This window comes from Schistocerca nitens, chromosome 3, assembly GCF_023898315.1.
Source record: "Schistocerca nitens isolate TAMUIC-IGC-003100 chromosome 3, iqSchNite1.1, whole genome shotgun sequence".
Taxonomy (NCBI): Eukaryota; Metazoa; Arthropoda; class Insecta; order Orthoptera; family Acrididae; genus Schistocerca; species Schistocerca nitens.
Window position 1 is genome coordinate 830,544,236 of NC_064616.1, and position 1,153,433 is coordinate 831,697,668.

The following is a 1,153,433-nucleotide window of genomic DNA, read 5'->3' on the forward strand; positions in this document are numbered from 1 at the left end:
CAACCAGCCACGAGAAACACCATGCATGATGACCTGTCATTCAAAACTGAAATATTTAGCTGCAGTAGCATTATATGTGGTTCGACACTGCTAAAGGCGTAACCGTAACAAAAATGATGGATTCATCCAATTATTATGAATCGTCCAAGTGAAGGAAAGTTTGTGTTGTTGCACAAGAAACTTAGAAGTTACCGGGAGAAATTCATTGGTTATTACCGCATGTTCGTAGCAACTTTCAACTTACTGCTCTCGAATATAGAAACTAACTTACAAAAGACGGATACCAAGTTACATGACTGGGTTGGTGCAGAAGAAAAACTTGCAGTAACATTGAGGTACGTTTTTTAATTAAATGAAGTAATTTATGGACATGAACATATACTTAACGTTAACATAAACTAGGTTAGAATGAAAGAGTTTACATACAAGCTCATGTGTGCTGCCTAGTCACTTTTTACATTCTTCAAATGACAAGATCGAGTCTTCATCCGGCATTCCTGTATCTGGTGAATACTAAGTTATTGGACTCTCAAGTTTGGGGCTTTGTGTGCTTGTCGATGTCGACGTACTTGACGACGCAGTATTTATGGAGTAGTCAGTTGCAGTGCTTTCGGCTGTAAGATTTTGTTAATTGTAATGTTTTTGTTTGAAAGTCTAGATTATCGTCGGTAGTCATTACTTTTAAGTAAGGCAAAATAAAGGTCAAAAACAAGTCAACAGGATCCTTTTGTGGTACAGCACAAGTTGAACTGTGCGCCAATACTCATATCAACTTTCTTTCAAATGGGTTCTGAAGTTTCCTTTTATTTGCTCTAGCAAAGGAAGGCTTAGCAGCAGTGCTAGGTGGCGGTGCACTGTCTTCATGATGCTTTTCCGCTTCATCATCCTCAGGAATAGAGGCATCATTCACATTTTCTGAGGTCCTAAAATTAAAAGAAGCATTTTTGGAAAAACCCACGTCACTTTGTACTATGCAAACGTGTGTGACGTGATAAGTATATAGTCTGTATTGAGTAGGTAATTAACTACCATATCCATTGTAAATACATTTGTTACAATACTGCAGAAGAAAGGTTTTACTTACTGCTTCAATTCCGTGGCTTTTTGCAGGAAAGACATCCGTCTATAGTAGTCTTTTTTTTTTTTAAGCCGTTGCGCTGCCACTCTTTATTTTTTCGTAAGTCTTTCAGGCTTCCACTGTATTTCTCGCATGTTTTTCCACCGTTTTTGTACTTTTCCTGTAGGAACGTTAAAAATAATTATTCTTTCACCTGCTCGCTGAAATTAATTAATTTCCATTTACCTAATATTGTGTTTTATACTCATTTATAACATGTATCTTGGAACGTGATGCTCCATGAAGTCTCTGCGCTATGAGTTTTTACTAGGACGCTCAACTATTGCATCTATAATTGAAGATATATGCAGAGAAATGTGAAACTGCCAATGCTAACGAAAAAGGAACTACAAGAAATAGCTCTCAATTTTGAGAAAACTTACAAATTTTCCTCATTGCCTATGTGCTATTGACGGTAAGCACGTGCGGTTGGCCGGCCGCGGTGGTCTCGCGGTTCTAGGCGCGCAGTCCGGAACCGTGGGACTGCTACGGTCGCAGGTTCGAATCCTGCCTCGGACATGGATGTGTGTGATGTCCTTAGGTTAGTTAGGTTTAAGTAGTTCTAAGTTCTAGGGGACTGATAACCACAGCAGTTGAGTCCCATAGTGCTCAGAGCCATTTGAACCATTTTTGAACCACGTGCGGTTGGTGAAGCCCTGGAATAGAGGAAGTGAATTTTGTATCATAAACAGCTTCATTCCGTAGTGCGTATTGCAGTTGCGAATTGTGTATTGCAGTTGCGATTTGTGGCTATTGCTTACGATACATTAATATAGGATGATATGGACACGATGGTTATTCAAATATTATAAAAGGAAGTAACTTCGGAAGAGCACTTCATAATGGTAGGTTACCTTTTCCAGACGCGAAACATTTGACTAATGAACCGAACAATGAAAATGTGCCTCTCGTATTTATTGGTGTCAAAGGTTTTGCTCTTAATAAACACTTGCTTGCGGTCTTTTGCTAGAAAATCACTCACATTCTCGATGAGTGTGTTTAACTATAGGCTGAGAATTTTCCACTGGGCCATAGATGGCTGAAAGTATTATAAAAAACTTGTTGCGTGGTGCTTAACTTTGTGCGGAAGCATGATAGCTATTGGTTTGAAGATTTAACTTGTTCTCTGGAATCTATAGAAAACGTTGGACAAAGAGGTAGCAACCGTGGTTGTGACATTAGAGATACGTTTTGCAACTACTTCTGCTCTGTGGAAGTGATCGCATTCATTGTCGGCAAAGATAACTAGACGTCTGATGGGGATGTCATTTTTGTCATAAGCTGTACTTAATGGCTGATACATTTCATGTTCACATTGTCATGTTACACTATTTGGTTTGTGACTTAAATACATAATGTTAAGAATATGGTCACAAGAATACCATTCTTTCAAACAACTCTTTGTAGTTTTCCTTTTGACTTTTGAAATAACTTACTCCATAAGACCATAAGTTTTCGAATTTTTTCCAACTGTATCCTCATAACTTATTTTTTTTAACCTTACGTAATATTACATTAAGATATTAGTAAGAAAAATTTGTACAAATTGAGTATTTGTTTTTGACATTTTAAATACTGAAAATAGTCTGAAAATGCCTATTAAAAACATATTTAATCATGCAAAGTTTCAACACAATTAAATTCTTTTGGCGCAACAGGTTTGTATGTATGTCAAACTATTAGAGGGAGAAGGAAAAATAAAGAGTAAATTATATATGACGGTAGTATCTGTTCCCGAAAGAACACATACCGTTTGCTAGAAATGAAATGATAATTAAATAGACACCCTAGCTGCAAACAGGCGTTGATATACATCACTGGGGACATGTTGAAAATGTGTGCCCCGACCGGGACTCGAACCCGGGATCTCCTGCTTACATGGCAGACGCTCTATCCATCTAAGTCACCGAGAGCACAGAGGATCCCGGGTTCGAGTACCGGTCGGGGCACACATTTTCAACATGTCCCCAGTGAAGTATATCAACGCCTGTTTGCATCTAGGGTGTCTATTTAATCGTCATTTCATTTCTAGCAAAGCTGCATGGTCATCCACGGTATGTGTTCTTTCGGGAACAGATACTACCGTCATATATAGTTAAAATATGGCTTCCCGGCCATTGACCTTCTTATGTGAACGCACACGCTATGCCCGAACTCGTACGGGACTTGGTAGATTAATCTGCCACGAGTAATGAGTATGATGGGCAAACATCTATTAGGCGCACTGCGAATGTAGTGGTGTAGACATGTTGGGAATGTGGATCTCACGGGGAGCGTGCAAGGGATAAGTCCCTGCAGACGCACTATCCTCTGTGCCCTCGGTGGCTCAGATGGATAGAGCGTCTGCCATGTAAGCAGGAGATCCCGGGCTCGAGTCCCGGTCGGGGTACACATTTTCAACATGTCCCCAGTGAAGAATATCAACGCCTGTTTGCAGCTAGGGTGTCTATTTAATTATCACTTCAAAGAGTAAATTACTTTTTTAGTAGTTGTCTAGGCGAAAGTTGTGCCGATTGTTACGAAACTTTGCATGCTCCTATATACAAGTACGCACTTCTATCTTCTTACCTATTACATTTTGTGCATCCAGTGATAACGAGTTTCACTTCTCAGCCCCAACATCTGCACACACCTTCCATGCTTCTGTCGTCAGCAGATGATCATTATAATTTTGCGATTTTATGTTTTAGAGACAGGAATATTTCTCCACCTCAATTATTGTCAGTTCACTGCCCAAATGATCCTTTGGAACGACGTCTACTGTGGTTTTGAACATTGCCACACACAGCCGAAACAGAAATGAGTGCAGTATCCTTGTGGCTGCTGCGCGACTGGCGATAACAACAGTCTCGTGTGGCAGGGATGCCGACGGTTATTGCCGCGCCAAAAATAAACCCAGACCCATTCGACAGCGACAGTCGCGCGCGGAAACTTAATGGAGTGACAATTACAGCCCAGCACCTTCCGTTTGCAACGTGGAGTTCCAATTCTGGCGCGACAAAAATCATTGACCTTCAGTGGAGAAAATCGCCTAGTGTGAAACTACCCTAATGTGCAGGACCTGCGCGTCGGATCTAGTCTCGCCGATCTGTCTCCAGGCCCGGTCAGTCCATGTGTGGCGTAATACGGCGGATTTTCTTATTTTATCCGTGGACCCAGAACTCCGTGGCTCCTCGGCACGCCAGAGGCCACGGGTGATGGGTTTCAGGAATTAAGACTGTCATACCACAAGTACATTGTACAGTGCGGCATTTTATACACATTTTATTTATTGTAGTACATTTTGGCACTTCGAAAGTAGTGTACATATATGTATGGACGATAAGAAAAGAATTTTGGTAATCGCGGGCGGTTTTGTATGCTGTGTACTCATATATTTCTCCAAAGTAAAATCGCACAATACCTGCAACAAATTGCACATAACACATTGGGTAATATCCAACAAAAGCAAAGATGGTAGAACAAACATTTTGTTGACAGTCACCTATAGTGTCGGTTTACACAATTCTTTCGTGTCTTATACACTTCTTTGAAGAGACTTTCTCGTGTTGTTTATGAAAACAGTGAAGGTATTTTAAATCTGTCTTGCGACTCCAAGGAAATGTGTGTTTTCGTAACCGGATGTGTTTCGTTTTATTGAAATAAAACAACAGTGGTCTTAACGAAATGCACAAACCATTTGGCTTGCTTTCTCCATCTAAAAACAGTTCTTTACAAAAGTTGTTGATGTTAGTACGTAAGATCGTTGCTCACATGGGGAGAAATACAGGAGTCCTTACATATTTATGAGATCTCAAAATTTGTCAGGGAAAAATGCTAAAACATGTCTGGAAATCAGGGAAATATTAGGGAATTTCACTTGGGGAAACTTTTTGCATGTGTGAACTTGGCTTAAATCTCTGCTCACTGTTCTGCTTTGCTAGAGGCAAAATTGATTTTTAGACATCCTGTATGACAGCTGTAGTGTTCTTCTGGGAAAGGCAACTTCCCCCACCATGTGTGCTGCTCGATTTTCAGTACAGAGCCCCAGCATTTCCCGTCCAGTTCTCTTAGATGAGAAGACAAAATAGCTTTACTGGGCTGGTTTTTCATGAAGTGGAGTCATTTTCAGTTTATCCCCTGTGTACTTTTTGCAGCTGTTAAGTGAGATTTGATGTCAAATAAGTTCCTTTAAACAATATCTGAGAAGTGTTTATTTTGTGTGATGATGTCAGTGACCTTCATTGTGTTGTTGGAAAAGGGACTGGGCTGGCAAATGACGCATTACTGCACTCTATTGTTGACAGCATGTTGTAAAGGCAGATAATTTTGTTGTAACTTGGTGGTGAATTAATGAATGATAGGAAAGTTTACGCACTTGTTTCACCATCGTTACTGGTAGGCTGCATACATACTGTCCATTCAGGAACTGCTGGTACTTGTTGAGTGGGCTGCACTGAGTGGAGACCCTTGCCACACATCCACAATATATCATCCAAGTGGGTGTGAATGTGTCTGATGGAATGGGAAAGACTTTTGTTGAAGTCTCTGAAGTGGTATAACAACTAGGTAACCTACTTACTTTGTAGAGGCATCCAATTTAAGCCTCTGTCTCTCTTCAGATGTTGATAAAGCTGAGACTGGGATGATGAACTATATATCTATCATGCTGTGAAAAGTTTCCAGACTGTGATATTGGAGACAGTGACATAGACATTGCTGAGCACACATTGACACTAAGTTAACGTGGCACGGACACTTCACTTCCAGTTGTTGAACTATTTTATATGATAGTTCACTTAACAACTGCAAATAAGCACTCACTCAATAAGCTGAAAATAACTCCACTATATAAACATGAGCTCACTGAAGTTATTTTGTTTACTCACAAAAGACACATTCACACCCACTTGGATGATATATTTTCTGTAAACCGAAAATTGAGCAGTAGTGAGGGAAGAAGTTACCTTTCCTCACAGGATGAGTAAGAATAAATTTTCCCTGTGGCAATGTAGAACAGCGTGCAGTTTTTTTTTTACACAGATTCTGCCCATATGAGTTTGTGTTAGTGTTACTAGTAAATCATAACGGCATTTCATGTAGAGTTAACGCATTTTATGGAAAATAAACATGCTGTAGGCATGTCTGTGTGTTGTTACACCAGTGATTCGTAAGGCGTGACGTGGAGGGTCGGCATAACTTTGCAAGATACCCTGCAGTTGCTTCTTGTGATGTAGTGGTATAGATAGAGTGGAAAATCAGCTGCTCGATCTTCAGTTTGCAGACTGTTTGAGGAGGGAAGTGCATGAACATAACTGGGCGAACGTTGTGCTTCTACCCCATATATTCCCTCCTTAACCCTGTTACTCCCCCAGAACATAACTTATCCATTAATACGGCTCGACTACTCGTAAAAGCTATATACACATTTCATATTTGTTTTTAACCATTAATTTTATACTGTTAAAACAAAATTTTTACTAATCTATGATTTTTCCATCCCCTGCAACGCCGAAACTAGTCCTAGAGAAAAAAAAATCTATAAATGTAGTGTAGTTTAATTTTGTTCTGTGAAATATTTTCGCCAAAAGCCGTGGTTGTCGAGTTATTCGATAAAAACATAAACTGACCTTTGAACACCTTACACCCCAACAGTCACACCTCACTGGTCAGGATTTTAATATGTTCAGGACATTCCCTGCTAACATTGTGAAAAATTTGCGACTACACGATTTGATTCCCTAAACCTATTTTGGTCTTTGTTCACTGGGCACATTTTTGATTTGCCCTGTTACGAATAAATCATTGCGTCCATAAATATGCGTTTAGTGTCAAATCCATACAGGTAGTTGATAGTCGGCAACTAAAACTTTCGATATACGGAACCTCTGGTCAGCAAAAGCAATTTCAGTGGTTACGAGGTGTGTTTGAGGCACTTCTTTGTTTCATTATAAATTCGTGCCTGCCGCATTCAGGTTGGAGGTGCTACATTAAAAAATAGTACATAATCATGTCCTGGGTCCATGATGGAGTTTGCCTCTATTAACAGTTCATGACTAATTATCAAAGATGGAACTTGCATTTAATGTATGGTGCAGCTAGGTTTAGAGCCCAGAAAACCAAACATGTGCAGACAACCACAATAAGTTATCATCAAAACGGCAAGAATTTTACAGTGTGAAAAAAATTTACGAGGTATTTGGTCGTTCAAGCTACAGAGACTCGGCCACGTTTCCCGAATAAGACTAGTTTACATAATAGAATTTGAATTATGGTATTGGATTGTGTGGGAGGCGATTCATCAGTAAACACCCGTCTACTGGCCTGCGAAATATCCATTTTTGAAGCATACCTCCTAGAGAGCGCTGTTTTAGCAGCAGTTGTAACCAAATACCAAACGTATGAAAGCACTTGGGCCAAATAGTTTTCAACCAAGAGTTCAGTTGTGTTGTGAACTATGTTGTAATGCATACATTTAGACCGTTGTTTATCACTTCGAAGAGTAGTTGTGAGCTCAAGATATTGTTATGAAATGTATGATGCCTATGTCAACAAAAAACATTTATTCCCGACCGTTTGTATCTTACCTCAAAGTGCTCAAGTTAGGATCCTATACCCTCTTCATAAGTTTGAGCCTATAGGTTTCAGGCGTACTGTTGAATATTCAAAGACAGATACAGCATAGGATATTTGTTATATACAGAGACCCTGTAATTCAGATGAAGCATCCACAATATGTACAGGCTTTTCATACACGCGTGTGTAAACTGGTGTCATATTTCCTTTTGCCAGCTTGTAAGTATGTTAAGCGTTTATCTGTTTTATGGTAGCGAGTAGTCATTACACATAAGCACTGCTACATCTTTCACATCAGTAGACGTAATTTAAAAATTGTCTGTGATATAGAGGGTGTCCCAAAAACACACTGACGATATTTGGGAACATGTTCCTTAGAAAAAAAAAGACTAATAAACAATAAACAAGGGCTCTAAAATGCATACCTTATAGAGCCATGAGCATTGTTCAGTAGAAGGGATGTTTCACTCTAGTGAAGATGAAAACGTGCTCATAGCTCTTAAAGTATGGATCTTTACTAGACCACCTCACAAAATATGGAAAGCAAAGACTTTGCAAGAGAAGAGATGTTACACAGTATCTAAGACGAGTTACTAAAGAAATAAATGTGTCACATAAAACAAAAAGGAAACTTCATTTGTTAGTCAGAAACTGTTCTCATGTTGATGTGTTGATGCTGTTGCACGTTACAAGACATTCTGCAAAATATTAAAGCTAGTAATACGGACATCAAAGGAAATACACTACAAGGACAAGATGATCACATCAGATATCGAAGTAAAGACATTTGGAATATAGTGAAGGAGGAGACTGGTAGAGCCAGACATGAAGAGGGCTGGTTCAGATGGCTCTGAGCACAGTGGGACTTAATATCTGAGGTCACCAGTCCCCTAGAACTTAGAACTACTTAAACCTAACTAACCTAAGGACATCACACACACCCATGCCCGAGGCAGGATTCGAACCTGCGACCGTAGCAGTCGCGCGGTTCCGGACTGAAGCGCCTAGAACCGCACGAAGAGGGGTAAATAGCATTAAGAGTGAACGATGTATTGATAACAGATGGTTGCAGTGTTGAAAAACTTTTTAACAGACATTTCACAACTGTTACTGAAAAGATGGTTTTGAAAGGTTCAGTAGATGTTGCCATGGAGTATCCCAGACAAAGACAGCACTCACAACTTCACTAACGTGAGTATCATCCTCGCTACCCAAGCAGAAGTAATGTCCATCATAAAATCTTAAAATGAATCTAGTGGATATGGTAAAATTTTCAGTAAAGTTATTCTGCTTCTGAGTTTAGTAACATATTAAGCTAATTGTGTAACCAGTCATTTATCAGTGGAACATATAGTGAGTGGTCGAAATAGACTGGAGCTAAGCCTTTGTTTCAGAAAAGAGAGAAAGAAATATTGTCAAGTTTCACTTTTGAAAGCATTCTCAAAAGTTTAGGAAGGGTAATATACAGTTAACGTCTTGTCCATCTGAGAACAAACGATTGAGGGCCCTTTCGTCAGTAACATTGCCAGATGCCAAGTTTATTTAGTTTGTAGTTGTTACAAACATTGCAATAAATGGCAAATCAAGTGTAGTCTTAGAATTTTCATGGACATTAATGAATGGTTCCTAGCCAGTTCTTTGTCACCAAACTTTGAAAATACACACTACATGCAATTCAGAACTTGTAAGAGGATTTCCACCAGGACATGCCTAAAATGTGATGACAGATAGAAGTAGTGGACGGTGTTAAATTCTTCGGATTACAGCTTAATAATAAATCCAACTGGAAGCAGCACTCTACAGAACTGCTAAAGTGTCTAAACAAATCTCTGTTTGCAATGCAAATGTCAGATATAGAGGATATAAAAGGTAAAAAGCTGACCTGCTATGCTTCTTTCATCCATAATGTATGGGATTCTTCCTTGGGGGTACTCACCAAGTCAAGCTAAAGTTCTCCAGGTACTAAAACGAATTTTTGTTGTGTGAAACCGAGAACATCCTGCAGAGGCCTGTTTAGGAAACTGGGGATATAAACTGCTGCTTCCCAAAATACACTGGCGGAAAAAAAATCGCAAGACCAAAACACAATTAATATAGAGTAATAAAATTTCGGGAATGCATTTGTCTAGGTATCACATTTAAGTGATTAACAATGCATGATAGTAGGTTAATGTAAGCGCGAGATAATCCATTGCAAATGTGAAATGCTACAACATGAAAAACCTGTGCAACCAGAAGAATTTTGAATGGAAACATGCAAATGTGCATGAATTGTGTTTTATAGGTGCTAGATGTTAGTTTGCGGGGTGGAGTTGCACGCCTGTTGCACTATGTCCGTCAATACAGGGGTCGTTGTTACTGCTGGTTGTGAATAACGCTAGAGTTGTCGTTCGACGACGTCCCATATGTGCGCCATTGGAGACCGATTTGGTGAGTGAGCAGGCCAATGTAACTTATCGACACTCTGTAGAGCATGTTGAGTTACTACAGCGGTGTGTGGGCGAGCGTTGTCCTGTTGGAAAACGCCCCCTGTAATGTAATTCATGAATGGAAGCTCAAAAAGTCAAATCAACGGATTGTCTGTAAATTTGCAGTCAGAGTGTATGGGATGACCACGAGAGTGCTCCTGCTGTCATACAAAAATGAGGTGTGAAATATTATGGGACTTAACTGCTAAGGTCATCAGTCCCTAGCTTACACACTACTTAACCTAAATTATCCTAAGGACAAACACACACACCCATGCCCAAGGACAGACTCGAACCTCCGCCGGAACCAGCCGCACAGTCCATGACTGCAGCGCCTGAGAACCAACACACGGCCAGCACTGGCATCGAGCCAGAATCAGCTTTCATCAGGAAGAAAAAAAAAAAAACAAAAAAAACAGACCTCCATCCTGCCATTCAGCGAACTCTCGCTTAACACCACTGAAGTCGCAAATGGCGGTGGTTTGGGGTAAGTGGAAGGCACGCTACAGGACATCTGGCTCGAAGCTGTCCTTAAAGTAACCGATCTGTAACAGTTCGTTGTGCCACTGTGGACCCAACTGCTGCTCAAATTACTGCTGCAGATGCAGTAAGATGCGCCAGAGCAATACGCCGAACACGATGGGCTTCCCTCTCGGTAATGTTACATACAGATGATACATTCCTAGTAAGTCGTTCCGAAATATTGCAGAAGGAACATCCAGGTTTGTCATTATGACCTCATTCAAACTCAATGAGCTGTTGATAATGACGTCTTTGTCACCTTGAAGGCTTTCTTGACTAACATCAACTCACCACGTCCAGTCTCAAAGGGAAGTAACGCTCACGAGGTTATAGCGTTATCTAAAGAAACATGATTTTCACCCTGATAGTGGCGCTATTATCGCGACTGTTATGCCACTGGTGTGAAATTTGAATAGATATCATTTTTCAGATGCTGAAACACAGCTACCAACTTTCGCATATGCTGCACAACTCCTCCTTGGTGTTGCGTCTTTTTTCCGTCAGTGTATTTATTGCCTAATGACATTTGTCATGAAAAATATATCTCTTTTTCAAACTAACAGCTCACTTCTTGGTGTCAATACTAGAAATAAGAATAATATTCACAGCTATTTAAAGTCACCTACTTTGGCCCATAAAGGTGCCCGTTACCCCACAACACACATTTTCAGCTACCAATAAATTTCAGTTTAAAAGGCTCCTTAAAGATTTATCAGCGGCCATTCCTACTTAATGCATTCTGACTTATGTGCAAATTCAGAGTAATACAATCATTGTAAATAAGTGTTGTAAAATGATTCTTCTATGCAGTGTTTATTACCTTATAAATGAAAAGATGTTCAAATTTTTTTTTTTACTTATTCCACATACATGGCGATCATTCCACTTGGGATCAGTGGAAGGTACAATAGTATATTTGTTTTTCATTGTAAATATTTATTGTGTATTCTTGTTCTTCTGGCATGTTCTGCATCTCGAAGGATCTCCTCACTATGGATCAGTTGGAACGAAGAGTATATCTAATCTCTAACCTAATCTGACAAGTGCTTATACCTCTTAAGTTATGTATTTTAGAGTCCATGTTTATTGGATATCTTTTACTTGTTTCTGTATAAGGAATCTCTCCCTGAAGTTCATCTGTGTTCTTTGGGATACCCTGTGTACACTCAATACTCTCATGAGTAACTGAATCGAAGATGGATGTGTGTTTAGAGAGAGAGAGAGAGAGAGAGAGAGAGAGAGAGAGAGAGAGAGAGAGAGATCTTGGCATTGTAGATCAAATAGTTCGCTGTGATATAGTCAGATATTGTACTAGCCATCAGCACAAGAGGCGTTTGCAAGATGGGCAAGATGCACGACATTAATACATATTTTGGTTGCAGTCAGATGCTGGTGTCCTGATGTATGGGATACTTTATCTTTGTGGTTGTGCAAGGGCAGGGATTTTCATGTGCTATCGCCCTGGAGTGAAACATGTGAATTTTGATTTAAAGAAAAGCTCACCATTAGAATCAACTGCAGTGGGCAGCAACGTGTTGATGAAAGTGGTCGGCATCTACTATCTTAGATTGCGACAGTGATTAGATGGACTGTAGTGCAGCAAATCACTCGCCAATTCAGTTGCCTAACAAGAAACAACAAGCACTGTACGAACCAGAACCACTTCCTCACTACATATTATGTCACAGGGTGCAGGACAGGACTACCTCCATGGCACACTTTAAAGCATGGTAAAAGAGTACTTGGACTGATAAGTTGGCATACACTGATGGCTAGGTTATGGATACTTCAAAAATTGGACGAATCAATGCATCCTAGTTGCCAACAGCACATTGTTCAGGCAGCTGGTTGACATATTATCAAGTGGCAGTTTAAATGAGGCCCCTGGTACATCTACCATTATATCAAATGATACAGAAGCAGACTGTCTGACCATGTACATTCATATATAAGTCTGCAGATGATGGTACCTTCGGGAAGGTGATGCACCATCCTATTACTCCTGAATTGTCATACTAGTTTGAGGAACATTTATTGGTTTACGGAAGCTGAAGTGGTGGTCCAAGTCACCCGACGACAAACCTATTTGTGCTTGTGTAACGTCCCTGCTCCAGGTTAGACCCTCCTAATAATGAAGTGTGCACCCTTAAGCTAATGCCACACTAGGCGATTTTCTCAATGAAGTTAAACGATTCTTGTCGGCTAAGGATCAGAAGCAACTGATTCAAACGGAAAGTGCCACACTGTGCTGGAATTTCTCACTCAGTGAACAGTGAAGTTGCCGCCCGCGATTGTCGCTGTGAAATGGGTCAGGGCCTGCCTCTCTCTCTCTCTCTCTCTCTCTCTCTCTCTCTCTCTCTCTCTCACACACACACACACACACACACACACACACATTATTTATTTATTTTTTTAAATGGGCGCTTGTCGTTTGCGTCGCTGCCACGATGGTCTGCTTGCACCGCCAGTTGCGATACAGTGTCGAAGTGTACCATACTGCTTCGTTTCCTCTGTGTATCGTTGTATCTGAAAAGTGTATATAGTTGTCTGAAGAATATTAGAAGTGATCTTTTAACATAAACTCGTTAATTACAACCTAGTTCTTATTTATGTTAATGAATTACTCACACTATTTAATAAAAACTTACCTCAGTGTTTTACTTATCTCATTGTTTTACTGCTGCACCAACACAATCACATTGCTTAAGTTTCTTTTTATGTGAGTTAGTTTTAATATTAGACAACAGTAACTCGTAAGCTGTTACAAACATACGCTAGTAATCAAAGAATTTTACCACAAAAACCTCTAGTTTCTTGTGTAATAACATATAATTTCCTTCACTTGGGCGATTGACAACTGGATGAATCTAATCATTTTAGGAGGCAGTCACGTCTTCTACACCGATGAAAAACATGTACGTTCCTGCACCTACATGTTTTAGTTTAGAATGACAGCTCATCTTGCAAGGTTTGCCCACTCGGCTGGCTGTACTACGGTACACAAACCACAGATTTTTGTCGCAAGTGTGATACCCGATTTTTATTTTCGGGTCGCTTCATTTGCCTCGATTACAATAGTTTCAAATGTGGCACCCTTCGGCGACTGTTTCAACCGCGAATATGATCGAACGAGAAAAAAATTGCCGTGTGTGACGTAAGCCGCAAAACCATCTCGGACCACTCACCATGACTGGGCGACGGTTGAATGGTGATGGACCAGAAGAGTTCCGCAACGCTTTTAGCGGCGTCTTTCATTGTAGCCATACCACAGTGCATCACCTTCACCAGCATGCAAGGGGGTGCTACCATTTGTCAAACTTGAGAGAGAGAGAGAGAGAGAGAGAGAGAGAGTGTGTGTGTGTGTGTGTGTGTGTGTGTGTGTGTGTGTGTGTCAGAATACCTAGTAAACGTGCATTGGCATATTCATTAGCAAATAATTGTGCGACTTCTGTGTCAGTTCGCAAAAGCAACATTCGGCGACATTATTGATTAAATTCTAACAAACCTTCTCTGAGAAGCCGTAAGTAGCGTCATCGCGCATTTCATCTGAAATATACCCGGCAGCTCAATATGACATTTAGTGCCTACAATACTATACACAGTAATACTATTCTTAGAATTGGACCGTGGCTGTGACCGCACAAAAAAATATAAGGCCCCGAAGTCTTTCGACTGTTACTGACGACAGATTCGGAACACGGGAGCTCAGCGATCAGTTCGACATACAGTATGCGCTACTAAGTTTGAGTGAGTAAGTTGCTCATGGGTGTAATTTGGAATACGGAAATATAACATGTGTGTGGCAGATTATATAGTTCTAACCTGTGAGTTGTGTATTTTTTCTAATCCATTTATAGAATTTATATTCCGTACTGGCATAGTATCTTGCCCATGATAGTGTCATAGAAACTGCCTCGTGATGACTGGGTGTTGTGTGCTGTCCTTAGGTTAGTTAGGTTTAAGTAGTTCTAAGTTCTAGGGGACTGATGACCGTAGCTGTTATGTCCCATAGTGCTCAGAGCCATTGGAACCATTTTTGTCATAGAAAATGCCCTATCACATACAAAACTTATCGAACAATGGATAATAATAAAAAATAACGTAAATCTGAAGTGTCGCAATCAAAGTAACATTGAAAATTACTGGAGTGCTTTGGGAAAATGCAAATCAGGAAACTCAACAGATTTTAGTAACTTCGAGTCATACGGTAATATCACTATCACGCGATCCTAAGGCATTCAAATATGAATAGTACTGAAGCTGTTCCATTCATTTCAGTGAGTGGTACTGAAATAAACACAGTGAAGTAAACCAAGTGTATTCCTGAAGGATACAAAAGGACTTTGCCTGGAACAAAACCTCCAGCTTGCGTTGCAAACTTAATAATTGGCTGTAACAGGCTTTATGTGTCGTGAAGACTTACTGAAAATGTTTGTAGATGTATAAAAATCCTCAGCTTATTAGACTGAGGCCCGAATAAAAGTAAAGGTAGCTGGATCCAGTACCTATAGGCTTTTTATGTGGTTTCCATGAGAGCTTACCACCCACCCGGAATACCAGAAATCTGGTGTATTATTTCATTAATCGTGCAACCACTTAAAGAGAGATGAATGCCATCGCGAAGTGAATTGTGTGCAGGAAAGTGAATGTTTCGTGTTTTAATGCAGTACGGAGTCAACGAAGTGGCTACGACGAATTGCTTCTCTCCAGAACATAATTTCCTATATTTTTCGGTTTCAACAATTATATTTTTTTCAATCAAAAACATGTGCGGTATACAGTTAATAATTCAACGTTTAAGTACGCAAATGTCGGCCGCCTAAGCACGTGGACAAAGCGTTAATCTTTGGAGGCGGCGGACTTTCTAAACGCGTGTGTTGGCAAGCCTTTTACCCACGAATGGATGTCAGAGTGCATGGTGTAAGTTTTGTGAGCACGTTTTTCGAGTGAGTGTATTGTATAGTGTCTGTAGGGTTTGTGGGTCAGTGTTAAATTGTAGGCGCAACTGTGTGCAGGAAGTGAAAATCGATACGGGATATTCTGTGGTACGTATTATACACGAATTGCATAACCATACTGTAAACACATTTTTGTCTGTAATTGTACTGCATATCGCGTTTATGTTGTATTTAAGTGTGTCACTAGCTTTAATTTATCCAGAAATATTATATTTTGCTTTGTTCAAACATAACACATGAGTGAAGCTTGTAACTTCATCCTTGCGCTGCTGTGTTGTGTTACGGAAAGGACACTCACGCTCTCTCTCAAATTTCACGCTGTCTCTCAAATTCTTGGTGCGGGGAACGTACTTTTCTGTTCCCTAATGTTTGTAATTATTTAAGTAATTACTCGTACAGTGGAGGACCCCGTAGTATGTTCCTTATTGTAACACCAACCCTTAAGGTAGTGCTTTCTGCTCTCGCAGACAAGCCCGAGATAACGGCAGCTCAACTCGAATATGTCAGTTCCATTCCCACTTTTACAGAGGATGATTTAAAACAATTGCACGATGTGAAAATGCCAGGGATTATTTTACTGAGGAAGCCCATCAGCCGTGTTAGGTTGCATAATCGTGCTTTTTTATGATGTTTAAAATAATAATGATCCACTTAATTTTTTGTGTTGCAATGGCTGTTGGTGAAAAGATGGTCTATAAAATAGTTTTATCCTGACAATATTTATCACATGCACAGTGTCGTTATTACGAAAGCAGAATGTGAAACTGTTATCTTAGATGTAGGAGGGAAGAGGAAGCAATTTTGTTCTTAAGCCTAATTGACTCAGGATTTCAGATAGCTAGGGTCACCATGTGGTAATGTTCCATAGATATGAGTCATATATACAAGAATGTACATATATAAGAAATTTTGGCTATACATTAGATTAAATTTGTTTCAGTAGATCTGCAGTGAGGAGAGCCTCTTAGATGTAGAACACGAGATGAAAACAAGAATACACAAGGGGGGGGGGGGACTTTTCACAAAACAGGCAAATGTTCAACACACTGAGGAGTATATGATAAATCTTGGGTTACTGTAACAATGTTTCATTAAATATAAAACCCATTTTACAACATTTATTTAAAAATAACCTTACTGCACTGACTCTGTACAAAAGTGAGTGCTTACTAATACATTCAATATTTCATATTAGTAATACACACAAACCAGTTGGTTCTACTAAGAAAGTAAACAGTGGAGTAGGAATTGGTGACCAATAAATGCTTTAGGCACTTCTTAAACGGAACTTCATCACTAATTAAACTTTTTTTTCATTGAGGCTGGCAAGTTATTGAAAATATGTTCTCGATAATTGACACCTTTCTGGACCAAAGTAAGTGACTTAAAATCTTTGTCAGGATTACTTTTTTTTTAATATTTTTTTTACATAAACTAAGCTGTTGGTTTGAATGACGAATTTTATTATGGAATAAATATATTTCAAAGCATCATTTAGTAACCCCAGTTCTCTAAACTTATTCTGTAGGGTGTTCTTGAATAGTCACCACAAATAATTTTTATTACATGTTTTTTTTGGACTCATAAAACGTTAGTTTGGTTTGATGAGTTATCACAAAAAAAAATTCCGCACGACATCTAATAAAAGTAAGCATGGTATGCCAGCTTTGATATTTTTATATCACCTATGTCTGACAACATTCACATTGCAAATAGAGAGCAACTCTGTGGTGTGCTCATCCAAGTTACATTTATCATCATCCTTCAATCCCAAGAATGTAACACTGCCAACTTCTTCTACCTGTTGCCTGTCACATTTTAGGCATATCCTGGTGAGAAGTCTCTTAAAAGTTCTGAACGACATGTAGTACTTTTTCACAGGTTAATGACAAAAGATAGCCTAGGATACAGTTATTAATGTCTAGGAATGTTTCAATAACTGATATTTCTGGTACTAAATTTGATCTGCTGTTTACTACAATTTTTCTGTCATCAATAAACAAAAAGTACTTGGCATAGTTGGATTATTTATTTATCTATGTACCCATCTCTATATTCATACAAGGATCATCTCACAATTATATAAGATTTGTCAAAGTCATGCAGTGTTCACTGTAGGGCAAAAAGTAACATGCAGCATTCTTTAAGATGATAGGGCATGTAGCCTACGGGATCAGCACAGGTGGTTGGCTGCAATGCCTGATAGCTTAGTACCTCTCTCTTTCCTAGGGAGATCAGAGTAGAAGCTTATATTGGTACTGTCAGTATTGTAATTTATCTGCACACATTGTTCTTTGTTCTGAAATATGTTATGACTTCTAGAACATTTGTGGCTTTTTACTATGCCCTAGTTAAGTTTTTTTGTATTGAATCTGTGACTTATAGAATCAAAGTCCATGGAGCAGTTAAGCAGTAAACCAATAATTTATGTACTGCTTCTGCTGCATAAGCTTCAAAATTTGCTATTTTGTTTCTTTGATCTGCACTTCTTAAAATAAATTCTGTGTCACGACTAGTGTCCTTTTTTTTTCTCTCTCTAAGATTTACTGTTTTACCTCTTCACACAGAGTATGTAATATTTTAGATATGTGAAAGGTTATAGTAATATAGTGGTAATTCCCAGGATCTTTTGTAACTCCAGCTTCAAACCTGGGGGCCCTACCTTAACTTTTTGAAGCGTTCTGGAAGTATTACTTCCACTATTATTTAATTTAGCCTACATGAAAAGTCAATGGTTGCATCAACCAGTGACTACAGTATTTAATTATTCTAACAGATACACAGTCATTCAGTGTTTTTGTTTTTAAGAATATTAATTGTTATTGCACTCTGTGTTTAATTTGTTGGGAACATGAAGTCATTTATCACTCTGGGGATGTTGTTTGAACTTTTTACTGTTGTCCTTCTAATTTAATTTTTACTACTGTAACATAATACTGATTAAAATTATTGTTGACTTCATTTGGATCTCTGTATCCCTTCACTTCCTCTTGCAATATCATGTTAACACTACCTGCTCTACTTTGACTACTGTACCTTCTTTTATTTGGGTCACATTGTCTTAGAGGTGTTATTTGAAGTAGTGATTTAGTTTGGTAAAAACTAGTGCCTGATATCTCCAGCATTAGGAGACAGAACATTTGGCACAGATAATGCCTTACACCACATCTGATGCCTCTATACCAAAAGTCACCCAGGATAGCTTTAGTTTCTCTTACCAATGTACTATACATTTTTTTCTTTACTTTGTAAGCATTATGACTAGCATGCGAGTTACTTATTTGGTAATTTTCATGTGTAAGAATTTTTCCCTGAACTAGAAAGTGGTGGTTGCAATCCATTTCTCACTATAATTACTGGTTATGATTGTACGGACAACTGGCCAAGTTATATTTATGTAATAACATAAAGTTTAAATATTCCCAGGTCTCCTCTGTATTTTTAGCTGGGTACATTTTATTAGTTTTTCAAATTTTAATAATGCTTCTAGTCTGCTTTAAATTTACTTCCTTCCCACTCCCCCCCCCCCCCCCCCCTAACACAACAAACACTTCCCCCACACTGTTGTTGTTTACAAATATTTCAAACTTCTGTCTATGGGGGACTCCAGTGGCTGTATTTATAATTGGTTATTATATGATCTAGGGAGCAGTGAAACTGACAACTATAGAAGGTACCCCAATCAACTTTTCTGCACACTTCCCCCAATAATGTTCTTGCTTGACACGCCAGTCATGCATGACAAACAGGAAGTCCTCAGCCCACATGTAAAGTTGCACCCAGAAAACTATTACATAACTGTCCTGGCAATAGCATGAGTGAAATATAAATCCTGTTAATAGTAGGGTTTCGTTTAATAGTTGTTGCTGCTGGCAGTGATACTTGGATGGGACCCATGACAGAAATGATGCAGTTGCAACAGTTTGCTCTGTCACTGACACAGGCCAAAGGTATCCCATTTGCACTTAGAAGCAAAAGAAAGATGAAGGGTAGGGGAGCTGAACAACCCCTCCTCCCTGCCATTTTCATTGCTATTGTGTATAGTACATCTGATGACGTTCTATAATTTGTTGAACTATTTACTCTGAACCTCAAAGCCGGCCGGAGTGGCCGTGCTGTTCTAGGCGCTACGGTCTGGAGCCGAGCGACCGCTACGGTCGCAGGTTCGAATCCTGCCTCGGGCACGGATGTGTGCGATGTCCTTAGGTTAGTTAGGTTTAATTAGTTCTAAGTTCTAGGCGACTGATGACCTCAGAAGTTAAGTCACATAGTGCTCAGAGCCATTCTTAACCTCAGATTGTAGATGCTGATCAAATTAAGAAAAGTATGGAAATTGTTTCTTGGTGTATTTATTTTGTCTGCAACCATTATCACATAAGGGAATTCTCATAATCTTGATCATAAGATTGGATGGTATTAAATTTGGGGCAATCCTACTCGCTGTGGGAACTTCAACAAATGTATCCATTGGATAATCTAGTTCAAAAAATTCATGACATATGTTTCCCCCTGCAGATACTGGAGGAGGTGGTGTTATTCTACTGGGTATCACATTGGGCAAGGACAGTGAGTGAATAGAGTTGACAAATGACAAGCTATAGTCAGGTATTTGTGTAACAAGTGTGCACCTTATTTCAGTAAGCACACATGTGCTGGTTGGGCTCGTCAGAGGTTTCCTCACTGTCATATCTATTTAGTGAAGGTGGACGAATAACATTGAAATTACTAGTAGATAAGACATTTGACATCAAGGTACTCTCTCTCATAGAGTTCTCATTGAACACTATTGAATCATTTTTCTGTACTCCTGTCAAACTGGAACACGCATACTCACTGTTTATTGAGATGGAGTGTAGTTATGGCTGCAAACAAGCAAAGTAATGCAATTCTGAAATTTCTTCATAAATATTTATATAACTGTGAGGACACTGTTGTGCTCAACAGCTGTTTCAACACTATTATCCCTAGTCTTTTGTGAACTAAAACTATTTGAACAAAAATGAATGTACATGTACTCAAGGGGCCTTTTCAACAGGGATTCCAAGAATCTTCCATCTGCATGAATTTAAGTGTCTGACATTTGCCTCCTCCTTCCCTGCAGACTCCACAGGAATAAAATAATTTGTTCTTATTCATACATCGGCATCGTTTTTAAGTCTGTGTTTCCTTCAGACTGTGATATTTGGGGAAATAAATCAGGAGCTTAACAAAATCTTCGCAATTACTCATCTGGTAAAAGAATTTCGCTGTCAGAAATCAAATGTAAACGTTCTTTGCAGCCTTACATTCCATTTTCTCCTTTCCCCCAATCCCCTCTTAATTCCCTCGGTTTAATTTCCTTTGAACCTGCTTTTCACTTTGTATTCTAACCTTTTAAAGATTTCCTGTTCAACTCATTCCCCTGCCCCCCCCCCCTTTCCCTCCCTCTTTGAATCTCAATTAACATGATTTTCCTCTTTCTTAAAGTTTTACTTCTTATGGCTGCTTTTGGAAAAACATTGACTTATTTTCACTTTCCTGGTATAGGACTGAGGCTAAAGTTCTCAGCAGCTGAATTATCTGTCCTTGTGCTAGTTTCCTGTTTCGTTGTGGGGTTCACTTCAACAGACAAAGAACCAACTAAAACATCCAGCCTGTATATTAGATCTCCTTTGAAAACTTGAGAGATGGATATATAATTCATAAATGTCAAAAAATGCAAATTTTGTTGTATAAAAAGTTGTTTTGCGATACGATAGTGTTTTTAAGTTTTCGTAAGATAAGCTGCTTATGCTGGCTTGTGAAACATTTGACAAGGCTAATTTTAGTGATATTCTTTATATCCCATCTACTTTGTATGCTAGAGCCCAACCATTTTGTTTAGTTATGTGCAAACTGCCAACTTGTCTGTTAGTCTATAATTTATATTAACTTTGAGTACTATAATCATAAGTTTACATTTTTCATCGGCAGTGACAGCTTACTTGATTTGTATAATTTGAGTGGTAACAATTTGGCTGTTTTGGTGTCTGAATGCAATTGTCTGAATATGGACTGCATTACTTATCTCTAAAATAAGCAGTATAATACATCTGTATAGATCTGCAGCAGTTCTAACAGTTATGACACTGTGGCCTTTACATTTACTTTGTTCTCACTTATTCCTAGTGTTGCATATAGTAATACATTCTTGCTGAAGTATATTATTTCCATGGGCTGGGGCTACATTAAAAGTTTTCAGGTCCTTCCTCATGGGTCCATTGAAACCTGCCCCATATCATGCCATTAAGGTTACATTGTTACTTGTCTTGGAAAAGTGTTTTCAAATGGTTTATAGTATATGTATTGAAGAGTCATGTAAATAAGTTAATAAAACACATATACCTCAATTAACATTAAACTTCTCACCACAAGGTGGTGTTGGATCCAAGATGTCTTATTTGTTGTTGTTTGCACAGGAGACAGCGCTAGTGTGTGCTTAGTGTGTGTTATGCATGTAAACCAGATGCACCTTATTTATGAAGGGAATAACAGTTCTTTTAGTTCAGTGTTGTATACGACACTGCCTTGTGACTTGTCCTGATATTCTGCCTTGTGGCAGGAAAGTTAGGTAACAAAATTGTGGTAGTAAAACAGAACTGAGTTTTAACGTAGTGGCAAGTGCCTGAGATATTAGAAATAAACTCTCGCTTGAGTTTCAGATTGTAGATTGATCATAGATGAATGACAGTGTGGGACCACAAACAATTAAATTAGTATTGCCATTGCAGTCCACAGAATCATGAAAATATTTAATGTATAGCTTTAATAATCAGTTTCCCTGTATTTAATAATATAGTTTCTTGTGTTATCTTTAAATTGATAAATGGTGTTATATAAGGGGCATTCAAAAAGAAACGAGCCAGAGGCATAATTACGGAAAACAGTACCTGTATGTTACAAGTATTGACCCTGGCTGTTGAGACACTTGTCCCACTTTTACACATGGTGGGGAATGGCTGTCTCATAGCTGGGGCTACAGTGTTAACCAGTTCCGCACGTACGGCTGGACCTCGTCGTCAGAGGTGAATTGTTTGCCCCTCAGAGCCTTTTGAAGGGAACCAAAAATGTCGTAATGACAGGGAGAGAGGTTCAGACAGTATGGAGGATGGCCTAGAACCTTAGATTTGAATTTCTGCAGGAGTGCCGTGACTGTGTTGGCCGTATGAGGTTTTGCATTGTTGTGGAGCAGAATGACCCCACGGGTGAGATTGCCTGGTTGTTTTCATTTGGTCACTTGGCGAAGGGTGGTCAAGGTTTGCGAGTAACACTGGGCATTCACTGTTGTCCCATGCTGCAGGAAGTGAATCAGAAGGAATGAATTTTTGGTCCCCTTAAAAAGGCTCTGAGGGGTCAAACGATTCACCTCGGACGACGACATCCAGCTTTGTGTGCGGAACCGGTTAACATCTCAGCCCTAGGAATTTTATGAGAAACCATTCACTGCCTTGTCACAGTGGGACAAGTGTCTCAACAGCCAGGGTCAATACTTCTAACTTACATGTACTGGTTTCCGTAATTATGCCTCTGGCTCGTTTCTTTTTGAACGCCCCATATATATTGATGCCAATAGAAAAGTGAAGGCCGGCCGAAGTGGCCGTGCGGTTAAAGGCGCTGCAGTCTGGAACCGCAAGACCGCTACGGTCGCAGGTTCGAATCCTGCCTCGGGCATGGATGTTTGTGATGTCCTTAGGTTAGTTAGGTTTAACTAGTTCTAAGTTCTAGGGGACTAATGACCTCAGCAGTTGAGTCCCATAGTGCTCAGAGCCATTTGAACCATTTTTTTTTTTGAAAAGTTCAGGATGATTATAATGAATTTCAGTGAAATTTTAAATATTTTTATTTTACAGAACAAATATGCCAAGAAGCAAAGCTACAGAAGAAACTGATAAACTTACAAGAATTGCTATTGTAACAGCTGATAAGTGCAAGCCTAAACGCTGTCGTCAAGAATGCAAGAAGTCATGTCCTGTTGTGCGAATGGGGAAATTATGTATTGAGGTGACATCCAATGACAAAATTGCATCAATTTCTGAAGAATTATGTATTGGGTGTGGAATCTGTGTAAAGGTATGACGTAAGTAAGGATTAAGAATAATTTGTTACAGTGATTTTATATCTGTAGTTGTGCTTTACCGTAGGGTTGCCATAAGCCATAGGTAACTTTCTGAAAGATAAAATTTTGCTGTTCCTGCTCACTAATCCTGTTTAAATCTACATCAAAAAGTATGTGAAAATTTCTGATCAGTTGGTCATCTGCTGGGTGACCCCTAATTGCCTGATAGTGGAAAATAGTGTATGGTTTAATTTGGTTCAAAAGTGGTATCATCTTCCAAATACCTGCCATTTCCTGTTTTTATTTGAAGAGAAGTATCGTGGAGACACACAAATGCCACCTCAAATAAGTAAATCGCACCACTTTTATAGAAACTGTGATTTTATTTACAACTTCTACTGTCAGAAATCGTGAACAAACATTTCTTCAGAAGTAATTTTCTACCTTGCAGTTTCTGTTGGAGTGGATTTCAGTGATTTTTCTTCCTCATATTTCAGTTTTTTACCCACATCAGCTGTGGGTCAGTCATCCTCTTGCTGTTGTAGCACCAAGTAATGCTTATCCTCTTACCTTTTTTCATGTGTTCAGATTACCTGAATGACCTATGTCAAGTAGTCTTCCATATTCCCCATAAAAATATCTTATTTTGTTTTTTCCATGTCTTAAGTTCTAGCTGAGTTTCTGTAAACCATTCCATTTATCCTATTTGGAATAACTCATCAACTCTGCTATAAGTAGTAGCTGTTTTAGGAATTAGTGCTTTCTATAAGAAAGAACTCTTTGAATACACATTGTGTTGTTTTCCATTGTTGGAATCTTTGACTCCTGGGTTGTAGAATAATATGTTTAAAATAAACCTGTATGAGGGTAATTTGGTTCCAGTTTTGTTTGTAAACCTACCCCACAGGAGAAATGTAAAAATGATTTCTTTGTGTGGTGAGCTACCAGGAGAAGCTGATGTCATTTTATAAGTCTAAGAAGACAGTTACAGAAGACTCTTTGCACCTGCAGCACAAATGGTTTGAAACACTAATTGAAAATTCATTAAGGCATCATATTTGCTTAAAACACAAGGAAATGCAGCATGTTAAATATAGATATTATAAAATAGAGGAAATAAACATAAAACAAATCTAATTACAGCATTTTTTTTCAATATCTATGAAAAATCGTATGGTAAAATTTACATGGAAAAAATTTAGTGCAGGGGCCATCCCTGCTGCCTTAGCCCCCACCCCCACCCCCTGTTACATTGGCTGAGCAACACAAAATCACATACTCCTGGAAACAGATTACATGTAAATTAAATAAGTAATAATAATAATAATAATAATAATAACAGGATACCCCAGTCAGAATTAGAAAACATCAAACAACAAGTACAACAAATACTGGAACAATACAATGTGCAATCGGAAGAAGAAGAAGAAAATACAGTAATGGACTCAAACATCCCAGAGCAAACAAACAAAGAACAACACGCATCAATTAAACAATCAGAGGAAAACGAAATCTTAAGACAGCCACCAGAACAAGCACAAATAGAACACGAAGTGACACACATGTTAGATATAGAAGAAAAATTTCAGCTGACATATATAGAATACAAAGACACAAATACAGGCAGTAGACCATTCTTGCATAGACCACCAAATAACCCACAAGTCGAAACAACAATAACAATTATCCACACAATCATACACAACAAAATAAATGAAAATACAACTATGGAAGAGTTACAACTACTGGTTTATATAGGAGCACTCAGTACACTAAATATACACACTAGGCAGAGATCAGAACCAACCAACACACAGAAGAAACCCACAAAACCAGCATAGCAACACAGGCTACAGATCAGAATAGAAAAACTGAGAAAAAGACATCGAACAGCTAACACAATTTATAAGAAATGAAATATCAGACAAAAATGAAAAAGATTATGTAAAATCTCACAACAAGAAGCGATAGAGCAATTGATGAAAAGAAGCAGAAATTACAAGCATTGGCCAAACGACTTAGAAGATACAAAAAAAGCGAAAATTGAAGGAAACAAAACCAAACATTCAACACAAACCAAAAGAAATTTTACCTGACAATAGATAACACACACATTAAAATAGACAATCCACCAAACATAACAGACTTCGAACACTTCCGGAGCAACATATGGTCACATCCAGTACAACATAACAGATATGCACGGTGGATACAAGCAGAAACAGACACATACAGGATGATACCACAAATGCCTGAAGTGATAATTTTGCAACATGAAGTCACCCGAGCAATTAATTCTACGCACAATTGGAAAGCCCCTGGAAAAGATAAAATAGCAAATTTCTGGCTAAAGAAGTTCACCTCAACACATTCACATCTAACTAAATTATTTAACAATTACATTGCAGACCCATACACATTCCCTGATACACTTACACGTGGAATAACTTATCTGAAACCTAAAGATCAAGCAGACACAGCAAACCCAGCTAAATATCGCCCCATAACATGCCTACCAACAATATACAAAATATTAACTTCAGTCATTACACAGAAATTAATGACACATACAACACAGAACAAGATTATAAATGAAGAACAAAAAGGGTGCTGCAAAGGAGCACGAGGATGTAAAGAGCAACTGATAATAGATGCAGAGGTGACATATCAAGCTCAAACTAAACAAAGGTCGCTACACTATGCATACATTGATTACCAAAAAGCTTTTGATAGTGTACCCCACTCATGGTTACTACAAATATTGGAAATATACAAAGTAGATCCTAAATTGATACAGTTCCTAAACATAGTAATGAAAAATTGGAAAACCACACTTAATATCCAAACAAATTCAAATAATATCACATCACAGCCAATACAGATTAAGCGTGGAATATACCAAGGAGACTCATTAAGTCCTTTCTGGTTCTGCCTTGCTCTGAACCCACTATCCAACATGCTAAATAATACAAATTATGGATACAATATTACTGGAACATACCAACACAAAATCACACATTTGCTATACATGGGTGATCTAAAACTGCTGGCAGCAACAAATCGACAACTCGACCAATTACTAAAGATAACAGAAATATTCAGCAATGATATAAATATGGCTTTTGGAACGGACAAATGTAAGTCATGGGAAAACACACTAAATAAGAAGATTACATATTGGATAACCACAGCAACTCCATAGAAGTGATGGAAAATACTGATGGCTATAAATATCTAGGATACAGACAAAAAATAGGAATAGATAATACAAATATTAAAGAAGAACTAAAAGAAAAATATAGACAAAGACTAACAAAAATACGGAAAACAGAATTGGCAACAAGAAGCAAAACAAAAGCTATAAATACTTATGCTGTACCAATATTGACCTACTCATTCGGAGTAGTGAAATGGAGTAACACAGACCTAGAAGCACTCAATACACTTACATGATCACAATGCCACAAATGTAGAATACATCACATACATTCAGCAACAGAAAGATTCACATTAAGCAGAAAGGAAGGAGGAAGGGGATTTATCAAAAAAAAAAAAAAAAAAAAAAAAAACCTACATTATGGACAGGTAGAGAATTTAAGAAAATTCTTTATAGAACGAGCAGAAACTAGCAAAATACACAAAGCAATCACTCATATAAATACATCGGCTACACCACTCCAATTTCATAACCACTTCTACAACCCTTTAGATCACATAACATAAACAGATACAAAGAAAGCAAATTGGAAAAAGAAAACACTACATGGCAAGCACCCATATCATCCAACACAGCCACACATCGATCAAGACGCATCCAACACATGGCTAAGAAAAGGCAATATATACAGTGAGACGGAAGGATTCATGATTGCAATACAGGATCAAACAATAAACACCAGATATTACAGCAAGCATATTATGAAAGATCCCAATACTACAACAGATAAATGCATACTTTGCAAACAACAAATAGAAACAGTAGATCACAAGCATATGTACAATACTAGCAAATACAGAATACCCCAGAAGACATGACAATGTAGCAAAAATAATACATCAACAACATGCCATACAACATAAACTAATAAAACACGTTCCCACATACAGGTATGCACCACAAAATGTACTGGAGAATGATACTGGAACAGAACCATTATAACAGATAAAACAACATCGCATAACAAACCTGACATCATACTCACCAATAAAAAGAAGAAATTAACACAACTAATCGAAATATCCATACCCAATACAACAAATATACAAAAGAAAACAGGAGAAAAAATTGAAAAATACATCCAACTGGCTGAGGAAGTCAAGGACATGTGGCATCAGGATAAAGTTGACATTATACAAATTATACTATCAACTACAGGAGTCATACCACACAATATCCACCAGTACATCAACGCAATATAGCTACATCCAAACGTATATATACAACTACAGAAATCTGTAATTATTGATACATGTTCAATTACCTGAAAGTTCCTAAATGCAATGTAACATATACCGTACGGTTAAAAGGAAGTCACGCTTGATCAAGGTCCACCTCACTTTCCATTTTTAACCAGACATAACGTCTGAGAAAGGAAAGAAATAATAATAATAATGTGATAAATAAACCTTGAGAAGAAAATTTCAAACTATCATGGTCATTGGGGGTCCTGTAGCAGTTGTTTGGTTCAGCTATATTTTTTCCAGGATTAGTTCTTTGTATATTGAAAAACATTTTCAAATGTAAATGTGTAGAATTCCAAATGAAACTTGGTTTGATTAGGGACTGAACAGAGTATGGTTGTTTACTGAGAAAGTACTTGTTGGAGAGTGGCTGGAGTTGCAATTCCAAAGCAGATGTGCTATATCATCATCATCATCTCTAATATAATGATCCAACTTAAAACACTGTGTAATTATTTAACAATTCTGCAAATAGTGGATTCTACTCTCTTTGTTACAGTCTCTCTGTGACTCAGTAGATTCATATACAAAAGAAATAATATTGAAGATATAATCAGATTTGTCCCCTCAACAATTGCCGCGAAATTTTCTTGTTTTGAAGAAAATGGAGTACCTGCTGTAATGTCAGCATATTCATTGTGCCATAGGGACTGGGTGGGTGACTGTTGCAGAGAAAACACGTAGTGATATGCATTTTCAGCATACTTCAGTATTGTGAAAAAAAACCTTCAGTTTGAGCGGTTCTTGAGAGGACCTGAATATGGATACTTCCATACCTGCCATTCATGACAGGTCTTCACCCCAAAGCTATACTTGTGAGCATAGTTTGAAAGAAACTCTTCAAACCTTCACAAAGTGTTTGAAGAGGCTGCTTCAGAGGTGAAACTCTCCATCGAGCAGTTTGAGAAGACTAATGTACGTTTTGAGAAAATGAATTTAAAAGTCTCCATTGGAGCTTTCCAAATAACTCTTGTACTTCATTTTCTTGTTATCTTTCAGGTAAATCTGGCACATTCATCTATCTGATAATTTAACTATTCACTTCTGTCGTTGTTTACTTGTGCCTGTGGGTTGTTTGTGCTAACACTTTTGTAATTTATGGACAGTACTTGGAGTTGGAGCCAAGCTAACCTAAGTCTGGAAAAAAATATTTGATATTTACCAAGATATTTTGATTTTGTTATCTGAACCTGGTTCCATAATGCAGCTGTGCTGTTTTTCAGTGATTAGTTGCACCACATATGAAATAAGCTCTGCAGTTAGAAAGTTAAGTTTTATAGATAGACTTCAATACTGTTACGAATATTAAGGTGGAGATTGTAAATTTAAGTAGTGTTGCTCTTGCCCATGTATTTTAATTAAATATCTATACTTTACAAACATTATAATGCCCAGCAGTTTTCTTCAATGAGTAGAAGATTGGGACTTGCAGGAGACGACAGACATTACAGACCAGATTTCAAAACTTTGGTTCGTAACAGTCTACTTCTCAAATTAGGAATCTTTAACTTGGTAACTACACTAGCTGTAGTTTCTGAAAGAAAACTACTGCTGGAACAAGGTTGTTTTCCTCAAATCATATGGCATATTGTTTACTGACAAGCAAGTGCTAAAATCTTCCATTGGCAGTGACTTTCTCATAGAGGCTGTGATTAACTATTCTAAACATGTAGTTTGCTAGCCTGTAACAGTGAGCTTCATTTTCTGAAGCCCTTTATGGTATGTTACTGTATGCTTTCCTTAAGGGTTGCTTTACCAGGTGTATTCTTGATAGCAATCAACTCTTTAGTATAATATTTCATTTACAAGGGTAGCAGCAATGTGTGTTCTGTGAATATCAGAATGCCTCATTTTGCAGAACATAGTAAATTTCTCTTTGTGAAGATTACTAACAAAATGATTTTACATAAGTAAAGCATGAATTGCGAAGACAGTGCAGTGGTACTGACTTGGAAGCAGTTACTGTAATACTACAAGGGGTACAACTTTGCTTCCGCTGTTTACCGATAGGTGGCAACAACGGTAAGTAGCGGTCGAAAGAAACAGATTGCACATGTCAGACATTTAGCTTGGACCTCGGTCAACATAACCTCATCTAAACATTAGTCGATTTGTGTCTGTATCATAAAGTTGTTCTTGATTGAAAATGTCAGTTTACGAGCCTAATTCTTGTCATTTGCGGGAGGTGTTACTGTTTTGTTTCAGTATGAAGCAGCTGAGTCTCATCGAATGCTCTCAAGTATGTATGGTGAGGACGCTGTCAGTGAAAGAATGTGTCGAGAGTGCTTTCAACGCTTCAAGAATGGTGATTTTAACGTTGTAGACCGGCATAGTGGTGGAAGAGAGAATGTTTTTGAGGATGCAGAATAGGAGACATTGCTGAGTGAAGACTCACATCAATCTCAAGAAGAATTGGTATGATTAGTGGGAGTGACACAGCAAGCCATTTCAAAATGTCTCAAGGCTAAGCCATTTCAAAGTGTCTCAGGGCTATGGGCATGATTCAGAAAGAAGGAACTTGGGTCACGTGTGAGCTGAAACCAAGAGATGTTGAATGGTGTTTGTGAACAGTTGCTTCAGAGGCAAAAACGGAAGGGATTTCTGCAACACATTGTGACTGGGGATGAAAAATGGGTTCATTACGATAACCCTAAATGCACAAAATGGTGGGGGTGTCCCGGCCATGCTTCCACGTCAACGGCGAAACTGAATATTCACGGCTCCAAGATCATGCTCTGCATTTGGTGGGACCAGCTCGGTGTCGTGTACTATGAGGTGTTAAAACCAAGTGAAACAATCACAGGTGTTCATTATTGAACGCAGTTAATGGATTTGAGCAGAGCATTAAAAGACAAACGACCGCAATACAGCGAGAGGCACAATGAAGTGATTTTGCAGCACGACAATGCTCAACCATGCGTTGCAGAAGAGGTCAAAACCCACTTGGAAAAGTTAAAATGGGAAGTCCTACCCCACCCGCCGTACTCTCCAGACATTGCTCCCTCTATCACCTGCTTAGATCAATGGTGCATGGCCTGGCTAACCAACACTTCCGATCTCATGAAGTAGTCATAAATCGGATCGATTTGTGGATTGCTCCAAAAGATGAACAATTTTTTTTCGACGCGGGATTTGTACACTGCCCGAAAGGTGGGAGAAAGTAGTGGCCAGTGATGGAAAATACTTCAAATGATACATGTGTAACCAATTTGTTTCATTAAAGTCTCAAATGTTGGGAGAAAACGGTAGAAACAAAGTTGTACACCTTGTAGAAGAGTAGTTCTCTTGGTGCAACACCAGTTTGCCCCTCAGACGTGTAAAAGTACTGCAGCTTCACATTGTTAGTGACCAGTTTTCTTGTTAAAAATAAATCAGTAGAATGATAGGACTGCTGACAGTGTGTTAAGAGTTGACTGTTTTCTAGAAGTATTTTTCTTCATTTGAACATGTGGCAAGTGTTGCTGTATTCCACTCATTGCCACATTTAAAATGCGCATATATACCCATAATGTTTGGTGATGTGAAACTGTCAGTTTTCTGAAGAGCATGTAATTTGAGACTCAGTGGGGGAAATGTTGTAAGTGTTCTCATCTAAAGTTTGCTAAGAAAAGTATAATGTTTCCTTTTGTTTGTTTTTTGGTCAAGTATACTTCAATGTTGTTGGCCCATTTAATCTGAGCAGAGAGCTGTATAAAATCAGCAGTAATGAATCAGTTATTCAGATCTGTATATTAGTCATTCTTTATGAAAATAATCTTTTAGAAAAATTGAAAGGAGTTAATGTAATTGAAATTTTAATATTGTACTTTGCAGTTATAACAAAACCTAGATAAATCTGCTAATTACTTGTCAAAAGTAGACTAATATAGACAAGACTGACAGAAACAAAGTAGTGTGTATATTTATGTATTTTGTGCAGTGTATTATTTAAAGTCTGGTGTGGGGTGCCATAAATTAATAAGATCCTAAGGATTTTGATGAACTGTGCCCACAAGCAAGCTTGGATGTGATTGTTTCATTCATTGTATAATGAAAGATTAATTTTTTTAAATTAATTCCAATGCTACATTGGCTTAAGCATGAGCAACTGTATAATTCAGTAATTTTGAACGTATGAACAACTGTAGATAGTGGTAAAGTTTTAATTGTGCCATTGGAATTGTATTACAATCAAATAAAATTTGTTGTTATGATCTAATGTATAAACAAATCTTTCGAATGTTCCATTGAAATTACAGTACGTACGAGTAGACATTAGAGAAGCAGGTAATGGTTTAGAAATGAACACAAGCATTTGAAATTAGTCAGCAATAAAAGTAGTTATATCCAAATGTGATGAAACCCTTAACACATTATAAATTTTTATTTAGTATCTGCAAGTGGATTTTTATTAGACACTGTTGCAATGGATGTTATTTCTGCAGCTACCAATTTACTGGTAATACGAGTCTTTGCCGACAGGTAGTGTTACATATGTTAGAAAGGCGATGTTTTTATTGCAAAGTGAATTTTGTGTTGAAACTTTTCTAGTTAAATGAATGGCTGAATTTGAACATTGTGTGCCGAGCATGTTCAACTTCAGAACCACATCATGCACACCTCTTTTGGATAAATGAATTTCAAATGACATTAACTTATTATGTAAAAATGTTATACTACTTTCACATTCCCAGGAATTTTTTTATAATATGAAACATTGATGTAGAGTGTAGGCACAAAATCTGTTCTTTTTGAAGTCTTGAAACTGTGTGCTGGCAAATAATGTGCAAGAATATGATTAGGAAACTGGATACAAAATGAGTTTCTTACTGTTTGGTGGCCAGGTAAGTAAGAAGTTGACTGAAATAATTTCACAACTTCTGTAATTTATTTGGCATTGCCAGAAAACAAAGTAGTCCAGCAAACAAAATTCATATTACATTGTGTTTTGTGTCAATCAGGAAAGAGTCAGATTGTTATGTCATGGAAGTAAATTGTATTTTTAAGTTGGCACCAGATATGACTGTGTGTTGTATTTTCAAGTATTGAAGTTGTAATTTGCAGTGATCAGTACTGTTACAAAGAGTGTAACTTAAATATTCAATTATTTATATTTTTCAGAAATGTCCATTTGAGGCTATCAACATCATTAATTTGCCAAGTAACTTAGAAAAGGACACAACACATCGTTACTCTCAGAATTCCTTCAAGTTACACAGACTTCCAATTCCTCGTCCAGGAGAAGTTCTTGGATTAGTGGGTACAAATGGAATCGGGAAATCAACAGCATTAAAAATATTGGCTGGAAAACAGAAACCAAACTTGGGACGGTACTCAGTATGTATAATTTTGTAGTTAGTGATATGAATGTTTATAATGAACTAGAATTAGTCATGCTGAACTGAAGAAAGGAACAAAATGAATACTCATTATTCCACATTGTCTTATTTATAGAATTTTATATATTCTGCGATGTTGGTTGTTTTTAAATTGGTTAGTTGCTTCTTGCTTCTTTAATATTGATTTTCTGGAAATAATTTACTTTGCTGTCTGTTTAATGTCTTGACCTGAACAAAGTTCTTACTCCGTCATTGCAGATTATGTGGTAATTCTTTTATACAAGTTCAGTGATGAACTTTTGGCCCCACATTATTCATTGTTGATTACGGATATAATCCTTCCAAAAATGGTGCAGCAGTATTTGGCTTCTAGTTTTGAGTTCAAAAGTCTATATGTAGTTAAAACTAAGAGATTATGGCACAACTTTGCATTAGTTACAACAATGACTTTCGAGCCTCTACTATTTAGATCCGCTTAGTAATGTGATGGTTTAAATCATTTTGCTTCCCACTTGCGTGGCAAGAGCAAAGAAATTAATTTCTCTTGTCCTCTTATGTCAGAGTTCACACATTCACAGTCTTCTGATTATAAAGCTTTGTTTGGTGAAGAGAAATACATGTCTTCCTTGTGTAACTTCTCATATGTAAACATGTTTTATACAGGGTGAGTCACCTAAAACTTCCGTCATAAATATTGGGGAAATGGAAAGTGTTATTGGTGTGCGGTTTTCACAGAATAGGTTGGTAATTGGGCTAGTATTGTTAGACAATAAATAGATTGTAATGATACTTAGAAAGAGTATTTTTGTGTGAAAAGTAGGGCAAATTAGAATTCCAGTGGCATTTGTTGGAGGATTTTAGTGTAATTTGTTCAACAGATATTGAATTTTGAAATGTTTCCACACCAACATTTGCTTGTACCATTCAACATGCATAGTTGCTAGATACGCTTTAAGTTTCTTTACAGAGTCCTTGCGTATTCCTTGAGTACGTCGTGACTTGTTTGTCAGTGTGTGTCAGTCAAAGCAGTAGCTAGTGAGCAGACGATGGGATTTACCAATGCAGATAAAGCCAACATTATCATGGAGTATGGAGAGGGAAGAAGAATGCCATTTGTTCTCGTATCGTGTATGTGGCAAGATATTCCAATAGATGTCAACCATCTCAGCAATTATTAATCAACCTCTTCAACCATGTGGAAGTGGTAGTGTAACACCTAGACACTGTAGCAGGAGAGAACGAGTGGCGACAGAACGGGGGAAAATTAATGGTCTTGCTGCTGTTGCCGCATGTTAGCTCCCATGCAATTGCACAAGGAAGTGGCTTGAGTCGGGCATGTGTCCTACACAGTCTCCATCGACATAGGTCCATCCCATCGCATCTCTCTATCAATAGCTGCATGGAAACAATTAGGAGTACTGTGTCAACTCCTGTACATGGCCATTAAGTCAGGAGGCTCCAGATGTATTGTGCATCTTGTTTAGTGATGAAGCCACAGTTTCCAACCATGGCTAGATAAACTGCTGAAATGTGCACCATTGATCTGTTGACAATCCCCATTTGCTTCATCAAGACATACTGTCATTTGACCATCGGACAGACTCCCGTATGGACAACGTAGTAATAAACATCCCTGGCTGAAGATATGAAAGTAAAAAAATCTCCAGATCTGGATGGAATCCCAGTTCAATTTTTTAAAGAGTACTCTACGGCATTGGCTCCTTACCCAACTTGCATTTATCATGAATCTCTCTTCCAGTGCCAAGTCCCAAGCGACTGGAAAAAAGCACAGGTGTCTCCAGTCTATAAGAAGGGTAAAATAATGTACCCACAAAATTGCAGACCTATATCCCTAACTTCTGTTTGCTGCAGTATCCTTCAACATAGTCTCAGTTCAAATATAATAACTTACTTGAGACTGAGAAGCTTATGTCCACAAATCAGCATGGTTTTAGAGAGCATCACTTGTGTGAAACTCATCTTGCCATTTTCTCATGTGATACATACTGTGAAGAACAACAGGCAGATTCCGTATTTCTAGGCTTCTGAAATGAGCATTTGAGAACTGTGCAGAGAAGGTGAATGGTCAGCTTTGGTTTATTGGGAGAATTTTAGGAAAGAGTGATTCACCTGTAAAGGAGACAACATATAGGGCACTGGTGCGACCCATTCTTGAGTACTGCTCAAGTGTTTGGAATCCATACCGGATCATATTGAAGGACGACATCAAAGCAATTCAGAGGTGAGCTGTTAAGATTTGTTAGTGGTAGATTCGAACAAAACTAAAGTGTTACGGAGATGCTTTGGGAACTCAAATGGGAATCCCTGGAGGAAGGCGACGTTCTTTTAGAGAAACACAATAGAGAAAATTTAGAGAACTGGCATTTGAAGCTGACTGCCGAACGATTCTACTGCTGCCAAGATACATTGCGTGTGAGGACCACGAAGATGAGATATGAGAAATTAGGGCTCATGTGGAGACACATAGATAGTAGTTTCTTCCTCGCTCTATTAGCAAGAGGAACATAAAAGGAAATGAGTAGTGGTGGTACAGTGTAACCTCTGCCATGCACCTTACTGTGGCTTGCGGTGTATTGATGTAGATATAGAGTTGGAATGTCAGTGTCCATGGAGTGTAAACATGTGGTGGGGGATAGTGAACCACCAGCTCGAAGGCTCGTTTTTCATGTCCGAATGTGCCCAAGTATCGCAGCCTGCTAACAGACCATCTTCCACGGATGCTAAACGATGTTCCTCTGCAGACTAAGAGGCTGTCCAGATCATAGTGCACAAGTACTACAGCATGTCTTCACGAATTGTTGTCCAATCGTGGGATTGGACACTGGACTGGACGCTGGACTTGCACCTTGGCTGGCCCATTCCCTGGATTTGATGCCTGTAGGCTTTTTTTTCTGTGGGGAAAGCTGAAAGATGCTGTCTACAAGAACATACCAAATACACCTGATAATGTGCGATGATGTATTACCGCAGACTGCTCAGACATCTCTGCTGAAATGCTAGCACATGTGCAGCAGTCGTTCCATACCAGACTGGAAGCATGTATTTCCTCCACTGGTTGTCATTTTGAACAAAACCTCTGATGGTCAATTGTCTCGTTACTGGTTAGAATCACATAACTAGTGTATGCAATTGTGTTGCTATCTAGTGTGTGCTACCATAGGTATTGTAATAGTGTTGGTGTGGGGACTTGTCAAAATACAATATCTTGTAAACGACTCACATTGGAATCCTGCAACAAACACAAGTGACATTCCAATCGACCCGACTTTTAGTTTATGTCAATAGGCATTGTTCCATTTAAAAAGTGCGTTTGCACAAAAAATGTGCTTTCTCTAATCATTATTACAATCTGTTGACTGGCTAACAATACAAGCCCCTGCTACCGATTCAGTCTGTGAAAATCCCAAGTCAATAGCACTTTCCATTTCTGGAATATTTGCAGTGCAAGTTTTAGGTTATTCATCCTGTATATTTGCATATGAATACTGTGCATTATTTGTTAGTTTATTTATTTGTCTCCTCATGGTTTGGTATGAGACTTTCTTGCGTGTGCTGTTTCAGTAACTTCTGTGTCGGTATCTTAAGGCCAGACACAGGGCAAAAGGCATATATATCCAAAAATATTACAGTTAAAATAGTAAAACTTGAGGCTGTTATGTACAACAATACTTTATATTCTGTTCAAATTTTGTTTGAAAGCCTGCACAGACATAAATTTTATAAGGATTTAAATTTTTAATTACCATTGTTTCTATAACTTATCTATTCTTGTAAACTATTCAAGCAATAAATGGGAATTTCACAGTTTACATCTGCATAAGAGGCTAATAAAATGTGTGGAACAGATTTGTGTTTGTCACAGTAGCTTTGAAATTAATTTTTCAGTTTTGTGTTATCCAGGACTGCTCTATTTTTGTCAAAGTGTAAAGGAAAATTTTTCTCAGAGAAAAGATAATGGAAAAGTGCTGCACAGGATTATTTAGGGAGCAACTCTGAAGAACTGTGCCAAATTTCAGGATGTTAGCTTTTACAGTTCCTGAGAAAAGTTACATTATAGCTCAAAAAGTCCCTTTTGCAGCAATTTGCATTTGATGTTTTTATTTAAATTTTTGACAATATTGCTATACCTCTCATGACTAACGTTGTTCATATCCATGATCTTTATTCTCTTTCTCACCTTCCTGGAGTAATCTCTTCCCCTGCCTCTTTTGCACAGTCAAATTTTGCATTTTTTCTTCTGCCGCCTGAGCTTTGTCCAGTTGCCCTTCATTGATGCTTCTGAGTATCTTCAGTGTGAACACACCTGGATGGAAGCTTAGTCGCTGCAGACACTTAGTCATACCTACATTTCCACTATTGAACACTGGACAGGCATCACGTGCAGCTATCTTCACAACAATTGAGGACATCATCATACAGTCTAAGACCCTTTGACCCACAATTACCACATGCACATGGAAACATTAATCATATGGGCAAGTATTTCTAGGTCAGTTAACCTAAATCAGCTGGAAAACTCGTCTTTGACACTGTACACATAATCATTAATTCCTTCACTAATTTTCTTCTTTGATGAACTTGGTGACTTTGTCAAAAATTGTTCTTCACACTTAGGAGCAACATCTGCAACACAGTTATTTATTTTTCCTGTACCTTTTACACATGACATTTGACATTTCCACCCTTTTTTGTTTATGCATCCACTGTGCCGAACCATTTCGAACAAAGCGGGTTGATATGTATGTGAAACTAAAAACTGAAATGAGATTGCAGCACTTAATGTTCAGTGTGTGAACGAAAATTAATGCACAAAAAATTTATAATGTAGAAAAGATGTGGATCACGGCATAAAGAGGGGGCGTGGCAGGTGTAAATGCCCAAACTACCTTTTTTAAAATATATTTCTAGCCAGAATTCGATTATGAATGTAACTGTTGTAAGGTAGGTGATTGATGAGCATGTGTACAGTGTAAAGTGAGAGCATTAAGAAATGGACAGTAAAAGATGGAACCTGATTATGCTACTACACAGCCTCCACTCATGAATAGCACATTTACTGACCTTAATGTCTGCACCATCAACACCACACTCACTGTGGAGAGATTTGGATTTTAATCAAAGTCATAGGTACAAGGTCCAGTGCTTAATGATGTAAAATCGCCACCTTTTCTTATCACACCAACAAAATACTAGTGATGAAAATATCTACCACCTGTGACATTCAGACCAGCCACCCCCTCAATGTCGACCACAGTTTCACTAGCGTGTGCTAGTGTCCTCAGCTGAGGTGATTAGTGTCATTAATAGTGAAATGTGTTGTAGTTCAAAATTAGTGCAACCTAGAAGTTTTTTTTTCCAGTTTCTTCCAGTTGTTTGCAGAATACCTCACTTGCCAATACAGTAAACCTTTACCAGATTGTAAATGAAAGATAATAGACATTTTTATCTATTTAAGGACTTTTGAGCATCAGCACTACTGACTCAAAGTTGTTGTAACAGAGTTACTATTTCACTTGGTCACCTCTCCTATCCCCGCTACTTTGTTCTTTGGTTGATTGAATGGTAATTTCTTTTTTGCTCTGGAATTTAGATGGTCGAATCAAAAGTGTTTGTTGTACACGATGAATATTTTTCAGGATCCACCTGACTGGACTGAGATACTGAATCATTTTAGAGGTTCAGAATTACAGAATTACTTCACAAAAATTCTAGAAGATCATTTGAAGGCACTTATTAAACCTCAGTATGTTGATCAGATACCAAAAGCAGTTAAAGGCACAGTAGATGAACTACTAAATAAAAAAGATGATCGAGGAAACCAGGCAGAGATATGCAACCTCTTAGGTAAGGTTATTCCCATTAAAAATCTTTGTTTCAGGATGACTCCTGTCCTGCTTTATGTAGGTGCTTGTCCAAGCGTCAGCAGTTATCGGTGTGCCTCTTCATGATTTGTGGTGGTGTTTCTACTAACGTGTTCACTTTCCATTCAGCTTAATGACAGTAGTTAACTGAAATCCAGAAAGACTAAAAACATCATATCTCAAAAGTGCCATTTGATGAAATCAAGTATGCAGAAATTTAACAAGATTTCAAGGGAAAAAAAAATGCATGGAACTTTTGCAGAACATGTAATGAGGCTGTCAAATTACAAGGGTTCCAATCTGTTTTAATGTCCAATAGAACATTCTACATTCATAGTGAAGGGCACTGTAAATAACTTCTAAGACCAATTAAACTATGAGTCGCAAAAAAAACCTACTCATATATTTGCATAATCTGAATCGAACTGCGATTCAGAATCCCCCGCACTAGAAGAAGTTGAGGAAATAGTAGTTGAAGCAAAAATAGCAAGACCTGTGGGGAGATAATACCACCACCAAAATGTGGAAAATAAGTGGCTCAATTATTTCTCAGATTCCTACAGATATTTTTATGTGGAAAAAAATTGCTTGTTATTGGCAGTGTGCCCTAATCTGCTGTTCACATAAGAAATGGTGTAAGACATCGATTACATAGGAATATCTGCTACCAGTTGCTTAAAAAATTGTTAAGTCTTACTTGAAGTGTAATCAACTGCCAAATTATTGTGAATATCCGACAGTATTTAAAAAAGGCAGTAAAAGTAATTAAGATCTTTAGGAAAAGAACTAGTTGGCAGACTGTGTGAAAATGACAAATTCATGTACAGTGTTCGCTCTTCTGGAATTACTTAATTAATAGTAAAGAGATGATTTGCTCCCTATAAAAGCTACATGAAATTGCAGTCTGAACTAGACTCCAAATTTCAAATGTAAAAACTGTAGAAGGAACTCCTCAGTATGTTGATGGACAATCTCTAGTCCTCAGCTCGTTGTCTCGTGGCTAGCGCTGTCGCCTCTGGGTACTGAGTTCGACTAGGTGTTTGTGTTGTCCTAATCATTTCATCATCATTAGGGAAAGTGGCAAAATTGGGCAGTGAAAAAATTGGGACGTTGCACGGGCACTGATAACCACATGGTTGAGTGCCTCACAAATATCATCATCAGGTACCTAATTTCTAGGGATCGGAAAATGTGGCATCTACTTTTGGCAAAATTTGTGTCTATTTTTGTCAAAATTTACATCTATTTTCTTTGTTTGTAAATGATTAGACGCACAAATTTAAAATGTTGTCACACTACATGAATGAAGACACAAATTATCAGTTCTTTAAAACTGACTGTTAAAAAAAGTGCTGACTGGGAACCTTTTGATGGAATGTTTGCTTTTGCAATAACTTCAACACCTTTCCCTCTGGAAATGGCCTTTTTTTCCATCATTTTTCTGTATTTAAATGTTCAAAAATGATCGTTCTGGTGAAAAGCAGCAGTATTTTCCTGTCAGGTAAGTGAATCTGTCTCCGATATAAGGTGTTTCTGTGCATTATTTGTCTCTTCCCACCCAATTTGAAGATTAAAAATATCTGCAGACTACTAATTTCAACCTTTTGTGGGCATTCATAGCCCTACAACCCATGATTGTCACTACAGGTAGAACTGACAAGGCACACTGTGTAGAAATAGAACCAAATGTACAGCAATTCAGTTTTAACATTAGGGGAAGAATTTCAGCAATGTTGAAAAACATTACAGATTTTGTTTTCCAGTCACTATAGCACAGAGGGTGGGTGTTGTGTCCATGAGCGTAAATAGACTAGAATTTTGACCGCCTCGGGGGAGGAACAGGGGAAGAAACCCTGCATCCATTTTGCTGTGCGGCAGCCTACAGCAGAATTGACACATTATCACAGGGATCGCCGATCACTTCTGGTATTGTAAGGGTAATAATTGAAATCCGTGATTGAGCAGGATTAATTGCTTCACTTATTTCAAAAGAAGAAGAAGAAGAAGGGGGGGGGGAAGAACAACACAAAGTATTTGTGGACAGCTAACGTGCAGTTGCTTGTTAGCAGAGTATTGTTAACAATGTATTTCAGGCCCAACCTCCATCAGTATTCGATGAAACTACACTTCAAAACATCAGCCACCTAATTTGTCATGTTAAAACTGCCTACATTATACTGTCTTTTGAGCTTTACCTAACAAACATAAATAACACGTTTCTTTCTCATAAAATGCTAGGTCCCATGGCTGAGTACTACATTCCATTATGGGACTTGCATCTTAAACAGACCATTCAACTGTCCACAATTGGCATGGCACATTGAGGATGTTGTGTTCATTTATTTTATTTTGCAAGTAGGTTCTTGTGCACATTCTTTCCAAATTGGGTTTCGCCCTGTAACTGCTTACATTTTCAATATTGTACGTGAAAGATAAAGCTGTTTCAAACTATCTCTGATAAATAATCCTTACGGATACAGTTTGCTATGAAACAGCGTCTATTAAGCAATTTCGAATTTTGAGGCAGAATTTGCATCTAAATATTTTGCATTTATTGCAAAATGTGAATTTTTCTGTTCCCTACTAATTTCAGATACCTAGAGAGAATCATTTGACCTTCAGGATTAAATAGTGAAGCAAAGAAAGTGAATCTCTTAAAAAAAAAGTAAAATAATTAGAAATAAAGTTTTATGCATTGGAAACCATGATAATTGAATTACTAATTCAGGACCTAGAAAAGAAGAAAAGGAAAAATTCTAAAGAAAATTTTGATCCAGTCTGCTTGGATGAAATTGTAACAGAAATCCTTGGAATTATAATATCACAATTCTGAGAAATGGCGCTACCAGGAAGAGATTATTAAAATTTCTCATTCTCAGCATCATCAGAAGAGAAATTAGACATCTTAAAAAAAAAACTGTCGGCTTCTACAATCAGTTTTGCATTCCATTTCAATGGGAGGAGATGATAGAAGCTGTAAAGAAAATGAAACTTAGAAAAGCAGCAGGCATTTATGGTATTTACTGCATTTATGCTATTTACCCTGAGTTTCTGTTGCATTGTGGCACTGCTACGCCTTCTTTTCAAATATCTTAGTTAGGTCATCTGCTACCTCTCTTCAACAAAACTGAGATAATAGCCATACTAAAGCCAAATGAAGATCCCTCAAGATTGAAAACAACCACCCCTTTGCTCTCCTTAGTGTCATGTTCAAGCTCCTGGAGAGGCTCATTTGTAACAGAATGCTCAGCTATCAACAAACATGTCCCCAAAGAGCATGCGGGGTTTCGACCATAAAGAGCTTTGAGTAGCGGAAGATAAACACTGGGGTCTTCTTAGATCTTACTGCAGCCTACAATACCACCTGGCTTGACAGTTTTGCTGAAATTCATCAGTGTCATTCTGTGTTCGAAACTAACCCCTCAACAACATGCCGAAAAATAATTTGCAGGAATTCTCTGAGAACTCTAAAAACAGAGTTTACAAAATAAATGATGGTATCCCACAAGGTTCCATTTTTTTCCCTTTTCTTTTTAATTTGTATACATACAACCTTCCAGAAACAGCCCAGGATTTTTATTTACGTTGATGATATTGCCCTGATCTCTGTGGATCAAAGTTTTAGCGAAGCTGAAGCAATTCCAGCATCAGACTAGAAGACAATGGATAAATTCTTAAACATAATTCTCTCCTCTGAATCCTCAAAAGACCTTTGTATCAACTTTCCACCTTAGGAGTAAACAAGCAAACTATGAAACTAACACAATTTAGAGTCTAAACTAAATTAACAGGATGCAGCTACGATGGTTCTCAGACCATCAGCTAAAGCTAGCTCTCTCTCTCTCTCTCTCTCTCTCTCTCTCTCTCTCTCTACACACACACACACACACACACACACCACACACACACACACACACACACACACACACACACACACTGGCTACTGGGTGTTAGTAACATTTCACCACCATCCAAAAGAATGTCGACAATGACTGAATGTTGTACATACATTAATACTTCTTCCATAGATCATGAATATGACATTTTGTAATGATGTGGAACATGTCACTTTAACATAAGTTTTATTTACATTATTATTATTATTATTGTTATTATTTTGTAGTTACTGCTTCATATATAAAAATTCATGTATTGAGTAGGAGTATTTGTCATTCAGAAATTCTTTTAAATTGGTTTTTTTTTATGTTGATTGGTTATCTGTCAGACTTTTCATGCTGTTTGGCAGATAACCAAATATTTTTGTGGCAGCATAATTCACCCCTTTCTGTGCCAAAGTCAGATTTAACCCAGAATAGTGGATATCATCCTTTCTTCTGGTGTTGTAGCTATGCACCTCGCTGTTATTTCTGAATTGGAATGGGTTATTAATAACAAATTTGATAAGTGAATATATGTATTGTGAAGGTACCATGTAATATCCCGAGTTCCTTAAATAAATGTCTGCAAGGTGATCTTGGGTGGGCTCCAGCCATTATTCTGATTATACGCTTTTGTGCGATGAATACTTTTTCTCTCAGTGACGAATTACTGCAAAATATGATGCCATATGAAAGCAGTGAATTAAAATAGGCATAGTAGGCTAATTTACTGATATGTTTAGCACCAAAATTTGCAACAACCCTAATAGCGTAAGTAGCTGAACATAACTGTTTCAGCAGATTACCAATGTGTTTCTTCCAATTCAATTTCTCATCATTGCGCACACCCAGAAATTTTGAATATTCAGCCTTAGCAACAGACTTCCGTTCAAAGTCTATATTTTTCAATGGTGTTATGCCATTTACTGTACAGAATTGTATATACTGTGTTTTCTCAAAATTTAGTGAGAGTCCATTTGCAAAGAACCACTTAATAATTTTATGAAAGACATTATTTACAATTTCCTCAACTGATTCTTGTTTGTTGGGCTATGATTACTATATTTATGTCATCAGCAAAAAGAACTAGCGTTGCATCTTCATTACTGTAGAGTGGCAAGTCATTAATATATATATTAAGAACAGTAAGGGACCCAAGACTGAACCCTGTGGGACACCATTCTTCATACCTCCTCAATTAGAGGATTCTGCTGATTTTTTGCAGACTATCTACACTGTTAATTTCAACCATCTGCATATTTCCAGGTAAATATGAATTAAACCTATTGTGCACTGTCTGACTCATACCACAATACTTAACGCTTACCTACAATAATTTCATGATTCACACAGTCAAATGCCTTTGATAGATCACAAAATTTCTCAATAGGTTATATTCGGTTATTAAATGCATTTAATATTTGATCAGTGAAAGCATACATAGCATTTTCTGTTGAAAAGCCTTTCTGAAAACCAAATTTTCATTTTGTTGGTACTTCAATTTTACAAATATGTGATGCTACTCTTGAATACATTACTTTTTCAAGAATTTTGAATAAAGCTGTCAGTAGTGAGATAGGGTGGTAGTTTCTAGCATCAAACCTATCCCCTTTTTTATCCAGTGGTTAGGGTGGTAGTTTCTAGCATCAAACCTATCCCCTTTTTCATGCAGTGGTTTAACAATAGCATATTTCAGTCTATCCGGAAAAATGACCTGTTACAGTGAGTTACTACATATGTGGTTGAGGATCCTACTTACCTGTTGGGAACAAGCATTTAATACTCTGTTAAAAAGTCATCAATTCCATGTGAGCTTTTACTTTTGAGTGACTTCATTGTTTGCCTTATTTCAGTAGGAGAGGTGGATTGAATTTCAGTGTTACCAAATTGCATAGGTATTGCCTCTTCCATATACTGCCTTGCACTTTCTAATGAATAGCTGGATCCTATTTACCCTACAACACTTAAAAAAAGATTATTAAAATGTTTTCTGCTTCTAACTTCTTGTTAACAAACTTTCCATTGAGTTTCATAGAAATACAGTCTTCCTGTGCTCTTGGTTGCCCTGTTTCCCTTTAAACAATATTCCAAATTGTCTTAATTTTATTATCAGATGTGCTAATCTCGGACATAATGCTCATACTTCTTGAGTTTTTAATAACTTTTCTTAATACAGTGCAGTAGTTTTTATGATGTTTCACTGTTTCTGAATCATTACTCCTACCTATACGATAAATTTCCCTTTTCTGTTTACAAGTTATTTTTATCCCTTTAAGAAGCCATGGCTTTCTAGATGGTTTCTTAGAATATTATTTCACTGTTTTCTTAGGGAAACTGTTTTCAAATATACTCACAAAGGTTTCGTGAAATAGGCTATATCTTAAATTAGCATCGGGTTCGCTGTACAATTCATCCCAGTCTGACAACAATAGAAAACAACCCAGAATTACCAGTTTATTCAGAAATTTTATCACAGTACCCTAGCAACTTAGGTCTAGAAAACCATCATGGTGCACAGCAATTATAGTGATTTCTAGGGAAGCAGTGAGTGGTTGCATAACTGCAGGGCAGTAATTTCAAGATGCAAGGAACCTGAAACAGTCAGAGGCAGGAGCAATCTTCCAGGAAGCATGAACAAGTAATCAAAACTTTCCGAGAATGACCAGTAAGTTTTTCGTCTACCTTGACAGCACTGGTGTATATTGAATCGGATTACAACTGGGGGGTGTATCTGGAGCATTGGCTTTACCAATGAGGATGGAAGTCCTCCCCTGAATGTGATTTGCAGTGAAGAGTAGCAAACAGTACATCCCATAACATTTGAATGTTACCTGACAGCATTCAAAGGGACAGTGGCAGACCTTCACAATTTGTCTGCAGAAGCTTCTTGTTTGATTTAAAACCTGGACTCAGAGCTATGAACCAGTTATGAACTTGGTATTGTGTATATCTGTGTAGAGATGTACATATTTATTGTAATTAGTTGTTCAGTGGTTCTCCTGTAATCATGTGATAAATTCTCAGAATGAATGAGGACAGGTTAACTAATAGAATTTTCATTCTTGTAATTTCAACTAAAATTAAGAATACTTGACTGCTGGAAACTGAAAGATATCTGTAGCAAATAGACATGACAAGTGGTATGATGCAGGATAGAGCTGCTCTCAGAACAGTCGTCAAGAACAATCAGTTAGCAAGCATGAGAACCTTCAGGGACGAGATATTTTGGGAGAAGAACAACAACTGGATATAAAAAAATTAGTGAACACATTCAGCTTCTACGAAACATCTTCCATGAATACTGTTGGTAGATACATGGAAGCTGTATTGTTAAAAAATCAAGCACTGTAACCTGTAGTGTATCTGTAGTACATGTTTAACTTTAACACCAGCACTCTAGGTGACTTAGTTGTTCGGTCAGGACATTGTAAATAAATATTCTCTCAGCTCTATGGGCCAAGCAAATTTTAAAAAACTGAATTGGTAATTACATATTATTGCTAACAAGGAGAGAGCAGATCCAGTGACCCAGTTTGACTCGACTTTGGTATGTTAGTCAGTGGAATATTAATGAGTAACTCCTGTGAGAGGGTTTAGTTCACTATGCTTCCATTTATAAAAAAAGGGGGTGGGGGGGGAGAGAGAGAGGGGGGGGGAGAGAGAGAGAGAGAGAGAGAGAGAGAGAGAGAGAGAGAGAGAGAGAGAGAGAGAGAGAGATCAAAGGTGATAATGCAGATCCATTTTGGGCCCTACAATAAATTAATTGTATTTTGCATATCAAGCTGTAGGGGTTCAGACACAGGTACCTACACTTCTCAGGATGTAACAGAGTAGGGATGTGATGAGAAGAATCTGTTCATTCCCACAAGTGTCAAACATTATTCACAACAAAACGTTTATTACTCAGACATACAAGGTTGTCTTCCCCAGGCACTGGCTGCTCCGTCGGATCAACAGAGTGTGGACTCAAGTCAGCAGAAGCAAACAACAGTTCTGCTATGTCGCTGAAGGCGTATGTGGCAGCCATCACATCTCGGTTCAATTGAAGGCCACAGCCTCTGTGGGCTTAACTCTGAAGTGTTCTTGTTGAACACTTGTGCCCAGGAGACTCGCTCTGCAGCCCGTCCTTGTGTACATGTTGTTGTATAAAGTCCGACCTGTGGCCTCCAGTTAGGAAATGGAGGCTAGTGACATCAGTGTCGTCTGCAGGAATGGGCGGAACAGCAGCAGTGACTCCCCCTCATCGTGATGGATGGCGTACAGCATCCTGAACCTGCTGGTCAAGCTTCCAGTAAGCCAGCAGACTGGAGGCGGAAATACAATCAATCAGTGAATGACTGACTGAAGCGCTGAATCTTGCAGTGGTAGTCTCTCCAGCGAGACTTGAGACTCTGTAGATTATTAGGCATGCAGAAGGTCGACTGACATAGCCCTCACTGTACCATGGGGCTGCTCTGCAACTGAGAGTGAGATTACGAATGGTATAGTATTTATGCTGGTGCTTTCCTGTGCACTCTGCTGTGATGGTGTGAGGTTGGAGGGTTTAACAGTGACATTGTGCATACTAGTTTTCTAATGTGGTCAGCTCTTCTAGCGGCTTCAGACTTTAGTAGCTTCATATTTCAGATGCACTTTTCTGCTGAATCAGTGGTTGAATAATTATTGTTGGGTTATAACTTGGCTTTCTTGTCACATTCTGCTCTTTCACCAGTGTGCTGATATCAGTACTGCCATGATGTCACTGTGCTTCACTTGCGGACTGAGGCGTTCGGCTCGTCCCACATGTCGCAATTGCTTCAGTGTTTGCCTCTGCCTGCTCAGCATTGCCTTCTAGTTGGCAGTGAGCCACTCATTGACACCGGTTGTTTTACTTCTGGTGTCACCAGTGAAGAACTTAATCAATTTTTAGTGTTAGTGTGCGATACTATTCCAGGGTTCAACAAAGCCTACAATCTAATAGTTTCTGACAAACTGAGGAATTATTGGCTTCACTCCAGTGCAGATATTCATGAGGGGGATTTATGGTGACACTGCGACCAGTGGTCCAATGTTACAAAAAGCCTACATTCAGATAACAATCTGTGTACGTGATTTTGATAGCACTTTGTGAAAATGATACTGATCAGCACGAGCACGTGCGCGCGCGCGCACACACACACACACACACACACACACACACACACACACACACTCCGTTCTTTAATTCAAAGTAACAGTATATTGATTTCGTGGCAGCTTGCACTCTCTTGCCTGAGACCAAAGAGTATGATGCAGTTTATTGCATGCAATGTGTTGACTATGACCAGAATGTATATTTTAAATCCCTTAGCCACTGGGCCACTTAGCACAGGCACTCATTATTATATATAATGGATTGAAATCACTAATTCTTTGGTGTCTCTTAAGCATGTAACTTATGGGCATCATGTACAATACAGTTTCCTCTTTTTCAACTGTCCTAAAGATTCCTGTCTCTTTTTTCCAGTAATGTTCCATAGTGAACTATACCATTTAGCAGGAGCTAGTTTTGAGTGGTGTCTGCTTAGTATGCCAAAGCTCATAAAACTAGATGGCTCACAGGACCCAGTCTCTCCTAGTAAACTTATTTGTTGGTTAGTATTTGGTATTGGTGATAAAAAGTAGCAACTTCATTGAAAAATAGTGAAGGTGAGAACTGTGTTGCATTTAGTGTACTTTTCCTTTTATGTTATCATAACTCAGATTGCAATGTAATTCTTGTACCTATTCTGTAACACCATTTTTTGAAGATTGCTATTGGCTATTTTAGTAGTGATGTTGAGATAGGCATGTAATTAATTTTCATATAATGTGTTCAGTGAGGTGCACTGTGGTTGAATTCTAAATTTATCTTACCATAGCTCCTCATTCTCACTTAGTGGTTGATAACATGTTCAGCCTTTGTATACATGAGGAAGAAATTTCTGCAACATTGAAACTAGTCAAAAAAAGGTTGTAAGTAGTTTATATAGAAACCTTTATGGCTTGTCACACTTTGTTCAGAGACTAATAAATTTTAGCAGATTTAATTCAGATCATTAGATCCTGAAAGTCTTTGCATCTAATACAAGACAGGTTCAGTTGATGTGTGGGAGAAACAAGCTGGCCGAGAAAAGTGTGAAGTGTTCTGTGCTGGAAAGGAAAGTTACTATGGATAAAATGCTTTGGACTTGTCTTAAAATTGAAATGTTGAGGGTTTTTACATCTAGAACATCTCTAAGGGAGTTAAGACCATAGACCATTCAATTTCACAGTAAGAGATATTCCTATGTCTACCTCATAATAGCCCATGCAGTCATACTCACCATCTGTCCAGTATCGATATCTTATCTTCAATTACACATGTACTCAGTCTGGATAAATCTTGCTTTCCTCAAAGATTTTATTTGTCAGCAAACCCATGCACTGTAGTTTGTATTTGAACATATGTAGCTAAAACATTTTGTGCTATAATAGATTATGGGCATGTAACAAATATGTTGCTGTTGTGTGCCACATTGTATGTATGTTGACCTCTGTTTTTACTGATTGAGTAACTCTTAAAACAACCTTCATGTAAGAGCAGTATCTCAGATTTACATTATGACCTCCTCCTAAGCACACCCATATCACCACAAATAAGCAACCAAGCACATAACCTTCAGTGTCCAAACTGATTGTATATCACAGCAGAAATGTCTTATTTTCTACCTGTTTATGCCAAATGTCATTGATTGTTACCTACAGGGTGATAATCACCAAGCAACTGGGCTATTGTACATCTCATCTTCAGTGGAATTCTGCAGTATCTGATGCTGATGCAACCACATCAATATTTTGTGAACTAGTACTCCCTCCCGCCATCTCTCCCCCCCTCCCTCCCGCCATCTCTCCCCCCCTCCCTCCCGCCATCTCTCCCCCCCTCCCTCCCGCCATCTCTCCCCCCTCCCTCCCGCCATCTCTCCCCCCCTCCCTCCCGCCATCTCTCCCCCCCTCCCTCCCGCCATCTCTCCCCCCCTCCCTCCCGCCATCTCTCCCCCCCTCCCTCCCGCCATCTCTCCCCCCCTCCCTCCCGCCATCTCTCCCCCCCTCCCTCCCGCCATCTCTCCCCCCATCTCTCCCCCCTCCCTCTCTGCCCCTCCCTCTCTGCCCCTCCCTCTCTGCCCCTCCCTCTCTGCCCCTCCCTCTCTGCCCCTCCCTCTCTGCCCCTCCCTCTCCCCTCCCCCTCCCTCTCCCCTCCCTCTCCCCTCCCTCTTCCCCTCCCTCTTCCCCTCCCTCTTCCCCTCCCTCTTCCCCTCCCTCTTCCCCTCCCTCTCCCCCTCCCTCTCCCCCTCCATCTCCCCTCCCTCTTCCCCTCCCTCTTCCCCTCCCTCTTCCCCTCCCTCTTCCCCTCCCTCTTCCCCTCCCTCTTCCCCTCCCTCTTCCCCTCCCTCTTCCCCTCCCTCTTCCCCTCCCTCTTCCCCTCCCTCTTCCCCTCCCTCTTCCCCTCCCTCTTCCCCTCCCTCTTCCCCTCCCTCTTCCCCTCCCTCTTACCCTCCCTCCCTCTCCCCCTCCCTCCCTCTCCCCCCTCCCTCTCCCCCCTCCCTCTCCCCCCTCCCTCTCCCCCCTCCCTCTCCCCCCTCCCTCTCCCCCCTCCCTCTCCCCCCTCCCTCTCCCCCCTCCCTCTCCCCCCTCCCTCTCCCCCCTCCCTCTCCCCCCTCCCTCTCCCCCCTACCTCTCCCCCCTACCTCTCCCCCCCTACCTCTCCCCCCCTACCTCTCCCCCCTACCTCTCCCCCCCTACCTCTCCCCCCCTACCTCTCCCCCCCTACCTCTCCCCCCCCCTACCTCTCCCCCCCCTACCTCTCGCCCCCCTACCTCTCGCCCCCCTACCTCTCGCCCCCCTACCTCTCCCCCCCCTACCTCTCTCCCCCCTACCTCTCTCCCCCCTCCCTCCCCTCCGCCCCGGCCTCCCTCCCCTCCCGCCCCGGCCTCCCTCCCCTCCCCCCCCGCCTCCCTCCCCTCCCGCCCCTCCGGCCTCCCCCCAGCCCTCTCTCTCTCCAACAATCCCTCTCTCCCTCCCTCCCCTGACACCCCTTGGTAGACGAAGACAAAATAGATTCTCAGAGATGTGACTTGGTGATGCTGATGTAGTACCATGATTGATCCGAACAACTCTGTGTTTAGTTACTCAGATATCTGGTTTGAAGAGCAAGAGTACTTAACATGCCATATGGTAAACAACTTGTCCCTTACTCTCAACCAATGACTACATGACTCATTTCAGCAATGCTGTGGTGTCATTTTCTGTCATATTGCTCTCCTCCCTTCACAGACCCTGCTCATTGGAAGCTGGTGCTGATATCAATTTGAGTGGCCAGTTGCTTGAGTGGGTCCATTGGCCATGCAGAATAGTCTCTGAAAGGAAGTTACCGAAGTGGATTGACTAGTGTGAACCACAATTTCTGATGCATCTGTATTAAATTCTTCATGCCAGCTGAGAAGACAGGCTCTTTCCTGATGGAGCGACGATAGTCACTCTGCAATTGGATGCAGATTGGTAACATTCTGAATATTCAAAATACAAATTGCACTTATTGCTGTTGTGGGTAAAAAACATTTGGAGAAATTGTGTGGTTAGTAGTGGAGTATTTTACATAATTACTTCTTCTGTAATTCAGGATACACCCTTCAGCCGCTATGGAATTAATGTGCAGAAGGGCAATTTGGAGTTTATCACAATAGTTAAGTTTATAATTGATTCTTTGATATGGGTTTTTGCAATATCCAAAACTCATACTTTGAGCAAGGTCATGGTCTATGTGAGCACAATGCAGTGTATTGTGGCACATCGGTAACTACTCAAATTTATCTTGAGTTACATGCTGGTATCGTTTGTTTTTGTTTACGTGATAGAGTTATGACTAGTTCTTACTATTTCGTGCCACTCTTTATTTGTATTTTTCTTATTATTCATTGTTGCCAGCCTTCCATACGCCAGACAAGACATGTTAGTTTGTTCTTGTACAGCTACATAGTTAAGTTAAAACCACAGTTATGTTAGTCAGTACTAAAGAGAAAAGTCGTCTGCTAGTGCTTACTCTAGGCCATCTGTTGGAAGTCTTACTCGTCACATTTTTGGCACAGAAAAACATACTTGTACATGAAATTGTTTTTTGTTTTGAAGTAAGTAAGTAAGTAGAACTTACCCGTTGCTGCCTGTTTGATATGTACAGAGGATCATGTAAAATGTGTGTCTGTTCAGCAAATTAGCGTAGAGCCTAAGGTATCTACATACCACCGCATATAAGTCTAATCCCCCCCCCCCCCCCCCCCCCCGCCACCTCTAGGGGGCTCGCATTTCTTTTGTAAGTATGTGCTCGGCCGATGCAGGGCCACAGCTGTTGCAGCACTACTTCAGTTTTCTTGCTGCAAATCAATCCTTCTATTCTTTTCTCCCCTCTGCCTTTCCATTGGATGGTCTTCTTGATGCTAACCATGCATGGATTTGGTTTGTCACGTTGGACACAAGTTTATTTTTTTCTTTTCCATTGTTTTATACAACTTATCATCCTTCACGTGGTCCCCATTGTCAGGTCTGCTGTGCCATTCCTCTTCCAAATTTTACAGAAATGTGCATTGTGCGGGGAGGGTGGCCTAGTGTGTTGTACATTCCACTTTTTGTGCATTTCTATCTTTTGCAGCCATCCTTTCTGGCAAAATTAAATAAACCCAAAACCCAACACAGTAGCCATCCCTGTGGGATGGGAGAGGGGGTTGTGCCTTTGCTGGAATCCCCTCATGTGTGCCAAGCAGTATGTGCCCATCAGACTGCGGCATGGGGACTCCCAGCAACGGTTAACCAGCCAGGTAGCTGTTGTTATGGCTGGGTAGTGCCCGTGGGGAGAGCTTCCATTCGGAGTGGGTGGCACCAAAGCACATAACTCACAACTGCAGCAGCTCACTTTCTTGTGCTGATGGCCACATGGCCCTAGCAATGTTTACTATAATTTTTCCTTCCCTGGCTATGTTGTAGGTGGAACATAGGCCTAAGAGACAAGGGGAGAAATACTCCTCACAATACTTATTTCAATCTAGGACCTATGAGAAATACTTTTTGGCCACAAAGCCATTACCCTGTGTTGAACAGCTTGACTGCAGGTTTAGGGAAGTAGCAGTAGTTTCAAAAGTGAGAAGTGGTTCAGTTACGGTCACTGGTACTGCCTGCCTGTGACAAGCTGTGTGACATTCTTGCAAGTATCGCCCTCTCCATAACAGTCTGAACATGGCGGCCTCCTTTTACAGACTGATGATGAGTTACATCAGCTTGGAGCAATGGGATGTCCTATCAAGTAGGGACCAAAGGACAATGTGTTTGATACTGGGGCCTTCATCTTGGCCTTGGATGATGACTTGTTGCCTGAAGAGATAAAGGTGGTGAAGTATCAGTGTGAAGTGAAATCCGATGTTACCGCTCCCACATGGTGCTTCAAATGTATGAGGTTTGGGCACATGTCTTCACATTATAATGCTAGCCCCATCTTCCAGGATTGTGTACATTAGTTGCGCGCACACACGCGCACACACACGCGCACACACACGCGCACACACACGCGCACACACACGCGCACACACACGCGCACACACACGCGCACACACACGCGCACACACACGCGCACACACACGCGCACACACACGCGCACACACACGCGCACACACACGCGCACACACACGCGCGCACACACACACACACACACACTCCCTGTGCCCCTCGCCCATCGGTGTCAGCTGCAGGTAGCGCCATTCCCCCTTTTCACTGGAGTGCACAGTCTTTCAGAGAGAAAAGAAAAATCAAAGAATACAAGACTCTTGATAGACTCTTGTCAGGAGGCCAAGAAGAAACAGGGTTGTTTGCGTGATGGATGGATGAAAAGAGGAGGATGATGATTTATGATGATATGGTTATGATTATTTCATCCTGCCTAATGACAGTACTTGTGTCTTTTGTGTCGGGCCCCCCTCTCAGGGCTGTTTTAACTACACCTGCTCCCCTGGTGGTTGGCAACCCTCACCCACACCCACTTTGGGAGTGTTGACTCCCTGTCCATTGGCTATGTCAATCCCCATTCTCCAGCTGTCATCTCACACCAGGAAGGGTCCCTAGGGACACTCCCGTCCCAGCTGCTGATCTGCAACTGGATACCAACCAGTTGCTGAAGGAACCACAGGCTACTGTACATAGGGCTTCGCATTCCTCCTCTGTCTTGCAGCTGGGGCAGATAAGCCTTCTTGGACCTCAAAATTGCCCAATGCGAGGAGGGACATAAAAATGACCTCGGGGATAGAGGTGGTTTCCAGGTCCCCATGCCACCGGTTTCCATGTGTTCAGATTCTGTACCAGAGGGGACTTCTGTGTGGCCACTGTATCATTGGATACCCACACAGTCTTCTTCAGAATCAATGTGTACATAACCGGTAGCAGCAGGTGACCCTGGGGCGTGACCTGCCTTCTGGGTACCTTCATGGCCCCACGAGATATTGAAAGTGTGATTTTCCAGTGGGACTGTTCCAGTTATTTTTTTATTTTTTTATTTTTTTCTTTCTTTCCACCACCTGATTGAGTTGTGATGTGTCTCACTCATTTTCTCTGCTTTCGGTGTTGACCTCCAGGAAACCGGGTTCCATGTATTGCGAAACCCTACACTCCATGACTATTTGGAGCTATTTTAAGAATTGAGCTGACAAGGACAGTGTGTCAGACAAGTTTGCATGTACGGTCTGGATTCAGTCTACAACAAACACATGCCACCCTTCCCCATTGTGTGCGGCACTGCCCCAAACATTTTGCTTTGCGTTACTCAGGCTTCTGAGTCTGAGAATTACCAGCCTGTATTTCGTATCCTCAAACAGTGAGTTGAGTGAATTCACTTACCTTTCACCTTTCACTTCATGTCACCTGGAGTCGTGGAAAGCGGTGTTCAATGAGTGAAAATTACACAGTGCCCAAGCCCTTTGCCCTGACACAACCTTATCCATAGTCAAATCCTCAAAACACCTATCTGTGGATTGCCAATGTCACATCCCTGTCATTTTCAATTGTATGCAGAGTGAGGGATGAATTCCCATGTCATTGGTGGGAAAGTGTAATTGTCCTGTTACTGAAACCAGGTAACCACTCCATTGAGATGGGCAGCTGTCGCTCAATTAGTTTCACAAATGTTCTCTACAAGCTGTGCAAATGTAAGGTGAGCTGGGGGCTGTGTTGTTACCTTGAGTCTACAGGCTGGTTTTTGCCTAGGCCATTCTACCGCTGACAATTTTGTTTTCATGGAGACTGCTACTCGATCAGCCTTTGCCCTGTGTCAAAACTTTATAGCTGCCTTCTTTGATGTGCAAAAGGAAAAGGCTCATGACACCATTCACTACAACCTTGTTACCCAGCACGAGCAGTCTCTCCAGGGCCTGCTGATTTTTGTCCGGAACTTCTTGTCTCACCATACATCATGGGATCAAGTTGGTGCCCCCCCGCCCCCCCCCCCCCCTCCACATTGGTGGGAAAGTGTAATTGTCCTGTTACTGAAACCAGGTAACCACTCCATTGAGATGGGCAGCTGTCGCTCAATTAGTTTCACAAATGTTCTCTACAAGCTGTGCAAATGTAAGGTGAGCTGGGGGCTGTGTTGTTACCTTGAGTCTACAGGCTGGTTTTTGCCTGGGCCATTCTACCGCTGACAATTTTGTTTTCATGGAGACTGCTACTCGATCAGCCTTTGCCCTGTGTCAAAACTTTATAGCTGCCTTCTTTGATGTGCAAAAGGAAAAGGCTCACGACACCATTCACTACAACCTTGTTACCCAGCACGAGCAGTCTCTCCAGGGCCTGCTGATTTTTGTCCGGAACTTCTTGTCTCACCATACATCATGGGATCAAGTTGGTGCCCCCCCCCCCCCCCCCCCACATACACACACAAACCATCCCCCCCCTCCCACATCAACAAAAGAATGGTGTCCCATAGGGCTCTTTACAGTGTGTGCCCCTTTGTCTGGTGGCTGTCAATAGCCTAGTTGCAGCTGTGGGTTGTACAGTGTCATCCCTACTGTATACTGATGATTTTTGCTATCACCATTGCTCCTCAACTATGGGTGTTGATGAACACTGACTACAGGGTGCCATATGAAATATGTAGTCCTGGGCTCTCACCCATGGTTTTCAGCCACCAAAATATGCTTCATACGCTTTGTCACTCTAGTGCTGTCCCTCCATGCCCAGAACTGTACCGCAATGACCAATTGCTCAGTGTGGTGAAGTCTTGGTGCTTTTTGGGACTGGTCTTAGATGCCTGGTTGACATGGCTTCCCCAGCTTTGCCAACATAAGCAAACACACTGGTCGCACCTTAATACCCTTCACTGCCTCAGCAACACCAGCTGGGTTGCAGACCGCTCTACATGATTGATGCTCTACAGAGGTTTGATCCTGTCCTTTCTTGATTATAGTAGTCTAGCATATGATTTGGCGTCACCTGAACTCGATAAATCATTGTGGGGTCTGACTTGGAAGACCTCCCTTTCGAACCAGCCCTGTGAGCAGCCTACTTGCAGAGGCTGGGTCCTCCCCACTACAAACCAGGTGCGGCCAACTGCTGCTTAACTCTGAGATACATATTTGCTGCTCCCCTGTGCATCCTAACTACTGTGTCCTATCTTCTGGTAGGGAGACCCACTTCGCACAACAGAGGCCAGGACTATTCACAATTGCAGTTCACATAAAGTGTCGCCGCTCTGAACTCCAACTTCCCCAACTGCCTCCTCTTGTCAGGGAACAATAATATACGCACCCATGGTGTCTGCCCTTTCCTCGGACCTGTCTAGACCTGTCCTTTGGACCAAACGACTGTCGACGTCGTGGTTTTTCACCAACTGTTCCTGGCCATTCTCGATGCATTTCCGGATTTGGAAGTGGTTTACACAGATGCCTCTATGCTTGATGGATGAACCGGTTTTGCTTGCACACGTGTACAGTGCAATGAACTACACTTCTTACCAAACAGATGCAGTGTATCGCCGCAGAGTTGTTGGCCATTGCTTGAGCTGTCCGTCACATTTGTTCTTGCACTGCCGAGACTTTCTGAATCCTCAGTCTCAGAGTAGTCTTAGGGCTGTTGACCAGTACTACCCTTAACACTAGTTGTAACTGTACAGAGCTCTCTTGTGACCTCTGTCGAACTGGATTGGCTGTTGTCTGTGTGGACCCTGGGTCATATTCGTATCCAAGGGAGCAAATATGCTGAACTGTAGGCCAAGTTGGCTACCAGAATGCCAACTTTGGATATGGGGGTACTGAAACTGGACCTTCGGTTGACTCATTGGCACAGATTGGTGCACCCTGCTTTCTCCTAACAAACTGTGAACAATAAAGGGGACCATGACGATGGGGCTGTCTTCCGTTAATGCTTTTCACAGGGAATCTACCGTTATGTCGGCTTTGCGTTGGCTACACTTGGCTGACACATTGTCACATCCTATCACGTGAGAATCCACCCCACTGGTGCCTATCTGACAGTGGTCCACATCCTGCTGGACTGCTCCAGTGTGGCCACTTTACAGTGAAACATTAAACTTGCTGACATGCCTGAATCTGGTGGTAGCAGACGAACCAAAGCATCTGATCTGGTTTACATTTTACTCGTGAGGGTGGTTTATACTCCCCTCTGTGAGGTAGGGCACATTCGCCTCGTGAGCCACATGAGGTATTAGAGGGCAGGGGGTGTGGCTGCCCAGCCCTAGCTTGGTGGTCCAGGTTGGCTCCTGCAATTCTCACCTTTTTAATTGTTCTCATTTTTTAATTTTTTTTTACGTCTGTCATTGATGTACTGTCTCATTGTCTTATCTTTCCTGAGATTTTATCAACTTGTCTGCATTGCTAGTTTTCTTTTGGTAATGGAGGGTGAAGAAACACAGGTCTGCTTCTGTGGGTGTGCCTCCCATCATTTATGTCCCAGGGACTTCCACCTGCTGTTTTGGTGGAACCAGTCTCCCACATTCACCCTCTTAACCCCCCCCCCCCCTCTCTCTCTCTCTCTCTCTCTCTCTCTCTCTCCCTCTCTCTCTCTCTCTCTCTCTCTCTCTCTCTCTCTCTCTCTCTCTCCCTCCTACTTGCTTCAGTCTTTTGGTTTTCTTGATCCTCTGTTACAGTTGCTTTCATTTGGATTTGTTTTCTGTGTTCTTCCTCACTGAGGACTCTCCCAAATTGATGCATATAGGGTGCAGGGACTGAAGACCTCATAGTTTGTTCCCTCTAACTCCATCAGTCCAATCCAATCTAATGTTTGTAAATGGTTCCCTATATGTTTGGAAATGTAATTTATTCTTACTAATTTGTTGTTACTTATCATGACTGAAAAGTGCCTGACTTAAGTTAATTATCTGCTTAGGTTTGATGTGATGACTGGTATAGTTTCTTCCATTGAATACAAGTAGTGTTGCATATATGGCTGTTCATCAGTAGTTTTGTAAAAAACGAACTTGAGATAGGACAACATTGGAATGTAAATGGAAGAATGCTGCACATGAGTGCATACATGGATTAAGGAGGAAAAAGGGTAGAGGATGGCAAATAGTGGCAACAGTTGTTATAAGAAACAGTCACAGACTTTTGTCGACAGCTTTGTGGTAAATGTGGAAAATAAGTTTAACTGGTTGCTCCAATTAAAAATGGGTGAATCTTGCTCAAATGTAAGGGTAGGCAGTGCACAAGAATTTTTCAGTAAGAATTTAAAAAGTAAGACTATAAGTAAACAGCAATAGGGCAGTTTGTTGGTAGATGGTATCTTGCTAGAAAGAGAGGCCTACTGTTGCTGGGTGAGCTAAGATAACAATGCTGGATCTGGAGGACCTTTTTTGCCTAGTCCTGTTTTTTGTCAAATTATAAGAGGATGTAGATACACTGCCTAAAGATTTTACAAAGGAAGCCATTGTGGTTGGGCAGTGGTGTTGGCAGAGATTCTAAGTATTATATTGATCTTGTAAATATTGCATATTCATTGAGGCATGCCAGTGTTGAGTTTGCTCTGAGCAGCTACAATAAACTTTACTTGACCTCGTCTCTGAATAAAGTTAATTTGAAGAAAGAACTTGCATATTGATGTAGTTGCAGATAGTTCTTTCAGTACAGGAAATTTATACCTTCAACTCGGTAAGAAAATTAAAGGAAAAATTACTAGGTTACAAACAAAACACTATCGGTAGTTACAGACGTCACGGCAGTGCCTTAATTAGGTTACAGAGAACAGCAAGAAACAAAACATTCAGTATCGGAAGGTTACTAAAAAGCTGTAATGTATCATACTGCATTTTGTGTAACCAGCAGCTGTTGATTAAAAACATGTAGCAGATGTTATAAGATTTTACCCCCACCCATTTTATAATCTGTCATTATAAAATGTCAACCATTCTTATTGCTCTCTGGGCATCTTATCATTGCTGGACTAGGTATGTTCTATTCTACAGGTTTCATGTTAGTGTCTTACTTCTGTTGAGGAGATATGGAAAAAGTAAATTGTAACATTCATCAGAAATTGGCGTACATTTGAGAATGTTGATATTAATAAATTTTGCTTTCAGCAGCATCTGAAAATGTATATAAGTAAAATTTTTAGCAAATTCTGTATAAAAGCTACTTATAACTGAGTTCCAACATAAAATGTTAACCTTGTAAACCATTTTGAATCCCTATTGGCCTGTGTAACACAATTAGCTGATGGTGAATTTAATATCGAGTTCCTTTAAAGCACTTCCATTAAGAATTTACTACTATCAGGACCTTTATTATTGATTTCAGTTACTGATGTAAACTTTCTGATTAAAATGGCTAACTGCTCAAGAACAACCCCAAAATAATGCATGTTAGAACAGTGTGAGCTGGAAAATTGTGCAGAGTATTCTGCATAGCAAAAAACCTAATTGTCTGTCAGGAAGAGTGCTGATGTTGAAATGACAGCTCATTACAATGTTTACTGCCAATCATTGTTGAAAATAATCCAGACATCAAAGCAAATGCGCAATTACAAGTAAGCCCCATCATGCGACAAAATAGACACCATCAAATACAATGAAAGAGAGACTGGTAAAATTAGAGATGAAGAGTAGCCTCAAGGGCTGATGTTGTTATGATAATTGATGTGTTTATTATCACAAAGGTGGGATTGTCAGGCTCAGTAAAAGCTGCTGTGGAACAAGATACCTGAAATCAAGCTTTGCAAATACCTTAAGTAACATGAATATGATCCTTCCTTACATGTAGTGGTTGTAATGACTATCATGAGATCGTTAAAATTCAGAAATCTAGTGGGTATTTTAAAATATCAAGGAAGTAAAAAGTGTGTTCTTTTGAGTCACTTAACATCTTTAGGTAACTACGTAATTAGTCACTACTATGTAATTTATCACTAGTATATTTCTCGGTTGACTAAGGTAGGAAGTAGCTCTGCATAACAAAGGGAATAAAGATACACCATCAAATATTTTAACTTTTGCTTAATTTCTGCAAAGCCGCCACTATATAGCATTGCCATGGTTCGGAAATACGGTACATCTGAGACTGATACACAGCAGTCTGAGTTGTAGTTGAGAGATGGGTAGTCTCCACGTGACCTGTGTTTATGTTTAGTTATCATGCTGTTCCTCTTCGTTTATTGCTCTCCCATTGAATGGAAACAAGACGGATTTCTGTAGCCGGGAGCTATAAAGTGAATTAAAATACATTTACGTAATTATGGTATGTTAAAAATAAGTTTCAGATTTTATTTTATTTCCATCTTTCTGACAGTCAAGCCTTATTTGTCTTGCAGACCAGTGAAGTTATTTTTGTCGGTTTGCTAAAGAAATTTGGCTTTCATTAACCTTTCCTGCTGAGGGCAGTCCATTTATTTGATACGAAGTGTTTCATTCCACGCTATTGGCTAGTTTCAATTGCTTGCTGAGTTTCAAGTGTATGTTTTCATCTTCTAGCACGTATAGCATTATGCCATACTAAAGAATCAAACATTAGATAATACAGTACTGGTACTCCAAGCAAATTTACATCCGAATCTGGACATACGAGTGTGCACTTTAAGCCGAATCGTGCAGTTTCGCATGGTTCACGAAATTTCAATGCTCTTGGAGTATCCTCTGATGTTTTGTTTCTTGTATGACATAATTTAAGATCTTTTAATGTTTTAGACGTAAGAACATGGGCTTCCTGCGTCATTGTAGCTGTACAGGCGTGGTGACGCGCATTATCTGGCTCTCTCTGGCAACTGCTGAAAACAACCTGTTTCTAACAGGTCACGGGAAAATATTGTGTATGATGATTTGAATAGTGTTACTTTCAAAGTAAATTTCTGTTATGCAAGATGAACTTTGTGCGAGAATGTAAGATGAACTTCTTAAATCACAGTGTGCTTGACTCTCATTAAAAAAAAAAAAAAAAAAAAAAAAACTCTTTACCATTTAGAAAAATTTCAAGGCCAGAAGTTCAGAAATTTATGTCATTATTAAAAAATTTTTGGCACATCTGTGTGATGTATCTGTGTAACATGCGTAAAAAAGATCAAAATTATGTGTGAAAGCTTAGATTCTCTTAAAGCTTATTAAGCTTAGAGGCCAATATTATATGTGAAAGATTTGCTTTTCTTGTAGCAATGCTATGCATATTAATTTAAACCATTAACTTTTCCTGTTTGTGTGGCCGCGCTTCTTGACAGTGGTGTTTGCTATTGGCTGACTACATCGCGTGTCCTATGCACTGAATATCTGCCGTCATGGCTGGCATATGAAAATGTGCAGGGTACATGTTGCTACACATTATAGATCTTTCCAAAACATGAGGGTCCCCCCCTCCAACCCCACTCACCTGTCCACCCCCACGTAAGTTTCATTTTGTAAAGTGCTGGGAAATTCTACACCGGCATATAAAACCATAACGATTCAATGAATCGATAAGTTTTACAGTTCCAAGGAAATGTATACTGTCACTTAACATGGAAAAAGTGCATTTTCACACAGGAGTAAGTGTAGTTTTAACTGGGAAATCTGGGGAAAATCCGGGAACTATATTTCCTTGTGTGCGTATACACCCTGACATAGTTCCTAGAGCCTTTACTTTTCTTATGTGTGTTTACCTTTCAGTAATTAAACTACCAGATGCTAAGTATCTCTCCACCATCAGGTGCTCCATGCTTATGTACTGTGACTGTACCTTTTGATGTGACATGGTCATAATTTGTCCTTCTCAGTTACCCATGACCGTCGACACTGTCACCTTCCAGTGGATAATGTGGAAGGCCTGATGTTCCACAGAAAGTTCATTTGCATGCATCAACATGTTCTGCACCTGGTGCATTTTCATAGCCAGTGATCAGTGAGTCCAGGTGATCACTTTTTGACCTACTTCACGTCTCCCGAGTTTTCTGTATTGGGTCTACTCTCCCATTACACACACTGGCGGAGGGGGGGGGGGGGGGGGTAGGCATTCAGATGTCAAGTGTTGTTGAGTTTTCTGTATTTAGTTGAATGATTGCAGACTGCTTGGTCCTCATATAATTTGTACATAAAAATCTGAAGTCTCCACTTTCTAAGGTTCTGTGGAATTCCCTATATACTTTGTTCATAATTAAAGCTCTCTCTTTGTTAATGCAACTTTGAAGCAGTTGGTATTTCTAGTGTAAATTGCATTTGTTTTTAATTTTGACAGATTTGAATAACATACGAACCAGGGCAATTGATGCACTTTCTGGAGGGGAGCTTCAGCGATTTGCGTGTGCCATGGTGTGCATACAGAAAGGTGATATATTTATGTTTGATGAGCCATCTAGTTACTTGGATGTAAAACAGCGCTTGAATGCTGCTGTTACAATACGCTCCCTTATGCATCCTGATAAGTAAGTTTATGTAGTGTGTGTCATTGTCTTCAACTAAAATGTTGCTTAAACTATTTTACTCAAATGTATGTATGTTCATTGCATTAGTTGGATTGCATTCCAGATTCATAATTGTTGTGGAGCACGACCTGTCAGTCCTGGATTATTTATCTGACTTCATTTGTTGTTTGTATGGTGTGCCAGGAGCATATGGTGTGGTTACAATGCCATTTTCGGTGAGGGAAGGTGAATATATTAGTTGTAATTTGTTTTAGGTGTTTCTGTATGTTTTATTTACATAAGGAATAATGTTTGTATAGTTTGAAAGATTATGTAATAATTACACGCTAAAGTAGCAGGTAAACATAGTAAATAGTATAGCAAATTTTGTGGTTTTTAAGGGTTTTCTGGTGTCGTAAATGATAGTGAAGCTCTGGTAAGTTATTAGACGGTATGTTCCATGAGCAATACAAAGCTTGTTAGTCACCATCATGAGATTCTATAGTTAAGTAACTTTTCAGTCTATACCAATGTCTTTAAAGCAAAAAGATGACGCGTGCATGCGAGGTGTGCTTGCTTGCATGAAAGAATGTGTGTGCATTTCTCTTCTTTTTTTTCTGATGAAGGATGTGGCTGAAAACGAATGTGTGCCTTTTAATTGTGTCTGTCTTCAACTTACCGTATCATCTTCTCCTTAAATTGTTTATATTCCAACCTGGAGTCTCCATTCCTTAATGTCTTTAAAGTGTTTGACATCTTCATATTCCATTTTATGCTGTTTCATTGCAGGAATAAATATTTTCCTTGATGGTTTTGTGCCAACGGAGAACTTACGTTTTCGGGATGAGTCGCTTGTCTTCAAAGTGGCAGAATCTGCAACAGAGGAGGAAGTTAAACGGATGAACCATTATGAATATCCACCAATGTATATGAAAATGGGAAACTTTCATTTAAGTATTGAAGGAGGGCAATTCTCAGATTCAGAAATTCTAGTGCTACTTGGGGAGAATGGAACTGGTAAAACTACATTTATCAGGTTGTTGGCAGGAAAGCTTCAGCCTGATAATGGTTCAGGTTAGTACTTAATACTGTGATTGCAACATTGATTTGTGAATCAAACATTAAATAAACTCCTTGTGAACATGAAAATGTTGTCCAACTGTAGGCTTATGTGTCTGTTGTCATATTGAGTAAAACTGTTCTGGATACATGACAATATTGTCATATTGTTATCTAGACCATCATTTTGGCAACTACTGAAAGTGGCCAAAATGTTGATCTAGTGTCAAGATGTAGTCATACACCGGAAAAATTTTATTGCAGGCAGAAATAGTGACCGATGAGTAAACAGGTGAAAGAAATGGAGTAAGAGGTCATTTGACTCTGGTCAGATAATTTTCTTACAGTACAAATCATATATTCTCCTACGTTTGTATTTTTGTAGAGAAGATACTCCACAAATGCCAATTAAGTTTTGGTGTCAGTACACTTGTTACTTATCACCGAGATTGACGACAAATGTACATTTGTGTCATAATTTGACTGACTAGTACTATGTTGTTTGTTTAATTTAAGTGGTATAAGAGATGTTGCAGTGAAATGTATTGCATGAATGACAGAAATGAAGAGCAATTTCTATCATGCCTTTAGAAAGTGTGCCATATTATATTTTTGTGTAAAGACAATGGGGTTTTTCTTCATCTAATGCAGTTGTAATAGTGTGTAAGGTTGCAGAATTGATAAGTTTGACTACATGAAATATTGTGCCCTGGGAAAAAAATAAGTGGTTTACTTTGGCACTGTGGCAACACTTTAACCTTATTAATTATGTAATGTCACACTGTTAGATTGAGATATCTCATCTGACCCATGAAATATAGTTAGTGTGTGCTCTACGACCAATTTAGTACAAGCTCATACATATGCAGAGGAAGCAGTGTTCAGGCTGTGGTTTAACTAAAATGGAACTTCGTTACTGGCAGTTGGATTTTTTTTTTTTTTTTTTTTTTTTTTTTTTTTTTTTTTTTTTAAAAGGTAGTGCTTTCCTCAAATTACAAGTGAATGCATGCACAAAGCTGTTGTGTTGAATGTTGTAGCTGTTATTCTGTAAGTTTAATAAATTTGGTTTTTACAAATGTGCCCTCCATGAAGTAAACATTTTTTTATGCATTTGTTTGACACCTACATGGCACCTTCTCTTGAGGCTCAATTAAATTCTTTGTGTGTGTCATTTATGCCTTAATTTTACAGAATGTCATTTTCCAGAAATTTTCCTACTCGTTGCTATAAATGCTTCTCCTACAGTGGAATCTAATCTATCTTCCCAATGTGTGTTCCATGGCTTGTTGAAAATCCTAATAATGAATAGATTGAGTTTTCAACCAATGAAATGTCTAGTATAATGTAGATTCAGCTTCTTTGTTGAGTTTTTGCTGAAAATTTTCCAACAGTTAACATCTAATGTTTCAATATTTACACTTTCCATATTTGCTGTGCAATATGTTCTAATAAATTGTTCTCTAGCCCACTGTTAGAGAAACATTTGTTAGAACATATTGGGCAGCAAATTTGGAGAGTGTAAATATTAAAAAATATTAAAATATATGTATTTGTATGTAGATTTTGGAATTTTGTCTAAAAAAAAAAATGCAGTGTGCATTCCGACTGGCTTTTTCACTGTATAGCACACATTTGACGTGACCAGTCTCCACACTGTAGTGCAGACTGAGAAACATACAGTTGAGTTCAACACAGAACTGGCAGTTTCTGGCTTTGATGCTCCACTTGGCTCAGTGCCAGTAGACCGTGATCATTTCTTGGAATGGTGCTGCCAATAAACAGCTGTGCTGACTGAAGCCCCAATAGTGAGGCTAGTTGTCATCGCTTCTGTGTCTATGGAAAGAACACACAGTGGTCTCAGATCTCAGTAACACATTTTTTATACTGATGAGAGCAGTGACAAGCCTCCCTAAATTCCTCTTTGGTTGGTCTCTTCCATCTGGCAGACAACTCCTTGTGGGATGCAGACAGAGTGCACATTTTATTTGTTTCCCTCCAACAATACTCAATCTTCAATGGCCTTATTCTTGACTGTATGTCAAACCCGAATCTCCTTCCCGGTCCTCTACTGATCCTATTTCCCTAGGATGCACTCTTGTCAGCCTAACATAAGTTTCCTACAGCTAACAGCCTTATGTTTCACCTGTGGAGCAATTGGATTATCAGTGGAAGGGAATGCCTCAAACCTATTCATTAAAAGCATAGGTTTAGCCTTTTGACCATTTACAACACCCTAGCCACTCACCACCAAGTGACTGTTTGATGCTAGATTGGGAATCTTATGAGACCACATGACAGTAAGAAAAAAGATCCCAAAACTGCCACATGTACCTGGTGAAAGATACTTCTATAACTAGCCCCTTGCAATGATTAAAATATAGGAAAACTGCTAAACGTGGTGAAAAGGTAGTTTCTGTGTAGTTTCTGATTGCTTTCACACAGAACCATGTAAAATATTAAACCAGACCCAATACACAAATTTTATATAGTGGCTATTTCTGTCTGTAATTAGTGCGTGTTCTTGGAGGAATGATGCACTACTCTTAGGGTCCTCGTGGCTCTCTCTAATTTGATTAGTACTACAGTTAGTTACATCACCACAATCCTAGTTTTACTTTCCTCTTTGTACGCATTAAAGTAATAAAATCTTCTGAAAATGTGTATGTTAACATTATTTCAGTGTGGAATAATTACATTTAAATTGACAAAATAACTAATTACATTTAAATTGACAAAATAACTAAGTTCCTTACACCCAAAATTATTTATTTACCTTGTATATTTCATTAATTTTCTTTCAGGTTCAGTGCCCCAGCTACATATAAGTTACAAACCTCAAAAAATCAGTCCAAAATCACAGGGAATTGTTCGTCAACTTCTTCATGAAAAAATAAGAGATTCATACGTTCACCCACAGGTTAGTTTAAATTCCAGTCGCTGTTAGTTTATCGTCAGTAGTTTGACACTGTGCAGTAACTTTTAACAAGTAAAAAGCATAATATGGAATAAATTCAAAATGGTGGTGGGTGGTGTTGGGTGGCTCCAGTAAAACTTTGTGATGGTATTATTATTTCTTGTTGTAATACCAATTTCTCAACACCTGAAGTATTTTTTCATCCTGAAATAAGTCCAGCAAGAGAATAGTTTTTAATATAGTGAACTGTACTATTAGGCAAGTGAATGTGGAACTCACACGTAAGTTACATGTGTTCCACATCTTACAGGTTTTGAGGCATTTGTTCCATTGTGAAACAAAACTGGGAACTCGTAGAGATAATAATCCTCAATCTGTATGAGGAATAAGTGACGATTCCTCCTACCCCTCTCTTCCATCTGGGAGGGGAGGGGAGGGGAGGGGAGGGGGGACTATATTCTTCTGGTGCAAAATGGCTCTGAGCACTATGGGACTTAACTTCTGAGGTCATCAGTCCCTCTTCTGGTGCAAATTTTCTATTTATATTCTTGTTGGTAGTGTTGTATACACATACTACTGATCCTCTTTTCAAGGGAAACTCCTGGTTCTCTTAAAGACAGTAGGTAGTGTGTGCTCTGAACAGTTTTGTTCACTGACAAATATTATACCAATCTTGATACAAATAACTTTCCATGACTTAGGTGAAAACTGTGACCCAACACTGTAAGGTTGTGCACCTTTTTTTATGTAGACATCAGCTGTTTTGGGCCTAATTTACTGCCAGCATATAGTCTTTACTACATTATTAAAATAATGACAACTATGTTTCTCAGTAAATTCCTCCTTTACAAACAAACAGACAAATTGATCTTCATTAAAATTGTTGTACTGTTCACTTGTAAAGAGCTTCCTTTCACTGTATTCAACTGAGGTGACTAAAGTCATGGGATAATGTTATGCACATATACATATGGTGATAGTATTGTGTACACAATATATAAAAGGGCAGTGTATTGGCAGAGCTGTCATTTGTACCCAGGTGATCCATGTGGAAAGATTTCCGAGATGGTTATGGCTGCATGATGGGAATTAACAGATGTTGAACAGAGAATGGTAGTTGGAGTTAGATGCCACAGACATTCTACTTCAGAAATCATTCAGGAATTCAATATTCTGAGATCCACAGTGTCAACAGTGTGCCAAGAATAGCAAAGTTAGGCATTACACCTCACCACAGACAACATAGAGACCAATGGCCTTTACTTAATGACGGAAGACAGCGGCATTTACGTAAAGTTGTTAATGCCAACAGAAAAGCAACAATGTGTGAAATAATTGCAGAAATCAATGTGGGACGTACAGATAAACATATCTGTTAAGAACAATGCAGCGAAATATGGCATTAATGAATTGGGCAGCGGATGACTGACATGAATGTCTTTGCTGACAGCACGGCATTGCCTGCAGTGCCTCTCCTGCACTCGTGACCATACGTGTTGGACCCAAGACAACTGGAGAACTGTGATGTGGTCAGATGAGTCCCAATTTCAGTTGGTATGGTTAGTGTGTGGTGCAGACCCCAAGAAGCCATGGGCCCAGGTAGTCAGTATAAGGCACTGTGCAAGCTGGTGGTGGCACCATACTGGCATGGGCTATTTTTACATGGAATTGTGTGGGTCCTCGGTAATGTTCAGCTACTGGAGGCCATTTGCAGCCATTCATAGACTCAGTGCTCCCAAACATCAATCAAATTTTTGTAGATGACAATGCGCAATGTCGCCAGGCCAAAATTTTTCATAGTTGGTTTGAAGAACATTGTGGACAGATTGAGCAAATGGTTTGGCCACCCAGATTGCCTGACACGAATCCCATCAGACATTTATGGGACTTGATCAAGAGGTCATCCACAGCTCGTGGTCTTGTGGTAGCATTCTTGCTTCCCGTGCACGGGGTCCCGGGTTCGATTCCCGACGGGGTCAGGGATTTTTCCTGCCTCGAGATGACTGAATGTTGCTGTGTAGTCTTAATCGTCATCATCGTTATCATCCATCCCCATTACAGTAAGAGGGAGGCAATGGCAAACCACCTCCGCTAGGACCTTGCCTAGTACGGCGGTGCGGGTCTCCCGCATCGCCCCTACGCTCCTCGGAGTATGGGACCTAATCATCAATCAAGAGATCAGTTTGTGCACACAGTCCTGCACTGGCAACACTTTCACAATTGTGGACGGCAGTAGAGGCCTCATGGCTCAGTATTTCTGCAGGGGACTTCCAGCGACTTGTTGAGTCCATGCCACATAGAGTTTCTGCACTACACCAGGCAGAAAGAGGTCCGACACAGTATTAAGAGGTATCCCATGACTTTTGTCTCCTCAGTGTATGTCTCAATGAAATGCTTGTGGTGTAAACATTCTCCATGTTGCAAAGACATGAAAAGGGACAGTGTGGCTACTAACAAAGAAACCCTTGAATGCAAGGTCGCAAAAGACCAGTGGTGTTTACGATATTCAATGTCCCCATGCAACCAAATATTGGCTGTTAATAGCAACATGGAGGTGGGACTGGAGATACCCTATTGTGAGAATATGGAGCGTAGTTGAACTGCTTAGTCGATGTGTAACCCACAACAGTGCTACAGTGCTAGTGGTGGTGTTACAAAGCAGAGCAATGGCAATGACAAACAAAGAAAACATTGCATTATATCAACAACAACAACAGTTCTGAAGTTCACATTTTGTCAGAAAGGAACCCAAGGAATTTTGCAGAGTGAGAAATAATTGGCAGATGAAAGATTAGTGTTTCTGTAAGATGACTCTGTGGAATGTGTGGTGGTGTATACACAGTGCGTACATTGTACATGAGCAGTAGAATAATGATGATGATGTGTGGTTAACAAGTGAAAATGATATTGAAACGGGTTGAGCAATGCAGTTTATCATCCTTGTTGGACAGGGAGCCACAAATCTGGTCTGCAGTGAAAGGTAGTGAAGGGCAATAGTTGTTCAAAAAGTGTGTACTAAACATGCAGCATAGTAAAAAACATTTACGAACAGATGTTGAATAAGTCCACAGCAATATGACCATGTAGTGCATAAGAAGAATGATGGATATTAAAGGGAAGACAAGGTGCACTTGTTATAAAACTGGTGTTTGTAGATTTTAAGGATGCTCGATAAAATTTACAGCATGTGCACGATACTGACATACTACGTTATGCACATCAAATTGCATGTGACATAGGTTACAGTGATTTCAAGGGAACCAGTGGATACTTGCAGAACTTCAAACAGTGATACAGATTACGAAAACTAAGACAATGAAATTTCAAACAAAGCATTAACTTGATGATGCACAGGAAACTGTTGAATCGGCCCAAATATTTTTAGATGAGATAAACAAAATTATACTATCATTCAGTAAGAAATTTGTTTTCCACTCTGACTGCTCTTGATTTGAAGAGGAAGTGCATATGAAAGGAACTCTGGGAATTAGAGGTACCAAGAGAGCTATTTCAAAATAAACTTAACATTAGTGCCTTAAACACATTTTGTATAAAATTATGCCGACTGTTAATCTGGGTAGTAAAGTGGCTGGTAAGTTATTTATTGTGCTGCGAGAAGTTGGAGGTACTGCGCTCATATATTCTTTCTCGTGTGCATGATCTTGCAAGGGCAGTACGGAATTTGTATGTCACAGCAAGTATGAGTGGGAAAATGGGTGTAATATAACTACTACTATGGTATAGGCACTGATTTTGGCCAATAGCTGGCCAAAATAACTTACTTTTGCTTGATTCCTGGAACCACTAGACAAATTCAGCTTCTGGATGTCTTCTTCTCCCCCCCCCCCCCCTCCCCCGTCTCATCACCCTGTTACACCAATACAATTCTATCTGCATTCTTTAAAAGTGGAGAGTCCTGCACAGTTTGTAACTCCCAAGGAGTTCCCCATCAATTGTGATGGTGTGAACCTTTGTGATTCCTGTGGCATGCTATTTTTTATTTGTTCTTCGTAGTAAAAGTCGATGCTCTATTTTGAACATTTCTTGAATGTCACCTGTATCCATTCTGTGAAGTGTAATACATTCTTCCCATAGGAGGTTGATCTCTGCACCTCCCAGGCACATTTTCTGTCGCCCTCCTGATGCACATGATGAATCACTAGCAGCTAATATTTTTCCTGTCGTCATTGTTTACACAGTTGAGCATTAAGTTCTGGTATCCTGTCTTACATCTCGGGGCCATAATCCTCACACTTGTCTGAAAGTTACGCACAATAGGGGAAAAGAGAAATCGAAGGAGAATGATAAGCAATCTGTGTAATTGTTAATGTTTCCTCATAAACCCAGAAGTGTTAAATCTGGCCAGGAAAGTAGTACACACACACACACACACACACACACACACACACACACACACAAAATTATTTGGACCTAGTTCTGTGTTGTAGAATTAAATGATGCCATATACCAGTCATACATTAAGCAGTATTAAATTTTTTTTCAGAAAGTGTCATTTCTTGGAATGTGATAGCTGATACAGTCACTGGAACATTATTGAAAAAGATCCATTTGATAGGTGATGGATGGTGGTTCCCTGGTGTGGGGAGGCATTGTATTGTCTGCATGTACAGACTTTCTCTGTCTTGTTGGTGTTCAGAGGAATAACACCCATAGGTCAAGGATGGCTTACTGCAGGCTCTTAATGCCTGTCCACATTGAGGTGTTACGTTTGATGAGTCTTACATGCAGGCCTCCAGCTGTTGACTGCTTGGTCTGACCAGCAAGGTAACTGGATCTAAAAATTGTAGAGCATATTTGGGACCCCTTGGGGATATGAGTTGCAGGTTGTTAGCTGGTACAGAACAGATGCTCAGTATCTTCTCATTAGATTCGTTGTGCATATAGCTTTTGGATCATGTTGTGCAGATAATATGGAAGATAGGCTTAATTCCTGTACTTTGTCTTTGACTGTTGAATATACTTTCCTGTTCTATTATATTTTAAAAACTGTTTTGGGGTTCAGAACTTTTATAGTTAATGTATCTTGAACACCGTTATATGCCAGCTATCTCGTGATTAAATTTCAATACATTCTAGAACTATCCTAACAAGTTAACAGAAATATGCTGTAATTTGTTGGTAAGTGTTAACTTTGGGATTCTTTTAATATAATAATAACTGTGCTGTTCCTCTCTCTCTCTAAATTTTGATGTTTTGCGTGTGGGTAGTGGGCTGTACAGATGTATTATGGTGCATCTTGCCAAGGTACAAATTGTGTAAAAGGGTTGGTAGTGAACTCCTAACTTGCAACCTGTTTGTTCTGTGATTCAGGATTTGAAATTATTTAAATTTTTTGTCACTTTATGTATTGTATTAGATTTCCCCCCCCCCCCCCCCCTCCCATTGGTTGAAACAGGTATTGTAAAAAATTCAGAAAGTTATTTGCTTTAATCTTAAGTACTTTTTTGGCTGATGATAGATACTATATTTACCCAACTATTATGAGGTTTCTTCCTAAATTCATCATTTCAAAAATACAGGCTCATTGTATATTTGCTGACAAATCTTTGGTTGTGTAATAGCTTAGTGTCGGGGTTGTCTTACATTCACAGATGAAGCTTTGGTAGCTGTCACATGCAGGTTTGGCCATTTTAGAAGGGTTGCAGGGGTGCAGTGGCACCAGCATGGCTGAATGTGAGGAGGGTAGTGGTGAAGGTGCAGAAAATTTTGTCATGCTGCTAACTATGATGCATCCTATGTACCTAACTTTTTGTGAACATCTACACATTTAAACTGCTGTTCACTTGAATCTAAATGTAGTCTGAACTGGACTGACTTTGTGAATGAACAAATACTCAGCAATGGTATACATTTTAACAGTGGACAAATCAATTCTAACATGAATATGTTCATATACAATGCCCAAAATGTGGCATAATAAATGAAACAAGAAGTTCAACAATAGCACTAAACCAGCCACTGCTAGACAGCATTGTTACTTTCCAAGGTTTGTGACCAATGATGAAGAGCACTGTTAGCCCAAAGTGGTCAGACTTCTGCCAATTCATCAGATGCTCCCAGAGGGTAATGTATTATTATTGTTATTCAGTTTGCATAATGTTGCAAGAATGGGAAGTTGTAGCATTTTATCATGGATGTAAATCACAGCAGTGACTCTGTTGATAAACATAGAGCCAAGCATATGCTGCTGACAAATGAAGAAAGTTAGTTCTACATGTGAAACTTTCAGGGGACCAAATTGGGAAAGATTTCATTAATTAGAGCACCTGGTTGTTAAGTCAGTGAGAGACACAATTAAGGATTCCAAGTTATTCAAGAAATAATGTGAATAAAGTTGCTGGAGATAAAGAGGAATTTTCTGACTGCATACTTACCTGAGTTCAAAGCGAGTACAAGCTGATGTTTGACAATGAAGAGGATGGGACTTACGTACTGGTGCAGAACAACACTAGCCCAATGATTTACTGTGGCTTTTGATGAAAAACCATTGTGCATCATCATCATATAATCTATCTAGGAAAACACAGATGTTTATTATGGGCAATGTTAACTTTTTAGACAGATGTTAAGATACTTTAATTACACATTTTAAATTTGTCATAACACACAAAAAATAAAAATTTCTCAAGGAGTCCCTTTAAAAAAAGGGATTGTCTGATATTGTCAAATAAATATGGCATGTGCTTTTGTGTTGTTTATATTGATTCTTACATATTTTCAGCTAATTTATCCTTACATATTTTGAAATTCAGGTTTATAATAATGTACTTTTTGTTCATGCAGTTTGTGACTGACGTCATGAAGCCTTTGAGAATGGATGATATAATGGATCAGGAAGTTCAGAACTTGTCGGGAGGAGAACTGCAGCGTGTTGCTTTGGCACTTTGTCTTGGTAAACCTGCTGATGTTTATCTCATAGATGAACCATCGGCATATCTAGATTCTGAGCAACGTCTTGTGGCTGCAAAAGTTATAAAAAGGTAAATGTTTCTATAGAACCACTTCGTTAGGAACAGAATAGTGCCATTTTCATCAGACAAGGGTATCATGAAGACTGCCCCGGGGAAGGGTGATATGAGTGCTGTCGTTGTCTATATACACAAATGATTTGGTGGACAGGGTGGGCAGCAATATGCAGTTGTTTCCTGATGATGCTGTGACGTACGGTAGGGTGTCAAAGTTGAGTGACTGTTGGAAGATACAAGATGACTTAGACAAAATTTCTAGTTTGTGTGATGAATGGCAGCTAGCTCTTAATGTGGGAAAATGTAAGTTAATGTGGATGAGTAGGAAAGACAAACATGTAATGTTCTGGTACAGTATTACGAGTGTCCTGCGTGACACAGTAAAGTTGTTTAAATATCTGGGCATAACATTGCAAAGCGATATGAAATGTAATGAGAATGTGGGAACTGTGGTAGGTAAGGTTAATGGTACACTTTGGTTTATTTGGAGAATTTTAGGAAAAAGTGGGTCACCTGTAAAGGAGACCGCATTTAGGACACTGGTGCGACCTGTTTTTGAGTACTGCTTGAGTGTTTGGGATCCGTACCAGGTTGGATTGAAGGAAGACATCGAAACTATTCAGAAGCAGACTGCTAGGTTTATTATCGGTAGGTTAGAACAACATGCAAGTGTTATGGAGAAGCATGGGGAACTCAAAGGGGAATCCCTAAGGGAACATGACATTCTTTTCGAAAAATTCTATTGAGTCAATGTAGATAACCAGACTTTGAATCTGACTGCCAAATGATTTTACTGCCACCAACATACATTGCGTGTACGGACCCTGAAGATAAGATAGGAAAAATTAGGGCTTGTATGGAGGCATATAGACAGTCGTTTTTCCCTTGTTCTGTTTGTGAGTGGAATAGGGAAGGAAATGACTAGTAGTGGTGCAGGGTACTCTCCGCCATGCGCTGTATGGTGGCTTCTGGAGTATCGATGTGGATGTACTTGCTGTAGTTGTAATAAAATAACCTTATCATTTTTGAGACCAGAGATGTGTTAGTTGTGCAATGTGCATGCACGCACAAAATTCTATTCATTGTTAAGTGGTTATAACTACTCCTTAACACTATGTTTTTAATGTTTAACTGAGTCTAGTAAGGCAGTTGCCATAGTTTTAAACTATGAAATCAGCAGCACTGATTTCTCTTTTGTTTTCTGCAGGTTCATACTCCATGCTAAGAAAACTGGTTTTGTGGTTGAACACGATTTCATCATGGCCACTTACTTGGCTGACAGAGTCATTGTATTTGAAGGAGCACCATCGATTAAAACTGTAGCACACAGTCCACAAAACTTATTGGCTGGAATGAACAGATTCCTGGAACTTTTAGGCATCACATTTAGGAGAGATCCAAATAACTACAGACCTCGAATCAATAAAAACAACTCTGTGAAGGTATGTGTTGAGAGTTGATCATAACTAAAGGAGTAAAATGCTGTTAACCTGAATAATTGGGTTGTCTGTATCGATTTTGGTTGTATCTCGTTATAAAACAAATTCTTACAGAAGTTGAATTTAATGTAATTTACTTTTTCATTCTTCAGTGAATTTTAAAATGGTACATTGATTAGACTAACTTGTGGCTAGTGTGTGTGTGTGTGTGTGTGTGTGTGTGTGTGTGTGTGTGTGTGTGTGTGTGTGTGTGAGAGAGAGAGAGAGAGAGAGAGAATTTAAAATGGTACATTGATTAGATTAACTTGAATTGATTAGACTAACGTGAATGGGCATGACACGCAGGACTATCCTCGGGATATAAAACCCACTAACTCAAAAATGAAATGAGATTCTGTTCTGAGTTTTAAATAAAATTTAATTCACTGCACTGTATGAGGAAAGCAGTGTTTATGCAATGCGTTTTTACCTCTGCAAACTCTTTAGAATTTTGTGCAGTGTTTTACTTAATTTGATGCAGTGCAGTAAGTATGATGAATAACCAAAAGAAATTAAGTTCTTTATGAGGTGAAAATATCAGACTGTAAAGTGTGCAAAAATCAAATTTTTTTCACCTAATACTTTTCAAAAAACCGGATGATAAGTATTTTATACTGGCCGGAATGCTCTCTCTTGGTACAGGCACCAGCATTTGCATAGTGGTGCAGCTGTAACAAAAGCTGCATCAGCATGTAATACAAAGAGAACATCTCTAGCAACGAAAAGGTTAAACTGTGGCTTTGAGTTTGAGAAATGTCCAGAAAATCATTGACTGGACTATGGAAGCACTGTATTTGAGAGCTGTCTTCCTCCCTTGGTCCGAGTGTCCATATGCTTGGTTTATATCCTACGATACTGGTTCAGATATGTTAATTGTATGTTAGCGGAAGAGGCTGTTTACATTTAGTTATAGTCTATTGCTAATCTTTTCCATATAGCAGCTGATTAATTACTGGTTTGTTTATTAATGAAAAAATTTTGTATGTTGAAACTAAAGTTTTTTTCTAAGAGGTGTTTCTTTTGACTTTCAGGACACTGAACAAAAGCGAGCTGGTCAGTATTTCTTCTTAGAAGATTAGCAGCTATACAGTATGTTGGAATCAGCACTACAGATGGCAATGGCAGAACGCTTGACTAGTACATGCATTGTGAACTGACTTAATGCTTTGTAATATTAGTTCTGAGGGTTTGTTGGAAAGCAGATTCTGCAGACAGATCCAAAAATGATCATCATAACAAAGAGGCCAACCACTGCTGTGAAGTAACTGAATAATGAAAATATCTTCAGCCTGCTTCCTTCTTCTTCCTTCTGAATTGCTGCTGCCTCTGAACTGTTTCTCTCTGAATATTTAAGTTTTGATTGTGCGTCTTCCACAGTATGACAATCTTAATTTTGTGGAAATATTCAGGAGATGTATTAGTTCTGGAAGGCATGTCACTGTAGCTGACATTGGAAGTTTTCGGTTGCTATGACGACAACCTGTTTCTTTATAGTATGAAAATAAATAAAACCTAAATCTACCTGTATTCTGTAATCAAAATGTGCACATGTTAAACATGTGGTACTTCATAACAGATTTATTTTGAATAGAAGGTTCTTGAGGAAAGAGTATATTAAATGTATGCAAGACGCCAAGCTTCCAACAATATCCTCGATTGTCTTGTCGAAACTTTGGGAGATAATGAGAATCCACATATGTTAAAAATGTAGTGGTGGCTGTTGTGAAGAGATTAGACTGGCACAAACTATGTCACCTGGAGCATCAGTGTAAATGAGTGAAATGGAGTGCACCAAAATACATAAACTGTGTGTCTATTAATGTCGTTAATGCACATTCTAATTTCTGTAACATCGTTGATGACTGGGCACCAGTAATTTGAGTGTTAATCAAAATCTCTCTCTGCCAGGCAGTACCTGGTGCTTATTCACAAGACAGATTTCAGTGTAAACTCGGCATACAGGTGCTATCACTATGTCATTTGTATTTATTGATTGCCATAATATGTTTAACAATTGTATTATTAGCAAAGGAAAAGGAGAATATTTTTGAAAGCTTGAAATTTTATCAATACGCAATGAAAGTTTGATTGGAATAATTCACAAAGTGCACATCTTGTGGCACAGCAGACTATATATTGCCACTTCATTCAAATTGGCGTTATGACAACAGGTTACATTGAATTTATATTGTTTTTCTGTATTATTCTTAGGGTGTACTGTTCAGCCACCTCGTTTTATATATATATCTCGCTTACTTGCATAGTATTGTTCTATTTGCGGTACCCCTTGCCACTTTGTAGTGTTTCTTTAATTTTCACTGGTTCTTGTATTGAAAGTATGTTGAATAAGTGTCTGATTTGCTCCTCTCTTTATATTTTTTTCTTTATTTAGCAGACTGGATACCTTCTCTATCAACACTTTCACTTTTTTTTTTCATCTGCGTGGAAGCATTTCACAATTCACAAAGCACAGTTTTCTCACATGTTTGTTAGTAACAAGCATGTGCAATGTATTAATTATATATTTCTTATGTAAGGTAAGGAGATTTCAAATGATATCATTTATTTACAGTCCACTAATGTGTCTTACTCGTCACTACCGTTATCAACAGTTTGGTCCATAAAGGTATAAGTGGCACAGCTGTCTGCAGCTGTCCTTTATACTGTCTCACATTAGCCAGTTTAGAGCTTTCCAACAAGCCTTTGTCATGTGTAATTTACAGTCGATCATACCAATGTACTAGTTTGGAAATGATTTCGTCAGTTGGTTATCGATATAACTCTAAAACTTTTGATGTTAAAGACTTACGGTTTATTGCTGTATGGTATTAAAATAGAGAAAAAATGTTGAGAGATTTGTCAGCAAGAGCCCTGGAAAATGATCCAGAATACATGCCGTATTAGGTTTGTAACGACTTGTGATGTGTCTGAATGTACGAAATTGAACTGTTAAGATTTTTTTTAAATACAGTGGAATAAAGTGTTCTGTTCATAAAAATGTAATCGTTGGTAGAGTTTGTTTTTTGTGCTAGATATAATAAAACCCTCTTCCTTATCATATTCATCTAATTGGAGATATTTAAGTGTGATATAAAGCACAAGTTCAGCGGAGAGTTTTATTAATATTGGTTTACATTATAATTCTGTTTAAATTTAAAATATTGTCACATGTAAACTACAAGTGTGTTCAAATTCGAAGGCAGGGTCGTTGGTGAAATTAAACACTTGCACTGAGAGCACATTTATTACTGACACCAATGTACAGCCAGAACAGAGCTCAACTTGCGTACAGTGTGTGCAGTTCTATATACAAACACCGACTATTCCAGGAAGCTGGTATTTATAGTAACATCGTATATTCCAGAATACACAAACATAAGACATTTTGAGAACCTTCCAGAAATGATAATACTAAATAAATGCTGGTTGTCTGGTTCACACTGCCGACCCACGGCACACCAGCTAGCAATGCTAACCACTGTGCCACACTGTGTGCACATCAGCTGGTGCATTGCTTCCTCTCCAGAAAGTACAGTGACCCACTGTTCAATGTGGTCCACTAGAGCCAATTACAGCATCCCGTATCTAGATCTCGCTAGTGGTCCTCTGTGTGGCAGTGCTGGCAGATCCTTGCATTTCGGTCACATTGTTAAATCATCTTCGCTATGATGAGCATCAAAGGTTGACGCTTCAGTTCTTTGAATCTCCCGTAATCGATCTGTGTCTCAGCACTGTAGTAGGGCATCATTAGGAGGAGATGGATGTTGTCTCTGTGCTTCTGTATTTTTGATAAAGGGTCATAATCCTTGACTTCATATGTAACATCTGAGAAGCTGTGGAGAATACAATACAGCCCAAAGTAGCACTTAAGTAACTTTTGGAATAGTCCTACATTCTGGAAAGGCATAGCAATCCAAATTCAGTCTCGTGGGCTGTATCTCATTGGTTGGTGCTTGGCTCTGTAGCACTCTGTCCTCATGGCCGTCCAGGGTCCGTATACAAACCAGCTGTGTTGTGCCTTAGTCCTGGTGATGAAATGTTTCACACAGTCATTATGGGTATCATCCATTTGAAATGGGAACAGTGTATCCATTGTGATTTCAGCCTCACAACCATGGAGTAGAATGAATCGTGTGAAGCTTGTGATGTTTTCCTTTATTGTGTTGTTTGAAAATGTCACGGGAGGCAGTGATATATTCCAATCTCTCTGGTAGACATCAGCATACATAGAGAGCATATCTGCCAACGTCTTACAAAAACATTATGTGACACTATTCCTCTGTGGATGATAAGCGGTTGTCTTTCTTTGGGAGGTGATGCAACTTGAAAATCTCAACTGGAAAACTTTTGAAATCGGAGATCACCACACGGGATGGTCCATGCCTCAAAATGTCATTAAGGGACTTTGAAATTTCTGGAGCTTCGACAGTTGGCACAGCTTCAGTTAGTGTAGTGGGTTAGGTAGTCAGTGTAGACTGTCCACTGATTCCAGTTCGTGGAGTTCAGGATACTCCTCAAGAGGTAGATTCCAATCTGGTAAAATTGTGCTGCTGTAGATGGGCTTGGTATCGGCTGCCCTGGAGGTAACTAGATTCCTTTGTTGTCCTGTCTTACAGTGGCTTATGTACTGCCTAATGGATTGGCAGAGATCCGACCAGTGCTACCTGCATCTTATTTTGTCCAGAATCTTAATGAATCTGTGGTGACCAGATGCTAGAGTGTTGTGGAGAAACTTCAGGACAGCTGACCGTAGATGGACTGGGATGATGAGCAACCTTTTCTGCCCCATTCCATCATAGTTCCTCATATACAATGCTGTGTTAATTAACTGTAAGTCGCCTGTTGTTGGTTAGTTCTCTTTAAGGTTTTTGGCAGTGCTGTCTCTTCCCATTTTTTAGCAAAAATCTCGTTTAATGGCATGATGACTGAGATTTAATCCACTCTGCTGTTCTGCCAAAAGATTCCTAGAAAAGTAGTCAGTGTCCACGTGTTGTGTCCACTTTTGTAAACAATTGGGACTTTCTACTCCTGAAGCTGCAGTGCTCATCTCGCCACTTGACCGAATGTATGTTTTGGGCTAGTCAGCAAGTATAGAGAATGGTGGTCATGCACAGTGGTGAATGGTTTGAAAAATATATACAGTCAGAAGTTGATGTCTCAAACAACTGCAAAGCACTCTTTCTCTGTTGTAGGATAAGTTTATAATCTACCACCTTTTCAGCACCTACTGAGTTTATACTAGAATGACTCCTATTCCAAAACTACTAGCATCTGTGTGTAGTAGTCTCAGCTATCTCATCATACATAGCCAGAATTGGAGTTGATTATAGTGCCTCTTTAAGGAAAAAGAAATGTCTTCCTTGTACATCCGTACAGGAAAATTTGGCTCCTCTATGCAGTAGTTCTGAGAACACACAATATCAATGTGCTGAGGAGTTGAAAAATCTGCGACTGCCCTTATTTTCTGGGTATCAAGGCACTCCTTCACCATTCACTAGCCACACCTGGATTTTTATTTTTTTATGACGAAGAGGCTCTTTTTTGGACTCGAGCAGATATTTGCAATGTGTACACACTTCAACATGGTTGTTAGCTGATGTAGATGTTCTTCAAATGTCTTTGAAAGAATGACATTGTCATCCAGATAACAAAAATGTGTCATCCATTTAAGGTGTTGAAGCAGGTTGTCTTTTGTAATGCTCCAGCAACCTTTGAATGTACGTGCTCCAAACAACATAACTTTAAACTCTTAGAGGCCATCAAGAGTTAAGAAGACAGTGTTTTGCCTGTCAGCCCTGTTAATGTCGATTTGCCAGTAGCCTTTCTTTATGTCCACAGTTCAGCAATACTTTGCTTCTGTAAAGCAGTTGAGGGTTGTGTGACGGTGGGTTCTCATCTTCTTTCCTGACTTTGTTCAGTCTGCAGTCAACCCAGAAACTGCATGTGCTGCCTTTCACAAGAACCACAGGAGAGGGCCAAGAAGACTCACAAGTTTCAATGATGTCATTTTGCAGCATCTTATTCGCTTCTGTATTATCCGTTGTTCAGCTGGGGACAGCATATGCTAGTTTTGGCTAATTGGTGGATGTTTTGAAGTGGTGATATATTTTTCCATGGACCACTTCCTCTGTCTTTTCCCCACTCTTCGTTTGAAATCATCTGGGAAATGGACGGGACAGAACAGCTGTCACTCAAGGATGTTATTTCTCTGTAAGGCCAGATCCTGTTGGCAGATCAATAGTAGCTTGATTCCTGTGTTGTCTGTAGAGCTAGCTAAACACAATTCTTAGTTGATGACACTATGGTGCTGTTGCTGGACTTGTTTGGTTGTCCCTGTGCACACGTACCTTGAGGGGAGAGTTGGAGCTGCTCATTACAGTGAGTCAAAGTTCTCCATGGCTGCCTATAATCCTTACGATCGTCAGTGGCATCCAGATTTGTTTTAAGAGCCTCAGCAGCTCCTTGCAATCAACAGAAGCTTTAAAGATTTAAGTGAACATCTCAATTGGAACTGCTATTTTATCTAAAACTGATATGGTGAGACTGTGGCTGTGTACAGTTAATGTAGGTTGATTCTTACAAAGAAGACAGCAACCAGCCACTATTAATACTGCTATTTATTTAAGTAAATTGCACCGTAACTGGTTTCAAACTGACAAGTTCATCATCGGACAGAAAGAAGAAGACTGGAACCAGGCACTATTAATACTGCTATTTATTTAAGTAAATAGCAGTATTAATAGTGGCTGGTTGCTGTCTTCTTCTTCTTCTTCTTCTTCTTCTTCTTCTTCGCAAGAATCAACCTACATCAATTGGAACTAGTTTTGATGATGGCATGATGATAATGCCTTCAGTGGCGACTAACGGCCCAGAGCAGTTGTGTGAGCTTCTTGGAATAGCTTCGTCAGTCTGGAGCTCTGATTTTCCTGTCTACGCCTATGATGCCTGCAAGAAGTCTCATCTAGAATGTCACAACTACCTTATGATAAAACGACAAATTCACTGGTAGTTATTCTTGCAATACACGTTCCTACTGGCTTGACATGCTTTCATTTGTGACTTTCTGCACAATAACTTTCATATTATGGAGCATATTTTTCTTTATTTGATGATAAGCATCTGACACTAAAGAAAAGGAAGCCCCTGATCAGACTAACACCTGGACATGTTGGCCACCAGTGACAACATTAGCGAGATTTCCTGACATCATGGTAAGTATCGTCTATGGAGGATTTTCATCTTTTGCAGTCTCACTTCCATATGTGATCCCCATGCTTAGCTTTCCTGAATTCAGCAGCTAGGTGAGCAGCCGGTACCACAGTACAGGGATAGGAAATGGCTGTGGTGTACTGCAAAGTGACCTTGTACAGAGTATGGCAGTGGGCTTCTTCCTGCAGGTCAATAATTGTCTGCAGCTGGCATATGATTGCAATTATCGAGATGGTTGACATCTGACTGTGTAGTTGTTGAAAACTTCCCTTCTTTTTCCGCAGTAGTGTACAACGCATCTAGGGTGACCACTGTGGAAACTACCTGGCATTTTGTCCTCGGCCCTCCTAACACTGTTTCTTCTGTGGAGGCATGATATTTGGCAGTCGAGTTTGTTGTACCTGTGTTGGTCAGGTGTTGGGCCATCATTTGATGGCTGTTCTTGGTGTGTTCTGCTAATGGCAGAGATTGTGGCTAAATAATGATTCTCTATTTCCTACCAGGTCAACATTCAGGGTACTATCTCCTGTGTACTATGCCCGACATTTCTTGGTACCATACACTGCTGTTTGCCTTCTCCCTACTATCAGGCATGTGAAAGAGATGAACTTGTGGTGGTCTTCTAGAACTGCCATAGGGGAATTCCCCTGCTGTGACATACTTAATCAGAGGAGTCTGGTACATGTCTCTTATGTGACTCCTTTTATCAATTGTGAGATTTTGTCTGCTTCTATCATGTTGGGATTCATGATGTGTCACAGAGCCAAAACATCCTGTATGTACAGCTGTCGTTTCCTGGTGACGTTATGCCCTGTTCTTGAATTTTTCTTCCACTAAGAGGACTAGCTGTGAATTGTTACCAAAAATTTTCTTTTAGTTCAGTCTGGAATTTGTCCCAGCTGTTGAGCTGCTTTTTGTTGTTCTCAAACTGCTCTGGGGTGTACCATCCAAGTAAACGTACTCATTTTCCAAAAACGATTTCTTCTCACCTGTTGGATTTGGTAACTCGGCTGAAATCTGTCATTTCGTCAGATCCTGATAAAACACCGATGGATGCCTGATGTGCAGCTGTCTCACTGCTGAATCCATCTGTTGCCTTAGGAACACTGTACTGCTTGTATTCCGGTTCCTGTCCATGTAGGTGACTGCTTCTATATTATCCAATTGGCACTATTGTGATGCAGATGTTTAGAAGTACCCACTGTCTCCATCAGACAATGTCACATCTAAACCACAGTCGAGTCCAAATCCAAAGGCGGGATTGTCACTGAACTTAAACATTTAGTACTGAAAGCATGTTTATTACCAACACTAACATACAACCAGATCTGAACTGAGGTCTTGGCCGAGTGTGCAGCTACCTACAAAAACCTCAAATATTCCAGAATGCTGGTAATCATACAAACACTGAATATTCCTGAATATACAAACATTACAAACAAGATATTTCAAGAACTTTCCAGAAATGATAAATGGCGTGATAAATATTAAATAACAAATAATTTTTGAGGGTCGGGTTTGAAATGGTGACCCACAGCATGCCAGCCTGTGACAGTAAGCACTATGCCACACTGCATGCTCAAGAGCTCGTGCCAATATGACTGTTACTAAACTGTCATCTAGTTGGTGTGATGAATGACAGCTGACTTTAAATGTGGAAAAATATAAGTCAATGCAGATGGATAGAAAAAGCAAACCTATAATGTTCGGAAACAACATTAGTAGTATCCTGCTGGACATGGTCATGTCGTTTAAATATTGGGGCACAATGTTGCAAATCAGTATGAAATGGAATGTGCATGTGACAATTGTGGCAAGGAAGGTGAATGGTCGACTTTGGTTTATTGGGAGACTTGGGAAAATGTAATTAATCGGTAAAGGAGACCGTCTATTATTCTTGATTACTGCTTGAGTGTTTGGGATCTGCACAAGATCTGAATAAAAAGAAGATATCTAAGCAGTTCAGGGTGGGCTGTTAGATTTGTTACGGGTAGGTCTGAAGAACATGCAAGTATTAATGGAGATACTTCAAAAACTCAAATGGGACTGCCTGGAGGGAAGGAGATGTTTGTTTCATGGAACACTATTGAGAAACTTTAGAGAATAAGCATTTGAAGCTGACTGCAGAAAAATTCTTTTGCTGCTAACATACATTTTTTGTAAGGACCAGGAAGATGATATACAAGAAATTAAGACTTGTATGCATTCATATGAATTGTCATTTTCCCCCCTCACTGTTTGCAAGTGGAAATGACAGTAGTAGTAGTAGTAGTAGTAGTAGTACAGGATACTTTCTGCCATTCACCATATCGTGGCTTGCAGTGTATGGATGTAGATGTAGATTGAAGTCCATTACAAGTGTCACATACATTTGAAGACCAATATAATGGAGTTAAACAGTTACTAGTCACATTTAACTCTTCAAAAGTTGTCAGTAGGGAAGGTGCAACGCTGGTGTGGAATTCTGTTCCACTTAACCCAAAAGTATTTGTCCTTGGCCTCAGTGACATGAAGAGCTCTACTTGAATAATTCTGCTGCATTTGTCCTTAACTTCCTTTTACTCTATATGAAAAGACAGGGCATTAAGACACTAAAGTTCAAATGGCTCTGAGCACTATCGGACTGAACATCTGAGGTCATCAGTCCCCTAGAACTACTTAAACCTAACTAACCTAAGGATATCACACACATCCACATCCAAGGCAGGATTCGAGCCTGCACGGTTCCATACTGAAGCGCAAAGAATCACTCGGCCATAAGACACTAAAGGTAAATGTGTCACATTTACCAGTGGATAAGTTTATTACATTATTTAACCATGCTGTTATTGATTAGGTTATCTGGTATTTAATTTCATAGTGTATGTATATAAAACTTCACAATATTTTTACCAGCCATGTACTCACCGTTGCCAGACAATGCATTATTACCTAAAGATGAAGGACAGCTGTTCTGTTGAAATATGTGGTAGGTTGACAGTGGTATATTTGTGACGATTCTGGACCAAAGAGCATATTTTTTCAAAATTCTCAGATTTAAAAGCAAGATTTTAGTTTTGCTGTTTCCCCTATTTAAAAATTTTCATTCAATTAAAAAATAAATTTATTCAATTAAAATTTAATATTGAAAAAATTTAATTAAAAAAAATTTCTAAAATTTATGCAAATTCAATAACAAGAATTGAACGCTGTTTATTCTTTTACTTCGATAAATAAAATTTAAGCCAACAATTTTCTATATTTTATCATCATTGACAAGATTTTGGTATATTGATTGGGAAGAGTAAGTTTATATTTATCATCTAAAAGTAATAAAACTTTCTGGCCGTATTTGGTTATCAAAATTTCAGCTTTTGAAATATTGCAAGATTTTTTTTTTCCATCGCCGATAATTTAGTGAACACTTCTGCATAACCATTATTTATTACTGTAACTGTTAAGTTCACTTATGAAATTTTTAACAAAGTAGTTCATGCTCATTTTATATTGCTTTTAATTATACAGCAGTGTGTATACGCTCCGGGACAACAGGGAAATAACGGGAAAATCCTGGAATTCTTTTATCCTGGAGAAAACTGGGATTTTTTTTAGAATTCTGAGAATTTTTCATTGAATCTTCAGGTAAATTTTTGTAACTTTTTGACTCGTAACAGCTGATGGTCTACCAAAGAATTTTACTGTATTCCGCTACTGCAGCAATAAAACGCAAACGAGAGAATAAAACCAAAATAAAACTTGTCTTGCAAAGGAAATGCGCCATTTACAGCAACAATCTACAATGAACACACAAGCGCCTGTCAAAAGCAAGGTGTGTCAAAGGCTTTAGGGCGAAGGCTATGGAATATCAGCATATCATAACAGCAAACTGCTTCCGATGAGCGTGACGTCACAACTGTTTACATTAAGTTTGTTTCAAGCAGTTGCCAGCGGGTTCAAGCGCATGAGCAGTTGAGTTGCGTATGAGCAGTACCTTCTGCCGCTTCTGAAGTATGGCGGCAGCAGTAGCAAGAAGCAGTCAAAAAATGTTTCTGGCGCGCCGAAGCTGCCAGATTCGCGCAGAGCTGTCTGGCTTGTAGTGGGAAGAGCGATAGTGACCCGTGTTTACGTTTAGTGATTTTGCTGTTTCATCTTCGTTTACAGTTCACACGTCAAATGAAAACAAAATGGATTTCTGTCGTTGGGAGTCATCAAGTGAATTAAAATACATGCACATAATTATGAAAAGCTAAAATATGTTGTTAGTTTCAGTTTTTTGATTGTTTTATTTTCACGTTTTTGGCAGTCAAGTAGTAATCACCTTGCACAACAATGAAGTTATATTTTTCTGTTTGCTAAAAAAATGTGGCTTTTATTAATCTTTTCCACACATTCAGTCAATTTACAAGAAACTGATTGTTTCATTTCACACTATTGGCTAGTTTCAACTGTTCACTTAATTTCAAGTGCACATTTTCATCTTCTGGCACGTATGGTATTATGCCAGAATAAAGAACGAAACATGAGACAATACAGTACTGGTAATCCAAGAAAGTTTGCATGCCGAAAAGCCCACTGAAAAGCTTAATATCAAGTTGGGGTCACTTCATTGTGGATCTGGACATATGAATGTGTCCTTTAAGCCGAATTATGGATTTTAGTATGGTTTATGAAATTCTTATGCTCTTGGAGTATCCCCTGATGTCCTATTGTTTTATGACGTCATGTAAGATCTCTTAATGCGATATGTGTTCGAACATACGGGCTTCCTCGTCATTGTAACTGCCCACGTGCAGTAACGCTGTTTTTTGGTGCACTCTGGCAACTGCTGAAACCAACCCATGCCTAAGAGGTCGCGGGAAAATATTGCGAATGGTTCTTTGAAAAGCGTTAGTTTCAGAGGAAATTTCCTTTTACGCAAGATGAATTCTGTTAAGTGCAATGAATTGCTTAAATCACAGAGCATTTGACTCTCATTTAAAACTTAACACTTTGAGGACCAGCCACTTAGAACAATTTCGAGCCCAGAAGACCAGACATCAATGTCATTGTTAAAAATTTTACAAGCACATTTGTGTGATATATCCTAAAGTGTAACACACGCTAAAAAGATCAATATTACATATGAAAGCTTAGCTTTACTTGTAGCTCCACTATATACATTAATTTGAACCATAAACTTTTCCTCGAAGTGGCCGTGCGGTTAAAGGCGCTGCAGTCTGGAACCGCAAGACCGCTACGGTCGCAGGTTCGAATCCTGCCTCGGGCATGGTTGTTTGTGATGTCCTTAGGTTAGTTAGGTTTAAGTAGTTCTAAGTTCTAGGGGACTAATAACCTCAGCAGTTGAGTCCCATAGTGCTCAGAGCCATTTGAACACATTTTTGAGCCATAAACTTTTCCTATTTGTGTGTTCACGCTACTTAAACAGTAATGTTGCTATTGGTTGACTACATCACATGTCCTATGCTCTGACAATGTGCTGTCATTGGCTAGTGAGGTCACGTGACATGACCTATGATTGGCTTACAAAAGTGCATTGAAATCTCTCTTTCAATGCCTCAGAAACTAATGTGCTGTGCGGTAGTGGAATTCGAATTTATACTGTAGTAATACGAAAGTATGTAGCGTACATGCTGCTCCACAGCAAAAATCTTTCGGAAACACATTTCTTTTCCGGCCACGGTGGTCTCGCGGTTCTAGGCGCGCAGTCCGGAACCGTGCGACTGCTACGGTCGCAGGTTCGAATCCGGCCTTGGGCATGGATGTGTGTGATGTCCTTAGGTTAGTTAGGTTTAAGTAGTTCTAAGTTCTAGGGGACTGATGACCACAGCAGTTGAGTCCCATAGTGCTCAGAGCCATTTGAACCATTTTGAAACACGTTTCTTTCTTTCTTTTCTTTTTTTTCCCTCTCTTGAAGAGAGTCGTTTTCTGAAATGTGAGGAAGATCTACGGTGTTGTATAAAACCTTTACCATTGAAAGGACTGAGGGAACTACAGCGTCGCTTATCACAGAATAAAGTGTATTTTCACCTTGGAAGAAGTGTATTTTCATGTGGGAAAAAGTGTGTTTCGAACTGGGAGACTCGGGAAAAATCCATGAATTTTTTTCTTGTATATGTTTACAGCTTGTACAGAAAAAATTATTTAGATTTTCAAAAATTTTAAAAATTTTGATTTTAAAAAATTAAAATGTTTACCAAACGTTTTAATTCTTGAATATAACATTTTAAATTTTCTTATTCATTTATGTAATTAAAATTTTTCAGTTGAAATACTATGTTGCTAATCATAAGTTACATTTTTTTTACCATAGATTATTATATGTGTAATTGTATCATTAGGAATATTTTTATTAAAATGCACATATTTCATTGCTTTTTGAGTCATTAAAACATTCATTCTTCTAGTGATATTTATGAAATAGGATAATTTTGAATAAAATTGAATGGATTTACATTTACATCGTTATTCAGTTGTGTAATTCTTTTAAAATCTCTAAAAGCATCATAAGTTTTTAAAAAGTTATTTCGGGGATCAAGATTTCATAATTCTTAAGGAAGAACATCCTTTCTTCCATTTTTTTACATAAATATTTTCCAATTTAGCATGATTGAATAAAGAAAAATCACTGAACTAATTGTTTTTTGATTAGTTTGGAAACAACAAATATAAAATAAGTTATATCAAATTCAGCAGAATTATAATTAATCTGCCAGGAAGTTTCATACCAGTCCACATTCCGCTGCAGAGTGAAAATTTTCTTCTGGAAACATCACTTAGGCTGTGGCTAAGCCATATGTCCACTATATCCTTTCCTCCAGCAGTGCTAGTTCTGCAAGGTTCACGGAAGAGCTTCTGTGAAATTTGGAAGGTAGGAGAATAGGTACTGGCAGAATTGAGGCTGTGAGGATGGGTTGTGAGTCATGATTGGGTAGCTCAGTTGGTAGAGCACTCGCCCACAAAAGGCAAACGTTCGAGTCTTGGTCCGGCTGACAGTTTTAATCTGCCAAGACGTTTCGAATTATAATAATTAGTAATATCTAATTCAAAATTTCTTTTTCCATTTAATTCAGCAAATTCAATTGCTTGTAGCTCAAAGCAAGAAATTGGAATTTTTTAATTTTTCAGTCTTTCTTCTTCTAGTTCAGGCAAATAGTCTGGTTCATATTTAACAACAAGATGACGAATTTCCATACATTTTACAACAAATTTACCCCCCTTTTGGAAGTGCACTGTTACCATTATAAGTAGTCCATTGAAGAACAGATTTTTCTTTATCTTTTCTTGAACTCAAATTCAAAATTATTGTTAAACCGCCTTTCTAAGTTATTTTTTAAAAAAATCTTTAAAATACCCACAAAAAATTCTTATGGATAAAGTACTTCATTTTGTTTGTTTTTAATTTCATCATTGTTAAGAATATGTCCTTCAATAGTAAATTCATTTGATATAGATGAAGTTAACTGAATAAGAGTTGCTGAAGAAATAAATGGGTCTTCTATTCTAGATAAAATATTGTTTCCTTTTTTAATTGTAACAACGTCAAACAATTTCAACACACAATTATCAAATAGTTTAATATGCGATTTACCATTGATGCTGAACAATCTGTTCCATCTGTGTGAATTACATCAAATATCATATAAAGTTGTGAACAATTAAAATCAATTTCTGTTTCTTTGTTAGGAAGATTTTAAATATTTTTTTCTTATTAGCAGGAAATGAGTAAAATTGGTAACTCTTGATTCTGTTCATAATGTATCCAGGAAAAATTATTAATTTATTTTTGAAATTACTGTCACACAACTGTCATTCAAGTCAATGAAATTATCATTTTCGTCTGTGATAGTAATTTTGAAGAGTATTAAAATTGGAATATTTATAGGATCATTTGGCTCATAAATTATTGGTCCTCCTCATTCAGCATCTAGTTTAAATGAAGAAATAATATTACTTTCTCTATGAAAATAATCATTATGTATAACAGATATTCCATCAGCTCAACTAAAATTAATATTTATTAATTCAAATGCAATTATTTTAGAAGAATTATTGGCAATTGTTTTTTTCGTTAGATTTATTAATTTTATCATTAAATCCTAAAATTTGACCAATACAATCGTCCTTATTCATAAATAATTAAACATCACTTATGATGACAGATGTATTTAAAAATTTTGTCTTCTTTAATGTGAATATTAGGTTTTTTCGACTAAATAAAATGTCCCTAGTTTTCCAAATACATTGACCAACAAGAATTTCTGTCTTTTCATCGTTAGTGTATAATTTATATTTTTTTGATGTAATGTTTGCAGTTAAAACAGTTCAATAATGATCGACTAGTTATACAATTTTATAAGTTTATTTTATTAGAACACTTAATCTTCTTTTAAGAGCAGATGAATAATCGCTCAATTGAAATAATCTACTTATTTATGTTAATAAAAACTATGTACTTAAATGACAGATTGGGAACCAAAAAAATTCCTAAAATTTTTTTAAAAATAAACATGGTAAACACGTACCAAATTCTATTTGATGTTCAGTAACAGGACTAAGTGGTTGTGGAAGAAACACTAATGACTCATAATTATATTCTAGCACCTGACTGGTTAAATTGGAAATTGTGTGTTTATTCAAAAAGTTTAGCTCAACCCAAATACCAAGGATTTATAAAAAGGTATAAAATGTAGAGATAAAATTAATGAAAAAATTGCTACTTTTATGGAAAATAATGGTAAAATTATTGCATTAGATGAATGTGAAAATAATTCATTTGTAGCTTTTAATGATATCATTCTTGAAAATCAAGATATAGTTAGAAAACATTTTATTGGAGATAAGCATAAAGGAATAGATGTTTTTACTTAGATCAAACTTTTCCAAAACTACCAAAACAATTAGTTAGAGATAATCTTTATTTTTAAATATTTTCAGGCAAGATGATACAAATTTAAATCATATTTAGCATGAATCTGTGGGGGGTGATTTAAAATTTGAAGATTGTAAAGAAGTATGCAGAAAATGTTGGAATAAAGATGAATTTTAATTTTATGACAATAGATATGACATGAAAATTAATAATGGGAAAATTTAGAGAAAAGATAAAGAATTTTTTAATTATCAAACATAAAAAGTGTGAAGACTCACTGTGAAACCTGCAGTTACATTTATATTGATATACAAAGTTTTAAACATAAAAATGTTGATCATAAAACGTTAGACTTTAGATTTTTTAACATAAAAGCATGAACACTAGGACCGACAATATTATGACAATAGATATGACATGAAAATTAATAATGGGAAATTTGGAGAAAAGATTAAGAATTTTTAATTGTCAAACATAAAAAGTGTGAAGACTCACTGTGAAACCTGCAGTTACATTTATATTGATATACAAAGTTTTAAACATAAAAATGTTGATCATAAAACGTTAGACTTTAGATTTTTTAACATAAAAGCATGAACACTAGGACCGACAATATTATGACAATAGATATGACATGAAAATTAATAATGGGAAATTTGGAGAAAAGATTAAGAATTTTTAATTGTCAAACATAAAAAGTGTGAAGACTTGCTGTGAAACCTGCAGTTACGTTTATATTGATATACAAAGTTTTAAACATAAAAATGTTGAACACAAAACGTTAGACATAAGATATTTTAACATAAAAGCATGAACACTAGGACCACCGAGTGGTCAATTTAACCACTTTTTATATTTTAACATGTTATTATTCAGTCAATTTGTAATCTATGCTGTTGTGAGTTAATGACTTTTCCTAAATGTTTATGTAGATCATATAAATAGTCCAATATTTATTTTATCTTCATTAGCTTTCTTTACATGACCACTTATACTTAAAACCGCCCAGTGGTCACTTTGGCCACATTACATATATATTTGAAAACAGATTATTTAAAGATTGTTGTGCATCACTCCCCGGATTTATTCTTTGAACTCATCAACAACGTACTAAATATGTTGGTTACTGAAGTTCATTCGCATTGTTTGAATTTAGAAGCTCAGGAATGCAATATGTCATTTATTGTTTGCTATTGGGTTTTGCATAAACAAGACTGATTATTTGAGTAATGGTCTCAGAGCAGTAGACATGGCTCAGATGTCACAGCGAAACAAACCACAGCCACGGCCATTTTCAGATGAAGAAATTGTCACACTTTTGTATGAATCGGATGCTGAAAATGATCCTGAAGTTGAGGACCTTGTGGAAGATTCTACAGATGAAGATTACCAACCTGTCCCTAAAGTGGAGAGTGACAGCTCCGAGACTGAAGATGAAGGTAATTTACATTCACTTATATTATTATTATTATTATTGTTACTATATGAATAATGATCACTAATATAATAGAGCTGACACTTCTACTGCTACTTCTGTTACTGCTATTTTATTGTGTGGTATGTTATCTTTATAATGAGTTGTAGCTTTCTTATTGTCTCTTTCCTCACGCAGTTGCTGAACCAGGACCAAGCAGTAATGTAAACAACGCTAGAGAAGGACCTACCCTGGGTAAAAAAAGAACTTCACCTCCTGTAAGTAGACCAATACGAAGCAACGTAGAAGAGGACAACGAAGTGGGGGTTCACTTCCAGAACCTGGCTCAAAACTCCTGGGGAAGGACGGGATCACGGAGTGGACTGTAGCAGACTTTGGTGTTACTACTCGAAGTAGGATAGGTCAACAGAATATATTGAAAGAAACACGGGGACCTACTCCATATGCAAAGCGGCACGTCTCAAATGATAATGTTTCGAGTACCTGGGGCCTTTTAGTTGATCAGTCAGTGTTGAAACACATAAAGAAAAGCACAGATGCAGAGGCACAACGGCTTCTTGGAAATGATTCCAGGAGTTTGCATTTAGAAGAATTAGATGCATTTGTTGCTTTATTATATCTTCATGGTGCACTAGGTGCCAGATGTATTGAAGTAGATGAGTTGTGGTCGAAAAAGTGGGGAGCCCCATTTTTCACTGACACAATGAGCAGAAACAGGTTTCGAGAAATTTTGAAATATCTGTGTTTTGGTGAAAAAAATACATGGTCAGGACGTTTGAAAAGTGACAAATTTGCACTTATATCAACTACTTGGAACCATTTTACAGAAAACTGTCTGTTGAATTTCATACCTAGATCAAATGTCACTGTGGATGAACGACTTTTCCCCAGCAGAACCAGGTGTCCGTATTTGCAATATATGCCGAATAAGCCTGATAAATTCGGAATCAAATTCTGGCTTCTAGCGGATGTAGAAACAAAATATCTTTGTAATGGATTCCGTTATGTAGGAAAGAACTAACAGAGGGCACCTAATGGGAAACTTCCAGAACAAGTAGTAATGAAGTTGGTAGCTCCATATCGCAATAAGGGGCGAAATGTGAGTACCAATAATTTTTTCACTATGTCACACTTGGGAGATACTGGAAAAAGAGAAAACTAGTCTTTTCGGCACTATCAACTGTGCAAGAAAAGAAATCCTGAACACTATAAAAAAAATGAAAACTCCTCTTTATATGTCGGTTCTCTTGAAAGGGGAAGGTGGTACTCTGACTGTTTACCAATGGGAAAAAGAACAAAAATGTTCTTCTGTATAGTACCATGCACACAGATGTTGAAATACAAAATATTTCTAAACACCTTCCTGAAACAGTGAGCTTCTACAATAGCACAAAATTTGCTGTAGATGTCTTGGCGCAGATGATGAGGAAATATTCTGTCCGCTCTGGTACTCGTCGATGGCCTGTACACGTATTTCACAATATCCTTGATTTAGCAGCCATCAACGCATGGATCATTTTCAAGCTAGTGACAGGGATCAAAATAAGTAGGAGGAATTTCATCCTAAATCTAGCAGAAGAATTACGTAGAGCCTATATGGAAACCATAAATCAGGAAAGGATGCCAAGGGATGGAAAAGAAAAGGAAGAAAAGGACGATGGTGATGAAGAAAGAGAAGAAGCGGAAATTGCTGCGAAAGTAAGAAAACTATGCCAAACGAGGAAATGCAGAAACAAGACAAATGAAGTGTGCAGTAAATGCAAGGGATATGTTTGTGGGCCGTGTACATATAAAGTAATAAAGACAATAGTCTGTAATGCTTATAAGTAGGATTAGGTACTATACATGGTCATATTGTATGATTGGTCTTTCTCTTAACATATTCATGGGTACTTAGTTTCTCCAGTAAGATTAATTTCTATTAATTTTAAAACTACTGCAGTACAATTAGTATGGTTGCAGATAAATATTGTTAACTATGTTCTTTAATATTAGAAATATTATGTTCCCATTGTTGTTGTAAAACACAACGATACTGTTATTAAACATAATTAAAGTGATACATTGTTATCAAGGTCTTTAATATTTACATTAAACAGCACAGCATGTACTTACAAAGAAAGTGGTCACTTTGACCACATCGGTGGTACTAGTTCCGGCGGTTCTAGCGTTAAACAGAAAAACGTAAAATATAAGAATGTTGAATACGAAAACGATAAACATAAAGGACGTTGAACAAAATAATGAATGTAAAATAAAAATGATTATTGTATTTTCATTCTAAATAAATGTTTTTAAAATTCCACCCAGAAGTTGTTACAAAAGCTAAATGAAATCGATAGAAAAAGATGAATTAAAAGAAGAGTTTGAAAATGGAAAGAAACAATCAAGAGCAGATTATAAAAATTTTAAAAAAGAAGATCAACCAGTTATTGATGCGTCGAACAAGTTAAAGAAGTATTCGAAAGTTTAGGTGATAATGTTTTGAAAGCTATTGAAGAAAACAGAGAAGTTGAAAACAATATGACGGTAATAAAAGAGATTATAAATTAAGTGAATCAGAAATATATTATTTATTGTATAAGAAGAAGTTAAAGTTAAGAGACAAAGTTCTTAAAAAATAAATATATATCCTGCTGTATTCAGTGGCGATAAATAAAACATGGTGAAAAAGAATATAAAGGTTCTGATAGATTAATGAATCTTTTAACTAAAAAACACATTACTTCGTGTGAGTTCGGAAAACAATTTGAGTCTTTTATATTAAAAAATTATTCTAGAATATTTTTCGACTCAAATGCTGTATTTTGTGATAATAATCAAAATAAAATATAATCAAGTATAGGAAATAAGTATATTAATTTGATAAAAACAATTGTTAAAGAATATTTTCCTAGTTTTTCAGAAATAAATCTTAATGACTCATTTGGAAATGATGGTGATGGTTTACTAAAAAAGTAGAAAAATCCATTGAATATATTTGGATGAATGGTGTTCATCTATTAATTAATAGTTTAACAGTAATCCCTCGAGAAAGATTAGCTGGAAATAAAAATTATTATAATGAACAAGTTGGAATAGCTAAAATACTTACTAATACATTTAATATTTTTACAATTAACAATCCAAAAGGTATTCCATATTTTATTAGAATTTTGATTAATTTACCATGTACATTAAGGGAAAGTTGAATATGAAAAAGGAATAGGAAATTGGAGAAAGTCAGTACGTGAAGCATGTAAAGAACATGATATTTTTTAGAGATAATAAGGAATTAGAAAAATATATCAAGCTGATAAAAAACTTCAGTCAGGTACAAAACAAAGAATGTATGCTTCAGACACTTCAATTAGTGAAAAATTAGCTGCAACTACAGTTAGAGGAATAATGTAAGGAGAACAAAAATGAGGACTGACAATATATGTAGTTGAAACTGAATGGGATTACAAAAAAATTATGAATTAGAAGAACAAAAAATGCACAGTGAAGAAATGGAAAATAAAAGGAAGAAGGTTTGAAAAAATCAAAGAAATAATTAAAAATTTAATAAACCTTTATCTACTTTTTACATAGAAAAATTATTTAAACAGTAAAAAAATTAAATATTTTCATGGTATTTTTATGAATGCTGAGTTACCTGATAAACCAAAAAATTTAGAATGTGGAACAATAAATTTAAATACATTATCAGATCTATCTAAATTTACTATTCCAGAATCTAAATTTAGATACAGATGATCATGTTGCTTCTCATTGGATTTGTTATTATAAGAAAAATGATATAAGGTTTGTTTTAGTAAATTGCTTGGGAAAAAATTACTTATAACAGCGAAAGGATACAAAAATTTTTACAAATTTATTTGTGGTTATTTGTTTTAAAAGTGTTACATATGAATTATACATATAACAGGCTAAGTCCTGTAAAGGTCACTCTAAGCCTAGTTTGTAACCACATGCTAAAAAGCATAGATCAGTAAATTTCTTTTTTTAGAAAAATATGGGAGAGATCAGGGAAGGAGATAATGGATTTTTGTTGTCTATAATAGAACATACAGTCACCAGTAATCTTTATTTTACAATTGCTGTTCCCTTCTTTGGCCCATATAAACAGATACTTGTCGGCATTGAGCTTCTTCCTTTTTGTTGTAGTCAGTGTGAACAGCTTGTATGGCACCAAAGTACCATAGGGAACCTTGGCAAGCAGTCTTGTACTCTCCATTATAGTCTATGTCTTACAAGCCAAGATTTTTGCATCGGGAAATGCCTCAAGGCCACCATAGTCTCCGTGGTTGCCACATACTACAGTCAGTGTCAGCCTCAAAAAGCAGCTTGGACATCACATGTAAACTGCATTCATAGTCCAGAAAAGATATTAGGGCCTCTCATCAGCCGTTGCTTACTAAATTCTCCAGTAAAATCAATGTCTATTGCTCTCAGTATCTTATACCAGAAATACTGCACTGCTAATGGCGACAGTACCCATGTCGCAAAGGCATTGCAGAGGCATGTTGAGACACAGTTACACTGGGCGCCTGTTCCAGGTCACACTACAGTAGTATATTAAATTTAAAAGTTGAAATTTTTTGAAATGAGGTGTATGCTAAACTAAATAACGATTTAGGAAAGATAAAAGATTTTTAATCATTATAACCAAAACTTAATAATGAGTTAACCTCAAAATTGCAGTCAAGAATTAAAAATATTAAATATTCAACCAACAATATATCCAAAAATTCAACAAGAATTACCGTCAGAATTAAAAAAAAAATAAAACCAGCATTATAGTCGTTACAAACAAAATTTATCGAAATTCAGTCACCAGTAGACTCAAAAATAGATAATACAATTAAATAATTTCCGATTGAATTAAATGTCATTTTCAAAGCAACTAGAGGTTATATTAGTTTTAAAGGTAGAAGAATTGAGAATATAAATGACCCAATTGATGTTAAAGATGTACTGAACAAGAATCTTGTTACTGACACTGAACATACAAGTGTTTTAACGCTGGTGAAGAATTAAGTTAGAAAAATGGATATTAATCAACTTGATAAAACAAATCTAAATAATTACTTCACATAAAAGGCAATATAAAGCTTTTCCAGATTATTTCTCAAGAACAGATTTAACTCCATATTTAAAAAAGTTAAGTAATTTTAAAGATAAAGTGCATGATAAATAAAATATTCAATTTCCTTTTATGACTGGAGGTGAACAAAAATGCACATTTTCAAGGAATATGATATTATTCTTAGAAAAGTTGTTGACTTTGGTAAACTTATAGTTAGAGATTTAAACGTTAATGATTTGGATCATGTCATGAGAGTTTTTGAAGAACTTTGCAAAATAACTCCTGATTTCGAATCAATAAAAGTGGCATGCAAATCAAATTTTCGAATTATAATTTTAAAACAATATGTTAACTTTGAAAGGTGATGTCAAGTTAATTATATTTGGTGAAATAATTTAATTACTTTTTAATGTATATAAATCGAGTGTCACATCTACTGTTTTAAGTGTAAAAATTTATCTGAAACAAACAATACTCATAGATTAACAACTAGAAAGGAAAAAATTGATGCTATTTGTTTAATTAGTAAAACAGAGTGAAGCAAATCTCTTAAAATATTCTAGGCAATGTATTAAATATTCGTGAATAAATTTTTAATGAGTTACTTAAACCAATGAAAAAAATTTCAAAAGCAAACGTAATTTATTTTGGAATATGTTATTTATGACAAGTTGATTTAATAAAATGGCTTCTGGAAAATTAAAAGGAATTTCAATAATAAATAAAGGTTATAAATAATTAATGGCTTATATAGATGTATTTTGTAAAAATCTGCTTGGCTAATTCAGTTCAAGATAAAACAGGTGAATATACGGTTGATTCTTCTCAAAAAATATTAAGAGTCGTGAAACCAAAAAATTTATATACAGATAATGGTAAAGAAATTTATAATAAAGTATTTGAAAAATAAAAAAAATTATATTAGTATTTATTTAACATTTTGTGAATTTTGGACATCTCTTGTTTAAGATTTAATAGAACATTAAAAGGAAAAATGTGGAAACATGTTTGACTTACTATGAAAATATAAATGGGTTGAACAAGACAGGAAATTAGTTGATGAATATAAGAACACAAAACATTCAACAAAATAAAAAGGATACCAAACGATATAAACAAAGAAAATGAAAAATTATTGAAAAGAACTTATATTATAAATTCGTTAGATTCTAAATCTATATATGGAATTTGTGATAAAGTAAGAAAAAGTAAATGAAAATAATTTTAGAAAAGGGATATTCAGCAGATTAGTCAACAGAAATTTTTTGAAGTAGATGTTATTCGTGCAAATCAAATCTCATATAAATTGAAAGATTTAATTGTTGACGAAAGAAAAGGAAAATGTTATCAACAAATACCATTGAAAACGATATTTCCCGATGTTTACCTCTTTGAAATAGGTCTAAATATCGAAGTTAATAAAGTAAATGTTAAATGGTTAGGTTTTGATAATTTGTATATTAGTTGGGTAAATAGAAGTAATGTACTTCTTTAAAATTGGTATAAAAAATTATATATAAAAAGAATTAGATATTTGAAAAGTAAACATGTTTGGTATATAATTCATTTTTCATTATGTGTATTGTTTTATTAAAGAAGTTAGAGTATACTGTTACATATCAATTTGGGTTAGCAAAAATTATTTGATAATTCATAATTGTAAGTAATTGAATCAATTGGTTTTAATGAATTTTGTTTATTAGATGTATATAAAAGTCGTTATGAATGTGATTTACACTTTACATACGAAAAAAATTCTTGAAAATTTTGTTTTTCACTCACAACGAATAATTTGATAGTTTCTTTCATTTGTTAATATGAATTTGGTACTAAATTAATTCTTAACAATTGTTCACAATTTGGATGTTTATTTCTTTTAATATTTAATTAATATGTTTGAATAACATAATAATCATAATTAAAATTATTATCGGTTAATCTTATAATGACCAATGTGGGTTTTGAATTTTCATAGTTAATTGAGAAACAACAGGTGGTAATAGACTTGTTATTTTTTCATTGCTTCACTTAACATTTCGAGGGTTCCAAAATATATTTCACTTGTTTTTATATATCTATCATAAAATTTATTTATATACTTATAATGGCTTATTTGACCTTCATAGAGTTGTTTCATTTTTACTATCCATGTTTTCTTATTGAGGACAAGCAACATGAGTAACCCATTTTTTTAAATTGATTTGCTTTTTCTTTCTTAGATATAACAACATAAGTTTGAAGTCATACTTCATTGATGAAAATTGTTGTTTTTCATTTTCTTTCAAAACCTCCAAATTGGAGGGTTTTGACTTTTCCGAAGTAATAATATCTTCATTTTCAAAATGCTTGACAAATTTATCTATTTTTTTATTTTCTGAAATTTTAGCCAAATATGTGGCTTGAAATCATGGATTATTCCTTTCACCAGTATTTCCTCAAATTTTTTGTTGATATGTATGAGTTTATTTCTCAGATCTAAAAACGACTGGATTTATCTATACTAAAATAACTAGACTATTATTTTTTTAAATTCCAATTAAATTCGTTCTTTATAAATGGAAAATCAAAATTTCATTATTTGTCCATTGTTCAAACTATAAAACGTAATTCATACTGAAATAACATTTACACATGACAGTCCACCTTAAAAAGGGTTGTACTGATTCTATAAAGAAGAAACAAATGGAATATAGAGAAAATAAATCTAGACATATAAGGAACTTATTAAAAAGGAATAATTACTAATAAGCAATAAGGAATTATTTATAACAATTATAAAAATAAATAAAAAATTGTTGTAAATATAATCATAACACTAATTATAATAAAAATATAAGGAAAAATATTATGAAAAAGTTGAATATTTTTGTCGTAAATTAGTTTGTAAACTATTCCTGAAGACACATTAAAAATAAATTTCTTGAAAAAATATTAAAAATTGATTAATTTTATGTAATTATTTGTTTTAGTTGTTCTTCTATGCAACTGTTTAATTTTTGTATGAAATCAATGTAATCATCTATTATTTTATTGAATTTAATTTATAGAGAGTATATGGTAATGTATTAATTCAATCTTGAAATATAATAGGTCAGAACGTAAAACAATTTAAATACATTCAGCTGTATAAAATTCAATTTTAAATGATCTAATTAAATTCATTTTTATATATTTTTTATTCTGTTGTCCAAATGATTCTTGTAATCACTAAAACTAATTTCAAATTTTAGAACAGGTTTTTAACTCCTTTAATTTTGTTCTCTTCTTTATCACCAGATTTTTAAACACACATTTAGGATTTTAAACTGACATGCTATAATATGATTTCTCCACAATTTTCATCTTTCATTTTTCCTATTATTTCTTTGTTTACTTGTGGAATTTAGAATAATAACTCGAATAAAATTCGTTTTTCATTTATTTAACATTTTTATAAAAATCATTAATGTTTGTATTATAAATAGACTAATCTGTATCCATATGACATGAATAAATATTACCCTGTGATTTGATATCATTACAGTCAAAATCATACATCATTATTTTTTATATATGTAGAATACTCCTTCCAATATAAATTGTTTTATTGAAGTTTACTTTTGTTTTTCGAAGTGAACTGCAACTAGATTATCTAACAGTACAGTAGTATGTTAAAAATTTGGCTATGAAGTGTATTTTGTATACATTCTGGATCTATTCGCAATTTAGTATTTTTTTGTTTTCTAATAGTTTACATCGTTTACCAAATATCAAATAATTCAGCTTATAGAAAACTTTTTCAAATTCGTTAACAGCAAATTTTCTCATTCCTGTATTAAAATCAATTGATTTTTCAACCAATCTGTTTGTTGATGTGATACGATTCTATGAAACTTCGTTAATTTGAATCAGAGTTTTAAATATTGTTTAAGATTTCTATAATATAAAATATTTTCCCTTTTTATCTGATGTTGTTAATTATTTATTTCCTCCTTCTGGTGATAATGGTAAATCATTGTGTAAATCATGTAATTTTTTGTATCATCTTCTAAAATATTACCATTTATTATTGTCTGTTATTTTGAGTACTTTTTAGAATTAATATGTTTTGGTTCTAACCAACGGAAAGCTTCAAATGGTAAAAGTTCATATATTGTTCAACCGTATAAATTATTCTCGTCTAAATATGCAATGTAATTTCATTGTTTTTCTGGTTCACAATTTTGTACATATTTATTATTTATGTAGCGTATCTTCTAATACCTCACGATATTCCACCTCATAGAACATTTTCAGTAATCAAAGCATATCATAATCGTTTAATAAATCTAATTGACCTTTTTTGTTCTTACTATAGGATACCAAGATAAACCTGATGTTGTAAAATGCCACAATGGATTCAGTTTATTAGTCATAACACAAGTATCTCGAAAATTAGCGATGATATCCATTAAAATGAAAATGTATTTATTCTATACTCTTGTATATTCATCTAAATTTTTACCATCGAATTTTTTCCAAACTGTTTCCTCACATTAGAAATATTTTCTTTATTCAGTCTTTATTCATTCTTTCTTTACGTAAGTTTGTTTTTTGTAATTTTACTTCAGAATCCATATATTTGTAGGGATAGACCCTTTTTAATTATTAAATGTCATTTTCACCTTTAAAATAATTTTCTCTCTCTAAATTAATCTTTGGGAAGGTAATTCATCAATACGTGAATCCATAAATTTAAACATACCGAAAAATCTTGATATTAATCCATCTTCAACCTTTTTACAAACGAAATATATTTTTGTTCATTATTTGTAATAGCATAAGTATCTTGATTATCTGTTACATTGTAAGTGTAATGAATATAAATAAGTGTAACATTAGGATTTTGATAATTAAGATTAGAGTCTTCATGGAAGCTTCTTGGATAATTTCCTCTTAAATAGCAATTAACTTTGACTTTCTTTCTGCTTTAGAAAATTTCTTTTCAAAAATAAAGCAAGGTTTTTTAAGTTTTAAAATTTATTTTTTCTTCATTTTTCTTTATTATTTGAATATTTCGATCATATATTTCTTTAACTTTTACTAAATTCTTGTTTTAATATTTCAACGAATTTTTTGCTGGATATTTACCAGTATACATAACAGGATTTTTATAATCACTGTTATAACTAAATCAAAATGGAATATGTTTTAGATATTTATGAGTATACGATTTTTCAAGATTTGGTTGACAAGCGTTAATTTCTTTTACAAACATCCGCTACGTGCATTAAATACAATATGTACTAGAATAAATTATTATAATTTTCAAATTTATTTTTTTCTCTCTTTAAGGCATATTTATTTATACTGCTTTTTGTTCTTTGGTATCGTTTTCATGATTGTCTAATTTTCCGTATGAATGAAAATATCTTAGACATCTATCACAAGGATAAATTTTTCCATCATGTTTACTTGCTTGTGAATTAATTAATCTAGATAAGTCTTTTAACATATATGTTAATACAAAAATTAATTTGGTCTTTTTCAAATATTTCATTGAATTCTAATCCTTGCTTTTATAGTTTTAACTCTTTCCACATGATCAATTTTCTGGATATAAAGCTGATTTTATTGAATAAGTAAAACTTTTTTATGTCCTTTTTTACATTAAAAAAGCTTTTAATTTCTTCTTGTAAATGGGTATAAGAAAATCCAGAATTTGGACTGTGTCAAATAACACATAATTCTGTACTATTTATTTTCTATACTATTTATTATATATTCTATACTATTTATTATATATCAACTAGAGTTTTGTTCTCAGCAGTTCTTCCATTTCAGTCAGTAGTTTATTTGTTGATTGTTGATAATAGTCTTCTAAAGAAACCTTCATTACTTGTTTGGTCAACCAAGATGCAGCCAAGTAGTCGATCAATAACTTTTTATTTACTCAAGCTCGAACACCTGTCTGTGGGCTGATTGACAGAGAATAATGCTGCAACTCATTGTGCATTCACAGATCTTCTTTTGGCGTCTCCCACACTTTTTTAAAATGAGATTCTTGTATTTCGCCCTGTCTTTCAAAATTTGGTATAAGATTTCTTGTTAGTGTTAATTGCTTTTCTTGGTATTAAAATATTGGTACATTTACTAATTACTTCTTTTTTAATTTGATTAAAAAGGTCTTGTGGTTCAATACTATTATTGACATAAATTTCACATGTTATTATTCTAGATTTAAAAATAGCAGGTTATCTACTCTTTTGTTTAGGTTATTTAACAAAATCATCATTATCTACAAAATTGAAAGCAGATAAATTTTTCTGATAGTTTTTTGTTTAATTTCTTGATATTTATTAACTAGAGGTTTTCGAAAATTATTCTCGTTATTGATATGAATGATATTACCGTCAGATCTGTTGATAAGATCCATTAATTAATGTTTATTACACTTAGAATATTCTTTTAAATTTATCGTTTTATGGTATAATGACGTTCTTTTAAAGATTTTTTATTCAGTACATCATAGTTACTATTAATATTCTCTTCAGATGCTTTGATATGAGCAATTAATATTCGTTTACGACATCTGGAAATTTTTTTTATATTTTTCGTTCTACATATTTGATGAAGTTTCTTTGAAATTTTTTTATTCAATTAGTATTCGTTATTAATAATATTGCTAACTGTTTTTAGAATAAGAGATATTTTGTTTCTTTATTATTTTATTAACCTTTTTAATTTTCTTGTTTTAGTAATTTTTCAAAGTTATATTATATTTTTACATCTTTATTCTCTCTTCTTCATTTCTTTCATATTAAAATAATCACTAAATTCCTCTTGATCTTGTTTAGTAACAATTGACTAACCTTTTTCATTAGAAAAGAAATGATAATTAAATAGACACCCTAGCTGCAAACAGGCGTTGATGTACTTCATTGGGGACATGTTGAAAATTTTCTAAATCAGTATAACTCAATCCATGTTTTTAGTTACAATAATTTATTACGTTATAAAATAGCTCATCAAAAATTAAAACATTTATGATGGAAAGGAACTTTGAGTTTTAATTAAAATTTCTATCAATGATATAGATAGACTAGGTTTTACAGAGCTTATTTCTGTTATGTTTATAGAGAAACACGATCTTGGAGAGCTAGTTCATGAAAAGAAAATATATTAGGTTTTTATTTTTTAAATAAATGAAAATTTTTTTGTGGGTATAGATAAACACAGTCTTGGAAGAACTATATATAAAGTCTTTGGTATTCATAACCACTTCAGCTGTATTTGGTCCATTATTACTGTACCACTACCAGTATCGTGGCACTAAAAGCCACATCTTCAGGTGATATATGATTAAAACATAAGAGTGTGACTGAGCATGTGGCTACAAACCCTGTATGCAGTTCCATATAGATCTGAGAAGTGATCACTATAGCAGAATTTGTTTTGGACCCATTCTCTATATTGGAATCTCGCAGTGTTTAATCCATGACATACCGTCTTTTAGCAGTGTGTTGTTCTGATGGACAACAAATGCTGGGAGAAAAGATTCCAAGGTTTTCTGCTTTAATCATATAACACAAGAAGATGTGCCTTTTAGCGCCATGGAACCAGCAGTGGTATAGTAATAAAGTACCAAATACAGCTGAAGCGGCATTAATATCCAGGGTGAATACTCATGGCTGTGTATGCCACACCTACAAGATTGTCTGTTATTTATAAAGAAAAAAAATATCATACTTTTATTTTTTAAATAACTGAAAATATGGTCCACAGATATAAATAAATTTTTAATTGGAGAAAACAGCAAAACTAAAATCTTGTTTTTAAATCTGAGAATTTTGAATAAATATATTCTTAGGTCCAGAATTGTCATAAATATACTACTGTTGAGCAAGCCCATGCAACAAAAATTGGCCAAGTGCGAGTAGGACATAGACACTGAGGTTTCCTTTCAAAGTTAATTATGTGTACAGACAGTTCATCCATGTCAGGCATTGAGAATCTTTAACATTTTTGCCTCTTACTGCCAGGGTATGGGTCCCAGGGATTCTAATATTTTCAAGAAGGTTTTGATTTCAATATTATAGATTTGACAAAAAGTCATGCAGGAGGCGGATAATGATTATAATAATCAGTATTTCTCCTTTCAGGGACTGGATCACAATGCTAAAAGTCAAATATCAGGCAAGGAACGACTTAGTTGTTCATATGCCATATTTCGTAATTTATCCATCATCAGATATCCAGGAGCCTTTAAAGTTGTATTTGTAACACCATATCTACATGCAGTTCCTATATATTTGATGATGGATAAATTACAAAACAAATCATGTTGGCAATAAAGTCACTCGTCGCCTGAAGTTTGATTTTTACCATTGTGACCCAGTGTGCCTGAATGCAGAATTACTGATTGTTTTAAAAATGGTTCAAATGGCTCTGAGCACTATGGGACTTAATATCTGAGGTCATCAGTCCCCTAGAACGTAGAACTACTTAAACCTGAATAACCTAATGACATCACACACATCTATGCCCGAGGCAGTATCCGAACCTGCAACTGTAGCGGTTGCGCGGTTCCAGACTGAAGCACCTAGAACCGTTCGGCCACACCGGCCGGTGATTGTTTGAATTTCAAGTTTGACTTCACATCACAAATGACAGAAGAAATAATTTTTAATGTGATATTTTATTTATTTATTTATTTATTGTTCCGTGGGATCACATTTAGGAGAAGTCTCCATTGTCATGGAACGACTCAATACATGAAATTATAACACGATTGTAGAAACAGAATGAAATGAAATATAAGAAACATATTCAGGCGACAAGTCGTTAGTTTAAATAAAGAAAATCAAGAATGAACACTGGAATTTGCTTAATTTTTTAGCTCTTCCAGGAGCTCCTCGACAGAATAGAAGGAGTGAGCCATGAGGAAACTCTTCAGTTTAGACTTAAAAGTGTTTGGGCTACTGCTAAGGTTTTTAAGTTCTTGTGGTAGCTTATTGAAAATGGATGCAGCAGAATACTGCACTCCTTTCTGCACAAGAGTCAAGGACGTGCATTCCACATGCAGATTTGATTTCTGCCTAGTATTAACTGAGTGAAAGCTGCTAACTCTTGGGAATAAGCTAATATTGCTAACAACAAACGACATTAAAGAAAATACATACTGTGAGGGCAATGTCAAAATTCCCAGACTATTGAATAGGGGTCGAAAAGAGGTTTTTGAACTTACACCATACATAGCTCGAACAGCCCGTTTTTGAGCCAAAAATACCCTTTTTGAATCAGAAGAATTACCCCAAAAAATAATACCATATGACATAAGTGTATGAAAATATGCGAAGTATACTACTTTTCGTGTTGAAATGTCACTTATTTCAGATACTGTTCTAATGGTAAATAAAGCGGCATTTAGTTTCTGAACAAGATCCTGAACATGGGCTTTCCACAACAACTTACTATCTATCCATAGGCCTAGGAACTTGAACTGTTCCGTCTCGCTTATAACATGCCCATTCTGTCTGATTAAAATGTCAGTTCTTGTTGAATTGTGAGTTAGAAACTGTAAAAACTGATTCTTACTGTGATTTAGCATCAAATTATTTTCCACAAGCCACGAACGTATATCATGAACTACATTATTTGATAATGTTTCAATATTACACACAAGACCCTTCACTACCAAGGTGGTGTCATCAGCAAACAGAAATATTTTTGAATCACCTGTAATACTAGAAGGCATATCATTTATATAAATAAGAAACAGCAGTGGCCCCAGCACCGACCCTTGGGGAACGCCCCATTTAACAGTGCCCCATTGGGACTGAACATCATTACCACTCTCAATATTGCGGAGGATTACCTTCTGCTTTCTGTTCTTAAAGTAGGAGGCGAACCAATTGTAAGCTACTCCCCTTACTCCATAATGTTCCATCTTCTGCAGTAATATTTTGTGGTCAACACAGTCAAAAGCCTTCGTTAAATCAAAGAAAACACCTAACGTTCGCAACCTTTTATTTAATCCGTCCAAAACCTCACAGAGAAAAGAGACTATAGCATTTTCAGTTGTTAAGCCATTTCTAAAACCAAACTGTACATTTGACAGCAAATTATGTGAATTTAAATGCTGCAGTAACCTTGTATATACAACCTTCTCGATAACTTTAGCAAACACCGATAGCATAGAAATAGGTCTATAATTGTCAACATTATCTCTGTCTCCCTTTTTATAAAGTGGCTTCACTACCGAGTACTTTAATCAGTCAGGAAACCGACCACTCCTAAAGGAAAAGTTACAGATATGGCTAAGTACTGAGCTAACATGCGTGGAACAACACTTCAGTATTCTGCTAGATACCCCGTCATATCCATGAGAGTTCTTGGTCTTTAGTGATTTAATTATTAACTCAATCTCCCTCTTGTCAGTATCATGGAGGAGCATTTCAGGTAACAGTCTCGAACACTTTTTTCTAAGAGCGCTATATGATTCCCTGTTGGGACTAGGTTTCTATTTAGTTCACCTGCTATATTCAGAAAGTGATTATTAAGTACTGTACATATATGCGACTTATCAGTAACACGGACATCCCCACTATGCACTGATTCTATATTCTCGACCTGTCTCTGCAGACCAGCCACTTCCTTTACGACTGACCATATGGTTTTAATTTTATCCTGAGACTTAGCAATTCTATCTGCATACCACATACTTTTTGCCTTCCTAATAACTTTTTTAAGCACCTTACAATACTGTTTGTAATGGGCTGCTGCATTTAGATTGTGACTGTTTCTAACGTTTTGATATAATTGCCACTTTGTTCTACAAGATATTCTTATCCCTTTAGTCAGCCACCCAGGCTGCCTGTTTGTGCTAGTACCCTGTTTTGAACGTTCTAACGGAAAGCAACTTTCAAAGAGCACGAGAAAAGTCTTGAGGAAAGCATTATATTTACCGTCTACTGTATCAGCACTATAAACATCTTGCCACTCTTGTTCCTTGATAAGGTTTACAAAAGTCTGTACAGCAACTGGATCAGCTTTCCTAAAAAGTTGGTAACTATATTTAACATGTGTTACAGCACAAAAATCTTTTAGACTTAAAATTTGTGCATCATGATCTGAAAGGCCATTCACCTTTTTGCTAACAGAATGCCCTTCTAATAATGACGAATGAACAAAAATATTGTCTATGGTTGTTCTACTGTTCCCTTGCACTCTCGTTGGAAAGAATACGGTTTGCATAAGATTATATGAATTAAGGAGGTCTACCAGCATCCTTTTCCTTGCACAATCACTTATACAATTAATATTGAAGTCACCACATATAACTAACTTTTTGTATTTCCTATAAAGTGAACCAAGAACCTCCTCTAGCTTTAGCAAAGATGTTGTGAAATCGGAGTCTGGGGATCTATAAATAACAACAGTAAGAAGTTTAGCTCCACTAAATTTAACCACACCTGCACAACATTCAAACACCTTTTCAGTGCAGTACTTTGAAACATCAATTGACTCAAATGGGATACCGTTTTTCACATACATGGCTACTCCCCCACACCGCAAAGAGCTCCTAGAAAAGCTGCCAGCCAACCTGTATCCTGGTAAAGGAAGCCTCTGAATTATCTCTTTACTTTTGGGTTTTTACTTGTACTGGAAAATCTCACTTCTTCCCAAATTTAATGATTGTAATACAACGAAAAGTATCGTATAGGTTTTATTTTGGAGAGAGTTTATGAGTATCAAAATATGTTATATAAATGGTTGTATCTTTTGATAGCATTGATTTGCAATCTTGAATGTTTTACACCGCCGGCGGACCATAGACATCAGTCGGTGACATAAAGTTCAACTTGATACATCTACCCGTTACTGAGAGAATGATTTTTTAACAGGCAGATGGGTGACCAGACAGACAGACTGACAGACAGACGGAGGGACGCACTGCAATGTGATCCTATCAGCATTCCGTTTTTACTGATTGAGGTATGGAACCCTATAAAGTGGAGCACTTGAAAATTACTCAACACAATGGGAAAGCCTTAAAAGGCACATGCTGTTATTGCTTGCTGAGGATAGTTGGAAAGTGGTTCATAATTCACATCACCGAGATATTCATTTAGAATATCTAACATTACAGCAGGTATAATAATGAAGGAAACGTGCTTGCCAAGCAACTTATGGTAATTTTCACACTTTAGGCATGTATCTTCCCTGAGCAAGATGATGTGAAACAATGGTAGAAGGCTGTGGTGAGAGGCATGGCAGTTTCAAAATTTTATGGGTGTGTGTACAGCAGGCATGCGACAATAGACATATTATGTTCAGAAATTATAAACAGTTTTAATCTTCAGTTAACATACAGGCCTGAGCTGGTCTAGACCTGTAGGTCTAGCTTTTAAATTGTATGATATGTTGAAAAAAGAGTCATGGTGAGTCTTTTTTACTGTTGCCTTGCCATCAAGACTAGAGAGAGATTGCTAGGTGTTTAACACCACTGTACTATTCCAGGAACAAAGATGAGACTTTCATGTTCTGCTTGGAAATGAAGGTTATCTACTAAAGCAGGGCTTCACAGCAAATGTGCTCCACAAGCAGATGGTGAGTGCAGGTCTGCAAGTATTGAGCACTATAATACCTTCCATTGTCATAGGGAATAGGATGGAGAGCTGTGTGGAGACTTGTGTAAACAAGACAATCAATCCTGAGTGAAATGCTTGGAGAAATCTAGAACATGTTTATATGCTGTTTTGTGTTGTATGTGGGAATTGGATATTGAAAGCTTTTTATTTTCCTATTCCGTTACTCTACGAATCCTGGTTTATTTTCCAGCATGGCTGGTGCTCTGTCTGGTGGCACATAAACTAATAAATCCCATGACAAACCTACATTTCCTATGCTTACTTCAACACTGCTAAGGATGTTGCATCCAGCTGTTTGCCTGTGACATCTACATGGAGTGCTAAAGAATTTGCAGCAAACCCTTTAAAAATTTTGTGAGCTCATTCAGAAAGTCATCTGTCATAACCTGTGTGGGATACACGATTGTCAATTTTGATAATGGGACCATGTGAATCTCTTCTACCTAAAGTGAACATAAAAGTTCAGCAGCAACTACCAAGTTTAAAAAAATCACCATCCACAAATGGTCCTAACAGTAAAATAGAAAAATAAAATAAAAATGATGATAATTAACTAGCAAAAATTATTTTTTCAACATTTATGCATAGAGAAACAAACGCAGAAATTTCTATTGTTCACTTTATGGAACACGGAATCTTTATTTTCTTGATTTCTAGAAATTGGCTCTGCTTGTTATCTTTTAAGATAACTGGGGTCTGCTCTCCATAAGAGGCCAAGGTCTTCATTTGTTTTATGTACAAAATTCTTTTCTGAAACTGATGATTGATGCAACAGTACTGTTAGTAATCAAGTTCTGTTCACTTTTGTAATAATACATTTGGATAAATAAGAAATACTCTTGAATGAAACTCTTTTTCAACTTCACACTTCTCTGTATTTTACCACAATCAAAATCAAAACACTGTTGAATATAAACATTATACGTTCATCACAGAATTTTTACAATTTTGTAAATGCAATGGAGACATATCCCTAGATTTGTGCACGCCCCTATCAACCATCAACGATCACATCGGATAATTAATGTTTTCAGAAAAAAGATATACGTATGAAGAAATGAATTTCCAAAATAATAATTATAAATGAAATTCCAAAAAATAGCTGTCAAACATCAAAATGGACCTGGAAACAAGAGAAAATAAATTTTGCCAATGCCGAGAAATGTCATTATAATAAAATGCTATAGAGAGAGTGACACAACAAAGCTATATTATTGTGTGCTACTGCGCAGATATCATAAAAATATAGATTATTTTTCAATGCATCCCTGCCCCCTCCTCACACACACATTACTGTTCAGAATTATGTATGGGGTTGTGTGAGGCTATGGAACATAAATATATTATAATAGCATTGCTTATCCCATGGACATTTTTTTTGATTCCAGTTTTCAAGATTTTAAACAGTTTTTTGTATGAATAGTATAAACTGGCGATATTTGACCATATAAATTGTTGACTGTTTCACTTTCATTATCTTGATAGTGGTATAATGATATACTTATATAGTAAACACAGATATTACTAATCTTTGTGCTACTATAGATCATACTCATATGAAGTTTAAACATGACTTTTCCTAACTTACATGCAGGGAAGATAAAAAAGTATAGCAAATTTATCTTGCATTATAAAAAAAGATTATAATGATTTTTTCATTTTTCACGCCACTGTTCATGCATTAGCGTTCATTTATATTCACCTAAATCAGTACAAATAAAATATAGAAGATTACAACATTTTGTCATTAATCCCTGTCTCCAAAACGTTTCTTCTTCGTTATTAACCATAGTTGTATGCTGACTCTAATAACAATAATGTCATAATTATTAGTATCAGTATAAAAGTTTCTGTTATTTACTCATCATCTTTCTGGTCCATTTGTAATTCAAATTAATGGTGTCCTTCACCACATTCTCTTTGAGTTTCTTCTTTGTGTTCATTTCAGTATTCAAATTTCCCTCAACATATCCCTTCCTCTAGTTGCATTTTTTCAGCAGATGTAAACAAACGTTTGAAAGGAAAAATTGTTCATGGCAGTAAAAGGCTTGAAACAAGGTGTGAATTCCAGCAGATACTAGAACTAAGTACAAATAAATGGTGAAAAGTTCTCAAGTTTCTTTACATAATGTAAGCACAGATTTTACAAAAAGCATAAAATCACTTATACATTTCAAAAGAAGACAAAAGGATTTTCTATAAAGTATAAGACAAGTATCATAGTTAGAGGAATGAAACTGTTTCATTTTTAGCTGACCTAACCAAAAAACCAACATTTTAATATATGGCATACAAATTCTATCTGCCCCCTCCTCTACCCCAACAGTTTACTTTGGGATTATATGAAATTAATGAGCACACATGAAATAAATAAGAAAAATCAGTAGTGTATATATGTAACCTTTCACTTCTCATTCTAGCCACACAAGAAGTGGCACATTGATACTGTTGTGCATGCAATCGGAACACTTTGTTAAATTGTTGACCTTTGTGTGAGACCTAATGAGCTGACTAGCTTGACATAGTCAATGTCAAATATTTGAATCACTTGATAACTCCAGCAAAATAAGTGGCATGATAAGGGAAGTGAGTCTTTGATGCTTCACAATATCACAGCTAGATTTATTGAATGAAGTCTAGGTCATGACTTAGGCAAAGGTATACAATACTGGATGACAGATGCTTATAGTGTGTACAATTTCAGTGTCATATGTGGTTGGATGACTAGGAATAATCATGGGAATCCTAACTTGAAAATAAGTTTTGTGAATGAAAACTTCATCCAGGTAGGCTGTGTTATTATTTTTTATTATCTATGCAATTGGCCAATTTCGACCTTTGGTCATTTTCAAGCACATATCTTAAGCTTCCAGCTTCCACTCTGGGCTGCACCTTGACGAAGCACTGTCCGTGCAGGTGGAGAGGCTTGCGTATCTGCAGGAAGCTGAAGGCTATGCCGAAGGTAGAGGACCTACTGACGAAAAGGCCTTAGCTGATGGATCGTACTATGAGTGTCCCACAACGTTCTGTTTTCCTTATCCACTCCTAGTCCTTACCTAATTCTCTTCCCCAACCCAAGGTGTGAAGTGATCCATGCCGAGGGGTGCATGGCACATGGGAAGATCTGTTGAAAATGGAGCCTCAGGTATACCGGACGATTTCCCAGAGTAAGTGGCCTTGAGGTTGCCATGGTGTGGACCATCTAGATCCCTAAATCTCATGGGACCAAGATGGATACAACAGATGAAAATAAATTAAAACAAACTGAGGGGCAAACTGAGACCTCAGACACCCAATTGTCGGGGTCACAAATGATGGAATGAACTCCGACTACTGGATCTGGGTCTAGACCAGAGCAAGAAGTGGGAACTGTAACTGGGAAGTAGGACCAGATCAAGATTAAAGCCTTGTCTGGGACCCAGAGGAGGTAACTTCTCAGGAAACAGAAACAAAAGAAAGGAAAAGAATGGCTTCCCAAACATAAGTGAAGGGAAATAAAATGGCTTGAGCCCAAGACCCCTAAGAAAAAACTGTCTCAGGTTGAAGGGGATACACAGACCCCTACAACGTCAAAGACAGGTAACAAGCGGAAAAGTGAGGAATGTAAGACTCCCTCCTCTCAGGATAAGTGAGCCGAGAAAAAGCCAAGGCAAAAAATAAGGAAATAGACCTATAGTACTGCAGTCTTAGTTTTCAAGATGGCAATTATCCAGGAAGGCTATCCACTGGTAGGCATCACCTTGCAGCAGGAGGAGCAAGACTGGCCCAGGACCCAATTTCAGGAGGCTCTATCTAGATCGCGGTGTCCTCATTTTTGTCTGCACGGGGATGTATACGGTGGAATGGCTCAAGACCAAGGTGCGTATGATATTCCCTATGGGAGGATGTGAAGCTGCTAGTCAAGACGGCAGCTGAGCTTCTTAAGTCCACAAAGGTGTCAATATGGGTACCAAAGATCCTTAAGGATATCTCTCCAAAGACTCTGTTTGAGAAAATAGGGGCCCAGAACCCAAAAGTCTCGACTCAGGATTGGAGAGTAATCAACCAGAGGGTTGTACCAGAAGAACGAACTCTGGTGGTGGAGGTCAGAGAGAAGTCCCTGAAGGTGATGCGAGAGCAACACCTAAAATTGTTTTTAGGGTTCTTGCAGGTCGCTGTCAGGGTAATGAAAGATCTCAAAGGCAATGATGGCAGCCAGATGCAGACTGGAGGTGCTGCAGATTAATCTGCAGCACAGTAAAGGGGCCACTGCTGCCTTGAGCCGTTGTCTGGAGAGACAGGATGTGGACATGGCCCTGATATAAGAACCCTACTTTATATAAGAAGGGAGAGGGGACGTATTGGGCCTTGGTGGCACTGGAGGTAAGCTGATTTATGCTAGAAATTTAAAAAACTCCAAAACATGCATCTATGTGAGAAATTGAACTTTTTTAATGCCAATGATGGATTTCTGCTCGAGCGTCCTGGTGACCATCAGGATGCAGCAATGCGAGGAAGGTAGCATGAGAGAAATTGTTGTGGCCTCAGAATACCTTCCTTATGAAGACAGCTCTCTTCTTCCATTGGAGGTAAGGAGACCGACAGAAGCTTGGCATCGGCAAGGTGACCAACCACACTTAGTGGGGCCAGCAAAAACACCAACAGTAGAAGTAATCACCTTCTTTAATTTCTCTTGTCCAACAACTTGGAGGTCCTGAATAGGGGTTATGAACCTACATTCAGGAATAGCAGAAGGGAAGGAGTAATTGACATAACCTTCGGTTCCGTGATGATGGGCAGCTATGTCAAACAATGGCATGTGCCATTGGAGCCATCCTCATCAGACCACATGTATATTAAATTCAAGGATGAAATGGGAATCAGACAGACCATGGTCTATAGGAATCCCAGGAAAAGAGACTGGGAGACATATAGGAGGGACCTTGGCTTAAGTTTATCAGAAATTATAACCTTGATGAGGAAGCCAGTAATGTTTGAGGAAGCTGCCATAGTGACCTCATACCAGGACAACTGTGCAATCACCAAGAAGTGCACAAATAGGAGTGTGCCTTGGTGGAACAATAACTTGGAAATGCAAAGAAAACAGGTATGAAGACTGTTTAATCTTGTGAGACGTAAAGGACAAATATTGTAACGCAACGTATTGTAATGTAAAAGACAAAATACCGTGAGGCCCTTGTCAACTACAACTATGCAATTAGACAAGCAAAGTAGGCACCCCAGAAGGCATTCTGTGAGGAAGTGGATGGCACAGCTGCTCAAGCCAGATGTCACAGAATTCTCACTAGAGTACCAACTAATCCAGGAGGCTTGTCGAGGGAGGATGGGGGATATACAAAGACAGTGCATGAGATGCTGGAACTGCTTCCCAAATCTCACTTTCCTCAATATGCTGTGGCAGATAACATAGACAGAATGGGATCCCTGAGAGACAATGGTTCTCAGATACTCGAAGAGAGGACTGGGAATCGGCCAAGGAGTGTGTCGACTTCAATAAGATCCAATGGGTTGTTGGAACATTTCAACAGTTCACGTCACCTGGCGCATGTGGAATCTTTCCAGCTCTCCTGCAACAGGCAGGAGAGAATCTCATAAGAGTCCTATGCAGGTTATTCAGGGTTAGCCTAGCAACAGGAATCATTCCCAATGCCTGGAGGGCAGTGAAGGTTGTCTTTATTCCAAAGCCAGGGAGAATTGATGATACTAAGGCCAAGGATATGAGACCAATCAGTCTGTCCTCCTCCATTCTTAAAACATTGGAAAAACTGGTTAATATACTGTTGGGGAGAGGAGGCTAACTAGGGCTCCTCTACATTCAAACCAACACACATATCAACCAGGTAAATCATGTGAGACAGCTCTCCATCAACTCACTGGGAGGGTGGAGAAAGCACTTCACTTTCAAGAAATAGCCCTCTGCATCTTCCTGGGCATTGAGGGGCCTTTAGTAACACAACCTTCAATTCCATAGTTAGGGCAGCAGAGGCGCATGACTTAGGGACCATTATACAGGGTGTTGCAAAAAGGTACGGCCAAACTTTCAGGAAACATTCCTCACACACAAAGAAAGAAAATATGTTATGTGGACATGTGTCCGGAAACGCTTACTTACCATGTTAGAGCTCATTTTATTACTTCTCTTCAAATCACATTAACCATGGAATGGAAGCACACAGCAACAGAACGTACCAGCGTGACTTCAAACACTTTGAAACAGGAAATGTTCAAAATGTCCTCCGTTAGCGAGGATACATGCATCCACCCCCTGTCGCATGGAATCCCTGATGTGCTGATGCAGCCCTGGAGAATGGCGTATTGTATCACAGCCGTCCACAAGAAAAGCACAAAGAGTCTCTACATTTGGTACCGGGGTTGCGTAGACAAGAGCTTTCAAATGCCCCCATAAATGAAAGTCAAGAGGGTTGAGGTCAGGAGAGCGTGGAGGCCATGGAATTGGTCCGCCTCTACCAATCCATCGGTCACTGAATCTGTTGTTGAGAAGCGTACGAACACTTCGACTGGAATGTGCAGGAGCTCCATCGTGCATGAACCACATGTTGTGTCGTACTTGTAAAGGCACATGTTCTAGCAGAACAGGTAGAGTATCCCATATGAAATCATGATAACGTGCTCCATTGAGCGTAGGTGGAACAACATGGGGCCCAATGAAGACATCACCAACAATGCCTGCCCAAACGTTCACAGAAAATCTGTGTTGATAACGTGATTGCACAATTGCGTGTGGATTCTCGTCAGCCCACACATGTTGATTGTGAACATTTACAATTTGATCACGTTGGAATGAAGCCTCATCCGTAAAGAGAACATTTGAACTGAAATGAGGATTGACACATTGTTGGATGAACCATTTGCAGAAGTGTACCCGTGGAGCCCAATCAGCTGCTGATAGTGCCTGCACACGCTGTACATGGTATGGAAACAACTGGTTCTCCCGTAGCACTCTCCATACAGTGACGTGGTCAACGTTACCTTGTACAGCAGCAACTTCTCTGACGCTGAAATTAGGGTTATCGTCAACTGCACGAAGAATTGCCTCGTCCATTGCAGGTGTCCTCGTCGTTCTAGGCCTTCCCCAGTCGCGAGTCATAGGCTGGAATGTTCCGTGCTCCCTAAGACGCCAATCAATTGCTTCCAACGTCTTCCTGTCCGGACACCTTCGTTGTGGAAATCTGTCTCGATACAAATGTACCGCGCCACGGCTATCGCCCCGTGGGCATCTGCCAACTCCGCATTTGTAAACATTGCACTGACTGCAAAACCACGTTCGTGATGAACACTAACCTGTTGATGCTACGTACTGATGTGCTTGATGCTAGTACTGTAGAGCAATGAGTCGCATGTCAACACTAGCACCGAAGTCAACATTACCTTCCTACAATTGGGCCAACTGGCGGTGAATCGAGGAAGTAAAGTACATACTGACGAAACTAAAATGAGCTCCAACATGGAAATTAAGCGTTTCCCGACACATGTCCACATAACATCTTTTCTTTGTTTGTGTGTGAGGAATGTTACCTGAAAGTTTGGCCGTACCTTTTTGTAACACCCTGTATGTAGATGAACTAAGGCCATGCTTAGTGGAAGGAAGGTAGAGGCCACCGTGATGAATGAAAAAATGGTAATTAACACCACTAGAGGTTGTCCACAAGAAGAAGTTTTGTCCCCGTTATTGTGGAATCTAGTGGTGAACAAACTCTTTGAGGCAGTAAATTCCAAACAGTGCTTTTGCCAAGGATATGCAGATGACCTTGTCGTGGAAATACTTGGCAAATTTACTGACACAGTTAGGAATATGGCACAAGATTCATTGGACATTGTGCAAGACTGGTGCATTAAACAGGATCTAAGGGTAATCCTAAGAAGACTGTTGTGGTACCATTCATGAAGAAGCATATCCAACACTCAAGTTGGAATCTAAAGCTCTTCGATGAAACTCTACCTGTGAAGGCGATATTGAAATATCTAGAGGTAACCTTAGATGAGAAACTAACATGGACCCCCTACATTAAGAGTATCTGCTCCAATGCGAAAGGTACTCTAGTGAATAAAAGAAGGGCTTATGGCAAAAAGTGGGGACTAAGCCCCAGAGGTATGCCACTGGATATACACCATGGTGGTTAGACATAGGATCTCCTACGGGGCAGTAGTGTGGTGGAAGAAGGTAGAACAGCAGGTTGCAGCTAAGGAGCTTGCTAAGGTGCAGAGACTGGCCTGCTTAGCCATAACAGGCAGAATTAGTAGCACACCAACCGCTGGGATGGAGGCCATACTGGACATGCCTCCACTATACCTTTCGGTCAAGATGAAGGCAGCAGCTGGTGCTTACAGATTCAAAACTGGTAAAAACTGGATCTCATTGGGATATCCAGAATCACACACTAAAATGGAGAGTGAGGTAAATATAGGAATGGCTGGGGAAATGCTGGCTGACTATATAGTAACTCTCAACTACTTCAACAAGCCTTGCAACATAATAATTGGAAGCAGGATACAGTGGGAAAAAACAGTTCGACACCATACAGAGGACAGTAGCTGGTTCACTGATGCGTCGAAATCAGACCAAGGCACTGGGGGGATGGAGATGCCACAGAGAGGGTCTTTATGATATTAATTACCAGTTATGGGTTGTTTATTGCAAATAAGCTCCCGACAAGTGGTGGTGCATGCCTGGACACCACAATCACTAACTTCAACATCTGGGATTATAAACTCAGTGTAGTTGAACCTATGATAGCAGATCACTGTGCGCCAGTAATGGGAACCAGTATGAGGAGCAAACTGCAGATAGGCACATGGCATTCAAACTACACATTCAAAAGAAGATTTGTTAAAAGAGAGAGACTAAATGATCTCAAAGCAGTTCTCTCTTGTGTAAACTGGCAGCAGAAAATTGCAGAGCTAGTAGGCAGTGATTCTTTCTTATGTCTATTCCAAACCTTAAAAGCAATATTTGATGACATGTTTCTGGTAAGACCAGTGAAGGATCCTGTGGACAAATCACAAGGCAGGCAGAAAGTTACATCTACATTTATTCAGACAGCCAGGCAGCCATGAATACATTGGCAGCCCCTGCAACAAGATCTAAGATTGCAGCAGAATGTCACAGGGCTCTGGTGGAGTTAGAGGGAAGCAATAGGGTAAACCTAGTGTGGGTCCCTGGCCACTCAGGGATCGGTGGCAATGAACAAGCTGACAGATTGGCCAGGATGGGGGCATAGATTCCCTTCATTGGAGCAGAACCTGTCCTGAGAATCACCAAGGCTATGATCAAACTAGAACTGTGGAACTGGCTTAGAAGACAGCATGGTAAGTTAATGATGCCGAAGCCAAGTTTTAAAAGAAGCCGTGTAATCGTGGGCTTGAACAGGAAAGATATTAAACTCATGGTTGGACTGATGACCGGCCATGGGAACTTCAAAAAACACCTACATACAATGGGTATAATAGGAGAAGACCCTAAATGTAGGATCTGTGACAAAAGTGAAGAAACTGCATCACGCCTAATCTTCGAACGCAAGGCACTGGAGAGCAAGAAACAAAGACAACTAGACCTGAAGAAATTGTGTCTAACAAAAAACTGGTAAAGGGACTCCTTGCACTATTTAAGGGCACTGATTGGCTTTACTAGACATACAGGGAGCAATACCGCACAATGAACTTGGTTTCGGTGTGGGCAGTAGTGGTTTAGACCAAAGCTGTTTTAGCTTCCCCGCTAAAATCAAATCAAATCAAGCTTCCATCATCATTTTACATTATAATATATCATTGGTACATGTTGATGGGAATACATCTTGCTTCTGTGTGTATGTGGCAGATATTTACCAGTGACATATTACCTTTAATGTAAAATGGACGTGGAAGCTTAAGGTATGTGCTTAAAAATGACCACAGATTGAAACTAGTCAATCAAATAGATAATAATAATAATAATAATAATAATAATAATAATAATAATAATAATAACAGTAATAGTAATGATACAACCTACTTGGACCATGTTTTAATTCACAAAACACATTGAGGCTGTGGACTCCCCCCCCTCCCCTCGCATCAAAACGAAAAATTTAAATTGGTAATAAGTGTTGGCATTCCAACCTATGGTGAGTGGCACGCTGCTAATCATAACATATAGATTTGCCTATTATGTCCAAGTAGTTGATCACACGTGTGGAAGATTAGGTGAGCACACAATAAAGAATCTCAGTGCAGCCACTGCATAAACAATACCGAAATGAGAGAGCAGGTTAATGGCTTATAATTGCCCTACTTGCCAAAGCAGCAAAACTTGACTAGTGCAGCAGTCATACAGTGTGAAGTTGTCAGCGGTGTGAGGGTGATGCCAATGCAGTAAAGTAGGTTGCTGTGTTGTATGCCAGCAGATGATCTCCGATCAGTAGATTGCTTGTTTTGTGGCCGCGAAAAATTCAAATGGTTCAAATGGCTCTGAGCACTATGGGACTTAACATCTGAGGTCATCAGTCCCCTGGAACTTAGAACTACTTAAACCTAACTAACCTAAGGACACCACACACATCCATGCCTGAGGCAGGATGCGAACCTGCGACCGTAGCGGTCACGCGGTTCCAGACTGTAGCGCCTAGAACCATTCGGCCACTCCGGCCAGCTGTGGCCGAGAAAAAAATTAAGTTTCGGCCAGATGGTGGGAAGAGAAAACTCTCCATTGATATGGACAAGATAAAATGACTTACTTCCGCTATAGCAAAGCAGTGAGTGTCAAGCCTCTACTCTCCAACAAAAACTCCCAAAAATGTATCTACCATTACACCCATCATACACATGAGCAGAGAGAGCGGCTCTTCCTCTACCGATGCCCACTGTGCATCTATCTGTGGCATGCACACACACTCATTGGCTGCTGCCTCTCACCTTAAATGCAGCAGTCACGTCCATCAATCGAAAAACAGTATAGAGAAAAGAGTTTGATTCCATTACGGACTCCCAAGTCATGCAGGAACAGTGCAGTCAGTCACCACTAATCGTCCTTCACATTTTATATTAAAAAAGGAAAAGAAATTTTAACATAATGATTTTGATAAAATTTGCATGATAAAGAAAGAAAAAATGAAAGGGGGAGGGCCTGATGGTCTTTCCAGTGGGAGAGGATTGGCCAGAAGAGCTTGCCGCCTTTCATTACCTTTGCTGGGCTACACGGCACATTCAAGAACTGATTCCTCTTTAATAAAATTTCAAACATCTTTATTGGTCCATTGGTCCATTGTATTCAGTCTACATTATGATTTCTTGCTTTGCCATATACTGTATTTCTTGTGACTAATAGTTAGTGAGAATTGCCTACCTGACCTCCTTGAAGGTGCTGGAATTTTCTGAAACATATTACATTCTTTCTGTGGTCTTTTCATCCATATATACATGTATGAATTTCAGCTTTGCACTGAGGGGCCATGAATATGGTATTGAGCAGCTCAACTGTCCTATCCAAATCTTTGGATGGAGCGTGTTACAGTTTTCCTTAAAATTTTGAAATTTCAATACAGAAAGAAAATGCTGTGGTCGAATGTGGGTTCATCCTTCACACTTGTGCATCTCACTGAGTCTCACATCGTGGGAAAGCTCATGTTTTCTGTGGTTGTCACGTCTACCTCAATTATCAAAAAATATTGTCAGGTGTAATCTCCTTCATTGGCACAATGAGATCATGTGGGTGTGCACTGGACTTGGCACATGATGTCGCTTGTGTACTACAGCTCTGTGCACAACCTGTCAGCACTGTCCATACCAAGTGGCTTGAACATCTGCATATCAACTCCACAGCACAAGTTCTTGACATTACCTTTCTCAATGCTTGCTCAACATGAGCTAAACAATTGACCACTTTGGTATCACTTCAGGTGTTCACCACTACTGCATTTTGCCCCTATGCCAAGATTTTAGGTCTCTTTTTTGCCCTGGACCTCGCTAGTTTTTCATGATTGTCAGCAACAAGAGCAATTTTCTTAGCCCCTGTTGCCTCTATTTGGTTGAGACATTCATCTTTTTTTGCCTCTGCACTAAGTTTACATGTTTCTGTAACTTGTCCCCAAACTCATTCATATATTCAGTGATTTTCTTCATTAATTGTTTTCCTCATGCTGTCTTTTCTCCCTGCCTCCTCTGTCATACCTCTTCTGCTTCCTCAATCTGCTTCTTTATCTGACGAAAGGGGGCAATCGCTGGATCAGGCTGCGGTTCATAATGCGCGCCTATAATTTGTTATGATACCCATGATTAATTAGTGCTATGGCATTGGTGTCGCAGTATCAGTCTATCTTCTATCTCTTTTTCTGAATTTCTGATAGTGACTATAGCTTCTACATGGTTCCTATCATCTTTGTCTTCAAAATTGTTTCTACTGTTATGTCCATTTTCCTGTAACTCATCATTTATCATTGCGAAATGGCTGTCATTTGTACTTATGACAAACTACTCCATGGGGAAGCTAGCCAATTTGTCTGTGGATAAGTCCACACCTCTGTTATGTACATGTTCCATACTGTTACAGAAATCTATTTGCGCTTGACTGTGTAAGAACCTCACTCTACTCCTTGTCAAGATTCACAAAAAGGAGGGAGAGAAAGAAAACTGGCATGACTCAAGAAATAACTATTTGGAAGTATAACTATTTGGAAGTATACTTAATCTGCTACCTCACTCTAAGCTAGTAAACAAATAACACAAAATTTCCCCTACAGACTTTGTTTGCAATACAGGTACCAATGCTGAGATGCTAAATTCATGGATGTGGCTCAGAACCCACAAAACCAATACATAAACACAAATAAATAACATGCTAAATGGGATAAAACACAAAGAGTAGTAAAACTCACACATGCTCTAAATACTACTGTATAACTAAAATAATTGATAAAACTCTGATGTGTGATCAAAATTTACTGATTGCTATCCGAAGAATGTGGGGTGGGGGTGGGATGTGGGGGGGCAATTCTATCCTAGTGCAAGTGTCATCAATTGTGTAAGTTAGCCTGTGGTGTAGTCAGTTTGTGGCTGTGTAATTTACATAAGATCAATATCAAAGATGAAGTCGTTCATACTCACCACTCTCAGGAGGTTGCACATTAATATTGTTGCACATGGAATCTGAATGCTTGGTTAAATTATTGACCTCTGTGTGACTCCTAAGTAACTGACTAGCTTGACACAGTCAATGTAAAATATTTGAATCACTTTATAACCCCATCAAAATAACTCTTCTACCTGGTGAGCAAGATGTATGAGATGGGCGAAATACCCTCAGACTTCAAGAAGACTATAATAATTACAATTCCAAAGAAAGCAGGTGCTCACAGGTGTGAAAATTACTGAACTATCTGTTTAATGAGTCGTAGTTGCAAAATACTAACACGAATTCTTTACAGATGAATGGAAAAACTGGTAGAAGCTGATCTCAGGGAGGATCAGGGGATTGTGTAGAAATGTAGGAACACGTGAGGCAATACTGACCCTATGACTTACCTTAGAAGATAGATTAAGAAAAGGCAAACCTATTTTTAAAGCATTTGTAGACTCAGAGAAAGCTTTTGACAATGTTGACTGGAATACTCTCCTTCAAATTCTGAAGGTGGTAGAGGTAAAAGACAGGGAGCAAAAGGCTATTTTGAAGTTGTACAGAAACCATATGGCAGTTAATAACAGTTGAGGGGTACGAAAGGGAAGCAGTGAAACAGGGTTGAAGCCTATCTCTGATGTTATTCAGTCTGCATTGAGTAAGCATTAAGGGCAAAAGAGAAAAATTTGGAGTAGGATTTAAAATCCAGGGAGAAGAAATAAAAACCTTGAGGTTGGTCAAAGACAGTGGAATTCTGTCAGAGACAGCAAAGCACTTGGAAGAGCAATTGAACGGAATCGACAGTGTCTTGAAAGGAGGATGTAAGATGAACATCAACGAAAGCAAAACGAGGATAATGGAATGTAGTTGAATTGAATCAGGTGAAGCTGAGGGAATTAGATTAGGAAATGAGACACTTAAATAATATGCTATTTGGGAAGCAAAATAACTGACGATGGTCAAAGTAGATAGGATATAAAAGCTAGACTGGTGATGGCAAGGAAACCATTTCTGGAGAAGAGAAATTTGTTAACATTGGGAATAGGTTTAAGTGTCAGGAAGTGTTTTCTGGAAGTGTTTATAAGAATTCTGAAGATTATATGGGAAGATCACATAACTAATGAGGAGGTGCTGAATACAATTGGGGAGAAGAGGAATTTGTGGCACAACTTAACTAGAAGAAAGGATTAATTGTTAGGACACGTTCTGAGGCAGCAAGGGATCATCAATTTAGTTTTGGAGGGAAGTGTCAAGAGTAAAAATCATAGAGGGAGACTAAGAGATGAATACATTAAGCAGATTCAGTAGGATGTAGGTTGCAGCAGTTACTCAGGGTTGAAGAGGCTTGCACAGTATAAAATAGCAAGGAGACCTGCATCGAACCAGACAAACCAGACTGAAGACCACAACAACAAGGACATCATTGTAATCACAATTTCATCTATACCTTTCTTGTTGTTCCATTCACATCATTACTATATCATCCATGACAGAGTTTTAGTCAAAATTTACATACCACAGATATATTAGACTGACAGCAAGCACTTCAGTAAGTCATGATCATGCTCACAGATCAAAACTTTACTTTGGCAAACAATACTAACTGATCTCCAACATTTCTCTCATTGTACAAACATGAACAAGAATAATATAAATTAGAAAATGGAACATAAGTGGGCCCCAGCACATCTTTTATCTAGCATCATCATGATCCCTATAATCATCAGAGTCTACACCACAAACATCATCTCAGTATTCCCTGTGATCGTAATAAACCCCTCATAATATCACATAAATCTCAAATTACATCATAAAATCAAATATCACCATAGTATCCCAAACATAGTCACGTTACCCCTAGTCAAACGACACTCTACATATAATTCAAATACCTCTTTCATTACACAGCATATACTTTCAATCAAGAAATTCATTACATTGTAACTGATTTTTCAAGCATCTCATTATATTCATATCCCACTGATCTGACAGTTCCCTCCTCCAGTAAGCCTTTTCTTTCAACAACGAGGATAGATACATACTGACATAGTTTACAAAAGTAAACCTAATATTTTCAATACATATTGACTTTTTCCACTTAGTAAAACTTTGGATTTTTTAATATTTTCAGATACAGCTGCTGACTATAACTACTTTGTGGCAGTAAAATTTGTTTTTAGCCTGACCCCTCACTACCAAAATATTAGTAATTCATAGTTGTTCACCTTGTGTTATTTCAAGGTAGCAGTAATACAACATAACAAATATTTGTTTAGATAAAACTAGATCATTAATACATTATGTTTGAGAAAGGCATAAAATTTCTTCCAATTACTTCATTCATAGCAAAATTATTTATATTACAATAAATGTGATTTCATCTTCGAGACGTTTCTCAAAATGAACATCAATTAAATATTATCTTCTTGTACACTCCTGGCTGTTTTCAATTTTTAGAATTTGTGCTTCAAAGTAAATTACATTCCCACTGTGAGATCTGCATACTTACCTACGAATCAACAGACTTATCACAGAGTTCTTTATACAACATAAAAGAAAGCAGGATGGCAGTAGAAGTTTGTAAAATATGACCAGATGAGTCAGAGAAAAACTGCAGTATGAAAGTCAAAATTTCTGAAATAATACTGCTAAAGCATCTGGGTCCTGGGCTTGCCTCACCCATCTCTCCCCCCCCCCCCCGACCCTTCCTCCCTCCAATACTAAATTTGCAGATTTGTTCCCAAGAACGCTGACAAATGAGACTTTGGACTATAATAAGAAGGTAAGAAAAAAATATTTATGTTTCATAGGTGTCTATTCCTCTCAAAATTCCTCTAAGCATGTGTTTTAAATTTTCATTTCCAAGAATCCTAACAAATGAGACTTGGAAATTTCATATGACAATAACAATAAAAAAATATTTTTGTTCTGAAAGGTTAGGTTTAGATTTCACATAGTTAAATGTTGGTTTATGAAATATAGTATTGTTCAAATGTAATTTTATTTGAATACTGCAGTCTAGTTCAGAATCAGAATCAGAATTTTGTTGGCCCTTAACATACAGAGTTAAATCACAAGATTTAATGTACAGGGGACTCATCAATACTTCAATTACAATTTATGTGTGTTACAGAAACGATAATTATTTATTTAAATTCACTGAGACTGAGTGCAGCCTAACAACAGTATTACTATAAAAAGAGAGAATAATTATTACAGTCATTTATTAGACATAAAACGTATAAGCTAAATTAACAAAACATTTTAGCCACTTGCTTTCTTGCTCCGATAGTCATATCATCATTAAGAAATTCTTGTAAGGAATAATAAAATTTCTGTACTAACAGTCTTCATGCTTGTTTCTTTTTTAGAATATTGTAAATTTTCATGCCCATGTATGCTGGAGTTTGTGCAAACAGCTTTAATTTATGAGTAGCAAGCATGATATTCTCCTTGCTCCTAATAATCTATTGATGTTTGAAGTTATTGTCTATGAATAACTTGAGGTTATTGTATACAAAGATAATCCGTTCATAAATCTACTGATATGGAGCACTTAATATTTTTAAATTTCTTAACAGTGGCGACAGGATAATTTCGGTTTTGCTTTAGACATATTTCCAACTATTGATTTTGTGCCTCCCAAAAAAATAATGCCATACCTTATAACTGATTCAAAGTAGTTGTGGTAAAGTATTTTTCTTGTCTCCATACTAGCTGAATATGACATAATCTTCATTGCAAGTGTCAGGCTGTTTAATTTACTTGCTAGACACTTTATGTGTGAAGACCACGATCGATTTTGGTCCAATTGCATGCCTAAAAATTAAACACAGACTGCTTCTTTCAGTTCTTGGTTTCTATGACTAATGTGGAATTCTTTTAACTTAGAGTTTTTAGTTTTAAACTGCAGCAAATGTGTTTTCCCAATATTCAATTTTAGCCCATTTAGTTGGAACCAGTTTACCAAACTGTCTAATAGTTTTGTGACAGTTGAAGCAATTTGTTTGGGGTCATTGCTTTCAACAAGGGCAGAAGTATCATCAGTGAATAAAACTGAGTGTGAATTTATATTCAGGGGTAGATTATTGCTATAAAGCAAAAACAAAATTGGACCCAAAATTGAGACTTGTGGAATTTCTTGTGAAATAATCATCGAATCAGAGAAGGAATTTCCCTTACTTGATGATATAACCACCCTTCGTTTTCTGTTCATGAAGTAACACCTAAACCACTCTAAAGCACAATCCCCTATTCCCTACCTTTCCATTTTATACAGGAGCAAGTGATGGTTTACACAATCAATTGTTTTTGTGAGATCACAGAGTGCCCCTGCATCTTTTCTCGACTTGTTTAAGGCAGAACTGTTTCTTTCCACAAACTCATTAATGGCCTCTATTGTCCTCTTGCCTTTTTGAAAGCCATATTGATTAACTGCAAATATGTTTGATTTCTCTGGAAATTTGTTTTACCACCACTTATTGAAATATTTTTGAAAAAAAAATTAGTGGAATAGAAATTGGGTGGTAGGTCTCCCTAACTTCTCTTGAACTTTTTTTAAACAAAGGTTTTACCTCCACATACTTTAGGACATCAGGAAAGTGAGCTTTTTCGAGTGATTTATTAGCTATTGAACTATTATCCTGGCAGCTGCTTTAACAACTTTAGTTGGTATGCCAGCCCACCCAGCAGAATTTTTGTTTTTTAGCTATAATATAGTTTTCTCTACATCTTTACCTGAAATTTTCTCAAATTTGTTGAAGTATTCTTCTGTCTTGTGTCTTAAATGTACTTTCTCCACATAACATCAATATTTACATCTGATTTACATACATTTTTAAAAATACGTGTTGAATGACACTGACATCTGAACCGGGTTTGTTACAATTTTTCTCCCCACCATAATTTTGGAAATATCATTGCTCTCAGTTCTAATCCCGAGTTCTTACTTTATGATGGACTATACTGCCTTTGATTTCCTTCCATGGGCAGGGATGTATTTATTATTAACCATTTCTTTCGCTGCTTTCACTACCCTTTTAAATATGCTTTTGTTCTGTTTAACATAGTGAAAACAGGGTCTTTGTTGTATTTCAGTTCCTTGTGCAGTTGGCTTCTTTTCACAGGATATTTTTATTCTAACAGTGATCCAATTTAGCTTATTAGACACTTTTGTCTGCCACACTCTAATCGAAAACATTTCATTAAATATATGTACAAAAATTTCGAAAAATATGTTAAAATATACAGATATTGGAATCTCATCTTGGACTTGCCGCTCCATCGCTCCTAATTTAGAGAAGAACAATTTTAAGTTTTCAACAGTAAAATGTCTTTTGCTGTACATTTTTCTAGTACTTTGTTCATATGTATTAGTCATTTCAATAAACAAAGCAGAATGGTCTGGAAGTCCTAAATCTACACATATTTTCCTTCCATCAACGAATTTATAATTTGTTAGAATATTTTCGATACAGGTTACTTTATTCTCATTTTTTTGTGAATTCAGTAAGTTTGCCTTGAACCCAAATTTTTGGATTAGGTCCATAACCTGTATTGAGTCATTGGTTTCATTTGATAAATTTATATTGAAATCAGTGGCTATTAGACCCCTTTCCTTTATGTCATTACTGACTTTCAGTAAAAGACCCATTACCTTTGATCAAAATAATTTTCTTGCTGCTACACCTTGAATTCGTAATATTGATGTAATGAAAATATTTTGTTTTTCTAATTCCACTGAGCAGCTTTTAAATACATCTTCTTCGTTTAGAAAATTGAAATCGTCTTTCACTTTGTATTCTAAAGAGTTATTTACATGTATGCATGAGCCTCCATATGTACTATCTGTACTACAGAAACTTGAGGCTACACTGAAATTGTTTAGCTTATTTAAAATTGTTACACAATCTTTTGTAAGCCAATGTTTAATAGAACAAATAATTTTAATACTTTTGCATTCTAAGCGTAAAATCTGCAGTACATCAATTTCAATCACCCTACCTTTATGACTGGTTGTACCTAACCCATTTACTTTGAAGTGCATTAAGAAAGTGCTGGTATTTCTGTCTAAAGTTTCACAATTAGCATTCTTAGTAAGATTTCTACACTGGATCTTTTCTGGTTTCTTATTTATGCTAGCTTTCAGATTAAGAGTGTATAATGTTGTAGGCAGATTACTAGTAACAAGTTTTCAATTTTCATTACAATTTTGAAAATTTGAGAAACGTTTTCTAAAACGTTATAATTATAAACCAGAAACTCCATAAAATTCATACCTTAATCTTAAGTGAAAGTACTTTTTTCTTTCTTAAATTTCTAAATCCTGAATATTTATGACACTCTCATTTTCCTTCTGCTATTACCTTCTTAAAAATAGGATCACTGTATTTAACTACACCAATTAAAAAATTCTCTTCTTGTCTTTTTACTGATTTCCTTCATCTCGCAGGAGCTCCTCTAATTTTTGCACCAACTATTCACATTCCCACAAAGTCTTTCCCATTCTTGATTTTATCCCTCAATTTATCTGAAATTCCACAAACAAGACTTCCTGTGTCAATTAAGCATTTACCTTCCTACTAATCTACTTTGACTTTAATGTAAGGACAACTTCATTCCTTTTCATCCTCTTCCCCTTTAGAAACTTATATAACAAATCATTTTTAACATCTTTAAAATTTCCTTTAATTCCATCCTTTCTAGTTTTCATTAAATTAACAAGATCATCGGAATCTACATTAAAGGTAGTAGTTTTGGACACTGGTTGGATGCGAAACAGATCACTATTACCTATACATTTCTCACTCAGTCCCATTTTCACTCCATTCCACCTGTTTGGATATAACAGTCAACTGATCTTTGCTAATTGGTTCTAAAATAATTCTCTGTCAACATTATCTCCAAACTGATCTCATAGAAATCTCCCCTTTTCTTTCTAAACTAGCACGCAGTTTTAAATGACACAACATGTCTCTATTTCTATAATAGGATTCTTCAGTGACTGTGGATTATGTGATGGTTTGGGAATAACTAATTATCAGATGCAACTTCATCATTCTCTTTATTTTCCTGGAATTCACTAACAAAAACACTATCATCACTTAGTATTAACATTTTGTCATAATGATTTTGTACCTCACTTTCAGCCCAGTTGTAAAAATCACTTACATCCTCCACTCCCAAGTCTGGATTCTCTATTTGTTTTTCAGTACACTTATTTTGTTATGGATACTTTTCCACTTACATCCCAAAATATTCAAAACTTATGTAATGATTTCCAGTAAAAGTTAGAGACCCTGTTGTAATATCTTTCGTTTACCCCAAAAGTGTGGAACCTCATTGAGGTGATCCCAAGTATTCTGGATAGTTTTCCGTGTAATTCTGTCTCAAGTTTGTTTGCATTATGTTTCCCCATCCCAGCTTCTGTTTCTGCTATCATCATTTCTTTCCCAGCCTCCCCCCTTCCATTAACATTACATTCTCTTATCCTGTTGTCCTGATCTTAATGCCTAAAATTCCTATATCAGTGCTTCTAAAATTCTCCTCATTGTAACCAGAACTCCAGCCCCTTTTTGTAAAAGTTGTGTGAAATATTCCTTTCCCTAGCCATACATAATTTGTTTGCACATTAAAGAAGCTGATGAAGTGAGTTGTTTCGCCCATGAACCAAATTCCACTTATTTAGTACATCTATCTCAGTCATTCCATTCTTAAAATCATTAAAGGTTTCACCCTATTCCGAATTTGGATTACCCCAAGACAATACCTGTCCCTCATGAAAGTTTTTGAGAAATTTAATCTTTAGTTATCTGGCATACCAGAAACAACGTTATCTTTACAATGCTGCAAGAAATCAATAGGCTGTAAATTATTGAAAAAAAAACACCTGACAGGTCCAAATAGTTTTTGTTACTAAATTTTCCTGAATTTCATTAATTTTTCCTACTAAATTTACACTGTTTATTACAGTTTCAGATGCCTTATTTACTTTTTAATCTAACTTAATTATTTTTCCTTCTGTTTCAGAACATAAATTGTTAACCTTTCTCTTTACTGCTTTTTGTGCAGATTTTAATTCTTCATTGTCGTTTCCTTAATGTGAACTTAATGTGACCAACAAATTTTCTAAAATTATCAATACATTAACTGAAAGCACTGACATTGAAAAATTTCACGATTTAATCCAAAAATCTGGTTTCGACTTAAACTTTACTATGTACAATAGAGAAAATTTCCACTCAGTAACCTGCACAGATAGTATTATTACAAATTATCTGTTTGATGATGCAAGGAAGTTTAGCTTAGATCTAAGGATATGTGATCACTCAGCTATGTTTACAGAGTACCCCAAAACAGAGAAACAAAATCTTAATCTTATATAAGAAGGAACTTTAGCAAAGAAAATGTAGAGTTGTTTTGTGATAAGTTGTTATAAGCTCTCCTTTAGACCTCTGTATTCCAAGAAACGAAATTTTTGATAAATTTCTAAACTGTTTTTGAGTGCATTCAATGAAATATTTGCTCAAAATCTTACCGTAAAGGAGGGTGACTTTGAACGGCGAGGCGTATTTTAACAGTAATTTCTCGTCTTTTTTAAAATAAATCCTACACTCTAGTGTGTACATATGGAACTAAGGCGAGAGTCCCTAAATATTATAATCGATACTTTCCGATGATATGACAGTCGATATGAAATAACATTGTATACCAATGCTAGAAAATAAAGTAATTCTATGGAAATGTAAGTTCCTTCAACTACAAAAACGTTTGCGTATTATTAGAAGCATTTTTGAGTTTAGAAATTGAAACAAGTTTTTATTGGCAAGATTAACACTTGAATGACCATTTACAGTAAGCATAAAATGTTAAATTTATTCTTTGGTGACGTAAAAAAATAAAATATGAAGGCTTGTCTTTCAAGGGCTGATTTTGAACAGCGCCTTCCCTATTCTTTGACACATAAGTTCCATGGAAAACATGTTTTAGTGAAGTTTCCTTCAAGGAAAAGTGTAAAATAGTGTTGGACAATTTAGCACCAATGATGAAATTACACTTCTGAGGAAGTGCCATTCCAAGGTGGAATCAGATGAAGCTTTCTGTGTGGCCTAATGTTCCCAATGTGTCAGATTTTGCGAAAGATGACATTTTTAGGATTCTATCTGATTCTAAGGTAGATAGAAGGGAAAGGCTTTATTTTGATTTTAAATTTGATGACTATGACATCTGTTAGAGTGGACACTCTTTTCTTCCTTTCCTGTAGAGTGTTTACAGCCGTAATTCTTTAAAATGTGATAACGTTCTTTAATTTCTTTTATTAAAGCTGTAAAGACTGTTTTGAAAAGATCTGTTTCTAAATAATTTTCTTATTTTATAACTAGCTCAGCACCCGTTTCCATTATTAGCAAAATTAAGCTGTAATCATAGGAACAGTTTCAGGTGATTAAAGAAAACTCATAAAAAATACCAAAATTTTTCCAAATAAGTTGCTTTCAAAACTATATTTATATAAAAATATCACCCTGTTTCATATGACAGGTGTGTCATTTAACAGTAATTGACATGACTTCCACAGAATAGGACAATGTTTCCAAGTTCAAAGTGACCCCGACATGTGGGGGTGAAATTGAAGAGTGAAAAATTTTTAAAAAATAAACTAGGCGGAGAGATAAAAATCTATAACCTGCTTTATCGTATTCAACAACACCTCTTGCAACTTCCCAAAAAGTTTCAAGTCAGTATCTTCAGACGTTTCCGTTTAATTTACAAAATTGAATTTAAAATGATCAGAGTCACCCCACTTTACGGTATCAAAAGAGAGTCAGGAATAAACGAAATTGGATTACACCAAGCATAAAAATTTCAAGTGCGAGAAAAAGACAGCTGCACAATGAGCTCAAAGTAAATAGAAACCCTAATTTTGTATCTTACGTTAAATTCATGAAGACTATATTCAGATAAGTTATACTGGCAGCAGAAAACTGGCAAATAGTATATTCATAAACAAACAAAGAAATAAAACAAAGGCAGTCTGGTCTGTTGTGAAATCAGAGTTGGGAGTCAATGTTAAAAGTCAAGAAATTTCTCAAATTAGGTTTCAGGGTGATATTATTATGAAACATTTTCAATTTGTCAAACTGCTTCAATGATTTCTTTGTCAATATAGCAATATCTGATGTAGACATGACAGACCATCAGGACAATATGATTTTCAGACAGCGAGATGACATACAAAACTTCTGTTTTTAAAATGGAGAAAAATGACTCGGAAGGATGTGGAAGACACAATATTATCATTCAAAAACAAAAATTCAGCTCAATGGAATACCTTCCATGGTAATCAAGCAGGTATGCCATATTATTTCATACACACTGACTAGTATTGTAAACCAGTCTTTTGGACATGGGTCTTTACCAGATGTCCTAAAATAAGCAGAGCTTAAGCCATTATTTAAAAAGGGATCACCAGAAGATATGGGAAACTACCAGCCTATCTCCCTCCTTCCTGTTTGTTCTAAAATATTTGAAAAATCAGTTTGGTTTTCAAAGAGGAAAAAGCACCATAATGCCATCAGAGAATTTACAGAAAAAGTAAGCATATCACTAGACCAGGATACAAAAGTCTCAGGGATATTCTGTTATCTAACGAAAGCCTTTTGCTCAGTGAACGAATAATTATTACTTCACAAATGAAGAACAATGGGATCGAAGATATTGCATTACAGTGGCTCATCTCTTATCTGACAGAAGGGAAACAAAGAGTTATCTTAACATCAAATTCAGTTAACTACCACTCCGAATGGAAAACAATTTTCCCAGGAGTCCCACAGGGTTCATTACTGGGTCCTTACCTGTTCTTGTTGTATGTAAATGGTTTATCACTAAATACTGATGCTCATTCAGTCTTGTTCGCAAATGAGACCTCAGTCCTGATAGAAAAGTGATACAATAGAAAAGATTCCAGATAGTATAGAAAATGTTCTGGGGAAACTAAAATCCTGGTTTCATTAAAATGGACTAAAGCTCAATGTCACTAAGACCCAGATAATTCAGTTTGTCTCTAAATTCTAGCAATCTGTCCTGTAAAAATAGCCCATAATAATCAACTGATGACAGAAATGAGCCATGTGAAGTTCTTGGACCTAAAACCTAGACGAAAGTTTAAACTGGACGAAACATACAGACACTCTGGCAAATAAATTAAATTCCCGAGCTTTTGCAATGTTTATTTTAACTGGTGCAACTCATATTGACACAAGATAGACAGTCTACCACAGTTATTTTGAATCTGTTATTCAGTAGGGTATAATTTTCTGGGGAAACTCTAGAAGCAGGACAAGGTTACTAATTCTTCAGAAGAAAAGCATTAGAAACATATGTGTTTCCCACAAAAATGAGTCATGTCACCCATTGTTCAAGAAATTAAAAATACTAACTATTAATTCATTGTACATTTTTGAAATTTTGATTGTTGTGTATAACAATCAACATAATCTTGAAACATTCTGTTTTAAGCATGGCTATGGTACTCGTCACAAGGAAAACTTCAAATTTCCTTCGCATCACTTAAAGCTTTATGCTCAGGCGACACTGTACATAAGAAAAATATATAGCAAATTTAAAAAAGATATATGTAACAAATTGAAATGAAGAAATATGTTAACAATGGACCTTAGTTCGTAGAAAAGTCTACTCCAAACTATTTTAATAGAGAAATGTTACTACACCATTGAAGAATCCATGGAAGACACTTTGAACAATAGAAATCTGTAGATAATATTGCAGTGTTGTCTGTATACAATAAAGGAAATTGATAAACAGTTAATTTATAGTAAATATTATAGTGTTGTATTTATTGGCATTGTTCTTAAAATAGTGTAAAAAGAATTTTGTAAATCATTATGCATTATATTTTTGCTAAACTTGACGTGTCTCCTTGACAACAGATCTGTACAGCAGATCTGTACAATGTATGTAATACGTGTAATAATCAGTTTTACCTTTTACATTTTGTTTTCTACAGTCCAGTGCATTTATAGCGCATAATACATTTATGGTATTTTACAGTATCTTCAATTCAATTCTTTTTCATGGTATATAACTATTTCCCTTGTGTTTAAATTTGTGTACATACGTTTAAACTTATGCACATACATTTATATTGCTTTTTGAATTGAATGATGGTTACTTCATTCCACCTCTCTCTTGCTTTCATAATATTTTTGTTTTCCTTGCAATAATCAGTAAATTCATTTAAGGAATTAAATAGATTTTTCTCCAGTATTTCTCTTACTTTGTGTTCTTTATTTGGCTGATACTGTTAGAAAGTCAATTGAGTAGAAACATCCCCATGCATGTTACACATCTCTCATAGTTACTTGTCCTGTGTTTGGTTGCTCTCTGTTTCCAACAGTTTCTTGTTTCATGTTGATCCTCTTCATTTTTCTTTAACATTGCTAATGTTTTTCTTAATGTGTACTATTATTTCATATATGTAAACGTCTTCTTACTGTTACAATGTTAAGCAGTTTAAATTTTGATCTGCAACTTGTTCATTGTCTCACATTGGTCATTATGCATGTAGCCCTTTTCTGTAAAGTGATTACCCTCTTCATACATACTGATCTTCTCCATAGTTCTGTTCCAAATGAAATTATTGAATCAAAGTGTGCAAAGGAAAATATTTTGAGGACTTCAATACTTACGATTTGGCTAACTTCTTATGACATTTCTTGCGGGTACTTGCTACTCGCTACAGTCGAATTTTCATGTAGCACATCCCAGTGAGTAAGGGCAATGTGCAGCCATTAGCAGATCACATGGCTCGATCAAAAGGGGTTAGCTGCACAGCGGCACTCTAAAGCCCTTATTATTCCACAATGGGCAGAATTCATGTTACCTTGTGTAAATAGAGTGTCAAGTAAATGAATAATAAAATGTCCACAGGATTATAGCAGGTTTATTTATGTTTCTACCAGCACAAATTTCTGAATGGTGGCCTCATATGTATTAACAGATGGTTTTAGCAGCACTTATGATTTCTTAGAAGTAATATGCACTAAAATTGCAATTATTTACAGTGTAATACAATGGACAAATTAAGTCACATTAGTATCGAAAGTCTGAAAATTTACGAAGGTCTTCTTGTTAATCATATCTGTAAGTTCACAAAATCAGTCTGAAATTTGTTGAATTCACAGCACACACGCCACCCAAACAACAACCTTTTAAGACGTGCACCAACGACCAAAGGCCACATGGTCTGCTGAGCATGTTTACTTGTAAGCTCAGCCACATGACTACCACTAGAGTCAATGTAGCTGCTTTACTTCTGACCATCATCCAAATTTTATACTACAATTTGCATACGAATTTACTATCATTTTTGAGTTCATCTAATTACTTTACAATAAAATATAATTTACATAATTTCAAGAAACTTTGCAAGCACTATGTCACATTTTCACAAATAATTGTAATATCACATTCTGTAGTGCAATGCAACCTGAATTTAATTTACTGTTTATGCTACTGATGTGCTCTGTCCATCTTAATTTACCATCAAGGCTGAGACCCAGAAATTTTGCACATGGTACTTATTCAAGTTTGTTTTCCTTGCTTTTTAACACTAACTCATTTTCTTTTTGTTGATTGTTTTTAAAGCCCATAATCTTCTTTTTTAATTTATAGTCACTTTATTATTTCAAACCATTTTTCTAGTCTGAATAACAATTAAGATGTTTGTGTCATCCACAAATAGTATTGATTTTAGGTAAATAAGTTATACAGAACAGCAAGCAGTCACTTCTGACTGGTTGCAGTTCTGTATAACTTATTTACATTCAATATACAGTCACGGTTCTAAAATATCCGTAATGGATAAGCATAATAAGTATTGATTTTTATTGAATTTCATGCTGTAGCTCACAAATATATGTCGAGAACAGCAGAGGCCCTGGCACATTTCCCTGTGGCATGCTGTTCTGGATGATACCCACGTTTCCTCATCTGTTATTTCTAGTTTTTGCTATCTCTTCATTAAGTAGGAGTTTATGAGTTTGAATGCATTGCCTCTCATCCATGGAATTTTAGTTTATCAAAAAGATGACGTTGAAAGCTTTTGATATGTCACAGAATACTCCAGCTATTGATTCCTTCCTGTAAGTGTTTGCAGTACATAGTCCAAAAGTTCTTGTGCTGCAGAGGTTTCTTTTTATCCATGTTGGCTTCCGGCTATGATGTTCTGTGACATGGAGAAGCATGTTAATCCGTTCTATAGAATGCATTTGAAGATTGGAGTTGTTACTGGCATGATGCCAACACGTCTGTATCTTTTCAGGTTCTGTAGTGTCACCCTTCTTAACAGTAGTAGCACCCTAGCAATTAGTAATCTATCAGGATACAGACCTTCTGTGATCACTTCATTAATTGTGATGATTTAGGTTTAATAATGAATTTGGATGAAAGTTTAAAAATCTTATTTGAGATACCATGGATGTCCTGCGTTTGTGTTTTCAATTTTTTCATGATTTTCGTTGTTTATTTTTCAATTGTTGGATACAAAAATATAGAATTTTGTAGTGGATATTTTTTCTCTATAAAAGCACTCTTAGCACCTGTAGGAGTTGACATATACTTTGTTAGAGTTTTGCATAAATTTTTGTAGTAGTCATTAAATGCTTTCAGTATAGTTTCTTGGTTTCTTTGTAGTGAATTTTCCCATGTGATTTCCTTGGGTTATTTTTATATGTTGCCTTTTCTGTTTCTGAATCTCTGATCATCCACCCTGTTTTTGCCTTATTGTCTGAGTTTATAATGTCCTGTTCAACCTCCATTTCCTTTGTCTGTTTTATTCCTTTGATGTAGATTTTTTTATATTGCTTACAGTACTGTTTTAAATGTATGCACTCAGTTTTATATCTAATGATTCTGTGCAGTACTTTAAACGTTTTGCTTTAACAATGATTCCCTTTGTAATGTTGGACAGAGCCCACACATCTAAACTATTCCCACAGACTAATTTATGATGAAAATTAACTAAAAAAATTATTTCTGCAACATTTCTGTCTAGAGAAACAGACATAGAAATGTATATTGATCATTTTATGGGATATGGAAGATAAGCAGTGCTTACAGAATGAAATTTTCACTCTGCAGTGGAGTGTGCACTGATATGAAACCTGGCAGCTTGCCTTTTATGGGCAAGTTCTCTACCAACTGTGCTATGCAAGCACAACTCACAACCTGTCCTCACAGCTCTACTTCCGCCAGTACCCGCCAAAGATCCTAAGTTTGAGTCTCTGTCCGGCACACAGTTTTAATCTGCCATGAAGTTTCAAGCAATACTTATGTTGACTGTCAAAGACGTCAGAAATAAGAAATCATCCTCATCTGTATTTTCTTGATTTCATAGAAACTGGCTCATATTCGTATCCTGCAAGATAAATGAGGTATGCTTTCTGTAAAAGATCAAGATCTTCAAATGTTTTATGAATAAAATGTTGATTTGATGTAATGCCTTCCTGCAATAACACTGTCAATAATGAAGTTTTGTTCACTTTTGTAATCATGCAACTGGATAAGTAAGTAACATTATGAAAGAAACGACTTCTTTAACTTAACACTTCTTGTATTTTACTACAGTCAGAATCAAAGCACTGTTGAATAAAAATTTTTTCCATATATTATCAAATCTTTACAATTTCATATTACACAGTTACAATGAAGACATGTCAGATTTGTCTCCCTATATCAGCCCACTATAAACTCTTCATACAGACTCTCTCTCAGCTTGAGAATAACATAAAGTAAAACAAAGATATTACATTTTATCAGTTCACAGAGTTTAATTGATGTTGGTACAATCTAGCTGCAATAACTTTTATGTAGAAAATATTAACTGAATGACAAGCACATATTGCAAAATAAATTTATTATAAATTGCTATGTGATTTCTAAATACAGCTTTTTAGTAATTTACATTTCCCAATAATAAGTTTATCTGCTGACAGTTGGTATAGAAAGCAAAACTGATCACGTACGATAATTAATGTTTTGAGAAAAAGGCAAAAATATGAAGAAACAGATTTTCAAAATGTGATGGAAAAATATAAAATGATAAAAGAAATTTCAGAAATTAGTCACCAACATTAAAATGAATCTGCAAAGACACACAGAGAAAATAAACTTTGCAAATGTCAAGAAAAATCATTAGAACGAGAATTCTATCAAGAGGTTCATATGACACAGATGTATCATCATCAACTACTGCATGGATATAACAAAAGTATAGATTTGTTTCAAATGGAAAAAGAACTGTGATAAAAGTAGTTAAATTTTTTGTTCATTTGATTGGCACACTATCTTGATTTCCCTTCCTCTTCAGAGAGCTTTTAAATCTCTTGTATATGTTCAGATCTTTCACACATTTCTTGATTCCATATTCTTTGACATTGTAAGACATGCAATGGTACTGTAAAATGAATTTCCTGTGAGTATTCATTGCATTATGATAAACTAAGCATTTTATGAACCCATCTTTTGTGTAAGAAAATGAGATTCCTCACACTACAAATTGAAATGCAAAGACATTTTAACTATGATTGCAATTATTAGATAGCATTTATGTCAAAACTGGCCCTCCCATATTTCACAATTGGTGCATCTCCTGTGTTGTTGTGCCCAAATAGTGTGTGCACATTTCCTCTCACTCCTGAGCAGGCACAAGTGCTAACACTCAAAGTCAGCAAGTTAAAGCCTTACCTGCACACTCATCCTCTCCACGCTTTTCTTTGGCAATCCCAGTGGAGATATCTTTTGTCTTGTATATCCCACACTGACTTATTCTAATTCACAAGGTTTATAAGTTAGTTATCATCCATACTGGGTAATTAAAAATGAAACACAAAGCAGAACAAGTTCTCTATCACATAAATATGCTCATTTAAATAAATGTCAGTGTAATCCATTAATTAGTCAACTGTGCTCGTCCACATGTGACCAGGCTGGTTTTGTGCAACACTTTTACTTTTACTGCAATTTGACAGCCATATTTGGGCTTAATCAACCAATCAGTTTGCACTCAAATATTGTTTCAATGGATGACCAACCTTAGAGCTTAACTTCATGCAATTCTGAAACACACTGTAGTAGATGGGGAAGAAATTTCTCATCTGCCCAATTGTCTCCATGCTATAGAAACATTACAACTGATGTGTCATATGAAAAAAAGTCTTCTACAGTTTCAGTATGTGTAATTTTTTCTAGGTATCCGTGCGTGTAATAATTAAGGGAAATATGAAAGTAGATACAGCAGCCAGACACCTGCAGGGACCAGAACATGTTATATTCTGATGTAAATTGTCATCTCACTTTTCAGTAAGAGCTGTGCAAATGAGAAATGAGGCGGGTCTGGTTACGAGGCACAATAAGCTTTAATCTGTGAAACCAACAATTTTATCTTGATTTACTTCATATTTGTGACTTCAATGTGACAGTTACCCCAGTAAGTCTCTGAATAGGAACTATACATTAATACAGGACACAATACTGTAGTGAGATAAGTCCTCCACATGTGCTTGTGGTGCGTGAATCACTCCTTGGCACATTTTAAGGTAGTAAATTTCACATTTTGACCAGAGGTCAAAAACAAAGTTGTGTGGCCACGTGCCCTCAATTTTACCTGAACTGAGATGAGAGTGATAAAACTTTTACAGTTTTGTTTGCTGCCTAGACTCCAGCCCAACATTTTAGGTTGAATTCACTATCATCATTTTCATCATCAGCACTAATTATCTCAATTGTTCATATCCACTGAGTACCATTAGACTAATACACAGATATACCCACCAAAGAAAAAGATTCAAATTATGCAGGGCAGTTTACCCCATTAACAATGATGGAAGGAACTCTTATTCATTCATTTACATGTTGTGTTCTGTAAATCGTATCCTAAAGGTGAGCCTTCAGGTATTAGTTTAGTTTAGTTTGGTTGTGTCATGTTCCGTAGATCATTTTCACGATTATTTTATCGATATGATGTGTAACAAGTCAGATTAGAAGATATGTACACATACATGAACAATGCTAATATTAATATTACTGAAATTTTTAGTTCTACACATGCAACTACATTTAGAGATACATGTTTTTACCAATTCTGAAACAGAAAATCGTCCATGGAAGAGAAGGAGTTGTCCAAAAGAAATGATTTTAAGCTAGATTTAAAACTTGATCTGCTACCTGCCAGACACTTTATGTTGTTGGGCAAATCATCAAACATTTTGTTGCTGAAAATGTACTCCTTTTTGAGAAACTGACAGCTTCAATAATGGATAGGAAAGATAATTTTTCTCTCTAGTGTTGTATGTATGAACATCACTGTTCTTCGCAAATTGAGATGGATTATTTATAACGAATTTCATTAGCAAATATATGTACTCTGATGGTGCCATTAAAGTACTTATCTCCTTGAATAGGTGCCTACATGACGTCCTTGGGTGAACACCACTAATTATTCTCACTGCTCCCTTTTGTGCAATCAATACTTTATGTGTATGTGATGAGTTACCCCAGTAAACTATTCCATAAGACATTATTAAGTGGAAATATGTAAAGTACGTTAGAAAGCTGATCTGTTTATTACCAAGACTAGCGATGATACGAAGAGCAAAAGAAGCTGAACATAATTGTTTGAGAAACTCAGTAATATGCTTCTTCCAGTTCAAGTTGTCATCAATGCGAACCCCCAAAAATTTGGAGAAATCTATCCTGTTAACTGAGCTCTGTTCATATGCTACATCAATTGTTGGTATGACTCTATTCCGTGTACAGAACTGGATATAGTGAGTTTTTTTAAAATTATGGGAGAGTCCATTTTCTCAGAACCACTTCATAATTCTTTGAAACACATCCTCAACAATATCTTCAGCTGCTTTTTCTGGAATGGGATTTATTATAACACTCGTATCATCTACAAAAAGTACTAGTTCTGCTTGCTGAACATTAAGTGAGCGATCATTCACATGAATAAGGAACAGCAGAGAACCCACCCTTCCAACGTTATTTGTGTTTTTCAGCACAACTTTTTGCTTTCTGTTCGTTAAGTAGAAAAAGTAGTGCTGAATAACACACATATAGTGGAACAAGTGAAATTAATCATCAATAAGTACAAGGAGCTACTGTAACCTATGTCTATAAAGTGTATTAACAATAAATTGTGACGAGTGCTTATCTACTCAACATTTGTTTAGAAATATCTAAGGATTTTCATTTTCTGGCCTGATTGATTGATTGATTTATTCATCCATTGAACAATATACATTGCATGGATGTCATCAAATGTTTGTACAACAGTTCTTAAAAAATAAACATGTCTCTTTACAGTATATGCAGCTCCTACACTTAGTTCTACTTTTCTAATCATGTCAAGTTAAATTTGTGACACAGTACAATGTTCATAGTTATTTTAAATATTAATCTGCAGTGTAATAGCTATTATCTAGTAAATATGTTTTTAACCTTTGACTAAAGGTGTGGGGATCATTTACACCTTTTATTTCTAGCGGTAATCTATTGTATCTTGACGTTGTCTGTCCAGCTGTGGCTGGTGAATGACATAGAATTGGTAATAAAGGTAATAACAAAGATAATAATACCATGATATAATACACTATTTTGAGTTTTTGACTTGTATCTTCTGTTTAGATGTAAACAGTGTCTGAATTTAGTTCCATGGTCGTGAATTGTGCTGCTTGTGGTATAGAGATTAGTGTTTTTCCTTATATACATTATGTTTTGATAAATATATTCACACGGAACTGTCAGAGTTTCTAAGTTTTTGAACAACTCTTTACAGTGTGCCCTGTTACTGATATTTGTTACTATTCGGACAGCTCTTTTCTGTATCTTGAAAATAGTTTGTGTGTTTCCAGCACTTACTCCCCAAAATATTATCCCATAACTGAGAACTGAATGCATATACCGAAAGTAGGCTACTTTGAGGGTTGAAATATTGCACACTGGTGCAAGGATTCACAGGGTATAATGTGGTGAAGATAGCCTCTTTGCTGAAATTCTCACATGCCCTGTCCATTTTAGGTGACAGTTTACATTCATCCCCGAGAATTTGCTGTATGTTACACAATCAAGTACCTCATTCTTTACTTTCAATGTAATTTCAATGGGTTTTTATGTAGTCAGAAGTTTGTATAGTTTGTCTTTTTGACATTTAGAGTTAGTTTATTCTTTAGTGGCCAGTTGTGGATGTCTCTGAGAGCTTCATTGGATTTTTCTATTAACAGTGTTGAGCTTTTGTATGTAGTCACTATAGTGCTGTCATCAATTAATAGTATTTTTTCCCCATGCCTGACACTCTATGGGATATCTTTTATATATGTAAGGAACAGGATTGGTTGCAGTACACTTCCCTGGGGGACACCTATATTAATATATATTGGATCAGATCAGTGTTTTACTACCAAACCTTTTTAGTACTGGTATTACATTTGCTTGTTTCAGGTGTACAGTAAAGCAACCAGATCTGAGAGATTCGTTAATTATTATTGTTAATGGAGATTTTATATTATGTATACATTTCTTTAGCACACTGACTGGGATCTCATCTAACCTCTTGCTCTGTTGTTGGAAAGAGCACCATTGAGTTTGGTGGCTGGTCCTGTTGGTGTAGAATATATGTGTCTGGAAATTTCTCTAGCAATTTCTTAGCAATTCCACCAAAATATTCATTCACAAAGTTTGCTAGTTCCTTTGGGTTACTGGTTCCAACATCTTTGCTTTTAATCTGTGTTTCCAGATTTTTTTGACTGTCATTTGCTGTCTCCCGTTTAATTATGTTCCAGATTGCTTTACTTTTGTTATCTGCTGTCAGTAATGTTTTACCATTTGTAAGTTTTTTTGCAGCTAGCAATACTTTTCTATGAGTTCTCCTGTAATTTTTGTAGAACTCTGAAAAAGCTGGGTCAGTCTGGTTATTTTTGATGGATGCGTGACACCTTAGGATATCAGAGAATTTTTTGATACCTCTGGTCACCCATTTATTTTTGTTTGTTGCTGCAACTGAATGCAGTGTTTTGGAGAATGCTTCCTCAAATTTTAGTTTAAATATTGTCATAAACTTATTAAACATTTTGTGTTCATTTGTTTCTGCATACACTTCCTCCCATCCTTCATGTTGTAACTGAGATGAGAAATGACATAGGTTTGATTCTGAGAAGACTCTCTTGCATGCATTCAGTTTAGCAGACTTTTCTACACAAATATTTGTTTTTAATATCTGACAGAGATAATCTGACAGGCCTAGATTTTGAGCAAGTAAGTGGCAGTGCTTTCTTTCTATGTCTGTCGCTACATGGTCTATTACTGAGGAAGTGTTATAACGTCAAGTTGAACACATATATTTCAAAACGACACAACACATGTAAGCCACTGAGCAAGTTGACCAAGCAAGACATGTGAACACGATAACATTCAAATGAGCACCGACTCCAAGTCTAGCGGTCGCTGGCTGGCCGGCGACTTGGGTGGCGCGGCTGCTGCATGGCTGGCAGACAGCGCCGCATGTAGAGGACGCGCGTAATTGCGCGGCGGCACTTTGAATGATCGGCGAGTCACAACAGGAGGATTGTTTGGTCACTCTAGTTGGAAACTTAATAAGAGATGTTATGTCATAGCTGCAGAGAATGTTCAAATAGGTACTACTAAGATCATCTGATTTCATTGTGTTGATGTTTAAATCCCCACATATGAGAATGTTCATTTTTGGACAAGTTACCTTCTCTAAGCTCTGATTGAGTTTTGAGAAAAACTGATATCTGCCAGCATCTTGGTATAGATTTTTACACCCACCAGAATAAAAACTCTGTTCTGAAACATAGGTAGGGAGGCATATTCTATAGAGAAATTATTGAAATTATTGCTGTTGTCAAAATGTTATTTTCAGAGATGCGGTTCAATGTTCTATTGTGAACTAGCTACTCAAAAGTTTTTGAAATCGAAGTAATGAGAGACATTGGTCTATAATTAGAGATCACTTGCTTATTTTCACTTTTATAAATGAGCGATGCTGCTATGTACTTTAGTTTTTCAGTAAATACATCTTGATTCACCAGCTGGTTACAAAGATATGGTAACTTAAGGGTAGTTCTACTGGGTCAGGTCAAGATTTTATTGCATATGTTGAAATACCAATATAGTCAGAGTTATTACTTTTGAATGGCATAACTATTTTTAAATCTCCCTGGCTGATTATTTGACCAAGCGGATGTCTGGTAAGAGAGTATGCCATACCTGTATTTGTAAGCCCAATGGAACTCCTTTCAACGGTCCACTTTTTGTTCCTGTACTGTCAGCCACTATTAGGAAGAGATGATTGAAGTTAGTATCCCACAGCCAAGATCTACTTGAATTTGATATCATCTGTCTTGGCGCTGCTTTCATAAGGGAGTTTTAATTTAATTTTTCATGCCAATGTTATTTGTTTCATATCTGATAGTGTCCAAATTGTCTTTGCTTCTTCTTGGAATTTTGAATTTTTGTGACTAATACACGGTTTTGCCACTGCTTAATATAAAGCTCTTTCTTCCTGGCACAATATACTTTGTTCCAAGTTGTTAGTATCCATTTCTCTTGGATTCCACTATAATTACTTCCAAACCATTATGAAGGAAAATTGATTGTTAGTGTTGTAAAGATATCTGTAAGAAAGAAAGAAAAATATCATTTACTGTGTGTGCTTGGTAAACTTCTTCCCAATGGGCAATGTGTAAATTATCTCTGAATATCGTAACTGAATAGATTGTGTGTTTCCCTTCTTAGTGAAACTCAACAGATGGGGATGACTTATGAGTGGCAGTCAAGTGAAAACTGAATACCTGCCACAATGGGACATAGGAGCGATTCCATCAAATAGTAATCATGACGCTTGTTAAGACATTTATCCCACTGGGAGACAAGACAGTCAATTCCTGTTTCATAGAATGTAATCGGCCATTGAGAGATCCACAACTACACCCACTCTTACAATTTCTCATCCAACTGAAACTGACGTCCATGCATGTCTTTCTACAGCTCAAAAAATATATGAAAACCACATGGTGACAGATTTATTTATTTATTTATTTACTTAACATCCTTGTATCTCATAATTATAAAAATGATATAGGATTTGTCATACAGTGCCTTACATAGAAAATAGGACATGAAAAGATTTACAATTATATTTCCATAAATAAAATATTATTACATATAACATGAAACCATATGCGTAACAGCATTCTTAATATGCTAAATTAGAATAATAGATGAATGCAATTTGGTTTTCAATGAGCATTTTGGGTCATTATGATGAAGGAAGTAAGGTACTGTATATTGAATGCTGGTGATTTAAGTATTCCATGATACTATAAAAACTCTTGCTAATTAACATTTTTTTAAGTTCCTTTTTGAATATGTGGAATTTTGGTATTCTTTTAATTTCATTTGGTAGTGCACTAAATAAGATTTTTGGCTGATAAAGAGCACTTTTTTGATACATAGCTTTTGTGTGACTTTCTCTATGAAAGTCATCTCTATTTTTTATTTTGTAGTTATGAACTTGATTGTTTAACAAAGAATGTTCCTGGTGTGCCTTCATAAAACATGTACTTTCATAAATATAGATACATGGTAGAGTCATGATTTGTAGTTCCTTGAAAACTTATTTTCATGATTCTCTGTGCGTCATACCTCTGATTATCCTTATTGTCTTCTTTTGAAGCACAAATGAGTGTTTGGCCAAACTGGTATTCCCCCAAAATATGATACCATATCTTAGTGTGCTATGTGTGAGTGCAAAGTATGAACATAACACTGCATCAACACTACATGAACATTTTAGTGTTCTAAGAACATAACAATACTGACTTAATTTTTTGTTTAACATTTCTGTGTCTCCAACATAAAATATTCATCTAGCTATAATCCTAAAAATTTAGTGTAGGAGGTTTGCTCTATCTTGCACTGCCCAAGTTTTACAGTTAGGTCAGATTTTACTTTGTTTGTTATATATCTGAAGTTCATCCAAACTGTTTTTTGTCATTAACAATTAATTTGTTGTTTGTAAACCACATGTTTGCTTCTTCTGTGGCTACTGTGACTCTCTCCAGTAAGTCAGTTTCATTTGTAGCTTTGACAAATAGACTGGTGTTCTCAGCAAACAATAGTGCATCTGCTGTTGATAAATGGCTTGGCAAATCATTTATAAATATTAAGAAAGAAATGTAGCCTTCAGCCAATTGGCAGTGTGGGGGCAGATATTATCATGCAACACAATGATTCCATCAGACAGCATTCTGACAGCCAGAGGAAAAATGACAAAGCCGACAGTGAAAAAATCCCACATCTCCCCCACCAAAGAAATACAAAGCTGTTCACACAATTTCCAGTAAGGTCATGATGATTTTCTTCTTCGACTGGAGAGGCCCATTGCTCATTGAGTATTCAAGCTTGGAACCACAATCAATGTGCAGTGCTATGAAGACACTTTGCAGAAACTACAATGCACCATAAAGTCAAAACATATAGGAATGATGTTGGACTGAATTATCCTGCTGTAAAGTTGGATGAAGTCTGCATTTCATCAATTTCTTTGGGAAACACTGCAACATCCTCTGTGCAGCACAGATCATCCACCACATGATCAAACAGTTCATGGGTGTACTGTCAGTTCATAGTGTTCAATGGGCACAATATTTCAGCGATCAGACATGTCACCATCATCATGTACACTGACTACCTGAGCTACTGAGGGCGCATAGCTGGCTAAAATCCCCTTCCCCTGTGAGCCACTCCATCTGCAGTGTACATCTGTGGCCTTACATCACCAGTCATGGATATGCTAGCGTCAGTGTCTTTGATGGCATTGATGTAAGATCTCTGCACGCCCTGGTTACCAGAGCTTTTTGTTTGCTGAGACTGTTCTTAATTAAACTCAATGCTGGGTCCCAAGCCTTGCTAAGATTATAGCCATAATCTCAGTTGATGAGATTGTCCCTGCTACAAACTCCTATGGCCTCTCTAACAATGCTGTCCCAGTATTTGGAAGTCTGTGCCAAGATCCTGGTACGTTCATACTACATTGCATGATTCTGTGCCAAACAGTGCTCTGTGACCACTGATTTGTTGGGATACTTCAGTTGAGTGTGCCTCTGGTGTTCTTGGCAATTATCTTAGATGGTGCGCACTATCTGTCCAATGTATGTCTTCCCACACTGACATGGAATCTGGCATACACTGGCCTTGCACAGACCACAATCATCTTTGACACTTCCCAATACTGCTTGTGTTTTATTGGGTGAGTAAAAGACAGTATTTACTCAGTGCTTCTTCAATATGCATCTGATTTTTCCCAATACCACACCAGTATACGGTATAAAGGCAGTGACTGCTTCTTCCTCCACAGCTTCTTCCATGTCCACAGACTGTACTGTTGTGGCGAGAGTGAGAGCTCACGTGATCTGACATTCTGGGTTTTTTCAGTATACAGTTCTGAGGTTTTCCAACTCCTGGGGTAGACTCTGCATCTGAAATGGTGTGCACTCTGTATATTAATGTTTATAGTATCTGATTCCTTTGCGAAGGGTGGCGGCAGCTCTCTGCATGCAAACATGGGTCAATGCATGTTTTCTTCCAATACACACCATGGCCCAGAGTGCCATCAGCTCTTCTCTAGACCATGATGTCCAGGAATGGTAATCTTCCATCTGCTTTGGTCTCCATAGTGAATTTGATGTTGGGATATATGGAGTTCAAATGTGTAAGGAAGTCAAGGAGTTTTTCCATTCCATAGGACCAGATAACAAACATGTCATCCACATAATGGAAAAAAAAACACATGAGTTTCCATTTGGATGATGCGAGGACTTCCTCCTTGAAATACTCCATATAAAAATTTGCAACCGCAGGTGGGAGTGGGCTGCCTGTTACAACTCTTTCTATTTGTTTGTAGTATTCTCCATCAAACAAAAACTAAGTGGAGATTAGAACATGCCTGAAAAGTCCAGTGGGATTCACGCCAAATTTATTATCAATAAGTTCTACTTACTCTTGTAGAGGTACTCTGCTGAATAACAGAATGATGTCAAAACTCACCAGGCTATCTGAATCTTACACCCTGAAGTTGTCAAGGTGTTTTACGAAATCCACAGAATTGTGGATGTGGTGAGTGCATTTACCCACATAAGGGCTCAATATTTCCATCCGGTATTTTGGCAGCAAATATGTAGTTGCGCTAATGTTGCTGACAATGAGGCGCAATGGCACTCTTCTACGTGAACTTTTGGGAGTCCATAAAGACTTGCCGGTACAGCTTCTTGAGGTAACAGTTTCTTGGCGGCGCCCTCTGGCAGATCTGCATCCTTGAGAAGAGGCCTAGTTCTGTTCTCCACCTTCCTTGAGGCGTCAGTGTTGATATTCCTGTAGGATTCATCATCTAGCAGACTCTGCATATTCTCAATGTAGACATTGTAGGAAAGAACAATAGGAGCATTGCCTTTGTCAGCAGGTAAGACAACAATCTCAGGGCACTATCTCAGGTCCCAAGTTGCTGCTGACTCTCTGCTGGTAATGTTTAACTTTGTAGGCTTAGTTCCTCTCAGTGCACTGCAATTTCACAATGTACCTCTTCTGCTACTTCAGATGGATGTAAAGCTGCAAGTTGTTCAACTGTACTGACAATATCTGCATCCAGTGTATATTTTAGGGTGGGAACAGAGTTAAGTCTCTTCTCCAGAGCTGAAACACATTGTCACTCAGCTCCATGTCAGTCAGAGACCATCTTGCATGGGGCCTCCAGTGATGGTTGGTCACACAGACGTGAGAATTTTGATATATGACACCCTTTGGCCCTTCTATGGGTGGAATCAGCTGCCACCCAGGTAACACCATCAATCCAATCTCAGGTCCAGGAATTTAAATGATTGTCCAGTTGTAAATCTTGTGTAAATAATTTCCGGAAATTGTACTCAAGGCTTTGGTGGGTAAAGCGCATTCTTTCATGTACAAGAGGAAGGATGGTCCCCTTCTTCAATCTCATGGCTGGTGCAGAATCAAAGTGACAGATGACCATAGTGAAGTTTGGCACAATGTGCTTGTAAATACATCTCTTAAGAAATGAAAGAGCACTCAGCAAACGGCATCTTCAGTGGCACAGCCAGTTGAATTTCTTCATGCTGCAATGCATCTCCTCCCTGTATAGGTATATGGTGTGATTCTTCAGTTGGCCCAACAGGCTCAATATTTTGGTTATCAGACATGTCGTCATTGTCAGATGAACTGACGAACTGAGCTCCTGAGGGTGTGTGGCTGAATAATATCTCCTGTGCCCACGAGCTGCTTACTCCATGATCCACGTCCATGGCTGTGCGTTGGCGGTCACAATATTTCAGTGATGAGACATGTCACCACTGTCAGGTGCATTAGTGAAGTGAGTTCCTGAGGGCTCATGGCTGACTAAAATCCGCTGCCCCCATGAGCTGCTCCATCACGGTCACAGAGGCACTAGTGTTAGTGTCTATGCTGGCATTGATATAATTTCTCTGTCCATTGTAATTTCCAGATCATTTTGTTAGCTGGGAGTCTTTTTAATTAATTCAGTGATGGTTTCCAACCCTTCCTAAGGTCATAGCCACAATCTCAGCTGATGAAATCGTTTCTGGTATGAATTTCTATGGCCCCTTTAATGATGCTGTCCCAGTATTTGGAAGTCTGATTTGTTGGGATACATCAGTCAAGTGTGTGTCTTGTGTTCTTGGCAATGATCTACAGTGCACACTATCTGTCCAATATATATCTTCCCACATTGACATGGAATCTGGTATATGATGGCCTTCTGTAAACCAAGATCATCTTTGACACTTCCCAATACTGCTTCTGTTTTATTGGGTGAGCAAAAGATGGTTTTTTCTCAGTGCTTCTTCAATACGGGTCCATTTTTTCCCAATAGTGCACAAGTGTATGGTATAATGACAATGGCTGCCTCTTTCTCTATAGCTTCCCTCGTGCAAAGGAGTACAAACATTGGAGGGTGTTGGCAAATACTCCCAAATACTGGGACAGTGTCATTAGAGAGACTATAGAAATTCATACCAAAGACGATCTCATCAACTGAGCCTGTGGCTATAATCTTAGCAAGGCTTGGGAACCAGCCCTGAGTTTAATTAAGAAGAATCTGTGAACAATATGATCTGGCAACCATGGCAGACATAGAACTTATAACAACACCATCACAGATGATGACATTAGCATCTCTATGACCACCGACATGCAATCATGGGCATGGACCACAGACATGGCTCATGGGGAAAAGGGATATTAGTCAGCCACGCATTCTCAGGAGCTCACATAATCAGCACACCTGATGATGGCAACATTCTGATCATCAAAATGTTATGCCCATTGATCACTATGAACCTGCAGTACACACATGGACTGTTTGATGAACAAATGTGCTGGGAGAAACTGAAGAATCTTCTCCACCATTTGGTTTTCATGTATTTGGCCACCTGAAGAAAGATATTTGTGGCACTGATTTTAATCAAACGAAGAGGTGCAAGAGGGGATGTGGTTATGGATCCATCAGCCCCTGACTGTGAAACTTCAAGACAGATTAAAACTGTGTACTGTACTGAGACTCGACCTCGGGAGTTTTCCCGTTCGCAGGCAAGTCCTCTGCCATTTGAGCTACCAAAGTGTGACTCTTGCTGCATCCTCACAGCTTTACTTCTGGTCTCATCATCGTAGGTGTTTGGTTTACATTTGACTGTGCCTTATATTTCTGTCTTTATTATGGAGCACAAATCTATTTTGTGATACATAGTTGGTTTAAAAAACACCATCACAAAGAAACAAAAGGTACTGAAACACATTTTGGTGTTTCTGTGATGGAATTCTTTTATGAACATTTAAGCTGTGCAGCACTGTTTATAGGAAACAGGGAGAGCTGGATTACAAAATAAATAAATAAACAGTTGCTGTTGCACTAAGACCTTCTACTCTTGGTAAGAATGCTACTATGGGGGTCAAACCAAAGCTGGACATTAGCAACTCTGTGTCAGCACACTTGATCAGAATCCATCAGTATTAAAATCTCCACACTGAATGACTTACCAGTCATTTCTTCTACATCTTATTTTTACCATTTCTAATTGCTTAATGAAGTTTAAAACATTTCTTACTAGAAGTCTGTACATTGCAAGAAACTACTGCTCCTGAAATATTGAACTCAGAGTTATGTTCAGTCCAGTACTCGTTTAGGTGTGTGGTCTGAGCCTTTATTCCACGTTTTGTGCATATTTATCCCCTGTGCTGCCCAAGCTGCCATTGTTTGTTTCTTCATTGATTCTTCCAAGTGTGTCTAGTTATTTGCAGCTCTGTCTTTCAGAAGCAGATGTGTATCAGTTCACATAGATAAAAAGAAGCTGACAGAATTGTTAAAGGTGCATGTGAAAGGGTCACTGCAAAAATATGCCATCCTCTTGCATGCAGTCACCTCACATGTGAGAAGAAATGCAGTGGAAAATAATGGTTGGATTTACAGAATAACTAATTCAGATGTGTGAAACTGGGTATCGGCCCTTAAGGACTTCTCAGTAGCTTCTAATATAGAAATAAGTGTCCATAAAACGACTGCACCTTAACAAATGGTTGCCTTCTCGAGTAAGGGGTTCCCTCATTTATTGATGCTGATAGTTTCCCTGTCCTACTGGGCTGCACTTAACAGTGTTTTATATACTGAAAAAGAGGTATCCCACTTTTGTGAGATGATCATCAGATGAGTGTGGTGCAAGTTTTAAGGATCTCTGTGGAGTCATGTTTTCTATCATCCTCTGCATAGGTAGAACACAGTTTACGATCACTCGCACTGGTGCTAATGTAGACACTGGAAACAAACAGGTGGTTCCTAGAGTTGATTATGTCAGAGCTCACAAAGTAAATGGTTAGCCAGAAGCAAAGCCCAGGGCATAGCAAAAGTCTTCATAAGTGCATGCAAACAATCTAGATAGTGATCCAGATCAAAAAATTTAAACAATGATGGTGTTGTCAAATGTACAGTTTGGTTTTAGAAATGGTTTAACAACTGAAAATGCTATATTCTCTTTTCTCTGTGAGGTTTTGGACGGATTAAATAAAAGGTTGCGAACGCTAGGTGTTTTCTTTGATTTAACGAAGGCTTTTGACTGTGTTGACCACAAAATATTACTGCAGAAGGTGGACCATTATGGAGTAAGGGGAGTAGCTTACAATTGGTTCGCCTCTTACTTTAAGAACAGAAAGCAGAAGGCAATTTTCAGCAATATTGAAAGTGGTAGTGATGTTCAGTCCCAATGGCGCACTGTTAAGTGGGGCGTTCCCCAAGGATCGGTGCTGAGGCCACTTCTGTTTCTTAATTATATAAATGATATGCCTTCTAGTATTACAGGTGATTCAAAAATACACTCCTGGAAATTGAAATAAGAACATCGTGAATTCATTGTCCCAGGAAGGGGAAACTTTATTGACACATTCCTGGGGTCAGATACATCACATGATCACACTGACAGAACCACAGGCACATAGACACAGGCAACAGAGCATGCACAATGTCGGCACTAGTACAGTGTATATCCACCTTTCGCAGCAATGCAGGCTGCTATTCTCCCATTGAGACGATCGTAGAGATGCTGGATGAAGTCCTGTGGAACGGCTTGCCATGCCATTTCCACCTGGCGCCTCAGTTGGACCAGTGTTCGTGCTGGACGTGCAGACCGCGTGAGACAACGCTTCATCCAGTCCCAAACATGCTCAATGGGGGACAGATCCAGAGATCTTGCTGGCCAGGGTAGTTGACTTACACCTTCTAGAGCACGTTGGGTGGCACGGGATACATGCGGACGTGCATTGTCCTGTTGGAACAGCAAGTTCCCTTGCCGGTCTAGGAATGATAGAACGATGGGTTCGATGACGGTTTGGATGTACCGTGCACTATTCAGTGTCCCCTCGACGATCACCAGTGGTGTACGGCCAGTGTAGGAGATTGCTCCCCACACCATGATGCCGGGTGTTGCCCTGTGTGCCTCGGTCGTATGCAGTCCTGATTGTGGCGCTCACCTGCACGGCGCCAAACACGCATACGACCATCATTGGCACCAAGGCAGAAGCGACTCTCATCGCTGAAGACGACACGTCTCCATTCATCCCTCCATTCACGCCTGTCGCGACACCACTGGAGGCGGGCTGCACGATGTTGGGGCGTGAGCGGAAGACGGCCTAACGGTGTGCGGGACCGTAGCCCAGCTTCATGGAGACGGTTGCGAATGGTCCTCGCCGATACCCCAGGAGCAACAGTGTCCCTAATTTGCTGGGAAGTGGCGGTGCGGTCCCCTACGGCACTGCGTAGGATCCTACGGTCTTGGCGTGCATCCGTGCGTCGCTGCGGTCCGGTCCCAGGTCGACGGGCACGTGCACCTTCCGCCGACCACTGGCGACAACATCGATGTACTGTGGAGACCTCACGCCCCACGTGTTGAGCAATTCGGCGGTACGTCCACCCGGCCTCCCGCATGCCCACTATACACCCTTGCTCAAAGTCCGTCAACTGCACATACGGTTCACGTCCACGCTGTCGCGGCATGCTACCAGTGTTAAAGACTGCGATGGAGCTCCGTATGCCACGGCAAACTGGCTGACACTGACGGCGGCGGTGCACAAATGCTGCGCAGCTAGCGCCATTCGACGGCCAACACCGCGGTTCCTGGTGTGTCCGCTGTGCCGTGCGTGTGATCATTGCTTGTACAGCCCTCTCGCAGTGTCCGGAGCAAGTATGGTGGGTCTGACACACCGGTGTCAATGTGTTCTTTTTTCCATTTCCAGGAGTGTATTTCTGTTTGCTGATGACACCAGCTTGGTAGTGAAGGATCTTGTGTGTAATATTGAAACATTATCAAGTAATGTAGTTCTTGAAATAATTTCGTGGCTTGTGGAAAATACTTTGATGCTAAATCACAGTATGACTCAGTTTTTACAGTTTCTAACTCACAATTCAACAAGAACTGATATTTTGATCAGACAGAATGAGCATATTATAAGCGAGATGGAACAGTTCAAGTTCCTAGGCGTTCGGATAGATAGTAAGCTGTTGTGGAAAGCCCATGTTCAGGATCTTGTTCAGAAACTAAATGCTGCTTTATTTACCATTAGAATAGTATCTGAAATAAGTGACATTTCAACACGAAAAGTAGTCTACTTCGCATATTTTCATACTCTTATGTCATATGGTATTATTTTTTGGGGTAATTCTTCTGATTCAAAAAGGGTATGTTTGGCTCAAAAACGGGCTGTTCGAGCTATATGTGCTGTAAGTTCGAGAACCTCTTGTCGACCCCTGTTCAATAGTCTGGGAATTCTGACATTGCCCTCACAGTATATATTTTCTTTAATGTAGTTTGTTGTTAGCAATATTAGCTTATTCCCAAGAGTTAGCAGCTTTCACTCAGTTAATACTAGGCAGAAATCAAATCTGCATGTGGAATGCACTTCCTTGACTCTTGTGCAGAAAGGAGTGCACTATTCTGCTGCATCAATTTTCAATAAGCTACCACAAGAACTCAAAAATCTTAGCAGTAGCCCAAACGTTTTTAAGTCTAAGCTGAAGAGTTTCCTCATGGCTCACTCCTTCTATTCTGCCGAGGAGCTCCAGGAAGAGCTGAAAAATTAAGCAAATTCCAGTGTTACATTGTTGATTTTCTTTATTTAAATTTACGAATTGTCGCCTGAATACGTTTCTTGTATTTCATTTTATCTGTTTCTACTATCGTGTTATAATTTCATGTATTGACTCGTTCCATGACCATGAAGACTTCTCCTTAAGTTGGTCCCATGGAACAATAAATAAATAAATAAATAAATAAATAAATAAAATAAATAAGTCAGTCACTGCTATGAATGGTGTCTGTCAAAGGCTTCAGAGGACAACAAGAAGTGCCAGACAAGTGAAGGGCTGTGGTATTTACAAACTCTATCACATCAGTGGATAGGTCCATATTGTTGTGGCATCAGATACCAAATGCAGCGTAATGACACCAAATGTAGTGGGTGGGTGCCAGGAGGTGCCGTATTAAAACTCGGCTGAGCTTTTCAAATGGTTTATTCATTTTCACTACGGTGCTTCATTGAGCCGAGGCCAACGAGAAAGACAGGCCGCGCCGCGTACGTCACACAGAGGATGTCACGTGACCTGCAGCGTCCTAACATCTTGTCACTTCAGAACAGATAGCACCTCTTTCTAAAATGCGTCCACGAAAGTTTTATGTGAATTAAAGTTGTGCTGGGTACACATATACTAGATTTCTGAATACTGGTAAACTTCGATGCGAGATATACTTAGAAACCTAGCAGTCAAGAACACAGATGTAGGCATACGTATTTAATAGCTGAAAAACAGCAGGTCTGGCATGACAAATAAAACATATGCATCCCAATTAAGAGTTTATTCAATTTGTTTGCTTACTAACCAAGCACAGTTTACGTCTAGATGTATGTGGTTTTAGACATTTTTGTCTCCAGTAACCGGTACAGTAATTACACTTCACAATAATTGCATGAACGAAAGGAAAGAATGTGTACAGATTTTTTTCTAAAATGCAGTTACAGACAACTAATTTTCGACAGGCTCTCACATAGAATTCCATTCATAACATTATTTGTAAGTGTATGAACATTTCTAACAGATAGCGAAATATTCAAATCACAGTGATCGAAACAAGTTAAAAATAGACGTGTCGTCCGTTCTAGATTACATTCACGCAAGGCGCAGAGAAATATAGGTAGACCGCCTTTGCTTTCAGTGGGTGTTTTTTTCCTCACACGAAGGAAAATGTGAGCAGCCGATATTTTTCCTCTTATATTTCGCCGATTTTTCTCCAAGGTGTTTCATTTTTAATGAGTGAAAATTTAATTACAAAAGATGCTCATCTCTACAGAATGATTTCGACGAAGTTTTGCATTATGCCACAGTTTTGACAACACTTGTAGGGCGATCACCTGAACGTAATAGATGTACCTTATTTCCTGTTTTGCACAAATGCCACGTTGTTTCTAAGAGGCATAATAAAATTGCTTCAATTAAATACTTTAAGACAGGAATTAGTACGTTCTTGGATATGAACAAACCTAATGTATCGAATTGTCAGAAGCAAATTCTCACCTGTATTTTTCTTGCATATTTTATTCATTGCAATTAGAAAAAGGCACCTGATAATGAGGAAGATGTTTCCTCGAAACAGGTTGTGCAAAATAAAGTAACTTGTAACATATTTATGCAGTTTTTTGGCGGTCAGTTCTACCAAAAACAAAAATCTCACCTGTAGTTTGACAAGAACTTGTCACCTACCTGTCTCTTGAGGAAGTCAGTGTTGATGCAGATATTATGTTTATGGAATAAGGGCTATTAGTTTTTTGGAAGAACTGCTACATCATTTCAGTATTCTCCACAATGGAAAAATTTCTACTTGGAATACTGACTGTGTAGTAATTTTTAATAGACATTCACAAGGCTATGAAGTCAAATAAGTACATTCTGTCAATATATATATATATATATATATATATATATATATATATATATATATATATATATATATATATATTGGTTTGTGTCTGAAGATGACACTACAAACTGCATAATCTAAGTTCTGTATTTTTTTCCATTTTATGCTCACTGTATATTCTAAGTAGTTCCAATATAAAATTGAACATTTACCATCTTGGATTACCAGTATACTTCTCTACTGGCCCCCTGAAGGAACTGATGGAGAAAGAACTGAATAAAAGGAAATGAATTTCCAAATCGAAAGGACAATTTCAATTTATAAGGGGTCCTGTATCCAGGACAGTAGTATCTAAAACTTTTTTGAATGTACCCACATGTGTTTGTTGGCTTACATCTGCAACACCTGAGATAAACTATCATCAGTCTACTACATGTAGTTTCCACAAATCAGCAACAAGCACTACTTGATAAACATTAAAATTTCTTTAGCTTTATGCTTTCTGTACAACACGAATTTATACCAAGGTCTCTCTGTCCTAATAACCCCCCCCCCCCAAAACACACACAGAACCAAGTATCAAGACAATAATGAACAGGAACAAACATTTCACATACATAGTTTATTTTAACAAATTTGTAATGCATTTAAAAACACACATTTTCATTACTCATAACAGTTGATATTAATTGAGGTAAGATAATAGGATGGTAGGTTAGTTCATAAACATTAGGCAGGTAAATTTGTGGCATCTTTTAAACTCACTACAGGAGTGTGATAAATTTGTAAATATAATTTTACATCTTACTGTGAGCTTTCAAGTTTCCAATAAAAGTGACTCTATATGCCCCTTTGAAGGTTTTAATGAAACAAGATGTTCCAACCTATTGGTGCTATACATTTCACGGCAATACGATACTGCCTTAGGTCAATTTATTATTCATTTAATGATGCTATTCTCAAAAATTTAGAGGCAGTTTACACCTCTAATAAATTCTTGACAGGCATTGTAGAAAATATGACAGAATTAGCCAAATCACAAAATCTGTTGCTGCCATGGATGTGACACCAAGAAAAACAAAAACATATGCTTCAATCAGACTAAATGCCTGACTATATAAAAGAAATTAGACACAAAGTTATCTGAAAATGCTTTACAACCATATTTGCAGTATCACTACTTTATCAAACAATATTTGCAGTAGAATTTGCTTTCTCATGCTGTATATATATGGACAAGCAATCTGAGGTATAGATGCCAAGTGTGGAGACACTGAAGCATTTGTACCAAGATTTATTTTCTGCTCCACTCTATGTATGCTACCTTATAGTGACACATCTGTGTTCAATGTAATTTTAATGTGAACAAACCAGCCACAGAAACAACATATGTATAAGCATTATGTATTTGTAGATTATCTGTGTAATGTTTGCAGTCTGAACAAAAATAAAGAAATGAAAGCTCAAGCAATCAAGTGGGCTACTAGTGTGCCCTGTTGCACTTTTCATTATCAGTAAAGCATGAATAGACACAAGAAATCTAACAGGAGGGATTGAATCTGTTACATTCTATTTCCTACTATGTGAAATGAACTGAATGGGAGGGTGGAGATGCAAGTATGACAAAAGAAAAAAAATAAACATACTTCACAGAGGAAATAAACAAATTCCTGACAATCCATGGTGTTTCCATGGCATTATCTGTAAGTTACTGAAAACATCATCCTCATCAACATCAGAAGCTGCAGCAACACTATCAGCAGCAGTAACAACATCAACAGCACTTTTGAAGGATGAGAAGTCAACAGAAGCAACATTCTGTAGTACTGTGTGGAAACAGAAAATCATGCCTGCTCTTCATCCAAAGGATTTTTAGTCAAGGACAAAAAGAGAGAGAAACCTTCAAGGTAAGGTTTCTTAATCCTGCACCAAAATAGTCTGTCAATGAGAAATAAAGTCCAGCAACTACAGACTATAGACAACTCACTCGTTTGCATCACAGAAGATTGATGTAGCACACCTTAAATAAGTCTTAATGGTTTAAACTCTTATAATCTAGCATTTCAGTATAGCAGAACCTTTATGCGGGATGGTGGGTCATGCATGTATGTTAAGGAAGGCATTATGTATGAAGTCCAAAATGATATTATTTCATTAAGTGGAGAAAAACATATAGAAATATCAGCCACAAACATATGGGACACAAATATGTTCCAAAGCCTAAACATATTATATATACATCGTTCTACTAGCAGTGATATGGAAATTTTCATCACAAAACTGAACCTTCTAGGAGGTAAATGGGCAGAATATAGAAACACTTTCAACTAAAACAAAGGGTTATACATATTATATTAAACAGTAACTAGAGAGCTCACTGGAGAGTGCTGTTTAAAAACTTGGGTATCCTGACAGTTCCATGTGAATACAATTTTCAAACAGTGAGATACATAAAGAAAAATATTGACCAGTACCCAACCAACAGTTGCTTTCACAAACATGGAACCACATCTGGTCACTGTTTACACCTCCACAGGAAAAACAAAGTAAAAATCAAAAATAGTGTGATACATAATGAAATAAAATTGTACAATAAGAACAGTGAGATATTTGTGAAACTTGATAACATGAGGAAGTACAAAAAAAGAAATGGTATCTGTGTAGAGGGCTTCAAACTTATGTGTCAGTCCTAAGCTTCTTCACTTTCCGTGAATCTACTTTGGACTTACTTGCGTTATCATTATGCATTTTCTCAAAATTGTTAATGAGTATCCTGTTGGCACAGAGAGATACATATTCCAGTTTGCTTAACAATGTGTTGTGAAGCAAACACATACATTCAGCATTATCCACTGCTTTCACAACTTTTGACATGCATATCTTCTGAGAAATGGAAAGCTGTTTACCACATGACATAAATTGCTGAAGAAAGTCATTCACAAGTAGAGAGACTGTATGCCACACTATATCAACTGTGATCACTACTGTCTCTGTAGGCAAAGTCAGTTTATCCCTGTCCAGTTCCTTCACAAAGTTGTAAGAAGAATCTACCTCAACTTCTTTGTTCAGCTGCAACCATTCAGTACATTTGTCACACTTAGATTTCTGAAGGGCTTTCCTAGCTGCATAACCTCCTATGTATGTCAAAATAGGTAACTTGTTAGGTGGAACATCATCCATACCGAAGGTGATGTCCATAATATCAGAAAAAATGCTAATGTCAATATTACAGTCTGGCTGCTGTTGGGCAGGAATTATGTGTTTCAAGTGCACATTATCATTTTGAGCTGCAAACTGTACATCATTTTTGAATCTTAATTTTCTTTCATCTTCTAAAACTTGGATGTAACTAATGTAGTAATTTGCCCCACTGAACTGTCGGTAGCACCCAAAGCGGCCCTCTAAATCATCACTTTGAAATTTTCCTAGCAATATGTAGTCAATGTCATATTTCTGAAATAAGTATGGAATTATCGGCAGAAAAGATTCAGTTGTTAATATTAAAGACTGGAATGTCTGTGATGTTAAAGCATCACTCATTGGTACAGATACTCTCCAAACTTTTGGCCAATGACACAGATTATTTAGAAATGTCACCTGATTGTCTGTTGTCTTCCTGATGGCTTCTCTGTAAGGATCATTGAATCTTTGTCCTTCAAATACACTTCTAACATTCACAATCTTCCACCAGTTCACAATCACCTGAAGGAAAGTCACTGTCTCATTTACGTGCTCAGTAACATTAGGCATATCCTTTGTTGCATGTTTCAAAGCTACTATTGTTATTATCATTGAAAATTTTCAAAGCTAATTTCACATTTTGTTTTTGAGTAGACGATGGATACAGTACTCTAGCTGATAGTGTGTGGCCATATTTGACTAAAGAGTTTCTTTCTTTCTCATATACCAGCTCCAAATGCTTGTACTGTGCTGTCAATATTACTGAATGATCAGTCATGTCAGGAAACTGTAACACTTTATTAGCACTTCTCTTTGTCTGCCAATTGTTCCTGATACATTTCAGAATGTGTACAGTGTCACACATGAAAAAAAGTTTCCTGGAAGGATCTAGAGGGTGTTCAATACTGGGTTGGAGAATTCTACTGGGGGTGAACAGTTCATATGCCTTCCTGTTTACACTGTTGTTATCTGCTATCAGACTAACAACTTTGAAGCCCACTCTTTCCACCATGCACAGAACATTACTGATCAAATATTTCAGCTCTTCACTTGTCATATTAGCTACTGGTATAATTGCTACAACATAAACATATTTAGACAAAAGGGAAGAGACCATAAAAACCTGTGCTGTTTTGGCACACGTCTCAGGATGAAAAAAGGTACTCCCATGTATTGAGCCAGATTTAAATGAAAGTTGTGGTTGCACATAAATCTCATCTAACAACAGAGACACTAACAACTCATGTTTTTCTAAATATTTCACTCTGTTTTCTAAATAAGGACTCGTTTGAACTGATGAAGTGACTAGCTGGTAATTACAAATTAGTTTCTTCAGGGTTCATGGGTGGGGTAAAAACATTAAATCACATTTCCTCAAGGCATTGTATGCACTGACAGAATGTACGTAGAAGCAGCATGCCACTATCATGGTGGTGTTGCCATAGTGTCTGTTGTTTTTTGAGGTTTGTGATACATGGAGTTGCTCTACAATAAATTTCAGTTGTGCATTTTCATCATAATTTGGGATAGTCTGCAAGCAATTGACAGCACAGTTTATTTTATCTGTAACACTAGGCAAAATTTCCCCATTCTCAACCATTGACATTACGTTTTTTAAAACGTTTATGGAAGTTAATTTCTTCACACCATTGATGGACGCATTAATTGCAAAATGAATTCCTTCACTAACATTTACTCTGAAGTTCAAATCACTATTAACAGTGATGAATGCAGTAACACAAGGTATTCCCCTGTCTAATCCTAAAAGACAGATATGCAATTTTCCATCATCTCTAATCACAGACCACTTGTCACTGCAAATTTTCTGGCCTTCTAGAAATACAGAAATATCATTGAGACACGAAAGTGAATTTTCTTGGAGGTGTAAGTTGTTTGACTGTCTTGAATAGCTTTTTTAAGATTATCGTCTTCCACATCAGCAAGACGTCTCACTTTTGTAGTTGATTTAGAACAGTATGAGGGAGTGTTGGGAAAAATAGTTTGCACAGCATTTTCGGTCAGTTTTGGGATTATTCTGGGAAATTCTTTCAGTTGTCCTCTGTCCATAATTATGTCCACTCGAATTACACATGATTCATCGAAGTGTTTTACACAAATATTTGGTCGTTTTAGTTTGGTTAAGTCTGTTGGGATATTTCGAAGCCACAGTGCACGTCGACTCTCGTCAGATGACAAAGAAAATTTAGTCGTTCTCTCTGTTTCGGAATCATAATTCGACCGACAGCCGAACACACTACATCGACGTGGCATTTCAAGAGTTCCAGATCTATAAATAAAATGAAACCGTATTTCAATATATTACCTCGAAGTTACAGTGAGGTGTAAGATCTCATAATCACGTCAGGATAAACACACACAGACGGCTAGAATCTTCTAAAGTAGTAAACGAAGACGCATTTGAGGTTAACACACCTTGCTTACAATTATCAATGTTTAGCACACAACACAGTAAATATAACAAATTGTGGATGCATCACCACCACAAATTCACATATACACACGTATTCTGTTGATGCACTTAGTTAAACTCCAGTTATGTAGTACGAAAAACAACGCAGCAGATAGCAATGCTCTTTCACACACGTTGCTTCCACTAGCAAATCAAGACGCCGAGTGTGACGTCACGTTCACGCGCCGGGGCCTGTCTTTCTCGTTGGCCTCGATTGAGCTCGGTCCACGTCACAGGCCCCGCAATGCTAAGGCCACTGCCCCAGCGACCTGTGCAATGCAACGCTGTGTCGTGCCAGCCTTGTTCGCCAGCTGTAGAGTTCCGATTACGTCAGGATGGCATCGCCAGCAGCCGACTCAGCAGCCACCATCCCCGTTGACTCCACGCTGCTCCGCCAGGAGCCGTAGGCTGGCCCTGCTGCTTCTTCCTTGGTTGGCGTAGGTAGGAATGTGGCGGCAATGACCGCCCACAAGCCAGCATCAGAATCTGCAGCCCCTCACCACGAAAATCTCCGGCGTGTGTCGGGAGCCGAGACGACTGTCCGCAGTAGCAAGAGGAAGAGTGGCTCGCCCTGGCTGGCTGCGGACCCCTCGTCGGCCTCAGAGGGTCGAACCAACGACCCGCCGTGGACTGGGATGCTGTCGCCCCATCTGTTGCCGCGTGTCGTCGGTAGTGTAACACGCCCCGCCGCCCAGGAGAGCTGCCACACTTGAATGAATCTCGTTAGAAAACAACACGTATTTATACTCGGCTGTGTGCCTCTGTTTCGCTAATGCATCGCTTTGAGTCACGTACGCTCCACACCCCAGTTGCACCAGTGGGCCCTTTCTTCATATAACTTGCGACATGCAAACTGCTGCGTATACGCTTTTCAGCAGTTCGATGGTCCCTGTGGCCTCCATTTCATTTCGCAACCTCTAGTCAGCGGAACTTCCTGCAGTCTGGCCCGCACCTGGCTGTAAATTGTGGTCATAATATCGCAGAAAACTAACTTTCCCTATCCTAAATGGTGGTGCCGCTACATTTTCCCCTCTTTGGAAAGACCCGTTCCTTAGGTCGTCCTTTAACTAACTTTTAAACCTGTCTGGATTGGCACTTAAGACATACTTACTTACTACCAGAAAACTTAAATGTGGTCTAGTACCCTTTTAAAACCATGACATGAAATAAAACGTAAAAATTCCTTATTGGACGACCACTGCTTGATTAATCCCCTACCTACTTGTCACACGCCCTCAGTGTGCACTCCACTGGGACATGGACTACCCTTGGTTCCCTTTTGGATTTAGCTCTCCACCTGATCAGAAAGAAAACAACACATAACAAAGTTAAGACTGCAATGACACTTGGCACAGAGGTGCTCAAAATGATCGTTATTTGACGTTACCTTTCCCTATTCTGAATGATATGTTGAACAAGCTGTCCGGCTGATATGCGCCCCTCTTTCTCTATAACTAACTGGTTTACGGATCTCAACAGACCTGGCTCCAGAGTTTGATTTAATAAGGTCAGATTCTGCCTTGCCAAAAACTCTAAAGTGGTTTCTGACCAGTTGACCAGTACAGCTGTGGCTGCATAACGTTCATTTGTGTGACTCCTGAAATTGACGCTGTCAGATGGAAGGCTGGTGCTATTATGTTACACTTAGTTCCATTGATTAGAATTCCGCTTCCTTCGAGCTGTACACGTCTCGCTTCCGTAAACACTCCTTGCTCAAAACAACTTGCTACTATTACCAAATTCTCGTAGGTGGAGAAGGTCCACTGCATTCCGACCTGTTGCAAGCTCAATTTTGGTTCCACGATGTCCCCTGGACAGTCTATTCCTTTCTCCCGAGCTAAAAATAACTACACCGTGCACGTGTCCCATATTTGCAGCTTCACAGATTTTCCTCCAACATTCACTATTTTGATTCAGACTCAACACCGAATGTGTGATTACTTTTATCCCTAAATTTACATTATATAAACACGACTTTTCTGACCCAGCACTGTCGATAACTAAAAATTTAAACAAGAAGTCATACGACTCTGACATAATTCAACACATATTTATTATGGCTTTGCCGCAAAATTTACTCCGACGCATTTATTTCTCCAGAACTGCGTTTGATTTCTCCTCCAGCAACGCTCCACATACGTCAGACGCTACACATCCCTTTTCAGTGACCTGAGGACAGGAATCACCATTACCCTTCCTCCCTCTTTTTTTTTTTTTTTTAAAAAAAAAAGTACTACAAATACTCTAGTACTTTCTAGATCGCAAAGCATTCGGTACTTCATGCTGTACTCTATCTTCATTGTTTTCTCTCTTCACTCTCTCTTTCTTCCTCTTTCCTTCCTGTGACATGCCTGGAATCACATCCGGGCAACCCTTAAATGGCCGTAATCGCCCAACGTGTACTATCGTCGTTCTAGTTGGCAGATGAAGCTTAACATTAACGGGAGATGTGGTTTCAACAACTTGGTATGGCCCTTGATACCTCGTGAGGAGCTTCTTCATTTTCCCTTTTTGCGTATAGGGGCTGGACAGCATTACCCATTGTCCCACCCTATACTGCGGTAAACTTCCTTTCTGCTTTACTGCGTCTTCCTGCCTTTCCAAAGCCTTTGTATTTGCCTTTAGTACTCGTTTACAAACATCCCGAATTCTTCTCGCGAACTGACCTACAGATCAACCAGTCCTTTGCTCTAGCTTCACCAAATCAAACGGTGACGGCATTTTTCGCCCGTAAACTACCCCATATGGAGACAAATGGGTATTTGTATGGACTTTGGCAGTGTTTGCCCACACTATATGATTCAAATACTCGTCCCACTGATGGTGATGAGAATCCACATAAAAACTCAGCATCTCCCCGATTGTTCTGTGTACCAATTCTGTCCTTCCGTTGACCTGTGTATGCAACGCGCTCGTCTTCAACTTCTTTACATTCAACAATTTACATAGTTCCTTCATTAAATCCGACAAGAAGTTGGTCCCTTGGTCAGTAATTATTGTCTCTGGTACACCAAACTTCAAAATCCAGGTGTTTACTAACGCTTGTGCGACCATTGCTGCCTGTTGATTAGGCGTAGACACCATCTCCACATACTTCGAAAAATGGTGTATTATTGTGAGAACGAATCTGTTCCCCGATGGTGTTCACCTAAAAGGTCCTAAGACATCGATCCTGAGCAAAGAGAATGGACATGTTGCTTCCGGTAATCGTTGTATCTGTATCTGTTTCCGACTCAAATCTGCTCTCTGTGCACATGGTATACAATTCTTGACATACTGATCCACATCTAGTTTCCTACCTCTCCACCAATATCTCTCCGCCACTCTCCTATTCGTCGCTCTACACCCTTCATGACCGGATAGCACGTGATCATGTGCTTCCTTTAAAATCTCGTCCCTCAGTTTCGCTGGCACTACTACCCTTGGCCCTAACTTCGTTTCCCTGCACAGAATACCATCGTACATATTAAAATTTACAATCGTTGTCCGCGTTTGTAATTTTTGCCATACTGCTAGGTCATAACCCATGACTTCTACTTTTGCCACCTTCCTACTTTAGTGGATCTGCATTACCGTGCTTCTTCCCAGGCTTCTGCACCACCTCGTAGTAGAATTCGCTAAGCCTCACAGCCCATCTAGCGAGTCTAGCAGACAGATCCTTCAACCCCAACAACCACCTCAACGCAGCATGATCTGTCACTACCAGTAATCATCTTCCATATAAATAACATTTATACGCTAAGCATCTCCCTCTCTGTTGTTGAGTAATATCTCTCTGCTGCATTCAACTGCCTAGACGCATAGGCTACAGGATGTTCTTTCTCATCAATTTCCTGACTAAGAACACACCCTAACGCTTGATTCGATGCATGGCATGATAGTATAAACTCCTTTTCAAAGTCTGGAAACACAAGAACCGGACTTGATGTTAACACTTCTTTCAGTTTGTCAAACGCTTTCTGACACTCTTCTGTCCACTGAAATTTCACACCCTTCCGTAACAATCGCGTCAACGGCTGTGCTAAATCTGCAAAACCTTTCACGAACTTTCGATAGAAATTGCAAATTCCGATGAATGACTGCACTTCCTTAACTGTTTTTGGTTCCCAAAAATCCCTTACAGCCTGTACCAAACTCGGATCTGTTTGCACTCCGTCCTTACTGATAATATGACCCAAATATTTTACTTCTTCTAACGCGAAATGACACTTCTCCAGGCTCAGCGTCAAACAAGCTGCTCTTAACCTCATAAAGGCTTCCCTTAACTGCTGTCTATGTTAATCCATACTACTTGAAAACACTATAATGTCATCCAAATAGACAAGACACTGCCGTGGTTTCAAACCCCTCAAGACACTGTCTAGCAACCTCTGAAACGCTGCCGGCGCGTTTGTCAAACCGAATGGCATTCTAATGTACCGGTAATGGCCTCCAGGTGTAGAGAAAGCAGTTTTTGGACGATCCTCTGGAGCCACCTCTAACTGATGATAACCACTTGTCAAATCCATCGTAGAAAAGTACTGGCACTGTCCTAAGAGATCCAAAGTCTCCGATAAGTTTGGAATGGGGTATGCGTCCATCAGTGGCGTAGCGTGAGGGGAGACTTTGAGACTTAGTCTCCCCTGTATTCGTGGTTAAAAAAGATTCAATAATAATTCATAACAAAAATATAAACAACTTTCTACTAAGAGCACTAAATGTGCGAAGACATCAGTTTTGTAGCCCGCGCCCCCGCACCCTGAGTATTGGTATATCCGCCTGCTTTAGACTCGACTGCTCTGACTCTCTGCCTCCCTTCCCTTACCTGGCTTTGTGCGCCTGCGCCCCCTCCACTTCCTCTCTTCCACGAAGGCCGGTGCGCTGCACTTGCTAGCAGGTATCGAGACTAGTCTCTGCCGCTGCTATGCTGGCTTATATAACACGTAAGTGAACAGTCGCGCGGTTTGTGTTCATAGTCATTCTTGTGTGATTTTAGTGCATTATTTTCGTTGTGTCGCCAACATGAGTGAGCCAACAACTGAACACCTTACAGAATTTTTATTAAAAACGCCTTTTTCTACATTAATGTACGAAAAAAGTGCGAATTGAAGGACAAACGACCTACTCCTATACTCAGTGTAGTTTTAAGTGAATCCAAACAGAAACGCACTTTTCAGACAGCCTGGTACAAAAAGTATGCTTGGCTGACTGCGAATGCAGTTAATAACAGATTATATTGTTATATATGTCTTCTGTTTGGTGGTGAAAACGAATGATGCAATGAGGGCATTTGTACAATAAAGAACTTTGACAGGAAAGCACAGAAGCATAAGATATCAAAACGTCACCTGCAGAACAAAGAATCATTTCAGTTATTGGGCAAAAATAGAATTGAGCACGCCCTTCCTGAAGCCGCTCGTCTGACAGCAATAAAATACAACGAACAAGTTGCATCCAGCAGGAGAGTATTGGCTCGCCTTATTCAGGCAATTGTATTTCTTTGTAAACAAGAACTAGCCTTTCACGGCCATCGAGAAGACGAATCCTCAAGGAGAGCAGTTAATCCGAGACCATCTGTCATCATCTTCAACCTTTAAAGGAGCTTCTCCAAATGTACAGAATGATGTAATAGAAGTGATAACTTTCGCAGTTAATGAGAAAATAAAATCTGAAATTCAGAACTGCAATTTCATTTCGATTCAGGCTGATGAAACATTAGACGTGTCATGCAAGAGTCAAATGAGTATAATATTCAGGTGCACACAAAATTGAGGAAAGATTCGCTGGATTTTACGATGTTTCTGGAGATAAAACTGCTGAAGGTTTGTTAAACATTATTCATGCAGTATTGAAAGAATGTAACGTGGAAGGAAAAGTGGTTAGTCAAACATATGATGGCGCTTCAGTATTGACGGGCAGAGAAAGAGGAGTACAACAATTGGTGAAGCAGTTCTGTCCCTATGCGCTGTTTATTCACAGTTACGCACACCAACTGAATTTGGTACTGTTACATCCCTCCAACATCATACGACAAGTACTCATGTTTGTAAGTGATCTTACTGCATTCCATTCGTTTTTCAGCAAGCAAATCATCAAAACGAAATGTATTGCTAACTGAGAAAGGATTTAAACTGCCACCTGCAAGCAACACTCGCTGGAACTTTCGTTCCAGGGCAGTTTCAAGATCATCTAGTCATTTCTCAGGGCTATATAGTGTTTTTAATTATATATTTGATGATACAGACTCTCAGTGGGACCCAGAATCTTTGAGCTGTGCTGTGGGAATGAAACGACGGATGGATGATTCTACGTTTGTCTACTTGCTTTGCTTCTACCGAGGGTGTTTGGTTTATGTTGATCATCTCATTAATGTTCTTCAGTCAAAAATCTGTCAGTATAACTGCTTGCCACGACGAAATAAGAACTGTTTTGAGAAACTTACGATAATTAAGAACGAAAACATTCGTTGATGAATGCATTAAATGCAGCTTGTGTTTGAATGGCAACTTATCATTCTGTGACAGTCAAAAGACATCTCTCAGGGCATTAACTTACGAGATACTGGATTTGCAAATTGTTCAGATGGAAAGAAGGTTTCCCCAAATTCAATTTGTTGAACTTCTGAACAAAAAGTGTTTCCCGAATTATCAAAAAGAATTCCCAAAATTGAAACGGCTTCAATTATTAGAAAAGTACTCTTTTTTCAAACAAGAACAACTTGAAAATGAACTGTGTAACATAAACGCTGATGAGAAAAAACACTTATCTCCAAGAATCCTCTTAGAGTACATTGTCAACAATGATTTAGACTCCGTTTATGAAGAAACTTCGAAGTTTCTGCGTTTGGTTTTGACCCTACCCGCAACTACAGCAAGCAGTGAACGAAGCATGAGTGCTCTTAAACGAGTGAAGAATTATTCATTACGCCACGAGAAGTTGAAAATGCACATCGAGTGAAGAATTATTTAAGGAATTCAATGTCTAACATGCGGCTGTCGTTTTAGAGCACGTTAGCCATAGAAAAGACACTACCTGGTGAGGTATCATGTGATCAGATCTTTGTACACCGAGTTATAGACTTATTCGTGGAAAGAAAAGACAGGCGCATTGCACTTGTGTACAAGAAAATATAAGTGCTTCGTCTCTTGCTGCTGGGGTTCTACAAATTTTTCCTCGTTTCTTGAACAAGTTAGTTATTATTATTATTATTATTAGTGGCGGTGGTAGTGGTAGTGGTAGTAGTAGTAGCTGTTGTTGTTTTATTTGATGCATTTTGTTTCATTTGTTTAAATTATTGTTTATTGTACTATTTTGTATCCCTATAATAACTGCAGAGTCTCCCCAACCTTTACAACCGTGCTACACCACTGGCGTCCATTACTGTCTTATTATTGAGGTATCGGTAGTCACAACAGAACCTGTATTTCTTTGTTCCATCCGCAGATTTTTTAGGCACAACGACAATGTCTGCTCCCGAGCAACTATTACTATGCTGTATAATACCGTCCTCAAGCTGCTGATAAATGAAATCCTCCACAATCGGCTGCAAATACCTCGGTATTCAGTATGGTTTACGATAACCAGTGTGCTCGCTGCCGCCGTTGGATAAGCAGCTGCAGCAGCAAGTCGTATACTCCTAGCTCACTCATTTCTTACATAGTTTAATTCTTAATTTCTTTGCGTGTTTTTGGTACTTGCATTGTTTGATACATAAATTTCGGGCGTATTATAGTATTTGAGAGTTGTAGCATAGCGTTTTAGTACCTGAATAGTGTAAAATCGCGTAGTCTCCTTCCGCTGTCGAGCAGTGTGTCAGCAGTGCGCAAGTAGCAGCATTACTGCATTTACTAGGCAATCTTGTATTTTAATAACCGTTTAAATTTTGTCGATTTGCTTGCGCTCTCTGTAGATTAGTTCAGACGTTCTTTGCAAAACAGTTTTTAGCATGGATAGGGACTGCAACTGCTGTGTTCGGATGCAGGCTGAGTTGGCATCCCTTCGCTCCCAGCCTCAGGCAGTGTTGGCTTCGGTCACACAGCTTGAGGCTGTTGCCAATGGGCATCACTGTGGGGGTCTGGATGGGGGTTTGTCGGGGACGGCCAGCTCGTCCCACGCATCCCCAGATCGGACTACGACTGTGGTTGCCCGGGATACTGCCCGCATTGAGGCTGATCCCTCACCTGTGGTAGAGTGGGAGATCGTCTCAAGGTGTGGCAGGGGGCGAAAGACATTCCGGAGGGCTGAACGGAAGGCCTCTCCAGTTTGTCTGACGAACCGGTTTCAGGCTCTGTCTCAGGCTGATACTGATCTTCGGCCTGACATGGCTGCTTGTCCTGTTCCAGAGGTTGCCCCTCAGTCTGCAAGATCCGGGCGGTCGCAGAGGGTGGGCTTACTGGTAGTTGGGAGCTCCAACGTCAGGTGCGTAATGGGGCCCCTTAGGGAAATGGCAGCAAGAGAGGGGAAGAAAACCAATGTGCACTCCATGTGCATACCGGGGGGAGTCATTCCAGATGTGGAAAGGGTCCTTCCGGATGCCATAAAGGGTATAGGGTGCACCCAACTGCAGGTGGTCGCTCATGTCGGCACCAATGATGTGTGTCGCTATGGATCGGAGGAAATCCTCTCTGGCTTCCGGCGGCTATCTGATTTGGTGAAGACTGCCAGTCTCGCTAGCGGGATGAAAGCAGAGCTCACCATCTGCAGCATCGTCGACAGGCCTGACTGCGGACCTTTGGTACAGAGCCGAGTGGAGGGTCTGAATCAGAGGCTGAGACGGTTCTGCGACCATGTGGGCTGCAGATTCCTCGACTTGCGCCATAGGGTGGTGGGGTTTCGGGTTCCGCTGGATAGGTCAGGAGTCCACTACACGCAACAAGCGGCTACACGGGTAGCAGGGGTTGTGTGGCGTGGGCTGGGCGGTTTTTTAGGTTAGATGGCCTTGGGCAAGTACAGAAAGGGCAACAGCCTCAACGGGTGCGGGGCAAAGTCAGGACATGCGGGGACCAAGCAGCAATCGGTATTGTTGTAGTGGACTGTTAAGGCAGCCAGTCCACAGTGAAGTCGCCGAAAGGGCACGCGTCAACTCACGCCGTCTGGCGTTAAGTCTGGAACAGGATTCGTAATGAATGTGATAAAGAAAAGAACGTAGCTACTAGAACACTTAACTTTTATATCGTCCTTTGGTATACAGCATTCTTGATGATACAAGTGAGACTCTATCTTGAGGTACATGCAACGTTACAAATAGTTAATGGCGCCTTGCTAGGTCGTAGCCATTAACTTAGCTGAAGGCTATTCTAACTGTCTCTCAGCAAATGAGAGAAAGGCTTCGTCAGTGTAGTCGCTAGCAATGTCGTCGTACAACTGGGGCGAGTGCCAGTACGTCTCTCGAGACCTGCCTTGTGGTGGCGCTCGGTCTGCGATCACACAGTGGCGACACGCGGGTCCGACATGTACTAATGGACCGCGGCCGATTTAAAGCTACCACCTAGCAAGTGTGGTGTCTAGCAGTGACACCACAATTGTAATTGTCAACTGTCGAAGCTGCGTTGGTAAAGTACCGGAACTTCAAGCGCTGATAGAAAGCACCGAAGCTGAAATCGTTATAGGTACAGAAAGCTGGCTTAAGCCAGAGATAAATTCTGCCGAAATTTTTACAAAGGTACAGACGGTGTTTAGGAAGGATAGATTGCATGCAACCGGTGGTGGAGTGTTCGTCACTGTTAGTAGTAGTTTATCCTGTAGTGAAGTAGAAGTGGATAGTTCCTGTGAATTATTATGGGTGGAGGTTACACTCAACAACCGAGCTAGGTTAATAATTGGCTCCTTTTACCGACCTCCCGACTCAGCAGCGTTAGTGGCAGAACAACTGAGAGAAAATTTGGAATACATTTCACATAAATTTCCTCAGCATGTTATAGTCTTAGGTGGAGATTTCAATTTACCAGATATAGACTGGGACACTCAGATGTTTAGGACGGGTGGTAGGGACAGAGCATCGAGTGACATTATACTGAGTGCACTATCCGAAAATTACCTCGAGCAATTAAACAGAGAACCGACTCGTGGAGATAACATCTTGGACCTACTGATAACAAACAGACCCGAACTTTTCGACTCTGTAAGTGCAGAACAGGGAATCAGTGATCATAAGGCCGTTGCAGCATCCCTGAATATGGAAGTTAATAGGAATATAAAAAGGGAGGAAGGTTTATCTGTTTAGCAAGAGTAATAGAAGGCAGATTTCAGACTACCTAACAGATCAAAACGAAAATTTCTGTTCCGACACTGACAATGTTGAGTGTTTATGGAAAAAGTTCAAGGCAATCGTAAAATGCGTTTTAGACAGGCACGTGCCGAGTAAAACTGTGAGGGACGGGAAAAACCCACCGTGGTACAACAACGAAGTTAGGAAACTACTGCGAAAGCAAAGAGAGCTTCACTCCAAGTTTAAACGCAGCCAAAACCTCTCAGACAAACAGAAGCTAAACGATGTCAAAGTTAGCGTAAGGAGGGCTATGCGAGAAGCGTTCAGTGAATTCGAAAGTAAAATTCTATGTACCGACTTGACAGAAAATCCTAGGAAGTTCTGGTCTTACGTTAAATCAGTAAGTGGCTCGAAACAGCATATCCAGACACTCCGGGATGATGATGGCATTGAAACAGAGGATGACACGCGTAAAGCTGAAATACTAAACACCTTTTTCCAAAGCTGTTTCACAGAGGAAGACCGCACTGCAGTTCCTTCTCTAAATCCTCGCACAAACGAAAAAATGGCTGACATCGAAATAAGTGTCCAAGGAATAGAAAAGCAACTGGAATCACTGAACAGAGGAAAGTCCACTGGACCTGACGGGATACCAATTCGATTCTACACAGAGTACGCGAAAGAACTTGCCCCCCTTCTAACAGCCGTGTACCGCAAGTCTCTAGAGGAACGGAGGGTTCCAAATGATTGGAAAAGAGCACAGGTAGTCCCAGTCTTCAAGAAGGGTCGTCGAGCAGATGCGCAAAACTATAGACCTATATCTCTGACGTCGATCTGTTGTAGAATTTTAGAACATGTTTTTTGCTCGAGTATCATGTCGTTTTTGGAAACCCAGAATCTACTATGTAGGAATCAACATGGATTCCGGAAACAGCGATCGTGTGAGACCCAACTCGCGTTATTTGTTCATGAGACCCAGAAAATATTAGATACAGGCTCCCAGGTAGATGCTATTTTTCTTGAATTCCGGAAGGCGTTCGATACAGATCCGCACTGTCGCCTGATAAACAAAGTAAGAGCCTACGGAATATCAGACCAGCTGTGTGGCTGGATTGAAGAGTTTTTAGCAAACAGAACACAGCATGTTGTTATCAATGGAGAGACGTCTACAGACGTTAAAGTAACCTCTGGCGTGCCACAGGGGAGTGTTATGGGACCATTGCTTTTCACAATATATATAAATGACGTAGTGGATAGTGTCGGAAGTTCCATGCGGCTTTTCGCGGATGATGCTGTAGTATACAGAGAAGTTGCAGCATTAGAAAATTGTAGCGAAATGCAGGAAGATCTGCAGCGGATAGGCACTTGGTGCAGGGAGTGGCAACTGTCCCTTAACATAGACAAATGTAATGTATTGCGAATACATTGAAAGAAGGATCCTTTATTGTATGATTATATGATAGCGGAACAAACACTGGTAGCAGTTACTTCTGTAAAATATCTGGGAGTATGCGTGCGGAACGATTTGAAGTGGAATGATCATATAAAATTAATTGTTGGTAAGGCGGGTACCAGGTTGAGATTCATTGGGAGAGTGCTTAGAAAATGTAGTCCATCAACAAAGGAGGTGGCTTACAAAACACTCGTTCGACCTATACTTGAGTATTGCTCATCAGTGTGGGATCCATACCAGATCGGGTTGACGGAGGAGATAGAGAAGATCCAAAGAAGAGCGGCGCGTTTCGTCACAGGGTTATTTGGTAAGAGTTATAGCGTTACGGAGATGTTTAGCAAACTCAAGTGGCAGACTCTGCAATAGAGGCGCTCTGCATCGCGGTGTAGCTTGCTCGCCAGGTTTCGAGAGGGTGCGTTTCTGGATGAGGTATCGAATATATTGCTTCCCCCTACTTATACCTCCCGAGGAGATCACGAATGTAAAATTAGAGAGATTAGAGCGCGCACGGAGGCTTTCAGACAGTCGTTCTTCCCGCGAACCATACGCGACTGGAACAGGAAAGGGAGGTAATGACAGTGGCACGTAAAGTGCCCTCCGCCACACACCGTTGGGTTGCTTGCGGAGTATAAATGTAAATGTAGATGTAGATGTAAACAGGTGCTTCATTCCCTGATGGTATCCTACGTTGAACTAATGGAGTTGCTGGTAACGGCCCATGTGGAAAAAACAAATCCTTAAATTCCCACAATAATTCTTCCATCTGCTCCCTTTCTTCTTCTTTCAAATACTTAATTTTGTCACGCAATGCAGTTCTATCGGCAGTTAGTGGTTGATCGCTTCGCCTACCTCTCGAACACCAGTCTTCATCATCTGGCACATCCAAATTTGCTACTAAAACTCCTTTCCTCAAATTCGCGTCTACAGCGCTAAAATTATCCACGTTCACGGGAACTACTCGCCCATCATTCCCTCCTGTACGCGCACAACACTATGTTTCACTAAACAACCCAGTGAACTCAAATCTTCATTATCCTCCAATGGTTCAATAACACATACTGTACCCACAGGTAGATTCGACTCCACACTTACCCCAAGCGACTTTCTGATGCCACTAGACACACACTCACGCGAATTAAGCCTTAATGCTAATGTACGCGGTTCAATTGGTTTGTTCATTACGTTGAACGCCCCTCGCGACAGCTCTGCATTGACAACAGCTTCCCCTAGCGGAAATAACATTCCACCAAGTTCCATAGTTCGTTGTCCAAGGTCAATTTTGGCATGATGTTGATGCAAGAAATCTACGCCTAGGATCATGTCGTAACCCTCTCTTACCCATGGTACTACCTCCATGCATGCATTAAATCGGACTTTCCCTATTCGAAAGTCAATTGTCACCGGCCCCAAAGGCGTGACCCCCTTATCCCACACTCCACGCAACCTATAACGTGGTGGGTCTAACTTCCTTCGTTCCAATATATTCTTAGTAGCCACTGACACTTGCGCCCCTGTGTCTAACAAAATCTTAAACTTGTTAGTTCCTACAGATCTTACCACTGAACATTCCACCTCTGCATACGTATTTATAGCATTGAAATTAAACGGGAGCTCCTTTAGGTGGGTCTTGGGGCCCCCTCTGTCGTTTAACGATTGTCCAAATCTCCTGTCTCCACTTCTCCATCCTCAACGCTGCTGATTTCCACCCCTTTCTCTATTCCTTGGTGACTGGCTACATTGCCTCTGCACATGTCCCATACGACCACACTTACAACATTTTATACCCACTGCAAATACTGTTTGCCTCTCGCGTACTCCTGTTGCCACGTCTATTTCCTCACTGAATTGCCAGCTGAATAGCCGAATACAAAGCTTTTGGAGTCCCTTCACGCACTTTCCGTGACATATGCGGCGGTAACTCTCTCAAAAATACATCAAGTGCCCTTTGCTCGGCCACCTGCAACAGAACACTATTCGCTTCAATGCTCTGACCCAACTCGTAAGTGTACTCTTAATTTCCCTTATCCTGTCCGCAAATTTCTCCACCGTCTCACCCTGTCTGTTTGTCGTTGTACTTAGCCTCCCCCTAAAGTCCCGAGCGCTATTCTGTTTCTTGTACCTTTGTAAAAGCCCTTCCTTTAACTGCTTAAACTGTCCTGCCTTCCTTAAGGCCTCAGAACACCTTACATATGTTTTCGCTTCACCCGTTAATCTAATCTTGGCTCCATGTAACAACTGCTCATCAGACCAACCATTCATTGAAGATGAAATTTCCAAGTCTTCCACAAATGAACGCACATCCTCAGATGCCTTGCCAGAAAACGGAATAATCAAACTGATGGCGGCTGGATCAATCTCCTGCTCCCAAGGCAACGTCGACTGATCAGATGCTGTTTCCTGCTCAATTCTAGATGTTAATTCATTTCTCAACTGCATATTGTCTGCTGTCAATTGTGCTACTTTTTCCAACAAAATCCGCACCGCTTCTGGTTCCGACACATCTTGCGTCCTTGACTGTATCATTGCGTTGCTTTCATTTTCAGTTAGTCGTTTTGTTTGGGGACTAAGTACAAGAATAATTTGACTTCCTACAACTTCGTATCATCGTACTCAGTAACACCAGAAACCAATACAAAGTAATCAAATGCCACGAAAAACAACATCTTACTGTCCCAAATACACTAACACTTATCCTGACAAAATAAACAATATGCATACGCAAAACATCTAAAATGTGGCTTCTCGCAAGCCATACTCAAAACACCAACAAGAAAGAAAACGTCCAACACTGAAAAGAACAATCTTGACACCACTCGCCACATCTTATGACTGTACTGTAGGCGGTGGGCTCGAACGTCATACTGGACAGACGACGTCCGCTATTCTGACACCAAATGTTGTGCCGTCAGACACCAAATGTGGCGTACTGACACCAAATGTAGTGGATGGGTGCCAGGAGGTGCTATATTAAAACTCGGCCGAGCTTTCCAAATGATTTATTTGTTTCCACTACGGTGCTTCATTGACCTCGGTCCACGTCACAGGCCCCGCAATGCTGAGGCCACTGCCCCAGCGACCTGTGCAATGCAATGCTGTGTCGTGCCGGCCTTGTTCGCCAGCTGTAGAGTTCCAATTACATCAGGATGGCTGCGCGAGCAGCTGACTCAGCAGCCACCATTCCCGTTGACTCCGCACTGCTCCACCGGGAGCCGTAGGCTGGCCCCACTTCTTCCTCGGCTGGCATAGGTGGGAATGGGGCGGAATTTGTGGCCCCTCGCCAGGAAAGTCTCTGGCATGAGGCGGGAGCTGAGACGACTGTCTTCGGTAGCAAGTAGAGTGGCCCACCCTGGCTGGCTGCAGATCCTTCCTCGGCCTCAGAGGGTCGAACCAATGACCCGCCGTGGACTGGGACGCCGTCGCCCCATCTGTTGCCACGTGTCGTCGGTAGTGTGACATGCCCCACCGTCCAGGAGAGCAGCCACACTTGAATGAATCTCGCTAGAAAACAACACCTATTTATACTCGGCTGTGCTTTCTGTTTCGCTAACGCATCGCTCCAAGTCATGTACACCCCACACCCTAGTTGCGCCAGTGGGCCCCTTCTTCCTGTAACTTGCGACATGCAAAGTGCTGCATTTACCCTTTTCAACATTTCGATGGCCCCTGTGGCCTCCATTCCATTTAGAAACCTCTGGTCAGCGTAACTTACTGCAATCCGACCTGCACTTGGCTGTAACTTGTGCTCAGAATATCACACGAAACTAACTTTCCCTATCTTAAACAGTGGTGCCACTGCAATATGATCTGCCAGTGCTGCATTGGCACCCTCCATGTGAGCGAGCTGCAGTTGTGGCATGAAGCCTGAGTATCTCTGATCTTCCTTCCATACCAGTACTCAAGATGGGTGAAGAATCCAAATCTGTCAGATACTTATATTGCAAATATGATGAAGAGGACACAGATCTGACAGTAGCCATCCAGGCCAGGTATCATGTATGGAGAGGACATTGACAACTAGAAACAAAATTGCTCTTCGGAATGGCCCAGAAAAATTCATATGCACTCTTTGCCAAGGGTGGTCAGGGCATGGACAATGGTTGAAATGCTGCACCAGGACTAACTGATTGTTGTTGCAAGCCTGGCAGTTTGGACTGCATGAACACCAAACCAATACACATGAAGCCATGCTATTGCCTTCAGTCTGTATATTTTCCAATGTGTAGTGTGGAGGAGCTTTAGTATGCAATGGCAGAATTACACCCTACATTCAGATTCATCTGTGGCTAACAATAAAGACACCATTGGTTGCACAAAGCCAGTATCCATTGACAGGTCTCTGTCTTTAGGCATGTGGTCCCACCAACTCTGCTGTATAGTACACAACACCCTGTGTGTAGCAGATAACAACCTGTTTTTGTTGCTACTTTGTGCACCATTCATAGGAATAAATCATGTTTTGTGCCTGTCAAAATTCTGGGCCACACAGCAAGCAGGACAGTGTGTCTGTGCTTGAGTGCTGCATTGTGGACCTATAATGTATCTCACAGTTATAGTTATTAAGGGACAATGCCTACTGTTGCAGCCACTGCACCTTCTTATCAAGAAGTTGTGAATGGAGGCTGAATAGTAACCAGGTGAAATTTTCCCACAGAGATATATGTGAAAATTCTTAACACTGTATGTGACAGCCAATGCCTGTTTCTCTGTTTGTAAGTAATTTTGCTGTGCTCCATTTAATGTTTTGGATGCAAAATTGATGGACTGCTCTGTACTTTTGGCATATTTGTGGGAAAGAACTGCACTGTGCCACATTTTGACACATCAGTGGCAAACATTGAGCATTTTCCCAGACTGAACACTGCTAAACAAGGGACCACCATAAGGCTCTTTTTAAGCTGCAAGAAAGCTTTCTGACGTGCTTTTGACCACACAAATTTAACTCCTCTTTTTATGCTTTTGATTAAATTGGTAGGAAATCTGGACCAAGTTGGGAATGAATTTTGCATAATAATTAACTTTGGCCAGGCACAACTATTCCTTTAAGGTTCCTAGGAATGGTAAGTTACTCATTGTGTCCATATGATGTTACGTGGGTGTGACTCCTTCTTTAGTTAATATGTCCTAGGTATTTTACACTTGGCTCAAAGAAACTACATTTACTGATCAAGAATTAAAATCAAGTACTTGAAACCACTCTAAAAACTACTGGGGATTTTGTGCGCTGCCCCCATGTGCACCCTGAAACGGAGTGAGGTGGAAATCTTCCACCTGCTGTCGTTGGGCTCCTATTAATAACTACACTCCTGGAAATTGAAATAAGAACACCGTGAATTCATTGTCCCAGGAAGGGGAAACTTTATTGACACATTCCTGGGGTCAGATACATCACATGATCACACTGACAGAACCACAGGCACATAGACACAGGCAACAGAGCATGCACAATGTCGGCACTAGTACAGTGTATATCCACCTTTTGCAGCAATGCAGGCTGCTATTCTCCCATGGAGCCCTCCTTACGTTAACTTTGACATCGTTTAGCTTCTGTTTGTGTGAGAGATTTTGAGTGCGTTTAAATTTGCAGTGAAGCTCTATTTGCTTTTGCAGTAATTTCCTGATATGAGGATGTAGACAGTGTGAAATATGGAAGTTTATGTCATTCTGCGGAGTGTGCACAGATAGCCACAGTGGTTAAGGTGACACTCACAGTAAGCAGGAAACCTGGATTTGAGCTGTGGTCTGGCACAAATTTTCATATGTTGCTAGTGTGTAATAGATCTAAATTTAATACATCTGATACAAGGAATTCACAGTCAGTGAATAAATTTCGAAATTATTGATATTTTGTCATGTTGCAGTGTACTTGCACAAGTGTAATACACTCTAAGATAAAAAATGATGCACTACAAAGGAATTATCTGAATGGGCCAGAAACTGGTAGATGTGATATACATGTACAGACAAACAAATGATTGGAATTTCAGAAAAACTGGATGATTTATTCAAGCAAAAGAGCTTCACAAATTGAGCAGGTTAAGAATGATTGGTCCATATCTGTCCCTTATGCAACAGTTATTTGGCTAGGCACTGATTAATAGAGCTGTTGGATGTCCTCCTGAGGGCATAACAAATTCTGTCCAATTGGCGTGTAAGATTGTCATAATCCTGAGGTAGTTGGTGGGCCCTGCCCATAATTCTCCAAATGTTCTCAATTGGAATGAGACCTGGTGACCTTACTAGACAAGTTATGGTTTGGCAAGCCTGTTGACAAGCAGTAGAAACTTTCCCCATGTGCAGGCAGTCATTATCTTGTCGAAATGTGAGCCCAGGATGGCTTGTCATGAAGGTCAACAAAACAAGATGTAGAATATCTCCATCGTACCACTATGCTGAAAGGGTGCCATGGATGACAACCAAATGGGCCTTGCTATGAAAAAAATGGCACCCCAGGCCATCACTCCTGGTTGTCAGGCCATATGATGGGCAACAGTCAGTTTGGTATCCTACCACTGTCTGAGACATCTCCAGACACATCTTCAGCCTAGAATGTCAATGACTGGAGTAGAATTGTCTCCAGTGATGAGCCCTGATGAGCAGTGAAGATGTGTCTACAGATGCCCTAGCAGTGATGGGATACCAGTGGACTATTGTTCACCGTAAGGCCCAGCACCCAAGAGTGATGGTTGGGGGTGGCATTTATTTTTGTAGCAGGACCCTTTTGGTTGTCATCTGTGGTATCTTTACAGGAAAGCAGTATGTCGACAATATTCTGTGACCTGTTTTGTCGCTCTTCACGGCAAGCCATCCTGGGAATACATTTCAGTTCAGCAAGATAATGGCCACCTGCAGACAATGAGGGTTTCTACAGCTTGTCTTCATGCTTGTCAAACCCTGCGTTGGCCAGCCAGGTTGCTGAAACTCTCCCCAATTGAGAACATTTGGAGCATTACGGGCAGGCCCCTCCAGACAACTAGGGATTTTGATTATCTAATGTGCCAATTGGACCAAATTTGGCATGATACAACTGTTAACGATCAATGCCAGGACTAATAACTGCCTGAATAAAGAGCAGAAGTGGACCAACACATTAATGATATGCTCAATTTGTGAAGCTCTTTCTCCTGAATAAATCATCCAATTTTTCTGAAACTGTAATCATTTGTTTGTCTGTACATGTCATTACATCTACCAATTTCCATCCCATTCAGATAAGTTCTTCAAAGTGCATCATCTTTTTTTGTCTTAGAATCTAGATAACCATTACAATAGAAGGGCAAGCAAGTCACAAAATTGGTGATAAGGTGGTTACTTCCATATCAACAGAATAACTATCATCAATGCAATTTTTTTTTTGTTGTGCAGCAACAACTGAGTCAAATGAATAACTGGTAAAGCTTTTTATAGATTCAACACTTCAATAGTCACAAATGTAGGTATTCCAGTTTTTCAATGATTCAGTGATGCGTAATAAGGTCAGGAATAGTACCAAAAATGGTTAGTGCTGCATTTTTGGGGAAGTGATATAATGTCTGCACTGTCAGTGGGCATTTTTTTGTCAATAGCCATAAGTTGTATTACTTAGAGCAAAAACCCATTAATATTGCCCCTGTCAGATATTTTTGTCTTACTTTTGTAACATTTTTACACCAAGATGCATGTAGTAGCAGTCCATTTAGAGTTTTTACAATATTGAAATTCTGAATGCAAAAGCTGTGCTTTATGGACTGCTGATCTTAAAGATTTATGGAAAAAGTGTATATTTGTGTATGCTTGTGGATAACCCTACACTGAATGATTAATTCGAGATGTGGTAATCTGTCTGACCCTTAGTAATGACGTGCACACAGGCTTTACAACAGTCAGATCTCACTCCAGCATAAGTGTTGCACAATGCACATCCTGTTGAAACCTCACAGGCTGCACAGCAGATGGTTTTTCTTTTTGATTTGAAATCTCTACTATGGCTATAGTAAGAACAGAACCAGTGCAATGAGTTTCCACATCGGATCCTAGTGTGATAATCATGTCTCACCTGGCAGCAGCCCACCTGAATTGTTATGAGGTGCCAGTCACAGTGAATTTGGTTTCTCCCTAGCTGTTCAGACTATTTTACATTGCATGTAGCCCATTAATGTTGTCATTACAAAGCAGAATGTTGTCATTGTTTTCGAAAAAGGCATATTATAGAGACATGTCAAAGTGTGGCAAGTACCATGCAATGTCCTTCAGCACTTCAGATTAATAATATTACAGACAGTGATCTTGTAATAGTGTCTAGGAAGATGCTTTTATGTGCTAGTGACATTTCTCTTTCATACTGGTGCATCAGTCTCAGTGATGAATCAATGCACATATTTCAGAATTGGTACTCCACCACTGCGCAATGAGATTCCACTGTTAGGCTAAGTGCAGCTTTCAGTGAAATACAACCAAGTTACTGAGACACTGCCTTCCCTGGTGGTTGCAGAGCCATATGTGGAAAACATTTTTGGACTGGATGAGTGCATATTCTGCATTTGGTTCCTATGTTCAACATTCTGTGCATTCTGTTCAATCTTTCATGCCATCAGGGCTACCCGTAGATTCCATAGGACCCTAGACACAATTTTGTGAGGGCCTCCTAGCCTTTTCAGCCCATAGGAGTTAATTATTACAAATACTGATTTTCAGTATATTGTTTTAATCATGAGCAACAAATAAATGCTGCCTACACAGTGTTCTATCAGTAATAAATTTCTTAATTGAATGCACCATATTTAAAAAGATACAAATATTATCATGTATAATAATAATAGGTACTAAAAGAAACAAACCTAACATTTAGTGAGAAACATTTGCATCATTATTCATTATCTTGAATTAAAAAGTCTGGTTGAAACTATCATTGTCATCTAAACACATTCAGATAAGTGCAGCTGATGAAGTTATCCACTACATCACTGAAGCTCATTTTAGACACAAGTTCATGCTCTACTTATAACAGTGGTGGACAGCTAAGTTTCTCTTTGCCTAAAGTTTGTATTAAATGATTTTTCATTAATGTTAATTTACTAAATCCTTTGTCACATGAAGCAAAAGTTACTGCTAGGGTAGTGAGAATCTTGAGTGCAATGCAGAGTTCAGGAAACAAAAATTGTGAAAATCTTGAGTGCAATGCAGAGTTGAGGAAACAAAGATTGTAATCTCAACTTATAAACTTCATTTAGAAGAAGAAATGGAAACCCTTTGTTCCTTCTGTTGACTTTGTCAAACCCAGAAAAGTAGTACTTACAGACTTAAACATTTGTATCTTGTTGATAAGATTATGACTCAGATAATCAGGATAAGTTCTAATTAATTTCTGAATCATGTCACTATCATCCAAAGTTGTATTTATTCTAAAAATAGCTTCAAAAACTGCACAAATATTTCTCATTTTTTCGTACTGAGAATCCATCTGAGAAACAGTCTTTGTCTTACTCCAAATTGCCCATTACAAAACTAAAAATGAAATTAAAATTATGGCTCCTAAACAATCCTGTATATTCAATAGATGAGTTTCTAGATTTAGTACACTTGTATGATGGAAGACCATCTATCTAAAAATATATGTAATCTCAGGTCTTAGACTGTGTCAGAAACTGTAAATATTTGAATGTCAGATATGAATACTGTGTGACAAACTGTAGATTCCTTAATCTAAGTATGGCAATAACAATTTCTTTTCTGTATAGTCCATATATGTAACTCTGTTCTCTCAACTAAATTTAGAAAAAGTTGTGTAGCTAAAAGTGGCAGCCAATAACATGTAACCCTAGTAAGTAAGGCTCTGACTTATCCAGAAGACTGGAACAAAAAAACCTTCTTTTGTAATCAGTTGATGTTGGATCAAAATAAATAAATAAATAAATTATTCTTCAGTTTCATCTAAGAATGTGTCAGGTGCTCCACTAATACTCCAGTCAGATTCACGAAAGAGAACCCTCCTTTTCCTTCCTCCCTTTTCTGGGAAAACTGCCTCAGTGTCAATTTCAATAGCCATTTTTTTTTAGCTCTTCTTAAGAATTCAGGCCAGAGGGCCCTTACATTATTAACTATGGTAACTGTAATGGCTTTCATATTTTTCATTTCAGTATCAAGGGAAATACATGTTGACTGCAGAATCAAACTTCTTACATGCATATGTTGTAAAACATCACTCCCAACATTCAAGAGAATCAACATTTCAAACTTGGAGAACTAATCGATCAGCCCATTTACTTCTGCTATCCTATCACAAAACAAACTGCATTGATTATTTGTGTATTTCTTTTTTTCCTATACACTTCTTGTCTCAGTTCTTGCACTCCATCTTGTTTTGGACAAGACATGAAGAGATCGACAGCTAGTGTGTTTTAATAACTCCTCCCATCTCTGTGGGCTTACACTGAAGAACTGAAGAATTTGTGCAACTGGTGCACACAGCTGAAGAATGTACCTACTACTTCATTACTTCTTGTAGCATGTAATCCTACTAAGTTCAGAGTATGACCCACAAAAGGAGTCTCTAATTTTTGCTTACACACCTTTTACTTGCACAGCCAACTTCTATGATGGCATAAGTAATTCCATAATCTGCCTTTTTCTGCAAGTCAAACAATCCCAAAACTTCTCATAAATTTCCTACTTACTTTCCTCTTTGTTAGAAAAACATGACTTAAAATAAAAAAGACAGTGTTTGGTCTTAGACACATCTGGCATAGCATCACAGTTAAATGGAAAAACAAAGCTTCCTACCTGTACAAGCCACTTAATGGTGTGTGGTGGAGGCACTTCTGGTACCACTGACTGATGTCCCCTTCCCTGTTCTTCTCACCAATGGTGCCTCAGAAGAATGATTGTTTGTAAGCCTTTGTATTAGAGAACCAAAGCAGTCTGGCAAGTTGTAAGGGAAGAAACCCAATCTGACAAAAATAGAGTTAATAATATTGTATAAGCTGGCATGGAAAACATTAATAACCCAGAGGAAGTAGTTAATATGTTTAATAACTATTTTATAATTGTAACAAAGAAACATTGAAGGATTACTTAGATAAAACAAAGTAGGGGTTTGATAAAAGATCTGCCTGACTGGTCGTGTGTGAACCGAGAAATCCGATCTACAAATAAAAAATTAAAACATTTCTGCTCCAAGTTAAAAAATGTGAGACTGCTGGACCTTAACAGTTATCAAAGAAGCAGCTTCACTGTACATGGACTACATCTTAATCGTCTGGGTAAGAATACTCTAGCAACTGACATCAACAGAGCTATTGAGGAAACAAAAAGTGATAATTCAAATCTGCTACCTTGTACCTCAGATGTCATACACACGAAAGATGGAAGTGATAATTATATATGCCTGCAGAGCAAGCAAACGGAAATAATTCCTCACTGCAGTGTCAAGACTGTTGATTTTTTAGGATAAAAAAGTCCCTCAGTGTTCCCAGTTTAGAAACTATCAATTTGTGTGATAATGTTAACCTTGAGAAGGATATATCCTCTCATGATTGTACTAATGTATCATTTTTACATTATAATGTTGAGGGCTTGTGTAACAAAATCGATGTATTTGAGGCCTTAGTTACGGATCTAGCTCCACATGTAATCGTGGTTACAGAGCATCAAAAAGCTAACCATAATATTCAGTATTAAAAGTTACAGGAGTATAATCTTACATCGTTTTTTTGTAGAACAGGACATAAAGGAGGGGGTGTTGCTACTTATGTAAGGAAATGTAACCTAATAAGTTCTGTAGAAAAAGTATCAAGGATTATTGTATCGAGAAAGACTTTGAAGCAGTGATAATTAAGTTAATGATTGTACCCATCCCACTTATTGTGGTAGGTATATATCGAGCCCCTTCTGGTAATCTCGAGGTTTTGCTGGAAGCACTGGATAGTGTATTGGGGAGGCTAAGCAAGGGTTGCAATACAGTAAATATTATAATGTTAGGAGACTTTAATATAAACACACTAAGCAACAGCCAGGAATGCAAAGGTTTACAAGACTGCATACGATCCTATGATATTAAAGATCTACTTGGTCATCTGCCCACTAGAATAACTGAGTCAAGCAGCAGTTCCATAGATCATGTAATGACCAATTATGAAAATGTTGCGTCAGCACAGACTGTTAACGGGCACATATCTGATCATCTAGGACAATTATTAGTGATTGGTTGTCTTAATAAACTTAAACAAAACAAAAAAATATGAGAATAGAAGATTATTTTCTGAATACAACATCACCTTGCTAAAGAAAACTTTGGGTCAAGAATCTTGGGAATCAGTTTATAGAGAAAGGCGAGTTGACAGCAAATGGGAAGTATTTGTAAAAATTTTAACTAGACATATTGATATTATTATCCCAGCAAAGATCAATGTAAATAAAAATAAACCTCCAGTAGTCAAACGTGTAAAACTGGATGAAAAAACGAAAAGACTCAAAGAAGGAATGGAGTATATGTATAAGCTACACAGAGAAACCAGTCTTGATTCATATAAAGAGGATAATAAAAAATATAAATATGAGTATCACAAGGAAGTAAGGAGAAGGAAAGTAGAACATATTAGTAAACAGATCCGAAATTCTGACTGTGTCTCAAAGTCGTGCTGGGCAATAGTTAATGATATGAGGAACACTGATTCAAAAACTAAAATTAATAATATAGAGTTAAGTATACATAATGATAATTTTTCTGATCCTTATATAGTTAGCAATATATTTAATGATTACTTTATAGATCCTATTGAAAATGATACTTGCATGAAACAGGAGAGGCAGTTTAAATATGATAAGGAAAAGGAACGGGACTCTTGTAAGCTACCTACAGTAACCATCAAGGATGTAACAGAGCTAATTGACAACCTAAAAAATAAAAGATCAGCTGGATGGGATGAATTCTCTCCTTTTCTACTGAAAAAATGCAAGGCTGAGTTAGCCAGACCATTAGTCCATCTAATAAATTGTGTACTTGAAGAAGGTGTGTTTCCGAAGAAACTGAAACTTGCTATAGTTAAACCTTTATATAAAAGAGGGGAAAGAAAACAACCACAGAACTACAGACCAGTTGCCTTAACCTCAGTGTTTGGTAAATTAATTGAAAAAATAACGCTAGAAATCCTAACTGAGCACTATAATATGAATAACTTAATAGGAGATTTCCAACATGGCTTTAGAAGTGGTCGGAGCACCATATCTGCAGCAGTACAGTTTGTACACTGTCTGATGGAGAAAATAAATGACGGTTATGAAACGGCAGGAGCGTTTTTAGATCTTTCCAAAGCGTTTGACAGAGTCCATCATGGTGCTCTTTTAAGTAAACTTGCTTATAATGGTGTCAGAGGGAAACTGTTGCTTTTAATAGAATCTTACCTTAAAGATAGACAACAATGCACAGACGTTGTGTATGATAATGGAGAGGTAATTGCAAAAAGAAGATCAAAGATAAGGAATATAAATTTTGGTGTGCCACAAGGCTCTATCTTGGGCCCCTTCTTGTTTATTTGCTACGTGAATGATTTCCCAAAAGTATTAGACACCAGTCATCGTATTACTATGTATGCTGATGACACCTCTGGGGTTTACTGGGCACGTAGTAATGAGGACCTAAATTCAGTGGTACAGAATTTTGTTGAAAAAGCCCAAACACATTTTGAAAAAGAAAACCTGAGGGTCAATATTAACAAAACTAATTTAATTTATTTTAAGACAAGTAGTTAAAATAAAAATACTGTTCTAAATGAGGACATTGAGGAAAATACCTGTTCAGAATGTAAATTTCTGGGGATATATATAGATGACAGACTTTCGTGGAATCAGCAAATAGATCATGTCTGTGGTAAAGTAACATCTAGTCTGTATGTACTAAGGAGATTAGTTCAATATTTAGATATCGAAGCAATAAAAATAGCGTATTTTGGGTTGGTGTATCCCCATCTATCTTATGGAATTGTATTGTGGGGTGGGTGTAGCCAATACAATATAAAAAGGGTATTTGTATTGCAGAAAAGAGTAATAAGAACTATGGCAAAAGTAAGACCCAGAACTTCATGTAAAAACCTGTTTATTAAGTTTAATATTATGACTATCTATGCAGTATATATGTTTCAATCAATATTATTAGTGGAAAAAGACAAAAAAGTGACAAACAGGAATATGGAAATCCATGATTACAATACAAGACAAAAATCAGACTTTCATATGGTGAGCAGACGATTGAATCTAACAACAAATACCCCATTCATTAAGGGAGCAGTATTTTATAATTCTCTGCCATACAACCTGAAAGAGCTTTCTGACAGAATTTTTAAAAACGAGTTAAAAAATGGCTTGTATTGAAGTGCCCATACAGTATGGTGCTGACATGATTTGACCTCAGGAATGCTATGTTAAATATACTTAAATGATATTTTACTTAGTAGCATGTAATCTATATATATTGTGTATCAATAATCTAAATGTAATTATTATAACATTGCCCATGCATGTTAAATACATGTTTCGAGCTGTAAGATAAATAAATAAATAAAATAAATAAATAAATAAAAGTGAATAATAAAAATAATGATTATAAAACATCCAAAATTCCACATAACATGTTCACTTTATGTTTTTTCCTTCTTTTTTCATTTCTAGAAATACTTACCCCCAAGCTATGCATAGCACAATACTAACACCTCATCCTCTTTCTGAGCTCAACATCTCATTCATTATGGAGGGATGCCGATTCAGTTTCTCAGAATAGCAAATGGTAAGTTGTCGTACAGAAAATGACCCAGAGATCACCAGTGTGTGTGTGTGTGTGTGTGTGTGTGTGTGTGTGTGTGTGTGTGTGTAGTGTGTGGAGTGACTGATAGTGAGATATGAGTGAACAGTGTGGCCTTACATGATTTAATAAGTTATTTGTAAAAAAAGTATTGTATACCAGGAGTAAATCTAATGATTGTCTCTAACTAGAAGTCTGTAAATATATGTGTATACGAATTAGCTTATTTTAAATTGATCTAATCTTGTAAACACTTTGACATGTCCTATATCCTTGTAAAAAGAGATCTACAGATAAATAAAGGTACTACTACCACAGACCTCCAATAGGAAACAGCAAACAGAAAGAGAGAAAAAGGCTCAAGCAGATCGATGTTCATGTACCCAACAAATGTAGAAGAAGTACAGGTTACAATAAAAAGTCTCAAAATGAAACACACTGTAGGAGTAGACGATAGCCTGATTTCATTATAAAGAAATGTGGAGACCTGATTACTGAGCCCTTAACTCACATATGTAACCTATCTTCTGAACAGAAACAGTATGTGGAAATAGATCGGGAAAGGGATAATGTCATTAGGAAATATAAGCTACTGACTGTTAAAAACAGTGTGCCACAAGGATCAGTAATAGGTCCTATTCTGTTCTCACTGTATGTAAAGACGAAACATAAGCAATGACAGCAGTAAGATATTTCAATTTGTTGATGATACAAGTGCTGTAATTACAGGAAACTCAGAAGAAATCCTTGTAAAAAACATAAGAAAAGCCACTGACAGGTTAACATTTTACTTTTATAACAATGACTTAATAATAAATACTAGAAAAACTGTAACTATGGATATACATTGTGGCATTGATAGTTCATATCGACCACAAAACTTAATACCTGTGAACTCTAAGTGCTCTGTTGAGCCTCCATCTTAGCTTTATTTTAATGAGTTCTTTGTTATACTTCATTTTGTATGGACGCAGTGTCAATCATAAATATATACAAGCTACAACATATATGGGAACTAAGTTTTCTATATCCCGATTACCGATCCCGTTCCCATAGTGGTGACCCCGCAGTTCGTTTGTGTTTCACGTCTTCCACGCCGGTGTTTATGCAACAGGTTATATGCACTATGCAATGACCACACCAAACAATGTCTTATTCAAAGATGTGGAAGCACAACTCCGCTCACTGAGTTTCGTCGTTTCTTCGCCAATGGTGCATTCATCATTTACGCAGTGATTCACGTTATCAACAAATGCTGTATCCTAACCTCGTTAGTTTTCAACGGTCGACAACTACACCAGAATGAGATTTTCACTCTGTAGCGGAGTGTGCGCTGATATGAAACTTCCTACTTCCTGGCAGATTATAACTGTGTGCCGGACAGGGACTCGAACTCAGGACCCTTGCCTTGCACAGGCAAGTGCTCTACCATCTGAGCCACCCAAGCACGACTCATGACCTGTCCTCACAGCTTCACATCTACCAGTACCTCATCTCCTACCTTCCAAACTTTACAGAAGCTCTACTGCGAACCTTGCAGAACTAACACTCCTGAAAGAAAGGATATTGCGAAGACTTGGCTTAGCCACAGCCACAGGCAAAGGTCCCGAGTTCAAGTCTCCGTCCAGCACACAGTTTTAATCTGCCAGGAAGTTTGACAACTATGCCGATAGAGAGAACAATGGACTCAGGCTTTGCGTCACCAGATTATGCCCATCTGACAGTGAAATGTGAACTGAACAATATTTAGAATTGTGTCTCTTGAAATCGAGTGTTTCAAAAACAAAGTGATCTCCATTCAAACACGTGTTTAGCCACCCACCGGCATGCTACATAAGTTACTTTCAGGCCATGTGCAACGCTGTCATTACTACAAACTGCGCCGGATCTTTTCCACGCACATGGTGTTCCAGTTGTGTCTAATTTACATGCACAATTCAGTGTTTCGCCTGACATGGACCCCTTACCTCGCCTCAGTGGCCCGCCACACACACTACTGGCATGTTATGCATCAGATTGACGTTCTCAACCCCTCCCTTCCTTTCACTTGTGGGGGGTCCCCGTTTCTGGTCACTCAACTGCCTGCAACTCCCACAGCACCATCTGTGTCTGCCGCGCCGGTCTCAGGCCCTGTTCTGGAAGTGTGTCGTGTTCATCAAGCACTCGTCACTCACGGTCCAGTTTCAGGGCCCCCTCTTGTGTGCCGTCCATCTGCCCATTTCCACGGTACCATCCGTGCCTGCTGCGCCGTGTTTTCGTGACACACAGTCAACTATGCCAGCTGCCGCTACTATGGATTCGCTCGCCTGGTTTCAATCCGGGCCTACCGTACCGGCCTCTGACTTAACCTCAGTTCAGCCGCTACCCTAGGAGACACCAAAGACACTGTTGTCATCCCCTCCTGGCCGCCTGCTGAAGCTACTGCCCTTATATGAGGACAACCTGGAATCGTGGTTCGCGCTCATCGATCATCTGTTCAAGTTACATCATGTGTCTGACAACAACTCAAAGTTTCTCTGCCTCATCACACACCTCCAAAACCACTCTGATCTGATATATGACCTGCTCCTTTCGCCTGCACAAAATACAAGTTTGCAAAGAAGACTATGGTGGAATGACTTGACTGCTCGCCAGAAGAGTTAATAATCAAGATTCTGTATCAGGAGCACCTGGGGGAATGCACCCACTCACAACTCTGGCGCCACCTTCGATTGCTCGTGAACGAGCATACCATGCCTGACGCCACGCTATGGGCTGTGTGGTCTGTCAAACTACCTGCCGATCTACAGATCCATCTGTTACCACACTCGTTTGTGTCCATCTGCTCCCACCTACGCATTGCTGACCAGTTGTATTCGCTGCTGTGCTAACATTAGCCGGTTCATTCCACACCGTTCATCGGCAGAGCTTCCCCCGCATACCAACCTTTGGCCGGCAGAGGCAGGGCTTGCTCCACCGTCACCTCGTCTACTTCTCCTGGCAGCATCAGCTCCCTCTCAGGATCGCCCATGCACCTTGCGTACCAGTCTATCTACCAGAACAAATCAACGAGGACAAGCCGCCACCGCTGTTGCAGTCTCCACCTCCTCCTCACCCTTTCTACATCTACATCTACATCTATACTCCGCGAGCCACCTTACGGTGTGTGGCGGAGGGTACTTATTGTACCACTATCTGATCCCCCCTTCCCTGTTCCATTCACGAATTGTGCGTGGGAAGAACGACTGCTTGTAAGTCTCCGTATTTGCTCTAATTTCTCGGATCTTTTCGTTGTGATCATTACGCGAGATATATGTGGGTGGTAGTAATATGTTGCCCATCTCTTCCCGGAATGTGCTCTCTCGTAATTTCGATAATAAACCTCTCCGTATTGCGTAACGCCTTTCTTGAAGTGTCCGCCACTGGAGCTTGTTCAGCATCTCCGTAACGCTCTCGCGCTGACTAAATGTCCCCATGACGAATCGCGCTGCTTTTCGCTGGATCATGTCTATCTCTTCTATTAATCCAACCTGGTAAGGGTCCCATACTGATGAGCAATACTCAAGAATCGGACGAACAAGCGTTTTGTAAGCTACTTCTTTCGTCGATGAGTCACATTTTCTTAGAATTCTTCCTATGAATCTCAACCTGGCGCCTGCTTTTCCCACTATTTGTTTTATGTGATCATTCCACTTCAGATAGCTCCGGATAGTAACTCCTAAGTATTTTACGGTCGTTACCGCTTCCAATGATTTACCACCTATGGCATAATCGTACTGGAATGGATTTCTGCCCCTATGTATGCGCATTATATTACATTTATCTACGTTTAGGGAAAGCTGCCAGCTGTCGCACCATTCATTAATCCTCTGCAGGTCTTCCTGGAGTACGTACGAGTCTTCTGATGTTGCTACTTTCTTGTAGACAACCGTGTCATCTGCAAATAGCCTCACGGAGCTACCGATGTTGTCAACTAAGTCATTTATGTATATTGTAAACAATAAAGGTCCTATCACGCTTCCTTGCGGTACTCCCGAAATTACCTCTACATCTGCAGATTTTGAACCGTTAAGAATGACATGTTGTGTTCTTTCTTCTAGGAAATCCTGAATCCAATCACAAACCTGGTCCGATATTCCGTAAGCTCGTATTTTTTTCACTAAACGTAAGTGCGGAACCGTATCAAATGCCTTCCTGAAGTCCAGGAATACGGCATCAATCTGCTCGCCAGTGTCTACGGCACTGTGAATTTCTTGGACAAATAGGGCGAGCTGAGTTTCACATGATCTCTGTTTGCGGAATCCATGTTGGTTATGATGAAGGAGATTTGTATTATCTAAGAACGTCATAATACGAGAACATAAAACATGTTCCATTATTCTACAACAGATTGACGTAAGCGAAATAGGCCTATAATTATTCGCATCTGATTTATGACCCTTCTTGAAAATGGGAACGACCTGCGCTTTCTTCCAGTCGCTAGGTACTTTACGTTCTTCCAGAGATCTACGATAAATTGCTGATAGAAAGGGGGCAAGTTCTTTAGCATAATCACTGTAGAATCTTACGGGTATCTCGTCTGGTCCGGATGCCTTTCCGCTACTAAGTGATAGCAGTTGTTTTTCAATTCCGATATCGCTTATTTCAATATTTTCCATTTTGGCGTCCGTGCGACGGCTGAAGTCAGGGACCGTGTTACGATTTTCCGCAGTGAAACAGTTTCGGAACACTGAATTCAGTATTTCTGCCTTTCTTCGGTCGTCCTCTGTTTCGGTGCCATCGTGGTCAACGAGTGACTGAATAGGGGATTTAGATCCGCTTACCGATTTTACATATGACCAAAACTTTTTAGGGTACCACAAAGTGTTCGGCGATGACGCCAAGAAGTGCAGGTTGCCATGCCAACATCCAAATGCCAGCTTCAGGAACTAAGAGATGGCGAGTCCTGCTGGGAACCTGACAGGCATCCTCTTACATTACACTCTGTTCACTAGTCCACCCGGCCGAGTGGTCGTCTCTATGTGACTGACATTACATAAGGTCTGGCTTTTCTGGTCGACACTGGTGCTGACGTGTCAGTCATGCCTACTTCGATGGCCCCACCCACTTCTCCACAGACGAAGTAACTTCTACAAGCTGTCAACGTGTCGATGTTACCACCTCAGGCTCAGTAAAGGTTACGGTGATCCCATCTCCTTCTCTACATTTTCTGTGGACGTTCTACATTACCAACATCGATGAACCGATCCTAGGTATGGATTTTTTTGTCTCATTACGAACTATTTCCAAACATTGTACAGGGTTCAGTGCTCCACCATCCTACAAACACTCACATACTGTGCACCCGCACCTATGTCCAATGCTCTGTTTCCACCACAACATACGATATCATACGCGAGTGCTCCCCCCTCTCAGGCAACATTGTGACGTGCGTTACCAACCTACTGTCAGAATACGACTTAGCGACACAACTCCGCCTGGACAATGAGAAGCTGAAACAATGCATTGCATACACATACAGCGAGCTCGTCATGGCTCGTACCTTGCTTCTGCAACTGCAGTCCATGGTGCTGCCACCTAAACAAGATTGCTTGGCCGAGCCTAGCTCGAACTCTCACCAGGTTAGTCCACAAACTTTACTGGCATGTGTACTTCCAACCCCCTCATCACACTCGCCTCATCCAGTGCCGTGTTTTTCAAACAGAGTTGCTAATGACAGTCGCGTGTGCATTGTGACCATGCCCACCTCTTGAACAGCTACCAAGCATGTTGAAACATTCCTCCTCTCTCACTCACTGGCCACATGACCCAGCGGCCATTGTGGCCCCATGTGTGATGACAGCGCTGCTCTCGCCCGCGCCGGTTGTCCAGTGCAAGGTTAACAGCGGGCAGTTGCCGACTGTTCCCCTTCGCTCAGCACTGTGCGCACACCCACCCCTTCCACACAAGCACACGATGCACTCCTGTAAGAGACATGTGACTTTCGTGCTACCTTTCCCCACTCACGCTAATGGCTACACCTCATCGCACCCTACTCATCCGAGGACTCGTCGGCAGGACGTTAACCAATTTCATGTGCAGTTCTCAGTTTCTTCTGTCACTGATGGAATGACACACAAGATAGTTACCACTGCCGGCCCTCCTATTAGGCATAAGGTCCGACGCCTCAACCCTATCAAGTTGCGCGTGGCCTGGCAGCAGATTAATGAACTTTTGGCGGCAGGTATTCTGCAACCTTCAGACAGCAACTGGTCTTCACCAATCCACCTCATCCCCAAACACAACGTATCTTTTCAAATGTGCGGCAATTACAGATGCTTAAACGCTCGTACCATCATGGAATTACCCAGTGCCGAACATCAATGGCTTCACTCATATGTTATCTGGCGCCTCAATTTTCAGTGTTATTGACTGTAAACGAGCCTACCACGAGATCCCCATGGCGCCGGAAGACATTCCTAAGACGGCTATTATCACGCCGCTCAGTTTATTCCATTACCACTTCATGCCGTTCGGCCTAAAGAACGCGGCGCAAACGTGGCAACGTTTCATTGACTCTATCTTGCGACAGTTCGAGTTTTGCTTTGCTTATCTGGATGACATTCTCGTTTTCAGCAGCTCAGCGGAGGAACATGAAAATCATCTGCCTAGGTCCTCCTGACCTTGAACTCCAACAGTGTCAAGATCAACAAAGACAAGTCTCAGTTGCACCAAGTGTCAGTCTCCTTCCTAGGTTACACTGTCTCTGCTGACGGAATACAACCTCCCAAATCCCGTGTGCAGGCTATCACATCTCTGCCGCCCCCAGCTACTTACAAAGAGCTATGCCGTTTCCTCGGCACCATCAATTACTATCGTTGCCATCTGCTGTTCAGGCACCCCTGACAAAAGGCACCCCTGACAGACGCGCTATCAGACAAACAAACTTCTGGTATCAAACCCGTCTCTTGGACTGCTCTAATGCTAGAGGCTTTCAAAGCTCTGAAGACTTCTTTAACTCACGCTGTGACACTCGCCCACCCTGAGCCCTCGGCCGAGTTATTCATCACTACGGATGCCAGTGACATTGCGATGGGGGCAGTGTTGCAACAACACAAGAGCAACACAGTTTCTCTGTGTCATTTCTTCTCAAAGAAACTATCTACGACTCAGAGAAAATATTCTGCATTCGATAGAGAGCTCCTTGCTCTTTACGAGGCAATCAAACGTTTCCGCCCCGATGTCGAGGGATGTTCGCTTTTCATCCTCACCGATCACAAACCACTGGCAGAAGCATTCTGCAACCCACTTGAGGACCCATTCCCTCTACGTTACCGCCACTTTGACCTGGTTTCTCAATTCACAACGGACATCCGTTACATCAAGGGTGCAGATAATGTTGCTGCGGATTTCTTCTTGCGGATCAGTGCTGTTTATCGCATCTTTGATCTTTCCAATCTGGCCTCCCTCCAAGCTTATGATGAAGATTCTCAGGCTCTCTTACGAGACCCACAAACATCACTTGTTTTCACAAAGGCTAAATTTCCTGGCATTTCCAACGAGGTGTGCTGTGATTCTTCGACTGGCACCCTATGCCCTTTGCTCCCCCCTGGGCTGTGCCGACAGGTTTTTGATGCCCTGCATAACCTAGCCCACCCGGGCATTTGAGCCACCACACGTCTTGTGTCAGAACGTTTTGTTTGGAAGAATGTCAAACCGGACCGTCAAACCTGGGCATACAGCTGCGTTGCTTGCCAGTGCAACAACATCAACTACCACACCTCCTCACCTCTGGGCAAGTTTGACATTGCCGTAGGACGATTCTGTCACGTACATATTGATCTGATCAGGCCTCTTCCTCCTTTGGAGGGCCATAGATATATGTTATCGACTATCGACCGTTTGTCTTGCTGGGCTGAGGCTGTCCCTCTCCCTAATATTACTGCCGAGACGGTAGCCAAGGCTTTCATTGGTTCGTGGATCCCTCGTTTCGTGTGCCCGACCACTATCACCACCGATCAGGGTTGACAGTTCGAATCCTCCCTTTTCACCATTCTCTGCAATATCTGCGGTATTAAAAAAATACACACTACCATCTATCACCCACAAAGCAATGGGTTGGTGGAGAGATGGCACTGCACCCTCAAGACGGTCCTTTGATGCCATGATTGTCTCTGGTCGGAAGCTCTACTGTGGGTGCTACTTGGTTTACACCCAACCTATAAACCTGACCTACAGGGGACTATATCCGAATTTGCTTTTGGCAAGAATCTGGTCCTTCAGGGGGAACTTATTCTTCCCCAGGTTAGCAAGGATCTTCCCCCTTCACCATATTTCATTATCTGGATGCGCACGCATTTTCAACAAATGCGTTTCCACCCGCCCATTAGTCACTCACAGCCCAAGACTTATGTTCCCACTGCACTCTCCAACTGCTCCCACATCATGCTGCATGATGATGTGGTTAGGCAGCCTCATCAACCTCCTTATATTGGCCCCTACAAGGTCCTGTGGCAGGGGACACAACTTTTGATATCATGATTAAAGACCACCCACAGACAGTTTCTCTGCATTGCCTGAAACCGGCTTTCATCAACCCTGATGGTCTCACACTGCTGCAATCAGACTCTGCAGATGATCCATTTTTGATTGAGAATGAAGACGTGCTCCCATAAACCTCACCACACACCTCGTCCGCCAAAGACTGTTCATCACCATTCACTGGTTTCCCGACCTCGCCCCCTATTTCACCCTGCGCAGGTTTCACACCCTCACCTCCAACATCGGAGACACACATACCTACTATCAGTTTGTCCTGCAGCATGCTGCTGCACTGAGTGAACGATATTGTTGATGTTCGATGACCGAGTGCTCATTCTTTTGACAGATACCGAGGTCCGGCCATTGGACAGTCCCTTACACGTCAACATTGCACACAAACTCACACTCTCATGTGATTGTGGCCAGACATCTCTACATGCTTTCATTTCTATGGACTGCTCGATCCACTTAAGGGCCACACACGCCTCCACCACTCCATCGACCGTCCCGCCCGCTTACATGGCCGTCGTCTCATCTGGCCATGGTGGCTGACTGACTATGAAGTGGACCTGCCTCTTGCCACTCCACCTGCACAGCCCACCTCATTTGAGATGGAAGTACCTCTGGTGTGGGCCCGCCCAGTTAGCCGAGTGGTCTAATGCATGGCTTTCCGGAGTGCGAAGGAGCGCCTGGTCCCCAGCACAAGTCCTCCCAATATACTTGTGTCGAGGTCTGGTGAGCCGGCCAGTCTGTGGATAGTTTTTAGGTGGTTTTCCATCTGCCTTGGTGAATGCAGGCTGATTCCCATTATTCCGCCTCAGCTACACTCTGTCAGCGATTGCAGCACAAACAAGTTCTCCATGTATGCATACACCGCCATTACTCTACCACGCAAACGTAAAAAAAGGGTTACACTCAGCTGGTGTAAGACATTCCCTGGGGAAGTCACCCGGGGGCCGAACTGCACAATAACCCTGGGTTATGTGTGGGGTGGCACAGGGGTGAAGTGGACTGCGGTAGTCGTTGTGGGGTTGTGGACCACTGCGGCTGCAGCGGGGATAGAGCCTCTCTGTCGTTTCTAGGTCCCCAGTTAACATACATACATACATACATACATACCTGTGGTGTGCCTGCCTATGCACATGATTTCCACTGACATCGATACCTACAAAAATAAATTTTTCTATGTTTACATAATGTAGTCTCATACAGAAGAACATTTGTATATTTGTCTCTGTATATAGCATAACAACATTTATTTGAGTATTGATCAGTAATTGATATATTAATGTGTTTTATTATGAACAAATGTATAATTACATATAAAATTGTTAATATTAACACAAAAATTCAAATATCTCTTGCACATGGTGCAGCTATAGATGAAATGGATCAATAAATCAAACCAAAAATCAATGCCAAAGCATGAAAACAATGTCATTTTTATGAACAAAGCCAAGTTAGATTGCTAAAGTCAGTATTTCTATTGACCTGTTATCAATGGCAGAAATGCTGTTCTCGTCACCAAAAGGGTTTAGGAGAGTCACTAAGTCCAAATGTAAATACATTTAACCTCCAGAAAAGTTATGATTATATCTTACTGTCAAACATGCCAAATACTGGATGTGGGGATTTATCATTTAATTTGGTGAGATTAGTGTTCAGTCATTGCCACAATCAATTGTCAATTTGTGTTGTAAAATTGATTGTGACAGAAGGTGATAGCTTGTTCAACTTTCCTCGAGTTGTGTCATATGCTAGTGCGGGGAATGAATGAATATAAACTGTGGTGGCTGTGGGGCTAGGAATGTTGTGCAGGAAACATCTCCTGCTGTGCTGACAACATTTTCAGCTCACACTATATTCTAAACACTTGCCTTAAAGGAAATGACATGTGGTAGTAATAATTTTGTGAAAGTGTGTTAAATAAACTTTCATGTTCACATTTTGTACTTATTTGTGGCAATGAAAGTGAAATGAAATTAAACTAAGATCACAGCCTAAGGTCAAACAACAAGCAGAGTACTGCATAATAGCTACTGCAATGCACTCAGGGTCAATTTGCATAGACTGGCATCAGCGACAAACACAGTAACAAGCTTCAGAAACCTTGCAACTTCTGTTGACAAGTGCCAAGTGGTACTAGAGGGCATTCCCTCAAGAAAAGATGGATAAGCTATGAAATCTTTTTGTTGCATCTGTTTATTTGCTGTTGTTTTAAATTTGTAAACAAAAGCATCACTAGCAACATTGGCCATACATTCTTATATGACAGTGCAGCACAGACAGTTTGACAAAAATTTCAGTTTTCAGGTAAACTACAACTGAATAAAGAACAGAAATACATATAGAGAGACATTTTTTGGGGATTGCCCCTCTTATGGGTCACCCTGGTGCGATATTAAGCAACAGACATTATTTCTTCTCAATTTGCACTGTTAATTGAGTCAGGATTAGGGTAAGCTTTGAACTTGCATGTCCACATAGTGAAGAAACTTTTGACAGTGCTAAAGTTCTTTGATGTGTATTCAGTTCTGCTAGCATTTTCATATGAAGTTAAGACAGAACTGAAACCCCAACAAGTCCTTTCTCCCATCTTTTTTAGCGAATGGACCTCACCATGATTTTAAACTCAGTCAGTGTACAAGCATAAGTAGATGGATATCTATTATCAAAGCCCAACATAATCTTTCTAAATTGTCGGGGCATCAATTTTTTTCCAAAACTGATCTTTAGGAATCTTATTTTCAGCTTCTGTTAGATGACTAAGCACAGTAAATGTGTCAAGGGAATACAGTGGGTGGGCCTGAGGATGGCAGTAATGTGCTGCCAAAACTAGTCATGTGATAGAATAAAGACATTCTCAAGATACAGTTGTGGTGGTGCTTTTTCTCAAATGTATGAAATCTTCTTTTCTGCATAAACCAGAGAAGTGCAGTACAGATGCTTCAAAGATGGACACATACCAATGGACACAGAACCATGTTCAGGAACACCCTCAACAAGTTGAAATGACAGTGTCATTGAGCAAGTGTGGACTTCAGTCATGGAAGACTGTTGTATCAAACTACAAGAACTTGTGAACAAGATAAGGGTAACAACTGGCTCAGTAATTTCAGTTTTTTCTGACGATTTGTGCACAAAGAGAGTGTGTAAGATGTTTTTACCAAAACTGCTGACAGCGGAACAGAAGAAACACTATCCAGGAATCACTAAGGACATTCTGGACAGTGGAAACAGGAACCTCAACTTTCTGAAGACAGTGATGAGAGGTGGCCTTATGTATATTACCCAAGGTCAAAAAAAGCATAGCAGGTGTGCAACAATGTTGAGGTCATGTTGACCATTTTATTCAAATCTATTGAGGTGGAGCATTATGAACATGTACCAAAAGGCTATGTCATCAAAAAGGAATGGTGGTTTTTAATCACTTTCATCCTGCTGTGCAGTGCAAATCACTGGCTTTGTGGGCAGCAAAATCTTGGTAGCTGCATCATGATAACGTACCAACCAATTCTGAACATCTCTTTCCAACTTTCTTCACCAGCTGGTACCTGTTACACATCTCCAGGATGATAAGTTATGTTCCATATTTAGTCTTTCCTGTGTTTTCCAAGTAGTATATTTCTTAAGTTTTGTGTGTGCTTTTCTATTTAAGAGGTTTAATATTGTGTTTTGTAACTAACTATAAGTGTAAATTCATTGAGTCTGTTGTGAAATGTTGCTCATTTGTTTGTTTTGAAGACAAGTGTCTGTTCTTTTAAGCCTAGTATGCCAGTCGGTAAGGCTCCAGTTGTCACCTGTTACACACCTCCAAAGTAGCAAGTTACGTATGTACCTTTTTCTGTGTTACCGAGCGAGGTGGCGCAGTGGTTAGCACACTGGACTCGCATTCGGGAGGATGACGGTTCAATCCCGTCTCCGGCCATCCTGATTTAGGTTTTCTGTGATTTCCCTAAATCGTTTCAGGCGAATACCGAGATGGTTCCTTTGAAAGGGCACGGCCGATTTCCTTCCCAATCCTTCCCTAACCCGAGCTTGCGCTCCGTCTCTAATGACCTCGTTGTCGACGGGACGTTAAACACTAACCACCACCACCATCCTGTGTTCTCCTAGTGGTATATTTCTTAAATTTCGTGCATGTTTTTCTATTTAAGACGTTTAATCTCATGTCATTTTAACTGTAAGTGTATACCAAAAAGCCTGTAGTGCAGTTTTAATTTCTTCTAATCAGCCAGCTACACAGCTCATTAAGATATCAGCATCCATTGTTGACATGTGAGGAGTGTAGCAAGTCACGTATCTACCAGTTAGTCTTCCTAGGAAGAGTACAATGAGTGTAGGCTGTGTGTGGACCCAGGGGCAGCTGGCCACAGTTCACAAATATATGAATGCACTTTTGGCTATGATCAAGCACCTTCAGGCTGCTGCCTTGCGGTGGAGCAGTGATTGAGAGTCTGGCGGGTCATATGGGACATCTCAGGTGCTGCTTGTTTTGCCCACGGGCTCAGCTGCCAAGGCACTTCCAAGTGTACCTGACATGGTGGATCCACCCTCATTACAGGCTGAGTGGCAGGTGACAATGTGTTACCAGTGTTTAAGGCAGAGGGCCAATGCAGAGACCAGCCATCCGACTTTGCCTATTTGCTTGTGAGTGAACAGGTAGCTGTTCCTTCAACAGAGTCTGAGCAGATATAATGCTTGCTAGTTCTTAGAAGCAGGTAATAAAATAAGACCACATTGAGAGTAAAAGTATTTAGACTTTCAAAATTTCATCCGTAAATTATTGAAGTATTCATAACAACGTTCCAGAGTTTACTGTTTTTCAGGAAAATTCTAACACTAAAATTATTCTTGGGACCAATAGCAGGCTGAAAGCCAAAGCAGAAACCTCTGAGATATTTAGCAAATCATGGAACATATATTGTAAAAACAGATTATATGCCACAGGAGGGGGAATGTTCATTGCAGATGACAAAAATATTTTCTGTATTGAGTGTGACATCTGCAGGCTTTTAAAAAAACATTAATTGTGGTCCTCAACTAAGTACCCTCAGACTCAGAGTTGAAATGTTAAAAGTTTTGGCTGGTTTTGTAGTCTAGGGGCTGGGATACATAGTTGCCACAGTACAAGCCAAATTCTGCTGAGTCTACAGTATACAATATTAATATACACATGAATCGAATGGTTGAAGGTTCCTATCAATTGGCAGTTGCAAATTTGAATGTAACATAGAAATTTATAAATGAAAGATTGCAATTGAATAAAATCTGCAGGAACTACTTTTAACGACTTTCAATGATGAGTAAGATAGCAGAAGTACCTTTAAGAATGCTGTTAATTACTGCAAAACACTTATTGGTATCGATGGCCCAACAATTAAATAAAATGTAAGTTGAATAATAGGAAAACAGTAAATTCCTACTTCATGTAATTAGTTATGAACAACAACATAGATCATGAGATATTCACCTATAAATGCATACTATGTCTTCACTGCAGAAGCCACGGAAATCTCACAAGTGCACAAGTTGGCACTACGAAATATTTCTATCTCCCGCGACCACTAGCAAACTGCTCAACTCTCTCCAAGTATTTCCTGCGACCGTCCGTTGTGCCTTCCCATCCAGCATTCCCCAGTGTCCTGTGCAACCCAATCCTCCTCCCCCATTTCCATACAGTCTCTCCATTGAATTTGGTAGTTGCCTACCATAGTAATGAGCACTGTGATTGGCTATAGCGCTTCCGCCATGTCTCCAAGCCAATGCACATTCACAAACATATTGAATCACATATGAAATATTGGATTTACATTTAAATAACTTGAAATTAAATAAATATTCCTATGGCTGGACCATAAATGCGCTCTAACACCCACTATTACATACATAAACAGATATAATAAAAATATATCAAAGGAATAGGAACAAAAGTAAGTCAGTAGCCTAATGCCTCTGTGCTTTCTAAAACACAGTAAATATTTGACCAATTTCTTCATTAATAGTATATATCGGATATAAACAAAGACATAGACAAATAAATACACTCCTGGAAATGGAAAAAAGAACACATTGACACCGGTGTGTCAGACCCACCATACTTGCTCCGGACACTGCGAGAGGGCTGTACAAGCAATGATCACTCGCACGGCACAGCGGACACACCAGGAACCGCGGTGTTGGCCGTCGAATGGCGCTAGCTGCGCAGCATTTGTGCACCGCCGCCGTCAGTGTCAGCCAGTTTGCCGTGGCATACGGAGCTCCATCGCAGTCTTTAACACAGGTAGCATGCCGCGACAGCGCGGACGTGAACCGTATGTGCAGCTGACGGACTTTGAGCGAGGGCGTATAGTGGGCATGTGGGAGGCCGGGTGGACGTACCGCCGAATTGCTCAACACGTGGGGCGTGAGGTCTCCACAGTACATCGATGTTGTCGCCAGTGGTCGGCAGAAGGTGCACGTGCCCGTCGACCTGGGACCGGACCGCAGCGATGCACGGATGCACGCCAAGACCGTAGGATCCTACGCAGTGCCGTAGGGGACCGCACCGCCACTTCCCAGCAAATTAGGGACACTGTTGCTCCTGGGGTATCGGCGAGGACAATTCGCAACCGTCTCCATGAAGCTGGGCTCCGGTCCCGCACACCGTTAGGCCGTCTTCCGCTCACGCCCCAACATCGTGCAGCCCGCCTCCAGTGGTGTCGTGACGGGCGTGAATGGAGGGACGAATGGAGACATGTCGTCTTCAGCGATGAGAGTCGCTTCTGCCTTGGTGCCAATGATGGTCGTATGCGTGTTTGGCGCCGTGCAGGTGAGCGCCACAATCAGGACTGCATACGACCGAGGCACACAGGGCCAACACCCGGCATCATGGTGTGGGGAGCGATCTCCTACACTGGCCGTACACCACTGGTGATCGTCGAGGGGACACTGAATAGTGCACGGTACATCCAAACCGTCATCGAACCCATCGTTCTACCATTCCTAGACCGGCAAGGGAACTTGCTGTTCCAACAGGACAATGCACGTCCGCATGTATCCCGTGCCACCCAACGTGCTCTAGAAGGTGTAAGTCAACTACCCTGGCCAGCAAGATCTCCGGATCTGTCCCCCATTGAGCATGTTTGGGACTGGATGAAGCGTCGTCTCACGCGGTCTGCACGTCCAGCACGAACGCTGGTCCAACTGAGGCGCCAGGTGGAAATGACATGGCAAGCCGTTCCACAGGACTACATCCAGCATCTCTACGATCGTCTCCATGGGAGAATAGCAGCCTGCATTGCTGCGAAAGGTGGATATACACTGTACTAGTGCCGACATTGTGCATGCTCTGTTGCCTGTGTCTATGTGCCTGTGGTTCTGTCAGTGTGATCATGTGATGTATCTGACCCCAGGAATGTGTCAATAAAGTTTCCCCTTCCTGGGACAATGAATTCACGGTGTTCTTATTTCAATTTCCAGGAGTGTATATTTATAAGAGTGCTGATACCTTTTTTACGTGTAACTGTGGAGTACTTGTGGCCTGATGTGACCAATAGTTATCTGCCACTTTGACCTTCAATAACTCATGTATTATTCAAGTTACATGCCTGTAATTCATACCAATTTAGGTTTACACTAATAGCTTTCTAAAGACATATCAATTGACAAAATTGGATGAACTATTTAGATTTTTGAAATTTGTTGCTGGGTATTACTTGTATAATTTACACTCAAATACTAAACTTAAAACTAACAAAGATATTGAAAATCTGATTACACCATCAAAATCGTCATGCAAATAATGGTAATGTACATGTTTCTTTTTAAGGTATCGTGATTCCTCTGGCTATTATTAATTTCTACATGAACTGTGAAATGTCTGCCATCTTTGGCACTCCCGGCAAGCAAATCTCTTTCATCGACCCAAAGCCCATTCCTTGACACAGCATCAACATGAAATTCCCAGCCACACAGTCAGCCTGAATCATGTGCTGGGGCTACCCCCCTTGCTCCGACTAATGTTCGGTACCACGCAGTTGCTGACAAGCCCCAGCTTGCCGAGCGACCCGTGCAGCCATGCCAACTCCGATCTTAGTATATTTTCAGGGCACCACAACTCACCCGTTACCTCGCACACCCCCACTTATTAACATTTTGGCTTGCCAGAATGTTCAGATGTAGCACCTTTCAGTTCATACAAGTACATATAAAACAAATTACAAAGAACAGAATTAAATGATTAAAACTCCAGGCCAATAGTGTTTACAATTTTTTTGTAGTAGTGTGGGAGCAGCATGAATTTTGAAATAAAATTGAACTAACACAAATTATGAACGAAATGGCATATTAAATAAATGTCTGCATTTCAGTTACGCATAAACAATTTTTTGGACATGAAATATATTTTTTTAAAAATGCACTTTCACTTATGTGCGATTTTGTAAGCACTTCTTGAGCCACTCACTCAGTGCTAAGGCACCTTCTTGCACTAATTTTTCTGTCACACTGCACACACTCACACGAATTTTAGCATGAGGTATTGATCAACTCACATGAATCTTTTGACCAAGTGCCTTGCAGAAATCATGTCTGCCTCTGAATTCCGAGTGCCACCGTTTATCGTGACAAATTTGTCTACACTGAAAACCAAAAGTAGAAACCCGTCAACAAACCGTTTCCCAAACCCAACCAGGATCATCACTAGAGATTCTCTCCAGCAGAAAATGATGCTTTAGGAACAAAGTCACAAGACAAACAACTGAATCACAGTAAGCTCAAATACCCCCAGGTTCCGTTTAATTGACTTTAATAAATCCTTCCTGCCTCCATGCACCAAAAAATGCATGCACAAACAATTACAATTTTAATACCCTACAAATTAACCAATAAATTCTTTGCCACACTCTTATAAAAAGCATAAATCAATACATATTTTACTTAAATCCATGAGGTCACTGACCTCCACACACCTTCAGTGCCTAAACTTCTCCCTCTTGCAAATGCACAGTGCCTCAATACACTAACAAATTACTAATGAATCCCCAAGTAAAACATATAAAATTATCCCTCCAAAATTACTACCACTAATTAAAAATTAGAACAGCTTTTCATTTCTCCCCTTTCTCTATATACAGCCTGAACTCAGTCAGTTTCTTAGACCCAAAGGTTTACCTGAGACAGGGTATTTTAAATGGTATGCATTTGGGCAAGGGCATTCTGCCACAACAAATGGTCTATAGTATAACTCAAATAATTTATTAATCTCCCTACCCACTTTTCTGGAATGCTCTTTGGTGCGTAAAAGCACTTTGTCCCCCACTTTGTACTTCATTGGTTTGTATCATCCATCGTGTTGCCTTGTCCTTTCAGCAGCTAACTTTTTTATGGGGTCCATTACTGCCTGTTCTCTTTCAGCAGATAATTCCGCTTTTCATGGTGGGAATTCTACCGTTTCTGTGAGTAGAAACTTTGGTTTCACCCCGGTCATGACTTCCCAAGGTAAGTACCCTGTAGCCTTACATTTTATGCCATTGAGTACATCCTAAAATGTGCTCACGTACTCCACCCACTTGCAATGACAACTGCTGGCATACGTCCTACATAAATGTCCTACTTCCCGCATATACCATTCACACGGGTTGTTTGCTGGGTTGTAGATGGATATACGGATTTGTTGCACACCCTGGTTGTTCATGAACGTGTTCCAATCATTCAAAGCAAACTGTAATCCATTGTCAGACAACAGCCTTACTGGTTTTACAATATTTTTGAAGAAATCCTTCTCCAGTTTGGAGATAAGAGTTTCTGAATTCACTTTCCATATTGGATACAGTTTAATTAACTTAGAGAACACGTCCACCACAACAAAGATGTACTTCATGCTGCTGCATCCTGTGGGTAGTGGATCAAAATTGTCCATAGCCAGTAGCTCGCCCACTTTAGTAGGTATAGTGCTTTGCATTACCCCCTGTTGTGTGGTCATGCAGTATTTGACCCGTTGGCAATGCTTGCATGCCACCAGCTGTGAGTGGACCTGTCTGGCCAGGTTATTTATGTGAGCATATTCCTCAGTGCTTTCTGTGCACTTTTCGGCCCCGTAATGTCCATGACTTAAATGGATGTAGTCTAGTAACTGTTCCACATACCTATTGGGAAAACACAGTCTCCATTTGTCCATCTCTTGTGTATCTTAAAAGATTTTGGTACTTTCTCGTTTCCCTTGCTGCCAAAATTCACCTTAATGTGTTTCAGTTCAGGATCATCACTTTGTGATCGCCGCATATCTTCATATACCACACGAATTTCCTTCTCCCCTGCTACACCCTTCATATACAGTAGCTTAAATTCATTTGGCTCCTACCTTCCATCAACTTCCGTCCCCACTGGTAATCTGGACAGAGCATGGCAACACAATTTTCTGTACCCTTGATGTAGTGGATTTCATATTCAAATTGCTGCCCAGCACATTAAGCGGTCATTCAGTATACTGTAGTCCTGCAGGTAACTCAGCGCCTTGTGGTCCAACAACACTGTCACTTTTCTGCCCTCTAAATACATGCAGAATTTCTTAAATCCATGCATGATCATGAGCATCTCCTTCTGTGATATGCTGTATCTCTGTTAGTGCTTATTTAGCATGCGGCTGGAGAATGCCACACTATGGTGTTCATTTTTTCCATCGACTAGCTTTTCCTGAAATGGCTCACAACTTATTCCATAGTCCAAACTGTCCGATGCTAAACAGACAGGGGGATTCGTACCTGGGTAGTATAGCATCTTACTATTGCACAATTTACCCTTTATACCCTGGAATTCTATTCCACATTCCTTGATCCACCTCCAAGCTGCGTTTTTCTTCAACAATTGGCCTAAATTGGAATATTCATTCCTCCCTCCCACAAGAATTTTCTGTAGAAACCTCACAAACCCAAGTAGGACTTCAATTGTTTCCCACTGTAGGGTCTATTACATTCGGCAATGGACTTTGGAACTAGGTAAAATTCCTTCCAAAGGAAGCATATGCCCCTGGAATTGAATTTCTGCTTGAACACACTCACATTGCAAGCTTTAAAGTCATTCCACTTCATCTCAGAGCCACGAGTACTTCCAAAACTCGACAATGCTCATTCCACGTTTCTGTAGCGATCAATATATCATCTACATATATCATGAGTATGCTCATTAGACTCTCACACAGGACATGACTCAATGCTCTTACAAAAACTGCCACAGAAATTGTAAGTCCAAATGGTACTACCCTAAACCGGTAGCTTCGCCCTTCAGAGGGAAAGAAGTGTACTGTCTGCTTTCCTCGGCCAACGGGATCTGCCAAAATCCCAAGGTCAGATCAAGACTGGACATTAAATTGACATTATTAAAATTCTGCAGCAGTTCCTCCATATTGCCAGGCTGGTCTAATCCCCTTACAATTACTTTATTTATTTTTCTCACATCTAATACAATTCTGACTGAGTTATCACATTTTTTTAACAATAATGATAGGATAACAGTTATCACTCTTACATTGTTCAACTGTACCACAATCCAACATTTGTTTTAATTGAACTTTGACAGCATTCTGATCAGCTATAGGTATTACATACAGTTTGCACTTTATTGGTTCATGAGATTTCACTTTTATCAAGTACTCAAAATTGGTAACTTTACCAGATCGATCTGAGAATACATCCTTGTAGTGGTTCAACAACCCACACAACTCTTTCTTTTCCCCTTCTGATATACCCTTGACTACATCAATCACTTCCTTAATTCTATTATGCATATCGACTTCCTCACTCCAACCCTCAGTAACTATGGCATGAGCAATCTGATATTCACCTGTTAAAAATCTTTTAAATTTTACTTGCCCTTTTTCACTCTAAAATTCAAATTCTAGGCATTTCTCTACACAATTAAGTGAAGTATTGTGTTTGCACTGGAAGTCAGTCCCTAAAATTTCCGCCTTTACTAGACCACTCACTAAAAAACATTCTATCTCGAATTTATTTTCTCCACATTTAAATTCTAAAAGTATTTGTTGTCTTATTGGTTTGCTCATACCACCAACTGCCATTTTAATCTGATTGCTAGTGATTGGGAAGATTACTAGTTTCCTATTTTTGATCATGTTCATAAAACTTTCCGACACGCTGACACATTACTGCCTGAATCTAGAAGTGCATCTACCATTTTTTTGCCAACTTTAATTTCTGTAATTGGCTGTACATTTACCATTTCCTTTCATTCCAAATATTTCTCCCTTAATAATTCATTTTCTATGTCTCGTCCCTTCTCTTCCAATTCTAGTGTACACACATCCTGTTCTATCCATCCCTAAATCTCATGTTAATCCCAAAATAATTAATTAAATATTTCCTTTGCCCCAAATTAATTCCTTCCCTTTTCTAAACCTCAAGCAATTTTAAACTTCTCTCATTTCCACATATGTGGCAGTAATTACCATAATGTTCTACCATACCAACGCCAATCAGTCGCACTAAAATCACACTCCACCTTCATAAACTAATTTGTATGAACTTCATTACATGAACTATCACCATCCACACCATGTACTTCAGTCCTGTCTAAATTTTCTGTTAGTTCTTCCACACATACCAGTAGCTTTCACATCATTATATAAATTACCATTACTCTGTTCCTTTAAACAGAAATCATCTACCTTCACCAATATATTTTTAACTTCAACTGCTAGCAAGATCAATGCTAAGCCTCCCTTAGTAACAACGATGCTTTCCACCGAAACACAATCACCCCCACTTGCACCTGGTGAGACTTAAGCTATGCTGCCTTCACTAACATTGACACGTTTTGCTGAGTCACGAATACTTGCTACTACAGCACATTTCTTACTGCAATTGCTACTATTAGCTAATACCTCTTCAGAACTCTCCACACAATTTGCTTTCACAAAATTCATCTCTTCTTTAACTTCTTTTTGACCCACTGAATCTTTCCATTCATCATCATTCACACATTCATAACTTACACCATTCCCCACAAATTTATTCCCATTACTTTTACTTAAATTTCTTACAAATCTATGCTTCCACCGTTCATGCCTGCTTTCATTGAAAGAGTCATCTATACAGCCTTCCTCTTTAACATACTCCGTTTTACATATTTGTTGCCTTTCTCCAAACCTATCAACGTTTCTATAGTTACCATTGTCTCCAGTCTTTTTCATTGCCTGTTCAGATCACCATCCCCAGACCTGAGATGTGGCAAACATCAGTTTCCTGACTGGTTGTTACATGATTGCATTTCACGTGGATTTCCCCCTTCAAATCTGAGTTCTTTACTTGCGTCACGTTCACAGAAGTTATCACTCCCATTCGTTCTCTCACCATTCTGCTCATTCCAGCTACTATCTCCCTGAGAATTTCTTTGCTTTCTCTCATGATTATTATTTTGGTGATGATTATTTGGATTCCCTTTTTGATAACTACCACCCGGTTTGCTCTGAGGTTGGAAATTCAAAGCTCTTGGACTATGGACAAGATCCCACTGCAATTTTTCAGGTAATTGCCTTTTTAACATGGTGATTTCCATTAAAGCCCCCAATGGATGTTTCACATGCGTGAGCTTGCCAAGTTCGCACTTGCGAAAATCTCTCATTGTCAGATTGCGACATCTGTAAATCGACCCATTTAAAAATTCATTTTGGATCTGCATCTGTTTTGCCTCACTCCAAAATTTATTCAAAAACCACTTTTCAAACTCTTTGTATGATTTGCACGAACTACAATAACATTTGCCCAAGACTGTGTGTCTACTTCCAAATGCCATTTAATGTATTTTATTTTCACTTCTTCTGACATGCCATGTGCAAAAGCGTCCCTACACGCAGCCAAGAAATTTACTGGGTGATATCTTCTGTTATCTGTTTAACATTTCACAGATCCAGTATTTGCCCAAGGGATATTTTTAACCGTCGTGGCCTGTTGGGAGGCTAACGAATTTAAACCACTTTTTATCTGTTACATTTGTTTTTTAAATTCATTTTCACTAGTGATACTGTACTCTATTTTATCTTTAATTTTGCCCACTTCTTTCTTACCATCACCTACATGATTGGCAATGTCAGTAATTGCTAAATTTATATCGCTTTTATAAGCATCTTGTACTTTTATACAGTCTCTTACCTTGCCTCCCCCCAAGTTCAATCTGTATCTTATCCATTTTTTCCCCAAGATCTCTTTCCACTGATTCTATTTTCGATTTTACTATTACAACTTTGTCTGTAATTTTCCCCATGTCCACTCGGACACATTTTAATCTATCATCAATTGCTTTTTCAAGGTTATCCATAATTTTTTCAACCTCCTTTTTCATAGCAGAACCTATTTCAGTTTGCATTGTACCAATATCAGTCCAAATTGTATCTATAACTGTTTACAATGTGTCCATATCTGTTCCCAATCTACCCAGATCTGTTCGAACTGTATTGATGTTATTTGCCGTGGTATTCATATTATTTCCCAATCCCTGGATCATTTGCATTAGCTGAGACATGATATCTCCCCCACATTCATTCCCCTTGCATGAATTCCTACTAGTTACACTTTCGCGCTCTGACTTCAGACTACCTGGCTCACTTTTGTTTTCAGAATTGCACATACTAGGTGACTGTTTTATATCCATGAGATCTAAAAGTAGAGCTTGAACTTCATAGTTAAACACTATCTCACTATTTGCGCAGGCACTTATCTGATCTGAGATGGTTCCCTCTGCCATGGTGATGCCATCAGTTGTAGTGGGAGTCAACATTGAAGACTGCCCTGGAGTACTCAAAGATGCTGCTGTCATACTGCTGTTGAACTGTGTCTGCCACTGGAGAAGTCGCCTGATGTAACTGTAGTAGCTGCAGGTTACCGCGTGTTCCAACCGTCTCTGATACCGCTGCCCGTTAAAAGTGCTAACTGCTTCCATTCCCACACTCAATATTTATAGACTCTGAGCCCCCACTCAAATTGCCTTTAAGGTGATAGATTAGGACATCTATTGATAGCATGTGTTAGTTGTGAAAATTACTGCATAATTTCACTATTTCCAGAAACCTACTTGCAGACAAAAAACAATCTCACTCTGTGTTTTGTGAGAGGTTCACTCTACAGAAATCTCTACTGGTTTTGCAAAGGTTTTTAAATTTCATATAGTACGCTGAATAACAGAGAGCATAGGAATTACCACTTTGCAGGACACAAATACTGGACGAGCCCCCAATCGTGGGCTTTCAATAAACATTAATGGTAGCCCTTAACTATGTATCCTCAGAATCAGAGTTGAAATGTTAAAAGGTTTAGCTGGTTTCATTGTCTAGGGGCTGGGATACGTAGTTGCTGCATTACAAGCCAAATACCACAGTATACAATGAGAATATACACAGGAATCGAATGATTGAAGTTCCTATTACTCAGCAATTGAAAATTTGAATGTAACATAGAAATTTATAAATGAAAGATTGCAATTGAATAAAATCTGCAGAAACTACTTTTAAAGACTTTAAATGATGAGTAAGATAGCAGAAGTACCTTTAAGAATGCTGTTAATTACTGCAAAACACTTATTGGTGTCAATGGCCCAACAATTAAATAAAATGTAAGTTGAATAATAGGAAAACAGTAAATTCCTACTTCATGTAATTAGTTATGAACAACAACATAGATCATGAGATATTCACCTATAAATGCATACTATTTCTTCACTGCAGAAGCCACGGAAATCTCACAAGTGCACAAGTTAGCACTACGAATTATTTCTATCTCCCGCGACCACTAGCAAACTGCTCAACTCTCTCCAAGTATTTCCTGCAACCGTCCATTGTGCCTTCCCGTCCAGCACTCCCCAGTGTCCTTTGCAACCCAATCCTCCTCCCCCATTTCCATACAGTCTCTCCATTGAATTTGGTAGTTGCCTACCATAGTAACAAGAGCTGTGATTGGCTAAAGTGAACCCGCCATGTCTCCAAGCTAATGCACATTCACAAACGTATTGAAACACATATGAAATATTGGATTTACATTTAAATAACTTGAAATTAAATAAATATTCCTATGGCTGGACCATAAATGCGCTCTAACACCCACTATTACATACATAAACAGATATAATAAAAATATATCAAAGGAATAGAAACAAAAGTAGGTCAGTAGCCTAATGCCCCTGTGCTTTCTAAAACACAGCAAATATTTAACCAATCTCTTCATTAATAGTATATATTGGATATAAACACAGACATAGGTGAATAAATATTTATAAGCATGCTTCTACAGTTTTTTCAGTTTGCTGATACCTTTTTTACGTGTAACTGTGGAGTACTTGTGGCCTGATGCGACCAATAGTTATCTGCCACTTTGACCTTCAATAACTCATGTACTATTTAAGGGACATGCCTGTAATTCATACCAATTTAGGTTTACACCAATAGCTTTCTAAAGACATGTTAATTGACAAAATTAGATGAATCGTTTAGATTTTGGAAATTCATTGCTGGGTGTTACTTATATAATTTACAGTCAGATACTAAACTCTAAACTAACAAAAATATTGAAAATCTGATTACACCATGAGAATCATCGTGCAAATAATGGTAATGTACACGTTTCTTGTTAAGATATCATGATTCCTCTGGTTGTTATTAATTTCTACATGAACTGTGAAATGTCTGCCATTATGGTTTCACGAAGTCCGCCATCTTTGGCACTCACAGCATACAAATCTCCTACATTGACACAAAGCCCATTCCTCTACACTCTGAACTTAGAATATTTTCAGGGCACCACAACTCACCCGTTACCTCACATATCAAATTTATTTGGTCATGTGTAACAGATCTAGGAGATACCCAGTTAATTTTTGGACTTCTTTACTTGTCACTGGATTCTGCTGTGACTATTTCAGCCATTCAAAGAAAGTCTATGTTCAGTAGCACATAATTACCTACATCATGCAGTACTAGTTGGAGGTGACATTAACCTACTGAGTATAGACTGGGATGTCTATGAATTCATTGGAGGACTACAGACAGAGAAACTTGCAAATTGCTTTTTGACATGTTTCCTGAAAACTGTCTGGAGCACCTAGAGTGACAGCCCATACACAATGGAAATATCTTAGACCTTGCAGCTACAATCAGGCCTGACCCTATTGATGGCATAAGTATAGAGATGGGATTAGTGATCATGATGTCATCATAGCAACTATGGTTACAAAAGTTAATTAGTCAGTGAATAAGGCTACGAGATTTTTTTTCCATTAGAAAGTGCAAGTAAGCAGTTGTTAGCATCCGACTTAGGCAATGAATTGACATCATTTAGTTCCAGTATAATGGACATAGAGAATTATGTGTGAAGCTTATATGGACTGTAAATTGTGCTCTGGAGAATTATGTACCTGGTACCTGGATTGAAGAGGGAAAAGACCCACCATGGTTTAACAATGAAATTTGGAAAATAATGAGGAAGGAAAGGCTATTGCAGTCCCACTCAAAAAAAGAACATGCAAATGATGACAGGCAGAGTTTAGTAGAGATTGTGGTCTCTGCAAAAAGATCTATGCGTGAAGCATACAACAACTACCACTGTCATACCTTCGCCTAAAATCTGGCCAAAAACCTAAGAAAATACTGATCCTTTGTAAAAGTACTAACTGGGTCTAAGGTTTCTATCCAGTCACTCATTGATCAACCTGATGTGGCAGTAGAAGATAGCAAAATGAAAACTGAAGTTTTAATTTTTGCACTTAAGAAATCGCTCACACAGGAGAATTATACAAATATACCATCCTCTGACCATTGCCCGTTCCATATGGACAACATAGTAAAAGGCATCCCTGGCACGGATAAAGTCTGAAAGAGTTGAAAACAAATAAGTTGACACATCCAGATATAATCCCAGTTTGGTTTCACAAAGAGTATTCTGCAGCACTGGGATCTTACTTAGCTTGCATTTATCATGAATTTCTCACCCAGCCCAAAATCCCAAGTGACTGGAAAAAAGTGCAAATGACTCCTGTGTACTAGAAGGGCAAAAGAATGTACCCACAAAATTACAGACCAATATCCTTAACATCATATTGCTGCAGAATGCTTGAACATATTCTCAGTCTGAATATAATAATTTTTCCTTGAGACCGAGAAGCTTCTGTCCACAATTCAGAATAGTTTTAGAAAGCATCACTCATGCGAAACTCAGCTTGCCCTTTTCTCACATGATGTACTGCAAACTGCAGATGAAGGGCAGCAGGCAGGTCTCATATTTCTGGATTTCTGAAAAGCATTTGACACAGTGCCCAATTGCAGACTGTTGATGAAGATATGAGCATATGGAATGGGTTCCTAGATATATGAGTGACTTGAAGATTTCTTAGATACTGGAACTAAGTACATTGTACTCAACAGCAAGTGTTCATCAAAGATGAGTGTACCATCAGGAGTGTTCCAGGAAAGTGTGATAGGATCACTGTTGATCTTGACATACATAATTTATTTGCTGGACAGAGTGGGCAGCAATCTGCAGTTGTTTGCTGATGATGCTGTGGTGTGTGGTAAGGTGTTGAAGTTGAGTGACTGCAGGAGGATACAAGATGACTTAGATAAAATTTTTAGTTGGTGTGATGAATGGCATCCAGCTCTAAATATGGAAAAATGTAAGTTAATGCATATGAGTTGGAAAAAAAACCCATAATGTACAAATGCAGCATTAGTAGAGTGCTGCTTGAGACAGTCACATTGTTCAAATACCTACAAGCAAAATTCCAAAGAGATATGAAATGTACCAACCATGTGAGGATCGTGGTAGGAAAGATGAAGGCACAAGGGCAAGGGGTTTACTAGTTATTGGGGGCTCCAATGTTAGGTGCATTATGGAGCCCCTTAGTGTACGTTTACACTGCCTGCGATTCGATGCAACGCGACGTGACGCGATGCGAAGCATAATGGCCAAAGCGATGCACTACGATGGAGCGTTCACATTGCACATGATACAGTACGTGCGCGCGCGATCTGGCCAGCAATTGAGCAGTCTCGGCACGATGTCGTGTTTCCTCGACCCAGTAAATTCTTTTTTATTAGAAAACAGTGCTCTGAGAATTCAACGCAGTCGTGAATGGGTGCATGAAATCAACAAGGAGAGGAGAGCTTTAGGAGAATTTCATCATTTGTACAGTGACTTGAGAAAAGATGAGGATAAATTTTGGAGTTATCCAGAATGAGTACAGAGACATTTGATTATATAGTGTCATCTGTTTCAAATAGATTACAGAAGCAAAACACAAATTTCAGAATGGCTATTACCCCTGAAAAAGTTATGATCACCATTAGGTAAGTACAATATTAAGTTTACAGCAATCATTTTGTTATGAAAGATTTACAAATTATGATAGATTCAAACTTTCTTTTAATAAATTTTGACATAGTCGACAATGAGAAGTAAAATACATCACAGTTCACTCACTTAAGTATCAAAGTTTTCAGAATCTTGGTGGCTTGAAATAACAATGTCATCAGGTTCAATTTCAGAAATGACTATTTCATTCTGCGGATTTCCAGCAATTACGATTTCAACTGGATTTTCAGGTGCATAGTGTGACATCCACGAATGTGCAGTGGAAGTGGTTGATTGTTCCAATTCTTCCAAAAGAACCTGCTGAATTTTTATCCTGGCTCTCAACTGAGCTGCTGGTGATAGTTTTCGCATTGCTGGCAGCAAACTCACTACAAAATGATAGCTGTCATCTTGCGTTTCTGATTTCGACATTTGTTGCTCAATTAGCTTCAACTTATGCTTCTCTATATTTAGCAACTCAGAGTTTGTCGATTTCTTGGATCTCTTCTTTTGGTTTGTGTGTAGGGTGGGTGAGGGAGGAGGCATCGAAAAGCTACCCTCTGAACTTACAGACAGTCTTGAAGACCTGGCTTGGTTGGTTTCATCAGGTGAAACACTCTCTTTCTCTGTAAGAGCTGTTGAAAATGGTACGTCGTCGTGTGCGTCGTCGTGTTGTGATGCTGTTCTTTTACTGTGATGAACATTAGTCTTGGTCTTCCGTGGTGTCATTATGTCAGTCAGGAAGGTCATTAGCTCATACCACGGCCAATTGGATTGGAAATGTGGCATGCCACCTGAACGTTCAGCACGAGTTTTTTTGAGTTCAGAGCGAAAAGTGTCACGTAGGTTCTTCCATTTATTCTTCAGTACCTCGCCTGAAAATATAGACGTGAAATTCCAAAATGACAGAGCAAACAGTAGTGCTTCAAGAAGAGCGAGGAGTGTCAGAGACGCCTTCAAAAACTATGTCAACAGTCATTAACGCAAATATATTTCATGTCGAAATTATCAAATACTGTAACTATTGTGAACGTCATTTCATTATCAAAATACTGTAATAGTATCTATACACAATTAAAATTAGAAAATAAATGAAGTTATTTGTGTTACTTATTTCTTGGAGTCTTGTAGCTATTTATTTTACTTTTTTGTACGTAGTGTCTGTTCCACAATCTTCAGCTATTTCATTCCATGCTTGACGAACAAAATCCCTATTGTGGTAATATTTATTTTTCTGCTCCCACAACACAGAGCATTCACGCACACTGTTAATTAGTCTTTCGATGTCCATTGCAAGCAAGTAATTACTTCAGACGCAAGCGCAAACAAGCAATCGCTCCAAACACTCGCGCGAAACGCAAACTCGGTTGCGACTACAGAGGAGTCATCGCATCGCACCGCATCACATCGCTCAGCCCAGCCTGCTGTCTAAACGGGCACCGCTCTGTTGCCACTGTTAAACCAAGCCTGCCCATTGTCACAGGATTTCAGCGCTTCATCGCTCCGCTCAGCTGGGCATCGCATCGCATCGCATCGCAGGCAGTGTAAATTTAGCCTTAGGCAGATAGCACACAGGGCTGAAAAGAAAGCCAATGTGCACTTGATATGTCGGCCAGGGGGTCTCATCTAAGATGTGAAGGTGGCCTTGCCTGCAGCTATCGAGTGTGCATGGTGCAATCATCTGCAAGTTGTGGCTCACATCTGCACCAACAATGTCTGTCAGATGAGTTCTGAAGCCATCCTCAGTATATATAGGCAGCTGGTGGAGGTGGTGATGACTGCTGGCCTCACATACAGAGTGCAAGCAGAGCTCACAATGTGCAACATTGTTCCCAGAGTTGACTGGGGTCCTTCGGCAACTAAGAGCTTTGTTGAATCTGCGATGGTCTTGGTTGCAGATTTCTAGACCTACATTATCAAGTGGAGTTTGTAGTAGTCCCCTTGACAAGTCACAGAACACTACAGAAAGGAAGCAGCTACTAGAGTAGCAGAGTACTTGTGGAGTGCCCATGAGGATTTTTTAGGCGAGACGGTAGGCCGGCCGGAGTGGCCGAGCGGTTAAAAGGCGCTACAGTCTGGAACCGCACGACCGCTATGGTCGCAGGTTCGAATCCTGCCTCGTGCATGGATGTGTGTGATGTCCTTAGGTTAGTTAGGTTTAAGTAGTTCTAAGTTCTAGGGGACTTATGACCACAGCAGTTGAGTCCCATAGTGCTCAGAGCCATTTGAACCATTTGAACGGTAGTTTGAGGTGCCCTAATTAACACCTGCCAGTCGTTACACAGCAAGGGAAGTCTGGTGCCATCCAGAGTAAAGACACTTTGACTGTCAAAATTTTATCTGTAAACTGTCAAAGTATTTGTAATAAAGTTACCAAATTTACTGCTGTCCACTCAAATTATTCTTGGGACCGACAGCTGACTGAAGCCAAAAGTGGAAATTTCTAAGATATTTAGTGAGTCATGGAACATATATTGGGAAGACAGATTAGAGCCCATAGAAAGGGGAGCGTTTATTGCAGTTGACAAAAATATTGTCTCCATTGAGGTCAAAATTGAATGTGACAGTGAAGTTATCTAGTTGCGTGTAACAGGTTTAGGTGAAACTTATTTAATTGTTGGACCTATCTACCGGCTACCCAACTCTGCCGTGATGGCTCTAGGATCATTCAAAGAAAGTCTACAGTCAGTGGCATGGAAATACCCAGATCATGCAATACTAGTTGCAGGTGACTTTAACCTACCGAGTATAGACTGGGATGTCTATGGATTCATTGCAGAGCGCTACAGACATACAGTCACATGTTTTGAACATGATTTCTGAAAACTGTCTTGAGCAGCTAGCTCAGCAGCCCACACACAATGGAATATCTTAGCTCTTGTAGCTACAGATAGGCTGGATGTTATTGACAATGTCAGTGTAGATATGGGGAATAGCAATCATGATGTCATTATAGCAGCTATGGTTACTAAAGTAAATAAATCAATTAAGAATGCTGGGATAGTGTTTCTCCTAGTTAGAATAGATAAGCAGTTATGAACATCTCACTTGGACAGTGAACTGGTATCACTTAGTTTGAGTAAGATGTATGTAGAGGAATTATGGGCAAAGTTTAAGCAGATTGTAAATTTTGATGTGGAGAATTATGTGCTTAATAAGTGGATACAAGATGGAAAAGACCCACCATGGTTTAATAAGAAAATTCAGAAGATGCTGAGGGAGCAGAGGCTGTTGCACTCTTGGTTCAAAAGAAAATCCACAAATGACAACAAGCAAAGGTTAATAGGGATGCTTGTATCTGTGAAAGGATTTATGCATCAAGCACACAACAACTACCATCATCTCACCTTAGTGAACGGTCTGCTTGAGAACCAAGAAAATTCTGGTCCTATGTAAAATTGCTAAGAAGGGCAGGTCAGAGCAGTCCCTTGTTGACCAGTCCTGTGTGGCAGTTGAAGATAGCAAAATGAAAGCCAAAGTTTTGATTTTACAGTCAAGAAATTGTTCACACAGGAGAATCATACAAACATGCCATCATTTGACAGACTCCCATATGGATGACACAGTAATATGCATCCGTGGCACATAGAAACAACTGAAAGATATGAAAGCTAATAAATCATCAGGTCTGAATGGAATCCGGATTTAGTTTTACAAAGAGTACTTTGGCCCCTTACCTAGCTTTCATTTATTGTGAACCTCTCATCCAGCACAAAGTCGCATGCAACTGGAAAAAAGTTCACGTGACTCCAGTATATGAGAAGGGTAAAAGAACAGACCCACATAATTACAGACCAATATCCCTAACTTTAGTTTTCTTCAGATGCCTTGAACATATTCTCAGTTCAGATATAGTTAACTTTCTTGAGACTCAGAAGCATATGTTCATGAATCAGCATGGTTTTAGAAAGCATTGCTCATGAGAACCTCAGCTAGCCCTTTTCTCATGAGATATACTGTGGGCTATGGATGAAGGGCAACAGGCAGATTCCATATTTCTAGATTTCCAGAAAACATTTGACACAGATCCACATTGCAGGCTGTTAGCAAAGGTACGTTCATCAGAGACAAGGGTATCATCAGGAGTGCCCCTAGGGAAGTGTGATAGGACAGCTGTTGTTCTCTACATTCATAACTGATTTGGTAGACAGGGTGGGCAGCAATTTACAGTTGTTTGCTGATGATGCTGTGCTGTATGGTAAGGTTTTGAAGTTGAGTGACTATAGGAAAATACAATATGAGTTAGACAAATTTCCTACTTAGTGTGATGAATGGCACCTAGCTCTGAATGGGGGAAAATGTAAGTTAATGTGGATGAGTAGGAAGAACAAAACTGTAATGTTTGGTTGCAAAATTGCTAGTATATGTGACTGTAGGCTTTACCGGCATCAACTATTGATGAAGGTTTCTCGGGTCTCCAGCCAGGTGGTAGCGTTGATATCGTGCGACGTTTCGGGAAGTGTCATACTACCCATCTTCTGGCAAAGTGTCGAGATTCGCAGAGAGCGGGCTACTTATATGCAAGGTCACCCCCCTCCACTAGACCTCGGGTGGCTGCGGTGGACCAGCGGCGTGTACGCGGTGGTGGGGATGGCGGGCGCCCCCGGCGGGCGCGTTCGGTTCTCGATGTAAGCATTCTGCATGCGTCTGCGGCAGAGGACGTTGACGGGCGCGCTCCCCACGGATTGCCGCTATCGCAGGGTTCCATGCTGTGCTGAGTTGGTATCCTTCATCTCAGTTAACCAGATTCTCACGAATCCTTATTTCTATGGATTCTTTGATAGTGCTTTCCCAAAGGCCAGATGCTTGACACAGTACCTTCGTGTTTTTGAAGTTGAAGGTGTGTTCTTCATTGATGCTGTGTTCTGCTATGGCTGATTTTTCTGTGTGGCCTAGTCGCACACATCTGATATGTTCTTTGCAGCGTTTAGATATGCAGCGCTGTGTTTGCCCAATGTATTGCTTTTTGCATTTGCATGGTATACTGTATACTCCTGGTGTGTTAAGGATCAGCATGTCTTTGGCAGAACCTAGGAGCTCCCTCGTCTTCGGTGGTGGTCGGAGAATAGTTTTGATCTTGTATTTTCCCAGAAGTCGTGCAATTTTGGCCGAGAGCGGACCTACGTATGGAAGGAACGCGAGTCGTTTATCTTTTTCTTCTCCTTCATTATAGTGATATATATAGGATATATATAGGATGCTGGAGCAACATGTTCTTGAGTACTGCTTAAGTGTTTGGGATCCATACTAGGCCAGATTGAAGGAAGACATCGAAGCAGCTCAGAGGTGTGCTGCTAGAAACTACTAGAAAATACTAGAAAAACAATTATCTAACTCATCAATAAATTGAGATATATAGGAATAATCATACTACGTCTATGAAGTGTCAATATCATGCTGCTGCTTCAAACCCCAAGTGGTGTCTTGGTGAGAATTGTTTTACTGAGTGTCGAAGTAAACATATTGTTAAGAAGATTGTTCCTATTATTACATGGAGTCCACGGAATCCTGTTGCAACAAAGAATATTGATCCATATACTGCATCTGCAATAGTGAAAGGTGCTTCTAAATATTCATATGCTTGAAGTATTGTGAAATACAATCCTAATAGTACTGTGAAAAATAAGCCTTGTAGTGCTTAAGTGTGGTTAGATTCTGTAAGACTGTGGTGTGCTCATGGTACGGTTACTCCTGAGGCTAAAAGAATAGCTGTATTAAGTAATGGAATTTGTATAGGATTGAAAGGTTGAATTCCTATTGGAGGTCATAGAATTCCTAGTTCAATCATTGGTGCTAGTCTTCTGCTAAAGAAGGCTCAAAAGAATGGTACAAAGAATGAGGCAATAAATAAAATAATTCTTCATCGTAATCCAATTGATACAATCCTGTATGTAATCCCTGATATGTTCCTTCCCGGACTATATCTCAACATCATTGAGTTATAGTTAATAAGGTAATTCCAAATCCAATTATGAATAAGTTAATGTTAAATAGGTGAAATTATTTTGCTAATCCGGATACTAGGACTATTGCTCCAATTGTTCCTGTTAATGGTCAAGGTCTATAGTCTACTAAGTGGAATGGGTGGTTCGAGTGAGTTGTTAATGTAAGTTTAGTATACGTCTCTAGAATATAAACTTCTTAAAATTGAGAAAACATAAGCCTGAATTATAGCTACTGCTGATTCTAGAATTAGTGGAAGTATTTGTCTGATAATTAGTAATGAAATTAAATTTATTGCTATGGATGGTCCTGTATTTCCTAATAAGGTTAATAATAGGTGTCCAGCGATTATATTTGCTGCTGGTCATACTGCTAATGTACCTAGTCAGATAACATTTCTAATTGTTTCAATTAATATTATAAATGATATTAATGCAGGTGGTGTACCTTGGGGTACAAGGTGTATGAATATATGATGTGATTGATTCGTCCAAATAGTATAAATCTTAATCACTTATGTAAAGTCGTTGCAAATGTTAATGCTAAGTGGCTTGTTCTAGTAAAAATGTAAGGGAATAGTTCTATGGAATTATTGAATAATATTATAATGAAAATTAAGATAAAGATGAACATTGTTCCATTAAATGATTTTGGTCCTAATAATGTTTTAAATTCATTATGTAGGGTTAAGTTCATTTTATTTCAGATAATATTAATTTGTAATGGTGTAAGTCAAAATATTGATGGGATTAATAGCAATCCTAGAAATGTTCTAGTCCAATTTAATGATAAGTTGAAGATAGTAGTTGATGGATCAAATGTTGAGAATAAGGTTTTCAGGTTAGATTTTTTATCTCAGTTGTTCTTTTTTCTGCTCTTTTAAGAAGATTAGGTTTAAATGAGAAAAAGTTTATTTGATTAAATAGAATTAAAGTGGCTGAAAATATAATGAATAGAGAGAATCATATCAGAGGAGATATTTGAGGGATTTGGATTATCTTCCCCATCAGAAGTAATCATTAATTTACTATTATTTGGTTTAAGACCTTTCAGTCATCTGATGTTTCAAGGTGTACTGACTATTTAGTTATTTTAGATTGACACTCTAATGTTATATATTTTAACTAACTCCTTAAATTATCTTAGATAATCACTTGATGAATAAACTTACTGAAGTTCTTTCAATTACAATTGGCATGAATCTGTGGTTTGCTCCACAAATTTCTGAGCATTGGCTGATGAATAGTCCAGGCCAGTTTATTGTGAATGTTCCTTGATGTAGTCGGCCTGGTGTGACATCAATTTTAACCACTAGAGCAGGTACTGCTCATGAGTGAAGGACATCTGAGGCTCTTGTTAATCTTGCACTTCTGTATTTACTGGAAGAATTGTCTGATTACCTATGTCTAGAAGCCGAAATCCATCATTTTCTAAATACTGCTCTGGCGGTATGTAGGTATCAAATTCTATATCAATAAAGTCTGAATATTCATATCTTTAGTATCATTGTCGTCCAATTGTTTTGATTGTAATTATTGTGTCTACTGAATCATCAAGTAAATATAATAGCCGTAGTGAGGGGAGTGCAATAAAAATTAAGGTGACTGCTGGTAATGCTGTTCAAATAGTTTCAATTAGATGTCCATGAAGTATATTCCGGTTTGTGTAGGCAATAAATAGTATATATCTTAGGGTGTAGCCTACAATTACTGTAATTAATAATAATACGACCATAGTATGTTCATGGAAGAATGATAATTGCTCCATTAATGGTGAAGGTCCATTTTGAAGTGATAAATTTGATCATGTTGCCATTTTGGGTTTCTAATAAAAGGTCAAACCTTTATTTGTAGAGTTTGAATCTACTGCACTAATCTGCCATATTAGAATCTAGAAATTAATGGTAATTCTGAGTAACTACGTTCTGCAGGTGGATTATTTTGTAATCATTCTGTTGATCTTCTTATATTAGCTCTAAATATGATTGCTCAGTTTGTAACTATTCTTTCTCATATGATTCAACATGTTCAAACAACATGTAAGTGTTATGGAGATGCTTCAGGAATTCAAATGGGAATCCCTGGAGGGAAGGTGATGTTCTTTTTGAGAAACACGGTTGAGAAAATTTAGAGAACCAGCATTTGAAGCTGACTGCTGAATGATTCTAGTGCCACAACATACATTGTGCATAATGACCATGAAGATAAGATTCAAGAAATTATGGCTCATATGGAGGCATATAGTAGAGTACAGGGTACTCTCAATCATGCACTGTACGGTGACTTGCGGAGTATCTACATAAATGTAGATGCAGATGTAGATGAATGGTTGACTTCAGTTCACTGGGAGAATTTTGGGAAAGTGTGGTTCATCTGTAAAAGAGACTGTATATAGGACACTAGTGTGACCCATTGTTGAGAACTGTTCAAGTGTTGGGGATCGTTACCAGGTCAGATTAAAGAGAGAGATCGAAGCAATTCAGAGGCGGGTTGCTATGTTTGTTATTGGTAGGTTCGAGCAACACACAAGTGTTATGGAGATTCTTTGGAAACTCAAATGAGAGTCCCTGGAGGGAATTGGACATTCTTTTCAAGGAAAACTATTGAGAAAATTTGGAAAATTGGTATCTGAAGCTGACTGCAGAACAATTCTACTGTTGCCAACATTGTTGTTGTGGTCTTCAGTCCTGAGACTGGTTTGATGCAGCTCTCCATGCTACTCTATCCTGTGCAAGCTTCCTCATCTCCCAGTACCTACTGCAACCTACATCCTTCTGAATCTGCTTGGTGTATTCATCTCTTGGTCTCCCTCTATGATTTTTACCCTCCACGCTGCCCTCCAATGCTAAATTTGTGATCCCTTGATGCCTCAAAACATGTCCTACCAACCGATTCCTTCTTCTAGTCAAGTTGTGCCACAAACTTCTCTTCTCCCCAATCCTATTCAATACCTCCTCATTAGTTATGTGATCTACCCACCTTATCTTCAGCGTTCTTCTGTAGCACCACATTTCGAAAGCTTCTATTCTCTTCTTGTCCGTACTAGTTATCATCCATGTTTCACTCCCATACATGGCTACACTCCATACAAATACTTTCAGAAACGACTTCCTGACACTTAAATCTATACTCGATGTTAACAAATTTCTCTTCTTCAGAAACGATTTCCTTGCCATTATCAGTCTACATTTTATATCCTCTCTACTTCGACCATCATCACTTATTTTACTCCCTAAATAGCAAAACTCCTTTACTACTTTAAGTGTCTCATTTCCTAATCTAGTTCCCTCAGCATCACCCGATTTAATTTGACTACATTCCATTATCCTCGTTTTGCTTCTGTTGATGTTCATCTTATATCCTCCTTTCAAGACACTGTCCATTCCGTTCAACTGGTCTTCCAAGTCCTTTGCTGTCTCTGACAGAATTACAATGTCATCGGCGAACCTCAAAGTTTTTATCTCTTCTCCATGGATTTTAATACCTACTCTGAATTTTTCTTTTGTTTCCTTTACTGCTTGCTCAATATACAGATTGAATAACATCGGGGAGAGGCTACAACCCTGTCTCACTCCTTTCCCAACCACTGCTTCCCTTTCATGCAGCTCGACTCTTATAACTGCCATCTTGTTTCTGTACAAATTGTAAATAGCCTTTCGCTCCCTGTATTTTACCCCTGCCACCTTCAGAATTTGAAAGAGAGTATTCCAGTTAACATTGTCAAAAGCTTTCTCTAAGTCTACAAATGCTAGAAACGTAGGTTTGCCTTTTCTTAATCTTTCTTCTAAGATAAGTCGTAAGGTTAGTATTGCCTCACGTGTTCCAACATTTCTACGGAATCCAAACTGATCTTCCCCGAGGTCCGCTTCTACCAGTTTTTCCATTGGTCTGTAAAGAATTCGCGTTAGTATTTTGCAGCTGTGACTTATTAAACTGATAGTTCGGTAATTTTCAGATCTGTCAACACCTGCTTTCTTTGGGATTGGAATTATTATATTCTTCTTGAAGTCTGAGGGTATTTCGCCTGTCTCATACATCTTTCTCACCAGATGGTACCACGAAGATAAGATACAAGAAATTAGGGTTCATATGGAGGCATATAAACAGTCATTATCCTCACTCTTATGTGCAAACGGAACAGGAATTGAAATGACTAGTAGTGGTACAGCATAATCTCTGTCACATACCATATAGTGGCCTGGGAGTACGTATGTAGATGTAGATATAGCCTGCTGACATAGCCACATATAACTTTTGGCTTTTTCCTAAGCTGAAGTACCCCTGTAAGAAACACAACTTGAGTCAAGAGAAAAAATAATGGAGAATGCGACAGACTGGCTGATCACAATTCCAAAAGACATGTCCCAGAAGTGGTTCCAACAGTGGCTGGAGTACTGGGACAAGTGTCTGCATTATCAAGGTGAATACTTTGAAGAGGAGTAGGATTCTACACATCCAGATCAATAAATGTATTTTGCCTAAGAAAGGTTTGATATGTTTTGAGCAAACATCATATATATGTAGAAAATATTTATTAAAATAAGTTTTGGAGTGTAATACACGTCAGTAAAAAGCAGCTTGTAGTACACATTGGAAACAACACAATAGTATGAACATGAAGGTACAGAGTAACACAGTAGGGAATTTTGCAATCAATGCAATAATATTATCCCTCTCAACCAGTTTTCTTCACAGCTGCAGGATATGCATTGTTATACACTGCACAGTGCCTTGTTGAGCAGTTTTCCTTATGTATTTTATATGAGCATGGAAAAAATATTTTCCTCAGAGAGACAGAGATGTCAGTAATTTTCCTGGATATGCAGATTTTGAAGAACATGAATTTGTGCGATACTTTGTGATGTTTGCCTCTATTAATTTCAGTATGAACTGCAAGGGATTCTCTTTACCACTGATTTACGAAAGAGAATATATAAATTACACAATATCATTTTCAAAACAATTTTTATACCATTTACTTTCTCATTTTTAGAGTTAAAATCTTGTACTTTCAAAGAAAGTGAGAGAAACACCAACATTTGAACTTCATACTTCAACTGAAGTGTGAAATAAGCCAAAGATGCTGTGAGCTTTTGAGTACAGTCCAAACAGATCTGGTGCAAAAGTTGAAAACAGAAGTGTGTGGTGCACAACAATACACAATGTAAACTGCAGTGAACTGACTTGGCTGTATTGAGGGCTGCACTTAACAGCATGTGGTAGTCCCTGCTTCACACATGGTTCACACTTGCAGTGGCTGCAGTGATCCAATCCAATTTGTGATTGATACTAGTCAGAGTAGCAGTTAAACCTATGGTGTCAATGAGTTCATTTCTTTATCACTCCTGTTGGCCAGCGGCAACACAATACATTTCCTGGGCAGAGTAAAACAGGTGTTGGAATACACAGTCTACTCAACACATAGCATTATTATAGTGCAGAGCTACTTGTAGTTTCATCATTCTCTTTTGATAGCTCAAACAATGGAATGCTGCACCCCATCACTCAGATTGAAACACTTGCCTGCTAGGAACTACAGCAATGTGCAAAATGCCACGTCAAAAAACTGTCCATTCTGTTCACCTCACAAGCTTGTCTTATTGTACCACTATTCATCACCAATACAAGAGCCTCCATTAAACCTCCCCCACATCCCCTCATAGCTGCCAAACCTTGCCTTACAGACAACATACATTTCCAGACACTAAGGAAATCCATTATCTCATGCTACAAAATCCAGAGCCTAATCAAATCTGCAGCACAGTCATGAACCTGTCCTACAAAGGCCTCAGTCCCACAGAAGTATGAGTATTTTTCAAAGGCCTAATCTTTTGCCTCACTATCAAATTCAACCATGCTAGCCTTGATACACACCTTATCTGCTTCTTACAGTCCCTATAATGCTAATGCTGTTGCTCTACCAACCTTACCAAAATGAAATAGGCCAATCTTTAGCAACAGGAGATGACAATGGCCATGTGTGTGAATTATGCATTTGTGAATGTGTGTGTGTTCCAGCTACATCTGACAAAGGACTTAGTCTGGCAGCTGATAATATTAAGTGATCATATTTCAATGTACCTGTCTGCCATTCATTGTCTCCTTTATTTTGTGAGTAGCAGTCTATCTTGTGTTCTTTTGACAGTTTTTTGCTTATACCATTTCAATATTAAGGACTGAACTAAAAAGTGCAATACCCTTCTTATCCATCCAACTCTTTGCTTTGTTGGAGGGTCATGACATTTCTCATACCCAAATTTTTGGTCCTTATTCATGATAGCGTGTTTCCCCTGTTCAGCTTAACAGTGATGTAAAATACATATTGTTGACCAAAAACATATCGGTTAGAAGCACATCTGTATAAAAGTTATTATGAGTTTCAGGCAAAATAACTTGTTCAAAAAGGTTTTATCATTCTCATTACAATATGAGAAAATGTGGTAAGATCTTCTTCATCAAAATTTTTGTTCCTTCAGTGAAACGACATCACTTGACTAGAGTGACCAGCATGTTCTCCAGACATGAACCCTATCGAACGTGCCTGGGATAGACTGAAAAGGGCTGTTTATGGGCGACATGACCCACCAACCATTCTGAGGGATCTACATCAAATTTCCATAGAGGAGTGGAACAATGTGGACTAACAGTGCCTTGGTGAACATGTGGATAGTATGCCACGACGAATACAGACATGCATCAATGCAAGAGGACGTGCTACTGGGTATTAGAATTACCGGTGTGTACAGTAATCTGGAGCACCACCTTCGAAGGTCTTGCTGTATGGTGATACAACATGCAATGTGTGGTTCTCATGAGATATAAAAAGGACAGAAATGATGTTTATGTTGATCTCTATTCCAAGTTTCTGTACAGGTTCTGGGACTCTCGGAACCAAGGTGATGCAAAACTTTTTTTGATGTGTGTACCTACATCCGTTTCTCAGATAATGAAGTACAGTACACATATTGTTTAATTTAGTGTAGATCATACATCTTGGTGTTGCAATAGTGCAAGAATTGTTTCAGTTGCCTGAATGTATGAAGGGACGTTTTTGTGGAAAGGAAACAGAAATTATTTTGTTGCAACATCAGTGAGATTGCACTTCAGATAATCTCATATTATAACCATTATTTAGCACTTCAGAGTGCACTGCTTGAGACCCAGCAAACAAAAAGTTCATAGTCTTGGACAGGTGTGTCTACATCAAGCTCACATTGTTGCAAAACCTGTGACAAGTGATCTCTCAAAGCTGGAACTAAAATCCTCAAAGGAAAACTCATATGGATCATTTACTCACTCTAAAATACACACATTCCATTCCCAAATGAATTGCTTGAAGTGTTAATAGTAGAAAATCAGAAAAAATACTTGGATCTAACAATGCCACAAAGTGGTGCACCATATGAAAGTGTTGACAGTGTTTTGGTCAGTGATGTGTTCTCTGATACAATAAATATGTGGAAAGGCAATATAATGGAAACTTAATGCCATCTAATATTATGCAGCCATACTTTTAGTGCAGAGTAATTTATTTTTACCACAAGGAAAGTCTTGACTATGTGATAAATGAGACTATAATTTTCTACCACTTGCAACAACATGAGCCAACTGAAACTTTTCTATTTCAAATCTGTAGATCCAAAGTGACTGTTTCCAATATGTATAGTGTATGCCATTGTAAATACTTTTTCTGATATTTTACATCTGCATTATAATCATTTCATTTTTGAAATAAAAGAAGTGTATCACCTAAATCACTAATATGTTTTAAGTTCTGTTGCATCCTAGGTGTTCTACTAGATCAGCTCTTTTGCTTGATAAAACTAAGACGTTTTAAACTATAAAGAAATTTCATGCATAAAAATGTTCCTGTGGTCATAACATTAGAAAATGTCGACAATTCTCCTTCACAATATATATTTATCTTCCTGAGAGATGCAATAGTTTCTTATATTTTTGCTGCTATGTTTTGTATCATTGCAAGTTTTAAAATAATCACTCACTTATGTTACAGAATTCAATTTTTAATATTAAATACCACAGTTATACAATATGAAAGTAAGGAAGACAACAGTAGTTGTATCATTCATTTAATAAATTACAATATGATGCATTGTATGTAAATTGACATAAGAAAAATAATCTCACTCAGTAATTTTTATTTTATGCAACAGAGAAAATTTATACTAGAGCCAGCTCCAGCATCAGTTCATTTTGTAAATGTATATAAGCATATGCATCTATACATATTTATGGGCAGTGGTATCTTCCAGCAATATAGTCTATTCCTAAGTTGGCACTAAATGCTCATGATCAGTAATTGTAAAAAATATCGCAGTAAACAAAAATGAACTGATTTCTTAAACACACTTAATCAGTACTGATACAAAGGATTTCTAATGTAAAGTTGGTAGTAAGTTTAACCTGTCAATTACAATATATTTTCTAAATTTTTTTTTCTGTTGCTGGATTGCTATATCTAGGAATTAATGCTATGAATATGATGTAGTAGGTAAATGATCTAATCACTGCAAAATGAAGATGACTGATGAGGAGGAGAGGAGGCGGCAGGGGGAGAGGGCAGGGCAGAGGGGGTAGGGGATGGGGGGAAGAAGGGAGGGATGATGAATTCGTATTTATCCATGATATAATGCACAACCTTGGTGTTTTAATTGTATTCAATTGTATGAATTTCAGAGCTACTTAACATACAATAAATATATAAAAATCAGTAAATTCAAATAAGTTTTGTGCACAAGAGTGATTGTGTGATACATAGTTTCTCCACTTCCACTTACAGTATTTCTATACTATCATGTCAGGGAGATTGGAGGTATAAGCTGGATTGCTCTGGGCAGTAGTGGCAACTCTTATTTCATCAGTTCTTGATCCACGTTGCCTTACATCACAACCGCCAGGCCATGCTCTTGCTGGACTTCTGGCTTCCAGTTGTGGCAGAGCGTCTACTGATAAACTTACTGTTGCTGGATCATTCACTCCATTTGCTTTAAGCCTTCTTTGAGCTGCAACAGTTGCTCTTAGTGTTTTTCTTCTCTGAAAAAAAAAAAAGAAAGAAGCGATCTATCAGTAATGTCATTTAAAAATAAGGGTGTTGAATAAATGAGCAAAAATCTGCATTCCTGCTGCTCCAGTCACATAGCTCAAGGGTGTTTGAACCATAGAGTTTGTTAGTAGTATTCCATATATTTTTTTCTCTGAAATCAGAACATCCTACATTTTCTGTCAAAGTTTGCATTCCTGAAGCATTCAATATCCTAAAAACCTAACTAGCACCATCAATCTGACAAAGTCACATCCACGAGCTTTAGTCTCTAGCAGGTGAAATACAAATAATGAGAGGTGTATAGGTAATCACTCATCATAAAGTTGAGACTCTGAATGGCAAACAGGTGTGTAAACCAGATTGAAACTGAAGCCAGGTTTCTGAACAAAATCATTCCTCAATTTAAAGGTTAACCAAAACACACACATACACATGCAGTGCTATACTGGCAACATTATCCCATCACTGCATCCTCTGCTTATATGTATGTTTTTGTTAGTCTGTTAGCTCCAAGGAAGGAGAGAGTCCATAAGCTTAGTGACAATTTCAACCTATTTACATAAATTTTGCTCATTTTTTTATTTAGTTTTATTTATTTATCTCTTGTTCCGATGATCCATGTTATGACACTATCACAGGATATGGAATGTGTCAATTTTATAAGCTTTTGGCCAGAATTTATGGTAATACATTAAACAAAACAAAAACAATAAACAGTAACTTAGGTCCCACTACAAAAAATACATTTTAGAAATAGATAAAGAACAAAACAAAAACAGTAAACAGTTACTTAGGTCCCACTACAAAAAATACATTTTAGACATAGATAAAGATTACAAAATAATAAGTGTTAGAGAGAAATAAATAGTGCAAAACGTATGTTTACAATAAAAATATTCAGTATTACAAATACAAATTTCGGCATACATTTGGAATTTACAATACAAGAAATGTTAAACACTGTAGTTCAGGAAGTCTTCTATTGTATAAAATGATCCTTGCAATAGGAACTGCCTTAAGGTTTTTTTAAACAAGAGATCATCATCTACCAAACACTTAGTTCTTGAAGGGAGGGCATTAAAAATCTTACAGCCACTGAAATGGACTCTGTTCTGCACCATACTTGTATTTGACTGTCACTTCAAACGATTCTGTTTTTGGTCAAGCTTGAGAAATCGGAGAACCTACCTTGCGGATAGCTTTCTCATGTCCAAATGTTTATGCAAAATATTATGTACCCATTCATTTGAGATGTCCACAGCACTAGCAATCTCACGCACCTTAACTCTTCTGTCATCCATCACCATATCATACATTTTATCAATTATTTCTGGACTCATAAACTCCACAGAGCATCCAGAACGTTTAGCATTACTTGTGCCCATATGGCCACTCTGAAAATTTTGAAACCTCTTATAAACTGTTCTAATAGAAGGTGCAGAGTCACTGTAATGTTTATCAAGCTTCTCTTTAGTCTCCTGAGGCGTTTTGCCTTTCATAAAGTAATGTTTAATCACCACACAAAATTCTTTTTTGTCCATTTTTTGATAATCACTTGACTTCCTGGTTTCACACGAATTCCAAACACAAAAAATGGACCAATATGGCTAAAACTTGGTGTGCATTCTTTCCAAAGATGCTACTAACTAAAAATGATCTCAATACGCATGGTTGGTGCCATCTCTCAGACTTTGCAAGGACTTTTCGAATGCCCCTCGTAGTTTTAATTTTTGGGAAGACCCAGAAATTGCATGGTGCTAAATCTAGTGAGTAGGGCAAATATGGACAGACAGGAACACTTTTTCCAGCCAAAAACTTGTAAATCAATATGAAGTATGGCAAGATGCATTGTTGTGATGAAGAAGTAAGCCAAAGACCCATTGTTCTGGTCTCTTCCTCTGTACATCATTTTGCTAAAGTTCCAGTATACCCTTGTAAAATTCAGCATTTTCAGTTGTTTCCATTGAAATGAACTCTCATCACACTATGCCCTGAATACTGAAAAAGAAGAGCGTGACTTTAATATCAGATTTTGACTGACAATGCCTTTTTATGGGGAAGAGTGGCACTCTTAGAATTCATGACTCAGGGCCATACACATAGATTCGAGTTTCATCTCCAGTTACAATTTTTGAACAAGAAGCTGGAATCTAAAAGAAGACAATCCTTCAACTATATGCAAATTGACACACCATTTTTCTTCTGTTAATCACTCAAAACCCTGGGAACAAATTTTACACTAACTTATCCCATTTGCAAGTTATTGATAAAAATGCTTTGCACAGACGTTTATGAGATGCTAAGTTCTTTGGTATGCTCTCAAATAGTTATTCACCTGTTTGAACAAAAAATATTTTTGCAATTTTTGTATGTTTTCTTCTGTTTTTGAGGTTAATGTATGTCCTAAACAATGCTCATCTTCTACCAAGTCATTTACACTTTTAAATTGCTCATGTCACTTGCAAATAGCCATACGCCAATTTCAACATTTAATGAGTTTCCTTGGCTCTTTTTTGTGACTTGAAACAGAACTTAATGTTCATGCATTGTTCAAAATCCATGATGTGTGACAGATAAGGTAAGCACAAACTCACTCTAGCCTCTCTGAATGCTGACTGACAAGTGAGAACATGTTGCTTGTCTCACCAGATCAGGCTATTGGACAAATTTCCTCAAACTGTTGTAGCAACATCAGTTGCTGCTAAAAAATTCATTTGCATATTGTTTGATCACACCTCATACATTGTTCAACAGATGGATCCAATCCATCTTTGTGGGAAGCCCTACATTGGGGATAGCCATTGTAACTTACAACACCAGCAGATGATAAAATGATATGTTCTGCTACTGCAGTCATTCTCACATGAGTGCCAGGTGGCAATACCTCATTATTAACCTTCCGTTGGGCACGGCTGTTCAAATGGATACACCTCGAAGTTTACTGTAAATTATTTGTCAACGAGTGGCAGCACTGATGCCTACTCACTAGTAGCTAGCCTTTTCCGAACGCTTGTCATTGTTGTGTGCATCAGTGTTGATACGACTGCTCTGTTGTCGATATATGTGCTGATTGATCAGTTTGGTACACTGCGCCTGTTCGTGTTGCATTTCAACAATTCATTTCTTTGGTTATCAACATAACTTAGTAAGTAGTACAATGTTAATATACAATGTGTAATGCACTTATTTTCTTTTTGGACTGTTTAATCATCAGTTAAGAATGTTTGAGTATCAGGTATCAAATTGATACACAGCACCTGACTGTGTTATTTTATAGGAATTTTATCATTTTAGGTGTGAGACACTTGATCACGGCAGGCTACAGGAAGACGTACAACCTCCTTGACCCAAATAATGTTGCAGAAATACAAAAAAATGTTGTTCGAAGAGGATAATGATGAAGTTCAAGAGGATTTTGAAGATGAAGTAGATACAGATTGTGATGATGCAGTTGAAGTTTGGCAGGAAGATTCAGAAGCAGAGGAACACGACAGTGAAAATGATGAGGAAGTACTTGAAGAAAGCCAGCATTATTATACTGGAAGGGACAAAGAGACAAAATGGAATAAAGTTCCACCATCGCAGAGAGTACGTTTCAGGGCCCACAATATTATTCGAAAGTTACCTGGTCCTATAGGTGTGGCAAAAGCATTGAGAACGCCTTTGGAATGTCGGAATTGCCTCATAGATGATGACATTTTGTCGATTATGGTTCTGTATACCAATCAGTATATTGAGAGCATCAAAGCTTCTTTTCAGCCAGAGAGAGATGTAAAACCTATAGATATTATTGAATTAAAAGCTTTCATTGATCTTCTGGTTTTGGCTGGTGTTAACAAAAGTAACAGACAAAGCTTAGAAGATCGGTGGGGAAGTAATGGGGATGGAATTGAAAAATTTCGTCTCGTTATGAACATAAAACGTTTTAATTTCATCATGCAGTGCCTTAGATTTGACAATCGTGTGACTCGGGATGAAAGGAGAAAATTAGACAAGATAACAGCAATTCGGGAAATATTTTCTCTGTTTGTACAGAATTGCCATAAATCCTACACCCTCAGAGAAAACGTTACAGTAGATGAGAATCTTGAAGGATTCCGTGGAAGGTGCAGTTTTTGCCAATACATACCTAGCAAACCAAACAAATATGGATTTAAGATATATGCTCTTGTGGATTCCCAAGTATTTTATCTCTATAATCTGGAAATATACACTGGGCTGCAGCCAGAAGGATTGTACCACATTAGCAATAAACCTTCAGATGTTGTTCTGCGACTATGTGAACCAATTTATCAGTCAGGTCAAAATGTGACAGCAGACAATTGGTTTACTAGTATTAGTTTGATAGAAGAGCTAAGAAGAAAAAATCTTTCTTTTGTTGGGACGATGAAGAAAAACAAGCGTGAGATTCCTCTGGAGTTTGCTACCAGTAAAGGCAGGGCTGTCCATAGTTCACTTTTTGGCTTCAAGAAAGGCTGTACTGTAGTTTCCTATGTTCCTAAAAAGGGGAAGTGTGTTACCTTGGCATCAAGTTCGCATGAAGATAATTCAGTAGATGCTGACACTGGAGATAAACAGAAGCCATCCATTGTAACATTTTAAGCCGACACTACAGATAAGTTGACCGCTTCGTATAATGTAGCAAGAAATGTGTGCTGTTGGCCCATGGTCATATTTTTTGCAATGATCAATATGAGTGGAATCAATTCACAAGTAATTTACTATGGCAACAATGAGAATTTTAACCGAAGAAAAGGATTCCTGAAGCAACTCTCACCTGCATTAGTTCTACCTCACTTGGTTCGTAGATGCTTGAACACCTCAGGAATTCACAGAGATCTTCAACTGTGGCTACAACAATATAGGCCAACGTGTGAAGAAGAAGCAGAAGAAACAAGCAGAAACGAAGAACAAGGGACTGAGATCAAGAGGAAAAGGTGTAATACCTGCACAGAAAAAAAGACTGACAAAATATTGTTGCAAAATGTGTCAGAAGCCTATCTGTTTGATACACATTGAACCTTTTTGCTCTGAATGCGGAAAAATTCTGCATTGATTACCACAGTCAAAAAGTGAGGATGAAACAAAAGAATGAGTTGTAATATCATTGTTGTTCTGCTCCAGTGTCATAATAGCCTTTCTGTAAAGATAATTGTCATTTGTAATGTGTTTTATTAGTGAAATATAATAAAGAAACAAATGAAACAGTGACGTTTTTATCATTTGTTACTAAAGCCCAACATTGACGATAAGAAATCTGAATGACAAATATTTATACTGCAGTTGTGCTTGTATGTCATCTTTGTCTTTCTTTAAATATATTTGGCACTTGTAATATGTTTTCGTGAACAGAATTTAATAAATGATCACGTGAATAATAGGTGTGATCAATTTGATACACCGCGCCCGATCTCGCTGTGACAAACACCGTGCTCGACAGAAGGTTAATAAAGGAGTTTGATGATGTGGGGGTAGAGGGGGGGAGGAGAGAAGAGGAGGTTATTTATGTTGGGATACTGGGGCATCATTCATATGAAACAGTTATTAGCTTTGTGTCAATACTGAGGACGAGTGGCTAGCCCGGTAGTGTGAAACTTGTGTGAAGCACCAACCAGCATCCAAGCAGATCCCTACTGTCCATCTCACCAGAAACATAGGAAAGAATACATGTGAACTTCATTAGCTATTTTTATGGCCCTTGTGATTGTTCATTGTAGATGCTCTCTCAATTTTTTTCAGTGTCATCCCCATGTTTTAAGAATTTTCTGTGCAAAACAGAATCACACAATTACCTCAACTCCATTTTATTCCCAGTCAAATGGAGAAACAGAAAGACTATTAAGGACATTAGAAAACCAAATGTTTAAAATAATCTGTGCTAAGTCAAGAGAGAAAGTCAAAAGAGTACCTATAGGACGACCCTGCTAAATGGAAGAGGCGCTGTTGAAATTTTACATTGCCACAACAATCATGAACTTTATTGTTTTTGATGCATCTTTGGGATCACAGTATGGCAACATGGCATTAACCTAATTTTCAGCTGAATTATCCAATGATAACCTGAAATTATTGGACGTGGAAGGTGTGGATCCTGGAAACTGGTGTTGGGTCATGCAAAGCATCAAGTATTGACATCCTAATTGCATGTACTCTATTTAGGCAATATTTTCACAGAGTACTGTGTCTTCCTAGTCATTTCCAATCCCTGGTTTCAACCCATGTTACAGAGATGAAGAACGGGGCCCATCTCAGGCGAAATATAGAACTGTCCCCAGAAACGGGAATTGCAGAGACATACCAGGATACATCCCCTGAGGGCAACCCAATTTTTTGCTTTCTTCTGGGAGAGGTATGTGAAATTGCCAAGTGTGTGATTCCAAAGTTATTGTGATGCTGAACTCTAAATCCATGTTTGAGAGGGCATATCATCCATATCATCTGACAGATGGCTGTGTGGAACTAGCATTCTACATGAAGTGACAGTTGCATTCTCTACTCCTCTCCTTCTGCACCTCCCTCCATTCCCCACCTCTTCCCTGGGCCAACTCTTCCTCAATATCAGATGTAGCAGTAAAACAGTGATAGCTGAGACAATTTGTTTGATAGCACACTACCAGGGTAAAGTTTTCAAAGATTGTGCCACTACTGTTTAGCCTACATCAAGTGCCATCACTGTTTTTCTGTGGCTACCAATGGACTCAGCCCGCAACTGCTGTTATCCTTCTAGCTGACCACTATCATGTAACATTGTTATGAAACTTGCTTTTGCTTTGGCATGTCTCAGTCCAGTAGACAATGCTGATACCATAAGTGCACCAGACTCCAAATCCAAATCACGTCAAAGTTTCATCACAAAGTCAGCCTAATCTGTGGCTCACCACTGCCAGTATTACAGTCCTACACCTTCTCCACTCAATGTCCCTTGTATATCACAGGTAAAACACACCAAGGAGACTACACCCTGACTTCATTTGTCTCTGTGACAATTTGAAGAGTACATTGGCCAAACAATTACAGCAACTTTGGTTTACATTCTAACAGTGGTCCCAGTACAACATAATGTGCTGTAGTACTAACTCCTAAGTTAATTATTAAGCACAACACATCAGTGAAATGGTGCAGAACTCTTTTCAGTAATGGTGCTCAAACTTTTAAATACATCAGAGAAAATTCTAAACTGACATAATTTTTATGTTTCATCTTCTTTGCTGCATCAATAATTTGTGTTCACTGCCAGACATTTTATGTGCCTATGTAACCAAAGCATAAGTTTGTTAAAATTATTAATTGTAAACAAAATTAGTCTGTCACAGAAATACAGAACCTTTCAGAAACACTTTATAGAGCATTTGTAATTTTTTACCTCAATGGCACCTCTCCATTTGTCTGCAGCATGGCGAGCTAGTTCCATTCTCTTTTGTTTCCGTATCTGATGTTTCTTATAGGCCATTTCAATTATTATAAGCCCAATACCACCAACTATTCCAGCAGCAACTAGTATGAAAACACCTGCCATGTTTTTCAAACCTAAGGTATTAGGTGTCTTTTCAAACTGTTCACACTGTTGTAAATTTCCTTGCAGGATCCAACGATTATCCAAACTTTCCATGAAACCACCTGTAAGATAAACATATAATAATTTTCTTGTGGTATTCAACAAAGCATTAAAATATGCATAGAACATTAGTAGGAAATTGTCATGGAAATGTTAATACAATTCTTATTGTGAGTTTATTATATTCTTCTTCAACATGTGGTTTTCCTTGTATACCGGTGCTTTTAACTGGTAAATGTTGTTAGATTATTTATTTAGTTGGAACAAACTCGTTCCTGCTTTATGTATGTTTCTGATGTCTCCTAGGTATTGCAAACTTTGTCCATAAATCCACAAATTAAAAGGACATGCTGAAAAGTAATGCCTCCAAATTTTTATGTGAAAACTCTTAACTCATTTCTCCCGATGAGAGGCTAGTTTGTTGACACCCTCACTATAGATGCAGCCACAGCTTCAGCTTTGCTCACAATCCATCATCAGTATTTAAGTGAAACCCTTGATGGTGTTCTTTAAGTTTTCAAAACAGATGACAGCCAGATGGGGTCAAGTTGTGGCTGTATGGAGGATGATTGATGACAGGGAACCAAAGACATTGTATTGTTGTTGATGTCACAGCAATTGTGTGTGGTCTGGCATTGTCAAGCTGAAGGAGAAGTTGCTCCATGTGTGGATGAACTCTCTGAATTTGAAACTGAGTTATAGTATGCCGTTTCTCAAGCATTTATGTAATTTTATTACACACCACCGTGTTACACACTACAGCTCGGAGGCCTCTAGCATCAGAGGGCTGCAAATATGTAGACATGAAAAACAAAGATGTAGAATGTTAATGACATTTATTTTATTCAAAAAGCTTTAAGGGTATTTACATAAAAAATTCCAGGGCATTACTTTTCAACATGCCCTCATATGTTGGAAACATTTTGTTAAGAACCCTGTAATATTACTGCCAAAACACACACATTAACAAACAATGTTATACATGTTATTAGTGTAGGCCAGAATGAGATTTTCACTCTGCAGTGGAGTGTGCACTGTTATGAAACTTTCCTGGCGAATGAAAACTGTGTGCCAGACCGAGACTCGAACTCGGGACCTTTGCCTTTTGCGGGCAAGTGCTCTACCATCTGAGGAGTGTGCGCTGTTATGAAACTTTCCTGGCAAATTAAAACTGTGTGCCGGACCGAGACTTGAACTCGGGACCTTTGCCTTTCGCGGGCAAGTGCTCTACCATCTGAGCCACCCAAGCACGACTCACACCCCATCCTCAGAGCTTTATTGTAGAGCACTTGCCTGCAAAAGGCAAAGGCTCCGAGTTCAAGTCTCAGTCCGGCACACAGTTTTAATCTGCCAGGAAAGTTTCTGTTACTAGTGTAATTACTATCTGAGGGAATCAGATCAATGATGGAGTGACACCTAAACTACGTGTACTTCTGAAAGTGTCTATGAGCTGTGCAAAAAATAGTGTTTGTTCTAAATCAGAAATTTTGTAGACAATGCAATTACTTTAGAGTGATATGAGGAAAACATGCATAACTCCTGATGAAATGTCACCTCAACAGGATAACTACACAGAAACAAAAATTACATTACATTTGATGGAAAAATATAACAACCTCTGCAGTGCTCACAACCACATCTAGAATTAATAGTACATGTAAATAGCTGATTGTTAAAATGAAAAATTACTTTAATCTGAAGCAACTAAATTCTTTGTTAAAAAGTTTCATGTTTATGTCCATTGGTAAAATACTGGGTAATTGTAACTCATTTGTGAAAGAGATCTTCCACTAACAAGATACAAGCCATGGTCTGGAATATCACTGAATTGTTGTTACAGGAGATTAATTTTATGTTCGAAAACTTAGAAGTATGTTGAAAATGCCTTGTGCTGCTTTTACAGGCAAGTGAAATCAAATGTCTAGATTGTCAATAGATGTTTTGCATTTGACAAATCCACAGTTGTATTACTTGGTTTAAAAGTTAGCTCCATTGTCCAACCCATCTTTGTTACCATTGTCTGACACATTGTATTTATTATCTAAGATTATTCAACCATTTTCCAACAAAATGCAAGCCTAGATTTCTTACAACACTGTACGTCAGATGTTTGAAATATGAAAAGCTACACTACAAACTTTTTTATCAGATTTTCACATTTCATGTGTTGCCCAGAACTGCAGTGATAAAGTGAAGTGGGAGTTCATAACAGAATCTAAAGTGGTAAACAAGTTCCAGCATCATTCTGTGCAGACCCCTGCTAATACCAAGCATTGTGTCACAGTCAAAAGCTTTGTTTTCAAGCTGACCAGACTGTTTCCCATTGCATCCCAGGTAGCAATGTCCACATAATGAGGACACAGGTCTGTGACATAAAAATTGTTTCAAATTTATTAAGTGATTTTTATAGTGTTTTCAATGCCGATTTCGTGAAAAATAGTGAAAAAATTCCATCACATACAGTTATTCCACAAACAGCGTGTCTAGTTTTAGCTTTTTTTCAATATTTCAGCACTCTTGTGAGTTTGAATTTTGGTTTTTAGGATCTCCATAAACTGTTATATAGCCATTTTTATGCTAGATATACGTAAAATAAAGAGTAATTAGGAGAAAACAGCAGTATTTTCATGTCAACGCCCCTCTGTCATGCTCCCCTTCCTCCGCCATCACCAAGCAGTGAGCTTCTGCTATTGTCCTTCAGTTCACAGTACTTCTTCACTCTGTGCTGTTCATATGTTGTTGTTACTAGTGCTTTAAAGTAGTGACTGTTTTCTTGTGTTGTGAAGTTTTTTTATGGACAGTGGACAATGGCTACCAGAGGATGTATAAACTCAGCAAATTGCTTCTGCTACATTTGTGGTAAATATACCGTTAAAAAGTAACAAAGAAACATTTCCGATTTTGTTGAAAAAGTATGTTTTGCCTATCTTGGTATAAAGTTATGCAATCAAGATAAGCCTTGGGCCCCACACAAAGCTTGTTTAGTGTGTGTTGAAGAATTGAGGCAATGGTTTCAATGTAAAAAGCAGTCCTTACGTTTTGGAATACCAGTGGTTTGGAGGGAGCCCAAAAATCATAGTGACGACTGCTAATTTTGTTCTTGCAATGTGTGAGGTTTCAATTAGAAAAACAAAAAGGATATTTCTTAAACTAACATTCAATCAGCCATTCACTCTGTTCCTCATGGACCTTCTCCTCCAGATTCTTTGGATAATATAGATGATCACGAGCCATTGGCTCAGCAAGGTGATAGCGAAGAAGACAGAGATTGCTATGATCCTGGCACAACTGATACCATTACATTCTCACAATCTGAACTGAACAATTTAGTTAAAGACCTAGGCTTTTCTAAAGAATTGGCAGAAGTTTTAGGATCTAGATTGAAAGATAAACATACATTGGCTCCGGGTACATCCTTTTCACGGAAACAAAAGAAAAGGGAGCATGGACATCTTTTAAATTAGTTGTTACCAGTTTCCTAGGAAACAAAAGAGATCCAAACTACAAGACAATCATCGCAGACATGCTCAACAACTTTAAGAAGCTGAGCTGTAACATGAGCATTAAAGTTCATTTTCTCCACTCACATCTTGACTACTTCCCTGCAAACCTTGGTGATGTAAGTGAAGAACAGGGCAAAAGATTCCACCAAGATATCAAAGAAATGGAAAGAAGATATCAAGGAAGATGGAACATCAACATGATAGAAGACTACTGCTGGATGATAAAAAGAGATGATCCTCAACGAGTCCACAGCCGGAAAAGCAATAAAAGAAGGTTTGACAGAAAGCGAAAGTGTTATTATAAGGACTTATGAGCTTAAAGAGAATTGGAAGTGTACTGGAAATGTAGTTTAGAACATGATTTATAAATAAAATAAAATTTTAAAACGTTTGAAAAAAAGCAATAAATTGCTTAAATTTTGTTATTACACCCAAAAATACTCCCCTTTTTGTGAGAAAACCTTACATGATAGAAAAAAAATGGATTACATTTTTGAAATCAACGCGAAAAGTACATAAAAGTCAGTTATCAAATTTCAAACAACTTTCAAAAAATATTTTTTTGCAGACCTGTGTTATTAGTCTTTCTGAAGAGGTCATTTTGCAGAAGGATGCAGTATCACAATTGACACTAGGAATGGCCCCAGCTGATTGAAAATAGTAACATTTCAGATGGTTGAGATCATTTTTGTCTCAGTGCATATTCTGCCTTTAGATACTCATTACATGATGAAGTGCAGTCCATTGGCTCATCACTACAATTGATATATGAACCATGAAAAGACTGTCAAGATAATCTTCAGTTTATCAAACAGTAACATGGAGTTATCATCTGTTAAACTACTAGGAATACACATTGACTCAAAATTAACTTGGGACACACATACAGATTATGTATGTTGAAAGCTATCACGAGTTATCTACCTACTAGCCAAACTACACACATGTGTTACACAAGATTTATTGCTTCAGTCATACTATGCCTTCTTTCATTGCCATCTACAATATGGCATTCTTTTATGGGGTAACTCTCCAGGAGCCAAAAAAATTTTCACTTGGCAGAAGAAAGCAATTAGACGTTTTTATGGAATCACTAACAACAAGACCTCATGTAGACATTATTTTAGAGACTTAAAAATTCTCACAGTCCCATCTCTTTACATATATTGTTGCCTATTAAACATAAAAGAAAACTTAAACCACTACACTATAAGGAAATCAGTTCATCAACACAATACTTGACAAAAAAATATGATTGATATACCCACAACCAGGCTTAAGAAAACCCAATCTAGCTATGAATACATAGACATAAAATTATTCAACACTTTACCCATACAGGCTCAATTGGTTTCAATGGATATTTTCAAAACTAAAACCAAAGTGTGGATGAAGAAAATTACTTTCTACAGTGTAGAAGAATTTCAGAATAGTTGTAAAGATGATCTAATTTATTGATAAACTAAGGCTTACTGTTATGTATAGTTATGGATGTAGAGGCAGCTAGCTATAAGCTAATAGGGTACAACACTGTCTTTTTTTTTCATGTAATATTTTTGTTATATGAAATATAATGTACAAATAGCTATAATACTTCTGACAACATTGATTGCATGTTAATGCTGATAAATTATGGCTTACTGTTATGTATGGATCTAGGTGTAGAGGCTGTTGTAAGCTAATAGTTTACAACATTGCTATATTTTTACTATGTAATATTTTGGTATGTAAAACACAATGTACAAATAGCTGTAACTCTTCTGACAACATCGATTGAATGTTAGTGCTGAAAGATGGATAAAATAAATAAATAAATAAATAAATTTGCAGTTTGTGCCACTCTTTGAACCTGGTTTGGGGGCCGGAGTTGACTGTGAGTCACACATTGTCTTAAAGCCAACAGCAAGTCCGTGATCTTGCCAAGTGGTCCCAATTCTATTGACTATCAAGGATGAGGTTAAGACTGAACTAGGCACAGTATAACAACAACAGGTTTTCTTCCTCATTTCCTACAGTCAGTCAACTTCATGTCTAGTGGTGGTTAGGAAGTCTGGGAGGTTCCTTAGGTTGTGCAGAGACTGCAAGGAAATGATTGAAATGCAAGCAGACATTAATTATTATCCTTTACCTCATCCAGATGAACTTCTTTCTATATTTTCAGGACAAAAACTATTTTCTAAAATCAATCTTGCAGATGCATATTTTCAGTTGCCTTTTGATGAAGCCTTAAGGAAGATTTTACTTTTGAAAAGTTTATTTGAACTATATCAAGATAACAGGTTACCTTTCAGTGTGGCTAGAAAGAAGTTGTCATAACTAATAAATTTTGCCTTGGCAATTACTTTTTGATATACCCTCTTGTAAATCTTAACATATTCTATGAACCGTGGATCTGTAGGTGTCTTTAATTTTGAATTTAGTCTCTTTAGAGTTCCACAAGAAGTTTTTATGTCAACTGTTATTCAAGAACTTGGCTTTGTATTGTGATGTGATGTGATTCTTGACAGTTTCTTTGGAAAGCAGATTTCAAAATATCCCATGAAAATTGAAGAAAAAGTGTTATATGCATCATTCATATTTGTAGGGACAGCACTTATGCCCAGGACTCACTAGTTAGGATATTTGTAAATTATACACAGTTTTCAGGGGAAAATTTTCTTTTATACATGAAGTTCTCTTTTTTCTCTTGCAGTGGCACTGAAGGAATTTTGAGGACAAGAGCAATATGGTCTGATAATCCCAAATCAGTATTTGTTACTTCTACTTCTATGGACTGTACATTTTAAAATATATTATCAATAAGACTGTTTGTATTGTACATTATTCTTGTGGGTTTGTGTATGTGTTGAAACAGATTGAAACTACATGATAGGTACAGGAATTGATTTTTTAGCCTACTTTCATTCATAAGATATATGTTGAAATCCCCATAGACAACTATAGTGGCTCTTTCATTAAAAAGAATATTAAGCAGTGTTTCTAATTTATCAATGAATATGTCTGTGTCCCCAGTAGGTGGTCTGTATATAGCTATTACTATGACTTTTTCCTGTATTTCATACAAGTGTATAGCTGCTGCTTCAAAATGATTTTCCACACTCAATAATTCAGCTTCACACCTTCTTTTGTACGTGATACTTGATTTAGTGATGCATACACCTCCATTTTTGACATTTTTTTCCTAAAATACTGACTTTCCAACTTATATGGATGAATATTAATGATACGTAGTTCAAAAGTTCTGCACCAATGCACCATGATGCACATGCAGTCAATGTTTGCATCATTCATGGCTACCTCAAGTTGTAGTGATTTATTTCTAAGGCACTGAGTATCTAGAATTAAAATGTGTAGATGACTAGGGTGAGAACTGGTTACAGTTTTATTTACATTTTGTGCTGTCATATTTGTTCCCGTGTCCTGGTGAGATACCAAAAATCCTTAAGAAAGACATGTTTCCTGCACCTCCCAGGACATACCTGTACATTGGGCTGTGGTGAGTTGCTTGTTGCTGCAATTGGTCCTGCTGCTAATGTACTTAATACCACAATTTCTGTTGTTGTTGTTGTTGTTGATGATGATGATGATGATGTTGATGCTGTTTCTGACACTTCAAATGTTGGTTCTGCCACTACTGCTGTGTTTTCTTGTGAACTTGGAGTCTTCTCATTTTTGTCTAAAATAATATTTGGATGATGAAGAACTGTAGTTCTCTTTTCGTTGAAATCACTGTCTACTGTTCTCTCTATTAAACTTCATCTTTCTTTACAGGCTTTGCTGGTGCTGATGAGGTTCTAATGCTTTTACCTTTTTTTGAAGTGTTTTCGTTATGGAATCTGGTGATGGCGATGCAGTTGTCATTTTGGGTTTGAATTTATTTTGGTGGTTTTTTATTTCCTTGGTTATCAGGTTTGCCAGATATTCTTTCTTCAAGCCATTCAGGTGAAGTCTGTGTTGTGTGTGGAATCTACGTCCTGCACCTGTAATTTTTCCCACTGACATGCAACTCTAGTGTATGATGGCATTCTCTTGGGTAAAATATTTCGAAGGTAAAATAGTCCCTCACATCTCCAGATGAAGACTACTCAGAAGAATGTCATCATCAGGAGAATTAGTAATGGCATTCTATGGACTGGAGCACAGACTGTCAGATCCCTTCATCATACAGGTAGGTTAGAAAATTTAAAATGAGAAATGGATGGGTTGAAGTTAAATATAGTGGGAATCAGTGAAGTTCAGTGGCAGGTGTGGTCAAGTGTATACAAGGCTATAAATACAAAGTCCAACAGAGGTAAACCTGAAGCAGGTTTAATAATGAATAAGAAAACAGTATTGTGAGTAAGCTATAATGCACAGCATAGTGAATGCATTATCATAACCAAGGCTGACACAAACTCAACACCCACCACAGTAGTATAAGTTTATATGCTAACTAGCTCTGAAGATGTATGAAGAGATTAAAGAAATATATGATGAGGTAAAAGGAATTATTCTGATAATTAAGGGAGATGAAAATTTAATTGTGATTGGGGACTGGAATTTGTAAACAGGAAAAGGAAGAGAAGGAAAAAAAAAAAAAATGTACGTGAATATGGACTGAGGGAAGAGGATGAAAGAGGAAGCTGCCTGGCAGAATTCTGCACAGAACATAATTTAATAATTGCTAAGAATCATGAAAGAATGTTGTATACATGGAAGAGACCTGGAGACAGTGAAAGGTTTCAGACAGATTATATAATGGTAAGAAAGGGCTTTTGGAACCATATTTTAAATTGCAAGACATTTCCAAGGACAGACATGGACTCTGACCACAATGTATTTGTTACGAACTGTAGATTAAAATTAAAGAAACTGCAAAAAGGCAGGAAGTTAAGAAGATGAGACGTGAATAAGTTGAAAGAAGAAGATGTTGTTGAGAGTTTCAGATAGAGCATTAGACAACAATTGACTAGAAGAAGGGAAAAGAATACTGTAAAAGTTGAACGGGTAGCTTTGAGGGATGAAATAGTGAAGGCAGCATACGATCAAATAGGTAAAAAGACAGGGCCTAGTAGAAATCCTTGGATAACACAGGAGATATTCAAAATGAAAATGAGTGTATGGCATTGTGGGCTGGGAGTCCCCCATTCGGGGAAGTTCTTATTGCATTCGACACCACATTGGGCAACTTGTACATTGGAGATGGCGATGAAATGATGATGAGGACAACACAACACCCAGCAGAAAACATCTCCTGCCCCAGGCGGGAATCAAACTCGGGCCCCTTGGCGTGGCATTCTGCCGTGCTGACCACTCTGCTAATGGGGACATACAGGAGATATTCAAATTAACTGATGAAAGGAGAAAACATAAAAATGCAGCAAATGAAGTATGCCAAGGGGAATACAAATGTCCAAAAAATGAGACAAACGGGGAGTGTAAAATGGCTAAGAAGGAATGGCTAGAAAACAAATGTATAGATTTAGAAGCATATTTCATTAGGGGGAAGCTAGATACTGGCTACAGGAAAATTAAAGAGGCATTTGGAGAAAAGAGAAGCAGCTGGATGAGTATTAAGAACTCGGATGGAAAACCAGTCCTAAGCAAAGAAGGGAAAGCTGGAAGGTGGAAGGAATGTGTAGAGGGCCCATACAAGAGAAATTAACTTGAAGGCAATGTTATAGAAATGGAAGAGGACATAGATGGAGATAAGATGGGAGGGATGATACCGTGAGAAGAATTTGAGAGAGCACTGAAAGATGTAAGTCAAAGCAATGCCGCATGAGAGCTTCATAGGCCAACCCAACTGATAGCCTTGTACAGCCATCCTTGACAGAACACTTCCACCTGGTGTGCAAGATGTATAAGGTAGATGAAATACCATCAGACTTCAAAAAGATTGTAATAATTCCAATTCCAAAGAAAGCAAGTGCTGAAAGGGGTGAATATTGCTGAACTATCAGTTTAATATTTCATGGTTGCAAAATACTAACATGAATTCTTTGCACAAGAAGATCAGTTTAGATTCCAGAGAAATGTAGGAGCACATGAGGCAATACTGTCCCTATGAAGACAGGTTAAAGAAAGGCAGACCTATATTTCTAGCATTTGTAGACCTAGAGAATGCTTTTGACAGTGTCGAGGGGAATACTCTAATTGAAATTCTAATGGCAGCAGGAATAAAATTCAGTGAGCAAAAGGCTATATACAATTTGTACAGAAACTAGGCAGCAATTATAAGAGTCAAGAGGCATGAAAGGGAAGCAGCAGTTGAGAAGGGAATGAGACAGGTTTGTAGCCTATCACTGATGTTATTCAATCTGTACATTGCGCACTCAGTGAAAGAAACCACAGAAAAATAAGGAGAAGGCATTAAAGTTAAGGAAGATGAAACAAAAACTTTGAGGTTTGCCAATGACATTGCAAAGATGTCATAGACAGCAAAGGAGTTGGAACAGCAGTTGAATGGAATGTACAGTGTCTTGAAAGGAGGATATAAGATGTACATCAACAAAAGCAAAATGGAATGTAGTCAAATTAAATCAGTTGATGCTGAGGGAATTAAATTAGGGAACAAGACACTTAAAGGAGTAGATGAGGTTTGTTTTTTGAGCAGCAAAATAACATGATATATTTGTATGGAGTGTTTCCATGCATGGAAGTGAAACGTTGAAGATAAACAGTTTAGAGAGGAAGAGAATAGAAACTTTTGACATGTGGTGCTAGAGAAGACTGCTGAAGATTAAATGGGTAGATCATGTAACTAAAATGTGGCACAACCCGACAAGAAGAAGAGATTGGTAGATAGGACACATTTTGAGATGCCAAGGGTAGTGTGGGGGTTAAAAATTGTAGATGGAGACCAAGAGATGAATACAATAAGCAGATTCAGAAGGATGTAAGTTGTAGTAGTTATTCAGAGATGAAAAGACTTGCATGGGATAGAGTAACATGGAGGACTGCATCAAACCAGTCTTTGGACTGAAGACTACAACAATAACATACACTTGTGCACAACTTGCTGGAACATATACATTCTCCTGCCTTCCAGCAGGTCTGTAGCCTATATTTGACTGTCAGGAGACAATTTGCTTTCAGTTAGACAGCCAACTGGAGCATTCACTCAACAAGTTCCCTATTAATTCCTGGGATGTTGCTGACACATCTATTTGTGACCTGCTTCTTCAGTGGGCCTGCAGTATATCTGGTTGGGTTGGCCTATGAAGCTCCCTGGTGGGGAATCACATAGGTTTCACTAGTTTTTCATTGGTGGCACCAACTTCAGGTTCAGCAAGGTGTTGTGTTCCTTACAAAAGACAGCAAACAGTACCAGGTGATGGTTCCATCCTCCATGCTATGTCACGTGCTCCAGTTCCTACAGTAACTGCACTGGTGGATTTCCAGTGTGAAATAACTGGCACACAACTTCATCTACTGGCATTGTCTGGATAATGATGTTGCAGGGGTGGTTTGACAGTGTGCAGTTTTCCAGACACACCAGCCTTCCCAACCCCAGTATTTTTCTATGTGGCCAGCATGGACACAGCCGTGGCTCTGAATTCATGCTGACTTTGTTGCGGTCTTTGTTGAGGTCCATGGGGTTAATCATCATGGGCTCCTTCTCTCACTTCCAATATGTCAGCTACATCCAGCAGGCAACAACAGTGGTCATGGTGTGAGCCTTGCAATGGATTTCACAACCAACAATGGTCCACAATTCACAGTTACAGATTTTGAAAAGTTTTACACTCACAATGGAATTAACATCTTGCCAAGCTGCTATTCCATCCAGCCTCAGATTGGCTGACAGAACATTTCGTTCATACATTCAAAAATTCAAATTTGAAATTTTTAAGACCTTCCAAATCAGCTTCTGCACCAAATGCCTTTATAGACTCTTATAAGTACATACCCATCAAGGGCTGAATCCTGATGGAGCTCTTATATGTGTGCCCTCACAGGACTGGAACATGAAACATATACAAAACACACCATTCTGTGTGGGTGCTCCAGTGTGAGCATGCATATTTGGGCAGAATCTGGAGTGGATCTGGGGCTTGTGGCAGAATAGCAGAGTTTCCAGGTTATGTTGCTGGCTACAGTACTTGGGATACTTTACCAACATCACAATTAGCTCTGGTTGTTGAACCCTGGTGAGCAATCTTCCCTGTCACTGAGTCCACCATCATTTCTGTCACAACCACTTCACGGCACTCTTCTCTCCTTGGTTACAGAGGTTGTCTGCCTGGTTCCCATTTACTACAAACTGAGGGGCACATCCATGGATATTGATTGGCAAATTGATCTGCCACATCCTGCAGGTATGCCTCTGATCCTGGAGGACTCTGTGCCCATGGAGGATATTCTAGATCAGGCACCATGATCACTGGCATACCTAGATGCCTCTCAGGAATGTTACATCATGATATCACCAATTTCATTGAAGGAAGGTTTCAGGAACTCCCACTAGACATGAAAATGGGAGATAGGGGTATTTTAGTATGCATGACATGAGGCCAGTCACATGGTATTCTGTAGCTGGCCAATATAATGTCACCCAGCAGCTGGTACACTCTGTCTTCTTTCATTAGCTGCTGCTATCTGCCTCTGCCTCTATAAAGTGAACTATGACTGCAGTTGCTGTTAACCTTGAACAGATTTAGACAGGGATTGCCAGACTCTCTGATTGCTTTGTGACTTAAGAGTGATGGGTCTGTTATCTGGCTGGTGTAAGATTTATGTACAGTGCTTCTATTTAATGATCGTGTTGTTTCCACCACCTTTGTCCTATTGCAAATATCACACATATGCTGATGGTGTCCAGTTGTGTCTAAGTGCAAAACCAATAAACCTGAAGAGAGTTATCAAGAATTTCTGTACTGACCTGTGGGCACTGTCAAAATGGGCACAGAGCATAGGGTTAAAGGTCAACCCTTCCAAAATCCAAGTGATACTGGTTTGTCATTCTAGGCTCATTAGTTCAAAATATTGGTACTCCCTACCATCTTTAATCCTAAATGGGGCAAATATCAACCTCTCTCCCTCAGCAAAGAGTTTGGGAATAATAATAGATGAAAACATAAATTGGTCTAACCACATAGCTGCAATGTGGAAAAAGGCATCAGCATCTTTGACCTGAAAAAGAAACTTGTAAAAATACTTACACTTCAGATTATTGATTACAGCAATGTTATCCTGTAAGGATTTTCCCAGGAAAGCTCATGGGACATGGAACAGGTTACAAATGCCAGTGTCTGATTTATCTGTGACTTTCAACTCTTTGACCATACACCACCATCATATGCACAGCTATTATGGCTGCATGCAGACAAGCACAGTGGTTTCTGTACACTCTATCTCCTCTACTGTCTTATCAATGTAGACTACCCCACATTCCTCTCCTTAACCTTAACGCTCTTGTCTGAACAACATGGCAGAAACATTCATTGCCATCAGAGCAAAATCCTTTCTGTCCCACATCATTGTTCAGACACTTTCTCAAATTCATTTTCAGTAGCAGGTGCCTGACACTGGAATAACCTGCCTCATTGCATCAGAGAACTGAATGATATATCCAGTTCCAAAAGAAAGGTAATGACATATCTTCTGAAGCAACAATAATCACTACTATTGTCCGTGTATGCACTCATTAACCCTTTATATTCTTTCTGCCAACAAGTCTTCCTCCAGAACTTCTGTGAAGTTTGGAAGGTAGGAGATTAGGCACTGGTGAATGTAAAGCTGTGAGGATGGGGCATGAGTCATGCTTGCGTAGCTCAGATGGTAGAGCACTTGGCCACGAAAGGCAAAGGTCCTGAGTTCGAGTCTCAGTGCGGCACACAGTTTTAATCTGCCAGGAAGTTTCAAGATCTTCCTCATTTCCCAGTGTTCTTAGCTGGTGCAGTTTCCTTAAATTTCCCTTCTCCAGAACTTGCCACATCAGAAAATATATATTTTGTACACCTATAAATTCTTGTTATATCTGCCACTATAATAATAATAATAATTATTATTGTTGTTATTTTTATTATTGGAACAGCAGTAGAGGTACTGCCATTATTAATTTTATTGGCTCTTAATAAGTACTATTTACATTGCCTCTACAGACACACAAATCATTTTATTACTATTTGTCATATTACAACTATTGTTATTTCCAATTATGATGTAAAAAAGATACTACTTGTGTGAAACCCCACTCCCATGTGAAAGAGGGCCTGAAGATCCTAATCTGATCAGGTTAAATAAATAAATAAATAAGACTTCTCTGAGACTGTGCTTAATAAAACTGCAGTATACAGACACAAAAAAGTTATGTGTGGACTTGAATTAATTTCAATCAGGAACTATTACTGTTTTCCTTTGTAGACTAATGGGCAGTTTAATATGTTGCTATAGAATGCTAATTTTGTGTCCAGTAAATGTTTATTAGCCCTATTATTTGTTAGTGTTAATGCAATAAGATCCTTCAGTATTTTGAAAATACACGTCATATAAAAACATGTTAGAAATCTTAAGACTCTATTCTTGACATCAAAACATTACAAAAAGTTCATATGGACATGGTTCCAAAACTCCTTTGTAAGAAAGGTATGAAATGAATTCCCTGTAGTGACTCCTGGTTGTATAATTAACTTCCACTGTGCATTTTTAATCACTTTCTCAGACAATGGAAAATCCAGAATGGAATGTAACAATTTATGAGAATGAAATTTGCTACTCACCATATAGTGGAGATGCTGAGTTGCAGACAGGCACAACAAAAATATTTTCACACTTAAAGCTTTCGGCCATTTAATTGTTACATTTAATCACTTTCTTGTTGACAGTTGTTCATGGTATTTGCTTCTTTTTGTCTGAATGTTGTTTATTCTGTTTTAGAGTAACTTCCATCACAACAAATCACAATGACACATTTGGTGACTGAAATGACAGATCGCAAAATGGCACATCAACATTATGCTGAACATTATCCTGGGAGACAGTTACTTTGTGCAAGAACATTTGAATGACTCCAGTAATGCTTGCTAGAGACAGTCTCATTTGAGAAGAGAGCTGTGGATGGTGGGGGACCACACAATGTATGAAAATCCAACTTTAAATAATGGGTTCTTCATACTGTGGCTGAAAATTCATCAACTAGTACAAGGAAAGTTGTGACAAGGGAAAGCATTAATCACATGACAATCTGGAACATTCTGCATGAAAATATTCTGTATCCTTACCACCTTCAATGGGTGCATGGATTAAATTAGGCAGACTTTCACTATTCACTGATAAGGATGACTTTTCATGTGATGGTATCTTCAGTTACCATAACACTCATATTTAGGCTCATGGAATCCTTCAAGAAGTGCAGCAAATCAGACATTAGCAGCAGTTCAGCCTCAACATGTGGTGTGGCATAACATATTATTGGTCAAATGTATCTGCAGTATCACAGACATGAGTTGCTTTGTTTACTTGATGATGTGCCTCTGGTCATCATCTAACAAAAGTGGTTTATACATTATGGTGCTCCACATAATATTACATGGATTATTCACCAAAATTTCAATAACCAGTTTCCAAACAGGTGGATTGGTTGAAGGGATCACTTGCATGGTCTGCCTGATCACTTGATTTGAATCCAGTGGATTTTTATTCCTTTGGGGCCATTTAAAATCCTTTGTGTTTCTGCGGGAGTCTATCCAAAATGGATTTGACCAAATATAGAACACAGCAGGAATTTTCCAAAATTTACAGCCAAGTATGGAATGCAGGCTCAAGAGATTCATGGAAGCAAGAGGTGGTCACTTTGAGCAATTCTTCTAAATCTAAATATGTTCATTAAATGTACCATTTTTTTACTATGAGTAATAAATCCTTTCATACCTGTAAATTTGTTTGGTAAATGCATCATTTTTATGGGGTGAATGATAAATCATTTCACACCTCCTTAATAGATGATTTTCACAGCCATGTTCATATGAACTTTTTAATGTTATGACATCAAGAAAAATTGATAAAGCTTCTAACATGTTTTTATACATCTTGTGCATATGGACATGGAAGACAAAAATTTGTTTTTGTTAAAATTATGTACACAGCTGAATTGGATATCAGATCTAAGAAAGAGAAAATGTATAGATTCTCTCAGGAGTTCTCATTATAGCATTAGACTGTGACATTAGCAAGAAGTCCTAAGATCATACCAAGCCAAACACATTGTAAAAGTGCTTACCTATAGTTATTGATAGGTATAAGGGACCCACAGTCTGCAGCTGTTCATTATGGAGTTATCGCATTTCATTTAGTTTCTTGCCCCAAATTAGCTTTGGATCTATGTTGCACAGAAAATAGTGCACAACAGCCCAGATATCAATGATATGCACTGTGTGTCTTGTTTCCATTGACAGTAGTAACATTGGAAGCAGTGACGCCCTCTTTAACTTGGTAGCCTCAAGTCTGCATCCTGCCGTGTAGGTTCTGTCTAGGGTTTTGTTTTTTTGGCAGCGTTAGTTGTGCATTAGCAGTGACACACAGCAGTGCTATGGATAGGCTTAATGATGAAGAGTTGGCCAATATGCACCTTGTGAATGAGTATACTGAGGGCAGTGGAAGAGCAGTAGAATAATGCTATGCTGAGCTGTTCCTTCTCTGACTGTAGCCACATTACAGTACTTTTCCATCTGTCTGAGGATTGTAGCATTACTCTGTTGTATGTTGTACATTTTGGTAACTGCATCTAATGCAACGTTATGAAACACACGCATACACACACAAACCACACACACACACACACACACACACAAATACAACTCCTGAGGCCAGACTGCACTGCCTAGGCAGTCAGAGACTGTGGTCATATGTGTGTGAGTTGTGTTTGAATGAGTACGTATGTGTATGTATATGTTGTCTAATAAACACCTTTTTGGCCAAAAGCTTACTTGTTTGGCGTTCTTTTTGTTGTGCCTATCTGCAACTCAGCATCTCTGCTATGTGCTGAGTAGTAATCAACACATTGTCTGATTTATACATGTACACGTGCATAACAGTTAGTAAGCATTACAACATACAGTTTACAAAGCATCAAAAAATATATATTTTAACACATTTACCTCTAAGAATTATTGCACATATCTCATTACTGCTGTTGAAGAGTTCACATTAAATGTTCAGTATCCCGTTGTCAACTTCAAAGAGGTTGAAAGCAATGAGGTATGTTGGGCTTGAATGAAATGTAAAAGAGGTTGGGTGAGTGAGACGTCATTAGCCCAAAAAGGAAATGTACATTAAACATGTTCTATCTTGAAGTTTTTTGCTTCAGATGAGCATTTTTGTCATATCCCTGAATATTGACTATTCCTCCTGGCACATCCTTATATGTGTGATGGAAATTATGTTAAAATATAGTGAAAGTTAATGTTGTGTTGCCTAACTTTCATTGTGACCTCTGTGTTCCCACAATTGAAGCACAACTGCAGACAGCCAAGTCAAGCTATCACTTAAAGTAGGTGAATACAATAATATGTAAAGCTTTGACATATACAGGCTGAATTAAAGTGAGATAAGTGTTCCTACTGTGCCACATTAGCATGAGAGGATGCTAAAAAGTTCATTACACATTATTATGGCAGGTGAAGTAGCTTTTGTTTGAATGTTGTGCTACACTTCAAAGTGACACAGATACTTGACTATTTTTCAACATAGTCATCAAGTCTCTGTAAACAATGGTTGGAGCATTCTACCAGTCGTTCAGCTTCTCAATGATAGAAATCCACTCCATGGGTCATGGAGCCATTACAAGCCCCATGTTATATCTTCATCATTAGAAAATCACTCCCCCCCCCCCCCCCCCCGCCCCCCAGATGTTCTTTTTCAGTTGCCTGGACATTGTCCTTTATGGTTGATGTTTATGGCTTTCCGTCCTGATCAGCTTCATCCACATCTGTGTGGCCCTGGTCAAACTGTTGACACTATTTCACTGTGGCCGGATGTGATATTGCATTTGCTCCTTATACCACCAGAATTTCATGGTTAATGAGTGTGCAATTTAGATTTTTTTCCCAAAAGAATCATACTGTCCCATGTATCTCAATTCTGCGGTACATTTCCTGTTGCCATGCATTTCATTTGTACACTGTGATGCACCAGTTATCCATACCACAGCAGAGCTGGGACTACAGGGAACCTGGAACATGTACTCTCTTCTGACAATACACCACTTTTGTTGCACAGTGGGCTTAGCATGCAAAAACATGTGTTAATCCCTTTCTGAAAACCATATTTACTTTACACAGTAGCCAGACAGTGGCAGAAACGAGTGTTCTTTCTAATTTACATGTTTAAATTTGGATGGTGTAAGCATTAATAGCATTAGTCAGAAGGCCTACAATGGGAGTTCATTTTTATACAGTGTGCGTATTAAGTTTCTATAATTTCCTTGTCGTTTGTTAATGCATATCATAACTCAGTCCACATCCATGAAGGTTATTTTTCTTGGTGGAGTCAATGGAACACAATGAATAAATGAATGACTGGATGCATCCTGAGCTTTTGATGGTTTTTATTACTGCTGATGGATACTTAGCATCTTTCAAAGTTATGTGGAATGGAACAGCTTGCCAATTGTTAATTCCATAGTCTGGAATGTGGTAAGTAGGTTTCTGACATTTAATTAAAACAAATAGGTTTCACTGGTCACTGAAATAGGTTTCACAAGTAATTAAAAGTTGCCCATTGTCAAACTGTATGCTTCTTTTCGAAACAATGTTTACTTACTTTCATGAAAGTCTAAAATGGCAAGAGTGACTGAGTCAGCCCAGGGTGAGCCTTTCTTAAGTCCAATTCCATATCCAGATCGACCAAAGAGCTCTCCAGCAGTCACAAGTTCACAGTCTTGGGCTGCTTCAAATTCTAAACGTGAGCTGTCCCATATAAAAGCCATTAGTTTTCTGCAACAATCATAATAATTTTAATTAAGTTATGTAACTTTCAATCTGGTACTTACAGCTCTGAATATACATTTCCCCTCCAACTACTCTTCATCATTCTGCTTCTCTTTTATTTCTTCTGCATTACTGTGTTGCATTTTCTAACAGGCACATGTTAGTTTTTGGGACTGATATAAGTTTACATCCTTTTCTATCCACATTTGTCTCTATCTTTTTTACAGTCAGTATTTGAAAGTAATTCAATAATGAGTCCAGTGAAAATGTAAAAATAGTTTAAAAGCTACTTTAGGTTGCTGTTGTTTAATTGCACTCTTTGCAATCACAGATGCATAAATAAGTTTTTTGCTATTTCATAAATTTCCTACAGGCTGATGGAAGCTAGTCATAGCAAAAAAACATATGTCATATTTCTCCATATTAGATCAGTAATACTACTATAATACAAGGTTTATGTAAGTATTGCGTCTATTATATACTTTAGTTGCATTGACATTAAGGTAGTAGGGCAAACTAATTTTACAGTTATATAAAGCATTAAGTTCTAATTTGTGATTTGAGGATGTTAAAGGAACTTTCATTATCATTACGAATTAATATCACTAGGAAAATAACATAATATGACAGACACATTCTGTTCTGCTGTAAATTCAGTGTTTAATCTGAAGTAGTGTGTCATTAAACAATTCTATGTATAAACCAGTAACATGTACAATAGGCAGATATAAGATTAGAATGGACTTATTTCATGAGCACTACATGTATGCAAGATTGCAGGCTATGTGTATTTTTGAAGTACGAAAATTTGACAGTATAGACTAGGTTTTAGTAGGATGGGAAGGAAATATAATATTGCTCCAAACACTTTATCTGTGATTTTGGACCGACATATCAACTGGGTGAACAAACTAAATAAACTTTATCTAATTTTACATTTAATTTAATGTATTAGATAGTATTATATTTGAGAAGCTTTCTGTACCATAGTTCAGCAAACTACTCCTTTCAACAGCACAAAGAATTTCAGATAAACTCTGACATGAAAATGACAAAACAAAACAAAACTTTCACACAACCTTGAATTCCTGTTTAAAATTCAGAATTTTTCATTTTCTTTCAGAAATATTTGACTACTACTACAGTTTCGTACATTCAAAAATTTGTATTTGTACAATTGTCATGCAGACAAACATATTTTGCTTCAAGCAAAATACAGACTGCATCTTCATCAGGCAGTTTTGAATTTATTATAAAATTCAAACAATGTTTGGTATTTCAATGTTTCGGATCAAGACAACTGCAGTATTTTCACACTGGCAGAGGAAAGAACCAGATAGAGCTAGTTCGATTAGAAGCAGCTGATGGTCTCAAGCTAGTCCTTGACAACAAACTGTCCATGTGGAAATTAGAAGGAAAAATTGTTAGGAATGAGTGGAATTTATTCAATGAAAATGTGATCATCTCCACCACCTCCAATTACACCTTGTTACAATGCTGTAATATTAATGAGGTGTCATTACAACAGTTTCAGTAGGATAAAATTTTGCAGCAAATTAGTTGCAAACCAACTCTCAATTATTTTTGTGAATGGAAACCAAAGAGGTTAAAGAACTGAAATTAGAATGTGTAAATAGTAGCATGATCTTGCTCCTATCTTACTTTCCAGTTCGTTTTTCACTCTGCACTTGTCACTTTCCTTATCAAAATGCATGAAAATACCAGTATTAATGGATACAGAGTGGTTGTTCTGCAATATGGTATTACTATTGCTGTGTCACAACAAAAACAGTTATTAGGATGGAAGAAATGGTACGCTATAGTAAAGTGACTGTATGCCAAAAATTTTTCGTCAAAGCTTACGTGTGTGAATGGTGTGACTTTTTCTTTTGTTGATGACGGCTGTGGTCAAAAGCTTAATGTGAGTATCTTTAATTGTGCCTGTCTACAACTTAATGTGTCTTCTTTATGGTAAGTAGCAAACTACCTTTTCCTACATCGTTGATATTCCTACCCGGAGATTCCATTGTTTGATTATTGTCACACTCTGTCAAGCATGTCTAGTAATACTCAGGCACACATCTGAAATATGAAGTACAAGTGAAATACCACCCTTGTATTAATGTCTTTGTTACACTCATGATGTCTGGAAAAAAAAGATTCCTTCATGTAATCAGTGATTTCTTTACAATTTCAAATATGAGCGCATCACAGAATATCCATATTGTCCTGTCATGATCTCTATGGTTTGTGGAATACATTTCATTTGTGGATAACCAAAGCTGCTTCCATACTTTAAAATTTTTGGATCTCATGTCACAAGCAATATTTACAACATGTTGCTGACCTCCTTCCAGATATTTTATTATTCTTTCCAAGAGCTCACTAGTCATTGTATACTGGTTGCTTGCATGCTGCAAATAAGCTGTGGGCCACCATCAGCTGCAGTGTAATATTAGCAGATTCAATTTATTCAACTATCAGTTTTCATTTTATTGACAAAAAGGCTACCTCTTTGAAGGTTTCCAACAGTTTTACTTCAGCTCTAATTAAGCTACCTCATCTATGTTTGAAGCTTTGAATGGCAGAACAAAGGATAATTTTGTCTCTTCAAATAATTGTATGCTTTGGAAGAAACCAATGGAGATCAGAAAACCTGTCTTTCTAGTCAGTTACACATCAAAACTAGGTGCCAATTTAATTGTTAATTCATGTTACATTAATGCCAAAACAGAAGCAAAGACCACTTGCTTCTAAACATTCTGTTCAATTGTTCAACATGTCTCAGTGAAGATGTGGCATTCAGTACATTCAAGTATCTCACTGGGAGGTCAAAATGTTTCATCCCACTACAAATGAGATCAAGGGTCATGGCTGAAAATACTGTGATTTTCTGAAGTAGGTCTCACATCTCCATTACCTGAATGGCTGACTACACTTGTAGAATCTGAGAATATTTTTGCAAATATCGTTTAAAGTAGCATCACCATTACTAATTAAATTGTGTAAAATAACTGATGTGAAATGGGACTATGATTAATTTGGAGTTCACATTGAACTGATAATTATTATACATGGTAAACACACATACCTCTGAGAGCCATTAAAGCCAGGTGTGCAATGTTCTGCTACTTTGTGCAGCAGAATTCTGTTTTTAACCCTGATATTGTACAACTCTTCTAGATTGACTGATAAGTAGAACAGTAGCTGTTTTAAAATATAACAGAGCCCAAAGGTATAATTGTTTATTATCAGAATGAAAAATACACCGTGGAAAAAATATCATGGTCTCTACTTAGCATAACAAAGAACTAATGCTCACAGCATTGCTGTCTCCCTGGTGATGTCAGATGGTGCTGGCTAGCAGCAGCATATTAGCTGGGAGTGGTCCAACTGTTAAAGTTCTATCTATCTTGGGTATGTACAACTTTTAACAACTGTTGCATGAACAATAATGGACACATGGCTGCATGTATGTATAAGTATGCATTTCTAGAGAGAAAAGAACTGAATTATCATACACAGCCTTTGTTTCTGTATATAGTCGTGTTGCTGAGATATTATCCACAATATCACAAACACTGTATCAAAGTTCATTTGCTTGTCTGATTGGCAATAATGCATTCTGCAGCTGTTTAAGACTCTTCAAACATAAGCACTTGACACATTAACGTCATATGTGCTCTCACAGTACTGCACATCCATCCTCAAATATTGCTATTAAAATTTGGCATTCCACCTCTTTCAAACATTCTCACCCCCGAAAACAAGACTTACAATACAAGCAACAGATTGGCAATTTGTGCAATAAACTATTGTCATAAACTTTATCAAGGTTGGTGGTTGGCAGGTGAATGATGCATGCACATGTTGAAGATGATATAGATGCAGGAATTGCTCATGAAATTGTAATATTCAAGCTAAGAAATTGCAGCAGCTGAAGATTTATGTGTAGGCTGGAATTGCATATAGTTTTCTGCTAGGTCCATAAGTTTTCCCAGCATATATTACAGGTGGTGCCTACAAGGACTTTTTTGAGAACATTGCACCAGACTTGTTTTAGCATAAGCCCCTGCAAATAAGAAGTATGTGGTTTATTCATGTTGTGGTTCTTGCACATTTCAATCACATCCTCCACAATACACTGAATAGTACATACCATGATGGTTGTATAATCTGTATGTTCCCAAAACCAGCAAATCTTTGCATTATTATCTATGGTGCAACCAAAATTAACTGGTTTATGCAGTATACTTTTTAATGCAAAGATGCTTCATCAAACTGTCTTAGAAGCCTGAAAAACCATTCAACAACATGTGGGGGAATTTGGAATGGTGTGGCAGTCCATGCATGCTCACAAGCATGTGGAGATCATTTTGAATATTTGTTATGAGTTTTCAACTTGAGAACTTTGTCAAACATTCTTTTATCAATAACTCAAAAAATGAGGAAGTTTTGCACATATGTTTATATTATTATATGGATGCTTTCCTCATTTTTGTGCAAAGAATCTGCCCTCAAAGTTTGCGAAAGTATTTCTGACATGCCCTAAGTTTGTGTGTGTGTGTGTGTGTGTGTGTGCGTGTGTGTGTGCTAGGGTAGTCCAAGTGAGTGTGGTGACCACTGTGCCTGGATGGTGTAATGGTCTGTGCAATTGTGTAGTAAGCAGGAGACCCAGGTTTGAACCCTGGTTTGGCACAAATTTTCAACTTGCTGCATTGATGTAAATCGATATCCAATGGCAGCTAACGTCCTTAATTCCTTTGTGTCTTGATTCATAGTGGCTGCAGGATCAAATTGGTGTCTGTTACTTAGGACATGTCTGAAAGAACAAACACTACATATACATAAAAACTCTTTGCTAGTTGTCATTGTCCGGTATGACATATTTTTGACATAGTGTACTAGTTTAGCAGTATTGTCAACTTCATGTAATTGAAAGTTTTTTATTTTTGGCCCTATGTCTGCTCAGTAACAATGCTAGAGATGAAAACCTACTGCCTACCTTCTGGCTGAACGCTATGGTGCACAGTAAATGCTTTTCCTGTACAGGGAGGTTCAAAATGTATCACACATCTATAGAAGAGGCTACATCTTGCCTGACTAAAAACTTGTAACTTTGTCATATTTACTATATCTCAGTACAAAAGTAGCTTGGTTTTTAATCTCACAATATTGAATGATTATTGACAACATGACTTACATGGAAATTAAATAGTCAAACACATTGGATCAGCCACTGGAGAAAGGCATGTAAACAAGTCACTGCTATTATCACTCTATGTTGTTCAGAGATTGGACAAAAGAATATGAACATCTTGCTATAAGAACCACATTTACAGAGTGAGTTCTTATTTGTCACACAATTGTATTATCTCTATTTTTCCCTTTGTATTATATAGCACAATCAGAAAGAGTCTGGAAAGCTTTTAATGTCTGTTGCACAGTATGTTGTGCTGAGAAATAATTGTTAAGGAAAAAAGTTAGATATGTTGCCCCATTTCTGATTTAACTAAAACTGAAGTTAGCCATTCAGGTCATTGCACATGCAAATTCAAGCAGCCTGCCAGATACTGTTAGTATCAGTTGCTCACATAACATAGATGATAGTACATGAGACTGCTAGGCTGTTGGCTCAGGTTTGATCCTTGATACCATTCCATGTCCAGGTGTTGTATCACATTCTTGTTCAGTTTTAGGAAACCAAATGAAGAACTCGTTCTATAACACCATCTCTGGCAGACTGCTTGAATCTGCATGCACAATGATCTCATTGGCTAACTCAAATGCTAATTAAATTGGAAACAGCACAATGTATTGAATTGTTTTCTTAACAGTTATTTCTCAGCACAATCTACTCTGCAACATCCATAGAAGCTTGTCAGACTGTTCATTACCTTCGTGTGTATCTTTGGAAATGTTCTGAGTTACCAGCATCACTCTGAGTATTATAATGTTACATTATGCTGTTGTCACATTGGATCTTACAGACTTCCAAACAGGGCAAAATACCAATACTCACTCAATTAGAACATTCAAGAGAAGTCACAAATCTACAACAGGTTTTTAGAGATATTGTATTTTGTGCCATAATAGCACCTGGGGTTCATGAAGAAACTTTGTTGTACACAATAGTGGAAGAGAAATTGAAGTTATATTGACAGAGACTGGAGCTCATTAAAGAGCACTGTTAGTTGTAATGTGAAAAATACTTCTGCAAAGGTAACTGCTGAACTTATTATACATTTAGAGAACATACTAGTAATGAATGGACAAAATCATGAAAGATATCAAGGAGATAAAAAATGAAGATCTCAATGATTTTGCTTTTTCTGGTGACATCGCCATTTGAGGAGAGATGGGAGGTTCAGAGGAGGCTGGATTACTGGAATACAAAATTTAAAAAATTAAATTTGACTGTGAGTAATAGCAAGTCAGTGGCAATGAACATGAGTTGGACACCTACACCTTGTAAAATCATACTGGAAGGAGAGAAGGCTGAATGTGTGAAAAGTTTCAGTTATCTCAGTAGTGTTATGTTAGGTGATGGATGTGACAAACTAGAAGTTTTAAACAGAGTAGCAAAAGCATCCAGCTTCTACCACGAAGTACAAAACCTAATCTTAAACAAAGTAGCCCCTTTAAGAGTTTAACGGACCACGTACAAAACCTATCTCCTGCCAATCATGACATATAGTCTGGACTATGTGACACATCCACAGCAGTAATGGGCAAAATTGAGGTGAAATTTGGTGCCCATGTGACATCATTAACCCATCTTATAGCTCACATGAACTTCTGAACAGTGCCTTTTTTTCTTTCTTTTTTTTCTTTTCCCATCTTGCTGTTTGAAGCACTGTTGAGACTGAGCATGGCATCATTACATTGGAAGGTTGTGGATGTATTTGAGCAAAACTTCAAACTTATGCATCAGGATGGGAGACAGTTATGGGGTTTCAAAAAAGTGGTCATTTAATTTTGTTGCATGGTGTGGCTACTGCTAACCCATCTCAATCAAATTATGAACAAAGGAAAAACAATTTACGCATATTTGGATCTCTGAGGACCCAAATTCCTCTGCTGTTTATATTGGTTGCTCATTAGGGACACAATCTGGGCATTTTCTATGAAAAATAGCAAAATTGCCGCAGTCCTCATTGTTGTTAATTACACTCAGTACCACACAACTGTTGCCATACCTTACTGTCCATATATCTTCAGAACTATCACAGCTTTCTTATAGTCATTCAATACCAAATTTCCTACTATCAAGATCATTATAGTTTTATGTCAGCATCATCACAACAACAGTGAGGAACTCACTGTACTTTTGTACATCACAGATATCTTTATCAAAAGGCCTGCTGCTCAATGTTCACATTTATTCTATCCAAGCACCTCACCACAAATAGAGGCCCACTGCTCAGTTCAGAGCCTTTGACACTAAAATTGCAGCTCTGTGGTGTCAAACACCAATCCATGAGAGAGTTCTAAACAATCATTATAATACATAAATCACTATCTCCTCTTAAATACATGGAGCTTTCTCCCTCCACCCCACCATCTCTTCCATCTGACTTACATATTTACTCCTATCTCATCAATAAAATCCTCAAACATTGCAACAACTTTCCATTCTTCCTCTACTCAGGAATCTCAGATACAACACTGCCTATAGAATCATCAGACACCATACTGCCCAACATAGGTGATAGTAATGAGGAGACCTACAGAATCAGCTGCTGAAGCTGACCCACCCTCAAAAATTTCAGCAGCAAGCTGTTGCCTCTCACCCAAGTCTTCAAACCATATTGATAAGCCTGCACCACCAATGGGTAAAAATGTACATCAGCTATCCACACTTCCATCATGTAACCTTTCCTCCATCTCATAGTACCAAAGAAATCTTCTATACATCACAGATAAGACAATGCCCCTAAAATCACATCACATCTGAATTGGCAGCAGTCAAAACTTGGCTATACAAAATCTGTGCACTGAGCTACCATCATTCCCTTCCAAAAGAAATCTCACCTCTGAGAAATAATTACTTTTTGCCCAGAAACAATAGTCTTACATCCTAAAACCCTAGCATCAGAAATAAAGTAGTACATCTGAAACCTTGCTCTCACCAACTCAAACATTGGGTGGACTTGGTCATTTACAAATTCTGAAACATCAGCTTCCATATAAACTAACAACAAAACTCTATATAACATCCTTGATCCCACTATCAGCTTCACTCCTCTGAACTCCCCCTCCCAAAAACCAAACACTTCTACTCTCACATCTGTAATCAAGGCAGTTAACCTCAGAATCATTACAGACATGGAATCCAAATTAAACTCCTTACCACATGCAAAATTTTGTAAATCCCTCTGCATCAAAAATATCTCTAGCCTCACCTTTCTCAGCCAAGTTGTTATACAATATCCATTCACAATAGACTACATAATGACAGATGGAGCACTGATCTACTGCCACAGTCACAAAGTAGACCCCTAAAAATCACATTCAAGCTTCTAAAAGTGCCACCTTATGTAAAATGATTATTTACCTCCTATTGCATGCTATTACTGGTCAAATCTATCCTTATAGCCAAGTTCTTCATTTCCTTAAAATACTTGCCCAAAAGTAAATCTAAGACCGCCATCCCTTGTGGCACTATATTTCCCTTAAAATCTTCTCTCTCATGTGGACCAGACCTTCTTCCCTCATACTGTTTCCACTGGCATTTATGTGCAAAGCCACTTCCACCTGTAGCTCCAGAAGTGGTTTTGGTATTCTGATACCTTCCAAGGTGCCACAGTCCCCCTCCAAATAAGCAAGCAAAATTAACTTCATAGCTGATATTAATGTTGCACTACATAAGCTATGAAATGAAAAGCTTAGTTGTGAGGACAGACTCATCAGGGATGGCTTGCAATGCAGATTTAGAGAATCATTGTAAACAAGGCAAGACTATTGTCAGGTCAACTGGAGTGTCAAATGGATACCCTAATCAGAAGCCACTGCGTACTGTCATTCTTCCTGTAGAAGATCTTTATGTGCTCTGTTTTTTCAGTGCCACATCGGTATGACTTGAGAAAATGGTCCTGTGTAAACAAAGAAATTGGAAGTGCAACTACAGAGATGTAAAATATTTGCAGGCAGTTTGAAAATGTTATGTTTGTGAACATAAGAAATTTGGGGAAAAGATTCCACACAACACACAGTTTTCATCTACATAGACTTTAGAAAAACGTTATAGAAACAAAAATTTTAGATGCAGTAAATAAAATCTCAAACATGCAGTGTGATAATATGGGAGTCATACCTCTCATGGACAAGAAGTGTGTGTTAGTGTCAGTGAAGCTAGAACCTTTCATGTGAGATTCTGTTAACACAAACAGCCCAAATGCAAGCAGCTCACAGAACAGCACAGTAGTTGTGGAAGAGCAAACACCAGCAATAAGTGTAATACCAGCAACTGCATCACCAGAAGCAGTAGCAGTGACAGCAGCAGCAGTAACAACAACAACAACAACAACAACAAGAATAGCAGTAGCAGAACTGACAACAACTGGAGCAGCAGTACAGCACAGCTTAAGGAGGAGCTAAAGGCAAAATACATCTGTGTCACTCAATGAAAATTTTTTATGGTATGAAGCCAGGGAAAAATAAAAATGTGAAAAATCAGCCTGACAACTCACAGATACGTCACAGTAACATCTTGTATCTAATCTCACAAATGAAACAGAAAAATATGAACTTGGTTCTATTTCATCAAAATGTGCAGTCACTAACTAGTAAAATAAGTGAAATCCAAATCCTCTTAGAAAACAAATTAAAAACCACCTCATTATTGTGTCTAACACAACACTGGCTTGATGAGGACAATAATATAAGCTTTGTAAATATAAAATTTTGTGTTGAAATAACGATGGAAAAAGATGTCAAGCTATCAGGAGTTGAGATAGTGGACTCTAAACTAGCCATTATTTGTTTACAGAGAGCTCTAACTGGTGACATAAATACTTTCCTAAAAAGTTTAGAATATTTACTTAATAGGCTAACATGAAGAAACAGAAGAGTTATTCTATGTGGTGATTTTAATATTGACTTTGCAAAGTACATCAGAGAAAAGAATGAATTACTGAATCTCTTGCAAACATTTAATATAAAATCTACTGTAGAAACAGTAACTCATATCACAAAGACTTTATCTACCACCACTGATCAGATATTTGTAAATGTAGAAATGTACTATAAAATAGAAACACTAAACATGGGCTTTCAGGATCACACAGCTCAAAAACTCTCACTGAGTACAGAAACTGAACTGCAATTTAAACACTGCCTAACTACCACCAGTAGAAAATACAGCAATGAAAATATAAATGACTTTCTACATTACTTGATCAAACAAAACTGGAAAGAGATTTATAACTGCAGACACACAGATGGAAAATATAATAACTTTATCAGTAATTTTTCCTACTACTTTGAATTGTGCTCCCCTCCAACACAGAGGAAAATATACACATGGAAAACAAAAAAATAAATGGATCACTTCTGGAATTTTGGTACCATCAAACAAAAAAAGATTACCACACAGATTATCCAAACATCTCACGTCACCTGAATTTGATACTTATTACAAAACCTATACAAAGATCTTCAAAAATGTTGTCAAACAAGTAAAAATAATGGCAAATGACACATACATAAAAAAACTCCACCAATAAGATGAAAGCCATATGGAATATTCTAAGGAAGGAAACTACAACAGAACAGACAGATTTCCATAATTTTAACTGCATAATGGAGAAGTCAGCTGTGATAACTGAACCTAAAAAAATTGCAAATAAATTTAATTCCTATTTTACACAGATAGCTGAACATCTTATAAATCAAAATTTACAGTGTACTCCCAGAAATCAGTCCAGATATGATATAAATAATAAATATATTTTTCTATACCCCACCAATAATATAATAATAATGTCTCTAGAATGAAATTTTCACCCTACAGCGGAGTGTGCGCTGATATGAAATTTCCTGGCAGATTAAAACTGTGTGCCAGACCGAGACTCGAACTCGAGACCTTTTCCTTTCGCGGGCAAGTGCTCTACCAACTGAGCTACTCAAGTACACCTCATGCCCCATCCTCACAGCTCCACTTCTGCCAGTACCTCGTCTCCCACCTTCCAAACTTAACAGAAGCTCTCCTGCGAACCTTGCAGAACTAGCACTCCTGAAAGAAAGGATATTGCGGAGACATGGCTTAGCCATAGCCTGGGGGATGTTTCTAGAATGAAATTTTCACTCTACAGCAGAGTGTGCGCTGATATGAAACTTCCTGGCAGATTAAAACTGTGTGCTGGACCGAGACTCGAACTCAGGACCTTTGCCTTTCGCAGGCAAGTGCTCTACCAACTGAGTTACCCAAGCACGCCTCACGCCCTGTCCTCACAGCTCCACTTCTGCCAATACCTCATCTCCGACCTTCCAAACTTAACAGAAGTTTCATATCAGCGCACACTCTGCTGTAGAGTGAAAATTTCATTCTAGAAACATCCCCCAGGCTGTGGCTAAGCCATGTCTCTGCAATATCCTTTCTTTCAGGAGTACTAGTTCTGCAAGGTTCGCAGGAGAGCTTCTGTTAAGTTTGGAAGGTAGGAGATGAAGTACTGGCAGAAGTGGAGCTGTGAGGATGGGGTGTGAGGCCTGCTTGGGTAACTCAGTTGGTAGAGCACTTGCCTGCGAAAGGCAAAGGTCCTGAGTTCGAGTCTCGGTCCGGCATACAGTTTTAATCTGCCAGGAAGTTTCATATCAGCGCACACTCTGCTGTAGAGTGAAAATTTCATTCTAGAAACATCCCCCAGGCTATGGCTAAGCCATGTCTCCGCAATATCCTTTCTTTCAGGAGTGCTAGTTCTGCAAGGTTCGCAGGAGAGCTTCTGTTAAGTTTGGAAGGTGGGAGACGAGGTACTGGCAGAAGTGGAGCTGTGAGGACGGGGCATGAGGCGTACTTGAGTAGCTCAGTTGGTAGAGCACTTGCCCGCGAAAGGAAAAGGTCTCGAGTTCGAGTCTTGGTCCGGCACACAGTTTTAATCTGCCAGGGAGTTTCAATAATAATGTCATGTGATGAGGGCCTCCCGTCAGGTAGACCACTCGCCTGGTGCAAGTCTTTTGATTTGACGCCACTTCGGCTACTTGCACGTCGATGGTGATGAAATGATGATGATTAGGACAACACAACACCCAGTCCCTGAGTGGGGAAAATCTCCAACCCAGCTGAGAATTGAATCTGGGCCCTTAAGATTGACAGTCTGTTGCACTGACCACTCAGCTACCGGGGGTGGACTACCCCACCAATGAAAAGGAAATACATTTTATAATTATCCCTGACTACATCTATAAGAAATATGCTCCCCCCATAGCCAGGCCACTTGTTGCCATCTGTAACTGTTCTCTATCAGAAGGGGTATTCCCAGAAAAATTGAAGAGGCAAAAGTAAAACCTCTGTTCAAGAAAGGGATAAAAACGGAAGTATCGAACTATAGGTCTATTTCACTAATATCTGGTTTTTCCAAAATAATTGAAAAACTTTATTATAAAAGATTAATCAGTTTCATAGAAAAAAATAATTACTTCTCAAACACATATCACCGATTCCGAAAATCTACATCTACTGAGATTTCTCTTTTTTGCATTCCTAAATGAAGCCTTAAATGCAGTAGACAACAAAGAGCATATATCAGCCATATTTCTAGACCTCTCTAAGGTATTCGATGTCATCAATCACAACATCTTGCTTAAGAAACTTTAATCTGTAAGTATTAGGGGCCCAACCTATGAATGGACCAAATCATATATCCAAAATAGAGAGCAAGTAGTTGAGCTTGCTATCCAAGAAGGAAACAAGATAAAGTCCTACTGCTCAGAAAAGCAGAGCACTAAGTACGGTGTACCACAAGGCTCCATTCTAGGAACAATTCTGTTTCTACTCTTTGTAAATGACTTGGGACCAACCAATCCAAACCATAATTACATAAAATCCACAGATGACACAAATGTGATAGTAAAAGGAAGGACCAGAGAAGAATTACTGCATGATATTAAAAAGTGTACGGCCCACATTACAGACTACTTTTCTGGAAACAATTTAGTAATAAACACAGAAAAAACAGTTACAGTGCACTTACACACAGTGCAAAATAAATGCCCACTAACAACAGACATAGAGGTGTTTACCAGAACTCTTGAAAACGTAAGCTCCACAAAACTTCTCGGAATATGGATCTAAGATGATCCAACATGCAAAATACATTACAAATAAATTGAATACCATTTGTTACACTATCAAAATTCTTTCTGATTGCATACTGAAAGAGACACTAAAAAATGTATACTTTGCCGAGGCAGAACCGTTATTGCGATATGGCATAATCTTTTGGGGAAATGCAACTGCCAGCAAAAGTTGTTTTATTTGCCAAAAAATAATTGCAAGAGCCATAGAAAATGCTGCCACAAGAAGCTCATGCAAGACCTTATTTAAGAAACTTCACATCTTTCCACTACCATGTCTATATATCTTACAAGTAATAATATTTGTTAGGAAGATCTTAGAAAATAGCGACAGTCTTAGAAAATAGCAACAATCTTGTATCAACTAACCAGAATATCCATCTGTATAACACAAGGAGAAAGCAGGATATACATGTTCAGCATGCATACACAACAATAAAACAGAATGGGCCACTGCAAACAGCAAACAGATTGTACAATAAGCTACCTAATAACATTAAAACACTGAAGGCACTTCATAATTTAAAAGTGTTCTCCATAAATATTTATTACAAGAGTGTTGTTATATGAGGGTAATCCCAAAAGTAAGGTCTCCTATTTTTTTATAAGTATATAGATCTGTTTATTTCTACAGTGGTTTACATCAGTTTACAGCTTGAACATTTAGCTATTTTTCAACATAATCACCATTTCTGTTGATGCATTTTTGTAGACACTGTGGAAGTTTTTGTATGCCCATGTCATACCAGCTTGCCGCCATGCTGTTCAAAAGTTATGAACCTCTTCTTTCACCTTGTTGTTGGAGCTGAATCGCTGGGACCACAATTAACACTGACAGGTACTGTGAGACTCTGAAAAAACTCAAACGGGCAATTCAGAACTGGGGAAGAGGATTGTTGAGCAAAGGCATATACATTCTCAATGACAACGCTTGCCCCACACATTGCTTGGCAAACCGTTGCTCTCCTGCAACAGTTTCAGGGGAACATAATCATCCACCCACCCTATAGTCCTGACTTGGCGCCCAGTTACTATCACCTGTTCCCTAGGTTAAAAGAGGTGAAAGAATAGGTTCATAACATTCTGAACAGCATGGCTGTGAGCTGGTATGACATGGGCATACAAAAACTGCCACAGCATCTACAAAAATGCATTGACAGAAATGGTGATTATGTCGAAAAATAGCTAAATGTTCAAGCTGTAAACTGATGTAAACTACTGTAGAAATAAACAGGTCTATGTACTTATAAAAATAGGAGACCTTACTTTTGGGATTACCCTCATAGTATAGATGAATTTATTGAAACATAAAAGTTTGTTCCGTTCATGTGCCGTACTTCGTATGTAAATCCGAACAGCTTAATACTGAAGTGTGTCACCTTTACTGTTTTAATTTAGTAATGAATTTGATACTTTTGAATTTCCAACTACTTGCTTATATGTTTCTTTCCCTTAATAACATGAGCTTATTTAGAAATAGTGTGCAATTCTGAATTTTTCACAAAATATCCACCTATACACTTTTCTGTTTCTTGGCATTACACATGTATTTTATGAGCACTTGTATCATTATAAGATCACTGCCATAATAATTTTAACCATGTATCATCTCATCTCCATTTTTGACTTGTCCTATATCATCATGTGCTTCTCTGCACACAATGTATGATCTACAGGATTAATAACATTACAATTACAATTACAACTACAATTACTCCATATCCACCCACATCCCAATTGTGTTTATTGGTCCTAAGCATCCCAAACTCCTTTCATGATATCTGCTCCATTTGCATGAAACTCAGCAGTTATGTTGTTCCTCAAGGGGAACTTAGAGTTGGGAAGTAGCAACATTCCACTGTAAAATACAAAGACATTTTGGAAATTATTTCTGGGCTTACACCAAATATTTAACAAATGTAGTACTACATTTTCTATTATGTCCCAAAGTACTGGAGAGCTTTCCATCATTTCATTGGCACTATATTTGCTTCCACAATAAGAAACACCTAGCTGATAACCTGACTGAAGCAAACCACATTGCATTACAACTCTCTGATTCTCCAGAGTTTCACAATGACTCTCATTTCAACTTCCAATACTTGGACAATATACTTAACAAATTAATCCAAACACATGGTATTACAGGCACACTTTAGAAACAGGACCACTACACTGCCCTTACTGCCCTTATTTATGACTGCACTACCAGTTGATGTCTTAAAAAGCATTCACGTATTTTCCTGGTAATCCTTGCCACCCTGGATGACACCTCTGTATTGGCTATTAACCTGAGCCATGAGAAACTTCTGAAATTCTACCTTTCATTGATAGTAACATTTCCCATAGAGAAGTCTCCTCTTACTGAACAATTAGCCTAACCTAAAACATGATGTCAATGCAGTGGCTGTGGTGATACATGCAGCAAAGCAGTAGCTGTGCGCCTGTTCAGTGTCACTCCTTTAATATGATCGAGTACAACCCTTCCCAATGTCACATCTTTAATCATGCATGTGTGTCCTTTGAAAGGGGTTGTATTCAGTTACATTAAAGGAAACCCACTGGAGAGGAACAGAGATATAGCCATACAGCTTGAATCGCCACAGCCTATGCAGTGGATTCACGCCTTAAGTGTTTAGAAAAGTCTTTGTATTTATATTTGCCCACTGCATTCATAAACCCTTAAACCAGCACATTCCTCATGCTGTTGATCAAAATGCCATCTGTCCCACCTCCTCAGCAAACCAAATCCTATAAGTCACTTATTTCCCATCCCATCAACTTAATAACCACAAATAATCAATACTTTCGACTATAATATCTCCCTGATATATTAACTACTGTCCAGATTGTACAAAATATGTTGTTGCTGAAATTGCAAGTCATATCCAGTGACTTATTACACTTGACATTTGCTCACTTTGTTATCCAGAAATACTAGATGTAAATGGCCAACATAGTACTTCACTGCAGGGCTGGATATAGTGGGATTCACCCAAAAGCACTACATTTTGCCACCCAGCATGCAAGTGACAGTGTTTATGTTCCTATTGTAGTCTGATAGGCTTCTGGTTTCTTAATAACAAAAACTGATTCAATGGAATGTCTACCAATAATCTAGTCTGCAGCAAGTAGAGTCAGACCATTGAAGGAGACATGTCCACAGACGGTCCTAATGTCCCATTTTGTCTGCATCAGCAAAACACATTGTTCAGCTTTTTGTTGACTAACAGAAAGCTGAAAAATGTGTTTTGATGATGCAGACAAAATAGTGGTCATAATTCATGGTTCAATACCCATTCCTCACTACCCACTCTTAAAAGGCATTTCACAAGACCACTCAACTAATTCTGCTTTGTCTGAAATCACTCATATGCTCATGTTTCACCATTTGATGTTGCCAAGACATACTGACACTCGCTTCCATATTTACACATTGGCTCTTTAGCTTGGCACAGCACAGATCTTTTCCACTATTATATGAGAGGGCCACCCTGTTGGCATTTGTATGCAATCTGCAACACTTACTGCTGGTATACTCTACACATTCTTTGAGTGTGAATTCTTCTAGAGTACTTTTTCCCAAGTGCTGTAATTGTTACAAACATCTGAGCATGTATTGAGTAATATTATTAAGGGGAAAGTGGAACTGACACCTTTGCAATATAAAATTGTTTTTGAAGTAATGTAAAACTTCTCAGTCTCTATGTTAGCTAGTGAGCTAATTTTTTACATATTATGTGTGCTCACATGTATCCTGTCAACATTGAACTATGGGATTGTAAAATCTTGTTAGATGACTCAAATATTATTTTTTTTTATATATGAGGTAGATTTACAAAGATTCTTCCTTTTATTGCTGTAAATTTTTTTATTGTGCAAGTAATGGACATAATACTTTTTCAGTGCATACACATTAGTTATCCATTCATACACAGAAAAGCTGATGATTCACCCTTTAGTGAAAGCTGAGAAATGATACATTACATATGGAAAAAGGTAACTTCAACGATAAAGCAATCCTACTGCATAGCTACAGTTTTCATCTTCAAATGCATGCTGGAGTCTTCTCACAGCACCTCTTATCAACTGTCCTGTTTGAAACAATGGAAACTCCAGGTTGGAACATCAGTGATATTAGAAAAGAACAGACAGCCCCTCACTGTAAAGATGACACACTGAGCTGCAGACAGGTATGATGAGAAAAATTTACATATTAGCTTTCAGCCAAAATGTTCTTCAGAAAAGAGAAGCGCAGACACATTCACACAAGCAATCACACCTCACACACACACATTACCACTTCCTCTGGCCACTCTGGCCAGACTCCTGGTCAGATGGCCACAGGTAACGATTGTGTGTATGTAATGTGTACTTGCCTGTGTAAATGTGTGAGCACTTGTCTTTACTGAAGAAGGCTTTGGCCAAGAGCATTCTTTTCATTGTACCTGTCTACAACTCAACATGTCACGTTTATGGCGAGCAGCAAACTGCCCTTTTCTAATATTGTTGATATTTCAACTATCTTATACTCCTTATTAAACATTTGAGAGAGTAGTTTGTATTTTGTAACCTAGCATAATCTAAGGCCAACATGGCACTCACCATCTTGGAGCCAAGAGGAAATCCCAATATCTCAAGAACCTAGCATTTTGTAATTTTGCCTTGTTTAAATGGTACCACTGAATCATATACATTAAAATAAAGTATTTTAATACCCACTAATTTTATCGAAAATTTTTTTGCTTTACAAGCTTAACCAATCCATCTGCAAAATTATGCTTGCACTCAAAACATGTATAAAAAAATTCTACACCTGATTTCACATTCCAAAAATACTCATTGTATGACTGTGTTACTCAATTTTCCTGTAGCTACTATGGTTTGCTATGTCCATAATCTCATTATACTCTTTCATTAAATTAAAAATGTTTCTGAAAGTGTTCCAATTTCACACCCAGTGTCTGAAACACAAACAGTGCAACAGTGAGCAAGAATGTTGTTGAAATAATAACCATGTTCACCAAATTACAAAGAATACTACAGTCAAAGATATAAACTGAAAATGAGAAAAATACTATTTTCCAGGTTGGCAAACAATGGAACTTCATGTATGTCATATGCTACACAAAATAATCAATGGGAAATAGGACTGTTGAAATCATGGCAAAAGACTGAGAGATTTCCAGCCAGCCACAACAGTTTTCAGTGAAAAAAACTGTATGCACCAAATCAGAAAACTGATAAATTAATATGATTACATCTGGAGTACAACCATGTTCAATATATAATTTCAAAGAGTGGGTGTTATAAAATATTATAAGATAGTAAAAAATTCGTTATTTTCATTGAAAATCTGAGTCCACATCCCTTTAAAGTAACGAAAATTAGTAGATTGAAAACACAGAATACTCAGCTCCAAAACAACAGAAGATGAACACAGATTATAATGGCAAATAAGAACTACAAAATTGTCAAATCCCATGGCAGATTTACGAAAATGGAGATAGAAATTTTATGGGCTTATCCACAGACTACAAACAACAAGCATCATTCACAAAACCGCAACATCGATAACTCAACTCAAAACCATACCATGCATCCAGCAGGTCAAAAAGTATTTAGAAAAGGCTCATATAAGTTCATCAGACATTTTCAACAGAAACATATACAGACAAAAAGTAACAAAGGAGAATTACTGCCAGAGACGGAAGTTGCCATCAGCCAGAAACACAGTGAACGGAAGAATTAAAAAGAACCCATGGAGAAAAAAATGTGAGCTGCTTGGAAACTATGAAGATTAAAAAACAATAGTTTTGTGTGATCTGATAGATTCCTATCACAACAAACAACAGAAATAGAATAACACCAGGGCAAAACACCACCCATATACTCAAGTAGAAAAGTGAGTTACTTCTTCTTGAACTGTGTAGAGGTTTGTTCTTCTTTAGAGAATTAAAATTACTAAGACCAATGTACAAAATATTCTGAGGATGTAGTGAGATTCAACTGAATAATTGTGTACATAAAGGGCAAGAATTATACACATGCCTGAAGAAAAGAGTGGGGATGATGATTAAATTAAGTGGGGAAGTAGTGGAAAAAAAGTGTAGTTCAAAAATACTCTTTGGTTGAGTCAGAAAATAGGATAGAGGATAGAAATAGTGCACACAATAAAAATTACCAATCAGCTATTAACATGCATGAACAGCCACCAGTAGATTATGGCCAGGAGCTCCAGCAATCTGTGAATTTAGAATCTCAACCCCCCTCCTGTTCCACAACACCAGTACCTTTAAACTGTGTAGATAGGCAGTTTATAATTAAATTTGAAATTTCATTACATTGTTTACTTCTCTTTCTGTCATTCTCTCTTTTTTGGATCAATTACTTTCTTAAAAGACCTATTTTTCTCATTCACTGTTTGTGACTGTCTCACTTTTTCTTACCATTATATCTACTGTGGACTAAATTGGATCTGTCTTTCTGCTTGCCCGGGATCAAAATGTGGAGTGATTTTACTGACAAGCTGATGAAACACCTTAAGTAGGGGAGGCTCTCTATTTTAAATTAATTCTTCAGCTAATGGGATAGGAGTGGTACAGTATATGAGTAGGGTTCAACATCTTCTCCCTCTGTCCCCTCTCTTCAACCCTTACTACTGCCTTTTTATGCCTCAGTTTTTTCTGTACTACTTCCATCCCCTACCACTCCTCTTTTCCCATAATGCCATCATTCTTCTCTCTACAACCAGTTTCAGGCTACAGTAGTTGCTCTGTGGCACAGGAAAGAAATGTGTATTATTTTATTGAGTTACCTCCTTCTGATGATGATGTTCCAAAACTGAAATATATCAATTTTTAAATATATCTAGACATCTCTTAAAAGTTTGACATTATGGTGACTGACATTCTGCCTTTTTTATGCTTGTTCATTTTTCATCTCGAATTTGCCATTTGCTGATGTGGCCACTGGCTGAGTTTTAACATAACTAGATTATTATTATTTTGAGCTGCCTAGTACACTCTGTGTTACCTATTTTAAAGTAATCAATAAACTTATACATACAGATTCCTCTCACTGGTGAAGAATGGTGTATGAATTGAAAACCACCAGATATGGGATATAGTTTCCACAACATGTAAAATTTTTTGTAACAAATTTATTATGTTGCACTAATCATATATTTATTTGAGGATGGAGCTGCACATTGTACAATAGCATAAGAAATCATTCAGTGTGGTATCCTGGACACTAAAAAATTAAGTTGCATCTAAGTATCTAGATGTGCCTTTTCATTCGGTCAAAGAACTTACCCTTGCTTAACATCCCTTATTGCCTCTTCTGCAGTATCATAGTTATTTGCTTCCATAGTACGATACATGTTTGACAGTTCAACTTGCCTTCTGAAGTACATATCTACAGCTGACCCCTTTACAGTTGCACATGTTAAGTTCTCCATAGTATTCCTTAACTGTAGAATTTAAGTAAAGTTAACAATAGGTAATCAGACTGAAAATTAATAGTGCATAGAGAATTGAATTATACAAAAAGAATATTCTCTTGTGATTCCACAAAACATGTGTTTAATATGCTATCAATGAAACTTTATTATGGAGCACAAAAGTGAATTTTTTAATTGTTGCAGTAGTCCCTTCTACAAATATAACGTTTCTGTCTTTGAAAGACATACCTTTTAGTAAATGGAGGGTTTCATTTCAAAAGAAAAAAACACACATTTGTTTAAACACTATTACCTGCTACATTAATTTTTTCTTTATAAATTGTGAGAAATTACTCTACAAAAGTAAAAATAATAAATGAAGCTGGACAGATACCATCAATATGTATATTAATCAAGAAATATAGAAATATATGGCAATGATTAATTTAAAAAACTATTAATAGAAGCTTAAATGAGGTCCATGTGCAAAAATAAATGAGTCAGTTTGAAAGTAAAGAGGCAAAATTGTCCTTTTTAATCAAATGTTAATTATTTTACTGTGATGTCATTTAAAATAATTAGTATTTTTATGATAACACACATTATAAGGATGGATGAATAATGTTTTACATGTGCATTTTTAATGCATGATCTAACCTGCTATCCACAAAGAAATAGTCTGTTTTATTTTACTCTATAGTTCCTACAGAATATTTTAGTATAAGTCTATCGAGAATCATAATTTACAAAAATTGAGTCATCAAATAAATATTATTCTGAAATGTGGTTATATAAGTGTTTATGATCATTAAAATCTATTGGGACCAATGGCCTTTGTAGTCTGGTCCCTTCAATCCACACAAACCAACCAAAATCTATTTCTATTATCGCCCTGGGTTATCAAATTTGCTTTTCATCCTTTTGCTAATGGATTTTTGTCACATAATCATACAAAGCTGGTGTACACTGTTACATAAATACATACCACTAATATCACTAGAGAGACATTTTTGGTAAGTATTCTATTAATAAATCACTGAACAACAACATAATTGGACAAATAAAAACAAATCAATCAAGACCACACTGTGCCCTCTCTCTCTCTCTCTCTCTCTTTCTGTGTGTGTGTGTGTGTGTGTGTGTGTAAGGAAAATATTTAGGATATTGAATGATTCAATGATTGAAGTGGATTAGTGACATATGATATTCAAATAACACACAAAAGTTTTCAGAAGAGTGAACAATCTGATGGTTAAATCTTCTCAGGTTATCAGCTGAGACAAGGTGTCATTCTGCAACATTTCAGCAAGTTTCCTACTTGTAAATAGTCTTCACGGGTTTGCCACCGGCAAACCTGTGAAGACTATTTACAACACATCCGCCGGAAAGCTTAAAGAGTCACAAGTTTCCTACTTGTTGAAACACTGCCACAGAATGATGCCTTGACTTAGCTGATAGTCCAAGAAGACTTCATCATCGAGATTTGTTGAGAAAATCTAAATTTGCAGTGAACAGTCAGCCGAGAAAATTTTGTAATTATTAAATTTAAACCACTAAGAAGCAGAATTAAACACTCTGCTTTTGATAAAGTAAAGAAAGGGAGGGCAATAATGAGAATTGTACCCTTGAGAGCAGCTGCTATTGCTAAAGGAACTACTTTTAGTGTGATAGTGTCTGTAATCTAAGTTGGGGCTACGTACTAGTGGCATAAATAACCTGAGTTATGTGCAAACAAAATTTTTGATCCCTCAGGATTCAGAAAAAATACTAAACCCTCTCCTGTATTTATGGATAGAGAGACAAAATACAGTTCTGAACTCTTTTCTCCATGAAGGAACTCAGTCGCCCTCTCATCCAATTTAAACATAAATGAGAATTGGGTTCCTTTATGATGAAAAAGAGTACCAATCTATATTTTGTCTCTCTGTCCATTAATAAAGAAGAGGTGGAGCTATGACAGCTGTTGGTAGTTCAGTAATGAGGTGTATTAAAAAAAACAAATTACGTGGTTGTGAAGAGAAAATTTCAGTACTGTATTTACCATATGAACATATTGTTTGGTCAAGCATTACAGATATAGTGAATATATAGATGAAAATGAAGGTTCATGTAAAATGTAGAGAGTATTCAAACAGTGCCATAAATACAACAGTGTTGAATGAAGCCAATACTGTAGTGCAATTGAGTTCCTTTTACAGAGCATCTGTTGTCAGACATAATGGGCAGGTTTTCAGAAATAGTATTTTAAAATTTGATAATAACTTGTATTTATTACTGTGGCACTTTTGCATTGACACTGAAAGGATATGATGAGAGTCACTAATCTGAAAATAAACGAACTTTCCTATGAGTTCACACACTTCAGATCAGAGCTAGATATGAGGTGCTTTATTTTTTATGAGTAGTGTTGTTTTTGGCCTTAGACAAAAAGAACAGCACTAATAAGTTTTTGGAAAATAGATCATATTTGTAAATTGTGAAACTGAAGCAATGAGTCGCAGTTGTTTGCCTCTGTATTTTTTTCTAATTATTTGTTGAAAGTCAATAATGATCCTGCTGTTTGTGATCTTGATCTAACAACAGAGTTCATGTTTCAGAAGAAACTCTTCAGTTATTAATGACTGTGAGCAAATATGATTTCTTGTTAAAATTAAACTTCAAGCTTATATATTTTTAATCATTCTTTAGTGACACCATAGGACTTCGCAAATGGAAGATTTGGATGTAATGATATGTATAACATTGACCACAGCTGATGAGGGTACCTCTAATGGGGAAGCGACCAATCTTGCAGACTGATCCTGTGAAATTCAGTGGTGGACCAATATAAAGTCACCTGGTAGATGACTCACTGTCAGTTTTCCTTTGTTAGCTGCTGTTATGTGACTCTTTCTCTATGAAGTAAATTACAACTGCTAATGTTGTTTACCTGGACTTATGTTTGAATAGTGACTGTCATGCTTTCCAATTACTGCAAGACTAGAATGATGGGCCTGTTATCTGCACTCCAAGAACTGATGTAACAATTCCGTATAGTGCTTCAATTTGTTGAATGTGTGGTTTTCACCATCATAAGAGTTCTGTCAAACTGTGCTTAGTATTATAATTGCAATAAGCATGCACAACAAAGTAGTCATGCTTGTGCTTATATTAATTTGTCAGGAACTAGTATTGTTTGGTTTTGTAAGCTAATGAGTAATATGATCTATTGTTACAGAACATTAATTTTGTGTTCAATTAATGTTCGTTGGCCCCTAAAGTGAAGGTTACAAATTTGGTGAAAAGGAGGTCCCAGGTTTGGCTCACTAAGCGCTATTATGGATATGAATTTTTTTGGACATTCACGTCTACAGCTAACCAGCATCAGGAACTGGTCAAGTTCTTAAATAGCTCTATGCTACAGCAGTCACATTTGCTGCATCATCTCAGCATTTAAGTCACTTAATGAGGATTGAGAAGACTAAAGTATGTCAAAAATGCCTCATGCAGCACTTTCAGGTAAGTGATGTCAAATGTCAGGATTGGGTGTAGGACTTTTTGATTTCTACAAATCCCCCTGAAAGTGCTGCATGAGGCATTTTTGACATACTTTAGTCTTCTCAATCCTCATTAAGTGACTTAAATGCTGAGATGATGCAGCAAATGTGACTGCTGTAGCATAGAGCTATTTAAGAACTTGACCAGTTGCAAATTGCTTGATCCATCTGTGTTATCATTGTCTGACATATTCTCGTAATTTTCCAACCAAATGTGTGTAGTAGTGGCAAGGCCAGAATTCTTACACCAAAAGTCAGGTGTTGAAAGCTATGCATCCTGGACTGCAGATCTGTGTGTGTGTGTGTGTGTGGTCAGTCATACACAGAAAGTTTAATATGTAATGTTGTCATTCACTTAGCCTTGAATAAGGATGTCTGCATGCAAGCCTAACAACATGCTGACCTCTCCCTGGCTGAAATGTTGCTAGTTGCATATGCATTTGAAGTAGTACAAGCTGCACAATAAACTTTTCCAGAAGACTTTGACATTTTACAGGAGTCTCAAAGTCATAGTGATACAGTGTATCAGGTTTCTGAAACAGACTATAAACAACATGTTGGATTCAGTGCAGCCAATTGATCTCATTCTCCACAAACCCTCACCAATACTAAGCACTGTTCACATTGATACACTTTGTTTGCAAGTTGCCTGGCTTGTTTCTCCTTGTGCCCCATATAGGATTGTACACATTATAAGGACCAGTTTTATTAGTGTTTATGTACAGGTCACAGTCCATAAGTACGCTGTAGCTTATTGAGCACCTTGTAATGGCCCCAGCAGATTCAAATTAATAACATTTCAGGCAGGCATGTTGACACTTTGTAAAATTTTATTACATTCAATGTTTCAAGACATTCCAGTGACTTTTTATTTTTGATAATGGGATATCAGTGTCAGTCATTAATCAATGTTGTGGACATATTGCAGTAGCCACCAGAAAGATCGCGGGAGGCGCACATCAGCACGGCGCGTCACGGACGGTAGTTGCCGCAAGTAGAGTCCCGTCCACCAGAGGGCACGCGAGAATTCGGACGCGACCTCTGCCGGCGGAACAACAACAACAACAACAACAACAACAACTCAGGCAGCACGGCCCGTGCCCAGTGAGTTAATATCGAGCATGCCTAGGGCACAGTCCCGGTCTACGCCAAGTGAAGTGCGACGTAAACGTGAACAGTGTTATTACACAATTGGCGACTAGTAGGGTCGTTCTTTCGCGTGTTGCGTCGTTGTTCCGGTTTCGCAGCTTCTCCACGGCATGGAGGATTTAGTGCGGGTTTTGGTTGAGCAGCAGACGGAGCTCATGGCCACCATGAAACAAGTGCTTCCGGCGTTGCTCTCCACGCAGTCTGCTCCAGCGCCGTTCCCTCCTCCCTTTCCCCCGTATGACGAGACGGCGGAGGATGGGACGCATATGAACATCGCCTTCGGCAGCATCTCCAGGCGTTTCATGTTGCCGATGCGGAGGTATGTCGTGCTCTCTTCTTGTCTTGGATATCTCCCTCGCTGTATTAAGTTTTGCGGCAGCTAGCGCCGTTGCAGGAACCCTCGTCCTTGTCTTTTGACGCACTGTGTTCCTTGCTGTCTTCATATTATCGCCGCCGCACGCATGCTGTGGCGGCTAGGGTCGAGTTCTGTCAATGCAAGAAACAGCCCCATCAGTCTTACCGGGCGTGGGCCGCTACCCTGCACGGTCTTAGTTGCAAGTGTCATTTTGTCACGGAGCAGTCGCGAGAGTCGTATGCCCACGTTATGGTACGCGACGTCATTGTTCGTTCGGCCCCTGATAGGGAGTCCGGCAACAGGCCCTGCAGTTAGAAGACCCTTCCCTCGAGGAAGCCCTGTCCATTGCTCAATCGTATGAAGTCTCTCACGCCGCAGGTCAACAGCTGGAAGCGTGGTGCGACGTCGCGGCGGTTCAGGGCGGCGCGGCCGCGTCCACTGCCTCCGGGGTGGACGACGTGCGAGCGGTACAATCCGGCCGTTACGGCCGCTCCCGCACGGCGCGTAAACAGAATTCCGGCCGCCGGCCCCTGTTGCCGTCCTGTGCGTCGTGCTATATACATCATGATCGGTCAGAGTGCCCCCAGCGTTGGGCCGTTTGTCGCAAATGTAATAAAAAAAGGTCACATTGCTAAAGTTTGCCGCTCAGCCTCAAAAGAATCGAAGGAAGCAGGTACAGAGGACATGGACGTTGACATTCAGGAAGTTTCATCGGGCCAGGCTCCCGACGCATCGGCACGCAAACTCTATATCGAGGTGTCAGTTCTGTCGCGCCGGTTACAACTGCAAGTAGATACGGGCGCGGCAGTTTCGTTGTTGAATGCACAAACTTATTCCGCCTTGGATCGCCCCCGTTGGCGCCAGTTTACCGGCGTCTACGCGGTTATGGTAAACAGTTCATTCCCCTACTGGGTCAATTCACTACCGACGTGACTTACAAATCAGTCACTCGGCCTATTACTTTTATTGTTGTCAGTGACGCGAGCTCCGCTAACCTTTTTGGCCTGGATGCCTTTCAAGCTTTCGGTTTTTCTATCGCTGACGCCATACAGTTGGTCTCCGAAGACGTTCCCTATCAATCATTCGAATCTTTGATCTCAGACTATCCAGATATCTTTGAGGAGGGCCTGGGGCGTGTTTCAGATTTTGAAGCTCACTTAACGTTGAAGGCGTCGGCTCGCCCGCGGTTTCTACGCGCGAGGCAGATCCCCTTGGCTCTCCACCCTCAGGTAAAGGAAGAGCTAGACCTGCTGACAGCCGTAGGGGTCGTTCTTCCCATTTCTTCTAGTGAGTGGGCTCCGACCCTCGTTATTGTAAGGAAACCCTCGGGAAAATTACGTCTTTGTGGCGATTTCAAGGCCACCATTAATTCCCAATTGGTGGTGGACACCTATCCTTTGCCTCGTGCTGATGAATTGTTCTCCGCCGTGGCGGGAGGCCAATATTTTTCGAAAATAGATCTTTCCGAGGCTTATCATCAGATACCACTTGATGAGGACTCCAAACGGCTGGCGGTCGTCAACACCCCGTTTGGCCTTTACCAATATCAGTGGTTGGCCTTCGGAATATCCAGTGTCCTGGCGATATTCCAGCGTTATCTTGAGCACGTCACGTCGACAATCCCTCATTGTATTAATTACCTGGATGACATAATTGTCACAGGCCGCAGCACGAAGGAACACTTGCACAACCTTCGCACCCTTTTTCTCAAATTCGGGTCTGTGGGCTTGCGTTGCAACCTGCATAAGTCAAACTTCTTCCAACAGTCCATTGAGCATGTGGGCTACACCATCTCTCAGCACGGCGTCCAGCCACTAGGAAGTTTGGTCCAAGGTATCGTCGATCTTCCTCGGCCCGCTTCGCTGAAAGAGTTAAAAGCTTTTTTAGGCAAGATAGCCTATTACCACCAGTTCATTCCCAGGGCTTCCACCATAGCCCGCCCCCTGTACTGCCTTCTGCGCAAGGGTGTTCCTTTTCGATTGGTCGCCTGCATGCGAGCGAGCGTTCAACTCGTTGAAGGGCCTCCTCACGTCAGCGCCTTGTTTGGCTACTTTTGACCCCCATAAGCCGTTGGTCCTGGCTACAGATGCTTCGCAGTATGGGGTGGGGGCGGTCCTGGCCCATCGCAACACAGATGGTTCCGAGCAACCACTGGCGTTTGTGTCTAAAACTCTTAGTCCCGCGCAGGCCCATTACTCCCAGGTGGAAAAAGAGGCTTTGGCCATTGTCTACGCTGTTACCAAGTTTCACCCTTTCTTGAATGGCACGAAGTTTCAGTTAATCACTGACCATAAGCCGTTAATATCGTTATTTGGCCCCGCCTCTCAGATTCCGGATAGGGCGGCCCACAGACTACAGCACTGGGCCTTGTTCCTCTCTAAGTCCCCCCTGCGGGTCCGGGGTAAGAATAGGCCTGAGGTATTCCTGCCTGTCGTAAGAGGTGACTAAAAGGAGTTTCAACTGTTTCGGCCTTCCATGTGATGGTCCCCCTTGGGGTTTGACCTCCATTTTTCAAAATTCTACAGAAGTACGAGCCTTTTGGGGAAGGACGCCATACGTGGTGTCTCACTGGTCCTGAGTGCACTAAGACCTTGGCACTCAGTATTGTAACGGCGTTGTAACCACACCCACTATTCCTCAAATTGGGCCTAAACGCCTGATGGGTTGCACAAGTTACGCCCATAGTGCGTCCCCATCTGCACCTACGATCATGATGGACTTTCCATGGCACCCGAAATCCAGCACGGTAGCCAGCCCGTTGTGGTGGGGTCGTCATGTACCCTCTAGGTTGTAGCCCCCTGACAACACAGGGATCGTACTGCCGATACCTGAGCTGCACCCTCCCCACGTAGGCCAAGGAGTAGATGCCCGTCTCCTTGGGGCATCAGGACTCCCAGCAATGGTCATCCTGCCAGGTGGCTCTTGCTGAGGCTGGGTGGCGCCCGTGGGGAGAGCCCCTGGTCGGAGAGGGTGGTATCGGGGCGGACGTTTCGCAGATGAAACGTCAACATGTATCGGGTCACTCTGCGGCCGAGTCTTTTAAAAAGAAAGGTACTGTCTCTGGTTCTGGTTCTCCTGCCCTTTCCCCCTTGGCCACTCCCTGGGAGGAAGGACAGGCCTGCCGGCTTGGGGCGAAGTACTTCCCGCGCTATTTAGTCTGTTCTCGGACCGATGGGGGGGGGGACGTTCGCCACCTCCAAGCCCATGTTCTTTGTCCAGCACATCGAGGACATCTTCGGGGAAATCGAGGCTCTCAGTAAAATGCGTTCAGGGTCTGTTCTTATAAAGACCACCTCCGCCACTCAGTCGGTGGTGCTCCAGGCGTGCGACCGACAAGGGGACATCCCAGTGTCCATTGTCCCGCATCTGGCACTGAATAGGACGCAGGGGGTTATTTTTCATCGGGACCTCCTGCTGCAATCTGATGAGGAGCTCAGGGCCAACCTGGAGCACCGAGGTGTGCATTTCGTCCGGCGAGTCCAGTGCGGCCCCAAAGACCGTCGCATCGACACCGGGGCCTTTATCCTCGCCTTCAAGGGGGACGTTCTCCTGGAGAAGGTAAAGGTGATGTGCTACCGGTGCGACGTGCGACCTTACGTCCCGCCTCCTATGCGCTGCTTTCAGTGTTTACGCTTTGGGCACATGTCGTCACGGTGTGAGGCTGAGCCACTTTGTGGCGATTGTGGATGTCCTCTTCGTGAGGAACATACATGCACCCCACCACCTCGGTGCGTCAATTGTCCTGGCATCCACTCACCTAGATCTTTACACTGTCCCGCGTATCAGAAGGAGAAGAAGATTCAAGAATTAAAAACTTTGGATCGTCTCTCTTATTCTGAGGCCAGGAAGAAGTATGACCGCCTCCATCCCGTGACGTTGACAACTTCGTTTGCCTCAGTAGTGTCCACTCCTTCCACAGTATCCTCACCCCTATCCTGTCCCCCCTCCACCTCCTCAGCCCATCTGGGGTCTATGCCTCCACCTCTCAAATCCCTCCCTTCCAAATCCTCCTCCCTCGCAGCCCCTGCCCCCTCTGCCCCAGGGGCCACCCTTCCTCCTCCTCCCCCTCCGCTGCCTGAGAAGCGATCCTCTTCTCAGGCGTCCATCGGGGAAACGTTCTGGAACCCGGCTACCGAGGTCCGGCGTTCCAAAACGGACCCCGCGCTCCATCCGTGAGTCGCTGCTCCCGGCCGTCCTCAGTTTCGCCGGGACGCTCTGCTGCCAGGCGCTCAGCTGGCCTCTCGTCGGCGAATGATGCTGCCCCTCCTACGCAACCCGGGAAAGCGGCCGCAGCTGGCGATGACTCAATGGAACAGGATCCGCCTCCCGCCGGTTGTAGCGTTATTCCCTCGAAACCTGGCCCTCCACGGCCGTCGAGGTGACCAGCTCTTCACCCGTTTCGTTCCCCCTTTTTTCTGACTAGCGATGGCTTTGTTGCATTGGAACATAAGAGGTATTCGATCTAATCGGGAGGAATTACAACTGCTCCTCCACCTGCACTGTCCGCTCGTCCTTGGTCTCCAGGAAACCAAGTTGCGCCCAACTGACCGTATTGCTTTTACCCACTATACCTCGGAGCGGTCTGACCTCACCCCTGTGGACGGTATTCCAGCTCATGGTGGGGTCATGTTGCTCGTTCGGGACGATGTCTATTACCATCCCATCCCATTGACCACCCCACTCCAAGCAATAGCTGTTCGTATTACTCTTTCTGCCTTTACTTTTTCCGTTTGTACCGTCTACACTCGATCGTCATCCGCAGTTCGTCGGGCTGACATGATGCACCTGATTTTTCAGCTTCCTCCGCCGTTTTTATTGTTTGGCGACTTCAATGCCCATCACCCCCTTTGGGGCTCTCCTGCATCCTGTCAGAGAGGCTCCGTCTTGGCGGATGTCTTCAACCATCTCAATCTTGTCTGCCTCAATACTGGTGCCCCGACTTTCCTCTCGGACTCTACTCATACCTACTCCCACTTGGACCTCTCGATCTGTTCTACCACTCTTGCCCGTCGGTTCGAGTCGTATGTCCTTTCTGACACCTATTTGAGCGACCACTTCCCCTGTGTCATTCGTCTCTTGCGCCACACCCCATCCCCACGTCCTTCGAGCTGGAACATACCGAAAGCTGACATGGGACTTTACTCCTCCCTGGCGACCTTTCCGGACCACGATTTTCTCAGTTGTGACAGTCAGGTCGAATACCTCACGGCTGCCGAACGTTCCATTCCTCGTACTGCCTCTTCTTCACGTCGCGTTTCCGTCCCCTGGTGGAATGAGGCTTGTCGAGACGCTATCCGTGCTCGACGACGTGCTTTACGCACCTTTCGCCGCCATCCTACGTTGGCGAATTGTATTGGATACAAACGACTCCGATCGCAATGCCGTAGAGTCATCAAAGACAGCAAAAAACTTGTTGGGCCTCTTTCACCAGATCCTTTAACAGTTTTACTCCCTCTTCCGTCGTCTGGGGTGGCCTGCGCTGGCTGTCGGGCATAAAGGCCCACTCCTTGGTACCTGGCCTGACTTCAGGTAATGAGGTCCTTGTTGATCCTGTGGATGTCGCCAACGCCTTCGGCCGCTTTTTCGCGGAGGTTTAAAGCTCCGCCCATTACCACCCAGCCTTCCTTCCCAGGAAAAAGGCAGAAGAGGCTCGGCGACCTTCCTTCCACTCGCTGAATCTGGAAAATTATAATGCCCCCTTTACTATGTGGGAACTCGAACATGCACTTGCACTGTCCCGGTCCTCTGCTCCGGGGCCAGATGCCATTCACGTTCAGATGCTGGCCCACCTTTCTCCGGCAGGCAAAAGCTTCCTTCTTCGTACCTACAATCGCGTCTGCACCGAAGGTCAAGTCCCCATGCGTTGGCGTGACGCCGTCGTTGTCCCTATACCCAAACCCGGGAAGGATAGTCACCTTTCTTCTAGTTACCGCCCCATTTCTCTTACAAGCTGTCTCTGTAAGGTGATGGAGCGCATGGTTAACGCTCGGTTAGTTTGGATTCTTGAATCTCGATGGCTACTTACCAATGTTCAATGCGGCTTTCGTCGCCGCCGCTCCGCTGTTGACCACCTTGTGACCTTAACATATCGAAAGTTTAGGGTACGTGTGGGTTACGTATTGTCCGACGTCTTCCTCCAGGAGAACGGAGTGCCTTAGGGCTCCATCTTGAGCGTAGCCCTTTTTGCCATAGCGATCAATCCAATTATGGATTGCATTCCACCTAATGTCTCAGGCTCTCTTTTTGTCGATGACTTCGCGATCTACTGCAGTGCCCAGAGAACATGCCTCCTGGAGCGCTGCCTTCAGCGTTGTCTAGACAGCCTATACTCATGGAGTGTGGCAAATGGCTTCTGGTTCTCTGAAGAGAAGACGGTTTGCATCAACTTTTGGCGATATAAAGCGTTCCTTCCGCCATCCTTACATCTCGGTTCCGTTGTTCTCCCATTCGTGGAAACAACTAAGTTTCTAGGGCTCACACTGGAGAGGAAACTTTGTTGGTCTCTGCACGTCTCTTATTTGGCTGCCCGTTGTACACGTTCCCTTAATGGCCTCAGAGTTCTTAGTGGTTCATCTTGGGGAGCGGATCACACTGTCCTGCTTCGCTTGTATTGGTCCATAGTCTGATCAAAGCTGGATTATGGGAGCCTTGTCTACTCGGCCATCTCTTACGCCGTCTCAACTCCATCCACCATTGGAGGTTACGTCTTGCGACCGGAGCATTCTACACTAGTCCCGTCGAGAGTCTTTATGCTGAAGCTGCCGAATTACCATTGACCTACCGGCGCGACGTACTGCTTTGTCGGTATGCCTGCCGGCTGTTGTCAATGCCCGACCACCCCTCTTATCAGTCCTTCTTCGCCGATTCTCTCGACCGTCAGTATGGGTTGTATGTGTCTGCCCTGCTGCCCCCTGGAGTCCGCTTTCATCGCCTGCTTCGACAATTGGATTTTGCCCTCCCTACCACCTTCAGAGAGGGTGAGAGCCCGACACCACCGTGGCTCCAGGCTCCGGTTCATATTTATCTCGACCTCAGCTCGCTCCTGAAGGAGGGTACTCCGGCTGCAGTGTATTGCTCACGGTTTGTCGAACTTCGTGTGCGACTTGCCAGTCACACCTTTATTTACACTGATGGCTCCAAATCTGACGATGGTGTCGGCTGTGCCTTTGTCGTCGGGACCAGCACCTTTAAATACCGGCTGCTCGACCAGTGTTCCTCTTTACGGCCGAGCTTTGTGCCCTCCATCAGGCCGTTCAGTATGCCCGCCGCCACCGTCATTCATCGTATGTACTCTGCTCTGATTCACTCAGTGCTCTTCAGAGCCTTGGAGCTCCATATCCGGTCCATCCCTTGGTGCAATGGATCCAGCAGTCCCTCCATTCTTCTGCTGCTGATGGCTCTCCTGTCAGCTTTCTGTGGGTTCCCGGCCATGTAGGAGTGCCTGGAAATGAGGCTGCTGATGCTGCAACCAAGGCTGCAGTCCTCCTGCCTCGGCCAGCCTCCCATTGTGTCCCATCATCTGACTTTAGTGGGGTTGTTTGTAAGAGGCTTGTGTCTTTGTGGTGGGATACTTGGTCATCACTTCAAGGAAACAAGCTCCGGGCAGTAAAACAGTTCCCAACTGCTTGGACAACCTCCTCCCGACCATCTCGGCGAGAAGAGGTCCTTCTGACCAGGTTGTGGATTGGGCATTGCCGGTTTAGCCACCGCTACCTGCTCTCCGGTGACCCAGCCCCGCAGTGCCCTTGTGGTCATGCATTAACAGTGCGCCATGTTTTATTGTCGTGTCCCTGTTTTAGTCAATATCGTGTTGTCCTGTCTCTGCCATCTACTCTACAGGATATTTTAGCTGATGACGCTTGAGCAGCTGCTCGTGTTCTGCATTTTATAACTTTGACTGGATTGTCCAAAGACATCTAACTCTTTCACTTATTTTATCTGCATCTTTGTAAGAACTTTCTGGTGTCCCCCCCCCCCCCCCCCCCCCTTGAGTTTTACTAGATTCTATGTGCTCTAACAATTGTGACTGGGCGCTAATGACCTCAGTAGTTGAGCGCCCTTAAACACCCCCCCCCCCCAAAAAAAAAACCCGCTCTAAGTACCATTATGACACTCATTTTCGCCCTACCGGACAGCATGCCAATGCCGACGCTCTTTCCCGTCTTCCGGTGGGCCCGGATCCTAAGTTCGATCGAGAAGAGATTATGTGTTTTCATTTGGATGTGGCATCCCGCCAAGTGGTTGATGGCTTCCCAATCACTAGTTATAGAGTCACCAGGGAAACGGCAGCTGACCCGGTTCTCCGGCAAGTAGTTCGCCTCATTCAGCAGGGGTGGTCATCCCGCCCTCCAGGCCGGGCCTCGATCCCTCTTCATAATTATTTTATTCTATGAGACCGCCTCTCGGTCTTCGAAGGAGTTCTCCTTCTGGCTACCGATGATACAGCTCCTTGCGTGGTTGTTCCTGCCAGTTTACGAAGGGAGGTCCTCACGTTATTACATGCGGGGCACTGGGGTGTTTCCCGTACTAAAACCTTGGCTCGCAGACATGTGTACTGGCCCAGTATTGACAGAGAAATTGAGCACTTAGTGGCCGCTTGTTCCTAGTGTGCGAGCCAACAGGCATCTCCCAGGGCAGCATTCTCTTCCTGGCCGCCGGCAACCCAAGCATGGGAACGTGTTCACATCGATTTTGCGGGCCCGTTTCTCAATGGCTTTTGGCTCATTGTCATTGATGCTTATTCCCGATTCCCATATGTGGTTCGCTGCTCCTCAACCACTTCAGAAGTCACAATCCAGCCACTAGCAAAAATCTTTTCTGTGGAAGTTCTGCCAATCACCCTGGTCTCGGACAATGGACCGCAGTTTATTGCGCAGATCTTCCAGGATTTTTGTAGGCGCTTTGATATTTGGCACGTTTGCTCTCCCCCCTTCCATCCACAATCGAATGGGGAAGCCGAGCGCATGGTGCGCACATTTAAGATGCAGATGAAAAAGTATGTGCACGAATTTCCTGCGGAGGAGGCATTGACGTTTTTCCTGACGGCATACCGGACCACACCAATGGGTGAACGCAGCCCCGCAGAGCTCCTCCATGGGCGCCAACCTAGGACTCTGCTGCACCTCCTCCGGCCTGGTCCTCGCCAGTCTTCGCAAAACAGAGTAACTGGCTTTCCACTGGATATGTCGGTCTGGGCACGTGGGTTTGGTCGCAATCCACGTTGGATACCGCCGGTGGTCTTGCGCCGAAATGGCCGCCGGCTCTATACCTTGCAGGCAGGGGACCAGGTGGTATGTCGTCACCAAAATCAGCTACGTCCATGTTTGGGCACCCACCCTCCGACCTCTCGGACACCTGCTTCCCCATTGCCGGCACCCGTGTTGGTTTCTCAGGGGACGTTACCGCCTCTCCCCACTGTGACTCTGCCGCACTGCGATGGTTCTCAGCCTTGGCAGCCTCCCGAAGCTCCAGCACCAGCATCGCCATCGTTCGGGATGCCCCAGCGAGAGCCGGCCCCCCTCGCAGGCCTGGTTTCTCAGGAGGCTGGTTCACCTGTGGTCGTCACTTCCCCATCGTCCCCGCCACTGGGTCTTGCCCCTCCCGAGGTGGCACAGGATCTGGAGTTCGACAGCTTGTCACCTGTTCTGTCCCAGGCTCCGGTGGTGGGACGATGGGGGCCTCTTCGTGTGGGTCACTTCCAGCCGTATTCGAAGGTTCCGGCTTGAGCATTGGCAGATCCCCTCGACTCCGGCCTTCCAATGGATGTGGAGGTCATCGCTCCTGCCCGACGGTCCACCTTCCGACGCAGTGGATCACAGTGGCTTCACCCCCCGAAGGAGGAGGAGTGCAGTAGCCACCAGAAAGATCACGGGAGGCGCACATCAGCACGGCACGTCACGGACGGTAGTTGCCGCAAGTAGTCCCGTCCACCAGAGGGCACGCGAGAATTCGGACGCAACCTCTGCCGGCGGAACAACAACAACAACAACAACTCAGGCAGCACGGCCCGTGCCCAGTGAGTTAATATCGAGCATGCCTAGGGCACAGTCCCGGTCTACGCCGAGTGAAGTGCGACGTAAATGTGAACAGTGTTATTACGCATATGGTCACAATGAGGTGCCACTTTCAGATCATGTGCAACTGATGGTCACTTAATATCAGATTTCTCAGATATTGTTATGTTTCATTGTGGTGGATCTGTTGGCTGGAAACATTTAGGTCTTGATGCATATTCAGCCTTTGAATCTTCATAACATTATAAAGCTCCCTCCATTGGATTGTCAGTACTCTGTGAAACCACTGATACACTTTGTATGAAATTTATGTCACTGTTTGGACCATTCTTGGGGAAGGCTGTTGACTTTCAGGCAAATGTATTTAAGACAACAGCAAGTCCATGGTTTTGTGAAGTTTGCCTGGTTTTGTTGCCCATTAATGATGAGCTTAAGTTAGAAGTACAGGTTTTGTTCCCCATTTCCTGCAGTCAGTAGGCTTCATCTTTAGTTGTGGTTAGGAAGTCTGGGGTGTCTCTTCAGCTGTGTGAAGACTTCGAGCAAATCATTAATGCACAAGCTGATACTGATACCTCTTTCTCATCTAGTCCAAATGAACTTTTTTCTATACTTTCAGGAGGAAAACTATTTTGTAAAATTGATCTATAAGAGGTGCATTTTTAGTTGCTTCTTGATGAAGACTTAAGGAAGATTTTAATGTTCAACACATCATTCGGACTGTGTTAATAAAATAGGTTGCTTTTTGTAGTGACCAGCACCTCACCATATTGAAGAGGTTTCTTGAACAGGCTGTTTCAGGAATTATCTTCATGATATTTTGGTCACTGAGCACATGACAGAAGAAAATTGCACAATCTATGTCTGGATTTTGCAACCCTTGAACAGAAAGGTAGTAAGTGCATATTTTTTTTAAAATATGCCTTCTTTCAACTAGTGGCCCCTTATTTACTCAATATCTTCAATTAAGAGGATCTTTGGTTCACCAAAGGATATGTAGTGGCTATTTACAACATGACTGTACCTAAATAAGCATTCACAGTTAAAATGAATTACTATGCTCAGTTTATTCCATAGGTACTCTCCATATATCACCCACTAAACTCCATAAAAGGAGTTCCCCTTTCAGAAGAATGCCCTCTTACTTTTCAGGAACTGAAATTGGCCCTCTAGTCACCACATTCTCTTATGACTTATTGCCTCACATACAACTAGTGTTGGCAAGAGATGTGTCCAAAAATAGTATCAGGGTTGTTCTTAAGTTAAAGGATGGTTTGGTGAGGCCAATAGCATTTATGTCAAAGATGCTTACTGCAACACAAGTACATTATTGACAGATTGAAAAGGAACTTAATATTTACAGTTCATAAGTTTCATATTTTTTTCCATGGTCAAAAAATTTCATCTTATTATTGATCAGATTGTTCTCGTCATTGGTTGGACCTAAGGAAACATTTCCACTGTGTATAGCACATTACATTCATGGATGGGCTCTGAATTTCACAGATTTCCAATATTCTGACCACTTTCACACTTGCACTCAACATTCTAGTGCAGATGCATTCCGTTGCCTTGGGATCCTGAATTTGGTCATCAGGAGACAGTTTGCTTTCAGTTAGACAATCAACTGGAGCAATCACTTGATGTTCTGCATTATGGCCCTAGTTGCACCAACTGGGCCCAACTGACTGTTGTCATCCTCTGCCAGTGGTGTCATTGGATGTGGTATGGAGGGGCATGAAGTCAGCACGCTGCTCTCCCTGTCATTGTAGAGCTTCTTCACCTTGGAACTGCTACTAATTGGTCAAGTATCTCCTCAGTTGATCTTATGTGGCAGAGTGTACCCTGTACCAGTCCTCCTACCAAGGAAAAATCCCTAGCTGGACCAGAAATCAAACATAGATCCTCTGTATGGCAGTCAACTGTGTTGCCCATTCCACTATGGAGGTGGAGCAATTACTTGATGAGTTCCCTATAAATTCCCAGGACATTGGTACAGTGATTAGGCACAACCAGCTTCTCCAATGGGTGTGCAGTATGTGGAGTTGTGTTGACCTATCAAGCTCTCTTGTGTAGAACTGCCTGGCTTTTGCTGTTTTTTTTTTTTTTCCTCTGTGGCACCAACTTCAGGTCTGCCAAGATGTGGTGTTCATTACAGAAGATGATAAATGCTTCCAGCTGGTGGTACCATCCTGTCTGCAATGCTGGGTGCTCCAACTCCTGGATTAATTCTAGTGGGGGATTTCCAGGATGAAATAGCCAGTATGTCACAACATCTACTGGTCTTGTCTTGATGATAATGTTGCATGGGTGGATCAAAAGTGTGTCAGTTGCCAGGCACACCAGATGGCCCCACCCCTGTCATTCTCTTCATGGCCAGCACTGATGCAGTCTCAAGTCCGAATTCACACTTACTTTGGAGGTGCTTTCTTGGTTTCCATGTGGTTAATCACTGTGGAGCCCTTGTCGCACTTATCCTATGTTATCTGCCTCCAGCAGACTTTGTTACTGTCCATGATGTTAATCTTGGTATGTATTTTTATAGTAGAGGGTGCACCCCACATGCTGGTGGCTAAGAATGGTCCCCAGTTCACAACTAACAATTTCAAAATGTGTTAAACATCTTACCATGCCATGCCACTTTTCAGGCTCGCATGGGCTGGCAGAACAGTTTCTTCATACAATAAGAAATTGGTTTCTGTGCTCAATGGCTTCTGTGTTCAGTGTATTCCTGCCTTCTTACAGATGCACACCCATCAGTTGTTGAGGTTTGGTGGCTCTCCTACATGGGCACCCTCACAGGACGCTTTTGGATCTCCCATTTCACCTCTGGAACATGATGCTGATGCAGCCATAGTTCTGTTTGGGTGTAGTTGTATGGGCACGCACCTTTGAACAGAATTCAGGGTGGATCCAGGGGTCCCTGATGGAAGTGCAGGGGTGCCAGGTTGTCTTGATGGCTATGATAGCTCAGCTCCTGGCAATTCTACCACATAATCCTCCCCTGCCTCCCAGCCATGTAGGTTCCAGTCCTGCACACTTGTTCATGGGGGGGGGGGGGGGGGAGGGGGGGGGGGGGAGTGATTTAGTAGCCCTGCAGGACATGCAAATGGAAAATATGGACTACTGATATGCACAACATCATCCGTGACCAGTGAAGAAAGTCCTAGTGGAGAAGCTTCCAATATTGAAGGCTGGTCATGTGAAATATGGAGCAATATAAGACTGTGTGGAAGATGGTTCACTTTCAGTTTTCCTTTGCTAGCTGCTATTATCTGACCACCTCTATGAAGTGAACTACAATTACTGCTGCTGCTTACTTTGACTGGATTGGATTATTCTGTGGATAGTGTCTTCTGTGCTTTGCATTTGTTTCATGACTAGAGTGATGGGCCTGTTACCTGCACTCAGTGAACTGGTATAAAATTTTTGTATAGTGTTTCTACATGGTCCAGTCACATTAATGTGACCACTAGTCAGAAGCCTGAATAACCACCTTTTGCATCCTGGATATGCAGGAAGAGAGTTAATGAGGTAGTGGAAGGTGCCAAAAGGGATGTGGAGCCATGAAAACTCAGGTGCTGTGGTCATCTATACTAAGTTTCTTGGTTGAGGATCAGTGGAACGAACAGCCCGATTGAGGTTGTCACACAGATTCTTGACTGGGTTTAAATCCAGATGATTTGGTGGCCAGGGGACTACAGTAAACTCATCCTGGTGCTCTTTGAACCACACGTGTATACTGAGAGTTGTATGACACTTTGAATTGACCTGCTGGTAGATGCCATAGTGCTAAGGAAGAAACAAACTGTCTAAAGGGGAGACATGGGCTCCAAGAATAAATGCATACTTGTGTTGATCCTTTGTGCCTTCAAGCATCATGAGATCACCCAGATAATGCCATGAAAACATTCCTCAGATCACAATGCTCCCTCCTTCAGCCTGGACCCTTCCAACTGTTGTTGCAGGCCCGTACATGCCAATGGCCATCTGTCTGATGAAGCATAAAACATGATTCATCTGAAAAGTCCACCTGTTACCATTCAGTGAACATCCAGTTACAGCATTGGCATGCAAATTCCAGCCTTTGTAATCAATGAATGGTAGTCAGCATGGATGCATGAACCAGGTTCCTACTGAGGAGGCCCATACACAACTACTTTTGCTGATCAGATGTTGAGCAGACACTGTTAGTAGCCTCTCGGTTCACCTGGGTGGTCAGTTGCTCTACAGTTGCATGTCTTTTTGCCCATACACGTTCCACAGATGTTGTTCACCCCAGTCATCTATAGCCCATAGTGTACCACAGTATCGTTGGCACTGTATACTTCAACCATGATAACATGCAAACAGTTTACAAACTTAACCATTTTGGAAATATTTCCAATCTTGTCCCAAAAGTCAATAATAATACTGTTTTGTGCATCAGATAAATCAATCAATTTCTGTATCATGACAATGACTGCATTGTTTCTGCTTCCTCCCAACATACACTCCTGGAAATGGAAAAAAGAACACATTGACACCGGTGTGTCAGACCCACCATACTTGCTCTGGACACTGCGAGAGGGCTGTACAAGCAATGATCACACGCACGGCACAGCGGACACACCAGGAACCGCGGTGTTGGCCGTCGAATGGCGCTAGCTGCGCAGCATTTGCGCACCGCCGCCGTCAGTGTCAGCCAGTTTGCCATGGCATACGGAGCTCCATCGCAGTCTTTAACACTGGTAGCATGCCGCGACAGCGTGGACGTGAACCGTATGTGCAGTTGACGGACTTTGAGCGAGGGCGTATAGTGGGCATGCGGGAGGCCGGGTGGACGTACCGCCGAATTGCTCAACACGTGGGGCGTGAGGTCTCCACAGTACATTGATGTTGTCGCCAGTGGTCGGCGGAAGGTGCACGTGCCCGTCGACCTGGGACCGGACCGCAGCGACGCACGGATGCACGCCAAGACCGTAGGATCCTACGCAGTGCCGTAGGGGACCGCACCGCCACTTCCCAGCAAATTAGGGACACTGTTGCTCCTGGGGTATCGGCGAGGACCATTCGCAACCGTCTCCATGAAGCTGGGCTACGGTCCCGCACACCGTTAGGCCGTCTTCCACTCACGCCCCAACATCGTGCAGCCCGCCTCCAGTGGTGTCGCGACAGGCGTGAATGGAGGGACGAATGGAGACGTGTCGTCTTCAGCGATGAGAGTCGCTTCTGCCTTGGTGCCAATGATGGTCGTATGCGTGTTTGGCGCCGTGCAGGTGAGCGCCACAATCAGGACTGCATACGACCGAGGCACACAGGGCCAACACCCGGCATCATGGTGTGGGGAGCGATCTCCTACACTGGCCGTACACCACTGGTGATCGTCGAGGGGACACTGAATAGTGCACGGTACATCCAAACCGTCATCGAACCCATCGTTCTACCATTCCTAGACCGGCAAGGGAACTTGCTGTTCCAACAGGACAATGCACGTCCGCATGTATCCCGTGCCACCCAACGTGCTCTAGAAGGTGTAAGTCAACTACCCTGGCCAGCAAGATCTCCAGATCTGTCCCCCATTGAGCATGTTTGGGACTGGATGAAGCGTCGTCTCACGCGGTCTGCACGTCCAGCACGAACGCTGGTCCAACTGAGGCGCCAGGTGGAAATGGCATGGCAAGCCGTTCCACAGGACTACATCCAGCATCTCTACGATCGTCTCCATGGGAGAATAGCAGCCTGCATTGCTGCGAAAGGTGGATATACACTGTACTAGTGCCGACATTGTGCATGCTCTGTTGCCTGTGTCTATGTGCCTGTGGTTCTGTCAGTGTGATCATGTGATGTATCTGACCCCAGGAATGTGTCAATAAAGTTTCCCCTTCCTGGGACAATGAATTCACGGTGTTCTTATTTCAATTTCCAGGAGTGTATTTAATATACCCTCCACTGCTAGTGCTGCCACCTGCTTTTTGTAACTGATTATTGCATGTTGGTGTAAGACATTAGTGGTGGTCACATTAATGTGACTGCACCATGTACTTAATGAGTCTGTGAGTTTCCATTTCTTTGGAACTGCACTTAATATTATAACTGTAATAATCATGCACAATGAAGTAGCCATGCTTGGACTTACATTAATTTAGATGTGGAACTAAACATGGTTTTCTGACATTCTTTCACCAAAGAAGATGCAGTAAATATTGTATAATTTGAATCAAGAACAGCTGATACTATGAGTAATTTAGATGTAGGTTCCCTTTGTGTAGCAAATCAACTCAAGCCACTTAATAAAGGCAAGTCTTCTGAACCAGATTGCACACCAGTTAGGTTCCTTTCTGTGTATGCTCATGAAATAGCTCCATTTTTTAGTCCAATGACTTGCTGAATTAAAGATCCATACCTAAGACTAGAAAGTTGCACAGGTCACACCAATACACAAAAAAGGAAGTATAAGAAATCCACTGAATTATATACCCATATCACTGAAATAAGTTTTGCAGTAGTATTTTGGAATATATGATTAGATTAGGTTAGATTAGATTAGATAAATACTTGTTCCATAGACCATGAATACGACACTTCGTAATGATGTGGAACATGTCAGGTTAATAAAAGGTGTCTATACAAGATATTATATTACACAAAATATTTCATGACACTTAATATTTTTAATATTTTTTTTGTGGGGTTTGGGGAAATTACCCACTTACTATATCCAAAAATTCATCTAATGGGTAGAAGGAGTGATATGTTCAAACATTATCAAACACTTGAAAGCGAATAATCTACCGACACATAAGCAACATAGATTCATAAAATATCAATCTTGTGAAACACAACTAGCTCTTTATTCACACAAAGCAATGAATGCTGCCACAGGGGACCTCAAATTTATTCCATATTTCTAGATTTCAAAAAGGTTTTTTGACACCATTGCTCAAACACAACTTCTAACACAAATTGTGTGCCTACGGAAGTATTGTCTCAGTTGTGTGACTGGATATGTGATTTACTGTCAGAAAGGCCACAGTTCATAGGGTAATTGGTAGAAAGCCATGAAATGAAACAGAAGTGATATTTGAGGTTGTCCAAAGAAGTGTTATAGGTCTTCTGCTCTTCCTAATCTTTAAATACGATTTAGCAGACAGTATGAGCAGCTCTCTTACTCTGTTTGCAGATGATTCTATCATTTACCATCTATTTAACTCATCAGAAGATCAAAACCGATTGCTAAATTATTTAGACAAGATATCTGTATGCTGTGAAAAGTGGAAATTAACCCTAAACGAGAAAAGCATGGCGTCCTCCAGATGATTGCTAAAAAAATTACCATTAGCTTTTGCTTACACAATAAATCACACAAATTTAAAGGGTAACAATACAACTAAATGTATAGGGATTACAATTGTTAGTAACTTAAATTGAAACCATCAGGTACAAAGTGTTGTGAGGAAGCAAACAAAAGATTTCATTTTATTGGCAAAATACTTCAAATGTTCAACATATCTGCTAAAGAGACTACCTACATTACACTTTTTGGTCCTCTTCTTGAGTATTGCTGGGTGGTATGGGCTCTTTACCATACAGAACTGATGGAAAATATCAAAAAATTTTAAAAAGAGCAGTTTGTTTTGTATTATCATGAAATGTGGGAGAGAGTGTTGTAAATATGATATGGAAGTTGGTTTGTAATCATTAAAACAGACGTTTTTTTGTCATGGGGAAATTATTTCACAAAACTTCGGTCAAAAACCTGCTTTTCTGAATGCCAAAATATGCACACCAAAGAAAGTTTTGCATCACCTTGGTTCCAAGAGGTCCGGAACCTGTACAGAAAATTGGAACAGAGATAAACATAAACATCATTTCCACCCTCTGTATTGCCCATGAAAACCACACATTGCATGTTGTACCACCATACAGCAAGACCTTCATAGGTTGTGGTCCAGATTGCTGTACACACTGGTACCTCTAATACCCAGTAGCACACTCTAATACCCAGTAGCACACTTTCTCCTTCACAGTTTCCTTCTTTCTGTATCGTGTCACTTATCTCCTCCTAACCGACTCTTCCACATCATTGTAAACCACATGAAAGTCCCCCCGTATGTGCCAGGATAAAGTCGCCAGTGTCACATTCCTATCCTGTTACATTGGTGCCTCTTCCTCCCAATGAACAGCCATCCTTTCCTCCACCTGTATCACCCCTTCCCTGCCGCCTTTCTCCTCTTGCCCATGCTGAATAGCTGCTGTGTGGAGCTGCTTTGTGGAGACATGTAGTTAGATACACCAATATAACCAGGAATGTGTAGGTGTGTTTTGTATTAATTAGCTTGGAAAAGCTTGTCTTAAAGCTCAGCAACATTTTCTGTTTTGTTTATGGATCTGTCAAATGCTCAATGTCTCGACCATACAGTGAGTCATTACCACTACTCCTTCCATTATTTATATATCAGCCAGTACATTCCAGTATCATATTATTACCCATATGTTCTTCCTATCTTACCAACATCTCTTATTCTGTATCCTTCTCTTTCCCCCTATACTGCCTTCTCACCAGTACTAATAGCAGGTCCCTACCTTGATCCCTGTGTAGGTGCAAGCCAGCTTCCCCATATTAACCTACATGTTTCACACACCTCTTCCATGTTCCCACCATTCTTCCCAGACAAAACTACTATTTGTTCCTGTTCTGATGTACATAATTATATCCCTTAAGGGATCATGTTTTAAACATATAAGTATTATCTACCAAATTCACTTAATTGGCTTCTCCTAAGATGTAACATTTGCAAGTGCAAATATCATTGTCATACTTAGTGAAGACTTTAGCTGAAGCAGTTTATAACTGGTTTCTAACAAGCAGTTTAACTCTTTATCTAACAAAAACCAAATTGGTAAAGAAATAAATATTAATCTTCATAATTAAAATGAATCTTCCTCAGTAAAATTCCTTGCAGTCACACACCTCACTGCATTTGTGAGTGGGATAGGGAAGGAAATGCTTAGCAATGTTACAAGGTACCCTTTGCTATAATCAACATGTTGGTAAGGTGATCAAAAAACCTGTCTTGGCTGGATTTGCAGCAGAATCTATACAAATTTTATGTACTTTTACTCCCTGTTGTCACACAGTGTAGTTTTCTGAGGAAACACAGAAATAAATAATTATTTATTCTCCGAAAGGAAACATTAAGAATGCTGTTGATAGCTTGTAACTTAATATTTTTCTGTAGCTTCTACAAGGAACTTAAGAGTCCTTGCACCCCCAAGACCAGTACATCCAAGTATGTTTGATTTGTATGCCCAATAATATTGTGGGCTAATAATCAGTGTGTCACGTGAAGTGTGGTATAGGCAACCTACAAAACTAATACTTGTCTGATGTTCTGGGTAGTATTGTGTGTTCTGGTACAAAGATCAATACAAATTACCCATATGCAAAAGATGTTAATTCAGAATTTGCAAAAATTAAAAATTAAACTTATTATTTACCTCATTAGTGTCCTATAAACTTCATGAATATGAAGATCCTGGGTCTACAGATGGCAGCTAATGCAGTAGTAGCTCAGAAAGCCTCCACACTTACAGTACATAGAGCAGTAAGAGAAGGGAGAGCTGACTTTAATGTGCCATCAGTGATGTGGTCATTAGAGACAGAGCACAAGCTTCAGTTAGAGAGGGATAGGAAAGAAAATCAGCTATGCCCTCTTTAAAGCAATCATCTCAGCATTTGTCATGAGTAACTAAGGGAAAACATGTAAAACCTATACTTGGGTGGCTGGATGGTGAACTGAAACCCTGTTCTCTCAATCTTCCAGATGTGAGTCCTCTGTCTTACTAGTACACCACCTCATTTGGCATACAGATAAATGTTCCCATGAATAAGTAATAGTATCCCCAAAACTAATGGAAACTGCACAAATGAGATGTATAACCAGCAGAGCAACAATATTTTCTAAGGCACTCACTCCGTTAAGTAACTGATGGGTAAATAAAAGACAATTTGTCTAAAGGATATCATGCCAGATTTTTTTTCTGGCACATAGTGCAATTTTAACTTCTGTCAAAAATGTACAGAAAATGCTAAGTGTCACCATAATCCAGATTTCATGTTAACTTGTAGGTCACTCACGGCTGCTAGTTAGTCCATATGTAATAGGAATATGTCTGGTAGGTCTCTCCTGACCTGGGGTTCTTCCTAATTTTCCCATAGCTCTCCCCACGTCCTAAGCCCCACCAGTCGTTTTTATTTAGCCCTCTTCCTTCCCCTTCAACCCTTCTTCCAGAATAAGGAGCCACTAGCTCCAAAAGCTTGTACATGTCCTTAATTTTTATGTTTTCTTCTGCCGCCATTTGGTGAGTACTTTTTTTATCCATCCAATTATATCATATTTTTTGGAAGATTATAATGTATCACCTTTAGTATCACAATATATGTAGTAAATGTTTGCTTTGCACTTTTGACTCACTCAGCATCCCTGGAAGTTTTCAGATATGGTAAGATAAGAGGGCAAATCAGAAAGTCTTTGCCCCTATTTTTTACTAGGCACAGTAAGGTACACACAGGTAATGACAAATATACATCCCATTCTGCATATCTTACACTATTTTTCCACATAATCCCCACACCAGTACACAAATTTGTCACATTGCAGCAGTAAATTTGAGATTCCTGTGTTGTAGAACTCATCCGGCTGACTATGGAAGCACCGTGGGACTGCTGTCTTACCTTCATTGTTACTTGTGAATTGCTGTCTTGGCAGGAACTTCTTCAGCAGTCCAAAAATATGGAAATCACTAGGGAAAAGGTCTGAACTGTATGGTTGGTGGTCCAGAATCTCCCAGTGAAATGCCCATAGCTTTTCAGGAATTCTGATTGCCACATGTGGTCTCACATTATCATGGAGCAAAATCAGTTGTCCACATCAAGACACCCTTGATGCTTTTGCCTGATGACAGCCCTCAGACACGACAGTGTGGAACAGTAGCTGTCGGCATTTATGGTTGCACCTTGTGGCATCAAATCCAGTAGGAGTGGTCCATGGCTATCCCACTTACCCAACAGGTGGCACTGAATGGATCTTTTTGTCACAGGTGAACCTGAATGCTTCCACACTATACTCTGCTGATGTTTCCGCTGCTTGGATTCTGGTGTGAAATGCAATATCCATGTTTCGTCGCCAGTAACAATGCAGTCCAGGAAACCTTCATCCTCCTTGAAGTAATGTTCCAGATGATTCTGTGAAGACATAATTTTCTTACCTATAATTATGTCATCCAACTGCTTAGGCATCCACCAACATGAAAACTTCTAGTACCATAAGGACTCATCAGCGATGTCGTAAGTAATCCCATTTGATATGACAAGCTCCAACAAAATGGCCATGATGTTCCTAAGCCGATATGATTTCACCATTGGATATATGTGGGATATGTTGTCATTAGTGACAAACACAGCCTTCCCAACTACTCATTGTCATGCAAGACTTCATGGATTATGTCAAACTCACACCACCAATACCTCACAGTTCTCAAAATGAGACAGTTTTCCCCTTATGTGGGCCGCATTTTCCTGTAGGTCTCAATGGGTGTTTGTCCATTGCTCTATAGAAAATGAATCACACTTTGTGGATCTAATGCCATGGATGTGTGAAGCACAACCACCACCTTTAACAACTGACACCAGTGCCGTGTGCTAGAGCTACTTGCAGATAAAGCCAGTGTGAACCAAGAAATGTCCAACACTGGGAATGGATATGTTGACTTCACATTTATAGTCATAATTTGGCTAAAAAAAAATAGGTGCAAAGGCTTTCTAATTTGCCTTCGTATATGAAACATGATATGCAAATGGATGAGGAACACAATGATAAAATAAAAATACTACATAACAGATTAAATTATAGAATCTCTGTGCAGTCAGAGAATTTCATACATACCCTTGCATCATTTATTCCTGTAAGCTTTGTTTTAGGTCTTTCTAACACTAGGAAGGCAGCCAGATTGGCAGTGTACGAGGCAACAATTATCATAGCAAAACCAGCCCATACCATGCCAAGGACACGTGCTGAGAAACTTCTGGGTGTACCTAGTATTAACAGAAAACAAAGTGTAGCTGTATTAGGTTTCAATTTTTCATGTGTTTTATTAGTCACAGTAGCTATGGGAACCTTCCGAGGAATATCAGTTGGAAATAACTTGTGAATGTTATTTTTGTTTGCAAATGCGCAATATGCAGTCTTCTCCTTATGTTTCATAACCCTGATTCTCCATTATTCTCTTCTATTATGAAATGAGCCATTACTGAATACATTATTATTCTTATGTGTAGTCTTGTATGTCAATGGTTTTATTACTATTTTACTTATAGCAGTAATTGTTTTGTCCACAACTAATGTAATACACAAGGCCATTATGCAACTGTAGAAGTATATAGCAATTAAATAGCATTCCAGTCACATGACAATTTTTTTGCAATGATCACTTTTGACAAGTGACTACTTAACATCACATTTTTTATGCAAATGCTGTACCTTTAACAAACGTAGGCAGAACCAGTGTCCATTTAGAGTGGTTGTTTCTGATATAATAATAACATATAAACTTGATAGCAGGTGATGGTGGATCTTCAGGAGACATTTCAGATATAATATCATGTCCTACCAGAATTTTTAAAAGCTTCACATCAGATGTATCATGGCTCTGCAATATTTCAGTAATTTTCTAAAATTTTACAGAGGCTGTATAAATGTGCGTGTGTGTGTGTATGGATACTGGTGGTGAAATTGGTAACTGACTACTTCATGTTCAGTCAGGAGGAAGGATTTGCAATAAGCAGCACTGTAGAACTGCATGAAGTCATTTATCCAGCTGTCAGCTGGGCAACGTATGACTGATGAACTGATACAGTGCATCTTAGTGGTAAGGAAACTGTGCAGGAAGTGGAATTATTGCGATGTGGTATTGACATATTCAATTTTTTCATGTTGTTGGTCACTTAGTTTAACTGGAATAATTTCTTTAATTAGCAAATAAAGAAAAGTGCAGCCTCTTACCTTCACCAATTCCACTATTCAGCAACACTCCCCAGGCAAACCATATTGCACTGGACAAGTTTAGAGCATCCTCCTCAGTTCCATCATTGTTAGCTAGCTTGAAGCGGCCAAAAGGTGAGAAACGATCCAGGAGATAGAGTACCAAAGCAACTACATGCACTGATACCATAACTAAGATCCACAAGGTATTACTGAATGGTTGTAGAAATGAAACAAGTGTTGACGAGCGGGAAGGCTGCAAAGTTGAAATATAAATAGAATAGCATTTATTTTAACTAGTGTAGTACATAATTCACTCATTTAATGATATTTTCTACCTTTTTTTCTAGAATTGTTATTCCTTGGTATTTGAAAGGCTTGCTGAATTCAATGAATTCTGCTCTCTCTGGATTTATGGTGAGTGGTGCAACAATCATGTCTGCCCTATCATTTACCAATTCTCCAATAAGTCCTGTCCATTCTTTCTTTCCTCCAGCTGCAGAAGGGAAAAAGTTTGTGAAAACAATTTTTTTGTGGTAGGGGTGTTAAGAATGTCTGTTTAAGAAAAGACATAATCTTCAGTCATGACAAGAATGAATTAACATTTTGTAACTACTTTCAGAATCTAGAATGAAATTTTCACTCTATAGTGGAGTGTGCGCTGATATGAAACTTCCTGCCAGATTAAAACTGTGCCGGACCGAGACCCGAACTCGGGACCTTTTGCCTTTCACGGGCAAGTGCTCTACCGACTGAGCTACCCAAGCACGACTCACGCCCCGTCCTCACAGCAGGAACTGGCGGAATTAAAGCTGTGAGGACAGGGCATGAGTTGTGCTTGGGTAGCTCAGTCGGTAGAGCGCTTGCCCGCGAAAGGCAAAGGTCCCGAGTTCGAGTCTCGGTCCGGCACACAGTTTTAATCTGCCAGGAAGTTTTTACTTTCAGAATGTTTAGCTTCTAACTTTCTACAGAGAATTGAAGATACTTATTTTTCACAACAATAGCTATTAATAGAGTGTAACTATGTTCAGTGAGTACCTTGGAGAAGATGAAACTGTAAGTTAGACTGCAGTGACAAGAGAAAAAATGAGGTACAGAGGACATCATATTACTTCTGCATTTTGTGAGCAGAAAATTATTCAGCTCTGACTTTTGGTACCAGAGCACTGGTTATAGCCCACAATTAGTTATGTTAGAATGTTTTTATGGGTGGAAATTGCAAATCTACATGTTCACCTGCATCATTTAAATCTGAACTCTGCAAGAAGCCACTGTATGGTGTATGGCATAAGGTACATACTGTATCAGTGTAATTCCCCCCCCCCCCCCCCTCTTCCCATTTATTCCTTATGCAGATGGTATGCAGGAAAAATGACAATCAATACCAATATGTATCAGCCCAAATTTGCTTGGTTTTAGCATTGTGTTAATTATTTGAGATGTGTATTGGATGAAGAGAACTGCTTCTTGCCTGTTTTCTTGGAATTTTTGTAACTAAAATATAAATAACTCAAAGGTTCCAATGACAAATGACACGTGTTTAGTAGTAATGATAAACACAGACTTTAATTATCTCTTGGTATATCAGTGTAAGCAGTTGTCAAAGTAATACCCATGTTGTACTTGTAGGGTAAGAAATTAGGAATTCATGGCATTGACAATGAGAGAGCAGTTCATCAGATTGGTGAATATCAGTCACAAATAAATACCGTATGAGTATTTCAACTGGCAGCCTTGTCAGTGAGAGATGTCACACAGCACATGTATCTGTGACAAGCACACATGAGATGGACAAGATGAGAGAATAGAGCTGTTTGACAGTGCCTGGAAAACACACACACACACACACACACACACACACACACACACACACACACACTCTCTCTCTCTCTCTCTCTCTCTCTCTCTCTCTCTCTCTCTCTCTCTCTGTCTGTGACATCATTAGGGTGTTTGGGCATTTCACAGGACACTGAGGATTCACAGCGAGTCTCCTGCAGTCAACAATATGCAGACAAGGTTCTTGTCAACGGCCACCAAGACTGTAACAGCAAGTCCAAGATACAGCAGGCTGAGTTGAAAAAGGTCACTTGGCAATCCAAAGCTAGACAATAGCTGTACCATTCAGGATGATACCACTCTGAGGTACAGACACCAAAGCCCTACCTAGTACCTCTGCTAACTTCATCTTACAAGGCACATAAATTAGCATGATGCAGCACCACCATGACTGGACACTTGAAACTTGGAATGCAACTCCTGATGATTTGAAGTACATGTTGTTACACATTGGTGGAAGATTTATGTATGAGGAATTGGGCCACTGGGTGCATCTGTCATTGTACGTACACACAAATGTTACAATGGTCTGCCAGAGTGCCATATGAATCTGTTTGTTTAGCTGTACAATACCACTGGAGATCTATACATTCCCCTTACACAGAGCACTCATTCAGGTGTTCCTCAGCTGTGTCAGAGTAGTTTAAGGATACCCCATAGACACTCAGTCTCCGTGAGTGATGGGCAGCTGGTGAGTGTCCATAGATCATGAAAAGTAAGAAAGGAAGACATCCCGTTGTCATGTAGGTCATTAGAGATGGAGCACGAGCTCAGATTGTTTCAAGGGTGGGGAGGAAAATCAGTCATGCCCTCTCAAAGTAGCTGTCCTAGTATTTTGGCTGTGCAGAGAGGCCGCGTGGTTTGAGGCGCCATGTCACGAATTGCACAGCCCCTCCCATCAGAGGTTCGAGTCTTCTCTTGGGTATGGGTGTGTGTGTTGTTCTTAGCAAAAGTTAGTTTAAGTTGGATTAAGTAGTGTGTAAGTCTAGGGACCAATGACCTCAGCAGTTTGGTCGCTTAGGAGTTCACACACCTTTGAACATTTTTTAGTATTTGGCTGGAGTGATTTAGGAAATCATTGAAAACCTGAATCTGGATGGCCCGGATGCAGATTTGAACCATCGTCCTCTTGAATGCAACTCCACTGTGCTAACTGCCTGTGCCATCTCACTCAGTGTCATATATCACCATGACTTCCTCTCATTTCCATTGTTTTGTGGGGACCATGCACAGAATTCTGAAGCTAATAGGGAAAGAAACTGGTATACCTGCCTAATATCGTGTAGGGCCCCCGCGAGCACAAATAAGTGCCGCAACATGACGTGGCATGGACTCCACTAATGTCTGAGGTAGTCCTGGAGGGAATTCACACCATGATTCCTGCAGGGTTGTCCATAAATCCATAAGAGTACAAGGGGTTGGAGATCTCTTCTGAACAGCATATTGTAAGGCATCCCAGATATTCTCAATAATGTTTAGGTTTGGGGAGTTTTGTGACCAGCGGAAGTGTTCAAACTCATAAGAGTGTTCCTTGAGTCACTCTGTACCAGTTTTGGACATGTGGGGTGTCACATTGTCCTGCTGGAATTGCCCTAGTCTGTCAGAATGCACAATGGACATGAATGGATGCAGGTGATGTGTGGATGGTGGTATGTGTCACCAGTCACCTAGATTAGATTAGATTAGATTAGATTTACTTTCATTCCAATTGATCCGTAGTGAGGAGGTCCTCCAGGATGTGGAACATGTCAGAAAAACAATACATGACAAATATTTACAACTAAAACAAATATGCTAATGTACCATTCCACAGGTCCCAAGTGGAATGATCGTCATTTTTTAATGAACACTAAGAGTCATTTTACAAATACTAATGCACTGAATTTAAAATAAAAAAGTTTTTTATTTATTTATAAGGTAATACAACTACTGTAATACGTATTTACAATGAACACATTACTGCACTGAAATGGTGCAGAAGTTAGATTCTGCACTGAAATTGTGCAGGAGTTATGTTATACTTATATACAAATCAGTTGGTTTTACTAAGAAATTCATCAATGGAGTAGGAGTTGGCCACCAATAAATCCTTTAGGCTTCTCTTAAACTGAATTTCACTGGTTGTTAAGCTTTTTATGGCTGCTGGCAAGTTATTGAAAATGTGTGTTCCTGAATAATGCACACCTTTTTGTACAAGACTAAGTGACTTTAAATCCTTCTGAAGATTATTTTTATTTCTAATATTGATTCCATGAATTGAGCTGTTGGTTTGAAAAAGTGATATATTTTTAATGACAAATTTCATTAAAGAATAAATATATTGGGAAGCAGTAGTTAGTATCCCTAGTTCCCTAAACAGGCTTCTGCAGGATGTTCTTGAGTTCACACCACATATAACTCTTACTGCACGTTTTTGTGCCCGGAAAACTTTAGCTTGGCTTGATGAATTACCCAAAAAATAATCCCATATGACATTATGGAATGAAAGTAAGCTTAGTATGCCAGCTTTTTCATTTTTATATCCCCTATGTCTGACAAAATTCGCATTGCAAACAGAGATTTGTTAAGACACTTCAGCAGTTCTGTGGTGTGCTCCTCCCAGTTGAATTTATTATCAAGCTGTAATCCCAAGAATTTAACATTGTCCACTTCTTCTATCTTCTTGTCATCGTATGTTAGACATATACTCTTGGGACACCCCTTACAAGTTCTGAACTGCATGTAGTGTGTTTTTTCAAAGTTTAGTGACAAAGAATTGGCTAGGAACCAGTGATTAATGTCCACAAATATTTTATTAGTTGATCTTTCTAAGACTACACTTGATTTGATATTTATTGCAATGTTCGTATCATCGGTAAACAAAACGAACTTGACATCTGGTAATGTTACTGATGAAATATATAAATGACCTAGTAGATAGTGTCGGAAGTTTGTAACGATACATATTAAAGGCTTTACTTTAATGAAGTATGCGATCCCTTCCAAATTCAACCAGTTTAATGAGTATTTATGATTATAGAAAAATTATTGTGTATGTTAACAATGATTGCACAACATGTCTCCATAAACAGTCAACCCATTAAATTATACTGAATAACTGACCCACACAAAAGTTTATATCACTTGATCACTGATACAGCAAATGTCATCATGAAAAACACTAAGTTTATCTTAAATAATTAATATGAAGTACAAAAAATAGTGGCCAACTTAAGTATTTTGGATCTCATTAAATAAAAATCACCCAGTGAAACCTATTTGTTCACTAGGAGCGTTTTCACTCAGTATTCACGTAATCAATCCTATTTTAGACGAAAACCTATGTAATTCTTCATAATTCACGTTACTTACTTATTTATGCAAATTAGAGAAGTCAATTGACAAACTTCTAAAAAACGACCTTTTTGTAACAAAGAATTATTCTGTCAAGTCAACAAATCTGTCTGTCATTTTAATAACATGTTAAATTATGTCACTCGATGCAAATTAATAACTTTTCTGCACAAATTATGATAACAGATGTATATGTGACTTATAAACTATATCTCTTTTTAGTAGTTCTTTGACAATGTTATAAATACAGGCCAGTCGGAGGCAGGCAGGGCAGTCGGAATGTCACTTTGGTGAAGTGTGTTTCTGTGTTATTGTTTGGCAAAACAAGTCAAAGAACATGTAAAGGAAGTACTACTTTGTGTTGTGTTATGGTCTTTGGTGGACAGTGGAATTAATATGGCCACTAAAGGAATAAATGTTTGATGTTTACATATGTGTTGGTTTCGCTCGTTCTTTATCATCAAAAGCACATGAAAAACATGGAACCTCATGTGTTTACCCTAGACAACACAAATTTAGAGCCAGCATCAGCAACGAGACACCGCAGCGATCCAGCAAGCAGCAGCGATTACTACAATACAATATTTTGTAATGGCGCCAACCTAACATCAAGTGCTAACAAGCTCCGTAAATGGGAGTGAAATAGTGCGATTACAGCAATTAGCAAAAGATATCTACGACGACTTTTGGCGGTCCATTTACAAGTTCCATGCGGCTTTTCGCGGATGATGCTGTAGTATACAGAGAAGTTGCAGCATTAGAAAATTGTAGCGAAATGCAGGAAGATCTGCAGCGGATAGGCACTTGGTGCAGGGAGTGGCAACTGTCCCTTAACATAGACAAATGTAATGTATTGCGAATACATAGAAAGAAGGATCCTTTATTGTATGATTATATGATAGCGGAACAAACACTGGTAGCAGTTACTTCTGTAAAATATCTGGGAGTATGCGTGCGCAACGATTTGAAGTGGAATGATCATATAAAATTAATTGTTGGTAAGGCGGGTACGAGGTTGAGATTCATTGGGAGAGTGCTTAGAAAATGTAGTCCAGCAACAAAGGAGGTGGCTTACAAAACACTCGTTCGACCTATACTTGAGTATTGCTCATCAGTGTGGGATCCGTACCAGATCGGGTTGACGGAGGAGATAGAGAAGATCCAAAGAAGAGCGGCGTGTTTCGTCACAGGGCTATTTGGTAACCGTGATAGCATTACGGAGATGTTTAATAAACTCAAGTGGCAGACTCTGCAAGAGAGGCGCTCTGTATCGCGGTGTAGCTTGCTCGCCAGGTTTCGAGAGGGTGCGTTTCTGGATGAGGTATCGAGTATATTGCTTCCCCCTACTTATACCTCCCGAGGAGATCACGAATGTAAAATTAGAGAGATTAGAGCGCGCACGGAGGCTTTCAGACAGTCGTTCTTCCCGCGAACCATACGCGACTGGAACAGGAAAGGGAGGTAATGACAGTGGCACGTAAAGTGCCCTCCGCCACACACCGTTGGGTGGCTTGCGGAGTATGAATGTAGATTTAGAATGTAGATGAAAGGTCATTGATATACACAAGAAATAGTAAGGGCCCTAAAATTGGAACTTGTGGGACCCCCACATGTAATTAGTTCCCAGTTGGATGATGCCTGATAGCTTGATACATGTCTCTTTCCTAATAACACCCTTTGTTTCCTGCCAGAGATATAAGATTTGAACCATTTTGCAGCATTTCCTGTGACACTATAATATTCTAAGGATATGATGATTTACACAGTCAAATGCCTTTGACAGATCACAAAATATACCAGTTGCCTGCAATTTTTTATCGAAGGAATTAAGCACATTTTCACTGTAAGTGTAGATAGCCTTCTAGATATCAGAACCCTTTAGAAATCCAAACTGTGACTTTGACAGTATGTTATTTGAGATAAGATGGTTATAAAGACGACTGTACATTACTTTTTCGAAAATTTTTGAGAATGCTGGCAACAGTGAAATTGGACGGAAATTTGATGCTATTTCTTTATCTCCCTTCTCAAACAGTGGCTTAACTTCAGCATATTTCAGCTATTCAGGAAATATTCCACTAATAAACGACTGGTTACACAGATAGCTTAATATGTTACTTAGCTCAGAATCACATTCTTTAATTAAATTTGTTGATATTTCATCATTCCCACTAGATGTTTTTGATTTTAAAGATTTTATGATGGACATTATTTCTGTTGGGGTAGTGAGGGTCAAATTCATATTATGGAAGTTACTTGAAATGTCTGGTCTAAGGTAATCCATAGCAGCATCTACTGAACCTGACAACCCCATCTTTTCAGTAACAGTTATGAAATGTTTGTTAAAAAGTTCTGCAACACTATACACATGTCACCAATGTATCATTTACTCTTACCAGATGTACCAGGGGTCCCATATCACTCCAACTGCACATGCCCCATACCATCACAGAGCCTCCACCGGCTTGAACAGTCCCCTGCTGACATGCAGGGTCCACAGATTCATGAGAGTGTCTCAATACCTGTACACATCCATCTGATCAACACAATTTGAAATTAGACTTATCAACCAGGCAACATGTTTCCAGTCACCAACACTCCAATGTCAACAATGATGGGCCCAGGTGAGGTGAAAAAGTTCATGTTGTGCAGTCATGAAGGGTATGTGAGTGGGCCTTTGGCTCTGAAAGCCCATATTGATGATGTTTCATTGAATGGTTCACACACTGACACTTGTTGATGGACTAGCATTGAAATCTGCAGCAATTTGCAGAAGGGCTGCACTTCTGTCACATTGAATGATTCTCTTCAGATGTCATTGGTCCCAATCTTACAGGATCTTTTTTGGCCACAGCGATGTCAGAGGTTTGATATTTTACTGGATTCCTCATATTAATGGTACACTCATCTAATGGTCATACGGGAAAGTCCCCCCTTCATCACTACCTCGGAGATGCTGTGTCCCATCGCTCATGCGCTGACTACAACACCATGTTAAAACTCATTTAAATCTTGATAACTTGCCATTGTAACAGCAGTAACCAATCTAACAGCTGTGCCAGACACTTGTTGTCTTGTATAGGCATTGCCGACCATAGTGCCATATTCTGCCTGTTTACATATCTCTGTATTTGAATACACGTGCCTACACTAGTTTCTTTGGAACTTCAGTGTATTTCATACAGAGTGTTCACTTAATTTAAACAATGGAAAATCAAGGTGGAATATGACAATATTGCCAAAAGGATAGTTGCTACTCACCATATAGTGGAGATGCTGAGTTGCAGATAGGCACAACAAAAAGACTGTCAGAAAGTAAGCTTTGGGGACTGATGACGTCAGAAGTGCTACGAGCCATTTTTTGAAAGTAAGCTTCTCACTGTTTGGTGAGTTCACTTAATTTATTAGATTTATGAAATGGAACACTTCCCTAGCAGTACTTTAAAGAAATTTCAGCCTCATATTACTGAAATTATTAGTATTGTCAACTGAATGTGTCTGTAGACAAAACAATCCCTGAGATATTAGTAGTTTTTAATTTCCATTCAACATAAACTGTCTACAAACTGCAATGCTCACATGAAAATTTACTAAGTCTGTGATGGCACTATTCAGAAGTTATTTTATGTTCGTGTATAATAAATGATAAAAAAAATTCCATGTTTTGAATGTAGTCACTCCTGTAAAGTACTACAAGTCCATAATTCCATGTGTATAAAACTTCCATCTGGGCACACACACCAGACTCTCCTAAAAGACAACTTTCAAAAAATCTGAACAACTCAGTAATGCCTTTTAGAGAGTGCCCTTAATGTTTACGGCCAAAATTATACAAACAGAACAGGATTTCAAACTGAGTACTTTGCAATAAAGAACTATTGCAAGGAATGAATACTTATTGGCAGGTTTTTATTGACATAAGTGACTTACAGCTTAAATCAACAAATTACGTTCATAGCAGCTGTTCAAAGTGGTAACAATTAGTCCTAACAATTGTGGGCAGAATATCACAAATTAACACTAGCTAACTTGCACAATTCAAACAAGCAACCAAAAAATAATGTCCTATTAATTTATCTTGCTCAGTGCCAGCTTACAAGTTGCTTGAGAATCATTGCTGAAAATCTGAGACAAGTACAACATATTGATTTTCATCACTCCAGACGTGGATATTATAGCAGTTTAAAACATCATCTTGGTAAGAACTGTAGAGTTTCACACTGCACCATGGCGATGAATAATCCTTCAATTGAATTGAACTTAGAGTACAAAATCATTTGGTCATGCTTGCACATGTTGTTTATTGTAGAGATGTTATTGGTGCTCCAGCAGTACCTTCCACACTGTATTCACTGAAGGGTACTTTTCAATGAAGAGTGCTTATTGATGAATCATTTACCACACAAGGTGACACCATCAGTTCTACTGAGCAAACAATTCATTGTTGAGAAACTGTGTCCTCAGCAACCCATTTTCTCTTTGTGATGATAAATTTGTTCCATTAAGGATGAGACCTGTAGTGTAACTTTTCTCTGTACATTCATGAGGCTTTCCAGGCACTGAATCCTGCTGCGCAATGCAATGAGTGCACATCTGTCAAGTTCCTGCAATGAGCAGTACTCCATCTTTGGCAAACAGTCATGAACTGAGAACAATGGTAAACTCCAGAGTGGACACATCACTGGTGGTCTGCTTTTAGCAGTCAGTTTACAATTTTAGTACCCCCACCAGTAGGTATTGCAATGAATGCAGATGAGTTGGAATGGTTATCACAGTGAAAGAGTGAGGACAACTGCCATGGAGGATGCACTCAACATGTGGTACGTGCAGACCCACTGATGGGAAGTCCATACCAGCTGGCACCACTAAGCTGGGTGGGGTAAGTCTAACACTGAGTTCAACCACTGCAGACCTAATTTTGTATCTTGTGCCATACGCTGTTTCCATGTGCTCAGTCATCAGCTACTCACACTGGCCATGTGTTGTGTTTATTCCTGTGCATATATCTACACAGTTTCGGCCTTTCTGCTTCCCTGCAGATTGACTCACATTGTGAGGTTTCATTTCTTCTTGTGGGTTTCTGTTCCCTGTCTTGCTCTCTAGTCACCATCAGCCCATACATTACCTTGTGCCAACAGTGTGGTTTATTGGCATTGTCATGCCTGTGCAGATCCTAAAGTGCCAACAGAGGATGTTCTGATGCATGTGACACTTCCATTTTTTCTTTCCTTTTCATAGTATTAATTTAGGGTCACTGTGCACCCAGTATTTCTGCAATGCTGAAAGAAAAAGTTGTGACTGCAGAAGAAGCAGCAACAGGAGCACCTTGAGCAGGTCCAGACGCTGCTAAACCAGAATGTGGAACTGTTTGCTCCTATGCCATGCAGGTGTGACACTTCCATTTTTTTACTTCTCTTTTCATAGTATTAATTTAGGGCCATCATGCACTCAGTATTTCTGCATTGCTGAAAGGAACAGTTGTGATTGAAGGAGGAGCAGTAGCAGTAGCATGAGCAGATGCAGACACTGCTAAACGAGAATGTGGAACTGCTTTGCATCTGTGCCATGCAGATGGCAGGTGGCAGATGAGGCTCCCACTGTGCAGTTTTCTTTCCAATCACTGCCATTACCCCTGTCATTTGTCGGTTTCAGTGAGCCTATGGAAAGCAGGGAAAGTTACCTACTCTGGTTCTTGCTGCACTGCCAGGTAAGGAGTTTCATCGATCCAGTCAATAAAGCCACCTTGTTATTGCACAGCACTGTGAGGTTATATGAAGTTGTGGAAAACTTTAAGCCCTTTGTGCCTGAGAAACTCCCTTTTGATGAATTTTGTTGGTATTTTAGGCAGTATTTCAGATATCAAATCCATATGGTGGCAGCACAGCTGCAGTTTAACCAGTTTCACATGTTATACATGGCCTGTATGGCTGATATGCAGGGGACTTCACAAAAATGTCATTTTGAGTGTCCCAAATGTGTTACCTCCTATGTAGATTCTTCAATTCAGGACATGTTTATCCTGTAAACATCTCATCCTGACGTTCAAACTGGAGTGTTAACCTTGTCAGACCCTATTTTGGACCACGTTGCCCAGATTGCAGAATGTCAGCTTACAGCAGTACTGATGGACTTTTTTCCTGAAAATTGAATGGTGGTGCAATTAGGTGTACATGGTAAACAGCTCCCATTGCCCTGCGGTGTTCCCCAGGTGCTCTTCCCTCCTACCAAGTCATCTGGAACAATCATTTCAAGGCACTGCCCATTTTTCCCCTCATCATGTTTGGCAGGTTTGCATTGATCACAGCATCATAATTCCCACTTGTAGCAGTTTTTGGCTCCTTGGTGTTGCTTTCCATTGTTGTCATTGGGAAAGCCAGTGATCCTGCCATGTTTGCCTTTTGGTGCACGTCTGGTGAGACTGACCACATGTGGAAGGCCGGCCGGTGTGACCGAGCGGTTCTAGGCTCTTCAGTCTGGAACCGCACGACCACTACGGTTGCAGGTTCGAATCCTGCCTTCAGCATGGATGTGTGTGAGGTCCTTAGGTTGGTTAGGTTTAAGTAGTTCTAAGTTCTAGGGGACTGGTGACCTCAGATGTTAAGTCCCTTAATGCTCAGAACCATTTGAACCATTTGCATGTGGAGGCCACATGTGAGGTATGACGTCATGCTGTTTGTGACAGTCGGTGAGCAGGGGATTGGTGGTTGGTAGCTCACATTTTCACTTGACTACCAGCCTTCTCTGATGTCCTGCATATGTTGCGTATTTGCATATTTGCTTATGTTGGTACTAGATGTTCAACTGGTTGAATTTCAAGTAGACATGTGAGCAATAGTCATGCTCATTAACATAGATACATACATACTTACAGGGTCTTGGGCATCCAGCCAATGGTACGGCTGCTACATCAAGTTGTGTCTTAAAGTAAACAGTGTAGTCAATTGAGGGGTCATTCTCCAGCTCTGGATGTTATATGAAAGTGGAACAGCAACTTACATTGTTAGTGGTCAATTTCTCAATGGTGCAAAAAGTTTTTGGGCTCGATGCTTTTTCTGTTTTGGGCTTCCAGATAGCTGACAGAGTCCATTTAGTATCTCGGTCAGTCCGTTTTCAAGAATTGGACTCCTTACTATGGTCATACAACCAGCTCTTTGAGAAGAACTTGGGCTGAACAGAAAATTTCAAGGAACTTGTTTCTCATAAGCCATCAGTGGCACCTAAATTTTGCTGCCCACATTGCATGTCTTTCTCCATGGATGACAAGGTAGAGTCTGAGTTGCAGAATTGGCATGATCAGGGAGTCATTTCTCCTAATTTAGCATGTCACTGAGCCATGCTTCGGTGAAGATTCAGCATCTGATGGTACCATGCACTTTTGCGGTAATTTTAAACAGATGGTCAGTGCACAATGTGTTGGGGATTTGTGTTCCATTTGATGGCCATAGGAGATGTTGGTGAAGTTTTCAGGGGCTCAGTATTTTTCACACATCAATTTGTGTGATGCATACTCACAATTGCCACTGGATGCAGCTTCTCAGACTTTCTTTGTAATAAACACCCCTTTTGAGCTTTACAAATTTAATCACTTGGCTTTTGGAATCTCATCTGCGCCAGGAATTTATCAGTGACATTTGGATCAGTTGATTCAGGGCATCCCCTGTTGCATAAACCACATAACTGGTTATGGGTTCTACACAAGAGGAGCATTTACAGAACCTACAGATGGTTTTCAATGCCTTCTGGAGAATGGCCTTCATTTCACACTGGAAAAGTACACTCTTTTCCTTCTAAAAGGTGCATTTTTTGGCATGTGTGTTTGGCAAAGATGGCCTCATTGCTACAGGTGAACACATCAAAGTCATCATCTACTAGCCGGCACCCAGGAACCTGAAAGAGATCTGGTCTTTTTGGGCAAGATTTCATATTATGCTAAGTTCATTCCCCACACACCTGCCATCCTCTCAACCAGCTTCACCAAAAGGGTCTTAAGTTTGTCTGGTCGGCGCATTTTCCATGGGCTTTTCAGTCCCTCAAGCAGTGTTTGTGCTTTGCTTCTTGTATGGCTTCTTTTATGCCAGGAAACCTTTAAACCTGGCCTGTGGCAAGTCGAAGTATGGCAATGATACAGTTCTGTTCCATCAGGATCCAGATGACATTGAACATCCTATCACTTACATATCAATGACACTTTCTGTGGAGCATAATTATTCACAGGTGGAAAAGCATGTGCTGGCTATTGTTTTATTAATTCAAAAGTTTAATGTCTTCTTGTATGGGCAAGATTCCTCCTCAAAAGCTACTGGTTTCCTAATCTAGCCCTCATTCCATGCTCCCAGATAGACAGCCCACTGATTTCAGAGATGGACCATATTTCTCAGTAATTATTGCTATGACTTTCATTACCACTCTCCCACCCAGCATGCAAACGCTGATGCATTATTGTGACTGCCTGTGGAGCCTAATCCATAGGTTTATTGGCAGGAAGCTCTCCTATTCATATTGGTTGATACCTTGCAGAAAACCTTGTTGGATTTTCCATTGATGATGTAGGAAGTTGTAACCACCATGTCCGCCAACCCGCTTTTCCAGAAAATTGTTTCAGTTATCTATGTGGATTGAGTGGAGTGCATCTTTTTTGGGTGCAGATCTGGCATAGTGTATGATTTTTCTCCTATATGATTGACTCAGTGTTGTCCAGGGGGTCCTCATGCTTGCAACTGTTGAGTGGTCATCCCTCAGTATTGTGTCCTCACAAAACACAAGACCATTTTCCCCTTGCAGGGTGCACATTGATTTCACGGGTCCAGTTTTGGGGAGCACGTTGTTATTGGTGGTCAATTCCTTGTCAAACTTCCTGTATATAGCCAAGCTTACTTCCACGACACTGACAACCACTGTGGGCATTGTGAGTCATTTTTGCCATTGAGGGACACCCAGGACCCTTGTGTCTGATAACAGTTGGCAATCCGTATCATGGGAGTTTGAAGGCTTTTGCATTTACAATGTTATCCAACATGTGGCTACCATGCAGTTTCACCTGACGTAGCTCAGAGTTGGAGCACTTCATGCTTATGTTCAAGATCCATATGAAGAAGCCCATGTCTCCTTGTTCACGCTATAATGCATTGTCAAATTTTCTGGCTGTATGTTGGGCAACGCCAGTCATTGGGTGCAGTTGAGTGGAACATTGGCATTGGAGCTAGTCGTGGAGTCTTCATTTGTTGCGCCCCCAAGTCACCTGCCCCAGACCACCATTTTCGCCCTGGAACTGCAGTTTGGCCCCAGTCTTTTGGCGAGCAGCAGGGCAGACATGGTGGGCTGCAAAGGTGGTCAGTTGTTTCTGGGGGATTTCAGCTGGGGGCAGCTGACCCATCATCCAAATCAGTTACCCTGTTGGGTCATTACCACCACAGTCTTCCAGTCAGCCAGCAGCAGGGTTTGTTGTGAAGTTGTTCCAGGTGCGGACTCCCACTTGCAACAGTTTCCTGCCATGTTGTTGACCACTTCATGCCCCCCCCCCCCTTTTGCCTGCTACCTTGGACCAAAGTGAGGCACACTCCCGTGCCTACTGATCTGGAGCCCATGGACTTGACCTGCCCTCCTCCTCCTCCTCCTCCTCCTCCTCTCCCCCTACCGGGAGTGGCTTTGGCATCACCTTCACTACAGCTGGTGGACTGATTATCACCTCTGCATCGCCCCTCTAATGGAGCCAGTAGCATTGTCGTTATCTCCTCTGGTGATCAGTCCACTGCCTGGACCGCAACACTTTCTCCGGTTCTGTGCCAGAGGTCGTAGCCCGAGCCCGGCCATTTTCAGATCTACATGGCCTAGTTAGGGGGAGGCATTTAGTATCCCCACTAATGGACATCGCAATGGAGGCAGATGAGTTAGTGTGGTAATCATCGTGAAATAGTGGGGAGAACTTCCTTTGGGAGTGTACTAATGTACAGTATTACAGCCATGCTGACAGAAGCTTTTACCTGCTGGTAGTAGTAAGCTTGGCAGGATGGTTCTAATGCTGGGTTCAACCACTGTGGACCTCACCTTATCATTGGGCCGAGTGCCCCTTCTGTGTGATCAGTCATCAGCCACCCACACCATTCGTGTGTTGTATTTATCCATGTGGATGTCTCTACGCAGTTTTGGACTTAATGCTCCCCCTAGACTGCCTTGCATGGCAAGTTTTCATTTTTTCTTGTAGTGTTCTGTAACCCAACTTGTCACCAAGCCCCTAGTCGTTTTGGCCTATGTTCGGTAAGCCTGAATATCTGTTGGCAGTATCATGCTCTTAGTGGACAGGTTTTCCATTTCTGCCTTGTGTTACTTAACTTCCCATAGCGTGCCAGTTGTTATGTGGACTCACAAACTCTGTAAGTAGCTGCAGCGACATTGTGAATGGGTGACTTTTCCTAGCTGAAATGTTCTCTGCAGGCAGTCAGGTCTCAGTCCTATCCACACAGATAGGCCCTCGCCCAAGCAACAGAAAAGTATCATGTGTGAAAAGTCATTTCCAAATTGCTATGCCAATTTCGAAACTCTTAGTTTTAGACCTATTTTATCCTCCACAATCTAGTTGGGAAATTGGAAAAATGATATGCCAGTATATAAAAGTGTAAGTGATTTTTACGAAAATGTCCCTTCCCACACTCATCTAGGAGTTTCCCACAACTGTACATCAGCCTTGAGCCAAATAACGCAATCACTGAAGCTGTTGGCATAATGCATAAACAGGCTATTATGTAAAATGATTTTCTAAAATTCTTTAAACAATATCATTTTTGCGTTTGGATGTAACTGTTTTTATAGTGCCTGAGAATGGCACATAAGGCAAAATTGCAATAACACAAGAAAAATACTTAGTCAAAAACGGAAATGACGTCATTTGAGTAATTTATAGTGATTGTGCACGCACATTACAAGACGTTAATAATTTCCTGAAACCTTATGCAAATTTTTCCATTTGCTGAAACGATTGATCCAAATCTAGAATAACATCTCCAGACAAACACCTACCATAGTATTTCACTATCGACACAAGACATCCCGGGAAATGCTGTTCGGCAGGATATATAGCCGTTTGCAGGAAGGGGAACTTTTTCGTTCCTCCCCCCCCCCCCCCTATCTCCCCTGCCCTTGGCATCTCTGCTCTCCCCTCTCCCTGTCCCACCCCCTCCTCCTCTCTTGGCAGGTCCCCGGACTCGTACACGCTCAGTGGACATTCGCGCGCCGGAGATCATCGCCATCAGTGTCTCGTGTGTGTGCCTTCGTGTTTGTGTTTAGTGTTCTTTCGCCGTCACGCCACCACCGTTCACCTGTGCCGTCGCAGTCGCCCGTGTTTTGTGCGCCGTGTCAACAGGTTTTAGTGTTTTTTCTTGTCCAGTGTGAAGGGCTTCGTGTATATTGTTATCTGTGTCTACAGTTTTTTTTTACCCGCCATTTTATTGCATCATCTGTACCTCCATTATGTTTTATATTGTATCACTCGTGGCTGAAGAGCAGCGTATTATGCTGCTGACAGCCCACCTTTGTACAAGGTGTTCAAAATAACAATAAAGAGAAAAAAAAGGTGGGGTGGGAACTTACCCCTGGGATGCAGATCTTCAATTCATTACAGAATTCTTACGCATTTCTAGAAATAATTGTTTGCGATATTACAAAACTGCAGGTTCAGCATTGCCGAGTGCGACGAGAAACACTTGATTTCAGTAATCGATACATAATTTCGGATTGCCTCCATGTCCGGGTGTTCACAGAAAACTGTACTGTTTCCTTCGCGGCTGTCTTTCAGTACAGGCAGATACACAAAAGTTGTATAAAATATATTTGAGAGAGTATACCTCGTTTCTCCACTATTGAGAGTATTGCTCAATGACATTTCTTGCTGGCTATTTTTATATATGTCCAGCAAGCATTTCTCTGCTGTTCCGACTCCTTCATTTCTGATTGTTATATTCCAATGTCGTCCTAACACATAGGCGATTTGTATGTGATGTAAGGACATTTTGCGAATATTTTCTGTGTTTATTTCGTAGCTCGTTCGACATGCTTGATTGAATCGCATGGAGATGTAATTTCAGGTCATTAACAAAAAAATAGGCAATATTATAAAATGATGTGTTTTACATTTACTAAAAAGATGCTTATTTTTTGGGTATCGAAATAATTTAGCTTAAAGATCTATTAGTGATAACGATTGATCTTTGGAGCTCAATACGTTTAATTATACACTCCTGGAAATGGAAAAAAGAACACATTGACACCGGTGTGTCAGACCCACCATACTTGCTCCGGACACTGCGAGAGGGCTGTACAAGCAATGATCACACGCACGGCACAGTGGACACACCAGGAACCGCGGTGTTGGCCGTCGAATGGCGCTAGCTGCGCAGCATTTGTGCACCGCCGCCGTCAGTGTCAGCCAGTTTGCCGTGGCATACGGAGCTCCATTGCAGTCTTTAACACTGGTAGCATGCCGCGACAGCGTGGACGTGAACCGTATGTGCAGTTGACGGACTTTGAGCGAGGGCGTATAGTGGGCATGCGGGAGGCCGCATGGACGTACCGCCGAATTGCTCAACACGTGGGGCGTGAGGTCTCCACAGTACATCGATGTTGTCGCCAGTGGTCGGCGGAAGGTGCACGTGCCCGTCGACCTGGGACCGGACCGCAGCGACGCACGGATGCACGCCAAGACCGTAGGATCCTACGCAGTGCTGTAGGGGACCGCACCGCCACTTCCCAGCAAATTAGGGACACTGTTGCTCCTGGGGTATCGGCGAGGACCATTCGCAACCGTCTCCATGAAGCTGGGCTACGGTCCCGCACACCGTTAGGCCGTCTTCCGCTCACGCCCCAACATCGTGCAGCCCGCCTCCAGTGGTGTCGCGACAGGCGTGAATGGAGGGACGAATGGAGACGTGTCGTCTTCAGCGATGAGAGTCGCTTCTGCCTTGGTGCCAATGATGGTCGTATGCGTGTTTGGCGCCGTGCAGGTGAGCACCACAATCAGGACTGCATATGACCGAGGCACACAGGGCCAACACCCGGCATCATGGTGTGGGGAGCGATCTCCTACACTGGTCGTACACCACTGGTGATCGTCGAGGGGACACTGAATAGTGCACGGTACATCCAAACCGTCATCGAACCCATCGTTCTACCATTCCTAGACCGGCAAGGGAACTTGCTGTTCCAACAGGACAATGCACGTCCGCATATATCCCGTGCCACCCAACGTGCTCTAGAAGGTATAAGTCAACTACCCTGGCCAGCAAGATCTCCGGATCTGTCCCCCATTGAGCATGTTTGGGACTGGATGAAGCGTCGTCTCATGCGGTCTGCACGTCCAGCACGAACGCTGGTCCAACTGAGGCGCCAGGTGGAAATGGCATGGCAAGCCGTTCCACAGGACTACATCCAGCATCTCTACGATCGTCTCCATGGGAGAATAGCAGCCTGCATTGCTGCGAAAGGTGGATATACACTGTACTAGTGCCGACATTGTGCATGCTCTGTTGCCTGTGTCTATGTGCCTGTGGTTCTGTCAGTGTGATCATGTGATGTATCTGACCCCAGGAATGTGTCAATAAAGTTTCCCCTTCCTGGGACAATGAATTCACGGTGTTCTTATTTCAACTTCCAGGAGTGTAGTTATTGCCAAATTTAATTCTTGGAGCAGAACACATCTATCAATTGGCTGAATCAGTCAAAGCATAAAATATTAGAATGTTTTCCCCTCTTCTATAAATTTCTGCGGATGTCCATGTTAGGATAGGCAACTTGACATACGCCCTCTGAGTGCCAAGTTACGTACTGCCACCTGTGCTTTCAGAAAGGCCTTCCTCCACTACTCTATGATCAATGATGCTGTTGTTTGCATGGCTGTGACATTGAGTGCTCATTCGCTCTTGTGGGCAAGAGCACCGCAATGGTTCAAATGGCTCTGAGCACTATGGGACTTAACAGCTGAGGTCATCAGTCCCCTAGAACTTAGAACGACTTCAACCTAACTAACCTAAGGACATCACACACATCCATGCCCGAGGCAGGATTCGAACCTGGGACTGTAGCGGTCGCGCGGTTCCAGACTGAAGCACCGCAATGGAGACGGAATCCTTTAGCCTCTTAATAGATCGTCATCACTGACCTTTGCACCTGAGATACACTGCTAGCCATTAAAATTACAACACCAGGAAGGATAGCAAATAACGCCGTTTTACTTACCGTACTGCGCCTAAAATAAAAACGCTCTTCTATGTCAGTGTTCATCAAACTTAATGGCGGACTTGTAGTGGTTTGTGAGTCTTTCAGCAACATACGAGGGTACGTCAATTATTATCTGGAAAGTAGTTATAAAATTTTATTGTAATCAAATAGGAAACTTACAAGAACATCATTTTTCGACATAGTCTTCTTGCGTTTCAGTGCACTTGGTCCAGCGTTGTACAAGCTTCCTGATGCCCTCATAAAAGAAGGTTCTCGGTTGACCTGCGAGCCAGGAATGCACCACTTCTTTCACTGCTTCATCTAAGGCAAATCGACGGCCCCTTAATGCCTGTTTGAGTGGACCAAACAAGTGGTAGTCAGAAGGGGGCAAGATCGGGACTATATGGAGGCTGATCCAGTACTTCAAATTTGAGTTTCTGGAGCGTTTCAGCAGTGTGGGCAGCAGTATCCTGACGGGTATTGTCGTGCAACAACACAACACCTTTTGAAAGCAATCCTCGGCGTTTGCTTCAAAATGCAGGCTTCAGCCTGACAGTAAGCATCTCACTGTAAGGTACACTGTTTATTGCTGTGCCCCTTTCCCCATATGTTGCAGTACTGGACCTTGTGCATCCCACAAAACCGTAAGCATCAGTTTTCCTGTGGACCGTTGGGTCTTGAACTTTTCTTGCATGGCAAATTTGAATGTTTCCATTCCATACTCTGCCGTTTGCTCTGCGGCTCGTAATGATGGATCCAGGTTTCGTCACCAGTAATGATCCTGTCTAAGAAGTTGTCACCTTCGTTATCATAGCGATCCAAATGTTTTTTGCAGATGTCCAAGCGCCTTTGTTTATGCAACTGTGTGATTTGATTTCGGATCCATCTTGCACAAACTTTATGAAACCCAAGTCTGTTGTGGATTCTTTCTTAGGCAGAGCCATGACTAATTTGCCGATGATGTGCCACTTTGTCAATAGTTAATCATCTGTCTAAGTGAATCATTTCACGTGAATGCTCAGTGGTTTCTTCATTTGTGGTGGTAAACGGTCGTCCGGCAGCTTCATCTTGCGTAACACTTGTGCGACCATTTCGGAATTTTTCAATCCTTTCGTAGACACTCCGTTGTGGCAAAACACTGTTCCCGTACTGTACAGAAAGTCTTCGATGAATTACGGCCCCTGATACAACTTCTGACAACAAAAAATGGATCACTGAAGGTTGTTCTTTGGTGCAAAATGGACTGCGGAACAGCCATGGTTAACAGCACGACAGGAAATGAAACTAACCCAGCAGCTTGAAAATTGCAAAGATATAACAACAAATAAACAAAAGCATGCATCATCAATGTAAAACTACAGTACTTACAAAATAAACAAAAATATAACTAAATTGGGGAAAATAATTGCTTACCCCCGTACGATTAGATGTTTTCAGTGGATGACAGTTTGGGATCACATTCAGACCAGAACAACTGCCGAACATCCTCTGTATCAAGATATATTAGGACGCCACAGGCAAAGTGCGGTCTTGTGTTACCTTTTCGGATGGTAACATCATGATAATCCTGAAGACAGCTTGAAAAATGTGACAGGTGCTGCCCAAATTACCAGCTATGCGGATCAGAGGCGCTCATGTTGTGTCAGTGTTATAACAAACACCATGCTAGGGAAGGTATCCTCCGCGTGTATTGCAAAGCTTGCAAGGGAAACTCCCCATCACCTCCCCCCCCCTCCCCGCCTCCCCCCCCCCCCCCGAGATTTAGAGATTTAGTTGTAAGATGGTGTAGTGGATAGCTCGTCAAAAACTGAACACAGATCAAGCAAGAAAACAGGAAGGGGGTGTATTGAACTGTGAAAAAAGAAGCAAAATATAAACAGTGAACAGTCAAGCTGAAGATGTGCAGCACTGAGCATAAATGTGTTTCTGTGGCCTCGTGGTTATGTATTTATGGTGTTGGATTGTGAAAGGTGGTGTTGAAATTTCGCTTGTCCGCCAAACTTCTTTTTCACAAAATCATGAAATTTCCGTCCGGCTGTTGACGCGTCTTTTCTCCTTCTATAGTCTTTCACGCTCTACATTGGTTACAGAATATGTCATTTAGTAAGAATATATTACCGTCGCAAGTGAATGTGATAGTGGGAGCAGGCGAAATGTCGCATAGATTGTGAAGCAGCTGAATGGGTTGGAAATAAATAAATCGCCAGGTCCTGATGGGATTCCAATTCGGTTTTACAGAGAGTACTCTACTGCGTTGGCTCCTTACTTAGCTTGCATTCATCGCGAATCTCTTGCCCAACGTCAAGTCCCGAGCGACTGGAAAAAAGTGCAGGTGACGCCTGTATATAAGAAGGGTAGAAGGACGGATCCTCAAAATTTCAGACCAATATCCTTAACATCGGTTTGTTGCAGGATTCTCAAACATATTCTCAGCTCGAATATAATGAATTTCCTTGAGACAGAGAAGTTGTTGTCCATGCATCAGCATGGCTTTATAAAGCATCGCTCCTGTGAAATGCAACTCGCCCTTTTTTCACATATCTTGCTAACCATGGATGAAGGGTAACAGACGGATGCTATATTCCTTGACTTCCGGAAAGCTTTTGACTCGGTGCCCCACTGCAGACTCCTAACTAAGGTACGAGCATATGGGATTGGTTCCCAAATATGTGAGTGGCTCGTAGACTTCTTAAGTAATAGAACCCAGTACGTTGTCCTCGATGGTGAGTGTTCATCGGTGGTGAGGGTATCATCTGGAGTGCCCCAGGGAAGTGTGGTAGGTCCGCTGTTGTTTTCTATCTACATAAATTATCTTTTGGACAGGGTGGATAGCAATGTGTGGCTGTTTGCTGATGATGCTGTGGTGTACGGGGAGGTGTTGTCGTTGAGTGACTGTAGGAGGATACAAGATTACTCGGACAGGATTTGTGATTGGTGTAAAGAATGACAGCTAACTCTAAGTATAGATAAATGTAAATTAATGTTGATGATTAGGAAAAAGAATCCCGTAATGATTGAATACTCAATTAGTAGTGTAGTGCTTGACACAGTCACGTCGATTAAATATTTGGGCGTAACGTTGCAGAGCGATATGAAGTGGGACAAGCATGTAATGGCAGTTGTTGAGAAGGCGGATAGTTGTTTTCGGTTCATTGGTAGAATTTTGGGAACATGTGGTTCATCTGTAAAGGAGACCGCTTATAAAACACTAATACGACCTATTCTTGAGCACTGCTCGAGCGCTTGGGATCCCTATTAGGTCGAATTGAGGGAGGACATAGAAGCAATTCAGAGGCGGGCTGCTAGATTTGTTACTGGTAGGTTTCATCATCACGTGAGTGTTACGGAAACGCTTCAGGAACTCGGGTGGGCGTCTCTAGAGGAAAGGAGGCGTTCTTTTCGTGAATCGCTACTGAGGAAATTTAGAGAACCAGCATTTGAGGCTGCCTGCAGTACAGTTTTACTGCCGCCAACTTATATTTCGCGGAAAGACCACAAACATAAGATAAGAGAGATTGGGGCTCGTACAGAGGCATATAGGCAGTCATTTTTCCCTAGTTCTGTTTGGGAGTGGAACAGGGAGAGAAGATGCTAGTTGTGGTACGAGGTACCCTCTACCACGCACCGTATGGAGGATTGCGGAGTATGTATGTAGATGTAGATGTAGATCTCTTACAGAACTGAATACAACAAATAAGCAGGTATGAATTACATAACAACACAGGAATTCAAAAGTAAAAACTTCCAAAACGGAATGCAAGAGTGAAACATGTAGCGCTTGGCTAGAACAAATAGGAGGTACATACGTCTGGAGGTCCTGTTCTTACACCTCACTGATGCAAACGGACTTTACACAACGACACAGACACATATGTGAACACAGCGAACAGACACGTCAATAGCCAGAAGGACAGTGTTTGAACACAGATGTCACCCTTACCGACCCAACACCATAACCACATAGCCACGACGCCACAGCTATACCTCTGTGCCCGACGCTGCACATTGTCAGCTTGGACCTTTCACTCTTTCTATTTTATTTCTTTGATCACGGTTCAGTACACTTTCATCCTGTTTTCATGCTTTGATCATGTTCAGTTTTTGACAGGCTATCCACTGAGCCGTCTTACGACAAAATCTGGAGGAGGTATGATGGGTAGTTTCCCTTGATAGCGTCAGCCACAACCATCGTGCCAACGCGCCAGGCAGGGCTGGACCGCTGCCGCACTCGCCGCCACCATCACCGCCAGAAACTGCGCCACATTGTGTGACACTCTACAGCTATCGTCCAACTCCTGACAAAACGTGGCGCCTGAAGCCGCAGAGCCTACAATGCACCTCTATAGAGAAGCCAACGCCACGTCATACAGTTAGAAATGCAAGCAGGTGCTCACCTGTTGTGCGCTAAGACAGTTCATTCCAAACACAACCGATATGCTTTACGTGATGACACAGTTTTCAGACGTATTCTTAACACTAAACGACTTTACACATAAACATAATCTAATGCATCCTATTGTACTAGGAGAAGGCCGTGTGAGAATTCTGACATTCCATAGCTAGACCAGCTGTGAAGACTGCTATTCAGTTCTAAACTGATTCACATTTGGCGTGAGCTAAATGTAGTTACTTGATGGTTTCAGCATCGACCCTAACTGAGTGATGACAAACACTAGCGCAATTTTCGATCTTCGTTGGAGTCTGATTAACAATGTTTAGGGTTCCGTGCTTCAGTTGGTAAAAACGGAACCTTTATAGGATCACTTTTTTGTCCGTCTCTCTGTCTGGCTGCCAGTCTGTCCGGCTGTTAAAAACCTTGTTTCTCAGGAACAAGTAAAGGTATCAAGTTGAAATTTATGCTACGTACCAAGGTCTACAGTCTCTTGGTGGTGTAAAAAATTGAAGCTTCCAGGTCAATGCAATCAAAAGATACGGATGTCACAAATTTTGATATTCGAAAACTCATTCATCAATACATGCAGAGAACTTCCCGTTGACCTAGAATCATGGAATTTGGCAGGAAGCAAGGTTTCATAATACACTACTGGCCATTAAAATTGCCACACCAAGAAGAAATGCAGATGATAAACGGGTATTCATTAGACAAATATATTATACTACAACTGACATGTGATTACATTTTCACGCAATTTGGATGCATAGATCCTGAGAAATCAGTACGCAGAACAACCACCTCTGGCCGTAATAACGGCCTTGATACGCCTGGGCATTGAGTCAAACAGAGCTTGGATGGTGTGTACAGGTACAGCTGCCCATGCAGCTTCAACACGATACCACAGTTCATCAAGAGTAGTGACTGGCGTATTGTCATGAGCCAATTGCTCGGCCACCATTGATCAGACGTTTTCAGTTGGTGACAGATCTGGAGAATGTGCTGGCCAGGACAGCAGTCGAACATTTTCTGTATCCAGAAAGGCCCGTACAGGACCTGCAACATGAGGTCGTGCATTATCCTGCTGAAATGTAGGGTTTTGCAGGGATCGAATGAAGGGTAGAGCCACGGGTCGTAACACATCTGAAATGTAACGTCCGCTATTCAAAGTGCCGTCAATGTGAACAAGAGGTGACCGAGACGTGTAACCAATGGCACCCCATACCATCACGCCTGGTGATACGCCAGTATGGCGATGACGAATACACGCTTCCAATGTGCGTTCACCGCGTTGTCGCCAAACACGGATGCTACCATCATGATGCTGTAAACAGAACCTGGATTCATCCGAAAAAATGATGTTTTGCCATTCGTGCACCCAGGTTCGTCGTTGAGTACACCATCGCAAGTGCTCCCGTCTGTGATTCAGCATCAAGGGTAACCGCAGCCATGGTCTCCGAGCTGATAGTCCATGCTGCAAACGTCGTCGAACTGTTCGTGCAGATGGTTGTTGTCTTGCAAACGTCCTCATCTGTTGACTCAGGGATCGAGACGTGGCTGCACTATCCGTTACAGGCATGCGGATAAGATGCCTGTCATCTCGACTGCTAGTGAGACGAGGCCGTTGGGATCCAGTAGGGCGTTCCGTATTACCCTCCTGAACCCACCGATTCCATATTCTGGTAACAGTCATTGGATGTCGACCAACGCGAACAGCAATGTCGCGATACGATAAACCGCAATCGCGATAGGCTACAATCCGACCTTTATCAAAGTCGGAAACGTGATGGTACGCATTTCTCCTCCTTACACGAAGCATCACAACAACGTTTCACCAGGCAACGCCGGTCAACTGCTGTTTGTGTATGAGAAATCGGTTGGAAATTTTCCTCATGTCAGCACGTTGTAGGTATCGCCACCGGCACCAACCTTGTGTGAATGTTCTGAAAAGCTAATCATTTGCATATCACAGCATCTTCTTCCTGCCGGTTAAATTTCGCGTGTGTAGCACGTCATCTTCGTGGTGCAGCAATTTTAATGGCCAGTAGTGTACAATCAAAAGAAAAAAATCCGAAAATTATTAATTTGTAACTATATCACACGAAAAAAATTTTGTTGCTTGTTATCTGACTGTGCGTGCGTCTGTTAAGCTCCCTTTTGTGAGGAACGTGTAGATGTATCAGGTTGAAATTTATGTCCATAATGACGTCTAAGGTCCTTTAGTATCGTGAAAAAGTTAACCTTCTACGTCAGTGCTATCTAAAGATGCGGGTATTTATGACATAAATTTTGATATTCGAAATCTCACTCATTAAAACCTATAGAGTGCTTCCTGTTGACGCAGCATCACGAAATTTGGCAAGAATCGAGATTTCAAAGTACAAGTAAAGGAAAAATAATCAGAAAATTGTTGATTTGTGACTACATCACACGAACAAAATGTTTCTTTTGTCATTCGTTATACATCGTCAAACGTGAAATTAAAATATTCTCAAAAGTCTTGGAATCCGAGGGACAGATAGATATCTTGCCAGTATCAACGTCGATAACAGGCAAAAGTTGTCAAGATTATCGGTTTCCGGACTGCATGAATATTACATTTGTACGGTAGCCTCAGTGCGTGAGTCCTACTCGCACATGTTAAATTTTTTACAGTTGAAGCCTGATTCCGATTCGATGGAAGTAAACTTTATTATCGCAGTGATCTTTAGTTATTATCGCATTTTATTGCATGTGGACAGGATGGATAGCATGAGTTCTGACTGGTATACGGTTCACATAGAATACCGTGATGACTTCGCATGACCCAAGCCATAGGTTGGTTTCTGGAGATATGAGTCATCAATGGAATCACGAAATTCATTTAGGTATGGAGGACGCTCCTCAGACAGTTGTAGTATTGCGAGAAAATTGAACTGTTCGTACAGAAATCCAGCTACATGATTTTACACTTAAACACACTATTAATATAATTTTAGATGGATGGAGGGAGGACGCTCCTCAGACAGTTGTAGTATTGCGAGAAAAGTGGAACCGTTCGTACAGAAATCCAGCTACATGATTTTACACTTAAACACTCTATTAATATAATTTTAGAACTGCACAGTTTCTGGCCTCTTTCCGTCTGGAATGGGGCATTTCAGTATAGGAAATCTATTTCAGCACCTGACATACATTCACCTAGCAAAGTTCTATTATTCAGAGTTCCACACATTAGCAGGGTGAGACGACTAACATATAGGTTTCTCGAGGAGCTTGACGAAATTCACGTCCAGTTATTGTTCAGAAAATATGGTATGTTTACATCACTCCTATAAAATGATCGTCGGCGAATGTTTCACCTACGCACAGACATCTGGGTTTCATATATATAGGTAAGAAACGAAGCATGCAGTTTGAACTACTTTCAGCGTCACTCAGTTACCCAATTTCAATTACTTTTGCATTTCTTGAGGAATTTCCAAGTAATTTCCGACGAATGTGGCTGTGTTCGCCTCAACAAGGGCGCTTGTGTGGAGAACATAGTAGCTACAAGCCCAGTAAAATTTGAAAAGAGCACGGTCGTATAATGGTTTGTCACTGTTTCAGCAATTCAGATGAAAAGGTTTCCTACTGAATACGACCTATGTACACAAGGTGAGAGTGCAGAACACTCAGTGCGAACAGGCTGCTGATTATTTAACGTCATTCAACGATCCTTAGGTCCATACGTTAAAGTAAAATCAATAGAGCAATTGTGCACTGACCTGCAGGACACACAAAACTCCAGTCATCCATCCTACAAACAGAAAGCGATTAGTATTCAGTCGATATTAAGCGATTACTCACATAAATTATAACTGTTTTATGTTGTACTTAGGCAATCCAATTTCTCCAATGAGAGTTCGTATGGTACTGTCATCTGGGGTTTAAAATCAGATGTCCCTTTGAACCACTGAGCTCAATGTCACTGTAAGGAAGATAAAATTCGCAAAACCAAAGAAATGTGTATAAATTCAACCATCACGAATAGGTTGGCCATTAATGGATCTAGGAAGTATAGTCACGACTACAGGAAGTGCTGAGGAGAACGTCCGTAGTCGCAGCCGCAAAGCAAATGGTGCGTTTGTACAACAGTGACCTGTTTGGAGAAATAGGAACATCTCAAAGAAGACCAAACTACGGCTTTTCAATATCAATGTGAAGGCTGTTCTGCTGTAAGGTTGCGAAACCTGTAAGGCGACTAACCACATCAAAAACCAGCTCCAAGTTTTTATCAACCGCTGTCTCCCGCGTATTTTAAATGTGAGATGGACAGATATAATGACAAATGAAGATCTTTGGAGGGAGACAAATTAGCAATCAATCAATATACGAATCAAGGAAAGAAGATGGAACTGGATTGGGCATACATTGAGGAAACCAGACGGAGCTGTTGAAAGGGTGGCGTTGATTTGCAAACCGCAAGGAGTTAGAAAACGCGGCCGTCCCAAAGAGACCTGGAAAAGGACGATTGAGAGAGACGCTGCAGAGGAGGGGAAAACCTGGAGTGAAGTGAAGAGACTTGCTAGAAATCCTGTGAAGTGGAGGAATTTCGTCACGGCCCTGTGTTCAGAGGGAACGACAGGAACTAAGTCAGTAAGATAAAGTCTTCAGTCGGGATAAGGCGATTACTCACATGAATTATAACTGTTTACTTTGTACATAGGACATCCAATTTATCCAGTGGTAGTTCGTATGCTATTGTCATCTGGGGTTTAACATCAGGTGGACCTGTGAATCAATGAGTTCAATGTCATTGTAAAGAAGATGAACATAGATCTTTAATGATAGACATTGTGATAGCAGATCTATAGAATTGTCTAGCACAGGACAATGTAAGCATTGAGATGGAGATGTACTGTTTGTGATTTTGGGCACCCAAAGTTTCTAAGATCAAAATTTGATGACAAGTGCCACAGGATAGCAATCAGAGATACACGGTAGAACAGGACACGATTCGGAAATGTCGCAAAAGTTGCGTAGTGAGTTAACTTTTAGACATATGCAGCACATATTTCCACAGGATTTCTTAATCATTTATTCCTTCAACATGACACTTGTGCTGGCATTCTTTTGCTGGTCAAGGCTGGGACGTATACGGGATATGACAGAGAAGACCCTTCTAGAAGTTTTATACAATGTTCCACAGTTAGGCATTCCCTGCGACGTCTATACATAACTGCATCACTCTCCAGCCAATAGCACAAACCTAACGTAGCAGAAGTACCATGACTGTATATATTAGACCATCATCACAGAGGTCCAGTGTGTTCTGTAATTATCGTATGGTAGCGAAACTTGGTGGGATATTCTAATGCATTAATGTGGAACCGATTTACACTGGAAAATGTTAGATCCAGTTTTGGTCACCAAGTGCAAATCGAGTGCTCTGAATGCAAGAAGAAGCTATAGCAATGTTTCCATTTGCAATGGATTAAGAATGGGATGTGGGTTGCTGCACCATCAGGCTCTTGTATGGGTACCACTGTAAAATAGGCTGCCAAACTTTCTGTATTGTTGACCATGGGATGGACAATTCTTGTGACATTGCACGAGTACTAGCACTACATGGGGCATGTGCTGCATGGTCAATGACAGCAAAACAAACCTTGCCAATAGCCTACATCGGGATAGGATGCCTTCCTCTTCCAGGTACCACACCAAGCTCACTTGTGTTTTTGAATTTCATTATAATCTTCTTTATACCATTTAATGACACTGAGCCTCTGCTCAGAACTGTCAGTCGGTGATAATCACTCAATGCATCACTGTAACTGCTGCCATTCACATAAAGGACTTTCACTACAAACAGCGTACAACACCAGATATATAGCTGATGGCCAAAACTGGAACTAATTTTTTCCTGCATAAATCGGTTCCACACTAATGCAGCATGTCTACCACGTTTCGCTGCTGTACAATAGTCACAGCCCACACTGAACCTCAATGAGTAGTTGCAATATACACTACTGGCCATTAAAATTGCTACACAACGAAGATGACTTGCTGCAGACGCGAAATTTAACCGTCAGGAAGATGATGCTGTGATATGCAAATTATTAAGTTTTCAGAGCATTCACACAAGGTTGGCGCCGGTGGCGACACCTACAACGTGCTGACATGAGGAGAGTTTCCAATCGATTTCTCATACACAAACAGCAGTTGACTGGCTTTGCCTGGTGAAACGTTGTTGTGATGCCTCGTGTAAGGAGGAGAAATACGTACCATCACGTTTCCGACTTTGAAAAAGGTCGAATTGTAGCCTATCGCGATTGCGGTTTATCGTATCGCGACATTGCTGCTCGCGTTGGTCGAGATCCAATGACTGTTAGCAGAATATGGAATCGCTGGGTTCAGGAGGGTAATACGGAACGCCGTGCTGGATCCCAACGGCCTCGTATCACTAGCAGTCGAGATGACAGGTATCTTATCCGCATGACTGTAACGGATCGTGCAGCCACGTCTCGATCCCTTAGTCAACAGATGGGTTCGTTTGCAAGACAACAACCATCTGCACGAACAGTTCGACGACGTTTGCAGCAGCATGTACTATCAGCTCGGAGACCATGGCGGCGGTTACCCTTGACGCTGCATCACAGACGGGAGCGCCTGCGATGGTGTACTCAACGACGAACCTGGGTGCACGAATGCCAAAACGTCATTTTTTGGATGAATCCAGGTTCTGTTTACAACATCATTCGTCATCGCCATACTGACGTATCACCCGGTGTGGTGGTATGGGGTGCCATTGGTTACTCGTCTCGGGCACCTCTTGGTCGCATTGACGGCACTTTGAACAGTGGACGTTACATTTCAGATGTGTTACGACCCGTATCTCTACCCTTCATTCGATTTCTGCGAAGCCCTACATTTCAGCAGGATAATGCACAACCTCATGTTGCAGGTCCTGTACAGGCCTTTCTGGATACAGAAAATGTTCGACTGCTGTCCTGTCCAGCTCATTCTCCAGAACTCTCACCAATTGAAAACGTCTGGTCAATGATGACCGAGCAGCTGGCTCGTCACAATACGCCAGTCACTACTCTTGATGAACTGTGGTATCGTGTTGAAGCTGCATGGGCAGCTGTACCTGTACACGCCATCCAAGCTCTGTTTGACTCAATGCACAGGCGTATCAAGGCCGTTATTACGGCCAGAGGCAGTTGTTCTGGGTACTGATTTCTCAGGATCTACACACCCAAATTGCATGAAAATGTAATCACATGTCAGTTCTAGTATAATGTATTTGTCCAACGAATACCCGTTTATCATCCGCATTTCTTCTTGGTGTAGCAATTTTAATGGCCAGTAGTGTAGCTATAACCGCCGAGTATACACGCCCTCAATTCAAAGTATAACATTCCGGCCCTTATACCATAGACACTGGTCATATAACACAGTCAGTTATAAAGGTGTTTGTGCAAGAAAATGCGCTATATTAGTTCTTAGAAGACGTGTGCTCTTTGTAGCTCAGTTGGTTGAGTACTAGTGGCTGTAGAAGTACTTGTACATTTATTTCATAGACTCAAACAGGAAGTCCAATGGCAAGGTCAGTAAGGTAGATCCATAATATGAATTCAAGTAGGTTTTCAAAGAGGTATGGTAGATTCATACTGTAGATTCTCAACTAGCTGTACCACAGCGACAACACAGTCTTTTGGTAGGTGACAGTACTATTTTTACCTAACACTTATTTTCGCTGTATGCCTTGGTGTGATGGAAATGTGATTCCAACACTGACAAATCGTTGGACTCTATCCATCCTTTCTATAAACAGAATACGACGTAATGTGTAGGTCAGCACTGCATTTTTAAGTGTTTTTCACACACATTGTAAATGTTTTACGTTGTAAATGGGCCACCCAAGAGTTCCAGCAGATTTCTAACCACCTGTCACCCCCAGCATCCAGGCTTACTAGCCATCAAGAATATACTGGAGCTGCAAACAGAACTGTTTCCAGACATGTTCAATGAAACACACAGTTGTTTCCAGACTTACCATTATCTCCAGCATCTATGCCACAAGCATCGCATAGTGCTTCAAAGAATGTGGTGTTAGTCTCTGCAATGCTAAATGTATTGTTACAGGATAGTAATCAGATCGAGAGTTCAATGTAATGTTAATTAACAAAAATCCACGATTTTTGACACGAAATTAATGCTTTGAGATGATGGTTAACATCAATTTTATTGGAATATAGTGCAATGTCCAACTCACAAACACTGTCTGTGTAACTCGACTGCAGTGTATAAGAAATACCCAAGAACCATGAAAATACACATCGCCAACAAGAATACCATGTAGAGCACTCCCTTTCAGAAAGCGGATACTTGTCAGCAAAAACATCTGTGTGTGAAATCCCTATGTGCACAGATTTTGTGGAATACTCTGGTGAAGCCTTATAGTGCCCACCTATCAGGACACTTCAGAAGAAGTCTTTGCTATGAATTTCTAGTTTGTTGTTCACATGTGACATTCCATCACGTTAAACCACTTAGAAAAAAAAGCATGTTGTTTCTGGTGTACATCCTCCTATACTACTAACCTGCAGGTAATTACCAGCATCGACATGTTTAAAACAGAAACACATTCTGTCAAGTATTTATAGCTGAGATGACCTACTTCCCTCCAATACTAGTTCAAGTCTAGATATATGTTATTCACTCACTTGGAATGTAATACAGTAAAACACATAGCAGGGTGACAGGTACTAACCTACATGGTTCTAAGTTTAAGATGAAAGATGGCGACCCAAGACAGCGATCCAGGGTGGTGATCTGTGACATTGTTCATGATGTCAGAAGCCAAGATGGCAACCTGCAATGTCATCAGTCATGTCAGAGTCCAAGATGGCTGACATGGGTGCACGGGTGCAGTCCAAAATAGCTGTTTCAGTTTCTGTGCTGCTGTGGTTTATCTAACTCCACCACTCATCCTCAGCACTCAGGCTTACAAGTCATCAAGAGGACCCATCACTTCTGCACTGTACACAATAGAAATAGACTAATCATCATCATGAAGCATCATCACACGCCTACCCCCTCCAGATAGAAGAATCTGATTCACACAGTAGTGTGTAAGTACTAATTTATTCATCTCTTTCCCTCTCAGTGTTTATTATTATTATTCAGTGTGTATGTGTGTGTGTGTGTGCCTGATGTTGACTTTTGGTAGTTGGACCAGGGAGTGTATCTGCATATGCCTACTTGATTTCTGATGCTGCTCAAATGAATCGGGAACTGTAAAGAGAGAGAGAGGAGAGAGAGAGATGGAGAGAGAGAGATGGAGAGAGAGAGAGAGAGAGAGAGAGAGAGAGAGACAGAGAGAATGAATAATGATAATAATGATGAGAGAGATGAATCAGTTTGTACTGACACCCACCTGCGTGAATCAAATTTTTCTGTTAGGAGGTGGTAGACCTGTGATGATTCTTCATGATGATGATTAATCTTTTTCTGTGGTGTACAGAGCACAACTTGTGGATCTTCTTGATGGCTTGTAAGCCTGAATGCCGGAGATGCCAAACTGCAGCACCACAAAAATTGGAAAACTATTTTGAACTGCACCTGTACACTTATGCCAACCATGTTGGATTCTGATACGACTGATGACGATGCAAATCGCCATCTCGGTCTCTGGCATCATCAAAAATGTCGCAGATGGCCATCCAGGACCGCCATCGTTAATTCTAAACTTAAATAGTGTTGGGAGGAAGTAGGTCAGCTATAAATAGCTGATGGATTGTGATTCTGGTTTAGACGTGTTGATGCTAATTACTACCTGTGTGGTAGTGATATACGAGCATGTAGACCAGAAATAACACAGTTTTTCTAAGTGGTTTACTGTGTTGGAATGTCATATGTGGCTAGAAATTCATAGCAAAGACTTCTTTTGGTGTGTTCTGGTGGATGACCTCTATAAGGCTTCACAAGGATATTCCACAAAATCTATACACATAAGAATATCACACGCTGGAAGGTTTTTCTGACAAGCATCTGGTTTCTGGAAAGGAGTGTCCTATGCGATGTTCTTGTTGTTGATGTATATTTTCATGATTCTTGGATAGTTCTTACACACTGTAATCCAGTTAAACAGTCAGCGTTTGGCTGTTGGGCATTGCAGTTATTTTGTGCTGAATTCCAATAAAATTGATATTAACCATCATCTCACAGTGTTACTTTCATGTCAGAAAATCGTGGATTTTAATTAATTAACGTTACATTGACTTCTCGATCTAAAGACAGTCCTATAACAACACAATTAACGTTGCAAAGAGTAATACCACATTCGTTCATGTAGTATGCAATGTTAATGGCATAGACGTTGGAAATAGTGGAAACTCTACGTCCGGAAACAGTTTTCGGTTTCCTGCTTCAGTGAATCATGGAGTTTGTGTGACAACATTTCTGGATACTGCTCCAATATATTCTTGAGCATGGTGCAAGAGGTGACTGCTGATTAGAAATCTGCTGTAAACGTTAGATGTCCTATGTACAACATAAAACACATACAATTTATGTGAGGAATCACTTAAAAATGCAGTCCAAGCCTGCGAATTAGATTGCACTGCGTTTATAGTATTGATAGTTATAGTTTAACGATGTTTCCGCATCGGTGTCAAATTTTCAGCAGAGAAAGCCATACTTAGACTGATAATCAGTGTTACTTAAAAATAAAACTATCGCTCACCAAACGAGTGTGTGGTCGCCGTGGTGCAGGTAGTTAAGAGGTAGTTAAGTGTCTTTGGTATGAGCTGTAGTTGGGGATCTATTTGAATGGACTATTACTAATACTAATACTACTACAACTACATGGTGCAGCAGTCAAACCTGCATTTTGAAAATGAATGTAAAATAAACATGGATGCAGATTTCAAAATTTTATTCATACAGTCTTATTCTACGTTAAAAAGCTTTTAAGAAACATCAACACATTTTTTCCATTGTTTGGAAAAAACATCAGCAGGATGGCGTACTTCTCGATCACGGTATTCTCGCACCGTATTCTTGCTTTGAGATCACCAGCGTTATGAGGTCTACACTGTGCTCTTAACATAACGCCATAAGAAAAAAAAAATCACAAGCTGTGTATGGTCAGGTGAATGGGAAGGGGGGGGGGGGGGGGTGGGCAAGCAGGCAATAGCTCCATTCTTGTAATCACCCGGTTGGGAAAAATTTCATTGAGAACATTAGTGCTCACGCAGGCTGTGTAATTCGTTGCTCCATTTTGTTGAAACAATTTTTCATCATTCACTGCATATTGAGAAAGCTGAGGTATGAAGAATGTCCTTAACATTGCTGAATAGCGCTCAGCATTCACAGTAACAGATTTCCCTCTTTCGTTCTGAAAAAAATAAGTGTCTGTTATTCCCGATGAGGACATGCACACCAAGCTGCTACCTTGGTAGAGTGCAGGGGCTTTTCGTGGAGTTGGTGAGGGTTCTGATCACACTAATATCTAAAGTTCTGTTTGTTCACATATCCATTGAGGTGACAATGTGCCTCGTCACTCATCCAGAGGTTGCGAACAAGTTCCTCGTTTTCTTCAATCATTTGCAAAAGACTTCCACAGAAATGCTGTCGGACCACGAAGTCGTTATTATTCAAAGCGTTAACCACTTGGATTTTGTATGGGTGGTGATGCAAGTCTAACCTCAGAATCCTTTAGACAGCCCTGTCAGAAATTCCAAGCGCAACACTCTGTCTACGCGATGATCTCCAGGGGCTTCTTTCCACAGCAATTCTTACACGTTCCACATTCTCGGGAGTATGCACTGTCTTTGCTCTGCCACCTCTTTTCCTTGTTGTTTCACCGACGTTTTCAAAGTTTTCGACCCAAGTTCTTATTGAGTTAAGCGCCGGCCGAAGTGGCCGTGCGGTTAAAGGCGCTGCAGTCTGGAACCGCAAGACCGCTACGGTCGCAGGTTCGAATCCTGCCTCGGGCATGGATGTTTGTGATGTCCTTAGGTTAGTTAGGTTTAACTAGTTCTAAGTTCTAGGGGACTAATGACCTCAGCAGTTGAGTCCCATAGTGCTCAGAGCCATTTTATTGAGTTAATTGAATGCACTGGCCTATTACGATTAATTTGAAAATGCGCCTGGAAAAGACGCTGAGCGGCTACATAGCTACCACTTGGGTAGAACGCTTTCACTGCAAACAACCGTTGTTGCTTAGTCCACTGCTCCATGGCTACTGAAATGCTTTCTGTTGGGAACGCAGCGGTGACCTTGGATACTCTCCCCTCACTACTTCCAACACTTCCGCGCACTAATAATAAATGCAGGTTTGACTGCCGCACCCTGTACTAGTACACCACCAACCGAGCCACAATGGCCACACATCTCTTAAGAACTGATACAGAACATTTTTCTGCACAAACATCCTTATAACTGATTGTGTTATAAAACTTAATCATGATAGAGTACAGCAAACTGCGCTGTTCATCACAAGTGATACAGAAATCCCTTGGAACCACTTGATGTCTGTGTTTGTTGGTTATGTGTTCTGAGATGTCTGACATTTGTAGTCTATTATTACATAATGAGTTCTTTTTTTCCAGCAGAATAAGTGTCTATGGTATGAGGGTTGCATTGATCTACTTTGGTTTGAGGATGAACATAAATAGTTTACTGAGATGGTAGTCTCAGTACTTCAGCAGCGTTAAGTGTGTGCTATTGGCTGGAAGGTGATGCAGTAATGTAGACAAACTGCAGGGAATGCCCTACAGTGAAATGCTGTAGTCGCTTCTCGATGAATCTTCTGCATCACATCTAGTATATCTTGCAACCTTGATCAGCAAAAGAATTCCAACACAATCATCTTGTTGAAGGAATCACACCTGGATCCATCAGGAGTGATTAAGAAATCCTGTAGAAACATGCACTGCATATGTCTCACAGTTAACTCACTGCACATCTTCTGCAATACTTCCGAATGGATATCCTGTGCTATCATGCATCTTCAATCGCAAACCTGTGACACTTGTCATCAGACTTTGCTCTTAGGATCACTGAGTGACCAAAATCATAAACAGCACATATCCGTTTCTGCTTCCACTGTCTTAATCAAGACAATATTCTAGACCTACTATCATGAGGTCTCTCCTTAAAGTACCAATTTTCATCTTCCTTACAATGACACTGAGCTCAGTGGTTCACAGGCCCACCTGATGTTAAACCCTAGATGACAGTACCATACGAACTCTCGTGGAGAAATTGGATGTCCTATGTACAACATAAAACAGTTATAATTTATGTGAGTAATAGCTTAATATCGACTGAATACTATATCGCTTTCTGTTTATAGGAGGGATGACTACAGTTCTGTGTGTCCTGTAGGCCACTGTAGAACTGATCTATTGAATTTACTTTAACACATGGATATAAGGACTCTTGGATGGCGTTAAATAATCATCTCTGGATGTTCTGCACTTTCATCTTACATCGTATGGAGTGGGAAGTGTTATCATCTGAATTGCAAAAACATTAACAAGCATTATCTCACTGCACTCCGTTCAAATTTTTCTGGGGTTGTAGGTACTATATACTCTACACAAGCGCTGTTGTTGAGGGAAGCACATTTGCATTGGACAGAAATTATTTAGAAATTCCCCAAGAAATTCAAAAGTAGTAGAAATTGGGAAACTGAAATGACGCTGAAAGTAGCTGAAAACGCATACGTCATTTCGTACCTTCGCATATGCGAAAGCCAGATGTCTATTATTAATATTAACTAAAATATTAGCTGACGATCATTTTAGAGGTTGGTTGCGTGTTCCATTGATCAATCGCGCGGTACGGTAGCCGTTAGGATGTGGAACGTGTGAAGTGTACAAGAAATGCACATCTGAAACAAGAGAGTTAAAGATTAATATTTCTATTATTTACCCCATTCCCTTAAATGGCACACAATGCATATACTATATTTATAGATTTATTTATTCCTGTTCAAGAATTCATCTATGGTATAGAAGGCGTTGTCAAGGAGATATGATTTCAATTTATTTTTGAAGCTATTACTCCTGTCTGTCAGACATTTTATTTCATCCGGTAATTTGTCGAAAATGTTTATAGCAGCATATTTTACCCCTTTCTGATGTGATGTGAACATAACATAATGTCTGAACCACAACTGGATGTGAATTTGGTCATACACCTCCAGAAACCTGCAAAGAGTTTGAAGAATTATTGTTTTATTTGGTGTACAAGGTATTAGTCTCGCCCTCTTAAAGTTTGCGACCATAACGTATGGAGCTCTGTAGAAGACAACTTCGTTATGTGAACGTATGTCGGGTTATGGAAATAGATTTCCTACATCGAAATGTGAACGGCGTTGCATTTCGGATGACTAAAAGTCCAGGAACCTTGCAGTTCTGAAATCATATTAATAGTGTGTTAAGTGTAAAACTGAGTCGTTGGATTTCTGTACAAACGATTTCACTTTTCTCGCAATACTCTGACAAGTGTCTGACGAGAATTCCCCATCCCTTCGCGGTTACCGTTCATTCTGCTGAGAAACCGCTCTGTGCACGCAGTTTACGCGAGTTTCGTGAATAAATTGATGCCTTATGTCTCCAGACACCGAAACCTACCAATGGCTTGTACTACGCACAATCATCATGGTATTCTATGCAAAATGTGTACCAACGATGTCTTCACGCATGCTATCCATCCTGTCCACATATAATAAAAAGCAGTTATAGTTTAAGAACAGTACAATAACAAAGCATTGTTTCATTGAATCGGAATCAGGCTACATCTGTTAAAAAAGATTAATCAGACTCCAACAAAGACCACAAATGGCGCTAGAGTATGTCGTAGTAGTAGTAGCAGCTTTATTCATCCTCTTTTTACAAGGATATAGGACATGTCAAAGTATTTACAAGTTTAGACCAATGTAAAATAGGCTAATTCGTATACACATATATTTACAGACTTCTTGTTAGAGACAATCATTAGATTTACTCCTGGTATACAATAAAATTTATTAAATAATGTAATGCCACACTGTTCACTCATATCTCACTATCAGTCACTGCACACACTATACGAACATTGTTTCATAACAATTCATTCACTACACACACACACACACACACACACACACACACACACACACACACACACAAACACACAGTGGTGATATCTGGGCTATTTTCTGTACCGCAACTTCCCTTTTGCTATCCTGAAAAACTGAGTCAGCATCCCTCCATAATGAGTGAGATGTTGAGCTCAGAAAGAGGAAGAGGTGTTAGTATTGTGCTATGCATAGCTTAGGGGTAAGTATTTGTAGAAAGGAAAAGAGAAGGGAAAAAAACATAAAGTGGAGGTGTTATGTGGAATGTTGGATGTTTTATAATCATCATTATTATTTATTTGTATAGCATTTTTTTTGTCAAACCCCTACTCTGTTTTATCTACGTAATCCTTCAATGTATAAAATGTATTGCATAACAGGTAATTTTTAGGATTCTAAAGGCACAAAATGCTGATGACATTCTGTTTGCAAGTACCTTTGTGTGTTCACACCACTTGAACTGAGAATCAATATTCATTCCTAGAAATTTTGCATTTGTTACATAGTCTAAAGAGGTGCCATCTACATTTAGTTTGACATTGTCATTTTTCAAACTGAAATTCATGGCATTAGTTTTCTTTATGTTTAATGTCACTTTATTGCTTATTGACCAATCATAAACTTCCTTGAGAGTTTCATTTGCTTTCTGGGCAAGGAGTTCTCTTGTTTTCTCAGTGACTATAATATTGCTGTCATCTACGAAGAGAATTTTTTCACCATGAGTAACACTACTGGGGAAGTCATTGATGTATATCAGGAATAGTATCGGTCCTAATATGCTACCTTCGGAAACCCCTATATTAACGTATTTTGGTTCCCTATAAGTGTTTTAATAAATGTTTAGATCTATCTGAAGTATGTGTTTCTCTACTCTTTGTACCCTATATGCTATGTATGATCGAAACCAGTCATTAGCTACCCATCGTAATCCTAATGATTCTAATTGATTTAATAGAATCTTGTGATCCACTGAATCGAACGCCTTAGAAAGATCCAAAAACATGCCTTTGACACATTCATCTTTATCAAGAGCATCAAGTACAACTTTTGTGAATTCTACTATGGCTGACTGTATTTTTGCCACTTTGGAAGCCAAACTGTGATTCGCTTAAAAGATTGTATTTATTCAGGTAATTCATTAATCTGTCATATAACCATGGGGCTGGAGAAACAATCAAGTAACTTTAGTTATCTCACACCAAACGTATATCAGTTGATAACTGAACAGCAGTTTTCAGAGAGTCATGTAGGCTGCTCGAGTTATGGAATGTCAGAACTGTTACAGCACCTTCGTCTACCACAATAGGACGCAGTCCTGTCATAAAAAACGAGTGTGTTTAGGTGTAAAATTGTGTACCCTTTGGAATACATTTGAAAATTGTGTCGTCTCGTAGACTGCTCTGGCTCTGTTGGGGATGCACTGTCGTAGTGGGCAACAGGCGAGCATCTGTCTGCATTCCTAACTATATCATGGGGTGCCAGCTGCTCTGGAATTGTAGGCAGAAGTGGCATCTCTATAATAGTACATCACGCTCTCTGTGCCATTCAGTTTCCAGGGTTTTGTCAGCCCTTGGACGATAGCTATGGAGTCCAGTATGGGGTCCAGTCTCTAGTGGTGGTGGTGACGGTGGCAGTGGTGGTGGCAGCATTGGCCCAGCACTGCCTGGTACACAGGTCAACAGATGGCAGCACAGTAGTGATTGTGGCCAACGTTGAGTCCGCATGAAAACTATTTAAATGGCGATGTGGGAGGGAAAAACCCAGGAATTCTGTAAGTGATCTGCTTTTTATAAATAGCCTTGCAGGTCTGAGTGATTAATAGCTTGGGGAAATCATATTAGGTAGGGCAGAAGACAGGTTAATTCCCCCTGCCCTACCCAGACTGGCATCTTTTGTCTAACGGACACTGTTGGACCTATGGGGAGGGGGGGGGGGGGGAGGAATATTCTTTGCATAAGGCGAGTGATTTAACTCAAGTGACCTACTTACACCAACGTGACAATACCCAATCTTGGATATCCCACCATTTTATACTTAGGAGAACAGCCCTACTTCCATAGTAACAGGCTGTATGACATATGTGTTGACCATTTTGAATTTTAGATCGAACTTAAAGACTTTGGGTGACAACTGTTTAAATGCTGACATCAGAGGGGAAATCCCAGAAATTCTGTAAGTAATACGATTGCTGTAAATAGTCTGAGTGAGAAATAGCTTGGGGAAAACATGTTAACTAGGACAACAGACAGGTTATTTCCCTTTGTCATAGCATCTTGAATTCTGGTCTCATAAAGGTGTTACCAGTATCCCAGATCAGCCACCTTGGATTTTACACTTTGCACAAGTGACCTACTTCCACAGTTATATCAGCCAGTGGCCGTATTTAATTTTATATTTAGCACAATTGACCTACTACCATCAACATGAGAATTCTCGATCTTGGATTTTTAAAAAATTTTCACCACTTTATACTTAGTACAACAGCCCCACTTCCTCAGTGACGGAATAGGAGTAAGTTGAAAACCCTCTAGTACAATTAAGCCATTTTGAAATTCGCACCAAACTTTGAATTTCCCACGAATTTTCGAAATTCCGCCCATTTTATACAAAGAGCAGTTGGCCTGTGGCATAGGGGGTGGGGGAAATCTGACAACTGTGTAACCTTTTCCATGCCATTAAGCCTCGATTCCAATAACAATGGTCATGAAGAACCCATCTCTTGCTATTCTTAAATGACAATTTGAAATCCAGACATCGAAGAAGACCGGCAGATACAGTATTTCTTGACTTCCGAAAAGTGTTTGACTCAGTACCATACCAATGCTAATCAACGAAAATACGATTCTATGGAATATCAAACGAAATTTGAGAATTTATTCTTCTCAAACTCCATTTGAGGGTGGAATGGGAAGAAAACCTAATGAGAGATACCCTCTCTCACGCTCGTTACAGTAGTTTCACAGTATGGCTGTGAATGTAGATGCAGACGTCCACTCAGCGGGAAAGTTGTGTGAACATCTGCTGGGATACAGGGACAGACAAAGTCCACATATTGCAAAACAAAGCCATAAATGCTACAGTCCGCATTCATATAACGCTACTAATACGCTTAAAGTAAACATTATAAAAAGAACTGAACTGAATTTGTTTCCCGTCTTCATTAATGAAAGATTGAGAAATTTTTTACTCTTGTATGTCGATGAATTACCTGAGCTGTTCTTGATGATGTAACTACCAAACTGGCCGTCTGGTGACAATGTCAGATTGTATGTAAAATTTATGTTCCGTGCTAGCTCCCTTAAGAGATCCATGCAGAATCCTTTACAGCAGAAGACTAAAATAAAACAAATGTTTCATATTAGATAATTGATCAAAATGCTTAAGACAAATTTTACATGCAACTGTAATCAGTATTGACTACAAATTTTTCACTGTACTGAAATACACTGATGAGCGAAAACATTACCACCACCTGCTTGATAGCGTGTTGGCCCATCTTTGGAATGCGATACAGTAACGACTCTGTGTAGCATAGGTTGGACAAGTTCTCGGTATATGGCACTAGATGCCGATGCACAGGGCACGCGACATCCGAAAATAATTGGCTGGTGTTTTGTGGGCGAGGGCAACGGCCTTGCCGCAGTGGATACACCGGTTCCCGTGAGATCACCGAAGTTAAGCGCTGTCGGGCGTGGTCGGCACTTGGATGGGTGACCATCCAGGCCGCCATGCGCTGTTGCCATTTTTCGCGGTGCACTCAGCCTCGTGATGCCAATGATGCCAATTGAGGAGCTACTCGAGCGAATAGTAGCGGCTTCGGTCAAGAACACCATCATAACAGCCGGGAGAGCGGTGTGCTGACCCCACGCCCCTCCTATCCGCATCCTCCACACGGCGGTCGGATGGTCCCGGTAGGCCACTCGGTGGCCTGAAGACGGAGTGCTAATACAAAAACTAATAATAATTTGTGGGTGAGGAGCTGATGCCCGATAGTGTCCCAGATGTTTTCGATCAGTTTCAGATCAGACGAATTTGGTGGTCAAGATATCAACGTGACTCCACTGTCAAGTTTCTCAGAACACTGTAGCACGATTGTGGCCTTGAGACATGGACAGTTATCCTACTGGAAGATGCCATCTCAGACAGGGAAGACATGGAGAGATGCAGGTGATCTGCGATAATCAAGTAGTCTACAGCTGTCATGGTACATTCAGTTACTACCACAGGTACCATGAAAGTCCAGGTGAATTAACTCTGTAGCATAATACTGCCCCCACCGTCCTTGCTCTAACAAGAAACGTGAGTCATTAGACCAGTTTACACGTTTCCTTTGATTCGCTGTTCTATCTCGATGATTATACTCCCGATGCAACTGTATTTGATAATGACGTTGCATGAGAGTGGGAATACGTAGGGGTTGTCTACTGGAGAACTCCATGTTCAACAATGTGTACTGAACGGTGTGCTCTGAAATACCTGTGCCAGCACCAGCATTGTACTGTGTCGTTAGATCTGCCACAGATATCTGTGTCCCGCTTGAGAGAGTGGGAAACCTTCCAACCTCCACTTTATACGATCAGGAGTGGACGTCCAACACCTTGCCGTCTACTCGTGGTTTCACTGCTCTACAACAACTTTTCGTGGATGCTCACGATGGTAGCACTTGAACACCTGACCAGTATTATCGTTTCTGAAATGTTCATTCCCAAGCACCGAGCTATAACAATCTGCCCTTTATCAAAGTTACTTGTGTCTGTGAATTTCTCCATTTGCGTCCTATATCATCCCTAGAATGATTTCTGCTTGATATCTCCCTGCTTATAAACGTTTCTTACCGCGTTACGTACCCGAAAAGCCAGCCAGCGGCATTTAATCTCATGGTCGGCGGTGGCGATAATGTTTCGATTCATCAGCATATTTACGCACATTGAAAGAATGTGTAAGTGATCTCACACATTTACGTTAATAGATGTATAGGGGAGAGGCTGTTGGTACAGCTGGTTGGACAGTACAGCCCACTGAGAATTTCTAGCATCTCACAGGAGGCGGTAGAACGTTACAATGCTGTGCACGAAGTGCCAATTATGAGGGTGGATTAGATCTGTTCGTACGAAAGATAGACTGTATTCAGTGTTGTGGACCAGGCTGTACGTGTTTGCTTTTGTTCCTGCAGCTCGTTATCTCAGCTTACATATTTTACTGAGTCTTTGGAGTCAGGTAACACGAAAAGCTAAGGTAATTAAGTGTAAACTAGATTGTCAAAATTCTAAACAAATGTCTCAGTTTGTCTTGAGACTACTCAACGTTTTTCTTTACAGCCTCGGTTGGGTAGTATGGCCCACGATTGATTCAGATAGAATCTAGAGGGGTGGACAAAAATATGGAAACACTGAAAAACACAACTCATAACCATGTCTAATAGAGTGTAGGAAATCTATTGGCCTTCAGAACAGCTTCCAGTCGTCTCGGAATGGTTACAGGTCCTGTATGATTTTCTTCTCGCAAAATAGGAGCAAGTTCAGATAACGATGGTGGAAGTGGATAGTGATCACGTACCCTTCTCTCCAAAGCAGACAACAAAGGTGCAGTAATACTGAGATCTGGTGTCTGTGGTGGTCTGGGGAGATCGTGCTCATAAAACTGGTCCTGGACGATAAGAGCTGTGTGAACAAAGGCCCTGTCTTCTTGGAACAGAGCAGCGTCATTTAGATTAGATTAGATTAGATTAGTACTTGTTCCATAGATCATGAATACGACACTTTGTAATGATGTGGAACGTGTCAGGTTTATAAAAGGTGTCTATACAAGATATTACATTACACAAAATATTACATGACACTTAATATTTTTAATTTTTTTTTCTTTTTTTGTGGGGGTTAGGGAAATTACCCACTTATTATATACAAAAATTCATCTAATGAGTAGAAGGATTTGTCATTAAGAAGTTCTTTTAATTTCCTTTTAAATGCTATATTTTGATGCTATTAGGTAAGTAACCAAAGACTTTTGTGGCAGCATAATTTACCCCTTTCTGAGCCAAAGTTAGACTTAACCTTGAGTAGTGAAGATCATCCTTTCTCCTAGTGTTGTAGCCATGTACACTGCTATTACTTTTGAATTCGTTCGGATTGTTAATAACAAATTTCATAAGTGAATATATATATATTGTGAGGCTACAGTGAAGATCTCTAGCTCTTTAAATAAGTGTCTGCAGGATGATCTTGGATGAGCTCCAGCAATTATTCTGATTACACGCTTTTGTGCAATGAACACTCTAATATGATGCCATAGGAAAGCAGAGAATGAAAATAGGCATGGTAAGCTAATTTACTCAGATGTATATCGCCAAAATTTGCAATGACCCTAATAGCATAAGTAGCTGAACTCAAACGTTTCAGCAGATCCCCAGTGTGTTTTTTCCAGTTCAACCCCTCATCAATGCATACACCTAGAAATTTTGAATATTCTACCTTAGCTACCGATTTCTGATCGAAGTCTATATTTATCAATGGTGTCATTCCATTTGCTGTGTGGAACTGTATATACTGTGTTTTGTTAAAGTTTAATGAGAGCCCATTTGCAGAGAACCATTTAATGATTTTCTGAAAAACATCGTTTACAATTTCACCAGTAAATTCTTGTCTGTTGGGTGTGATAGCTATACTTGTATCATCGGCAAAAAGTACCAGCTTTGCATCTTCGTCAATATAGAATGGCAAGTCATTAATATATATTAAGAACAGCAGAGGACCCAAGACCGAACCTTGCGGCACCCCATTCTTGATTGTTCCCCAGTTTGAGAAATCACCAATTTTTTGCATATTATGTGAACTGCTTATTTCAACTTTCTGCACTCTTCCAGTTAGGTATGATTTAAACCATTGGAGCACTGTCCCATTCATACCACAGTACTTGAGAAACAAACATTGTACCATGGGAGGTACCTAATGAGCCTAAATTGTTACATCCTTGGGATAACGCGACCTTGCAGAGTATCCATGGGGCATATCGAATGCAACGATATGGCTACCCAAATCATCGCTGAACCCCCGTCATGTTTCACTCTTGGGACGTAAACTCGGCCAGAAGTTGGAAACAATGTGAAACAAGACCCATCCGATCAAATGAATTTCTTCCATTGCTCCACAGTCCAGGTTTGATTGCTTCGACACCACGTTTTCCTGTTATCGGCAGTTGCATCATTGATTAATGGTTTTTGAATTCCAGTACGGAACCGAAAGGGTTCGGGGGAGTGATATTCAGTTCTGTAGTAACTTTTGCAGCTATCGTCCCATTTCTTTTGTCACAGCCCTCTTCAATGACCGCCTGTCACGATCACTCAACACATACTTTCGTCCACGTTGTGACTTAGCGGATGATGTTTTTCCGCTTTCCCTGTATGTGCTATAAATCTTCGACATGATGCCATTGAGCACCAACAATTTGCCCACGTTCGAATTGACTTGCACTCACAACTATCCAGGACACTGTTCTTGAAGTATCTGCGCTAGCAGACTAGAAATGCGCAAAAAACAAGTCCGAAAACAATTTACTGGACTTACCAAAACGAAACAATAACACAATCTCCAAAAGAACGAACGACTCAACCCCAACTGCGGATCGACACAAATACAAAATAACCAATAATAATAGGAAAGACCCGACTCTTCATGGGGAGCGAACACAATGAGTAATTGTACAATGTCAAGAGGTTCGTCGACTATATCAAGTCCATCTACAAGAGATCGGGCTGGTAGAAGAGGCGTCTGGCCGTGGTTGCCGAGGCAGCAGCTCTGTATCCTTGCAAGTGGTGTGTCGAACTGCCTTTTGCCGGCAGTGCGCCGCCTTATAAAGCCCATTGGCGGATGTATCTGCCGGAACTATTTGGGATCACGTGCCTGGCGTATCAAAGTAGTTCTTGGGGTAGCTGCCACCTCTGGTGAAGCTGTTCTGCAGGCTCCGCGAACGGGTAGCGGTCCGTGGCCGCCGTTGGTGGAGACCTGGTGGTGTGTTGTGTTATGGCCGCCGGTAAGTATTTGTTTTGACAACGCAAACGACATAGGTTTCCCTGGTGAATATACGCCCTGTGATAGAGGCATTCCGTGTTGGTTGGACGTGAAGTGGGATGCCGACGCAGTAGGCGCTACGATGTATGAAGTGGGCGGCCACAGCAGTTCTGACCACGACTGCCACTTGCAACGTGTTGAGGCAGTTGTATAGGTATCGTTCATGTTCAAATACGGCAGCGCAATGTGCAAGTTCGGCTAGCGTTTACGTTCATGTTCAAGCATACGTTTCTCGCTGTGTTTCCATATTTTTCTCCAACCCCTGTATATAAATAAAGTTTTTTTCAGGGTCGATTTTAGAAAAAAATCAGCAGGAGCAGCCGACGAGCAGTGGACTGAAGAGTGCATGAAATTAGAAATTCCATGTGTGTTAGAGCACAAAATATTTGTTGAAGTTTCAACAGAAAGGCAGAGTGTACCAAGAAATAACCTTGCCAGAGCCTTGCAGAAAGATACAGATTATTACAAAGTTTCAGCAGGGAACAGATTATTACATAATATTAATGAAAAAGCATCAGGAATTAAACTATAGGAAGCCGCATTCTACCAGTTTAATACGCTCTGTAGGTTTTAACAAGCCTGTGGTTGATGGATTATTGATTCAGTTATCGAAATTTCAGGTGATTTCCTTTCATCATTCCAGATTTTTGATTTATTGTTATCGGAATTAAAGTAAATTTAAGAACCAACAATACATACAAAATTTATTAAAAACACTGAACAATATAACGAAAACTACTGCAAAATTAAATTGTATTGCATATGGAAAGAAAATGTTTTTCATTCACTGTATTAGAGCTTTTGCTGTGGGCCACTACAGAAATCAGAACAAAATCAGCAGGTAAAGAGAGGTAATTTAGAAGCATTGCAAACTGTTCTTTTCTTGATGAATCCCATATTTTCTGTATTTATCGTAAAGATATTGTATTAACAATTTGCAATGTCACATTGTAGCTCATTCTTACAATTATTTAAATTTTTGGGCATTAATCTCCTTGAGGTGGCCTTGTTACACGCCTCCTCCCTAAAACAAGCAAACAGCAAGACTGCTAGTGAAACTGTAAGTTTTTGATTAGCTGACGCATGTTCAGTCTTACCTTCCTCTGTAGAGTTGAAATGCGGACAAGGTATTTCTTCCGGTGTACACGTGTCTCCTTCGTGCACAAGCTCTCGCACGTACACAAAAGGCTTCTCCTCTATGGTAAGCACTTTTAGGTTAGTAGGGATCATGAAGCCTTCTGGTTTTGCATGGGTCGCTCCTGGCCACAGTATGTTGCTATCGTTCACTTTCAGCTTCATTCGATTCTGCTCCTGCAGTATAAACAGAAATCTTTCTTTTTGTTACCCGACGATAACGTGAACTGCACAGACCCCAGTAATTATTATCTCACATCAGTATCGTCTTTCATATGGCGCTAAATGTGTTTAAAATAGGACTATTTAGTTGTGGGTTTGACTCTAACCATAGAGGGCGATTCAGAATTCCTGTTACAGGCTTCTAGGGGCTGTAGGAGGGACTTAGTAGATGAAGTCTTATAAGGGACCTACGTCCAGAAATGTGCCACTAGAATATTAAAAAAAAAATTTGAAGATCGGATCAGTATCAAATCTCCCACTTTGCGGTGAGCACACAAGCTGAGAAGAGGGCGTCTTCGGCAGCCCCTGTTGTAATTATGACATTATATAACACCTTCGTCCGTTTACAACAACGGCTGAGAAAAATCGGCACGTTCGAAGCTAGGAAGTTGGCTGTGGTGCTTCACGGACGCGCTAGATTTCTCGACTTTGAAGACGTCTTTCGTCACGTAGAAGAGAACTTGAGGACAAGTACTCGTAACACTGCCCTTGCCATTTGCTCCTACAGCACACAGGTCACAACTCATTGTCTCCGTCGTGTGTGTTCCGTGAAAAAGGAAATTTGAAAGTAATCCGATCCTCAAACTGATTTTACATTCAAACGGTACAGTTCTGGACTTTGATTCCTTATCAAAACTTCATCTAATAGCCTCTAAAAGCCTGTAATAGAAACTTTGATATAACTCTCGCACAAGAGGTACAAAAGTTTCATGAAAACTTTTTGTGGCTGGGGATCGTCAGAGCTTTACATTATGGAATCATCCCGCTACCTGACCCTCGTAATTTACGAAAATAACATGGAAATTAAATTAAATCAGTTCAGAAAGTGGATGCACATGTTCTGGTTGTGGACGTAGTGTATTTATTTACTGACTAACAAGCAACCTCTTGAGTGCGAGGTCACAAGTTCAATCTTTAGTAAGGTTCATTTGAGAGTGTTGTGTTAACAGTTATGACAGGAAAAATATTAGCTGCTAATAACTATCATGTGTTTCAGGAGGGCAACAGAAAATGAATGTCCGGAAGGTGCACTTCACAAAATGGACATCGCCGGTATTCAAGACATGTTCGAAAGAAACCAATAACTTGCACCACGAAGACCGAATGAAAACTGGCGCGCACCATCAAGATCGAATGGCACTCTTTGGGAGTGACAAATCATACAGGACGTACAACTAGATATCCACTCTTAAAGTATGCATATAGAATCACGTTGATGCAGCATGGCGATGAGAACTGATGGAATGTGATGGGATGAAGACAAATGTGACGCAGTTTGTCGTGGAGCTTATCGTGAAACTGGCTATCCTGCAACTCTTCGAAGGGCGGGCATCATTGTAACATACCAAATATGTGGACGCTTTCAAAGGGCGGTGGTCACTATGCATAACCACATATTTTTCTCAGTCTGCCGTTCTCTCAACTAATAATCTAATTCTCGACTAAAATTTCACTAGATGGCAGGCGAATCACAGTGCAGTATCTTTGCTGCTTATTTACGACACATGCTGATTTTTCAATCATAGTTGGTGTTGTTCATGAAAGTGTCGTCTATTTCTCTCTATAGCTCTTCTTTGTACGACTGTATTTGGTAAGTAATAGTTTTTGTGTTGGCCTCCCATAATATACAAGTAATGTTATTTTGTATTCGAATAGAATTTTCTATACTTAACAGACGGATTTCTGTGTGGTTGATGGCGCTTACCACCACCCTTCTTCCCCATCCAGTATATTTTCTTCTCCATCCAGTATGCCTCGCCAAAAAAGAACAACAGAGGGAGAATATTACCGAATATTATTTGATGAAGTTCCTTATAGTGACAACAGTATTGACAGTGATGATAATGATGACAATGACTCAACATTCGTACAGATTGTACAAGTTCTAGTGGTGTTTATAGTCGTGTGTCAAACAGCGATGATTCTAAGGATAACAGTGAAAGTCATGAGACAAGTGAAAACAAAGCGGTACGACTCGGTGTTCCATCAGCAGCCACGATGAACTGGAGCCCTGCAACAAGTGTTGATCAAGTGCCATTATTTATTGAACAAAGCGGTGTGGTTGCAGAAATAAAGGACAAACTGAATCTAAAACCAGCTAACTTATTTTGAGAGTTTTTTGATGAACCACTTACAAAGCACATAGTGTTTCAAACGAATTTGTATGCAACACGGACAGGCAAATCTTTCTTCTCCAACAACGAACATGAAATAAAAAAAAAAATTATCGAAATAAATCTTTACATAGAAATCACTAAAAAATCCTAGCTACAGAGACTACTGATGCACTGATCCAGACCTTGGTGAAAGTTAGACACACACAAAAAAAAAGTTTTGCGTCACCTCGGTTCCGAGAGTTCCGGGAGCAGTACAGAAAATTAGAACAGAGATCAACATAAACATCATTTCCGCCCTTTTTATTACTCATGAAAACCACACTTCGCATGTTGTACCACCATACAGCGAGACCTTCAGAAATGGTGGTCCAGACTGCTGTACTCACCGGTACCTCTAATACCCAGCAGCACGTCTTCTTGCGTTGATGCATGCCTGTATTCGTCATGGCATACTACTCACAAGTTCATTAAAGTCACTGTTGGTCCAGATTGTCTCACTCCTCAACGGCGATTCGGCGTAGATCCCTTAGAGTGGTTGGTAGGTCACGTCGTCCATAAACAGCCCTTTTCAATCTATCCCAGGCATTGTCGATAGGGTTCATGTCTGGAGAACATGCTGGCAACTCTAGTCGAGCGATGTCGTTATCCTGAAGGAAGTCATTCACAAGATGTGCACGAAGGAAGCTCGAATTGTCGTCCATGAAGACGAATGCCTCACTCACCAATGCGCTGCCGATATGGTTGCACTATCGGTCGGAGGATGACATTCACGTATCGTACAGGCGTTACGGCGTACGTCGGCCCCATATAACGCCACCTCAAAACAGCAGGGAACCTCCCCTTGCAGCACTCGCTTGCCAGTGTGTCTAATTCTTGGCCGGGTTGCCTCCAAACACGTCTCTGATGATTGTCTCGTTGAAGGCATATGCTACACTCATTGGTGAAGAGAACGTGATGCCTATCCTGAGCGGGTCATTCGGCATGTTGTTGGGTCCATCTGTACCGCACTGCATGGTGTCGTGGTTGTAAAGATGGACCTCGCCATGGACGTCGGGAGTGAAGTTGTGCATCATGCATCCTATTGCTCACAGTTTGAGTCGTAACACGACGTCCTGTGGCTGCACGAAAAGCATTATTCAACATGGTGGAGTTTCTGCAGGATTCCTCCGAGCCACAATCCGTAGGTAGCGGTCATTCATTGCAGGAGTAGCCCTTGGGCGGCCCGGGCGAGGTATGTCATCGACAGTTCCTGTCTCTCTGTATCTACTCCATACCCGAACAACATCGCTTTGGTGCACTCCGAGACGCTTCGACACTTCCCTTCTTGAGAGCCCTTCCTGGCACAAAGTAATAATGCGGACGCGATCGAACAGCGGTATTGACCGTCTCGGCATGATTGAACTACAGACAACACGAGCCGTGTACCTCCTTCCTGGTGGAATAGCTGGAACAGATCGGATGTCCGTCTAATAGGTGCTGCTCATGCATGGTTGTTTACATCGTTGGGTGGGTTTAGTGACATTTCCGAACAGTCAAAGAGAGTGTGTCTGTGATACAATATCCACAGTCAACGTCTATCTTCAGGATTTCATGAAACCATGGGTGATGCAAAACTGTTTTTAATGTGTGTATATCGAAATTAATGCCAGTAAAAAGGTTTAGTTGGTTACTGAGTAACTTGCACCACAATGAAAATTCTGTGGCATCTGACAGAAACAGTCAGAATTATGACAAACTATACAAACTACGTCCGTTACCGTATCATTTCACCAGAAAATTCAAAGACTGCTTTACTCCACGTTAGAATCTCGCTATTGATTAAGCAAAGGTTAATTTCCAAGGCAGTACACGATAGACAAACCTCTATTAAAGTGTACAAAGTGTTGTTATCATGTGATAAATCGGCATGCAACTTGAATTTTGATATTTATACAGAAAAAGTTTCATCATCTCCAATAGCAGGATTCGGATCGAAAGTGATACTAAATTTAAGTAGTTATCTTCATGGAAGAGCAGTTGAACGGAATGGACAGTGTCTTGAAAGGAGCGTATAAGATGAACATCAACAAAAGCAAAACAAGGATAATGGAATGTGGTCGAATTAAGTCGGGTGATGCTGAGGGAATTAGATTAGGAAATGAGACACTTAAAGTAGTAAAGGAGTTCTGCTATTTGGGGAGCAAAATAACTGATGATGGTCGAAGTAGAGAGGATATAAAATGTAGACTGGCAATGGCAAGGAAAGCGTTTCTGAAGAAGAGAAATTTGTTAACCTCGAGTATTGATTTAAGTGCTGGGAAGTCGTTTCTGAAATAATTTGTATGGAGTGTAGCCATGTATGGAAGTGAAACGTGAACGACAAATAGTTTAGACAAGAAGAGAATAGAAGCTTTCCTAATGTGGTGCTACAGAAGAATGCTGAAGATTAGATGGGTAGATCACATAACTAATGAGGAGGTATTGAATAGATTTGGGGAGAAGAGGAGTTTGTGGCACAACCTGACTAGAAGAAGGGATCGATTGGTAGGTCATGTTCTGAGGCATCAAGGGATCACCAATTTAGTACTGGAGGGCAGCGTGGAGGGTAAAAATCGTAGAGGGAGACCAAGAGATGAATATACTAAGCAGATTCAGAAGGATGTAGGTTGCAGTAGGTACTGGGAGATGAAGAAGCTTGGACAGGATAGAGTAGCATGGAGAGCTGCATCAAACCAGTCTCAGGACTGAAGACCACAACAACAACATCTTCATAGAAAGAATTATATTATTTCTATGGACCATTATTTTACTTCATATGATCTGTTCAAGAATTTAAAGTCCTATGGCCTGTGTGCTTGTGGAACAATAAATCCCTGAGGGAAAAACATGCCAGAAGGCAAGCGGAAAACATGCCAGAAGTGACGGAGTAAAAAGAAGTTGAGAGGGAGGGGAGTTCGATTACAGAGTGAGCAATTATGGAGTAGTTATCTGTAGAGGGAAGGATAACGGGGCAGTCAACACACATGTGCACTACTGCTGATCTGACTTACAACTTAAAGTGCACTTGTCAGTGAGAATTACCAAAGTAAACAATGTTATTTTCACGTCTAAATTAGCCAAAGTCAGCAACTGTGACAACTTGCCCCACACCTTCAAAACTTGCCTTGGAACCTATATCAATTTTTCCTTAAAAATGTATCAACTTGCTCCTAAAATGTATCAACTTGCCCCATAACTGTAGCAGCATGCTCCAAAACTGTAACATGTCCCAAAACTGTATCAACATGCCTTGAAACTGTATCAACATGCCCCCCCAGCTGTAGAAACGTGCTCTACAACTGTAACAACGTGCCCCAAAACTGTATACATGTGTCTCCAAAAGTATATCAGCTTACTCCAAAAAATATAGAAACTTGACCCAAAACTGTGTCAACTTGTCCCACAACTGTATCAAGTTATCCTGAAACTGTATCAACTTGCCCTCTGAAGCTGTAACAACTGCCCCCCCCCCCCAAACTGTATTAACTTGCGTCCAGAAGCTGTATCAACCTGCCCCCAAAACTGTACCAAATTGCGCTGAAACTATAACAAGTTGCACAAAGCATTCCTCGGAAACCATTGGGGGGATGGCAAATTCTCATAGTTGTAGGGCAAGCTGTTACAGGTGCAGGGTAAGTAATCACAGTTTGGGACAAGATGATACATTCTGGGAGGCAAGTTGTTATAAATGCTACACACACACACACACACACACACACACACACAAACATACACAACACATTGCATAATGTTTTATCTCTGTAAGTACTTTATTACTTTTTCATTAAATTTCACCTCACATATGTGTACACAATATTTCCACATCTCTCTCACCTTAATTATCATAATCAGTAAATTTTATCTCTCTGGTTTATATACCACAGTAAATTTTCTCTCTGTCTCCCTCTACCTCTTTGTTATGCTTAATTTAATGTGGCAACAACATTACAATGCTAGTATATAACAGAAGTAATTAAATGAATACAATTTTCTCCAGTAGCTGACACTCCCAGTAGCTGCATTGTGGGGACAAGGCTTGCCTTGATATGACTCAACTTGCTGGCTATTCACTTTTAGTTGTTGGATCAAGCAGTATCAATATAAGATAACAAATGTTTTGTACTGAAAGATGAAATTAATACCCTAGTATGGAGTTACTACAATGTTTGGCTGACTTTGAAACCACAGAAACCATCGTTTATTACCTGTACGAATGTGTATTACTGCTGTTCAGTATGCTGTTTCATCAAAGTGTCCTGTAGTCTCCACTGTACAACAGCACATGTTAGCCTTACCAGCAGAAGTTGAAAAACATTTTGTATTGCAAAATAAAATTAATACCTTAGCGTGAAGGCTAATGCAATGTTTGACATTATCAGCGAACGTTGGTACCCATTTTGTACTGCAAGATAAAATTAATATCCTAGTATGGAATTGCTATAATGTTTGGGTGGCTTTGAAAGCATAGCAACCCTCGTTTCTTATTACAAGAATGTGAATTACTACTGTTGACTATGCTATTTCATCAAAACGTTATGTAGTTTCCACTATCAAACAGTAAACAATGACAAACGTCTTGAAGTGCAAGATGAATTTAATACCCTATGATAGGGTCACTATAATGTTTGGCTGACTTTGGTATCGGTTTTAGAGAAGATTTTTTTGGCTAATTTAGATATGGGAATAATATTGTTTACTTAGCTAATTCTTGTCAGAAAGCGCACTTTCAACTGTAAGATGAATCAGCAGCTGTGCTCATGTGTGTTTTGGAGTGTTATAAAAACAACTTTTACGTGTTTGGATGAATTTTATGTGTGCTAGTAACATCAAACAATGGCCATCCACTAATATACAGTTTATTTCAGCAGTGTCAATAAGTGAGCCACATGTTTTTTTTAATAAGAAATACACACAATTTAGATAACCAAACTTTGGTCGCCAACAAGTGCTGCTTAACTTACAAGGTTTAGTGTACATATGCAGGTCACGTATATTTCCTAGTAATACAGAATAATTAAATTACGATAGTAGTGCAGAGTATGTTTGGTTCTCAGAGTCTTCCGTATTTTGAGAAGTAATTTTATTTTGCTGCGAACTTCGAATTTTCGTTCGTGATCAGAGATCTGTACTATACTTGTGTATTATGATAAGCAACCTGTGTGTTGGTGTGTGTGTGTGTGTGTGTGTTTTCTACACAAAATTGTTACTTACTAAGATAAATAATTTTATTTCATTGGAAAAGATTTTACTTTAGAGATATCGAATTTTCATCTCTGCAGAAATTCTCTTTTTGTGTTATAAAAATGTGCAGTTTAAGTGCTAGATCACAAGAGAAATCGTATCAAAACATCTTATCCATTCCTTCTTAAAATCATGTTTCGTCAGTGTCCTTGTCTTTTGGGTATATTGTGTGTGTACTTTTTTCATCGAGTATTTTGATTAGATTTGGTGTTACTTAAATGCTGATTGTAGGAAATACAGTCTGTAAACGTTTTAGTGTTTTAGATAGTTGCGATAGGTAAAAGTATTGCAGCATTCCTCAAAAGTTCATTTTATACGTGACCTCTATTACATTTAGTTCACACGCAAAGAAAAAACAATATTAAGTTGATTATAACATCGATTATATATTGTTACTTTTCTCTCACTGCCTCTATTATTCTGTGATGGCCAACAACCGGGTTGTAGATACCTGCTGTTCTGTCAACCACCCTGCAGTGCCATGAACCGCGCTTGGAGTAGCTTCTTTTCGAGATATTAGTCCTTCACTTCTGTTATCCCGTCACTCCAACGATACGGATACATACACAAAGAGTGGAACCAAATATCATCTGTTTAGCAGGCAGTTCCACTTGCAACAGCCACGATTTCTGAGGTCGTGGCAAACACGTTGCTTAGAGATTGCCTTTGAAATGCTATAGGATATAAATCAACGCCTCGGTAGCTGGGTCGACAGTCACGATTGTCAGGGGGTTGGATAAGACAAACTAAAGCAGCCCTCTGGAGTATCTCCCTGATTCACTCACACAGTGATTAGCCTGAGCTACACTTAAAACCACTTTACGTGTTTTTCAAAGCTACGTCACCTCATTTGTGCCCATCATTATCATCGTTATCACCCATGCAGGTCATCTGCTGTCTCGTCAAACCACCACCATCACTATTTGCGGCACAGTTAGTGTCGCAGCTGCAGTGATCCATCATTAGTAGTTTTTTCTTCTTATTCCTGAGTGTACTATCGGTCATATATCTTGGTACAGTTTATCACTACCGTTAGAGATGGGTTACCTACACCACTGTCTCAACCTTACTTAAATCCATCTTTATTCTACTCGCTCCACTACTTTTACTTTTACCCTTCATTCCTTGTCTCCTCTAGGTGTTACATGCTTCACCCACGATCCCTGCTGTCGAGACATCTTCGCGGGTACCGGGCGCAGTTGGGCCACCCTCTCCCCAAGGGGAGTGGCGGGTTCAGCGCCGTACGCGTCGCACGAGGAAGAGGGTCAATGTGGAGGCTGGCCGTGTGGCATCGCCCGCTCTGCCTGTGAGTGGACATGAGGCTGCTGCTTCAGCAAGGTCCGAGCAGGCACACGGGGGGAGGGATTTATTAGTGATTGGGAGCTCCAATGTTAGGCGGGTGATGGAGCCCCTTAGGGAAATAGCGGAAAGGTCGGGGTAGAAGGCCAGTGTTCCTCTGTCTGCTTGCCGGGGGGTCTCATCCGAGATGTGGAGGCGGCCCTGCCGGCGGCGATAGAGAGCACTGGGTGCACCCGACTGCAAATTGTTGCTCATGTCGGCAAAAAAATGGTTCAAATGGCTCTGAGCACTATGGGACTTAACTTCTGAGGTCATCAGTCCCCTAGAACTTAGAACTACTTAAACCTAACTAAACTAAGGACATCACACACATCCATTCCCGAGGCAGGATTCGAACCTACGACCGTAGCGGTCGCGCGGTTCCAGACTGTAGCGCCTAGAACCGCTCGGCCACCCCGGCCGGTTCATGTCGGCACCAATGACTTCTGTCTGGCGTCTGGGTTCAGATGACATCCTCAGTTCATACAGGCGGTTGGCGGAGTTGGTGAAAGCGGAAAGCCTCGCTCGCGGGATGGAATCTGAGCTAACTATTTGTAGTGTCGTTCCCACAGTCGATCGCGGTCCTCTGGTCTAAAGCCGAGTGGAAGGCTTAAACCAGAGGCTCAGACGATTCTGCGGAGATCTGAGGTGCAAATTTCTCGACCTCCGCTGTTGGGTGGAGAAATGTAGGGTCCCCCTGAATATGTCAGGTGTGCACTACACGCAGGAAGCGGCTACAAGGGTAGCGGAGTACGTGTGGAGTGCGCATGTGGCTCTTTTAGGTTAGAGAATTCCCTCCCTAGGTCCGACATGACGCCTCCTGAGACGCGACAAGGTAGTAGTAGGCAAAACGCAACAAGGAATGACAATATTAATGTGGTAATAGTAAACTGCAGGAGCGTCTACCAAAAGGTCCCAGAACTGCTCTCATTAATAAACGGTCACAATGCCCACATAGTACTAGGGACGGAAAGTTGGTTGAAACCAGATGTAAACAGTAATGAAATTCTAAACTCTGATTGGAATGTATACCGCAGAGACAGGATGGACAGTGAAGGGGGAGGCGTGTTCATAGCGATAAAAAGTGCAATAGTATCGAAGGAAATTGACGGAGATCTGAAATGTGAAATAATTTGGGTGAACGTCACGGTTAAAGCAGGCTCAAACATGGTAATTGGATGTCTCTATAGGCCCCCTGGCTCAGCAGCTGTTGTGGCAGTACATCTGAAGGAAAATTGGGAAAATATTTCGAGTAGATTTACCCGACCATGTTATAGTTCTGGCTGGAGATTTTAATTTACCAGATACAGACTGGGAGACTCAAACGTTTATAACGGGTGGCAGGGACAAAGAATCCATTGAAATTTTTTTAAGTGCATTATCTAAAAACTACCTTGAGCAGTTAAATAGAGAACCGACTCGTGGTGATAACATATTAGACCTTCTGGTGACAAACAGACCCGAACTATTTGAAACAGTTAACGCAGAACAGGGAATCAGCGATCATAAAGCGGTTACAGCATTGGTGATTTCAGCCGTAAATAGAAATATTAAAAAAGGTAGAAAGATTTTTCTATTTAGCAAAAGGGACAAGAAGTAGATTTCAGGGTACTTGACGGCTCAACACAAAAGTTTTATCTCAAGTACGGATAGTGTTGAGGATCAGTGGACAAAGTTCAAAACCATCGTACAATATGCATTAGATGAGTATGTGCCAAGCAAGATCGTAAGAGATGGAAAAGAGCCACCGTGGTACAACAACCGAGTTAGAAAACTGCTAGGGAAGCAAAGGGAACTTCACAGCAAACGTAAACATAGCCAAAGCCTTACAGACAAACAGAAATTACACGAAGCGAAATGTAGTGTGAGGAGGGCTATGCGAGAGGCGTTCAACGAATTCGAAAGTAAAGTTCGATGTACTGGCTTGGCAGAAAATCGTAAGTAATTTTGGTCTTATGTCAGAGCGGTAGGTGGATCAAAACAAAATGTCCAGACACTCTGTGACCAAAATGGCACTGAAACAGAGGATGACAGATAAAAGGCCGAAATACTAAATGTCCTTTTGCAAAGCTGTTTCACAGAGGAAGACTGCACTGTAGTTCCTTCTCTAGATTGTCGCACAGATGACAAATTGGTAGATATCGAAATAGATGACAGAGGGATAGAAAAACAATTAAAATCGCTCAAAAGAGGAAAGGCGGCTGGACCTGATGGGATACCAGTTCGATTTTATACAGAGTACGCGAAGGAACTTGCCCCCCTTCTTGCAGCAGTGTACCGTAGGTCTCTAGAAGAGCGTAGCGTTCCAAAAGATTGGAAAAGGGCACAGGTCATCCCCGTTTTCAAGAAGGGACGTCGAACAGATGTGCAGAACTATAGACCTATATCTCTTAACTTCGATCAGTTGTAGAATTTTGGAACACGTAATTTGTTCGAGTATAATGACTTTTCTGGAGACTAGAAATCTACTCTGTAGGAATCAGCATGGGTTTCGAAATAGACGATCGTGTGAAACCCAGCTCATGCTATTTGTCCACGAGACTCAGAGGGCCATAGACACGGGTTCCCAGGTAGATGCCGTGTTTCTTGACTTCCGCAAGGTGTTTGATACAGTTACCCACAGTCGTTTAATGAACAAAGTAAGATCATATGGACTATCAGACCAATTGTGTGATTGGATTGAAGAGTTCCTAGATAACAGAATGCAGCATGTCATTCTCAATGGAGAGAAGCCTTCCGAAGTAAGAGTGATTTCAGGTGTGCCGCTGGGGAGTGTCGTATGACAGTTGCTATTCACAGTATGTATAAATGACCTTCTGGATACCATCGGAAGTTCACTGAGGCTTTTTGCGGATGATGCTGTAGTATATCGAGAGGTTGTAACAATGGAAAATTGTACTGAAATGCAGGAGGATCTGCAACGAATTGACGCATGGTGCACGGAATAGCAATTGAATCTCAATGCAGACAAGTGTAATGTGCTGCGAATACATAGAAAGAAAGATCCTTTATTATTTAGCTACAATATAGCAGGTCAGCAACTGAAAGCAGTTAATTCCATAAATTATCAGGGAGTAGGCATTAGGAGTGATTTAAAATCGAATGACCCTATAAAATTAATCGTCGGTAAAGCAGATGCCAGACTGAGATTCATTGGAAGAATCCTAAGGAAATACAGTCCGAAAACAAAGGAAGCAGTTGACAGTACACTTGTTAGCCCACTGCTTGAATACTACTCACCGGTTTGGGATCTGTACCAGATAGGGTTGATGGAAGAGATAGAGAAGATCCAACAGAGAGCAGCGCGCTTCGTTACAGGATCATTCACAGCATCTGCTACACGAGAGTACCTGGCATCTGCATTGCTGTGTTGCGAAAGCATTACGGAGATGATAGATAAACTTCAGTGGAAGACTCTGCAAGAGGGACGCTCAGTAGCTCGGTACGCGCTTTTGTTGAAGTTTCGAGAACATACCTTCACCGAGGAGTCAAGCAGTATATTGCTCTCTCCTACGTATATCTCGCGAAGAGACCATGAGGATAAAATCAGAGAGATTAGAGCCCACACAGAGGCATACCGACAATCTTCTTTTCCACGAACAATACGAGACCGGAATAGAAGGGAGAACCGATAGGGTTATTCAAGGTACCCTCCGCCACACACCGTCAGGTGTCTTGCGGCGTATGGATGTAGATGTAGTTCTTCCAACATAATCCACTTAGCTTACAGCTGTGGCAGTTCCTTCATTTCGTCATACAATCTCAGAACTACTAAACCTATCAACTTTTCCATTCACAGCATCTGCTACACGAGAGTACCTGGCAACTGCATTGCTGTGTTCCGGACTACATTTATCAACAACAGTGCCACTCTCATCTTCACCAGCAACATTAGCACCAGCTTCACCAGTACCTACACCATTAGCACTGATATCAACTTTACAATCATAATCACATTATACGGACAACATTTCAAGCCCATCGATAGGACCATCATCCACTACAGTCCCTACAGGGGGAGAGCCCATGGGCTCATGACACTCAATTTTCGACTCTGTAGCATCTAATAAAGTGATATCACGAATGGCAATAGCTCATAGACCTATCATTTGCGCCGGCCGGAGTGGCCGTGCGGTTCTAGGCGCTACAGTCTGGAGCCGAGCGACCGCTACGGTCGCAGGTTCGAATCCTGCCTCGGGCATGGATGTGTGTGATTCCTTAGGTTAGTTAGGTTCAATTAGTTCTAAATTCTAGGTGACTGATGACCTCAGAAGTTAAGTCGCATAGTGAACCTATCATTTGCTTCATCCTGCTAATCCTCAAATAACATACTCCATTCTATCCATCAGGAAGAAGAAGCAGAAACGCCTAAGCACTGAAACAGCCAGAATCCCTGATCCTAAAATGATCTAACTCCAAATTGACAAAATTGAATATATGGAATGTCGCCCTACTACATCAGACCAGCTCATAATATCTCAAATCAACACCTTCCTTGTGCCCTACCCTCTCCCCCTGATACAAGACTCATACAATCAAAATTTCTTACCCTTGAAATCTGATAATATATGCCCAATATTCACATAGCACAAATTATTCCTTGCAAAGATTTCATTATCAAATCGTTACTCCGCGACTTCCACTCTGCAGTCCTATCAAAAATACCTTTTATTGCCTTTGGTTCAGAAGCAATCCTCACACCATTAACAAATCTTCCTGCCAGACAACCCCAAGTTCCTCAACGGGCTCCTACATTCACTGCTGTTATCCAAAGGATTACACCGGATATCGGAAACGAGGAAATGCAGTTAGAACCTATGACACACCCAGGTCTCAGAATCAGAAAAGCACTGCGAATTAACAAAAATTCTTGATAAGATTTTAGCTGAACCTTTCATCATTATTGACAACCTCATTCAACATGGTCCATTCATATATCATCACCGGTATAGGATGGAACCATCTACATCAGTTCCCCAATCATATTGTTGCCAATGAGGCTTTACATATAATTATTACTTAACATAACTGTAGAAAACTTCCTACCTGTACCCACTACAAAGAAGCTCACTTCTTCAAGCAATGTCCAGATGTCAGTTGCCTGAACAGAACCAGAGCTGACATACCCATCTAGTCAGTTAACACTCTACTGCAAAGAAACTGTTCCCTCCGCCCTCCACTTACAACTGAAGACATCAGAGGTTTCATACCCCTTGTTCTCCAGAAAATCCACCCTTTCTAACGTCCTTATATCCTGTCCCAAATAAACCTTGCTGTGCACACAATTTTCCACTTAAATAAAAAACTACCTTCTTCCACAGCCAATTTTACTTTATTTTCAGCCGACTCGACACATAAGTTTAGCTAGTTCCTTCCTCACTACACTTATTTCAGCTCATCACCTCCGCGTCATCCCAATCATTCCCTACATAACCTCATATTCCATTAATCCGAGGCTAATACACTGAACATCCACCAACTGCAGTGCACAGCTCCCTCGTAACATTCCTAAACTCTCTCTGTACTTTCCCCTGTATCACTCATCCACAGCAACCAGGAGCTGCTCACCTGCAACCAATGACGCTCCGTGCAAGACAACACCACATGGATTATCTGCAGTAGTGACGTTACAGACGGTAATACCTACAGTATCCTGATTGCCTCGATTTGAAATCATCGTGATGATAGTTCGATGACTAAAGGATAATAACCAGGCTTTAAAAATTGTCAAGGAGGAACCCCAACGAAGAGGAAGTACGTTCGAAAATATTCACGATAAATAGTCCTTAATTAAATATTACAATTCCTTAGAGCATTGATATCAATTTTCGCCTCCGTGTTACCTTTCGCGGAGCGAATTACATGGACACCATGAATCCTCCGGGGCTGTCCATAAAACCGTAAGAGTACGAGGGCGTGGAGAACAGCACGTTGCTATAATGTCCCCAAATACCTAAGCCTCCATTCTAAGAAAACACGTTTAACCAGCACTGCATCACATTAGCACAGCACCATATATTAATAAAAGAATATAAGCAATGCAACAAATATGTACTTGCTGCATTCTCCCTACCTATTAGCAGTCACTGAACAACGACCGACGCTGCCAGACTGTGATCTGCAGACCCCGCCCAGTCAGCAGTACCTTTACACCATCGCTCGTGCTCTGCTGCTGCTGCTGCTGCTCAGCACTGCGCCATTGGATGGCCGCCTACCGCCCTGCCGAAGTCAGTATATCACTGCGTAGCACACGGGCAATAAATCGCACTCCAAACACTGTGTAGGATAGGGAATGGTAGAGGAAATGCACTTTATTAAAACGCATTTCCCCGGTGCCGAGACGCGACCTATTGGCAACATGACTGGACCCCCCCCCCCCCCGCCCTCACCCTGCCTTCCTCACCCACCCACGGACACATGGCACAGTCATCGAACGGCACGCCGGTACTGGAACAAATGAACAAATGGTTATTGTTCTTGTATGCCAAGCTCACTGCACCAACAGAGATGTGGTCACTTCGCGTTGTGCCACCACTGTAGCTGGTCACGTGGCGGGCCGCGAACGAGGGCCTTTTGCCCGGCTGCCAAATACTTGGTCACGACCTACCGCAAGGGAGAATACGTTGTAACATACATTACTGGCCATTAAAATTGCTACACCAAGAATAAATGCAGATGATAAACGGGTATTCATTGGACAAATATATTATACTACAACTGACATGTGATTACACTTTCACGCAATTTGGGTGCATAGATCCTGAGAAATCAGTACCCAGAACAACCACCTCTGGCCGTAATAACGGCCTTGATACGCCTGGGCATTCAGTCAAACAGAGCTTGGATGGTGTGTACAGGCACAGCTGCCCATGCAGATTCAACACGATACCACAGTTCATCAAGAGTAGTGACTGGCGTATTGTGACGAGCCAGTTGCTCGGCCACCATTGATCAGACGTTTTCAGTTGGTGAGAGATATGGAGAAGGTCACAGCAGTCGAACATTTTCTGTATCCAGAAAGGCCCGTACAGGACCTGCAACATGCGGTCGTGCTTTATGCTGCTGAAATGTAGGGTTTCGCGGGGATCGAATGAAGGGTAACACATCTGAAATGTAACATCCACTGTTCAAAGTGCCGTCAATGCGAACAAGAGGTGACCGAGACCTGTAACCAATGGCACACCATACCATCACGCCGGATGATACGCCAGCATGGCGATGACGAATACATACTTCCAATGTGCGTTTACCGCGATGTCGCCAAACACGGATGCGACCATCATGATGCTATAAACAGAACCTGGATTCATCCGAAAAAATGACGTTTTGCCATTCGTGCACCCAGGTTCGTCGTTGAGTACACCATCGCAGGCACTCCTATCTGTGATGCACCGTCAAGGGTAACTGCAGCCATGGTCTCTGAGCTGATAGTCCATGTTGCTGCAAACGTCGTCGAACTGTTCGCGCAGATGGTTGTTGTCTTGCAAACGTCCACATCTGTTGACTCAGGGATCGAGACGTGGCTGCACGATCCGTTACTGCCATGCGGATAAGATGCCTGTCATTTCGACTGCTAGTGATATGAGGCCGTTGGGATCCAGCACGGCGTTCCGTATTACCCTCCTGAACCCACCGATTCCATATTCTGCTAACAGTCATTGGATGTCGACCAACGCGAGCAGCAATTTCGCGATACGATAAACCGCAATCGCGATAGGCTACGACCGACCTTTATCAAAGTCGGAAACGTGATGGTACGCATTTCTCCTCCCTACACAAGGAGTCACAACAACGTTTCACCAGGCAACGCCGGTCAACTGCTGTTTGTGTATGAGAAATCGGTTGGAAACTCCTCATGTCAGCACGTTGTAGGTGTCGCCACCGTCGCCAACCTTGTGTGAATGCTCTGAAAAGCTAATCATTTGCATATCACAGCATCTTCTTCCTGTCGGTTAAATTTCGCGTCTGTAGCACGTCATCTTCGCGGTGTAGCAATTTTAATGGCCAGTAGTGTAGATCTGTTCTTAATGTCATATCTGTCCTTCTGACATTCATTAAGGAATCGCGAGTTTTTAGTGTCGAAATATAGAAGTGACAGGCAATACCACTGTCCTGTCAATGTATGCAGTCTTACACGGGGTTAAAAACATTATTTTGTGCCCAGAAAAATACTACTGTTAAGACCTATTTTGCACAGCTCCATGTGATCTAGTAACAAGAGCTTTGTGTCATGTACATTTCACTCAGTTAGTAGTGACTAGATTCAGTATTGGGGTATGTTTCATGTAGAAGAAATAAAATCTGATTCTGCCACCACAAAAAATCATACGTAACATATAAATTATATAGTGCTGCCTACAGCAATATGACATATTGACTTAGTAAAAACCATTACACAATGGATGTAATCGGAACTGGCAGTAGAAGAGCCAGACTTTTTTAATGTAAGCACTCGGTGTAGGACAGAAGTATGACGTCATACATCAATACTTTAATGGGGGAAGTCGAGATATTCTAGAGACAGTGTACCATTTTCCTTACAAGGGAACAGACCTGGAATATTAGGAGAAATCAAGATGGAAGCAGGTGGAATATAAGAAATCCATATAAAGCAGAATCAGCTGACCTTAAAATGAATGCCGGCCAGTGTGGCCGTGCGGTTCTAGGCGCGTCAATCTGGAACCGCGAGACCGCTACGGTCGCAGGTTCGAATCCTGCCTAGGGCATGGATATGTGTGATGTCCTTAGGTTAGTTAGGTTTAAGTAGTTCTAAGTTCTAGGGGACTGATGACCTCAGCTGTTAAGTCCCATAGTGCTCAGAGCCATTTGAACCATTTGAACTTAAAATGAATCACCAACCTGGACTATTGCAATGGCTTTATGTAGATGACTACTAGCTTATGGATTCGGAAACGTTTACATTTTCCTTCGCTAAAAAGAACATGATTTTTTAATCTCTCATTTGTTACTATGGAAGAGACAGTTCGAATTTGACATTGCGGAGGGTTATCGTAGTGATACAGAAATGTTATATTAAGGCGGGAGAAACATATTTCTTCAGCACAAAACTATCAAGTAGAGATATTGCCGAATTGTTATTAAGCAGTGTTATTCTGTATGTGTTGTAGATATTACTGAATTATGACAGAAGCAATGTTATTTCATAGGCCTTAAGAAAAAGAACCACTGTATGGAACAGACTTAAACCACTCTCTGTTAAAAATGTTGAGTAAGAAAGAAACCAAATACATGTAACGCTGAAGCTGTAGCTCAATTTTTTTTATACCAGTAGAAAAAAATAAACAAAGATACATGTAGCACTGCTGGGGTAGCGAGTCACAGTATGCATAAAATGGCAAGTATAGTGTTTGGAGGCTATCTTTAGCAGATTGCCTACATCTTATTCTTAGTGTTCTGATGGTACTTCGACATACCACAATAGACATACTAGCCTACATGGTACTTTGGACACGGGAGAGATTTAAGATTAAATAGTCATCTTATAGAACAAAAAAAAAAGTACCCCGATACACATCTTCCTGACTGAAGAGTATGGTGTTATGTTCTGTTAAGTCTCATCTACTCCCAAAGATGCATAATGATAATTTGCAGGATGGAATTAAACACATAATGCTACTTGTTCCTTAGAAAAATGCTTGTAAATGTAGCTATTGCACATAAATGGGTGACAATGTCCATTACTTTTCGGCTACACTACCTATGGGATAGTCGTTCAGACTGAGATAATATATAGAATGACTGCATGTGGAAGTCTAATTCATCCGCAGAAGATGATATGGATTACAAAAAACACTTATTGAAACGATCTTCGGGTATTGCTTGTCACCCTGGTACTCTTACCAGGTTGGATTGGCTCTGAGCACTATGGGACTCAACTGCTGAGGTCATAAGTCCCCTAGAACTTAGAACTACTTAAACCTAACTAACCTAAGGACAACACACACATCCATGCCCGAGGCAGGATTCGAACCTGCGACCGTAGCGGTCGCGCGGTTCCAGACTGTAGCGCCAGAACCGCTCGGCCACCAGCGGCCGGCCAGGTTGGATTAATAGTGAATTCAATGAAGAGTGGCATGTATGCAGCTGTGTAGTTGTAGTGGGGTTCTAAACAGACTCCTTTGTGGTGTTCGATGCAAGGGAGTTTCTACTGCTGGAAATTCGATCAATATACTGTGAGCGATATATTATCTACTCACACACATGTTTCATGCTAGATGTCTTTCCTAGTGGTGCTGTCATCTTTCAGCAGTATTATTGTGCGTGTCTCGGAGCCATAACCGTGTTACAGCGGCTTGAGGAGCGTTACAGTAAACTCACGTCGTTGTCCCAAATTCGACTGATGTAAATTCTATGGAACCCATCTGGGTCGCTGTCAAGGGCCATCTCTGTATATGCATATCAGTGGCCCGTTATTTATGCGTAGGCATCTAATGCCACATACCTCCACAAACCCACCAACAAACTGTCGGATCCCTGATACGCAGAATCAGTGATGTATTGTGGTATTGTGGACAAACAAGCTATTAAGCAGGTGGTCATAATGTTTTGGCTCATCAGTGTATCTGACGTCCAAATGGGCATGAGGGTCAAGGGTGGAAGCATTTCCGAATCGGCTACATTTCTAAACTGTTTGTGTGCCGCTGTGACTGAAGTATACCATGCGTGACAACATTGCACTATCCAAAACCAGTGCTGAGGCAACTGTGGTGGACCATGGGACATAGATGACAGGGGTGCATGACTGCCACAGAGATCTGTATGAGCAAATAGACGTGCAACTGTTGAGTAACTGACGGCCCAGACGAACCAAGTGTCTCCTCAAGAGCCATTCCACCAACGTTGCTACGTATGGGCCAGTGAAGTAAGCACCTGGTTCATGCATCCATGCTGACAGCTGTTCATCAGCGACAGAGGCTGGAATTTACACACCAGTACTGGAGCTGGACGTGCACTGAATGAAGACAGGTGGCCTTTTCTGACGAATCACGTTTTGTGCTCCATTGGACAAATGGCCGTTGGCGTGCACGGCGTGAAACGTCTGAAGGCAGACACCCTGCACACGTCATAGTCCAGGGAATGTTTTCGTGGCATTCCCTGGGTGATTTCGTCACTCTGGAATACACAATGGATCAACGCAAGTATGCGTCTATCCTCGAGGACCGTGTCCATCCCTACATGCTTTTTGCCTTTCCTCTGCACGACGGTATTTATCAGCAGAACAACGCAACGTGTCTCACAGCTCGCAGTCTACATGCGTGGTTTGAAGAGCACTGGGATGAGTTTACTGTACTTCCCTGGCCACCAAACTCTCCGGATTTAAAATCAATCGAGAATCTGTGGGATGACCTCGATAGGGCTATTCGCACCATGGATCCTCAGCTGAGAAACCTAGCCTAGCTGACCTTAGCACTTGAGTGAGCATAGCTCAACATCTCTGTCGATGCCTTCCAGAACCTCACTGACTCCCTTTCTGCACATCTCTCATTGGTCTGTGCTGCAAAAGGTGGTTCTTGAGGCTTTTGACAGGTGGACAGACAAGTGTGATTGGGCAGTATGTAATCGGTCTCAAACCTTCCAGTGTCTCCAGGTATTTTATACAACCTTCTTTCATGGATCTTAAACCAAGTATTCGCAATTCTAATAAATTATGATCTGCACGAAACCGTATCAGGCGACTTCCTCTTTCATTCCTTTCTTCCACTCTTTGTCCTTCTACTATTTTTCCTTCTCGTCCTTTACGTACCATGAAATTCTAGTTCCTCATCAAAATTAAATTTTATCTTCCCCAGCTGTTTGAATTATTTCTTTTATCTCATCACGCATTCTTTCAATCTCTTCATCATCTGCGGAGGTAGTCGTCATATAAACTTGTACTACTATAATGGTGTTAGCTTTGTTTCTGTTTTGGTTACGATAATCCGTTCACTATGCTTTTCATACTAGATTACCCGCTTTCCTATTTTCTTATTTATTATTAGACTTTGTCCTGCACTACCCCTATCGGATTGTGTGTTGATAACGTTGTACTGAACTGACCAAAGGTGCTGTTCATCCTATCACTGCACTTGACTAATTGCCATTATATTTGAATTAAGCCTGTCCCTCTGTCTTTTTCTATTCTCTAACCTACCTAATCGACCTTCTCCGACCCGTAGAATACCACTTTGATTTGCCTGATGACGATATCATCTTTCGTAGTGCCCTCCCAGAGATCCAAAATGGTTCAAATGGCTCTGAGCACTATGGGACTCAACTGCTGAGGTCATTAGTCCCCTAGAACTTAGAACTAGTTAAACCTAACTAACCTAAGGACATCACAAACATCCATGCCCGAGGCAGGATTCGAAACTGCGACCGTAGCGGTCTTGCGGTTCCAGACTGCAGCGCCTTTAACCGCACGGCCACTTCGGCCGGCACCCAGAGATCCATTTCGGGTCTATTTTACCCCCGGAATATTTTACCCAAAAGGATGCCATAATCATTGAGCCATACAGTAAAGCTGCATGTCCGCGGGAAATGTAACGACTGTAGTTTTCGATTGGTTTATGTCTTTGACAGTGCCAACATAGTAAGGGCACGGTGGATAATGTTGCGAGGACAGACCAGTCAATTATGCAGATTGTTGGCTCTGTAACTACTGAGAAGCTGCTGCTCCTCTTCAGGAACTATATGTTCGACTGGCATCTCCATTGTTACCCCTGCAATGTGGTTTCACCTACGGTATGGCTATCCGTATCGTAGAGGCACGCAAGCCACCCCACCTCTGCACGATCTATGGTCCGTGGAGGCGAACAATTTTTCTTACTATTTTTTACAAGGAACGATTTTAGATAAAATATTACCAGCTTCGAATACTATGCAGTAAAACGATGACATAAGATAAATAACAGATGTAGTTATTTGAGGAAGCGACAAGAAGATCGTATAATTAAACAAATGGACACTCATTTCTTATGGCTATAAAGTGGCAACTAATTATTTGTAGCACAATTTTTTTTTAGAAAATCAGCTTTTAGCTGTTAGTGCAAGTTATTCTTTGACTAAAAGCTCTTTTGACACAATTGACTGAAAACGAGAGAATAAATGATAGAATCAGTTGTCTGTGTTAAAGCAAGTGACTACTTACGTGCGAGTAAAAATATTTTCCAACTGAGACTTTGCGTTGGTTCTCTTGGACATTAACAATATCATATTCAGCATTAATACGATCACCATTGTCATCAAATGCCACCTTTCCTGTAGCTCCATCAAGTAATTCCTGCTTTCGTATGTACCTGCAAAATGTTTGATTCTTTAGTTGGAAATTTTTTTGCATAAGTATATTTCTATACTTTTTAAGGAATATTGTAAATGTTAAAATTGTTGCAGAAATAAATGTTAACTAAAAGAATCGCTTACTGATGCCCCAGCTGAACTTTCAGTGCAAACTTTGAGAAGGGTCAGTATTTTTTTGTAGTGCTGCATAACTCAGTATAATTACATGTACTTGGTGAACACAAATTTGAGATTGATTTCCGTTTATCTCTAGCACAGTATATACGTAGGAAAAACAAGTATTTCGGTAAACAGAGATAATGTTCTTTGCACAGCAGATATAGTTACGGCTGGACAGTGGCAAAAAGAGACAGCAGATATCTGAAATTTTCTGAAGGGAGGAAATGCTAAACAAAACCCCAAATGACGAGTTTATGTAGTAGAGATGGAGAGAATGCAAACAACTGGAGGATTTTCACAATCCGTATCTGGTTGGCAAAGGCTGAAAAAAAGGAAATTAAGATTCGAGTTTAAAGGCCCGCAGGTGACGAGATCGTTAGAGACGGAGCAAAAGCTCGGCTTGGACGAACTTTGAGAAGATAGTCGGCCGAGTTTTTTTTCAAACAAAGCAGGCTGTCAGTTGCCTTAATCTATTTAGGGCAACCGCGGAAAACTTGAACGTGGCTGACTCTCTGGGGTTTGATTCCCGCTCCGTTCCATGGCTTGTCCAGTGCCTTAAAGACTATAGTTTCTGTTAACGAAAGTGCGTCCCTTGAAGTGACACCCTCCGACTTTGTTGATGGTGACACATTCGTGGGACTGGGACTTCAAGATCTCCGACCCTCTTGTTATGAAATGCAGTACGTAAGCTTCTCAACCTTATAGAATATCGGCGTCCATCCACGTGCAGTTTGAATTAAGAATATAGAGGAACATGATATTAAGCTTTATATTGTAGGCTGTTACAATGTCTTCCGGTCTCGGAAACTGACATACGGCCGGGAGAGCTGTGTGCTGACCACATGCTCCTCCATATCCGCATCTAGTGACACCTATAAGCTGAGGGTGACACGGCGGCCGGTCAGTACCGTTGGGCCTTCATGGCCTGTTGAGGAAGAGTTACAATGTCTGCCACAAGTAATAATAACCGGAATGTTAAACTACCTCAGTAGTTTGTAACGGACAAAACAATATCGGGTTGTATTGGACAAAACAGACAGCACACAAACCTAAATGTTTACGGTTTGTTTCTTCAGCAGGCAAAGACACTTCTCGAAATGACAGTCAGGGAATCGAGCAGGGAATATTCAGTCCCAAGAAGTACATTATGTAATAGACTCTACAGAAAAACAAATAGGTGGTCATGAAAACTGTTTTAGAAAATAATAAGGTTTTTCTCTTAGAACATGCAGTGATGAACAGGAATCAATATTGAACGATTCTGTCAAAAATTTAGATAGTTTCTGCCTGTGATTAATGATGAATTCTTAAATTTAGTGCAGAAACATGCAGAGCAACTGAAAATGAAGCATCTGTCGTAAACACATAAGTGAAGGGAGTAAAGGCTATTGCTATGATTTCATGAAAAGGTGTGGAAACTTATAGATGAGGGCAGCTGAAGCTATAAGTCTGTAGCGAGCAGCAGATTTCAGCAAGGAAGATGTCGACAGATTGTTTTAGAATCTAGATGAGCTGATGGACAAATGCAAATTTATAACCATTTACAATCCAATTAAATGTTTGCTGCAACAAAAATGACTTTTTTACACGTTACAATTTCATGTCCAATACAACCCTCTAAAGATTAATCAACCAAAATGTAAATGGTGGCAAAAATATTTAAAAAATTCACGAACATATATTCTTATGACACATCGGTTTATAATTATATTAAATAACGTATCATAGTATTTTTTTGTGTGAAGAACATTCCAACATAAGCTTCATAAGATATTATAATGTAAATATAATTTCGAAAAGGTTTGCGTGTCGATCCAGCCGACTTTTCCCTATCCATTTCTGACTTTAACTCCAGGATATGAAACTTAGGCGTAAGAAAATATCGTTGTGAAATGTGTTTCAGCTGACGTGAAGTTATCTGTTGAGCATAAGAATGGACTACCACGAAAACTCTGTGATAACATCTCATCTTTGTAAAGCAGCTGAGTTGCATAGACGTTTTCTTCTTCTACGGAGACAATGCTGCTCGCGGTATGCACAACTTATAATAGCTTAAGCATTAATGTATTTTACCGCTGTACAGTCATTCCTACTGAATCTATAGAATCGTTTCCTTTTTGTCTTCTTCGTACTATTAGATACAGCTTTCATGGAAACAAGCTTCCGTTTGACCCTATCGTAAAAGACGAATCTTTAGAGGTAAGTAATTAAACTACGAATGGAACAAGACATCTGGATCTGATACTATAAACACGGTAATCGTCAAATACGCTCCGGAAATTTGTATTCTAATACTACGAACTTTTGTAAAAATTTAACAGACATTGAACGCGGAATGGTAGTTGGAGCCAGACGCATGGGACATGCCATTTGAGAAATCGTTAGGGTATTCAGTATTCCGAGATCCACAGTGTCAGGAGTGTGCCGAAAATACCAAATTTCAGGCATTACCTCTGACCACGGCCAAAGCAGTGGCCGACGGCCCCCACTTAACGACCGAAAGTAGTGTCGTTAGCGTAGAGTTGTCAGTGCTTACAGACAAACAACACAGCGTGAAATAACCGCAGAAATCAATGTGGGACGTACGACGAACGTATCCGGTTAGGTCAGTGCGGTGGAATTTGTCGTTAAAGAGCTATGGCAGCAGACGACCGGCGCGAGTGCCTTTGCTGACAGCACGACATCGCCTACAGCGCCTCTGCTGGGCTAGTGACCACATCGGCTGGACCCTAAACGGCCGAAAAACCGTAGCGTGGTCACGTGAGTCCCGATTTCAGTTGGTAAGAGCTGATTTTAGGGTTCGAGTGTGGTGCAGACCGCAAGAAGCCATGGACCCGAGGTGTCGACAAGGCACTGTGCTAGCTGGTGTTGGCTCCATAATGGTATGGGCTGTGTTTACGTGGAATGGACTGGGTCCTTCGGTCCAGCCGAACCGATCATTGACTGGAAACTATTACGTTTGTCTACTCGGAGGCCATCCGCATTCAGTCATGAACTTTATGTTCCCAAACAAGATGAAATTTTTATGGGTGACAACGCGCCATGGGAGAATATTCTGGACAATTCTAGCGAATGACTTGGCCACCCAGATCGCCCAACATGACTCCCATCGAACATTTATAGGACATAACCGAGAGATCAGTTCGTGCACAAAATCCTCCACCGGCAACACTTTCGCAATTATGGACGGCTATCGAAGCAGCATGGCGACTTCCAACGATTTTTTGAGTCGATGCCACATCGAGTTGCTGCACTACGCCGAGAAAAAGGAGATCCGACACAATATTAAGAGGTATCTCATGACACATGTCACCTCAGTGTATTCCTTATTGCCATTCCTCTATGTTGATTAAAGTCTTTGCTCTGATTTAGGATTATGTAACTTACCCATTATTTTAACACCTTTTCGATAAGAATGTCTTGAACATGTGGTGTTCTGTAGCTTGCAAATATTAAAAACATGTTATCAGAGATCTTGTTTTTTAAGTATGTCACATCTGACTCACGACAGTATTCTTTTGCCTTCTTATCTATAGGAGTAGCCGAGCACCTTTTTAATGTTTGCATAGAAAGTTGTTTTGAGCAACGCAGTGCTTTAATAGACGTGGTCCAGTTGGAACTGGTATGCCGTTGCGTTCCTCTGACCTTTGAACTGACTTTCACAACCAATTATTGGGGCACGTAGAGCTTAACGTCTTTTCGGAACCACGGTGCTGCTCCGAGAGGTGAAAGAAGTGATAATTGACAGATAAAATTTCTAGGACTGTCTGGGGATCGAACCTCAGACTTTTGAATTTTTAATAAGGCAACTTACCGGTATCTGTTTCGTCGTCGTTTCATCTGTTCAAGTTCATAGTTGAAAGCTTCACTCAGTCATTTTATTGCAGAAGGTCATATGTATCTGAGAGCCGACTGAAATGATTTAGAAGTAATATATTTCATGCGAGGGCATGTCGACAATTAACGCCTCCGAGTTTTTTTGTATTAAAACTCTTAGAAGCTTTTTAAATAAAATAAACGTTATTAACATTCCACACCTTTATTCTTCATGTCTACTTATTTTCGGCCCTCTGCCGTTAGAGAGCTCCGAATTGTCGGATGTAACATGGCTGTGTGTAACGTAACTATATGGGTCAGCCATGAACCATGGACCTTGTCGTTGGTGGGGAGGCTTGCGTGCCTCAGCGATACAGATGGCCGTACCGTAGGTGCAACCACAACGGAGGGGTATCTGTTGAGAGGCCAGACAAACATGTGGTTCCTGAAAAGGGGCAGCAGCCTTTTCAGTAGTTGCAGGGGCAACAGTCTGGATGATTGACTGATCTGGCCTTGTAACATTAACCAAAACGGCCTTGCTGTGCTGGTACTGCGAACGGCTGAAAGCAAGGGGAAACTACAGCCGTGATTTTTCCCGAGGACATGCAGCTCTACTGTATGATTAAATGATGATGGCGTCCTCTTGGGTAAAATATTCCGGAGGTAAAATAGTCCCCCATTCGGATCTCCGGGCGGGGACTACTCAAGAGGACGTCGTTATCAGGAGAAAGAAAACTGGCGTTCTACGGATCGGAGCGTGGAATGTCAGATCACTTAATCGGGCAGGTAGGTTAGAAAATTTGAAAAGGGAAATGGATAGGTTAAAGTTAGATATAGTGGGAATTAGTGAAGTTCGGTGGCGGGAGGAACAAGACTTTTGGTCAGGTGATTACAGGGTTATAAATACAAAATCAAATAGGGGTAATGCAGGAGTAGGTTTAATAATGAATAAAAAAATAGGAGTGCGGGTTAGCTACTACAAACAGCATAGTGAACGCATTATTGTGGCCAAGATAGACACAAAGCCCATGCCTACTACAGTAGTACAAGTTTATATGCCAACTAGCTCTGCAGATGATGAAGAAATAGATGAAATGTATGACGAGATAAAAGAAATTATTCAGGTAGTGAAGGGAGACGAAAATTTAATAGTCATGGGTGACTGGAATTCGTCAGTAGGAAAAGGGAGAGAAGGAAACATAGTAGGTGAATATGGATTGGGGGGAAGGAATGAAAGAGGAAGCCGCCTTGTAGAATTTTGCACAGAGCATAACTTAATCATAGCTAACACTTGGTTCAAGAATCATGAAAGGAGGCTGTATACATGGAAGAAGCCAGGAGATACTGACAGGTTTCAGATAGATTATATAATGGTAAGACAGAGATTTAGGAACCAGGTTTTAAATTGTAAGACATTTCCTGGGGCAGATGTGGATTCTGACCACAATCTATTGGTTATGAACTGCAGATTGAAACTGAAGAAACTGCAAAAAGGTGGGAATTTAAGGAGATGGGACCTGGATAAACTGAAAGAACCAGAGGTTGTAGAGAGTTTCAGGGAGAGCATAAGGGGACAATTGACAGGAATGGGGGAAAGAAATACAGTAGAAGAAGAATGGGTAGCTCTGAGGGATGAAGTGGTGAAGGCAGCAGACGATCAAGTAGGTAAAAAGACGAGGGCTAATAGAAATCCTTGGGTAACAGAAGAAATATTGAATTTAATTGATGAAAGGAGAAAATATAAAAATGCAGTAAATGAAGCAGGCAAAAAGGAATACAAACGTCTCAAAAATGAAATCGACAGGAAGTGCAAAATGGCTAAGCAGGGATGGCTGGAGGACAAATGTAAGGATGTAGAGGCTTGTCTCACTAGGGGTAAGATAGATACTGCCTACAGGAAAATTAAAGAGACCTTTGGAGAGAAGAGAACCACTTGTATGAATATCAAGAGCTCAGATGGAAACCCAGTTCTAAGCAAAGAAGGGAAGGCAGAAAGGTGGAAGGAGTATATAGAGGGTTTATACAAGGGAGATGTACTCGAGGACAATATTATGGAAATGGAAGAGGATGTAGATGAAGACGAAATGGGAGATACGATACTGCGTGAAGAGTTTGACAGAGCACTGAAAGACCTGAGTCGAAACAAGGCCCCGGGAGTAGACAACATTCCACTAGAACTACTGATGGCCTCGGGAGAGCCAGTCATGACAAAACTCTACCATCTAGTGAGCACGATGTATGAGACAGGTGAAATACCCTCAGACTTCAAGAAGAATATAATAATTCCAATCCCAAAGAAAGCAGGTGTTGACAGATGTGAAAATTACCGAACTATCAGTTTAATAAGTCACAGCTGCAAAATACTAACGCGAATTCTTTACAGACGAATGGAAAAACTGGTAGAAGCCGACCTCGGGGAAGATCAGTTTGGATTCCGTAGAAATGTTGGAACACGTGAGGCAATACTGACCTTACGACTTATCTTGGAAGAAAGATTAAGAAAAGGCAAACCTACGTTTCTAGCATTTGTAGACTTAGAGAAAGCTTTTGACAATGTTGACTGGAATACTCTCTTTCAAATTCTGAAGGTGGCAGGGGTAAAATACAGGGAGCGAAAGGCTATTTACAATTTGTACAGAAACCAGATGGCAGTTATAAGAGTCGAGGGGCATGAAAGGGAAGCAGTGGTTGGGAAAGGAGTGAGACAGGGTTGTAGCCTCTCCCCGATGTTATTCAATCTGTATATTGAGCAAGCAGTAAAGGAAACAAAAGAAAAGTTCGGAGTAGGTATTAAAATTCATGGAGAAGAAGTAAAAACTTTGAGGTTCGCCGATGACATTGCAATTCTGTCAGAGACAGCAAAGGACTTGGAAGAGCAGTTGAACGGAATGGACAATGTCTTGAAAGGAGGATATAAGATGAACATCAACAAAAGCAAAACGAGGATAATGGAATGTAGTCAAATTAAGTCGGGTGATGCTGAGGGAATTAGATTAGGAAATGAGACACTTAAAGTAGTAAAGGAGTTTTGCTATTTAGGGAGTAAAATAACCGATGATGGTCGAAGTAGAGAGGATATAAAATGTAGACTGGCAATGGCAAGGAAAGCGTTTCTCAAGAAGAGACATTTGTTAACATCGAGTATAGATTTAGGTGTCAGGAAGTCGTTTCTGAAAGTATTTGTATGGAGTGTAGCCATGTATGGAAGTGAGACATGGACGATAACTAGTTTGGACAAGAAGAGAATAGAAGCTTTCGAAATGTGGTGCTACAGAAGAATGCTGAAGATAAGGTGGGTAGATCACGTAACTAATGAGGAGGTATTGAATAGGATTGGGGAGAAGAGAAGTTTGTGGCACAACTTGACTAAAAGAAGGGATCGGTTGGTAGGACATGTTTTGAGGCATCAAGGGATCACAACTTTAGCATTGGAGGGCAGCGTGGAGGGTAAAAATCGTAGAGGGAGACCAAGAGATCAATACACTAAGCAGATTCAGAAGGATGTAGGTTGCAGTAGGTATTGGGAGATGAAGAAGCTTGCACAGGATAGAGTAGCATGGAGAGCTGCATCAAACCAGTCTCAGGACTGAAGACCACAACAACAACATGGGTCAGCCAAATGAAAACCGAACGCCCACCACAAGGCGACCATGGAATGGTTCCATTCAAAAGTAATCCCTGTTATACCGGAGCCAAGGTAGCCCCTGAGGGCTGGCAACCCATATTACACTACAGAGGACGAGGTTGTCTATGCCCAAGGCGTACGAAACGCACCATGGTAAACACAGGCTATTTACATACAAGATAATGGAAACAGACAATCCGAGCACTACTTCCTGCAGCGGGAGGTTGAGCCACGGCCTGCAGGAAGTATCACTACGCCAAAACCTGATTGGCTGGAGACAGCTATTTAGGGGCGAGAACCAGTCCCAAAGTTAAAAAAAATGGTTCAAATGGCTCTGAGCACTATGGGACTTAACATCTATGGTCATCAGTCCCCTAGAACTTAGAACTAATTAAACCTAACTAACCTAAGGACAGCACACAACACCCAGCCATCACGAGGCAGAGAAAATCCCTGACCCCGCCGGGAATCGAACCCGGGAACCCGGGCGTGGGAAGCGAGAACGCTACCGCACGACCACGAGATGCGGGAACCCAAAGTTCAGTTCACGCCACATGCCGACCTTATGTACTGCGACCGTTGAAGATTACGTCTTCGTCTCGGAATTGGACTGTTACTAGTGTGTGAGTGTGTTACCACGAACCTTTGTGGAAAATTAGAAGTGAACTTTTGTTTGCCTCAATTAGGAGACTTTTACTGGCTTCGTTATTGTTACCTTTCGTTTGTATGTTCAGTCATCAACCTTGTGAAATTACATCAATAAAAGTTGTGTTTGTGAAAAATTGCAAATTGTCTGTCACAACAATCCCCAAATCCATTAAAACGCTGGGAAACAAGGCGATCAATAAGTGTTTCGTAGAAAGGGATCGACCGCTGACAGATCCACAACCGCACTCAGTCTTGCACTTCCTCGTCTGAGTAAAGCCGACGTCCACAGATGTCTTTCTTCAGGTCGCCAAAAATGTAAAAGTCATATGGTGAAGGTTCCGGACTGTAAGGAGGAAGTTGCTGTGTTTCCCAACCAAATCGCCGAAGCGTGGCCTTCTTCTGATTGGCAGTGTGGGGGAGGGCGTTATCGTGCTACAAGATGATTCGGTCCGACAGCATTCCTGAGCGTTTTGACACTATGGCGTGTCGCAGTTTCTGCAAATTGTCTTCACACGCTGCGCATTGGCTGTGGTTCACATTCGAGGAACTTGACGAACCTTGTGTGAACAGCTCTAGATTTCATTGGCGGGGGATGTGCGGATGTTTATGCTGCTACCTTTGCCTTTGCCCTCGGGCTGTCTGAATGCTGTCGGATGGAATCAACCAGTTGAACGATAACGCTCGACCCCACACTGCCAATTGGACGAAAACTACGCTTCAGGGATTTGACTGGGAAACCCTGTAACGTCCTCCGCATAGTCCCGATCTTTCACGGTGTGACTTTCACATATTTGGCGACCTGAAGAAAGACATGTGTGGACGTCGGTTTCAGTCGGACAAGGAAAGAGTGGGTGCGGTTTTGGATCCGTCAGCGGCGGACTGCTTTCAAAGAAACAGGAATTGATCGTCTCATCTCCCAGTGAGATGAAAGTCTTAGCGCGTCTAGTTATTACTTTTGAATGGAACCATTCTACACTACTGGCCATTAAAATTGCTACGCCACGAAGATGACGTGCTACAGACGCGAAATTTAACCGACAGGAAGAAGATGATGTGATATGCAAATGATTAGCTTTTCAGAGCATTCACACAAGATTGGCTCCGGTGGCGACACCTACAACGTGCTGACATGAGGAAAGTTTCCAACCGATTTCTCATACACAAACAGCAGTTGACCGGCGTTGCCTGGTGAAATGTTGTTGTGATGCCTCGTGTAAGGAGGAGAAATGCGTACCATCACGTTTCCGACTTTGATAAAGGTCGGATAGTAGCCTATCGCGATTACGGTTTATCGTATCGCGACATTGCTGCTCGCGTTGGTCGAGATCCAATGAAATTTAGCTTAATATGGAATCGGTGGTTTCAGGAGGGTAATACGGAACGCCGTGCTGGATCCCAACGGCCTCGCATCACTAGCAGTCGAGATGACAGACATCTTATCCGCATGGCTGTAACGGATCGTGTAGCCACGTCTCGATCCCTGAGTCAACAGATGGGGACGTTTGCAATCTGCACGAACAGTTCGACGACGTTTGCAGCAGCAGCATGGACTATCAGCTCGGAGACTATGGCTACGGTTACCCTTGACGCTGCATCACAGATAGGATGTGATGGTGTACTCAACGACGAACCTGGGTGCACGAATGGCAAAACGTCTTTTTTTTTCGGATGAATCCAGGTTCTTTTTACAGCATCACGACGGTCGCATCCGTGTTTGGCGGCATCGCGGTGAACGCACGTTGGAAGCGTGTATTCATCGCCATATTGGCGTATCACCCGGCGTGATGGTAGTAGGGTGCCATTGGTTACACATCTCGGTCACCTCTTGTTCACACTGACGGCACTTTGAACAGTGGACGTTACATTTCAGATGTGTTACGACCCGTGGCTCTACCCTTCATTCGATCCCTGCGAAACCCTACATTTCAGCAGGATAATGCAGTACAGCATGTTGCAGGTCCTGTACGGGCCTTTCTGGATACAGAAAATGTTCGACTGCTGCCCTGGCCAGCACATTCTCCAGATCTCTCACCAATTGAAAACTTCTGGTCAATAGTGGCCGAGCAACTGGCTCGTCACAATACGCCAGTTTACTCTTGATGAACTGTGGTATCGTGTTTAAGCTGCATGGGCAGCTGTGCCTGTACACGCCATCCAAGCTCTGTTTGACTGAATGCCCAGGAGTATCAAGGCCGTTATTACGGCCAGAGGTGGTTGTTCTGGGTACTGATTTCTCAGGATGTCTGCACCCAAACTGCGTGAAAATGTAATCACATGTCAGTTCTAGTATAATGTATTTGTCCAATGAATAGCCGTTTATCAACTGCATTTCTTCTTGGTGTAGCAATTTTAATGGCCAGAAGTGTAAGAACCCGCTTTCTATGACGGCTGTTCGATTTTAATTTGACCGGCCCGCACACGTCGAGGCGTGAGGCACATCGTGCTGAAATCAAGTTTCTAATTCAAAGAGTTCGTCCACCCATGGAGCACTCTCTCGTTCAGCATGACAATGCCAGTCCATAGATGAGCGCTGCGACATCTGCAATAACCGATGACTTAAGTTCATTGTCATCGTTCATCCTGTATACAGTCCCGATGTAACTCCATCCGATTTTCATCTGCTTAATTGTTAAAGAATACCTTCAAGGACTTCACTTTGATTGTGACAAAGCGTGGATGGATCAACAAAGTGATACATTTTACAATGACAGTATAAACAAAACGGTCTCTCGTTGGCAAAATTTGGTTCGTCGCCAGAGTGACAACGTAGACACATAAATATGTAAATATGAAGAATAAAAATGTAGGATGTCGACAAGGTTTATTTTATTTAAAAAGCTTTAAGAGTTTTAACATAAAAAATTGAGGGTGTTACTTTTCAGCACGCCTTCCCTTAAATGAGATGTTGCTTTATCACACTGAATATACTGATTTATAGTAATACTCATTGCAAAATAAAATCAGACAAAAATAGCCATCTTCTCTGGAACACTGTCTTAAAACTACACAAAAAATTATGGTAAGTGCGATTGTGTTTGCACTTACTCAAATAATATTTTTCCAGTTTCCCAGATAGAGCCAGACGTGTCGCAGTCGTTTGGAGCTTCCGTTATGTTCTCCGTTTGATTCATTGCTTTTAGAGCTGATGCCAGCACATAGCTGAAACAAAACATTACAGTTACCATTCATTATATGCCCATATCAATACCTTACGTCTAATTTTCATGGAATGCTTCTTAGTATGAATTAGTAAAACCTCAGTATGTAAAGAGTATCTAACAGGAAGGAGGATTTAATAATTTGGTTTAATTTTTTTTTCAAATTACAGTTCAGAGATTTCGAAAATAAACTTGAATCATTCACTCTGTGTAGCAAATAGCAGCGGTAAGGTATCCATTTTGTTGTTGTGGTCTTCAGTACAAACACTGGTTTGATGCAGCTCTCCAAGCTATTCTATCCTGTGCAAGCCTATCATCTCAACATAACTACTGCAACCTACATCCTTTGAATCTACTTACTGTATTCTTCTCTTCGTCTACCTCTAGATTTTTACCCTCCGCCACCCCCACCCCCCACCCCACTTCCCTGCAATACTAATTTGGTGATCCCTTGATGTCTCAGATGTGTTCTATCAGCCGATACCTTCTTTCAGTCAAGCTGTGCCGCAAATTTCCATTCGCCCTATTTCTATTCAGTACCTCCTCATTAGTTACGTGATCTACCCATCTAATCTTCAGTATTCTTCTGTAGCACCGCATTTCAAAAGCTTCTATTCTCTTCTCGTCTAAACTATTTATCATCCATGCTTCATTTCCGTACGTGGCTACACTCCAGACAAATACCTTCAGAAAAGGCTTCCTAACACTTAAAATTACATTTGATGATAACAAATTTCTCCTCTTCAAAAACATTTTTCTTGCCATTGCCAGCCTGCATTTTATAGCCTCTCTACTTTGGCAGTCATCAGGTATTTTGCTGCCCAGATAACAAAACTCGTCGCCACTTTAACTGTCTCGTTTCCTAATCTAATTTCCTCAGCACCGCCCGATTTAATTCGACTACATTCCCATATCCTCCTTTCAAGGCAATGTCCATTCCTTTTAACTGATCCTCCAAGTTCTTTGCTGTCTATGAGAGAATTACAGTATCATCGGCAAATCTGTAAGTATTTATTTCTTCTCCCTGAACTTTAATTCCTACTCCAAATTTTTCTTTGGTTTCCTTTACTGCTTGCTCAATATAAAGTTTGAATAACATCGGGGATAGGCTACAACTCTGTCTCATTCACTTCCTAACCACTGCTTCCATGCCTGTCGACTCATAAATCTGCTGTCTGGTTTCTGTACAAGTTGTACATATCCTTTTGCTCCCTGTATTTTACCTCTGCTACCTTCAGAATTTCAAAGATACTATTCCAGTCAAACATTGTCAAAAGCTTTCTCTAACTCTAAAAATGTTACAAACGTAGGTTTCCGTTTCCTTAACCTATCTTCTAAGATAAGTCATAGGATCAGTATTTCTTCGAAATCCAAACTGATCTCCGAGGTCTGCTTCTACCAGTTTTTACATTTTTCTGTAAAGAATTCGTGTTAGTATTTTGCAACTGTGACTTATTAAACTGATAGTTTGGTAATTTTCATACTTGTCAGGAATTGCTTTCTTTGGAATTGGAGTTACTGAATTCTTCTTGACGTCTGAGGGCATGGCTCATACATCTCGCTCACCAGATGGAAGAGTTTTGTCATGGCTGGTTCTCCCAACACTGTCAGTAATTCTCATGAAATGTCGTCTACCCCTGTGGCCTTGTTGTGACTTAGGTCTTCCAGTGCTTTGTCAAATTCATCTCACGGTATCATGTCTTCCATTTCATTTTCATCTACGTCCTCTTCGATTTCTGTAACATTGCCTTCAAGTTCATCTCACTTGTATAGACCCTCTATATACTCCTCCCAACTTTCAGCTTTCCCTTCTTTGCATACGACAGGCTTTCCGTCTGAGCTCTTGATATTCATGGAGGTGCTTCTTTTTTCTCCAAATGGCTCTTTAATTTCCCTGTAGGCGCTATTTACCTTTCCCCTAATGAAATTTTCTTCTAAATCCTTACATTTGTCTACTAGTCACTTCTGTGTAGCCATTTTGCACTTCCTGTCAATCTTATTTTTTAGACGTTTGTATTTCCTTTCGCCTGCTTCTTTTGGTGCATTTTTACATTTTCTCGTACCATCAATTAAATTCAATGAATTTCTAATAGGCCTTGTCTTTCTACGTGTTTGATCCTCCACTGCCTTCGCTATTTCATCTCTTAAAGATACCCATCCATCTTTTACCGTATTCCTTTCCCCTGTTGCCCAATTATCTCTCTGGAAATCTCAACAACGTACGGTTCTTTCAACTTATACATGTTCGCTAGAAATAGAAGTCAAATATTTCAACAAATATTGGTGAAATGGGTGAAATATTTGTGATACACGATATGATCAAAACTATCTGGACACCCCCAAAAACATACGTTTCTCGTATTAGCTGCATTGGTACTACATATCAGCGACCACCGTAGTCATTAGACATCGTGAGACAGCAGAATGGGGCGCTCCACGGAACTCACGGACTTCGAACGGGGTCAGGTGAATGGGTGTCACTTGTGTCATATGTCTGTACGCGAGATTTCCACACTCCTAAACATCTCTAGGTCCACTGTTTCCGATGTGAAGGTGAAGTAGAAACGTGAAGGGACACGTACAGCAAAAAAGCGTACAGCCCGACCTCGTCTGTTGACTGACAGAGACTGCCGACTTTTGAAGAGGGTCGTAATGTGTAATAAGCAGACATCTATTCAGACCATCTCACAGGAATTCTAAACTGCATCAGGATCCACTTCAAGTACTATGACAGTTAGTCGCGAGGTGAGAAAACCTGGATTTTATGGTCGAGCGGGTGCTCATAAGCCACACACCATGTTGGTAAATGCCAAACGACGCCGCGCTTGTTGTAAGTAGCGTAAACATTGGATGATTGAACAGTGGGAAAACGTTGTGTGAAGTGACGAATCACGGTACAGAATGTGGCGATCCGATGGCATTGTTGGGGTATGACGAATGCCTGTGAACGTCATCTGCCAGCGTGTGTAGTGCCAACAGTAAAATTCTGAGGCGGTGGTGTTATGGTGTAGTCGTGTTTTTCATGGGAGGGGCTTTCCCCCTCGTTGTTTTGCGTGGCTCTATCATAGCACAGGCCTACACTGATATTTTAAGCACCTTCTTGCTTCCCACTGTTGAAGAGCAATGCGGGGATGTCGATTGCATCTTTCATCACGATCGAGAACCTGTTCGTAATGCACGCTCTGTGGAGGAGTGGTTACACGACAATAATATCCCTGTAATGGACTGGCTTGCACAGAGTCCTGACCTGAATCATATAGAACACCTTTGGGATGTTTTGGAACGCCGACTACATGCCAGGCCTCACCGACTGACATCGATACCTCTCCTCAGTGCAGCGCTCCGTGAATAATGGACTGTCATTCCCCAAGAAACCTTCCAGCACGTATGCCTGCGAGAGTGGAAGCTGTCATCAAGACTAAGGGTTGGCCAGCACCATGCTGAATTCCAGCATTACCGATGGAGGGCGCCACGAACTTGTAAGTCATTTTCAGCCAGGTGTCCAGATATTTTTGATCACATAACGTATGTGCGTATATGGGGAAATTCGTGGCTATAAAGCTCCTTCTGAATCCATGAGTCAATTTCAATCAGATTTGATAAATATATTCTTACAATCTGGAAGGAAATCCTGTGGGCAGCAGCCTCCTACTGGGTTGGAGTTTATAACATGGAGAGAGAAAGGGATGGAGGAGATGGAGAGGGGTAAGGAGGACATGGAGACAGGTAGGTGGAGTAAGAGTGGGACAGGGAAAGGGGAGGCTGAAATGGACAGAGAAAAGGAAGAGGAGGAGCTGGACAGAGAGATGATAGAGAAGGAATGGGCAAAAAGATGCAGGAGATGAACAGTGGGGGAGGGAAGAGTAGATGGACAGAGAGAGGGGGTGGAGGAGATGTACAGAGAGGGACATAGGTGGAGATGGACAGAAAGTCGGGGGGGGGGGGGGGTGAGTGTAGGTGTAGGACAGAGAAGAGCATCAGAGGAGATGGACAGAGAGAGGGGGAGAAGGAGATGGATAGAGAGGGAGCCAGGAGGAGATGGACAGAAACTGGGGGGTGGGGTGGGGTGGAGGTGTAGGACAGAGAAGGGGGTCAGAGGAGATGGACAGAGAGAGGGGGAGAAGGAGAAGGACATAGAGGGAGCCAGGAGGAGATGGACAGAAACTGGGTGGGGAGGTGGCAGGTGGGGAGGAGGTGAAGGACAGAGAGAGGGGGTTAGGGGAGATGGACAGAGACAGGGTGAGGAGGAGATGGACAGAGAGGGAGGCAGGTGGAGATGGACAGAAAGTGGGGGGGGGGGGGCTGGAGGTGTAGGACAGAGAAGAGGGTCAGAGGAGATGAACAGAGAGAGGAGGCTGGAGGAGATGGAGGCAGGGAGGGAAAGGGTAGATGGGCTAACAGAAGATTGGAATAAATACACACATGGGGAACACTGGGTACTCAGCTAGTAAACTACAGAGCATATTGTTTGAGAACAAACCTCAGTTAATAATGGCATATGTTACTGAACTTCAAGTCATTTGGTGTGTTTGCATTTGTGATGCACACAGTGGAATTTTGTCTTTAGTGGGTAAAGTGTGTACTGAAGAAGCATCTGTCTGCATACAGAGTGTGTATGGTATGTGCATGCATGTGCAAGTGTGTGCTGTGCTGTGTGTGTGTGTGTGTGTGTGTGTGTGTGCAAGCCTCAGTATCGTGTCTATGCTAAAATACTCAACATACTCCAAGACAAATGTGGGGTAAAATGTTAAAACTAAGAACATTTAACGTAACATTCTGGCAATATTTCATTCTCTCTATCCCGTTTTCACTCATATTCTCTCACTCACAAAGTTCAGCCATACATGTTATATAATTGTTTCGATGTTTCTGTTAAAATACCGTAATCTCTTCATCTGATAACATAAAGACAAGATCAAATGACAAGCTATTCTGTTTTCCAGACTAAATATAAGATACATTCAGTTACAATGGACGTACAGATATGTGTGTTCTGCAAGAAACAGGCATTGGTAGGTCTCTCTTGAGCAGAAATTCGTGCTCATTGATGTCTTTACTTGCCATAGCTTATCATCCATCATTTCCAGCCACTCTTCTTCCCACTGACGCAAGCTCAAGAGACAGGCAAGAGAGAACATACAGCCACCGGATTGTCGGTTCTCACTACAAGGTGCACAAGTGCTAATTCGTTCCCTTGGATTTCGATTCGCAGAATGTTTATAATGAGAGTACAGCACTTTTCTCTAACGAGTTACTACGTAACGATTCAAATACGTGTAGTTTTGTATAAAAGCTTGTTTGGTTTGTAATTTAGTTACCTAGCATTTTACTATGCCCTTTTTCTGTTTTTTTTAGACATCATTCTTAATGACTTAATCATGATAAGGATTCAAAATCTGTAAGCATACCATTTAAGTGGCATGAAAAAGAAACATATAACAAAAAACTTTTGTCTGTCTTTAATTTTTAGTTGGGCCTTGGCTGCGTTTTGTCGCCGTTTGAATTGTCGCACTACCACACACCTAACCTAAACCACACAGGCTGCCTCCTTGTGTGGACTAAGGAGTGTAGGATACCACGGGGGAGAGATTCATTTGGTGATGAACGCTTTCCTGATGTTCAAAAGTAACCACCAAGCTGTACAACTTTCTCAGCTGATAATCCGACTTGGGGGCGTCATTTTGGCGACTACCCTGTTTGTCAGTGAGTTGTTCTGTTTGTTAGTGGACCCAGGCTGGGAATCGATTAATGGCGTCGGGATAATAAGTCACTTCCCACTGAATAGAGTTTGTGACAGCTGGAGAGCAGAGAAAGATGTCTCTGGTTGAGGATGACAATATAGCACTGCTTAAGTGGGTGTTGTTGTCACTGTTATGTATATATAGCGCTTGAGAAAGCACAAACCTCTCCACTCAATACCTGGAACACTTTTGTGGCACTGGAACGATCCCGCAGCAGGAGGTGGTGGGTGAGTTGTGATGCGCCATCAGTGAGACCAAAGCCTCTTACGGCAGTAGGTAAAGTGATCATATTATTGTACTGCATTGCATGTGAACTGCAGAAGCAATTACTTGAATGTTTTGAGCCAGGTCGACACCACATTAGATTAGATTAGTGCTTGTTCCATAGATCATGAATACGACACTTCGTAATGATGTGGAACGTGTCAGGTTAATAAAAGGTGTCTATACAAGATATTACATTAGACAAAATATTACATGACACTCAATATTTTTAATTTTTTGTGGGGTTTGAGGAAATTACCCACTTATTATATCCAAAAATTCATCTAATGAGTAGAAGGAGTTGCCATTAAGAAATTCTTTTAACTTCCTTTTAAAAGATATATGGCTATCTGTCAGACTTTTGATGCTATTAGGTAAGTGATCAAAGACTTTTGTGGCAGCATAATTTACCCCCTTCTGAGCCAAAGTTAGATTTAACCTTGAGTAGTGAAGTTCATCCTTTCTCCTAGTGTTGTAGCCATGTACACTGCTATTACTTTTGGATTCGTTCGGATTGTTAATAACAAATTTCATAAGTGAATATATATATTGTGAGGCTACAGTGAAGATCTGTAGCTCTTTAAATAAGTGCCTGCAGGATGATCTTGGATGAGCTCCAGCAATTATTCTGATTACACGCTTTTGTGCAATGAACACTCTTTCACTCAGTGATGAGTTACCCCAGAATATGATGCCATACGAAAGCAGAGAATGAAAATAGGCGTGGTAAGCTAATTTACTCAGATGTATATCGCCAAAATTTGCTATGACCCTAATAGCATAAGTTACTGAACTCAATCGTTTCAGCAGATCCTCAGTGTGTTTTTTCCAGTTCAACCCCTCATCAATGCATACACCTAGAAATTTTGAATATTCTACCTTTGCTATCGATTTATGATCGAAGTCTATATTTATTAATGGGGTCATTCCATTTACTGTGTGGAACTGTATATACTGTGTTTTGTCAAAGTTTAATGAGAGACCATTTGCAGAGAACCACTTAATGATTTTCTGAAAAACATCATTTACAATTTCACCAGTTAATTCTTGTCTGTTGGGTGTGATAGCTATACCTGTATCATCGTCAAAAAGTACCAGCTTTGCATCTTCGTGAATATAGAATGGCAAGTCATTAATATATATTAAGCACAGCAGAGGACCCAAGACCGAACCTTGCGGCACGCCATTCTTGATTGTTCCCCAGTTTGAGAAATCACCAGTTTTTTGCATATTATGTGAACTGTTTATTTCAACTTTTTGCACTCTTCCATTTAGGAATGATTTAAACCATTTGAGCACTGTCCCATTCATACCACAGTACTTGAGCTTATCTAGAAGTATTCCATGTTTTACACAGTCAAAAGCCTTTGGTAGATCACAAAAAATCCCAATGGGTGTCTGCTGGTTACTCAGAGCATTTAATATTTCATTAGTGAAAGTATATATAGCATTTTCCGTTGAAAAACCCTTATGGAAACCAAACTGACATTTTGTTAAAACTTTATTATTACAAAGGTGTGAAGCTACTCTACAATACATTACTTTTTCAAGAATTTTGGATAAGGCCATCAGAAGAGAGATTGGGCGGTAGTTGTTGACATCAGACGTATCCCCTTTTTTATGCAGTGGTTTAACAATGGCATACTTCAGTCTATCTGGGAAAATACCCTGCTTCAGAGAGCTATTACATATGTGGCTAAGAATCCCATTTATTTCTTGGGAACAAGCTTTTATTATCTTGCTGGAAATGCCATCAATTCCATGTGAGCTTTTATTCTTGAGAGAGTTTATTATCTTCCTAATTTCAGAAGGAGAGGTGGGTGGAATTTCAATTGTATCAAATGGTGTGGGTAAGGCCTCTTCCATTAACTGCCTTTCTTCTTCCAATGAATATTTAGATCCTATTTTCTCTATAACATTTAAAAAATGGTTATTCAAAATATTTTCCACTTCCGGCTTGTTGTTTATCAAGTTTCCATTCGCTTTGATGGTGATGCCGTCATCCTGTACTCTTGGTTGTCCTGTCTCCCTTGTAATAATATTCCAAATTGTTTTGATTTTGTTATCAGAGGTATTAATCTCAGAATATGATGCACATGCTTCTGGACTTTTTAATAACCTTTCTTAATGTAGCACAGTGGTTTTTATAATATTTGGCTGTTTGTGGGTCATTACCCTTTCTTGCTGTTAGATTCAGTTCCCTTTTGTGGTTACAAGATATTTTTATTCCTTTAGTAAGCCAAGGTTTTTTGCACGGTTTCTTATAATTAGATTTAACTACTTTCTTGGGGAAACAGTTTTCAAATTCTCTGACAAGTGTATCATGAAATAAGTTGTATATTAAATTAGCATTGGGTTCCTTGTACACCTCATCCCAGTCTAACTCCTGAAGATTTTCTCTGAAATTTCTAATTGTTGAGTCATTAATTGAACGCACAACTTTGGAGGGTAGTTTTGAATTATTGAATGGAGCTATGCCATATACTGTAACTAGCTGAGCATCATGATCAGAAAGCCCATTCTCAAGAGGACAAGAATTTATGTTTTTAAACCTATCTTGGTCTATAGAAATGTTATCTATCAATGTGCTGCTGTCCTTTACTACCCGAGTAGGAAACTTAATGACAGATGTCAAATTGAAAGAACCGAGCAAGACTTCCAGGTCATTCTTCCTATTACACTCTTTCAGAGAATCAACATTAAAGTCCCCACAAATAATAATTTGCTTTTCCCTATCTGACAGATAGCACAACAAGGCATCCAGGTTTTCCAGGAATAAATGAAAGTTTCCTGAAGGGGACCTATATACTGTTACAATTATAAAAGAGCCCTCCTTCAGTTTAAGTTGACCGGCACATGTTTCTATATGTTGCTCTAGACAAAACGTTTTTGTATCTAAGCTTTCTACACAGTGATAACTTTTGACGTATATGGCAACTCCTCCTCCCACCTTATTCTCTCTACTCATATGTTCAGCTAGTTTATAACCACTGATTTAACCTTTTCCATGTCAGACACAATGTGATGCTCAGACAGGCATAGTATATCCATTACATTATCAGATTCAATGTCATCTAAACAAACCAGGAGCTCATCTACTTTATTCTTCAATCCCGGAATATTTTGGTGAAAAATGGCAACATTATTTTTTACTTTACTTGTGTAGGAATATACTTTTTTCTTTAATCCACCAATATTTTGGTTAAATATGGTAACATTATTATTTACTTTCCTGTTGTGAGAATTTTGTGAGTTTTGGACCTCTTTAGCACCTGCCTGCCTGAACTTCTCATTGGAGTCTTATACGTTTTCATAAACGCAGTAAGACAACAAGTTTGTTTGCGTAGCCATCTTCCGCAGCAAGTTCAGAAATACTTGTTTTGTAAATAAAACCACCTAGTCCTGCTGCCACTTTTTTCCCAGGCGCGTTTCACCTTTTTCTTGTTCTAAGGCATCATTAATGGGATGATGGGCCCAGACCAGAGTTAAGATCAACCATGTGATAGAGAATGTCCTAACTGCAAAAGGACATCTGTGAAGTTAGAATGTGTTTCTTGTAAATAAAAGCACTGGAATCGTCCTGTGTCCTTAAACACTTAATGGTATACTACAATAAGGAAGTAATATGTGTGATGACGATTTTCGTTTTATTCCCCATAATCCTGTTATCAACTTGGGTGATGTATAACAGATGGAGAAACTGCATGAGGGGCTCCATGGTTCCAAGTCAATAGTGTTTGAAAATTCGTCAAATAAAACTAAGATTGAGACATCTATCAGCTTATTACGTATTTTGTTTTTAACCATAACAGATATGCTAATAGATCTGCCTTTGGCTGTTACATATACTTGTGATAAATGTAGGTTTTGTTCGCTGGTTGCTGTAGGTCATTTGCTTTGTGAGTGTACTTGCCAGTGTAGGTCTTTTCGCTTACATCAGTCTTAATCAGCATGCTAATTCCTGCTCCAGTTCCTTCACAATAATATTGAAAGGGTGGGCGACATTTATGCTTTATATATGTTTTATGTATTGTGTGTCTTTGTCACTTTGCTATAACGTTCACACTTAGACTCTCTAGTTTCCTGGCTGCTCTTACATTCTAAGTAAATAGGTGGATCCTGACTCCAGAGAGTGTCAGCCACACCATGGTTGACCCACACCGATGGAGAGGGACGTCAGGTGCCAAGTTTCGGAACAGTCCTGCCCTAGTTTCTGGATTCTTTCATGCAAGTGCGTTTTGTGTGGAACACTGGTATTCAAACATCGAGAATTTCACTTCACCTCTTTCTTCTAGTTTATTTTAGATTCATGCGCATTTAGTGCACGGTTGTAGCTATAGCAGCTGCATGATTGTTTCATGAGTCTGAGTGAGCTGTGGGAAAAAGTGGGAGAGGAAGTTAGTCGCTACTTACCTGGCGGCCGCCCTGAAGGGGAGATACTTGACGCAGTAGGATTTCGCCAGCTTAGAATCAGCACCAATGGTTGAGCGCTACATAAGCAGGCGCTGGGATGATTCCAGCAGCGGGGTACCCTGTCTGTACAAGGGAGTGGTGCCTGTGGATACTGACGAACTGCGGAGGTGGAAGAACATTGGAGATGAGGATGATCTGGCCATCCTATAATTGATATTTTGGGCTCATCCTATTGTGGTAATGTTTGTCTTGCAGATGTAGTTGCCAGCCCATAACTGGTATCTTTGGCACGGGGTTTCGAGACTTTAGGCATGATCAGACCATGGGTTGTATTCAGTTTATAAGCATCATTCAATAGAAGTACGTGTAGCCCACCAGCGATTTATTGGGCAAAGCATGGTGCCCGGGACTATGTGTAATATCGTGTCAAGATTCAACCAACTACTAACGACAAATTCTGTGGTTGTCTTACAAATCCAGTACGGTATTACAAATTTGCTCATCCATTACCAAAACAGTCTCATCCCCATTATATCATACTAATTAACTGTGTCAATAATTGTGTGTGGTTTGATTTCATTATTCCATCAGACCTCATGATAACAAATTGCTGTACATTGTTGATCTCATATGAGCACATATGGAGAAAATCAATGTTATAATGCAACTGGCCCTAGTATTAAATTAAATTACTTAGAAATTCTAACCATTTAATGATAATGTAGAGGTACCGACGCCATAACCCAGTTACTTGGGCCTATATTGACAGTTGGGTTCACGCGAACTGTCTGTTTCACGCAGGTCCAGGTGGAGTGGACTCTTTTACCGAAATAAGGTCCGGAGCTCGCTTGTTATCTCGCATTAAAATGGCTTTCATCTGCCTTTTCTTATGCTAAGCAAGCAGAATTCATGTTAATTGATTAAAGAAATTTTTGATTATTGAAGAAAATTTACTTCAGGCCAACACTGATACAATTACTATGAGGTTTCTTAGTTGAAAGCAAATAAAAAAAGAAAGTGAATTGAACCTAAGTTGCTGGCACAATCGTTAATATATATTTTTTTTGTGTGTTTGTGGGTTCTGGTCCACTCTAGCTTTACTTGCAGCATTGTATCGTCGGATTCAGCACTTTGGAGAAATTTTTGTTGAGCTTTGTAGTATTGGACATAAGTAGCAACAGGAATCTTGGCTTACACTAACGAAAATAAATTTATCTGGGACAGAAGTTTAGGCGAATCAAGACAGCGAGCCAGAGCATGGTTAGAAGAGAGATAGAAGTGGCAGATAAAAGTTGTGTAACTGGTCATAGTAGGAGAGCCGGGCGTAATGAAATAAGTGAACATGATCGGCTATTTAACATTGGGGATAGAGCCGGAGTAGCGGATAACGAGTGCACAAAGGGTGTGAGGCCAGTGCAAAACGGGGAAGAGGGGATTGTTGAGTGCAGAAGAGGATGTAAGGGCAGATTTTCTTTTATCCAGTAATGCTCGACTGAATCAGTCTGGCACATTGGTAGTGTCCCCCCACCCCCCCTGCTCGACGTCCTACTCGACAACATGATGCAGATGTGTCTAGAATCGAAAGACAGGCAAGAGAAAGGAACGAAAGAGTTGCTGCACGGACAAGAGGCGGGATTAATAGAAATTGGGTTGCAGTTAGAATAATTCCCAAACATGCAGCAACAGATTAGTGAGGTGTAACGTCGACAGCACACCATAGAGAGTAGAATGGGGACTGGATAATAACAGTTGGCAGGTTCAAGGAGACAATTAGCAAAATTCTGGATGAATTCTAGAACAGATTGTGCGAAGTCATGGAGCAGCTCAGGATTAGCAATCATGAATTCTTGACTGAAGTTGTAAGGAGTACGCACAGGGGATCAGGTGGCACCTGTGGCACCTGTCCTGTGCTAGCAACTGAAACAGCTGAGGTGCAGAAATTACTTGCTTCACCCAGCAGCAGGAATATATTAACAAAAGACAGCGACAACGGGATGCAATCTTGGCAGGAGGTTATAGAAAGTTACACAGGTATTAATACTGAAGGAAGGTACGAGTGGATTGCAGTGAGATTCGCGCTCTCTAAGTAATTATGCGATAGGAGCAGGGCAACGATAAACAAAGCATACATTGCATTATATCTCCAGAAACATTTGCCAAAGTTAAAATTTCGTCATAAAGGAGCCCAAGGAATTTCGCAGAGTCAGAAAGAAGTCGCAGATGAAATATTAGCGTTTCTGCACGATGAGTCAATGGAAAGTGTGGTGCCGTATATGATCGACTATGCGGACAAGGCACACGAGGAGTACAACGATGACGAAACGCGGTTAACAAGTGACTGTGATACTGAGGCATGTGTCGAGCCATGCAGTTCATCGTCCTTGTCGAACAGGGAGCCACAGGCCCCATATGCAGTGAAACGTAATAAAGGAGAATCGTTGTCCAAGGAGCGGGTAATAAACATAATTAAGCTCACGGAGGATCATCCGCAGCATAGTAAAAAAACAATTATGAACCGATTTCGAATACGCCGTAGGCTTAGATGAAGTACCAATGTGTGCACTGAAACAATGCATAGGGATTATACAAGGCCCCTTAACAAATATAATAAATGAATCCTTCATATCAGGGACATTTCCAGAGCAGTTAAAACAGGCAAGAGGTGTACCTTTGCTTAAGAAAAGTAATGCAGAAGACATAGAAAATTACCGGCCCATTTCCCTGCTGTCAGCATTCTCAAAAATAATAGAAGCAATTATGAAAGACAGATTAATGAATTACCTGAAAAAATACAATCTTTTAAGCGAATCACAGTTTGGTTTCCGAAGTGGCAAAAATACGGATTCAGCCATAGTAGAATTCACAAAAGTTGTACTTGATGCTCTTGATAAAGAGGGTGTGTCACAGTCATATTTTTGGATCTTTCTAAGGTGTTTGATACAGTCGACCACAAGAGTCTCTTAAATAAATTAGAAGCATTAGGACTAAGAGAGGAAGCTAATGATTGGTTTCGATCATATCTAGCAGATAGGGTACAAGGAGTAGAGATAACACATACTTCAAAGTAACATATTAGGACCAATACTATTCCTGATATACATCTATGACTTTCCCAGTAGTGTTATTCATGGTGAAGAAATTCTCTTCGCTGATGACAGCAATATTACAGTCACTGAGAAAACAAGAGAACTCATTGCCGAGAAAGCAAATGAAACTCTCAAGGAAGTTTATGATCGGTCAATTAGCAATAAAGTGACATTGAACATAAAGAAAACTAATGTCATGAATTTCAGTTTGAAGAGGAAAAATGACAATGTTAAATTAAATGTGGATGGTACCTCTACAGACTGTGTAGCAAATGCAAAATTTCATGGAATGAATATTGATTCTCAGTTGAAGTGGTGTGAACACACAAAGGTACTTGCAAACAGAATGTCATCAGCATGTTATGCCCTTAGAATCTTATCATCAGTGTGTAACATGCAATGTCTTTTAGTTACATATTATTCATATGTACACTCAATTCTTAGCTATGGCATTGTTTTTGTGGGAACAAACGCACAAAATATGAACACAATTTTCAAACTCCAGAAAAGAGCCATAAGAATAATAACCAAAAATACTAGTCGAGCTCATTGTAAAGATCCGTTCAAAACACGTGATTGTAACTGCTCCATATGAATACATTTAGCAGTCAGTTTTACTCATCAAAAATAACATTGGTAATTACTGCACAAACAGCTCTGTCCATGACCATGCAACAAGAGATAGACTCAACTTACATTTACCAAGAAAAAATAAACATAAAACTCAAACAGCATTTTCTACCAAGGAATAAAACTGTATAATAAATTACCAAAAGAGATTAAAGGAATTGCAAAAATACACTTATTTAAAAAGGCAGTTACAAAGTACCTGTAATGCAATACATTTTATACATTGAAGGATTACGTAGATAAAATAGAGTAGAGGTTTGACAAAAATATGCTATACAAATAAATAATAATGATGATTATAAAACATCCAACATTCCACATAACATCTTCACTTTGTTTTTTTTCCTTCTTTTTTCCTTTCTAGAAATACGTACCCCCAAGCTATACATGGCACAATACTAACACCTCTTCCTTTTCTGAGTTCAACATCTCACTCATTATGGAGGGATGCTGACTCAGTGGTTCAGTTTAGCAAATGGGAAGTTGCGGTACAGAAAATGGCCCAGAGATCACCACTGTGTGTTTGTGTGTGTGTGTGTGTGTGTGTGTGTGTGTGCGTCGTGAGTTAGGTGTTATGAAACAATGTGTGTCTAGTGTACGCAGTGACTGATAGTGAGATATGAGTGAACAGTGTGGCATTACATTATTAAATAAGTTATTTGTAAAAAAAATTTTGTATACCAGGAGTAAATCTAATGATTGTCTCTAACTAGAAGCCTATGAACACATGCGTATACGAATTAGCTTATTTTAAATTGGTCTAAATACTTTGACATGTCCTATATCCTTGTAAAAAGAGACCTACGGATGAATAAAGCTACTGCTACTACTACTACTACTACAATATGAACGTCTAGTGCAGAAAAAAACTATGGATATTCGAGAGAGGACAAGCCGCACTTGTTACAAAAAACTGGTGTTTTCGCGTTTCAAGGATGCTCGATATAACATTCAGGATATGCATGATAGTGATCTACTACGTTATTCACATCAAACTATGCGTGACATAGATTACAGTCATTTCAAGCTGGGGACGGTTGCATAACTTTAAGGAGTGCTACTGAGTTGGAAGGCGTAAGATAACGAAATTTCAAACAAAGCGTGAACTTGACGATGCACAGCAAACTGCCGAATCGGCCCGAAAATTTGCAGATCAGCTAAACAAACTTATCCCATCGTTCAGTAAGGAATTTGTTTTCAACTCTGCCCAATCTGAATTTGAAGAGGAAATGCCTATGAAAAGAACACTGGAAATTAGAGGCAACAAGAGAGTTGTATGAATATCAACTAACATCATTGCCTTAATGCATTCTTGAACAAGTATGCCGATTGTTAGTCTGGTTGGTAAATTGGCTGGAATATTATTTATTGTGCTGCTAGAAGATGGAGGTGCGCTGGTCCCTACGATTTTTTCTCGTGTGGATGATCCTGCAAAGACAGTAGGGGATACTTACGTCACAGCAAGCAGAAGTGGGAAAGTGGGTGTACGAGATCTGCAACTGTGGTATGAGCATTGCTTTTGGACAATAGCTGATCAAAATAACTTGCTTTTGCTTGATTCCTAGCCTGTGTACAAAAATCATACTCCTTTGGAGCAAGCTATCCCCCCTGAAAAGTGTGTGACATTGCAGTTCATACCACCTGGAACTACTGGACAGATTCATCCTCTGGATGTTGATTTTTTTCCGTACCTATAAAACATATTATCGCACTATCTGCAGCTACGCCTTAAAGGACGGCTAGTTTTATGATAAGCTCCACGTCAGAATGCTTCGCATTCAGTGGCATGCCATCACATTCCATCAATTCTCATCATTCCGTTACACCAATATGATTCTATACGTATTCTTTAAAAGTGGATACGAAGCTGAACGTCGTGCACAGTTTGTAATACCCAAGGAGTTCGCCTTCGATCTCGATGGTGCGAACCTTTGTGATCACTGTGACGCGATACTTTTCATTCGGTGTTCGTAGTGCGAGTTAATGATTTGTTTTGAACATTTCTTGAATGTTGACGATTTCCATTTTGTGAAATGTAATATATACAACCCGTTGAAGGTTGATCTCTGCACCTCCCGGACACTTGTTTTCTGTCGCCCTCCTGATGCACATGGTGAGCCATTGTCAGCTAATATTTTTCCTGTATTAATTATTACTACAACACTTTCAAATGAGCCTTACTAAAGGTTGAACTTGCGAATCCCACTCGTTGTCATTCAGAAAGTTCCAAACATTTAGAGAAATGGGTACAACATTTCATTCTAAAGCCTGAGTATTTTCGTTGACAGCTACATGGCCATTGCACCACTGTCTAGAATTCATGTGAGGGTAACTTTTGGGCAAATCCACAACAGTAATGCATTCGACGACATCATATCGCAGCACTTACAAAGAGTTCACAGACGGCGTCCTGCCTAATTACTGGTCATCAAAGGTACAAGACAGAGTACTAGAGGACATTCATTATGATGGAGTTGAACCTAACAAGCTCATGGTTCTACAGTCCAGAAAAATACTTAGAAACTCAGTTTGTGAATACTCCATTTAGCTTGGCTGAATCAATCCGACTTTGCTACGTTAAGCTGCCACGGAACTACCAACAAACGATGGTAGGGAGATGCAAAGAGCACATCGAGGTGTTCAAATCGCTGTTGCAAGAATTAGAATATATACAGGTGATAAAAATACGGGAAATTATCTGAGTGAAAGAATGAGCTCTTCCAATCTTTTGGCCGTATTCACTGTTGGCTGTATCAACAAAACTAGTGTAAGTGGAATGATTATCGTGGCAACAAGGGGTACATATTTGGGCCAGGAGCTAATGGCCCCAAAGGTTCCATGCTGCCAGTTGAAGTCGTTGAATTTCTATCTCCTGCCCCGAGAGAGATCAGAATTATAATAATCCATCCCCGAAATGACGGGAGGACGACATGAATATGTTGGAGCCAGACGAAACCATGGATTACCTCGGAACAATAGACATAAATTTTTTACATTTTAATGTTATACTAGAGGCACTGCTGGAGCAAAAGGAAAGTGAGGAGTGAGGGTGCCTGGACTATATACCCAGCGATTATTGTTTCAATAGGGAGGACCAGCCTAGTGGCGATCTTAGATAGCAGCAGCCTGATTTCGGCCATATCCCATACCACATTAAGGAAGTGTTCTGCCAACAACGAATGTTCAGTGCTGAGACTGCAAAGGACGTAAGCGCATGGGGTGGCAGCTGGAAAGAGTGACGATGCGAGTCGGCAGGTGCTGCTAGATTTTATGTGCCATGAAGTAACATAGACTGGAATTTTCCAGTGGTAGGAAAGTTCTCTGTTACCGTCGTATTCAGTATGGATTTTATGTGTGAGTAACAAGGCTGTTTGGACCTGGGGCACAGAGAGATAGTTTTGGGGAAGCATGTGCCAGTGTGTATAGATTCAAGGAGCACATAACTCATGCACAAATTCCACCTAGTTGTCTAAAATTATGTGTCGAAGTTGATGCGACTGATGCTGTTGTGTGGAGAATTTCAGTGGTTCAGCAGGAGTGCCACACAGAGTCAATGGATGCACTGTTAGGATTCAGAATTTAAAAAAAGTTTGATGGAATCCAGGATATCTGTCTGCAGTATAAAGAGGGGCTATCAGGAATTTTGTGGGAGAATGCGACCGTATTTTCACCCTCACTAGGGTCCAAAAGGATTACCAGTATAAATTCAAGTTAAAAGAATACACAAAATTTCTCGTACGTCCTTAGAGATACTGCTGGCCTACTAGCGGAAGGGTTTGGAAGAGATCCAAGCAATGCTCGATCACACGATGATTCAAATGGCGATTTCATTGTGCAACTGTGCACTTGTTGTTCTGGAAAAATATGGCACAATTCGACCAGACTTGAATCATGCCAAATTACGAGGACGTGCTGAAAAGTAAAACCTCCTAATATGTGAAAACTCTTTAATTTTTTCATGTAAAACAAACTTTATTAACATTCTAAATCTTTATTTCTCAACATAGTAAACCTGGCGATTAACACATTTATTTCAATGAGAGAGCACTTGGTTCATACCGTCACTGTTGCATATTTGACTTCACTGACAAGCCCACAATTCGCCTCTGCTTCCACCACGTTATCACTATCAAAATGAAGTTCTCGAAGGTAATCTTTGAGATTTAAGCACATGAAAATCGGATGGAGCTAAGTCGAGACTGTATAGAGCAGGGGTTCCCAACAAAATTTTCTCGAGGACCCCCTCATCGAGCTTGATTGGTACCTTGTCATATCACAGTATCAAGTACCTAAAAAAGCCAAATTAAGAATCTTTTTATACGTTTTCTATTTTTGGTACTTAGAAAGAAAATTGACATATTCATTATTGTAAAAATATTGAGCTTAAATCTTTTTCAATTTAGCCATCATTGTTATTGTTAAATTTTTGATTATTGCTCAAAATCTTTGTCTTCAAATCTGGGTGTTTAGTACAACAAACTCCTTAAAAAAATAAAAATTGAGTACGAACTGAAAATTACAGGAAAAAACTAAAACTGAGTTTATTGGTTTTTCAAGTGTACTACACTTGAGATGGCATTGAGTAGACGTGTGAAAAATAAGAAAACACTAATTTCATACAAGGTATTATTTATTTGAAAAAATACAGTTATAACAGAGTACTCCATCAGTACACAGTTAGTTTTAATTTTCAGTTCTTAATGAGATGAGCTCAAACTGACCTTTGCGTCCATTATTTCTGAAATATTAGGTTCCAAACTTGAAACTTCCACTCTGAAATCCGACCGCACGTCGAGCCGATTCCTATATTTGTTTTCCATGAAACACATGGAAGAAAATGCTTGCTCACACCGATATGTGGTTGCAAATGGAAGGATCGTTTTCATTGCCTTATCTCCAAATTTCTTGTAGTCCTTGCGTGCTGATGCCCAGAAGTCTGTAATTTTATCACCGATGAAAATGTTTATCATCGTACCACAGCTGGACAGATCCACAAGTCGATCTTGCTCTTCTTCATTGAGGCCTTGGATTTTGTCTATTTCTTCACAGCTGAAGCGATTTCGAATCCACCTGTCGTAAGGGTCAGGTTCAGGGAAATACTCTTATGTTGGTGGCTAGTCTGCGTAGACGCTCGGCTACATTGATCTTGATCTGGTCAGGCAAATTTTCCTCTGATGACTCCAAGAATTATTTTAAAGTAGAAAAGTTGGTTTGTGACTCGTTTTCTGTCCTTGACGCCCAGATCTGACACTTTTTGACCATAGCACTAATCTTATCCTCAACTTTGAACATGTCTACATTTTTTCCTTGTAAACTCAAGTTTAACACATTCAAGTGTTCAAACACATCAGCTAAGTACGCAACTGAGCAAAGCCGAGAAGTTAGTGAGAAAATCCGCGTACTTTGTATCAAGAAGGAAGACACGAACCTCGTCTCTAGATTCCGTATGAATAAGAAGTTGCTCATGCTCACTGCCGATCTCTTTACACTCTAGGAAGACGCTAGACGCAGAAGTTAGCGTTCGCTAAGGATCTGCTCATGCAGGAAGCAGCCAAAACAAAAAAATCTGTTATCATACGAAATATATTTAATATATTTTTTTATTCTAATAGCATCTTGCGGATCCCTCTGGCATAGTTCGCGACCCCTGGGGGTCCGCGGACCACCTGTCGGGAACCACTGGTATAGAGGATGAACGATGACAATGACCCCAAGGCGTCGGATTGTTGCAGAGGTCTCAGCGCTCGTGTGTCGTGTGGCCTTGTCATGTTGAAGGAGAGGGTTCTCCATGTGTGGTCTAAAGCTGCGAATTCGAAACTCGATTACAGCACGATGGATTCCACAGTCTACCATCATGGTATTATGACAGTGCTGGTCCGGTGAACTGTGGATGTTCTGAAGGAAATATATAGACAATCGTTTTTATTTGTGGTGTAGGTAATTAAATGCTCCTGATAGTTAAGGGTTCAAAACTAACCTTATATAATGTCAGAATATGTGGAAGTTCACGCTGAAGAAATGTTAAAACAGCTGGAGCAAATTGGGAATCTCCAATTTTCTGACAAATCCGAATTCAGACAAATTATAAAGAAGAGACACGACTTTGAATAAAAACTGATGAGAGCCAACAGGTGGTCAGCATGAACATTCGTAATCATCGCACTATAGCTATGTTTATGTTTGTACATCATACTTTAATACAGCATTTGACATGCTGATATGTAGTGGTTTTCATGATAATGAGAAGTTCACATGCAGTGTCAAGCGACTTGCAACACCGATGGGTAACATGTTGTAAACATTTTAAAGCATAAGATCAGATGATGACAGCATTGATCTCTCGAAATTGGTTATCCAATAAAATGCAGTCTTGGCTTGTGAAGTTTCCTACAGTTACCATAAACTGCAGATCGCCCCCCCCAGATTGTAATGTCATGAATATAAAGTGTTTAGTTTAACACATCATTCAGTTAATATATTGTATTAAATGTTGTGTATATTGATTACGGATCTGTCGAACAACTGGAACTTCTCAATTGCTCCAGCTATTTTACCACTTCTTCCATGTGGAGCTCCATGTGTTCCACCATTATATAAGATATTACACGCGCAAACAAAGTAGATACTCGGCGCGGAGGCTGATGGGAGCGACTGTAAAGGCATTTCAAATTTACAGTCGTTCCCATCGGCCACCGCGCCGAGTGTCAACTTTTTTTGTGCGTGTAATACACTTCCTTCAATATATCCCTAATTCATTGGACGAGCATTGTCATATCACCAAGGTGAACTAGGGTTATTTGAAAGGTAATATGAAGCTTATTGGTAGTTTTTGCATAGGCAATTCAATTCTACTGATGTTCTGAAGTGAAGTGTTAGAGACAAGCCTGATATACAGGAATAGCGGCATATGTGTAGCTTCATGTGGAAGAAACGATAAAAGAGCTGGGGCAAATGAGAAGGTCCAGTTGTTTGACAAATCTGGAACCAGACAAATTATATACGTGAGAAAAACTTTGCATAAAAAACTGATAATTGCCAGCTGGTGGTGAAAAAAAATTGCAAACGGCGAATTACAGTAATGTCAACGTTGTACATAATACATATAATACAGGCTGTATCGAAAAGAATCATCTGATTTGGCACGTCTGAAACTAATAAACACACAGAATGAATTTTGTTTTCTAATGAACAGGAAACTCAAAGTTTTTTCATACCTTTCATAGATGTCCAATATGCCCCCTTGAGGTCATGGCATATGCCAGTACAGTATTCAGATTGTTCCCACACTACAGCGAGCATGTCTTGAGTTACAGCCTCCACAGCTGCTTTTATGCGATGTCTAAGTTCATTCACAGTTTTTGGTAACGGAAGCACATAAACAGAGTCTTTTATAAAGCCCCACAAGAAATAATCACATACCGTCAGGTCCTGTGACATTGGAGGCCAGTAATGTAAGGCTGAATTATTTGGTCCAGTGCGACTGACAGATCGTTCAGTAATCCTTTGATTTAAAAATTCCCGCGCTTCCAGATGCCATTGTGGCGGAGTCCCATCCTGTTGGTAAATGAAGTCGTTCGAATCAGTCTCCAACTGTGAGAAAAGGAAGTTCTCAAGCATATCGAGATGTGTGCTTCCTGTAACAGTGTTCTCGGCAGTTTCCCATGAAACGGTACAAAACACATTAAATTATGGAGAGTCCCTTTCATGTTTTACAACTTCATGTGTTTGTTCCGTATCCCATATTCTCACATTATGATGGTTCAGCTTTCCGTTTAAATGGAATGTTGCCTCATCACTAAACACTAAGCGTGGATGAAATCTGTCATCCTCCATCTTGCCATAAACGAAATTACAGAACTCCACACGTTGTTGTTTATCAGCTTCATGAAGAGCTTGCAGTAGTTGAATTTTGTATGGTTTCGTGTGTAAACCTCGACGCAATACACGCCAGACGGACATTGGGCGCATGTTGGTTGAGCTACCGAGCTGTTCGGCGAACGGATTTCTGTGGACCCCTTGTGAAACTCTGGCGGATGCGTTCGACGTCTGTCAGACACTCGAGGACGACCCGGCGATTTGACTATACACAAACAACCTGTTTTTCGGAATTGTTCATGCCATCGTCTAATGCTCTGTGCTGTAGGAGGATCCACACCATACCTAGTACGACTGTCACGCTGAACAGTTATTACTGGCCCGCACTGCGCAGTACGTGTAACACAAAACGCTTTCTGCTGTCCCGACACCATTTTTACCACAAGTGAAGTGGGCGCACACTGCTGCTACCTAGCGGGAGCCATGTAAAACTCGAGAATTTGCTCTTTCCAACAGTACGTTGGTCACGCACATATCTCAAACAACATAATGGTTGTGTTTGTAGTGTAAAGCGATTAGCAACACTGGTGGACAATACGTTGTAAAAATTTTAAAGCATACGATCCGATGATGACAGCATAGCTCCATTGAAACCGGCCATCTAACTAAATGCTTCTTTAGCGATCTTGGCTTGTGATCCTTCAGTTGACACACAATGTAGATTGCCCTTAGACCGACAATATAAGAAATATATAACTAGTGTTTTGTGTAACACACGGTTTAGTCAGTACGTTATGCTCAGTGTTTTGTGGATTGATTTCGGATTCATCAAACAACTGTAGTTTCTCTATTTGCTCCAGCTCTTTTATCGTTTCTTCCTTGTGGAACTCTACATATTTCGTCTTTGTATCGGGTTAGTTTTGATCGCAGCCGGCTGGAGTGGCCATGCGGTTCTAGGCGCTACAGTCTGGAACCGAGCGACCGCTACGGTCGCAGGTTCGAATCCTGCCTCGGGTATGGATGTGTGTGATGTCCTTAGGTTAGTTAGGTTTAATTAGTCCTGAGTTCTAGGCGACTGATGACCTCAGAAGTTAAGTCGCATGGTGCTCAGAGCCATTTGAATCATTTTTGAAGTTTTGATCGCTTTACTTCAGAATATCAAGAGAATTGATTTATCTACACCACAACAAAAGAATTAGCTATATATTTCCTTCAATATATCCAAAATTCACTGGATCATCACTGTCATAACACCATTGTGAACTGGCCATATACTGAACGAAATACAAAGCTAATGGTTTTTTGTGGCGCGGATAGCTCAATTCTCCTGATATTTTGTCGTGAAGTGTTCAAAACTAACTTTATACAATGGGGGAATATGTGGAGTTTAGCGTGAAAGAAATGATAACGAGTTGCTGCAAATGAAGAAGCCCCAGTTCATTGAAAAATCCGAAATCAGATAAATTATGAAGAAAAGAAAATACTTTGCATACAAATTGATAAGTGTCTGTGATGGTGAACATGAACTCTTGTAATTGGTACAATATAGTTAAGTTTATGTTTGCACATACCACTTTTATATTTGATATGCTGATGTATAGTGATATTCATGGTAGTGTGAATTGCGTATGCAGTGTGAAGTGACCTACAACAGTGATGGTCAATGTGTTGTAAAACTTTTAAGAATCGATGTTGATAGAATTGTTCTTTCGAAACTGGTCATTCAATAAGATGATTTTTAGCTATCTTGGCTTGAGAAGTTTCCTTCAGTTATCACATATTGCAGATCCGCCACAGACTGACAGTTTCAGCAATGTACAACTAGTGATTTGTTTAGCACATGATCCATTAAATATTTTTCAGTGTTTTGTATATTAATTTCAGATATGTCAAACAACTGAAGTTTCTTCATTTGCACGAGCCCTTTATCATTTCAGCCATGCAAAACACCACTTATTGCATCATATTAGTTTTGACTCCTTCACTTCAAAATTTTATGAGAATTAAATGACCTACACCACTACACCACAACAAGCTATTAGCTAAATATTTGCTTCAATGTATTCCCAACTCACCAGACCAATACTGTCTCAGCAGCATGGTGTTATGACAGTGTTGATCCAGTGGATTGGTAAAACATTGAAGAAAATATATAGCTAATCGTTTGTTGTGGTGTGCATAATTTAATTCGTCCAATATTTTGATGAAGGGATGGGCTGAAAACTAACCTCACACAGTAGTGGATTATGTGAACATTGAGCGGAAGAAGTGATAAGAGACAGAGAGGAACTGGAGAAACTCCAGATTTTTAACAAATCCGAAATGGGACAAATTATCGACTTTGAATGGAAACAGATGAGAGACAGCCGATGGTTAACGTGAACACTTGTAATAGGTGCAGTAGAGTAGTGTTTATGTTTGTAAATAATACTTTTAGATTTGTCATGCCGATGTGTAGAATTCTTCATGGTAGTGGGAAGTTCATGTACATTGTGAAGTGACTCACTTATTATTAACATGGTGTAAAAATTTTAAGGCATAGCTCTCTTGAAACCAGTTATCCAATACAATGCTGTTTTATTGGTATTGGCTTGTAAAGTTTATGTGGTGTCATAAGGACATCACGTACCACCGGGCAACACCACAGGCGTTGATAGGGCGACAACCAACACCAGAGACGGAGTATAACCCAGCGATTGCTGCTCCAAGTTGCAACGTTGGCACCTCCAGAAAAATGAAATGCGCCTTGTAACGGAACATATTAAAGGCTTTACTTTCCCGAAGTATGCGATACCCTCCAAATTCAACCAGTTTAATGAGTATTTATGATTATAGAAAAGTTATTGTGTATGTTAACAATGATTGCACAACATGTCTCCATAAACAGTCAACCCATTAAATTATACTGAATAACTGACCCACACAAAAGTTTATATCACTTGATCACTGATACAGCAAATGTCATCATGAAAAACACTAAGTTTATCTTAAATAAATAATATGAAGTACGAAAAATAGTGGCCAACTTAGGTATTTTGGATCTCCTTAAATAAAAATCACCCAGTGAAACCTATTTGTTCACTAGGAGCGTTTTCACTCAGTATTCACGTAATCAATTCTATTTAAGACAAAAACCAATGAAATTCTTAATAATTCATGTTACTTACTTATTTATGCAAATTAGAGAAGTCAGTTGACAAACTTCTAAAAAACGGCCATTTTGTAACAAAGAATTATTCTGTCAAGTCAACAAATCTGTCTGTCATTTTAATAACATGTTAAATTATGTCACTCGATGCAAATTAATAACTTTTCTGCACAAATTATGATAACAGATGTACATGTGACTTATAAACTATATCTCTTTTTAGTAGTTCTTTGACAATGTTATAAATACAAGCAGCGAGAAGGGTCGGAAGAGCAGTCGGAGGCAGTCGGGGGGCAGTCAGAATGTCACTTTGGTGAAGTGTGTTTCTGTGTTATTGTTTGGGATGGAAAAACAATGCAAAGAACATGTAAAGGAAGTACTACTTTGTGTTGTGTTATGGTCTTTGGTGGACAGTGGAATTAATATGGCCACCAAAGTAATAAATGTTTGATGTTTACATATGTGTTGGTTTCGCTCGTTCTTTATCATCAAAAGCACATGAAAAACACGGGACCTCATGTGTTTACCCTAGACAACCAGATTTAGAGCCAGCATCAGCATCGAGACACAGCAGCGATCCAGCAAGCAGCAGCGATTACTACAATACAATACATTTTAATGGCGCCAACCTAACATCAAGTGCTAACAAGCTCTGTAAATTGGAGTGAAATAGTGCGATTACAGCAATTAGCAATATCTACGACTTAGGCGGACCATTACAAAAGTGGGGGCTCGTCCCGGATCTTTAAGTGCATCGATGATAGTAGTGCAGCGATAAATTTCGTAAGTGCTTAGCATTCCAAAAAAGTTTATTTGTGCAGTGTGTCAACAGTGAAAATATGTCAAAAATAAATAAATAAATTGTGTTTGTGCGACTACGAAAAACTATCATCACACCGCTCGGAAGATTAACGTCTGGATTATGTCAATGGAATTCATCAATCAAGACTTCAGCTTCGATAAAACTGAATATAAGTGAAGAAAGCCAACAAGAACACCGATCACGACATCATAGCATAAAGCAAGGTATTTTGTTGTTGTCATTTAAAATAATTAATAGTGAACATGTCTCTACCTGAGAGTGATGAGATCGTAGGAAATGTAAAAATTGAACCAGGGGATGGGGAACAATTAAACTTAACAGAGTGGCTAGCAGGGTTTGCAAGTCAAATAAGCTCACAACTTAAACAATCAAGTGAAGAAGTACGTTTGGATTTTAAACAATCAAGTGAAGAAAACACAGATAGACTGGATAAGTTAAGTTTGGATTTTAAACAATCAAGTGAAGAAAACACAGATAGACTGGATAAGTTAAGGTTGGATTTTAAACAATCAAATGAACAAGTAAGTTTGAAACTTAAAGAAAACACAGATAGACTGGATAAGTTAAGTTTGGATTTTGATCTATTAAGTACTCATCTCAATGAGAAGTGTGAGGAATTTAAAACTACTCTCAGTAAGAACACTAGTGAACAGTTGATACACTTCAGAAAAGAATTTCAAGTTAAAGTTGAAAGCTTAAATGAAAACATACAAGCTAACACAGACAGCATTGCTGTCATCTACAACAGAGTAGATACTGAAGTTGGAAGATTAGATCAGAGAATAGACAAAACATCAGAAAACCTTAAACAAGAATACAACCTGTACACCACCAATGTAGATACAAAAGTAGAAAATATACACGCTAAATATACACAATTGGAGGACGCATTGATGTCCAAACAAACGATTTACAATCAAAATACAATGTATGGGCACATCCAAGTGAAATGCTTTCCTGGTGAAAATCTGCACCCTATTGACTTTATTCACCAATGTAAGGATATGTTTGTTGTAGGAATGTCAGATAACATAAAAATTAAGTTAGTAAAACGGTTTCTAGAAGGGGAGGCCCTGTCCTGAGCAAATGAGAATAATGATTCTTGGAATACGTTTGAAGAGTTTGAAGCTAAATTTATTTGTAAATTTTGGTCACAGTCCATACAAGCCAGATTAAAGTCAGAATTTCTAAATGGACCAGTGTATAGAGGGAAAGTAGGGGGAATGCAAAAATTTTGCAGAGATCAATTGAAAAAACTTGCTCACTTGAATAACTCTTTTGATATTATGACACAAATTGATGTTTTAAAAAGAAGATTACCAGAGAGACTGCAGTGGGAATTGGTCCATGGACCAGACCATTCAATGGAAGAGTTCCTGAAATTTGTAGATAGATTAGATAGGGCCTTGGAAAGAGAAAATAACCAAAGTTTTTGCTCTGGCAACAACCAGTATGGGGGGTGGAACAGGAATGCAAATAGAGATTATTATTGGAGGAGAGACTTTGAAAATTCTGGAAATAATGCTCCAAATAGGGGAGATAGGAGATATGAAAATGATTTCAGAAACAATACACAGGAGGGAGGATGGAGGAGAGATAACAGGAATGATAGAAATAGGTATTGGGGAAGAGAACAAGATAGAAGGAGGTTTGTTGAAACTAGTGAACAAAACGACAACTACAAACGGACAGACCGAGGGAACCAGCCGGGAAACGGTGGACAGTCCCACTAGATGTCCATAGTTTTGGGGCTAGACAATATTATGACAGGACAACACATAACCGAAACTGGAAAAGGAGAGGATACAATGTAAAGAGTAAATACCATGAAAATACTGATGTTGTTAGAATGAATAAATTAGAATTTAATAAAAGGTTTTGGGATACTATGAGTAAAAGTGATACAGTTAATAAAAACAGTATTCAAGCACAGGTAGTTAGTGAAAGTGCAGAAGTTGAAGGTATTGCAGAGTTCCATAGTTGGGCTGAGAAAGATACTGGTGTTAATAACAAGTCAGACACACCACAAGTAGAATCTGTTTTGGGGGGTTTATTTGATAAGAAGGGGGATGACGAAGTGTTTAATGGAGCCAAAGACTCAATTGCTGAGATTCAGATACATAGGGGGGAAACTGAAGATGGGGTTGTTGTGGAGGAGGAGGAGGAAGAAGTAATAGAGGGACATTTAAATAATGATCCTAAATCAAGTGATGTTATTGATGAGAGTGTAGAGGAAGAAATAAAAGTATTTGTAAAATTGAAAAGTGATGATGAGATAAAGGTAAGTGATGTGACAAACATGGGTAATAATGAGGTTAATTTAAGTGAAATGCAGACTAGGGAATGTGTATCTGAGGACAAGCTATTGCCTATTGGGAACTATGAAATGCTAATCTATGAGAATGGTACTAATAATAATATTAAAGAAAATATTAAGGGATGGAATGTAAATGTGTGTTTTCAAGAAAAAGGGGAAAAGTTTTTAGAAGTTTTGTGGAACAACTATGGAAACTGTATAAACAAAGATGCCTTTTGGAAAGAATTAGCAAAGGTAAGTGCAACCTTGTATCCTATATGGTGGATAAGAATCCGTAGTGGACTTTATAAAAAATGGGGTGAAAACAATAATTTGTTGAGTGGCAACACAGTGTTAAGAGGAACAGATGAAAACAAAGGTTTATGTTTAAATGTCAATGCTTTGCAAACAGAGAGGGATGTGGCTAAATGTAGGAAAGAGACATTAGACTTAGGAACTAAAGAAATTGAAAATGATCTATTGTTTGAAAATACTGAAATAGACAAAGATGTTGATCTAGGTTAGCTATATGTTAAAGTAAACATTGACGTTAGTCCATTTGAAATAAAAGAAAGCCCACATCCTAATGTGTATAGATTTATCTTTCCCAGATCAAGAAGGTTATTTGGATTAAGAAACATCACTGAATTGAAACCATATAAACATGATTAAGCACATTTCCGTGTTTGAATACAGTTACTTCCCCAGTTTCCATAAAGCATGTTATCAGCAAAGTTTTTACTGGGTGTGTCAAATAGCAAGTACCACTCATGCTACAGACCCTGGAAAAGTTCCAGATCTCTGAGAGAATGTTTTTATATTTTTATTGTCACTATTGAATATTAAATTTTGAGACATCTTCTTTAATTGCAACGGGCAAGAAGACGACAAACATTTATTACTTTCTTTTTGTATTGTTGAATATGGGACATACTTGCACCAAATATAAAAGACAATAAAAAAATTGTTGTGCAAGACCCATCATTTTGTTACTATTGTTTTCTTAGGCATAAGATTAGTGTACAATTTTCTACAGCTAATCAGATGTTCACCAAGTTTGATGTTCGTGTTATGTTGTGACCAAATTAAGTGTGCAATTTTGGTATTAATATGTTCTTGTACTATCTTGACTATGTGTCTCAATGGGAGACAAGTTTTTTAAATATTTTCTTTTTTTTATGCATATTGTATTCATACATGTGACTTCTCTAGTGTTTGTGTTTATATATCATGTCCATACTTATAATTATGTTCGTTTTCATTTCCTTTATGTGGCTCAAAACGAGCAGACCGTTGCAAAATTTTCCTATGGACATCTGACCTGTCCATCTATGTAATATATTTATGTTCCTTCTATTATCTTGATTAATCTGTGACTCAATGAGAACTGACTTTGAAATAATTTACATATATTTTTTATATATCTTAAAATCGCATGTGATATATTTGTGTTTGTTTTTGATCATTTCCATGTGGCTCACTGGGAGCAAAGATTAATATTTTTTTTTACTTTCATATATTACTAAATATTTTTATGATGCTGTCATACTGAGAGCCATAACACAAAGTGCATTTGAAACAACACAACTAAAATATTTGCAGGAAAAAGTCATTTTGAAACGGTGTAACGGTCGTTGTATACATACTCATTATGCATAGTAATTGACACATTTGTCCTAGTCGGCTAATATCATTAACATTCTGTAAATGATATTACCCGAGGGGGGTATTGTAACGGAACATATTAAAGGCTTTACTTTCCCGAAGTATGCGATACCCTCCAAATTCAACCAGTTTAATGAGTATTTATGATTATAGAAAAGTTATTGTGTATGTTAACAATGATTGCACAACATGTCTCCATAAACAGTCAACCCATTAAATTATACTGAATAACTGACCCACACAAAAGTTTATATCACTTGATCACTGATACAGCAAATGTCATCATGAAAAACACTAAGTTTATCTTAAATAAATAATATGAAGTACGAAAAATAGTGGCCAACTTAGGTATTATGGATCTCCTTAAATAAAAATCACCCAGTGAAACCTATTTGTTCACTAGGAGCGTTTTCACTCAGTATTCACGTAATCAATTCTATTTAAGACAAAAACCAATGAAATTCTTAATAATTCATGTTACTTACTTATTTATGCAAATTAGAGAAGTCAGTTGACAAACTTCTAAAAAACGGCCATTTTGTAACAAAGAATTATTCTGTCAAGTCAACAAATCTGTCTGTCATTTTAATAACATGTTAAATTATGTCACTCGATGCAAATTAATAACTTTTCTGCACAAATTATGATAACAGATGTACATGTGACTTATAAACTATATCTCTTTTTAGTAGTTCTTTGACAATGTTATAAATACAAGCAGCGAGAAGGGTCGGAAGAGCAGTCGGAGGCAGTCGGGGGGCAGTCAGAATGTCACTTTGGTGAAGTGTGTTTCTGTGTTATTGTTTGGGATGGAAAAACAATGCAAAGAACATGTAAAGGAAGTACTACTTTGTGTTGTGTTATGGTCTTTGGTGGACAGTGGAATTAATATGGCCACCAAAGTAATAAATGTTTGATGTTTACATATGTGTTGGTTTCGCTCGTTCTTTATCATCAAAAGCACATGAAAAACACGGGACCTCATGTGTTTACCCTAGACAACCAGATTTAGAGCCAGCATCAGCATCGAGACACAGCAGCGATCCAGCAAGCAGCAGCGATTACTACAATACAATACATTTTAATGGCGCCAACCTAACATCAAGTGCTAACAAGCTCTGTAAATTGGAGTGAAATAGTGCGATTACAGCAATTAGCAATATCTACGACTTAGGCGGACCATTACAGCCTGCACCACTGCAGAGCGGGCAGTTCCAAATCAGCTCGACTACCCAGAAGACTGCCTTCTATTCGTGTACTTAGCGCCTCATCGTCTGCTTCTACCAAGTGCACACCTGCCCGTCGTCAGTGAACATTCTAGTTGGACAAGAAGTGTTTACTATCCAGCCTTAGCTTCTGGAATGGTAGCTGAACTTTACGATCTGCTGTTGAGCCGATTTGTACGAAGTTGAGCATTCGTCAGTAAATATGTGTGTTCTTGTCACTGACCATCATCAGTGCTTTTAGTGTTGCAGTGTCCTCCACGTTCTCTTCTCATGATGCTTTCCTCGGTGCACTATAAATACGCTATGTGAACAAAAGTGTCTGGACACCTGGCTGAAAATGACTTACAAGTTCGTGGCGCCCTCCATCGGTAATGCTGGAATTTAGTAAGGTGATGGCCCACCCTTAGCCTTGATGACAGCTTCCACTCTTGCAGGCATACGTGCTGGAAGGTTTCTTGGGGAACGGCAGCCCATTATTTACGGAGTGCTGTACGGAGAAGAGGTATCGATGTCGGTCGGTGAGGCCTGGCACGAAGTCGGCGTTCCAAAACATCCCAAAGGAGTTCTGTACGGTTCAGGTCAGGACTCTGTGGAAGCCAGTCCATTATAGGGATATTACTGTCGTGTAACCACTCCGCCACAGAGCGTGCATTTCGAACAGGTGTTCGATTGTGTTGAAAGATGCAATCGCCATCCCCGCATTGTTCTTCAACAGTAGGAAGTAAGCAGGTGCTTAAAACATCAATGTACGCCTGTGCTGTGATAGTTCTACGCAAAACAACAAGGGGGCAAGCCCCCTCCATAAAAAACACGGCCACACCATAACACCATTGCCTCCGAATTTTACTGTTAGCACTACACACGCTGGCATATGACGTTCACAGGCATTCGCCATACCCACACCCTGCCATCGGATCGCCACATTGTGTACCGTGATTCGTCACTTCACACAACGTTTTTACACTGTTCAATCGTCCAATGTTTACGCTGCTTACACCAAGCGAGGCGTCGTTTGGCATTTACCGGCGTGATGTGTGGCTTATGAGCAGCCGCTCTACCATGAAATCTAAGTTTTCTCATCTCCCTCCTAACTGTCATAGTTCTTGTAGTGGATCCTGATGCAGTTTGGAATTCCTGTGAGATGGTCTGAATAGATGTCTCCCTATTACACATTACGACAGTCGGTAGTCTCTGTCAGTCAACAGACGAGGTCGGTCTGTACGCTTTTGTGCTGTACATGCCCCTTCACGTTTCCACTTCACTATCACATCGGAAACGGTGGACCTAGGGATGTTTAGGAGTGTGGAAATCTCGCGTACAGACATATGACACAAGTGACACCCGTTAACCTGACCACATTCGAAGTCCGTAAGTTCCGCAGAGCGTCCCTTTCTGCTCTCTCACGATGTCTAATGACTACTGCGGTCGCTGATATGGAGTACCTGGCAGTAGGTGGCAGCAAAATGCACCTAATACGAAAAACGTGTGTTTTTAGGTACTCCGGATACTTTTGATCACTTAGTGGAGTTGAGGGTGGCGATGAGTAAAATATCCTCCTGTGGTTGTATCAGAGGTATGATACAACACTTTCCATCAGTTATCATACATTCCAGATGGCACCTAGACAGAAATTGTCAGGAATATGTAACTAGTGTTTTGTTTAGCACGTGAGCCAGTTAATATCTCGTATTCAGTGTTGTGTATTTTGATTTCAGGTTCGTCAAACAGCTAGAACTTTTTCATTTGCTCCAGCTCTTTTATTATTTCTTCTATGCAAAAATCCATATTTTCCGCCATTCTAATGGTTTGACGCTTTCACTTAAAAATATATGGAGAGTTGAACTACGTACACTACAACAAATGATTAGCTATGTACATTTCCATTAACGTATCCCAGCAACATTGAACCACGGACTGGTTATGATCAGTTAGTATTCAAGGTCACTTCTGTTCTATATAATTTGTCCGATTTCTGATTTGCCAAGCAAGTGGAGATTCTCCATTTGCTGCAGTTCTTTTACCACGAACTCCACATAGTCCACCATTGTCTAAGGTTACTTTTGAACCTATCACTTAAGAATATCAGGAGAATTGAAGTACATACACCACAGCAAATGATTAACTATCTATTTCCTTCAATGTAACCCCCAATTCACCAGACGAACACTGTCACAACACCACGGTGTTATGGCAATGTTTGTCCAGTGAATCAGGGATACAGTGAAGGAAATATATGGTTAACCGTTTTTTGTTGTGTAGATAATTCAATTCTTCTGACATTTTGAAGGGAATGGCTAAAAACAAGCCTGGTACAATAGCAGCATATGTGCAGTCCCACACGGAGGAAGTGATTAAAGCGCTGGTGCAAATAGAGAAGCCCAAGTTGTTTGACAAAGCCAAAAGTAAAAATAAAATAAATTAATAAATAAATTATAAACGAGAGAAATTTTTTTGGATACAAACTAATGATTTATAGCTGGTTGTGAACACTTGTAATCGGCACAATATAGTTATACTTGTGTTTAAACATAATGCTTTTATGTTTACATACCGATGGGTAGTGAGATTGATGGTAGTGGGAAGAGCACTGAAATCTGAAGCGACTTGCAACACTGATTGACAAATTGTTCAAAATATTTTAAAGAATAAGATGGGATGATGGCAGCAAAGCTCTGTCAAAACTAATCAACCAATACAGTGCGAATATGGCTTGTGAAATGTGCTTCAGGTATTATACATGTCACATCGCCCCCAGACTGAAAAATATCAGTAATATACAACTAGTGTTTTTTTTAAAGATATCATTCACTTAATATGTTGTATTCAACCTTGTGCATAGTGATATGAGGTTTATCAAACAACTAAATCTTCTCCATTTGCTCCATTTATTGTGGGCAAAATTAAATACTTATACCACAAGAAAGGATTACCTATATACGTCCTTCAGTATATCCCCAAGTAAACGGACCAACACAGTCGTTACACAGTGGTATTTCCTACAATATATGTCAACTTACTGGACTAACACTGCCATAACACCACAGTAAGATCGAGATATTTTAAAGGAAATACATTGCTTATCGTTTGTTGAGGTGTAAGTAACTCACTTCTCCGGATACTTTGAAGTGAAGGGTTAAAAGTTAACCTTATACAATGGCACAAAATGTGGACTATCACGCAGAAGAAAAGGTAAAAGAGTTGGAACAAATGGAGGAGCTCCAATTGTTCGACAAATCTGAAAACACAGATTATAACGAGAGGAAGAGTTTGAATACAAACCGATAAGTGCCAGTTGGCGATGAACGTTTGTAATCAGCACAATATAGTAAGTTTATGTGCGTACATAATACTTTCGTGTTTTACATGCCGATTTATGGTGATATATGTGTAGTAATCTTCATGATAGTGGGAAGTGCATATGAAATGTGAAGCGACATGCAACTCTGATCGACAAAATGTTGAAAAAATTGCAAGGCATGTGATCGGACGATGACACCATAGCCATGTTGAAACCGGTCATTCACTAAAATGCTATTTTAGCGACCTTGACTTGCTAAGCTTCCTTCAGTTATCAAATATTGCAGATCGTCTGCAGCCTGATATTTTCAGGAATATGTAGCTAGTGATTTGCTTAGCACATGATTCAGTTAATATGTTCCATTCAGTGCTGTGTACGTTGATTATTGATTTCGGATTTGTCTAACAACTGTACTTCCTAAATATGCCCCAGTTCTTCCACACGAAGTTCCACAGATTCTGCCGTTGTATAAAGTTAGTTTTGAACGATTCGCTTCAAAATATCAGGAGAATTTAATAATATACAGAATGTATATTTCAAATCTACCCCACACCAAAACTGCAAACAGTTTTTTGTTTAACACACGATGCAGTTCGTACGCTGCATTCAGTGTTGTGTATATTGACATCGGATTTATGAAACCACATTAGCTTATTCATTTGTTCAGCTCTTTTATCATCTCCTCCCAGTGAAGCTCCATGTATTTCACCACTGGACACCTTTCCTTGAATATATCTGCAGTTCACTAAGCCAACGCAGTCATAACACTCTGGTGTTAGTAACACTGTGGTGGTATCACATCTTCATCCACATCTACATAGATACTACGCAACCCACCGTACGGTGCGTGACGGAGGGTAGGTACCCTGTACCACACTACTAGTCATTTCCTTTCCTGTTCCAGTCGCAAATAGCGCGAGGGAAAAACGACTGTCTACGTCCCACTACAACAAACGCAGTGTTATGACAGTGTTTGTCCAGTTAATTTGGGGTACATTGAAGGAAATATGTACCTAATCGTTTGTTGTGGTGTTGGTTATTCAATTCTCCTGAAATTTTGGAGTGAAGTGGTCAAAACTAAAACATTGTGGGATATGTGGAGTTCAACAAGGACGAAATGGTGAAAGAGCTAGAGCAAATGTAGAAGCTCCAGTTCTTTTTTAAAAAATCAGAAATCAGACGAATTATAAAGCAATGTAAAGACTTTGTATACAAAATAATCACAGCCAGCTAGTGGTGAAGATGTGCATCTTTAATCAATGCAGTATACACACATCAAAAAAAGTTTTGTATCACCTCGGTTCCGAGACTTCCGCAACCTGTACAGATAATTGGAATAGAGATCAACATAAACATCGTTTCTGCCCCTTTTATTGCTCATGAAAACCAAATATTGCATGTTGTGCCACCATACAGTGAGACCTTCGGAAGTGGTGGTGGTCCAGATTGCTGTACACACCGGTACCTCTAATACCAAGCAGCACGTCCTCTCGCATTGATTATCCCACTCCTCAATGGCGATTCGGCGTAGATCCCTCCGAGTGGTTGGTGGGTCACGTCGTCCTTGAACAGCCCTTTTCAATCTATCCCTGGCAATTTCGATAGAGTTCATGTCTGGAGAACATGCTGGCCACTCTAGTCGAGCGATGTCTTTATCCTCAAGGAAGTCATTCACAAGATGTGCACGATGTCGTCCATGAAGATGAATGCCTCGCCAATATGCTGCTGATATGATTGCACTATCGGTCGGAGGATGGCATTCACGTATCGTACAGCCGTTACGGCGCATTCCATGACCACCAGCGCCGTACGTCGGCCCCACATAATGCCACCCCAAAACACCAGAGAACCTCCACCTTTCTGCACTCGCTGGACAGTGTGTCTAAGTCGTTCAGCCTGACAGGGTTGCCTCCAAAGAAGTCTCCGACGATTGTCTGGTCGAAGGCATATGCGACACTCATTGGTGAAGAGAACGTGATGCCAGTCCTGAGCGGTCCATTCGGCATGTTGTTGGGCCCATTTGTACCGCGGTGCATAGTGTCGCGGTTGCAAAGTTGGATCTCGTCATGGACGTCGGGAGTGAAGTTGCGCATCATGCAGCCTATTGCGCACAGTTTGAGTCATAACACGACGTCCTGTGGCTGCACGAAAAGCGGTATTCAACATGATGGCGTTGCTGTAGGGGTTCCTCCGAGCCATAATCCGTAGGTAGCGCTCATCCACTGCAGTAGTAGCCCTTGGGTGGCCTGAGCGAGGCATGTCATCGGCAGTTCCTGTCTCTCTGTATATCCTCCATATCCGAACAACACCGCTTTGGTTCACTCCAAGACGCCTGGACACCTCCCTTTTTGAGAGCCCTTCCTGGCACAAAGTAACAATGCGGACGCGATCGAACGGCGGTATTGACCGTCTAGGCATGGTTGAACTACAGACAACACGAACCGTGTACCTCCTTCCTGGTGGAATGGCTCGAACAGATCGGCTGTCGGACCCCCCACCATCTAATAGGCGCTGCTCATGCATCGTTGTTTACATCTTTTGGCGGGTTTAGTGACACCTCTGAACAGTCAAAGGGACAGTGTGTGATACAATATCCACAGTCAACGTCTATCTCAGGAGTTCATGAAACCGGGGTGATGCAAAACTTTTTTTGATGTGTGTAGTTAATTTTATGTTTGTTCATAGTACTTTTATATCTGGCTACCCGATATGTAGTGATTTCCATGGTAGTGGGAAGTGCATAAACTGTGTGAACCGACTTCTAACACTGTTAGATAATATGTTGTAAAAATTTTATAGTGTAAGATCCGAAGATGGGTGCACACCTCTGTCGAAACTTGTCATCCATCAAATACCATTTTAGCGGTATTGGCTTGTGAAGTTCCCTTCAGTTATCATACACTGCAGAGCCTCAGAGTGACAATGTCAGTAAAATGTAGCTAGCGGTTTATCTGACACGTGATTCAGTTAACATGTTGTATTTATTGTTGCCTACATTTATATCGGGTTTATCAATCAACTTGAGCATCTCCATTTGCTCCAACTCTTACTATTTATTCTGTGGCAAGCTCCACATATTCTGCCATTTGTCTAAGGTTTGTTTGAACCCTCCACTTGAAAATATCAGGAGTATTAAATTGCCTACACCTCAACAAACGATTAGCTATACAGGGTGAGTCATTAACTATCGCCAGATAGAATAACTCCAAAAAATATGATAGTCGCTGAAAAGTTTATGGGGACAAATGTTGCATGGGAACGGGGGCCACAATATGATGTTGGTCTTTAGTTGCTAGGTGGGGTCGCGTCGGAGATATGAAGGTCAACCTTTTTTTTTTTTAAATGGGATGCTATAGTTTGATACTTATTTTCTGATAGAAGCTATCGAGATGAATCCAATGATATGTAACAGTAAGGTGTTTGAAGGTGAACGAAGGTCAAAAAGGCGGCATGAAGGTCCATTTACAGAAGGTGTTCAAAGTGATGACCATTGGTATTAGTGCAGTGCTGCAATCTTCTTATCATGGATTGAGTGGTATTCCTTATGACTTCGGCACTTATCGAAGCACACGCTCTGACAATTCTCTCTCGTATATCGTGCAAATAGTAAATATTCGCCGAATACGGCGTATCCATCTAACGTGCCATTGACATGCAAACATCATTCGATTTGTTTCGCAATACAACACTAATAGGAACGGTAAGACTAGTATCGTCGAATCAAGCGAATGTGAATGATGTATTCCTTCGAAGAACAAATCGATATGCTTCTCATTTACGGTGAGAGCTAGGGACTTATACGCTGAAAGGTATCCTCAACGTACTCACCCTACACGTCGTACATTTAAATATGTGTATGATAAATTGAGAACATCTGGATCTTTAACACATCGGAAATATATCCGGCAAAGGGAAGTTACTAACGAGGAAGCGGAATTTTGTACTCTTGCCACTGTGGTTCGAGATCCTTGTGTTAGTTCTCGTCAAATCGCAAGGGACGCTGACATGAGCCAGGTTAGTGTTGTTCGTGTTCTGAATCGTCATAGATATCATCCTTATCATATCAGTCTTCACCAAGAATTAACTGGTATGGATTGTATGCGTCGCATTGAATTCTGCCGATGGGCTCAACATCAGATTCAGAGGGATGACACAGTTATTAATTTGATTTTATTTACTGACGAGGCTACATTCACGAATCATCGAAATGTTAATTTGCATAACATGCACTATTGGGCAACTGAAAATCCATGTTGGCTGCGGCAAGTTGCACACCAAAAACCGTTGTCGGTGAATGTATGGTGTGGGTTTCTGGACGGCACAATTATAGGCCCCTATTTCATCGAAGGAAATCTTAATGGTAGGAAATACACCACGTTCATGGAAGAAACATTAGGTCTGTTATTGGAAGAAATATCTTTAGGAACAAGGAACGGAATGTGGTAACAACACGATGTGTGTCCGGCACATTTTTCGCTGATGGCTAGAAATGAGTTGCACAAACAGTTTCCAAATCGTTGGATTGGACGCGGAGGAGATGTATCGTGGCCGGTTCCTTCGCCAGACTTGACGCCTCTGGATTTTTTCTTGTGGGGATTCGTGAAAGACATTGTTTATAAAGACGTTCCAACTACACCTGAAGATATGCGAGTGAGAATTGTCAGAGCATGTGCTTCGATAAGTGCTGATGTGAGAAGGAACACCACACAGTCTACGATAAGAAGAACACCTTCTGTAAATGGCCGTTCATGCCACCTTTGTGACCTTCGTTGACCTTCAAAGACCTTACTGTTACGAAACATTGGCTTCGGCTCGATAGGCGCTATCAGAAAATAAGTACCAAACCATAGCATCCCATTTAAAGAAACGAAGCTGATCTTCATAACTCTGACGCGATCCCACCTAGAAACAAAGAAACAACGTCACATTATGTCCCTCATTGTCCCATGCAACATTTGTCCCACAAACTTTTCAGCTCCTATCATACTTTCGAAGTTAGTACTTTCGGAGTTAGTCTTGGTGGCAATAGTTAGTGCCTTACCCTATATCCCAATTCACCCGAACAACACCGTCATAGCAACACAGTGTTATGATATTGGTGGACCAATTAATTTAGAGCATATTTAAGGAAAAAGATAGCTATTTGTTCGTTTCATGAAGGCAATTTTCTTGATATTTTGAAGTGAAAGGGTCAACGTTAATCTTACTCAGGCGGAGGAATATGTGGAATTTCGCACAGAAGAAGTGATGAAAGAATATGCCGATGTCTAGTGGTGTACGAGGTAGTGCGAAGTGCATATGCAATGTGAAGCGACAAGGGACAATGATGGACACCATGTTATAAAAATTTTAGAAGCATCCTATCCCATGTCGACAGCATAACTCTGTCGAAGCTGGTCATCCAATAAAATGCTTTTCTAGCGATCTTGGCTTCTGATGTTTCCTCCAGTTATCATACAGGGTCGATCGCCCCCAGGCGAACAATGTCACGAATATGTAACTAGTATTTGGTTTAAAACGTGATTCAGTTAATATGTTGCATTCAGTGTTGTGTATATTGATTTTGGATTTGTCAAACAACTTCTTGTTTTTAGCGTGTCGATGACAACCATTTCAACAATTTCAATGAAGTGTAGCGCCTCAGCAAGGAGCATTGTTGTTGACCTTGCTGATGCCCAATCCTCTTGGATCGTGATGACTGAGGAGGTAGAGTAAACAGGGCAATGAAGGGAATGAATCACCGTCTGCTCAGCCCCACATGCACGGAACACATCTTGGTTATTGCAGAGTCCCCATTTTAACGTGGAAGTTTTACTTCGACCAAAGCTCACACGAAGACGATTTAGTGATCTCCGTGTTGGTCATGACAGGCTATTTCCTGGGTGTAGCTCCTCTTTCGGTGGTATCCAACTACTTTTAGTTTTTCCTGCCACTGTTGAAACTCATCTACCTTTGACTTCATTAAGGTTGAGGTACTTGAGACGAAGCTTTATCTGCTGCGAAGGCGTCGAGCAACAGGTTCACGTCGATATAGGGGCTGTCTGTCATCAGTGTAGACTTTGCTCCTTTCAGATTCCGCTGTTACTACCCGCCTGGCAACGGGTGGAGCTAATCCGGCCAGGTTTAGTGTCAAGTATCTTGTCGCCTGGCGGCGAGTTTGGTAAAGAGCAACATCAACCTGGCTCTAGTGGCTGGACTGATACGATACAGAGGAATCATATTGTCCTTCTGGATAGCAGAAGGCTAAAGCCATGTGTGCTTCTTCCTAACTTGCGCCTTTGAGACTTAAGAATTTTTTTTTACGATACTGATTTGTGCTGCGACCTTCGTTATGGCACTGTCACAATGTTCCTTGAATGTCAAACTTGTATTAAGAATAACCCTGAGGTAACTAGGGGCTGAGCAGTAACTGAGAGTAGTTCCCTGCTGTGAGACTTTTAAACTGTAGTTTGCATATTTTTTTACAGAGATGGAAAGTGCTAACTACCGTTTTGCTTCGGGCTGTTGGCCTCGTAATAATTTCCGATGTCTTCAGGGACAGACGGAAGCTGTCTTTGAACGCTTTCAGATGTCTTATGGTGGGCAGAGGGGGCCATATCGTCAGCATAAACAAATTAGGTGCAAGCCTTATTACGTGGTTGGTCGTTGGCGGACACGTTAAATAGTTTGTAAGCAAGTAAGCTTCCTTGGGGATGAGCATTTTTGTTTTGCACCACTAAATTTTGATGTTTTGAAAACTAACATAGGATCTTCTGTTGTTGAAAAGCTCTGCAGTGATCTTCATAAAGCCATAATCTTTTCTTGTGACACATCTGGTAGAAGTGTCCTAATGTCTACTGTGTCGTAGGCCTCACTCAGGTCAACAAAGGAAAACACCGGTGGCAAGACCTTTCTCTAAGCCGTCCTCGATACAGTGGGTAAGATTCAGTACCTGCCTTGTGCAAGACCGACCAGGTCCGAAGCCAGCTTGTTCTTTTATGAGCTTATCTTCTATGATTGGGGTGAGATCAGCTAGAAGAATTCGTTCAAGTAGTTTGAACGGATGGAAGAACAAAGATAGAGGCCGGAAATTTTTTTGGGTCGTCTGATGATTTTCCTGGCTTGATCAGAACGACATCATTAGCTTGTCTCCAGTGCTTAGAAATGTTGAACATTCCCAGTGTGTTGTTGAAAATTTGGCGGAGGCAGTCAGTACTCCTTTAGAGACAGTGATAGCATTTCTACACGTACCTTGACTGCCCCAAATGTTTTACCATCTTTTAGAGCTCGGATACAATTAGCGATCTCTTCTGTTGTGATGGGGTGGCAGATGCTGTCAGTTTCTGATTTTATATCGCTTGTTACTTTACAAGTAGTCTTCAGGCGTTTCTTGCTGCACTTCCCAGTAATTAGACGTTGATGGGCGATTTCACTTGCAGTGACGTTTCTTGATCGTAAAGGTTTGTGAGGGCCATTGGATAATGTCTTTATTGTGGGCGATGCGTTCTTGCTGTTGTGAGTAACGTCGATGTCTGTCATCAGGCTACACAACTCAGTTCTGCGAGTGGGACCTATTCTCTGCACTAGCGTCTTACCCATCTTTACATCAGAGAGGGTCCACCTTAAAACTGTGCAGTATCCGGCGTATAGTTCCACATCGTCATGGTGTGTAGCTGGTTCTGTAGGCCCTTAGGATGCTCTAACGAGCAGGTTTAATCGGGAGATTGAAGAATGCATAGTAGCTCTTTTGATGTGTGATGATGTGTAGCTGGTTCTACCGCCACTTTGGATGCTCTGACAAGCAGCTTTAAGCAAGAGCTTGAAGAATGCATTGCAGTTTTTTTTGGATGGGAATCTATTTCCAGCACTATGTCTTCAACAATTTCGGCAAGACATCTCACTTGTCCTTTTTAAAGTTGAATCTACAGCTGAAGTGTGCGACTTGAGGTTGTAAAACGGTTTGAATGGTACACATAACTGATATGTCTTGTGTGAAGGGTACTGCTGCTTCTTTATTATTTGACTGATGTCACAGATGCAAAAAGGAGAGCAGGGTTGTAGATCTTCTCCCATCGACTCCAATAGAATATCTTTGGTTTGTTTCGGTGATTAATGAGTTTGTGTTGCTGGTCCTCTGCCCACAACTCAACTTCAAGTTAATTGTTGTTACACGCACTATATCCCTAATCAATGTGGTGGCTGCTGAATTCGCCGATAATTACTTGATTTTCTAGTTGTGATGATTTCCTGGGGGTTGTAGAACAATATTAGTGGCAGATTGTATGTAGACAGAAGTTTCATCGTATTTGTCACGTTCTATAGTTAGGATTTTGATGTAGTCACCATCTGCTAGACAAACGGATTTTATCACTAGGCTTCGTTTGCAGACTGTTGCACTTCCACACTACAAGTGAGGTCTTTCTATGTAACTAGTCTCACGCCATCAATTCTTGGTCGGCAGTCGTTTGTACTACGTTGTGTTTCTTCTATGCATAAATTATTACAGTCATGTTTGTGATATATGTCAGATAAATAAAAGTGATACCAATAAAACTGATTTGGTTGTTGAAAATCTCTCGATGTAATCGAGTTTAGCCTAACGGGTGGTCTTAAAAGAATATATTGTGTAAATCATTGGTTGTCATCGTGGCGAGAGGTTTGGCCAGGCCAATGGCACTGTTACCAGGGGACGCCGGGTGTTCTGCTTCGTGGTAAGAACACCGCACGTGGAGGCACCTCTCTTGTCCCCCAACTGGAGCTTCTCCATTTGCACCAGCTCTTTTACCATTAATTCCGCCCGAAATTCCACATACCGCCATTGGAAAGTTTAGTTCCGTACCCTTCACTTCTCAATATAAAAAGCACTCAGTCTCCAGGCCACGAGTGGCCTACCGGGACCATCCGACCGCCGTGTCATCCTCTGTGGAGGATGCGGATAGGAGGGGCGTGGGGTCAACACACCGCTCTCCCGGTCGTAAGATGGTATTCTTGACCGAAGCCGCTACTATTCGGTAGAGTAGCTCCTCAATTGGCCTCACGAGGCTGAGTGCACCCCGAAAAATGGTAACAGCGCATGGCGGCCTGGATGGTCACCCATCCAAGTACCGACCACGCCCGACAGCGCTTAACTTCGGTGATCTCACGGGAACCGGTGTATCCACCGCGGCAAGGCCGTTGCCTCTCAATATAAGGAGAATTGAATTATCTACACCACAACAAACGTTCATGCATAAATAATTCCTTCAATATATCCCAGTTCACTAGACCGACACTGTCATAACACCATAATGTTATGACAGTGTTGGTTCGAATCGGGAATTATTGAAGCAAATATATAGCTAATAGTTTGTTGTGGTGTAGTTAATTCAATTCTCCTGATATTTTGAAGTTAAGGGCCAAAACTAAAGTCATACAATGGCGGAATATGTAGAATTTCGTGCGGAAGAAATGGTAAAGGAGCTGCAGCAAACAGAGAAACTCCAGTTGCTTGACAAATCCAAAATCATACAAATTACAAAAGAAAGAAAAGACTTTGAATACAAACTGAAAAGTGCTAGCTGGTGGTGAACATTTGTAACCAGCTCAATATCATTAAGTTTATGATTGTACATAACAGTTTTATGTTTGATATACTAATGTGTAGTGATCTTAATGGTAGTGGGCTGTGCATATACAGTGTGAAACAACTGGCAACACAGATGAACATAAAGTTGTAATAATTTTATCGCATAGAATCTAATGATGACAGTATAATCCTGTGGAGACCGGTCATCATGCTTTTCATCAATCTTGGCTTATTAAGTTTCCTGCAGATATCATACACAGCAGATGCCCCCAGACCGACAATCTCGGGAATATGTAGCTAGTGTTTTATTTAACACATGATTCAGTTCGTGTGTTGTATTTAGTGCTGTGCATATTGCTTTCAGATTCGTCGAACAACTGCAGATTCTCCATTTGCTCCGGCTCCTTCTTCATTACTTCTATGCGAAAGACGATATATGAGGCCATTATGTAAGATTGGTTTTTATCCCTCCACTGAAGTAAATGCAGCTAACCGTTTGTTGAGGCATAGTGTTTCAAATCTCCTGATATCTTGAAGTGAAGGTTTCCAAACAAACCTTAGACGATGTCAAAACATATCAAGTGTCACGCAGAATAAACTATAAAACACATAGTGCAAATGGAGTAGTTCCACTTGTTTGATAAAATTGAAATCAGATAGATTGTAAAGAAGAGAAAATGCTGATAACTGCCAGCTGGTTGGGAAAATGAACATATGTAAAGGCGCAATAGAGTCACACTTATGTTTGTACATAAAACTTTTATATTCGAAACGCCGTTGCGTAGTGTTCTTCTTGGTAGTGGGACTTCCAATACTTACAGACAATATGTTGTAAAAATGTTATAGCGTAAGTTCAGATGATGATAGCATAGCTGTGTCGAAACCGATCATCCAATAAAATGCTTTGCAACGATTTTGGCGTGTAAAGTTTCCTTCATTTATCACACACTGCAGATTGCCCCCCAGACTAACAATGTCAGGAATATACAACTAGTGTTTTGTCAAACACATGAGTCAGTTAATAGATTTTATTCAATGTTACGTATATTAATTTAGAGTGTTTATGAAGATGTATGTTCTAGGAACCGATTTTTGCGATTGTGGTATGTATTTGGACGTTTATGGCAACAATTATCTCTCGGTTCATTTCCGTGTATTACGTGTTAGTCAATATTATTTTTCGTTCTGTATAAGTAATTTAAATTCTGAATACGTTTGGTTAATGTTGGTTCCTCGTCTAATGAATAGTGCGTTTCAGGTGGTGAGTGTGAACATTAGTGTATGTATTTCGCAGTAGCAGTTGAATACTGTTAAATTAATGTGTGACTGCCTTTATTGCCGCTCTGTGACCAAGCAATTTGCGTGAATCTAGTAATCGAGGAGTGTTAATGTTGATAGGACCAGAGAGTTCAAAATTTATAAAGTAAATACACACGACGGTGTGTTCGATCACCCTACTATTGTAAAGATTATCAAATGTAAATGCAGCAAGTGTAACTATCCGCCATTTTGAGTAATGTAATAATGATGAAACTATTGAGGAGACTGTCCAGCACTGTGTATGAATGAACTGATGGCTCAAGTGCATGATTGTGATATGAGCAGCTCATTTAGATATTTGCAAGGGAACCTTCTGGCTTCTTTACCTGATAATTTATTTCAGTGGGGTCAAGGGCTAAAGGAAAAATTGATTTGGTGATGGCACATCATACCTTGTTCAGTGTAACATTCCCCAAATAAATTTTTGTCCCGATTGCAGAAGTGACGAGAGGAGTCTGCCTGAGGCTGGGCTGTGTCCTGTCATTTTGAATTCATTTCTTCATGTTGATATGTTTTTCGGAAAACTGACGAGATCGTGCATGTGATGTTAAACTGATTCACAAGAATTGGTGAGTGGTTACGTTATCCACCCGCATTTTCACTTCATCTTTTCCTTCTAATTTCTTGTAGATTCAAGCGCAGATAGTGCATGTTCTTTGTTCCGCCAACTGCATGCTAGTTTTGTGGTTCTGGGTGAGCAGCGGGAACAAGCGGAAGGAGGAAGTTGGTCGCCATTGACCTGGTGGCCATCCTGAAGGGAAGATTTCCAGGGCAGCAGGGTTTTCTTGGCCTAGAGTCAACAACGGCTGAGTGCTGCAATAGCAGGCGCCAGGATGATGCTATCAGCAGCGTTCCATGTCTGTACAATGGAGTAGTACCTGTGGATTCGGGGCTTTCTCAAGAAACGTAGATAAGGACAGTGCTCGTATTTCAGCTGGGCCAGATAATATTTTTCAGAGGATGTTGTCTGGAATGCTTGCTGTAATTGTTTTCACCTAGATAGGGTCTTTCAGTGTTCAGTGAGAAACGGACGCATTTTTGTAAAATACTTTGTATTCTGTTTTTTGGGAGCAGAAAGTGCCAGTTGGATTGAGCATAGGAAATACTTGGACGCTTGTTTTTTGATGTGTGGGAATGTTGCCCAACCATTCATTCAGAAAACGTCTGTAGGTAGGAGATGTAACTTTGTCGTTAAACATTCCATTGGACAGAAGTTTGAGAGCTAGCCCTCCGATTGATAGAGAAAGGTGCAGAACTCTGGAGTGGAGAAGCTGAGGAGTCTCGGAGGATTAGGTGAAAAGCACTCTTTGAGTGTAATTGTCTCAGGTCTTGAGTTTCTTTAAGCACTTTTCGTGCTCGCTCCGGAACTAGAAAATTTCACACTGATGGGGTTTGTAGATATGAAGGACATACGAGATGAGCAAAATCTGACCATCCAACAATTGATGTCTGGGGATCATCCAGTTGCGAGAGTGCCAGCAGTCAATTGGTAAGATGTGTCTGCGGCACGGGGTTAAACTTAGGTGCGATCAGACCATCGGTTTTATTCAATTTGTAACCATCGTTTCTTACATGTAAATGTTCGTGTGGGTCACCAGTGATTTGCTGGGTAAAGTGTGGTGCCTGGGACTATGGATAACATCGTGGTCAGATTCGTGCAATCACTCACACAACCAGCTACTAATGATAAATTCTGTGGTTATCTTTCGTTTCCAGTATGGTATTATTCACTTGCACAACTATTATCAGAATGGTTTCGTGGCCCTTGTACTGTGCTAATTATCTGTATGAACGTTTGTTTATCGTATGATCTCATTATTGCATCAGATTTTGTGACATCAAATAACTGTACCTTGTTGAAATCATGTGAACGCATACAGAGAAAATAAATGTTGTAATTCCACTGACCCTTGAATTTAATGTAAGTATATAGAAATTATATCTCATTTCATGCTACATACTGTAAAAGTAGAGGTACCGAGGCTGTAACCCGTTAACTTGGGCCTGGTTTCTTATTATTTAAACAATTAATTGTCATTAAAAAACTAGCATTTCCGCTGTGTAACAATTTTAAGAAATAATTGGGTTCATGCGAGTTATGTCTCACGTAGACCCAGCTAGAGTTAACTCTTCTATCGAACTTCAATTTGGAGCCTTGTGGTGATCTTGCAAGTGTCCCTTTGTCCACAGCAGGCTGTGATCTCAGCTACTTTGGTCTCATGACACGTTGTATTTGGCAGTTGGTGTAACCGTTTGTATGGAATACTGCCTGCAGGTTCTGCAATTTCGCTGTTTGACCGTCTTCGTCCGAGAATTCGCGTGCCCTGTGCACTAGTGTGCTTAGAACATTTTCTTGTTGCAAAGATGCATGACAGCTGCAAGTGCAAATGCCAGTTTATTGTATACGCTTTCTCCTAGCGTGTTATCTGTACTTCATTTGACGATCACATACAGAAGTGAAAGTTCACTATTTCTTCTGTCTCCATCAGGAATTTGATGTTAGGTGCAGCGAATTCAGGCTTTGTAGGAAGTCTTGTAAATGATGTCACCCGTGTGGCCAGATTACGAATGTATCATGTACATATTAGAAAAGCTCAAGGGCTTCTTTCTTGAATGCCTCCGTAAATATTTTGGCCACGACTGATGATAGCGGGCAGCTCATCGCCACTTCGTCTGTTCCTAGTACCTTCATTCAAATAAAAAAGTAGGTTAACATAAGCACAAGTACAAACAGTTACGTTAAAGCACACCGTTAGCTCCTCTTGGCCCAGTCGAAATTTCTGAAGCTGCTGGATGAAATGTGCCTTATTCCATATTGGTACTGGCAAAGGGGCTGAGCATCTTTGTTAGGTGTTTAACTAATTCATATGTTGGTATGCTTGTATTACTAAGAATTGGGCAGAGTGGCTTTCCTTCGTTGTGGACTTAAGGTAGTCTTTAAGGTCTAGGTGAACACAACATCTACTGTAAACCGACGTATATAGATTTGTATTTGGATGCCGCCAGGTGTCATGCACCTTCACAACGAGTAGATGTCCTAAGCACACTAGTGCGCAGAGCACACGAAATCTTGGACCCAGACAGCCTAACAGCCGAATTGCAGCACCTACAGGCAATGTCCATGCGAACGATTACAGCAACTGCCAGAGACAACGTGCCATGAGACCAAAGAAGCATTGACTACAGCCTACTGAAGGTGAAGAACTTATTGCGTCGGCGATTTTTCCATACGTCGGGAACACCTCAACAAAAATTGGAAGGATGCACCAGAAACATAACGTCAAGTGCCTGTTCCGCCCACCAGCAGAGACGAAAGCCTTATTGGGATCAGTCAAGCATGATCTAGAATTCGGAAACTAGGAGTCTACTGCAACCGCTGCCAGGGCGGGGAAATGTACGAGGGTCACTCCATAAGAAATGCACACTGTTTTTGTAAAAATGCAGTTTTCATTCTGCATGTGTGAAAGTTTTACTGTGTGTAGATACATCCTTCCCGCTTGTTTTCAAACTTAGTTCAACCTGTTCCCGTGAGTGGCGCCATCAGAGCATGTCTTCAAGATGGCTGCTACACTTGACGTTCGTCAGAAGCAACTTGCTGTTATAGAATTACTGTGCTGTGAAAACGAGACAGTGGGAAACATCCACAAGAGGTTGAAAAAGGTGTGTGGAGATGCTGCTGTCGATCGCAGTACAGTTAGTCGGTGGGCAAGCAGGTTACGCGATGAAAGCGGGCACGGCAATATTGAGGATTGTCCTCGCAGTGGCAGGCCTCCTACTGCACACAGTCCAATGTGCAGAGAGTAAACGAATTGGTGACTACTGTCAGACGCATCACAGTGAACGAATTGTCATTCTACGATGGGATAGGAGAAGGAAGTGTTTGCAGAATACTGGAAGTGTTGGCGTTAAAAAGGTTTGTGCCAGGTGGGTTCCCAGGATGTTGACAGTGGCTCACAAAGAAATAAGAAAAACGGTATGCAGCGAACTTTTGGAACAGTACGAGAATGGTGGAGATGAATTTCTTGGAAGAATTGTGACAGGTGATGAAATATGGCTCCATCATTTTTCACCAGAGACGAAGAGGCAATCAATGGAGTGGCATCATGCAAATTCACCCAGGAAAAAAAAATCAGAACCACACCTGCTAGAAAAGTTATGGCTACGGTGTTTTTCGATTCCGAAGGAATCTTGCTTTTGGACATCATGCCAAGTGGAACCACCATAAATTCTGATGCACATGTGACGACACAGAAGAAACTTCAAGCTCGACTGAGTCGTGTTCGACCACATCGGTAAAAGCAGGATGTTTAGCTGTTGCACGACAATGCACCGCCACATGTCAGTCAAAAACTATGAAAGCGATCACATAACTCGGATGGACAACACTGAAACACCCGCCTTACAGTCCTGACCTAGCTCCATGTGACTATCGTCTCATTGGGAAACAAAAATTCTCTTCGTGGAACAAGGTTTGAAAATGGTCTCCCTTGTGCATGCTGCCAAACAGTGGCTCCAACAGGTTGGTCCAGAATTTTACCGTGCGGGTATACAGGCGCTGGTTCCAAGATGGCGGAAGGCAGCTGAGAGGGATGGAAATTATGTGGAGAAATGAAAATATCGTTCCTAAAGGATGTATTTACACACTGTAAAACTTTCAAACATGTAGAACAAAAGATGGATATTTTTTTAAAAAAATAGTGTGCATTTCTGTTGCACTGACCCTCGTATGTAGGTCAGGCTATCTGGCAGTGCAGGCGAGCATAAACGACACACAAAACGAACAGCCGCGACGCCCGCTCCGGCAGAGCACTGCATCTCCCACGGGCGTGTCAGGCGTTAGGATCACACCAAGTTGTTGCAGCAGTTCGACACTTTCTGGGACTGCATTCTAATAAATGCCGTAGAAATGCAGCTTCACAAGGAACTAGTAAATGAAGACAACGGTTTTCAACTAAGCAATGTCTGGGACCCAACATTGAGTGTACTCAAAGCACAACGGTAATTTACGTGGAAATCCGCTCCCGTCGTCGCAGCTGAAGAGGACAGGGGCCTATTGTCACCGCGCTGGCAGAGATTCGCGTCGAGCGATGGCAGCAGCGGGGCTGGGGCCAGCGGATCGAGTCCCAGGGACTGCTTTCCCCACAACTGCCCTTCACATTTGACGCTTAAGCTGCATGGCAACGATTTTAATGGGACTCAATTTCTGTGAATGGGCCGTGAATAATTTCACTCCGGATGCCTTACGAAGTGCTGTGCTCTCTGATGAATCCTTGCTGGCAAATTTTGGAGCAGTGAAGCGTCATAATACGTATTACTGGATAACAGAGAATCCTAGGCTGGTGCATCATGTCGATCATCAAAGGAGGTGGTCCATTTATATACGATGTGGAATCATTGGACATGAAATTATCAGGTCGCATCATTTCCCACGTCCTCTAACATGTAAGACGTATCGACCTTTAACGTCAATAATTCTGGTGCCGTCATTGAAACTGTCAGTCTAGACACGAAAGGCCGTAGTTGGATGCAGAATGACGGGCACTCAATCCATTTAGGGCATGGTGTTGCGCGGGAAATACAACCGGTTTTCTGGAAGACTGTAAGGAAGTTGTAGACCTCAGGAATAGACCGCACGGTCCCTCGGTTTACCACCAGCAGATTTCTTTTTGTGGGGATATCTAAAGAAATGTCTTTATATCACCTGTAACGACGCCACTATTTTTTGGACGTTACCAAAGAAACTAGCAGGTCAGCCTCAGCAGTGAAAGGCAGTCGGAAGACGCTTCCGTGCCAGCATGTAGACTTGCCGTTGGTGGGGAGGCTTGCGTGCCTCAACGATACAAATAGCCGTACCGTAGGTGCAACCACAACGGAGGGGTATCTATTGAGATGCCAGACAAACGTGTGGTTCCTGAAGAGGGGCAGCAGCCTTTTCAGTAGTTGCAGGGGCAACAGTCTGGATGATTGACTGACCTGGCCTTGTAACAATAACCAAAACGGCCTTGCTGTGCTGGTACTGCGAACGGCTGAAAGCAAGGGGAAACTACAGCCGTAATTTTTCCCGAGGGCATGCAGCTTTACTGTATGATTAAATGATGATGGCGTCCTCTTGGGTAAAATATTCTGGAGGTAAAATAGTCTCCCATTCGGATCTCCGGGCGGGGACTACTCAGGACGACGTCGTTATCAGGAGAAAGAAAAACTGGCGTTCTACGGATCGGAGCGTCGAATGTCAGATCCCTTAATCGGGCAGGTAGGTTAGAAAATTTAAAAACGGAAATGGATAGGTTAAAGTTAGATATAGTGGGAATTAGTGAAGTTCGGTGGCAGGAGGAACAAGACTTTTGGTCAAGTGAATACAGGGTTATAAATACAAAATCAAATAGGGGTAATGCAGGAGTAGGTTTAATAATCAATAAAAATATAGGAGTGCGGGTAAGCTACTACAAACAGCATAGTGAACGCATTATTGTGGCAAAGATAGACGCGAAGCCCACGCCTACTACAGTAGTACAAGTTTATATGCCAACTAGCTCTGCAGATGATGAAGAAATTGATGAAATGTATGATGAGATAAAAGAAATTAATCAGATAGTGAAGGGAGACGAAAATTTATTAGTCATTGGTGAATGGAATTCGACAGTAGGAAAAGGAAGAGAAGGAAACGTAGTAGCTGAATATGGATTGTGGCTAAGAAATGCAAGAGGAAGCCGCCTGGTAGAATTTTGCACAGAGCATAACTTAATCATAGCTAACACTTGGTTCAAGAATCATGAAAGTAGGTTGTATACATGGAAGAACCCTGGAGATACTAGAAGGTTTCAGATAGATTATATAATGGTAAGACAGAGATTTAGGAACCAGATTTTAAATTGTAAGACATTTCCAGGGGCAGATGTGGACTCTGACCACAATCTATTGGTTATGAACTGTAGATTAAAACTGAAGAAACTGCAAAAAGGTGGGAATTTAAGGAGATGGGACCTTGATAAACTGAAAGAACCAGAGGTTGTACAGTGGTGGTGGTGGTTAGTGTTTAACGTCCCGTCGACAACGAGGTCATTAGAGACGGAGCGCAAGCTCGGGTTGGGGAAGGATTGGGAAGGAAATCGGCCGTGCCCTTTCAAAGGAACCATCTCGGCATTCGCCTGAAACGATTTAGGGAAATCACGGAAAACCTAAATCAGGATGGCCGGAGACGGGATTGAACCGTCGTCCTCCCGAATGCGAGTCCAGTGTGCTAACCACTGCGCCACCTCGCTCGGAGGTTGTACAGAGTTTCAGGGAGAGCATAAGGGAACAATTGACGGGAATGGGGGAAAGAAGTACAGTAGAAGAAGAATGGGTAGCTCTGAGGGATGAAGTAGTGAAGGCAGCAGAGGATCAAGTAGGTAAAAAGACGAGGCTAGTGGAAATCCTTGGGTAACAGAAGAGATACTGAATTTAATTGATGAAAGGAGAAAATACAAAAATGCAGTAAGTGAAGCTGGCAAAAAGGAATACAAACGTCTCAAAAACGAGATAGACAGGAAGCGCAAAATGGATAAACAGGGATGGCTACAGGACAAATGTAAGGATGTAGAGGCTTATCTCACCAGGGGTGAGATAGATACTGCCTACAGGAAAATTAAAAAGACCTTAGGAGAAAAGAGAACCACTTGCATGAATGTCAAGAGCTCAGACGGAAACCCAGTTCTAAGCAAAGAAGGGAAAGCAAAAAGGTGGAAGGAGTATATAGAGGGTCTATACAGGGGTGATGTTCTTGAGTACAATATTATGGAAATGGAAGAGGAGGTAGATGAAGATGAAATAGGAGATATGATACTACGTGAAGAGTTTGACAGAGCACTGAAAGACCTAAGTCGAAACAAGGCCCCAGGACTAGACAACATTCCATTAGAACTACTGACAGCCTTTGGAGAGCCAGTCCTTACAAAACTCTACCATCTGGTGAGCAAGATGTACGAGACAGGCGAAATTCCCTCAGAGTTCAAGTAGAATATAATAATTCCAATCCCAAAGAAAGCAGGTGTTGACAGATGTGAAAATTACCGAACTATCAGTTTAATAAGTCACAGCTGCAAAATACTAACGCGAATTATTTGCAGACGAATGGAAAAACTGGTAGAAGCCGACCTCGGCGAAGATCAGTTTGGATTCCGTAGAAATGTTGGAACACGTGAGGCAATACTGATCCTACGACTTATCTTAGAAGAAAGGTTAGGAAAAGGCAAACCAATGTTTCTAGCATTTGTAGACTTAGAGAAATCTTTTGACAATGTTGACTGGAATACTCTCTTTCAAATTCTGAAGGTGGCAGGGGTAAAATTCAGGAGCGAAAGGCTATTTACAATTTGTACGGAAAGCAGATGGCAGTTACAAGAGTTGAGGGACATGAAAGGGAAGTAGGGGCTGGGAAGGTAGTGAGGCAGGGTTGTAGCCTCTCCCCGATGCTATTCAATCTGTATACTGAGCAAGCAGTAAAGGAAACAAAAGAAAAATTCGGAGTAGGTATTAAAATCCATGGAGAAGAAATAAAAACTTTGAGGTTCGCCGATGACATTGTAATTCTGTCAGAGACAGCAAAGGACTTGGAAGAGCAGTTGAACGGAATTGACATTGTCTTGAAAGATGAACATCAACAAAAGCAAAACAAGGATAATGGAATGTAGTCGAATTAAGCCGGAATTAGATTAGGAAATTAGACACTTAAAGTAGTAAAGGAGTTTTGCTATTTGGGGAGTAAAATAACTGATGATGGTCGAAGTATAGAGGATATAAAATGTAGACTGGCAATGGCAAGGAAATCGTTTCTGAAGAAGAGAAATTTGTTAACATCGAGTATAGATTTAAGTGTCAGGAAGTCGTTTCTGAAAGTATTTGTATGGAGTGTAGCCATGTATGGAAGTGAAACTTGTACGATAAATAGTTTAGATAAGAAGAGAATAGAAGCTTTCGAAATGTGGTGCTACAGAAGAATGCTGAAGATTAGATGGGTAGATCACATAACTAGTGAGGAGGTATTGAATAGGATTGGGGAGAAGAGAAGTTTGTGGCAAAACTTGACTAGAAGAAGGGATCGGTTGGTAGGACATGTTCTGAGGCATCAAGGGCTCACCAATTTAGTACTGGAGGGCAGCGTGGAGGGTAAAAATCGTAGAGGGAGACCAAGAGATGAATACACCAAGCAGATTCAGAAGGATGTAGGCTGCAGTAGGTACTGGGAGATGAAGAAGCTTGCACAGGATAGAGTAGCATGGAGACCTTCATCAAACCAGTCTCAGGACTGAAGACCACAACAACAACAACAACAACAACTGCTTTAGAGCAGTATTGGTTGATTCAGTGTTTAAAGCAGCCGCTCAGGCAGAGTGGTTAAGTTACGTAAGAAGTGTTACAGTTAAATGTCTTTCTAATAATTGGCTTTTGTTTTGCTGTTTTGTTGTGTTTAGTGAACAGTGTTTTCACGGCGCCAGAATCTGATAATTGGAGGAAAGGTGTGCATAGTTTGCGCCATTTGGAACGAACACTGACGTTGAGCATGGAATATGGCTCGGTATGTGGTGCAAGCTGTTCTAGATTCTGAAAAAAGTAGGGGTAAGCTATAGGGAGAGACGGTCATATACAATATGTACAACAACCAAGAGGGAATAATAAGAGTGGACGATCAAGAACGAAGTGCTCGTATTAAGAAGGGTGTAAGACAAGGCTGTAGCCTTTCGCCCCTACTCTTCAATCTGTACATCGAGGAAGCAATGATGGAAATAAAAGAAAGGTTCAGGAGTGGAATTAAAATACAAGGTGAAAGGATATTAATGATACGATTCGCTGATGACATTGCTATCCTGAGTGAAGGTGAAGAAGAATTAAATGATCTGCTGAACGGAATGGACAGTCTAATGAGTACACAGTATGGTTTGAGAGTAAATCTAAGAAAGACGAAGGTAATGAGAAGTAGTAGAAATGAGAACAGCGAGAAACTTAACATCAAGATTGATGGTCACGAAGTCAATGAAGTTAAGGAATTCTGCTACCTAGGCAGTAAAATAACCAATGACGGACGGAGCAAGGAGGACATCAAAAGCAGACTCGCTATGGCAAAAAAGGCATTTCTGGCCAAGAGAAGTCTACTAATATCAAATACCGGCCTTAATTTGAGGAAGAAATTTCTGAGGATGTACGTCTCGAGTACAGCATTGTATGGTTGTGACACATGGACTGTGGGAAAACCGGAACAGAAGAGAATCGAAGCATTTGAGATGTGGTGCTATAGACGAATGTTGAAAATTAGGTGGACTGATAAGGTAAGGAATGAGGAGGTTCTACGCAGAATCGGAGAGGAAAGGAATATGTGGAAAACACTGATAAGGAGAAGGGAAAGGATGATAGGACATCTGCTAAGACATGAGGGAATGACTTCCATGGTACTAGAGGGAGCTGTAGAGGGCAAAAACTGTAGAGGAAGACAGAGATTGGAATACGTCAAGCAAATAATTGAGGACGTAGGTTGCAAGTGCTACTCTGAGATGAAGAGGTTAGCACAGGAAAGGAATTCGTGGCGGGCCGCATCAAACCAGTCAGTAGACTGATGACAAAAAAAAAAATGTAAGCATGTGAAGTAGTGGAAAGTGTTGAGGTAGCAGAACGTTTAAGTGTATTTGTCAGTTGTGTTTGTGCAGCTGACAAAGGGTAATCATGTCATGGACAGCACCGCCGGGACCCAGGTTCTCAATATAATAACGGGCTACCAGAGAGGAGGTGTTGGTAATTGTAACACGAGAAGCAGAGACGATTCAAGCGGACAAAATAAAATTGTCTAAGAGATTTGGAGCAGATTCTATGAAGAAGGAAGAGCGGAGCCGAGATTTTTGCAATAGAGTAACTGCAGAATATGCAGAGGAGAAGTAGAAAGGATTTGACGACTGGTAGATTGAAAGCGGGCATGACAGATGAGAAATGAATTGAGGAGATTGGAGGATGCACTTATAGAATTGCGATCCAAAGTGGAGAAGGATATATTTAAAGAAGTATAAGGGGAGTATGACAGGTCCCACAGCTGCAGGAACAGATGCAGCAAGCAACAGACGTGCTGCCACTCACGTTGCAGCGACGGAAGCAAGCTTGTTTGGATGCTGTGGGATGATAATTGAAAACAGTATTCAGAAGATAGATAAGAGCAATGTTAGGGAGATAAACATAACCTTGTAAGGGCTGAAGAAAATGGCCAGGGATAGCAAAACAGTAGTGGAGTGGCATACCACACAAATGACAAGCTTGGAGCAGGAGGTGATGAATAACATACGTGCACTACAAAAAATTATGATGGAGATGATGGAGTGTGAAAAGTCATCAGTCGACGCCATCAACCTGGTTCTAAGAATTTTACAGACTCGAATAGAAATGTTAGATACGAGGGCTACAATTGAAAGACCATTATAGTCGTTGGCCGACAGCCTCTGAGACATACGAATGGGTATAGCAGATCTGCAGGAAGCCATTCACCCTGTCATGTACGGACAGCTTAGTTCAGCATTGTTACTACCAGAAAAATACTAGGGTGTGTTGCAGAAAGTGTAGAAGGTGTTGCCATCTGAGTTGGAACTTATTGCAGAGTTCCTCAGGTAAAATTTACCCCTGTACCATCACATAGCAACGGTGGAAGTTAGGACAGATCAAGCACAGCCATACGTGTAGGTTTGGTTCCCGGTTATAAGAGGACAAACACGGTTCAGGTGTTTCACCATTAATGCTTACCCATTACAGTGAGAGACGGGAAAATTTGTGTGGATCAGGACGGGAGGCATCTTGCTAATATCGTTGGACAGGTATAAGCATACGGTAATGCACTCCGTCTTCAGGCCACGAGTGGCCTACCGGGACCATCCGACCGCCGTGTCATCCTCAGTGGAGGATGCGGATAGAAGGGGCGAGGGGTCAGCACACCGCTCTCCCGGTCGATATGATGGTATTCTTGACCGAAGCCGCTACTATTCTGTCGAGTAGCTCCTCAATTGGCATCACGAGGCTGAGTGCAACCCGAAAACTGGCAACAGTGCATGGCGGCCTGGATGGTCACCCATTCAAGTGCCGACCACGCCCGACAGCGCTTAACTTCGGTGATCTCACGGGAACCGGCGTATCCACTGCGGCAAGGCCGTTGCCCATACGGCAATGACATTGCAGAAACTTCAGCACTGTCAGAAGGATAGTGTTACAGTCTGCTCGACTCCAGTAATCCTGACTAGCACAGGCACATGTGAGGTTCAGTTGTTCCTAGACAAAAGAGATGGACAGATTCGTCCGCGTGACGTTTGGGAGCCACAACCCTATTACCAGCAAGTGGGGCGACAACCGATTTACAACACAGTAGCGATATGCTACGAATGAGGTAGGCTTACAGTAGATTTACACGGTAATGGATTGTTTGGGTTGTTAATTAACGGAACAACATGCTACATAAAGCGACCGACTTCCCATCTCTGACCTGATAGTACAAGGACTACCAGCTTGAACGTAAGTCACAGCTATACTGGCCAGAAAAATCGTTGCAAGTGTTCCCAGCACAGATTTGACCTATCTCAATAATACGTTGAAACCTGACCAATCCTCTCCATGAACAAGCTAACCTAGACCTAAGAAGGGTATATCTCGGCAGAACAGGCGCTACCGCATCTGCAGAAGTATCGAGAAGTATTGTGACCTTGAGTGTCACAACTTCTGGCATCCTAATAGATGTGATTCTGTTTCGTGCAGCCTTCATTTAGCTGCAATGGAGAGACGACCGACCAAGTGAACCCCTGGAAGTACAGATCCCAATAGACTGCATCATTAACCGTGTATATGTGACAGAAAATGTAAATGGACAGAAGTAATATTGTTGTGTGCATGAAACTTGTACAATGAGTCGTATTGAGAAATGTACACTGCGGTGACGAAAGTGAAGGAATACCTCCTTATATCGCGTCGGACATCCTCTTGACCAGCGTAGTGCAGCAACTGGACATGACATGGACTCAACAAGTCGATGGGAGTCTCCTGCAGAAATATTAAGCTGCCTCTAAAGCTACCCATAAGTGCGAAAGTGTTGCCAATACAGGATTTTGTGCCCGAACTGACCCGTCAATTGTGTCCCATAAACGTTTAGTGGGACTCACGTTGGGCGACGTGGGTGGCCAAATCATTCACCCGAATTATCCAAAACGTTCGTCAAACCAATCGTGAATAACTGTGGCCTAGTGGCATGACGCATTCTCATCCATTAGAATTCCATCGTTTTTTGGGAACATGAAGTCCAAGAGTGCCTGTAAATTGTCTCAAAGTAGCTAAAAATAACAATTTCCAATCAATGATCTGTTCATCTGCACCAGAGTGTCCAGTCCATTCCATGTAAACGCAAACCACCCCATTATCGAGCCACCCGCAGCTCGCACAGTGACTCATCTGACCAGGACACGGTTTCGCAGTCGTCTAGGGTCCAGCCGATATAGTCACAAGCCCAGGAGAGGAACTGCAGGCGATGTCGTGCTGGAAGCAAAGGCATTCGCGTCGGTCGTCTGCTGCCATAGCCCATTAACGCCAAATTTCGTCGCATTGTCCTAACAGATACTTTCTTCGTACGTCCCACTTTGATTTCTATAATTATTTCAATCAGTGTTGCTTGTCTGTTAGCAATGACAACTCCGTCCGTACCATTAGCTGCGAGGTCAGCATGTTTGGTTATCATATAGTGGGCCTGGTATCGACTCCCGGCCGGCTTGGAGATTTTATCCACTCGGGGAGTGTTTGTCGTGTTTTCCTCCTCATCCTTTCATCATCACTGACACAAGTCGGCAAGTGTGTTGTCAAATGAAAAGACTTGCAACTCGGCGGTCGAACTTTCCCCGGTGAGGACTCCTGGTCATCAAAGACACACGATGATTTCATTTCTCATTTCACTCACAACTCGATGCGAACGCCGCTGCTCTCGGTCGTTAAGTGAAGGCCGTCGGCCACTGCGCCGTCCACGATGAGAGGTAATGCCTGAAATCTGGCATTCTCGGCACACTCTTGACACTGTGGGTCTCGGAATACTGAATTCCCTAATTATTTCCGAAATGAAATGTCCCAATGTTTCTGGCTCCAACTACCATTCCGCGTTCAAAGTCCGTTAATTTCCGTCGTGCGGCCATAATCACGTCGGATATCTTTTCACATGAAAATGACAATTCCGCCTATGCACTGTCGTTCTATACCTTGTGTACGCAATACTACCGTCTTCTGGACATGTGCGTATCGCTGTCCCATGGCTTTTTCCATCTCAGTGCATACAGTAGCATTTAGGATGACGCTGAACACTTCTGCATTGGGTATAGGGCCCCACGTCAAGCCACACGAGGTCAGAGGCCATGGTGCCATGACAGAGTAAGGAGGCAGTAGTATGTAGTTTTAAGTTGTGTTATAAAAAATTTAGTAGAAAATGGGAAATACTAGTTATAAAGGTAAGCCTGGGATAATTGTAGAGTGTGTATGAATGTGGAGCCTAAGAGCTAAATCAGTAGAGTAAATTCACAGCATCTGAACCTCATGGTTTAATCCAACCAGTGCTTAGGCAAAATATTCCGCTGCAGACCGGTCTAAAAAGAGACCTGGGGACCAAGGTCTTTCGAAGCGGGGATGGAATCGCCAAGGAAATTAGCAGTTATGCCTCAGCAGTGGAAGGCAGTCGGAGGACGCTCATGTGCTGGAATGTCGAATGCGCCATCGGGGTCATTTTAGACAGCACGAGGCAGACTAGGGCACGAATCTCAATATTGCAACCGCGGCGTTAAAATGGGACTCTTGCAGGGCGAGGCAAGCCCTTACCACACGCCCAGGACACGGATTTGTTATACTGGGAACAGCTGGAAGCAGCGCGTTGGCACAACACGTAGGCCGGGGCGTTAGCAGTCCAGCATCACCAAGAGAGACTGGAGGGCCACGCAAGACGACTAGGGGGACGGCCCGCAGCCACTAGAAGTTCGGGCCTCTACTGCCGCACCGTCTGCTAGTGGCAAGTCGTCATCCTCGAACGAAGGTACTAGTCTGCCTCCACCACCTGGGCCAGTTCAAGCAGCTGCCTGACCCGTTCCCTGGAGGGAAGCAGCTCGGGACCTGGACGGTACCGCTACTCAACCTTCCGTGTAGGTGCAGGCATCACTCGCTGGGGCGAGTTTCATCGGAGACTGGCATCCGCTGCACGAAACTCGGCAGTCTTCAACAACACTGGCTCCGACTGCGGGCATCCGTGCCCAATAACGAGGCAACACGTCGCAGCGTAAAGCCACTGGAGTCAGCACTGCAGGGCGCTTACGTCACAGCGCGGTAAACGTCAGCTCTCCGCCGCCTCCCGATGTGCTCGAGAATGTGGGTCACCACCTCCACCGAGACGCTACCAGGGCACACAAATGTTTTAACGTTTTGATGTTATCTGCCTGAGCTATCTAAGACCTATTTCTACCAACTCTACTCACTGCCACGACCTAGCCCCACATAGAAGTGGTCCTACACCCTACACTACTTTACACCTCCGAACGCACAATCGCAGAGGACTTCAAACAGCACACCGAGGAAGCTTGTCGTTCCGTGGCACCGACAGCTATACATCTCGTCTGCAACTTGTTTAGAAGCCACATTGAGCTGTGTATTCACGAAAATGGGCAAACCTTTGAATCTCTCACTTATTCAACCTTTTGCCATCAGAACATCCATCTGAACATAGATAATAAGGTACAGCATGTTGCTGCCATCCGTAAAACTTTGAACGTTTCTAGTTCTCTAGCTAAAATTGGTGAAAACTTGATTTGAATTGGTTCACATACACTTGGTTTAAATGCATCAGCTACACGATGAAACAAATAGTGAACTATTTAAAAAACCATAGCTCGTTACTGTATCTCTAAAGAAAAGAAAATATGCTATATAAACAATAGAAAGTATAACGTTTCTTACATTTACCGAACTAAATACACACACGAAAAAAAGTTTTGCATCACCTCGGTTCCGAGAGTGCCGGAACCTGTACAGAAAATTGGAATAGAATCAACATAAACATCATTTCCGCCCTTTTTATTGCTCAAGAAAACCAAGCATTGCATGTTGTACCACCATACAGAGACTGCTGTACACACCGGTACCTCTGATACCCAGTACCACGTCTTACATTGATGCATGTCTGTATTCGTCGTGGCATACTATCCATAAGTTCATCAAGGTATTGTTGGTCCAGATTGTTCCACTCCTCAACGGCGATTCGGCGTGGATCCCTCAGAAGGGCTGGTGGGTCACGCCGTCCATAAACAGCCCTTTTCAGTCTATCCCAGGCATGTTCGACAAGGTTCATGTCTGGAGAGCACGCTGGCCGCTCTAGTCGGGCGATGTCGTTATCCTGAAGGAAGTAATTCACAAGATGTGCACGGTGGGGGCACGAATTATAGTCCATGAAGACAAATGCCTCGCCAATATGCTGCCGGGATGGTTGCACTATCGGTCGGCCGATGGCATTCACGTATCGTACAATCGTTACGGCGCCTTCCATGGCCACCAGTGGTGTATGTCGGCCCCACATAATGCCACCCCAAAACAGGAGGGAACCTCCACCTTGCTACGCTCGCTGGACAGTGTGTCTAAGGTGTTCAGCCTGACCGGGTTGCCTCTAAACACGTCTGCGACGATTGTCTGGTTGAAGGCATATGCGACACTCATCGGCGAAGAGAACGTGACGCCCATCCTGAGCGGTCCATTCGGCATGTTGTTGGGCCCCTTCTGTACCGCGCTGCATGGTATCATGGTTGCAAAGATGGACCTCGCCTTGGACGTCGGCAGTGAAGTTGCGAATCATGTAGCCTATTGCCCACAGTTTGAGTGGTAACACGACGTCCTGTGCCTGCACGAAAAGCATTATTCAACATTGTGGCGTTGCTGTCAGGGTTCCTTCGAGCTATAATCCGTAGGTAGCGGTCATCCACTGCAGTAGTAGCCCTTGGGTGGTCTGAGCGATCCATGTCATCGACAGTTGCCGTCTCTCTGTATCTCCTCCATGTCCAAACAACATCGCTTTCGTTCACTCCGAGACGTCTGGACACTTCCCTTGTTGAGAACCCTTCTTGGCACGAAGTAACAATGCGGACGCGATCGAACCGCGGTATTGATTATATTAGATTAGATTTACTTTCATTCCAATTGATCCGTAGTGAGGAGGTCCTCCAGGATGTAGAACATGTCAGAAAAACAACAATACATGACAAATATTTACAACTCAAACAAATAAGCTAATGTACCATTCTACAGGTCCCAAGTGGCATGGTCGTCATTTTTTAATGAACGCTAAATGAAGGAATCATTTTACAAATACTAATGCACTGAATTTAAAATGAAAAGGTTTTTATTTATTTATAAGGTAATAAATGTGTAATACAACTACTAAATACTTATTTACAATGAAGACATTACTGCAATGAAATTGTGCAGAAGTTATATTGTACTTTATGTATATATACAAATCAGTTGGTTTTACTGAGAAATTCATCAATGGAGTAGAAGGAGTTGGCCACCAATAAATCCTTTAGGCTTCTCTTAAACTGAATTTCATTGGTTGTTAAGCTTTTTATGGCTGCTGGCAAGTTATTGAAAATGTGTGTTCCTGAATAATGCACACCTTTTTGTACAAGAGTAAGTGACTTTAAATCCTTGTGAAGATTATTCTTATTTCTAATATTGATTCCATGAATAGAGCTGTTGCTTTGAAAAAGTGATATATTTTTAATGACAAATTTCATTAAGGAATAAATATATTGGGAAGCAGTAGTTAGTATCCCTAGTTCCCTAAACAGGCTTCTGCAAGATGTTCTTGAGTTCACACCACATATAACTCTTACTGCACTTTTTTTGCCCGGAAAACTTTAGTTTGTCTTGATGAATTGCCCCAAAGAATAATCCCATAAGACATTATGGAATGAAAGTAAGCATAGTATGCCACCTTTTTGATTTTTATATCCCCTATGTCTGACACAATTCGCATTGCAAATAGAGATTTGTTAAGACGCTTCAGCAGTTCTGTGGTGTGTTCCTCCCAGTTGAATTTATTATCAAGCTGTAATCCCAAGAATTGAACACTGTCCACTTCTTCTATCTGCTTGTCATCGTATGTTAGGCATATACTCGTGGGACACCCCTTACAAGTTCTGAACTGCATGGAGTGTGTTTTTCAAAGTTTTGAGACAAAGAATTGGCTAGGAACCAGTGATTAATGTCCACAAATATTTTATTAGCTGACCTTTCTAATACTACACTTGATTTGTTATTTATTGCAATGTTTGTATCATCGCCAAACAAAACGAACTTGGCTTCTGTTAATGTTACTGATGAAAGGTCATTGATATACACAAGAAAAAGTAAGGGTCCTGAAGTGGAACCTTGTGGGACCCTATATGTAACTAGTTCCCAGTTGGATGGCGCCTGATAGCTTGATACATGTCTCTTTCCTAATAACACCCTTTGTTTCCTGCCAGATATATAAGATTTGAACCATTTTGCAGCATTTCCTGTTACACTATAATATTATAATTTACTTAAAAGGATATTGTGATTTACACAGTCAAATGCCTTTGACAGATCACAAAATATACCAGTTGCCTGCAATTTTTTGTTAATGAGTTAAGCACATTTTCACTGTAAGTGTAGATACCCATCTCAATATCAGAACCCTTTAGAAATCCAAACTGTGACTTTGACAGTATGTTATTTGAGATAAGATTGTTATAATACCAGGCATATTGGAATTGGTCACCAATGCCGACTACTGCTGCACTTCATCATTAATGTTTCTCATAAAACATTGTACAATTTTTCGCGAAACAATTAACCACTAAATCCAAGTTGACTGTTAACAGTAAACTCAGTTGTCCACAGAAGTTTACGTTCGGGGATCTGAACCATCTGAGAACAGGTGTTCCACATGGTAGGGGAAGTTTTCTCGACACCTAGAATCGTACTAGACTTCCACGAATCTTACGAGCTTTTTTTTTTATTTACACTCAAGAAAGTAACCTAAAAAAATAACAAATTTTCTCCTCAAGGAAAATTAAAAAAATAGAAAAACGTCCTAAAATTGTGCGACACAGCTTGCATGAAAGTCATTTTGTCGTAAATTTTAAATCTAAAAGTCTCTTTTGAATATGTTATTTGAAGTTCTCTATGAACCATGGATCTTGGCGAGGGAGGGTCACTTGCGTGCCTCAAAGATACAGACAGATATACCGTAACAACGAAGGTATATCTGTGAAAAGAAAGCAGCCTTTTCATTAGTTTCAGGGTCACCAATCTGGGTGATTGACTGACCTGGCCTTGGAGGGAACTATGGCCGTTATCTCCCTTGAGGACATGTAGCTCTAATGTATGGCTGGATGATGATGACGTCCTCTTGGGTAATATATTCAAGAGGAAAATTAATCCTCCATTCGGATCCCCGGGTGAGGACTACTCAGGTGGATGTCGTCATCAGGAAATACTAAACTGGTGTAGTCTGTGGTTGGAGCGTGGCATGTTACGTCACTTGAAACTTTTTTTTTCTCAGTCACACTTTTTATTGGATGAAAATTGGCTTATGCTTTTTCATGTTACATCGTTTGCGAAAGTTACAAAGAAGTATATACAAAGTATCATAAATAGGTAATGATTACATGAATGTTACAATGACAGTGCAAACTTTTAACAATACAAATAACCTTAATGCTAAAATACTGTTGACAATATTGACATATGGGTACATTATACCTCGTCATATGCTTTGTACCACAGCCACATGCGAACTGCTCGTAATGCTACGTGGTATTAATTCAAGTCAGCAACAAGAGGATGCAAGTGTAGTGATACATCTGCTAGTTACTTATAGACCTGTGTATAAAAACTTTTTAAAAATATAAAATATAAAAGAAGCTAACGTATTTACATTAAGGCTGATAAAATGGCTTTGCATATGTCTTACAAGTATCGCACTCAGCACATATAGAACAAATGGCTGTGTGAACAGGGCACAGAACCTATACCACGTGCATTTACTACATATAGTACACCAAATGACGGGATGAACAACACACAAAAATTAATGTAAGTAAAAAAAAAACACAAACATATTATTACAAATGGAACTAGCTAGATCTAAACAAACTGCCAAAAAATCACTACAAATATCACATAAAGGTCTGTTGTTAAATAATTTTACATATATTGTAGACCACTGAAGGTGTCTAACATGTACAGGCGAAAAGTTTGGTAGTCAAGAATAAATTTCAGTAGCAAAAGACGCAAGTTTTCTTATCTTTAAGTTAAAACGTAACTTGCGTAAATTACGTGCTTGTGGAATGTCATCTCACTTATGTGAATAGATTCGTGATTTCCTGTCAGATGGGTCACAGTTAATAGTAAATGACGTAAAGTCATCGAGTAAATCAGAAGTGATTTCTGGCGTTCCCCAAGATAGTGTTACAGGCAGAGAGACAATTTGAGCAGCCGTCTAAGGTTGTTTGCAGCTGATGCTTTCGTTTATCGACTAACAAACTCATCAGAAGATCAAAAAAATTGCAAAACGATTTATAAAAGATAGCCGTATGGTGCGAAAATTGGCAATTAACCCTAAATAACGAAAAGTGTGAGGTCATCCACATGAGTGTTAAAAAGAATTCGTTAAACTTCGGTTACACAATAAATCAGTCAAATATAAAGGCCGTAAATTCTACTAAACACCTAGGAATTATAAATACGAGCAACTTAAATTGGAAAGAACACATAGAAAGTGGTGTGAGGAACGCTAACCAAAGACTGCGTTTATTGACAAGACACTTAAAAAGAATGTAACAGATCTACTAAAGGGATGGACCCTCTTCCAGGCACTTAAATGTGATTTGCAGAGAATCCATGTAGATGTAGAAATATGTCGGTTGCTCTCTAATTATCACTGTAAATGTGCCCATGTTACTGCCGCTCGCGGTGAGTTCTACCGTTGTCAGAAGCGGCCGCAACAACTTGGGCAGCGGAACTTCACGGCAGACGATGTCAGTTTCTTACTGAAGCACACCCGGACTCATATGCTGACTCGTTGGTTCGTGATCCTATAATACCTTCAACATCGCAGCGCGTCAGCAATCGTTGGTTAATATATTAAAAACTAGAAACCCGCCTCGATTGCCAAAGAGCACCTAGTATTAACCTAGGTTTCGGCGTAGATAACTACACCTTCTTCAGAACAATAAAACCCACAAGTGCCGAAGAGGAACTTTGTCAATGATTAAAAGAACACCATAGCTATACATTTAAAAACGAAGGAAAGGAAAACACAAACAGTACATACGTACAAAGTCAGAACCACTACTTAACATAATAGTGTACGGTCCACCTCACACCGGCCTATGTTCGATGGGCCATGACCCGCCATAAACTGCAGCTACAAATAGTCTCCCGACCAGCTACCTATGCACATGCGCAAGACAAGGGAAGTTACTTGAATGGTTTGCATTTTCAGCTGGCAATGCCAGTTATTTTTGCTGTAATGCACGCGTTCATCATTATTCGCTTTGTTTGTGAGCTTGTGCTGTCCATAGACAGTTACTTGTCCCCAGCTATAAGCTTTTTTTTTTTTTTTTTTTTTTTTTTTGAGACAGAGAGATTGTGTTTCAACCTGTGGCTGTAGTCGTAGTTTCGCAGATTAAGTCTGAAGCGATTGTTCGAGTTTGTCGAGTTTCAGTACAGTCCTGTGGAGAGTTTGTTGAATACCACCGTGAGGGTCTCTGAGACGGTCCGCGGTGCGTTTGTATAGCGGAGCATTGCTTACGACACGTAGTAGTTCATTCTGTACGACCTGCAGGCGGCGCAGGCGTGTTGGAGCCGCGTATCCCCAAACTGGAGCTACGTACGTCATCAGTGATCTAATTAGTGTCATGTACATGGACGTCCATACCTTCCCATTCAGCGGGCTCTGCCTGTAGAGCATATTGTAAAGCTAAGTCTCGCGTTTGCTTGATTGGTTACGTACTCAATATGGCCCCTCAAGTAAGTTTCTGGTCAATCCAGACACCGCGGTATCTGACTTTCGCACAGAAACATGTTGGGCGTGTGTGTAGTGTTGTTCGTCTACAGTCTCGATGTTTGCGCAGTTGTTTTGGTTTGCGTGGGAACAGAACTGCTTCGCATTTGTCGATATTTACTTTAACACGCCGTCGTCCCAGCGAAGGCTTGGCAATTCTGAGTGCACGCTGTAATAGTGAATCAATGTTTGATGGCCCCCAATCCTGAGCTAGGATGATGGTGTCATCCAGGTAGTTGGCTACCATCGCGTTTTGTGTAGTTACAAAACCATTTACGTAGAGATTAAACCAGAGGAAGCCTAGGATGCTGCCCTGGGGTACTCCCACTTGTATGCCATGTCGTGTTCACTGTTTGCCCTGAACGGCAGTGTTGAAACTTCTGTTGGTGAGATATGAGTGTTTGAGACGTACGATACGACCTGGAAAACCAGCATCGCTGCGCCTGCGAGTAAGATCGTTGTGCCATAGACGTTCGAAGGCCTTTTGGTGTCCAGGAACACCGCCTCTGTAGCTTTGTTGGTGTTGTAGCAGTGAGTAATATGTTCTGCTACGTGGAGTTGTTGTGTTGTGGAGTGGTGATTTCTGAATCAGAATTGCTCCGGTTTCAGGGTGTCAATGGTGATGCAGTGCCTAGTGAAACGTTTGAGGATCACACTCTCAACAACATGGCTGAGTGAACACAGCAGACTGATGGGTCCGTAATTTTGTGGGAGGGAGTGGTCTTTCCCCGGCTTCCTGAACACCAGGACCTTGGCTGCCTTCCAAAAGATAGGGAATTGTTGGTGCTATAAGATGGCATTCGTTATATGTGTGAGTTGCTCTGTAGCTTTATGGTTTGCATTGAAGTAACTTCCCTTGTCTTGCGCATGTGCATAGGTAGCGGGTCGGGCGTGTAAGTGAGCGACCATTTGTAGCTGCAGTTTATGGCGGGTCATGGCCCATCGAACATAGACCGGTGTGAGGTGGACCGTACACCATTAAGTTAAGTAGTGGTTTTGACTCTGTACATATGTACTGTTTGTGCTTTCCTTTTTTTCGTTGTTAAATGTATAGCTATGGTGTTCTTTTAATCATTGACAAAGTTCCTCTTCGGCACATGTCGGTTTTATTGTTCTGAAGAAGGTGTAGTTATCTACGCCGAAACCTAGGTTAGCACTAGGTGCTTTTTTCGCAATCGAGGTGGGTTTCTAGTTTTTAATATACTATAATACGCTTGGCCCCTGACAGAGAAGTTCGTGAACGCCCTTTACAATGTGAAAATCCCTCTCACTGAGGTTTTGAACATTACCCAGTGTTTTAAAGTATCTAGGCTGGACACCAGATAGAAGCTAGGTGTAAAGAAGCCGCCATTGCGTCTCCTCCTCCGCCGTCGTCGGTTAGCTCACAGAGGGAAGATGACATCGCGGCCGTGCAGTCGCAGTCTCCATGATGCACGGGCAGCGCCATGCTACACATCAGCAGCAGTCAGTACGGGTATCACAACAGCGGCGGCGGCGTGCTTCTCTGCTGTCGTGCCATTATTGCTTTGTTCATCACGAGCGGGCTGCGTGCCCAACAAGGGTCATATTGCGTCTGTGTGTAACTCTCAACCTCATTCATCAGACGTAGATGTGGATGTGAACAGTGTCTCCCAAATGATGGTAGTCCCAAACAAACTTTATACTGAAGTACATGATATGGACAAGATGTTAAAAATGCAAGTATACATGGGTGCGGCAGTGACTTCGGTAAATTCTCAAATCTATGTGGATCTTTGATCACCAGCTTTGTCCCACATCTCTCGTCGGTTGGTGAGTTACAACAAACAATAAATTGGGACAGTTTTCTACTCCCGTAGTGTATAGGGCACTTGTTCGGCGTTACACGATGCCGACACTGAAAACTTGTTTGTATTAGACGCTTCCAAAATTTTTGGGTTCTCTATTTCTGACGAAGTGCATCAGATATTGCATTAAGTTTCGTACTAACAACTGGACGCGCTATGCTCGGAATTTTCTCACCGTTTTTGGACGGTTTAGGGTGTGCTACCATTGTAAGGCTCCCATCACAATAAAACCGAAGGCGGGGCCTCGTTTCTTTCGTACCCGGTAAATCCCCATAGCTTTACGAGAGGAAGTCAAAGTGGAACTAGATCGACTAACGTCCTTCGGTGTTATCATTCCTGAATCCTCTAGTGAATGGTCCACTATGTTAGGAATTGTAGCAAAACCTAAGGCCAATCTCCGGCTATGTGGTGATTTTTAAAAAGTCTGTAAATTCACAGTCTATTATTGATACATATCCCTTACCCCGTCAGGATGGACTCCTATCTCAGCTCTCCGAGGGCCAATGTTTTCCCTAAATAGACTTGTCTGAAGCCTACTTGAAACTACCTGTGGACGATGATTCTAAACGTATCCTCATAAGGAATACCCCCTTCGGCTTATATCAATACCAGCACCTGCCATTAAACGTAACTATTATCATGGAAAAATCGCAGCTTTATCAGCCGTACATCATCTGTCTCGGTTTTGAATTCTCGCGCGCTGGCGTCAAGCTATAACACCAGCATCTCGATGCCGTCGCGGCTTTGCCGGGTCCTACCAATGGCAAAGAGTTGCAGGCCTTTCTAGGAAAGGTTATTTACTACCATAAATTTCTTCCTGATTTGGCCGTGGTGGCTCATCCCCTGCATGCTCCCTTACGTACAGGTGTTACTTTTCACTGGTCGCCCGCCAGCGAGAGTGCTTTCACCCTGTTGAAGTCAAAATTACACTCGATGCCTTGCTTAGTTACCTTCCAACTAGGTCAATATCTTGTTTTGGCCACAGGCTCCTCTATCACTGGTGCTCATTTAAGGTCTCTCGTCGAGGAGAGAGCGCCTTTTCATACCGTATTCTACCCTGAAGGCACGACACCTGCTCCAGCAGTCGTCCCTTTCCAATGAAGACATGGACATATCCATGGCGAACAGTTTTCTCCATGGGGGAAGGATTGTTGTAACCCTATACAGTGAGCGCGCATAATTAAACAGCGGGCGCCTCCTCGTCCGGCCTAAAGAGGCCGCCTCACATCGTCACAGATGTCGCCGTGCACTCAGCCGCTTCAGACCACACACCTATAAGGGTTTACACTGCAGTACAATGAACCATGCAGGATACTGACCTATTGGGCGCTGTTCAAGGAAACGCTTGATAGTCGTATGTAAGAAATTCACGAAATTACGCAAACTGCACAAATTCAAAAATGGTTCAAATGGCTCTGAGCACTATGGGACTTAACATCTGTGGTCATCAGTCCCCTAGACCTTAGAACTACTTAAACCTAACTAACCTAAGGACATCACAAATCCATGCCCGAGGCAGGATTCGAACCTGCGACCGTAGCGGTCACGCGGTTCCAAACTGAAGCGCCTAGAACCGCACGGCCACACCGGCCGGCTGCACAAATTGATGAAGCTGTCGATGCAATAACTGGTACCATTCCAGTATTTACGCCACAAAAATGCTCAGTGGCCCTGCCCCCAGAAACCGTCTCAGGAGATAGTGGCAGGCGCCCGCTGTAGAAACAGGACGTTAATAAGCTCCAGGGGACTATGCATGGAAACATTCAAACATTTAAAACCACGCAATGGGACAATACAATCGCAGGGCTGGATACCACATGACCTATACCTAGAGTGTGACGACTAACTCCTCACTTCACCAAGGAGAAACACTTCACACCAACTTCACAAGGACCTGACGGACCAGTACACCCTGCTGAGAAGAAATCTGAGCTAACGGCCAGAACACTAGCAGCACCATTCACACAGAATCTAGCTCCTTCCGATTACACGACTTGTGGCTCAGCCCACGCATGACGTGATACGACGTGCTAGTACACACCAAATTACAAAAGTTATTAAGCACAACACAGCGAGAAAACCTCCTGGTCCCAATGGTATTCAAAACCGTGTCCTCTAGGAGTTCACAGATAAAGCTACAGAGCAACTCACACATATCACGAATGCCATCTTATAGCACCAACACTTCCCTATCTTTTGGAAGGCAGCCAAGGTCCTGGTGTTCAGGAAGCCGGGGAAAGACCACTCCCTCCCACAAAATTACGGACCCATCAGTCTGCTGTGTTCACTCAGCCATGTTGTTGAGAATTGGATCCTCAAACGTTTCACTAGGCACTGCATCACCATTGACACCCCGAAACCGGAGAAATTCTGATTCAGAAATGACCACTCCACAACACAACAACTCCACGTAGCAGAACATATTACTCACTGCTACGACACCAACAAAGCTACAGAGGCGGTGTTCCTGGACACCAAAAGGCCTTCGAACGTCTATGGCACAACGATCGTACTCGCAGGCGCAGCGATGCTGGTTTTCCAGGTCGTATCGTACGTCTCATACACTCATATCTCACCAACAGAAGTTTCAACACTGCCGTTCAGGGAAAACAGTGAACACGACATGGCATACAAGTGGGAGTACCCCAGGGCAGCATCCTAGGCTTCCTCTGGTTTAATCTCTACGTAAATGGTTTTGTAACTACACAAAACGCGATGGTAGCCAACTACCTGGATGACACCATCATCCTAGCTCAGGATTGGGGGCCATCAAACATTGATTCACTATTACAGCGTGCACTCAGAATTGCCAAGCCTTCGCTGGGACGACGGCGTGTTAAAGTAAATATCGACAAATGCGAAGCAGTTCTGTTCCCACGCAAACCAAAACAACTGCGCAAACATCGAGACTGTAGACGAACAACACTACACACACGCCCAATATGTTTCTGTGCGAAAGTCAGATACCGCGGTGTCTGGATTGACCAGAAACTTACTTGAGGGGCCATATTGAATACGTAACCAATCAAGCAAACGCGAGACTTAGCTTTACAATATGCTCTACAGGCAGAGCCCGCTGAATGGGAAGGTATGGACGTCCATGTACATGACACTAATTAGATCACTGATGACGTACGTAGCTCCAGTTTGGGGATACGCGGCTCCAACACGCCTGCGCCGCCTGCAGGTCGTACAGAATGAACTACTACGTGTCGTAAGCAATGCTCCGCGATACAAACGCACCGCGGACCGTCTCAGAGAACCTCACGGTGGTATTCAACAAACTATCCACAGGACTGTACTGAAACTCGACAAACTCGAACAATCGCTTCAGACGTAATCTGCGAAACTACGACTACAGCCACAGCTTGAAACACAATCTCTCGTGATTTCCCTAAATCGTTTCAGGCAAATGCCAGGATGGTTCCTTTGAAAGGGCACGGCCGATTTCCTTCCCCATCCTTCCCTAACCCGAGCTTGCGCTCCGTCTCTAATGACCTCGTTGTCGACGGGACGTTAAACAACACTAACCTAACCACAATCTCTCTCAAACAAAAAAAAAAAAAAGCTTGTAGCTGGGGACAATTAACTATCTATGGACAGCACAAGCTCACAAACAAAGAGAATAATGATGAACGCGTGCATTACAGCAAAAATAACTGGCATTGCCAGCTAAAAATACCTAGTCGCCCAACTGACAATGCACGGAATCCTTATTACACACTAAACGAAAACAAATCCAACCAAACCTCTCACACAATGCGATAGATTTGTGGCCAATAGACCACCTATGTAACAACCTTGGCTTGTTATAGGTACAGACGCTGCAGCTGACCCAGGAGACTTCATAGTTGCACAGCCCAGCAGTACACCTCCTCGATAGGACTGATCATCCTTATGAGACGACCTAAGCCATGACGACGGTACCGAGCATTGCAAAACCTAAACCTTGCATTATCTCTCGCAGATAGCACAAAAATCGCTACTGCTCGTACTAACCGTCCGGACTATTGCAGAGGTTTTTCCCCTTGGCGCTTGCCTTAGCACTTTTTTTCCTAAAACTTGTAACCTTCGTTCACTTTTCGACCACTTCCATCTCCCCGATGCGCCCATGTTGGTGGGTGATCCTACCCATACGTATGGACATCACGGCCCCACATCCGATGAACTCCTTGGTTGTAACTAACCAAACAGAGGTGACAGCAGAACCTTTGTGACGGTCACCACGCCGATGTGACCGTGGAGGGCCTCCACTTAAAAAAAAAAAAAAAGAATGAAAAACCCCTCAGCCGGTGCTATGTTTTCGTGACTACGGAACACTTCTCTTTTAGGCTGTTCATTGATGTAACGCCTGATCCGTGTGTTTATACTTATTATGTCATTCAGCACAATACCCTTATTAACAAAAAAGCATATTTAATAGTAAAAATACACGCAACTTGTACTGGTTACAATAGCATCACTACGTGTTGGACGTTAAAATTATACCACAATTCATCTCTTACTTATCGTTAGAGCTCCGACACCGTCCCGCCTAAGCCATTGTCGTCGACGACGAACCACAAATCAGCTGATACTGGAGCCTAATACTTTTGAAAGAAAAGGTAGCAGAGTCAATCAGCACATCGAGGTTTTATTAACTGCTACTAGGAAAACAACGTTCTGAGACAAGGATGCTGTGAATTGTGTCATGTCTGCCATAGCGATGGGACTCATTTAAAAGTGCGTAGTGTTCACTGCGATCGATGTACCACATGACAGACTCTCACACAGTATCCTACGAAGAAGAAAAACAAGAGCTATGACCAACCCATATGTTTTATAAAGTTGCTGACCACACTTCGTGGAAGTGAATCTTTGGTTGCTTACGGTAATGTTGTGACACACTACTTACTATCGCGGAAGACTTCTCCTGAAAACCAGTATCATAATGCTGGATTCGTTCTGGTATCATCTATCAACACAATAGTATTACTTGGACCGAAATTACTGAAAGCGTTTTTTTTTTCGTGAAAAATGGTATTGAGAACTAACATTCACAGTCAATGTAATATGAGGGAAAACTGAACTCGTACAGATAGACGCCTTCCTCTCTCTAGCTCTGTTTTTTTGTGAACGGCATAAGGTACCATATTTTGTGTGTGGCTTGGAAAGGGAGATTTCAGGTTCACATGATCCCCTTATAAGCAATATGCAGCCTAAAAATCGGATAAGCATTTAAAAGAGAGACGCAATGAATCTGGATCTAGTATATGTTCAGAATTACGCGTATGTAAGCACTGGACTTTCAGTAAAATAGGCTTCTATGGAAGTAGTTCTTGTGATAATTATATCCCTCTTCCATTAAATCACTCTGGTGTCTCAAAGTGTCGATCAAATCTCGTATTTTGTCGTAACACACCACGAAAATCCTAAACATGTTATGTACGTGATAAATACACTCCTGGAAATTGAAATAAGAACACCGTGAATTCATTGTCCCAGGAAGGGGAAACTTTATTGACACATTCCTGGGGTCAGATACATCACATGATCACACTGACAGAACCACAGGCACATAGACACAGGCAACAGAGCATGCACAATGTCGGCACAAGTACAGTGTATATCCACCTTTCGCAGTGTATATCGCAGTGTATATCCAACTTTCTCCCATGGAGACGATCGTAGAGATGCTGGATGTAGTCCTGTGGAACGGCTTGCCATGCCATTTCCACCTGGCGCCTCAGTTGGACCAGCGTTCGTGCTGGACGTGCAGACCGCGTGAGACGACGCTTCATCCAGTCCCAAACATGCGCAATGGGGGACAGATCCGGAGATCTTGCTGGCCAGGGTAGTTGACTTACACCTTCTAGAGCACGTTGGGTGGCACGGGATACATGCGGACGTGCATTGTCCTGTTGGAACAGCAAGTTCCCTTGCCGGTCTAGGAATGGTAGAACGATGGGTTCGATGACGGTTTGGATGTACCGTGCACTATTCAGTGTCCCCTCGACGATCACCAGTGGTGTACGGCCAGTGTAGGAGATCGCTCCCCACACCATGATGCCGGGTGTTGGCCCTGTGTGCCTCGGTCGTATGCAGTCCTGATTGTGGAGCTCACCTGCACGGCGCCAAACACGCATACGACCATCATTGGCACCAAGGCAGAAGCGACTCTCATCGCTGAAGACGACACGTCTCCATTCGTCCCTCCATTCACGCCTGTCGCGACACCACTGGAGGCGGGCTGCACGATGTTGGGGCGTGAGCGGAAGACGGCCTAACGGTGTTCGGGACCGTAGCCCAGCTTCATGGAGACGGTTGCGAATGGTCCTCGCCGATACCCCAGGAGCAACAGTGTCCCTAATTTTCTGGGAAGTGGCGGTGCGGTCCCCTACGGCACTGCGTAGGATCCTACGGTCTTGGCGTGCATCCGTGCGTCGCTGCGATCCGGTCCCAGGTCGACGGGCACGTGCACCTTCCGCCGACCACTGGCAACAACATCGATGTACTGTGGAGACCTCACGCCCCACGTGTTGAGCAATTCGGCGGTACGTCCACCCGGCCTCCCGCATGCCCACTATACGCCCTCGCTCAAAGTCCGTCAACTGCACATACGGTTCACGTCCACGCTGTCGCGGCATGCTACCAGTGTTAAAGACTGCGATGGAGCTCCGTATTCCACGGCAAACTGGCTGACACTGACGGCGGCGGTGCACAAATGCTGCGCAGCTAGCGCCATTCGACGGCCAACACCGCGGTTCCTGGTGTGTCCGCTGTGCCGTGCGTGTGATCATTGCTTGTACAGCCCTCTCGCAGTGTCCGGAGCAAGTATGGTGGGTCTGACACACCGGTGTCAATGTGTTCTTTTTTCCATTTCCAGGAGTGTAATTATTGATTTGAATACTAATCACAGGTAGTTCCATACCGACATTAACATTGTGTAGTGGAACCGTAACAGATTCGGAAAGGTGGTGTTTCCACCAGACATAACTGCGACAGCATAAGAAAGCTAATCTCCCAGTCTTGATTTTAAAGGAAGTAACGTGAGCAGATGAGATGATTTCAGTCATCAGGTGGATAACTGTTTTATAAGCCGTTGTAGATCATGATTGTCTTTCTTGCAGGTATAGTATCGAGGCATTAAGTCCGCATTACCTAATAATCCATTAAAACTACAGCCTTTCACAGCACTTAAACATCCAGCTAAAAAATATAACGTTTATGTAGTCGAATTTTAGAAACTATAATCAGAAAAGACGTCATGATCAACAGCATCTGATCTAGTATTACTCACCCAGTAAACAAGTCGCAGAACGCTCTTAGGGATGCACATACGAAAACTAGGTAACAGACTAGGTCTGCACGGCAGACAGTCCTCTTTTACGTATCAGGAAGGCATATTTGTTCTATATATCGTCACCAGTAACACATTCAGGACTCACCTTTACATTGTTAGAATTAATGTCACTATATTTTTATCCGTATTCTTAACACAACACCAAAATCTTCTGGGGAGGGGTTGAGCGCTTGATAGCCATCGTAACCGCAAATAACATGTTTCCGACACCAGTAACTTGGCTTACGAAACGATTAGATGCATAGACAGCCACATCCTTCCGCCATTAGCGAGTCATTATAGGTCATGATTGACTTTTTTTGTAAGTGGAGTATGAAGGGATTATACAAAACTTGTGTATTCGAAATTTAGGATCTATAACCAGAAAAGACCTCATGAACAATCCATTAGAGCTAGTGTTACTTCCCCCAATAGACAAATTGCATAACGATCTTATGGTAACATATGCCATAATTAGAACAGGTCTGCTCAACGAACACTGCCTCCATTATGTGTCAGGAAGGTATAATTTGTTCTATATTTCTGCCAGCAAGACAGTCACACCCCCTACAGATGTGTAGTTATTCAGGGCAATCTCATACTTGAGCTCACTAGAATTTTGCATATCAAAAAAAAGCCGCTGAGAATGTAATGTAACCCATATTGCTTTGCTTGCGACGAACAGTCAGTCAGCCAGCCTACATATAGTCAACAATAGAGCTGTCAGCGTCGCCGTTTCGTAGCTCAGGTAATCGATTTGCACGTTAAGCAATTAAAACTATTGACAGATAGAGCATAACGCAAACTTCGCCAACCATTTGCCTACAGCCTGTACTCTAACTTCTATTATGTACATTCTCGTACAGCAGAAACATTATACTACAAAGTCGCTTGCCCGGTGTCGGTGGATAAATACGATATTGCAGTTCTTATATTATTTCGAATCACGATGCAGGGCAAGCGACTTTCAAGTAAAATATCTACTCTGTAGGGAAATATACATAATGGATGTACAAGTACAGATTGTAGACACCTTGTTGACGACATATCGCAGTTTGGGTGTGGATGTGAGTTGTGCTCCGATAGCCGAATGGTAGCCGGCACGGTAGTTCAGCGTGTTCGGTCAGAGAGCTAACTTGTCAAATAAAAAAACTGAGTGAAGGGATGAAAAACGAACTTCAATGTCGGATACGATAAAATACAACGAACAATAAAGAGCACAAAAAATGGTAAGGCGACCGCTCGCAATAAGCGGGAAATACGGGTTCGAGTCCCGGTCACGCACAAATTTTCCTTGTCATCATTCCATTATAGAGCTTGTGAGTTAACGACCATTGCGGTCTCGTTTAAATATATGGCCAAAAGAGTCAGCCTACAGGAATTGTGAAACGAGCCCTGACGTTCAGGACGGCATGTCACAAAGAGCTCAGATTCACCACGAGATGGGGAACTCTCAGGCGTCTATTGTCTATTGAGGCTTAACCGATGTAGTGTGTGAGTGAGACAGACGAGAACCTACGTCAAAGGGAAACCCAATAGAAGCCTTTTGTGGCCAAGAAGACGTAGCAGTGTTAAATATGGCGGACCTAAGATCAGCCATAAAGGGAAACATTTATGAAAATTATTTAATTCTGTAGTAATGCAGGGAATCAAGCCAAAGTAATTTTAATCAGCCATCCTCCATAAATTTCCATGGCGATTATAATAGAACTTGAATATTGATCATATCTATAATAGTTTAGGATATACTGTTAAAGTTAAATAAACAAGATTTGTAACAAAGAACTGACTGCTAAACTCTGAACGCTTTGGTCGATTTAACGATCGATATTTCATATAGAAACGCATCATTAAAATGACAAGCGTTGTCAGTATCATATTATGTAACTTTATTTGTTTAAAAGATTTAGTAAATTTAAACTATCAGAATTTTCAGTTAAACATCAGATCAACGTTTGCACAAAAAAAAAAAAAAAAAAAAAACACTGAACGATGACAGTATGACACCTTGAATAAAACGTTCTCGGTTTTCCATCCGCGTCAATTCGTATAAAATCCTCGAGCTTCCGATGACCATCTCCGCCATCGTCGTCAGGAGTTCACTGACTGCCGGCAGCTTCCTTTATAACGGAGTCCCAATATGAAGATGCATGAGCCAACAGTTTTGTATTTTCGAACTGTATTTTTGTCCGTTTTCTAGACAATGCTTCACATAGCCGACTTGTCAAGCTACCTTTGTTTTATATGGCGCTTTTGCTCAGTACTACGCTCCGCAACCGTGCGAACTGTTTGTCCGATATACGTGCTGCCACATTCACCGGGTACACCGGACACACCGGACACTCTAAGAGCAACGTCGTCTTTAACAGGGCGCAACATATCTCGTATCTTAGGGGCGGGCCGGAACACTGGTCTTAGCCCACATTTCTGCAGCTGATTTCCTATCTTGCTGCTAGTTGCTCCACAGTATGGCAGGAATGCAGTCAGTTTGGCCTCTTCTACTGATTCACCAGATGTCTTTCGACCTTGAAAGCGTTTGCGATGTCTCTTTTGCTGTATCCATTTTCCCCGAAAACACGTTTTAAGTTCTGCAATTCAGACTGTAGTTGGTTGTCGTCAGAGATAACCTTGGCTCTATGAACCAACGTGTTCAGGACCGCTTTCTTGTGCACAGGGTGGTCGAAACTATTGGCGTTCAAGTACCGATCAGTGTGTGTTGGTTTCCGGTACACTGACTGACCAAGCTGGCCTCCTGCATTCTGCTCAACGAAAATATCCAAGAATGGTAGCTTGCCGTACTTCTGCATCTCGACAGTGGTGAATCAGGAGAAGAGGCCAAACGGACTGCATTCCTACCATATTGTGGAGCAACTAGCAGCAAGTTAGGACGTCTGCTGCAGAAACATGGGCTAAGACCAGTGTTCCGGCCAGCCCCTAAGGTACGAGATATGTTGCGCCCTGTTAAAGACGACATTGCTCTTCGAGTGTCCGGCGTGTATGGTGTACCCTGTGAATATGGCAGCTCGTATATCGGACAAACAATTCGCACGGTTGCGGAGCGTTATACTGAGTAAAAGCGCCATATAAAACAAAGGGAACTTGACAAGTCGGCCATAGTGGAGCACGGCCTAGAAAACAGACATGAAATACAGTTCGAAAATACAAAAGTGTTGGCTCATGCAACTACATACTGGGACTCCATTATAAATGAAGCGGCCGAGATTCGTTTAAACAATAATAATTTCAACAGACACCAAGGGTTCACACTCAGCAGGGCATGGGGGCGAGCGTTGGACATCGAAAGAAAGCAAAGACAGATGCGCGACGCGGGGGCGGCAGTTTCAAATTTGGTGCCTGCCCCTGGCGCTACCTGACGTCACCGGTGCTGCCACGGGTAATAGCTCCGCTGGCTGCCCGGGTCGACGTACAAGCGCGTCAAATTGGGTCTATCTGATTGGCTGATGATGATGTCATCAGGCCTATATAAGCGAGAAACCGTAGTAGCCCCGGCAGTCAGTGAACTCCTGACGACGATGGCGGCGATGGTCATCGAAAGCTCCATGATTTTATTCGAATTGACGCGGATGGAAAACCGAGAACGTTTTATTCATGTATGCCGTCGCGCAAGACTCCGAGGCCAGCATGACACCTTATTGAATCATTAGGTAATGGAATATTTATAAATTATAGAGTGCAGCACTCAGTCGTCCTTTTTTAGATTTTATTAATCAAATCCAGATTTCAGCTAATACGTAGCCATTCTCAATGCACTATTTTTTATTCTCAGTGCATGTAAGTCCGTGTTGTTCGGCGTCAGTCGCAGTTCTTTGAATCCTACTAATACAACTACACACATCAAAAACAGTTTTGCATCACCTCGGTTCCGAGAGTTCCGGAATCTGTATAGAAAATTGGAATAGGGATCAACATAAACATCATTTTCGCCCTTTGTATTGCTCATGAAAACAACACATTGCATCTTGTACCACCACACAGCGAGACCTTCAGAGATGGTGGCCCAGATTGCTGTACACACCAGTATCTCTAATACTCTAGTAGCACGTCCTCTTACATTGATGCATGCCTGTATTCGTCGTGGCATACTATCCACAAGTTCATCCAGGCACTGTTGTTCCAGATTGTCCCACTCCTCAATGGCGATTCGACGTAGATCTCTCAGAGCGGTTGGTGGGTCACGTCGTACATAAACAGCCCTTTTCAATCTATCCCATGCATGATCGATAGGATTCATGTCTGGAGAACATGCTGGCCATTCTAGTCGACCGATGTCTTTACCTGAAGGAAGTCATTCACAAGATGTGCACGATGGGGGGCGAATTTCCGTCTATGAAGACGAGTGCCTCGCCAATATGCTGCCGATAACTATTGGTCGGACGATGGCATTCACGTGTCGTACAGCCGTTACGGCGCCTTCCATGACCACCAGCGGCGTACGTCGAACCACATAATGCCACCCCAAAACAGCAGGGAACCTCTGCCTTGCTGCACTCGCTGGACAGTGTGTCTAAGGCGTTTAGCCTGACCGGGTCGCCTCCAAACACGTCTCCGACGATTGTCTGGTTAAAGCCATATGCGACACTCATCGGTGAGGAGAACGTGATGCCAATCTTGAGTGCTCCATTCGGCATGTTGTTACATACGTACCGCGATGCATTGTGTCGTGGTTGCAAAGATGGACCTCGCCATGGACGTCGGCAGTGAAGTTGCGAATCATGCAGCCTATTGCGCACAGTTTCAGTCGTAACACGACGTCCTGTAGCTGCACGAAAAGCATTATTCAACATGGTGGCGTTGCTGTCAGGGTTCCTCCGAGCCATAATCCGTAGGTAGCGGTCATCCACTGCAGTAGTAGCCCTTGGGCGACCTGAGCGAGGCATGTCATCGACAGTTCCTGTCTCTGTATCTCTGTATCTCCTCCATGTCCGAACAAGAGAGCTTTGGTTCACTCCCTTTATTGAGAGCCCTTCCTGACAAAGTTACAATGCGCACGGGACTGAAAACGGTATTGACCGTCTAGGCATGGTTTTAATTATAAACAACATGGGCGGTGTACCTCCTCCCTGATGGAATGACTGGAACTAATCGGCTGTCGGACCCCTCCGTCTAGTAGGCGCTGCTCATGCATGGTTGTTTACATGTTTGGGCAGGTTTGGTGACGTCTCTGAACAGTCAAAGGAACTGTGTCTGTGGTACAATATCCAGAGTCAACGTGTATCTTCAGGAGTTCTGGAAACTGACGTGATGTAAAATTTTTTTTGATGTGTGTTTATCGGGCATGGAGGCAAATCTCGCCTAAATATGACACACGTACTGTCACTAACGCCGTGTATGACACACCAGACCTATTTTGCAGGGGAGGATTCCGTTTACTTGTCGACTTGTCACCAAACGATTGCGGTTTCCATTCGAAAGCGACTTCCTTTCAGATGCTAACAGAGTAGTTGTGCAGAATCAACTGTCACTGCAATGAAGGAGCCTCCACGAAGATTGCGACAGGAAGTTACAAACGAGAACCGCTATCGGGCGCACCCCGGGCAACGTTGATTTATCAGCACCTAATCCTTCAACAACGGAACGGACTTCTGAGAAAATGAAGACCAATAAGACCCTACCCAAACGGTCTTTTCTAAGGCCATTTGTGACGATGGTGATAAACATTGAAGGAATATCGAGAGACAAAGAAGTTTTATTATCTGACTTGTGTAAAGAACATCAATGTGACTTCCTCCTGATTCAAGAAACTCATCGGGGCAGTAAAAGACCCACACCCAAAAGATATGGAATAAAGATGATCTTGGAGAGACCACGTGAACGGTACGGTAGTGCCATCTTCGCCAGGCCAGGAATTAGAGTCACTTCTGCATCACTGACTGGCAGGCAAGACATTGAGATATTAACAGTTCGAACTCAGCAGTATAATGTTACCTGTGTGTGAAAACCCCCAGAATCAGATTTTGTCTTCACGGTGCTTGGCAATTTCAGTTACCAAGACTTTAATTTTGTATTGGGCGATTTCAACTGTCAGAGCACTTCATGGGGCTATAAAGAAACTAACAGCAGCGGGGTGGAACTAGAGACCTGGGCTTAGGTACACGATCTACTGCTCATATATGACCCGAAACTGCCAAGCTCTTTTAATAGTGGCAGATGGAAGAAAGGGTACAATCCCGATAACATCTTTGTTAGCAAGAAACTCGCTGGCCAATGTGGAAAACTGATTAGGGAGCCAGTTCCCCATACGCAGCATCGGCCCATAATTTGCATTTTCAGTGCAGTTGTTAAGCCTGAGCAAGTTCCTTTCAAAAGAAGGTTCAATTTTAAAAAGGCCAACTGTAAGAAATTTAGAGAGTTCATTAACGTAAAAATAACAAAAATCCCCCCACAACCTGAGTTGCATGACTTTTGTCAAACTCGTTCTGAAGGTGTCTAGGAAAACAATACCGCGAGGATGCAGAACACAATATATTACGGGACTATCTGAGGACGCAAAGCCACTACTGGAAAGATACCAGAAGCTGAAACTTCCTGGCAGATTAAAACTGTGTGCCCGACCGAGACTCGAACTCGGGACCTTTGCCTTTCGCGGGCAAGTGCTCTACCAACTGAGCTACCGAAGCACGACTCACGCCCGGTACTCACAGCTTTACTTCTGCCAGTACCTCGTCTCCTACCTTCCAAACTTTACAGAAGCTCTCCTGCGAACCTGGCAGAACTAGCACTCTTTCAACTAGGTCAATATCTTGTTTTGGCCACAGGCTCCTCTATCACTGGTGCTCATTTAAGGTCTCTCGTCGGGGAGAGAGATACACTCATCTTCTCGTCATAAATATGGCGCTCATTGCACTGTTATCAGGCACAATCAACTCGTTCTTTCCATATGGCATTATGCTTGCGTTGTTCACATTTTTGAATCACGTTGGCAGTAGGTTAATTGGTCTTGATTAATTGGTATTTGGAGAATTAGTTTAACGTTATTGGTGCTCGATCTCTGTAGATCTCTAAGGTCGCATTTTTTATAGTGTAGCGGAATATGTATCGTGAACTTTGTGAACCTATGACTTTGTATGTAGGAAGAATTTATTTTTGCTGCACAGTGGCCATTGCTCAGTCTCGTATGGATGTGGCAAGGTCGTATATACTTCGAATTATTTCCACATCTATTTACGAGTCTTACATTGATGTCGCGCTGTAATATTGCTAGAGGTACACATCTGATAACACTACCGGTGAGGGGTGCTTCATCCCATTCGTCCCAATGGGTTTCCCGTCAATTTTATATCACTTGACCATTATCGACTCCACTTGCATAAGGAGCGTGAGTAGGACTACATGATCAGTATCGAGTTAGTCATATCTTTGAATATAATTCGTACTGGATGTGACTTTTCGTACTTTCCCGACGGATCTGTTGCAAATACACTTCTCGGGTTTGCCACCGGATCGTATTGTGTAAATCGCACAATATTTCTTCGTCATGATCAATTCCGACGCCGCCGCGCGATTATCATCAGTCGCGCCTTGCAGCAGTGACAGCAGCAGCTAGCACCACCTGATGATGTCGAGCGGTTGCATCGAAGAAATATTGTGCGAGTTACACAATAGGATCCGGCGGCTAACCCGAGAAGCGTAATTGCAACAGATCCTTCGGGAAAGCATGAAAAGTCACATCTGGTACCTCTGCGGGGAGGAGATGGCCAACGACGTACGTGAGTTTGACATGTTACGTAATAAGAGAGATAGACTGCTGTGCACTATGGCGTTTTTATTGAGATGCCGTGACAAGCAAACTGTCCCAACGTCTGTTAAATTTAAGCATCGTATTGAAACTGCGGCCGCTGTTAGAATTAAACGACGGGCGGCTGCAGGCCTAGTGAGAGAGAGGGTACGTTATACAAGACGGGAACTGCACATGGTGTCCACAAAATTGCTATCACTGCATCTGAACATCTCTTCGAAACTCTCAGCGTTATCATGGGATTGGGTAGATAGCGCTACCTGGGTGCTAGCAGACTGGTCAAAACAACAAGCCAAGGTCCGCCAAATGTCCAAGTATTCTCGTCTCGAGGCCCAACAGCAAGATGGGAATGCACCACGTCGACGCACCGTGTTTAATCTCACGGGTAGAATCCTGGGCGGCGCAGCTGTTGCAGTACTCGAGAAAGGTTTGAACTATGCACCAACACCACGGTCAGCTCCAATCCGAGATGTCATAGCTGGCACAGAACAGGCAATTTTGAAGCTTCCCAGTGACGTTGCAGAAGAGATTAGGAGGGGCACCTGCCGAATTTTAACACGATCCCCACCGAGCAAGTACATCAGCTCAGCAGAAAGGAAGGCCCTGCGAGACTTGAGAGCGGACAAAGAACTCGTCACTTGACCTGCCAACAAAGGGAACGCCACTGTCCTCTCACGAGTTGAATACAACAGCAAGATGGAGACGCTGCTCGACGATCCTGCCTATCGCAAGCTAAGAGATGTTTCGACTGGCAAAATACAGAGGAAAACATTAGATCTTCTCAAGAAGAGTTCTATTCCTTATAAAGTGACCAAAAGCCTACGCCAACAGGCTGCAGTTCCCCCAAGGCTGAACGGCCTACCCAAGATTCACAAGGATGGAACACCTCTTCGCCCAATACTGAGCGACATTGCAGCTCCTACTTATTTTCTGGACAAATATCTTACTACACTGATCACCATATCCGGAATTCAGAGGACTTCGTAGGACGCCTGAAGACACTTAAGTTACAAGCGTCGGATATTTTAGTTAGTTTCGACGTTATATCTTTGTTTACGAAAGTACCTCTGCAGGACTCGTTAGAGCTTATCAGCAGCCAGTTTGAGACAGACATTGTGGCATTATTTAAACATGTGCTTATCTCAACTTATTTCTTATTTAATGACCATTATTTTGAACAAGTGGACGATGTCGCCATGGGAAGTCCTCTGTCTCCCATGGTGGCCAACAATTTTATGGAAGACTTCGAGGAAAAAGCACTGCAGTCGGCAAGTCTCAAACCTTATTTTTGGCGGTATGTAGACGATACTTTTGTGGTGTGGCCCCACGGAGTAGAGACATTACCTGTGTTTCTCCAACATCTGAACTCGCTCCATCCCAATATACAGTTCACTATGGAAGTGGAAAAGGATGGCATCTTACCATTCTTGGACGTCTTAGTCAGAAGAAGAGCTGATGGTACACTGGGACACAGTCTCTATCGCAAATCAACTCATACAGAGCTATATTTGCAGGCCACAAGTTGCCATCATCCTGCGCAACGCGGTAGTGTCCTATGCTCTTTGGTGCATACAGCACATGTAGTCTCAGATGCCGACAGTCTACCTGGTGAGCTAAAACATCTGAGAACGGTATTCCAACACAATGGCTATTCCGATAGGCAGATACGGCATGCACTCCGTTCGAAGCAAACTCAAAGCAGGGATGTAAATGAAGATACGGAGGCACCCACTGCATCAGCGTTCTTGCCCTATTTTGGCGGCATTTCTTCGAGAATAGAAAGAATCCTCCAAAAGCACGACGTCAAGTGTGTTTTTCGGCCATCAGCAAAACTGAGGAATTTATTGTTCTCAGTCAAAGACGACCTTTGCCTCAGGAAACGTGGCGTGTATAAAATCCCATGCCAATGTGGAAAAAGTTATATTGGACAGACATGCCGAACCGTGCAAGAACGTTGCGTCGAACATCATCGTCATACACGCCTGGGGCAACCTGATAAACCAGCGGTAGCAAAGCATTGCCTGGACACGGGACATCGTATGCTTTATGAACAGACGGAAATTTTATCCCCAGCGTCATCTTTCTGGGACTGTGCTGTTAAAGAGGACATACATATCCGCACGGCGGACAATCTTATCAACAGGGATGCAGGTTTTCAACTGAGCGCCCCCTGGAATCCAGCACCGGCTGCCATTAAATCGTTGGTTCGTGATACTATAATACCTTCAACATCGGAGCGCGTGAGCAATCGTTGGTTAATATATTAAAAACTAGAAACCCGCCTCGATTGCGAAAAAAGCACCTAGTATTGACCTAGGTTTCGGCGTAGATAATTACACCATCTTCAGAACAATAAAACCCACAAGTGCCTAAGAGGAATTTTGTCAATGATTAAAAGAACACCATAGCTATACATTTAAAAACGAAAAAAAGGAAAACACAAACAGTACATACGTACAAAGTCAAAACCACTACTTAACTTAATAGTGTACGGTCCACCTCACACCGGCCTATGTTCGATGACCCGCCATAAACTGCAGCTACAAATGGTCTCCCGACCAGCTACCTATGCACATGCGCAAGACAAGGGAAGTTACTTGAATGGTTTGCATTTTCAGCTGGCAATGCCAGTTATTTTTGCTTTAATGCACGCGTTCATCATTATTCGCTTTGTTTGTGAGCTTGTGCTGTCCATAGATAGTTGATTGTCCCCAGCTATAAGCTTTTTTTTTTTTCAAAGAGAGATTGAGTTTCAACCTGTGGCTGTAGTCGTAGTTTCGCAGATTAAGTCTGAAGGGATTGTTCGAGTGTGTCGAGTTTCAGTACAGTCCTGTGGAGAGTTTGTTGAATACCACCGTGAGGGTCTCTGAGACGGTCCGCGGTGCGTTTGTATCGCGGAGCATTGCTTACGACACGTAGTAGTTCATTCTGTACGACCTGCAGGCGGCGCAGGCGTGTTGGAGCCGCGTATCCCCAAACTGGAGCTACGTACGTCATCAGTGGTCTAATTAGTGTCATGTACATGGACCTCGATACCTTCCCATTCAGCGGGCTCTGCCTGTAGAGCATATTGTAAAGCTAAGTCTCGCGTTTGCTTGATTGGTTACGTATTCAATATGGCCCCTCAAGTAAGTTTCTGGTCAATCCAGACACCGCGGTATCTGACTTTCGCACAGAAACATATTGGGCGTGTGTGCAGTGTTGTTCGTCTACAGTCTCGATGTTTGCGCAGTTGTTTTGGTTTGCTTGGGAACAGAACTGCTTCGCATTTGTCGATATTTACTTTAACACGCCGTCGTCCCAGCGAAGGCTTGGCAATTCTGAGTGCACGCTGTAATAGTGAATCAATGTTTGATGGCCCCCAATCCTGAGCTAGGATGATGGTGTCATCCAGGTAGTTGGCTACCACCGCGTTTTGTGTAGTTACAAAACCATTTACGTAGAGATTAAACCAGAGGAACCCTAGGATGCTGCCCTGGGGTACTCCCACTTGTATGCCATGTCGTGTTCACTGTTTGCCCTGAACGGCAGTGTTGAAACTTCTGTTGGTGAGATATGAGTGTATGAGACGTACGATACGACCTGGAAAACCAGCATCGCTGCGCCTGCGAGTAAGATCGTTGTGCCATAGACGTTCGAAGGCCTTTTGGTGTCCAGGAACACCGCCTCTGTAGCTTTGTTGGTGTTGTAGCAGTGAGTAATATGTTCTGCTACGTGGAGTTGTTGTGTTGTGGAGAGGTGATTTCTGAATCAGAATTGCTCCTGTTTCAGGGTGTCAATGGTGATGCAGTGCCTAGTGAAACGTTTGAGGATCACATTCTCAACAACATGGCTGAGTGAACACAGCAGACTGATGGGTCCGTAATTTTGTGGGAGGGAGTGGTCTTTCCCCGGCTTCCTGAACACCAGGACCTTGGCTGCCTTCCAAAAGATAGGGAAGTGTTGGTGCTATAAGATGGCATTCGTTATATGTGTGAGTTGCTCTGTAGCTTTATGGTTTGCATTGAAGTAACTTCCCTTGTCTTGCGCATGTGCATAGGTAGCGGGTCGGGCGTGTAAGTGAGCGACAATTTGTAGCTGCAGTTTATGGCGGGTCATGGCCCATCGAACACAGACCGGTGTGAGGTGGACCGTACACCATTAAGTTAAGTAGTGGTTTTGACTTTGTACATATGTACTGTTTGTGCTTTCCTTTTTTTCGTTGTTAAATGTATAGCTATGGTGTTCTTTTAATCATTGACAAAGGTCCTCTTAGGCACATGTGGGTTTTATTGTTCTGAAGGAGGTTATCTACGCCGAAACCTAGGTTAGCACTAGGTGCTTTTTTCGCAATCGAGGCGGGTTTCTAGTTTTTAATATACGATAATACGCTTGGCCCCTGACAGAGAAGTTCGTGAACGCCCTTTACAATGTGAAAATCCCTCTCACTGAGGTTTTGAACATTACCCAGTCTTTTAAAGTATCTAGGCTGGACACCAGATAGAAGCTAGGTGTAAAGAAGCCGCCATTGCGTCTCCTCCTCCGCCGTCGTTGGTTAGCTCACAGAGGGAAGATGACTTGGCGGCCGTGCAGTCGCGGTCTCCATGATGCATGGGCAGCGCCATGCTACACATCAGCAGCAGTCAGTACGGGTATCACAACAGCGGCGGCGGCGTGCTTCTCTGCTGTCGTGCCATTATTGCTTTGTTCATCACGAGTGGGCTGCGTGCCCAACAAGGGTCATATTGCGTCTGTGTGTAACTCTCAACCTCATTCATCAGACGAGGATGCGGATGTGAACAGTGTCTCCCAAATGACGGTAGTCCCAAACAAACTTTATACTGAAGTACATGTTATGGACAAGATGTTAAAAATGCAAGTATACATGGGTGCGGCAGTGACTTTGGTAAATTCTCAAATCTATGTGGATCTTTGATCACCAGCTTTGTCCCACATCTCTCGTCGGTTGGTGAGTTACAACAAACAACAAATTGGGACAGTTTTCTACTCCCGTAGTGTATAGGGCACTTGTTCGGCGTTACACGATGCCGACACTGAAAACTTGTTTGTATTAGACGCTTCCAAAATTTTTGGGTTCTCTATTTCTGACGAAGTGCATCAGATATTGCATCAAGTTTCGTACTAACAACTGGACGCGCTCTACTCGGAATTTTCTCACCGTTTTTGGACGGTTTAGGGTGTGCTACCAGTTTTAAGGCTCCCATCACAATGAAACCGAAGGCGCGACCTCGTGTCTTTCGTACCCGCTAAATCCCCATAGCTTTACGGGAGGAAATCAAAGTGGAACTAGATCGACTAACGTCCTTCGGTGTTGTCATTCCTGACTCCTCTAGTGAATGGTCCTCTATGTTGGGAATTGTAGCAAAACCTAAGGCCAACCTCCGGCTATGTGGTGATTTTAAAAAGTCTGCAGAAATTCAAAAATGGTTCAAATGGCTCTGAGCACTATGGGACTTAACATCTGTGGTCATCAGTCCCCTAGACCTTAGAACTACTTAAACCTAACTAACCTAAGGACATCACAAATCCATGCCCGAGGCAGGATTCGAACCTGCGACCGTAGCGGTCACGCGGTTCCAAACTGAAGCGCCTAGAACTGCACGGCCACACCGGCCGGCTGCACAAATTGATGAAGCTGTCGATGCAATAACTGGTACCATTCCAGTATTTACGCCACAAAAATGCTCAGTGGCCCTGCACCCAGAAACCGTCTCAGGAGATAGTGGCAGGCGCCCGCTGTAGAAACAGGACGTTAATAAGCTCCAGGGGACTATGCATGGAAAGCTTCAAACATTTAAAACCACGCAATGGGACAATACACTCGCAGGGCTGGATACCACATGACCTATACCTAGAGTGTGACGACTAACTCCTCACTTCACCAAGGAGAAACACTTCACACCAACTTCACAAGGACCTGACGGACCAGTACACCCTGCTGAGAAGAAATCTGAGCTAACGGCCAGAACACTAGCAGCGTCATTCACACAGAATCTAGCTCCTTCCGATTCAACATGTACACTTGAAACGGACCAGGAGTTTACACGACTTGTGGCTCAGCCCACGCATGACGTGATACGACGTGCTAGTACACACCAAATTACAAAAGTTATTAAGCACACCACAGCGAGAAAACCTCCTGGTCCCAATGGTATTCAAAACCGTGTCCTCTAGGAGTTCACAGATAAAGCTACAGAGCAACTCACACATATCACGAATGCCATCTTATAGCACCAACACTTCCCTCTCATTTGGAAGGCATCCAAGGTCCTGGTGTTCAGGAAGCCGGGGAAAGACCACTCCCTCCCGCAAAATTACGGACCCATCAGTCTGCTGTGTTCACTCAGCCATGTTGTTGAGAATGTGATCCTCAAACGTTTCACTAGGCACTGCATCACCATTGACACCCTGAAACCGGAGCAATTCTGATTCAGAAATCACCACTCCACAACACAACAACTCCACGTAGCAGAACATATTACTCACTGCTACAACACCAACAAAGCTACAGAGGCGGTGTTTCTGGACACCAAAAGGCCTTCGAACGTCTATGGAACAACGATCTTACTCGCAGGCGCAGCGATGCTGGTTTTCCAGGTCGTATCGTACGTCTCATACGCTCATATCTCACCAACAGAAGTTTCAACACTGCCGTTCAGGGCAAACAGTGAACACGACATGGCATACAAGTGGGAGTACCCCAGGGCAGCATCCTAGGGTTCCTCTGGTTTAATCTCTACGTAAATGGTTTTGTAACTACACAAAACGCGGTGGTAGCCAACTACCTGGATGACACCATCATCCTAGCTCAGGATTGGGGGCCATCAAACATTGATTCACTATTACAGCGTGCACTCAGAATTGCCAAGCCTTCGCTGGGACGACGGCGTGTTAAAGTAAATATCGATAAATGCGAAGCAGTTCTGTTCCCACGCAAACCAAAACAACTGCGCAAACATCGAGACTGTAGACGAACAACACTGCACACACGCCCAATATGTTTCTGTGCGAAAGTCAGATACCGCGGTGTCTGGATTGACCAGAAACTTACTTGAGGGGCCATATTGAATACGTAACCAATCAAGCAAACGCGAGACTTAGCTTTACAATATGCTCTACAGGCAGAGCCCGCTGAATGGGAAGGTATCGAGGTCCATGTACATGACACTAATTAGACCACTGATGACGTACGTAGCTCCAGTTTGGGGATACGCGGCTCCAACACGCCTGCGCCGCCTGCAGGTCGTACAGAATGAACTACTACGTGTCGTAAGCAATGCTCCGCGTTACAAACGCACCGCGGACCGTCTCAGAGACCCTCACGGTGGTATTCAACAAACTCTCCACAGGACTGTACTGAAACTCGCCACACTCGAACAATCCCTTCAGACTTAATCTGCGAAACTACGACTACAGCCACAGGTTGAAACACAATCTCTCTTTGAAAAAAAAAAAGCTTATAGCTGTGGACAATTAACTATCTATGGACAGCACAAGCTCACAAACAAAGCGAATAATGATGAAAGCGTGCATTACAGCAAAAATAACTGACATTGCCAGCTAAAAATACCTAGCCGCCCAACTGACAATGCACGGAATCCTTATTACACACTAAACGAAAACAAATCCAACCAAACCTCTCACACAATGCGATCGATTTGTGGCCAATAGACCACCTATGTAACAACCTTGGCTTGTTATAGGTACAGATGCTGCAGCTGACCCAGGAGACTTCATAGTTGCACAGCCCAGCAGTACACCTCCTCGATAGGACTGATCATCCTTATGAGACGACCTAAGCCATGACGACGGTACCGAGCATTGCAAAACCTAAATCTTGCATTATCTCTCGCAGATAGCAAAAAAACCGCTACTGCTCGTACTAACCGTCCGGACTATTGCAGAGGTTTTTCCCCTTGGCGCTTGCCTTAGCACTTTTTTTCCTAAAACTTGTACCCTTCGTTCACTTTTCGACCACTTCCATCTCCTCGATGCGCCCATGTTGGTAGGTGATCCTACCCATACGTATGGACATCACGGCCCCACATCCGATGAACTCCTTGGTTGTAACTAACCAAACAGAGGTGACAGCAGAACCTTTGTGACGGTCACCACGCCGATGTGAACGTGGAGGGCCTCCACTAAAAAAAAAAAAAAAAGAATGAAAAACCCCTCAGCCGGTGCTATGTTTTCGTGACTACGGAACACTTCTCTTTTAGGCTGTTCATTGATGTAACGCCTGATCCGTGTGTTTATACTTATTATGTCATTCAGCACAATACCCTTATTAACAAAAAAGCATATTTAATAGTAAAAATACACGCAACTTGTACTGGTTACAATAGCATCACTACGTGTTGGACGTTAAAATTATACCACAATCCACCTCTTACTTATAGTTAGAGCTCCGACACCGTCCCGCCTAAGCCATTGTCGTCGACGACGAACCACAAATCAGCTGATACTGGAGCCTAATACTTTTGAAAGAAAAGGTAGCAGAGTCAATCAGCACATCGAGGTTTTATTAACTGCTACTAGGAAAACAACGTTCTGAGACAAGGATGCTGTGAATTGTGTCATGTCTGCCATAGCGATGGGACTCATTTAAAAGTGCGTAGTGTTGACTGCGATCGATGTACCACAAGACAGACTCTCACACAGTATCCTACGAAGAAGAAAAACAAGAGCTATGACCAACCCATATGTTTTATAAAGTTGCTGACCACACTTCGTTGAAGTGAATCTTTGGTTGCTTACGGTCATGTTGTGACACACTCCTTACTATCGCGGAAGACTTCTCCTGAAAACCAGTATCATAATGCTGGATTCGTTCTGGTATCATCTATCAACACAATAGTATTACTTGGACCGAAATTACTGAAAGCGTTTTTTTTCGTGAAAAATGGTATTTAGAACTAACATTCACAGTCAATGTAATATGAGGGAAAACTGAACTCGTACAGATAGACGCCTTCCTCTCTCTAGCTCTGTTTTTTTGTGAACGGCATAAGGTACCATATTTTGTGTGTGGCTTGGAAAGGGAGATTTCAGGTTCACATGATCCCCTTATAAGCAATATGCAGCCTAAAAATCGGATAAGCATTTAAAAGAGAGACGCAATGAATCTGGATCTAGTATATGTTCAGAATTACGCGTATGTAAGCACTGGAGTTTCAGTAAAATAGGCTTCTATGGAAGTAGTTCTTGTGATAATTATATCCCTCTTCCATTAAATCACTCTGGTGTCTCAAAGTGTCGATCAAATCTCGTATTTTGTCGTAACACACCACGAAAATCCTAAACATGTTATGTACGTGATAAATAATTATTGATTTGAATACTAATCACAGGTAGTTCCATACCGACATTAACATTGTGTAGTGGAACCGTAACAGATTCGGAAAGGTGGTGTTTCCACCAGACATAACTGCGACAGCATAAGAAAGCTAATCTCCCAGTCTTGATTTTAAAGGAAGTAACGTGAGCAGATGAGATGATTTCAGTCATCAGGTGGATAACTGTTTTATAAGCTGTTGTAGATCATGATTGTCTTTCTTGCAGGTATAGTATCGAGGCATTAAGTCCGCATTACCTAATAATCCATTAAAACTACAGCCTTTCACAGCACGTAAACATCCAGCTAAAAAATATAACGTTTATGTAGTCGAATTTTAGAAACTATAATCAGAAAAGACGTCATGATCAACAGCATCTGATGTAGTATTACTCACCCAGTAAACAAGTTGCAGAACGCTCTTAGGGATGCACATACGAAAACTAGGTAACAGACTAGGTCTGCATGGCAGACAGTCCTCTTTTACGTATCAGGAAGGCATATTTGTTCTATATATCGTTACCAGTAACACATCCAGGACTCACCTTTACATTGTTAGAATTAATGTCACTATATTTTTATCCGTATTCTTAACACAACACCAAAATCTTCTGGGGAGGGGTTGAGCGCTTGATAGCCATCGTAACCGCAAATAACATGTTTCCGACACCAGTAACTTGGCTTACGAAACGATTAGATGCATAGACAGCTACATCCTTCCGCCATTAGCGAGTCATTATAGGTCATGATTGACTTTTTTTGTAAGTGGAGTATGAAGGGATTATACAAAACTTGTGTATTCGAAATTTAGGATCTATAACCAGAAAAGACCTCATGAACAATCCATTAGAGCTAGTGTTACTTCCCCCAATAGACAAATTGCATAACGATCTTATGGTAACATATGCCATAATTGGAACAGGTCTGCTCAACGAACACTGCCTCCATTATGTGTCAGGAAGGTATAATTTGTTCTATATTTCTGCCAGCAAGACAGTCACACCCCCTACAGATGTGTAGTTATTCAGGGCAATCTCATACTTGAGCTCACTAGAATTTTGCATATCAAAAAAAGCCGCTGAGAATGTAATGTAACCCATATTGCTTTGCTTGCGACGAACAGTCAGTCAGCCAGCCTACATATAGTCAACAATAGAGCTGTCAGCGTCGCCGTTTCGTAGCTCAGGTAATCGATTTGCACGTTAAGCAATTAAAACTATTGACAGATAGAGCATAACACAAACTTCCAGATGTCGCCAACCATTTGTCTACAACCTGTACTCTAACTTCTATTATGTACATTCTCGTACAGCAGAAACATTATACTACAAAGTCGCTTGCCCGGTGTCGGTGAATAAAAACGATATTGCAGTTCTTATATTATTTCGAATCACGATGCAGGGCAAGCGACTTTCAAGTAAAATATCTACTCTGTAGGGAAATATACATAATGGATGTACAAGTACAGATTGTAGACACCTTGTTGACGACATATCGCAGTTTGGGTGTGGATGTGAGTTGTGCTCCGATAGCCGAATGGTAGCCGGCACGGTAGTTCAGCGTGTTCGGTCAGAGAGCTAACTTGTCAAACAAAAAAACTGAGTGAAGGAATGAAAAACGAACTTCATGTCGGATACGATCAAATACAACGAACAATAAAGAGCACAAAAAATGGTAAGGCGACCGCTCGCAATAAGCCGGAAATACGGGTTCGAGTCCCGGTCACGATCAAATTTTCCTTGTCGTCATTCCATTATAGAGCTTGTGAGTTAACGAGCATTGCGCTCTCATTTAAATATATGGCCAAAAGAGTCAGCCTACAGGAATTGTGAAACGAGCCCTGACGTTCAGGACGGCATGTCACAAAGAGCTCAGATTCACCACGAGATGGGGAACTCTCAGGCGTCTATTGTCTATTGAGGCTTAACCGATGTAGTGTGTGAGTGAGACAGACGAGAACCTACGTCAAAGAGAAACCCAATAGAAGCCTTTGGTGGCCAAGAAGACGTAGCAGTGTTAAATATGGCGGACCTAAGATCAGCCATAAAGGGAAACATTTATGAAAATTATTTAATTCTGTAGTAATGCAGGGAATCAAGCCAAAGTAATTTTAATCAGCCATCCTCCATAAATTTACATGGCGATTATAATAGAACTTGAATATTGATCATATCTATAATAGTTTAGGATATACTGTTAAAGTTAAATTAACAAGCTTTGTAACAAAGAACTGACTGCTAAACTCTGAACGCTTTGGTCGATTTAACGATCGATATTTCATATAGAAACGCATCATTAAAATGACAAGCGTTGTCAGTATCATATTATGTAACTTTATTTGTTTAAAAGATGTAGTAAATTTAAACTATCAGAATTTTCAGTTAAACATCAGATCAACGTTTGCACAAAAAAAAAAAAAAAAGAGACACTGAACGATGACAGTATGACACCTTGAATAAAACGTTCTCGGTTTTCCATCCGCGTCAGTTCGAATAAAATCCTCGAGCTTTCGATGACCATCTCCGCCATCGTCGTCAGGAGTTCACTGACTGCCGGCAGCTTCCTTTATAACGGAGTCCCAATATGAAGATGCATGAGCCAACAGTTTTGTATTTTCGAACTGTATTTTATGTCCGTTTTCTAGACAATGCTCCACATAGCCGACTTGTCAAGCTACCTTTGTTTTATATGGCGCTTTTGCTCAGTACTACGCTCCGCAACCGTGCGAACTGTTTGTCCGATATACGTGCTGCCACATTCACCGGGTACACCGGACACACCGGACACTCTAAGAGCAACGTCGTCTTTAACAGGGCGCAACATATCTCGTATCTTAGGGGCGGGCCGGAACACTGGTCTTAGCCCACATTTCTGCAGCTGATTTCCTATCTTGCTGCTAGTTGCTCCACAGTATGGCAGGAATGCAGTCAGTTTGGCCTCTTCTACTGATTCACCAGATGTCTTTCGACCTTGAAAGCGTTTGCGATGTCTCTTTTGCTGTATCCATTTTCCCCGAAAACACGTTTTAAGTTCTGCAATTCAGACTGTAGTTGGTTGTCGTCAGAGATAACCTTGGCTCTATGAACCAACGTGTTCAGGACCGCTTTCTTGTGCACAGGGTGGTCGAAACTATTGGCGTTCAAGTACCGATCAGTGTGTGTTGGTTTCCGGTACACTGACTGACCAAGCTGGCCTCCTGCATTCTGCTCAACGAAAATATCCAAGAATGGTAGCTTGCCGTACTTCTGCATCTCGACAGTGGTGAATCAGGAGAAGAGGCCAAACGGACTGCATTCCTACCATATTGTGGAGCAACTAGCAGCAAGTTAGGACGTCTGCTGCAGAAACATGGGCTAAGACCAGTGTTCCGGCCAGCCCCTAAGATACGAGATATGTTGCGCCCTGTTAAAGACGACATTGCTCTTCGAGTGTCCGGCGTGTATGGTGTACCCTGTGAATATGGCAGCTCGTATATCGGACAAACAATTCGCACGGTTGCGGAGCGTTATACTGAGTAAAAGCGCCATATAAAACAACGGGAACTTGACAAGTCGGCCATAGTGGAGCACGGCCTAGAAAACAGACATGAAATACAGTTCGAAAATACAAAAGTGTTGGCTCATGCAACTACATACTGGGACTCCAATATAAACGAAGCGGCCGAGATTCGTTTAAACAATAACAATTTCAACAGAGACCAGGGGTTCACACTCGGCAGGGCATGGGGGCGAGCGTTGGACATCGAAAGAAAGCAAAGACAGATGCGCGACGCGGGGCGGCAGTTTCAAATGTGGCGCCTGCCCCTGGCGCCACCCTACCTCACCGGTGCTGCCACGGGCAATAGCTCCGCTGGCTGCCCGGTCGACTTACAAGCGCGTCAAATTGGGTCTATCTGATTGGCTGATGATGATGTCATCAGGCCTATATAAGCGAGAAACCGTAGTAGCCCCGGCAGTCAGTGAACTCCTGACGACGATGGCGACGATGGTCATCGAAAGCTCCATGGAATTGACGCGGATGGAAAACCGAGAACGTTTTATTCATGTATGCCGTCGCGAAAGACTCCGAGGCCAGCATGACACCTTATTGAATCATTAGGTAATGGAATATTTATAAATTATAGAGTGCAGCACTCAGTCGTCCGTTTTTAGATTTTATTAATCAAATCCAGACTTCAGCTAATAGGTAGCCATTCTCAATGCACTATTTTTTATTCTCAGTGCATGTAAGTCCGTGTTGTTCGGCGTCAGTCGCAGTTCTTTGAATCCTACTAATACACCTACACACATCAAAAAAAGTTTTGCATCACCTCGGTTCCGAGAGTTTCGGAATCTGTATAGAAAATTGGAATAGGGATCAACATAAACATCATTTTCGCCCTTTGTATTGCTCATGAAAACAACACATTGCATCTTGTACCACCACACAGCGAGACCTTCAGAGATGGTGGCCCAGATTGCTGTACACACCAGTATCTCTAATACTCTAGTAGCACGTCCTCTTACATTGATGCATGCCTGTATTCGTCGTGGCATACTATCCACAAGTTCATCCAGGCACTGTTGGTCCAGATTGTCCCACTCCTCAATGGCGATTCGACGTAGATCTCTCAGAGCGGTTGGTGGGTCACGTCGTACATAAACAGCCCTTTTCAATCTATCCCATGCATGTTCGATAGGATTCATGTCTGGAGAACATGCTGGCCATTCTAGTCGACCGATGTCTTTACCTGAAGGAAGTCATTCACAAGATGTGCACGATGAGGGGCGAATTTCCGTCTATGAAGACGAGTGCCTCGCCAATATGCTGCCGATAACTATTGGTCGGACGATGGCATTCACGTGTCGTACAGCCGTTACGGCGCCTTCCATGACCACCAGCGGCGTACGTCGCCCCACATAATGCCACCCCAAAACAGCAGGGAACCTCTGCCTTGCTGCACTCGCTGGACAGTGTGTCTAAGGCGTTTAGCCTGACCGGGTCGCCTCCAAACACGTCTCCGACGATTGTCTGGTTAAAGCCATATGCGACACTCATCGGTGAGGAGAACGTGATGCCAATCTTGAGTGCTCCATTCGGCATGTTGTTACATACGTACCGCGATGCATTGTGTCGTGGTTGCAAAGATGGACCTCGCCATGGACGTCGGCAGTGAAGTTGCGAATCATGCAGCCTATTGCGCACAGTTTCAGTCGTGACACGACGTCCTGTAGCTGCACGAAAAGCATTATTCAACATGGTGGCGTTGCTGTCAGGGTTCCTCCGAGCCATAATCCGTAGGTAGCGGTCATCCACTGCAGTAGTAGCCCTTGGGCGACCTGAGCGAGGCATGTCATCGACAGTTCCTGTCTCTGTATCTCTGTATCTCCTCCATGTCCGAACAACAGAGCTTTGGTTCACTCCCTTTATTGAGAGCCCTTCCTGACAAAGTTACAATGCGCACGGGACTGAAAACGGTATTGACCGTCTAGGCATGGTTTTAATTATAAACAACATGGGCGGTGTACCTCCTCCCTGATGGAATGACTGGAACTAATCGGCTGTCGGACCCCTCCGTCTAGTAGGCGCTGCTCATGCATGGTTGTTTACATGTTTGGACGGGTCTGGTGACGTCTCTGAACAGTCAAAGGACCTGTGTCTGTGAGACAATATCCAGAGTCAACGTGTATCTTCAGGAGTTCTGGAAACTGACGTGATGTAAAATTTTTTTTGATGTGTGTTTATCGGGCATGGAGGCAAATCTCGCCTAAATATGACACACGTACTGTCACTAACGCCGTGTATGACACACCAGACCTATTTTGCACGGGAGGATTCCGTTTACTTGTCGACTTGTCACCAAACGATTGCGGTTTCCATTCGAAAGCGACTTCCTTTCAGATGCTAACAGAGTAGTTGTGCAGAATCAACTGTCACTGCAATGAAGGAGCCTCCACGAAGATTGCGACAGCAAGTTACAAACGAGAACCGCTATTGGGCGCACCCCGGGCAACGTTGATTTATCAGCACCTAATCCTTCAACAACGGAACGGACTTCTGAGAAAATGAAGACCAATAAGACCCTACCCAAACGGTCTTTTCTAAGGCCATTTGTGACGATGGTGATAAACATTGAAGGAATATCGAGAGACAAAGAAGTTTTCTTATCTGACTTGTGTAAAGAATATCAATGTGACTTCCTCCTGATTCAAGAAACTCATCGGGGCAGTACAAGACCCACACCCAAAAGATATGGAATAAAGATGATCTTGGAGAGACCACATGAACGGTACGGTAGTGCCATCTTCGCCAGGCCAGGAATTAGAGTCACTTCTGCATCACTGACTGGCAGGCAAGACATTGAGATATTAACAGTTCGAACTCAGTAGTATAATGTTAACTGTGTGTGAAAACCCCCAGAATCAGATTTTGTCTTCACTGAGCTTGGCAGTTTCAGTTACCAAGACTTTAATTTTGTATTGGGCGATTTCAACTGTCAGAGCACTTCATGGGGCTATAAAGAAACTAACAGCAGTGGAGTGGAACTAGAGATCTGGGCTGAGGTACACGATCTACTGCTCATACATGACCCGAAACTGCCAAGCCCTTTTAATAGTGGCAGATGGAAGAAAGGGTACAATCCCGATAACATCTTTGTTAGCAAGAAACTCGCTGGCCAATGTGGAAAACTGATTGGGGAGCCAGTTCCCCATACGCAGCATCGGCCCATAATTTGCATTTTCAATGCAGTTGTTAAGCCTGAACAAGTTCCTTTCAAAAGAAGGTTCAATTTTAAAAAGGCCAACTGTAAGAAATTTAGAGAGTTCATTAATGTAAAAATAACAAAAATCCCCCCACAACCTGAGCTGCATGACTTTTGTCAATCTCGTTCTGAAGGTGTCTAGGAAAACAATACCGCGAGGATGCAGAACACAGTATATTACGGGACTATCTGAGGACGCAAAGTCACTACTGGAAAGATACCAGAAACTCTTCGATAACGACCCATTTGATGATGAGACACTTCTAGCAGGCGATGAACTCATGTCAGTCATAGCTGAGAACCGCACAGCCAAATAGTGTGACCTCGTGGAGAACCTGGATATGAAGGTGAACATTAGGCGGGCTTGGAAACTGTTAAAGAACCTTAACGGTGATGCCACAAAGTCAGATGGTAAATTTACTAACGTCACGGCAGACCAAGTCGCCACTACACTTCTTATGAATGGCAAAACCCACGGCAGAAAGTACCGGGAACCATTAGTACGTGATCCGGCAGAGGAAAATCATCACCTCAAGGTACCATTTACAATGTCAGAACTTACTCCAGCCATTTCCAGCTTGAAGATCAACGGTGCTCCTGGTATCGATGAACTTAGCGAGTCGATCAAATTAAAAACTTTGGCAGTAATACCCTACAGTGGCTGCTAGATTTGATAAACGCATGTGTAGAAAGGCTCCATATTCCAAAGATGTGAAGGATAGCCCGAATGGTTGCACTTATGAAACCAGGAAAGGACTCTGATGATCCAAAAAACTTCCGACCTGTGTCTCTTCTATGTCACTGTCTTAAGATCTTGGAACGCCTGACGCTAAGTCGCATAGAAAGCGTCTTGGAACAACAGATCATCCCACAGCAGGCAGGTTTCCGACCAGGCAAATTGTGCTGCGGTCAAGTCCTGAACCTGACCCAACATATCGAGGATGGGTTTGAGAGGAAAGAGATCACGAGTATGGCTTTCATAGACCTTTCAGCTGCATATGATACTGTAAACCATCAGAGGCTCCTTAGGAAAGTATATAATGTGACAAGAGATTACCATTTAACATCACTGATAGGTGCTTTCCTACATAATAGGAGATTTTTCGTCTGTCTTCAGGGCAAGAAGAGCAGGTGGAGAAGTCAGGGGAATGGCCTACTTCAGGGAAGCGTCGTCGCCCCAGATCTGTATAATATACATACAAACGACCAACCAGTGCCAAACATCACGCGCCAATTTATGTATGCCGATGATACTGCAGTTGCAGCCCAAGGTAACAATTTTATGGTCGTAGAGGAGAAATTAATCAGTACCTTGGAAGCTCTCTCCCAGTATTATGAGGCAAACAACCTAAGGCCGAACCCTTCCAAGACGCAGGTCTGTGCATTCCACTTTAAGAACAGGGAGGCAAATCGTGAATTAAATGTAATATGGAGAGGTGAACGTCTCTAGCATTGTAAAACGCCCAAATATCTTGGTGTCACGTTGGATCGCACACTGACCTATAAACATCATTGCAATGCCGCAAGGGAAAACGTCTCAACTAGAAACAACATCATCAGGAAGCCAACCAGCGGATCCTGGGGTGCAAACTCAAAAGTCCTGAGAACTTCAGCCCTTGCGCTCAGTGTGTCAGCCGCGGAATACGCCGCTCCAGTATGGTCTGCATCAACACACGCGAGAAAAGTTGATGTCGCTGTGAATGAAATGGCGCGGATTGTTACCGGATGCTTGTGGCCAACCCCAGTGCCCATGATGTACTTAATCATGGGGATCGCACCGCCCAACATACGACGTGACATCGCTGCCGAAGCCGAAAAAACCAAGCAAGAAAAGGACATGCGTCACCCTTTATATGGACACCAGCCTGCCGACCGACGGCTTTGTTCGAGGAAGAGGAGTTTCCTGTCACATACCCGAGCCCTGTAAGGGTCGGCTGCAGATAATCGTTTCAAAAGGTGTGAAATCGACCTGAGAAACCCCATAAAGATGTTAAAGAAGAACTGGCGCCTGGTGGAGACCTACCATACACAGTCTGGAGAACCCTAAACCGTATGAGGGTAGAAGTGCCAAAGTGCAAGACAAACCTGCAGCAATGGGGTTTCCTAAAAGAGAATGAGAACACTCTCTGTCTGTATGGTTCTGTCCAGGATCCTCAACACCTGCTTATCTGTCCATATTTAGACCAGCCCTGCACAATGAATGACTTATGGTAGGCAAATGACAAGGCCATATTGGCTGCTGATTTTTGGAAGTCTGAAGTCTAGTTCCGGACAAATTTGAATGAAGCGAAGAGCGCAATATTATATATATATATATATATATATATATATATATACAGAAAAGTTCTGGGAAAATTTGGAGAATATAATGGCCAGAATTCCAAAGGATGATACAAAAGTTCTACTCGGCGATTTTAATGCCCAAATGGGTAGAGAGAAAATCCACCAAAAAACCGTAGGCAAATATCCTGCACATAAATTTACCAATAAAAATGGTACAAGGCTCGTCGAACTATGTAAGCAGAATAACCTGAAGAAAATGTCAACATCTCTAAGAAAATGTCCAAGAAAACAAAAGACATGGAGATCTCCTATACAACAAATTGGCGAGTTTCAAATAGATCATGTGGCGATTTCATACCCAGTACAAAAAGAAATTTACGACGTCCAAGTACGCAGAGGAACAAACATTGATTCAGACCATTACCTAACTAGAATTAAAATCAAGTTTACAGCACGAAGAAGTCATCAGAAGAAAACAGAAATACAGAAATATGACACCAAGAAGATTAAAGAATCTAAAGTAAAAGAAGAATGGGAGAAGGAAAAGGCAAACACATGGGAAGAATTTCATTCTAAAATCACGCGAATAGCTAAGGAAACTATTCCCTTGAAAAAGATATTGAAACACCCTTGGTGGGATTTGGACTGTGAAAATGCATTGGAAAGGAGAAAAAAGGCATTTCAAGAATATAACAGTAAAAAATCACAAGAAAGTCTACATTTATTTAACGAGGTTAGAAAACAGGTTTCAAAATCTATTAGGCAAGCAAAAAGGAAGTACACAAAGGCACAACTGGATGCCATAGAAGAAAATTTCCAAAACTATAATACAAGAGACTTTTACAGAACTTTCGCAGATAAAATACGAGGATATATCCCTCAAAATTTATGTTTCAGAAAACCAGATGGTAAATTAGCCCTAACAAACCAGGAAAACTGTCAAGTATTGGCTCAATATTTTTCTAACCTACTAAATTGCCCAGAACCTAGTTTAAGGTTTCCCAAAGAAATCTGTGCCAACGCTCAACCGGATTCATTACCACCAACACAGGAAGAAATCAAATGTCACATTAAAAACTTAAAAAATAATAGAACATCTAGCGAAGATGGCATTGTTGCAGAGCTATTAAAAAACCTAGGACCAAAGACGTTGCAAGAGTTCACAAAAATAATAACAAAAATATGGGAAACAGAAAAATTACCAGAGGAGTGGAAATGTGCCCTTATTCACCCGTTACATAAAAAAGGAGACAGAACAAATGTCAATAACTACAGGGGAATCTCACTTTTACAAGTCACCTACAAAATTCTCTCAACATGCCTGCTGAAAAGAACACAAGAGCAGCTGGAATGCCAAATTGGTGATTATCAAGCAGGCTTCCGCCCCGGTCGCTCATGCATAGAACAAATATTTAATTTAAAGACAATATTAAAACACAAAGCAATTAGAAATGCCCCCATAATTTGTACATTTGTAGATTTTAAGAAAGCCTATGACTCAATTGACCGGCAATCTTTGTTTAACATTTTAGAGGAACTTGGACTTGACTCCAAAACACTAAGGCTTATCAAAGAATCACTGACAGACACTGTATCTAAAGTTAAATTCAGGGGAGAAATCTCTGAACCTTTTCTCATAAAAACTGGAGTACGTCAAGGTGACGGGCTATCTCCACTTTTGTTTAATATAGTCCTGGATAAAGTCATTAAGGAATGGGAAAAAGAATTAAAAAATCAATCCTACTGGAAACCAATCCATCTTGGTAGAACCAAAGGCAACGTGGAGATATCTTGTTTAGCATTCGCGGACGACTTGGCCATACTTGCAGATGATGAAGAAATCGCCACCAAACAAATAGAGATCCTTAAGGAATGCGCGGATAAAGTAGGTTTACAAATTTCGTTTCAAAAGACAGAATTTTTCTGTACAAAATTCCATATACACAGTTTGAACACAAAATATGGAAAAATAAATAGAGTAAAACATTTTAAATACATAGGTGAAATTTTGGAGCCAACCGGAGGAGAGAAAGTTGCACAGAAGATCAGACAACAGAAAATGAAGAGAGCATATGGTATGACACATGAAATATACAATAAAAAATGCATCTCCTCGAACACAAAAATCAGACACTACTGCGCAGTAATTAAGCCAGCAGCACTATATGCTAGTGAAACGCTCACACTCCACACAAAATGTGATTTAGAAAAAATACTAAAAGAAGAACGAAAAATTATGAGAAAGATTTTAGGTCCAAAATTAACAGAAGAAGGATACCGGATACAATCAAGAAGAACCACAGAAACTATATCAAACCTGGCAGCAGACATAAGAAGGCGAAGATTAAAATTTTATGGACATGTCACTAGACTTCCCCCCACACGACTCACCAACAGAATTCTCACTTACATAGAAAAAGTCAAATCAACAACACCATGGATTAGCCAAGTAAAATTAGATTTACAAAAAGCAAATATTGAACTTAAAGATGTCAAAGATAGAAAAACTTTTAGAAATAAGGTGGAAAAGTGGAATGTATTGTCGGAGAAGGAAGCACTAAAGAGACCAGGAACAAAATGGACAGAAGAAAGAAAAAGAAAACATGGAGAACGAATGAAAGAACTATGGAAGAAACGACGTCAGAAAGCTTTGCGTGATCCTTCTGGGTCCATTCGCGATAATGGCTCGTCCGCTTGACAGTCTAACACCGTAATCACATAAAAAAAAGGAAGCCAGAGAAGAGAGTCGGGGGCAAAGAGGGCAGGGGTCGCCTTCCGAATCCTGGCGTAAATGCCCCATTCCTGCCCTGCCAGAGCCATAGAAGGAAAGGGGTGTACAGGATCGAGAGAGCCTTATTTGAACAAATTCATTTATTTCTTTATAAGTATATTTATTACTTGGAGCCAATGACACAGCACTTCCTCTGTTACTAGCTAACGGTCGAGAGATACACTCATCTTCTCGTCATAAATATGGTGCTCATTGCACTGTTATCAGGCACAATCAACTCGTTCTTTCCATATGGCATTATGCTTGCGTTGTTCACATTTTTGAATCACGTTGGCAGTAGGTTAATTGGTCTTGATTAATTGGTATTTGGAGAATCAGTTTAACGTTATTGGTGCTCGATCTCTGCAGATCTCTAAGGTCGCATTTTTTATAGTGTAGCGGAATATGTATTTTGAACTTTGTGAACCTATGACTTTGTATGTAGGAAGAATTTATTTTTGCTGCACAGTGGCCATTGCTCAGTCTCGTATGGATGTGGCAAGGTCGTATATACTTCGAATTATTTCCACATCTATTTCCGAGTCTTACATTGATGTCCCGCTGTAATATTGCTAGAGGTACACATCTGGGAACGCTACCGGTGAGGGGTGCTTCATCCCATTCGTCCCAATGGGTTTCCTGTCAATTTTATATCACTTGACCATTATCGACTCCACTTGCATATGGCGTTTTTATTGAGATGCCGTGACAAGCAAACTGTCCCAACGTTTGCTAAATTTAAACATCGTATTGAAACTGCGGCCGCTGTTAGAATTAAACGACGGGCGGCTGCAGGCCTAGTGAGAGGGTACGTTATACAAGACGGGAACTGCACATGGTGTCCACAAAATTGCTATCACTGCATCTGAACATCTCTTCGAAACTCTCAGCGTTATCATGGGATTGGGTAGATAGCGCTACCTGGGTGATAGCAGACTGGTCAAAACAACAAGCCAAGGTCCGCCAAATGTCCAAGTATTCTCGTCTCGAGGCCCAACAGCAAGATGGGAATGCACCACGTCGACGCACCGTGTTTAATCTCACGGGTAGAATCCTGGGCGACGCAGCTGTTGCAGTACTCGAGAAAGGTTTGAACTATGCACCAACACCACGGTCAGCTCCAATCCGAGATGTCATAGCTGGCACAGAACAGGCAATTTTGAAGCTTCCCAGTGACGTTGCAGAAGAGATTAGGAGGGGCACCTGCCGAATTTTAACACGATCCCCACCGAGCAAGTACATCAGCTCAGCAGAAAGGAAGGCCCTGCGAGACTTTAGAGCGGACAAAGAACTCGTCACTTGACCTGCCAACAAAGGGAACGCCACTGTCCTCCTCTCACGAGTTGAATACAACAGCAAGATGGAGGCGCTGCTCGACGATCCTGCCTATCGCAAGCTAAGAGATGTTGCGACTGGCAAAATACAGAGGAAAACATTAGATCTTCTCAAGAAGAGTTCTATTCCTTCTAAAGTGACCAAAAGCCTACGCCAACTGGCTGCAGTTCCCCCAAGGCTTAACGGCCTACCCAAGATTCACAAGGATGGAACACCTCTTCGCCCAATAGTGAGCGACATTGCAGCTCCTACTTATTTTCTGGCCAAATATCTTACTACTCTGTTGAGACCTCTCACAGGCAAGTGTGATCACCATATCCGGAATTCAGAGGACTTCGTAGGACGCCTGAAGACACTTAAGTTACAAGCGTCGGATATTTTAGTTAGTTTCGACGTTATATCTTTGTTTACGAAGTGCGTCTGCAGGACTCGTTAGAGCTTATCAGCAGCCAGTTTGAGAGAGACATTGTGGCATTATTTAAACATGTGCTTACCTCAACTTATTTCTTATTTAATGACCATTATTTTGAACAAGTGGACGATGTCGCCATGGGAAGTCCTCTGTCTCCCATGGTGGCCAACAATTTTATGGAAGACTTCGAGGAAAAAGCACTGCAGTCGGCAAGTCTCAAACCTTATTTTTGGCGGAATGTAGACGATACTTTTGTGGTGTGGCCCCACGGAGTAGAGACATTACCTGTGTTTCTCCAACATCTGAACTCGCTCCATCCCAATATACAGTTCACTATGGAAGTGGAAAAGGATGGCATCTTACCATTCTTGGACGTCTTAGTCAGAAGAAGAGCTGATGGTACACTGGGACACAGTCTCTATCGCAAATCAACTCATACAGAGCTATATTTGCCGGCCACAAGTTGCCATCATCCTGCGCAACGCGGTAGTGTCCTATGCTCTTTGGTGCATACAGCACATGTAGTCTCAGATGCCGACAGTCTACCTGGTGAGCTAAAACATCTGAGAACGGTATTCCAACACAATGGCTATTCCGATAGGCAGATACGGCATGCACTCCGTTCGAAGCAAACTCAAAGCAGGGATGTAAATGAAGATACGGAGGCACCCACTGCATCAGCGTTCTTGCCCTATTTTGGCGGCATTTCTTCGAGAATAGAAAGAATCCTCCAAAAGCACGACGTCAAGTGTGTTTTTCGGCCATCAGCAAAACTGAGGAATTTATTGTTCTCAGTCAAAGACGACCTTTGGCTCAGGAAACGTGGCGTGTATAAAATCCCATGCCAATGTGGAAAAAGTTATATTGGACAGACATGCCGAACCGTGCAAGAACGTTGCGTCGAACATCATCGTCATACACGCCTGGGGCAACCTGATAAACCAGCGGTAGCAAAGCATTGCCTGGACACGGGACATCGTATGCTTTATGAACAGACGGAAATTTTATCCCCAGCGTCATCTTTCTGGGACTGTGCTGTTAAAGAGGACATACATATCCGCACGGCGGACAATCTTATCAACAGGGATGCAGGTTTTCAACTGAGCGCCCCCTGGAATCCAGCACTGGCTGCCATTAAATCGTTGGTTCGTGATACTATAATACCTTCAACATCGGAGCGCGTGAGCAGTCGTTGGTTAATATATTAAAAACTAGAAACCCGCCTCGATTGCGAAAAAAGCACCTAGTATTAACCTAGGTTTCGGCGTAGATAACTACACCTTCTTCAGAACAATAAAACCCACAAGTGCCTAAGAGGAATTTTGTCAATGATTAAAAGAACACCATAGCTACACATTTAAAAACGAAAAAAGGAAAACACAAACAGTACATACGTACAAAGTCAAAACCACTACTTAACTTAATAGTGTACGGTCCGCCTCACACCGGCCTATGTTCGATGGGCCATGAACCGCCATAAACTGCAGCTACAAATGGTCTCCCGACCAGCTACCTATGCACATGCGCAAGACAAGGGAAGTTACTTGAATGGTTTGCATTTTCAGCTGGCAATGCCAGTTATTTTTGCTGTAATGCACGCGTTCATCATTATTCGCTTTGTTTGTGAGCTTGTGCTGTCCATAGATAGTTAATTGTCCACAGCTATAAGCTTTTTTTTTTTTCAAAGAGAGATTGTGTTTCAACCTGTGGCTGTAGTCGTAGTTTCGCAGATTAAGTCTGAAGGGATTGTTCGAGTGTGGCGAGTTTCAGTACAGTCCTGTGGAGAGTTTGTTGAATACCACCGTGAGGGTCTCTGAGACGGTCCGCGGTGCGTTTGTATCGCGGAGCATTGCTTACGACACGTAGTAGTTCATTCTGTACGACCTGCAGGCGGCGCAGGCGTGTTGGAGCCGCGTATCCCGAAACTGGAGCTACGTACGTCATCAGTGGTCTAATTAGTGTCATGTACATGGACCTCGATACCTTCCCATTCAGCGGGCTCTGCCTGTAGAGCATATTGTAAAGCTAAGTCTCGCGTTTGCTTGATTGGTTACGTATTCAATATGGCCCCTCAAGTAAGTTTCTGGTCAATCCAGACACCGCGGTATCTGACTTTCGCACAGAAACATATTGGGCGTGTGTGCAGTGTTGTTCGTCTACAGTCTCGATGTTTGCGCAGTTGTTTTGGTTTGCGTGGGAACAGAACTGCTTCGCATTTGTCGATATTTACTTTAACACGCCGTCGTCCCAGCGAAGGCTTGGCAATTCTGAGTGCACGCTGTAATAGTGAATCAATGTTTGATGGCCCCCAATCCTGAGCTAGGATGATGGTGTCATCCAGGTAGTTGGCTACCACCGCGTTTTGTGTAGTTACAAAACCATTTACGTAGAGATTAAACCAGAGGAACCCTAGGATGCTGCCCTGGGGTACTCCCACTTGTATGCCATGTCGTGTTCACTGTTTGCCCAGAACGGCAGTGTTGAAACTTCTGTTGGTGAGATATGAGTGTATGAGACGTACGATACGACCTGGAAAACCAGCATCGCTGCGCCTGCGAGTAAGATCGTTGTGCCATAGACGTTCGAAGGCCTTTTGGTGTCCAGGAACACCGCCTCTGTAGCTTTGTTGGCGTTGTAGCAGTGAGTAATATGTTCCGCTACGTGGAGTTGTGTTGTGGAGTGGTGATTTCTGAATCAGAATTGCTCCGGTTTCAGGGTGTCAATGGTGATGCAGTGCCTAGTGAAACGTTTGAGGATCACATTCTCAACAACATGGCTGAGTGAACACAGCAGACTGATGGGTCCGTAATTTTGTGGGAGGGAGTGGTCTTTCCCCGGCTTCCTGAACACCAGGTCCTTGGCTGCCTTCCAAAAGATAGGGAAGTGTTGGTGCTATAAGATGGCATTCGTGATATGTGTGAGTTGCTCTGTAGCTTTATGGTTTGCATTGAAATAACTGCAGTTTATGGCGGGTCATGGCCCATCGAACACAGACCGGTGTGAGGTGGACCGTACACCATTAAGTTAAGTAGTGGTTTTGACTTTGTACGTATGTACTGTTTATGCTTTCCTTTTTTTCGTTGTTAAATGTATAGCTATGGTGTTCTTTTAATCATTGACAAAGGTCCTCTTAGGCACATATGGGTTTTATTGTTCTGAAGAAGGTGTAGTTATCTACGCCGAAACCTAGGTTAACACTAGGTGCTTTTTTCGCAATCGAGGCGGGTTTCTAGTTTTTAATATACTATAATACGCTTGGCCCCTGACAGAGAAGTTCGTGAACGCCCTTTACAATGTGAAAATCCCTCTCACTGAGGTTTTGAACATTACCCAGTCCTTTTAAAGTATCTAGGCTGGACACCAGATAGAAGCTAGGTGTAAAGAAGCCGCCAGTCGGCAGTGAAGTTGCGAATCATGCAGCCTATTGCGCACAGTTTCAGTCGTAACACGATGTCCTGTAGCTGCACGAAAAGCATTATTCAACATGGTGGCGTTGCTGTCAGGGTTCCTCCGAGCCATAATCCGTAGGTAGCGGTCATCCACTGCAGTAGTAGCCCTTGGGCGACCTGAGCGAGGCATGTCATCGACAGTTCCTGTCTCTGTATCTCCTCCATGTCCGAACAACAGAGTTTTGGTTCACTCCCTTTATTGAGAGCCCTTCCTGACAAAGTTACAACGCGCACGGGACTGAAAACGGTATTGACCGTCTAGGCATGGTTTTAATTATAAACAACATGGGCGGTGTACCTCCTCCCTGATGGAATGACTGGAACTAATCGGCTGTCGGACCCCTCCGTCTAGTAGGCGCTGCTCATGCATGGTTGTTTACATGTTTGGGCGGGTTTGGTGACGTCTCTGAACAGTCAAAGGAACTGTGTCTGTGGTACAATATCCAGAGTCAACGTGTATCTTCAGGAGTTCTGGAAACTGACGTGATGTAAAAATTTTTTTGATGTGTGTTTATCGGGCATGGAGGCAAATCTCGCCTAAATATGACACACGTACTGTCACTAACGCCGTGTATGACACACCAGACCTATTTTGCACGGGAGGATTCCGTTTACTTGTCGACTTGTCACCAAACGATTGCGGTTTCCATTCGAAAGCGACTTCCTTTCAGATGCTAACAGAGTAGTTGTGCAGAATCAACTGTCACTGCAATGAAGGAGCCTCCACGAAGATTGCGACAGCAAGTTACAAACGAGAACCGCTATCGGGCGCACCCCGGGCAACGTTGACTTATCAGCACCTAATCCTTCAACAACGGAACGGACTTCTGAGAAAATGAAGACCAATAAGACCCTACCCAAACGGTCTTTTCTAAGGCCATTTGTGACGATGGTGATAAACATTGAAGGAATATCGAGAGACAAAGAAGTTTTCTTATCTGACTTGTGTAAAGAATATCAATGTGACTTCCTCCTGATTCAAGAAACTCATCGGGGCAGTACAAGACCCACACCCAAAAGATATGGAATAAAGATGATCTTGGAGAGACCACATGAACGGTACGGTAGTGCCATCTTCGCCAGGCCAGGAATTAGAGTCACTTCTGCATCACTGACTGGCAGGCAAGACATTGAGATATTAACAGTTCGAACTCAGCAGTATAATGTTAACTGTGTGTGAAAACCCCCAGAATCAGATTTTGTCTTCACTGAGCTTGGCAGTTTCAGTTACCAAGACTTTAATTTTGTATTGGGCGATTTCAACTGTCAGAGCACTTCATGGGGCTATAAAGAAACTAACAGCAGTGGAGTGGAACTAGAGACCTGGGCTGAGGTACACGATCTACTGCTCATACATGACCCGAAACTGCCAAGCTCTTTTAATAGTGGCAGATGGAAGAAAGGGTACAATCCCGATAACATCTTTGTTAGCAAGAAACTCGCTGGCCAATGTGGAAAACTGATTAGGGAGCCAGTTCCCCATACGCAGCATCGGCCCATAATTTGCATTTTCAGTGCAGTTGTTAAGCCTGAGCAAGTTCCTTTCAAAAGAAGGTTCAATTTTAAAAAGGCCAACTGTAAGAAATTTAGAGAGTTCATTAACGTAAAAATAACAAAAATCCCCCCACAACCTGAGCTGCATGACTTTTGTCAAACTCGTTCTGAACGTGTCTAGGAAAACAATACCGCGAGGATGCAGAACACAATATACTACGGGACTATCTGAGGACGCAAAGCCACTACTGGAAAGATACCAGAAGCTCTTCGATAAGGACCCATTTGATGATGAGACACTTCTAGCAGGCGATGAACTCACGTGTCATAGCTGAGAACCGCAAAGCCAAATGGTGTCACCTCGTGGAGAACCTGGATATGAAAGTGAACATTAGGCGGGCTTGGAAACTGTTAAAGAACCTTAACGGTGATGCCAAAAAGTCAGATGGTAAATTTACTAACGTCACGGCAGACCAAGTCGCCACTACACTCCTTATGAATGGCAAAACCCACGGCAGAAAGTACCGGGAACCATTAGTACGTGATCCGGCAGAGGAAAATCATCACCTCAAGGCACAATTTACAATGTCAGAACTTACTCCAGCCATTTCCAGCTTGAAGATCAACGGTGCTCCTGGTATCGATGAACTTAGCGAGTCGATCAAATTAAAAACTTTGGCAGTAATACCCTACAGTGGCTGCTAGATTTGATAAACGCATGTGTAGAAAGGCTCCATATTCCAAAGATGTGAAGGATAGCCCGAATGGTTGCACTTATGAAACCAGGAAAGGACTCTGATGATCCAAAAAACTTCCGACCTGTGTCTCTTCTATGTCACTGTCTTAAGATCTTGGAACGCCTGACGCTAAGTCGCATAGAAAGCGTCTTGGAACAACAGATCATCCCACAGCAGGCAGGTTTCCGACCAGGCAAATTGTGCTGCGGTCAAGTCCTGAACCTGACCCAACATATCGAGGATGGGTTTGAGAGGAAAGAGATCACGAGTATGGCTTTCATAGACCTTTCAGCTGCATATGATACTGTAAACCATCAGAGGCTCCTTAGGAAAGTATATAATGTGACAAGAGATTACCATTTAACATCACTGATAGGTGCTTTCCTACATAATAGGAGATTTTTCGTCTGTCTTCAGGGCAAGAAGAGCAGGTGGAGAAATCAGGGGAATGGCCTACTTCAGGGAAGCGTCCTCGCCCCAGCTCTGTATAATATATATACAAACGACCAACCAGTGCCAAACATCACGCGCCAATTTATGTATGCCGATGATACTGCAGTTGCAGCCCAAGGTAACAATTTTATGGTCGTAGAGGAGAAATTAATCAGTACCTTGGAAGCTCTCTCCCAGTATTATGAGGCAAACAACCTAAGGCCGAACCCTTCCAAGACGCAGGTCTGTGCATTCCACTTTAAGAACAGGGAGGCAAATCGTGAATTAAATGTAATATGGAGAGGTGAACGTCTCGAGCATTGTAAAACGCCCAAATATCTTGGTGTCACGTTGGATCGCACACTGACCTATAAACATCATTGCAATGCCGCAAGGGAAAACGTCTCAACTAGAAACAACATCATCAGGAAACTAACCAGCGGATCCTGGGGTGCAAACCCAAAAGTCCTGAGAACTTCAGCCCTTGCGCTCAGTGTGTCAGCCGCGGAATACGCCGCTCCAGTATGGTCTGCATCAACACACGCGAGAAAAGTTGATGTCGCGGTGAATGAAATGGCGCGGATTGTTACCGGATGCTTGAGGCCAACCCCAGTGCACATGATGTACTTAAGCATGGGGATCGCACTGCCCAACATATGACGTGACATCGCTGCCGAAGCCGAAAAAACCAAGCAAGAAAAGGACATGCGTCACCCTTTATATGGACACCAGCCTGCCGACCGACGGCTTTGTTCGAGGAAGAGTTTCCTGTTACATACCCGAGCCCTGTAAGGGTCGGCTGCAGAGAATCGTTTGAAAAGGTGTGAAATCGACCTGAGAAACCCCATAAAGATGTTAAAGAAGAACTGGCGCCTGGTGGAGACCTACCATACACAGTCTGGAGAACCCTAAACCGTATGAGGGTAGAAGTGCCAAAGTGCAAGACAAACCTGCAGCAATGGGGTTTCCTAAAAGAGAATGAGAACACTCTCTGTCTGTATGGTTCTGTCCAGGATCCTCAACACCTGCTTATCTGTCCATATTTAGACCAGCCCCGCACAATGAATGACTTATGGTAGGCAAATGACAAGGCCATATTGGCTGCTGATTTTTGGAAGTCTGAAGTCTAGTTCCGGACACGGAAAGTAAGTGACTAACTGTCATTATAGGTCCCTACCTTACGCCTCACTGTTGCAAATGGGCGTTACACCCAGACTCAGACACAAATTTGAATGAATCGAAGAGCGCAATATATATATATATATATATATATATATATATATATATATATATATATATATATATATATATATATATATATATATATATATATATATATATATTCGCGATAAAGGTTCGAACATGGCTCGTCCGCTTGACAGTCTAACACCGTAATCACATAAAAAAAAGGAAGCCAGAGAAGCGAGTCGGGGGCAAAGAGGGCAGGGGTCCCTTCCGAATCCTGGCGTAAATGCCCCATTCCTGCCCTCCCAGATCCATAGAAGGAAAGGGGTGTACAGGATCGAGAGAGTCTTATTTGAACGAACTCATTTATTTCTTTATAAGTATATTTATTACTTGGAGCCAATGACACAGCACTTCCTTTGTTACTAGCTAACGGTCGAGAGATACACTCATCTTGTCGTCATAAATATGGTGCTCATTGCACTGTTATCAGGCACAATCAACTCGTTCTTTCCATATGGCATTATGCTTGCGTTGTTCACATTTTTGAATCACGTTGGCAGTAGGTTAATTGGTCTTGATTAATTGGTATTTGGAGAATTAGTTTAACGTTATTGGTGCTCGATCTCTGTAGATCTCTAAGGTCGCATTTTTTATAGTGTAGCGGAATATGTATCGTGAACTTTGTGAACCTATGACTTTGTATGTAGGAAGAATTTATTTTTGCTGCACAGTGGCCATTGCTCAGTCTCGTATGGATGTGGCAAGGTCGTATATATTTCGAATTATTTCCACATCTATTTACGTGTCTTACATTGATGTCGCGCTGTAATATTGCTAGAGGTACACATCTGATAACACTACCGGTGAGGGGTGCTTCATCCCATTCGTCCCAATGGGTTTCCCGTCAATTTTATATCACTTGACCATTATCGACTCCACTTGCATAAGGAGCGTGAGTAGGACTACATGATCAGTATCGAGTTAGTCATATCTTTGAATATAATTCGTACTGGATGTGACTTTTCGTGCTTTCCCGACGGATCTGTTGCAAATACACTTCTCGGGTTTGCCACCGGATCGTATTGTGTAAATCGCACAATATTTCTTCGTCATGATCAATTCCGACGCCGCCGCGCGATTATCATCAGTCGCGCCTTGCAGCAGTGACAGCAGCAGCTAGCACCACCTGATGATGTCGAGCGGTTGCATCGAAGAAATATTGTGCGAGTTACACAATAGGATCCGGCGGCTAACCCGAGAAGCGTAATTGCAACAGATCCTTCGGGAAAGCATGAAAAGTCACATCTGGTACCTCTGCGGGGAGGAGATGGCCAACGACGTACGTGAGTTTGACATGTTACGTAATAAGAGAGATAGACTGCTGTGCACTATGGCGTTTTTATTGAGATGCCGTGACAAGCAAACTGTCCCAACGTCTGCTAAATTTAAACATCGTATTGAAACTGCGGCCGCTGTTAGAATTAAACGACGGGCGGCTGCAGGCCTAGTGAGAGAGAGGGTACGTTATACAAGACGGGAACTGCACATGGTGTCCACAAAATTGCTATCACTGCATCTGAACATCTCTTCGAAACTCTCAGCGTTATCATGGGATTGGGTAGATAGCGCTACCTGGGTGATAGCAGACTGGTCAAAACAACAAGCCAAGGTCCGCCAAATGTCCAAGTATTCTCGTCTCGAGGCCCAACAGCAAGATGGGAATGCACCACGTCGACGCACCGTGTTTAATCTCACGGGTAGAATCCTGGGCGACGCAGCTGTTGCAGTACTCGAGAAAGGTTTGAACTATGCACCAACACCACGGTCAGCTCCAATCCGAGATGTCATAGCTGGCACAGAACAGGCAATTTTGAAGCTTCCCAGTGACGTTGCAGAAGAGATTAGGAGGGGCACCTGCCGAATTTTAACACGATCCCCACCGAGCAAGTATATCAGCTCAGCAGAAAGGAAGGCCCTGCGAGACTTGAGAGCGGACAAAGAACTCGTCACTTGACCTGCCAACAAAGGGAACGCCACTGTCCTCCTCTCACGAGTTGAATACAACAGCAAGATGGAGGCGCTGCTCGACGATCCTGCCTATCGCAAGCTAAGAGATGTTTCGACTGGCAAAATACAGAGGAAAACATTAGATCTTCTCAAGAAGAGTTCTATTCCTTCTAAAGTGACCAAAAGCCTACGCCAACTGGCTGCAGTTCCCCCAAGGCTTAACGGCCTACCCAAGATTCACAAGGATGGAACACCTCTTCGCCCAATAGTGAGCGACATTGCAGCTCCTACTTATTTTCTGGCCAAATATCTTACTACACTGATCACCATATCCGGAATTCAGAGGACTTCGTAGGACGCCTGAAGACACTTAAGTTACAAGCGTCGGATATTTTAGTTAGTTTCGACGTTATATCTTTGTTTACGAAAGTACCTCTGCAGGACTCGTTAGAGCTTATCAGCAGCCAGTTTGAGAGAGACATTGTGGCATTATTTAAACATGTGCTTACCTCAACTTATTTCTTATTTAATGACCATTATTTTGAACAAGTGGACGATGTCGCCATGGGAAGTCCTCTGTCTCCCATGGTGGCCAACAATTTTATGGAAGACTTGGAGGAAAAAGCACTGCAGTCGGCAAGTCTCAAACCTTATTTTTGGCGGTATGTAGACGATACTTTTGTGGTGCGGCCCGACGGAGTAGAGACATTACCTGTGTTTCTCCAACATCTGAACTCGCTCCATCCCAATATACAGTTCACTATGGAAGTGGAAAAGGATGGCATCTTACCATTCTTGGACGTCTTAGTCAGAAGAAGAGCTGATGGTACACTGGGACACAGTGTCTATCGCAAATCAACTCATACAGAGCTATATTTGCAGGCCACAATTTGCCATCATCCTGCGCAACGCGGCGGTGTCCTATGCTATTTGGTGCATACAGCACATGTAGTCTCAGATGCCGACAGTCTACCTGGTGAGCTAAAACACCTGAGAACGGTATTCCAACACAATGGCTATTCCGATAGGCAGATACGGCATGCACTCCGTTCCAAGCAAACTCAAATGTCTCTGAGTACTATGGGACTTAACATCTATGGTCATCAGTCCCCTAGAACTTGGAACTACTTAAGCCTAACTAACCTAAGGACAGCACACAACACCCAGCCATCACGAGGCAGAGAAAATCCCTGACCCCGCCGGGAATCGAACCCGGGAACCCGGGCGTGGGAAGCGAGAACGCTACCGCACGACCACGAGATGCGGGCAAAGCAAACTCAAAGCAGGGATGTAAATGAAGATACGGAGGCACCCACTGCATCAGCGTTCTTGCCCTATTTTGGCGGCATTTCTTCGAGAATAGAAAGAATCCTCCAAAAGCACGACGTCAAGTGTGTTTTTCGGCCAGCAGCAAAACTGAGGAATTTATTGTTCTCAGTCAAAGACGACCTTTGCTTCAGGAAACGTGGCGTGTATAGAATCCCATGCCAATGTGGAAAAAGTTATATTGGACAGACATGCCGAACCGTGCAAGAACGTTGCGTCGAACATCATCGTCATACACGCCTGGGGCAACCTGATAAACCAGCGGTAGCAAAGCATTGCCTGGACACGGGACATCGTATGCTTTATGAACAGACGGAAATTTTATCCCCAGCGTCATCTTTCTGGGACTGTGCTGTTAAAGAGGACATACATATCCGCACGGTGGACAATCTTATCAACAGGGATGCAGGTTTTCAACTGAGCGCCACCTGGAATCCAGCACTGGCTGCCATTAAATCGTTGGTTCGTGATACTATAATACCTTCAACATCGCAGCGCGTCAGCAATCGTTGGTTAATATATTAAAAACTAGAAACCCGCCTCGATTGCGAAAAAAGCACCTAGTATTAACCTAGGTTTCGGCGTAGATAACTACACCTTCTTCAGAACAATAAAACCCACAAGTGCCGAAGAGGAACTTTGTCAATGATTAAAAGAACACCATAGCTATACATTTAAAAACGAAAAAAGGAAAACACAAACAGTACATACGTACAAAGTCAAAACCACTACTTAACTTAATAGTGTACGGTCCGCCTCACACCGGCCTATGTTCGATGGGCCATGAACCGCCATAAACTGCAGCTACAAATGGTCTCCCGACCAGCTACCTATGCACATGCGCAAGACAAGGGAAGTTACTTGAATGGTTTGCATTTTCAGCTGGCAATGCCAGTTATTTTTGCTGTAATTCACGCGTTCATCATTATTCGCTTTGTTTGTGAGCTTGTGCTGTCCATAGATAGTTAATTGTCCCCAGCTATAAGCTTTTTTTTTTTTCAAAGAGAGATTGTGTTTCAACCTGTGGCTGTAGTCGCAGTTTCGCAGATGAAGTCTGAAAGGATTGTTCGAGTGTGGCGAGTTTCAGTACAGTCCTGTGGAGAGTTTGTTGAATACCACCGTGAGGGCCTCTGAGACGGTCCGCGGTGCGTTTGTATCGCGGAGCATTGCTTACGACACGTAGTAGTTCATTCTGTACGACCTGCAGGCGGCGCAGGCGTGTTGGAGCCGCGTATCCCCAACCTGGAGCTGCGTACGTCATCAGTGGTCTAATTAGTGTCATGTACATGGACCTCGATACCTTCCCATTCAGCGGGCTCTGCCTGTAGAGCATATTGTAAAGCTAAGTCTCGCGTTTGCTTGATTGGTTACGTATTCAATATGGCCCCTCAAGTAAGTTTCTGGTCAATCCAGACACCGCGGTATCTGACTTTCGCACAGAAACATATTGGGCGTGTGTGTAGTGTTGTTCGTCTACAGTCTCGATGTTTGCGCAGTTGTTTTGGTTTGCGTGGGAACAGAACTGCTTCGCATTTGTCGATATTTACTTTAACACGCCGTCGTCCCAGCGAAGGCTTGGCAATTCTGAGTGCACGCTGTAATAGTGAATCAATGTTTGATGGCCCCCAATCCTGAGCTAGGATGATGGTGTCATCCAGGTAGTTGGCTGCCATCGCGTTTTGTGTAGTTACAAAACCATTTACGTAGAGATTAAACCAGAGGAACCCTAGGATGCTGCCCTGGGGTACTCCCACTTGTATGCCATGTCGTGTTCACTGTTTTCCCTGAACGACAGTGTTGAAACTTCTGTTGGTGAGATATGAGTGTATGAGACGTACGATACGACCTGGAAAACCAGCATCGCTGCGCCTGCGAGTAAGATCGTTGTGCCATAGACGTTCGAAGGCCTTTTGGTGTCGAGGAACACCGCCTCTGTAGCTTTGTTGGTGTTGTAGCAGTGAGTAATATGTTCTGCTACGTGGAGTTGTTGTGTTGTGGAGTGGTGATTTCTGAATCAGAATTGCTCCGGTTTCAGGGTGTCAATGGTGATGCAGTGCCTAGTGAAACGTTTGAGGATCACATTCTCAACAACATGGCTGAGTGAACACAGCAGACTGATGGGTCCGTAATTTTGTGGGAGGGAGTGGTCTTTCCCCGGCTTCCTGAACACCAGGACCTTGACTGCCTTCCAAAAGAGAGGGAAGTGTTGGTGCTATAAGATGGCATTCGTGATATGTGTGAGTTGCTCTGTAGCTTTATGGTTTGCATTCAAGCAACTTCCCTTGTCTTGCGCATGTGCATAGGTAGTGGGTCGGGCGTGTAAGTGAGCGACCATTTGTAGCTGCAGTTTATGGCGGGTCATGGCCCATCGAACACAGACCGGTGTGAGGTGGACCGTACACCATTAAGTTAAGTAGTGGTTTTGACTCTGTACATATGTACTGTTTGTGCTTTCCTTTTTTTCGTTGTTAAATGTATAGCTATGGTGTTCTTTTAATCATTGACAAAGTTCCTCTTAGGCACATGTGGATTTTATTGTTCTGAAGAAGGTGTAGTTATCCACGCCGAAACCTAGGTTAACACTAGGTGCTTTTTTCGCAATCGAGGCGGGTTTCTAGTTTTTAATATACTATAATACGCTTGGCCCCTGACAGAGAAGTTCGTGAACGCCCTTTACAATGTGAAAATCCCTCTCACTGAGGTTTTGAACATTACCCAGTCTTTTAAAGTATCTAGGCTGGACACCAGATAGAAGCTAGGTGTAAAGAAGCCGCCATTGCGTCTCCTCCTCCGCCGTCGTCGGTTAGCTCACAGAGGGAAGATGACATCGCGGCCGTGCAGTCGCGGTCTCCATGATGCATGGGCAGCGCCATGCTACACATCAGCAGCAGTCAGTACGGGTATCACAACAGCGGCGGCGGCGTGCTTCTCTCCTGTCGTGCCATTATTGCTTTGTTCATCACGAGCGGGCTGCGTGCCCAACAAGGGTCATATTGTGTCTGTGTGTAACTCTCAACCTCATTCATCAGACGTGGATGTGAATAGTGTCTCCCAAATGATGGTAGTCCCAAACAAACTTTATACTGAAGTACATGTTATGGACAAGATGTTAAAAATGCAAGTATACATGGGTGCGGCAGTGACTTTGGTAAATTCTCAAATCTATGTGGATCTTTGATCACCAGCTTTGTCCCACATCTCTCGTCGGTTGGTGAGTTACAACAAACAATAAATTGGGACAGTTTTCTACTCCCGTAGTGTATAGGGCACTTGTTCGGCGTTACACGATGCCGACACTGAAAACTTGTTTGTATTAGACGCTTCCAAAATTTTTGGGTTCTCTATTTCTGACGAAGTGCATCAGATATTGCATCAAGTTTCGTACTAACAACTGGACGCGCTCTGCTCGGAATTTTCTCACCGTTTTTGGACGGTTTAGCGTGTGCTACCAGTTTTAAGGCTCCCATCACAATGAAACCGAAGGCGCGACCTTGTTTCTTTCGTACCCGCTAAATCCCCATAGCTTTACGGGAGGAAATCAAAGTGGAACTAGATCGACTAACGTCCTTCGGTGTTATCATTCCTGACTCCTCTAGTGAATGGTCCACTATGTTGGGAATTGTAGCAAAACCTAAGGCCAACCTCCGGCTATGTGGTGATTTTAAAAAGTCTGTAAATTCACAGTCTATTATTGATACATATCCCTTACCCCGTCAGGATGGACTCCTATCTCAGCTCTCCGAGGGCCAATGTTTTCCCTAAATAGACTTGTCTGAAGCCTACTTGAAAATACCTGTGGACGATGATTCTAAACGTATCCTCGTAAGGAATACCCCCTTCGGCTTATATCAATACCAGCACCAGCCATTGGACGTAACTATTATCATGGACAAATCGCAGCTTTATCAACCGTACATCGTCTGTCTCGGTTTTGAATTCTCGCGCGCTGGCGTCAAGCTATAACACCAGCATCTCGATGCCGTCGCGGCTTTGCCGAATCCTACCAATGGCAAAGAGTTGCAGGCCTTTCTAGGAAAAGTTGTTTACTACCATAAATTTCTTCCTGATTTGGCCATGGTGGCTTATCCCCTGCATGCTCCCTTACGTACAGGTGTTACTTTTCACTGGTCGCCCGCCAGCGAGAGTGCTTTCACCCTGTTGAAGTCAAAATTACACTCGATGCCTTGCTTAGTTACCTTCCAACTAGGTCAATATCTTGTTTTGGCCACAGGCTCCTCTATCACTGGTGCTCATTTAAGGTCTCTCGTCGGGGAGAGAGCGCCTTTTCATACCGTATTCTACCCTGAAGGCACTACACCTGCTCCAGCAGTCGTCCCTTTCTAATGAAGACATGGACATATCCATGGCGAACAGTTTTCTCCATGGGGGAAGGATTGTTGTAACCCTATACAGTGAGCGCGCATAAATAAAAAGCGGGCGCCTCCTCGTCCGGCCTAAAGAGGCCGCCTCACATCGTCACAGATGGCGCCGTGCACTCAGCCGCTTCAGACCACACACCTATAAGGGTTTACACTGCAGTACAATGAACCATGCAGGATACTGACCTATTGGGCGCTGTTCAAGGAAACGCTTGATAGTCGTATCCCAGAAATTCACGAAATTACGCAAACTGCACAAATTCAAAAATGGTTCAAATGGCTCTGAGCACTATGGGACTTAACATCTGTGGTCATCAGTCCCCTAGACCTTAGAACTACTTAAACCTAACTAAACTAAGGACATCACACACATCCATGCCCGAGGCAGGATTCGAACCTGCGACCGTAGCGGTCACGCGGTTCCAAACTGTAGCTCCTAGAACCGCACGGCCACACCGGCCGGCTGCACAAATTGATGAAGCTGTCGATGCAATAACTGGTACCATTCCAGTATTTACGCCACAAAAATGCTCAGTGGCCCTGACTCCAGAAACCGTCTCAGGAGATAGTGGCAGGCGCCCGCTGTACAAACAGGACGTTAATAAGCTCCAGGGGACTATGCATGAAAAATTCAAACATTTAAACCCACGCAATGGGACAATACACTCGCAGGGCTAGAAACCACATGACCTATACCTAGAGTGTGACGACTAACTCCTCACTTCACCAAGGAGAAACACTTCACACCAACTTCACAAGGACCTGACGGACCAGTACACCCTGCTGAGAAGAAATCTGAGCTAACGGCCAGAACACTAGCAGCGTCATTCACACAGAATCTAGCTCCTTCCGATTCAACATGTACACTTGAAACGGACCAGGAGTTTACACGACTTGTGGCTCAGCCCACGCATGACGTGATACGACGTGCTAGTACACACCAAATTACAAAAGTTATTAAGCACACCACAGCGAGAAAACCTCCTGGTCCCAATGGTATTCAAAACCGTGTCCTCTAGGAGTTCACAGATAAAGCTACAGAGCAACTCACACATATCACGAATGCCATCTTATAGCACCAACACTTCCCTCTCTTTTGGAAGGCAGCCAAGGTCCTGGTGTTCAGGAAACCGGGGAAAGACCACTCCCTCCCACAAAATTACGGACCCATCAGTCTGCTGCGTTCACTCAGCCATGTTGTTGAGAATGTGATCCTCAAACGTTTCACTAGGCACTGCATCACCATTGACACCCTGAAACCGGAGCAATTCTGATTCAGAAATCACCACTCCACAACACAACAACTCCACGTAGCAGAACATATTACTCACTGCTACAACACCAACAAAGCTACAGAGGCGGTGTTCCTGGACACCAAAAGGCCTTCGAACGTCTATGGCACAATGATCTTACCCGCAGGCGCAGCGATGCTGGTTTTCCAGGTCGTATCGTACGTCTCATACACTCATAACTCACCAACAGAAGTTTCAACACTGCCGTTCAGGGCAAACAGTGAACACGACATGGCATACAAGTGGGAGTACCCCAGGGCAGCATCCTAGGGTTCCTCTGGTTTAATCTCTACGTAAATGGTTTTGTAACTACACAAAACGCGATGGTAGCCAACTACCTGGATGACACCATCATCCTAGCTCAGGATTGGGGGCCATCAAACATTGATTCACTATTACTGCGTGCACTCAGAATTGCCAAGCCTTCGCTGGGACAACGGCGTGTTAAAGTAAATATCGACAAATGCGAAGCAGTTCTGTTCCCACGCAAACCAAAACAACTGCGCAAACATCGAGACTGTAGACGAACAACACTACACACACGCCCAATATGTTTCTGTGCGAAAGTCAGATACCGCGGTGTCTGGATTGACCAGAAACTTACTTGAGGGGCCATATTGAATACGTAACCAATCAAGCAAACGCGAGACTTAGCTTTACAATATGCTCTACAGGCAGAGCCCGCTGAGTGGGAAGGTATCGAGGTCCATGTACATGACACTAATTAGACCACTGATGACGTACGCAGCTCCAGGTTGGGGATACGCGGCTCCAACACGCCTGCGCCGCCTGCAGGTCGTACAGAATGAACTACTACGTGTCGTAAGCAATGCTCCGCGATACAAACGCACCGCGGACCGTCTCAGAGACCCTCACGGTGGTATTCAACAAACTCTCCACAGGACTGTACTGAAACTCGACACACTCGAACAATCCCTTCAGACTTAATCTGCGAAACTGCGACTACAGCCACAGGTTGAAACACAATCTCTCTCAAAAATAAAAAAAAAAATAAAAAAAAAATCTTATAGCTGGGGACAATTAACTATCGATGGACAGCACAAGCTCACAAACAAAGCGAATAATGATGAAAGCGTGCATTACAGCAAAAATAACTGACATTGCCAGCTAAAAATACCTAGCCGCCCAACTGACAATGCACGGAATCCTTATTACACATTAAACGAAAACAAATCCAACCAAACCTCTCACACAATGCGATCGATTTGTGGCCAATAGACCACCTATGTAACAACCTTGGCTTGTTATAGGTACAGATGCTGCAGCTGACCCAGGAGACTTCATAGTTGCACAGCCCAGCAGAACACCTCCTCGATAGGACTGATCATCCTTATGAGACGACCTAAGCCATGACGACGGTACCGAGCATTGGAAAACCTAAATCTTGCATTATCTCTCCCAGATAGCACAAAAATCACTACTGCTCGTACTAACCGTCCGGACTATTGCAGAGGTTTTTCCCCTTGGCGCTTGCCTTAGCACTTTTTTTCCTAAAACTTGTACCCTTCGTTCACTTTTCGACCACTTCCATCTCCTCGATGCGCCCATGTTGGTGGGTAATCCTACCCATACGTATGGACATCACGGCCCCACATCCGATGAACTCCTGGGTTGTAACTAACCAAACAGAGGTGACAGCAGAACCTTTGTGACGGTCACCACGCCGATGTGAACGTGGAGGGCCTCCACTTAAAAAAAAAAAAAAAGAATGAAAAACCCCTCAGCCGGTGCTATGTTTTCGTGACTACGGAACATTTCTCTTTTAGGCTGTTCATTGATGTAACGCCTGATCCGTGTGTTTATACTTATTATGTCATTCAGCACAATACCCTTATTAACAAAAAAGCATATTTAATAGTAAAAATACACGCAACTTGTACTGGTTACAATAGCATCACTACGTGTTGGACGTTATAATTATACCACAATCCACCTCTTACTTATTGTTAGAGCTCCGACACCGTCCCGCCTAAGCCATTGTCGTCGACGACGAACCACAAATCAGCTGATACTGGAGCCTAATACTTTTGAAAGAAAAGGTAGCAGAGTCAATCAGCACATCGAGGTTTTATTAACTGCTACTAGGAAAACAACGTTCTGAGACTAGGATGCAGTGAACTGTGTCATGTCTGCCATAGCGATGGGACTCATTTAAAAGTGCGTAGTGTTGACTGCGATCGATGTACCACAAGACAGACTCTCACACAGTATTCTACGAAGAAGAAAAACAAGAGCTATGACCAATCCATATGTTTTATAAAGTTGCTGACCACACTTCGTGGAAGTGAATCTTTGGTTGCTTACGGTCATGTTGTGACACACTCCTTACTATCGCGGAAGACTTCTCCTGAAAACCAGTATCATAATGCTGGATTCGTTCTGGTATCATCTATCAACACAATAGTATTACTTGGACCTAAATTACTGAAAGCGTTTTTTTTTCGTGAAAAATGGTATTGAGAACTAACATTCACAGTCAATGTAATATGAGGGAAAACTGAACTCGTACAGATAGACGCCTTCCTCTCTCTAGCTCTGTTTTTTTGTGAACGGCATAAGGTACCATATTTTGTGTGTGGCTTGGAAAAGGAGATTTCAGGTTCACATGATCCCCTTATAAGCAATATGCAGCCTAAAAATCGGATAAGCATTTAAAAGAGAGACGCAATGAATCTGGATCTAGTATATGTTCAGAATTACGCGTATGTAAGCACTGGACTTTCAGTAAAATAGGCTTCTATGGAAGTAGTTCTTGTGATAATTATATCCCTCTTCCATTAAAACATTCTGGTGTCTCAAAGTATCGATCAAATCTCGTATTTTGTCGTAACACACCACGAAAATCCTAAACATGTTATGTACGTGATAAATAATTATTGATTTGAATACTAATCACAGGTAGTTCCATACCGACATTAACATTGTATAGTGGAATCGTAACAGATTCGGAAAGATGGTGTTTCCACCAGACATAACTGCGACAGCATAAGAAAGCTAATCTCCCAGTCTTGATTTTAAAGGAAGTAACGTGAGCAGATAAGATGATTTCAGTCATCAGGTGGAATAACTCTGAATTTCACCATCAGATTGGTTGTCAGAATTGTTGTTTTTGTGCAATCGGATTAGACGTTACAGCGAATTGTTTTATAAGCCGTTTTAGATCATGATTGTCTTTCTTGCAGGTATAGTATCGAGGCATTAAGTCCGCATTACCTAATAATCCATTAAAACTACAGCCTTTCACAGCACGTAAACATCCAGCTAAAAAATATAAAGTTTATGTAGTCGAATTTTAGAAACTATAATCAGAAAAGAAGTCGTGATCAACAGCATCTGATGTAGTATTACTCACCCAGTAAACAAGTTGCAGAACGCTCTTAGGGATGCACATACGAAAACTAGGTAACAGACTAGGTCTGCATGGTAGACAGTCCTCTTTTACGTATCAGGAAGGCATATTTGTTCTATATATCGTTACCAGTAACACATCCAGGACTCACCTTTACATTGTTAGAATTAATGTCACTATATTTTTATCCGCATTCTTAACACAACACCAAAATCTTCTGGGGAGTGGTTGAGCGCTTGATAGCCATCGTAACCGCAAATAACATGTTTCCGACACCAGTAACTTGGCTTACGAAACGATTAGATGCATAGACAGCTACATCCTTCCGCCATTAGCGAGTCATTATAGGTCATGATTGACTTTTTTTGTAAGTGGAGTATGAAGGGATTATACAAAACTTGTGTATTCGAAATTTAGGATCTATAACCAGAAAAGACCTCATGAACAATCCATTAGAGCTAGTGTTACTTCCCCCAATAGACAAATTGCATAACGATCTTATGGTAACATTGCCATAATTAGAACAGGTCTGCTCAACGAACACTGCCTCCATTATGTGTCAGGAAGGTATAATTTGTTCTATATTTCTGCCAGCAAGACAGTCACACCCCCTACAGATGTGTAGTTATTCAGCGCAATCTCACACTTGAGCTCACTAGAATCTTGCATATAAAAAAAAGCCGCTGAGAATGTAATGTAACCCATATTGGTTTGCTTGCGGCGAACAGTCAGTCATCCAGCCTACATATAGTCAACAATAGAGCTGTCAGCGTCGCCGTTTCGTAGCTCAGGTAATCGATTTGCACGTTAAGCAATTAAAACTATTGACAGATAGAGCATAACACAAACTTCCAGATGTCGCCAACCATTTGTCTACAACCTGTACTCTAACTTCTATTATGTACATTCTCGTACAGCAGAAACATTATACTACAAAGTCGCTTGCCCGGTGTCGGTGAATAAATACGATATTGCAGTTCTTATGTTATTTCGAATCACGATGCAGGGCAAGCGACTTTCAAGTAAAATATCTACTCTGTAGGGAAATATACATAATGGATGTACAAGTACAGATTTTAGACACCTTGTTGACGACATATCGCAGTTTGGGTGTGGATGTGAGTTGTGCTCGGATAGCCGAATGGTAGCCGGCACGGTAGTTCAGCGTGTTCGGTCAGAGAGCTAACTTGTCAAATAAAAAAACTGAGTGAAGGGATGAAAAACGAACTTCAATGTCGGATACGATAAAATACAACGAACAATAAAGAGCACAAAAAATGGTAAGGCGACCGCTCGCAATAAGCGGGAAATACGGGTTCGAGTCCCGGTCACGCACAAATTTTCCTTGTCATCATTCCATTATAGAGCTTATGAGTTAACGAGCATTGCGCTCTCATTTAAATATATGGCCAAAAGAGTCAGCCTACAGGAATTGTGAAACGAACCCTGACGTTCAGGACCGCATGTCACAAAGGGCTCAGATTCACCACGAGATGGGGAACTCTCAGGCGTCTATTGTCTATTGAGGCTTAACCGATGTAGTGTGTGAGTGAGACAGACGAGAACCTACGTCAAAGGGAAACCCAATAGAAGCCTTTTGTGGCCAAGAAGACGTAGCAGTGTTAAATATGGCGGACCTAAGATCAGCCATAAAGGGAAACATTTATGAAAAATAGTTAATTCTGTAAAAATGCAGGGAATCAAGCCAAAGTAATTTTAATCAGCCATCCTCCATAAACTTTCATGGCGATTCCAATAAAACTGGAATATTGATCATATCTATAATAGTTTAGGATATACTGTTAAAGTTAAATTAACAAGCTTTGTAACAAAGAACTGACTGCTAAACTCTGAACGCTTTGGTCGATTTGACGATCGATATTTCATATAGAAACGCATCATCAAAATGACAAGCGTTTTCAGTATCATATTATGTAACTTTGTTTGTTTAAAAGATATAGTAAATTTAAACTATCAGTATTTACAGTTAAACATCTGATCATCGTTTGCTCAAAAAAAAAAAAAAAAAAAAACACTGAACGATGACAGTATGACACCTTGAATATAACGATCTCGGTTTTCCATCCGCGTCAATTCGAATAAAATCCTCGAGCTTTCGATGACCATCTCCGCCATCGTCGTCAGGAGTTCACTGACTGCCGGGGCTGCTACGATTTCTCACTTATATAGTCATGATGACATCATCAGCAGCCAATCAGATAGACCCAAGCCGGCCGGAGTGGCCGTGCGGTTCTAGGCGCTAAAGTCAGGAGCCGAGCGACCGCTCCGGTCGCAGGTTCGAATCCTGCCTCGGGCATGGCTGTGTGTGATGTCCTTAGGTTAGTTAGGTTTAATTAGTTCTAAGTTCTAGGCGACTGATGACCTCAAAAGTTAAGTCGCATAGTGCTCAGAGCCATTTGAACCAACCAGATAGACCCAATGTGGCGCGCTTGTAAGTCGACCCGCGCAGCTAGCGGAGCTATTGCCCGTGGCAGCACCGGTGGCGCCAGGGGCAGGCGCCACGTTTGAAACTGCCGCTCCCGTGTCGCACATCTGTCTTTGCTTCCTTTCGATGTCCAACGCCCGCCCCCATGCCCCGCTGAGTGTGTACCCCTGGTGTCTGTTGAAATTGTTATTGTTTAAACGAATCTCGGCAGCTTCCTTTAAAATGGAGTCCCAATATGGAGATTCATGAGCCAACAGTTTTGTATTTTCGAACTGTATTTTATGTCCGTTTTCTAGACAATGCTCCACTATGGTCGACTTGTCAAGCTACCTTTGTTTTATATGGCGCTTTTGCTCAGTACAACGCTCCGCAACCGTGCGAACTGTTTGTCCGATATACGAGCTGCCACATTCACCGGGTACACCGGACACACCGAACACTCTAACAGCAACGTCGTCTTTAACAGGGCGCAACGTATCTCGTATCTTAGGGGCGGGCCGGAACACTGGTCTTAGCCCACATTTCTGCAGCTGATTTCCTAACTTGCTGCTAGTTGCTCCACAGTATGGCAGGAATGCAGTCAGTTTGGCCTCTTCTACTGATTCACCAGATGTCTTTCGTCGGCGGTCCTTGAAAGCGTTTGCGATGTCTCTTTTGCTGTATCCATTTTCCCCGAAAACACGTTTTAAGTTCTGCAATTCAGACTGTAGTTGGTTGTCGTCAGAGATAACCTTGGCTCTATGAACCAACGTGTTCAGGACCGCTTTCTTGTGCACAGGGTGGTCGAAACTATTGGCGTTCAAGTGCCGATCAGTGTGTGTTGGTTTCCGGTACACTGACTGACCAAGCTGGCCTCCTGCATTCTGCTCAACGAAAATATCCAAGAATGGTAGCTTGCCGTACTTCTCCATCTCGACAGTGGTGAATCAGGAGTAGTGGCCAAACGGACTGCATTCCTACCATATTGTGGAGCAACTAGCAGCAAGTTAGGACGTCTGCTGCAGAAACATGGGCTAAGACCAGCGTTCCGGCCAGCCCCTAAGATACGAGATATGTTGCGCCCTGTTAAAGACGACATTGCTCTTCGAGTGTCCGGCGTGTATGGTGTACCCTGTGAATGTGGCAGCTCGTATATCGGACAAACAATTCGCACGGTTGCGGAGCGTTATACTGAGTAAAAGCGCCATATAAAACAACGGGAACTTGACAAGTCGGCCATAGTGGAGCACGGCCTAGAAAACAGACATGAAATACAGTTCGAAAATACAAAAGTGTTGGCTCATGCAACTACATACTGGGACTCCATTACAAACGAAGCGGCCGAGATTCGTTTAAACAATAACAATTTCAACAGAGACCAGGGGTTCACACTCAGCAGGGCATTGGGGCGAGCGTTGGACATCGAAAGAAAGCAAAGACAGATGCGCGACGCGGGGCGGCAGTTTCAAATGTGGCGCCTGCCCCTGGCGCCACCCGACCTCACCGGTGCTGCCACGGGCAATAGCTCCGCTGGCTGCCCGGTCGACTTACAAGCGCGTCAAATTGGGTCTATCTGATTGGCTGATGATGATGTCATCATGCCTATATAAGTGAACTCCTGACGACGATGGCGGCGATGGTCATCGAAAGCTCCATGATTTTATTCGAATTGACGCTGATGGAAAACCGAGAACGTTTTATTCATGTATGCCGTCGCGAAAGACTCCGAGGCCAGCATGACACCTTATTGAATCATTAGGTAATGGAATATTTATAAATTATAGAGTGCAGCACTCAGTCGTCCGTTTTTAGATTTTATTAATCAAATCCAGACTTCAGCTAATAGGTAGCCATTCTCAATGCACTATTTTTTATTCTCGGTGCATGTAAGTCCGTGTTGTTCGGCGTCAGTCGCAGTTCTTTGAATCCTACTAATACACCTACACACATCAAAAAAAGTTTTGCATCACCTCGGTTCCGAGAGTTCCGGAATCTGTATAGAACATTGGAATAGGGATCAACATAAACATCATTTTCGCCCTTTGTATTGCTCATGAAAACAACACATTGCATCTTGTACCACCACACAGCGAGACCTTCAGAGATGGTGGCCCAGATTGCTGTACACACCAGTATCTCTAATACTCTAGTAGCACGTCCTCTTACATTGATGCATGCCTGTATTCGTCGTGGCATACTATCCACAAGTTCATCCAGGCACTGTTGGTCCAGATTGTCCCACTCCTCAATGGCGATTCGGCGTAGATCTCTCAGAGCGGTTGGTGGGTCACGTCGTACATAAACAGCCATTTTCAATCTATCCCATGCATGTTCGATAGGATTCATGTCTGGAGAACATGCTGGCCATTCTAGTCGACCGATGTCTTTACCTGAAGGAAGTCATTCACAAGATGTGCACGATGAGGGGCGAATTTCCGTCTATGAAGACGAGTGCCTCGCCAATATGCTGCCGATAACTATTGGTCGGACGATGGCATTCACGTGTCGTACAGCCGTTACGGCGCCTTCCATGACCACCAGCGGCGTACGTCGCCCCACATAATGCCACCCCAAAACAGCAGGGAACCTCTGCCTTGCTGCACTCGCTGGACAGTGTGTCTAAGGCGTTTAGCCTGACCGGGTCGCCTCCAAACACGTCTCCGACGATTGTCTGGTTAAAGCCATATGCGACACTCATCGGTGAGGAGAACGTGATGCCAATCTTGAGTGCTCCATTCGGCATGTTGTTACATACGTACCGCGATGCATTGTGTCGTGGTTGCAAAGATGGACCTCGCCATGGACGTCGGCAGTGAAGTTGCGAATCATGCAGCCTATTGCGCACAGTTTCAGTCGTAACACGACGTCCTGTAGCTGCACGAAAAGCATTATTCAACATGGTGGCGTTGCTGTCAGGGTTCCTCAGAGCCATAATCCGTAGGTAGCGGTCATCCACTGCAGTAGTAGCCCTTGGGCGACCTGAGCGAGGCATGTCATCGACAGTTCCTGTCTCTGTATCCATGTATCTCCTCCATGTCCGAACAACATAGCTTTGGTTCACTCCCTTTATTGAGAGCCCTTCCTGACAAAGTTACAATGCGCACGGGACTGAAAACGGTATTGACCGTCTAGGCATGGTTTTAATTATAAACAACATGGGCGGTGTACCTCCTCCCTGATGGAATGACTGGAACTAATCGGCTGTCGGACCCCTCCGTCTAGTAGGCGCTGCTCATGCATGGTTGTTTACATGTTTGGGCGGGTCTGGTGACGTCTCTGAACAGTCAAAGGAACTGTGTCTGTGAGACAATATCCAGAGTCAACGTGTATCTTCAGGAGTTCTGGAAACTGACGTGATGTAAAATTTTTTTTTTTTTATGTGTGTTTATCGGGCATGGAGGCAAATCTCGCCTAAATATGACACACGTACTGTCACTAACGCCGTGTATGACACACCAGACCTATTTTGCACGGGAGGATTCCGTTTACTTGTCGACTTGTCACCAAACGATTGCGGTTTCCATTCGAAAGCGACTTCCTTTCAGATGCTAACAGAGTAGTTGTGCAGAATCAACTGTCACTGCGATGAAGGAGCCTCCACGAAGATTGCGACAGCAAGTTACAAACGAGAACCGCTATCGGGCGCACCCCGGGCAACGTTGATTTATCAGCACCTAATCCTTCAACAACGGAACGGACTTCTGAGAAAATGAAGACCAATAAGACCCTACCCAAACGGTCTTTTCTAAGGCCATTTGTGACGATGGTGATAAACATTGAAGGAATATCGAGAGACAAAGAAGTTTTATTATCTGACTTGTGTAAAGAACATCAAGGTGACTTCCTCCTGATTCAAGAAACTCATCGGGGCAGTACAAGACCCACACCCAAAAGATATGGAATAAAGATGATCTTGGAGAGACCACGTGAACGGTACGGTAGTGCCATCTTCGCCAGGCAAGGAATTAGAGTCACTTCTGCATCACTGACTGGCAGGCAAGACATTGAGATATTAACAGTTCGAACTCAGCAGTATAATGTTATCTGTGTATGAAAACCCCCAGAATCAGATTTTGTCTTCACGGTGCTTGGCAATTTCAGTTACCAAGACTTTAATTTTGTATTGGGCGATTTCAACTGCCAGAGCACTTCATGGGGCTATAAAGAAACTAACAGCAGCGGAGTGGAACTAGAGACCTGGGCTTAGGTACACGATCTACTGCTCATATATGACCCGAAACTGCCAAGCTCTTTTAATAGTGGCAGATGGAAGAAAGGGTACAATCCCGATAACATCTTTGTTAGCAAGAAACTCGCTGGCCAATGTGGAAAACTGATTAGGGAGCCAGTTCCCCATACGCAGCATCGGCCCATAATTTGCATTTTCAGTGCAGTTGTTAAGCCTGAGCAAGTTCCTTTCAAAAGAAGGTTCAATTTTAAAAAGGCCAACTGTAAGAAATTTAGAGAGTTCATTAACGTAAAAATAACAAAAATCCCCCCACAACCTGAGCTGCATGACTTTTGTCAAACTCGTTCTGAACGTGTCTAGGAAAACAATACCGCGAGGATGCAGAACACAATATATTACGGGACTATCTGAGGACGCAAAGCCACTACTGGAAAGATACCAGTAGCTCTTCCATAAGGACCCATTTGATGATGAGACACTTCTAGCAGGCGATGAACTCATTTGTCATAGCTGAGAACCGCAAAGCCAAATGGTGTCACCTCGTGGAGAACCTGGATATGAAAGTGAACATTAGGCGGGCTTGGAAACTGTTAAAGAACCTTAACGGTGATGCCACAAAGTCAGATGGTAAATTTACTAACGTCACGGCAGACCAAGTCGCCACTACACTCCTTATGAATGGCAAAACCCACGGCAGAAAGTACCGGGAACCATTAGTACGTGATCCGGCAGAGGAAAATCATCACCTCAAGGTACCATTTACAATGTCAGAACTTACTCCAGCATTTCCAGCTTGAAGATCAACGGTGCTCCTGGTATCGATGAACTTAGCGAGTCGATCAAATTAAAAACTTTGGCAGTAATACCCTACAGTGGCTGCTAGATTTGATAAACGCATGTGTAGAAAGGCTCCATATTCCAAAGATGTGAAGGAAAGCCCGAATGGTTGCACTTATGAAACCAGGAAAGGACTCTGATGATCCAAAAAACTTCCGACCTGTGTCTCTTCTATGTCACTGTCTTAAGATCTTGGAACGCCTGACGCTAAGTCGCATAGAAAGCGTCTTGGAACAACAGATCATCCCACAGCAGGCAGGTTTCCGACCAGGCAAATTGTGCTGCGGTCAAGTCCTGAACCTGACCCAACATATCGAGGATGGGTTTGAGAGGAAAGAGATCACGAGTATGGCATTCATAGACCTTTCAGCTGCATATGATACTGTAAACCATCAGAGGCTCCTTAGGAAAGTATATAATGTGACAAGAGATTACCATTTAACATCACTGATAGGTGCTTTCCTACGTAATAGGTGATGTTTCGTCTGTCTTCAGGGCAAGAAGAGCAGGTGGAGAAATCAGGGGAATGGCCTACTTCAGGGAAGCGTCCTCGCCCCAGCTCTGTATAATATATATACAAACGACCAACCAGTGTCAAACATCACGCGCCAATTTATGTATGCCGATGATACTGCAGTTGCAGCCCAAGGTAACAATTTTATGGTCGTAGAGGAGAAATTAATCAGTACCTTGGAAGCTCTCTCCCAGTATTATGAGGCAAACAACCTAAGGCCGAACCCTTCCAAGACGCAGGTCTGTGCATTCCACTTTAAGAACAGGTAGGCAAATCGTAAATTAAATGTAATATGGAGAGGTGAACGTCTCGAGCATTGTAAAACGCCCAAATATCTTGGTGTCACGTTGGATCGCACACTGACCTATAAACATCATTGCAATGCCGCAAGGGAAAACGTCTCAACTAGAAACAACATCATCAGGAAACTAACCAGCGGATCCTGGGGTGCAAACCCAAAAGTCCTGAGAACTTCAGCCCTTGCGCTCAGTGTGTCAGCCGCGGAATACGCCGCTCCAGTATGGTCTGCATCAACACACGCGAGAAAAGTTGATGTCGCGGTGAATGAAATGGCGCGGATTGTTACCGGATACTTGAGGCCAACCCTAGTGCACATGATGTACTTAAGCATGGGGATCGCACCGCCCAACATACGACGTGACATCGCTGCCGAAGCCGAAAAAAACAAGCAAGAAATGGACATGCGCCACCCTTTATATGGACACCAGCCTGCCGACCGATGGCTTTGTTCGAGGAAGAGTTTCCTGTCACATACCCGAGCCCTGTAAGGGTCGGCTGCAGAGAATCGTTTGAAAAGGTGTGAAATCGACCTGAGAAACCCCATAAAGATGTTAAAGAAGAACTGGCGCCTGGTGGAGACCTACCATACACAGTCTGGAGAACCCTAAACCGTATGAGGGTAGAAGTGCCAAAGTGCAAGACAAACCTGCAGCAATGGGGTTTCCTAAAAGAGAATGAGAACACTCTCTGTCTGTATGGTTCTGTCCAGGATCCTCAACACCTGCTTATCTGTCCATATTTAGACCAGCCCCGCACAATGAATGACTTATGGTAGGCAAATGACAAGGCCATATTGGCTGCTGATTTTTGGAAGTCTGAAGTCTAGTTCCGGACACGGAAAGTAAGTAACTAACTGTCATTATAGGTCCCTACCGTACGCCTCACTGTTGCAAATGGGCGTTACACCCAGACTCGGACACAAATTTGAATGAAGCGAAGAGCGCAATATATATATATATATATATATATATATATATATATATATATATATATATATTCGCGATAAAGGTTCGAACATGGCTCGTCCGCTTGACAGTCTAACACCGTAATCACATAAAAAAAAGGAAGCCAGAGAAGAGAGTCGGGGGCAAAGAGGGCAGGGGTCCCTTCCGAATCCTGGCGTAAATGCCCCATTCCTGCCCTCCCAGATCCATAGAAGGAAAGGGGTGTACAGGATCGAGAGAGTCTTATTTGAACGAACTCATTTATTTCTTTATAAGTATATTTATTACCTGGAGCCAATGACACAGCACTTCCTTTGTTACTAGCTAACGGTCGAGAGATACACTCATCTTCTCGTCATAAATATGGTGCTCATTGCACTGTTATCAGGCACAATCAACTCGTTCTTTCCATATGGCATTATGCTTGCGTTGTTCACATTTTTGAATCACGTTGGCAGTAGGTTAATTGGTCTTGATTAATTGGTATTTGGAGAATTAGTTTAACGTTATTGGTGCTCGATCTCTGCAGATCTCTAAGGTCGCATTTTTTATAGTGTAGCGGAATATGTATCGTGAACTTTGTGAACCTATGACTTTGTATGTAGGAAGAATTTATTTTTGCTGCACAGTGGCCATTGCTCAGTCTCGTATGGATGTGGCAAGGTCGTATATACTTCGAATTATTTCCACATCTATTTACGAGTATTACACTGATGTCGCGCTGTAATATTGCTAGAGGTACACATCTGGGAACACTACCGGTGAGGGGTGCTTCATCCCATTCGTCCCAATGGGTTTCCCGTCAATTTTATATCACTTGACCATTATCGACTCCACTTGCATAAGGAGCGTGAGTAGGACTACATGATCAGTATCGAGTTAGTCATATCTTTGAATATAATTCGTACTGGATGTGACTTTTCGTGCTTTCCCGACGGATCTGTTGCAAATACACTTCTCGGGTTTGCCACCGGATCGTATTGTGTAAATCGCACAATATTTCTTCGTCATGATCAATTCCGACGCCGCCGCGCGATTATCATCAGTCGCGCCTTGCAGCAGTGACAGCAGCAGCTACCACCACCTGATGATGTCGAGCGGTTGCATCGAAGAAATATTGTGCGAGTTACACAATAGGATCCGGCGGCTAACCCGAGAAGCGTAATTGCAACAGATCCTTCGGGAAAGCATGAAAAGTCACATCTGGTACCTCTGCGGGGAGGAGATGGCCAACGACGTACGTGAGTTTGACATGTTACGTAATAAGAGAGATAGACTGCTGTGCACTATGGCGTTTTTATTGAGATGCCGTGACAAGCAAACTGTCCCAACGTCTGCTAAATTTAAACATCGTATTGAAACTGCGGCCGCTGTTAGAATTAAACGACGGGCGGCTGCAGGCCTAGTGAGAGAGAGGGTACGTTATACAAGACGGGAACTGCACATGGTGTCCACAAAATTGCTATCACTGATCTCTGAACATCTCTTCGAAACTCTCAGCGTTATCATGGGATTGGGTAGATAGCGCTACCTGGGTGATAGCAGACTGGTCAAAACAACAAGCCAAGGTCCGCCAAATGTCCAAGTATTCTCGTCTCGAGGCCCAACAGCAAGATGGGAATGCACCACGTCGACGCACCGTGTTTAATCTCACGGGTAGAATCCTGGGCGACGCAGCTGTTGCAGTACTCGAGAAAGGTTTGAACTATGCACCAACACCACGGTCAGCTCCAATCCGAGATGTCATAGCTGGCACAGAACAGGCAATTTTGAAGCTTCCCAGTGACGTTGCAGAAGAGATTAGGAGGGGCACCTGCCGAATTTTAACACGATCCCCACCGAGCAAGTACATCAGCTCAGCAGAAAGGAAGGCCCTGCGAGACTTGAGAGCGGACAAAGAACTCGTCACTTGACCTGCCAACAAAGGGAACGCCACTGTCCTCCTCTCACGAGTTGAATACAACAGCAAGATGGAGGCGCTGCTCGACGATCCTGCCTATCGCAAGCTAAGAGATGTTTCGACTGGCAAAATACAGAGGAAAACATTAGATCTTCTCAAGAAGAGTTCTATTCCTTCTAAAGTGACCAAAAGCCTACGCCAACAGGCTGCAGTTCCCCCAAGGCTGAACGGCCTACCCAAGATTCACAAGGATGGAACACCTCTTCGCCCAACAGTGAGCGACATTGCAGCTCCTACTTATTTTCTGGCCAAATATCTTACTACACTGGTCACCATATCTGGAATTCAGAGGACTTCGCAGGACGCCTGAAGACACTTAAGTTACAAGCGTCGGATATTTTAGTTAGTTTCGACGTTATATCTTTGTTTACGAAAGTACCTCTGCAGGACTCGTTAGAGCTTATCAGCAGCCAGTTTGAGAGAGACATTGTGGCATTATTTAAACATGTGCTTATCTCAACTTATTTCTTATTTAATGACCATTATTTTGAACAAGTGGACGATGTCGCCATGGGAAGTCCTCTGTCTCCCATGGTGGCCAACAATTTTATGGAAGACTTCGAGGAAAAAGCACTGCAGTCGGCAAGTCTCAAACCTTATTTTTGGCGGTATGTAGACGATACTTTTGTGGTGCGGCCCGACGGAGTAGAGACATTACCTGTGTTTCTCCAACATCTGAACTCGCTCCATCCCAATATACAGTTCACTATGGAAGTGGAAAAGGATGGCATCTTACCATTCTTGGACGTCTTAGTCAGAAGAAGAGCTGATGGTACACTGGGACACAGTCTCTATCGCAAATCAACTCATACAGAGCTATATTTGCAGGCCACAAGTTGCCATCATCCTGCGCAACGCGGCGGTGTCCTATGCTCTTTGTTGCATACAGCACATGTAGTCTCAGATGCCGACAGTCTACCTGGTGAGCTAAAACATCTGAGAACGGTATTCCAACACAATGGCTATTCCGATAGGCAGATACGACATGCACTCCGTTCCAAGCAAACTCAAAGCAGGGATGTAAATGAAGATACGGAGGCACCCACTGCATCAGCGTTCTTGCCCTATTTTGGCGGCATTTCTTCGAGAATAGAAAGAATCCTCCAAAAGCACGACGTCAAGTGTGTTTTTCGGCCAGCAGCAAAACTGAGGAATTTATTGTTCTCAGTCAAAGACGACCTTTGCCTCAGGAAACGTGGCGTGTATAAAATCCCATGCCAATGTGGAAAAAGTTATATTGGACAGACATGCCGAACCGTGCAAGAACGTTGCGTCGAACATCATCGTCATACACGCCTGGGGCAACCTGATAAACCAGCGGTAGCAAAGCATTGCCTGGACACGGGACATCGTATGCTTTATGAACAGACGGAAATTTTATCCCCAGCGTCATCTTTCTGGGACTGTGCTGTTAAAGAGGACATACATATCCGCACGGCGGACAATCTTATCAACAGGGATGCAGGTTTTCAACTGAGCGCCCCCTGGAATCCAGCACTGGCTGCCATTAAATCGTTGGTTCGTGATACTATAATACCTTCAACATCGGAGCGCGTCAGCAATCGTTGGTTAATATATTAAAAACTAGAAACCCGCCTCGATTGCGAAAAAAGCACCTAGTATTAACCTAGGTTTCGGCGTAGATAACTACACCTTCTTCAGAACAATAAAACCCACAAGTGCCGAAGAGGAACTTTGTCAATGATTAAAAGAACACCATAGCTATACATTTAAAAACGAAAAAAAGGAACACACAAACAGTACATACGTACAAATTCAAAACCACTACTTAACTTAATAGTGTACGGTCCACCTCACACCGGCCTATGTTCGATGGGCTATGACCCGGCATAAACTGCAGCTACAAATGGTCTCCCGACCAGCTACCTATGCACATGCGCAAGACAAGGGAAGTTACTTGAATGGTTTGCATTTTCAGCTGGCAATGCCAGTTATTTTTGCTGTAATGCACGCGTTCATCATTATTCGCTTTGTTTGTGAGCTTGTGCTGTCCATAGATAGTTAATTGTCCCCAGCTATAAGGTTTTTTTTTTTTCAAAGAGAGATTGTGTTTCAACCTGTGGCTGTAGTCGTAGTTTCGCAGATTAAGTCTGAAGGGATTGTTCGAGTGTGTCGAGTTTCAGTACAGTCCTGTGGAGAGTTTGTTGAATACCACCGTGAGGGCCTCTGAGACGGTCCGCGGTGCGTTTGTATCGCGGAGCATTGCTTACGACACGTAGTAGTTCATTCTGTACGACCTGCAGGCGGCGCAGGCGTGTTGGAGCCGCGTATTCCCAAACTGGAGCTACGTACGTCATCAGTGGTCTAATTAGTGTCATGTACATGGACCTCGATACCTTCCCATTCAGCGGGCTCTGCCTGTAGAGCATATTGTAAAGCTAAGTCTCGCGTTTGCTTGATTGGTTACGTATTCAATATGGCCCCTCAAGTAAGTTTCTGGTCAATCCAGACACCGCGGTATCTGACTTTCGCACAGAAACATATTGGGCGTGTGTGCAGTGTTGTTCGTCTACAGTCTCGATGTTTGCGCAGTTGTTTTGGTTTGCGTGGGAACAGAACAGCTTCGCATTTGTCGATATTTACTTTAACACGCCGTCGTCCCAGCGAAGGCTTGGCAATTCTGAGTGCACGCTGTAATAGTGAATCAATGTTTGATGGCCCCCAATCCTGAGCTAGGATGATGGTGTCATCCAGGTAGTTGGCTACCATCGCGTTTTGTGTAGTTACAAAACCATTTACGTAGAGATTAAACCAGAGGAACCCTAGGATGCTGCCCTGGGGTACTCCCACTTGTATGCCATGTCGTGTTCACTGTTTGCCCTGAACGGCAGTGTTGAAACTTCTGTTGGTGAGATATGAGTGTATGAGACGTACGATACGACCTGGAAAACCAGCATCGCTGCGCCTGCGAGTAAGATCGTTGTGCCATAGACGTTCGAAGGCCTTTTGGTGTCCAGGAACACCGCCTCTGTAGCTTTGTTGGTGTTGTAGCAGTGAGTAATATGTTCTGCTACGTGGAGTTGTTGTGTTGTGGAGTGGTGATTTCTGAATCAGAATTGCTCCTGTTTCAGGGTGTCAATGGTGATGCAGTGCCTAGTGAAACGTTTGAGGATCACATTCTCAACAACATGGCTGAGTGAACACAGCAGACTGATGGGTCCGTAATTTTGTGGGAGGGAGTGGTCTTTCCCCGGCTTCCTGAACACCAGGACCCTGGCTGCCTTCCAAAAGATAGGGAAGTGTTGGTGCTATAAGATGGCATTCGTGATATGTGTGAGTTGCTCTGTAGCTTTATGGTTTGCATTCAAGTAACTTCCCTTGTCTTGCGCATGTGCATAGGTAGCGGGTCGGGCGTGTAAGTGAGCGACCATTTGTAGCTGCAGTTTATGGCGGGTCATGGCCCATCGAACACAGACCGGTGTGAGGTGGACCGTACACCATTAAGTTAAGTAGTGGTTTTGACTTTGTACATATGTACTGTTTGTGCTTTCCTTTTTTTCGTTGTTAAATGTATAGCTATGGTGTTCTTTTAATCATTGACAAAGGTCCTCTTAGGCACATATGGGTTTTATTGTTCTGAAGAAGGTGTAGTTATCTACGCCGAAACCTAGGTTAACACTAGGTGCTTTTTTCGCAATCGAGGCGGGTTTCTAGTTTTTAATATACTATAATACGCTTGGCCCCTGACAGAGAAGTTCGTGAACGCCCTTTACAATGTGAAAATCCCTCTCACTGAGGTTTTGAACATTACCCAGTCCTTTTAAAGTATCTAGGCTGGACACCAGATAGAAGCTAGGTGTAAAGAAGCCGCCATTGCGTCTCCTCCTCCGCCGTTGTCGGTTATCTCACAGAGGGAAGATGACATGGCGGCCGTGCAGTCGCGGTCTCCATGATGCATGGGCAGCGCCATGCTACACATGAGCAGCAGTCAGTACGGGTATCACAACAGCGGCGGCGGCGTGCTTCTCTGCTGTCGTGCCATTATTGCTTTGTTCATCACGAGCGGGCTGCGTGCCCAACAAGGGTCATATTGCGTCTGTGTGTAACTCTCAACCTCATTCATCAGACGAGGATGTGGATGTGAACAGTGTCTCCCAAATGACGGTAGTCCCAAACAAACTTTATACTGAAGTACATGTTATGGACAAGATGTTAAAAATGCAAGTATACATGGGTGTGGCAGTGACTTTGGTAAATTCTCCAATCTATGTGGATCTTTGATCACCAGCTTTGTCCCACATCTCTCGTCGGTTGGTGAGTTACAACAAACAATAAATTGGGACAGTTTTCTACTCCCGTAGTGTATAGGGCACTTGTTCGGCGTTACACGATGCCGACACTGAAAACTTGTTTGTATTAGACGCTTCCAAAATTTTTGGGTTCTCTATTTCTGACGAAGTGCATCAGATATTGCATCAAGTTTCGTACTAACAACTGGACGCGCTCTGCTTGGAATTTTCTCACCGTTTTTGGACGGTTTAGTGTGTGCTACCAGTTTTAAGGCTCCCATCACAATGAAACCGAAGGCGCGACCTCGTTTCTTTCGTACCCGCTAAATCCCCATAGCTTTACGGGAGGAAGTCAAAGTGGAACTAGATCGACTAACGTTCTTCGGTGTTATCATTCCTGACTCCTGTAGTGAATGGTCCACTATGTTGGGAATTGTAGCAAAACCTAAGGCCAACCTCCGGCTATGTGGTGATTTTAAAAAGTCTGTAAATTCACAGTCTATTATTGATACATATCCCTTACCCCGTCAGGATGGACTCCTATCTCAGCTCTCCGAGGGCCAATGTTTTCCCTAAATAGACTTGTCTGAAGCCTACTTGAAAATACCTGTGGACGATGATTCTAAACGTATCCTCGTAAGGAATACCCCCTTCGGGTTATATCAATACCAGCACCTGCCATTGGACGTAACTATTATCATGGACAAATCGCAGCTTTATCAGCCGTACATCGTCTGTCTCGGTTTTGAATTCTCGCGCGCTGGCGTCAAGCTATAACACCAGCATCTCGATTCCGTCGCGGCTTTGCCGCGTCCTACCAATGGCAAAGAGTTGCAGGCCTTTCTAGGAAATTTTGTTTACTACCATAAATTTCTTCCTGATTTGGCCATGGTGGCTCATCCCCTGCATGCTCCCTTACGTACAGGTGTTACTTTTCACTGGTCGCCCGCCAGCGAGAGTGCTTTCACCCTGTTGAAGTCAAAATTACACTCGATACCTTGCTTAGTTACCTTCCAACTAGGTCAATATCTTGTTTTGGCCACAGGCTCCTCTATCACTGGTGCTCATTTAAGGTCTCTCGTCGGGGAGAGAGCGCCTTTTCATACCGTTTTATACCCTGAAGGCACGACACATGCTCCAGCAGTCGTCCCTTTCCAATGAGGACATGGACATATCCATGGCGAACAGTTTTCTCCATGGGGGAAGGATTGTTGTAACCCTATACAGTGAGCGCGCATAATTAAACAGCGGGCGCCTCCTCGTCCGGCCTAAAGAGGCCGCCTCACATCGTCACAGATGTCGCCGTGCACTCAGCCGCTTCAGACCACACACCTATAAGGGTTTACACTGCAGTACAATGAACCATGCAGGATACTGACCTATTGGGCGCTGTTCAAGGAAACGCTTGATAGTCGTATCCCAGAAATTCACGAAATTACGCAAACTGCACAAATTAAAAAATGGTTCAAATGGCTCTGAGCACTATGGGACTTAACATCTATGGTCATCAGTCCCCTAGACCTTAGAGCTACTTAAACCTAACTAAACTAAGGACATCACAAATCCATGCCCGGGGCAGGATTCGAACCTGCGACCGTAGCGGTCACGCGGTTCCAAACTGTAGCGCCTAGAACCGCACGGCCACACCGGCCGGCTGCACAAATTGATGAAGCTGTCGATGCAATAACTGGTACCATTCCAGTATTTACGCCACAAAAATGCTCAGTGGCCCTGACTCCAGAAACCGTCTCAGGAGATAGTGGCAGGCGCCCGCTGTACAAACAGGACGTTAATAAGCTCCAGGGGACTATGCATGGAAAGATTCAAACATTTAAAACCACGCAATGGGACAATACACTCGCAGGGCTGGATACCACATGACCTATACCTAGAGCGTGACGACTAACTCCTCACTTCACCAAGGAGAAACACTTCACACCAACTTCACAAGGACCTGACGGACCAGTACACCCTGCTGAGAAGAAATCTGAGCTAACGGCCAGAACACTAGCAGCGTCATTCACACAGAATCTAGCTTCCGATTCAACATGTACACTTGAAACAGATCAGGGGTTTACACGACTTGTGGCTCAGCCCACGCATGACGTGATACGACGTGCTAGTACACACCAAACTACAAAAGTTATTAAGCACATCACAGCGAGAAAACCTCCTGGTCCCAATGGTATTCAAAACCGTGTCGTCTAGGAGTTCACAGATAAAGCTACAGAGCAACTCACACATATCACGAATGCCATCTTATAGCACCAACACTTCCCTCTCTTTTGGAAGGCAGCCAAGGTCCTGGTGTTCAGGAAACCGGGGAAAGACCACTCCCTCCCACAAAATTACGGACCCATCAGTCTGCTGTGTTCACTCAGCCATGTTGTTGAGAATGTGATCCTCAAACGTTTCACTAGGCACTGCATCACCATTGACACCCTGAAACAGGAGCAATTCTGATTCAGAAATCACCACTCCACAACACAACAACTCCACGTAGCAGAACATATTACTCACTGCTACAACACCAACAAAGCTACAGAGGCGGTGTTCCTGGACACCAAAAGGCCTTCGAACGTCTATGGCACAACGATCTTACCCGCAGGCGCAGCGATGCTGGTTTTCCAGGTCGTATCGTACGTCTCATACACTCATATCTCACCAACAGAAGTTTCAACACTGCCGTTCAGGGCAAACAGTGAACACGACATGGCATACAAGTGGGAGTACCCCAGGGCAGCATCCTAGGGTTCCTCTGGTTTAATCTCTACGTAAATGGTTTTGTAACTACACAAAACGCGATGGTAGCCAACTACCTGGATGACACCATCATCCTAGCTCAGGATTGGGGGCCATCAAACATTGATTCACTATTACAGCGTGCACTCAGAATTGCCAAGCCTTCGCTGGGACGACGGCGTGTTAAAGTAAATACCGACAAATGCGAAGCAGTTCTGTTCCCACGCAAACCAAAACAACTGCGCAAACATCGAGACTGTAGACGAACAACACTACACACACGCCCAATATGTTTCTGTGCGAAAGTCAGATACCGCGGTGTCTGGATTGACCAGAAACTTACTTGAGGGGCCATATTGAATACGTAACCAATCAAGCAAATGCGAGACTTAGCTTTACAATATGCTCTACAGGCAGAGCCCGCTGAATGGGAAGGTATCGAGGTCCATGTACATGACACTTATTAGACCACTGATGACGTACGTAGCTCCAGTTTGGGAATACGCGGCTCCAACACGCCTGCGCCGCCTGCAGGTCGTACAGAATGAACTACTACGTGTCGTAAGCAATGCTCCGCGATACAAACGCACTGCGGACCGTGTCAGAGACCCTCACGGTGGTATTCAACAAACTCTCCACAGGACTGTACTGAAACTCGACACACTCGAACAATCCCTTCAGACTTAATCTGCGAAACTGCGACTACAGCCACAGGTTGAAACACAATCTCTCTCAAAAATAAAAATAAAAAAAAGCTTGTAGCTGGGGACAATTAACTATCTATGGACAGCACAAGCTCACAAACAAAGCGAATAATGATGAAAGCGTGCATTACAGCAAAAATAACTGACATTGCCAGCTAAAAATACCTAGCCGCCCAACTGACAATGCACGGAATCCTTATTACACACTAAACGAAAACAAATCCAACCAAACCTCTCACACAATGCGATCGATTTGTGGCCAATGGACCACCTACAGGTATGTAACAACCTTGGCTTGTTATAGGTACAGATGCTGCAGCTGACCCAGGAGACTTCATAGTTGCACAGCCCAGCAGTACACCTCCTCGATAGGACTGATCATCCTTATGAGACGACCTAAGCCATGACGACGGTACCGAGCATTGCAAAACTTAAATCTTGCATTATCTCTCGCAGATAACACAAAAATCGCTACTGCTCGTACTAACCGTCCGGACTATTGCAGAGGTTTTTCCCCTTGGCGCTTGCCTTAGCACTTTTTTTCCTAAAACTTGTACCCTTCGTTCACTTTTCGACCACTTCCATCTCCTCGATGCGCCCATGTTGGTGGGTGATCCTACCCATACGTATGGACATCACGGCCCCACATCCGATGAACTCCTTGGTTGTAACTAACCAAACAGAGGTGACAGCAGAGCCTTTGTGACGGTCACCACGCCGATGTGAACGTGGAGGGCCTCCACTTAAAAAAAAAAAAAGAATGAAAAACCCCTCAGCCGGTGCTATGTTTTCGTGACTACGGAACACTTCTCTTTTAGGCTGTTCATTGATGTAACGCCTGATCCGTGTGTTTATACTTATTATGTCATTCAGCACAATACCCTTATTAACAAAAAAGCATATTTAATAGTAAAAATACACGCAACTTGTACTGGTTACAATAGCATCACTACGTGTTGGACGTTAAAATTATACCACAATCCACCTCTTACTTATCGTTAGAGCTCCGACACCGTCCCGCCTAAGCCATTGTCGTCGACGACGAACCACAAATCAGCTGATACTGGAGCCTAATACTTTTGAAAGAAAAGGTAGCAGAGTCAATCAGCACATCGAGGTTTTATTAACTGCTACTAGGAAAACAACGTTCTGAGACTAGGATGCAGTGAACTGTGTCATGTCTGCCATAGCGATGGGACTCATTTAAAAGTGCGTAGTGTTGACTGCGATCGATGTACCACAAGACAGACTCTCACACAGTATTCTACGAAGAAGAAAAACAAGAGCTATGACCAATCCATATGTTTTATAAAGTTGCTGACCACACTTCGTGGAAGTGAATCTTTGGTTGCTTACGGTCATGTTGTGACACACTCCTTACTATCGCGGAAGACTTCTCCTGAAAACCAGTATCATAATGCTGGATTCGTTCTGGTATCATCTATCAACACAATAGTATTACTTGGACCGAAATTACTGAAAGCGTTTTTTTTTCGTGAAAAATGGTATTGAGAACTAACATTCACAGTCAATGTAATATGAGGGAAAACTGAACTCGTACAGATAGACGCCTTCCTCTCTCTAGCTCTGTTTTTTTGTGAACGGCATAAGGTACCATATTTTGTGTGTGGCTTGGAAAGAGAGACTTCAGGTTCACATGATCCCCTTATAAGCAATATGCAGCCTAAAAATCGGATAAGCATTTAAAAGAGAGACGCAGTGAATCTGGATCTAGTATATGTTCAGTATTACGCGTATGTAAGCACTGGACTTTCAGTAAAATAGGCTTCTATGGAAGTAGTTCTTGCGATAATTATATCCCTCTTCCATTAAAACATTCTGGTGTCTCAAAGTGTCGATCAAATCTCGTATTTTGTCGTAACACACCACGAATATCCTAAACATGTTATGTACGTGATAAATAATTATTGATTTGAATACTAATCACAGGTAATTCCATACCGACATTAACATTGTATAGTGGAACCGTAACAGATTCGGAAAGATGGTGTTTCCACCAGACATAACTGCGACAGCATAAGAAAGCTAATCTCCCAGTCTTGATTTTAAAGGAAGTAACGTGAGCAGATGAGATGATTTCAGTCATCAGGTGGAATAACTCTGAATTTCACCATCAGATTGGGTGTCAGAATTGTTGTTTTTGTGCAATCGGATTAGACGTTACAGCGAATTGTTTTATAAGCCGTTGTAGATCATGATTGTCTTTCTTGCAGGTATAGTATCGAGGCATTAAGTCCGCATTACCTAATAATCTATTAAAACTACAGCCTTTCACAGCACGTGAACATCCAGCTAAAAAATATAACGTTTATGTAGTCGAATTTTAGAAACTATAATCAGAAAAGACGTCATGATCAACAGCATCTGATGTAGTATTACTCACCCAGTAAACAAGTTGCAGAACGCTCTTAGGGATGCACATACGAAAACTAGGTAACAGACTAGGTCTGCATGGTAGACAGTCCTCTTTTACGTATCAGGGAGGCATATTTGTTCTATATATCGTTACCAGTAACACATCCAGGACTCACCTTTACATTGTTAGAATTAATGTCACTATATTTTTATCCGTATTCTTAACACAACACCAAAATCTTCTGGGGAGTGGTTGAGCGCTTGATAGCCATCGTAACCGCAAATAACATGTTTCCGACACCAGTAACTTGGCTTACGAAACGATTAGATGCATAGACAGCCACATCCTTCCGCCATTAGCGAGTCATTATAGGTCATGATTGACTTTTTTTGTAAGTGGAGTATGAAGGGATTATACAAAACTTGTGTATTCGAAATTTAGGATCTATAACCAGAAAAGACCTCATGAACAATCCATTAGAGCTAGTGTTACTTCCCCCAATAGACAAATTGCATAACGATCTTATGGTAACATTGCCATAATTAGAACAGGTCTGCTCAACGAACACTGCCTCCATTATGTGTCAGGAAGGTATAATTTGTTCTATATTTCTGCCAGCAAGACAGTCACACCCCCTACAGATGTGTAGTTATTCAGCGCAATCTCACACTTGAGCTCACTAGAATCTTGCATATCACAAAAAGCCGCTGAGAATGTAATGTAACCCATATTGGTTTGCTTGCGGCGAACAGTCAGTCATCCAGCCTACATATAGTCAACAATAGAGCTGTCAGCGTCGCCGTTTCGTAGCTCAGGTAATCGATTTGCACGTTAAGAAATTAAAACTATTGACAGATAGAGCATAACGCAAACTTCGAGATGTCGCCAACCATTTGTCTACAACCTGTACTCTAACTTCTATTATGTACATTCTCGTACAGCAGAAACATTATACTACAAAGTCGCTTGCCCGATGTCGGTGAATAAATACGATATTGCAGTTCTTATATTATTTCGAATCACGATGCAGGGCAAGCGACTTTCAAGTAAATTATCTACTCTGTAGGGAAATATACATAATGGATGTACAAGTACAGATTGTAGACACCTTGTTGACGACATATCGCAGTTTGGGTGTGGATGTGAGTTGTGCTCCGATAGCCGAATGGTAGCCGGCACGGTAGTTCAGCGTGTTCGGTCAGAGAACTAACTTGTCAAATAAAAAACTGAGTGAAGGGATGAAAAACGAACTTCAATGTCGGATACGATCAAATACAACGAACAATAAAGAGCACAAAAAATGGTAAGGCGACCGCTCGCAATAAACGGGAAATACGGGTTCGAGTCCCGGTCATGCACAAATTTTCCTTGCCATCATTCCATTATAGAGCTTGTGAGTTAACGAGCATTGCGCTCTCATTTAAATATATGGCCAAAAGAGTCAGCCTACAGGAATTGTGAAACGAACCCTGACGTTCAGGACCACATGTCACAAAGAGCTCAGATTCACCACGAGATGGGGAACTCTCAGGAGTCTATTGTCTATTGAGGCTTAACCGATGTAGTGTGTGAGTGAGACAGACGAGAACCTACGTCAAAGGGAAACCCAATAGAAGCCTTTTGTGGCCAAGAAGACGTAGCAGTGTTAAATACTGAAAACAAGAACTTCCGTTTCCTCAAGTGACGCAACGCGTAGCTGAGATTTAGTTCATACTTTAACCGCAGGAGCGTCCGGCAGCACAGTCATTGCCCATAGCGCACGCGCGGATGGCCTTTCTGCGGCTCCCAGCAGGGGGCACCAGGAGCTCCGCTTACCTCCACTGCGAGCGTCTTCCCGCGCACGCGTATTGCCTGCTCCCGTCATGATAAATTCTGACGCCGCCGCGTGATTATCATCAGTCGCGCCCTGCAGCAGTGACAGCAGCAGCTACCACCACCTGATGATGTCGAGCAGTTGCATCAAAAAAATATTGTGCGATTTACACAATACGATCCTGCGGCAATCCCGAGAGGCGTATTTGCATAATTCGTACTGTTGCCTATGTGGGAGGCCCCTGGGTGATCTTGACCAATTCCAGCGGAAAGGGAGTTGGGGGGACCAAGGAGCCCAAGTGTGTAACCTGACATTGGATGCGTAACATGATACCAGATGTGATAAGATCGTTAAGTTGGTCCGAACATACACTGCTATCCTAGTGTTCATCTCTCCCTGGATGGCTTCTCGAAATTGATGTTGCAATGTGTCAATGCGACTCGCCCATTCGGCCATACTTTCGACCCTTCTCTCTCTTCTAGAGAATCATAAGCACGCATGGTAATCTAAAGACCTATTTAACTTTTAGTTCTCCAAGAGAATTCATTTCACAGCGGCCCAAGTTGCTGTCAAATCATGTACGAGTAGTTTACTGCGAGCTGCGCTCACAATCCTAGTTTCAGGAAATTTTAATAGCACTTTGGCTTATCGTTAGTTCGAATGCCAGGTCACAGGCCGGCCGGTGTGGCCGAACGGTTCTAGGCGCTTCAGTCTGGAACCGCGATACCGTTACTATCGCAGGTTAGAATCCTGCCTCGGGCATGGATGTGTGTGATGTCCTTAGGTTAGTTAGGTTTAAGTAGTTCTAAGTTCTAGGGGACTGATGACCTCAGATGTTGAGTCCCGTAGTGCTCAGAGCCATTTTGAACCGGGTCACAATTGTCTATGAGTTCTCTAAGTTCATCTTTATTTCTATCAATATCTCTTTGGATTAACGGAAATGCGTCAGACAAGACTATGTGCTTAACGTGAACCTCGGTGCCTTTCACATTCATATTAGATGTTATTTCGTCCTTTTTGCAGCTGTAGACCTTGTTTCCATACTATGTTGTGATACACCCTGTTTCTAGGTCAGGCGTAGCTCTGTGTTCACACCTCGTGTAGGCACAAGGTTGGAATTCGGTGGAGTGAGCACACACGTGCCACTGATGCGAGTGTCTGTTGCCCTGACCTCGTCTGTCGTAATTGCTGAGACAGTGTCATGTTCTGTTTACTGTTGCGAGCTGCTTGCTGTGGTCACGTAATTTTTCGACACGGGATGGTGACGCCGTCTCTACTTCTCCTTCTTGCCTCGCTAGTGCTATGCATTAAAAAGAACTTTCCTTCCTGTGGACCGCATCTGATTTACCTTGAAAGCTCAAGCCGGTTCGACCTAAGACGGGACTTGCTAGCTCTCATAAGAGAAAATCCTATCTTTTGTACTCTAAGGTATCTTACTTCTTATTAAACGTACTTAGCAAGGAATAGAAACTTGGACCCCACAACTGATATCAGTTTTATATGTCGTAACCCGATGTGGATCGCGAAATACTTACTTTACAAGTTCACGATCACATCAGAGGTGAAGTGGGAATTTTGATGATCTGTTTCCTGGTACGCGAGCGGCTGCGTACAGAAGTGATGAGTTCAAGCTGAGATTTTCCAGGTCTCTGTGGTTAGAGACAGTACAGAATGACTCGGATGTTAGACTAAGTAGGTATATATGTGCTGATAGGAAAAAATTAACGAGTCACTGGGCTGGCTTACTCGTGTGCTTCTTTTTGCTTCTTCACATGTTAGCAAGGGACATGCAGAAGATAACGGACACTGGTTTTATTAGAACATAGATAGAGCTTACTAGATTCTGCAGTCAGTTATCAGAACGGCCACTCTGGGCTATAAGATTCGGGTACACACAGTAACGTATGGTACTAGAGACCATGAACTATGTAAGTGCCAAACGCTATTGTTCTAATCGAACCCTTCAGGTAAAAAAACCCGTCACAATGAAAGTGATGTACAGATATAGGTCCATGTACGATGAAAACCAGTAACCCTAGCCCAGAGGTACGTACAAGCAAGCTTTGCATGTCCTCCTTGGTACACGTAGTTAACTGAGTCTACTACATAGTATTTGTAGTAGGTTCGTCCATACGAGGCTGCCGTTGGTTACTTTAACTCGCGAACTCCGCCTTGTTTGGCGTTTGAGGCTGTTTGCTCGTAGATGATATGAGAGTACGTCGCTTTTTACGTCCAATTCGCAATGGGTGCGCGTGAAATCAGCGATTTCTCAATGCGTCTGTCCTCTTACTGGACTGACGAAAGCGGATTCTACTGTGCGCCTCTTCCTAAGTTAAGACTTATTCATACTTGGATGATTTTTTCTTTCTCTTTCTGACATCCTTTCATGTTTCACTCATTACAATAGTTACCCAAACGAAGCTCATTCCCTCCCTGTAGGATCATGCACATCAATGTGAGGTGAATGAGTGTGCGAAAGCGAAACCTGATTCGAGAGAATATATCCTGAGTGTCAAAAACAGTGGTCGTAACAATGTTTGGGAGAGCTAATAACTAACATCAAAATGGATACAGGGATTAGTGAACACAGGGTTGTCGTAGCGAGATAGAATATTGTAACCCCCAAATCCTCTAAAAATAAAAGAAAAATAAACCAATTCAAAAAAGCAGATAAACATTCACTTGACGCCTTCCTGAGAGACAATCTCCACTCCTTCCAAATCAACAATGTATGTGTAGACCAAATGTGGCTTGAAATCTGAGAAGTAGTATCGGCAGCAGTTGAGAGATTTATACCAAATAAATTAACAAACGACGGAGCTGATCCTCCTTGGTACTCGAAAGGGTCAGAACATTGTTGCTGAAACAACAACAACAACAAAAAAAGTCAAACTTAAGCGGACGCAAAATCTCCAAGATTGGCGATCTTTTACAGAAACTCGAAATTTAGTGCGGACTTCAATACGAGATGCTTGTAATAGCTTCCACAACGAAACTTTGTCTCGAAACCTGGCAGAAAGTCCAGAGAGCGGCGAGACACAATCAATGCCTTCTCTGCGCAATAGCAATGGAGATACTATCGAAGACAGTGGTGCCAAAACAGAGTTACTAAGCACAGCCTTCCGAAATGCTTTCACAAAAGAAGACGAAGTAAATATTTCAGATATCGAATCGAGAACAGCAGCCAACATGAGTAACGTAGAAGTAAATATCCTCGGAGTAGTGAAGCAACTTAAATCACTTAACAAAAGCAAGTCCTATGGTCCAGACTGTATGCCAGTTAGGTTCCTTTCAGAGTATGCTGATACAGTAGCTCCATACTCAACAGTCATATACAACCATTCGCTTGACGAAAGATCCAAACCCAAGGACTGGGAAGTTGCACAGACCACACCAATATTCAAGAAAGATAGGAGTAATCCACAAACTTACGGGCTCATATCATTAACGTCGATATGCAGCAGGTTTTTGGAACATATATTGTGTTAGAACATTATGAATTACCTCGAAGAGAACGATCTGTTGAGACACAGTCAACACGGATTTAGAAAACATCGTTCTTGTGAAACACAACTAGCTCTTTACACACACGAAGTGTTGAGTGCTATTGACAAGGAATTGATTCCATACTTCTAGATTTCCAGAAGGCTTTTGACACTGTACCACAGAAGCGGCTTGTAGTGAAATTGCGTTGCATGAAGAGTCGTGAGTTCGAAACCCACCTGGACTGTACAGTTTCAATTTCTATATTCGGTTCGAGTACATTCTAGAAGTATCCACAAATATCAAGAATCATCGTACTGGAATGTTCTGTAACTGTATATATACTGAATGTGTTCTGGCCGGAGGCAGTTCGCTCCGCGCTCTCGTATGTTCATTTGCCGAATAAACCTTCGTTAAGTGAAGTTAGAGTTCGTCATTCATCTAATTACACATTCTCCTACGTGACATTATTCTGGTGGAGACGCTGCATATTGGAACTTGTCATAGCGCACATTATCGACGACACAGTGGCGAGAATCCCAAATTCGAGCCATATTCAACAAATCGCAATATATCGCAGACAGAAGAAGAAGAGGACGTTACGATGACAGCAACTGTGTGCTACCACATGAGACATCCTTCCGGGTTCTCTGGTGACGATGGTCAAGATCCAAATAAGTGGTTGAAGGTACATGAGCGTATAGCCAAATTTAACAAATGGGATGACACCGTGTGTTTGGCTAACTTATTTTTCTACTTGGCGGGCACTGCCAAGCAATGGTAAGAGAACAACGAGGAGAAGTTCACAAGCTGGGAAGTATTCCAGGCGGAACTGCGCAAGTATTTCGGCAACACACAACGACGTAAGGGTAAGGCTGAAGATAAACTAAAGTGCAGGGCACAGCGTCTAGGAGAAACAACAGCATCCTATATTCAAGACGTCTTGGAGCTGTGTAAAATAGTGGATCCTAGAATGAAGGAGGAAGATAAGGTTGCACATCTCACGAAGGGTGTTGCTGAGGACATGTATCAAGCCCTACTCCTGAAGGAGGTTTCGACAGCAGATGACTTCATAAAATGGTGCCAGTATATCGAGACAATACATCAATAAAGAATTACACACAAGCAGTTTGAACGGCTTTCAAAAGTCGTATCGATGTCTGTGATGGAGAAAGAAACTGATTTCACAAGTGTTGGAGAAAGAAACTGATTTCACAAGTGTTCTTCCTCAGATAGTGACGGGGGGAGATCAGAAGGCACTTGGATTGCGTGGCGAGCAAAAAACCGAGACACTTCAAGAGGTCATAAGGGAGGAAGTCGAACAGACATTGAACCCAATCTCGTGTCCTTCATTTCCCTTTAAAACGGTGGAAAAGTCGGTACCCAGGCGGAGTTACGTTCCTACAATGCCGCATGAGGAACGTGTTTGGGCACCAAGTAAGACAGTCGTCTGGAGGACCCAGCATAACCAACCAGTGTGTTTCCACTGTGGACGACCGGGACATGTGGTGCACTTTAGTCGAGAAAGGCGGCGGATATTTGATGACGCCCGCGCCAGAAGACAGCAGACCGATCTTAGCGGACGCCAACTCCGGGACGACGAAGATGAACAAGAAGATGTGGGTGCAGGACGACGTAGGTCACCATCGCCGCAAGCTAGCCGCTGGAGAGGGCGCTCCCCAACACGCCAATGAAGGTCTCCATCGCCGTTTAGAAGCTCCAGCCGATCACCTAGCCGCCGCAGCCTGGAAAACTAAAGCTTGCGACCTTCCTTGGAGGTGAGGCCGCCGAAGAGAAAAATCCTCCGCCGTCGATCGCTACAAAAATGATAGTAAACTACGTCGATATCTTCATGTATGGCCGACCGGCCCAAGCTCTTGTGGACTCTGGAGCATCTTATACAGTCACTTCGGAGAAGTACTGTCGATAGTTGCAGAAAACCGTATCCGTCGACAACAGAACATCTTTGCTGAAGGTGGCTAATGGGAAATATGTAAAACCTACAGGAAGATGTGTCATTCGTGTGGGTATAAGTGGGCATACACAGGCCTTAGAATTCATCGCCTTACAAGAGTATTGTCATGTCGTCATTCTCGGATGGGACTTTTTGAAAGCTTCTCAGGCAATTATAGATTGTGGTCGCTCAAAGATTATGCTAGACAAGATGAGAAACTGTGAACAGGAAGATGTGCATCCGAGTGTGTGGAGACTGTGTGTGCTGGATGAAGTGATCATTCCTGCAACAGCGCTAGAAAGGTAACTGTCGCGTGTCATGCCATGCATCAACCCATGGATCTTTTAGTGGAATGTAAGAGAAACATACCACTGAAGAATAACTTGATCATCCCAGCCTCTGTCATCTCGTTTAAGAACGGATTCGTTGAATTGTGGATAGTTAATTGTCACCTAGAACCGCAGATCCTTCCAAGAGCCATGTGGGTGGCACACGCTGAGCCGTTAATTGAAGAACAGCTGAGCGTCATAGAAACCTCCCATGCCGAGTCTGTGGGCGAAAGTAGCGCTACCACTACGAGACAAGATCTTCTAGCTTGACTATCACCAGATCTCACTAAGGAGCAACAGAAGAAGCTACTTGCCATTCTTCAAGAGTACTCTGAATGCTTCAATCCACAGGTGAAGAGCAAATTAGACAAATCGATGGTGAAGCACCGGATTAGCTCTGGAGACCCTCAACCAGTAAGCCAGAGAGCATACCGTGTGTCAGCAACACAATGTCGAATAATTCGTGGGGAGGTAGAGAAAATGATGAAGAATTACATCATTCAGCCTTCGCAGAGCCCTTGGTCATCACCAGTGGTCCTCATCAGGAAGAAGGATGGCAGTTGGCTCTTTTGTGTTGATTACAGGAAGCTTAATAAGATAACTAAAAAGAACGTTTACCCTCTTCCATGAACTGACGATACACTAGATTGTCTGAAGGGGGCTAAGTTTTTCTCAACCATGGACATGTACTTGGGATATTGGCAAATCGAAGTAGATGATGCTGATCATGAGAAAACTGCATTCATCACCCCTGAGGGCTTGCATGAGTTTAAGATAATGCCGTTTGGTTTGTGTAATGCACTAGCAACTTTTGAACGGATGATGGATAATCTTCTAAGGCACCTGAAGAGGACGATGTTTCTTTGTTATTTAGATGACATTATAGTGTTCTCAGAGGCATTTGATGAACATATAAAAAGACTGATGGCCATTCTTAAGTGTCTCCAACAAGGCGGACTGAAACTTAATCCAAGAAAGTGTCTCTTTGGAGCAAAAGAAATCAAAATACTTGGAAACCTTTTGTCAAATGAAGGTGTGTGGCCAGACCCAGAAATGGTGAGATCTATAACGAAAATTACTAATTCCTAGAAGTATTAGGGATGTGAGAAGCTTCCTCAGATTATGTTCTTATTACCGTCGTTTTATCAAAGACTTTTGTATCAAAGCCAGGCCACTCCAAGAGTTGTTAAAAGCCGATGCTAAATTCATCTGGGGTGGTGCTCAACAAGATTATTTCGATGTGCTGTGAAAAGCTCTGACGACTGACCCTGTACTTGGTCTGTATGATGAGAGAGCACCTAAAGAACTACACACAGATGCCAGCGGGTGTAGGATCAGTGCTGTTCTGGTGCAGATTTCGGATGGAAAAGAGAAGGTTATAGCCTATGCTTGTAGGACACTTACAAAAGCCGAGAGAAACTACTTAACTACAGAAAGAGAATGTCTTGTTGTGATCTGGGCTATGTGCAGATTTCGACAGTATCTCTATGCAAGGCCATTCACAGTTGTTACAGACCATCATTCACTTTGTTGGTTGACAGGTCTTAAGGATCCAACAGGATGACCCGCCAGGTGGGCACTACGTCTTCAAGAGTATGACATTACCATAGTGTACAAAAGTGGAAGAAAACACCAAGATGCCGACTGTCTCTCAAGAAACCCTGTGCAAGCCCATCAAGACTTTGACTCGCTGCAGTCCAGGATCTCTCTGCTGAGCAGAAGAAGGAAGCCAAGATATATCAAATTATGCTTGCTTTAAATCGGTCAGAGAATGTGAAAGGACAATTTAAGGTAGTTAATGGATTACTTTGAAAGAAAAACTTTGATCCGTTTGGAAAGAGGTGGCTATCAGTGATTCCTAAACACATGCGCTTAGATGTTCTACAGAAATTCCATGACACACCTGAGGCCGGACATTTAGGATTTATTAAGACATACGACAGAATCCGCAAGAGGTTTTTCTGATCAGGTTTATTCAGGAGTGTCCGTCACTATGTGTCGCACTGTCGAGAGTGCCAGAGGAGAAAGGCAGTTCCTCATAAATCACAAGGCCGTCTCATACCAATTGCACCAGCCGAAACGCCTTTCCAGCATGTTGGGATTGACCTCCTCGGACGACTTCCAACGTCTGCTAGTGGCAACAGATGGATTATTGTTTGAACTGATTATCTGACACGCTATGCCATTACAAAAGCCATGAAAACAGACGAAGCATCCGAGGTATTCAAATTCATCGTGGAAGATATTGTATTAAAAGATGGTGCCCCAAGGTTGTTAATTACAGATTGAGGGAAAGTATTTCAATCGCTTGTGAAAGAGAAACTGTCGGTGAAACATTACTCATCACATGACGACTGCCTCCCATCCGCAAACTAACGGGCTTACTGAACGCCTTAATAAGACCTTGGTCGTCATGCTATCAGTGATCGTCAATGTTGAGCTGAGCAACTGGGATGATGTGCTACCTTTCGTGACGTTTGCCTACAACACCGCCAAACAAGACACCACAGGATTTAAGCTATTTTTCCTGGCGCATAGCCGTGAGGCGACTACCACGATGGACACCATCCTGATGACGTGGACAACGACTACATCAGCCAGGTGTTAGCCAGAGATGAGGAAACTCGGCAGTTAGCTCGACTCCGCACGCTGCAGGCTCAAGAAAACGATAGCCGAAGGAATGACGCGAGCCACCACCCTGTTGTCTACCAGCCTGGTGACCTCGTCTGGATCTTCACTCCCGTTCGGAAGGTTGGTCTCTCTGAGAAGCTCCTCAGGCGCTACTTTGGACCTTATAAGGTTGTAAGACAGTTGTCTGATGTTACTTATGAAGTTGAAGATTTCGACTCCGACACAAGACGACGAAAGATCAGAGATATGGTCTACGTCCTTCGAATGAAGCCTTATAAGGATCCTGCAACCCAGGGTAAATTCGAAGCTCCAGCGACAGGCAACAAGCGGAAAGGTAGCGAAGAGCGTAGCGGCAAACGAAGTTCTAAGAAGATCACCACCAGGGCGAGAATCAGTCATCGGGAGTCGGAGTATGCAGGACCGATTAGTCGTTCCTGGTCTAGAACGGCGTAACACAGAGACGCTGTTCTCTTAAGGAGGGAGCGATGTCGCACAATAAGCAGAGTAGCACGGTGGTCTACTGGTTATGATACTAAACTGTTGCCTGAAGAGTCGTCAGTTCAAAACTCACCTGGAGTGTACGATTTTAATTTCTATATTCGGTTGAAGTACATTCTAGAAGTATCCACAAATGTCAAGAATCATTCTACTTCAATGTTGTGCAACTGTGTTCTAGCCGGAGGCAGTTCGCTCCGTGGTCTTGTATGTGCAAGTGCTGAATAAACCTTCGTTAAGTGAAGTTAATGTTCGTCATTCATCTAATTACACCTCCTGATGTCCTTAGGTTAGTTAGGTTTAAGTAGTTCTAAGTTCTAGGGGACTTATGACCTAAGATGTTGAGTCCCATAGTGCTCAGAGCCATTTGAACCGTTGTTGTGATGCCTCGTGTAAGGAGGAGAAATGCGTACCATCACGTTTCCGACTTTGATAATTTCTATATTCGGTTGAAGTACATTCTAGAAGTATCCACAAATGTCAAGAATCATTCTACTTCAATGGTGTGCAACTGTGTTCTAGCCGGAGGCAGTTCGCTCCGTGGTCTTGTATGTGCAAGTGCTGAATAAACCTTCGTTAAGTGAAGTTAATGTTCGTCATTCATCTAACTACACCTCCTTCTACGTGACAATATAAACTATTTATGAGACAATCTGAGCAGCCGCCTTAGGTTGTTTGCAGATGATGCTGTCGTTTATCTACTAGTAAAGTCATCAGAAGATCAAAACGATTTACGAAAGATATCTGTATGGTGCGAAAATTGGTAGTTGACGCTAAATAATGGAAAGTGTGAGGTCATAAACATCAGTGATAAAAGGAAACCATTGAACTTCGGTTACACGATAAAGCAGTCAAATCTAAAGGTAGTAAATTAAGCTAAATACCAAGGAATTACCATCACGAACACAAATTTGAAAGAACACAGATAACTTTGTAGAGAAGGCTAACCAAAGACTGCGTTTTATTGGCAGGACACTTACACTACTGGCCATTAAAATTGCTACACCACGAAGATGACGTGCTACAGACGCGAAATTTAACAGACAGGAAGAAGATGCTGTGAAATGCAAATGATTAGCTTTTCAGAGCATTCACACAAGGTTGGCGCCGGTGGCGTCACCTACACCGTGCTGACATGACGAAAGTTTCCAACCGATTTCTCATACGCAAACACCAGTTCACCGGCGTTGCCTGGTGAAACGTTGTTGTGAACCGCGGGACTGCTACGGTCGCAGGTTCGAATCCTGCCTCGGGCATCGATGTGTGTGATGTCCTTAGGTTAGTTAGGTTTAAGTAGTTCTAAGTTCTAGGGGACTTATGACCTAAGATGTTGAGTCCCATAGTGCTCAGAGCCATTTGAACCATTTGAACCGTTGTTGTGATGCCCCGTGTAAGGAGGAGAAATGCGTACCATCACGTTTCCGACTTTGATAAAGGTCGGATTGTAGCCATCGCGATTGCGGTTTATCGTATCGCGACATTGATGCTCGCGTTGGTCGAGATCCAATGACTGTTTGCAGAATATGGAATCGGTGGGTTCAGGGGAGTAATACGGAACGCCGTGCTGGATCCCAACAACCTCGTATCACTAGCAGTCGAGATGACAGACATCTTATCCGCATGGCTGTAACGGATCGTGCAGCCACGTCTCGATCCTTGCGTCAAGAGATGGGGACGTTTGCAAGAAAACATCCATCTGCACGAGCAGTTCGACGACGTTTCCAGCAGCATGGACTATCAGCTCGGAGACCATGGCTTAGGTTACCCTTGATGCTGCATCACAGACAGGAGCGCCTGCGATGATGTACTCAACGACGAACCTGGGTGCAAGAATGGCAAAACGTCATTTTTTCGGATTAATCCAAGTTCTGTTTACAGCATCATGATGGTCGCATCCGTGTTTGGCCACATCGCGGTGAACGCACATCGGAAGCGTGTATTCGTCATCGCCATACTGGCGTATCACCCGGAGTGATGGTATGGGGTGCTACTGGTTACACGTCTCTGTCACCCCTTGTTCGCATTGACGGTACTTTGAACAGTGGACGGTACGTTTCAGATGTGTTACGACCCGTGGCTCTACCCTTCATTCGATTCATGTGCAACCCAACATTTCAGCAGGATAATGCACGACCGCATGTTACAGGTCTTGTACGGGCCTTTCTGGATACAGAAAATGTTAGACTGCTGCCCTGGCCAGCACATTCTCCTGATCTCTCACCAATTGAAAACGTCTGGTCAATGGTGGCCGAGCAACTGGCTCGTCACAATACGCCAGTCACTACTCTTGATGAACTGTGGTATCGTGTTGAAGCTGCATGGGCAGCTCTACCTGTACACACCATCCAAGCTCTGTTTGACTCAATGCCCAGGCGTATCAAGGCCGTTATTACGGCCAGAGGTGGTTGTTCTGGGTACTGATATCTCAGATCTATGCACCAAAATTGCGTGAAAATGTAATCACATGTCAGTTGTAGTCTAATATATTTGTCCAATGAATACCCGTTTATCATCTGCATTTCTTCTTGGTGTAGCAATTTTAGTGGCCAGTAGTGTAGAAGATGTATCAGGTCTGCTAATGAGACTGCATACATTACGCCTGTCCGTCCTCTTTTAGAATATTACTGTGCGGTGTGTGATCCTTACCAGATAGGATTGACGCAGTACACCGACAATGTTCAAAAAAGGGTACCACGTTTTGCATTATCGCGAAATAGGGGAGAGAGAGTCACTGATATTTAGGGTGGACATCGTTAAAACAAAGCCGCTATTCGTTGTGGCAGAATCTTCTCACGAAATCTGAATCATCAATTTTCTTCTTCGAATGCGAAAATATTTTTTTGACGCCGAACTACATAGGGAGAAAGGGTCATCATAATAAAATAAGGGAAATCAGATATAGATGTCCGTTTTTCAGCGTGCTGTACGAGATTTGAATAACAGAGAATTATTGTAAATTATTTGCCAGGTACTTAAATGTGATTTGCAGAGCATCCATGTAGATGTAAAGGTAGAAGTAGATATTCCTTAGTGACTGATAAGGATGTCGGTTACATGTGGTGTGGCGAGTGCTCTGCCCTCCTGTGTTACAGATCTGCCGCCACATATCTCAAGGCACATGTCTGCAGAACACGACAAAGTGTAAGTTCCGAAGCATTGCCGGTTTCATTGAGAGTTGTATTAATTAAAAAGGTGCACAGAAATGAGTGACATATCTTAGTCCATTTACATGAATATTAGGTGTAGGATTTCGCGCTTTACGTCAGGAGGTTGTAAATGACAATTCAGAATTGGGACATCTACACGTCACGAACGTTTGGGCTCATGACAGTAGCATGAAACATTGGAAGACAAGCCGATGTTATCCGAGCGAGTATGATACCCAGAATTATCTAGGCCATGTGCGGCCAAGAACTTGGCTCGTGAGCAATGTCCTGGCACAGTGCTCAACCTCAGTGCACACTTCTCCCACTGCCACGCCAGCAAGCAGTCCGTATTTAAATGGCACTGCAGTCGCACTGTTTACGACTCGGTTTATCTAATTCACATTTCGCAACAGCACAGATCACAAACAAAACAAACTTTCAGAATTGTTTAATCATTTTTGGTGCGCAGAAGTCATAATATAATTTTTATCTGGCACGCCGGCCGGAGTGGCCGATCGGTTCTTAGGCGCTACAGTCTGGAACCGCGCGACCGCTGCGGTCGCAGGTTCGAATCCTGCCTCGGGCATGGATGTGTGTGATGGCCCTAGGTTAGTTAGGTTTAAGTAGTTCTAAGTCTTAGGGGACTGATGACCTCAGAACTTAAGTCCCATAGTGCTCAGAGCCATTTGAACCATTTTTATCTGGCACAGACTGTCAGCATGCGGACAGACGCTGACGTTTCACAGATTTTGGCATTAGTTTTTCCACGTAATAGAGACGTATTTAGTTTCATAATCGAAAAAGATCATTCACACAAATATGTCGATCGAAATGTTGTATTTTTGCAACCTCATTATGGAGATATGGAAACTACGTCAGGAAAAGAAGGACGTCCTGGACAGTTCTAACGTAAGGGAGTTGCCTTGCAAGTCAGTTACATCTGCACATGCACGGAGGCGCTTTCTGCTGGGGAAAAAAAAATGGCTCTGAGCAGTATGGGACTTAACTTCTGAGGTCATCAGTCCCATAGAACTTAGAACTACTTAACCTAGCTAACCTAAGGACATCACACACATCCCTGTCCGAGGCAGGATTCGAACCTGCGACCGTAGCGGTCGCGCGGTTCCAGACTGAAGCACCTTGAACCGCTTGGCCACCCCGGCCGGCTCAACTGAAACAGCAAACGCTCTCGATGTAAGACTGGTAGTGCCCTCAAAACGTTTAGAAAACTATCCTCGTTATTCTTTCAAGGCCACAATGAGTTACTCAAATTTCGCGTTTTCTTTAGTGGCAGTGAGCTTGAGAACTAGACTGTGTTTATCAAAATGTATGCCTTATACAGGGTGTACATTTTAAGTTGTAAAACCAGAATAACTCGAAAAATAAGCTTCACACGAAAAAATGTGTAGAATCCAAAGTTGATTATTTCCGAGGGGGACATCTGCTGGCGCTAAAATTAGCCCGCCAACCCAGCCCCCTGGTATTGGGGCGGGAGGCAACTTTAAAAATTCAAATGGGAACTCCCATTTTTTATTGCAGATTCAGATTATACATAAAAAACATCATTTTGTCTTAAACATTTGTTTTGATTCTTGGTAGTTAGCGCTGTAATTCAAGAAAATCCATGTTCTCATCTTTGCGTGGAAAATGGTTACAGATAAATAAAAAAATACTTATTTACTTCGTAAATTTTGATTCGCTAAAACTAAAACTCTCCCTCTCTCCCAATTGGGTGGGGTTTGAGAGAGAGAGGAATTAGAGTTTTACAAATGTTGACCCAAATATTAATTTTTTCCGCAGATTTAATTATCAAACAAATCATCTCTCTAGCTAACTAACTAACCAAACATCCTACTTACTAACGAGTGAACTCATTAACTCAGAGTAAACAAAGTGAAAGACTAACTGAGGAAAAGACTGACGGTTAAGACTCTAGAACAATACTTGAGTTGATAGCTTGGGTGATGCGTCGAACTCCATCCATCTGGATCTAAAAATTATCCGTTTCTTGTTCTTCTTAACCGTCAGCTATTACATCACGACATTTCAAACCTCTTACTATACATCGATAAGGAGTGCTAACCTCGTCGACATGGGCGAATCTCGAGAAATCTTGTGCACTTGGATGGGTGAAGATTCGATAAGCTCCATTCATTCAAGAGATGTGGAATGTAGTGGTATACTTCTGGTTGGTTGCAGATTCAATTGGTGATCGTGCTGCAGGGCGGGTTGGTCAATGACAGTGTGAGGAGGGTCTTTCAGTATCTAATTTCACCCTGAGACTGTGAGAATGCTCTGAGACTCCCATCAGCATACAGATAGATCGTAACTTATGCACTATGCTCAAGGTGCTAGAAATATGTAGAGCGCTGTCTGATATACTTCGATGATGTATGTGTTCGAGAATTAACAATGAATGGACGTACTGCACACTCATCTATCCACATTCGCAATGATACTCGCAAAGTGGAGAAGGAGTGGTTTACCTATGATACTGAAATTGGAAAACACGATGTCACATCATTGGTCAGTGTTGAAATTAGTGTAAAATTACTAAAATTGATCACAGTATCAGCTGTGATGCTTATTATTTCAGTACATCGGCGGTGTCTTTTCCATCCCATTCGTCCACTGGCACGCTGTTGGTTGCGACATAATGATTGACTGACAGCGCTTGTTTGAGTTGGAGAAGGAGTTTTGTGGCAGGGTGACAACTTCTGCGGATGGCTAGCAAAACAGTGATTGCGTACATGACTGCAATATGAGGATCAGTCGAAATGGAACGCAGAGCCATCACCTATTCGGTCAATGTAACGGATGAGTTTAAACGTAGTTTGGAAACCCACACCAACGCTGTAAAACTCGTCAAATTTCCTTATCTTGTAAATGACTTTCATTTAAAATCATCCAGTGTATGAGGTGTGTTATGGTAACAGCAGTAATAATATGATTTACTCGGTTCAACATCTAGAGGTAGCCCAATTGAACTATCTTCCCTCCACTTCTCAAACTTCCCGCCTGGAGGGCTTGGCAGGGGAGTGTGGCACTTTCCAGTCACCTTGGGTAACGGTACTTGCGTCATCAGCTGACGTCACAGCAATCATCTTGATTGACATCAATCGTGTACCGTGCGACCTCTTGGATAACTGTACTTTGGGGTGATTTCCTTGTTATCTGCGAGAGGCCACGGATCAGAACGTCTAAATGAATGACGTCAATCGCGTCATCAGCTGACATCGCAGCAGCTATCTCGAATGATGTCAATCACGTCACAGTGCGATGTCTTGGATAACTGTACTTTGGGGTGATTCCTTGTTGTCTGCGAGAGGCAGTGGATCAGAATATCTTAATATCAGTTTAGAACCTGACACAGACCTTAGTCATGGTAGAAAAACAAAATGTTTATCAGTGCACAAAGCGAGTTAGAGCAGAAAACAAAATGTTTCAAACAACGAGATAGGGTCACAGGGAGCGTCTCTTGCGGCTTACAGTATGGTGTGTGAGATACGATCATCCCCCTACAGTACAGGTGATGGATGCTCGATGTCTTCATGCATGCAGTGTTTGTTTTCGATATATGGGAGGAGGGAGATGCAGTAAAAATCTTATCTAGTTATCTATCGGATGAAGTTAGTTGAGCTTTTATAGTTCGTAATTTTTCTCTGATGGAAGGTACAGAATAACGAAGATAGTATTTTGGGGAGATAGATGTGAATGGACGTGGATCTGTAGTATTTGTATGTAGTTTGGAGGAGCACCACAATGCAGTAGCAAAATCCACATCCTTCCCCCAGTTCCCATACTGTCTTTTATACTACTTCGTGTTGCAGGAGCAGGCTTCATTGAATGATCAAAACACAGTTCTGTCATAGTAACTCGGCTTCGCCTGTTTCTACACGGATTGCAGGAGGTGATATAGTTTCTTCTGATCCCTACTCAGTTCAGACTTACACTGGAACGATCACGTGGTCAAAGCTGCAGGGATGGTAGTTTAGAGTCTGAGGGGGCAGTTGCAGGATGCATAGGGGCTACCTAAAACGAAGTAGTAATTTTACTGTATCAGATAGGTTCGAGAAAGGTGACTCATTTCGAGATATGTGACTGCCAGAAATGTGATTCACTAGTGGGTGTAATCATTAATGGACTTCTCCATAGGATCCAACACAGGTATGTGCTTCAATGGAAAGACTTGATTCCAAATCCCTGACAGCATTTCTAGCGGATGGCGCGGCATTAGACATCTGAAAAGCTTGTGTACATTTCTTACGACCTCAATCATCACACCATCTACTACTGTTTGTGATCCTTCTCAATCAATCATTGGCCGGCCGGTGTGGCCGTGCGGTTCTAGGCGCTTCAGTCTGGAACCGCGTGACCACTACGGTCGCAGGTTCGAATCCAGCCTCGGGCATGGATGTGTGTGACGTCCTTAGGTTAGTTAGGTTTAATTAGTTCTAAGTTTTAGGCGACTGATGACCTCAGAAGTTAAGTCGCATAGTGCTCAGAGTCAATCAACCATTGGTTATAGCCCATTGGATATATCACCGACCTCTGACATTGCATCGAGATAGAATGCGTTACAAATACTGGAGAAATATCTCGCGGCAGTGGCGTGAAGGAGTTGCAAATACCGGCTCATGTCGTGCTCCTCAGTCGAATTGCTTTCAAAATGCAGTAATTTTATAACGAGGTTGCACCTTCGGCGAGGTGTTGGTCTGATACTATACACTCCGGAGATCACCATCTCAGTATTTGTCTGGAAAAACGACTGCTTGTGACAGTAACATACAGTAGTTGTTGGGATTGGATTTTTTTAACATCTGGCAGTTTGTAAGATGATTAAACCTCTCTTTCTAGGACAAGGTGGTAGCACTCGCAAGAAAAACTTATGAGACATGTCCACCCATCGCTGATTTTCGTTCAGTATTATTTCGTATCGCCAGCGATCAGTTATTGACGAAGTATTATACTTAGTAGTAGGGAGTGCGAGACAGGTCTGCCTTGAGCATCAGGCTTATAAAGCATGTGTTTGTGTTCAGACATGTGCAAAGGAAGGTATGGATTTGACGTCGAGTACCGTGATAGCAAAGGGAAAAGTATGTCAAGTCATAAGAATGGTACTGATATTTCTATTTCCAGAGCCACAACCATCAACAGAGTGTATTTCCGATACTTTGCTCATTGTCGAATATTGTTCAACTGAGACCGCGATCACAACATTTAGTTGTAAGTACAGGGAGAAAATATATATGTGACCGATTTCTTACGATATACATTCTACCTGTATGTGCTCGGCCTGCAGCACCAGTGAGCTGTGTGTGTGTGTGGGGGGGGGGGGGGGGGGGGGGAGAGATTCACGTTTCCCGTTAACGGTAGGAGCTGTCAGACTGGAGAAGCCTCTTGGAGTGTTGGAATGTAGATGAATTAACCGTGTTGTCCTGTAGACGACCGAATAGCGAACTAATACTTAGTATGTGTTGGATAGCTTTCGTGATTGCGTGGAAATTTCAGAAGATTGAATATGGAGGTGCGTTAGTGCTGGATCGTTATTCTCTCCCATGTAAACTGTTCAGTTGACTGCTTCTGCACTTTTTGCGCCTATATTTAGTTGAGAGAAGATAGATTGTGGTGTGTGCATCTAGCATGTGGACGACACGTTTGCCGGTTCTCTAGACATAAGAAACACTTTAGTTGCCCTTGTAAATTATAGGGATGATTTGGAATCTACTACATCACTGACATGGGTATCTGCGAGAGGAAATATCAGTTTTCTCTCTTTTTTTTCGAGTTGCCGAGTGGTTTACAGCACGCCCCACCTAGCTAAAGTTTCAGGTTTCTAGAGAAATAATTTCCATCTATATCTTGGGAATTATGTTGCGCACACAATCAGTAGGATGCTGCCAAGCGCATGATATCGACAAGTACCGCGAAAATGCTATAATATTATGGCAAACCATGCGCAAATACGTGTGTTCTTATAATCCACGAGTCTGGAGTTGGGTGTAGAAAAGCGAGCAAGCAATGAAGCAGGTTCGGAACAGAAACAGTAACGCGTTTGTGCCGACGGGAAATGAGCCCAAATTTGTAGAACAGTTCTGAGAGCGACTTCGGTCCACTGAGGTTGCTCTGGTATTGCGTTGGGGGCGGATGACTTGGGATCGTCAGTTGCAGCAAAATATCTAGTGCTGTGAGGAGTGTATACGGTGTTGTCAGTCTTCGCGGTATATGTAGTAATGTTGCAAAAGGGTGATTTTGTTTGGTGCAGGACACAAACTGTATGTTTACTACATAGACAGGGTACGTGGTGATATATTGCTGGGTTGGAGATCGGTTTTGCGCACTAATATTCAAGCTGCTGTCCTCAGTGAGAGAGCAGTGTAATTGAGTAAGGGTCTTTCCATATTTGATGATATGTAGGGGTACTTTGCATGGTTCAATTGTCGGTGTAATATGGCGATCTGTGTAAAATAGTTATTTTCTCGCTGAAACTCACCTGACTACGAGACGATCTAGTTAATAAAGACAGCGACCTTCAACCTAGTCAGGCTTGGAACCCTGCACTCAGCCTGGAGAGAAAGATGCGGCCCCAGAGATCGAGGACCGCCCCCAATGGCGGCAGCAGGGAGACTACAGACCCAGTTCAGACCCAGGCGCCGCTTCGCCCACCACCTCCAATAGCCGCCGCGCCGGCCGCACCGAAGACACCAGGAGAGGAACGGTGGAGGTGGTAACGACTAGTATATATAGGGCGCCGAGAGGAACAGCACAGCATTCGTCAGGAATCACCTGAAGATGGCAGCGTGTACGTCTGCCGAAATATTGTGGAGAAATTACGACGCTACCCGGTCAGATACCGAGAACTGTTCAAATTGGAAATACACCGGGAAAACTTCAGATCGCATATCAAGTACCTCTACGGGGAGAAAATGCTTCAACAGATGAAGATGCTGGACAAGCTGCGGAACAGGGAGCGACTGCTGTGCTCACTTGCATTCCTGCTTAGATGCCGAGACGGTATTGTCGTGCCGCCTTTCGCCAAGATAATTCACCACATAAGGACTGCAGCGGCCAGGCGCATCATGAGACGAGCCAGCTTGGCGCTGGTAAGAGAGAGAATTCATCATACTCGCCGCTGCCTGGATGACACTTCGAAGAAACTGCTGGATGTCCACCTCAGGATATCTTCAGTTCTATCTCTCATATCATGGGAATGGGCTGACGCTGCCACCTGGAAACAAGCAGACGGCGTACGAAGAAAAGCTGAGAGTAAGCAGACATCGAAGTTTGAACGCCTTGTGGCACGACAGAAGACTACGCAAGAACCACCTAAGCGTACTGTCATCAACCATACAGGAAGAACGATCAATGACGCAGCAATGTCGGTGCTCGAGAAAGGACTCAACTTCGCCCCGACCCCGACATCTCTACCGATTGTGGACATTATAAGCAGTGTGGAGCAGGCCACATACACTCTGACAGCCAATGAAGCAGAAGAAATACGTCGTGAAACGTGCCGTGCGCTCACCAGGGCTGCACCACTGAAGCAGAATATCTCGAAGGAGGAGAGAGCGGCCATCCGCGAGTTACGCAGCGATCCTGAGCTGGTGGTCTTGCCTGCTGACAAAGGCAATGCTACAGTACTGCTCCTGCACTCAGAATATAAGAGAAAAATGTATAAACTTCTCGATGACGCAGCGTACAGGAGGATAGAAGGAGACCCGACAAGTCGCCTTCAAGGAAGATACGTTGAACTTCTTCGCAGTACCTTTGATGGAAAAACTGTCAAGAAACTTCGACCACGAGTGGCTGCACCGCCACGACTGTATGGGCTACCAAAGGTCCACAAGGATGGGACACCTATGCGTCCAATAGTCAGCAACATAGGAGCAGCAACCTATGAACTGGCCCAACACCTGACGGGTCTCCTTAGTCAATTTGTGAGAAAATGCGAACACCACACCGCTTTCACCGGTTGTAGCCAACTTTTTTATGGAGAATTTCGAGGACAAGGCACTAGAACAAGCCAAACAAAAACCAACTTGTTTCTTCCGCTACGTGGCTGACACGTTCGTTGTTTGGCCATATGGACGGGACAGCTTAAATGAATTTCTCGAACACCTCAACTCGTTGCACCCCAACATACAGTTCAAGATGTAGGTGGAGCAGGATGGTGTCCTACCGTTTCTTGACGGCAGAATATCTCGAAGGAGGAGAGAGCGGCCATCCGCGAGTTACGCAGCGATCCTGAGCTGGTGGTCTTGCCTGCTGACAAAGGCAATGCTACAGTACTGCTCCTGCACTCAGAATATAAGAGAAAAATGTATAAACTTCTCGATGACGCAGCGTACAGGAGGATAGAAGGAGACCCGACAAGTCGCCTTCAAGGAAGATACGTTGAACTTCTTCGCAGTACCTTTGATGGAAAAACTGTCAAGAAACTTCGACCACGAGTGGCTGCACCGCCACGACTGTATGGGCTACCAAAGGTCCACAAGGATGGGACACCTATGCGTCCAATAGTCAGCAACATAGGAGCAGCAACCTATGAACTGGCCCAACACCTGACGGGTCTCCTTAGTCAATTTGTGAGAAAATGCGAACACCACATCCACAACTCCATCCACTTCGTGCAACGTATACAAGAACTTCGGCTCCAGGATAGCGACTTGTTAGTGAGCTTCGACGTAGTGGACCTCTTCACTACGGTACGACTGAAAGACTCCATCGATCTGATAAGCAAGAAATTCTACAACAACCTAACAAGGCTCTTCGAGTTCGTGCTCACCTCAACATACTTCCTGTTCGACGGAAATTATTATGAACAGACAGTTGGCGTCGCCATGGGATCATGGGATGGCCGCTTTCACCGGTTGTAGCCAACTTTTTTATGGAGAATTTCGAGGACAAGGCACTAGAACAAGCCAAACAAAAACCAACTTGTTTCTTCCGCTACGTGGCTGACACGTTCGTTGTTTGGCCATATGGACGGGACAGCTTAAATGAATTTCTCGAACACCTCAACTCGTTGCACCCCAACATACAGTTCAAGATGTAGGTGGAGCAGGATGGTGTCCTACCGTTTCTTGACGTCCTGGTGAAACGGAAACCTGACGGCAAGCTGGGACACAGTGTATACACACACCGATTTCTGCCTAAATGCCATCAGTTGCCACCACAAGTCCCAGCGTGAAGGCGTTTTGCGCACACTTGTTCAGAGGACACGATCGATCTGCGATCAGGAGAGCGTTCCAGCAGAACTGCAGCACCTCGAGACAACATTTCGGAAAAATGGGATCAACCAGAAGCAAATAAGACACGCACTCAGACAGACTGCGCCAAGAGAACAAGAAGAAGAAACAGAAGAACACAACTCATTGGTGTGCATTCCGTTTGTCGGAAACACCTCAAGAAAAATCGGCAGAATCCTCGGGAAACACAATGTGAAATGTGTATTCCGACCCCCTGCAAAAACCTTGACTCTACTGGGTTCAGTGAAAGATGACCTAGGCCTTCGAAAACCAGGCGTTTATCAAATTCCCTGTCAGTGCGGAAAATCATACATTAGGGAGACAGTCCACACTGTATAAGAGAGGTACCGCGAACACAAGTGCCGTACCGAATTACGCCAGGCCACTAAATCAGCCGTGGCTGACTATTGTATAAAGAATGGCCATACTATGGCTTATTAAAAAACAAAAATACTCTGTCAATCCTTCTACTTCTGGGACTGCGTAACTTAAGAGGCCATCGAAATCCGACTACAGGACGATCTAATTAATAAAGACAGCTCCCTTCAACTTAGTCAGGCTTGGAACCCTGCGCTCAGCCTGGAGAGAAAGATACGGTCCCAGAGATCGAGGAACGCCCCCGACGGCGGCAGCAGGGAGACTGCAGACCCCAGTTCAGACCCAGTCGCCGCTTCCCCCACCACCTTCAGTAGCCGCAGCGCCGGCCGCACCGAAACACCAGGAGAGGAAGGGTGGAGGGGGTAAGGGCTAGTATACATAGGGCGCCGAGAGGAACAGCGCAGCATTCGTCAGGAACCACCTTAAGAAGGCAGCGTGTACGTCTGCCGAAATATTGCGGAGAAATTACGACGCTACCCGGTCGGATTCCCGAGAACTGTTCAAATAAGAAAAAAAAAGAGGCAGATGGTGCTTCGATAATGGCGGCATCAGTAATTCGGTGGGTAAATTCGGTAAGAGCCAATCATAATGCTCGACTCATTCACAATACATCCTTTTGTGCTGGGATATAGGAGTCTCTACATAGTGGTGGGAACGTTTGTGTGTGTTGAACATGGGAAGGGTAACACATGATGGACGGGTTACCAAATTAGGAACGCGAGGAAAACTGCATTCAACGTTATTCTGCGCTATTTCCGTAAACAAGTTCTGTTAGGGCAAGAATTTCCTTGCATACAAGCTGAGAAATCAAGAAAGCGAACGTTAACTATTTCTAGGACACTATACAATTTCCGAGAGGTCGACTTGGCTCTTATTTTACATAAGCGTGTGACGTCATAATAACACTGAGAATCTTTTAGATGGTGAGTCGCCACGTGGACGTTTTGCGGTGAGGTATAAGTGACGCTGGGGCAGGTACGCACGGCTAAACACAGCTCGCATGTTCCGTTAGGATCGCTAGGGAGAAAGCTGCCTGTGCTATTCTAGAACAAATTTCTATAGCGCGCTCTGTGACTTCAGTATCCATAGGTATAGCGGCAGCAATGGTAAACGCAGGTGTCGCCCGGAGGCATTTCGCGTATGGGATCGCTGCGAGCGCGCCATGGAGGTCTGTGGCGAGGTGGATAGGGATGTGTGCTGTACCTCACATGATCAGCGAGGACCTGACGGCGGAGGAGAAGACGCTGTTGAAATGGGCCATTGTGAGCAGCCTAGTTGCTGTATCCCTAACCCACAAGCCTGAGGGAGGGCGACCCATGGACGCCAGAGCGATGCTGTGGCGGCCGCGGCCGGCATGGGGTCGGGGCCTGAGGCAGCGACGGAGGCAGCTGCAGCGACGGGCGTCGAGTGGCGGGATGAGTTTTTTATTAGCGATCTTTTGTTTAAACCGTATTCCAGCGATTTCACTGACCAGTAGGATGCTACAAATTTAAAAAAAACTACCCCATACATGTGAAAAATATCGATTTAATTAATTTCCATAGATTTTTTATATCAACTTGGTTTTAGCAGTACAATAGTTATGGGGAGGGAGTGCGTGAGTGGGTGACATGTAGCAGAACACTGCGTTAATTTGCATAATTTTTATGTAATACGCATTGCAAAAGTTTAGTGGGATGGGTGACAAAGAAGAGTGCGTCAGAAATGGCGTTGAAAAGCATGTGAAATTCGAAAAGTGTACCAGGAAATGATGGCAGGACGTAACTAATTACTTAATTTGCTATCAATGGCGGTACAATAGTTTAAGAAAATGGGGGGTCACATCGAAAACCACTTAATGAGACAACATTAGGTTAGGACACCCAGAGTACAGTGCTGAACATTAGTTTATGCATCATGTTTGCTCCATGTAATTACTTCTTACGGCAGAGAATGATGAGCAAGAGGAATCCAAACCCCACAAACTGATTTTTTTATAATTAAACAATATACCCCTGAATTTCCCTGTTACGTGGCCCTTCCTCTACACCATGAGAACGCCATCTTGGATTACGTCATGGAAGGGACGACAGTGCCCTCTGGTGGTGTTACTGTGCACTAGACCAAGACCTCATGGTGAACACACTTGATGGTCGTAATGCCTCTAATTGTTTAAATAAGTAGTGCATGCAAAATAAAGACTTACGTCAAGCACGGGTCGAGTCCTCTCCCCGCCATTTCCTAGGATTAGATGGTGGTCGGGTGACTTAGGTTAGTGGAGGTAGCCCAAGTGTCCTTTCTTACCCACCATTTCCTTAGGTTATTAGAGGTTGCATTGTTCTTATGGACTTTGAACTTCCCACCAGGGGAGGCATGGCAGGGGGCCATAGCACTTTCCTGCCATCTTGGATAATGGTACTTGCATCATCAGCTGACGTCATGGCCGCCATCTTAGATGACGTCATCAACTGACGTCACAGACGCCATCTTGGATGATATCAGCTGGTGTCAGTTGATGACATCATCGCCGCCATCTTGGATAACGATACTTTGGGGCAGAACTGGGGGGGGGGGGTTGGGTGACGTTACCGCCGCCATCTTGGATAATGATACTTTGGGGTTCGAAACTTCCCGCCAAGATCCGCCATCTTGGATTACGTCATCGTCGCCATCTTGGATACAACTGGCAACAATGCAGAGTGGCTCAGGACTGCCCTTGATCCAATACTATCGCCATACACATTTTCTATGACAACTATTTGATAACACGACGCTGCAATGATTTACTCCATTACTTACGTTGCCAGAGGTGCTGTCCCTTTCATAAGAAACCTGGTGACATAAATTCGATACAGAAAACAAATGGAGAGTAGGTGGCACAGCTTCTTTGGAATGCTACAGTCTGTAGTCAGGCAATACGATAAAATCATGGAAATGCTTCTGGAGACAGGCCTTTCTAAAGAAATTATAATTATGACAAAAACATTGCAAAAGTACTCGTGACATTTTCAGAGCCATTCGAAGATGCAATAGGCGTGCTGGAAGACGAGATGTTTTTGTTTGGTTACGGGTGCCCAAACTGAAAAGTCATTGTAATACAAGGCCTGTAGATACAGAGATAGGTCTAAACTACTACAGATCCAGTTTTCTTATCGAATACATTCTGCATGTGCAGCAAATGAAAATTGCACTTAGTCTGATAACGCCAGTTTCATCGTCAATGGTATGTTGGCAGTACAGTACTGCTGCCTTATTATCGTTTATTAACTATAGATGCTACTTGACGAGCAAGTCGAAATTCGGGCGTTGCACAGAATAGTATCATTTATGTGGCCCCTCTTCCGATTATTAGAAACGATGTCTATTTTGATAGAGATGAGACGTTAAATACGGTGCTCCAAATATGTGACCAAACATCAGTTCCTGTTAAACTAGAACAAAATCATAATGTTGCACTAATATCTTACTCTGTTTTCGTAATATCTGTAAATGTTTATTTACAGCAGTTGAGAGAATATTAGCCACGCTCAGCAGCCATATATTGGTATGGTACGTTTCAACAACCCCCCCCCCCCCCTCTCCCCTAGAGTATCGCAGCTGAGAATCAGACACGATGCTCTGTCACAAATGAAACTTCAATCAGTTGCCCGAAACATAGTATAAAATTCACCAAAAATTACCAGTCAGCACAACATGAAGTTGACTTTAGTGAACATAAAATGTGACAAGTGTGTAGTAGATCAAATATGAAAAAATTATGAATTCATGCTCAAAGAAAAATTTAATACAAAGATTCAAATTTAAACATTGTCCATTTCCACATAATTTGAAAAATAAATAAATGAATCAATTACACAAAACTATAAAGAAAAATGTATATATTCTTCTTATATGCTTGTCTCACTGCTTGAGAAGATTCCTGTCTATTTGTGGTAACTCCTCCTTCCACTCTCTTTATATTCCTCTGGCGTTCTTAGGCATGCAGTCTGCGTTCAGTAATTCCTGCAAATACAAACAAATAACTTTTAGTCACTATTCACCACTGCAACATACACAGCATAGTGAACAAGGAAACACTTGTGACGACTATCGATAAAGTGAAAAATGCATTTTATCTGTGAACGAATTTCTTTGGAGCTGTCCGATGCTGGCTTTCTCATATGCTGTATGACTCATGTTTTGTATTTTATTGGGTCTAGTTATTCAGTGTTTAATAAATGAATTTCCATAGAGATGTATGTCATAAGTCATGTATTTTGCCGTAACTGCATTAATAATCGCAGTGTTGACCCCAACAAGCGTTAGTAACATTAAAAAACTGTGACTGTTTATCGCCTTTGTTTCATGTGCTTCGGTTCTCACTGTTCACTGCCACGAAGGATCTTATTATTACTTTGTGTTCGGACTTCTCCATACGTAAAGTGAAGATTGTCTGTGAATCTGCTATCGTACCTACTCATGGCTCAGTTGGAACTATGTGACTTTGTTTCACTGGTTTCCGACGCCACCATGCCAGCCTCATCCGGCACAATATGGCCGACCTCGCCTGCGGCCCTGAATGCCGACCACGCTGGGCCGAATGGCCTGCTGGGTCACCTCATCCCTGTAAAGGATGTCGCCAGGGTGTTCCGCACCACATTGCTGGCCCACAGACAAAGATGGAGTTACATGGTCCATTCAGTGAGTCCAAAGCGTACTGCCTTGTCCAACTCGGCTCCTCATTCTGCAGCGTCTTCACAATTCGTCTAGACAATGCCCACCCCTCTCCCTGCCATGATGGGCTCCGGTCCCATGGTTTCGTTTCTGCACACTTACTCGGCGATGCCGGTCGCCTCTGCCACATAGGTTCACCTGCATGTTCACCAGGTATCACATTTCGCCTCTTCTATGTGAGCTCTACCATCTGCTTTAGCGGCGACGCCGATCGCCTCCACAGCATCGGACACTCGCACTTCCGCTCATCTTGTCTCCCACCCACACGGCTTTTCGGCGATGCCTGTCGCTCCTGCCACGCTGGATGCCTTCGCTCTCGCGGCTTCCATGCTGGCTCCTGGCACACCGACCTATAACGCCCATCCTCTGCTCACACCCACTTCAAACCTACCGGTCCACATGCCGCAGCATCTTTCGTTCCCACTCATGCTGCTATGGACTACAATGTTTCTTCCCTGTTTGCACCTGCATCGTTTGCACTTGCTGCCTCCAATTATAGCGCCACTGTCTCGTGTGCACCTGCTCAGCTCGCTGCTGTTGCCCACACACCGAGCCCTGCTGTTATGGACTACGCCATCCCTGCTCTGCCCGCGCCTGCCCCTCCTGCGCCACCCTCCGATGCCCCATCGCCGGCGATGGCTCCCCTGCCTCAGTGCATGTCGGCTGTTTCCTCATCAACTCTTAATACTACCCCTCTGAGGTTTTCCAAGCTGCCAGCCCAGCAAAAGGACAATCGTAAGACGTGGTTTGCCCTAGTGAATGATATCCTCGATTTCCTGGCGCCTACCAGCCCAGGTCACACAGAATCTGCCCCAGGCACACACTCAGCATCTCTATGTGCATGACATTGTGTCCAGCCTCTCCTTCCTTGTGGACACAGGAGCAGGTGTCAGCCTCATCCCTGCCACTGTGACACCTACTGATCCCTCTCCAACTTCATTACGTCTCACCGCTGTGAAGAGATCACATATCACTGTTCACAGCTCTTTCAGGTTATTTCTCTGTCTTTCCCACAATAATCTTTTTACATGGCTGAAACGGATGAACCTATCAGAAGGTTGAACTTCCTCTACCACTATGCCCTCTCACTTGACCTTCAAGCCGTGGCACTTCTCCACTCTTCAGATGTTTTTATCTCCTATGACAGCCATGTGCTGCACCCAATGCCTGTCCCTTCGGCTCCACAGTCGGCAATCCTCACGGAATGCATGTCACTGGCCTCTGAGATTGTGACCATACTCTCCTAGCCCTCGCATGAGCAGCCTTCCGTGCACAAAAGTCAGAGCTGCTCTCACGCATTAAGGCGACGTCCCACAAACTGTAACGAGTACTGGCGGACTTACATCGCCTCTCTATCTAAATCCAAGCTTCTGAGCCCAATCTTGGCCTGACGGTTGCGACTCAGGCCAGCACACCGCTTCCTCTATCCACAGCAACTACACGGATGCCACTACATGAGGCCCAGCAACTGCACCCACTTACACATGATATGCATAGTGATTGCAACATTGTCATTGCTGCTAACATGCCACCACACTCGCTATCTGCCATCACAGAGCGCCCACCAAGGATCTCCTGATATCATCTGACACATCACTCACTCTGCTGGCAGACTCACCCCCATCTCCTGTGCATCAGCAATCTGTCTCCTGTCAGTGTTATCTTTCAACAGCTACCAGTAGCCTGCAGCTCATGCCGCTTGACCCCCTCCTGCCTCACCTAATGCTTAGGCATTATCACCAGTGGCGCCTGGCATAAAACGAATACCACGGAGGAGGCTCTGATTCGACACAAGGCTCAGTGGCTTAACACATTCAAGCTATGCTGTGCTAGAGACATTGTCAAAGACCCACTCCTACGACCCTCGGACAGCAACTGGTCCTTACCAATACAACTCATGTTAAAGAGACATGGAACATTCCATATGTGCGGTGATTATAAAAACCTAAATTCTCATGCAATAATTGATATCTACCCAATTCCCCACATCCAGGACTTCACACAGTTGCTACATGGTGGCCAAGTGTTTACAGTGTTTGATGGTTCTAAAGTGTACCACCAACTTCCCATGCACCCACCCAACATTTCTAAGACTGCTATCACTGTGCCGTTTGCGCTCTTTGAGTATCAAATCATGACTTATGGCATTAAAAACGCCGCCCAGAGGTGGCAACGTTTGTTGACTAGGTGCTGTTTAACTTTCCCTTTGCCTATGCTTACCTCGATGATATTCTCATGTTCTCATCGTCTGTCAGCGAGCATCAGCAGCACCTTGAAGAAGTCCACGCAGCCTTGGAATCAAGCGGCAGCGAACCGAGAAAAGTCGCAGCTTAGTGGCACTACTATCATTTTTCTGAGTGATATAGTTTCGTTTGATGGCGTGCACCCCACTTCGGACTGCATCGATCTCATTCTGATCCCAGAATATTCTGAACCAAGATGCTTTCTAGGTATGGTCAGTTTTTATCGCTGATACCTCTCCCATGCACCTTTCATAGAGATACATTTGATTGACGCATTGGCCATGAATAAAACCTCAGGCAAAGGGCATCTCCCTTGGTTAAGACATGATTGATGTGTTCAACTGTCTGAAGACTGTGTTTTCCAAGGCCATTACCCTTGCTCCCTCCTCCCCCCCCCCCCCATCGCAGAAGCACACGTGTCACTCACAGCAGATGCTAGTGACACAGCCATTGGTGCTGCGCTATAACAGCATGTGAGTGACACTATGGAAACACTTCTTCTCAAAGACACTGACATTGTCTCAGTGCAAAGTGTCTGCATTTGATCGAGAACTTTTAGTGGTTTATGAGGCGATCAAATACTTCCATAACAATATTGAAGGACATCCCTTCACTATATGCACAGATCTTAAAACACTTCCATTCGCAAACCAGACTCAGGATCTCCCTCGATGCAAGTTTCGTCACCTCAGCCTCATCTGCCAGCATGCCACAAACTCACTATACATCTAGGGGGGGGGGGGGATGTGGTTGTGGACTACCACTCATGGGTCGATATCATCGCTGCACTTATCAATCTCAAAGATATGCCACATAGTCAGGTCACCAACACATCAATCCAACAGCTATGCACCAATCAATCAAGTTCACTTGTGCTTGAAATGTGCCACCTTCCAAGAGTGGCAACACCGGTTCTCTCTGACACACCGGCAGGCAGGATTCGACCAGTCATTCTGACTGCACTGCGTAGTGACATCTTCCACGCCGTACACAACTTGGTCCACCTAGGTGAAAGAGCAACCACCACACTGGTAATTGAACGTTATGTCTGGTTGGGAGTCAAGAATGACTGTCACATGTGGGCGAGGGCATGCACCCACCCCGTGCCAACATAGCAATGTCGGCTTTGCTCCCCCTCAGCATCTTTGCTATGCCCCCGGCAGCTGAGGCACAGCTATTTCAATCTCATGAGTCAGCTTCCTCCGTCTGAGGTTTTCAAATACATAATTGATGAAAGGAGAAAATATAAAAATGCAGTAAATGAAGCAGGCAAAAAGGAATACAAACGTCTCAAAAATGAGATCGACAGGAAGTGCAAAATGGCTAAGCAGCGATGGCTAGAGGACAAATGTAAGGATGTAGAGGCTTATCTCACTAGGGGTAAGATAGATACTGCCTACAGGAAAATTAAAGAGACCTTTGGAGATAAGAGAACCACTTGTATGAACATCAAGAGCTCAGATGGAAACCCAGTTCTAAGCAAAGAAGGGAAAGCAGAAAGGTGGAAGGAGTATATAGAGGGTCTATACAAGGGCGATGTACTTGAGGACAATATTATGGAAATGGAAGAGAATGTAGATGAAGATGAAATGGGAGATACGATACTGCGTGAAGAGTTTGACAGAGCACTGAAAGACCTGAGTCGAAACAAGGCCCCGGAGTAGACAACATTCCATTGGAACTACTGACGGCCTTGGGAGAGCCAGTCCTGACAAAACTCTACCATCTGGTGAGCAAGATGTATGAAACAGGCAAAATACCCTCAGACTTCAAGAAGAATATAATAATTCCAATCCCAAAGAAAGCAGATGTTGACAGACCTGAGAATTACCGAACTATCAGTTTAATAAGCCACAGCTGCAAAATACTAACACGAATTCTTTACAGACGAATGGAAAAACTAGTAGAAGCCGACCTCGGGGAAGATCAGTTTGGATTCCGTAGAAATACTGGAACACGTGAGGCAATACTGACCTTACGACTTATCTTAGAAGAAAGATTAAGGAAAGGCAAACCTACGTTTCTAGCATTTGTAGACTTAGAGAAAGCTTTTGACAATGTTGACTGGAATACTCTCTTTCAAATTCTAAAGGTGGCAGGGGTAAAATACAGGGAGCGAAAGGCTATTTACAATTTGTACAGAAACCAGATGGCAGTTATAAGAGTCGAGGGACATGAAAGGGAAGCAGTGGTTGGGAAGGGAGTAAGACAGGGTTGTAGCCTCTCCCCGATGTTATTCAATCAGTATATTGAGCAAGCAGTAAAGGAAACAAAAGAAAAATTCGGAGTAGGTATTGAAATCCATGGAGAAGAAATAAAAACTTTGAGGTTCGCCGATGACATTGTAATTCTGTCAGAGACAGCAAAGGACTTGGAAGAGCAGTTGAACAGAATGGATGGTGTCTTGAAGGGAGGATATAAGATGAACATCAACAAAAGCAAAACGAGGATAATGGAATGTAGTCGAATTAAGTCGGGTGATGTTGAGGGTATTAGATTAGGAAATGAGACACTTAAAGTAGTAAAGGAGTTTTGCTATTTGGGGAGCAAAATAACTGATGATGGTAGAAGTAGAGAGGATATAAAATGTAGACTGGCAATGGCAAGGAAAGCGTTTCTGAAGAAGAGAAATTTGTTAACATCGAGTATAGATTTAAGTGTCAGGAAGTCTTTTCTGAAAGTATTTGTATGGAGTGTAGCCATGTATGGAAGTGAAACATGGACGATAAATAGTTTGGACAAGAAGAGAATAGAAGCTTTCGAAATGTGGTGCTACAGAAGAATGCAGAAGATTAGATGGGTAGATCACATAACTAATGAGGAGGTACTGAATAGGATTGGGGAGAAGAGGAGTTTGTGGCACAACTTGACCAGAAGAAGGGATCGGTTGGTAGGACATGTTCTGAGGCATCAAGGGATCACCAATTTAGTATTGGAGTGCAGCGTGGAGGGTAAAAATCGTAGGGGGAGACCCAGAGATGCATACACTAAGCAGATTCAGAAGGATGTAGGTTGCAGTAGGTACTGGGAGATGAAGAAGCTTGCACAGGATAGAGTAGCATGGAGAGCTGCATCAAACCAGTCTCAGGACTAAAGACCACAACAACAACAACTGTCTGTGATCGACTGGGGCACCCAGTGGGTTGAGGCAGTTCCTCTGGAGGACATCACGGCTTACATCATTGCCTGCGCATTCATCAACAGGTGGATCTCCCAGTGTGGCTGTTCTTTGTCCCTGATGACGCACCAGGCCCACCAGTTAGACTCTAACCCGTTCGACCAACTGTGTGCTCTTTGTGCTGTGTTGAAGTTACACACCATAAAATTTTTGGATGTGAGGTCCGCCAGTTACGCAAAACACAAATTAGTGGCCCCCTAGCTAACATATTGATGAACAACCTGGAGAACATTATCTTCAGACTCATAATAAAACCAAAGAACTACAAAGTTATATACTGGTACAGTTGTGTTGTTGACATAATATGCCTGATTGATGAACCACATACACACATAGAACAGCTACACAATGAAATAAACAACTTACACCCAAAAATTAACTTCACATTAGAAACAGAAACTAACAACACACTACACTTTCTAGATCTCACCATGCAAAAAACGAACACATACACATTCACAATATTCAGGAAACCGACAACCACAAGCACCACCATTCACAACCTATCAAACCACCCATTGACACACAAGCATGCAAACTTCAGATTCATGCTCCACAGATTAAACAGAACACCCATGAACAAACAGAACTACACACAAGAACTAAACACGATAAAACAAATAGCGGTAGAAAATGCTTATATTACCCATATGGTAAACAAGTTAGATCAAAAAATATGCAAACAGTACAAAAATGAACACACACACACACACACACACACACACACACACACACACACACACACACACACACAAATCCTCACCCAGCACAGAACAAAACAACACACAAACAATGACCACACACAAGACACAACAGAGCAACAACACACACACAAAACGAAATGGCACATACTCACCTACAGTAACAAGTATGTTCACTGAATAGGCAACATATTAAATGAACAGGGACTCCAAATAGGATACAGGACAGAGAACACAACACAGAAAAAGATCAGAACACAAGAAACACCCATAGATAAATTTAACAGATCAGCAATATATGAACTGACATGCAACACCTGCCAGTCAGTATACATAGGACAAACTTGCAGAAACTTCAAGACAAGATATTCGGAAGATCTCAGAGCTTTAAAAAGCAACAGCTCCCATAGCACATTTGCTGACCAGCTTATAGCCAACAATCACCACCCAACCACAATAGAAACAGACTTAAGAATACTAAAACCAGCCACAGCCTATACAGCAAACTGACCATTGAGGAAAACTTCCATATACAGAAGGCAATAGCAGAAGGGAAACAAGTCTTAAACGGATACACTACACTCTGCAAGCGCACACTATTTAACACATTAAAGGAACTTTACAAACGAAAACAGCACGAACAGATGAAGTCTACATACATACATACACACACACATACACACACACACACACACACACACACACACAGAGAGAGAGAGAGAGAGAGAGAGAGAGATAAAAATGCAAACAAAATTCAAATTTGGCGCCGAACTCTCTGGTGACTGCTCTGGGACACATAACAAACCACAATCACATTGTGTTCTGGTGTAGTGAAAAGTGTTTTACTATGTTATTTGTGTAAAATACTTGTTATAGTTACGTATGCATCACAACACCTCAGCATGATGCGGAGATGGAAGTGCTTGCCACACGAAAACGTAAGTAAATACGAAAATAGGCGCGAACACATCGCGTAAAATTAAATTACATTTTAGAATATAGGTTAACTCCCAGCCAAAAACTTTCTCATCAACATCGTTTGGTTGCAGATGACAAGCTACCTGTAGTAATTAACACAAAAGTGATCCAGAAAATTCATGCACACCAAATGTTAAGTTATTTACAAAAAGAAACGATCTGTTGTTTGAACTAAAAATGCACATAATTTTATAATCATTTAACAAAAATGTTCACATTGCAGAATAAATAAAAATGAAAACCCACTGATGATGGCAATGTGGTGCCGAAACGTGTTTGGGTACTCGGTACCATCAGTGCACTAACGTGATAACAGTGCTCCTGCTGAACCAATGCAACCTGATATGCTTCCCATCTTCAGAGCTAGACGCCGTATTCAACTGCCTCACTGACACGAAGAATACTATGTCTCACTGCAGCCAGTGTCCTACGTACCACCATATGCCTCGAGACAACCCCTCTATCATGCTCTGTATTTCTGGGGGGGGGGGGGGTGGAGGAGGGCGGGGGGGGGGGGGAGGGCCATTTGGTGACTATCAATAAGTGTAAAGTGTGTTTTATCTGTGAAGGACTTTCTTTGGAGCAGTCAGATGCCAGTTTTCTCACATGCTGTAACATTCATGTAGTCTGCTGCATTGTCTTTAGTTATTCATTATTTAATAAATGTATTTCCATCAAAAGATATTTTATTAGTGACACATGATACCTCAACTGCACAGTTATACATGGTTGATGCTCAAATACCCTGACATGGTGCTTATACACTCCTGGAAATTGAAATAAGAACACCGTGAATTCATTGTCCCAGGAAGGGGAAACTTTATTGACACATTCCTGGGGTCAGATACATCACATGATCACACTGACAGAACCACAGGCACATAGACACAGGCAACAGAGCATGCACAATGTCGGCACTAGTACAGTGTATATCCACCTTTCGCAGCAATGCAGGCTGCTATTCTCCCATGGAGACGATCGTAGAGATGCTGGATGTAGTCCTGTGGAACGGCTTGCCATGCCATTTCCACCTGGCGCCTCAGTTGGACCAGCGTTCGTGCTGGACGTGCAGACCGCGTGAGACGACGCTTCATCCAGTCCCAAACATGCTCAATGGGGGACAGATCCGGAGATCTTGCTGGCCAGGGTAGTTGACTTACACCTTCTAGAGCACGTTGGGTGGCACGGGATACATGCGGACGTGCATTGTCCTGTTGGAACAGCAAGTTCCCTTGCCGGTCTAGGAATGGTAGAACGATGGGTTCGATGACGGTTTGGATGTACCGTGCACTATTCAGTGTCCCCTCGACGATCACCAGTGGTGTACGGCCAGTGTAGGAGATCGCTCCCCACACCATGATGCCGGGTGTTGGCCCTGTGTGCCTCGGTCGTATGCAGTCCTGATTGTGGCGCTCACCTGCACGGCGCCAAACACGCATACGACCATCATTGGCACCAAGGCAGAAGCGACTCTCATCGCTGAAGACGACACGTCTCCATTCGTCCCTCCATTCACGCCTGTCGCGACACTACTGGAGGCTGGCTGCACGATGTTGGGGCGTGAGCGGAAGACGGCCTAACGGTGTGCGGGACCGTAGCCCAGCTTCATGGAGACGGTTGCGAATGGTCCTCGCCGATACCCCAGGAGCAACAGTGTCCCTAATTTGCTGGGAAGTGGCGGTGCGGTCCCCTACGGCACTGCGTAGGATCCTACGGTCTTGGCGTGCATCTGTGCGTCGCTGCTGTCCGGTCCCAGGTCGACGGGCACGTGCACCTTCCGCCGACCACTGGCGACAACATCGATGTACTGTGGAGACCTCACGCCCCACGTGTTGAGCAATTCGGCGGTACGTCCACCCGGCCTCCCGCATGCCCACTATACGCCCTCGCTCAAAGTCCGTCAACTGCACATACGGTTCACGTCCACGCTGTCGCGGCATGCTACCAGTGTTAAAGACTGCGATGGAGCTCCGTATGCCACGGCAAACTGGCTGACACTGACGGCGGCGGTGCACAAATGCTGCGCAGCTAGCGCCATTCGACGGCCAACACCGCGGTTCCTGGTGTGTCCGCTGTGCCGTGCGTGTGATCATTGCTTGTACAGCCCTCTCGCAGTGTCCGGAGCAAGTATGGTGGGTCTGACACACCGGTGTCAATGTGTTCTTTTTTCCATTTCCAGGAGTGTATTAAAGTCTAAAATTTCATTATCGTTACACAGATACTGTTGCATAGACACTAGCTTACTAGCAAGTTACGTTTTGGTCGATTCTTCCAATATGGGTGCATGACTTCCTCAAATGGCATTTGTGGGTAACAGGTACATTCTTGAATATCACCTCCAAGACAGAATAGAAGTTAAAACAGTGTGTAGATAGCAAGATAATCAGTTTGTATTTTCATTGATATAAGTTATTTTGTTTCTTTGCATGTCTTTATATTCATTTTGACATTATACTTGCTCTCCATGCAAAGTAGTCCATAATTAAGAAAACATTAAAATATTAAGTAATGATTTTTTCAGAAGAATGAAGCACAGTATGGGGCACATACTTTTGTGCTAGTGTCCCTCTCATGTATCAAAGTAATGTGTATATTCGTAAAGTAAATCTTCCTTTCAAATTCCCATAAATGTACTGTGTAAATAGCATTCATTGTGTCTGTCACACAATTATTTTTTTTTCGACATAATACACTGGAAATGCACACATCATGGCTCCATAGTAGACGTGCATTTCAACATTTTCGTTATCTCACATAAATAATTCACATCTCTCAAAATGCAATAAAAATTAAACTTGCGTATACAAATGCATCTCTTGACAAACAAATGAACTCAAGTGGAAGTCCACTGCGACTATGTGCCTTTACCATAGTAAAATGTGAAATGTAAGTGTAGTAAAATACCGCAATATACAGCAAAACTCTGCAGTCATCATTATCCTTGACGACTGATTTTACAGTACATGAACATTCAGCAACTCATAAATACAAGGAAGTAAGAATGTATGTGTCTGACAAGAGTATTGACTAAACAGCTTCACAAACTGCTGCGAGTCATATCAGTCAGACAATCTTTTCTGTATATTAGTATATTATTCAATATTTACATAGATTCTGTGTGTGTGTGTGTGTGTGTGTGTGTGTGTGTGTGTGTGTGTGTAGTATATTATTCAATATTTACATAGATTCTGTGTGTGTGTGTGTGTGTGTGTGTGTGTGTGTGTGTGTGTGTGTGTGTGTGTGTATGTACACTATAAAATACAGATAATTACGTTCTGTCAATCAGCTGTTACCAGTAACATAATAGACTATATACATTCAGGTAATTTAAAACAACTTTTTAGTAGTGTGTCCAGCATAAGCAATGTAGAACTCTTCCAGGTGAATATTTTGACACATTTTATTGGTAAACTACAACGAGTTGTTCCTAATGGTCTACCAGTCACTCAGCAGCTTGATAGCAAGAACAATAGTGGAAAGTAGTATTGATCATACTCATTGTTTATCACTAACTTCATTTTTCCTTTAGCACTACAATATAAATCATGTGAAATAGCATATAAAAGACAATATGTATCTACAAAATGGTTTCAAGTCCAACAAGTGTGCATTAGTTCAAAACAATATCCATCCCCTTTTTACTAATTACTACTGAACCACAAATTATCCACAGGATGTACATGAACTGTGCTAGCAAAAATTCACAGCAATATTCTCATTGTAATATAATGCCAGTATCAAAGTAATTCTCAGACAGTCATTGTTTGAATAAAACAGCTCCCATATCTCTTAATAATGTAAGGAAATGTATCTCTCAGTGTCAATAGTAATTCATGTGTCTGGTTTATTTATTAAGATTGCTAACAAAACTGACTAATTTCGTGTAAAAAATTCTGCATGTATAGTCAGGTATTCACTTCAAAACAACTAAGCACAGTTTTTTAGGTTACGTAGTGTGTGCAGTCCACTCTTTCAACAAACTCTTCCAATGCCAAGCAAAATGTGTCTCACTTACATATTGACAATTTTTTAGTATATAGTTGTGTCATTAGCAAACACACAGAATACAAGTAAGTTGAAATTAATATAGAAAGCAAATAAAGTTTCAGCACACGGACTGACACTCTATGTAAGAATAACATTTCATCTTTTATTACTGAGTAACTTTGCTATGTAACTACCTTTTGACCGTAATTCCACAGTATTAGTTAAATGAAAATTGACACTCACAAGACAGGCATCAGCGGCAAGAATAGAGCAAAAGAACAGTCAGAAAGCTGTAATTCTTTTATTACTATTTTCCAGTCCTGTTTTGAGGTCCTTCAAAGTATCCTTTGTTTCACAAGTTTGGCCACCTAAGGTACTAGTTATGGTATTAGCAGTTTCACCCAATAATCTTGACAATAATTCTACAACTCCACTGTTTGAACCTGTAACTCCAGTTTCGTCAAAACCAAGAAACAATGAACAACCAATCACATTAACACCTCCCACTGTCTCATTGTCACGAATCTGGTTCTCTGGTATCTCGCTCCCCCCTCCCCCCCCCCCCCAATAGGGCCCACAGGACCTTTGTGGGTATGTGTGTGGTATGCACAGGTCCCTAAGCGTTTGCAGCCTTACTTCTTTTCAGGAATGCTTTATCCTCCCCTTCCTTCTCCCTCCCTGTCCTTATCCCTCTCCCTTTGACCCTTCCTTTCCCCTCTCTTGGTGTTCTTATTTATGTCAGCCCGGCTATCCTCCTTACTTCGTTTAATCTTGCAGTTTTGGTTTGTTTACTTTTCCTCCTCCTTTTCGACTTTTCTTTTTTTTTGTCCTCCTTTGGAGTTTGACCTCTGTCTCTAAATTTGAAATCTGTAGCGTGAGCCATAAGGGGAAGAACTCCGTCCCTAGCGACTTTCGCCTGGATTCCTTTCCCCCACTCCTCCTCTCCCTCTCTCTTTCCCCCTTCCCCTTTCACCCCACCATAGCCCTTTCGCCTCCTTGTTAGGTAACTAGCTCGGTAGCCAGTCCATATGGGGGAGGGGGCTGGTGTTATGTACCCAACTGGCTGAGTCCTCTGGCACCATAGGGATCACACTGCTGGAACCTGCAATGTGAATGCCTCATGAAAGCCTAGGATTGGTTGCCTATCTTTTCAGGGCGTCAGAACTCCCAGCAGTGACTGTCATGCCAGGTGGCCATTGCTCTGGCTGGATGACGCCCATGAAGCGAGACCCTGATCGGAGTGGGTGGTACCTTGGTAGACATTCAGCACATGAAACATTGAAGTCAGACCTCTCTTCTGTGCCCGCATCTCTTCCTAGGAATAGTTCTGTCTCATTTCCTGTTTCTGCCTTCTCGCCCCCCTGGCTACCCCATGGGAAGAGGGCCAGGCCCACTGGCTTTGGGTGAAACCCATTCTACGGTTCGTGGTCTGTACCAGGATTGATGGGGAGACTTTTGCCGCCACCAATCCATATTTTTTTTTTTTTTTTTTTTTGTGGAGCACGTTGAGGACAAGTTTGGTGAAGTTGAGTCCTTGAACAAGATGAGATCTCTTTATAAAGACAACTTATACCAACCACTCAGCCTCTCTCCATGCCTGTGACTGCTTGGGAGATGTCCCAGTGACTATCACTCCTCACAAGTCTCTCAATATGACACAGGGTATGATTTTCCATAGGGACCTTCTCTTAGGTGTCTGATGATGAACTTGGGGTTAATATAGAATGAGTTGGCGTTCATTTCATGTGGTGTGTCCAGAGAGACACTAAGGACAATCGTGCAGACACTGGCACTTTAATCCTGGCCTTTGAGGGGAATACCTTGCTCGAAAAGGTCAAGATGATGGTATACTGATGCAGTGTCAAGCCATTCATTTTATCTCCCATGCGTTTGCTTCCATTGCCTCAAGTTGGCCACTGTCATTGTGATGCGATATTGCTCCCATCTGTGGTGACTGTGGCCGCCCTCTTCATATGGCGAGCCCTTGTACCCAACTGCCTAACTCTGTAAACTGCTCTGGTCTGTATTGTCCCAGCTCACTGTGGTGTCTGGTGTATACAAAGGAAAAAAAGAATCCAGGAAATAAAGATCCTTGACCATATCAGCTACTTTGAGGCCCAGAAGAAGTTTGACAGACTTCACCCTGTGAATCTCTTATCTACCTTTGCCTCCTACCCCCTCATCCTAACAACCATCCTCCTCCTCCTCCTCCTTCTCCTCCTCAGCCAGAGAAGAAGTCCTCTTTCCTAGCTCCTGGGCCCTTCTAGGGATGGGGTTTCCTCTCAGAACACCCCCTCCCTGGCGTTCTCGATGTAGGAAGTCTGCAACCTCGGGCTTAGGGCCCCAAAGCCGCTCGCTCTCTGTCTGATCTGGACATCGCTGATAACACTTCCTCCCTCCCTCTGAGGGAGAAGAAGCAGCAGCAGCGCAAATCCAAGGACGAGTCTTCCCTGGCATCCCTAGGGGCTATGTCGTCTCCTCCTAACTCCAAATCAGACCCAATTTTTATGGATGTCTCTCCATCCTTGTCCATGATGACCACTAATCCAGTGACATGACCTCCACTCACCTCCTTTATGTCTAACCTGGACTCTCATCACACGATAATCCAGTGGAATTGTAATAGGTATTACTGTCACCTACCAGAAATATAACAACTTGTTTCCTCTTATTCTGATTCAGTCTCCCTCTTCAAGAAACGCACTTCGACGATGACCACTCTCCAACGTTTTTGGTCATCTTCCTTATGTTGAATTGCCTACGTCAATACAACAACCCCCTCCCCCTATCTCCTCCTTAGGGACTTCAATGCACACCACACTCTGTGGGGGAGTGCCACTTCGATGGGTTGGGGTCTTCTAATTGACTAACTTATTACAGACTTTGATTTCTGTCTCCTCAATGACGGTTCTCCTACCCACTTCAGTGATTCTCATAGCACCTTTTCTGCTATCAATCTCATAATCTTCCCCCTGCTCTCGTGGCTTCACTACATTGGTCACCCCATGATGATCTTCATGACAGTGACCACTTTCCAGTGGTTCTATAGTTCCCCTGCCACCGTCAGGCAGACAGGCCCCCACGTTGGCAGTTCACAGAGCCAATTTGCCTGTATATACGTCTGCTGTGCACTTCGACACCTCTCTCTTTGATTGTGTTATGCGGTCGTGCAAGACGTCTCTGACACTATTATTCATGGCGCTGGCATTATGCCCATATTTACAAGTCCCCTAGTCGTCGACCGGTACCATGGTGGACCAAGGATGTAGAAGTCGCTGTCCAGGATCGCCGATGGGCGCTGCAAGGATTTTGACGACACATCTCACAACCTGTTTTAATATGTACCGACGCAATGAGCAGCCTGCAGGCTATAGACCGATGCTACTTACGTCACCCTTTGGTCTCTGCCCTTGGCCGTGTCACCTGTTAAGTTATCTTTCTCTGGGTCCCAAGTCATGTGGATATCCCAGGAAAAGAACTGGCCGACCATTTGGCTAGAGAGGCAGATACTTGCTTCCTATTCCCTTTCATGATTCCAAGTTGAGATATGCGGATCGACATTGAATCTCTCTTTCCCCAAAAATGGAATGACATCTGGTGCGCTACTGTTCTAAGCAATAAACCCTGCACAATCGAGGAGACTACTGCAGTCTGGCACTCTTCCTTCCGCTCGTCTCCGAAGAAATCCACTGTTTTATGCCGCCTGTGCATCGGTCATACTAGGCGCACTCATTGTTATCTCTTTGTAACGAGCTACCCCTACAATGCGGCTGTGGAGCCAGACTGACGGTATCTCGTATATTGGTGGAATGTCCCTTATTTTTGGCCGTTCACGCTATGTATAGCTTTCCAGATTCCTTGTCTTTAATATTAGCAAACGACTCAAGGATGATCGAACTGGTGCTCAGTTTACTACGTGAAAGTGGTTTTTGTTCTCAGTTATAAGGTTTTGCTTAATTCTTGGAGCAGGGGCAGTGTGGTTGTGGTTGGGGCCTCTCCGTGTTTTCTGGGTCTGGGACCCATGAGCACTCCCCTTGCACAGACCGCTCTTTTGTCCTTTTGTTTTTCCAGTTTTCAAATTTGGCCTACCATTTTATGCCTTCTACTGTGCGTGTTTTTAGCTTCTTCGCTTTGTAGTTTGACCCCTCTGAACGGATCCGCCCACGTTTAGCGGACACCTCTATTTTACACATGTAACTTGGGAACTGCAGGACTAATGGCCTCGCCATTCAGTCCCATAAGCCCCCCCCCCCCCCCCCCCCAATCAATCAGATGCGTCACGGTTTACTCCGATTTCGTTTTCATTAACAGTGAAGTTGTTGTTTAAACTCGCAACATTGCCTGCTACCTATTCCTGATTTTTTAGTAGCGCACAGTTTTGGCTACTATTACTCAGCGTACTGATAAACAAACATAGTTCTAAACGCTTTGAACGAAAATTTCAGTCCTCACACTATAATTTTAGTCTTCAAACGGAATTTCTAGCACACAGAAAAAAGAATGAACAATCAAAAATACTTATCTCAGTTGTCTGTGGGGATGTAGTTCCATGCCATAAACATCATTTCCTTCTTTGTGTCCATTTTTTAGCAGTCATCTGTCGACTCCCCTTTTTTGTGTTAATGTATAGTTCGTTTCAGACGACCATACCAGTGATTTCTTTAAAATCGTCCATTGTATCAGCGTCCATTATTGCATAAATCAACCTGAAACTCAAAAAATTCTGTTAGTAAAACTTTCTTAGCAGCGGAGCTGTAATCCCATGATCCTTCACCACAATTGAAATATATCAGGGCGTAACAATTGTTTAGGAGTAACAATTAATTAGCAAATACTCATCTTCATTTCTCGGCGATCTCCGATGCTGCAGTAGCCATAAAAGAATTTGCGGGCTATCTGCTCCAACAAAATTTGCTGCAACTTGTTGAGTTCTTGACAGTGTAGCTGTAGGTTTGGAAGTGCTAAGAGAAATTTCAAGAAATTCGGGTTGACACGATGTCCGCTTTCAAAATCGCATGTTTATCGTGTAACACTGTAACAAAACTAGCTCACCAAAACTATCGGAAAACTGATTGACTACTCTCATATATATATATATATATATATATATATATATATATATATATATATATATATATATATATATATATACTACCTACGTCATCCATCATTCGAAACAGAAAATTTATGGATTACAATCAAAATCTTGTTAGAGTACACAGACTATTGTCATTCAGTTAAGCATTAATTCGTCCCTCTCACGTTGCAACATAAAGTTTTACACGGCTTTTAGCTTTTAGTACTGAAATTCGTACGTTTTCTAACAACGTTTTATTATGACTTTGTTTATATCATGAAGATTATTAGTTCGAAAATGTTCCTAAAATTTCTGTAAGTTTATTATACAAATACAAACGGTACGATAATTTGGATACTTACAAAAATTAACCTGCAATTAGAAAATGAGAATTGTGTATGTTTGATGTTCAAGTATTAACTGAACTAGTGCAGAGATATATGTATGCTTGCTAAAGTCGGAATGAAATCAATGATAGAGTATGAATCAGTATAATAAACTGAATTCTAAATGACCAGATAATTGAAATGAGGTGGTTAAAAAAATTATATAAGCCTGTAAATGTTGCAGCCTGGCACCTGAGGTCAACACTTCATGTCATCCGTATCCTAACGATCGTATATTAGTACGTTTCATAGTCTCCATGCCTCTTTGTCCTTATGATTTTACTGTACCTGAAAATTGAGAAACCCACTCATCAGTCACTTTTCGCTGTTACTGACAAAGCATCACCGACCATTATATTGGTGTAATTACGAGCAGGCAATGGGAGTGAAAAACCTATTGTTACAGCTGAGAAAGGAAATATAAGAACCACAGAAAAAAGGAGGGACTACAGAATATGCTCTCAGAATGCAGCCCACAGCATGTAAGTCAACAAAAAAAATGTTATATAAAAGTACTACAGCAGAATATTCAATACGTTGGTAACAACAAAGTAGTAGCAGAAGTAGTCCTAAGTGAAATACAACCAGACATACTATGTAAGAGTAAACATTGTCTAACTAAAACCCAGATAGCTAACTTGACAATAAATAACTATATCTTATCCAGTTACTTCTGTAGATCTAAACATAAAAGTGATGCAGTTTCCATATCTATTGAAACAGAAAAGCCCCTAAAAGTTGCAAACATTAAAGTTATGAGGTTACTTATAACTAGAGAAAAAACTTTGAAATTACTGGTGTAGAGACTGATGACTTTAGATTGTTTTGTGTGTACAGATCACAAAGAGGCAAGATTGAAGCATTTTTTTGTGGAAAAATTGCCCAACTTACTAAGAATGAATATGAAGGAAAACATTATATGTGGAGACGTCAATATTGACATGGGAAAAGAATCAAAACCAAGACAAGATTTTGAAGAATTGTTAATTCAGTGCAGTATGGAGGCAACAATATCTGCAACAAAAAGAGTGACTTTTGAAAGTCGGACAGTTACTGACATCGTTACTAATATTAGTTGGTCTAACTATGAGTCACATGTAGTCCAAACAGAAATATCTGATCATCATGGACAGCTGATCGGCTTCTGCAGAAGTACAGACATAATATATGAACCAAAACAAACAACTACAGAAATCAGGAACAATAGTGACCAAAATTATGACATCTTTGATACAATATTAAGCTGGGAAACCTGGAATGAAGCCATACAGATGCAGGATGTAAATGAAAAATATGCTTCATTTATTACAATTAAACACCATTTTAATACAGCATTCCCCAAAGTAAAGAGATAAGAAAAGATGCGGGATCAGACGAAGTGGATTACCAGTGAAATAATAAAATTGTAAAGGAAGCTGCAGGATCTGAGACGGAGGGGTGAAGCTGAAAATTATAAAATACTGCAAAAGAAATATAGGAAAATAATACGAGAGGTAAAATCAAGAGCAATTAATGCTGCCATAATGAACTCAAGAAACAGGGCAAAGGCAGCTTGGAACGCAATTAATGATGAAAGACAGGATAAAACAAAGAAACAGATATCAGGTCAATGAAAATAAAGAACACAGTGGTTACAGATGGTAGAGAAATAGCTAACATACTCAATGATAACTGTACAAATGTGGTAGAGAACTTAAAACTGGAACGAAAAAGTCCACAAAAGAAGGCTACTAAGTTGTCACAAAAAATCAAGCAGAACCATGTTCTTGAAACCAGTCACAGAAGATGAACTGAGGGAAACTATACAGAAAATGAAGTCCAAGAAATTATATGGTGACGACAAAATACCGAATCATGTAATAAAGCAAGTAAGTGAGACAATAATTTCACCTTTGCTGAACATAGCAAACAGCTCTGTCAGAGATGGAATTTTTCCAGAGAAACCGAAGATTAGCAGTGTACATGAAAGGGGAAAAGGACGACTGCAACAACTACAATCCAGTTTCACTGATATCAGTTTTCTCAAAAAAGCCTGGAAATGTATTTGCATAATAGATTAGTTGATTATGTGGACAAATACAACGTTCTCATACCCTCGCAGCAGGGTTTCAGAAATAGTAGATCTACAGACTCAGCAATTGCCAGTCTGACAGAATGCATTATACATTTCTTAGATGAAAAATGAGTTGTATCTGCAATGTTTCTGGGCAAGTAGGGAAGTGGATAGAAACGTACTTATGCAACAGAAAGCAATAGGTGTCAATAAGGGATGCCTATCAGGCAGAAACCAAAACCATCAAATATGGAGTGCCGCGGGGTCGGTAATGGGGGCATTTGCTGTTTAATCTGTTTGTTAATGAGGTAAGTGTTGAAGAAAAAGAAATGGAAATATTGTATGCAGATGACATGAAAATACTGAACAATGACCAAACTGTGGCTCAGCTTGAGAGAAGAGCATACATATCTGCAAACACCACGGCTCAAAGGCTCCTGGAAAATGGACTCGTTATAAACCTAAAAAAGACTGTTTGGAGTGTTCAGAAATAAAGACAATGCTGTACACATGGGTTTAGAGGTGGATGAAACGAGACTAGAAGAAGTAAAATCCAATATATTCTTAGCTATTACCGTGGATAACAAGCTGAAATGGAAACAAAATATTTATACTGTCTGTAAGAAAATCATCTCCGTCATATTTATAATGAGGCAGCTACCACTGTATGCAGACAAACAGCTTCTGTGCAGAGTATACTATGGACTATCTGAACATTTCCTGCAATATGGAGTGGCAGTGTGGGGAAACTCAAAATTCATGGAGAAAAGAATGTTTGATGGTGCTAAAACGTTAAAGACGCTTTTCTTGGATTACGTGGTAAGTTTACACTGTTCATCTTTTCTGCTATTTCGCACATATTTTCCGCGATTGACTTATGAAATCCATAACCTTTCCGTGACATAAATATGCATTTCACCCCATTCAAGGGAAAAAATAAAGCATGTATTAACACAAATTACATCTGATGATGGAACCACAGGGTCCGAAATGCATTGCGTACTTAATAAAAGACGAAAATTTGTGACTGAAGGCGTTTTATAATTCATACCTCCAGTGTCATAAAAAGGATGTTCACATTACACAAAAAAGCAGTCAGAATCATTAAGAAGAAAGACTTCTGAAACATGCAGAAACTGCTTCAAAAGACAAGCCATCTTAATTCCTTGTACATATATAAAACTATACTATGTGTCACAAAAGACAGTGCAAAGTGGACTACAAATGCTAGTGTACACACACACAACATACGGAGGAAGAATGACATACGAAGCATACCCCACTGACTGACAATGCTTGAAAAAGGACCCTAGTACTCAGGTATTAGTTTACTATGAAGTCTGCCTAAGAAACTGCATGAAAACGTACATGACACTAAGTTTTCAAAGAACTTAAAATACTATCTGATTAAAAATGAATTTTACAGTATTGTAAATATTTTTAATTATAATCGATGATGTTACAACAGTTAGGAAGAATGTGAAAATGAAGGTTTTTGTACTTTTGACATGTCCTACAGTACATGTATATTCACTGTACACCATGTAATTCTACAGAATCAAATAAAATTCAGTTCAATTAAATTCAACCTTTCATTTCTTTAGTTGCTGTGAAATGAATGACAGTTTTGCTTAAGTATGACATATTTGACACATTAATGTTGACATTTTGCTCCTTGTTTCACTGTCTCATCACAACCGCTTCTCCCTTCATGTTATCAGAACTTGGAATCGGATTTACGCAGCACTGCTTCATTTGCTAACTTAACTTCATAGGTTTTGAATTCTATTTTTCGACCACTGCGAAAAATTCCCTTGCACGGTTCATTTTTGTGAGTTGAAACTATGTGTTATCCACAGCATATAAAATCTGATTGCAAAATGTGGACATCCACATGCAGTACTCTATTGTCTTTTCACTTGTGCTATTATGTATTACAAGTGGTGTTAATTCAAGCATTCGTAAGGAAAACTGTTTTCTAGTATATAATATTAAAATGAATGTTACTTACACATCAAATTAATTTCGTCTGGTAATACTAAGAAAGCGAATCGCATACAGACAACCAGGTTTATACTTTTCAGTTTGCTTAAGGCAGAGAAACAATCTACATATGACAGCTAAAGAAGTTTTCCCTGCCCTTTATTTACAATGTTCGAGTTGCAATCGGTGCCTCTAAATATTATTCGTAACTACGCTTTAGACGCAAACCACAGCTACAGAAATGCTAAGAACACTCGTTGCTACTACGTATTTCTGCTCCTAGTCGATGCAGTGGCAGGTGGCGACATCGCGTCTTCGAAGGGCGATTTTTCTGGCGCCATTCAGCTCAAGAAACACATCGGCTGAGCAAATTTAGTTTGCCTATAGCTATTCTAAGACAGATTGGCACGATTTATTTACCGGTTTTGTTCCGAACGATCCTGGTAAATTCCGTCAATATTCTTGTCATTTGGATATTAAATATTCAGAATTATTCTCAGAATTGGAAACATTGTAGAATACGTTTGGCAGCTACGTGACCGTCAGTTCACTTCTGGTTTGTTTCAGAATTATCCTGGTACATTCAGTTGATATTTTCTTGTCATCTGGATCGATTATTCCAAATTATTCTGATTCAAGGCATCACAGAGGGGTAGAAAATTATATGGTTTTGAATCCAGGTATCTCGTTCCAATAGAAACTGCAGCTTACTTCGCCATTTACGTTCCAGATTCTTAGCTGTCACTGGGACAACAAGGGAGTGCTGTTTGACTCAGTTTTACAGTTCTAATTATGCTGAGGACAAGATTTTTACCTCTTATGTGAAAGAGCCCCTGGCAGGTAGATCGACAATCAGTAAATAAATTTTAAGATAACTTCTCCCCAATAGGTGGAAAACTTGTTAAATCGCACACTTGTTAGTGTGTGTTTTTTCTGCTTCTGCCAATTGTATTTGCGTCATTGTGGCACTGAATGATTTGTTAACTGGCGTGCGGGAGCGTTCTCGCTTCCCTCGCCCGGGTTCCCGGGTTCGATTCCCGGCGGGGTCAGGGATTTTCTCTGCCTCGTGATGGCTGGGTGTTGTGTGCTGTCCTTAGGTTAGTTAGGTTTAAGTAGTTCTAAGTTCTAGGGGACTTATGACCACAGCAGTTGAGTCCCATAGTGCTCAGAGCCATTTTTTTGTTAACTGGATTTTGTTATGTAGCTACCCATACTGCTTTTTTGCGTCATTGTGGCACTGAATGATTTGTTAACTTGATTTTGTTATGTAGCTACCCATACTGCTATATCCGCGTACTTTTGTGGTAGTCCTTTAAAGTTACTTCATTATGACTGGCTGCACGTAGACTCAGATCGTTTAGAAGCCAGAAGTGTGTATTATCCTGCTAGTTCTTGACAGTTTGGTATTCTGTGTTTCATTAAAAAAAGACTTTTTTCGTAACGTTATCATAAAAATAAATAAATGTCGTGTGACTAGGGCCTCCCGTCGGGTAGACCGTTTGCCGGATCCAAGTCTTTCGATTTGACGCCACTTCGGCGACTTGCGCGTCGATGGGGATGAAATGATGATGATTAGGACAACACAACTCCCAGTCCCTGAGCGGAGAAAATCTCCGACCCAGCCGGGAATCGAACCCGGGCCCATAGGATTGACATTCTGTCGCGCTGACCCCACTTTTTTTTATCTCATTTTGTTCTGTATTGTTTGTTGAATTTGATCGTGGCGGACGTCCGATGACACCCGTTCAGGTTGTTCGTTGATCCGTGCACTCAGTTTTTTTTATTACAGAGGATAGCTAGGCCATCTGAGCGAACACGTGCCGGCGTCCACTCAGTTACCAGGGGCGGACTAAGTTATCATCATAAACATTAATTCATTTGTATTAATGCACTGCATACTAAATAGCGATTTTCGTTATTTTATTGAACAAAGCAGATAAAGATAAGAGAGAAATAAATCATCAGCGATATAGTCTCCCACACTGTTTGAAACAGCCTCACAGTGTTCGGCTAGTTTTTCCACTCCGCGCCTATAAACAATATGTTGGTAGTAGTTCGTCTCTTTGCATGTTATGCTGTGTTAACGGATAGTAAAGCTGTGCGATTCAACATAACGATGAGACGAGGGATCTTGCGATTTATATGGCCGACTATGTTTGAATCAATAAAGCAGATGGTGCTATAAAAAACGCCTCATTACAAAAGTTGGCAGTTATATAGTTTTCCTGAGAAACTCCCAACTGTTTCCAAAGTTTCGTTGTACTGTAAAGCAAGCTGTTTTCTCTTACGGATCACGGTGATGTCGCCATTAGGCACTACCACCCAGGAACATGCGAGTACATCGTAAATAAATTGAGCTGAGTGTAGATCCATCAGCTGATTGGAGTACGTCAGAGGCGACACAGCCAGCAGACAAACAAAGCTTCTATTTAAACGGTTGCAACTGCAGCGGGCGGTCTCTCCCCTCCGCACAGCGCCTCGTTCTACATCGACGTCTACATCAATACTCGGCAATCCACCGGATGGTGCGTGGCGGAGGGTACTTCTGGTACCTCTATTACCACCTTCCCTGTTCTATTTTAAAATGACGCGTGGGTAGAATGATAGTCGGTAAGCCTCTGCATCAGCTCTAATTCCTCGAATCTTCTCGTTGTGTTCATTTCGTGCGACGTATGTGGGAGCAAGCAATATTTTGTCCGACTCTTCCTAGGAGTACTCTCGTGAAATTTCAACAGTAAACCTTTCCGTGATGCACAACGCCTCTCTTGTAGCGTCTGCTACCGGAATTTGCTGAGTATCTCTCCAACGCTATCACAAGACTAAACGATCCCGTGACGAAACACGCCGCTCTTCGTTGGACCTTCACTATCCCTTCTATCAGTCCTACCTGGTAAGGATCCCAGAGTGATGAACAGTACTCAAGAATCGGTCGAACAAGCACCTTGTAAGCCACTTCTTTAGTGGATGAATTACATTTCCTTGACATTCTTCCTACAAATCTCAGTCTGTCATCTGCTTTTCCTCGTGTTTGTTTTACGCGATCATTCCACTGAATGTCGCTCCAGACAGATACGCCAAGATGTTGACGGTAGTTACTGTTCAAAATGGTTCAAATGGCTCTGAGCACTATGGGACTCAACTGCTGAGGTCATTAGTCCCCTAGAACTTAGAACTAGTTAAACCTAACTAACCTAAGGACATCACACACATCCATGCCCGAGGCAGGATTCGAACCTGCGACCGTAGCGGTCTCGCGGTTCCAGACTGCAGCGCCAGAACCGCGCGGCCACTTCGGCCGGCGGTAGTTACTGTTTCCCGCAATTTGTCGTCAGTAGTGTAGTTGTACAGTAATGGATTATGAATGCGCAGTATGTTGCATTTATTTACGTTGGCAATCAACTGGCAGCCCCTGCACCATTCATAAATCCTCCGTGGGTCCTTCTGAATATCGTTACTGTCTGAATGGCGTTGCTATCTTCTTACAGACAACCGCATCATCTGCGAACACCCTTAAAGAGCTTCCGGGCATTCTACTGGAACATTTACATACATTGTAAACAGCAACGGTGCTACCACACTTCCTCTGGGTACTCCCGAAATTACCTTTACATCTGTCGATTCTGTTCCGTTAAGAGCCACGTTTTGAGTTCTATCTGCAAGGAAGACTTGACTATAGTCGCAAATCTGGTTCGATGCACGATAAGCTCGTACTTTTTCACCAATCGACCGTGTGGTACAGTTTCACGTCCGATCAGAGCCTGTCCGCTTCGAGCATTCGTACTCTGGGAAGCCGTTCCCACGCGCTGGGGGTTCGAACGAGCATGAGCGAGCCAGACGCACTATTTGGAGACCTCCAGCTGATGTATACAGGAAAATCCCGACACCATGAAATTTTATTGAAATGGAGAACGATCTGCAGATGATCGATCATTGATGCAAGAGGCTGACAGGTGATTCTCATCTAATATACAAAGCAATGCATTGTGTATCAAGGACATTTGTTAGATTATACTCCCTCCCTCCCCTCTCTCTCTCTGCCCCTCCCCTCTCTCTCTGTCCGAACAGACCTCGGAAGACCTAATACGAATACGTTTCCGGAGACACCCAAAGTGGAACGATAACATAGAAGTACTGCAGAAAAAATAAGATATCAAGCTGAGGATCATTGGTAGGCTCCTAAGGAAATGTAACAACCCCAAGAGAGACGTTGCTTACAAAGTGGTCGTTCGACAGATCTTTCAGTGTCGCTCGTCAGTCTGAGACCCTTTCCAGGTAGGATTAATAGAAGAGACAGGTTGATTCAAAGAGGAGTGGGATGCTACGTCACCAACACCAGTGACAGATGCTACAACGGAAACGTAGTGCTTCACGGGGAGGTTTACTGACAGCTTTACGACGGTCTGCGTTGCGAAATCAAACAGGACACGTTTTTAACCCTGTCTCTGAGCTTTACATTTATTTAGAACCAGGGAAACATGCCATTTTTTGCACCAAGCACTAATCGTTCCGAATTTCGCAATAACTTTAAATAATACGTCAACCGTGTGTAAAACTGCGTTGTCCACTGACAGCCTCACAAAGAAACCAGCGATGCATACTGGGTCAGTTTTATTCATCGTCAGTCTTAACAGCCCTATCATTTCCCTGAGACACACTCGACCCTGGTGTTACTTCTGACAAGGCATCCCATTCTAAGAAAGGTGTTTTAGTTCAAAAATGGCTCTGAGCACTATGGGACTTAACATCTGAGGTCATCAGTCTCCTAGAACTTAGAACTACTTAAACCTAACTAACCTAAGGACATCACACACATCCATGCCCGAGGCAGGATTCGAACCTGCGACCGTAGCGGTCACGCGGTTCCATACTGAAGCGCCTAGAAAGGTTTTAGTTCAGCAGCTAATTTAAGCACGTAACTTGATTAAATGTGTAGAACGTAAGAGGGATGCTTCGGCTTTCCACAATTCCATGAGAGATGAAAGCATCCAACCCTTCGTTTAAATTCTCGCGTCATCGTGGGACTGAGATGGCGCACAATTTCCGCCGCTCTGTGGCTCTAACCGTGCAGAGTGAAAAGCAATTTCGTTGCTGTCAAAGGACCTCGCTGTCACACACAGGCGGATGTGGTTAGCGGGTGAATCATATTTGCTCTCCCCGCAGTATTGACGCATTGGTGCTGCGGCAGAGAGTGGGGAACAGAGGACGCCATGCACCGACAGCTGAAGCTGCCTGCTGCTTCACAAAACTATCATACACATGAATGAAGGTAGAAACTTGGGCTAAATTTTAATTTACGCATAGGAATATAAAGATGTTATTTTTAAAAAATCCGAAATTACAAGGATATACCTTTTACACGGATGCACAGCCACGGAGTACTTTCTAAAATCACTTGTAGGATCAAAGCTCTCCTTTATTCTTCACAAATGCTCAATATGTCATCCACTCGACACACTACAAATATCCAATCGGTAGTCAAACTTCTCCCACAAGTTTGAAAGCATATCTGATGTTGCTGCATATCGTATCCTTGCTATATGGCATCGCAACTGAAAGAGGAGGCATAAAGATGGAGTCTTTTACAAAAATCTCCACAAAAAGTGGCATATCTTGAGATCAGGCGACTTTGGAGGCCAATGGCGTAGTGCGAGATTCGTACGTAGGAACAGCGGTGGAAATCATGACGCACAGTCGTAAATGGATTGCACCTGTTGAAACAGAGAACGGAGAAGTCTTTTCTTGCTTTGTTACCGCCATCTAGACTGGAGGCACATTGGGTAATGAACGGGCCAGCAAGGAAGACTGCTACCGACAAGATCATCAACTGCCATTTACAACTGAAACCACGCTTTCTGCGTTTCGCTGTATATTTACATTCTCGAGAAAATTGTTAGATTTATAACGGAATAACAAATGAAACTTTATAGCAGTTTAAAACTGAACGCCGCACAAGCACTTGTACCTTCCGTTACCGAATCACCCGGTTTATCCCGATTCCACCCGGTTTTTAACGCTCTAATTCAACCCCCGGTTGCAACTTAATAAAACAGTGAAAAACCCAATTTTTGGACTTCCATGTCAAGTTTCTGTTCTGTGATGTCACGTGTCATCTGGTGGGCTGGAACTGAACCTGGGAATAAATTGCCAGAGATAAAAGCAGATTGGAAACACTTCAGATATCGTCGACTCTCGTGGCACAATCGCTCTGGAGATTGAGTATCCGCAACTTTCGAAATTGTGTAATACTTGCAATCCCTCCTACAATGGAGCTGCGTAAAGTATATTTTCCTTATTAAATATACATTGAATGGGTGAAAGAAATGGACTTTCTGCACATTGTGTAAGTAATATGTTAAATATCTCAAGTGTACACAATACTTTGATAACTTCAAATCCCAGAAAGAGTTGCTTAAGAACGTCGAAGAAGCGAGAAGAATGCTTTTGTAAATGAAGTAAGCCTTTGCGATACACATGAAGGTTGTTTGCATTACTTCCTGCTTTTTCATTTGGAATATGGTAAACTTACTTGAACCCGCAAATTTTGGCGGGTAACAGAGTATAAATATCTATGGAGTGAGCATAGCCTACTGCGCATCTTCTCAATATCAGTCCTGGCTAGTCACGTAATACTGGTACGACGCTGCTTGATTGCATACTGTGATAGCAGCGAAACATTTATCTTGTCTTACGTGCCCTTCTTTATGTTGACGTATTAGTATCAGCTACGGTGTAGTACTGTTTTTGCAACAGAGCAAGGAAAAGTACGTGAAAGGACGACCAGACACTATTCACAGATAGGTACAACTTATGACTACATGTAAATGTCGTCGTGATACGAGGCACTTTATATGTTGAAAAATATCGAGACACTACATTACAGGATCTTATATTTTAAAGCTATTTTTTGCGACTTTTTGCGACTTTTTGGCCACGTCTTTACGAGACAGGTGCTAGGTAAATCTGAAGTATGTTTGAGTATATACATGTTCACAAACTGCAGTGAAAATTTATACATGAAAGTTAAATTGATTTACCCTGTTTCATGTAGGTTCTCAAGCCCTTCTGAATATCTAACTACTTCTGTATGAGACAGCTTCCTTCATTACGTGATTTTTTTTTATTTTAGATTCCCAGAAAAAAAAAAGATTCAAAAGTTTCTCTAAACACTTCGTAGAAGGACGTTTTGATAGGGATAGGTTCGGAAATGCGTGCTTGAAGGCTGATGCTGTTCCAACAACTTTTGGTTTCCCACAACGTTTGTTATTGAAAGTGACATCAAGAAAATCGCCAACAAAACACAATTTATCAAGCGCAGGTATGTCCTTCGGCAGCCAAGAAAAGAATAACAGCGCGATGGTTCTGTTTCGACGCATTTGGTAATAAGGTCGCCATGTTCACGTTACGCATTTGCTAATAATATCACCATAGTTCCGCATTTACTGCACGCACGTGGGAAACCCACGAATGCGATGCCGATGCGTATATACCCGCATCGGAATCACGCTGCGTTGTAACTACGCTGCAGCAATGCCTTCAGACGGAAAATTTTTGAGCGCCCCCTACATTTTGTACTACGTTTGCATGAACACTATGATATTTTCCTGTTTATACACACTCTATTGGTGAATTTGAAACACTTTCACTATGGATAGCGTGGTAAACGGTAGGCAGAGCTTCCCGTTTATAACGCTCAGCCTTTACTGGCTAGTTAGCAGTTTGTGACAACTACCGGTTAGCATTCACAGCCGCTCCGTGAACTGACTCCTCGTGTCTTCTGAGTAGCACACCATTTTATTTTATAACTTTGTCGCTCTTGTGTTACTTTTTAAGGTGAGTATGTTTTGTGATACATGGCCCACTGTGTTACACGAGGGGGAGTTGGAAAGTAAGTTTCTCCTGTCGACTGTGGTCAGATTTGTGTGTGAAACGAAAAAAGAGAATAAGAAATTAAAGATAAGACATCTCTTTATTTTTCTACATAATTTCCAAGTACATTGAGACATTTGTCATACCGCTTTATAAGCTTCAAAAAGCATTCCAGGAAAAAGTCAGGACGTTGCATACAGAAGAAGCGTTTAAAGGCTTGTTTGAAGTCAGAATTTCTGCCAAAGCGCCTACCGCCGAGAGTCTTCTTCAAAGCAGGAAGCAGATGGAGGTCACTTGGTGTGAGATCCGGACTGTAAGGCGGATAGTGTAGGCGCTCCCAACCAAGAGTTGCAATATGGTTTTGCGTTGCCGTCGCCGTGTGTGGTGTCGCATTGTCATCCAACAGCAGAACGCCACATCTGAGAAGGCCAGCCGCTTCTTCCGAATCACCTCTTTCAATTTCGACTAAGTGGCACAGTACCGCGCAGCATTGATCGTCGCATCCTCCAGAAAGTCCAGCAGCAAAACACCTTTGGCGTCCCAGAAAACGGTGAGTAGCACTTTACCTGCAGACGGAGTGCTTTTGAACTTCTTTCGGACAGGTGATGGCTGATGTTTCCACTCCATGTATGCGGCCTTCGGAACGGGCGTGTAATGGTGGACCCATGTTTCATCCCTCGTCACAATCCGAAACAGGTCATTGCCAGATTCGTGGTAACGCACGAGCTGTTCCAGGCTGAACGCCATGCGTTGTTCCACGTGTGTCGGCGTCAGTTGGCGGGGCACCCATCGTGCTGACACCTTCCTGTATCGAAGAATGTCGTGGATGATCTTGTGAGCTCGCTCATGTCCGATTCCAAGTTCTGCCTCTACTCCATCGATGGTGATACGGCGTTTCACCTTATTCATGTCATCCACCTTCCTGAAATTTGCATCTGTAGTGGTCGTGCGCGTCCGTCCAGCACTTGCTGACGTCCATCACTGAATTGCTGGCACCATCTCCGCACCATTTCCCTCAGACATCACACCTGACCCACATACCTTAACAAGGCGGTTATGAATTTCTGTGCCTGATACTAAACGTGCCCATTCATAGCGAATAACAGCTCACTTCCGCCTTTGACCACGACTCCAAAACGCACCTTTTCTCCATAGCTCCGGGAAAAGACTGAGCGGCTGGCCTCCGCTTTGCGCAGGCTCTGCGGCAGCGCCATCTGCTTGATCGCGGTCGACCTCTACCCAATGGTGTATCGGTGTCTTGCACGTGCGCGTTCATCTGCCGTGTCGTCTTTCATCCAATCAAACAACTCTGCCCACAGTCGACAGCCGAACCTTATTTTCCAACTCCCACTCGTACACTCCATCGTCTGTGATCTGCAGATGGTCGTTGTAGTATCGTAGCTTATTGATACTGCCGGAGCCGGCGCCGATATGAACAATCTGCGGGTGGCGCGAGCAGCGCTTATGAATGAAGGTAGAAACTTGGGCTAAATTTTAACCTACGCATGAGACTATAAAGATGTTATTTAAAAAAATCCGAATTTACAAGGATATACCTTTTACATGGATGCACAGCTACGGAGTACTTTCTAAAATTACTTGTAGGATCTAAGTTTCCATTTACTTTTCACAAATGTTCAATATGTCATCCACTCGACACACTACAAATATCCAGTCGGTAGTCAAACTTCTCCCATTCGTTTTAAAGCATATCTGGAGTTGCTGCATACCGTGTCCTTGCTATATGGCATCGCAACTGGAAGAGGAAGCACAAAGGCGGAGTATTTTACAAAATCTCCACAAAAAAGTGGCATATCTTGAGATCAGGCGACTTTGGAGCCCCATGACGCAGTGCGAGATCTGTACGTAGGAACAACGGTGGAAGTCACGGCGCAGAGTCGTAAATGGATTGCACCTGTTGAAACAGAGAACGCGAAAGTCTTTTGTTGCTGTGTTACCGCCGTCTAGACTGGAGGAACATTGGGTAATGAACGGGCCAGCAACGCAGACTGCTACCGATAAGCACATCAGCTGCCATCTTACAACTGGAACCACACTTTCTCCGAGTTTCGCTGCACATTTACATTCTCGAGCAAATTGTTAGATTCATAACGGAATAATAAATGAAACTTTCTAGCAGTTTGAAACTGAACGCCGCACAAGCACTCGTATATTGAGTTACCGAATCACACGCTTTATCCGGACTTCAACCGGTTTTAACGCTCTACTTCAGTCCCCGGTTGCAACTTAAAACAGTATATATATATATATATATCTCCCAGTTTTTGGACTTCCATGTCAGGTTTCTGTGATGTCACTTGTCATCTGGTGGGCTGGAACTGAACCTGGGAATAAATTGCCAGAGATAATAGCAGATTGGAAACCCTTCAGAGATCGTCGATTCTCGTGACACGGTGACTTGATGTGATTTCATCAACAATCGCTCTGGAGATGAGTATCCGCAACTTTTGAAAATTGTTTAATACTTGCACTCCATCTTACAATGGAGCAGTGGAAAGTATATTTTCCTTGTTACATATACATTGGATGCATGAAAGAAATGGACTTTCTGCGGATTGTGTAAATAATATGTTAAATATCTCACGTGTTCGCAATACTGTGATAACTTCAAATCCAAGAAAGAGTTACTTCAGCCATTGTAGTGTCGTAGCTTATTGATAATTGCCTGAGCCGGCGCCGAGATGAAGATACCTGCGGGCGCTACGAGCAGCGCTTTGGGGATCGACACAAATAGGACGCCCTGACCGATGAAGAACCTCCAGGCCGCCGACCGATGGAGTCCGCCAGGACGGTGTTATAAACAGCGGGCACCTCTGCGCCTTCTTCAAATTCGATATTACGAGGGTTGCCCACAAAGAAATGCACCGCGTTTTTTTCTCAGCCGAAAACAATGCTATGAATGCGACGCCTTACGTATGTATTATTTGAAGTCTCCTGAGTGAGTGTGCCAAGTTTCCGTCACTTCCGACGGCTTGCGTTGCAGCAGGACAGTTTCTAAGTAACGTCTGTAGTTGATGTACGTTACGAGCAACGTACCGCCAGTGAATTTCTCACTGTAGAGAAAGAAACTGTGGGGAATATTCACAAACGCTCGTGGAAAGTCTATGGAGCATCTGCTGTCGGCAGAAGTACAGTCAGTCGCAGAAGGCGGTTCCGCGGAGCTCCACGATTTACAGCAGTCGGGGAGACCATCCACGGCCGTCACACCTGACATGTTGCGGCGAGCTGTTCTAGTCATTCGCCGTTAAAGGATGCCATTCGTGGAAAACATTTTGCGGACGATGAGGAGGCGATTTACGATGTGAAGCACTGGCTCCGCCATCAGGACAAGTATTGGTACCGACAGGGCATATACGCCTTTGTTCGCGCTGGAGGGAGGCCATAGAATGAGATGGAGATTACGTGCAAAAATAGGGTGTGTAGGTAAAACACTACCCTTTCATGTGTTTAATTCTCAGTAAGTTCAATAAAGAATAGTTGAAGAAACAAAAAAATACGGTGCATTACTTTCTGGGCAACCCTCGTAGTTCCCTGTTGCTAGTTGGTGCCGAACGTTGCACCGAGCTACCGCCAAACATTCATTGTACACAGACGCACGTCCATATCGTGCCTCTACTTATAGCTAGCCACAGCTACCGTATGTTGTCAACAGTGTAAAAGTAATTCATTACAAGCTGAGTAAAATATATTTATTTAAAATGCTCTTGTGTCAACTAATCTTTTGATTGCCTATCCTGGTTCCCACGGTGGCAGATCCCTTTGGCCACCTTCCAAAAATTTATCATTAGCAACGAGGACGCAACATTTGGTTGATCGGAACATAACAGTTACCGACTCGCATCATAACAGTGGTATAGGCCGAAACGCGTTACCGGAATTACAAATAAATAATTTATTGCGTTATGGACATTGTGGTGACGTGAGACAATAAGACTGACAATTCGAAACAGTGTGAGCATTTAGGTTTAAGGACCTTTTGTAAAAGTGTATGTTAACTTTTTACCTCTGTTCTTTGATAGCCGAGCCTAGTTCCATGTTTGCGTTGTACTGTGGAGTTCATGGACGTGTTCAGTTAATGTATATTAAATGTGAAAATAAAGTGTACAGTGCATTCACATCCAGTGTACATCCTTTCTTTGAAGCATAAATTCCCCACAGTGGTGACCACAAACTGGACGACTATCTTCTACAAGTGTATTGCTACAAACCGTTCGCAATATGGCTTCCAACAAAAATAAGAACCTCAGACTGAATAGCAATATTCTACTACAACACCTGCGGCGACTGCCAGCAACGGCAATCACATGGGCAACAGGAACGTCAAGATTCCCCCATTTTCACCGACAAACGCTCAGTTATGGTTAACGCAAGTAGAAGCCGTCTTCCGTTTCCATGGCATTATGTCGGACATGGAACAATTCACAGTAGCTGCTGCACAATTGGACCTAAGTGTTCCGTCGACAGCCTTTCACAGATCTAAAGGTAAATATTTTGCAACGTTTTATGCTGTCGTCAGAATTACAGTTGCATAAGACCACTGATAGTGAAGCGAGTGCCAGTTGTTCCCCTCCCAAGTGCTCCGTTCACTGCGCGTGTTGGCTGGACGGGGCATATTGTCGGAACAATCTCTCAAACTGTTTTGGCTCCGTTGTTTACCTCTGCATGTTCGGGCTATTTTCTTAGCCTTCATAAGTTTGTCTGTAGCCTAAATCGCACACGAAGCTGATGCTATTGCTATTACTTATACAGAAGTAAATATGAGTGCAGTGGTGTCAGAGGTTATGGCGGGTGGCCCCGAACCATGCATAGTAGCGGCAGTTGCTTCGGACGGTCCCGTATCGTGCATTGCAACGCCGCCCTCACAGTTCGACACCGGAGCCATCTAAGGGCAACTTAGTCAATGAATTAGGTCGCCCACAACGCTAGACTGCAGAAGCAGAAAGAAGCAGCGCGTGTGCCGGTGTGGAGATCGAGGCCACTAATGGTGTCGCTTTCACCGACCTTTGGATAAGGCTGCAAGAAGACGTTCCAAGCCATGTGCTACCCAAACTGCTAAGATGAGTGCAAGTAGATCCACACATTCGTCTCCAACATTTGAAGTGCCTACAACCAATGTGAAACAGCACAGTTTCTGCAGTGACAGGTTCAGCTAGACTTTTTATGAAAGATAGATTAACCAGTGACCTTTTCCTAATTGATACCGGGTCAGAGAAAAGTGTGTACCCAAAATCACAAGCTGTGAACCCTTCTGCCGGACTAGTACCTATTCTCACAGCGGCCAACAACTCATCAATTGCTACATTAGGAACGATAAACTAGACTCTTGATTTGGATGAGAACTTCCGCCCCACATGGATCTTCATTGTGGCAGATGTTAGCGGTGCTATCTTGGATGCTGATTTCTTAAATTATTTCTCCATAATGCCTGATTTAGCGGACCAGTGTCTAGTTAGAATTCCACAATCTCCTGTTCACACTACAGCGCCAGTTCGGATGTTTTGTGACGCCGTTATTTGTGGAAAATACTTGTTATAGCTACGTATGCATCACAAAATCTCAACATGATGCGGAGAATGGAAGTGCTTGCCACACGAAAACATGACAAGCTACCTGTAATAATTAACGCAAAAGTGGTCCAGAAAATTCATGCACACCAAATGTAAAGAATAAATAAAAACGAAAACCCACTGATGATGGCACAGTGGTGCCGAAACATGTTAGGGTACTGAGAAAAACGGTGTTTTGCGTAACTGGCGGACCTCAAATCCCAAAAATTGTAACTGCAAACACGGCCAATACAAGGAGCCGCAAATCAAAAGAAGGAATGGTTCCTGTCGTTTGTGTGGCAATTACAGATGGTTAAATGCCCGCACAGTCTCTGACAGATACCCCGTCCCAAACATGACTTATTTCAATAACAATATGGCTGACACATGTGTCTTCAGTGTTGTCGATTGCGCCAAAGTATTTTTTCAGATTCCAGTATCTAAGAGGGACAAACATAAAACTGCCCTTGCTACACCATTTGGAATTTCGAGCACAACACTGTGCCTTTCAGTTTGTGCCGCACAAACTTGGCAGCACTTTATGCCTGGGGTCCTCCATGGGCTGTCTTTCACCCTTTGCTATACGGACAATATTGTGATCTTCTCGGAGAGCCATGAGCAATACCGCCAACATTTGTGTCAATGTTCGACAGGTTACAGAGTTTCGGCACTATGATAAATATTGATAAATGCACATTCGCCAGACAACACGTTCAGTTTCTTGAATACAAAGCCTCACGTGCTGGTATTTCGTCGATGCCCGAGAGAGTGAACATTATGCAGCTGTCGCCGCCAACCACCTTCAGATGTCACCAGCATGTTCTGGGATGCTTAATTACTACAGATGTCATCTGCATCACTTGGCTCCCCTTCAAAAACCTAATAACTGGCAAAAACACTTTGGACAACCGACGCATCCAGTGGACTTCCAAAAACATAACTGCTTTCAGCTCCATGAAGACTACGCTTTGCTAACACCGCATTGTTCGCATATACGGTTGCGACGGCACCCATCGCCTTACTGGTTGCTGCAAGCTAGACGGCCGTCGGTGCTGTTTTGCAGCGATGTGTTTCCTCTTTCTGGCAATCTCTGGCATTATTCTCAAAAGATCTGTCCCTGTAACAATTACGTCGGAGCGTCTTTGATAGGGAGCTGTAGGTCATCTACTTGGCCATCAAGCATTTCTGGCAGTAGCTTGAGGGATACTTTTACTGTGTTCATTGATCACAAGCCTTTATGTCAATGTTTCACAGAGTCATGGAGCTGAGCTCCCCACGTCAGTGTCGGCAGGCAGATTTCACTGAACAATTTACAACCAATATCTGACATATCTCTGGCCAGGATAATGTCGTCATTGACTGTTTGTCTCTGGATTGTGCGTTGATTGCAGCCCTGGTTGTTTATCAAGATTCAGATCCCTTCCTTCTTCAATGCCAGCAGAATCCACCATCAACTGGTTTGCATCTTGGACTCCCTCCTCTGCAAGTTTTCGTCAAAAGGTACCATGTGACATGTCCTGCAATAGGGTTCTCCTACTTATTCTGGCTCAATAGTTCTGCCCCAGTTTTGACATTTTTCACACCTTGTCTAACCCAGGTGTTAAGGCTAGTGCTAAATTAGTGGTTGATAAGGTCGTCTGTCCCAGGCTGGATTGCCGGCAGTGGGTGAAGTGTTGCTACAAATTTCAATCTTCAAAAATTGCTGGTCATATTTCTGTTCCTAGATCTTCTTTCCCCTACCCTTCAGGGTGATTTTCACACATCCACTTGGATATTGTTGGTCCCTTCCCCTTTATCGTGGTTTCCGCTACATAGTGACAATAATAGACAGGTTCACAAGGTGGCCTGAGGCTGTTCTGGTCACAGACATTTCTGCTCTCTCTGTCGCCTAAGCTCTGTTTACTTTTTGCTTTTCACTATTTGACAACCCTTAGATTATTACTACCGGCAGAGGTAGGCAATTTGACTACCTTTTGTGTGCCTCGGTGTGGCTGTAGTCACATTCACCAGTAATGGGATAGTAGTGCACTTACACAGTACTTTGAATGTGGACCTGACACATTACCTATGGTGGTTCTAGGCCTTCACGTTGTTGTAAAAGAAGATATTGGGTGCTCTATAGCCTAGCTTGTCTACAGAGAGACGTTGAGAGTCCAAATTAATTTTTTCCCTCTCCTCTATTCCTGACCTTTATTTTAGAGAATTTGAACTCTTGTTACAGAAGCTGCAATCGTATATGCAATTTCTTTCGCCGCAGAAACCCGTTTTGTCTGGCAGGGAGAGGGAGCTGTCAAGCCTCCACTCTCCCAATTAGATAAAGGCCGTTTTAAGGTGTTACACCATTTGGACAAGACCTTTGTCCTGGATGTAAACGGACTTTTGAGATACTGTGTCAATTGACTGATCGAAGCTGGCTTACATGGAGGAGTATTCAGGTTCTATGGTTACCCCATGGGTGCGACAAGTGCCTCAGTCAGTCTCACACTCTCCTTCTTTCCCTCTTGGAAATCTAACGATCGTTTTTCCGCGGGTCAGTAGGCAGATTTCTTGTCGCTTTACACATATTCAGGGGGCTGCAGAATTTTCTCACAGATCTCAGCCACGTAACGTGAAATTCTTCCAAACTCTGCCCTCCAAAACACAAAAATGAGGGGGGGGGGGGCTAATGTGGTGACATGGGACAATAAGATTGACACAAGTCGAAACAGTGTGAGCATTAAAGTTTAAGAATACTTTGTGAATGCGTATGTTACCTTTGCCCTTTGTTCTTTAATAGTCGAGTTTGGGTCTGTGTCTGCATTGTATTGTGGAGTTTATACGTGTTTTCAATTGACGTGTATTAAATGTGAAAATAAAGTGTACAGCGCATTCACATCCCGCATACGTCTCTTTATTGAAGACGAAATAATAAATTTCCCATAACCTCTTTTTTGTTAAAATATGAAGTACAATATCTACTGTTCCTCAGTGATGTTAGAAATTATTTCCACTTAGAGTAGCTACTTTATCCAAGTTCTCCATGCGCAACAGCTCTGTTGTAGCGACTGGCACTGGAATTTGATGAGCACGTTTGTGACGCTCTTGCGCTTTTTAAAGGAACCCGTGAGGATAACCTCTGCTCTTCTTTGGATTTTCTCTACTTTCTCTATTGGAGATGCCTTGGAAGGATAATGGACTAACGAGCAATACTCGTGAATTGGTCTAGCATCTATGTTATACCGGTACTCCACAAATCACTGTACGAACGTTACTTTGTGCCATATTCTGTTGTGCTCTACGCACATATGGATTGGGGGCGAATGATCGTATCTGTTTCAAATACTCACCTCAGTGTCTCTTGCCTTATTCTGATGACGGAGACAGTAGCACTGTTGCACAGTTCACCTTCGAATACCAGTTTCATAAAGTTAACGATCAGGGCTTTGCGAGATTACGTAGCCTTTCTTCAAAAGCTTCCAAAAATCTGTAATCACCTACGACGAAATTTTCCTTTGTGTCGGTACTGTCCCAAATGATTTGAAACGACACTTATGGTAAATTCATCGATGCTAACTTTTAAGACTGCAGTCCGTACATGAATTGCTTCAAGGCATTAGATGGTGCTACTCTGCAAAATAGGGACCAGACGACGTTTTAGATACATTGTATTTCAGCTGTCACCACGAGATTACACTCGAAAAATGGCTCTGAGCACTATGGGACTTAACATCTATGGTCATCAGTCCCCTAGAACTTAGAACTAACTAAACCTAACTAACCTGAGGACAGCACACAACACCCAGCCATCACAAGGCAGAGAAAATCCCTGACCCCGCCGGGAATCGAACCCGGGAACCCGGGCGTGGGAAGCGAGAACGCTACCGCACGACCACGAGCTGCGGGCTATTACACTCGGCTCAGAGAAAAAGTACTGACACCACTCAGACATTACGAATCTATCTGAAGTTCGTTCCTGTTTGAAACAGGCAGAACTCCTATCTTCTTCCAGCGAATCTTTTAAGTCACTATTAGTGCGTCTCTGAATTCGTTCATATTTATTGTCGTGTCTACTTGATAAGATTTCATGATACTGGAGCAGTACTCTGGAACATGTGCCGCTAGCTTTTCGTATGCAATCTCCTTAACACATGCTCTGCACGATCCCAGAGTCCTCCTAAAAATATAAGTATTCCATTCATATTCCCTACCATTGATTTCAAAAATTTGTGTTGCATAAAGCTTCATGTCAGGCTTAAGTATTCATATAATGTGATAGACTCCAAACGTTCACAACTAATGTTGTAAGCGGATACTGTGATGTTATTCAATTTGTTTATGGTCACTATCTTACATTTACGCACATACAAAAACATTGTAAATACTATTTAATTTCTTCTGTATTTCCTTACATTTATTTTTGAATATGAACCCATAGTTGCTCTAAATTGCTTAAAGAATGTCTTTTTCTTGGGTATACTCTTCTTTTGTTTTGAAACAAATCTTTATGTCATTACCTTGGGTATTATCAAGTTACATGACAATAAAAATTATGCAGACGGCAAGTTTTATTCCACACATCAGTGTAAGGAAAAAGCAACATGTAAGCAAACCAATTTTTATTTGGATGTAGCTTAATAATAGCCAAAGGGGCGAAATTATCTAATTATAAGCATTTAAATAAAGTTTACTCAGCCTCATAAGGCCAACTGAGGAGCTACTTGAGTATGAAGTAGTGGTTACAGGTTCTCAAAAGCTGATAAAGACTAGGAGAGAGGTTTGCTGATCGTATGTCCCTCCATACATCTGCACCTACATCTACATGGCCACACTGCAAATCACCAAATCACACGTAAGTGCCTGACAGAGGATCATCGAACTGCATTCACAGTAATTTCTGTTAATCTACTCTTGAACAGCGGGCGGGAAAATTAAAATTTTTTTTAAATTTGTGGTAAGATCTTACGGGACCAAACTGCTAAGGCCATTGGTCCGTAAGATGACCACGCTGTCTGGTCTCCTTCCCCAAACCAACCAACCAACCATTGGTCCGTAAGCTTACACACTACTTAATCTAACTTAAACTAACTTACACTAAGGACAACACACACGTCCATGCCCGAGGGAGGACTGGAACCTCCGACGGAAGAAGCGTGACAAGACGCAGCAGAAGAAGCTAACACCTAGATGTACCCGTGCGAACTCTGATTTCCCTTATTTTATTATGATGATCGATTATATATACCGGGTGATCAAAAAGTCAGTATAAATTTGAAAACTTAATAAACCACGGAACGGAATAATGTACATATAGAGGTAAAAATTGACACATGCTTGGAATGACATGAGGTTTTATTATTAGAACAAAAAAAAAAAAACCAAAGTATTGCTAGACGCGTGAAAGATCTCTTATGCGCGTCGTTTGGTGATGATCGTGTGCTCAGCAGCCAGTTTCGTCATGCTTGGCCTCCCAGGTCCCCAGACCTCAGTCCGTGCGATTATTGGCTTTGGTGTTACCTGAAGTCGCAAGTGTATCGTGATACACCGACATCTCTAGGGATGCTGAAAGACAACATCCGACGCCAATGCCTCCCCATAACTCCAGACATGCTTTACAGTGCTGTTCGCAACATTATGCCTCGACTAAGCTATTGTTGAGGAATGATGGTAGACATATTGAGGATTTCCTGTAAAGAACATCATCTTTTTTGCTTTGTCTTACTTTGTTATGCTAATTATTGCCTTTTTGATCAGATGAAGAGCCATCTGTAGGACATTTTTTGAGCTTTGGTATTTTTAGGCTCTAGTAAAACCCCATATCATTCCAAGCATGTGTGTCAATTTGTACCTCTCTATCTACATTATTCCGTGATTTATTCAATTTTCAAATTTATACTGACTTTTTGATCACCCGGTATATACGAAGATAGTATCTGTTCTTTCGGACATGTCCGAAAGAACAGATACCATCGGTAACCATGCAGCTCGTTAGAATGAAATTACTATGAAATTACAACCCTTAGCTGCTCACAGACGTTGACATATGTCAACGGGAACAGATGAAAATGTGTGCCCCGACCAGGACTCGAACCCAGGATCTCCTGCTTACATGGCAGACGCTCTATACATCTGAGCCACCGAGGACACAGAGGATAGTGCGACTGCAGGGATTTATCTCTGGCACGCCTCCCGCGAGACTCACATTCTCAACGTACTGTCCCGCACTACATTCGTAGTGCCCCCGCCCATTATACTAATTACTCGCGGCTCGTTGCCGATTCCCGTAAGAGTTCGGGCACTGTTTGTGCATTCACACAGAAGAAGAAGAAGCCGGTGAGCCTTATATATATATATATATATATATATATATATATATATATATATATATATATATATAATAATGGGCGGGGGCACTACGAATGTAGTGCGGGACAATACGTTGAGAATGTGAGTCTCGCGGGAGGCGTGCCAGAGATAAATCCCTGCAGTCGCACTATCCTCTGTGTCCTCGGTGGCTCAGATGGAGTCAGTCGGCTCACAGCCCTGTTAGCGTGCGAAGCTGCTCCGCGCGCCGTCCGACGCTCCGCTGTCGGCGGTGTTTACTTCCGCGTCGCGGTGTTTGTGTCTATCGAGTCCAGTACTAACGTACTCCATGGCGCACTCGTACCGCCGTGCAACGATCAAAGTAACGTTTCAGGCCGAACATCCGCGACCCAGAGCTTTCGAAGTCGAACAGTTCATCCGAGAGGATCTACGTTTGAACCCCCAGGACCTAATCGGCATACACTTTTCCATCACTGGAAGTGTTGTCTACATCAAGATGTCGACGGAGGAAATTTGCACTGACATAATTCACCGTCATGCCACCGGACTAAAATTTAAACACCCTGATGGGCATATGGGTGCTGTGACAGTCGCCCATGCTGGATTCGGTCTCCGGACATTGCGGGTGTTTGAGCTCCCGTTCGAGGTGCTTCAGGATGTGGTCATTGCCGCTTTCCAGCCATATGGCACCGTCTTGGGTCACGTCGCGGAGAAGTGGCAAACATTTACCACCTAACCCGTACTAAATGGCGTCCGGCAAATAAAAATTGAGCTGACGAAACATGTCCCATCATACCTGCTGATTGGCGGTGTGAGGGCCATCGTCATGTACGATGGACAGCCACGAACGTGCGCAGGATGTGGCCAGGAGGGACATGTACGTTCCGAATGCTTACACCGCCGTTTAATACAGACGCCGTTACGTAAAGAGACCCAGGCTTCGACGGTCACGTCCTTACCCATCACCTACGCCAAGGTTGCACAGGACCTCGTCGTGCCACTCCCGATCGCGCCAGCAGCATCGTCAACGCCACCCGCCGCAGCACAGCGCGCCGACGACACAAGCACGGCGTCGCCTCCAGTGCTCGCTTCAGGACCGTCCGGGTTGCAGACCGAAACCGATGTTCCTGTTGGTACCGTGGACGTCGACCGCGGTGTCGTGCCGACGTCTGCCTTTGTCCAGACGGGTTCGGCGTCAGACGACGGGCGACCACATTCTGATTCAGTAGGCCACATCAGAAAACAGCGGTCGCCTCGCAAACACAGGAAACGACGACGAATGCCTTCCGATGACATTCTTTCTCAGACGGCCCCGCGAGATGTCGACCTGATGTCTGACGGTGATCTCCCACATTGTGTCCAGTCACGCAGCGACAGGCGCCCCTCCTGTGACGCCTCCTCTCCCAGCCTGAGACGTGTCCTCGCCGTTGTCAACGAATGATGACGGCGGTCCCCCTGCCACTCATGTTGGGGAATCCACAACACTCGTTGAGGACGCACGAGACCGTCACATGTCCACGTCGTCAGCTTCCTGGGCCGATGACGTTGAAGAAGAAGTGGAACAGACTGCCAGCGTGTCTGCACAGGAGTCCACCACGGCGACACTGGGGCTGGCGCCCCGCCAGTAATTATCACCACTGCGGCACCACCGGCGAGTCTCCACCTGCCGGCTACTTCTACCGCACGTTCGGCAAATACTGAGGATGGCCGTACACAGCAATCTCGTATCGCCACGATGAATCTTGCCACCATTTGTGCCCCCCATAAACTGGCCATGTTCCGAGACACTATTTACTCTGCGGATGCTGATATAGCACTCTTACAAGAGGTGTTTGTGGCTGACTTCCTAGTTCCCACCGGATACGACGCACATGTTTCCCCCGCATCCGACACCGGTAGCGGCGTCGCCATCCTATTACGCGACGGACTCCCTGCAGAGGACGTCATCCACCTCCCCACTGCGCGAGGTAAGGCCCTCGCACTGTTCGGCGTTCGTATTATTAATATCTACGCTCCGTCCGGAACTGGCCGCCGTCATGACCGACAAACTTTTTTTGCCGAAAGCGTCACACCCCTCTTCACAGGTCCGCAGGACGATTTGGTACTCGGTGGGGATTTTAACTCGACACGAGAGCCCGCGGACCAACTCCCGCGACATTCACGTTGTGCATCTCTCTCAGTGGTCATCGACCGTCTACGACTTATTGACACTTGGAAGAAGCTCCACGGAATTCAACAGGGCTATACATTCTACACCTCTCACTCGTCAAGCCGCATAGATCGCATCTACGTTACTCGCTCCCTTGCTGATGGCACACGTCATGCGGAAGTCTGGCCTTTGGCCTTTTCAGACCATGATGCGTCACTCTCGCCCAACAGCGAGTGTGGCATAGTCGTGGACTGTGGAAACTCAATGTCGCTCACCTGACCTCCTCAGACTGTCGCCGTATGGTCGAAGAAGCGTGGGCACGCTGCCGCCATCGTCGAGAAGCCTATGACTCCACCTTATCATGGTGGCTCTCCTGTGCAAAGCCGACCCTCAGGAAGATACTGATGAGTTATGGGAAGGAATATAAGGCGTGGCAAACTAATACCCTGCACTTCTACTACACCATACTACGTGACTGTGCGACGATGCCTTTCTCGCCAGCCCGGCAGTCGATGGTCCATCGCACGAAGGCGCAGATCTCCTTGATCATGCGGCGTTACTTGGAAGGAACTGTAGTCCGTTCTCGTGCTTCTAATCGTATCCCTCAAGAACGTCCGTCGATGTACCACCCCCTTCAGGAACGACAACGACGACGACGAGCTCTGGTCCAAGTGCTCACTGATGTGGAAGGGCGCCGGCACGACACCCAACAAAACATCGGTCGTGCTCTCCATGCTCATTTTGCCGGGCTATACGCAGCCGTACCGCTTTCTGCAGCACTGATCACAGAAGTCGCTCAGCTTACTACGAACACTCTTCCAGAGGATGCACTGCATGACCTCCAAGCCGAAGTAGCCACAGATGAAGTGGTAGATGCTATCAAGGTGGGTTCCGATAACAGATCTCCTGGACCTGACGGTATACCCATCGAATTTTGTAAAAGTTTTCACTATTTGTTGGCTTCCACGTGGACGGCAATCGCACAAGAGCTGATGTCACCGATGACAGTGGTCCTGAGCGCCTTTCTAGATGGCATTATTATCCCCGTACATAAACCGCACGGGTTATCGAGGGTCCAGGACTATCGACCAACTACTTTGCTCGACAGCGACATCAAAATATTCACACGGCTATTGGCGTCGCGACTCAAGAAGGTCGCACGTTACGTCACATCCTGCGACCAGACTTCCCTAGGAGGCGACAACAACATCCGTACGGCCCTTTGCCGTTACAGAGACATGATAGCATTGGCGCATTATCAAAGTCTCCCTGTCGCCTTGGCTTCATTGGACTTAAGCCAGGCTTTCGACCGTCTTGACCACTTCTATTTACGGACAGTTCTTCAGCATATGGGATTTCCTGGCGGTATTGTCACGGTGGTTATGCGCCTGTTGAGTAGTGCAACCTCTAAAATCATGTACAATGGTCGCCTCACACCGCCCCTGGTCATCGCACGATCTGTACGACAAGGCTGCCCACTTTCCACGATTTTATATGCTTTCGCCTTGGAACCCCTGCTCCAGGGCATGCGCCAACGTTTGGAAGGTATGGCTGTGCACGGCCACCGTTTTTGTTGTACAGCCTACGCAGACGACGTAGTACTATATCTGCGCAGTGAAGATGAAGTACGAGCAGCACTGACATGGGTGGCGACTTACGGCGAAGCGTCGGGGAGCTGCCTCAACGTGTCAAAATCCAAGGTCCTGCTCATTGGTGAGGGCTTGCCGGAGAGATGCGTTGCCCCCCTTAGTGTCGCCGCCACCATACGATGTCTTGGACTTTATTTCGCAGCAGATCTGCGCCGCTCACGGACTATCAATGGTAGACACTTGCTACAGAGGATCAGAGCAATTCTCGCAGATCACCGGCTACGAGCTCTCGACGTTATCCAACGCGCGCAATACGTGAACATGTATCATGCTTCCCGTATACCACACGTGGCTCGAGTACTACCAGTACCAAATCTCCTGGCCCGACGACTGTTGATGGCTTTCGGCTCCTTCGTCAGCTTGGGGATGTTATTCAAGGTGCAATATGAACCCCTTGCACTGCCACGAGATCGTGGCGGGGTGGGATTCATCCACGTGCCGACTCGTGCCAAGGCACTTTAAGTCAGCTCCTAACTAAAACTTTGGCATCGTTGCCCGCAGAGCCTTACTAGCCTCCTGCTTCACACCTTTGCGCCGGCCTCCTTGTCCGCCCCAGTACTGGTATCGACCATTCCAACCCCCTTTTATTACATCCAACGATTTTTCCTGGAGTTCAGTTATGTCTACCGGTCCTTAACACTTACGCGTTTGTACCTTACGAAAACAGTCTCCGCATTGTTACAACAATGCCGCCCGTCCAATACCATCGAACGTAAGTATCCACAGTACGTGTGGCGACACATATGGAAGGCAATCCATGCGCGTTTTCTCGAATCAGACGTTCAATCAGAGTGGTACAACACCGTGAATGGCAAACAAGTTAGCCGAGAGTTTCTGCACCGCATCCTTCTCGCCGATTCATCCCTCTGCACCCACTGTGGAGTGGATGACACGGATGTCCACCGGTTTCATTGTGGCACAGCGTTCGACGTCTAGACACTTGCGCGGCGAATTTTGGCGTTTCTTACTCGACAGACACCAGCTCAGATCGACGTCCGCATGCTTTTGTACCCCGATAAGACTTTCTACCCCTCCACCAAAACTCACTCTGTGAATTGGATCTGTGGCCACACGATCCGCTATCTTTTTACTTCTGGCGACAAGTCTATGCTAGGATATTGGGCTTATGTCAACGATCGACACTGCGTCCTGATACGCAACCCACGCTATAAGCAACATTTTTCCAATTTCTTACGGAGCACCTTCGATGACCCACCTCGTAGCTGGAACGTCCAAGCCCTGAGAAGCTGAAAACTGTATTAAGAGAACCGAACTGAATAGATCTGCTACCCAGAACCCACGCCTACGCAACGAGAAGACACGTTTGGACGAGCTGGCCTGCTGTAGGCGGAGACACTTCAGGCGCTCCTGTAAGAACTGGTCTTTTAACTACAAGTGGCACGACGACCTTATATATATATATATATATATATATATATATATATATATATAAGGTCGTCGTGCCACTTGTAGTTAAAAGACCAGTTCTTACAGGAGCGCCTGAAGTGTCTCCGCCTACAGCAGGCCAGCTCGTCCAAACGTGTCTTCTCGTTGCGTAGGCGTGGGTTCTGGGTAGCAGATCTATTCAGTTCGGTTCTCTTAATACAGTTTATATATATACAGTTTATATATATACAGTTTATATATATATATATATATATATATATATATATATATATATAACTTTTTCTTATTTATTCCTCATAATTTCTTCTTAAAGGAAAATGAAATTTGATTTTGGCTTTGAGAAACGTTTTTTTGTTCCAAAAGATTACTTCTTCGCCATCAAGACGAAAGAGACTAATTTTCGTTTACTGCAAGGAGAAACCAGTATAATTGGAGTATTTGTTGTCTTTTGAAACAAAAAAAAATATGACAGGTTCAGATACTTATAGTCTGGGTATTAAAAAAAGTGGTAATCGTTAAAAAAAAAAAAAAGATGGATATAGCGTCTGCCATGTAAGCAGGAGATCTCGGGTTCGAGTCCCGGTCGGGGCACACGTTTTCATCTGTCCCCCCCCCCCCCCCAAAAAAAAAGATGGATAGAGCGTCTGCCATGCAAGCAGGAGATCCCGGGTTCGAGTCCCGGTCGAGGCACACATTTTCATCTGTCCCCGTTGACATATGTCAACGTCTGTGAGCAGCTAAGGGTTGTAATTTCATAGTAAGAAACGTCATTGTTTTAACGATGTCCACCCGAAATCACGTTTCATGTTTGTGAAACTCTCTCCCCTATTTCTCGATAGTAAAAACCATGCTGCCCTTCTTTGAACTTTCACGATGTATTCCGTCAATACTACTAGTATCTGCTAGGGAGCCCAGACCGCGCAGCAGTACTCTAAAAGAGGACGGACAAGCGTAGCGTAGGCATCTCTTTAGCAGACCTGTTGCACCTTCTAAGTGTTCTGCCAATCAAACGCAGTCTTTGGTTTGCCTTCCTCAAAACGTTTTTTGTGTGTTCTTCCCAATTTAAGTTGTTCGTAATTGTAATTCATAGGTGCTTAGTTGAATTTATGGCCTTTAGATTTGATTAATTTATCGTGTAAACGCAGTTTAACGAATTCGTTTAAGCACTCATGTGGATGACTTCATACTTTTCATTGTTTGAGGTCAGTTGTCAATTTTTACACCATCAAGCATCTAATCTAAATCGTTTTGCAGTTGGTTTTGATCTTCTGATTACTTTACTAGACGATAAACAAGAGCATCATCTGCGAATAACCTAAGACGGCTGCTCAGATTGTCTTCTAAATCGTTTATTAGATAAAGAACAACAGAGGGCCTTCAACGCTACTTTGGGGAACGTCAGAAATCACTTCGGCAAAGCGTCGGGGAATGTACGCTGACAGAAACGGGAAGTGTTACACCATAAACGCTAGCAAACTAATAATAGAGTATTTCCATTCCTGCTGTATATTATCATTGCAAATTCATCCTTATGCTAACTTATATCAATACATAGGAAAAACATCACTAAAGATGAAGAATGGCGGCTATTGGCCCTTTATAGCCTTATTTCAACTTTTTAGGTGGACATCACAACACAGCATGCACAGAGAACGTGGACGCCATCTTCTAGCCACCTGTCGGATATGCGTGGTGAGTACAAGGCAGTCTTATGAGATACTTGGGGGACATAAACAGGGTATATTTACAGTGGCATATCACTTAGATAACAGTGCTAAAGTGACTGACGATAAAGCCTTAGTTGCTTCAAAACTGAGAGCAAATCAGTGGAAACTATAGTGGAAGAAAAGTGGTCAGAGAGTAGCTTCTGTTCCCGATAACGAAATATTATGCAGCTGACGTCCCCTATCTCCAGTGCTATGGAAGCAACACCATTACCTTTCCGATTAGGAGGCTGCGTCAACCTCTCGGGTTCTCGCAGCCAACAATGTAGTATGGATATTGTACACAAAACCTTCTGCATGTGATCTAAAAGGAGAAAGAAGGGAGGACGATGGATGTATTGGAAATAGAGCACCCATTGGGATTGGACAGGTATCGGGAAGAAAATGCGCAGTGTTCTCTGCAAACAAAGCATCGTGGTTCTTGGGTTAAGTGATTTAAGGATAGCATGGAGAACTTACATCAGGACGTGGATGGGTGTACGGGGTCTCCTCTTGAATGCTAAGCAGTGTATGAAGATAACCAGCTGGCTTTCAGATGTCGTTGCTTGCGATATTAGTGTTGAATCTCTACTGCCGCACTGCACAATTACTAAGAACTAATACTAAAGCGATGTTAATGCAATAAGTTAGGGATCAGCTACCTCACATTGACAGTTTGTACATATCTGTTGTTAAACTACAAAATTAAATTCGGCGCCGAAAATTTTAACCATTTTCATCGTGAGATCTAATATTACATTTTTTCTTGTGGATAAGTAAATTACAACTATCAGCACTTGACGTGTTTTCATTTTGTGCAGTAATATTACGTATACACCATGCCATAAATAGTCAACTTAAAACTCACATACTATCCTTAATGTGATCTGTTTCTACTGTAGCATTCACTAGTTTTAGCCCTAGTGTACCCATTGGGACGTTTGGAGCTTCAAGTGCTTGTTCTGTCACAATCCAGACGTAGTTAACTTCCATCATGTTTAGTAACTCAGCATCACGAAACACCACTTCAGAATCCTGTTTGCTGTAACAGAAACAATTTTATTAATTCTAAGAAAAATAAACGAACGTTGCTAATCGTAAAATTTTAGACAGTTAACTCTAATAATATAAATTGCATTTATTTTCTGGCGTGTGTACCTTTTTTTCTGTAGTATCATGCTGTCATTGTCAACATGTGTTTTTAAAACTGCTCTGAAAATTGTATCAGAATAAGAATTCAGCTGAAATTGATGATTAGCGATTTCAGTTTCTCAACCAGAATTAAGATTTTTCTCTCAAGTTTGCTAATTAGCAACTGAGTTATGCATATGAAAATGAATATACTTTTGTAAACATTATGCAAAGTTATGCACCATTCAGTTGCTTTCCAACTTCAACAAATATAATTTTTAAGAGAAGAAAGAAACTGTAGCTATAGAACACTTTAGACAATCAATAGGATGAGATATCTGTCACGAAATGCACATTTAAAAAGTTTTTCTTATTTACGAAAACAAGGAAGGACGATTAGGGTTTATTGTCGTTTCGACGACAGTCATTAAAGACGGAGCACAAGCTAGGAGACCATACAGAAATTTTCCTTACGCGATTTTGGGAAATCACGGGAAAAATTATCTGGATGGGCATATACGGATTTTAAGCACCGAATTCCTGAATGCGAGTCCAGTGTTTTATTCTCTATTAAGAAAACATATTGTTTTAATATTTCATCTCATATGTAAAAAATATATAGCTAACGATGACATCATCAAAATACTGTATGCAGGGTGATTTTTTCCACCGTGTACAAACTCAAGGGATTGATCGATGAGAAGATACGAACAGAAAAGATCTAATGATTCCAGTATGATTCAAGGTCTAATGAACTTATGTCCGGAAATGCATGATTTACATGCTAGAGACCATTTATTCAATCATACTTTTTTTGCAGAAACTGCGGTCTAATCCGCGCTGTACCATACAGCCATAGTTACAGTATGCATGGTTCCCTTCTAGAGGTCGCTACTGCTCCTCATACGTCGTGCCCTAGCGCCCTCTCCTATCATACTAATTGGTAACGTTGTGCCCGATTCCGATTCACTTCTGTTGCTGACTCACCTTGTAGTGGATGTGATACAGCGCAATTCCAGATATAAGTTCATTAGACTTTTTTGTTCCGTATCCCCTCATCGATTTATCCCTAGAGTTTGTACACGGTGGAAAAAATCACTCTGTAGAAGAGTATTGTACTTCTAAGACATACAATGTATTCTAGAGTAAAAATTTTGGCAGAAGAATTTTACAGGAGATTATAGGAAGTGACAAATACCGTTAAATAACAGCAGTTTATGTTGATGAGATATGCGCATAAGGTAATAAAAACAAAAAATGGTTCAAATGGCTCTGAGCACTATGGGACTCAACATCTTAGGTCATAAGTCCCCTAGAACTTAGAACTACTTAAACCTAACTAACCTAAGGACATCACACACACCCATGCCCGAGGCAGGATTCGAACCTGCGACCGTAGCAGTCCCGCGGTTCCGGACTGCAGCGCCAGAACCGCTAGACCACCGCGGCCGGCTAATAAAAACAACTTCTGCGTCTAAATTCTGCAAGCCACATTACAGTCTATCCCGGAGAATACTTCAGGTATCACAATAATTTCTTATCCAACACAAGGAAAATAGTTTACACAATATAACTTGACAATAAGTATACAGGACGGTTCCGCTGCCTCTATCGCCGTCGTTTTAGACAAACCGATGTTCTATCAGGCCTTCGAAACCTACGGGAGAGATTTTCATATTCTCTTGCTCGCTACGTGCAAACCATTAGTCCAACAGAAAAAATGAGCAGGAACTGAGACGTATAGCGCAAATCATCTTTGAAACAGCTTTTCCAGATTGAACCCCATTATACGCTGCTTCAGGGTGGTCGTGGTTCTGAGGAAACTCACGGAGGTAAAGTGCTTTCACACAGAACTGGTGCACAAAGCAAACTCAATGTTTTTGCCTCAAAGTTGCTCACTCAAACTCAGAGCAATCATTCTAAAATTGAAAAAGAGAATCTCGCTATTGTGTCTGGTGTGACCAAATTCAATCATTATTTGTAAGGCCGCAAGTTCTTTTGAGTGACAGATCACAAGTCTTTGCGCCGGCCGCTGTGGACGAGCTGTTCTAGACGCTTCAGTCTGGAACCGCGCTGCTGCTACGGTCACAGGTTCGAATCCTGCCTCGGGCATGGATGTGTGTGATGTCCTTAGGTTAGTTAGGTTTAAGTAGGTCTAAGTCTGGGGGACTGATGACCTCAGATGTTAAGTCCCATAGTGCTTAGAGCCATTTGAACCATTTTGAACAAGTCTTTGCAGTCCTTGTTTTATTCGTCAAAGCCGGTTCCTACACGCGCTGCTCAAAAATTGCAACTTTGGGCTTTGTTGCTTTCGCAGTATCAGTATGAAATTGTGCATAGAACTACGGCAAAGCATGGCAAAGCAGACGCCCTATCTCACCTTCCGATTGGCCCAGACTCTGATTTTGATGCATCTGCCGCAGCTTGTTGCCAAATCGATGACTCCGAATTGCTGGAATCTTTTCACTTGCACTACAGAAATATTGTACAGGCTATGGAAGCAGACCCAGATCTCAAGATTTTGTTTCATTACATTCGCACGTGTTGGCCTCGTTCATTGAACAGTATCTAGAAGTCAGTTGTGCGCCGACATTTTGCACGACGGCGTAACCTTTCAGTTCAACAGGGTGTGACTGTAGTTCAAAATGACAGTGGACAATCGCGTGCACTTAGAGTTGCAAAAGGATGTATTGCGATTGCTCCATCAAGGACACTGGGGAATTGTTCACACTAAACAGTTAGCGCGACGGCGCAGTACTTGGCAGGGCATGGACACTCACATTGAATACATGACATCAAAGTGTCGCGCATGTGCGGAAAACCAATTCGCTCCGCCACAGACATTCGCAGCTTGCCTTAAGACTCAGTCGCCATGGCAATGAGTATACATTGACTTTGCAGGACCATTTTGGAACACTCATGTGCTCATAGTGGTACACTCTTTTAGCAAGTTTCCATTTCCAGTGCCTATGAATTCGACCGAGTACCGTAGTACCATACAAGTGCTGTCCTCAACCTTTTGCACTGGAGATGGCTAGAAGTACTTGTGTCGGACAACAGACCACAGTTCACTTCACGTGATTTGAACTGTTTTGTGAACGAAAAGACATTCGTCAACTAACAAGTGCTCCGTTTCACCCCCAGTCCAACGGAGAGGCAGAACACCTCGTAATCACTTTTAAACAATAGATGGCCAAACTTCGCACCACCCACACATGGGAACAGGCGCTGTAACTCTTTCTCGCCTCTTATTGCTCCCACCCATGAGACGGGCCATCACCGGCGGAACTTCTGAATGGCGGCTGCCATCGGATGCTACTACATTTGCTACAACCACCGCAGCACCTGGCGCCGCCAATGGTCCGCAAGTATCACTTTGCGTCACACAATCTTGTTCTTTTCAGGGTTTATGACAACCGTGGGCGCTCGGAAAGAGGCATGACCCAGGAAAACATTAGCTTTTTTGTGTACCTGACTGCAGGCCCCGATGGTTTGCAGCACAGCCACCAGGTTAGGTTAGGTTAGGTTAGGTTAGGTTAGGTTAACAAAATTTGCGCGTGTCATTTGCCCCATGATTTTACTGCTTTTCTTCCCCCAGATTCACGGCCTCGCGGGACGATGCGGCCTTCCCAGACAGCCTCTGGTGCCACCAGGGTACCCCAGGAGGAGCGGGTGGACGATGCTCCTTCGTTACCGCCGACCCCGCTCGCTGACCCGATGGACGTGGACCTGTCAGCGACGTCGACATCGCCTTAGGACACGCCCTCAGGCCTGGACATGTGCCCTGGCAGCAATTTTCCCAAGGATGTTCCTGTTGCCTCACAAGCCCGATGATGGTGTGCATTTGGGAGTATGCCATCCTCCAGTCACGGCTCCCAGCCCATCTCTACGTCCAGCGTCCAGCCTCCCTCCTCCCTCCCTGTTGTCATTTGCATCTTCCCTACCCGACAACGGTGCAGCATTTTGGGGAGGGGGGAGGGAGGGAGGGAGGGAGGGAAGGAGGGGGTTCAAATGGCTCTGAGCACTATGGGACTTAACATCTATGGTCATCAGTCCCCTAGAACTTAGAACTACTTAAACCTAACTAACACCCAGTCATCACGAGGCAGAGAAAATCCCTGACCCCGCCGGGAATCGAACCCGGGAACCCGGGCGCGGGAAGCGAGAACGCTACCGCAGAAGGAGGGGGAAGAGGCATGTGTTCGCGTAAGCTGCCGCCAACACACCAGCCGGCAGAGATGTAGTGCGAAGATCGATAGTAGGAGCTGGATCAAGCACACCTATCACGAGAGAGGTCAGAGACAGACTCGCAAGCAACTCACCACCAATGCCCTCTTGACCGCAAGTATTTAGGCCGCCGCTGCTGAGTTGAGGGCTTCAGTCACTCAGTCACTAACTCTTATTCCAGTCACTGGCTACAAACAAAATCTAACTATTTTTTACGCCATCAGTGAATCCCTATTCGAATCGTATATGCTCACACTAGATGTTTGTTTCGTATCAGAACTTCGATGTGTGGAGTGCTATGTTTTCCACAAAACTCACGTGTGTACCGGGACCGCCAGACTGCAGTGGAGTACTCAATCGGAGATTTTCCCTTATGACTTTTGGTTCAAGCACAAGAAGATCATGAAATTTTAGTTTCCATTTACTCCCTGTCTGGGATATGTAGAATATCATTGCTTGAATTAGTGCCATGTTTATATGGAGTTTGAGTTTCCACAACAGATTTTGTGGCTGAACAAGTTGACTGACAAGGAACTCTATCAGTGCCAGGTTGCAAAAGGCCAATGATATTTATGACACTTAATGTCTCACTCAGGGTTTACCACAGAACCACAGTATTGGCTGCTAATAACAGAGGTGGAACTAGCGATATCAAATGGTGAGCGCGGCATGAGAATACAGTGTAGCTGAACTGCTTGGAGTAATTCAGTCAGTACTAATGGCGTTGACACAAAGCAGAGCAATAGCAACGATAAACAAAGCAAACACTGCATTATATCTACAACGACAGTTGCTGAAACTGACATTTCGTCGAAAAGGAACCCAAAGAATTTCACAGAGTGACAAAGAAGTGGCAGATGAAACAGCATTTCTGCAAGATGTGTCATTGGAATGTGTGGTGTCATGTATGCCAAACTATGCGAAAGTTGTTGGTTGGTTGGTTTTGGGGAAGGAGACCAGACAGCGTGGTCATCGGTCTCATCGGATTAGGGAAGGATGGGGAAGGAAGTCGGCCGTGCCCTTTCAGAGGAACCATCCCGGCATTTGCCTGGAGTGATTTAGGGAAATCACGGAAAACCTAAATCAGGATGGCCGGACGCGGGATTGAACCGTCGTCCTCCCGAATGCGAGTCCAGTGTCTAACCACTGCGCCACCTCGCTCGGTGTTCGAAAGTTGTACATGAGGAATACAATGATGACAATACGTTTTTGCCAAGTGAAGATGATACTGAAACAGTTCATCATCCTTGTCACATAGGACGCCACAAATCTCCCCTCCAGTGAAACGTAGTAAAGAATAATCGTTGTCCAAGGAGCGGGTAGTAAATAAATTGCATACATGGAATATCATCCACAGCATAGTAAAAATACAATTATAAACATATTTCGAATAAGTTAGGAGCAGTATGACCGTGTATTGCATAAAAAAATACGGAAATTTAAGGGAGGACAAGGCACACTTGTTACAATAACTGGTGTTTCGAGTTTCAAGGATGCTCGATGCAATATGCAGGATTTGCATGATAGTGACCTACTATGTTGCACATTGTGCACGACATGGATTACAGTGTTTTGAAGGAGAGCAGTGGACAGCTGCATAACTTCGAACGGTGTTACGGAATTTCAACACATAAAATAACGAAATTTCAAACAATGCTTCAACTTGACGATGCACAGTTAACTGCGGAATGGGCCTAAAAATTTGTAGCAGAGGTAAACAAACGCCACCGTATACAATTATACCGACTGCCAATCTAGATTTTAAATTGACTATAAAGTTATTTATTGTGCTACGAGAATTTGGAGATGCTCTGCCACCTACGATTTTTTCTCGTGTGTGTGGTCTTTTTAGGGCAGTAGGGAATGTTTAGGTGACAGCAAGCAAGAGTGGGAAAATGGGCCTAGGAGAACTATAACTGGTATCAGCACTGATTTTGGCCAATAGCTGGTCAAAAAAAATTGCTTTCGCTTGATTTCTGGTCTGCATATAAAAATCACACTCCTTTAGAGCAAACTATTCCCCCTGAAAAGTGTGTCACATTGTAATTCATACCACCTGGAACCGCTAGACGAATTCAGCCTGTGGATATTTATTTTTTCTGTATCTATAAAACAAATTCTCGCACTATCTGCAGCTATGCCTAAAGGGTAGCCAGTTTCACGATAAGCTCCACGACAGACTGTTTCGCATTCAGTTACATGCCATCAAATTCCATCAGTTCTCATCACCCTGTTACACCAATATGATTCTATATGCATTCTGTAAGAGTGGATACCTAACTGAAAGTCCTGTACGGTTTGTAACTACTAAGGATTTCGCCTTCGATCTTGATGGTGCAAGTCTTTCTGACCACTATGGCGCGCCATTTTTCATTCTGTGTTCATGGTGCAAGTTAGTGGTTTGCTTTGAACATTTCTTGAATGTCGACGTTGTCCATTATGTGAAGTATAATACACACATGCCATAGAAGGTTGATCTCTGCACCTCCAGTACCCTAATTCTTTGTAGCCCTTCAGATGCACGTGGTGAGTCATTAGCAGCTAATACGAGGTGTTTTTTTTTTTTTTTTTTTTTAAGTAAGGTCCGTTTAAACATAAGTACACAACGAAAGGTTATTTCAAAAAAGTAAATTTATTTTCAGACAGTACATACTTCACTATTTTTCGATATAGTTGCTAAGTTTGTTCAAACACATATACTTCTCAACCAATTTTAAAATACCCTCTACATAAAAACTTGCCTCCTGTTCCGATAACCAAGAGTTCACTGCCGTTTTCACGTCGTCGTCATCATTTTAACGGTTGCCACTGAGGTGTTGTCTGAGGTGGAGAAACAGATGGTAATCGCTTGGCGCAAGATCAGGGGTGGGTGGTCTAAAACTTCCCAGCCAAAACTGCCCAATAAATCGCGGATCTGACCTGCAGTGTGAGGTCTTGGATTGTCATGGAGCAGGAAAATTCCCTTTGACAGCATGCTGCATCTCTTGTTTTGAATTGCTCTGCGTAACTTTCTCAGGGTTTGGCAGTATGCTTCTGCATTGATAGTGGTTCCTACACTGCATGAAGTCGACCAACCAAATACCATGCATATCCCAAAACACTGACGCCATGATTTTGCCCTGGGACAGAATCTGTTTGGCCTTCACCTTTACAGGCGAGTGTGTGTGTCTCCATGCCATGCTCTGTTGCTCGATTTGGGCGTGATATGCGAAACCCATGTTTCGTCTCCAGTTACAATCTGATTCAAGACGCCATCACCTTCTCCATGATAACGAGTCAAGAAATTCATCACACACTCAAATATCTTTTGTTTTTGTGGTCCTCTGTTAGGAGTTTCGGGACCCGATGGGAGCACAGTTTCCTAAACCTTAGGTGCTCAGATACAATGTTATAAAGCACTGATCTCGAGACGTCAGGAAATTCGTTTGAGAGACCTGTTATTGTGAAGTGCCAGTTCTCACGAATCCTCACTTCAACTGGAGCCAACAAATCATCTGCAATCAAAGAATGGCGACCGGAGTGGTCCTCATCATGGACGTTGTCACGGCCATCTTTAAATTTTCGCACCCACTTACGCACTTTGTTTTCACTCATAACAGTATCACTGTACACTTCGCAAATCTGTCGATGAATTTCTGCAACACACAGGTTCCTTGCTGACATAAACCGTATCACTGAGCGAACCTCATATGCGGCGGGCGAGTTGATAGTCTTAAAGATTTTGAAAGCACAGAACAGAACAGTACAGGTTAGCCACAGAGCTGAAACTGGGCACAGTTTTTCTCGAGGCATGCCGGTACACGACGCACGCGCTCGTTGCGGTATGCGCGCGAACTACTAGTGCCCACAACAAAACGGACCTTACTTAAAAAACACGCCTCGTATTTTTCCAGTCATAGCTGTTAGTTAACACAACACTTTCAAGTGAGCCTTACTAAAGCTTGAACTTGCGACCTCACACTCAAGGGATTCCTTGTGAGGCACATCGGATCGAATCACAGCTTGCATCGTCTCTTTGATATATGTCTGGCACGTTGCGTCTTATGTGAATATTGCTCTCAGCTACGTAAATTCTCTGACCCACTTAGAATTCCCTTCCACTTCCAGTGGCTTAAGTTGGCTTTTTGCACAGGCTTGATCCCAACTAATAGCTAGATATTCTGTCCTAGAGTAATTTCCTGTTCCTGTATTTTTTCAGTGGTCGTTAAGTAGCAGTAGGATTAGGAAATATTCTTTTATGTTGGTGTTATTAAGGATTTCAACGTTTTATCGAACTACTTTCTCCACGTTGTCTCAAGCTCTGAGTTTTGCTGGCCCTTATAGCTGACTTCTGAATCTGTACTTCATGCCACCAAATTATTTGATTTATGTCCTACTGTGACGTGGTCTATTTGGTTGACTATTATAACGTTTATGGTGCTTGGAGCCATAGTTGTTCCCACATATCACTTCTCAGTCATACATTAGTTGAATCAAGACGTCATAACGTAGAGTGAGGTAGGAACGCCAGACGCTACTACACAGTTACACCTATAGTGGGAGATTTCACAAACTGAATCTACTTGTATTCTGATAGTTATGTGATTGAAGAACTGGCTTGCGTATAATTCCAGCAGAGGTCTCATGATGACAAAATCCTGGTGCTAAATTTAAGATTTCCTAGTGTAAATGAATGACTATTTGATGAATAATTCCGGCCTTAAAGGTATTTTGAACTAATGAATACTTATTATCGTCATATCTTAGTTACTTTGGAGTGGCTGATCAATCATTCCAGCTTTATAAAGGTCACTTATCTTTTGATGTTATGAGATAGAGTGAAGAAGGATCAACAGATGTTTCTACACAGCTACAACGGTAGCGGGAAACTATGCCAACTGAAGCGCCTTGTGTTCTGATTAGCTGTTGTAATAAAAGGTGACTGGATTACCCTCTGGTCTGCGCGCCAAAACTCATAATTGTGTTTTTTATTGTCAACTTTTAGAAAACATTTGAGTAGCTAGAAAGAGCCGAATTACTTCACGTGTAATCAGCTTCATACCGAATGACTGTCTAGCAAAGTGATTCGCTTCAAACAGTTCAGTCATTAGTGGAGGGGCCAAACAGGTAGCTTGGCTGGATTGCAGTTCGCCTCTTATATCGAAACTCAGCAGGTAGTTCAGAGTGTAATTTGGTCTGTGAAATGTTAACAATAGTTGCTACTCAGTTTGAAAATGATGAACAATTGTATTTTGAGTGATAAGAATGATTAGTAACTTTACCTGTGAACTGTTGGCGTGTGCATTACTATGCCTCATCGTTGTACAGTTTGTAATTTTATCTGAAGAAGTCTGCATAGTAAAACAACTGCTGGCATGTGTATAAACTTTGGAACTTATTATTTCAGTAAGAGGAAGCCTTAGCCTGTTTCTTGTTAGTTCCATTAAAACCTCACAGAAAAACAGCGAGCTCAAGATCTACGTATTACATGTGTGCTGGGATAACATCGCTTGAAGACGCCAGGTTGGTAGACAGTTTAGAAATTCTGTGCTTTTCTCGACGCGGCAAAAGACAACTAGTCCCATTATATGTGCTGCTACTCCAGTACAGTTACGTGGCATCCGTCGTGGTATAGAAACGGGAATTGCAATCACTCACGCACTGATGAGTGACTGACACATTATTTTCAATTGCGACGGATATAAGAGGGTAATCCCAGAAGTAAGGTCTCCTATTTTATTAATAAGTACATAGACCTGTTTATTTCTACAATGGTTTACATCAGTTTACAGCTCGAACATTTAGCTATTTTTCGACATAATCACCATTTCTGTCGATGCATTTTTGTAGACGCTGTGGCAGTTTTTGTATGCCCATGTCATACCACATCGCCACCATACTGTTCATAAAGTTTATGAACCTCTTCTTTCACCTCGTCGTCGGGGCTGTATCGCTTTCCGGCCAAATGTTCTTTTAACCTAGGGAACAGGTGATAGTCACTGGGCGCCAAGTCAGGACTGTAGGGTGGGTGGGTGATTATGTTCCACCGAAACTATTGCAGGAGAGCAACGGTTTGCTGAGCGATGTGTGGGCGAGCGTGGTCATGGAGAATGTGTACGCCCTTGCTCAACATTCCTCTTCTCCGGTTCTGAATTGGCCGTATGAATTTTTTTAAGAGTCTCACAGTACCTGTCAGCGTTAATTGTGGTCCCAGCGATTCAACTCCGACGACGAAGTGAAAGAAGATGTTCATAACTTTCTGAACAGCATGGCGGCGAGCTGGTATGACACAGGCATACAAAAACTGCCACAGTGTCTACAAAAATGCATCGACAGAAATGGTGATTATGTCGAAAAATCGCTAAATGTTCAAGCTGTAAACTCATGTAAACCATTGTAGAAATAAACAGGTCTATGTACTTACAAAAACAATAGGAGACCTTATTTTTGGGATTACCCTCGTATTTTGCGGGGATGCCGTACAGTCTAATCAAATTTTCCTCTGAATAAAATTATTACGAATCTCATCAAAATAAGGGTAATTTGTTGATCAGCTATTGACTAATTGGCACAACATTAATGCAGCATACTTCTCCAGTCACATTCTGTAGTTCAGATCCAAGTAACGCTAGAAATGTTTGTCTCTGTAATGTCTTGAAGGATTATGAAGTCTTAATATTTTTCCATACATTACGGTAACTAGGACATAAAATACGAATAGGTACTGCAGTAATGAGTAGAATTACTATGAAATTCTTACCTTGCATACATAAGAAAGACTCGTGACTGTGCGCCTTTAATTTCTGTCAAATAATCCGTGTAGCTGTCAAGTCCCGGTTCAATCTCTATTGCAAACTCGACCTGTCAAAAAACGTTAATTTGTTAAATCTACTTATTTATTTACGTATTTATTCATCCAGGCATCATCTCACAATTATATAATATTTATCATAATAATAAAACGAAAATATACAGCTCAAAATATACACACGAAAAATATATAAAGTTACTTTTTACGGGGATAGGATAGGTAATTGGCCGTGGTCTTGAGTAAAATGCTGAATACCACGAAATATTGTCACAAGTGTACTATAGTGCTGTTCCTTTTATGTAACGGCTTATAACTTACTCTCTGTAAAGAAATTCGACGTTCCGCAACTCGTGATTCATCGGATCAGAAGACTTTCGTTAAGTAATATTTATTACACTGAAGAGCCAAAGAAACTGATACATCTGCCTAATATCGTGTAGAGTACGCGCGAGCACGCAGAAGTGCCACAACACGACGTGCAATGGACTCGGCTAATGTCTGAAGTAGTGCTGGAGGGAACTGACTTCTTGAATCCTGTAGGGCTGTCCATAAATCCGTAAGAGTACGAGGGGGTGGAGATCTCTTCCGAACAACACGTTGCAAGGCATCCCAGATATGCTCAATAATGTTGATGTCTCGGGAGTTTGGTGGCCAGCGCAAGTGTTGAAACTCAGAAGAGTGTTCCTGGAGCCACTCTGTAGCAATTCTGGACGTGTGGATGTCGCATTGTCCTGCTGCAATTATCCAAGTCCGTCGGCATGCACAATGGACATGAATGGATGCAGATGATCAGACAGGATGCTTACGTACGTGTCACCTGTCCGAGTCGTATCTAGACGTACAAGGGGTCCCATATCACTCCAACTGCACATGCCTCACACCATTACAGAGCTTCCACCAGCTTAACAGTCTTCTGCTGAAATGCAGGGTTCATGGTTCACGAGGTTGTCTCCATACCCGTACACGCCCATCCGCTCGATACAATTTGAAACGAGACTCGTCCGACCAGGCAACATGTTTCCAGTCATCAACAGTCCTATGCCGGTGTTGACGGGCCCAGGCGAGGCGTAAAGCTTTGTGTCGTGCAGTCATCAAGGGTAAAGGACTGGACCTCCTTCTCCGAAAGCCCACATCGATGACGTTTCGTTGAATGGTTCGGACGCTGACACTTGTTGACGGCCCAGCATTGAAATCTGCAACAATTTGTAGAAGCATTGCACTTCTGTCACGTTGAACAATCCTCTTGAGTCGTCGTTAGTCCAGCTGCAGGATCTTTTTCCGGCCTCGGCGATGTCGGAGATCTGGTGTTTTATCGGATTCCTGATATTCACGGTACACTCGTGAAATGGTCGTACTGTAAAATCCCTAATTCATCGCTACCTCGGAGATGCTATGTCCCATCGCTCGTGCGCCGACTATAATACCGCGTTCAAACTCACTTAAATCTTGACAATCTGCCATTGTAGCAGCAGTAACAGATGTAACAATGCGCCAGACATTTGTTGTCTTATATAGGCGTTGCCGACCGCAGCGCCGTATTCTGCCTGTTCACATATCTCTGTATTTGAATACGCATGCCTATACCAGATTCTTTTTGCAACTTGCAACTGAGACTGTCACAGCAAATACTTAAAAAATATAGTCTTCGTACATCCATATTTGCAATGGAGGACAGTGGGACGTCAGCTGGTATAAATTTAAATTAAAAATGAAGAAATTCCTCCAGCTGTATTTAAGGTGTCGATTTTATTTTGCCAACTAGTTTCAACGTTGTACCAACGTCATGTTCAGGCACTATAATATATACCGTGCATACAACAACCAATGTGACATCAGTAATCTATGAGTTATTATGTAAACAAATATATTATAAACATATTACATAATGGGAGAATTCAATAAAATTAATTACATTTTGGCCGTTTTCATTAAATGCAATCATTCCAGAAATTAACAATTTATGTGGTACTGATAAGCACAAATGAAGTTGTATTTACATGATAGTTTTTATTACAGATCAATGTCAAGCGTTATATGAAATGGGAGTATATATAAAAAACTTAGGTGACAAGCCGTTACGCTTACGGGTAATAAAAAGCGCAAAAGAGAATATGCATTGCTAATCAGACATATGTAGGGTAAGATGACAATGCATTGTTATGCAAACATGACTATTTCTACCTTTCCGTCCCTTAACTATTCTTTAATAATGGGTCTTACCCTACCTATGTCTGATTAGCAATGCATATTCTCTTTAGCACTGTTTATTATTCGTAAGCGTGACTGCTTGTCACCTGTTTTTTTTTATTAATATATACTCCCATTTCATTTAATGCTTGACATTGGTCTGTAATAAAAACAATCATTTAAATAAAATTTCGTTTGTACTTATTGATACCACATGAATTGTTAATTTCCAGAATGATTGCATTTAATGAAAACGGCCAAAATGTAATTAATTTTATTGAATTCGCCCATTATGTAATATGTTTATAATATATTTGTTTACATAATAACTCATAGATTACAGATATCACATTGGTTGTTGTATGCATGGTATATTTTATAGGGCCTGAAGATGACGTCGTTACAACGTTGAAACTAGTTGCCAAAATAAAATCGACACGTTAAATACAGCTGGAGGAATTTCTTCATTTTTAATATAAAAATATAGAGTTGTGGTATCTCATGGCAATATGGCATGTATTATTTGACTTGGTAATTACCGGAGCCGCACGGAAGCAGCACCTGCAAAATCTGTAGGCGATGTTTGGGGGTGGGGGATGGGGAGAGTGGGAAACGCTCGATACTCTGAGATTGCCACAGGAGAACGCACTTGTATCCGCACTGAAGGTGGTGGATTCGTTGCCAGTCGAGGCGAATCAGTTATATGAATGTGTAGTTTCTGTTCTTTCGGACATGTCTGAAGGAACAGCCACCTCGTATTGGTATAATTGATTCGCTTCGATGGGCAGTGAATCAACCACGTTCATTGTGGATGCACAACTACGTTCGACCTCCTGTGGGTATCCCAAAGTAGCGAGCATTGAAGACATGGAGGGGGACTGCGGACAGGTGGAGCTACGTAGGGATGTGGGTCGGCTGCGAGGTAGGTCGCTCAGCTGCAATAAGCACTGTGTCCTAGTGGCGCAGTGGTTAAAGTATCTGCCTAGTAGGCTGGAGATGCCTGGTTCGAATCCCAGTCCGGCACGCAATTTCACTCGTCGCCATTGATTTGGCACAAAATCTCGATGCAGCTGACATCAGTAGTTTCTTTCTTTCCCCTCCACCTTCAGTTTACATAATATGTAACACAGCTGAGGATTCCGCGTGGTGTCTATTCTTTCGGGCATGTACAAGAACAGACACCACGCATTCATGTAAATAACTTATCAGCTCCTATAAAACGTAAAGAACTACTGTATTCATTCCTAGATAAAGTTAATTGTCATGCAAAATTCATTCACAATGCCAACAATTTCCTACTGGTCGGAGGCATGCTAGAAAGCTTTCTTGCAACATAAAAACTGCGTTAGATCGCATTGTACGCTTTACCCTAGGCACTGATGCCTGATATTCCGGCATTGGTACACCGCTGTCCCATAAATAACCCATGGCACAGAACAACCTACTGAGGTTGCATCTAAAACTTTATATGTGGCACAGTCAACTTATTCACAAATAGAGAAATAGTCGTTAGGTGTCATACACGGCGTCAAACTCTGTGGTACCAAGTTTCACCTGATGACCGACCACAAGCCTATCATTTTTCTATTCGATTCCCACTCGAAACTTCCCCATAAAACCGCGCAACGGAAGCATCAGTGTGTATTGTTCCTCAGTAGCTGTAACTACGAGATTCATTACAGCCCCCCCCCCCCCCCCACGTAGCAGTTAAATGCAACACACTTTCTCCCTTTGCCGTATGGTCTCCAATCAGCGGCTCACCTCTGACGAATTCCCTGTTACCGTGTGCGAAGTAGAAACAGAAACAGGCTGTGACCCTCGACTCTGCAGGATGGAAACGCCGATGCCAACCAAAAACGCGAAGAACAGTACGTAATCGCTTATTTACGTAAAAAGCAAGACGTGAGCCGTTTTATAATCTAAAAATAACAAAGCTGTATCATTCTAGATCCCGCTGATGATGCCTCAAAGTGAAAAGGGCGAAACGCGTCTGGGAGAAATAAAATAAATTGCAGCAAGATTTGGCTGTTTTTATTTACAAAAGAAATACTAAAATAGGTCTTTGCCTCTAGTTTGTAATGCTTACGAGTGCCCCTGATCCTGATACCTTTATGTTTGGGTTTGTTGATCTTGTATGCATAATCTGGGCATGCACTTTAAACTTTGGCTATTTTTCTCTGTGTGACAGAGTTTAAATGACATATTTTAGCTAGCTATCTTTCATGTCATCAGTTTACCTACTTTTTTTCTGTTTTATATAGTGATACCTTACTGTACTTTTGGTTTCATGTGATTGCAATGGTTTGCATATATGCATCTTAATTCACTAGTTTTACTTTGTTTTTGTATTTCGTAAATATGCCTGTCATGGGCGCCACTTGGGCAGCTCTTGGCACACTATACGCGGTGTTTGTATCTTCATCTGTCACAGTAATATTTGTGTGCGCGCCAAATGCAGATTGTGCTGTGTGCGGCTCATATCGCGTTTATTTTATAAGCGTGCTGCTATAGCGGAGTCAGCTGGTGTGCTCAAGGTAACATGCGATAGTCATTGAAATTTTCCGCCTTCTTCTTGTACCTTCTTAATGATATACTGGCGGTTGTCTTTTCTTTTAACTAGGTTCACTTTACATTTTATGTGGTTTATTTTGCGTCAGTTTTTCCATTTTATATAGCTTTATGACAGGTTACTCAGCCAGCTACTTTTACGTAATTCTCTATTAGTTTCAGTTCATTTTGCCCGAGTAGTAGTAGAAGATAGGACCATGTGCCTCCCTCTGTTTGTTTCTAATTGATTGGTGGCATGTTTTTATAAACAATCTGATGATGCCCCAAAAGGATGAAACGCGTTATTGATATTAAATAACTTCGCAGCCAAATCTGTTTTTCTAAAATAATTCGAAACCAGTTACTGTAGCAGCGTTCACAATGGTACGGAAAAATTTTCATCAATAATTTTAACGACAAATTATGTATTATCTGAAACAGGAGAGTTGCTATATGGGATACAACAGAGATGTCGGAACCAGAGATTGCGGTATCACTGCCATCATCATACGTCACAAGGTTGGAGCAACACATTTTCTTACCTCTTTCATCATTCAAAACAAACAGCAGAAAAGTAACAAAAATAAACTGAGTTACGTGTGCATTCAGAGAGTAACAGGCATTAATATTATGAACCAATAAACAGATTAAAGACTACACTCCCTTATTTAATGAAACAAATCACTTCAGAAGCATTCTCGCAGGCAGAAGTATTTCAACTGTTCTTACATTTACTTAGTGATTCGCTCGCCCATGCGTCTAAAATGTATCAAACCATACTCTGTGAAACCATACTCTCGTGACTACAAGAATTCGAAACAGTTTCTTTATTGCGATTTTACAGTTTGTTCCGAAGTATATCACGGATAAAAGTTCTCTGGCGAGCGACAAACACGAACATTATTTCGACAACGAATTGAGATGGCGCCGCCAGGCTCACGGTGGGCTCTCCATCAGGCCATCAGCGTGCCTAATGATAATTCGCTCTATTGTCGAAATATTGTGCGCGTTTGCTACGACGATTCGGCTGCTCGCTCGAGTGCTTTTCATTCGACATGTCTGTTGAATACAATTTTAATTATTCTTCAATTAATAAACGCACAAGTATTTCTGCCGAGAGTACGTGAAGAGAATTCTAATATTATTGCTATACCTTTTCTGGTTACATAGTATGTCTGAGATCGCCATCATATTCATATTTTGTGCGGTGTGCAACAGTCGTGGCGACTCACCTGCACTTTAATTTCTACATCATCTTCGAGGCTTTGCGATGTTGTCTGGAAACGGCCAAGCAGTGCTCGCCCGTCAGTATCAGAGCTGTGTATGAAAATAACTTTTTTGTAGTTGAAATGCTTCAGCAGTTCCACCCACACGTCGGCTTGGTGTGAATATGGAGGCACTGTACGCAGGAACGATACATGAATATTCTGTAAGGAAAGAAAGGAAAACATTAAACCTTTGTGGTACGTATCTCACAGACACAAACACACTACTGAACTAACACATCGAAATAAATATGGAAAGATAATGCCTATATCGTGTTTTCACTTACGCTCAGTACGGCTTGTCTGAGAGATTATGTGCCGTGGTCAAACACTGTACTGCAATTATTTGTAAAGAAGGGAAACGAAAGAATAAATGCTCCATAGTTCTTCACATTAAGCACGTAAGATGTTAGAGCATCTCATCGTATTGAATGAGATTAAAAATACACAAACTCCTGTATCTACGTAGGCAGCTGTGAACATTTTCATTTTATAGAACATGAAGTCGTAAAGATAGTATTCAAAATGAAAGAAAAACAAGTCTGTTGACCTGGACAATCCGTTATGCATATTTTTTGGTGAAATAATTTTAGCTAACTGTAGTATACATTTTATACGTATCTGCATTTGCAATCTCAGTACCAGTTTCAGCGTTTTTTAGAGTAGCGGCTCATGCATATTTGAAGTACACGTGAGTTACTGTCCACCTCGTGAGCTTACATACTGACTATGGGAAGAGCAAACTCTCATCATAATGAAGCTTGGTTCAAATGGCTCTGAGCACTATGGGACTTAACTTCTGAGGTCATCAGTCCCCTAGAACTTAGAACTACTTAAACCTAACTAACCTAAGGACATCACACACATCCATGACCGAGGCAGGATTCGAACCTGCGACCGTAGCGGTCGCGCGGTTCCAGACTGAAGCGCCTAGAACCGCTTGGCCATTTCGGCCGGCCGTAATGAAGCATTAGCAATAAAATATGCTACAGAGGGCAAGGAATAACAGCAAACAAACAAAATCTAGGTTTAATTTATTATCAATTTTATTGTGAATTAAGTCCAAAAAGCTGCTGCTTTTTTTGAGATGTGCATTTAATCACGACAGACCTGTTTCAGCACTACTGCCATCATCAGGCGATCTGAAAGTAATGGTTTTATTATATACTATTTTCTAGGACAGACGGTAGCCTACTTGTCATATCAGATTGACAACCATACATTCATGGAATTCTTCTTACCTATAAAATCGCTGGTTCGTCCCTTAAGCGTTTTTCTTACATCTTTTAAAGTTATTTTAGAACGTAGCTTTCATAGGCTATGTTTGTTGGAAGTTATAGCCTGAATTTTATTTGTTGTGTGCGACAGTTTTTGTGTTTGACGTTTAACAAACGATTTTATAAGCTTACATCATACCAGTTACTTTTCGATTTCCCTTAGTTTCCGTGTTGTTTATTTGTATCTGTGAATGTGTGATTGGTTTGGCTTAACTTATGTCTTTGGTTGTTTATCCGTTTTCACTATCGATGATTTGAATAAAGTTTTCTATATAGTGTTCATGTTTTAGATCTAATTGCTCGTTGAGTATTTTCTGTGGATATTTGTGTGCATGTTAGTGGATTTCGACCTCTTCCAGAATATCGAGTAAGCGACCTTTAGGTGTTACATGCAAAATTTGGATTGCTTTTTCTAGATTGTCTGTGGTATGCCGTTCTATCTGTAGATGTTGAAAGAAGGTTGATGGGTTGCATTCAGTGTTCCTAGTGTGTTCTCTGCATCTGATATTAAATTTCCGGCCTTTCTGACCTATATAGAACTTGTCACAATCTTTACAATGAATTTTGTATATACCTGGATTCGAGTGTATTGGTAATTTAACTTTTCCCGATCTTATTTTTAATTTTCCTTTAGTGTGGTATACGAGGCGTACGTTTGTTTTCTTTAACATTGTGTTCAGTGTGTTCGATATGTTGCCTACATATGTTGTCGGTATATATGTGAATTTATTTGGTTTGTGTTTCTCGCTGAAGTGTTATTTCATTACGTATTTTTGATTTTAATGGTGTGGTGTTTTTGTCATATCTGTTGAACCAATTTTGGGTTATAACCATTCTGTAGTGCCACATATTTTAAAATTTTTATTCCTTTATGTATTGCTTCTTGTTCTAGTGGAAGGTTTATTATCCTGTTGATCATGGCATGAAATTAGGCGTATTTATGTGCTTTTGGGTGGCATGTACAATGTTATTTGTGGTGGTAGGTTTACTGTATATATCTAATTTGGGTGTATTTTCAACATTTTTTTTGGTAAGGTCTAGAAAGTTTATCGCTTTGTTGTTTTCTAGTTCCATTGTAAATTTCATTTTTGGATGTAGTGCATTTAGTGCATTGTGTATTAGCTGGATGTCTGTGGTATTTCTATCAAGTAGAATTACGGTGTCATCAACATATCTATAGTAATACACAATTTTTTTAAATGATGGGTTTGTGGTGTTGAAAAGTTTTTATTCTAATGAATTTAAGAATATATCTGCTATAGTTCCTGCAATGCTGCATCCCATGGCAACTCCCTCAGTTTGTGTGAATTTTTCATTAAACTAGAAGCAATTTTGATGTATCAATTTCAATAATTCTGTAATTTCTTTAGTGCCCATTACTGAAATTTTCCTATATTGTAGTAAATTATTTTCAGTTATGGTTATCCTTTGATATTACAAAACTCTACACTAACATCCCAGTCAACGAAACAATTTAAAAGACGTAAGAAACACGCTTAAGTGACGAACCAGCGACGTTATAGGTAAGTTAAGAATTCCATAAATGTATGGTTGTCAATCTCATATATGACAAGTAGGCTACTGTCTGTCCTAGAAAATAGTATATAATAAAACCATGACTTTCAGATCGCCTAATGATGGTAGTAGTGCTGAAACAGGCCTGTCGTGATTAAATGAACATCTCAAAAAAGGAAGCAGCTTTTTGGACTTAATTCATAATGTCCTTACACGACTTATATCGAGCTGCAGACCCATTGGAAACAAAATTATTATAAAAATGTTATATTTCTTTCTTTGTTCATCCTACAGTTAAACATATTATTCACCTTCAGCACTTTTTACGATATCATCTATCGCAAACAAAAGGTAGTTCACATTTGAGTAACTATGTAAAAACATCTCCAGCAGGTAACCAAGTTTTAATATCTATGTCTGCCCTAATAAAATGAAACTGACACTGAACTGCGTTTTGTATATAACTGGTATACGATATGAATAATATTTCCTTAATGTAACTATCAACCAATTTCGTTGTACTGAGTCAGAATCGGTTCATTGTAATACATGACATCAACTTGCCAGGTATAGATTTGGAGTGTTATGCCGTCAAAACTGGTGCCAGATACAGGGAATCGTGTGGTGTTGTTCTGGATCTCTTGTCCGAAAATTACCCTGAGCAGATATTTAGAGAACCAACTCGAGAGGGTAACGTCTTAGACCTCCTGGCAACAAACAGACCTGAACTTATCAAATCTGTTAAGGTCGAGGAAGGCATCAGTGATCATAAGGCTGTGACAGCATAGATGACGACGGGTCCTACAAGGAATGTTAAGAAAGGTAGGAAGATATATTTGCTCAGCAAGGGTGACAGGGTACAAATTTCAGAATATCTCAGCAGTCAGCATCAAATATTCGGTGCGAAGATATGGAAAACAAATGGAAAAAATTCGAAGGTATCGTTCAATATGCCCTACACAAGTATGTTCCGAGTAATAGCCGTGTTAGGAAAGCGCTACGTAAACAAACACCACTTCATCTCAGATTCAAGAGAAGTAAAAACATAGCTGACAAACAAAAGCTGAACGAAGCAAAAATGAGCGTAAGGAGACCAATGAGAGAAGCGTTCAATGACTTTGAAAGTAAGGCCTTGTCAACGACCTGAGTAAAAACCCTAAGAGATTTCGGTCGTATGTAAAATCAGTAAGTGGGTCAAAATCATCTACTCATTCTATCAGCGACCACACCGGCACCGAAATAGAAGATAGCAAAGAGAAGACCGAAATACTAAATTCTGTCTTCCGAAATTGTTTCACCGCGGAAGATCTTAACACAGTCCCTCGTTTTAATAATCGTACGAACATTGAAATGGCAGATATTGAGCTAACCGATCGCGGAATTGAAAAGCAGCTACAATCGCTTAGTAATGGAAAGGCTAGAGGGTCAGATGAGATACCTGTAAGATTCTATAAAGATTATGCGAAGGAACATTATGGAAAGTGAACATATCCTCCATAAAAAGCGCCATGGATTTCGCAAACAGAGATCCTGCGAAACTCGGCTCGCTCTGCTCCTCCATGACATCCACAGCGCAGTGGTCAACGGCGCTCAGGTTGATGCCGTGTTCCTTGATTTCAGTAAGGCATTTGACACCGTCCCGCATTGCCGTCTAGTGAAAAAATACGAGCTTATGGAGTATTGGAGCAAACCTGCGATTGGATTCAAGACTTTCTTGCAGATAGAATTCAAAACGTCGCTTTTAACGGAACTGAATCGACAGATGTAAATGTAATATCTGGAGTACCACAGGGAAGTGTGATGGGACCTTTGCTGTTTACAATATATATAAATGATCTAGTAGAAAGCGTCGGATGCTCTTTAAGGGTATTCGCAGTAAGAATTTGCAGAACGACCTGCAGAGAGTTGATGAACCGTGTAGACTCTGGCAGTTGACCCTGAACATTAATAAATGTAACATATTGCGCATACATAGGAAAAGAAATCCACTGTTGTACAGCTAGACTACTGATGACAAACAGCTGGAGACAGCGTCTCCCGTAAAACATCTACGCGTAACTATCCAGAGCGACCTCAAGTGGAATGACCATATAAAACAGATTGTGGGAAAAGCAGACACCAGACTCAGATTCATTGGAAGAATCTTAAGGAAGTGTAACTCATCCACGAAAGAAGTGGATTATAAGGTGCTTGTTCGCCCGATTCTTGAGTATTGTTCATCTATCTGGGATCCCTATCAGGAGGACTAATAGAGGAGATAGAGAAGATCCAACGCAGAGCGGCACGTTTCGTCAAGGGATCGTTTAGCTGGCGAGAGAGTGTTACGGAGTTGCTAAACAAACTCCAGTGGCAAACGTTACAAGAGAGGCGTTGTGAATCACGGATAGATATACTACTGAAATTTCGGGACACCACATTTCAGGAGGAGTGGGACAGGATAGTAATCCCCTCCACATACAGCTCATGTATTGAGCACGAGGAGAAAATTCGAGAAATTAGAGTCAATACAGAGGCTTACTGACAATCATTCTTCCCATGCACTATTCGCGCGTGAAACAGGGTTGGAGGGATCAGATAGTGATACCGAAAGTACTCTGCGCCACACAACATTAGGCGGCTTGCGGAAGATGATGTAAATGTAGATATAAATCATCGACTTAAAATGTAACAGTGTGTTCAGATTCTGTAAAGCAGTCTTTCTTGAGCAACGCAATATTTTCACATTTACTTCTGAGAAGGCATCGAGATTATAGACATAACTTTGTATGCGTAAAGAAACTCTCTTACAATTAAACACAGAACTATCACAGTCATCTCTTAGAAAGTGAATATTAATTTATCTTATAGTTCCTCTATATGATCGGTACGAATGCGACAGCATGCATTTCCAGTATGTTCCAAAATGTCGGATAGAAATGGAATTTTTCTCGTATCACAACACAGGTTCTATTGGCGATAGAAAGGTTGACTCAAGTGTTTTGGATAGTCCTTGGGCTAGGGACCATTTGTATACCCAACAGAGGATCGTCTTACTTCAACTATCTAAGATCAAAAGTTGAATTCCTCCACTTAGGCAAATGGAGCACATTGGTTGTTTCTTTTTGCATTAGATGTGGCCTATAGTACGCCTTGAGGGGCTTATGGAGGCACCATTTAATTCATGGGCAATTCTTGAGAAAACTCGAAAAAAGCGTTTTCACCATTTTTTCGCCGCCAGCAGTGGATATATAAACAACTAAAAGTAACAAATTGCTCAAATCGTAACGGTTCGTTCTCTAGGCACATATCTAGAAATTCCATGTTCCCACTTTCAAAAATCTTTACCGGCTATCGAAAACACCACAAAAATCATGACTTTTGGGGACTAAAACCGAGTCGAGGATCCCAAGATGGACATGCACAGCATATGGCTGAAATTTTTGCTATATATTTCTAAGATCCCCGTCTCAGACAACCTCGAAAATTTTCTTGATCTCTCAATCCGTTTCCGAGATGCAGAGGTTCAAAGTCACTCTACATGTACACGTAAAATACGGAAGTAAAATCGGGTGTGAGGCGAAAACGTATTTTTTAAAGTGATTTCACGAAGAAATATGCTTAAAGTGTCTCCATTATCATCAGGAGGATTCTGGGAACCCCATGTTATAGTACTGAAGTACATGCAGAATTTTTATGCACGTAAAATCCGAAGTTGAAAATTAAATTTGGCTTATTGCAGTTTCACATAAGTAAACTATCAAAATTTTTATGTCTCAAAGTTCTTTTCTTATGAGTGCAATGCTCTGCTGTAGCAAGGAAAAAAAAGGAACCAGCAGAAAAATGCTCCCACTGGAGCACAAAAATGTGAATATCCTTCAGCTTAAAAGACTAATTGAAAAGTGGGGTGTCAGCTGCATCAATCTACGTTACTCAGCACCTTTAAAAATTTTCCCAAAAATTTTGGCCTATGACATATTCAAACCTAAGAGAAGGAGACAGTGGTAATGGGAAAGAGACGGAAAAGTTATAAATACCGGAAGATAGTAGACGATGGTTGTTGAATAGAAAGTGCGAAAGAGACAATGACAGTGTGAGAGAAAGAGAGGGACACAGTGGCAGTGGAAGACAGTGACAGAACAATGTTAGGAAAAGATTGAAGGACACAGTGCTGGTGGGTGAGGAATAAAGAGAAGGAAAAAGTGGAAGTTGGTGAGAACTAGTGATAATCAGACACACATCCTATGAGAGTGACAATGAGGAAAAGAGAGAGGTAGTGACAACAAGAAGATAGAGCAGCAGTGGGAAGGAATGAATGAGATAGTAGAACTAAGAGAGCAAGAATGAGATGGTGACACTGAAGTTGACATTATTGGTAGGACGGAAAGAAGGAGACTGGCTGTGAGACAGGAGACAGTGACAAAAAGACACAAAAAAGATAATACAATAAGTTGGGATAAATGAACGAGAGAGAATGGATACATGGAAGTGAATGGGTATGACAATTTACAGCGATGGACAAATGACCGTGAGCGGGGTACAGTTAGGAGAGCTGCATGTTGAAAAGAGCGCGTATATGTTCGCATACTAGAATTTTTCGGAAAATTTTAAAGGTGCTGAGGAAGGTAGAATGAGGCAGCTGGCACCCCCTTTTTGAGTCAGAGCCTTTTAAATAAGAGCATATTCGTCTTTTTTGTGCTCCGATACGAGCCTTCCTTCGCTGGAATCTTATGAATTGACATTTTATATCCGTATAATATGCGCTAACATATATACTGCTATTATATTAATGGTGCAAAAGCCACTAGCAAACAGCTAAATGAGATACAAAGGCATAATCATACAATATAAACAATGGCAATTTATGAAGGAAATAGGCTGTATCTAGTACCATATAGGAAAAACAGGTTTGATCTGTATTTGATGAGAAAGGTTCTCCTTAAGAAGTCTTCCAACAAGAGAAATTATTAAAGCAGACTTAGATAATTACGCTAAAACAGGAAATACCACGTTTTATTGGTGTGTTTATGAGAAATACTTTATCCAAAACGCCTAAAACATTTGAGAATGCGATTGTTAACTTCCAGACGGAAAGTGGTCCATGTTCACAATGGATATTTTAAAAGGAGGAGGACAATACTTGTGAGGTAATTCAAAACTATACAATTAAGTATAACTACAGTACATTTCAGACACCTAACAATATAGATGTGGTCTCCTTTGTTTAAAGTTTCTGAACTCTAGATAAATCGGTAAGTCTTTTGGCACATACTGATAATGTCACATGCAAAACTCAAATACAACTGTCGCCTTTAACCCCACGAAAAACTTGTCTCCTCACCCACACAAAATTGCCTTACTGAACTTATTTACTTACAATTCCATACCGAATATTTTGTCGAGAAACCATAATATTTACTTTTATGATCAGATATGCGATCAGTAATTTTCGGACAGGGGTGCTTTAAAACATGGAGTTTACTAACTCCGTGGCATTATTTACACCCTGTTGAGAGAAACAGGGTTGTACATTATCAGGAATAACTACGAAGATAATGCGGAGAAAAAGAAAAATCAATTTAAAACTGACACCAGTTACAATAAAATTCTCGAACTCTTCGAGATGAGGAGTGCTGTACATGCTGATTGTAAGCTGGATAATGATATGGAGTCAAACTTCCTGGCAGATGAAAACTGTGCGCCCGACCGAGACTCGAACTCGGGACCTTTGCCTTTCGCGGGCAAGTGCTCTACCAACTGAGCTACCGAAGCACGACTCACGCCCGCTCCTCACAGCTTTACTTCTGCCTTGATATGGAGTCAGTTTTATGTTTTGAGAAAAAAGTAATTGAAAACGTAACCTTGAAGACAGCAAAACATCGAATAAATATCCAAAACGTGAACGTCCTATACACTGACTGTAACATATGTGGAGGTTCATTCCAAGGTGCTGCTCCTGCACACACGTTACTTCAGGTCTTGCCTGCAGTAACGCCTGGATGTAAGAGTGTGGAATCACCAAATTCGCCCATTTACATGCCAGTTGTGCTAAGACATGCTTCCGAATTAAGTATCTCAATTAAAGATCAAGACAGAAATATTGTGGGTTGAAAAATATGTTGACTCCTCACAATCGACAAATACTATCATCACTAGGATACACAGTGCTGTAAATCCTTCGTTCTCTGTAAGCACTCATTCGGCAATGTGGTGAGAGAAGAAGAAGAAGAAGAAGAAGAAGAAGAAGAAGAAGGTGAGTTACATAACGTACTGAACGTGAGAGAAAAAATTGTCATTGACGACACTATTACTCGCATCGAATATTGCAAGTATAAACCATTTGATCAACCAGTTTTCGCTCACAGCGATTCAGTATCGATTGCGAGAAAACAAGAACACTTATCTACCATCATCCGACAGTCTTCTGTATATTTAAGGAAGACTTCTCGCTGAAACATAAGTGCAGAAAGCTATTGACAACGAGTTACATAGAAATTTAGCACTTCACATGTTTTTAGAGATTCAGTATCCTTTGAATAGCCACATTATTGATCATGTGCCCAATCTGGGAATTGCAACGCTAATGAGCAGATATGCATCTTTTACGTCAAGTGATGCAGTCGCATTGATCGACAAATGAACTAAAAGGATTTGTTGATGATGATAGACATTTCGGTTTCTTTGTATGGTACTAGTTTTGCGGAGGACTACAGGGAGGTTGTTTTAAGCTTTCTTCACGAACTCTTACTGATTCGCAGGATACAAGTCACTAATCATATTTATCTCAGATAAAGCAGACACCATGTCGAAAATTGTGTTCGGAAAAACGTACTGGGAAACGCCGGAAATACCAGTGTTCAAGAAAGAGCAACTATCATTATGTAACATGGTCTAAGCCTCACTCCAGCATTCTTCCATTGGAATTTAATTGAATGTGTTGCACCAGAAATTAGTACACGGACGTGGCAAGTTAAATTCAATAAAGCGCTGAAAACGGAAAGATCCGTAGCACAGAGCACCACTCCGTGGAGCCAGTGGCAGACTTTTTTTCTGACTGGTTATGTGAAATGAAAGTTGTGTAAATTGTTATTAGACGCTGGACCTCATGTATCTGTGGCAAGGAAGAGTACACTTTGTAAATCGGAATTAAACCCACCAGGCTAGGCATTAAATTGTATGGGAAGAGGTAATTTAGATTTACTTGGTTCGTGGCATTAAGTATCCGAATGGGAGAATGTAACTTTCGGGTTAATGAAGCTCTTCCCGTAGGTGGCAGTGGCTACGAAGTCCTACTCGGTTTAGATTTCGTGATTACACATCACGCCAACGTTGACTTGGAATAGCTTACGTATAGTAGAACTGGATGGAGGACCGTTTCATTTTGGTTTTGCGGCTGGAAAACTATTACTGTCAAAGAGAGCACCCAAGATGTTGGGTGGATGGTCAGACAGTTGATAGTAAACTTCAGAACACCGAAACAGTAATTAAGACCAAGGAACGGCTTTGTGTTATTTACTGGCTGTATGTTCTACAGTGGCAACCCTTCTCAGAGCAGAGTTTACCAGCGGTCTAACTTCGAAGGGGTTACATCTAGGGTGAACAGATGCAACTGTTTAGAAAGGAGGACAAACAGCTTCAAAAAGGAGGACAAAGGAAGAAATAAGAGGACACATCAAACGGGTCAACTGCAGATGAGGATACCACCCGTCAGCTTTGGACAAGTCACGTGACTGCCGGGAATTACCGGAAACTAGTAGTTAATTGTTACTGATGGTCAGGTGTGGTTAACTGAGCAATATAAAAAATTTAAAAACATTGATTGCGGTGACTGTGTGGCGTCAATTGTTTTGTTATGTCAACAACACCGAATTGTTTACAAAGCGAAAAACTTAAGACCATTCACCTCCCTTCATTTGACACACCGCTACCAACATCTACAATTCAAGCAGCAGCTGACGAAATGTAAACTGCACTTTAACCTTCTGAATACAAATAAATTGAATGAGTACGAAACAATGAAATAAAACCATGACAGTTAATCTGTCGAGTTATTTCTTACCTTTATTGGCCACTGAGACGTACGTTCCAGCTCCACATATCTTACATTCCGTTTCAAATGCATTTCTCCCTTTCTTAAAGCCGGATATTTGCAGGAAATGACATCAGAAAATGTACACTTTCGTTTAGGCATTGCCAAATATTTTACGTAACTCACTCGGTTAAAAATTACACTCACAAATCACACGTGCACTACAGGAAGCCAAGCCACTACAAAGTGAAGATACGAAACGAAAATTTTAAATAATCGATATTTGCATTCTCTTATAGGTAGATCAACGATAACATCGACGATAGTGTTGCCACCTACTAACACCGCCTTTGTGCGAGTTTATCACGAAGGCTGTGCCAATAGTTAAAGTATTTAAGAAAAGAGCAATAGAACGGGACGAATTGTAAATTTAACTGTATTACGCTCAACTTTGCGAAAATGCCGGAGCCTGTAAAAACCCGCCCGGACCCCGGACAAATAGCTAAAAAGGAGAACATGTCCGGATTAATCTGGACGGCTGGTCACCTTAGTTACATCAGCAGATGACAGAGCTTCAATCACGCATGCTTCCAGGCCAGCAGGAGGCAGAGTGGCGCCGCCACAGGACTCGGACCCCGCAGACCTCCATGAGCAGGGGCGCCGACTTATAAAAAGTATTGGGGAGTGGGGCATATTGGTGGGTGTTGCCCCGGGAAATTTTCTAAATTTTAGGTGAAAAATAAGTTTTAAAGTTTTTAAGCATTTTAGAGTCATATGATCAACATTAGAACCCCGAAAACTGGACTCTCGATAACTCGACACTCCAGGAAACTCGACAAGCCTGACATTTTTTGGCTTTGAAAAAAGAAACAAATCATAAACACGCACGGTATTTTCGTAAAAAGCTAATTTAATTTACAGTAATAATCATGCTTACAGACTATTACAGAGCAGTGAATATATAGCTCTGAAAAGACTGAAAGTATATTTAAATAAATCCTAAACTATCATTAAAAGAATAAAACAGAAAATATTGCTGTCGCACAGCAATAGCACTTTGATTAATAAGTGAAATAGCTGATTTAGGCTTACTCTGAATAACGCTCAGGGATCATTAAATAAAAACAATAACTCAAAGTGAATACTTTAACACCGTTAATAAAGTCAACACTATACAGTCTATACAGTCTATACAGTCAACAAAGTATGCCTAATACTTTCAGTCAAAAAGTATGTAAAAAGCAGATTTTAATTGGGTCTTACACCCTAAAAAATTTAAGTATTTGAAAATAACTAATACAGTAATATAGTAATAAGGTACTAAACTAGTACTAATATTTCGAAATGGGAAATTTAATATATGTATGTATTTCATTCCCTATTTTATAAAGATTTTTAATATTGCTCTAAATGCCATTATTAGAGCTAGAGTGTCTTTAAAAAGGTGCAAATGTCGACCGTCTGACTGGATTACTGAATATGAAGTCGTTGGTGACTGGTCGGATATCCAATGCATCCAAAACATCTTGTTGGGTATGAAGAACATTCAAGTTGTTCATTCGCTTCTGTCCCATTGTTGATCGGAGATATGACTTCAGACATCTAAGGGTGCTAAATGACCGTTCTGCTGTTGCTTTCGTGATTGGAACTACTTGGAAAAGCTTAATGCACTTCTCTACTTCTCATAAAATTTCTTCAACTGCAGGCTCTTGTGTAATGTACTTTCTTACATCACGCATGCTTTTTAAGACCAGCTGATTTTTATTTGCGATATCGGCTAACATATTCAAGTGTAACCGCAGTCTCTCAATGTCTAGGTCATTTTGAAACACTCAGTAGTTGATGACGTTGAGACAGCAACCAGCCGCAAATTTATACTCAGTTCCTTTATTCAAAAGGTACCGTTACCGGTTTCGAATCATTACGATTCATCTTCAGTCGGTGTTCATGCTTCCGTTACAACATGTGGTACGTTTTTTTACGGAGTAATTGTCCTAAAATATTTTACGTACGTCACATCCAATGCAAATCTGTAACTCAACCATCTATGTGTCGTGCTTATAATTATGTATTATTTATATTTTAGGACAACTGACTCTGCTAACGATATACTACGCCTTCCACATCGCTGGCAACGGGTTCTACACAACGCTGGTGACTACTTTGAAGGACAATAACAGGTGCAAACATGTAACTCTTTTCTATCGGTTGTGAATAAATAGTTGCCACTATTTAAGTTTCAACCCTCGTAAATACACTCCTGGAAATTGAAATAAGAACACCGTGAATTCATTGTCCCAGGAAGGGGAAACTTTATTGACACATTCCTGGGGTCAGATACATCACATGATCACACTGACAAAACCACAGGCACATAGACACAGGCAACAGAGCATGCACAATGTCGGCACTAGTACAGTGCATATCCACCTTTCGCAGCAATGCAGGCTGCCATTCTCCCATGGAGACGATCGTAGAGATGCTGGATGTAGTCCTGTGGAACGGCTTGCCATGCCATTTCCACCTGGCGCCTCAGTTGGACCAGCGTTCGTGCTGGACGTGCAGACCGCGTGAGACGACGCTTCATCCAGTCCCAAACATGCTCAATGGGGGACAGATCCGGAGATCTTGCTGGCCAGGGTAGTTGACTTACACCTTCTAGAGCACGTTGGGTGGCACGGGATACATGCGGACGTGCATTGTCCTGTTGGAACAGCAAGTTCCCTTGCCGGTCTAGGAATGGTAGAACGATGGGTTCGATGACGGTTTGGATGTACCGTGCACTATTCAGTGTCCCCTCGACGATCACCAGTGGTGTACGGCCAGTGTAGGAGATCGCTCCCCACACCATGATGCCGGGTGTTGGCCCTGTGTGCCTCGGTCGTATGCAGTCCTGATTGTGGCGCTCACCTACACGGCGCCAAACACGCATACGACCATCATTGGCACCAAGGCAGAAGCGACTCTCATCGCTGAAGACGACACGTCTCCATTCGTCCCTCCATTCACGCCTGTCGCGACACCACTGGAGGCGGGCTGCACGATGTTGGGGCGTGAGCGGAAGACGGCCTAACGGTGTGCGGGACCGTAGCCCAGCTTCATGGAGACGGTTGCGAATGGTCCTCGCCGATACCCCAGGAGCAACAGTGTCCCTAATTTGCTGGGAAGTGGCGGTGCGGTCCCCTACGGCACTGCGTAGGATCCTACGGTCTTGGCGTGCATCCGTGCGTCGCTGCGGTCCGGTCCCAGGTCGACGGGCACGTGCACCTTCCGCCGACCACTGGCGACAACATCGATGTACTGTGGAGACCTCACGCCCCACGTGTTGAGCAATTCGGCGGTACGTCCACCCGGCCTCCCGCATGCCCACTATACGCCCTCGCTCAAAGTCCGTCAACTGCACATACGGTTCACTTCCACGCTGTCGCGGCATGCTACCAGTGTTAAAGACTGCGATGGAGCTCCGTATGCCACGGCAAACTGGCTGACACTGACGGCGGCGGTGCACAAATGCTGCGCAGCTAGCGCCATTCGACGGCCAACACCGCGGTTCCTGGTGTGTCCGCTGTGCCGTGCGTGTGATCATTGCTTGTACAGCCCTCTCGCAGTGTCCGGAGCAAGTATGGTGGGTCTGACACACCGGTGTCAATGTGTTCTTTTTTCCATTTCCAGGAGTGTAGCTTTGAAGTATTCCTTTGGGGTTTTGAAAGTATGCAGTGAGGTGGCCTCGTTGTTTTCATACTTCTTTGGTATATTTCGATTCCTAGGAAGCGGAGGATCATCAATTTGTGAAGGTTTTTCTTTTAAACACAATTCCCAAAAGTGTTCAAAACTATCACACCTTCCATTCAACATATAATTCAAGCCCTCATATATTTTTTCCAAATCAGCAACACTTAGATGAGGGCATTGAATTTTTTCATTGACATTCTCTACTGGGTTGATTGCATGGCAATAGAGACGTAAAAAGAAATAAGTCTTGAATTGTAACATTGACTCAAGGTAGCCTGCATATTTGTAACCTGCCTCTGTTTCGTCCTCTGCAGAAAATGTTTCAAAAAAACACTACACTTTCTTCAAAGTTTTTCAATATTCTCAAGATACTAGAAGCTCGCATAGTCCATCGAGTCGGGCAAAGGGGTCGTAGACCAGCTTGGTCGTTGGCGCTCTCACAACGTATGCGTCTGAAAAGTCCCATCCTTTTGTTGGATTCCCTTACGGTGTTTATTAAGTCCTTGGCTAAAGCCATAATATCCCTCATAGATGTAAGATGGCGGAGACTGTCTACAACTGTCAAGTCTAAACTGTGAGCAGTGCAGTTTTGATTAGATTAGTTTTTCGTTCCATAGATCCGTGCTGAGGAAATCCTCGTGGATGTGGAACATGTCATTTTTTTTTTATTTTTTTGTATACCCAAAACTAACATTTTTTAATCCTCTGAACTTACCTCTCATATTCGAGGCACCATCATAGCACTGCCCTCGTAAGTCATCCACTGTAAAACCAAGATGATCAAAAAGTCTTTTAAAATACCTAACAGAGTTTGTGATCCGGTGTCGGGGGTCTCGTATAAGCCAATAAAGTCTTCGTTGATGATTAAGGAATCATCGACAGTATGAATACAAAATGACACTTGTTCGTGAATTGAGGAATCACTTGTTTCGCCAACCGTAATAAAAAAATGTTCAGTCTTCTTAATTGAAACCAATACTTTTCTCAACACAGACTTTCCTAGTAGATCAATGATCTCGTTTTGAATATCGTGGGACGTGCACTTATACCGCAAACACCCTGACCAGTCTTTAAAGACAGGTATGTCATTCTTTTGGAGTTCCAACAATTGAAAAAAAATTGAGTTTACATCTTCGTGCCCTCTAATTGCTAGTCCTTGTCGGCATAGAAATTGCACGGTAGTAAAAATTGTCTCAAGAGCTTAACGGCCTTTCTTTATATCACCATCTAAATGTTCATTCAACTGGGAGGCCACACTTCGGTTAGTGATAGAATTTAGTTTCGGAACTCCTCCTATATGCGTGAACGTATTTTCATGAAGATGGAATTTTTCCAAAGCCTTTTCCCAGTTAGAAAACGCTACGAAAGTAAATACATCTTCTTTTGAAGATAACTGTAACAGATTTTTATCATCTGCCTCTTTGTAGGTTTTGCAAAAAGCTTTTTCAGTAGATGTTTCATAGTCTAGCCACGTATATTTGATCAAACAAGACTTTTGAAATGATCCCCCCTTACCAGATTGTCCAGGTTTCGGCTGTGAACGGTTCTCGTCTGAAGATGACGAAGCAATTGATGACAATAATTGTTGGAGGTTGACTTACAGTATCATCAACTTCCAAGCGCGCCTTTGTGGTAACAAATTTATCCATTGCAAACTTAATTCACAATACGCTAAGAGACAAAAGTAAATGAATAAAATATAGTCATCTAAAATAGTCCACTAGACACTAAAGTCGGAACACTAAACATGTGTGCAGCATGCACTAAATGAAACTATCCACACTGAATGACTGCGACATCAGGGTGGGCTTTATATAGCCGCAGCGCCGTAATGGCTCTAAGCGTCAAAGCGACGCGAGGCGGAGGCTTCCAGGCGCTTCTGCTGCAGTCCTTTTGATGTCACCGCGGCTGCAGCTCTGGCCCGCCGGCGCCAGACTTTACCCGAAGGTTCGCGCACCGGGAAAAATTATGTGTGCCCGCAGCACTGTAACACTGTCATGATTCACATCACTCGTTTTCAGTTAACCTGCTTACTACCGTAATAATTATTTGTTTTAACTCATTACTGAATGTATTTTAAACGGTAACTATCGTCAAACAAGGAAAATAATAAATACCAACATAATTTTGTGATTTTACAGAGCATAATATAACTAATGATTTTCTTAACCAAACGAATTTTTGCGGTGGCTCGGACTCCCTGAAGCCCCATGGAGTCGGCGCCTGTGTCCATGAGCCATGAGATCGCAAGTAGTTCCTCTAGTACCTCTATGCAGCCCGCCTGGGTATTTAGACTGATGCAAAATCACTCCGAGGCATCTTCCGTCGAGCTCTGTGCCAGACACCGACTGCATCTGCCATTGTTCAGTCAGAATATCGATTGGAGCTTTTGCTATGTATGACGCCATGCCACACCAGCCACTGCCAATTGAGGGAGCCACCACTTCACCAGCACCAGGACTTGGGCTCTGTGTTAGAGATGACCACCGAGCGGTTGTAGGCGCTTCAGTCTGGAACCGCGCGACCGCAACGGTCGCAGCTTCGAATCCTGCCTCGGGCATGGATGTGTGTGACGTCCTTAGGTTAGTTAGGTTTAAGTAGTTCTAAGTTTAGGGGACTGATGACCTCAGATGTTAAGTCCCATAGTGCTATTCAAAACAGAAAGAGATGACCAGGATCTTGGTATTGGCCATCGACATTCACTACGTTATTTTGTTCTGTTTCTTCGTGAATATTAATTTTTGACTCTTTCATCATTATGGCCTTTAGCCTACGTTCGGTCTTGTGTAAATTCAATGATCATCACGAGTGGCCAACTTTTCTCCAAAGTTTGGTGTACGTAATTGTCAGCAAAACTGTTCTAAATTGTTTACATGAGCTGTGTTCTCACTGTGGCTCAACTGACACAAGACTTGGCTAATTCTTATGAGGAATTTTTCAGTAAACTAATATTTTCACACGTGTTCAATGCCCCAGGTAGACAGCCGCACGTGTTCAATGCCCCAGGTAGACAGCCGCACGTGTGCATGTGACTCCTCCGGTGCGAAGACCTCGATAGTGTTTTCTTGCTCCACCATGTCTGATCCTTCGAATATTACAACCCAAGTTTTGCTGCTACTCCAGAACATGGAGTAAGTCATGCACATGATGACGGATAAGGTGGCAGCCATCACCATATCCAACCTGGAGCTGTCCAACCAACTGTCCCACAGCGATTCACTGATGAAAGGATTGAGAGGGGTGCTGCTGCTGTTCTATGTGTTGGACTGAAAGATCGAGTTCTGGATGAATGACATGGCCAGAATAGAGCAACATTTCCTGGTCCATGGTGTCATAGATGACATCCAGGAGGACGCATTCATCTTGGCATATGGAGGCCTGCAAATTTATCATTTGCTGCAGCAACTCTACCCTGAAGTGGTGTCCCATGTTCTCCCATACGATCAATTAAAAACGTTTGCTAAAATATTTCGATTGTCAGGTGCACATTACGGAGGCCCACCATGAGTTTTCTTTGGCTGCCACAAGCTCAGTGGACAATCTTACAGAGAATGGATAGCGACATTGCGGGGCTTATCTCGTGACTGTCGGTTCCAGTGTACTAACCCCAATGTAATCAGTCCTATGCAATTTCCCTTGTCAGAGACATGATTCTTGTACATTCGTTGGATGAAGGATTCTGTAATGACTTCATCAAACTCATGGATCCAACGTTAGAGACTTGCCTTTCCATCATTAGGGCTTTTGAATAGTCTCTGTGGTCATCAGCAACATTACACGATCCTTTGCAAGTGTTTTCTGCCTGCCCAACTCACTGGCCCCAACACAAGCCACGGCCTTCACAGCATTTGCCTGTGGCTGGCAAGCCCTCAACCAATGTGCATTGCCTGCAGTGGTTACCCTCATGCAGCAACTGTTTTATTACTCGTCCATGGCAACAGAGTTATTATTGCCGAGTTAAATGTTCTTCCTGAGGTAAGAAAGGACACAAGATGGAAGTTTGCTAATCTTCCCTCAAGTGTAATTAAATTATGCCCTGATGGGCCCCCCTACCCCTGCCTGATGCCCATGTTCCAGATGTTTTACACATCCACACAGTGCTCCCCATACCCACAGATAAAAAAAAGTTTTGCATTACCCCGGTTCCTAGAACTCATGAAGACAGACGTTGACTGTGACTATTGTATCACAAACACAGTCCCTTTCACAGTTCAGATATGTCACTAAACCCACCCAAAGATGTAAACAACCATGCATGAGCAGCGCTTATTAGACGAAGGAGATCCGACAGCCGATCATTTCGTCATTCCATCAGGAAGGAGGTACACGACTCGTGTTGTCTGTAGTTCAACCATGCCTAGACAGTCAATACCGAGGTTCGATCGCGTCCACATGGTTACTTTGTGCCGGGAAGGGCTTTCAACAAGGGAAGAGTCCACGTGTGTCGGAGTGAACCAAAGCGACGTTGCTTGGACATGGAGAAGATACAGAGAGACCGGAACTGTCGATGAGATGCCTCCCTCAGGCCGCCCAAGGGCCACTACTGTAGTGGATGAGCGCTATCGACGGATTATGGCTCGACAGCAACGCCACCATGTTGAATAATGCTTTTCGGCAGTCAGAGGACGTCGTGTTACGGCTCAAACTGTGGGCAATAGGCTGCATGATGCGCAACTTCACTTCCGACGTCTATGGCGAGGTCCATCTTTGGAACCACGACATCAAGCAGCGCGGTACAGATGGGCCCAACAACATGCCGAATGGACCGCTCATAATTGGCATCACGTTCTCTTCACCGATGAGTGTCGCATATGCCTTGAATCAGACAACCGTCGGAGATGTGTTTGGAGGCAACCCAGTCAGGCAGAACGCCTAAGAAAACTGTCCAGTAAGTGCAATAAGGTGGAGGTTCCCTGCTGTTTTGGCGTGGCATTATGTGGGGCCGACGTACGCCGCTGGTGGTCGTGGAAGGCGCCGTAAAGGCTGTAAGATACGTGACTGCCATCCTCCGACCGATAGTGTAACCTTATCGACATCATATTGACGAGGCATACGTCTTCATGGACGACAGTTCGAGCCCCCATCGGGAACATCTTGTGAATGACTTCCTTCAGGATAACGACATCGCTCGACTAGGGTGGCCAGCATGTTCTCCAAACATGAACCCTGTCGAGCATGCCTGGGATAGATTGAAAAGGGCTGTTTATGGACGACGTAACCCACCAACCACTCTGAGGTATCTACGGCGAAGCGCCGTTGAGGAGTGGTAAATCTGGACCAACAGTGCCTTGGTAAACATGTGGATAGCATGCCACAACGAATACAGGCATGCATCAATGCAAGAGGACGTGCTACTGGGTATTAGGGCTACCGGTGTGTACAGCAATCTGGAGCACCACCCCCGAAGGTCTCGCTGCATGGTGATACAATATGCAATGTGTGGTTTTCATGGGCAATAAAAAGGGCGGTAATGATGTTTATGTTGATTGCTATTCCAATTTTCTGTACAGGTTCCGGAACTCTGGGAACTGAGGTGATGCAAAACTTTTTTTGATGTGTGTCTGATAGATTATTAACGCTTGTGGTGGAATTCAGCACAGTCCCAGTGGAGTTCCAGGTTGATATGGGTTCTTTCACAATTCTTGTTATTTGGGAGACTTATTGCCATCTTTGCTCACTTCCACAACAGGAATTCTCCAGACACCTGCATATCTACAGCAATGATACTAATTAAGTGAAAGGAAACGTCATGGCTCGTATTCAGTATCATTCTACTGTAATCATGGCACACATCTTAATGGACAACACTGTAGGAGCCACAAACATCCTTCGTTTGGAACTTTTTAATGACTTGGGCTTGTAAGTACATGACTCTACCAACAGCATTCAGCCATTGGGGGCTAGCTCCTACTTATACGACCTATGCTCCAAATACAAGTTAGCTTTTTCACATCCTGTCTCTGGCGTCACTGATTTTGAGGTTCATATCATCCTCCTTCCAACACCCACTCCCTGTTCCTTCAGAGCACGAAATGTTCCATTCTCTATTAGAAATCAACTACAGTCGGAACTATAGCACCTCAAACAGGAAGGCGTTTGTGGAAAAGCCAAATGGGTCAATTCGAATTTTCAGTGACTTGAAGGCCACAGTTAACGCACAGTCTATCATTGATGACCACCCGATTCCAATAATAGACATTATGCTGCGACTCACAGGTGACAAGATTTTGGCAGAGATTGATTTGCAGTATGCTTACCTTCAGCTCTCTCTGGATGAAGCGTCGCGGAACATTATGATCATTAACACTTTATCTGGACTATTTCACTGTAACAGGCTTCCTTATGGTATTTCCACTGCTCGAGCTATTTTTCGACAGTACTTGCAACAGTTCACATGGGTTGTACTTTGGACAGCGAACTATCTGGACAACATTCTAGTCACTGGTAAAAACGCCCAGGAGTTGGTGGTCAACCATGATGCCATTTTGCTGTTGTTCAACAAGCCAGTCTTAAGTGGAACATAGTGAAATGCCATTCGTTTGTACTTTGGGAATATCTTGGTCATGTTCTCAATGCTTCAGGAATACAACCCACACCACAATATATTCAAGCTGCCCAGCAACTTCTAGTCTCATATGACATTAAGTAACTGCTTGGTCAACTTAATTATTATCGAAAGATCATCCCACATACCACTGCCATAGCAGAACCACTTCATTTGTTATGCAAAAGTGTGAAGTGGGATTGGACTCACCCTCCGAGATCTCAAGGAAGCCCTATTCCATCAATATACCTTATGGCCAACGACCCAGTAAAACCTTTAATTGTAGCAAATGATGCCTCTGTTTATAGCTTGTGTTCAGTGTTATCTCATGAAGTAGATGGTGTGGAACTTGCTATTGCATTCACACTCAAAACTCTGACACAGGCACAAAGCAACTACAGCCAAATAAAAAAGGAGGCCCTAGCTATTGTGTTTACACTCAAGAAATACCATGTTTATGTGTCAGTCTTCAGCTTCTGCGTCCATTTGGCAACAGACCTCTGGTCCAGAATTGAATTGCATGTCCTGTCCCAATGGTAACCCAGAACGAATGCTGAGCTGTGGAGCAATATCTGACATCATATGAATAGCCAGACAGAAACAGTGTCCACCTCCAAAGATAACACGCCAATTTGGTCTGAAAATTTGAGTCTGTCTTGAATAATGGTAAAAGAGGTTTACGGTCAGTCAAGTAACATGAAAAAAAAAACAGTCACTTGACTGACCATAAACCTCTTTTACCATTTTTCAAGGGAGACTCAAATATTCAGACCAAATTGGCGTGTTATCTTTGGAGGTGGACACTGCTGTTTCTGTCTGGCTATTCGTATGATGTCAGATATTGCTCCACAGTTCAGCATTCATTTGGGGTTACCATTGGGACAGGACATGCAATTCAATTCGGGACCAGAGGTCTGTTGCCAAATGGACGCAGAAGCTGAAGAAGCTGTAGCTACCCTTCCCCTGGATGCAAAGAACATCGCTATCACTCCTCGGAGGACCCAGTTATCTGGGAAATGTTCCATCTGGTGCACTGAAGGTGGCCAACAGATCAGAAACAGATTATCCAGACATATAAGGATTCTGGCACAGGTGCCACCCTCCACCCTCAATGCAGTCCTCTAGTTACATGGAGAAAATCACCACATTTGCGTCATGATTCCATCTGTATTGCAACACCGCATCCTGTCTCGCCTACATCTGGGCCACTGCGCAGTTGTGTTCATGAAGAGGCTGCCCAATCAACATGTGTATTGGTGATGGACTGATGCACACATTGCCAACATGGTGGTGGTATGTGAGACCCGCCAAAGCAAACAGACAGTGGTTACTCACAGATACTTCCCTTGTTCATATGCTTCAGCACCTTCGTTGTGACTCCATTTAGACTTTGCAGGCCCCTTCCTTAGCTATACATGATTTATTATGGTTGATATGGGAAACAGATTCCCCTACGTTTCTCAGATGTCATTAACATCCTCAGCACAGAGACTATCCAGGCCCTGCCACTGATCTTCTCTATAGAAGGACTCTGGGAAATCATGGTTACCAACAATGGGCCTCAGTTCATGCCTTCTACTGGATGGATTAGCAGAATGTTTTGTCCACATATTCAAGTCTTAGTTAGCAAAGTTGCACCACCATCATGATTTAGAATAAGCCCTCACTCTATTTTTGTCCACCCCTCTGGACAGCATCAAACCCACAAGAAAACTCCATGGATGGCAACCTGAGTTCGAGCTTTTTATCCTGCAAGAACTCTGTCTCTCCAACCACAGTCTCAATGCAGCCATTATTCCTTCAAAGATGACGTTAGTTTTAGTTTTCTCCAAAAATCGACGGCAATGGGCCCTGATTGTAGTCATCCATTTACTGCAACAGGCCATGGTGGAAGTATGACTACATGAAGGATCATCCATTTGTCGCAAGCATGTCAACAAGGTGTGCCCACAGGAAGCAGCGACGCCTCCTAGCAGTGGAAGGAATAATGGCTGCATTGAGACTGTGGTTGGAGAGACAGAGTTCTTGCAGGATAAAAAGCCACACAGGAAGCAGCGACGCCTCCTAGCAGTGGATTGTCACGAATTTTTGTTTTAGAGTCGGACATGCCCCATCAGAGAACCTTGACAACACAGCACAACCGCAGCAGCCACAGGGTACGCATTCTCTGGCCTCTGGGGAGATCAGCCCATCGCCGGTCGAGACACCAGCTTCTATAGACATTGACTTTAGCCCATTGGGCTGACCACTTCCATGGGCAGTCAATTAAGAGGCGCCATGTTCGTTGGACATCGAGATGTGCCACACCCTCTCACCCTACTAGGAGACGAGGGAAGCTAAGTTTGGTGTGTACACCCAACAGATTGGTAACCCTTCTCACAACAGTGGTGTACCAGCGGCCTAACCTGATAGGGATTACATCAGTAGATGACAGAGTTTCAATCATGCAGGTTCCCTAGGCCAGCAGGTGGAACAGCGAGTGCTGCCAGAGGTAACTGGCCCTGTGGACCTGTTTGCCTCTGCAGTCCACGTGATCACAAATAGTTCCTCTAGTATTTCTGTATGTCCTGGGTATTTAATGCCGCAAAAAGTTAATGCACGTGACCTTCTGTCGATCTGTGGGCCTGGCATTGACTGCACCCACAGTGTTTCCACCAAAATCTCAATTGGAACCTTTGCTATGTATGATGAAATGCCATGCCAGCCACTGCTGACTGTGGGAGCCACCAGTTACACCCTTCACCATCGTCAAGATGTGGCCTATGTGTCGCAGATGACAGGGAACTTGGTATCAGCCATTGACCTTCACTCATAATTTGGTTCTACTTCCTAATGAATATTAAACTTAGACTGAAGGCCATAATGATAAAACAGTCAAAGTTCAGGCTCATGTAAATTTGGTGCCCATCACGAATTTCCACCAGCTATTGTAGTGTGTGTATTGTGTATTAAACAGAGGACCTAGAAACGACCGAGAGACTTCGTCCTGCCATAGCCCTCAGTGGTTCACAACCCCACAACAGGCCACAGTATTCCACCCACCTCACCGCCACCCCACACCAAACCCAGGGTTATTGTGTGGTTTGGCCCCCAGTGGACTACCCCCCCCCCCCGACCTACCCTCCCCCCTCCTACCCCCAGGAAAGTTTGATATCAGATGAGAGTAACCCCAAATTTCTGTGTGGTAGAGTAATGATGGTGTACGCATATGTGGAGACAGTGTTTGCGCAGCAATCGCCGACATAGTGTAACTGATGTGGAATAAGAGGAACCAACCCGCATTCGCCGAGATAGATGGAAAACCGCCTTAAAAACCATCCACAGGCTGGGTGGCTCACCGGACCGCGATACTAATCCGCCTGGCGGATTCATGCCAGGGACCGGCACGCCTTCCCGCTCGGGAAGCAGCGCGTTAGACAGCACGGCTACATGGGCAGGCTCAACTATTATTGTGACTTACTTTTCTTCAAAGGAGGACTATTTTGGTTTATGTGCTTCTCAGTGAAACTGTTCTACATTGTTTATCTGCGCTGTGTTCTCGTTGCACCTCTACCAGCACAAGACTTAGCATTTATGTGCGATTTAACAAAGGGATTGTGCTGGATACTGCACATGAAACTTATGATCGGTGCATTACACCCACTGACAAACAATCTAATGCAGAGAGTCCATTTAATGACAGTAAAAATGTTAAGATACTACATTAACATTACAATAACTTCAAAAAAGAAGTCTTCTCCATTTGTGCTTTGGCCCGCCGCGGTGGCCGTGCAGTTCTAGGCGCTTCAGTCCGGAACCCCGAGACTGCTACGGTCGCAGGTTTGAAACCTGCTTCGGGCATGGATGTGTGTGACGTCCTTAGGTTAGTTAGGTTTAAGTAGTTCTAAGTTCTGGGGGACTGATGACCTCAGATGTTAAGTCCCATAGTGCTCAGAGCCATTTTGAGCCATTTGAGCTTTGTAAGTGCCCTACCCTTCTCCCCTCCCCCCCCCCCCTGCCAGAAAAGGGTATATGTCAGTGAGGTGGAAAAGATGAACATTAAAACTTTGAAATGTCAAGAAAGAACTCATAATAAGGAAGCAGTGGATTATGATGACCAACCCCTATGTACTAGAGGAAAGTCAAAAATGTTTTGCCGGCCGTGGTGGCCGAGCGGTTCTAGGCGCTACAGTCGGGAACCGCGCGAGCGCTACGGTCGCAGGTTCGAATCCTGCCTCGGGCATGGATGTGTGTGATGTCCTTAGGTTAGGTAGGTTTAAGTAGTTCTAAGTTCTAGGGGACTGATGACCTCAGGAGTTAAGTCCCATAGTGCTCAGAGCCATTTGAACCATTTGAATCAAAAATGTTTGTGACGCTTTATCAGGTACGATTTCAAGTGATCGAAGTGACCTCACCTTTCACTATCAAATTATGACTTCCAACTCGTGGCACAGTTGTTCAAGCAAGTCACATTCGTCTTTTTTTAAGGGAACTATAGGTGCACTGCCTCCACTATCTTCTACAGTTATCCTTACACATCACTACGCACTTAAGCCATAAACAAGAATAATAACTTAACAACAGAATTCATCCAAAGAATAAGTTTGCATTGGTTATTCTCTGTAGCAAATCCAGTACTTATTATTATAACTTTTTTCGAGCAAGGACGAAACGATGTCGCATAGCGCATAGAGCTGCAGGATTAAGGGTTACTTGTCAATGGCATCCGACGTGATATCCCTGGACCACGCACCCAATTGCTCTTCACTGTAACTGGAACTATCACCTTGGACGTCTCACACCCACTGATTAAACTAGGCGAGCTACCTCTTGAAACTCTACCTGTGGAAAACCTGACCTACTTAGATAACGCGTTAGACCCGACTCTGCTAGCCTCCCTAAAGCAAATATTAGCGGCGCAAAATGGCCGCATTTCAATGGAGCACCTTCTACACCACGTGGCAAAGTACAGTACTGAACATCATCCCAACTCGTAACTACTGGAACTTCAATCTCAGCTACCTGCATAATTTTTTCAGTAGTAAGTACTGCTTACTACCAGCTCAAGTTAATTGTAGCCCAAATCCCATTCCTGCCTACCTCCAACCAGTCAGAACGGCACCAGTGAGAAACAATCTAACAAAGGACAGAGCAAAACCTCTGAATGACGGTTCACATAGGTCGAGGCACTGACGGGGACTGCATTGTTGCCGGTTCCTAGCAACAGTTGTGATACGCGCATACACCTGCTCTGCGCTTAAAGGAAGCTAGTATCCTGCAAATTATGTCTTTCGGTTATTTATGTAGAATTTTTCACTTGCCACCATCATCGGTGATGCCAAATCACGAAAAATGGAATACGAATTCACTAAACAATTCCCTGCGATCGTGTTTGATGCTCATACCGGCTACGGCGTTCACATTGCAGCGCTCAAAACACTACTGACAGCTCATTGGCTGTCAGACAACAAGCCTAAACATGACAGCCATCGTTCGTGACTCCAACTTTAATTTGTTTGGAAAAGAAATATAAATAGTGTAAAGAACCCATTGTCATCAAGAGTGAAGTTGAAAATGGAAACTGTAAAGACTTGTAAATTAATTAGTGCCTACGTTACAGTAAACTATTCAACAGAAATCCAAGAGCGGATTTATTTTCTTAGGAGGGGGAACTTGCCGGTATAAGAGAAGAAAACAATAGCAGAACCTGGAGCAGAAGATAGAGCTGAGAGCTGTAAACAGGCCACAGCTAAAACCGGTCAGTGCTGATCATTGAATTGCATAATCAGCGGAAGCAACCGCCTCTATATCATCAGACCTTCGCATAGCAATGCCCAGGCCAGTCCCAGGAAGTTCTACACCCCGCCCCACTGCCGATTACGACAGCCGTCCTGGTCGTTGCGTCTGTTCCAAATTGTTCGGTTTGACATACAAACAAAGCTACTTCAGCAAGCAGCAGCAGCATTTAAACCTAACGAACCAAGTTCGTTATCGTCTAACAGCTGGTGCAGTTATGTGACGTCCAGTCTGCGCCGGCTGGAGCAGCACCCCTTGTCGAAGAAAGCCTGTCCACGTAGTGCGTGACGTCACAAGATGGCTACACATCTAGTCTCTTCTTCAACAGTTTCATGGAACAGTGCATGTGAACAGTCGAGCGGCGACTTTCGCGTCAGTTTACTATTATAGTAAATGGTGTTCCTGCGTTAGTGTACGTGATTTGGTTGTTCACTTTCTGTGCACTAAACTGGTGATCTGTTTTTCTTGCCTGTGAACATTTCGTTGCCTGCAAAATGCCGTTTCGTTGCTCTGTGCCGAATTGTTGAGGAAATTACGACGGTGGACCAAAAGTAACTTTGTTTAAATTTCTGGAGGATGAAGCAACGAGGAAGAAATGGTTGTCAAGAATTCGCAGATATAACTTTACTCCTTCTTTAAGTTCAAGAGTGAGTACGTATTTTGTTTATTTCTTAAAAGAGGCAATAACAGTGAACAATATCCGTAAAATGTTAGCCGCCAATGTGCTACTTTGCAAAATGCCGTCCACACTATTAGACCTGCGACAAAATCATGCAATATTTAACTAAAAAAAAAACCTAATAGAAAGTCCGCAAGAGCATACGAGAATCTTTCATGGGTGACTTTCAATCAAAATTTTTGTCATTAAAAGTCGTCTTCCACAGCAACTACAAAACGGAAGAATGGTGAATGGTGGTCAGCCATAAAAGATAAATATATGCTGTTGCAGACGTTTAGGCAGGCCTTTCCGAGATTTACAGTTTATACTACAGCACTTCCAGTTTAGGAATGGTATTGGAAAAGAGCACATTGGCGGCAAACACTTTCACTTTGTATAGCTGACGATCTTTCAACGGCTAAACAGACTGTCATCAAACAAGTCGTGACAATCCTCATTAAAGCAACTTTATTTTAAAGTCAACTACAATGAAATGTGTCCATTCATTTGGGAGTTTTGATGCCTCAGATAGTGAAAGTTATTACAGCCACTTTTTACGTCGGGGCTAAAAGGTATGCAGAAATAAGTTACAGACAAAAGAACTGGGTCATTTCAGAAAGAAAATCTTGTGATTCATGAGAGGTATATCAGACTTCTTTACGAATTTTCGTTGTCCAGATCCCTTTACAATTGCTGTGGCCAAACGGACTGCGAGCACCGGCACCAGACTCTCTGCGTGACGTCACTGAGCGGGTGCGCAGGCTTTCCTCTATAGGGGGTGCTGGCTGGAGCCGTGCCGATGGCGTCACGAATCCCCTGCCTGTCGCCTGAGCACCTGGACGCTCGACCAACTCAGCACTTCACCGCCGTTTAGGGATTACGATTGGAGCGCCCAGCCCTAACCGTCTCAGCCGTGGTGTCAACGGATGATTTCTTCGCTCTAGGGTTTTGGAGCGTGACGTAACCGGACGCGAACACAGCTATCACCGCCTGGCCTCCATACTCCGAGCGGGCAATATGGGCCTCTCGCAGCAGCAGAGTGCGCATGGTCAGCAGCTAGAGGCTCACGTACCGGGGGATGCGGTGTTGGAAACTGCAAGTGACGACGGTGGGCAAGGTGAATTACTCCAAGTCTAATCATTGTAAACAAACAGCAATGAACAAGTTATCGTAACCTCTTTCTGCTGCAACTGCATCTGTTTCTAGCAGAGAACCACCGACCATAACCGACCAACTACAGTGTGTTAACTGTAAGACGGCACAGTTGTGAGGGGAGTGGGGGGAGAGGAGGAAGGAAGCATTGGCGGGCGAGGGGAGTGGAGCCTTTGGGGGCAGGGGGGGGGGGAGCCAAGGCACGCCTACCAGTTGCAGTGCTGGCACTACGAATTGCGCGTCATGCTTACACGAAAGCAGACGAAAGGCTTGGAAGTAAAACTCGCTTTAAATGTTGTTCGTAAACGAAACTGAAATCGTCATGTACATGAAATATAAGGTAATTCGGACGAAATAGGGGCTCCTTCAAAATATCTGAAATGGAAACTCACCTTTTCTTGCCAGGCGTTTGTGGTGATACGCCAGGATGATTCTTGGAAAACAGTTTGAATCTTCCAATGCTACTCATGCTTTGTCCTGTGTATGTAGCAGCTCTCACTGAAGATTTGTAAATGGGGTGAAGCAATTTTTTCTGCTCCCTTTCCCTTTCGCAGCATTCAATCACACGCAATATAATTTTGCGAGTATCGCTACGTAATACTGGTGTCACAGAGTGATGTACTTCTCGAAGTGAGAGACTGTTTGTTTACTCTTAGGATAATGTATCTTTGATTTGTTTTGTTGTATGTTCTGTGACTATGTAATAAAGTTGTTAGACTGCTAATCGCTGCTCTACTGTGATTCACGACATAAGAATTTGGTGCCGAAACCCGGGATAGACTTTGCCCGAGACAATTTCCACGATTGCCGTTGTGAAACACGAATTCTGGACGCACGTCACGCGGCAATACTACGACGGGGTTTACTGCAGCGATTTGTTACACCATGCAACAAGCTCTTCGACCACAACCGCCTGCATACACAGCTAAGTTCAATTGAATTATCACGCAACATGTTTTGTAGTGCCATTTGTAAAGGCAACTGATTACATTATTGCCGCTGTGTACTGCTATTGTAGCTGTTCGGTTAGCGCTTTAACGAATTATCAGATCCTACGCTACGCCAGTAGATTGTTTATGACTAGTGCTGCCATCTAGCGACCATCAATTGAACTACTTCGACTAGCGATCCAAAGATGCCTTACTAGGACCAGCTGATCGCTAGCCGACACTGCTTTAAACTTTGGAGTAATCGGACGGAATGGACGTGCCAGACCACAAACCAGAAGCGCAATTACACTCTCTAAAGAGAAAACGTATGAGAGAAAGAGCAAACATTACGCGACTCGTAGAGGAAGTTGCAAGGTTGTCCGACACATCGGAAATCGCGGATTATAAATATTACAATGACAGATTGGGAAGCGTTCTGGACCGCCTCGTTAAATTAGATGAGGATATTCACGAGTTGTTAGACGATGACGAATACGAAGAAGATGTTCCTAAATGCGAAGATTATATAGACACCGCGAAACTCACAATTTCCCGATTGTCTCACGAAATAGAGAAACAGCTTGCGAAATCGGTAGCAGACATAAAGATTCCCGACAATCCGCCGGCACAATCTGTAACAATGAGTGTTCCCACAGCTTCAGTAAAACTTCCGCCGATCAAACTTGAGCCTTTTTCAGGCGATATTGAGACATGGGCGCGATTCTGGGAGCAGTTTGAGCAGTCGGTTGACAAAGATTCGCGGTAACTACAATCAATAAACACATTTTTCTTCGCGGCTATCTCTCGGGAGAACCAAAGCATTTAGTGGACGGTATTGCGGTGACGGCCGAGACGTATGCAGAAACGAAGAGGATTCTCCGAGCGCGTTATGGCAACAAGGATCGAATAATTCAAGCCCACTTAGATTATCTCGAAGCCATAAAACCAATTAAGCTGTCCACCCCAGAGGAACTTAATTCAACATTCATTGAATGCCAGCGACGTATTCAAGCTCTCCGGGCACTTGGGGAAGACGTGAACGGATACGGTCGAGTCCTCGCGCCGAAACTTTTACTCGCTTTTCCGGATGATATATGCCGCCGCTGGATAATTCACGCCAAGCGTACAGGAATATCCGAAGGGGTCATTTTGCAACTGATGGAGTTTATGAACGAGGAAGTCGACGGGGCGCTTACCACGCAGAAGATACGCGGTGAATTTTCAAGCACTTCTATCTAGTAACCTTCCCACAGCGTCCACACTTCACGTACACGCGAAATCTAAAAGATCGACTCCGAAGGATACCAGCGTAAAGGAACCATTCTGCGTCTTTTGTGAATCTGGCGGTCATTGGGCGCAAGACTGTAAGAAGATCGTACGCGTTAATGATCGAATAGATAAATTGAAACTAGCAAACAGATGCTTTCTTTGTCTTCAACGTGGGCACAATGTGTCAAATTGCAAAATGAAGGAAAAGGCTCGGTGTGTTAACTGTAAAAGACTGCATCATAAGCCCATTTGTGAGGAACGAAAGGATATTAGGGGTCCTGCGGGTCAGACAAACGTTACTTCCGTGGGAAAGGTATCTGTCGCTCCCCACGGATACACGTACCTTCAGACAACCCAAGTATGCGTCTCAGGACCTACAGGATTGAGCAGGACAACGTGATGTCTACTGTACGCAGGCAGTCAGTCCAGCTTCATAGCAAAATCGCTGATTGATGATCTCAAACTGCAAACGGTAGACCGACAAGAACTAACCGTTTGTTCCTTTGAATCAAACCCTACACGCCCACGCCACCGCAGGCTTGTTCAGTTTAATACGAAGGGGCTTTGGCAGAATTCTTCAGTGCCACTTACTGCCTTCGAAAGTACTCACGTTATTTCTCACCAGCCTTCGGTTCCACAACATATAAAGAGTTTACCAGATGCCCGTAAGATTACGCTAGCAGATCCGAAAACCGATTCAACAGAAGATCTTCCCATAGAGATTCTTGTAGGAGGCGATTTTTATTGGAAGATAGTGAAGCACAATTCGCCCATACGCATCTCTGAAACCTTAGTGTTAATTCCTTCTCTGTTTGGCTGGATACTTAGTGGTAACAAGTCACAAGCCTGTGTGCATGCAACCGTGGTAAATTTTGCTCAGACTGACCGATCTCCTCTGCACTCTGACAATGATTTCAGACGCTTTTGGGACTTGGAAACTATAGGGATTACTGCCGATCAGGATCTACCTGTGAACAACAAGGATACGAGACTTCTTGAAGAGTTTAGAGCATCTTTTTCTATAAAGGATCATCGAGCAGTCGTTAAACTTCCCAAAATGCAACATAAAGTGCTTTCGAGTAACAGACCTATCGCGGAAAAACGATTCAAGCACCTTAGGGAAAGATTTCAACGTCAAGAGCCATTTAAGCAAATGTATTTCGATCTTATGCTAGACTACATTACGAAGGGGCAAGTAGAGGTCGCTCCCACCCCACTCTCAGGAAAGGAGCTATTTTATCTCCCTCATCATGCAGTGAGGAAGGAGAAATACGGAACCACTAAGTGGAGAATAGTCTTTGACGCCTCATCTCACGAAAACAATGCACCTTCTCTGAATGAGGTATTAGAAGTAGGACCGAACCTATTACCAGAGATTCTGGAAATTTTACTGCGTTTCAGATTATATTCTATGGCTATCGTCGCGGACATCACACAAGCTTTCCTTCAATTAACCTTGAACGAAAAGGACAAAGACTTGACCAGATTTTTCTGGTTCAAGATTAGCCAGGATCAAACAGGAAATCTTCAAACGACGGACGAACTAACAGAATACCGTTTTAACAGACTCCCATTCGGCCTGACCTGCACCCCATTTTTACTTTCTGCAACACTAAGAGAACTTGCCGACAAGTGTACGACAGTATTTCCCACCGTAGCGCCACTTATAAACAAGACTGCGTACATGGACGACTTTGTGATCTCAGTAGAAGGTGATAATTTGGTTATAACTATATACTATGAACTTGTAACCCTAATGAAATTGATCAGTCTCCCCTTATCAAAATGGGCTATCAACTGTGAACAACTCCACACTATCTGGAGGGCAGAAGGGCGAGAACTCCACACCCAGACTCAAGTTTTAGGTGTAGACTGGAACACTGCAGGTGACTACTTCTGTATCGATCCTAGCGAAATCATCAGAAGGTCGTCAGAAGAGCCAGCCACCAAACGACTCCTTTTACAATGTACAGCTAAATTCTATGACCCACTCGGACTGTTTTCCCCAGTTTCTCTTGTTGGGAAATTGCTATTCCAGGACACATGATGCCGAGGAATTGGCTGGGATGAACTTATGCAGTGGGACTTAGGGGCACGATGGCGCACTTGGATATCTAGCTTACCTTCATTGTCACATATACGTGTCCCTAGATGGATAGCTACAGCTCATGGAAGAGACTCTCAGCTGCACGTATTCTGTGACGCCTCGGAAAAGGCATATGGAGCAGCTTTGTACATTCGTACTGTCTTAGATGATGACGTCGTAACCCATTTAGTCTGTAGCAAGAACAGACTTGCTCCTATTAAGAAGGTGACATTGCCTCGACTCGAACTTTTAGCAGCAGTAGTTGGGACCAGACTATTGTGTTACTTTTGCCGCGCAACAGACTTTAAAATTGCCCGTGCGATATTGTGGACGGATTCTACAATAACACTAAGTTGGATTCGCTGCGATCCTAACAGATGGAAGACCTTCGTTTGTAATCGGGTAACTGAGATAGAAACACACACGACTCCCACGCAATGGAAACACTGCCCAGGACCAGACAATCCTGCTGACCACCTCTCACGTGGACTCCTCGGCTACCAAATGAATTCTTTGGACATTTGGTGGCATGGGCCGCCTTGGCTTACACGCCCTCCTGAATGCTGGCCAAACAACGATACTCCAACGATGGTACGACTTCCTCCCGAAGAAAAGAGGAAGAAAACCCAGAGCCAAGTTTTGTCGATATCTACGCCAACCAGCCTTTTGAACTTACTTAAATTCAGCTCATACTGGAAGCTCATTCGTATCACGGCATGGACTCTCCGTTTCCTACACAACATTCGTCAGAAGAATAAATCTTCAGGAGAACTTACAGCCACCGAATTATCAGCTGCCAAAATGTATTGGATTCGAGTGGGCCAGAGAGATTCCTTCCCCAGTGAATTACATGCACTTCAGAATAACTTACCACTACCAAGAGAGTCAAAAATCGCACAATACAGTCCTTTCCTAGAAGATGGACTGATACGTCTAGGAGGTCGACTGCAGTGCACTAGCCTAAGTAGGGAACAAAAACATCCTGTACTCCTTGACGGTTCCCACCACTTCACACAATTGGTTATTCGAGAGACACACATCCGCCTCCATCACTTTGGTGTTCGTTCTGTACTATCCGAACTGCGAACTGAATTTTGGATCCTTAGAGCTCGTCAGGCCATCAAAAGAATCCTACACTCATGCCTCGCATGCAAGATCTTGAAGAATCCACGAGGGCAACAGATCGAAGCACCGCTGCCACCTGAACGAGTTTCACCTGCCAAACCATTTGCTATAACCGGAATAGACTTTGCTGGCCCACTATTCATCAAAGTGGGAAAGGAAACGCACAAGTCATATATCACTCTTTTCACATGTGCTACCACACGAGCTGTACACCTCGAACTCTGTACAGACTTGTCAACGGACAAGTTTCTTATGGCACTTCAGCGATTCGCCGGAAGACGCGGACAACTCCACACGATATATACAGATAACGCGAAAACATTCCACGCCACGAATATGGAACTAGCCCAACTTTGGAAGGCATTAACCACCACAAAAACTTATCAGTTCCTCGCCCACCACGGTATTACTTGGAAATTCATTGTCTCCCGTGCGGGCCGGCCGCGGTGGTCTCGCGGTTCTAGGCGCGCAGTCCGGAACCGTGCGACTGCTACGGTCGCAGGTTCGAATCCTGCCTCGGGCATGGATGTTTGTGATGTCCTTAGGTTAGTTAGGTTTAAGTAGTTCTAAGTTCTAGAGGACTAATGACCACAGCAGTTGAGTCCCATAGTGCTCAGAGCCATTTGAACCATTCTCCCGTGCGGCTTGGTGGGGAGGATGGTGGGAAAGAATGGTGGGCACTATAAAGCGTTGCCTACGGAAGGTATTGGGACTCGCAAAGCTCACTGAGGAACAACTGAACACCACCTTGACCAGTATTGAAGCCGCGGTGAACTCCAGGCCCATCACACCACGAGATGATTGTGATGCACTCACACCATCCCATTTTCTGGCGGGAGAAAAACTTACGACTATTCCGACGGGACCAGAGCCTTCAGCGAGCACGAATTTAACAAAGGAATTCCGACTGAGACAGCAACTCTGTGACAGTTTTTGGAACCGTTGGGTTAAAGAATACCTATTGGATCTCCGGAACTACCATGAAGTTAAACGCCCATCGGGACGAGTCATCCCCTTTCGCCCTGGCGACATCGTGCTGATCCAAGAGGACAAGAGGACCTTCGTCCGCGACATATGTGGAAGAAGGCCAGGATAGAAAAGGTACTACCAGGAAGAGACGGCAGGGTAAGGACGATAATACTCCGGACACCAGAAGGTCACATCATGAGTCGTCCTGTGCAGCTGGCCGTACCTTTGGAGATCGACCAGGGTGGGGAGGACGTCACGGAGTGATGTACTTCTCGAAGTGAGAACTGGTTTCCTTCTAACCGTAGGCCTACCGTTAGGGGTTGTTGGCGACTCCCGAGATGGGCCAGCAACTGCCTCTTCACTCATTTTGATAATGTTTAGCACAACTGCACAATAAAAACACGCAGAACAGTACAGCGCAAAACAATAACGAAGCAGACGACAATGGCTACCCTGTACAACACAGTCAGCTACGTAATGTTGGCAGCAGTCGAAACTGCGTGCCTACCGAAGCCTCCCGACGTTTACCGACTTCTACCGATTGAGAACTAGGGAGAGGATTGCCATCTGAAAGTTTACACACTGTAGGAATTCCATTGCAGCTGACGATGCAGAAGCCAGTCACCAACTGCACCGTTATAACTCCATCCCAACGCAAGTGTCCAGGATATCAAGGACCAGTTAAAACAGCTGGGGGTCGGCTTGCATCAAGAGAGAATACAACGGCCTTATGACACCCTTCCCAACCGAATCAGTGCATGCATCCACGCCAGAATGGCTGCAACGTCATACTGATAAGAGGTCTCCATCTGCCGATTTCTTAGTCAGTTTGAATCGATTTTGTAATCACTGCAGTACTATCATCTACACACTCTGTCTGTGAAGTTTCATTTTGTTTCCATCTCCCCTTCTGGACGCTTTCCTTTTTTTTCTGTCAGGCAGTGTACAATTCTAGCATCTTAACACTGGGCCGTCATAATTTCTAATAGGATAACACCTTTCAGCCGTCTAGTTTCCAGCGTTATCTTATTTTGCAACCAGTTTCAGCATTTTACTACGCCATCTTCAGGCCTCTGACCTACATGTGGGAAGATTCTACCTTGGTTGTGATCAAAACAGTGGCCAGCAAAACTGGTATTAGTAGATTTTTGCTATAGTGATGTTTTCAAACATCAACTGTCGACAGTCGGTAGATGATAGTTGAAGTGATCGCTAAAGCGAGAATCTACTAATACCAGTATTGCTGGCCCCTGTTTTGATCACAACCGAGGTAGAATCTTCCTACACGTCGGTCAGAGGCCTGAAGATGGCGTAGTAAAACGCTGAAACTGGTTGCCAAATAAAATAAGGTTGGACAGCAGGCGGCTGAAAGGTGTTTAATTTGGCATCCTGTACCGAACAGCCGAGTCACGCAACCATCTCTAAAAAGTCGGACATACAGAGGCTAATTCCTAATGGTTATACCGTTACCAGAAATCTATCACGTATCAGGTCGACCAAACTGTGGTACTTTTTAGCGGCGTGAGACACAAATCAAGAAAATTTTCCCGATCGAGATTACATACACTACGCCGTGGAATGTCACTCACCTATGCGTGACCATACAAAATTTATCATATCAAAACTCACGCTGAATAAATTGTAATCAGTGTACTTTCTAAACATGCAAAGAATTGGTTAATCGCTGACGTGAAGATCTGACGAACACATATGTATGGCAGTACTTGCAGATTGCATACTTAAACTTCCGTTTCCAGTACGGAAGAATGCTCTTAAAAACACTAAAACAGAAACGGAAAACCCAGTGTTTTATTCCTTTACTTAACTGATGCAGGTTCTGCTTTGTAACGCTAATAATAATTATAGTATGACACCGAACACTGTATCGAAGAAGAAACAAATTTCTCTGCAGCGACAAGTAGAACCGAGATGCAGAGAGAAACATGTCACTATTCCATCTACATACTGATATTTTAAAACGAAAAGTTGAAGCCTGTGAACAGTTTTACCTTGTCGGAGAATGCTGAATCTCTTGAAGAAATTCCAATCACAGGAATGTGATAAAATCCACTTGTATAGGACACGGCGGCAGGAGAAAGGTCACCAGTCAACGGGTGAGAGACAATTACTGCATACACCTGAGAGACACAAAAGGGCATATCTAGAAACTGTAAATCCAATTTTCTTTATAGCAGTAGGTCTAACAGTAGTATCACAAACTGATGTAAAACACCTTGTTATTCGTTTATTTCTTTACTATCCCAAACTAGTTTCGGCGACAAATATCACCATCAGTGTTTTTTTTTTTTAATCTAAAACATGCAGAAAATGGTATGGTTGTACAAACACAGCACAACATTATTACATTTTTATAAATCGTCTTTTGAAATATAGTTTTACGTTGATACTTTCATAATACCTTATTTATTGTACAGCATGTTTTAAGCAATTATTGGCGCTGTTTGTGACATTTTCTGTTCTCTTTTTTCTGTTGCCGTCTGTTTACTTAGCGAACATCATGTCATCTGCAACCATGTGAGCGGCTGTTAGTAAACAAATACTCAAAGGTGAACTTCGTATGTCAGCAGCTGACGATTTGTAAAAATGTAATAATGTTTTACTGTGTTTGTACAACCATACCATTTTCTGCATGTTTTAGATTTAAAAAACCCCATTGATGATTGTGATATTTTTCGCCGAAACTAGTTTGGGATAATAAAGAAATAAACGAATAACAAGGTGTTTTGCATCAAGGTGGACTCGCTTTGTGATATTACTGTTTCTCTATGCAAACACGGACCAAATGGAAGAGTTCCAAGATAATATTATAGCAGTAGGTCTTGACTAATACCCGTTCCTCGTTCAGATTAACACTTTATATAGATTAATTTGAAGTTAAATAAAGATGACATGATACTGAACCGTTTTTTTGGTCTTTTCTGCACTAAAAGAAAGAAATAAAGCTCAAATGTTACATTTCAGCCTTTTCGTTTTAATCAGCTTTTCTTAATTATTAAATTTAATTATTTCTTGAAAAGTTGCATCTCTTAAAATATTAAATACATTCAGGATAATTTCGGCTAACTATAACACGTTTGAAAAGTTAAGAATTAAAACTAATTTTAAGCACAAAATTATCACCAGCGCCGGAAAATTGTAATCAGTAGTTATGTTACAATATATAGTGGAATGTTGCACGAGTACAGAAGCATTAATTTAGTTTTGTACTACACCAGCTAGTAAAGCCGCAAAAGAGCTACTTTACTAGTTAATTAACTTTATTCATATTTGAATATAGTTTCATATTTACCAATTAAAAATAAGCTCACGTAAATAAAGATTAATCTATGAGACAGGGATTGAAAAGGGAAAACTCAACTGACTTTCAAATTTAGCTTTGCTATCCGTCAGGCAGTTTATATCATTAGGCAAGTAATTAAAATGTTTATCATCAGTAGTGTTGATCGTTTTCTAAGCAGAAACTTTCAGCGTTTCTCAGGGATATCTTTTAAGTATTTTGATATGAAGGATCCTTAGTCCTCTGTGGCTCGTTGCGAAGTTATTACACTTAGTTTGGCTTCTTGCCCCACTTTGGTTCGTATCTTTATTCCACTAAAACTAATGCAAAACGGTGCAAATGTGGACGTTATGCGCTCTGTGAAAACGAACATATTCCATTCATCCACGGTGCTTACTGCTGTCAGCATGAACGCCCATGTCACTATTCGCCCGAAATCTTGGATTCAGTATTGCTCGGTTCTGTCTTAGGTCTACTCTTCATGAGGTATTAGTCGTACTTAACAATGATGCACAACAGTATGGACATAGATACGACGACGCCATGCCGAACTGTGTTCGTGTTTCATCTGAGAGTTCTCTTGTATTTCACTCTGTTTTATGTTATACGTTTAGATAATTGCGTAACAGACTTTTGCACTGTTGTGTAGTTGTTTTCACAGAAGCAAAGGTAATATACGAAATAAATAACCATTAAATCATTAGCTCTCAGCGAGCCACCGGAGACCACTAGTTCCTCATACCAATTTACTCAGAAGATGCCCCTGGACAACACGTCGAGGGGGGGGACTCAACGCAGTTTTTAATGAAGAGTAATTTGGATCACCGTTTTTACAGATTTTTAATTGTGAACACCATTATGCTTTCTCAACTGTATTAAGATGAGTACTCATTTTACTTCGTGAATAGTTCAAGATATCTGAACGAGGTTTTCAGCAAGTGAAAGTACGCTGATGGGCACGTAATTTTGTTGCATGTTAAACCTTCAACTTTTGTAACAATCGAGATGGTGAATGAAGTGTATTTGTTTTACTGAAATGTTACAGTATACTTTTTTGGGGCTTCGAAAGCTCTTGAAAGATAAGTACAGTCTCATTACAATGATATGACTCTTGTTACTACATACATACATTGCAAGCCACCGTGGGGTAATGGCAGACGTAGCACTTCAAGTCATCTCTTTCTTGTTCCACTCGCAAATAGAGCGAGGGAAAAACCACTATCTACGAGCCTCCGTACGAACCCTGATTTCTCTCATCTTATCTTCGTGGTCCTTACGCGAACACCAATATCAACAAGCGTTAAATTCCTGCACTCGTCCGTTCTGAACTGCACTCGTCCGTTCTGAACTGCACTCGTCCGTTCTGAACTGCACTCGTCTTTCAAACGTTTTAAAAGAAAGGATGATTACAGTTTAATTTCCCGTCGACAATTCTATCGTTAGAGATGGAGCACAAGCTCGGATTACAAAATGATGGGGAAGTAAATCGTCCGTGACCTTTTCAAAGGAATCATTCCTGCACTTGCCAGGAGCAATTTAGGGAAATCGCAGAAAATCTAAATCTAAATGGCCAGCCGGGTTTGGTTTTTATTTAAACAATTAAATCCAACCTTGAGTACGGAAACATTTAATTGAATGTAAACTACTTGAAGATGGGCAGAAACCCGACACTGGTGGTGTGTTAAATAAAATGCGTGGTAACGGGTATTATTCTACACCATAAAAAGAAACGGTCACGGAGTTCAACCGTAACATTATGGACAAAATTCATTTTATTGTGGAGTCATTATGTACTCTGACTCTTCTCAGTACTGTATGGCAATCGCTGTTATCGAAAATAGCTTGGATCATGAACCAAGCCTCCATTCAGTGCTGGGTAAACATTTAATGTTTTCTTTTGAGTGTGAAGGCACAAGAAAAATTCTCGTTAAAATAAAATGTTCTACACCAGGAAGTTCATGACAAATTATCTCCATTTCTATCAGATTATTATTGGCCGGCAGTGGGTGGTACCAAAATGGTATAAGCCTCCTTATGTACCTAACGTCGTTGTAGCTCTAGCGAAAGGACTGGATAGCTCAACTACACAGAAATGACGGGTCAAGGGTTACACATTGAACTTCTGTATTCGTGCTGGCCACTGTGGCCGAGCGATTCTAGGCGCTTCAGTCCGGAACCGCGTTGCTGCAACGGTCGCAGGTTCGAATCTTGCCTCGGGCATGGGTGTGTGTGATGTCCTTAGGTTAGTCAGGTTTAAGTAATTCTAAGTCTATGGGACTGATGACAGATGTTAAGTCCCATAGTGCTTAGAGCCATTTGAACCATTTTGTGTCAAATTCCGCTCTTCTGTATGTGAAGACAGGTTTAGTTGTAATTTCATACTGAACTGTCATTTGCTGTTATAATCGACAGTAAATGTATATGAGTTAAGTATTTTATTCGTAACATGACAGTTGTCACGTCCACTAATCCCACATGGAGAGGAAAAACTAATTTCACACAGGTTATGACTCGGAGAGCCACGGCAGACATTACGCAAAGGTCACATAATGAACACAAAATATAGCCATTCATAGAGTGCCAAAAATGTAGTAAGTATGGAAATCTGTAGTAAGTATGGAAATAGAGTATGGAGCTGGAAATAAAGAATTATGGCCAAGCAGTTTTTGAAGAAAAATATTGTATCCCCACCCTCTCCCATGCCGATTTCCAGTTCTTTGAAGAAAAATGTTACTCCTGCTCATGGATTTACAGTTCAGTCTCCTACAAGCAGTTGTTATACTGAACAACAGAGTGCGGGATTTAAGTCACTGGTGGTCGAATTTGTAATGAGAGGGAAAAATTATGGGATTTACCAGCGATCAACAACGAACTAAACATATTTATGGTATAAACAAATCTTTAATTTTAAATAAAAAAAGAAACAACCACATTAGAAGCTCGTCAGACAATCTCAGTGTTGTTTTCACTGTGTGTGCCAGTTAGATTGCTTTGAAAAGAGTATGTCGGATGGCCGAAATAAAACATATGTACTGCAGTGGGCGCTGTATTCGAATTTGATGGATTTTAGCGAATATCAGTATCCCCAGAGATGGCGAGGACTTCGGAACTCACTCTCAAGGAAAACTTCTGGTGATTGCTTCTGCAAATGAGCTCGAGAAAACGCACGCAATCGATGGGCGGTGGTGGCTTTCGGTTTTATTTCCTGTGGTATAGGATTGCGCATCGCGTTGAAGATGCGTAAGTGCTGGTGGATCCGATGCGTTGTGTGACAGACGGTGTCATTGGTGCTCATAGAGTGAAGCAATTCAGGCGATAATTTCCATCAATAGGTGGAATATTACAAGTTGGTGGAATAAACGGAAACAGCAGAATAAAACCAATTCTTTTCTGTTTCGGGAATATTCATTCTTCAGTGCTCCTACTCCTGCAATCTTTCGGAAGCCAGCAATGATACTCCTTGCAATACTGGTTGGAACTATTCTGTATTTATGACAAATTAGAAACTGTTGTAAATCTTCGTTCATTTCTCTTTTCCATCACGTTCCCAAGAAATTCTCTCGCACACCACAAGTTACCAACTTTCGCCTTCGCAACTGTAAACTACTAATCTGATGGGGCTTGACAGTCAACTTTGCCAATTTTCCTGCCAGTTGAATGGGCTGGTGGGCCAATCGCTCACTGATAACGCCTTTCAAGGAAACAGACCGCGGTGAATGTCTGCTGGTGACTGAATCGAAATGTTCAAAAATGATTCAAATGGCTCTGAGCACTATGGGACTTAACATCTATGGTCATAAGTCCCCTAGAACTTAGAACTACTTAAACCTAACTAACCTAAGGACATCACACACATCCATGCCCGAGGCAGGATTCGAACCTGCGACCGTAGCAGTCGCGCGGCTCCGGACTGAGCGCCTAGAACCGCTAGACCACCGCGGCCGGCTCGAAATGTTCATTTAACTTGTTTATAGGCAGAGGCGGTTACTCATCAAGCTTATTTTTTAATATTGGGAAAGTCGGCATAGCTGATGTCGGGATTTCTTTTACATTCAAATCTATTACAGAGGGTGGAATTGGCATATGAAACGATTTTGTACTGCTGTCTTACGGGAATGATGGCAATATATCTCATGAGCAGAGACCTTGGGCAGGACTAAAATATTAGACATTAATGTTGAGCCAAACTGAACATCTTACCTCGATCCAGAAAAGCCGGCCGGAGTGGCCGAGCGGTTCTAGGCGCTACAGTCTCGAACCGCGCGACCGCTACGGTCGCTGGTTCGAATCCTGCCTCGGGCATGGATATGTGTGATGTCCTTAGGTTAGTTAGGTTTAAGTAGTTCTAAGTTCTAGGGGACTGATGACCTCAGAAGTCCCATAGTGTTCAGAGCCATTTTTGATCCAGAAAAAATTAAATTTTTGTAAGTTTAGAAGATTTCACAGAAACTGGCTTGCGTCTGCGTCGAAGTCTGTCAGTTCTGAGGTATGTGTTTTTCTAATCTACGAGGGTTGGAACTTTAATAGTGGCAACTATTTATCTACAGCTCGTACAAAATAGATACGTGTTTCAAAGTTTTACTGACCTTCAAAGTAATCACCAGCATTGTGTATAACCCGTTGCCAGCGATGTGGAAGTCGTAGGATACTCTTAACAGTGCCAGTTGTGTTGACAGTTCGAGCGGCGCGGTCTGTTGCCAGACGAATTTGTAGCAGTTCTGAAGCGAATGCCGTGAAGTGTTTCCTTCAGTTTAGAAATCGCGTTGAACTCACGAGGGCTTAAGTCAGCGAAGTTCAGTAGGTGGTACAGCTCTTAGCAGCCCCATCAGTCAAACAAATCAGTAACAGCTTGCACTGTACGTGCTTGAGCATTGTCCTGCAAAATGGTCAGGTCCTGCAGAAAGTGTCATCACTTCTGTCTCTATGCTGTTCACTTTTGGAACACAACCTACGACCAGCTTAGAGACAGAAGTGATGACACTTTCTGCAGGACCTGACCATTTTGCAGGACAATGCTCAAGCACGTACAGTGCAAGCTGTTACTGATTTGTTTGACAGATTGGGCTGCTAAGTGCTACACAACCTACTGAACTTTGCTGACTTAAGCCCTCGTGAGTTCAACGCGATTTCTAAGCTGAAGGAAACACTTCATGGCATTCGCTTCAGAACTGCTACAAATTCGTCTGGCAATAGACCGCGCCGCTCGAACTGTCAACACAACTGGCACTGCTAAGACTATCCTATGACTTCCACATAGCTGGCAACGGGTTATACACAATGCCGGTCACTACTTTGAAGGTCAGTGAAACTTTGAAACACGTACCTGTTTTGTACGAGCTGTAAATAAATAGTTGCCACTATTAAAGTTCCAATCCTCGTATCTCATTTTTGACGAAATGGAACTAAACATTAATTTATCCAGAAGAAATTTCCTCAACATATTTATATTCCTCTCATTGTTTACTTCTGTAACCTCTGTTACACACACACACACACACACACACACACACACACACACACAGAGAGAGAGAGAGAGAGAGAGAGAGAGAGAGAGAGAAACATGGATTTTTGCTTGAGTGCTTAACAACACAACTTTCGTATTTTGAAGTGCTCGCTGTACGTTTTGTGTTACTTCCATTGTGTCCTCTCTCGCTCCGAACCAAAGTTTTAAAAGAGAAAAAGCTGTGATTGGCGAAGGTGCTAACTAAATTGCGTAATCCACACAAAGAATTGAAATGTGCGCGAGAAATCCATTCCTCCGAAACAACTGATTACAGTCTATTTTTTTGGCGTCTAACATGCAAAATTACAGAGAAAGTCATATTATTGTCATTTCTTACTTACTCTTTGTGCTATGAGGAGGTTGCACACACTAAGGGCTGTTCGTATTGGATTTGGATCCATCTGCATTGCAGTCGCATAGTACGTGATGCCTTTCGGCACTATATGCTCCGCAAAGTTCAGGTTCTGAAAACAGAAGTTACTGGGTATTAATAGTAAATATTTGTTCTCAGTTATGCTGTTGTCACGTTGTATGAGGATTGAACCTGTAACCAAATATTTATACTCAACAGAATGTGTGTTAACCTCCTAATCCTAACCATCATCAGTATGGTGTTATTGTACTTTCTAATGTTAATGAAAAATAGAAATAATGAAAGAACTAATTGTAGTTTTATCCTCGCTGCGATAGTCTTTTTCTTTTCCCAAATACTAGCATTTACGTTTGTGAAACCAATGAACAACGTTACACATGGAGACAATCGATCCCGACCCGTGGAATATGTGTACCGCTCTGTAGGATTCCCTATGGTTCGATATTAAAACTACAAAAAAGGACCATATATAAATATGGAGCCATACAATAAACTAAGAATTTAAGAAGTGCATCTCGATGTTGACTGTGTATGCCATACTCAGAAGCAGTATTACGTTACAATATGTTGAGTGAAGTGTTCTATCGGGGATAATTACTACACACAACTTATTTTTCTTATTTTGTCACTCACATTCGAAAGAGTACTGTGTTAAGTTATTAAATCTAGATTCTGAAAGTCCATTTCCGGACCCGCAGCGCTACTGTGAAGAAATGAAAAGGCCTGCCTCAGAAAGCATGTACATCTGTTCTGGGCCTTCCCATCTCTCCCTGTAACGGGCCAACAAAAGTTTCCGTTTTAGGAAGTTGCTGCAGCATGTATGCAATGTAGCGCGACGCCAATGCGGGTATAGAGTATAAGCACCAAGCAAGGGACTGATGTGGGAATCCAATCTTTCCGACGTGCATGAGGAATATGGAGAAACGTGAACTATGGTGACGTCATTACCAAATGCGTCCAAACCGCACCAGAATGCCGCTATTCTTTTCTTGGCCGCCGAAGAACAAACACTGGGAGACATCCATAGGAAATTGGAGAACGTGTATGGGGGAAACATGGCTGTCGAAAACCACCTTTGTGAAATAGTGCGACAAGCTCCATGAGACAACGGCTGCTGTTATGCTAACGCGCGTCACCATACTGCAGAAGCTGCGCCAACTCAAGAGGGGGGGGGGGGGGGGGGACACTCGAGCACATCCACCACCACCCCTCCCTGTAGTCCTAATCTCTCCCCATGCGATTATCACTCTTCCGGTCCCTTAAAAATGGCCTAGATTTATAAGATGGCGGCAAGTGGGTGATCTGTCCTAGCTCAAGCTCGCAAATTTACCTGAAATTTGGAGGTGTTATTAAGCAGTTAGGCTGTTTTCTATATTCAGGATTCGTGTTACGAGTGCCTTGTGTCACATTATTAATTCATTTTGACTGTATGTTACCTGAATCTGCTCTCATAATGGAAAAGCGCCGAGCAATGCGCAGCACCGCCAATGGCCAGGCCGCCGAGAATGCTGGGGCGAGCCGACACCAGCAGTTGCGGCCGCATCGCCCAGCATCGCTGAAGTCGCCGCACTCGTCAAGGCTGCGGTTAGTGCCGCTCTACAACCACAGGACACGTTTGGAACTGCTGTCCAGACCATCACTGATGCTGTCGCTGCAGCAGTGATGGACAAAATACAGCAAACTTTGTGGGCGAGAACCGTGCTCTCAACGAATCATTAAAAGAAATTCAAGATGGAGGACCATTGCTCGAACAGAAACTGGTCGAAAAGTCTGACGAACTATAACTATAACAGAGAAGCAATAATCTCGGACTGTTCGGGATTTCGAAGAATAGCAGAGAGTACAGACGAGTTAGTGACGAATCTTGTGCGAAGAAGCTACGTCTGCAGGAGACACTGCATGACTTTGATAGAAGTCAGAGTGTGATGTAGGACACCAGGGTCTACAAAACCTAGACCAATAATAGTGAAATTCGTGTCATGCAGCAAAAGATCCGAAATCTTAAGAGCGAAGAAGGAGGTAATTTCTGAGAATATTTCTCGTGGAGAACAGCGGTCTGGAAAAAAGTGCTTTAAAAATGAACACAAACAGTCTCGACAGTAGAAACATTTATTTTGTGGTAATCGGTTTCGGTCAGTTTTTGACCATCTTCAGACCCTCATACCTTGATGGCAGGTGGTGGCGGTGACAAATGGGTGTTATAACAGTTGAGCAGTTTCCTTACGTGGAGTTATAACACCCGCAATAATCACTAGCACCGCTGACAGTCATGGTAAAAGAGTCTGAAGTTGGTCAAAAACTAACTGAAACCGGTTGCCATACAATAAAAGTTTGTGTGTTTGTGTTCATTTTTATGCGAAGAAGTCTGACAATAAGAGAGGATCTCGCCTCTGAAAGAGTAAGCATTTTCAACAACGTTATTTCGAGATTTGGGCTACAAAACGTACGGACAATAATGGCATGATAATGGTGAAGACTGAAAATGGAAAAAAAGATCAATTTGCAATGCAAATGAATTCGAAAGCCTGTGCTTTAGGAGCTACGAACATGTCAAAACTTGCTGCTGCTGCTAGTTTGTGTGTTTATATTGTTATTGTAGATTATAGTTAAACATAACTTAACTAATATGTTAACTTTTGTTTGCCGCTCCATTAGTAAGTCCTGTTTTTTATCATTTCTTATTTACTTTGTCACTTACTGTACCAACTTAATGCTACTTCCATTTTTATTTTAGCAATTTATTATCGTGTTATTATTGCTACTGTTCAGTAGCGCCATTAATAGTACACACTGTTTTTGTTCCGTTTATCTTGCTTTCAGTACTGCTGGGCACAGATTATTCCAGCTCTGTTTACTGTGTTTCTTTTCCTGTCTTTTCCTCACGACCGCTGCAAAGCTCGCTGGATTTGGCAACTAAACCTCCCTTGTCCCTTGTACGTGCTACACACACTTCTGCGAACCCACGCCCCTAGCTCAGCGAGCTTCGCTATGCTCTGTTTCCTCGCCAGCACTTGCACAGCTAATATCTAGCAGCGGAATTCTCGTGAGCTTTGCATCTGAACTTACCAAGCTCCACACTGCGCACGCAAATATCCAGTTTCTGTCATCTGATATCGACGAGTTCTGCCATGTATCTCGAGACAGACATCCACGTAATACTTCAGTGGGAAACCAGGCTCAAACCAAGTATTCCCACAAGTTCAGGAAATCCAGATGACTACATCTTCCTAAGACACGACACGTATAACAGAGTGGAGCAGGGGCGTACTTATGGTCTGATTGAAAAATATGTTCATAGAGATCTAATTCCTTAACAGAAAGTACCTGATATGTGTACTCTACAAATCTCATAAAGCAAGCAGGTTTGCCTGCTTCTTAACTGCTCTTTCAAGTCTCGGATCGACATGAGAGAAAATTTTCTACACAATAGTCGTTCCAGTGTGAAATTTAAGCAGATACTCTTTTCTTCAAAAGTGTCACTATTTTAACTTGCTCCCACCCATCATACAAAGAATCTCACTCACATAGATATATTCGCAATGAAATCCCCCAACAGAGCAATTCATTCCTCTCAAATATTTTCACCTGGAATATCTGCCGGTGACGTACTCACTACGAGTGGAATGTTCCAGAAAAAAACCACATCTGACTGTATACGGTGACTTCAAACACATTAATTTATCTGAACTTGCAACTGACGTCCAAGAAGTAGTGTGGGGGACATCTTCTACTCCCTTTAAGGTGCAACTAAAGCCTGTATGGATTTACTAATAAACTTATTGAACTATATGACAAATATGCCCCCCTACACATTGCAAAAATAAGAAGGAACCCTGAACCTTGGGTAACTGAAGAACAAACAGCTCATGAATCTCAGAAACACTGCATATCGGGCATACAAACTGTGCTACACACCTGAAAATCATATTGCTTCAAGTAGAAGCTGAACAGTTGTGAGAAATGCAAAACTCAGAAATGTCCATACATTAACCGACAACATTAGTAGATCAGCTGTTCTATGGAAAAATCTTCAGGGTCTTTGTATAGGCAAAGGAAGGCAAGACCCGATCATTGTAGCTGGGGGCTGAGTTCATGGCCATGATGTGCCAGTGCAGTTTAGGTGGGGTGCCGGAAACACTGAGAGGCTCCATCAGCAATGCATCTACCTGAAGTATCATGATGCTGACAGGCTGGAGTGGCATCGTTGGGGTGCTGGTGGCAGTGGAAGGCAAGGCTTGATCAATGCAGCTGCCAAGGGCATGATAGTGCCAATGGGCCAGCATGCATTTGGCAAGATGCCAGCAGCACTGGAACGCAATAGTTGATAAATGCCGCCACTGAGGGTGTAACGGTGCTGAAGGGCTGGCATGGCATTGGTGGTGTTCCAGCAGAGATGGAAGGAAAGGCTTGACCGATGTGGCTGCCAGAGGAGTTACGGTGACAATGACAGATGTGACGTCGGTGAGGTGGTGTTGGTACTCTGAGACAGCGCTCAACCAATGTGACTGACTGAGGTACAATGATGCAAAGGCTAGCAGAGCGTCAGCAAGGCGCTGGCAGTACTGGGACAGGGCTCAACCAATGCAACCACTTGAGGCGCAACAGTGCCACTCCAGTAGCGTCAGTAGCTAGAGTAGCAGAGCCCTATTTCCCAGTACTGCTGGCATGGCACTACTGGGGGATAGGGCTCAGCCTATGGGACCACCTGAGGTGTGACGGTGCGAGGCGGCACTAGGAGGTGGGGCTCGGCCAATGTGGCCACCTGAGACTTGATAGGGCCACTAATCCCATGTGGCAGTGGTCACTAGAAAAAAAAGAAAGCGGCGAGTGACATGCCCAGAGGGTGGAGATGGGTATGGGTGGCAGAAGGACTGTGGGTGTTGACAGGAAGAATGGCCAGGAGGCTTGAAACGTCATGGACGACGACACAAAATGGAATGCATGTGGAGCCGGCCAGAGTGGACGTGCGGTTCTAGGTGCTACAGTCTGGAACCGAGCGACCGAGGTTTAATTAGTTCTAAGTTCTAGGCGACTGATGACCTCAGAAGTTAAGTCGCATAGTGCTCAGAGCCATTTGAACTATTTTGGAATGCATGTGGAAGACCCTGCATTGGGCGCAGAGGGCGGACACTGGTGCCCTGTGGTGGATTTTCCATAAGCCACAAAACTGGTCACGAGAAGCACATGGAAAGAATTGCAAGGGTTGCTCCAGAGACAGGATTGATGGCCCAGAAAACGTGACATGCATAAGAGGACACGAGTAAAAAGACCAGAAGAACATTGGCGGATGTGAAAGACACGATGAAAAGTGTGTGGTAGAACACAAACAATGATCTACACTGTCAGAATAAAATGCAAGAGAGGTGATGCATGTGAAGGGGTACTAAAGTTATTTATACCACAGGAAATGGAGAGTAGGCGAAGCATCAAGGGGATAGAGGAAAATAACGAGTTGTCGCAAGTCACCAAGAAGAGGGCATGTAGTGCTACGCCGTCTTCATGAGAAAGGCCAAGAGTAGCTGCAACTTCCTGGTGAAGGCACAAAGTGGCGGGAGTAGCACCAGGCTGAGCCGTATGAGGGCAGTGAATGGGCGGGACACGGCAGCAGCTAGATCCAGTTGCTGTGACGCCAGACGACTACACTGGAAATGGTGACTTTATACCCTCATCGCTAACTGTTATGCCCTTCGTAGTGTACATGCAAACAATTGATTGAGTAATAATTCCAAGGTAGCATTTAAGTACACTTTCATTTGGACAATACACAATGGCGAAGTTCAATGTAAGGCAGAGTCTAAGTAACGCTACTGAAAGATCGTCCTGATCTGATATTAGTATGAGTGTCATCGCTAACGGCTGCTGGAACGACGCCACGCTGCAGTGTAGTGTAGATGCGATCCCCAGGAATGGACCTAGCTGGAGAGTTCCGAATGATGGACCGCAGAACTTGGCCGGCGTTTAATATTCCTTGCCCCTCAAGGGAAAAAGATGGAGGAGCCATCTTAACGTTGGCCACAGATCCTGCATATACCCTCGGGTTCTACTTTCCGAAATTACCCGTCATTGAGCTCACAATATGCCACAGAAGAAAATTACAATTTCTATATCGTTAATGCGGAGCTATACTTGTTATCACAAACTGAGACCCCTCTTTAGCATCAAGCTGGCTCTTAAATAACCTCTGCCTGCATTTCCTGAAATTACCCATCATTAGTCTCAAATTATCCCAAAAGAAAGTTATCCTTATGGTAGCTTAAGCCTAATTAAGTAGGATTATGCATTCTTTTGTGTAGATTATACTATTATTCTCATAGGAAATTACCTCTCCTTTCTGCTAGAGCAATCACTGATCTTATAACTTTATTTTGAATGACGGGCGATTATAATTGCGAAAACATTAATTGGCCGAGTATAATTTATTATGCAAATATTGTTTGGTGGATATGATAGTATCCTAGCATATGCTTGATTGCTATCATGTGTATCAGTGTTTATGACGTCATATCTCCTGCTGACCTATGTGCGGTGCAATGATACTTTGCAGGTACAGTCAGTAGTAAATGTGAGTACTTTCTGCGAAACGTGTTACGAATAGAGCTATTGAGGGCGGGGGGGGGGGGGGGGGGGGGCTGCGCACGAGAAAAAGCTTCGTGGAAGTTTGAAATTATGTGTAAAGTTTGTAGCATGTCGCTAAGAAGTGCTCTCATTCTCAAATACTGGATGAATATACTCTGGGTATTTGCGTGTGGAGCGTAGTGTTTCTTTTTTTATTTCCATCCCCACCTCTTTCAGAGGGTGGTGGTTTTTACCCGCGCAGAGCTTCTTTCGTGAGAGAAGTGATATGTATGTCAAGTTTGGTTGAAATCGATCTAGTAGCTTAGGAGGTGATGCCGAACGTACGTACATACATCAATATTTATAATATGTAGAGATTCTGAACCGCTCACGATTAGCAAATCATCCGCAAATAATATGGCTCTTGTGTATTATTAAAGGTTTCTTTTAATGAATTTTATTTAATCTTTTACATACTTCGAATCCGCAGAGTACACTAAACATTTTCTGTTATTTGTAGAGTCCTTTATTATACCTGTTATTCCACACACATGTTAACATTGTTCAAGTCGCGGAAGCCGCAGAGTTAGACGTCGCCTCACGATTAGCTCCCTCAGTCACACATCACACTTCTGGACTATCGTGCAATAAATAATACTTCATACGGTTGAATTACAAAGGAAACAACACATCACTTATCTTTTTATTTTAGTTCCTTGGAGAAAAAGTCCTTACGAATACTTACAACTAGTTTACAGTTATATAGCCCAATTTGTGTGAAAAGTTTACTTACGGAAATAGTCTGCTGGAAGTTAAATATACTGTCGTTATTGCTTAAGACGCCACCAATATTAAAATACGTAGGATTGCCGCAGTCTGCTTGCAATGGAATATATCCAAAAAATATCACAGTCGTTACTGCTGATGCGATAAAAAGTAACATTTTGGGGTTGTATCAGCAGTTCGTTTTTGTAATAAAAATCTCTGCATCTGTTGAAAAAAGAAGACACACATATTTAATGCAGCTATTTTCTATACTATATCTATTTAAAACAACTTTTACTAAGATACAGTGTCTAAAAAATACATGTACAACGTTTTAGAGTTTGTAGAGGAGATAAAAAGAAACAGTTTTTTATGTGACAAAAATGTGACAGGTACACTGTTTTCCCGATGGGGCCCCAAGGTACTTTCGACGCTGCTGATGTTCAGGAACGGAGTTCAGACTTCCGTGTGATGAATATTGTGAGATGTCGTTGATAATGTAGTCCGTTTACACTAACGCGCAAATGGCATTCGTGTGCTGATGATCTTCTAACGCTCTCAGAACAACGAAGTGTTTCGCGAAAATGGCTGTAGCTTCAGCCAAACGGGCAAAGACCTCTTCTGGAGTGCCTGTCGGTGTCTCGTACACCAAACGCTATATCTCCCCTCCCCTCCCCCGCCACACACACAAACATATTCATAGGAGTGAGGTCGGGAGAACATATTGACCACCGCGCTGACATAGCTCTCCCAATCCAACAATTGGGGAAAACATTGTCTAACGTTCTGTGATGCCAGAGAAAAAGTGCTGTGGGGCCCCGTCATGCTGGAACCATGCTCGTTGCCTGAATGTAGTTGGGACATTCTCCAACATTTCTCTCATTTCCGGTAGTACTTCACGGAGAAAAATACCGTAAGTTTCTCCACCGGGCGGGTTAGGCAGAAGATGCGGCCCATTCAGATGTCCACATATTTGGAAAATCACTGTTGATATAATTGTGATGCATATCGTATTCTAGTGCCGAAGTGTAGCATTCAAAACGGCCAAAACAACTATGGGCGTCAGCATAGGATAAGTACAGCGACAAACACTTAAACGATCTCTAGGCGGCTTTTAACATCCTATACTGGGTGTTACAAAAAGGTACGGCCAAACTTTCAGGAAACATTCCTCACGCACAAATAAAGAAAAGTTGTTATGTGGACATATGTCCGGAAACGCTTAATTTCCATGTTAGAGCTCATTTTAGTTCCGTTCTTCCACCTACGCTCAATGGAGCACGTTATAATGATTTCATACGGGATACTCTACCTGTGCTGCTACAACATGTGCCTTTACAAGTACGACACAACATGTGGTTCATGCACGATGGAGGTCCTGCACCTTTCAGTCGAAGTGTTCGTACGCTTCTCAACAACAGATTCGGTGACCGTTGAATTCGTAGAGGCGGACCAATTCCATGGCCTCCACGCTCTCCTGACCTCAACCCTCTTGGCTTTCATTTATGGGGGCATTTGAAAGCTCTTGTCTACGCAACCCCGGTACCAAATGTAGAGACTCTTCGTGCTCGTATTGTGGACGGCTGTGATACAATACGCCATTCTCCAGGGCTGCATCAGCGCAGCAGGGATTCCATGCGACGGAGGGTGGATGCGTGTATCCTCGCTAACGGAGGACATTTTGAACATTTTCTGTAACAAAGTGTTTGAACTCACACTGGTACGTTCTGTTGCTGTATGTTTCCATTCCATGATTAATGTGATTTGAAGAGAAGTAATAAAATGAGCTCTAACATGGAAAGTAAGCGTTTCCGGACACATGTCCACATAACATATTTTCTTTCTTTGTGTGTGAGGAATGTTTCCTGAAAGTTTGGCCGTACCTTTTTGTAACACCCTGTATACCGGTGTCTCTCCTAAGAGTCCTCAAGCGCATTTTCTGTGGTGTTTCGGTAAATATTTGTAGTTTCGTTATTACAACAAACACTACTCATCAAGTCTTTCACGCAACTCCCAGTGTCAACGGAAAGCGTCGGTTTGTCTGCCGTTACCACCAAAATGATTTTTAAATCGAAATCTTAGGTGCCCCTTCGATAGAGCGGTCTGAGATTAGTCTAGTGCGATATTAGGTTTTGAAATATGTATTGACAGAGCCAGTGAAACACAGTAAAACTTTAGTGCGCCACGTCTTCGTCTCGTGTGTCGCGCTGACCCGCGCTCTCTGCTACCGCCGTGTAGCAGCACTACTGTGTCGCCGCTGGAATACCGGTACTGGTTGTTCCTCGTGTTTTACTGTGAACACATACCGCTAAATCGAATGTCGCACTAGACTAATTCGGGACCGCTCTATCGGACTGCCGCATAAAATTCCACTTTAACAACAATTTCGTTTGTAACCAGAAACAAACCTTCGCTTCCCGTTGACGTTGGGCGCCGCATGAAATATGTGAGGATAGCATTCGTTTGAACCGATTCCATCTACAAAATGCAAAAACTAAATTGAAAATATCTGCCGAAACAACAGAGAAAATGCTTCTGATGATTCTTGGGAGAGATAATGGTTCAACATCTGTGCTAGAGAAACACACTAAGTTGTCGCAGACCTGTGAATGATGTTGCAGTAAACACAATGATGTTACTTCCAACCACAGAGAATGAAGCCAATAAAACTATTCAAAAACTAAAAAATAAGAAGTCTGTAGGCATAGATGAAGTACCAATGTGTGTACTGAAACAATGCATGGGGATTATACAAGCCCCTTAACAAATAAAATAAATGAATCCTTCACATCAGGGACATTTCCAGGACAGTTAAAATAGGCAAGAGTTGTACCTGTGCTTAAGAAAGGTAATGCAGAAGACATAGAAAATTACCGGCCCATTTCCCTGCTGTCAGCATTCTCAAAAATAATAGAAGCAATTATGAAAGACAGATTAATCAATTACCTGAATAAATCCAATCTTTTAAGCGAATCACAGTTTGGTTTCCGAAGTGGCAAAAATACGGTGTCAGCCATAGTAGAATTCACAAAAGTTGTACTTGATGCTCTTGATAAAAATTAGTGTGTCACAGGCATATTTTTGGATCTTTCTAAGGCACTTGATACAGTCGACCGCAAGACTATTAAATAAATTAGAAGCATTAGGAATAAGAGGGGTAGCTAATGACTGGTTTCGATCATACCTAGCAGATAGGGTACAAAGAGTAGAGATAACACATACTTCAAACAGATCTAAACATTTAGTAAGACACTTATCACAATGACTTTCCCAGTAGTGTTACTCATGGTGAAAAAAATCCTCTTCGCTGATGACAGCAATATTATAGTCACTGAGAAAATAAGAGCACTCCTTGCCGAGAAAGCATATGAAACTCTCAAGGAAGTTTATGATTGGTCAATAGGCAATAAAGTGACATTGAACATAAAGAAAGCTAATGCCATGAATTTCAGTTTGAAGAGAAAAAATGACCGTGTTATGTGTAGATGGCACCTCTATACATCGTGTAACAAATGCAAAATTTCTAGGAATGAATATTGATTCTCAGTTGAAATGGTGTGAACACACAAAGGTACCTGCAAACAGTACGTCATCAGCATGTTATGCCCCTAGAATCCTATCATCAGTGTGTAACATGCAGTGTCTTTTAGTTACATATTATTCATATGCACACTCAATTCTTAGCTATAGCATTCTTTTTTGAGGAACAGACGCACAAAATATGAACACAATTTTCAAACTCCAGAAAAGAGCCATAAGAATAATAACCAAAAATACTAGTCGAGCTCATTGTAATGATCTGTTCAAAACACTGGGGATTTTAACTGCTCCAGATGAATACATTTACCAGTCAGTTGTACACATCAAAAATAACATTGGTAATTACTGCACAAGCAGCTCTGTCCATGACCATGCAACAACTGCATTTTCTACCAAGGAATAAAACTGTACAATAAATTACTAAAAGAGATTAAAGAAATTGCAAAAATACACTTATTTAAAAAGTGTGTCTAAAAAGTACCTGTTACGCATTACATTTTATACATTGAAGGATTACTTAGATAAAACAAAGTAGGGGTTTGATAAAACAATGTTATACAAATAAATAATAATAATAATAATAATAATAATGATTAAAAAACATCCAACATTCCACGTAACACCTTCACTTTATGTTTTTTTTCCTTTCTACAAATACTTACCCCCAAGTTATGCATAGCACAATACTAACATCTCTTCCTCTTCCTGAGCTCAACATCTCACTGATTACGGAGGGATGCTGACTCAGTTTTTCAGGATAGGAAATGGGAAGTTGCGATACAGAAAATGGCTCGGAGATCACCTGTGTGTGTGTGTGTGTGTGTGTGTGTGTGTGTGTGTGTGGTGCGCGCGCGCAGTGACTGATGGTGAGATATGAGTGAACAGTGTGGCATCACATTATTTAACAAGTTATTTGTAAAAAAAGTATTGTATACCAGGAGTAATTCTAATGATTGTCTCTAACTAGAAGTCTGTAAATATATGTGTGTACGAATCAGCTGATTTTAAATTGGTCTAAACTTGTAAATACTTTGACATGTCCTATATCTTTGTAAAAAGAGATCTACAGATGAATAAAGCTACTACTATAGGCTCCTTCGTAGTATGTGAGTTTGGCATATGGCCACATGACAATTGCAGGATTTTGTAGGTTTGGCATACGGCCACATGACGTTCGCAAGACTGTAACACACAGCGTCGGGAACAGTAGGAGGCACGTGTTAAGTTTTCGACGAGGAAACGAAGACATCCAATGAAATGTGACAAACGATACGTCGCAGAGGCTGCTAGTCTCATTCGTCGATCTCGCAAACTGTTTTGGTCTTGGCGTGTTTGTGAGCGGTACTTGTGGTGTACAGAGATTGGTGACAAAAAAGCAAAGTTTTGGCGTGAATATGAAAGACAACAGAAGGTTTACACCAGAAGCGTCACGCGCGTGCTTCTATGGGTCCATCGAACATTGTGTTCACACTGCAGACCAGTGAGGGAGTTGAATGGTTTATGAAATGTAAACACTGTACGTAACAGCTTAGCGGTATCCCGATCTATTTGCGGAAAGGTTACATGTGACAACACTGTGCTTTTTCCAAAAGTTTTATTGTTCGATTTCTTCTATCTAGTGTCATGGCAACATAAACAGCTGTCACGGAAAAGCGTTGACTGTGAACGCAAAGAGCAAGGAGACTTATTGCTTGTAGGGTTGGAGTTGAAGTATTATTGTGACTGCTGAAATCAATGTTTCTGTATAGAAAACAATATCACCGAAAGGGTCTGAATCAGAGGCTGAGACGGTTCTGCGACCGTGTGGGCTGCAGATTCCTCGACTTGCGCCATAGGGTGGTGGGGTTTCGGGTTCCGCTGGATAGGTCGGGAGTCCACTACACGCAACAAGCGGCTACACGGGTAGCAGGGGTTGTGTGGCGTGGGCTGGGCGGTTTTTTAGGTTAGATGGCCTTGGGCAAGTACAGAAAGGGCAACACCCTCAACGGGTGCGGGGCAAAGTCAGGACACGCGGGGACCAAGCAGCAATCGGTATTGTAATTGTCAACTGTCGAAGCTGCGTTAGTAAAGTACCGGAAGTTCAAGCGCTGATAGAAAGCACCGAAGCTGAAATCGTTATAGGCACAGAAAGCTGGCTGAAGCCAGAGATAAATTCTGCCGAAATTTTTACAAAGGTACAGACGGTGTTTAGAAAGGATAGATTGCATACAACCGGTGGTGGAGTGTTCGTCGCTGTTAGTAGTAGTTTATCCTGTAGTGAAGTAGAAGTGGATAGTTCCTGTGAATTATTATGGGTGGAGGTTACACTCAACAACCGAGCTAGGTTAATAATTGGCTCCTTTTACCGACCTCCCGACTCAGCAGCATAAGTGGCAGAACAACTGAGAGAAAATTTGGAATACATTTCACATAAATTTTCTCAGCATGTTATGGTCTTAGGTGGAGATTTCAATTTACCAGATATAGACTGGGACACTCAGATGTTTAGGACGGGTGGTAGGGACAGAGCATCGAGTGACATTATACTGAGTGCACTATCCGAAAATTACCTCGAGCAATTAAACAGAGAACCGACTCATGGAGATAACATCTTCGACCTACTGATAACAGACCCGAACTTTTCGACTCTGTATGTGCAGAACAGGGAATCAGTGATCATAAGGCCGTTGCAGCATCCCTGAATATGGAAGTTAATAGGAATATAAAAAAAGGGAGGAAGGTTTATCTGTTTAGCAAGAGTAATAGAAGGCAGATTTCAGACTACCTAACAGATCAAAACGAAAATTTCTGTTCCGACACTGACAATGTTGAGTGTTTATGGAAAAAGTTCAAGGCAATCGTAAAATGCGTTTTAGATAGGTACGTGCCGAGTAAAACTGTGAGGGACGGGAAAAACCCACCGTGGTACAACAACAAAGTTAGGAAACTACTGCGAAAGCAAAGAGAGTTCACTCCAAGTTTAAACGCAGCCAAAACCTCTCAGACAAACAGAAGCTAAACGATGTCAAAGTTAGCGTAAGGAGGGCTATGCGTGAGGCGTTCAGTGAATTCGAAAGTAAAATTCTATGTACCGACTTGACAGAAAATCCTGGGAAGTTCTGGTCTTACGTTAAATCAGTAAGTGGCTCGAAACAGCATATACAGACACTCCGGGATGATGATGGCATTGAAACAGAGGATGACACGCGTAAAGCTGAAATACTAAACACCTTTTTCCAAAGCTGTTTCACAGAGGAAGACCGCACTGCAGTCCCTTCTCTAAATCCTCGCACAAGCGAAAAAATGGCTGACATCGAAATAAGTGCCCAAGGAATAGAAAAGCAACTGGAATCACTCAACAGAGGAAAGTCCACTGGACCTGACGGGATACCAATTCGATTTTACACAGAGTACGCGAAAGAACTTGCCCCCCTTCTAACAGCCGTGTACCGCAAGTCTCTAGTGGAACGGAAGGTTCCAAATGATTGGAAAAGAGCACAGGTAGTCCCAGGCTTCAAGAAGGGTCGTCGAGCAGATGCGCAAAACTATAGACCTATATCTCTGACGTCGATCTGTTATAGAATTTTAGAACATGTTTTTTGCTCGAGTATCATGTCGTTTTTGGAAACCCAGAATCTACTATGTAGGAATCAACATGTATTCCGGAAACAGCGATCGTGTGAGACCCAACTCGCTTTATTTGTTCATGAGACCCAGAAAATATTAGATACAGGCTCCCAGGTAGATGCTATTTTTCTTGACTTCCGGAAGGCGTTCGATACAGTTCCGCACTGTCGCCTGATAAACAAAGTAAGAGCCTACGGAATATCAAACCAGCTGTGTGGCTGGATTGAAGAGTTTTTAGCAAACAGAACACAGCATGTTGTTATCAATGGAGAGACGTCTACAGACGTTAAAGTAACCTCTGGCGTGCCACAGGGGAGTGTTATGGGACCATTGCTTTTCACAATATATATAAATGACCTAGTAGATAGTGTCGGAAGTTCCATGCGGCTTTTCGCGGATGATGCTGTAGTATACAGAGAAGTTGCAGCATTAGAAAATTGTAGCGAAATGCAGGAAGATCTGCAGCGGATAGGCACTTGGTGCAGGGAGTGGCAACTGTCCCTTAACGTAGACAAATGTAATGTATTGCGAATACATAGAAAGAAGGATCCTTTATTGTATGATTATATAATAGCGGAACAAACACTGGTAGCAGTTACTTCTGTAAAATATCTGGGAGTATGCGTGCGCAACGATTTGAAGTGGAATGATCATATAAAATTAATTGTTGGTAAGGCGGGTACCAGGTTGAGATTCATTGGGAGAGTGCTTAGAAAATGTAGTCCAACAAGAAAGGAGGTGGCTTACAAAACACTCGTTCGACCTATACTTGAGTATTGCTCATCAGTGTGGGATCCGTACCAGATCGGGTTGGAGGAGGAGATAGAGAAGATCCAAAGAAGAGCGGTGCATTTCGTCACAGGGTTATTTGGTAAGCGTGATAGCATTTCGGGGATGTTTAGCAAACTCAAGTGGTAGACTCTGCAAGAGAGGCGCTCTGCATCGCGGTGTAGCTTGCTCGCCAGGTTTCGAGAGGATGCGTGTCTGGATGAGGTATCGAATATATTGCTTCCCCGTGCTTCTACCTCCCGAGGAGATCACGAATGTAAAATTAGAGAGATTAGAGCGCGCACGGAGGCTTTCAGACAGTCGTTCTTCCCGCGAACCATACGCGACTGGAACAGGAAAGGGAGGTAATGACAGTGGCACGTAAAGTGCCCTCCGTCACACACCGTTGGGTGGCTTGCGGAGTATAAATGTAGATGTAGAAATATGGTGACAGGAACTACAAAAATCAAGGCATTACTAGTACTTTTGCTATTGTCAAGCCTAAGTGTACTAAATGAATGCAAGCAATAGGTTTCATCAGTACTAAAATCCCAAAACCTGAACTTTTCACCATTTCCTATTGTAGAACGTGCCTAGTATGAAGAATACCTGGGAAGCGTATAACACACTATTTCTTACGTCTAAAAAATAGGGAGCAGTTCTACAACATTTTGAGAGATAATACTTGGTACTTCAGTAGCTACCATGTGCAGACATGCAGAGAAGGCAGAGAAGGCAGCTGGAAGTGTCAAAATAATCACTTCAGGAGACCATGTTCAATCAATCAAGAAACTATCAGGCAATTATTCGACGATATGTATCAACATTTAATTCATTCTGTTCAGACTGATGTAAAAATGAAGAATGATGAGTTTTAGAAATTTCTAGAAACTAGAAATTGTGGCGCCACATTCAGCCAGTAAATTAATGAAGCTGTACCAGTCGTCATCTTCGTAATTGTAATACACCGAGTGACAGTAAAATTAGAATAGGCCACTTTGGAGTTGGAAGATTACGAACAGCTCCTAGTAAATAATTCTAGTATCTGTATTTACAAACATAAAAAAAATTTTTCATCACCCCGGTTCCCAGAACTCCGGAAGATAGAGGTTGACTGTGGATATTTTATCACAGACACAGTCCCTTTGACAGATCGGAGATGTCACTAAACCAGCCAACAGATGTAAACAAATATGCATGAACAGCGCCTATTAGACGGTGCGGGTCCGACAGCCAATCAGTTCCAGTCATTCCACTACGAAGGAGGTACACGGCTCGTGTTGTCTGTAGTTCAACCATACCTAGACGGTCAATACAGCTGTTCGATCGCGTCCGCATTGTTACTTTGTGCCAGGAAGGGCTCTCAACAAGGGAAGAGTCCAGGCCTCTCAGAGTGAACCAAAGCGGTGTTGTTTGGACGTGGAGGAGATACAGAGAGACCGGAACAGTCGATGACATGCCTCGCTCAGGTCGCCCAAGGGCCACTACTGCAATGGATGACCGCTACCTACGGATTATGGCTCGGAGGAACCCCGACAGCAACGCCACCGTGTTGAACAATGCTTTTCGTGCAGCCACAGGACGTCGTGTTACGACTCAAACTGTGCACAATAGGCTGCATGATGCGCAACTTCACTCCCGACGTCCATGGTGAGGTCCATCTTTGCAACCACGACACCATGCAGCGCGGTAGAGATGGGCCCAACAACAACCTGAATGCACCGCTACGGGTTGGCATCACGTTCTCTTCACCGATGAGTGTCGCATATGCCTGCAACCAGACAACCGTCGGAGACGTGTTTGGAGGAAACCCGGTCAGGTTGAACGCCTTAGACACACAGTCCAGCGAATGCAGCAAGGTGGAGGTTCCCTGCTGTTTTGGGGTGGTATTATGTGGGGCCGACGTACGCCGCTGGTGGTCACGGAAGGCGCCGTAAACGGCTGTACGATACGTGAATGCCATCCTCATTACCGATAGTGCAACCTTATCGACAGCATATTGGAGAGGCGTTAGTCTTCATGAACGACAATTCGAGCCTCCATCGTGCACATCTTGTGAATGACTTCCTTCATGATAACGACATCGCTCGAGTAGAGTGGCCAGCATGTTGTCCAGATATGAACCCTATCGAACATGTCTGGGATAAATTGAAAAGGGCTGTTTATGGAGGACGTGACCCACCAACTACTCTGAGGGATCTACACCGAATCGCCGTTGAGAAATGGGACAATCTGGACCAACAGTGCCTTTACGAATTTGTGAGTAGTATGCCACGTAGAATACAGGCGTGCATCAATGCAAGAGGACGTGCTACTGGGTATTAGAGGTACTGGTGTGTACAGCTATCTGGACCACCATCTCTGACGGTCTCGATGTATGGTGGTACAACATGCGATGTGCGGTTTTCATGAGCAATAAAAATGGCAGAAATGATGTTTATGTTGATCTCTATTGCAATTTGCTGTACAGGTTCCGGAAGTCTCGGTCCCGAGGTGATGCAAGACTTTTTTTGATGTGTGTGTAAAAGTAGAGGCCTGAAGTTCTATTAACTGCGGCGTAGAAACACGCTCCACCACGCCATAAATTGACATATGTTTAGAGTCTCAAGTGGGAAAGTAATGCGAGATTTTAGCTTACAATGTAGGCCCTTCTTATTCTCTAGTCAGTTGAGCGCCTTGACAATGACGGCTGCTCCCTCTGCCGTCCATGTCCGTGAGCGTTGCTCGGAACGTTCCTGGACTGCATTATTAATGCAGTGTATCGCAGAGGCTACTATGTTATCGTTATCCATTATTTTTCGCGTGAATTCTGAACGAGACTTGAAGTGAATTGGATTAAATGCGTCTGAGATCTCGGTATTTGCTTCATCTTCTGTGTGCAGCCTACGTGAAATACCGCCTGGCGAGTTTAGCTCTACCAGAACTTTACACTTAAAGGCGAGAAAAATTATACTCAACTGACCGACTGATAGTTGCTGAAAAACTGTGGAGCTAAAAGTAGACTTTTGAATCCTAAACTTGCCATACCCCGTGAGAAAATAAATACCAAAGATTTGCTTTCAAAGTGGAAATATTATGATATATTTAGAGATTAATAGAGTTTAAGTTATTTATTTAAAGCAGAGTAACATTTAGCCAAGTACATGCACTACTGAAGTATTCATCAAAGTCGGAAGGTGTACTGGTACGCAGAACTAAAGGACGAAAATAACTTTCGCATGATGTGTCACATAGCTCGGCGAAACTTGGACAGTACATAGAAAGAACTGCTACAGTGCAGTGCAGAAGCTAACTGAAAGAAATACGCAAAGAGCCGAAGAGAAATGACATTTTTATTGGAAGACAATAATTAAACTGAAGACACTGCGATTTATAATGATCCCCTGGACATTAAAAGAGGCGAGACAGGGTTCTTAATAGTGTGCGTCATCACTACGGACGACAATGCGTGGTCTGCAATGTGCTCCCATGCACAACGTTGGTAAGGATGTCTTGTGGCAGGGCGTTCCATTTCTCCAGCAGTGTGGATGACAAATGTTGGATGGTCGCTGGTGCTCGTGAACGTGCTGCAGTATTTCATCCCGCTATATTCCGCACGTAATTAATGGGATTTGAGTCCGTGGAACTGGCAGGCCAGGCAATCCTCCGAATATCCTCTTGTTCCGAGAGCTCCACCTACGCATATCGATTGACTCGCTCACTGGAATCCACAAATAGGAAGTCAGGGCTGAATACACCCACAACCTTTGGTGCATTGCATGTTGCCTCCTCTGTCTATATGAGGCTACGTCCAGCACTGTCGAACATGATAGTTTTGGTGGTCCAGATGTTACGGTGTGAGGCGGCATAATGTGACACAGGTGTACCGAACCACAATCCTTGGACACAGTACTCTAGCCAGTCAACGTTATTGTGACCTACTGTACTCATTCCTCATGTGCGTCTTTTTATGGATGCACTCGTCCCTAACGCCTTTCTTGTGGATGACACTACGGGCCGAACGCTGTGGCCGAGAGGTTCTAGGCGCTTCAGTCCGGAACCGCCCTGCTGCTACGGTCGCAGGTTCGAATCCTGCATCGGGCATGGATGTGTGTGTTGTCGTTAGGTTAATTAGGTTTAAGTAGTTCCAAGTTCTAGTGGACTGATGACCTCAGAAGTTAAGTCCCAGTGTGCTCAGAGTCGTTTGAACCATTCTTGAACTGGCACAGCCTGCACGGTTGCCGCATGTTTTCAAGTATGGCTATCCAAGATGGTGGCCAATATGATCTCACAAGCCAAGATGGAGGAATTAGTCCACTTTCCATTGACGGTTCAAAATGATTCCACTCGCTCCCCCCCCCCCCCCCCCCCCCAAAGTGCAAGCTCAAAGGGGACAGCTCCTAGCTAGCACACTCCTGCACCTGGCTCTGGCTCTCTGATTATCTTGTTATTACATGACACAATAGGGAAGCAATTTTTGCCACACCTGAGCAGTATTCAGAAAGGTTTATTATTATTACATAGTGTTTTTTTGAACATGGATAAACATGATGGCCGTTCTAGCCCATTTGTATGTGTGAGAGACTTTTTTACAACTACAAAAAATGGTTCAAATGGCTCTGAGCACTATGGGACTTAACTTCTGAGGTCATCAGTCCCCTAGAACTTAGAACTACTTAAACCTAACTAACCTAAGGACATCACACACATCCATGCCCGAGGCAGGATTCGAACCTACGACCGTAGCGGTCACGCGGTTCCAAACTGAAGCGCTTAGAGCCGCACGGCCACACCGGCCGGCTTTACAATTACACTCTTGCTGTGCAAGAGCTACACTGTGGAATTGCTGCATTCATTTTTTTAAATAAACTACACTCTCGCTACATAACATTACACAATCGAGTTTCAGAGTTCATTTTTAAACAAATTACACTGATAGCCACTGGTTGTATGTTTGACAGTTACCGCTGCCTACAGAGAGCATTTGTTATGCATTCACAATGTACCACCAGGAATGGTGTTATTGTAAACAACTGCAGCCACAGTGCTGCACAAGTGTCGTGACTGCTGAGTTCCTGCAGCCACCAGCAAAGCAACAGAGCAGCCTTCCAGGTATGGCTTCAGAACACCCTGCCTTGTGCGCCTGGCATAACAGGGCCAGTGCCAACACAGTTCACTTGTTTCCACACAGATGCACGAGCGGAAGACCCAAGCTACACAGCTTCAGTAAGTCAAGTTCATGTTTCTCATTTGTTTAGTGGTTTATAAAGTCAGTTACAGTAACATAGATAACGTTGCATCAAGTGCAATTTTCGGTTATTGAAATCTAGAGAAGTTTCAAGAAGCGAGTAATACTCCACCTCCTCCACCATCACATCTTCACCTTTTTTCAACACAACTAATGTGTAATATATAAAAGCCGGCCGAAGTGGCCGTGCGGTTAAAGGCGCTGCAGTCTGGAACCGCAAGACCGCTACGGTCGCAGGTTCGAATCCTGCCTCGGGCATGGATGTTTGTGATGTCCTTAGGTTAGTTAGGTTTAACTAGTTCTTAGTTCTAGGGGACTAATGACCTCAGCAGTTGAGTCCCATAGTGCTCAGAGCCATTTGAACCATTTTTTTGTAATATATAAAAAATTTAGATATTACATAGAAACATGTCAGTAAACAATCATGTGCTGCAGAGTTGTACTTAAAACACCACCACTTTAATTTAGTTCAGCACACTTGACAGTGGTTGGCTGAAGTGCATGTGATAACTCATAACTTACACTTTATTTAAAACACGGTATGGTATATAGCAGTTACCACACAAGTTTATATATAAACACCTTACACCACTAACCTAACCTCGACAGCAGATTACCAAATAGGGTCAGATGCGGAAAACAGATGTTATCCATTCTGTTAAGAGTGTATATTCTCGTCAACTGTTGATGGTGCAGTAACTTTCATTGTTTAAGTTAGTAATAATCATACAATTCTAAACAGCATTTGGGCATACACAGATCTGGCGAAATATCGTGATTATCCTCTACAACACTGTTTACATCATGTGAAAGGGTGAACCAAAGATATTTATTACCAGATCACTTAGGAGATGTAGCGGACCTACTAAAGAGACTGCTTGCACTATAGTTGTCACTTCTGTTGTAGGGTACTGATGCATGGTAAGGAGTCCTTTTCTCACTGGGCTGATTGGTTCTTTAGAGAAGGTCAAGACCAATTTACATCGCCATAGTTACCTAATCCACTGTCTGTACCATTTTCAATAGATGACGTTGGAAGCCCGTAAAGGTTTCCCCGGACAATGCCATCGTCTATACGAAGTCTGCAATGTCAAAGACTGACGAAATACAGGAAGGCCTGCAGAGGATCGATGACTGGTGTAGTTCACCCTGGAATGTAAATCAAAAATTGGAAAAGATATCTATTACTGTTAGATGATCCTAGTGGAAACAGCATCAACCGTGTAAAATTTCGTCAGCAATAGGTGGTTTGCGGCAGTGACTTGCATAGTTTGTATCAGGCTACAGACGAAAACGACGATCAGTTACTATTATGGTGTGCTCCCTATACCGATCATCTGTATGTCATTTCAGCTTCCCATCATTCTGAAAGTCCTGTATGGAAATATTTTGTTGACTCCCTCCTACATAGGATGATATGTTTTACTGTAGAATGCAGCGATTAGCTTCGGTTTTGTTGTAACACGGTGATGTGTGGAGCAATTTGTTACAATTTTGCTTGATGTCTATTCGTAACTTAGAATACTGTTTGTGATCCAGTAGCTGATACTTTATGGGACAATTTGTTACAATTTGGCGTAAAATTTGACGTATCCACTCTGTGATTGCGTTATCAGCAGAAGATGACAAAGGGGGTTATGCATTGCAAGGTAATTTTTTTGCCGTAGCATGGGAAACACTATAATGTTTAGATGACTTCAATATCGGTTTTAGCAGCGAGTTTTTGACAATAATACAGACAAGACATGAGAATAACATTATTTAATATGATACAAAGATCAGACTACTCTCATTGCCAAGTGCAATTTAAGCTGTCATACATCTCAGCAATAGTGTCATTCGTGTTTTTAAATGTTATAGACGAAATATTTATTTGTTTTGAGAATTACTACTGCATAGAAACCTCATCGAAAAATGCTGCTTAACCTGTAAATTATATCCTTAGTGCCAATGTGAGAACCACGTGTGTATTTTACTGCTGTAGATCAATTAAGTTACGAAAGTGGTGTAACATGAGTTTGGTCCTCGAAATCTTTTGATAAATAATGCACACGAATCTATTTTGTGTATCATATCGATATTTTCGTCCACAATCAGAGATCTGCCATTATAGTTGTGTATTAAGATAAGCAACCTGTTGAGATTTGTTTGCATATTGTTTCTGTTTGATGGTTTTCTGTAAGCAAAAATATTCTTTGCGATCCAACAGCTGACATTGTATGGCGAAGTCTGATACAATTTCGCTGTTAAATTTCAACGTACGAGATGAAGTGTCATATCATATCCAATGTGCAATAGGATTACCAGCAGAAGGCGTACAGCCCCGTGAGAATGTGTAGTAGACTCTCTTAGTGAATCTTAAATAGAATTCTATGGAAAAACAGAGTGCAGTTCTCGAGAATTCACGTTAGGTAAATTTCTAGCTTAATAGCTGACTACATATTAGGTGCAGACTTGCTTCTGTAGCTGTCAGGGTGTCTTCTACCTTTATGGTGATGTTAATAAGCTGTAATATAGGATCTAACAGGCTTCCAACAAGGAGAGCATCAGTAAATAGGAGACAATTGCCTCAAGTCTACTAGAGGCATAAAGAACTAGTGTATTTAGTGTTGTGGCAGCATATTTACCTCACATATGGTAGGTAAATATCGATCATAATTTCTCAGTACATATTAGGCGCAGACTTGCTCCTGTAGCAGTCATGCTTCTGCTAGTTTGTGGTATTGTTAATAATCTGTAATATCGAACCTAACAATACTGAATGAAGGCAGACCGTCAATAAATAGGAGGCGACTGCCACAAATCACCTATAGGCATAGAGACATACTGGTTTTAGTTATTGGCAGCATACATGGCTCACATACAGTATGTAACGGTTTTTAACTATGTGGAACTAGGGGACAGCACCCAGGAGCCTTCTAAATTTTGGAGGTATGTTTGAAAGTGACGTCATGTTCATGTGACCTGAAATGTAGCCATCTTAAATATTTAGAGTATGTAAGAAGTCACGATAGCTGCAACTGATTTGTATTCTGTGGTGTCAATATACGAAAAAGTAAAATGGATATCACCAATGTTAGGTGGAGATCTTATTAGAGCAATGGTGATAGTCACGGTGTGAAACTTTATAAGAATCCGTAACCACGAAGCTTTATTCGCAAATGACGCACTAACACCTCCACCCCCACCATAATCCATGCATTTGAGTGTATATAAGGTCTCGCTTTGACAGCTGGCATTGTGTTGATGGAAGTATTAATGGCTAGACATTTGGAAGAATAAGTATTCCTGTTAATACTTTGTAGATACCCGGACTGGATTTGATTGTGAATCAGAAGCACTGTTGAGTACAAAATAAACTGACCCTTACCTGGTACGGTAACGAATAAGGATAGAAATATTCTTGTACAAAATGTTATATGGAACCATAAGAATGTCTTAAATAGAAGTGCTTGGACTGAAATGAAGTGAGGAAAGGATGGAGTCCAAACGCCCCCTTTCCCATACCATTGAACCTGTTTTTCTGCAGAGTCAAAGAGAGTTGGTGTCTGTGTTATGTATTTCCATATAGTTTACATATGAGTTTACCACTTAAGAAAACGAACAATCGTTAAATGCAGTTACACCATAGCTTTTAAGCCATGTAAACTATGGATCGAAATCAGTAAATGTTTCGTCGAAATCAGCGAATTGTGTGTCGTAATCACCGACTTTTGAGTTGAAATCAACTATTTCTACATCTACATAAATACTCCGCAATCCACCATACGGTGCGTGGCGGAGGGTACCTCGTACCACAACTAGCATCTTCTCTCCCTGTTCCACTCCCAAACAGAACGAAGGAAAAATGACTGCCTATATGCCTCTGTACGAGCCCTAATCTCTCTTATCTTATGTAAGTGGTCTTTCCGCGAAATGTAAGTTGGCGGCAGAAAAATTGTACTGCAGTCAGCCTCTAATGCTGGTTCTCTAAATTTCCTCAGTAGCGATTCACGAAAAGAACGCCTCCTTTCCTCTAGAGACTCCCACCCGAGTTCCTGAAGCATTTCCGTAACACTCGCGTGATGATCAAACCTACCAGTAACAAATCTAGCAGCCCGCCTCTGAATTGATTCTATGACCCCCCTCAATCCGACCTGATAGGGATCCCAAACGCTCGAGCAGTACTCAAGAATAGGTCGTATTAGTGTTTTATAAGCGGTTTCCTTTACAGATGAACCATATCTTCGCAAAATTCTACCAATGAACCGAAGGCGACTATCCGCCTTCCCCACAACTGCCATGACATGCTTGTCCCACTTCATATCGCTCTGCAATGTTACGCCCAAATATTTAATCGACATGACTGTGTCAAGCACTACACTACTAATGGAGTATTCAAACATTACGGGATTCTTTTTCCCATTCATCTGCATTAATTTACATTTATCGATATTTAGAGTTAGCTGCCATTCTTTACGCCAATCACAAATCCTGTCCAAGTCATCTTGTATCCTCCTACAGTCACCCAACGACGACACCTTCTCGTACACCACAGCATCATCAGCAAACAACCGCACATTGCTATCCGCCCTATCCAAAAGATCATTTATGTAGATAGAAAACAACAGCAGGCCTACCACCTGTATTCCTCTTCAGTGTCTAAATTAGTGAATTTCACATCAGAATCACTAATATTATTTTGTGGGTGTTCAAGAGTCTTCCACTGAGTCCAACAGACTAGGGTGCATAAATTGCTACATCCTTGACAGCCTCCTTGCACACAGGATCATAGTTTGATGTTAGTAGTTCAAATGGCTCTGATCACTATGGGACTCAACTGCTGTGGTCATCAGTCCCCTAGAACTTAGAACTACTTAAACCTAACTAACCTAAGGACATCACACACATCCATGCCCGAGGCAGGATTCGAACCTGCGACCGTAGCAGTCGCACGGTTCCGGACTGCGCGCCTAGAACCGCGAGACCACCGCGGCCGGCGATGTTAGTAGTCATATGTCCCCAATTTGCTAAGCAGTATCAGTAAAATCTTGTTTTATATCCAGACGCATAAGGTAACAGTCACATACTTGAAGCTGCTACAATATTCCAGGCAATTGGTTCATCAGAACACCCATTTTAAACTTAGCCACTTCCAGTTCATATGGCAAGGTCACAGGATTTTTAGGCGCTTTCCAGTCGATTTTTATACCTGTATTCCTCTTGCTACAACGTTTCCGTTCACTCGTAGGAACACCATGTAATTTATACAACCAAAGTCAGTATCACAGTTTCCAAATTTCTCCAATAATAACCACAGACCAAAGCGTTTTTCAGTTGATGGATGCTAAGCACTTTAGAGCAGACTTATTAACACATTGAACTATGACAGAGATAAAGTAGTTCCCTGAGGTAAACGATCAGAAACTGCATGTACTCACTGCAAGAATGTGGCAATCCGGTAGTGCTCACTGCAAGAATGTGGCAACTTGGTGCGTCCACGTAATCCAGATAGCATGTTACATAAACTGAGTACCATTTGCGTTCCATGCTGCACTATTGTCGTAATGTGCCGTATTATCCCATACATGTGGGGGCACTAACAAACGGCAGCCTCCCACCCACACACAAACTGTGTGGTTCAGCTGTACCCAGAAAAACCTCCATCAACACAATGCTAGCTGTCAAAGCAAGCCCTTATATGCACTCCATTGCATGGATTGTGGTTGAGGTGGAGTGTGTTACAGTGTTAGTTACTGCATCATAGGTGACTGTTCACTTCAGCCATTTTAACTACAGTTTTATGTATAGTGATTCTCACAACACCTCACACCCAGACTGTCACCACTGCTCTTACAGGATCTCTGCCTAACATAGGTGATTCCTATTTTACTTTCTCATACGTTATTGCCATACAATGCAGGTCAGTCGCGGCTATCGAGGATTCTTATACACTCTAAAGGTGCAAGATGGCTGCATTTTGCACTTCCGATCACATGATCATGACGCCAATTTCATTTATATCTCGAAAATTTTGAAGGCTCGTGGGTTCTGTCCCCTACTCCCACACAGTTAAAAACCGTTATAGCCTGTATGTCAGCCTCGTATGCTGCCATATCACTAAAAACAATATCTTGCTATGCCTATTGTGGATTTGTGGCAATCGTCTCCTATTTATTGACGATTTGCCTTCATTTGGTGTCCGCTATGTCATATATTACAGCTTATTAACAATACCGGAATGAAAGCACAAGCAGTGACAGTTATGGGACCTAGTCTGCACCTAATATGTATTGAGAAATTACGATCGAAATTTACCTACCATATGTGAGCCGAAAACGCTATTAACACTAAATACAGTACCTCTTTATGCCTCTAGTAGATTTGTGGCAATTTATTGAAGATTTGCCCTAGTTAGAAGTCTGTTAGGTCCTATAGTACAGCTTGTTAACATCACCATAAAGATAACAGACACAGTGAGAGCTACAGGACCAAGTCAGCACCTAATGTGTACTCAGAAATTACCCTAGAAATTTAACTAACGTGGATACGCGAGAACTACGCAGTATTTTTTTTCCATAGAATCCCACTTAAAGTTCACTGAACAAGTCTGTTATACTTTCTCATTGAGCTGTATGCCTTCTGCTGGTAATCCTATCCCGCATTGAAAACTACTACTTCATCCAATACATCGACATTTTACAGCGAAATTGTATCAGACTGCACCATACAATGTCAACTGTTGGCTCGAAATAGTGTTCTTGGTTACAGAAAACCAAGAAACAAAAACAATGTGTGTACAAATCCCAAACAGGTTGCTTATCTTAATACATACCTCTAATTGCAGCTCTCTGATTTGAATTTAAAAAATCAATATTGTTCCCATGTTGCACCAGTGTCGTTACGTAATTGTTCTGCATCAGTAAAAACAAACACAAATGGCTCTCATATTGGCAAGGATATAACTTACTGGTCAAGCAGCACTTGTCGATAAGTTTTGTATCACACACTAAAGAAACGAACAGTCGTCAGTAGTAATTATCAAAACCCATAGAGATTTCTTCTATAACATTTAAAAAGACATATGGGAGTGCTGCTGAGCTGTCTTACAGGTTAAAGTGCACTTGGCAATGAGAATAATCCGATCTTTGTATCACAGTAAATGTTATCCTCACATCTAAACTGTCTGTATTATTGTCAAAATCTCTTTGCTAAAACGGATATTGACGTCATCTATAAATACAGTGCCTCTCATGCTACGGCAAAAAATTATCTTGTAATACAAAATGTTTGTCATCTTCTTCAAATGTTCAAATGCGTGTTAAATCTTATGGGACTTAACTGGTAAGGTCATCAGTCCCTAAGCTTACACACTACTTAACCTAAATTACCCTAAGGACAAACACACACACACACACACATGCCTGAGGGAGGACTCGAACCTCCGCCGGGACCAGCCGCACTGTCCATGACTGCAGCGCCCGAGACCGTTCGGCTAATCCCGCGCGGCTTTGTCATCTTCTGCTGATAATGCTATCACACATTGGTGACTATACGACACATCGAAATTTTACAGCCAATTAGTAACAAACTTCCCCATAGTGTCAGACGCCTGATCAGAAGCAGTGTCCTAAGTTACAAATAAGCATCACATAAAATTGCAGCATGTCGCTCCATACCTTACCATGCTACAACTAAACTGTAGCAAATCGCCTCATGTTTCAGTAAAACATTTCCCCCTCTGTAGGAGGGATTCAACAAAATGTTTCCATAGAGAACCTTCAGAATGACGGGAAACCGGAAAGATGAAGCGTATAAGGAATACACAGTGACTGTATTTGATCATCTCTTTTTGCCTGTAGCCTGATGGAAACTGTGCAAGTCACTGCTGCAAACCACGTATTGCTAAGATTTATTTTATGTGTGATACTACTTCCACTCGTATCATCTAACAGTAATGGATCTCTCTATCTAGTTTTATGCACAATTTGTTGCATGTAGTTACGTTCCAAGGTCAAGTGCACAAATCATTGATCCTGTGCCGGTCTTTTGATATAGTCTTTGACATTGCAGTCTTTATGTACACTATGCGATATCCGGCCACCTGGCTTAAAGTGACTTTCAAGTTCGTGGCGGCCTCCATCGGTAATTCTAGATTTCAGTATTGTGTTGGCCCACCATTAGCCTCGATGACAGCTTCCACTTTCGCAGGCATACGTTCAATCAGGTTCTAGAAGGTTTCTCGGGGAATGGCAGCGCATTCTTCACGGAGTGCTGCACTGAGGAGAGGTATCGATGTCGGTCGGTGGGGCCTGACACGAAGACAGCGTTCCAAAACATCCCAAAGGTGTGCTATAGGATTCAGGTCAGGAATCTGTGACGGCCAGTCCATTACATGGATGTTATTGTCGTGTAACCATTCCGCCACAGGCCGTGATTTATGAACAGGTGCCCGATCGTGTTGAAAGGTGCAATCGCCATCCTCGAAATACTCTTCAACGGTGGGAAGCAAGAATACACTTAAAACATCAATGTAGACCTGTGCTGTGATGGTGCCACGCAAAACAACAAGGGGTGCAAGCCCCCTCCATGAAAAACTCGACCACACCATAACACCACCACCTCCGAATTTTACTGTTGGCACTACACACACTGGCAGATGACGTTCACCGGGCATTCGCCATACCCACACCCTGCCGCCGGATCGCCACATTGTGTACCTTGATTCGTCACTCCACACAACGTTTTTCGACTGTTCAACCGTCCAACGTTTATGCTCCTTACACCAGCTGAGGCGTCGTTTGCCATTTACCAGCGTGATGTGTGGCTTATGAGCAGCCACTCGACCATGAAATCCAAGTTTTCTCACCTCCAGCCTAACTGTCATAGTGCTTGCAGTGAATCCTGATGCAGTTTGGAATTCCTGTGTGATGGTCTGGATAGATGTCCGCCTATTACACATTATGTCCCTCTTCAACTGTCGGCGGTCTCTGTCAGTCAACAGACGAGGTCGGGCTGTACACTTTTGTGCTGCGCATGTCCCTTCACGTTTCCACTTTACTATCACGTCGGAAACAATGGACCTAGGGATGTTTAGGAGAGTGGAAATCTCGCGTACAGACGTATGACACAAGTGACACTCAATCACCTGACCACGTTTAAAGTCCATGAGTTTCGCGGAGCGCCCCATTCTGCTCTCTCACGATGTATAATAACTACTGAGATCGGTGACTGGAGCACCTGGCAGGAGGTGGCAGCACAATGCACCTAAAATGACAAACTTGTTTTTGGGGGTGTCCGGATACTTGTGGTCACATAGTGTAGATAATAGAATCGTCTGGGGAAAGCTTTATGTAGTGTCCAATGTAATCTATTGTAATCAATGGAGGGAGCCAAGGCAAAGATTAGTTAAGGTCGAGGAGGTAAATTTTACATGTTCTTCTCTAAGGAACAATCTGTCCTATCTGGTAAGGATTTCATACCATTCAGTAATACTGTAGAAGAGACACGTCCAGCATAGAGCAGGCAGTCTGTTTAGTAGATCTGCAGCACCCTGGAAGTGTTGTGGTAAGAGGAGACAGTCTTTGGTTAGCCCTTCCACACGACACAATTGTATAGGATAGTCAAGATATTTCGTCAGTACGTATAGATGCTGCTTAGAAATGTGTAATTATTACTGAACAATTGAAGTTACCGTTCTATCCACAGTCAATGAGAGGATATCACCTAATGGACTGGATTACATCTATGTTACACATTTGACCCCGTTTGGTACTTAGTTGTCAGGGATAGATTAGTGGTGTGGTGTGCTAATATCTAAGCTTGTACGCTAATTTCTATAGCCAGTGTCGTGTCTTCGAAATAAAATGTCAATTATATATTTGATATAAATTTTAGACAACCGCTATCGAGTGTATTGTGCTAAAATAAAGTAGTGGAATTGTTTTAAGTGACAATAATGTCAATCATGATAGTGTAATAAGTAGTGTCCATTATGTGTGTTGAAAAGCAATGAATTTTAAGAGAATTACACACGTGTGTGGTCGAAGCCAGAAGCTCCTGGTTATGGTGGTATAGGCGGCGGCACATTACTCAGTTCTTTAAATTTGTTTCTAGTACTTAAATTCTGAAAATAAATTCTTGATGCAGTTTTAACTTACAGTATAACTGCAACTGATTTTATGAACCACTAAACGAATGAGTAACATGAACTCACACAACCATAGCTGTGCAGCATGGTCTTTAGTTCATGCACCTGAGTTGGAGCAAGTGCATCATATGAAGCCTTAGTGTGCACCACATTGCACATGCCACTGGGTGCACTGTCAACGGTACGGTGAGCGTGGCCCTGGTGATCTACACTGAGTTTAGGCTGTAGGCTGCTGGCGCTCCCCCTTAGGGCTCACTGTGTGGTACAGCAATGTAAAGCGGCTGCAATTGTTTGTAATATCACCATTCGTGGCAGTACGGGGCGAAAACATGGAAAACGTCCTCTGGAGGTGGTGGTAATTGTTATACATAGAACGAGGTATGTCAGTGCAATTTGTTTAAAAGTGAACCATGCACCTTCACAGTGTAATTGTTAAATAGCAAGAATTTACCTTTTATAAAAGATGAATCCCGCATTTCCACAGTGTAATTGTATCATAACAAGTGTGTAATTTACTTAGAAATGAACCCATCACCTCCAGAGTACAACTATTACATAGAAAGATTTTACTTTGTTTAAAAAATGAAGCCAGTTCCCCATAGTGTAACTGTCACATAGCTAGAGTGTAATTGTTAAAAATAACTCTCTCACACACAAAATCAGGCTAGAGACACCATCCTTTTCATCCTTGTTCAAAATAAGTCTGTTATAATAATAAATCATCCTACACGCTCCACAGGTGTGTTGGAGATTCCCTATTGTATCACGTAATAAAAATAAATCATTGTGGCAGGTGCACGTGAGTGACAAGGCCTGTATGTCCTTAACCTTGAACTTGGGGAGAGTAAGAAGCAGTGAAACCCTTTAGAACTGCCAAGGGCAAGTGAGCTAGTTCAACCATCATGGATTGTGATACCATGACGACTGTCATCCTGACCTTCATCTTGGAAAAAACTGGCAACCATGCCACCTGTGGCTGTTGTTATTGTGTTGTTGTGGTCTTCAGTCCTGAGACAGGTTTGATGCAACTCTCCGTGCCACTCTATCCTGTGCAAGCTTCATCTCCCAGCACTTCCTGCAACCTACATCCTTCTGAATCTGCTTAGTGTATTCCATCTCTTGGCCTCCCTCTACGATTTTTACGCTCCACGCTGCCATCCAACGCTATATTTGTGATCTCTTGACGCGTCAGAACATGTCCTAACAACCGGACCCTTCGTCTTGTGAAGTTGTGCCACAAACTCCCCTTCTCCCCAATTCTATTCAATAACTCCTCATTAGTTATGTGATCTACCCATATAATCATCATTCTTCTGTAGCACCACATTTCGAAAGCTTCTATTCTCTTTTTGTCCAAAGTGTTTATCCTTCATGTTTCACTTCCATACATGGCTACCCTCCACACAAATACTTTCAGAAACGATTTCCTGACAAATCTATACTCGATGTTAACAAATTTTTCTTCTTCAGAAACGCTTTCCTTGCCACTGCCAGTCTACATTTTATATCCTCTCTACTTCGACCATCATCAGTTATTTTGCTCCCCAAATAGCAAAACTCCTTTACTACTTTAAGTGTCTCATTTTCTAATCTAATGTTCATCTTATATCCTCCTTTCAAGGCACTGTCCATTCCGTTCAACTGCTCTTCCAAGTCCTTTGCTGTCTCTGACAGAATTACAATGTCATCGGCGAACCTCAAGGTTTTTAGTTCTTCTCCATGGATTTTAATACCTCCTCCGAATTTTTTCTTTTGTTTCCTTTACTGCTTGCTCAATATACAGATTAAATAACATCGGGGAGAGGCTACAACCCTGTCTCACTCCCTTCCCAACCACTGCTTCCCTTTCATGCCCCTCGACTCATAACTGCCATCTGGTTTCTGTACAAATTGTAAATAGACTTTCGCTCCCTGTATTTTACCCCTGCCACCTTTAGAATTTGAAAGGGAGTATTCCAGTCAACATTGTCAAAAGCTTTCCCTAAGTCTACAAATGCTAGAAACGTAGGTTTGCCTTTCCTTAATCTTTCTTCTAAGATGAATCGTAGGGTCAGTATTGCCTCACGTGTTCCAATATTTCTACGGAATCCAAACTGATCTTCCCCGACGTCGGCTTCTACCAGTGTTTCCATTCGTCTGTAAAGAATTCGCGTTAGTATTTTGCAGCTGTGACTTATTAAACTGATAGTTCGGTAATTTTCACATCTGTCAACACCTGCTTTCTTTGGGGTTGGGATTATTATATTCTTCTTGAAGTCTGAGGGTATTTTGCCTGTCTCATACATCTTGCTCACCAGATGGTAGAGGTTTATCAGGACTGGCTCTCCCAGGGCCGTCAGTACTTCTAATGGAATGTTGTCCACTCCCGGGGCCTTGTTTCGACTGAGGTCTTTCAGTGCTCTGTCAAACTCTTCACGCAGTATCTTATCTCCCATTTCATATTCATCTACATCCTCTTCCATTTCCATAATATTGTCCTCAAGCACATCGCCCTGGTATAGACCCTCTATATACTTCTCCCATCTTTCTGCTTTCCCTTCTTTGCTTAGGACTGGGTTTCCATCTGAGCTCTTGATAGTCATACAAGTGGTTTTCTTTTCTCCAAAGGTCTCTTTAATTTTCCTGTAGGCAGTATCTATCTTACCCTTTGTGAGATAAGCCTCTACAGCCTTACATTTGTCTTTTAGCCATCCCTGCTTAGCCATTTTGCACTTCCTGTCGATCTCATTTTTGAGACGTTTGTATTCCTTTTTGTCTGCTTCATTTACTGCATTTTTATATTTTCTCCTTTCATCAATTAAATTCAATATTTCTTCTGTTACCCAAGGATTTCTACTAGCCCTCGTCTTTTTACCTACTTGATCCTCTGCTGCCTTCACTACTTCATCCCTCAAAGCTACCCATTCTTCTTCTACTGTATTTCTTTCCCCCATTCCTTTCAATTGTTCCCTTATGCTCTCCCTGAAAATCTCTACAACCTCTGGTTCTTTCAGTTTATCCAGGTCCCATCTCCTTAAATTCCCACCTTTTTGCAGTTTCTTCAGTTTTAATCTACAGTTCATAGCCAATAGATTGTGGTCAGAGTCTACATCTGCCCCTGGAAATGTCTTACAATTTAAAACCTGGTTCCTAAATCTCTGTCTTACCATTATATAATCTATCTGATACCTTCTAGTATCTCCAGGATTCTTCCATGTGTACAACCTTCTTTTATGATTCTTGAACCAAGTGTTAGCTATGATTAAATTATGCTCTGTGCAAAATTCTACCAGATTGCTTCCTCTTTCATTTCTTACCCCCAATCCATATTCACCTACTATGTTTCCTCCTCTCTCTTTTCCTACTGACGAATTCCAGTCACCCATGACCATTAAATTTTCGTCTCCCTTCACTATCTGAATAATTTCTTTTATCTCATCATACATTTCATCAATTTCTTCATCATCTGCAGAGCTAGTTGGCATATAAACTTGTACTACTGTAGTAGGCGTGGGCGTCGTGTCTATCTTGGCCACAATAAGGCGTTCACTATGCTGTTTGTAGTAGCTTACCTGCACTCCTGTTTTTTTATTCATTATGAAACCAACTCCTGCATTGCCCCTATTTGTTTTCGTATTTATAACCCTGTATTCACCTGACCAAAAGTCATGTTCCTCCTGCCACCGAACTTCACTAATTCCTACTATATCTAACTTTAACCTATCCTTTTCCCTTTTTAAATTTTCTAACCTAGCTGCCCGATTAAGAGATCTGACATTCTACGCTCCGATCCATAGAACGCCAGTTTCCTTTCTCCTGATAACGATGTCCTCTTGAGCAGTCCCCGCCCGGAGATCCGAATGGGGGGGACTATTTTACCTCCGTAATATTTTACCCAAGAGGACGCCATCATCATTTAACCATACAGTAAAGCTGCAGGCCATCGGGAAAAATTGCGGCTGTAGTTTCCCCTTGCTTTCAGGCGTTATCAGTACCAGCACAGCAAGGCCTGCAACTACTGAAAAGGCTGCTGCCCGTCTTCAGGAACCACATGTTTGCCTGGCCTCTCAACAGATACCCCTTCGTTGTGGTTGCACCTACGGTACGGCCATCTGTATCGCTGAGGCACGCAAGCCTCCCCACCAAAGGCAAGGTCCATGGTTCATGTGTTAACAATATTGATATCTGAACCAAAGTGATCACTGAAGTGCCTCACATTAGGAAGCTCTGAATAACAAATCAACTAACTTTGCCTGCACGTTTATTTAAAATGTAAATGAAAAATGCTTAAACTGATTCTGGTGTTTGTTTACCTTTTTATTTCAGTGTTAGACATAGTTTGATGCAGAATATTCAGTTGGAGATGGATAAAAACATTAAATTAAATTTAAAAGAAAAGCACTACTATGTTACAACAGTGAGTCACATTATCTTACATCTACCACACATCTATTTCCTACAAATCACTATAAGGGACATGACAGAGTTGCTTTTTATTGTGCCATGTATGAGTGTTTCTTCTCAGTCCATATACAAGTGGAGGATGGGAAGAATGATTGATTATATGTCTCTGTGGCTGCTATTGCAATTATGACTGTATCTTCCAACACTCTGAAAGAGCAGTACTAAGGAAACAGAAGAATATTTTTATAATATAGATTCCAACCTAAAATCATTTCTTAGAATTTCCTAAACATTTTCACAAGTTATTCAATGTCAATCATTGAAGTTTGACACGTGGACTTCTCAGCACGTTTCTAACACAGTACTGAGAGGCAAATTATCCTAGGAACATTCATACTGTCCTTGTTTGTTTACAGCATAATGGCTGCTGTTCATTGAACATGTCAATGTGTACTAGAGCAATGTAATTCTGTTCTGTGACAGTATCGACAATGAATACCACAAAAGCCCATCACCCACTTTGAATTTCCCATAATTCTACGTGTAATGCAATTGGACTGGAGGGTTGATCTTCGCCGTTGTATATGATCCTGCAGCTCTGGATTTTGACACACACAAGAACTCTTGGGATCATAATTAAGCTGCCTGCCAGGGGTAAGGACTGGGATACAGCAAGGTAGTAAATTATCCAGGACTATTGTTTCTCTTTAAACAATTCAATTGTCAGCCAGGAGAATAAGGACCGGTTACAGCAGGGTAATAAATTGTCTTGGACCCTATTGTTTTCTTTGTGATTCACAAGGGGATAGGAGGACTGACAATAAATCAAGGTAGGGGGAGGAAGGAATTATAGGTCAACCCTTCTAACTCTCATGCAGACAATTTCAGAAATGTGCCAGAACTCTCATATCATCTTTACTGGGTACCTTAGAAATTTAGTGAAGATGCACGTTTTAGTTAAAAAATGTGGGCAAAAATAATTTTCTTTATTTACACAGTATAGTCTTTTAAAAGAAAAACATTAATTAATGTAAAGTGTAGCTTTTCAATGTGGTTTTCCTGTTTATAGTATATTTAATTGCATATTAAAATAACATGGTATAATTCAGTAACAGATTTAATTTGAAATTATTGTTTTATGCTAATATTTAATAAAATATCATATGTTACTACATATTACGCCCATTTTCACCGTATAAATATGCACATATTTTGCATGTTGATATTACTTAAAACTCCTAGCTGACCGTACTCATTATTACGGAACTGAGACGCTGCTTGCTGTAGTAATAAAAATTGGCTTTAAAAATAGTGTATGGCGTGTTTTTAATGATCATGGAAGCTTTGTTTCGGCAAGCTAATGCACTGTGTACCTTTCATGTTTAATTTTAATAGCATGTGTAGTTTTTTATATAAAAGTAATCAGCTCTGTTTTATGACTTAAATCTTAAAATTTGTATTACAACGGGACCTGCACCACAGAGAACAGTAAACTCTTTGTATAAATACATAAGTACGATAGCTGACCGACGGAACGGTGAGAGCGTTAATATTTTATCTGTGTACTGTCAGCTGTACCTGAAGGTTAAAAACGGACGCTGCAATATTAAACCACTGCTCACAATGACTGGGATTATGAGAGCAGGAGGTTTGATTGTGAATGGGTTCATCGAATTCTGAGAGGTATTTGATTAGTGGAAGGATGAAATGTCCACAATATGATCATGTTGGTGGCTTCGTCAACGTCACTGTATTGTATTACATGTGAATAGCTAATTTCGCCTCGAAACGAGTATCAGCGCAAAATGGTGAAATTTCCACGCAACGTGGAACTAAAAATTGGATTCGGTAATTGTGGTTTGGCATATTAATGAGCGTAGAACTGAGTTGATTAAGATAGCCTGGGGCTAAAATGAATTACTCGAATTATATCTCGTATGGATTCCAGCAACACCATGAATGTGTCATTTCAGGTTTCATTAACAGGAACTCAGGAGCTTCGTTCTATTAGGATTTCAAAAACTACTCGCGTGATTTTTTCACCGATTAAACTTTGCAGAGGTAAATTTAACACCTTTTCAATGAAATAATTTTTCTGGCAGGAAAAGTGAAAGTCTCACTTTAAATCATAACCAGATGCGTTGTTTGCTGGTTCACACATCGCTGTACCAGAAATGCAAAACCAGTGAAGTTAAAAATAGCAACAGACAACTGATGTCGCCTGCGTTTCCCTTGCTATTAGCACAGACATAACACTTCCAATTAAGTGAAATCTTTAGCATAACATCTAATAGCTGTGGTATTTATACTCCATGTGCTGACAAATAGTTAATGATATTTGACCAACAGTTTTAACGCTGTATTTGACTGTGGACAGGAAACTTTTATGCAGAATCTCTGGTGATATTGCGATAGGCATATCAAATTTTTTGAGAAGTTACTGAAATCAAAGTTACAAGTCCCTGTTCACTGATGAGTCATAACATGACTACTGCCTACTGCCACAGGTGACATTGCTGGCACGTGGCACGGTAAGGAAAGTATGTAAGTGGAGCAGAGACGAATTGAGAATTATTCATTCATTCGAATCACTTATGCGCGGGGAAACTGGTGAAGGAGTGCGCCTGGCATCGCAGTCAGAGACCGCCATCCGCCGGGGTTGTGCTGCTGGCGTGTCCCTTGGCTGCTCCACGTACGAACGTCAGGCATCACAACTAACTGAGATTTATTTGCTACATTCAGCGCTGCGGCCCAACTAGTTAAAACACTAACTTTACGTACATCGGCGCTGCAACGTGACGCTAGTCAAAACATCAACTTCAATAATTTCACAACATCGAAGTATAGTTAAACTAGCAACCCGGCACAGCTTTTCACTAGTATCATTCGGTATCTGCCGACCTTGGGGAAGATTAGTTCGGATTCCGTAGAAATGTTGGAACACGTGAGGCAATACTGACCCTACGACTTATCTTAGAAGATAGGTTAAGGAAAGGCAAACTTACGTTTATAGCATTTGTAGACTTAGAGAAAGCTTTTGACAATATTGACTGGAATACTCTCTAAAATTCTGAAGGTGGCAGGAGTGAAATACATGGAGCGAAAGGCTATTTACAATTTGTACAAAAACCAGATGGCAGTTATAAGAGTCGAGGGGCACGAAAGGGAATCAGTGGTTGGGAAAGGAGTGAGACAGGGTTGTAGACTATCACCGATGTTATTCAATCTGTATATTGAGCAAGCAGTAAAGGAAACAAAAGAAAAATTTGGAGTAGGAATTAAAATCCATGGAGAAGAAATTAAAACTTTCAGGTTTGCCGATGACATTGTGATTCTGTCAGAGACAGCAAAGGACCTTGAAGAGCAGTTGAACGGAATGGACAGAGTCTTGAAAGGAGAATATAAGATGAACATCAACAAAAGCAAAGCGAGGGTAATGGAATGTAGTCGAATTAAATCGGGTGATGCTGAGGGAATTAGATTAGGAAATGAGACGCTTGAAGTTGTAGGTAAGTTTTGCAATTTGAGGAGCAAAATAACTGATGATGGTCGAAGTAGAGAGGATATGAAATGTAAACTGGCAATGGCAAGGGAAGCGTTTCTGAAGAAGAGAAATTTGATAACATCGAGTATAGATTTAAGTGTCAGGAAATCTTTTCTGAAAGTATTTGTATGGAGTGTAGCCGTGTATGAATTTGAAGTATGGACGATAAGCAGTTTAGACAAGAAGAGAATAGAAGCTTTCGAAATGTGGTGCTACAGAAGAATGCTGAAGATAGATGGGTAGATCACGTAGCTAATGAGGAGCTACTGAGTAGGATTGGCGATAAGAGGAATTTGTGGCCCAACTTGACTAGAAGAAGGGATCGGTTGGTAGTAAATGTTCTGAGGCATCACGGAATCAACAATTTAGTACTGGACAGCAGCGCGGAGGGTAAACATCTTAGAGGGAGACCAAGAGATGAATACACTAAGCAGATTCAGAAGGATGTAGGTTGCAGTAGTTACTTGGAGATGAAGAAGCTTGCACAGGATAGAGTAGCTTGGAGAGCTGCATCAAACTAGTCTCTCGACTGAAGACCATAACAACAATCGCTCTCTACGGGCAGACGAGTTGAATGGCGCGTGTATTTTGTTTGGGACTAAGAATAGAATTTAGAGAACTATATTAAGTAAGTGAATATCATTAATTTCATGTAACTTACGCGACGTTATCAACGTACGCCAGGAAAGTTGTCAGGTGGCATAAATGTCACGTATTCCATATTGCATTGGCGTTTGGAGTAACATCTCATGGCAATGATGGGAGTACATCTTGATACTGTCTGTGAATCGTGTGTGTGTGTGTGTGTGTGTGTGTGTGTGTGTGTGTGTGTGTGTGTGTGTGTGTGTGTGTGTGTGTGTGTGTGTGTGGGTGAGAGAGAAGTACGTATCGGAGGTAGGAGGAATGGATAAAAAAGTATGATCTACATGTTTAGCTCGTGTTACAGCACTACTCTTGTAGAGCTGCCGAGGAGAACGCGGCAAGTGCCATAACCCGATTTCCCAGGAACGTCGCTCAGTGGAAGAGGAGCGAAAATAAGCGAATATGTAGATACTCGACCCTTTCTGAATAAACTACCGTCAAAGTTTTCGACGTAATTTAGATGTTATCCCCAACTGGTGGCAAAATGGCTAGAGTCGCGGACTCTCCCGGTTGTGTCCCATATTCGAAACCCAGTTAGTGTTTTTATTTATTTATTTATTTTCAGTTATCTACCCAGTCCGTAGAAAGTTACTACACGAATGTTTCTCACCAAGGTGGGGGGATACAACAGCTTCATATTAATTCCAATATTAAAATGGCTTTCACAATAAGTTTTTTACAATGAGGTGACAAAAATCAGGGGGAACCTCCTAACATCGTATCGGACCTCCTTTTGCTCGGCGTAGTGCTGTAACTCAATTTTTTGGAAGTCTCCTGCAAAAATACTGAACCATGCTGCCTCTATAGCCGTCTATAACTGCGAAACTATTCCCGTTGTAGGATTTTGTGCACGAACTGACCTCTCGATTACGTCCCATAAATGTTCGAATGGATTCATCTCGGGCGATCCAGGTAGTCTAATCATTCGCTTTAATTGTCCAGAATGTTCTTCAGACAAATCGCGAACAATTGTGGCCCGGTGATACAGCACATCGCGTTGTTTGGGAACATGAAGGCCATGAATGGCTGCAAATGGTCTGCAGGTAGCCGAACATAAACATTTCCCGTCAATTATCTTTGCAGTTGGACCAGAGAACCATTCCATGTAAATACAGCCGACATTATTATTGAGCCACCATCAGCTTGCACAGGGCCTTGTTGACAATTTGGGTCTGTGGCTTCGTGGGGGTCTGCGCCATACTCGATTCCTACCATCTACTCTTACCAGCTGAAATCGGGAATCATTTTGTGGTTTCGTTCCACACCTCTGCACACGTTCTATACATTTTATTGCTGTGTTTTAATGCACACTATATGGGAAGATATTGTTACGACATGTTAATGAGTAGGTAGAATCACAAAGCAGACTCATCGAACGGCCCACCAGAAGGTCACATAGCGTGAGAACGGCCGAGCGACCAAGACCCGTATCGTCCTAGAGCGGAGAGAGGCAGTGGGGATTCACCTACAACGCTGGGGCCAAGTAGTGAATCTTTTATTATTTATTTTTGCTGTTTAAACATTAATATACAGCCCCAACCGTGCTGATGACATTACTCACTCTGATAACTTGTTAAGAATAATTTTAATGTCACTCAGTTCATCAGAAAGTGACAATTACAAATTTTAGTTACTGTCAGTCCTTATTGACGGAAATGACGCACCAAATACAAGCATGCCCCGAGAGGACAGGCACTAATACAGCTCACTACTAGTCTACGAGCGTTTACATAGGAGGCAATACGTAGATCAGCGTGTAAGACATGATCTCGCCGCGGCATACGAAAAATTGCATTACGATCGGTTCCGCATGACTTGACGGAAATGCAGAAATGAATGCGTTACGAAGCTGCTCAGACGCACTTGGAGCGCTATGAGCGCGAAGGAGAGGCTTTCTTACGCCGTATAGTAACACTGGACGAGACATGGGCCACATCGTACGAGCCAAAACTGAAATGCCAATCCATTCATTATCAATCGCCGCGAAAATCGAAAGTGCCTCAGAGCCCCAGTATGGTGAAATTTATGGCGATTCTCGCGTACGGCTGTGATGGTGTTAACCTAACGCCTTACGTTCCTCCACGGCAGACCGTCATGCACAGTATTACTGTTCGTTTTTGGAGCATCACCTGCGACTAGCTTTGCGAAAGAAGCAGCGACACTTTCTGCGCAACCCACCCATCATTTTGCACAACAAAGCGCGGTCGCATACAGAGCAAGCTGTGGCTGCTCTGTTCTCTGGGACTGGGAAGTACTGTACCATCCACCATACTCCTCGGACTTCGGTCCTTGTGACTTTGATTTGATTCCGAAGAGGAAGGAACCACTTCGTAGCATTCGCTTCAGAACTGTTCCATAGAGCCGACAGGCAGTAGATCGCTCCATTCGCACCAACAATATACTACGCCTTCCACATCACTGGAAACGCTGGTGACTACTTTGAAGGACAGTAACAGGTGCAAACATGTAACTCTTTTGTATCGATTGCCAATAAATAGTTGCCGCTATTTAAGTTCCGACCCTCGTATACATTGATTACAGACTGTGAGCCATGTGGTAAGAATGTATTACCGTCGCAAATAAATGTGATGAATAGTGAGAGGTGACATGTCGCATAGACCTATCACAGAAATGAAAAAAATAAATAAATAAACTGGTATGAGCTATGTAAAAGCAAACCATTTCAAGAGTAAAAACTTCCAAAACGGAACGCAGAAGTCATAACATGTGGTACTTGTGTAGAATAACTGGGACGTACGTAAGTACTGGAGATCCCTTCCTTACACCTCACTGTTGCAAACGGACGATACACTATGACACACGCACAAATTTGAATACAGCGAACAGACACGTCAATTTCTTGGAAAAAAAAGAAAAAGAAAGGCCAACAGGGAGATTTGAACACTCATCTCCCCCTGCGCAGTCCAACACCGTGCCTGCATAACCACGATGCGGTGGTATTGGAATGCGCTCGATTCTGCAGATCTTTAGCTTGGACCTTTCAGTGTTTCGAATTTGCTTCTTTTTTCACATTTCAGTACTCCTTCCTGTTTTCATGGTTGATCTATATTCAGTTTTTGACGCATTATCCACTGGGCCATCTTAACACTAAATCTAACGGGCGTACGATGGGGAGTTACCCTTGTCACAATCTGTTTCTCGATGTTTTGCTGCTATAAATAGAAATAAAATCTAATAGCATCCCAATACTCTATAACTTCAATTTTCATTGCACGGAATTCTTTCCCAATTGCCAATTTGCTATGCACTGTTTACTACATTCATGTCAGAGCGTGCAACCATCGTGGAAGAAACCAGTTGGGACAACAGTGACACTTACCGAGACTAGAGGTAAGAAAGTTCCCTTCCATTATAGTAGGGAGTCAGCAGGGACATTATTTACTGAAATCCACCGTGTTTGCTTGTCCTGACATATATTTCTTGTGATAAGTGATATATTCAGGAACCCTCTGTGTAGGATTTAGGATAATAATTTGCATCTTTTAGGGATTATACTTGACGTACCGTCATGAATACTTTACAAACGGACCAGGCCACAGTTTTCCAGTCGTCTAGGGCCCAACGGATATGGTCACGACCCCAGGAAAAGCGCTGCAGGTAATGTTGTGCTGCTAGCAAAGGTACTCGAGTCGGTCGTCTGATACCATAGCCCATTAACGAAACATTTCGCCGCATTCTCATAACGGATACGTTCATCGGACATCCCATACTGACCTCCGATTTTTTCATGCAGTCCTGCTTGTCTGTTCTCGGTCGTTAAGTGAAGGCCGTCGGCCACTGCATTATCCGTGGTGAGAGGTAAAGCATGAAATTTGATATTCTCGGCACAATCTTGACACTATGGATCTCGGAACACTTAATTCCCTAACTATTTCCGAAATGGAATGTCTCATGCACCTAGCTCCAACTACCATTTCGTTAATTCCCGTCGTGCGACCATAATCAGGTCGCAAACCTTTTCACATGAATCACCTGAGTACAAATGACAGCTCCGTAAATGCACTGCTCTTTCACACTTTTTGTACACGATACTACCGTCATCTGTATACATATGTTCATATTGCTGTCCACGACTTTTGTGACCTTAGTGTGGTATATATGTGTATGGTATTTTCAGGGGTTACAATATTTGTAAATTCTCGTCCTTATACTTCATTCATGTCTAAATTTTTAATTCTTATGTTTTGTTCTTATGTTTTCTCATCAGCATGATTTGGTGCATTCCACTGGATGATATTGAAGGTAAAAACATTCGAAACATGGAAATTTAGAACACCACAAGAATCGCGCAAAGGCAGGTTTACCACAGCGACATTTCTTCGTCTGAATTTCACTCGGGAAAGAAGCGTCGTTAATGTTGCTGAAGATTTCACGCGTTGGCAATAATATCACGGCAAACCACGCATAATGGATCACTTTTCCAACAAGTGGCGCTTGCAATTCATTATGAATCAAGGCGCACTACAGAAATTTCATCGAAAACAATTTCAAATACTTACTGCATTAATTTTTTCTGTTTTATTTTTTAAAGTCACCAGACGTACAATTAGGAAACGAATAGGCACAGTGTTATTTCATTATACATTGGAAAACATTCGTTTAAATACTCTACGGACGTTGATAGATAAATGAAAAAAAAAAAAAACAAAAATAACTATAGGGTTTAGAACACGAGGCGCAGAAGTGTGTAGCCGCGACAGTAGATATTACGCCACCGCTTCCGCGGGGCTATTTGCTCCCTAAAAGACACTTAAATTTCCTTGAAAACTTTGGCTCTTATCAGAAACAGTCGAAAATCTACAAATAAGCCGAGAGACGTGTTCTCTTATCTTGATCCCTCTTCGACTGAATGAAGTTTGTGTGAAATCTGATTATGGCACTAGCCGCATTCTCCTCGCGAGTAGGCACTGTAAAGCAGATTTGAGACTCACCCCCACAGCTCTTCATCGTGGACGCTTTATGGCAGATATTTCACCGCGTCACGCAAAGAATCGAGTACACGTGTAGGTTTGTCTGATGGAAAGCAGAAAGCTGAAAACTCAGTAATTTGCTGCGCTGCTGAAAGATCGTATTGTATGTAAACGAAGCAAAGTTGCTGAACTTTTTCTGAAAAGGTTTTACTTGAACCATAAAAATAAAACACAGCGTATTTTGGATTGTGCACGTTTTTTCGCTATGCAGTTGTTCTCTAAGGATTGCAGTGAAACTACTGGTTAAAAATATTTATTGCGAATTGTGAGTCTTACATCACAACCTGATTCTGAGGTCTGCGTTGTCGGTCATATTTATTATGTTACTTCAAAGTTGAAAAACCCACTGCCTGTTGTTCGAAGAATCTGCAGTGCGTTAATAGAGCAAATTGCGATAGGTAATCTCTGGGAATCAGAAACAGTCAGTCTGAAATTCTGGAACCGCAAGACCGCTACGGTCGCAGGTTCGAATCCTGCCTCGGGCATGGATGTTTGTGATGTCCTTAGGTTAGTTAGATTTAACTAGTTCTAAGTTCTAGGGGACTAATGACCTCAGCAGTTGAGTCCCATAGTGCTCAGAGCCATTTGAACCATTTTTTGAATCTGAAATTCTGGTCACATTTTAAAATGCGTCCCTCAACTATCCGTAGAAGTATTTCGAAATCTAGTGAGTATCATACTCAAGACCATTTTGAATTCCAATCAAGAAGATCGTGCCTACGATTCGATCTGGCAACCTTTCCGTTCCAAGCCAAATGCCGTACCACTTTTTTGCTCCCCTTTTTTCCATCTATCTCTTAATCTAAAAAAATCAAACCTGCCTCTAATTGGGACCGCCACTTTACACTACTATAAAAAAATGAAGTCCCTCTTCAGGCGTTGCACCTAACTATTCATAAAACTTCTCCCAACGTGATAAGCTCCACAAATCTACAATTTCGTTATTTGTTAGATAATTATAGCTAATAAATGTGTACGAATGAAAATTCTATAAAACAGAATGTGGTATCACGTATCGACACCACACCATGGCGTATCAAGGTTGGCAACGGGATGGCAAGTTTCCGTCTGACGCCATCAGTGGTCCTGTTGTATCTGGCAGACCGAATTGTGTATTTAAACCGGGGCCCTAGAAACGATGGAGAAGACGAGTGTAGCCCCAAATGTTTGCGTGGTAGAGTATAATCATGGTGTATGCGTATGTGGAGACAGTGTTTGTGCAGCAGCACCGACATAGTGTAACTGAGGCGGAATAAAGGAAACCAGCTCTCATTTGCAACTGGAGTTTTCTTGTCCACTGCCATTGGCGTTTTCTACCTCCAATAATGGTGTCTAAAATATCTACAACAGACTCATGCTGCATTGCTAATGCCAGTGAATGTAGCTTTCCATGAATCAGCCAATCTCTTTCCATCCTCACTTCTTACAGTTCATGTCATTGTGTCTTTGATGTGATTTTGTGCAGAACGTCACACTAAGCCTGACACTCGTCACTAGGTCATCAAACCAAATGTGAATTTGGTGAAGCTTTCTGTTAACTCAAGTCATTGTTGTTCTGTCCAATTCCGACCCAATGTTTGGTAGGCAGCAGTGGCTTCGTTTTCACAACTTGAATTAATTCATCTTGATTCAGACAATTTGTATGAAATGTTTATAAATTATAACGAAAAACTTCCCTCGCGGATCAATGTATCTATTAGTGAAAACTGAATCAAAATCCCTACAGCAGTTCCTGATTTAGCCCGCACATAGTGGCAGACGCCAGGAGGCGACTTCAAATTATACGAAGGTCATTCCAAAAGAAATGCGCACTATTTTTGTAAAAATACAGTTTTCATTCTGCATTTGTGAAAACTTTACAGTGTGTAGATACATCCTTCCCGCTTGTTTTCAAACTTAGTTCAACCTGTTCCCGTGAGTGGCGCCGTCAAGGAAATGTCTTCAAGATGGCTGCTACACCGTTCGTCAGAAGCAACGTGCTGTCATAGAATTCCTGTGCTGTGAAAACGAGACAGTGGGAAACATTCACAATAGGTTGAAAAAGGTGTATGGAGATGCTGCTGTCGATCGCAGTACAGTTAGTCGGTGGGCAAGCAGGTTACCTAATGAAAGCGGGCACAGCAATATTGAGGGTTGTCCTCCCAGCGGCAGGGCTCGCACTGCACACACTCCAGGCAATGAGCAGAGATTTAACAAATAGGTGACTGCTGACAGACGCATCACAGTGAACGAATTGTCACGCTACGCTGGGATAGGGGAAGGAAGTGTTTGCAGAATACTGAAAGTGTTGGCGTTAAAAAGGTTTGTGCCAGGTGGGTTCCCAGGATGTTGACAGTGGCTCTCAAAGAAATAAGAAAAACGGTATGCAGCGAACTTTTGGAACAGTACAAGAATTTCTTGGAAGAATTGTAACAGGTGATGAAACATGGATCCATCATTTTTCACCAGAGACGAAGAGGCAATCAATGGAGCGGCATCATGCAAATTCACCCAAGAAAAAAAATTCAAAACCGCACCTTCTGCTGAAAAAGTTATGGCTACGGTGTTCTTCGATTCCGAAGGACTCTTGCTTGTGGACATCACGCCAAGTGGAACCAACAAATTCTGATGCATATGTGACGACACTGAAGAAACTTCAAGCTCGACCGAGTCGTGTTCGACCACATCGGCAAAAGCAGGATGTTTTGCTGTTGCACGACAATGCATGGCCACATGTCAGTCAAAAAACCATGGAAGCGATCACAAAACTCGGATGGACAACACTGAAACACCTGCCTTACAGTCTTGACTTGGCTCCATGTGACTATCACCCCTTTTGGAAACTGAGACTCTCTTCGTGGAACAAGGTATGAAGATGACGACTCCCTTGTGCATGCTGTCAAACAGTGGCTCCAACAGGTTGGTTCAGAATTTTACGGTGGGTATACAGGCGCTGGTTCCAAGATGGCGTAAGGCAGTTGGAAGGGATGGAAATTATGTGGAGAAATGAAAATATTGTTCCTAAAGGATGTATCTACACACTGTAAAACTTTCAAACATGTAGAATAAAAGAGGGATTTTTATAAAAAATAGTGTGCATTTCTTTTGGAGTGACCCTCGTATATTTAGAAAATAAGAAAAGATTAACTTTAGAATCAATGTGTTCTTGAACTGGAATTCTCATTCTAGTTTTAATGAAGTGTGTTCATTTGGAGAAATTTTAATTTAGACACATTGTAAGTAGGCTGTTCAGGTTTTTGTTGGTAGCGCCACTCGGCACAGGAAAACGGTGTATTCAGAACACTGGTTCACCAGGCACGAACTCTGTCAGATCCGGATAATTTGGCGACGGAGATAGAACATCTACAATCTGTGTTCTGCAAAAGTGGGTACTCTTCTCGAGATGCTCAGAAGGCGCTGCGCCCTGTTTCCTGAAGAGATACAAGAGGAGACGTAAAAGGTTGCACATTTGCCGTATGTTGGGCCAATATCTGCCAAAATCAGCAGAATTCTCCTCAAACATAACATTAAAAGCGTGTTCCATCCACCCACCAAGATTAAGGCTCTGCTAGGGAGTGTGAAGGATGACCTGCGTCTACATAAAACGGGTAGTTAACCACGTACCATGTGAATGTGGGATGGCATTCATCGGCCAGACGACCAGGACCGTTGACATCAGGTGCAAAGAGCACCAAAGGCACACCAGGCTGAGACAGGCGACTAAGTCAGCGATTGCAGAGCATTGCTTACAACTCAATAATTCTATGAAGTATAATGATGCCAAGATTTTAACACAAACATCGAGATAATGGGTCAGCGTCATCAAAGAATCTATTGAGATTAAGGTCGCGGAGAATCTCATTAACTGGGACACCGGTTTCCAGCTGAACTCTGCTTGGAACCCAGAACTCTATCTTCTGAAGAAGCAACGTAGGCAGTATCCAGACCCCAAGGGACAAAAGTATAAAGATGGAATTAGGGATAACAAACCAGTACATGTAACAAAGGATGTACGTGAAATGGTCCCTCAGACAACAGACACAATATTTGAGGGCGTTCTTCCAAGTCTCGAGCGACAGTTTGAACAGAATCGGCCTGAAAATGACACTGTAGCAGCTCCTGGGGCAAGAAATTCGAACGGAAAGGCTAACAAGGCACACCACGGTAACCGAGCGTCTCAATTCACAGAAGGACTCAAATGACGACAATCGGCAGATTAAATGTCTAGCACAGCTTGGACGCCATTCAGAACTTAATTCAGCTATATCGCCAACGGATAATAGCCACAAAGTACGCGCCCAGCGCCGCGGCTAGAAGTAAACGCTACAGCCGTTGCTATTGGTCGGCGCACACCACGGACAGAACGCCAGACGCGGCGCGGACAGCAGAGGGAACGCCTAGCATAACTTAGGCATAAATACCGGACTCGTTCCACACTGGAATCAGTATATACATACTTGTAAAAGGCCTATACAGTAAAGGCGTAACCTCTGCACCCAGAGGGAGGGAACAACAAGGGGTACAGAGCTGAAATGAACACCGCAGTAACACAAAATAGAGGACACTTAAAAGGAGCAGAGCAAATAGTTGATTAGAGCAAAATAGACTACACTGGTTGATGGATCAGGTAAAAGGTCAACCACTCAACTACAAACCTCCAGCTGGAAAGCGTTGATAGAGGTACCACCACAACTTGTTACCATAAAAGACACTATTTTGGTATCCACGCCACAATTAAAAGTCGTTGGAGTGGGTGTAGCCTGAGAAATCATGCGAGAGCGCCCACACTAGAGCGAAAGATAAAACCCAGCTGCACGGATAAAACGTAAAACTGAGTCAGCTATAGAGGCATCGTCACCGAGAATTAAAGGAAGTGCAGCTGGTAAATTAAAGGACTGCCGCAAAGTGGCTAAAAGGGGGCAGTCCATCAGAAGATGGACCACTGTCAGCCCTGCATCACAGCGACACTTGGGCGGGTTCTCACGATGAAGGAGATAGCTGTGGGTCAACCGCGTATGTCCAGTTCGGAGACAGCAGAGAACAACTGAGTCCCTACGCGTGCCCCTCAAGGATGAGTTCCATACGGCCGTGGACGACTTCACCATGCGGAGCTTATTTGGCGTGTTCAAGACAGACCATTCAGAGCTCCAGACATCGCGGACCTTGCGATGTAGGGCTGACCGGAGGTCTCTTTCAACGAGGGCAAGCTTCAGGGGTGGCGAAGTAGTGGGATGCAGGCCTGGAAGGGCAGAATTATGCTATGGGTTACATTGAGTTTGGCTTCCGTGGGACCTGTGGTGGTAATTGAAGGCATCATGACAGTAGTGAACTACATGAGCATTATTGCGGAACACCTGTGTCGTTTAATGCTTGAAGTCCCCCTTATGGCGATGACATATTCCAGCAGAATAACTGTGCATGTTGCAAGGTCAGAATCGTGCAACAGTACTTTGAGGGGCATTATAGTGAACTAAAATTCCTATCTTGGCCAGCAAATGTGCCTGATGTGTATCCACAGGAACACATATCGGGCACCAGCTGCATGCCTGTAAACCACCATCCCATGATTTGTGCAAATTTTTTGACCTGTGCTTAAACATCTGGTGCCACATATTTCTGGAATCCTGTCAAGCACTTTGAGAATTCCTGATAAGCAAAATATCTGATGTACTGTGTTTGATAAGTGGAACAACACGCTGTGAAACGGATGGTCATAATGCTTTGGCTCAAGGGTGTACACTGCGTAATAGTACGATATCAGGGTCGTGGAAATTACTATATCTAAAATCATAGACTCAGGATGCTGCGTAGGATAGGTAACTACTACCAGTTTCTCAGCGGTCGCGAAATCTGAAATTCTGCGTTAACAGTTACAATCTTTATGCCTCGAGACTTTCACACAATGGTTGCTGGCAGCGTGCATTGATCCCCAAGCAGCCAAGCCTGCTTCAACAAAGTGCAGGACATTGCTCTCTGCCGACAGCAAGTGAGGATACAAATGTGGCTGTGTGTTGCCTTGGTCAAGAATGGCAGTAATAAGCTGCTGAGTCAAGGCTGACATCAGGCACCTCGCAAGTCACAGGCACCTGGCAAGCCATAGGTGCACGTGTTAAACAGCCAGGCACATCTGCGGAGAGTCAGACGTGATTTTTTTATTTTTTTGTGGTTTTAGGGCGCAAAACTGCTACGGTCATTAGCGCCCGGTCTGTGACTTAGGAAAAGCTAAAAAAACGAAACTGGGAACCAGCAGCAATGGGAGCAAAACTCAAAAAAGTGGGGAAACCAAAAACAGAAGGAAAGCTTAAAAAACCACTATAGAAGGGGGGTTGTTTGTCCCCCCAAAAAAGAGCTTCAAATTACTGACGTCATCTCACTGGCACTAATGAACTCGAGAACGCGATCGGCTGATTGCGTGTCATCTGCTAAAATGGAAGATATATCAGGCGACAGCTGTAGACGGGCGCGTAACGGAGTAAAAAAGGGACACTCAAGTAAAAGGTGTCTCACCGTCCACAGTTGAGAGCAATGGGGACAGAGTGGGGGTGGATCGCCGCTTAAAAGATGTCGATGGCTAAAAAGACAGTGCCCTATCCGGAGTCTAGTTAAAATTACCTTCTCCCGACGACGAGTTCGGGAGGAAGAGGTCCAAGCACAGGGAAGAGCTTTCATGTCTCGCAATTTATTGTTGGGAAGTGTCGACCAATGTGCGTGCCATAAAAGAGCAACACAACGACATAAAACACTCCATAGATCGGCGAAGGGAATCACGCGAATAGCTGGCCGAAGAAGAGAGACTGCAACCTTGGCAGCTATATTGGCTGCCTCATTTCCACAGATACCAACATGTCCTGGGATCCAGAGGAACGCCACAGAGACACCTCCCTAAGTGGAGCAAGTGGAGGCAGTCCTGAATCCGGTGGACCAGAGGGTGGACAGGGTAGAGAGCTTGGAAACTGAGGAGAGAGCTGAGAGAGTCTGAGCAGACAACGTACTGTATTCGCTGATGGCGACGGATGTATTGGACAGCCTGGAGAACAGCGTAAAGCTCCGCAGTATAAACCTAACACTGGTCGGGAAGCCGAAATCGATTTGGGGTGTCGCCAACAATATAGGCACTCCCAACACCAAACGATGTTTTTGAGCGATCAGTGTAAATAAATGTGGCATCATTAATTTGTGCGCAGAGAGCAGCAAATGCCCGATGATAAACAAGAGAAGGGGTACCCATCCTTGGGAAACTGACAAAGGTCACGGAGCAGTCAGGTCCGGGGCCGGAGCCAAGGCGGTGCTGTACCCCAAGTTGTCAAGAAAGTTTTAGGAAAGTGGAAGGAAAGAGAATGGAGCAGTTGACGGAAGCGGGCTCCCTGTGGTAGTAGGGAGGAAAGGCGGCCAGCATACCCTAAATCCAAGGAGGCGTCGAAAAAAATGTCATGGGCCGGATTTGCAGGCATGGAAGACAGATGGCTAGCATAACGACTCAGAAGAACAGCTCGCCGATTGGACAGCCGAGGTTCAGCAGTTTGAGCATAAAGGCTTTCCACAGGGCTGGTGTAAAAAGCTCCAGACACTAAACGTAATCCACGGTGGTGGATAGAGTCGAGACGCCGAAGAATAGACGGCCGAGCAGAGGAGTAAACTATGCTTCCATAGTCCAATTTCGAGCGCACTAAGGCGCGATAGAGGCGGAGAAGGACCACTCGGTCCGCTCCCCAGGAGGTGCCATTCAGGACACGGAGGGTGTTGATGGATCGCAGATAGCGAGCCGAAAGATAGGAAACGTGGGAGGACCAGCACAGCTTTCTGTCAGACATAAGACCCAAGAATTTAGCGACGTTCGCGAACGGAAGGTTGACATGTCCTAGATGTAAGGAAGGCGGAAGAAACTCCATACGACGCCAAAAATTAACACAAACGGTCTTACTGGGAGAAAAGCGGAAGCCGGTTTCGATGCTCCAAGAGTGGAGGCGATCGAGACATCCCTGAAGACGTCATTCAAGAAGGCTGGTCCGTTGAGAGCTGTAGTAGATCGCAAAATCGTCCACAAAGAGGGAGCCCGAGACATCAGGAAGGAGACAATCCATAATTGGATTTATGGCAATGGCAAACAGTACAACACTTAGCACGGAGTCCTGGGGTACCCAGTTTTCTTGGGAGAAGGTACGGGAGAGAGTAGTGTTCACCCGCACTTTAAATGTGCGCTCTGCCATAAACTCACGAAGAAAAAGGGGCAGCCGACCTCGAAAGCCCAAAGAGAACAGCGTGCGGAGGATGCCTGTCCTCCAACAGGTATCGTATGCTCTCCAGATCAAAAAATATCGCTACTCTTTGGCGTTTCCGGAGAAAATTGTTCATGATATAAGTATAGAGAGCAACAAGATGGTCAACTGCAGAACGATGCTTTCGGAAACCGCATTGGGCAGGTGTTAAAAGACTGCGGGACTCCAGCCACCAAGCTAAACGGTAATTCACCATACGCTCCAAAACCTTACATACACTACTCGTGAGAGAAATGGGGCGATAGCTAGAGGGGAGATGTTTGTCCTTTCCAGGTTTCGTAACAGGAACGACGATAGCTTCCCGCCATCGTCTGGGAAAAGTACTGTCGGTCCAAATTCGATTTTAAAGGCGACGGAGGTAACGCAGACTATGGTATGATAAATGCAGCAACATTTGTATGTGGACACCATCCGGTCCTGGGGCGAAAGAGCGAGAAGAAGAGAGTGCATGTTGGAGTTCCCGCATGGAGAGAACAGTATTGTGGCTTTCGCGATTTTGAGAGAAGAAGGCAAGAGGCTGCACTTCCGCTGCACGTTTCTTCGGGAGAAACAGACAGGGGAGAAACTAGGCGCGCCATAACCGTCGAATCCGACTCCAAACTTCCGTGGACGGAGTGAAGGTGTTAAATGAGCTAGTAAAGAAGTCCCAGCTTGCCTTCTTGCTATCGCGGATGACGCGACGGCATCGAACACGGAACTGCTTATACCGGATACTGTTGGCCAAAGTAGGATGGTGTCTGAAAACGCGAAGAGCACGTCGCCGCTCAAGTATTGCGTCACGGCATGCCTCGTTCCACCAAGGAACGTGGAGGAACGTGGGGTGGGGTTGGGGGGGGGGGGGGGGCGCCGGGGCAATTCGGAGGTGCGAGGTATTGAACGTTCCGCAGCTGTAAGAATAACTTCTGTAATATAAGTGACCTCATCGTCGACGCTACGAAAGTGACGGTCATCGAGTGCCGCTAGAGACGAAAAAGTGTCCAATCGGCTTGCGCAAACTTCCAGCGTCTCGGGCGCATATATGGCAGTTGTGGCTGCAATCGAAGGACACATGGAAAGTGGTCACTCGAGTGTGTATCAGCAAGAGCGAACCATTCGAAGCGCCGAGCTAGCGGAACAGTACCGACCGAAAGGCCCAAATGAGAGAAATTTGTCGTGGAGGCAGACAAAAATGTAGGGTCCCCAGTGTTGAGGCAAACAAGATCCGCTTGGTGGAAGACGTCTATCAATAGTGAGCCGCGTGGACAAGGATGCGGAGATCCCCAAAGCGGGTGATGGGCATTGAAGTCCCCAACCAGCAAATAGAGGGGGGGGGGGCGGAAGATGACCAAGAAGATGAAGATCAGCTTGTGCCATTGGTGTGGACGATGGAATGTAGACAGTACAAAGAGAGGAGTATCCAGAAAGGGAAAGACGGACAGCGACAGCTTGGAAGGAAGTGTTTAAGGGGATTGGGTGATAATGGAGAGTATCATGGAGAAGAATCATGAGTCCTCCATGTGCTGGAGTGCCTTCAACAGAGGGGAGATCAAATCGGACTGATTGAAAATGGGGGAAAACTAAGCAGTCGTGGGGACGCAGCTTTGTTTCCTGAAGACAAAAGATGACCAGCGAGTAGGATCGTAAGAGGATCGACAATTCATCCCGATTGGCTCGAATGCCGCGGATATTCCAATGGATAATAGACATAGGGTGAACAGAAAATGCAAGAATGTGACCAAGGTTGCCCTCAACTGAACGACTGCTCAGAGCTTGCGACCGACAGCGTGGAACGGCATTCAGCCGAAGGCAGAAGATCCTGATCCATAGGTTTTTCGGGAGCAGCTCCTGCCACCAGCGATCCGGCCGGTTGATCGGCCGCCAGCAGTGCACCTTGGCGACACAGAAGATGGCCGAGGGCGGTTACCGCCAGGCGGTGCTGTAGATGAGACACGCGTGGTGGAGGAGAGGAACTGGGTTTCTTATTAGCCTTTTTGGAACCAGAATGTTGAGATGAAGGAGGAACAGATGGTTGTGAAGTTGGGGTACGTAAAAAATCTTCACGAGTAGGCCCTTGTTTGGAAGTCCGGGTGTCTGATTTTGGGGCTCGAGATTCAGCAGAACCCGATGAAGGGTGAGCCATAGAGTGAGCAGGTGAGAGTGGGGAGGTTGAACGGGCGATCTTTGCGCTGAACGATCTGACGACCGTGGCACTAAAGGTGAGATTATGAGTGGCTGCCTCCTTTGTTGGCCGAGGAGAGGCAAGGACAGTGCTGTATTTACCTGTGTGAGGCACAGTGGGCTTTCGACTGGCGAATAAATTTCGAGCAGCAAAGGTCGACCCCTTTTCCTTCACTCTAATTTCCTGAAGAAGCCGTTCGTCTTTAAAACTGGGGCAGTCTCTAGAGGAAGCAGCGTGGTCACCCATACAGTTGATGCAACGAGGGGATGGAGGTGGACAAGCACCCTCATGGGCATCCTTGCCACACGTAACGCATTTGGCCGGATTGGAACAGGACTGGTTGGTATGATTGAACCGCTGACACCTATAGCAACTCGTAGGATTTGGGATGCAAGGGCGAACGGAAATTATCTCATAGCCCACTTTTATGTTCGATGGGAGTTGAACCCTGTCAAATGTCAAGAAGACAGTACAGGTTGGAACAATGTTCGTGTCAACCCTTTTCATGACTCGAACAGCCGTGACGCCTTGGTGAGACAGGTAGTTTTGAATTTCCTCGTGGGATAATCCGTCGAGGGAGCGTGTATAAACGACCCCACGTGATGAATTTAAAGTGCGGTGCGCTTCCACCCGGACAGGGACGGTGTGTAGCAGTGAAGTACGCAGCAATTTTTGTGCCTGGAGGGCACTGACTGTTTCTAACAACAAGGTGCCATTTCGTAATATGGAACAAGACTTTGTCAGACCGAGAAACAACAACGAACTGTGGCAACGATGGAAGAACTGTCCGTGGCTGGAGACTCATTGAACTTGCGCTTGTGAGCAGACATAGTAGATGATGAGGAAACCATTGCAGAAGTATCCCTCATGATACCAGCGTCTCCGATGGCGCGCTCGTTCCTTGTGGGGGCGCTCTCTGAGGGCACTCCCGCCTTAGGTGATTGTTCACACCCCAGGTCACACCTCCCAGGAAACGGACGAAGGGACCAATCGGTACTTTCGGAAGGTATCAGCCTGGGTAATCACCCCTCCCTGGGCCTGGCCGTTACCAGGGGGTACGTACGTGTCCTACCTGTCTACCCGAGGTGGGGAATTATGCGTTACCCCATCACTGTCTATGCAGGAGAATGCGTGGGTCGGCCATCAGACACGCACAGGGAGCAAAAAGAGGAAGGGAAAAAACAAAGAAAGGGAAAGGAAAGAAGAGAGGTCGCAAATGCCGCATCGGAGAAAAGGGTGAAGAGAAGAGGTAAGGTAAAGAGAAGGACAAAGGAAGGACAAAGACTTGCCAGCAGAGAAAGTGAAGAAGAGAGACTGTTTTACATTTTAGAGCGTCCGTCTCCGGACGTAGGCACAAAACATACCCCCAGAGGGGGAGAAAGGGAAGGAAGGAGGCGGAGGTGAGGGGGGTGGCGAAGATGGGGGATGGGGAAGGATGCGGGAAAGGAAGGTATGCAACCCAGAAAGGAAGGAGGGTCACATTAGCTCGGGGTCCCATGCTCGCTAGGCACGTATCCACAAAAGAGTTGTGGACCCCCATCCACTGGGGACATCTAGAAGCTGACTGGAGGCAGCTGTGAGGTGCCACGGCTGGATGGTGCAAGTACAATCGTCAGTAGCATTAGGTGTAGCAGCAGACCATTGACCAGCAGTTAATGGGGGTAGCAGGGAGATGTAGACCAGGCTTGATGAACCACACCAGAGTGGTGGCTAGTGTGGAGTATGTCTCAGTGTCAGTAGCAGTTGAGGGCAACGTACTGATAAGTTTGTGTGGCGAGAATTTATGGTAGATTTGTCCACCTTTGTTATGACCTGTCTCAGGCCGTGGTCGGAAGTAATTCAGCTTGCCACTGTAACAGACTGAGTTCTTGTACCATACTACATCAGCAAGATTATGGACCTGGCAACTAAATTACAAAGGCAGCTAGCTGGCTCACCTGATGATGTATTGTGAAATCTTATCCAGAGGTTCTTGGTGAAACCTCTTGTCCCATATGAGGATTTGGTCCACTGAAACCCTTTTGCAACTATATTGTTGGGCCACTTACAAACAACAAAATACACTCTAATTTTTTTTTACATACTCATTTACACTTTTCACACCAACTGTCTTTCGTCTTAGACCAATCTAACTCATATTGCATGGAGACGAGCTCACTTATGTCTACTTAAATCCTAGGGGTGACCAACTTGGACAGTAGGTGGCAGACAGAGTTTGGGAGGGTGGATGGTTCTTTGTTGCAGACTGACAAAGGATTCTATGTTGTGCTTGTGCAGGTGCGGCTTATTTTACCTGCTATGTTCTTCTTACTATCTCTTACTCCCTTATTCAGGACTAGTGCTGGGAACAGCAATAAAGAGTCAGGTGCGATCTGAAACAGAAGTATATGCCTCATATGGCCAACTGTAGTACAGGCAGTTTCACATTTACCAGTGAGATCATTTCAGCTATTTGATTTGGACCCTGATATTGCATGAAAAATTTCTTCTTTTTCCTTTTGGGATGTATGGACTCATTAACATCACCCACTGTCCTATTTGGCACACAGGTAGCTTTCCATTCCACTGTCCCATCTGTCCCTGATGTTTGAATGCCTTTGTATCAGCTTTTTATACTGGCTTCCGTACTTCCCATTGTGTTCTTGGAAAATTCTGCACCAATACCCATTCTTCCCTAATTTAAGGTTTACTGTCTCAAATGGTGACGGCATTTTCCAGTCTGGCACAACTTTATATACTGAGTGAGGGGGCATGATGGTTGCACACTGGATCCTCATGTGGGAGAATGATGGTTCTAATTCATATCTGGCAGTTTTCTGCGATTTCGACATACTGCTCCAGGCAACTGCCAGGATGGTGCATTTGAAAACAGCATGGCCAATATCCTTCCCCATCTTTTCCTAATCTTAACTTGTGCTCCTTATCTAATGACTGTGCTGTCAACAGAACATTGAACTCTTATCTTCCTTCCTGCTTTCCCTCTACCTTGTATGGTGATCGATCTGTATTTTATGAAGCTTAGAATCATATGTTGCGACAATGTATGGCGACAAATTATCCCAGTCGTTATGATGGCTATTTACGTAATGACTTCACACTTTCCCTACTGTGTGATGCATTCCTTCCATTCTTCCACTTGCGTGTGGACACAATGCACTTGTGCTTAACTTACGAATATACAGTAAACGAAAATGCTGTTTCATCAGTTTTGACATAAAATTTGTGCCCTGGACCATAATTAACATTTACAGAACACCAAATTTTAATAATCTATTAATTACCATGGCCTGAGACACACAGTTGGCTTGCTAATTTGGGATAGCTACCATTCCCACATAGTGCGAAAAATCGTCTTTGATTGTTAGCACACAGAAATTCCCTGTCATTGTTTCTGCGGAAGGACCTTAGATATCCATATCAGTCATTTCAAATGGCTTATTAGTCTCTGGTAATCGTTTTCACGGAACACATTGATGGCTCAGCTCAGCCCACTGTGCACACAGTTCGCAGTTGTTCACATAGTGTTCAACATTGCGTATACATGTAAACCGCCGATACTGCTCAGTTACAAACTACTCCTTGGTTCTCCGACCCCTTATGTATCTCCCTCAACACTTACTCATGCTACATGGCTGTAACCACATATACAGTCAGAGTTTTGTGTTCTTACATAACACATTGTCATGGAGAACGAACTGCAGCTATGTTGCAGATGGTTTACAGTCCTTGTCAGCAGCTTGCATTGCTTTCCACTTGGCAATGGTGTGACTTATTCTATGTAATAAACCAATCCTCCTACTAAGGCTATCTGTATGTCAATGACTTGGTTCAAATGGCTCTCAGCGCTATGGGAATTAACATCTGAGGTCATCAGTCCCCTAGAACTTAGAACTACTTAAATCTAACTATCCTAAGGATATCACACACACCAATGCCCGAGATAGGATTCAAACCTGCGACCGTAGCGGTCGCGCGGTTCCAGACTGAAGCGCCTAGAACCGCTCGGCCACACCGGCCGGCGCGCCAATGACTCTTCCCAGGTCTACGGACTACTCAAAATCGAATTCGCGAAGCTTCACTGCCCAATCCATTAATCTACATGATGAATCTTTCAACCACAGTAGCAACTTTGCGCAGCGTGATCTATTATTACCGTAAATTTTCAACCATATAGGTAACATCGGAAGTAAGTTACGCCATAAATGAGACTTACTATAGCCTTCCCCAGTACAGAATAATTTATCCCTGCTTTATTCAAAAGATGCAATGTGTAGGCAACTGGATGTTCCAACCTGCCTGTTTTTTAATTTAATATGCAACGAAGCACATGATTACTTGTGTCTCAAGACAGTATGAGTTCATGCTATTTCTGCAGATTTTGGGATAAACTTTTTGTAGTAGTTCACGGAGCCCAAATATAACCATAGGTCCTTCCCCATATGAGGAATAGGAAAATCCTATATGGCCTTCTCTAATCTAGGCTCCGTCTGAAATCCATCATGACTAATCACATGGCCCAAATACCGTACTTGTCATTGGGTGAAGTGACACTTCTCTATACTTAGTCTTAAATAGGCTGTATGTAGCATCTTAAACACCTGTTTTAATCGCAGCACATGCTCCTCCACATGTTTTGCAAAGATAATAATGTCATACAAATATACCATACATTGCTTTGGTTTTAACCTCGCAGGACTCCATCTAGCAAACGACAAAATGGATTTTTCAACCCAAATGGCATACAGTGATATTGATAGTGAATTGAAGGAACAGTAAATGCGGTGTCAGCTGGTACTCCATTGCTATTTACAATTGACAATAGTCACACTGCAGATCTACAGTAGATAGGTATCTGCACTGCCTCAAATTTTCCAAAGTCTCCATCATATTCAGTCCTGGATAAGCATCTATAATCATAGGACATAATTTTTATCCTTTGATGTGGGTGCCGCATGAAAAAAAAAGAGATGTGCCCAGGCAACCAAGAAGAATAGAACGTTATTACTGACACAGAGAATACACCATAACTTTTGAGTTCTAAATAGAAAATGAATAGCTTCTGAGCGAATGAAACTAAATAGTCTTCCTGAGCTGATGAGAAACTGGATACCTATAACAGTTCTTGAAGGGGCATGTCAGCTTACAGTCTGTTACTGTAAGGAAACATTGCATGTGCAAAGCCAATATCTGCTACGTTTGGTTCCGACTGACATGCGCTGCGCTCTGACAAATGGCACTCAGTAATCGTCGTTTTCGAGCTCGCGAACTGGAACTGGAGCTCGCAGACTGACTGGCGAGCTGCTGGATGGCGTCTTATAAGGCAAGCCGGCGGAGGAATACTGGGAAATCGTGCTTGTATCACGTGGCCCACCGAGAGAATACTGGTAGCAGCGATGCTGTGGTGCTCCCAGACACCGCGGCGGCTCTTGCCGGCAAGATGAGGTGTGGTTGAACAGCGGGTGCCTTGGCAGGGCTGTAACTCGCGGTTCTCTGCTGTGTGGTTGGTAGCTGGATCTTAAGGTGCCAGCCACGGATACCATATCCCTTTTTCCTAGGGAGGACATGGTGATGTCACCTCATTGTGTCGTCAGTGGCTGTGATGTAGACAACAGCCGTGGATGCAGCAGATACCAGGAAAACTTATTGCACGCCACGAGTTCTTAACGCCACACCCCCACTGGTTGGAGAACTTCAAAGGACGAATCACTGACAGTTAATAATGGCAAAATAAGAGCAAGAGTGGGAGAACGCAGCGCTGTTTGGCAGGAGAATTGGAAACACTTGTGTTATTTTGGGCTCTTGGAGAAGTCCTGGCGCCTCACTAGCCGCTGCTGTAGCTCTTTCAATGCCCACCACTTCCGCCCTGTCGTGACTGCGCTGCTGGCGGCGTCACGGATCATTATAACGGTCCGAGATGACAGCTAGCCAAGGACATGATGGGTCTGATTGCCTCGACTGAGTCACACCTCACCATAGTCCAGTATGGAGGCAGTAACTCCCGGTCTTGTAAGTCTCATCTGACTATAGACATGAACTTGTAATATCATATAGCACATGTCTCTAGTGTATAACAATCAAAAGGCAGTATGAGAATTTTGCACCATGACAAAATGATAACTACAATGCCTGCACAAAAAAAGTGAAGCACTAGAATACATGGTCGGATTTCAATATAACTTCGTACAAGTATACATCATCAGCGGGTATCTAAACGACCAGAGATGCAGTTTTCTGTGACAGGTAGAACGGCCACCATAGTGCGTTAGTGTTATTGGTGTTTAATGTTGTTCCCATGCACGGTAGAGTATATAAGGGGCGTGGACTTTGTTATATGTTGAGTGATCACTGTAAAGGACACAGAGATGCGATGCAATCGTATGAGACAGCATTATCAGCACCTGACAGAGTTCGAGAGGGGTCTCATTGTGGGTCTCCATGTGGCTGGCTGTTTGAGTGGTGCAGTATAAAAATTTATGAGGGATTCATGTGTTGCACTGGCCCATCGTGGGACTGCATGGGAACGTGGGGGTAGACATACTCGTCGAAGTTCTGCTCGACCAAGTCTGACCTCCACAAAGGATGATCATCATATTGTGCATCAAGCACATCATAGCCCTTTCACATCTACGCTATCTTTACAGAACAAGTAAAGGACTTCTTGAAATCGTCTGTGTCACCCTGTACCATCAGTCGGAGTCTAGAAGGTGCCGGAATAGGAAACTACCTTCCCATGCACAGGCTGCAGTTCACACCACAACACAAACGACTGCATTTGTAGTGGTGCCATGACTGGGAAGTATAGATTACTGACGAATGGCATCTCATTGTGTGCAGCGATGAATCGCCGTTCTCCACTACCCAGGATGAGTGTAGCAGGTACTTCTGGAGAGGTTCCATTATTCCAACGTTTCAGAGAGGCGGAGCAGTGTCACCCTTGGCGTCATTGTGTGGGGAGCCATCGGATATGACTTCAGGCCACGTCTGATAGTGATTGTGGGAACTCTGATGGCACAACAGACAGCCTGCATCTTGATGTGCTACCCCTCAAGCGACTGTAACGTTGTGCCATTTTTCAGCTGCACAGTGCTTATCTGTAAACTGTCTGCGTGATGTTGAGGCAATCCAGTGGCCAACAAGACCCCCAATCTGTTCACGACAGAACATGCATGGGACCAGCTCTGTCGTTAACTCCGTCCCAGTGCTAATATCCTGGATGTCGAGGACTAGTTACAGCAGTTGTGGGCCAATTTGCCTCATAAGAGGATACAACGGTCTTATGATGCCCCACCCTATCGATTCAGTGTATGCATCTGGGCCAGGGGTAAGCAATGTCATACTGATAAGTGGCCTCCTACTGCGCCAAGTTCTTTAAAAATTTGACTCGATTTTGGAATCACTGAAATAACATCACATATCATCTCAACACGTTTCCTCTGCCCTTATGAATGTTTCACTTCTTTTGTCAGGCATTGTATTTGTTTCTCTCAGTCAGTCGTTGCATGGTAATGATTTTGTTTACGCTCATTTCCAGTGGATCAATACATCTACTTGGCAATTTAATATTTCACTGCCTGGTACCCTATATTTCCATATCACTTTCCTGATATATTCTCTTTCAGGATTGTGTGTACACTGGTTTGAATTTTAATTGGCTTGGAGTAAGCAGCATGGCGCCGAGATAAATCAATTAAATGAACCACATAAGAATAAGCTAACCCCAGACAAATGAACACTCCTACTTTTTACAGCCACTTCATTAAATTAGACTATGCTTATCTGTATGATAGACAAAAAAAATTTAGTGCCGAACGTTGAGCGAAATATACCGTCTTGGAGTCCAATTTCGGACGATATATAACAATCTCTACAACCTCAAGAATGATTTTTCACTCTGCAGCGCAGTGAGCGCTGATTTGAAAACTCCTTGACAGATAAAACGTTTGTCTGGCACGACTCACAACCCAGCCTCACAGTTCAGTGAAACTGCAAGGTTTGCCTTCTGGTCTGACACACAGTTTTAATCTGCCAGGAAGTTTCTAAACCACTTCAGCATTCCAGGTATACCCTACAACAATGTGAAACTCATAGGAAGAAACGATATGCTTTCAATATGTAAATCGCTGTTTGTTTCAACGAAACCGTTCACTGAGGGGCATTTGTTGCTTAGGATCAAGATTACACTGAGCGAGTAAACACAATCTGCAGCTCGAAAGAAACCTGTCAGTTGTGAGGGCTGGCGATGGCACACGTGTAGTAGCGTTACAGCGTCTCAACACGCGACGTGAAACTTTAAGAACCGTCGTTTATATATAGATGAACTGTCTGTCGTCACATGCTGATGTCGCATTCCGAAATCTACTGCTGGTTAACGGTTGGAGTGGTTACCGTGGGTTCACAAATTCCTTGCACAAACCGGTTAGTAACTTTGTAACGGTAAGATTATTATTTTACGATACGGAAACAACACATTCGCAACGACTGGGAATCGCCGTCAGTGCTATTCCGTAACCTGATTAAATCGTCTGCCTCGACAGTGATTTCGTATGTAATCAGATGACTAAAGTCATAGGACAGCGATATGCACATATACAGAAGGCGGTAATATCGCATAGACAAGGTATAAAAGGGCAGTACAATGGTGGAGCGGTCATTTGCACTCAGGAAATTCATGCGAAAAGGTTTCGACGTGATTATAGCCGCAAGAAACGAATTAACAGACTTTGAACGCTGATTGGTAGTTGGAACTAGATGGATGAGACATTCCATTTCGGAAACTGCGAGGGAATTCTATATTCCGGAACCCACAATGACAAGAGTGTGCCGAGAATACCAAATTTCAGGAATTACCCGTCGCCACAGACAATGTAGATAGTAGCTAACAAAGAGGTATAGTTATCATACAGACTATCAAATTTACTCCAACTGTGAAAGTGAGGTCACACAACAAGGTGGGAAGTATTCTTCCCACTGCCCTTCCTTGGGGTTAAATAACAAAAACAACTTTTTCAATATATGTCATATTTATTTGATAAATTTACTTCTCTTGTTACAATGATTGTTCACAATTACTTGCCATGAAATTTTCTGAAACATGGGTCCATGCAAAGTGGTATTTGACAATATATACAAACACAGCGTGTGCTATTTTCTGCAGTTTTGGTACTACAATGACGGCACGTCCAGTGGGTTTCTCCTAAAATGGGTTGATGCTCCCCTGCAGCCACATGACGAAAATCTTCAGGTATGTTACCCCTTTTTGCAAGAAAGACAGGTTTTTGTCCACGCCTTTTTTGGGATGAGAAACCAGCGATCAGTTGTCTGGCTAGATGGATCCTGTATGTGAGCTGATCATGCTGTCCACTTTCTCTTTTACTTATTTTCCACAGGATAAAACTGTTCACTACAGCACCGTCTACCAGGAAATAAAATGTTCTCTGCCACCATTTTACGGAACGTCTGCCAATAGAACACCTTTCTCGTAATTGATCAAACTTATCGACAACACCCAATATTTTGTTGCATTCTGCCACAACTTCAGGACAAGAAATCTCTGTATTAGTACCATCCTTGTTTTTCATTTTCACTGTGGCTGTTTCTCATGGGTCATGAATTGAGGACAGGAAAGTGACTGGACGGTTATATATCCATTTTACTGCAGAAACTGCTCCTTTTGTTTCAAACTGGAATTCTCCTCGACCCAATTTTACGTTTTCCTTCATAAATTTGGGTAAATACTATAGCTTTGAAGAAAAAATCACAAAATGTCACGCAAACAGCACTGAAAGGCTCCTCTACAGAGCAACACTCAGCTATACAATGCCTCTGCGCGAAGGTACAGCAAAAACGGCGGGAACTTCCGATTGGAAGTAGTACCCTATACTGTTCACTAGGTGGTAGCACCGTACAGAAGTGGAAACTGTGAATCCCACGGGACTAGGAGCGAGTTCATTGTGGTGGGAAGCATGTTTCCCACGGCTCACGAAAGGGTTAACGACCCGAGAGCAGCGACGTTTGTGTAGAGTTGTCAGTGCTGACAAACTAGCAACATCGCGTGAAATAACCGCAGGAATCGATGTGCAGCAAACGACGAATGTATTCATTAGGGCAGTGCAGCAAAATTTGGCCTTAAAGGACTATGGCAGCACACGACCTACGCGAGTACCTTTGCTAACAGCACGACATCGCCTGCAGCGTCTCTCCTGGGCTCGTGCTCATATTGGTTGGACCCTAGACGACTGGAAAATCGTGACCTGGTCAGATGAGTCCGATTTCCGATGGTAAGAGTTGATGGTAGGGTTCGAATGTGTGCGCAGACCCCACGAGACCACGGACCCAAGTTGTTAACAAAGCACTGTGCAAGCTGATTGTGACTATAATTGTGTGGGCTGTGTTTACCTGGAATGGACTGGCTCCTCTGGTCCAACTGAACCGATCTGAAAATGATTCTGTTCGGCTACCTGAAGACCATTTGCAGCCATTAATCGAATCCATGTTCGGAAACAGCGATGGAATTTTTATGGATGACAATGCGCCCTGTCACTGGGCCACACTAGTCCACGATTAATCTGAAGAACATTCTGGACAATTCGAGCGAATAATATAACCACTCAAACATTTATGGGACTTAATCGAGAGGTGAATTCGTGCACAAAATAGTACACTGCAACACTTCCGCAATTATGTTTGTGACTATTACAGCGCCATCTATCACAAAGCGAAAAAAGTGGTCCAAATAAACATTCATACGGGCCAAATATCTCACGAAATAAGCGACAAACGAAAAAACTACAAAGAACGAAACTAGTCTAGCTTGAAGGGCGAAACCAGATGGAGCTACGGTTGGCCCGCTAGATGGCGCTGCCATAGATCAAACGGATACAACTGCGTTTTTTTAAATAGGAACCCCCATTTTTTATTACAGATTCGTGTAGTACGTAAAGAAACATGAATGTTTTAGTTGGACCACTTTTTTCTCGTTGTGATAGATGGCGCTGTAATAGTCACAAACGTATAAGCACGTGGTATCACGTAACATTCAGCCAGTGCGGACGGTATTTGCTTCGTGAAACATTACCCCTGTTAAAATGGACAGTTTACCAATTGCGGAAAAGGTTGATATCGTCTTGATGTATGACTATTGTGGTCAAAATGCCCAACGGGCGTGTGCTATGTATACTGCTCGGTATCCTGGACGACATCATCCAAGTGTCCGGACCGTTCGCTGGATAGTTACGTTATTTAAGGAAACAGGAAGTGTTCAGCCACATGTGAAACGTCAACCACGACGTGCAACGAATGATGCCCAAGTAGGTGTTGTAGCTGCTGTCGTGGCTAATCCGCACATCAGTAGCAGATAAATTGCGCGACAATCGGCAATCTCAAAAACGTCGGTGTTGAGAATGCTACATCAACATCGATTGCACCCGTACCATATTTCTATGCACCAGGAATTGCATGGCGACGACTTTGAACGTCGTGTACAGTTCTGCCACTGGGCACAAGAGAAATTATGGGACGATGACAGATTTTTTGCACGCGTTCTACACTCCTGGAAATTGAAATAAGAACACCGTGAATTCATTGTCCCAGGAAGGGGAAACTTTATTGACACATTCCTGGGGTCAGATACATCACATGATCACACTGACAGAACCACAGGCACATAGACACAGGCAACAGAGCATGCACAATGTCGGCACTAGTACAGTGTATATCCACCTTTCGCAGCAATGCAGGCTGCTATTCTCCCATGGAGACGATCGTAGAGATGCTGGATGTAGTCCTGTGGAACGGCTTGCCATGCCATTTCCACCTGGCGCCTCAGTTGGACCAGCGTTCGTGCTGGACGTGCAGACCGCGTGAGACGACGCTTCATCCAGTCCCAAACATGCTCAATGGGGGACAGATCCGGAGATCTTGCTGGCCAGGGTAGTTGACTTACACCTTGTAGAGCACGTTGGGTGGCACGGGATACATGCGGACGTGCATTGTCCTGTTGGAACAGCAAGTTCCCTTGCCGGTCTAGGAATGGTAGAACGATGGGTTCGATGACGGTTTGGATGTACCGTGCACTATTCAGTGTCCCCTCGACGATCACCAGTGGTGTACGGCCAGTGTAGGAGATCGCTCCCCACACCATGATGCCGGGTGTTGGCCCTGTGTGCCTCGGTCGTATGCAGTCCTGATTGTGGCGCTCACCTGCACGGCGCCAAACAGGCATACGACCATCATTGGCACCAAGGCAGTAGCGACTCTCATCGCTGAAGACGACACGTCTCCATTCGTCCCTCCATTCACGCCTGTCGCGACACCACTGGAGGCGGGCTGCACGATGTTGGGGCGTGAGCGGAAGACGGCCTAACGGTGTGCGGGACCGTAGCCCAGCTTCATGGAGACGGTTGCGAATGGTCCTCGCCGATACCCCAGGAGCAACAGTGTCCCTAATTTGCTGGGAAGTGGCGGTGCGGTCCCCTACGGCACTGCGTAGGATCCTACGGTCTTGGCGTGCATCCGTGCGTCGCTGCGGTCCGGTCCCAGGTCGACGGGCACGTGCACCTTCCGCCGACCACTGGCGACAACATCGATGTACTGTGGAGACCTCACGCCCCACGTGTTGAGCAATTCGGCGGTACGTCCACCCGGCCTCCCGCATGCCCACTATACGCCCTCGCTCAAAGTCCGTCAACTGCACATACGGTTCACGTCCACGCAGTCGCGGCATGCTACCAGTGTTAAAGACTGCGATGGAGCTCCGTATGCCACGGCAAACTGGCTGACACTGACGGCGGCGGTGCACAAATGCTGCGCAGCTAGCGCCATTCGACGGCCAACACCGCGGTTCCTGGTGTGTCCGCTGTGCCACAGCCGTGCGTGTGATCATTGCTTGTACAGCCCTCTCGCAGTGTCCGGAGCAAGTATGGTGGGTCTGACACATCGGTGTCAATGTGTTCTTTTTTCCATTTCCAGGAGTGTATTTGGCGACGAAGCGTCATTCACCAACAGCGGTAACGTAAACCGGCATAATATGCATTATTCGGCAACCGAAAATCCACGATGGCTGCGACAAGTGGAACATCAGCAACCTTGACGAGTTAATGTATGGTGCGACATTATGGGAGGAAGGGTAATTGGGCCCCATTTTATCGATGGCAATCTAAATGGTGCAATGTATGCTGATTTCCTACGTAATGTTCTACCGATGTTACTACAAGATGCTTCACTTCATGACAGAATGGGGAGGTACTTCCAACATGATGGATGTCCGGCACATAGCTCGCGTGCGGTTGAAGCGGTATTGAATAGCATATTTCATGACAAATGGATTGGTCGTTGACGCACCGTAACATGGACTTCACCGGATCTGACGTCCCCGGATTTCTTTCTGTGGGGAAAGTTGAAGGATATTTGCTATCGTGATCCACCGACAACGCCTAACATGCGTCAGCGCATTGTCAATGCATGTGCGAACATTACGGAAGGCGAACTACGCGCTGTTGAGAGGAATGTCGTTACACGTGTTGCCAAATGCATTGAGGTTGACGGACATCATTTTGAGCATTTATTGCATTAATGTGGTATTCACAGGTAATCACTCTGTAACAGCATGCGTTCTCAGATATGATAAATTCACAAAGGTACATGTATCACATTGGAACAACCGAAATAAAATGTTCAAACGTACCTACGTTCTGTATTTTAATTTAAAAAAACCTACCTTTTACCAACTTTTCGTCTAAAATTGTGAGCCATATGTTTGTGACTATTACAGCGCCATCTATCACAAAGCGAAAAAAGTGGTCCAATTAAAACATTCCTATTTCTTTACGTACTACACGAATATGGAATAAAAATGGGGGTTCCTATTTTAAAAAAACGCAGTTGATATCCGTTTGATCTATGTCAGCGCCATCTAGCGGGCCAACCACAGCGCCATCTGGTTTCCCCCTTCAAGCTAGACAAGTTTCGTTCTCTGTAGTTTTTTCGTTTGACGCTTATTGCGTGAAATATTTGACCCGATCACGATCAATGGACCACCCTGTAGAGGGAGCACGGTTCAGCGTTTCTTCAGAGGACTTCCAACGACTTGTTGAGTCCATGCCACGTCAAGTAGCTGCACTACGTGGGGTAAAAGAAGGTCCGACACGATATTAGGAGGTATCTCTTGACTTTTGTCATCTCAGTGTACACCGTTTGTCATTGATAGACATACACCACCTTCTCCAAGTCTCCTTTGAAGATTTTTATATTCACGCCTGACACCGCTGTTCAGAAGGCTCTGCTGAACTAGCTACCAGTCTCTAGTTCAAATGTTTATAATTATATCATGCTTCAAATGCCCCGCAAGGTCACACCACAACCACGTTTGCTTCATAGGCCTGCAATATTTTCATTAAGACTGGTCTGGAAGTCGCTGGGAAGACTGATGGCAATAAAGGTTCCACTGAATCTCGTATATGAGGTTTACCGTGTTAGGCGAGCCCTGGCGCGGCCAGCGTGTGCTCGAAAAGCAAACACGCGAGCCGGAGGCTGGTGACGTGTTGCCCGGGCGACGACCCGGAGCCTATTGATTCCCGCTCCGTGCTCGCCTAACCCTGGCCGGTCAACATTATGGAGGTTTGCACCACTGCAGTAACGCTCTAATTGATGATCTAACGTCATTATTTGTAACGATGAGTAACCTCGTTGTAGCCTGTATGCGATAAACAAATACGCAAAGAGATGTTATGTAACTGCTATTAAACGATGTGTCAGGTTGCACAGAAACGTAAACACACACTCTTGGGGACTTTCGATTACGATTGCCCATTTTTTCCTATGCAGATGGGAGTCACAGAGCATTCTTGCATTCTTAGAAGAAATTTAGGGATTGAAAGATCTCCTCGCACCTTCTTTGACCACGCCTCCCTGACACGCTGTCACCAATTTAATTTGCAGCTGACGAGGAGTAGGAGGGGACTATACGTGCTACATTCCATGTCTCGTGAAGGAATAGAGCGAGCTGAGTCCGTAACTGCTGATCAGCAAAAACTGTTCCACGCCAGTCTTAATCGAGACACCAATGCAAGTACACAAGATCTCTCCAGATGCGCACATGTCGATGCAGTGAGCACCCCTTATCGGTGTATAGTACATATGAGAGTTTTGTTATGATATAACAGATGGTTATCAAGGAATGTGTGGTTTTGTGCATGATGGAGCTCCAGACGGATGGAGCTTGAAGCATTTTACGTAAATCAAGTGCACTGCCAATTCTAAAGTATTGTTCTAGTGTCTGGGGTCAGTACTGTAAAGGTATTGCTAAGGGAGAAATGATTGTAGAACATAAACACATGCACTCTAATGCAGGACACAAATGTCCAACATCTGCCATCTATCCACCCTGCAAGACTTCTATCCCACTCACTATGGTGACAAAGTTTAAGAAGATAAAACTACTTCCTTCTATATTGTTGTTGTTGTTGTTGTGGTCTTCAGTCCTGAGACTGGTTTGATGCAGCTCTCCATGCTACTCTACCCTGTGCAAGCTTCTTCATCTCCCAGTACCTACTGCAACCTACATCCTTCTGAATCTGCTTAGTGTATTGATCTCTTGGTCTCCCTCTACGATTTTTACCCTCCACGCTGCCCTCCAATGCTAAATTTGTGATCCCTTGATGCCTCAAAACATGTCCTACCAACCGATCCCTTCTTCTAGTCAAGTTGTGCCACAAACTTCTCTTCTCCCCAATCCTATTCAATACCTCCTCATTGGTTACGTGATCTACCCACCTTATCTTCAGCATTCTTCTGTAGCACCACATTTCGAAAGCTTCTATTCTCTTCTTGTCCAAACTGGTTATCGTCCATGTTTCACTTCCATACATGACTACATTCCATACAAATACTTTCAGAAACGACTTCCTGACATTTAAATCTATACTCGATGTTAACAAATTTCTCTTCTTCAGAAACGATTCCCTTGCCATTGCCAGTCTACATTTTATATCCTCTCTACTTCGACCATCATCAGTTATTTTACTCCCTAAATAGCAAAACTCCTTTACTACTTTAAGTGTCTCATTTCCTAATCTAATCCCCTCAGCATCACCCGATTTAATTTGACTACATTCCATTATCCTCGTTTTGCTTTTGTTGATGTTCATCTTATATCCTCCTTTCAAGACACTGTCCATTCCGTTCAACTGCTCTTCCAAGTCCTTTGCTCTCTCTGACAGAATTACAATGTCATCGGCGAACCTCAAAGTTTTTACTTCTTCTCCATGAATTTTAATACCTACTCCGAATTTTTCTTTTGTTTCCTTTACTGCTTGCTCAATATACAGATTGAATAACATCGGGGAGAGGCTACAACCCTGTCTCACTCCTTTCCCAACCACTGCTTCCCTTTCATGCCCCTCGACTCTTATAACTGAGATCTGGTTTCTGTACAAATTGTAAATAGCCTTTCGCTCCCTGTATTTTACCCCTGCCACCTTCAGAATTTGAAAGAGAGTATCCCAGTTAACGTTGTCAAAAGCTTTCTCTAAGTCTACAAATGCTAGAAACGTAGGTTTGCCTTTTCTTAATCTTTCTTCTAAGATAAGTCGTAAGGTTAGTATTGCCTCACGTGTTCCAACATTTCTACGGAATCCAAACTGAACTTCCTTCTATACCAAATAAAAAAAAGTCTCTGTCATACATGAACATTTTAGCTTTCCAGAGGTGTGTACTGCCCACTGTTCACATCCAATCACGGTTCAGAAATTATAATACACACGCATCAGTCCCATATAATGATCATCAGCAATGGAGAATGCCTCTTACCAGGGAAACAGCAAACGCATAGCAGCGCTCTTCGACATGAGAAATAACACACCATGCTACCACTAACTCCGTAACCAGGACATCTGTCAAGCAGATGCATACACAGGGATTGCAGTACCTTACAGTAAGACACCTGCCACTAACTTGTAGTTACGAAACTGAAGACGCGATTCCATGCCCCAAGATGCGGCAGAGGAATGGAGTACATCGAATAAATCTTTGTTCGTCTAGAGGAGGGTGAAGAAAAAGGTTTTTCATCGGTGACATGTTTCATCACACATGAGGTGGAAGCACTGTGATGACTGGGGTATGGAAAGGTTTGCTGTTAACGATCGCAGGTAGACAATGCTCTAAGTGACACACAGAATGCGCAGTTTTATACAGGTCGAACGCTGGTTATACCACACAACTGATAAACCACATGAGAATATGTGATAAATGGCCTGTAGCAACGTCTCCCTCTCTCTGGAATGCATCATCAGTCTACCATTGATGCATATCTCATTACAGCCTCATTTCAACAGGTCACTCTATCCACTTTCTGCCATCCTTTAAGCAGATGCAAGTCAATTTAGAGGCAGATGGCTCTCTTTTCCAGGAAAGCATCAAAGACAGCAGTCGACTTGCATGTATATCTATTACCTCAATAGACATAAAGTAGAATATTGTTAAAAGAAATCTTACAGCAACCGTTTGTGAGGTATTTGTTAGCTGACACCGTCAGGTTGTGACTGGCGGAGAGCATAGAGAAGCACATTATATATACTGTTTGTTAGGGTTTAAAACAGCTAAGCAGTCCTCCACAGGGTCGAACACGCCATCCATTGTGTAGTTCTATATTCCAGCCCCGCAGCTGGTAATACAACCGTCATCTGGGACCCTAACGAAAATGAATGCAGGAGAACATAACATTTAAGCTTTTCTCGGTCTTGAGTGTTCACGTACCCCCAACCCAGCTCAATTCTCCGCATTTCATGGTATTTTTTCTCTAATTTTAACCTTATGTATTCTCAGTCAATTTACATAGTGTTCCTATGTTTTCACGATTTTACATATTCCCTCATATTTCCCTCAATTTCACTTATTTCCCTTCAATTTGTCGTAATTACACCTAGTTTTCCTCGATTTTTACCGATTTTATGTCCTTTCATGTTTTTTTCGATAGTTTTCGGTATGTATATGGTCATATTGCTGACTTACGCGTTGTTTGATTTTATATGAGGATACTTGCTTGTCTTTTACACCAGTCTACTAAAAAATCTTTAGTATTACCCTCTTCCAGATGATCCACATGCATACATGCATAGGATGATCATGAAAATTATAGTAACACTCTCTTTGTATCTAAATGAGGCTCAACAAATGGTGCGGATGAAGGATAAATTGGAAACTCCAAGTCTGGAAACAATTCTGTCTACTGGTACGACACATAAGACTTGTCTGCAGACCCATGTAGTAATGCACTTGATGGAAACTCAAAGTCTGGAAACAGTTCTACATGTTCATTTGATTTCCACTCCATTGTGAAGGGATCTGCAACAGGGAGTTCACATGTGTACAGAGTTGATTTCTGTTGCTGCTCAGATACCTTTTCCTCAACTATATGCTCATATGGCTTGCCAGATGAGTTTCGCTACTTCTGTTAATACCTTCCAACGCTGATACGTACCCACAACCCTGTCAGGACATCTAAAAACTGTAGATTTCAGGTTTCTTTTACCCTAGTAATAAGTTATTCGTTAGTTGACAGTGTGTCGACTACACTTAGCATCCTGAGACGTAATAGTTTCCCTTCTCGCCGGCAGTGTCATTTATAGATGAACAGCTAGCAAGTTATGCGTTCGAAATGGAACCATCTGCCGCTGATAAGTCTCTATTTCAACCACTTACATGTTAATTTCGACAGTGCTACAATCCTGCAAATAGCAAAATCCTTTTTGCAAATCGGTTTTGTACAGGGTGTGAGCATATTTAAATTCCTCCTGCAGCTGGCCGCTGTGATCGAGCAGCTCTAGGCGCTTCAGTCCGGAACCGCGCTGCTGCTACGGTCGCAGGTTCGAATCCTGCCTCGGGCATGGATGTGTGTGAACTCCTTAGATTAGTTAGGTTTAAGTAGTTCTAAGTCTAAGGGACTGATGACCTCAGATGTTAAGTCCCTTAGTGCTTAGAGCCATTTGAACCATTCCTCCTGCAAAGGCGGGTAACATCATCCATACAAGTTATATTGCCAATAGGAGACGAGATACTGGCAGAAGTAAAGCTGTGAGTACCGGGCGTGAGTCGTGCTTCGGTAGCTCAGATGGTAGAGAACTTGCCCGCGAAAGGCAAAGCGTCCCGAGTTCGAGTCTCGGTCGGGCACACAGTTTTAATCTGCCAGGAAGTTTTATATTGCCAATATTTGTGACAAGATTGTCTAGATTCTCCAGTAACACCACCAAAACGACCTGCAGCGCCTATCACACCTTTTACACTCTTAATGATCCATGATAATGGCACATGATCATCCCAATTCCGCTATTATGTGTGCGAGACGTCCTTTGGATGGAGGGAGACAGTCCTTTGTGTGCATTACTCTTATGTATGAGATAGAACAGCACATTAGTCAGACAATATAGTATAGCACTCTACTCGAATGCACCTAGTCACTTACAAATATAAAAAAAATTGTTCAAATGGCTCTAAGCACTATGGGACTTAACATCAGAGGTCATCAGTCCCCTACACTTAGAACTACTTAAACCTAACTAACCTAAGGACATCACACACATCCATGCCCGAGGCAGGATTCGAACCTGCGACCGTAGCAGCCGCATGGTTCCGGGCTGTAGCGCCTACAAGCGCTCGACCACAGCGGCCGGCCTTACAAATGTATATTCTACAGATGCAGTGCATTATCTCTATTTTCTGTATGTCTATGTCAATACATGTGTCACGGATGTCTGCCATGACCCAGAGTAGGCCTGAGTTAGCGTTCGAATGTGGATCTACCTTGCGCTATATCCAGAACAGTGTCTAGAGGTGGATCCACAATCCGTTATTCCCCAGAGCAGGGTTTGAAGGAGGATGCACCACACATTATATATGGAATGGTGTCTAGAGGTGGATACACAATGCATTATGTCTGAGTCAGGGTTCGAAGGAGGATCCACCATGCATTATATCCAGAATGGTGACTGGACGAGATCTGTAATGCACTAGATCTGGGTCAGTGTTGGAAGGTGGATCCATCAACAGTGAGAAGACTAGGTCAGGTTTATGGGAGCCATTTGAGACACATGCATAAACACAGACTCACAGAAAATACAGCAAATGCACTGCATCCATAGAATATATGATTGTAAGTGACTGGGTGCATTCAAGTGGAGTGCTATGATGTACCATCCGACTAATGTGTTGTTCTATCCCGTACACAAGGATAATACTCACAAGGGACTGTCTCCCTCCATCCAGCAGGCATCTAGCACATAAATATCTGAACTGGGATGATCATGTGCCATCATTGTGGATCTGTAAGAGGATAAAAGGAGGTGCGATAGGCGCAGCAGGACGCCTTGGTTTGTTGCTATTACTGTAGAATCTAGACAATCTTGTTACAAATATTGGTAATATAACTTATACAGAAGATGTTATGCTGTTTAGCAGTAGACATTTAAATGTGCTCACACGCCGTACAGAATCGATTTGCGAAGAGTATTTCGCTATTCGCAGAGCTGTAGCATTGTCGAAAATAACGTGCAAGTGGTTGAAATCAAGAATTCGTGATAGGTAATATGCATTCAGAGTCTATGTGTATGTGTGTAGAGCTATCAGCGGCGGATGGTTGCGGTTAGAATGGATAACTTGCTAACTGTTCGTATATAAATGACGCTGCTGGGGAGACGCACTTTGTAGGTAGAGAGAAGGGAAACTGTTACGTCTCAGGATGCTAAGTGCAGTCAACACACTGTCAACTAACGAATAACTTATTACTAGGGTAAAAAAACCTGTAATCTACAGTTTGTAGATGTTCTGACAGGGTTGTGGGTACGTATCAGGATTGGAAGGTATAAACAGAAGTAGCGAAGCTCATCTGGCGAGCAATAAGAGCATATACTTAAGGAAAACATATCTGAGCAGCACAGAAATCAACTCTGTATACATGTCAGCTCCCTGTTGCAGATCCCTGCACGATAGAGTGGAAGTCAAATAAACGTGTAGAACTGTTTCCAGACTTTGAGTTTCCATCAAGTGCATCACTACACGAGTCTGCAGACAAGCTCTCTCTGTCGTAGCGGTACCCAGAATTCTTTCCAGACTTCGAGTTGCCAATGTATCCTCCATCTGCACAATTCATTGAGCGTCATTTAGGCATGAAACGGGTGTTTGTTACTATGATCGTCCTATCCAAAATGTATGCATGTAGACCATCGGGAAGAGCGGTATCCTTAAGGTTATTTAGTAGGTTGGTGTATGAGACACGCAAATATTCTCGTTTAAAATCAAACAACGCGTGGGTATGTCACCAATAAGACCATATGCACACGGAAAACTATCGAAACATACGGGAAATACGTAAAATCGGAAAAATTCGCGGAAATTGTTGTGTAAAAATGACAAATGGGTGGTAAATGTGTAAAATTGAGGGGAAATAACGAGGAAATACGTAAAATCGTGAAAACCTAGCGAAATTGCGTAAACTGGCTGATAATACATAAAATTAGAGGAAAAAATACCATGAAATGCTTGGAATTGAGGTGGGTTAGGTGTACCCGGACGCTCAAGACCTAGGAAAGTCTAAAAATTGAGCTCATACTGTATTCAGTTTCAATTCTCCTCACTTGTAAACCATGTGGACGGTCGTAACGCATACTTCAACAAAGGCGAAATAAGTATCACACAGAAGCGCTATATTAAAGCAGGCGAAACATTTGTATCCCATTCCAAGACAGTGTTCTCACACATGAAGTAGAATACAGATATTACCGAATTGAGGCTGGTTCTCACAAGCAGTGTTGTTCCACAAGTATTAAGGAGAAGAATCAATGTGTTTAACAGAGTTAAGCCATTTCCTAACGTGTTGTGTAGGATAGTAGACTTATGCCACATATATCCTATTTAATAGTGTGAGGAGGAGGCACTCTAGAGATGTGGAGTTAGGACGAAACTGCTATATTATCCAGCACATGAGCAAAACTACCTAACATCAGACCATGACTTGTGTGTGCAAGAGGAAGGCTACCAGGGCCTTGGTGATGCTACTGTAAAACAGTAGTAAGACATATCTCCTTTGGCCACTGATCGTTGTGTTTACTCACTGATAAAAAGTCGCTGTTTCTAGATGTTTCTTTTCATACAGCAAGGCGTGGGTAGTAAGTAACTCAATGGATCAACTAACGAAGATATTCATGTCTTCTTTCCTCGCTCTATTTCCTAGTGAGGTATGGCCGCATCCATCAAAACTACAACTACTTCTGATAAGCACGACTGACATGGGAAATGTGATTGATGATATATACGTTTCCCACGTAAAGAAGACGTATGAAATCCATTACCTTCCAAGAGAGAGATCAGCAGTCTCCGAACTTTGTTCTACTCGCTTTATAAGCAGTTCGAGCTACATATACAGGGTGTTACAAAAAGGTACGGCCAAACTTTCAGGAAACATTCCTCACACACAAATAAAGAAAAGATGCTATGTGGACATGTGTCCGGAAACGCTTAATTTCCATGTTAGAGCTCATTTTAGTTTCGTCAGTATGTACTGTACTTCCTCGATTCACCGCCAGTTGGCCCAATTGAAGGAAGGTAATGCTGACTTTGGTGCTTGTGTTGTCATGCGACTCATTGCTCTACAGTACTAGCATCAAGCACATCAGTACGTAGCATCAACAGGTTAGGTTCATCACGAACGTGGTTTTGCAGTCAGTGCAATGTCTACAAATGCGGAGTTGGCAGATGCCCATTTGATGTATGGATTAGCACGGGGCAATAGCCGTGGCGCGGTACGTTTGTATCGAGACAGATTTCCAAAACGAAGGTGTCGCGACAGAAAGACGTTCGAAGCAATTGATCGGCGTCTTAGGGAGCACGGAACATTCCAGCCTATGACTCGCGACTGGGGGAGACCTAGAACGACGAGGACACCTGCAATGGACGAGGCAATTCTTCGCGCAGTTGACGATAACCCTAATGTCAGCGTCAGAGAAGTTGCTGCTGTACAAGGTAACGTTGACCACGTCACTGTATGGAGAGTGCTACGGGAGAACCAGTTGTTTCCGTACCATGTACAGCGTGTGCAGGCACTATCAGCAGCTGATTGGCCTCCACGGGTACACTTCTGCGAATGGTTCATCCAACAATGTGTCAATCCTCATTTCAGTGCAAATGTTCTCTTTACGGATGAGGCTTCATTCCAACGTGATCAAATTGTAAATTTTCACAATCAACATGTGTGGGCTGACGAGAATCCGCACGCAATTGTGCAATCACGTCATCAACACAGATTTTCTGTGAACGTTTGGGCAGGCGGACCAGTTCCATGGCCTCCACGCTCTCTTGACTTTCATTTATGGGGGCATTTGAAATCTCTTGTCTACGCAACCCCGGTACCAAATGTAGAGACTCTTCGTGCTCGTATTGTGGACGGCTGTGATACAATACGCCATTCTCCAGGGCTGCATCGGCGGATCAGGGATTCCATGCGACGGAGGGTAGATGCATGTATCCTTGCTAACGGAGGACATTTTGAACATTTCCTGTAACAAAGTGTTTGAAGTCACGCTGGTACGTTCTGTTGCTGTGTGTTTCCATTCCATGATTAATGTGATTTGAAGAGAAGTAATAAAGTGAGATCTAACATGGGAAGTCAGCGTTTCCGGACACATGTCCACATAACATATTTTCTTTCTTTGTGTGTGAGGAATGTTTCCTGAAAGCTTGGCCGTACCTTTTTGTAACATCCTGTATACACCGACGATATGTTCGTAGTAAGGAACAGCTCTGTCACTTCCTTGGTCATCTGAATAGTGTAGAACGAAGCAGCTTCATCATCTTAAAGTTTGTCACCGTAGTAATTGCGGTAGAGAACTTGTAGGCTGGCATTAATGTCTGATGATAGACATCTACGTCCTGCATTAGAGTATTAAGATCATGGCATTCTGCACGACTAATACTTCAGAAACCATATGGCTTTAACATCACAGCGTTTAAGCGCAGAACCGTGTAGCCATAGGAGTGCGCGTGTCTATGTTCTACGATCATTTGCCTTTTGCCAGTACCTTCTTGATACTGACTTCAGACACTGGAATAATACTCCAGAGTCCGCCTGCTTAGCTGAGTGGTTACGTGCTTGCCTACCATGCAGAGGGCCCAGGTTCGATTCCCAGTCGGGTTGGAGATTTTCTCCGCTCGTGGACTGGGTGTTGTGCTGTCTTCATCATCATTTCATCCTCATCACCGGCACGCGAGTCGCTCGGTGTGGCGTCGACTGAAATAAGACTCGCACTCGGCGGCCGAACGTCCCCGGATGGGGCCTCCCGGCCAGCAATGTCATACGCTCATTTGATTTAAAAAAAAAAAAAAAAAAAAAAATGGTTCAAATGGCTCTGAGCACTATGGGACTCAACTGCTGTGCTCATCAGTCCCCTAGAACTTAGAACTACTTAAACCTAACTAACCTAAGGACATCACACACATCCATGCCCGAGGCAGGATTCGAACCTGCGACCGTAGCAGTCGCACGGTTCCGGACTGCGCGCCTAGAACCGCGAGACCACCGCGGCCGGCTTGATTTCAATACCCCAGAATTCATAGCACAGTTGATTTACGTAAAATGTTTCGAACTCCGTCTATCTAGAGCTCCGTCGTGCATAAACCACACATTTATTTTGAACCATCTGTTTTATCACCACAACATCCTCATGTTTACTATACACCAATAAGGGATGCTAACCACCTCGAATGCGCGTATCTGGAGAGATCTTGTGCAGTTGGATGGGTGCCATGAGTAAGACTGATGAGGAGCAGTCGTCTCTGAGTAGCAGTTACGGACTCAGCTCGTTCTGTTCCTTCACGAGACTTGGGATGTAGCGGGCAAAAAACCCTCCTACTTCTGGGCAGTTGCAAAATGGCTCTGAGCACTATGGGACTTAACTTATGAGGTCATCAGTCCCCTAGAACTTAGAACTACTTAAACCTAGCTAACCTAAGGACATCACACACATCCATGCCCGAGGCAGGATTCGAACCTGCGACCGTAGCGGTCGCGCGGTTTCCAGACTGTAGCGCCTAGAACCGCTCGGTCACTCCGGCCGGTGGGCAGTTGCAAATTAAACCAGCGGCAGTGTTGCAGGGACGACTGGTCAAGGATAATGCGGGGACATCTTGCAATCTCTGAATATCCTATGAATGCAGGAATGCTCTGTGACTCCCATTCACATAAGGAAAGATGGCCAGTCGTAATTGTAAATTCCGCGTTATGATCGATGTGCCAGAAATATGTAGATAACCTAACTGCATCTGTGTAAGATGCTGCCTGGTATACTTTGGTGTATGTGGCCAGATGGACGTACCATACCATCATCTATCTACATTTGCAGTCTAGTGATGGTACAGAAATAAGGAAGCATTCTGCAGCGACATTGCCTGGCGTTGAAATTACGGAAAACTGATAAAGCTGATGGTGCTTGTTACATTAGAACATTCCATACCGACGGTGTCTTTTCCATCGCATCTATCCACTGATACGCTTTTGATTACCACATAGTGATTGACTGACATCACTTGTTTGAGATAGAGACAGCCTTGGTGGACCACTGGACACCAGCTACTTGTCACTGTGGAACATGGGATTAAATGAAGAGGTCATCACCTCCAGACAGCTGTTTGATGACGTTCCTCAATGCGGAGACTAATTGGGTTTCCATATGCAGCGATGTCCGCCAATTTTTTTTTTTTCACCGATAACATAAGTTATTTTGATGTGAAAATTACCGAACTGTCAGTTTAATAAGTCACGTCTGCAAAATACTAGTACGAATTATTTACAGACGAATGGAAAAACTGGTAGAAGCCGACCTTGGGGAAGATCAGTTTGGATTCCGTAGAAATGTTGGAACACGTGAGGCAATACTGATCCTACGATTTATCTTAGAAAATACATCGAGGAAAGGTAAACCTACGTTTCTAGCATTTGTAGACTTGGAGCAAGCTTTTGACAATGTTGACTGGAATACTCTCTTTCAAATTCTGAAGGTGGCAGGGGTAAAATACAGGGAACGAAAGGCTATTTACAATTTGTACAGCAACCAGATGGCAGTTATAAGAGTCAAGGGACATGAAAGAGAAGCAGTGGTTGGGAAAGGAGTGAGACAGGGTTGTAGACTATCCCCGATGTTATTCAATCCGTATATTGAGCAAGCAGTAAAGGAAACAAAAGAAAAATTCGAAGTAGGAATTAAAACCCATGGAGAAGAAATAAAAACTGAGGTTCGCCGATGACATTGTAATTCTGTCAGAGAGAGCAAAGGACTTGGAAGAGCAGTTGAACGTAATGGACAGTGTCTTGAAAGGAGGATATAAGATGAACAATAACAAAAGCAAAACGAGGATAATGGAATGTAGTCGAATTAAATCGGGTGATGCTGCGGGAATAAGATTAGGAAATGAGACGCTTAAAGTAGTAAATGAGTTTTGTTATTTGGGGAGCAAAATAACTGATGATGGTCGAAGTAGAGAGGATATAAAATGAAGACTGTCAATGACAAGGAAAGCGTTTCTGAAGAAGAGAAATTTGTTAACATAGAGTATAGATTTGAGTGCCAGGAAATCGTTTCTGAAAGTATTTGTATGGAGTGTAGCCATGTATGGAAGTGAAACGTGGACGATAAATAGTTTAGACAAGAAGAGAATAGAAGCTTTCGAAATGTGGTACTACAGAAGAATGCTGAAGATTAGATGGGTAGATCACATAACTAATGAGGAGATATTGAATAGAATTGGAGAGAAGAGAAATTTGTGGCACAACTTTACTACGAGAAGGGATCGGTTGGTAGGGCATATTCTGAGGCACCAAGGAATCACCAATTTAGTATTGAAGGGCAGCATGGAGGGTAAAAATTGCAGAGGGAGACCAAGAGATGAATACACTAAACGGATTCAGAAGGATGTAGGATGCAGTAGGTACTGCGAGATGGAGAGGCTTGCACAGGATAGAGCAGTATGGAGAGCTGCATCAAACCAGTCTCTGGACTGAAGACCACAACAGTAACAAGATAACAGTACCTCTCTTTTCGTTTCTACTGCGCTGTGCATGTTGTGAGCCGCACTTTCTGAGGGTGGTCAACACCGGAACAGTGATTATGCACATGTCTGTAATATGAGGCGGTAGTGCTCAGGGCCTCTTTGAGATGGAACACATGGGCAACTATGACCTGTCACTGTAACACAAGAGTCATATATTACGAGTGATAGACTGCTGGATACAGGCTTCTTTCCTGCACAGGTGACGAAACTTTACACAGACATGTAGGTCTGTGAAAGCGCCTTATTTAGCAATATCGTCGATGTCGGCACGCTGACGGTATTTGATATATCTGTAGAGAGATACTGTAAAATGTTATAGGATGACGTTAGGTGATTCTATTACAAGGAGCAGTATGGCAAGTTAAAGTTCAGCTGCAGATAGTTCGTAGACTTTTTTACCTACTCTGGATGTTACAAAATAACGAAGAGGAATGCGCTCGAACGTAATAAATGACAGTATAGATGCTGATCTGTATCGTTAATTCATACGTCTGAAATGAATGTAATGTCCTCATGCATGACCATTTGTAATTTTAACATGAGTAACACAAACTATGCCGATTTTGCTCATAAAACTAACAGAAATCGACTGTGTCTATTCTAGTGGAATCATGAGTGTTTTTATTATTGTGGTCCTGTGTTATTTCATACTTCGTAACCTCTAATTACAAAGCATCCTCCAGCTGATTTATAGCTGTTGTGGAACCTAGATATGGTAGTGTTTTTTCAGACGTGTGTGGATTGCATGAAACTGGTTGTTGTGTGATGACCAAATTGCTTGCGAAACTTCAACACAAGAATCTGCTGCTATTGCAAATGATGGTCTGCTGGGTGCGGTCTTCTTCAAGTACTAGTGACAGGAATTTTACACACAGGTCGGTAGAGGCGACTTATTGAGCAAATGTGTCGGATGCAAGCACGCAGACGGTATTTGTTTTTGATGTATCGGTGAAATCTTATAAAGTTCTCTACTAGACGACGTTAGGAGGTTCTTTGACAAGGAATGCTCTCACGACTTGGTTTTTACGTTACGTAAATGCCAGGATGATATACCATAGCATTGGTAAAATGGGATCTGCCATAGTGTATTAAACAAGAACGTGATCTTGAATTGTAACTTCTTGTTGCCGAACGAAAAATGATTGTATTTTTTCAGACACGTAAACAGATAGTGTGAAAGGCTGAATTCTGTAATGTTATTTCACATCTCTCAAATGTTTGTAGTACCCACACGCATGACAGTTTATTTACGGACACTGATCTGAATGCCAGAGACACTCTCAAAGCATGTAATTTTGTCCATCAAACTGGAAGAAATCGGTTAACATAGATGTTTCGTTAGACTGCTAGTTTTTTTTTCCTTGGAGTTTAAATTCTCTTTTCCTCCAATGAAAGTTTCCAAATAACAAGCACATTCTGCAGTGATCGGTAGTTTTAGCAGCAAAATAGTAGAAGCTCTTTCGAGAAAGAGAGATGTGAATTGTATCCTGCAGTCCAACGTAAAAATGACTGTGTAGATGCCATTCTATACTGATAATTTAACTGTCTCAAATTAGTGTAATACCCTCGTTCATAACGAATGATTTCAAATCATATTGATTTTGCTCATTAAAGTAAAAAATAAAAAATGGACGACACCTATTTTCGTGGCAACAGGACTGTTTTATTATTGGTGAGATAGTGTTTTTTTTTTAAATAGATGCTCACTTATACGAGGTGTGTTGACGTTAAATGTAGTGGTTACACTGAAATGTTTTCTCTCAGAACAGCGTGCCATGGCAGGAGCCGCTGTTGGTGGCGTGTAGTGTATCTCAGCTAGACAAACAACACATAGTCGTCTTTGTTTGGGGTAGCTTTGCTCAGTGCTCTGCTGGAGTCACGGGCCATTGTGTGAGTAACGTTGGTCTGAATCGATAGCGTGGGCTCCCGACCGTGTGCTCAGCCAGGCACACAGCCTCCAACATCGGCCCGCGAGTTGAAAAGGTTTCCCCGCCAAAAATAAAGATATTACCTTCCACTTCAGCCTTTCTCCCACCAATTCACAAGTGGAGCATAGAGGTTTATTTCTACTTGTAGGTAAAGGGATCATCCTATATAAAGTTACTATTTATTTTGAGTACATCTGCCACTTGTTTCGAGTGGTATTGTGAGCTTTTTTCCTGTACGATAATACCAGTTGTATGACATGGTCAATTTTTGAGATGTATTGCAATTTTAGGTGCACCTTGTGTGGCGCTATGCCCATAGATGTGTAATTAGGACCGATCTTCATGATTAATTGCGTAATTAGGACTGACCTTTACTTCGGTTTCCCACCCAAAATAAATAATGTATACTAACCAAAACTTCCTCACCTCCAGCTGGATACAGATTGATCTTTTCCCTGTGTATGCGGGTGCACAAGAGCTTTTCGCGCAGAACGCCCGGGGTTTGAATCACGCAAAGGGCACCCGGCATTTTGAATTTCCCGACAATTCCCGAGTGGGCGGTGGGGTGTGGCGTCAGCACAGCCTTGGGACAAAGAAATTGCTGCGATTTTGAAATTGCTAAGATTTTTTTAAATTTCCCACCAAAATTCGAAATTCTCGCTAATAGGGCATATGGGGGAAATGACTCAAATGGCTCTGAGCACTATGGGACTTAACATCTTAGGTCATCAGTCCCCTAGAACTTAGAACTACTTAAACCTAACTAACCTAAGGATATCACACACATCCATGCCCGAGGCAGGATTCGAACCTGCGACCGTAGCAGTCCCGCGGTTCCGGACTGCAGCGCCTAGAACCGCACGGCCACCAAGGCCGGCGTTGGAAGGGGACATCGTCAATTTTTGAGCTGTATTGCGATTTTAGGTGCTTGTTGTGTAGCGTTATGCATGTACATGTGTAATTAGGACCGATCTTTATGATTAATTACGTAATTATCACCGATCTTTACTTCAGTTTCCCACCCAAAATGAATGAAGTTCACTAACCTAACCTTCCTCTCCTACAGCTGGATACAGACTGTCCATTTCCTTGTGTTCGGGGGGGCGGCGCACTTGGGCTTTCTGCTCAGAAGGCCTGAGGTTTGAATCCCAAAAAGGTCACCTACCATTTTGAATATCCTGGCAATTCGCGGGTGGGCTGTGGGGGTGTGACGTCACCACGGCCTTGGGACAAAGCAATTCCTACCATTTCGAAACCCTCATGATTTTTTAATTTCCTAACAAAATTAGAAATTCCCGCCAAAATTCGAAGTTCCTGTGAATAGGGCAGGTGGGGTAGTGGGGATGAGGAAGGGGAGGGGAGAGGGAGGGTCAGAGAATGGCTAATTTGCATAACTGAAGTCATTAATTTGCATTATTAAATTGCGATGTTGCCACATTTACCGCTACAACCTTGTACCAAGGTGGGGGAGGGGCAGTAAATTTGACAACAACGCAAACTGTGCTTGTGGACGCTCTGCCTTCCTACTTTTGTTCTGTCATCACGTTTGAGTTCAGGATATGACCTGATATTGTACAAGAAATGGATGTCAAGGATATTAGACGATAGTTTTGTGGATCACTTCTGCTACTCATCTTGTAGATGCGTATGACTTGTGCGTTCTTCCAGCTACAGGTCACAGTTTTTTGTTCAATGGATCTATCATGGACTATGATTAAAATAGAGACTAACTCAGACGTATTTCAGTATGGAATCTGATAAGGAAGCCATCGAGCACTGAAGCTCTTTTCAGTTTTAGTGACTTCCACTGTTTCTCAGAATCACTGACACTAATATCTATTTCACTCATCTTTTCAATAGTACAAGAATTAAATTGGGTCAATAGTATTGGATTTTTGGTCTTTCCTTTATAGAGGAACACTTGAAAATCGAGTGGAGGAGTTAAGCATTTCTGCTTTTATTTTACCAGCCTCAATTTTGGTTCTCATCTTGCCTGTGGATGACTGGACACTAACTCTGGTACCATTAACAACGATTATATAAGACCAGAATTTCTTTGGGTTTTGTGAAAGATCTTTCTACAGTATTCTACTACAGTAGTCACTGAAGGCTTCATATGTTGCTCTCTTGACAACCAAACATTTTTCAATCTGCATCTCTCACTTTGGGAGCGAAAGGACCCCGTGGAAACACCACCACCCCTGCGATCTGTCTACATGCACGAGCCACCTCAGGATGTCTGTGTCTGGTAGCGAACAGCCACCACACTGTACCGCATGGAAAGAGATCTCTACAGTGTAGGAAAAATGCTGTGCTATGACCCTGCAACCCAGCTGGTGGTGGTCTCCAAGTTGTAAACATCAAACGTGAAATGCGATTCCAAATTGGAGAATGGAAGCTCTGATTTCCAACACTAGTGACAGCATTACAGCCATAGCTAGCACAAAAAATTCGTGATTTTGTGTGTGTATGGGGGGGGGGGGGGGGGGTAGAGGACAAAGCCTACGACCCCTGTTCTGTTATTTTTTATTTCATTCCTCTTGCCCCACAACGATGGGGGTGGGCTGTCAGTGATGCAAGTCCCCGCTCTTCAGCCATATGAGAGTAAGAATTTTAAAACACAGCATACAGTTGGACACAGCAATTCCCAAAACGAATGTTTGAAATAATAAACATAGATTCAGTTTCATAATTTAAAATATAAAAGGTGGATTTGTTGTTAACTAAAAGTTTGACACAGAAGAAATGCAAGTGAATGTTTCACAAAAAATAAAAGACAGACAAGTGCGTAAATTAAAAAAGTGAAAAGCCAGTGTGTTGACTGATCAAAATAGACACATTGATGAGTGAAGTGATGAGTGTGCCTAGACTGCTAGGAAGGAGGGTATCATGGGAATGTAGCAGTTGCGATAGTAAGAGGGTGTTTATTTGGGCAGATGTTTAGAGGAGGAATTTAGGAGAGTGAAGAGCAATGCTTTTCCGGACAAAGGCTTAGGATGTGGGTGGAAAGAAGTAGAGACGGAGGGAGCTCTGGCTGGGGGAGTTGGCCTGGGATCTCTTATATCCGGCAGGATGGGTATATATCAGGGCTGATTTCATGATCAGGTAAGGGAAGGCGACTAAATTTTCTTGGGAGCAGAATGTGGAGAGTGTGGAGGTGCAGCATTCGGAGAATGTGGTGGTAGAGGCACAGCAGCACTGAGTAGGGAGGAAACTAGAGGGTGGGTATTGTCGAGTTTACAGGTAATGTAGGACATGCAGAGGTTATCAAGACGGAAGAGGATTTATTTGTTGGTAGAGAATGCAAGTGGGGGAGGGTAAGCAGATTCGAAAGGCTAGGCGGAACGCATCTGTAACGCGTGATAAAAGGAGGGAGGAGCGGAAGTTCATGTCACATTTGCACAGCAGAAGATCGATCAGATCATGGATTCATAGGTGTGGAGGACTGTGGAACGATGTAATCCCCATGCTCAGCCTGTTAGTAGTTTCAGTAATTTTAATCTATTTGGGCTTTCTGTTGAATGATTCGTAGATGGCGCTTCCTTGTTGGCGATCAAGTGCTAGTCTGAGGCATTTTAATGTTTTAGTGAACTGGATAAGATGATCGTATATGGTAATATATCTAACAGCCATGTATAAAGCGCATTTAAGAATCAGACATGTTTATACTTACTAACAAGTTCAATCATAACCGCCAAACACACTAAATATAGACAGTGAAAAAGCAATATCTTACGAGAGTATGACCTATACGCTTCTTATCCATGACATTTAAAAAAATAAAATAAAAAATAAACTGTCAGCGAATAGAACCCCAAGATATCTGTCTCATGAAGAAGCATGACGCTGCCAGCACAGTCGACCTGTGAATCACGCGCTTCGGTGTGTTACGCACGGGACCGGCAAATGTCAACAGCGTCACCCCATATGAAAGCTTGCAACTTAACCAACCACAGGCCATCGAATTTTCTCTCATGTCACAGATCTTTTACATCTAACGGTTCCCATCTCACTATATGTTTCATAGTGCATACTAACATCAAACGTTTCCATAGCATTTCTAAACTAATATTGTACTGACAACACTGAATTCTGCATTGCGAATAGCGAATATGGTACCGAAATTAATGAATTTTGTACCTAAAGAAGTATAATCTCACTCGGTTGTATTACTGGGAAGGATTTGTCCGACCCACACTGGTTTGGACAACCAAGCATCATGGAATGACGTCATAAAAAAGGACACTACCCCAGGTAGTACCTGTTTGAGGGAATCGACCACTCTTAAGATAGCAATCAGGCCTATGGGTTCTGGGGAGCCTGAACCTAGATGGTTTGAAGACACGACTACGCATACAATATTCAAGACAAAACAGAATTACTATTTTGGGACTTTGAACGTCAATTCTCTATTGAAAGTTGGGAAGAACAAAGAGTTGACGATGATGGACAAACATGACATAACCATCTTGGCCATTAAAGAAACCAGATACCTTGATGAAGACACAATGGACATTGAAGGTTACAGGATTTATAAATGGAAAAGGGCAGTCAAATCGGTAAGATCATGCATATACTTGGCACAGCTTGTGTTGTTCGTAAGAAGGTTGTCAGTTCAATTGTGGAGTTCTTCAGCCCTTCTGAGAGACTTTCTGTCCGAGCTCTCAGCTGTGGTAACAAAGGATACACACTGATCAATGCACATGTATCAGTCAATGGCGACAACAGATATAATCCCGAGGAAGTTGAACAGTTCTGGGATCTTCTTGAAGAAAAGTTAGAGAAAATACCATCCAAGAACATAAAGATCCTACTAGGTGATTTTAACGCTCAGCTGGGAATAGAACCGTAATTCTGATCAACAATTGGGAAGTATCCTGTTCACAAGATGACTAATAGAAATGGTATAAGACTCGTCAATCTGTGTCGATCCTTCAATGTCCAGATAATGTAAACATTTTACGAACACAAGCCAAGTAAACAGAAGACTTGGCGATCACCAGGCAATGTGTGTGGAGAGAAACAGATTGATCATGTAGCAATCTCTAGGAGAGCAATTAAGAAAAAAACAATGCCACAGACTTCTAACAGACGTTCAGGTCGAATCTGAAAAGGTACCAAGCCCCTAGTCTGTTTTAGAGGCGAAAATGGAAAGCTCGACCTGACCAACAAAGAAAACTGCACGATCATGTCTCGTTATTTTGAAAATCTACTTAATTGTGACGAACCGAAAGAAAGATTCCCTGCATGTGCCCCAATCCAAAAACTACCCAACTCATATCCACCTAGTAAAGAGGATCAAAGGGATCATCAACAACCTTAAGAATAATAAGGCAGCTGGAGAGGATTCAATAGTGGCGGAACTACTGAAGCTGGCAAATAATGAAACTCTAGATGTACTAGTCCACCTTTTTGAGGAGATATGGAGAACTGGGATGATACCAACTGAATGGCAGTCAGCTTTGATCCATCCTCTACACAAAATAGGCGATAAAAAATGTCACCAACTATAGGGTCATTTCATTAGTATGTGTTCCATATAAGATCCTCTCCAAAGCATTACAGAACAGAACAAAGGGTTATCTTGACCAATTGATTGGGGAATATCAAGCCGGTTTCCGAAAGGGCCGTTTTTGCCCAGAACAGATCTTTAACCTGAAGAAGACCATCAGGTACAAAAAAAAACTGGAGGAAATAACTACGTGGTCGTGTTTGTTGATTTTCAGAAGGCATATGACTCCATCGACCGAGAGGCATTAATGAATATTTTGGAAGAGTTTGGGGTGGCTGATACATCAAGAAAGAAGGGCGGAGTGGCCGAGCGGTTCTAGGTGCTTCAGTCTGGAACCGTGCGACCGCTACGGTTCGAATCCTGCCTCGGGCATGGATGTGTGTGATGTCCTTAGGTTAGTTAGGTTTAAGTAGTTTTAAGTTCTAGGGGACTGATGACCTCCGCTGTTAAGTCCCATAGTGCTCAAGGCCATTTGAACCATTTTGAACATCAAGAAAGCTGATCAAACAAACTCACGCTAACACAGTGTCAAAAATAAAATTTATCGGTGAGATCTCAGAACCCTTTACAATCAGAACGGGTGTAAGACAAGGAGATGGACTATCCCGCTCCTTTTCAACTGCGTCTTGGGAAAGGTCATTCGAGAGTGGGAAAAGTTGTTAGTCCGAGGAGAAACAAATGAAGAGTGGTTCAGGCTTGGTCCTATGAACAAAGGGGTGTGCATTGATTGCTTGGCCTTTTGGTTAACAACATAGAGTCAGCAGTCAACAAGATGAATAGGCTGTCGGAAATTGCTGAAAAAGTTGGACTCCAGATCTCTATTCAAAAGACAAAATATATAACGAACATCTGTGATGGACCTGAATGGATGATCACCAATTTGGGAAAAATCGGACGAGTTAAGAATTTCAGGTATCTCGGTGAAATCATCCAGGAGAATGGATTATAAGAAGAAGCAGTTAATGTGAGGATGAGGAAGTCGCATCAAGATAGACCCGCTGTGCTGACATGCCTATCACACCGATACATGGTATTAACAGCCCCCAGCCATAGCAGAGCAGACAGCTCCATCAGACAACTGTGCTATTATAACTCTGTAGATTGGAAAGTCTCGGCTTTTATTCCCTCATCAGTCAGTCGTAGGATTTGTGTCATTTACCATTTCTTACGATTCTGTTAATGTTTTTTGTGTGGAGGAAAACAATATAGTTACAAATCGTTCACTAGTGCCGTCTCCTTCTTTAGTCAGACTCTATAAACTCGGCATGTTGACTATGCAGTCATAAATAGTGTTGGAGTCTATATAATAGAGCCACACGTGTTCTAAATTTAAGTTAACCACGATAGAAAATGAATTATTGTTAAATGCTGCTATTCCACCAGTTTCAAAAACTCGGCAAACTGCTTCGCAGATTCTAGATGCACAATGTAGTCGCAGAACATTATCATACAGTATCCCGTTAATGTGTTCCCATTTCTGCAACAGATCCAAAACCACAACAAGGAAACTGCGAGTTCCTCACACATTTTTGACCAATACTGGTGCTGGTGATATAACGACTTGTGAATATTTCCAGCAAATCTTATTCCTCCATTCGCTTCTCCTGAACTGTACTAAGGCAAAGAACAACTCATCTCTAACTGTAATGATCATAATCATAGCAGTTTGATATTTTTCACGTTATTTCTCATGTTTAGCGATAGTACATCTCACAAGTACAGGATATGTACGTATTTAGCTGTCAATACATCTTTCAGTTTTCTCGAAGTCTTGGCGTTTTTCATAGAACTTAAACAGTATGTTACACTAACGTTGTGAAAAAGAACAGAACAGTAGACCACCAAAATCTCTCTTCTCCTCCTCACACACACACACACACACACACACACACACACACACACACACACACACACACACACACACACACACACACACACACACACACAGAGAGAGAGAGAGAGAGAGAGAGAGAGAGAGAGAGAGAGAGAGAGAGAGAGAAAGAGAGAGAGAGAGAGAGAGAGAAAGAGAGAGAGAGAGAGAGAGAGAGAGGGTACTGCATTGGTCTGCAGGACACTCAAAACTTCAGTCATCCTCCACATATAGGAAAATGTGTGAACAACGGTAATAAATAATACACTTCCCTTCTTATCTGCAACCGAAAAACAACCACCGGCGTCAGACACCACACCACAACACACCCTGTATTTAAGACCCTTCAAAAGTCAGGAAAGCTCACTTTATGTTCCAGATTCATAATCAAGGATTTACAGCCACCTATATCACAGTGACCTACCCACTCTCTTGACAGGTGACGGTGCAATCTTTCAACTAACACCGATTTCTGCTGCTCTTACACCTTGGTGTGACGAAAATTTGATATCGACGTAGACAAAATGTTAAGCTACAGCTAAAATTTTGAGTGATTCCTGACAAAAATTGTATTTTACGTTAAACATAGGTCATCTAACATTTCCAACAGATTTATATCCACCACTGACCCATAACATTCTTGCTTATTAGTCATCAAGATTATATTGGCCAACTTGACCACCATGACATCCACTGCACAAGTGTGGAACGCTCATGTGAAGGTGAAAGTGTTGTTGTTGTTGTTGTTGTTGTTGATGATGATGATGATGATGATGATGATGATGATGATGATATGATGATGATGATGATAGACGCTATAGTTTGGGGAGTATTTTGCTAGAGCTGTGGTGTCGTTCGTTGGGCATTTTGGCACAGTTTGGAGACATTTATATGCAATGGATTTTTTTCTGTAACATGTATAGGCTAAGCGAAAGTATTATGTAGTCTCCTTTGATCAGTTTCCTGATATATATAAATTCCTCAAAGTCCAAACGTTATCTGAAATGCTTAAGATTGATTAGAACACTTCTTCTGAAGTCTCTGCTATGAATTTCTACAGTGTTGTTCATATGTGACATTCCAACACAGTAAACCACTAAGCACGATAACGGTATTTCTATGTCATCCTACAGGTACGTACATGATTCAAAATTTAGCGTCCAGGACATTTTTCGCGACGTCAGAATACGAGGTGGCTGACCTGTGGATATGGATGCAGTAGAAAAAATAGTTGTATCAATCCCGTGGCACTGTGGTCGCCTACCTCCATCCCTCCCCTCCCCCCCCTCCCCACACGTCTTCAGCGTTCAGGCTTACTAGTTATCAAGCGGATCCACCACTTGTACTCTGCATTCCATAATGAAAGATTGATCATAATCATGAAGTGTAATCAGAGGGCTAACACCTCCATATAGCTCGACTAAGTATTAAACCATTCCTCTCTCTCTCTACGTTGTGTATGTATATGTTTTTCAAGGTTTTCTTTTATTTATTCCTCAGTTCAACAGCTCCCTGACATATTTGATTGCAATGCATATTATATTTGAGGAGCAGCACCAAATATTAGGTCAGCATGCAGGCACGCTCTCTGATGCAGCTCCCGACACATTGGAGTAGAAATCAAGTTAGCATGCAGAACTACATATCTGTCACTTGCACCACTAACACAGCACACAGACTGACTCTATGATGCAGTGCCTAATATCAGAGCTGGACAGAGAATACTTTGAGACTTCGGGTTTCCAATATATCCTACATATACACCAGTCATGGAGCTCAAAACACTGCGTATCAGTACTGCACCTGATACGTCGAAGCACACCTTATACCATTTGGCATAAAAACATACTCCCTATATGCTTCCCTAAATTGGGCAATCAATTGTTGTAGATTTGGTTTATAACACCATAATTCCTCTAATACAATTATAGCAGCAGAATAATTAATCTTGTTTCCATAAAATGTTATGGCTAATTCATCGATGCGTTGCTGACTGGTAGGAACAAGGAAGGCCAGGCGTAGGTCGTCCGGGTAATTTCTTATATGGTCCCAGTTGCCATAAAAAGATTCCAACGCAGACATTAGCTGTAAACAATAACCTTTATTTAGAATGTAACGGTACCCTTTCTTTTACAAAATGTCATGTACACTCTATTCCTTACAACAAATGTAACATATTTCACCTCGCTTTGAACGACATCATTCTTCGCAGGTTCATCACCAGCAATTTCAAGCCCAATATAAAACGGATTAATACCTTGAAACAGTTTATTTTTTGCTTTACATTGTGTTTCTAAATCAGTCCATGATTTTACTTTAGTTATGTCGGCACTAGTCTCTGGTTTAGAATAGGTAACAAATTTGAATCGATTTCTCCTACTATATTTACGCCATGGAACTCCAGAGGATCGTTCTGGTCTAAGACTAAAAGGTCCCAGTTTATTACTGCATGCAAGTCGTACCTTTTCTAATGCACCCTGGTCTTCAAATATTTTCTTATTTGCTCTATCATCTAACGTGAGACGCTCAACTCTAACATTAATCCTATATACATATGTGACTACTTTATTAATTATTACAGATTCATATTTGTTGGCAAAGAACTTAAACTCATCAGTTATATCATAATGTCGTAAAGTGGTAAAGTTAGTGGCATTTTCATCATATTTCTCGGTGGCGCCCATTTTTCCATATTCAAACCGAACGCCATCCGACTGTGTATATTCTGTCCGCCATTTACACATTCGTCCAAAATATGGTCTAGTTAGAATCGTCCGTCGGCGTATCCGTCGTGCACGGCGAACCCTGCCCATCATCCTCATCCGACGAGACGCATATAATCTCCTCCGGGGTCTCCACATCCGACGTGTCCGACGCCACCTCCTCCTTCATAGATAAACAATGAATAATATGACAATCCGCGGGCACAACGTTAAGACGGGATATTAAAGCTTCATCACCAATTGTATACTCATTTGACACAAATATAACCAAGCCACGGTGCTTTATAACCATACCTGGTTTGTTTTTCACATTAACAGTTACCGGTCGTCCTTCAACTATGCGTTTCAAAATCGAGGCATATGGACGCCATCTAGACCACTCGAATTCCTCAAAGACAATAACATTATGAACACGAGGGTCATAATCACCAAATCCGAATTCGGAACAGAATGGAAGATAAACATGTTGCTTACGTGACAGCACTTTTTCAATTAATGTAGACTTGCCGATATTTGTGTCCCCGTACAAATATAACTGTTTTTTACGCACCACTTTGGACCGAAAGGCCTTGTACCAACGGACCACGCGGCCCGCCCAGCCATTGTAATGTAAATGGCACTCCGATAATGACCTTACGATAAGCTTCTTTGCCTGAGCGTACCGAATTGTTTCCAGACTTCGAGTTTCTGCTACTACCAATGTCAGTACTACGTGTGAAGCTGCTACCACACTTTAATGCAGCTATGAAAGTAGTGTTTTGCGCTGCAACATACAAGTTGAATACGAGGGTTGGAACTTAAATAGTTCTAACTATTTATTCACAACCTATACAAAAGAGTTACATGTTTGCACCTGTTACTGTCCTTCAAAGTAGTCACCAACGTTGTGTAGAACACGTTGCCAGCGATGTGGAAGGCGTAGTATATCGTTTGAAGAACCAGTTCTATTTATGGTGCGGATGGAGCGGTCTACTGCCTATCGAATCTCTGGAACAGTTCTGAAGCGAATACCACGAAGTGGTTCCTTCATCTTCGGAATCAAATCAAAGTCACAAGGACCTAAGCCCGGGGAGTATGGTGGATGGTACAGTACTTCCCAGTCCCATCGACCGAACAGAGCAGCCACAGCTTGTGCTGTATGCGCCCGCGCATTGTCGTGCAAAATTATAGGTGGGTTGCGCAGAAAGTGTCGCCACTGCTTTCGCAAAGCTGGTCGCAGGTGATGCTCAAAAAAGGAACAGTAGTATTGTGCATTGATCCAACTCCTTTGTTCCTGTTTCGAAAACATAGTGACACCGTTATGTTAGACCGCTCGCTCACAAGTGACTGTTTTTCCCTCGATTGTGCGCACGCCGGTGACGTGGAACGGGTGAGTCCATTTGCTCGGAGGTAAGGTAGGTATGTCAACAAAGTGTGCTATTAGCGACAGTAGTAGATTCCATTACATAGTGTCTCCACAGCAGTGTTGCCACTATATAATTTCCAACCTACGTATGAGTGACAGTATGAATGGTATCAATTAAATCTGAATTCTATGCATATAACTGCTTGTTCAATGCTCAGACACCTGCAGTGTTACTAGATTCTCATATAATATGTATGGGAGACTATTCAAGGACAGTGAAAATGTACAACGACAATACCACGTAGTGCATTCACTTTTGGGAATCTACATTTAGAAACTTGGCGTCTGCTAGTTCAGCCATGTAGAGTGTGGTGTACGAGCATGGCGAATCATATCTATATGCAGATGGATAATTTGGAAATGTCTGGTATGTGCTTACAGAGCTTACTCGTCAGAAGTCTTCAGAGAAAGCCTTTGCTACGAATTTCGATGCATGCTGTGTTTCAGTAAGCAACATGTACAGTGCATCTGCATCATCACTACCTGAAATTGCTAGACATGTATGTGGATATTTATATTACTGTCTGTATCTTACTATGTTAAACCAAAGCAAAAAAAAAAGAGAAAATAAATGAGTCTTTCTCTCTCTAAACGGTTATATTTCGTAAAAATCCTTGAACATGTTGAATAAAATATACAGTTAATTTTACTAAAGTATAAATGACAAAATTCTTTACATGTTCAGTAATGTAGACGACGAGGTAGTCGAGACATATCTCATAGGAAGGAACATTTACCTACGGGCACAATCATGCAATATAACTGTAGGTCACATTTAATTGAGTACTTATTCATGCAGAGGATACATACATATCTAGCAGAACAGTTCTTTATACGATAGGAGCCCGAACTCTACAGCCCAGTTACTGTTATATCGAAGAGACTTAGCACATTTTGTGTGTGATGATATGTAACATTTGAACTGTTGGAACGTCAGAGATGGATTACATTTCCAGTTGTTGACACTATATCAGAGAGAAACTTCGAAGTTCTTATTAGAAGAGACAAACTGTGTGTGGAATAAAGTTGCTCAAAAAAGAAAGTGTGTACAGGTAAACAATGCAAGACGTCTGTGGGAGAGGAACCACTTCCCTCACAAGTGGTACCCTTACAGATGGAGTATGCTCTATGATGTGGTACTGTAGATAGATCAAGTGCCCAGCAATTGCGATACGCTACACAGGTGATGTGATGTACGGTGTGGCTCTCCAGATACAATGCCACAACTATATAGCATGTGGCACTAAAGCTGTACGCAATTACTCAACATGTTAAAGGGTGCAGCACAGCTTGGTGTAGAATTCCCATGCTATACAATGTGCGATGTCGCACCCACACATGGTACTGGGCACGGTGTCGAACGGGTGGCAGCTGCATGTGGAGCAGTCGTCCTCCCGTAGGTGTCTTCCATAGTTCACCTGTACATAGTTTCATTTTTGAGCAACTTCATTCCACACCAATTTTGCCTCTTCTAATAATGTACATCTATGTTCCTCTCTAACATAGTGGCAACAACTGAAAATGTGTGAACTGCTAAGCCTCCCTCTGGCATTGCAACAAACGAACTGTTAAATTTCAGCCCATCTAAAATGTGTAAGACTCTTCGAGATAGCAGAAACTGGACAGAGAAGTTCGGTCCACCTCATATCAAGAACTGTTCTGTTAGATACGTGTATATCCTGCTCATGGACAAGTACTCAGAAAGATAAATATTCATTTATTTTTCACATTTTTAATATGGTTTAACAAAGTAGAATATAGAAATAAATTGAAATATGCATGTACTTGTCTAGCGACATCAGATTAAGATGATGCAGATGCATTGTACATGCCATGCACTGAAACACAGCATTCATCGAAATTTGTAGCAAAGGCTACCTCTGAAGTATTCTGATGCATAAGCTCTGTAAGCACATGCCACATATGTCCAAAAAACCCATACACATATGGGCACCATTTGACATGTTCATACACTGCGCTCTGAATGGCTGAACTAGCACGCATCAAGTTTCTGAATGTAGATTCCCAAATGTGAATGAACTGTGTGGTATTCTCGTTGCAGTATATTTTCATTGTTCTTGGACAGTCCCACACACGTATTATATGACAATCTAGTAACACTGCAGGCGTCTGAGCGTTGAGCCAAGCAGTTATTAGCGTCGAATCCAGACATAATTGATACTATTCATGGTCTGGAAGCAATACTTTTATGTCACTAAATCGTGGATTTTCAAATATTACCATTACATTTAACTAACTATCTGAGAAGATGCCTACAACTACGTGTTTACTGTCACTCATGTTCAACTTGCTGCAGCGAACAAAACCGATTTCATAGCTACGTTAAATTGTGGTAGCGGCTTGATGAGTGATTCAGACATTGGCGATAGCAGAAACTCAAAGTCAGGAAACAATTCTGTGTCCTGCTCTTATACTGCATCATGGGGTCAGTGTGTGTGCTATTTAGTGGTGCAGGTGATGGATATATGCGTAGTTCTGCATGCTAACTTTATTTCCACTCCAATCTGTCGGAAGCTGCATCTGACAGTGTGCCTGCTTGCTGACTTGATATCTGTTGCTGCTCCTCATAGGTAATATTCATTGAATCACATACGTCACGGAGCTGTTGAACTCAGGGACAAATAAAAGAAAACCATGAAAAACATATACATTCACACATACGCAATAATTAGTAAACATTGAGCGAGAAGAATGGTTTAATACTTATAGTCGAGTGTGCAGATCAGTTTTTTCTGCCTGAAGATGGTAGATCTCTGAATACTCTTTACGATTGTGACCACCCTCTCACTATGGAGTGCAGAGCACAAGTTGTGGGTCTGCTTGATGGTTAGTATGCCTGAATACAGAGACGAGTAAGGGGTAGAGAGGGAGGGAGGGAGGAAGGTAGATGACCACAGTACCATAGGCCATCATCATCATCATCATCATCATCATCATCATCATCATCATCATCATCATCATCCCTCCCCCCCCCCTCCCAGTGCTCTCATCACCGTAAGAGCATACCCTACTTAACAATGGTAGTTGGCAGTGTGTGAATTCCAGCAGTGCAATAGTGTCTTATATCATGATGGTCAAATTGGCCAATACCATCTTGATGCTAGTAAGCCAGGACATTGTGGGTTAGTGGTGGATAGAAATCTACTGGAAATACCAGATGTGCTATGTCCAACTAAAACACAATTTATGTGAGAAGTCACTTACAAACTGATGGTTGGATTTTATCGTTTATTCAACACTGATGTGAAATTTCCATCACACCAAGGCGTACCTTCAGTAAAAATCTGTATTAGTTAAAAAAAATGCTGTCACCCATCAAAAGAATGTGTGGGTGACTGTGTGTACAGCTGGCTGAGAACCTTGGTTATGAATCTCTTACAGCTAGCTGGGAACCTAATGCAATCTAAATTTGGCATGGGGCCAACTGTTTGAATCTATTGAATTTACTATTGCTACTACTACTGCACTGCCACATGGGAACTATACCAACCGAGCCACAGCGAACCTCACGTCCGTATGAACTATTGTAACATATTTTCCTGTACAAGCACCTTAGAGTCCACCGGAAATTAAAGGTGTGATGTGCAAATTCTGGTGTGTGTTGCGTGTGATGTTAACGACTTTGATATTGCCTCTACTAAGCCTCAAATCTTAGAAAGACGATTATGTATACTCTACAGGCCTTCATACAACACGTTGTGGTTCAAATGGTTCTGAGCGCTATGGGACTTAACATCTTAGGTCATCAGTCCCCTCGAACTTAGAACTACTTAAACCTCACTAACCTAAGGACATCACACACATCCATACCCGAGGCAGGATTCGAACCTGCGACCGTAGCAGTCGCACGGTTCCGGACTGAGCGCCTAGAACCTCGAGACCACCGCGGCCGGTCCAACACGTTGTGGAGAATGTCTTGTATCATTGTTAGTCCATCACTTTTGCTGTTCCACTTTCATTTGGAGCAATGTGAGAACGAATATGTACCTTCGTCAAGCAACTTTAGGTGTTCAAGTGTGGTAAAACTGTGCGAGTTCCACTCGGCAGCAATATGGATCGCTATGGAGAGATGTAATCTATGGTGGACATACCATAAACTGCTCTTCGGTTATGTTGTCAGGTATGTTTTGGAACAAAGTCAGCGTTCCTGATTTCTGGAGGGTGTTAAATACACTGAGTGGGCTGTGGTCTGGCATCAGACACTGCCAGCTGTTTTTTTTTTTTTTTTAGTGTCCTACAGCCCGTAGCATTAGAGCTGTTGGCTGTGTAGGAGACAGCCAGTTGTGCCTTATAGGAATGACTCATTCGCACCTGTCGCTATGGTAGCCGTGGGTAGCGGTATACACTCAGTCGCAAAAGTATTCGGACAGTGGGAAGTTTCACAATGAGTACTCGAGAAACACTGACTATGAAACCCAAACATTTATTAGCAATATATATGCGTAACAACATTAATTACAAAAGAATTATTGTATTATTTCGTTTCCAAAACATAAATAACAGAAAAATTAACAACAAAAATGAAACATCCTGCACACCCTGCTGCTACAAAAGTATTCGGATACTGTCCAATAAATGTTCATAAATTGTACGACGAAAATGTCAATACCTTGTGGGTCCACCTTTCATTTTCAATACCTCCTCCAATCTACTAGGCCTACTTTCCACGAGTTTTTTCGTGAAATCTGGGCGTATATTTGCCCATTCTTGGCGCAGTTTCTCTTTCAAGGTCTCCTTCGTATAGATGTTGTCCGCGCGGAGGGTCCGTTTCAGTTTATCCCTCAAATGTTCATTTGGGTTAAGGTCTGGTGATTGGGAAGGGGCATTTGGGTTAAGGTCTGGTGATTGGGAAGGGGGATGTAATACTTTCGGGCAATTGAAGAGCAACCACATTTGTACAATATGCGCGGTATGCTTGGGATCATTATCCTGATAAAAATGAAAGTTGTTCGCAATACCTAGATGTCGTGCACTCTGATTCAAATGTCCTCGCAGTATATTCAAATACGCTTCCTTGTTCATCGTATCATCAATGAACACTAAATCACCCACACCATTGCCGGACATGCATCCCCACACCATGATGCTCCCACATCCAAACTTTACTGTTGGTTTGACGTTCCTGGGATTCAGCTCTTCATTGGTCTTTCGCTACACGTTTGCCTTTCCGTCGCTTTGCCATAATGTAAATTTACATTCGTCACAAAATATCACCCGCTTCCACCAAGCCTGATCGTATTCGGCGTATTCCCTCGCAAACTGCATACGTTTCTTCTGGTTCACAGCATTTATGAATGGCTTTCGCCGTGCCACTCGACCATGGTACTGCGATCGTCGTCGTACTCTCCGCACGGTTTCGTGATGAACTTTTATACCAAGGTCTCCCTCCACCTCACTTGCAATTCGTGTGGCAGATATTTTCGGATTCTGTTGTACCTTTCGCACAATCACACGTTCATCTCTCTGTGAAAATGTCCGTGACCGTCCTGTACTGCAACGAAATTCCAGTCGGTCTTCTTTCTCTAACCGTTTAATAATGTCGTGAACTGTACTTTTCTTCATGTTCACTATTGCGGCAATTTCCATGCATGTTTTCCCCTTTGCGTGATGATAAACGACAAGTTGCCTTTGCTCGAACGTAGAACACTTCCCTCTGCATCCCATCATCGACCTGCACAGGCTCGCGATACGTGTTTACTAATCATCGCTATCGTCTCGTGGAAATGTCGGACAAACTGCAGTCGCTTCACCCTCTGTGCGTCTCGGAATGAACTATTCTCTCACGTTGTCCGCCTTTGTCCGAATACTTTTGTTGCAACTTTCCATGCCGTTTTCAGGAAATATTACGTAACAGACACATGTCCAACAACAATTCTTCGTATTTGACGCGTGTTTCACGTTTGCGACATCGCACCCAGAGTCCCAAATACATTACAAAGTGCAATTTCTGTATTTATTCATGCGGCAAACTGCAAAATTATGCGCCGTCACGTGCTGTCCGAATACTTTTGCGACTGAGTATGTGTCATTTCGAGCGACTGACTATTCAAACCCCTAAGAATCTAAATACACTATATTAAATATCAATTAATATTGCTCAAAGTCGATACTCTGCCTTTTGTTATTCAAGAGAATATGGTATAAAAATGTCAGCCTTCTATCTGTCATCGTTTCAGAGTTAGAGGAAATTACTTAAAACACCCCAAACCGACACTTAGACTAAAAAATTCAGTTGGGAATAACAACAGTTTATCTTTTAGTATCATTTGAAATCATTACTCGAGTTCACAAAATGTCAGCTCAATTTATTTGGATTTTCATATTAAAAACGTTAACTAATTTTCATTTTTGTACTATAAAATCCAGAAAAGATTATTATTTAATTAATATCTATTTGTTGTTGTGGAATGAATGAGAATGAATCAGAGTATGTAAGTGGGACATACGTAGAATTTCAATATTGTGTATTGTACCAAATTACGTAACTGTGTAGTGGGAAAGTTGTGTTTTCCTCTCATTGCTGATGACGTATGGCTAAGAGTACTTGCTTTTGTAAGAAGGCAGCCAGAATAGCCGTTTGCAGAGGAATAGTTTTCTAAATAAATCCCCAGATTAGTTTCCCTTTGCTTTGGTTACGTTAAACATTATATTAATATTTGCATATTGAAATGACGTGAATGCACTTGGGAATAGTGATTGGCGTAGGACAGCTTTGGCGCGAGAATGATCTCGACCAATTTTGATCAACCAATCAGAGTTTAGCAGTTCCCGCGCACTCCCAGGTAGTTACAGGGTGTGGAAGGAGCAGAATGAAGGAGTCGCTGGGTAGCTGTTGAACGTCCAGGTCATGTTGAACGTGTCCGTCTGCATAATGTGTAAAATGAAGAAGTTATTGGTATTTCGTGTCCCGATTGTGTTGCCGTAGAAGCAGTTGCATTCTCGGACAGTTTTGTGTAGTCTGGAAGTTCTAGAATTATTTTGTTGGGAAGATAAACGCGTGTGAACTTCCGGCCTTTGTAAAATTCCGTGTGGCATGTTTCGCATCCGTATGTGGAGTATTTGGCGAGCAATTTCTTTAATAGAAATCCGCTGAAAAGGACTGAATGTGAAACTCATATATAGCAGCGGAGTATTGACTGTGAAATCGGTAATTCTTCGCGTTGGACTTAAATACATTTCTGGCTGCCATGCGTGGGTACTGGGTTGCATGAACTGTGAACTGAGGACAGTGACATTGTTCGCTAATTACATGTGGGCTGACGGCAGGTATTTTTTCAACTGAAATGAAATAAAAGACTCGTTTCAGAATTCCCATAGTTCTCAAAACCATTTGAACCATTTTCTACTGCAGCAGACCGGCAGTGGGAGCAGTTGGTAGCCGTGGTAGAAGCGGTGGCTCGTATTCTGGTCCAACGTAGGCAGAGCATGTTGGACGGACCCGCTGTTTCATCTCGCCGTGCAACTAACCGACGAGGCGAAAGATAAGTAGTGTTCTACTTAGAGTTTTGTGTGTGTGTGCGCCAAGAAACTTTGCAAAGGGTCAGAAAAGAATCAGGAAATTGTAGATGAGAAACTGAAGTTAGATTTAGTTAATGTAAATTTCGAAGATGATTCCATGCTTGGTAATTTCAGTTTTGATGTATCACAAACCAATGACAGTGGTTTGTCAGACTCAATGAGTTCTAATTATGGTATAGGAAATTAACTGAGTATGGTGGAAGCCGATATTAAATATATGCCTGTAGGTATTACTAAAACGAAACAGGAACCAGTGTCAATTGTGGGGGAATCAAGGGCTAGTGTGTCGGAAATGCTAATGAATATTATGACAAAAATGAATGGATTGGGTAGTGAAATTAAAACGTCAGTGAGTTCCGATATTGACACTAAAATTAATAAAAGGGTTGCTAATATTGACAATAAAATGAGTAGATTGGGTGTTGAGATGAATTCCTAAATGAATAAAAATGGAGCCAGATATAAAAGCTTCATTAAGTTCTGAAATAAATGAGTTACACACTGAAGTTGTTGAAATGGAATCTAAAATGGAAGACAAAATTTCTAAATTGAGGGAATCTTGGAATAATGACATGGCTTTCCTTAGTGATAGTATTAAGTCATATTAATCAGGTAAAATTCGAATGTAATACTGCTATTGTAACGGTGAAAAGTGAACTAACTTCACAGATTGAGGAAGTTGCTGAGGACAACCAGCAATTAAAGCAACAATTACATTCAGAAGTAAATAAAGTTCAGGATCAGATTCAAAATATAGAAAAGTGCCGTGAGGATAGTCATGTTGTCTTAGAAAGTAAACTTAAAGAAGGGAGAGACATATGTGCAAACTTTCGTGCGCAAGTTGCTAGTAAAATTACTAACATTGAAACTAACATCCAGCTATTCAGTACCAGTGTGAATGAGCAATTGTGTGAGCATGAAGGTAGACTAACCAGAGTGGAGCAAAATGCTAACAACCATAGTGGCTGTATAGTATCTAACAGTGGTGTAGATTCATCAGAAACTGCATATGTTACTCACAGACAATTTTTGAGATTTGATCCAATCACACTAAAATTAATAAAATGGTTGCTAATATTGACAATAAAATGAGTAGACTGGGTGTTGAGATGAATTCCAAAATGAATAAAAAATGGGGTCAGATATAAAAGCTTCATTAAGTTCTGAAATAAATGAGTTACACACTGAAGTTGTTGAAATGGAATCTACACAGAATTTTGGAGTGATTTTGAAGATGTATTACCCAAATCTTGGAATGACAGGTGATATATAGGTTTCATTACCTCTAATCTAATGGGAGAAGCTAGAATCTGAGGAAATTTAGCTTCCCATAAGTATGACAGATTAGTGGACTTCAAGCAAGCATTCTTTGAAGAGTACGGGGGTGGGGGAGGGGGGGGGGGACGGAAGCAAATGGAAGTGTTCAACAAGTTTTGGTCTGTGGAAAAGTATGACCGCAAGAAAGATAGTATTAAAAGGTTTGTACAAAAATGGGTGACTACTTTGTCCTATTTAACTGCTAAGGTTGAATATGGGAATAGAGAACAAGTTGCCGTTGTATTGGCGAAATAATATCATTTCGGCATCCGGGGATGACATTGACTGATTTATCTATTATCTGGAAAGGGTGGAAAATATTTTAAAAGTGGAAGAAAATACTAGGAGAGATTTTTGACCTCCCACTAGACCCAATGAAAACAGAGCGGGAGTCAGTATAAACAGGATCGGCGTGCAGCGAGCGAACAGTTAGAGGCAGATACCGGGGGAGAGGGGGCTCTGCTGGAAATTGTTCAATGACCGAGTACACTACTAGGATTGCCGTCAGCTGCAGACCGATGACGTAACGGGTAGGCGCCGCCTATGAGGTGACCAACGTCAGAGGCAATTACGTCACACAGCAGGGAAGCAATTAGCGTTCTGCAACCGTACAAATTAAACCCGCTAACGACACCCTTTGTGAAAGAGGCACCTACAAAACGTTTTGGAAGTAATGTTACTGAAATCAGGAGGACAGAGGAGAGTGAAACTGAAAAGCAATTTACTTATTTAGAAAATGAAGTAGCATTTCGTGAAAGGGAAAGTTCAAATAAAGATCACAGGAACCGTGTTAAGAAGAAATTAAATACAGGAAGTGAAGACTCAGATGAAGCAATTTACTTATTTAGAAAATGAAGTAGCATTTCGTGAAAGGGGAAGTTCAAATAAAGATCACAGGAACCGTGTTAAGAAGAAATTAAATACAGGAAGTGAAGACTCAGATGAGGAGGTGGGGGTGAATCAGCACTGCGAAACAGACGTGAGAATACCTATAGACTGTGGAATTAATACTATGGAAATACAAGAGGAGGTTGTGAATAGGTTGAATCAAGTAATTTCAGATAGTGAGGAAGAAGAAGGAGATGATATAAATAATGCTGACAACACCTTGGACAGGGTTTCAGAAACAGAAGTTAGTACAGAGGTTGAAAAGTTAGATATTTTTATTTATCTTTGGTAGATACGATTGTAAAAGCCGCCACTATTAATGATGTAAAAGGGGATCCAGTTAAGTGTACTCTCCACAGAAAAGGTAGATTTTGACAGGTGTGAAGTAGTGCATGATTTGTTAGAGGAGCCTGAATCTGTAATCAGAAGAGAATATATTGGGTAACCTATCATTGAAGTCACTGTGTTTAAAGAAAAGGTTTCTTGTTTAATAGATACTGGTTCTGAATGTGCAGTCTCCCAGAATTTTGTGAATGCTCTCCCTAAAAGTAAGCAAATAGTTATAATGCCAGTACGTGGGCTGGAAATTATGGTGGCCACTGGGAAAAGCAAGAAGGTGGTTAAACAGGTATTTATTGTTACCCATCATTCATTGTGAGTGGATTACAAATAAAGTTAAATTTTCTAATTGTTAATGGACTCAATGTTGAAATGTTGGTAGGTGTCTATTTCTTACACAAATATGAAGGATGGGTTAATTTTGAGACAAATGATGTGATTATTAGAGTGCATGGAAAACCGGTATTTATTCCCTTCACAGGTAAAAAGACACTGTGTAAATAATGAACAAAGTGATATTCCAATAAGATATTGTAGGGCTGTAAGATAGTGCAGGGCTGCAGAGGTAATCGAGGGCTATAATGAATATGGTGAAAGAAAGGAAGTAGATCCTTCTGAGACAGAAAATGTCAAAATTAGGATCGAGGAAAAACTAAGTGAATTAACGGAATTGCGGAAGTACAAAAACAAGATTTGAGACAAATTTTGAACGATCGTTGTGAAGTGTTTTCCGACCAACCCGGGCTAGTAAGGGATCATGAGTGCTATTTAACTGTTAAAGAGGATGCACATTTTTTCATAAAACCATTCGCTGTTCCGGAAGTACATAAGGAAGCAGTTAGAGACATGATACAGAAAATGCTCCAATGGGTAATAATAGAAAAAGCGATTAGTGTATATAATAACCCATTGGTTGTTGTACCTAAGAAGGATGGATCTATTAGACTTGTTTTGGATGCTGGGGCATTGAATAAATTTATATTACCAGAGAGCGACAGGCCTGAAACTACTGAAGAGCTGTTACAAAAATTTAAACGGAGAAAATTTTTTACTTCTATGGATGTAACGTGTGGTTAATGGAATCTACCTTCGGCTAAGAAATCCAGAAAGTACACAACGTTCCTGTTTGAAAAATGGTTTAAATGGCTCTGTGCACTATAGGACTCAACTTCTGAGGTCATCAGTCCCCTAGAACTTAGAACTACTTAAACCTGACTAACCTAAGGACATCACACACATCCATGCCCGAGCCAGGATTCGAACCTGCGATCGTAGCGGTCGCGCGGTTCCAGACTGTAGCGTCTAGAACCGCTCGGTCACCACGGCCGGCTCCTCCTTGAAAGACGATGTTACCAATATAAGGTGGTACCTTCTGGTTTAAACATCAATGTTTGTGCTTTTGTTAGGGCAATGTCACAGGTCTTAGGTGATCAATTATTAAAAAGGATTACTGTTTATGTGGAAGATGTATCGATCTCAACTCCCACTTGGGAAGAACACTGCCTATTGTTAGACAAAGTATTAGAGTCAATTACAACATGTGGAATGAAACGGAAACTGGACAAAACAGAATTTTTTAGAAAGAAATTAAATTCCTGGGACATATAGTTAGTGGTGAACGAATTATGCCAGATCCTGGCAAGATAAAAGGCTGTTAGAGACTATGCAGCGCCAACCACACGTAAAGAATTAAAAGGAATATTTGGACTTTTTGGATTTTATCGCAAGTTTGTGACTGGGCAGTTATTTAATGCACCTTGTTTGAGGGAATTGCTTAAGAAAAATATTCCATATTAAGTGGACCCAGGAGTTTCAAACAGCATTCGAAATACTTAAAGAAGTATTAGTGAACAGTCAAATTTTGAACCATCCTGACTTTTAGGAAGCTTTTTTGTCTGGGATCAGATGCGTGTGGTTATAGTCTGAGGGTGGAATTATTCCAGATCGATACAGTTGGTGAAGAGCAGGTCCACAAAACGATCGCATTTGCAAGTCGATCATTGCTACAAGCAGAGGAAAATTATAGCATTTCTGAAGTGGAAGCTTTAGCCATTATTTTCGGATTGCAAAAATTTGAGCAATACCTCTTGGGACAAAGTTATAATTTTTACTGACCATTGTGCTTTAACATATTTAGATACTTGTCAACTCAAACACGGTATACTGAGGAGGTGGTCTGTGTATTTACAGCAATTTGATAATGAGATGAAGTATATAAAGGGTTCTCAAAGCATTGTGGCAGATGCGTTATCTAGAAGCGTGATGGAAAAAGAGCAGAGGGTAGATCCATTAAGGAATAGGGATTGTGATGAAATTTTGCTGGCGGTCATTCAACTGCAGAAAGAGGGACCAATTAAGCGCATCTGTAAGCATCTCAGACAGAACAAAACCAGGGCGATAATCTGAAACTGGTAAAAAGCAGGATAGGTCACCCTGATTTTCCAAAGTTAACTGAATGTTATCAGGTATACAAAGATATTCTGTTTAGGAGAAGGAAGAACACGAATGAAGATTGGCGTATTTGTTTCCCAGAGCAACATGTAGATTTATTGATTGATTTTATACATAAAAAATATGGACATTACGGAGCCCTTAACTGTATTGCTAAATTAAGTGAGTTAATTTTTGATAACATGTGGTGTTGAGTGCAAAAGAGGCTAGAATACTGTGACAAGTGTCAAAAAGTACAAGCAAATAACAGAATTATACAGGGACAGATGTACTCTGTGGAATCTCAGAACAAACTAGTAGCAGTGAATCTTTTCGGTCCTCTGCCACTTTCAAGAGGAGGTTGCGAATATGTGTTTGTATTGGTGGATGGATTTTCAAAGTATGTGAGCTTTTTTCGTATTAAGAAGGCTAATTCCAAAGTAAATGTGAGTAAATTGGAGAAAGGCTATTTTGTAAACATAGGGGTGCCGAAAGCAATTTTGTCAGATAATGGGTCCCAATTCATTTCTAAGCGTTTTGAGGAATGTTTGAATAAAAGAAAAACAGAACATATAAAAATTTTGGCATGTTTTCCTCAGGGAAACATGTGTGAAAGCATCATGAAAGAACTTAACCGTCTTTGTAAAACATACTGTCATATGAAGCACTCTGCTTGGGCTAATTACTTGGAGTATTCTGAAGAAGTAATAAACAATTTGAAACATGAAGCAATAGGTTTTGCACCGGTAGAATTAATGAGTGGAATAAGACCTAATAATCTTGTCTTTGACCTAGTAGAATTTCCGACTCTTACTGAGGTAGCGTTGGAGCAGATGAAGAAAAAAGCACATGCCAATATTACGAAAAAGGCTTTGATAGGAAAAGAAGGCATGATGCGAGGGCAAGTCCAACGAATTTTCAGATAGGTGACCTAGTGCTGGTGAAAAATAAAGGAAAGTCTAAGAAACTGACATCTTAGACTAAAAAATTTTCTGATTATGTGGGACCATTTAGAACTGTAGCCAAACCTCATGCAAATGCCTACAGGTTGGAATATGTTAAGTCACACAAATTACTGGGCTTAAGAAACATTATTGATTTAAAGAAATACGTATTGAAGGATCAATTAAACAGCAGTAACTAAGTAGCCTCAGGGTACACGCATTCTTTGCATTGCCAGGTGGTTAACGAACACCTGGCATCCCAAGTTGTTGACAATACTACTTCCGTTTCTTTTCGTATTGTCAACTTTCCTCTTCATCATACAGAATTTATAGCTATTGTCTTACCTTCTTCTCTATCATATGATACATAAAGCTGGTAGTTCCAGTAAGAAGCTAAAATACTAACCAGAAAGAGAGAGGAATGAAATTGAACTGAAAGGCAATACAGTAATGTGAAATAATTTTCCGAATTCTATATCTTGTAAAGAAATTGTTGTAAGGAATGTTTTCAAGGCAAGAGAGAATTGCCTACTGAGGAAATAAATAAAATTGCATATGAGAAAATGAAGAGCCATAGTAGTTGGCTAGTGTAGAAGAGCCACAGAAGTTGGCATGAGTTTGTTTCAGTATTTTTCTATAAGGAAATTTATGTTCTATGTATATAGGCGTATGAGAGTGATATTCAGTGATTTTATAAAAAAAAATCTCTTTTTATATAATGTATATAGGAGATGTTGCAGAACTGTAGAAGGTGGCATGAATGATTTTCAGTGTTCAATAATTTTATATTCATTATGTAACGTATCATGATGTTTTTCAGAGCCGAAGATGGTGGCAGAAATAATTTTTCAGTATATTTAATGATGATGTATTTTTTTCTTTATGTATAATAGCTCATTTTGTGTGAAGTCATGGAGCTTAATTAGTAACTGTAGAAGAAAATTTTGGCTGAAGGAAAATTCTTAGAGAAAAATATTTGGGGATTTTTTAATCAGCAATATTTGTAACAGTAACTTGCTCAATGATTAAAACCGATTTTGAAAAAAAGATTTCAGTGTAGTACCGAATTGGGTACTGTTAAAATTTTGAGAATCAGTTAATTCACTTTTTACTGAGAGGATTAATATGAAAATGTTACTACAGTAAAGTTTAAAATTTTTTTTCCAAAATTTTTCCAAAGGTTCTTTGAAAAAGGTTTCGATTTCAATTTTGAAAATGGAGCATTATTATTTATTAGGATAAATGTGTGTGTTAGGTTAGCATGTAAATGCTAAGAATGAACATTTAGACGGACTATATATTGCAGGTATGAAAAATGTGACCGAACCGGATACGGCACTGAGAGGGAACCCAATGTTGAGAACTGGACGCTGTATCCCAGTAGCAAGCCATTATGTGACCTATATATAAGTGATTTGTAGAAGTGATCCACACCCACCTCCTTCGTCAGTGAAACTTCCAACTTCTTGTCAGAAAAGTGTTAAATTAAGAGACGACCGCCAAATCGTAGCGTGAGGTTCAGGAAAGGGCACCATTCCCAGTGCCTAAATTGTAATTAGTAAAGTTTTTGGACGCTGATTAAGCGACGAAATAAAATTACTTTTTTGGTTAAATACTATGTGGAAGATATAAAAGTTTTGATTAGGAAAAATTTTGTAGTTTCAAGAGCGTAGGTAAAATTTCAAATGGTTCAAATGGCTCTGAGCACTATGAGACTTAACATCTGAGGTCATCAGTCCCCTAGAACTTAGAACTACTTAAACCTAACTAACCTAAGGACATCACACACATCCATGCCCGAGGCAGGATTCGAACCTGCGGCCGTAGCTGTCGTGCGGTTCCGGACTGAAGCGCCTAGAACCGCTCGGCCACCGTGGCCGGCATGTAAAATTTCCCCGTGTGAATAATTTGTAAATATAAATTGAGAGAAAATGTTGTACTAGGTGATTTTGGGAGAAAGGAGAGAGAAGTTTTTTTGTGAATTAATTTGAGTGTATGTCATCAGGCCACAGCCACTGATATTTGATGCAACTATATATAATGTTGTAACGTAATTTTAGATATTTTGTTTATTTGAGAAAGATTTCAGTTAAAATTAGATTTTAGAAAGAACCATTCAGATTTGACAGTGCTGGTATATTAACGAAATGAATCTTAACTAACATTTCTTGCAATAACAACGATAAAAATGCTCAGGAGAAATTTTAGATTCTTAGGGGGGTGTGTAATGTTGCGAGTCAATATGCGATAACTTGTAAGCTACTTTGCAGAACAGCCCGTAGCCTTGGAGCCATTGCCTGTGAAGGAGACAGCCAGTTGTATCTTAGCAATGACTCATTTGCACCTGTCGCTATACTAGCCATGGGAAGCGGTACATGTGTCACTTCGAGCAACTGAATATTCAGACCCCTAAGAATCTAAATAAGCTATATCAAATATTATTTAATATTGTTCAAATTCGATACACTGCCTTTTGATATTCATTAGAATATGTTATAAAAATTCCGGCCTTCTATCTATCATAGTTTCAGAGTTAGAGGAAATTAATTACAACACCCCAGACTAAAAAATTCAGTTAGGAGTAACAACAGTGTCTTTTAGTATCATTTGAAAACATTACTGGAGCTCACAAAATGTCAGGTCAATTTATTTGGATTTTCATATTACAAACGTTAACTACTTTTCATTTTTGTAATATAAAATCCAGAAAAGATTTCTGTTTCACGGAGGAAGACTGCTTTGTAGTTCCTTCTCTAGATTGTCGCACAGATGACAAAATGGTAGATATCGAAATAGACGACAGAGGGATAGAGAAACAATTAAAATCGCTCAAAAGAGGAAAGGCCGCTGGACCTGATGGGATACCAGTTCGATTTTACACAGAGTACGCCAAGGAACTTGCCCCCCTTCTTGCAGCGGTGTACCGTAGGTCTCTAGAAGAGCGTAGCGTTCCAAATGATTGGAAAAGGGCACAGGTCATCACCGTTTTCAAGAAGGGACGTCGAACAGATCTGCAGAACTAAAGACCTATATCTCTAACGTCGATCAGTTGCAGAATTTTGGAACACGTATTACGTTCGAGTATAATGACTTTTCTGGAAACTAGAAATCTACTCTGCAGGAATCAGCATGGGTTTCGAAAAAGACGGTCGTGTGAAACCCAGCTCGCGCTATTCGTCCACGAGACTCACAGGGCCATAGACACGGGTTCCCAGGTAGATGCCGTGTTTCTTGACTTCCGCAAGGCGTTCGATACAGTTCCCCACAGTCGTTTCATGAACAGAGTAAGAGCATATGGACTATCAGACCAATTGTGTGATTGGATTGAAGAGTTCCTAGATAACAGAACGCAGCATGTCATTTTCAACGGAGAGAAGTCTTCCGAAGTAAGAGTGATTTCAGGTGCGCCGCAGGGGAGTGTCGTAGGACCTTTGCTATTCACAATATACATAAATGACCTTGTGGATGACATCGGAAGTTCACTGAGGCTTTTTGCAGATGATGCTGTGGTGTATCGAGAGGTTGTAACAATGGAAAATTGTACTGAAATGCAGGAGGATCTGCAGCGAATTGACGCATGGTGCAGGGAATGGCAATTGAATCTCAATGTAGACAATTGTAATGTGCTGCAAATATATAGAAAGATAGTTCCTTTATCATTTAGCTACAAAATAGCAGGTCAGCAACTGGAAGCAGTTAATTCCATAAATTATCTGGGAGTACGCATTAGGAGTGATTTAAAGTGGAATTATCATACAAAGTTGATCGTCGGTAAAGCAGATGCCAAACTGAGATTCATTGGAAGAATCCTAAGGAAATGCAATCCGAAAACAAAGTAAGTAGGTTACAGTACGCTTGTTCGCCCACTGCTTGAATGCTGCTCAGCAGTGTGGGATCCGTACCAGATAGGGTTGATAGAAGAGAGACAGAAGATCCAACGGAGAGCAGCGCGCTTCGTTACAGGATCATTTAGTAATCGCGAAAGCGTTACGGAGATGATAGATAAACTCCAGTGGAAGACTCTGCAGGAGAGACGCTAAGCAGCTCGGTACGGGCTTTTCTTAAAGTTTCGAGAACATACCTTCACCGAAGAGTCAAGCAGTATATTGCTCCCTCCTACGTTTATCTCGCCAAGAGACCACGAGGATAAAATCAGAGATATTAGAGCCCACACAGAAGCATACCGACAATCCTTCTTTCCACGAACAATACGAGACTGGAATAGAAGGGAGAACCGATAGAGGTACTCAGGGTACCCTCCGCTTGCGGAGTATGAATGTAGATGTAGTAGATTATTTAATTAATAAATATTTGTTTGTTTGTTCTGGACTGAATGAGAATGAATGAGAGTGTGTAAGTGTTGCATACGTAGAAATTCAATATTGTATATTGTACCACATTACGTAACTGTGTAGTGGGAAAGTTGTGTTTTCCCCTCATTGCTGATGACGTATGGCTAAGAGTACTTGCTTTCGTAAGAAGGCAGCCAGAATAGCCGTTTGCAGAGGAATAGTTTTCTAAATAAATCCCCAGATTAGTTTTCCTGTGGTTTGGTCATGTTAAACATTATATTAATATTTGCATATTGAAATGACGTGAATGCACTTGGGAATAGTGATTGGCGTAGGACAGCTTTGGCGCGAGAATGATCTCGACCAATTTTGATCAACCAATCAGAGTTTAGCAGTTCCCGCGCACTCCCAGGTAGTTACAGGGTGTGGAAGGAGCAGAATGAAGGAGTCGCTGGGTAGCTGTTGAACGTCCAGGTCATGTTGAACGTGTCCGTCTGCATAATGTGTAAAATGAAGAAGTTATTGGTATTTCGCGTCCCGATTGTGTTGCCGTAGAAGCAGTTGCATTCTCGGACAGTTTTGTGTAGTCTGGAAGTTCTAGAATTATTTTGTTGGGAAGATAAACGCGTGTGAACTTCCGGCCTTTCTAAAATTCCGTGTGGCATGTTTCGCATCCGTATGTGGAGTATTTGGCGAGCAATTTCTTTAACAGAAATCCGCTGAAAAGGACTGAATGTGAAACTCATATATAGCAGCGGAGTATTGACTGTGAAATCGCGTAATTCTTCGCGTTGGACTTAAATACATTCCTGGAAATTGAAATAAGAACACCGTGAATTCATTGTCCCAGGAAGGGGAAACTTTATTGACACATTCCTGGGGTCAGATACATCACATGATCACACTGACAGAACCACAGGCACATAGACACAGGCAACAGAGCATGCACAATGTCGGCACTAGTACCTTTCGCAGCAATGCAGGCTGCTATTCTCCCATGGAGACAATCGTAGAGATGCTGGATGTAGTCCTGTGGAACGGCTTGCCATGCCATTTCCACCTGGCGCCTCAGTTGGACCAGCGTTCGTGCTGGACGTGCAGACCGCGTGAGACGACGCTTCATCCAGTCCCAAACATGCTCAATGGGGGACAGATCCGGAGATCTTGCTGGCCAGGGTAGTTGACTTACACCTTCTAGAGCACGTTGGGTGGCACGGGATACATGCGGACGTGCATTGTCCTGTTGGAACAGCAAGTTCCCTTGCCGGTCTAGGAATGGTAGAACGATGGGTTCGATGACGGTTTGGATGTACCGTGCACTATTCAGTGTCCCCTCGACGATCACCAGTGGTGTACGGCCAGTGTAGGAGATCGCTCCCCACACCATGATGCCGGGTGTTGGCCCTGTGTGCCTCGGTCGTATGCAGTCCTGATTGTGGCGCTCACCTGCACGGCGCCAAACACGCATACGACCATCATTGGCACCAAGGCAGAAGCGACTCTCATCGCTGAAGACGACACGTCTCCATTCGTCCCTCCATTCACGCCTGTCGCGACACCACTGGAGGCGGGCTGCACGATGTTGGGGCGCGAGCGGAAGACGGCCTAACGGTGTGCGGGACCGTAGCCCAGCTTCATGGAGACGGCTGCGAATGGTCCTCGCCGATACCCCAGGAGCAACAGTGTCCCTAATTTGCTGGGAAGTGGCGGTGCGGTCCCCTACGGCACTGCGTAGGATCCTATGGTCTTGGCGTGCATCCGTGCGTCGCTGCGGTCCGGTCCCAGGTCGACGGGCACGTGCACCTTCCGCCGACCACTGGCGACAACATCGATGTACTGTGGAGACCTCACGCCCCACGTGTTGAGCAATTCGGCGGTACGTCCACCCGGCCTCCCGCATGCCCACTATACGCCCTCGCTCAAAGTCCGTCAACTGCACATACGGTTCACGTCCACGCTGTCGCGGCATGCTACCAGTGTTAAAGACTGCGATGGAGCTCCGTATGCCACGGCAAACTGGCTGACACTGACGGCGGCGGTGCACAAATGCTGCGCAGCTAGCGCCATTCGACGGCCAACACCGCGGTTCCTGGTGTGTCCGCTGTGCCGTGCGTGTGATCATTGCTTGTACAGCCCTCTCGCAGTGTCCGGAGCAAGTATGGTGGGTCTGACACACCGGTGTCAATGTGTTCTTTTTTCCGTTTCCAGGAGTGTACATTTCTGGCTGCCATGCGTGGGTACTGGGTTGCATGAACTGTGAACTGAGGACAGTGACATTGTTCGCTAATTACATGTGGGCTGACGGCAGGTATTTTTTCAACTTAAATGAAATAAAAGACTCGTTTCAGAATTTTGACATTTTACTGAGAGAACGAAGCAACCACTTTCTGCCCGAAAAGTATTATAAGAAATTACAGAATAGCTTGCTACCAGAGTTTACGCGGACTTGCAACGTAAGTACTGAGGGCGTTTTCTTCAACGCAGTACATACGTATGCAGAGAAATGGGCTTGTGATCTGCCGCCGTACTGAGGTAGGTGGAAGTTTTGCAGTGAACAGTACGACAAACGAGCAAACTTTAATAACCCGCCCCGCCGCTTACTCTATTGATTGTATATGCGAGAGAGAGCGAGATGGTGGTGGTCTAGTGTTCTTTTCTTGTGTAGCATACTGTTTAAGTTCAGGCGTAAAACGTCAAGACTTTATAAAACTAACAGCCACTAAAACACCACTTTTACCAAAAGACAAGTAACACTTCCATCTAAAACCACAAGAGCAAGCTGCCGGTAATGTTCCGCCTATAAAAGGAGTTTGGTTTTGACTGTGAACCTGTAGTAACGATTAAGTTATAGGGTTATACATTGTTGTCCATAATATTATATTTGAAATCTTACGTGAGGTATTCAAGAAACAAAGATAGCTGAACACTTAAGAAAACTACTCCACGAAAGTTAATGAACACTACTGAAGCAATAAAGATTCTTCAGTTCAATAAAATAGCAAATTCGGGTTTGTTGCTCACTTGGAAAAGGATCTTGTCTAAATAAAATGACAAATGAGTAATTCAGGGTTCATAACTCCATGTTGAATTAAAAACAGTCATTATTTGCAAATAAGGCAAATAATTGGTACATGCAACTAAACACAATTGTAAACTTTTACTTGAGATAGAGATGGTAACTGTCGCAATCAGCTGTGGTTAAGGAAAAGGCGATAAACGTACTCATGGCTCTTGAGGTACAAAAGGTCTGAAAATTGTCTTCTTGGCGCCGGGTTTCTGTGATTCAGGGGCAACCAGTAAATTCCGTGAACAAATAGCCAGTTCTCACCCACATCCGTGGCACTATTAATCAGTCTTTCTACTTTCTTAGCCTCATTCATGACACAAGATTTGGACAGTTTGGAAGCTAGCTGCCCGCATCTCGTGGTCGTGCGGTAGTGTTCTCGCTTCCCACGCCCGGGTTCCCGGGTTCGATTCCCGGCGGGGTCAGGGATTTTCTCTGCCTCGTGATGGCTGGGTGTTGTGTGTGATGTCCTTAGGTTAGTTAGGTTTAAGTAGTTCTAAGTTCTAGGGGACTGATGACCATAGATGTTAAGTCCCATAGTGCTCAGAGCCATTTGAACCATTTTTTTGAAGCTAGCTGCTGACTGACTGTCACAAAGACTTATTGCGCTCTACTGCCAATCCCACCTTTTCTATTCCCATCATGTTGGGTTAGTAGCGGGGGGACGTCCATCCTAAGTACAAAGCCACGTTCTCTATGCATGAACCAGTTCTACAAAGATTATTTTAATCTAACAGAATTTAAACAGAACATTAAATTGAAAATTAGAGTCGTAGATTAATTACAGTGAGACAAAGTGACAGAAAATATGAATAAACTTTTACATAGATGTTCAATCAAAGAACATTGTGACACAGGCGTTACATTGAGCATAACAAGACAAAGAACTTATATTACACAGGTATAGTGACATTGGGCAAAAGTGTCAACTTGCAGGGAATTGAAATGTCTATCAACAGCTAAATACGTAAACATCCTGTGCTTGAGAAATGTAGTACCGTTAAACATGTGAAATTGCGTGAAATAGTCAAGCTGTTACGATTATGAGCGTCACAGCTAGAATTGAGTCGTTTTGTATCTTTTTAAAGTACAGGAGCAGCGGATGGAAGAACTAGATTTATTGGGAAAATTAACAAGCCGTCATATCATTAGCACCAGCATTCGTCAAAAATGTGTGTGGAACTCGCCGTTTCCTAGTTGTAATGATTTTGGAGGGTTCTGCGACGGTGCCCCTGGGCTATAAGGAGAGAACATTGTGCATCTAGAAGCTGGGATACAGTTTCCTGAGTGCTTAAAACTAGTGGAATAACTGCTGTTACAATAATTCACTTGCTATCGTGGTTACCTTACGTATAGACCACGTGAAATTCTATTACACAGACTAACACTATTTATAACTCTATAGTCAATATACCGAATTTATAAAGTGTCTGGCTAAAGAAGCAGATGGCATTGGGGAACAATTTATATCTACAGTGTTTTCCTCCACACACACAAACATTAACAGAGTTGTAAGAAATGGTAAGTGGCAGATACAGATCCCACGACTGACTGACGAGAGAATAATTACCGGGAGTTTCCAATCCATAGAGTGACACTTAATAGCACAGTTGTCTGAGAGAGCTCTGCTGTGGCCAGGGGCTGTTAACAGCGTCATATATGTGTGATCGTCATGTCAGCGCTGCTGTATAAAACTCCTCTGTAAGAGGGAGACCTAAAGTTTAGTGTGACCTGCAGACCAATGCAGTACACTATTATTTTAATTTAAGATATGGACCCTACGACTGTTGGATGCCATTAAACCATCATCAGCACTTTCCCACCGATGGATAATTACATTTGACTCTTCGATGTTCGTTTCCAACGGTAGGGGAGGATTTAGATTTGAAGTGCAAGTTCTCCAATGTACGTTGAAAAATGATTATTGTCTAGTACATTCACTGTTTGCAATGGAAGAGTCAATTTGGCGGTGTGATATTCATTATAGCAAGCATAAGATGACACCTGGAGAATGAGCTTACAAAATTGATTTCGGTACTACATTCTTTATTTTTCAACGCAAAATTCAGTGTTGTCGGTACAACATTTGTTTTAAAAGGATAAGACCACAACTGGATAGTGATTTTAGATGGAAATTTCATTGATTTCGTTACGCTATTCTCTTAATTCATCATAAAATTGACGCGATAATTCCATGACTTGCCGTATGTATGTCATCTGTAGCCATTTAGAAATTTTATAGAGATTTATGACGTTAAGTATGCACCATAAGACGCATAGTGAGATGGGAACCCTTAGATGTAAAAGTTCTGTGACATGACAGAAAATTCAATAGGATGCCGGTATCGACAGCCACTGGATGCCTATATTATATACTGAACTGCGTGATTCATAGATCCACTGTGCTGGCAGTGTCATGCTTCTCCATGAGACAGATGTCTGGGGGCTCTAGCTGCTTACAGTCTCTGCACCATGTCGACAGGAAGTGCTGTGGTCTAGCATCTGATACTGCAGACAGTTTTTTCGTGTTGAAACGCCATGAGTAAGAGAGGTATGGGCCATTATACTTGTAAGATGTTATTTTTTCATCATATATATTGACCATGGTTTGATGGTTATGATTCAACTTGTAAATACGTATAACCATGTCTGATTACACACACACACACACACACACACACACACACACACACACACACACACACACAAATAATTCATCTTAGTCATGTGGGCTGTAGCTGCAGTGCTGTCACAACAGCACACCGGCGTTGGGAATCAGAGCTTCTACACCAAACTTTGCATGGGCACTTCACATCTGATGCCTATAGCTTCTGGAACACCTCCAGCTGGGCTGCAGAGTCATAACGCAGCATTTTGCCTACACTGCAGGGCTCTCTTTCCATACAGCGCAGTGCAATGGCTGTTCGCTACCAGACCCAACCGTCATGAGATGGTCAGTGCATGCAGACTGCTCCCATTGGTGGTGAATTTTCCAGGGGCCCTTTCCCTCCCAGGGTGTAGCGTTATAGATATACTGTGGAAAGATCCAAACTTACAGGAAAAGCAAGTTTGCGATGTTGTATGACACGTGTGCTGACTAAACATAAACTATTGTTTAAACAGAGATAAACTGATTAACGTAGGATGGGGAGAACGGAATTACACGGTGACCTGACTGCTACAAATAGCCCTACAGATTTCTGCAGGTGTTACTTTCCTTTGTCCTTGCATCTTGTGTTTTGACGTCATAGGTTTGCGCCAGTATTCCATGTCTTGGTTTCTGACGCCATACTATGGCTGTGGCAGTATCCTAGACCCATCATTTCGGTTTATGATGTCATAGTGCTGCGTCAGTATGCCCTGGTTGATTTGTTCAAGCGCTGTCTTGTATTTCCCTGCTAGTTTACACTTAGGACAACAAACTTACATCATCGGAGTGGGGTGGGAGGGAAACACACTAACGAAATTGAGCTAGTTTTGGTATTTTCCGCCATTTTGTAATTTCCCAGAAATATTTGAATTTTCTGCCATTTTATACGTAGGGCAACTGACCTTTGTCAGCATGGATAGAGGTGAAGTGGTAAGGGAGGGTTGGTGTGGGGAAATCTCATGACATCATAGATAATGTCATCGCTGAAACGTTGGGGCGGAATGCTCCTTGTATACCTACTCGCACTAGCTTATTATACAAGAAGATACAACGCAATGAAAACAAAATTATTCGAAACACAATCATTTGCGTGAAGGTTCCAGTTACGAATCATATAATCCACATAAAAAAGCATCCTTTTGTCGTTTTCATTTGCGTTAAAGGGGACATGAAAGGAGCCTCCCTGAAAAGCGTGCTAAACGTAATATTCACATTCTGGCATGCCCTGGGCAACAGAATATCACTGGTTAATCCTTCGAACTGGTGCTGTCACAAAGCAATCATGATCATTATTTGTATGACTGGGGATTCAAAGATGCCCCTACGTGCGACTGTGTAGTCGCTGAGCAAGCTACACAGCACCAGTCTGAAGAGTGTTTATTACGAAAATTTCCTGCTGGACTCGGTTAACTGCATTTAGTGACACCGAGACCTGTGGGTTGCGTAAGAGACTAGAGATTCCATTACAAAATTTTCGAGAGTTTTTTATATTATGTTTGGTTTTATACTATGTCTTTTCTGCATATTTAACCGTTTATGTAAGAATGTCAAATTACCATGTAGACCATACGAATGATGTTAATAAAATTAATCAGGGTAACTTCAAAATGGCCTTCAAATGGTTCAAATGGCTCTGAGCACTATGGGACTCAACTGCTGAGGTCATTAGTCCCCTAGAACTTAGAACTAGTTAAACCTAACTAACCTAAGGACATCACAAACATCCATGCCCGAGGCAGGATTCGAACCTGCGACCGTAGCTGTCTTGCGGTTCCAGACTGCAGCGCCTTTAACCGCACGGCCACTTCGGCCGGCAAAATGGCCTTCCTCAGGGTGTTTTTCACCCTGAGGAAGGCCATTTACAACAGTGATCAAAATGTCGGAGAATTTTACATATTGACGATGCGGTCAAATACCCTGAAGAATTTTATTGACAGTGACGACGGCCGCGGAATCCTACACTTACGTACGAATAATAATAATTTGTGTTAATATGTTACCTCTAGTGTCTGAGGTGCTATTACTGTACATTGTAAACATGGGTTATTCCGCTTCTAAATTGACGAGAAAACGTTAAAGAGTCTGAAATGAGGGAAGTTTAATGTGGAACAACTACACTACTGGCCATTAAAATTGCTACACCACGGAGATGACGTGCTACAGACGCGAAATTTAACCGACAGGAAGAAGATGCTGTGAAATGCAAATGATTAGTTTTTTAGAGCATTCACACAAGGTTGGCGCGGGTGGCGGCGCCTGCAACGTGCTGACATGAGGAAAGTTTCCAACCGATTTCTCATACACAAACAACAGTTGACCGGCGTTGCCTGGTGAAACGACGTCGTGATGCCTCGTGTAAGGAGGAGAAATGCGTACCATCACGTTTCCGACTCTGATAAAGGTCGGATTGTAGCCTATTGGGATTGCGGTTTATCGTATCGCGACATTGCTGCTCACGTTGGTCGAAATCCAATGACTGTTAGAAGAATATGGAATCGGTGGGTTCAGGAGGGTAATACGGAACGCCGTGCTGGGTCCCAACGGCCTCGTATCACTAGCAGTCGAGATGACAGGCATCTTATCCGCATGGCTGTAACGGATCGTGTAGCCACGTCTCTATCCCTGAGTCAACAGATGGAGACGTTTGCGAGACAACAACCATCTGCACGAACAGTTCGACAACGTTTGCAGCAGCATGGACTATCAGCTCGGAGACCACGGCTTCGGTTACCCTTGATGCTGCATCACAGACAGGAGCGCCTGCGATCGTGTACTCAACAACGAACCTGGGTGCATGAATGGCAAAACGTCATTTTTTCGGATGTGCGTCATGACGCTCGCATCCGTGTTTGGCGACAACGCGGCGAACGCACATTGGAAGGGTGTATTCGTCATCGCCATACTGGCATATCACCCGGCGTGATGATATGGGGTGCCATTGGTTACACGTCTCCGTCACCTCTTGTTCGCATTGACGGCACTTTGAACAGTGGACGTTACAATTCAGATGTATTACGACCCGTGGCTCTACCCCTCATTCGATCCCTGCGAAACCCTACATTTCAGCAGGATAATGCACGACCGCATGTTGCAGGTCCTGTACGGGCCTTTCTGGATACAGAACCTGTTCGACTGCTCCCCTGGCCAGCACATTGTCCAGATCTCTCATCAACTGAAAACGTCTGGTCAATGATGGCCGAGCAACTGGCTCGTCACAATACGCCTGTTACTACTCTTGATGAACTGTGGTATCGTGTTGGAGCTGCATGGGCAGCTGTACCTGTACACGCCATCCAAGCTCTGTTTGACTCAACGCCCAGGCGTATCAAGGCCGTTATTACGGTCCGAGGCGCTTGTTCTGGGTACTGATTTGTCAGGATCTATGCACCTAAATTGCGTGAAAATGTAATCTCATGTCAGTTCTAGTATAATATACACTCCTGGAAATGGAAAAAAGAACACATTGACACCGGTGTGTCAGACCCACCATACTTGCTCCGGACACTGCGAGAGGGCTGTACAAGCAATGATCACACGCACGGCACAGCGGACACACCAGGAACCGCGGTGTTGGCCGTCGAATGGCGCTAGCTGCGCAGCATTTGTGCACCGCCGCCGTCAGTGTCAGCCAGTTTGCCGTGGCATACGGAGCTCCATCGCAGTCTTTAACACTGGTAGCATGCCGCGACAGCGTGGACGTGAACCGTATGTGCAGTTGACGGACTTTGAGCGAGGGCGTATAGTGGGCATGCGGGAGGCCGGGTGGACGTACCGCCGAATTGCTCAACACGTGGGGCGTGAGGTCTCCACAGTACATCGATGTTGTCGCTAGTGGTCGGCGGAAGGTGCACGTGCCCGTCGACCTGGGACCGGACCGCAGCGACGCACGGATGCACGCCAAGACCATAGGATCCTACGCAGTGCCGTAGGGGACCGCACCGCCACTTCCCAGCAAATTAGGGACACTGTTGCTCCTGGGGTATCGGCGAGGACCATTCGCAACCGTCTCCATGAAGCTGGGCTACGGTCCCGCACACCGTTAGGCCGTCTTCCGCTCACGCCCCAACATCGTGCAGCCCGCCTCCAGTGGTGTCGTGACAGGCGTGAATGGAGGGACGAATGGAGACGTGTCGTCTTCAGCGATGAGAGTCGCTTCTGCCTTGGTGCCAATGATGGTCGTATGCGTGTTTGGCGCCGTGCAGGTGAGCGCCACAATCAGGACTGCATACGACCGAGGCACACAGGGCCAACACCCGGCATCATGGTGTGGGGAGCGATCTCCTACACTGGCCGTACACCACTGGTGATCGTCGAGGGGACACTGAATAGTGCACGGTACATCCAAACCGTCATCGAACCCATCGTTCTACCATTCCTAGACCGGCAAGGGAACTTGCTGTTCCAACAGGACAATGCACGTCCGCATGTATCCCGTGCCACCCAACGTGCTCTAGAAGGTGTAAGTCAACTACCCTGGCCAGCAAGATCTCCGGATCTGTCCCCCATTGAGCATGTTAGGGACTGGATGAAGCGTCGTCTCACGCGGTCTGCACGTCCAGCACGAACGCTGGTCCAACTGAGGCGCCAGGTGGAAATGGCATGGCAAGCCGTTCCACAGGACTACATCCAGCATCTCTACGATCGTCTCCATGGGAGAATAGCAGCCTGCATTGCTGCGAAAGGTGGATATACACTGTACTAGTGCCGACATTGTGCATGCTCTGTTGCCTGTATCTATATGCCCGTGGTTCTGTCAGTGTGATCATGTGATGTATCTGACCCCAGGAATGTGTCAATAAAGTTTCCCCTTCCTGGGACAATGAATTCACGGTGTTCTTATTTCACTTTCCAGGAGTGTATTTGTCCAATGAATACCCGTTTATCATCTGCATTTCTTCTTGGTGTAGCAACTTTAATAGCCAGTAGTATATTCTACAAGAGTAGCGAAATACCGAAGGAAGATTCAGCAGTCAAAAGAGGAAGATGGTTATAGTTGCCGATTATAAGATGTTGAACATTTTGATCATGTCACTTCGTGTAAGCATACCGACGGAAATCGAAGTGTTACATTATGTAACACCTGTTCAGTACGTGAGTAACTTCATGGAGATGTTCATCATACAAGGGGTAGTAAGTGATAAAACTTCCACTTCATGTGGGACTGATGTCCATCATGGACAACAGCAAAAGATGTGATCGCCCACGGGTACGAATACACTCCTTTATTCATTGTGGCGTGCAAGTCACCTGCGAATCTTAACTTCAGGAGATTTGTTGCTCTGCCTGAAACACTCGTTATTATGTAGTTATTTAATCTGACCTTATTAGCACCATCAGGCCCTCTCTTGCATCGGACCAGGATTTCTCACATGCAGTACCTTTTTCACACCATAGTAACCGAAGAAATAACTGTTTTAATATGAGAAATAGTGTTAAAATGATTTGAGTGTCTATAGTGACAATTTGCGTACATAATACTGACTGTAAACTAATGAAAATAGTGCTGCTGCTGCCGCCACTAATAGTGATAATAATAATTTCAATAATAATGACAATAAAAATTAAAAATAATAATGATAGTGACACACACACACACACACACACACACACACACACACACACACACACACACGCACACACAAATATATACAGGGTGTTACAAAAAGGTACGGCCAAACTTTCAGGAAACATTCCTCACACACAAATAAAGAAAAGATGTTACGTGGACATGTGTCCGGAAACGCTTGGTTTCCATGTTAGAGCTCATTTTAGTTTCGTCCACCTACGCTCAATGGAGAACGTTATCATTATTTCATACGGGATACTCTACCTGTGCTGCTAGAACATGTGCCTTTACAAGTACAACACAACATGTGGTTCATGCACGATGGAGCTCCTGCACATTTCAATCGAAGTGTTTGTACGCTTCTCAACAACAGATTCGGTGACCGATGGATTGGTAGAGGCGGACCAATTCCATGGCCTCCACGCTCTCCTGACCTCAACCCTCTTGACTTTCATTTATGGGGGCATTTGAAAGCTCTTGTCTACGCAACCCCAGTACCAAATGTAGAGGCTCTTCGTGCTCGTATTGTGGACGGCTGTGATACAATACGCCATTCTCCATGGCTGCATCAGCGCATCAAGGATTCCATGCGACGGAGGGTGGATGCATGCGTGTTTGAAGTCACGGTGGTACGTTCTGTTGCTGTGTGTTTCCATTCCATGATTAATGTGATTTGAAGAGAAATAATAAAATGAGCTCTAAGATGGAAATTTTCCAGACACATGTCCACAGAACATATTTTCTTTCTTGGAGTGTGAAGAATGTTTCCTGAAAGTTTGGCCGTACCTTTTTGTAACACCCTGTATATATAAGGAATTTATAGCTGTAGCTGTTTTCTGATATAGCGAGTTCTGGGAAAAGGAAATGTAAGGAGACTGCACCAGTTAAGAATACAAGGAAAAGAGGAAAATCTGGTTAGAAAGAAGGATGTACAACGGTAACGGGTGTATACAGGGACAGTAGTAATCATTGTTATTGTTTTAGTAGATACGTCATTAACTGTCTTCTGAAACTGGAGATGTTTTTCCATTCTCTAACAAATTTAGGAGTCGGGTTCCTGCTACTGGGAGGGACACTGAGAAAAATGGCCTAATAATGGGGTGAAACAGGATTTTGGTCTAATGGGAACGGGTGTTTTGCCATGTTGTCCAGACAAGAGAATTAAGGTCGAGGAGAGATATGGGGGACAGTGTACGTTGATAAGACAATAGAGAAGACAGAGGGTGCGGAAATCTGTGCATGCAGCCAGGATAGCTGTGCTTACGATAGTCAAATACAAAGAGTCGAACGTCATAGATATAACGAACACACCAGTCCCAGGCGCTGTAATCAATAGCTGGAAGTATGTGTGTTTGATTATATTGTTTATCACAATAGGCTTATTTCTGCGTGATTGTCATCTTCAGCTTATCTCTGAGAAGTACTTAGCGTGGTATAACATTTCAAATTTCTTAAGTAGGTAATTTACGCTGTTGTAAAATTACAGTTTGCTATATACATCAGGTGGTCTTGATATCCATATGACAGCAATTTCTAAGTTTCTGTCACACTATTTTATATGTTTTCTCATTTTATGCTGTTGGAGTTATAGCAGATATCATTTTTTGTTGAAGTAGTTATTTATGAAGTTGAGGCGTTGGCTGGAAAAATGTCATGTGTGCTTATATGCTATTTTCCACTCATTGATTTAAATAATCCCCAATATTCTGATACATAACGTCTTCACTTTCTGTTTCAATCATTTAACTCTAGTAGTCAGGACATCAATTTTATGGAATCATTCCACAGCTGATTACTACTGCATTTGCTTTACAAGAAAAAGGTTGACAAATACTTCGAAATAAAAAGAGAGCTACAGAAAGTGAGAAATGTATTGTCGTAGAATTCGATGATGCCCAAAATTTTCCGATACGAAAGCTGAACGTCACCAGTTCAAAAATGGTTCAAATGGCTCTGAGCACTATGCGACTTAACTTCTAAGGTCATCAGTCACCTAGAACTTAGAACTAATTAAACCTAACTAACCGAAGGACATCACACACATCCATGCCCGAGGCAGGATTCGACCCTGCGACCGGAGCGGAAACGTCACCAGTCAATTTTATAAAATATTGCTGTTGTTGCGTATGTTCGATGTTCAAAATGACAATACATCCCACACATATAGTTTCTTAGAAACACAACCAAGGAAATATGTCAACTCTGTTTTATCTTTTCTTAATGACTGTCTTACAAAGGAAATGACGAATTAGAGACATCTGAGAAATATATTTTTCTTTCTGATCCTTCAGGTGGGCAAAATAAGAAGAAGGCCATGGTTTCGTTTTGCTCATATGCCTCCCGAATATAGAATGTCAATTCTGATCATCTCTTCCCAGTATATTGACACTCGTTCTCCCAACGTGACAGAAATTTTGCAATAGTGAAACAGGCTCTAAGGGAGAATACCATTAAACCTAAAGCTAACGCATACCTTGAAGCGGTCTTTTATGCTGATCTACACCGTTCAATTTATGCTTTGCACCTGATGTAATCGAAGACTGGAATAGACTATTGATCAACTTCTTCCTAAAGGCCACTTTATCTATACAAAATTCATTCAAACTTCAGAGTTACTTACAACTACAATACAAACCAGATGGAACATTACTTTCTTCAGGAACTTATATACCAAGCAATGTTTCTTTCAAACTTTTAACTGTATTTGACATACAAACATTCTAAACATTTCATCCTGATGATTGTCCTTATGTGATGATAAATGCAAAGAATATAAGGGATATTCGAGACTTATAGCACTTCACTAATCAAGAGGGTCAAGACTGTACAGAAATTTTCTAGAATGAAGTAATATTCAATGATGAAAACTACTTTTATAGGAATGTACTGATTACTTACGAATACTGTTAGCAATCTTATTATTTCTGTGGACAGTGTTAATTTTCAATTTCTGTAATAAACTGTACTATCTAAATAAGTGTTTTTCTTTTTGCATGGTTTTTATTAATAAATTATTACAGTACTTTATGGGCAGAAAAAAGCATACAACACTTTTTTAAACTACTCCTTTAATAAAATAAGCATATAAATGTCAAGGTACTGAACGTATTGCAATGAAGAAGTTCATATTTAATTCTGAATGTGAGAATTATAGTCGAAAATAGGTAAAATAATTTTATAAGCAGAAAACCGAAACTTTAAAGTTCTTTACTCGTAATATGGTTTCTGTCTATAATGCCCTTCATCCAGGCACCACCTCAATTGTCGAATTATGAAAGTTTATTTCATAATTATGTTTCGTGACAGCTATATTGACAATTGAGTCAGTGATGTTACATGTTTACAGGCAGTTTACTTCTCTGGTATTCTGTACGTTATATTTTTTTCTTATAATCTATATTATATTGCTTTATGATTCATGTTTATGTGGTTCTGCAATGTTATGTAATTTAATACTCTTGTTGCTTATGGAATTGGTTATACCAGCTAGTATTGTGGTGTGTGAGGTTTCCAACAATTTACCGATGTTTATGTAAATGCATGCTTTCCAGTGATTACTTTTAATTTCGTGGTAACATGATCTCTGACATATTTGTAGATTCTGTTCTTCTATCCAACTTTTATTTGGAAGGGTAATTACAATAAAATTTCTGTGTAATATTTATATTTCAAATCGATTTGTTCATTTAGAATTTCCTGAGGGTAATTTTATGTGTATGAACATATTTCAGTTTCTTCAAGAATACTTATTAGCGGTCCCTTTTATGCAATGTATAAAACGACACATAACGGACCGTGCTGATACATTACAAGTACTGTACGTTCTGTGGAGAAAGAAAAAAGAAGTTAGAGCTATCAGAGCAACAGAGGGCATGAAAATGTGATGATAAATGCTGCGGTTGAAACTGAAAAAACGGTAAAGGGGAAAAATTTTACATCTCGTGGCCTTGACCTTAGCATTTATACGCTAAATGACATTTGAATTAGAAATCTCTTAGTCAATCACAATGTGACCGCACAAACCATTTTTTCTATGCCGAAGAGTACATAAGTAGTTCTACATGCATTAATCCAAGCCAGCTCAACGATTCTGACATGCGGTCATCTGCACCCTCTACAAACAGTGGTGTCTTTATTCGTCAAAGAGTGCGACAGTCAGAAACATCGAAAACAGATTGTCTTATCTCTTACATTAACTCTTTCCCGGAAGTCTAATCTTCTGATTACAACTTCCAGTGATTAATAGTCTTGTCTGTGAGCATCCACCCAAACCTTGCAGATTTCTAAGTAAGAGGCACAGTGTGTTGCACTGTCTCTGAATTTCTTTCAGCTGCAAACAGCACTTACGGCCTTCTGCAAATGGGTGTACACTTAACATCCATATCAGCATAAAATTAAACCTGCAATGAGTGTGTAATACATCAGTCAGTAGTTGCTTTTTAAGCAAAATGAAATGCTAATCGCAAGAGCAGAATATTTGTAAGAAAGAACAAAAAGATGAAAACAAAGGCATGTACATAAGCAATTGAGCGGAACAGACGAAAACTTAACTTAATCCTTCTCTGTCTTGAGCTGACATGTCATTTCACTAGGTAGCGTCAGAGAGCTAAAAATATGTATACCATTGCTATGTATTCGGCTCCTAACAGACACTGTGGTATATTTCGTTTATTTGATGCTACGTTAACATTTAATCACTGTTTTGATGAGTTCACTGTAATGTAATTACTTGAAAATTACTATGTTGTTGGTTAAAAATGTTTGTGACACTGAGAGGAGTATTAAATATTCTCCCTTGACGACTTGTACTATCACCCTATGTGTCAGTGATGATCACGTTGTTGTTTTTCTTTGTATCAGTGAAGTAAATATAATGATGTGTATCTGCGTAACAGAGCACTCAATGTTTCGTAAATACAGTACATTTTACACTTTACATAATTCCCACATTGTGTTGCTATCAGAATCAGCAGCTCAATGTGTGTGTAAATTATTAATTAAGGTTTCCGTCAGATTTGCATATAATATTTTTATTAGTCACAAGTTTGGTACATTTTTGTTCATTCCCGACCCATTCCCAACATTTGTTATATTTGACAGTATATAATAGATAAGTTTTTACATCCGATCAATATAACAAATGTTATCGGACCATATTATGATTGTCTTGGTACGTATAAAATTGGATAGGCATATCTGGTCTTTATACATTAAAATTTGATGGGCGCCTTCAGTTATTTATTGTATGTTCATATGCTCTGTCTCTCCAGAGATCATATTAAAACTAAATACATAGATATTGTATTCACAAAGATCTCAGACATTGTAGTATTATTTTTAAAATCACTGATATGTTGTCAGCTAACTGCTGTACTGAATCATGATTACTTTTAAAAAGAGCAAAATTATTGTGTTCTTTAAATTCGAATTGTTCGTTCATCAATATGTCCAGCTCCTTTAACTTCCGCTTACATATTTCACGTTCTTCGAGTACATCTAACTTCATTCCTTGAGGTGACACGGTTAAAGTTCTCATAGTATTGTCAATACTATCTGCAATACTATGTATGTTTTGTGCTTCGCAAACGATGACCAAAAGCAGCCTTATTGTTTGGCCTGATATGTTCTTTGTATCTAATTGCAGATAGATAGTGCAGTATTCCAAGCAATTTGACCTATATACAAACATCCACTTGCTCCACATTGTAATCTATACACATCTGATGCATAATACTTGGTTTCATTTTTCCGTTTTATGTCTTTGTTTAAAACTTAACTGACCTGCTGTCCGAAATGCTACTTTGTATTGCTTGGGGAAAGCATGTGCTAACTTTTCTGTAATACGGCCATAATATTTCAAAGTAACACATTTTTTCTTTGCGTAGGCTTTGTTCAGTTTCGTATTTTATTATTTATCAAGGCGCTGCTTCAGAACAACTCACTTTTGACACAGAAGATAGTTATATACAAATGCTGCTTAGACGATTGATTTACTGTAGTAAATGGAGGGAGGAGGATCTACACACCTTCCATATGATTTTTAACCAGCAGTACCACAGTATGAAATACATTTTAGACATTGAGTCCAAAATGGAAATTAATTTCTTAGACTTAACAGTAACAATGGCAGAAAATACTCTGAAATTTTCTATTTATTGTAAAGAACCACATTCATATGCAATAACAATGGATGGCTCCAACCTCCAGCCACAACACAAAAGTCATGTTTTTTTGCTATGCTAGCTCGCATATTTAAGCTTCTGTTAAATGAAACAGAAATATAATGCGAGTTATGCATTCTCAAACAAGTAGCAGTAGCCAATGGTTTTAACAGAAGTTTCTCAAAAAATATAAAAGGGAATAAATCCTACTTAAAGAAGCAAACGTACTACATTGAAATATTATGACCATATTGCTGAAAAGTTAGTGCACGCTTACCTCGAGCAGTACAAAATAGCATTTCGAACAGCAGCTCAATTAAGATTTAAACTAAGAGATAAAATTGTAAAATAAGAAAAAAGTGTTATGCATTTGGTGTATATAAATTTCAATGTGGAACATGTTATAATTTTTATATAAGCCAAGCTGGTAGGGATTTTTTACGAGATAATTTGTTAGATTTTCGATAAATCACATAAACAATTCTTTTATCAAAATTATGTGAAATGAGTCATTTTACAGGATATGTATATATGATTAGTTATCATTAGTGGCTACCAGTTTTTAAATAGAAATTCGTCTCTGGAATAGAAGGAGTTGTCCAGAAGAAGCGATTTGAAGTTATATTTAAAACTTGCTTTGCTACCTGTTACACAGGTCGTGTTATTGGGAAAATATCAAACACTTTCATTGCTGCATATTGAATTCATTTCTGAATCACTGACAGCTTTAATAATGAGTAAAAAAGGACATTTCTCCTCTAATGTTTTAGGTATGGACATCACTGTTCTTCTGCAATTGTGGTGAATTATTTTTTATGAATTTCACTAGCAAATAGAATGTCTGTATCGTGACGGTGCAATTGAAACTCCTAGCTCCTTGAAGAGGTACCTACATGACGTCCATTAGCGAATATCACATATTATTTGAGAAGTTCAGTAACATGCTTCTTCGAGTTCAAGTTTTCATCAATATCTACACCCAGAACGTTAGACCATTCTACCCTATGTACAAACTCCTGATTACGTGCTACATCCACTGTTGGCATGTCTGTTTGTTGTACAGAACTGAATATAGTACTTTTTTTATTTAGGGATAGTATTTTATGGGAACCCCTTTATTGGATAATATCATTTACCATTTCTTTCGTTGCTTTTTCTCTAATAGGATTTGTTACAACACTAGCATCATCTGCAAAACATACCAATTCTGCTTGTTGAATATTAAGTGGAAGGTCATTCACATATATAATGAATAGGAGTGAAGCGAAAATTGGACCCCGTGGGGCTCCCTTTGTCTTCCCAATCACTAAAATTTTCTGTCCTTCCAACATTGTTTGAATTGTTCAGCACATTTTGTTTTCTGTTAAGTATGATTCAAACCAGCTGTGCATAAAGCCACCAGTTCCATAGAACTTGAGTTTATCTAAGGGTAGAACATTATCTATACAATTAAGCGCCTTGGAAATATCACAGAAATACCAATTAGCAATCTTTAATTCATTAAGGTTTGTAATATTTGATGATTGAATATTTAAATAACATTCTCAGTCGAGCAACCCTTCTGGAATCCAAGCTGTGAGATGTTAAGTAAATTCTTTCCTCTTAACTGTCACACTATTCTTGAGTACATTACTTTTTCGAATATTCTGGAAAAAGATATCAGTAATAAAGATGGAAGATAAAAGTTTGAGTCTGGAATACAAAGAAAATATCAGCCCAAACATCAAGACTCTTTTTGACCATCGTTTGCGACATACTGCAGGTGGTATTCACAATATTATGAAAATTTTAAGCGTAGCACCTAAAGGAATGAAGTTAGACTTGCTTACAGAATGATAAATATATAAACGGACGATAAAGGAGCCAGAGAAATTGATGAACGAACAAGCTGAATTTAAATAAAACAATAGTTTTGCTCTTTTTGATTCATGACTCAGTACAGCAGTTAGCTGATGACTTAAGTAATTTACATAATAATACGACAATGAATGAGATCTTTAACAGCCAATATCTAGACTTTAGTTTTGACATTAAGATCTCTGAAGAGTAGACTGTAGAAAAACCCAACAAACAGCCGACAGAGCCCGTCAGATTTTAATGTATGAACTACTGAAGTGGCCTATCAAATTTTATATGTACCAAGACAATCATAATACAGTCAAATAACATTTGTTATATTGATAAGATGTTAAACCAAATCTGTTGCGTACAGTCTAACATTACAAACGCAGGTATGTCAAAAGATTTATCACACTACTGTAATCTACGCACACAGAATGTTTAAAATTTTGTATTTCATGTTTTGTTAGTAACGTTGTCTCTTAAAGTAGGTAATGGCTCGAGAATGAACAAAAATATTCGAAACTAGACATTAATAAAAATATTATATGTAACTTTGGCAAACACCTTAATTAAAAAATTACAAATATTTTACACTTAGTAGTGTTTACGGAACAAAGAAAAGTCACTAACGGTAAATTTACGCATGCCTGCACTGTGGTGAAGTTACCAAAACGATGCAGTAGATTATATGGACAAACATCACACTTTTTATATTCTAACGTAATTGAAATAGTGAACGGGTATTGCTTTGCAAAAGAGAAATTAATGTCAGATATACAGGGGGTCAGGAACGGTCCAAAAAGTTTCTAATGGCGTTGCAGAAAAGGTTGTGCTGAGTAATAATTGTTAAAGAAAGAAATCGTTACGCTGCGCCGTTTCCGAATTATTTAGCATTGAGCTTAGCCAGTGAGGTTGCTGCGCGCGCAAACTCAATCACTTGTGTGCGCTAAAAATCAATAAAGCACAGACGTCTGCGGGTCCGTGAGTTATCACTTGTTGAAATGCTCATTACAGTCAAAATGTGCCTGTTTTGGAAGTGCTAAGTTTAAGCCTGGTGAGCAAAATAAGCATTTATTTTCGGTAAAGAAATGAAATGAACACGTCTAGTTACACCGCCTCTGGCAGGCTGCTTGAATTTGCGCGTGCAGCGACCTGATTCGATAACTTCAATGCTAAATAACTCCGAAATAACACGAAGTATCGAAATTTTTGCTTAACAATTATTTGAGAAAACAATCTAATTTCTACTTTTAATAGTCCAACAACCTTGCGAGAACGTATAAAGGCTGGTTTCCATGGACTTAAAGTGCGAACTAGTTCCGGAACCCAAGTATGTGCATTAAATGGCCGCACGGACATTGCATCATTTCTTGCAAGGAAGAAGCAAAGTGTGATGTATGTCGAAAAGCTGCTCATGAAGTGATAACTTACCGTTCAGCGTCAGCGCCAACATATACGCAAAGTGATCTGGATGCCATGCAGTCTGAAGATGATAAAGTACAGCTTCCATCGATGAGAAACAAATCGGAAAAAAAAAGTCACCGATCGGATTTCTCATATCGAAGCGTAATCAGCAGTATCCACAACATTATTCGCCACTACGACCGTAAAATTAGTGAGTACAAAAACTTCTTCAGCGCATTCTGTAACAGTGGAAGCTTGATCCAACGCATGTAAGTGCTCCTGCAAATATACACGTGTGTCGGCTCTCTCTCAAAACGCCAGTAAATGGAAAATATCACAACTGGCATTCTGTCTCAGCGGGCAAATAAAGAAAAAATAAAAAGTAGTCCTCAAACCGACAAGCCTTTAGTTTCAACATAGAAAGAGTGACATACAAGTAAAAACAACAGATTAAAAAAAAAAAACGGATCAAAACCATCCGCTCTCTTCGAATTGTTTCTCTCTGACGAATCAGAGGATGACCCTCTGGAGTTTGCAGTCAGCCACTCATCGTAATCAGCATGTGAATGAATTGAGTGTCCTTGTACAGGAAATTCCCTTGTTTCTACGTCTGTAAGCCCCTCCGCTAAGAAAGTATGTCTTCTACAGGAAAAGAAAGACTGACAAGAGAAGCAGCTCGTTTTGTTAATGGCTCATGAAACTCCTCTCCTCTCTCTGTCACCAGCAAGTTAGAAGCTATTACTGAAGTGGTGCAAGTGTCTATAAGGCTTACTATATGTTCCCTATATCCCTGTATCTACCACCGCAGGTGTTCCAGACATATTGGCTTTCTAGAGAGGTTTTCTAAGACAGCTTTCTAAAATTGCCGTCCAAAGTGGCTACCCTGTCCGTGAGCCTGTGTGACGTCAATTCATATAACATAGCTCTCAGGGCCTCTAGTTGCCAGAAGGCGTGTGTCTCTTGAACTTGAGGTGTCTGCGTAGATTCGAAAGCCAGCCGACTGCGGAAAATCTCGCAGACTTTCAGATGGGGCGAAAGTGAAACGTGCAGAATTATTAAGGAAAACCAAAAGAAGCCACCTGAAAAATTCCTATACGCTAAACTTCTGCCTTTCTTTGAACTTTTTGGATGTACTCCGTCAGTCCTATCTGGTAAGGATCCCACACAGCGCAGCAGTATTCTAAAAGAGGACGGAGAAGCGTAGTGTAGGCAGTCTACTTAGAAGGTCTGTTACATTTCCTAAGTGTCCTGACAATAAAACGCAGTCTTTGGTTAGCCTTCCCCACAACATTTTCTATGTGTTCCTTCCAATTTAAGTTGTTCGTAATTGTAATACCTAGGTATTTAGTTGAACTTACGGCTTTTAGATTAGACTGATTTATCGTGTAACCGAAGTTTAACGAGTTGCTTTTAGCACTCATGTGGATGACTTCACACTTTTCGTTATTTAGGGTCAACCGCCACTTTTCGCACCATTCAGATATCTTTTCTAAATCGCTTTGCAGTTTGTTTTGATCTTCTGATGACTTTATTGATAAACGACAGCGTCATCTGCAAACAACCGAAGACGGCTGCTAAGATTGTCTCCAAAATCGTTTATATACATGTTGTTGTTGTTGTTGTTGTCTTCAGTCCTGAGACTGGTTTGATGCAGCTCTCCATGCTTATATACATGAGGAACAGCAAAAGACCTATAACACTACCTTGGAGAACGCCAGAAATCAACTCTGTTGTACTCGATGACTGTCAATTACTACGAACTGTGACCTCCCTGACAGGAAATCACAAAGCCAGTCACATAACTGAGACGATATTCCATAAACACGCAATTTCACTACGAGCAGCTTGTGTGGTACAGTGTCAAAAGCCTTCCGGAAATCCAGAAATACGGAATCGATCTGAAATCCCTTGTCAATAGCACGCAACACTTCATGTGAATAAAGAGCTAGTTGTGTTTCACAGGAACGATGTTTTCTAAACCCATGTTGACTGTGTGCCAATAGACCGTTTTCTTCTAGGTAATTCATTATGTTCGAACACAATATTTGTTCTAAAATCCTGCTGCATATCGACGTTAACAATATGGGCCTGTAATTTAGTGGATTACTCCTACTACCTTTCTTGAATATTGGTGTGACCTGTGCAACTTTCCAGTCTTTCGGCACGGATCTTTCGTCGAGCGAACGGTTGTATATGCTTGTTAAGTATGGAGATAATACATCAGCATACTCCGAAAGAAGACTTGCTTTTATTAAGTAGGCACTGGTACTCTCGCTAAGAGGTGGAAATCCACTACCAAAGTAATAACAAACATAATAATGAAGATATAACAAACTGCTAAATAATAAATTTGAATAATTATTACAACTCTCAAACTTTTACAGGAAGAAGATCAACAACGTACAAATAAACAAATACGAAATATGAGGAGCACACTGAAATGAAATGCCGTGTGGCTAGAGCCTCCCGTCGGGTAGGCCGGTCGTTCGCCTGGTGCAAGTCTTTTGAGTTGACGCCGCTTCGGCGACTTGCCTGTCGATGGGGATGAGATGGCGGTGATTAGGACAACACAACACCCTGAGCGGAAAAAATCTCCGACCCCGGGCCCTTGGCATGACGGTCCGTCGCGATGACCATTCAGCTATCGGGGCGGACGAGGAGCGAACGAACTAGTTTAGTGAACGAGACGGAGCGGTCGAGGTTTTCATTGAGGCCAGTCAACTGTATTCGTTTTCGTAGAAATCCGAGTGTGGCGTTTTAATTTCAGGTTTTCGCTAGTGAATTTAATCTGTATTTTTTCTTTTTTGTCGGTGGTGATGGTATATCAACTGTTCGTTTTCCAGTCTAGCGGCCGGATCTCTGAATTCTTCTGACCGCAACTAGGTTGCTCAAGGACACTAATTATGGACTTCGGGGTAGTGGGAAGTTTAACCCTATCTCACGGGTCAAAGTGAGTTTGGCGACCGTTATGGAAACTGAATTTCCATGCGAAGCCGTGCAGAAAATGAATCCCTAACGATCCTTTCCGATTGAATTTACGAACCAGTACGTCTGGGGCACCGCACGTATTCATCAGTGGTTTATTTCTGGCCGCGGCCTCGCGCCAGGCTACGGACGCTCCGACGCACGGACAACATAGCGAGTATCAGATAAATACCACGCTTCCATCTCTTTCATATTATCGTTTTTTGAAATATTCATTTCCGTACCTTGGTCTTCTGTGAGATGCGGTGTTTGATCATCGTTCCACCAGGAACCTATTCTTAAATCGTTCAGTTCATTTCCGTTCAGTATCGAGCGAAGTTCCACAAAAATACACTTCTGGCCATTAAAATTGCTACACCACGAAGATGACGTGCTACAGACGCGAAATTTAACCGACAGGAAGAAGATGCTGTGATATGCAAATTATTAGCGTTTCAGAGCATTCACAAGGTTGGCGCCGGTGGCGACACCTACAACGTGCTGACATGAGGAAAGTTTCCAACCGATTTCTCATACACAAACAGCAGTTGACCGGCATTGCCTGGTGAAACGTTTTCGTGATGCCTCGTGCAAGGAGGAGAAATGCGTACCATCACGTTTCCGAATTTGATAAAGGGCAGATTGTAGCCTATCGCGATTGCGGTTTATCGTATCGCGACATTGCTCGTCGCGTTGGTCGAGATCCAATGACCGCTAGCAGAATATGGAATCAGTGGGTTCAGGAGGGTAATACGGAACGCCGTGCTGGATCCCAACGGCCTCGTATCACTAGCAGTCGAGATGACAGGCATCTTATCCGCATGGCTGTAACGGATCGTGCAGCCACGTCTCGATCCCTGAGTCAACAGATGGGGACGTTTGCAAGACAACAACCATCTGCACGAACAGTTCGACGACGTTTGCATCAGCATGGACTACCCTCTCGGAGACCATGACTTCGGTTACCCTTGACGCAGCATCACAGACAGGAGCGCCTGCGATCGTGTACTCAACGACGAACCTGGGTGCACGAATGGCAAAACGTCATTTTTTCGGATGATTCCAGGTTCTGTTTACAGCGTCATGATTGTCGCATCCGTGTTTGGCGACATCGCGGTGAACGCACATTGGAAGCGTGTATTTGTCATCGCCATACTGGCGTATCAGCCGGCGTGATGGTATGGGGTGCCATTGGTTACACGTCTCGGTCACCTCATGTGGCGCATTGACGGCACTTTGAACAGTGACCGTTACATTTCAGATGTGTTACGACCCGTCGCTCTACCCTTCATTCGATCCCTGCGAAACCCTACATTTCAGCAGGATAATGCACGACCACATGTTGCAGTTAATGTACGGGCATTTCTGGATACAGAAAATGTTCGACTGCTGCCCTGGCCAGCATATTCTCCAGATCTATCACCAATTGGAAACGTCTGGTCAATGGTGGCCGAGCAACTGGCCAGTCAATACTCTTGATGAACTGTGGTATCGTGTTGAAGCTGCATGGGCAGCTGTACCTGTACACGCCGTCCAAGCTCTGTCTGACTCATTGCCCAGGCGTATCAAGGCCGTTATTACGGCCAGAGGTGGTTGTTCTGGGTACTGATTTCTCAGGATCTATGCACCCAAATTGCGTGAAAATGTAATCACATGTCAGTTCTAGTACAATATATTTGTCCAATGAATACCCATTTATCATCTGCATTTCTTCTTGGTGTAGCAATTTTAATGGCCAGTAGTGTACGTTAGCCCTCATATTACCTTTCAAATTTCATTTCTTAATAGCTCAGTCTTACCAGAATGCAATCGTCTCTTCGTGTTTCCGTGAATATCACGCTTTCCTGTGATAGTGATAATTGCCTATCAACATCCTTAGCACATTTTCTATGAGTGGAATGCATCTCTAAATGTTTGAAGAAGGAAGGAGATAAAGCACATATTGGGGATGGAGGGAGAAGTAAATCGAAGTTCCCCTTTCAAAGAAACTATCCCGGCATTCGAATTGGGAAATCGTGGAAGATAAATCTGGATGACCGGATGGGTGTAAATGATTAAGGGGACTTAAACGTGGATTTGCAATGGTCATGGTCAAAGCGCTATACTGGCTAGCATTTGTCCTACCTCTTGCAGTGTATTCTGCACAGAAATGTTTACTGTTGACCATTCCTTCATGAAAATCAAATATCCACTTGTGTACGTTAAAAGCAATGTTTCAGGCCCAATGACACCGCTGTAAAACGATTTTTAACGTGAAGTACAGAAGATGTGGTCGTGATTTGCCGCCTGTATTCACTAATGACGGTCACAACGAAATTTGTCATCATAATCTTCGTTCCCCATATTACAAGAGCGCATCAGTACTTTTCATCACCTGTCACTTTCAGTCACTAATATTTAAAGAAATTGTGTGGCACATGTTTTTGACAACTAACTCAGAACCGTGTTGCGTTAGCACGGGTTAGCTTATTATATCATGAACGGACTATCAGCTTAAGACATCATATCCGTTCTTTAAAAGCAGGTACATCGTTTCATATACGCGTCTGTTGATTTCAGTTACGCTAACATGTCTTAACAGCACTGACGTCCACATCACGCAACCAGGGAGATTCTACGGGCTCCTGGTTAATAAGCGACAGTGAAAACTGTTCTTCACATCAACGTAAGAAGACACCGAGCCCCCCACCAGCAGCGGTAGCAAGGCATTAGTTGTATGGGACACAATAATTTAGTTTCTGTTTTTTCTTCACGTGCTTCTGCAAAGGAGTGAACTATACCTGTATATTTTACTGTGTGGACTAGTGGTTAGCTAATTACTGTAAGTTTTTATTTTTGCGTAAATCTTAGTGCATATCCTTGTGTAAGGTGGCTTTCTAGTGTAATTTTACCGCCGTCAGACCGCCACGTCACGCCACTAGATTTGTGCATCTAGTTTGCGTACTTATCTTGTGCAGTAGCTTTCGCATAAGCAGAATTTCTAGTAACAGGTAACTGTAGATACATCCATTACAGCAGAGAAATTTATTTCGGTTTAAGAGTTTGTCGTATCAGGGCATAGTGAGAAGTCTACACAGCAGTTTAGTGTTTCTTTATTCTCCTCGTTATATTTTGCGTGCATTCCATACTCAGTAGCTTCATTTGGGATCTTATATCTATTTCTACACACTACGGTATGGCTAGGGACTGTGATTGTTGTGAGCGGACACAAGGAGAATTGGTTGTTGTCTAAACAGCTGGACGAAGCGTTGTCTGCCATCGACATGCTTCTGGCTAATGCTCGAAATTGCACGACATCGGGGCGCTGCTGACGAGACCTGCGACACCTTTGGTGCCGTTAGAATCCCCTGGTGACCCGGGTGATCCTGTGTCTTCTGATACGCAACATCTGGCCGGTCCGTTCTCACTCGAGAGTGGGTGGCAGACAGTTATGCGTTCGCATGTCACTGACCGGAAGGCGAAAGAGGGAGCAAGTCGGCGTCTGGCTCCCTACGTCTAAGTAACAGGTACGAGGTGCTTCCCAGTGATGATGATAACTCTGAGCCAGCACGGGATGCCTCCCCCGTTGGTCCAGTGGCCGATTTTCCTGCCCAGTCTGGACAAGTGCAGAGGGTGGGCATGCTTGTCATTGGGAGCACCAATGTTAGGCGGGTGATGGAGCCCCTCAGGGATATAGCAGGCAAGGCGAGATGGAATGTCAGTGTGCACTCGGTATGTTTACCGGGGGATCTCGTCCGTGACGTGGAAGAGGCCCTGCCGGCGGCTATCGAGCGCGCTGGATACAGCCGGCTGCATGTAGTGGCACATGTCGGCACGAATGACGCCTGCCGCTTGGGTTCTGAGGGCATCCTCAGCTCCTTTCGACGGATGGCTGACTTAGTGAAGGCAACTAGCATCGTACGGAGGGTTGATCGCGGTCCTCTGGTTTGGAGCAGAGTGTAAGGTCTTAACCAGAAGCTCAGACGACTCTGCGACGGTATCGGATGCAAATTTCTCGACCTCCGCTATCGGGTACAGAATTGTAGGGTTCCCCTTAATAGATCAGGCGTGCACTACACGCAGAAAGCGGCTACTAGGGTAGCGGAGTACGTGTGGCGTGCTCATGAGGCTTTTTTAGGTTAGAGAAACCCTCCCTCGGGAATAAAGACGATTCGCCTCATAAATTAGCCGCAATGTCCTCAGAGGAAGTTCGTCGTCGCAGATCAGAGACAGGAAAGATTAACATGATTTTAGTAAGCCGCAGGAGCATCCAAAGAAAGGTCCCAAAATTAGTATCACTTAGTGAAAATTATAATTCACAGATTTCTACTATGAACAGAAACTTGGTTGTAACCAATCCCCACTTCACATTGGAATCTATATCTACATGGATACTCTGCAAATCACATTTAAGTGCCTGGCAGAGAGTTCATCGAACCACCTTCACAATTCTCTATTATTCCAATCTCGTATAGCGCGCGGAAAGAATGAACGCCTATATCTTTCCGTACGAGCTCTGATTTCCCTTATTTTATCGTGGTATTCGTTCCTCCCTATGTAGGTCGGTGTCAACAAAATATTTTCGCATTCGGAGGAGAAAGTTGGTGATTGGAATTTCGTGAGAAGATTCCGTCGCAACGAAAAACGCCTTTCTTTTAATAATTTCCAGCCAAAATCCTGTATCATTTCTGTGACACACTCCCATCTTTCGCGGTGATACGAAACGTGCTGCCTTTCTTGGAACTTTTTCGATGTACTCCGTCAGTCCTATATGGTAAGGATCCCACACCGCGCAGCAGTATTCTAAAAGAGGACGGACAAGCATATCAGTGTAGGCCGTCTCCTAAAAGGTCTGTTACATTTTCTAAGTGTCCTGCCAATAAAACGCAGTCTTTGGTTAACCTTCCCCACAACATTTTCTATGTGTTACTTCCAGTTTAAGTTGTTCGTAATATTTATCGTAAGGATAGATTAGCTGTCAGTAGTGGCAGCGTGTTTATTGCAGTAAAGAATTCCACAAAATCTAGCGACGTTATAACGGATTCCGACTGTAAATTAATATGGATGACGTTAAGTATCAAAGATTGGTCAGAAATGATAATCAAATGCTTTTATAGACCACTTGGGTCAGGAACCCTAGTGGTGGAGCGCTTCAGACAGAACTTGCAGAATATCGTTAGTAATTTTCCTGATCATGCTGTTGTAATAGAGGCTGACTTCAACTTGCCATGTATAGATTGGGAGTGTCACGCTATCAAAACTGGTGCCAGAGAGAGGGATTCGTGTGACATTATTCTGGATGTCTTGTCCGAAAATTACTTTGGGCAGACAGAGAAACAATTCGTGAGGGTTGTCGAATCAGTTAACTTAGAGGAAGGTATCAGTGATCACAAGGCTGTGATAGCATCTATGGCAATCGGTCTTACAAAGAATATTAAGAAAGGTAGGAAGATATTTTTGCATAGCAACGGTGACAGGATACAATTTTCGGAGTATCTGAGCAGTCAGCATCAAATATTCGGTGATGGGGACGAAGATGTGAAGAAAAAATTCAAAGGCATCGTGCAATATGCACTAGACAAGTATGTTCCGAGTAAGGTCTTAAGGGATGGGAAAGACCCACCATGGTCTAATAACTGTGTTAGAAAACTGCTACGTAAACAAAAATAACCATCTCAGATTCTAGAGAAGTAAAAAACTAACTGAGAAACAAAAGCTAAACGAAGCGTAAATGAGCGTAAGGAGAGCAATGAGAGACGCGTTCAATGACTTTGAAAGTAAAACTTAGACGATCTGAGTAAAAACCCTAAGAGATTTTGGTCGCATGTAAAATCAGTAAGTGGATCAAACTATTCTGTTCATTCAATCAAAGACCATATTGGCACCGAAACGGAAGATAACAGAGAGAAGGCCAAAATACTGAATTTGATTTCCCAAAATTGTTTCACCGATTTGCAGTAGGGTCTTGGAACATATATTGTATTCGAACATTATGAAGTACCTCGAAGAAAACGATTTATTGACACAGTCATCACGGATTCAGAAAATATCGTTCTTGTGAAACACAATTAGCTCTTTATACTCATGAAGTAATGAGTGCTATCGACAGTTGATACAGGAGCAGGAGAGTAAGATCTGTGCTCTTCAGGTGCAGCTACATCGCGCAAAGGAGGTTGAGGAGGGTGAAGGGTGGTGGGGAATGGGAACTGGCAGTTGGCAAGAAGGCAGCTAGGAGGAGGAGGTATTCAGACAGTTATACTTTACGTATATGCAATAGATCTGGCCAACTGTCAGAGTTGAGTGGAGAGGAACCTCTTGTAGCTGTAGATGTAGGGAACATGCAGCAGTCCTCAGCAGTCAGTTGCAAAGTCTAACAGAAAGAAGACGGTTCTGCTGCTAGGTAGTTCGCACGGTAGATGTGTGGGCCAGCAGTTGCAGGAAGTGTTGGGAAGTGAGTACCAGGTCACCAGCATTGTGAAGCCTAGTGCAGGGCTGGCTCAGGTGACTGACAGAATAGGGGAGTTATGTAGGAATTTTACGAAGGAGGATCAGGTAGTGATAGTGGGTGGAACAGGGAACAGTCTTGATAGGGATGGGGAATATGATGTAGGTGGTGACCTGGTAAAGATAGCTATTTAAACTGATGGCACTAACGTGCATTTCGTGCAACTGTTTCGGCGTCATGATTGGCCTAATCTTAATGCAGCTGTTAGGCGCGTTAACATGGGGCTGGGGAGGGCGCTGATGGCAGAGGGCATGGGTCACATTTCAGTGGTGCCAGTTGGGTCTATCAGTAGATCGGGTTTCACTAAGCATTGTCTGAACCTCAATACTGGTGTTGGGATCACTCTCGGAAAAATTCCTGTAGTAGTTGGTGTTAGAGCTGAACCTTTTTCAGATTGAAGTCAGCTGATAGGTATACCTGCTTAAAGGAAGTCCCTCTATGGGCCTACCTTCGTAGGACGTCATGTTTCAAAGTAGAGAAGAAATTAGCATATTTCACCAAAATATAAGAGGTATTAGAGATGTAGTGAACTGTTTATAGATGTTGACTCTGAAATTATTGGTATATGGGAGCACCACTTAAATAATTCGACATTTCAGAGGTTTCCTTTACCAGGATACAGATTAGCTGGCTGTTTTTCAAGGAGTTCCTTGCGGGGTGGGGGAGTGGCTATGTACGTAAAAAACAGTATTCCATTTCAGTCCATAGACCTATCACGCCACTGCACCTAACAGATATTTGAATGCTGTGCAGGGGCAGCTGAATTTATTGAAACTAAACTTCTAATTGTTGTTGTTTATAGGTCCCCTAACTCTGATTTCAGAGCATTTCTGCTCAATCTAGAGAGGGTTCTTGATTCACTTTGTAGGAAGTATCAGAAATTTGTTATATGTGGTGACTTCAATATGAATTTTGTATATGATGGTGCAAGAAAAAGGATTTTGGTAGATCTCCTAAATTCCTACGATCCGATGTAGACTGTTTTTTCTAACTAGGGTGCAGGGGAAGAGTAGCACAGCCAGAGACAATATTTTTATTCATTTTTCATTACTAGATGGGCATTCTGTTAGTAAAAGGGTGAATGGACTTTCAGAACATGATGCACAAATTTTAACACTAAATGGCTTTTGTACTCAAATAAATGTCACATGTAATTACAAACTATGTAGAAAAGTTAATCCAACAGCAATAGATAGTTTTTTAAACCTTGTCAAGAAACAAGAGTGGCAGGATGTTTATAGTGCCAATAACATAGATGATAAATATAATGCGTACCTTAAAAGATTTCACATGCTCTTTGAGAGTTGCTTTGCATTAGAACGTTCTAAACGGGGCACTAGCAGTAATAGGCAGCCCGGGTGGCTGACTAGTGGGATAAGGATATCATCTAGAACAAAGCGGGAATTATATCAAAATGTTAGAAGTATTCACAATCAAGCTACAGTGGCCCATAACAAACAGTATTGTAAGGTGCTTAAAAATGTTATTAGGAAGGCAAATAGTATGTGGTATGCAAATAGATTAGTTAATTCAGAGGATAAAACTAAAACCATATGGTCAGTTGTGAAGGAAGTGTCTGGTCAGCAGCACAAGGTCGACGATATAAAGTCAGTTCTTACTAAAACATTTCTGTTACTGATAAATCAGATATATGTACAGTATTTAACAATCATTTTCTGAGCATTGCTGGCGAATTAAATAAAACATTAGTTTCTACCGCGAATCATAACTTTCTTGGCAAATATCTTTACGAGATTGATGTCTGAAATACTCCTCTGTGATACAACCAAGGGGGAGATTGAGTCAATAATTAAATCTCTGAAGACTAAGGACTCTCATGGTTATGATGGAGTGTCCATCAGAATATTAGAGTACCGTGCTGCATATATTAGCCCTGTATTTAGTCAAATTTGTAATTTTTCCTTTAGGAATGGTCAGTTTCTTGAACGATTAAAGTAATCAGTAGTAAAACCGCTTTATAAAAAGGGAGAAGGGGATAATGTAGATAATTTTAGACCTATTTCTATGCTATCAGCTAAAGCTATTGAAAAGGCTCTATATGTAAGGATAATTGATCATTTTATATCATAAAATTTGCTATCAAATGCACAGTTCGGCTTTAGAAGTCGTTTAACAACTGAAAATGCTATATTTTCTTTTCTCTGTGGGGTACTGATGGGTTAAACAAAAGGTTTCGAACGCTAGCCATATTTTTTTTATTTAACTAAGGCGTTTGGTTGTGTTGATCATAAAGTATTGCTCCAGAAGCTGGACCATTACGGAATACGCGTAGTAGCTCAGAATTGGTTCACCTCTTACTACTAATTTACCAACAGATAGCAAAAGGGCATTATTCACAATATTGAGAATGGCTGTGGTCGTGGTCGGGTACGCTCAAGTGGTGGAGGGGGGGGGGGGGGGGAGGTAGGTGCCCCAGGGGCAGCACTCCTGTTCCTTATTTATATAAATGATATGGCCTCCAGTATTATGCGTAACTAAAATATTTCTGTTTGCTGATGACACTAACTTGGCAGTAAACGATGTTCTGTAAAACATTGGCTCGATTTTAAACAGCGCAGTTCATTGCTTGTAGAAAATAAACTAATGCTAAATCACAGTAAGACGCAGTTTTTACAATTTCTAACACTCAATTCAACAGAGACTGACGTTTTAATTTCACAGAATGGGCATATGATTAGTGAAACTGAACAGTTCAAATTTCTAGTTGTTCAGATAGATAGTAAACTGTCGTGGAAAGCCCATGTTCAGGATCTTGTTCAAAGACTTAATGATGCCACTTTTATTATTCGAACAGTAGCTGATGTGACTGATCGTTCGACACTAAAATTAGTCTACTTTACTTTTTTCATTCGCTTATGTCGTATGGTATTATATTTTGAGTCACCTCTTCCCATTCTAAAAGGATATTTTTGGCTCAGAAACGGGCGGTTCGGGCAATAAGTGGTGTAAGTTCACGGACCGCTTGTCGAGACCTGTTAACGAGTCTCAATATATATATATATATATATATATATATATATATATATATATATATATATATATATATATATATATATATATATATATTCCTTACTGTCATTTCTTGTTAACAATATTACCATATTCCCAAGAATAAGCAGTTTTCACTAAGTTAATACTCGGCAGAAATCAAACCTGCATTTGGATCGGACTTCCGTAACTCTTGTGCAGAAAGGTTTGCAGTATACTGCTGCATCCATTTTCAGTAAGCTACCACTAGAATTCAAAAACCTTAGCAGTAATCCACGCACTTTCAAATCGAAAATGAAGAGTTCCCTTATCGGTCACTCCTATTCTGTCGAGAAGTTCCTTGAGCAATTAAGTTGATTCTTGTTGTATTGTTGATTGCGGTTACTTAAACTTATGACTTTTTTCGGGTTCATAAACATTTTATTTTTATCTATTGTTACTTTTATGTTGTAATTTCATGTACTAACACTTTCCATGACCTTGGAGATTTGATCCTCAATTCGGTCCTAGGAAACTTGTTTAAAAAAAAGGCAGGGGGTGTCAAATTAATTCCATATTTTTAGATTTCCAGAAGGCTTTCGACACCGTTCCTCAGACGCATCATCTAACCCAACTGCGTGCCTATGGAATATCGCCACAGTAGCGCGACTGGATTCGTGATTTCCTGTTAGAATGGAAAGTCATCGAGTAAAACAGAAGTAATATCCGGCGTTCTCCAAGGAAGTGTTATAGGCCCTCTATTAAAGACATAGGATACAATCTGAGTCGCCGTCTTAGATTGTTTGCAGATGATGCTGTCATTTACCGTCTTGAAAAGTCATCAGACCACCAAAACGAATTGCAAAATGATTTAGATAAGATATCAGTATGGTGCGAAAAGTGGCAATTGACCCTGAATAAGGAAGAGTGTGAAGTTATTCACATGAGTACTAAAAGAAATCCGCTAAATTTCGATTACGCGATAAGTCACACAACTCTTAAGGCTGTAAATTCAACTAAATACTTAGCGATTGCAATTACAAATAACCTAAATTGGAACGATCGCATAGATAATATTGTGGGTAGAACAAACTAAGGACTGCGATTCGTTGGCAGAACACTTAGAAGGTGTAGCATGTCTACTGAAGAGACTCCTTACACCACGCTTGTCGGCCCTAATCTGAAGTATTGCTGTTCGGTGTGGAATCCACATCAAGTGGCACTGACGGATGACATCGAAAAAGTGCAAAGAAGGGCAGCTCGTTTTGTATTATCGCAAAATAGGGGAGATAGTACCACAGACATGATACATAAATAGGAGTGGCAATCATTAAGACGAAGGCGTTTTTCGTTGCGACGGGATCTTCTCATGAAATTTCAATCAGCAGTTTTCTCCTCCGATTGTGAAAACATTCTGTTGGCACTCACCTACATAGAAATGATCATCACGATAAAAATAAGAGAAATCAGGCCTCGCACAGAAAAATTTAAGTGCTCGTTTTTCCCTCGCGAAGTTAGGGAGTGGATCGGTAGAAAGACAGCTTGACGGTGATTCGTTGAACCCTCTGCCAGGAACAACATACCACACAAACAACCAATGCAACAACAGTAATTTATGAGTTATTATGCAAAATAAATACTGTGAATAGCAGAGTAATCACGTAGATACAGATGTAGATGGTAGTTCTGAGAAGAGGAAAATTAGAAGATTGTCTCTTTGTATTTCTTGTTACAGAAACAGCGATGGGAGAAAAGTGTAATACATCTACATGTATACCCCGCACGCCACCTTACGGTGCTTGGAGCAGGGTGCCTCTAGTAGCGCATCATTTCCACTCTCCTCTTGTCCATTCACGAGTGGCGGTTTCGAATAACGACCATCGGTAAGTCTCTGATTTGTCCGATTTTTCTATTTCGCAAGATGTATTTGAGAAATTTAACATGTTGCTTGCCTCTATTCGGAATTTACGCTTTCGGAATTTTAACAATAAACGTCTTCATGATGCAAATCACGTCTCTTGTAGCGTTTGCCAACAGAGTTCGATGAGCATCTCCGTAATGCACGCACCGAGTGAGTACTGTACTCGCATCCGGAGGGACGACGGTTATAACTCCCATCTGACCATCCAGATGCAGATTTGCCACGATTTACCTAAATCGTTTTAAGGTAAATGCTGGGACGTATCGTTTGGAAAAGGCACGGTCTGTTTCCTTCTCCAACTTTCTGCAGCTCAAGCCTGTAATTGATCTCTAATGACCTCGTTGTCGACGGGACACAAAATTCCTTCCTTCCTACGAAACGCACTTCCGTTTACTACTCGAAACCGTGACGAAATGTGCCACTCTCCTTTGGATCTTCTTTATTAAGCCTACACTTCAACAGTCCAGACTTAGAACAATACTCAAGGTTCTAACAATCGAGTGATTTGTAAGCTACATCTTTCGTAGATGAATTACATTTGCTTTGGCTTTTTCCAAAGAATCTCATTAGGCTATCTGCTTTTCCTACAACTAGTCTGCTAGTAATGTCTGAATTCAATCACAAAATTCTTCGTATATCTACAATTGAAACGGAGGACTTGGGACGTCAGCTAGTATAATATATGTTAAAAACGACGAAATTCCTCTCGCTGTATTAAGGTGTTGGTTTTATTAGCAACTAGTTTCGATGTTGTTACATCGTCTTCAGGCCCTAAATACAACATACCACACAAACAACCATTGCAACAACAGTAATTTATGAGTTATTATGCAAAATAATTCTATTATAACCATATTACGTAATGGATAATTTTAGTGAAACTAATTATATTTTTGGTCATTTCCGTTAAAATGGACATTAGCCATTTACGTGGTATCACTAAATACACGTGAAGCTGTATATGCATAATCGTTTTATTATAGGTTAATATCAGGTATTAAAAATGAGACTATATAAAAGCTTACGCTACAAGCCGTTATTCTAATAGACAATAATATAAGCGTGGAACATTGTAATTTTTTTAAAAATAATGAACTATAAAAAGGAGAACATACGCATTGCCAATCAAACGTATGTTAGGTAAACATTGTTTACTAGTAGTGAACGGTGGGCAAGGTGGACTAGAGTTACGTTTGCAAAATTCTGTACTGTCGTCATACTAAAGTAACAATGGCGTAATTTACTTAGACAACTTCGTTCCTAACACCACGAAAGAAATGGTAAGGGACCGGAAAAATGGTGTGAAACCCAGTTAATACAAGGTAGTCAATAGTGTAAAATACGTGCTAATCAATTTAAAAAAACTATTCATTCCAATAAAAGTATAACACGTTGCTGAAATAATTTATAGGTCGGTGTCTCATCGAAGGCTACGATCAAGGTCTAAAATCAATTCCAGTAAGTTTACATGGTCAAAAGTACGATCAGATACATGGTAATGCTCTAAATAGAAGCAATCTAGGCAACGTCAGTTGAAATAAACGGTCATATATGTAACGTATTTGTTGTTCCTCTAATAAATACACACAAACACAGCCACTCAGTAAAGTAACTCTTGTTTTTTTTTTATGGCCTTCATTGGACCACTCTAGTCAAAAATACAAAGTTGTAAACAAGTTGTTACACAGGGATACAATTTGGCTCAACAATAACTTAATATGATATTTAGGTAATATAATTATTAGAGGCTATTCTTATATGAAAGGTGTTTTGCTCTTCTGTCTGCCCAATATTTCTTCATTCTTTCAGATATTTTCTTTCTTTCTTCATCTGAGACCACTCTTCCTGTACTCATTTTATTGATTTTAATTTGTAGTCTGGTTTGCGGGTCTTGCAGTATTCTGGTTTTCTCTGTCTTGTTTTTTAGGTCATCTACTGTAATTTGGAGTTCTTTTATATCTTCCTTAATTTCTGTGATCCATTTAATGTCGCTCTTGCTATTCCACAATTTTTGTATTATTTTTTACTAATTCTGTTTTCTGGAGTTCTCATCAGATGTCCAAAGAATGAGATGCGTTTCTTCCTGATCGTGCTCATGACTGGTTCTATTTTCTTATATACTGTTTCATTTGATGCTATTCTCCAATGTCCATTTATTTTATACTGTTTATTTATACATGTTCTAATTATTCTTCTTTCTATTTTTAGTATTCTGTCAATTTCTGCTGTATTAGTTGTTTTGAAGATAGTTTCAGCTGCATACGTTATTTCTGGTTGTGTAACTGTTTTATAGTGTTTTAATTTTGCATCTATAGATAGGCTTTTTTGTTGTATGTAGTTTTGGTAATGTAATTTGCGTAGTTCAGTTTTTTTATTCTGTTCTGCCATGATGGCTTCTCATTTAAATTGTATGTTATTATTTCGCCTAAATATTTAAATTAATCAACAATTTTGATTTCCTGTTCTCCTATTGTAATTTTGTTTGCAAGTGGTGGATCAGTTAGCATAATCTCCGTTTTTTCAAATGATATTCTAAGGCCTACTTTCTCTGCTATTTCTTGTAGTGATTTTACTTGTTGCCTGGCTTCTTGAACGGTGTTGGCTAGGAGAGCAAGATCGTCAGCGAATCCCAAGCAGTTTAAACTAAAATCATCTTTTGCACTTCCAATTCTTATCGTCTTTGGATTGTCCTTGTACCATTCTCTCATTATGTATTCCAGTGCACAGTTGAACAGTAATGGTGATAGGCAGTCACATTGTCTTAAGCCTGTTTTTATGAGGAATGGTTCCGAAATTTCTCCTCTAAACTTCACTTTTGATTTAGTGTTGGTTAGATTGAGTTGTATTATTTTAATTAGTTTTGGATGGAGTCCTAGATTTCTTAAAATTTTTAATATTGAAGGTCTGTGGAGACAGTCATATGCCTTCTTAAAATCTCTTGTATTAAGTATGTGATCTCGTCGAGTGTCAATTCGAGTTAATTACGATCAATAATGCGCTTAATCTCTATTCATTATGGGCAAATAGTCTACTGGACCAATCATTACTATAACATGGGGACTCATTCATTTTACTTATCTTTATAATTCGGTTGTTGTATAGAATTGGTAGTTAAAGCATATCGGCTACGCACTGATTTACGAGAAACGAGCATGAAACTTGGAAGCATAATTATTTTGGCTAAAAGACCAATTTACTTATTAAAATAAACTGACTAATAGTGGAAGTTGATAATGTACCAAGTATAAAATCTGTCTAAGGCGGGCAAGTTACTCATTGAAGTGACAACATATTGAACTCTATAGTAGGTATAAGCGGATATAAACAACTGAACTACTGTCTTATAATCAGTATTAAACAGAACAATCTCTAAACGTGGAGGAAACAGTTCAAGTATCGTCAAGGAAGTTGACATTAAATCTACTAGGAAGCTAAGTCATTCTAAAAACGATGTAACAGTAACACGCGGTAGGCGGACGGAGAAACGGTCGTGCTTCGTTGTTATTACGTGTAGGACGTCTAAGCAGATAACAGTGTATGAGTAACTCACCATACTTGTTGACAGTAACTGTATGTGTCTAACACCAGTAGTCAGTGGTGAGATAGGCGTGTTCCATGCGGAAGGCAGGTAGTAACTGATATGAAGTTAAAACTAGTGGTTCAAAGATCGTAACTAAGACAACTTCAGCATCAAAGATACGATATCGTGGAAGCAGTCCACTTACAGTATCGAGAATGAGAATATTCGATGCCTACAGCTAGAGGAATTTCGTCATTTTTAACATAATCACAAAATTGGTTCGATATTCCCATACTTGTAATTCATTCGTTGAGCGGCATGCGGATCTATGTCGACTGTCTTTCGGACGGAAAAGAACACGGGATGAGACTTTCGCCGTATCTCATGAACGAACAGAGCGAGTTGAATTTCACGGAATGTCAGTTTCCGAAATACCTGTTGAATTCTATAGCGTAGATCTTCCTTCCCCAAAAAGATCAAAATACATGAGCAAAACATATGGTTTATAATTCCCCAACAAACTGACATCTCCGATTTAGGACTCTAGCTGTCTGCATCTGACCGACAACTCTTTCAAAACGAGAATAAACAGCGGTTTTTTCCTACTTTTTTTAATCGCTTGATATTGTTCGTTGATACAGCGACCTACAAAAACCTTTTCCCAGAAGTTACATTGCATTATCTGTATAGCAGAATTGCTTATGTGTCTCGTCAGGTATACATGTCTTTTCTCTGTCGTTCCATTGTACTTGGCCTTCTCTTTCGTAATCATTTATCTCAGTATCTTCCATTTCGATGTTTGTACGATGACTGAAACGAGGAAGCACATCTCGATCTTCAGCACTGAAAAAATTCCGGGAATTCAGTATCTCGACCTTCTACCTGTAGCGTAGTTGTCATTTGTTTTGGACGGCCAGTGACTTTGGAACACAGCCCAGTCAGCCGCAAGCCTCTACTGGTAGCTCCATGGGAGTACCAGCTCACATATTTAATTTTTTTTTTCGTAGTTTAATTCCTAAATTAATAGTAGTGGGATGGACAGGGTGTGCGCGTGTTGTGTGCGGACGCAGGAAGATCTGGCCGCAGTTTGCAAGTAGCTACAGACGCTAGTCAACTGTCTGCAGGCTGCTGGCTCGGGGTGTGGCGACGGTGGTGAAAATGGCGCGTCGCAAGGGACATTTGTTTCGCCCAGGTTCTCTGCTGTGGAGGCACCTTCCAGCGCACCCGAAACGGGAAATGTGCACTCACTGCAGGGTGAATGGTGGGTTGTTACGTGGTTGCGTCGCTCGAGGCAGGGAGGCAGTGTGAAGGCTGGCCATCGGGCCTCGCCTATCCACAATGGGGGTTGACAGGTGGCCGCTCCTTCAGCAGCGTCCGAGCAGGCACATAGGGGCAGGTAAAGTTTAAATAGTTATCGGGATCTCCAATCTTAGTTGTGTTATGTAGCCCCTTAGGGAAATATCGGTTGGGGCTGGAAAGAACTCCAATGTACAATCGTGGGAGCCTCATCCGAGATGTGGAGGAGGCCCTACCTGTGGCTGTCGAGGTTTCAGGGAGCAGTGGTCTGCAATTGGTGTCACATGTCGGTACCAGTGACGCCTGTCGCTTGGGTTCTGAGGTCATCCTCAATTCCAATGGGCGGCTGTCGAAAGTAGTGAAGACTGTTGGCCTCGCTCGCATGGCGTAACCACAGCTCACAGTTTGCAGCATCGTACCCAGAGTCGATCGGGGTTCTCTGGTTTGAAGCCGAGTGGGGAGTCTCAGCGAAGGGCTCGATTCTGTGACACTCATGGCTGCAGGTTCCTGGACCAGCGGTATGAGGTGGAGAATCGTAGGACCCTGTTGATAGGTGCACTAAACAAAGGACGCGGCTACTCGAGCAGCAGAGTACTTCTGGAGCGCACAAGGAGTTCTTTTTAGGCTAGGTTGTGTTTAAGGCCCTCTGATGAACCCTTTCCAATGGATATACAGAAAGCGACTTTCAAAATTTTAAGAGTAAATTTTCGAAGAACTGGTAAGAAAGTACCTGAACTTCCTGCCCTATAGGAAAGTTGTTGCGCTCAAACTACTCTCAGATCCGAGATACAGATGAAACCTGAAATAGAAATGGTGAGACATGGAACGTTTATCTAAAAAGACAGATTAGATGCCTTAGGAAAAAAAATGTTCGTTGTTATCGACAAAATATTGTGTCCATCGAGATTGAAATTGAGGCTGGCTGTGAAGTTATCTGGTTACGAGTAACACGTCTAGGTGAACTCAAGTTAATTATCGGGTGTTTTTACCGGCCTTCCGATTCTGCCGTAAAAGTTGTAAAATTAACCTAAGAAAGTCTATACGCATTAGCGCGGAAATACCCAAATCATGCCATATTAGTTGGAGGTGGATTTAATCTACGAGTATAGTCTGGCACGTCTGTGGATTCATTGCAGGTGGTAAGGATAGACAATCTTGTGAAGCACTTTCGAACACGTTTCCGAAAACTGCCTTGAACAACTAGTTCCGCAGCCCACACGTAGTGGAACTATCTTCGACAGTGTAGATACAAACAGGCGTGGCCTTATCGCCAGCGTCAGTATACGGGCAGGGATTGGTGATTATGATGTCATCTCAGCGACGATGGTTCCTAAAGTTAATAAATCCATCTAGAAGCCTACGAGAGTATTTAGACTGCAAAAACCAAATAAGCAGTTGGTAGTATGTCACTTAGACAATGAATGGACATTATTTAGTTCCAATATGACGGATGTAGAGAAACTATCAGCAAAGTTTAAACTAATTGTAAATCGCACTCTGGAGACGTATGTTCCGGGTAAGGGATAAAAAAGACCCGCCGTGGTTTGTTAGTAAAATTCGGAAAATGCTGAGCATGCAGAGATGATTGCACTCTCGGTTTTTTTTAAAAAAAAAAAACAACGCGCGAATGTAAGCATGCAAAAATGGAAATTCATGCGTCCGTAAGAAGATCGATGCGCAAAGCATACAACAACTTCCACCGTTAGGCCTTAGCGAACGATATCGCCGGGGGCCTGGGAAAATTCTGCTCACATGTTAAATCAATAAGCGGCTGAGGGCTTTTATACAGCCCCTCATTGCCAAGTCCGGCGTGGCAATAGAAACTCGTATAAACAAACTGTCCATTGACTGTTGCACAGGCCCCGAATGGAGGACGTAATAACAGGCGTCCCCGGCGTAGAGAATCAACTGAAAACAAATAAGACGCCAGGTCCAGATAGCATCACAATTCGGTTTTAATGAGAGAAAATGCGCAGGTGACTCGTGTATATAAGAACGGTTAAACAACGGCCCACAAAATTACAGATCAATATCCTTTACATCAGTTGGCTACATAATTCTTGAACACATTCTTAGTTCGAATATAATGAATTTACTTGAGAAATAAAAGCTTCTGTCCACAAATCAGCGCGGATTTAGAACGCATCGCTCGTGCGAAATTTCCTCACATGATATCCTGCGAACCATAGACGGAAGGCAATGGCAGATTCCACATTTCCAGATATCCGGAAAGCGTTTGACACGATGCTCCACTGCAGTCTGTTAACAAACATCCGGGCATAAGGACTAGGTTCCCAGATATGTGAGAGGCCCTAAGACTTCTTAAGTAATAGAACGCATTATAATTGCGTAGACTTCTGTGGCCAGAGTCAGTCGAGATAAAAATTTTCTGGGTATGGTACCGCGTCATAATGTATAAAACAACTGTTGCAGCGGCCTTCTTCTGGGTCTACTGGTCACAATAGACCCAGAAGAAGGCCGCTGCAATCGTGGCCGAAACGTTGGTTTATCTCCGGCAGCAGTAGTTTTATACATTATGACGCGGTACCATAAGCAAAAAACTTTTATTTCGGCTAATAGAACGCAGTACCGTACGTTGTTCTCGACGGCGAGCGTTCATCGGAGACAAGGGTATCGTCAGGAATGCACCACGGACGTATGATAGGACCACTGTTGTTCTCTATGTAGGTTAATGATGTGACGGATAGGATGATGTGCAATTTACGGCTGTCTGCTGACCATGCTGCGCTGTACGGACAGATATCGTCGTTTGAGTGACTATAGGAGGATGCAAGATGACTTAGATCAAATTTCTAGTTGTTGTGCGGGTAGCAGCTAGCTCTAAATGTAGAGAAATGTAGAGAAATGTAAGTTAATGCATACGAGTAGGAAAAACAATCCTGCAACGTTCGAATACAACACAGGGAGCTTACTGCTTGACACAGCAACGTCGATTAAATGTGTAGGCGTAAGGCTGGAAAGCGATATGAAATAGAACGAGCATGCAAAGTTGGTAGTAGTAAAGGGGAATAAAGATGGATGGTCGACTTCCGTTTATTGGGAGAATTTTAGGAAAGTGTAGCTTATCTGTAAAGGAGAACTTGTGTAGAGCAATAGCGCTATACTGTTCTTGATGTGTCGACAGAAGTGCCGACACAGTGTGATTTGAGGGGACCGCTATGCACGCTATAAACACACGAAGGATGGCGTGAGGTCTGAAAGAGGATACGTAATGAATGCTATAAAGAAAAGTACGTAGCTTCCGGAATACTTAACTTTAATCCATCCTTGTTGTATACATCGTTCTTGATGAGACATGCTTTATACGATAAGTATCAATTGCTATGTAAGGCTAATGGCGCCTTGCTAGGTCGTAGCCATGGACTTAGCTGAAGGTTATTCTATCTATCTGCTCGGCAAAGGAGCGAGGCTTCGTCAGTGTAGACGCTAGCAAAGTCGTCCGTACAACTGGGGCGAGTGCAAGTAAGTCTCTCGAGACCTGCCGTGTGGTGGCGCTCGGTCTGCGATCACTGACAGTGGCGACACGCGGGTCCGACATGTACTAATGGACCGCGGCCGATTTACAGCTACCACCTAGCAAGCGTGGTGTCTGGCGGTGACACCACAGCTCTGTTTCAGTGTCTCGGATCTCCGTCAGGTCGGGTTAAAGGAAGACAGCGAAGCAATTGAGAGGCGTGCTGCTAGATTTGTTACTAGTACGTTCGATCAGCACGCATGCTTCGTAAACTCGAAATGGAATCCCGGGAGTTAAGAAGACAATCTTTTCGCGAGTCACTATTGAGAACATTTGTGGCAGACAGTAGAACGATTCTCCTGCCGCCAACGTACATTTCGCGTGAGAACCGCGAAGATAAGATAACTTAGGGCTCATACGGAGGCATATTGACAATCTTTTTCTCTCGCTCTATTTGAGAGTGGAACAGGAAAGGAAATGACTAGTAGTGGTATACGGTATCCTTCGCCATGCAACAATCGTTGGCTTGCGGAGTATGTATGTAGATGTAGATATCTTTCATCTTCCTTTTCGGTACGAGTGTGGTCACTGTGACTAGATGATTTTGATGCGTTTACTTATTTAACCTAAGACTAAAACGTCTTGCAATTGTTTGTCGGATCTATCGGTAAAACTTTACTTTCGAAATTACTAAACGGTCCTCGCTCTGGTCTCCTTACACTCATTTTGACAGCGTTAAGCTTTTGTGTGTCAAGGATTTGACTGCTCTTAAATCTGTACCTTTTGTACACGGCGGACATGCCGCCGCCGCCAGCCCCCGTCCACCTTCTCCAGTTTGCCGATGACACCGCCTTCCTTGCCCTTGCCCCCACCCTGCAGCGCTCCCAACACCTTCTCCAATCCCATCTTGACCGGTTCACCGCTTGGTGCAACCAGTGGTTGCTCAAGGTCAATCCCTCCAAAACCCAGGCGATCATTGTAGGCAAAACCACCCCTTCCTTCCGCCTCCTTGATTTCTACATCACCATCTATGGCCGTCCTATCGCCCTCACTCCCACCCTTAAGTACCTTGGCGTCACCCTCGACCGTCGCCTCTCCTGGACTCCCCACCTCCGGACAATCCAAGCCAAGGCACGCTCCCGACTCAGTCTCCTCAAGCTCCTCTCCGGCCGTACGTGGGGTCTGGACCCCTCCACCATCCTCCACACCTATAAATCCCTCATCCGCCCTATCCTTTGTTATGCCCATCCGGCTTGGATCTCCGCCCCCCCTCCCTTTTATAAATCCCTCCAAATCCTTGAACGCCATGCTCTCCGCCTCGCCTATCGCATCCGTCTCCCCTCCCCCACGCGGATCCTGTATGATCTCATCCCCTTCCCCCACCTCCTCCTTTTCCTTGAAAGGATACGGATCCTGTACACCTCCCGTAAACTCGACCCTCCTCACCCGCTCGTCTCCCCGATCCTCTCCCACCCCCGCCCACTGCCGCGCCTGTATTCCCACGTCCCGCCCGGTCTCCATCTGTCCACCCTCCTTACCCTCTCCCAAGGTGGCTTCCGCCAGCTCCCCCTCCCTGATGATGCCCTCCTCCCCTCCATCTACCCCTCCTACCAACTTTGATCCTCCCGCCCTCCTCCTGTGCTTGCTCCTCTGGGCACCCTCCCTCCCTTCTCTCCCTTTTTCCCTCCCTCCTCCTTTTCTCTCCCCTCCTCCCCCGGGCCTCCCCTCCCCTGTCCCTCTCCTCCTGCCCCCGTCTCCTCCGCCATTGGCATCCTTTTTCTCCCCTCTCCCCCACCTCACCCCTGTTCCCCTCTTGGCAGGTCCCCGGACTCGCACACGCTAAGTGGCCATTCGCGCGCCGGAGATCACCGCCGTCAGTGTTTCGTGTGTGCCGTCATGTTTAGTGTTCCGTGTTCACCGTCGCACTCCCTCGTTCACCAGTGCCATCGTCATCTTCAGTGTTTGTGCGTCGTCTCATCTGTTAGCAGTGTGGATTATCGACGAGTGTGAACGGCTCCGTGATGGTCTCTCTGTGTCTCCTGTTTTATTGCCCACCTTTTGTAACTTTTATGTTTTCTCCTGTTTCTACTACTTGTATATTCTATGGCTGAAGAGCAGCGTAGTGTGCTGCTGACAGCCTGCCTGTTGTACAGGCTTTAAAATAACAATAAAGTAAAAAAAAAAAAATCTTAAATCTGTGATGGAACTGTCTTTGCTTTCATAACACCTCCCTTTCGTGGATATTGAACCACAGTGGTTCCTGCCTACGTCTTACAACCTTACTCTACAAAATATGAATTAAAGATTGCACTCCTGTTTCAAGACGTTGAACGTGTTGCTCGTAACTACGATATAAAGATGAACGCTATTTGCTCACACTCTGATCTGAATGAAGGCACAAGACAGCCTTCGTTTAAACAAATGAACTTGCTGTATATGAAAAATGACCTATGTCTGACGGAACACAATGAGTTCCTTGTAGAATTATTATAAAGACAGTGCCCGTAACTTACTACAAGGGGTCCAAGTCGCTCCTGTTGATAGGAAGGATAAGACAACACACGAAAAAACTTATACAACACATCTACACGCAGTGGTTAGACACTGGACTCGCATTCGGGAGGACGACGGTTCAATCCCGCGTCCGGCCATCCTGATTTAGGTTTTCCGTGATTTCCCTAAATCGCTCCAGACAAATGCCGGGATGGTTCCTTTCAAAGGGCACGGCCGACTTCCTTCCCCATCCTTCCCTAATCCGATGAGACCGATGACCTCGCCGTCTGGTCTCCTTCCCCAAACCAACCAACCAACCACATCTACACGGCTTGGACGGAAGTATGGAAACAGCACGAGAACATAAATGCCGATGCTAGGTGGCGCTGTTGTATTTGACCCCTGACGGCAGCTGTCGATGCCCTCATACGTTGGTCACAACAGTGTCGTGTGCAGCTGTGACAGCATTATATCACAGCTAACAACGGGACCGCGCCTTCTCATCATCACCGATTTCAACAATATTGCTGACTGGTTGACGCAGCGAAAAGAGTACGCAACAATAATGCGAGGGTCTTGGGGTCGAGTTCCCATGAGGAAACATTTTTTTATTTTTATTTTTTACATTACTTACACAGCAAAATAAATTGAAATAATTCGAAATATATTTCAGTTAATAATATTTCCAGAAAAGACACGAAAAGAAAATCGAAGTGAAATTTGAAATTGCAATTATATTTCTAGGAAGAAATTTTAAGACGGACACAAGAACTTCGTACACGAAATTAGATTATTACAGCTGATAATTTACACTTTCCGGTGTAAAAATAGGGGAAGCAATAATTTTCTCGTTATCTTGCATAAATTCATTCAATCGCTGCGTTTCTAAAATTACACGGTTGTTTCAAAGTTATTACAGAAATAAAATCTTGGTTTACTTTCATAAAACATTATCTCTCATCGCACAGTTTGGCAACAAACAGCGCGCAACGCAGCATTTTGCCAAATATTAGAAGTTTATGCTGACGACAGAATATATTTTGATGCAGTCTTCGCGGAATGTAATTTCTTTTTCTCTCTCGATGAGATAAGAGAAGCTTTGAAACATTTTGATGAAATTCTTTGGCCGCGCGGGGTAGCCGCGCGGTCTTGGGCGCTTTGTCACTGTCCGTGCGGCTCCCCCCATCCGAGGTTCGAGTCCTCCCTCGGACATGGGTGTGTGTGTTGTCCATAGCGTAAGTTAGTTTAAGTTAGATTAAGTAGTGTGTAGGCTTAGGGACCGATGACCTCAGCAGTTTGGTCCCATAAGACCTTACCACAAATTTTCAAATTTTCCAAATTCTCTGTTTGATGTTAAAAATAAGAAAAAAAGTTTCTGTGAAGGGACTCGACTCTGCGATCCTCGGATTATAGTTCTGCATTCTTTCCGTTAAACAACTCACTGCCTGGAATGTTCACTAATATAAATGGCTCATGTCACTCCGGACCCGGGCCACGAGGAGTGGCCGCGCGGTTAGAGGCGCCATGTCACGGACTGCGCGGCCCCTCCAGCTGGAGGTTCGAGTCCTCCCTTGCGCAGAGGTGTGTGTGTTGTTCTTACAAGGGGAGGCCACGACGTTTGGAACGCGGATTTACTGCTAACTTCGTACACTCGTAGTACTCCATTAGCGCGTACTTCTCAAGCGTTATTGAGATCGTATTTAATCGAAAGAGAACGAGAAATTGCTTCTCGTGATGACGCTATCAAAATACACTCGATACTGCGTGACCAATCATCAGCGCCGATATTTGAGGAAATGCTGCGTTATGCATGGTTTGCTTCCAAATTATCGGCTGAAAGAGAGGTTTTTGAAAATGTTAACGAGGTTTGTTTTTCCACGGAAAACCTCAAAAGACCTTGCGTGTGAGGAAACATAGCATTTATTCAATGCAGCTGGTGCCGTTTAACTTTGTTTTTCATGTTTTTACGAAAAAATACCATCCCGAACTTGTAATCGTAATGTCGAAAGCGACGATTAATTGTACATCTTTCGAAAGCCGTCTGTGCCGGTCAAAACTTCTGAGGTAACAAGTCGTTTCGGGCTCCTTCCAGGTATAAGGGATTTCTCAAATCACGGACAAGCATACATTTTCAGTATCACTTTATGCGTTTGGCCGTTTACTAGTCTGTAGTTATGAATAATCGAAATTTGTAGACTGCCAAATAACATTGTAAATTTAATAAAAGTTCATCCGATTACACGTATTTTTCCCATTACATCAACTGTAAATAAAAAATAAAAAAAACTGACGAGTGGGACTCGATCCAGTGACCCAGCGATTACGGGGCTTGAACGCTAACCACTCGCCTGCCGGCGCTTCCTGGTAAATGATTACGCACAGATGTATATATCTGAGATATTTGACGATCGAAATTATCTTGCGATTTTCTCAATAACGCTTGAGAAGTACGCGCTATTGCTTACACATTTTGTTGTCCCAATGGAGTACTACGAGTCTACGAAGTTTGCAGTAAATCCGCTTTCCAGACGTCGTGGCCTCCCCTTGTTAGTATAAGTTAGTTTAAATAGCGCGTGAGTCTAGGGACCGATGACCTCAGCAATTTGGCCCCTTAGAAATTCACACACATTTGAACATTTTTGAACTCCCGACCCGCCCCAAACATGCTATCTGTTCTAAACGCATTACCATACACAGCACCAGCTTCTGTCTCTTTCATTTCTGTCAAACCCTACATATACCATAAATTTGGTTCAAATCAGTGATGACAAGTAGGCGCGGTCCCCTTGTAAGTGAATTCGAACGTGGACAGGTTGCCGCGCGGGATTAGCCGAGCGGTCTCAGGCACTGAAGTCATGGACTGTGCGGCTGCTCCCGGCGGAGGTTCGAGTCTTCCCCGGGCATGGGTGTGTGTGTGTGTTTGTCCTTAGGATAATTTAGGTTAAGTAGTGTGTAAGCTTAGGGACTGCTGACCTTAGCAGTTAAGACCCATAAGATTTCACACACATTTGAACATTTGTGGACAGGTTGTTTGTGCTCATATGGTGGGTACTGCCGTAACCAATACAGTAGAAGTGTTTCGTGTTTCAAGAGGCACCGCATCGAAATTAATTCGCATAGAGGGAAACCGGGAACCATCAAGCAGTAAGTCACAACGCGGGCGAAAGTGTGTTCAACGACAATGCAGAACTGTTTGTCGCACTCGCGAACCCTGTGAGCGCCAAAACGACACAAAGGGAATTCCATTAGTAGAGAATTGCAGGGCTAGCTGGAATTCCAAAACCACACATCAGTGATACAAATTTCCGTAACAGGAAAACGTGGTGCCGAAGTCTTAAACCTTGAACTATGGAGCAACGAAAGAGCGTCATTTGGTCAGATGTTTCACACTGTTTCCTACTTATGGTAGAGTTTAAGTCTGGTGCACGCCGTTCCAAGAATGTGATGTAGACTGCTTGCAGCCAAAGAGTGAAACATGGCGGACACTCGGTGATAACGGGGCAGCTATATCGTGATATTCGTGGGCCCACTGGTTACGCAGCAAGTTCGCATTTGTGCCAAGGATTACGTGACGATTTTGACTGCTCAGTTCCACCCCAAGGTACAATATTTTTTTCCCAACGAAGATGCTGTGTTACAAGGTTAGAGTGTCCTGCCCACACTGCCCGCATCGTCGGGGATTGGTTTTGTGGGCAAAACGTTGAATTGCCGCGTTTTGCAGATCTCAGCTAGCACACTGGACTCGCATTCGGGAGGACGTCGGTTCAATCTCTCGTCTGGCCATCCTGATTTAGGTTTCCCGTGATTTCCCTAAATCGCTCTTGACAAATGCCGGGATAGTTCCTTTGAAAGGGCACGGCCGACTTCCTTCCCCGTCCTTCCCTAATCCGATGAGACCGATGACCTCGCTGTCTGGTCTTCTCCCCCAAACAACCCCAACCCAACCAGATCTCAGTATTATTGAACCTTTGTTGTCTAATTTCGAGAGACGTGTGCGTGATCACTGTCCATCGCCATCATCGTTACCTGAGCTTGCCACTATTTTACAGGAAGAATAGTAAAAAAACTCACTTAAAATCATACAGGGCCTGTGTTTATCCATCCCGAGACGACTGGAAGCTGTTTTGATCGTCAACGGTTTTCCTACACCGTATTAGGCATGGTAATGAGTTGCGTTTTAGCGGTTCGCTAAATTTGTTCCCCCTCCCACAATTCCACCTTCCCCCCACCCCCTCCCGCCTGTACGTACATACGCCGCATGTCACACAATGAAGTTCTTGGGGGAGAGTGCTACATACTGTTATTTGTACCTCCCTTTCGCAGCCCACTCGCAAACTGACTGCGAGAAAAATGACGGTCTGTGTAACCGCGGGGACGCCCTTACCGTTCTTTTACCCCTCAGGCTCAGATTCTGCAGCGATATACGACGGATGATATCTGTGAAGAATGCTGGTTTCTTAAACTTACGAATCAGTGCTTCACAAACAGAAAATTGCCATTCTTTCAAATACTGCCATGTAAGTTTCCCAGACACTGTAAGGCTAGCTGAACGAAATCTAGCAGCACACCAGTGATTTCTTACCATATCCGCTTTTAATCTGAGGTCGTGAGGACCATAAATACTATGCAGCTCCACATCATTTTAGCCGAATCCTTCGGATAATTCGAAGTCGTACAGCCGGCCGCGGTGGCCGTGCGGTTCTAGGCGCTTCAGTCCGCAACCGCGGGACTGCTACGGTCGCAGGCTCGAATCCTGCCTCTGGCATGGATGTGTGTGATGTCCTTAGGTTAGTAAGGTTTAAGTAGTTCTAAGTTCTAGGGGACTGATGACCTAAGATGTTAAGTCCCATAGTGCTCAGAGCCATTTGAAGTAGTACATTTTTCCACCTTACAGCTGATTCTATAGAGGTTGGTCCATTGATAGTGACCGGGCCAAATATCTCACGAAATAAGCGTCAAACGAAAAAACTACAAAGAACGAAACTCGTCTAGCTTGAAGGGGGAAACCAGATGGCGATATGGTTGGCCCGCTAGATGGCGCTGCCATAGGTCAAACGGATATCAACTCGGTTTTTTTAAATAGGAACATCCATTTTTATTACATATTCGTGTAGTACGTAAAGAAATATGAATGTTTTAGTTGGACCACGTTTATCGCTTTGTGATAGATGACGCTGTAATAGTCACAAATGTATAAGTACGTGGTATTACATAACATTACGCCAGTGCGGACGGTATTTACTTCGTGATACATTACCCATGTTAAAATGGACCGTTTACCAATTGCGAAAAAGGTCGATATCGTGTTGACGTATGGCTATTGTGATCAAAATGCCCAACGGGCGTGTGCTATGTATGCTGCTCGGTATCCTGGACGACATCATCCAAGTGTCCGGACCGTTCGCCGGATAGTTACGTTATTTAAGGAAACAGGAAGTGTTCAGCCACATGTGAAACGTCAACCACGACCTGCAACAAATGACGATGCCCAAGTAGGTGTTTTAGCTGCTGTCTCCGCTAATCCGCACATCAGTAGCAGACAAACTGCGCGAGAATTGGGAATCTGAAAAACGTCGGTGTTGAGAATGCTACATCAACATCGATTGCACCCGTACCATATTTCTATGCACCAGGAATTGCATGGCGACGACTTTGAACGTCGTGTACAGTTCTGCCACTGGGCACAAGAGAAATTACGGGACGATGATAGATTTTTTGCACTCATTCTATTTAGCTACGAAGCGTCATTCACCAACAGCAGTAACGTAAACCGGCATAATGTGCACTATTGGGCAACGGAAAATCCACGATGACTGCGACAAGTGGAACATCAGCGACCTTGGCGGGGTATGGTACGGCATTATGTAAGGAAGGATAATTGGCCCCCATTTTATCGATGGCAATCCAAATGGTACAATGTATGCTGATTTCCTACCTAATGCCCTACCGATGTTACTACAAGATGTTTCACTGCGTGACAGGATGCCGATGTACTTCCAACATTATGGATGTCCGGCACATAGCTCGCGTGCGGTTGAAGCGGTATTGAATAGCATATTTCATGGCAGGTGGAGTGGTCGTCAAAGCACCATATCATGGCCCGCACGTTCACCGGATCTGACGTCCTCGGATTTCTTTCTGTGGGGAAAGGTGAAGGATATTTGCTATCGTGATCCACTGACAGCGCCTGACAACTTGCGTCAGCGCATTGTCAATGCATGTGCGAACATTACGGAAGGCGAACTACTCGCTGTTGAGAGGAATGTCGTTACACGTATTGCCAAATGCATTGAGGCTGACGGACATCATTTTGAACATTTATTGCATTGATGTGGTTTTTTCAGGTAATCACGCTGGAACAGCATGCGTTCTCAGAAATGGTAAGTTCACAAAGGTACATGTATCACATTGGAACAACCGAAATAAAATGTTCAAACATATTTGTTTTCTTTATTAATTTTCAATTCCCCCCGAAGGGGGCGGGCTGGCAGCAGCTTACTACGCTGCTCTACAGCCTACAGACTTTTGTTTAAAAAAGGAAGAAGAAAGAAACAAGGAAAAACAGGCGATAAAATGGTGATTTAAAGTGTAAAATGGCGTAAAAATGCGGAAAGTTAAAACAGAAAGCAAAATGGGTTGGCAATGTTGATAAAATACACAGGAATCAGACAAATAACATAGTAGACACACAATTAAAAAAACATGGCGACAGTCTGGTTTCTGTTCGCAAGTGATAAAAAAAAGCACACCCAGCGACAGTATGATGGCTGTTCGCTACACTTCCCAAAAGACACAACACGGAGCACGCACTGGAAAAACACACTGTAAAACACTGCACGAAAAAGGTGGCTAAAGATGGCACTCCCGATCCAAGGCAGATGGGGGGGGGGGGGACCTGGAGTAGGGGGAAAAACAAGGAGGGAGGAGAGGAAAAAACGAAAAGGGGGGGGGGAACCAAGGATGGAGAGGACTAATAAAGGGGGAGAAGGGCAGACGCGAGATGGAATGAGAGGAGGCAGAGGAGGGAAATGTAAAAGGACTCGGGGGAGAGAAGGGGGCAAAGAGAGGGGAGGTGGGGAAGAAAGAGGATGGAAGGGGGGGAGAGGGAGCCCGGGAAAAGAACAGATGAAAGGAGGGGGAGTGAGGATCAGATTTGATAGGAAGGATAAATGGAGGGAGAGAGGGCATCATCTGGGAGGGGGAGTTGATGGAAGCCACCTTGGGAAAGGAGATGTAGGGTGTAGAGATGGAGGGTAGGGGGGACACAACGGTGAAGACGTGGCAGGGGGCGGGGATCGGAGAGGAGAGGAGCAACCAGGTGGTGTGGGGGTTCAAGACGGCGGGAGGTGTAGAGGATGCGGATATGTTCGAGGAATAGGAGCAGATGGGGGAAAGGAATGAGAGCATAGAGGATCCGCGTGGGGGACGGGAGGCATATACGGAAGGCGAGGCGGAGTGCATGACGCTCAAGGATCTGGAGGGACTTATAGAATTTGAGGGGGGCAGATATCCAGGCAGGACTGGCATAACAAAGGATGGGACGGATTAAGGATTTGTAGGTGTGGAGGATGGTAGAGGGGTGCAACCTCCATGTCCGGCCGGAGAGGAGTTTGAGGAGTCAGAGGCGGTTGTGGGCTTTGGATTGGATGGAGCGGAGATGAGGGATCCAGGTGAGGTGACGGTCAATGGTTTCAAACGTACCTATGTTCTGTATTTTAATTTAAAAAACCTACCTGTTACCAACTGTTCGTCTAAAATTGTAAGCCATATGTTTGTGACTATTACAGCGCCATCTGTCACAAAGCGAGAAATGTGGTCCAACTAAAACATTCATATCTCTTTACGTACTACACGAATATGCAATAAAAATGGGGGTTCCTACTTTTAAAAAAACCGCAGTTGATATCCGTTTGACCTATGTCAGCGCCATCTAGCGGGCCAACCATAGCGCCATCTGGTTTCCCCCTTCAAGCTAGACAAGTTTCGTTCTTTGTAGTTTTTTCATTTGACGCTTATTTCGTGAGATATTTGGCCTGGTCACGATCAATGGACCACCCTGTATGTTCGCTTCGCTTAGTACAGATTCCCAAAGTTTATCTTAAATATTTAACAGGTATGAGTAAGTACAGATTTCTGTTCCATGTAGGAAAATTCTTTGATCGGTAGACGTCGGTACATACGAGGGTTATTTGGAAAGTAAGGAACGATCGGTCCCGAAATGGAAACCACAGTGAAAATCCGATGAAATTTTGCACAGGTGTGTTGAGCAGCGTCTCTAGTATACCCGTCGATCGCGTTACGTCACTTTTTTTAGTTCTGAGCACACTGGGAGCCCATAAAGGTATCTAGAAAGTGTCTGCCGCCAATTACGAGGGCCTGGTGAGAAATGTCGCCTGAAGCTATGCACCTAACATTACATAACTGTCGTGCGTTTTCTTCTTCAAGACAATTTTCAGCCGCATTCTTTAGGGGCAATTATGATGCTCCTGCATCGTTTTCAGTTGGAAATGTTTGATTACCCACTTTACAGCCCGTAATTGTCTCCCTATGAGTTTCATCTCTGCTCACATGAACCGCTGGCTATGAAGACAACATTTTGGCACAGACAACGAGCTGTAGGCCAGCGTAGAGAACTGGCGGAAAGCACTGGTGGCTGCCTTTTATAACGAGGCTATTGGAAAGTTGGTACAACGCTACACAAATGTCCAAGTCGGATCGGCGACTATGGAGATAAGTAGCTGGAATTTGCAGCTAAATGTTGCAAATAAAACAGTTTTGATTTTCACTGTGGTTGCCATTTCGCGACTTATCGATCCTTACTTTCCGAATAGCCCTCGTAGTAACAGAACCCAGAGCGTTGCCCTCGACGGCGAGTGTTCGTGAGAGACGAGGGTATCGTCAGGAATGCCTGAGGGAAGTTTGAGAGGAACACTTTTATTCTCTATACACATAAATGAATTGAAAGACTGGATAAGTAACGCTCTGCAGCTGTTTCCTAGATGACGTTCCACTCGCACCCGCAAATAGAGCGAGGGAAAAACGACAGTCTATATGCCTCTGTACGAGCCCTAATTTCTCTTACCTTCTCTTCGAGCCTCATACGCAAGATGTACGGTGCATTGGCGGCAGTGGAATCGTTCTGCAGTTAAATCAAATACCGATTCCCTAAATTTTCGCAAAGAGTATATGAAATATACTCACAGTATTCTAAGAACCATCAGCTGTTGTTTAAGGGAATAATGTCAATGAAAATTGGTGCCGGACCAGCGCTCGAACCCGAGTTCCCCGCTTTACGCCAGCGGTCTCCTTAACTGCTTTGGCTACCCGTGCACGATTCATGGCCACACCCAAACTTCCATACGTTGTCGTTCCTGCGTCACAAAACGTGCTGGTATACACATTATGTATTTCCCGTACAGGGGAGACATTTTAATTGAAAGTCGTTGCCTAGTATCGGCAGATAAATAGGCTATTGCAGTGCCTGTGTTACGGTCCCGGTCCGGCACAAATTTTAATTGCTGCCATTCCATTATACAGCTGACGCTTGTTCATATTCGCAACTACGAATACATTTTATGTATTTCATAACGGCTGTAGTCGCTCCAGTGCCTGTTCCTTCGGAACAGTGCACAGGCACTGCAATATCACACTGCGTATGTTGTGTTAGATACGTGATGTTAAATACAAACATTATCAGCACTGATAAAAGAAAGCATTATAGAACAACTAACGTCCTCAGTTCGTATATTGATGTGTCAAAATGGTTCGAGCCTTCAGATTCTTCTCTAAAGATACTACTGTTGAGAGACCGGAATACTATAATGCTACATATTTACCTATGAAAATGTCCCGCTGTCTTTTCGAATGCTGTTCATGTCATATGTAGATAAAATGAGCCAATAAGCACAGAGAAGAGGAAAGCATTCACGAGGTTCGACTACATGGTAAGTGTCAGATCAACTCCTCACCAGCGTTTCCATCGTAGTTCCCCGCAGCTAAGCAATAGAAACGAGACTGGAGATCTAACTGTAACTGTAAACGTTCCGACTAATAATGGAGGGATTACCAAGCACACCCTGTCCGGTATAATTTGAGAATGCCCGAAGAGCGACGAGGCTTTTCGCCCGAAAAGGTTATAACAACACCTTCCGAAGGATTCTGGGACAGAACAGATCTGCATAAGAACAAGAGGAAGTCCCACACACACTAAAGCGAACACACTCATTTTGGTCACGCCCCATTCAGCAAGTGGCTGAGGAATTGAAAGAAACAACACTCGCGCGAAGCACCCTCCACCGTGCATATCACTACGCAATACACACGCTGTGAGTGCAGCATATTTTAAATAACATAATCGGTCGCGAAACTAAAATATTAATCGGTAAAATTAGTGCCGAATGGTGCATTTCTACGGTCTGTTAAGCAGCATATTAGGTTAGCTCACCAAGTAATCACATTTAGACGGATTAATCTGCAATCGGCGATTACGTAATAAATTAAAAGGGTGTCTGGAACACGAAAACTCGGCCGCAGCTACGAGGGTAAGTCAATAAATAACTCGCAAACTAGGATAGAGACATCAAAGCCTCGTGTACCAGCCTGAAATCGATTTTTTTTTCGCGTATAACGCTCTCGGGATACACCAAGTGTATTTGGTTCCGTAATTTGCGACACCTCACAAAACCGATGTGTGCTATGGGTAGGGAAATACCGCTATACGGGAAACTATGAGATCAGTGGATAACCGGCGTAGACAGGACGTTTCTTTTATACGAATGCGTGATGTCTGTTCTTTCGGACATGTACAAAAGAACAGACACAACATTTTCATATAATTGATTCGCCTCGATGGGCAATGGATCCACCATCTTCATTGCGGATGCACAAATAAGTCCGACCTCCTGCAGGAATCTTAGAGTAGTGAGCATGGAGGAAATGGACGGGAACGGCGGGAATGTGCCGAGATAGTCCGCCCAGTGGCAATAATACTATGTCCCGGATGGCACAGTGGTTAACGCACCTTCCTAGTAAGCAGGAGGTCTCGGGTTCGAATCCTGTTCAGATACCTATTTTCACTCGTACCGCTGTGTCCTCGCAATGCCCCGTTGCGGCTGACGCCAGTAATCCGTTTTCTTTCTACCCAACTCCACATTCGATCTACATAGGACGATTCTCGTTTGGGACTAATTTTTGTCCTTTGCAGAATTCCTGTATCCCACTCAACACAATTTTGCACGAAATAAAGTTATAAACGTGTAAAAGGACGTATTTCGCGAAGCGTCCCTCGGCTCACAAAAATCGCGTTAATCTAGTCGGGAACTTACTTATATCACACCTGCCATTCTGGTATGACTGCACATCATTAAGCATTGGCCGCGGAATACTGTGTATCGGCTACTTTCCACGCGACACGTGCTGGAACCTCCTAGACACGTAAGGCGCGAAATTTAAAATGGTGTCCGGTATTCTGGCGTTTGCTACTTATTAATTGACACACCCTCGTACAAACAGTCTGAGAAAGGAAGCACGCTTCGAAAGATTCTGCGACAGTCGCACCTTAACTGCGTTTGTAAAAGGAGTAGAAAAAACGGATGCGGCGCAGCGAAAGAAAGAGCGTACGAAGTTTGAGCGCAGGTGCGGCGCGTGTAATTGGACTTACCGGCGAGGCTCGGTGGCGCGCGGCGCTGCGGGCTGCACAGTGGCGGCTTCGCGAGACACGCTCAGCATCCGAGCCGCAGCCGCCGCCGCTGCTTCGATCGTCGCTGTGCGCGCGCAAGTCTTTCCAGCTTCTGCCTCCTCTGCTGTCATCGCATGACAAATATGTAGCAAGCTGGATAACGCTCTCGGCACTATTTCGGTACGAAACACGTAGCCCGTCCAACAGCTTCTCTCACAACTGCAACCCAAAGAAAGACATTCCGCTCCGGTAGAATCAGAAGCGTCGCGCTCCATCCTTATATTACGGAAGAGAAATAAGTAGGCATCTACATCTACGTACACACTCCGCAAGGCACCGTACGGTTTATGGCAGAAGGTACCTCGTACCACTACTATTCATTTCCTTTCCTCTACCAGTCGCAAGTACAGCGAGGAAAAGGGCGACTTTCTATATGCCCTAATAACACTTATCTTTGTAGTCCTTGAGCAAAATATACATTGGGGACAATGTATGAGCATCAGTCGCAAATACCGCTTCTCCAAATTTTCTCAATATTGAAAATGGTTCAAATGGCTCTGAGCACTATGGGACTTAACTTCTGAGGTCATCAGTCCCCTAGAACTTTGAACTACTTAAACCTAACTAACCTAAAGACATCACACACATCCATGCCCGAGGCAGGATTCGAACCTGCGACCGTAGCGGCCGCGCGGTTCCACACTGTAGCGCCTAGAAGCGCTCGGCCACCTCGGCCGGCTTTAGCGAAAAGAATGTCGTCTTCTCTCCAGGAAATCCCATTCGAGTTCACGAAGTGTCTCCGTAAACTTTTAACACTCGCGCTTTGATCGAACCTGCTGGTAACAAATCTAATAAGACGACTCCGAATTGCTTCGCTTTCTCCCTTTAATTCAACATGTTGGTAATCCTAAACTCTCAAGAATGGTTCGCACGAGAGTTTTACACATACATGCATGTCCGAAGGAACTTTGCATGGTAATTCGGAAACACAAGCACTCCCCCCACCAGAATTTCTGAGCTGCCGACATGTGGTGCAGTCAGTGGAAATGGGAAAAAAACAAAAAAGAACACAGTGTAAGTGAGAGAGCAGACAGTGGCAGTGGGATATACTCTAAATCAATGGGAGGAAATGGAGACAGTCGGAGAGAGACACATATAGACAGTGGCAGTGAGACGGAGATGCTGAGTATGAAGACTTAACTACTAAGACAGATGGGGTAAAAGGATTTAGAATCTTCTGTGTTAAAAGAGCGCGAATATGTTCGCATGCCAAAATTTTTGGTGAGAAACGCGGAATGAGGATTGAGGTAGCTGGTTCTCCACTCTTCTGTCGGAGACTTTTTAAGAGGAGCGTACATATCCGTCTTTTTTGGGCTCCGATAGTAACATTTTTCCGTTGGTGAATAATATAACAAAAAGGTACGGGAGAGGGCATTTTGAATATTGTACTGGTAGTCACTTACGAATATGGTGCACCATTGCAGCTGTTTTACTGTCTTTTCCACGAGCTTAACCCTACCGAAGAAGAAATGAACAGCTCATCCGTTATTTGAGAAAATTCCGTATCATACAAATATATGTGAGCCGCTCGGGATTAGCCGAGCGGTCTAGGGCGCTGCAGTCATGGACTGTGCGGCTGGTCCCGGCGGAGGTTCGAGTCCTCCCTCGGGCATGGGTGTGTGTGTGTTTGTCCTTAGGATAATTTAGGTTAAGTAGTGTGTAAGCTTTGAGACTGATGACCTTAGCAGTTAAGTCCCATAAAATTTCACACACATTTTTTAAATATATGTGAAATTTCTCAACCCTATACGTTGTCACTGATAGCCCGTTCCCTTCTAGGAAGGAATGACGCCCATCAATAACGTATATGAGGCAAAACCATTGGCTGTGTGTGTTGCTGGAATTTTTGTATGATAAGACAACATTGATGAAAGTCACCGATAGCAAGTCTAAGACTTGGCCAAACAGGGAGCTGAATTAGGTTATTTGGTGCACATTACGAACAAAAAAATTACTATAATAATTATTCTTTCCCACGAAGGCTAGTAATTTCTGTAAGTTTCTGGCTGTTGCTATATTGTATGCTGTTGTAGCACACTCTGTTGTTGGCTTAAGCTCATCCATATTTAGCAAGCGGCAGAGGTATTTGGCACTAGCCTCAAAGAAGCAGCATTTACTCAGCTTGCACAGTAAACTGGCTTGGAGTTGCTTGAACAACATTGATAAATTAAAAATAGTGATCCTGCAGAGTGCCTGCTACACTAATCATGCCTAAAAGTGGTTTGTACACTGGGGGATTGTTGCTGCGATATCTTTGAAATAAGGAGGGACTGCTTGCAAACCATTTCATCTATCCATTCTGTACGACATATTTTAAGGGAGCTCTTATTTCGTCTGCTTTCAGAGTCGTGGTTGTAAATATGCGTCAGCAATTCGATTTTTTAGAAGCATTGGACACCGACTAAATTAGCTAGTAATTCTGTTGGGAGAGATGTCGATTGTAAATGTGTGTTGGACATGGAGTGTTTAGTGGCACTGTAGTAGCCACAAATTCTTATAGCATCACTTAATTTATTATTACCACAACGCGCATTGCCCACGGGCTGAAAAAGAGTGTACTACTCTTCTTTGATCTCTTGACGCAAAGCAAATATCATTGGTTGCTTGGACGACGTCAGAGTAACGTGCGGAAATCGGAAATTTGTGGGAAGGTCTTATGAGACCAAACTGCTGAGGTCATCGGTCCCTAAGCTCACACACTACTGAATCTAACATAAACTAAGTTACGCTAAGGACAACACACACACCCATGCCCGAGGGAGGACTCGAACCTCCGACGGGGGGGAGCCGCGCGAACCGTGACAAGGCGTCCTAGACCACGCGGCTACCCCACGAGGCAGTGACGTGCGTCCCAAAAAGTTTTATACAACTGAGCTTCAGTTCGAACAACTGCCTGTAGGCTGTGCACGGAGTATCCAAATTGTGAATGAGACATTACGGTGTACCAACTTAACGTAGTCCCTAATCTGAAAACTATACTGAAAAGGATGTCGACCGGAAATATTAGATGCTACCGGCAAGGCTACAACAAGATGTGTTCCTTTCTGCACTCAAGGAGGATGACTTGACCCCACAATGGAATAATATGAAGACAAACTGCTGTTACTGAATGTGTTAGAGACTACTGTCATAGGAGGGCTCAAATGCCAATCAGTGTAAGTCATCATTTTTCTGCAAGTGACTTAAATGTCGTAACAGATTCCTGAGTATTCAATCTTTCGGTTGCCGAGACGAGTAAGTCACTATTTGACATTTCGTACGCTATATGACAGCACATGTACTGACCACAGAGTAAATGAGCCGAAATGTTCCGAAGTCATTTAGTGTAAGTCCGTTTGCAACACCGGCTTGTTTGTCTTGGAGTACTGTTAGACATAGTAGTCTGCTACTGTTACACAATACGTGATTTTTAGATCAGGATGTCCTCTCCACTGGTTGAAAATACGCCGTTCTCAGATATCGGTTCTGAATATGTACCAGACAATGCCAATAATTTGCCCTATTCTGGTGTGTACATTCTAACCTGTAAAATGTGTCGTGATTTTGTGAGACTACGCAGAAAAGGCTTCTTTATAAGAGAACGTGAGACTGGTCTCTGACAGTATTCTAGCAATAGTGGACACCGTAACATTCTGAAGAAGATCCCAGCTGAAGAATACTCACTATTGTAGAACACTCAGTATAATGTCGTTTATGGAAACTGAACTACACTTCTCGAATAATCAAATAACATGTAGACATGTAGACGACCATTCATCCAGAGCCTCAGTGAGGTCCGTCGGAGCTGGTCATAGCTCGGCGAGGAACTGGCTGTACTGCTGCTCCGCTTGCTTTATAAAGCCGGCGGAGGTCGGCGGAGTACTCCAACTTTTCCCTGTATCTGTGAGGCGACCTCTGCAGAAAAAGGTTCGCATTAGTCTCTAGCAAGTTCTGTTTGTTGTGAAGAATTGTTTTCCTCTTGGTTGCGCCTGCAAGTGCTTGTGTATGTTATATGGTACACAGGGGTGTCTTGAGTGTAGTCTGCCTGGCAGGGGCCGTCTGTGGCAGACGTAACATCAGCAGACGGTTCGAAACATCGATTATTTTAGAAGGAAATATGACGTGGCCTAACAACCCAGAATATTTTAACTTTAGTGACAACGGCCACGAGAGCCTGCAGACTTACATAAAACTGGACTGTGTCTGAAACACGTCAGTCTGTTTTGAAGTGGAATTCCAGCCGGCTCCACGGAAAAATGCGGTGCTAACTTCGCCGGGAGAGACACCAGCCTCTAGACCAGCGGCACACGCATTCCTGACACAATTGGAAGCACTACTTTGCCTATGACAATCATGTGCCATCCAAGAGTCAAGCAGATATCACTCCACCGGGTATGTATTTAGGACGGCGAACGATTGCTATCCCCCAGTTCAGTCCGCTGAGTGATTGTAAGCAGTTCGGAAACAGAACAACCAGCAGGACCTTCACCAAACGATTCCAGCAGCAGCCACGCACCGCTGACACTACGAGCAGCCACTCGTCGCCCAGGTAACTTCGCCTCCGACTTTGGCTCTCGTGCACTCGGTGCTTCAGGACTGGTATTCTTATGTGAAACTTACACTATCAGCTGCTCTCAATAGTTGCCATCACTATATTACCAAACAGACTTTGACTTTGTGGAACTTCCTCAATAGGGACCAAAGCTAACTGATCATAAGACTTATTATCTGTATCGTAAACTTCACTGACTCCCGTCATCGTGATTCCGTCTCTGGAACTTACAAACTTTCAAGTGCTTTCATGTATAGACACTAAATAATCTTTATAGTTTACCAATCATTAATTTGGTTAATTTGTGGTACAGTCCAGTCGGCACACTAAGTCAATGCTGAATAAATTTCTTTCGATTTTTGCATTTTTGTGCGGAAATATTTGGATCATGCAATATTAGTTGAAGGCGATTTTAGCCTAACGAGTATAGACTGGGACGTCTATGAATTCGTTGCTGGTGATACAAACAGGCACTCCTGTGAAGTACTTTTGAACACGTTTTCCGAAAACTGCTTCGAGCAACTAGTTCGACAGCCCACACGTAAGGGAAGTGTTTTAGACTTCGTAGCTTCAACACTTTATCGGTGGTGTCAGTACAGAGTGATCATGATGCATGTCATCATAGCGATGATTGTTAATAAATCCATCAAAAATGCTAGGAGAGTAGTTTTCTTAGAAAGAGCGGATAAACATTTGTTAGCGTCCCACTTACACAATGTGTGGGCATTATTTGGTTCTACGGACGTAGATGAATTTTACGGATTGAGTCCGCAGCTCGTGGTCTAGTGGCTAGCGTTGCTGCCTCTGAATCACGGGATCCCGGTTTAGATTCCCGTCCGGGTCGGGGACTTTCTCCGCCCGGGGACTGGGCGTTTACGTTTTCCTCATCAGTTCATCACCATTCGGGAAAAGTGGCGGGACTGGAGGGTGAAAAGATTGGGGAGCTGATAACAACGCAGCTGAGCGCACCACTAATCAAATACAATCATGATCATTAAACAGATTGAAAACTGCGGCTCGGAGAATTATGTGTCGCGACTCATAGAACTATGGGGCGAGTAAGTCGATTAAGGACGAAAAAACCCGACTGTGATTTAATAACAAACTTCAGAAATTGATGAGGAATCAGGCTGTTGCACTCTTGGTAAAAAAAGAAAAAAATGCGCAAATGACGACAATAAAAGCAGAAATTCGTGTGTCTGCAGAAAGATCGATGTTCGAATCATACTATTATCACCGTCATTCTTTAGCAAAATATCTTGCCCAGAACCCTAAAAAATTCTCACCCCACGTAAAAGGGTCGGCGGCTTCTACACAGTCACTCGTTGACTAGTATGCTGTGGCAATAGAAGACAGCATAAGGAAAGCTGAAGTTTTAAAACTCGCTTTTAAGAACTCATTCAGGCAGGAGGATCGTACAGACAAACCGTCGTTTGGCCCTAGTACAGATTCCCGTACGGAGAACGAAGCAATGAATACCGCCGGTGTAGAAAAGGAACTGAAAGAGATTAAAACAGATAAGTCGCCAGGTTCTGAAGGAATCCCAACTGGGTTTTACAGAGAGTACTCTACGACAATGGCCCCTTACTTTGCTTGCATTTAAGGCTAATCTCTCGCCCACAGTATAGTAGGAAATGCCTGAAAAAACCGCATAGGGTTGTTGAGGTTGTTTTTTGGGAAGGAGACCAGACAGCGAGGTCATCGGTCTCATCGGATTAGGGAAGGACGGGGAAGGAGGTCGGCCGTGCCCTTTGAAAGGAACCATCCCGGCATTTGCCTGGAGCGATTTAGGGAAATCACGGAAAACCTAAATCAGGATGGCCGGACGCGGGATTGAACCGTCGAAAAACCGCATATAATTCCTGTATGTAAAAAGGGTAAAAGAACAAGCCCACAAAATTACATACCAATATCCTTAACATCTGTCTTCTGCAGAATTCTTGAACACATTTTCAGTTCGAATATAATAAATTTCCTTGTGACGAAAGAGCTTCTGTCCCCAAATCGGCACAGATTTAGAAAACATCACTCCTGCGAAATTCGCCCTTCGATGCCATGAGTGAAGAGCAATGCGTAGATTCCATATTCCTAGAATTCCGGAAAACGTTTGACACGGTGCTCCACTGCAGAGTTCCCAGATATGTGATTGTGTCGAAGACTTCTTAAATAATAGAACATAGTACGTCGTCCTCGACAGTCAGTGTTCAAAGGCAAGGGTACCGTCAGGAACACCCCATGGAAGTGTGACAGAATCGCTGTTATTCTGTATACACATAAATGATCTGACGGACACGGTGAGCAGCAGTCTGATGATACTGTGGTGTACAGGCAGGGGCCGTCGTTGAGTAAATGTAGGATACAAGATGAGTTAGACAAAATTTCTAGTTGGTGTGGTGAATGACAGCTTCCTCTAAATGTAGAAAAAAATGTAAGTTAATGGAGATAAGTAGGAAAAACAGTCCCGTAATGTTCGAATACTGCATTAGTATTGTGCTGCTTGACACAATCACGTTGATCAAATGTCTAGGCGGGACGTTGCAAAGGGTTAAGAAATGGAACGAGCACGTAAGGACGGTAGCAGGGAAGGCCAACGGTGGACTTCAGTTTATTGGGAGAATGTTAGGACAGTGTGGTACATCTGTAAACGAGCCTGCGTGTAGAATTCGAGTGCCACCCATTCTTGAGTACTGTTAGAGTGTTTGGGGTCTCCACCACGTCGGATTAAAGGAAGACATGTAAGCAGTTCAGAGGAGTGCTGCTACATTTGTTACCGATAGGTTCGATCAGCACACGAGTGCTACGGAGATGCTTCGTGAATATAAATGGGTATCCCTGGGAGAAAACGACTCTCTTTTCGCGAACACTATTGAATAAATCAGAGAACTGGCATTTGAAGCTGACTGCGGAATGGTTCTACTGCCGGCAACGAAATTTTGCGTAAGGACCACGAAGATCAGATAAGGGAAATCAGGGCTCGTTCATAGGCATATAGACAGTCGTTTTTCCCTTGCTCTGTATGCGAGTGGAACAGGAAGAAAATGTCTGGTAATAATACAAGGTACCCTCCGCCACGAACAATGCAATGGGTTATGGAGAGCATGTATGTAGGTGTAGATGTATCTTGACATGTAAGGGCTAACTGACTACGACCTGAGACAATCAGTTAATAAGTGTTTGCTAGCACATAGGGTACATCAATTTTGGCGAGTTCCCCCCCCCCCCCCCCCCCTCACTTTTTCAGCTGTGTGCTACGCCGTAGATAGAAGGCGTTTTTCTTTCGTGTAATGTCCAAATTTTGAGTGAACTGACTTATTTTCCGTTCCAGCTTGTATGACGTTGGTCCAACGGAAAAAAATTACTCCAAAAAGATTTTATTTCACGTGTTTTCTCATAAACGTGTTCCCCTTTATTTTCCTGGACTGCATTTTTCTTGCGTCTACAGTAGGACAGTACATAGAGTATGTGATCAAAACTATCCGGACACCAGGCTGAAAATGACTTGCAAGTTCGTGGCACCCTCCATCGGTAATACTGGAATTCAGTATGGTGTTGGCCCACCCTCGGCCTTGATGACAGCCTCCACTCTCGCAGGCATACATTCAGTCAGGTGCTGGAAGGTTTCTTCGGGAATGGCAGCCCATTCTTCACGGAGTGCTGCACTGAGGAGAGATATCGATGTCGGTCGGTGAGACCTGGCACGAAGTCGGCGTTCCAAAACATCCCAAAGGTGTGCTGTAGGATTCAGATCAGGATTCAGTGCAGGTCAGTCCATTACAGGGATGTTATTGTCGTGTAACCACTCCGCCACAGTCCATACATTATGAACAGGTGCTCGATCGTGTTGAAAGATCCAATCGCCATTCCCGAATTACTCTTCAACAGTGGGAAGCAAGAAGGTGCTTAAAACATCAATGTAGGTCTATGCTGTGATAGTGCCACGCAAAAGAACAAGGGGTGCAAGCCTTCTCCATGAAAAACACGACCACACCATAACACCACCGCCTCCAAATTTTACTTAAAAAAATGGCTCTGAGCACTATGGGTCTAAATTTTACTGTTGGCACTACACGTTCACCGGGCATTCGTCATACCCACACCCTGCCATCGGATCGCCACATTGTGTACCGTGATTCGTCACTCCACACAACGTTTTTCCACTGTTCAATCGTACAATGTTTACGCTCCTTACACAAAGCAAGGCGTCATTTGGCATTTACCGGTGTGATGTGTGGCTTATGAGCACCCGCTCGACCATTAAATCCAAGTTTTCTCACCTTCCGCCTAACTGTGATAGTACTTGCAGTGGATCCTGATGCAGTTTGGAATTCCTGTGTGATGGTCTGGCTAGATGTCTGCCTATTACACATTACGACCCTCTTCCACTGTCGGCGGTCTCTGTCAGTCAACAGACGAGGTCGGCCTGTACGGTTTTGTGCTGTCTCCTCTTTGGCAACATCCAATACACTTTTAATCTTTTTCTCTGCATCAGTGAGTTTATTTTCCTATGGCTGACCCTTTTCCGATGGACAGTCTCCTTGCATTTAATCGATAAATTGGACGAACCGCAAATCTTAGAGACTGAAGTAGTCAGGGGATCTAATAAAGTCTAAAAGGTGAATTGGCGTTGTTTGACGTAGTTTTGAACGTCAAGTGAAGCTGACGGCCATAACATACAATGTATGAGGAAGCGAGAGCCAAACAGAAATAGGAGAGCTTTTATGTTTTGCATAGACTTGACCGAGGTAGAGTGGTATTCGAGAAAGAACATCAGGCAGAAAAGAGCAGATAGATTACATTTGGCGAGCCTCTACAAGCGTTAGAAATGTGGTGAGAGTGACTGGGGAAAGCAAGAAGAAATAGAGTATTCTAAGACAGAGGTTTGAGAACAAAATCTCAGGGAAGAAAGGAAAGAGAGGTCGATATAACAGGAAAAGGAATAAAGAAACAGAGAGAGGGAAAAGCTACACGCTGACGAAGTAAAATCGAGGGAGTAGCTACACTCCATAACTAAATATGTGAAGTGCGCATAAGAGGAGGCGGAGGAAACGAAATGAAAGTTCATGCATGCGAGGAGGTATTTGATGTTATTTCGGTGATTACTAAATCGATTCAAATTCTCAAGGAACTTAGCAGTATGAGTCCATTTATGAGTATGACGTTGCATCCACTCTGGCTTGCATGCATGCACTGACTCAGTTGGGACGGTTGTCGTAAAGCCGCTGCAGCACCTCCTGAGGCAAGGAGGCCCACAGCAGTTGCCACTGGTTATTGATATCCTGGATACTGGCGCTGGGACGGAGATGACCTGTGATCTGCTCCGACACATGTTCTGACAGGGATAGATTTGGATGTCCTGCTGGCCACGGAAGTACCTGAATATCACGTAGACAGTTCTTAGCTTCACGAGGCATGGACAGTTGAGCACGGCCCTGTTGAAAAATTGGATCACGATACTGTCACTTGAGAGGTAATATATGAGGATTTACGAGGTCGGTGACGTACCGATGTGCCGCCAGAATTTCCTCAAGCATTATGAGCTGTGATCTGACGCCATGTCCGATGGCACGCGACACCATGACGCAAGGAGTAACGCCGCTGTGCCATCGAGAACAATGGAAGAATTGGACCTCCCCCCAGGTCACTACCATATAGGCTGACAGTGATCATCTGGGGTTGATCAGGACGGCGATTCATCGCTGCCGGTCACGGCTCCACACCAAACTCAGCAGCTGATGTTGTGGTGTTACCAGCAGCCTTCGCACGGGACAGTAATTCCCTTGTCCGGCTGATGCAAATCTCCGACCAACCCTGTGGGATGACACAGAATTTCCATTACTTGTTCTCGGATGGCAGTAGTAAATGTGAAGGGGTTACGATATGCTTGGCGCACATTAGGCAATTCGCCCTTGTCGTGGTGAGGTTTGATGGGCTGGAACCTTGATGACAAGTTCACCTGCCCTCACGTTCCCATGCAATCTAGTATAAATCCACTGTCACCTTGGAATGCCCCACAAACTGGATATTGCACGGTTCGACCAACCAAATGAGATGCACAATGAGGCCCATTTCGAATTCTGTCCGGTGCTGATAATGTTATTTCACACAGGTACGGCAGCTCCGTGACTTACACAGTGATCACTCAATATCAGACGCTGTTCACGCCCACTATATATTCCCTACCATGCCTGATAAAACTACTAAACATGAACAACACTCACGCACTCTGTTGACCGTTCTACCTATCACAGAGAATTACAGCTCTTTTCTTTTACATATCCGGAAATGGCGTGTAAGTATGTGTGTGTGTGTGTGTGTGTGTGTGTGTGTGTGTAATGAAAATTATATTAGAAAAAATGACAGCGGATAAGAAAGAGACGGGAGCCAGGAGAACGCAAAAAGAGGAAAGTAAAGAAAGATACGATAAGAGGATAGATCCGGAACAAATAGGAGAGGAGGAGAGAGAAGGAGGGGAATGCATAGAAATTGTGAAATGGATTAGTCGTGAAATCGTTTTGGGTTACTAGGCACGTAAGAAACAGATATAGAATTCAATTAATCATGAATAATCAAATTCCACATACATATTCCACAAATCACTGTATAGTGCATAGTAGAGAGAATCAAGAATGGTTCATGGCTTCGCGGATTTGCTAGTAGCGAAGGAAATCTTAGTTTATCGGAATCATTTTCTCTACTCAGTTCATCTGTTGGCTCAGTTGACACGTAATGAGAGAACTGCAGTAGAAGAGATAAATTCCTCCTCGGTCATCCCACAAATGTTCGTGTTTATAAATAATCACATAGATTTATGCACAGTGAACTCCGAACATATGCGAAAGACTATTCCTATAGAGGTGACCAGGTAAGTAGATTGAGAAGCCAACAGAGACCCCCGTCATACACGTACCACTACACACAGTCAGAAAATCAAGTTGTTTATCTGAAATATTGTAAAACTGTGCTTCAAAAACTCTACTGGAGATGCTTTTTGTTCTCAAAATTGTTAGAGACGGCCTCACAAGAAACCAAGGTAGAGAAATGCGCCAACCTTAGCATCTCGCATTATTTTCTGTTTCATCATGTATGCGAAAAGGTCTCGCTGCTCGCAAGCGACTATTGACATGTGATTCAACGGATAGCCCAGCATGGGTATAATGTGCAGGGGTAAGGGTTATAGATAACATTTTATATGCGCGTCATACTAAGAGGAATATGGTTGTAAGTGGCTATCTCGAGACTCCACGTAGCAGCTAGGGTGACGTTGCCTATTCCCAGCGAATTTTTCTCTGTAATCCAGTCGGTCGGTTGCTCTGGAACACAAAAAGATGGCTCTGAGCACTATGGGACTTAACATCTGAGGTCATCAGTCCCCTAGAGCTTAGAACTACTTAAACCTAACTAACCTAAGGAAATCACGCATATACATGCCCGGGGCAGGATTCGAACCTGCGACCGTAGCGGTCACGCGGTTCCAGACTGAAGCGCCTAGAACCGCTCGGCCACACTGGCCGGCGCTCTGGAACACACTATAGTTCTAATCTCTAACTTGCTTTCCCAGTCTGTTTACCGGCATTCGATTTCGCCTTCTCTGAATTTCTCTTTACTACTCTCTATCCTGACTGAAACGTTTTTCGTTATGTCTGCTGTTCTTTTTCCAGTTTCTTAATTGGTACAAAGTACTCTCCACCATGCACTGCACAGTGGCTTATAGGGTATGTATATGGAATTTCACTTTTCACAATTTATTTAATTCTATATCTGTTTTGTAACACCCAAAATATGGAACCCCTAATGAAAGCCCTTTGGTAGCAAAAGAAATAACAAAATTAGTGATCCTGAGATTGACGGGAGTTAGTGACAGCAAAATTAACACTATTTCAAGTTTGACTAACAGGAATACTATGTAACTAATAACGTTTATTATAAAGAAAGGACTAAATGAAAGACTATCAGAGGATACGAAGCCTGAGACTTTAAATAAATAATTCAAAATATATTCCTTACGAAGGTTAAAGCCCAGACCATAAACAGATCAGAGATAACATTTATCCAAGAAGAGAGTTGCAGCCGCATCGAGCTGTAAGTTCGCTGCGAGTACAATGTAACACTGCAATGGAGATGTTAATTCAGTCTCTCTTGTAGACGTCGCAATAATAGTAAACCTATTGAACGCTACTAGATTGTTTCAAACCGATCTGAAGTTTCACAAGTTTTCCAATATCGACTTGACGTACTAGTCAGAATTTCGAACTGAAGTAAAATAATATTTACGGTTTAGCCAGACAACGGAGCAGTTATTATGTGTGAAAGAAAAGTAAATCGTGTGATACCTGATTAACGCTGGTACTTAGCCATCGTAATCTGTGATTGTCACGAACATCAAAGGACACAGCAATATACCAACCGCCAACATAAACTCTATTATTTGCCTTGAGTAGGGAACAGTTACACGCGATCACGAAGAACTTACAGTTACGCCGTGTTGTCGGAAGCTGCAGTCAATGTCAGAATCGCAAATAGATTCAACACCCTGAATGACAGATTGGTGTGTTTTCAGTGCAGGTTTATATAATTGCAGGGTTCAATAAACTCCAATATGACCTTAATGCTTCGTGTCGGCTACGTCATTTAATGGAAATTTACTGTGTAATTGTGAAATTAACTATTTCTTGAGAGAACGCAGAAGTTAAAGGTGATTTAGTGATTTTATTAACAGTGAACAGCAAGTTTACACCGAAATTCGACGCTTTCTGTACGTTGTCCGAAGAGTATTTTATCTCGGGAATTACGTCGTATTAGTTGTTGATTTAACACCTTAGCGACGCCTTGATGACGCTATATTAATTAATAAATCAACATCCTCACAAAACTATGATGTGGCATCGGCTTGAGTGTGGACTTTATAGTTCAAGATATCCTATTATCTGCGTTTGAACAGTCATTCGCAAACCGGGCATAAGAACTACAGTTATCAAGTTCGCGTAAGAGATGGTGTCTGAAACTAATCAAGCAAGCGAGGATTTTGTTTTTAACAGTTACAGATCGGAGTCGTCACTATAAAACGCCACAGTTCCTTATGTGTCTAGTAGCAAAAAATGATTTTCACGATTAATTTCTTCCACAACTTCTGTGTATTCCCCACCTTCTCTCCTCTTCTGCTGTTCTGTTCCTTATCTGTCTTCTTGTGATGTCTCTCTTTATTTTGCACTTTTTGCTTTCTCCTCGTTTCCTTCTCTTTCTTATCCACTGCAGTTTTTATAATATATCCGAAAAAAAAGTGAAGCACCCAGAAGACACGGTCGAGTGTGAATGTAACTTCGTACTCCATCATCGCTAGGTATGTACAAGATAAGAGTTGTAATACTCTGTGATAGCTGCAACGGCCAACAGAGTTAATTAGTGTTGTTCATCTTCAGTAGCATTATCAGGTCTGGCGGGAAATATAAGGTGCGTGAATAGCGTCTGATGTTGAGTGATAATTGTGACGATCACGGAGCTTAGCGGCACACGAAAAAGGCCTATTCAGCTGTTTGTCTAGCCTCGATTTTGAGCTATATCACAAAACAACCATAAAAAGCGTGACTGGAAGTAAGAAAAAAGCTCGTGGTTTCTCCACACGGAAATGCCAAACGACTCTTTTATTTTTTTCAGATGTAGCATGAAGTTAAACGAAGACCCATGGTTATAGATGCCAGAAAGACTCATCTGTTTCTCACTCTGTGGTGTACGCATTTCAGTATAGCACAATTGACCAGAGTGCGTTTTAAATTTTAATGAAAGGATAGATTTACTTATCAATGAGGACTTATCCTCTACTTTAGCTGATGATGAGATGTTTGTGATGTACATCCTAGTATCTCTTTAATTGTTTATACTCCAGCTTAAGCTTTTAGGTTGGAAACTTTAGTTTGTACCAGAGTATCTGGCTCATTCAGTTTAATTTAGTGATAAGTCATGTATATATATCTTCCGCAGTACTTTATCTCTTGTCTTCCGATTTACGCCGCGCGGGATTAGCCGAGCGGTTTTAAGCGCTGCAGTCATGGACTGTGCGGCTGGTACCGGCGGAGGTTCGAGTCCTCCCTCGGACATGGGTGTGTGTGTTGGTCCTTAGGTTAATTTATATTAAGTAGTGTGTCTTAGTTACTGATGACCGACCTTAGCAGTTAAGTCCCATCAGATTTCACACACATTTGAACCTTTTTTTCCGATTTACGTCCTAATTTTCATCACAAATTTTAAGAAATAATGTAACACAAGATTATATTCTATTTATGTATCTATTTGTGTGTGTGTGTGTGTGTTTTAAGGAGAAACTTTGTATTAACTTTTTTAGAAACTCTTGACTTCGTTCTATCCTTCTTGAGCGCTGTTGTCTGTATGAGGCTTAGTATGCGTACTCAGTACCAAGAGGTCAGATACCTAAGAATCCTGTCGTTATGAATCAATACAAGAAATACAATATCTCATTGATATTAATGACATTCTCTCCATGACGAAGAACATATCACTTTCTCAATTGTTCAAAAACGGCTCTGAGCACTATGGGACTTAACATCTGTGGTCATCAGCCCCCTAGAACTTAGAACTACTTAAACCTAACTAACCTACGGACATCACACACATCCATGCCCGAGGCAGGATTCGAACCTGCAGCCGTAGCGGTCACGCGGTTCCAGACTGAAGCGCCTAGAACCGCACGGCCACACCGGCCGGCACTTTCTCAATTGTAGGCAAAACTCGCTGTTTTATTCGAATATTAGTAATACACTTGGTCTCCCAGCGGTCGAGACTTTAAGGTACATTTCTAATATCACGCAGAGTAAACAATACGTACTTTCAATATAGTATCACATATGCTTACTTTCCCCCAAAAACAATTTACTCGTACACGTAAAAATAAAGGGCCGAGGAAACAGGGTACTCTCGATACAGAACCACAGGCTTATTTTCCCCGTAAAACAATTTGCAGGTTCATGTAGAAACAAAAAGCGCGAAAAAAGATGAGAGAAGGAAGAATAATATGGTCTCACATTTATTACGAGACATTTATTATGAAGCAGTTGACCCTAGAGAAGCAATATTGCAGGAAATTATGTCAGCATCTTAGTACTTATAATTTACAGAAGAGATCTCTGTCGTCTGCGTTAGTTCACGAACGAATTAATGTTTTCTGTTTAGCAGCACAGTAGCTTTTCTTAGTTAAGAACTTTCTTCCACATAATAACCGGCTAGACAGCAAAGTTTCGTACAAGTATTGATCGCTCACAGACTTATGAATAGTACACTGAGGCTTACAAAGACTTAACTTCCCCGAGCCGTCATTCACAGTAGCTGACTTTGCCTTCTAAGTATTCTAGCGACGGCATCCAACATTTAACGACCGGAACTGCTCATGTATCTGACACACCGAACATAGAGTTCTCCACTCAGAATTCTCGTTTTCTGTATTTTATGGAAAGGGAGTGTCGAGATCTGATCACCGATTAATAACATCAGGTGTATACGGCATACCTGAAAATCTTGTGACTCTCCTCCTTACGGAATTTCGGCCGTTACCCAGGCTAGAGGCGGTTTTGCACGGTATCTCCGTGGGATGAGTCAGCTGTGGTGTTTATCTACACTCCTGTTATACACTTGCTCTGTCCCTTCAGGAACAGTTCAGACCTTGATCTACAATACTACTTCGCAATTCGCATCTACATTAATTAGTTAGATAGTTCGTTACGTGTTCCATGGATCATTTTTCACGATAGAGAGTAATGATATGAAACGAGTCATTTCACATTCACATAGCAAATTAATTTGTACATGTGGTTACATTATGGAGATTTTTTCACAGAACCACTTTCAGACAATTTCTCGACCGTTTCACTCTCGAACAGCACGCAAGATAATAAACATCTAAATCGTTCTTGTTTCATTACAATAGGCATTTCTGCTTATGTAGGTAGGAGTCAAGAAAATACACTCCTGGAAATGGAAAAAAGAACACATTGACACCGGTGTGTCAGACCCACCATACTTGCTCCGGACACTGCGAGAGGGCTGTACAAGCAATGATCACACGCACGGCACAGCGGACACACCAGGAACCGCGGTGTTGGCCGTCGAATGGCGCTAGCTGCGCAGCATTTGTGCACCGCCGCCGTCAGTGTCAGCCAGTTTGCCGTGGCATACGGAGCTCCATCGCAGTCTTTAACACTGGTAGCATGCCGCGACAGCGTGGACGTGAACCGTATGTGCAGTTGACGGACTTTGAGCGAGGGCGTATAGTGGGCATGCGGGAGGCCGGGTGGACGTACCGCCGAATTGCTCAACACGTGGGGCGTGAGGTCTCCACAGTACATCGATGTTGTCGCCAGTGGTCGGCGGAAGGTGCACGTGCCCGTCGACCTGGGACCGGACGGCAGCGACGCACGGATGCACGCCAAGACCGTAGGATCCTACGCAGTGCCGTAGGGGACCGCACCGCCACTTCCCAGCAAATTAGGGACACTGTTGCTCCTGGGGTATCGGCGAGGACCATTCGCAACCGTCTCCATGAAGCTGGGCTACGGTCCCGCACACCGTTAGGCCGTCTTCCGCTCACGCCCCAACATCGTGCAGCCCGCCTCCAGTGGTGTCGCGACAGGCGTGAATGGAGGGACGAATGGAGACGTGTCGTCTTCAGCGATGAGAGTCGCTTCTGCCTTGGTGCCAATGATGGTCGTATGCGTGTTTGGCGCTGTGCAGGTGAGCGCCACAATCAGGACTGCATACGACCGAGGCACACAGGGCCAACACCCGGCATCATGGTGTGGGGAGCGATCTCCTACACTGGCCGTACACCACTGGTGATCGTCGAGGGGACACTGAATAGTGCACGGTACATCCAAACCGTCATCGAACCCATCGTTCTACCATTCCTAGACCGGCAAGGGAACTTGCTGTTCCAACAGGACAATGCACGTCCGCATGTATCCCGTGCCACCCAACGTGCTCTAGAAGGTGTAAGTCAACTACCCTGGCCAGCAAGATCTCCGGATCTGTCCCCCATTGAGCATGTTTGGGACTGGATGAAGCGTCGTCTCACGCGGTCTGCACGTCCAGCACGAACGCTGGTCCAACTGAGGCGCCAGGTGGAAATGGCATGGCAAGCCGTTCCACAGGACTACATCCTGCATCTCTACGATCGTCTCCATGGGAGAATAGCAGCCTGCATTGCTGCGAAAGGTGGATATACACTGTACTAGTGCCGACATTGTGCATGCTCTGTTGCCTGTGTCTATGTGCCTGTGGTTCTGTCAGTGTGATCATGTGATGTATCTGACCCCAGGAATGTGTCAATAAAGTTTCCCCTTCCTGGGACAATGAATTCACGGTGTTCTTATTTCAATTTCCAGGAGTGTATTTTCGCATTCGGAGGAGAAAGTTGGTGATTGAAATTTTGTGAAAAGATGTCATCGCAACAGAAAAAGCCTTTTTTTAATGGTTGCCACCCCAGCTCTCGTATTATATTTCACGATAATACAAAACGAGCTGCCCTTCCTTGAGCTTTTTCGATGTTCTCCGTCAATACAGTCTGGTAAGGATCCTGTACTGCACACTCTAGCAGACGACAGATAAGCGTAGTGCAGGCAGTCTCTTTAGTAGACCTGTTACATCTTATAAGTGTTCTGCCTGTAAAACACAGTCTTTGGTTCGCCTTCCCCACAAGTGATGGATCCAACTTAAGTTGTTCGTAATTACAATCCTTAAGCACTTATTGGAATCGACAACCTTTAAATTGGTTTTATTTATCGGGTAACCGAAATTTAAAGAATTATTTTTAGAATTCATGGGGAGAACCTCTTACTTTTTATTGTTCAGGATCAAAATGGTTCAAATGCCTCTGAGCACCTAGAACCGCACGGCCACCACGGCCGGCTGTTCAGGATCTATCGCCACTTTTCGTATCATACAGACACATTCTTTAAATACTTTTGCGATTGGTTTTGATCTTCTGATGACTTTGCTAGACGGTAAACGCCGGAATAATCTGCAGTAAACCCAAAAGAGCTGTCCGCATTGTCTCCCACATCGTGTATACAGATTAGAAACAGCAGAGAGCCTGTAACACTCACATGGGGAACGTCAGATACCATCTCTGTTTCACTCAAAGACTTCCCATCAATTACTACGAACTTCGTTCTTTCTGACAGGAAATCACGAATCCAGTCGCACAAATAGGCGATTCTCCGTAGGCACGACATTTGATGAGAAGCTGCTTGTGAGGAAAAGTGTAAATAGCGTCTTGGAAGTGTAGATATATGGACTTAATTAGAGATCCCTTGTCGATAGCACTCATTACTTCGTGTGAATAAAATGCCACATGTTGCAGCAATAACTTTAGCAAGTGCAAACTCAGCTCTCAGAACACCTCTGACACTATTTTCCCCATTTCCAGCAGTAAATGAAGAAGACAAAGACTAGATTGGTTGGTTGGTTTTGGGGAAGGAGACCAGACAGCGTGGTCATCGGTCTCATCGGATTAGGGAAGGATGGGGAAGGAAGTCGGCCGTGCCCTTTCAGAGGAACCATCCTGGCATTTGCCTGGAGTGATTTAGGGAAATCACGGAAAACCTAAATCAGGATGGCCGGACGCGGGATTGAACCGTCGTCCTCCCGAATGCGAGTCCAGTGACTTACCACTGCGCCACCTCGCTCGGTACAAAGACTAGACTATGAGTTATTCCAGATGTGGAACAAATGTCTCCGGGTGCCATGAAGAGCACATGGTGCAGCCAACTGCAGGTGGTGGCGCATATCGATAATAACGATGTGTGTCGCTTTGGATCGGAAGATTTTTTTTTATTATTTTATCGGGTGGCTAGCTGAATTCATAAAGACTGCCAGTCTTGTTTGCGAGATGAAGGCAGAGCTCAACATCTGTGGCACTATCGACAGAACTGACTGTGGAGAGTCTGAATCAAAGGCTCAGATGGTCCAGCGACCGTGTGGGCTGCAGTTTCCTCAACTTGCACCATAAGGTGGTAGGTTTCCGGGTTCCACTTAACAGGTCAGGAGTCAACTACACACAGGAAGTGGCTACACGGGCTGTGTGGAGGGGACTGGTCGGTTTTTCCGGTTAGAGGGTCTTGGGAATCTACACAGAGGACGTCAGTCTAAAAGGGTGCCAGGCAGACACACGACGAAGGTAGACCTAGCAACAATCGGTATTGTAGCTGTAAATTATCGTATCTGTGTTGGGAAACAGCCAGTGCTTCAAGCTGTAATAGAAAGAACTGAATTTCAAATCGTTATAGGTTCGGAAAGCAAGCTAAAATCGGAAATAAGTTAGGTCGAAATGCTTGCAGAGGACCAAACTGTGTTGAGGAAGAATAGATTAAATCCAATTGGTGGTTGGGATAAAACGTCGTCCAAAATTTTACTGAATGCTTTGTCAGAAAATTATTTTGAACAGTTACTTTAGAAGCCTCCTAGGACACACAAGAAAATGCTGTTGTTCCTCGTCGTCCTGGTCGACAACACGTAAAACCGCAAGATTTTTCAAGTGGAGGCAATCACTGACATCTCTGTCGTGGTTAAACCTCTCCGAGTCAAGGGTAAGAGGCCGCATTGCTACTCTTGCGAAAGACTGGACCACGTGGCCTACAACTGCACCACGCCTGCGTGCTGTGTCAAGTGCGCAGGCTCGCATCAGAGTAAGGACTGTACCAAAAAGCGCGAAGATCCAGCTCAGTGCTGCAACTGTAGCGGGCCGCATGTGTCCAGCTACAGAGGTTGTCGTGCCCTCAAACAGCGCAAACGTGGCAAGGCTGCACGGAAAGTGCAGGCCGATGTCACCTTTGCTACCGTTGCCAAGGGGCAGACTGCTAACCAGCAGGGACCCGAGAGGAGCGTCGAAAACCGGCCCTGTCTTCACAACTGGCTGAATGTACTCAGTCCATTTGGTATCGCTGTCAGCACACCACCTCCTGCCCCAGCCCTCTGTGCTCGAGACAGACCGGCCGCTCCTTCAACTCAGTATACCACTCCTGATCAGAGCTAGCCGCACCCTGGCCTCCAGGAATCCTCGCCTCCTGCCTCCCCCGCTGGTGGCGCTGCTGCTGGCGATCTACACGCAGACCCTAAACACCATCATGCTCCAACTTCCAGCGCTTGTCTCAACTGTTGAGCTGGCACTCCAGGCCGCCGTTCCTTCTCACAGCCATGCGCAATTCGGAGAATGCTCAGGAAGCAAAGGCAGTTGCACTCGCGGTACAAGAAAGATCGGGAGAATGAGGACAGGCAAAAGTTAGTAGAGATTCGTGCTGCTGTAAAAAGAGCGATGCGCGAAGCATTCAACCACTACCACCGTCATACCTTAGCAAAAGATCTTGCTGAAAACCCAAGGAAATTCTGGTCTTACGTAAAATCGATAAGAGGGTCGAAGGCTTCCATCCGGTCACTCACTGATCAGTCTGGCCTGGCAACGGAAGACAGCAAAACGAAAGCTAAAATTTTAAATTTAGGATTTGAGAAATCTTTCACGCAGGAGGATCGTACAAACATACCGCCGTTTGAGTCTCGTACAGATTCCCGTATGGAGGACCTAGTGATACACATCCCTGGGGTTGTAAAGCAGCTGAATGGGTTGAAAATAAATAAATCGCCAGGTCCTGATGGGATTCCAATTCGGTTTTACAGAGAGTACTCTACTGCATTGGCTCCTTACTTAGCTTGCATTTATCGCGAATCTCTTGCTCAAAGTAAAGTCCCGAGCGACTGGAAGAAAGCGCAGGTGACGCCTGTATATAGGAAGGGTAGAAGGACGGATCCTCAAAATTACAGACCAATATCCTTAACATCGATTTGTCGCAGGATTCTCGAATATATTCTCAGTTCGAATATAATGAATTTCCTTGAGACAGAGAAGTTGCTGTACATGCATCAGCACGGCTTTAGAAAGCATCGCTCCTGCGAAACGCAACTCGCCCTTTTTTCACATGATATCTTGCGAACCGTGGATGAAGGGTATCAGACGGATGCCATATTCCTTGACTTCCGGAAAGCGTTTGACTCGGTGCCCCACTGCAGACTCCTAACTAAGGTACGAGCATGTGGGATGGGTTCCCAAGTATGTGAGTAGCTCGATGACTTCTTAAGTAATAGAACCCAGTACGTTGTCCTCGGTGGTGAGTGTTCATCGGAGGTGAGGGTATCGTCTGGAGTGCCCCAGGGAAGTGTGGTAGGTCCGCTGTTGTTTTCTATCTACATAAGCGATCTTTTGGATAGGGTGGATAGCAATGTGCGGCTGTTTGTGATTGATGCTGTGGTGTACGGGAAGGTGTCGTCGTTTAGTGACTGTAGGAGGATACAAGACTTGGACAGGATTTGTGATTGGTGTAAAAAAAAAAATGGCTCTGAGCACTATGAGACTTAACATCTGCGGTCATCAGTCCCCTAGAACTTAGAACTACTTAAACCTAACTAACCTAAAGACAACACACACATCCATGCCCTAGGCAGGATTCGAACCTGCGACCGTAGCAGTCGCGCGTTTCCGGACTGAGCGCCTAGAACCGCTAGACCACCGCGGCCGGCGATTGGTGTAAAGAATGGCAGCTAACTCTAAATATAGATAAATGTAAATTAATGCAGATGAATAGGAAAAAGAATCCTGTAATGTCTTAATACTCCGTTAGTAGTGTGGCGCTTGACACAGTCACGTCGACTAAATATTTGGGCGTAACATTGCAGAGCGATATGAAGTGGGACAAGCATGTAATGGCAGTTGTGTGGAAGGTGAATAGTCGTCTTCGGTTCATTGGTAGTATTTTGGGAAGATGTGGTTCATCTGTAAAGGAGACCGCTTATAAAACACTAATACGACCTATTCTTGAGTACTGCTCGAGCGTTTGGGATCCCTATCAGGTCGGATTGAGGGAGGATATAGAAGCAATTCAGAGGCGGGCTGCTAGATTTGTTACTGGTAGGTGTTACGGAAATGCTTCAGGAACTCGGGTGGGAGTCTCTAGAGGAAAGGAGGCGTTCTTTTCATGAATCGCTACTGAGGAAATTTAGAGAACCAGCATTTGAGGCTGATGCAACACAATTTTACTGCCGCCAACTTACATCTCGCGGAAGGACCACAAAGATAAGATAAGAGAGATTAGGTCTCGTACAGAGGCATATAGGCAGTCGTTTTTACCTCGTTCTGTTTGGGAGTGGAACAGGGAGAGAAGATGCTAGTTGTGGTACGAGATACCCTCCGCCACGCACCGTATGGTGGATTGCGGAGTATGTATGTAGATGTAGATGTAGACGGAAAATAATAACGTCCATGGCCTGACCATCTGCGTTTTTAAAGCAAACAGTCTCCATCCACAGGGGGAGAGGGGGGGGGGGGGGAGTTCCGGTAATTTCTTCGCGATGAGGCAGTTGATATCTGCCTTGTCTGTGAGACATTCCTTAAACCAGGAGTCTTTGTAAAGGCAGCAAACTATTGCTGATACCGCACCAACAAGCTGACTGCTGGTGGCGGTATGGCGGTGTACGTTAGGTCATCGTTGCTGCACTCTCCAGTGCAACTGCCCCAGCTTGCCACTCTAGAGGCCACAGGCATAATAGTACACACCACTGCTGGCAAAATCACCTTCGTGGCGGCCTAGCGGCCTCCTCAGGGTGTGCTGCACGAAGCAGACTTCGACGCCCTGCTAGCCATGGGTTGCGCCATCATCCTGGGGCCCTCTCACCTCGCCATTTACCCCGCCCATGGACAGCCTGGGGTGCTCGACATCGCTATTCTCAAGAGGGTTGTCCAGTTTATGTCTGCCACTATGAGGACAGCCCTGTCATCTGATCACGTAACAGTGATGTTTGACATGATGTCAACGAGGCGGCGGTAGGACCTGGCCTTTCGACCTACAGAAAAGTTGCCGTCGAGCGCTTCCGAGCCGAGATACTGACGTACCTCCCAGACGCATCTGACCCAGTGGAGGTAAACCGTCGCGTAAACCGCAAGCGACGAGCTATTTCCGCGGCGATCGAGCTCACTGCAACAATGCGTGGCCAGACCTCGTTGAGTCCCTCCACTTGGACGACGGCAGTGCTTGGCACGTAGTGCGCTGCTTCCGGCGCCGCGGGCAGCGCGTCTCTCCACTGCAGTCTGGTCAAGAGTACCTCTGCGAGCCGGACGCTGGAGCTAGTGCCCTGGCAGACACCTTCGAGGCAAATTTCAGGTCTGTGGTGGACGTCGTTGACGAGGCCCACATCAGGCTCGTTGAGGAACGTCTTCCCACCTTCCCTGCTGCAGAGAGGAGGTCGGCGTCATTTACCTCATTTCTGCCAAGGGAGTCGCATCGCTACTTCGGACGCTAAACGCCTGGAGGGCTTGTAGCAATGACGGCATCCCAAATATACTACTCAGAAATCTGCCTTCGGAGCTTTATCCACATCTGGCGGACATTTTCAACCAGATTCTTGCTTCGGGGGTAAACCCTTCCGTAATTGAACATGTGGAAGTGGTGGCCATCCCGAAGCAGGACAAAGACTCCCGATTGCCGTCTAGCTACAGAACCATAAGCCTTCTGCCACCTCTCTCGAACGTTTTCGAGAGGCTATATATGAAGCCTCTCCTTTGGCACGTCAAGCTTGTAAATCTCCTCCCGAATGAGCAATTCGGATTCCATGACAGCCACGCCACGTCCCACCAGCTGCTCTGTCTCGTGGAACCTGCGATGAGGGCACTGGAGACGAGGGAATACCTTGGGGCAGTCTTCAAAGATGTCTCCTGTGCCTATGACTCCATGTGGCACAATGGCCTCACGTACAAGCTATTTGTGCACGGGGTGTCAACATCGCACGGAGTCCTCCTACCTCTCCAGCAGGACGACCAGGGAACATCCGCCGTCATGTCCATCCCTGCTGGGGTGCAACAGGGGTCTGTTCTTGGCTCCTGTTTTACTCGCTCTTCGTGGTTGATGCTCCGCGAGTGGACAGAGTGAAGGTGCTATGCTGACGATACTGCTCTGTTCACTCGCAGTATGAATGTGCACCACATGGGACGCCGCCTCCAGTAATGCTGTGAAGTACTTGGTGCCTGGTTCACCGTGTGGCGTCTTAAGTATAATGCAGGGAAAATTTAGACAGTTACCTTCACAAAGTGGAAGGTACTGCCTAATCTGGAACCCCTACACATCGCGGGAGGCCCCATTCCGTGGTCAAAAACTGCCACTAATCTCGGTGTGCGACTGGACCAGCGGCTCACCTGGATTCCATTTATTCGTTGGGTCAGGAACTGGGCCATAGGGAGACTTCGCGCCCTATACTCCCTCCTAAACCTGGAGTCAACCTTGCCTCCCCACCACGGCATCACGCTATATCTAGCACTGGTGCGTCCAGTGTTGGAGTACGTTGCCGTGGTGTGAGGCAATGCAGCCGACTCCTGGATACTTTCCCTCTACTGGATCCAAAACAGGGCGCTTAAGCTCGTGCTGCTCCTCCCCCGGTTTTACACATCTCCTCCATGAGGATACCGGCATTATGCCACGGCGTGATGGTTTTCGGGTTATGGCACGTCACTTCTACGAAAAAGTGGGTCTCTCCCACAACCGCCTCATCCACGAACTGGGCCAACAACCACACCACCGCACAACCACAGGTTGGCCGGACCTGTTGCGGGATTGACCCACTTCCCAACAGCCCCAGGTGACACCCCCATAACGAGAGAGGACCCCCATGACTGATAAGACTGCCCCTCGCACACACAGTTAGGTCCTGCAGCAAGTGCTTATTCTGTCCCAACTCGTGCCTTGGGTCGGCACGTTAGTCAGCCAGCCAGCTAGAATGATCAACTCTACCGTTCGAACGAGAAAGGACGTTAGCGTACCGAAGGAAGAGATTGAAGTCGTTTATTCCATTGAAGAACGTATTTTTCTGGCACTGGAAACCGCAGGTTATAACACAGTCCTACGGCAACAAGGTGCAGTTTTCAAACACGGTTTAATGTTCCAAAAGGACCAGATGCGAGAACCATTCACAGGCTCTCAGTCAAATTCTAATTGACAGACAGCATAACTGATGATCTAGCGGGGAATGTTGGCCCCAGGCAAGATGTAGTTACTCTAGAAAATGTCGCCACGGTTTCTGGAATTACTCAGCAAAATCTAAGAAAATACGTTCGATGAACTGCAGCAGAGATTGATTTGAAGCGTTCTAGCACCCATAAAATACTGACACAGAGCCTAAATGTGTTTCCATTCAAAATTCAAAGCCACCTGGCCATGTCTGTACGAGCGGTGCGACAGAGGGCTGACTTTACGAACCAGATTCTCGCAATAATTAATATTGAAGGATTTGATGTTGGCTGCCTCTGCTTCACAGATGAAGCACAATTCCAGCTGAATGGAATCGTGAAGAAACAAAACGCGATTTTGCGGTTTCAAAAATGCCATTTTGTGTGAAACGAAACCACTGTATTCTCCTAAAGTTACTGTTTGGGCTGCCGTATGCAACAGAGGCATTATTGGCCCTTTTTTCGGCAAGAAACGGTCACTAATGAACGTTACGTTGCAATTTTGGAACAAGTTATCGTCACACAGCTAGTGCAGAATGATCGACCAGGCACCGAGTGGTTCGCGCAAGATGACGCCAGACCACATAGCACGGAACAGGTGTCTCGCTTTCTTGATGAACACTTCAGGAAGAGAGTCATTGCGTTGGATTGTCGCAAGATGGATGGATTGGCCTCTATATCCACCCTGTCTGACTCCTTGTGACAACTATTTGTGTGGAACATTGAAAGACGCTGTCTATTGGAACCACCCCACCGCGTTGGACGTCCTTGAATCGGCGAATCGTGTGGTATCTGAATCCATTTCCGTTGAGACATTACAGGATGTGATGGCGAATTTCACTGTTCATTTGCGTCGCTTCCATAATGCACACAAGCAGTAATGTATTGTTCGCCTCATGTGTAAACAGAAGTATATTCTCTTCTCAGTTTAAAGCTACAACGAATTAATTTTCTACATCAAATGTATTTTCTGTGTAAAGTATGTATAAAACATGTTTCCATGTATCAAAAGCTCAGTCAGTATTTAATTTATATGATATCTTGTGTATGTACCTAAGGTATCATATAGAATATACCGCAACTGCCAACAATAGGACAAACAAACAGCTGCTGAATATCATGTAGTGTCCTGACTTGCAACACTCCCAGTAATATACCAATACACACAAACACAGTAAACATACATAGGCACAAACCATTTCAGATGAGAACAGCTCGAGGTTCTACCGAGGCCTTCTCACCTGAAATAGGAAGAAATAGGTCATTAAAAAACAACATGCTACTTAGGCTATATTACACATCCATATACAGTATATCACTTCCCTCTGCATACTGCAAATTATTTCCACCACACTCATTGTATTACATTTTTCTTTTTCTTCTTCTTTGACAGTTGCATGTATAAATTAGACTCTCATAAGCTAGGCAGAAACAAATTGTACAGAACCATTTTAACAGCTTTTAAGCACTTAATTCGCTGTAACCTTGGAAAATTTTTTAAAATTATATTCTTTATATTATTTTAAAAAGCATTAATAACTGTATACCAGTAACATTGTAACACAGAGAAGTTTTTGCTGTTGATTCTGAAGCATCCGACCCACCTTATATTTCAAGGCGGTAGGTTACTCTGTACTGTTAATGAAATAAATAAATAAATAACTGCAGGTGGTGGACATTTCGTAAAGATGGTCATGCGACTGCAAATACTACTTGAAGAAGACGAGTTTAATTGTGCACGCTGCACAGTGTACAGCGCCATCTGTTAGCAGCTTTGCCGGCCGCGGTGGTCTCGCGGTTCTAGGCGCGCAGTCCGGAACCGTGCGACTGCTACGGTCGCAGGTTCGAATCCTGCCTCGGGCATGGATGTGTGTGATGTCCTTAGGTTAGTTAGGTTTAAGTAGTTCTAAGTTCTAGGGGACTGATAACCACAGCAGTTGAGTCCCATAGTGCTCAGAGCCATTTGAACCATGTTTTTTTTTTTTTTTTTTTTTTTTGTTAGCAGCTTTAACGGTCTTAGCTTTCGACATATTTAATTTTGAAGTCAGGGACTCCTTCACTACACACAAACACAGTAAACATACATAGGCACAAACCATTTCAGATGAGAACTTTTATCTGAAATGTCATTTAAGATGGATTGGATTGTTTTGGGGGAGAAGATCAGACAGCGAGGTCATCGGTCTCATCGTATTAGGGAAGGATGGGGAAGGAAGTCGGCCGTGCCCTTTCGAAGGAACCATCCCGGCATTTGCATGGAGCGATTCAGGGAAATCACGGAAAACCTAAATCAGGATGGCCGGACGCGGGATTCAACCGCCGTCCTCCCGAATATGTCATTTAAGATTAACTTTTAACTATACGGGAATAACTCTTAACAAGTGAACTGGATCTGGTTTCTCATTATTGGCTTCAGCGGTTTTTTCCACAATATTTTCTAGTACAGCATACTTTTATGACAGATAAAGCAATGTGCCCCCCCCTCCCCCCACCACAATGAGCCATGGACTTTGCCGTTGGGAGGGGAGGCGGGGGGGGGGGGCTTGCGTGCCTCAGCGACACAGATAACCGTACCGTAGGTGCATCCACAACGGAAGAGTATCTGTTGAGAGGCCAGACAAACGTGTGGTTCCTGAAGAGGGGCAGCAGCCTTTTAAGTATTTGGATGTTCAACAGTCTGGATAATTGATTGATCTGGGCTTGTAACATCAACCAAAACGGCCTTGCTGTGCTGGTATTGCGAACGGCTGAAAGCAAGGGAAAACTACAGCCGTAATTTTTCCCGAGCGCATGCAGTCTTACTGTATGGTTAAACGATGATGGCGTCCTCTTGGGTAAAATATTCCGGAGGTATATAGTGGGAATTAGTGAAGTTCGGTGGCAAGAGGAACAAGACTTATGGTCAGGTGAATGCAGGAGTAGGTTTAATAATGAATAAAAAAATAGGAACGACAATAAGCTACTACGAACAGGATAGTGAACGCATTATTGTACCCAAGATAGATACGAAGCCCACGCCTACCACAGTAGTACAAGTTTATATGCCAACTAGCTCTGCAGACGATGAAGAGAGTGACGAAACGTATGATAAAAGAAATTATTCAGATAGTTAAGGGAGACGAAAATTTAATAGCAATGGGGGACTGGAATTCGACAGTAGGAAAAGGAAGAGAAGGGAAAGTAGTGGATGAATATGGACTGGGGGTAAGGAATGGAAGAGGAAGCCGCCTGGCAGAATTTTGCGCAGAGCATAACTTAATCCTAACACTTGGTTTAAGAATCATGAGAGAAGGTTGTATACGTGAAAGAGTTCTGGAGACACTGGAAGGTTTCAGATAGATTATATAATGGTAAGACATAGTTTTAGGAACCAAGTTCTAAATTGAAGGACATTTCCAGGGGCAGATGTGGATTCTGACCACAATTTATTGGTTACGAACTGTAGATGAAATCTGAAGAAACTGCAAAAAGGTAGGAATTTAAGGAGATGGGATCTGGATAAACTGAAAGGACAAGAGGCTGTAGAGAGTTTAAGAGAGAGCATTAGGGAACGATTGTCAACAACAGGCGAAATAAATACTGTAGAAGAATAATGGATAGCTTTGAGAGATGAAATAGTGAAGGCTGCAGAGCATCATGCAGGTAAAAAGACGAGAGTTAGTAGAAATTCTTGGGTAACAGGTGAGATATTGAAATTAATTGATGAAAGGAGAAAATATAAAAATGCAGTAAATGTAGCAGGCAAAAAGGAATACAAACGTCTCAAAAATGAGATCGACAGGAAGTGCAAAATGGCTAAGTAGGGATGACTAGAGGACAAATGTAAGGATGTAGAGGCTTATCTCACTAAGGTTAATATAGATACTGCCTCCAGGAAAATTAAAGAGACCTTTGGAGAGAAGAGAACCACTTGTATGAACATCAAGAGCTCAGATGGAAACCCAGTTCTAAGCAAAGAACGGAAAGCAGAAAGGTGGAAGGAGTATATAGAGGGTCTATACAAGGGCGATGTACTTGAGGACAATATTATGGAAATGGGAGAGGATGTAGATGGAGATTAAATGGGAGATATGATACTGCGTGAAGAGTTTGACAGAGCACTGAAAGACCTGAGTCGGAACAAGGCCCCCGGAGTAGACAACATTCCATTGGAACTACTGACGGCCTTGAGAGAGCCAGTCCTGTCAAAACTCTACCATCTGGTGAGCACGATGTATGAAACAGGTGAAATACCCTCAGACTTCAAGAAGAATATAATAATTCCAATCCCAAAGAAAGCAGGTGTTGACAGATGTGAAAATTACCGAACTATCAGTTTAATAAGCCACAGCTGCAAAATACTAACGCGAATTCTTTACAGACGAATGGAAAAACTGGTAGAAGCCGACCTCGGGGAAGATTAGTTTGGATTCCGTAGAAATGTTGGAACACGTGATGCAAGACTGACCCTACGACTTATCTTAGAAAATAGTTTAAGGAAAGGCAAACCTACGTTTCTAGCATTTGTAGACTTAGAGAAAGCTTTTGACAATGTTGACTGGAATACTCTCTTTCAAATTCTAAAGGTGGCAGGGGTAAAATACAGGGAGCGAAAGGCTATCTACAATTTGTACAGAAATCAGATGGCAGTTATAAGAGTCAAGGAACATGAAAGGGAAGCAGTGGTTGGGAAGGGAGTAAGACAGGGTTGTAGCCTCTCCCCGATGTTATTCAATCTGTATATTGAGCAAGCAGTAAAGGAAACAAAAGAAAAATTCGGAGTAGGTATTAAAAACCATGGAGAAGAAATAAAAACTTCGAGGTTTGCCGATGACATTGTAATTCTGTCAGAGACAGCAAAGGACTTGGAAGAGCAGTTGAACGGAATGCATAGTGTCTTGAAAGGACGATATAAGATGAACATCAACAAAAGCAAAACGAGGATATTGGAATGTAGTCGAATTAAGTCGGGTGATGCTGAGGCAATTAGATTAGGAAATGAGACACTTAAAGTAGTAAAGGAGTTTTGCTATTTGGGGAGTAAAATAACTGATGATGGTCGAAGTAGAGAGGATATAAAATGTAGACTGGCAATGGCAAGGAAAGCGTTTCTGAAGAAGAGAATTTTGTTAACATCGAGTATAGATTTAAGTGTCAGGAAGTCGTTTCTGAAAGTATTTGTATGGAGTGTAGCCATGTATGGAAGTGAAACATGGACAATAAATAGTTTGGACAAGATGAGAATAGAAGCTTTCGAGATGTGGTGCTACAGAAGAGTGCTGAAGATTAGATGGGTAGATCACATAACTAATGAGGAAGTATTGAATAGGATTGGGGAGAAGAGAAGTTTGTGGCACAAATTAACCAGAAGAAGGGATCGGTTGGTAGGACATGTTCTGAGGCATCAAGGGATCACCAACTTAGTATTGGAGGGCAGCGTGGAGGGTAAAAATCGTAGAGGGAGACCAAGAGATGAATACATTAAGCAGATTCAGAAGGATGTAGGTTGCAGTAGGTACTGGGAGATGAAGAAGCTTGCACAGGATAGAGTAGCATGGAGAGCTGCATCAAACCAGTCTCAGGACTGAAGACCGCAACAACAACAACATATCACTATGGGTACTGCCTACAGGAAAATTAAATAGACCTTTGAAGAAAGGAGAACCACTTGCATGAGTATCAAGAGCTGAGATGGAAACCCAGTTCTAAGCAAAGAAGGGAAAGCAGAAAGGTGGAAGGAGTATATAGAGGGTCTATACAAGGGTGATATTCTTCAGGACTATATTAAGGAAATGGAAGAGGATGTAGATGAAGATTAAATGGGAGATATGATACTGCGTGAAAGATCTAAGTCGAAACAAGGCCCCGGGAGTAGACTACATTCCATTAGAACTACTGGTAGCGTTGGGAGAGCCAGCCCTGACAAAATTCTAGCATCTGGTGAGCAAGATGTATGAGATAGGCGAAATACCCTCAGACTTCAAGAAGAATATAATAACTCCAATCCCAAAGAAAGCAGGTGTTGACAGATGTGAAAATTACCGCACTATCAGTTTAATAAGCCACGGGTGCAAAATACTAACACGAATTCTTTACAGACGAATGTAGAAACTGATAGAGGCCAACCTCGGGGTGGATCAGTTTGGATTCCGTAGAAATGTTGGAACACGTGAGGCAATACTGACCCTTCGACTTATCTTAGAAAATAGACTAAGGAAAGGCAAACCTACGTTTCTAGCATTCGTAGACTTCGAGAAGGCTTTTGACAATGATAACTGGAACACTCTCTTTCAAATTCTGAAGGTGGCAGGGGTAAAATACAGGGAGCGAAAGGCTATTTACAATTTGTACAGAAACCAGATGGCAGTTATAAGAGTCGAGGTGCACTAAAGGGAAGCAGTGGTTGAGAAGGGAGTGGGACAAGGTTGTAGCCTATCCCCGGTGTTATTCAATCTGTATATTGAGCAGGCAGTAAAGGAAACAAAAGAAAAATTCGGAGTAGGAATTGAAACCCATGGAGAAGAAATAAAAACTTTGAGGTTCGCCGATGAGATCGTAATTCTGTCAGAGAAAGCAAAGAAACTGGAAGAGCATCTGAAGAGAATGGACAGTGTCTTGAAAGGAGGATATAAGATGAACATCAAGACAAGCAAATCGTGGATAATGGAATGTAGTCGAATTAAATCGGGTGATACTGTGGGAATTAGATTAGGAAATGAGAAACTTAAAGTAGTAAATGTGTTTTGCTATCTGGGAAGCAAAATAACTGATGACGATCGAAGTAGAGTGGATATAAAATAAAGACTGACAATGGCAAGGAAAGCGTTTCTGAAGAAGAGAAATTTGTTAACATCAAGTATAGATTTAAGTATTAGGAAGTTCTTTCTGAAAGTGTTTGTATGGAGTGTGGCCATGTATGGAAGCCAAACATGGACGATAGATAGTTTAGACAAGACAACAGAACTTTTCGAAATATGGCGCTACAGAAGAATGTTGAAGATTAGAAGGGTAGATCACATAACTAATGAGAGGGTACTGAATAGAATTGGAAAGAAGAGGAATTTGTGGCACAGCTTGACTAGAAGAAGGAATCGGTCGGCAGGACACATTCTGAGACATCAAGGGATTACCAATTTAGTATTGGAGGGAAGCGTGGAGGGTAGAAATCGTAAAGAGATGAATACACTAAGCAGATTCAGAAGGATGTAGGCTACAGTAGTTACTCGGAGATGAAGAGGCTTGCACATGATAGAGTAGCATGGAGAGTTGCATCAAACCAGTGTCCGGACTGAAGACTACAGCAGCAACAATGCAATGTGGTCGCAAAGTTAAGTGGGCACCCTATATACCTTATGGTTACGAACTTTAATAACAAAACCTTTTTCATATTCTTAGAAAATAACTATAGTACTTTGAGTGCGTCTTTGTAGGCACCGCCACGAAACCTTGTTACTTCCGGGTGTTAATTTTACCATATAAGATGAGAGGCGTGAAGGGAGAAGCATGTGTCAAGGAGCGCAGTGTCAGAAAGTCTTCCCTCTCAGCTCTCCTTCACGTGCCACTTCCTCTGCTCCCCGAGCTCCAGTGAGCAGAGGATCGAACTAAAGTACGACAAACTTCACTGGTTTCAAACGAGATTGCGCGGCCCCTCCCGCCGGAGCTTCGATTCCTCCCTCAGGCATGGGTGTGCGTGTTGTTCTTAGCAAAGTTAGTTTAAGTAGTGTGTAGGTCTAGGGACCGATGACCTCAGCCGTTTGGTCTCTTAGGAATTCACACACATTTGAACATTTTGTTTCAACGACAACCGCACCGCAGTGAGCGTTGTGGTTGACAGAATTTGCACAGTGTTCCACACTAAAAGGATCAACAGAACGGTGCGATAGTCGTTATGAATGGGTTGGAAAGTTGTAAGTGAGAAAGAATCGTCACCAGGCTGACAGATGTACCAATCAGTCTGACATGCAATATAAAATATCGTCAACGCCATATTAACAGAAAGAAGAGCTCGTAACATGATACCATTGGTGTAAGGTTGAGGAAAATGACCGTACCTATCCGCAAAATTTTTATATTTGATATTATTTCCTGCTTTCAGAGTGGAAGGAAGAAACATACTTGAAGTTAGCGAGGCATTGAATCATTCCTCTCTTTCACCAAGCAGTTGAAACCGTAATCCTGATAGTGATACATAGTCTCTGGATGGTGAGGGGCGTACGTGTTCCATGAAACCTTCTTCTTTAATGGTTCCTGATGCCAAGCATGATGACATAGTTTTTATTGCAGCCGAACATGCAAATATGTTAGCTGCAAATATGTTGTAGCTGCAGTGCATCATCATTTGCGGACATTAGAGTTCACTAGAAATTGATGAAATTGTGAATAAAATCTTCCACACTGGTAGTTCAAATAAAGTGTCCCGACAGCTTTCCCATCAGTAGAGATGCATCTTCAGGTGATAGGTTTCTTTGATTTTTTTAAACATTGATAGTGTAGCAAAGTAAATGCTAAGAGACATTAGAGTCAAGATTAAACGACGATGAAGGATGGGAATTGGCTCTTAGCATTTACTTTGCCGTGCCATGACTGTTTAAAAAAATTAAGAACTTATTACCTGAAGATGCATCTCTATGGATGCGCAACCAGTCGTGACATTTTAATGAAAGTATTTTAACAGAGAGTACGGAAGGTTTTGTTCACCATGTGCAGTTTTAGCTACTGTTGGCCGACCTCTAAAATAATATGTTCAAATTGGTAAAAGCTGAACAGATCAATTCACAGGAGTAGTCTTAGTATTTCAAACGGATGACATCGAAAAAATACAAAGAAGGGCAGCTCGTTTTGTATTTTCGCGAAATAGGGGAGATAGTGTCACAGACATTATACGTGTATTGGAGTGGCAATCATTGAAACAAAGTCGTTTTCCGTTGCGACGGGATCTTCTCATGAAATTTGAATCACCAGTTTTCTCCTCCGATTGCGAAAACATTCTGTTGGCACCCACCTACATAGGGAGAAATGATCATCACGATAAAATACGAGAAATCAGGGCTCACACAGAAAAAATTAAGTGCTCGTTTTTCCCGCGTGCCGTTCGAGAGTGGAACGGTAGAGAGACAGCTTGAAGGTGGTTCATTGAACCCCCTTTCAGGCACTTTATTGTGAATAGCAGAGTAATCACATAGATGCAGACGTAGATGTCAAACGATGTAGGGGAACTTATACGAGGGACGTTCAATTAGTAATGCGATACATTTTCTTTCTCAACCATTTTCGGTTGACAATAATGGGACATTTGTCGTGGGACATCGTGATAGATATTCCCGCTTCAGTACCTATAGTTTCATGAAGTTCCGACAGGTGGCTGCGCTCTACGTAGCCTTCAAAATGGCATCTGTAACGGGAGTGCATTCTAAGCAGAAGGCTGTCATTAAATTTCTTTTGCCGGAAAACCGAAGCACTGCAGATATTCATACGCGCTTGCAGGACGTCTACAGAGGCCCGGCAGTGAGTAAAAGCACGACAAGTCGCTGGGCGAGGCGTCTGTTATCATCGCAACAAGTCGCGGAAACCTGTCCGATGTCCCGCGTGCCGGCCGGCCGCACAACCCCAGTGACTACCGCAATGCTGCAACTGTGGACACTCTCATTCCAGGTGATCGGTGGATCACAATCAAACACCTCGCTGCACAACTGGACCTCTCTGTTGGTAGTGCTGACACTCCGACAGTTGGACTGCTCAGAGGTGTGATTTCCTCGCTGCCTAACAGAAGACCATAAAGAGCAACGAAGGACCATCTGCGCAGAACTGCTTGAACGTTACGAGGCTGACCCTGACAATTTGTTATTGAACATCGTCGCAAGCTTTGAAACAGGTCACAATAATACTCAAGAAAGGAAATTGGAGTAAACCATTGAATTACAGACCCATATCACTGACCTCAATTTGCAGTAGGATTTTGGGGGATATACTTTACTCGAACATTATGAATCACCTTAAAGAAAATGACTTATTGATACATAATCGACACGGATTGAGAAAATATCGTTGTTGTGCAACACAGCTAGCTCTTTATTCCCATGAAGTAATGAGTGCAGTAGACAAGAGATCTCAGATCGATTCCATATTCCTAGATCTCCAGAAGGCTTTTGATATCGTTCCTCACAAGCGACTGTTAATCAATTTGCGTGCATATGGAGTATCGTCTCATTTGTGCAACTCGATTCGTGATTTCCTCTCAGAGAGGTAACAGTTCGTTGTGATAGACGGTAAATCATAGAGTAGAACAGAAGTGATATCTGGCGTTCCGCAAGGTAGTGTCATAGACCCTCTGTTGTTACTGATTTACATAAATGATCTAGGTGACAATCTGAGCTGCCCCCTTAGATTGTTTGCAGATGACGCTGTAATTTACCGTCTAGTAAAATCATCAGACGATCAATTCCAATTACAGAATGATCTAGAGAGAAAATCTGTATGGTGCGAAAAGTGGCAATTGGCGCTAAACAAAGAAAAGTGCGAGGTCATTCACATTTGTACTAAAAGAAAGCCGGCCGCGGTGGTCGTGCGGTTCTAGGCGCTCCAGTCCGGAGCCGCGCTGCTGCTACGGTCGCAGGTTCGAATCCTGCCTCGGGCATGGGTGTGTGTGATGTCCTTAGGTTGGTTAGGTTTAAGTAGTTCTAAGTTCTAGGGGACTAATGACCACAGCAGTTGAGTCCCATAGTGCTCAGAGCCATTTACTAAAAGAAATCCGATAAATTTTGGGTATACGATAAATCGCACAAATATAAGGGCTGTCAATTCGACTAAATACCTAGGAATTACAATTATGAGCAACTTAAATTGGAATGACCACATAGATAATATTGTGGGGAAGGCGAAACAAAGACTGCGCTTTGTTGGCACAACACTTAGAAGATGCGACAAACCCACTAAAGAGGCAGCCTACATTACACTTGTCCGTCCTCTGCTGGAATACTGATGCGCGGTGTGGGATCCTTACCAGGCAGGATTGACGGAGGACATCGAAAAAGTGCAAAGAAGAGCAGCTCGTTTCGTGTTATCGCGCAATAGGGGTCAGAGTGTCACTGACATGATACGCGAGTTGGGATGGCAGTCACTGAAACAAAGGCGGATTTCAAACGGTTCAAATGGCTCTGAGCACTATGGGACTTAACAGCTGAGGTCATCAGTCCCCTAAAACTTAGAACTACTTAAACCTAACCAAACTAAGGACATCACACACATCCATGCCCGAGGCTGGATTCGAACCTGCGACCGTAGAAGTCCAGACTGAAGCGCCTAGAACCGCTCGGCCACACCGGCCGGCAAAGGCGGTTTTCTTTGCGGCGAGATCTATTTACGAAATTTCAATCGCCAACATTCTCTTCCGAATGCAAAAATATTTTTTTGACATCCATCTACGTAAGGAGAAATGACCATAAGACTGTAAAATAAGAGAAATCACTGCTCGAACGGAAAGATTTAGGTGTTCCTTTTTCCCACGCGCAATTCGAGAGTGGAATGGTAGAGAATTAGTATGAAAATGGTTCGATGAGCCCTCTGTCGGACACTTAAGTGTGAATTGCAGAGTAACCATGTAGATGTAAATGTAGGTGTAGATGGGTTATCACTTCGAACCGCAAACAAAACAGTAATTCATGGAGTGGCGCCACACCACCTCTACTCCGAAGAAAAAATTTAAACCGCACGCTCAGTCACTAAAGCCATGACGACGGTCTTCTGGGACTCTGAAGTTGTTATTCTGTTTGATTCCCTCCCTCATGGTGCAGCGATCAGCGCGGATGTGTATTGTGCTATCCTCAGGAAATTAAAGAAACGACTTCAGCTTGTTCGTCACATAAATGCAAAAGAACTTCTCCTTCTACGTGACAGGATGAGGGGAAGGTTATTAACGCAGGGAGACGTTGGCTCCGACATCGACCAGTAGAGTGGTACCATGCGGGCATACAGGCCTTCCCAGAAATGTGGCGCAAGGCCGTCACGTTGAACGGAGATTATGTTGTGAGATAAGGTTTTGTAGACAAAAGAGTGGGGAATAATATAATATATTGGAATCCTGAATGAAACCAACCTACTTTCAGAAAAAAAAATGTGTTGCATTACATACTGAACCCCCTTCCTAAATAACGATATGAGAGACTGCATGAAAAATATGTTACTAAAACGTCTCTGGGTTCTACCAAAGCTTCTGACAATGCTTTCCTGTGTAAAGCTACTTCCGAAAAGAAATGGGACTACTGTTCCTTCCATGTAGACAGGGTGTTGCTTGTATTAAATGTGGGCCTCCAATTTTCCTCATGTGCTATGTCTCTGAGACCTGTTTAGCTGCTGTTAGAGCGTTTTTGACGAAAGCTGCGATTTTGTAGGAATTATTATATTTTTTTTATAAACTGTTAATACACATTGTGGAAAATAAAACACTATAGTTAAAATGCATTCTTTTCTTATTTCGTTTTGATTTTTTTTCTACTTGAATCACAATTAGGTCTGTCCGTAATATGATAACTATTATTACACCATGATGTTTACACCTCCTGACCTGCATTAAACAATAATGATTTCGTGTGTCAAAAATGGCTCTGAGCACTATGGGACTCAACTGCTGAGGTCATTAGTCCCCTAGAACTTAGAACTAGTTAAACCTAACTAACCTAAGGACATCACAAACATCCATGCCCTAGGCAGGATTCGAACATGCGACCGTAGCGGTCTTGCGGTTCCAGACTGCAGCGCCTTTAACCGCACGGCCACTGCGGCCGGCTTTCGTGTGTCGAAACAGAGAATTGACAGGCGAAACTACCATTCTGTCAACGTATGCAGTTCTCCGTACGGTTAATAACATAATTTTGTCCACAGAAGAGTACAGTTGTTATGACCTGTGCTACACAGTTCCATATGATCCAGTAACAAGTGCACTGCCACATATACACTCCACTAACGTAGTAGCGACTAGATTCTGTATTGGGGTGTTTTGCATGGGGAAAAAAATACTATTCTATCACCGCACAAAACCATCCGTAAAATACAAATTATAGAGTGCTGTCTACAGTAAAAAGCGTTACACAGCAGACGTAATCGCAATTGGCAGTAGAAGATAAAGGGTTTCTTAATGTAAACACTAGTGAAGGACAAGAGGATGACGTCACATACCAGTAGTTTAATAGGGGGAAACTAGGCATTCTAGAGCCATTGTACCATTTCCCATACATTGATGCAATACTGTGGCATCAAAAGACATGCTAAGAGAAACTGGAAGGTACACAGCGGCTATACAAAGCAGAAATGCCTGACGTTGAAATGAACCATCAGCCTGGACTACTTCAATGGCTTTGTGTAGATGCCTATTAGCTTATGGATTAGGATAAAACGGGTGACTTTATAACAGAATGGATATGTGTGACTACCTAAAGTTTGGCAGAAACATTTCCATCTTCCTTCGCTAAAAAGAACGTGATTTTTAAGCTCCGGTTTATTACTCTGGAATGAACTGCTCAAGTTCGACGCGGTGGTGGCTGTACCTATTAAATGCTAGCTATCCGAAAGAGTTATAGACAGACGGAAAAAATCACAACACCAAAAGACAACTAATGTAGAGTAATGAAGTTTCCGGAATAAATTTGTCTAGGCAGTATATTTAAGAGATTAACATTCCAAGATCACAGGTTAATGTAAAGAGCGAGATAAGTCACTGCAAATGTGAAATGTTGGTACATTAATAATTGGTGTAATAGCCAGAATATTGAATGCAAGCATGCAAACGTGCATGCATTGTGGTGGATAGGTACCGGATGTCTGTTTGTGGGATGGAGTTCCATATCTGTTGCACTTGGTCGGTCAATACATGGACGGTTAATGCTGTTTGTGAATGACGCTGAGTTCTCGTCCGCTGATGTTCCATACGTGCTCGATTGGAGACAGATCTGGTGATTGAGCAGGCCGAGGCAACATGTAGGCACCCCGTGGAGCATGTTTGGGTTACAACAGTGGTATGTGGGCGAGCGTTATCCTGTCGGAAAGCAGTCCCTGAAATGCTATTCATGAATCTCAGCAGGTCGAATCACCAGATTGACGTACAAATTTTCAGTCAAGGTGCGTGGGATAACCACAAGAGTGCTCCTGTTCCCATACGAAATCACACCCCAGACCATAACTCCGGTGTAGGTCCAGTGTTTCTAGCACGTAGCCGGCCTTAGTGGCCGAGCGGTTCTAGGCGCTTCAGTCTGGAACCGCGCGACCACTACGGTCGCAGTTTCGAATCCTGCCTCGGGCACGGTTGTGTGTGATGTCCCTAGGTTAGTTACGTTTAAGTAGTTCTAAGTTCTAGGGGACTGATGACCTCAGATGTTAAGTCCCATAGTGCTCAGAGCCATTTTAATTTTTCTAGCATGTAAATTCTCGTGACCACCGCTGCTAGCACTCATGTACAGTGGCTACATTCCCTCCAAGCCTGTCTACATTACCGCAGAAGGAACATCTAGCTTTTCGTATCCCTGTCACATGACCTCTTTCGAACTCAGTGAGGTGTTGATAATGGTGATTTTTTTTTCACCCTCAAGTCATTCTTGACTGACATCTACTCACTACGTCCACTCTCAAAGATAACTAACGCTCACGATCGATACAACGTGTACTTCAAGCAAACCTGATTTGCATCCTCACAATGGCGTTACTAACGCCACACTTACGTGATTGGCGTGAAACCTGAATATACATCATCTTTCAGATGTAGAAACACGCCTACCTGCTTTCGTTAATGTCGTACAACTCCTTCTTAGTGTTGCAATTTCTTTTTCCGTCAGTGTATGAAGGCAGTAGAAACATATTTTTTCATTACAGTACCGTTAAATATAGATACTGCCGAATTATGGCTAAGCTGCTGTTTTATTCCGTATGTATCGTACAAATTATCGAAATATTATAAAAGCAATGTTATTTCGTAAGTCTTAAGAAAACGAAACTCTGTGTAGAACAAGCTTAAACCACTCTTTATTAAAATTGTCGAGTACGAAAAACGTAGATGTAATGCTACAGCTGTAACTCGATTGTTCTACAACAGTAGAGAAATTAATACATGTCGCACCACTCGGTTAGCGAGCGACAGTATGTGTAAAATGGTACGCGTAGTATATGTGGACCCTCTTTAGCAGATTTTCTACATCTTATTCTAAGTGTTCTGCTCGTTCTGTGACATATGACGATAGTGACACCAGTTTATACGATACTTCGCACATGAGGAAGATTTAAGGTCAAATAGTCGTCTCATAAAAAAAAAAAAAATACCCTGTTACACATCTTCCTTACTAAAGAGCGTGATATTACGCTCTGTAAAGTCACACCTGTTCCCAGAGAAACGTAATAATAACATACATGGTAGAATCAAACACATACTGAAACTTGTAAAAAATCCATTTATTACAATTTTTTGGTTTCATCTTATATATTGTACACACATACAATCCTCTGAAAATGGTTCAAATGGCTCTGAGCACTATGAGACTTAACATCTCAGGTCATCAGTCCCCTAGAACTTAGAACTACTTTAACCTAACTAACCTAAGGACATCACTTACATCCATGCCCGAGGCAGGATTCGAACCTGCGACCGTAGCAGTCCCGCGGATCCGGACTGAAGCGCCTAGAACCGCACGGCCACCGCGGCCGGCATAGAATCCTCTGACACAGCGACAACACTGATCATACACACAGTATTACAATTGAAAACAGTAATCCTTCCTCATCCCACATTAAACCCACATGCCATGCGAAAAAATTTCGTAAATAATTGTTTTTTGTGTGCTTTGACTTCTTCGTGTATTGTATTCAAGCCTAATAGAGTAGGTATGTTGTCTTCTACTGAATTTCCGATACATGCGCTTATACATTTACCTAACTCTACATGATCAGCACGAACTTTACGTTCCAGTATACACTGATACGCCAAAACATTATGACCACTGCCCACCCCGAAGTTGGATGTCGCCTGTTGACGACGCGGGAAAGTATGTAAGTGGATCAAGACAGATGGCGTATCATTCTAGCTACGACATGGGCCACAAACGCGGAAATCTGCTGGCATTAGTGACTTTGACGGAGCTGATATTACCCAGAGCCTACGAATACTCGAAAACAGCGTAGCTGGTTCAATATACCCGAGCTACTGTACTGAGCATCATTGGAAAGTGGTAGAATGACAGTGAAACTACCATTAGCGATAAGTGGTTAGAGGTCCACGACTCTTCACAGAATGTGCGATTTGGAGCCTTTCCTGCTCTCTGAAGCACAATAGGTGGCGATCTGTGGCATCTCTGCAGAAAGAGTACAATGCTGGTGCACGTATTAAGTCTTTTGGTGCACACTGTTCATCGTACATTGTTGAACATGGGGCTCTGCAGCAGACGACCCCTGTCTTCACATTTGGGTCGCTATCATGTGCCATCACCGCATACACAAATCAGCTGCCCGTTGTTTAAGAAAACTGCATCACTTATGTGTGGACATCTGATGCGACATACCTTCACAAACCTACCAACAAACCGTCGAATCAATGAAATGCAGAATCGGTGACGTACTGCGTTCCAAAGCTGCACCAAGAAGTTACTAAGCAGGTGGCCATAATGTTTTGGCTCGCCAAAGCAAATGAGTCAATGTATGTTGGAAGCTCTGTGACGATGTTATAATCGTATTACGTAGGTATATTACACCCTTAAAGGGTGAACATGTCGAAACAGGTGATTGTTGTCAAAATCCTCAATATAGTCTACATCTACATGGTTACTCTGAAATTCATACTTAAGTGCCTGCCAGAGGGTTCATCGAACCATTTTCATACTACTTCTCTACCATTCCACTCTCGAGTGGCGCGTGGGAAAAAGGTACATCAAAATATTTCCGTTCGAACTCTGATTTCTCTTATTTCATTATGATGATTATTTCTCCCTACGTAGGTCGGTGTCAATAAAATATTTTCGCATTCAGAAGAGAAAGTTGGCGATTGAAATTTCGTAAATAGATCTCGCTGCAAAGAAAACCGCCTTTGTCTCAGTGACTGCCACCCCAACTCGCGTATCATATCAGTGACACTCTCACCCCTTTTGCGCGATAACATGAAATGAGCTGCCCTTCTTTGCACTTTTTCGATGTCTTCCGTCAATCCTACTTGGTAAGGATCCCACACCGTGCAGCAATATTCGAGCAGAGGACGGACAAGTGTAGTGTAGGCTGTCTCTTCAGTGGATTTGTCGCATCTTCTAAGTGTTCTGCCAACAAAGCGCAGTCTTTGTTTCGCCTTCCCCACAATATTATCTATGTGGTCTTTCCAATTTAAGTTGCTCGTAATTGTAATTTCTAGGTATTTAGTCGAATTAACAGCCCTTATATTTGTGCGATTTATCGTATACCCAAAATTTATCGGATTTCTTTTAGTACCCATGTGGATGACCTTGCACTTTTCTTTGTTTAGTGCAAATTGCCACTTTTCGCACCATACAGAAATTCTATCTAGATCATTTTGTAATTGGAACTGATCGTCTGATGATTTTACTAGACGGTAAATTACAGCGTCATCTGCAAACAATCTAAGGGGGCTGCTTAGATTATCACCTAGATCATTTATGTAAATCAGGAACAGCAGAGGGCCTATGACACTACCTTGCGGAACGCCAGATATCACTTCTGTTCTACTTGATGATTTACCGTCTATCACTAAGAACTTTGACTTCTCTGAGAGGAAATCACGAATCCAGTCACACAACTGAGACGGTACTCCATATGCACGCAATTTGATTAATAGTCGCTTGTGAGGAACGGTATCGAAAGCCTTCTGGAAATCTAGGAATATGGAATCGATCTGAGATTCCTTGTCTACAGCACTCATTACTTCATGGGAATAAAGAGCTAGCTGTGTTGCACAACAACGATATTTTCTGAATCCGTGTTGGTTATGTATCAATAAGTCATTTTCTTTAAGGTGATTCATAATGTTCGAGTACAGTATATGCTCCAAAATCCTAGTGACACGAAGGTGACATTATCCGTGAATGAGTGCGTATATCTATGTGGTACGTCAGTGCAAATTTCTGCCATGCTCAGTTGCTGAAGCTCCGAAGTGATGTTAGGCGATCATACAGTTACTGCAGAGGACTTTCAACAAACTTTTGAATTTTTAACCAGAGAGGTGGACTCACATACAACAATTTACATGTAATAGCTTAATGTATGACATTTACACTATCTAGTATGCTCTATAAAAAGGACCAGCCATTCGTGTAAAGATTTTACGCGAAAATATGGACCAGTTTTGGATTAAGAATCTCACCCACCTTTATGACGCACTATTTGCATCGTACGCGCATATCCACTGGAGACTCGATTATTCGGACCTCAGTTATGCGGAGTCGCAATTACCCGGATTTTGAAGCGTGAGCAAATCTCTCTTTAGTCTTGTATGTGTGTGGGCACGGACATGTCGCACTGGCACACCCTGAGCGTTTCGTTATTGTTTGAGTGAGATAGCGGGCGTTTCATTATTGTTTGAGTGTCACAACGTGCGTTCAATTGGTGTGTGAATTACACAGCGCGCGATTCATTATTGTTTGAGTTCGACAGTTGCCAATCGCTACGCCGCTGCGCCATGTCGCGTATGCGTTTAAAAAGGTCAAAGCGCAAGAGAGCTGTGTTATCGCTTAAAAATAAAATAAACATTTTTCTTTATCAAGTTTGTCTGCGTGGACATCCTCCGCATCAAACACAGAAATACTTGTATTGTAAATAAAACTGCCTTTTCTTGCTGCAAATTAATTTATTTTTCCCAGACGCGTTTCGCCAATTTCTTGCTTTAGGGCATCTTCGGTGGTACCTATAGCGATACTGTTTTGTTATTTTTAGATTATCAAACAGTGCACGTCGCGTTTTTATATAAATAAGTAATTACATACAGTTTGCTGTGGTCTGAGTTTCCAGGCCAGATGAGAGAAAACGCAGATCACAGTAAACTGTAAGCAATTACTTATTTACATAAAAAAACGCGACATGAACTGTTTGATATTCTAAAAATAACAAAACAGTATCGCTATAGATACCACCGAAGATGCCCTAAAGCAAGAAATTGGCGACACGCGTCTGGGAAAAAAAAATTAATTTGCAGCAAGAAAAAGTTTACTTTTATAAGCCCTTGACCAGGTTTCAATTTCTGCTATTTCACATGATCGTTTTGGCTCATAATGTATACTTACAGGGTGACGATTATTGAACTATATGAAATAATATCGTCTTCACTTCTGAACGGTTTGCGTTAGGACGTTAAAACTGCACGGATGGCCGCGGGGTATGATGGAAATTACTATAGTTTAGCGACGAAGCCCACTTTCATTTGGATCGCTTCGTCAATAAGCAATAAGAAAAATTGGCGCATTTGGGGGGGCTGAGAATCAGCATTTCGCGATCAAGAACTCTTCACCATTATCGGTTGACTGTGTGGTGTGCGATGTCTAGTCACGGAACAATCGGTGCGATATTCCTTGGTGGCGCAGTGACTACCGAGCGGTACGTGAAGGTTTTGGAAGATGATATCATTCCCATTATCCAGAGTGACCCTGATGCGATTCATGCAAGACGGAGCTCGATCCAATCGAAGCAGGAGAGTGTTTGACGTCGTGGTGGAGCACTTTGGGGACCGCATTCTACAATACTGGCCATTAAAATTGCTATACCAAGAAGAAATGCAGATGATAAACGGATATTCATTGGACAAATATATTATACTAGAACCGACATGTGATTACATTTTCACGCAATTTGGATGCATACGTCCTGAGAAATCAGTACCCAGAACAAACACTTCTGGCCGTAATAACGGCCTTGATACGCCTGGGCATTCAGTCAAACAGAGCTTGGATGGGGTGTACAGATACAGCTGCCCATGCAGCTTCAACACGATACCGCAGTTCATCAAGAGTAGTGACTGGTGTATTGTGACGAGCCAGTTGCTCGGCCACCATTGACCAAACTTTTTCAATTGGTGAGAGATCTGGAGAAAGTGCTGGCCAGGGCGGCATTCGAACATTTTCTGTATCCATTAAGGCCCGTACAGGACCTGCAACATGCGGTCGTGCATTATCCTGCTGAAATGAAGGGCTTCGCGGCGATCGAATGAAGGGTAGAGCCACGGGTCGTAACACATCTGAAATGTAACGTCCACTGTTTAAAGCGCCGTCAATGCGAGCAAGAGGTGACCGAGACGTCTAACCAACGGCACCCCATACCATTACGCCGGGTGATACGCCATTATGGCGATGACGAATACACGCTTCTATGTGCGTTCACCGCGATGTGGCCAAACACGGATGCGACCATCATCATGCTGTAAACAGAACCTGGATTCATCCGAAAAAATGACGTTTTGCCATTCGTGCACCCAGGTTCGTCGTCGAGTACACCATCGCAGGCGCTCCTGTCTGTGATGCAGCGTCAAGGGTGACCGCAGCCATGGTCTCCGAGCTGATAATCCATGCTGCTGCAAACGTCGTCGAACTGTTCGTGCAGATGGTTGTTGTCTTGCAAACGTCCCCATCTGTTGACTCAGGGATCGAGACGTGGCTGCACGATCCGTTACAGCCATGCGGATAAGATGCCTGTCATCTCGACTGCTAGTGATACGAGGCTGTTGGGATCCAGTACGGGGTTCCGTGTTGCCCTCCTGAACCCACCGATTCCATATTCTATAACAGTAATTGGATCTCGATCAACGCGAGCAGCAATGTCACAATACGATAAACCGCAATCGCGATAGGAAACGTAATGGTACGCATTTCTCCTCCTTACACGAGGCATCACAACAACGTTTCACCATACAACGCCGGTCAACTGCTGTTTGTGTATGAGAAATCGGTTGAAAACTTTCCTCATGTCAGCACGTTGTAGGTATCGCCACCGGCGCCAACCTTGTGTGATAGCTCTGAAAAGCTAATCATTTGCATATCACAGCATCTTCTTCCTGTTGGTTAAATTTCGCGTCTGTAGCACGTCATCTTCGTGGTGTAGCAATTTTAATGGCCAGTAGTGTAGCTCTAGGGTTTCGAGATGCCACTGGTATGGGCCTCGATTGGCCGCCATATTCTCCAGATCTGAACACATGCAAGTCTTTTTTGTGGGGCTACATTAAAGACAAGGTGTACAGCCATAACCCCCAAACCAGCCATTCAGGACGTCATCGGTAGCATCGATGTTCCGACACTTCAGCGGGTCATGCTGAATTTAACTATTGGTTCTGAGCACTATGGGACTTAACATCTGAGGTCAGCAGTCCCCTAGAACTTAGAACTACTTAAACCTAACTAACCTAAGGACATCACACACATCCATGCCCGAGGCAGGATTCGAACCTGCGACCGTAGCGGTCGCGTGGTTCCAGACTGTAGCGCCTAGAACCGCTCGGCCACCCCGGCCGGCGAAGAAAGTTATGGAAGTATTTATGTCAATCATGTCAATTATGACCACTTACCCACTATGGATATAAGCCCGTCCAGGCGATAGTAGCGTCACCCGACGAGGAATGACTGCTAGTCAGACACACGTGGGGTCATGTAATATCAGTGAGCATATTGTCCGTGCGTAGACTGGGTAAGGCGCGTGATCTAACTTTGACCGAGAGGAGATTGTGATGGCCCGGAGGCTCCGCACGAGCATTTCAGAAACTGCACAACTTGTGCTGTGATAGGGGTGTTCAACACGTGGCGAAACTGAGGTAAAACCACGTCCACACGTCGTGAGGCTGGGCGGCCACCTCTCTTTACAAATGTCGTATGCTAGGCAGACTGGTACCATCGGTACTGGACGCTAGCCTTGTGGCAGAGCGTTTGCGTGGTCTGATGTATCCCGATATCTTCTTCATCATACCGATGGGAGGGCGCGAATCCGTCGTCTTCCAGCGGAACAGCTCCTTGACACCTGTACTGCGGGACGGAGAAAAGCTGGCGGCGGCCCCATTATGCTACAGGGAACATTCACGTGTGCATCCGTGTGTCCAGTGAAGCTCGTGGAAAGCACGAAGCAAAAGAAATCCCTTAAATTTCGGTTGCGCGATAAATCACACCAATCTACAGGTCGTCAATTCAACTAACCACCTAGGAATAACAGTTATGAACAACGTAAATTGGAACGACCACATAGATAATATGGTGGGAAAGGCGAACTAAAGTGGCATTTTTCAGCAAGATAATCCGCCATTTCACGAGTCCAGGAGTGTGATGGAGGGGTTACCAAAACACAGTGGCGAGTTCCATTTCATTTGCTCGCCCCGAACTCGCCAAATCTGAACCCGATCGAACATATCTGGGATGTGATTCAATCTGACGTCAGCGCTCATCGCCCCTCTCACCGCAAATTAAGTGAATTAGGCGACTTGTGTCTGCAAAATGGTGCCAGTACCCTGCAGCGACCTCTCAACTCCTCACTGCATCTATGCCATGACGCGTCGCCCCTGTTATCTGTGCCAAAGGTGGACATACCAGCTATTAGGTAGATGGTCATCATCTTCTGGCTGATAATTGTAGCCGGCCGGAGTGGCCAAGCGGTTCTAGGCGCTACAGTCTGGAACCGCGCGACCACTACGGTCGCAGGTTCGAATCCTGCCTAGGGCATGGATGTTTGTGATGTCCTTAGGTCAGTTAGGTTTAAGTAGTTCTAAGTTCTAGGGGACTGATGAGCTACCGAGTGAGGTGGCGCAGTGGTTAGACACTGGACTCGCATTCGGGAGGATGACGGTTCAATCCCGCTTCCGGCCATTCTGATTTAGGTTTTCCGTGATTTCTCTAAATCACTCCAGGCAAATCCCGGGATGGTTCCTCTGAAAGGGCACGGCCGACTTCCTTCCCCATCCTTTCCTAATTCGATGAGACGGATGACCACGCTGTCTGGTCTCCTTCCCCAAACAACCAAACAAAACCAACCACTGATGACCTCAGAAGTTAAGTCCCATAGTGCTCAGAGCCATTCGAACCATTTGATAATTGTATTTTGATAATATACTTGTCTCGAGGGCCATAAAGTGGAAGGTGGGCAAGTTAGAGGCGGGGGTAGGGAACACTTGCTTTTCCTTTCAAAATATCTCTTACTCTTTCTATACGTATAAGGCATAAGGCGCCTACTAACTGCGGTACGACTATACAGGTTGGTCCATTGATAGTGACCGGGCAAAAAATCTCACAAAATAAGCATAAAACGAAAAAACTACAAAGAACGGAACTTGTCTAGCTTGAAGGGGGAAACCAGATAGCGCTATGGTTGGCCCACTATATGGCGCTGCTATAGGTCAAACGGATACCAACAGCGTTTTTTAAATGGCGCTGTAATAGTCACAAACGTATAAGTACGTGGTGCGGGAAAGGTCGATATCGTCTTGATGTATGGCTATTGTGATCAAAATGCCCAAAGGGCGTGTGCTATGTATGCTGCTCGGCATCCTGGACGACATCATCCAAGTGTCCGGACCGTTAGCCGGATAGTTACGTTATTTAAGGAAACAAGAAGTGTTCAGCTACATGTGAAACGTCAACCACGACCTGCAACAAATGATGATGCCCAAGTAGGTGTTTTAGCTGCTGTCGCGGCTAATCCGCTCATCAGTAGCAGACAAATTGAGCGAGAATCGGGAATCTCAAAAACGTCGGTGTTGAGAATGGTACATCAACATCGATTGCACCCGTACCATATTTCTATGCACCAGGAATTGCATGGCGAAGACTTTGAACGTAGTGTACAGTTCTGCCACTGGGCACAAGAGAAATTACGGGACGATGACAGATTTTTCGCACGCGTTCTATTTAGCGACGAAGCGTCATTCACCAACAGCGGTAACGTAAACCGGCATATATGCACTATTGGGCCACGGAAAATCCACGGTGGTTGCGACAAGTGGAACATCAGCGACCTTAGCGGGTTAATGCATGGTGCGGCATTATGGGAGGAAGGTTAACTGGCCCCCATTTTATCGATGGCAATCCAAATGGTGCAATGTATGCTGATTTCCTACGTAATGTTCTACCGATGTTACTACAAGATGTTTCACTGCATGACAGAAGGGCGATGTACTTCCAACATGATGGATGTCCGGCACATAGCTCGCGTGCGGTTGAAGCGGTATTGGATAGCATATTTCATGACAGGTGGATTGGTCGTCGAAGCACCATACCATGGCCCGCACGTTCACCGGATCTGACGTCCCCTGATTTCTTTCTGTGAGGAAAGTTGAAGGATATTTGCTATCGTGATCCACCGACAACGCCTAACAACATGCGTCAGAGCATTGTCAATGCATGTGCGAACATCACGGAAGGCGAACTACTCGCTGTTGAGAGGAATGTCTTTACACGTATTGCCAAATGCATTGAGGTTGACGGACATCATTTTGAGCATTTATTGCATTAATGTGGTATTTACATGTAATCACGCTGTAACAGCATGCGTTCTCAGAAATTATAGGTGCACAAAGGTACATGTATCACATTGGAACAACCGAAATAAAATGTCCAAACGTACCTACGTTCTGTATTTTAATTCAAAAAACCTACCTGTTACCAACTGTTCGTCTAAAATTGTGAGCCATATGTTTGTGACTATTGCAGCGCCCATCTATCACAAAGCGAAAAAAATGGTCCAACTAAAACATTCATATTTCCTTACGTACTACACGAATATGTAATAAAAAATGGGGGTTTCTATTTTAAAAAACGCAGCTGATATCCGTGTGACCTATCGCAGCGCCATCTAGCGGACCCACCATTGCGCCATCTGCTTTCCCCCTTCAAGCTAGACAAGTTTCGTTCTTTGTAGTTGTTTCGTTTGACGCTTATTTCGTGAGATATTTGGCCCGGTCACGATCAATGGACCACCCTGTATAACCGCTAGCTGGATGAAAGATGCACAGGTCACACCTCTCAAAAAAGGAAATGGGAGATTTACGATGAATTACCGACCCATATAACTGACGTCGATTTGCAGTAGGTTATTGGTACATATACTGTGTTCGAAGATTATGAATTATCTCAGAAATAACGATCTGTTTACTCACTGTCAGCACGGATTCAAAAACTATCGTTTTTGTGAAACACTGTTGACATGGGATGTCAAATCCATCCCATATTTGTAGATTACAAAAGTCTTTTGATACTCTTCCTCACAAGCAGCTTCTAATCAAATTGCGTGGCTATGGGCTATCTTGTCAGTTGTGTGACTGGATTCGTGATTTTCTGTCAAATAGGTCACAATTCGTAGTAATTGACTGAAAGTCTTGTCAGTTGTGTGACTGGATTCGTGATTTTCTGTCAAATAGGTCACAATTCGTAGTAATTGACTGAAAGTCACCGAGTAAAACAGAAGTGATATCTGGCGTGCCCCCAGGCCCTCTGCTGTTTCTAATCTATATAAATGATTTAGAAGATAATCTGAGCAGCCCTCTTACCTTGTTTGCACCTGCTGCTGTCATTTACGGGCTAGTAAAGTCATCAGAAATTCAAAACCAATTTCAAATTGATTTAAACAAGATAGCTTTATGGTGTTAAAAGTGGGATACGACCGTAAATAGTGAAGAGAGTGAGGTTACCAACATGAGTACTAAAATAAATCCCTTAAATTTCGGTTACGCGATAAATCACACCAGTCTATAGGTTGTCAGTTCAACTAACCACCTAGGAATAACAATTATGAACAACTTAAATTGTAACGACCGCATAGATAATATGGTGGGGTAGGCGAACCAAAGACTGCGTTTTATTGTCAGAACAGTTAAAAGATGCATCAGGTCTAATGAAGACACTGCATAGAGTAACCTTGTCTGTTCTCTTCTGGAGTACTACTCCGAGGTATGGGATCCGCATCAGACAGGGCTGATGGAGGGCATCGAAAAACTTCAGAGAAGGGCAGCTGCTTTTGTATTATCGCGTAATAGGGGCGAGAGTGCCACGGGTATGATACGCGAGTTGGGGTTGTTGTTGTTGTTGTTGTGGTCTTCAGTCCTGAGACTGGTTTGATGCAGCTCTCTATGCTAATCTATCCTGTGCAACCTTCTTCATCTCCCAGTACCTACTGCAACCTACATCCTTCTGAATCTGTTTAGTGTATTCATCTCTTGGTCTCCCTCTACGATTTTTACCCTCCACGCTGCCCTCCAATACTAAATTGGTGATCCCTTGATGCCTCAGGACATGTCCTACCAACCGATCCCTTCTTCTAGTCAAGTTGTGCCACAAATTTCTCTTCTCCCCAATACTATTCAATACCTCCTCATTAGTTACGTGATCTACCCACCTAATCTTCAACATTCTTCTGTAGCACCACATTTCAAAAGCTTCTATTCTCTTCTTGTCCAAACTATTTATTGTCCATGTTTCACTCCCATACATGGCTACACTCCATACAAATACTTTCAAAAACGACTTACTGCCACTTAAATCTATACTCGATGTTAACAAATTTCTATTCTTCAGAAACGCTTTCCTTGCCATTGCCAGTCTACATTTTATATCCTCTCTACTTCGACCACCATCAGTTATTTTGCTCCCCAAATAGCAAAACTCCTTTACTACTTTAAGTGTCTCATTTCCTAATCTAATTGCCTCAGCATCACCCGACTTAATTCGACTACATTCCATTATCCTCGTTTTGCTTTTGTTGATGTTCATCTTATACCCTCCTTTCAAGACACTGTCCATTCCGTTCAACTGCTCTTCCAAGTCCTTTGCTGTCTCTGACAGAATTACAATGTCATCGGCGAACCTCAAAGTTTTTATTTCTTCTCCCAGGATTTTAATATCTACTCCAAATTTTTCTTTTGTTTCCTTTACTGCTTGCTCAATATACAGATTGAATAACATTGGGGAGAGGCTACAACCCTGTCTCACTCCCTTCCCAACCACTGCTTCCCTTTCATGCCCCTCGACTCTTATAACTGCCATCTGGTTTCTGTACAAATTGTAAATAGCCTTTCGCTCCCTGTATTTTACCCCTGCCACCTTTAGAATTTGAAAGAGAGTATTCCAGACAACATTGTCAAAAGCTTTCTCTAAGTCTACAAATGCTAGAAACGTAGGTCTGTCTTTCCTTAATCTTTCTTCTAAGATAAGTCGTAAGGTCAGTATTGCCTCACGTGTTCCAACATTTCTATGGAATCCAAACTGATCTTCCCTGAGGTCGGTTGGGGTGGCAATCATTAAAACACAGGCGTTTTTCGTTGCCGCGACATCTTTTCCAAACGCGAAAATATTTTGTTGACAGTCACCTACATAGAGAGAAACGATCATTGTAATAAATTAAGAGAAATCAGAGCTTTCCCGGAAAGATTAAGTGTTCGCCTTTTCCACGCGCTGTTGCAGAGAAGAACAGTAGAGACAGAGTGAAAATGATTCGATGAACCCTCTGCCAGGCACTTAAATGTGAATTGCAGAGTAATCATGTAGATGTAAGGGTTCCAGACTCAGGAGGAATACCCAAGCATCGGTCAAACGAGTTTTTTTTTGCAAGCAAACCCTTTTGTGGGTGGACTACACTTGCTGAGTATTCTCCCAGTCTGGCATCTGCCCTTCCTGCAATTCACTTCATGTGTTAGCTCCGCTTTAAATCGTTCCATGGCACACTCCCAGAAATTTCATGGATGTGATTGTTTCCGGTGATTGTTCGGCAATCGTGTAATCAAACAGTAACTAGTTCTTCTACCTATTTCTGCGCAATATTCTACATTTGTTTATGTTAAGGGTCGACTGTCAACCCCTGCACCATGCGTTTATCGTCTGCAGGTGTTCCTGCATTTTGATACAATTCCTAGCGTTTCTACTGCTCTCTATACAACAGACCCCTGGGAATTTCGGCGGTGTGTGCCAGGACAGTTATAAACAATGCATGCCAAAATGATAAAACCAAATTTTGTGGGCTTTTAGAGAGGCCATGAGGAACAATTTGAAGATAGGAACTCGTCTGCGCGATATAGTGGGTGAAATTTACTAAGGAATGATGCCTGCGTCCAAGATATCCTCATCCGCAGCAGACATAAGCTTGTAAGCGGACGGATCGTTATCGGAGCTTCCTGGGGTGCGGCTGACAGCTTCCAGCATCTTAGATGGCGTCGAACACGCCCACGCCTCTCAGCACATTATCGCGTGAAGCGGCTTTCGAGTTGCATGCAGTTCCTACTACAGGGTATTGCGGCTCGTGTCGACTAGTCAGTTCGATGCATAGTTGCCTTTTTATGTTGTATATGGCAGATATTTTCAATATCCACATATTATGCCAGTTGTTCTACAAACTGTAAACTACATCTAAACCAACCAACAGTTGAAATTCTTCATAGAGCAAACGTACAATGACGAGCTTCTTAATGTGTTTTGTTATTGCTTCGTGATATGACTACCAGCTGGCAATGTTCTAGGCAGAATTTTTTTTCAATTATAGCATAATCAAACGATTTCTGAGAGGAAAGGGAAAATCTTCCATTCAGCTTGATGATTCCCAGTGGTTGTTAAATATGGTTTTCATTACATATATTGTTCAGCAGTTACAAAAGCTAGAAGTTCCACAACAGGAGGGAGGGGTGTTGAAAATTTATTTCTCATTTAGCGCAAAGTGTGTTCCGTTTTCATGACAAACTAACACTGTTTCGAAAAGACCTTGAGACTAAAACATTCACTCATTTCAAATGTCGGGAGAAAATTACTGAAACCTTTCCTGATGTTCGGGTTCAAACTGAAGATTATTTATGTAAAATGTCAAACCTCGCTGAGGAAACGAATGGCAGTATTAGAGACTTTTTTTTAAGACACTTAAACCTTCATATGCATTACTGAAAAGTCTGTTTGCTACTGGTTTTGTGGGTATGGTTGTCACACTTCATCCCTAATTATGAAGGTTTCAGCAGCTTTAGAGTTCGAATTTTTGAAACTAAAAAAGGTCCTAGGACCGAAAGAACTGAAACGAACTAGTTATTCATCTACTGAAGTTTGGATGCATGCTCCAGAAGAACAATATCCAAAAATTGCTCTGAGCACTATGGGACTTAACATCTGAGGTCATTAGTCCCCTAGAACTTAGAACTACTTAAAACTAACCTAAGGACATCACACACATCCATGCCCGAGGCAGGATTAGAACCTGCGACCGTAGCAGCAGCGCGGTTCCAGACTGAAGCGCGTAGAACCGCTCGGTCACAGGGGCCGGCGAACAATATTCCTTAACAAAACATCGTGCCAACGGACTTAAATTTTGGGGCAAACTTGTGTGTAAATCTGTGCACTCAGTGTTCAGTTTCATTAAATAAAATTTTAATCTGAACTAACAAATGAACATTTAAGAGAACTTATGCGAATTTCACTCATCATTCATCTGCCAGAATACAAACAACTCACAATAAAAATCAACACTCGAAGAAGCAGATCACAAATAACTTCTTATTTTTTATTGTGTGATTAAATGTTGTTCATGTCACGTTAGTTTTAAAATTAATGTTGACTATCAGTCTCTAAGCAATGACGCTCTCTTCGAATCACTTGCAGAAATGTGAAGCTCCAAAAAAGCAGATTACGCCTAATGGCCACACGATCGCCCTTTCAATTTCGATTCTCTATAGCATCATTGGTTGCTGTTTATGGAAATAAGTTCCTGTTCTCCATTTGTTCCTCAAGTCATCTTTAGATCCGTCGAACATACAATAAGGCAACAAAAGTCATGTGATATTTCCTAATAACGTGTCGGACTTCCCTTTGCCCGGCGTGGTGGTACAGATCGACGTGACATGAACTTAACAAGTCGTTGGAAGTCTCCTGCAAAAATATTGAGCGACATTGCTTCTATTATCGTCCATAATTCCGAAAGTGTTGCCGGTGCAGAATTTTGTGCACGAGCTCACCTCTCGAATATGTCCCATAAATGTTAGATGGGATTCATGTCGGGTGATATGGATGGCCCAGTCATTCACTCGAATTGTGCAGAATGTTCTTCAAACCAATCGCGCACAATTGCGACCCAGTAATATCCCACATTGTCATCAATAAAAATTCCATCGTTGTTTGGAAACATAAAGTCTGTGAATGGCTGTAGATTGCCTCCAAGTAGCCGCACATAACCATTTCCAGTCAATTATCGGTTCAATCGGAACAGAGGACCCGGTACATTCCATAAAAACACAACCCACACCACCAACTTTCACGATGCCTTGTCGACAACTTAGGTCCATGGCTTCGTAGGGTCTGCGCCACACTCCAACCCTACCATCAGTTCTTAATCTGGACTCACCTGACCAGGCCACGGTTTTCCAGTCGTCTGCGTCCAACCGATACGGTCACGAGCCCAGAAGAGGCGCTGCGGGCGATGTCGTTGTGTTAGCAAAGGCGCTCACGACGGTCGTCTGCTGCCATTGCCCATTAATGCCTAATTTCGCCGCACTGCCCTTACTGATACGTTCGTCGTACGTCCCACATTCATGACTGCAATGTTGTTTGTCTGTCGGCACTGACAACTCTACGCAAACGCCGCAGCTCTCGGTCGTTAAGTGAAGGCCATCGGCCACTGCGTTGTCCGCGGTGAAAGGTAATGTCTGAAATTTGGTATTCTCGGCACACTTTTGACACTCTGACCATTCCGCGTTCAAAGTCTGTTAATTCCCATCGTGCGGCCATAATGACGTCGCAATTTCACAAAAATCATCTGAGTCCGCCAATGCACTGCTCCTTTATACGTTGTGTATGCGATACTGCTGCCCTCTGTACATGTGGTTATCTCCATCCTATGACTTTTGTCGACTCAGTGTACACTCTGTATATTTTGAACAGCGCTGGTCTTTTAAATAGCCTTGCGGGAGGCCCGGAGCTAATTTTATGTATTATCTATATCTACATGATTATTCTTCAATTCACAATTAAGTGCCTAACACTTCCCTGCCGTCATCTTTATCTGGTTTCTCTGCCTCTACTGAAACCGTCCATGTTCAGTCATACAGTTACGTAAGGTAATTCGAACATCATGCATAAATATTATTTACGCATCCGTTGCTGATCCCTCGTCATTGATATTACTTCGAGAAGACAAATGAATGTGGCTGGAAATAATGGCGCCGAGCTAGTCCAAGATGAAACTCGAGTGGTCCAAATCGAGTTTCACTGGGAAGCAGACTGGAGACAGCAGCTTTAACCGGCATATGAATAGAAGGGAAGGGAAGGGCTGCGGACGGAGCTGGTCCCGTATTGATCGGCGTCCCACAGCCTCCTCCACCTCCTCCACCTCCTCCACCTCCTCCTTGTCTAACTCTCCCCCGCTGCCGTCGCCTTATGGAATTTTCTGCCTCGCTTTAACAGCACTTTGTTACCTGGCACAAGTTTCTGGAAGAAAGTGTGTACCAAGTAAGCAAAAACATGTCTTCGTCCTCATCGGAACTGTGATTTAGTAGACACAGCTTTCTGCTTTCACTGCCATCTGCACTCCCTCTAGGGGCTCAACAAAATAATACCAGTAATGGAGCTCATTCTTCTACTCTACGCGCACAAGTTTTTCGGAGCACACCGTTCATCGTACATTGTTGAACATGGAGCTCCGCAGCAGACCACCCCTGCGTCTTCACATGCTGACCCAACGACATCGCTAATTGCGACTGCAGTGGATACGAGTCCATCAGGATTTGACTGTCGATCGACGGAAACGTGTCGGCTCCTCGGTGAATCACGTATTTGCTACACTAGGTCGCTGGTCGTCTACACAAACGCCGTCATCGAGGCGCAGCGCGCACGGACGCAGCCTAGTGGGAGCAGTATTATGCTATGGGAGACATCTCGTGCGGTTGCATCGGACCTGTGGTAGTAATAGAAGACACACAGAGACCTGAAAACCACCAATATCCCTTCATGCTTGATGTCTTCCCAGACGGCGATGTCACATTTCAGCGGTGGAATTGTCTGTGTCTCTGCTCCAGAGCCGTGCTACCCTGGCTTGACGAGCATTATAGTGAACTCACGTTGATGTTTCGCCGACCAAATTCGCCTGATGTAAAACCTATCGAACCCATCTGGATCGCTATCAGACACCATCACCGCGTACACAAATTAGCAGTTCGTTATTTACGCGAATTACATGACCTGTGCGTAGACGGCTCAAACGGCTCTGAGCACTATGGGACTTAACTTCTGAGGTCATCAGTCGCCTAGAACTTAGAACTACTTAAACCTAACTAACCTAAGGACATCACACACATCCATCCCCGAGGCAGGATTCGAATCTGCCACAGTAGCGGTCGCGCGGTTGTGCGTAGACATCTAATGCCACATACCTCTGCAATCCTACCAACAAACTGTCTTATCCCTGATACGCAGAATCAGTGATGAATTCTTACCAAAGACGGCCAAAGAAGCTATTAATCAGTTGGCCATAACGTTTTGGGTCATCAGTATAAGTTGATGCTCGGTGCGATGGCTGATGGGAGCAACTGTAAATGGGAAATGCCTTTACGGTCGCTCCCACCAGCTACCACGCCGAGTGTCAACTTAGTTTACTTTTTATTTATTATTTATTTACACGTCAGGTTCCGTAGGATCAAATTGAAGAGCAAATCTCCAAGGTCATGAAACGTGTCAGTACAAGAAATTACAACAAAAAAGTAATAACAGATGAAAATAAAATGTTTATGAACCCGAAAAAAGTCCGTCCATAAGTTGAAGCAAACGCAATCAACAATACACCAAGAATCAGCTATATTTTTCAAGGAACTCCTCGACAGAATAGAAGGAGTGACCCATGAGGAATCTCTTCAGTTTCGATTTGAAAGCGCGTGGATCACTCCTGAAATTTTTGAATTCGAGTGGTAACTTATTGAAAATGGATGCAGCAGTATACTGCACACCTTTCTGCACAAGAGTTAAGGAAGTCCGATCCAAATGCAGGTTTGATTTCTGCCGAGCATTAACACAGTGAAAGCTGCTTATTCTTTGGAATAAGCTAATATTGTTAACAAGAAATGACAGTAATGAATATATATATTGAGAAGCCAATGTCAAAATATCCAGACTCGTGAACAGAGGTCGACAAGAGGTTCGTGAACTTACTTATTGCCCGAACCGCCAGTTTCTGAACCAAAAATATCCTTTTAAAATGGGAAGAGTAACCCCAGAATATAATACCATACGACATAAGTGGATGAAAATAAGCAAAGTAGACTAATTTTCATGTCGAACGATCACTCACTTCTGATACCGTTCGAATAGTAAAAATGGCAGCATTAAGTCTTCGAACAAGCTCCTGAAAGTGGGCTTTCCACGACAGTTACTATCTATCTGAACACCTAGAAGTTTGAACTGTTCAGTTTCACTAATCATGTGCCCATTCTCGTATAGTAAGTCCCTCCTGAGGCACTGATTCAATTTTCGCATGACAGTTCTGGAATCCTGGCCAACGTGAGGCAGCATTATGCGTTATCGACAGGCTGCGATCCTGCCAGTTTCGGATTTCGACATTTGATGGTAGACATTTCTCCTTCTTACACGAAGCATCTCATAAACAACCAACATGCAAATGCGATTTCTGAATGAGAAATGCACTGCGCAATCTTTCCTTGCATACAGAATGTAGCTGCCTTGAAATGATAGTCAACTGAAGATCTAGGTAGGTGGTAAACTTCATGCCTATTTGACGTTTGTTGGACGCCACCTTCATAGTGTTGCAATTTCAGTGGACAGCGCTGTACGTCATTAACTTCTTCGTACGTCCCAAAGACAGATCAGCGTGTGATCTGTGGAATACCGATAATGTAATATAAAAGACGAAATTTTTGCATGGGCTTTGTTTACTTTCAACTAAATATCACTAGCAGACTTGCGCCTGTCGTCACAGACACACCAAGCAAGTGAGCGCCTGCAATATGGTGGCCTATCGAGACTATGGTTTATTGTTCAGCGATATTGCGGCTCGCAATAGTCTGGATACCACAACTGTCATGCAAATATGAAATCAGTGGGTACTGGAGGATTATATTATAAAAGTCTATGTCATGGATACGTTATTTTATTAAAATTAGTTACCTGTTCCGACTTTCTAGCCATCATCACATATGAAAGGGAGAATATATGAACAAAATATCTCAACAGATTTATAAGATAAGCAAACCACATTAAAAATATACGTGTAAAATGAGCAAGCTACCTAAAGGTTATCATTTATGCACTGACTGCGCGTCTACGTATCGCTGCTGTAACTTCTAGGTAACTTGTTCATTTTATTGGCACATTTAATGCACATTCTCTTGTTTTATAAGTCTGTTGATACGTTTTGTTTATATTTTCTTGTTTTAGATCTGATGATGGTTCCAAAGCCGAAACAGCTAATCAGTTTTCATAAAATAACTTGTGGCCAACATACAGGGCTTTTTTTTTTCCTTTGTGCCTTTGTCCCGGATCAGGGCATAGTCGGCATGGTTAGAAGCGGATTTGGCATGGTTCATGTAAGGAGTGGCCAGACACCTTTCCTGTCACTACCCCGTTACCCCAGCAAGGGAATATGTGCACACCAATTGTCTCGCGTAGTCTTATTTGTGCGAAAGTGACCGAAAGTTTTCTAAATGTGAATCGTCTAACGGAGGCGGTATATTATTATTTTTAGGTATTTTATGGTTTTATGGACAAGAGTAGCACGTATTCTTGGTTTTCAAATGGTGTGTTTGAACGTCGATTGAAACGAAACTCGCCTTGTTTGTGTATTTTTCGTGTGGTAATATGTTGGTGATGAACTGTGGCAGATTTCGTGTTCCCAACATCACGTAGACGTAGTGTAGCTGAAACTTTCTGTAGTAATTAGAAAGGCTACAAAGAGTAATATTTACTTTCGAGTCTCACCTAATTATTTATCAGAGATGGGCCCTCGTTACTTCTTCCTCGAATACAACTTTTAATATTGAGTTGTAATAAGTAATATTGAAAATTAAAAGTTCGCTCGTCTTTATCAGAGCAAGAACAAAATCGTTGTCATTAACATTACATTCAACAACAGAAATAATGCAGTGATAATGTTCGCGTTTCTTATGCAAGGAGTAACATCGTTGGTTCCGATACACAGCACAGTATCTGACACAGTTATTTCTGTAATAAAATGCGATCTTACAGCGAGACTTGGGAACCAATCTGCTATTCACTTAATGGGAGATGGGAAGCCGCCTAGAAACCACATCCAGGTTTGCCGGCACACCGATCCTCGTCGTTAAACCATTAGGCGGATTCGATGCTGGACCGACACATCTCCCAAGACCGAAAGCGCCGCTTTATCACGCACGGCTATCTTGACCGAGACGTAGGCTTCTATAATCTAATCTGATAGAAAGATCTCCTCACGAGATCAAGACGGCCTCATTTATGGTATAGGAGGACCATGCATGTTGTTTGTGTATTTTTCGTGTGGTAATATGTTGGTGATGAACTGTGGCAGATTTCGTGTTCCCAACATCACGTAGACGTAGTGTAGCTGAAACTTTCTGTAGTAATTAGAATTAGCCAAGTGGAATCTCAACGGCCCCACGCGACTGCCGCCTGAGAGGACAGACATATTGTTTTCTCAGCCGAGTGTGGTCTTACAGGCATATTAAGCACCTTGGGGCAGGAAATAGGCCAAATTACAGCATAAAAAGTATACAAACATACGCCTGGAGCACCACAGAGACCGCTGTAGCTGTTTCCCTTCACGCGGTAACAGTGAGGGGCGCGCCGACAGTGGGAGTGTACGTGGCCAGACTGCATGCGCCATCGTCATACGGGCCCAGCTGCTGCCTTGCCGTTAAGTGCACAACACAATCGCATCCGGTTAGTTCGGACAGAAGCCGTTGCATATCTCAGCTATTAAGGACAGGTCCTGTGCCTTAATTTGGAGATCTCTGGGACGTTATATTTGAACAAGGTTAATTAACGTTGGTAGAGAGCGGAAGCAGCATGGAATAATGCACCCCTGTCAATTATCCTAGCACAGGTGATGGATGCCCAGCCACGGGAGAGACGTCGCTGCTGACACAGGGTGCGGCCTGTTCATTCTCAAATGACCTAAAGTTATATAGTCTTCCAACTATACTGTGTACGAAAAAATAAATAACATTTCGTTTTATGCTGACATTTCTGACGTTATGGCTTTAATGGTCAGCCGTGTGCATTTTTGAACTGTAGTGCAGTGAAGTGACTTAACATTATGAAATACTATTGCACTGTAGAGCTAATGTTATCCACAAAATAACATAAAACGAAGATAAGAGTCTAGTTAATTCTGTGTCATCTCGTTTCTTGTTAATTCTATCTTAAGCTCCAGCACTTTAGCCATAAGACATTTGATATGTTCTGGCACGTTGTTGAATTCATCTGTAAGTTTATATCTGACTCATTTCTGACTAGATTTCAGTCCTTGAAGACTTTGTGAAGGTGTTTTTTTTTTTTTTTTTTGCCTGTTATTGTGTTTACACTTTACGCTTGTGTTATGAGAAAATGAACATGTTGGTAATGACGTAGGCCAACATTGAATATTAAATACTGTTGAAAAGTTCTCAAAATACCTCATATTTTGAAGCTGTTTGTTTAGAATGTTCCAGAACTAAAACCAAATATTTGTTTTTATAGCACTCGTAGGTATTAAAAACTGAAACACACAGTACTGTGAAGATACAATTATTGTAAGTTGATTTCTCAAAACTGATTACGTAGCTCATTCGTGACTGTAAATATGAAAAACAATCTAGTTCCCTCATTTGAAAATCTCCTATCGCAGAAATCACGTTTATTGGAATTGTAGCTGAACTAAAGGGCTTACTTAATTGCCGGATGTGCATCTGCTAAGTGCAACTGTGAAAGAAAAAATAAAATTATTTCCTGATAAAAAGAGGCATTAAAGAGGCTTTTTGTCTCTAAGAAAATGACGACTGCAAGGCAAAGTACTATTAAGCTTGATATGTGTCATGGACACAGAATATCAGAGAAAATAATGAAGCAGAAATGGGCTAATCATAACATTCACAACAGATTAACTGCATCTAAACCTCTTGTAAACCACATGAATGAAACGAGAGGCTTCCGTAATGCATGGTACACAAACTCGGGACCTTCAGTCGATAAAAACATTTAATGCAGTGCGACAAGTTTACTAAAATGCTGTTCCCTGTCATACGGCGTTTTTACGTAAAAGACCAGCAGGCAAAGAGTATAATCGAGATTCTCCTTTCTCAAGTGTGAAGTGTGATAGAGATTCTGCGATATATTTGATGGATCTTTTTCGGTTTCATGTAGCTCCTATTCCTACAATGAAATGGTAAGCTCTATGAATTCTTAAGTTGGTTCTAGAGTATCACTTATCTTTTTATTTGCTTCATTTCGTGTAGCTGTGCAAGCTTGAGATAGGACCCTTTGTTCCAGTCGCAGATCCACCGGATGTGGCCGTTTTGCCATAGAATGTTGTAATATCAAAAGTGTAGTGGTATCTCATGCGCTTCCCCTCCATGATACTCTGCTTGTTAATTTGAAAACTGTTATTTTCAGATATTCTTGATAAGTTGTCTTTGTGTTAATCATGGCGCCACTTGACTGTTAACTTCACCACGTGTTCAGATGTTGCTTGCTACAGTGAATTTGTGTTCCTGAAAAGAAATATTATACTATTTAGAAGCAGAAGAACTCCTACACGAGGCAATAATTCCCAGTACTTCCCATTTTTTTTTTTAATTTTCTTGGAGTTAGAACGAATTTGGCCTTCAGCCCATCATGTGCTCACCCCGTCCCAAAGATTCTGTGTCATTTTCATATTTAGTGAAACTCGTCCGAGATGATGTATTCTTTTGCAGGTGCTTGAAACTGACTTAGTGTCGAAATTGTCCAATTACACAATGAGTAAAGTAATGTTTTCTTTCACAAAAAAAAGATACACAAGTGTTTTGGTTTCTTCCTGTCTTTCCCTTATCGTGGCCTCCCATCATCCAAAAGGTGGGCTTTGTTAGTTTATATGTTCTCAATTACCCTTTCAGTTTATTAATGTACATGTTCAGAACCGCTTATGAGAAATTTAATTGTGGCGTATCGATGCTTATAAAAACGATGTTCTTTCTAAAACCCCAATGAATGCCTAATAGCAAAATTTATATAAGTAAATTGCCTTTCTTAAATTAATTAATCTATGGTTGATTTTTGAACGTGATATTCTAAAGCACCCCCAAAGCTGCACCTCCTTAATCCCCATCTAATTCATAAAGTGTTCATCCACCATGACGTACGTGACACCCAGGAAACTGACAATAGAGAGAAAGAAAATCGTTCAAGCCAAGTTAGCATATTCTCTAGTCACTTTCTGTCTGTACAACAGCCAACCTTCTCCTCAAATGCCTGTCAAGAAGTTAATCTTTATAATCTGAGTTATCCGTTGCACGTAATAAATACTGAAGTTGCCTTGATTTATTGACCAGTCCTTGTATTTGAACCGATATTAATATTTGATAGGCATGATGGGCTGTGAAGGTGATGGAGACAGCCACTCATATTATCCTAGACAATCAAGTAAGTCAAGTATTATCCCCTGATAGCCGCAGCCTAGTTCATGTTCCCTAGCCATGTATATTATTCTTGACGATCCAATAATTCAAGACATTACTCCTTTTATAACCAATGACCTAGTACGGGTCCAACATGACTCAAGACATCCTCTATCATATGGTGACGCTGCCAGAATAATTCTTGCAGTGTAGAATGAGACTTTAAGAAAAACTAGTAGATGGTTGCATGTGCTACTTTTTTTTCAATTTCAGTAGTCATTTTTTCCTTGCTGTTATTCAACTTCATTCTACGCCGTTGTTTTATCCAGTTTGAAGTGTTTCTTTAAATGTATTATGAGTTTTTTTGGGTTGTTATATCTCATTTTATTATAGTGAGTTTATATAAAATAATTAATAACGTATGAGTGAATTTTGCGCAGAAATTTGTCAAATAAGCACAGCGGAACTGCAAGTAGTTGTATCATGCACGTATAACAGTAAACCAAAGTATACAGATGTAATTTGAGATAAAACAAAAAAGGATGAGTGAAATAACGTGATCTAAATCTGTGGCCGGAGCAACAAACAGTGAGTGGGGATCAGATTTCGAGGTATCAGATAGTGGCATTACAATGATCAGACAGGATGAAGCTGCATTTCTGCGAGGGGAGATTGAGATTGTATCCAACAAATAGAGTAACGTGGATGATTTAGACGATGGTGCAGTAGCCAATGAAGCGAGACCTGTTCCTCTACCTCTCGGCTTTAATATGTTTCCGGTGATGATAGAGGAAGATTTCAAGGGAATCAACGAAAAGTTAGAGGCACAGTAAAAATGGCTAAATATGAAATTCGAAGAAAAGGAATAAATGCTGTATAGGAAATTTGAGGGGGAGGGAAAAGGAATCCAAGTAATCAATAGAAAGTTGGAGGAATATAATGCTCGGGTGCACTCCGTAATTGTGGAAAGCCGAGGTGCTACAAGGTCTCTTCACCAAGAAATTACGGAGGTAAGATCCAGAATATAAACGATAAGTCAATTGATCAATCGAAAGCAGAGATCACAAACAAAGTAGTACAAGCAAAAGAAAACAAAAAGGAGACGCGGGAGAGCTTATAAGCTAGGAAGTCCGTTACTGAAAGGGCATTTATTCACTGCTCCAATGGAGAAGTTGCTAATGGTACAGAGATCAGAGAAATTCTCAGAGAGCTCTGTGTGGACAAGAAAGAGGCAGTAAAGTGTTCGTGTGAATGGGAGTTGCAGCATGAGGTTCAAAAATGGTTCAAATGGCTCTGAACACTATGGGACTTAACTTCTGAGGTCATCAGTCCCCTAGAAGTTAGAACTACTTAAAACTAACTAACCTAAGGACACCACACACATCCATTTCCGAGGCAGGATTCGAACCTGCGACAGTAGCGGTCGCGCGGTTCCAGACTGTAGCGCCTAGAACTGCTCGGCCACCCCGGCCGGCGAAACATGAGGAGTCATTACGAAAATGAGAGTATGAAATTAGTAAAGTTACTGAAAAATTAGACGTGATCACCACAACGTTCAAACAATTGTCTTTACGAAGCGAAGGTTATTCTGACCGCACACGTCCTGTTGCTGTGTGTGAAAGCAAAGAGGTTCAGTCCCTCTTGTGATTCAAGCAGGACCAGCTAGAGATAGATCGGCGCAATCTAGCTTCGAGGCCAAACGGAGGCATACCCGCAATCGTTCTTCACGCGAACCGTAGGCGAATGGAAGAGGAAAAGGGGGAAATGACACTAGTACACGAAGAACCCTCCGCCACACACCGTAAGGTGGCTTGTGAAATAGAAATGTAGATGCAGATGTAGATAATGAGAAGTTACAAGCATGCAGTGGTTCAGGGTTGCGTGTTCTGTTAAGTGCAGAAAGAAGATATGATCGCAGTAAGAGGTGAAGGGAAGATGACGAGGAACTGCGTAACCTCGAAGAGAAGCTACGTGAGACTGTGATCCTTCAGCCACTACGGCGTCCGACGCCGAGAAAAGTTCTGACAAGGCAGGCGACGATGATAGCAGGCGTCACTTTATCTCAGTTGAAAAGTATTCCGTTTTTTCTGGCCCCCCGACAACGAACATCTACATCCACAAACAGTACATACTCCGTGAACCACCGCACAATGCGTGGCAGAGGGTACCCTGCACCACTACTAGTCATTTCCTTTCCTGTTCCACTCGCAAACAGAGCGAGGGAGGAGTGACTGTCTATATTGCTCCGTATAAGCCCTAATTTCTCATATATTATCTTCGTGGTCTTCATGCGAAATGTATGTTACGGCAGTAGAAACATTCTGAAGCCAGCTTCAAATGCCGGTTCCCTAAATTTTCTCAATAGCGTTCCTCGAAAAGAACGTCACCTTCCCTCCAGGGATTCCCATTTCAGTCCCCCAAGGATCTCTGTAATACTTGCATGTTGTTCAAACCTACTGGTAACAAATCAAGAAATCAGTCTCCGAAATGCTTCGATGTCTTCCTTTAATCCAATCTGGTGCAGATCCCAAACACTCGAGTAGTACTTAAATATAGGTCGCAATGGCATCCTATATGCAATCTCCTTCACAGATGACCCACACTTTCCTAAAATTCTCCCAAAAACCGAAGTCGACGGTTCTCCTTTCCTACCATAATCCTCACAGCTCGTTCCAGTTCATGTCGCTTTGCAACGTTACACCCAGATATTTAAACGACGTGACTTGTCAAGCAGGACACTACTAACGCTGTATCCAAATATTACGGTTTTGTGTTTCCTACTCATCCGCATTAACATACATTTTTTCTACATTTAGAGCTAACTGCCATTCATCACACCAACTTGAAATTTTGTCTAAGTCACCTTGTATCCCCTACAGTCATTCAACTTCGACAACGTCCCGTACACTACAGCATACAACCCGCAAACTGTTGCCAACTCTGTCCACCAGAACATTTCTATGTATAGAAAATACTATCATACTTCCCTGGAGTAATTTTTTTCCATCTGATTTTTCGATAAACTAGTGTAATTGATGTTCTGATTTCATTTCCTTTTTGTTTCATGTCATTGTGTTAAGAAAACTGTAACCAAGTTTCAATGTGAATATTAATGTTTATGTCAAATGTCAAGCAGTATTGTAATAGAATTGAAATTTAACAAATGTTGAAACTGTTGCAAGATTTTTAAATTGTAACTATGCGTGTGGTCCATACGCAGGCAATGTGTTAGGATATGTAGAATGTAAAACCTCGGGTGAATACCCTGTCTGTAAGGGAGCGGTAAAAGGTGGATGGCAGGCGAGCGCGGGAAAATGCACGCGGGCACTGCACGGCACAACGGGCTCACCAGTAGTAGTTGGAGTTTAGCATTGGTCTGAGCAACATCTTCAGGAGCGAGGAGGCTCTCCTGGAAGACGTAGTTTTACTGAGCCTCGGGTATGCTGTTCCAACGCCCACACAGCATGGCAAAATTCCATAGGCACTAAATGGAAAAGTATTGCGGCGCTAAGAAGAATTAAAGTGCCGATACGTCAAGAGCCATAGCTGTGGTTGTATATGTGCTCTGTGCCTCGCCATCTCGCCGCTCGCCAACCGCCGCATCGATACAAGCAGGTTGAAACTTTTACTACTGTATTCGTATGGACCATAGAGTGAACTGTTCAATAATAACCTAAATTTTACCAGAAGTTTCCCCTCATTTGATTATCCTCACAACTAACATAGACAGAGTCCTTTCCAAATGTTGTGCAATCCGAGTGTCCCGAAATGAAAAATTAAATTTTTTGTTAATAATAATTACTTGCAGACGTAGTTATGTTAGAATGGTTTTTAAAGAACTGTTTTGTTAATGAACCAGTAAATGAATAACGAAGGTCTAACGAAGTTGAAAGATAACTTTAATATTGATATAGTAATGAAGTTTAATTATTTCGAGACAGATATAAAGGTATTTAAACGAACAGTAAATAAAAAAAATAGTAGTAACTCATATACTGGAAATCTTGAACGCATAATAATTTCAGTAATCAATTTTTTTATACAGTTTCAGAGTTCCCCCCCTTTTTTTTTTATTCATTTGAATTCTGAAGTGTTCTAAATTGATTTGACTAGCAAAATTAAAGTCAATATAAAAGTCAAAATTTATCAGTGTTTTATCTTTGTCAAAATTGACATATTGTATGGCTTGAAAGTGCTATTTCTAGGGTACCCTGTGCCCGATTTTAATCAGATCAATAGACAGTACGAAGTTTTGTAGTATACATTATAATGTAGTGTTATGTATTCATGGTTTTTCCATATCAGTACAGAACGTGAAACTATCAGTTCAATAGATTTTCTGGTTCTAAAATTCTACTATATTATGCAGTGTTACTACGTGTTGTTTTGCATGAATATATACCAACTTGTACAGGGACGAAACTCAGTTAATGCTTAATTAGGCTGGCGACCGTATTATTATCAAATTGGTAGCATTTGGTCAATCCTGACGTGTAATTGCTTTTCGGACTTGCTTGACGGATCATTGTTATTACAGAGTGGGTGTAAGTCTGATTTGCCATCATTCAGGTACACGCGGTCGATATCTATACGAAAATCCTTTCTCATAAGGTGAACCCCGCTCACTTACAACAGTACATGCTTTAACGAGTATTGTGTGCCTCGCGCGCATGTTACAAGTGGCTCCCGGTGACAGGACATCCAGTTGTTGTCGGTCACAAATTAACGTGAATACCGAACATTGGATGTTCAGTGGCACGAATTGCAATATTATTCAGTAAAGTAAATAGCAGTGAACGTCAAGTACGGTAGTGAGGTGTAATTTGCGTTCAGTATGGACAAGAACGTAGACACAGTAGATGTGCCGAGTGTAATGGAAGATGCGGCTGGCAATGATAGGAGTTTACGCGGCCGGATAACAGATGGCGTTAGCGGTAGACAATTGGCGTACATACAATACCACGAACATGTTAACGAACAGATTGAAATGTCGAGATTGCCTCGAACACACCAAGGAATATAACAGGAAGTAGAGGATGGCTTTGTAGATGATAGTGGGTACGTGAACGAATCCACTGACATGTTTGATTCACCACAGATAAAGAAAGAACCGAAAGAAAATTTTGAAGTAGGATCGGAACGCACCGATTCCGTAGAAAAAGACAATGTGAAATTTTAAGCATGAACGACTTATTTGAACAATTAACCAAACAAATTGCAGGACAGAGTGAGCAGCTTAAAACACGAGTTGGTCAGCTTAAAGCACAGGTCGAAGAACAAGGAATTAAAATTAGTAAACAAATTGAAAAGGTAGAACAAAAAGTGGGTAATTTAAGTTCTGCAGTAAATACTATGAAGTCTGAAATTGACACAATTAATAAAAATATGAATACTATGCAGGGGGAAATCACAACTTTAACAGTAGGTTTGATGTTGAAATTCTCAACATCCAAGAGCAAGTAGAGCCTCTAGTTGAAACAAAAGTAGACGAAAAAGTTTTCGGTCTTAACACTGAGATCGTAAACGAATGCCAACATGGAATATCACAGTTGAAAAAGGCAGTTTCAGATACTGAAAGAGATTTAGGTGAAAAAGTTACCGGATGTGTACAAAAGTGTGAACAAAATACGTCGAAAATTCAAGGCAAAATTTTCGATCTCGAGAGTAAAATCAAAGATAGGCCTGGTGTTGTCTGTAATGGCACGCCACTTACGAAGCTGTTGGAAGGTGAGGAGCGCTTCGATCCCGCCAAAAAACATAACGGATGGCATCCGTTGGATTTCATCAAAAATTGCGAGAGGATGTTTCCTAAACACTTCTCTGGTCAGGAAAAGATAAACATATTAATTAGCGCCTTTGCAGGTGACGCTAAGCGCTGGGGAATTAACTTGAATACCGAACTAATGACGTTCGAAGAGTTTAAACAAAAGTTTACGGAAGAATATTGGTCCGAACAAAAACAGGATCATTTGTGGCGCAAGTTTATCATGGCCAAACTTCATGATAACAGGGGCAGGAATTCTTTGAAAGATTTCTGCGAATATTGGTACTGAAAGTTGACACACTTAAGAGGGAGAAGATCCGATTCTGAAACCGTATGGGAGCTATATAAAAAGCTTCCAGAAGATTCGAAGAGATATGTGGGAAGCAATCATCGCAGCTTGCAGGCGTTTCTCGAAAGGGTCGAAGACGAAGACCACTGGCGCGAAAGTCGTGCCAATTATCAGAATTTTAGTAACAGGAATAATCGTAATAATGATGAGAGGAATGACAGCAATGGTTTTCGCGTCAACATGATACAGAGAGGTAGAGGTAGAGGAAGAGGAAGTAGGGGTTATTCAGGTCGCGGTAGAGGGTACACCGCGCAAAATAATAACGACGCGGGAAATTGATTTCCGCGTACGTTGCGGGCCAAACGGAAGCGGACAGAACATACCGGCCCCGATTTAAGAAACATTACCAGACTGACAGAAAAGTTAAGAGACAGTTTAGAGACAGGCGTGGAACGATGCAACGTGTTGTTGCGAAACAAGCGCCAGGTGCGTGCGCAGATGACTCATCTTCGCTGCGCACTGCGCTACATGTTAACAGGCGAGTGGAGCATCAGAGGGCAACGGCCCAGCCTAACAGAACAGGTGTTCAGAGAGAAGCCGCTAGCAAGGCGGCAGAATTAAGCACGAACATTGCCGTAAGAGCTGGCGAATACGTTACGAGTGGTAATCCCGTGGCGAAGGAAATAGTAGATGGAACAGTGGATACACAGAGAGGTGCGGTTAGCAGTGTTAGCAATGAAGTAAATGGCGAGAATGAATTAGCAGAAGTAACTGATTGCCATGTGCAGATCGACGATCTGTACAAGCGCCTCAAGCAATGTGAGTGGGAGGATTTTAAGAAGGAATATGAGGCAAGGAGGTTAATTAGTGAAAAAGGAAATAGTAGGGACGTCGATAAGGTGACATGGCCAGAATTTGAAGAGGAGAGAGTAAATAGCGCCGCGCAAAGTACGCGTGCTGCCGATAGGACGATGGTTAAAGATGGGAAGGAATTGGAGGATGAAATCCTAAGCATTGGCGAGGAAGTAACTTCTGCTAATGATCTGCCAACAGTACAAGTTGTTACCGAAAGGAACCGTGGGGAAGGGGGAGGTAATTACCTACGAGTAACCGAAGTTCACGAGGATTACACTAAATATGAAGTAACAGTGGATGTGGGTAAAGCTGATAATGAGGTCGTTTTGCCTAAAGAGAATATTGAGTTAAAATTAAAGCCTGACGAAAATGCAAAGGAAGAACTTAGTGCCTGTCTCAGAAAAGCTTTTATGTTAGAACCTGAAAGCGATCCAGAATGGTCGGATTCGAACGATAGTTCAGATGACGAGTATTTCGGTACAAGCTTTTATGTTAGAACCTGAAAGCGATCCAGAATGGTCGGATTCGAACGATAGTTCAGATGACGAGTATTTCGGTACTAGTGAAAATAATGGGAATACAGCTAATTGAGATAATGTTCATACTGATGACGAAATTTCAAAACAAAACCCAGATGTAGAGACTGAACACAAAAAGAAAGAGCCACCTGATGACTCAGTGTTTATTTTGCCAAGAGTTCAAGTAAGCAAAGACTTTGAACTCCAGAAACCGAGAAAGCTACCAGATATAAATGGTTCACAGGTCAGGAACGTATCTTGGGACTATGTCACAGTCGACCAAGGTGCGTTGTTGGAAAACACAGGAAGGGGCATGATTTAGAGTCTGGGGCAGATTTATATTGGACTTTGAGAATGTCATGAACACCTTACATCATGAGTCTACTGGGTTCCCACCGGAAGAAATTTTGTTAGGCAGCAGAAGTAAAAGTTTAATTGAGGAAAACTTAGAGTTTCCACCTAGTACAAGCTTGGAGTTGAGTCAAAAGAAAGAATTAGTCAGAAAAAGGGCAAAGCAAAACAGCTGAATCTAGGTCTAAAATACATGATAAAGACCTGAAAGTTTCAAAATTTAAAATTATGGATTATGTTCTTTTAAAAACCCACAAAAAATCTAGTGAACTGAACCATGAAATTTCCAAATTTTAAATATATTTATAATGGACCGTATATAACACAGAACATTCCACACGATAAAGCTTACTACCTGATCTACCCAAAATCCAAGAGACCTTTAGGTGTAAGAAACGTTGTGGACCTGAAACTGTATGTTCCTACGAGTGAGTGTCCTAAGTACACTCAGAAAGCAATCTGCAGTAAATGTGCAGTATCTTACTATGAAACTATTTTATTCTAAATATAACAAATCTTTGTAAATGTATGTATACTACTGTCAGTGTGATAATGTACTTATGTAAGTTTCAGATTACTAAATGTACTATAAATATAAAGATGTATGCAAAACAGGGCTGAAAAGAAAAAGTAAATGCTGCAAGCCAGATAGAAGATGGGACTGCCAAAAATCAAAGTGGGCAGTACGTGAGTCATAATATAAAGGACTGCCAAACACCAAAGAGGGCAGATAAATAGTCAAAGGAGAATAGTAAGTGTGGTACAGGTGATGTGATAAAATGATGCGAAATGGACTGCCCAAATCTGAATAATAGGCAGCAAATATGTGTAGTGATTTTTCTAAATAGTATTGTGTGTTTATTAATAAATAAGGCAATGGACAGCCTTTCAATGCAAGCAGCAACAAATGATAGGTAAATGTTCTCGATATATTAAAAAGTATAGACCTATATGATGTGAGTGAAAGGAAATTTTGTGATATAAAATTTTATGATGGCACATTCACGCAAAGATTCAGAACCCCTGTATAAATATAAAGTTTAGTGTTCCCATCAAATTTGCACTTAGTGAAATTTACTGGAAACAGGGGCATGTGTAACAACAACGACGCTGTACTATTGTACATATAAGTAAATTTTTTTTCCATCTGATTTTTCGATAAACTAGTGTAATTGATGTTCTGATTTCATTTCCTTTTTGTTTCATGTCATTGTGTTAAGAAAACTGTAAACAAGTTTCAATGTGAATATTAATGTTTATGTCAAATGTCAAGCAGTATTGTAATAGAATTGAAATTTAACAAATGTTGAAACTGTTGCAAAATTTTTAAAATTGTAACTGTGCGTCTGGTCCATACGCGGGCAATGTGTTAGGATATGTAGAATGTAAAACCTCGGGTGAATACCCTGTCTGTAAGGGAGTGGTAAAAGGTGGATGGCAGGCGAGCGCGGGAAAATGCACGCGGGCACTGCACGGCACAACGGGCTCACCAGTAGTAGCTGGAGTTTAGCATTGGTCTGAGCAACATCTTCTGGAGCGAGGAGGCTCTCCTGGAAGACGTAGTTTCACTGAGCCTCAGGTATGCTGTTCCAACGCCCACACAGCATGGCAAAATTCCATAGGCACTAAATGGAAAAGTATTGCGGCGCTAAGAAGAATTAAAGTGCCGATACGTCAGGAGCCATAGCTGTGGTTGTATATGTGCTCTGTGCCTCGCCATCTCGCCGCTCGCCAACCGCCGCATCGATATAAGCAGGTTGAAACTTTTACTACTGTATTCGTATGGACCATAGAGTGAACTGTTCAATAATAACCTAAATTTTACCAGAAGTTTCCCCTCATTTGATTATCCTCACAACTAACATCGACAGGGTCCTTTCCAAATGTTGTGCAATCCGAGTGTCCCGAAATGAAAAATTAAATTTTGTGTTAATAATAATTACTTGCAGACGTAGTTATGTTAGAATGGTTTTTAAAGAACTGTTTTGTTAATGAACCAGTAAATGAATAACGAAGGTCTAACGAAGTTGAAAGATAACTTTAATATTGATATAGTAATGAAGTTTAATTATTTCGAGACAGATATAAAGGTATTTAAATGAACAGTAAATAAAAAAAATAGTAGTAACTCATATACTGGAAATCTTGAACGCATAATAATGTCAGTAATCAATTTTTTTATACAGTTTCAGAGTTCGCCCGCCCCCCCTTTTTTTATTCATTTGAATTCTGAAGTGTTCTAAATTGATTTGACTAGCAAAATTAAAGTCAATATAAAAGTCAAAATTTATCAGTGTTTTATCTTTGTCAAAATTGACATATTGTATGGCTTGAAAGTGCTATTTCTAGGGTAACCTGTGCCCGATTTTAATCAGATCAATAGACAGTACGAAGTTTTGTAGTATACATTATAATGTAGTGTTATGTATTCATGGTTTTTCCATATCAGTACAGAACGTGAAACTATCAGTTCAATAGATTTTCTGGTTCTAAAATTCTACTATATTATGCAGTGTTACTACATGTTGTTTTGCATGAATATATACCAACATGTACAGGGATGAAACTCAGTTAATGCCTAATTAGGCTGACGACCGTATTATTATCAAATTGGTAGCATCTTCAGTGTTGCTTTTGGTCCATCCTGACGTGTAATTGCATTTCGGATTTGCTTGACGGATCATTGTTATTACAGAGTGGGTGTAAGTCTGATTTGCCACCATTCAGGTACACGCGGTCGATATCTATACGAAAATCCTTTCTCATAAGGTGAACCCCGCTCACTTACAATAGTACAGGCTTTAACGAGTATTGTGTGCCTCGCGCGCACTTTACAACCTCTGAGGAAAAAAAGCGTTACATTAACGTTTCAAGACGTCTAAAATTAAAAAAAAAAAAAAAAACAAAAAAAAGACAGAAGGGCACAGTATCTGAAACTAAGAAACAGGAACAGCTATGCATACTCAAATACAGATATATGTAAACGGGCTTCTGCAGCTCGTGGTCGTGCGGTAGCGTTCTCGCTTCCCGCGCACGCGTTCCCGGGTTCGATTCCTGGTGGGGTCAGGGATTGTCTCTGCTTCGTGATGACTGGGTGTTGTGTGATATCCTTAGGTTAGTTAGGTTTAAGTAGTTCTAAGTTCTAGGGGACTCATGACCATAGTTGTTAAGTCCCACAGTGCTCAGAGCCATTTGAACCATTTGTTTGTAAACAGGCGGAATGCGCCACTGTGGTCGGTAACTCCTATGTAAGATAAACATCTGGCGTAGTTGTTACAACGGTAACTGCTGCTACAATGGCAGGTTATAAATGATTTAAGTGAGTTTGACAGTGGTGTTATAGTCGGTGCACAAGCGATGAGACACAAAATTTCCGAGGTAGCGATGAAGTATTTTCCCATACGACCATTTCATGAGTGTATTGTGAATATCACGAATCCGGTAAAACATCAAATATCCGATATCATTGTGGCCAAAAAAGAAAACATTACAGTAATAAAACATAACATCTCCTTGTACAGCACAATCATTGCCTAAAGAACCACCACTCTTACACCATACAAAAACAGATTCAGAGCTTTCTAATTTACGACAAACATGACTCCTTAAAACAAGTGGTTCATCACTTGACACGTAACTTCCTCCATACGCGCTGTTAGACTGATGAATAATGTTAAATGTCTTCCACGCAATCACATCACGGGTAGGGAAAGAATCCAAAGAACTCTTCGTAGCATCAATAGCACGTACAAAAGCAACGGTTATCCAACCGTTACCAGTTCCTTGCACAGACATCGCCAAACTAAATCTTGCAACAAATCCCATCCACCTGTGAGCACCTGAGAATATAGAAGCCTCGTCGCTCGCCTTGGGTGAAAGATTAATACTCTTACACACTTTGAAAACGGATGGCCTAAAACGCCTCCCCTCCAGGCTGGAGCTATTTATAGCGCTGACGTGTGTTTTAGCGCGGCTGGCGACTTGTTAAAACTAGAGTCGCCAGTCTTCCCCCACCACTTTCCCCTCCCGTCCCTCCCGCGCCACCCAAGGTCACCCGCCTGGCGGAGTGCCAACTGCGGCAACCCAGAGGTGCCTCACACAGAGTGACAGGCGGAGTGCCAAACACTCTCCTTGTATAGCACAATCATTGCCTAAAGAACCACCACTCTTACACCATACAAAAACAGATTCAGAGCTTTATAATTTACGAAAAACACGACTCCTTAAAACAAGTGGTTCATCACTTAACACGTAACTTCCTTCATACGCGCTGTTAGACTGATGAATAATGTTAAATGTCTTCCACGCAATCACATCACGGGTAGGGAAAGAATCCAAAGAATGAGATGTGATTGCGTGGAAGACATTTAACATCATTAGTCAAACAGCGCGTATGGAGGAAGTTACCTGTCAAGTGATGAACCACTTGTTTTAAGGAGTCATGTTTGCCGTAAATTAGAAAGCTCTGAATCTGTTTTTGTATGGTGTAAGAGTGGTGGTTCTTTAGGCAATGATTGTCTTGTACAAGGAGATGTTATGTTTTATTACTGTAATGTTTAATGTAAATAAACTATTTTGTATTACTAAGTATGTTTTTTATTTATTTACCAAACCTACACACTGATATAGTCATAAGCTCGTATTCGCTCTGTGTGAGGCACCTCTGGGTTGCCGCAGATGGCACTCCGCCAGGCGGGTGACCTTGGGCGGCGCTGGAGGGACTTGAGGGGAAAGTGGTGGGGGAAGGCTGGCGACTCTAGTTTTAACAAGTCGCCAGCGACGCTAAAACACACGTCAGCGCTATAAATAGCTATAAACCGCCAGGTTTAAGTAGTTCCAAGTTCTAGGGGACTCATGACCATAGATGTTAAGTCCCATAGTGCTCAGAGCCATTTGAACCATCTTTTTGTAAACAGGCAGAATGCGCCACTGCGGTCAGTAACTCCTATGTAAGATAAACGTCTGGCGCAGTTGTTACATCGGTTACTGCTGCTACAATGGCAGGTTAGAAGGATTTATGTGAGTTTGACAGTGGTGTTATAGTCGGTGCACGAGCGATGAGACACAAAATTTCCGAGGTAGCGGTGAAGTGGGTATTTCCCCATACGACCATTTCACGAGTGTATCGTGAATATCACAAATCTGGTAAAACATCAAATATCCGATATCGTTGTGGCCAAAAAGATCCTGCAAGAACGGAACCAACGACGAATGAAGAGAATCGTTCAACGTCACAGAAATGCAACCCTTCCGCAAACTGCTGCAGATTTCAGTGCTGGGCCATAAACAAGTGTCAGCGTGCGAACCATTCAACGAAACATCACCGATATCGGCTTTCCGAGCCGAAGACTCACTTGTGCACACTTTATGACTGCACGACACAAAGCTTTAAGCCTTGCTGGGCCTGTCTACACCGACATTGGACTGTTGATGACTGGAAACATGTTGCCTGGTCAGATGAGTATCGTTTCTAATTGTATCAAGCGGATAGACGTGCACAGGTATGGAGACAACCTCATGAATCCATGGACCCTGCATGTCAGGAGAGGACTGTTCAGGGTGGTGGAGGCTCTGTAATGGTGTACGGCGTATGCAGTTAGAGTGATGTGGGACCCCTGATACGTCTAGATACGATTCTGACAGGTGACATGTACGTAACATCCGGCCTGATCACCTGCAACCATTCATGTCCATCATGCCTTCAGACAGACTTGGGCAATTCCAGCAGAACAATACGACACCCAACACGTCCTAAATTGATACAAAGTGGCTCCAGGAACACTCTTCGGAGTTTAAACACTTCCACTGCCACCAAACTCCCCAGACATGAACATTATTGAGTATATAAGGGATATCTTGCAGCGTGCTGTTCAGAAGAGATCTTCACCCTCTCGTACTCTTACGGATTTATGGACAGCCCTGCAGGATTCATGGTGTCAGTTCCCTCCAGCACTACTTCAGACATTAGTTGAGTCCATGCCACGTAGTGTTGCGGCACTTCTGCCTGCTTGCGGGGGCGCTACACGATATTAGTTAGGTAGGTGTACCAGTTTCTTCGGCTGTTCAGTGAATATGTCCATTACGTCGCTGTACCAGTTTCTTTGGCTCTTCAGAGTATATGAACATTACGTCCATGACCTGTGTTGTCTGCGTGATGTATAAGAGTCAAAGAAACTGGTACACCTGCCTAATACCGTGTAGGGCCCCCGCGAGCACGAAGAAGTGCCGCAACACGACGTGGCATAGTTTCTACTAATGTATGAAGTAGTGCTGGAGGTAATTGACACCATGAATCCTGCAGGGCTGTCCATAAATCCATAAGAGTACGAGGGGTGGAGATCTCTTCTGAACAGCATGTTGCAAGACATCCCTTATATGCTCAATAAAGTTCATGTCTGGAGAGTTTGGTGGCCAGCAATTATTTTTAAACTCAGGTGAGTGATCCTGGAGCCACTCTGTAGGAACTCTGGACGTGTGGGGTGTCGCATTGTCCTGCTGGGATTGCCTAAGTCCGTCGGAATGCACAATGGACATGAATCTATGCAGGCGATCAGACAGGATGCTTACGTACGTGCCACCTGTCAGAGTCATATCTAGATGTAGCAGAGGTTCCAGATTACTCCAGCTGCACACGCCCCTCACTATTACAGAGCCTCCACCAGCTTGAACATCCCCACGCTGATATGCAGGGTCCATGGATCATGAGGCTGTCTCCATACTCGTACATGAACATCCGCTCGATACAATTTGAAATGAGAGTCGTCTGACCAGGCAACATGCTTCGAGTAATGAACAGTCCAATGTCGGCGTTGACGGGCCCAAGCGAGGCGTAAAGCTTTGTGTCGTGCTGTCGTCGTTGTTCCCGTTCTTGCAGGATCTTTTACCGGCCGCAGCGATGTCGGAGGTTTAATGTTTTACCGGATTCCTGATATTCACGATACACTCGTGAAATGGTCGTACGGGAAAATCCCCACTTCATCGCTACCTCGGAGATGCTGTGCCCCATCACTCGTGCAACGACTCCTTAACACCACGTTCAGACTTACTGATACCTTGATAACCTGCCGTTGTAGCAGCAGCAACCGATGTAACAACTGCGCCAGACACTTGTCGTCTTATATAGGTCTTGTCGACTGCAGCGCTGTATTCTGCCTCTTTACATATGTCTGTATTTGAATACGCATGCATATACCAGCTTCTTAGGCGCTTAGGTGTATATCCCTGTCTGTGTAGATGTGTGATGTAAGCACCCTGGTCAATGGAAATGGCGAGCCGTGGGACATTAAATTAAATTTAAGTTCTAAAAATACTACATGACTACCACCTCGAACTGTACATATTATCTTCATTTTGAATTTTATTTAGAATTTTACTTTGCATAGTTTCTGAACTACGTGTCTCAGAAACATGAGACTTTATTAAATTACGATAGCTTTGCCCCTTTAAAAAAACCAGAAGCACTTGTTTATCATAGATGCGAATTTGCAAAAGATACTTAACGTCTATTTTAGACGACATAAAATTGAACCCACAGAAAAAATGCAAGGTTTCCTGCTGCTCCAAGTGAAATGGAACAGCCCACATGTGCTCGGTGGGGTTTAACTCGGGTTAATGGGCAGGCCAATTCTTTCACCAAATATCTTCTCAAAAAAATGGCTCTGAGCACTATTGGACTCAACTGCTGTGGTCATAAGTCCCCTAGAACTTAGAACTACTTAAACCTAACTAACCTAAGGACAGCACACAACACCCAGCCATCACGAGGCAGAGAAAATCCCTGACCCCGCCGGGAATCGAACCCGGGAACCCGGGCGTGGGAAGCGAGAACGCTACCGCACGACCACGAGATGCGGGCAAATATCTTCTCCTCCACCTATATAGTTCGATGCAGTGGCACATTATCATCCAAAAAAATGCATCCCGAAAAAGACGCACATGGAGAAGGAATATAATGTCACAGCAGTGTTGGCCGGTGAGCGTACCGTGTTCTCATATGCCAAGAGGTGAGAACACACACTGCAAACATTTTCGAAATCGTTTCGGTGGTCCAGACGTTATGGTGTGGGAAGGCATAAGTTGCATGCAGAGTAGTACTGTATTCTCTCAGGACACATTCCACTGGATAATGGCCTTGGGGTCAGAAACTGGTCGTGGTTATTCAAATAAAAATAAAATTGCAACTGGTGTTGGCGTTTTATTCAAAATAATTAATTTTTTTAAACATTTTTCTGTTTTCCCACTTTTTCGCTTCTTCAGCCAACATCATAGTAGAATAAGTGCAAGGAGCATTAAAGGTACAAAATGCCTTTCTTAACGCGTTATGAAGCAGATCATTTAATGAGACTGTGGAATAAGTCGAAACTCGACACATAATGATTCTGTAATATTTTCAATCCACCTTGAAAAGGGGGGAGGGATTTATAACCTTGGTTGCTTACTCTTAAATACAACCTCGTATGGGATCCGCTCTAGCACGCTGATATCAGGGAATATTGGATCGTTTAGGATAATATGATAATATACGTGGCCGTTTCCATGTGCTTCACAGCCGAGCATGCCTAACAAACATTAACAAGGGTTGGTATACAAGAAACGGCCCATAAATCAAGGTAATTTCAGTGTTTATTACGCGCAGCCGATAGCTCGGATGATAAACACTAACTTCTCAGTCGGTATTTGAGGAGAGAGAAGGCTGACGTACAGACAACAATTGACTAGAAATATGCTAACTTATCTTGATCCATTTACTTTCTCTCTTATTATTGGCAGTTTACAAGGCGTTACATACATCAAGACGTATGAATACGACTGTGTGTTCTCTCAGGAAGCCTGACATATATCACTGGATAATGGGTTTGAGGGCCGAAACTAGACGTGGTTTTTAAAAGAACTGCATCTGGTGTTAGCACTTTATTGAATCAATACTAGAGCCACGGAACTTTCATCATGATGCTCCATATGCTGGACAAGAAAAAAAAATATTAATGACATTCGTGGTCTTCAATCCATAGACTGATTTGATGCAGCTCTCCACGCTACTCTGTCCTGTGAAAGCTTCTTCATCTTCAAATAACTGCTGCAACATACATCCATTTCAAGCTGCTTACTGTAATCATCTCTTGGTCTCTCTCTACGATTTTTTATTTTTTGCACTTCCCTACAACACTAAATTAGTGTTGCTTTGATGTCTCAGAATGTGACCCATCAACCGACCTCTTCTTTTAGCCAAGTTATACCGCAAAATTTCTTTTCTCCTCATTTCTATTCAGTACTTCCTCATTAATTATTCTGTAGCGTCACATTTCAAAGGCTTCTATTCTTTTATTGGCTGAAGTGCTTATTTTCCACGTTTCATTTCCGTAGAAGACGATATTCCAGACAAATACTTTCATAAAAGACTTCCTAACACTTAAATTTATATCATACTAGGTCTACAACTTTGCTTCCGCCGTTTTCTCTCGAAGTTCGGCGCTTCATTGTGAAAAACTTACAAAAAATTATGAGTGATAGTATTGTCCATCGCTGGCCACTACATTCTCCCATCTTTCGGATAGCATACGAATCCCGTGGCGGAAGAACTGGGCGTATATTGCGGAGATCCATGAATCGATTCAATTTTGCACTTGGTCATATGATTGGAAGTGCTGGTCAGCCAGACTGTATGCCACTGATCGAAAAAGGTGGTAGTCAGACAGAACAACGTATGGAGAATACGGCGGGAGGTATAGGACTTCTCTTTGCAACGTTTCCATGTATATTTTCACGGGTTTTGCGACATTGGATTGTGACCGTTTGTGTTTCAGTGTTGGGCTCGAACGCATAAATTGCTTTCGATAATGATATCCTGTGACTGTCTCCGTCTGTTTCAGTAGCTACGAAAATATTCTGTCTTGCCCGCCATGCCGGTCTTCGACATCAAAATCACCGTTCTTAAGGCGTTGAAAACATTCTCTGCACGTTCTTCCACTAATAGTTCCATCACCATTGGCCTTACCTAGCCTTTTAAGAGCCACAGCCACAGATTTCTTCATGTTAAAGCAGAAAATTAAAACTTCCCGCAAATGACGATAAATGGGTACGTAAGGTGACGTACTTAATCGAGAATAACCTTATGATGCAATCACAAATCGACTAATATTTTTATGGCATTATGTTTACAGATGTGTAAGCTTATTGCATTACACCTATGACCAACCATCTGAACCCCACTTGCCTCTACTGCCCTCTATTGCAAAACGGCGGAAGCAAAGTTGTAGATCTAATATGTTAACAAATTTCGCTTCTTCAGAAACGCTTTTCTTGCCATTGCCAGTCTACATTTTATATCCTCTCTACTTTGCCCATCATCAGTTATTTTACTGCCCAAGAATTAAAGCTTATGTAACAATATTTTTGCCTCATTTGCTAATTTAGTTCCTTCTGTACCGCCATATTTAATTCGACTACATCTCATTACCATTGTTTTGTTTTTCTTGATGTTCATCTTACATCCTTCTTTCAAGACGTTGTCCATACCGTTCAGCTGCTCTTCCAGGTACTGTCTCTGATGGTATTACAATGTCATCGGCAGACCTCGAAGTTTTTATTTCTTCTCCCTGAACTTTAATTTCTTCTCCATTTTTTTTCTTTTGATTTTTGGTTTCCTTTACTGCTTGTTCAACGTACAGATTGAATAACATAAACGCATAAAAAACAAAATAACATCAGTTTTTAATTGTTCTGGGCCAAAAACCGAATAATAAGCGAAATGACGTCGGTTTTTAATTGTTCTGGGCCAAAAACCGAATAAAAAGCAAAATGACATCGCTTTCTGACTGTCGCGAGAGTGACGCATGACATGTTCAATATGCTGCCTATCGTTTAGTGACACAATTGACATCAAAAAACAGCTCATTCCACAACAGATCGGAGTGTCTCGGGAGTCACGTTCAGAATGCGTTGTGCAATGGCTGCCTTCAATCCAGCTGCGTTCGTTATTGGAGCACTGAACACGACATCTTGCAGATAACCCCACAGCCAGAAGTCACACGAGTCACACGAATTAAGATCAGGTGATCTGGACGGCCAGGCTGTAGGAAATGACACCTGATAATTGTAGCATTTCCGAAATGCCTCTACAGCATTCGCTTCACTGGCTGTACAAAGTGCGGAGGAGCGCCATCTTGCATAAAAATGATCCTACCCGCACGTCCACACTGTTAGTTAGTTATATACTCCATAGATCATTTGATCTTTAATCGAAATGATGTGGTACGAGTCAGATTGAAACATCCCCTTAGAAAAATTGTTGAATTAATGTGCTGATAAACCTCTTGCGTTATTTGATTTTCAAGCAGCTGAGCAAAACTGAACGTACTCAGACCTTTCTCTCTTTACTTATTCTGATCATCACTAAACTGACACACAATATTTTTTTTAGTGCAACGCAATCTGACTTTCAATAATCCCTACAAAAGAATGGCCCTGACTAACAATAACCTATACCTTTCGTGAATCACTTACCTCACAAAAACCTTCGTTACTCGAACTACTGCAATACAGCGTGCGACAATACTGCCAGCTAAATAAAAGATTCTAACTGCTGAAGGCACTAACTACTGATAGGCATAGTTAGCAAATGAAAGATTTTGATGGAGAACAAACAATGTATTTACCTTAATAATGATCAAAAGTGATCATATTTATATCAGTTCATGATATCCAATATTACAGATTTACTCTTTCTGATAGACACACGTCCAGATCGTCCGCTCTCAAAATTCTATCAGCTCTCTCCCCACATCCACCACTGCTGGTGACTCACCTCCAACTGCACAACGCTACACGCTGTTCACGTCCAACTGCCCAACACTACAATAGCAAAGATGCCAACAATGCCAACCAGCCACAGACTGCACATAGCACAGCCAGTGATTTTCATACAGAGCGCTACGTGACGTTACCAACATAAAAACCTAAACAGCCTACTTACATAGCCCCCATGCTCCCCACAAAAATGTTACAAATTTTTTGGGCAGTGGCCAATACAGATTTGAAAAAATTTTTCATAATTACAATAACAAAGATATCAAATGCACACACTTATTGATAACTGTTGGTCAAAAGCAAATATTTTCTCACAGTCCATAAAGACAGTCCTGATCATGCATCACAGTAGTAATTGCAGTTTTTTTCTCGAAGTCTGAGCAGTAAAAGAAAATGCACACACAAGTAGTGGATTTTCATGCAGTCTTGAATAAGTAGTGTTGTCCTGTCAACGGAAAGACAATGCTGACTCTTGACACGCAGGCAGGTAATGGGCCACAACAGAGCAAACCCACAGCAGAGTCAGTCGAAGTTTTGAAGAATATTGGTAGGTAGGTCATCACAGAGCAGACCCACTGTAGTCCTTGTACAGAGTATGGTGTTGGTTGGCCTTCAAAGGTGCAGACCCACAGCAGTCCTTGTAGAGACGGCCAGCAGCCACCCTTTGCGGCTGTGCAGGTGCACAATTACCATCGAAGAGTCTTGTGGACGATATAGCAAGTCCATGAACCACCACTTGTGCACTCACAAAAGAATTTTTTTGAAATTTCCTTAGAACCAGCAATGCTGTTAACCAGTCCCTTGCTGAATTATCAATACATGTGCAAACACTAACAGTCCCAACTTCTCACATATTGTGCATATACTATGACCAACAGAAATGCGTGCACTGAAATGAATGCATACAAGTTACTTAATTTGATGAACTGAGGTCAATTACAATTTTATAACATGAGAATACAATTACAAAGGTACAGAAAACATCATTAAAAACATAATAATACAGATAACATTTGTAGTAATACAGGCTTTACAAAAGAATAGAAATAAACATATACATCAGTGTTACAGGAATTGTGACATAAGTAAATAAATAAAAGATCGGAATAGCTTTCGAAAATAATATCTAAACATCTTTACAAATTAAATAACATATTATTAATGCAAATTATATTTGAGGATAACAGTATTCCTCATCATAGTGAATGTAGCTTAGTATTAGAAAAATTCTAGAACATAAATCTTATTAGCTATACACATAAAGACAGGAAAAACACAAATACACAAGGGTACACAAACACATAGCGGAATAACACAAAAGGAAAGGACAGGGTTTGCTTTTAGTGAGACGTTTGGTACTGTAGTACAACCCATTCATTCCATAGATCTGTTCTCTTATTTCAACATTTGCTCCTGCAAAAAAAATAATAATAGTAATAATAATAAAATAAATAAATAAACAAGTAATTCTATCTAACCCTGTTGTCCCTAAACCCTACTGTTTTGTTCATATCCTCTTTCAAAATAAATATTTCTCATTGTACAATACTCATTTTCGCCCAAATCTTTTTCTTACAATTTCTCAATGTATTCTTTCCCTATTCTTCATAGTTAGTTTCTTATATAGTCTACCCCCTCTTAAGCTAACTTAAATCTACTGAGCTCAGATATATATACTAAGGGACGACGCAACGCAGCAGGAAAAAGATTCACACAGCAATGACAAAAAAATGCCAATTGGCAAAGTAAGCAGCAGTATATCTAAATTAGCAAAGCAAATGCAATATTACAAGTAATATAAGGCAATGTGCAGCAAACAAGAAAAATAAATCAGTAGTAAAACTAGTTTAACAGAGTAATACAAAGTGAAATTCAGTAGCACTATGCCTGGCAAACAGCAGCAGCAAATGAAATAACTTATATCTAAACATGACAAACCCACAAGCAGAAAATATAGTACACTAAAGACAACAATGCAGATAAGGGAAATGTCTATTCACATCTTAATGTCTATGTCATTAAAGTGGTGCACCACAACAACTTATTCTACCAAAAAAAAAAAAAAGTACTTGAAAAGAAAATTATGTATTCAGTTACTGTTATTAGTCCATTCTTATTGTTCTTTCCTTTACAAGTGCTCCTTTTTTGAGGAATGTGGATCATAATATTATTATTTAACAGATCTGTTGACAGAAAGTGTTCACATTAGCAAATACATTTAATTTTATTTTATAAAACCAGTGCTGCTACACAGCTGGAAACCAGATATCAAATGAAATAAGCAACTATGTACAAATCAAAGCATAAAAACATCATTCCATAGCCATGTGTCATTTCATAAGTTAGTACAAATTTTCTTAACTCTCGTAGAAAGACACTTGTCATAATCAGGTGTGCAGATGTAAGAATATTTCCCATCAATTCATAAGCATTTCAGTAAGTAGCACAAAGTACGAGCTCCGCAGTATAATCATATGTTTTCAAGTAACGAGTGTGTCGTATTTGCAATTCTTTCTACAAAAGAATGCGACTTACGCAGCTGGGCGCCAACAACGCATTACATCAAGGTCACTTAGCTTTCTTACCCAAAAATTTACAACAGCAGTTTCCGCTACAGTGACAGTCTCATATAAAAAAAATTCACAGATCGAAAAATTACAGTAGAAATGCATAGAAATGAAATCTAATGAATAGCAGTGTTGTGATACATTCACGCATGGACACACAAGTCATAACTCTTAAAGTACAATTCTCTGTTTCCAGTATCCTTTTTCACAAACCAGAGTCCCTAACTTCTATTCATTATTCATATACATATAAACACGTAATGACGTTCCTCATATACGGTAGCATCAGCTTATTGATCATAAACATACCTCAACAGCATAATACACATTGTCGTAGTAATAATAACATCATAACAGTTCAATCACATCTCAAAATCGTCGCAGCTACTTTCAGTAATTTCAAAACATTCAATAAAGTCATCTACCCCAAACATACTTTAAAAATCATGATCCCATTCCAAATACGACATTCAAAGCTCTCATAGTGTCACAATGATTCTGAAAAATGTGAACAGTTCACAAAGTACAGACAAAACACAATTTCATAAGTATGAAGTTATCCAACTGTGTAATTGCGTGAACATCTGTCACTGATGTAGTAAAAAAATGTTTGTTTCTCTGTTAAATAATCAGATAGCTGTGTAACTCTGTGTTAGAGAAATATGGTACCGATGTGTAAAGTTGTATAAGCAAATACCATATTACCTAGGGCTCCTAGTGCTCGCTACACGCTTAGCACACAAAGTAGGCGTGTACCCCCTGAGGATTAATGTAATTATACCCTCAGGTGTTACAGATTACAGTAATGGAATGAAATATATCACGGAAAACCTTTGTATCTATGTAATTCAAAAATCTTTAAAAATAAATGTTTTAAGTACAAAATTAATCACTCAAATACGTGTACTGTAGCGCTGAATTGTGCGTCTTCTTGTAAGATAATCTCTGTCATTACTTAAGGGTAAAAAATGTGCCAAGTGTCGTAATTATCGTCGTCCATAAGTAAAGTTCTGTAGAAGTCAATGTACTTACCTCATAATAAACAAAAGTGAAATGCTATGCATATAGATATCGTAGTTATTACGTACATTACCGTGATCAAGAAAGTGCTATACTGTAAAGTATTTTTGTGCTACGGAAAAGACTGTCTCATTGTAGCTATACCACAAAAGTTACTACTAAAACATGTTTTTCTTTCCAGAAGAATTCAGAAAAACTGTGCAAATATAAAACAGATACAGCATAAAACCAATAATATAAATTGTGTCACTCATTAGTAGCGTCGTGATATAATAGTGTAGCTGTCAAATAAAATAACCAATGTGTCATCTGGTATCTCTCAGAAAGTACTTTAAATTCAGAACGTATTTTCAAGTAAATCAAAATGTTGCATTAAAATCTCATTATCAGTACCGATATATGTTCTAAGTATGTAAGCCTTATAGTCATTACGTAACCGTGCAACTAACAAGCAAGAATGTACACACACAGTAACACTGTGACGTCTGTTCACTATAACAATGCATTCGTAATTACTGTCAAAATATGTTCCCTAGGTTCTAGACTGGATAGTTAACTTCAAAACACTGTTGCATGTTAACAGTTTCTAAGTGTGACAAAGCGTACTAGTAACGTGAAGTGAAACATTTTATAGCGAAGACTAAGTTAAAAAGCAGATTATCTCTCAATAAACGGTTTTACATGTGAAATGTGGTGCAATCCTTTACTCTTCGTAGTACGCAGAGTTTCAACTTCAACGCAGTTATCATGTGGTATACATCGGATTCTGTAAGGTCCATTGTAAATCAGAAAGAATTTGTGACTCAAGTGTTTCTTCTTATGCGACAATGAATGATCTTTAATGAGAACTCTCTGACCAACATAATTTCTTTGCATTTGCTTTACCGTGTAGTTTTTTTCTTTTGTATGCTGCACAATTTATATTTTTAAGAGCCAAATCAATTATGTCTTTGTGTCGAAGTTTACGTGTACTCGGAAAAGGTACAAGCTCTCTGATTCTGTTCGGTGGTTCTTCATTCTTCAGTACAAGAATATGTGGTAAAGCAGTGGAGTCATGAGGCATTTCATTCAGCACGTTTTGAAATAAGTGTAGATATCTGTCCCAATACTGATGCTTTCTGTGACAATAAAGTCTGCAAAGCTTATTGACTTCTTTCATAATCCGTTCTGACTGGTTACAATGTGGTGAGTACAATGAAATAAAAACAGGTTTGATTTTATGATTCCGGAGCATGCGTGGCCAAACAGCAGATCTGAATTGCGGTCCGTTATCTGAAATGTCTTTACTAACGTGTCCAACTTCACGTAATAAATTATTAACAAAGGCGTTGGATACAGACCGTTCAGTGGCTTTACGTAACGGAGTGAAAGAAACAAATTTTGCAGTAAGTTTAACAGCGACTAGAACGTACGAAAATCCATTCGATGTTCTGACAAGGGGTCCCAAGAGATCAACAGCAGCAAATTCTTTTAATTTAGAAGGAATGATAGGAAACAGCGGAGCACGATGTGAGATGGTAGATGGTTTAGTTTTTGAGAAAGTTTACAAATAGACAAGACTCTTTGAATTCTCTTTTCCATATTGTTAAAATGACAAGTCGTCAGAAGAATATGATAACATTTTCTTGGACCAAAATGTGCGTAGCTGAAATGAATATACCAAATGAGCTTATTAACAAAATCTTCAGGAATGCAAAGTACCCATAGCTTGTCATCAACAGTGCAGCGTTTGAAGAGTATGTTGTTTCTAACCAGATAATAATGCCGAATCTCTCTCTCTCTGTGTGTGTGTCTGTGTGTGTCTTTTCATGCCATTTACTTTTGATGTCTTTTCAAATCGGATCTTTATCTTGTTCATGAGCAATGTCCTTTAAAGATGTGGTGATGAAGTTTTCAAAGGCGACTTTCTGAATGTAAAGAATACTGAAATTTTTCTCGAGGTTGCCTTCTGTGTTACTTTTCTCAAGCCCAGCCTCTGCACGTGACAGTGCGTCCGCAACAATGACCTCCTTGCCGGCATTGTAGGCTATTGTGAAGTGGGATTCTTGCAGAAACAATGCCCAACGTTTTAACCTGTCATGATTTAATTTTGAAGAAATAAGAAATTGTAATGCACGATGATCACTGTATACTTTTACGTGCTTACCAGAAAGAAAGAAACGGAATTTGTTAAATGCCCAAACGATAGCTAAAGCTTCTAATTCAGTAACGGAATAATTTTTTTTTCAGATTTTGTTAGCACTCGGCTAGCAAAAGCAATGGTTTTCTGAACAGTAGTGTCATTTTCTATGGCTTCTTGAAATAAATGGGCACCAAGACCGACTTTACAAGAATCCGTGCTAAGGCAGAAATCTTGTGACAGATCTGGATGAGCTAGTATTGGCGCGTTAAGTGACGATTCTTTCAAAGAATTGAATTCCAATTGTGCCTGTTCGTCCCAGTTCCAAATAGTATTTTTTCCAGTGAGAGAACAAAGTTTTGGTGTAACTAGAATTTGCAGATTCAGAAAACGACGGTAAAAATTTACGAGACCGAGAAAACTGCGGACTTGTTTTTTTTGTGGATGGAACTGGAATGGCTCTGATTGCTTCTAACTTTTCAGGATCCGGCTGAATGCCTTCAGAAGAAATAATGTATCCCAAAAACTTCACCTTTGTCCTACCGAATTCAGACTTTTCCAAGTTAACTGTAATTATAGATTCTGTAAAAATACGTAACAAACTGTTGAGGATGCGATTATGTTGTTCCCATAAGGCTTCTGCTATTAGAATATCGTCCACATATAAGGTGATGTGACGTTTTAAAAACTCAGGTAATATGGAATTTAGCCCACGAATGAATGCTGCCGAAGAGATGTTCAAACCAAAAGGAAGTTTCCGAAATTGATAACAAACGCCGAAACAAAGAAAAGCTGTGTATTTTCTACATTCTGGATGAAGTTCAATCTGATAAAAGCTGGATCTGAGATCAATAGAAGACAACACTTTTACACCACTAAAATTTTGCAGAAGTTCTTCCAACGTTTGCGGCCTGTCTGTTTCAGGAATGATGATAGTATTGATTTCTCTCGAATCTAAGACAAGCCTGATCGATCTATTTTTCTTCTCAACAACATGTAATGGATTGTTGTATGAGCTTACTGCAGACTCAATAATGCCCTCGTCAAGCACAGATTGTATTTCTGTTCTAACACGGTCCCTATAATGTGCTGGAATTACGTATGGTCTAACACAATATTTAGTATGCTCACGAACACGAAATTGGTATTGAAATCTCTTGATTGTTCCTGTTTTGTGAGTAAAAACTGTGGAATGTGCTCGTAAAATCTCAAAAAGGTCCTGCCTATCAGTGTCATTACAATTCTCAATTGTTTGAATTTTATTCTGAATTAACTCATTAGTATCAAATACGCCGTCGATATCATCCCTGTCAGTACTTGCAGAGTGATTGTGTCAAGTTCCGTCGAAAATTCCGAACTGTTGTCTAACAGAAGGTGAAGCCGATTAATTTCCTCGTCATGGTTTGAGAGCCAATCTCAAATTTCAAAGCTATTGACTTACCTTCTTTCTCTAAACTTATTTCTGCATCGTGAAAGTTTAATTTTGCTTTGTATTCATTCAAAAATTCTACTCCCAATATAATTTCCGTCAACAGTAATGGAACAACAAGAAAGTTCATACAGAAACTGTGGCTTTGACAAAAGAATTCTAAGTTAGTTTCTTGGCGTACATCTACACTTTTTACAACGATTGCACCTTGTAATTTAATCTTACATAACGGAAGTGTGGGGCAATCGTTCGATTTGTTGCATTTGCTAAAGGCTGTTTCACTAATTACTGAAATGGGACTGCCAGAGTTAAGTACTGCCGTAAATTTAATGTCATTTACTGTAATGAGAATTACACGATATGCAATGTTGTTATGTTTTACGTCGTGTTCCTGGAGTAAGATATCCCTAATGTCTTCCATTTTTACGTAATTACTAGCCACGGCAGCTACGACGTCAGTTTTATAAGTACGTTTGGTGGCTGCCAGCGGTTTGAGTAATTGCCTACTGTGTCTTTGTTGGCGCGCGTCGTTATTGGGATTTGGATATCTAACTTCTACAAATTCACCTTGTCGAGAGGGCCCTGCCCTGTTTGAATCCCGCCAGTTCTGATGACATTCAGGTCTGTCGTTATGTCGATATTTTCCATCGTTTCTTTTTTGTCGGTCATCTGGTGGAGAATTTCTCCCGGAATCGTAACTGCGCGGTGGACCGTTGCGTCTGAAGTTATTCTGTCTCTCTTGATAATAATTATTTCGGTTCCCATACTGTCTGTGTCTCTGATTGTCTCTGTCATAGTCATTACCGGGGAGAGGTGATCTTTCCCTGTAATTATTACTACTCTGCCAACGGTTGTCATACGGGTGGTGTCTGTTTTGGTCACGATTTACGTTGGAAGAATAGCCTTGTCATATCCAGTTATTATTTCCGTCATAGCCGAATTGTGACGGATGTGACCTGTAATTGTCGTGTTCCTGTTTTCGCGTCCCGCTATTGTCAGTGTCAAATTCCAATTCTTGTAACACTCCCTGAAAAGCTTCAATGTCGACTTTGCAACGTCCTGCCAAAATAATATGTCGTAAATGTTCAGGCAATTTGATTAAGCAAATACGGATGAGTTCTGAGGGGCTGTATGGGTTTGAAAGATACTGATTCTTATGCAACATGTCTTCAAAATATTTGACAAGACTGGAAAATTCAGATTGTTCGAAATGTTTCATCATTATGATGGTATGTTTTACTCGGTCTTGAATAGCTTGAGACCAATATGCTGAGAGGAAGGCATGATAAAATTATCCTTCATTGTGACAATCGTGAATGACCGATCGCATTCTTACAGCTGGTTCTTTATCTAAGTAGCCACACATAAATTCTAATCTGTGCTCCAATGACCAGTTGGGAGGAAAACAATGAGAGAATTGATGAAGCCATGCTTGTGGGTGAATATCGTTGCCGGAAATCTTAAACGTTTTGAATTTACGTGTAGTAATAAATAGCTTATAGTCAAAGTCATTATGACGGCGAGTCACATACCGGTCATTGTTACGTCGTGTCGGCGCTTCCATCTCAAAATTCGGAGCACTTTGCCAATTTCTTTCATAATTTCCGAAATGCCTTGTGTTATTATTTTGTGGCTTTTCCGTATTTCTATGTCCCTCTTCCCGTATTGGAGCGCGAGTGTCCTCTGAAATATGTAATTCTTGTATTACTTGTGCCAACTGATCTTGTACTTCCTGGATTTCTGTGTTGCGTATTAATTTGATTTTGATTTTGTTTAAATTTCTTAATTTGTTCATACTCTTCTGTGAAAGTGAAGGCTACGGGTCTTGTGTCATTCAGATCATCATCTACCTTTGTAGATAAATTAGTGAACTGATCCGAAAGTAAGGCTACTTTCTCCGATAGTGAACCGATTTCCACAGTGTGTTTTTCTGCACCATGTTTCAGAGTGTCCATTTGTATTGAAATCGTATCTACTGTGTCCTTTATGTTTTTCTGAGCTTTTACAAGTTGCGTAACCGAATCGATAGATGCAACTGAGTCAGTTTTAGCTTGCAAGGTGTCGTGATTTTCATGAACAATAGTTTGCAGTTCTTTTATGGCTGCTTCGTGATTCTGTAATGCATTTTCATGACGCGAAAAAATGGGTTGAAAATGATCACAAATTTATGTTTTTATGTCATTACAGACTTTTTGACATTTATATTCAATTTTAAGTAACGCTGTAGTTAAATCTGCACGTGTTTGTTCAAGCGTTTGTTCCATTGAGTCTAACGTTTGAAGCTGTTGCTGTGTTTGTCTCTGATTTTGTTTCATTTGTTGCATTAATTGCAATAATAACGTATTAGTGTCTGGAATCTGTTCCTCTATGGTTTTCGGCAGTGCATTTGCACCGGCAACATTCACATTTTGACAAGCATAAAATGTGTCTTGACTTATTTGAGAAAACGGTGAGGACCCAAAACCTGAATCTACAGTATTTGCAAGATTGTGTCCTTTCATTTCGGATTCCTGAGGCGAGCTGTTGCCGACCGATCGATCGATAATGCTTCCCTGTTCACTAATTGTTTCACTGTCTACACCATTATTTGCCGCCCGCTCCATTTCCCTAGGCACAATTACCAAATTACTACTTTGAATGTCTGTTAATTCATTACACGGTGGTGCTGATAAGCTACGCTCGTCGTCACTATCATTTCTCAATTTACTTTGGAGCCTAGTGTTACGTTTTTCGCACGCCATAATTATCACGTATTTCACACGATAACAAGAAAAGCACAATTTGAAGAGCAAAAACAAGAAAATACATTAGCATAGAACCTGAAAATAATATCTCGTTAATTGCAAGTGCAGCTGCGAAATACTTGGTGCAAATCTACATGCATGACACAACTGTTTTACTGTAAAACAATCAAAACCTACAACTACAAAGGAAATTCTCTCTATAATTACGCGCTAGCAATAAACAATAGCTACACTAATTACACAAACTAAAAGAAAAAATCAGAAGATTTCAGTGAGGTAATCTCGGGTAAGGGTCGACATATGAAACATCCCCTTAGAAAAATTATTGAATTACTGTGCTGATAAACCTGTTACGTTATTTGATTTTCAAACAGCTGAGCAAAACTGAACGTACTCAGACATTTCTCTCTTTACTTATTCTGATCATCACTAAACTGACACACAATATTTTTTTTAGCGCAACGCAATCTGACTTTCAATTATCCCTACAAAAGAATGGCCCTGACTAACAATAACCTATACCTTTCATGTATCACTAACCTCACAAAAATCTTCGTTGGTCGAACTACTGCAATACAGCGAGCGCCAATACTGCCGGCTAAATAAAAGATTCTAACTAATGAAGGCACTAACTACTGATAGGCCGGCCAGTGTGGCCAAGCGGTTAAAGGCGCTACAGTCTGGAACCGCGTGGCCGCTACGGTCGCAGGTTCGAATCCTGCCTCGGGCATGGATGTGTGTGATGTCCTTAGGTTAGTTATGTTTAAGTCGTTCTAAGTTCTAGGGGACTGATGACCTTAGAAGTTAAGTCCCATAGTGCTCAGAGCCATTGGAACCATTTTGAACTACTGATAGGCATAGTTAGCAAATGAAAGATTTTGGTGAAGAACAAGCAATGTATTTACCTTAATAATGTTCAAAAGTCACCATGTATATATCAGTTCATGATATCCAACATTACAAATTTACTCTTTCTGATGGACACACGTCCAGATCGTCCGCTCTCAAAATTCTACCATCTCTCTCTCCACATCCACCACTGCTGGAGACTCACCTCCAACTGCACAACGCTACGCGCTGTTCACATCCAACTGCCCAACACTACAATAGCAAATATTCCAACAATGCCAACCAGCCACAGACTGCACACAGCATACAGAGCGCTACGTGACGTTACCAACATAAAAACCTAAACAGCCTACTTACAAGATTACAGAATATGTATTTATGATTAGTGTTAACATTAATGAACACATTAGTTTTAATCCTACCCATGCAACTACACTAAATTATTTTTTACTTTTTTTATTTCCTTTACGGGCTACCAGTTTTTAAGTAGAAATTCGTCAACAGAATCTTGAAGGGTTTCCTTGGAGACAGGAATGGGCTTCATCTGTCCACAGAAAATTCCATGGCCATTCATTGTCCATTTCAATGCGGGCAACAAATTCCAGAGCGAACGTTTGTCTTGCTGGCAGGTCTGCAGGAAGCAACTCTTGAACTTAGGTGATTTTGTATAGATAGCAATGCAGCATGTTACGTAGGATTTCATGCACCGTGCTCGCAGACATGTCCAACGTTCGAGCAATTTTCCGTGCAATGCATGTTTTCGCACTACCTATCGATTCCTCCTGCATTGCTGTGGTCACACCTTTGACAGACATCAGATCCACTGCTTTCCTCCCTCTGCCTCATCGCACTTCAAAAGAACCTGTCTTTTCGAATGTTGTAATAATTTTCTCCAGACTCTTATCAGACATCGGTCCAGTGCCTTTTTTCATACCCTAGAGTGTCCGGAACTTTCGCAGTGCTACTGGCGCAGTCACCGTTCTTGCCAAGGAGCTTTACCAGAAGCGCGCTGTCCTTGAAGATAGTCATGTAGGGCACCTCGGACGCAAACTGAGAACAATTGTGTCCCGCGCCTTTTGGTGTGCATATTCTGACGCTTGTAACGCCATCTACTGCTCAAATTTTCTTTTTTTTTTCCATGCCGTATCCTCCTGCGTCAGTGATATGCCGTTCAAATTTGACATCGTTATGAGCAGTGGTTTTGTTTCTACAGCATTTTTAAACTGGAACTTTATTTGTCGATACCCTCTATTTTTTACAGTTTTCCCTTCTTTGCTCAGTACTTTATATTCATACAGCTACTTATTTTCTCCAAAGGTCTCTTTAATTTTCCTATACGGTATATCTATCTTTCTTTATCCTAGTTATACATGCTTCTATAGTCTTGCATTTGCTCTCTAGCCTTTCCTGCTTAGCCATTTTGCACGTCATGGCAATCTCAGTTTTTAGATTCTCTGTTCCCTTTGTCCTGCTTCATTTGCTGCTTTTTTTATATTTTCTCCTTTCATCAGTTAGATTCGGTATCTGCTGTGATATCCAAGGATTTATGCTAGGACTTCTCTTATTACATATTTGATCCTCTGCTGCCTTCACTATCTCATTTCTCTTATACTGTATTCCTTTCCCCTGTTTCAGTCAACTGTTACATAATGCTCGCTTTGAAACTCATGTCAACAACTTCTCATTCTTTCAACTTATCCAGATCCCATCTCCTTAATTTCGTATCTTTTTGCAATTTCTTCAGTTTAATCTACAGCTCATAACCAATAATTTATGGTAAGAGTCCATGTCTGGAAATGTCTTACAGATTGGTTTCGAAATCTCTTTCTTGCCATTACATAATCAATCTGAAACCGTCCAATGTCTCCAGTTCTCATCCACATATACAACCATTTTTCATGATTCTTATACCAAGTGTTAGCCATGATTAATTTATGATATGCGCAAAATTCTACTAGGCGGTTTCCTCTTTCATTCTGTACCCACAGTCTATATTCTCCTACTATGTTTCCTTTTGTTATTTCTCCAACTGTCACATTCCAGTCACCGACCACAATCAAATTTTCCTCTCCCTTAACTATCTGAATAATTTATTTATTTCATCAAACGGTCTTCCAATCTCTTCATCATCTGCGGAGCTGGTTGGCATACGCATTTTTACTACGGTGGTGAGTGTTGGCTTCGTGTCTGTGCTGGCTAAGACAATGCTTTCACTAGGCTGCTCATAGTACGAGGGTTGAATGAAAAGTAATGCCTCCACCTTCGTTAGTTGGGTTTGTATGAAAATATTTTAATAAGTCAAACGCAGACATAATCCTTAGAATGTGATATTTGATTACCAATATTCACTTTTCCACATAATCGTCAGGCAATTGGATCCAATTCTGCCAACGATGAACAGGTTTTGTGAAGCCGTCACGGAAGAAGTCGACACTCTGCTTCCGCAACCACAGCCTCGCAGTTCTCTCAACGTCTTCATCAGAAGCATAATGATGTCCCCGAAGATCGTGTTTCATTATCGGGAATAGATGGAAGTCAGGCGGTGCTAAATCTGGACTGTATGGAGGATGCCGTACGGTAGTGAGATTCAGTCTCTGAAGTTCTACTGTGGTGACACGCGAAGTGTGTGGTTTGGCATTGTCATGCTGCAGGAAAACATTTTCCTTTTCCTTTCAGACCCTTATTAGCCGTCGTTTAAGGGTTCGCAGAGTTGTGATGTAAGGCTCTGAATTTATTGCTGTTCCACGATCAAGGAAATCAACATGGATAACACCATCTGCTTCCCAGAACACTGTGGCCATGATTTTTCCATCTGAGGGCTGCGTCTTGAATTTTTTTTTTGTTTTTTCTGGGGCGAGTCTTTGTGTCGATATTCCATAGACTGACGTTCCGTCTCCGTATCGTAATGGTGTACCCATGTTTCCTCTCCTGTCACAATTGAATGGAGAAATTCGTCGCCTTCATTCCCGTAACGCGAGAGGAGTTCCTGGCAAATTTCAAGTCTGCACACTTTCATTTCAGGAATCAACTTCCGGGGTACCCATCGTGCACAGATCTTCCGATAATAAAGCATAATGTGACCCACACGTTCTTGTGAAATGCCGATTGTGCTTGCAATTTCTCTCTGAGTGATACGACGATCGTCCTGACTCAATCTATCAACATTTTGCTTGTGAAACTCGGTGGTTGCTGTCACAGGACGTCCAACTCTTTTTCACGCAGGTCAGTTGTTCCCGCCTCAACAGCTTTAAACTTACTCGCCCAACGACGCACAGTACTCACATCAACACAATCATCATAAACTGATTTCATTCTAATAGCATTGACCGACCGTCTGCGCAGGGTTCCATACTTTACACTGTAGCCGGCCGCGGTGGTCTAGCGGTTCTGGCGCTGCAGTCCGGAACCGCGGGACTGCTACGGTCGCAGGTTCGAATCCTGCCTCGGGCATGGGTGTGTGTGATGTCCTTAGGTTAGTTAGGTTTAAGTAGTTCTAAGTTCTAGGGGACTTATGACCTAAGATGTTGAGTCCCATAGTGCTCAGAGCCATTTGAACCATTTTTTTTACACTGTAACAACACAACCGTTCAATGCTAAGGCTTGCCGCCAACTGGAGCTGTAGAGAAGAGGCTACGGAACAAGCCAGTACCTGCCGCATACCAATGCATGCCATGCTTTGTTACGAAGGTGGAGGCATTAATTTTCAGTTAACCCTCGTACCTTACCCTCATTCTATTTTCTTGCTCATTATTAGCCCTACTCTTGCATTACCCCTATTTGATTTTGTGTTTATAAGCTTATACACACTTGAACAGAAACCTTGTTCCTGCTGTCACCGAACTTCACTAAATCCCACTATATCTATCTTCAACCTTTTTTAAATTTTCTAACTTACCTATTCGATTAAGAGATCGAACACTCCATACGCTGATCCGTAGAATACTAGTTTTGTTTTTCCTGATGACGATATCCTCGTACGTAGTCCGCGCCCGGAGATCCGAATGGGGGACTATTTTACCTCCGCTTTATTTTACCCGGGAGAATGCCATCATTTTTTAACCATACAGTAGATCCGCATGCCCTCGTGGAAAAAAACCAGCTGTAGTTTCTCATTTGTTTCAGCTGATTCCAGTACCCTCACAGCAAAGCCATGTTGGCTAATTTTACTACAAGACCAGATCAGTCAGTCATCCAGACTGTCGCCCCTGCAACTACTGAAAAAGCTGCTGCCCCTCTTTAGGAACTATCAATTAATCTGGCCTCTCCACAGACACCTCTATGTTGTCGTTGCACCTACAGTACGGCTATGTGTGACATTGAGGCAAGCAGGTCAGCGATTCATGGGGGAAACTTTACACACGTTACTTAAAATCTGAACTCGTAAGTATACAAAATATGATTAACATTGCTGCGACACTGGGGGTTTAAGGAAACAAATATTGTACAGTCAGTCGTCAGCTGAAATCCATTTGTTGCTACGTAACCACCCGAAAGAAGTACACAACCTTAAATCTGCGTATGGTTTGGTTGAAAATTTAGATGTTCAGTTGAACACTGTCGCATTAAGTCCTTATAGAGGCATCGATTATTTAGATGGCCTGCCTAATGTAGAATTAATGATTAGTTTACAGAAACACATAAATAAATGAATTATTAAATAAAGGAGACAAGAAAGAAATGATCCCTCAGGATAATGATGCAGCCTAGGAACAGGACTTAAGTTCACTTTCAATCTATTCACATCAAACTCAAGTTGCTTCGAATGGTGGCCTTACTCGGACTAATATTTACAGACTGTGAAACAATAAGCTATGAAATAACTGACCTGACCTAGTAGAGCAAGCTGATCGTTCGCAGGCACTGACAAATATAAGCCAAAGGCATTGTGTAGTGCACCAAAATTACTAAATTTCAATAACTTCATTCAAAACTATATATAACTGCCAATTCTCCATAGCAAAGTTCCATCACTGATAACTACCGTATATTAGCACTCACTGTTCAGATATTTTCTATAGCCCACATTATTACACCGAAAAATACTAAGTCCCGAATACGTGCACATCAAAATATTCCTGTTACTGAATTGTCACTTAAACACACGCAGCTCACTGGCTTCTAAATCCTTTACCACCCTTACCCAACCAGATACGAACATCAAAAGACCCCGCCTCCCTATCTGAAACTTCTCTCAAATGACCAACTACTCCGGTCAGGTGGGCGTCTTAGACTTATGCCACCATTCTACTGAATACATCTTTTACAATTTTACACATTTAAACATATATAATACCACAAGTTTAGACAATCTGCAGACATATTATTTCATAACATGTTAAACAATGGATAATATTCGACTGCGATTTATATGTTATACATAAAAAAACTGAATGACAAGCGCTAGTCAAAGTCGTAACTTGATTCGGCTTGCCGCTTCTGTACTTTGCTGCACAAACATCCATCTTACAAAAATTGGCTTATAAAATCTCATTAAAGAAACATAAACAAATTGGAGTAATAGGACAGATTACTCATGTTGATGCTAATCTATGATGCATCTGTCTAGAACTCTTTGGTTTGGCACTCTGTTAATAATTATTAAATAATTTATTTATAGCAATTAATGGGATTGTTGAATATTGAAACATACATGGTCATTTCAAAGCTCACTTCAAAAAATCTGGTCAATGGTGTGTCATAAGTAGTGTTGTATAGGATATGATATTGTTGTTATAGACAATTTTACACATAAATGTTAATAACTTTGTTAATATTTGTTGTATAAATTCGGTAAAAAATTTACTGAATACGTTTCTTTATTGCAATTTCAATGCTGTCATGAGATTTTCTTTAGCAGATCTGGAAGTAATTCTAGTGTTTTTACTAAATACTTGACGTTTTAATTTTAGCACGTTCAGAATCGGGCAATATTGCTTGGCGCCCATAAGCACGTGGTGGCACAGTTTACCCTTGCCGCTGCGGGAATTGCACACTGCTTCCGCCCAGTCTCCTCTAATCCTTTCTGCAGCCACTCGGAGCTCTCTCCAGCACTCGCGTGTCTACCTGAGCTACTCACTTTGCGGCGAGTTGCCAAGTATATTATTTTCAAGCAAACCTGCCGTGCTTTGAATACTTTGTCGCATGGCTGACATACTGCTCGTAATGTCGCAACATTCTACCTAAACCAAATCTGTATATGTTCAGAGAGAGTGTTCAATAAAATTCTTAGTAGCAACAGAGTGAAATACACTTATGTAAAGAAGTAGAAATATTGTACATACGAAAGGACTTAAATAGTTAACAAATCGCCATGCTTCCATCCAGATTTTGGTTTTCCGCAGTTTCCGCAAATCGCTCGGGGCAAACGTAAGGTTGGTTTCCTTGAAAAGGAAAGGCTTTTTGCGGATGATGCTGTGGTATATCGAGAGGTTGTAACAATGGAAAATTGTTTAGAGAACACACCTTCTCTGAGGAGTCAAGCAGTATATTGCTCCCTCCTACGTATATCTCGCGAAGAGACCATGAGGAAGAAATCAGAGAGATTAGAGCCCACACAGAGGCATACCGACAATCCTTCTTTCCACGAACAATACGAGACTGGAATAGAAGGGAGAACAATAGAGGTACACCAAGGTACCCTCCGCCACACACCGTCAGGTGGCTTGCGGAGTATGGTTGTAGATGTAGATGTAGATTCGCCATGATACTACAGCGAGCGACTGAGCGGCGCCCGGGTAAACATAGCAGACGGCCGAACAATTCGAGAGTGTGACGCTCGAATGAGCGTCATGGAGGTAGAGTGCGGTTGCCGCCTCAGTACAAAGAGGCTGTATTGATTTCTGACGGAGCTAACGCGGAGCGGAAGTAGAGGCCCCGAGCAATTCGAGCTAGCGTAAACGTCAGCCGCACACCTTTATTAGTCAGACATACGCACGGTGCATGTAATATCAGCGAGTGTGTTGTCCTTGCGTAGAATGGGGAAGATGCACGATCTATCTGAGTCTGACCGAGGGCAGGTTGTGATGACCCGCAAGCTCGGAACTATCAATTCGGAAACTGCATGACTTTTGCTGTGGTGAGTGTCTTCAACACGTAGTGAAACCAAGGTGTAACTGCCGCGTGGAGTGGCCGCGTCGTTTGTGGCGTCGTGTTGCGGATTGCGTGGCTCCTCCCGCCGGAGGTTCGAGTCCTCCCTCAGGCATGGGTGTGTGTGTTGTTCTTAGCATAAGTTAGTTTAAGTAGTGTTTAAGTCTAGGGACCGATGACCTAAGCAGTTTGGTCCCTTAGGAATTCACACACATTTGAACATTTGAACAAGCCGTAACTACGTACAGACGTTATAGGGTTGGCCGGCCACCCCTCATTACAGTTGGACGTCGTAGGCTAGGCAGACTGGTAAAACAGGACACGCGGCGAACTGTGGCAGAAATACTGGGTAGAGTACAAGTGTGTCTGAACACAGTGCAATGAACACGCCTAGAGATGGGCTTACGCAGCCGACGACCCATGCATGTGCCAATGTTACTACTACGATAACAGTTACTACGACTGAAATGGGCAAGTGAAAATCGGCACTGGTCGTTGGCGCAGTGGCAGGGAGTTGCATGGTCTCATGAATCCTGATACCTTCTTCAACACGCCGATGGGAGGTCGCGATGAAGAAGGTAAGGGTAACTGCTCCTTGACACCTGTACTGCGGGACGGAGGCATGCTGGCGGCGGCGCGATTACGCTCTGGAGAACGTTCGCGTAGGCATTCGTGTGTCCGGTGGAGTTCGTGCAAGGTATCATGACGGCCAATGGAGAATCGTAAACTGGTTGCAGACCCCTTCATGGCGTTCATGTTTCCCGACGGCATTGGCATTTTTCAGCAAGATAATGCGCCATGTCACAAAGCCAGAAGTTTGGTGAGTTCCAGTTGATGTGTTGCCCCTCCAACACGCCAGATCTGAAGGCGACTGAACACTTCTAGAATGTGATTGAAGGTGGCGTCAGAGTTCATCGCCACCCTCCCCGGAATTTACAGGAATTAGGTGAGTTGTGTGTGCAGGAGCGGTGCTAACTCCCTCCAGCGACCTACCAAGGCCTCATTGCTTCTATGCCACGACACGTCGCCACTGTTATCCGTGCCAAAGGCGGACTTACCGGCTATTAAGTAGGTGATCGTAATGTTCTGGCTGATCATTGTATTGGCATCACCAGTCGGTGTTGCGACGAATGGCAGAGATCCCGGAACTTGTGGAGTGCCAGCTGTCGGGCAGCCTCGAGTTATGGTCCTTGGTTGACTTCGTTCGCGCGACCGCTGTGGTCGCAGGTTCGAATCATGCCTCGGGCATGGATGTGTGTGATGGTTGGTTGGTTGGTTTGGGGAAGGAGACCAGACAGCGTGGTCATCGGTCTCATCGGATTAGGGAAGGATGGGGAAGGAAGTCGGCCGTGCCCTTTCAGAGGAACCATCCCGGCATTTGCCTGGAGTGATTTAGGGAAATCACGGAAAACCTAAATCAGGATGGCCGGACGCGGGATTGAACCGTCGTCCTCCCGAATGCGAGTCCAGTGTCTAACCACTGCGCCACCACGCTTGGTGATGTGTGTGATGTCCTTAGGTTAGTTAAGTTTAAGCAGTTCTAAGTTCTAGGGGACTGATGACCTCAGAAGTTAAGTCCCATTGTGCTCACAAGGGAACCTCCCCATCGCATCCCCCTCAGATTGGCACAGTGGATAGGCCTTGAAAAACTGAACACAGATCATTCGTGAAAACAGGAAGACGTTGTGTGGAACTATGAAAAAAATAAGCAAAATATACATACTGAGTAGTCCATGCGCAACATAGGCAACATCAAGGATGCTCTGAGCTCAGGAGCGTCGTGGTGACGTCGTTAGCGTGAGCAGCTGCGGATCGCGAGGTCCTTGTTGCAAGTCTTCCCTCGAGTGATAAGTTTGATTTATTTTATTTAATTCACGATTATCACATCCACAAGAAAACCTAAATCGGGCAAGGTAGAAGAATCTTTTTACCCATTCGCCAAGTGTACAAGTTAGGTGGGTCGAAAACATATTCCTGTCATGTGACGCACATGTCGTCACCAGTGTCGTATAGAATATATCAGACGTGTTTTCCTGTGGAGGAATCGGTTGATCTATGACATTGCGATCAAATGTTTTCGGTTCCCATTGGAGAGGCACGTCCTTTCGTCTACTAATCGCACGGTTTTGCGGTGCGGTCGCAAAACACAGACACTAAACTTATTACAGTGAACAGAGACGTCAATGAACGAACGGACAGATCATAACTTTGCGAAAATAAAGGAAGTACATTTTCAACGCGCGTTCCGTAGCTGTTCACGCTAACCACGGGACCACGGAGCTCCTGAGCTCACAGTATCCTTGATGTTGGCTATCTTGCTCATGGACTACTCAGTTTTTATATTTTGCTTATTTTTTCATAGTTCCACACAACTTCTTCCTGTTTTCTCGACTGATCTGTGTTCAGTTTTTCAAGGCCTATCCACTGCGCCAACTTATAACTAAATCTGAGGGGGGTGCGATGGGGAGGTTCCCTCGTCAGAGCCATTTTTTTGACTTCGTAGCGGCTCGCTGCAGGGTCGTGTTCGGGCGGCGTAAACACCAACGATCTCGCATTCCTCACCCACCTCTCCTCCAAACTTTCGCACCATCGTCGTGTAGTGTGGATGCGGCCCATGTCATGGAGAAGGCCTATTTTGTGGTGAAAATGATGGAGTTGCATGGGTCACTAAGGCAGACGGCATCGTCCAACCTGGGTCCAGAAATTTGTCCTCCGAATTTCCGGAAGCATATGCCGAAAGAAACAGAAATAGAACGCTGACTGAAGGTCACAGGAGACAACATTACTGGCGATGATGATGATGATGACTCCAACGCTCATGGTGGCTCGATGTCCATGAAGGATGCTGCGTCGGCGGCTGAGAGGTTTGCAGACTACACGGCTGCGGCGTAGGCGACCATGTGTCGATTTCCATGCGCGTTACGTCTTCGGGTGGTCTGTGCGACTAGACATCTGACAGTGGAAACCGCTACGTGCAGGTAGTGGCCTTATTTGATTGGATTTTGGATTGTTTGGGGGAGGAAACCAGACAGCGAGGTCATCGGTCCCATCGGAGTAGGGAGGGACGGGGAAGGAAGTCGGCCGTGCCCTTTCAAAGGAACCATCCCGGCATTTGCCTGGAGCGACTTAGGGAAATCAAGGAAAACCTAAATCAGGATGGCCGGACGCGGGATTGAATCGTCGTCCTCCCGAATGCGAGTCCAGTGATGTCTTGTTTGAAACTTCCTGGCAGATTAAAACTGTGTGCCGGACCGTGACTCGAACTCGGGACCTTCGCCTTTCGCGGGCAAGTGCTACCCAAGCACGACTCACGCCCCGTCCTCACAGCTTTAATTCCGCCAGTACCTCGTCTCCTACCTTCCAAACTTCACAGAAGCTCTCCTGCGAACCTTGCAGAACTAGCACTCCTGGAAGAAAGGATATTGCGGAGACATGGCTTAGCCACAGCCTGGAGGGGTGCTTCTAGAAAGAAATTTTCACTCTAAAGCGGAGTGTGCGCTGATATGAAAGTTCCTGGCAGATTAAAACTGTGTGCCGGACCGAGACTCGAACTTGGGACGTTTGCCTTACGCGGGCAAGTGCTCAACCAACTGAGCTCAGTTGGTAGAGCACTTGTCCGCGAAAGGCAAAGTTCCCAAGTTCGAGTCTCGGTCCAGCACACAGTTTTAATCTGCCAGGAACTTTCATAGCAGCGCACACTCCGCTGTAGAGTGAAAATTTCATTCTAGTTGTCTTTTTTCCTGGCAGTGTCTCCGAAAAATTAAAATCTCTGGCAGAATTAATGCATTCACGAAAATGAAGTTGATTTTGGTGCCATTGATGTGTGCCCGCTTTTTCTGGTTTATAAAGTACGCACGGCCGGTCGTCTGAATTACAGTCCTGACTCCCAGATTTGAGCAGTAGGGAAACTGGTGCACTGGGCTAGTTTGCATTGTTGCCAGATATATGATAACGTCATCGATGATATCACCGATGATGTCATCAATGATGTTACTTAATGTCGCCAGGTTTCTCCACCCCCATCCCTCTGACATAGCGGTCTGGACCAAATGATCTAAGTATAAAATGGTGGGAAATCCCCTAGTCCAAGATAGTAGACCTAGCCCAGTTGTCCCCTGTACAATATACTGTACAAGCGTACAATCTGATAGGGATTCCATCGGGCCCTGGTGCTTCGTCCAATTTCAGCGATTTCAGCTGTTTGTCATCGCCACTGGACTAATACTCCCTTTACTCATGTTTTAGTGAAGGATTAAATTGGGGCAGTTCTCCTGTCTTTCCTTTGTATAATCTGTTACAATTCTGTTTTTGCTTTGCTACCTTCAATTTCAATTCCTGTCGCATCCATGATTGACTGGATACTAACGCTGGTACGAATAACAGTTTTTACATACAACCAGAATTTTTTTGGGTTTCGTGAAAAATCGTTTGACAATATTCTTCTATGGTAGTCATTAAACACACCTTGCATTGCCCTCTTGACAGCCAAATACGTTACAGCCAAATATATTTCATTCAGCATCTCTGTATCTATAGCTCTATGATTTGTTTTACGCCTATTGTGTAGCAGTCTCTGTTCCTTTAGACGTTTCTTTACAGTGACTGTATACCACGGAGAGTTCATCTAATTAAGAACTGTTCTACTGGGTACGTATCTATGCAATGCATAATCGACTATTCTTTTAAATGTGCATTGGTAACCACAATTGCTTCAACTTCTCATGGTCACTGATATTACTTTCCATGTGCACATCTTCAAAAAATACAAGTCTGTTTGTTGCGATTAGATCTAATATATTTCCATCACGAGTGGCGTTCCACACCATCTGTTCCAGGTAGTTTACAGAGAAGGCATTTATTAGTGTTTCACACGATGTCTTGTCATGTCCACCACTAACAAAAGTGCAAAAATGTTCAAATTGTTCAAATGAGTGTGAATTCCTAAGGGACCAAACTGCTTAAGTCATCGGTCCCTAGACTTACACACTACTTAAAATAACTTACGCTAAGAACAACACACACACCCATGCTCGAGGGAGGACTCGACCCTCCGGCGGGAGGGTCCGCGCAGTCCGTGACATGACGCCTCAAATCGCGCAGCCACTCGGCGCGGCGCAAAACTGCAATTTTCCCAATTGATTGTTGGATGATTGAAGTCTCCACCGGTGATTACTGAATGTCTGAGGAACTTACGTACAAGTGAAGTGATATTTTCTCTGAAATTTTCAATTATATCAGGAGGTGAGTCTAGTGGTCAATAGAAGCATCCAATTACAATCTTACGCTCACATATGATACTGAGTCTTGTCCAGACAATCTCGCATGCAGCTTCAGTTTCCATACCAATGGATTTGAATTTCTTGTATACTGTGACAAATCACGATCTCCATTACCCATCAGCCTATTTTTTTGATATATACATTTTCTCCGAAATCCTCACTGCAGTCAACTTCAGATTTGACTAATTTTCTGTACCAAGTATTATGTCAACTTCACCGTAATTTTGAGGTCTCAAACTCTGGAACTTCATTGCGGATGCTTCGGTAGTGCGTGCGTGTCTGTCTGTCTGTCTGTGTGTGTGTGTGTGTGTGTGTGTGTGTGTGTGTGAGTCAGTGTGTGTAAAAGGGGAGACGAAACCCCTAGTATTTCAGTACTCTCGCCTGTGAAGGACATTTCGTTGGACGTTGCACGAACACTGCCAGGTCTCCTACAGCGATCATTATCTAAACTGGATGGAGAGTCACCTCATCTAAAAAAAAAAAAAACTTGTGTGCACCTGATATGTAGTGCACAACTGATTCATTTACTGAGACCTCACAGTTCTCAGCCTGCTGGCTCAAGTCTAGGAAGTTACAGCCTAGCTTGACGCAGAACCCTCCAAGTCTCTGCTTTAAAGCTTCCAGTCGACTCAGAACCAAGGAGCCGCGATTTGTGCTGGGGACAATACTGCAAATTTTGAGCTTCATCGAAACTACACTGAAGCGGCAAAGAAACTAGTATAGGCATGTGGCCGCGCTTAATGGCCGCACGGTTTGGGGCGTCATGCACGGTCTGCGCGGCTCCTCCCGCCGGAGGTTCGAGTCCTCCCTCGGGCATGAGTGTGTGTGTTGTTCTTAGTGTAAGTTAACGCAAGTAGTGTGTAAAGACTAGGGATCGATGACCTAAGCAGTTTGGTCCCTTAGGGGAAAAAAAGGCATGCGTATTCAAATACAGAGATACGAAAACAGGCAGAATACGGCACTGCGGTCGGCAGCGCCTATATAAGAAAACAAGCGTCTGGCACAGATGTTAGATCGGTTACTGCTGCTACAATGGCAGGTTATCAAGATTTAAGTGAGTTTGAACGTGGTGTTATAGTCGGCGCACGAGCGATGGGACACAGCATCTCCGAGGTATCGATGAAGTGGGAATTTTCCCGTACGACCAATGGTGTTTCAAATGTGTGTGAAATCTTATGGGACTTAACCGCTAAGGTCATCAGTCCCTAAGGTTACACACTACTTAACCTAAATTGTCCTAAGGACGAACAAACACACCCATGCCCGAGGGAGGTCTCGAACCTCCGCTGGGATCAGCCGCACAGTCCATGACGGCAGCACCCTAGACCGCTCGGCTAATCCCGCGCCGACCAATGGTCCTGTCACATTACCTTGGGGTATTCCTGAAGTTGCCTTTATATCTGTCGAGCTTGTCCCGTTCAAATAGACATGTTGAGTTTTATTTGCAAGGAAGTACTGAATCCAGTCGCAAATCTGGTCCGATACTCGATAAGCTCGATTTTTTTGTTTTTTTTTTTTCACTAAACGGCAGTGCGGGACGGTGTCAAATGCCTTCCTGAAGTCAAGAAACAGGACATCAACCTAAGCGCCGTTGTCTACAGTGCTATGGATATCATGGAGGAACAGAACGAGCTGAGTTTTGCAAGATCTCTGTTTGCGGAATACATGTCAGTTTTTGTAGATGAGATGTTCGTTCTCGATAAATGTCATAGTATATGAACATTAGACATGACCCATAATTCTACAACAGAGTGACGTCAACGATACGGGCCTATAATTACGTGCATCGACCCTTTTTGAAAGCGGAAATGACCTGCACTTTTTTCCAGTCGTTAGGGACCTTTCGTGCATAAGAGGCAGGATCCATAGGAGAGGAGCCATTGGTACCTCTGGTTCTAAATGGCTCTGAGCTCTATGGGACTTAACTTCTGAGGTCATCAGTCCCCTAGAACTTAGAAATACTTAAACCTAACTAACCTAAGGACATCACACACATCCATGCCCGAGGCAGGATTCGAACCTGCGACCGTAGCGGTCGCGCGGCTCTAGACTGTAGCGCCTAGAACCGCTCGACCACTCCGGCCGGGGGTACCTCTGGTACACGATTCTTAATTATCCCCCCACACACTTATTCACAGCAGATTCCAATATTAACAGTAATCAGGGCGATTTCCAGCTGCTTACGAACAGCAGATAACTCTTTCCGTACCCAATAATAGCGTACAAAGTGCGGCTCCATTGTGCCTGGCGAAATATTTTACAGCACAGTTAACAGATAACTTTAAACTAAGCGTATCGTTTCTCTTTCAATTAATGGGTCTTAAATGCTACTCGTACTACGATTAGCCTTTTAGAACTGAAGCGATTTACAGGCAAAACGAGATATCTCTTACGACAATAGAAAAAACTGAGTATAAAAATATTGTTTCTCTGAAACGTTATGGTCACTAACGAATTCGGCAATAGCGTTAATTTACGATGAATGCAGACAATACACACTCCTGCTAAAAGGGAAAACAAATGTGGCATGATATGTTAGTTATTTAGAGTAATTGTAAATCACAGCCGGCCGCTGTGTCCGAGCGGTTCTAGGCGCTTCAGTCCGGAACCGCGCTGCTCCTACGGTCGCAGGTTCGAATCCTGCCTCGGGCATAGACGTATGTGATGTCCTGAGGTTAGTTAGGTTTAAGTAGTTCTAAGTCTAGGGGTCTAATGGCCTCATATGTTAAGTCCCATAGTGCTTAGAGCCATTTGAAGCCTTTGTAAATCACAAACGCCGGTTTACCACGAAATAGGCTCGCACAGCACTTATAACTTACGAATGTTTTCGAAAATATACATCTGCAAGTGTCCAAAAACAACACCCGTAATTTCTGATGATTCTAAAAAAACGTACGTTTATTCACGTTGATACGCACTGAAACTGGCGGTTAGTGATCCTTTGAAAAAGAATATTACTGTCAAAATTTTATAAAGGATAGATACTAGTTACAATCGTTAATATAGCACAAACTACGTTATTCGCGGCTCAAAATATAAGCGAATACACACTATATCACTACACTCGCACGAGCGTAGACTTCTTCGATTGTTTAACCACCTTCGGACAGAAAAGTTTCGGTTTTACAAGAGTCCCATGGCTGAAACTGTATGCGTAGTGTTTTGTTACACTTATCTGATCTCTGGAAGCCACTACTTCATTACTCTGCGAAATTCTGTGAAGAGTATGAAAGACGGTAAGTCCCAACCATTGTACCAGTTATTATAGCTTTTTCCCGTTCCATTTGTGTATGCAGCGTGGGAAGAATAACCGTTTAACTCCGCCTTTGCATGCTGTAATTAATCGTGTCCTCACAGTCCATATGGGAACGATATGTAGGGGGTTGTAGTACACTACTGGCCATTAAAATTGCTACACCAAGAAGAAATGCAGATGATAAACGGGTATTCATTGGACAAATATATTATACTAGAACTGACATGTGATTACATTTTCACGCAATTTGGGTGCATAGATCCTGAGAAATCAGTACCCAGAACAACCACCTCTGGCTGTAATAACGGCCTTGATACGCCTGGACATTGAGTCAAACAGAGCTTGGATGGCGTGTGCAGGTACAGCTGCCCATGCAGCTTCAACACGATACCACAGTTCATCAAGAGTAGTGACTGGCGTATTGTGACGAGCCAGTTGCTTGGCCACCATTGACCAGACGTTTTCAATTGGTGGAGATCTGGAGAATGTGCTGGCCTGGACAGTAGTCGAACATTTTCTGTATCCAGAAAGGCCCGTACTGGATCTGCAACATGCGGTCGTGCATTATCCTGCTGAACTGTAGGGTTTCGCAGGGATCGAATGAAGGGTAGAGCCACGGGTCGTAACACATCTGAAATGTAACGTCCACTGTTCAAAGTGCCGTCAATGCGAACAAGAGGTGACCGAGACGTGTAACCAATGGCACCCCATACCATCCCGCCGGGTGATATGCCAGTATGGCGATGACGAATACACGCTTCCAATGTGCGTTCACCGCGATGTCATCAAACACGGATGCGACCATCATGATGCTGTAAACAGGACCTCGATTCATCCAAAAAAATGACCTTTTGCCTTTCGTGCGCCCAGGTTCGTCGTTGAGTACACCATCGCAGGCGTTCCTGTCTGTGATGCAGCGTCAAGGGTAACCGCAGCCATAGTCTCGGAGCTGATAGTCCATGCTGCTGCAAACGTCGTCGAACTGTTCGTGCAGATGGTTGTTGTCTTGCAAACGTCTCCATCTGTTGACTCAGGGAACGAGACGTGGCTGTACGATCCGTTACAGCCATGCGGAAAAGATGCCTGTCATCGTGACTGCTAGTGATACGAGGCCGTTGGGATCCAGCACGGCGTTCCGTATTACCGTCCTGAACCCACCGATTCCATATTCTGCTAACAATTATTGTATCTTGACCAATGCGAGCAGCAATGTCGCGATACGATAAACCGCAATCGCGATAAGGTACAATCCGACCTTTACCAAAGTCGGAAACATGATGGTACGAATTGCTCCTGCTTACACGAGGCATCACAACAACGTTTCACCAGGCAACGCCGGTCAACTGCTGTTTGTGTATGAGAAATCGGTTGGAAACTTTTCTCATGTCAGCACCGCCGCCAACCTTCTGTGAATGCTCTGAAAAGCTAATCATTTGTATATGACAGCATCTTCTTCCTGTCGGTTAAATTTCGAATCTGTAGCACGTCATCTTCGTGGTGTAGCAATTTTAATGGCCAGTAGTGTATATTCCTAGAAGCATCACTTAAAGCAAGTTCTAGAAGCTCTGTCTTCTACAGCAGTAGTCGTCAAGCTGTTTTATTCCAGAGCCAATACTGTCACTCTGGAGCGGCATATAGGGATACATATGAATCGATGTTATTATTAATTGGTAACCTACGTCATTCGTGTGTTCTGATCCCCCAGAAGACTAACTATAGTAAGGGCACGATAAAGTTGTCCACCGGCCCCAAAGTACTGATCGTTAAAAGTCGAAACCATTCGAAACAGTTTTGATGGGTCTGTTTTGGATTCTGCCGACCTAAGAGATCTGCCACGCGGGGTAGCCGCTCGGTCTGTGGCAACCTGTCACGGATCGCGAGGCTCCCCCGTCGGAGGTTCGAGTACTCCTTCGGGCATGGGTGTGTGTGTTGTCCTTAGCGTAAGTTAGTTTAAGTTAGATTAAGTAGTGTGTAAGCTTAGGGACCGATAACATCATCAGTTTGGTCCCATAAGAACTTACCACAAATTTACAAATTTGCTAGGTGATCTAACTGTTCTGACGCTATAGTTGCGTGGTGAAGTATTGTTGGTTTTACTAGCTAAGTGACTGACTTTGATTAATAACACTATTTGTACTTGTATTTAGATGCACGATTGAATATGAGGCATCATGACAAGAGTTTGATAAATGATTTAAATGCCAGTTTTCTTTTACTCACTGTGATGTATTACAAAAGGCTTAATTAATTTAATGTTCCTTTCTGCAAATAAGGACCGCATTTGGAGATGATCGTCTCTGTATTGCGCATTCACGAACACTTCCGTGTCAAAATTCATAACATAGCGCTGATCGGCAGGAGTCACGCATGCTCGTGAGTTGTCAGTACTGGAAGACAATCAATAAATCATCCTCCCCTCTCACGCCCTCTGACCCCGCAGTGGCCATGCTATTTACTCCCCTGCCGCAGAGCTAATCAGCCAAATTAGCTCACGGCTAAATGCACCGACATCAATTAAAATTAAGCATTCCTTGTATTTTCGCTTTATTACTGACCAGGAAACTACACTTCTAATAATCTCGTAACTTTAGATAACGTTTTTGAATTCGGCTGTTAGTTGCTAGGTGCTGAGAAGCGAGGGCCGCACGAATACTTGATTCGGGCTGCAGTTTGACGACCACTGTTCTTCAGTCTGCCAGTTCAGTTCTTTCAAAATTTCTGTGACACTTTTCCGAGGGTCAAACAAACCTGCGACCCTTCGCTCTCCCTCCTCTGTACGCGTTCAATATCCCCTGTTAGTGCCACACATATTCTAAGATGGGGCGCAAGAGAGATTTGCATGCAATCTCCTTTGTAGACTGATTACATTGCAGTAGTATTCTACCTCTACACCAAAGCCCGCTACCTGCTTTACCCACAACTGAGCCAATGTGATCGTTCCATTTCATACCCCTAAAAAGGGCTACACCGAGAGATTTATATGGGTTTACCGATTTCAACAATGACTCACTCATATAGTCATAGGAAGCTATGTGTAATTCTTTTAAATCTAGAGTTATAACTTCAATATAGATAACCCCCTCATCTGCGAAAAGTCTGGGGATGCTGTTAATATTGTCCGCAAGATCATTAATATACAACATGAACAGCAAGGAACCCAACACACTATCCTGGGGTACACCCGAAGTTACTTCTAAATCTTTTGATGGCTCTCCATCCGATCGTACTTTTAATAATAAGCGAAGGTGTGATACTAAGTCAAACGCTTTTCGGAAACCTAGATGTACTGCATCTACCTGCCTTGATCCATGGCTTTCAGTAATTGATGTGGGAAAAATGTGAGTTGGGTTCCATATGATCGATGTCTTCGAAATCCGCGCTGGTTGGCATACAGGAGGTCGTTCCGTTCAAGATATCTCATTAGGTTTGAGCTCAGGGTATATTCTAAGATTCTACAACAAATTAATATCAAGAATAGTGGATGGCAGTTTGAGGATCACTTCTACCACACTTCTTGTACAGTGGTGTCACCTGTGCTTTTTCCAACTATTAGGCACGGGTTTTCATTCGAGGGATCTACAACAGATTATAGTTAACAGAGTGGCTGCTAACTCACCCGCAAATTGGATAGAGAATCTGATAGGAATTCCATTTGGCCTGGGGCTTTGGTCAGTGCTCCTGGGTTTTCCTTTGTAAAGGAACATTTGAAAACAGTTTAAGCATTTCTGCTTTTGCTCTGCTACGCTCAATTTCAGTTCCTTGTCCATGAGTAATTGGACACTAACTTTAGTGCCACTAACAGCTCTTACATACGACCAGAATTTCTTTGGGTCTTGTGAAAGACTTTTCGGCAATATTCTGCTACGGTAGTCATTGAAGGCTTCACGCATTGCTCTCTTGACATGCAAACGCGTTTCATTGAGCATATCTCCATCTATAGCCCTATGCTTTGTTTTACACCTATTATGCAGTAGTCTTTGTTTCTTTAGAAGTTACTTTACAGCGACTGTCTACTATGGAGGTCCTCTGATATCATGAACTGTTCCACCTGCCGCGTAACTATCCAGTGCATGGTCAACTATTATTTTAAACTCGATCTATAACCGCTCTACATGCCCCTGTCCTGAGATAAAAGTTTCAAGTTCCTCATTGACATATGACACTACTGCTTCCCTGTATAGAACTTTATACTTATTTTAGTTGCTATTCCTATTTTGGAGCCGGCCGCGGTGGTCTCGCGGTTCTAGGCGCGCAGTCCGGAACCGTGGGACTGCTACGGTCGCAGGTTCGAATCCTGCCTCGGGCATGGATGTGTGTGATGTCCTTAGGTTAGTTAGGTTTACGTAGTTCTAAGTTCTAGGGGACTGATAACCACAGCAGTTGAGTCCCATAGTGCTCAGAGCCATTTGAACCATTTGAACCTATTTTGGTACTCATTGTTGATATAACTGTCTCAAGATCCCTGCTACCAGTTTCGATGTGGTCATCCTCAACGAGGTCAGATCTATTCGTTGCCATTAGATCTAATATAAGATGTTACTGCCTACCCTATTAACTACATCATTTATATTACGTTTCATGTCTCTCACGATAACATTTGCGTCATCTGCAAAGAGAATAATTTTTCTGTCGTCTGTCACGTTTAGTGGTAGATCATTGATATACTGGTTGCATCACCTAAAACTTCCACCGAAAATATTGCGGAAATGGAAAGCGCTATTGATGTGCGGTTTTCACAGAATGGATTGGTAGTTAGGGTTTCGTATTGTTAGCCAGTCAATAGGTTGTAATAATACATAAAAAGCGTATTTTTTTGCGTAAATATACACTTTTTTAAATCGAACAACACCTGTTGACATTAACAACCTAAGAGTGTGACAAATTATAATGTCAGTGGTTTTTGTTGCAGGAGTCTAGTGCGAGTCGTTTATGACATACCGTATTGTGCAAAGTTTACACACAGACACTTGTTTGTGCCATTCAACCTGCATAGTTCCTAGGTACGATGTTGTTATGTTTGGTTACAGTGTGCGTGTGTGTTCCTTGAGTGCACTGAACTTACTAGTCAGTTAGTGTGTGACAGTCTAAGCAGTAGGTCGTGAGTGGACGATGGGATTTACCAATGTAGAAAAAGCCGACATGCTCGCGGTGCATGGAGATTGCACGAAGAATGCAGTTCGTTATTGTGCGATGTACACGGCAAGGTATCCCGATAGACGTCAACCATCTCGGCAGTTGTTTATCAACCTCTTCAATCTGTTACGTGAAAGTGGTAGTGTAACACCTAGACAATGTAACACAAGGAAACAAGTGATGGCAGAAGAGGCGGAAATGAATGTTCTTGCTACTGTTGCAGTTAATCCGCATGTTAGTTCCCGAGCAATCGCACGAGGGAGTGGCATGAATAAGGTCCTACACAGTCTTCATCGACATAGGTTCCATCCCTATCACATCTGTCTCCGTCAAGAGCTGCATGGAAACGATTATGATAACCGTGTTAACTTCTGTACATGGGCCTTAAAGCAGGATACTCCAGTTCTTGTTTAGCGATGAAGCCACAATTACCAATCGTCCACCCCGATAACTGAATGGTCAGCGTGACGGACTGCCGTCCTAAGGGGCCCGGTTTCGATTCCCGGCTGCGTCGGCGATTTTCTCCGCTCAGGGACTGGGTGTTGTGTTGTCTTCAATGTGGCGTAGAATGTGGTTAGACTTGCACAAAGGCGGCCGGACCTGCCCCGTGAGAGGCCTCCCGACCAATGACGCCAAACGCTCATTTCGATTTACCAATCATGGCCAGGTAAAATGCCAAAACACGTACCGCTGGTCTGCTGACAGTCCCCATTGGCTTCATGAGGTAGGACGTCAGCGTCCATGGAGTGTAAACGTGTGATGTGGGATAGTGAACCATCAGCCCATAGGCCTGTGTTTCAGAGACGGAACACTGAACGTGCACAAATATCGCAGCCTCCTGACAGAACATCTTCAACAAATGTTAGGAGACGTTCCTCTGCCGACTAGGAGAACCCTGTGGTACCAACATGATGGCTGTCCAGCCCGTAGTGCACGAAGCACTACAACATGTCTTCACGAATCGTTCTCAAATCTTTGGATTTCACGCAGAGGACATGTACTTTGGTTGGCCCAGTCGTCGGATTTGACACCTGTAGGCTTTTTTTCTGTGGGGAAAGCTGAAACACGCCGTCTACAATGGCCTACGACCTACTTCCAATGATATGCAAGGAATGTATTACTGCAGCCTGCACGGACATCTCCGCTGAAATGCTAGCATGTGTGCAGCAGTCGATCTATACCACACTGGAAGCGTGTATCGCTGCTGCCATGGGTCATTTTGAACACAGCCTCTGATGATCAGTTGTCTCGTTACAGGTCAGAATCCACATTACTAGTGCTATGCAGTTGTGTTGTTCCTTAGTGTGTGCTACCACAGGCACTGTACGTAGACTCGCGCTAGAATCCTGCAACAACCACTACTAACAATTTAATTTACCCTGCGTTTGGTCTGCTAATGTCAATAGGCGTTGCTCCATTTTAAAAAAGTGTATGTTTGCACAAAAAATACACTTTCTAAGTATTATTGCAAAGCCGCGCGGTCTAAGGGCCCTTGTAACGGTCCTTGCGGCAGCCCCGTCGGAGGTTCGAGTCTCCCATCGGCCATGGGTGTGTGTGTTGTCCATAGCGTAGGTTAGTTTAAATTAGATTAAATAGTGTGTAGGCTTAGGGACCGATGACCTCAGCAGTTTTGTCTACATCTATATCTACATCCATACTCCGTAAGCCACCTGACGGTGTGTGGCGGAGAGTACTTTGAGTACCTCTATCGGTTCTCCCTTCTATTCCAGTCTCGTATTGTTCGTGGAAAGAAAGGTTGTCGGTATGCCTCTGTGTGGGCTCTAATCTCTCTGATTTCATCCTCATGGTCTCTTCGCGAGATATACGTAGGAGGGAGCAATACACTGCTTGACTCCTCAGAGAAGGTGTGTTCTCTAAACCTCAACAAAAGCCCGTACCGAGCTACTGAGCGTCTCTCCTGCAGAGTCTTCCACTGGAGTTTATCTATTATCTCCGTAACGCTTTCGCGATTACTAAATGATCCTGTAACGAAGCGCGCTGCTCTCCGTTGGATCTTCTCTATATCTTCTATCAACCCTATCTGGTACGGATCCCACACTGTTGAGCAGTATTCAAACAGTGGGCGAACAAGCGTACTGTAACCTACTTCCTTTGTTTTCGGATTGTATTTCCTTAGGATTCTTCCAATGAATCTCAGTCTGGCATCTGCTTTACCGACAATCAACTTTATATGATCATTCCATTTTAAACCACTGCTAATGCCTACTCCCCGATAATTTATGGAATTAACTGCTTCCAGTTGCTGACCTGCTATATTGTAGCTAAATGATAAAGGATCTTTCTTTCTCATAAGACCATGCCACAAATTTCCACATTATTACAATCTGTTTTTTGGTTAACAATACCAGCCCCTGACTACCAATTCCATTTCCGCAATATTTGCGGTGCAAGTTTTAGGTGATTTACCCTGTATGTCAAGAAAACCAATAGACATAGAACAGAACTATATGGCACATCCCACTTGACATGGTATTAGTCAGATTCACACCTCTTACCTGTCTGTTAATACTGGAGGACAATCTTCTCCTTCTTAGTTTCCAGATATGAAGTGAACCATTGTTGAGATTTATGCTTATTGCCATGTATGGCACTATGATCTAGGATGGCAACACCCGCACGGATATTCTAGGTTGGTCATACTCCCTATCGACGCTATTCTGACCTCCCTGACAAAGATGAGGGTTTATCTATGCGTGTGCAGCGCGAAAAGATGGAGTCAGTTGGAATCAATACTGTGAATTAGCAGGAAGCTGACGCTGATTGTGTAGGAACACCCGACAGAGATAGACGTTATGATTACTTCGTTGTGCCATGCGGAAGGGAGCTAGTCTGTCACACAAAAGATTGTGATTGTGTATTCTTGGCAAGAATGTACTGTGCACTTACGGAACGTGAACAAGCCAGACGCATTGAAATTGTGTATCGTTCTTGTGTCGAACGTTCAGTTCCTTCAAGTACTATGTACTGATGGTTGTGTCGCCATTTCATGATTCAAAATGGTTCAAATGGCTCTGAGCACTATGAGACTTAACTTCTGAGGTTATCAATGGCCTAGAGCTTAGAACTACTTAAACCTAAGTAACCTAAGGACATCACACACATCCATGCCCGAGGCAGGATTCGAACCTGCGACCGTAGCGGTCACGCGGTTCCGGACTGTAGCGCCTAGAACCGCTCGGCCACTCCGGCCGAGCCTTTTCATGACTTTCATTCTTGTGGCGTACTATTATCTGCTCACGAAAGGGTTTGTATGTATTTTATGTGCTACGTGAGCTGTAGAGATTCAACACTTTTGTGTACGCACTTTTTTACAGAGGCATTTGCCTGATTAGAACTGCTCAGTGGTACACACCTTCCTTGTGCGGTGTTATAGATGTTTCATTTAAACGTGTACAGTGTACGCTTTCTTATTTCTTAGTTCATAATACGCTTGTGCAAGGCTCAGTGAAACTTTGTAGTGCTTATTACTAACTCTCCCCGATGTTATTCAATCTGTATATTGAGCAAGTAGTAAAGGAAACAAAAGAAAAATTTGGAGTAGGTATTAAAATCTAGGGAGAAGAAATAAAAACTTTGAGGTTCGCCGATGACATTGTAATTCTGTCAGAGACAGCAAAGGACTTGGAAGAGCAGTTGAACAGAATGGACAGTGTTCTGAAAGGAGGGTATAAGATGAACATCAACAAAAGCAAAACGAGGATAATGGAATGTAGTCGAATTAAGTCGGGTGATGCTGAGGGAATTAGATTAGGAAATGAGACACTTGAAGTAGTAAGGGAGTCATCATCATTTGGGGAGCAAAATAACTGATGATGGTCGAAGTAGAGAGGATATAAAATGTAGACTGGCAATGGCAAGGAAAGCGTTTCTGAAAAAGAGAAATTTGTTAACATCGAGTATAGATTTAAGTGTCAGGAAGTCGTTTCTGAAAGTATTTGTATGGAGTGTAGCCATGTATGGAAGTGAAACATGGACAATAAATAGTTTGGACAAGAAGAGAATAGAAGCTTTCGAAATGTGGTGCTACAGAAGAATGTTGAAGATTAGGTGGGTAGATCACGTAATTAATGAGGAGGTATTGAATAGGATTGGGGAGAAGAGAAGTTTGTGGCACAACTTGACTAGAAGAAGGGATCGGTTGGTAGGACATGTTTTGAGGCATCAAGGGATCACAAATTTAGCATTGGAGGGTAAAAATCGTAGAGGGAGACCAAGAGATTAATACACTAAGCAGATTCAGAAGGATGTAGGTTGCAGTAGGTACTGGGAGATGAAGGAGCTTGCACAGGATAGATTAGCATGGAGAGCTGCATCAAACCAGTCTCAGGACTGAAGACCACACCAACAACAACTAACACTGGGCTGTTTCAGGTACACTATGAGATATGCTATTCTATTTGTTATATGAAGCAGCTCGATGGTTGATTATGTAAGTGCTGCCTGTAATGGCGCAACGAATTTAATCTAAACAAGCTTTGCAAAAAGGAAAGGAACCATTCGGAATCTTACTTCTATTGTATGTTCACTAGAAGATGCTCCAGCAAGCCATTTCGAATGTTTATGAGTTAAGTGAGGTCTAAAGAGCTCTGCCCAAGTTACTGTTATCCTTATAGTGTTTCAGATGAGAGTATAATATTACATAATTTTCTGTAACATGTATGTGAACTGATTGTATTATGTGTTTCTTTTAGATGACTGCGTTTTGGGCTCTGAGTAAAGTTACTGGTTTGTACAGTGTAAAGTGCATAACCTGGTGAATAATTCTTATGACCCTTAAGGTAATTTAAGTGAGTTTTAATTTTTGTCGATCTGGTAAGTTCCTGAATAAGTAACTGTTAGGTTTGGTTATTTGAACAATATTGGAAGTTTGCTTATTCCTGAATTCCTGTACTGAATAATTGTCATGCTTCTGCTTTATTAATTTGCAAAATGTTTGGATTGTGCATGAATTTTAAGAGAAACTGTTGTGCAGACCTAGGCTGTAAAAACTTGTAAAAACTGTTAAAATATTAATAACGCTAATGCGTTAGTGTAGCTGTGACTCAATCAATCGTTTCCACCCTTGCTTGTCCCGTGGCCCTAGTCAACACTACACAAGTGACAGCAGACTGTGGTTGATTGATTGAGTGGCGGTGTCCCTAGATACACTCAGTCGCAAAATTATTCTGACAGTGGGAAGTTTCACAATGAGTATTCGAGGAACACTGGCTATGAAACCCAAACATATTTCTTAGCAATATACACTCCTGGAAATGGAAAAAAGAACACATTGACACCGGTGTGTCAGACCCACCATACTTGCTCCGGACACTGCGAGAGGGCTGTACAAGCAATGATCACACGCACGGCACAGCGGACACACCAGGAACCGCGGTGTTGGACGTCGAATGGCGCTAGCTGCGCAGCATTTGTGCACCGCCGCCGTCAGTGTCAGCCAGTTTGCCGTGGTATACGGAGCTCCATCGCAGTCTTTAACACTGGTAGCATGCCGCGACAGCGTGGACGTGAACCGTATGTGCAGTTGACGGACTTTGAGCGAGGGCATATAGTGGGCATGCGGGAGGCCGGGTGGACGTACCACCGAATTGCTCAACACGTGGGGCGTGAGGTCTCCACAGTACATCGATGTTGTTGCCAGTGGTCGGCGGAAGGTGCACGTGCCCGTCGACCTGGGACCGGACCGCTGCGACGCACGGATGCACGCCAAGACCGTAGGATCCTACGCAGTGCCGTAGGGGACCGCACCGCCACTTCCCAGTAAATTAGGGACACTGTTGCTCCTGGGGTATCGGCGAGGACCATTCGCAACCGTCTCCATGAAGCTGGGCTACGGTCCCGCACACCGTTAGGCCGTCTTCCGCTCACGCCCCAACATCGTGCAGCCCGCCTCCAGTGGTGTCGCGACAGGCGTGAATGGAGGGACGAATGGAGACGTGTCGTCTTCAGCGATGAGAGTCGCTTCTGCCTTGGTGCCAATGATGGTCGTATGCGTGTTTGGCGCCGTGCAGGTGAGCGCCACAATCAGGACTGCATACGACCGAGGCACACAGGGCCAACACCCGGCATCATGGTGTGGGGAGCGATCTCCTACACTGGCCGTACACCACTGGTGATCGTCGAGGGGACACTGAATAGTGCACGGTACATCCAAACCGTCATCGAACCCATCGTTCTACCATTCCTAGACCGGCAAGGGAACTTGCTGTTCCAACAGGACAATGCACGTCCGCATGTATCCCGTGCCACCCAACGTGCTCTAGAAGGTGTAAGTCAACTACCCTGGCCAGCAAGATCTCCGGATCTGTCCCCCATTGAGCATGTTTGGGACTGGATGAAGCGTCGTCTCACGCGGTCTGCACGTCCGGCACGAACGCTGGTCCAACTGAGACGCCAGGTGGAAATGGCATGGCAAGCCGTTCCACAGGACTACATCCAGCATCTCTACGATCGTCTCCATGGGAGAATAGCAGCCTGCATTGCTGCGAAAGGTGGATATACACTGTACTAGTGCCGACATTGTGCATGCTCTGTTGCCTGTGTCTATGTGCCTGTGGTTCTGTCAGTGTGATCATGTGATGTATCTGACCCCAGGAATGTGTCAATAAAGTTTCCCCTTCCTGGGACAATGAATTCACGGTGTTCTTATTTCAATTTCCAGGAGTGTATATATGCGTAACAACATTAATTGCAAAAGAATTATTCTATTATTTCGTTTCCAATACATAAGTAACAGAAAAATTAACAACAAAAATGAAACACCCTGCAGAACCTGCTGCTACAAAAGTATTCGGACACTGTCCAATAAATGTTCATAAGTTGTACGACGAAAATATCAATACCTTGTGGGTCCACCTTTCATTTTCAATACCTCCTCCAATCTAATAAGCATACTTTCCACGAGTTTTTTCGTGAAATCTGGTTCTATATTTGCCCATTCTTGGCGCAGTTTCTCTTTCAAGGTCTCCTTCGTATAGATGTTGTCCGAGCGGAGGGTCCGTTTCAATTTATCCCACAAATGTTCGATTGGGTTAAGGTCTGGTGATTGGAGAGGAGGATACAATACTTTCGGGCAGTTGAAGAACAACCACATTTGTACAATATGCACGGTATGCTTGGGATCATTATCCTGATAAAAATGAAAGTTGTTCGCAATACCTAGATGTCGTGCACTCTGCTTCAAATGTCCTCGCAGTATATTCAAATACGCTTCCTTGTTCATCGTATCATCAATGAACACTAAATCACCCACACCACTGCCGGACATGCATCCCCACACCATGATGCTCCCACCTCCAAACTTTACTATTGGTTTGAGGTTCCTGGGATTCAGCTCTTCATTGGTCTTTCGCCACACGTTTGCCTTTCTGTCGCCTTGCGATAATGTAAATTTACATTCGTCGCAAAATATCACCCGATTCCACCAAGCCTGATCGTATTCGGCGTATTCCCTCGCAAACTGCATACGTTTCTTCTGGTTCACAGCATTTATGAATGGCTTTCGCCGTGCCACTCGACCATGGTACTGCGATCGTCGTCGTACTCTCCGCACGGTTTCGGGATGAACTTTTATGCCAAGGTCTCCCTCCACCTCACTTTCAATTCGTGTGGCAGATATTTTCGGATTCTGTTGTACCTTTCGCACAATCACACGTTCATCTCTCTGTGAAAATGTCCGTGGCCGTCCTATACCGCAACGGAATTCCAATCGGATTTCTTTCTCGAACCGTTTAATTATGTCGTGAACTGTACTTTTCTTCATGTTCACTATTGCTGCAATTTCCCTGCAGGTTTTCCCCTTCGCGTGATGATAAACGACAAGTTGCCTTTGCTCGAACGTAGAACACTTCCCTCTGCATCCCATCATCGACCTGCACAGGCTCGCGATACGTGTTTACTAATCATCGCTATCGTCTCGCGGAAATGGACACACTGCAGTTGCTTCACTCTCTGTGCGTCTCGGAATGAACTATTCTCTCACGTTGTCCGCCTTTGTCCGAATACTTTTGTTGCACCTTCCCATGCCGTTTTCAGGAAGTATTACGTAACAGACACATGTCTAACAACAATTCTTCGTATTTGACGCGTGTTTCACGTTTGCGACATCGTACCCAGAGTCCCAAATACATTACAAAGTGCAATTTCTGCATTTGTTCATGCGGCAAACCGCAAAATTATGCGCCGTCACGTGCTGTCCGAATGCTTTTGCGACTGAGTGTATATTACGTAATTACGCTAGCTTGTTCACTGATACTGTGTCTAATTTTTCAGAATGCCCACCGATGTAAAGGATCCGGTTTTCCTGAGAAAGAATGAGCTGGTGTATGAATTACAGAGATGAAAGATAAAAGGAGTAAGTTTTGTCACTATCGCTATAGTTGCTGCTTTGGAAAAAAAGTTACAGGTTGTGTAAAGTGAGGAGGCCCTAGACCTAATCGCATGTGTAGATTGCAGGCTCGTTTCCATCATTATGTTGTTAGGACGAATGATTTGTTGGGTGTGGACAAGGAGCAGACACAACAAGTAGTAACGTATAGTAATATCATTCACGACTGGTTATAGCCCCTTAACAGCAATTTCAGTGTAGCGAGTAGTGACGACAACCAAGTAGATTAGAATTCTGGTGTAGGCATGTGGTCTTAGACGCTCCGTCTTCAAAGTTACAGAGCCTGTTTCAGGACAGTTTAAATGAGTGTTCTCAGTTGTCACTGGATTCAGTTGATAAGATAGTGGAGTTTTTGAACTTAACACTGGAATTTCAACATGTAACGCTAGCTATGCAAGTAAATAATGTGGACACATAACGATTCATAGTCAGTACTGTAAAGAGTATATTACAGGAGGAAGTAGTGTGATCGATGCAACAGAATAATACTTGGAAACAACTAAGAGAGGGAATTTGTGGGTTAATTCCACGCAGGGCCTTGCAAGAACTGGTTAGTCATCTATATTGGCACGAGCAAGGTACTGCTGAAATATTAGTAGAATATGTTGAACGTATTAAAGGAAGAATGGTAGCCTTAGGATTGGAGTTCACAGAGAAATAAGTGATGAACCATATTTTAGCGGTGGGGAGGGGGGGGGGGGGTTCAATTTGGAAACCAGACAGAGGTCCAGGTCTTACAACGTTTGTTCTTTTAGAAGAACTTGTGAGACATATACAAACCACTGAATTAATGGATTCTCGTAGGAATAGAGGTAATGAAGGAGCAGGCTGTGAAAATCAGCAATTAGATAAAAGCAGATGGAGAGGAACATGGATCAGAAAACTCATGTAGGAAGCAGAAATTTACAAGGGCGGAGTGGAAAAGGGGCAGCGAAGGTAACTTGTCGCCACTATGGCAAACGAGGGCATATAAAGAGGGAGTACACAAACATGGTAAACCGGCCGCGGTGGACGAGCGGTTCTAGGCGCTGCAGTCTGGAACCGCGCGACTGCTACTGTCGCAGGTTCGAATCCTGCCTCAGGCATGGATGTGTGTGATGTTCAAATGGTTCAAATGGCTCTGAGCACTATGGGACTTAACTTCTGAGGTCATCAGTCCCATAGAACTTAGAACTACTTAAACCTAACTAACCTAAGGACATCACACACATCCATGCCCGATGGAGGATTCGAACCTGCGACTGTTGCGGTCACGCGGTTCCAGACTGTAGCGCCTAGAACCGCTCGGCCACCCCGGCCGGCTGTGTGTGATGTCCTTAGGTTAGTTACGTTTAAGTAGTTATAAGTTCTAGGGGACTGATGACCTCAGATGTAAAGTCCCATAGTGCTTAGAGCCATTTGAGCCATTTTGAACAAACATGGTAAACCCAGAACAACATTTATGATAACAAGATCCAGGGAAATTGATTAAGGCAATATGAGAGGATTGGGCTCCATGTTTGCCATTTGTTTACGCAGCTATCAATAACGAACCAGACTGCACCTTAATTGATTCTAGTAATTCGGGAACTGCCAACGATTATACGTGGTTTGTCGAGTAGAAGACTATATGTAGCTGACGGAAGTTGATAACTGATAGCAGTGAATATCTCACAGCAGATAGGTCCAGTCTGAGTGTAAATGGGATTTTACAAGATAAGATTTCGATTGCCAAATATTCCTGTAGGATCACCATGAAGGCTGCGGAAGATTTAGCTACTGAATGTATTTTGGTATCGGACTTTATTGGTAAGACTGATTCCGGATTGGGTGGGCCAGCAGTTTTATTTCAAGTTTAAGCCTCATGCCCAGTTTCATTTTTGCCGACATGGGCAGAAGGGGAGACCAACTTGGCATATGATAACAGGGTGTTGAAGTGGGTAGTGAGGGAAACTCACATTCGAATTGATCAGCAGTTAGGTCACCTCGACAATTTCCTGGAGGAGAACATGAAAGCTGTGTGTGAGGAATATTCGGATGTGTTAACGGAAGATTTGGGGACGACGGATGCGCCTGAATATTGTGTGGAGTTAACGGATCAGATTCCTGTTAAAAAGGAGTTATATTGATTATCTCCACCTAGAATGAAGTAATTAAGATAGCATATTTAGAAAATGTTTCAACAAAGTGTGATATGACCATTTAAGGCACCATACAATGCACCAGTATTCTTAATACCGAAGGGTAACGGCGGATATCGTCCAGCTGTAGACTACAGGGACCTAAATAAGAAGGTTATATTCCGATCTGTTCCTCTGCCGGTCTTGCATTCATGTTCTGAATGGTTTAAGGGAGCAAAGATATTTACCACGTTAGATCTGAATCAGGTATACAATCAAATTGTGTTAGAAGAAGGGTGTAAGAATGTAACAGCGTTCGTGAAGATTGGAACCTGTTTGAATATAACTGTGGACCATTTGGGTTGGTTACGGGCGCTACCGTGCTCTTACAGTTTATGGATGCAATGTTTTTCGATATCAAGTTCAATATGTCTATCATTATCTTGTTCCACCATAAAGTTTTTAGGCAATACGGTCTCTGGCGAAGGGATTTCCATCAATCGAGAAAGAGTTGAAGCAATCAGGCAGGATCCCCAGCCACAAAATGTGTGAAATATGTGACCTGATTTGTTGAGACAACCAATTTTTACAGAAAATTTATTTGCTGATTTGCGGAGAAGGCAGCACTCCTCAACGAACTCAGGAACAAGGGTTGAAAGTTTGTGTGGGGTCTGATACATTTGTAGTACTGATGGAAGCCTTGGAGTCGGTCCCAGTATTAGCCTTGCCTGACTTCAATAAGGAATTTATCTTGCAGACACATTCATCAGCCCTGGGAGAGGGAGCAGTCCTGCTACAAGAACACGAAGGTGGTAAAAAGGTGACTGCTTCTGTTTCAAGAAGTTAGAATGATTCAGAGAAACGGTATCCCATGTGTGAGTTAGAAGCTTTAGTTGTATTGTTCGGTATGGAAAATTTATATACTATCTTGAGCAATGACAATTCATTCCTTGGCGAGGTCCAGAAAGACTCGTCGCATAGCCAGACATAGCGTTCAAGTCTGAAGTATATAATATACGATGCTCTGAGAATTTGATTGCTGATGGTATGAGCCTCGTGTTTGGAGAAGAAGAAAAGGGGCAAGGAGATGATCAGCAGGAGAAGGGTTATGGTGCGAATGCTATAGTAGCCTCTATCCTCACCAAGACCCCGCGACAAAAGAGAATTTCAGGACTCCGATGAATGTCTTAAGAGAATTAAAAAAAGGTCCTAGGAGAAGAGAATGTTAAGCCTTATATGTAGAATTAAGGAATGGTTTGCCAAAAGTGATGTGTAAGGGTTAGTTGCGCCTAGGGAACTGGTTCCATTTCTGTTCAAATATTTTCGTGACTCACTGGTGGGTGGACATCTTGGGGTGTATAAGAAGAGAGAAAAGATCAGACAACAATTTATATGGCCGCGTATGGGTAGTGAGATTCGAAAGAAAATACGCAATTGTAGGGTGTGTGCGATTAGCGAATCCAACCAGAATAGTAGGGTTGGATATTATGCCTCCAAAATGGCGGACACACTCTTCCAATGGATATTGATTTTGTTGGGCCTCTGTGTAGATCTAAGACCAGCAACAAGTTAATTTTTGTGTGTGGATGTGTTCACCAGGTTTGTCTGGTTGTTACCAACTAGAAGGGCAGCCACGCAAGTTGTCATTCAGAAATTGCAAAGAATATTTGGCACCTTGGCCTCCCAGCAGTCCATAATTACCAACAATGAACTGCATAAACGGCACATCAAATCAAACAGTTCTGTCTTGGAATGGATATACGACACATCACCACCACGCCATATTATCCCAACCCTTCATACGCAGAAAGAATTAACAGGAACATTCGGTCTACCCTTATAGCATAACATAGGAAAGACGAAACGGCGATGGGATCGCTCTCTTACTTGGTTAACCATTGCATTTAAAACGGCACACCACGAGAGCCACCAGCCGACACCCACGAGTTTGCTCATGGGTTACCAAATGGAAACTCCACTGTGCAATTACACCAGCCCTCTTCCACGATCTTGCTTCTAGGTTATCAAATCGCAACTCCACTGTACAATTTACGGTTCATTGATGACTTGTTGCCGGAAAGGAAGAGTATTCAGCAGCTAGCTGCACAGCAGAGGAAAGCGAAGAGGAATATCCATAAGGCTCAAAGGAGGGCTTATCGGCTTTACAGCTACCAATCTGGGAACACGGAATTCGTCTGGAATTTCCAAAGAGTGAGCAGCCTCCGAGAAAAATAACCAAAAAATTGTTGCACAGACTTCGTGGACGCTTTTAAATTCAAGAATTTTTAACATCACTTACCATCTGTTTGAAGGAGGTCCAGACGGGGAAGGAGGTCCAGACAGATCTAACTGGGTCTTTGCGGCTGATTCTGCAGTTACTTCGGCAGGTTGTCTAATAGGGGCGGGAGGGGAAGGTGGAGTATGTGGCGTGTTGGGCACTATAGCCTAGCTTGGCAACATCCGAACTGGTATTCTCGGTTGGCCGTCCTCCCTATCGACGCTGCTGTGACCTGTTTGACAGTGAGGATACGTTACTCTGTGCGAGGGCAGCGCGTAAAGGTGGGGTCAGCGACGGCGGGTTGGAATCAATACCGCGAATAAGCAGGACGTTGTCGCTGACTGTGAAGGAAGACACGACAGAGAGACACGCTGTGGTTACTTGGCTGTGCCTAAGCGGAAGGAACCATGGTCTGTCGCCCAGAAGACTGTCATTGTGTATTCTTGACACGAACGTTCTGTGCACTTACGGAATGTGAATAAGCCAGTACTGACGGTAGTGTCACCATTTCATGATTTTCATTCTTATGGTGTCCTATTATCTGCTCACGAAACGGTTCGTATATATTTTATGTGCTACGTGAGCTGTAGAGATTCAACACTGTCGTGTACACACTTTATTACAGAGGCATTTGCCTGATTGACTTGCTCAGTGGTATTCGCCTTCTTTGTGTGGTGTTACAGGTATTTCATTACACCGTTTACAATGTTTGCTTGCTTATTTCTTAGTTCATAACACACTCGTGCAGGGCTCGGTGAAACTTTGTAGTGCTTGTTTTCCAACATTGGGCTCTTTCACGTACACTATGAGACGTTCTGTGTTCTTTGCCATATGAGCAAATTCGAAGGTTGGTGATATAAATACTACATGTAACGGCGCAGCGAATTGAATGTGAGCAAGCTACACAGAGAGGGAAAGATCTTTCCAAATCTTACTTATATTGTATGTTCGCTAGTAGATGCCTTAGCAAGCCAGCTACATCTATATTTACATGGATACTCTGCAAATCACTCATAAGTGCCTGGCAGAGATTTCATCGAACCACCTTCACAATAATTCTCTATTTCTCCAATTTCGATCAGCGCGGAATTAACGAACACCTATATTTCTCCGTGCGAGCTCTGATTTCCCTTATTTTATTATGATGATCGTTTCTCCTTAAGTAGGTCGCCGTCACCAAAATGTTTTCTCCTCCGGACGAGAAAGTTGCTGATTGAAATTTCGTGAGAAGATTCCGTCGCTACGAAAAACGTCTCTGTTTAAATGTTGTCGACCCCAAACCCTGTATAATGTCCGTGACACTCTCTCCTCTATTTCGGGATAATAATAACGTGCTTCTCTTCTTTGGACTTTCTCGATGTACCTCGTTAAGCCCAGACCGCGCAGCAGTAGTCCAAAAGAGAACGGACAAGCGTGGTCTAGGCAGTCTAGTAGATCTGTTTTGCCAATAAAACGCAGTATTTGGTTTGCCTTCCACAACATCTTCTATGTGTTATTTCCAATTTAAGTTGTTCGTAAATGTAATTACTAGGTATTTAAGTGAATCTGAAGTCTGAAGAGCTCTGTACAGCTTACTATGTGACAAAATGAGCGGCATAGTCGATCTTTCTGACTCTATAAAGAGGTGAGCGTAGCCCGGCAACTGTGTCAAGTGAAAAGTATTGTATATCTATCAAAACTGCCAAGACTACCGACCGTTGAGATACAGCAAATATAAGGACATTTCTGGAATTAGCGGAAGTCCTAAACACAAATTATTAACATATTTATATGGCGTCATGATTAGCGATCATTAAAGTTTAAATCTTAGTTTATTCATGATGTATGGAAAAATTGGAAATTTGTGGTAAGTTCTATGCGACCAAACTGCTGAGGCCATCGGTCCCTAGTCTTACACACTACTTAATCCACCTGAAACTAACTTACACTAAGCACAACACACACACCCTTGCCCGAGGGAGGACTCGAACCTCCGACGGGGGAAGGGGGGGGGGGGACACGCGCAATCCATGGCAAGGCGCCTCAGACCGCACGTACGATATATGAAAACAAATTATTAAATTATTTATTTTGATTAAACTGTGATAAAACAGAATTCGGCACACAAACACTTACTCAGCGTCAGCATATTATTGCAATAGATATTAAGATGTAATCATATTATTTCCTATGTTCGTAAAAATATTGAGAAATGGGCTTTGAATCTCGTAGTGTCACAGCGATAAGAAAAACATGGACAAGTAATTGACTAGCTTCGGAGATTTCCTTTCCAAATAGAAGGAAAAATAATAAATTAAAAGGACAAAGGGCAGCCATTAGTTATGGAATAAGATGTACACAGAAGTAGAATTAAGAATACGTACAGGGCGATTTTTTCCACAATGTACAAACTCTAGGGATTGATCAATAAAGGATACTGATCAATAACGTCTAATGAACGTATGTCCGGGAATGCGTGGTATCCATGTTAGAGACCATTTTTGCAATCATACAGTGTTACAGAGACTGCGGTCTAATACGCACTGTACCAAGCACTCACTGTTACAATACGTGTTGAAAATGGTTTCCATGTGTCTCAACGCAAGGGTGTACGCGCCGTAGCAAGTTGTGTCTGACACGTTCACATGGGCTAGGCTGCTTCCGAACAGTGTCAAAGGCAGCATGAATACGCTGCTCCAGTGTCTCCACATCTGGAATGGGTTCTGCATACACGATACTTTTGAGATGGCCCCATAACCAGAAATCTCACAGATTGAGATCCGGTGAACAAGCAGGCCGTACAACTGGACCCCCTCGTCCGATCCATCGACCAGGGAACACACGATTGATGTGCGTCCGGACGTTAACGGCGAAGTGGGCTGGAATTGTCAGAGCATGTGCTTCGATAAATGCCGAAGTGATAAGGAACACCACTCAACCCATTATAAGAAGATTGCAGCGCTGCGTTGATACCAATGGTCATCACTTTTAACACCTTCTGTAAATGGACGTTCATGCCACCTTTGTGACCTTTGTTGATCTTCAAAGACCTTACTGTTACACATCATTGGATTGGTGTCGATAGCCGCTACCAGAAAATAAGTACCAAATTATAGCATCCCATTAAAAAAAAAAAGAAAGGAATAAAAAGTAGACTTTCATATCTCTGAAGCGACCCCACCTATCAACAAAATACCAACGTCATATTATAGCCCCCGTTGTCCCATGTAACTTTTGTCCCACAAACTTTTTCAGCTTCTATCATACTTTCGGAGTTATTCTTGGTGGCAATAGTTAGTGACTCGCCCTGTATATTAAAAATTCCTAATGTATACAGAGCGTATCCTCTCATCGATCAATCCATAGAGTTTGATCACGATGGAAAAAAAATCATCCTGCATATTAAAAATTCCTAATATATAAAGAACAGTGTATTCTGATAAGGTGGTCTAAGGAAAGTAATGAACTTGCTGTAGTAGTTGGTCATGTGTCCAAGCTCTGGAGGAGGCAAGTAGAGAAGCTTTGTAGTCTTTTATCGCTGTTTTTGTAGGAGGGAAGATGCGCTTCTGATCTTTGGCGCTGAGCAGTGGAGGTTCTTTAAATGAGTTTCTGTGCAACTTAAAAAATTTTGCAAGATGCTGAAAATTTTACATGTGCTACAAACTCTGACCTTCGTTAATCTTCCGAAATTTCATTCGATGCTCGGCTGCTATTCCTCTGCACTTTACAGTGATTCATTTATCTGCTACAGGTTTACTTAGAAATGTATGGCCACCTTTTCGCACTTGTTTCCATTGATTCATTACTTGCAACTGAAGTTACAAGTTGAACGTAAACCAACGCATTGTTACCTTACTATCCTTTGGGATACACCTCATTTAATTTACATCAATTTTTGATTGAATACAGATTAAAACATTTGCATAATTCTATAAAATTTGGCTGATTAATACGTATGTTCAGCTACCTCAGTGCATAATTATTTGGGCCATAAGGCAGCAGCACATAACCGACCCTTAGATAAAATCGAGCCAAAATTATTGTAGGTTGTGTCCTTGTCCAATCAATACAGGTTGCTACTGATAGGACAACAGTCAACATGCAAGTAGTTCACATGTCAGGAAGTAGCCAGTGAACTCGCAACTGTTATCCTTGGAGTGTTTCAGCTAGGAGTACAATCTCGCATAACTGTCTACAATTCTACAATATGTATTTGCTTTGGTAGTACTAGAACTTTTTTTTAATTTCTACATTTTGAGCTTTCAGCAAGGTTGGCTCTGAGCACTATGGGACTTAACATCTTAGGTCATCAGTCCCCTAGAACTTAGAACTACTTAAACCTAACTAACCTAAGGACATCACACACATCCATGCCCGAGGCAGGATTCGAACCTGCGACCGTAGCAGTCCCGCGGTTCCGGACTGCAGCGCCTAGAACCGCACGGCCACCACGGCCGGCTTTCTGCAAGGTTACGGGTTGGTAAAGAGTAAGTGCATAACCGGGGAATAATTTTTATCTCTCTTAAGGTAATTTAAGTAAGTTTTAATTTTTGTAAATCTGTTAAAAGTTCGAGAATAAGTAATTATCAGGTTTGGTTACTTGAACCATACTGGAAGTTTGCTTACCTCTGGATTCCTTACTTAATAATTCTCATGGTTCAGCTTTATTAATTTGTTAATTGTTTGGATTGTGTGTGAATTTTAAGACAAATTGTTGTACAAAGGAGAAGTTGTAAATTTGTTAAAAGTAATTTAAGTAAGTTTTAATTTTTGTAAATCTGTTAAAAGTTAGAGAATAAGTAATTATCAGGTTTGGTTACTTGAACCATACTGGAAGTTTGCTTACTTCTGGATTCTGTACTGAATAATTCTCATGGTTCAGCTTTATTAATTTGTTAACTGTTTGGATTGTGTGTGAATTTTAAGAAAAAAATTGTTGTACAGAGGAGAAGTTGTAAATTTGTTAAAACTTTGAGAACGTTAATAAATGTGCATTGTGTTAATATCTCTGTGACTCATTCAATCATTTCTACCATTTCGTGTCCTATGACCCCAAATAACGCTACACCCTTATCTCATAATGTCCCAACTTACACTGAGATGACAAAGTTCATTGGATAGCGATATGCTCGTATACAGACGGCGATAGTGTCACGTACACGAGGTATGAAAGGGCAGCGCTGACGCAGCCATCACTTGTACTCAGATGATTCTTGTGAAAAGATTTCCGACATGATTAAGGCCGCACGACGGGAATTAACAGACTTCGAACGTGGAATGGTAGATGTAACTAGACATATAGGTCATTCCATTTCGGAAATCGTTAGGAAATTCAATATTCCGAGATCCACAGTGTCAATAGTGTGTTGAGAATACCAAATTTCAAGCATTAACTCTCGCCGCGTGCATGGCCGACGGCCTGCACTTAACGACCGAGAGCAGCAGTGTTCGCACAGTGTTGTCAGTGCTAACAGAGAAGCGACACTGCGTGGAATAACCGCAGTCATGAATGTGGGACGTACGACGAGCGAATCAGCCAGGACAGTGCGGCGAAATTAGGCATTAATGGGCAATGGCAGCAGACGACCGTCGCGAGTGCCTTTGCTAAGGCAGAAATCAATGTTGGGCGTTCGATGAACGTATCCGTTAAGACACTGAGGCGAAATATGCTGTTAATGGGCTATGGTAACAGACGACCGAGAAAAATGCCTTTTCTAACATCAGTACCTCTCCTGGGCTCGTAACCATGTCAGTTGGACCCTAGACGACTGGAAAACCGTGGGCTCGTCAGATGAGTCCCGATTTCAGTTGTTAAGGTTCGAGTGTGGCACAGATCCCATGAAGCAGTGGACGCAAGTTGTCAACAAGGCACTCTGCAAGCTGGTAGTGGCTCCATAATGGTGTGAGCTGTGTTTACATGGAATGGACTAGGTCCTCTGGTCCATCTGAACAAGTTATTGACCTAAAATGGTTATTTTCCGCTACTTGGAGGCCTTTGCGGCCATTTATGTACTTAGCCGACCGTGGTGGCCGAGCGGTTCTAGGCGTTTCAGTCCGGAACCACGCGACTGCTACGGTCGCAGGTTCGAATCCTGCCTCGGGCATGGATGTGTCTCATGTCCTTAGGTTAGTTAGGTTTATGTAGTTCGAAGTTCTAGAGGACTGATGACCTCAGATGTAAAGTCCCATAGTGCTCAGAGCCATTTGAAGCATTTATGGACTTTGTATTCCCAAACATGTCATCGGGCCACAATTGTTCGCGATTGGTTTGAAGAAGATTCTGGACAATTTGAGTTAACGATTTGGCCACCCAGATCGCCTGACATGAGTCGCATGGAACATTTATGGGACATAGCTGAGAGGTCAGTTCACGCACAAAATCCTGCACAGGCAACACTTTCGCAATCATGGGCGTCTGTACCGTCAGCGTGGCTCAATATATCAGCGACTTGAGTCCATACCACGTCACGTTGCTGCACTGCGCTAGGCGAAAGGAAGCCATACATTATATTAGGAGGTATCCCACGACTTTGGTCACATCAAGTATTGTATGGCCCACATAATCATAGGATTTGTCAAACCAAATAAACTACCAGCTATTCTTAACCAATGATTTAGAGCTTCTAATACTTCAAAAACAAAAGAATAAATAGCATTGCCCATGAATACCTCGTTCCTGAAGCCAAACTGAGAATCTGAAAGCAAAGTGTGTCTGCTGAGATGTATCAATACTGTCCTTTTGAAAACATTTTTAGCAAAGAAACTCTCCTATATTTGTCCATTTTATCTCTTTCACCCTTTTCATCAAGTTGTTTGACAAACGAGTATTAACAGCGAGCGTATGTATGTTTTGCGACAAAGACCCCATTGTCCTCTTAAACAAACAAACCAGCCAGTTTCCCAAGGCATGTTTTGTATTTTTATGTCATCATTGCTGGGCAATTAAAGGGTTCAAATGGCTCTGAGCACTATGGGACTTAACTTCTGAGGTCATCAGTCCCCTAGAACTTAGAACTACTTAAACCTAACTAACCTAAGGACATCACACACATCCATGCCTGAGGCAGCATTCGAACCTGCGACCGTAGCGGTCGCGCGGTTCAAGACTGAAGCGCCTAGAACCGCTCGGCCACTATGGCCGGAGCTGGGCAATTACTGTCACAATACTGGCAATTTATGGTCAATAACTGTCTAGATAATTACCGTAATTTATAAACAAGATGTCGACAGAGTGGTGGTCTTGGGTTCAAATTTACCCACGTGTTAGTTAATGGTCAAATTCATTTAGCGTTGCCGGCCGGAGTGGCCGTGCGGTTCTAGGCGCTGCAGTCTGGAGCCGAGCGACCGCTACGGTCGCAGGTTCGAACCCTGCCTCGGGCATGGCTGTGTGTGTTGTCCTTAGGTTAGTTAGGTTTAATTAGTTCTAAGTTCTAGGCGACTGATGACCTCAGAAGTTAAGTGGCATAGTGCTCAGAGCCATTTGAACCATCATTTAGCGTTAAGTAATAACTGTCATTTTAATGGTGATAACTTATGACCCAAAAAATTGCATCCCCTCCACTGTGGTCCTGTTGACCCTTCTCCCTGTACAGCCGCCCCCACTGTGCTGCTACTCGTCATTCCCCCTACCATGGTCTCCACCGCTTCGTAGCGTTCTAAGTGTCACGAGACTGGAATTCTTAACCTAGACCTCACTCAAGCAACAGCAGCAGCATCAGTAAATTCAGGTGACGTTACAGATTTCCTGCATATCATAACATCCAGCAGTATCGGCCTAGTTTTCGTGACTATTCGGCATCCAACGCTATTTTCTGCAATGTGCAAACGCTATTTACGGTTTCGTGGCTCATTTTTACCGATTTTTAAGAAGACACAATTTCATTGCTGTTTTCTGTTTTACCGACACTTTTTAAGAAAATAATGTAAATATGGGTTTCTCTGCTGTTTTGCCCCACTTTTAAATAAACACATGTAAATATGGATTTGGTGGCTAATTTTACCGATTTTTGAGACGATACACATAAATATGGGTTTCCGCTGCTATTTTATCGATTTTCAGGAAACACACAAAAAGTATGTTGCCTTAAATGTTTAATAACACCATCAATGTATGACACTATTTAGCGTTATTAGGTAAGTCAATAAAATTTTGTCATTTTTCTCCACAAATACCTACTTTTTCCAGAAAGGCGCATTTAAATCTGAAGTTTTACATGTATAAGAATGAACACCACAGTGTTGCGAGCACACCAACATATGACGCTGTTTACAGTTTTTAGGCAATCTGTTAAAGTTTTGTCGATTTTTTTCGAGTATTCACAAACAGTCACTTTTTCAGAAAGACACACCCCATCGTAATCCGCAGCAGGCCTACCTTTCGCTTAAAATAAGCTACACTCCCCCCCCCCCCCTTTCTTAACTTTTAATGTGTGATGTAACTGTCAGCTATCCTAATATTATATGATTCTACTGGACTTGTAGGAAATGACGGCTGGAACGCTTCTGCAGAGGGAAGTTTATGCTCCACTCGTGATGCTCGGACTAGGCCTCCTACCGTTTCTAACCATTACTTCCAGCTTGAAACTAATGCTGCGGCTACTTATGCATTTCAGTACCGCCACGAAATAACAGCCGGGAAAGTTAGCGAATAATTACAGGTTCGAATCCTGCCTCGGGCATGGATGTGTGTGATGTCCTTAGGTTGGTTAGGTTTAACTAGTTCTAAGTTCTAGGGGACTAATGACCTTAGAAGTTGAGTCCCATAGTGCTCAGAGCCATTTGAACCATTTTTGAATAATTACAACGCCTGTATTCAAACAAATATCACGCGGTGCGGTGGCCCCTAAAGACATGCAAAACAATAACTTTACGTACTCCGCACATCGATTCCCACGACACCGAGGGAGACTGCGTCTTCGCTGTACCACGGCGATCGCGTTTATGAGCCGCCAAGAGCTGCCCCGCCTGAAATGACACAAACAGTACACTCCCATCTCCCCGGCTCCCCCCCCCCCCCCCCCAATCCCGCCCACAGCAGGCGTAAGACGTCAGAGGTGCTTGGCGTGACCTTTTGCGACTAGTCGTGTGCAGTAGCTCTGTCCTCCACGTGTGAGGTGACAAGCTTCTGTCCAAGACCCCTCCGCTATCACCATTAAAAATTGACTCTGACCGTTTCCTGTAGCTCACAGCGCAAAGTATAGCAGCAGACTGCGTGCACGGGCGCTACAGTCTGGAGCCGAGCGACCGCTCCGGTCGCAGGTTCGAGTCCTGCCTCGGGCATGGATGGGTGTGATGTCCTTAGGTTAGTTAGGTTTAATTAGTTCTAAGTTCTAGGCGACTGATGACCTCAGAAGTTAAGTCGCATAGTGCTCAGAGCCATTTGAACCATTTTGAACTGCGTGCACGAATTTGCATCACTCCTGAAAGCTTGTATATGTTTCCAGAAGTATGTGACTTCAGTTGCCTTAGGAAAATTTACGTTCAGATACAAAACATGTCGTGTGACGAGGGCCTCCCGTCGGGTAGACCGTTCGTCTAGTGCAAGTCTTTCGATTTGACGCCACTTCGGCGACTTGCGCGTCGATGGGGATGAAATGACGATGATTAGGACAGCACAACACCCAGTCCCTGAGCGGAGAAAATCTCCGACCCAGCCGGGAATCGAACCCGTACCCTTTGGATTGACAGTCTGTCGCGCTGACCACTCAGCTACCGGAGGCAGACACGTTCAGATACAATTTGACAATTCTATCATTTTTCCGTCATTCCGACGTAATGATCATTGACGAATGTATCACACATGAGCTGACGCTCCAAATCCTGCAGATGGCTCTCCCATAGTTTTAAGTTTCACTATCGTACTGATCACATATACACCTTGTCCTTCCTGGGAGTCATCAAGTATATTAGTTTTTCGTCTGCAGCTAATACCATTCGTGAATGGCGCGCGGAAAGAATGTCTGTCTGTCAGTCAGAATTTTTGTGCTACAGATTAATTCGATAACTTACTTCGCAATATTTTTGGTACGAGTCAACAACATAAATTTGGTCTACCTATTAAGATGTCAGGCCATCCATTTATAGACAGACCAGGCTCACGGAACAAGGTCCACTACCTACCCACCTGCCCGGTAGTCCTTTATTTACTCTTCTGCAAACTTAGTAAAGGATAGGTAATAGTTGTCGAAGTAACGTAATTATATTCCTTAATGAAGCAGTTGAAATAAAATGCTAAATTACTGGTGTATATCGAATCACATCAAAGGCAGTTACAATTCAAGCAACTAATTCCATCTCCGTATCTACTGGGTTCTCATACATAATTGACTTTAGGTATCGACATAGGAAATAATCAGGGGGATTCAAGTCAGGCGACCTCGCAGGCCATGGAATAGGACCTACTCTTCCAATCCAGCGACCAGAAAATACAGCACTGAGATGGTTTCGGACATCCACACTGAAGTGTACCATAATGTTGTATCCACATCCTCTCACGAACAGCCAAGGGGCCGTTCTCCAACAACTCAGGTAGAACTCTTTTCCACGAACCTGAAGTACAGGTGAGCATTCAGACGGCCAGGTAGAAGATATGGCCCAGAGAGATTGTCGCCTACAATTCAGGCCGAGATATTCATAGCAAAACGTACTTGATGGTGTGACTGTACTACAGCGTAAGCCGTAAGCGTTTTCCTCATCCCACACACGGCTCTTCGTGCTGTTCGAAATATACCACCACGATCAAACAAGGCCCCGTCAGTAAATATCACGATTTGGAAGAAATCTGCTAGAACAAGGCCTCGTCAGTAAATATCACGATTTGGAAGAAATCTGCTAGGTCAATCCATCGTTGGAGCAACCACTGACACAATGCAGCTCATGGTGAAAAGTCAGTCATAAGCATTGCATGGACTCATTGTGAGTGATATAGGTGCAATTGTTGTTCGTGGAATACTTCCACACGCTAGTATGTGAAGCGCCCATTTCACAAGCAATACAACGAGTACTTGTAGTGGGGCCTGCTACAACACGTTCCAGCACCTCAAAATCGGGTGTGCGAGTGGTCTTCATGTTGCCAAATCCCTCGTTTCTTCTTTCCAGTGAACCAGTCTCCAGCATGCGTCGACCGAGAGAAATAAACACTCGTCGTGACGGATGATGCCTGTTAGAAAATCGTTCCCTGTACAGCCTTTCAGCACCGAGAACATTGCAACGTACTTCCCCATACACAAGGTGCATGTCTGTGAGTTCTGCGAAAATGTACTGATACTGCTCCATCGTATTGTACTTTACGTCTCTGAACAGCACTGACTAATGAATGTGTCTGTCGTTGATTAATAGCACGTTCTGTTATGGGACAATGTACAAGGTTGGTTTGAAAAGTTCTCGAAACGAAATAGAAAAAAGGTACTTACATCACTAAAACTTCTTTTTATTTTTCAATGTAATCTCCTTGTAGACTAATGCACTTGGTCCAACGATGTTCCAGTGCCTTGATGCCACCTCGAAAATGAGTTTCCTCCAGGCTTGCAAAATAGTAGTCAACTCCGGCTATCAATTCTTCGTTTGAAATGTATCTTCGTCCACCAAGAAAGATTTTTCAATTTTGGAAAAAGATGGAAGTCTGACGGAGCCATATCAGGTGAATAAGGCGGGTGTGGCAACAATTCATACTGTAGTTCGTATAATTTTGCCATGGCGACAGCACATGTGTGCGGGCGCGCGTCAAGAGTCGCGGCACCCATCTTGCAGATAATTTTTTCATTTATAATTCTTCAGTTAAAATGTGAATGCCTTTCAAATGACATCTGGCAAGCGTGATCAATTTCATGCACTTTCAATCAGCGATCTTCTATGACCGTTTTGTGCACTTTTGCAATGTTTTCTGGAGTAGTATCTTGGCCGACCACTGCGCGGATCATCATCTAAGCTCTCCCGACCAAATTTAAATTCATTTGTCCACTTGGCAACAGTTGAATATGAAGGAGCAGATTCTCCCCGTGTATTCTGGAAATCGACATTAATGTCCTTTGCTTTCATACCTTTCTTTACGAAGTACTTAATCACTGCTCGAATCTCCATTTTTTCCATCTTCGCAAATCACTACGTGGGAACAACACCAGACCACGTCACCGCCACAGCTCTCTTCCAAGGTCACTGACGTGGCACGTGTTTACAGGCAACAGTTCAATGAAAATCACGTGAACAACTCGTTGCGCTAGCGCTGACCTCTCGTGGTGATTCCGAGAACTTTTCAAACCACCCTTGTAAATACAATACAACAGAGCCACCTTATGGACAAGTAAAGTAAACAAAACTTGCATCATGACTTCCTAATAATCAGGCACGTCATCCTTGCTTCCTTGCAGAAAAAAATGGACATGTAAATAAACAGCACAGTACGTGTAAACTTGTATGCAAGTTAATTTTAAATAAGCTGGAAAATAATAAAGACAAAGTGGTACACAAGTTTACTTCCATATCTCCTTAGCTGGCTTCTCTGAGCCCAGGTTCCCCACCTCAAATTGTTGAGTGGAGCATTCTCTATGTTCTGTTAGATTTTTGCACGCTCTTACGGAAACACCCTGTGGAAGGCCGTTGCAATAGTCCAGACTGATGGTCCATTCTAACGTCAACCAGTTCTACTGTAGATGGATTTCATATATTCCCACTGTCTCCATACCAATTTCTCCTAACATGCCTCCTGCTCCTGACTATGGGAAATGGTACAATGACTCTAGATACATAGACTTCACCCTATTAAAGTGCTGTTATGTGACGCAATCATTCCGTCCTAAATACAGGGTGTTCGGAAATTCATGTTACAAACTTCTAGGACTTGTAAAGAGGAGTGAATACATAATATTTTGAATAGGAACCCATGTCCAGAAAGATACCGTTCTACAACAGTTTCAACGCAAATGTGTAACGCGTCCACGTCTGCTGAGGGAAAGAGAAAAATCTCAGAGTTGCTTGTCCTGGCATGCAATAGGGTAGACAGGATGAAGAGTACTACGTCAGATAGTTACCTGATGTCACTAAACGTCTGCCTTGTTGCGAGACCTATCCAATATATGTGCATCTCCAATACAGTAAAAACGGATTGGTACACGTTTTCAGAATATGCAGACGTGCTCCCTGTCTATGGCGAAGCTCGAGATAATGGAAGAGCTCCTAGTCGGCTGTATCGCGAGCGTTTTCCGCAACGTAGCACGCCATCGCACAAACTTTTTGCATAAGTTCGCAGTGACTCTGAGAAACAAGTACCTTCACAGCGAGGAGGCAGCACTGGTGCCCGAATTGGAAGATGTACTGCATCACACTGAAGAGCTCCGTCAACGAATACTCGAACAGTTGTGCATTCAATTGGTGTTAGCTACGATATCGTCTAGGACGTTCTGCGTGAGCAACAATTACATCCGAACCACTTACAAACGGCACACGCGCGTTGCCTACTGGACGCGGTTCCTGCACCACTGCGTCGACACACCCCTGTTTCCACGTCAAGTTCAGTTCACAGCTGAATGTACGTTCACTAAGGACTGTGTTTTGAATCTGCGAAGCAGCCATGTCTGGGCAGACGAAAACCCTCACACCACGCGTGTTCAGAGATTGCAGCACTCGTTTCGTATTAATGTCTGGGCAGGTATTGTGTGAAATCTTACGGGACTTAACTGCTAAGGTCATCAGTCCATAGGCAGGTATTCCGGACACTGATAGGGTCATACCTCCTTCCACTCAAGATAAATGGTCGTGCATACAAGATCTTCCTACAAAACGTACTGGACGCGTTCTTGGGAGCTGCTCCACTGAATGTCCGTCAGGGAACGTGGTTTCATCCTGGTGGTGCACCACCTCACAACTCACGTGCGGTTCAGAGACGTCTCAACAGACGACATGGAGAAAGATGGATAGGCCGTGGTGGTTCAACCGCGCGGCCGCCGCGATCGCCGGATTTAACTCCTATGGACTGCTTCTTGTGGGGTCGTATACAAAGTTTAATTTACGAGACTGCTGTAGAGGCAGAGGAAGATCTGCTGGCAAGAGTTCTGGACGCTGCACTAGAAACTGCAGAGGCACCAGGTGGGTTGGACACTGTGTACCAAAACATGCTTCGTAGGTACATATGTCTGTAACAACGTTGATAGTCGGTCCATCGAGCAGCTATTTTAATGCATTATGTGCATGAACCATGGACCTTGCCGTTGGTGGGGAGGCTAGCGTGCCTCAGCGACACAGGTGGCCGTACCGTAGGTGCAACCACAACGGAGGGGTATCTGTTGAGAGGCCAGACAAACGTGTGGTTCCTGAAGAGGTGCAGCAGCCTTTTCAGTAGTTGCAGGGGCAACAGTCTGGATGATTGACTGATCTCGCCTTGTAACAATAACCAAAGCGGCCTTGCTGAGCAGGTACTGCGAACGGCTGAAAGCCGTAATTGTTCCCGACGGCATGCAGCTTTACTGTATGGTTAAATGATGATGGCATCCTCTTGGGTAAAATATTCCGGAGGTAAAATAGTCCCCCATTCGGATCTCCGGGCGGGGACTACTCAAGAGGACGTTATTATCAGGAGAAAGAAAACTGGCGTTCTACGGATCGGAGCGTGGAATGTAAGATCCCTTAATCGAGCAGGTAGGTTAGGAAATTTAAAAAGGGAAATGGATAGGTTAAAGTTAGGTATAGTGGGAATTAGTGAAGTTCGGTGGCAGGGGGAACAAGACTTTTGGTCAGGTGAATACAGGGTTATAAATACAAAGTCAAATAGAGGTAATGCAGGAGTAGGTTTAATAATGAATAAAAAATAGGCGTGCGGGTAAGCTACTACAAACAGCATAGTGAACGCATTATTGTAGCCAAGATAGACACGAAGCCCACGCCTACTACAGTAGTACAGGTTTATATGACAACTAGCTCTGCAGATGATGAAGAAAATTGATGAAACGTAGTAGGTGAATATGGAATGGGGGTAAGGAATGAAAGATGAAGCCGCCTGGTAGAATTTTCCACAGAGCATAACTTAATCATAGCTAACACTTGGTTCAAGAATCATAAAAGAAGGTTGTATACATGGAAGAATCCCGGAGATACCAAAAGGTATCAGATAGATTATATAATGGTAAGACAGAGATTTAGGAACCACGTTTTAAATTGTAAGACATTTCCAGCGGCAGATGTGGACTCTGACCACAATCTATTGGTTATGAACTGCAGATTAAAATTGAAGAAACTGCAAAAAGGTGGTAATTTAAGGAGATGGGACCTGGATAAGCCGAAAGAACCAGAGGTTGTACAGAGTTTCAGGGAGAGCATAAGGGAACAATTGACAGCAGTGGGGGAAAGAAGTACAGTAGAAGAAGAATGGGTAGCTCTGAGGGATGAAGTAGTGAAGGCAGCAGAGGATCAAGTAGGTAAAAAGACGTGGGCTAGTAGAAATCCTTGGGTAACAGAAGATATATTGAATTTAATTGATAAAAGGAGAAAATATAAAAATGCAGTAAATGAAGCAGGCAAAAAGGAATACAAATGTCTCAAAAATGAGATCGACAGGAAGTGCAAAATGGCTAAGCAGAGATGGCTAGAGGACAAATGTAAGGATGTAGAGGCTTATCTCACTCGGGGTAAGATAGATACTGCCCACAGGAAAATTAAAGAGACCTTTGGAGAAAAGAGAACCACTTGTATGAATATCAAGAGCTCAGATGGAAACCCAGTTCTAAGCAAAGAAGGGAAAGCAGAAAGATGGAAGGAGTATATAGACGGTCTATACAAGGGCGATGTACTTGAGGACAATATTATAGAAATGGAAGAGAATGTAGATGAAGATGAAATGGGAGATGCGATACTGCGTGAAGAGTTTGACAGAGCACTGAAAGACCTGAGCCGAAACAAGGCCCCGGGAGTAGACAACATTCCATTAGAACTACTGACAGCCTTGGGAGAGCCAGTCCTGACAAAACTCTACCATCTGGTGAGGAAGATGTATGAGACAGGCGAAGTACCCTCAGACTTCAAGAAGAATACAATAATTCCAATCCCAAAGAAATCAGGTGTTGACAGATGTGAAAATTACCGAACTATCAGTTTAATAAGTCACAGCTGCAAAATACTAACGCGAATTCTGCACAGACGAATGGAAAAACTGGTAGAAGCGGACCTCGGGGAATATCAATTTGGATTCCGTAGAAATATTGGAACACGTGAGGCAATACTGACCTTACGACTTATCTTGGAAGAAAGATTAAGGAAAGGCAAACCTACGTTTCTAGCATTTATAGACTTAGAGAAAGCTTTTGACAATGTTGACTGGAATACTCTCTTCCAAATTCTAAAGGTGGCAGGGGTAAAACACAGGGAGCGAAAGGCTATTTACAATTTGTACAGAAACCAGATGGCAGTTATAAGAGTCGAGGGACATGAAAGGGAAGCAGTGGTTGGGAAGGGAGTGAGACAGGGTTGTAGCCTCATCCCAATGTTATTCTATCTGTATATCGAGCAAGTAGTAAAGTAAACAAAAGAAAAATTCGGAGCAGGTATTAAAATCCATGGAGAAGAAATAAAAACTTTGAGGCTCGCCGATGACATTGTAATTCTGCCATAGACAGCAAAGGACTTGGAAGAGCAGTTGAACAGAATGGACATTGTCTAGAAAGGAGGATATAAGATGAACATCAACAAAAGCAAAACGAGGATAATGGAATGTAGTCGAATTAAGTCGGGTGATGCTGAGGCAATTAGATTAGGAAATGAGACACTTAAAGTAGTAAAGGAGTTTTGCCATTTGGGGAGCAAAATAACTGATGATGGTCGAAGTAGAGAGGATATAAAATGTAGACTGGCAATGGCAAGGAAAGGGTTTCTGAAGAAGAGAAATTTGTTAACATCGAGTATAGATTTAAGTGTCAGGAAGTCGTTTCTGAAAGTATTTGTATGGAGCGTAGCCATGTATGGAAATGAAACATGGACGACAAATAGTTTAGACAAGAAGAGAATAGAAGTTTTCGAAATGTGGTGCTACAGAAGAATGCTGAAGATTAGATGGCTAGATCACATAACTAATGAGGAGGTATTGAATAGAATTGGGGAGAAGAGGAGTTTGTGGAACAACTTGAAAAGAAGAAGGGATCGGTTGGTATGACATGTTCTGAGGCATCAAGGCGTCACCAATTTAGTACTGGATGGCAGCTTGGAGATGTAAAAATCGTAGAGGGAGACCAAGAGATGAATACACTAAGCAGATTCAGAAGGATGTAGGTTGCAGTAGGTACTGGGAGATGAAGAAACTTGCACAGGATAGGGTAGCATGGAGAGCTGCATCAAACCAGTCTCAGGACTGAAGACCACAACAACAACAACACGTGCAGTAGGCTGCGTTCTTTTTTGTTTTCGAATAATGTAAACACGTTATCTTTAAGTGTTACTACAAACAAATGAGCTTAAGTGGTAAATGGATGTTCCGTTGTCTTACCTTTCGAATTGATACCTAATAATTGTAATGCGTCACGCCTAATTCAGTTCCTCAAGGAGAAGTGAATGTGTTAAACATACGAATTGAAACCGTCGTAGATCAGAAATGGACGTTTTCAGACATGTGTTCCTATTAAAAATGTTATGTACTCACTGCCCTCTACAAGTCCTATAAGTCTGTAATGGGAATTTCCGAAAATCCTGTATAGTGTATACATTAAGAAACCAAGTACCTTCTACCGCCAGTTCCTACAACATCTGCTGTGTAATGCTTTTTACTAAGGTAATATTACACATGGCTGTAGGCAGCACTCTAAATGTTGCAGACGATTTTTGTGTGGTGACAGAATCAGATTTTGCTTTTCTCCTTGCAATACAGCCTAATACAGAATCTAGTAGCTTCTAGTATAGTGGGGTGTACATGTCACAAAGCAGCAGATCATTTGGTATTGTGTAGCACATGTCTTAACAATGGTGTTCTGCTGGGGACTTAGTATATTTTTATAAGTTGTATGCAATGTGATATGACGATAGTAATTATACTAGATCTTGCTCTCACGGTAATTTCTTTACCGATTTTGGTGCACGTTGGAGAGAGAGAGCAGATCTTGTGAACTGCATTGCGTCGGTTCTCGATTATGTCCAGGGGGAATAGTGTTTGATGACGCAAAGGGGGTTTGAATCGTATATTTAACCCGGATTGCCTTCACGCAATATGATTTTTCGATACAAATGCCTAAGGGACCTAACTGAATATTGAAAGGGAAATAGATGAAGGAAGGTGGGTTATGGTAATGGTTATCAAATCTGCGATTGAATATATTAGTAGCCTCCCGAAAACAACCAAGATACCTCTGTAAAGAGCTGCCCGGTAACAGAGTTTGCATACAACGGAAAAACACTGAGATTACTCAAAGAAAAGAATAAAAAAGGGATTTCATTATAACAAATCTGTATATTCTCAAATAATCCATACCACTAAGCATGAACAAATAACCATGGAACAGAAAACTTACATTTTGCACTTCTTACGCACATTCCGTGCTACGACAATATCCTTTCTTGTATACCCAATATTTTCTCAAAATTAATTCTCCTAGCGTGCGCGCGAATATTTCATAGCGTCACACTGTTTATCGAAGCGTTCGTTCGCAAATTTATAGTACTGGTACACAAATATTATATAAAACTTGTAGCGATGCGACACTGCACTTCTTAACACGTCAGCATCGAAACAGTGAAAGGTAACCAAGTCTCTAGAACTATTCATAACAAAAGACAAAATTTTTATGATTCATATGTTTCGTATCTTATTAGGATCGAGCGCTGCGGTAATTTTTTGCATATCTGCGCTCGGCGGGTCATAGTGTTTATTTGAAGCAGTTAATGCTGGACTCGCGGCCTTGTTTCGACGCACATTACAAAAATATTTCTTTTCCTAACATTTGCGCTGTGATGCGTAACATTTTACGAAATACAGCTCGGTGGCTGTTCTTCTCTTTTATGACAAATATTTTATATACAGAGCATCCGAAACCAAATAATATTACATTGCTTCCCGCGTGAGGAGGGATGATTCCGAGTGGATCATCACGACTCACGCGCAGTCGTAATATTATTGCTTTCGTCAAACAAATAGGGACTGCTCTCTAAAATTCTTTACAATAGATTAAATTTTATATCTCACATATCACATTAAACAAAGTAGTTGACATAAGGGATAACAGGTATACAGGGTGGTCCATTGATAGTGACCGGGCCAAATATCTCACGAAATAAGCATCAAACGGAAAAACTACAAAGAACGAAACTCGTCTAGCTTGAAGGGGGAAACCAGTTGGCGCTATGGTTGGTACGCTAGATGGTGCTGCCATAGGTCAAACGGATATCAACTGCGTTTTTTTTAATAGGAACCCCCTTTTTTATTACATATTCGTGTAGTACGTAAAGAAATATTAATGTTTTACTTGGACCACTTTTTTCGCTTTGTGATAGATGGCGCTGTAATAGTCACAAACGTATAAATACGTGGTATCACGTAACATTCCGCCAGTGCGGACGGTATTTGCTTCGTGATACATTACCCGTGTTAAAATGGACCGTTTATCAATTGCGGAAAAGGTCGATATCGTGTTGACCTATGGCTATTGTGATCAAAATGCCCAACGGGCGTGTGCTATGTATGCTGCTCGGTATCCTGGACGACATTATCCAAGTTTCCGGACCGTTCGCCAGATGTTACGTTATTCAAGGAAACAGAAAGCGTTCAGCCACATGTGAAACGTCAACCACGACCTGCAACAAATGAGGATTCCCAAGTAGGCGTTTTAGCTGCTGTCGCGGCTACCCCGCACATCACTAGCAGACGAGAATGCTACATCAACATCGATTGCACCCGTACCCTATTTCTATGCACCAGGAAATGCATGGCGACGACTTTGAACGTCGTGTATAGTTCTGCCACTGGGCACAAGAGAAATTACGGGAGGATGACAGATTTTCAGCACTCATTCTGTTTAGCGACGAAGCGTCATTCACCAACAGCAGTAACGAAATCCGGTATAATGTGCACTATTTGGCAACGGAAAATCCACGATGACTGCTCACAAGTGGAACATCAGCGACCTTGGCGGGTTAATGTATGGTACGGCATTATGACAGGAAGGATAACTGGCCCCCATTTTATCGATGGCAATCTAAATGGTGCAGTGTATGCTGATTTCCTACGTAATGTTCTACCGATGTCACTACAATATGTTTCACTGCATGTCAGAATGGCGATGTACTTCCAACATGATGGATGTCCAGCACATAGCTCACGTGTGGTTGAAGCGGTATTGAATAGCATATTTCATGACAGATGGATTGGTCGTCGAAGCACCATACCATGGCCCGCACGTTCACCGGATCTGACGTCCCCTGATTTCTTTCTGTGAGGAAAGTTGAAGGATATTTGCTATCGTGATCCACCGACAACGCCTGACAACATGCGTCAGAGCATAGCCAATGCATGTGCGAACATTACGGAAGGCGAACTACTCGCTGTTGCGAGGAATATCGTTACACGTATTGCCAAATGCATTGAGGTTGACGGACATCATTTTGAGCATTTATTGCATTAATGTGGTATTTACAGGTAATCACGCTGTAACAGCATGCGTTCTCAGAAATGATAAGTTCAAAAAGGTACATGTATCACATTGGAACAACCTAAAAAAAATGTTCCAACGTACCTACGTTCTGTATTTTAATTTAAAAAACCTTCCTGTTACCAACTGTTCGTCTAAAGTTGTGAGCCATACGTCTGTGACTATTACAGCGCCATCTGTCACAAAGCGAAAATGTGGTTCAACTAAAACATTCATATTTCTTTACGTACTACACCAATATGTCATAAAATGAGGTTTCCTATTTAAAAAAAAAAAACACGCAGTTGGTATCCGTTTGACCTATGGCAGCGCTATCTAGCGGACCAACCATAGCGCCATCTGGTTTCCTCCTTCAAGCTAGTCAAGTTTCGTTCTTTGTAGTTTTTTCGTTTGACACTAATTCCGTGAGATATTTGACCCGGTCACGATCAGTGGACCACCCTATATATCCGAAAACATGAAACTAATTATGACTTGTTCGTAGAGTAAATACAAGATAATTTAGTCGTATATTTTCTAGCGTATTTTACTAGGATAACAAATATTCATTTCTCAGCAAGAGACGGTGAAAATAGGATAAAGATACACACACATAGGTACATTATATATATGACATAACAAATATACAATATAATGAAGAAATATATTATTTGACTTTACAGGAAATCTTGGTGAAATGTGCACTCTTGGCAAAATATATTACAAAGAATTAATATTTTTTTCTACAGTGACATATTACATGAATACTTTTGTTGTGGTTTCAACGAAGATTTCTTGCAGTAAACACGTAGCACTTTAGTGATTTATTGCTTTCCTGACCTACTCAAAAAAATTTATTTTACTACACTTGGGTGGGTATGACTCTCACTGGGAGTGGTAGAACTTCGGGTAGAAGTGGTAGCAATGCACATAAGTGGGGAAATTGATTGCACTTTCACAGTGGAGGAAAAGTATGGCATCACTTTACTGTGGAGGGTGAAGTGGTTGTCTGGACATGACAGCACGTTGGTATCACGCCGTGGTTCAGGAAATGGAAGACTGGTTCTATGGCGAGTTGAGCAGTTTGGTGGCGGTCTTTATCTCACTTGACAAATGTTCGAGTTTCCATTCACGTTCCCGTATATGAAAAATACAGAGAAAATCTGCATTAGAGTTTGCTTACTTACTAATAACTTGGTCTAAAAGGAAACAGGATAAGGTAAGGATAACAATTTTTCGGTACATAAAGTCTTATTCTCTTATGAGTGCTTAGGTGTCGTATGGATTTAACTTTCTCATTTTATCTAGTTACACACGTTTCATCATTACCTGGCCTGGTCCATAAATTGGGTCTGTCAGTATTTCTGTAGCAATTTCCAAAGTCAGGTTCAAGTTTTTATATTAGTGTCTTTGTGATTTTATAATGTATATGAGCGCTTAACCCATTGTTTCATCATATTTCATTTTGAAAGTATTTCAAAAACAATTGGCGCTCGCGCCCGTTGCACAGAGGAATGCTGATTGTTAAGCGCGCAGCGTACACACTGTTAGAGCCGTGCGTCAAAGTTATGCAGCAATAAGTTGGCGGTTTCACAGCGCTGGCAGCAAGTATCCTGCGCGAGGCAGAGTGTTTGGTGGCTACCAGCCGTGTTAGAAATCTTACCACTTTTGTCGACTCGGGAATACAGGAGCACCCAGACACGGCAACTTGTGATACCTAGACTGTAATCTCGTCCGCAGGTGTGTCGAAGAATATTTCCGAAGAAAGGTGTACAGAACCAGTCGAGGTAAGTACAACACTTACTCACTTGCACTGTTTGGCTTCACACCGTTGTTACGCGGTACAAGTACTTATAACATTACTTCACACGCGACATTCCACACCTGTCCATATAGTTATCACCTTTTCAGTTCACACATTCCTATTAATTCGTGTCCACACGTATTTTGTCGTCATGTTAAGGTTCACACGCACCATTTTTATACGTGTCCATTAACTGCTAGTCTATAGTCAGTTCACACGTAGCAATTCATACGTGTCCATTACATAGTAACTGTTTCATTACTATAAAGTACAATTAACATTTGGTATATGTACTACATCTAGAAATTATTTACAAAAGAGTCTCTGTGACTACAAGGACTGACGAAAAACGTGTCTTCTATTCATAAGTAGTGTTTCCAGGGGCATATTAGGTTTACACCTAGTTCTAAATCCTTTTATTCTTTTGTTTTTACAATAGTTGCTGTTTTCTAAATTTCAGCTCTTTTACTTTCTCTCCATTAATTACTTCGGTAGTTCGAAGACAAAATCAATGTAGCCTTATTGACGCAGCGAACAGTTCGTGTTTAAGTTTCCACCAATGGAAATTAGGAAGCAAGACGTTCCCTAATGTGTAACTGCACACAACAAATCATAATTGAGTTCGCGGTTCGCGGAAAAAAAAATAAGCATAGCCTTATTGGCTTATATGAATCTTACTTGCTAAATTTCTGCCATTATTTGGTGCATTTAACAGGCGGCGTTGTAGAAATTGTCGTCAAACACACCTTATTCATAAAATAATATTAACCTCTTTAGAGTAGGCAACTATAACCAATTTTCATATATGAGTGGTCATTCTGGTCCGAATGATCAATTTAATTTATTCCATTTTTGGGGAGAGAGCTTTGCTATTCTTAAAACTAGTTGTAGCAGGTGGCACTTGGCACATCCCTACTATATTACTTATTTTGTCAGCTCTTTGGCTGCGCCCATTCATGGCTCAATGAACTTAAAACTATCTTACATCTAAGGGAAACCTTGCTCTCCAACTGATAAATACATTTCATTTCAGATGCTCACACGATTTGATTTTCTCTTTGATGCATGTCGACAGCGTACTAATCCAGTGTATCATATTGTGTATGCTTGTACTTTACAGATAGTATGACAATATATAATTATATATATATTTAGCAGCTTAACATACCAAATATCTTCAATGATTTACTCGGTATTTCTTCAAGTCTGCATGTTGATACAGCCCTTTTATACGTCCGGATACAGGATCAGCTAACAGATAACAACCAATGTGCAGCTTTCTTAAAATGATAAATGCTCCCTCATATAAGTGCTGCCACTTGCGATTCTTATGATGAATAAAAGAGGGTTTGAAGTTGGTCTTTAATAGCACTCGCTCATTTACACAATAAGATAACACTTTACTAATGTGCTTGTCATGCCCTTTTTTTCTTAAATTGGCATGGGTGGTTAAAGATGAGAGCTTGCCTCAACTTTTCATCTAGTGTTACTTCTGGGTGTTGTATTTTAGGAATAGGGTCTACCCACTCATTTCTCTCTAGTCTTTTAGAAACTAATTCGGATGGTGTGAAACCAGTGGATGTGTGAGGTAGGTTATTAACAACCTATTCAAAGGGTGTGACGAAATCAGTCCAGCGGGTCTGCTGATTTGGAATATGAGTTCGGATGAAACAATTGAACTCTTTAAAGATTCTATCTGTTGGATTACACTGTGACCTGTATCATGATATCAAAATTTGTCTGATGTTGTTGGCGGCAAGAAAATTTCTCCACTGCCTCCCTACAAAATTTGACACGTTATCAGATAATATGGCTTCAGGCTTTCCAAATCGAGGAAAATAGTCCTTTTCAATTCGTCTGATCAGTGGAAGTACGTTAGATGACTTCATAGCATAGAGTCTTACATCTGTGGTAAAAAGATCTAACAAAGCGACCAGATACTTCACACCTCCTCTTCCCTGAGAAAGGGGACCTGCATAATCTAAACTGATGATTTGGTTTGGTCTTCCAGTACATATTGGGTTTAAGGGTAAGGCATTTGATAGGTTGAAAGGTTTCGCCTTCTGACAAATGGAACCATTTCTTAATAGTTTGTGAACCTTCTTGTGAAGATTGGGTACGTAACAATGAGCTGAAATTTTATGTTTACGTTTCTCTGGGCCATAATGACCCAGGAGAGGTGAGTATACCAGATGAAATGTTCAACATAATCTTCAGGAATACAGACACACCACCTCCCTGTTAAAAGAGGAGTTCGATGAAACAAAACTCCATTGTGTCGTTTATAGAATTTTGAGAATGAGTGATCAGGATTGTTTTGAAGAGGTTGCTGAATTTTTAACCAATTGCGATCGGTGCCTTGTAGAGTGTTCATTTGACGGCAAAGACAAAGAAAGTAACTCTGATGCAGAGGATCTTTCATGAGAATTATCTTATGATTAGATATCTGTTCTATTAATTCAGTAGGCTCCAGCAACCCTTCCGGCATACGTGACAATGCATCAGCAATAATGTTATTCTTGCCTTTACGTAAAGAATTTCAAACTCATACTCTTGTAAAAACAGGCACTATCAGATAAGCGTAGGATGATAAAGTTTGCAGGAGAGTAGAAAGGTCAGCGTTTGATGATCTGAGTATACTTTGATTTTATGCCAATGAATACAGTAATTAAAACGGCGAAAAGCCCACACAACCGCTAATCCTTCTAATTCAGTTACCGAGTACGATCTCTCACTCTCCGTTAGGACTTGACTGGCAAATCTGATTATTTTGATTTCATCTTTGTCATCGAATTTGTTTATTTGAAACAAACAGGAACCTAATCCCTGAAATGATGCATCGCAATAAATACAGAAGTCTAAACTCATGTTCAAATGACTTAAGATATTACTTGTTAGAATAGCTTCTTTAATTTTCTCAAAGGCATTCTGACATTCTGAAGTCCACATCCAATGGACGTTTTTCTTGAGTAAATTCAACAGCGCTGGACTATTCATTGACTGATCTGGAATGAAACGACGAAAGAATGAAGTTAATCTGATGAAAGTTTTTAATTGCCTTTTGCTGCAAAGTACACGAAAATTTCTTATAGCTTTTAACTTGCTGGGATCAGGAGAGATACCTTCAGAAGAAATTAAATGTCCAAAAACTTTACTTCTCTTTTGGCGAATTTAGACTTTTGTAAGTTGTCTGTGACCCCGAAGTCAGAAAACCTTTGAAAAATCTTTTTTATTAGGGCCAAATGTTTCTCCCAGGAAACTGTTGTTATAAGTAAGTCATCAGCGTAGATGGTTACTTGATCAAGTCACTCTGGACCTAGCACATGTTCAAGTGCTGCTATAAAAACACTAGAACTAATGTTAAGACCAAACGGTACTACTCGCAAATAATAAAAGAGACCAGCAAAGATGAATGCTGTGTACGTCCTGGATGATGATGACAGTTTTACCTGCCAATAGCTGCTTCGGAGATTAATTGAAGACAGGAATTTCACACCATGGAATTTTTATAATTGTTCCTCTAGGACGTCAGGTAGTGTACAAACTGGTATGATGATCTTACTGATGTTACTCGCGTCTAACACACAGTCTAACGCTTCCATCCTGCTTGAAAATAGGCAATAAGGTTGGTTGGTTTGGGGATTGAGACCAGACAGCGAGGTCATCGGTCTCATCGGATTAGGGAAGGACGGGGAAGGAAGTCGGCCGTGCCCTTTTGAAAGGAACCATCCCGGCATTTGCCTGGAGCGAGTTAGGGAAATCACGGAAAACCTAAATCAGGATGGCCGGACGCGGGATTGAACCGTCGTCCTCCCGAATGCGAGTCCAGTGTCTAACCACTGCGCCACCTCGCTCGGTTAGGCAATAAGGGACTACCATATGGAGAGTCGGAAGGTTCTATGATTTTCCATCTTAGCATCTTACGTATTTCTTGTTTAACTGCTTTCTTACGGACCTGCGGAACAGAATAGGTCGTTTTACGAAAGGTATCGTGGGGCTTCACCTTCATGTCGAATTCGTAGTTAGCTATGATGCCTGGTTTCCTGGAAAAGATATTGACAAATTTGCTAACAAGTTATGAAGTTCATATTTTTGTCGGTCGTTTAGTCCGTCTGTTTCAAAGGTTCTCATACGTAATTCATCTGCAGTTGGTAACAAGTCAGGTCATTATCGACGTCACCTGACTCGTTAAACCTACTGTAAGATAACCTGCGTACCTTTACTTTGCGTTCCAGGCTGGATGTTCTGACTTTTGTCCTCATCAGATGTATGACTATATTTCGATCGCTGAGTCTTAATGTACACTTACCTTCATCGAGATCGATAATGTCACGATTTTTACGTAGAAACTCCATTCCCAACAAACACGGAACGGACAAGTTCTTAACCACTAAGAATGTACACTGTATACTGTCCGATTCGAATTGTATCTGTGCTTGTATATGTATGCTGACTTCATGTACCAGGGAGCCCACAGCTCCGGATACAGTAAATCCTTGAATGGGGAGTGAAGGAATTTTAGTAACAGAACATACTTTCTTATATATGCACATACATAAAGCATTTGTCTTCACACTTGTATCAATAATAGCAATAATAAAAAATTGTCCAAATGGCTCTAAGCGCCATGGGACTTAACATCTGCCGAATGGGATTAGACGAGCGGTCTAGGCGCTGCAGTCATGGACTGTGCAGCTGGTCCCAGCGGAGGTTCGAGTCCTCCCTCAGGCATGGGTGCGTGTGTTTGTCATTAGGATAATTTAGGTTAAGTAGTATGTAAGCTTAGGGACTGATGACTTTAGCAGTTAAGTCCCATAAGATTTCACACACATTTGAACATTTTTTCAACTTAACATCTGAGGTCATCAGTTCCCTAGACTAAGAACTACTTAAACCTAACTAACCTAAGGACATCACAAACATCCATGCGCGAGGCAGGATTCGAACCTGCGACCATAGCAGCTATGCGGTTCAGGACTGAAGCGCCTAGAACCGCTCGGCCACAGCGGCCGGCTGAAATGTGAATAACAGTTGATGCCTAGTCTTGGTTTTCCCACAGGTCTCCATTGTTACATGTGTCATTTTCGTTCAACAGGTCGTCTCGTAAGTCACAGTCGTCTTCGTACCTAATTACACTGACGTCCCCCTTAATGAAGTTGCCCCCCGATTGTTCCGCAGCTTCCCCAAGGAGGCATGAAGAAACTGCTACTAATTTTCCGTGTTAGGTGCAGGTGAACTTTCATTTACTTTCACCTGAGCAGGATTCTGTGGCATATTCGGTTGAAAATTGGCATTAATATTCCACACTAACGGAGATTCATTTAAAGGCGTTTCATTTGACATGACGTTTGATACTTGATTTGCCTGCGTACAAAAGACAGTTGGGTTTCTCGGATTATTCTGGCTTGCTGTGTTCTGAAAAGAATTTGGCGGATAGTTTTGCGCATTGTTTTTGATCTGTTGATGTGATTGCTGAGGAAGTCTTGTATTCGGTGGTTGAGCAAAAGAATTCATTTGTGGTGATGAAGTAAAGTTATATTGCTGATTATGCTGTTGTTGTCCGTTGTAGTGATTCCCTCGCCTTCCCCCATTGCGATTTCCATTACACTTTCTGTTATTATTGTACTGGTAATTGCTGTTATAATTTAATGGTGAATTGCTGTACTGTTGCTGCATAGTCTGGTAATTGGGATTATATCTGTTTTGGTTCTGATAAATATATTCGGTGGCTTCCCATTACGGCGATTAAAATTGTTGTTATTATTAAACTGCTGCACATTAGGTTGGTATGACATTCCATTGCTACCGTCTGCAGCGTGCTGTTGCGGAGCAGGCGGTTCATTATTATAATTGTTCCGCGCACTCGCACGCACGTCCTCGTGTATCATGTCTAGGTTATCAAGCACTGAAAGAAAAACCTCTTGGTGGTCCTCATTTACATTAACCAGTTTTTCTCTGATGGACACGGGAAGTTTAGATTTTAAAATCGTAATGACATCTTTCGTTGAGATGGGCATATCCCAATTTTGGATTTTGCGAAAATACTGTTACGAGTTCTGCACCACTTGTTAGCAGCAGACACAGTGGCTGCGCCAAAGACTGAGACGGCGTGGAGTTTTACGATTATTTATTGAACTTTCTTTACAATTTCTCCCTCGTCGTCGCTGCCCAGCCCTGCGGATCCCTCCGCCTGGCTGCTGCTGTGTAGATTCTCCGACAATGCGCGCAACGCGCGCCGCTGATCGCACTCGAGAGCCTCAGGCCACCAGTGCTCCGCTGAAGACAGGATGCCCTGTGGTTGAGATGAACTCGTCACCGGTCGGCGACCCAGTACGGCACGCCTACAGAGCCCCGTCGCCGTGAGGTCAGCTGCCGACGCCTGCTGCACCGGCGGCTGGGAAGCCGTCAGTCACGATGTCTGCGAGGTCTCGTCATGGACGGACCACCCGCCGTGGGGCCGGGTTGCCGTGAAGTCCGGGCGTCAGTCCCCGGCGGCGCCTGTGACCGAGACCGCGCTGCGGCCGGTCCTGCTGAAAGTTCTCGCTGTAGTTAGTCAGCCATGGTGCCGACTGAACTCGGGCCGACCTCCAGAGCTGAAGTTGACATCTGGCGGCGAATGGATGACTCCTGCGAGCTGGAACAGAATTCTGGAATCGTCACCTATGAAGATTGAACATTCGGACACGGACCACATCCGTCCTCAGATCCGAACTGCTTTCTAATGGCTTCTGTCTGTTGCTGCCTGCGCTCCACTATTTATATCTGGCAGGGTAACGTTTTTTACCCTCGGTGGTAGCTTTTTGTTATTACTTCCGAAGTATATTGCAACGTAACTTAGCGTGCTGGCCTCACTTCCCCTTACTCAGCATTCTCTAGGCAACGTTCGGCGCTCGGTCTGTGGGCGTCCTTGTGTCAGTCTGTTGGTAGACTGCTGCTGTCAGCAAGGCTATCTGTGCCTGCCTACTTTGCAACGCCTCAGTCGCCGGCGTGCCTCTGTTTTGCCATTCTCCACTGCGTGAAGCAACACTTACTGCATGTGGCCGCAACAATACTTTTCAAAGTAACGCCTAAGACATCCTCCTTTGGTGTTAAAGGGTTCGTCATTATACATCCCCTTTCGGAGTCTTTGCTGGATACCAGGGCACCAAAACTTATTCAGAAAGTGTTTTCATTCCTCATTAATTCGACTAACGACAACTGATTATTGTGACCACATGATGTTACAATGTTGTCACGTGTACTATTTGCTGGTGGGGATTGTTATGCCTGATACTCTGGATAATCCGATAATCTGGTTAAGGCAGTAAGGAATGCGGATAGTCACTTTGATTATTGGTCTGCAATTCATTTAATTGTCTCTTTAACTTATCAATATCGTTAGTTAATTATTGCTTCCACCCAGGAAGATCATGACTAAAGGCTTTCCTAATTTCTCTAAGTTCACTAGACAGAGTGTCACCGGATGTTCGAGGAGCCATTAAAATCTCAACCGTGGTAGATTTAACGGCGTCAATAAGTTCAGATTGTTCTTTGTTCTCTATGTAGTGTTCTTTTAAGTCGATCCATCCCTCAAATTCTCTATTAATTGTGGAACGTGTACCTGCAGTGACTTCATTTACCTTTTTGCTAATATGGACATCTGACAGACTTTGGGCAATATTTTCAACTCGTTCCCCTATATTAATTACGCCTTCTGTCAGTTGGTTTACTTCCCTTGACACTTGACAATAATGTTTCAAGGAGTCGTCCGCGGTAGATTTACATACTTCGACCTGTCCTTGCAAGTCTGAAAACCTCTTACCAACGTTGGTATCACAGGATTCAACCATGGAAAGTAGATTGTCTATTCTAGCATTTACATTTGCGCCTAGTTCGTTCACGTACTCAGTGGCGATAGTTTTAATTTTTTCTTCCATGTTATCATTTTCATTTTTAATTTGGCTTTGTATATCACTGATAACAGAGTTTATACGAGGGCCGTTCAGAAAGTAACCTCCGGTTGATTTAAAAAAATACACCAAGTTAAATAAAAATATTTTAATATATACATCTTACAACTACATCTTTGCACTATTTTTCTACATAGTCTCCATAGCGATTGAGGCACTTATCGTATCTCTTCACAGGCTTTGAAATTCCTTCTGCATAAAAATCACCCGCTTGTGCCTGGAGCCAGCCGTTGTTCTGCGAGCAAAGTGAGGACGGGCGTTATCGTGCAAAAAAACGATACCGGAAGTCAGCATACCACGGCGTTTGTTCTGTATAGCCCGTCGTAATTTTTTATTGGTTCACAGTACACGTCTTGATTAATGGTCGTACCACGTTCCATGAATTCAACCAACAACACCCCTTTGGCATCCCAAAACACCGTTGCCATCAGTTTTCTGGCAGAAAAATCTTGCGAGGCTTTTCTTGGTTTGGTAGGCGAATTTGAATGTGCCCACATCTTTGATTGTTCTTTTGTCTCAGGGTTCACGTTCTTAATCCAGGTTTCGTCACCGGTCACGATTCTGTTTAACAATGGTTCTCCTTCGTCCTCATAACGTGACAGAAAGTCTAATGCAGAGGCCATTCTTTGAGTTTTATGGTGGTCGGTAAGAATTTTGGGCACCCATCGTGCACAGAACTTACGGTAACCCAATCTTGCTGTCACTATCTCGTACAAGAGAGTCTTAGAAATCTGTGGAAAACCAGTAGACAACTCCGACATTGAGAAACGTCGATTTTCACGAACTTTTGCATCAACTGTCTGAACGAGTTCGTCAGTCACCAATGATGGTCTACCACTCCTCTCTTCATCATGAACGTTTTCTCGTCCACTTTTAAATAAACGTACCCATTCATGGACAACTCCTTCACTCATAACTCTTGGTCCGTACACGGCACAAAGCTCACGTTGGCGGGGTTTTCTATTGCAGCACACATTTCAAACTGCCACAAAAACTAAACTAGCGCAGGTACGACGTTCACTCGACCACGGCTTGATGCCGACTGACCTGTTGAGTGCGTGAACGCACAGATGGCGTCGCTACTCCCCCCACAACCCGCACTGTGACCAATCGGAGGTTACTTTCTGAACCGCCCTCGTATTACCCATACGCACTTGAGTATCCTCTACTAGCGATTCAAGACTGTTCAATTTACTGCCAATTGTACTATTTTGTTCTTGTAACTTGGCATCCACATCAGCTATCTGGGTTTGCAAATCACTCACGTTGACTGTAATGTGAGAGTCTAACCTTTGTTCTATCTCACGGATACCAGTTTCAAGATTTGTCATGTTCGTGGCAACATTATTTATCTGGATTCCGAGGGTATGTTTTAAGGTACCAATTTTGTTTTCAAGATTGTCACTTCTACTTGCTACATTACCCATGTGAGTTTCAAGATTGTAACTTTTACTTGCTAGATTACCCATGTGAGTTCCGAAATCACATGACAGGGTATCAATTTTTGTTTCGAGAGTAGTTTTCATATCAGCGAGCATTTCCATTACATCCGATAGCGTGTATTCTGGCGACTGTGACGCGGACTGTTGCGCCGGTACATCGCGCATCATTTCGTCATCAGGCGATCCTTCAGCTCGGGATTCGGGTCTATTAACATCCGTTCGCGATCTAACCTGCCTCTGATTTTCATCAGCCATCTTAGGTTCAGCGGAATTACAACGACGCGGGCAAAGAAGACATTCTAGAATTACTTATTAGGTGCGTCAACGCTTTCGCGTCCTGATTGTCAGATGTTGACCACACGTATTTAACAGTTGAAATACTGACAGGCTAAAATGACAATATGGAAACCTGATGAATAAAATCAATGAAGGTTACTTAAACAGCACTGAAATTGACACGGATAGCATCCATTTTGCCTTCCTAAAGGTAACAACAGTGACAAACTCAACAGTACAATTTCTAACTATTGAAGCGAAATAATGATAGAAATGCTTTTCTAAATACAAAAGAAGCGGTTTTTTTGGATAGGAGTTGAATTGAAGCGTAGAGAGCGAACTCTCGGTAGCCGAGTCAATACTCGATACGCAAAACTTCACGTATTTGAAAGTCCTACTCACATCCGTTCTCTTGCGCGCTGCTATTGTCTTCAGACGTGGATTTGAACTGCGTTTTCCGTAAATACGTCTTTTTTTTTGCTGTTTTTTCCGTATGTTTTGTGAACTGCATTTTCTGAACTGCATTGCGTCCGTCGGTTCTCGATTGTGTCCAGGAGGAATAATGTTTGATTACGCGAAGGTGGTTTGAACAGGACATTTAACTCGCACTGCCTTCACGCAATCTGATTTTTCGATACAAATTCCAAGTGACCTAACTGAATATTGAAAGGGGAATGGATGAAGGAAAGTGGGTTATGGTAATGGTTATCAAATCTGCGATTGAATATATTAGTAGCCTCCCGCAAACTACCAAGATACCGCTGTAAAGAGCTGCCCTGTAACATAGTTTGCATACAATGGAAAAACACTGAGGTTACTCAAAGAAAAGAATAAAAAAAGGGATTTCATTATAACACATCAGCATACCCTGAAATAATCCATACCACTAAGCATGAACAAATAACCATGGAATATAAAACTCATATTTTGCACTTCTTACGCACATTCCGTGCTACGACAATGTCCTTTCTTGTATGTCCAATATTTTCTTAAAATTAATTCTCCTTGCGTGCGCGTGAATATTTCATAGCGTCGCACTGTTTATCGAAGCGTTCGTTCGAAAATTTGCATTACTGGTACACAAATATTACATAAAACTTGTAGCGATGCTACGCTTCACTTCTTAACACGTCAGCATCGAAACAGTGAAAGGTAACCAAGTCTCTAAAACTATTCATAACAAAAGACAAAATTTTTATGATTCATATGATTCGTATCTTATTTGGATCGAGCGCTGCGGTAATTTTTTTGCATATCTGCGCTCGGCGGGTCATAGTGTTTATTTGAAGCAGCTAATGCTGGACTCGCGTCTTTGTTTGGACGCACATTACAAAAATATTTCTTTTCCTATCATTTGCGCTGTTATGCGCAACATTTTACCAACTACAGCTCGATGGCTGTTCGTCTCTTTTATGAGAAATATTTTATATACAGAGAATCCGAAACCCAATGATATTACACTGTGTAATCATAGTTATCATATTAAGAGCAGACCTAAGTGTGAATTATGTAAGATACCAAGAAAAGAATGCATTTTAACGATAACGCTTTATTTTGCACAGTGTGTATTAACAATGTACAACGAATATATATTAAAACAACAATATTTCTTGTAAAATCACTGATTTCGTCAAAAATACTGTTACTGTTGTTAAAACAAGTCTGTCACACAGGACACATGGAAAGGGGAGGTCCACATTTAATGCAAGCACCAGTATTTCTGCATGGGGGAGAAGCGGACGCCCACTATTTCCTGGAAGCAGGATCTACACAGGCGAGCATTGTCAGAAGCTCTCACAGCACACGGTATTCTGATGCTTACAGAAGTTTCTTTGGAGGTTTAATGTTAGGTACAACCTTTGCGGCAATTTTGCTTCTGTATTCTAATATATTTTATCTAGAAAATCCTTACCCTTCAAAAGAAGAACAAACAAGCACTTATAAAACTGTACAGCATGTTCAGCCCACGGTTATTTCGTTTCATCCCAATATTTCAACCCTCTACCACAATGTAAGTACACCGTTTCCATCTCTGTCACCAGCATAAGAAATTCAGTTTTACTCAATTTGTCTGGACGTTGCTTAAGAGCTAAAGACCAGCTATGGAAAGATGCCAGCCTCGCATCGTCTGTTCTATATTTACGGTGAGCTAACCTAATCTCCCACACATCGCACACTGAACTACATACCTATGCTGATTCAAGGGATGGGTGTGGGAGTATTTCCGTTCTGCACAGGTTAGAAGTATCATACGAAAGAAAGTTTGGCCTGCTACAGGTGTACTTCCGCAGATATACTTCCCAACCCAGTCAGACGTCCACTACATTACAGACACACTTGCTTTTAGACCTCCCAATATATAGTCTGCTCTAAAAATCCAAAATGCTGACACTTCTGCTCACATGATCATTATGTCACTTCTGCTAAGATATTCTATATTTGCTTGTAAATGCAGCAAAATTGCAAACACCTAGTACATTGTGTTATTTGTCGCTATATGTATGCATCGGTCCGTTGGGGGGGGTCCCCAGACCCGGCCCCCGACTTAGCACTGGTGAATCTACTTTCAGACACAGACCCAGATACACAGGGGATGGATCCACACTCGAAATATATCCTGGACTTCATGTGTGGTGCATCCACCTTGGACCTGAATCCCGGATGTGGCATGTGGTTGTATGTGGTTGTGCACCTTCGAGACCTATCCCAGTCATAACACATGGTGGATCCAACATCAGGCCCTATCGCAGTTGTAACACATAGTGGATCCACCTTTGGATTCTATCATGGACCTAGCCTAAACGTCCCCCCTCCCAGTGCCCAACTGACACACACAGACGTAAAAAAAAATAGCGCAATTGCGCTATGTGTTTACAGTTTTACTGTATTTATAAGCAAATGTAGAATACGTGAGTCATGATCACTTGAAAAGAAGTGTCAGCATATTGGATTTTAGAGTACACTACACAGAGTAAATCACCTAAAATTGCACTGCAAATATTGCAGAAATGGAAAATGCTATTGACGGGCGGTTTTCACAGAATTAAATGGTAGTCAGTCTCGTATTGTCAGCCAATCAACAGATTCTAATAATACTTAGAAAGTGTATTTTTGTGCAAACACACATTTTTTTAAATAGAACAATATCTGTTGACATTAAAAAACTAAAAGTAGGGTAAATTAGAATGTCTGTGGTATTCGTTGCAGAATTCTAGTGCGAGTCGTTAATGATATATCATATCTTGAAAAGTTCCCAAACTGACACTTGTACAGTACCTGTGGTACCACACGCTAAAGAACAGTACAAGTGCATACAATAGTTACGTGGATTCTGACCAGTAACGATACAACTGACCATTACAGGCTGTGTTCAACACGACCACCGGCAGCAGCAATACATGCTTCCAGTCTGGTATAGAACAACTGCAGTTATACGTCATTGAGTATCAGCGGGTGTAGTTGGTATGTCCTTGTAGACAGTATCTTTCAGCTTTCCCCACAGAAAAAGCTCTACAGACGTCAAATCTGGGGAACAGGCTGACCAAGGCGCAGGTCCTCTGCGTCCAATCCAACAATTTGGAAACAATTCATGAAGACATCCTGTAGTACGTCGTGCACTATGAGCTGGACAGCCATCATGTTGGTACCACAGGTTCCTTCTAGTCTGCAGAGGAACGTCTTCTGGAATCTGCAGAAGATTGTCTGTTAGGAGGCCACAATAGTTGTGCACATTCAGTATTCCATCTATGAAACATGGGGCTCTGAGCTAATGGATCATTATCCCACATCACATGTTTACAATCCATGGATGCTGATGTTCCACATGACGAAGCCAACATGGATTGTCAACAGATCAATAGTGCATGTTTTGGCACTTCAGCTGGACATGATTTGTTAATGTGGCTTCATCAATAACCAAGCTACATGATACATCTGGAGCATCCTGTCTTAATGCCCACGTACAGAAGTTAACACAATTCTCATAATCATTTCCATGCAGCTCTTGATGGAGAGAGTTGTAGTAGGGATGGAACCTGTGTCAATGGCGAATGCGTAGGACACTTGCCTGACTCATGTCACTTACCCGTGCAACTGAGTAGCAGGTAACGTGCAGATCAGCCGCAACAACAAGAAGGAACATTTGTCGTCAATTATTTCTTCTGTTACGTTGTCTATGTGTTACACTGTCACTTTTACATAACAAATTAAAGTTGTTGATAAATAACTGCCGCGGTGGTGGCGTCTATTGGGATATCTTGCTGCGTACACTGTACAAGACCAAACTGCATTCTTGCTTCACTTTCCATACACCATGAACATGTCGGCTTTTTCTGGATTAGTAAATCCCATAGTCAAATCACGACCTACGGCTTGGACTGTCACACACTAATTGACTAGCAAGTCGCAATGCACTCAGGGGGCCACACAGCATACTGCAACCAAACATAACGTCATATCTAGCAACTATGCATGTTGAATGGTATCAGCAAGTGTCGGCGTGGAAACTTTTTCAAAATACGACATCTCGTAAACGACTCGCGCTAGGATCCTGTAACAAACACGATCGACATTATAATTTACCCTACTCTTAGTTTGTTAATGTCAATAGGCATTTTTGCATTTAAAAAAGTGTACATTTGCACAAAAAATACACTACCTAAGTATTACTACAGTCTGTTTACTAGCTAACAATACGAACCCCTGGCTATCAATTTATTCTGTGAAAACCATACACCAATAGCACTTACAATTTCCGCAATATTTGTGGTGGAAGTTTTAGGTGATTCGACGTGTAAACACTGATCAGCCAGAACATCATGACCATCTACCTAATAGCCGCTATGTCCACCTTTGGCGTGGTTATCAGCAGTGATGCATCGTGGCATAGTCAATAAAGCCTTGGTGGGTCGCTGGAGAGAGTTGGCGCCACATCTTCACACACAGGTCTCCTAATTCCCTTAAACTACGGGGAGGGGGGGGGGGGGGGAGCGATGAGCTCTGACGCCATGTTCAATTACAACCCAGATGTGTTTGATCAGGTTCAGATCTGGCGAGTTGGGGAGGCCAGCACATCAATTGTAACTCACACTATGTTCCTTGAACCACTCCATCACACTCCTGGCCTTAGGACATTGCACATTATCTGGATGAAAACTGCCTTTGCCATCAAGAAACATGATCATCATGAAAAGGGTGTATATGATCTGTGACCAGTGTACGATATTCCTTGGCCATCACGGTGCCTTCCACGAGCTCCACTGAATGCATAGATGCCCACGTCAATGTCCCCCAGAGCATAATGGAGCTGCTGCCAGCTTGTCTCTGTCCTGCAGTATGAGTGTCAAGCAACTGTTCCCCTGGAAGACGACAGGTTCACACCCTCCCATTAGCATGATGAAGAAGAAGGTCTCAGGACTCATGCCTCTGTACCAACGTTCAGTGCTGATGGTCACATGCCCATTTCAGTGGTAGTTGCGGATGTCATGGAGTTAACATTGGCACATACATCTAATGGGGTGGCTGCCCAACCCCACGATGTCTGGACGTGGTTTCGCCTTGATTTCGCCACCTGTTGAAGACACTAACCATAGAACTCCTAGAGCACCTGATATATCGGGCAGTTTCCAAAATTCTCATGCCGAGCCTCCAGGCCATCACAATGTGCCCTCAGTCAAAATCAGATGGATCATGTGCCTTCTCCATTCTACAGATTGACAGCACTCTCACTGATACTACATGCACTGTGCATGTATCTGACTATCAGGCTTTCCTTGTCAGGTGACGCAGCTATCACCTGAATGGGTTTATGTCAGTAGCAGGTCGGTGGTCATAACATTATGGCTGATCAATATAAACAGCATTGACAGAGGTTGGAAATTCGTTACATACACATCTGATTCCGTTGCTCCACTGAATAAATGGGTATTTTCTTCATAAGCAAATCACATTTCCAAATCTGTAGGGAATCTATACGTGCATGTATGGTATAGAAGGATGCAGTTTTAATGTAAACTTTGTTAACTCAACATTATGATCATAAACTTTATATTCCAGTACGCACTTTACAATATCGCAAAAAAGGGTTTTTAACGGCGACTCGCCATGACTTAGTACTCTGTAGCACACATCGTATCCTGCAAAACATGTGTGTTCCCAACACTTTGATGCTTTAAAAATATGTTCTGCAATGACTCTCGAGCTGTTAATTTTAATGTGGCAACACGAAATACACAGATTATTGATGCACTGACACTACTGCTGCCGATGACATGAATGCCAAACAGAATGTGCTCTACGTCTCCATCAACTGCCCATCGATATATGTCAGTTTACTGCATAGATTCTCCCACTCTCAATGAGCCACCTCTTTATACCACACCATACACCCTCAACATCCACTGTAACTTTGAGATCATCGTCAGCTACTATCCCAACACTAAGTAGCACAGACCCGCTGGTGGTCAAATAATACGTACTGGTGAACAGCAACATCAGTTCGAACTAAACGCATCATATGGATTCTCCTAGAATTGTACATGTTTTGTGGACTCCATTTGAATACGCAACATAAAAAAAATATCTCTGGGAAAGCCGAAATGTTTCTCCCGAAAACATAAGGATGGATCAGGGTATGTATGGAGGTATACAGTCAGTCACTTTATACTCGAGCAATGCGTGCGAGTGGAATGGAAGAGTAATCGATAACGTTGGTGCGATGTACTCTCCACCATGCACTGTGCAGCGGCTTGTAGTGTATTTGTTTTAGACTTAAGATGTTTGCAGGTGATGGAGTTGTCTACAAGCTGGCTGGAAGACCTGTGGTGGGGCTGATAGTTGACCTAAACGTAAATAGATCTATTACACATTAGGACTTGAAATTCCATACACTGTCACTAGAAGCATCAGCTGTAGTAAAATATTTTGCAGGAAGCACCTGGGGAAAGTTGAAGTAGAACGCGTATGTCGGGCTCAGATTCATCTGCAGGAATGTTAAGGGAAATAACTCAAACACTAAGAATAGGCAGGTGGACTTACGTGTGGCAGGCGAGCAGAGGCAAATCCCGTCCGCATGTCACCTAACTAACATTTCAACTCGAACCTACGTGTAAGTACTGTTCGTTTTGTTTTAAAAAAATTAAGTTCTATAACACATATGTGCACTGCCCACTGCTCTAGCCAGAATGCGGTATTACAGTCAGCCCAATCTCAAATAGCATGTGGGAGGATAAATGAACGCTGCTGTGATTAAACCCTAAATCTTTCGCTAATCTTACTGTGGCTCTGAACTGTTGTGTGTGGTCGTTTGAATCAGGCATACCAATGTAAATGACTCAGTGGATAGCATGTGTTGGAAGTTCTGTGACACTGCTGGAATCGTGTCATGTCGGTACACCCCATTTCAAAAGTCTGTATTTCTCGTAAAATGTCATGCATTCAACGAAGACTCTGATCCCATTATGTCCTTGTATATTTAGTGGAACAATCGTAGGGATACAATGAAGGAGATTGGGATACGTACAGGGACATATTTATAGACAATCATTTTATATCGATGAACTACAGATGTTACGGCTCTGAATTTCTCTATGAAGTCCCAACATACCAAAGGTGGTGCGTCAGTAAGGCTTCCTTGACCATTTGCACTGAACAAATATTTGCCTATATTCTATCCATTAAAAGACTGATATGTGGCCTAGCGGTCACTAACGAGATTACAGTAAGTATAAAGGCACACAGATAACCATTTTTAGTCAGTCATTACGTGTGTGGGCGGAATAGGAACAAAAAACTCGATAATACTGCTGCGACACAGAACACAGCGTGCAGTGGTTTACAAAATATGTATTTAGGTCTAGGCTCTTATACAGGGTGATTTTTTCCAACATTTACAAACTCTAGCGATTGATTGATGAGAAGATACAGAACAAAAGGATCTAATGAATTTATGTCCGGAACTGCATAGTTTCCATGCTTGGGACAGTTTATTTAGTCATACTTTGTTACAAAAATGGTTCAAATGGCTCTGAGCACTATGGGACTCAACTGCTGAGGTCATTAGTCCCCTAGAACTTAGAACTAGTTAAACCTAACTAACCTAAGGACATCACAAACATCCATGCCCGAGGCAGGATTCGAACCTGCGACCGTAGCGGTCTTGCGGTTCCAGACTGCAGCGCCTTTAACCGCACGGCCACTTCGGCCGGCTACTTTGTTACAGAGAATGCGGTCTAATACGCGCTGTAACATGCAGCCACAGTTACAGTATGTATGGTTTCCTCCTGTAGGGTGATACTGCTCCTCATACGTCATGCCCTAGTGTCCTCTTCTGCCATAGTAATTGGTAATGTTGTGTCCGATTCACTTCTTTTGCTGACTCACCTCGTAGTGGATGTGATACATCGTTGTACACAATAGTTCCGTATTCCAATCGAGAGCTTGCCGACATGGTGTTTACTTACAGAAAGGCAAATGGCAACGAGCGCAGGCAGCAAGGTTGTATCAGGATAACAATGACAACAACCACAGCATTCAGTGATTGCAACAGTGTTTCGCCGTTTGTATGAGACAGGGTAGTTTCAGGAAGCGGGAAATCATGAATGACGTATCCGAAATGTTCGGACACCAGTCTCGGAGGAAACTGTGATTAACACTGTGGATGGTGACTGCCATGTCAGTACCAGGCAGTTGGCCCACCAGCACAGGGCAAGCCAGACGACTATGTGGAACATTCTCCATGGCAAATGTTACTTTCCTTATCATTTACAGCGTGTGCGGGGCTTACTAGCGATAGACTTTCTACACCAGGAGCAGTTTTGTCACTGGTTTCTTCACCAGGCAACCATGATTCCTAGTTTTGCGCCATCCATCCTATTCACCGCTGAGGCCACCTTTACGCTGAGTGGTATCTTCAGCTTTCATAACAGTCGTCTGTGGGACAGTATGCAGAACCCCCATCGTATGGTGACAGCAATCATCAGCTTCGGTTCACTCGGAATGCGTGAGCCGGAATGATTGGCGACCGTTTTTTGGGATCGGTCTTCCTTCCACCTCGCCTAACAGGCCGGAACTATCGGCGTTTCTTGCAGCTGACTTTACCTCCCCTGCTGGAAGAAGTGCCATTGATGATTCGAAGGGTTATGTGGCTGCTATATGATGGTGCTCCAGCACACTTAGCCATTAACATCCAGATGCATCTCAATCGTATCTTGCTTGGTTGATGGATCGGATGAGGGGGTCCAGTTGCATGGCCTGCCCGTTCACTGGCTCTAAACCTGTGCGATTTCTGGTTATGGGGCCATCTCAGAATTGTCGTGTATGTAGAGCCCATTTCAGATGTGGAAACACTGGAGCAGCGTATTCATGCTGCCTTTGATACTGTTTGGATGCAGCCTGGCTGATGTGAAAGTGTGAGACAGAACATGCTATGGCGCGAACATGCATGCGTTGAGGCACATGGAAACCATTTTCAACACTGTGGCTGCATGGTACAGCGCATATTAGACCGCTGTCTCTGTAACAATGTATGATTGAATAAATGATCTCTGAAATGGAGACCATGCATTTCCAGACGTAAGTTCATTAGACATTTTTGTTGCATATCCTCTCATTGATCAATCCCTAGACTTTGTACACGGTGGAATAAATCACCCTGTAGATAGAAGGGCTGCAACACTAAATAATGTCAATCTAAAATAGCCGAAGAGAGCTACAACTGTTCCATTAAGTGATCAACTACAAATCACTGTCAGCAGTACCAATCGTAAAATATCTGGACGTCAGCATCCACATAGTAGCTAATTTCTTCCTGTATGTAAGTGTGGTTTTTTCCTTGTTATGATAGCTCTCTACATAGCCAGTGACAGGTAGAGAGATGGACATCCATCTAACTAATGGAACAATGCTGTCACAAAGCGATGGGGCTGCAAGAGAGTTAGCAGGACTCTGTGATTTGGCTGGGGACATCTAAAGCCAGCCTTACTTGTCAAAATCAGGTAGATGCAGTTTTCATATATCAACTCCTGGAAGATTTGTCAGTGATGAGAATATGGGGGGCGTATGCGAGATTACTCTGACAAAAGGGAGGCTGAGAGGTGATCTCTTTACGGTTTCTTCTAAGTGTTGTAAGCAAACATATTATGCCCTCCCATATACGCCCCACGGATCGGGTAGAGTGAAAAGTTTTTACTATCACGAAGGTGTTTTACTGAGAGATATCAGCAGCAGAAGTTCTGTCTTTTGTTTTCTCGATAAATATGTTAGGGTGGGATAGGAAATAAAGATAATATTACTGCTGTGTAGAATATATAAATATTGATCATTCAAATTTCAATTGAGAAATTGTTAAAGGAGAGAACATAGGGGAAAGCCATGTCATCCAGGAAGGAACAGCTCTCGTATATGAAGAGTTGTTGGTGGCCCACCTCCTTTTAAACTGCGCAGTGAAGGTATTGAACAAAAATTAAATGATTATCTTAATACGTCTTTTTATTTTAATATAAGATGTGTGACTGATTTAGCACAGTCAGTTGTAGTTTGGGGGGGTGGGGGTGGAAGCACTCACTTTTCTCTCTGTTTCCCAAAAACCTTACTGACTGTTATAAATCAGCAGCACATCTTTAGACACAACAGATTAGAAGCAAATCATGAAGCAAAAGATAACATTCTTCCAAGAATTTTGTCTGTGTATAAATCGATGTATTGACTGCTTAATAAGTCGACTAAATTTACATTGTTGACCCGTAGATAAAGTCTTGTGAATAAACTTACGGCACTGCAGTGCAACTCAAAAATTTTGATCGGCACACAGACAATCTTTCCAACCGCCAAAAAACAGCAAATGATTGTGCCAACTAGGAACGAAAGCAGATTTTAGAGTATTTGTATTTAAAGTCCGTTAAATATTGATTATGTATTAAATAACGCAGTTCAAATCGCCTGAAGCAATATGTGGCATCAAGCTAAAAAGACAAAGGCTTCCTAGCATTTTCGAGTCTTATGGAAGAAAATGTTAAACTTATAATTTAGCATTTTCTTCCATCTGCTTCATTAAGGAATACAATGACGTTACTTAGACAATTACTTGCTAAGTTTGCAGAAGAGTAAATAAAGTGCTAGAAACTTCGTTAGTGATAGAGAAGATGGGTTGGTATTGCACGTTGTTCCGTGAGCTTGGACTGTCTAAAAACGGATGGACTGACATCTTAATAGGCAGACTAAATTTACGTCATTGACTCGTACAATAAGTACTGTGAATAAAGTTATCGAATTAATCTGCAGCACAAAAATTCTGACTGACAGGCAGACATACTTTCCGCATGTCATTCACGAATGGTATTAACTGCAGACGAAAAACAAATATACTTGATGACTCCTAGGGAGTGACAAGGTGTATCTGTGATCGCTACAATAGTGAAACTTAAAACTATGGGAGAACCATCTGCAGGAATTGGAGCGTCATTCCATGTGCGACATATTCATGAGTGATCATTATGTCGGAATGTCGGAGAAATACTAGAATTGTCAAACCGTATCTAAACGTAAATTTTTCTAAGACAAATGAAGTCAAATACTTCTGGAAACATATACAAGCTTTCAGGAGTGATGCAAATTCATGAGTGCAGCCTGCTGCTATACTTTGTGCTACGGGGGAAAGGAAATGATCAGAGTCAATTTTTAATCATGACAGTGGAAGGATCTTTCAGTCGGACAGAAGCGTGTCACCTCACACGTGGAGGGTAGAGCTACTGCAAACGACCGGTCGCAACTGGTCACACGAAGCACCTCTTACTTTTATCGCCTGCCGGTTTCGGAGGCGTGGGGGGTAGGATGGTGGGGGGAGGGGGATGTGGTAATGTACTGCTTATGTCACTTCAGATGGGGCAGCCCTTGGCTCATACACACAATCGTGTGTTGCAGCGAAGACACAGTCTCCCTCACAGGTGGGAATCGCTGTGCGGCGTACGGAAAGTTATTGTGTTGCGTGTCTTTAGGGGCCACTGCAATGCGTGATCTTTCAATACAGACGTTGTAATTATTCGCATACTATCCTGGCATTTATCTCGTGGCAGTACTATAATGCAAAGTAGCCGCAGCATTAGTTTCAAGCTGGGAGTAATGGTTAGAAACGGTAGGAGGTCTAGTGTGGGCATCTCAAATGGGTCATAAATTTTTCTGTGTAGAAGCCGCCATTTTTTACAAGTCCAGTATAATCGTGTAGTTTTAGGGGAGCTGATAGTTACATCACACGCTACATGTGTGGGAAGGGGGAGTCATTTTAAGTGCAATGTACCCATGATGCGTATTTCTTGTTGTACTACGTCTTCCTGTTAAATTGACTGTTAGTGGAATACTCAGAGAAATGTTCCAAATTTTAACGAATTGCTTAAAAACTGAAAATGGCGTCATATGTTGGTGTGCTCACAGGGTATGCACTGTGATGTTTGTTGTTATACAATTAAGGTGCCGTATTTACAAGAGTCCTCCTGAAAAAAGTAGTTATTTGTGGAGGAAAATAACAAAATTTTCTTGAAATGCCTAAAAACTGTAAATAGTGTCTTACATTGGTGGTGTTATTAAACATTTAAAGCAACATTATTTTTTGTGTATTTCCTGAAAACCCGTATTTACGTGTGTCGTCTTACAAAAATGGGTGAAATTAGTCAAAAAGCTTATATTTAGTTGTGTGTTCTTAAAAGTGGGTGAAAACAGCAGCGAAACCCACATTTACATTATTTTATTAAAAATTTTGAGTAAAACAGAGAGTAGTAATGAAATGTGTATCATCTTTTAAAAAAATCGGTAAAAATTAGCCATGAAACCGTAAATAGGGTTCCATATTGCAGAAAATAGCGTTGAATGCCGAACATTCACCAAAACTAGGCCAGTACTGCTGGGTGTTAAACTATGCAGGAAATTTGTAACATCACCTGAATTTACTGATGCTGCTGCTGTTGCTTGAGTGAGGTCCAGATTATGAATGTCAGTCTCCGGATGCTTGGAACGCTAAGGAGCGGTTATGGTAGTGGTGGTGGTGGGGTAACGATCAATTGTTGTACAGTGGTGGTGGTGGGGAGGGGAAGGCGAGTATGTTCACAGTGGTAGAGCCGCCATTTTCTTGGGTAATAAAATAGCCTCATTAAAATGATAGTTATCACTTTACACTAAAAGCATTTGACTAATAACTAACGTCTGTGTAAACAAAAGCCCAAGTCCCCCACTGTACTGCCATCTTGCATATAAATAATGGTAATTATCTTGACAGTTATTGGCCATTCATTTCCATTATCGGGACAGTAATTGCCTATTAATTACGTCAAAAATAAGCAAATAAAGGACTGGGGTAACTGGCTGGATTGTTTACCTAAGCAAGCCGCGCGGTCTTGGGCGTCCTGTCACGGTTCGCGCGGCTCCCCCGCCGAAGGTTCCAGTCGTCCCTCGGGCATGGGTGTGTGTGTTGTCCTTATCGTAAGTTAGTCTAAGTTAGATTAAGTAGTAGTGTGTAAGTCTAGGGACCGATGACAGCAGTTTGGTACCGTAGCAAATTTACCACAAATTTCCAAAAGAAATGGCTCTGAGCACTATGGGACTCAACTGCTGTGGTCATAAGTCCCCTACAACTTAGAACTACTTAAACCTAATTAACCTAAGGACATCACACACGTCCATGCCCGAGGCAGGATTCGAACCTGCGACCGTAGCGGTCGTGCGGTTCCAGACTGTAGCGCCTTTAACCGCTCGGCCACTCCGGCCGGCCACAAATTTCCAATTTCCTTTACCTAACCAAACAATGTGATCTTTGTCACAGAACATACAAACGCTCACTATTAGTATTTCAATCTGTCACAACACTGAAGACACATTGCACACGTGACTGAGCACAGTGTATGGTGCACTGATCTTCATACTCCCAGCCGGCCTCTGTGGCCGAGCGGTTCTAGGCGCTTCAGTCTGGAACCGCGCGACCTCTACGGTCGCAGGTTCGAATCCTGCCTCGGGCATGGATGTGTGTTATGTCCTTAGGTTAGTTAGGTTTAAGTAGTTCTAAGTTCTAGGGGACTGATGACCTCAGATGTTAAGTCCTATAGTGCTCAAAGCCATTTGAACCATTTCATAGTCCTACCTAAAATTTCACCATACCCTTGTGAGCATTTACTCTTTAATGATGTAATAACTAAATATGTTTCATTTTTCTTGTTCCCTGTAGCTGTATGTGATGTCGTTGCCAACTTTCAAGAATTCTTCAAATTTACTTGTACCTATAATCTTTTGATTTAACTTGCCAACCATCTACAAGAAATTTTTATTAAATATTAACGAACCTAGCAATGTTTTGCAATTGCTAGGTGTGTATAGGAAGTGGATAAATATCCTAAGCTGCTTCTCCCTCTTCTCTCTGTTCATCACCACCTCTCCCCTCTCTCTGTCCATCTGCCTATAGCTGTGAACCTCCTCCCCCCCCCCCCCCCCCGGCCACCATCGCTGTCCAACTTGCGAGCTAACGTCCCAAAGACCTTCGGGCTCACATGCGGTTCCTCTTCGTCGAAATGTCTTGGCTCAAACTCGTCTAGGGGTTGAACCTTACGTGTCACATTACACGCCCTAAATTAGACACTTGTGACCCTTTGGTTCAATTGTCTGGCTAATGGCAAGTTTGCGAAATTGTATAAAACATACAAAGTTAATATACCATATAATTAACAGTAATAATAATATCGGGAGCTAAATTAACGACCCGTAAATGATATAGGCCACACAGTTGTGATTTTGTTAGAATAATGTTTATTCAGAAAGCAAACTAATAGTGAAAGTGGTCGTACTTACAGCTGCTGTTACACTCGAGCGCATATTCATTTGACACAGTTCGATCTTTCACAATCTCATCGCGAAATGCAAGTCCAATACTCCACCTCGTTACCTACGCAAAAAGTTAGAGTTCACACCAGGCGCGCGGCTGCTCATCGCTCAGAGAGTAAGTCCCGCGATACCACACAACGCGAAATTTTCTAAGTCGTTTCACTTCCTAGCTACTGAAGACCGACAGTCTGCTTTCGCTTCTCCACCAAACACTGTCCCTCTGCCCGTCTCTGGCCGCGTCTTCCGCGTGCCGAACATCGTCGCTCAACTGAGTAGTGCAGTTCTCTTCCCTGAAGCCGTCCATCTGATTGGCTACAGCTTATTCTACATATTTAAATAATCAAAACTTGACCACTTTCATGTTCTGGCTTGGGGTTGGGTTGTTTGGGAGGAGGAGACCAGACATCGAGGTCATCGATCTCATCGGAATAGGGAAGGACAGAGAAGGAAGCCGGTTATGCCCTTTCAAAGGAACCATCCCGGCATTTGCCTGGAGCGATTTAGGGAAAACACGGAAAACCTACATCAGTATGCAGGATGCGGGACTGAACCGTCGTCCCCCCGAATGCTAGTCCAGAGTGCTATTTCATGTTCTAAATAAAGTAACAATAATATCCATTACATGATAAACGTTAAATTCTTTTACATAAAACCAATACAATTTCCTTCTTAACTTTGAATGTCACGGCCAGTAGCCTTGCACCAATGAGCTTTCTGATAAATTAATAAAGGACAAAAGTAACTATTATGCTCTAAACTTCACAGCAAATATTCCATTACCAAATGATTCAATAAGGTGTCATGCTGTCATCGTTCAATGTGTTTTGTGTGGAGGAAATAATGATCTGATGCTTAACTGAAAATACTAATAATTTAAATTTACTATATATTTTAAACAAATAAAGTTACACAGTTGATATTTACAATTGTCATTTTAATGGTGCGCTTTTATACGAAATGTCGATCCTTAAGATCGACCAAAGCGTTCAGAACTTAGAATTATGTCTTTGTTACAAAACTTGTTAATTTCAATTTAACAGTAAATCCTAAACTATTACAGATATGATCAATATTCAAGTTTTGTTGGGATCACCATGAAAATTTAAGGAAGATGGTAGATTAAAATTACTGTGGTTTCATTCCCTGAATTAGTACAGAAATGTTTCCCCTTATGGCCGATATTAGGTCCGCCATATTTAACACTGCTACGCCTCCCTGTTTCTACGGGGTTTCCCTATGACGTAGGTTCCGGTCTGTCTCACTCGCACACCACAGTGCTTAGGCCTGATCAGCCTGGCCTCATTCAGCGTAACAGACGCCTGTGAATTTCCCCATCTCGTGGAGAATCTGCGCTCTTTGTGGCACACGGACCTAGACGACAGGATTCGTTTCACAATTCCTGGAAGATTGTCTCTTTCGGTCATATACTTAAATGAGAGCGAATGCTCGTTAACTCACAAACTCCTCCTTTCTCATCTCTATGTCCATTTTCTCATCCATTCCCCTCTGTTCATCTCCTCATTCTCCTTTTCTCTGATCTTGAGCAATTTCTATTGTTATTAGCAATGAAATCTTGTTGTCAGTTGAGGTTGCTTAAAATGAACCCGTAAATCGGTGGTAATCATTCGTATGTGGGGTATGAGAGATGTCTCCTGCTACTGGATCTGTGAACCGAGCAGTGGTCAGCACACTGAACTCACATTCAGGAGGAGGACAGTTCAAATCCACGTCCCGTCACCTGAATTAGGTATTGTGTGATTTCCCTAAAGGCTGTGACCTACGTGAGCGACAGAAGTGACCGACAGCAAGCGACACTCCAGCGACAAACAGCAGCATCGGGCGAAAAGCTCAGAGTCCTGTGTGCAAGCGGCATTGTCGCGCTGCAAGATGGATGCTTAGAGCCAACCAGCTGTTTCTATAAAACGGTGCCCCTAAACTGTAGAATACTGTAGCTGGAGAGTATGGCTGCAAAATTAGGTTTACTGAAGAAACCAGAGCGAAAAGGGATGCTGTGGATGAAATTTACAAAAGGAGGAACTCCATGGAGAATTTCGTAAATATCAATAACTACGAAGGTCACCAGACAAATTCTTAGAATACACGTGAATGAGCAGAGGAGCATTCGACTATATCATCAATAAATTAAAGACGAATGTTTTTTACATGATCAAGAACTTTTAACAACCAATAAATGTGGGACAATGACTGAGTACCCTAAATACTCACACATATACACAGGTTGACAATAGCAAACAACAGCTAGTTGTGGTGTAGCGGCAGTGTTGCAGATTGTGAGTGTGGCAACCGAAAGGTCTTGGGTGCAAACTGACGTGCTTTTTTTAAATCTTTCAACCGACTCAGTTACAATTCCGTTTACTAAGTTGTTTGCATACTGTTTACACTGCATCGCTAAGTATATTTTAAGGTCTTGCCAAAGAACTTGATCTTTAAGTGTATAAACACCTATCCCAGTATATCACACACATTAAATTCCTAATAAATTACAATGAGCCATGAAATTTTACAGATATTTGATAATGGGAACGCAATTCATCAGCAGTCAGTGTTAAGTCCAAGCATTTCAATTAATCTAAATAGTCTGTAAAAGTAAAGCATATAAAATTTTTGAAAAGAATGTCAGACATTTTGTGAAATGATTTGTCTCAAGGTATAAAATAAAAAAAAGCATGGACACTGCTGCTGCTGCCCTAGCGTCAGCTGCAGGACACTCCAGGTCAGGCAGCACTGGGCCATGGAACAGAGCTAAGTCATTGGGTCTTATACCCCAGAAACACTCTCACTGCATGTGTCTTTTCTACATGGAGGGTTGCATGTAAACTCTGATAAAACTGCTGAAATGTGAATACCTACATTTAAATGTCACTCAGGCAGATGTGAGGAATAGCACTAGCCTTTTCTGTGGAGCGAGTCACAGGTCAGTTGGCCAGCTGGGTTGGCACTTGAAACTACAGAGGTGGTGATCAGCGGCCTGGCCCATTGCAGAGTGGCATGGATGTGGTCAGCTTGGATTCTTGTATTTCCTGCAAATTTATACTTAGGACAACTGCCTTATGTCATAGGAGAGGGGGCAAACCCCTTCCAAAAATTTTAATTTTCCGCCATTTTATACACAGGGTAATTGGCCCTTGTCAGAGGCGTGGAGGGGTGAGGGGTGGGGAAATCCGATGACTCATCCATTATGTTAATTATGAAGTCATAGGTGACCTACTCTGCACTAGAACCCAAGTTTTTTACCTACTTGTGGGTGGGAGTAAAACATTATAAAATACGTTATAGGGAAGCAGCATACTCACGCCTTATAAAATTCACATCAGTCTTTCCATTGTGTGCCAGCCTAGTTCGCTGTAACTAGCTCTGACATAAATATTGCGCAATACTTTAAAATGAAGTAAATAACCTGAAACGTTTCTAGCATGTCAGGAGTAATACAAAATCAATATGTGTTGGATATCAGTTCAATAACTTTAACCATTTTCGAAATTTGGATGTTTTTCTGTAAAAATCATTGGCGCAACAGAAAAGAGCTAGAAACTTAAAAATTTATGTTTAGATTCCTTTTGCATTATAATTTAGTAGAAACAGTATTCTGGATCTCAAAATTTAAAATTTTAGTTGAAATTCATGATTTTCTGGTTTTTGTCTTAGAAATTAAGGAAGCAAGATAGATTAAGTAGGCGAATAAATAAAGTTAGGATGTTTAAATTGAAGTAGAAGGGAGATCCGCTGTAATCATAAAAATGTGAGAAGTTTCAACAGAATAACTATAAAACTATAGCTATAGCGTATCTCCAAAGAGCAAGTTCAGAGCTCATCTACTGTGTGTAGTGTAATTAAATTAATTCTCTCGCCCCAAATATTTGACTTATCACATCAGACTTTTATTATGATTACTTACTTGTGTGCTAATTGCACAATTAAATTGAAAGCTTCATCGGCCATCAGCAAAGGAAGCAATGACTTGTTCGATAACTTAAAGTGGTGCATTACTAGCCCAGCAGCTAGTTGGGAGAGCAGATTTGATCAGGCGTTCCCTTAGCGTCCGCACCGCGGCTTTATATGTAAGAATGCTGCGCGAGAAAAAGAAGGCCCCAGTTCTCTCCAGACGCTGATTAGCGCACCACCTGTGCTGGGAGTCGCGTCGCGTCGGTATCGTTGATATAAACAGCCTCGGATGCAGTTATAAGTTACTCGGGATACGTAACCATGAAATCGTTTTCGAGTTAAGTGTTAATCGGGATGACGTTAATGATCTATCTTTAGTTTGCATATGTCGTATTTTCACGTGCCGCCGCAGGACAGACATTCTACCATTATTAGCGTGGCGTTTGATGAACATTATCATCAAATTATGGCGTGCATTCACTTAAACATTTAATTTGAACAATTATAGTTGCATCAGCGCATTAGACTCTGAACTGCTCTGGTAGTTGGATTGTGTGGATTCTTTTTGGTCTGTGGCTTTCAGAATATAGTGAACATTTTAGAGAGAATGGTTTTTGATTATGAATCCCAGACAATCTCCTAATACCTCAGAGCTATAAGCTGTAGCTATAAATGTATTTCTCAGATGAAGTGGGCACTAGGAATTCTAATTACAGGCTTCACGTTTTGCTAATCACTTTCTGGTTGCCAATATTGTAGCTAGAGAGCCAGTGTTGAGAACGGCAAACAACAGCATTAAATAAATAATAGGAACATTTAACAATTATTCCACCCACCGCCCCACAACGTGAGTACAAGATGTGGGATGAAGAGGCTATATGCCCACCTAGACCATAGTCCCATTTCAATCTAGTAATTTTTTTTAGTACTCCCACTTTTTATAAGAGTTGAGCTTCTCCCTCTATCTTTGTATTTAAACTTGGCACAGGTGATATATTTTCTTCCTCTTTGATTTTTACATACAGCAATTACAAGTTGATGATTTTTTCCAATTATACTGGCAAAATGCTGAGTGTCTGAACAGACTGTAGCACCACAGTATATGTCACTAGCGAAGGAATTCAGAATTAGTGGATCAAAATAAACGCCGCTCTACTCCAAATATCAAACAGGTCTAGTGATCATACCAGCCAGGGGAGTTGATGAACAACTTGTACAGCATGTGGAGTAATAGGAGACGTGTCTGCACATCTACTGTGTTGCCGAAAGAGTATCTTTCCTGAAACTGAAGGAATGACAGCAGAATAGATTTCAGAGGAATTTAAGAGCAAGCAGTTCTGAAGAGAAACATCACAAACTGCGTATTTGCTTCTGTCTCGGCTTCTTCGGCCGACGTTCGTCTGATGATTTTACTGACGTTTCGCCAGTACGAGTGGCTGGCATTGTCAAAGCTTCACCCTTCATTGCCGGCGGTGAACTGTAGCCGAGCTCGCGACCACAGACTATATGTACCTGGCGCGCCAACGTCCGAGGGCTTCTCCGCGTCATTTCCGGTGCGGTTCTCCTCTTGCTACCTGCGACGGTCGTTCGCTGCAGTACGGGAAGCCAGGATCCGTTTACCTTAAGCTTTCTTCTTTCTTGCTGAAGCTATTCTCGTGTTTGTGTATTTCTACAGCTTCTCTGAACAAGCGGGTGTGATAGTGCTTCCCTACAACCAGAACTTCCGTGTCGGTGAATTTTATTACTTGGTCGGTCTCACACAGCGCGTGCTCTGCCACGGCCGATTTCTCCGTCTGCCCCAACCTCCAATGTCGCTTATGTTCTTTGATCCTGGTGTTGATTGATCGTCCAGTCATTCCGACATAAACTTTTCGACATGTGCATGGTAAGCGGTATATTCCCGACATTGCAAGTGGGTCCCTTTTATCCTTTGCCGACCTAAAACATTCTTTGATCTTCCTTGTCATTTTGAAAATTGTCTTTACGCTGTGTTTGTGTAATATACGGCCGATTCTGTCCGTCACTTTGGGAATGTATGGTAGAACGGCCGCACCCAACATTTCTTTTTCTGATTTCTTACTTCGCCGAGTGTTTGGCTCTGTTACACTTCTAATATCATTTGTGGAGTACCCATTGCTCCTCAGAACACTTTCCAGGTGTTGCATTTCGCGTTTGAGGTGCTGCTGCTCACATATTCGTCTGCTCGCGTTACGAGCGTATGAATCATGCCTCTTTTCTGACTAGGGTGGTGGTTTGATAGTTTGTGCAGATATTGGTCCGTGTGTGTCGGTTTTCGGTACACGCTATGTCCCAGTTTTTCACCATCCCTTGTGACCAGCACATCTAGAAAAGGTAGTTTTTTTGTCCTTTTCTACTTCCATGGTAAATTTTACGTTGGCGTGGAGGCATATACATGATACAAGGTAACTGTAATATTTACTGATATCGTTGTAATATGTTGGGACTGAGAGCTGGTGCTTACAGTGGCAGGTCAGGAAAAAGTGTTGCGTCCTCACCTGGATATGGTTTGTGAAGGTGGTGGTGACGGAACCATACAGCGAACTGTTTGTCAATCATGCTTGTTTACAATAGCCCTTTACTCATGTTACTACAGTCATGGGTTTGCAGCATGCAGGAGCCTATTGGCCCTCGATGACGTAGTTGGCTGCAAATGCGCTGCACGCTAGTGTCAGCAATCGCCGGTCCGGGAGACAGCACACATTAGCAGCAACATGCGCTGACTTGAGTGAAGCTTCACTACAGCACTACACACTGGGAAGGACAATGCTTAAACTGGGGTATCCATCATGGCTGAAGTCGAAGACGGATGCACACACTGGCAGATCGTCAGCACGATGACGGCTTTACAGGAACAGTTGAAGAGCAAGAGGGAGATGGGGCAGTCCCTAGCCCAGGTTCAAACATGCAAGCCAGCAGGCAGGTGAACAACAGCAGAAGATAGTCACCTGACAGGTGAACAGTGACGCAAAGGCGTAGCTCGGTCAGATGTCTGCAGCTACTGAAGACGGCGTCCTTACAAAGTGACAGAATGTTTCATCTGGTGCTGCAATGGGCCCATTCACATTTTTTTTTTTTTACTATGCTTCAGAAATTTCGCTTGGAGGCCTTTACATACCCTCCACACAAACCTGATTTCTTCCAAAGCAATTTAAATATTTTTGGAATGCTGAAGAAAGACATTTGTGGCTGTAGATTTGATTCGCACAAAGAGATGCACGTCTGGGTACAATCATCGTTCCATAGACAACTACTAACATTTTTTCATGAATGCATTGATTGCCTTGTATCACAGTAGGACATTAATCTCGAAATAATACAGTTTTTTTCATATGTCGTGTTTTCATTTGACTGCACCTTATAGACTAAACCTACAGTTGTTATGACCTTTTTGTGACCTCTCGTAACAAAAATAATGCACTATTACAGAAGCTATTAGCAAATTTCTTAAACATGCTTACAACTGGTTTTACATAGTTAAAATTACAAAATACTGTGGGCAGTTTGGAGAAAGTGCGTCCTTTTGCCACATACGTACATTTTTTTCGTGCAATGTTTTTACTTTTTATTACTTGTGCTTCTATAGCGATTCATTACAACTTTTATCCCATACATACTCATTCATTGTATATCTAACAGCTAATTGCAGCAGTTAGTCAGTACCTGAGGTGCTGCCTTCATATTATCTGCAGCTTATGGAGAATTCATGGCTACAGCACATTTGCATGTTTAACTTTAATAGGATTGTCAGTAACTTTTTATACATATTCAGGATTTGAAATGTAGCCTATTGTGATATTTTCTGAACTCATCACCTTTCGTTTCAAACTTCATATGATGTGATCAGTCCAGTAGTTTAATTTTTATTAATTTCTGTTCTCCACTGTAATATTTATAATAGAAACAGTTGCAACTTTTACAATGTTTATTGTAGAATCATACTTACAGTTGCAATGGCCTCATTTCATCGCCACTATTCTTATGTTGTATTTGGTTTCACTGTATGACGTTCGTTTACGTAGGCAACTTAGTTTCCCTGAAAATGCAATATTCATCTTATATTTTGTTCACTGTTGACCCTTAAAACGCTTCACTCATGTCTGCGTGGACATGCTGGGGAAAATCCCATGGCCACTGGTCACTGTTCACCTGGGGCCAGCCTTACTCAGCTGGCGCACTGATAGTTAAGGGGAGGTTTACTATCTTTTGGTTCAAAAAAATCGATTTTTTTTTAAATTGCATTTTTGGATCCATAAAAGTGTTTAGAATCCACCCCTGGAAGGTTTTTCCGTATACGGAACGGAATTGATTGTTATTCACGGTTGAACATAAAAATGCACCTGCCTGAAATCGGCCTTTTTCATGCACCAATGTTTTTCTTTCGGAGGACGAATTATTGTACCGGTGCTTGGGAGGAAACACACAAAATTCAAATGAAAAGTTTGAACGCGTGTGTTTGGAAGTTGTCCCCCAAGCATTTGCATTCTGGTGCGAAGACTGGAGATTGCGACTTTCCTGAAAGTGAGCAGCTTCAACGAAGGGTATTCAGCAATTCTGAGGACCATTACAACGATGGACGTCACCCTGGGACTCTATTATTCGACGCAGTTCGCCAAGCATTCGGACGACCACCGGATTCAAGCGGCCGAAAACCGCTTATCACCGGCCGTACGAGGGGCTCTGGAGCAACGCAGGATGGCCCAGATCGAGCAGAACTCCCTCTATGAGGAAGAGGAGGGACTAGTTTATGGACCCGGAAAAGCCGATTGAACGTAAGTTGCATAATATTGCATTTACATGTAGTCAAAACTTCAAACGCGTTTTTCTCGAAATGACCTTTCTTTTATCGCACGGTATGGTAACTTCAAACTACTGAACCGATTGGCATGATTCTTTGTTTCCGACGAAGCTAACTAAATTGTCTACGAGTTGTACCACTTTTACTCCGATACATCAACTATAAATATTTTTACTTGGCCGACGAAGTCGAAAAATCGATGAAAAAACATTTTTTTTTCAAACGGCCGCCATTTAGTTTCCTATGGTCCAAATAATTTAAGCGAGGTACAACTCCTAAAGAATCTTATATACTTCGCTAACGTCAACTCAGTTTTGATTTCAGACGAGCCAGCTGACCTGTGACATACCGCGCGTGGAGGTCTACATCAAAATTTTGTTTCGTTCTGACGGCACTTCCGCCTTTGCTCTTCGACATTTCCGGTCGAAAAATTTCCAGTTTGTAGAGGAAATATCAATAAACATTTTTACCAAATTTGACATTGATATCTATAACACATCCCGAGAAAAAAAATCTAAAAGATCCTTTTTTCGGGCCAAAGATAGTAAACCTCCCCTTAACGCGGCTTTCGCCAGTTCTCGCTCTGCGAGCCGACTACTTGTAATAACACACAGTAACAGGGCTTCGAATACGAGTATCTGAAAATGTAGTGTTCTTCTCATCAAGCTGAACAGTCCATAACTCTAAGCAGTTTGGGGAATTTCATACAGCAACAGAACTGCACAACATGTGATGGAACTGATCAGTAACCTGAATTTCAGTAAAGGTCTTTTTCATGGATATAATTATAACAGACAGGCATGAACTATATGAGGAGTGTGAAGGAAAAGGAATAATGGGAGAATATTATAAATAGAGTGAATGCTGAGGTGGAAAAGACATTCATCTTCCCTGACTGGTGGCACCAAGTAAGCACAGGAGGCATGATCGGCCTCATCTTGGCAGAGCTGATCACGGAGTCAATGGGGAGCTGACATTGGTGCTGAAGACTGCTAATCGGGTGCACACTGCACTGTTACTAGTGAGGATTATCGGAAGGTGGGTCTACACTACGCATGGTATGGACCTCAACAGGACTGGGAAAGGGAGACTAGTGGGGTTAATTAGTGAGAGTATAGCAATGGGGCCACACGGTCAAATATTTGTTGTCATGCGCAGCATGGCTAGACCTTTTTTTTAGGATAAACCATGACAACAGGCTCTCCTTCCTTGTAAGTATCTCAACCAGATTAGAGATTTCTTTGTGTGCCCAGAAGACAAATTGTTCCACATCACAGTGCACAAACACCACGTAAATTTGCTCGGAATTATCTATTATTCATCAAAATGTGCAGTCTGTTAAAAATAAAGTGCACTAGCTGGAATTTGAATTACAGTCTTTCAACAGTAAAATCGTATGCATCACACAGCACTGGTGTGGAAATAATGAATTTCCGAGTATAATGTTATCAAAAATGGTTCAAATGGCTCTGAGCACTATGGGACTTAACATCTGTGGTCATCAGTCCCCTAGAACTTAGAACTACTTAAACCTGACTAACCTAAGGACATCACACACATCCATGCCCGAGGCAGGATTCGAACCTGCGATCGTAGCAGTCGCGCGGTTCCGGACTGAGCGCCTAGAACCGCTAGACCACCGCGGCCGGCTATAATGTTATCGTCATATGAATAAGCTAGTTGCTCCTGTAAAATACATTAAAGGAATGGGGATCATGTATTTATATTAGAGGTGGCGCATAGTTTAAAGCTAAAGATGATCTTATCACAATTAGTATGGACAAACATTTTGAACTGGCAGCCACTGAACCAACAAAGCTAGACACCTACAAGAAGTTAATTATTCTATCTTTGTATTGCTCACTTAGTGGCAATGTGGTCTTTTTCTTTAACAAATTAACTGAAGTACTGGAAGGAGTCTCAGCCCTCAAAACCGACGCAATAATATGTGGACAGATGAATATTAGCACAGGTGTTGAGAGTGAAATTAGTTCAAATGGCTCTGAGCACTATGGGACTTAACATCTTAGGTCATCAGTCCCCTAGAACTTAGAACTACTTAAACCTAACTAACGTAAGGACATCACACACATCCATGCCCGAGGCAGGATTCGAACGTGCGACCGTAGCAGTCCTGCGGTTCCGGACTGCAGCGCCTAGAACGGCACCACCACCGCGGCCGGCGTGAAATTAGTAATAGCTTCCTAAACATTTGAGTGTGGTACAAATGGTGACCACTACTACGAGGCATTTAAAAAGTTCAGCTTCCATTTTAGACCATGTAATTGCATATATTGACAGGAAACTTTATTAAGTACGTATAAGAGATCCTGACCTCTCTGATCAATAGTGTCAGATAGTAAAACTAAGGACAGACTTAGTAAAGACCGCAAAACTGCAGACGTACAAAAGAATATTCTCAAAATACTTTTTCTAGGACACTGACAAATCAAACCTGGGATGAAGTGTACACAATAAACAATGTAAATGTTAAGTTATCTAGGTTCTGCACATTGTTTAAGTTAATTTTTATGGAGACATTTCCATTGGTAGCCACTTCTACAGCAGCAGCTAAGAGAAATAAATGGATAACTGCAGGTATTAGAAAGTCATCCAAGACACATTGCTCACTTCATTCAAAAAGCACTGCACTAATCCACAATTCCTAAATTATCACAATTATAAAAAAAATTGTTTGGCACAAACATATCATTAAATGACAAAATAATACTTAAGGCAGAAAATACAGTCAAAGTACTGTGGATGTCAAAGAGAAGAAACTGGATAACACAGTCAAAAGTCTAACAACATGGAAATCACAGATGGAAGTAGAATAACAAGAATATCCTCAAGGACTGGCAAATTTTGTGTGTGAGTCTTTCTCTGGTGTTGCAGAAAAGCAGCAGCAAAATTTTCTTAAAAGATGACAAAATAATACTTAAGGCAGAAAATACAGTCAAAGTACTGTGGATGTCAAAGAGAAGAAACTGGAAAACACAGTCAAAAGTCTAACAACATGCAAATCACAGATGGAGGTAGAATAACAAGAATATCCTCAAGGACTGGCAAATTTTGTGTGTGAGTCTTTCTCTGGTGTTGCAGAAAAGCAGCAGCAAAATTTTCTTAAAAGATGCACAGCATCCAAAAAGACCCACACGACAAGCACAATGATGTTGTTTACCACAACAGAGTTTGAAGTCAAGAAAACAATACAGACATTAAAGAGCACTGATAACCTTGCTGTTCAGTGTCCTAACCCGGAAATCATCATTATCATCACACAGAGATCAAAAATTTAGAAGTCAGCAGGTTTAGATCAAGTTCTAGTCTCAGTTCCGAAGGGATGCAGAGACAGCATACAATCCTCATTAGCAAACATAATAAATGAGTACCTCAGTTCAGACACTTTTCCAGAGTTCCTAAAACATGCATTAGTCGCGCCGTTACTAAAGAGAGATAATGTGGAAAGTATTGAAAACTACACACCAGTTTCACTATTGTCTTCTTTCTCAAAAATACCTGAATCTATTATGAAGGATTGAGTAATAAGATACATGAGTAAATACAACCCATTTAATGAAGCGAACATTGGTTTCCGAAGTGGGGGAAGTACAATATCGGCCATTATTGAGTTCACAAAAGTAGTACTTGAAGTTCTTGACAGGGATGAACGTGTTTCAGGCATATTGTTCGACATTTCCAAACTTTTGACATTGTTGACTATAAAATACTGCTAAACAAGCTAGAAGTGTTAGGTTTAACACAAATAGTGAATAAGTGGTTCCAGTCTTACTTGGAAAATGGGGTACAAAAGGTAGATATAGTCCACATATAAAACAATTGCCAGACTAGAAACATGAATATAGATGTTCCTCAGGGTTGTGTATTGGATCCAGTTCTGTTCTTAATAAGTATTTTGCAGATAGTATAAGACATGGATAATAAGTTCTTTTCACTGATGACAGTAAAATAATAGTCACTGATAAAGCACCAGAGCAAATAAAAAAGAGAAAGCAACTCATAACCTCAAGGATGTATATAGTTGGGCAGTATGTAATAAAGTGAGGTTGAACGTAAAGAAAACAAATGGTATGTTGTTCAGTATAAAGACGGAAAACAACTCTTGTCATATTACGTATATAGGTGAGAAATCTATAGACTGCATAACAAGCACAAAGTTTTTAGGGATGAGTATTTTTTATCAGTTAACATTGGTTGAGCACACAAAGATACTGAATGTCATACTCTTAAGATTTTATATACACTCTATTATTACCTATAGGATTCTTTTCTAGGAATCAAAGGCAGGAAACATCGCACAGTTTTTAAATTACATACAAGAACTATAAGAATAATACGATGGTGAATCAAATATAAACTGGAGTTTTTTATAAGTTTAATTAAGCTTATTTTTCTACATAGTCTCCTGAACAGACAATACATTTTTCCGCGTGGACACGCAATTACTTGATCGTGTTTTCATAAAATGAACTTTGCTGTGATAGCAGCCAGTTGCATACATGCATTTTGACAGCGCCATCGACGTCAAATCTGTGTTCTCCAACTGCTTCCTTTTGTGGTCCAAGTCTGGATGTTCTAGTTTCTAGCGTGGTCTCCAACAATTCCTGAACTTTTTGTGTAGCTGTGTGGGGTCTAGCATTGACATGAAGCACTATCAAATCCCGGATCGGAAATGCGTGCCTTTTCTAAGGGCACGTACGTTTTGTTTGGGCCAAAAATTGACAACAGTATGCAGCGTTCGTATTTGTGGAGAAAATGTGTGAGAGGAACGCCTTTAAAATCAAAAAACCTTGTTGCAAGATCCTTCCCGCGGAGAGACAGTTTTTGGCTTTGACAGATGTAGATTCGTCCTTATTGTGCAATTCCATGTTACTTTTTTTTCAAATCCAACGTGTAATGTTGCACCCACGGTTCATCGCATATCACAAGTTGGTACAAAAAACGTTTCCCTTCAGTTTGGTAACGCATCAGTAGGCATTTGCACACAACGAGACAATTAAATTTGTGCTCTGCGGTGAGAAGACGATGCACGCACCTTGCGGACACTTTCCGAAATCCCACGTTGTCAGTAATGATCGCGTGAGCACTACTGTAGCTTACGCCAATCACACTAGCTTACACCAATCACACTAATCTTTCCCGACACTGTGCCACAAAATGGCCAAAGCTCAAGTTTCTTGTTCTCTTCTTCGGTGATATTTTTCCTGTGTGTCTCACCAGAAATAGCCTGTGATGCCTGGTGATGATTGTAGCCGTTTCCCCAGAAGACTTTTCGGAGGTGGCTTAGTTCTAGTGACAGATTTTCACCGACTGAAGACTACTTTATCACGGCGGACGAGGGTGTTCACAACGCCACATTTTTGTGCGGGATGATGTTGGCTAGGAGCGTGCAGATACCGATCCTTGTGTGTAGGTTTTTTATACACACTGTGGCTGTGGTGTTTGTTGGTTTTCCTGTGAACGAGGACGTCAAGGAAGGGCAATTCACAATCTATCTTTACCTCCATTGTAAACCTAATGTGGTCATGAATGCCGTTCTGGCGTTCTACGGATTCTCCCAGTTTTTCACGTCCGTGGGGTTAGATGATACAAGTGTAATCCATGTAACGATAAAAACAACTTTGCTTATCTGGAATCGCGTCCAAAGCAGTGGCGGAACATGGGCCTAAATTCTGGGGAGATCAGGAAATGTAGTGAAAAATCCCCTTTCTTCACTTTTAATGTACGCACACCAAGCGTTCCTAACGACCACCACTACTAAGACGATGACGACAGCTACCACCACTACTACTACTACTGTTAATAATAGCTTTTATTCAAAAACTTGTTGGTAGACTGGGCATATGTGCGTTCTTGTTTAAAAAGACAAGACTACTTGACAATCCTTCTTCTTCCCGAACCTTTCGATGACATCGCCATACCATATCTATCGGCATTCAAGTATTCGCAGGACTGGTTTTTCAACTGAGGTATAAGCAAGAGCTGACAAGTGATCCAGGGCTGTACAGTTCCACAAATACGTTTCTACCCGTTTTTAAGGCACGAAAAATTCCTTTCAACTGGTACACTTGTAAGGTGGCTAAAATTTTGAACCTTACAAGCACATATCCACATACTTTGCCGTGATCTACAAACACAATTAGGTATCATGTAATAGGTTGTCCATCGTATATATGAATATATAAAGGAGACTGACATTGTCACATACGTCTTGTAAGTAATTGTTAACGCTTATTGCATGAAAGGTGACGGAGTGTCTTTATTATCAGAATGGCGTAATGAATGATTGAGGTTGGAACGCCAGTGGAGATGAAATGGCATGCAGAACTGAATCTCTGGGTGGAAGGCCCGCACAGGTGTTGGTCCTGCTTAAAAACAGGAAGTAGCTAGACGGACGTCGTAGCACCTGAGCTCTGGAGCACAATAGGGTGACAGCTGGCCGCTATTGTAGCAGGACCGGAAGGATAACTGGGAACTCGGCAAATCTTAGACGCAGGTGAGAGGAACGAAGAAGCGCCACCTTTGAAACCACGCAGGCTGGGTTATTTCCAAGGATTTTTACTTAGAAGGGTACCATTGTACGAGTACAGGTATTTCCTCGCAAACGTTCCGCTCTGGACGACAAAAGACTAAAATATGGTTGGTCAGCATTCGGAAGAATCCGTAGAGAGGGAGAATATTCCGTGGTTTCGGGAATGTGATTCGTTTTCGGAGTTACGATGGTGGGGAGCCGAGCCTTGCCGGGAAGTCAGCGGTGGAGAGACGAGGTCTTCCGTTTTTGAGCGCCCGTGTGTGATGGTCGCTCAGTATCAGCTTTGTTGGTACAGGCGGACTTACTGTCTTTGCTCTCGGGAGAGTTTATAGTTAGGACAGTTAGGCACTGTACTGTTGAGAACTTACACGATTCTTGACTTCGCCTCCGAGTTGGAAGTCGCCATTGAGTACGCGGCGTTCAGTGATTGAGAGCACTTCTTCTGCCTATACTTACGTTGAGACGTTATTTGAACTCCGCCCTTGCGCCTGGGAGTTCGCGTTTCTGGTCTGTAGAACACAGAGAGGAGAAGACAGTGTTAGAGTATATTAGTCAGAGGACCGCCTTCTGCCGTCCTAGTGTTTGAAAGAGTTTTATTTTGTGGCTGGAGTTCTTCCATCGTCGCAGACGCGTACGAGAACCATCACTCCGACGAACCGGACGCAGTACATACGGTGGTATTGTTTCGGCTTATTAGAACTATAAAGCTAAACAGCTGTGATCACGCTAGTTTATCTGCACTGAGGTTCCACACCACCGTAGATCATCTTTGAGAGTAGTGTCTTATAGTGTTTGGTATGTTGATGATGTCAGTCATTTCGCGTTATTTATGTTAGATCGCGTGGCCATAAAAAGGGGCAGAGTTGTGCAATTAATCAGAAATTTTAGTTAGAAATTATAGAAATTTGTAATAAAGGGTTGTTTTTTAATCTACAATAAATGTATAATAAGAAACAACGTTTATCATTTAGTAGTATTAGTTGCTTTAATCATTCATTTAAGTTGAGGTTGTAATTTATATGTTAAAGAGCATTAAGAGATCCTAAGCTCTGCTTCAGGGGGTAGTCAGACAGGGCCAAATCATCATTTTAAAGTTCAATATTTTTCCGTTGCGCACATTCATTTTACAGCCGCCTAGAGTAGCATCGTGGACACTTGTTGCATGAATGGTAGCAATTAGACAAAATTGTTTGAAAACTTCTATAAGAACTTGGTCCGTTTCATTCTCATCATTCTGTTGGTCATGTCTCCCAACTAACAGAGAGAAATGTTTCTTTATGCTGGGAAGAAAATACAGTCTCCAGTTCTATACGTAGCCGAGAGCGACTGAAGGACGCACCATAATGAATCTAGCCCGTCTACAGCGAAACGCTGGCCTTAATTGGCGAACTGACTAGGGAACCTCCCCATCGCACCCCCCTCAGATTTAATTATAAGTTGGCACAGTGGATAGGCCTTGAAAAACTGAACACAGATCAATCTAGAAAACAGGAAGAAGTTGTGTGGAACTATGAAAAAAATAAGCAAAATGTACAAACTTAGCAGTCCGTGCGCAAGATATGCAACATCAAGGCTAGCGTGAGCTCAGGAGCGCCGTGGTCCCGTGGTTAGTGTGAGCAGCTGCGGAACGAGAGGTCCTTGGTTCAAGTCTTCCCTCGAGTGAAAAGTTTACTTCTTTATTTTCGCAAATTTATGATCTGTCCGTTCGTTCGTTGACGTCTCTGATCACTGTAATAAGTTTAGTGCCTGTGTTTTGCGACCGCACCGCAAAACTGTAGGATTAGTAGACGAAAGGACGTGCCTCTCCAATGGGAACAGAAGACATTTGTCGCAAGGTCATAGGTCAACTGATTCCTCCACAGGAAAACACGTCTGATATATTCTATACGACACTGGTGACGACATGTGCGTCACATGACAGGAATATGTTGTCGACCCACCTAACTTGTACACTTGGCGAATGGGGAAAAAGATTCTCCTACCTTGCCCGATTTAGGTTTTCATCTGGATGTGATAATCACTTCCAAAAAATCGATGAAAACATTAGAGTTTGTCACATAAACTGCAACAAATGAATGCAACAGTTTCACAGTCGCACAGTTTTCCCTGTGCTCCGTCAAAACATACGTTTTTAACGTTTTCAAATTTTTCCGTGTGTAGACCGTCAAATCCTGCATATGTCCAAGCAAATCTGAACATGTCCTGGAATTTTGGAGAGCGAAGTTGATTATGTGTCAGCGCCTGAACTTTGATAATTGACACACGATCACGTAAACAATACTGCTCTGGGAACCTGTGCAGCTTCGCAAAATCACAGAATCTTTTCACAAAGTATTTCACGGACGGACGGACAGATAATAATTGTCTGAAAATAAAAAATTAAAGTATTTAATCGAGGGAAGACTTGAACCAAGGACCTCTTGTTTCGCAGTTGCTCCCGCTAACCACGGGACCACAGCGCTTCTTAGCTCACACTCTCCTTGATGTTGGCTATCTTGCACATGGACTACTCAGTTTGTATATTTCGCTTTTTTTTATAGTTCCACACAACTTCTTCCTGTTTTCTCGATTGATCTGTGTTCAGTTTTTCACGGCCTATCCACTGTGTCAATTTATAACTAAATCTGAGGGGGGTGCGATGGGGAGGTTCCCTCGTGAGCAGCATCCCCCAATTTATGAAAGAGCAACTATCACAATGTGAAAACCTCGTTTCCAGCAATGTTAAAATATTATCCTATATCTAGAAGGACACCTGTTTCTATTTTGACATCAATGGATTGCCAACGCATTCATCCATCATTTCATCTCTGTCCATGGAAGCTTTAGGTTGCAAATTAGTCGAGCGTTTCGTGGAATTTAAAAGATCAAAATTTATCTTCTTTCCTTAAGTTTTTATGTAAGCTACCCATTCTCAATGAGCACTGTCACAAAACTGTGCGTCATCTGCTTTTTTTCTGAAGAATGTTGAAAAGCAGTTCAGTTTTTAAAAATACTTTGAAAAATAGAGAGAAGAAAAACGAAGTCATAGTCTAGGAGACTATTTTTGAAATCCGCAGACTTCTCTTGTAGTCGTTGCACTAGAGTCTGAATTGTTAATTACTTCATTTAAAACCTCAATTAGCCCCAGACGGTTTTCGTGAATGGCAGATATTATTCTGGCGTTACAGTTCCATCTCGTTTCACTATTCGAAGGAATGCGTTTAGTAACAACACTGTCGAGAATAGCTGTGCATTTGGAAGGCCAGTAGAAGAAAGCAAGAATACAATTAAGCTTGGATAAAAAAAAATCCTTAGATACTGGCATTTTACAAGAAAAGCTGTGCTCCAAAACTGTGAGTAAAAAGAGCTTGGGGGGAGGGCAATTTTACGGACCTTAGTTTGAAAGAAAATTGCTTTAATGAATTCAGTGCTCGACAGATTAAGCAGTATAGAAAGCGGAATTTCGGGGTAAGTGCATTGTGATTAAATTAACAGCACTCTGTGACACGAATGTCAGTCAAGGATATAGGAGAAGCAACCTTTTCATCTTTAAGGTTCTAAAGTTCTGGAGAAACAGGGAAATAAAACAGTTTTTCGGGTTTTTTAATTATTAAACAGTATGTCAGGAGGTGCTCCATTTCGTCGAATGATTTGAATTTCGTGTGAGGTCAGCAAATTTTGAAGTGGAGAGGAAAATTTACGAAAATAACCGGGAAACAAATTCTTAAATTCTGTAGGAGCTCCAGCTGCTTTATTTTAAACCGGAAACGTCTGCTTGTTGTTGCATATTGCCGATTTTTTACTGCAAGAAAACGTATCTCCTGAGGTAAAAGACAGAATTTAAAATTAGTTTGTATTCAAGCCTAGAAACGCGTATTTAAGGCAAATCGTCAAAATAATTTTACATCTTGAAATAACATAAGGCAGTTTTGTTCAGTTACTTTACGCAATGATATAAATTTCCATACTTTCATTACAAGGCCATGTAGAAGAGGAAAGCACGAGAATGCCTATGCGGTCTCAGCTCTAAAACTCGTAAAGTTCGTATAGCTGCAGAATGCGTAACAGGAGCGTTCCGATACAGACCCAGCCATCAGTATGTGACGTCACAAGTGTGCGCGCAGGCCTGTAGTCTAGGTGGTGTTGCCTGTACCATCTCTTTCTTCATCGCATGACGTCAGGTTACCATGGTAAACGAGCATTTGCAGGCGACCTGGCATACGTCTGGGCTACTCATACACTTCGTTTATTACCTTATAAATAAATAAAACTTTTTTATTTTAAATTCGGTGCATCAGTATTTGTAAAATGACTTTCATATAGTGTTCATTAAAAATGACGATCATTCCTCTTGGGACCTGTGGAATGGTACATTAGCTTATTTGTTTTAGTTGTAAATATTTGTCATGTATTGTTGTTTTTCTGACATGTTCTACATCCTGGAGGACCTCCTCACTACGGATCAATTGGAATGAAAGTAAATGTAATGTAATCTAAGCTCTTCAATTTTGTTTCGTACAAGTTTAAAAATGGCTCTGAAACATCCGAGATTCAGAGAATCTTCTGCCTCGTCATAACCTCTGAAAGCTAGCTCCTGCTTACACGAAAGACTTGTGACATTTAGAATTTCCATGTGTCCCTGTTAGCTTTCACTTCACTGTTGTGCCTGATTTTCATCAGTTTGTGATTTTCATTAAGTAGCTATAAAATACTGAACATTTGTTTGCATGACGCTTTATAAGAAATTAAACTACTTAGATGATATTTAGAAGGAGCGTGTAATGTGTTCATTGTAAATATGTGTGTGTGTGTGTGTGTAAGTATAACTTCTGCACCATTTCAGTGCAGTAATGTGTTCATTGTAAATAAGTATTATAGTAGTTGTATTACACGTTTATTACTCATACACTTCGCGCCTCCGGATGCCTAGTGTTCTGGTTAAGCTTGTGTTATTTGGTCTAAAGTGCCTGAACTTGAGAGCAAGTCAAAGCGTGAAACACATTACTGCTCTGAAACTGTGCAGAAGTTATATTGTACTAATACACACACACACACACACACGCACACACACACAAACAAACAAACAAACAAACAAACAAATCAGTTGGTTTTACTGAGAAATTCATCAAAGGAGTAGAAGGAGTTGGCCACCAATAAATCCTTTAGGCTTCTCTTAAACTGAATTTCATTGGTTGTTACTGCTACTACTTCTACTGTGTATATCAATGACCTTTCATCAGTAACATTACCAGATGCCAAGTTCGTTTTGTTTGCCGATGATACAAACATTGCAGTAAATAGCAAATCAAGTGTAGTCTTAGAAAGATCAGCTAATAAAATATTTGTGGACATTAATCACTTGTTCGTAGCCAATTCTTTCTCACTAAACTTTGAAAAAACACACTACATGCAGTTCAGAACTTGTAAGGGGTGTCCCACGAGTATATGACAAGCAGATAGAAGTGGACAATGTTAAATTCTTGGAATTACAGCTTGATAATAAAGTCAACTGGGAGGAACACACCACAGAACTGCTGAAGCGTCTTAACAAATCTCTATTTGCAATGCGGTTTGTGTCAGACATAGGGGATATAAAAATGAAAAAGCTGGCATACTATGCTTACTTTCATTCCATAATGTCATACGAGATTATTTTTTGGGGTAATTCATCAATCCGAGCTAAAGTTTTCCGGGCACAAAAATGTGCAGAACTCACGAACATCTTGCAGAAGCCTGTTTAGGGAACTAGGGATACTAACTATGCTTCCCAATATATTTATTCCTCAATGAAATTTGTCATTAAAAATATATCACTTTTTCAAACCAGCAGCTCAATTCATGGAATCAATACTAGAAATATGAATAATCTTCACAAGGATTTAAAGTCACTTACAGGGGAACCTCCCCATCGCACCCCCCTCAGATTTAGTTATAAGTTGGCACAGTGGATAGGCCTTGAAAAACTGAACACATATCAATCGAGAAAACAGGAAGAAGTTGTGTGAAACTACGAAAAAATAAGCAAAAACATGCAAACTGAGTAGTCCATGCGCAAGATAGGCAACATCAAGTAGAATATGAGCTCAGGGGCGCCGTGGTCGCTTGAGTAGCTGCGGACCAAGAGGTCTTTGGTTCAAGTCTTCCCTCGTGTGAAATTTTTTTTATTTTCAGACAATTATCAAAGTTCAGGCACTCACACATAATCAACTTCGCTCTCCAAAATTCCAGGACATGTTCAGATCTGCTTGGACATATGCAGGATTTGAAGGTCTGCACACGGAAAAATTTGAAAACGTTAAAAACATACGTTTTGTCAGAGTACAGGGAAAACTGTGCAACTGTGAAACTGTTGCATTCATTTGTTGCAGTTTGTGACAAACTCTTATGTTTTCATCACTTTTTTGGGAGTGATTATCACATCCACAAGAAAACCTAAATCGGGCAAGGTAGAAGAATCTTTTTACCTATTCGCCAAGTGTACAAGTTAGGTGGGTCGACAACATATTCCTTTCATGTGACGCACATGTCGTCACCAGTGTCGTATACAATATATCAGACGTGTTTTCCTGTGGAGGAATCAGTTGACCTATGACCTTGCGATCAAATGTTTTCGGTTCCCATTGGAGAGGCACGTCCGTTCGTCTACTAATCGCACGGTTTTGCGGTGCGGTCGCAAAACACAGACACTAAACTTATTACAGTGAACAGAGACGTCAATGAACGAACGGACAGATCATAACTTTGCGAAAATAAAGAAACTTTTCACCCGAGAGAAGACTTGAACCGAAGACCTCTCGATCCGCAGCTGCTCACGTAACCACGGGACCACGGCGCTCCTGAGCTGACACTATCCTTGATGTTGCCGATCTTGCACATGGACTACTCAGTTTGCATATTTTGCTTATTTTTTTCATAGTTCCACACAATTTCTTCCTGTTTTCTCGATTGATCTGTGTTCAGTTTTTCAAGGCCTATCCACTGTGTCAAATTATAACTAAATCTGACGGGGATGCAATGGGGAGGTTCCCTTGTTAGTCTTGTACAAAAAGGTGTGCATTGTTGAGGAACACACATTTTAAATAACTTGCCAGCAGCCATAAAAAGCTTAACAACGAATGAAATTCAGTTTAAGAGAAGCCTAAAGGATTTATTGGTGGCCAACTCCTTCTACTCCTTTGATGAATTTCTCAGTAGAACCAACTGATTTGTTTGTGTCTATATATATATATATATATATATATATATATATATATATATATATATATATATATATATATATATATTAGTACAATATAACATCTGCACCATTTCAGTGCAGTAATGTGTTCATTGTAAATAAGTATTATAGTAGTTGTATTACACGTTTATTACTCATACACTTCGCGCCTCCGGATGCCTAGTGTTCTGGTTAAGCTTGTGTTATTTGGTCTAAAGTGCCTGAACTTGAGAGCAAGTCAAAGCGTGAAACACATTACTGCTCTGAAACTGTGCAGAAGTTATATTGTACTAATACACACACACACACACACACGCACACACACACAAACAAACAAACAAACAAACAAACAAATCAGTTGGTTTTACTGAGAAATTCATCAAAGGAGTAGAAGGAGTTGGCCACCAATAAATCCTTTAGGCTTCTCTTAAACTGAATTTCATTGGTTGTTACTGCTACTACTTCTACTGTGTATATCAATGACCTTTCATCAGTAACATTACCAGATGCCAAGTTCGTTTTGTTTGCCGATGATACAAACATTGCAGTAAATAGCAAATCAAGTGTAGTCTTAGAAAGATCAGCTAATAAAATATTTGTGGACATTAATCACTTGTTCGTAGCCAATTCTTTCTCACTAAACTTTGAAAAAACACACTACATGCAGTTCAGAACTTGTAAGGGGTGTCCCACGAGTATATGACAAGCAGATAGAAGTGGACAATGTTAAATTCTTGGAATTACAGCTTGATAATAAAGTCAACTGGGAGGAACACACCACAGAACTGCTGAAGCGTCTTAACAAATCTCTATTTGCAATGCGGTTTGTGTCAGACATAGGGGATATAAAAATGAAAAAGCTGGCATACTATGCTTACTTTCATTCCATAATGTCATACGAGATTATTTTTTGGGGTAATTCATCAATCCGAGCTAAAGTTTTCCGGGCACAAAAATGTGCAGAACTCACGAACATCTTGCAGAAGCCTGTTTAGGGAACTAGGGATACTAACTATGCTTCCCAATATATTTATTCCTCAATGAAATTTGTCATTAAAAATATATCACTTTTTCAAACCAGCAGCTCAATTCATGGAATCAATACTAGAAATATGAATAATCTTCACAAGGATTTAAAGTCACTTACAGGGGAACCTCCCCATCGCACCCCCCTCAGATTTAGTTATAAGTTGGCACAGTGGATAGGCCTTGAAAAACTGAACACATATCAATCGAGAAAACAGGAAGAAGTTGTGTGAAACTACGAAAAAATAAGCAAAAACATGCAAACTGAGTAGTCCATGCGCAAGATAGGCAACATCAAGTAGAATATGAGCTCAGGGGCGCCGTGGTCGCTTGAGTAGCTGCGGACCAAGAGGTCTTTGGTTCAAGTCTTCCCTCGTGTGAAATTTTTTTTATTTTCAGACAATTATCAAAGTTCAGGCACTCACACATAATCAACTTCGCTCTCCAAAATTCCAGGACATGTTCAGATCTGCTTGGACATATGCAGGATTTGAAGGTCTGCACACGGAAAAATTTGAAAACGTTAAAAACATACGTTTTGTCAGAGTACAGGGAAAACTGTGCAACTGTGAAACTGTTGCATTCATTTGTTGCAGTTTGTGACAAACTCTTATGTTTTCATCACTTTTTTGGGAGTGATTATCACATCCACAAGAAAACCTAAATCGGGCAAGGTAGAAGAATCTTTTTACCTATTCGCCAAGTGTACAAGTTAGGTGGGTCGACAACATATTCCTTTCATGTGACGCACATGTCGTCACCAGTGTCGTATACAATATATCAGACGTGTTTTCCTGTGGAGGAATCAGTTGACCTATGACCTTGCGATCAAATGTTTTCGGTTCCCATTGGAGAGGCACGTCCGTTCGTCTACTAATCGCACGGTTTTGCGGTGCGGTCGCAAAACACAGACACTAAACTTATTACAGTGAACAGAGACGTCAATGAACGAACGGACAGATCATAACTTTGCGAAAATAAAGAAACTTTTCACCCGAGAGAAGACTTGAACCGAAGACCTCTCGATCCGCAGCTGCTCACGTAACCACGGGACCACGGCGCTCCTGAGCTGACACTATCCTTGATGTTGCCGATCTTGCACATGGACTACTCAGTTTGCATATTTTGCTTATTTTTTTCATAGTTCCACACAATTTCTTCCTGTTTTCTCGATTGATCTGTGTTCAGTTTTTCAAGGCCTATCCACTGTGTCAAATTATAACTAAATCTGACGGGGATGCAATGGGGAGGTTCCCTTGTTAGTCTTGTACAAAAAGGTGTGCATTGTTGAGGAACACACATTTTAAATAACTTGCCAGCAGCCATAAAAAGCTTAACAACGAATGAAATTCAGTTTAAGAGAAGCCTAAAGGATTTATTGGTGGCCAACTCCTTCTACTCCTTTGATGAATTTCTCAGTAGAACCAACTGATTTGTTTGTGTCTATATATATATATATATATATATATATATATATATATATATATATATATATATATATATATATATATATATTAGTACAATATAACATCTGCACCATTTCAGTGCAGTAATGTGTTCATTGTAAATAAGTATTATAGTAGTTGTATTACACATTTATTACCTTATAAATAAATAAAAAACTTCTTTTATTTTAAATTCAGTGCATTAGTATTTGTAAAATGATTCTTTCTTAGAGTGTTCAGTAAAAAATGATGATCATTCCACTTGGGACCTGTGGAATGTTAAATTAGCTTATTTGTTTTAGTTGTAAATATTTGTCATGTATTGTTGTTTTTCTGACATGTTCTACACCCTGGAAGACCTCCTCACTACGGATCAATTGGAATGAAAGTAAATGTAATCTAATCTAATCTCTGCCACAGATAAGAGGCCCAGCCTCCCTAGCCTCCTCTGATCAGCACTCACTGGTCCAAAGAAACGTCCTCAAATTTCTCTATAAAAAGGTTGGATATGGGTGGAGCTAACGGACTTCTTGTCGCCATATCGTCCAAATGGTCGAAATACTGGCCGCCATATTGAAAAACGATTATGTCGACATGTGCTTAGAATATCCCAAAATTGTACTGTCGAATAACTGGGAGAGAAGATCTCTGCAGTCTTTCACAGAAACACGCGTAAATGGGCAGACCACATCAAAACTGACAATTATATAACCTTGCCAAACGAAGATGTTTTATTCGGTTGACAAAATCGTCATTGTTCTTGATGTGATGCACACAGCGACCCACACGCAGTTAAGGAGGCTAGCCAGATATTTTTCCAGTCTGTAACTGTGACCGAATAGTGTTCACAATGGGACGAACCCGCCTTGTGGATCTTTGGCAGCCCATATAGCGTAGGTCGTCTCGGCGCCTGAGGAAGGAGATTTTTAATAACGGCTTCTTCCAATGACGACTGTCACGCCACGTGGCGGTTTCTCGTAGGTAACCTCCTCAAGAATCAACTGCATTTTTCCGCCTTAGTCAACTTTATTTAGAATGACAGAAGCATTGGCCTTGTCAGCCGGCAGAAGCACGATGAGGGGGTTGTTGCGGAGCGTGTCAAGTCTTTTGCGTTCAGCCCTAGTCAAGTTAGATGGGGGTGGTCTAGATTTTGAAATAATCCGGCACATTTCGTCTGCACTATCAATAGCCGTCTTGCGGACTGCATGTTCAACCCCACTTACGATACCACAGATGGGAATGCTCTGAGGTGCTGGTGCGAAGATAAGAGCTTTCTTAAGTGCCGAAATGACACCCGCGTCGATATCTCCCTCCGCCATATTGATAACATTTCATTCTGCTGATTTTCGTTCTGCGCCGTGTTTTTGTTGTTGTTGTTGTTGTGGTCTTCAGTTCTGAGACTGGTTTGATGCAGCTCTCCATGCTACTCTATTCTGTGCAAGCTTCTTCATCTCCCAGTACCTACTGCAACCTACATCCTTCTGAATCTGCTTAGTGTATTGATCTCTTGGTCTCCCTCTACGATTTTTTACCTCCACGCTGCCCTCCAATGCTAAATTTGTGATCCCTTGATGCCTGAAAACATGTCCTACCAACCGATCCCTTCTTCTAGTCAAGTTGTGCCACAAACTTCTCTTCTCCCCAATCCTATTCAATACCTCCTCATTAGTTACGTGATCTACCCACCTTATCTTCAGCATTCTTCTGTAGCACCACATTTCGAAAGCTTCTATTCTCTTCTTGTCCAAACTGGTTATCGTCCATGTTTCACTTCCATACATGGCTACACTCCATACAAATACTTTCAGAAACGACTTCCTGACACTTAAATCTATACTCGATGTCAACAAATTTCCCTTCTTCAGAAACGATTTCCTTGCCATTGCCAGTCTACATTTTATATCCTCTCTACTTCGACCATCATCAGTTATTTTACTCCCTAAATAGCAAAACTCCTTTACTACTTTAAGTGTCTCATTTCCTAATCTAATCCCCTCAGCATCACCCGATTTAATTTGACTACATTCCATTATCCTTGTTTTGCTTTTGTTGATGTTCATCTTATATCCTCCTTTCAAGACACTGTCCATTCCGTTCAACTGCTCTTCCAAGTCCTTTGCTGTCTATGACAGAATTACAATGTCATCGGCGAACCTCAAAGTTTTTACTTCTTCTCCATGAATTTTAATACCTACTCCGAATTTTTCTTTTGTTTCCTTTACTGCTTGCTCAATATACAGATTGAATAACATCGGCGAGAGGCTACAACCCTGTCTCACTCCTTTCCCAACCACTGCTTCCCTTTCATGCCCATCGACTCTTATAACTGCCATCTGGTTTCTGTACAAATTGTAAATAGCCTTTCGCTCCCTGTAGTTTACCCCTGCCACCTTCAGAATTTGAAAGAGAGTATTCCAGTTAACGTTGTCAAAAGCTTTCTCTAAGTCTACAAATGCTAGAAACGTAGGTTTGCCTTTTCTTAATCTTTCTTCTAAGATAAGTCGTAAGGTTAGTATTGCCTCACGTGTTCCAACATTTCTACGGAATCCAAACTGATCTTCCCCGAGGTCCGCTTCTACCAGTTTTTCCATTCGTCTGTAAAGAATTCGCGTTAGTATTTTACAGCTGCGACTTATTAAACTGATAGTTCGGTAATTTTCACATCTGTCAACACCTGCTTTCTTTGGTATTGGAATTATTATATTCTTCTTGAAGTCTGTGGGTATTTCGCCTGTCTCGTACATCTTGCTCACCAGATGGTAAAGTTTTGTCATGACTGGCTCTCCCAAGGCCATCAGTAGTTCTAATGGAATGTTGTCTACTCCCGGGGCCTTGTTTCGACTCAAGTCTTTCAGTGCTCTGTCAAACTCTCACGCAGTATCTTATCTCCCATTTCATCTTCATCTACATCCTCTTCCATTTCCATAATATTGTCCTCAAGTACATCGCCCTTGTATAAACCCTCTATATACTCCTTCCACGTTTCTGCCTTCCCTTCTTTGCTTAGAACTGGGTTGCCATCTGAGCTCTTGATATTCATACAAATGGTTCTCTTCTCTCCAAAGGTATCTTTAATTTTCCTGTAGGCAGTATCTATCTTACCCCTAGTGAGACAAGCCTCTACATCCTTACATTTGTCCTCTAGCCATCGCTGCTTAGCCATTTTGCACTTTCTGTCGATCTCATTTTTGAGACGTTTGTATTCCCTTTTGCCTGCTTCATTTACTGCATTTTTATATTTTCTCCTTTCATCAATTAAATTCAATATTTCTTCTGTTACCCAAGGATTTCTATTAGCCCTCGTCTTTTTACCTACTTGATCCTCTGCTGCCTTCACTATTTCATCCCTCAGAGCTACCCATTCTTCTTCTACTGTATTTCTTTCCCCCATTCCTGTCAATTGTGCCCTTATGCTCTCCCTGAAACTCTCTACAACCTCTGGTTCTTTCAGTTTATCCAGGTCCCATCTCCTTAAATTACCACCTTTTTGCAGTTTCTTCAGTTTCAATCTGCAGTTCATAACCAATAGATTGTGGTCAGAATCCACATCTGCCCCTGGAAATGTCTTACAATTTAAAACCTGGTTCCTAAATCTCTGTCTTACCATTATATAATCTATCTGATACCTATTAGTATCTCCAGGATTCTTCCAGGTATACAACCTTCTTTTATGATTCTTGTTTTTGTTAGGAAGGCCGAATGAATTTCTCTTTCTGTTTCCCTGTACAAGTTATAGTACAAAACTGCTATGATCAGGGTAAAAATGTAGGCCTCTGTTTTATTGACTACGAAAAATCATTTGATAGAGTACAACATCATAAACTCGTGGAAATTCAAAAAAGAATTGATATAGATGAGAAATATATCCGCTGTATATAGAATTTATATTGGAATCAGACAGCGCAGGTTAAATTTGATAATGTCACAGATTTAGTCAATATAAGTAGAAGAGTGCGACAAGGATGCATACTGCCATCCCTGTTATTTAACTTATACTCTGAGAGTATTTTTCAGGAGGCACTTGATGACGTAGAAAAAGGCATAAAGGCTAACGGAGTTTATATCGACAACATTAGCTATACTGATGACACGGTACTGATAGCTGATAATTTAGATGGCCTCCTACAACTCGTCGGCATAGTAGTAGATTACAGCAGTACTCTAGGTCTGAATATTAACATCAGAAAGACTAACTTTATGATTGTCACATGAGACTCCGACTCATTTAAAAATGCAAATCTGCGATTTCAAGGGTCTGCTATACAAAGAGTCAACAAGTTTAAATACCTCGGAATCTGGCTTTGTGAAGACTGGCGAACAAACTTGGAAATAAAATGTCGGATAGAGAACGCCCGAAACGCCTTCATGTTGTTGTTATTGTTGTTGTTGTTGTGGTCTTCACTCCTGAGACTGGTTTGATGTAGCTCTCCATGCTACTCTATCCTGTGCAAGCCTCTTCTTCTTCCAGTACCTACTGCAGCCTACATCCTTCTCAATCTGCTTAGTGTATTCATCTCTTTGTCTCCCTCTACGATTTTTACCCTCCATGCTGCCCTCCCTTGATGTCTCAGAACATGTCCTACCAACCGATCCCTTCTTCTAGTCAAGTTGTGCCACAACTCTTCTTCTCCCCAATTCTATTCAATACCTCCTCATTAGTTATATGATCTACCCGTCTAATCTTCAGCATTCTTCTGTAGCACCACATTTCGAAAGCTTCTATTCTCTTCTTGTCTAAACTATTTATCGTCCATGTTTCACTTCCATACATGGCTACACTCCATACAAATACTTTAAGAAACTACTTCCTGACACTTAAATCAATACTCGATGTTAACAAATTTCTCTTCTTCAGAAAACCTTTCCTTGCCATTGCCAGTCTACATTTTATATCCTCTCTACTTTGACCATCATCAGTTATTTTGCTCCCCAAATACCAAAACTCCTTTACTGCTTTAAGTGTCTCATTTCCTAATCTAATTCCCGCAGCATCACCCGACTTAATTCGACTAAATTCCATTATCCTCGTTTTGCTTTTGTTGATGTTCATCTTATATCCTTCTTTCAAGACACTGCCCATTCCGTTCAACTGCTCTTCCAAGTCCTTTGCTGTCACTGACAGAATTACAATGTCATCGGCGAACCTCAAAGCTTTTATTTCTTCTACATGGATTTTAATACCTACTCCGGATTTTTCTTTTGTTTCCTTTACTGCTTGCTCAGTATACAGATTGAATAGCATCGGGGAGAGGCGACAACCCTGCCTCACTACCTTCCCAACCACTGCTTCCCTTCCATGTCCCTCGACTCTTATAACTGCCATCTGGTTTCTGTACAAATTGTAAAAAGCCTTTCGCTCCCTGTATTTTACCCCTGCCACCTCCAGAATTTGAAAGAGTATTCCAGTCAACATTGTCAAAAGCTTTCTGTCTACAAATGCTAGAAAGGTAGGTTTGGCTTTCCTTAATCCTTCTTCTAAGATAAGTCGTAGGGTCAGTATTGCCTCACGTGTTCCAACATTTCTACGGAATACAAACTGACTGATCTTCGCTGAGGTCGGCTTCTACCAGTTTTTCCATTCGTCTGTAAAGAATTCGCGTTAGTATTTTCCAGCTGTGACTTATTAAACTGAGAGTTGGTAATTTTTACATCTGTCAACACCTGCTTTCTTTGGGATTGGAATTATTATATTCTTCTTGAAGTCTGAGGGAATTTCGCCTGTCTCATATATCTTGCTCACCAGATGGTAGAGTTTTGTCAGGACTGGCTCTCCCAAGGCTGTCAGTAGTTCTAATGGAATGTTGTCTACTCCCGGGGCCTTGTTTCGACTTAGGTCTTTCAGTGCTCTGTCAAACTCATAACATTTAAGAATATTCTTACAAGCACAGACCTAGACCTAAACCTTAGAGTCCGATTTGTGAAATGCTACATCTGGTCTGTGCTTCTGTATGGCTCTGAATGATGGACACTAAATATGACAACGAAGAAGTTAGAGGCCTCTGAAATGTGGATTTATCGCAGAATGCGTAAAATACCGTGGACTGCAAGAATAACCAACACCGAAGTACTGGAACGAATGAACAAGCAGTGAGAAATGTTGCCTGTGCTTAAAAGATGAAAAACTGCATACCTAGGACATATAGTACGGAACAACAAATATATACTTCTGCAATTAATAATAGAAGGGAAGATTGAAGGAAAAAGAAGACAAGGGCGAAGAACATCCTGGTTGGACAATATAAAGCAGTGGACAGGACTACGAAGTGTAGACTAGCTAGTACATACTGCAGTTCACAGAAGAAAGATGCAATATGTGGTCGCCAGCATGCATTAATACATAAACAGCAGAAGAAAATGTTTCCCTATGGTCTTCTTCTGCGATGACATCCATTGTGCTATAGTGGCCACATCGATCCACTCCCAATCTAGTTCTGAGAGTATCTGTGTCAATTGCAGATGGACAGTCAACCGTTTGAATCCAGCTGGCCCCTAATGAAATGTAATCTTTCCCGTAGCAGGGCAAAGTTGGCATGACGATAGATTCTTCTGGCTGCCGAAATGTTGATGTGATGGCTCATCATGGCAGATCGCGGAGTTGTGTTCTCCTCGTGGCAGCGTAGCAGGAAGGCTAGATAGCCTAAGAGATTAGCCTCTTTAACACGCAGCACCCCAGGCGTTTAATGCTACGCCACCTCCCCCCCCCCCCCCCCCACCACAGAGATACGTATTGTACGCTATGTGATCAAAAGTATCCGAATACCTGGCTGAAAATGACTTAAAAGTTCGTGGTGCCCTCCATTGGTAACGCTGGAATTCAATATGGTGTTGGTCCACCCTTAGCCTTGATGACAGCTCCCACTCTCGCAGGCAGGCATACGTTCAATCAGGTGCTGGAAGGTTTCTTGCGGAATGGCAGCCCACTCTTCACGGAGTGCTGCGCTAAGGAGAGGTATCCATGTCGGTCGGTGAGGCCTAGCACGAAGTCGGCGTTCCAATACATTCCAAAGGTGTTTTATAGGCACTCTGTGCAGGCCAGTCCATTACAGGGATGTTATTGTCGTGTAATCACTCCGCCTCAGGTTGTGCGTTATGAACAGGTGCTCGATCGTGTTGAAAGATGCAATCACCACCCAAAAATTGCTCTTCAACAGTGGGGAGCAAGAAGGTGCTTAAAACATCAATGTAGGTCTGTGCTTGATAGTGCCACGCAAATCAACAAGGGGTGCAAGCCCCCTCCATGAAAAACACGACCACACCATAACACCACCGACTTAGAATTTTAATGCTGGCACTTCACACACTGGCAGATGACGTTCACCGGGCATTCGCCATACCCACACCCTGCCATCGGATCGCCACATTGTGTGCCGTGATTCATCACTCCACATACAGTTTTTTCCACTCTTCAATAGTCCAATGTTTACGCTCCTCACACCAAGCGAGGCGTAGTTTGGCATTTACCAGCGTGATGTGTGGCTTATGAGCAGCTGCTTGACCATGAAATCAAACTTTTCTCACCTCCCGCTGTGATAAACCTTTTGAAATTCCTTTATGTTTTCATCTTCTTTAAAGGCAAAGATGAAGCGGTAGCCCATCATAGAACCTATGCCTACCGTCATGTATTTTTTGACTTTCAGTTGTTAAAAAACAGGATTTTTTTTTTTTTGTACCAGTAGGAGGGAGGAAGGATTCGCGCTCAGCTAGTGAACGAGTGAGAAGCACGCCATTTTTAGCGAGTAATTATAGACCGCAATTTTGGGGTCGCTATGAATAAGTGAGGAGTATGTATTTCATATGTGCATCGTTTAGAAAAATAAAGTATTGTTTTATGAACAGAAAGGTCGTGTGAGTTGTTATTTCAAATAGTACGATAATTACAAAAACTGAAGCCCACCTGTGTACTTTGGAAAATTACGAAGATCCGATAAGTTTAATGGGAACACGGTCAAGACTTCAAAGGTGAACAAGGCGACCAAACGTAGAATTATAAAGAATGGTAAGCACAAATCTACAGCGGAGAAAGAAACTACTTCGCCCTGCAAAATAATATGAACTAATACGAACTTATTTCCAGGCATAGCTCAGCTTATTGTGCTTGTCATTCATGCCGAAAAATTAATCTCATTAATTCAATACATTTTTAAAAAGCCACAAATTTCAACATTTTATTATCATCTATTCCATTATTTTATTATATTATACCGCCTAACTGTCATGCTGTTTGGAATTCCTATGTGATGGTCTGGATAGATGTCTGCCTTTTACACATTACTACCCTCTTCAACTGTCGGCGGTCTCTGTCAGTCAACGGACGAGGTCGGCCCGTACGCTTTTGTGCTGTACGTGTCCCTTCACGTTCCCACTTCACTATCACATCTGAAACAATGGACCTAATGACGTACAGACGTATGACACAAGTGACACCCGATCAGCTGATCACGTTGAAAGTCCGCGAGTTCCGCGGAGCGCCCCATTCACTCTCTCACGATGTCTAATGACTACTGAGGTCGCTGATATGGAGTACCTGGCAGTACGTGGCAGCAAAATGCACCTAATATGAAATACCTATGTTTTTTGGGGTTTTCGGATACTTTTGATCACATAGTGTATGAATACATGCTCTCATGCGATGACGATGATGATGATGATGAAGTCCCATACTCCATAACAGAGCGTAGGAGACGGTCCGGGAGACCCGCACCGCCGTACTAGGCAAGGTCCTAGTGGAGGTGGTTTGCCATTGCCTTCCTCGGACCGTAATGAGGATGAATGATCATGAATATGACAACACAACAACACCCAGTCATCTCGAGGCAGGTGAAAATCCCTGAACCCGCCGGGAATCGAACCCGGGACCCCGTGCTCGGGAGGCGAGAACGCTACCGCCAGACCACGAGCTGCTCATGCGATATGAATTAATATAACCATCTCAGGCGTCCAGCTGCGTCAGGTGGTTAAAATATTACGTCCTAAAATCGTCTCAGACGCTGAAGATCTGGCATTAGATTTAAGCTATTTCCGGAAAGTCTTCCAGGAAAATGCGATGGATCACAGGCTATTTCTGCTGAGACAAGCAGGAAAAACACCACCGAAGAAGAGTGGCACAGCAGTGGGTAAGATTAGCCGGCTCCTGAACAGACGCAACATCTCATCATTGTTCAGGCCCCCAGCAAGAATACGACAGCTACTTAAGTCTGTAAAGGACGTTCTAGGGATCAGAAGCTCTGGGATATTTAGCGAGTCGTGGAACGTTTATCGGTACGACAGATCAGAGGCCATAGGAGGGGGAGTGTTCATTGCAGTTGACAAAAATATTGTCCCTATTGAGATCGAAGTTAAGTGTGACAGTGAAATCATCTGGTCGCATATAACAGGTGTAGGTAAAACAAAGTTAATTGTTGGATGTTTTTACCGGCCACCCGATTCTGCTGTGACAGTTGTAGAGGCACTCGAAGGAAGTCTACCGTCAATAGCGCGTAAATAGCCAGATCATGGCCGCGCGGGGTAGCCGCGCTGTGTAGGGACGTCTTGTCACGGACCGCGCGGCTCCTTCCGTCGGAGGTTCGAGTCCTACCTTGGGCATGGGAGTGTGTGTCGTCCTTAGCGTAAGGAAGTTTAAGGTAGATTAAAAAGTGTGTAAGCTTATGGACCGATGACCTCGGCAGTTTGCTTCCATAAGACCTTCCCACAATTTTCCAAATTTTTCCCAGATCATGCAATAATAGTTCGGGGCAATTTTAACCTTCTGAGTATAGACTGCGATGTCTATAGACTCATTTCCGGGGTGTGTGTGTGTGGGGGGGGGGGGGGGGTGTACAGACAGACAATCATGCGAAATACTTTTGGAATCGTTATCTGAAAATGGGACTTTATCGATAATGTCAGTATAGAAACGGGGATTAGCGATAATGATGTCATAGCAACTATAATTATGAAAGTTAATAAATCAGTCTAGAAGGCTAGAAGAGCAGATAAGCAGTTATTAGCATCTCATTTATATAGTGAATTCGCATTCTTAGTTCCAGTAACATGAATGTAGAGTTATGTGCCTAGTTAGTGGATAAAGGACGGAAACGACCCACCACGGTTTAATAAGGAAATTTGGCGAATACTGAGAAAGCAGAGGCTGTTGCACCCTCAGTTCAAAAGGGAATGCACAAATTACGACAAGCGAAGGTTAGTAGAGATTCGTGCGTTTGTGAAAAGTTCTATGCATGAAGCATACAACAACTATCACCGTCACATCTTAGCAAGAGATCTGGCAGAGAACCAGAGAAAATTCTGGTCTTACATAAAATCGGTAAGTGGGTCTAAGGCTACCATTAAGTCCCTTGTTGACCAGTCTGTTGTCGCAGTTGAAGATAGCGAAACAAAAGCCGAAGTTTTAACTTTCACGTTCAAGAAACGTTTCACACAGGAGAATCATAAGTACAGTCGTGCTCAAAAGTATCCGAACTACCTGAATTGCATTTCGCCTGATTCGAATGCAACACACATAGCGCAGCTGTCTAGCAGGTCCTTTAAGCGCCCCTCAGTAAAGTCGTTTGACTATTGGAAATGGTTCCAATAAGTCACCACTAGAAAACACTTCTCATAGTGCTCAGAGCCTCAGAAAACACTTCTCTGTATCGCAATAACTCAAGATGTAAAGTAATACCAAGGTACTACAAGTATCAGGGAACATCTTATCACAGGTAAGACGGTTCTTCAGGCTTGTAAGCTCACATCTATTGCAATAAACGACATACATGAAATGTTACCACTCTCATTATTACGTCAGATAGGTAATTCACGTAGTAAGTTCGTCGTATTCATGATTTCCTCTTCAAAATAACATACCGTACTTATTGTTTAACACAAAACGACATTAAAAATTTAAGTTATTCACGAGCAGCTAGTTGAGAATATGTGTGAACTTCAAATGACACGACGAACCGTCTCGTTCTGCATAGGGATTCAAACCCAGGTCATGCAGACTAAGCAAAGACTTCGTGACAGACGGAAACTTAACAGTCATTCCTGGCTAGGCATACAGAGAGTGATATACCTCGATTTTAGACAGTATCAGTTAGCAAATATCAACTTTAAATTACATAACGTAAACATTGTTAACGGACGCGAATTCCGACCCAGCATCTATTGTCCTTGTTAACGAACTACGAGAGATGTTAAATGTTGCTTCTTCACAAGTAACTTACTTGAAATGCCGTGAGGTAAATCTTTGTGTTGGACAGGGATTCGAACCCAGAACGTAATTGGATTGTCGTCGAAGCACAATCAACTGTGACATATCGGATTTTTTCGGCAGTAGCTAGATGTTTTAACTGAAATGACGAGACGAAGCATTAATTTTTTCTTTCCCAGGACTCCAACCTGGCACCTATCGCTGTTATATTCTAGAGAAAATGAACGTTAAGAATGGGTTTGTTACACCAGCAGCGACATGTGAGCATGTTTGAACTAGAAACAATATGACGAAGAGTTCAGTGCTGACTGGGAATCGAGCCCCACGCATATCGTTGTTGACTGCACACAAAGACACGTCAGCTACCGAATTTTTGTCCACCAGCAGCTCGGAATAACATCCTTGAATTTACAAAGATTTCGCAAACAGTTCTGTGTCTCACTAGGACTCAAAAATGTCAAATACCGTTAGTGTTGACAACGAATGAAAATACATTAAAAATCAAAATTATTACCCACCAGCAGATAGGTGTTCTCATGCTAGAGCTTGATAATACATAATGAAAGCTTTAGTGCCGGGCCAGGATTCGAACCCTTTCACGCGCAATATGTGGAGATGTTGAGGAATCTGCAGTTTTGGACAAACAACAAATTGCAGTCGAGCTGTATTGTCACGAAGGGATCAAATTCCGCGTTAAGGGCGGTCTGAGTTGCATTCCCAAATCAGAACCAATTTTATCGACATGCAGAATCTCAAATAAAAGATGGATTACGTGTTCTGTGACCCTACATAGCGTTTGTTTCGTCACTAGAAATAAATAACTGTTGATAGAGTTTCTACGTGTCGCGACTCCTGATTTTATTGTGGTTCAATCTAACGTCTACTTGGTAGAGGAGGAATATCATGTTTAACATGAATGACAGACCACAATGCCATTATACCTTCTTCACTTGGCGTAGCCAGAAGAGAACAGAATCTCTCTCATTATCAAAAATCATCAGCAGAAGTTGGAATCGAACCCAGAACATAAGGATATGAACCTAGCATCAATCCAAGAGACCCCCAAATTCCCTTCTCTATCACTTATTTTTCTATCGTAACAATGTTGCGCCACACTGGATGAGAATTCTAACACACAGACTCCCTGTAGTAGTTTGCAGCATGTTCAGTACATTCATTTACTTGGTTGACCGAATCGCCATGAACTAGCTGCCTCGGCTACCCAGTGCATACATTCGACTATTTTGTAATCACCGAAATAAAATCACGTAACTGACACCCACACAGAACTGTCAACAGTTTAGGATGCAGAAATTTAAACAGGAAGTGTTCGTTTCGACTTGAGCTACTCTATTGCGCTATCTGTTTGTTAAAAACGTCGTGCAGTGCAAAAGAAAAGCTGTAACTGTCTGTCTATCAGAAGTCTAGATGCGGTAACATGCATTATCTCACAGCACTGTGCAATGCGCAAGTTCTGGAGGAATTGTTGTGGAGTTCTGGAGGTGTTGTAGCTGTGTGTCAGCTAGTAGCGTAAAGGTAAGCGTCACGCACTGTTGATAAGACGTCGCGAGTTTGGGTACATTCACTGCTACATTTTTTAAAACGCCATACTGCTGTTATCGATCTAATGGAACTTTGAACATAATTCCCTTCACTTCTCAACCCAAAATAGTCGCATGTGGAAAAAGGGCTAACTTCTGCGACATTTTGTTCTTTTCAGGTTTAATAGATGGCCAGGCTGCAGATGCATATCTAAACTTTTGTATTATGTATGGGGAGAGCGCATCGTGCCAAAATACGTCAGAAAAGTATTTTCTACATTAGCTGTCGTGCGGCAGTGGCATTTTATTCTTCATAAAACCTTGTTTGACAGCTTTAACTCAGAACAAGTTTTCTACAAGCATGCAATCAATAAACTGCATGTGCATTGTTAGACTGTTATAGATAATGTCAGAGAATTAGCATACACCGTTGATGATTAATTCCTCTCTAATGTTAACTAATGTTTTAACAACACTAAAAGAAACCGTACGAAAATTGTGCACTATATTATAAGAAATGAAATGAAACTTCCCACGATAACCTTACGACGAAAATCTGTTTCAATAAAACTGAGTATCTGTACACAAGCGTGCCTCTATCGGCACGAATTTATAAAATACTAATCACTTAGATTTCGATTGGGTCTGTGTTTGATTGGTATGCTGTGTCATACTCAAGTGGTATGCAAATGTGGCATTTCATAAATAAAGTTATGTATTCCTAGAAGCCCAAAATTTGTTTGTCAGCAGCGGAAAGAGGCGTTACCCGTTGTGCAGCATTGTAAGTTTTTCACCATTGCACTATGAGCCGAAAGTATTTTCTTGAGATTTCCTTATCGATGTGTGATCTGACTGCTTGTAGCTCTTTCAAAGAAGGGATAAAAACGTTACAGTCAGCAAGACTGGAACCGCAAACCATAACAGACGCTTTCTCCCAGGTTTGCACGTTTCCACAGATCTACGGACGACGCATGCGACTAGGTCTCCTCTTACGAGACCAGCAGTGGCTAGAACTCATAAACTGCTATTTAAAGGACGAGATTAGATGCGATTTTCACGTGCAACGACTTTCCTGGGCTGAAAACCGTAAATTTGCAATCTTTTGTTACTGCTCAAGCGTTAATAATAACTCAGATTATTAAATGGAAATGACAGGAAAAATCAAGTGAACTTTGAGGCTTAATTCCGTGCACACCAGGAAGTAACTCGTCGATCACAGAGTTGCCAAATATACCTTGCCTTGTTGCCAAATCTCAGTTACATTACCAGCAGGAAGAAGACGATCTGATGTGATCCTACAGCGGGCTGGGAAGTGACTATATCTGGCGTCTCAAAGACGCGGCTGCTACGGCCTGGAATACGTAATCCGTCTGATTCGCATTTCTGTAACTAGGTTTAGGGACTGGAGCGTAGTTACTAATAATACTCAGAACTGACTGCAAACTAAGCTTCATAAACCAGTAACTCTCATAGTTGTTTTTATATATCTTTCGTAAGTGTACTCAAAACTAAGAAAATCATTGACGAACGTTTTCGTGCCTCGCCGATAGTCGAGCACAACAAACAAATAAAAATAAAATGTGTGTGTGTGATATATATATATATATATATATATATATATATATATATATATATATATATATATATATATATATAAGAAAGAGAGAGAGAGTAAAAAATTGTTGCAAAGAAACTGAATCACGGTATGTAAAGAAATCTTTCATTAAAATGACACGTTCTACATCATTACGAAATGTCGTATTCATGATCTGTGGAACAAGTATTAATCTAATCAAATCATATTGCCGACTAGTCATGAAGAGGCACCAATTATAGAAATTTTCGCCAATATCAGTAACCAAATCTAAACTTGAAAAAAAAAAAAAGACGACAGTTTTTGTAATAAACCGGGACTCCTTTAAAGACCCTTTAGTCCCTGTTAACTGACCACCAAAGATGTGTGATATACCTCCATTCAGAAGGAACAAAGTGTTCATGCATTTAAAGATGAAGCGCATGATGTGAAGTTCTGTGACGGAGATACGAACCCAGCACGCAATCGGATTGTTAACTAAGTAAAATCAAATGTTACGTATCGGTTTTTCTTACCAGCTGCTAGATGTTTGAATCTAAAATAAGGACACAAATTTTTGTGCCTGAGCGACAATCGAACCGCACACCTACCGTCCTTCTTTATCATCCACGAACATAGCTTAAGTAACACTTGCTTACTCACCAACAGTAAGATGTGTGCGTGTTTGACCAGAAAAAACGACACCTATTGCGATTGTTGCCAACACATGAACAGACATTAAAAATGTACGTTAATTTTCACTAGTAGATAGGTATGCACGTGATAGGGCTTGAAATGAAACAATGAATATTTTTGTACTGGATCAGGATTCGGACCCACATACTTACCTTTGGAGGAGACCTAGAGAAGATTGCAGTCTTGGGAAAAGGAACGAAATGATTGCACTATACTGTTCCGAGAGATTCAGATAGAGAAGAGAATTTGGGGGTCTCTTGGATTGATGCTAGGTTCATATCCTTATGTTCTGGGTTCGATTCCAACTTCTGCTGATGATTTTTGATAATGAGAGAGATTCTGTTCTCTTCTGGCTACGCCAAGTGAAGAAGGTATAATGGCATTGTGGTCTGTCATTCATGTTAAACATGATATTCCTCCTCTACCAAGTAGACGTTAGAGTGAACCACAATAAAATCAGGAGTCGCGACACGTAGAAACTCTATCAACAGTTATTTATTTCTAGTGACGAAACAAACGCTATGTAGGGTCACAGAACACGTAATCCATCTTTTATTTGAGATTCTGCATGTCGATAAAATTGGTTCTGATTTGGGAATGCAACTCAGACCGCCCTTAACGCGGAATTTGATCCCTTCGTGACAATACAGCTCGACTGCAATTTGTTGTTTGTCCAAAACTGCAGATTCCTCAACATCTCCACATATTGCGCGTGAAAGGGTTCGAATCCTGGCCCGGCACTAAAGCTTTCATTATGTATTATCAAGCTCTAGCATGAGAACACCTATCTGCTGGTGGGTAATAATTTTGATTTTTAATGTATTTTCATTCGTTGTCAACACTAACGGTATTTGACATTTTTGAGTCCTAGTGAGACACAGAACTGTTTGCGAAATCTTTGTAAATTCAAGGATGTTATTCCGAGCTGCTGGTGGACAAAAATTCGGTAGCTGACGTGTCTTTGTGTGCAGTCAACAACGATATGCGTGGGGCTCGATTCCCAGTCAGCACTGAACTCTTCGTCATATTGTTTCTAGTTCAAACATGCTCACATGTCGCTGCTGGTGTAACAAACCCATTCTTAACGTTCATTTTCTCTAGAATATAACAGCGATAGGTGCCAGGTTGGAGTCCTGGGAAAGAAAAAATTAATGCTTCGTCTCGTCATTTCAGTTAAAACATCTAGCTACTGCCGAAAAAATCCGATATGTCATAGTTGATTGTGCTTCGACGACAATCCAATTACGTTCTGGGTTCGAATCCCTGTCCAACACAAAGATTTACCTCACGGCATTTCAAGTAAGTTACTTGTGAAGAAGCAACATTTAACATCTCTCGTAGTTCGTTAACAAGGACAATAGATGCTGGGTCGGAATTCGCGTCCGTTAACAATGTTTACGTTATGTAATTTAAAGTTGATATTTGCTAACTGATACTGTCTAAAATCGAGGTATATCACTCTCTGTATGCCTAGCCAGGAATGACTGTTAAGTTTCCGTCTGTCACGAAGTCTTTGCTTAGTCTGCATGACCTGGGTTTGAATCCCTATGCAGAACGAGACGGTTCGTCGTGTCATTTGAAGTTCACACATATTCTCAACTAGCTGCTCGTGAATAACTTAAATTTTTAATGTCGTTTTGTGTTAAACAATAAGTACGGTATGTTATTTTGAAGAGGAAATCATGAATACGACGAACTTACTACGTGAATTACCTATCTGACGTAATAATGAGAGTGGTAACATTTCATGTATGTCGTTTATTGCAATAGATGTGAGCTTACAAGCCTGAAGAACCGTCTTACCTGTGATAAGATGTTCCCTGATACTTGTAGTACCTTGGTATTACTTTACATCTTGAGTTATTGCGATACAGAGAAGTGTTTTCTAGTGGTAACTTGTTGGAACCATTTTCAATAGTCAAACAACTGTACTGAGGGGCGCGTAAAGGACCTGCTAGACAGCTGCGCTATGTGTGTTGCATTCGAATCAGGCGAAATGCAATTCAGGTAGTTCGGATACTTTTGAGCACGACTGTACATACCGACATTTGACCATCGGACAGACTCCCGTATAGACAACATCGAAATAAGCATACCTGGCATAGGTAAACAACTGGAAGATTTGAAAGCAAATAAATAACCAGGTCCGGATGGAACACCAGTTCAATTTGGTATAGAGTACTCTAGGGCATTTGCCCCTACGTAGCTCGCATTTATCATGGATCTCTCGCCCAGTACAGAGTCCCAAGCGACTGGAGAAAAGCGCAAGTATTCCATTATATATGAGGGGTAAAAGAACGGACCCGCAAAATTACAAACTCAATCCCTAACTTCGGTTTGCTTATGTCCACGAATCAGGATGGTTTTAGAAAGCATCGCTCCCGCGAAACTCAGATTGCCCTTTTCTCACATGATATACTGGGGCCTATGGATGAATGGCAACAGGCACATTTCATATGTCTAGATTTCCGGAAGGCATTTGACACGGTGCCCCACTGTAGGCTGTTAGCGAAGGTACGAGCATATCAAAGTAGTTCAGCGCTATGTAAGTGGTTTGATGACTTCTTAAATAATAGAACCCAGTATGTTTTCCTTGACGGTGAGTGTTCATCAGAGAAAAGGGTATCGTCAGGAGTGCCCCAGGGAAGTGTGACAGGACCGCTGATGTTCTCTATATACATAAATGATTTGGCGAACAGGGTAGCCAGCAATCTACGGTTGTTTAGTGATGATGCCATGGTTTACGGTAAGGTGTCAAAGTTGAGCGACTGTAGGAAGACACAAGACGACTTAGACAAAATTTCCAGTTTGATGAATGGCAGGTAGCCCTTAATGTGTAAAAAATTACGTTAATGCGGATAAGTAGGAAGATCAATCCTGTAATGTTCGGATACAGTGTTACTAGTGTCACGCTTGGCACCATCATGTCGTTTAAATATCTGGGCGTAACGCTGCAAAGCGATTTGACGTGAAACAAGCATGTGAGAGTTGTGGTACGAAAGGCGATTGGTCGGCTTCGGTTTATCGAGAGAATTTTAGGAAAGATTGGTTCACCTGTACAGAAGACCGCATATAGGACGGTGGTGTGGCCTGTTCTTGAGTACTGCTCGAACGTTTGGGACTCATACCAGGTCAAATTGAACGAAGACATCGAAGCAATTCAGAGGCAGGCTGGTAGATTTGTTACTGGTAGTTTCTAATAACACGTAAGTGTTACGGAGATGCTTCAGGAAATCAAATGGGAATCCTTGGAGGTAAGGCGACTTTCTTTTCGAGAAACGCTATTGAGAAAATTTAGAGAATAGGCATTTGAAGCTTACTGCCGCCAAAATACATTCCGCATAAGGACGACCAAGATACGATACGAGAAATTAGAGCTCATTCGGAGGCATATATCCTCCACGCGCCGTACGGTGGCTTGCGGAGTATCTATGCAGATGTAGATGTTGATGTGGAGTGTACAAAATACCATGTCAGTGTGGCTGCTACTACATCGGCCAAACAGTACGCACTGAGGAGCAACGCCAGAAAGAACAAAGAGGTGCTTACGCCTATGCTATCCTGAAAAATCAACCATAGCAATACATGCTTTAGAAAATTGACACCGAATTCTATTCGACGAAACATCAGTCGTTATGAGGAGGAAAGGGTTTTGGGATATCGTCATAAAAGAAGCGGTAGAAAAAAAATATCTGAAAACACAATCAACAAGGAAAGCCCATAATGAAATTTTCGCTCTACAGCGGAGTGTGCGCTGATATGAAACTTCCTGGCAGACTAAAACTGTGTGCCGGACCGAGACTCGAACTCGGGACCTTTGTCTTTCGCGGGCAAGTGCTCTACCAACGTTTTTTATTTTATTTTATTTTATTGTTTTTTATGTCATTTTGTTCGCTTTCGTTCGTTGTTGAACCATTAACTCAGTTTTTTTATTACAGAGGGCAGCTAACCCCCTGACCAAACACGCTGAGCTACCGTGCCAGCAGATGGACACACAACACCCAGTCCCCTGCCGGGAAACGAACCCGGCCCCCCTGCGTGGTAGACGGTAACGCAACCGCTACGCAGAATTTGTGCTGCGGCCAGGGCTACTCAAGCACGAATCACGCCTTGTCCTCACAGCCTTAATTCACAGCCGGCACACAGTTTTAGTCTGCCAGGAAGTTTCATATCAGCGCACACTCCGCTGCAGAGTGAAAATTTCATTCTGGAAACATCCCCCAGGCTGTGGCAAAGCCATGTCTCCGCAATATCCTTTCTTCCAGGAGTTCTAGTTCTGCAAGGTTCGCAGGGGAGCTTCTGTGAAGTTTGGAAGGTAGGAGACGAGGTACTGGCGGAACTAAAGGCTCTGAGGACTGGGCCTGATTCGTGCTTGGGTTGCTCAGTTGGTAGAGCACTTGCCCGCGAAAGGCAAAGGTCCCGAGTTAGAGTCTCGGTCCGGGACACAGTTTCAGTCTGTCAGTTTTAGTCTGTCAGGAAGTTTCAACAAGGATAGTGGTTTGCAGCTCAGCACAGCCTGGGACATTATCATCGCAAGGTTGAAGTGGGCGCGACTTACACGTGACGAAAACATTACCGCAGTTCGCGAGGAAGAGCGCATCAGTGACGTCACATCTAGCAGTGCAGCTATATAACTGCAGCGCAGCATAGTCATTAGCGAGATGGCGAACACAGAGATACGCTGTGATGTAGCGGACCGTCGCCCGGCAGAGTTCGCTGTGTCGCCGGCCCCATCCGGCCTCCCACCTACAATGGTCTAGCACATGCACCCGGCCTCTGAGACACGCTGAAAGCCGCTCTGCGGACACAGCTTCAGCCACGGAAGCGAGTGATATGGCAGACCGCCGCTCGGCAGAGCTCGCACTGTCGGCGGCTCCATCCAATGCATCAGCCATGATGGACCAGCCTTCGACTGCGGACTGAGAAGGATGTTAGTAGAGGACCGCAGAGTTGTTATGCAGCCACAGCATTGTCTGTTGCAGAGCTTGCTCTCCCGGCGGCCTCATCCTACCTGCCACCTACGGCTGACCGGCACTCACTACGCTGCAAGGAGATCGCAGGCGCGGAAAGTGGGTGTGCATCCACAAGACCCGTCAAATCTTATACACTCAGTTGACGTGTACCACATTACCATGCACCGCATGCCAACTAGCAGCCACCTCTATCGTCAAGAGGGTGATGCGAGAATCATTGCAGCCGCCTGGAAGATGCAGCCAAAGGCCGCCGCGCAGACAGAACGCCTGCACTGCGCACAGCCTCGTGGGTAGCCACGGAGAAAGGAGTAGCGAACCGAGAAGTGGCTGTAGCTGCAGCGGGTGGGAACTTCAGCCGTGCACAACACGCCTGCCTTGCAGGTTGCCGCGAAGCCAGAAGCGGCACCCCAGAACCCTGAAGCTGCGCTGGTGTACAGAGTGGGCAAAACGAGCGAGACCCCTCGCCTTTTCGTTATGCTGAACCGCACAGCTTTAAAGTATGCTACACAGCACAACAGGCAAGGCGACGAAGTGCTACCAACATACTACGCGCAGGCGTGAAATTTAAAAACTATCCGAACTTTGTCAAGACAGTTTTCAATGCTGTGTAAGACTGTATTAAATCTGATTAGTGTGTTAAACATAACCCGTAAATATAAGATGTAAATGAAAGAAGAAACGCTAATTAGTATGAACTGCACCAATAAAAATGAATTTCAGCTTATTGAGATAACAACTGGTTTAGTAAGGCAAAGTACCCCAGATCGTTACGAATTAGGAAGATATTATGCGCATTCGGCCGCGAAACCGTCTGTGCCAACGTTCAGGCCAGTCATACTGGATTACCGTTGCTGGCCTACCATGAAAGTGTGTAAATTTAGCAATGCGTGAAGATTCATAACGAAATTCAGTTAAAAATCATTCAGTGCCACACTTACGTCAGTTCAGTTATTGATAGAAGCGAAAAAAGTAGGCAGTAACAAGTATGAAAATCTACAAGAGTTTCATATTGACATCCACAAGGCGCCGGTACAGAATAAAGGTAGCAATGAAACGTAATGACGAACCGAGAATTTCTTAAAATTGCTTTACTGATAGTCTCTCTGTCTCCATCGAGATTAGGTCCGTAAACAAACCAGACTTCCCTTGCAGTAGTAAACATCTTTCACTACGATAGCAGACAACCCAGGCAAACAGTCCTTTATTATTACCCCCGACATGAATAAGCCGGCAATTTCGCAATGAAAATAGCAAAATGATCTGCAGTTTCTGTTGCATAGAGCTTTCTGGACTCAAAAACATGAATTTTCTACCTTTATGTCACCGCTTATGTGACGATAATTCGGGATGTTTATCGAAATAACAAAATACTGCTATTAGTGAGTAAATTTAATACGATAATTCTGCACCACCCCATGAAATAAACGGCGACATAGCTGCCAAACGTATTCTACAATGTTTCGAATTCTCCATTAGACTCACCACAGCCGGAAAACGTTCATTAGCCGAAGTGTTTCTTAAGCTCGCACTTCTAAAACCACGTGTATAGGGAAATGGATTTTATTTGCATTCCTGTAAACGTGATTTGGATCGAAAGCGTAGCTACGATTAATATGCTAATGTATCGACTGCATCTAGAACCTTTGGAATAAAGAGTCGGGGGAATTATTTATATGGCCCTCATCTTCAGTAACTGTCGTAGCTATTTTCGTTGTTAGGATTTCGTCACCTAAATCGGTAAAAATGGAACCCTACTATTCTCACTTTCTTGACCGTCTATCTGTCTACCCAACCCTTAAAACCCGTTTACCTCGAGCACGGGTAGACATAACAAGCGGAAATGTATCGCACTTCCTGCGGTATACGGTCCCTTGGTGGTGTAAAAAAGTGAGCTATGTCAACGCAATCTAAAGATACGGCCGTTTATGTAAAGAAAATTTACGCGAAAGGTCAAAAAATGGCTTTAAGAACTATGCGGCCAAACTGCATAGGTCATCAGTCCCCTAGACCTAGAACTACTTAAACATATCTAACGTAACGTATCCATGCCCGGGGAAGGATTCGAACTGACGGCGCAAGCAGCCGCGCGCTCTGCGATATGACGCCGTTGAACGCACGGCTAACCCTCGCCGGCAAGCTGTTAATATCATCTGGTGTTGCTAAAAAGTTATTCACTTCTGGTGAATGATTTTCTGCGCAGTTCATTTAAGATCGAATAACTAAAATATATTTGATGTCACGGAAGAGGAAGGACGCCTAATTCATTTCCCCTTGTCTTTATTTTTTATGTTAGATTCGCAATCTGAGAATACGTACTATCCATAACCACACTTTAGCGCCGAGTCAAGATATGCGAATACAACACATTGGCTTATACTTGAGGTATTTCGTTTCCCACGAAGTCGTGGCAGACGATACTGTGGTGTCCTCGGAGAGCGAGCTTCGCCAGTGCTAGCTATCTCAGCACATCAATTGAGCGAACGTTTTCTTCCTGGTGCTAGTCTAATGGAATACGTTTGACAACTACGTGATCATCGATTTACGTTCTTGAGTGGTTCATAATTGTTAGTAAATCCACTCGATACTTTTATGTCCTTTAAGTGACATTTGCTACATGATTCGCACTGAAGACGTAGGAAATGTATGTTATTTGGTCCAGGAAACACGTTCCAACAGAAATTGAAGCTTACATTGACATTTATGTTACGAATTGGTCGTCTTATCCATCACATGGACAACGAGGATGCTCTGTTTTGCTACAGTTGTTTTATAGCTTAGTGGTATTGTGTGTTGGTGGCGTTGCCAGTTTACATACTGCGTATGTGACAAACAAGAAAAGCGTTGGATGCCTACAGTGATCAGTCTGCTTGAAAAACGTTTGTTGTAATCGTAATTTATGTAACTCGCTCTTCGACAAAAAATGTTTTACGTTGCTAGTCCTAGTTTCAAACATTGTCTGACTGAGAAAACGTAGGCATGAAGGAGTCAGTGAAAGCAATTATTCGCTATTATAGCAAACTTTTGAATCCACTGGACACTTGAATTCTCTATATTTATTCTGAGAGTCTGTGTCACCCGTGAGAATAAAATTAAAGGCAGTGTGATTAGGTTCCTGATCTGTATACTGTGCATTAATATTCTGCGCAGCTACGTAAATTTTAAAGGTTATGTTCTTTACGTAAAATAGAGTATCGGTTTCAGTCCTAGGATCGACGATAAACTTCAGAAAAACAATTACAGACTAGTGGCATATCGAGTATGGTTCCTCACCATCAACAATAGTTGTTACCCATAGTTTTGTATTTGCTATTTGACCGTCGTCACCCTTTAGAGACCAATCTGATCTTTCCACAATGCCATTTTTGACTTGCTTCTTAATATGTCCTATAACTACAGATTTGTTGAAAATATTAACTATTAAATACGCTATTCCACAAATTAAAAACTTCCAGTTATTCTTTATATCTTGAAACTTACTACCGTCCACTTTCACTGAAGAAAAGATTTATAATAATAAAATGAAATCATAGATTAGAATCTCAAAGCACACTGTGAATGGTTAAAATGAATTGAACTAAAAATCATCTTCTTGGCTAAAACACATTACCGTTCCAGAGAACTTCGGCACCTCTCAAATTCTTTTTACACCTCTGATGTTTAGCCACATGTGGACAAATAGTGGGCCTCATGAAGCAACACTGTTTAGCCGTCACAAAATAAAGCCTCAAAAATGAGTAAATAAAACTATTCTTCTACTGTTGCTCCGAATCGCATATGCCGACCGCCCTCTGCTGCGACGACGACTCGAAATCTATTGGGTATTTGATTTTTCTCTTCTTTTTCGGGCCTCCTTACCTCCCCTTCTAGCCCAACCTTCGCTCTCCAATTACGCCTTCATTGGCGAGCTTCTCCTCAATGTTTTTCATTTGTGCTGAATTGATTTTTACCCTTCTTGCATATACATGTCATGTATTTTTTAGAGACTGCATGAATATATAACGTGAGTATTCCTTCTCTTAGCAAACTAAATATTACATATCTTGTTGTGAATGAATTTATTTGTCCAGATTCCACTTACTGCGTTTCCTTAAAAGTATATAAAATATACGTCTGTGAAAAAAAAGAAAAAAAACTTGAAACATCTGTTGCAGCTGATTGGTTAAGGGCTGAAAAAAACACCTCTGTTGATGCTGCTTAGTTTCGCGTATAGCCTCCTTCGGCTTCCACAACCGCTCGAAGTCTGTTGGGCATTGAGCCCACAACTCCGGCCACATAACTAGGAGGTTCAAGTAACTCATTCCAAGCGTCATAAATCACATCAGAAAGCTGTCAGCGAGTCGACGGTGACTGCCCCTTTTCCCGTAGTACTCTGACAATTTCTGCCCAAATATTCTCAATGGGATTCATGTCAACTCCTCTAGGTGGCCATTCCATTGCAGTAATATTACTATGGTCGTAGAACCACCTCTTAACCACACGTGCCATATAAATAGGTGAGCGATCTTGTTGGAACATGATCCGATCATCGCCAAATCTTGCTGTCACAGAAGGCAACATCACTTTCTCCAGAGTTTATACGTAATTGCGCGCATCGAGTCTTCCTTCCACTTCCCACAGTAGCCCACACCCTTCGGCCGATATCCATGCCCATACCGTTACCGACTACCTGCCACTCCTTCGGCAACTGTAAATATATTTTGGATTACACCTAGCACCTTTTGGCCGGTAAATAAGTACTTTTCCGCTTGACGCCATAGAGAGAACTTTTTCGTCCGTGAAAATCACTCGCCTCCAAAACTGGAGAGGTTTGCCAACATTTTCAGCAGCAAAAGCAAGGCGGGCTTTTCTGTGGGAAACAGTAAATATCTCCATCACAGCAGCGCTTCTTGCTCTCAGTCCACCTTCCCTTAGACGACGAGTGACGGTCTTATTGCTAACATTGAGACACAGTCTGCTGAATTTGTCGTGCGTTGACAAAAGGGTGGTTCTCACTGAAACGGCGTATCTGCCGATCCTGAGCTGCTGCTGTTTTGCGGCGACGGCCATGAGGCCTTCCATTCAGGTTACCACCCTCTTCCTTTCGTCTAATCCACCTGGCTACCGTCGACTTGTGAAGACCCATAGTTCTTGCTATATAGCCATTTGAAAATCTCTCTGCATGGAATGCTATTATAGCGCCCTTGTTTGCCTCAGCCAGATGGGTCATTTAGCGTTGACTGAATGATTCGTCGCGGTTAATATCTGCTGCAAAAACAGCGCTAGTAGGAAATAGACTGCCTCCTCCACGACTGCAGCCACAACGCAATGGCCAAGTATGTGTAACACGGAAATCGATGGCATAAACGAGAGATCGCAAGCCCATACCCGTGTCATAACATAGTGGAGCAACTTAGAATCTGTAATTTTTCTCAGAAGGGACTGGTACGCTCTTGTCATGTCTTACCCTAATAAACATTACATGAAATGAAGTGTTTGCGGCCGGCCGCTGTGGCCGAGCGGTTCTAGACGCTTCAGCCCGGGACCGCGCTGCTGCTACGGTCGCAGGTTCGAATCCTGCCTCGGGCATGGATGCGTGCGATGTCCTTAGGTTTAAGTAGTTCTCAGTCTAGGGGACTGATGACCTCAGATGTTAAGCCGCATAGTGCTTAGAGCCATCTGAACCATTTGAAATGTTTACGTTTTCATATACGGCAGGCCTAACGCAAGAAACATTTCTGAAATATCTGTGGCAACCTGAAGAACACTCCGTGAATTTTAGCTTTATAAGGTTGCCATATAAGAAGGAAAACGTGTTTATCCTCGTTCGCCGTGTTTCCAAGTGGCGCAGTTTACTCTGAGGCAAACATAGTTCTCGCCGGGCGTAAGAAGCGACTAGACTACGGAGGGGAACTCGCCAGGTGCCATACGCTGATTGTCCGGAAACTTTGCTCAGTGAAGAAGAGGACAAAGTAAGCGAACATGTGTTTCGGCTTATCTGCAGGCACTTGACCGTTTCCGAGAAAACGACGGTCAAAGTTATCAATCCGCTGTTGCTATAGTGTAGATACCTTTTGCGCCCGACAATGGAATTGAAGCGGGGGCTCAGTGGCTACCGTCGTGCCTTCTTAACTTTGATTCCCGAGTTCGAGACCATATTATTTTATTATTATTATTTCCTCGCTCTCTATCAGAATTATTTACGAAAGTTTTTTTCAAATTTATGTTGAAATAATGTTGTCTCTATTATTCTTCAATTAACTTTCTGTGTAATTAATGAATTAAAAAAAATAAATAAACGAATGAGAAAATAATGTGAAATGTTTTTGAACCTCCTTACAACCTGTAAGGTTGCAAGGACATTCACATTTTTTAACTTCTTTCATTACACAGTAAATTAATTGACGAATAACGACAACATTGTTTCGACATAAAAGGAAACAACCCGGTTTCGAACTCGCAGCGCAAAGTTCTGAAGTCGCGACGGTAGCCGCTGAACCACGGCTGCAACCGAATCCTTACACCCTATAAGGTATCTACACTACATCAACAGCGCACTGAAAACTTTGACCGTCGTTTTCTCACAAGCGGTCGAGTGTATGCAGATAAGCCGAGACACGTGTTCGCTTATTTTGTCCCCTCTTTCACTGAGCGAAGTTTCAGCAAGATCGGGGTTATGACACTTGGCGGGTCCCCTCGTAAGTGGCGTGCGTTGCGATTCAGTAGACAGAATGCGTCTACTTTCCTCGACTACTCATTGACATGTTTGAAACCTTTCGTTCTTGTAGTGGCAGTCTGCATTATGAGGGCTGGTTTTCCTGACAACGGTCTACTAATGAACTTTGCTCCTAATTTACGTTACTGTGTAGTAGATCTTCTGCAACGACTTGAACAGGATATGTTTGTTTATTTGGATAGTACGCTTCTTAGTTACCATATTTCGCTATAATATTTTCCTTTGTTTCAAAACGGCAAGTTTCGATGACCACTGCAACTTGGTAACAACAGTAACAATTTAATACATTGAAAGTTACTTGTGGTGTACGAGGAGTGTGCTCTGTTGAATAAGGAATACGTTAAACACGAAAGCTTCATCCAGTAACAATAATTAACTTTCGGTTACATGACAACACAAGTCGAAATACTGTCAGTTCATCTCAGTACAGCGGTTCTAGGCGCTACAGTTTGGAACCGCGCGACCGCTACGGTCGCAGGTTCGAATCCTGCCTCGGGCATGGATGTTTGTGATGTCCTTAGGTTCGTTAGGTTTAAGTAGTTCTAAGTTCTAGGTGATTGATGACCTCAGTAGTTAAGTCCCATATTACTCAGAGCCATTTGAACCATCTCAATACCCAGTAAAACTTTAACTAGAACGATCGGAAACATACTTTTGTGGGGAAGGCAAACGAAAGACTGCGTTTTATTTATTTATTTATTGTTCCGTGGGACCACATTTAGGAGAAGTCTCCATGGTCATGGAACGAGTCAATACATGAAATTATAACACGATTGTAGAAACAGATAAAATGAAATATAAGAAACATATTCAGGCGACAAGTCGTTATTTTAAATAAAGAAAATCAAGAATGTAACACTGGAATTTGCTTAATTTTTTAGCTCTTCCAGGAGCTCCTCGACAGAATACAAGGAGTGAGCCATGAGGAAACTCTTCAGTTTAGACTTAAAAGTGTTTTGGCTACTGCTAAGATTTTTGAGTTCTTGTGGTAGCTTATTGAAAATGGATGCAGCAGAATACTGCACTCCTTTCTGCACAAGAGTCAAGGAAGTGCATTCCACATGCAGATTTGATTTCTGCCTAGTATTAACTGAGTGAAAGCTGCTAACTCTTGGTAATAAGCTAATAGTGCTAACAACAAACGACATTAAAGAAAATACATACTGTGAGGGCAATGTCAAAATTCCCAGACTATTGAATAGGGGTCGACAAGAGGTTTTCGAACTTACACCATACATAGCTCGAACAGCCCGTTTTTGAGTCAAAAATACCCTTTTTGAATCAGAAGAGTTACCCCAAAAAATAATACCATATGACATAAGCGTATGAAAATATGCGAAGTATACTACTTTTCGTGTTTAAATGTCACTTATTTCAGATACTGTTCTAACGGTAAATAAAGCGGCATTTAGTTTCTGAACAAGATCCTGAACATGGGCTTTCCACAACAGCTTACTATCTATCCATACGCCTAGGAACTTGAACTGTTCCGTCTCGCTTATAACATGCCCATTCTGTCTGATTAAAATGTCAGTTCTTGTTGAATTGTGAGTTAGAAACTGTAAAAACTGAGTCTTACTGTGATTTAGCATCAAATTATTTTCCACAAGCCACGAACTTATATCATGAACTACATTATTTGATAATGTTTCAATATTACACACAAGATCCTTCACTACCAAGGTGGTGTCATCAGCAAACAGAAATATTTTTGAATCACCTGTAATACTAGAAGGCATATCATTTATATAAACAAGAAACAGCAGTGGCCCCAGCACCGACCCCTGGGGAACGCCCTATTTAACAGTGCCCCATTGGGACTGAACATCATTACCACTCTCAATATTGCGGAGGATTACCTTCTGCTTTCTGTTCTTAAAGTAGGAGGCGAACCAATTGTAAGCTACTCCCCTTACTCCATAATGTTCCAACTTCTGCAGTAATATTTTGTGGTCAACACAGTCAAAAGCCTTCGTTAAATCAAAGAAAACACCTAACGTTCGCAACCTTTTATTTAATCCGTCCAAAACCTCACAGAGAAAAGAGACTATACCATTTTCAGTTGTTAAGCCATTTCTAAAACCAAACTGTACATTTGACAGCAAATTATGTGAATTTAAATGCTGCAGTAACCTTGTATATACAACCCTCTCGATAACTTTAGCGAACACCGATGGCATAGAAATAGGTCTATAATTGTCAACATTATCCCTGTCTCCCTTTTTATAAAGTGGCTTCACTACCGAGTACTTTAATCGGTCAGGGAACCGACCACTCCTAAAGGAAAAGTTACAGATATGGCTAAGTACTGAGCTAACATACGTGGAACAATACTTCAGTATTCTGCTAGATACCCCGTCATATCCATGAGAGTTCTTGGTCTTTAGTGATTTAATTATTAACTCAATCTCCCTCTTGTCAGTATCATGGAGGAGCATTTCAGGTAACAGTCTCGGAACACTTTTTTCTAAGAGCGCTATATGATTCCCTGTTGGGACTAGGTTTCTATTTAGTTCACCTGCTATATTCAGAAAGTGATTATTAAATACTGTACATATATGCGACTTATCAGTAACACGGACATCCCCACTACGCACTGATTCTATATTCTCGACCTGTCTCTGCAGACCAGCCACTTCCTTTACGACTGACCATATGGTTTTAATTTTATCCTGAGACTTAGCTATTCTATCTGCATACCACATACTTTTTGCCTTCCTAATAACTTTTTTAAGCACCTTACAATACTGTTTGTAATGGGCTGCTGCATTTAGATTTTGACTGTTTCTAACGTTTTGATATAATTGCCACTTTGTTCTACAAGATATTCTTATCCCATTAGTCAGCCACCCAGGCTGCCTGTTTGTGCTAGTACCCTGTTTTGAACGTTCTAACGGAAAGCAACTTTCAAAGAGCACGAGAAAAGTCTTGAGGAAAGCATTGTATTTATCGTCTACTGTATCAGCACTATAAACATCTTGCTACTGTTGTTCCTTGATAAGGTTTACAAAAGTCTGTACAGCAACTGGATCAGCTTTCCTAAAAAGTTGGTAACTATATTTAACATGTGTTGCAGCACAAAAATCTTTTAGACTTAAAATTTGTGCATCATGATCTGAAAGGCCATTCACCTTTTTGCTAACAGAATGCCCTTCTAATAATGACGAATGAACAAAAATATTGTCTATGGTTGTTCTACTGTTCCCTTGCACTCTCGTTGGAAAGAATACGGTTTGCATAAGATTATATGAATTAAGGAGGTCTACCAGCATCCTTTTCCTTGCACAATCACTTATACAATTAATATTGAAGTCACCACATATAACTAACTTTTTGTATTTCCTATAAAGTGAACCAAGAACCTCCTCTAGCGGTAGCAAAAAATTGGCCGCACACTAAGAATACACAACAGGTTTACTGAAAACACTGCCTACACTACGTTTGTCCGTCCACTGCTGTAGTGTTCCTGCGCGGTATGGGATCCTTGACAGACGTGATTGACGGTGAACGCCAAAACTGTCCAAGGAACGGTTGCACGATTTTTAATGTCACGAAATAGGGGAGAGTGAGTCCCAGATTTGATAAGCGAGTTGGGGTGACATTCATGAAAACAAAAGCGTTTTTCGTTGCCGCGAGATCTTTTCACGAAATTTCAATCGCCAACATCTTTTCTGAATGCCAAAACATTATTTCCTCGGGAACTTACACAGGAAGAAATGACCATAGTAATAATGTAAATTCAGGGCGCGTAAGAAAAGATTTAAGTGGTCCTTTTTCCCGCACGCTGTTAAAGAGTGGGACGGCAGAGAATAGTCCGAACGAAGGTGGTTCGATGAACCCTCTGCCAGGCACGTAAGTCTGGATTGCAAAGAAATCCTGTAGATGTAGTCATGTAGATGCAATAACGAAATTATGTTGTAATTGCGACATGCGAGTTACATTTGATTTGAACATCGAAGTTGTTTGCTGTTTATTTATTTTTTGTTCATTATTTTCAGCCATAGACAACACAGAGGTGCGTTAAATTGATACTGAAATAAAGTGCCATGCTTGTACCAATAACAATAAATTCTTAACTACTTGTTATGGTACTGCAGTCTATACCAGCGCCTTCAGAGGTGAATATCACATACGACTTTCCTAGGGTGTTTATGAGTGGATATTGGAAACAACTTCGAACAAAATTTAAATGTAGCTTCGTAAAAGTTCCATGATTAAACGATATGAGTGAGTTGCTGGCGAATACAGTTTATACTCACTAGACGGTATACATTATCATTAGACATGAGGTCAAAAGGGTTTCGCCGGGCAGTGGCCGAGCGGTTCTAGGCTCTTGAGTCACGTACCGCGTGGCTGCTTCAGCCGCAGGTTGGAATCCTACCTCGGGCATGGATGAGTGTGATGTCCTCAGGTTAGTTCTAGGTCTAGGGGACTGATGACCTATGCAGTTTGGCCGCATAGTTCTTAGAGCCATTTTTTGACCTTTCGCGTAAATTTTCTTTACATAAACGGCCGTATCTTTAGATTGCGTTGACACAGCTCACTTTTTTACACCACCAAGGGACCGTATACCGCAAGAAGTGCGATACATTTCCGCTTGTTATGTCTACCCGTGCTCGAGGTAAACGGGTTTTAAGGGTTGGGTAGACAGATAGACGGTCAAGAAAGTGAGAATAGTAGGGTTCCATTTTTACCGATTTAGGTTACGAAATCCTCACAACGAAAATAGCTACGACAGCTACTAAAGATGAGGGCCATATAAATAATTCCCCCGACTCTTTATTCCAAAGGTTCTAGATGCAGTCGATACATTAGCATATTAATCGTAGCTACGCTTTCGATCCAAATCACGTTTACAGGAATGCAAATAAAATCCATTTCCCTATACACGTGGTTTTAGAAGTGCGAGCTTAAGAAACACTTCGGCTAATGAACGTTTTCCGGCTGTGGCGAGTCTAATGGAGAATTCGAAACATTGTAGAATACGTTTGGCAGCTATGTCGCCGTTTATTTCATGGGGTGGTGCAGAATTATCCTATTAAATTTACTCACTAATAGCAGTATTTTGTTATTTCGATAAACATCCCGAATTATCGTCACATAAGCGGTGACATAAAGGAAGAAAATTCATGTTTTTGAGTCCAGAAAGCTCTATGCAACAGAAACTGCAGATCATTTTGTTATTTTCATTGCGAAATTGCCGGCTTATTCATATCGGGGGTAATAATAGAGGGCTGTTTGACTGGGTTGTCTGCTAGCGTAGTGAAAGATGTTTGCTACTGCAAGGGAAGTCTGGTTTGTTTACGGTCCTAATCTCGATGGAGACAGAGAGACTATCAGTAAAGCAATTTTAAGAAATTCTCGGTTCGTCATTACGTTTCATTGCTACCTTTATTCTGTACCGGCGCCTTGTGGATGTCAATATGAAACTCTTGTAGAATTTCATACTTGTTACTGCCTACTTTTTCCGCTTCTATCAATAACTGAATTGACGTAAGTGTGGCACTGAATGATTTTTAACTGAATTTCGTTATGAATCTTCACGCGTTGCTAAATTTACACACTTTCATGGTAGGCCAGCAACGGTAATCCAGTATGACTGGCCTGAACGTTGGCACAGACGGTTTCGCGGCCGAATGCGCATAATATCTTCCTAATTCGTAACGATCTGGGGTACTTTGTCTTACTAAACCAGTTGTTATCTCAATAAGCTGAAATTCATTTTTATTGGTGCAGTTGATACTAACTAGCGTTTCTTCTTTCATTTACACCTTATATACGGGTTATGTTCAACACACTAATCAGATTTAATACAGTCTTACACAGCATTGAAAACAGTCTGACAAAGTTCGGATAGTTTTTAAATTTCACGCCTGTGCATAGTATGTTGGTAGCACTTCGTCGCCTTGCCTGTTGTGCTGTGTAGCATACTTTAAAGCTGTGCGGTTCAGCATAACGAAAAGGCGAGGGGTCTCGATCGTTCTGTCCACGACTGTACCTGAAGAGTGTGCCACAAGGATGTATGGAAACCAGGCAGCTATCACGGAAACTCTGAGCTGTTTCTGAAAAGGACGACTCCACATCGCAGGCCGCCATTACCAAATCGCGTCCAAAGAAGAAGGTGCAGAAGGAAGCCACTCATAGCCTGAAGAAGGATGAAAAGACCAAAGTGCTCCAGTTGATGCAACCACTGCAGACGGAAAAGCGATTCAGTGGTGTCCCTGAGTCGGCCGACGCTGGAGTGAGTGGCATTGAGCAGTCATACGGGAGGAAATCTCCTACCCCTCCGCCAGTCGTCGTGAAATTTGATGAAGGGGGTTTAAATTCAATGGTTTCTCGCAGCTGATTGCACAGATAGTCAGCAACAGTCGCATTTGCCGGAAATTACATTCTCAAGGTCAAACTCAGCATCACTGAAGATCACAATAACTCATAGCCGTAATCAAGGAGGAGGGGCTCCACTGCTACACACAAAAAGCGAGCCCCTCAAACTCCTCAGGGTGGTCATTCGCCGCCTCCCGATGAAAATGAAACCTAGTCAACATGAAGACGAACTGAAGACATTGTGACTGATGAAGTCGCCCACAACTCACAGGGATACACCTCTGTTTTATGTCGTCCTGGTCGACAACGTTGAAAATCCCAAGATCTTCCAGTTATAGTACATCGCCAGGAACGAGTGACCGTCAAGACACTCTGAGCAAAGGGAAGACGGGATCAGTGTTTCTCGTGCCAGGGCCTTGACCACGTCACGCAATACTGTTTCGCGCTGCCCCACTGCGTCAAATGTGTGGGCCCGCAACAGAGTAAGCAGTGCACTCTTAAGAGAGAACACGCGCCACATTGCAGCAACAGCAGTGAGCTACGTGTGGCACAAAGACACCGCCATCCCGCTGCTGCGCGACAGATCTGAGCTGACAGCACGCCAGTTGTACACGAAGGCGGAACATTCCCGGAACAGGCTCAGCCAGGACTTGGGCCACCAAATACACTGCCGACTGACCGCGTGTTGGCCTGACCTGCTGTGGTAGAAAACATCTCCTAGAGCAGCCTTAGGACGACACAGAAGCCAACAACACAACAGGAAAATCCGCAAAGGGAGGCAAAAAATGGTTCAAATGGTTCTGAGCACTATGGGACTTAACTTCTGAGGTCATCAGTCCCCTAGAACTTAGAACTACTTAAACCTAACTAACATAAGGACATCACACACATCCATGCCCGAGGCAGGATTCGAACCTGCGACCGTAGCGGTCATGCAGTTCCAGACTGTAGCGCCTAGAACAGCTCGGCCACCCTGGCTGGGGGAGGCAAAACATCACTGAAAACAAGAAGTACCACAGGAATAGTGTACCAAACGCTTAACCAGCGCCACAGTCAAGCCCAAGATAGGCTTGTCATTTTCAGCGAACAGCAACACGTCAGTCGTGTACCATTTGACAATGGGCAAGGAGAACTCGGTGGAAAGCTCGTGGGATTTTAACCATCTGACGTGGCTGGAAGACTGAGAAGACTTTATTAATGTTTTATACTTATTCCACAAAATACTGAAGCAACATTTGATATATTTTTGTTTTGCAATTCTTTTTTTATTTTACCTTTTGTTGAGGAAATTAAATTTCCTAGCGGTAAATGATAAAGTAGTATTTTTTCTTTATTTTTACTACAACATCCCTCTGTTTCACCTAACAAATCAACAATTTTCAAATAAAACCTAAATTAAGCTTTGACAATTTCATATATGCTATAAATACTGTTTATTCTTAAGTAACAGACAGGTAGAAAAAGACAGGTAGAAAAAAAATTGTAATTTACCTGGCGCTTTCTATATCCTCACTTAGTTTTTACATGGTTCACCACTTCCAGTTTCTTGGGTAATCTTTTAAGGCACTGATTGCATATGTAAAGAAAGTAATCATTATGAAGTTATGCTCAATAGTATGCAACACACCTAACATACAATTGCAGTCATGACATTAACTGACCAAAGCTACTAGGAAAACTAACGCAGTATATACTTGCTTAAGGTGGTCTACAGTGGCCTACAGTAGTTTTAAAACTCTAAAATAAGCATAATTCAAATGTTCTAACACCCTTGTGCTCAGAGGTTGCAGCATCCACAGGAAGGGCAACTTCACTAACCAAATGGCTAAAAGCCAAGTATCAATTTTCTGAAGCGATGTACATCATTAATCTACTGCCCCATCACCACCAACTGTCAAACAGTCACAGTAACAATAAACACACACCACTGTGCCACTCATAAACCAATTTACCAATTGTCTCTCACAAATCTCACTACGCAGTTCACCAGCCCATTCCTCTTTTGTGGCAATTTTAATTCACATCACATCAAATTCTCAATGATCTAACTATTGAGAAGCTTATACTGTCTAAATATAGCTGAGAATGCACTTCATCACCACTACAGTCATTATCCCACCAGTCTTTCATTATACTCTCTTGCCCTAAAATATACTGCTCAACAGAAAATGGTCTATGTTTTTCACTCCAGCGATCTGTTTCCAATGTGGATACATGTTTCAGAAAGAACAGTGTCAAAAAAAGTCATAACATCGGTGTTGAGCAAGAAAAAAAATGAGTTGTGCAACCAGTTGGCAATGACTAAACACAGATAATGTCCAGGTCTGGGTCGATCACACCACTAGCGTGATCTACCACATCGCTGATGCAATCTCGAGAAAGTCTTCAGGACATCTAAGCAGACAGCCAGTTTCCTGGTGGAATGAGAAGTGCAACTCAGCAATCAGGTTAGAGGTGCAGCATTGTGGAAATTCAAGGGCAGACAGTCAACTGGTTCGAAGGCTTTCCACTAATGAGGACAAAGAGCATTAGTTCTCTTATGGAGATCAAAACAAAATTATAGCAAAATTTCTCAACTCAATGTATGTCCCAACAAATGAGGACAGGTATGGGAAGCCATTAGCAGGTGTCCTGTCAGTGCCATGGGGCAGAATGGTAGGCTAAGGACCACTGAACAAAATATGGTGGTACACTTAGCTGTACTCACAGTAAGTGCCAGACAGGCTCCAGATTTCTGCCATCACATAATGAAAGGATATTACTTCAACTCACCTCTCGAAATCTGTGAAGTGTGTAGAAATAGCTATTGTAGTGTTTCCCCCAATAGCTGAATGAGAAAGACTTTACAACAGATGATCAACTGTCATCCTGTCTGACTCTCAGAATACAGACAGCTCCATAGCCACATTCAGTGTGGGTTCATGGGTTCATGAGATACTCTATTACAATTAACAACATCTCTTGGAGACTTCCTGAACAGGAGTCACCTCATATGTATTTTCCTCGATATTGTGAAGGCCTGCAATACTACATTGCTGACCATTGAATTTGCAGTACCATTAGGACAGCATTTAACAAATGTCAAACTGACATGACATGTAATACATGCATGGGTATGCAAATGATTAGCATTTCAGCACAATCACATTATGTAAGTAGAAGTAATCCCATCTACATTGTTATCGTGTTTTCCGTTTAGTTGCTGTTTTAAACTTGTGACTCGCGGTGCATTCCTAACGTAGTCTGGGTGCTAATGACCGTTGAAGTTGTGCGCCCTAAAACCACAAAACCACAAAACAACAAACCATCTACATTGTCTGTAAGTAAACATTATACAGTGGGTTTATCATTCACAAATCACATTGGAATGTAGATTGTTAGTGAGATCATGTTATACCTTGTGTAAGAAGAAGAAAGATCTACCAGTACATCAGAGTTCATCATCATCAGGATCATGGCCTTTTGAGATTGTAGTTTATTGTTCCAGAATATTCCTCCTCACATTTGTTGGGACAATGACTGTCATGCGAATATTAAACTGATGGGTTGACGAGAGCCATACTCAATGACATGCACAATCCCACTGGCCCCACACAGCTACCATCCAAGAAGACAGACATATTCCTCTCTGTTGTGAAGGATCATACAACCAGTTCATGTACTTTGGGTGAGGAAAGTACATGTCACTCGTGGAGTTCCCAAGAACAACAGTGGACCCTGGGATGACATGTCATCTTTTCAGATGAGTTCCATTTTTAGTTGCATCATCACAATAGATGTAGCCATGTGTGGTGGCTCTGAGGAGAACATATTTTGACAGATGGCATTCATCATCATCATACACATCACACAGGCCCAGCACCTGGTCCAAAGATGTGGGCTGCCACTGGATGTATAACACCATCTCTTCCGGTGGGCACAGCCTCTAATTTGGACAGCAGCTGTTACATTTCTGACATGTTAAGACTAGTGACTGTTCCCAATTTTTTAGGTCTCCATGATGTTTATATGTCAACAACATAATGCAGGACTGCACGTTGTCTGTGCTGTCCTGACCTACCTCAAAACAGAGGTGCCTTGGTCAGCACATTTTCCAGTTCCCTCAAATGCTGAATATTTCTGGCCATGGGTTGCCAAGAGGCCAGCTCACCACCTCTCACCACCCACTACAACTGATGAACTCTAGCACAGAGTTGAAGCTCCACGGAATAAAGTACCCATATCTATCAGTTCAACTCGATGCCCATCCAAGTTAGAGCCATTGTTGTTGCTGAATGTGGCAACTCTGGGCACTGAATTCTGCACCCTGTACACCCACAAACCACCTACAACATTTAATTATGTCCTCTTCCTGTTACACTGTACACAAACAGAAACTAAAACAGTTATTTTCTATCCTTTATAGAACTGCAATTTTAATAGCCAGCAGTGTTCTATGAACACCAATATCCTTCCTATTACCACAGTCCTTGATTTCTTCCTTTTATTTCACATACAAAGCTGCAAAGCTGGTGACATACTCCAAACATTTTATACATGGGAACAATGTTTTTGAAGATAGTGTTTTTAATGTGGATCTTCAGTTAACAGCCTTTAGTAGTATAGAACTGTTGGTAAGTAGCCCTTAGATTTTCCTATCCGTGGATAACCTTTCAGTTTTCTGCACTTCCGGTGGTGTTTGTGTATGGCCAACAAGTTGGAAGTGGTCGAGAGACAGCACAGCTATACCAAAACAGGTACCCTCACTTACACCAACCACACCACACAATATTTCAAGCCCTTTTTGAGCATTTGTGTGATCATCAGTCCTTTCAGACAGATGAACATGCAGGGAGGCAGTGGACTGTGAGTACACCAAATATGGAGAACCATGCTGCCTCTTGACCATTTCCATCTGCTTGGCCATACACAGTCACTGTCTCAGCTTGTTCCCAACATCAATACTGCACCATTCTGCCACTTACAGTACATTATGTTAATCACACAGCCTGCAACACACAAGGAACACACAGTACGTGGTCAGAGGAACTTTCATTTGTCAGTGTCATCTACCATGACAATGATGCATTTCCAAACACTTGTTCATAGGACCTTTTTTCATCTTATTTCCAGTCAGATATCTGTCCCTGCAGTTTGTCAATTTTATTATTGTTCACCCTCTACATGGGAAAAATAATTTATTTAACGGTTCAAAATCCCTGTTATCACAGTTAAAACAGTGCAAGAAAGAAAACAGAACAGTACACTTTCACAGCAGAGCAAAGCACAGTAGTTAATTTCTTGTAGTCAGTTTAACAGAAAATTGGTACATTGTTGTTTAAAAAAAATATATAGCCCATGTCTGTCTGAATTTTTATTAGATTATCATGTAAAAATTTGAAGTAAATCGGTAAGTCACCCTTTCAGGTTTTTTTCTAACAATGTTCTGTATTATATATCATATAAATTTACATACTATATGTATTTAACAAAAATTAGCCTATGTCTATCCGAAGGTTCATGAGAGTACTGTATTGTGAAAAAAACTGAAGTAAATTGGTCAAAAACTTCTTGAGATTTCAGGTAACAACATTTCCTCTCTCTCTCTCTCTCTCTCTCTCTCTCTCTCTCTCTCTATATATATATATATATATATATATATATATATATATATATATATATATATATATATATATATATTCCCCTTTACATATTACATATACATTTATGTATTAAGCATATTAATAAATATATAACCTATGTTCAGTCTAATGTTCGTGTTAATACTGGAAGTAAATTGGTGAAGAATTTTTCGAGGTTTTTGGTAGCATTGCCTCTTATTTATATATTACATACATATTTATGTAATGTCCACCTCCATAGTGCAGCGGCAGCGTTTCCGCTTATCATGCAGGGGGCCCGGATTCGATTTCCTGCAGGGGATTGGGTGTTGTGTTTCCTTCATCATCAATGATCTAAAAGTCGCCGAAGTGGCGTCAACTAAACAGGACTTGCAATATGGCAGCCGAACTCCCTTGCATGTGGCCTCCCGGCCAACAATGCAATACGCTCATTTACATTTTTATATAGTCAATGGCTCAATGTCTGTCTGAATGTTCTTTAAAGTATCATGTAAAATTTTAAGTAAATCAGTCCAGTACTTTTGAGATTTTTGGTAACAACTTTAAATAATGATTTGGCTTTATCTATTTGTAGTACTAGTGTAGATTTATTTCACCTGGAAAGATTAGGACCTTCAGAACCTGTCTCATATTTGATCAGAATCCTTAGCAAGATAACATTAAAATTTGCATATTATGCAATGATAGTAATAGTGGCAATTAAAGTAATAACACTACTACATATGATTATAGAGATAGCAGTGAAAATATGGAATTTAAGAAATGTCAACCTTACCAACACTGTCTTAAGCAATTTTTATCATTGGATTCTTCTTGAATATGAGTAACGACATCCAACAGAAATGTATGGCAGCAGTACAGAAGAAATCAAACATGGAAAAGATTATGAATGGTGAGAGGAAGAGTGAGAAATAATAAGATAAGAGTTTAATATCAGATGGAAGGAAGAAAAAAAGAAATAGATACAGATGATAAAAGTATGGATAGTTTACAGTGTGACTGAGATACTGCTTCACTACTAGAAAGAAGGAAAACAGCTGGGATATGTTGAGAGAGAAGTAACGCTGACGATAGTAGATAAAGCTGTAATCTGTACACTGGTTTTAGAGAAAGGTTACAGGTTAACACTAATGTTTGAGAATTCTATGGTTAAAATGGAAGAGATGAAGAAAGAGTTAGTGTTAAGAAAAGGTGCAACAAAGTTGCTGGAAGTATCCAATCTGGTACTGTACTTACTGAAAGATCATATGCTTCTCACATGTGATGAGAGGTATTGAGGACACCAGTACTAAGAAACTGATGACGAAAATGATGAGTGTGAAAATCACAGTGTCTGTCTGGTCACATCCAACTTAAAAACAGCACATGAAGGACTCAAGAGATCAAAACACCAAACATTATGTAAACATTCATAGCTAGCTCAATCCATCTGGAGTTTTTACTATTTATATAGCACTGAATGAAATCACAATAGTAAATATTTAGCAGGACTACAGACTGAATAAATGTTTGTTTAATTTGAGCTGGAAATATTTTTCTCAATTTTTTAGTTGCATGTACACAAGGGGGAAATTTTCTCCATGCTATAACCATTTGTTCTTCCACATTTAGCTGTTCTTCCTTGGTAATTCAAAGATCTTTAACTGTTTTTAACAGGGTAATTGGATACCATGAGTCTCCAAGGATCACCACCTCATCAAAGGCACTTTCAGTGTGTTATGAAGAAGCTGAGGCCTAGCCTGGTGGTAGCATAGCTACTGGAAAGGTCACCCGAGGTGAATGGGCTTCAGCCTTTGTGAAGGTGAACTTTGGCATGTAGCAGGAAAGAGTAATGAGACAGGCACTAGCATTGATTGAAGCCCATGTCCCACACCCATCTCCACCCCTGACCCAAGAGTGTAACTTCATTAGTACTTCACCCACACACTCTTCTGCAGTCTCTCCCTCCTCTGTTCTATCTCTCCATCCACATCGTCATGCACTCTGCACAAATCCCCCTGCCTGCAGCCAGAATGAGACCACTTGTACCATATTCCTATCCTGTGCACCTGCTGCCTCTCCCTCCAAACCATCAGCCACCCATCTTCAACCCTCCCTACAGCTCCCCATCTTGTTTCTTCCTCCATCCATTCCACCTGACAAGGCTTCACCCCAGACGAGCTGCAATGACAGCCCAATGTAGTCAACTGGAACAATGTAGCACTACAGATGTGTGTGTGTGTGTGTGTGTGTGTGTGTGTGTGTGTGTGTGTGTGTTCTATATAGCTCTTAAAAAGGATTTGTCCACAAGGTACCAAAGTTCTCATTCTTGTTTATGTGCTTTTCAATGACTCAGCATCTCTACTATTTGTCGAGTTCTTCCCTTCATTTCTTAAATTATTCTGCCTGACAAAAAAAGTGAAGCACCCAGAAGGGAAGGAGGAAACAAGATGAAACTTCAAGGGTTGAGAGGGTATGTAACATTATTCCAGTGATTACAAAATTGAGTCAAATTTACAAATAACTTGGCAGTATGATGTAGCACCCAGTCTCCCATGAATGAATGCATGTACAACTGTTGTAAGTCATCCTTGATATCCTGGATACTGACACTGGGATGGAGTTGACATCTGAGTTGATTCCACACATTTTCTATTGGGGACGGATACCCTGGCTGTGGGAGTACCTCAACATCATGCATCCAGTACACACACACACACACACACACACACACACACATGCCATGCTATGAGTGTTGAAAAATGACACTAAGATACCATCACTTGATTGGTAACACATGAGGACACCAGAGGTCCATGGTATACTGTTGTGCCATAAGAGTTTTCTCAATCACTACCAGCCATGACCTGAAGTCATACCCAATGGTTCCCCACACTGTGACTCTAGGTGTAACAATACTGTGCCTCCCCAAAACATTGGATGAATGGGACCTTTCCACAGGTCACCACCAAGCTCATTAATAATGGTCATCCAGACTAGTACAGAACCATAATTCATCACTGGAAATAATATCACACCATTTGCTGATGGTCCATGCTTTTCAGTCACAGTCCCACTCCACACACATTCATTAGTGTTGTGGTGTTAATGGCATCCAATGCACAGGACAGTAATTCCTTAGTCTGGTTGTTGTTAATCTCCAACCAATGGTGTAACATGATACAGAATGTTGCAGGAAGTCCATTACTCATTCTTGGATGTCAGGTTCACATATGATGGGATATGATGTGCTTGGTGCACAATACAGTGATCCTCCCTTATGGTCAACTGGAACCTTGATGACAAGTATACCTTCTCTCACATTCCCATGCAGTTTAAGATCAGGCCACTGTCACATTCAAATGCCTCACAAATCTGGATATTGCACTATTCAACCATCTGGTCAGATGAAGACTCACAATGAGGCTACTTTGAAGCTCTGTCAGGTGCTTATAATACTGTCTCACATGAGTACAGAGCATCTCTGTATCCTTCATAGTAATCACTCAACAACTGATGTTGTTCATGCCCCTTATATACCCAAGCAGTCCTGGAAAAAACTTTAAACACAAACAACACTACTACACTCTAGTGACTGTCCTATAAGTCACAGAGAATTGAAAGTCCGATCATTACATAGCTGCCAATGGTGTGTATGTTATGAAGTTACCCTGACATCTGTGTGTTTCACTTTTTTGTCAGGCAGCTATTTATATTCACCAGTACTGTCTGTTACCATACTAATGAAGTTGTTAATACCTGCAAAACAAAAATGGAAATCCTTGGATGAAGCAATATATAAAATTAGGGAAAGGCAACCAGTCATTTATGGTCGATTGATACATGGAGCACAGTGGCATAATAGAAAACAGCATCCCCACCAGCTTTTGAGCACTTTTTTTCCATCAACAGTATGGATATGCACACACACAATCACAGACATCCAAATGCACATTCCCATGGCTAAGGCAAGACTAATTATTGATACCTCATTATTGCAAGCAGTTGCTTGAGCTGATGGAAGTGGGGAGGGGATAGGAAATGATGTTAGGAGGGGGTAGCTGAAAAGAGGCAGGTCTTGGGTACATGACTTTGCTGTGAGACAGAAAAAGTACAGACGGTACAACAAAAAGTGATGTAGGAAGATAGAGGGGTGAACTGTGGGGAGAGAAGGGGATGGGGAAGGAGAGAAAGGTGAAGATGAAGAGGGAGAAGGATGGGGGAGGGAAGGGAAAGGAGTTGAAAAGGGGGAGGAAGGAGAGGAAGAGAGAGACAGAGAGAGAGAGAGAGAGAGAGAGAGAGAGAGAGAGAGAGAGAGAGAGAGGAGAGGGATGGAGGGACAGAGAGGGATAGAGTGAATGACTGCAAGGGGAGATGGAGAGTAGTCGGAGAAGGCAGTGCATGATCTGGATGGAGAATGAGTGGTCCAGACAGAAGAGAGAAGGGAAAAGGCAATGTGAGGCAGTGGAAACAGGTTAGTGGAAGTTTCGGCCAGGGTGATTGCAAGAGTGCAGGATGTGTTGGTGAGACAATTCCCATCTGCATAGTTCAGAGAAACTTGTGCTGGAAGGGAGTATTCAGATGGCCTGTGTAGTAAAGCAGCTGTTGAAGACATTTGTGCTGTGGTGTGTAGCATGTTCGGCTACTGGATGGTCAAGTTTGTGGTATGTCAGTGTCTCGTGGTGGCCAGTCATGCGAGTAGACAGTTGGTTACTTGTCATACTCACATACAGTGTTGTATAGTAATTGCAGCATAGGTGATATATAACACAGCTGCTTTTACGTGTGGCCCTGACTTTTATTGAGTACCAAGCTGTCAGTGTGATGCCCAAATCACTCTGATTACCTCCACTTTAGCTTTGGATAACATATGAGGAACTGGTATATTTCATAAAAAAAAGTAATTTTACCTGAGAAATGATTTATTTTCCACCAAAATGAAAATGTCCATTTAGTGCTCTAAATGCTATAGTTATTTTCATGAGAAACTTTTGTATTTTGTATGTAAATAACTCAGTTTTTACATAAATTATTTCACACATCACATTGCTAGGTTGCATAATACTCTCATGTAACACAAAATATGAAAAGATTATCTCAAAACGGGGCTAAATGCATGTGACAAACACTCATAAAATTCCTACCCCAAGTTGCAGTTGTCACAAATTATTAGTTCAAAGATATCATAAATAAAAAAAAAACTAATTGTAGTTTTCAGATTTTAGTTTGTACTCGTTGCTAAAATCTGGCTTGTTATATGTGGGGAAAAAATTAGATCTGTAAACAGTTTTACATCAGTAACTACATGATCTATACTCATCAAGAACAAATTTTGATTTGTCCGTTCTAGTAAATATCTTTGTTATTCGACAAATATCTGTGTGAGTCCACTCACTTAAAATGCTCTGTCCATGGAGAAGGAGACATTTAATTCTCTTTCAAGCTTCAAGATTTCAAGTTGTACTTTGTAGCATTTTAATTTCATATATTCCTCTTGGATGTTATCACCTTCCACTTCTAAAAATGCAATAATTATATTTAGTACCACAACAAAATTTTCTACACTATTAACATTCTTATTTGATATTGGCAAAGTACCTTTTTTTGACTGTACTGGTCTGATTCTCTTGACGTTACATTCTAAATTGTTTCTGTGCTCATCCTGAAATAAATAAAACAAATGATTACTTCTATGACATGGCAGTACACTTACCAGCTCTTGTTATATCTTTTCCCTCAGTCTGACAATCATACAACAAAATTACATAAAGTAGTTCCATGTTGATATATAAACCCATGGAATGAAACATGCACAAAAAAAGATTCATCTTCATGCTAAAATCTGTAGAGCATTCAACTTAAAAGTGTAAATCATGGTGTAAATGAGCTTCGTAAACAACACAGCGGCGGAACAAATGAAACTTCAGCGAGGGCCAGTGACAACAGAACCAAGACTATGCTGGATAAAAGGTAGAGTGTTCTTTTTTTAATGGACAGTCATGGCAGAAAACTGGCAAGAACTTTACAAGACTATAACAAAGGCTTCCAAGCAGTGGGATTTGTAAAACCTGGTGCAAGCATAAAAACGTTGCCGGTGGTAACCTGCAGGGAAAAATGGAAGATGAAAATGAATATGTTGTGTGCATAGCTGTTACCAATGACATTGAAAGAAATGAGGTGCAAAATTGCTTAGCACGCCTGAAAAACTTCTTAGAAGTTAATAAATCTCATAGCACAATAGTTACAATGAATGCTACCTCATAGGTATGCCCTAATATATAATTTGTGTGTCAACAAGGAGATTCAAAAAATGTACATCAAAATGAAACAGTTGTGTGCTTCGTTTAGAAAACGTAGAGTAGTTGATATAGGTAAATTGGGCAGATGCCTTCATACCAAACATGGCTTGCATCTAAATTTCGAAGGCAAAAAATTTTTATGTGACAAAATAAGCAAAACTATTACAGAAAAAGGTGACTTAAACAAAATTCTAAATATCAGAGGTATTAGGAATGCTTTTTTAGAGTAAATAGTAGCATAGACCAACATCCAAGCAGCCCTGAACAAGAAAAAACTGGCTTAAGAGCTAATGGTCTTATGCAAATTAATTTATGTAATAGGGCCAATTCTTCTAGTAACTCGGGCTCAAACAATGCATTAGTGCCTATTGTTAACTGCAGTGAAGCACTTCACATAGGTATCTGTGCTTTGTAAAAAAATCAACAATACAACACAAATAAATGTCTAACAGTGTTCCACCAAAACATTCAGTGTATCAAAAACAAAGTGCAGCAACTTGAAGTCGAGTTGCAAACCCTAAATAGCTCTACTATATGCATCACTGAGCACTGAGCAAGGAAAGTGAAATTGCCTATGTAACTTTACCCTCATATGTACTAGCATCTTCTTATTGTAGAGTTCCAATGAAAGGGGGAGAGTCATGCATTTACGAGGGGTGTTTGAAAAGTCTGTGCAAAGTCCGAGAGACGGCACCACCGGTGTGTATTGAGGTCATGTTTGCTTAGTAGCCTCTTTGGAAAGAATGCACACCAATTTTCAGCTATATTGGTCTATTTCTTTGTGTTTGGCCTTCGTGTGAATCAAGGAAGTTGAGTGATAGTCAAAAAATGGATGAAAACGAATTTCGTGTGGTGATTAAACATTACTTTATGAAAGGCAAAACGCCTCAGGAGACTAAAGAGAAGCTTGATAAACATTATGGTGACTCTGCACTTTCGATTATAACAGTTTACAAGTTGTTTCAAAACTTCTGGAGTGGCCATATTGGCACAAGTGATGCTGAATGTTCTGGTCACCATATAAAATATTATCAGTTAAAATAAATTTTACTGAAAACAGAACATCACAAGAACTACAAACAAGTAAATCCTCTTTCCCCTGTGTGCCAATGTAATGTCACTTAGAGACTCACATAAAAAAGAACCATTTACTGGCAATATTTCTGGATGGAGCTACTGGTATCAGAAAGCAAAGTTAATAGTTCCTCACATCTTGTCAAGTGTCACCTAAGTTTTAAATGACTCTTTGTCTCAACAGTGAGAAAAATGGACTATCTGCTCACCATATACCTCTTTTGCTGTTTTATCAAGTATCTTATTCTATTGGATTCTACAGCATTAGGAGCCCATCAGAGTGGCTCTACTCAGATCACCCTTGCCTGTGTTGTATGCTGGATACAACAGCTAAACAGGCTGCAAAATTCTATGGTAAATGGAATAAACTAGAAATTTCACACCTCAGCTATGTCTCATGTACTCCTGTACCTTTAATATTTCAGTAAATTCTCACTTGATTGACTTCCAAATCATTATGCAACCTACATCCATGGTATCATGCTTCAAGACCGTACAAAACGTACTATGCTATCAAGGAAGCATTATGGACAAAGCCTGCTAAACAGCACAGCTCCAGCCCCAAGGCTGTTGTTGAGGAGGCTGCAACAAATAACAGTGGATACTAGCTCACATGTCATCTAAGTTCTTTTTCCGGAAAGTAGTATAAAATTTAAGTTGTTGTTTCAGAAAATTTGCACTGTTGTTTTTGTTTACACACAGTTGCGTATAGGCCAAATTTGTGGAACCATATTTTCATGTTTATCTGTAATTTAACTGACTTATTCTTAATAAACTATTACGTTTATCACGAGTGAAAAGTGCTTGTCTTGCCATAGAATTGTTAGGTCGGGGCTTTGTTGTAATGGGTGCTGTAGTTTTTTCCATGTGGGTGACTGTAGTGGCGTGGAAATAGGGGAAGTAAATGAGACTCGTCAGTGGTTTTGTAGGATTTGTTGTAGAGATAGGAATATACTAGAACAGGAGGGGAAAATTGCTGCCCTTCAGGCTGAGTTAGACAAGGCCAGGGGAGATCTTGACAGGTAAAGAAGAAGGGTAAAGAGAGGTGGGAAATGGCAACAGGAGGAACAAGCCTAGAACTTTATCTGACAGCTTCATGGTGAACGTTGAAAATAGATTTGACCTGTTGCTTCAGTTAGAAACTGGTGAGCCTCAAGCAGTTGCAGGTGTAGACAGGGCACAACAAACTTTCAGCAGCAAATTGAAAAGTAAGAAAGTAGGGAAATCAGTAAAGAGAAAGAAAGTATTGTTGTCAGGTAGTTCCCATGGAAGAGGTGTTGGCCAACTTTTGCAGGATTAACTAGGATCAGAATACCAGGTCACCAATTTTTTTTAAACCTAGTGCTGGTCTGGAGCAGGTGACAGAGGATTTAGGATGACTTTGCAAAGATTTCACCAAGAAGACACCGTGGTTATAGTGGGTGGGGCAGGTAATAGAATTCACAGAGATCCTGGGTACAGTATAGAGTGTGACCTGGCAAAGATTGCATCAGCATCGATGCATACTAGTGTTGAGTTTGTATCTGTTCTTGGGCGCCATGAGCAACCTCATCTGAACTCTTCTGTCAAGAGGGTTAATTTGGAGTTGGAACGGATGCTTATGTCGGGTGCAGGGTCACACATTGGTGTGGTTTCTGTTGATTCACTCAATAGGTGGGATTATACTAGGCGTGGCCTTCACCTCAACAGGAAAGGGAAGGGTAAACTGTCTGGGAAAATAGCAGGAAAGTTAAAGGGGAGAGGCACTGTCATGAGTGATAAAATACCAGTGGTTATAGGGTTAAGTAAAGACCCTTTTTTAGGGTAGTGAGGACAGAAAGAAACCAAATTTTAAGAGAGGTTAGGACTGAGACAAACCTCCAGTTTGAGAAAGAAAACAAAAAACATAATTCTAGCTATTACATCAGCATAAACAGCCATTGGTTAAGAATTTTCAACAGTCAGTAGATATTTTAACTCTACTCAATTTTAACTCAGCCAATGTGAAATGTCAGCTATCTTTATTGCATCAAAATATTTGAGGACTGAGAAATAAAATTAATGAATTATCTGCGTAGATGAATTCGTCTTCAAACCCAGCTGACATGATCTGCCTCTTTGAACATCATGTGACCACTGGTATAGAACTTTCAAGTGTTACAGGGTTTAGGTTAGCATCTCACTTTTGTAGATCAGAAATGGAGAAAGGAGGAGTTGCCACATTCATCAGGAACTGTCATAAATTTAAGAACATAGACATTCATAAATTTTGCCTAGAAGAGCATATGGAAGCATGTGCAACAGAATTAGATTTTCACAAAAAATCCTTCATAATATTAAGTGTATATCGAGCACCTGCAGGTAACTTTAATCCGTTTGTAAACCACCTTGAAGCTGTACTGGCCCATTTAACAACCAAAAACAAAGAAATAGTGGTTGCTGGTGATTTCAATGTAGATTTCCTTAAAGACTTTCCCAATAAGAACTTATTTGAGTAAGTAACACTATCATTCAACTTAATTCCCACTGTAAAGTTCCCCACTAGGGTAGCCAATTGCTCACAAACAGCCATTGATAATATCTTCATAGAAAAGTTCAATGAACAGAATTATATTACAAAACCAATAGTCAATGGCCTCTCAGATCATGACATGCTGTTCCTTCTGTTAAATGTTAACACTGAACAGGATATAAAATCTGTTAAATCTGAGCTCAAGATTGTAATCAATAAGCCAAAAATTGATTATTTTAGGACACTCCTCAGAGACATTCACTGGACTGATGATGTTTACAGTGCTCATGGCATGAATGAAAAATATAACACTTCTGCTAATAAAGTGCTTACCTTATTTGAACACTGTTTTCCCCAAAAACTTACCAAGGTTAGAGCAAAGTCTACAAAGAAGCCATGGATTACTCAAGGAATAGGGGTATCTTGTAAAACAAAAAGAAAACTGTATCTGTCAATCCGAAACAGTTCCGATGTTGATGCTATAGCACATTACAAGAAATACTGCAAAATATTAAAGACTGTAATATGGACATCAAAGCAAATATATTACAAGGAAAAGATAGTCATATCAGATAACAAAATAAAGACAATATGGGATATAGTGAAGGAGAAGACCGGTAGAACCAGACATGAAGAGGGACAAATAGCATTAAGAGTAAATGATACATTGATGGCAGATGTGTATAGTGTTGCAGAACTTTTTAACAAATATTTCATAACTGTTACTGAAAAGATGGAGTTGTCAGGTTCTTTAGATGCTGCTATGGAATACGTCAGACCAGACATTTCAAGTAACTTCCATAATATGAATTTTACCCTCACTACCCCAGCAGAAATAATGTCCATCATAAAATCTTTAAAATCAAAAACATCTAGTGGGTATGATGAAATACCAACAAAGCTAATTAAAGAATGTGATTCTGAGTTAAGTAACATATTAAGCTATCTGTGTAACCAGTCGTTTATCAGTGGAATATTTCCTGAATAGTTAAAATATGCTGAAGTTAAGCCACTGTTTAAGAAGGGAGATAAAGAAATAGCATCAAATTTCCGTCCAATTTCACTTTTGCCAGCATTCTCAAAAATTTTAGAAAAAGTAATGTGCAATCAGCTTTATAACCATCTTATCTCAAATAACATACTGTTAAAGTCACAGTTCGGATTTCTAAAGGGTTCTGATACTGAGAAGGCTATCTACATTTACAGTGAAAATGTGCTTCATTCATTAGATAAAAAATTACAGGCAACTGGTATATTTTGTAATCTGTCAAAGGAGTTGACTGTGTAAATCACAATAGCCTTTTAAGTAAATTAGAATATTATAGTGTAACAGGAAATGCTGCAGAATGGTTCAAATCTTATATCTCTGGCAGGAAACAAAGGGTGTTATTAGGAAAGAGACATGTATCAAGCTATCAGGCATCATCCAACTGGGAACTAATTACATGTGGCATCCCACAAGGTTCCATTTTAGGGCCCTTACTTTTCTTGTGTATACCAATAACCTTTCATCAGTAACATTACCAGATGCCATTACACACACACACACACAAATCAGTTGGTTCTACTGAGAAATTCATCAATGGAGTAGAAGGAGTTGGTCACCAATAAACCCTTTCGGCTTCTCTTAAACTGAATTTCATTGGTTGTTAAGCTTTTTATTGCTGCTGGCAAGTTATTGAAAATGTGTGTTCCTGAATAATGCACACATTTTTGTACAAGACTAAGTGACTTTAAATCCTTCTGAAGATTATTTTTATTTCTAATATTGATTCCATGAATTGAGCTGTTGGTTTGAAAAAGTGATATATTTATAATGACAAATTTCATTAAGGAATAAATATATTGGGAAGCAGTAGTTAGTATCCCTAGTTCCCTAAACAGGCTTCTGCAGGATGTTCTTGAGTTCACACCACATATAACTCTTACTGCACATTTTTTTGCCCGGAAAATGTTAGCTTGGTTTGATGAATTACCCCAAGAAATAATCCCATATGACATTATGGAATGAAAGTAAGCATAGTATGCCAGCTTTTTCATTTTTATATCCCCTGTGTCTGACAATTCGCATTGCAAATAGAGATTTGTTAAGATGCTTCAGCAGTTCTGTGGTGTGCTCCTCCCAGTTGAATTTATTATCAAGCTGTAATTCCAAGAATTCAACACTGTCCACTTCTTCTTTCTGCTTGTCATCATGTGTTAGGCATATGTTCGTGGGACAACCCTTACAAGTTCTGAACTGCATGTAGTGTGTTTTTTTCAAAGTTTAGTGTCAAGGAATTGGCTAGGAACCAGTGATTAATGTCCAAAAATATTTTATTAGCTGATCTTTCTAAGACTACACCTGATTTGCTATTTATTGCAATGTTTGTATCATTGGCAAACAAAACGAACCGGGCATCTGGTAATGTTACTGATGAAAGGTTATTGGTATACACAAGAAAAGTAAGGGCCCTAAAATGGAACCTTGTGGGACGCCACATGTAATTAGTTCCCAGTTGGATGATGCCTGATAGCTTGATACATGTCTCTTTCCTAATAACACTCTTTGTTTCCTGCCAGAGATATAAGATTTGAACCATTCTGCAGCATTTCCTGTTACACTATAATATTCTAATTTACTTAAAAGGCTATTGTGATTTACACAGTCAAATGCCTTTGACAGATTACAAAATATACCAGTTGCCTGTAATTTTTTATCTAATGAATGAAGCACATTTTCACTGTAAAGTGATTAGATTAGATTCACTTTCATTCCAATTGATCCGTAGTGAGGTGGTCCTCCAGGATGTGGAACATGTCAGAAAAACAACAATACATGACATATTTACAACTCAAACAAATAAGCTAATGTACCATTCCACAGGTCCCAAGTGGAATGATCATCATTTTTTACTGAACACTATAAGAAAGAATCATTTTACAAATACTAATGCACTGAATTTAAAATAAAAGAAGTTTTTTATTTATTTATAAGGTAATAAATGTGTAATACAACTACTATAATACTTATTTACAATGAACACGTTACTGCACTGAAATGGTGCAGATGTTATATTGTACTAATATATATATATATATATATATATATATATATATATATATATATATATATATATATATATATATATATATATGTGTGTGTGACTTACCAAACGAAAGCGCTGGCACGTCGATAGACACACAAACAAAATCAAACACACACACAAAATTCAAGCTTTCGCAACAAACTATTGCCTCATCAGGAAAGAGGGAAGGAGAGGGAAAGACGAAAGGATGTGGGTTTTAAGGGAGAGGGTAAGGAGTCATTCCAATCCCGGGAGCGGAAAGACTTACCTTAAGGGGAAAAAAGGACAGGTATACACTCGCGCACACACACATATCCATCCACACATTACAGACACAAGCAGACATTTCAGTGCAGTAACGTGTTCATTGTAAATAAGTATTATAGTAGTTGTATTACACATTTATTACCTTATAAATAAATAAAAAACTTCTTTTATTTTAAATTCAGTGCATTAGTATTTGTAAAATGATTCTTTCTTATAGTGTTCAGTAAAAAATGATGATCATTCCACTTGGGACCTGTGGAATGGTACATTAGCTTATTTGTTTGAGTTGTAAATATGTCATGTATTGTTGTTTTTCTGACATGTTCCACATCCTGGAGGACCACCTCACTACGGATCAATTGGAATGAAAGTGAATCTAATCTAATCACTTTTACTGTTCAAAAAGTCTTCGCCTTATCAAAACTAAAAGAAGAGCTTTGACAAAGAAAATATTTGGACAACAATGAGGCTGGATATTGAAAGGTAACAATAGTCAGCACTCAATTTTAATAGCACTGGGAACTGTTGGAACTCCCCTTAACAGTGGAAACTTTTAGAACTACCCTCATATGTTCAAAATCATGGATGGACCCAAAATACTGTGACATGATTAACCTCTATGGTGAGAATGCAAACCATGAATTTCTGTTAAGTTAAAAGGTAATAATACTAAATTATCTGAGAATTAGTTACATCACAATATTGACATTTTAATTGTATCACCAGAAATCTTGTGTATAATTGTATACTCACCTACAAATGATTTTTCTAACTTAACAGATGTTGTAATTGGAGTATGGTCGTATTTTCACAGCTTCTATTGTTGCAAGATACAAAATCTTTCGCGAATACACCACTAACCATCAAATAATATTTTGTGTTATAGTATAAATACCTTATCTTCAGTATGGATTCTTTTCATTTCAGTTTTTCTGTGGAAGGATGATGAACAGCTTTCATCGATTTTTTTTGTATCTCTCTTTATGGCAAGTTCAGACTTACAGTGTGTTGAACTGTAAAGACAAAAACATATAATTACAAGAAAAATTATGTTTAATGCATATGTCAACTTTTTCAGTTTTAGCAACAAATTCAGTAGCTTATTATGGAATTAGATTAGGAAATGAGACACCTTAAGTAGTAAAGGAGTTTTGCTATTTGGGGAGCAAAATAACTGATGATGGTCGAAGTAGAGAGGATATAAAATGTAGACTGGCAATGGCAAGGAAAGCGTTTCTGAAGAAGAGACATTTGTTAACATCGAGTATTGATTTAAGTGTCAGGAAGTCGTTTCTGAAAGTATTTGTATGGAGTGTAGCCATGTATGGAAGTGAAACATGGACGATAAATAGTTTAGACAAGAAGAGAATAGAAGCTTTCAAAATGTGGTGCTACAGAGGAATGCTGAAGATTAGATGGGTAGATCACATAACTAATGAGGAGGTATTGAATAGAATTGGGGAGAAGAGAAATTTGTGGCACAACTTAACTAGAAGAAGGGATCAGTTGGTAGAACATGTTCTGAGGTATCAAGGGATCACAAATTTAGCATTGGAGGGCAGCGTGGAGGGTAAAAATCGTAGAGGCGGGACAAAGATGAATACACTAAGCAGATTCAGAAGGATGTAGGCTGCAGTAGGTACTGGGAGATGAAGAAGCTTGCACAGGATAGAGTAGCATGGAGAGCTGCATCAAACCAGTCTCAGGACTGAAGACCACAACAACAGCAACAACATTATGGAATACACCTGCTAAATATAAGCAGGCCCTAAACAGAACTATGTAAGTTATCTGTAAAAACTTCACCAATATTTGATATCTTAGCAGCAATATTCAGACAAATTTGCTCAAACAGTCAAGAAAAATGTTCTAGCTATTTGGTACAAATGCCACAGTCTCACATGTATCTCTGCTCTCCATACCTCATAGGACACAGAGATTAACACAAGAAAATTGCTATTGGACACTTGAAGTATGGAAAAAGTCACCTGTTTTGTAGCTATGTAGGACATGTCTGAAGCAACCCAAATATGAAACTTCCTACCAGATTAAAACTGTACCGAGGCTCAAACTCAGGACCTTTGCCTTTCGCGGGCAAGTGCTCTTCCAACTGAGCTACCCAAGCAAGACTCGTGCCCCGTCCCCACAGCTTTACTTCTTCCAGTACCTCGTCTCCTACCTTCCAAACTTTACAGAAGCTCTCCTGCTAGTTCTGCAAGGTTCGCAGAAGAGCTTCTGTAAAGTTTGGAAGGTAGGAGACGAGGTACTGGCAGAAGTAAAGCTGTGGGGATGGGGCATGAGTCGTGCTTTGGTAGCTCATTTGGTAGAGTACTTGCCCGCGAAAGGCAAAGGTCCCGAGTTCAAGTCTCGGTCCGGCACGCAGTTTTAATCTGCCAGGAAGTTTCAATCAGCGCACACGACGCTGCAGAGTGAAAATCTCATTCTGAACCCAAATATGGCTTTATTCATGAAGCACTCAATTACAATGGAAAACAGACTCCCATGAATCCCACATACCAAGATACAGTATACTGATGTGAAAGGCTCACTGTAAAGACACAAGAAGAGCCAATTAACACTGCTCTGTGCATATACAGGGTGGTCCATTGATAGTGACTGGGCCTAATATCTCACAAAATTAGCATCAAATGAAAAAATAAGAACAAAAAATCACGTCCGAGCTTGATGGGGCAAAAACGGATGGCGCTATCGATGGCCCACTAGATGGCACTGCTATAGGTCAAATTGATATAAACTGTATTTTTTTAAAAATAGGTACACCATTATTTTATTATGTATTCATATTGTAAGTAAATAAATAGAAATTTTTTATTTGGAACATTGGTTCCGCTTTGTGATGGATGGCACTGTAATATTCTCACAAACATAGCAATGCACCTGATAGCACTATGTGAAATTCATTACTTAAATTGGGTATGATAATAGTCTTGTCCAGTCATAATAATTATGTGGAAGACATAATCTTGTTAAAATGGAACATTTTACAGTAACAGTATGGGTATTATGATCTAAATGCCCAACAAGCTTGTGCTATGTATGTTGATCGTTATCCTGACAAACAGCATCCATGTGTCTGGACCTTTCATAGGATAGTTAATGTATTTAAAGAAACCAGAAGTGTTCAGCCAAAGAGGAAGGTGCAACCAAGAACTGCAACACATGAAGATGCCCTAATAAGTGTTTCAGCTGCAGTTGAGGCTAATCCACACAGCAGTAGCAGACAAACTGAGTAGCAATCATGAATTTCACAAACATCAGTTTTGACAATTCAACATCATCATATATTTCACCCTCACCATATATCTATGCACCAGGAATTGCATGGCGATTATTTTGAATGTTGTGTAAATTTTTGCCACTGAGCACAAAATAAAATATAAGACGATAACAGATTTTTTTCAAGAGTTCTGTTTAGTAATGAAGTGTTTTTCACAAATGGAGGTAACGTAAACTGGCATAATATGCACTACTGGGCAATGGAAAATATACGATGGCTGCGACAAGTGGAACATCGGTGACCCTGGTGGGTTAATATAATGTATGGAATGATGGAAGGACGTCTAAGTGGCCCTTATTTTATCGATGGCAATCAAAATGGTGCAATGTGTGCTGATTTCATAATTGTTTTATCGATTATACTAAAAGATGTTTCACTTCATGACTGAACAGCAATGCACTTTCAACATGATGGATGTCCGGCACATAGCACATGTGCAGTTGAAGCAGTATTAAATAGAATATTTAACAACAGGTGGATTGGTTGTAGAAGCACCATACCACGGCCTGCACATTCACCGGACCTTACATCTCCGGACTTCTTTCTTTGGGGAAAGTTGAAATATATTTATTATAGTGCTCCATCAACAATGCCTGAAAACATGCATCAGCCCATTGTCAATGCATGTGTGACAGTTACTGAAGGCAAACTATTTGCTGTTGAGAGGAATTTTGTTACGTGTATTGTCACATGCATTGAAGTTGAAGGACATCATTTTGAACATTTATTACATTAATGAGGTTATTACAGCTGCTCATACAGTAACAGCATGTGTTCCCATAATTTATGATAAGATCACAAAAGTAAATGTATCACATTGGAACAACAGAAATAAAGTCCAAACGTAACTACTTTCTGTGTTTTTATTTAAAAAACCAAATTGTTACCAACTGTTCATCTAAATGGGTGAGTATATTATAAGCATTGGAATATTGCAGCACCATCCATCACAAAGCAAAACAAATGTTCCAATTTATTTACTTACTATATGAAATGCAGTTTCTATCAATTTGACCTAAGGCAGCACCATCTAGTGGGTCATACATAGCGCCATCTGTTTCCCCTGTCATACTCGAACAAATTTGTTGTTCTTATTTTTTCATTTGATGCTAATTTTGAGAGATATTCGCCCTAGTCACTATCAATGGACCACCCCATATATATACATGAGTTTCCAGTAGATGGAGCAGTGGACACCTTGCCATGCGCACATCTCCCACAGGTGGCCTCAAGCAGCCAGCACATTTGGTGGCCGATTTAAAAATGCATGTTCTGCAACACCAAATTCAGCACACACACTTCAGTCACAGGATATAACACACCTCCTCCTCGTGAGAAGTGGACACACAGGCAATGGAGGAGGCACTGGTGGACTGGCGAGAGACACAACAATTGCATCTGGAATGGCAGCAGCCAGTGCCTACAGAGGGGGTGGGACGATGTGCTGGGCAGGCACTGGACCATAGAGCCAGAAGGCACAGGAATGAGGGCTTGCCCATGGCCACTGGTCCCACGCAGCACCCAAAAACAGCACTGGAGAGGAGGATGCAATTTCCATCTCGAAGTCATCATCAGGAGGCACATCCCAGTGTGGGGTGGCAGGGCTGGACCCACCAGAGACAATGGCTGATGTGATGACGGAGGGGGGGACCAGTGGAGGTGGTCCGACCAGTTCAGCAGGCTGCAGCAACAAACGCGAGATCAGAGACTGACTGGCAAATGGCTCCAGGAAGCTGGAACCCCAGGGAGCAACACATGGAGAAGGCAGCCATTGGGACAGAGGCACTTCCACAGCAGACAAGGACAGGCTTGAGGAGGAGGGCAGTGGGGCAGGCTGTAATGGTGAGGTGGACACACCTGCAAACTGGTAGTGTCTGGCAGCAACGGGACCGCTACTGATCAAGGTGGTGCGCCACCAGCCTATCAGCCACACAGACAGAGTACCTGATGGTGGACAACAGTAGCCAGTATCCACTTGGGCCAGCGACCAAGCCCTCATGCCCCTACCAGCACCGTACCAGCAATACCCATGTGAATTACCCAGACTAACATGGCTGAGGCAGGTGCAGTGCAGGTCGTATAAGGTGGAAGGGTGTGCACAGCTGATGGCTGAGAAGCAACTCAGCCAGGCCCTGGTCCCCATAGACGTGAAGCAATAGGTGCTCAGAAAATGGAGAAGGGTGTCATCCAGCAAAGAATCCACAACAAACTTTTTCATCTGAGACTTGAACATACACACTGCTCATCATTTGATTGAGGGTGGTATGGCAGAGCCATAACATGGTGAATGCTGTGATAATAACAAAACAATTGAAAGGTGTGAGAAATGAACTGGGGACTGTTATCAGAAACTAAGGTACAAGGCAAGCTCTAAATAGAAAAAAAACGTAAAATCATATGAATTAAGACTTCAGCTGATGTCTTTGCATGCAGAAAAATGTAAGGAAACTGGGAAAATGCGTCCACAACCAAGAACCAATAGTAATTCAAGAAGAGACCCACAAAGTCTGCACGAATGCTATCCCACGGCTGGTGTGGAGTGGCCTGTGGGACAGACACTCTGGGAGCTGCTTGTTGTTGGTCACAACGTTTGTAAGCCGTGATTACTGTTTAGTGTGCTAAACTCCCCAATGGTCCTGGTGGAGAAGGCGTAGAACCTCGCGCTGGAATGTGGCAGGAATGAAACCCTGCGAGAGTGGTCTTCTGTGGATAACAGCAAAACACTGTCAGAACCAGCGAAGTGATACCACAAGAAAACAATATTTGCATAGGGGGCCTGAAGCCCAACCTGGCAGTTTCTGTGGCTAGCAATGTTGAACAAACTGAACCACGTGGTGGAGAACCAGCCAGCAGCAGCAGCAGTTGCTGTGCACAAGCTCATAATTGGGACACCCCCGGCCGCGGCCTGCATTTTAGTATCAAGATGGAAGCTGAGCAATTCTTCAAACCCAAAGTCGTTGTCAGGACCCGCAGGAAGACAGGTCATGGTGTCCGCATTAGTATTTTTGAGATCTCATAATTTCATTAATACCATTTTAGATTTCATAATTGCAGTGAGACAAGAAGAGTGCCCAACACTGTAGGCAATGTGCTGCCTCCTAAGACAAGGGGGTGTGAGGAAACTGAGGGTTTATGGTCAGTAATGAGATGAAATTTTGAGCCATACAAAAAAAAGTGAGATTTTTTGAGAGCATAGATGACGGCAAAAGCCAGTTTTTCCACCTCAGAGTAACACTGTTTGGCCAGGGATTTAGAGGTGAAAGCAATGGGTTGTTCAGAGCCACTGGCATACCAGTGTGTGAGGACTGCACTAAGGCCATAATGTGAGGCATCAGCCCCCATAAATAATTTTGAAACTTTTTCAAAGCCCATATGATAACTAGAGCTTTTTCTGAAATGGTGTAATCTCTTTTGTACTTTGTCATGGTTCAACTAGTGAAAGCTGTTGTTCTACGTTTTGGTTCTACTGTGTCTATGTTCTCTTCGAAAATTTCCATGCCAATTCCATATGCACTGCTATCAGTACTCGTATGAAAAGGTTCACTCAAAACAGGGTGATGCAAAATATTGTTCTTTATTAATTCATTCTTCAAATTTTCGAAATCTTGTTGGCATTCCTTTGTCCAAGCAACCCATTTAAATGACTATTAAATACTTGCCCCTTCACAAATTTGTGGTAAAACCCGCAGAGACTGAGATATACTTTTAATTGCTTTCAGTCCTTAGGCGGTGGGCATTTTTCGATGGCATTAACTATTATTAAGAAAATAGTTCAAATGGCTCTGAGCACTATGGGACTTAACTGCTGAGGTCATCAGTCCCCTAGAACTCAGAACTACTTAAACCTAACCAACCTAAGGACATCACACACATCCATGCCCAAGGCAGGATTCGAACCTGCGACCGTAGCAGTCACACGGTTCCAGACTTTAGCGCCTAGAACCGCTCGGCCACCCCGGCTGGCAACTATTATTAAGACTAAAAGGCATAACTTTACATTGGTAACATTTTCCCACAAATACTTTCAAGACTCTTTATGAAATGGGATTTGCCAATACCCTGTCATAACACCCAAGCTAGTCCAATATCTCACATTGTGGAATTTTTGCAACAGATTGTCCAAATTTTCTGGATGATCTACATCTCCTTTGACAATCTTGTTTAGTGTTCATGCCTTGATTACTACTTGCATGTCTCCATCTTTTTTATTTACAATAATGAGAGGGCTATTATACTCACTAATGCTCCTTTCGATAACTCCCCAATCAATCATTTTGTCGATTTCTGCCTGAATGGCTTCTCTCTTATCTAGAGGTACTGGATAAGGTCTCGCAAAAAATGGTTCATGTTCTATTGCTTTAATACAGCATTCAAAATTCTTTAGTATTCCCGATTTATCTGAAAACACTTCCTGATTATCAGTCAGAATGTTAAACAGATCGGCTTTCTGTTGCAACATAAGTTCTTGTATATCTTTAATAATTCCTTTAAGAGTTTCTACTTTTGGGTCATCAATCATTACGTTCTTTAGATGGTATATTTCATATAAATTGGACAAACAATCATTTACAGTCCAATTCTAATATCAATGAATCAACTTTGGTGTCCTATAAAATTTCGTTTTCCTCAAATCTAACTTCCAAAGTACAATATTCACACCATTTACTTACATCATAACTAATCCAGGTTTACTGGAAATGTGTTCAAAAACAGATTGTGAAATAGCAGTGATTTGGGAACCAGTTTCTAAAGTACTTGCAATTTAATACTGTAAATTTTGACTGGTATGATAGTTTGTCTGACCATTCTATTTTCTGATTTTTCCTGTTACTCCCATAACAAATCTTGTTCAGCCATCAGATCGCTCCAAGACATGTTGTTTACTGGCAAATCACATATGTCTGGGGGCTTCTTCAGTTTTCTGATTTCTACTTCTTTCATGACTCTAATCATATCTTGCCCCCATATCGTGTCATCTGGTGGCTCTTTCTTTTTCAGTTCAGTATTTACTGCCAGGTTTTATTTGGAAAAGACTTCATTTTGATTTTCAGATACATTTTCCATTATACTTTGTTCCCTTTCCTCTATTTCTACATTTTCTTCGTCTGAACTATCACTAATTACTTCTTCACTGTCTGATTCTATCCTGAATGCTACTCTTGGACAACGAGTCAGCTCTTCTTTTGACCTTTCGTAAGTTTTCTTATTTTCAAAATTTTGATTCTTTCCTAAAATTTCTATTTCATTTTCAGTCACAATCATTTCTTCAATATCACTTTTGATGATCTCATCTTTAACTTCATATTTAGTATAATCGTCTCGGATTTCAGTTGTTTGCATATAATCCTCTGAACCTATATTCTCATGACAATCAACAGCATCTAATTGTACAAGTTCTTCATCATTCAGGATCACTTCATCCACACTATCGAGGATTTCATCCTCCTCCAGATTCCTATTTATGCAGACCATTTTTCTGTTTTTAGCACCAATTTCTTTAACATCAGCAGCTCGCATACTTTGTGCAACACCTTCCTCTCTCTTACCAACCACCTCCTCTGAAATCGCTGCTCACGAACCTCACGCAGCGCTAACTACTTTCACCTCTTTTCCATTTTCAGATAATGCCCTCTTTTCAACGTTTCCCCCTCTTATTAATTCTCTGCATGTATAACCCTTTTCAAAGTTTTCCCACTCATAGTGCTTCAAACTGTGAAATAAACTTCACGCCATTCTGTGACCCCTGAAGACTCCTTTTTGCACAAATTCTGTCTTTTTGCTTTTATTTAATAACGTGTCTGATTCCTTTTTCATTTCAGTGATATCCCCCACCGAAACATGTCCACTGCATTCCCTTGCAACATCATCTCTTCCTACTGCCACTACTGCAGCCGAACAATGGACAGCTGATCACTCCGCCAAGTTCAATGCATGCTGTGGCTTAGTTCACACACTATTGCCTGCAGCACAGTCTCTCGTACAAGACTCATTCATGTCCGCACCTGTTGTTCTGCATGCAACACCTTGTGATGTCCCTCTGCCGTTTGCTTGTGTCTTAAATTCACTTTGATTTAGCCGATATGGTTTCTTTAGTTTAGGCCAGTAATATTTGTCCACACAAATCTGGCCCGCAAAAGACACAGGCCTTAATTTTCCACGTCATTTCAGTATTGATAGTTTTGCGGTGCAAATCCTCCACCGGGAAATGACATGTTACTGCAACCTATGCCTTTACATCTTTGCATTATATTTATGTAGTAACGTTCATTGTCATTTAGTTCACTATTCTCATGACTATCCCTACTCCGTTGTTATTATTTTGATGATAACCACGATTCCCTCTCCAGTGGTCCTCATCTCTGACTCTTTCCAAAAATGACGAGAAGCTTTTGTGGTTACTTCCCACATAACGTTTTGAATCCTCCGGGAGCTTTCTCCATGGTTGCCACACTATTCTGGATTCCGTTCATCTATTTCTCTACTGTGTCAGTTTTCGATACCACATTTCACAAAACTCTGTATTTCAGTTTCTGCCTCTGTTGTCGTATAACCTAGCCATAATAAAGTCCCGCCATAGTCAGTCCTGTTTCTGCTCCGACCAGTATTTCTCTATAAATTTCTGTTTAAATACGCCAAATGACATTTGTGCTATATCCAAATTTAGGTCCCATCTTTTTGCATCACCAGCTAAGGTGCTAATAACCACATTGATCTTTTCCTGGTCCAGTACGTAATCAGGCAAACTCCTTTCACAGTTTTTAAAAAATCTAATGGGTGCCATCCATTATGCTGTTTTGCTGGATCAAATCATTCTTCGCCCTCCAACAATTTGCTACAAATTATTCTGTCAGTGACATAATTTGGTTTTTCTCATTTTCTGTTCAAGGTCGCTCACTTTACCTTGAATTTGGGAAGTGTTCTGTTCACACTTCTTTTTGCATGTTGCCACTTGTTCACTCAGTTCCTTTTCAGAATCATTTACCATTTGTCTCAATTGAGAAATTTCAGTTTTACATGTGTTTACTAAGTCAGTTTTGAGGCCGAAAACTTTATCAACTTTTGTTAAAACCGAAGGTTCTTCAGCATCTTGAATTTTCATTATTTTGGTATAGAATCTATTGTTGATGTCATTCATCTGCCCCTGCATAGTGGTGACAGCTTTTAATTTGTTATCAGAGTGTCTTATTAAGTTGTCATTACTCACAAATGCTGCCTTGGCAATTACTTTTGATATATCCTCTTGTAATTCTTAACATATTCTATGACTGTGGATCTGTAGACGTCTTCAATTTTGAATTTAGTCTCTCTTGAGTTCCACAAGAAGTTTTGATGCAAACTGTTATCCAAGAACTTGGCTTTGTATTGTGATGTGATGTGATTCTTGACAGCTTCTTTGGAAAGCACATTTCAAAATATCCCATGAAAATTGAAGAAAAAGTATTATATGCATCATTTGTATTTCTTAGGGACAGCACTACTGCCCAGGACTCACTAGTTAGGATATTTGTAAATTTTACACAGTTTTCAGTGGAAAATTTTCTTTTATACATGAAGTACACTTCTCTCTCTTGAAGTGACACTGAAGGAATTTTGAGGGCAGGAGCATTATGGTCTGATAATCCCAAATCTGTAATTGTTACTTCTACTTCTGTGGATTGTACATTTGAAAATATATTACCTATAAGACTGTTTGTATTATATATTATTCTTGTGGGTTTGTGTGTGTATGGAAACAGATTGAAACTACATAATAGATTCAGGAATTCATTTTTTAGCCTACTATCATTCATAAGATTTATGTTGAAATCCCCACAGACAACTACAGTGGCTCTTTCAGTAAAAAGAATGTTAAGCAGTGTTTATAATTTATTAATGAACATGTCTGTGTCACCAGTAAGTGGTCTCTATATTGCTATTACTATGACTTTTCCCTGTATTTCATACAACTGTATAGCTGCTACTTCAAAATGATTTTCCACACTCAATAACTCAGCTTCACACTTTCTTTTGTATCTGATACTTGATTTAGTAAAGATACATAGACCTCCATTTTTGGCATTTTTTTCTACAATACTGACTTTCCAACTTATATGGATTTATATTAATGATACTTAATTAAAAAGTTCTGCACTAATGCTCCATGATGCACATGCAGTCAATGTTTGCACCATTCATTGCTACCTCAAGATCTAGTGATTTATTTCTAAGGCACTGAATATTTAGACTTAAAATCTGCAGGTGACTAAGGTGAGAACTGGTTACAGTTTTATTTACATTTTGTGCTGGCATATTCATTCCCGTGTCCTGGTGAGATACCAAAACTTCCTTGAGAAGAACATGTTTCCTGCACCTCTCGGGACGTACCTGTACATTGGGCTGTGGTGAATTGCTTGTTGCTGCAATTGGTGCTGCTGCTAATGTACTTAATACTGCCATTTCAGTTGTTGTTGTTGATGGTGATGCTGTTTCTGACCTTTCAAATGTTGGTCCGGCACTGCTTCTGTGGTTTCTTGTGAATGTGGAGTCTTCTTGTTTTTCTTGTTTTTGTCTAAGATAATATTTGAATGATGATGAACTGTAGGTCTCTTGTCATTGAAATTGCTGTCCAATGTTCTTTCTGTTAACACTTCATCTTTTTTTACATGCTTTGGTGGTGCTGATGATGGTTATAATGCTTTTACCTTTTTTTTAAAGTGTTTCTTTTATGGGGTCTGGCAATGGCAATGCAATTACCATTTTAGTTTTGAATTTATTTTGGTTGTTTTTTTTATTGCTTATATCAACACATTTCATGTTTTTAAAATGTCTGCAGATTTTTGCATACTGACTGTTGGCACTTTTTATTTCCGTATTAACACATGACCATCTTACAAGATCATAGCGATGCGGAATATTGACTATTACTACGTTTGTGTGAGTGAGGTTTCTCAGACACTGTTTAAGATCTTGCATTGCACTCACAGTTTCATTTTTGTAGACATCACTTGCACCTCCCAGAAGTACAACAAACTCTTTATCGTTCAGATTTTTTACCTCTGCAGATGCAGTCATTTTTTTTAATTTTGCCAAGTGGGGCTCCCAGTTTCACTATACCACATGAATATGTTTTAGTTGTTTCTCTTAGCTTACTCACAAGTCCTCAACCATAGCTGTCTGAAAGCACAAACATAAATGACTTTCACACCTCAGATGGAGCAGCAACAGATGACACTAATGTGATAATAGGTGCACCAAAGCAAATGCTGCAGACAACTACTGATCAAGTAATAAAGAATGTCCACACTTGGTTCAGTGCAAACCAGTTGACATTAAATGCAAATAAAACAAATTATATGCAGTTTGGGAAAATATGTCAAAATGTAAATCTTGATCTGCTGTTGGGTGACAAGACCATAGACAGAGTGGCATCAACAAAATTGCTGGGGATTTGTGTAGATGAAAATCTTAATTTTAATGATCATGTAATGAAGCTTGTGCAGAAACTTAACTCAGCTTGTTTTGCTCTTGGGATTATTGCAAATGTTTGTACTATAGAGGATGACAGGATGGCATATTTTGGCTATTTTCAGTCTCTTGCAACATACGGAATAATATTTTGGAGTTCCACCACTTGCCATCTAAAACAAATTTTTCTGTTACAGAAGAGGGCTACCCAAATAATAACACACAGTCATCCACAGACACAATGCAAACCCTTATTCAACAAGCTTAAAGTTCTAACAATACAAATGTGTTTTATACGTTAGGTTCCACCTTGCAGATTTTCAGACAAATGCCGACTTGCATAATTACAATACTTGAAATAGCACTGCACTCCACACTCAGCAAACAAAAATAACACACACAAAGGCATGTGAGCCATACGGGTACAAAACTCTACAACATACTGCCAGCCAACATCAGAAAGATAGAAGATGAAAACAGATTTAAAGTAGAATTTAAAGAATTTCTACTTCAACAACGTTTTTAATCAGTAAATGTCTATTTGGGCCAATAAATAATTCTGATAATTCTTATATTTAGGCGAAACTGAAACCTCTGTCTTTCATCCCCTAAAGTTTCTGTTAATTTTTTAAATCTGATGGACAGCTGTTGAGTGTTGTAAAATCTTTCCTGAATTATTATAGTGAATATAAGGGCTTCCTGTTTAGGGAAGACAAAAGTAAAGCCTTAGGCCAAACAGACTACGCAGTTACAATGCTGTTAGTATACAGGTATAAAACGTTGTATTACTGTGTCTTGTATGACCAAGTATTATACTTTGTACATTTTTTATACAATTTTGTATGTATTATTCTTTGCACTACTTAATGTAAAATTTTGTATGTTTCTTTTGCACAGGTTGTTTCCCATAAATTTACATGTACTTTCGAACAACATCCATATAATATTTATTGTCTGTGGATGGATAAAATAAAAAATATCTATTTAAGTTTTTAAGTCCTTGATTGCATTACTCGCAACACTTACTTTTGAATCTACTTTTTCAATTTGTTTACTGATTTTAACACCTTGTGTTTTAATTTGATGACCTTGTGCTGTAATTTGTGCAGACAACATCCTTAACAAATCGTTCATGCTCAGTGGTTTTTTGCTATCTTGTTCTAAGGTGTCCTCATACTCAGATTCTACTTCTCGTGTTTCACTCGGTTCACTTTCAACTTTCAATGAATTGAACATATCCATCGATTCATCAACATAACCACTGTCTCCATTCATGTCATCTTTCCTACCTTGTTTTATTTGCGATGAGCTCATCACATGAATTTGAACAATGACGTGTGTATGATACTCAACGTAAGCCTGCTGCCATCCCATGGTGTCATATGTGCCCTCGTCTAGTCAACTACTGCCACCTTGTACACTAGATACTGTTTTGTCTCACTCATTCTGACCTACTGTTGCCTTTGTATCCATTTTAATTTTATTGACACTTTATATTTTATCTTTTAAAGATCTTTAAAGTTTTCTATCAATTATTTTGCGTGATCTATTGCAAGTTCGCACTGCTGGATATTCAATACTCGTCTTACAATTGTTTTATGCCCAATATTTACAATATGAACTGTATTTTAGTGAGTAAAACTGATGAATGTCCTGTCAAGTAGTGCCACGTATAACACTAATTTGCACATATGATGCACATGCATGCCGTGAAACAAGTTAATGTTACCCTCAGAGAGAATTTCGAGTTTTGACCATGTGTGTATCTAATGGACAAAAGTATCGGACAATAATTTTGAATATGGTGAAATTAACAGAAAAACTAAATGGACTTTAACCTTGGAAGTTAATGAAACTGGTAAAAATCATATGTGAATGGAAAAAATGAACAGTCACCAGCCCAATTAGGCACATTAATTTGGAAATATATGTTTAAGAAAATTGAACATTGGTTATTAAAGTTACTTTCATTGATATTCCCCTTTTGATAGTGCACAGGATACAAACTGACACAGGAGACACCGAGCTATGATCGGCAGCAGTTATCAATAATGCACACACCAGCAATTATGGAAAGCAAATTTGCACCAAGCCTATACTAATTACAACTACACTCAAGATCATTACTTAAACCAATACTGAAATATTACTGCATGAAGTGCAGAGCTAAATTTGGACATAAGGGGCTTCTATCTTAACTGACATGTAAAAAACACAAATAAAGGTAAATAATATCATAAATACACTGTTTATAGCCCTCTACATATATCAGTTTTCCTTAGCAGCAGTAATAGTCCAATTATCTTTCTAATATGTGGGGGATATGATGGGGACCCATAAACTAGTATAGTGTCACTAATCAAGCTTTATGCTTATCTCAGTAGAAAAGACTAATTCAAACAAAGCTAATCCTTCACTTCAAAGGAGTAGTTCATAATTCACTTTTCAAGACAAAAAAAATTCAACACTGAGCTTAATTAACTTCAAAAAAGGAACTATTCATGATAAAAATCAAAACACCACTATTTCCAAAATTAGCTTAACTTATCTGTCTTTTTACTACCTGTGAAGCAGGTATTTTAGACAATAACATGTACACAATCCAGCACAGTATTCTGCAAAACTCTACTTTGCAATAAACTAAGCCAAATCCTATCTAACTTCCCTTTTGTGGTGTTAACTTTAACTTTCGCTACTCCTTTTACATTTGACAAAAAAAAAAAAAAAAAAAAAAAAAAAAAAAAAAAAAAAAAAAAAAAAACACCACTCTGAAACACCTGAATACAACAGTATACTCAGTTTTAGTAGCACTTAGAAGAGGACCCTGCATAGGTCCATGATCAGGATAGAAGATATGGTTCTGAACACAGATTTATAGCATTTGGATTATTATTAAAACCACACACACAAATTAACTGGTCCATGCCCTTACACGTAGCTGGATGTGTGAAGTTAGTAAAGCAGTGGCGAAGTTTTGGTGGCAAGTGACAGGGCAGCTAACTGTACTCCATGATGTTCGAATGCTCTATAAAATGTCTTCTTGGCATTGGATTCTCAACATATTAGAGCCATTCTTTTTTTGCTGAGAATACCAAATAATAGCCAGATCCACATCTGAGGCAAAAATCCTTTGCAAACCAGCTCCCAATTGCCTCTCTTGGCACCATCGAAATGTACTGTGTTATCACTAGCCACATACTGTGTACCGTTCACCCCAAGGGGCTGCCCAGTTTGACCACCAAAACCACCTTTTACATTGCTCCATGCCACTTCTGTTGTGGAGGGACTTCTCTACATCTTTTACATATTACAAATAAAAGTGTCCTGGCATGAACCAGCTTTCAATAACCATTGTCTTTTTTATAAACATAGACATATTATCAAAATTGATTATTTTAAAAATCATTTTGCTTTTTTCATATATACATTACAAAACTCAATTTCCTGTCACAAGTCAATGGCTTTAACTAACAAAGAATACACACTCCATAATTGCAGATATATTAATAATTACATAATACAGATAATTACATAATATAAACCAACTTCTAATCAATAGAAGTGTTTCAGTGGGTTCTAATCTGTAGTATGATGTCAGTCACATCTCAATACTCACAATACTGCAAGTCTAAAATGAAGTGTTATTGAAAATTTAAATTAGACATTTACACCCCCATTCATAGCACATATGAAGTATCATGAAATTTGGCAAAACAATTATACAAAGTAATTTAATTGCAAGTTTTTGTCAGAAATTACAAAAATATTTGAAACCTGCTTTGAGGATCAACTGGTAACACCTCCAAAACTCTATTCCATTTGAATCCATATAATTAAGAATATAAACTACTGAAATATCTTTAAATTACAGGAGATTGTCTTCAAATCTTAAACTGTCACAAAATAATACTTTTCATACAAATACATTTTTTTTTTTAAATCTTAATGACAACAGATATGCTTTACAGGATAAAACTATCTTTATAAAGAGAGGCCATGTCAAAATACAAGTAATACCTTCCATCATTGTTTAGGGTGACCTCTGCATTGTTGTGAATTATCGTGCTGCTCTTTTCTGCAACTTTTTTGTTTTCATTTTCTGAATTATCATGTAATGTGGTCCATTCTGCCAGTGAATCATCAAACCGATCTGAGCAGATGGTACTCAGTGACCTATAATAATGAATAAAAAAGCCATTATAACCTGTAAAGGCACTTTGATCTTAGATTCCTATATGAGTCAGAGCAAGACTTGCGCATTTCAGCTTAAAAACAAACATGCTATTGTAAGTTGTTACCCCAAGTGTCTTGGCATCACACTTCACTGCACTCTATTTTATTAAAAAACATGTGGAAAACACATCAGCCAAGATTAAAACTCACAACAACATCATTCAGAGACTGTGTGGCACAACCTGGGGGGCTTCAATGGAGACTTTGCACTGCTTCTTTTGGCTGCAGAGTGGTGTGCTTCAGTATGGTGTAATACAAGTAGTTGTCATACCAGCCTCATCAATGTACAGCTCAACATGATGCACATGACTACTGGTGCAATCAGATCAACTCCTGCCTACTGGCTTCCCCTGCTAAGCAATACCTACCCGCCAAAGATTTTCAGAGCTGAGACTCTGCTTAGAGATTACCACAATATATAAAAGAATGAGGCACTACCAATTCATCACCATATAACTGTTTACGAAGAAATAGGCTTTGTTTGAGACACTGTGGTATGCTAGTCAGGTACCTACAAGTAACACCAAAGTATGAGATCCGTGGAACAAGGACTGTCAACACATTGGTAAAATGTAAATGTCGTGTGACTAGGACCTCCCGTCACGTATACCGTTTGCCGGGTGCAAGTCTTTCGATTTGACGCCACTTCAGCGACTTGCGCGTCAATGGGGATGAAATGATGATGATTATGACAACACAGCACCCAGTCCCTGAGTGGAGAAAATCCCTACCCAGCCAGGAATTGACCCCGGGCCCTTAGGATTGACATTCTGTCTTGCTGACCATTCAGCTACCAGGGGCGGACAACACATTGGTAATTATCAAGAACAAACAAATGTAACTGTGATACTGTGGGTGTCAAACTTGACATGTATGGACATACACTGAAGTGCCAAAGAAACTGGTATAAGCATGCACATTCAAATACAGATATATGTAAACAGGAAGAATACGGTGCTGTGGTTGGCTACACCTATAGAAGACAACAAGTGTCTGGTGCAGTTGTTACATCAGTCACTGCTGCTACAATAGCAGGTTACCAGTGTTTGAGTGAGTCTGAACTTGGTGTTAGTGCATGAGTGATGGGACACAGCATCTCCAACATAGTGATGAAATGGGGTTTTCCCGTATGGCCATTTTAAGAGTGTACTGTAAATATCAGGAATCCAGTAAAACATCAACTCTTCAACATCACTGAGGCCAGAGAAAGATTCTGCAAGAATGGGACCAACAATGACTGAAGAGAATTGTTCAGTGTGACATAAATGCAGCCCTTCCACGAACTGCTGCAGGTTTCAATGCTGAGCTACCAACAAGTGTCAGCATGCAAACCATTCAACAAAACATCATCGGTATGGGCTTTCGGAGCTGAAGGCCCACTTGTGTACCATTGATGACTGGATGACACAAAGCTTTACACCTTGCCTGGAGCCGTTAACACTGACATTGGATTGTTGATTACTGGAAACATGTTACCTGGTCAGATGAGTCTCATTTCAAATTGTTTCGAGTGGATGGACATGTACAGGTACGGAGACAACCTCATGAATCCATGAACCCTGCATGTCAGCAGGGGACTGTACAAGCAGATGGAGGCTCTGTAATGGTGTGGAGTGTGTGCAGCTGGAGTGGTATGGGACCCCTTATACATTTAGATAAGACTCTGACAGGTGACACACATGTAAGCATCCTGTCTAATCACCTGCATCCATTCATGTCCATTGTGCATTCTGATGGACTTGGGCTATTCTAGTAGGACAATGCGACACCCCCCACATCCAGAATTGCTACAGAGTGGCTCCATGAACACTCTTCTGAGTTTAAACACTTCCACTGGCCACCAAACTCCCCAGATATGAACATTATTAAGCTTATCTGGGATGCCTTGCAATGTGCTGTTCAGAAGAGATCTCCACCCACCTGCTAAGGACCCCATAATTCACAGCAATACTCTAGTGGATAACAGAGAAGTATAGTATAGGCAGTCTCTTTACTAGCTATGTGGCATCTTTTAAGTATTCTGCCAATAAAATTCAGTATTTTGTTTGCCTTTTCCACTACAATCTCTATGTGATCATCTCAATTTAAGGTGTTCATGGCTGTAGTTCTTAGACTTTTGGTTGAATTAATAGGATTTGGATTTGTGTGTCTTATCCTGTAAATGAAATTTAATGTATTCCTTTTATTACTCATGTGGATGACCCCACATTTTTCCTTGCTTAGAATCAATGGCCACTTTCTGCATCATACAGACATCCTGTCTAAATTATTTTGAAACTGGTGTTGATCTTCTGATGAGATTACTAGATGACAGCATCATCTACAAATAGTCTTAAAGGGTGACAGAAATTGTTTCCTGAATGATTTATATAGATTATGAACATCAGAGATCCCATAACACTTCCTTGGGGAATGTCAAGTGTCATTTCTAATTTTACTCGATGACTTCCCGATGATTACTTTGAACTGTGACCTTTCTGACAGGAATTCGCAAATCAAGTCGCAGAAATGAGATGATACTTCATAGGCATGCAACTTGCATTGAAGTCTTTTTATCTGGTACAAATCACGCAATTGCTGCCAATACTATTTCTTTGAATTTAAGCCACATCTGGTCTATGTTTACAGAGTTTGGAATAGCAAGGTATCAGGTGAATTTTAATCTGCTTTCTTAAATAGGTGTATTTTGTGTTTATTCTTAGTGGATTTGGGTGCTTAAGAGTTTTGAGTCTCATAACCTTGTGGTCAATAATACCTCTTTCTGTCATTACTCTTTCTATTTGCTCAGAATTATTTGTTGCTAAGAAGTCAACTTTCATTTGACAACCATTCACAATTCAAGTGGGTTCCTGAACTAATTGTTCACAAGAATTTTCAGAGAAAGAATGTAGTTTGATTTTGGAGCATGCTTTGGACCAACCACCAACTTTAACACATGGTTTCAACAACATATTGAGGGTAGATTGAAGTCACCACTAACTATAATGAATGAGTGGGTTACCTGTTTGATATGAGACTCATGTTTTCTTTGAACTGTTCAGCAACTGAATCAGCTGAGTTGGGGAGTCAGTAAAAGGAAGCAATTATTAATTTATTCTGGTTGTCAAGTACAACCACTACCCTGACCTTCAGTGCTTTCTATTACCACTTGGAGATCTGGCTCCCTCTCAACATAACTATGACATTACTGATAGTTGCTAAAACTACCCTCATCCTGTGTTTGTACTGAACCCTTTGAGACTATAGCTCATTCTATACTTTCCTGAGACCGTCGAACCTAAAAAATCGCCCAGTCCACTCCACACAGCCCCTGCTATATATGTAGCTGCCTGCTGTATGTAGTGGATCCCTGACCTGCTCAGAGGATCCCAATACCCCACCACCCTATGGTGCAAGTCAAGGAACCTGCAGCCTACACAGCCACAGAACCATCTGAGCCTCTGATTCATACCATCCACTTGGGTCTGTAACAAAATTCTGCAACTGGTCCTGTTCACAATGCTCTGCTTTCATCTCAAAAGCTTACCAATTCTGATAGCTGCCTCAAACCAGAGAGAATCTCTTCCAATCTAAAGCAACACACATAATTAGTTCTGACATGAGCCACCACTGGCATATGGCTACATCCTGTGCTCTTCATGGTATCCAGGAACACCCATTTTACATCTGGAATAATTCCTACTGCTATACACACAGAGCACACACTGGATTTCTTCCCCTCCTTGGCAGCCATATTGTTAAGGGACCCCATTATGCATCTAACACTGGTCCTCATGACTACCAGCAATCCCACCCTCTATCAATACATAGATCTTGCTGATTGAGAGGCTTCCTCTGAAACACAGCAAGTGACTGCATGTGGCTCAGGATCTTTAACAGCCACAGATAGCACTTCAAGTCTGTTTGTCAGATGAGCCAAGGAGGCCTTTCAATTGGCTCTCTGGATTGTCTTTCGCTACTTGCCAGACCTAGAAGTGACATCCCACTCGACGACACATGAAGGGTCTCCCTCAGTGGGGGCAGCAACCAGGGGAGTCACCATTGTCGACCAGTTGGCAGATGCATGAGATATGCTGAACATTCACTAGATCACCATGTATGGCCCCCCACAAGGAGGCCCACTGGCAACAGCCCCAAGCTGCATGGCTGAAGCCAACACTGCCTTCAGCTGAGAGCGAAGGGTCACTAACACAGTTTGCATCTCAATGCAGCAACTGCAAGAAATTTAATAATTTAAACTAAAATGAACATTGTAAATGAAAATTAGTCACTCTTTGTAAGAAGCTCATTTCAACTCAAAATGAAAAAGTCACTCTTTGTCAGAGGCTGATTACAACTCACAAACTAGACAATCTACTGTGATATCCTGCTGCCTTCATACTGCATTCAATTGATGCCTTCAGCAGAGGATGACATGGCAATCAGTTGGTCCCAATTGGCCCATCTGGACCAGAAAGCAGAGCTATAGTTTAAGTAAAGCATGAGATCTAACATCCAGTTTGCTTAAATCACATCAGAAAATATATCAGTTATCTCTGTCTACTTTTAGATGAGAGGATATTGAGATATTTTTTGGTGAATCATATTGTCTAATTACATTATCCTTACTTATTACTCTTTCAGTGTTAGTTATATCATTTCGGTTTGTCTTAAATTTCAGTCCATCACCTCAACCACATCATTATTATAATTTGCATGCAGTACTCTGCTCTGAATGTTGTGCAAGTTTCATAGCATTCCCATTCATTCTTCAAAAATGGTTCTGAGCACTGTGGGACTTAATTTCTGAGGTCATCAGTCCCCTAGAACTTAGAACTACGTAAACCTAACTAACTTAAGGACATCACACACATCCATGCCCAGGATTCCAACCTGCGACCGCAGCGGTGTCGCAGTTCCAGACTGTAGCACCTAGAATTGCTCTGCCATCCCGGCCGGCTATTCATTCTTCATGCTGCTGTAATTTTTACACACAGTTCTACAAAAAGTTTATGTTTATGACCCAATATCAGTGTTCATTCAGGTCAAAAATCTTGAAGACTGATTAATGTGAGAAAAGTATGAAATGAAGGCAGTGAAGATATACAGGGTGAATCACTTAAAACTTGCACCACTGATGTTGTGGAAATGGAAAGCGCTATTGATGTGCAGTTCTCACAGAATGGATTGGTAGTCAGGAGCTTGTATCAGCCAATAAACAGATTGTAATAATACTTAGAAAGTGTGTTTTTTGAACAAACACACACTTCTTTAAATAGAACAATACTGACTGAAGTTAATAAACTAAAAGTGAGGTGAATTAGAATGTCGAAGGTGTTTGTTGCAGGATTTTAGTGCAAGTTGTTTACAAGGTATTGTAGTTAGAAAATTTTCAACACCAACACTTGTTTGTGCCACTCAACCTGCATAGTTGCTAGGTACAATGTTGTTGTTTGCTTACAGTATGCTTGTGTTTTCCTTAAGTACATTGTGACTTGCTAGTCAGCTAGTATGTGGCAGTCCAAGCAGCAGGACATGAGCAGACAATGGGATTTACCAATGCAAAAAAGCCAACATGCTTATGGTGTATGGAGAGTGTAGAAGAATGCAGTTTGTTCTTGTATGGTGTATGCGGCAAAATATCCTAATGGACATCAACCATCTCAACATTATTTATCAACCCATTCCACCAGTTAAGTGTAAGTGGTAGTGTAACACCAAAATCATATAACAAAGGAAACAAGTGACAACAGAAGAGGGGGAAATTAATGTTCTTGCTGCTGCTGCAACTGACTTGGGAGTTAGCTCCTGTGCAATCACATGAGGAAGTGACATGAATTAGGCAACTGTCTTCATCGACATAGGTTCCATCTCCAACACATCTCTTTCCATCAAGAGCTGCATGGAAACAATTACGACAATCATGTTGGCTTCGTCGGGTAGAAATTCAGTTTCCATGGAGTGTAAATGTGTGGTGTGAGATAGTCAACCATAGCATGTCTTCATGAACTGTTTCCAGATTGTTGGACTGGACGCAAAGGACTAGAACCACAGCCAGCCTGTTCCCTGGATTTGATGCCTGTAGGCTTTTTTCTGTGGAAAGCTGGAACACACTGTCTACAAGGACATGCCAACTACATCCAATGATATTGGCAATGACATATTACTGCAGCCTGCTTGGATATCTCTAGTGAAATGGTAGTATGTGTGCAGCAGTTGTTGCATACCAGACTGAAAGTGCATATTGCCACTGCCAGTGGTCATTTTGAACACAACCGTTGATGGTCAGTTATCTCATTACTGATCAGAATCCACATGACTAGTGTATGACTAGAATTCTGCAATAAACACCAATGACATTCTAATTTACCATACTTTTAGTTTGCTAATGTTAATAGGCATTGCTCCATGTATAAAAAGTTTGTTTGCACAAAAAGTACACTTTCTAAGTATTGTTACAATCACTTGATTAGCTAAAAATACGAGCCCCAAATTCATTCTGTGAAAACTGCACACCAATACCACTTTCCATTTCTGCAACAGTGCAAGTTATAGGTGATTCATATATAACTAATAATACAGTACCTCTTTTCTTCTGTATCTGCAGTGCTTTTATTTATTTGTAACTGACAGTTCTCTGTTCTGCTGTATTTGGAACTCAAAAGAGTTAGCATTGCATTTCCTGCTGGGGGTTTGCTTGCACAAACATCACACTGTTTGTTGCACAGTACTTTGGGATCACCAAAATGTTCTGAAATGATGTTATGTCGGCACCTAATACAAAAAATTTAATAATGTAGTCAGACACACAAAAAATAAAAGTAATAATTACTATTTCAACAATTAAAACCCATATACTGTGTACAAACACTGGATCATTTTAATGATATAAAATACTGGACAAATAATTTTTGTAGGTCAGTGATTAAAATAAATCTCCAAAAAAATTTCTGTCCTAATATGGATGAATTTCTACAGACACATCCATCTTTGAAAACCACTGTGAAGTGCATGTCAGAGGGTGCTTCCCATTCTCTCGCACACTAGTGTTTCTTTCCATTTCATTTGCATATGGAGCATGGAAAGAATTACTGATTAAATGCCTGTGTGTGTGTGTTGCAGTCAATTTAATCTTATCTTCTAGATCCCTACAGGAGGAATACATGGAGGCCTGCAGTATATTCCCTGAATCTTGAATTAATACATTCTTCAAACTTTGTAAGTATGCTCAGACAGAATAGTCAACATCTATCTCCAAGAGTCAGACAGTTCAGGTTTTTCAGCATTTCTTTCATGCATAAATCAAATAAATAAAAAAGCAGTAGCAATTAAAGTATTTATGGTAACCAAAGAAAAATTTTAATCTGCACCTCACATGATAAAAAAATGAAACAAAAATATGCCATCTCCCCAGACACGATATCAAGTCTATCATGTGTAAAAATGCATGTTTACATTACAACAGAGGGTGAAGGATACTGGCAGTGCATTAATTAACAATCCCTTTAAGTTATATAAGGGAAGGATAGAATACAAATCTAGAATTGTCATGCCTTGTCAGAGTGTAGGAAAAAAAGGCCACAAATACTGCTTTATTTCTTATAGTCCTGACGTACAGACAAAAACATTTATTTTTGCTACCATGTATTCCTCCTGTAGGGGCCTAGAAGATGATATTGGACTAACTGCAGTAAACACAGGGGCATTTAAGCAGTCATTCTTTCCATGCTCCACATGCAAATGAAATGGAGAGAAACACTAGTGCATGATAGAATGGAAAGCACCCTCTTACATGCACTTCACAGCAGTTTGTGAAGATGGATATATGTGTAGAAATTCATACTTATTAGGAGAGAATATCATTCAAATGAAATAAATGATATGGCAAAGTATAAACCCTACAGTCATAACACTTACATGACAGCTTCACAATATCTGACCACTTTTTCAAATTCCTTAAGTTCATTCTCGGCATTGTTTTTTTTACATTTGGATTTATACCTCGTAATACGTCTCTGTATCAATGATATTCTATGGATTTTCTCTTCAGTCTCATAGTATACCCGGCACCATGATTGTTTTCCATCTCGTCCTGCCCTCCCAGCTTGTTGACAAAATGAGGATAATGTTCTTGGAAGGTTCCAGTGAACTACAAATCTAAACATCCAAACCAATTAGCACTGTCTTTCCATAAACAGCCTAGCATTAATATAAATACATTTATATTTTGACAATATGTTTTGTAGAGTGATATATCCAAACACCTGAGTCTAACAGCATAAACACACACACACACACACACACTTAATAAAAGCTTGTTTTAAAACTTTCAGAATGTGGAGAAATGTTTATCCACTCCACCTTTCATTTTCCAGCATATCATTGCCATCAAGACAAAACACAATGCCAATATACCCTCAAGCAAATATGTAGTTGGCTGTGTTTTATGTAAATTTTCCAGCCTCAAAAAAATTCACACAAATAAAAATTATTTAGTCACATACATTATTCAACAAAACATAGTAAGTCTTTGTAAAAACAACATCCTTTGTAGAAACATCAAAGTTTTGTATATTAATTGAAACACTGTCATGTCATAGTTAGGTATCACAAACTCCATTTATTCATCCACTCATCATGTGTCATGAATTCTACAATGATGGAAGGTCTTTAGCGATATGGCACAAGTCAAGATATACATTAACATGCAGAAGCTACTTATGTAAAGTATACTAACAACAAACTAAGACAACTGCTAATCTACTCACAAAGATAATCATGAGAATTACCATCTCTAATGACCTCGTTGTCGACGGGACGTTAAACACTAACCACCACCACCACCACCATGAGAATTACTTCTAGACTATTTTATACACTGAGGTGGCAAATCTCCTGGGATAGTGATATGCACAAATACAGATGGCGGTAGTATAGAGCACACAAGGTATAAAAGGGCAGTACTTTTGTGGAGCTGTCATTTGTACTCAGGTGATACATCTGAAAAGGTTTCCGACATGATTATGGCTACACGGTGGGAATTAGCAGACTCTGAATGCAGAATGATAATTGCAGTTAGACGCTTGGGACATTCCATTTTGGAAATGATTAGGGAAGTCAATATTCCAAGATCCACAGTGTCTCAGCAGTGTTTGCATAGAATTGACAGTGCTAATAGATGAGCAACAATGCAGAAAATAACCACAGAAATCAATGTGGGACATACAACAAACATATGTTAGGACAGTGTGGTGAAATTTGGTGTTAGTGCCTTTACTAACAGCATGAGATTGCCTGCAGTACCTCTGCTGAGCTCATGACAATATTGGTTGGACCTTAGAATACTGGAAAACTGTGGGCTGGTCAGATGAGTCCTAGATTCAATTGGAAAGGGCTGATGGTTGGATTCGCGTGTGGCGCAGACCACATGAAGCCATGACCCAAGTTGTCAACATGGCACTGTGCAAGCTGATGGTCACTCCATAATGGTGTGGTCTGTATTTACAGGGAATGGACTAGGCCCTCTGGTCCAGATGAACTGACCATTGACTGGAAATGGTTATTTTCAGCTACTTGTTCCCACACAATGATGGGATTCTTATAGATGACAATGCGCCATGTCACCAGGCCACAATTCTTTGTGACTGGTTTGAAGAACATTCTGGACAATTCAAGCAAAGGATTTGACCACTCATTGACCACTCAAATTGCCTGACATGAATCCCATTGAACATTATTGAGACATAACTGAGAGGTCAGTTCATACACAAAATCCTGCAGTGGCAACAGGTCAGTTCATGCAAAAAATCCTGTACCAGCAACACTTTTGCAACTATGGATGGCTATGGTGGCTGCATGGCTCAATATTTCTGCAGGGAGCTTCCAATGACTTCTCGAGTCCATGCCACACAAAGCTGCTGCACTGCACCAGGCAAAAGGAGGTCCGATACAATATTAGGAGCTATCTCACGTTTTTTGTCACCTCAGTGTATATCTAACTGATGGAACATGAAACTGACCTAATAAACTCCACAAAATTTTAGTATGGGTCATGTAGTTAATTTCTCATCACCAAAGCATTCACATTCAACACCAGTTACAAACTATCTGTCGAGGTAGATGTTGATGGTCAAACTCTAAAATGGAATCAAAGCATTGAGTTATAAACATAAGAATAAATTGTAAGTTATATTCAAGCAAAACGGGCATATGAGACATGAGTGCAGAGGAGGAAAACTGAAGGTCCCCGCTGATAAGTGCTTGCAATATTCACACTACTGCAACATTTCTTTTCAACTTTTCTAGTATAATTTTGATAATTCATAGTATATTATTGCATATTACTAAACCTTCACTAATTTCAGTCTATAAAAGTTCTTAGTGTTAAGTAGCACTGATATTTTACTTGAATTACTCATATTCACAAGAAGCATGAAACTGTATGACTTCTGAAAAATTTCAAGAAAGCAGCTACTGTCTGTATATCTCGCTGCAACCCTAATGTGGATATCTTTCCAAATTTGAAAGCAAGTAGGAAGGAGGGCTGTAAATTGTTTATTATTTTGAAAGTAATACTCATAACTGTCAATACATTTATTCCACAATGAGGCAAGAAGGTCAATGACTCCATGGAAAAATGTTTGTGGTTGTCTATGCAAAAATGATTGTACCCAGGCATGCACCTCTTCATCCAAAGCAAATAGATGACCATGAATGTCTTTCTTCAGGGCTACAAAAATATGGAAATTGAATGGGGAGACGAGAGCTGTATGGAGATGTGTAAGGGGTTCCCAGCAAAACTTCTGCAGGATGTATGCAAAACAACCTTGGCAACATGTGTGCTGGACCTTATCTCACAGTGGGATAAATTTATTAACTATTATGGTCGTTACTTTTTAAATAACAAACACTTTCTTACTTTTTTCCATCTGTTTGGTTTCCATATGATTGCTCCTCATAGCTAAGGCTCTTTTAGTACCCTGTGACATGCGTGATGCATGCTACTAGAAGAGAGATGTGCCCAGTTAACCAAGAACAACAGAACCTTATTACTAATGCAGAGAGTTCGTCCTAACATGTGGTTCTGAATAGCAACTGATCAGCTTCTGAATTAATGCAACTGAAAGATCATCTTGATCTGTAGAGAAACTGGACTATTTGATAAAAGTTCTTGAAGGTACAGATCAGGACACAGTCCATCACAGTAAGTAAACACTGTCATAGGCCAAGTCCATCTTTGTTACAATACCGAGGTCTCGGTCCTCTGATGAATGGTACTCAGTGAATATCAATGTTGAACTCATGAACTGGAGCTGGAACTCATACCCTCACAAACTGATTGACGAGCAGAGTCTCATAAAGCCACCAGCGGGCAGTTGTGCTTGTATCATGTGGCCCAGGGAGGCAATTTATTGCTGTCAATAGTGGCACTGTGGCACCCCTAAATACTACAGTGGCTAACAAAGACCAGATGAGCTGTGGTCGAGTTGCAGGTGTTTTGAAAGGTGGCCACATGTGGCTATCTGCTGTGTGTTTTGTGGCTGGATCAAAAGATACCCGGCACAAATACTGCATACCTCTTTCCTACGGAGGCCATGGTGCAGCCATTTTGCTGTGTAGCTGGCAGTAGTGATATAGGTGACAGCTAAGGATGCAGTATCCCTCTCCCCTAGAGAGAAGTTGTGAAGCCATTCAGGAGAAATGCCTCCAAAAGGAAGGAGACATCCCAGCGTGGGACAGAGGTGAGAACTTGACTAGCATCTGGAAAGATGCTGGGATAATGGTGTGGCAGGCAACCAGCATGGGACTGCAAGGTGTTCCATGTGGTACCAATGCAGGCTGGCCAGGAGGAAGGTGGCAGGGTGCCAGCATGCAATGGGAAGGAGGTGCTCAAACTAAAGTGGCCACCGGGACACATGGGTGCCAGTGAGGTCGGCTGGACAGCAATGCCTGAAGAGAACTTGGCAGCAGCCAGGACCAGATAAGACAGTGCCAGGTAAATGCCTTGGAAGGTCATCAGATGCCTTGTGGCCAGTGGTAGGAGGAGCTCAGGGCACTGGGCCACCCTCAGAAGAATCGCCAGATATGGATGCAGGCTTCCAGCAAAAGGCACAGCAGCATCTGGCATGGCCAGAGGAGGTAACCTACTGTGTAGGCAGAGAGGCAGACAAGGTGAGGAGGAGAGTGGAGAAGTGAAAGAGATGCAGGATCCACGGCATAATAGCGGCAATTATGTCACCGAAGGTACCATGACCTGACAAGGCTAGGCTTGTGGCAAAACTTCCACAACTGACAGACCAAAGCACTGGAGAAGTTCAACTGGAGACATACAGAGGGTGCCCGACGGGGAGAGGCAACAGTCCGGTGAAGACAACGAGGCCCTGGCGGTTGCAGGAGACAATCATGACCAGAGACATCTGATGCCAGCAAGCAGGATGGAGTGACACAAAGCAGAGTCTGAAAGCAGCCACATAATGTGCTGCAAAGGTGCCTTGCCCTGCCAAGTGCACGAGATGAGTATGACCCATACTCTGATAGAAATAACCCCGAGAGAGGGAGCTGTACATGAAGTATGTGAGCTAAACATTGGCAACAGATAGAAAGGATGGCTGAACAAAGGGCAACGTGTGCGATGGAAACAAGGTGTGTTCACCAGCACTGGCAAAGGAGAGCATCGAGTGGGTGGGCAGAATGTGGTGAGACATGCAATGCAGTGCATGGTGCGGAACCAGAAGAGTTTGCCTGGGTGAATGCCTGTGCTGCAGTGGTGGGGGGGGGCACAGGGGGGGGGGGGGGGGGGCACTGGAGCAGGTGGTGCCAGAGCCAAAGTGCTAGACCCAGTGGGGCAGGAGCTGGTGGCACTGGAGCCTGTGACCTGGAGCAGGTGGCACCAGAGCCAGTGGCACTGGAGCATGTGGTGTTGCAGTAGGTGGGGCCTATGGTGCAGGAGGCAGCTTGGTCTGTAGCAAGGGACTGATCAGGACTCACGGCATATGAACTGGTCGGGCCTAGGACACAGGAGCCAGTGGGGCCCATGATGCACCAGTGGGCAGTGCAAGAGCTGGTGGTGCAGGTGTAGGGGGCGCTGGGGAAAGAGGCACCAGCGCAGAGGGCACCATGGCAGAGTCAAAGGCAGTGCTGGAGGCAAGTGTGCTACAGGCAGAAGGGCAAGAGGCTGATGGGCTGGTGGCAGACAGGAGGGCAACATCATAAGAGCAGAAACATGGAAGGGGCAGCCTCATGCACGAAGGAAGGCAGACAGTGAATCAAATGTGACTTCTAGCTTCAGTGTGACTGGGGGTAGAGGAGCTGCATCATGGATAGGGGAGGGGAGAGGAGTGTTGGGACAGACAAGATATCATCCAAGGAGCTTGGTGACATGCACAAAGTGTCATGCATATTGCAGAAGCTGTGCTGGACCATCAGTTGCTCATTGGGGCAGTGTCCACAAACAACAATGAGTCAAGCAAGTGGTTTGCTTTATGAGATGGTGCAAGTGCTGTCCCCATAACAGGACAAGTTGTAGGAGCGACAGCTCAGGTAGTAACCATGCCAAAGCAGCAAAGGAGACCAATTAGCTGAGAGCAAGAGGGTCTGTTCTCACACAACAGCGGAACATGGAATATCCAAAAACTGCCATGTCACAACATAAGTGTGACATGCAGGAACAAAGAATTGAAAAGCATGAAAGAAGCTAAAAGGAAATGACCAGTAACAACCAGTGGAGGTCTCAAAGTGAGGTAGAAACCCACCAATACTGCAGAGAGGACACACAAAAGAAGGTAGGATGGGTAACCCAATTGAGCACAAGACACATTTCCGTTTTTTTTACCTCATCACCATTTAGTATAGTGATATGTGCTACAAGAAGAAAGATGTGCCTAAGTAAGAAAGAACCACAAAACTTTATTACTGACACACAGATTACACACTAACACTGGGCTCTGAAGAGCAGCTTAAGAGCTTCTAAATGAATGCAAGTGAAAGATTGTGTTGATTTGATGAGAAACTGGACCATTCAATAACAGTTCTTGAAGGTATAATTTAGTTCACAGTCCATCATAGTAATGAAACTGCTGTCAGCAAGATCCACCTCTGTTATACTATCTGGGACTTGGTTTAAACTGGCACATACTACTCTCTGACGAATGGCGCCCAGTGAACACTTGTGAACTGGAGCTGTAACTCACAGAGTCGCAGACTGACAGTTTAGCTGCAGTGCGGCATATTATAAAGCTGCAGGTGGATGAATACTGTGAAGTCATGCTTGTACCGTGTGCCACACTGAGGTGAGCTAGTGTCAGTAACAGTGGTGCTGTGGTGCCCCCAAATACCACAGTAGCTGTCAGAGGCAAGATGAGTTGCAGTAGTTGTGGGCACCTTGACAGGTTGGCAACACAAGCTCTCTGTTGTGTGGTTGGTGGGCGGATCATAAGGTACTAGCCATGGATACTAACTACATCCCTCTGACCTAAAATGGTGATGGCAAAGCCAACAAGCTGTGTATTTTGTGGACGTGATGTAGACGACAGCAGCAGTTCTTACTGTTGTGCAGGATTTCACTTGAATTATTCATCTTCAGAAAAAGTATGAGACTGTATGACTTCTGACAAATTTCAATAAAGCAGCCAGCATCTTTAACCCTTACTGTGTGCGTATTGTGGATTCCTTTCAAAATGCAAAGGCAAGTAAGAAGGAAGATCAGAGCTTAAATCTCACTGATATTGAGTACATTAGAAATGGAAACCCAATCCCTTCCACTTTACTGTTCATTTTCTGATGGTATATGAAAAGAACTGCATACAATATCATTTTACAGTTATTATTGTCAAGCAGGATTGCTTTGGTGGAAAAAAATATATATTTCTTGACTAGTAATGCAATGTGGTCCCTCAGAAATTCAAGAGTATATAACTCTACACAATGCATGTCACTCTTGCAGCGTCTCACATTAGGGTTTGTTGAGTAATTCTGTGATGTTCACTAAACAAACAAGGCAGTTCTTTTTATTCTCTCTAATGACCGCAATGTCGACAAGATGTTCAAGCCCCTTTTTCTAATCTAATCAATCTCTTTCACTAATCCACCTTGGTAAGGGATCTACAAACAATTCTCAAGAATTGGGTTTTGCATAAAGCTTTTCTCTTGTGGCTGGATTACACTTCTATAGGATGCGCCTGCTAGAAATTTCGGTTTCGCATTTGTCTTCCCTACTCTTTATGTGACCATTTTACTTCAAACTGCTCTGGATACACACTGATCAGCCAAAATGTTATGACTACTGCCCACTGTAATGTTGGATGTCACCTGGTGGCACCGCAGGCATGTGACATGGTAAAAAAGGTATGTAAGTGGAGCAAACATGGACAGGGGATCAACTCAGCAAAGGTATGCGTGACAGAGTCAAATATTCAAGTGTTACTGTCATTAGCATCTATGGAAAGACTTAGAAGACAGTGAAACTACCACAAGGTGCTAAATGGTTGGACATCCACAACTCTTCACAGAACATGGGGTCCACAGGCTTGTCTGCTCTCCAAAGTAGGATAGATGGTGATCTGTGGCATCTCTGCTGAAACAGGCACAGTGCTAGAGCATGCACATGTGTTCCAGAACACACCATGCATTTGTGAGGTAACAGGTGAATTGTGGTGCCCTGAAAATAATCTAAGTTGGCGTAGCCGCACGGGTGGCTCGGCCAGCTGGGGCCCAGCAGCAAACACGTGGTGGCGAAAGTTAGCCAGACGAGAGGGGTAGCCACAGCACATGGTCCAGAAGCATGACTGGGAATTCCTTGGTGACGCTGTGCGCCGGCAGGGCCAAAGATGGTAGACTTCGTGAAACCTTAATGGCAGATATTTCACAGTTCGTATAGAGATTAATAGTAGCCAGATGAATCATGATACCTCAAAAAGAAACATGTACATTACTATTATTTGCATGACAATTCTGATGGTGTAATCAGATTTTCAATATCTTTATTAGGTTAAAGTTTAGTATCTGATGATAAATTATACAAATAACACCCAGCAATGATTTCCAAAATATATATGCTTCATCCGATTTTGGTATGAATTAAAGGCATGTAACTTGAATAGCACATGAGTTATTGGAGGTCAAAGTGGCTCATTATCATCAACCGCGTCAGGCAATAAGTGCTCCACAGTTACACAAAAAAACGGTAGCAGCATGCTTATAAATATATTTATTCATCTATGTCTTTGTTTATATCCGATATATACTATTCATGAAGAAATTGGTTAAATATTTACTGTGTTTTAGAAAGCACAGAGACATTAAGCTACTGGCCTACCTTTTGTTCTATTCCTTTGATACATGTTTATTTAATTTCTTTATGTATCTAATAATGTGTGTTAGAGCATGTTTACGATCCAGCCGTAGGAATATTTATTTAATTTCAAGTTATTTAAATGTAACTCAAGTATTTCGTATGTGTTTCAATATTTTTGTGAGTGGACGTGGGATTGAAGACATGGCGCGAGCACTCTAGTCAATCACAGTGCTCGTGAATGGGGAGACTGGATGGAAGCAAGTTCGGGAGAGGAGGACACAGGTAGTTCTGGCAGTGGGGCAGTTCTGGACGGAACGGGCACAGGATGGGAAGTGCTGGACACAACGGTCATGAGGCAGAGACTTGGAGAGTGTGGAGCAGTTTGCACATGGTCGCGGCAGATAGAAATACTTTGGAGCGCTGACTTGTGCACTTGTGAGATTTCTGTGGCTTCTACAGGGAAGACATAGTGTGCTTTTAGAAGTGAGTATCTCATGAGCTTTCTTGTTGTTCATAACTAATTACATGCAGTAGGAATCTATTGTTTCCCTGTTATTCAGCTTATATTTTATTTAATTGGTGGACCATCGACACCAATAAGTGTTTTGCAGAAATACATCACATTCTCAATAGGATTTCTACTACCATACCCATCATTTAAAGTCATTAAGATGGTACCTGCAGATTTTATTTATTTGCGATCTTTCATTTATAAATTTATATGTTACATTCAAAATTCACAATTGCCGAGTGATAGAAACCTTCGACCATTCAATTCAGGTGTGTATTCTTATCGTATACTGTAGAGTCACCAGTATTTGGTCTGTAATATGGCAACTACGTATCCCAGCCCCTAGACAATGAATCCAGCCAAAACTTTTAATAATATTGCAACTTTGAGTCGGAGGGTTCATATTTGAGGGTCACCACACCACCACCTTATTTTACTCACCTTTCATACTTTTTTTTGAAAGCCCACAATTGGGGGCTCTTCCGGGACTTGTGTCCTGCAAAGTGGTAACTCCTTTGCTCTCTGTTATTCAGCATACTATGCGAAGTGGAAAAACCATTGCAATACCAGTAGAGATTTCTGTAGGGTGAACCTCTCAGAAACTATTATTATTATTTTATATAGGTGTCTGGAAATAGTGAAATTATGCAGTAATTTTAGCAACTAATGCTTGCTATCCACAAGAGGTCCTAATCTATCATGTTAAAAGGCAATTTGCATGGGGGCTCAGAGTCTAAGTAATTTGAGTGCTGGGAACAATAGCAGCCAGCGCATTTAACGGACAGCAGTATCGGAGACGGTTGGATCACATGGTCATTGGCAGCAGCTAGTTACATCAGGCGGTTTTCTCCGGTGGTGGACGCAGTTCAACAGCAGTACCATGGCTATGTCTTCAAGTACTCCAGGGCAGTCATCAACGTCGACTTCCACTACAATCAACGGCATCACCATGGCAGAGGGAACCGTCTCAGATCATAGAAGTGCCTGTGTGAATATTGAGATAGTGTTTGAATCTGAAATTAAAGCTATCAAGCAGGTGGTCATAATGTTTTGGCTCATCAGTGTATAGTTCTCAACACATAATGATTGAGCCTGATTTGTGATTGTGCAGCCCCATTACATTGATTCTTTTCAAGTAGTTACAAGCATTAAGTAACATTTATTTATGATGGTCAGTGGCCAATCCCGGAATAAGTGCATATCATCTGTACATCACATTCCTACAATCTTGAATATTTCCTAATGACATGACCTCTCAGTATTTAGCTAGATCACCTACAAAAAGCCTCATAAAGCTACTAACATTATCTGACACATAATTTACATATATCATCAACCGTAAATGTCCTATCACACTTTGTTTAGGTATGCCGGACACTGATTTTGCCCATTTAAAATAAGAACTGAATTCTATTTGCTACAAATTCTTCAGTGAAATAGAACCATTTTGATATTTCCTAGCCAGTGTTTTGTTCAGGAGGTGAAGGTGGGGAACTGTATGAAAAGCTTTTGAGAAGTCAAGAAAACAACTTGATCTCCACTATCTGCAACATTCCGGATGCTGTGAATGAATTTTACAAGATGAATTTCACATGAATGCTGCTTGGGGAATCGCTATTGATTCCTTTATGGAATTTCTTCACAATCTAAAATAAGTAATCAGTGCTTCAATCACTTGCTCAGTGCAGCTAAAATACCTTCTGCATTTAACGCTCAACTAAAATGTGCAATAACTGTCACCTAAACGCACACAATGATCTGAGAAAATCAACAGTACTCTTGCCACAAGTTCACTCTTCCAGCACAGCCAGAACAAGCTAAACCCCTGAACAAGGAGAGCTGAACAAGGATGAAATCTATTTTACACAAAAGAAAACACTAAAATGAGCACTCAGTGATGATTAAAATTTGTGCCAGACTAGGACTCGAAGCCAATCTGAAAAATAAGGAAAAAACAGCATATGACTGACGGTTTGTTGATTCTTGAACACAATCCAGTACAAAGAGAAATCAGCATTTGAATTCCAGTCTCACATAGCCTGGCTGGACCTGTCATAGAACTTATTCACATAATTTTTATTTTACACAGTAAGTTATGTTAAAGATTTGTCACCATGTCAATATCTTGTGTAACATGGAATAGACCAAGTACTTTTATTATAAAGTGTTCTTCATCATCTTCTTGCAGATAAACTTGGGACAAAATCTGTTGATTCATTGGGCATGGATTACATTATCCTTGAGTGGTGCCCCTTTTAGCAGTTCCTTTCTTTACACAGAGAAGGTACAGTTTGTCTTCACTGGCCATTACTGAAAACCTTTAATGTTATTTTGGGTGTGTCTTAAGTTTCCATGTTATTTACACCTATCAGCCAAAGTTTACTTATACCCTTTTCTGTTCCCATCAAATAGGTTATACAGACTCCTTTTGTTTTGTCAGGAGACGAACATGTAGTTAGTGAGTTTATAATGCAAAAAATGGTTCAAATGGCTCAGAGCACTATGCAACTTAACTTCTGAGGTCATCAGTCGCCTAGAACTTGGAACTAATTAAACCTAACTAACCTAAGAACATCACACACATCCATGCCTGAGGCAGGATTCGAACCTGCGACCGTAGTGGTTCAGAGGTAGCAGAGCTGCACAGGGTAGCTGTGTGGTCTGAGGTGCCTTACCACAGTTCACATGGCTTCCCCAGTTGGAGATTCGAGTTCTCCCTTGGTCGTGTGTGTGTGTGTGTGTGTGTGTGTGTGTGTGTGTGTGTGTGTGTTGTCCTTAGCAGAAGTTAGTTTAAGTCAGATTAAGTAGTGTGAAAGCCTAGGGATTGATAACCTCAGAGTTTGGTCCAATAGGAACTTACCACAAACTTCCAAATTTTCAGAGGTAGCAGAAGAGACAGAATGAGAAATGAAGATGAATCGAAGAGGAATGAAAAGTGGAATCAATGAATAGGTGGGTAGGTGGGACAGACTGAAGAGAGAGGGAGGGAAAGAAGGGGGCCAGAGGAGGGGAGGGGGGGCAGTGAGAAAGAAAGAGAGAGAGAGAGAGAGAGAGAGAGAGAGAGAGAGAGAGTGTGTAAATAAAAACTAAGCTTAGGTCCACAACAATGGTGGGATGTGTTTTGGAGCCAGTTCCCAACTCTAGATATAGAGTAAATGAGTACTTTCAATAGCCTATCCATTTCAAATCACATGTAAAATGAGAAAATTGACTTCATATTCATTAAAATCATTAATAATTTCTACATGTGCCAGGTACTGTAAGAGAAAACAACTTTCATTAAGTTATCTCTTAAATGTTTACTAGTTTTCAAATTAAAATTCAGTAAAGTTTGCATTGTTTCCAAACAAGACAATTTATCTGCCTAGTAACTCAAGAACTTTATATCACTTTTCAATGAACTATAATTCATTTTGAAGCTGGATTTCTGTTGCTGATGCATGTGTATAAAATAAGAGAACAATAATTAATACAATTTTCAAAGAGCTTTAGTTTATGTATTAGGCATACACACAATTTTCATAAAGATTAAACTTACAACAGCTTGAATCTCTTTTTATTACATATTGGTTCAGTTTTATGGAGCTTTTCTAACCCACTCTGCATAGGTAGAAATACAGTTTATGATTATCCAATCTAGCAGTATTAAGGATACTGGCGAAATGGAACAGGCAGTTCTGGTGGTGACTGACAGCAGAGATTACAAGGTGAATTAATAACCAACACAAATCCAGAGTGTAGCTAATCATCTTCGCATACACCAAAATCCAGGGAAAAGTTTCAATCAAAAAACATTAATCAGGCAAGATCAAAATACTCTGCTATCCAATGGTGCGCACGTAAGACTTCAGTAATTAGAAAGAGACTGACAGCAATTGTCTGGCTGTGGTATATGGGTAAGCAGCCTTCAGATGGCAGTGCCACTTCACGTGCTTGCCGCGGTGCCTCTGCCCCGTGCAGACGTAAGTGATGGCTGTCACCAGGGGCCTGAGTGTCTCTGACATGTTCTTCCTATTGATACCTGGGCTAGGTGGGGTATTTGAATCACCCTCAGACACCAAACAGATCTTTGTCTGAAATGTGGAAAAGATAGCTAAAAAACAAATGTACGAGGGCCGTTCAGAAAGTAACCTCCGGTTGATTTAAAAAAATACACCAAGTTAAATAAAAATATTTTAATATATACATCTTACAACTACATCTTTGCACTATTTTTCTACATAGTCTCCATAGCGATTGAGGCACTTATCGTATCTCTTCACAAGCTTTGAAATTCCTTCTGCATAAAAATCACCCGCTTGTGCCTGGAGCCAGCCTGTGACCGCATCTTTGAGCTCTTCGTCGTCATCAAACCGCTGTGACCCGAGCTATTTCTTCAAATGCATGAAGAGGTGATAATCACTTGGCGCCAGGTCTGGGCTGTAAGGTGGATGGTTGATAACGTCCCACTTGAAGGACTCAAGAAGGGCCGTTGTTCTGCGAGCAGAATGAGGACGGGCGTTATCGTGCAAAAAAACGATACCGGAAGTCAGCATACCACGGCGTTTGTTCTGTATAGCCCGTCGTAACTTTTTTATTGTTTCACAGTACACGTCTTGATTAATGGTCGTACCACGTTCCATGAATTCAACCAACAACACCCCTTTGGCATCCCAAAACACCGTTGCCATCAGTTTTCTGGCAGAAAAATCTTGCGAGGCTTTTCTTGGTTTGGTAGGCGAATTTGAATGTGCCCACATCTTTGATTGTTCTTTTGTCTCAGGGTTCACATACTTAATCCAGGTTTCGTCACCGGTCACGATTCTGTTTAACAATGGTTCTCCTTCGTCCTCATAACGTGACAGAAAGTCTAATGCAGAGGCCATTCTTTGAGTTTTGTGGTGGTCGGTAAGAATTTTGGGCACCCATCGTGCACAGAACTTACGGTAACCCAATCTTGCTGTCACTATCTCGTACAGAGTCTTAGAAATCTGTGGAAAACCAGTAGACAACTCCGACATTGAGAAACGTCGAATTTCACGAACTTTTGCATAAACTGTCTGAACGAGTTTGTCAGTCACCAATGATGGTCTACCAGTCCTCTCTTCATCATGAACTTTTTCTCGTCCACTTTTAAATAAACGTACCCATTCACGGACAACTCCTTCACTCATAACTCTTGGTCCATACACGGCACAAAGCTCATGATGAATAGCTGCTGCAGAATATCCTTTGGCTGTAAAAAACCTTATGACAGCACGCACTTCACATTTGGCGGGGTTTTCTATTGCAGCACACATTTCAAACTGCCACAAAAACTAAACTAGCGCAGGTACGACGTTCACTCGACCACGGCTTGATGCCGACTGACCTGTTGAGTGCGTGAACGCACAGATGGCGTCGCTACTCCCCACACAACCCGCACTGTGACCAATCGGAGGTTACTTTCTGAACCGCCCTCGTATATGCTCACACTGTATTTAGCTTGTGATCGGCTGCACTATGCCACTCAAGATGGGAAGAGTTCTCACAGTGTTGTGTTGCATAATATGGAATAGTGCAGTCAGTGGGTTTTATTTACAGTTTCTACTTATCTTTTATTTTTTTCTACTGCTCTCTATTGCAGATACAATAAAAAGGTCTACTAATATTGTTTTAAATCAAATGATGAACAATACAGCATAATTTTTATTCCATTTACATAATATAAAATAAAAATATGAAACATGGTGAAAATTACATTAAATTTAAGCTTTAAAAATACCACATAAATGTCACCTCAAATTCTGCAAAATTTGCTTAATTTTGAAGTTTATTTGAGAATTTTACTTTGAATAGTTTCTGACCTATGGAGTTGTGTGATTGTATTAAATTAAAAATATACTTTAAATGATAGAAAATTGATCCTCACAAAAATGCAAGGTTTTCTGTTGTCCAAGTTGCAATGGAACAGTTCCAATATGTAGAAGGAATCCTTTTTTCTTAAGACATAATGAGCATTGGGAGAGGTAGTGCTTTAGGTTTATGAGACCATATGTACATCATATGTTGGTGTGGTGAAAGGTCACACTGATAGTGACAAGAAAGGTTCCAGGAGGGAGAAGGGTGAGAATGGATTTGAGACATTCCAGGAAGAGATTGTTTCTTTTATGCGAGATGGGAAGCTATGCTTGATAGGTTGGGGGGGCTGTTCTACTTGGGCTGCGAAGCATTCAGTAGGGCCCTTGAAGCGTGTGCCTTTGAAGCCAGCTACAACAACAGAATTATTATTACTATTGTAATATTGTTATTGTGAAGTAGATATAAGATAGAGGTATGTGGGTTACATTTGATAAGGAGTTTTATGAAGGCAGCTCTCAAACCTTGTGAGGGGCTTAAGAGCCTTTAGGATTTTCTGCAGTTCAGTATGGATGGAAGAATGAGGTCATTAGTGACAGTTCTGTATGTCGAGGCAGGTGTTCAGAAACTGAAAAATCCACTTTGCTCCATATACTCCATTTGTCCAGAGGGGGAAAGATGATAGATCATAGAGCAATCTGCCTTCCAGTCACAGCCTGAGTAAAGTCTGAGGTTTAAGATACATTTTCCCTCTGGGAGAATTACAAATACTGTGTTTGGGACTGAAGGTTATGCCTTGAATAGAATGGATGTTTGTGGATCAGAGAAGAATCAGGATGAGGCTGGGATTATGAAATGTAGAAATGTGATTATGGCCACAGCTGTGCTTGAGTGGAAAATATGTTGGGAGTAGGAGGTTACATATGCATGCCATAAAGTCTTTCTTAAATCATATGACATTCACAGATCATTACCCATAGCCACAAATCCTAGGCCTGCAATTGTTATTGCTTTAGAACCTACATCGTCAATCCACAAACTGCCTATAATTTCAGCTGCATCACTGTTAAGTCCTAAAACATTAAAGGCAGAGCAACATGTAAACTCACATATGTTGTTTACTAACTAATGTGTTCACCACATGACTTTTTAAGTATTAATGGTGACTATTAAACTGAACATTGTGTGAATGGACGCAGAAAAACTCTCCATCCTGGGGATACCCAATGCCCACTCAATTGCTGAGCATGCTGTATATCATGTCTCAAGAAACAATAACACCTGGTACACCTCATAGGCCATCCACCAAGTATGAGTTTCCATGAGCTGTGGAGTTGGTAAGTTGCTTTCCAACATATTCTCACATCCCATGATCTTCCTGCATTTAGTCCCCATTACTAATATTGCCTTCTTTTCCAAAGGTACAATTTCTTTATTTACTCAATCTCTCTCTCTCTCTCTCTCTCTCTCTCCCTCCCTCCCTCCCTCATCTATCTGACACCTTCTTTTTCATCTATGTCACCCTTCATCCTTAAAACAGGTAGGTTCCTCTAAGCCTGGCATCTGAGTAACCTGTCCCTCCTTTCCACTCTTTCCCAACCAACAATACTTCTTTCCTCCCACAGAAAGGAATATAACAATTTCCCTGGGCTAGGCATAGTATTTGCTACTTTTGATTGATTTACCTAGGAATTTCAACTTCATTCTGTTTATGTAAAATGTATGTTGGTGGCTGCAGAATCATTCTAGTCAGCTGCAAATGCCTTTTCTCTAAACTTTCTCAACAGCATTTCATGAAAAGAACATTGTCTTTCCCTCTGGGATTTCCATTTGGAAGTACTAACCACCCACTATTCCTTGTTCTTTATCAATGTCCTCAATTGAATTTTTCTTTTGATATAATTAAGTGATTTTCTGTTCAGTGACAAGCAGCCCATGACACACCAGGCTTTATGGCTAATGATTGCTGAGCAGTGTTTCAGTTTTATATTACACAATAAGCATTTCTTTCTGAAGGTGTTTATGTCAATTTGTAGACCAGTTAAAAGTTGTTAATTCTCAGAAGGAGGGTTGTTTGACTGATATGTTGGCTTCTGTCCATTCACTATATTTAAATTTCTCTTCTTTCTTGATTTTGCCCTATTCCTATGAAATCTCTTTATCAACCAGTTGGAAGATGGTACAGAACTACGCTATACAAAACCCTACTTTACCTTGATTAGTACTGTTTCCATAGAACAGCAATTAGTGTTATTAATCTGCATTCATCCTTCTCTCTAGTGATCCAAATGAATTTTCCTGTGGGCATTCAAAAGTACACTGCAAGACTTTATCACTTTTTCACAAGTGACTCTGAGCACTATGGGACTTAACATCTGAGGTCATCAGTCCCCTAGAACTTAGAACTACTTAAACCTAACTAACCTAAGGACAGCACACACATCCATGCCCGAGGCAGGATTTGAACCTGCAACAGTAGCAGTCGCGCGGATCCAGACTGAAGCACCTAGAACCACTCGGCCACACTGGCCAGCACTTTTTCACAGATTAAAGTGAACAGAAGTAGGGAATGTGTTTCACCTTGACTGACTATGGCTTTAATCTCAATACCATCAAAGATCTCCCTTTAAAATTGTACTTTTGTGTGCATTATATTCTGTTTCTGTAGAATAAGTCTGTGTCTAGTCCCAATTCCAGAAGCATTCTGACAAGAGTTTGCAGTCAACAAAGCCATGAGGTCTCCCATAGTTAACAAATGTAGCTGCCACCTTGTAGTTACTGACTTTGAAGTAAACTAGTACTGTTCTAAGATTCATAATTTTCTGAGAACAGAATCAACTCTTCTGGAAATCTGCTTTCTAAGCCCTGAGTCTATTGCTGTCGTATTTGTGTGTCTTTATAAGCAAAACACTGGATTGCATCTTACACATTAATGAGAGAAAAATATTCATTCAGTAGTTACATATGTAATTGGGAGGTTCCTTTGACAGAAAAATGTGGAGGGTGGGGAGTGTGTGTCGATCAAGGCTGATGTTCTTTATCTACATCTACATATATGCTCTGCAAGCTACCATATGGTGTATGGCAGAGTGTCCGATGTACCACTACAAGTCATTCCACTTGAAAATGGAGCAAGGAAAAAATGACTGTGTATATGAATCCATACAAGCTCTAATTCCTCTTATCTTTGTGGTTCTTACACAAAATGTACATTGGCCACAGTAGAATCTTTTTGCAGTCCTACCTCCCTCCGGTGATTCCCATTTAAGTTCTTGGAGTATCTCTGTAACACTCATGTGTCGATTGAATCTACTGGTAACAAATCTAGCAGCATGCTTCTGAGTTGTTTTGAAGTTTTCCTTTAATCTGATCTGGTGGGGTCTCAGACAGTCAGGCAGTACTCAAGATTGGGTTGCACAAGAGTTCTATTACTTAAGAAGTCTTTGAGCCACTCATGTATCTGGGAGCCTGCCTGCTGCCCTTCATCCATAGTTCTCAGGATATAAGGCAAGAAAAGGGCAAGCTAAGTTTCACATGAGCTTTTCCGTCTCAAGGAAATTTATCATATTCGACCTGAGAATATGTTCAAGGATCCTGCACTAAACCAGTGTTAAGGATATCTGTCTGTACTTTCGTGAGAAAATTCTTTTACCCTTCTTATACACAGGAGTTGCCTGCACTTTCTACCAGTTGCTTGGGACTTTGTAGTGGGCAAGAGGTATGCAATAATAGGGCCAATGCTGCAGGGTACTCTTTGTAAAACTGAACTGGGATTCTATCCAGATGTGGTGACTTATTTGCTTTCAACTGTTGCAGTTGTTTCTATACACCAGGAATGCCTATTACAATGTTCTCCATACAGGGGTCTGCAAAGTGCTCAAATGATGATTATTTTATATGATCCTCCCACATGAATGATTTCGTAAAACACAAAATTTAAAACTTCAGCTTTCCTTTTGTATCTTTTATTGTTACACCAGAATGGTCAATGAATAACAGGATAGAAGCCTTCAACCCACCTTTAATGTAAGACCAGAATTTTCTCTGATTCTCAGCTAGATCCTTCCTTAAGTTATGACAGTGATAGTTGTTGCATGCTTTGTGCATTGATCTTTTTACATACACATAAATCTCTACTAACTTACTTTTACCTGTTGTCATTTTCACACTCTCTTTGGAACTGAGCAGCAGCATATGTCTCCTCAGTGTTTTATGGATTTTGTTATTACACCACAGTGGCTCTTTTCCATCCTTAATCCATTTAATCAGCACATATTGCTCCAGATCATGATTTACAATCAATTTAAACTTTGCCCATAATTCCTACTTCCATCATACTGCAACTAAATGATGTCCATTCATTGTCTAAGTGGGACACTAACAACTTCTTATCTGCTCTTTCTAGTAAAAATACTCTCCTGGCCTTCTTGATTGATTTGTTAACTTTAGTAATCATCATCACTATGATATCATGATCATTAATCCCTCTCTTTATGCTATACTATATTGTCAAACTACTTAAGAACAACAAGGTTATAGGTGACCTTTGGAGATGTGCTGGTAACAATGCAGCGAATGGGCTTTTTGAAATCATTCAAAACACCTGGAAAACAGAGACTACCTCTCAATCATTTACGCAGGATGATCATACAGACTACCATCATTTGACCATAGCATAGGAAATCCTTGGATTGAGAAGTAGCTGAAAGAGTTGGAAACAAGTAAGTTGCCAGGTCCTGATGGAATCCCACTTCAGTTTTAAAGAAATTACTTAGCTTAGCACAAAGACCCAAGTGACTGGAAAAAGTACTGGTGACTCTTCTAAATAAGAAGGGTAAAAGACCGGACCCATAAAATGACAGACCCATATCTTTAACACTGTCATACTGCTGAATTCTTGAACATATTCTGAGTCTGAATATAAATTTCCTTGAGACAGAAAAGCTTCTGGCCACAGATCAGCATAGACTCAGACAGCTTGCCCTTTTCTCACATGATATCCTGTGAATCATGGATGAATGACAACAGGCAGATTAATATATCTCCAAAAAACATTTGACACAGTGCCTCACTGAAGGCTCTTAATGAAGGTATGAGCATATGGAATATGTTCCCAGATATGTGAACATCATGAAGACTTATTAAATAACAGGGCCCAGTATGATATCCTTGACAGTGAGTGTTCACCAGAGACAAGTGTATTGTCAAGAGTGCACCAAGCAAATGGAATAGGACCACTATTATTCTCTTTATACGTAAATGATCTGACTGACAGGTTGAGCAGCAATCTGCAGCTGTTTGCTGATGATGATGTGGTGTATGGGAAGGTATAATTGTTGAGTGACTGTAGGAGGATACAAGATGATTTTGATTAAGTTTCTAGTTGGTGTGATGATTCTCAGCTAACCATAAATGTAGAAAAGTGTATGTTAATGCAGATGGGCAGGAAAAACAATCATTTAATGTTCGAATAACCCATTACCATTGAAACAGTTAGGTTGATTAAGTATCAGAGTGTAATGTGGCAAAGTGATGTGAAATGGAACCAGCATGTAAGGATTGTAGTGGGGAAGACAAATGATCAACTTAAGTTATTTGGCAGAGTTTTATGAAAGTGTGGTTCAGTTATAAAGGAGACTGCACATAGAACACTAGTGTGACCTGTTCTTGAGTACTGCTCAAGTGATTGGGATCCCCGTCAGGTCAGATTACAGGAAGAAATAGAACAAATTTAGAGACAGGCTGCTAGATCTGTTGCTGGTAGGTTCGAGCAACACACAAGTACTAGAAGGATGCTTCGGGAACTCAAATGGGAATGCCTGCAGAGAAGGAGAAGTCCTTTTTGAGGAATATTATTGAGAAAATTTAGAGATCTGTGATTTGAAGATGATTGCAGTGAGATCCTACTGATGCCAATGTACCTTTCATGTATGGACCATGAACATAAAATTGGAGAAATTAAGTTGTATGGAGGCATGTAGACAGTCATTTTTCCCCTTGCTCTAGTTGTGAGTGTAGCAGGAAGGGAAGTGACAAGTCGTTGCACAACATATTCTCCACCCAGAACAGTGACTTGATGAATATTTATGTACATGTAGATAATTTGATAAAATTCTTCCACTGAACTTGTCACAGGTTTGTACTGTTTACTGGTAGTTAAAATTTGGTGGAACAAGACTGAGCTCATTCTTACATAATTCCAAAGAAAGCAAATGCTAATAACGCTGACTATTACAGAATTAATGGTTTGATAAGCCAAGGTAGAAAAATCTGACACAATATATCTACAGAAAAATCTGACATAATTTATCTACAGAAAAATCTGACACAATTTATCTACAGAAAAATCTGACACAATTTATCTACAGAAAAATCTGACACAATTTATCTACAGAAAAATGGAAAAACTGGGAGAATCTGACTTTCAGTTCTGGAGAAATGTAAGTACATACAAGGTAATATTAACCCTACAACTTACCTTTTGAGACAGACTGAAGAAATGCCATCCTACATTTATAACATTTCTATATTTGGTAAAGAATTTTGAAAATTTGGTTAGAAATTCTGAAGGTGTTAGCAGTAAAAAAACTGGGAGCAAAAGATTATTTGCAGCTTGTACAGAAACCAGATGGCAATTATAACAGTTGAAGAACACAATAGGAAAGGAGTAGGTAAGTGGGGAGAGCAACAGGGTATACCCAACGTTATTCAATCTGTACAATGAGCAAGTATTAAGGAAAACCAAGGACAAATTTGGAAAGAGAATTAAAGTTCTGTAAGAAGAAATAAACACTCTGAGGTTTGCTGAAGACATCATAATTCTGTCTGAGACAGCAAATAATCTTGGAAGAGCATTTGGATAGAAAGAATAGTGTTTGCAAATATGTTATCAAATGAATATCAAGAAAAGTAAAATGAACATAATGGAATGTAGTCAAATTAAATTAGGAAATTCTGACAGAATTAGAATAGGAAATGAGATGCTAAAAGTACAAGATTATTTTTGCTATGTGGGCAGCAAAGTAACTGATGACAGCCTAAATATAGAAGATACAAATTGCAGACTGCCAATATTAAGAAAAATATTTCTGTAAAAGAGGAATTTGTTAACACATAACATCAATTTAAGGGTTAGGCAGTATTTTTTAAAGGTACCTGTATGGAAGTAAAACACATAGAAGATAAACAGTGCTAACAAAAAGAGAATAGAAGCTTTTGAAATGTGATGCTCCACAAGCATTCAGAAGATTAGATAGATGGATCAGCTAGCTGATGAAGAAATATTGAATCTTGTTCAGAGAAAAGAAATGTATTATTCAACTTGAATAAAAGGCATTGGTGGATAAGACACATTCTGAGGCATCAAGTAATCACCATTTTGGTAATGGAGGGAAGTGCAGGAGATAAAAATAGTGGAGGGAGACTAAGACAGCACTGTGATAGGCAGGTGCAAATAGGATTTAGGTTGCAGTAGCTATGCAGAGATGACAAAGCATGCATATGTTTGTATGTTTATAAACATATAGAATAGACTGTCATGACAATCAGCATCAAAGCTATCTTTGGAGTGAAGACAACAATGACAACTTGAGCAAATAGTGTGTGTCATGACAGATTCAGGAATTAGTGACCACAAGAGCAATGTAGCAAGACTGAATATCATAACTACCAAATCCACCAAGAATAAAGACAAATAAATCTAGTTACAAATCTAGATTTTTTTTTGTGTGTGTGTGTGTGTGTGTGTGTGTGTGTGTGTGTGTGTGTGTGGCTTCCTAAGAGATAACCTCCATTCCTTACATACCTAATTATGTAAGCATGGGCCAAATGTGGCTCAAATTCAAAGAAATAGTGTTCAGCAATTGACAGTGTTATATAAAGTAAATTAATAAGAAATGGGACAGGTCCTCCTTGGTACACAAAACATGTCAGGACTCTGTTACAAAACAATGAAAAAAGCATGCCCGATTTAACAGAACAGAAAGTCTCCAAGGCTGCTCATAACTTAGCACAGATATCAATGTGAGATGCTTTTAATAGTTTCCAAAATTGGGAACATAATTCAATATGATTCTCCTTGTATGTAAAGGATACCAGAAGCAAGACACAATCAATACCTTCATAGGGTGATAGCACTGGTAATGTTACAGACAATAGAACCAATACAGTGGAGTTACTCAATGTGGTTTTCCAAAGTTCCTTCAGCAAAGAAAATGCAGTAAATATTCTAGCATTCAAATGAAGAACAGTTGCCAACATGAGTAGTTTGAAAGTAGACACATTTGGTGTAGCAATGCAACTAAAGTCAGTTAATAAAGGGAACTCTTCTGATACAGATTCTGTATCAGTTAGGTTCCTTTCAGAGTATGCCGATGAAACATCTCTATTTTTATCATTCATATACCACCATTCACTCAACAAAAGATCTGTACCTAAAGACTGGAAAGCTGCACTAGTCATACCAATGCACAAGAAACAAAATAGAAGTAATCTTGCATATCACTGACACTGATTTGTAGTTCAGATTCTGGAACATGCACTGTGTTCCAACATCATGAAATACTCAAAGCAAACAATCCACTGGCAAAATGAGTGCTATTGATGGAAGATCACATATTCATTTCATATTTATAGATTGTCATAAAGTTTCTGAAATAGCTCCTCACAAGCAATTACTAATAAAGTTGTATCTGGGGTTCCCTAAGGAAGTGTTATATGCTTTCTGCTGTTCTTATATATGTATACAATTTATGAGGCAATCTGAGCAGCCCTGTTAGACTGTCTGCAGATAATGCTTTCATTTACCATCTAGTAAAGTCACCATAACAAATTACAAAATGATTTAGACAACATATCTGCATGTTGTGGGAAGTGGCAACTGACAGTGAACCATAATGGGTGTGACGTCCTCCACTAAAAGAATTCCATTAAATTTTGGTTACGTGATAAATCACCTGAGGTTCATAGCTGCTGATTAAACTAAAGACATATACATTACAATTATGAACAACTTAAAATAGAAACATCATGCAGAAAATTTTAGGGAAGGCAAATCAAAGACTGCATTTTATTGGCAGAACACTAAACAGGCTCTCTACACTATGCTTTTCTGTTGTCTGTTTGGTACTGGATCCTAACTAGATAGGGCTGATGGAGGGCATCAATAATGTTCAAAGAAGGGCAGCTCATTTTGTATTATTGCAAATTAGGGGACAGAGTTCACGGATATGACATGCAAGTTGAGGTGGCACTTGTTACAACAAAGACACTTTTTGCTGCAGCAAAATCTTTTCATGAATTCACATTCAAAAACACTCATCATATGCCAAAATATTCTGTTGACTCCCACCAATACAGGGAGAAATAAGTGATGTGGCATGGTAAAATTTGTGTGTTCCTCTTCCCCATGTGCTATTCAAGGGCAGAACAGCATAGAAAAAGTCTGAAAATGGTCCTACGAATCCTCTGTCAAACATTTATGTGTGAGTTGCACAGTAATGATGTAGATGTAGAATCAGAGATTGTTTATTTATTGTTGTTATTTCCCCTAAAGGAGTGGCATGTGTACACCTTGAAGTGGCAGCTGCACTGAGTATAATTTTCAACAACTATGAACAAAACAAATATGAGATAACAAATGTGAGACAACAAAATAGAGCATGTTCACTTCCACATATTATCACATTGAAGAATGAGCTTGAGGATAAGCCAGTTGAAACATATGCAGTCCAAACATGTCAAGATGGCCACTGAGTGAGATACATAGGTATACTTCCTCTACAAAAAGTACTTATTTAAGAGTAAATAGCATTTAACCTAAATTTATTTTGTTTTTCTAGACTTCCTGTAGTATCTGTTCTTTTTATTCAAGTGAATATTTAGTGTTCCTATTGTGCTTTTGCTTAAAACCAACTATTGTTATTTAAAATACTAACAGTCATGAAGTAGACTGAAATTCTGCATGACATAAACACTGAAAATTCTATTTCAATTTTCTTAATAGTTTAAATTCCATTAAAACAAGGCAGAGCTTCAGTAGTGTCTATTCTCATCATAAAAGTGTGATGAAACATTTCTACATCATATTTCTCAACACATTTTGTATCGTTAACTAGTTAGGTAAATGCAATCGAGGCCTAAATTTTCTAAGTCATAAACATTTAGAAACCTACCCAAACAATTCTGGTAACATGAATTCTCTACAAACAAAGAAACTACTAGTTCATTTTTCCATCATTATATCTCTAAACAGTACAAAAACAGTGGCAACAGCACAAAACACTTCTAGTGTTTTCATTTACATACAGCAAATCTCATGTCCTTGATAAACTTGATACATTCTTTAAAATTAAACTTAATTCTTCTTTTGAAACTGACCATGTGCGGGAAATGTTGGAGCCATTATTGAGTAATGAGCAGGGGGATTTGTTGCCAATCTTGTAAGAAATATTTTCACTGGGGGAGATGCAGTGGGGAGAACACTGGAAAAACAGAAGAGGCACTCTCATGGAACTGCAGAATATGCAGCAGGAACATCTTGATTCAGGGACAGGAAAAAACATTTGTGCCCTTCAGGCATAGATCGAGTAAGCAAGGAATGAATAGATCAGGATCAAGCGTGATTTTTTTTTTTGGGGGGGGGGGGGGGGGGGAGAGGAGGAGAGTTTTGGGAACTGGCTGTTGGTAGGAAGGTAGTGAGAAAAAAGACATGATCTGATATTTTTACTATCAACACTAAAAACAGACATCTGAAACTGAAAGAGTTAAATGGAGAAGAGCCTCAGGCAGGGCTAGGGTAGGAAATGTGCAGCACACTTCAAGCTATGTTAGGAAGCCTAGGAATGTACAAAGTATTAGGATGAAGAAAGTGCTGCTGCTACATATGTATGCTACGAAAAGTGGAAATTGCCTCTGAGCAAGGAAAAGCGTGAGGTCATCCACAAGGGTATGAAAATAAATCCATTAAATTTTGGATATATGTTAAATCACACAAATTCTAGGGCTGTCAATTTAACTGAATACCTAGGAATTACAATTACAAACAATTAACACTTGAACAAACACTTAGAAGATGAAACAGGTCTACTAAACAGACTGCCTACACTATGATTGTTCATCCTCTGCTAGAGTACTGCTGTATGGTATGGTATCCTTACCAGTCAGGATTGATAGAGGACATAAAAAAATCCAAAGAGGAGCAGCTAATTTTGTATTGTCACAAATTGAGGAGAAAGTGTCACAGATATGATAAGCAAGTTGATGTGGCAATCAATCAAAGACATATTGCACTGTGGCGAGATCTTTTCATGAAATTTCAATTACAAACTTTCTCCTCTGTATGTGAAAATATTTTATTGTTGCCAACCTACATAGGGAGAAATGATCATTGTAATAACATAAGAAAAATCGGAACTTGTGCAGATAGATTTAGGTGTTCATTCTTCTTACGGCCTTTTTAGAGAATTACTCTGAAGGTGGTTTGAAAGACCCTCTGCCAGGCTCTTTAGTGTGTGAATTGCTGAGTAGTGATGTAGATGGAGGCAGTAGCCACGGGCAAGGTATAGGCCCTTGGTTACTGGAAAGTTTTCGGAGCAGTGTACCAGGCACCAGTATTCCCAAACCGAATACAGGGCTAAGTCAAGTGGTAGAGGACTTAGGGTTTTTATGTAAGGATTTCTCAAGAGGGATATAAAAACAGTTTGAACAGGGATGGGGCAGACATCTGACGTGGGTGGTGACCTGGACAAGATAGTTGCCCTAACTCATGGCACCAACGTATACTTCATTGAGCTGTTCCAGCATCATGATCATCCACATTTTAATGGAGCTCTGAGGTGGATTAAATTGGGGTCAGAGTTGGCATTGATTCCAACCAATTTTGCACCTGTTTCTCTGGTGCCTGTCAGGACTATCAATAGATGTGGTTTAACTAGGCATGGCCTACACCTAAGTGGAACTGGGAAGGAAAGATTGGTACAGCTGATTTTTGATAGTATAGGTGTGGATCCAGGCTGCATGTGCTCAAATACCTGTTGGCACAGGTAGGAGGAGGAGGTCTTTCTTAGGATAAATTCAGACAATAGGTTCCTGCCTAAATAGTATTTCCAGCACTTTAAAAAATTCTGAAACACTCACTCACAAGATATGTTCAAACATACCAAAAAAGCACATAGTACATGCCATAAAGAAAAAGAAATCATTGGACGAAGCAACACTAGACATTTCACAGTCTTAACAATCCTTCATCAAAAGATGCAATCAATAAAAAATAAAGTAAAAGAATTTGAAGTTGAGCTCCCATCTTTAAACTGCTCAGTATTTGCATCACTAAGCACTAGTGCAGAGACATCCAATATGTAGTATTATCACTGTATGAAAAGACAGGCTCTTCTTGTAGGACAACAGGCAGTTGATCATGTATTTATATCAGAAAAGGAACACAGTTCAAATCAAGTCATGATCTTGGTACAATAAGTGAAGAGAAACACTCTGAAATATCAGCCATTGAATTAATAGGGCTTGATAATATCAAGAAATTAATCACTTTGTGTATGTGTTGATCTCCCAGTGGTAATGTGCACACTTTTTTCAATAAGTTAACAGAAGTTCTAGATAAAATCTCAAGTACAAATGTCAACATAATTTTGTGTGGAAACATAAAAAAAACTTAAATAACATAAATGAAACTACTAGCACCCTCATTAATATCGTAAGGATATGAAACACTTACAATCTTCCTTATGTTGTCATTTATTGTGTAGCTACCAGTTTCAGCACTTCAGTGCACCATCTTCAGGCCTGAAGATGATGCACTGAAGTGCCAAAACTGATACCTACACAATAAATGACAACATAAGGACAGTTGTAGGTGTTTAATTTCCTTACAATAGTGAATGGCCATAGCCCCCGAGACCACCTGGCACAAGGATGGACACACAAAAACTCATTAATATCCTTCAGGGTATTGGCATGTCTTTGTTGGTCAACAGTGCAGCAAGGGTTACTACAATGACTGCATCATTAATTGACCATCTGACTACAAATATGGACAGGGGAAAATGTGAAGTAGCCGTAAAAGAGCTTAAGACTATCAGAATATTTCTGCGAAACAATAACAGAAAATTGAGTATGGAAGAATTCCCTAAATTACAAGCTTCCAAAAAGTGTTAATCACAAATCAAACTACAAGATTTTTCAAAAGAACTACAAACCAAAGCTGGAATGAATTATGTATAAAAATGAATGTAAATGTGAAATTAACTAAATTCTCAACATCATTTAAAATGGACTTCGAAAAGATATTTCCGAAAGTACCCCAAATCAGTATCAATGTCTCACAAAACAAATGGATAACAGCAGGTATTAAGAAGTACTTACAAAACCTCCTCAGTTCCATGAAAAGAATCATAATGAGCCAAAGTTCTTAAATTTATATTATAGGTACAAAAAGATTTATAGGAAGGTGCTGATTCCTGCAAAAAGTCGTTTAATTGCAAAATAATATACAATGCACAGAACAAAAGGTAAGTAGTCTGGTATGTCAGGCTAAAACAAAAACAAGGAGAGACAAACAAAGGCATAACAACATACTGATAAGTGAGAGGCATAAAGTAATAAATGATCCATAACACGTAGCAAACTAAGTGAATGAGCATTTTTCAAGTATTGCACTGAGTTACAGCAAAATTTCCCAGAGTGAAATATAGCACCTGTAAATAATTATGCATTAAGTACAATGAGATTGCTACTGACCACAGAGAACTAAGTCAGTAAAACTGCATAAAAACTAAAAAAATTAAAAAATGTGTGTGCTGAAGCAGTACATAGAGTATAAGAGCTCCCTTAACAAGCATAATAAATGAGTCCTTCGCACCAGGAAAATTTCCAGAGTATTTAGAACAGGCAAGAGTTTATCTCTTTTTAAAGAGAGGTAATACAGAAGACATAGAAAATTACCAGCCCACTTCCCTGCTGTCACCATTCTCAATAATAGATTCAGTGATGAAAGGCAGATTAAAAAGAATAAATACAACCTGTTAAATGAATCACAGGCTGGTTTCCAAAGTACTAAAAGTACAGAATCAGCCATAGTGGTACTGGATACTCTTGACAAAGATAAGTGGGTCACAGGAATATTTTTACATCTTTCTAAGGCTTTTGGTACTGTTGACCCTACAGTCCTACTAAATAAGCTAGAGGCATTAAGAAAAGGGGTTTCTAATGACTGATTCAGATCACACCTTGCAGATAGGTTACAAAGAGTGGAGATGACACACACCTCAAATACATCTTAAGTTTTAGTAAAACATTTATGAGAGCCAAAAAACATTAATATAGAAGTTTCTACAGATAGCATTTTAGGAAAAATCCTTTCCCTGATATGTACCAATGACTTTGCTGGTAGTGTTAGCCATGAGGAAAAAATTCTCTTTACTGATGACAGCAATATTATAGCCACTGAGAAAACGAAAACACTTAGCGGAAAAAGTAAATGAAATCCTCAAGGAAGTTTACAATTGGTCAATAAGCAAAAAGTGACATCAAATTTGAGGAAAACAAATACCATGAATTTCAGTTTGAAGAGAGAAAGTGACATAAAATTAAATTTAGATGCATCTCTATAGACTGTGTACAAATGCAAAATTTGTAAGAATGAATACTGATTCTCAGTTTAAGTAGTGTGAACACACAAAGATACTAGCAAATTGAATGTCATCAGCATATTATTCCCTTGGAGCCCTGTCATCAGTGTGTAACAGCCAATATCTCTTAAATATACACTTCATATGTACACCAAATTCTTAGCTATGGCTGTCTTTCCCATAGATCAAATGCACAAAATTATGAACACAGTTTCAAAGTGAATAAAAGGGCAATAAAAATAATATCCAATAATAGTAGTCAAGCTCATTGTAAAGATCCGTTCAAAACACTGGGGATTCTAACTGCACAATGAAAATACACTTACCAATCTGGACATATCAAAAATAACATTGGTAATTACAGCACAAACAGCACTGCCCATGACAATGGAATAAGAGATAGGATGAACTTACATTTACCAAGAAAGAGCAAACATAAAACGCAAAACAGCTTTTTCTACCAATGAATAAAACTGCACAATAAATTATCAAAGGCTATTAAAGAAATTGCTAAAACAAACTTACTTAAAAATGCAGTTAAAAAGTACCTCTTAACCCAGACATTCTATATGTTGAAGGATTACATAGATAACACAGAATAGAGTTTGGTAAAAATGTAACACAAATAATAATAACAACAATAACAAAACATCTAACATTCCATACTACTTTTTTTTCCTTTCCTGGGAAAATGTATAATACTAACTATGCAATGTATAATACTAACTTCTTATCCTCTTTCCGAGTTCAACATCTTACTCATTATACAGCGACTAGGAGTGAGAAATAAATGAGAGCAGTGTAGCATTAGCCTTTTATTGTTATTAAATAACTTATTTATAAGACAGTATTGCACGCCAATGGGTAAACTGAATGAGGTATAACTGTTTTAAAAAGAGTCACCTTGTGTTCAGGAGGTTGGAAGCTCCAATATTCATCCAGAAATCCTCGTTTAGGTTTTCTGTGGTTTCCCTAAATTATTTCTGGCAAATGTCAGGATGATTCCTACTATAGGCCAGGCCCCAGTTGTCACCTGTTACACATCTCCACTGTGTCAAGTTACATGTTTCACTGTTCCTGTGTTTTCCTGGAAATATATTTCTTAAATTTTGTGTATGTTTTCTATTTAGAAGTTTTAGTCTCATGATTTTTTTAGCTGCAAGTGTAAATTCAGGAAATCTGTAGCACACTTTTCATTTCTTCTGAACACCCAGCTAGACAGCTCATTACAGCATCAGCATCCATTGGGTGTGCATGCTGTGTGCAGATGCAGAAGGATCTGGCTGCAGTTTGCAAACAGCTGAATACACATTTACCTATGATCAGCCACCTTCAGGCTGCTGCCTTGGGGTGTAGTGGTGATGGAGAATGTGGTGCACTGCAAGGAACACCTCCAGTGTTGCTTGTTCCACCCCTGGGCCCTGCTGCGAAGGAACCTTGATGTGGTGGATCCGCCCTCACAGCAGGGTGGTAATGTGTATGCATTACTCAAGGTGGAGTGCCAAGGTAGAGACTGGCCATTTGGCCTTGCCTATTCACATTGTGAATAGGCAATTGTATTGTGAGAGGATGGACATGAACACGTAGGGAGACAACCTCATGAATGCGTGGACCCTGCATGTCAGGGGACTGTTCAAGCTGGTGGAGGCTCTGTAATGGTGTGGGATGTGTGCAGTTGGAGTGATATTGGACCCCTGGT

At 41.6% G+C, this 1,153,433-nt stretch overlaps 3 protein-coding genes, 1 long non-coding RNA gene, 1 other non-coding gene and 3 pseudogenes across 5 annotated transcripts in view; 2 read left to right on the forward strand and 6 right to left on the reverse strand.

The window, feature by feature from the left end:
* Positions 1 to 345: 345 nt before the first annotated feature.
* Positions 346 to 3,934, reverse strand: LOC126249781 (uncharacterized). Its single transcript, XR_007545661.1, has 3 exons — positions 3,686 to 3,934; positions 1,085 to 1,238; positions 346 to 923 (listed from the first exon to the last, which is right to left on the reverse strand). It is a non-coding gene; the product is annotated as an uncharacterized LOC126249781 (long non-coding RNA).
* Positions 3,935 to 15,534: 11,600 nt separating this feature from the next.
* Positions 15,535 to 78,548, forward strand: LOC126248854 (protein Pixie). Its single transcript, XM_049950285.1, has 11 exons — positions 15,535 to 15,707; positions 23,489 to 23,708; positions 33,256 to 33,471; positions 39,131 to 39,338; positions 62,943 to 63,129; positions 63,233 to 63,354; positions 63,898 to 64,182; positions 66,969 to 67,084; positions 73,886 to 74,082; positions 75,275 to 75,509; positions 76,577 to 78,548. Exons 2-11 carry the CDS (start codon positions 23,496 to 23,498, stop codon positions 76,622 to 76,624), a joined length of 1,827 nt encoding a protein of 608 aa, XP_049806242.1. The 5' UTR covers positions 15,535 to 15,707; positions 23,489 to 23,495; the 3' UTR covers positions 76,625 to 78,548.
* Positions 78,549 to 232,379: 153,831 nt separating this feature from the next.
* On the reverse strand, positions 232,380 to 845,958 carry LOC126248855 (glutamate [NMDA] receptor subunit 1). Its single transcript, XM_049950286.1, has 18 exons — positions 845,897 to 845,958; positions 682,924 to 683,120; positions 675,544 to 675,666; positions 668,411 to 668,539; positions 631,333 to 631,527; positions 625,316 to 625,416; positions 614,087 to 614,260; positions 389,653 to 389,766; positions 378,211 to 378,358; positions 356,091 to 356,304; positions 350,136 to 350,261; positions 308,402 to 308,559; positions 308,085 to 308,319; positions 306,969 to 307,117; positions 279,864 to 280,021; positions 259,088 to 259,260; positions 240,651 to 240,904; positions 232,380 to 233,277 (listed from the first exon to the last, which is right to left on the reverse strand). The coding sequence occupies exons 2-18, from the start codon at positions 683,071 to 683,073 to the stop codon at positions 233,029 to 233,031; spliced, it is 2,850 nt and encodes a 949-aa protein (XP_049806243.1). The 5' UTR covers positions 683,074 to 683,120; positions 845,897 to 845,958; the 3' UTR covers positions 232,380 to 233,028.
* Positions 350,552 to 350,669, forward strand: LOC126250057 (5S ribosomal RNA; annotated as a pseudogene).
* On the reverse strand, positions 433,211 to 433,328 carry LOC126250263 (5S ribosomal RNA; annotated as a pseudogene).
* On the reverse strand, positions 447,079 to 447,196 carry LOC126249839 (5S ribosomal RNA; annotated as a pseudogene).
* Positions 639,831 to 639,905, reverse strand: Trnas-cga (transfer RNA serine (anticodon CGA)). Its single transcript has one exon. It is a non-coding gene; the product is annotated as a tRNA-Ser (tRNA).
* A 243,381-nt stretch (positions 845,959 to 1,089,339) lies between the features above and the next one.
* The window catches only part of LOC126248856 (ATP-dependent DNA helicase Q5-like), a 253,160-nt gene continuing 189,066 nt past the window's right edge, over positions 1,089,340 to 1,153,433 (reverse strand). Inside the window, exons 8-13 of the mRNA XM_049950287.1 lie at positions 1,122,391 to 1,122,630; positions 1,121,059 to 1,121,247; positions 1,114,279 to 1,114,434; positions 1,098,415 to 1,098,532; positions 1,089,919 to 1,089,982; positions 1,089,340 to 1,089,837 (exon numbers count right to left, since the gene is read on the reverse strand). Of these exons, the coding sequence (XP_049806244.1) occupies positions 1,089,716 to 1,089,837; positions 1,089,919 to 1,089,982; positions 1,098,415 to 1,098,532; positions 1,114,279 to 1,114,434; positions 1,121,059 to 1,121,247; positions 1,122,391 to 1,122,630 (889 nt within the window). The 3' untranslated portion in view covers positions 1,089,340 to 1,089,715. The remainder of the gene's footprint in view (positions 1,089,838 to 1,089,918; positions 1,089,983 to 1,098,414; positions 1,098,533 to 1,114,278; positions 1,114,435 to 1,121,058; positions 1,121,248 to 1,122,390; positions 1,122,631 to 1,153,433) is intronic.

Coding starts and splice junctions, on each gene's coding strand:
- LOC126248854 (XM_049950285.1), top strand. CDS start 23,496: ATGCCAAGAAGCAAAGCTACAGAAGAAACTGATAAACTTACAAGAATT. Junction 23,709..33,255: donor GGTGTGGAATCTGTGTAAAG/GTATGACGTAAG, acceptor TATATTTTTCAG/AAATGTCCATTTGAGGCTAT. Junction 33,472..39,130: donor CAAACTTGGGACGGTACTCA/GTATGTATAATT, acceptor AATATTTTTCAG/GATCCACCTGACTGGACTGA.
- LOC126248855 (XM_049950286.1), bottom strand. CDS start 683,073: ATGTTACTTTTTATCGCATCAGCAGTAACGACTGTGATATTTTTTGGA. Junction 356,305..378,210: donor GAAAATATTTTTACTCGCAC/GTAAGTAGTCAC, acceptor TTTATACTGCAG/GAGCAGAATCGAATGAAGCT. Junction 307,118..308,084: donor GAATAGTGGAATTGGTGAAG/GTAAGAGGCTGC, acceptor TGTTAATACTAG/GTACACCCAGAAGTTTCTCA.